General features: G+C 44.1%; 51 protein-coding genes and 5 long non-coding RNA genes across 75 annotated transcripts; 25 read left to right on the forward strand and 31 right to left on the reverse strand.

The window, feature by feature from the left end:
* Positions 1-1,633: 1,633 nt before the first annotated feature.
* LOC120902864 (aquaporin FA-CHIP) lies at positions 1,634-21,266 on the forward strand. 3 transcript variants are annotated; one of them, XM_040311913.1, is made up of 6 exons: positions 1,639-1,806; positions 19,014-19,112; positions 19,197-19,303; positions 19,808-20,242; positions 20,332-20,454; positions 20,883-21,266. In XM_040311913.1, exons 2-6 carry the CDS (start codon positions 19,034-19,036, stop codon positions 20,916-20,918), a joined length of 780 nt encoding a protein of 259 aa, XP_040167847.1. In that variant the 5' UTR covers positions 1,639-1,806; positions 19,014-19,033; the 3' UTR covers positions 20,919-21,266. The 3 variants fall into 3 exon arrangements, with proteins under 3 accessions (XP_040167845.1, XP_040167847.1, XP_040167846.1); XM_040311911.1 differs by lacking the exon at positions 20,883-21,266 and having other exon boundaries at positions 1,634-1,806; positions 20,332-20,718; XM_040311912.1 differs by lacking the exons at positions 1,639-1,806; positions 20,883-21,266 and adding an exon at positions 1,932-2,123 and having other exon boundaries at positions 20,332-20,718.
* LOC120902865 lies at positions 16,264-17,738 on the reverse strand. The gene is made up of 3 exons (XR_005739495.1): positions 17,385-17,738; positions 17,043-17,318; positions 16,264-16,955 (listed from the first exon to the last, which is right to left on the reverse strand). It is a non-coding gene; the product is annotated as an uncharacterized LOC120902865 (long non-coding RNA).
* A 1,083-nt stretch (positions 21,267-22,349) lies between the features above and the next one.
* Positions 22,350-23,338, forward strand: LOC120901432. Its single transcript, XR_005739299.1, has 2 exons — positions 22,350-22,615; positions 22,689-23,338. It is a non-coding gene; the product is annotated as an uncharacterized LOC120901432 (long non-coding RNA).
* An 868-nt stretch (positions 23,339-24,206) lies between these two features.
* Positions 24,207-26,308, reverse strand: LOC120901431 (galectin-6-like). Of its 2 annotated transcripts, none has more exons than XM_040309379.1 (2): positions 26,059-26,308; positions 24,207-25,975 (listed from the first exon to the last, which is right to left on the reverse strand). In XM_040309379.1, exon 2 carries the CDS (start codon positions 25,912-25,914, stop codon positions 24,634-24,636), a length of 1,281 nt encoding a protein of 426 aa, XP_040165313.1. In that variant the 5' UTR covers positions 25,915-25,975; positions 26,059-26,308; the 3' UTR covers positions 24,207-24,633. The 2 variants fall into 2 exon arrangements, with proteins under 2 accessions (XP_040165313.1, XP_040165312.1); XM_040309378.1 differs by having other exon boundaries at positions 26,055-26,308.
* Positions 26,309-27,286: 978 nt separating this feature from the next.
* LOC120901429 (zinc finger and BTB domain-containing protein 17-like) lies at positions 27,287-31,622 on the reverse strand. The gene is made up of 4 exons (XM_040309377.1): positions 31,351-31,622; positions 30,862-31,038; positions 29,100-30,600; positions 27,287-29,036 (listed from the first exon to the last, which is right to left on the reverse strand). The coding sequence occupies exons 1-4, from the start codon at positions 31,513-31,515 to the stop codon at positions 27,832-27,834; spliced, it is 3,048 nt and encodes a 1,015-aa protein (XP_040165311.1). The 5' UTR covers positions 31,516-31,622; the 3' UTR covers positions 27,287-27,831.
* A 1,596-nt stretch (positions 31,623-33,218) lies between these two features.
* LOC120904560 (protein arginine N-methyltransferase 6) lies at positions 33,219-34,608 on the forward strand. The gene is made up of 3 exons (XM_040314652.1): positions 33,219-33,417; positions 33,481-34,352; positions 34,421-34,608. Exons 1-3 carry the CDS (start codon positions 33,358-33,360, stop codon positions 34,551-34,553), a joined length of 1,065 nt encoding a protein of 354 aa, XP_040170586.1. The 5' UTR covers positions 33,219-33,357; the 3' UTR covers positions 34,554-34,608.
* Positions 34,471-36,990, reverse strand: LOC120904559 (gamma-tubulin complex component 4 homolog). The gene is made up of 4 exons (XM_040314651.1): positions 36,839-36,990; positions 36,305-36,756; positions 34,806-36,236; positions 34,471-34,737 (listed from the first exon to the last, which is right to left on the reverse strand). Exons 1-4 carry the CDS (start codon positions 36,902-36,904, stop codon positions 34,599-34,601), a joined length of 2,088 nt encoding a protein of 695 aa, XP_040170585.1. The 5' UTR covers positions 36,905-36,990; the 3' UTR covers positions 34,471-34,598.
* A 57-nt stretch (positions 36,991-37,047) lies between these two features.
* Positions 37,048-45,347, forward strand: LOC120904564. The gene is made up of 3 exons (XR_005739791.1): positions 37,048-37,261; positions 37,340-37,366; positions 44,577-45,347. It is a non-coding gene; the product is annotated as an uncharacterized LOC120904564 (long non-coding RNA).
* Positions 38,081-45,633, reverse strand: LOC120904558 (guanylate cyclase 32E). The gene is made up of 17 exons (XM_040314650.1): positions 45,336-45,633; positions 44,360-44,490; positions 44,160-44,271; positions 43,888-44,070; positions 42,719-42,836; positions 42,490-42,636; positions 42,171-42,418; positions 41,914-42,066; positions 41,492-41,832; positions 41,275-41,389; positions 40,630-40,696; positions 40,155-40,563; positions 39,919-40,088; positions 39,675-39,852; positions 39,468-39,608; positions 38,747-39,399; positions 38,081-38,681 (listed from the first exon to the last, which is right to left on the reverse strand). Exons 1-17 carry the CDS (start codon positions 45,609-45,611, stop codon positions 38,284-38,286), a joined length of 3,840 nt encoding a protein of 1,279 aa, XP_040170584.1. The 5' UTR covers positions 45,612-45,633; the 3' UTR covers positions 38,081-38,283.
* Positions 45,634-57,805: 12,172 nt separating this feature from the next.
* Positions 57,806-63,449, reverse strand: LOC120904561 (D-3-phosphoglycerate dehydrogenase). The gene is made up of 6 exons (XM_040314654.1): positions 63,161-63,449; positions 62,978-63,028; positions 60,700-60,854; positions 58,755-59,107; positions 58,457-58,675; positions 57,806-58,367 (listed from the first exon to the last, which is right to left on the reverse strand). The coding sequence occupies exons 1-6, from the start codon at positions 63,242-63,244 to the stop codon at positions 58,231-58,233; spliced, it is 999 nt and encodes a 332-aa protein (XP_040170588.1). The 5' UTR covers positions 63,245-63,449; the 3' UTR covers positions 57,806-58,230.
* A 1,664-nt stretch (positions 63,450-65,113) lies between these two features.
* LOC120904562 (cytochrome c oxidase subunit 6A2, mitochondrial-like) lies at positions 65,114-65,716 on the reverse strand. Its single transcript, XM_040314655.1, has 2 exons — positions 65,540-65,716; positions 65,114-65,462 (listed from the first exon to the last, which is right to left on the reverse strand). The coding sequence occupies exons 1-2, from the start codon at positions 65,649-65,651 to the stop codon at positions 65,206-65,208; spliced, it is 369 nt and encodes a 122-aa protein (XP_040170589.1). The 5' UTR covers positions 65,652-65,716; the 3' UTR covers positions 65,114-65,205.
* Positions 65,717-68,506: 2,790 nt separating this feature from the next.
* LOC120904563 (E3 ubiquitin-protein ligase MIB2) lies at positions 68,507-126,448 on the reverse strand. The gene is given in 8 exon segments (XM_040314656.1): positions 68,507-69,973; positions 69,976-71,545; positions 71,630-72,278; positions 72,350-72,651; positions 76,344-76,683; positions 92,154-92,510; positions 124,132-124,951; positions 125,937-126,448. Coding segments are annotated over 6 exon segments (3,726 nt in total). The 5' UTR covers positions 92,212-92,510; positions 124,132-124,951; positions 125,937-126,448; the 3' UTR covers positions 68,507-69,166.
* Positions 126,449-126,746: 298 nt separating this feature from the next.
* On the forward strand, positions 126,747-127,761 carry LOC120902519 (uncharacterized protein C1orf50 homolog). Its single transcript, XM_040311337.1, has 2 exons — positions 126,747-127,065; positions 127,130-127,761. Exons 1-2 carry the CDS (start codon positions 127,017-127,019, stop codon positions 127,684-127,686), a joined length of 606 nt encoding a protein of 201 aa, XP_040167271.1. The 5' UTR covers positions 126,747-127,016; the 3' UTR covers positions 127,687-127,761.
* Positions 127,762-127,775: 14 nt separating this feature from the next.
* Positions 127,776-130,828, reverse strand: LOC120902518 (protein hook). Its single transcript, XM_040311336.1, has 4 exons — positions 129,181-130,828; positions 129,004-129,119; positions 128,701-128,939; positions 127,776-128,637 (listed from the first exon to the last, which is right to left on the reverse strand). The coding sequence occupies exons 1-4, from the start codon at positions 130,624-130,626 to the stop codon at positions 128,366-128,368; spliced, it is 2,073 nt and encodes a 690-aa protein (XP_040167270.1). The 5' UTR covers positions 130,627-130,828; the 3' UTR covers positions 127,776-128,365.
* A 3,667-nt stretch (positions 130,829-134,495) lies between these two features.
* LOC120903026 (zinc finger protein 260-like) lies at positions 134,496-136,548 on the forward strand. The gene is made up of 6 exons (XM_040312206.1): positions 134,496-134,696; positions 134,770-135,237; positions 135,301-135,447; positions 135,523-135,826; positions 135,899-136,026; positions 136,097-136,548. Exons 1-6 carry the CDS (start codon positions 134,559-134,561, stop codon positions 136,454-136,456), a joined length of 1,545 nt encoding a protein of 514 aa, XP_040168140.1. The 5' UTR covers positions 134,496-134,558; the 3' UTR covers positions 136,457-136,548.
* An 11-nt stretch (positions 136,549-136,559) lies between these two features.
* LOC120903025 lies at positions 136,560-163,903 on the reverse strand. The gene is made up of 5 exons (XM_040312205.1): positions 162,951-163,903; positions 141,114-141,361; positions 140,270-141,048; positions 138,336-138,740; positions 136,560-138,267 (listed from the first exon to the last, which is right to left on the reverse strand). The coding sequence occupies exons 2-5, from the start codon at positions 141,160-141,162 to the stop codon at positions 137,356-137,358; spliced, it is 2,145 nt and encodes a 714-aa protein (XP_040168139.1). The 5' UTR covers positions 141,163-141,361; positions 162,951-163,903; the 3' UTR covers positions 136,560-137,355.
* Positions 163,904-259,349: 95,446 nt separating this feature from the next.
* On the reverse strand, positions 259,350-260,298 carry LOC120901368 (COP9 signalosome complex subunit 8). The gene is made up of 3 exons (XM_040309240.1): positions 260,134-260,298; positions 260,004-260,074; positions 259,350-259,932 (listed from the first exon to the last, which is right to left on the reverse strand). Exons 1-3 carry the CDS (start codon positions 260,188-260,190, stop codon positions 259,497-259,499), a joined length of 564 nt encoding a protein of 187 aa, XP_040165174.1. The 5' UTR covers positions 260,191-260,298; the 3' UTR covers positions 259,350-259,496.
* A 587-nt stretch (positions 260,299-260,885) lies between these two features.
* LOC120901922 (MPN domain-containing protein CG4751) lies at positions 260,886-267,782 on the forward strand. The gene is made up of 6 exons (XM_040310287.1): positions 260,886-261,505; positions 261,589-261,696; positions 261,783-262,026; positions 262,095-262,197; positions 262,270-262,688; positions 262,771-267,782. Exons 1-6 carry the CDS (start codon positions 261,428-261,430, stop codon positions 266,679-266,681), a joined length of 4,863 nt encoding a protein of 1,620 aa, XP_040166221.1. The 5' UTR covers positions 260,886-261,427; the 3' UTR covers positions 266,682-267,782.
* Positions 267,783-278,960: 11,178 nt separating this feature from the next.
* LOC120904109 (pneumococcal serine-rich repeat protein) lies at positions 278,961-498,694 on the reverse strand. Of its 7 annotated transcripts, none has more exons than XM_040313878.1 (12): positions 498,598-498,694; positions 484,244-484,994; positions 440,064-441,184; positions 306,568-306,748; positions 306,358-306,483; positions 304,799-304,944; positions 301,759-302,760; positions 289,871-291,091; positions 287,657-288,038; positions 287,371-287,494; positions 285,980-286,137; positions 278,961-285,912 (listed from the first exon to the last, which is right to left on the reverse strand). In XM_040313878.1, the coding sequence occupies exons 3-12, from the start codon at positions 441,058-441,060 to the stop codon at positions 282,399-282,401; spliced, it is 7,851 nt and encodes a 2,616-aa protein (XP_040169812.1). In that variant the 5' UTR covers positions 441,061-441,184; positions 484,244-484,994; positions 498,598-498,694; the 3' UTR covers positions 278,961-282,398. The 7 variants fall into 7 exon arrangements, with proteins under 7 accessions (XP_040169812.1, XP_040169808.1, XP_040169810.1 ...); XM_040313874.1 differs by having other exon boundaries at positions 285,980-286,260; XM_040313876.1 differs by having other exon boundaries at positions 285,980-286,260; positions 498,594-498,688.
* Positions 498,695-500,634: 1,940 nt separating this feature from the next.
* LOC120904279 (trypsin-4-like) lies at positions 500,635-501,656 on the reverse strand. The gene is made up of 2 exons (XM_040314168.1): positions 501,505-501,656; positions 500,635-501,437 (listed from the first exon to the last, which is right to left on the reverse strand). Exons 1-2 carry the CDS (start codon positions 501,554-501,556, stop codon positions 500,710-500,712), a joined length of 780 nt encoding a protein of 259 aa, XP_040170102.1. The 5' UTR covers positions 501,557-501,656; the 3' UTR covers positions 500,635-500,709.
* Positions 501,657-507,214: 5,558 nt separating this feature from the next.
* LOC120902752 (protein argonaute-3) lies at positions 507,215-512,975 on the reverse strand. Its single transcript, XM_040311747.1, has 3 exons — positions 511,336-512,975; positions 508,478-509,791; positions 507,215-508,375 (listed from the first exon to the last, which is right to left on the reverse strand). Exons 1-3 carry the CDS (start codon positions 512,725-512,727, stop codon positions 508,289-508,291), a joined length of 2,793 nt encoding a protein of 930 aa, XP_040167681.1. The 5' UTR covers positions 512,728-512,975; the 3' UTR covers positions 507,215-508,288.
* A 1,391-nt stretch (positions 512,976-514,366) lies between these two features.
* LOC120899642 (cGMP-dependent protein kinase, isozyme 2 forms cD4/T1/T3A/T3B) lies at positions 514,367-643,986 on the reverse strand. 5 transcript variants are annotated; one of them, XM_040305713.1, is made up of 11 exons: positions 643,795-643,986; positions 631,224-632,185; positions 620,923-621,839; positions 565,694-565,860; positions 524,303-524,522; positions 517,832-518,068; positions 517,604-517,753; positions 516,462-516,955; positions 516,246-516,371; positions 515,987-516,176; positions 514,367-515,909 (listed from the first exon to the last, which is right to left on the reverse strand). In XM_040305713.1, exons 3-11 carry the CDS (start codon positions 621,789-621,791, stop codon positions 515,744-515,746), a joined length of 2,619 nt encoding a protein of 872 aa, XP_040161647.1. In that variant the 5' UTR covers positions 621,792-621,839; positions 631,224-632,185; positions 643,795-643,986; the 3' UTR covers positions 514,367-515,743. The 5 variants fall into 5 exon arrangements, with proteins under 5 accessions (XP_040161647.1, XP_040161648.1, XP_040161650.1 ...); XM_040305714.1 differs by lacking the exon at positions 643,795-643,986 and adding an exon at positions 642,763-642,913; XM_040305716.1 differs by lacking the exons at positions 620,923-621,839; positions 631,224-632,185; positions 643,795-643,986 and adding exons at positions 570,583-570,779; positions 570,857-572,164; positions 585,405-585,577.
* On the forward strand, positions 518,453-520,141 carry LOC120899643. Its single transcript, XR_005739081.1, has 3 exons — positions 518,453-518,537; positions 519,316-519,618; positions 519,735-520,141. It is a non-coding gene; the product is annotated as an uncharacterized LOC120899643 (long non-coding RNA).
* Positions 643,987-654,076: 10,090 nt separating the features above from the next.
* Positions 654,077-745,645, forward strand: LOC120902073 (diencephalon/mesencephalon homeobox protein 1-like). Of its 2 annotated transcripts, XM_040310558.1 has the most exons (9): positions 654,077-654,859; positions 680,380-680,503; positions 693,654-693,745; positions 693,831-693,932; positions 708,578-708,697; positions 708,943-709,145; positions 714,855-715,067; positions 736,452-736,576; positions 743,897-745,645. In XM_040310558.1, the coding sequence occupies exons 2-9, from the start codon at positions 680,407-680,409 to the stop codon at positions 744,520-744,522; spliced, it is 1,578 nt and encodes a 525-aa protein (XP_040166492.1). In that variant the 5' UTR covers positions 654,077-654,859; positions 680,380-680,406; the 3' UTR covers positions 744,523-745,645. The 2 variants fall into 2 exon arrangements, with proteins under 2 accessions (XP_040166492.1, XP_040166493.1); XM_040310559.1 differs by lacking the exons at positions 654,077-654,859; positions 680,380-680,503; positions 693,654-693,745; positions 693,831-693,932 and adding an exon at positions 707,657-707,781.
* LOC120902072 (serine protease 53-like) lies at positions 711,041-713,055 on the reverse strand. Its single transcript, XM_040310557.1, has 5 exons — positions 712,902-713,055; positions 712,619-712,841; positions 711,958-712,556; positions 711,339-711,895; positions 711,041-711,268 (listed from the first exon to the last, which is right to left on the reverse strand). Exons 1-5 carry the CDS (start codon positions 713,005-713,007, stop codon positions 711,089-711,091), a joined length of 1,665 nt encoding a protein of 554 aa, XP_040166491.1. The 5' UTR covers positions 713,008-713,055; the 3' UTR covers positions 711,041-711,088.
* On the reverse strand, positions 720,789-722,497 carry LOC120902074 (regucalcin). Its single transcript, XM_040310560.1, has 5 exons — positions 722,323-722,497; positions 722,115-722,222; positions 721,432-721,857; positions 721,217-721,355; positions 720,789-721,087 (listed from the first exon to the last, which is right to left on the reverse strand). Exons 1-5 carry the CDS (start codon positions 722,480-722,482, stop codon positions 720,883-720,885), a joined length of 1,038 nt encoding a protein of 345 aa, XP_040166494.1. The 5' UTR covers positions 722,483-722,497; the 3' UTR covers positions 720,789-720,882.
* Positions 745,646-747,334: 1,689 nt separating the features above from the next.
* On the reverse strand, positions 747,335-767,827 carry LOC120903225 (chromosome transmission fidelity protein 18 homolog). Its single transcript, XM_040312513.1, has 9 exons — positions 767,045-767,827; positions 766,801-766,972; positions 765,907-766,736; positions 765,617-765,836; positions 761,322-761,693; positions 756,623-756,798; positions 756,092-756,545; positions 747,802-747,862; positions 747,335-747,496 (listed from the first exon to the last, which is right to left on the reverse strand). Exons 1-9 carry the CDS (start codon positions 767,710-767,712, stop codon positions 747,396-747,398), a joined length of 3,054 nt encoding a protein of 1,017 aa, XP_040168447.1. The 5' UTR covers positions 767,713-767,827; the 3' UTR covers positions 747,335-747,395.
* Positions 762,391-765,612, forward strand: LOC120903226 (cilia- and flagella-associated protein 206). Its single transcript, XM_040312514.1, has 5 exons — positions 762,391-763,221; positions 763,294-763,655; positions 764,484-764,741; positions 764,801-764,955; positions 765,016-765,612. Exons 1-5 carry the CDS (start codon positions 762,561-762,563, stop codon positions 765,506-765,508), a joined length of 1,929 nt encoding a protein of 642 aa, XP_040168448.1. The 5' UTR covers positions 762,391-762,560; the 3' UTR covers positions 765,509-765,612.
* A 1,329-nt stretch (positions 767,828-769,156) lies between the features above and the next one.
* Positions 769,157-810,736, reverse strand: LOC120902664 (frizzled-4). The gene is made up of 4 exons (XM_040311622.1): positions 810,608-810,736; positions 806,824-808,675; positions 784,603-784,802; positions 769,157-772,713 (listed from the first exon to the last, which is right to left on the reverse strand). The coding sequence occupies exons 2-4, from the start codon at positions 807,726-807,728 to the stop codon at positions 771,968-771,970; spliced, it is 1,851 nt and encodes a 616-aa protein (XP_040167556.1). The 5' UTR covers positions 807,729-808,675; positions 810,608-810,736; the 3' UTR covers positions 769,157-771,967.
* A 12,578-nt stretch (positions 810,737-823,314) lies between these two features.
* On the forward strand, positions 823,315-825,317 carry LOC120901736 (intraflagellar transport protein 57 homolog). The gene is made up of 4 exons (XM_040309899.1): positions 823,315-823,752; positions 823,827-824,291; positions 824,351-824,630; positions 824,714-825,317. The coding sequence occupies exons 1-4, from the start codon at positions 823,435-823,437 to the stop codon at positions 824,872-824,874; spliced, it is 1,224 nt and encodes a 407-aa protein (XP_040165833.1). The 5' UTR covers positions 823,315-823,434; the 3' UTR covers positions 824,875-825,317.
* A 763-nt stretch (positions 825,318-826,080) lies between these two features.
* LOC120904948 (RB1-inducible coiled-coil protein 1) lies at positions 826,081-848,404 on the reverse strand. The gene is given in 15 exon segments (XM_040315482.1): positions 826,081-828,335; positions 831,396-831,922; positions 831,987-832,209; positions 832,281-832,552; positions 832,555-833,389; positions 834,521-834,701; positions 834,777-835,011; positions 835,098-835,290; positions 835,607-835,793; positions 835,876-836,165; positions 836,246-836,759; positions 836,836-837,127; positions 837,214-837,416; positions 837,503-838,709; positions 848,272-848,404. Coding segments are annotated over 14 exon segments (4,380 nt in total). The 5' UTR covers positions 837,571-838,709; positions 848,272-848,404; the 3' UTR covers positions 826,081-827,975.
* A 2,775-nt stretch (positions 848,405-851,179) lies between these two features.
* Positions 851,180-853,614, reverse strand: LOC120903588 (transcription termination factor, mitochondrial). The gene is made up of 2 exons (XM_040313109.1): positions 852,878-853,614; positions 851,180-852,807 (listed from the first exon to the last, which is right to left on the reverse strand). Exons 1-2 carry the CDS (start codon positions 853,251-853,253, stop codon positions 851,306-851,308), a joined length of 1,878 nt encoding a protein of 625 aa, XP_040169043.1. The 5' UTR covers positions 853,254-853,614; the 3' UTR covers positions 851,180-851,305.
* Positions 853,615-853,695: 81 nt separating this feature from the next.
* Positions 853,696-856,447, forward strand: LOC120899741 (conserved oligomeric Golgi complex subunit 4). Its single transcript, XM_040305915.1, has 5 exons — positions 853,696-853,890; positions 853,975-854,172; positions 854,248-855,081; positions 855,151-856,289; positions 856,362-856,447. Exons 1-5 carry the CDS (start codon positions 853,801-853,803, stop codon positions 856,402-856,404), a joined length of 2,304 nt encoding a protein of 767 aa, XP_040161849.1. The 5' UTR covers positions 853,696-853,800; the 3' UTR covers positions 856,405-856,447.
* LOC120899746 (ATP synthase mitochondrial F1 complex assembly factor 2) lies at positions 856,431-857,612 on the reverse strand. The gene is made up of 4 exons (XM_040305921.1): positions 857,434-857,612; positions 857,172-857,368; positions 856,995-857,105; positions 856,431-856,922 (listed from the first exon to the last, which is right to left on the reverse strand). The coding sequence occupies exons 1-4, from the start codon at positions 857,504-857,506 to the stop codon at positions 856,491-856,493; spliced, it is 813 nt and encodes a 270-aa protein (XP_040161855.1). The 5' UTR covers positions 857,507-857,612; the 3' UTR covers positions 856,431-856,490.
* Positions 857,613-857,848: 236 nt separating this feature from the next.
* LOC120899744 lies at positions 857,849-859,898 on the forward strand. The gene is made up of 3 exons (XM_040305917.1): positions 857,849-857,933; positions 858,051-858,679; positions 858,760-859,898. Exons 2-3 carry the CDS (start codon positions 858,136-858,138, stop codon positions 859,590-859,592), a joined length of 1,377 nt encoding a protein of 458 aa, XP_040161851.1. The 5' UTR covers positions 857,849-857,933; positions 858,051-858,135; the 3' UTR covers positions 859,593-859,898.
* A 5-nt stretch (positions 859,899-859,903) lies between these two features.
* On the reverse strand, positions 859,904-864,426 carry LOC120899747 (putative defense protein Hdd11-like). Its single transcript, XM_040305922.1, has 4 exons — positions 864,282-864,426; positions 860,969-861,195; positions 860,728-860,858; positions 859,904-860,379 (listed from the first exon to the last, which is right to left on the reverse strand). Exons 2-4 carry the CDS (start codon positions 861,174-861,176, stop codon positions 860,215-860,217), a joined length of 504 nt encoding a protein of 167 aa, XP_040161856.1. The 5' UTR covers positions 861,177-861,195; positions 864,282-864,426; the 3' UTR covers positions 859,904-860,214.
* Positions 864,427-866,166: 1,740 nt separating this feature from the next.
* Positions 866,167-873,462, forward strand: LOC120899743. The gene is made up of 10 exons (XM_040305916.1): positions 866,167-866,301; positions 866,593-867,160; positions 870,216-870,632; positions 870,706-870,860; positions 870,948-871,109; positions 871,182-871,257; positions 871,380-871,712; positions 871,791-871,982; positions 872,063-872,443; positions 872,520-873,462. Exons 2-10 carry the CDS (start codon positions 866,966-866,968, stop codon positions 872,805-872,807), a joined length of 2,199 nt encoding a protein of 732 aa, XP_040161850.1. The 5' UTR covers positions 866,167-866,301; positions 866,593-866,965; the 3' UTR covers positions 872,808-873,462.
* Positions 873,463-873,990: 528 nt separating this feature from the next.
* Positions 873,991-877,150, reverse strand: LOC120899745. 2 transcript variants are annotated; one of them, XM_040305920.1, is made up of 3 exons: positions 876,966-877,150; positions 875,831-876,084; positions 873,991-875,746 (listed from the first exon to the last, which is right to left on the reverse strand). In XM_040305920.1, the coding sequence occupies exon 3, from the start codon at positions 875,702-875,704 to the stop codon at positions 874,619-874,621; it is 1,086 nt and encodes a 361-aa protein (XP_040161854.1). In that variant the 5' UTR covers positions 875,705-875,746; positions 875,831-876,084; positions 876,966-877,150; the 3' UTR covers positions 873,991-874,618. The 2 variants fall into 2 exon arrangements, with proteins under 2 accessions (XP_040161854.1, XP_040161852.1); XM_040305918.1 differs by lacking the exon at positions 876,966-877,150 and having other exon boundaries at positions 875,831-876,126.
* Positions 877,151-878,693: 1,543 nt separating this feature from the next.
* On the reverse strand, positions 878,694-879,947 carry LOC120901907 (endochitinase A-like). Its single transcript, XM_040310268.1, has 2 exons — positions 879,024-879,947; positions 878,694-878,935 (listed from the first exon to the last, which is right to left on the reverse strand). Exons 1-2 carry the CDS (start codon positions 879,797-879,799, stop codon positions 878,872-878,874), a joined length of 840 nt encoding a protein of 279 aa, XP_040166202.1. The 5' UTR covers positions 879,800-879,947; the 3' UTR covers positions 878,694-878,871.
* A 3,311-nt stretch (positions 879,948-883,258) lies between these two features.
* LOC120903150 (endochitinase A) lies at positions 883,259-888,541 on the reverse strand. 2 transcript variants are annotated; one of them, XM_040312400.1, is made up of 2 exons: positions 885,619-885,880; positions 883,259-885,351 (listed from the first exon to the last, which is right to left on the reverse strand). In XM_040312400.1, the coding sequence occupies exon 2, from the start codon at positions 884,877-884,879 to the stop codon at positions 883,464-883,466; it is 1,416 nt and encodes a 471-aa protein (XP_040168334.1). In that variant the 5' UTR covers positions 884,880-885,351; positions 885,619-885,880; the 3' UTR covers positions 883,259-883,463. The 2 variants fall into 2 exon arrangements, 1 of the variants encoding a protein (XP_040168334.1); XR_005739548.1 differs by having other exon boundaries at positions 884,876-885,351; positions 885,619-888,541.
* A 2,269-nt stretch (positions 888,542-890,810) lies between these two features.
* Positions 890,811-896,617, reverse strand: LOC120902484 (ethanolaminephosphotransferase 1). The gene is made up of 6 exons (XM_040311267.1): positions 895,891-896,617; positions 895,346-895,414; positions 894,326-894,778; positions 893,913-894,248; positions 893,649-893,825; positions 890,811-893,574 (listed from the first exon to the last, which is right to left on the reverse strand). Exons 1-6 carry the CDS (start codon positions 895,945-895,947, stop codon positions 893,503-893,505), a joined length of 1,164 nt encoding a protein of 387 aa, XP_040167201.1. The 5' UTR covers positions 895,948-896,617; the 3' UTR covers positions 890,811-893,502.
* Positions 896,618-896,910: 293 nt separating this feature from the next.
* LOC120902903 (U3 small nucleolar ribonucleoprotein protein MPP10) lies at positions 896,911-899,515 on the forward strand. The gene is made up of 4 exons (XM_040311983.1): positions 896,911-897,142; positions 897,220-897,859; positions 897,933-898,731; positions 898,825-899,515. The coding sequence occupies exons 1-4, from the start codon at positions 897,033-897,035 to the stop codon at positions 899,424-899,426; spliced, it is 2,151 nt and encodes a 716-aa protein (XP_040167917.1). The 5' UTR covers positions 896,911-897,032; the 3' UTR covers positions 899,427-899,515.
* On the reverse strand, positions 899,497-900,802 carry LOC120902904 (anamorsin homolog). Its single transcript, XM_040311984.1, has 5 exons — positions 900,573-900,802; positions 900,293-900,493; positions 900,030-900,209; positions 899,835-899,962; positions 899,497-899,754 (listed from the first exon to the last, which is right to left on the reverse strand). Exons 1-5 carry the CDS (start codon positions 900,712-900,714, stop codon positions 899,641-899,643), a joined length of 765 nt encoding a protein of 254 aa, XP_040167918.1. The 5' UTR covers positions 900,715-900,802; the 3' UTR covers positions 899,497-899,640.
* Positions 900,803-901,050: 248 nt separating this feature from the next.
* Positions 901,051-903,215, forward strand: LOC120902986 (protoheme IX farnesyltransferase, mitochondrial). The gene is made up of 4 exons (XM_040312129.1): positions 901,051-901,340; positions 901,554-901,878; positions 901,952-902,147; positions 902,213-903,215. The coding sequence occupies exons 1-4, from the start codon at positions 901,230-901,232 to the stop codon at positions 903,072-903,074; spliced, it is 1,494 nt and encodes a 497-aa protein (XP_040168063.1). The 5' UTR covers positions 901,051-901,229; the 3' UTR covers positions 903,075-903,215.
* Positions 903,216-903,723: 508 nt separating this feature from the next.
* Positions 903,724-906,100, forward strand: LOC120903337 (parafibromin). Its single transcript, XM_040312708.1, has 5 exons — positions 903,724-904,121; positions 904,244-904,618; positions 904,689-905,405; positions 905,473-905,702; positions 905,772-906,100. Exons 1-5 carry the CDS (start codon positions 903,991-903,993, stop codon positions 905,948-905,950), a joined length of 1,632 nt encoding a protein of 543 aa, XP_040168642.1. The 5' UTR covers positions 903,724-903,990; the 3' UTR covers positions 905,951-906,100.
* A 109-nt stretch (positions 906,101-906,209) lies between these two features.
* Positions 906,210-907,765, forward strand: LOC120903338 (tetraspanin-6-like). The gene is made up of 5 exons (XM_040312709.1): positions 906,210-906,590; positions 906,662-906,771; positions 906,847-907,035; positions 907,101-907,271; positions 907,334-907,765. Exons 2-5 carry the CDS (start codon positions 906,703-906,705, stop codon positions 907,664-907,666), a joined length of 762 nt encoding a protein of 253 aa, XP_040168643.1. The 5' UTR covers positions 906,210-906,590; positions 906,662-906,702; the 3' UTR covers positions 907,667-907,765.
* Positions 907,766-908,012: 247 nt separating this feature from the next.
* On the forward strand, positions 908,013-911,746 carry LOC120902744 (hepatocyte growth factor-regulated tyrosine kinase substrate). Of its 2 annotated transcripts, XM_040311735.1 has the most exons (4): positions 908,013-908,274; positions 908,348-908,432; positions 908,506-908,770; positions 909,591-911,746. In XM_040311735.1, exons 1-4 carry the CDS (start codon positions 908,241-908,243, stop codon positions 911,535-911,537), a joined length of 2,331 nt encoding a protein of 776 aa, XP_040167669.1. In that variant the 5' UTR covers positions 908,013-908,240; the 3' UTR covers positions 911,538-911,746. The 2 variants fall into 2 exon arrangements, with proteins under 2 accessions (XP_040167669.1, XP_040167670.1); XM_040311736.1 differs by lacking the exons at positions 908,013-908,274; positions 908,348-908,432; positions 908,506-908,770 and adding an exon at positions 908,832-908,955.
* An 11,404-nt stretch (positions 911,747-923,150) lies between these two features.
* Positions 923,151-950,551, forward strand: LOC120901755 (ATP-binding cassette sub-family G member 1). 2 transcript variants are annotated; one of them, XM_040309982.1, is made up of 12 exons: positions 923,151-923,332; positions 926,658-927,027; positions 943,885-944,002; positions 944,116-944,299; positions 944,443-944,588; positions 946,531-946,769; positions 946,861-947,204; positions 947,307-947,475; positions 947,585-947,685; positions 949,155-949,310; positions 949,607-949,815; positions 949,999-950,551. In XM_040309982.1, the coding sequence occupies exons 2-12, from the start codon at positions 926,976-926,978 to the stop codon at positions 950,135-950,137; spliced, it is 1,857 nt and encodes a 618-aa protein (XP_040165916.1). In that variant the 5' UTR covers positions 923,151-923,332; positions 926,658-926,975; the 3' UTR covers positions 950,138-950,551. The 2 variants fall into 2 exon arrangements, with proteins under 2 accessions (XP_040165916.1, XP_040165917.1); XM_040309983.1 differs by lacking the exon at positions 923,151-923,332 and adding an exon at positions 926,394-926,515.
* Positions 925,905-926,264, reverse strand: LOC120901757. The gene is made up of 2 exons (XR_005739318.1): positions 926,123-926,264; positions 925,905-926,067 (listed from the first exon to the last, which is right to left on the reverse strand). It is a non-coding gene; the product is annotated as an uncharacterized LOC120901757 (long non-coding RNA).
* LOC120901756 lies at positions 935,131-936,816 on the forward strand. The gene is made up of 3 exons (XM_040309984.1): positions 935,131-935,387; positions 935,450-935,588; positions 935,674-936,816. The coding sequence occupies exons 1-3, from the start codon at positions 935,322-935,324 to the stop codon at positions 936,675-936,677; spliced, it is 1,209 nt and encodes a 402-aa protein (XP_040165918.1). The 5' UTR covers positions 935,131-935,321; the 3' UTR covers positions 936,678-936,816.
* Positions 950,552-989,425: 38,874 nt separating the features above from the next.
* LOC120902435 (MAGE-like protein 2) lies at positions 989,426-990,792 on the reverse strand. The gene is made up of 2 exons (XM_040311160.1): positions 990,192-990,792; positions 989,426-990,113 (listed from the first exon to the last, which is right to left on the reverse strand). Exons 1-2 carry the CDS (start codon positions 990,261-990,263, stop codon positions 989,556-989,558), a joined length of 630 nt encoding a protein of 209 aa, XP_040167094.1. The 5' UTR covers positions 990,264-990,792; the 3' UTR covers positions 989,426-989,555.
* Positions 990,793-1,005,261: 14,469 nt separating this feature from the next.
* Positions 1,005,262-1,006,270, forward strand: LOC120904500. Of its 2 annotated transcripts, XM_040314533.1 has the most exons (3): positions 1,005,262-1,005,339; positions 1,005,434-1,005,695; positions 1,005,756-1,006,270. In XM_040314533.1, exons 1-3 carry the CDS (start codon positions 1,005,334-1,005,336, stop codon positions 1,006,238-1,006,240), a joined length of 753 nt encoding a protein of 250 aa, XP_040170467.1. In that variant the 5' UTR covers positions 1,005,262-1,005,333; the 3' UTR covers positions 1,006,241-1,006,270. The 2 variants fall into 2 exon arrangements, with proteins under 2 accessions (XP_040170467.1, XP_040170466.1); XM_040314532.1 differs by having other exon boundaries at positions 1,005,434-1,006,270.
* A 21,939-nt stretch (positions 1,006,271-1,028,209) lies between these two features.
* Positions 1,028,210-1,029,149, reverse strand: LOC120904584 (zinc finger protein 512B-like). The gene is made up of 2 exons (XM_040314675.1): positions 1,029,069-1,029,149; positions 1,028,210-1,028,984 (listed from the first exon to the last, which is right to left on the reverse strand). The coding sequence occupies exons 1-2, from the start codon at positions 1,029,072-1,029,074 to the stop codon at positions 1,028,493-1,028,495; spliced, it is 498 nt and encodes a 165-aa protein (XP_040170609.1). The 5' UTR covers positions 1,029,075-1,029,149; the 3' UTR covers positions 1,028,210-1,028,492.
* Positions 1,029,150-1,038,143: 8,994 nt separating this feature from the next.
* Positions 1,038,144-1,040,614, forward strand: LOC120904582 (LIM domain-containing protein A-like). The gene is made up of 2 exons (XM_040314673.1): positions 1,038,144-1,038,415; positions 1,039,171-1,040,614. Exons 1-2 carry the CDS (start codon positions 1,038,410-1,038,412, stop codon positions 1,040,254-1,040,256), a joined length of 1,092 nt encoding a protein of 363 aa, XP_040170607.1. The 5' UTR covers positions 1,038,144-1,038,409; the 3' UTR covers positions 1,040,257-1,040,614.
* A 4,516-nt stretch (positions 1,040,615-1,045,130) lies between these two features.
* Positions 1,045,131-1,047,284, forward strand: LOC120904578 (acrosin-like). The gene is made up of 5 exons (XM_040314670.1): positions 1,045,131-1,045,415; positions 1,045,479-1,045,689; positions 1,045,752-1,046,350; positions 1,046,419-1,046,975; positions 1,047,052-1,047,284. The coding sequence occupies exons 1-5, from the start codon at positions 1,045,310-1,045,312 to the stop codon at positions 1,047,229-1,047,231; spliced, it is 1,653 nt and encodes a 550-aa protein (XP_040170604.1). The 5' UTR covers positions 1,045,131-1,045,309; the 3' UTR covers positions 1,047,232-1,047,284.
* Positions 1,047,285-1,054,321: 7,037 nt separating this feature from the next.
* On the forward strand, positions 1,054,322-1,056,339 carry LOC120904579 (glycine-rich cell wall structural protein 1.0-like). The gene is made up of 2 exons (XM_040314671.1): positions 1,054,322-1,054,454; positions 1,054,942-1,056,339. The coding sequence occupies exons 1-2, from the start codon at positions 1,054,440-1,054,442 to the stop codon at positions 1,056,163-1,056,165; spliced, it is 1,239 nt and encodes a 412-aa protein (XP_040170605.1). The 5' UTR covers positions 1,054,322-1,054,439; the 3' UTR covers positions 1,056,166-1,056,339.
* The last annotated feature ends 15,638 nt before the right edge of the window (positions 1,056,340-1,071,977 follow it).

Below are 1,071,977 nucleotides of genomic sequence, written 5' to 3' on the forward strand. Positions count from 1 at the left end.
ACGGTACATTTGCTGGAAAGGACACATCCGTGAACGTCGTGGGCTAATAATCCATGAAAATCCCCGGATTTAACACGGCAAAGTGTGTCAAAGATTGATGCAATAAAATAGATGCTTATGTATCAATCCCGCCCACAGTTCTGCAAGTAGAGCGAGGAAGATGGGTATGAAAATTTGAACCGATAAACAGGGCTTCCTTTTAAGTCGACCGACCAAAAGAACTGCGTCACTCTGCGACTCGGCTGATGGTCAGTTGTAGGTGGGCAGTCTTGTAGTAGTAGGTAACCCCATTAAAACAGCGACACTCAGGGGGGGGAATCACTTCGAATTGAAATGCTAAAAATACATTAAAGTTCAACGGAGACCATTGGGGAGCGGCCGTCTTGGTCAGCTTCTGCTGTGTTCTTGTTGTTCTGCTTGTTTGGTGTCTGAAAGTGATACGCGTGGTATCATTGCCACAAGTTTTATGATGACACAGATTCCGTCTCCGTGGAGCAATCGCAGTGCAATGGCAGTGTTGTTGATAAGATAAACAGTTACAAGCGCCAGCAATTAAGCACGTGCCGATGGTGGAACAACAAGGGCTTACGAAAATACAAGGGGGCTGAGGTAATTTGACGCAATAGCAATACAATTAAAATCACGCTACCTGGTGATAATCGGGGAATCGGTGTGGTCGTAAAAAGATATGTTTCGAATCAAATCAAATCTTCGACAAATTGAATCCGATTTCGAATGGTGTGCAAAACATCACATGTGTATGGAAATAGCATACATTTAGGCGCCGAAATAGCCGAGAGACCCATACGAGAGTTCGTTAGGATAAAAATGAAAATCAATATTAAAATACGCTGTACATTAGTTTTCATGAAACTTCTGTATAATCGAGCTAAGTCACTAAAGTAGATTATTTATTAGATTATCACTAAATCGATAATAGAGTACGTCCTTCTGTTAAGCTGTTGAAGATGATTTTCTACCCTTGAAGTGGATCGTTGTTACAGCTTGGATCGTGAGCTCTGTGAAGTGCTGTGTAACTATTGGTAACACATTGGCACGCTTTCCTATACTTATCTCTATACTTATCGGAGCTATTATCGAAGGAAATGTTATTTATAAGATAACGAACATCCTGGCTGATTAAAACTAATGCTATATCAAGTATGCTGTTGAGTTTATTTTTTTATTACAGAGATTACATTTTTGACGCAGAAAGGGACGATGTGCTTTTACACAATTCTTCCCTTATAATTCAATTTTGAACGTGTAAAGTAACATGATACTGTGGTGCGTTGTTGTAAAACTCAAAATTTTCGCCTGTGTGATGTGAACAAACAGCTAATGCTCGTTCGCGCGTTTGTAAGTTTTATGATCGGTGGTAATTATGCTACTATTTATAACCGATAGCCAACTTTATCGACATTCTTCCTGTCGGATTGCCCAATGTCCTGCCTAAGTCGTCTATCTTCAGCCTGCCGAACGAAGGTACGAAGAATCATCAACAACGCCCAAACAGAGAGACCGCTCGGCGTTCTTCTCTCGCTCTCTTTCCATCCCACCATTTAACCCCTTTGCCGAACGATCTCGCGCGCGATCGTGTGGCAAGTAAAGTGCGCAAAGTGCGATGCTACGTTCTGCTCTACCATTTTGACCGGTCATTCGAAGTTGATCTGCCGTGCGGATAGTATCGTGCCGTGTGTTTCGCTCCCGGTTAGCAGCCATTTTACGAGTTCAAACCGTAGCAGCAGCAGCAGCAGTAATTGTCGCTGTCGAATAAAAACGAAGAGCAGATAGTAAAGCAAACAGGTATGCACATCCTCGACTTCTTCTCTCGAACCAAACGTTATCTATCGGTGTACATTCGTCGCTTATCTGAGAAACACCGTTTTTTCCCCTTGTGACACAATTGGCATCACACAGGTAAGGCAGGTGGCAATTGTACCCTTGCCAGTCGTAGATGGCAAACAGTGTGTGAGGGTGTACCATCATCATCGGGTGATAGTTCCAACGAACGATCGTTTTGTTGCAATTGCAACCGTTTGTTTTATATCGAACAAAATAGTGTCACTTACCTTGCGGCGGGAGGGTACCAATTAGCACTACAGCAGTGCCCTGTTTTAAAGGTAAAGCCGAAACCATTATAAAATAAGTGTGGACAGTCTGTGTGTGAATGTGTGTGTGTGTGTGGAAGAAGAATTGCGTGAAAGCAACGCGTACTGAAGGTGATCATTAGATGTCAACTACCAATTAAAGGTCGTTGACACGTAAGATCGATCTGCTGGTGGTGGGTAGTTAGGTGGAGCAAAAGGTGCTAGTGAATTTAAAAAAGTATCATACAAGAAGTTGCTCAAATAATAGTTGCACAAAAACTTTGATTATGAACTTCTTTTTTGTTAAAGTCCATCCAGATTAGTTAAAAGCAAAAGCTAACACATACACGTGCAAGCGTGTGAGAAATGGCTACGGAAGAAAGTGTAAGGAATTGCATCAAATTAGGCGCTAAACAGTCACACGCGAAAAGGATGCTTATCGGTTTAAAGGCGCCATTATTATATTTTTCACCACGAACTTACGTACCTTTTTACACGAACGATGTAGCATGTAGTAGTGCAGTGATACACACTCTAGGCAGAGCAGATATTTGAAGCTGCCAAAGTGAAAGAATGACTAAACGTTTTCTTTCCTTTTATTGATTGTACTACCGATTTCGGTAACCGACGACCAACATTAATCATTGCGCCGTTCCTTCCTTCGCATTCCGCGTGAGGTTTAAATAGAAATTTTTTCTTAATATTAATCAATAGCCGACATAACTCATTTTCAAGAATAACGGCGCACATATCTTTGCCACCCGGGGGGGGATCTGTCCTACCAACAACAGAGCAAAGCAAAAAAAAAAATCCAAGCAAAACGTGTTTGAAAATTAAGAAACCAAAATAAATGAGCAAGCAGAGAGATGAGAGTGAACCCCCTACTTGATGCTGACAATCACCTTCCCCCCCCTTTGGGGACAATCATTGTACACAACCCACTTGTGGACCGTCCACGCAAGCGCGCGCGCCATCGGCACTGTGCTGCGGACCACAGCGGTTCTCTGCGTTCAAGTGTCATTGGAAGTGATTTGCGGCGACGCCCGCACAGGATTCCCATTACACACTCAGACACACACACACACACTAGTTGGTGGTTTGTGTAACGAAGCTGACCGATTTATGAAATTATCGCTTCATTTGTTTCGGTGCGACCGACACCCGGCCGGGACTTAACACCTGACATCCTGTTGTACGCCGGCATTTTGTCCGGGGGTGGCAAGGAGAAGGTCGGCACGGCGCAGAGGGGTTAAGCGCTAAGTGTGTTTATTAAAAGCGATTCAACAAATTAGTTCAGAGGTCATTTGAGGCCCGCACGAAAGGGTTTCAATGTGGAATGTGTGGATTTATCTTAAACGCCTTGCCTCGCTTTTGGCCGCAATGTGTAACGGTCAAATATTTTAAAATTAAACCCTTTAATACATGTAGCTTACTTGCCTTATTTTTGACTTCAAACACAACACTGCAATACACAGTATGGACCGAAATTTTCCTTTTCGTCACAATGTCACGGAGGCGTGAGTTGTTATGAAAGCTATCATTCGAGAAAATAACAATTTGATAAACAACCTAGCGGTCCTGTAGGGCCGTAAACAACGATCCGTTGAATTCTCTCAGCGCGTATCCATGGCAACATCTATTAACAACCCAATGCCCCGATGCACAGCATCCGCCACACACTAAGTTTGCCTATTATCGCCCTAAAATTAGCCGCACATTGAAAATGCACAAAGTTGATGCACACACAATACGTGATTCGTGCTGAATGCCGGCGGCGTGGAGAGAAGCAATTTCCATTCCCCAAAACAACGCTCCGAAGTTAAACAGCGAGCCGAGTTAGGATAATAACGCGTACAATCACAGCCGGTAAACGATCGTGTGCTCTAGAATGGTGTGTGGAGTTGATCGGGGGAAGCAAACGATTTCGCACAATTGCAGTTGCTGCAAAAGCACAGGTACCGCTCGGCTCCAAAATAGATCATTGGCTTGGGCCTATTTGTCACGCACGACGATCCGATTCCAACGATCGTGTAGATGATTAGGCATTTTTGGAAGTGAGCGACATGTTCGATGAGTCTTCGATTTGAACGTGTCCATGCACTCCAAACACTCTCGCGAGGTCTTTGTACAACTCGAAAAGATAGACTACGAGACCATTTAGCTGTTGAGTACATGCGACAATGCTTCGTCCTCCTACAACGTGGGGGGAGGTGGACATGTCTGATCCGGACGTTCGCGCGCGCATTTTTACAGCCTTGTGTGCATGCGGTAAAAATTAGCGACTTCTCCTCGCGCATACAAAACAATCATAATCGTGTGGACGCGGAGACCTAGTGGTGGAATGGTACCGACCTTGTTGGCGGGTGGGTGGTGGGTGGTGGGTAGCGTTTAAATTATTGTTCGCCGGTGTTCCGAGGTAGGTTTGACAGCTTGGGGAGTGCTCGATCAACAACAACACCCCCGAGTAGGACGGAACGAAGAAGCATTTTGATGATCGGTAGCGTCTAAGGTTCTTCCACTGGGGACCGCGTTGAATGATCTAACCCTATAAAAAATGAATGCTGGCGTGCTCTGGTACGGAAGATGCACGGGTTTCCCAATTTAAAACGTATTCCGCCCGCCGAATGGACGCTTCCGTTCTCGCTTCCAACGGATGCCATCTGTACTGATGGCTGATTAAGCTCGCGGTTGTGTTGAAGATGCGTGAGCTGCTCCAGCTCCCATTAGCCGAAGGGGGGAGGTTCATTGCGCTCGGGAAGCTCGCACTAATCCAGCGTGTAGGAAGCTGGATCTATCTCCCGATCTGTTCTCACTTTTAAGCGTAATAATCGTAGGCTGGCCGTTAGATCATGGTCTATTACTCTATGTGTGTGTGTGTGTGTGTGCGTTGGGTTGCGTGGCGTGATTCGTTAAGATGTTTTGACTTATTTTGAAGCCCGGCCAACGGCTTCAAGCACGCAAAAGGGTCAAATAGAGGTAGCGTTCTTTCGTGCTCGAATGAAGATACAGCAAAAGCAAAACAACGCGATCGCGATTTGTGATTCATCACGCAGGTGTGTGTGTGTGTGTGTGTGTGTGTGTGTGTGATTTAGACGGATGCGAATGGTGGTGTGATTTTTTCTGTATCATTCGCTCCCCAGTTTTCGTTCACACTTTGAGGTTTCGTGGTTTGTGGGTTAATAGTCGCCTAATGATTACTCATTGGAAAATTTTCGTTGCAATCGTTCGCTGGAACGGCGGTGACTATTGGTGGAGGAAATGATCAACATTTAATTGTTTTACTGCTGCTGGGCGAAGTGAAGGAAAATACCAGGCCCAGCGGAGGCTGAAGGTGAATAATTCAAGTTGATAATTTATAAATGTTAATCGCTTGTTTTGTTTTGTCAGGAAATATGACAAATATCGCTGAGTTCGGCTTCCAGGAGGTGTCGTTGGTTGTAGATGGCATGTGTTGATTCTAACTACCAAATTATTATTATTTTGTTTTTCGCGTAAAAGCCTTTGTTTCATATTTTTTTTTCGAATAAAATTGTTGATTTACACACAGGTTTATAAAAAAACACAAGAGCAGTGTGATTTTTAAAAAGTAAATATCCTTTGTAAAAATGATAATTTCCTTGTTTTATGCATTGAAATAGTTGAGCATTAATTTTCTGATTGTTTATCGGTTGTGAACAAAGCAATATGTGCATTATTGAGCATCATACCTTATAGTAATCACAACTGTTTGTCCACCCCAACGAGAATCAACAGAGACTCAAGCATCTCAACGCGATGCTGGACAACCTTTATTGCACCTAATAACGTCCAATTGCGCAGATGTTGAATCAACGCAATTCTCCTTAGAAGTAAAGAAAAAACCCACCCCCACCGTTCCCCCCCCCCCACCATCATCACTCTAGGAATGTTGTTTAACATCCTATTGAATCATATCACGATCGCAAGAAACGACAATGATAATCACGATCCACCAACGGTCAAATTGATTGTTGCAATCGCAAAATGATTCCTTTATCCCCGATCGACACGTATCACTGGCTAATGGCTAGAAGCGGCTAGCAACCAACCGCCAAACTACAATTTAATTGCAGAGTGGGCAAATAAATCCAAACAAAGTACCGCAGATTGTTGATAATTGTCACTGAGCATTTGTTTGCACGTGTGGCACACTGGAGACTGTGACTTTAGGCAAGCGGATTTACGTTTTATTGGGCATGTCTTAACGAGCGACTGTTGTCTTTGCTGTTTGGTTAGCCGGTATTAAGGACGCGGCACTCCTAGGTCGAGGTGAAGTCACCGATTCAGGGTCTAATTACGTCTAGTTTTATGCGTAATCTTTCTGGTTTTTAGTTCATCTTCCAGAAAGAATTGAAAGCTTGTGTCATTGTCGTTTCATTCCAGGAAAATAAAGCCCAACCAGCTATAGTTGTAGTGCGTCATGTAATGTTTCTTGTTCAGCGATAACACGCTTCTAATGCAAATTATCTTCACCGGTAACTGATACAGCATCATTCCCACATTCCACAAAGCAACCACAAGAAATTTGACTCCTCAGTGGTTTTCCAGCTCATCGTGAACCCTTCCAGTTACACAATTTGTGCGCAACTAGAACACAACATACCAACCACAATTACTTTTTCATGTATTCCAGCTCGCGGTAGGCACGCGACTGTAGACAAACTGTGAAGGCCAGTCGCTAAAGCCGCGTTCGTCACTTGACGCGCGATGAATCTTTCGTTTGCTTCGCGAGTAAAACGCCCCGCTCTGGAGCGAAATGGAGGAAATAGAATTGTGCTACACATTTGGTTTTGTTTTCCGTTACTCTACCGATCCGGTCGATGGTGGGGGCCACCACGTGGTGCACCACCTCTTCCCTCCTTCTCCCCCTGTTGGCTTATCGTTTGTTTGTTCCGTGAGCAAATACACAACTGTAGCGGCTTTTGTAAAGATGTTGTATGTAGTGCTGCTGCTGCTGGTTGTTTACTGATTTTAATTAATTACGTACCCTAGCCCGTACCCGGCACGAATGCAATAAACTACAAAATAGGATGCAATGAGGATCATTTAGCAAAACGGGGGCGAGGGCGAGCTCTGTACGGGAATTGACTGCTCTCTTTGGAGAAGGCTTTTAACAAGCAACGCTTAAATAACAATTGACACGACGATGCACTGATTCAGCAAATCCCACCGCGTGGGGGCAATTTAAATGGCAAAGATAACGGCGACTTGCATGAGGCGCAAAACGCAACGGTGCTTGCGTGTGAGATAGCGATCTGGGGATGTGGAATTTGCGCATACTTGTGCAAATATTTGTGTGCTGGTTTAATTGTATTTTAATTTTTAATCATCTCACCAAGGACACGTCTCTAAAAAGTTCCATGCATTTTTTTTCGTAATGATTCAATCGAAACAATCTTAATTGGTAGGACAAAAAGCTATGAGTTTTTCTTCTTTTAAACATACCCACTTCTTAGTGATTCGGATTGCATGCAACACCCTGTGGCGTTTATTACCGAGAATGTTTGCCTCGATCGTTGTATTTATGAGTACACTGTAGCTTTTTTCAATTAACTCTCTTCTCATCTAAAACCGATGCGCTTCTCAGGGCTCCACACCCGCAAAAGGTCAATCACCGTGACCAAGTATGTAATTCATCTCCGTGCTGCATCTTGGTTGCATGGCACGATGCAATTTGCACCCGGAATGACATTCAAATTCACAGTCATTCAGTTGAGGGTGAGTGTACAAGTGGCTGTTCTTGCTGCTGCTGCTGCTGTTGCTGCCGCAATTAGCCTACCATTTATCAAATCACGCTCAGCTGATGGTAAGTGAGGCTGGGCCTATGGCCACAAACGCCGCGCGCAAATGCTTCCGGAGTGGATCGGCTTACAGATACGCTCAGGCACACTATCGTCGTGCAATTAAATAATCGCCACCGTAGCTGTGCATCGGTGACAATGCCAACGTTTGCCACCTTTATTTTCCGTTCGCCCCTTTTCATTTCGGTACAAAATTGTGTTAGAAGCACTCGGCCAACGATTGGCGACAATTGACACACTTTATTGAAACATTAATCATTGCACGATAAACATCAGTGCAAGACCTTCGCTACGGCTCTCGGCTGATAGGGTCCGGTTTGCCTGTCCATCAATCATGGTTAAAGTGGTGGTCTCGTATATGCTTTTTGGTGTTGTTAGGCCCTTTTTTCTGCTGTCCCATCAATAGATTTGTTATCTTAAACTGTACATGTGTTGTTACTCGCTGGGAAAGATGGACAGTGAATTAGGCTTCCTATTTGAAGCATCAATTCTAATGGTAAAAACTAAATGACTGGATATGGAAAAATAGATAACTAGCAAAACCGATAACCGTCTCCTTCAGTACATATTTGTATCGATGTATCGATGACCTTCATTATTTGCTTTAGTAAAAGTAACTACTAAGGTAAGTGTATCTGCATCTCCGTTTGTGGGATGCAATTGCGGCACTTTCCAACTTGGTAATCGTGCGGTTGCTCCTCCCGATACGTGTGCATCGTCAATTATCATTCCAAATGCATCTCACTGACCTAGTCAAGCTGACAGTGGGTGGCAATGACCACCATCATCCAGCCCCCTTGCTTCAAGGATACGGCATTGGTTTGCTTTCATGGTATCTTCGCTATTGCCTTTCCTGCAACAAGTGCATCCACACTGTACCTTGAGCGTCTTGCATACTGTTTAAGTGACAGTGTAAAATGCTAATGAACGTAAGGAGGTTGACATCCGTTGGTGGAGTTTACATTGCATGAAAACCACGCGTTTAGACTGAAGGTAAAAATGTTCATTTACAATATATTGAAGGATGTGGCAATCATATTGAACCAATTGTCTGATTTAGATTTGTATCTTGTTACTTATACGATTAAACCATGTTTCTAGTTAGATTTATCATAAACATATTTATCGGTATGTAATGCGTAATGATAACGATTTGAATAAATCAAACAATACGTAGTCGTTAACTGATTAAAACACATATAACACGTTTTAAAAAGATTTTTTTACATTATACCATCGTATATATGCTTTACAAAATGGGGTTGAATCGTAAAAAAGTAGTAGGAGTAAGTATTATCAATAAACCAATCAATCATTCGTAGAATCATATCCTAACTTGTAGCAAATTGTTCTCTTTGAAAAACGTTACTTTTCGCTTTATAGCATGTTGTGTTACGCGTTATCGACGTTACACACTTGCTAGCGATTTTGTACGCATTACTCGTGTGTACAATATTGCGTGCCACTTGCAACTAACGCATGTAATCTCCACATGTTAAGGTCCATTTAGAGATCGCATCAAGAAGAATATTATTTTTCGATGTTTTAAAATATTTGTGGAGCTAACGGTACGATAGCTGTTATAAGTATTGTGCATAATTTTCGTGTGAATTGTTGAGGATTACAATTTTCTTTACTTTGCTAAATAGTACGCCGTATTACTACACCAATGAAATGTAGTAACAAAATCAAATTTTCACATACAGTCTAACTCGATCTCTAAATGTATCTTTATACCCTCTATACTAATTCCCAATCACCAGGTTAGCGGTCGGCTCTCACCTCATACAAAGGTTTTGTTAAATTTTTGGGACCAAAGTTTTTAATAGCTTTTTAATAGTTTTGTAGAAATTACATCCCACTGTTAAGACAATTCGATTTCACTTTCATTTTTAGCCATAGGATATTTGGAATTCATCGAAACTTAACAATTTACAGATATTGTACGTTGTAGTTAAGGAACCCACTGTTGTAAGTTTTGTTTTGGTTGTAACAGTTGTTGTAATGCAATGAGCATTTATCCCAGGAATTCTACGGTCGTGCCGTAGAAAAAAACACATTGAAACGGCAGGGAACGATGAACTCGCGATGGTGTCACGCGCAATGCATGATTGGGTCTTTATTTTGCCGGCACGGTTGCGGTTGCGACATTCACTTTCTTCCTTTTCTCATTTTTTTGCTTCTGCGTTAGTGGTAGGATTAATCCGTAACGACGTTGCTGCTGCGGTGTAATATGCAAATTCAGCGTACGATCGACGTTTACCTCATACTCTGGTACAATTAAATGTGTCCCCCATCGTGGACCCGTGTCGGATGCGTTTTGCACAGCCGGTTGTTCATTTCACTTTGCACAAGTAGTGTGTATATGAAGGTGTGCACGATCTAAAGCACAATGTTGATATCATCGGTTATCGACTTTTGCCAGTAATCCAAATATGCATGTTATGAACAAACAAATAATGAATAAAATAAAATTTTGTAATGCAATTCTGTGTTTTTTTTTCTTTTTTTGTAAGCTTTGTCTAATATAACGTGTAAAAATTTACTGTTTCTAAAAATTCTTTCAATATCATGTTATTTTTCATTTCCATTTTTTATTTATTTTTCGTTGAAATGAAAATAAACACTTTTGAATAAATCATTTCCCTTTTATTTTTTGCTACGGACATGAACCAGAAAGTATTAAATAAACAGTTTCAACTAAAAGATACTCTAAAACCAATACAACAGAACACCCTGTAAATTTTCTTGACGATGCAACTGTATGCAGTTATTTGCATTCACGTCACGATGACACACGCCATCTGAAATCACGAAAAAAGCCGCCAAAACATTCTAACGCATCTTGTCAAAACAAATGTGATGCATCTTTTGTTTGTATGCGTCGCTGTTTGTGTCCCTAGCGGAGTACTGCTTTCGTTGTAAAGCTGAACCTCATGTGTATCAATCAACCATAGCCGGCAATTGTTGTGTTTTAAATAATAAGCCGTGCCTGCTTGCTCACTTCTCTTTGTCTGGTGCGAAAGGTTTTGTTAGTGTGTTTGTGTGATGATGTGATGCAATTGATGTTTTGGCAACTAAATGAAAATAAAATAAAAGCAAAGAAACAATTGTTTTGCTAAGCGTTTGTATGTCATGGTCGATGACGAATGATAGTTTTGTACGATACGGTAGCATATATTGATGAGGCGTGTGAGTAGTACAACAATTTAGGCTTGTCTTATGCATGTGCTGTCGAAATGGTTTTTATGCGACGGTGTCGTCGGATTTATGAACATACATTCACACACAATAACGCAGTCGTATGTGTAGGAGACATCATATTTTATTAGTGTGCGTGGCTTCTTGAGATGGAACGCTAAAATTGCTCTTCGTTATGATGATTAGATCTCGCTGTATGCGTGTATTTGCGTCGACAAGTGATTTACTCCTCTGCTTGAACCTCTCTCTCCCTGGAAAAAGAATCAATTAGAGAGAAAAGAGAGATACTTTTTCGGAAAACGGAAGGAAACATCCTAAACCATTCTAGTGGCAGTCCATCACGTTCTGGATTAGACTATTTCCATCCGTGGATTCTGATGGCGTTAGCCTTGAATAAGATCAGCGCTCAGAAGGATGATGCCAAAGTTGTGCAGCAGAAATGCTACATCTATTGATATAAATTCTTGTGCGTTTGTTTAACAACTCCAAATATTGCATCGGGTCATTTTAATAATTTTTAGGATATTGAATAAAATGAGATTGGAAAAACAAATTGATGGAATTGGTGACCAACTAAATTTTTCGATTTGCACTCCAATCACTCTTGTAGCAAACCGTCAACTTGCTGATTGAGTCGATCTCCAACTCCAACGATGGTTCGTTGAAAATTAAACAATTTGCTCAATGCAAGGAATCGTGGCTGTGGAGATTTTTTTTCTATGATTTTTAGACCGTGTTTATGTGCGCTCAGAGTGCCTTAGTTTTATTTTTTTAATCGTATTGTTATATGTGTGGTTTATGTGTATTTTGAGATTTATGCCCGTATAATATTTATTGCAGTTTCTGTTCGGTGAGGTTAAACTAAAAGCAGGTTAAACTCTTCCAGTAGTCAAAAAGTTAGATCAGAATTTCTGGAAGCCTAAACGAGTGCAAATTGAGGGAACAGTTTATATTGCATGTGTGCTTTGAGTAGAGTTTTAACAATATTCTAGTGCAACACATATTAAGAACAGTACATCGATAAATATTTGCACTAATTTATACATAATTCCCGTATTTTATATAATATACGATGTATAAGAGTTGTTGTGTGATATTGTAGTAATAAATTAGAACATAAAACAAAAACTATTCTCTAGTTTCTTCTTCTTCTATTTGGCGTGAACGTCCTACGCGGACATGCTGGCCTATATAGGCTTTCAAGACTTTATTCAGTACCTTGCAGCGGGTCCTTGTTACGAGGGGACGGTCCATTCTGGACTTGAACCTATGACGGGTATTTTATTGAGTTCGTCGAGATGACCACTCGAATGCTCCATTCTCTAGCATTTTATTTCAAGAAATCCTTCGTTATCTTATGTTTTTAACACTATCGTGTTGCGAAAAATGCGTTATGTTATTGTGTAACAATTCTAGTACGTGGGTTAAACGACAATGTTGCTTAAAAGTTTCCATTTCAAACTGTTATTACCATTATTGCACTGGCGGTGGTTGGTTATTGCCTTTAAATAAATTGCTATAAGCTATCTAACCAACGATTGAAAGCTTTTCTTTTTAGGGTTTAGCTTGTAGGGAAGGCGTTACTCGTGTATGAAATGCTGCATGCAACCTTTAACGACAATACGCAATTCAGGAAAACTTGCGCTATTTTCGTCTTCTGTGCACGGATTGAACAGTGCAATTTTTTTTTGTGATCAGATTTTTTTCTTCAAATACGTTATAGAACCCCAAAAGAAATATCAAAATTTAATGTCTAATCGGGGTCGGTCTGGTGGTACTGGTCGCACAATTGCTACTGGTCAGCAATGGATACACTCTTGGTTTGCTTTGAACTTCATTGAGGTCTGAAAAAAAAACAAGTAAATGCAGCGAGCTTCGAAATATTTTCTTGTTCCATCCCCGCGCCGCACGCAGTTTGTCTGCTAGGGTGCGTTAAACGATCATGTACCAGATCGTCGCGGGCACAAGGATGTGGGATAATGGGAAGAATGATTCACGGCTACACTGCACAAATGGTGTGATATCCTACACATCTTGATCAAGGTTAACAGTACGATGGGGAACTGGGGAACGGTTCGATCGTAGGTGTACATGTGGTGTACATCGTTGGGTCTTTGTCTTTGCTAAAACGCGAACGCGACATTCACACTCTCCTTTTCATCGTGTTTCGCTGCTGGATTAGTATAATCTGCACACGCGTTGATACTACGATGAGAAATGCAAATTACGGCAGCGATCAGCTCTTACCTCGTGTTTTGATGCAATTAAAAGTGCACCGTCGTGGTGCCGTTGCCAGTGCGTCTTTCTCGCTTGGCTGCTCTATTCACACTGTGAATGTAGTGTGTGTGTATTAACGTGTGTACGATTTCAAGCACACTGTTTATCTCGTTGGTTATCGATTGTTGACTGTAACTACAATCCTTTTTTTATCATTTAAGCAGGTATGAAGGTAATGGTATTGCAGTAATTTTTTTCCTAAAAGTGTGTGTTAAACAATTAATTGAGTGCTAATTGTTTTACTCTAAAATTATACACACAGCCACAACATAAGATAACATGCTTTAACATATGATTTTGTTATGTTTTATTTAAAGTATGATATGTTAAGGCATTCACATTAAATGGTAGTGATGTGAATTTTTTATAATAAAAAATCACTAAACCAATAAAATCGACACCCGGTTTTGCTTGACGATGCAACAATATGCACTAAATTTTACTCACGCGTACACACACAAACACCTGAAACAGTGAAAAAGACCGCGAAAACATTCTAATGTCAGACCAGACATCTCCGCGTGTTGTTTGTTTTCCGCTAATGTTTCTGTGAAGAGGTTGTTTAAGAAGTTGGTTAGTTTATGTTTTACGAAACCATAATAAAAAAGGCCAAGAGTGCATTTTGAAAAGCTTGTACATAGTATGAGCGATGACGAAGCGACTCCAGGGGTGTGCTTTCGGTGTCTTTCCTGTGCAGCGGGAATGTTTTGGCACTCATACATACACGCATATTAGTCATTGCCGTGCTACAGGGTACAGCCGGATATATAGGGGCTGTAGGGAAATATGTTTTACCATCATAAGTGTGCACAAACACTTCTTCGGAGGCTGTTCCACCATTCGCTTTGTTGTTGTTGTTGTGTTTTCGCTGTCTGTGTGTAGTCGGTGCATGGAAGAGCGAAAGGTTTATTCTCTTCAGGAGCCTGTTACTCTCTCTTCAATTCTACCAGAGAGAAAAGAGAGATGATAAATCAGAAAAATTTGGTGAAAGAACTCAAGCCTTTCATGTTCCTTCTTCCATGACGTTATGCATTAGACTACCTCCTGCCATGCGATCGGATCGCGTTAGAATTGACTAGGATCAGCTTCCAGATGGGTGATGCCGTAGTTACGTAGCAGGAATATAGTTTTCATTATTATAAATGCTTGTGCGTCGGTTCAACAACTCGAAGCGCTATGCTGTTGAAAACACCAAACTGTGTTCGTGATCGATGTATTTTAATTTATTATGATCGTGTTCATACAGAAAGCATACTGTTTTCTTTATTACTGGGCCCTTTATCTGTGGCTATCTGTAGAGTCATTCTATTTTTGGATCGTGCAGTGTACAAACAAATTCGCCTCATTATGTTATTTGAAACTAACCTAATTGAAACTATTTTAATTACCTCTTACTAACTCCATTCAATTTGGGTGCCGTTTTAGCACTGGGACTGTGTTCTGCAACCTTTAAGTGTTCCTCAGGAATATTCTCGAAGGCTCATTTAATGGGAGGCTTATAATAAATCTTTTTTCATCGCAATTTATCTCCTCGAGATCGTGAGAAATTATGCTGTGCGTGGTGTTATAAATGTCACTTCAACATTTAGTCTAACAAAATTTGAGTTAGAATTTCAATACTTCCGAAAGGATTGAAAAATAAACGTCAGAAAAAACAAATTGATGGGATTGAGCATCACTTTAACCTCTGAAATTGCCACCCGGTCCCTCTTTGTAGCAGTCCGTATGCATACTGGTTAAACTGATGCCCAGTACCAACAACGACCCGTTGACAATTGTGCAGCTTCCTGAATACAAGGGTTCGACCAATAAGGAATTTGCATTTGAATTCTCACAGTCTTAATATTATAATTAGATAATTATTAATTATTATTATTAGATAATAATTATACCGATCGTACCGATATTCAGAAAAGACCGAATAAGAACCGATCTGAACCGTGCAAGAAACTAAGTTGTTGAGTTGTTTAAGGTCTGTGTTTCGATACATTAAAGAAAGTTGAGTTGACGGGAAAAATAAATAGATGGAATTAGAAACTGATGATGACCCATTAGATTCGCCACCAAATCGCTCTTGTGAAAGATCGCTTGCATATTGGTTACACCAATTTCCAACTCCAACTATGCTAGGATGACAATTGTACAGTAACAGTACAGGTTTGTGTTTTACGATCGCGTACTAATACTATTGCAAATATGATATAAATATGAAAGGTTATCATCCAGACAGGTTCATCTTAAAAAAGTTCTCGATTGGTGTGAGTTCAATTGGGTTTGCCTAGGCATCGGATCCGAGCCTGTTCTAAATTTAGAAACTCTGCTCTTCTCTGAACTTCTCTCTCTTGGAAAAGATTTTTTGAAGGAGAGGAAAACAAATCGATAGAATTGGGGGATGGCTTTACCCGGAACTCACCACCACACAGCTCTTTTGGCAGACCCCAAACTTGCTGGTTAAGCCACTCTCCAACTCTAAAGCAGGCGCGTTAACTGTTAATACAGTGAATACTATATGCAGCTATGCACCCGAAATGCATCTGCCGAGATATGGTTTGATTTACCTATGGTATGGTATTGGCGTGTGTTACGCAGGTTGGAACTGGAAAACATTTTTCGTAACTATTGCTCAAGATTGGAGAAAATATTACGATTGGTGAGATGTGCCATAGTAAGATTCTATCCACCAACCTGCAGGGCAGCAGATGCCTCTTCTATCCAACTATGACATTCCTCACACGAACAACAGACCTGCGAACATCCATCTTAAGCCGTGTGTCGGTTTGTTTTGTTTAACTTTTCCATGGATTTTTTCACGAGTTCCAATTCTGGCATTGAAGTTACAAGTTAAGGTAAACGTGAAACAAGAATTCGTCCCTAGATTACACTTTATTTCAATAAATCCAGCATTAGCTTATTTTTGTAACAAGATCGTGTCGATAGTTTGGATCATGCTGGAGACAGCACAGCAGGACACAGTGTAGAAAGGAGTCGAATAGAGTGTCACTATTTCGAACAACTATGGCGCTGGGTGTGTTTGGTTATTGCCTTTCAATAAATTACTAAAACGAGTCCAACCAACTGTGAATGGCTTTTCTTCTTAGTGTGTTTAGCTTGTAGGAAAAGCGTTACTCGTGTATGAAATGCTGCATGCAACCTCGAACGGCGTTACGCAATTTACACAAAACTGTGTTTTTTTCGTTCTCTGTACACAGTACTTTCTTCTCACGTCCGTCCTTCTTAAGCGGTTCATTATTTTTAACATAAAGCAGATTCAAAATAGATTCAATTCCGAAGAAGAAAATCGTAGGAATATTAAAACGTACTATCTTATCGAATTGGCTTGCTGAAAGTATTCAGGTTCTGTACGACAAATAACGCATCTTTCGATGAGTTTGATATAATTTTATAGCAAGCTTATTCTAATTTTCTGCTTGTACTTCTTTCATACACGTTTCGCAAGCGTATTCTATCTGCTTGCTTCTTATTCATTACAACCCAACCAGAACATCATTGCAACCCTAAAGGACCAGCTAACGGCTCTTTCCTTGATTGTGGCGTATAATTTCTGCCTCTAAAATTAGAAAAAGAAGGACATATGATTGACAAAATCAATGAAAACACCCTAAAACATATTGTAATGTTATTGAAAATAACCCACCTGCTTGACTCGAATTCCATTCATTCTAACGCAAAGAGGCAGCTCAAAATTTCTATGCCTGGTGTGTGCAAAGAAGGAATGACAACGGGCGATACATAAAGAGCACTATACTCAGCGGGCGTAATTTCTGTTACTACTCTTGAACTGTTGTCGTCGATATTGTCCTTTTCATGGTTGATTGACACCTCCTGGGTGAAAAATCCAGTTTGCCGAGCAACAGGTTTCGGTAGCCGATGTGAATGCCATAAAAGTAAAAACTCGGTCATGTGGACTGAACTAAAACCAGACCAACAAGTAAATGAAACAAATATCAAAAGTTATGAATAAACACCGTCAACATACCAGGAATGCAACGAGCAGCAAAACCGTTTCGCTATTCCACCACAAACGCGCCCTGGTTTCTGCAACGGTGCGTTGCCCGATGTTGTTCAAGTTCGTTAAGGCCCACGGATGTGGGTTAGTGGGGAGAATGCACAAGTTCAAGGTTGATGCCATTCGGTGGTTCGGTTCGGTGGTGTTACGTTTTTGTGTTACGTTCTGATTTCTCGTCATCTCTTGATAACACATCGAAGCGCAAGGGAGGGGATGAACGCGTGGAGATTTCCACGTCCATTTTGTGCGCCTTTCGCTTCTGCGTTAGTGATGCGGCTAATCTGTAACGGCGTGAATGCAGCGATGGGATATGCAAATTAGGGCGACACTTACTTCGTGCGTCTTCTTCCGCCGGCTTCTAAATAGACACTGTGCATTTTGCGTGTGCAAACGTGTGCCGCAGGGCTCCACACTGTATAGCAAACAAAACAGAGCGACACACTGGTTCTAAGAACTCAACTAAAATGAGTTTGTGCTTTTCCTGTTCGGTTCTAATTATTATTTTACTTACCATCATGTATTGGAATGGCAAGGCAATTTCTTTAAAATACTGTCAATATTGTTGTGTTTGAGATTCATATTAAATGCATATTCGATAAATTACACCATGTACGCACATTTTTTTTTGCATTCCAATTTGTGCGCGTGCGTTGATGGTTGCCTACAGCTTCTTCTTCTACTTTTGGCTCAACAACCGTTGTCGGTCAAGGCCTGCCTTGTAACACTACTACTTGTGGGCTTGGCTTTCAGTTACTTATTAATTCCCCCCATAGCAGGATAGTCAGTCCTACGTATGGCGGCACGGCCCATTTGGGGCTTGAACCCATGATGGGCATATTGTTAAGTCGTTCGAGTTGACGACTGTATAACGAGACCGGCTAATTATACGTTACACACACAGAAAACAGTGGCGATGAAAGCTGTGTGAGTGCATCATTGCACGTTAGTTTGCCAGACATTAGCGATACGAGCCTGTTCTAATTTTAGAAACTCTACTTTCGGAGAACGAAGCTTTCCATTTGCCATCGATCTGCTCACGATCATTTCGAAGCCTGATGATGATAATGATAATGCAGTCTTACCCCTATTTGCCCTGATGATGCCCTTTGTGTGTTGGTAGATTATTTTCGAAAAGATTTTTTTTTTTTGGAGAAGAGGAAAACAAATCGATGGAATTGGGGGATGGCTAAACCCGGAACTTTCCACCAGACAGCTGTTGTGGTAGATCGTAAACATGCTGGTTAAGCCGTTCTTCAACTCCAAAGCAGGAGCGTTATCTGTTTGTACAACAGTTTTTGATATAGTGCATCTATGTGCACCCGAAATGCACATCTCGAGAGACATGTTTGGATTTACATACGGTTTGATGTTGGCGTGTGTTATACGCAGGTTAACTGGAAAACGAATTTCGTAACTATCAGAAGATCAAAGAAAATATTACGAACGGTGAGGTGTGCCTTAATGAGATTCTATCCACCAACCTGCAGGGCGGCAGATACATCAGCTATCCGATTAAGGCATTCCTCACACGAACGACGGACCTGTGAACTTGCGTCTTTAACCGCTGTGTCGCTTTGTTTTGTTTAATTTTTCTATCAGAATCAACGCAGTTCGACACGATGGGATACAGCCTAGGAACGGAGGAGCTTTCCAGCAAGTCGAGCGGACTGTGGCGTGCGCTGCTGGCCGAGTTTGTAGGTACGTGTGTGACCTGTCCCCGGAAATAGCTTCTGCAAAATCGCTTACCCGACAGCGCAATGATCGTGTGCCCTTTCATTGCAGGTATTTTCATACTGAATTTCTTCGCTTGCGCCGCCTGTACGCATGCGAATGGAGATAAAACGCTGATCTCGCTGGCATTCGGGCTGAGCGTGTTCATGGTGGTGATGGTAAGTAGCACCAATATTGCTGTTTATGTTTATTTGTTCGGTCTGGAATGGTCCGGTTGGATGGATTGTGTGGAATGTTGTACATGATGTACATCACTCACCTCACAAAGACCGACTTGATCGATCGCATCGGAACAGTTCCCTGCTGAATGGTAGAATTAAGATACAACCACCCGCCTTCCTTCCCAACCAAAGAACGGACAAACTCACGTGATTCCCTTTAAGAATGTTGCTGCTTTTGCGTCATTCCGATCCATTCTTGGTAGAATGAAATATAATCAAAATTAGCATAAACCCAAAGCTTTTGGGGGAATACGATGATCAAGGTTTTACGTCAATTAAGCCAACGCGGAATGTTGTCAATCAAAATTCGATACCAACCCATAAACTTGATAACGCATTAACAGCTCACAGTTGCCTTCTTACTCCACACATTCCTTCAACGAGAAGAATAATTTACATTTTCCCAACCCTTCCTCCAACCCAACCCCACCCAACGTGCAGTCAATCGGACACATCAGCGGTGGTCACATCAATCCCGCCGTGACGGCTGGAATGTTGGCCGCGGGCAAGGTTAGCCTGATCCGTGCGCTGATGTACGTGGCGGCCCAGTGTGCCGGTGCCGTTGCGGCCACCACCGCCCTCGATGTGCTGATTCCGAAAAGCTTCCAGAACGGGCTCGGCAACACCGGACTGAAGGAGGGCGTCACCGATATGCAGGGGCTCGGGTTCGAGTTCTTCCTCGGCTTCGTGCTGGTGCTGTGCGTGTTTGGCGTCTGTGACGAGAACAAACCGGACTCGCGCTTTGTGGCACCGCTAGCCATCGGGCTAACGGTTACGCTCGGCCATCTGGGCGTGGTGGAGTACACTGGGTCAAGCATGAACCCGGCCCGTTCCTTCGGCACCGCATTCGTCACGGACAGCTGGGCCCATCACTGGGTAAGTCTGGCTGGGAATCGGTTGGGAGATGATAAATGGTTTAAATATTGTGACCGTTCTTGATATCAAACTTGATGTCAAACACACAGATCTACTGGGCTGGACCGATCCTGGGCGGTGTTACGGCGGCTCTGCTCTACTGTCAACTGTTCAAGGCACCGACCGCCAGCGATGCTTCCGAGCGCTACCGTACCAGCGCGGACGATAAGGAGGTAATGTTGAACCTTATGAAACATGCCGCACTGGAGGAATCGGTTATTACGACGTGAAATCCAGTACGGAAAACCCCCAAACCGATCATCATCTCACAATCACGATCTCATCTCATCCGCACCGCAACTTCACATCAGCTTTTTAATGTGTTTTATCCCCTTTACAGGAGATTTATTTGTTATGTTTTATTGTGTTATCATTGTTATCGTTTTTTTATGAATTAAAGCAACCGTTTACACGGTTGGTTTCGTCTGTCATTTATAGCTGCTGTGTTTTCATCACCGCTCACATCCACTTCACACCATCATTCGCTACGCTCCGTCGAGCACGGCGTTGATCACGATCATCATCATCACTCCCCCGTCGAGTTAGCTAACGGTTGTCTTAATGTTTCACTCTCGTTTTTCCCTGCTCCGTTTTGTTCTAGATGCGTCGACTGGACGGCAAGCATGATATGGCGTAAATGATCGTCCCCCTCGCACCCCGAGGAGGACTGAATTGAACCCCCTTTACTCTGTGTGTCCCGTCGAATGTTGTGGTGTGTTATGTTTTCTGTGTTGCCGTTTTACTAATTGTGACCTCATCCCCTTGTCCACGTGGAGTTTAGTTTTCCTCTTTTTCTCAGTCCGAGCAACGGATGAACGAGAAGACGTGTCCGGTTTAAGTTTAAGCTGTGTTGCAGGTGTCGCTTGAAAACACAAATCATCTTCATCTGTAGCTGGGTCGCTTGGTATATCGTGAGATATGCGACGAAGGTGTATCCAGATGCATTAACTATAATAAACTTATAGAATTATTGATAATTACTAAACTGAAGCTGTTGCAGCGTTGTGGCTTTATTGCTTTACATCCGAAAGTATTTCCTAGGATGTCAAGTTCCCCCATTCCACGTTTCCGGCGAAGGCAGCGTAAGGTCCTAGACGTTTTTCTTTTCGCATAGTCCACTGTTTTTCCCCTCATGTAGGATGCATCTTCAATGCTTCTTCTTTGCTCAGCACGGTATTGCTTGCGGTGTCGTAATGGCAACCTGCAGTCAAGATCAAGATAGTCTGCATGAACGATGATCTTTAAAAGTCGTTGAACATGAGATTCCACAGGGTGGGGCCCAAAATAGACTCTGCTAAATTCCACCTTTCCAGATCATCGTTCTTGTCCCACACAGACTCTCTGTTGGTCATCCAGTCATTGCAGAATCTGGTGCAGCGATCCTGGGATGCTGTTGTCCGTTTTCGTCTAGCAGTTGATCCGCCTATCCAGACGATATCTCCCTACGAAAAAGGCTGAGAAGAGAAGACGGGCTTCGTTGTCTTCGAGAAGGTTCTTGGTGCGATTTAGATGATGGAATGCTCAATATTTCGAGGGATCGCATAGAAAAGGACTCGCTTGATGGATTTCCTGGCGGCGACTTCCAGGCCAGCTTCCACGCGCTAGGAAACACCCACAAATAGGTAGTCTCCTTTTGGAGATACCGCTTCCATTGAGTTCACTTAATCCTGTGTTACGTTTTGTCCATTGCTCCTTCACCGTATAAGAATGCTCTGTAATGAATGTTCATGTGGCAAATGTAATAAAAATCATAATATTTACAATTTCATTGAAATAAACATTTCAACTAACCTTAGGCAATGGTCCAACCTTGGCATCGAAACAGAGCCTTCAATTCATTTAACTTAAATTGTTATGTTAACACTTGAAATAGATATTTTCCACCTTAAACCTTTATTAAATTATTTAATCCATCACCAGAGTGTACTATCTTCACTGAAAATAAGTCGCTGCTGTTATAATTCTGTGATTTTTTGATACTTTTATTTAACCGTGTATCGTGCAAGCAGTATCAATCGTACCCCGTTTCACACTACAGCTACTTGACATTACAAATGTAAACAAAACATTGAAATCGTTTACCAGTGGAAGGCGGTTGATGCTGATAATTTTGTTTATTTAACGCTTGTATGGTGCTTCTGCTGAGCATGTTGTGTGTTTTGTTGCATTTTACAATGCTGTGTGTTTTTTGCAAATAAATATTACATTGCTTGCTCTTGGCGGCACGCGTTACGATCAGCACTGGAAGCAGAAAGTGTCCTAGGAAGCTTGTAAAGTAGTCAGCAACGAAGGATCGTGCAGTAAATACTGAAGCCATGCGAGATATCCTGCAGTGTATGTATCTTTTAACATTTATTTCTAAAACGTTAAAGCAGTTACTACACTTTTACGAGAAGCCCATTTTTAGAAGCCTGCTCGTACGCAGCGGTGGATCAGGAGGTCTCTGGTGATAGCGCAGGAATGGAGCTAAGAACATGGTGGAGCAAAACGCTCAGATTACACATCATGAAGTGTGACATGCGATGGGTCCCCAACTGAGACGAAAGACTTGAATGACTTCGGAATGGTTGGTCTATATACATTCTACGCATGCTTGCCGCGCATGAACACAATATGATTTCGGTAAACTTCTATGCAAAGTTAGACGGCGAACTTTTATTTTTAAGCCGGGAATCAATCGACAGTAAAGCAGATGCTTTTCATATAAAATGCCACTTTTAGCACTCCTACTATGGTTTTGGTTCGGAGTGGTTCTAGGGTAGATCAGCAGGATGCCGTGTATTACGATTTTTAGGCTCTATAGAGCATGTTTCATTGGACACAAAACATGAAATGCGTTTTTTTTAAATAGGACCATAGATTGGAAAATGGTTAAGCGTAAAAAAATGCAACCCAATTTTCCTTTAAAAATGGCACAAAGCTGCTTCGAATAGGATATACGGTGTGCCTGACGTCCCTTACACTACCTGGCTAATTCTACCGAAGCTTTGTAGAGACATTGTCACCCTGTTACAAATATTGAATATAATCCAACTAGAATCATTCGATATCCATCAATTCGATTCAACTAGATTCTTAATGGGAGAACCAAGTGAGAGAATCCACCGTCGTTCATATTATTATCTTATAAGAATAATTCTATTCTAAAGGCTTTACAGGGTTTTTATGATGGTTTAGTAAGAATATTTGGATCCATCCACATGTTTTTTAATTTGTATTCGTTTCAGGATTTATTCACAGTATTCACTTATTTTCAAAAAGTCCTCACATTGGCATCGTCTCAACATTTTACAAACAAATGATTGCAAAATATGTGTGAAGCAGTAAATGAAGCGGATCGTGTGACGAATTTAACCAAAAAACAAAACACATTTTGGGAGTCCCAGATCAAAAATAACATCGCTGGTTGTCAATACAGGTTATCTTCTTCAATAAGTCTTATCGTTTATGTTACTAATTGCATAATTAAATAATCACCAATCAGCTTTGGACCTGCAAGTGCTGTTGGGTGACTAAACGGGGCTTTCGCTGATAACGGGGGCTTGCCTTCGCACTTGAAAAGGAAACGAACGAACTCACAGCAACATGGCAATCGACTTGCTAATGAAATGCCGTCTCGTGCTTGAGTGTTTTAGTTACAAATATAGCAAATGTTTATATTGCACCTTATGTCGTTTTCTATTATTAAAGAAGGCATTCTATTGTGAAATTTCTTTGATTTCTCTTACAAACAAAATAAGGAAGGAATTTATGAACAAACCCCCTCACAGCTCTCTGATAAGGCAGGCAGACAGAACACCGAATGTAAAACTTTGATAAGAGGTCGCATTTTTTGTATTATTCCCCCCTGTTTGTGCAACCGAACGAACAGTACTGATAGTGCGTAATCGCTCTGTACACATCGTGCAGAAAAAAGCCACGAAACTTCATGCTTCCCATGTTTGTAATACATTTTATTTTTCATTTTAAAGCAGCAGTTTAGTTTGTAAACAAAACCGTAAATATAGGAAGTATATGAGCAACACTTTTTAAACATATAGTAACAAGCCATTGAAGTTTTTGTGTGAAGGGGGGGAAATAGACCTCTTTGGAGCGCGAAAACGTTCGCTAAAATCGCTAGAGAGTGTAATACTACCATAACCTACAACAAGTCACACTAACACATTATTGTACCGAGCAGCATGAGCAAAGAGCACTATCTGGTTGGATGAATAGACCTTCTTTTTTTTGCGATCCGAGCAAGCGGCGCCCATTGCACACACGAGTCCCCCGCTCCTGTCTGTCAGTCTATAGGAGTTTTCTTTGGGAGGGGATTTTGATGGCAGTAGGCCCTACGCCACAGTCCTTGCCAGCTAGTACGCCGTCTCGACCACCACATCGAACACCTTTATATCGCCCTGTATGTAGATTGCCTCCACCAGGCGCGGATTGTCCCGGAAGATAAACTCCGCAATCAGCTTGCCGTTGAGCGAAACCTGATAGCTAACGTCCGTGCAGGCGATCTGCAGATGGAACGGTTTCCCGGGCGCAAAGTCCGTCACATTTTCCGACCGCTCCTCGCGCTCCCACTTTCCGTTCGTCCACGAATTCCGGCAGATGACGTGTCGGCCGCCAACGCTGCCAAAGCGCGGATTCAGATGGAACAGTATGCTCGGATGGGGCCACACGTACGCACTGCTCTGCAGGTTCACGTAGAACGAGTGGGGCAGCAGCTTCACCCGCCCGTACAGATGCAGCTTGCGGCCGTTGGTGAACGGTTCCTGCAGTACGCCCGTGTACGGCATCGGCTTCCCGTCCGCTTCCGGCAGGTGCAGTGGCCTCGCCACACCTAGCTGGGCAGTTGCCAACGCTTCCGGTGACAGTTGGCGGATAATTTCGAGCTCGAGCTGCGGATAGCACTCCATGTAGCACTGGTCAACGGCCACATCGCGCACATCGCCCTTCACCTCCAGTGTGCAAATCTTCCGATAAGGCAGCCGGTGCTGGAACGCGTTAAAGTGCCGCCCGTTGACGCAGATCAGAAACTCCTTGTCCGTGACGAGCACCTGGACGGCAAAGCGCTGGCCGCGGTGCAAATTGAACGACAGCGGAGACGCCACCTCCTCCCGGCCCCAGCAGCCCTTCACGCGGCAGTTGCGCACGATGTAGTTCTGGGGCAGCCGTGGGTTGAAGTGCAGCGCGACGTCACCATTTTTCAGCAGCAAATTGATGGAGAACCGCTCACAGGTCAGCTGGATCGTGCCGCTGATGACGAAGCACAGCCCGGGCGACACTTCCGTAATGTTTTCGACCGTGTGGACCACCTCGGTGGAGGAGCTTTTGTCCAGGCTGATCGAACCGGGCGATGACGCTTCCTGGTAGGCAAAGTCGCAACTGTCGATCGATTCCGTCGACATTTCGGACGGCGGTGATGGTGTTGACGAACGGTGGACGTTTGTTGTTGGCGATGCAGCACTGTCGTCGTGCGGCGGGTAGTAGCGCTTCAGAAGGGCCTCAAACTGGCGCTGGTTGCGTGTCGAGGCTAGCAGCGATTTGCATTCCGTCCACGAACTGGCGCGACAATCGAGCAGAGCGCCACCGTAAGCTAGCAAGTCGTCGCCAATACTAAGCGCCAGAAAGGCAAGTACGGCCATTCGAGAGCTATATCAGCTTGTCCATCACGAATCCAACCTCAGTGTGTGTGTGTGTGTGGTGCTGCAGGAGAAAGGGAAGAGATGAAACGGATAGTGTGTAGTAGTCGTTGTTCCAATTACGGCGCAGTAAAAATACACACCAACGTTACGCTCTACACTTTACAAGAACAACCACGAACGGCTATATGTGTGTGTGTGTGTGTGTGTGTTACACGGGGGTGAATAATCGGAATCTCGTTACCACACAACTATCTACTTATATTGCTGCTCCGGACGGCACTGTACGGCTGTGTTGTGAATGAAAACTGGCAATTGGGCGAGGAGAGAGAGCAAAGAAAAGAACCCCTTGTGATGGTGTTGTTGTTTACATCAGTCTCGGGCTGACAGCTGACAGTTTTATGGGCAGTCGGGGCCGAAGTGTCAACCTATCTGCTCTCAAAGCCCGCTTTCGTTCGTAGTTTGCCATAATTTTACCATTTTTATAGCAATTTAAAAGATTATTGGATTTCAACTGGTAATATTCAAATTCAACGAAATTTTAATAATTTCTCGAATCGTTAAATGATATGATTACATTTTCCTAAGGCCTGGGACCATGAACATGTTACCATTGAATACATGTTGCCGCAATTATGGATTTTTCTATTTATTTCAAAAACGCATTCGCTCACAAAAGCATTTTCAAATAAGGTTCAAATTATTTTATTATCCATTTTAGTATGCAGACATGTATGAAAATGTTCCTGCAAAAAATAAATATTAAACAACTTTGTTTGTTGCTACAAAAATGTTCTCACAGCATAAGTTTAACAGTTCGTTCATACGATTTGGCAATAAATGTTCCCGAAAAATTTTCATATACACTGGTCTAAGTCGCTTAAGCGAGCGAAATAAATAAAAAAAAAATTAGCACTTTGATGTGTTTTATTGAGTATAGGTTAGACATGTTCACATCTTTGATTAGTTATTCGTAAATTAATTATATCTTTTACTAAAACATGAGGATGTGTGTTCTATACAAGAAACAGATTATATTGGGCAAGATGCTTTGTTAGTAAATGAGTTAGTAATTAATATATTTCTTCCATTACGATACAACGTCAATCAAGTGAACGTAAACTTCTCGCATTTCTGTACAAATAGTCAGACGTTTTAGTTGTTGCAGATATAAAAAAAGTGTAAAAACCCAAAATCTATTCAAGTGTAGAAAAACGGGAAATACTAAAAACAGGGACTTTGTTGAAAACGAGCATTCAATTGCGGATACATTGCTTTTTTTGTATAGTAAAGTAAAATAATAACCATGTGAATAAAAAAGGATTTTGTTGGCTAATTTGAAACAAGCGTCCGTGACTAACTAACACATATTCTGTACTCATAATTCGCGTGAATGGATGCGTGTAAAATTTATTCATCTATAAAAGCACACATATTATTCCCCACATATAAACCCTGGGAATAGTTGAAGAAGAGTTGGGAGTGGAAAAAAGAATCAGAATACAAGAAACAGCATTACCGTATAATTGTCATGATTTCAAACAAAATATGACGAAAACAAGAGAGAGAAAACAATGGTAGACGTTAGAGACGAGGTATAGGTAAACAATTCTGACGGTTCGGTTAACTCATTTGTGCCTAATAATTTCCCCTGTCCCTTAAACAGATTAATTAGTAATTTGAACTCACTCTGCTAAGTCTAATCTTTTATCCTACATAAAAGAATGATAAACGGCAAACACACAAATCACCACCTCTTTCTCTACATTTCTCTTTGTACCTCTTTCATACTGTACGGTTCTAAAAATTAACAAAAATACCCAGAGTTCGAAAACACTGGTCTGTAAAATGAATAAAATTCGAAAAGCTTGAACAGTTCAAATAGCAAAAGCGGCAAACTCAAACTCATGTCAGCCTCGATTACTGCTTAGCCTTCAGCTGGTTTGCCCGCGCAATCGCTTCCTCCCTGGTGATCTTGTGCAGCTTGATCGTCCTGCCACCGATGTTCATCTCCACCGGTACCCTTTTCATGGCTTCCGTTGGTTTTGGAAGATTTTTCACATTCACAATATTGTTGGTAGTGGTGGTTGCGGAGACGGTTGTCGCCGATGGCAACGAGTTCAGTACGGTGCTCGCACGAACGGGCTGCTTACCGTTACCGGTCGCTGGCTCTTTCTTGCTCATCTGTCGAATCATCGAGGGGTTCAACGTTTTACGGCCCAGTGCTGGCCGTTTGCTGGGTGCTGGCTCTTCTGCCTCTTCGTTATCGTTTTCCTCCGCCGGACGCTTTTTACCCACAGCAGCAGCCTCGCTTGGTGCTGACGACTTCGCAGCGTACGTGCGTTTAATCATCCACGATTGTGAATCGGACGATTTCGATGGCGCCGGCGGTGGTGGCTTGGTTGCAGTTTTGGAATTTTCCTGCCCAACCACTACCGGTTTCGTGCGCTCTCTGGAGATTCCTATGGCAGTGGCACTGCGCTTCAGCTCGCGCTTACCATCTGCAGCGGGTTTTTGCTCCGCCTTTGCCGGTAGAACCGAACGTTTGGTGGAGGGAGCAGCCGTTTTGGAAGCTTCCTGTTCCTTTGCCTCAACCGGTCGCACCTTCGGCGGTCTTCCGGGGCCTCGCTTTTGTGGTACTGCGGGTGCTTCCGCCGCTGGCTGGTCCGTAGCCGTAGTTTTAACGCTCTCAGGTTGAGCAGGTTGTTTATCCACCGTTTCCATCTTGACCGTTACCCCTTTGGGTAGGCTTTTCAGCACATCAGAAAGCTTCTGGTTGGCCATCCGCTTTTCCACCGCCTCCTGGTTACGCTTGAAGAACTCCTCCATGCGCTGCTGGCGTGAGGCTTTTCCGTCCTCCTGGGGCTGCTGTACGGCAGTCGTGGGTGCTTTTTTCTCTTCTGTCGATGAGTTTTTCGTATCGGTGGTGGTGTTGGTGGTGGTGGGTTGTACTTTGGTTACGCCTTTCATCACGGCTGTTTTGGTGCCCGTTGCGGAAGTGGCCTTTGGTGGTCTGCCAACCGATTTTGCGGATTTTTCGGGCGGGCTTTGTGGTCGCACCTCAATTTCCGTGACATCAAACTCATCGAAACCACTAAGGGGGTCCGGAACCAGGGTCGATTCATCTAGTAAAAATAAAAAATCAAATTGATGACAATATTCCAGCAGGAGAGAGCACATTTGCTTACCTTCATCCAGAAACAGGCCTTCGTGGAAAATCTCCTCCTCCTCCACATTCCGGTAATCCATCACGAAATTGTTCTGCTCGGCCCCATTCGCGTCCTGCCGCTGCTCACTGTCCTTCGCTGGCCCGCTCTTTTCATCCGGCAGCTCGTACGCCAGCTCGTTCGCATGGTGCTGCAGGCAGTGATCGGCCAGCTTCTGCTCGCTCGTGTACATCAGATCGCAATAGTCGCACGCGTACTGTTGCTGGTCCGCGTGTGACCGAATGTGCTCGGTAACCGCTTCCACACTGTCGAACGGTTCCAGACACAGCGGACACGTCAGGCTCTCCATCGCGTGCTTCGCCGAATGGTACACCAGATCGCCGAGACTGTTGAACAGCTCGCCACAGTCCGAACACTTGTACTCGCTCTGGCCCGTCGCATTGTGGCGGCGCAGGTGCCGCGACAGATGATGGCTCAGCAGGAACGATTTGTTGCACAGCCGGCACGGGTACGGCCGATCGCCCGCGTGCGTTGCCAGATGGCGCGAAAGTTTGCCCGCGGTAAGGAAGCTCTGCTCGCAGTACTCGCACTGGAACGGCAGCTTCCCCAGGTGCACTATCTCGTGCCGCTCGAGGCCCTGCTTGTAGGCGAAGCTTTTCGGGCAGTGGGCGCAATGGTACGGGCGACTCTTTTCGTGGTTTTCGATGTGCTTTTGCAGATCTTCCACGGTTAGGAAGGAGCGCTCGCACAGCTTGCACAAGTGCTTCGGTTCGTCCTGGTGCTTGGCCTGATGGCGCACTAGCAGCGAGGAGCGCGAGAAGGACGCCCGACAGATGACGCACACGTACGGCCGCTCGCCAGTGTGTGTGGCGATGTGTTTGGCCAGATCGTACTTGGAGAAGAACCGCTTGTCGCACTGGTCGCACTGATGCTTGCGCTCCCGCTTGTGCGACAGCTGGTGGATGTCGAGCAGCTGCTTGAGCGGATACGTTCGCGGACACTCGCTGCAGGGGAACACGGTACCGCCACCGTCCGCTTTGGTTGACGGTTCCGGCGCGTAGGTCACCACCATCTCTACCGTTCCATCACCGGTAGAGACGAATTCTTCCGCAACCTTCGGCACCGTCGACTGGACCAGATTGTTCAGTATGACCGGCTCGTTCGATGCACCGCCCTGTTCCGGCTGTGTTACCTCTTTCTTCACTTTGATTAGCTGCTGTCCCAGTTGGAGTGGTTTGTTGGACTCGGCAGTGGCAGTAGTAGTAGTGGTGTTGGTGGTGGTGGTGGTGGCGGTGGTGCTGCTGCTGCGTGCCAAATCCGATCCCTGCCGCTTCACGATCGGCGTTGAGGTCATGAGAGGTACGGCGGTGGACGTGTTCGCTTCCTCGCCACCTGCCGTACGGTTGGCATTGTTTAACTTTTGCCCCTGCTTAAAGTTTTTCAAATCCGCCGGGCTTAGCTTGATAATGTTGGTGGCTTTTGGTTTATCGTCGGTTTTCGTTGGCGGTTGCTTTAAATTTGACTGCAAAGAAACGTGAAATTTAAAAATTTAAATTACTATAGCATAACCGTTTATGGCAGTTTATGGCACGGGGTACAGTTGCATGCCATAAAGCATAACGTCAAACCGGGGCCCCCACCGACAGCTTGGGCCTTTTGATGAGGGTTATGTGAGAAACAATTGTTTTGTTTTGTTTTGCGCTTTTTCTTCTTTTACAAAACTTATTTGCTCTTTTCCTACAAAGGGCACATTTGAAACGAGCGTACTCTGTTGCACACTTACCAGTAAATTCGCTAGCCCCTTCGGCAGGGATAGCTGGTTCGGCCAAACTCCAGTCGAAAGATACGCTTTGAGCTGCGAGTTTGCGTCGTTGCACATCTGCTTAAATTGATAGCTGTAGTTCATGAGCAGGCGGCAATCAGCACATATTAATCCGGGCATTCCATCCTCTCGGTATACCTGCAAATCGAAGAAAAAGAACCATGACAAACGCATTCGTCCTTACAGGCGGAACGAATCCCCGCTGAAAACAGGCGCAAACGATACGCACACCAGCTGTCGCTACCGAACGCTTTCCACAGAAACGAACCATAAAGGGTGCAGCGAATGCAAAACACGCCATCTTGCTTTTTAGCTTGCTACATTTTCCCGGTCAAGCCGAACAGAAATTTCACTTTGGTTTTGTGCGTTTTCCCCGAAACCTTCTGGTTTTCGGTCTCGTACTACACACTGCACCATTCCCAGCCGGGGTTTAACCCAACACATACGTACCTCTATACCCACGCAGGACATTATCTGCAGCGGAAGAGGAGTTGATATATTTTGATCCTGTGCCGCGTATATGGAAGTGAGCGGCACATTCTGAGCCAGGCAAAACCGACACGTCTGGCTTTTCTTCAGTTTGTCGGTGCGCACTTTTTCCCGCACAATATCCATCCTGAAATCGCGTTATTGAGGGCCGACTAGTTCTTTTTTTTGTTCGGTTTAGTTTTCACCACACCAAATAGCAGCCAGGAGCAGCAGCGTCTTCGCGTACCGACAGCACAACAGTGATTATGGGAAGGTGCGTCGCACACTCGATGTACCCGTGATGCAGATTTGGATCGACAGTGTTGTACTAAAACACATTCGAACATGGATTGGGTTCAAAATTTAGAACAACTGCTTTTAGGTTTTGTTCAATAGATTTTCTATGTTCAAGATTTGTTTTTTAGATTTTCTATGTTCAACATTTGTAATTTTTTCAAAAAAAAAATGATTGACTTGTTATGATCAATTCATCGGATTTGTATGCTCAAATTCAATAAATTAATTACAGGATTGCAGGGGTTGGAAATTTCTCCCGTGACTGTGGGAAACTTTTAATTTCTTTGCAATCCCATGACGGTGATGGCGTGATTTGCGTTCATTTGCTCTGTTTTTTTATAATTGTTATTTACTTCAAAAGGTTACAATTGCGATCACTGAGTTGCTGATCTTTCTCCTACGTAATTAATAACAAGACTGACGATCGTCTCTCTTTCTGTCAGATTATCGCATGCCGCGCTTTTCGTTTTCGGTCTCTTTCTTTTTGAAGTCTCTTTCTTTTATGAATTTCTCTATTTCCAGTGAATTTATCACAAATTGTCGTGTAATTTTGCATGTGGCTGGTGGTTTTTGCTAGATATGAATCTGACTGTAGATTAAAAATCATTCAAAACGGGTTAAAATTGTAAAGTTCGATTAAAAAGGATTTTGTTGCATTTGATAATTGATGTTGATGTCAGTTTGCTAAAAGAACTGTCATATTTTGAAAACATCGTATCTCCGAATCCGGCAGTATCGTTCTTGCGAGTGTGCTTTTTCTAAAAATGTATGGATTTTTGACGCCCGCTGATGTAAACTTGAATTATTCGGAATTGAAATGCGTCAAAACTGAAACAATTTTTATTTTTTCGCACGCACACCCGGATGTCAGCAGGAGCGATAACCACTACCTAAAAGGTACCGCGTGTCACGGGGACTATCTAGAGTTGTATAATTTTCTGCAACATTAGTCTAAATAAAATTGAAATTAATGAACCGAGACATCATTTTTTAAAATGTTATCTGCACAAAGCTATATTATTACTTCACTTGCAGCCTGAATGCAGTAGTGAATATCAATTTCTGAAGCTTTTTCTTTTTCCTTGTTTATATTTAATGAAACATAAAACAAATTTAATTGCTGTGGGATTTTTTTATGTTTCTGCAAACCGGTTGTATCATGTGCTTGTTGATGTAAAATGTTTACGAAAATCATACACCCAACTAAAAAGTATGCTGAAAGAAATTCTTAGACTATCAAAATCGATGATCGATTAAAATGATCGATGGACATCTAGCGCCATCTGTTGAGCAATCGGTAACCAGAGGCTAAGCGAGGGCAAAACTGCACTTTAGTTCGAATTTAAACCTATGTGCTAAAATGTAGGTCCAAAATGTTGTTTGGGCTAATCATGAATTTCAAAACATCTTTCTCAGGGGTGGCGCACCAGATACGTAAACTAAACCGTACAATATTTCAACAACCTTTGGATATTCTTTAGAAACTCTATAATGGTTAATTACAAAGATGTTTATGCTGTAATGATAAATTATATTCACCCGCATTGATAATGTTTAAACTAATTACTGAAACACATAACATTAGCATAAATGTTTGCCATGCCTGACATAAACAAATGCAAGAAAAACGTGCTCGCAGCGCGGTTCGAGTCTTGAGTTGTTTTATTTTGGTGCCTTTGCTAGTGCTTCAGCATGGAATTCACGGACCAGATCGATCCGACCAGCTACTTCGACAGCTACGAGGATCTTAAGGTATTGTTGGGCGATTTGTAGTTACAATTTAATGTTGAACCAGTACACCGTTCGTCCTTCCAGGTTCACGAGCTTATGCTTACGGATCAACCGCGGCAGGAAGCGTACCAGAAAGCGATCCTCTGCAACCGGGCCCTGTTCGAGGGCAAAACCGTGCTCGATGTCGGCGCCGGCACAGGAATCCTGTCCATCTTCTGCGCACAGGCGGGTGCGAGCAAGGTGTACGCGGTCGAAGCCTCCAACCTGGCCCGGCTCGCCCGGGCCGTGGTGGAAGAGAACCAACTGCAGGCTGTGATAGAAGTGAGCGAGTGCAAGGTGGAAGATTTCCAGCTGCCCGAAGGCGAACGGGTCGACATCATCGTGTCCGAGTGGATGGGTTTCTTCCTGCTGCACGAGGGCATGCTCGATTCGGTGCTGTACGCGCGCGACAAGTTCCTCAAACCGAACGGGCTCATGTTTCCCGACACGGCCACCCTGTACGTGGCACCGTGCAGTGTACCGTCGCGGTTCGATCGGTGGGAAAGTCTGTCCGGCGTGAGCATGCGGTGCTTTGGCCGTGCGCTGCGCGAACAGAACTCGGGCAATCCGGAAGTGTTAACCGTCGCACCGGAGCATCTGCTTTACGACGGGCACATTATAGCGTGGTTCGACCTGATGGAGGTAACGACGGACGAGCTGAACAGTATCGAGGTGAAGGATGTGATTGTGGCGTCGCGGTCCGGCAAGCTGCAGGGATTCTGCATCTGGTTCGAGTGTACCTTTCCGGGCGATGGTGCGGAGGAACAGCTGCAGCTTTCCACCAATCCGTCCGCGCCGGAAACACACTGGAAGCAGACCGTGATCCCGCTGCCAGAAGATGCCTGCGAGGAGCTGGAAGAGCGCGATCCGGTCGCCTTCAGTCTGACGATGACACGCAACAAGGAGACGAATCGAAGGTAATGGTCACCCCGTCATTGGTACCGAAAGGGGAGAAACGTTGCAATAATCTGATTCTTTCTCACAGGTACGATCTGCAGCTAATGCTGCTGGATGCAGAGAAAGAGGAACATCATCTGCCGTGCGAGTGTCACATGACGAAGTGTATTTTAATGAAGACCCACCTCGAGAAGATGCAGGTGGAAGAGGAGCAGCATTGATCCGGCACCGCGGAGGCAATAAATATGGGGTTGCCGCACCCGCTATTAATCCGTACTTTGTGTGTTTGAACTAAACCAATGATTAAAATCCAACCGAAGCAAAAGCTGTGAAAGTGGTGCACTGCTCGGTCCCGCCTTTAGTCCAATAAGGAGCTTCAGCAACGAATCGACGTGGTTCATGAATCTGTAAGAGAAAGTGGGGTGAATGTTAAAAAGGCGCCTTTTTTACTCTCTTTCCCTTTGTCCACTTACCCCTGCTCGTACGTAAGAAACTCGTTCCGTTCCACCTTCGTCATCGGGTCCTTGCAGAGCAGACAGAACGTGCAGAACCGATCGACGATCGACAGAATGCTGTCCAGTATCGTTAGGACCGGATTTTCCTGCACCTGTATCACGCCCGCCATCGTCGTGGTGCCGGCGGTGGTGGTCGCATTGAGCGACGACCCCGACAATGGTTCGCCACTGTTCGCTCCAGTCAGCAGAAAGCAGAGACTGAGCACGTTCGCCTGAAATATCGTGTGCGCACGCTGGATGCGCTCGAAATCGTGCGCCTGGCGGGCTGTGTTCGCGATCGCTGACATCAAAATAGCAAACTGACTCTCCAGCACGTCCACCTGCAGGTAGTACTGTAGATTGTTGATCAGAAACATGAGCTTGTTGCGCAGCTGCACCACCTCCGAGTTGTGCTTCATGCGCCGCTCCCGCTGGTACGACCAGATCTGCAGCAGATCGTGCTGGATCTTCTTAATGCGCAGCAGAAAGCGAAACATTTCATTGTACCGCTCGAGAATGCGGGGCGAGAAGAGCAGATGTAGCGGCCACTTCACCTTGTACTTGAGCATGATGTGCCCGACGGCGCTTTTCGTTTCGTAGCAGAACGAACTCTCCTCCCCACTGCCGTCCCGAATGCCACACGGCAGCTCGAACGAGAACTGCTCGATGTCCTCGCCCAGATTGATGCTGTTGGCGGCTAGCTTCAGCGCACGGTTCAGATCGCGCGTCGTGCCATCATTGATTTCCTTCCCGATCAGCAACTTCAGGGATTGCGTTTGCGTTAAAAACTCAGAAAACAGCTCACCCCGCCCGAGCAGGAAGAAGTCTTTCATCAGCCGCAACTGCCGCTCCAGGTCCGCCTTTTCGATCACGATCGTGGACATGTGCTTCGTGACCTGCTCCTTTATTTCGTCCACCAGATGCTCGAACTTGGTCACGTTGAGATTCTCCTCGCTTTGCAGCTGGTGAAACTTGCGGAACAGTTGCTGCTCGTGGTCACCCCACAGGTTGTCTTTGCCGGCCGCCGCTGCCAGGGCCGCTCCCTTTCTGCTCCCTTTGGACGCCGCCCGGTCAGCGATCTGCTGCCGTGGATCGAAGTGACACATCAGCACGGTCTGGCCGACGAACAGCACCTTTTCCGCCCAGCTGGCAGGGAAGTAGTAGGGCAACATTTCGCGCCGTATCTCGTACCGCCACAGCTCCGTGTTGATGCTCGCACTGTCCGACGTGTTGACGGAGGTGTGGCCGGCCGGCGGGTTAACGATCGCAGCACCGCCCGCTGCGATGGAAGCTTTCGCGCTGCTTTCCACCTGCTGTATGAAAAACTCCCCATAGTGATCGACAAACTTGCCGTGCATCAGCCAACCGTACAGTTGTTTGAGAAAGATGACGTAAACTGATTTTTGGATGCTAAAAATGTAAAAAGAAAATGCACCGTTTAAGCCGTACAGAGGTAGAAGCATTGAGAATAAACTCACGTTTTCACTGCCTGATAGTTGGCATCATTCCCGTGCAGACAGTGCTGTTGCAGGTAGGGAAGCAATGCACAGCCATGAATCCTTTGCGTCACCACCCCACTGATCAGCTGTAGCAGAAACCCAAACAACGATCGATACTGGCTCACTTGGTGGAAGATAAACATGAGCGACAGGTTCGGGCGCTTCAGATACTTTGCCTCCAGCTCGACCACCAGATCCCGGTACGGTTTCACCACCAGCTCCAGCCCATCGACGAACGCCTGCAGATAGAGTCCCTGGGGCAGCGGCTCTTCCGTCGGTTTCTGTTGCTTCGGTTTCAGCAACCCGGCATTCAGCGTGCCGTACTGTTGAACAAACTTTTTGATCTCCTTGTACTGGTTGGCAATCCGGATCAGCTCCTCGAGGATGTGGATTTCCCCGGGGTGCAGGAAGGTGGACGCCACCTCCGGAATCTAGGAGATCACCCCCAGGGCGTTGAAGAAGGAACGGTTCCAGTGAGAAAACTACACCCGGGTGCAAACGTTTACTACTTACGGTAAAGTTTTCGATCGGTAGTTCCGCATTGGAGGAGAAAAGTGTGAACAAAATGTCGTGAATCATTTTCAGGTGTTCGCTGTTGCTTTTCCGCTAAACCGGAGCGGCCGGGCGCGCTTGGCATCGAAAGCAAAACATAAACAATTGCGTTTTTTTTTTGGTGCCGCATCGAGCTGTCACTGGTGACGTTTTGCGAGTTTGACGTTTCCAACCAGGCCGGCGAGCGAATTTTTGGTGTGAATTTTGGCGCGTTTGTGGAAAATTAGAGAAAAATGTTTCTCGTAGTTTTTTATGCATAAAAAACGTGATTATAAATTGTTTGTGTTTTGTGTGAATAAAGGAAAGCAAGAAACTATGTGTAGTGTTTGAAAAGAAATGAAGTGAAGCTTGCGATTTGTTGGATGCTGTGGCGTCTACTAAAAGGTAAACAACTTTCTTTACTATTTTTTACATGTTTTTCGTTCTGCCATCTAATGAACCAGTTTTATGCACTTTTTGTAGGGCTGCTACTGCTTGGACAGATTTAAGGTGAGTGCAGTACAGATTATAGCATATTTAATTGGTGGCATTATTTAGAACATCCTTCTTCCAAATCATTGCCAACGTCGTCCGGTCCAGTTGATCGTTGAACTTTATGGCCACTTAGATGTGGGTAGTCGATTATCCTCATTGAATGTTATCACTATATCATAATGAAAACTTTTTACTTAATTCCTGTATGATTTAGGTTGATTATATGCTTCACAACAAAGAAGAGGCTCTCCACAGGTTTGATCATCAATGACTCCTCTGTTTAAATGATCAAAGGGTCATAATGAACCTTACTGGATGTAGCCAACATTCTAGCACAAAGATATTTCTGAGCATCTTCATCTTGAACAACAGCATAGACAGTTTTTTTTCGGATTTTAAAAGGATCCGTGTCTCAGATGCGTAAAGAAATTCAAGTATTATATGCAAGATAGCGTAGGATTCGCTTCTTTCGAGCGACGATGTAACCAAACACGAGACTACTTGAAAAGTTGCCCAGGAGCTTCCAGTTTAATTATTCTATAAAAAGAAAGAATATGTACATTTCAGGATTGCAATTGGATAGAGGATTCGAAAATCTTTTTCAAAAAGCTTACCATATCCGATGGCAAATTGCAATAACTTATATACTTAAAAACTACTTCCGTATTTATTACTGTGATATTCATCAAGACGAACTCAACAGATAATACGATAAACTTGTCAATTAATACTTGCTTGCATTTGCAAAACACATCAAAAACACTAATTGGCGGACGTGTACACAACGACACTGTTTCGACATGTAAATAGCTATCAAATGGTTTGCGTATTTTTTGTTATTGTTAACCACTAGTGTTTTCCACGTACTCTCTATCAATGAAACCGTATTTTCCCGTTTCTTCTGCATGGAAATTCCTTATCCAATCCAAGCCTCACTGCATGAACGTGATCTGCGGTGCCGATCGTGGCTCACGAATCGTCCGCACCGTCATCAGGTTGTCGTTGTAGTACTCTAGGAGACAATTTTTCTGCCGGCAGGTGCATATCGCCTCGTCCATACCGTAGCTCCCATGGATGATCGAGAGCCGCTGCGTACTGTCGGCCATGGGTGTGTTGCCCATGTGCAGCTTCCGCTTGTGGCAGATGTAGCAGCCCAGATTCGGTCCATTGTGCGCCAAGAAGCTGACGGATGGAATCTGCTGATCGCTGGTACTGTGCTGATGGGATGTTTGTAGCATCGGCACGGTAGCATCGGACAGCATACGCCTCAGCGACGGTCGGCTTAGGTTGGTTTGGGATTGATCCGGTGTACATAGGAGATCCGGTATGGCTGGAAAAACGGAACATTTTGTAAAAAATTAAAGACATTAACACGTTTTGAGGGCATTTTCTTACTCAAACTTGTAATTGCATCGTTCGAACCGAACCGATCCATCCGCTTTTGGTCGTCCTCGCCGAGTAACCAGTAGGTTCGCATTTCACCCTTCCCTTTCACCTTAATAATGCCGCGCTCCTCACACTTATAACCCCCGAGCTTCTTCAACAGTCCGTACGTAATTGAAGAGATGTGAATTTTCAGCGCTTCACCATTACTTTCCATCCGGGAAGCTGTATTAACCGTATCCCCGAACAGACAGTACCGTGGCATCTTCAACCCCACAACACCGGCCACACACTGGCCCGAATGTATGCCAATGCGCATCTGAATAAACTCCCCCGGCCGGTGCCTTATCTCCAGGTTCGAGATGGAATTTAACAGATGTAAGGCCAGCGAAGCGATCTCTCCCGCATGTCGATCACCGTTCCGGAGCGGAAGTCCCGACACGACCATGTACGCGTCACCGATCGTTTCCACCTTGTACACGTCGTAGCTGGAGATGATAAAGTCGCAGCAGGTGTAGAGATCGTTCAGCATTTCCACCACCTCGAAGGGTGTGCTTTGGGCGCACAGTTCCGTGAAGCCGACCAGATCGCTGAAGAAAATCGTCACACAGTCGAAACATTCCGCCTCGACCCGTTCACCGCGCTTGAGCGACTCAGCCACACTCCTAGAAAGGGGAAAGTAAGCGAGTTCGTAAGCTTTAGAAGACAGGAGATGGAACCTTCAACAACTCACTTTGGCAGCATCCTTAGCAGCAGTGATTCCGTCTTCTTTTTCTCCTCCGACAGCTGATTAGTGCGCTCCTGTACGATCCCCTCCAGGTTGTAGGCATACTTTTCCATGATCGCGAGCATGTTATCAAATATGTTTGGTTTGCTGCAGCGAAACGAAGCGTAAAGGGTGTTGGTGAATGGTCATTTTCTGCCCCCGAAGATCACTTACAGTCCGGCTTGCATCGGTTTCAACTTCACCCGTACCAATCGTATGTCTGGTCGATCTTCTGGATCCTCTTCCCAGCACGAGTGGAGCAGCTGTATGACGTACTCTGGGGCGTCAATGCCTCGCAGCGATGGGCGGAAAATCCCATACTCTTCCGGTGACATAACGCGAGCTACAATATCTGAAAAAAAAGGAAATTGTGTGATCAGAAATTAGGAGAAACCGATGTTAGACGCGTTGGTTGTACCTTGCCAGCTCATATTAAGATCACCCCATGGGCCTTTCCGTCCAATGATCTCGTACAGCACAATACCGAACGAGTACACGTCGCCCTTCTGCGTACCCTTCGGTGGACAGTTAGGATCACGCAGTAATTCCGGCGCTTTCCACAGACTGCGGCGCAGCTCTTTTTCAAACCTGAAAAAGGGTTTAATCACATCAGATGCTCCAGTGGGACAACAGATTTTGCCAAAAGTGCCTTACTTGCTTGGTTCCTCCTGGCAGGATTTAAACTCATGCAGCCCAAAGTCCGCTATCTGAGCGACCCAGCGAGAATCGATTAGGATCTTGCTCGATCGCAAATTCCCGTGCGATCCTACATCGCTATCGTGCAGGTAGATCAGTCCCTTGACGATATCGCTCACCAGCGAGGAGACGAACATGTGATCTAGCTTGAGATCTTCGTTCGAAAGCACATCGACGAGGCTGCCGCGGGCACAGTATGACGTCAGGATGCTTACCGTACCGTGGTCGATCGATGCACCGACGAACGTGATCAAATTCTCGTGGCGTATTTCTCGCATCTGTTTTAGTTCTTTGCGAATGTTACGCGTAATGTCGACGGTTCGCTTGTGGAGATACTTGATAGCGACAATATTGCCACGATAGAGACCTAGGAATTAGTTTTGTTGGTAAGAAATTGTTCATGAAGGATAGAGGGTAGTCAGGAAATTCATACCAATCGTCGTGTAGGCCCGTTTATTAACGTCTCCCGCACTGTTGACCATAATGCTTTGTTGACATACCTGAGGAAAGGTTACTTATTTTGGTTTATTGATATCACAAAAGACTAAGGATGGGTAACATTGATTCAGATTCATGAAGTTGAATAAATCTTCAACGTTAGTCTTTGAACCTGAAACTCAAGTTTCGAGATATATGAATTCCAAGGCTTCAAATCTCAACCAAAGATTATGGTTTTGCCCCCTGAACCTCAGCTTTCTTATCATTTAATTGTAATTGGAGCTTAAAGTCTAAATTCAGCCTCTTTTTGTGTTCTGGAACGATTTCTGACTGCTTTTCGTATGATCGGGCCCAGTCGTCCTAAAATCACATCAACACGTGTGATAGACAATGCAAACTTTCAGATTTTGGATATTCATGAATCTGTTGAGACTGTTGATGAATCCTTAGCGATTCAGATTTTTTAAGAGATTCATAACTTTTTAGAGATTCATTATTCTTTAGAAGTTTTTGGATATTGATGATTCTTTAAAAGATCTATAAAGCACTACACAAGACGGATCTTGATGTGGGTCCTTTTTACCTTTTCTCCTCGTTGGAAATGATTGATTTGTAATTCCTTGTACTTATTTCTACTCACAAGATTTTTTCGTAGCTCGTTGTTGTAAAGTGCGTCGGGTGATGTTATCAGTATCACATCCTTCATGTCCACCTTCCAGAGCAGACAGGCCAACGTCTGCTCGTAGCGATAATGTCTACAAAAAGAGGACAAAAAAGCAGCACCAAATAACGTTCATTAGTCGCAGTTTGATGTCACAGTCAATAATGATGTCCCAGCACCCAACACCACCACTCACTTGAACAGGATGATGGTAAATATCGCCATGAAGAGAATCACGACCAGCGCACCGGTAATGTACCGCCAGTCCTTCGCCTTCGGGCGACACTTTTCATTGTAGAAGCCACAGACGGGTTCTGCCAGCGGCGGCCGTCCCTTCAGCCACATGATCGGGCGGTTCGGGTTGAGGTAGCGAAACTCGGGCAGCGTCGTACCGGTACCGGTGGCATTCCGTGCGCCGTACGCAAACAGTGCCACCGGTTGCATCGACATGTGCAGTGAGTTGTTCACTTTGTCGTCCTTCTGTAACGCGATGACCGAAAAGTTGCCCTCGGCGTCCCCGTTCGCATCGATGTACACCTAAATCGAAGTGGGGGGAGGAAAGAAAGGTCCGTTTTTTTAGAATACCTCCCATTGCTTGCCACATACACTCTTCCTCACATCGAATCCCTGGATCGAGTGGTACGAGCGGTTGAATATATGGCGCATAATTAATCTTCCATCCGAGACGTCACCACCGTCCCGGAGCACCTCCGTCGCGGCCCGGGCGTAGATGATGAGTGCATCGTACAGGTAAGCACCGTAGATGGGAACCTTAAAGACGGACGGACAAATCTGTTAGCCCCAGAGACGGCCAGACGTCATCGGCACCATCGATCAACGACGGTGAGATGATCCGTCTTCCAACCCCCCCATACCTGAATCTCATCAAATATGTGCCGATTGTAGGGCAACGGCACACGGAATGGATCCTTGCGCGAGTACAGCTTGAACTGGTGGCAAAGTTTGCGATACTTTGGGTTCATCGGAAAGAGGGGCGATATGCGCAGCACCGACTGGAACGCTTCCTGCAGCCGCTCCTGGTCCTTGTAGTTGTAGCGCTTGCGGTTCTGCTGATGTTTGTCTTTCGAGTTGCCGATGTATTTTTGGTAGAAATCGGAATACTCTGTGCGGGTGAAATAGCGTTTTAGGTGTGTTGCGGTGCGTTCTAATTTCGCTCTCAGCATTATTCATTACCTTGATAGATATTGCGCTTCATGTTTGGGTCGTAGATTTCGTCATCGATCGATATCACGATGTAGTCCCCCGTGCTGAGCAGCTTTCGGTTCTGCAGGCAGCGCACAAAGTCCACCATTTCGATATGATCGCCCACGAACACGTACACTGTTAGGGAAGGGAAGTAGTGTTTGAACGGTGTGATTGTGTTTTATGAGCGATGGCAAGGAATATATGTGGGTTTTCATACCCCGTGTGTTGCGGTAAGTGTTGTCCACTATCTCCTGCAGCTCATAGATTTTGGACGGGATGTAGTCCGAATAGATGCGGAAGTGGTTCACGGTGAGATTGTTTAACTCGGCTTGTAGCTGCAGGAAGATGATAGTTTTTTTTTTAAAGCAAAAAATCAATGTGTGTTTTGTTGGATATGTTTGAGGTTCGTTTACTGAAGTGGTGTTGTTTCAGATGCAAACAAATTCCCAAAAAAATTCCTTCGTAAATTCTTGATACGACTGTGACTGTGAGACTGTGATACGGTTTTCTGTTTGTTTTTAGTAGTTTCAAAAGATTCAATGCAAGGCTTAAACTTTTTTTTATTCCTCATTTGTATACTTTTCCCAAAATCATCCTGTTTTTAAATGTCAAAATACATTTACCAATTTCCCTAAATTTAATGATTGAAATCCTTATTTTTGTGTACTTCTGTTTACTTTATACGTATTATAGTATGTCCAAGACCACTTCAATTTCATTTTTTAAGTTGTCTACAAAACAGAAGACGATGCGAGCGAATGGTAGGAATGATTCAAACATATTTGGGAAACTGGCAAGAAATCGTGAGATTGACCCAAAAACTTACGAGAAACAAACAAAAAACCATGCAAATCTTTGTAGTATCTTTTGAAGGATTTTTTAAGATTGTCAATGTCTTTAAAAAACTTTCAAAAATCAATATTTTGTTCAAAATAATTAAAAATACCGTGAGAAACAGCGTAACACTGGGGGAAACGCTGTACTTTGTAATTAGAGCTATGATTAATATATTAAGTAACTATTGGTAACTTAAGTAATCCTTCCTGACTTTCCTATATTTTCATAATATTGCATTGGATGATACAACCAACAAAAAGCCCTTTTTAATTGTTATGAAATCGTATCTTTCTTATAAGCCGTCAGTTGACGTATAAGGCATCATGCACTTGGTCTCATGTCGTATTAATTTCATGCCCCATGTGATTCGACAACTAGTAAGTCAACAGTTCACTCTAGACGCTGCACTGATTCGCAGAAAAAGTACGCGACAAATTGCAAGGAAATGCTTCATCTCCCGCTGGCAAATCCATTCTACTTCCTGGAAAAGAATCCTTTTTCACAATTCTCGCTGTGTTTCCCCCTCAACGTTTGCCACAATATTGTTACCTCAATTGCATGCGCGATCTCCATGCTCCAGGCGGGATGTTTGCTGGCGACAATGCTGAAGCAGTGCCAATTATTAGCCAGCAGCAGGGCGGCGACACTCTTCGATACCTTCGTCGCCGGCGGTAGCGTGCGGGCGAAGCTGCTGTACACCGTTTTGTCCGACACGGCAATGTCGGCACATTTCTGCCATTGTGCAAATAAAACGAGGGCGTGTGTATATGTTTAATTTGTAACATTTTCTAGCGGAAGAGTATGGAAATTGTCACACTCACATACGATATCATCGGCAGGTTCCAGGCGGACGCGACCAGTGCTTCAGAGGTGCAGGTTTCATCCGGTCCAATAAATACAACTATTCCATTGTCGCGCATTTCGGTCATTTTCCTGTACAAAAGATGTATGTGTGTCGGAAGCATGAGCCTTGTGTGTGTGTGTGCGTACATATTTGGTGCAGTTGTACTGGCATACTCACTTAATCGGGAACGCTTTGAGCGACTTTTGGGCACCGATGTCGACTGCACGGAGGCGTAGCTTTTTGCCGGGCAGTAGCGTCGAATCGTTGTTTATGGTTTCTATCGCTAGGAGCAGTGCTCCCAGGACGACCTATGAAAAAAGAATTCACACACACACACACACGTACGGTTCGATCAAATATTAATCTATTTGCAATTGTTTAATATCTCCATCAGGTGCCCAATCGAGCTGAAGCGAACATACGTGCCGGAAGGAGATTTTGTGGGCTTACAAACCAGGGAGCTTTCAACTCCCATTACCCTCCATGGCGTTAAGCTGATTCGGGCTTGTTTTATGTTTTAATTCCTGATTGGAAACGATTCTGGGAAATGTACATTTTAGAGTGACCTACATCCTTGTGTTTTGAAAATGACGAAAACATTACTTATTGTGATTGGTCTTAGAATTGTACTTCAGACATCATCAGTATGTAGAAAGCATGAATAATTGTTATCAATTTATTTAGAATGACATCAGAGGCAGTTAAACTGTCCAACATGTCAGAGTGAAGTAGTATTTAATTGCACAGAAAATTCAATTCGACGACTCTCCTGTCCAGCGACCAACAACACGCCCAGCACTGTAGATTCCCGTTCATAAAATGTAACCGCATGTAAAACAAACCTATCCCATTGGCCAATATTCCCTCAGCTTGTGTGTGATGAGGTTGATAAATCACAATTATCCTGCAACCTTGCATGACTAGCACCCATTTCCCACAAACCAACCCCTTTACGATCGTTGCCAATGTCTCAAGGGAACATACCGTTGCACTACCTTGCAATCCTACAGCACTACCGATGCCATCATCACATCATCATCATTGCCGTCTTCAAGAGACCACACAGACGTGTGGCCGTTACGGATTAGGGCCCATCAAGACATCTACGCAACCTTGACCGCGTGTGTGAGCCAGGTGTGCCGCCGTTACGTACCTTGGAGTGCACGTAGCCGGCCAGGAAGCCCACGTACAGCTCGTCTCCGGTTCGGTTGCGCGTCCCGGTCGTCAGCAGGGAGGACACATTCGCTCGTAGGAAGCTGTCGACACTGCTGCTGCTGCTGCTGGTGCTGCTACGGGGACAGTCACATGACATCCGTGCAATGGCGGACGCCAACGCGTGCAGTTCGACCGGCGCGGACGAAAGCCCTAACACTAGTGCAGCTAGCAACAGATGAAACCAATCTGCCATCATCATCATCATCATCCTCATCGTGGGACGGAGTGCCGGGCGCAGTGTTGCTTCTTTTGCTTGCGCTCCGGGTGCTAATTCTGGGAAAAAAGGATCCAAGAACGTGGACTCGATTAGTGCTGCCCGGTGTGGCTTCTGTTCTGTTCAATTAAGCTGTGTGTTTGCTGTTTGGAAACTCATGTTTTCTGGTTTGGGCGTGGGAAATTTATCACTAATGAAAAGAAATTAGTTGTTGTGAAAGTTTGTTTGAAGGACAAGGTTAAATTTAATTACACTTTTTGAAATACACGAAATAAAACTTTTCATGTGGCGCGAATCGTAGGTTCACATATTTTGAAACATTGAAGCACAGACATAATAAAAGCAGAAAAATAATAAAATGATTAGAGGAAAAAGTACGAGTTTGCTACACTTTTTATCCCATTTTCCAAGAATTCTTCCATATTGTTGGTAGTAGAAAGTATGGCATAATTATAAATTTAAAACCGCCATTTATCGTCCAATCGTTCGTGGTTTTATGGAACATTCCCTGTGTGAAGGTCAAGCAAACCAACGACCAATGATCGAAGCAAAACCGTGTGACGATGGATGAAAACAACGCAGAATTAACTTTTTCTCTCCCCTTTTCCAGTTGTACCAATCGTGGTGCAGTTTCATCTACTAAGCGGTCGTAAAGTAAAACTAGAGTTGTAAAAATTATGATTATTACAAATGGCTATGTCTCGTCCGTCCTGTATTGGATGAAACCCGTTTCCCCATGAACGTCATCGTCTCCTTTTTGTATCTTTTGAGCCAAGGGATCTGCAACAGTGTGTCATACGCTGTCACCATGGCCATGAAACGATGCAGTCGTTTGTGGACGGCGAACATGTTTGCACCATCAATTGTGTGGCTGAGCATAAAGGATTTTCTCTTCGTATAGTTTCCCATCTTCATTTAGACACCGGGTTGGTCATGGTTCAGATACGTCCAAACTACGTAAATGTTGTGCTGAAAGGAATTCGGGAGTGTATTAAGCGAGAGATATGTTTGAAGGTGAAAAGCAAACGACATTTCTTGAAGGAGATTTTGGAACAAAACGTACAAGAGGAAACCACTTTTTTGGTAGAAATTAACAGAATACTTAAACACATAAAAATCCTTAAAAAATTATCCAACTTTAACGCATTTTTCTTGGAAAGAAGAGTTGGCGAAGCTTTACGCCGACCGAGCGGCCACATGGAGCTCGCGTGTAATTAGTTGCCGATGTATCCTTTGAAATAATTGACCTCTACTCGACACTTCAGCAGGTCCTCTATCCTGTGACCGCTTAGGGCCTCAACTCAACGGAAATTTCAGCTAGACATCATTAAGACTAGAAAAAAATTATATGCGCTGTGTAAGGATGAATTTTGACAATGTGATCAGTGGATTGGAGACTCCAAGAACTGTTAAGCTGTATAGCACGGGAAAATGTGTACGCATAGCTCGTTCCAATCCTGTTTTTTCTATATTTTTACTCTTCCTTTGTAGAATGGCTACAGTATCTAGTCTAGGGAATATACATTTTCATCAACCATGGACCGGTTGGCTACCACCTGCTGCAAGGCAGTCAGGAAGAACATCAAAGCATATTGTAAGAGGCACCAAATTACATAGAATTCGAAGAAAATTTGGAGAAATAGATTGTTCTTTGTTGTCTATTTTGCAACGCTTAAGTTTCATTTTTTATTTTACTGTGGAGTTTTGCATGAAGAAGCTTTCCATATTACAAAAGCCATTTTTCTTCCTGAAAACCTTCATAAGTGGCGTTGACCCTCACAATTGTGTGTTGGATTATATCTAGGTTAGCTATTTATTTCACATGTTTTCCTTTTTTTTCTTGCGAATAATGGATAACAGATATAATGCCGTTATTCTACCTCAAGATCCTGTAGTGCTGGCAAATGATCCACGCTCTATCTTGCGGAAGCCGTTCGCGTGTTTCCCTTGGATCGTCGGAGTTGACTATCGAAATGCCGTATTGTTTTCCATGAATTGCGTTAAAAGGTGGTGCAATCACGCGTATTCTACCATTCCAAATGTCCTCCAACACTGGTACTGGTATGCTATGTCAGGGCACTCAGGTCGATATTTCCCGCTCTAGATAACTGTTTATGTCAAAAGATGTATTCCGTGGTATCATGCTGCTTGGGAAACCTTGCTCGGTGGAAAGGGTTACCTTAAGTATTCGTAATCCCGCAAGTCATATCAAATTTGAAACACAATTCGTGGAATTTTGCATTAGATTGCATCCGTTTAGATTCGCTTTGTCACAGATTCGGATTAAAAGACGAGCCTTAGACATCTGCGTTGAAAGCTCGAATTGCCAGCAACAGTAACGTGAAGTCTATTATGTTTTCTTTTTCGTACGACTTTTTAAAGAAGAGCCATGAATTGAATATATTTTGTATCTATTTTATCTGTTTTTATATTTTTTTTTGTATAAATATTTTTTTTTTTTATATATTTTGTATCTATTGGAAAACTCTCAGGACCTTTTGCTACCACCAAGGGTCTGCGCCAGGGGGACGGGCTTGCCTGTCTCCTATTCAACTTGGCGCTAGAGAGGGCCATCCACGACTCGAGGGTGGAGACTACGGGAACCATCTTCTATAAGTCAACCCAGATCCTGGCATACGCTGATGATATAGACATCATTGGTCTGCGGCTCTCCTATGTAGTAGAAGCCTACCAAGGGATTGAGCAGGCGGCAGAGAACCTCGGATTGCAGATAAACGAGGCAAAGACCAAACTGATGGTGGCAACATCAGCGGACCTACCAATAAATAATCCGAATCTACGTAGGCGTGATGTACAGATAGGTGAACGCACTTTTGAAGTCGTCCCAGAATTCACCTATCTTGGGTCAAAGGTCAGCAACGACAACAGTATGGAAGTTGAGTTGCGCGCAAGGATGCTGGCTGCCAACCGGTCATTCTACAGCCTGAAAAAGCAGTTCACCTCAAAGAACCTGTCGCGACGGACGAAGCTGGGACTATATAGTACCTATATAGTACCAGTACTCACATACGCCTCTGAGACATGGACACTGTCCAAATCTGACGAAACCCTCTTAGCCGCGTGCGAGAGGAAGATGCTCAGAAGGATACTTGGCCCCGTATGTGTGGAAGGACAATGGAGGAGCCGCTATAATGACGAGCTATACGAGATGTACGGCGACCTCACTGTCGTACAGCGTATTAAGCTCGCCAGGCTCCGGTGGGCTGGCCATGTTGTACGCATGGAAACGGACGACCCAGCCCGTAAAGTCTTTTTAGGCCGTCCACAAGGACAGAGGAGGCGTGGTGGGCCCAAATTGAGGTGGCAAGAAGGCGTGGAGGCGTCCGCCATTAAGGCCGGGATAACGGACTGGCAGACGAAGGCGCGAGACCGTGAGCGGTTTCGGACACTCCTGAGGCAGGCCAAGACCGCAAAGCGGTTGTAGCGCCGGATAACAATAACAACAATGTATCTATTTTATACCACACTATGACAATTCCTGCAACCATTAACGCACATTATGGAATTATATAAATTTATTAGAAAAAAAAGTTGATTTCCTGTGTATAAATGAGCGCCTCGAACATGTTTTTGATTAGCATTAAAGCTGAGATCGTTTGGAGACGGAACACTTTGCTTTAGAGATAATTGTGCTCCCTGCGGACAAACAGGTAGACGTATGGTTATGTGTTGTTGATAATAAGCAGATTATTCAGCTATAAATCCTAGCTGTTGTTTCTGAATAAGAAAAAAATACTTATTATTACTTGAAATATGTCATAATTTGGTCATATTCGTCATTCAGGAGAAGATTAATTTATCAAGTTAATCTATCAGAAATACCACTGAAATCTCTTCTACAGCTCACAATTGCTATATGCTTTCCAAGAACTAATAGCTACACAATTTTATCATATACTCCATGAACAATATCGTCTTTGATTTCATGGTTTAAGCATTGTATCTTGTAGTGATGGGTAAAATTGGCAAAAATCCGGAGTCGACTCCGATCCGACTCCGATAAATTCGGAATCGACTCCGGAAGGTAGGTTCGCGCTGCAATATCCGGAGTCGTTCGGAATCGTCCGAAGCCGTACGGAGTCGCCCGGAGTCGCCCAGCTCCGGAGTCATCCGGAGTCGTTCGGAGTCGTTCGGAGTCGTTCGGAGTTGTCGGAGTCGTTCGGAATCGTCCGAAGTCGCCCGGAGTCGGAGTCATCCGGAGTCGCTCAGAGTCGTTCGGAGTCGTCCGGAGTCGTTCGGAGTCGTCGGAGTCGTCCGGAGTCGCCCGGAGTCGGAGTCGTTCGGAGTCGTTCGGATTCGTTCGGAGTCGTCCGGAGTCGTCTGGAGTCGTCTGGAGTCATTCGGAGTTGGAGTCGTCCGGAGTCGTTCGGAGTCGTTCGGAGTCGTCCGGAGGTCGACTCCGGACGACTCCGAACGACTCCGACTCCAGGCGGATCTAGTGGTTCCATTTTGCCGGAGTCGGAATCGAACTAACAATAGTCGGAGTCGGATCGGAGTCGTGGGTGCGCTCCATACAGCACATCACTAGTATCTTGTACTAGGAATGGTTGCTCAATGTGCATTATTTTGCCCAAATTAGTAAACCTTGTAACTTGGGTAGATTAATCGCAAAATATAAGCAATTCATGTGAATATTAGATTCTGTGAGGACTCAGTTTCCATTATGGCCAGATCTATTCAATAACCATTACACTAAGGATGTGCTTTCCACGTACAGTTAATGAAGTGGAAATTGCAGATTGAAGGAATTGAAGGATGAATTCGCCAACTCAAGGGATGGAAAAATTAGTATGTAAGGTTAATCACAAATGCGCCGAAATTGACACGAGACAGCAACGGAACGATCAAAACATGTTTACTGAAATATCCAATGTTAAGCTGGTTTTCATTTGTTCTTTAAAACACGATTTCCCTTTTTCCCCTTAAAGAGAGCATTTTGTTCGTTTTAAAAGAGACACACACCTCTAAGGGCACTCCATTTATCTGCATGATTTCAAAGTTGACACGAAACGATGCTACTGAACACCACCAAACCACCTCTGCAGGACAGTATTAAAGGGCCAACGACCTGTTCTTTCGGTCCTATTTACCTTAAGGACCTGCTTGATCATGCCTATATGCTAATTGGGTGTCTGAGCAGTTCCTATTAAATACGGAAAGGATTCGTACACATGCCGAACTCGCATGACCTCACGAAGGGTGTGTTACACGGTGCTGCGCTCAACCTTCATTAGTTTTTATTAGATGGCAGCAAAAAGGGCTGCTTGTTGTCATCACATCATGCCGCATCATCGTAGCCATCAAAACGAAAAGGACCTCGTGTGGTTGCTGGGCTGTGGTATTTCTCTTGATGGAACAACTCGAAGCTTCCAACAGGTTTATCTCATGAAGCAGTCTTTGAAAAATTAATCATTTTTGTTTGAAACTAGTTTATTTGGCCCGGTTGCAGGATTTCGCAACAGAACCTTAGATGTGTATACTGCCTGCAGAGCACATTTAAAGGTTTTCATGCACATGTAGATAAACAATTCTGTTCTCTTTTGACGTTTTTTTAGTAAAACTCTATATGCTATCTTGACCGTGTTGCTATCTTGGTACAGGTTCCTATCCAATTCTTATCCCGGTTCATAGCCCTTCCATATTTTTGTTGTATCTACAATATGTGGCAAATGTTACTGTTTCCATTACATTAGTAACCATGGTCCACATTTTTTTCTCAGTATGTTTGACTATCGGCTGGACTCGTGGTACAGTCGTCAACTCGTACGACTTAACAATATGCCAATCATGGGTTCAAGTTCCAAATGGACCGTGTCCCCATACGTATGACTGACTATTATGGGTTATCAAAAAGTTATTGAAAACCAAGCCCCGATGTGGATTTTACAACCACATACGACATACAAAAATTCAATTTAGTCGTTCTTTTTTTTTCAATGAGACTTTGAGCCGATTGACCACATTCACCTCTTTTCATAATTTAATCTATTTTACAATGTTCTTTGCAAGGCATTTGTGGCGTACAAATTACCTTTTACCGGGTACTCTCAGTTTACTTAAAGCTATCCGTTGATTTTATTTTTTGTTACAATTGTGATTTTGATTAGATTTATTTATAAAAGTTAGTAATATGAAGGCATTTTAAAAGTTTACGCTGGCAATCGCTGTCTGGTGAGAGGATGGTGTCGATGCTGTGGTCTAATTTGCAGGTGATGCGTTCTGCTGTATAACCATGGCATTTGATTAAGATGTGACGTATGGTAATGTTGACGCCACAGAAAATTTAGTCGATTTGAACTTATGGAAAAGCTCACTGTCACGGCTTATTATTGACCCGTGCCCCACTTTCGGCAAGAATATTTGAGCACCAAGTAACCATGTATGTCCATGAGTGCCAAATGCTAATAAAAACAATTAAGCCAACTTCATTCAACTTTGTTGCTTTATCATTTTTCCATGTATAAAAGAAACCCTGACCTAGGAATGTCCTTATTCCGTGTATGTTATTGTCTCATTACTTTTCCATATAGGAGTTGCTGTTCATATCAGCTTTTCAGTTCAGTTTAGTTGTAATGTCACTGCTGTTCCATAAGATAATTTTTCTCGCAAGATATACTTTCAATGGATGAATAAATATTAAAATTCAATTATTTATTTTTGTTTTTTTTCAACTGTTTAACACAACTCGTACAAAGCCTTATCCACCCATCTACGTATGGAGGCCCGATCCATGGGAAATATAAACCCGTTATATGCATGTTTTTAAGATCTTCATTTGGACCCAGTTTTTCAGCTCCAATGTATTCACTATATTGCATTGTACCCGCATTTTTGAATTATCTATAATAAAAAATTGTATTTGTTCAACGTTCATAGTGTACGATTCTGCAATCCTTTCAAGCGAGCATTTGATTGCACTCGGATGATAGTTCGAAGCAAGTAATTATTTGTTTTACTTTATTATTATTATTTAAACGTTTTGAGTCACACAACTCTACTACGTATAATCAAATGGATGGAACGGGGTAGAATCTCTACCACAGAATTATTTAGAATTACTGGGAATAATTTGATAATTGTTGATACACTTTCAATACGTCGGCAGAAGAATACAATGATTTCTTGCAATTTGAATACCTCAATGATTCAATCACTCTACCATTGCTTGTTGCCTCGAAGAAAGGAAACTCCGCAAAGAAATAAAAATCATCCAAGCACCCATATTTGATTAGCAACACTGTTCTATAGTGAGTAACTTTTTCGTACACAGAGTTTCTATAGTGAGCAATCGTTTCATCTATGAGCGTAACGTGAGCGTAACGTGAGCGTCACCTCTTACTTCGTTTTGTATAGAGAGATAAAATGGAAAACGTCCATTTATTACATTCTCAGAATGCACATTCAATCATACCACCAAAAGAAGAGTATGCTATCTTCCGCTTCAGCAAGCAATTACTATGTGTCCTGTGTTTTGCACAAGTGTCTTTTGTGGTCACTTTTTTCCAGACGGATATAAATTCCGATTTCACCACCAAAACCATCCTTTTCGCTTGTCAGAGCCGGCAACAAAACTGCCCGGAAAACTCATCACCTTCACCTCCACTATCCTGGGAAGACTCACTGGGCAAGCGGCACGACAAGTTTACTACCGATGCATATATCTTCATTTTCGTTGATAATTAATTTGTTCCCCACCTGGGGGTAGTTCCACTTTTGCCGGCGGTATGCACACATCCCTAAAACACATGAGTGTGCCCATCCATGTCCAAGAAACGTGTGCACGTGTGATGAAATTTTCCACGTAAAGGACACGCCATTCGGACGCGCCGCTTCGTGGTGTATGTGTGCGTATTTGCGTAAGTGCTGTTTAAATAATTTATTGACCTATTAAAGATGCCAAAAGATGCCGATTGTGGATGAAAAGTGTGTGTTTAAGGGGGAGAGCAAGTGGATGGGAAAGTCATCTGTCACACAACGATCACGATGCACGATTACAACAAACGGCGGCGTGTGGCGCCTCCATTTCATTACGCTTGCAGCAAAATGTGGACGAGGAGAGGATGGCGTTGATGGAGGATTTATCGCTTCGCCGAATGGATTAAACTGTCACGCGTTTGGGGTTGGGCACAGAGCGGCGCACACCCTCAGTGTGAGTTTGGTTGACTGTCCTGAGATCCATTTTCTCCCTTTTTAGTCATATCACATCACATTAATCCACGTTAAAAGAAACTTAATTCGCCAGCGCAAAGGAATAGCCACAAATTCCTTTTTTTCCATTGCAATGTTTGTCACCTAATTCCGTAGTGATACTGCCAGCTCTACGAATCATTATTGAATATCCTTCCGGGAAGAACGGAGAAATAATTTACACTTCATCACCACCCACCGAACCGACCAGTTCTGCCTAAATAGTACAGCACAGCATGACCTCCGAAGGGATCTGTTGCACTCCCCCGCCCAACTGTCGATTGATTTAAATTGTTTTTTTTTCCTCGTTGCGAACTTCACACTCCGTTGTGCACACGTTGTTGGAAATGTTTGGTTTGAAGGGCATTAAAATTAAATGCTTTGTTTGTGAGCAATTTTCATCGCTTTTCAGTGGCCTGTTTCGTGGGTGAAAAAGCAATGTCATTATATTTATAAGCCAGAACATAAATAAGCACAAATTGGTTATTCCACTTGATAACGATCCAGTCATAATTTGAACGAAAATACACACTGTTTAAAGAGTGATTTAAACTAAAGAAACAACATGCATATACAGCAAACGATAACCTCAACGCGGGGTAGTTAACCCAATTAATCCACGCGTGAAAAATTGCACAATTTGTGTACGACGGGGCAGGGGGAAAAGGAAAGCAATTTCACTTCAAGATATAAAAAATAGGAACCATCATCCGGAGCTTGAACCGAAGTCACGGAGCGCCCACCACCTCACAACCCAGCACACTTCCGGCGGAGAGTACACAATGCGATAGAGACAGGAGTTGGCAAGCAGGAAGAAGCGTAACCGGAACACAAAGAGTTTCACATTTCCACACACCATCACAAACCCCCTCGGTACGGTTTCGATCTAATTGACATCAATTGAGGAGCTAATCCTTCAGGGCGACCACAGTGGGTGAGTTGTGGCTGATACGGTTTTATATTGTTTTATACTGTGCGGGGACGAAACCGTTGAGAAGTTGCTATGCTTACTTTTTAGCACTGTTTGCACCGTGTTGCTCCAGCTGTGTGTGTGTGTGCCTTTGGTCTAATTAAAAGTTATTGTAAATTTAAAGCACCATCAGCACACAACGCACCAACCCTTCATCCCTACACACACACAACACTCCGACCGGAACTCTTTACACCTAGTGGATCATCCTTTTCACTTTCACTTGGCAGCGGCACGCACAAAATTCCACAAAACACTTTCCGTGGGGCGCGCTCGTTAGTCGCTTTCCGCACCCGCCGGGAAGAGCAAACCAGGGCACGGTTCTAGGCACGCGAACGGACTGCCCTAGTCCGGTGGCGGCACTTGTTGCTTTATATACCGGATGTAGGCGCGAGAGCTTTCACTTCGTGCACGCTTTTCCGATCGTATTTTGCCATCGTCGTGTCCTTTTCGGGATGTTTGTATGCTTTTCACGCTGAGACGGCTCCCTAGGCGCGCTCACGGTTCCGGCGGTGTTGCGATGGATACTGGTTCGCGATGGAGAGCATTTCGGTGTCGGTCGTGCTCGCCGGGTTATTTCGCTGCAGCGGCAAGCACGTGTACCGGCGTGGAAAAATTGGAGGGAAAAAGTGCGGCAATGGTTTATGAATGGGGGTTTTTTTTTCAAGGAGCGTCTCCAGTGACGGTAACAAATTTAATAAATACTTTTAAGGAAATCAGCAGGATGTGTTATTTAGGAAGAAATGCAATTTGTGACTATAATGAGTAAATAATCTAATTGAAAAGAGTATACACAGCGTATTGTTGGTATAAATAAGAAAATAATCATAAAAATAAGATATTCTCATTGGTATCGCTAGAAAAAAATAAATAAAAAACACATATAATAACAAAAATGAACAATATCTACAATCAGAAACCAACAACAATAATCAACTAAAATGAAAAAAATAACATAGTATATTGAAAAAAGACATAATTAAACAACAGAACAAATGCACAAAACTGTAAAAAATAACATACAAGGTTAAAAGAAACTAAAACAACTTAAAATTGGATAAACAAAACACGAATAACGCCATCAAACCAAAAAATGATTACAAAAAATATTTTAATACACAAATAGTGAAAAATGTGAACAATCAGACAGCAAAATAAGTTGATAAAATAAAATATTTAGTTGATTATATATTTTTATTGAAATATTTAGAATTTGCATTAATAAAATGAACAAAAAATTATTTTTGGCTTTCCATGGGTTTATTTTAACCCATACCAAGAAAACATTAATAGCACTTTTGATAATAATATCTCATGAGTTAGCAGACCAAATTTGACACCTCTAACAGTCGAACTCCTAACCGTGATGGCCAAAAAAGTGAAGCAACTTCGTTTAGTAGAAGCGGGCGCGATCAAAGAACGGCAGCCCGTAGCGTCTAAAATGGACTCCGTGGGGCAGTTTGAGGACGTCGTAGAAGCCTGTTCCGGCATCTACAACATCCTGGAACTATTAGACAACAATCAGAGCATCGAAAGAATGCAAACGTTTTACCACAATTTTTATAAGACTTATTTTGCGTTGTTTATATATTTGTATGTCTATATATATATATATATTTGCTATTTGTAATACAGGTTGACAGGTTGGGGCGGTCCCGTGGTACAGTCGTTAACTCGAACGATTCAATAACATGCCCGTCATGGGTTGAAGCCCAGCATGGACCGTCCCCCCGTGGACCAAGGATTGACTATCCGGCTACGTGGTAATGAATTAAGTATCGAGAGCCTGTATAGGCCGGCATATCCGTGTAGGACGTTACGCCAAATAGAAGAAGAAGAATACAGGTTGACCCATACAAATGGGTCGATTGTCTACTTCTGTGAAATCCGCCTTCCGCGACAAATGCTTTTTTAACGCTAAAAAGACTATCTTCAAATGAATGCAAAAATGGTTGCAAAATCCCAAAAAGGATTTCGCCTTTCTAGAATATTTGCACGTTGGAATTAAATTTCAAACATAAAACAGATTTGTCATGAAAATACGGTGTTCTGGCAAAAATAAACCAAAATTTAAATCACCTTTCCAACAACCTCTCCTCGGCGGGCGGTATCAAGTTCCGGAGGACCCTTTTGAATGACTTGGATGTGTTCAGTACACAAGAGGGAACGCAAAATAGCACAAGAGCGATTTTGAACTCTCGTCGGTAGATTCATTGCAGTGTACCATCTCTCCTCCGTTGTCCTATTTGCAGCAATTTTACCGCAAATGAGTCTGCGATCAGCAAGTGGGTGAGGGGTGATCTCTCGCCTTACCTACTGAGAAACCCGATTTCCTTGGAGACCCTCCTCCCGTTCTGATTTAGTCTTTTAAAGGCATCGTCTCAATGGGAGATAGCTTTGAAAACGATGCCAGGATGTACATACATAAGTAAGTGTAATAAAAACGGCAACGAACCGTAGAAAAAAGCTTTCGAAGCTTCTGCATCTGTGTCTTTCTGTGGGCTCAGCCTTAGCAACGATTGAAGCTGGCTAGACACAAGACAGGAAAAGATAGAAATCACAAAGAAATAGGAGAAAAGCGCGCGAGCGCGCACCCGCTATAATACCGTGTTGATAACACAATTCGAAGGAAAGTTTGCAGAACGGTTACCAAGAAAACAAACCTGTAAGCGGCTGATGAAACTCGGTCACTAGGATGCGATTCGTTCGGTTGGTTTAAATTGAATTTATCGCGACTGTTGTTGCATGTCTTCGGCTTGCTTTGGCATGTTGTGTTGCAGTTTTCGCTTCCAAGTTTCATAGCAAAACCGCCATCAGCTTCATAATTGGCTTCAAAATGGTCGCACAGCGGCTGTTGTTTGTCTAGGTTGGGCTGGGACTTACCTTCAGCAATCGGTTATTTAATATTGGCAAATTGCTAGGTCCTTCTGCTGCCTCCCTATTTTCGTGTTTGCTCTCAGGTTTCTTTCCGCTTCAAGGGCACAACGCAGTGGAAGCGCATTCAACCGATGGAAGATAAATTAGGATATTACTTTTTTATTTTTTACTTATGTGTTCCTGTCTATTTCCGCTTAGCCAAGCAATAGGATCCTTTCCCATGACGGCGTACAAAAAAGCTCTCTCTTTTTTCTGTATTTGTTCGTAATGTGTGCCCTTATGGTTACAATTTTTGTCACTTTGTGCGTGTGTGTGTGTCCTTTCCCATTTGTCAACTTTTCCTCGAAGTTTGGTGTCAAATTTCCCGGCCCTGCGGTCGATTTCATTAGTATTTGGCGGAACAGCAGCAGCAGCAGCAGCAGTGTAGCGCCAATGTGCGGCAGCCGCAACCGATGACGTCACAACACCGGCATCGACAACGTGGGAATGATTGATTTGGCGTCCGCGGGCTTGCCGAAAATAGCCGGCTTTTGTAACAAAGTTGCCGCCTCGGTTCGATTCGATTTAAAACACATTCTTCAACACGTCCCGATTCACGACACCGGCGTACTGCGTGTAGACGGTCGATTTGCCCGTCAGGGCGATGAATTGTTCGGCTACCTCGACGGCGACGCGCACCTGCGCCTCGGACGTACTGGCACCTGTGGGGCGGTAAGAAGATTGAAGGTAATTAGACACGCTGGTGCGCTGGCCGTGGGGCGGAACGCCCAAAGTCACACTCTCTTCTTACCCAGGTGAGGCGTTGCGACCACCTTCGGGTGATTGATGAGCTTCCGAGTGGTGTCCGATTTCGGGGGCTCCTCCGGGTACACGTCGACGGCGGCCCCACCACACTGGCCACTCTCGAGGGCCGTCACCAGGGCCGCCTCATCGATGATGCCACCCCGGGCGACGTTAACCACCCGCACGCCCTTCCGGCACTTGGCAAGGGTAGCGGTTGAGATCAAATCTGTCAAAGAGAGAGAGAAAGAAAGCCGTTTTTAGAATCAATTCCTTTTGTTCCAGCATCAACAGAATCGCGTGCTTACTGCGTGTGGCAGGAATGAGCGGCGTGTGGACGGTGATGTAGTCGGCCAGCGGCCAGATCTGCTCCAGCTCCATCTTCTCGATGCCGGCCGCCTTCGCCTCCTCGGCCGTCGTGATCGGATCGAACCCGATCACGCGCATCCCGAACGCGTTCATGCGTACGCCGACCTCGCGCCCGATGCGACCGAGCCCGAGGATGGCGAGCGTCTTGCCGTACAGCTCCGAGCCGGAGTACAGCTTCCGGTCCCAGCGGCCCTCCTTCATGCTGGTGGCCGCCGGGCAGATGGGGCGGGCCAGCGCCCCGATCAGGAAGCACGTCAGCTCGCACGCCGAAATCGAATTGCCACCGGGAGTGCTGTTTGGGCGAGGGAAGCGGAATGAAAAGTTAGTTTGTGGTTGGAAGTGATTACTTCCATTGAGAAGAGTTGAAAAGTTGCTTGTATGTTTGTACTACTTGCAAACCAACTTGTGGTATTTTCTAATGGTAATGGTGTATTTAGTACATTTTCATGCTCAGTGATTTGAATCGGAATAGATTAGAGGATATTGCAATTTGAACCTTTAGCTCACTCTGAAGATCTTCAGATACACTAGATATGTGCATACTGATTAAGAGTGAGAGAATGAGTTGAATCCTGCAAGTGCATATATGGATTCAACTGTACACGTAGAATTTATACAGGGTGTACAGGGTCTTTTGAATAGACACCGCTGTCTACCACTTGATCACACCGTCAGATGGTGTAAGTTACTCGGTCCAATAAATAACCCAATAATCATCATCAATTGCACAACTGTCAGATTCGGCACGGTTTATTTTGTTACGCAAAATTTTGCAAAAACAAAACGGATTCAAACACATTACTTTTATTCAAGCACGATGTAGTATAAAGATCAAAATATTATTTTTTAATACTGCAACAACCAACTAACTAACATGGTCACGACATTTTCTGTAGGTGATCATGATGATCGGACCGGTTTGGTGGTACAGTCGTCAACTCGTACGACCTAACAACATGCCCGTCATGGGTTCAAGTCCGGAATAGACCGTGCCCCCATACGTAGGACTGACTATTCTGCTATGGTAACAATAACTCACTGAAAGTCAAGCTCATTTCACCAAGTGGGTACAGGCAGGCCTTGACCAACAGAGGTTGTTGTGCCAAAGAAGAAGAAGAAGATCATTATGATAGTCATGGGAGATGTACGGGGCGTGCGAGTGGTCCCAAGCAACAAAATGAGCATGCTCAAATGCTTTATCATTTTACCCAACAGACCATCAAAGCGGACAGTGCGAGAAAGCATGCTCATTTTGTTGCTTGGCATTCTTCGCCAAGTATGTTCCAATAATGTCATGATTATCATAGGGAGAAAATGTCATTGCCAAATGAGTGACCAAGCGTTGGGTGCTACAAAAAATGTCATAGGCATGTGATAGATCCACCAACTGTTTGAGTCTCACCCCTGATCATCACGGCGAGCTAACTTGAACTTCGTTTCAGTGATTAGTGTTGGTGACTGAAACAATGACGTTTGGCAGCACTATTTACAAGCCAGAAAAAGTCATGATTATGCTTGTGACGGCATTAAGCTCAGCTTGTCAGTTAGAGTATCGCGTTGGACTCAAGTATAGTCGGTACAGAGAGTAAAGTATTTGAATCTATCAGGAGTGAGTCACGACTAACGAGTAGGCAAAGAGAGAGAGAGATAGAGGGAGAGAGCAATGATGTGTATGATGTGAGATGTGTAATCTTGCAATCTTAGATTTTAGCCGATTGTGTCTAAAAAATGTGGTATCTTTTGGTGTTCAAGGCATTAAAGAGCATTTGTTGAGGGTTTGTTGTATAATTAAAAAAAAAAACGTTCACATTCATTCCCAACACTTTTCACTTCATCACACACACACACACACACACTGTCGCTGGGCAAACGTTCGCTACTTACTTCAGCACCAGCACGTTGTTTCGCGTCGCTGCTTCGATGTTGATGTTGTCCACGCCGGCACCGGCACGTCCGACCGCCTTCACCCGACCGGCGCCCGCGTCCAAAATCTCGGCCGTAATTTTCGTGTCCGACCGCACGATGAGAGCATCATAATTCTGTCACAATAAACAAAAATCGTCGAAAAAGTCGATTAGTTTGGGATGATGGAAATCTAATTCTTGATGGTAGTCTATCTATCTCGTCTCGTCCAACTCATCCCCCCTTTTCGTCTTCTTCCTTATCCCCAGTCACGCATTACACGCGAATATTTCATTCGTCAAAACGGAAGCTTTCCGGTGGTGGTAGTTTTCCGGAGAATGAATTCGTTACGGATGCGCCAGCGCGGAAAGCAAGGACTCCTACTACGGGTTGCTCTGGGGGTCATTCGCGGGTAAGGCAGCTCTTGTTTACTACGGACTGTTTAGCAACCCCGCGGGGCGCGGCTGCTCGTGCTGCTCGGCCATTGTGGCACGGCGGGAAATGGTTCGATTAAATGTTGACGCACGCCTCATTCATTTGGTCGCAAGATTAATTGCGATGGACTGTGGGAGTGGGGTTAGGAGAGTGCGGGAGGAAAGGTGGGGGTCCATCGTGGTGTTGATGGGCATATTACGTGAGGGGAGAGCAAAAAAACAATAAATGCGTGCTCAATTGCTCAAGGATACGATTGAATGGCGTGTCTGGGCGATGATGATTTGGTTTTGTTGTGGATGATGAAGTGAATGAATAAGGGGGGGATAGGTGGAAGTAGGTTTGAATGATATGATTTAAAAATAGAGCTCGGATCGAACTATATTTAATATCTAGAACATGGCAACTGGAACAAAACTAATCAGCGAAATTATTTTATTTGATGCCGTACAGCTTTAATAGCACGATAGTATTACACAATTGAAGAGTTCAACAACTGCTTCTCCTTTATAGTATCTTTCGCATAAAATTATTGACAAAAAGGCAATAAAACAGATCTTGTGATAAGTTGGACAAAAGAAAGATTATACTAATTAAATAAAAATGAAAAAAAGGTTCTTCAAAATAAGGATTTGCGTTTTGCTAAAGGATTTGATCGGCTTAGAAAAGGGCCTAAAATTCTATGACGATTTTTTTGCATTACTGGTCCAGCTGGAAGGCAAATTTGAGTCCTAGGTCAGCTAATTTAAATTCTACGGAACCGAGTGAAATGAAATGCCGAAATTCACGCAAACCAGAAGTTAAAACCGGAATTGTTATGTCCTCTGATGATCGTTTTCACTAAAATCGCTTTATGATGGTACATAAAAAGCTAGCAAATCTTTATTACCGGACATCTTTTGATTGCCTGAGTTGCACTGGTTCAATGAACCGTGGTTGGGAGCCTGTAAATGAGTGCTAATGAGTGAGGGTTGCAGAGAAAATACCAGCTAAAATTATCAAAGTGATTTAGTGCTAATTTGAATTAAGGTTCCAATGAAAAATACTAAAACAGTGAATGAAACCTAAATAAGAGAGGTTTCGTGCAAAGGTAAAACAATCTGTAAGGATTTATTTGAAGTTGTACTTAGTGGTTATGTTGAAACTACCTGTATTATAACGAAATTTAATACCAACTGAAGCTAGAACATTTAGCAGGTAGAAGCAAAGTTGAAAATACTCTAAACCCTTTATACTTCTCGCTAATTACCCTTAGTATCGCTTAAAATTAATTATTATGAGGCCCTCAATGATATCAACTGAATGAACTAGAGTATTATTCCTAGACTTAAGAAGATGTATTAAGGTCGTAAATTAAAAAGCAGGTGTTATAAAGGTAGACAATCTTTCCGAAGCAATACATACATTTCTTAAATTTGAAAGAAGATAAGGAATTTGCTTGATTGCTACATTATAAAAATTAAAAATTAAATACATCTGATTTGATGGCATATTTTCTTGAAGTTGCCGTAACAAAAAAATCTTTCAAGCGTGTAGTTTTATGATAGTTATTAACAATATTGATTCCATTTTTTCATTTCAAGCTCTTTTCTTTTACTCAGATTCTAACGGTATTCATAAACGCGATCTAGAACTCTCCCAAAGGTTTCAGCTTCTAGACAACCTTCAGTCTATGCAGTAAGGCCAAACTAGTTGTATCCAATTCTTCAATTAACTCGCTTCTCGAAGCCCTTCCGCCCCATACACGCGTGCTCTGGAGCTAAGGGAAGCTTCAAGATCCGGCTCCTCCGTCCGCGCACTAGTCTAAAGCGACCCAGAGTACACTCACCTTAACCTCCTTAATCAGCTCATCCTGTGACAGCTTCAGCTTGTAGTCAACCTGCAACAATAGCAACACCATCCCACAAGGAAAGGATAAACGTATTTAGTTACACTTCATAGGAACCAGCACCATGCATGTAATCAGAATTTGGAGGATTCCCGTTTTAAAATGGCACAAAACACTACTCACTTGAATGCCATGGTCTTGCAGCAGCTTGACGCACGCATTGTCAACGGCATCGCACACTAGCACACGCTTAATATCAACTGGCATTTTGGGAAAGGAGCGGTTTGTATGTGAGAGAAATGCCTTTCAACTGAACTACACTAATTTCGTTCCTTCCAGCAAAGGGCTGCACAACACAACAAAGCAAAACACAACTGCACCGGACGCACTGTTCCAAACGAATAGCTGGATCGCACAAGCTGGACGACGGCGATAGTGCCACCACTCAAGGCTCACGACCTCAGAGGACCGGCCACACTATCTCGCTTGCACGAGCACAGCCAGGGCTAGGGAAGGCGCGTGAGTGCGAACGAGCGCGAACGAACCAGAACGAGAATGAAACGAGATATCGCGCAGACGAGTCTAGCCCGCATGTAATGGTGCACTTGTAACAGGCCCGGCTCTAGGCGTCATCTCTCGCTGTACGCGCACCAATACTACCGTGGCGACGATCGAATGATCGAGCGTAGGAAAGATGAGCATGTTGCTGTTTACTTAGATGAAGCGAAGATGCTGCTGCGCGACAACATCGACGAGGAATCGACCCGGTTTGCGTGACGTCCTACGTCCCGGGCCGGTTCTAGAACGGGTGGGCTTGTGTGGGGACGGGTGGGAATAAATGCAAAGGGTTCTGCTGCCCGGTCAATACACAGGCAGCACGGTTCAATTACGCCGCTCTTGCACCGGTTACTGGTACCGGTTTCCATGCCCACCATGGCGATGAAAGTGGGCGTAGCGCATCCTGTAACGGCAAAAGTCTCCAGTAGATTGTACAGTAGATATGTGGGAAGGTTACAAATGGACAAAAAGAAATATTTAATTATACTTACATAGTTGGAGTTAGAACTGTCCTCGTAGTGTAGAAAGACTCGGTTCACCTAAATGTCCCCTAAAACTTATTAATATTTCCGACCAAACTCAATCATCATTTCCCACTGTTCCAACCGTCCGCCTCTCACCAATTTCTAGTTGCCAGGGCCAGGTCAGGATCGTTCACAATCCCCATCCACGTGCCTCCGCCCGCTGCCTGAGCCGCCAAGAGGACTGAGCTCGCGCTCGCTTATCATTGACAGCTTATCGGTCTGTGGCTACGTTTGTTTACCACCCGTTTACATGACGATCGGGATGACGGAAACTATCATCACCTCCGGGAGAAGACACGCGTACCATGTTGTCAGGGGGCAGAAGATAGGGAGTCGCAGCCGCCGCCGCCGCCGGTGTCTCGTGAATCACACGCATCACTCTCACTGCGGCGTGTTTTGCCCGCTCGCGCGCACTCCTTATCTTGGGTACGACGAACCAATTCTCTGGTCGCCCTGGTGCGTACTCTGTGTACACAAGCGCTTCTCGACCGTACATAAGTTCTCCAGGAAAGCTGTATCTTGGCATTGGCCAACAACACTTATCGGTTGGAATGCCATCAAGTGGTCCCTTCGCCTCGAGGCTGGTTGTTACCTGCTGCTACTGCTCCTAAAGGAGATGATACAGGGTTTCCCACGATTTATTGATTGGTTCCCATCAATTTTTGGTAGGTTCCCATATTGTTTTGGTGCGTTCCCATGATTTTTTGGACGTTTGCCAGATTTTTTTGGTCCAATTATATTGATATCCAATCGGAAAATACCAATAAATTATGGGAACGAACCAAAAATCAATGGGATACGACCAAAAAATCATGGGAATGCACCAAAAAATCATGGGAACTGACCAATAAATCGTGGGAAACCCTGTAAGATTTACCATGGTGATGGCAAACTAATGGTTCTTGTCTCCTAAACAGTAGACTGATTAAAGGATTTTGAAGGGTCTGATTAGACTGCTAATGATTTTTGAAGCAGTCCGACAACATTAATTGCTCAATAGAAACCCTTGTTATATGCTCTCGTGGTAAAAGAAGTGAAAAGAGACTAAGAAAAGGCCATTTTTTTCTAACTGTGAACAGTTTATCCGTTCCGATGGCTCAACATAGTCAAACAGATTCACCAAGTGTGCTACGATATCCTCTTGAATTACTTTTCATATCCCGTCGGCAGTGCGTTCACTTCCGGATTGTGAAAGAGCGTCTTCACTCCATCCCGCCACGGGTAGCGCTTGGTGCGTATGCGAAGATACTCGTACTCGATGAACTTTGGACGGGACCGATGCGCATGTTCCTTCTGGTGCTCGGTGTACGTGTTCAGCGCGATCAGCCCTACGAGTGGCATCGCTACCATGAAGGTAATTTTCTTCCAAAACTTGTATCCACGGGATGACGAGGGAGCAGGTTCTTCAGGAGGAATGGCGTTAAAATGGGAAGTTGCACTGAAGGTATTGGGTATTCATCCCACTATCATCTGCACTTACCCGGACATGGAGGACAAGGAGGAGCTGTTGGTGGATTGAGACAGAACGTCCGTCTCAGGAATAAAGTCGCCATATTGGAGGTTCGTGAGAATCGAGACAAACTTGAGGACATCTTCCTGTTGGATGGATGTGTTGCAACTAGGATGGATGTTCGGGAAATGTGAATCCAGTGGTAGTTTTGGAGATGTCAAAAAAGACGCAGTAACCATGGATACTACTTCACCAGACTCCTCAGTTGTCCATTTCTTTCAACGGTGCCAATGCTTGCCGCATGTCAAGTGTTTGTTGCCATGGCAATGTAAAGCCAAGGATGGGTTTTCAAAGCATTCCCCAAAAACAAACCACTCAGTGCCGCTCAACAGCTCAAGCGAGGACGGTTGTGAATTGTAGTAGGGAATTCCAGTTCGTCGTCTGTAATTTGTTTTGCATCAATTCAATCCAAAATGGCGGTTCGATTTCTTATCATCAGAATCCACGGTAGGACACATCCAGCATCGAGTATAGTGACCTAAATCAACATCAACCACGTGCGCACCGATGCTTATCAATTGCCAACAGGAATGCTTTTCCTGTTGGAAATGCGCACAGCAATATAAAAATCATTTTGTAAGTCTTTTATCTTTTTTTTTGTTTTTTCAATCATATTTTCCTTTATTTTATACAAATTTGCTTATTTATCCATTTACATACAATTTGTGTTTGTTGTGTTTGTGTGTGTAGTAACGATTCAGGGGGTTATTACAAATGATTTAATATTAGCGTTCATTGGGCTTGCTTTCCTTCGTTTGCCTATTTTCGCCTATCACACCGCTTATCGCCTTATCACCATTTGGTTGGTGCAGTGTACTTTATCGCTTTCTCTCCCTAACTATACTATATTTTTTTTTGGATTTGCTTTTCTTTTTGCTTGTTTATTTGTTTGTTTTGCATTGTGCTATTTTGTTAGTAGCAGCGCGCGCAACTTTTGCATTTTTATACTATTTATTTTTGTGGCTTAAATTTTCAGACATCTTGCGGAAACGGGAACATATTTGCTATAGTCACGGGAAGTGTGTGTGGGGTATTCATTTACCATTTTTTTCGTTTTTCGTTGAGTGCGACAAAACACATTTACACACATCCACACGCACCGAAAATCGATCATTTTGAACATCATTTTTTTATTCTCTTTTGTGTTGTTTTGTTTTGTTTATTTTTGGCTGTTATCATTTTTTTCTGATTCGACAGATTGTACGTAAATATCTATCACAAAACAGATTGGTAATTAACGTATCTCATTACTGCTTTTATCGCTTCTCGCGTGCACATTCAGGTTGGTAGTAAATTTCACTGCCTGCTTACACAATAATAATCTCTTGCTCGTTACAGAAAAACACAAGTTTGCGCTTGCAACACTTTCCGGGATAAACATTTTGTTAGTACAACAGTTGGAAAACCACTTAACGAGCAATTTAAAGGCAAATTTTCGTGTTTTTTTTTCAATGTCCAGCTTGTACATCAAAGCGACAATGCTGTTGTTCTTCGGGAGGAGCTGTTGGTAGCTATTATTAAAAAAAGATATAAATCCTAACTATTTTTCCACACCTGCAACGGTAGTGGTGGTGATGGTGGGTTTGCGCTGTTTATTTTGTCCTAAAATTCGCTCATTATCAAACTAAACGGACTCTTGCTAGCTTCACCAAAAAGACGGGGAGCATTCAACATTATTACACCTATTGCACTGTTTTGGCTTATATTGCGCTCCCGAAAACAAAGCAGCTGTAAACGGTTGTACAAAAAAAGCTACAGCAGTCCTGCTTCTGGGACCACTACCACTACCACCCAGAATGCGTGTTTCCATCACCAATGTGCAGTTCGCATGCTCGTCTCATTCGATTCGATAATATGTGATATAAAAAGGGTTCAACAACGGAATAGAGATTAATTTAAAAAAGCTACCGGGTTGTATCTGTGAATCTTCTCTCCCCCTCGCGAGTCAGAGTCAGACACAAGTCTTCTGTTAAACTTTTTTAACACAACAACGTACAACAATCTTTGCTGCACGATGTGTGTATGTGTGTGTGCTCCATTTACTCCAACAAAGCTACAATTTCACAAAACGCTTACACAGTGCGGGGATATACTTTCTTGTTCGTTATATTTTGCGTTCGCTTACAATCAGTGTTAACGCCTTTGTTTTAGTTTATTTAACATACATACTGTTAATTTTTCGCTTCCACTTTCCCGCAGAGACGGATTTTATTTTTATGAAAAAGGAAAGAAGACAAATTTTGGCATGGTTTTGACTTAGCTGAGGCAGTGAGTGTGAGAGAGAGAGAGTTTGTTTTTTTTAATAAAGTGACACAATTGTGTGTGTGTTTTTAAGCAGTTGTGCGTATTCACAAATGATCTGATGGTACGATATATTGTGCAAAAACTAAACACGTAAATGAGAAAATAGTATAACAAAACAAAACCACAAAACACACTTACTGGGGAACATAAAACTGGGCAATAATAGTTTGCAGTGGAGCAAAAGTCGCAAAGCTATCCTCAAGAAAAGCATTAACTTCATGCTGCAGATGTTGAACACACTCTTTTACAAGGCTGGTTGTAATGATGGATCACGCCATTGCCGCGGTATTTACAAGCGTATCAATGTTTTGTGCAATTGCGTAAGTGACACTTACAAGCCCATCGAGACGAAAGGTGCGAACAACAACGAGTTTGACTGAGGCGGAACATTCTTCTCACATTTCAACTCCATTCTTTGCCATACTTTTTAGACTGTTTGTGTTTTTTCTTCTTTAATTTCGTTTTTTAATATACGCAGGCAAATTAAGCTATTAGTTATCTAACAAAAAAAAACAAACAAAACTATGTGTGCAATAAACTAATTCGTCCCTTTACGCGTCGTTAATGATAAACCGATCACACCAACCACACACACACACACACACACACACACACACACACACACACACACACACACACACACACACACACACACACACACACACACACACACACACACACACACACACACACACACACACACACACTATAGGATCATGCTGATGCGCTGTGCATTTTCGACTATCGGGGAACCATTTGTTCTATCGTTGAACACATACACACTTTACATTTACATTTATATATATATATACCTATTTATATATAACACACATACCGAAAACGTTCTATTTACACACGGTGAGAGAGGTACACACGATGGATATATGGGGGATGGTGGTGGTGGTGGTGGTGGTGAACGGGAACTAAACACTAGACGCCCGCGCGCAACCCTCTCCCTAAACAGAATACGAAACAGGACTAGGCTTTAGGAAGTAGTGTTTGAAGGGGGCGACGACACTTAGTGCGTCGACACCCCACTCTCTACACGCTTTGGGACGTTTTGCTGCGAGACGCACGGGACGCTGTGTGCGTATATGTGTGTGTGTTGGTGAGTTTGGGTCGGTTTTGTTTAGGAAATTGTGAAATAAATAGTGAACACTTACAAATTAGCTGACATTAGCATTCTCTCCCTTTCGCCCTTTCGATTCTCTAGCCTATAATGGTTCTTGTTCTATATCTTGTTGCTTTTTATCAAGCGCAAATTACCCTTTTTATGCTTCACCCTAACCGCTCCTAATAAAGATTAATCTTTTTCGTGATCGGCTTCCGGCACATGTGGCAGATCTTGAGCGTTTCCGCACACTTGGAGCAGGAGCTGTGGCCGCAGAGGAACGCCACGTTCCGCCGGCGCTCCATGCAGATGCTGCAGCAGTGCGTTTCCTCTATCTCCATGATCTTGCTCTCGAGGTAGCGCAGCCGGTCGGCGGACAGCAGCCGGCCGTCCTTCGAGCCCTCGAGCGGGCAGCCGGCGGCGGTCGTGCGCCGCTCGATGTGCAGCCCGCAGGTGAGACACTTCTTCATCCGCACGCCACACTCGGCGCAGGCGATCTGGTGCTGGCAGGGCTCGAACACGATCAGCGCGAGCGTCTCGTTGCACACGATGCACTCGCGCGGCGCGTCCGTCGGGGGCAGCGGCGGCTGGTGGAGCAGCTGGTGCAGCTGATGGGCCGGCGTCGTCGGTAGCGGCGGTGGCACTGGCGGTGGCGTTGGACTAGCGGAGGACGCAGCACCGGCGGCACTGGCGGGTGCAGCGGGCGTTGGTGGCTGGGGCACGCTCTTGTCCTGCACGAACTGCCGCGGGCTGTTATGCTTCGCGGCGGCAGCGTTGGTGGTAGTACCGAACATGCCCGACAGATGGCTGGACCCGCCGCGGCACGGCTTCATCATCGGTTTCGCGAACATCCCGTGATTGGGCGGGATCGGGGCGCCGGTGGCGGAGGCGGGCGAGTCGCCCATCGCGGGTGATAAGGCTCTGTTGGGTGAGTGGCGCGGGTGGAACGCCTGCACAAACACGTCGTTGCCGAAGCTACCGCTGACGTTCAGCTCGGTGGAGGTGTGCGGGGGTGGCTGGGGTGCTGCGCCGTGCTCCGACTCATCGCCGTGACTGCCGGCCCCGAGGACGGCGGGCGGTGTGACGAGTGCACCGGCAGTGGTTGCGTCGCGGGCGGCTGCTGCCGCCGCTGCCGCCGCATGTCCCCGGTTGCGGCGGGCAGGGGTAGGGGATTGCTGTTGCTGCTGCTGCTGCTGCCGCCCGCCGGGCCACTGGAGGAAGAGGATGATGGTGGAGGTGGTGGCGAGGCGTGCTGCAGACCGCTACCACCCGCTAGGCCGTTCTCGAGCGCAAGCGATCCACTGCCGGCAGCGTCCGCAAGCTTCTCCACCCGCCCGCTGCCACCACTCACCGCCTCAATACTCGGCGCGGCGGTGGTGGAGCCCGCGGGAGCAATGCTCATCCCCTCAAAGTTGCACAGCAACTGCTGGGTGTCCTCCTCGGCGTTGGGAAGATTGCGCGAGCACGACCCGCCGACCGCGGAACCGAGACCGTGGGCGACCGGGTAGCTCGTGGAGATGACGGGACCGTTCGGGGCGGCGGCTGCCGCCGCTTCCCGTGCCAGCCGCGTCCGCTCGTACTCCACAATGATCTCCTTGATCTGCGGACTGCCGATCCAGTCGAGCACGCGTGCTCCCTTCCGGTTCACGTCCAACGGGCAGCCCTCGCTGGCGAGAAAGCACAGCAGCGCGTACATCAACCGATGCTCGATCACGATGCCAGCCAGCGACTGGTAGATGTCGTGTATTTTCGGCGCATCCGTCGGCGACACGTCGTGCACCAGGTTGCCCTTCTTGATGATGCACAGATGCATCGCGTTGTCGCCGTCCTCGTCGCGCGCCCGCACGTCCGCGCCCAGATCGACCAGCTTCTCGATCGCGGCCGTGTGGCCCTGCGACACCGCCAGCAGGAACGGCGTCTGGCTGCGGTTGTTGCGGATGTTTATGTCCGCCTGGCCCTCCTGCACCAGCACCTCGATGACGCGCGTGTGCCCGTTCAGCGCGGTCAGATGCAGCGCCGCGAACCCGTCATCCTTGCGCACGTTCACCAGCTGCCGCGCCAGGCGGATGATGTGGCGCGCCGCGTGCACGTTGCCCTTCAGTGACGCGTGGTGCAGCGCGTTGAAGCCGCGATGGTTGCGGATCGTCAGGTCGAGCGTTGGGCAGCTGCAGAGCAGCTCCACCACCTCCGTGTTCTCCTTGCCGATGGCGTCGTGCAGGGCGGTGTCGCCGTACGCGTCCTGCATGTTCACGTTGGCGCCGAACTCGAGCAGCACCTTCACGCAGTGCGGCGGCTTCTTGTGGGCGGAGATGTGCAGCGCGGAGCAGTGGGACGAGTTGAGCTCGTCGATGCTGGCGTTGTGCTGGAGCAGGACGCGCATTACCTCCGGCTGGTTGCCGAACGCGGCGTAGTGCAGGGTGGAATCACCCTCCTTGTCCACCACGTTAACGTTGGCGCCCATGAGGATAAGGTATTTCACGAGCTCCACGTGGCCCTGGTGGGCTGCGACTTGCAGGCAGGTTTTGCCACCGCTCACGTAGTTCACTGCCTCCGGAGTCATGCTGCAAGTACGGAGAGAAGCATACAAATGTCATTAATACAGGGTTTTTGACTCTAAATGTACAAAAAATTGTCGTTTTTCTTACCATAGCTGACTCTGCACGTAGTCCAGATTACCCTGGGCCGCCTCCCGCACCAGCTTATCCGCCGCAGTACCCCCGGTCAGCCCCGCCAACGGTGCCATATGATGCTCCTGGTTGCGCTGATTGCTCAGATCCGCCATACTGTTCGATCGTTCTGTCGCCGCCGCATGACACGATGACGCCAGCTTGACGCACTTCGGATTTACCGTCCACGCCATATCGTCATCCAGCTGCTGGACGCGCAAATCCCCATCGCCGTAGATCTTGATCACCTTGCCCGGCTTGCCCAGCACGTTGTGCATCGTTTCGATCCACTCGCCGTGCCCCTTCTGCAGATGCTGCATCTTGGCCGGGTCCGAGATGAACGTCACCATGTCGCCCACGTTGAAGCTGTAGATCTTGACGAGCGCCGCCGGATGGAACGTCCACCGGTTGGCGCAGCCCTCGTACTGCACCCGTATGTCGCCCTTGTCCGTGATCCGGTGCACGATGCCGACCTTCGTCAGGTATTCGGCCATGCGCGGATTCCATCCGCCGTGGCCCTGCTGCAGCATCTTGAGGCGATCCTCCGCGATCGCCACCTGCACCCGGTCGCCGACGTAAAAGTGCGAACGCACCGGCGGCGAAACCGGCTGCTGTTCTTCCGGTTGTCCTGGGGAGAGGAGATGATGCAATCGGTTAGGAGATTCGTTTATAGTTTGATTTTAAAAACCGCCAACCTACCTAATACTGGCATGTGATCTTTGTAGTAATATCCGCCGACGGCCGGCTGCACGTACCGCAGATCGACGTTTCCCTTATGCCCTAACCGATACACGTTGGTGGAGCCGGAGGCCCACGCTACACTGGCGACGCTGCGACAGGATTCGTTGTCCCAGCCGCGAATTTCCATAACACGACCAGTCTTGCCCGGACCGCCGTCCTGATTATTCCATTCCCAGTCGGGACCGCGCGTTACTCTCGCACCGACAAAGATGCCTTTTAGCTGTATCTTGGCTGCGCCCTTCCGCGGTGGCAAACGGATGCTGAAAGAATGATATGAAGTTTGTCAGTACGGTGTCATTATATATATATGGAAGGATGGATGATCGTGGCACGATCTTCGTAGGATATGGAACGGAAAGAGACAGGTAGTGTTTGGTGGGCAAGTGAAAGAGAGAAAGAGTGATGCATGTGTACGCACAAATCCCGCGCCGTAGGTAGCCCGAAATTCCACACGAAAAAACCTAAGACTACCTCGCACAGAGACGCTGGAAGGGAGAACCCGTGAACGGGAAATGCCTGCCTAGTGTGTGTGTGTGTGTGGTGCGCCTACCGGCGCCTTCCAAAACCCCAGTTGACCATCTGGCGTTGGTTTTCCAACTTTTCCTGTTTTACTTTTTCCCACAACAATCACGTGTGGTCGTCCAACAGCTGGCAGGACCTCTTCCTGGGGATTTCACCAAGGACCCAGCGCTTTTGTTTTACCGATGGGCGCCTACAAGGTTTCATTAGCTTTGAAATGGCAATATCCTTCCGCCGACACGGAGCGTTATGTCCGGTTTTGAAAATCCCCCAAGAGCATGCATCTTCCACGAAGAAGGTGAAACTCTAGAGAAACAAATAAACCTTTTTGTCTGATGAGATGATCGTCATTATTCAGACGCACGCGCTGCGCGGAAATGCCTGCGAACAGCAGGAAACAAGGATGATGCTGCAGGGTAAGGAGCGGCAATGGGCGAAGAAATTGCACAAAAAATGGGGAATTTTGGATGAGGTTTTTAGGGTGTCGCTGCTGCGTTTCGCTTCATCCAGTAGCAATAATAAAAAAAACCCTTTAGCATCATTACTGAAGACATCCGTGATGAAGTGCAGTGGTCTCCAACCTCTGACGTGTTAACAGACTCCTTGGAAGAATTGATTTTTGAAGAGAAAAGCTCATTTCAATGTTTTACAGAAAATGTTCCACAAAGTAATATACATTTTGAAGAGAACGTATTTATAACAACCGCTTTGGAGGATCTTTATATCTTATTATCATACATCCAATTTATATCCTATATCCAATTTTGGAGGAAATTCAAAATAATACAAAACTAGATAAATTGAAATATTGATTGTTAAAACTTTGATGTAAGACAAAATAGCGGAAATTCAATATAAAGTATAAATTCATGATGCTTTAGAAAAATCTCCAAAAATATGTAAATAACTAACAAGAGAAAAAACTATGAACCTTAAAAAAGGAACTAAAGTAGGACACAAATACGAATACTTCTTTACATCGTTAAACATAAGTTGATCTGGGGACATTTAATAATTTTGCAACATGAGCATTATCTGCTATCACTAATTTCAAGTAATTTTTTAAATTTGTCAACTACCTTAACCCTACCATCCATCCGCCCGCACGAGCACGATGGCAGTGTGGCGCAATTTAAGCAAGAAGAGTGTGGAGAGCACTGTTTTCTCTGAATATATTTTTGAGGATGTTAGCAATTTGCAAAGGCTTTTGTTTTCTTTTTCATGTTTTTTATGATGTTTGAATTTGTATCAATTTTCAAATAAACATATTGCTTGATCTTGCTTAATTTGTTTTTGGTTATCGACAAGGTTGTTGGGTTCTCTCTTTAAATTGAAGCCACATGACAAATCAAGAGATAAGATATCGAAAACTATAAATCCGCGGAGGACATAATAGCAACCGCTAATCGTGAAGTTAACCTTTCAAGAACGAATCCTTCGCGTTCTGACCTTGCAAGGTTTTTGGCTGACAGGCCTCGGAATGTCAATTAAAAAAATCGACACACACACAGAGCCGATTCGTTGCTCTTTTTGCGATAAAAGGTGCTGCAACGGTATTGGAAGAAGTGTTCGTACTTCTTTCCCCAGATTTGTTCTTTTTTGTTCCATTTTGTTTTGAAACATCGTAGTTTTTTTTTCTCGATTGTTCTTTACAGATGATCATGAATATCTTTTTTTCTGTTTTTGTTTCATTCAAAAACACGATCGAGTCGCCTTTTAATACGTGACGTAAACACGACGGAGAAACGATGATTCTCATCCCTGATCGTTAACAACTGACTGCAGCCAAAGTAGGACCGAAGATGAGCAAAAGAGCCCCTTGAAACAGTCCCCCACATGAACGCTCATCCTACCCCCCGCCACCACACTGCGCACAAACTCCGATAAGGTGGCAGAAGCTTGTTATTTGGGTCTTTCCCAAAGGCACGGCCGCTGCTCTGGCTGGACGTGAAGAGGAGTCACTAATGAAATACAAAAAAACCGGAGAAATAAAAACATCTAAACATGGGGCAAGCATCAAGCGCTTGTGGGGTGTGGGGTGTGTGGGGGTTTATGATTTTTGCGATAACCTGTCTGTGTGTGTGTGTGTTTGTGTGCGGTTAAACGTTACACGTGTGTGTAGTAAACCAGTCTGCAAGAATGATGTGTTATGCTTCCTCTGCGGGGACAGTCACCCCGCGGTGAGTGAGAAGAATTGGGGGAGAAGAATGCGATCTCCTCGCGATCTTTCGTTTGGTGCCGACATTTTTGTGCGCTGAGTCTCAACACAGCCCGTCCCCTCGGGGATGAGTAAAGCGAGGGGACCCGAGGTCTTTTGTATGTTTCAAGCAGAAGGCAACAAACTGCGCCACACGGTGCCCTCGAGCTTGAATTTTCAAATCAGCCTGTAAGACGGTAAAACTGCGATCGTATAACTATTATATTGCACTCTGCTCGTACGTACACACGTGCGCGAGTGCACGATCGTTGGTGTGGTTTGATGTGGGTGGGGTGTGAGCAGAAGCAGCGGAGGAAATAGCTTTACATGGCCTCAAAACGTCGGGAAAACCCTTCAGCACACAACTACGTGGGACAGTGGCGGAGTAGCGGCATGGTTTCAGGTGCTCTCGGTAGTGACTGCATGCACCATTTTAGCGAGGCAGCGTGAGTGCGAGACCGTAGACGAGACTCCGTAAAGCCATCGCCCTTATACATGAAGGGGGGACAACATCACACCATCATCAGGGGGAGCAGTGTAGCAGTGTAGTCGCAATGGCGCATGGTTCATTAGTTCGGTCGATAGTTAGTCAATTTCCCTAGCGGGATTGCCCATCGTTGTACTGTGCCATGCTGGCGAACCCGCAGCGGTCACCACGCCAAGGTGACACAATACATACACACACATACACACTTCACCAGCCGACACTCCCGACGACGCTGGGGTGTCGTAATATCTTTAGCAGTCATCGGGCGCAGCAATTAAAATGGGGCCACAAAGCAAAGCAAGAACACACGGTGCTTCCCATTTTCCCCCAATGCTTCACCAGTTCAGCTCCAGAGACACCGAGTGGGGTCAAGCCGACCGAACGGAAGGGCTATTGACCGATGGCCTCAAACGAGGCCATCCAATCGCGATTGCTGCGTTTTCGGGGACTTTTTTTGTGGGGGAAATCATTGAATTTGGGGAGAAGTTTATCTGGGGGATATTGTTTGGGTATTTAGTTGGTGGAGTTTTGTGGCCCCCTTTTTTAGTAGTTGAACTCATTAGATTTGGTTCTGATACATTAATGCAGAATACATTATAGAAATGAACCTACGTCCGGATTCTCTAAATTGAGATATCTAAAGCCTGATGACTTCAACTTTTGTAGGACCCAAGAACCCAACCAAAACCATTGTCTCCTGCTCCTACTTCACCCAGAATTGGTAATGAGAAGAAGGGTTTGCTACTTACCCGACCGAGTTGGCCGTCTGGAAGCGGATGAACGGATGCTCGAGGTCGTGCAGATCGTTCCCGTAGCAGGTCGCGCACAGGTCGTACGAGGCACACTCGGCACACCGGAACCGGATGCCCGCGATGCCCGCCTTGTTGCAGCCGTCGCAGATGATGTTCGGATGCTTCACGCCGATCTGTGCGTTGTCGATCACGATCAGATCGTACTGCTTGTGGTAGCCGACGCGGTAGTTGGTCCGATGGCCCGAGTCCCAGTTCACGACGACCGTTTTGTCTGGCGAGTGGGTCGATCCGGAGCGTCCTACTTCGCACAGCGTCCCGACGTGTCCCTCGCCGTCATCTGGTACATACAATCATACCCAAGCGCAAACAAACGAACGAAACCGAAATTAAACATCTTCATTGCAGGTTGGTTGGAAGTTGAATCATGAGTTAGCACAGAAATTGAAATTACATCACAATGGCCTCAGCCGACGGCGCGGAAGTGGGGGTAAACGGTTGGTTCTCGTGCAGGTCACGCACAAAACACGCCCTCGATTTCTCTTTTCCTGCTTCTTGTTATATTTTTTTTGCCAGACGAAGTTGGGGATTTCCCACTTCCGGCTTTGCAAATTCCGTTGTTCCTCGAGGAACAAGACACACACACACACACACTTTCAAGCTTAAACTTCAAGGGGCGCTCGTCCCGCACCGCTTGCACAATCTGCGTAATTCGTCACGCGGTGGTAAATGTCACGAGCAGTAGCAGGCACGTTTGACGCAAAGCAAAACGCCGACGAAACCGCGGTAAAAACGGTGGTGGGAACACTTTCACTAACAAAGCAAACGGCACCACAACAACAACAAAAGCAAACAACCGCGTGATGATAATAGACACTGCGGACACACGGCCGGCGGACAAATATCGCACCGTCGGTGATCTCCGTCCCTCTAATACACACCACACAGACACACAACGTCACCGGAAGAGATACAAACGTCGCAGCGCGCTCTGCTGTGCGACCCGAACGCGCTTGTGGCTGGCGATCGATTAACGTTTTAACCAACAATCCGCTACATCCGCACCCGGGGAGCTCTTGTGGTTCCGAACGCGCCTGGGCCGCGAACCTTCGGGCTCTCACACAGTGTGCTCGCGCTGTTCTCTCTCTCGCATTGCGTATTGCTGCCGCTGCTGCCACTTCCAGCCACAAGACGCGTGCGATGACGCGACGGTCTGGTCATGAGACGACGAACGTCGTAGCAATCACATTGCGTGCGTAGGACCCCTTTAACGCCGCGTAGATATACGCGAGCGGGAGAGCCTCTGAGAGAGCGTGCGGTTGATGATCACGTTGAGCTTCCCGGGTGGAGTAAACGGCTAGAGAGGAGCTCAAGAAACCACGCGTCTTCTCTGTCGGAAGGAAGGAAATAAAGGGATCCAGCAAACACACACACACCAGAAAGGGCACCTCACGTTTGAAAACAAAAACACTCAAATACGAAGGTGCCATCGTGTACGCTACACGTAGGTAACGCGCGAATCGTCATCAATCAAGCGCGGGGTGGAGCTGGAGGTTGTGGAACACCCTTTAGAAGTGTATGGCCGGACTGTCTGGTTGCGAGACTTCCATTCTCCCCCTTATTTGAACTAAATTGCGACCTCACGACTTCAGGAAAGGAAGGAACGCAAATGACGATTGTGCGCTTTCTTAGTGCTTCTATGCCAGGGTTGGACATCAGGGGAAGGATGGTCTGGGGGCTCCTGCAACACATTAAGCCTTCGGTTGGGTTAGGTATAAAACGACCTTACAGACACGTGCGGAGAGCTTGAGGAGGAATAAAAGGCAAACGTCATCAATCGATCCGCGTGTGTTTAGCCTTCCACCCACAGGGCGCGGGAGTCTCTAGGCCAAGGAGGAATGCCGGGCCCTATCTCCAACGTTTTAACAGAGCGAGAGAGGGAGTGAGAGGCTCTCGGAAAAGTAGAACCAAACGAGGCCTATTTTAATAGGGAAGTAACACAGTAGGTCTTACAAAAGTAAGACAGTAGGAAATAGTGTGCGGTTCTGAAGGAGAGTACCTTTGAAATTTACTTCAATCTTTTTTGGGGGGGGGGGGCTTTCCGACCGCTGAACACAACTGATCGCGATGACGCGATAAACGATAAGTAGATTTTGAGAATGGCGGACGGACCATGGTGTACATACTCTTTAATGATTTTTTGTAGTCACAACACATACACAAAAAAAACTCAGAACAATAATGGATGAAACGGATCTGCAAACAAAACCATAGAGAGGAGCCGCCGCACGTCATCATCGGTGGGGGTTTCTCATTGCGGCGAATGCGCGTCATCGCGGACTTGAAAGGATGTTGTATTGGGTTGTCAAAAAAGTTATAGCACCTTTCGTATGGCTGCAAAACTTGAGAGAGAGAGAGGTGTAGTAGTGTCATGACTTCAGGATTAGTAAAAGTGATTAATCATGGCAGGAGAGAAAGCAGTCTTGGGGTTTTTGTTTTGCGTTTTGTTGTTTACTTTTTTCCAGCATTAGGTTACACTAGCGGGCGTGTACTTGTGGTTTTAACAAGGGCTTTTTCCGTTAGTGATATTCATCAATGGAGAAGTGTCCCTTTTATGACAAAACTAGCAGCAATTGTACAGTTTAATGGATATCTATAAATAACTTCCATCGCCGAGGATTTGATGGAAATGAAGACTTCAAGAAGAATTGCAGCAATAACTGGAGCTGTAAAGAAACAGCACTTGAAAACGTCACTCCTCTATTAATCGATGATCTCTCCCCATCTGTCACAGTTGATTGAGCATGAGTCGATTAATTGTTGCATCGTCCAGAAAAAAAAACAACAGCAAAAACACTGATTTACTCTCATAGCTCACACGATGACCAAGCAGGATAGAGTTTTTATCAGAGAAGTTCAGGGAAGAACAGGTCTCTTACCCCTTCCATACCCACCTTCATATCCGCATTCTCTCGCTGCGCACCCTAATGCGCACTCGAACGCGTAGAATGATGTGATTATTTTATTCCCGTTAATTTCAACTCCTCCGCGCATTACATGTAATTATTTTACATCGTTTCTGTGGTGTGATTTTCTTCTAAAATTGTGCAAACCCAACGAGGAGGATGTATGAATCGTTGTTTTTTTTTGTCTAGTGTCAACGTTGTGTTTCGATCATTTGCATTACTCATGCACGCAGCAGAATACCCCCGGGGCCCAATGTTAAGTGGTCTGACGGCCAGACGGTCTGTTTGTTTGTTGTTGTTGTTGTCTGGCATCTTTCGGAGAGTTTGGACCAGAAATCCCAGACAGTCAGATACAAAGCAGCATACAAAGAGATCTGTCTGTTGCAATTGCAGAGTTGCGTTGCGTGCGAGTGTTAGGCAGCGCTCTGTCAGACAACAAGAATTGTAAGTCCCTCCAAGTCATCGTTTAGATACATTTTTTTTGGCTCATGATTGCATGTGATTTCCTTCAAACATTTTTGTAATAGATTCCAATTTTTGTTTTATTAAATGTTGCTCCCGTGGCTTGATGTTCGTATTGATTCTAGGCCAGGGTTCAAGAAGATGTTTGGTCAAAAGAGCGAATTTTCATTTTTCCATAAAATATTGGATGTTTTTTACATAGTGTCATGGCAGTTCTATGAGACAAGCAACAGAACATACAGAGCTCCTTTCGAACAAAGTCATCGCTGACAGAGCGCTGCCTGACATTTACAGAGCGTTTGCCTCAGATGATTAACGTTAGTGCGTCCGCTTCAGATCGGATCCATGGTCACTGCATCGTTTCTTTGTGCTTATCTAGAACGTTCAGCGCTTGTGCTGGCGGGTTTTTGTCGCTCCTACCCAATTCTTCCCTTTGATAAAGTCTAACACCCATGGCCAACGCATTGCTCGCATCCGTTGCAGTTGTAAGGCAATACAACAACAGCAAAAAAAAACCCAAAAAAATCGAAGCAAACAGAAAGTGATTTGTTGTTGTTTTTTATCACATGTTAAACTATGTTCCCTTTCTATGGTAGTGTGACCGGCTGGATGGAAAAGCCCGCTTATTCACGGCCGCTATCGCCAAGCGGAAGATGATGCTAAATGCATTCACAAACATAACGCGCGCCGCGCAGAGAAAAAGGGAAAATCCCTCGCACATTACCAATCGTATTTCGATGAAACATCCTCTGACTGTTCTGAGCAAAGCAGAGAAAGATCGGAACTTTAAGGGATCCACGAGCTGTGTGCTGTTGTGTGTGTACGCTCGAAACTATCCCAAATAAAGAGGGAAACGGAAAATTATCAACAAGTTTTGCTGCTCATATCCTTCGCCCTTCACATGTGTTCCAACAAGTTTATGCTTCCCCCTCTGCGATCGATCACCATCATCGCCGCCATACGAAACATATTAAGTGAAGGAAGGCACTAGCGCAAGAAAAAAGGAAAGAATGCGCTCGTCGGTGGGGGGGGGAAAGGCGGTAATGTGAGCGCGACATTACCCCCTCGACGGTTGTTGGCACGCGCGCGCGCTCGCCCTTTACCAAAAGCGCGCGCGACACGCACATAACAACACCACGATGCGTTTTAAAAATAAATCTTTTCCAACACTATTTTTAGGTCGTCGATGACGACGGGCCCCTTTTTCTTCCTTTTTTTTTTTTTCATCGCCCAAAGGCTAAGGGGAGCGCAGGACTTAAATCAAGTTTTTGAGCGGAAAACCAAGTTTTCCTTCCCTTGTGCTTCGGTTTGTGCTGGGGGAAAGAAGCAAAGGATGCACCACTGTTATGCCGTTCCTGCTTCCGGTGTTTAGTTTTTCGGGAAGGATTTGTGAGCTCTACCCAACGAACGGAAAGGAAAACATATACAATCCTAAGACAGGGAGAGACCGGGTGAGGGTGCTACTGCCAGAGGGCCCGTGCGTCGTGCACAGAAGCGATTGCCTGTGCGTGAGTGTACGTAATGTGTCTTTAATGAATCTTGCGAGCAGCGGAGCGACGATGGGCCGACGACGGCGGCGTCGTACGTGAAAACGTCGTGAAAAAGGTAAATGACACCGCGTTCAGCAAACCGTCTGAGACACACAACCGTCTTGCGTGTTCGGTTCTCGTGCGCGCCGTGTCTTCCGTGTTCCTTTTTCCTCTCCCTGAGGAGCGACAGAACATTCTCGTCCGTGTGAGTGTGCGTATGTTTCGTGGTTTTGATACGATACGGGGTGTGAAAAAGAGCAATCTTTTCCCCTCGGATTTAGGGTATGTGTGTGGGATATCGTAGACAGGGGAGCATCTTTCTGTTTGGGGGTGTTTTTTCTTCTACTCAATAGATTAGATGCTTTGAACATCACACATGGATTATGTTTTTCATTTGTGTGATGTCATTTTCGGCGTCGAAAAATACCATGCTGGTGTGACGTTTGAGGATCCAAAAATCAAGGGCATTTTAGGAGACGATGTGCAATTAGTCCAAATTTCTTGAAGTAAACAGTCATATTTTAATTATTATTTTAACCGCAAGTCTATTTATTGGGATGAGACAACACTTTTTAAGCTTTACATCCGACGCTTTGATGTTTAATGCTATTGAAGATCACGTTTTTGCGCTTGCATAACGTTTAGTCTTTCGAGGCGGTGTTAATACACTGTGGAAATCCCATGTTAAGGTTTGTTTACTTTTCGGTGACTACCCTTGGCCCAAAATTAGCATTTTTGGCAGCTGTTTCTTCAACATTAGTTGGTCATAGTTGTACCTGTTTGATAGCAAATTACTACGGACCATAAGATATATTGTCATACCTCTCATAGATGTCCCTGTCATGATATTCACGTATAGATTCTAAGGCCAAGATTTGAGCATTTTCTGTGTCCAGGGAAGTAATAATTCCTCATAACAAAATCGCAAAAAAGGACATCCTTTAGCCAGCACTACATTTTCAGGATTTATCATAGTTTGACTATCATAGTATGTATGCACTTTGAACCGATAGATTCTTTGATAAAACGGCATCAAACTATAAATTGATAAATGTTAAGATAAAACGGCAAATATAGAACAATTCATTAGTAGGTTATGCTTGATTTGAATATTTGTTCGAACAACAATTTCAACAACTAAACACCTAGATAGTTTCTTAGTCTCACTCTTTTCCAACATTCTTAGGGATAATCTGTTAGTTTTGCGTGTATAAAGTTTGATTTCATACTAAAAATTAAAACTGTCAAAGATCCTAAAATATTAAATAATTTGAAGAAGTCATCAATTGAAAACTGGCGAAAGAGTCTGAAAAGAGATCAAAGCCTCTCTAAGCAAGGTGTTCAAAGAGCCTGCAATATCTAGTTGACATTAATAACTTAATAGCTGCACTTATGTCAATTTGGGAGGTATAATTTTGTGCAATGAAACAAACTGATTTCCTAAATTTGGTAAGAAAAAATAGTTTGTTACACAATATGTTAAACAAGGACTTGTAGATGAACAATTCAAACTTAACAAACGTTCAGATTCAGAACAAGAAATAATTGCTTTAGGTGCGACGGATCCCTTTTACATCCTTTAGTTTGGATAATGCCATCCTTGTGAACTGTGCAACTGGATTCGAAGATACAAAAAAAAATCCCAAAACATATTTGTTTACAGTGTTTAAACCTTTTAAAACAAATCGCGTATCCATTAATTTACGATCTATCCTTTCAGTCGCTGGCCGCCGCTTTATGGCATACCTTCGACGGTTTTATGGCACGGCAGTTTCCGTATGCCGCATGCCAAAACAACGTGTGTCTGTATGTCCGCGCTGGTGTGGCTGGTTGATTATTTTATGTGCATCGACTAAAATATCGTTGCACCACCACGTCAAATATTCATGTGTATGCGGTGCTGTGCTCTGTGTTCGTCGTCCTGCACCAAAAAAACAAGGGGGAGCGAAACAAAATGAAGCAAACAGCAACATAAACCAGAGAGCATTAGAACCCGGGTGTGTGCTAGGTAGGAAAGAGACAAACCACACACACATACATACATAAACATATGCACACAGAAATCCCACTAAACGTCAACATATCCAAAGTCGAAGCTTTTTATCCGTTCCGCTTCAGAGAACGGCTAAGCATCTGCAGTATTGATTTTTGATTTTTATTTTAAAACTTCCCAAGGCGATCTGTGCCTGTGTGTCTGTGTATGATCAACGCTCACGGTCATTGTTGGATGGGGGAAGGTTGTGGAAAATTCAGACCGTTTCGACAGGTAGCAAAACTATCTGGCAATGTGGCTGTTTTTAGAGACTGCTGGACTTAGGATATGGTTTTTGGGGCCAATGTCGAACTATTTCTGTTTCACAGAACTGGGCGAACAAAAGGTGTTGTTCCTGATGGCAGATTGTCGTGGGAGAGCGCATCAGTCTGATTTGGTGTTGAGAAATTAAAGATAGCACACCATTTTCAGGTCATGTTTTAAAGTGTTCCGAAACAAGTTACCAGTAGCACAAAGAAGAAGAGTAAAAAACATGTTAATTAGCCTCTTTTTGACACAATAAAGCTTCTCCCATCAGTCGCGCTGCTGTTGGGGTACACGATTAGCAATCACTTGCAATAAAAATCCCCATCGAAGAAGCATTATCACATTAAAGCGGCGCGCTTTAGCAATAAACCGAAGCGGACAAATTTTCGATGTTTTTGTGTAATGCTTACTAACACGCAATCATTACGAAGACGATATGGTGGATTTCCCCCTTTCGCAAACTGTACCCTGCAAACTGGTAGACCTAATCACAATTAAAGAGAAGAGTGTGTGTGTGTGTCTGTAACAAACTTTCAACTAACTTTCAATCGATGATACATCATAATGCGACGGAGCATTTGTGGCGTTATGATTTACTAAGCGCACTCAGTTGGAACACAATTTTACGCAACCGACCGATCGACGAGTCGCTGTGCGATAGCGTAATGAAAAGTAACAAGCTTTTACAGCTTGTTAGAGCACATTGCACATAGCATTCCCGATAGCGAGTTGCGTCTGTCTGTTACAGCAATAGCAGGGCCCTTAGGTAGCAAATTAACTCTGAGGCTAGTTGCCATCACTTTTTATAACATTGATTCGTGTAAGAACGGTTTTGGCGGCGCTCCAAAGGTTCAAATAATTAGCATGACACCGTATTGGATGATGGCAAAAGTGTCAATGTTCATGCAAAGGTGCTTTACTAATGTCATGCCGCAATAGTAATCAAACAAGTTTACTGATATGCTTCACAATTATATTTAAAACCTGGAGCAAAACTTCGGCTCTGGCTTTGATAGTTAAACGAAGGGTTAAAAACTTTACTGTGGCGGAATTTAAATTACTTTCACATTCTCACATGCTCTGCGGAAACATTCCTGCTGCTCTCGCGTGTCTGAGATAAGCATACAGCACTCCACCATGATTGTAAGAGCTTTTGAGGCGAAAACTTTTCCAATTATCGCTTCAGCGCGAATGTGATCGGTCAATGTGCGCTCGGTTCGATGATGCTGGCTGCTGCCGGTTGTTGTATTGCTCGTTTGACATTTGTGAAATGAAGCCCGGTTCGGGATGCAAAGTTCGTCTATTGAGCTGTCATGCAGTGGCGCAGTACTGGGCGCTCTCATTACCCGTCATCGAAACCCCACACCCCGAGAGAATAGGACAAGGCACATCTGTTCAAGCAAACAACAATACACACATACACACGGCAGTGAGCGGCATAATAAGCGCGCGCGCACGTGGGCAGTGTTGACACGCGAACGCGGTCGTACGGTTTTGTTTGCGTTAACTTTTGCGTGCTAATTAAACGGTTACATTGAGCTGGGGCCGGCGCAATTTCCCGGTGTACTGTGCTGTGCAACACCACGGGGTGAATGAAAATCTAGGAAATCAAACATCGTTTGTAAATCTAGCGATGTGATTCTTTGTTTTTATTACTATTTTTAGCGCATTGTTATTCGTCGTAGGACTTTTTTTTTCAAAACAGAAGAAAAACAAATTTGTGTGAGGAAATGTAAACAAAACATGTTGACAAAGCTGGTCACCCGGAACAAGGCTAAGCTGGCCTGCACCCTTGATAAGGGAAGATACAAGGTGGCAATGACCAACACGTGGAGTCAATCAGGGAGTCAAGTCGAATCTAGGGAAGATTAGGAATGTTAACAACTGTTGCTGTCTTTCTTGAATACTCGGGAAAGTAAATGTGAATTCTAAAATGGCTTGGAAAGTTTTATGTAAAGTACGAGATCAAGGTTGTTACAGGCGTGCCCCGAGGTACGACCCCCTCGAGTTACAACGATTCGCAGATACGACGAATTTTATTTTAACAGTTAAAAGTTGTGATTGACAAGAAATTGATGTATTTTGTTGAATTTCTGGGCTGATAACCGTTATAAACACATTTCCAAAGAATCCAAAACCACCCGATCTTGAATATCTATATTGTGTATGGCTTTTGGAATATAATTATTACATTAACGAACACTATTTAAAAAAAAAAACACGATATCATAGATTTCAACTCTTCAACTTCGGTTATAAACATTATAACCTCGTGGGACACCTGTATATGTATTTTTTTAATGTATCAACAATGTCTCGTAGTACAGTACAGTACTCGTACGACTTAACAAACATGCCCGTCATGGGTTCAATCCTCAAATAGACCGCACCGCCATACGTAGGACTGACTATCCTGGTATGGGGGGGGGGGGGGAATCAATTAGTCACTGAAAGCTAAACCCACAAGTGGGTACAGGCAGGCCTTGACCGACATCGGTTGTTGAGCCAAAGAAGAAGAAGAAGAATCAACAATGTGTGTCAAAACTGTTTTCGTCTTTGGGAATAACATTCCTAATTTTGGAGCAAACGCTCATTAAAAAAATATTTACACACCTGAACCACCACTTCTTGTGCATGCTTTGACTGTTTTTTTTCTGAAGTTAAAGTGTGTCAGTCTTAAAATCGTAATAATTATTCAAACAAAAGAAAGACCAATATTTGGTTAGCAACTTTTGTTTCAACTTCATCGTTAACTTTATATGAAACCTCGAAGTCTTCCTTGAGATTAAATAGAATTAAATAATGTATAGAAGAATTAAATTAATATAATTTAGATCTCTCTAGCTAAAGTCTTGTCGGACATGATTTCACGCTGTCCTGAACGTCATATTACGACGAGGTCATGTTACAAACAAGTCTAGCAGTCATTTATAGGGCCTTCATTACGCCAAGAATGAGTGAAAAGAACTAAAAATAAATGTCAAACTTCAACAACTTGCTTGCTCAACTGTCACCTTGCATTTTGAGCAGGTTTTTTCCACTTTTCTTGAAGTCATTCAAGTTCAATTGTATGTTTATGTTTACAGTAGCTTCTTTCATAAGCAAATAAAATATTCTACTAAGTGATTCCTTGCTTCAGGGGAGAAAGGTTAGCTAATGATTATCAAACACCTTGCGCACCGCCAAACAAACACCCTACCACGGCTGGCCCCAGATTGGGATCTTAATCACTTGGTGCAATCAGCATCACTTTCACCAAAAATTAGCAAGCACATGCCCACCCCCATTAGGTCACACCAACAAGTGATTCACGTGCTTTTCTTTCGATTCACCTTTCGCTACCGCGCTTCCCGCGCCGTATAATAAAAAAAGCGTGTGAAACGAGTGCAAAAAAAAAAAAGAAAACATCTTTGAAGGTAAACGATACCATCGGCTCTCTTGTTATCAAGAAGCAGCATAATTGCTCCTTTCCTTCTCTCCCACTTACATGGAGGTGTTGCGCGAGTGTTGCGATCCAAAAATAAAGCCCGACAAAAAGAAGCCCCTCGCAGAAATGGTTGCGCCTGTAATGTTATGCAAGTGGAGTAATTAAAAGTCTCCTTCTTCCTCCTGGTTTTGGATGTTGCGAAAATTGTTGCATACTTTTTAGGCGCATTTCTATTCCTGAGTATGAGCAAGGATACACACAATTTGAGGTGTTTGTTTAAAAAAAAATATTTTAACGGTTCAATAGCAACAGTTTGGCCGAAAAACAGCGAATAACACCAGCAAAAAACAATGCCCAAATACCGAAGGAAGCGCGTGTTTCGATATTTGGGAATGATCAAATTATGGAAATCAACCCATTTTGTTTTTACGAAGAATGCAAAAGGAGTCGTTAAACGCATAAAAAGGGCAAAATTAAAAATCAAAAATTATCCACGGAATAAAAAAAAACCGGTGGCAAAAGCGCAACCCTTTGGGAGGCGTTCGTGGTGTGGTGATGGCCCGTGCCAGATGGAGCTGGGTGATACCGGTTGGGAAAAACTTTTCCCTGGTGCTCGTTTTCCGAGCCAAAAAAAAAAAAGGAACCGCCACACACAAAATCCCAACCCAGAAGGGAAAGTTTTGTTCTTCCTGGTTTTTCTTCTCTTCGTGCCGCGCTGTGGACACACGGGAACTTCCCACGTTTGTTTTGTGGGTAGGATCGACACACACACACACACACACACACACACACACACACACACACACACACACACACACACACACACACACACACACACACACACACACACACACACACACACACACACACACACACACACACACACACACACACACACACACACACACACACACACACACACACACACACACACACACACACACACACACACACACACACACACACACACACACACACACACACACACACACACACACACACACACACACACACACACACACACACAGACGGCGGCTCGGGTAAAACTGTTTGGCAGCTAATATCGCGTTACGGGGAACACCCTGCTGGGAGAATACCATAACACACGCACACACAAACACACATACACGCCATCGGTGATCGGTGATCGGCCCTAAAAACCCACAGGAAAAAACCATCAACACTGCTTCCGCCTGCCTGTCAGGGGTCGGAATGGTGGCGCCCACCCATCATCCAGTTTACCCTGCTCGGCCCAAGGACTTCTGCGTTACCCCGTTTGGTCGGGAAGACGTTCCCCGTCTCGCTTCCTTCCCTTCCCTGGGGTTCAAGGGCTCGAAGGTCAATGTCCTCTCGCAGTGTTGTTGGGTGGGCGTGTGGTTCAGTAAGGGTAGAGAGGATTGCTCGTAGAAGATACTGCCCCCTGGTTGATGTTTGTTTGTGTATATCATGTCTTGCATGCCGCTTTGGCCGGGCTTTGTTTCATTAGTCAGTTCCGGGTTTTTGAACGCAGATTTTCCGATCTGACACATGCACACCCACTCACACACACACACACACACACACGCACGTACACAAACATACAGTCGCACCATATAGCACATTACAAGGGATGCATGGGAACGGTTTTTGGGGAAATTGTTGGACTTTCAGGCCACTAAAATACTTTCGTTTTCCCGGTGGGTTTTTTTCTTCTTCTTTTAGGCTCCTTTTCTTTGCCTTTGTTGTAGCGGTATTATCCGTGGTAATGTTGTTAAATAATGCGCTTTGATACAGTTATGGCGTTAGTTGCCTATTAAACGTGAAATGTAGCTCAGTTGTCATCAGATCAAATTGCATTTTAAGGATTATTAAAAGGGTTTTGACGCACGATCGTTAGGCTCTTTGCTCCGCTAAGGCAGGCGCAAATTTGAAGATTTTTCAGTAAAACATTGATTGACTTTTCATTCAATTGTATTATCATGAGGATTTTATTCTTGAAATTGAAATAATTATATTTTTATGCGGGAAAGATCTCCTTGAGGTTCATTTCCACGAGACGACATTAGATATAATATAGAATATAATATGGATCAGATATAATATTAGATCAGAATATAAAAAAGACTTTATGCCTTAAGTAAGGGAAAGGCAAATATTTAGTCCCTTTTCAAAAGCCCTGTATTACTTTTAATGCCTTCTAGTATTAATCTTCTTCTTTGGCTCAACAACCGATGTCGGTCAAGGCCTGCCTTTACCTCTTGTGGGTTTGGCTTTCAGTGACTAATTGATTCCCCCCCATAGCAGGATAGTCAATCCTATGTATGGCGGCCCGGTCTATTTGGGGCTTGAACCCATGATGGGCATGTTGTTAAGTCGTACGAGTTGACGACTGTACTACGAGACCGGCCAACTAGTGTCAATACCTGCAAATAATTGGACACGTCTAGATTCTTGTTGCGTTAACATAGCTGTGTGTTTTTTTGTTTTCAGTTTTTTTTTGTATCATACATAATTTGCATCTTAAGAACATCGTTTAAATTCTTTTAAAGTTCTTTTTTTGTAGTGAACGTTTAAAGGATTACGACCATTTTTCGATGGTCTTGTATTTATTCGAAAAGTGTCGAAAAATTTGATATTAGGTGTTTGTTTCAAAGCGGAGCTTTATAATCACTATTTGAGGTGATCAGCATAATACATTAAAACTGATCCAAATTAAACATCATATTGAAACGGCATAGCAAGAACAACAAAAAATCAACTATTGAACAAACAAATTAAACTAAATTGAAGATTACGGCCATACGGACGAGAAAGAGCGACGATTTAAGACCGATGCTAAGTAATAATCACCCAATATCTAATTATTTTTTTTTCTGCTTTTTTGAATATATATTCACCATCAATGAGATTTATGAAATTGCTTCAATCACTTTTCGATTTAATTATTTTTATAATCTATTTCTCAATTAGCCCTCTTTAATTAACATCCACCCACAGGATCAAATCGAGCGAATTTATTACATATCGCTCTTCCGTCCCAACGGCCAATTGGAACCGTTACCGAAATTGATGATATGCCCTGTCGTCGTTCAGTGATTACCAATGATGCCTTAACTGACCATAAATAGTCAGCAGATGCTGCTGAGGCCGCTTCGCACGAGTGGCAACTGTACACAATCTCAACAACCCCTCTCTCTCGCTCTCCACTCGCTTTTACCGATGGGGCTTTACCAAATTGCCATCAATTCTTGCCACTTCGCGTTTGAAGAGGAGGGAAGAAAAAAAAGCAACAAACCTATCGCCGGGGTGCCCACCCATTAAGCATGTTTGTGCGCGCTCCTCCCAAAACGCAGACGTGCGCCATGTGCAACACGCACAAAAAACACGTGGAGAAAGGGCGGGGGGGGGGGAGGTGCGGGAAAACACAGTCGAGTTGTTTGCTGCTCGAGTCTGTCACGTTCCGTCAGTCTGTCTGGTCTACCGACGCTCTCCCGATGATGCTGCTGCTGATTTTGCCAGTGCCGATAGCGTACCAGTGACGATGAAAATAGAAGTGACTGCGTGCGTGTGCAACAAGGAGACGCATCATCCGAACGAACAGCAAGCAGAGGGGTGTGTTAGCACCGGTGGATCGTTTTAGAACTTGACTGATCTTATGCAGAAGCGTACTAATTTTAACCGAACGATGCTCGCAACTCCCCCTTGCACGCCGCTTAAATGGTGAGGGGAAGAGTGCGATCATTGGAGAAGAAAATAGAACCCACTCCCGAAAGCGAATAGGCAGGCACACGGATTCGGAGGGATGGTATAGGCAGCGGCGGCAGTAGGATCACGAATTTGTCATCCAAGCGGCAACAGATGGCGCTAGAAGGGGCGTGTTATTCGAGCAAAAATATGTTCAATATCCAAAATGAACGGCGTCGAACGTGAGCGTGTGGCAGAACGCATTTAGGTTTTTAATGTTTTATCGTGGAGAAACCAGACACGAAACGTTTGCAAAGATAATAGCGTATAGCGAACTTTACGCGCTTAAGCAACATGAACATATTGACCTTTGGACGATCAGATAAATGGGATTAGCACAGTTAAGTCCATGAACGAAAAGATGACATGTTGTGGGTTCAATCATAAGTGCAATCGAACCCACAGGAATGTTGTTTACTTATCAGTATCATGTATCATGCACTTGAATTGAGGAAGAAAAGATGTCCATGAAACGATTTAACTTTAATTAGTTATGTATAATTTTACCTCCCAATATTTTAAATTTCATTCCAAAGATAAAATTTCATTGTTAAACTATAAATTACATTAAATCATGTCAAAATAATTCGAAGGATTTGTTGGAGATGTCCGACGAAAGAGAGATTTCGAGCAGCTTCGAACGCAAACCGCATACAACAAGGGAGAAAGTTGCATTCAAGTGATACCAATTGGAATGATCGAATCGAACTGCTCGAATTCGGGACGATGTTTCACTTTCCTACAGGATTGTTTTGAAATTGGATTATTTGTTTTCAATAAAACGATCATAATTAACCCATAGCGATTGACGTGTTTCATCGCTGGCCTAGTCTAGTAGCGCTTTAGTTTCTGCTCGATGATGCTGCGATTTTAATGAAATTAAATTTCAGCATTTTAGAGGCGCTGTTAATAACTGTTAAGTATTGTCCCATAATTCATCGATCGTAGTGTAAGTCTTATAGAACCGACATTTTATTTTAAAATCAGCTAATTGTATACCAACTAAATAAACACTTTGCAGACACGATGCACATACATTTTAACATACGGAACTACTTGAATGCAAAGGGTTCAGATTGAGCACATTAAAAACATGAAATCTTCGCAAAACTAAAATTATCATATTAAGCCGCTTTTTAAGTTATTAATACGATATAATCTCCACTTTCTGGTCTCATGCAAAATAATCATTTCAACCATAAATAGCTCCATTAATTACACTAATTGCATTGGTCTTGCGTTACCTCGTTGAATAAATAAATTAAACCGTTTTACATGTTTTCCACCGGCGATTACGTATCGTTGCCTGAGAACCGCTCCATTACCCCACTTCCTCTAGAGTGATGATTTGGCCGATGTGATGAAACGCCAACAAAAACCTCCCACGAAACACAATCACCTTACCTTGTTCATGCCAGATCCAGTCGGGACCGCGGGCGACTCGAATGCCCGGTGCTAGCATGGCTGGTGACGCCGTATTATCAGACCGGGGCGGCAGGACACCACTCCAGCGTACGACCCCAGAACCCTGGCGTCCTCCTCCGGGACCCTGTCACTAGCAGAGGACGCGTAGAGCAGTCTACAACTACGCACCCTCCTCCTTGGTTGTTGGGGCGTTCTTCAGCTACGAATTGAACCACGAATTTGGAGTGGAACAACACACACACTCTCCGTTTGCTGCACTATGCCGGATACATCTGTCCGCTAAAGGAAAGGATGTTTGCTGCACGGGTTAAAAACCCACCAGAGCGAGCGCTAACACTAAAATTGGAAGAGAGAAAAAGAGAGAGACCGTTAAAACTCATCGTAGCGGAAAATGAAGTGTAATTGAAAAATTATGAGTAATTAAAGTCTGGGTAAATTCGGCACATCTTCCCTGCCCATCTATTCACACGAGTCAGTAGTGGTAGTAGTGGTAGTAGTGGTAGTAGTAGTAGTAGTAGTGCTGGCATTGCTGGCATTACACCCCACACTCGGCGATCGAAAACAACGAGCTGTCCGAGCGAATCAAATTAACTCGCATTTAATGGGTCAACAAGATGTCGAAGCCGGCAACCAGGCGACCACCAATGTGCGCACTGCTGGGCCCCCGGCTGGCCGGTATCTGCCCACTCCCCAGACCCTCCCATTCAACATGGCGAGAGTGTCTCCTTTCGAACCGAAACTACCCGCCCGCAGGAAGAAGACACGTTCATGTTCACTGCATTTTGGGGTTTGGGGCGCTGTTGTGTAGTACGTGAGGAGTTCCCAGCTTCGTAGCTAGAGTAGAGAGCTCGAGCGGTAGTTGGGTAGTGTCCGAGAGCTAACATAAAACTTTATTCGCATTCTTTTTCTTTTTTCTTCCCCTGTATCAATGCCGTTCATGTCCCGGTTGGTCAACGCCTTCCAAAAGAGAGGACAGAGAGATTGGGGGGAGGGTTATGGGCGGCTATGTGCAAATATTCAGCCATCGGTCCGTCGCCTCTAAATCCAGGGCGATAGGATTCCGCATCGACTGGCTGACGGGTGCCTTGCATACAAGCAAGCGAACACGAACGGAATGCGCTCCCGGTCGCTGCAACAGGGTGATTCGGAGGGATACGATCGGAGTCATGGATATATGTAGGGTAACAATTTCAACTAATAAATAATTAAGATTAGTATTAGCTTTTGGTGTACCGGTGCATTCAATGAAATATTGAATGATGTAATTGAGACTGGATAGAAGACATCATTCAATATTTCACTGTTGTTCACAGTCACTTTTATTCATTGTTGAGACTGGATAGTACATTCAACAATGAATAAAAGCGTTGTAGATTATTCTCGATTTTTACACGTTATTATGAACTCGTTGCGCCTTAAACTGCTAGGCTTCATCTATCAATTACGTAACGCGCCCCCATCCAAAATTAAGTAATAAATCGTAACGTTTGATGACTTCCCCCCCTTCATCAGGGTTACGTAATTGATGGATGAAGCTTTATGAATATAACAAGAGATTGTCCCTGAAAAGCGCTTTTAGTACGGACCAAAAAGAAACGTAGCTCGTATTTCTGTGTAAATCGAATTTCACTGTGTTAAGCCAAATGTTGCTAATGTTGGTTTGAGGAGATAGATTTTATCGACTGAATTGGTTATTTGAAATGATTCTGCTAGAAGATTGCAGTTTGGAACCTTTTCGATTGATTTTTAAAATGCGAATAATATGACTTGTGTTTTGCATTTGACAATTTATGTGTCAAATTAGAACAATTTTCTTTATAAAAAAAATTAAATGCCGCATGTCTAAGAAAACATCTCCGCATATTTCCGAAACCGCATATAAGAGGTATCGTGCATATCGGATACTACCTGTACACGGTTTTGCAAAACTATAACTTTCTAAATTAGTTAAAAATAAATTTCCTTGAAAACTGAATAGTATATCATAAAAAAGAATGGACTATGTTTAAAGTTTGTTTTATGTAACTACGTCGAAATAATTCAATTTTATTTTACAAAACGCTCTGCAGTCCCTGTTCCTAGACTCAACAATTCAGACGAACATTAATGTATTGGTGTCCGATTGACCGGAGGAGGGATTAGGTAGAGTTTTAATTCTTCTCATGGCCCCAACCGTGTAGAAAACAAGCACAACTTGCATAGTCGGTTTTTTTTATTACATACTTAAATACAACGTATAGAGCAGAAAATAAATATTTGCGCTTGATTTGTAAGTTCTAGGAACAGATAATAATATTTTTGGTTGTGTCTACTTTACCGCGCGACACCGAAATGCTGATGACGGCATTCAAGGGATGGGTTGCGATCGCCATCACTATGGTGACGCCAGACGACAAAGACGCTTTTATTATATTAAAAACTGAACAACAACGTCTGCGATACCAATGACATCGTCCAATATAGAATACTCCTCCCAATTCCGTAACGCAACTTCCCTTGATTTAACCAAACCCTTTAAAACACAACTCAACCACCCTGTGACGACGGGGGGCTTATGATTCTTCATACTCTCATTGACATATTTAACAGTATGTAGATGAATTCTTGTACCGTCGCCAACAGACGAAGACTCCTGGTTTTGCCGGTCGTCTAATACTAATCCTTTCCCTTTCCCCTTCCTTACACCGTGAAGCATAAGGTACCACAGCTACCATCACCATACCACGCAAAAACATAACACACTCCCGCGGCTGTAGTACTGCTGCTGCAACATGCCGTTTTGTTCTCGACCGCTGTGCGCTGCCGATGACTAATGTGTGTGCTATTTTTCGATGACAGCAGCTGGTTCATCATAGGTTGATTCTGGAAATGGGGTTAGCAATTGGGGCTTTCCTTCATTTCGTTCATCCGTTCGGTGTCAATATAGTGGTGGAGACAATTTTACCAACAATTTCGTTAATCCTCAATAAGTTTTAGGAGTTCAAATTCATCATCCTACGTACAGTTTGCAGCGTTGGAGGGGAACGGTACACGCCTTTGGCGTTTGTCTGAGCACTCCGCTTGTCGCATACCGCGGTGGCAACAATCGAGAAGTGGTAATGCGGAGATAACGAAATGCGTAAACGTGACACATTGGTTTATGGGGACGACGACAATTCACGAGTTTGAGTTGACTGCCGGCTGCTCTCAGACTCTCGCGTGTTATTTGTTCCGTCAAACCCAATGCGCCAAAATATGTGCCCCGGTCGACGGCGACGAAGTCGACAACGCACATTTGACGCACCGAAAAAGAAACCATTATCAAGGACATTGGTTTTTAAGTGAATCAAGTGGGTTAATGTTGTGAAACAACCGTGTGGAATTGTTTTTTCAGTAAAATTGTTGTCTTTCATTATGCTATCGAATGACCATTTTTATCGATATTAGTCAATTTGTTGCGATCAGTTAAAAAAAACCAGGCGTATTTTATTTACAAAACACAATAAACAACCGCCCCATTTCCGCCTTTTATGGTGCGAGGCGATCGGGTGAACTCTTTACGACACATTCGAGAGCATAACACACAAGACCCTAATAACAGACCACGACCACCCCTTGTTGTTTGGGGCTGTGACCGCAAGCGTACCCCTACTAACTATCGTCCGGAACGAAGCGGGGGACAAGCAAAAGACGGGCCGTGTCGTGTTTTAATAATCACACCAAGTGTACTGCTCGCGCGTTACAGTACGAATAATCGTCGTGTTTAATGGACGTACATTCTTCACCCCTCCCTGAATTCTCCCCCATCCAAACTGTGCTGGGAACTCGGGGCAGGTCGGGGGTTGCCTGTAGGACGATCGAGAGTCCATAAGTTCCCATGTGGAAAACCATAAACCACCCTCCTCTCCCTAGCGAGACAGTCTGTTCTCCTCCAGAGACCGCATCCGGTGTTTCATTTAAACACTCGGGGGAAACCCATGAAGGGCATAAATGGGGGGGGGGGGGGGGGAGGGAGTGGTGTTGTAATGAAAAAAAGACGCACAAGAATGACACAAAACCCTAATGACCACCCTTCAGAGATACTGGAGGGGTTGTTGAGGGTGGGAAAAAGACAGCACGATGACAAACCCCTGAACCGTTTCCGCAAGCCGGCATTTCCGCCTCTTCTATGGGCGTCTCATGCCATTTCGTTGACCTCCGCCGGTCGTTCGATTATCGGGGATCACATCATCGACCGTTGGTGGCGGCGGCGGCCGTGGCGCCATTTTGTTTACTTGTTCCCATTTAATGTAACTGATTAAGGTCGGTAACGCTCACTACGGGGTGGCAGTTGTTTGTTGTGACACTGGGCTGGTTTGTGGCTAGATAAGTGGCTAATAATTTTGGTGATCAACTAGCATCGGGGGACCTCCGTCCATGACATAAGCTTTCACCATGCATCCATCCATCAAACCATGCACTAAAAGAGCAGCTGAATTTTTAAACATGACGCATCATAATCGCACACAGCGCGCGGTTCTTATTTTCGCTGCATAAGGCACTGAGACATTGCTGAAACCTATGCTCTGCTGTGCTTTGCGTTCCGGTTATGGTCACTGCGTTACTGCCAACGGTACATTCTGTGCTTCCTTCCCCACCAGCACCACCGCCCACTCACACATACACACATACACGATTGCGTTTAATCGCGTTGCGCATTTCCGGCACGGCACACACCGGTGGAGGCGTGCATCTTAATTTACTGTTCGACCGGTGCGTGACAATAGTGTGAGCCGGTGGTGGTGATGGTGGTGGTGTGTTTGTGGGCAGCTGGCAGAAACAGTGAATTAAAAGCGACAGCCAAATGCAACCACAACACACAGAGAGGGCGGCCGTAGAAAGCTTTATTAAATTGATTTGGTCTGATTCGTGGTTAAATTATACGCGATGGCAAGTTCATTTGGATAACAACATATTAAATAACATCAAAATTAAAAACGCAACAAATGAAACAGTTCTTAACAATTCCACAAGTGGTCTAGAAGCCCACAAGTGGCTGACGGTTTGGGCAGTCCTTGGCCAACAACGGTTATATTGTACCAAGTAAGATGAACGATTAAGGTTATAAATTGAATTTAAACTCAAAACTTCGATTTCATTTTACAGTTCAATTCGACGAAGTCGATTGTATTTTATAGAAAATCTGACCATTTTTTTTATTTGTATTTTGTTCTCGGGGCGGTCCCGTGGTACAGTCGTCAACTCGAACGACTCAATAACATGCCCGTCATGGGTTCAAGCCTAGAATGGACCGTTCTCTCGTAGCAAGGACCGAATAGCCGGCTGCGTGGTAATGAATTAAGTCTCGAAAGCCTGTATAGGCCGGCATGTCCGCGTAGGACGTTACGCCAAATAGAAGAAGAAAAACTCTGAGATATTATTTTTACAATTTACAAAAGGATCAAATAAAGCGTTAAAATTTTTGTAAATATAAACTATAATTAGGAAACCTTACTAACACATCAAAAAGACAAATGTTTTGAATAACTAAATATTCTAAATAAAATGTTATAAAAAAAAAACAAATAGTCTATATGACTTATGATACAAAATATCAATAATTTTATAATAGACTACATGGTCGTCTAGGAAGCGATATAAATAAAGTAAATTGGGAATATTTACCCTGTTTCCCTTTTTAAACATTTTCTTGTGTGATTTTGTGACATTTTAGAAATTATTAATATTATTATCATTATTATTATTATTATTATTATTATTATTATTATTATTATTATTATTATTATTATTATTATTATTATTATTATTTATTAGCATTATTCTTCTTCTTCTTCTTTGGCTCAACAACCGATGTCGGTCAAGGCCTGCCTGTACCCACTTGTGGGCTTGGCTTTCAGTGACTAATTGATTTCCCCCCATAGAAGGATAGTCAGTCCTACGTATAGCGGCGCGGTCTATTTGGGGATTGAACCCATGACGGGCATGTTGTTAAGTCGTACGAGTTGACGACTGTACTACGAGACCGGCATTAGCATTATAGTTTATTGAATTATTGTGCCTGTATTACACATTACAAAACCATTCTTAGAAATAAAAAGATCTGAACCTCAACAAAGTTTAAAAAGACAACATTGAATTGAACGTTAGAAGCAAAAAATGAAATAAATTGAAAAATAAATAGCTACATCAAACATGACATCTTCGTCAAAAAAGCTGTCTTAAACAATTCCTTGATCGTCATATGAAAATCAATTTCGCAATATAGAATGGTTCTGAACTCTGGCCGTAAAAGATGCATTTCTCTTAAAGTTCTGCCTAATAATTCATAATTTTTGGTCTTGTTTGATCGTTTCGTCTTTAAAGTCAATGACAATACAATTATTTATTGCACCACATTGGGAAAATCGTTCTTTGTGGCTTAAGCCAATTGGTAATTTTTTCTGATCGTTTAGGCCGTTAGTAGCACGAGATCTCGAGGAGCGGTGTCCCAAGGCCCGACCCTGTGCAAAGATTTAATCTGCATATTTTACAAGGATGCGCAAGAACAGTAGCTCTGCCGCATGCTAATCGGGCTCATTCTAATTCAGCTCCGCCCTATCTTGCTTCCTCCCAAGAATCGAGTCATCCGATTGATTAAAGATGTACACCACACACTTTACCATACGATTGCCATTCGCAAAGCAATAAAACCATTTACTTCAGTGATTGAATCGGTGATGCTTGTTGTCCCCTGTGGCCCACCGAGAAGCTTCTGAATCACAATCACAATGACATGGCCGCTCCAGCGGAGAATGAAGTTGCATGAATGAAGATGGAGCGCGCTGCATTTTTTTACAAATCGTTCAAAACATGAATGTAAATATTTTGCACACTTGAGGAATTTGTTTATGTGTGCCTTTTTTTTTTTTTACTTCCTCCACACTAAACCAAACTCAGTCCAAAGTGTGTTCTGCCGTTGAAATTTCACGGGTGCGGCAACAATACGCCCGTCGCGGAACGGTCTCGCACCAGTGCAGTGACAGACAAACGGCAACGCGGTGCAAACACAGGCGGACACTACTGCAGTGTCATTGCGGCTATTCGATCGCACTTGTGAGAAAGATACTCGAACCGGCCGGAGGAGAGTACAAACGAACGCAAACAACAACAACAAAAAACCCATCGACCGTACAGCAACGTGACGAAACCGCTCCAAATCGGCCTTGGAAACGTACCTGGCTGGCGGGTGCAAAATAGAAAGAAAACAGACGCAAACACACACCCAACCGAACCCAGCCCGCGATCTACCCGCGGTCGTTCTGCGTCCCTTGAAGCCTTTCCACTTGGCACTCTGTAACGCGAACCCCGTCAACCGTTCACACCTGGGCTGCGACACAAACGTGCTATATCCCGCCATCTCCCCACCCTGCCGACGACCCTTTTATGTCCGCCCTGGCAAAAGGTTAGCCTTCTCGCAGTGTGCAACACGTTGCACTCTTCTCCAGTCCTCGCGTGTGCTGTGTAGACACAACACTCAGCAGTGTCTGTCGCTACTCTCTTCCTTAATCTTTTCATTCCCTTAACCCTTCATGTCGCAGGAATGGGATAGAATGGGACAAAAAGAACACACACACAGCAGGGATTTTGTTGAAGCGCTACTATTTCGTTTCGGAATCTCATTTCTCTAATCCGATCCGAGCGAAAAAAAAAGCGGATTGAATTCACTGCAAACACGTGCGCACTGATAAAATACGGTCGAGCGATGTAAAGGTGCGACGGTGTAGTGTTTATTCGATTTGTTGCATACATTGAACGTAAGGGAGGAAGGTAAGGAACTCTTTCGTGAAGGGTTGCATTGAAATTGGCATGCATAGCGCTGCGGTACGGTTGAGCATTAATAGCAAGGCATTACAGACAAGTGTTGATAACATAATTTAAGAGCAATGAACTCCGCCCAAAATGTTTAAATTTTGGAAGCAATGCAGTCCACTATCAATGGAAATGAGATGGAATTGGCATTAATTTGCAAAGCTTTTAATTTTGAATGGTTAATAAGGGATCATCCATAAATGGCGTAACGTTCACAAGAGGAAGGAGAGTGAAAGTAAAGAATGTAATAGTAGGTGTTTCATCAATAAAATAAGTTGAAAAGGCATTTCTCAGTTGTATGATATATGCTTTCCAACAGAAAAAAAGTATTGCACGTTATTCAAAATTCAAGAATTATTGCAATGTTGAATAACCAATCCTTTACATGACTAATTAAGGGAGTGGTACCTTTATTACTCTACAACAAGAAGGATATCATAATTTTTAGCGTTACGTAATTAATGAATGATACCTTGATGGCACCCAATTTATAAGATTAAATTTGTTCTGACGGGCATATATTCAGAGATTTAGAACCTTTATTATTTCAATCTGATAATCAATCATCTATCTCATTTCTTTCACATGTGGTATGATCCAAGTACAATACCAAGTTAGTCCCCAAAAAGCCTGATCATTACATTTGAATGATCTTAATACAGAGATTTTCAGGGGTATAGAACCTTTTGGGACACTTTCTTACATCTTTTTATACTTGTTTATTTGTTTATTTGTAAATGTTAAGTGATTGGCCATCATTGACTTTATCACTGATCTTATAAACTAAACTTATAATAACATAAAGCATCACGGTACAATGTAACATCAGCACAAAATAAATAATAAAGAGTATCACAGCAAAAAAAAAAAACAGGTTAACTTAGGGAATTCCAGTCAAAAGAGTCATAGTGTGCATTAAATCTGATAGCCATCGCAGTCAAAGGTTCATTATCGCTATATGCACGTTTAGTTTGGTCAACTCTTAGTAGCCTAAAGTTTCTTAAAATACGAGCAGGTATGTGGAAATTAACTCTAGCTCAAAGGTCCGGTGAATCTATCTCTCCTAGGATGATTTTTTTCATGAACAAGATTTTATGATAAAAGCATTGTTCTTTGGACTTTTTGGACTCCAAAAAGCAATTTTCAAAGTGCCCTGTAATTTAATGTTGCATTTTTACAAGTTTGAGTGTCGGCACATCATTTTGAGTTGGTGGAAGAATCTCTAGATCAGTACCCAGGATACAATATGACTCTGGTGAACTAAACAAAAAGTTTCTTAGCGTTTTTAGAACATGCCTCACAAATTTATATATCCTCAAACATTTCAATACACATCTGTGTTTCTGTTGATCTGAGATTCTGATTGTGATTTAAAATGCGCAGTCGATGTCTTCAAAGTGTAAATTGTATTTCATTTATTGCCAACGATTATTTAATGACACTCGCCTGTCGTCTTATCACGTTATGGCATCATACCGGGCTTAAGGTGAAACAGCTATGAAGTAATCGCTTGCTTATCGAACGAGCGTTTGAGCTGTGGTGAATTCCCCATGCAAACATAACAATTCGGGCTAATTTTTTGAGGAACCGATTATCGAACGCTTATCGCAACCTCCCCAAAGCTTGGAATTTCCTTTCGCATATTTTACAACAAATACCGTTCGCCAACAGCTGCTGCTGGAGTACGCTGATGGTGCTGAATGGTGCACACTATGACTGTTCCACGTTCCACGCAATCAGCTGTGGTTGTTAACGCTGATAAACGTACTACGTTTCCGCGACATTGACCCGGCCCGCTGGTGTGCGCTGAATGGGATGTTTATCAACAACAAAAAAGTGCCCCAAGGGAACACATAATCTCCTGTGCTGGGTGAAGTACGTAGAGCCTAGCGCGTCACGCCACGATGACTCATGTCCTTTTATGCGTTAGTCTTCCTCCCAATATGTGTCCAGATGGGCAAAAGAGAGCATTAGTGGGCATCAGCAGCTCAATACGTCAGCGGATCCATGCTGGAGAGCAGTAATTTGTCACAAAGTACAGCTTTATTAAATAATTTCCGCAAAAGTGCTCAGTAATGGCTGACAGGCTTTTTGGGTGGAAGTGCGGCGTTTGAGTTTAAAAATAAAAACACACAGCCACACACTCTCGTTTCATCTCCCATCTCGGCTCGGATGGCGTCAAGTCGGAGGAAAAATAGCATATCATCCACGCAAAACACAAACCACACATTCACTCTCGAGAGTCCAAAATGGCTGCGTCGGATCAGTTCCGGAGTACGGTCCGACACGTTCCGCCTTTGCGCCCACGAATGGATTCACTGCTCTTTTTTCCCAGGAGCGGGTAGTAAGACAATCCGACCGCGAAGTACAGAGTGTCCACCTCTTCACACTGTCCCTGCTTCCCCATCTGATGGTAACCAGCATCCTCTTGTGGGCCGAGGCCGGGGGAACCATCAAAGAGCCAGTGTGTGGTACATAGTTGTGGTGAAAAGTAAATAAATCACCCAGCAGAGTTAATACGGAAAAAGAGGAATGCTCCAGTTCGCGCCAAAGGGAGGATTTCTTTCTTTTCTGTGTTGTGCTGTAGTTTGCTGCATCACCTCACCGGCCGCTTGCTGTAAGCATGGAAGGGGAGAGAGAGATAAAGGGCGTTTTTGCCATGGTGTTCCGCCATACTGCACAGACACGGACATTAGTCATCGGAGCGGATCGCTGTGAAAGGGAGAGACACAACACCAGCACGCGGTAAACTCGCGCATTACACACAGCATGGGGAGTTAATTTGCCACTCTGCCAAGCCTCGAACGTTGCATTGGGGTCTCAGTACACCATCACGCCACCCCAATAGTGTGTTGTAAAAATGAAAAAAAAATTGCCTCGCCTCCCCTCTTGCTGCTGACGACTACTTTCGCGATGAACCACCACCGGCGAGACGGAGGTCAAAATTTAAATCTATTAAATGCAATAAAGCTTCACCACGAAGTGGCCGCCACATTGGACGGGAGGTCACAGTTAGAGAAGGTCAAGGAAGGGGAGGGAGAAGGTTCTGTGTGACAGTGAAAAGTTGGACAGAAAGGTGGCTTTCACAAGAGAAAGAGCGAGGAAAAAGAAGCACAGACACACGATTGACGTAAGCTTGCAGGCTAGAGGGTGTGCTATCTTGATTTGGATCGATTTGGAGCATTATAACGACGAATGAGTGCTTTATTGAGACATATTTTGAGTGTTAAAATAAAACTCACAAGTAAACTGAATGGCGAGCAAACCCAAAAAGGCATATTTCTTGGTGCATAAAAATGGAATAAACTAAGCGAACGTTTACCACTATCAGACTGGGGTAAAGCTTACTGTTACAAAACAAGCACAAGGCTGCACACGACACGCATCGTGTTGCGATAAGGTTAAATATCCATTTATTTAGTTCACAATAATAAAAACTGCCACAGCGCAAACAGGGCGGAAAACAATAAACTTGCTTATGGCGAGAAGTTTGCCCTCGCATCGCAACGTCTCAGCACAGGCAGCAGTAGTAGTGGCGCTTTTGTGTGTTGGTTTTTCAACGGTCCTAAATTGCTAAACAGCAAAAGCCAAACAAATAAACAAACAAAAAAGCGTGCAAAAACCACATGAAAGATGTGTATCGTGCGGAGAGAGAAAGAGAGAGGTGTGTAACAGTAAGTTTATTACGAAAAAAACAAGTCTTTGCACACACCCGTTAGGAATAATATTGCTGCCGGCAATAAATTTATGAGATGCTCTCGTCGTGGAAAACTTTAATGAAAGCGATCGCCCGTCAGCAGCAGCAGCAGCAGCAGGAAGTGAACACACTCTTGGTGTGGCGTATGGGGAAAAAGATGAAATAAAACCGTACATAAAACTGCGTACCGTTATAGTGCAGGGACCGTGACAAATTTTGCTTATACACCCCCGCAATCCGAACAAAAAAGCTCAGAGCCCGAATGCTAATGAGTGTGCCGGCACAGCCCCGTACATAAAAGGAAAGAAGTCGAACAAAGCCAAACGCGTAAAACACAACATCTCCTTCTTAAGATAAGTTTCAGCAGATATCATTCAGTGCGTTTCGAGCGTCGTACACACACACACACACACTATAATATTTCCACTGACAAAAGATACTCAAGATTGATTTCGGTGAGGGAAGAAAAGCTCTTCTAAAAATAGACCAACAGCACTTAACGGCTGATAGAAGTTACTAATGAAAAGCAGAAAACATACAATGCGTACGCGAGCTCCCTATAGTGTGATGGAGTGGCGCAGACACTACTTTGTAACAGGACGCGAATAAGAAATGGCACAGAGTAAGAGCAAGAAAAGATGATAAATTAAAATGGTAAGAGTGGAGGTACAAAAAAACTATCCCTCTCTCCCCATTCAGACACATTCATCCGTCATGTTGTCGGGCGAATCATTTGCAATCTGTTTCGCTTCCACTTCCTCGGGAGAGTTGAACTACTTGGTACACGGGATGCACACATTTCACTTTCCTTCTCCAGCGCATCCATCAAATCGGATCTTAAGCTGCATCTTGCCCTCTTTACAAGACTGCATCAGTCAGTCAGCGTGTGTGTGTGCGATGCATCGTGCAAAAAACAGCATGCAATCAAACAAATCACAAACATCACCGGCAGGAATAACATTAAACTCGTGATGACGCATAAAAGACGCGATTCGCGCACAATCACACACCCGTTTTTTTTTCATGACGCATATGGACGCGGGTGAGAATAACACCAGCCGGGCGATGGTGAGGGCCGTCAACCATGCGTGTGTGTGTGCGCTTGAGCCACGTGCGACTGCCACGACCCGGGCCCCGGGGGGCGGTGACGAAAGGAGTTTGTTCTAAAGTGACAGAGTGACACATCTCACAAACTGTGCGCGATTATTCCGCAGTGACCGGAAAAGAGTTGTTTCTTTTGCTTTCCTTCTACCCTTGCTTGAAGGCTCGAGAGAACGCAACGCCTGGTGGCTGGTGGAATGAAGATAAAGCAATAAATACAATGTTTATGCGCACCGCCAACTGACGACGGAGAGCTGTCGGGATGGGACGACTGGAAGCTTTTGCGCACGCGCACGCGCTATTACCTCTGCGGGGCCAAGCGAATGGCGCACGTGATGGAATGTAACCGGCTCAGCCAGCTTCCATAATTGACTCCTTACCTTTACTGACGAGTAGTAGCAGTAGTAGCAGGCAATGGTGGGTCAGGACAAGACAGTGAATTAGCGAAACTATAATCGAAAGGGAACGGATCCATGTTAAATTCGTGTCTTATTTTACGGTTATTAATGACTTTATTTTATTGTTTTTTTTATTTGTTTTACGAATGTTATGATTTTTTCTGTACGACTTTTGTTTGGTACATCTTTAATTCTCAATCCCTATTGCAAGCGTTTTCATGAGTTCTGATACTTTAGCCTAGAAGTTCCTATAATCCAACTGGATTTCATACTGTCCAATAAAGGTGCCATGGAATCCATGTACATCACACTTATTTTATTTTTTTCTCTCGATAAAAGTTTCCATAAATGACGTAACGATCGCAAGGTGTAGAGGATAATCCTTTAAGCGTTTTTTTTTTTATCACAAGTCGTTTAATCATCTTCGTAATTAACTTTATTTGGACTCTGTTTAGTGAACAATGCCTGGATAACAGTTTTATTTTCAAAGTCTTTGTACTGTCATAAGTCAGTAAGATGTAGGATATAACAACGAAGACTGATTGTTAGCCACATGAAATCGATTTTGAAACAGTAGTGATGTTTTTTTTTGTGTCGCGTAATGTATAGACGATCCCTTAATCATGCTATACAGCAGGGGCCTCCAAACTTTTCAGCTCGCGGGCCGCATTGCTTCAAAAATAACTATGTTGAGGGCCATTGGACGCTACCTATAAATGATGAGTGAACGTTTAAATCTCGTTTTTTCAACAAAATACTAACGATACTTGTACAGTTTCGTGTTACTAAAGCTTAATTTTTGTCTACGAAAAGTAAAAAATACATTTTTATTTGAATAAGTCATAATAACGTAATATTTATATTAACTCTGGCAAAGTCATCGTGGGCCGCATTATAAGCTCTTGAGGGTCGCATGCGGCCCGCGGGCCGTAGTTTGGAGACCCCTGCTATACAGAATAGTGAACCCAAAATTAACGTTCAACGTTTTTCCGCAGATTAATTTGAACGGTTATCGCCTTTACGCCTTCCTTATTCTTCCTTCTACTAATGACACACCAAGTTTATAGGAATGAAATAGAAAAAAGGCCGATATTGAACATTTTATAACTATATTTTCCTATTATGTTACCATGCTCGATCTTATCGTGAATATTTTTTATCATAGAATGGGAGTGGGTAGATCTAGTTACGTGAGTCACCCGCACCCGGTCGGATTTGCGATGTAACTTGCACCCCTTGATCCTGGGACATTATGGAAGTTGCGCGCGCTATAAATCCCCTCAAAACATCGCACGCGCCCTTACGTTCCATATGCGCGCAGACGCGTGCTGCTGCCGTTACGACGCGCCCAATACGTCCGCCCGTGCCGTACTGTGTGTAGCTATTGCCGCGATTATCGTGCAAAAACCAACAAGCTGGTGGCGTATACCCCTCACACCGGAGCCACCCCAGCCGGTCGCGCTCGGACACATGTGCCGGGGTTCTGTTTGTGTTGTTTTTTTATTTTTATTTTCGCTTTGCTACGAAGCTCGCAAGACACACGGAACGCGCGAATGTTAATTACATTAATATGCAGCGGCAGCAGCGCCCAAACGAGGTAAAGCAAGAAAACGCTGGGTAAACGAAGGAAGGGCGATCGGCGATGACAACGGTGATGGTCGAGGGCGCCATTATTATACACACCACATTATGCACCGAAGCGTTGCAGTTCGGTGTGTGCACGTGTCTGTGTCTGTTCATGTTGCACCAGTTACCGCAGTGACCCGCAACGACGGCGACGACTCCGCCACTGTACTACGGCAACGAAGGCAGGTCCAAAAAATGGGCTAAAAAAGCGCACACACGAACACCGTCGTATCAGACAACACTTTCGAGAGCGCACCATATATCCTTCAGCGCATGCAGCCGAGGGCACAGCGCGCGTTGCCTCACATAATGGCCTTCGGAATGGGAGGGAGGGGGGGCTTGTTTGCTCTTACCCTTTGCCGTTTTTCTGTACCGTTGTTATGCTTCATCTCGCGGAATGGCGAACGGCGGTTATAAGACGGTCCAAGGAAAGTGAAAATGGAGTGGCGTTTTTGCTTTGTGTGTATTTTTTTTCTGTCTCTCTGTGGCTATATCGCACGATACCACTGCAACGGCTTTATTTGAAAGTGGATTAACCGGGGTTAAGCGTGTTTTGTGGCGCGTTGCTGGGCAGAAGTGTGATGGTCGGTCGGTCAACGGAATATTTCACGAAAAATAAAAGCAAACAAAATACAAGATTGCATTGGTTTACAGAATAAATTAAATATGGCCCTAAACGAATGTAACTGATTTGTAGCGTTTAAAAGGAGGGTTTAAAAAAGCACCCTAAAGATTTGATTCTACTTGGACTTGCAGTATTGAAGACACTTTCCCTTGTGTTGTTACGCATCTTGAGCAACGGGTCGAACAACAAAATGTTTTTTTTTTTTAAATCTATTTAAGCGTTAATTGAGTTATAATTGAGTTTTTCCACTTTACAGGGCTTTTAAGGCCAATACACAACTGTCCACAAGTTTATAACAATCATCTCTTTTAATGGCCATCACAGCCTGCCTCACACATCATTGTTCTGTGTCATCTATTAGGTACTTTCCACCAGAAACCGCTGAAGTTGTTGACAGTTGTGGACAATTATTTATTTTCAGTTTATTTGACTGGTAAACCCTGTATCTCAGAAAGCTGCAATGTGTTGTCCAGTTTTTAGGACATAATCCTCACATAAATTCGTAGCAAATTTATAGTTACTGCGCAACCATATAGGATTGATGATTACAGGGTAGAAGCTGTTCAATGACAATTTACACGAACACTTTTCTATCGCCTTCCATGGTCAGGAAGTGTCTCCTGCTCTCAATATGAAACAAAGGTGTTCACTGTTTGGTCTTGAATGTTCAGAAAATAGACTTAAAGCTCTTAATGTCTCTGCTTGCGGTCCTATTGATTCTCTTCTCTCTTAATACATTTTAAAGCTCCATCCAAGAGGCGGTCCCGTGGTACAGTCGTCATCTCGAACGACTCACTAACATGCCTAGAATGCACCTCCCATCCGTGGTAGTGAATCAAGTCTCGAAAGTCTCTGTATAGGCCGGGCATGTCCACGTAGCACGTTACACGAAATAGAAGAAGATGAAGAACTCCATCCAAACTACTTAGACCCCCAGCCCGTTATTGAATACACCCTTCTCTTCCTTTGTGTTACGTTATAGGGACCCACTTTATATTATAGTATGATATTATTATGCTATAAGTAATAGGATTGATTCTAACTTTAATTTAAACAAATTGAAGAACATTTTCTTCCAGTAATTTCTTAACTTTTTTTCTTAAAACGAATGTTGCATTGCTTGTCCTCGACGATTTTTTGTACACAAATGTACCAAGTACAATGTACACTCACGACAGAAAACTGTATGAAAATTAGATCTGTTTGAGGGACACAGTAATTCGTATTCTCGCTCTCTTTTCTCTCCTTTCCGCACAATCCTCACGAAATAAAATCGTCTCAAAGAAGATTATTTAAAATTCGAATCAGCGTTGAGTATATGCATTAGCTGAAATTTGTCTCGGTACCACCACCGGGCAACGCGTGTGTCGTCGTTTCACCTGGTCCGGAAATTGGCTCAAGGCAGCGCATCGTTTGCCCGCTCCTCAACCCCTTCCCCGGCTGTGCTACTACCCTGAATCGTTAGCAATGCTCAATAAAAAGGATCATTACGACACCTTAATTTGGAGCATTTGGATGCGCACGTTTCACCTTCGAAAAGCTCCAAGCGAGAAGGCAACAACAAGAACGAGAAAGTCTGCATTACTGGCACAGGGTTCACTACGCCAAAAAGACTAAAGCCTCCACAACAGCTAAGCGCGCCCTGTCGAACTCGCACATTCACACACGGCAGTAAAAGCCAATTCGTGTGAAGACATTACCCGGGCCGGGGACGCCTTCCGGCTGAACCCGCACGAACTTCTGGCCAATAAAATATGTATGAAAGTGATCTTCTTCCCCATTGCCCAGGGCTAGGCCGAGGTCGGTAAGCAGTAACCCGTAAGCAGTAAATTGGGCACACGAGCGCAAAAGGAAAGCCCAACCACCTTGCCGGAATCCTATCAGGATCTGTGGACTGTGCAGTTTTCTGCTCGTGTTTTTTTACTTAGCTCTCTTTTACTCTCCAAAACTGAAGTAATGAAGAGCGGACGAACGAAAAAGGGACAAAAAGACAGGGTGGCACGAGAGCTCGATGAAAAGGAAACATGTCGATCTGCCGATTGACGGTAATGTAACTCTCGCGGCGGCCGGAGGTCGGGTGTGGCTTTGGCTTTTGCGACTTCCCAGGTGACAACGGAAGCACTAAATAAGTCAAAAAACTAAGCACAATCCTCTCCATCGCCACCAGGGGAGAAAAAACCTTTCGTCCCGAGTGTGGTAACGCTTATTTATATGGTTGTAATGGTTCAGTAGGTCCGGTCGGACGGGGGCCGGTCAGTAGTCGCATAAATCGATGGAGTGACTGGATGGTCTATTTTTTTATTTGAAACGTGCGCTACCCACAAATGAAGTCCGGTGGGTGGGTATGAGATATTTATTGTATGGCGTTTCAAATATGTTGCTTGGTCCGAGGGCGTAGAAAAATACTAAATTTTAGGTTTTAAGTGCTTTCTTCAACTGCAAGAGGATCTTTTGTGTTTCGCGTAACTATAGTCATGCAGTAGAAAATAGAAAAATATCATGTTCTTCAAGTTGTTTATACTGTGTATTTCTTTGAGCATATCCAAACACCGACTTTTCCAAAAAGACTTATACTCGATGGTCTCAGCTCAGCTGGAATTAGGACATGGTCGACAACGGTTTGCAAGGGCAATTGGTCCTATCAAAGATTCATAGAAATTCAATACCCGCATTCATAGAAATTCAATAAAAATTCACACCCCAACTCTCTAACAACTCCCTAACAAAGTCATTATTCTTCAAAATTCTAGATAAAAAGCTCAACCAAGACTTCCGTGTATTCTTGCGATTCTCGATAGAAAAACCACTTAACTACAGATCATGTAAAAGAACTATGAGCGAATCCTGTTCAAAGATTTCATTGTTTCCTTTCCCAGAAAGAATAAATGATTATCCTGCTCTTGGACGTCGTACAGTTCTGTCTTGATTTTGTGTTCCACACTCGCTAAGACCTACTTGGTCTAATTGAAGATACTTCACGAGGATCAGCAAATAGAGAAATGTCGGTTTACTCCGGCCAGCTTTTTGTTGTCTTCCAAAAACTTTATAGAGCCTCAAACGACACATCACATGCATTGATCTAAAACATAGCTAAACCCATTGCATGAAGGTTTAACCATCAGATTTGAAGTCCTCTAGAAGCTGATAATTGGGCATGTTGGAGCATTGGAAATATCCGTATATTGAAAGGAATTCCAGAGTAAACAAACTAGACTAATGTAAAGACTAGAAGGCATGCCATTGCCTGGATACGGCAATCAATGACAAAGTCACAGATTTGACGGACAGTTTTAGTTGCTGACGTCATCTTAAGAATACCAGGACTATCAAACAAAGGTGACATCAGGTTTGTTAAACGTTTGGAAATAAAATCACAGATCATTGTAGTAAACATAAATACAGACGTCTCTAAAGCTAAGAATTATTTCTTTAAATATTTAAAACTGCGTCTCAAACAAACTCCAGAAAAAAAAATTCAAATACACATCTAACAGAACGTTTACACGCATGTCGTGTTACACGCCTAATCGTTACACGCCATTTTGACAGTTGAAAATTGTCCCACAGCCGAGGGGCCCATTCGTTACAATATTCATGGGTTTTAAAAGCGCCGTGGGGCATCGTCATCCAATGAACCGTACCAAAAGAACGACCACCGTCCAAATGTGTATGTGTGTATACATACATGGTGTACCGTTACAACGTTCGGAAGCAGAAAACCGTTCGGGACAACAGTATCACGTTGTTACTTCCTTAAATGGTGGCATGAATGGCTGCGAGCATCCAACCCCCTCGCATCAACATGTCCTTGGACCATCATATCAGCTATCAGTTGCCGTGGCGAGCTACGAGCCGCATCAAGTAGACACATACCGCTCTCGCATGAATCATCGTCAATCATGGCAGCTGATGGCAGCGGGGGGGGGGGATACGAGCGCACTTTGTGCTGAGGCACGCTTGAAAGTAACGACCCTTGAACGGGAGCCCGGAAGGACAAGCGGTACGCTCGCCCTGCCTCACGCAAAACCCAACCCATATTACCTAGCGTTACTGTGCCGACTGGCAGGCCGTTGCTGCCTCCTTGACCTCGACGTCGAATGGCAGGCCCCAAGGCCAGATATGAAGGCATCACACGGCAACGTCAGGACAATCTTCCCCGGGTTCTATTCTGCTCTTCTGTTTTGTTTTACTGCGTCCCATCATCAATCGCTTGTTAGGCTCAAACGTGCACTTCACCGGAAAGGAGGACGTCGTCGTCGTCGTGGCCATTGAGCGGCCAATTGTTACTTGTTACTTCATGGCAACAGCATGGTGCGGCGAGAATCATAATCAAACAAACATGTAGCAAATGCATCCTACTTGCCAGCCCCCGCCCGTAGAGGTAAACCGGGCAGGATTCTTTTCACCGTTGAGAGCCGGCGTGCTTTCACATTGACGAACCGCGTTCGACTATGAAGATGAAAAGAATAATTTTGCTTCCATTGCGGTGGAGATTTGCAGCAGTTTTTTTGTTAAATGTGCTTTGAAAGGATGCATTCAGGGTTTGTGATTAACACTGGAGTTTCTATTCAGGTGCAGTTATAATAACTTGTGTTATTTTAAGGTTCGTTAGATCAGGTCATCAGTATGTTCAACAAAAAGTTCATCTATCAAGTTCACCTTTTCAAGTCATTTCAAACATAAAACATGTATCGCAGTAAGGTAATTCTATCAATTAAGCAAGGATTTAAAGTATCTGAACATTATAGAAATGCGTAATTTCGATTCAGGTAACTGAAATAAATCCAAATCATTCTTGAAATTGAATCAATAAATCTGAAGCTCAATTCTTGATGGATCTTCAATAAATGATTCTACAAAGATTCTGGATTTCTATGGATTTATCAATTTCCATTGAGTCGTGAATGTTTAAAGATCCATGAATAACCGAATAATCGATAATCTTTGAAGAATCATTAAACTCGAGACTTCATTCATGCTATTCATGTTATGACTTGTTATGACTCTCCAAAGAATAGTGAACAGCTGAAAATGCATGCAAAAATAAGAAACATCGTGGTTCTTTTTAGTTAAATCCATCTGCATAGATTTATATATGTATAGAGATTCAAGAATCTTTGGATATTCCCTTCGTGATTCGATTCCAACATTTCAATTAACTTACAATATTGGATATAAAATAACATAACCTCTTCTTTCACGATTCGGGCTCAACACGTACCAACCTAAGACCATCTCGGACTTAATCGACCTAAATTAAACAAACAGCACGAATAAGCTGCACTCGCTGCACATTTCACCCACCGGCTTGGTGGCTTTCTTCCTTCGTCAATGGTCACAAATTGTTAATTGCATCCTGGCACCCCTCGGAAGCCTTGACTCCCACACACAAACACCAGCGCCAGACCATTCAGCGGTCGGTCAGTGTTATCGTCGCCAGCAACACGATACACTCCGCACCATCGACACCATTTTGCCAACAGCAGCAGCAGCAGCATGAGGTCCTGCAATTAAATCCAACATCTCTTCGCTTCCACAATCCGCAGTGCGAAGTGAAAACAGAGCGAGCGGAGAAGCAACCTTAGGATGTTGATAAATGATGGGCAAGGATGACGAGTTCCGGTTTATGTTGCACGAGGGGCGGCGACCATTTGCAATCAATCGGACTGATTGCATTCAGCCGATAAGTGCGCGGCGGGGGTCACACCACCATCGATGCAAGATCAATTACGCTAATCGATGTCCTTCGTTGGCACGTAGTCGCGCGCAGCCAATGGTCTAACGGCTGGTCGGTCGGTTAATGTTCTAACGATTTCTGCCCACACACACAAACCCACACCACGATGCCGGCTACTGGCGGGGACGAATTCCGGGAGGATTGTGGCTGTTGTTTGATGTGTTTTCATGAACCGTGAGCATACAGATAAGCAAGTTCTGCGTGTTTATTGCCATTTTACGACTCTTCGAACGGCATCTGTCGGCATTGTGTTGTCGTTAAGAAGTCTTCAAGCTATAGAAGAACGCATTTCAGCTGGAATACATTCAGTCGGTTGAGTCAGCAAGGAAGTTGAACAACTCAAAAAGACATAGAATTCTGCATTGCACATTCCGATTGCAACTGTCCGATAGTCGCCTAAAAGGCTGAAATTGAATCATGTTCTACTTAACAGCAACATGAGGCATACATGTAAAAGTTTGTAAATGAATCAAAAATGCAACCCTTGCTGTACAAAACGAGATTAAAACAAAACACAGCGATCGAGTCATTACTCCCCGATGACAAGGCACACAAACATGTGCCCATTACACGGCCCCAGGCACGACACGCCTCGGCGTTAAGAACGTCTACGATGCCCCACTGGAGAAGGAAGTGGCCGAGACACCCATTAGTCTCCGGAATGACCGATACAACACCCGCGCGTCATCTTCGATCAAAATGCAGTGCAGCAAAAACGCACCGCGCGCAGTATCTTACGCCGATACCGTTTCAGTGATAACAGTCACTCGGCCGCCCCATTGCGAACCCCTCCGTCTTTGCTGTGTCTTGCAGAGGACGGTCAGGGAAGTCGCCAGCATTAAAACTTGATGTCCACTTAACGATCCATCCGCCGGTGGCCCCCTGTTGTAGCCAAACCGACCGATGACCGATAAAAAGGGTGCAGTAGAGTTGAAGCAGCAGCAGCAAAGGCGACCGATTCGAATCGCTTTGTCCGAACCGAACAACCATTAGCGAAAACATAAGAATGGACAGTGCCAATACGTGTATAGCATTGCGCCATTGGGCCAGAGTGGATCTGCCGCGACGCTGCTGCTTCTGCTGCTGATAACGGACGACCGTCCGTTCTATGCCGTCGGACACGTCTCTTTGCCACGGCTGTTCTTGGTTTGCGATGACCTCGCCCGATTATACGACTCACACACAAACACACAAATGCAACGGAAACACATTTGGCGTAGAAATGCAATCGGCAGCGATGGGGTTTGCGACAGAATTGACGCCGTCAAGTGGTGCTACTGTCCCCTCCAAAAGGTCTCTGTCCCTCTCTCGCTGGCCTTCCTGGCTTTGGAGTGGCTTTTCCAAGGTCTTGAAAACGGCAAAGTGTTTGCAGAATATATTAATAGTAACCGAAAGGTCAATGTTTGATTACAAAAGCTTCATTCTTTTTCAGCAATTCAGAAAAGCTTTAGGAATAGAGCACTGGATTATGATAATTGCTATGAAATTATTCAATTAAATTAGATTAAAAATCATATATAAAGGCTCTCAATGGTCAATAAATTCGTGTAGAATTTAAAAATAATCATACAACATACATAAAGTTAAAAGACAGTTCAAATTGTCAGGAATAAGTTATCAGCAATATCTTTGAAAATAAGAATCATAATTTAAAGTCCTTTTAACAACTTTAAATTCAAACTATATTTTTTTGCATTTTAGTATAATTATACCACTTGGCGGAAAAGCTCTTTCAGTTCCTTGCTGTGATGCAACAACTTCATTTGCTAGGAAAAAGCTTTACGGCACACAAAACCGCGCAACATCAAAGGCACTCAGCAAAATAGCAAAAAAAACTTACACCGGACACTTGTAAAATAGAGTAGCGCGCTAGTAGAAAATAGACACATTTCAATAGACGCAGTAGGAAAAGCGGCTGGCACGAATCGCGTGTGGTCTGTGCCGGGTGCATTCCATGAAAATGACCACGGAACGGTTCCTTTGGGCGTGTAATCAAGGTTTAAAAAAGTGGGAAAAAAACATCGCAATGAAGGTGGAAAATAGCATCAACGAGTTGATTTTAAACGTGAGCTTCATTTTTTTAGAAGGAAAGATGCATACAAATGTTGGATCCTTTAATCCAACATTCAAACATATCCGGACATTACAACTACTAACGTGCAAAAGTTTATTTTGGAATGCAAAAAACAGGTTTTTTTTAAGCAAATATGATCCTGCCATGCCAACGATAACGACATGATGGCATCGTTTCGTGTGTGTGTTTAGTGGATGTGAGAGATTGCATATTCAAGAACCGTAAAATTTGTCCCACTTTTTCGAAATCGTTTCCGTATCAAATCACACAAGTGTCTGTTTCAGCTTTTTCCTATCATCTGTAATCCTGACGAACCTAAAGAGCGAGAGGCTTATCCCAACTCTAACACGTGCGCATGATGCAACGATGCCCGGGATGATGTAAAACTGTGGCTTGAGATACGCAAATGAATACGCAAACACGAAGCAGCGCAGCATAGAGGACAGGCTTCAGAATTGGGGGAAAAAAACTCGTTGAATGATTTTAAAAATACACCCAGCAATGATATTTCACGTTCGCTCTCTTTTCCGAAGCCCCTAGACATTTATCCAGCCTGGAGCAGTTTGTGCAGCGCAATGTTTACACACTTTTGCGCACACAGGGACGCCTCCCAGATGGTTCGCGCTTTTTTTCTCATGCATCCCTGCCGGATGACATCCTTAAGGAAGCGTCAGAAAAGCAAAAGGAGTGGAAAAAGCACGTCGTTCATATCGCCATAGACGCGCGTGCATCATTCGTTTTGAGTGTTTGGTGCTTCATTTGCCTGGCCTTACTGCCCAGTAACAGCCGCTCCCGTGGCCGGCGAAGGCTGAAGTCATACAACCATCCCTTTTACGCCGCTACTAACCAGTTGAATCTCCGGCCAGGCCAGCAAGATCCTAACAAAAAATAAACATTTTATTCATTTGCCAACCAACGACAACACAGCGCCCCGGAAAGGGAAATAAAAGTAGAAGAAGAAGCCAAGGAAAAACGGCCTCCTTCTGGTGACGGAAAGCTTCCACCACAGGGTCTCTAGGCAAAAAAAAACGGACACACATTTTATCCATTCTTGCGCGCACTCGCAGCAACACTTTTTCTGCCTGCGCCTGGCGGCATTTCCGTTGACGAATGTTGTTTCCTTTTTCATTTCCGCTCCTGTTCCTTGGCTACCCGCCGGCGCGTTTGGTGCACGCTTCCGGGGGCACCTCCTTCCGTGTGGTGGTGGTGGTGATAGTAAGAACATTCTACGCACCAAGCATGACGGGCAGGCAGAGCAGCGGAATCCCAAGGAACTCTGGAGTAAGGAAGAGCAGCAGGGAAAAGAGAATGCTGTTTACGAAGCGTTGGTGACGGTTGTCCTGAGGTTTGCTGTGTTCTAGTTGACTCTGTGGTTGTGTGTGGTGTCTTTAGCTGCGTATTGTTGAGTCTTTATCGAAGAATATTTCGAAAGGATTATTTTTGAATTTGTTTCTTTCATATGTCTATCATTTACGATACAATTTGATTTGATAGTCGGAAAAAAGGGAGACAAATTATGAAAATAACGACTAAAAAAACATAAAATTACGTCATTATGTTAACGCATTACCATTATTGTATTACAGAGTGTTAGAGAAAGTTTTTCTAGAATTAAATAAGAAAACTAAAATTCAATTTGACGTGTCATTTCGTGAGGAATTTTGAAGTTATTTTGGCTGCCATAAAGACTGATTAAAAATGGTTAATAATTTCAGTACAAGAACGTTGATATTGCTTGTTGAAAGCTTTATGTAAAGTTTCATATTGATATTTAGATTAACTTCTTCTATTTGGCGTAAACGTTATATGCCGGACATGCCGGTCTATACAAGGTTTTCGAGATTTCAGTCAGTACCACGCAGCCGGATAGTCAGTCCTTGCTACGGGATAGTGTTGGGTAATTCTGATTCAAATACATGAATCTGAATGAATCTTTGAAATGATTCAACGAATCTGAATCTCGACTGGAAAGATTCGTGAATCTCAAATATTCATGAATCTCAAACATCCATGGATCTCAAAAGATCTAAGAATCCAAGAGATGTATGAACCCCAAAGATTCATAGATCTCGAAAGATTCACGAGTCTCTGGGGATTCATGAATCTCAAGAGATTAATAAATCTACCAAGATTCAGCTTCACAGCTTGAGCTTCTTATTATTCTTCTTCTTAGCGTAACAACTTACGTGGTCATGCCAGACTATACAGGATTTCGAGCCTTCTTGGCAAGGTACCAGGAAGCCGGATAGTTTGTTTTGCTATGGGGAGACGGTCCATGCGAGGATTGAACTTACGACGGGGGTGTTCTTAAATTGTGAAAGTGAACTACTGTATCATGTGATTGTGCAAATTCAGTATTTTTTAAATCATATTTTAAGATTCATGAATCACTAGAGATTTATGAATGTTCATGGATTCATGAATCTATAGGATTTCTTTAGAGCTTCATGAATCCTTGGAGATTCATGAATCTTTGGATATTCATGAATCTTTAGGGATTCGATTCGTGATTCGGTGATATCACGGATGATATAGGGATGATATGAATCTCAACAAAAGATGATAGGTTACTTCAATGTTACTCAAAATGTTACTTCAATTTTTCACTTGGACCAAATTTGCCGCATAACTAAAACGTAAACAAACCAATTTAAACAACTAACCCAAAACTGTAGTGTTGAGAACGACGTGAAACCTCGTAAATTTGTTCTAATTTTTAATCTACCTTTTATCTCCCCCCCTCAGACGATGACAGCCAGCCAAGCAAGAGACGCTCGCCCAATCGGTCGAAAATTATTTAAACGTGACCAAATGAAGAAATGACAGCAACGACAACAACAACAACAAAAACCACAACAGAAGAATCAAAACACCCACAGTGACATGCCCGGGACGCCGACAAATTCCTAAAGCAAACTGACCGCCCGCAGCAGCACCCCTAATGCGGAAATCATTAAGACAAGATCTCTTGCCCGGGCCCGAAAAGGGGAAAAGCGAGAACGAAACAGCCCGGAAACAATACAATGCAACAAACACGAAAGGGAACCGAACCGAGCAGCAGAGATTGCTCTGGGTTTATTGTTCCATTTCATCCCGACGTCACCGACCGGAAGTCACCCACGGAAGTAGATGCCCCGCCACATATGTTTTTTTTTTCTGTGTATGATCGCGATCTCGACGATCTGTCGGCCAGGCTTGGTCAGAGAGAGAAAGAGAGTGTGGGCGATACCGCACCGACGAGCGTAGTGTCATCGCACCAGCATCCCCCGCAGAATCCTTTTCTCTTCGGTCATTTATCGCTTTTTTCTGCTTCTGATGCTGCAACGACGGAGAAAGAAGAGGGCGTCAGGCATCTTTCTTTATCTCTTTCGCTTTCCCTGTCAACGGCGCAGTGTGTAGCTACGCAATCAGGTTTGCCGTTCAAATTGGGTGTCACTTGCAGTGGACAGACCAGACACATTTTCTTCCATAAACACACACACACACACACACACACACACAATTGCTATTTCCGAGACAAAAAGTGTGTCTCTTGGTTCTGATAAATAATGTGACAACAATGGCATGCTGCAAAGCCACTCTGGAACGGTTTCTTCCATTGGCGACCTAACTCGATGACTCACAACCCCGGATGACAGCGCTAAAAGCCACAACCATCACACACTCACTACTCTGGCTGGCATATCTGGAGGACGGTGATTACACTACAATGGTGCACAACATCGCTCGCTCGCTTTGTACAGAGATCAACGGCACTACTGTATGCTGCCCTGTCAACCCCGTGTGACGTCAGTCAGTGCGAGCGGCGGACTTCTCTATTGTCATTGGAACCGAGCAATGTAAAGGGCAGACTAAACGGGGTAAACTGTTATCAGGGCGAACATGCTACCAACCGGGGCTACCTTGCGCTTCCGGTAGTTGTTAGTGTGTGTCGGTGAGAGAAAGAGTGTCGGCGTGACTACACAGCATCTGTATCTGATTTCCCGGAAGAAGTACGTACACGCGCGGCCCGGCCGAACGAACAGGTTGCTGGTGGCAGATGGTGGCGATGGGCACACTCACAAGTATACAATTAGGACCTGCCAATTAGATATCGGAGACACACAGGCTCACACTCGGAGGGCTGCTGGTTGGGTTGAGTTTTTGTGGCGGAAGTGCTGGTGGAAGTGCTTTGATGATGAAACCGAGGGGTTGGAGTTTGGTTACGATCATCTCGGTTGCACTAATCACATTAGTAGTCGTTCACTAACCTGTTGAGCACGTCAAGGTCGAAGTTCTGACCGGGAGTAGCGCACCGAGTAGCTCTCTTTTCGGAATGTTATGGATGAAATTTTGCATATGAAGCAAAGTTGCGTGTGTTCGGTTGATTCAACACAAACTGAACAAATGATCACAAATTATTGGAGAAGAGTATCATTTTTGAATGACAGTTTTGGGAATAAATTGCAAAAGCAGGATTTACTATAGAAGATAGTAACCTATTGTCATGGGAAGTCAAACGGTTGTGTGTAAGAGCTAGGTGTTTTTGAGATATTGTAAAACGCCAAAAAGATCCTCATACGCATCCTATGGTAAGGGTGATGCTTAGCGAATAATTTTGCAATTGGATTTAAGGGTGGATCGGATCATTAGTATCTTTTGGCTAAAAACATAAACCTATCTATATGATGAGTCACCAGCATTCAAAAACTGAAGAAATTTAGGACAAAAAGGAGTTATTTATATCGTAAGACAGGTTGGTTGAAGTGCCCCTTTTGTTGCAGAAAATTTGATGATTACAAATGTTATTTAGAGTCGTCTCTCGAAGTCGACAGATCAACAATGGGGCCCTTCACGATTCTAGTCAGCTTTTTGTATGGAGTTTGCCAGTTGGAGGCTGAAATACAAATACACATATAAAAGTAGCCTGCAATTTTCAGTCTAGATTATTCTACCCTTAAAGCTAGAATTAGATTCGAGTACCTGCCCGAAAAATGGCAAAACCAGGTGGTTTTTACATTTATCCCAAGGTGCATTAAAGAGTTCTGGTGATGGAATATAGAATCAAAGTGTATGTAGTTCAGGTGGTCTCATAGCATGTTTTATATAATCAAATTTGAACATAACTTTTGACAGGACGGATGACATCTTTTGCTCAAACAAGCTTTCTGGGGGCTTGACGAATACACAAAACACTCTTAATATCTTCATTCAGAAACAGACGCGATATAAATCAGCCTTCTACATTCATACACCTTGGGATAAGCCCACCTGTATATTATGCTCCCTTAGATAGCTGCTCGAAAACTGCCATACAAAGCAAACAGCTGACAGGCTGAAATTTCAGCCTACGAGCTTAGAACGGAAAGGGCCCCAATATATGTTTTTTGTTATTAATTTAATTAATTTGTTATTAAGTTGCCTTTAGACGGGCTTCAGAAAAATCGCTCGAAATGAGTAAAATAAAATTTTCTTTTCCTTCCAATCTAAAAGGCAGTTCGCAACACTTCTACCTTTCATATACACACCTTGATTGTTTGTTTTCTTCTATCTGTCAAACGCGACAGCGGAGCTAAGTTGAAAATTTGAGAAAAACTAGATTTACTGTGAACTAGTTCACACAAAACAAATATCTGGGCATTACATACAAGGGTAATTATTCTCAGGATTTGTAATGTGTAACGCTTTCGGAACGGTCTTGTCTCCCGAATATTGTTGTTCATGTGTTATGCGATTGGGTCTTACAATGTATATTTAGCTAAGCAATCCTTCAATATCATAGAATATTGACCGAAATATACTGTAAACTATAGATCATCGATATATTTTCTATTTGTTGCTGTCCGGGTGCCGTATGTTTCCTGTTCTAAAAACGAACCATTCTACAACACACCGCCATGGACAACAATTCCTATGCGATTGCAACACATCCAAACCCTTCAATCTTTGCCTTCCGCTCTGACCAATCAACACACTTAGGCGCTCTTCTTTAGCGATTGCCTTTGTTGCCAGTATGGAACTCTTCAACGTGTGTCCGCAGAAGGAAAACAACCGATTCGTGATCGATAGTTTAAAAGAAAGCAACAAAAAAACCCTCTATCCATTTCTCTAGTAACACAGTTTCGTAACAATGTTGAATTCACACGGCCTGCCGAATTGATCTTCGGATGAGATTGAGGGCCAAACAATCTCTCCACGCCAAGTGGAGCAGATTCTAGTTCGATTGTTTTTTTTTTTCATTGAGCAAAAAAATGCACCCAAAATTAGAATTGAAATAAAACACACAGAAACACGTTTGTTGGAAAATTTGGTGTTTTGTGGAAAAGCAACTGCATCCTCCAATGCGCACTCTAAAAATTCCCATCGTAAACACGTTTTAACGATAAAAATAAATCAATGGAAAAGGGATTTTTTGTTATTCTTGCGTTCGCAACGTTGCAATCGTTGTTTGGCGACCGAGAAATAGTAACTGACTAAATAGTCTGCGATGAGCAAATGGAACGTTTCCACTAGACAAAGTGCACAAACCAATGAAATGCATCGAAATGCCCAAAGCCCGAAACAGGATCCTTCCTTCCTGTGCGAGCCGATCCCGGACCTGATTGATTTAATTAGGTAAAGTGCCATTTTATCAGCCGCACCTATCGGCATAAGCGGTGAAATGTACGGTTGAATGTGTGACACCGTAAGTCGATTTATTTGCGCTTCCTTTTTCCTCCTTTTTTCTGATAACTGCGCCGATACCGAAGCAAAAGGTGGTCGTCGCAATGAGTCAGGCAGAAAAGATAATTTATGCACCTGTGCGCTCTGTTTTGGTACTCGCGATCGTTCCAGCATTGGGTTGGATGAAAAAAAAAAAAACAATTCATTTGTTTGTTGTCGTTTTTTTGTCACAAAGTACGAACATATGCAATGGCATCATACTTTGTTTTTTTGATAACAATTTGCTGCTGTTGCTGCGCTACAGTGCACCCGGCACAGGGGAATGGAGAAAAGTCGACCAATATGAACTCCTTTGGTTTGGTCGTGGTGTGTCGTGGACGCTATCGCTAAGTGAGGGCAAAATGCTATCCAAACACACACACAAATAAGCCTGTTCATGAAGCAGGGCTGTTTGTGAGGCAATGTTTATTTGTTGCAAAGATAGAGAGCTAGCTTAAGAAACATAACACAGAGAAACACTCAGTAATTTAAAAATAAAACATTTTAATGCGAACAAGCACGTTTAAAAATATTCAAAAATTGTTTATTTACTACTCGGAAAACTTAATATTGTTACTAATTTTTCACAGAAATTGTTAACGTTTCTTTTGGGTTTTAGGGTACGTTTATCATCAGTTTTTAAATATTATTATTATTAATTTGCTTCTTTTTTCTTCTTTTTTATTTCAAATCCGATAACTGCGACGATATCAACGCAAAAGGTGGTCGCTCTTTACACAGTTATCAGGTAGTTAAGTGGATTCTTATATGTTTTGTTACAAAATTAAGCCAATTTAAGGTCTAAACGTGACCGCGATGTATGATAGTATTAATTTTTAAATAAACTGACTGATTTAAAATAAAAAAATGATATATTTTAATGTTTAGCTGAAGGATGAAACAAATCTGTAGTATAATAGTCAAAATGGTTGAGCATATAGGATCGTATGTTGGTTTGATCTAGTTGGATTACAAATCTTTTTAGTTTGGATCTAACTTTCTCATTGGATCTAACTAACTAACTTTCTCATTAGATAATTGTATCTCTTGGCAATATTAAGCAAAATTGTTTATCCTGTATTTTTCCAACAATTTTTTTTTTTCTGATGAAGTTTTCTTTTAATGTCAAAACCGGCTCCTCTTATTTCACTCACTGTTGATAAAATCGGTCCGGTAGTGTACATGTATGGGACCTAATGTTCTGTTTCTCTCCCTAGAGTTTCTAGGAAAAAAAGACCCTTGCTCGCGGTACAATAACCTAAACGCCACAACAACGCACAACAGGTAGCCATGGCAATGCCATGGAGACCTCCAACCCCACCTCGAGGACGGATAGGTTCCTTTTTACTATTACCACCACACTACCGCCACCGAATCGTACCGAAAATCCACCCCTTTCTAATGATGGATATTTGGTTTTGTGCGATACACTACTACTCCCCCTTTTAGGGTTTATCTATAGTCGTAAAGCAAAAGGGAGAAAAAACACACACGCGACATTAGTCATCCGCACGTACCGCATACGCACTCTGTTGTCATCTGCATGTGTTCTAGACGGTCTGGGGAGCCAATGTTTGCCGACGTAAACGAAACCAAAAAACGAAGAAAAACCCTGATTGTGCAAACTCCTTTAAACCGGTACAGAGAAATGGGTGGAATGGTATCAGTTTCAGCGGGGTTTTTTTTTTTTTTTTGAAATCTATTCCCTGACCCGGTAACAAAGCTAATGCAAAGATTCGTCTTGTGTACCACCCGAAGAGGGACGTGTGTTGGTGGGGTGGTGCAACAATAGAACACACGTTCCTCCCAAGTGGGCAAACGGTGTGTGCGTGTGTGTTTCGAGGGGGCAGGTTTGTCCCAAGTGGACCCAAAAATAGAAACTTCGCTACGGATGAGTCTCGTTCGACACACACACAGAGACACTGATACAAGCGCAAATACTCATATGAGGTTTTTTGTTGCCTATTTTTGTCTTCGAACACCATCCCCCTTGTGCCAGACTGATCATTCGAATTTTCCCGTCCCTTTGCCGGGTACCCAACTTCCCCACAGGGAGGGAAATCCCCTTTGGCATTTGCGTTTGGCACAATCTCGTTGCGCTTTTTCCTGTTGGATTTTCTCCTCCTAAAGGGGCAGCTTGCTGTCTCGCTCTAAAACTGTTTACTTTGACCACGGGTTCGGTTTTACTTACGGAGTGCTTGTGTGGCCTGCTGCTGCACGCACCAGGATCAGACGATGGTTTTTTTTTGTATGTGTGATTGGAACGTGACTTCGTATGTTCGACCGGTTCACAGTAGGCGTTGTGGCAAAAACGTACGGATGTGTTGCTGCTGTCCGTTTCCTTCCTTTTACAGCCTTCGTCCTTCCTGCTGGCTTTTGGGCTACGGGGGCACACACATTCGGGCACACTCTTGGGCTACAGAAAACTCTCCCAAAAAAAAAGGGACAGCCTTGAAGGAAACAGCCTTCGATTTCGAGACACAAACACACACACACGCACACACACTTCTTTTTCTTCCTTTTCTAGGCTTCTATTTGTTTCCCTCACTCTATTCTTCTACTTCTTTCGAAACGAAGCACAGACACACCCGGAGAGACACTTTTTTCACGCACGATCACGCACGATCGAGAACAACTTTTTACTATTGGGCGGGGATACAGCACACACGCACACTGGTTGAGAGGGGGAAATAAATTAACAAAACACACATACACGCACACACACACACGCGCACGGGTTCGGAAATAGATGTGCAGCTGGGCGACGAACGAAAAAAAAAGCGATAGACCACACACAAACACACACACAAACACGAGATGATTGCGTTGTTGTGCTGTGTTCCGACCGATTGAAAGAAACGCACTGCGAATAAAACGGGAAAAACTCACGACCTAGAGCGCGAATCACAATTCACAGATTGAACAAAAAAAAACACACACACACTAGGGCATAGACCACTCTCACACACTTACACATACACTTATTTTGCCCTACGAGATGTATCAAAACACTGCAAAGGGAGAAAAAGGAAAAACAATAGATTAGTGAAAACGATTTAACAAAACCTTGCAAAATATTGGCCCAGTGCATTTGCGCGTTGCCTTTGAAGAGGTAAACAAACTGCATCAACAGACACACACACACATCCATGCACATGTAAATCCCGTGCTGGCTCTGTAGTTTTTTGACATTTACGCCCAGAGCCGATATAAAAACAAAAGCCAACAACAACCACTGACTCATCGCGAGCGAACGAAGTAGGCGAGGGTGTGTGTGTGTGTGTAGGGAGAACATCTCTTTTAAGGCACGGGGTCTTTAACACATTCCTTCTATCACCCGGCGGGATCGGTGGTGTTGGTGCAATACTTTCCGTGTCGAGCCCTTTTCCCCCGTGGTTTGGCGATTTTTTTCTTTTCCGATTGGATTGGGGGGGCTATTTTTGCTTTCGTGCTTTTCCCGTGCACAACACACCGGGACAGAGCAGGAAGGATGGAGGTGGGCGACACATACACACACACACATACACGCAAAAGGGGTGTGTAGGTATGGGGAGGAGGCACGGTTTCACATCCGCGTACGATCGTCACGATGATGGTGATGATGATGATGGTATTTTTGCCCCCGATCGGTGCGGCTCTTTCTCCTTTTTTAGCCACTACCAACCACCACACAGCACCACGACTAAGCAGGTTCCCTCTTGTTTGTTTGGTTGCTGCTTCTGCTGCTGCTGCTGTGACGACAGCTCGTATTAAAACACACACACACACACACACACATGGCAAAGGGCCTTGGCAGGCGGCTCAACAATCTATTCCCGCAGCCAATCCATTATGCGCACACATTTTGACAACCTTCTTTTTGCACTGAACTAAAAGGGCAGGGTCCCGCCTTTCCTTTCCTTCTCGACTGGGGGGGGGGGGGGGAGCAGCAGCAGCTTCAATTAAAGCGCTCGCAATTAGCACAACCACACACACACACGCACACTTCCACCGTACCTTAGATTGCGCGAATTGCACAGCAGTATGTAGCAGCAAACAGCAGCACAGGCTACTCTACACACTCCAAGCACGATTTGGAGGAAACATTCCACGGCCCGCTAGAGAGACACACACAGAGTGAGCGCGCGGTCAGCGCGTTCGGAAGGTTCGGCTGCGAGTGTGCGCCACTTGTTTTTTGCCTGCTTTTCACGGGGCCTGAGCGGGGTCTGTCTAGCACTGTGTGTGTGTGCGTTTGTGTAGAGGGTCTGCCACTGGGTGCCCCAATGGTGCCCGTGTGTAACGTTTTCGTGATTCACACACTCACACAAACCTTTGGCTTTCTTTTCTTTCTCGTTTCGCAGCTGGCAGCGTGTGCACCACCTTTCGCTGCCCCGTGCCTGGCGGACTCTGGCCTGGCGGATTTATTGTCCGTCTATTTCGTCACATACACACGCACTCTCGGGCGCTGTGCAAGGGACACAATCACTCAAGCACACACGGCGACAGGTGATCCCATCACGGACGAACTGACAGCTGGCTGCTGAAAATTGTGTGGGAATTTTTGACAGCTTGCGATGGCGCGCGGGGAATTTTTGGCAGCGCACAATGGTCGACGGTTGGGAATTTTTGTTTATAAATTTATTTTTTATATTAAATTGTTTTAAAATGAAACTCAAATAAAACGCAAAAAATAATCTTTTTTTAAGAAAAACGTGTCACATTTAAAAAATGATTTAAAATGTTCATGCTACAGCTCTCTCCCGCACCACATTTGCTCGTCATACAACGAAACATATGTTTCAACCTCGCTTTGACGTTTCCGCCTCCCAGGTACGGCGCACAATTTCGTAAACAAAAGCAAGGATGCGATAAGTGCGACCCAGTGTGTGTTACCAAATAAAGTACGCACGTTCGTGGAGCTCTGGTCTGGTGAGGTTTTTGCTTCCCCGGAGGAATTGATAAGGGCACGGGCCACGCAGAGCGGCCGAAAAGATTAAAATCAAACCACACGTCGTACTACGGGGCAGCACAGAAACAGTCCAGAGGAAGAGAGCGTGTGTGCGAACAGAGGAAGATTTCACAACAGAGCGAAAAAGGATGGATCTCGAACCAGCGGCAAAGGAGTATCAGAATGCGATATCAAAAGGTAAGTGTCTAATATTCCCGCAGTAAATCACAGTTTCTAATAAGAGAATTTGCATTTTTTGCAGTGCAATTGGTTGAGCGCAATCCAGCACCGAATGGTACCGCGATCGTCAGCATGTACCGGACGGGCGTGCGGGAAGCGAACGATATAGTGAGCCTCGCCAAGGAGATCCAGTCGGCGGACGTGGCCGTGACGAACAATGCGTGCGCCAAGCTGGTGATGATTGCCGAGCAGATCCGCTTCCTGCAGCAGCAGGCGAAGAAGATACTGGACGAGACGCAGTCGGCCCAGCAGCTGCACCATGCGGCGTGCAATTTCCGCAAAATCCCGGGCCACATCTACCACCTGTACAAGCGACCGTCGGGCCAGACGTACTTTAGCATGCTGTCGCCGAACGAGTGGGGCCCGAAGGGATGCGAACACCAGTACCTGGGCAGCTACAAGCTCGAGCACGATCAGACGTGGACGCCGGTGGACAAGATCGAGCAGGTGCAGGAGAACATACGGTGGGCGCACCGGGTGCTGGACACGGGGTTGAACAACAACCGGAACGGGTTCCTGTCGATTGATGGCGTGGCAGCGAACGTGGAGGAGGATGCGGAGGAGCAAAAGGAATCTTAATTTATGTTGCGACGTGTGGCGTTACTTCCCTGTGAAATAAAAGTTTCTTTTTTTTAATTGACCCTCTTAAACACACACTTCCGGCCTTTTTCTTTTGTTGTCAAACGTGTATATATATTTTTTTCATTACAATTGGAATACGCGACACGATCGGGTACTTAAGGGGTTAAAAAATAGAAAAATCAACACAAAACACACACACAGAGTTGTGTAAAAATAAATAGTACACAGGAAAGGTTCGTAAAACCACACTTACTCACACTTATAAAAAAAAAAAACGTTCCTCAATCCTCGATAATATCTTCGCCTACTTTCGCTGAAAGTAAAACGGGGAGGTCCCTACGCGTGTGTGTGTGTGTGTTTTTGGAGGTCCTAGACGTTTCACTTTTGTTAGGATGATTAAATGAAGCGATAAAATCGAATCGGAGGAAGGTCACAAAGAGCCAACTCAGAGAAAGCCAACGGAGGAAGGTCACAAAGAGCCAACTCAGAGAGATGGAGCGGAAAAGGAGGAGGAGGAGATCGGCAACGAAAAAGGTGACCCCAACGTGGCTTACCACCTTTTCTCCACCACGTCCACTAGATCACACTATTTGTCGCTAGCGTAAGGCACCTTCCGGCAGGGGTGGCGCACGTGCTCGTACGCCTGTCGAATTCGAATCTCCACCTGGATGATCGATCACTTTTTGGCGTAGTTGGCGTTGAGCGGTTTCCGGGCCGCCGGTTGTCGCTGGCGGGCGAGGAAGCTCTGGCCCGGACCGCTTAGCAGACGCGCATCGACCGCTTCCCGGTGGCAAACCATGCCGAGCCGGTAGAAGGCGGTAGCAATGAGCTGCTCCTCCTGCTGGCCCATCGGGGCACGGGCCGCGGTACCGCCGTTGCCGACCGTCGTCAGGGTGGCATCGACACCGGTCCCACTGGCCGAATCCACCTTGTCCATCAGCAGGGCTTCTGCAAGTGCAAATGAAAATATAAATGAATCTGTTTCGTTGTACCACACTGAACCAGCCTTACCGCTGATTGCATGCGCATCGAGCGTTTTGATGACTTCCTTCGCCTTCTCGACACACTTTTTGTAGCGCACGTCGGCCGCCTGCAGCTCCTGGTCCTTCACGACGAGGGCCGCCTCGAGGTTGGCTATTTTCGTGTGCAGATTGCTGAGCTGGTGCTGCGTCGTTTCGTCCAGTTGCTGCTGTGCGGAGGAGCGCTGCTCTCCGAGCTCCAGCGTTTGCTTCATCTGCATTTCCAGCTCACTGGAAGATAGAAAGGATTTTAATGTAATATTCTGCTAGTAAATACGGTTTTTAGCACAATTACCTCTTGGTGGTTCCATCTTCCGCGTGGTGCTGGCTCAGGAGAAGGATCTTCTGGTTGGCGGATTTCAGCTGCTCGCGCAGCTTTTCATTGCGCTGATTTGCATCGTCCAGTAATTGCTGAAAGAACAAATCATAATTTGTACAATTTAACTCATTGCGCCACCCCTCCAAAACCTACCGAAAGTGCCGTTTGACCGCCCTGTCCCTCCCGCAGCGCCTTGTTCTCGCGCTCTAGCCGCTCGATGCGCTCGCACACATCGTTCGAGTGCAGCTCCTTGGACATTGTGTTTCCACCCGGTCCGCCATGGCCAACCCCATCCGCACCCACTGCCTGGCCACACTTCAGCTCATCCAGCGCTTCCCGCAGCGTGTCCCGCTCGCTCAGCAGTGTCTCCTTCTCCCGCTGCACCACCGCCAGCTGGCCCTGCAGCTGATTGTACTCGAACTCGGCCCGCACCGTCTTGCCCATCTCCTCGTCCAGCATGCCGTGCAGGTCCTGTATCTTCTTCTTGTACAGCTCTACCTGCCCCTTCAGCCCGGCGTACTTCTTCGCTTCCTCCTCGTATTCGAGATTTTGCTTCAGGTAGTCGGCGCTCCGCTCCTCCTGCAGCTTGATCTGTTTCTTCAAATCATTGTAGTCCTCCAGCTTCTTCTTGTACGTTTGCAGCTGCGTTTCGCAGATTTTCAGCTTCTCGTTCGCCTCCTTCAGGATGTCGATCTCGTCCTTGAGCTGCGCGATCTCGGCCGTGGCCGCGTGCAGCTCATCGATCTTTACCTGCAGCTCGCCGATCTCCTTCTCCTGTATCATCGACTTCATCTTCAGGTCGTCCCGGGCCGTTTCCGCCTGCAGCAGCTCATCCTTCAGACTGTCGACCAGCTTGCGCAGGTCGTTGTAGCGCGACGACCCGAGCTGTATCGGCCCGAGCGACGTTCCGTCGTCGCCGATCAGGTTCGGGTTTTCGTACCGTCCCACAATGGCCTGCAGCTTCACGATCTCCTGCTGCAGGGCCGCCTTTTCCTCTATCAACCCGAGCATCTTTTTGTTCGTTTCGTGACACTTTTGGGCCAGCGTGTCCCGGTCCTCCTGCAGCGTTTTCACGTCCAGGCTCGTGGCGGCCGTGTTGATCGAGTTGCGCGACGGTGACGCACCCTGCCAGATGTACTCGATATCCTGCAGGGCGGCCATTATGTTCCGCTGCAGCGACTCCTCCAGCTCCATGATCTGCGTGATGTACTTCTGCTTCTCCAGGCAGTTCACCGCACAGCCGAGTATGAGCTGCAGCAGCCGGCCGAGCTCGTGCGGGTCACCCTTTTCCGCGATTTTCAGCGCGTCCGGGCGCAGCTCCTCCGACAGGTTCAGGCTCAGCTCGTCCTGATAGTACACGTAGATGCCTTCGATGATTTTCCGCAGATTGCTCACCTTCAGCCGCCAGTTCGCGCCGACGTCCGACTTGATCTTGGACAGCCAGCTGTCGGTGAACACTTCCGGCGCGATTTGGTTGAGCGCTTGGGCGAGGGCCGCCCCGTCCGACAGCTCCTGCACCGTGCCGTGCGGGGCGGACAGGTTCAGCTCGCTGAGCCAGCGTATCAGCGATTCGTAGATTTCCATTTTATCGTTTTCCATCCCTGTGCTTACGGATACCCAGGTGGTGCCAGCGGTCGGGGCAATAGTTCGGTGGGAGGATACACTGTGTCGGCAGGTCGGAATTCGGTGCTAGAATCGAGAAAAAGGGGCCACAAAAACTTTCCTCCCACGTACGCGTACGCACCAGGCAATTAGAGCGATTTGTTTACAACTCGACAAAAGCTTGACAGGGGAAAGTGGAAAATTTTCCTCCCGAATCGTTTGACAGCTGCCCCGTTGAGCGAGGCGAGCGTTTTTGACGTTCAAAAATAGCTGCATCTCGCTCGTTTTCTCTAGCCGTCCTTTACTCGCTTACAGTGCTCGTTTCGAGGTGAGTTTCTGTGCCCCCCTTTCCCACTTCACACCAACAACTTCTTGGCAACCTTTGTCCTTAAGCCATTTGTTGTGTTGGTGACAATCTACGCGTATCATATACAGTGGAGCGCCGTTTATCCGGGTACCTTTTATCCGGCTTTCCGTTTATCCGTGCTGTTGAGAAATGACAATTCAATATGTGGTACTCAATAATAACACGTGTGGTTTGCTCGGTTGATAACTATCAAGTGATCTCTTTATTATCTGTTCGTACGCTCCGGGATGCTGTATGAGTTTTGATGGCACGACACCACTACTGATATCTAACGATCGCTGTCGTTAGTATCACACTACCACATCTCCCTTTGTCTTTGATATCGAAGTATCATAGCGTATAAAAGTTCATTTCTCTACATGTGGAATTCATTATTTCAATTACTCCCAAATATCTGCTTGCACGTTTATACTCCCGCTGCTATCTGATCTTCAGACTATCCCAATTGCTATTCCCTGGCTAAATATTTTCTTGTGGTTCTTCCTCATTTGTAAGATTATGCCATTTAATATATTTTACAAAGTCTTGAATTCCTAATGACCACCAGTTTTCAGTGTTTGCTACAGTAACCCTTGAGCTGTTCTCATTGAGCAACAACCGTTGTCGGGAAAGGCCTGCCCCCATCCCTCAAATGAGCTTGACCTTTGGTAACCTATAAACCCACAGCGGGAAAGCCCGTCCCACTATGGACTGAGTCCACTCAGGATTGAACCCATGACGGACACGTTGCGAAGTCGTGCGAGTGAACTACTGTATCACAAGACCAGTCCCCGTTATCCTTTCCATTTCCTATTTCCCTTCATCCTTAACTCTCCCTCTCCCTTTCCTTTCCCTTTTTTTTTTTTTTTTTTTTTTTTGTCATAATCATCTCAGCCTCTTTTCCTGGCTGTCACTCTGCCGGCTATTTCCTATCTTTCGCCTCTCTATGATTGATTTACTAACGGATATCCTTACGGCTGTCGACCATACGGATAAATACATCGACTTATGTTAGTAACTCATCTGTTTTTTTTTCTGATACCTACAGCTGTCGGAGGCGGGGCGCGTACCGTGGAATGGCGCGCGCGCGCCGCCTACAAACCTATCTTTTTATAACTGGTCCAGTATTAAAAGAATCGACGTTGCCCTGCGGCCTTTTAAATGCATTCCGATTAAAAGAATGTCTTTTATTAAGATTCTCACTTGTCGATGCAATTGAAGTAGAGCGGCACACCACCGCAAAATGTCCACGTTTTCCACACTTCGCGCATGCCTTATCTTGAGCTGGGCAATATTGATGGTTATGAGAAAAACCACAACATGCACACGGTGTTGCTACGTAATTGATAGCATCCGATGCTGGGCTATTTCCAGGACAAGTGTTATTTCCGCTAATTTGATCATTTGCCGAACGTGAAGTTTCAAATGAATTAACTTGCCGTACTAGCTCTTCTAAAGTAAGATCCTGCTCTTGAAGTAACCTGACTCGTAACTGGTTCGGTACAAACTGTAGCATTTTATCGACCACAGCTATTCCCGCGCTTCCCAGCTCTGTTTTCCCAAAATTACATTTCGATCCATGTGCTTGGACGCGAACCAAAAACTTATCAATTGACTCATCCGGTTCAGGTTTCATATTCCAAAAAAGAAATCTTTCATGTGCCTCATGGCGCTGGGGGGCAAAATATTCGTCCAATTTCCCAATCGCTACAGTATACGGATCGATTCCTTGTTCCTCATTAGCTTCCACATCTGCACCCGGAATACTAAAGAATATTTCCTGTAGCTCAAATGACCCACACGCTAACAACAAATCTTTCTTCTCCGTCCCGTCGCTAACCTTCGATGCACGGAGGCAAATCTCAAATCCCCGCTTCCATGATACCCACAATTTCCTCCTATCAACCAATGATACACCTGCTATCCCGAGCGGAGGTAGTTTAGCAAATAGTTTCGTGTCATTCATCTTCTCTCTCTCTCTCTCTCTCTCCTCTTATTCTGCACAACCGTTTGCACGATTACTCACTCCACCGCTGCTCTCTCGACGCAGCTTCACCGGACTCCTCTATACGAGAATGTGATTACACACACTATCGGATGCTCTTTTTTTCAGCTTTTTCTCTCTCTGTGCGCTGTTTTTTCCGATAATTTTTTTCAGTACCTTGACCTTTGCTCTTCCACTGTGTGCACACTCTCGCCTGGATCAAATGCTCATTCGACGCCCTTTCTTCTTGCTTATTCCCGATTACTTTTGCTTACCAGACGCATTTTTTTTTCTCTCTGCTTACTAGACGCAGTTTTTTTTTTCGGCGCCCTCTATCTTCGAACCGATACTTATTTTTTTTTCATTATTTTTTTTATATATTTTTTTTATAATTTTTTTTTTTTTGCACGTCCTCCGACGCATCAGGTGCTTACTAGACGCACTTTTACTTTTTATTTTTTTTCTACACACTATTTTTTCCACTTTACTCACGAAGGGTGACGTTTTTTTTCCACGTTTTTTTTTCACCTCGCTTACTCCTATGCAATCACGTCGTCATCTCTTCGACACAAAATTTAATTATCCATGGGGTTTATTTGCTTGTATATACGCTTTGTCCAGCCTATTGTTCTGCTCACAAATGCGATCCGCCGGTTTTTTCCCACACCTCACATTACGCTCATATGCGATCACTTTTACGCCATGTGTTCTGTGTGTGCTTTATCTCATCGCATTTGAACTCGTTTGCACTGAACTCTTTTTTTTCTTCTCAATAGAAAAAAAAATCCAATCCTCGTCGCCAGTTTGTGGTACTCAATAATAACACGTGTGGTTTGCTCGGTTGATAACTATCAAGTGATCTCTTTATTATCTGTTCGTACGCTCCGGGATGCTGTATGAGTTTTGATGGCACGACACCACTACTGATATCTAACGATCGCTGTCGTTAGTATCACACTACCACACAATACAAAGGTGACATTGCGTTATGAGGAGGGTATTTAAAAAAGCGGTTATAAGAGCACATTATCATAACAAAAAACACTATAATTAATGGCAAATTTCAAATATTCTCATGGGAAAAACATGAAGTTAATAAAAACTGGGTTATTTTTATAAAAAAAATAGGAATTTTTAATAGAACTAATCAGAAATTGATGATAAAATATATCATTTGACTCATTATCCGTGTTATTCGCTTATCCGGTCGAGGTCAAGTCCCGAGAAGCCCGGATAAACGGCGCTCCACTGTACGTATGTTCTCGCTCAATTTGAGCTAGTTGAGTGTATTTATTTTTTTGGCCATTTAATTTTGCCCACTAACACAATCGCATACCAGTGCGAACTTTTTGGCGGTCATATTGAACCCTCAAAAACCCTCGCAACGACTTACAAAAATAATCGCCAGTGAGGAAAAATCGCACCGATTTGGAGCGTTGGCGAGCTCACGATAACCGGTTTTTGGTCTGTTGTATTGTCCGTTGGGCATTGTCCGTTGCTTGACAGCGGTACGAAAATGTAAACAAATCAGCAACAACAACCAAAACTGTAAACATTTCTCTGTTGGGGGTCCACTTTCTTCGATGAAAATCGTTAAAAATGCAAGAAACTACAAGCTTTAGTGAAAGCATTTCAGTTTGTCGATTTTGTCTAGCAAGCAGTGACAATTTGCAGCACATTTTCAACCACGAAACTATCGATATTCCAGCAATTGTAAAGATTCTAACAAACCTAGAGGTGAGTGTGGTTTTTGTGAATGTTGAGGCAAACAAGCATTTGGAATTAATTTATTATACTTGCACACCCGTAGGTGGCTGAAAGTGATCCATTCTCCAAGCTCGTGTGCAGCAAATGCATCGCCACCGTAGAAAGTATTGTGGAGTTCCGTAAGAGTTGTCTTCAATCGTTCCATGAAGCTGAACGGAAATTGGTGCCGCAAGACGAACCATCCCTTCACAAGGAGCTGTTGCAGGTGGAGTTTATTAAATGTGAATCGCCAGGAATCTCTGACTACGATGGGTACGAGCAGGAGGATACATTTTCCAACCAATCTGAGTGTAAGCCGGAGCATGATGGAGAACGTGAAAACAGCTCGATTCAAGCTAGCGATAAGCAGTGTAGAAATGATAATACAACAGAACAGTTAAGAGCTACAGCTGTGGAAGCAAGAAAGGCTGAATCGTCGGAAAATGAAGCAAAGGACACTTTATCCACTAGCCAACGTAGCGGGAACAAATCGAAGTTCATCCCCAAGCTTACAGGGATCGATAAGGCAGAGGTAGGGAAACGGTGATTCGCATCCTTTGGGATCATGATTAAAACAAATCCTAATTTCTTCCAGCACTCCAAGACACGTGAGAAAAACAAACAGAAAGCTTCCTCCCAAACGGCCCGATCAAACGGCCAAATTCAAACGCTGCGAATAGATTCCTCCAGCAATCACAATGTGAATAATCGACCGAAAAAGCCCGAATCGGTCAAACCACAGGTAAAATATTAATTTATACTTTAACTGCTATACTTCTTCAGCATACAAACTTACGTTCGCTCTTTATTTGAACAGATTTACGCGTGTGAGGTGTGCGGCAAGACGTTCAAAACGAAATCCAACTACACCAACCACCGGAAAACACACAACTGGAATGAGGCTACTACCGCGCCAAACAGCCAAACGCCCGAACACCAGTCCATGTCCGAGCAGAAGCGTATTTATCTGTGCAACATCTGCGGCCATAACTGTGGCTCGTCCAGCAACCTGAGCGTCCATTTGCGACGCCACAACGGGCAAAGCGTGTGCGAGTGTACGGTGTGTGGGAAAGGCTTTCCACGTCGTTCCGATCTCGTGATGCATATGCGCAAGCATACGGGTAGGCGGGTTCCAGTCGAGACGAATGCATTTAAATGGATTATTTACTGGTATTCTTTTTTAAATTATTTAGGTGAAAAACCATACGTCTGTCCTACTTGTGGGCGTGGATTTTCACGGCTGGATAAGCTTCGCATCCATATTCGCACACACACGGGGGAGAAACCGTACCGGTGCCCCTGCGGACGGGGATATGCACAGGTAATTCAACCATCACGGCGTTAGAAGACAGTTCTTTAAGATCAATCATTCCAATTTCCCTTTGTTTTAGAAAAATGATCTAAAAACGCACCAAAAACGCAACATTTGCGGGCAAAACTTCGACGTTGAAAAACTACTCGCACCCCGGCCGACAACGATCTGCATCAAATCTCCGCCGCGTCAGTCGGCACAGTCCTCCGCTGCAGCGCCTTCCCACAGCACAGCGCCAAACGCCATTCCATCAACATATTCCACCCGTAGAGACGCTGCACTGAATCTCGAGCACGAACCGATGGAGGACATGGTGTTCCCGGGCAGCTGGGCCAATTGCCACACAACGCAACACCATTTCCAACACCACGAAAGAGATGCAACGGATGGTTATGAGGATGGCAGCTCGTACACGCACCAGTCAAAGCTTATAGCGTGATAGGAAATGTGCGCGGAGCACAAACAAACAAAAACCCCCTCAAAAGTGTGACCAAAACCCACAAAACAAAGCCATGAAAAAGAAGCAAGTAATTTGGTTTGTTTCATCATTTTTCCAGATCCGATGTTTTTATTCGCTCATTGGCTGTGTGCTGTGCGTTGGCTTCACATATTTCTAAAGAGCTACCACAAGAGTTTTGCTGCGTACAGGCGCTATGTTGTATGCAATACCTTTTTTAATATTATTATTACCTTACTATGTTCACCACCCCATCATCATCATGACCCGTCGTCGGTTTACAGTTACAGGCCTCTCCGTAACCCATTTTTTCCTATCTCTACCCTTACGTCGAACGACGGCCAGGCAGCTCCCACATTTAAAGTATCGTATTAGTAATACCATATACATAATGATAGTGTAAGCGAATGACGCATTTTTGCCACAGAACTATGTCTAAGTACCGGTTTTGGTTGTTGTTTTTTTTTTCCTTTTTGCTTGAGATGCTTGAAACACACGTAAAGCTTATAGAAGAGAAGGTTCTACAGTACAGCCCTAACACACGCTTTGGTTTGATTCTATACCCTTCCGCACTAAAACTACTGAAATGCTCTCAAACACATGGAACGATTAACACAGGTGTCTTTACTGTTGTTCTTGAGATCTTTCTCTCTCCCGCCTAGTGCGCGAGATGACTGTGTCCTTACTTACTTGCATAGGCAAATCCTGTTCAACGATTAAAACCTAAACTCCCTCAAAGCCATGCACACGCACACACGCACACGGAGACAGACAACTACATCCACATCTACTAGCGGAGTTTAATTGTAGTATTGCACATTTGAAAGGGGAACTATTTACACAATGCATTCAGCTCGTTGGGCCACAGCAATCCACCCATCCTACCACGGACGCCACGTGGGTGCGTGCAGCCCGTCCACCGTGCTCGTGCTGTTGCACCGTTCGCTGCTACCGCCGCTCGCATTGCTGCTCGTCGGCGATCTTCGATCCTCGACCGATCGTGGGCTTAAGCTGCGCCGCTCCTCCAGATACGGCGTGTGGGATGGATCTGGCCGGGCGGCCGGCATCGGTACATCCCCGTCCGAGGACGATTCCTTCTTGACGCTGTGCGGGCTTCGGCTGCCATTGGCGCTGGCCCGGCCGTCCGCTACGTCCGGTTCGCTAGTCAGCCCCGGTGAACCGCTGGACGGTGGTTCACTTTTCACCGAACCGGCCGTATGATGCACGGCATGATGTTGCTGCTGGTGGTGGTGTTGCTGGTGATGGTGTTGATGATGCTGCTGCTGCTGCTGATGATCGTCGATCTCCATCTTGGTGACGGGTGGCACGGTTGGGACTGGCGTGACCGAGGACGACGGCGGTCCACACTCCACCTTCGGTGGCATCCCTTTCGCCATCAGCGCGCGCACATCGGTGAGGCTGAGCTTGCTGATCGAGTCCGGTATGCCGAGCGACTTCTTGTACAGCTCCCAGTAGCCTTCGTCCACGTTGTCGGGCAGGGCGTGCAGGCTGCCCAACATTTCGGCGGTCATCTTTTCGTGTGCCAGCACGGCCGCCTGCCGACGGTTCTGCTCGATCAGCGTTTCGAAGTCGGTGCTGGAGAGGGAAGCGGCTGCGGCAGCGGCTGCTGCAGCGGCCGCCGCTGAGTGGTGATCGAGCATGGGCGGCGTGCTGCCGAGCCCGAGGGCCGTCGCTAGTTGGATGTAGTGGTCGGGAAGGAGCAGCGCTACCTGGCTCTGGGGTGGATAACCGGCGGCTACCGGCTGTGGTACCACGGCACTGTGCTCCGAGTGCTGGGGAGGAGAAAGCGAAATGCTTCATGAAATAACGATCAAAAGGCAGGAATAGGTAGCGGTCTTACATTTGAAACGTCCTTATCCGACTCTAGAATGCCTCCGGCTGGTGAAGGAGTCGGGGAAGAGACGGCTGATGATGCGGTAGAGTATCCGTTGGCAAGCAGTGCGGCCGCGGTGCCCGGTTCGTGCTTGATCGCACTCGGATCGATCCGACAGTTCTTCAAGCTTGCCATCTCGATCGACAGCTTGCCGTGCTGCTGATGATGGCCGAGCATCATTTTGTTAAGTGCGGCCGCGGAATGACTGCTGGCAGCGGCAGATGTTGTTGCGATCTCGCTGCCGTGGATCATGTCTTCCAGATTGGCCACCGAAACCGTTGCCTGCGGGTGATGGTGCCCGGTTGGCTTGGCGCTGTGCACTCCGATTGTGCCACCGCTCGTACCTCGATTGTTGTTTTCGTCTTGGTGCAGCTGCAAGAAGGAGAAGATTGGAGATATGTTAAAAGAAACATCTATAAAGTATGCAATTGGATCTGCCTGCCAGTTATGGTTCATTGACAAAAATGGTAGCGGAATCAGTGGCTGAATCGAAGTAGATACTGCATAAATTCCTGAACTAGGGACAAGTTCGCGATCCTTTCCATGAGACCAATTCAAGTGAAATTTTTGGTTCGGAATAAAAAAGAAGCAGTTTCAGGACTGATATATGTAGGAAGTAGTCCTAGGATCAGTGCGGGGATGGGACATATTGATGATGATGATGATAAGTCAAATATCTTACTCCAATACAGAATTGAGAAGGATGGAAGTATCTTTACGATAATATTATTCTAAGGTAGTTTTTGAATAAAATAAAAAACTTAGGAGCAAGTGGTGACATCGAACGTCATTCAAAAGAATCCACCGAGTCATACACACAACCAAGACGACCGATTAAGTTCCATCAAGAAAAAATGGGTTCTGGATCAATCCTTGAAGAGGAATGTATTCCAGGACTGGTATGGGATTATTCCAAGTTGCAGGACTGTCAGGGATTTTGTATCAGTTCCAAGATCAGTTAAGGTTTTAGAGCAGTTTCGGAACCGTTAAGGTTTCGGAGCAACTTCAAAGGTTAAAGATCAGTTCCAGGGCCAGTTTGGGTTAAAGATCTATTCCAGGAAAGGCATGAGTTAAGGATTAATTCCAGTTTCGATAAAGCATCAAGATTATTTTCAGGATCACTATGTCTACAGTATTTGTTCCAACTTCTGCATGAGTTCTCGTAACGGTATGAGTTCTGGATCAATTCTAATAATATGCAATCAGGATATGTATCAGCACCTGTACGCCTTATGTATACGTTCCTAGTTTGATATGGGAATAGCATCAAAAAAGGTTTCAGGAATAATAAAGGTTGCAGAACTGTTGGGGATTTGATATCAGTTTCAGGATTAATTTAGGTCCAGGACCCGTTATGGGCTAGAATCAGTTCCATAGCTTATATGGGGTGGGAACGGTGTGGATTAAGGATCAGTTCCAGCACCGATATGGATTTGAGGTCAGTTTCACGATCAGTATGGTTTAATGATCTATTCTAGTATTGGTTCAGGATCAGTATTAGAATTGGTACGGGTAGAGATTTGCTCCTGGATTATTATAGACTCAGTATCGGTTCCAGGAACAGTATGGATTTGTGACATATTTTAGGACCTGAGATTTGGGATCAGCCCTAGAAATGGAATGGATTCAGTATCGGATTCCGGATCAGTACGGATCTAGAACCAGTTCCAGGTATGATATGGGACCGAAATAGATCAATGATCAGTTCCAAGACTGGTAGGAATGCAGCACTGAGTTGGATTCAAGATCACTTTGAGGTTCGGCGTTGCCCCAAGATAAGTTTCACTTTGGGATTACTTGGAAACTTAGAAGAGAGAAGAAAGAAAAACATTGCACACACCCAGAATTTATGACATCAACAAGAATTTTAAAACTATATCCAAAAATGTCCAAAAACTTACCAAAGACGTTGACTTCGGTCCCAGCAGTGCAAGATCGGTCGGTGATCCACGGTACGAGTAAGGGGAGCGTCCAATTTCCCGGTTCGTCTTGCTAAAGTCCAGCGGGTTCGTGTCCTGCGGTACAACACCACCCGCACCACCGTACTCCACCATCAAGTCTTTGGTTTTCTTCAGCCCATCGTACATGGCCGCTCCACCCGCACCAACTCCATCCACCAGCATCTTGCCATCCTGTCCAACGCCTGGCGAAGCGGCAACCGGTGGCAATCCATTCGCTCCCGTCGCCACCGTCTTCGGACAGATCTCCGTATCGATCTCCGCAATGCAGTTGTCCAGATGGCGCAGCAACCGTGCCTTCGACCCAGCGTCCGTCAGCGTCGGTACGCTCGGCAGTGGTGGTGGTTCCGGCGTGGCCAAATACCGTGCCACTTCCCTCGCACAGTCCGTATACCCTGCCCGGTACTTATCGATGCCCGGACTGTCGAGATTGCGGTGCCGCTGGAAGTGCCGCACGGTGAGCTCCAGTATGTCCGCCTTCTCGAGCTTGGAGTGTTTCGTCTGCCCGTCGCCCGACTTGCTCTTGACCGTCGACTCGAGGATGAGGGCCTTCAGGATGGCCAGGCTCTGGTTGATGCGTGCCCGTCGTCGCTTCTCCATCAGTGGTTTGTTGGTGCGTTTCAGTGGATCCTGCGCCGCGTGTATCAGACCCGGTGCGGTGGTGCCGGTTTGGCTGGCTAGGTGACTGTCGAGCTTGGACGAGATTGCTGTTGCGCTTAACTCTGGTGGAATAGAAGGATGATAAGAAAGGCGAGAAGGGAAACGGGAATGCAAGAGAAACACTTACCACTGCCGTGTTTATGATTCTTGTAGTCCTTATCCTTCTTTGCAGTCATTTTACGGTTGCTCGCGATGGCGTGGAAATAAATAAAAACTCAAATAACTCCGGCCGCGCACTACGTGTCGACTGGCATGCCGGGTGTGGTTTGTTTTTCCTTTGCTGTTGCCACAGAGCGTCACACGGGTTAGACAGTGTTGAGAGACAGACGGGGGGAAGACTGACCGACTGGGTCAGGGTGACAATGGGCAGGAGAGCTGGAAAAAGAAGCAAGTATTGAGACCGTTAAAAATGTAATATTGGTTAGCTGGGTTATTGGAAACATGTGGGAGATGTTTAAGTGAATGGTTGATTGTTTAATATCTTATCATTAAATGTTTCAGTTAAAATAATTAATTTTATAAGAACATTTTTCGTATCCAGAGCTTTCAAAATCAGCATTTTTACAGCTACATTAGCTAGAAGCATAAAAAATAGCTCCCGCACTAAGGAAACGTTAATTGCACTTTCAATAAAAGTACCCCATGGGTCATTAGACAAAATTTGACCCTGTTCTCACCGATAGCCATCAATAGAAGCATCAACGAACGGCACCCCGTATCATCTAAAACGGCACTATTAGACAACAATCAGAGCATCGAAAGAATGCCCGAAGTATCAAATGGCCGACAACCCTGAGTGATTTGAGGTTCGAAAGGAAGCTGAAAATGAAGACCAAGAAACAAGTGGCTAGATTGCTGCGTTAGTTTGGCCGGGAGATCAATGCAACCGGCCAAACAGTGAAATAGCAACATTCCCCAGCTGCTTGTCCCATCCGAATTTTCTGCAAAAACACTACTCTAACAATTTTGTCGCGAAAAGTTAGGAGGAATGGATAAAAAATGAGGTCGGGCTGAAAAACAAGCCTGCACGCATGCCTTTGTCCGCCATGGCGAAAATTCCGGATAACTGACAACAGACAGCTCGCAAGGTCGATTATTTATTTTTGCAAATAATTTTAGCGAATAACCTTTCAAAGTATGTAAATGGAAAGAAATGATCTCACATAGTTTTTTTTTTACCGCCAGCCAATACAAGTCCTTTTTTAATTCAAACGTTAACACTCACTGCGGCACGTAGCGCAACGGTTTCTTTGTGTACCGCTGTACAAAAATAGCTTACAAAACCGACCACGAGAGGCGCTGCGGTCGAATATTCACGCTCTGCTCGTGTTCCACGTGTTGTGATGTGATGATGAAAAACACGCGATTTTAATCAAAATGATCCATTTTAAATTTCAAGAAAGTAGAATTAAGTAAAAAATATATTTTAGCTCACTAGTATTTACTTCTTAAAAATAAATAAAAAGTCTATTAAAATGGGTCATTTTTACAAGCGACTAAGCGTCTCCATCGAGCTTGCGAACCAAATGCAACACGCTTACACGCGGTTTGCAAACATGCAGTCTCCTTCATTTGCCAAAGTAAAACCAACATTTGCACCGTTTAACCGTGCACAGTACTTTTAACCCGGCAAAACACCGGTTAATTAGCCTTTCACACGGTTGCAACTTGCACCGGCGTCACGCAAACGGTGGAGTGGGACGCGGAGGTTTTGTGTATACTCAAACCATCCCAGCCAGAAGAAGCCGCAGCGCATTGCAACGTAAATTCCAACGCAAAACGTACAACCGTGCATTCCTGCATAGCAGACGTAGCTGGCTGACCCAACGACTATGACCATGAAGGCAGGTCAGCATCCCGTGGGAAGGTGGCATGCGAGATGCGGGCTCTCTACGAGCACGGTGTGCCACATACACGCATGCAAATTCATGGCGCAAAATTCGTTTTGGAATGACTGCACCTTTAGGTGCCCCACTAGGAGGAGGGAGACGCGAGGCGTTCATGCGAAAATGCGTGATTTTCCACACTCTCATGCAAAGGGTGTGTTTTATGTTTTCGCTTTCTTTCTTACCCCATCTGTGGTGCAGTGCGTTCGCAACCTACACAAAGTGCAACATTCCTGCAGATTCTCCCACCCAAACCCACACACACACACCTGGGAGGGAGGGAAAAAATGCTCATGGGGTGTGTTGCTTACGGGCCATCTATCGAAGCGCGCCAGACCTTAGCCTTTTCAAAGTGCGAAACGAACAGCAAGCACACGCCCCGGCGCACAAAGGGGATTCGCGCACTTTGTCGGCTTAGTTTTGCTGGCAATTGCAGTCAGTGTGTTGTGTTGCCTTGTTCCTTGGTTGGCTTTGTTCGGTCGCGCTTTGGGTAAGGAAAACTTTGCTGAGAAGGAGGAAGCAGCCAGACAGGCACAGTTAAAGCAATTTGTTTTCTCAAAATTCAACCAGACGTCAATGGAAGCTTTATTTTGGTTTTTATTTAAAAATATTTTTCTTGAATTTATCGAAAGTTTAGTATAATTACAGCGAAAAGTTTTAATAGTTTTAAACCTCTGCTGAAAATAAATATGATTTTAAGGAAAGGTAAATTATCAGTAAATTTGTAACTCTATTTTTAATCAAGTTGGAAGCACTTTGGACAAACGCTGACGCCTCTCCACTGTCCTTCACACACGATCTACAGACCCATTGCCGTGAGGCACGCGATCGTACATCTTCCCGTGTCGTTGTTTACGTGATAAGTCTTTCCCTCAGTCTGCCCACCACCATGGAAACGGTGACTCATTCTCTGGCAACCGATACTGTACCGGGTTTGCTCCAACGCTCGGAGACACTTTTCCGTGCAGGTCGGTTTTTTTGTATGCGGTTGCACCTATTGTACATTCATACAAAGCAGGAAAAGAACAGAAAAAGACGGTAGAGAAGAACCATGTCCCGGAAAGGCCACATTAGACCGGTGAAGAGACACACAATTGGCACACAATTTCCTCTTGGATGCTTTTGAGCGGTTTTCCTTTTTTTCGTTCACACTCTTACTCTAAAATAAAAATCCCACAACCTTTCGTCGTACGAGCGTACGGGGAGCTAATCTCGGGAACGTGTGATGTTGTGTTCGTTTTTATGTTGTTTTTTTTTTTTTGCAGTGGAGGTTTTCGTTCACACCGTCTGTTTGGCAGACACATACCCTTCGCACACACGCGTACGTTAATTGTACGCATCGTCAGCCTGTCGTCAAGCAGTCTTGTTCCACCGCACTCTTGGATTCACTTGCAGGCGGAACAAAAAAAACAGGTGTTGATTACAGCGAAATGTGCGAGCCACCCGAACGGTGGATACTGACTGAATGGTGTTCAAGGGGAGAGGTGCTGTTAATCGTTTGAAAATGTAATTTATTTATGTTCATTTTTTACACGTTGCATAACTATTTTTAAGCAAATTCGTGCAAATACAACAACGATTGAATGTACTTTATACAAAAACATAACTATCAATTTAGAAAAGGTTAGACTGATGATTAGCCATTTCTTAAATATAATATCAATCAAGCATCATTTTGAACAATTAAAATATCAATTGCCAACATTCATTGAAAACAAATTCCACTTTCGCTTACATGCATGCTGGAAAATGTAACTTATCTCGCTAATATTCACATCTGACTAATATTTTGTGTTCAGAGTTACAGTCAATTTCCTCTAAACTGCACCTTGAACTTGACTGTTTGGATTAGAGGGGATTATTAACATTAAAAGGGTGGAAGAAACGAGTGCTTGAAGAAGAAAGAAGAGTCAAACATGGTTTACAAACGAATTTTTGACAGCTGGTACTGAAACCTGCAAATGTGTTTGCAGACTAGAGAATGGAAACACAATGGAAACACTAGAGGGTTGCAGAAATATAGGAGATTTTTCGGGTTAAAGATGCTCAAAATGAAGGGGATGTTTAAATCGTTCATATTACAAACGTTTTCCGAGTTAGAAAGAGTGAGTGATTACAGAGCGTCTTCAGTACATTAAATTTCCAATCTCAGTTTTCTTCGTCATCCTTTTATTCTTGTTTTTTAGGATCGAGCTTGGATTTGTTTTGAGTTTTTTTTAAATTTTGGCTTTAATTTTTTTAGTTTGTTTCTCTTTTTCTTTTGATTTTTCTTTACCTTTTTTATTTTCTTTTTTTCCTTACTTCTTCTTTCATTTTCATTTGTCTATTTTTCATTTCCACTTTCTTCTTATCCCTTCTCATTTTTTTTCTTGAGTTTCCTTCTTCGATGTAGTACAAACTATGAATAAACCATGTCAGTCATGTCTGAAAGCCTGAAATTGGCCGTCATGATTTATAAAACATCAGACAACATGAAACATTCGCAACAATTAAAGACGTTTAATAACAAATTCATTAAAAAAGGACCACAAAATTAGCTTCATTAAAAGCATGTGAGCAAAAATTTAAAAGAGCGTGGCATCGCAATGAATGACGATAAACGTTCAATGCTCAGTTAGTGCCTTCAAAGCATCCAACCATCGAACGAATGTGATTGAAATTATATTTTTTTCAAAAACCACCAATTTAACCTTGAACTTAAGATTTGATAAATCATCATTCCTATGTTCAAGCGAGAAAGGGTCGTCGTTAGCTGTTAATTCCAATGCCTCTCAACAGCACTGCTCCGAATACGACCGAACGGCATCACCGGCAAAGCAAATTCCTAATCCATGTTGTAATTAAACAGTTAAAGGCTCAATTCCAATGATAATTTGCACATAGGTCGCTCGACGTGACATGGGTTGCCGGGGAGGGGGGGAGTGCTCTTGTATCTCTGCTTGTGCCTGCTAGGATTAGCCGGTACAGCCCGGCACGGGTTGACATGCCGGCCGGCAACACTTTCCTCCGCCCACTGACATGTGGCGGAGCAAAATATGAGTCTCATCCTCATCCGCAATCCCCGACAGCGACTTTTGCAGGCACGTGGCTCCCTTTCCGGGTGCCGAAGGTCCTATAAATTATCCCATCTAATTAACCAACCGTCTTCTCCGCTCTCCCGTTGGCAAACGCGGGCGGGTGGGAGGGTTTTAGGCCGAACCACGCTGACCTGCATCAAACCACGGCCGTTCCACCGGCCTCCAATCGCACTGGCCCCGCACTGGGTGTCTGTCGCATCAGACCAACTTTCGAGCGACAGTCACATTAAAGTTTATTCGAAACAGTCGCCCACACACCTGACCTGCTGGGCTGGGTGAAAATCCTCCTACCCACCCACCCACCCGCTTGGCCCCATTCGCTTGGGACAATTTATCATCCGCCGGTTGCGATGTCACCAGAGAAGGACAGAACACACCCGTGCGCACCAAAACTCGCTTGGCGGACTCGCCCGCCCTTCCTGCACCGGTCAACTCCGGTTCGTGCTTCCCTTTCTGCGTCGCTGGTGATAAATTTAATTTTCCAACTTCCAACCCCGCCCAGGTCCCAGGTGGAAGGAGGGATGGTTTGGAAGCTTTTGCTCCCACTCGGTCGGTCTCGGGTGGGAATGATGTTGTTTTTTCATGCCCTTCGTTTCTCTCTCCTACTCACTCTCACTCTGTATGTCTCTCCTTCTCCAAAACAGTCCCACATTGTAGGGAAGGTTTTTACACAGTGTATATTACAGTTCGCGGAACGGAAAGGCCACCCACCTCCGGCACGCTTTCCCCCGAGACCACAAAACGGTAATCGTTGTCGGTGATCGTGGTGGTGGTGAAGGTGGTGAAGGTGGAGGACGCAAAGCGGTTGGGCAATTACTGGAAAACTAAGTTTCCGTTTTGCGGATGCGGAAGCGAAGAGGGGTAGGGGTGGGCGTGGAATTTTATGGGACGCGATGGGTTGAATTCTGGGACCTGGGGCGTGTGGGGTGTGCCGGAGGAGGGTGTAGGTTAAACGAGGGCTCTACGAGGAGACGCGTCGTCGTCGTCGTCGTCGTCTCTCGCTGATTAATTTAACTACAGCGGGAGGAAAGGAGCCGGACGGTGGCGTGGTGTTTGGTGCGGGTGTTCGGCCGCATCGTTTCGAAGGGGAATTAGAGTGAGAGTGAGACTAATCGAAAATAATTTACCAATAAGTAAACATGTAGTGCGGTTTGCGGGGTTTTTTGAAGGAAGAGTACGAACAAGTGGAAATCGAGAGATAAGGCGAGGACTCAACTGGATTAACTGCAAGACTACTTTAAAAATTGACAGCTTTTCGGTGAAGTCTATGCAATGATTGTTTTTATAGAGTAAAATTTATATTTGCATTTGTTTTATTTATTATAAATGTATTAATGTCCTGATTGTAAGTAAATGCCTCAAAAATTAAATGAACATTACGCCAAATAGGATATTGAAATCATTTTCTGGAATATTTTCCAAGGATACCGGGCCACTGCGTTTAGAACTATTAAGGATATTTGTTGGGCTCTTTAAGACAAAATTCGAAGAGTTTGATGTTTGAGACTTTCTTCTTCTTTTTGTTATTTTGGTTTGATAACTGTCGTCAGTGGACAAACGATGGCTTAGTCACTGATGGGCTGTCTGAGAGTGATTGGTTCGTCCTTAACCTAGATTTAATTCAGCCTTATTGAGATTTGAATACACTTCAAGGAGACCAGTTAGTATGGCTTTCTAAATGAAGGTACAACGTATTACTTTGTGTAAATCATACCTTGAAATCAATAGGCTGAGTTAGTCTTATCACGCAGCTCGCATCTCGTTCATATCTCTTTTCAATAATTATTTATTAAGGCAAGGGATGACATCGGATGTCATAGTCTGCGTTGCGACTCATAATACTCAGAAATACACAAAATCTGGACGTAACGATGCCGGTTGCGAGCAGTTTATCGACCCAGCAGTACAACAATATTAGCAATTTAATCGAGAACATCCAGAATAAGGTAATATATTGTGTAAGTAAACCTCCACTAGCCTGAGATGTTGGATAGAAACTACAAAAAAAAAAAAAAAAATAGAATTGCCTGTTAGCTTTCTGCTATAATTTGTAAACATTACGGCCGGGTCGTCCCTAGCTAATAATAAACCAATATATAAATACATATACAATGCGTTCCAGACAAAGTTATCAAAGTGGTGGTTTCACAATGGTTGATAAGATCTCAAAATATTTCTTATATTTTGTTCCGTTTGGAAGAAATATATCCCAATCTTTACATTGGGCCTAAGCCTCATCAAGCCGGTCTCGTGGTAGAGTCGTCAATTCTAACGACTTAATAACATACCCGTCATGGATTCAAGCCCCGAATAGACCGTGCCCCCATACGTAGGACTGACTATCCTGCTACGGGTGATCAATAAGTCATTAAGAGCCAAGTCCACTTCACTAGTGGGTGCAGGCAGGCCTTGACCGACTACGGCTATTGTATCAAAGAAGAAGAAGAAGAAGTTAGCGTTATCAGGCTCTTTAAATCTTATTTTCATAAAGGTCTTGACATTTCTCTATAAAAATGTGTACCGTTATGTATGAAAGTTTTGGACAGCTTCATATTAATTATTCATCGGATATATTCATATAAAGTCCCTGGCCATGCTGCTTTTTAATTTTACATGATTGCCCTGTGTGTATCAATTAAACACGTGTCTGATCCAAAGTAGACACTGTTGTCACGAGGGTCTTTAATAAATACGTTCTGTCGGTCAGTTCACCACTGTTCTTTACCTCCAGTGCTTAGCTGTTTTAGTTCAAATTGACTCTTGTGTAATTTTTCTCACTATCGTCAAATGCCTCATTGGCAACAGTACTTCGGTTTAATGCAACTACAAATGTAGTGTGTATGTGAATGTGAAGATTATAGACTAAATTTTGAGGCTACCCGGAATTTGAACTGAAATAGTGTTGAATTTTTATGAATTTTTGAAATGTTTTAAGTAAAACTATTGTAACTCTTAAGTTGGTTTTAAAATGTTTGAAGGTTTACTTCAGTTCGATGAGTTATGCAGAGGCCGATTTAATTTGAATTAGTAAGAACATATGAAATGCGAAAAATGCCTTCAGTGTCCGTAATTCGAAGCAATACGGTACTTGAGCAGAAAAAACTCTCTTTCATGCATGAATTTGACCTTTTCTAATCCTATGCTTAGATACTAAAAACAAAAAAAAAACACATTCATTCAAAAGAAAAAGTTTCTATCGAGAATTGACATCATTTTAGTCGGCAAATGTAAAGCTCGTCGTAAAAAAAAACTAACTAAACATATAAAAACACCCGCAAATGTGTATGAAAACGGATTAATATTTCACAAACGCACTCCAGAGACTGACTCCGTACACTGGAGTTAGTTCAAATGAAGTACTTTTGATCTCGTTTTTTCCCGAAGAATATGTCTTTACACTAGTGGAACCATATGACACAACTTTTAGAAGAGATTGGGGAGGTTAAACAAATGAGATCTCTTAATGTTATGGATGAAATAGCGATTACATTGGCTTTTCCTCGACAGTTGTACATATCCATTATCAATTCAAAAATCATTTCATTTTTACCTTTAAGCAAATTGCCAAATTTGGAGAATCAACAAGGCCAGATAACTGGAGTAAAGTTCTTTACAGAAACCTTGCAAAGCCATGATGAACGATGGTTAAGCGACCACAACAGAGACTGAGCCGTTTCGGACTCTTAGAAACAGTGTCAAAACCTTAACGAAATCATTGTGATCATTGATTGACAATTAGGTAAGACATTAAAGGTACCGGCACTGTTTTCCCACTAGAGCCTTGATGATCCTTGTTAATGCGAAACCATGCTCTGTGTTAACTCCACGCGCAAAGCTCCAAAACCGCTCCAATTTGCGCTGTGATCTTTGGGAATTTTCCTTCGAAACAACCGCATTAATCAACCAATCACCCGAATGGTACCACCTCGATCGTGACAGCCTCGATCCTGGGGTCCTGATTTTCGATCCTCCCAATTTCTAGCGTTCCGCAAAACCCGCATTAGTGTTGCCTCCACCCTTCGCCAACAAATAAAAAAACCAGAAGAGATAAAGCGAGCACACGGCACGGCGGAAACGCACCTCGCCGCTTTATCGCTTGCGGGGATTTATCTTGCATAAATAATTCTGCCTGCTCGCACCACCACAACCGCTTAATCCGCGGCTGCCAGCTAAGCTTTTCGTTGCAAACAGAAGAAAAAGAAGGAAAAAACCCCGTGAAAAAACGGCCAAAACGAACCGAGCCCTTGTGTTTGGAAGGCTCGACGAAACACCTTCCCCCACCGTCCTCAACATCCATCATCTTAGCGTGGGGCGAATGGGACTGCGAGCTGGGAAATCCGGTCACCTTTTTGCCTCGCTAAGAAGAAGTTAACACCCAGCCAGCGCTCACCCCACCCCTGTGCAAGCCGACCGACGACGTCGACGACGACGGAAGTCATGAAACGATCAACGCAAAGGAACTCCTCCACCACCCTCGCAGCTCCGCGTGTGTTCCGTCAGCTGGCAGCAGGTGCTTAAACCAGCCGGCGAACCCCTCCTCACCTGTCAGAGCAAAGCACCGTCACCGATGGGAAGGATTTATGTGGCCCCCTATCCATCCATCCGCCCGTTCCGCGGACAAGAAAACGTTCGACAAACGTTCGGTTTCGGGGGGTTCGCATGGTGTGATCCCGGGGCGCAGCAAACGGTTACGGTTGACGTTTCGGTATTATTATTATTTTTTACCCCCCCCCCCCCCACCCCCCCGGTCTATCACTTCCTCCACCTCACAGTCTCGTGCGCACAGTGCACGTCAAAAAGGACGACGACGTCGAGGGTTGAGTTGTGTCGTCAACGGACAAATATAAAAAAAAGAACTGGAGGAAGAGAAGGAGAGGGAACAGAAACACACAGCAGAAGGGGGAAGGGTAGGTCGAAACGTAAACCACCACCAAATGTGCCTCGGGGTTACCCGCTTCCCGCTCCTCTCGTGACTGTTGGCGCGGCACCCATTTATCGTTTTCCCGTGTCAAAACCCACACCCACACAGAAACACACGCAGCCGAGTGCGCCCGCTTGATGTCCTTATCAGCAGGCAAAGTCCCCACGGAACCTGCACCCAACCCAGCACTCCTCCCTTCCCTCCCCCCCATTTATTGTAGGGGGCGCCCTGGCGTGCCGGGCATTAAGCAGCAGAAAGCGTTGACGAGTGCGAGTTTCTCTTCCCTTTTCCACCAAAACCCACCCACCCACTCAACCACCCCCCCACATTCCACAAAAGCACTCGAACTCGACTCATGCTTGTGTGTGTGTGTGTGTGTGTGTGTGTGTGTGTGTGTGTGTGTGTGTGTGTGTGTGTGTGTGTGTGTGTGTGTGTGTGTGTGTGTGTGTGTGTGTGTGTGTGTGTGTGTGTGTGTGTGTGTGTGTGTGTGTGCAATGCCACGCGTTCCAGCTCGAGCCGAGCCACACGCTACTGCCACTTATCTGAATCATCACCTTCCGCCGACCGAACTCAAAGTTTCTCTGTGGGTGGGTGGGAGTGGGTGGGAGTGGGTGGGTTTGAGTTGGTGAGGATTATCGGCCAACCGTACCGCACACGAACGCGCGGCGACACTAACGGATGCCTACCCACTCAGTTAGGCGAGTGGGGTTGGTGGGTGGGTGTAGTGCTGGCAAAAAGCGATGGCAGCGATTGTTGATCGCTTTCGGAGCGATCGGGAAGAAGGATAAGGGAGGAAGCGGGGCAGGATAATGTTGGCCTGCGGAAGCGCGGATAATTTGGTCGGGAAACGTGGAAAACGCAAAAATTGGTCCGAGAGGCGGGGGGGGAGGGAAGGACGAAGGCAAGCAAAATTGCGCCATCCCTCCTTCCTTGCCCACACACGGTTACGGTTACGGTTGGAGTAAAACGCTTCCACAACCGTCGCCCCGCGTCTGCTGTGGCAAATTCGTAGCGTCGAGGGAATTTTCCTCCCTGTTTGTGGCGCAAGGGGTGGGTGTGGGTGGGCTCAACATCGCGCGCGCGTTATTCACCCTCGTTAAATTCAGCACACCGTGTGGCTTGACGCTCCCTGTGCTGTGTGTGCTGTGTGTGTGTGTGTGCCACCACTCGTCCTCGTCGTCGTCGTCGTCGGCAGCCGTGGTGGAGTGGGAAATTCCTGGTAATCGTTTTTGGGTGTGGGGGACGGGAGTGGGTGGGAAGGGTGTACACGCGCGCGCTAGCGCACCATCCTATAAAACTCACACTCCACCCCCCCCCCCCACCGAGCTCGATTTTCCCGCACACAACAGCAACAACAACAACACAGCGAACGGAACGGAACGGAGCATAAAAGTGGGCGGAGGGCGGAAGAGAAACGGTCGCCACGCTTACGCTGCTTGTTGGCACACCACCACCGACAACAACAACACCAACTGCTGCTGCTACCGCCATAAGAGGGTGTAGAAAAGGCGAAAAAAAGAGGGAGTGGGAGTGATGAACGGAAAAGCGAAGGAAGGAGGGAGCAAAAAAGAAAAAAAAAAAGAATGCAGGAAAAGCTAGCACGTGGCGCAGGGTGGGGGAGGGCACGGGTGTTCGGTTGCATGAGCGCAAACATCGCACGTTTGTCGTGAGGTGGTGGGGAAGGTAGGGAAGGAGAGAGGAGAAGATTGGTGGTGGTGAGACCAGTGCCAGACGATACGGCAAAGCCAACCGCCACAGGAAACGGCAATAGCAACGGAAGCGCAACCATCGCTAAGGATGAAAAGCAAATGGGTTTGGTAGGGGGGACGGTGGTGGGGGGTAACCGGTTGGGAGGGGGATAACGATAGTGGTAAAGGCAGGCGTGTGCCACGGGTCTTGCTTTCGGTGCCACGGCGAGCAAATGGCAGGTCCTTTTTGCTCCGTTGCGGAGCGTTCGCTTTGCCTCGGCCGTACAGTGCTTGACAGGTGTTGCTCGACAGTTCGGCAGAAGATTTGGTTTCGTATATTGTTGTTCATTGGTCATGGACAAAATGTCAACAAAATAGTGTACTCATAACCTGGTTTTTTTGTACAAATGTTCTTAAATTTTGTATCAATTTTGGGTAATTTTGAGAAATTTTAAAAAATAGTGACATTTTCAATAAACTTTAATGTTTTAAATATAAATGTTAAAGTTTTAGACCTTTTTTCACTAGAATCATTATCCGTAGCTTTTTATGTAAGTTAAATATACAGGGTTTACGTAGCTAATCCGGCATCATAAAAGCATTGTCGATCATCGTAAATACTCATTAGGGCGACATTAACTCTCGATTGGGCACTGTCATTTATAATCTAGCCTTGTGAATTATGAATTGAGCATAGTACACAATGAAAGTGGACTACTCTGGATTTTCTCCCAAGAATTTTGCGAATAAGAATTTTGCCACCAAAAATCCTTATTGACTGTTTCATTGATTACTATGCCCAATATTAATGAACCCAATATTCACAAGGCCCGAATAGCAATGACAGTGCCCAATTACGTCGCCCGAATGAGTATCTCCGGCGACCGAAAACGCTTTTACGATGCCAGATTGGCTAGGTAAACCCTGTAAGATGCTTCGAACAAACTCCAATCCATATTTATCTTATATTTATTATTATTTATGACTTTTTTGTTATCACATTCTCTGAAATCCCAGTTTTATGAACTACAATCACCGACAAACCGACGTGACACTGGCGTTACAAACGTGTCCCACACGAAAGTACTGTCATTTACCAGTGAGGCGAACACTTATGTCAAAGTAAGCTCTGTTCACTGCTGCTTCGATGTAAACAACTTTTCTAAATACAAATTGCAAAGGAAGTGTGAGGCAAGATTTTGTGAAAAATTTTGTACAAAACACCCAGGAAAATCATTTCATAAGTTTCCAAATCAATGCAAAAGATGTGAGAAGTACATAAAACAATACGCATTGGAATTTGCGAAGAAAATTAAAAAGGGGATTTAGCAGTTTCTTCTCTGTGTCAGTGTAGTAAGCGAATCATTATAGAGATGGCGCTAGTGGTTAACGAATTTTCATTTGAAATAAGGAGACAACTTTTGAAGCTCATTTTGTTCGAAGTGTCACGTCGGTTTGTCGGTGGTGTAAATGCATTGAGTTCGATTGTTATATTTAATGTATTAAGTATTAAGTTAGTATTTCTTCTTCTTCTTCTTCTTCTTCTTCTTCTTCTTCTTCTTCTTCTTCTTCTTCTTGTTTTTCTTTTTCTTTTTCTTCTTCTTTGTCATAACAACTGTTTCCGATTTGTTGGTATTTACTTAGCATTATTTAATTCCCAATGCTAGGTTCTTTTTGTTTTAGATAACTGATGGTACCATTATTGAAAATTATTAACTAAAATTATTATATTAACATTTCAAAATATTTACACTCTTACTTATTTAAAATTGAAAACAAACAAAAACTGATGGATCTTGATGCATACTTTCACACTTTCCCTTATCACACTTTTTTTCAATCAACAACAGCGTGTTGTCAAAAGTGCGTCCACCACTGTGTGCCCGGCCGGCCCAACCACAAACGACTTCTGCCCGACCCAAAGGCCCTAAAAGGCAGCCAAAAACCCTCGACTCTCGAACGGCATGCCTCGAATGGACTGAAACGATGCCCGGGACGAGGCGCGCCGTGCCAAAGCGAGCCCCGGAAACCAAGTCACTCGTCTAAAGTTCCTTCGTCTGCCATAGCGGCAGGACTGCTTTGAAAACTTCCTTCGAGGGTAGGGGGGGGGGCAAGGGCATCACATCAAATTTGCCGCGCCACCGTTCCAGTGGAGGGAGAGAAGCCCACCGAGAATCCAAGTAGCAGCAGCAGCAGTAGCAGCAACAGCAGTAGCAGCGTGTGGCGCCATCAAGTGTGCCCGAGTGTCGTTCCCAAGTGAAAACTATCCTCAACCGACAAACGCACTTGAAGGGGAGACGTTGGAGATGAGGGGGGGGGGGGGAGGGAGTAGAAGCAACAACAGGAGAGTGTTTTTCGTGGTGATGGAAGCAGAGCAGAGGGAGGAAGGGCGAACAGAAGGATGTTTGTGCGAGTCCAACTCTCGACACGCCGCCATACCGAAGGAACTTAGAGACGGGGAACGTTTGGCACTGACTGGGCGCCTCTTTTTCCTTGTTTTTTCCGTTCTTTTCCGTTGCTGTCCCTTTCCATCCCCTCATAGTTACCATCGTCATCGTCGCTGTCGTCGTCGTCGAATTTTTGTGCACACGTACAACAAGCAGCACCACACGTACAGCCAGGGCACACTGATTGTCGGTTGCGGTTGACGACGACAGCAGACGACGAACCTGTGGGTTGCACCATATTTCATGTGTGCTGTGTGTGTGTGCCACCCTCCGAGTTGGCACGGAGTTGCGACAGGGTGTTCGCGTGCCGACCTCAAACTTGTACCGGGGGGTGGGTGGTCACCCGGCCCAAAATCGGCCACCCACGCCGGGCAAAATCCCAATCCAAGCTGAGCGCATTTGGGGGCGACACATTTGCGACACACAGCGCACCACAAACGCACTGAGAGAGAGTCAGAGCCATGGCATGCTGGTACGAGGGTTGGCTCCAAAAGCCTGAACAACACACAATCCCTTTCTCACAATCTCCCTTCGTCACCTCCGAGGGGAAGGTAAACAGAGAAAGACAAACGATTCCCCAAAAATCATGCCCTTCCCACGAGGAGGTCGCTCCGGCTCTGGGAAATCATTTCACCGAAAAAAGGGGCTGCTGCCGGTAGGGCAGCGAGGGAAGCGCGGAAAAGTTGACAGCTGAAAGCCATCGGTCGTCGAGCAGCAGGGAGGACCGCTTGGCCAGTGAAAACGGTACCGGCAGAGCGCAATGATGAGTGAGAAACAACGGTACCGGCCGCTTGACCGCATAATCACAATCGCCATCACCATCATCATCGTCGTCAGGGTGCCCTCGCCTACTGTGCTCAAAATTATCGAGCTTCAGGAGGGACACACACACGTTCGATTGGAAGCGTCGACTGTCGCTCGCTCGCCAGGACACGCAAAGGGCAAACACCGGGCGGGGAAAAGGTGGCCAATTTCCCACACCGTGGCGAGCCAGCGGATAACAAAAAAAAAAGGTAAAAACCGGAAGACGAGACGCGCAAGTTGGGATGAGTTTTCTTTATTCTGTGCACACACGCGGGGAAATGCGGAAAAAACACACAGAGGCGATGAAACTGTCCCGTACCATGCCGTGCCGGTTGTGGGTTTTCCAACGGCAGTCGCAGCGCGTCAGCAAGTTGTTGCTGGAGATGGTGGATTTCGCCTTTTTTTGTTTTGTTGTTTTTCAACTTCCACAAAGAGAAAGCAAAGGAAAGAAAGGGAAGGATAGCAACGATACGGTTAGGGCAACTTGAAACCATGAAACCTCCCGCGGGCGTTCACTTGCCTTTTTCCGGATTATTCCACCCATCCTTTTTATGCTTACTCCCCCTCCGGTAAGGTTGCTGGCGCCCGGGCGAATGAATTACGAGCCGGCGTGGCGTGTGTCCTGACAGTTGACAAACTAAACAACAAAAAAAGGGACGAAAAGGACACCAGCACACACACACATCTAGGTGGTGGAGGCGCTCGGATGCCGATAATTCTTTCTGTGCGTCCGTGCTAAGGAAAAAGGGAGCGGGACCAAAGGGAAAACAAAACAGCAAAAAGGGTGAAAAACTCCCTCGGCAGGACTTTTCTGAGGTCCGAAAAGGGGTGGTTCGGAACCTTCCAGCCATTGCAATTTGCGGCGCAAAAGTCGGCAAACAAACCCATCCTTTGCTGTTCCGTTCCATCCGACAGGGTTCGCTTCTTCCTCCACACACACACACACACACATACATACAGGTCCGTACAGGTGTTGCTTGTGACGGTGTGTTTGTGTTTGTCGGTGTGTGTAAGTGTGCATTTGCTGCTGCTGGCTGGAAATCAAATTGCGGACATTTTCTTCCGCGCGCCGGTACAACGGCAGCGGCGATGCGCGGGATGGCGAGAGAGTGCGCGGCGATGGCTCTAATTAAATTAGAGCGAAACGGAAGCAAACTTCTCCCACCTGCTTGCTGCTGCTCCTGCTCCAGGGCAAAGGGAGAATAAGCCAGCCCAGATCCTTCGCGTAGGGCTGCTGCCGTTGCTGCGCGTTGTGTTCATATCGAAGGCTGCCTCGATGGAGACGGCACGAGGATAAGCTGTTATTTTTCTTAGCATTTTCCCTCCCCACCCAGGTCGTTCTGTTTCGTTTGCTCACCCGCCTGCTACGCTGCAGAAAACAATATCCTTAGCAAAAGTTTTTTTTTGCTGTCCGTTTTCTCTCGTTATGTGTGTGTGTGAGCGGGGGTGCTTTTTTCACCGTGGGCCCGGTGTGCCCGCTTGCCTTCGGTGTTGCCGCCCCCTGGATAGCTAGCCGTATCGTTCGGTATTTTATAGTTCTTTTACTTCCCTATTGCCGTCCTGTCTGCCCCCCCCTGTGAACGGTTTTTGGCTGTCGATTGCTGTTTGGATGCTGCGGTCTGATTTGGATGCCGCTTTGTGCTTTGGGACCTGACCGGACCGACCGGGTGGGGAAAAAACCCCCGCAAAAGAAAAAGGCACCAAAAAACCGATGCCGCCGCTATCGCTTTTCTTTGGCATGCCTTTTTTCTCTCTACTTCTCATTACGGCAAATCGTGGTAAACGTTGGAGCGCTGGAGGTTTTTCTTTTTCCGCGGTACGGTGTGTTTTTCTCTCCTTTTTTCTCTAGCTCTCTTTCTCGCTATGTCTATTGCTGATTATAAATGAATTTGGTTTTTTTGCGGTCAGTGATGGTGGTGGTGGGTGGAGGGTGGGTGGTAGCTGAAGATAAATAGATTTCGTAAGCTCGGCAGCAAATCGAATGGCCAGATAAGGGAAAGGAAAAGTGCACCATAATTGGCATTGTATTGAATTCTGCGCCCGGCAAAAGTCGTGCCAATAATATGGAGTAAAGCGTGTTTGCTCAAAAGCTTGCGTGGGGTTTTGTGAGTGCGATCAGGAGTTTTCCTTTTTGGGAGTAGTTTTACAATGTTCAAAGTAGCTGGAGGAAATAGCATAATTACATACTTTTCTCACCTCTAGGCTTCGTTGTGTATTAGTATATAGAGCGCAATTAATGTTTTACATAATAAATTTAGTGAAAATTATAGAATTGTATTCTATTTGAATATTTTTACAAGTAATTGTTTTTCAATGCTGCAATATTTGTTTACCCAAAAGTAGCTAAATAAGCATAATAAGAAAGCATTTTCAAATATTTCTTGTTACGAACGAAATGTTTTGTCCAAACAAGCCTTGCATTGTTTATTATTTACTCAAATGTTAGCATTCTTCTTTGTATTTTAATTGTGCAATGACCCACGAAATCATGACGGCGTCGTATACGAGGGGATTATAGATCAATTTTGCCATTTAAATGTATACCCTCCGAATGTTACACGATGGCTCAAAATGGGAATCGAACTACGTATCGCCTTATGTGAATAAGCGAGTTACCGATTGTACCATTTGGTAGTCCACGTTGCTAAGCGTAATACATCAATATAAAGCTCCAGGAACAATTTGTATTGAATGATATCATAGTATTAGCTCTTAGAAGAAGCATTAAAAAGCTTCGAAATATTGTTGGACGTTGCCTGCTTTTGAAAAATTGTTTGATAAATGTTTTAAATGCTTTTTTTCTATTCAGGAAGAACGGCTGTATTAATGCCGTGGATAAATGAATATTGAACCTCATCGAGCAGTGACTCAATTGATTATGCTTGCTCTAAAAACATAAAGGTATCTATTATTGCTGAATAGCTACACTTCATCCTAGTATATGAAATATTCACACACACGCACTATTAGAACTTAGTTTTTTTTTCGTTCACAGCAGCAAAAACTCCAACGGTTTGCAAAGAGCCTGTCACACACAGTGCGCGAGTTAATATTTTATTTTACACTATTGTCCGGGAGCGTGCGCGCGTTAGCGATTTGCATAACCTTCAGCTAATAAATACCACATTCCGGCATGGAAAGGGAGTCGAACAAAAAAAACCTTCCAAACCCGATCACTAAACACAAATCTAACCGTTCGCGAATAGGTGGAGAGGGGGTAAAAGAGCGACTCCAAAAAATGTGAAATAATAACAGCAAAATGAAACGAAATAAACACCCCGAGAGAGCCACCCGTTTTTTTCTGTGTTGTTGCTTCGGTCGGCTGGTGGGTTGGTCCGGTGGGTGGGTTCTGCCAGCCAGCACGAATATCCTGGCGCACGCCAAATGCCCTAATGACTCCCCTGCATACTCCCTTCTCTTTCCGATCTGCCCATTTTCCCTCTCTCGTGCGCAGTCGAGTTGAGAAGGGGGAGCAGATCGCTCGGGCCCCGGGACCAAGGGAGGTTAGAAAATGCGCCTACATTGACCGGAAAATAGGCCCAATCAGTGTGCGCCATCACGGTGCGGTTGTGGACGGGTGAAAACGTTGGAGCAAAAGCAGCGTAATGTGGCGATGGGGAGGGCCGGATTGTACCGGGAGTGGAAGGACTGGTGGCAGCGGTCGGGGAGAGTTGAAAGATAAATGAATTCACCGACCCAGAAGCAGACAGGCTGCCGCTGCTGCTGCTGCCAGGCTTTGGTGTCGGGTCCAATGCTGGTCTGGCGGTTGCGTACGACCAGACGGTGCTTTGCACACGGTACAGTGCTTGACAAAGTAAGCCTTACGTGAAATATTTCATGGTTTTAAATTATTTTATACTAAGTGAGTAATTAATTAGAAAATTGTGTATTGACAAGACAGATTGATTAAATTGCTTGACAGATATAGTGTAAATTACAACAAGTATTTTTGTTGAACACAGTGCAAATATTTTACAAAATATATTTTGGCTAAAAACGATTTTCAAAAATAAATGTTATAAAATTTATTTATTTATTTATTTATTTATTTATTTATTTATTTAAATCATATTCTCTTTAAAGATTAAAAATTCAGATAAATGCATTTCGTTACAGTAGTTTTAATCAAACTTACTGTTTATTATACGACATACATAAGTTAAAAACCCACATATTGGTAATAGAAATTACAATTTTACTTGCAAATTTCGATGTTTTGAAGATCGAAATTTAGACCTCTAATAGATTAGAGAAAGTCGTTTATAAGATAAATATGAAAAAATAATTATTTTATCTGAATCAATTTGGTCTAGGAACACTTTGTAATGAAATTATTTTCGTATAAACACTATTAGGAACGAAAAATGCGTTTTGAGAAGGACATAAGCATAGAATTGAACACTTGTGCATTTAAAACAGTGTTCTGTCAATCAAAAACCATTTAAAATTCAGATCTTCTCATCATCACAATTGAGCTCATTACACGTTTTGGTAGAATGATATAATGTTTCAAAATTTAAAAAAAAACCCATCCTCATCCTCCCTAACGTATTCTTTTAACAGCGGTAGCAGTCATTTGAGTGTCAAAATCGCATGAAATCCTCCCTCTGCATCCCGCACCATAAGCCATATTCAAATCTAAACTAATGACCGGAAGCCAAAAATTACCATATCAAAGCAATTGGCGATGGCCGTTCGGCGATTTGTGCGCCTGTTCGCTTTCGACCAAAACCCGATTTTGCATCGTTTCCCGACCCTCCCGATTTTCTAAATCGGCACCAGTGATACGGTAATTGAGCAGCCGCAGCCCCTAATCTATTAGGCAGACAAACGGTGGGAAATGACAAACATCTCCCGAAGGGGTCACCACACCCCAAGTGGGGTGCGCACGCATTCTTGTCACTTACTGTACTGGCTCGAGTTTTCGCAACCAATGCGAGCGAGCGTGAGCACGACAGCAGGACGAGCTGCCAACGCGCACTCCGATAGGCATCGGAGCAGAACCAGCACAACGGTGAACGGGAGGTGTTGCTGATGATTTCGACGTACGATAAAAAAACAAGCAGCGCCCGTCGAGAGGAAAGGGAGACAGTTGACCGGGCAGGTGGAATTTGACGTTAGGTCACGCGCGAACCCAGACCCGAAAAGGATGAAAGGATCTGCCAGCCCAGGGTGGGGGCTTTGGGGACTCGGTTTTGTTGAAGCATGGAGCGACATGCCTGCACGCCAAGCACGCCAGGTACGGGCCAGCAATCAGTGGTATGTGTGTGTGTGTGTCGGTGCGTCCTTCCCGGAAGAACACAGGACACATTCGCACAGTGCAGACAGGAGAGGGAAGCGCTGGTAGACAAACGGGTCAGCCGTCAACATCCTGTCGCACCCATCCCTTTCCTGAGTCGCCTTTCGAACGGATGACAAATAACCGTGCCATGAACTTGTAAATTTTATTCCATTCCGAATGGGATTGGCCCCAGAGAGCGTGTTGGGTTCGGTTGGGTTGGGTTGGGTGGCATCGGAATCAAACCCCATCCTTCATCCTTTACCTCATGCCTCTTCGGTTCAGTGCGAGGCCGAAGCGTGCGCACGTCGTTAAATGGCACGGCTGATGATGATGATGATGGAACGCGCTCGCGGCACGGTTTGCGGACGGCAGCAGGAAGCAGGTGATTATTGGACGGATTTACGCAAGGACACGCCTGCCATGTGGAAACCGTGCCGTTGTGGAAAAAGGAAGGAGTTGGTGGTGGTGGCGGTGGTTTGCGGCCTGATGACTGATTGCTTTAAGTGCTGCCGCCGTGCTGGTGTGTCGGAAAGGAATCGGACATCCTGTCGATGCTGGGCCGCGCGGGCCTGCCATTTGGCAAAGGATTAGTAGGTGACAGGTTGAGGCAGCAGCGAGGCATGCTGGTGCTGGGGTTTGATGAGCCGAATGGCTCCTCGTTTCGTACCGCGCCCTCCAACGAATCTTCCCCGTTGAACGTCAGAATTGTGTTTAACCGATTCGGGTCCGCATTCGGTGGCCGTGCCCATCGGTCCTTGTGCTGTTCGTTGAATGAAGTGTTTTTTTTTTAGCATCGTCCCGTTCGAAAGGGGGTGAGTTTTACACCCTCGTTGACCCTTTTTCTGTGTATTTTTTTTTCTCTCTCTGCTTTCTATTGCTCTCATTAGTCCCGAGGATTTTGGAGGATTTTTTTTTGGTTTTGCTGCTGCTTTTTCTTCATCGCACCACACAACTGTTGTCGTTGTCCAGCAGTCCAGGCAGGAGGGGAGAGGGAAAACATAAAATATTCCCACCCAAAAGGGGTGTTTTTTTTCAATTCCCCTCGTGGGATAAATGTAGATCAAATAAAACGTGAGGTTCAACAAAAAAAAAAAAAGAGTCGAGTGACAGGCCAACCAAAAAAAAGGCAAACACGCAAAACCTCCTCCGGTCGGAAATGGAGCGGAGGGGGTGAGTTGTTAGGTGTGTGTGTGTGTTGAGGATTTTGCTTCCCTAATGGAGGTTCCGGTCGATGGAAATGTTGTAGTTGTTTTTTTTGTTTCATTTTGTTTTGCTTCGTCCTCTCCGTTCTGTGTGCATAGATTGCTTCCGAGGGAGGACAGCGAAGCAAAAACAAACCCCAAAAAGCAAAAAAAGAAGACAACTTAAACCCTCCGTATCTCCGTATCTCCGTCCCTACGGTGTGACCATAAGATAAGATCACCCACCTCACCCCACCAACACTGGCTGTTGACGGAGGGCGAGCGAGCGCGCGCGTGGGTTATGATTTTACGCTCATTTTCTTTTTATGGTTCAAAAGGGGATTAAGTAGCGAAACGGGTGACAGTGCGTTGAGGGGAGAGGAGGGAAGGAAAGCCCCGTCCCTGCTCCTTGCGCAACGCATTCCCATGAGACCATGAAGAGCGGACTGACGCTAATCACCGGCATCGGTCCGAAAACGCCAAAGGATTAGCCAAAGTTCGTGACGTGGTGTACGAGGCCATCCCACCGGAAGCTGGCAAATAGGGACATAACACATCTGTGATCCGTGGTGTGCTGAATAGCAGAGAGGGGAAGAAGGGGGGAGGAGTGTGTGGAGCTTTAGGAGGTGAAGGATTAGGTGCTGAAAGGATGTAAATGCTCGGCATGCTCCTCACCTACCTGTTAGGTGCACAAGCTGGACGACCCCGACTGGACGACGTTATATTCCTGCTAGGCGGAGAAACAACCCGACGGTCTTGACGATGAACGACGATGATAGGCGTTGGCTTTTGGATGAAGACAGATATCACTCACTGCTGCTTTCCCAGGATGCCTTCCTGCCTGGACAGAGCAATTAACACGCTTCCCTGTTATGGGGTGCGGCAGTACAGTAGTAGTATTCCAACGGTTTAGTTGCACTGTTTTTGTTGCTTTGGGTTTGTGTTTGGTGGCTTAGTTTTAGTTTGTGCTTTGTTCATTTGCAAACTCAAACTGTTCACATTCACTTGTTTTTTTTTCTTCTTAAAATGAAACTGCACTGATTGGTTTTTGTTTCTTTTTTCTTACTCTTTACTTTTGTCACTCAGGTTACGATGTCTTAATTCTTTGTTTCTTCTTTATCTGTTTTGCTTCACTGTTTTATCACTTTTCTTGCCTTTACATCAGTTTGCTTCTATTTTTGATGTTTATTTTGTATATTTATCACTCGTTTTTATCACTTTTCTCCCATTTGTATGATTCAATTAGTAATCACACAGTGCTTATGCTTTACGTATATTATTTTTCCAGGATCACTGTTTCATGCCACCACATAAAACCAAACAAACAAACAAAACTTAAACAAAAGCAAACTACACACTTGTGCAGCTATGCAGCACTTGCAACAAGAAACCCCACTTGCTTGTATGCACACAAACAAAACAATAAAAAAAGGAAAAGTACGCCGACAAAAGAAAAACACTCGTGAAAAATGCACACTTGACGGCGTTTGTTGTTCGCGTGTAGAGTGCCAGCGTTTTCGTACCGAAACCCGGCCGAGCGACCTGTTTTGCTAACAAACCTACGGGGGCAACCGTACGCCACCAGACCGAGCGTGCTAGTGACTGACTTGACTGCCGTTGATCCTGTCGCACGGCGGGTGCTCGCCAGTAGCAGTAGCAGAGCAGCAGCAACAGCAGGTCCTCCGTGGCCGCATCTAGCAGGACACGAGCGCGACCCGAACACTCGCTCGATGCGGCACAGTGGTGCAATTCGGTGGTTATAGAGGGTCAAATGATTGTATCGTAAATAATTGCATAAAATTTGTTATGTTTTTTAAATGCTCATATAAACTCTTATTGTGTTTATTAACATCTGAAACTTAAAAAAGAAGTTCATCATATGACAAATATTACTTTCACACAAGAGAATACTTACAAAGATATTTAGGTATTTATTTTGGTTCCGTAAAATGTTAATCAACATTGCTTAGATTTTTCCTGTTCTTTTTACTGTATTTTTCATGTTACTTAAAGTTAAAAACATGTTATATTTTCATAATTTAAATGAAATACTCTCTATCGATCTTCTTGTGATTTAGATGCCAATAGATGTTGCAAAACAAAATTACAAAATTTATTTTTTATATACAGTCTTTCCCCGAGTGTTACATTGCAGGGACATTCGCGTAACTTGGATTTTCGCGTTGATCGAATATAACGCTTTTCAGCCAAAATATAGTTGATAAATAGCTATTAAACTAGTTAAACTCAGTACTTATTACTTACTTAATATTTAGTTAAACTCAGTGCACATTATTACCTATTTCATACAATATGTGTACAAATTTATGTTATTGATGGGTATTTAGCGATTTCAAAGTTTAAGCAAAATTTTATTTTATTTATTTTATGTTTTATTTATTTTATTTTCCACAACACAGTTGTAGGAGCAAATTGTACTGATTTAAAATATTAGTTGTCAACATTAAAAATTCGGTCAGCTCGAGTGTCGCGTAATTCGGATAAAACTGTATAGTTACTTATATGATGCTTTATAATGAAGCTTTCAAACAAAAGGTAATTTTATTCTGCAATAGATTAACACCATTTATTTTGAAGTTTAATTTTTTACAGTTGTTGTTGTTACAAATTCCACGTAAGCAAAATATGAGAATGAAAAATAAATCGAAAAAACGGAAAAAAAACTGTACATTATTTAACGTATTTCATTCATTTTATTTAACAGGAAACTATATTTATGCTTAAGGATTTCCTCCTCCTCCTCCTTAAGGAACAAAAATTACTATTTTATTTTTATTATACTATTATAATAAGGACTGATGAGCTGCCTGAGCCGAGCTTCCAGAAATATTATTAAATTAAACTCACCAGCTACTACACGACATTGGACATCTTGTAATACATTATAGTTGTTCAAACCTAAATTTTGAATGGAGTAAACTAAAAATCAATTAGAAGATGCTTAAGAACTTATTTTCCCCATCGTGCGTGAGCGCACCCGAGCGCAACCCGAACGCTAAATTTCAAATTTAGGAAGGCGCACGCAACGTCTGCCCCCGGGAAGGTTGGCAGGAAATCGGCAGCCGACGCTCGTGCGGCAATGATATAATGGTCGACAGACGGAGAGTAGGGGCGGGAGAGGGCTGTAAGGGTAAAGGGACGAGAGAAAAAGCCTGCCCACCGTGAGGCGGAAACGAGTCGCACTGCCAAAGTGGATGACGGTAAAGAGCGGTGAAAAGCGGCAACAGAAGAGAGGGCGAAGAGCAGGACAGGATTTGATACCGCTGTGGTGGGAAATCCTTGCGACTGACACGCGCCTGGGAGAAAAATTGCTGTCCATAGGGGAGGGGAGAAACGGCAGTGCAGTAGAGGGGAAATGCGAGAGAAGGGAGACGATACGACCGTACCGTGGAGGAAGGTTTGGCTCATTTCGTTTGTCGTGAGGTGGAACGTGGCGTGGATGTGGCGTGGGATGGGAAACGATTGAACGCCACACGGTGGCACTGACGAAGGCTGCCGATGTCGACCGTGCAGAGGGGGGGGGGGGGGGGGGAGGGGCTGTAGCAAGGGTAGCGGAAGGGCTACAAACGGGGGAAGCAACACCGTACGCTTCGAGGCTCGCTCGAGCCCGCAGAGAATTGGCTGACGGGCGGGCGGGCTGGAGTGAGATGGTGCGATATATCGGCAAACCGGCGAACAAACACACGGGCGGCGCTTGCCCCCAAAAGCGGTGGTCGTCGAGATCGGCGTGAGAGCGGGAGCGGCAGGAGCTGGATGCGCGCTAAAACGAGACAACAAATGAGCAATCATCACACGGCCGGCCGAGGATTTTGCTCGGGCGGTGGCCGCGGATGGGGTACGAAACGGATGCGGATCGGTCGGTTGGATACCGAAGGGTGGGGAAGATGATGTGGCAAACGGACGGTCGGTTCGGTAGCCACCGTAGCCGCCGGGTGGGTTGGGTTCGATGCATTCGTCCGAGAAAGGGAGCCAACAAGCGATGAAATCCTCACACCCAAGTGCGACCGACCGACCGACCAGAGCGTGCCGGCGGTTGGGCCGCAGCTTTATCAATCACAGCGATTTCGGGCAGATCGAGCGCGGTGGTCAAAATTGCGCGTGTGTTTGTGTGTGTGTGTATGTGTGTATATGATTGTTTTCCAGTTTTCGCTCGGACGGTCGGTTTCGATGTGGCGTAAATTATTTTTGATTCAATTTTGGGCACAGGTTTCAGTGGGTTGTGTACAATGTGACCGGTTGTTTTCTGCTGGATTGTATGTTCAGAAAGGATTGTTTTAAAAAAGCTTTTTGAAAATTTTTTAAAAGACAATAATAGCAACTTGAAGCTAGAACTACTGAGTAATGAATTTTGCTCTTTTCATCGCTTTAAAATTAAAGATATTCGATAAAAATTCACAATTCTTTGTTAGATATTGTTAACAATTAAACCATGATTACGAATTTTATTTATCGCGTAATGTTTAGTAAACTGTTACAAATACGCATTCATAGATCTTGATGGTAAGTTTCATTGAAAGTTGAGTTTATAATTTTTCATGAAATACACATCCTTTTTTTATGAAAATTTGACTTATTAGCTGTTGCTGTAACTGAAAAATAATTTAATTTTGCTGAAGCATGATAAAAAAAATCAATGTTTAACAATGTATTTTATTTTGTTAGTACTATCGCATTACTATTACATTAAAGCTGCTCTTTAAAACTGCATTTATAAACAGTTATGTCAAAACAATAAACTTTGAGCAAGGTTCGAATGTAAATTAATCAACTCAAACATATATCGTAATTCACAACTCTACAAATGTTGTGTTAATCTTTATAGTCTGCTTTTGTTTGCTTCTCGATTTTCATGGAATTTGAAATAACGAAGGATATAAGTAAATTTTAACAGTTTTCCAAGAAAATTATTTCGGTTTCATGAACATTTTAAAATTTATACATTAACGTTTAGCTATATACTGAAAAATTTGTCATCACAATTACTCATATATTTGTAATTGCTCGGCTAAAAGTCGGCTAAAGTCGAAAAATTCGATTATTCCGAATCGTAAAAAGCAAATTGTGTTAATACTCAATCGTTGTGTTAATACACTCAATCAAAGATTTATTCTAGAACTAAAGTTTTTCATACACAAACAAACATCAAAACAAAGCTGCTTTTAAAATTGTTTTCAAATAATGTGGTATGACATAAAGTGGGATGAAACAAATTGATAAAAAATATAACTACATATTAAATTATTTAATTAAAAATTAAATTAAAATAGCTACCCACGCAATAAAAAAGAGCTTATTGTATGCACACAACACATTATTTTGAACGGGTTATAAAGCTTTTTGGCATGAATTAGCATGCTTTCTAGAATGTCTGTAATATGGTAGTATGTTTATGCCTTGATTTGAAAAATAAAATGTCAAATTATTAAAAAAAAATATATAAAAAGTTAAAAAAAATACACATTAGTTAGTTGAAAAAAGGTCTATTTTCAACTATTAATAATAGCAAAGAAAAGAAATTAAACGATTGCTGAACATCAATCAAGCAAACAGAGCTTTCCATTGCACTCCAAAACAAAGGCAAATCGATTTTAAAATCAATCGACCGATAAACAACACACACACACAAAAAATCAACAAATCTAATTAAAACTCACCACAATTTTGACCACTGGCGACGCTCAGTGTGCCGCTTCGCTGCCATCAACTGCAAAAACCCGGCTATCCGTTCAGAAGTACCTTCGAAGTACGGTGGGTTTCGAGCTTTTTTTGCTCATTCGCTCTATCTCCTTCACTCGCTGTCTCTCTTTCGTTTGTCTCTCTCTCTCTTTCTCGCCAATCCGTTACGGTGCGAAGGCTCGATCCCCAACCGTAACGCCAGCCGGCGAACTCGAAACCGTCCTGGATCCTGTGGCGAAACTCCCCCCCCCCTCTCCTCCCATCTTCACCCACTCGCTTCTCATTACTCCCTTTTCCCCCTTGGCCCTTTTAGTGAACGTGCTGCCTGAGCCTGACTGCCTGCCTGCCCAGTTCGGCATGTGTGTGGTTTTGTGTGCGCATCTTCGCGCTGTCTGTGTAAGCGAACGGGTGTGTGTGCGTGCGCCAGTGCGATACTGTAGGCGAAATGGAGGAAAGGATGTGCCTTTCACCCGTTCCCAGTCCCTTCCCTCCAACGAGCAGCAGCAGCAGCAGCAGGTTGGGCGTTTTGCATTATATTTTTCCCGTCATTTTATCATTTTTTCCCCTGCGGTGCGTCTCGCTCCCGCGCCATTGCTCTGTCTCTCTGTCGCCTCGGTCGGGTCCTTTGCAGGCGAAACGGAACAGGTGCGAACACCGTGGCAAGGACGATCTGGTGGGGGCGGTGTGTGTGTGTGTGTGTGTGTAGGTGGCAAATTTCTACCCACCCCCTCCGGCCGCCCTTTCCTTGCCAATCGTTCGCGTGCTATGATGATGATGATTCTATAATAAAATATCGAAACACGTTTCACGCCGCGAGGGCTTTTCGGTTTTTGCTGCTGTTGATGATCCCGCTGCTGCTGCTGCTGCTGCTGCTTCTGTGTTGGTTGGTCCCATTTGGGTGCTGCTGTGCCGTGTGCCGTTATCGAGCCCGCGTCAACGGCGGGTTTGACCCACCCACCCTCTGGAAAAACCTCCCGCGCAAAAAGGCCAAAACCGTTGCGCGCGCGGGCACGTTGTCGTAAATTGGGAGAATGCCGATGAATTCCACGCGACCCAACAGCGATGGAGAATGGGAGAAGGCGGAAAATAGAGGGCAAGAGAGAGAGCTAAAGATGGGGGAAAGAGCTCACAGCGGTGCTGCGGACCGGGGGTATTGGTATGGGTTCCGCGATTAACGATTCTACCGCAGTTCCGCAACCCACCGGCGGCACACTTTCAGCAGGACGGCGCACGGCAGCAGGGATCAATTTTGCCCCCCCCCCCCACCGCACTCCTCTTCCACCGCCAGGGAAACCCTACAGTATGGAATGGGGATGGCTTGCGAGGGAAAAAAAACGACGCCCAAAAAAAGGGCGCCGACGACGACGGTATGGCCCCGGTGGAGGAATTATCGTTCTCCGGCGGTTCATCCGGTGCGCGCGTTTTAGTGTCTGGAGTAGGGGAGGAAGGAGAGGGAGGCAAAGGGGGTTTAGTTGGAAGGGCCGTAGGTGATGGAGGGTTTGATTTGTTTTGCCTTTCCTTTTTTCCGCTGCTGTACTGTACTGGGAACGACCGGCAAATGGAAGAGAGAAAAAAAGCGGAGAACGATGGTTGAAAAATCGTGGTTTTGAGTTCGAGGAAGAAGATGGAAAGCAAAGAAGAAGAAGAAGAAAAGCGCCACGGATCGTAAGGAATGGAAAAAAAAAAACGCAAAAAATCTCCTCCACAAACCGAACGATAGCTTTGTTGGGGAACTTTTTCTTTACTCTCTTTCTCTCCTTCGTGCTTCGCCACTTTTGCTGCCGCCCGTTGTCAGGTGCTTTTGGGGCGCTCGGGAGTTTTGCTACCGGCAACCCGGGGTTTGGTTAGGACACGAACCCACCCACCCTTTTTGGGGTGTGGGTTCGAAAAGTGGAGGAAAGTTTTTCGTCCCTAGCGCTTCCATTACGCTGCCCCAGCCACTGCGAGGGACTTTCGCGGCGATGGTCCTTGCACGCTACGGTTGAGTGTTAGGCGTCGACGTTCCGAACCGATCGTCCGCATGGTGAGTGTACCTGAGGCTACCATGACGGCATAGGGCTTGGGTTTGGGAAGGGTTGGGGGAAAAGTTTGTGAAGGAAGGGTTGTTGGAGAGAATTGTTGAATCTCACACACCCAGTGGCGTTTTGTGGAGCCGCTGATCCCTTTTTCGTGCCCAGCAACGGACCTTTTGCGATTCCGCTGCCGGCTCGTGTGGCCTTGTGACAGTGCGGTGCGTATGTTTGGTTTTCATTCGGGCGTTTTTCGTGGTGATCTTCGTGCTAGACAATTTATTATAGAAAAAAATATCTGAAAGACCTATGCAAATCTATCTGGAGAGCTAATTTTCTTCGATATAATGGACGGGCATGTTACACGGGATTTCACATCAAATTCAGAGATTCAGAGGAAGTGTCAGAGATTCTGATACCTTTGGCACACTTTCTGGACTCGCATCTTGCATTGAAAAATTATACTTTTAGCTCGCAAATCTAACTTCAATCCAATTGGAATTTGGAATTAAGTGTGCGCATCTTGTATGGGAAATTATACTTTTGGCTCGCCAATCTAGTTGCAATCCAATTAGATTTTCTAAGTGTGGCTTTCTATAGAGTCGTATCTGAATTCATTTCGTTGTTCTTTTCTCAAAGTTCAAAGTAGCTTTTCATAGAGTTTTTAGAAATTTTAACTATTCGAGTTTCTTGAGTTTCACGATGATTGAAGAGCTAATGTTCAAGATTCATATTAGTAGGACTACGATGTTTTTTATTTATTTTCTAAAACCATTGAAATTAAGCTCAATTCAATGGAAATTAAATTTAAGTTGGCAAAAAAAAAACTTTAACATAAAAAGCTTTTGCAATTTTAAAATATTTTTTTTTACATAAATTTTAGTAAACGCCTTCACTGTACCTTAGCTTGCCTGAGCTTACCTAGTGCCCACACAACAACCGGTCAGCCAAAACGCAAGATTTATACCTAAACATCGACCAGTCCAAAACGGGGAGAAAGAAAGCTACCGAGCAGGTTGGAAGGACGGAACAGGAAGTTGGGTAAAAAGATCTTTGCTGCCTTTCGATAACCGTGCGCCTCGGCATCAGTGGGCCGGAAACCGTGGGTGGGTTGGTACCGGGTACCAACGGGCTTGTAAAGGTGTCTCTTCCTGTTTCCTGCACACGCCGGCAGGCCGTCGTAGTGTGTGCGTTGGCCTTGCCGTCCGTGAGGTTATGCCGAGTTCCGAGAAGGTGAAAAGGTGACCGTAAATAGAAACCACCCAACCAACGGACCGACCAGCCAGCCAACGCCAATGCCGGCACCAGCAGCACATCAGTTGAATTCGTTTGGCGCCGTGATCCCCTGCGGTTGGTCACGTAGGTTGGAAAAGTGCTTCAGGATGCGTCTGGTAGGACGCCAAGGGTGCGAACTGAGTAATACATTCCTGGCAATCTGGCCAGATGCCCTCGAGCTTGATCCTTTATGCAGTGTGCGCTCGGATTTGCTCTCTTCCTTCTTCCCTCGTCGTCCCGACCGGAGCTGAGTTCGAGCAGCTACCAGCTTACCTGGCGAACGGCAAGCAGACACCGGGTCGCCGAGGTGTGAAGGCCGACTTAAAGGGGTGCTGAAGTGGGTCGTCATTTTGCGGAAAACTTTTGCTGGTGGTACAAGCGGGGCGGGAGGTATGTGTTGCTGGAGTGTTTAGAGCCCATGCCCTGTCGTCCCATTCCTTGGGTGGGGTTTGTGGATTGGAGGTTAAGAGTCTTGCGCTTAACACCTCAACAACAATCCATTGCTGTTGCCGATGGGCATTTTTCTTGGCTCCCACGATACCCACGTGCCGTGCCGGCGTGTGTTGCTGGTGGGCTGCCTCTATGTGTGCCTTGCTCGACTAAGTTTTACCGATTTAAAAAGGTGCTCCTGCTCCGAAACGCCCAGTACCGGGTGAGGCTATTATCCACCGGTTTTATGGTTGCAGCAGCTCGTGTTTTTTTAATGCTTGCTTGATGGATGCAGTTAAAAAATTGCTTGACGAAATGGTACTCCTGTGCAATGTTTGAGAATGTGTAGAAAAATTTTAAGCTGAAGGTTTAAAGCTACTTACATAAATCAAACTCTTTGTTGAGCTGCAATGGATTTTGATGTATTTTAATTATTAATAGACAGATTTTTGATTCAAAAGATGAGGTATTGGACGTTTATTTACTTCAACTATCGTTTATCTTAATTTGTTTAATTTAGAGTGTTTTAATTTTCTGTTAAAACATTACACATGTGAATAGTTAAAGCTTACCTTATAGTTATAGTTAGTTAACTTCAACATCATTAACGCTCCAAACATGTACGCTGCTGTTGGATAATTCAGTGAAATAATGTAAAATTGTGATATTTTTGTAGATTCACTTGATTACAGTATTAATCTGAAAGCCTTCGAATACAACCTATGGATGGTGTTGTCACAGCACTTCATTGATGACGGGAAAGAACAATGGGATCAGCAGCACCATGTTGCACCAATCGCAAATGTGTAATTAACAAAATCATGTCAATACCAGATGAAACAAAATCAAAGCGAGTACCTAGAAGCAATACAAATAAACCACAGGAGAGCATTGAATAATATGGTTTCCACAGCAGAGGACTTTATAAAAAAAAGAATAGCAAACCAAGCAAACGGCTGTAAAATACTAGAACAATATGAAATTCAGTGTCACGATGAGCTATTTAAAGCAATTTTTCATTAAAATATGTAAAACGATGCTTTTAAAATACAGGAAAAGACATTGAAATTTCAAAAAAATCAATTAATTTAAATATAATTTCTTATAGACACTATACAATTTGACAAACTGTTTCAAATAAAGTAAAAGCGCTCAAAATACCAAGAAACCCTAAGTGATTTTCCTTTTTTTTAGTAAACTTTCCGAGAAAATAAAATACAAGTTCCAAAATGAATGAATGACCATCCTTGGTTCCTGTAATCGCATTCTACAACATTGCTGCTTCACTTCTGGGAAAGAGAAACAAGAACACAACTCCTGTTCTGAAAACTGTACCGAGTAAGGGTCTTCACCACGTTTTCAAAACTCACACTTTTTGCATCCATTTTCATAGAAAACGATCCATCGTTTCCATCGTCTAGCAGATAAGCCCGGTCCGTTCACTTGAGTTCGGAACGTTTCGTCCAAAACCCCACTCCAAACTTCACCCCAACACTTGTACGCGCGGTAATGATGAGGCTTTCTGTCCCACTTTCGCCGGCAAAATGCACCCGCCGACGCGTGACAGCTGGCCAGGTTCCGATAGCGGTGCAATCCTTTCTGGCGACAAGAGACGAACCGCTGTCCCCTTAGCCGTCTCCGTTTGTGCCGGCAGTCAACTAGAAGCTAAAGCATTCCCGAAATTGCGCTTTTCAATTTGAGCCTGAGCATGAGGCAGTGTGCAGTTCGACGTGGAAGAAGGCACCATTCGTCGGTGATGGTCCAAAGGTTGGCAGCTGTCAATGTGTTCGCGATTTGGTGTGCCCACCGCGTACCGGCGTACGGTGTCCCCACCCACTTGCTTGCTTCGGAGCAGCGGGCATTGGTTTATTTATGCACTTAACTTTGCCGTCTTCTCGGGTGCCGTCGAACGGGGCCGGTAGACCTCGTGGTGCTGGTTTGCACTGGCAACCGTCGCCGAGTGCATCCTGCGAGATTCTTACCAGAGCACGGCGTCATTTGGGGGGAAACTCCCAAAGCAAACGAGCGGGCGCGCGCGCGTGTGTGTACAGCTGCCGGGGAACGGTGCATTGAGCCACAGGGTACGTGCTGGAAATATGCACAACTTTGGCAATATTGTCATCATCTGCCTCGTTGCGCGCTTGAATAAGGAGTATGAGTTAGCCTTGAAGAGGTATGGGGAAACGTGGGTATGGTGAAAGCGCCACGGAGGGCAGTTAAAGTGCGCAATGGTAGAAATGAATTTCGAACTCTGATATGAGCACTTTTAAATGAAGCTCTTCAAGACGAGTGGATCGGTTTCGCTGGATGGGAGTACATAGGGTAAGTTTTTTTTCTTTCTTTTTCTTTCAACGGAATAGCAATTTTGGTATTCTGATGACATGGTCCTGTTGGGATTGGGAAGTCTGCAGTTTCATTTTCTATGTTACATTAGACGTTAGAGGAATATTACACAAGGCACATGTTAGGTATTTATTTTAAGAAATATTGTGTTTTGCTGTGGAAATTTGTCATAAAGGGTTGATAAATCCACAAAAAGTTTTGAAATTCTAACTTATTCTATGATTTTGGATATATTAGTAGTTTGAAGTGGTTTTACTAGACTCTAATTGAAAGTAGAGTCCAAATAAACCGTAAATAAAAGAGGAGATATTGTAAGTTTTGTATCGATTCCCGGGAAAGATTTGCAGTTCGTTCCGGGATCTATATGAGCTCTGTATAAATTCTAGAACGCCTATGAGTTCTGGTGCTGTTTTAGGACCTCCAGAACCTGGACCACTTCAGGATCAGTTTCAGGTACTGTATCAGTTCCAAGACCATTATGGGTACCATTATTAGTTATAGAATCGGAATTGATGCAAGATCAGATCCAGGGACAATACTGGTTCAGGATCAATTCCAGCTGTTATGGGACAAAATCAATCCTTCAACTGATATGAGTTCGGCATCAGTTGGACGACCAAATTGGCTTGGGGATCAGTTCCTGGAATGGTATGAATTAAGATTTAGTTCCAAAAGCGATACAGACTCAGGGTCATTTTTGAATAAGTTTGAATTTTGTATAAGTTTCAGGATTGTTGATGGTTCAGGTTCAGTTGCAGGGCCAATATGGGGCAGGATCTTTACTGGCAACGATATGGATTCAGAATCTGTTTCAGGACCGATATGGGTTTTGCAATCAGTCTCACTTCTGTTAATGGTCAGAACCAGTTTTTCTTGATGTTCCCGGTTGATTGCAGAAACACTTGGTGATTCAGTTTAACCTTTGCCTAAACGCTGAAGTTATTGTATACTCCTGAAATTATTTTGCCTAGCCTTGTAATCAAACTCAATAGTGTAGATACATGTGGTTACAATGATACAAAGACATGTGATTTATTAATATCTTCCTTTTTTCATCAGACGGAACGACCTCGTGATAAGAAAATATAGTAACAGAAAACATTTTCTTCCTTTTTATCTCATTTTTTTAAGTGATGATTTCATTTGAAGTTTACATCATTTATCTGTTATATGTAATTGCTTCTTATTTATTATATAAAATTATACACATTTACATTTTACATGGTTCCTTAAAAAGTGCAAAAACCTTTAAATCTTGAGTAAGTTGGCAGTATGTGCGCCCTATAAATTTCATGTAACCCTTGTATCTTCATGAAATCGACCATCGCACAGTCTAGCTACGATATTTTATTGCATTTCCCATGACAAAACCATCGGAGCTGGAGCATGCAGCAGAAAAAGGGGAGTGCAGATTTCAAAGCACAAGGGCACACTTAAGACGTGTTACAGCGTAAAGCGCCGGAAAGTATCCCACTTTTTGCTAACGCTCCCTGTCAAAGGATAAAGCCATCCTTAAGAGAGGTGAGGCCATTTTCGGCATACAAAGAGAAAGAAAACCCACTCATCTCGCTCCCTTCTTGAGCCAAAAGGGGGTAGCTGTGAGTTTTCCGTTCCACTGTTTTTCTCGTTCCACCTCCCTTCCCATTCCGGAAAAAGAATGCAAATCAAGCGAGCCGTCGTCCAGCGAACCGGTTCCCGTACGCCGGGGCGCCGTATTATGATCATCTACCCATCATCATCGTGTCTCCCGGGTGGGATGGGTTTTCCCTAGCCAGCAAAGGAAGGGAAGGTCGCACGTACTCGTAAAATTTCTTTGGCAACTCTTTCTCCCGCTGCCTCCGAAGTGCACCACTCAGCACGGTTGCTTTTGCGGAATCGCTTCGGTTGCGGTCGGTGAAGCGCGCACCGAAATCGTCCTTTTTTACGAGTGTGCAAGCGTGCGCTTCCGTTACTAGTTGGGTGGTGGTTGGTGAAAGGGAACGGAGTGCATGGTAAGTGGATATGAGGGCCTTTCTTCGTGTGGGAAATTTTGCAGCACTTTTCTTTCCGATTTTTTGCTTTTCTTTAGAGAAAGTTTTCTTACTAAGTGGGGGGGGGGGGGCTTTCGTTTTACTCGATACTCGGATTAGGGATGGATGAGTGGTGAAGCTTTTTGTGTGATCTTTTTTTTCGGTTGAGCTTACGTGATTTGCACCTTTTGAAGTTTTGTTTGATCGACAGCAAGGAATGGGAGCAGACTGTCCTTTTTGGGGTAGCATTAATCAAGGAAATAAAATCATTGCTCCGTGTTCAACTTTGAGCTTGCCGTTTTTATGTTAGTTGCAATTGACATACAGCTCAAATCAATAAATCACATAAAAGATTATAAGAGACAAAAATAGTCAAAAAATTTGGTGTATTTTTACTAATTTGGGTCGAAGGTTAAGAGTCAAAAGGGTTAAATTAAAAAAAAAAAGCTCTATACATTGCCTCGAGCTGATCTATTGCAACTTGAAACCAAGAGATAAACAAATACTCGGTTTACTGCTTTTATATGACGAATTTATTAATTAAAGGCATTAAAAGTATGAAATTGCCTTCATTAAAAGCAGCCATTAGATCACAAAGATTCTAGAAAGTGAGATATTCTGCATTTAGAAATTACACACTCCGCTACCGATTATGACAGTTTTTATGCCTATTGTCCTATAATAATTTCGACCATTTGATTTCATACATCTAGTTATCTTTATTTAAGTTTGTTTGTTACTTTTTCATGTTTTGTTTTCAGTCAAGTTTTCTCCTGCCTAAGTTTTCTTCGCTTTATACCAGACCTTTTTTATGTATAAAAAACACTATTAAACCGTTTTTATATTACAGTTGCAAAAAAAACCATCTTACCCCTCAGTTCCTTCTCCAATGCCACTCGACCCCCCCGATGTGCTAATGAGCCATCAGCGTGGCGTCCGCTAGCTAAACATGAGCCAGCACAAAAGCTAATCCTAAAACCGGCAGCAAACATTTTTCTCACTTACGACGTTGACCGTCCTACCGACACGGCATCGTTGGGACATCAGCCACCACACCAAAACTCATAATTGATAAAAATGAAGCCGGCAAAATCGGAACAGTTGGCACCAAAACGGGGGAAGGCTTAAGATTGTCGCCTTCGCGCCGTACATTGTGCATTATGAACGTGCTGAACCGGCAGAGATGGAGATGGATTTTTCTTTTTTTTTATTCCCTTTTCCACTCTCTCTCCCACTATCTATATTTTTCTTTCAGAACATAAACGTTTCGATTTGGGAAGAGGATGGAAAAGTTTATGTCCGTTGCAAGGTTAGTAATGGGTTTTGTTACTGTTCTGTTGAAGGATGATTTATTGCTATTTTTTATTTTTAGAAAGAGGATTTAAAGTAGTAAAATGAGAAAAACAGATATAAACTGTTTATAAATCCTAAAAGATGTTAAAAGAAATCTACTTTCATATTGTATTAAGTAAAACAGAGTTCCCATTTCACAACTAAAATTGAATAGAAAAAAATCCTTGATCCTTCATTTCACTGTCATATGCACCGGACTGGAACTAGTTATCATTCTTTTTATTCAACCCTCAACTATCTCGATAATATGCCAACTCATCCGCCACCAAACAAAGAGCACCATGTCTCCCTGCTCCATGTCTTACGCCTTCCCGAGCTGCATACTGCACCGTCCGCTCATCAATTGCACATTTTGGCAGCTCAGACACCGAACGCCACCGTCTCTGGCCATGGGGACACCAGTGTCCCAACCAGTGCCCAGCTCATTTTCCTACACTCAACACTGCTAAAAAGAAAGAAAGAAAAACGTGACTCTCGTAGCGGGGAAAGGCAAAGCAATTCGCGACATGATTTTTGGCCGACGGCCCAAAAAAATCCCCACATCCCATGGCATCCCTTTTGGGAAGAGAAAGCCTGTCGGAAGCATAATTCCCAACCTTCTGTGTATGCGAGTGTGTCCTCGTTCGGGAAAAGGGGTGAACATACAAACAGTGAAAAGAAAAACAAACAACACGAAACACCCGCCAACGAGGAAACGGTTCGAGGAAGAACGAAACGAGCAGCGCATAAACACCAGGACAGAAGGCGGACCAGATCCATCCCTTAAACTCCCTCTGGTCTTTGGGATGTAGAAGCGATTTCTCCCACACACACACACACACACATACACATTCCACCCACATCTGACCCCTCTCGCGCTTAATCCTGGCCCGCATACTTGACGGCTGGGCTTTAACGGTTGGATTGAGCCAAGAGGCGAGCGATGTCGAGATGCTGACGGGAGATCTCCTGGACGTATCATCGCTCATTGCGGACGCTCGGGTCACCACACTAGACAGGGAGATTGAGTGAAACAAAAGGTTGAATCCTGGGTCGTCGTACACTCCCCGTCAGACTCTTCTCCTCCTTCGGAGCCACAGACACAGTGATGGGTGCACACAGAACCGACCGGACCGACTGCCGCATTGATGCTTTCACCGGGTTTTGCCACCAGGAGGGTTGAAGTTATTTTTATACGTCCCCTTTTTGCACTTCCACCTTTGCCAAAGCACAGTGTCGTAAGTGGCCGAAGCTGAAATAATGCTCGGTCATCATTCGGCCCTGCCTCGGCGGCACTGGGGAGCTCCATCCGTCCGAGGCCGCAACAACAACGGCGGGAAACGGGCGGGTCATAACATTTCATTCCTTTTTACGATCTCTCTCGCCCCCCGACCCCGGGTGGCTGGTGATGTGAGGAAGCAGTGGAGTTGGTTTTTATCGGCCAGGACCGAAACGGGGCTCGCCCACTCTCCCTGGGATGCTTGGGATGCTCACGTGCTGCATGAGCAGAACGAAAAAAAAAAAACGAAGGCGAATAAAACCCGGACGATGTTCAATATGTGAGAACTGGCGGGGTTGGGTCCTTTTTATCGAAACGTTTTCCGAACGGTACGGTGCCATCCGCACGAGCCGCATCCAAGGGAACCTCACGCTTGGGAGCAGATACATCCACACACACACACACACACACACACACACACACACACACACACACACACACACACACACACACACACGAACACACCCGGATCTCGTTGAAGGTATAGTAGCTTCATTTCGATTCATTTTTGCGGCAGCAGGCTCCACGTTCGGGTCTCGCTACTCCGGGAGGCTTCTATTTGCCCCAAAACGAGGGGGTGTGTTGCTAGCGGGCGCTTGGTGGGTGGTCCAGTGGTGTGAGAGATTGAGCCACATTTTATTACCGCTTTCGGGGCCCTAGCTAGGGAAGGGTGGGTGGACGGGTAGCGGGTGGTAGAATGCAAATTTCCGATCGACGCTATTTTACGATTCGGAACGGTTGGTTGGTACGATTCCGGTTTGCTTCCGTTTTTCGGTGCGCAGGATCGATAGCTGGCGGTGGTGGTGGTGGTTAGTGGGGTGAGGGTAGCTGTGGTTGTTTTCTTTGCCCGTTGCCCTTTTCCGGTTGCTGTGTTTTAATTCGATTGGTGGTGGGCTGGCTGGGGCCGTGTGCACAATGAGCAGTCGAGCAGCGCTTAATCAGAGGGAAGCTGGGCTGGAGCAAAAAAAAAAAAACAAAACCGGCATTGAAATGGATGGTTTTTCCGCTGGAGATGCTCTGCGCTTAATTGTGAAATATGTTGGTTGAAGTGAAAATTGTTCGTAGTGATATTTGAATTTTACATTGGTGAAGAAAGCCTGGAAGAAAGTCGCTTTAGGAGAATTTGTTGGGTTGGTTGTCTGGTACTATTTGTATGGCGTAACCAAAAAATTCACTGTTATAGAAACGCTTAGACATTACCCTTACGAATCTTAGACTATATTTTACGTTATGTGTTTTGTCTTTCAAGTTATGTTAATGTAACATTAAGAATAGGCCTTCCATAAATTAAGTCTCGCTCATATTGGTGATGATATTCCATAAAGCCAATCGTTGCAATTGAAAGAAGCTTACATGTTTGAAAGATGAAATAACAAAACATCATTTAATATTATAATTGTATTACCTTTGTCATACATCTGTTGTGCAGTCAAAGTATTGTTTCCATAATTAGTAGCAAAGCCTTTTATTTATTTATTTTCTTTTCAACAAGAAAGCAGTTAAGTGGTTAATAAATGGCCAGAATTATTTCCCAACGACCATGAAGAAACTGTTTTATAGTGTGAATGGAAAAATGATCCACTTCCATAAATTACGTAACATAATAATTTGTAGTTTTCTACTTACATGCTCTCATTCCGTCATTGCATCAAAATGTATTGCTGGAAGCATTCTATTCTCTTTCTTTTCTGTTCGTGTCTTATTCTTTGTTCGTATTGGTAAAGGTAAAGAATTATTTGCCTCTCGCTCGTGAATGTTACGCAATATATAGATAATCCTTTATAACCTCTTAAATCAGGACCTATTGTCGACTTTACTAAACTATTTTCCTTAAATAAATTAAAGGAATAAATGATGAAGACGTCAACTATGTTTCATATCTCGTCACTCTTCGTCGCTCAAAGCTAGACAATTTTGCTTTCCATGAACTAATACGCTTTTAAGCACAGAAAGGAATACAACACAAGGTTAACATACTTGAAATTTTAATCCATTTAACTGGTATCAAGATGCTCGCTGTATGATTGGCGTAAGACGACGGCTTCTCACTAAACTCTCATTACCGTCCCTGAAACAGAAAAAGACACTCTTTGCTGCCACTTGCGGTGAAGCTTGAACCGTCCTTTTTTGTACCATTTTTCCATAACGCTCATTTCCACTACGGTGGCAATTTTCCACCCGCCAGACAGAAGTCACGAGAAGAACGCTGACTCGATAAAATAAGTTGTAGCTCTGTATCCCCCAATTCGCGCCCCCTATTCCTCCTGCCCCACAAATCCTTCTTAGCATCCTTCAAGGAGACAAGCGCAGCCGGGGCAGCAGCGGGAGCCTGAATGGCACTTTTTGTGTGACATTAGTCTTCACGCCAGCGCCACTCTTGCCACGAATGCTCGCTTTTGCTGCCGCTCTCGGTGCAAAAGTTAACAAAGCGTGAAAGCACACTCCCCCGGCACATTTCGGCTGGCTTATGTGTTGAGATTTTCCGCAGACAGTAACTCATCGTCGGATCGTGGCATTAGGGCTGCGTCTCACCCGCCCGTATCGCTCCCATTGCCCGTATCGCCTTGTGCCAACTTTTGGGGGATCCTTCCTTTGGATGATATGTGTATGTGAGTTTGTGTGTGTGTGTGGGCTCTGGGGGAGGGGTTGAAAGTTGGCTGAAAGAGATTAAGCTACAGATGGTGCCTGTTTGTAGGGATTTTCGGGACCGGAGCGCTTCAGGTGGTTCAGGTGTCGGATGGCAGTTTCGACGAGTTTCGTGCGGTCGAGCGAGTTTTGTCGGGCATTAAATCAAAGTTGGAAGAGTGATGTGGGCAGCAGCAGCAGCAGCAGCGGGTGGGGACAGAACACGGGTAGCGCATGGAAATGAGGGTAGGTGGCAAGACACAAGTTTGAGAAATTGAAGAAACGATATAATTTATGACTAGCGTCGAAGGGAAGCAAGCAGTATGCGAATAAATCGAATGATTTGTTTTGAACCATTCTTATCTTTCTGTTGTTTAGAAAAATAGTTAAGGTTTTATTGAATGTGTTATAATTTAATGCTTTTTAAAAGAAAACAGTGAGGACTGATTAGATGTCATCTTTTGTTTTATTACTTTTTCCTTTTAGTTTTTTTTTAACATATAAGATTCATGCATGTGTCTTATTTATGTAATAATTTATTGTTGAATGGTTTGTACTGAAAATCGATAAGCAATTGAAAGAAGAAGGAAGCTAAAATTGAAACTAAACTAAAACAAGGTTTTTTTAATTTTATAAACTAATTTGATATCTGTTTCCATATTTGTTTCCATATGCGTTTGTGAGATATTTTTTTCCATATGTGTTTGTTGTTGTATTATCTATCCTTTTGTTTGTTTATTTTGTTATTCATGTATTTACTTGTTTTAGTCATTTATTGGTTAATTTACGTGTTTATCATAAGATTATTTATTCCTTAATCTAGTTATTCATTCATTTCTTCATTTCTTCATTTCTTCATTTTTTCATTTCTTCATTTCTTCATTTCTTCATTTCTTCATTTCTTCTTTTCTTCATTTCTTCATTTCTTCATTTCTTCATTTCTTCATTTCTTCATTTTTTTCATTTTTTTCATTTTTTTCATTTCTTCATTTCTTCATTTCTTCATTTCTACATTTCTTCACTTCTTAATTTCTTAATTTCTTCATTTCTTAATTTTTTCATTTTTTCATTTCTTCATTTTTTCATTTCTTCATTTCTTCATTTCTTCATTTCTTTATTTCTTCATTTCTTCATTTTTTTCATTTTTTTCATTTCTTCATTTCTTCATTTTTTCATTTCTTCATTTCTTCATTTCTTCATTTCTTCATTTCTTCATTTCTTCATTTTTTTATTTCTTAATTTTTTTCATTTCTTCGTTCATTCATTTCTTCATTTTTCCCATTTCTTTATTTCTTCATTTCTTCATTTTTTTCATTTCTTCGTTCATTCATTTCTTCATTTCTTCATTTCTTCATTCCTTTACCAATTAAAAAACATATAGATAACAAAATAATGGCTCAATGTACAATAATTAGCATTTGATGAGGGAAGTGTAGCTCCTAGTGTATTTATAATTTCTTTAGAGTAGCCAACAATACTTATTTCGTAGGTTTCAAAAGCAATCACTTTAATTTTTCGATTCTATGAAATACAAAAAAAAACTTGTTCAAGATGTATAGAAAATGCTTATTCAACAATAAGTCCCCAATAAAATACCATAAAATAATGTAATTAATTTTACAGTTCGAGGTTTACAAGAAGCTTAAATTTAATAGCTGGATTTAGTTTAAAAACCTTCTACAAGATGCCATATAATTTATTGAGTCAACATTGCAAACTCACAAAACCGAACATAAATTTGATTTCAAACATATTTCAAACATAGTTTTGAAATACAATACCAACCAAGTCGCTTTCAAGCGTAATCAGAAATGCTATGGACTACTTTTTTTTTAATTTAATTTTACCAAAGTTGTGCACCACAAATGAAAAATTCTCCATCATTTCCTTTTTTCCTTCGCACAGACAATGCAAAAAAAAACAAAAAAAAAAATCGCAATAGTTTTACCGCCTTTTCCCATTCGTAGCCGAACCTTTCCCCCTTGGGAATGGCAAGCGAGTAGAGAAAAATCCAATCATCATCTTCGCATCCAGCCAGACCCAATATTTGCGATACACTTTTGAGACAAAAGCGAAGAAAACTCCCAAGAGTGTATGTGTGTGTACGCTCTATGACGATTGCATTCGTACGGCGGGAAGCAGCAGCAGCAGTGCCATAGGCAGCTCGTTCGGTGCAGTGTTTTTCCTGGGTAATAAGGGACACGGGACACTAAAAACCAGACCGGTGTAAAAACAAAACAAAAAAATACGGTAAAAACTCCGCAAGCCTCTCTCACCGGCACATATCTATTCCACACAGGAGTTTCCTATTCTGGGGCGTGCAGCTTCCATTTTTGAGGGCGTTTTTTTGCGTTCCACAGAAAGGTGAGCTACCCGGCACGCTCATCGAAGTGAGCGAGGAAGGTTTATGTCTGTACGTTCGTTTCTCAATTTAGAGCAGGCAACATTTCAGCGCCTCCTTTGCAGGCCTCCCTGTCCTCGTTTGGGAACCGTCAACAGCAGCAGCAGTAGCAGATGCAGCAAAAAACGGACTGTCGAAAGACCGTACTTTATAGCCGGTCCGGAAAATGTGCACGGACCTGCCCCGAACCGCCTTCCGACCATTTCGAAAAGTTTTCCTTCCCTACTCGCATCGTCCGTGCTTTCTGGGTCTGGGTACCTCTTCACCGTTCCGGGGTACTACTGTTGCTGTTACTCGGTCGATGAAAACTTCTACCAGCACAGACACTGCACGCGGGGACGGGGACGGGGTGTGTAGCGTCCTGAGTTGAGGTTTCCGTTTCGCTCGGACCATGCTCCCAAGCTGAACTTTGGCACCCATTAGGCATTGCCATCGTCGTCCTCCAGACTTCTGCAGCACCAAACGCTCGTGCTCGTCTCTTTCCGTCTGGTGGCACGAACTTCTGGCACGAGTTTTGGCAACCGGAAGCACACCGATCGACGGTCCTTCCGTATCCCTGGAGGAATCCTTTTGCGAAATGGTACGACGGCGACGACGACGACAACGAGGGTCCTGTGCTTCGCATTCGGACGGAGATCTGTGGTTTCTCTACTGAAAGGTCGGTTCGAAGATGTAACGTAAGCAGGGTCTTACCGTGCAAGTGTCGAGAGGAGTGTTGGAATGGGTGGTGATAGTTTTTGGGAGACTTTTTTCTCGCTTTGCACCACGCGCAAGGCGGTAGAGAAAGTTTCCCTTTTCCTGAGGGAAAGTAGAAGAGTATGTGTGTTTTTGTCGCAGACGTCATAAGAAAACGACAAACTCTGGAAAGTGGCCATCGATGTGTGTGGGTGTCGGTGTTTGGTATGTTTAGAGACGGCAAGCAAGCAAGCAGTTTATTCTTTATTTCAAGCCTGACTTGTCTGGCTCACTTTCTCACGTTTTGTGAGTGACAGGCTTGCTTGACCGTAAGGGTTGGTTACTTTTCTTGAGAACACGTGGGCAAGTCTATTCTTGTGCAAGTTCACAAAGGCCATATAGGATCTAAATTATGAACCGACTTACTGGTGTTGTGTTGGGTTAATTTATGCTGCATAGGTTTTTATGTAATTTCTTAGGACGGAATGCGTCTGGGGTATGTCTTGGGTTGGACAACGCAACACAAATTATACGCATTTTTTACGGAATGTAGGATCAGTCATTTTAAGTGAATATTTTTGAGATTAGGTTTAAGACTAGGACAATAGAGGCACAGTATGAGTTCTGGGCCGACATAGTATAAATGTATGTATCAAATCCAGAACCGGGATAGGTTTGGTTTCAGGCTCAGGATCAAGATAGGTTCAAAAGTTACAAGATACTAGGTTACACAGGAACCATTTCAGTCTGGAATCAATTCCTGGATTGAGGACTAGGATAATAATTGTTAAAGTAATCTTCAATCGAGAGTCCGTTTCGAGGGTAACGGCCATATAGGAAATGCAATGTTAAACTCTTCCGTAACATCTTGTTGCCGTATGCCGTATGATCAAATCATGTGTTCGTGGCGCCTGCAAGACCTTCTAAGCCTAAGTCTGGGCTTGGTTGTTCTTGTTTAAGTCAAATAATAAGTACACGTTTAGTTATGCAGTATGGGTTAAATATCGAGGTACCTTACCGCTCAAAATGATTTACAAAAGAGATTCTAATATTCTTCAGGGCGGCACAATATGCATGGGAGCATGTTGGAGGTTGGTTAAGATATAGGAAACTTGCCTACGAGTTGTTGGTAGTGGAGGTTATAATTCCTAAATTAACGGCTGATAGAACCGTCGTTCCATTTGGCCTTGAATTGGTTTATGTACGTAAAAGAACGTGGAAATCATTGGGATATGTTAAAATATTATAAACCTAATTATTAATCTCCATCGTTTTTTACAGGTGTCCTTCCTTCACGTACCCTTCATCATGGGATATGTTAAAAAACTATAAACCTCTTCAAATTTCAACGTTTTCTACAGGTGTCCATCTTACCTTTCATGATGTACATCTTTCCCAAATCAGGTGATCGTCTTACCCGAACATTTAAAAACTGCACGAAAAAACATGTTTTTATTTCATGAAAAAAAAACATAAAAATCAAAAGCAAGTTTCAACACATTTTCTGATAAAATATGAGTTAAAATTTATGTATGGACATTTTCATGGTCTTTGTATTTATATATCCCTTGATTTTTAACATTCTTCTTGAGGTTTCCCGTCTTCACCTACTTTCCCCTATGTTTTACTTTATTACTTTGTATTCCTTTAAAAAAAATTTAACAGTTTATTTACATTTTTCCAAACAAAATTCCATTTGATCTTTTGATTACATGAAGCGCTAGGTACATCTATGCTTTGAAGGGGGTTTTTACAACTTAATTTTATCACTTTCATTAAAACTACAATTTGACGAGATTAAACGAGACCACCTGAATTTATGGTAAATCGTTGCTATCAATTTTAACGTTAACTAAGATACAAGATTCAATACAAAATTGTTCTATACATTTTAACGTTAACTAATCCTTTTACATGGTTTCGATTTGATGCATCTGAAATGGGAAAACAAGTATTATAAAATTCTCTCCAAATACAAACAACAGAGGCTACGCATATGCAACGCAAACCACAAATCACAAATGTCACGTACTTTCCGTTCCTGAAAAAAGCTCTAACCACAACAAAACGTGTTTCGTAGTTTCGTGCTACCATAAAACAGTGAGCAACAAAAAACAGGCACACCTCAAACTAAAACCCACAACCATAGCTCACCATCGCTCGAATTGAAAGCGACACATGCGTGGGCGTAAAATGCAAACTAAAGCTTGCCCCCGCAGGTAGGCAGGTGGAGTTTTCAGAAAAAAAAAACAAAAAATAGAAGGACGATAAACTAGGATGTCCATGGTGGATGGTGGTCGTTTCGGTTAAGCGCCAGCCTCGAAGGTAAAGTTAAGGTTCAAAACTGTATAGGTATAAATGTATGTGTACAATAAAATAAAATAAAAAAAAATGAATAGAGATTCAAAAAAATTTTGCCGCTGAAAATGTGTGTTGAAATGAATGTACAAAAAAAATCATTACAATATAATGAAAAAGGTACCTTGTGTTGGGTAACACATTTTCAAAATTTAAAACACTATTTCAATTCGCCCATCCGGGTCGTCCCGCAAGGATTTGAAGCAAGGATTGGATCGTTAATCAAGTAGAAAATTAGGACATTAAATAAGGACCAAATCGAAAGCATATCTTGAAACCAAATATTTCACATATTTAACACAGTTACTTTTTACTTATTTAATGTCATTGGAACAAAAGTATATTCTTTATTTTACTACATTCCTTACTCTGCTTATGTTTAACAGTTTTTTCTTATATAATCAATCAATAACCCACACAGCCAATGCACTCACCGGCCAGCGAACGCCGTGTCCATTACACCGTCGACTGATTGCGTGGAGCACGTCACCTTTCACCTCGCGTCGCACAGCACGGATAGCCGGAAGCGGGGGGAAAAAACAGCACAAAACTCATCACGACTCACCGCGATGTCCCAGCGGAAGAGGGCTCCTTGGTGGTGGTGGTGTTATTGGCGTGTGGCGTGATGGCACCACCCTACGCAAATTGATAATAACGTTAGCACGCGCCGTCATCCGGGTCCGGTGCCGCTGACTCTTCAATCCGACCTCGCTGGAATTTCGCGAGTGGGTTTGAAATGCCGCTGGAGAGCGGGGTGGATTGTGCGGACAAAAAATGGAAGCCAAGCGCACTTACAAACACACACACGTGTGCACAGGCTCGCCGCCTGGGTAGAAGCGATGGGTGAAGAAGGGAGACGTCGAATGGTGTCGGGTTGAGATGGAAATGGGGCTTGATGTGGTAAAATGGAAGTGTGGAGAAGTGATGAGCGTGTAGAGAGTGTTGAATATGCAGGCAATTTGGGTTGGTAAAATGTTTAGAGTAAAGTCACAGCTTGAATATATAAAATGAATTAATGTAAAACCGGTTAAAACTACCAACTCACCGGCAATTTTAACTATTATACATTAAAAGTAGTATTCACCTAACACTCTTTTCTATCAACTTATCAATCAACGCTTGCAAAACGGTTAAAAGCTTCCCGGGCGGCGTGTTTTAACATTTTGGCTCAACGCGACCGTCGGCTGCTCGCTTGCATGCCTTGCTTTATATTCTCTTTTATTTTTTCACCTTTCGCAGCAAGTCATCCGCCCTCCTCCTCTTTCCCCCGGTTAAGCGCACCCACGCAACGGCAGGGAATGGAAAACTTTTCCCAACCCAGCTCCGCCAGAGCCCTTTCTCTGCCTGCCTGCGTTCGGTCTCGTATCGTTAAACCTCCAGTCTCCATGGGTTCGAAACGAATCACCTGGGACGCTATAATCCCGCTTTGCGTCGGAAGGATCAGTGTGCGTTGTTTTTTTTCTCGCTCTCTCTTTCTCTCTTCATCTCCCTCTATCAATCTTCCGCTTCTGTAGATTGGATGGCTGTGCTGTGCCTGTTTGGGTGGGTGTGAAGCAATAATTTTCCCACCCATCTCCCTTTTGGGTGTTGACTGTTTCAATTGGCACGCGGAAGCACATTTTCACTCGAGCGAAAAGTCAGCAAACTTTAGCCGTGACGGCTTCCCCGGACGCGTCTTGGCCGTATCTCGGGCCCGGTCGGTTGGAACGGTTCGCTGCCACCCTGCCTAACAAGTCTGAGAATCCGATTTTCCGACAATTAGATGGCTGCGGGGTCAAGATGGTGGTGGTGTACTGCATGGTATGTTTGTGTGGCTTTTGGCCAAGTTTAATATTTGCTGCGATTTTGTTTGAGTTAGTGCGTTTTGGTTGGAGCCCTGGGATGACTTCTTATCATATTGTAGTAATTTTTTGCAAAGAATCTGTCATCCTTAAATTAATTCTTTAATTTTTCTTTGGATGAGATCTTAATTTGGTCGTGAATTTCTACGGTTCGTTTTATTACTGCTGTAGAGAAGTGGAAGAGACCAGTTCCGTATCAGATCCTTGAGAAGGACCGGGTTGAGATTGGTTTAAGGACCAGGAGATGTTCGTATGCTCCTGGATATCTATATTGAATCTCAGGCCGGGAAAGATTAGAGACTTTATTTAAAAATCGGAATAGTTTCCAGGCCAATTGCAATTATCAGTTGCATGATATGGTCAAAGTTAAAATAGGTTCCGGATTGGTTCTAGCATCACGCTAAGTTCTATGTTAGACTCAGAACCGTGATAGGTTCGACATCTTTTCATCGCTGTACTCTACACTAAATTATTAAATTCTTTTCTAATAATCCGAGATATTTTAAGTTGTTAAATCTCTGAATATCGAATTTTGGAAATTATTATTTCGATCTGATTGGATTGAGCATTGGAGACTATTTTCTTTACTCAAATTGAGTTAAAATCAGAAAACAATTTGCCTGTAAATAATATTCAAGTTAATATAAACTACTCAGATATTTTCTTTGACAAACTTTGATGAAAACTCAATCTACTCAACGTCAAGATATTTCTATTGCTAAAATAGACTGCGCCTGTAGGTGTGTTATTGGGATCAATTGAAGGTTCTGTAAGCCTTTAACAACTGTTACGAGTCTAGGCAATGCACAAATCCAGGTGCAGTAACAGTCAACTGAATCTTCCGGGAAACCTTTTGAATATGACCTAGAGTGTTTGAGCTGTTAGAAGTTTTATTGCGTATTCCTGTAAGGTAGAGCTGGTAGAATAAGCTTCTGAAAACTAGAACGCAATGGTAAGTTTTTCTAGGAAGATTGATGAATAGAACATGTCGTAACTGGAATTGCCAGATGGCAGTGGATAAATAATAATTAGAATTTAACTTCATATCATAACGGAAACAACACCTTCTACTTGGCGTAACGTTCGACGTGGGCATGTCGGTCTATAGCGGCTTCCGAGGCTTCGAGGTGGCCTAAATAGGCTAGACCGACAGGCAATGGAAACAACATTAAAATTAATTTAAAGAAGCTCTATTGTTAATGATTGCGTTGTATTTTGGATACAAATGGAGCAAAACGCAAATGGATATGATGTTTAATGACATTAACGTGTTGATTTCGCGTTCAAGGACTTTTGGCAAGAGATCACCAATGAGAGTTTTCTACAAAGAGATGCGTGTCCTGGGGAAAATAGTCATTTATGTAATAATTCTTGATTATAACATAATTTATTCGCCCCAGTATTGAACATGGTTTCAAAGAACCTTTTCTTTTTAGCCAAAAGTGCAACCTTAAGACACTCATACCAATCATATCCACGAAAGAGAAAACGACACTGCATCGGCACCATGCACCATCATAACTCACAGCCACTACTACTAAACACGCACACACACACACGCACTCGAGCAATCGTAACACGAATTCGGTTTTACACCCATCGACGGCAACGTGGCTGGATGGATAATAAATCTCCATCACCCGTTGCCATGACCACAGTGCAAACCCCAACGCTGCACGTCAGACGCGTTGAAAGGTGCCAACGACTCGCGCAAAAGAAGCTTGGCGAAGTTTTTCCTGTTTTTCCACCACATCCCCTCTCTCTCTCTCTCCATCTTCATGCCACGTCAGTGCTTGTTGCTTTGTGCGATGCGGGAGTTGCGTCGAGTGCTGTTTGTTGCGGAGTTTGCAGCTTGAACGAGGGACTTGAGAAAGAGAAAGCGAGAGAGATACAGAGAGAGAGAGAGAGATAGAGAGAGAGAGAGAGAGAGAGAGCGTGCGTCGAATCGAGTTGACGCTTGTTTTGCTTCAATTTCCATCGCCAACCAATTATCCCGCCTGTCTGCCTGCTTGCTCGGGTCGGGGGGTTTCTTTTTTGTGCCTTCCTCCCCTAGTTGATACGAACAACCCCACCCGGGCCGCCTGCTTCGTTCCGTTTCCTCTCAACTCACTTATCTCGACGCTTTGCAAAACAGCAAGACAGAGACGAAAAAAGGACGCTGCCAACGGTTTTCCATCCACTTTTGCTGCAACCTTCCGAAACAGAAACCGACCGACAGTCCACGACCCAGCCAGTCTCCTCGGCGCTTCCCTGCACGGATGATGATAATAATAATAAAGTGAAGAAAGTGTTGGTCCCCCCTCACCCCCAGTCGCTCGTGCCATGCCATCCTGACGGTGATGGTCCCCCTTGTCATTGCTGGCGGGCAAAGTGCGCGTTCGGTCTGGCAGTCTTTCTTTCCTTCCGGCACGCAATTCCGGGGGAAAAAGACACCGACCGAATGCAAACCGTTTGCTCGGGAAGCGTGGAAAATATATTATCACACTACCTCCGCTCCCTCCCCTTTGCACCGGTCCAGCACCGTCGTTCGCTCCGCTGCGAAGGACGAGAAACACAGGGCGCATTTAGCTCGTCGTCGTCGTCGTCGTCTTTCGGTTCTGAGTCATTTATATTCCTCCAACTCCAGCTCGCCGTACGGGCGCGCACAGCAAACACGACCAACGGTGTGCCACTTTGCGCAAAGGATTCGCGTGTGCCTCCTGCCACGTTTTTAGTTTGCGTCCCGTTGATGAGCGACCGCGCTCGCGACTCTTCCTTCCTCCCTCTTGCGCTGTGCGCGCCCGTTCGGGTTCTTTATATATGCCCGCAAGGGAGGGAAGCATTTTCCGACCCGCCACCATGTAGCAGAGCAAAAACTTGTGAATTGAACCAAACAGTGGTGGTTCGTGGTGGTGGTGGTGGTGGTGGCGGCAGCACGTTAGCGCTTCTTCAGTTTGCTCTTTTTTGCGCACAAACGACGAACCCGGGTTTTCCGCTCTCAGCACGTCAGCATGGGGCTGAAGGAAAACGTTAGCAAAAAATACACACACAAACACACACATACACAAGTAGCCCAAAACGATCCGGAAGGATGCTGCCGTTTGGTTTTGGTCGAATAATGTGTAGCCAAGATCATGGCATTTTGATTGCGGCAGCGCGAGCGATGCCTTGCGGGTGTGGCATTTTCCTCTGTGTGTGTGCTTGTGTGTGTGTCTGCCCTCTTCAGCAGCGCCCTAGATTGGCTGGAATGAAATAAACCGCCGCAGCTCTCCAGTGTGCCGGGAGGAAAAAGCGGCCGGGGCGCCGCGATGGATGGGTTGAAATTTTAGCTAACAAGTTGTATACGTCGAGCGGCGTAATCGGGTGAGTGGGGTGAGGCCCAAGCGTGTGGCCAGCAGCGAGATGGTTCGGCTGATAGTGAGGGCACCAGTGTAGGGCGCGTGTTCATCGAGTGTGCAAATGGGTCGAGTAATTAGCTGCATGCTGCTGCTGCTGCTGGTGCTGCTGTGACTCGCTGTAAAGGATCTCGTCGGCTGGTGGCGCACACGAACGACTGGTACGAGTAGCTGCGAGGTGCGTACCTGGTCGGGTTGATGTTGTGAAATGATTTGTGAGTTTGTAACCTTTTGCAATGTAAATATGTTGTTTATTATTGATATAATTAGTGTAGCGATGAAGATGGGCAGGAGGTCAAGGGAAGCAATATAACTTTCTTGGGGCTAGATGAGCGAAGTTTGACTTTTATGGCGAGCGCTTTTTGTACTTGCATGAGTTATGAGGGTCACTGGTATGCGGATTCAATTCTACTAGGATGTTGAATCTTGTAAAGTTCGGCTCAATTCAATTCCCTGTTGTCTAGTTTCGTGTCGTATCAATTGAATATGTATGAGGTTTATTGTCAAATTTAAATCTCTCATGAATATGCAAGAAATGAACGAATTAAAGTAAAGATTACAATTGACTTGACAGAAAAAATTGATTTGAGGGCATTTTAAGTTTTGGAATTATTTAATAAATTTGTCTCAATACATTTTCGTTTTAAGTAACTATTTTCAAATGACATTGAGCGGTTTGTTTTGCTAAGCATTGAAATCTTGCTTTGGGGAAAAACATATTTTAGTTTCTTTAATCATTCGCAACGGTTTAGCTATTGTGTTGTTTGTTCAAAGCTTATGGAAAAGGTTAATAAATTGGAAAAAGAGCTTATGAAAAAAGGTGGTTGTGGGTAAAGGATAAGATTCTATTATGGCAAATTTATTGCGTAGTACTGTCAAAAAAGAATGGAGAAATTACTTGCAACTACACGAAAGAGTGGACAGGAAAGAGGTGTCGTATATCGTGTAGAATATTTAGCCATCAAGGGTTTAGGAAAAAGCAGAAAACCAGGATCATCGGCAGTTGTCAAATGCGATGAGTGTTGCTGGTATAAGTGTATGATACAGGGTTCCAAATAATATAAGAGAATAGTTCAATTGGCTAAGGTAGGGGTCCCCAAACTACGGCCCTCACGAAAACCACGATTGCCACACGAAAACAACTCCAAATGATGTTTTTTTTTTTGGAAAACGTCATCGGTATCAAGTCGGAGCTTTTTACACCGGCACCCACAGTCTGATGACTGCTCCACCGTATGCTGGCAAATTTCCTCTAGTCGATTGCAACATTCCCCTATATGATTGCAAACATCGACAGCATGCTTGCAACATTCTCCTAAGTGATTGTAGTATTCCTTTATATGATTCGAAACCCTGTATACGAATTGTTTACATTTGATGAACATTCGTGTACTCTAAAAACTTATATTTTGCAACAACACTCTATAAATCGACATTTTTCTCGATAAATTAGTACCACTGCTTTACAATATCATTGTCTCCATAGTATTTCTTGCCCACTTAACATCGTCAACACCTTGTTAACGGGCGCATATACAATGTTGCTAACCAGTGCCATTGGTAATTTAATCTTTTTTATTAATAAAGAAAAAATGAGCAATAATGATATCCTTCATTTAGCTATGAACATATTACAGCATTATTTTCATAACGAATGCACGCTTTAAGCTATGGCGATCATGTTCTTTACCTGTTCAGGTGGTGTTGATATTCAGTAAGTAAAAATCCCTTCCAATATTAGCACTTCTTTATCAAATGTAGGACCAAACAAACGATGATCATTCAAGTACTAACCTCCTAACTCAAACTTACATGACGGGTATGTTATTCATTCGTGCAAGTTCATGTGTCTGCTGTTGGATATAAAAATCTGCCTTTTCGTATTTAGTTGATCTATAAACAGCTATTTTAAAGCTATAGTTTAACACACTTCCGTCTTACAACAAATTTTTACAATATGTTGCAATTGCTAGTGTCCGAAAAAATGTACAAATTCAATTGTCCAATATGTCCAACTTGTTGCCACACTGAAACGCTCACTATGCACAGTATGGTAGAAACGCTTAATGCTAACTAGAGGAATTTCCACACCATCGCAAGAACCCCCGAATAAAGAGAACCCCCGGAATAATTATCGCCCACATGCAAGGTAAGCTCCAAACAAGCCGGTACGACCGCCCGAACGCCCGAACGGTGGAAAGGGCCACACAGTCCCACACAGTGCCCGCGCAGCCCAGCGGGAAAACCGGTGCGCGCCAGCAAGAATGTTGCCGCTACGTGCCACTACGGTCCCGAAACGCCCGAACGCGCGTGTGGAAATAAATGGCAGAAATGACAATGAAATGTCAACGGCAATAAATTATCACCCTCGTCGCCCATGAACGGACGACGGTGCGGTCGCACGGATGCGGTTTTCCGCATGACGTGGGAATCCCATAATCCAAGTGAAATGTCCCGCCCGCTCGCAGAGTAGCCGGCCTCACCCTCCACGGTGCAGGGGCGAAAAAAAAAACCGCAACCCACGGTGCCATGCGAACGAGACAGAAATGTATCACAATTTTATTGCCCTGGATATAAAAGTTGCCCGTGCTACGGTGGGGAGATCGGCTGGGTGGTGGACAGTGTGGCAAATGCTCGGCTCTAACTGCCGGCCCTGTGGGTGGCGAAGCGAATGGGAAGAAAAGAGGGCACGAAAAGAAGCAGCAAGAAAGAAAACGAAACGATGAGCCAAATTACGATTAGTGAAGGAGCACGAGGCGAAGCCTTCGGGTCTTATCTACGCTACGGGCGAAGGATTTTTCTTACTCCACGACGCCGACGGAAGCGACCCATCTCCTCAGTAATTCTCCCTCTATTCTCGCCCCGGTCTTTTGCCCACCATCCTCATCCCCTAGGGACGGTCCGTTAAATTGACGGTGGCAACGAAAGGAAGTTGCAAATAATTTATTGAGTACCTGGGGGAGGGAGAAGGAAGCGCTGGACTGCTGCTCCGGGCAAACGTCGCTAACGTCGTATGCCTGCGGGCTAAAGGGCACGGGCGTATGCGCCGCCACCCCGGGGGTAAAGCAATGGCACGGGGCAGGGGCCAACAATTTATGGGCAACCGTGCGCCTCCATCGCACGCCGCACGTGGTGGGACGCACGTGTGGCAACGGCGACAACGACGACGACGACGACGAAGCAAGGGAAAGGAAAACCGCCCGAAACGGTGGCAACGAATTATGGTGGGTGAACGTATGATAAAGTGGCACGGATATTCGATGGATTGGGATGGGTTTGTTTGCGTGTGCGAGTTTGTGTGTGTGTTTGATTCGGTTTTCTTATTAGCAGGAAAGCAGGTTAAGGTAAGGTTCTTGCAATCATAAATATTACATTTGGCAAGTTTTTTGAAGGCAATTTAAGCAACAGAGTTTCTTATTTGATTTGGCTTATCTTATACGCTTTTCGGTTCAATATTTCGTTAAAGTTAGATTTATCATTTTCTTATTGGTCAAGGGATCATTTAATGTTTGAAAATTAAGTTCAATCATAGTGATATTCATCAGCAAAAGCAAAATCATCAATGAAATCTTACAGTATGCTTAATATCAAATCTTTAAATTTGGCTAAATTGCTAAAAATATTTAAAAAAAAAGTGAAATCTCTATAAACCAATTCATGTTGTACTTTACAAGACGACAACTTCTGAACAACTTCAAATAATTGAACTTTCGTAGAAATTTCCTCCCCAGTTCTCCGGATGCATTGTATCACAAAGCGACGCATGGCGACAGCTTGCCAACAGGGGTGGCAAATTAATTAGATCCACGCCTTACGCAAGTTGTGAGGCTTTTCGAGGCTTTTTCGATCGATCAGTCCGATGTCACCGCCTGCCCCGGGACCACATTTTCATCCAATCCTTCCCCCCGAAAACCCGTACCCCAAATGCTGTCCCCGTTTTTCTTCGTACAAATTCAACCAATCTCCTCTGGCCAGACACACCACATGCACACACACTCGCAGGCTACGACTGCGGCAGCGTGTTACGTAAATCGAAATTTAATCGATCAAAGAAGCGTGAAGGAAAAAATAGTCATCAGCAACAGAAATTAACCCCCGCGCACCGCGAACCAACAAATGTTTCGCGCTGAACATAGAGAGAGAAAGAGAGAGAGAGAGAGAGATAGACGGAGGGTTTTTTCATGGCAATCGCAGCGCACCACTCCAGCCCAAATGGCTCACATACACACGTATGCACGTATGCACATTTCAGGAAAGCAGACACGCACGCAGACACGCCGTTTTCGACAGACCGACCGTTCTTGCCGGGGTGCCACCTGTTGCCGACAGACTGACGGAGAGAAGAGAGAGAGAGAGAAAGAGAGAGAAAACCCATCCAAACCACGCCGTCAAAACTGGTGTGTGGTGTCGAGGGTGAACTGGGATTGTGCCGCACGTGTCGATCAGTGTGCGGGAAAGGAAAACAACGCGAGCAAAACGGTAAACAAACACACAACATACAGCGTGCGAGGGAGTTCAATTACTGCCGGCGCGTTGGTGCGTGTGTGTGTGTGTGTGAGTGTGTTTGTATTTGCCGAACAGTTGAGGAGGGCGTGAAAAGCGGTTGAGTGGCAGACAGTGAAAGAAGGTGAAATGATAAAAAGGTGGCTTGCCTAATACGCGAGCGGAAAAGCGTGTGTGGCCTGAAGCCTCATCGGTGGAAACGCACGAGATGATCCGAAATTGGATGCTTCACTTCATAGGCGCACGGGGTGGTATAACGTTTGAGGTCGCTGTTTCGCTGCTGGTTGAAGATTAAGAGAAGAAACTGATTGGTGTAGTGTGTTTTGTTTGGCAAATTAGTCGCGGGAACGTTTTTAAAGTGCGATTTGTACATGAGGTTCTAATTAATAAGACGCTAAACCAATAGTTGGGGCATTATGATATGATTCATCAAAAATAGTCTAGCCAAGCCAAGTATGGACCAAATAGTATGTGTAACACTAATAATATTGCCATGAGTAAACCGTCCAAGACTATTAGAATTAAGGGCAGGTCTAGACTAACAATAGTTTTTTCGCCAGGAAAGAAGAAATCAATCCTGGCTTACACATTGATTACGAGGCTGGTAACAAATATTTATTAAGAAGAAATACACATTTACCAATCCTTTATTACGATTTGTATGGATGGGTCTTGTTGATAAATTATCCTTATGTTATGTTCCCTGTAATGTACTAAGCGCACAATTGGGGAATCATATTTGAGGATTTTTTATACTAATTCTAGCTATAGAATAAGAGTTTCAGTGACAGCTAATGCTAACTATTTACATGTCGTACTATAAGTAGTTCGATATTCAAGTTCATTTCCTCAAGTTACGCAAATAATGCGTTCCGGAGACATTCGCGTAACTTGGATTTTCGCGAAAACTTTTGGAAAAATTGCAATTCATTTTTCATGAGACAGCTGTTGGAGAAAATTGTACTGATTTGACATATGAACTGTCAAAAATAAAAAATTGCGTAACTCAAATTAGCATGCCTCGAGTATCGCGTAACTCGGGGAAAGACGCAACGCATCGGAACGCAATCTCAGATTGCGCATATATTTGTTTTGTCAAAAAATATATCGTATTCACGTATTCAACCACGGCCTTAAACCGTCATTTGTATGTATTTTCAAGATTGCTCCAAGATGGTGCATAAATATATGCCAAAACGAGCTATTTAACAGATAAATGTATCCGCAATCTGAGATTTTCTGCAATCTCCGCTTACGGATACGGTTATTTTCATTTCATATATTAATTTCAATATGTCTGTCTCTGGGGTTGAACATGTAATTGTTTAAAGCCTAGATGGCCCTATTGGTACTAAACTAACTGTAACTTAATTAAACTAAGGGGAAATAGAAAAGGATGTAACAGAATGGAAATCCTTAGTGAAAGGAAAATAAGCAGCGGATAAGAAGAAAACATTTAAAACAAAAAAGAAATTAAGAATAAAAAAGACATAATTAGAAAAAATCACAAAGAGCAGGATAAAATTAGAAATTAAAATACCGGTAATGTTCATTGAATTGACGCAAACAAATTAGCCACGGGTCGTTAATAGCAAACGCTATATTGCGGAAAGGTATTGCAAGAGCAGTCCGATTTCTTAAACACCTGGAAGGAACATACCAACTACTGGGCAGAGGATGATTGTTACGAAGGGAAGAGATATAGATCCAGAACTGTATTGGGTGAAAAGTAAATCGGTATTGCAAGAAAGCTATGTAGGACTTATAACGGGCCCGATTATAAATGCGATACGCCGTTGCTACATATATGAACAGTCGTTTAGTGTGTGGATTACGGTATTCCCGATAGTCGCGTAAGTAGCGCTGCATATCACGTTTCATGGATTTAAGGATTGAATTGGACCAGGGAGGAAAAGAAGGGGCTTTACGTAAAGGACCGCATTATATGAGCGATTGAGGTTCCCTGTATTACTCCTAACATGAGACGACAACTGATTAACGGATGTGTGATTAATAGAAGTGCACAATTCTAATGCTGGGTGATGCTGATCTTCAGGTAATAGAGGAGAAGCCGCTAATGAAGGAAACACTGACATTGAGACGCGTAGTTATCATGAGGAGAGTTGTAGAAAATTAGGTCCAATTGAACATTCAGATAATTTAAAATGCCACTGAGCTGACGCAAGTTATAAAAACTAATAATGGGGGCATTCACGATTCTAGTCAGTTTTTTGTATGGAGTTTGACAGTTGGAGGCTGAAATCATGTAAAGAATCCATACAAAACCACACAAAAAACTAGCCTGCGATTTTCAGTCTAGAAAATTTTAGCCTAAAAGCTAGAATTAGATTCGAGTACCTGCTCGAAAACACGGTATTGTTTACATTTATCCCAAGGTGGATTAAAGAAATCAGGTGATGGAATCTGGAATCAAAGTGTATGTAGTCCAGGTGGTCTCATAGCATTTTTTCATAACTAATTTTGAACATCACTTTTTGGCAGAACGGGTGAACACTTTTTCTCAAACAAGCTTTCTGGAGGCTTGACGAATACTCAAAACACTCTTAAAATCTTCATTAAGAAGCAGAAGCGATAAAAATCAGTCTTCGAAATTCATACACCTTGGGATAAGCCCACCTGTATATTATACTCACTTAGATAGTTGCTCGAAAACTGCTATACAATGCAAACAGCTGACAGGCTGAAATTTCAGCCTACGAGCTTCAAACGGAAAGGGCCCCAATGTCGAAAAACGCATCAACGGATGTAGGGGAAACTTGTGCACGAAAATACTGATGTGTTGTGTCGTGTATCCATGAAATATCCGCTCGATTAAAGTCTCTAAAAAGCAGCATACGATCATGTTTTTTGCATCCTCGTCACTGTACTATCGATCGTTGCATCAAGTGCACTGAGCGTATTTTGATTTTTGGCGAGAGAAGGGGGTATGTAGATTGCACCGATAAAGATAAAGCAGGAAGGAAGTATACTCAGAGCCGAATAGAAGCGAGGATGGAATATTCTCATCCAACCAGGATTCGGCGAGTATGATGATGTTGTAGTGGGACTCGGATAAATATAACCGCAATTCATTGACTTTGGTACGCACACCACGAATGTTTTGATAGTAAATATTGAGTGTTGTGAATGATTGCGTATGACTGAGAAAGGGAACAATAGTAGACGGGACCATAACAGTCGATGTAGACGGAAAGGCAGGCATTGCACACCGGTTATAGCTACAATACTTTGCTATTTCTGCTGACACCTTAAACACTGCGGACAGTTTTTAAAAAAGTATGTAAAAACGATTTCAACAATGAAAGCATGGCATGATTTGTAGTAATTTTTCATACATTATTTAATTTAATAAATTTACAAAGGTAATTTAATATTATTACACAGAAGATGTGTATAAGAGTTATACATTAAACGTTTTCGTTCCGGAAGATCGGTGAGCAGGCTTGATTGAAAAGTAATATTTTTGTGTGCGTATTTTAAACTTTTGTTTCCAATTGGAATGATCTCATTTCAAATAGAGACTATTGACATGTTACACATTATTTCGTGTTCGCTTTCAGATGATGGTTTTGTAGTAATGTCATTCACAAACTCTATGTTCAACGAAACCTAGAGTTTATGCGTTTATGTGTCATTCAAAAACTCTATTTTCAACAAAACCTAAGATAATTTGGTGTATAGAGTAATCACTAGTTAAACAGGACTCATTACACTCTCCTTTGCAGCTCCTTCTAATTATACTAGCTACCACCAAATATGTCTAAGCACATGTTCTATGTTAACGTTTAATTTAGCATATAAAATTGATTCGGTTGGGACATTTTAACACTTTACACAATTTTCCTTCTGCTGACGTTGTAGAACAAAGTATTCTTTAAAAGAACTCTCACTTTTGATCAGAACTATATTCGAATGCAAATAGATAAACTAATTTTAATATAATGTTGCTAAAAAGTATCATGATGTTTTTCTGGTTAAAATAATTCTTACTGGTGATGTTTGTGTTACCTTAACCGCAGGATATGAGAATGAAATTTCTATTTTGTTTTCAGATGTAGGTGTCTGTTTGCTCTTTGCCATCGATCAGAAGCTAAGTGCATGAGGGTCATTTTACCCCATTCACATTACTTTTTTTCCCCACTGAGCAATAACAGCAAAATCTCTTTTATGCAAATCAGTGAAGCAGGATAATTAGCTGGAAGGTGAATACTTACAGGAAGGGGTAGAACAAAACAAAAACAACCCGCACCAGACATAAGCAATTATTTCAAATTATATTCTAAAACCAGGAAGAATCCTTCAAACAGCAAGAAGAAAAAGAATATTTAAAAGCAAAAATTAAAACACGTCACGCTTCACCACCAAACAGGTTGAGATGATTGTCGTTCCGTACAGCAGCGTTTGCACAACTGTTTGTTTTGTTTCCGGAGGTTTGCTCCCCCTTTATCGATGAAATGAACGAATTTTCTTTTTTCTTTTTGCAGGCAGTAAAAGCAAAAAGAATCAACCCATCCGTCAGCCACCCCAGGCCCCAGAATGGTTAAGATGCTCAGCGCACCCTACCGTCAACGGCCCGCCATCATCCAGCCCTTGTCGACCGAAACCACCTTGCAGTATGCGACGACCTTGCCGGGCGTGATTGAGAGTTTAATATTTAATGTAGCGCATCACTTCGGTGCCACAACCGGCACCAAAACTTTGGCTCGTCACCAACACCATTTGCGAAGAACTCTGTGTGTGTGGGTGGGTGGGTTTGGTATGGCAGAACCGGGGACAACATTTCACCCGCAGGCGAGAGTAATTTTCGTGGAAAACTAAAACACAGAAGCGTTGCCACCGTCGTCAGCAGCTAAGAAGCTAATCCTTCCTTCCTTCCCTGCCAGAACCGTCCAGAGCGCTTAGCATTTTGTGGGTCGAGTGAGTGAGCGGGGAGAGTGAGCGCTTGTTTTTTTTTCTTCTGTTGTTCTTGTGCTCTTGTGCGGTTTTCGGTAACGTCTTTGTGCCTTCATCCGTGTCAAATTTGCGTCACTATGAGGATGAGGTGGGTATCGTAAGCCAAGTTGTGGGGTTTTGCACGCTTTGCATTTTGAGTTGTTTTTTTCCCTTTGTTTATGTTTTGTTGGTGTGGTGTTGTTTTCATTCCCCCTTTCTGTTTGATTTGTTTGTTTTCGGTGTGTGTGTGAGTGTAGCTTTTTTTTGGTGAGTTCTCTTGGTACCAGAAACAATGGATTTTCTTTCGAAGGGGATTACATTTTTTTCTTTTTTTTGTTGTTTTTTTTTGCTGGACGTATTACAACAGGCGTGCGTAATTTAATTGAAGAGATTTGTGGCTAAAAAGGAAAACAAATTTCAGATGAGCTGCTGCGATCAGGGCAAAGATGATAAAAAAATGAAAAAAAAAGGAAGGACATGCTGTGCTGAAAAAAAGTGGACAGATTGTATGCCGAAGATAAATTAAATATTTTTTGCTCATAATAGTAAGAGCTGTGCTCTGTTAAATCAGGTTCATAATAATAAGATATATTTTGCTTATAAAATCATAGCCTAGCATTTTAACTACAAATATTGAGATTTCTTTCAATCAGTAATTTTCTTCTCATAATGTTATAAAATAACTAAAAATGTCATATTTTACCTTTCCCGGCCTTTGTCCACTCAAGCGCTGCCCGGGGAGCCCCGAGGTTAATCTGTCCGCTGCTACCAGACCAGATGTAAATCAAATTAGAAAAAACAGCCACCACACCACAACTTGGACGCCTCACAAGTTTCCACCAAAAAGATCGCATAAATTTGAACTTTCCTCTCGTTGGTCTACATCAAGGGAGGTGAGGGGAGGTTTGAATGCAGTTTCCATGGCTCAAAAAAACCTCACATGACCATTCCTCAGTCAAGCATCACCGAACCGTTCATCCGAGAAAGGGCACCGATGGATGGAAGAAAATTCAATACAAAATGAGCAAGAGCAATAAAACCGTGCAGAATAAAATCGCAACTGAGACGATGAAAGTGAGAGAGAGAGAAGAAGAACGAAAAGAAGAGAAAGAGAGAGAGAGTCTTGGGTGGCCAGTAGCGGTGGGGGCCACATCAATACCCGGATTGCCTGCCCGATAGCAACCTTTGAGGGGATGGCTTTTTTCTTGCCTTTGCTGCCCTTCCTCCCACCACCTTCACTCGCACACACACACACGTTTGCTGCCTCAGGGAAGGATAAATACTTTAACCTTTTCTGAACCGTATCCTTCCTTCCTTCCGCCTTTTTCTTTGCCGTTTTTTTTTGCTCGCTCTCTCTCTGCTTTCATTGTTCCACCATGAATCATGAGCGAAGGGCCGGGGCAGATCATGCGAAAGGAAAGGTCTGTTTTCCGTTATCCCTTTTCCCTCCTCCATCCTATCCTCCGCCTCACCTCACCATCACCAGAGCCGGAGAGGCATTACTTTTCTTCATTTGGATTCTTTCCCCTCTGTCATCTGTCGCTCCCATCGTCGCCCCAAACGTGCTCGTCCCTCTTTTTTTGCCACTCGACAATGCTTCGATTGGGATGTTTTGTATTTATTTTTTTCTTCTTCCTGTGTTGTGCTGTGCGCTTCCACTCTGCACCGTGCTCGTGGACCAACCAATCGATCCCCGCAGTAAGGCTGTAACCGACGCAACGGTGCATCACTTCTGCTACCCTTCCCTTCCCTATCCTTCTACCTCTACTGGAGCAGATTATGTGGAAAAAGGAAAAGCGACGATGCATTGTGGCCGGTGGGAAGGCAAAAAAAATGAAGGACGGAAAAGGATCAGGGCGAGGGCGTTTTTTTTCCTTTTCTCCGACGAAAATGGGATTGGCTGGCAGCAGCTGGGAAGCACCGTGGCGACGGTGGCTTAAGGAAATGGGGATAGATTGCTGCCATAGTGTTACTGCTCCTGCTGCTGCTGCTCTGGCTGCTGTTCCGGCTGCTGCTGCCACTGCATGGTATGGTACGTCACTCTGTGTGTGAAGAAAAACTTTCTCCTTCGGTTTTTATCGTGTGAGGGTGGGATGGTACGTTCGTTGTTGGTTGTTTTTTTTCCGTTTTTTGGCTCTGCCACTGCCACTTACAGGGACCTATGGCCGACCGTGCACCCTTCTGCCTGTGGAGGGGTGGTGGATGAGTGAGTATGCGGATCGGTGTGCTGATGAGCAGGCACAGTGGAACTGATTTACGGGCGCAGCGCAACCCCTACCGCAAACCAACACATTTCGGAGCATAATGAGCTGAATAATTGCTCGTGCCGGAAGATGGATTTGACTTTGCGGCTGTTTTCATATCGGTGCGCAGTTTTTCTAATAGCAAGCTTTTGCTGCTGGGTGTAATTTTTGGTTGGTTTTAGGTTTTAATATGCAAAAACACAGTATATCTAACATTTTTAAACATTTGCCATAGAACTAGATGTACAAAAATATGCATTTTGTGTTTGAGGTTGATGTTACTATACAATAGAATCATTTTGAATTAGACAGTTTTAGGAATGTATTTTATAAATATACTTACGGCGAGTTGGTCTATGTCTGTTATAATTCACTCTCTTCTGGATTTGACTCCTTCTGTGACTGATAGGTGTACCCATAGCGGAAAAATCAATCAATGTGGAGTGCTCGGTCGATATGAGACTTCATCTCATTAAGGATTTTGTTTTTTAAGTCGTATCAGGCGAGATAATTGTTTCATGAAACCGGGTTCAATCATTCTTTGACATAAATTGTTGGCTTCAGATGAAATGTGATTTTAGTTCAAAATTTAAGCTGTAATCATCGAAATGCAGCCAAAATAAAGTTTCCCGTGTTTCTTGCTTTGGTTTGTTAAGTATTTCCGATAACAATCGCCCAATAAGATGTGATAAGACCGATAATTAAGAGAAAATCACATTGCATAAAGAGTTATCGACCAATTCCATTAGATTAAATTATCTCCATCTAGTTCTAGATGATAAATTCGCAGTATAATAAAAACTAAAAAAAAGAAAAGTAAATTGTATCCTGTTTTGAACAGGATTTATAAAAATATAAATGCATTTTTATAACTAATTCAAAACTTATAATTCAATTATAAGTTTTCGAATGGCTTATCTTAACTTAGGTTGATTTTTACTTCTTTTTTGTTCGAATAATATGGAAGAATGCAATCTGTTAAACCAGTTGTAATGATTTTAGCGTTCAAATGACAGGGGTTTTCAACGGTAGTCATAGATAAGAGACACTTTTTTACTCTTTCTTATGAGTAATGAACTATTGAAGAGAATTGGACGCTATAGCACCCTTTTTGAGCAATTCTAATAGGAAATCAAAACGTATCTTTCTAAAAATGGAGCTATAGAGAGCAATGTCCGTAAAATAAAGTTCAATGTACATGGATTTTCATTTGCCCTATAAACATTTCTTGGTTTCTATTTTGGATTCCTGAAGATAAGCCTAAAAAGATGCGTAGTAAAGGCTTAAATCTAGAAAAGTTCAAGTCTTACCAAGCAGGATGAACCAAGCTATAGATTGAACCAAGAAAGAGTCAAGTAAATGTCCCACAACATTGAAAACTCCCCTGAAACCCCCTGTAAGTCCTAAATAACCAAGCACGTTTATGAGTAAGTAATTTATAAAATCTCGATGTTGAACTAACTATGTAAGAAAATTAGAAAAATGTCGTACTTATTACGCTAGTGACAGCTTTTCCTGTAGTCCTTGTTTCTTGCATTAAACATTTTGCTGCAAAAGTTACACAAACCATTCGCTAACACCATCTCAGCCTGTCCTGAAGCTTAGACTCAAAACTTTCACCCAAACACCGCCCAACAAAATGCAATCCTTTGCCCGGAAAGCTGCCTCGCGAACCGCACTGCTGTGCTGATGGTTTGAACTTTGCAAACTCGCACTACTTGCATTAATTACCCACGCGTGTCGTTGCTTGCCAGCATTTCAACGGCCCAACATCTCGTTCATTGCGTCGGCCCTTCACCCGTCGGGTTTGGTTCAATGTACCGCAGGACGCAAACAACAACAAAACGTCAGCGCGTTCGCAACACAGCCAAACGCTGGCAAACATCTCACAACCTGCCGATCGTTCGGCTGAAGCAAGCAGGCCGGTGCTGCAGGCAACTCAAACCATTCCCACCCCTCCCCCACCCCCACAGGCAAGTCATCGCATCAATATTTTTCCTGAACCGCCCCACAATCCCCCCCCCCTACCACGCCACGCCACGCCAGCATCATCGTCAGCAGCAGTTGAAGCCCATCTGTCATGCTCATGATTCTCGGTCCTTGCTGGGTTGCGCCTCCCACGAGAATGTGTGTGTGTATGTGTGTGTGTGTGGGTCGACACCGAACAGAAAAGAAGGACAGGCGTACCGGCACTGGGAGAATGCTTTTGGCACACACACACAAACACACACACCCACACATCCGATATCCTTGAGTGATGGAAAATCGGTAATGTTTGTGTGTGTGTGTGTGTGTGTGTGTGTAGTAACCTTATCCAACGGGCAACGGAACATAGCGGGCGAGGAAAGTTGGAAAAAATCCAACAAATCTCCCGTCCCAGCTCCTTGTTTTGCTCGCGCGCGGAGGAAAAATAACCCACAGCCACCTTCGCCAACCACCCATCCACCCCCCGCCCATGCCACCCCACCCCACTCACAGTTGCTCACTCAACAATCAACCCAAACCCAGCCGTCCTGTCCGCAATATTTCTATCTCACCCCCCCCCTCTTCATCCCCCATCATACCCCTCCCCCCTTCGCCACCCACTGGATTGACACGCGGACACGCCAACGACAGCACGGCTTGCTGCTCGATCGCTATCTGCCCGGCTCGAACCTTTTCCCTTTCCCTCGCCACTCTGCCACTTGTTTTCCTTTTCACCGCAAACCCAACCCATCCACCCCCCTCCACCCACTCCCAGCCCAACGATGGGGTCATGATGATGGGCAGCCAGGTTTACGTTTGCGGCCCAGCAGCAATCGCTCATTCGCATTCGACCGCTATCCGCTTCCCTCTCTCGCTTTCTCCCGCTCACGCCTCTTGCCCTTTTACAGCGTGTCATTGTTTTTTCTTTCTTTTTACCATTTCCATCTCCCTCTCTCTCTCTCTCTCTATAGTTCGACCATGTTGCCTGCTCCGAATGACACCCATCTTTACCATCGTGCTGCTGCAGCCCAGACAGTCCGTCCTACCCAGCCCGAGCATGTCATCTGCACAGTTTCTTCCATCCCCCCACCGTGCTGCTTCTCCACTAGAAACACGTTTTCTGTTCCTCCCATCCTCTCCTCCCCCCCCCCCACCGAATCCCATCCCCAACAAGTCTCACATTAGTCTGCTGCTCCTTCCGGTCGTGTGCGCGAGTGTGTCCTGGACCAAAACTTCGCCTCCCTCCCTCCCTCCCACAGAGCTATCCTCTATCGGTCGACACGATCCAACCGACAGCCAACCGCAATCCCTCTCTCTCTCTCTCTCTGCCCCCTTTTCTTCAACACACTCCGCACGGCACCGCAGGCAAAAGTCTAACTTTCCCACTGGGACGAACTAATTCCCTACCCAGAAACCCCACACCCACCAACCCAAAAACCGCCCCTCTCCTCCTCTTCCCATCGACATCAACCATGCGGAAAAGGCAACCTTTTGCTCGTACCGGAAAAAGGTTCTTCTGCATGTTGGGTGAGTGTTTTTTTTGCTGCTGCTGCTGCCTGTGCTGCTGTCGAATTGTTGTTGTGCCTCCGCTATTCCCTTCTCGCTCTCGTTCTCTATTTTTTCGTATCTACCTCTCTCCCTTTCACTTGGAAACCCATGGAAACCAAAACCAAGCGCTAGCCGGATCCGACTTTTCCCAACACACCATCTATCAAGCGGACTGTTTTTCTCCCTCCCCTTGGCCTGTTTGGTTCAGTATCTCTCTCTCTCTCGCTCACACGAGGTCGTGCTCGGTTGTGGCCCTTCACTGTGTCTCTGTGTGGGCTGGTTTTTTTGTTGTTGTTGTTGCGCTGTTGGGCTCAACGTTCCAGTCCCTTTTTGCGAACGATTTGCTTGATTTTTCGCCCAACCACCCAACAGCGCACCCAACTTTTCTCGCTCCAAATGTTCTCTCCACCTCCAGCCCCCCCTCGTCCCTCGCAAAAACGGAAAACCAGTTGGCGCGCGCGTGTGTTTTCCTTCTTCTTTTTTTTTTTGTTGGTGTTGTTGTTGTTGTTTTTGGTGGTTCGCTTGTCCTTTGCTGTGTGTGTGGCTGCCGCCGGCTGTATGTGGCTGTGTGTGTGTGTGTTTGTACCGTCCGCCTTCAGTTGCGTTGTGCTGCACGGGTGGAAATTGAATGTCCTTATCCGTTGAGCGTTGAGCGGTGGGGAGAGAAGAGACAAGGAAGGAGAGGGGAGTGAGAAAATTGACCCGGAGGGTGGAAGGTGATTTTGTGCGGTGGGGGGGGGGGAGGGGAGATGGTGGTTTGGGAAAAGTTTGTGCTGCTTTCGGCACTCGCTCAACCCGGGGAGAGGGGAAAAGGGAGCGAAAGAGGGAGGGAGGAAAACTCCAACGACTCAAAAAGGAAGAGCAAAAAAAAAGAGGCAAAATAAAGGACACGTACAACCCGACACCCGCCGGTGGGATGGCAAAAGGAGATTGTGAGGAAGGGGGGGGGAGGAGGAAGTATGATAAGGAATGTGGTTGAGAGGGAGGCGGCGGCGGGGTAGGATTTTGGCAGCCAACATGCGAATGCGAAACCGTGCGCCCGGATAAGGATGGCGTGCGACATCCGAAATGGAACGGAAAGCCAGACCCCGATGGGTCTGGCTGGCACATCGTCCCTTGCAGAAGAGGGAGGGGGAAAGCAAGGGGAAGGGAAACGCAATGGAAAAGCGTTTGTGGGAGGTTTTCAACTGTTGGGTGTTGAGCTGTGTCGGGCTGTCGGTTGTTTTTTTTTACTCTTCTTTCTTTTGCTCTCTTTTCTTTGCTTTAGCGTGCCTTGGCCCGGTCGGTCGGTCGGTCGGTCGGTTCGTTTCATGCCACGCTACGCCACGTTTGCGTTCTTTTGCAGCACTTTTTTGTGGATCGGTGGGTGGGTGCGGAAATGGTTGGACTGTGAAAACTGTGTCTCAACTCGCCTTCACTCGCGCTCTTCCCTCTCCCTCTCTCTCTCTCTGGTTTATAGTGGGGTTTATAGCCTCCCGACGGGCACGACGGTTCGGGGATGGTTTTCCGTCGTCGTCGTCCCCGTCGTCTGGGATGATTTTCTCCATCCGCCCCCCCCCCTCCCCCCCCCCCTTGTGGACGTGTGTCATCGTGTGCCTGCCGCCGCTGTGCCACTGTGGGTGAGCGTGGGATGACGCAGTTTTGCACGCAGCGCACTGCTGCCGCGGTTCCGATTGAGAAGTGTTTGGAATGAAAAAGCATTAATTGATTTAAATGAGAAGTGGATTTAAGGAGGTAATAAGTCAGTGAAAGAAACGCTTTCGATCCTAAATAATATTTCCTATGCTCAACTGCCAAAGATCCTTAAATATACAATTAGATTCTAGTAGGATGAACAAAACCACCTGGAAGGCCAAAATCCTATTCGATAAGGATTTATAAAACTTAAATAGTTATTTATACTGATTCTTGTAAACTATGGAGTGTGAGATATAAAATCTTTACACAACCATCATTTTGGTAGCACAGGTGTCCCCCGAGATACGCCTGTATTTGGGACCGAAAAAATGTCCCAAAGCAAGGCGTAAGTCGAAAAAGTCGTATGTCGAATATCTATGAATATAAAGTTTATAACCGAAGTTGAAGAGTTTGAATTTATGATATCGTGTATTTTAATTACAATAATGTTCGATAATGTAATAATTATATTCCAAAAGCCGTACACAATATAGATATTCAAGATCAGGTTATTTTGGAATCTTTGGAAATGTGTGTATAACGGTTATCAGCCCAGAAGTTCAAAAAATACATCAAATTCTTGTCAATGACAACTTTTATCCTTCAAAATCAAATTCGTCGTATCTGCGAATCGTCGTAACTCGAGGGGGTCGTAACTCGGGGCACGCCTGTATTAAGAAAATATTTGTTGGTTTCTTCCCTTCAATTCTCTTCAAACCGAATTAACAAGCTGAACTTCATTTGCCTACCAGCTCAATTCAATTCAATTGCTCAATTCATTTTACATTAGCAATGGTCTTGGTATTTATCTTTCGAGATGTTGGGACGATATTAGGTATTAGGCATAAGTATCTATCTGTCAGAACAGCACGAGGTACTCATTTAACAAAGCAGATGGCGCCAAAGGTATGTAGAAAAGAACAACCCGAGTAAAATGTGTAATAAAAAAACTTCCAAAAATATACGCAAGAGTTCAGTAAATGTCAAAAACAAGTTGAAACATAAGGTAAACGACATCTTGGGATTTTAGTGAAAAAAATGTTATAAAGGCGTGTACTTTTAGTTGAATTGCCAAAGATCTATCTGACATTCAAGTTAAAAGCGTTCCTCAAAGAAAACATTCATCTATTGAATACAGTGAAATCTCTCTTAAATGTAGTCTCTTCAAGATGAATTGTTTCTTTAAGATGTCATATTCCATACATTTTATGTCTCTTAAAAATGAAGATCTCTCGAAGGCGAAACTCAATAGACTCAAAAACTTCACTTTTTTATGCGCCATTCACTCAACTTAACTCACTTTTTTAAAATCTCTTTAAGTTGCATATGCGTTTTGGGAGCCGAAATTCTCTTAGATGAAGTTTTGGATGACTGTTCATAATTGGTCCAGTGATGCCAGGTTTTTGATGCGGTGGTTTCTTGCAAGTTTTATAGCAACAATTTCATTAGTTTTCCTCAACATGAATATCTCTCTAAGTTGACGGTCCCTTGAAGATCCACCTTAGAGAGATTTCACTGTATACTGTAACATGGGATTATGGCACGAGTGCTGAGCACCATGATGGACATTCTATGGAGTACTGGTGTGGAAAGAAGTGCTTGCTGAAGTGTATACAGATCCTGGCCTACGCTGATGATACAGACATAATTGATCTGCGACTCTCTTATGTAGTTAAAGCCTACCAAAAGATCGAACAGATGGTGGAGAACCTTAAACTGCAGATAAAACAAAGCGCAAACCAAACTTATGATGGCGTACGAAAAGGTAGGATGAGCACTTTTGAAGTCGTCTAAGATTCCAATTCGCAGGTCAAAGGTTAGCGCCAGCAACGGGATGCGGAGTGCGTAAGGATTTCTACAGTCTGGAAACGCCATATGTGTGGAAGGACAATGGAGTACGTAACAAAAGTTAAAAAAATGCATGTTAGAGACTTTGTTGAACTATAGTTCAGACGATTTGTTAAGATAAACAGAATACTACGACTTATAGTATGTTACAGTATACACATCACAGAACAACTAACACAAGAGAGCGAGAAACTTATCAATCCTCGTTCCTCGGTAGCACCTTCCTGTGTCGTTCGAGGTATAAAAATTAAAAATGTAAGACGAACAAAAAAAAAAAACAGCCCCACGCAAAACTGCCCCGAGTAAACCCAGTCGTCCGGTTCGTGGCGACGATTTTGCTCTCGCAGCGAACCGCACCGTTTGGTTGCCGGCAAGAGAACAATCAACAACAAAAAAAAGGAACCAAAAAATAAAAAGACAAACCGCGGCCTCCGAATGGAACGTGGGCCGGTGGCGCTACGCCATCGCACTGGCAAGGTAATGGTGTGGTAAACTTTTTTGCTTTCCTTGCGCCATCCTTGGTCGGTGCATGTGCGCCACATCCCCACGAATGGGGTGGGTTCGTTGGGGGGTCATACGCTTTGTTTTGGTTGATTCTTGGAGCGCACACCGGCACAGGCAGGAGAGCAAAACCGATAAAAAAAGGACATCGTAAGAAGCGGTGCCAACTGATACGCCGAACCCGCCGTCGGCAACGGTGCGCGCAAGATAAGAATAAAGCAAACCCGCGCGTACCCGTGTGCCCGGGCAAGTGGAAATGGATGGCCCCACCTCCACCGTAGCAGCGAAGGGAGGTTCTTTTTTCCTGCCAGCATCAGCACAAAGCGACATCGCACGTGGCATACCCGTGGCTGGCTGCGCCCCAAGCATGCAGCGCCAAAGGCACGGCATAAAGGGACCCGGTATGCGCCAAAGTAGCTTCTGGCTCCGGTGCTCGTGCTGTGCCCGTGTTACGTTTCGCTGATTTTTTTGCCTCGGTTTTTTTTTTTTTTTTTGCTTGGTTTGAACCACACAAACCCGATGAGGCAGAAACCGAGAAGCAAGCAAAACGATTCCGTGGCACCTTGCACGGAGTTCTTTTTTATTGTTTTGTTTGTTCCATGTTCTGCTCCTTCTCCTCCTCCTCCTGTAAGTGTGTGTGAGTGTGTGTGTGTGTGCGCAAAAACGTTCGAGAAGAGTTCGAGCCCCGCCCGGGGGAAACGCCAACGCGGGCGTTGATGGCTGAGATTCATCGCGCGCATCGGGTGTTTGGCGTACGCCCGCAGCCATTTGAAAAACTCCCCCGATCCGAAGCCGAGATGGAAGGAGGCGGGATGCTGCAGGAGGAGGGAAACGCTTAAATCGCAACTGCATCGACCGGCACCGGGGCCTGGCGTCGGAGCCGGATCTTGATTCTACCTTTTTACGTGCGCGGGCTTGCACCGAAGCGTAACCTTCAATGTGCAGGGGAGAAGCCGCGTTCTTTTTTCTCCTTTCTCGTTTCTCGTTCATCTCCATGGAAGCGCCAATCTCCCCAACCACCGCCAACACGGGCTACGCACAGCAGGCGGTGGAAAATAATCGGTTGGGAAGGCGTAAAAGTATTTGGCATGGAAAATGGACGTGCCATGTGTTTCCTCTCTCCCCTTCTTTTCCAATGCTTTTTTTCCACGCTGGTGGTGGTGGTGGTGGGGGTGGTGGGATGCTGTTTGGTGGCTTTAAAATGCAAAGCACGTGCGACATCGGCAGTACTTTTGCGTTGTTGGTGAGAGGGGATTTAAAGTGCGCAAGTGGAGTGTCGGGGTTGGTTGACTGCTTTTTTTTTCTTTTTGCTCTCATATTCACCTTTATGCTGTTAGAGATACGAAGTGTGAATGTGGTGTGACAATTTAAAGTTGTTATTTTTTTTGTGAGTGCGGCGCGATGTGTGTGTTTGAATATACATTTTGATTAAAAAAAATGTATACAGAATATATTAAGTAGATGAGATCCTTGTATATATTCAAGTATTTTAGTTTAGCTGATATTATGAATTATATAATCAAGCATTTTCGATGTAAAAAGTGGATGATTTCTTTTAATAATGGAACATTAATTTAAACTTAACTGACACTACAAATCGTTGGAAGAGAGTTTGCAACTGATAATTTTGCAATAAATAATCCTACAAAATAGTTTTCCTTACCATCTTTATTGAGATAAGTTTGTAGAGTTTTTGTCAGTTTTTCACTGAGACTGATTGCAATCGGATCTCTTGTGGACCTTTGCTGTATGAATATTTTTATTTAATTTATTCTTTAGCACAACAATCGTACTTGTTTGATGAGCTGCCTCTCTGTGACGTAGCATTATTATGTGCCCTGGTTTAAGATGGACGTGGATTGGATGGAAATATTAGAAAGATTATTTGAAGTTACCTATTGGTTACTTTGAAACTCTTGGGTAAAAAACATGTACACAAAAAGATGTAAAATTGAAACACAAAGTTTAACCTTCTTAGCAGTTCTTAGCTAAAATAAATAAAACTATTTGACGTAAGTCCTCCTATCCTCTATCAGTGAAGAGCTGTATAATCCATAAAAAATCTACTGTTCCGTTCTTTCCTATTGAATTCATACTGATTAATTTTATTTCGTTTTTCTTATTTGAAATGAGTTGTAATGTGTTAATCCCACTACAAAATATAGTTTAAAACAGTTTTTCAAACTGTACACATGGAGTGAAAAATTTCGCCGTGAAATGGATTGTTTTTCTATGGATCTGTCATCGAACATCATCGAATGTCATCGAATTTAGCTTCACGCTTCGCGGCGTGACGCTATTTCTCGGAATGTCTGGTTGCGTTACCGTGCGTGAGATTTTTTTTGCAGGTTAAACAAAATCCATGCTTAATACCGAAAGTATGGTAAGTAGAGTTGTCCTAAAACTGCCTTTCACATACAAAAATGGAAAGCAATGTTACAAATATCACTCTTTCAGTACGTAATTTTTAAGCTTTTTGATCACTCATCAATCGACATTGTAAGGGAAAAAAATACTTTCGAGCTACTTGCAAAATCAAATACAATGCTGAAAAAGTCGTCCATGAAGAAGATAAACTACTAAAAAGAAAAAAAAACAAAACTGTGCAACAAAATCTCCGTTCAATCGATGGTTTATGGTTGACAGTCTTGAAAGTCACTGCGGAAGGTTGTGGGTTGAAACAAGCTGCAAAAGAAAATTGGAACTTCGGAAAACGAAATTTCGAACAAAAAGGTGAAAGAGAGTGCAAAAGAAAGGTAAAAGAAGTGCAAATCTGCCCCACTTTGCCCGCATTACCGTTCGTGGAGATGAATTTTTCAACCGGACTAAAACTTGGCACGGGACATCACTTGCCGCTTCTACGGTGATTCTCTTCCTTCCTCTCCATCACACTTTATGGTCTCCTTTCTGGCATACCTTTAGACAACCTTCCGTGGACACATGGATTGTTCGAGCTTCCGAGATCTTCCCTCTCTCTCTATTTGTGAAGAGTATCTTTTTGCTTCCTTTTGCTTCTCCGTTAACACTTCCACACGACTAAGACAGTGGAATTTGCCGAAGGTTTTTGCTGCTGCTGCTGCTGTTGCCCTGCTGTGCGATGAAATTTTTCTCGCTTCAACAAGCTTTGACGTGCCACCAACTCAACCCAACCCACTTGGTCCTCAGTAGGTGGGAATGCCACCTGATTGGAAAGATTTTCGTCCTCCGTGCACGTGGCACGTGGGGCACAAGGTGAAACACAGTCGACAGGAAAAAAGGTCATCCATTTGCCACAATCGCCCTACGCCGGACGGACGGTGAACAGGAAGAGGCGGGGGCGAGGGGGGAGGGGGAGTGTTCGCCTGTTTCTTCTCTTTTTATTCCCGTCGCCTGGACGACTTTGTCATCGAACGGGGGGGCGACGGGAGCTAAAAAACCATTAGGTAGCTTGCCCTTTTGCCCGGTGAATGTGATGACAGCGTTGACCCGGCCGACCGGTCGGCTGGTCGGGAAATGTTCGTTGTCCTTGCCAGGGGGAAGGAAATGCTATCTCCATACACCCCCTCTAGTCGGTCGTGTAACACGCTTAGTTGCTATCGTGGGAAATCCATCTTATTCGATTAGACCGAACCGGATAAAGGTGTGGGTGCCACACCCTGGGGCCGGAAATGGAACGTGGTCCTGAAGGAGATGTTTACAGCGCCCGTTCCTTTTTTTTTTACTTTAGTACATACCTCGATGAAGAAAAAGAGTCCCATGGTAACAGTGGGGGAAAAAGAGACAGAAGTGTCAATGGCTTTTCGTATGTAAATCGATCGTGTGAGTTATCGGTGCTTCAACTAGTTTATTTGACAGGAATGTTTACGATCTGTAGTTTAGAATTTTAAATCAAGTTACATTACATGCAAATGTACCAACTTCAAAATGTCTTTGTTTAGCGCAAAGAAAAGTTTTAAACCTAGAACTTTAACAGTTTTATTCAAAAACATAGTAAAATTACCATTAAATAAAGAAAAACGAAATAAACTCCATATCGTACCTAATATTTATGCCTTTATTTAAATCTCCCCTCGTTTTCCTTTTACACCGAAAAAATCGATGTTTTCCCCATGCTGCATCAATACCCTTACCCTCACCGGAAACGCTTTATACGCCGTTGCATTCATAGAAGCAGCCGTCTGGAGCCTGTATGTAAAACGTATCTGCTCACTCCCCCCCCCCCCCCCTGCCAGACCAAACCATAATCCGTTTCCCAATCGACGCCTTCGCATTGTCCAGAAGCGTTTTCATCGGCATCGCGCGCGCATACGTATTTGGTTGGAGTGTTTTGTGTATGTGTGTGTGTATGTGTGTGTGTGTGTGTGTGTGTGTGTGTGTGTGTGTGTGTGTGTGTGTGTGTGTGTGTGTGTGTGTGTGTGTGTGTGTGTGTGTGGCAGACGCCTGGGACGAGGGCCAGTGTAATTTGTAAAAAAACAAAATCAATGAAATTCACCATGACAGCGGTGACGGTGGTAGTGGTGGCCGCGGCCGTAGTCCCTGACAGCACATCCATCAATTATACTCCATCTACCACCCGGTGTCAACAAAGACACAGGGGAGGGTTTTGGATGTTTGGGCTGGAGGCTACAGGGTTTGCACTTTCACACTCTCCACCATGTCCTGTGTCTATCCTGTGTGTGTGTGTGTGTGTGTGGGGGGCTCATAATTTCAATCAATTGAAATGCACTGCCTCAACTCTCCACAAGCTCCCCCCCGTTGTCGTTCAGCTCTGTTGAGTTTGGTGCGAGCGTGAGCATGAGATAGCAATTTGCATAAACGGTCGCATCGAGTGCATGGCGAGGCCTTCTCATGATGGAGGAGAAGGTGGAATAACTAACACTTTTAGATTTGATCATTGCTCGGTTTACACTGCTTTTTTCATTTTTTTTTGCAGCAACCAATCCACAACTAGACAGGCGTGTCGTTGTCATCATAAATTGATTTTTTTTTCTCTCTCCCATCCTTTGCTGTAATCAGATAAACGAAACTATTAGCGTGTCGATTGCAGGTTTGCAACGAGAGGGTTTTGGCATATTTCAACACATCGTTTGCCATGTGTTTTTTACACAATCGTTAGATAACAGAAGCGAAAATAGGGGTGATAGAGCATCCAATTCAAAAGCAGAAGAAAAATTCACCGTAAAAAATGTAAAGTTTCAAGCAAGTTACTTGTATAACTGTACATTATTACATTATTTTGGTCATATTATTAAGTATGTATCAAAAGAATCCATTGAATTTAAGTTAAGTAGTTAATAATGTGATCCATGGAATTTCAATTTAAACAAATTTTATGTAGAGTTTATAAAATTTAACAATTTTTTCACACATTAAACAATCAAATTATACGGTTTTTGTATTGTTTTTGTGTTGTAGAAGTACAGTTGTCATAAATATGCTCAAATAATTTGTAAATTTATAATGATTCCTAATAGAGTAAAATATTGTTGACTTAGAGACAAAAATATGTGTGTTAGAGTAAAAAAGAGAGTTAGAGTGGGACGGTCCCGTGGTACAGTCGTCAACTCGAATGACTCAATAACATGCTCGTAATGGGTTCAAGCCTAGAATGGACCGTCCCCCCGTAGCAAGGATTGACTATCCGGCTACGTGGTAATGAATTAAGTCTCGAAAGCTTGTATAGGCCGGCATGTCCGCGTTGGATGTTACGTCAAATAGAAGAAGAATAAGAAAAAGATTAAAAAAATGGTTTCCTTAGAGTCCAAGTTCGGCAGCAACGACTGTCATACCACGTATTTTATTTTAACAATGCAAAGATCATTGAAAGACAGAAAAACTCACTTTAAACTAGTTTTACAGTAAATAACTCCCTCGTATACTCATCACTGCATCGTCTGCAAATGTGAGCCGTGTTTCTATCTACACTTTAACTTAAACTTATCTGTCAAACCGTTTCCGTTTGAACCAGTGAACGGAATAATAATAAACATAACAACCTAATAAAGATCAACAGTAAATAAAATTTTTTAAGGATTTTTTGGATCCTCAAAATTTGATTCTTTTAATACTGCGTTGTTTTACTTGTCAACGTACAGCTACTACTAAATGATCGTTATTATTTATACGAAAAGAATCGTTATTATCGAACTAATTAAGCTTTGTGACAAATTTCAATGCTTATTTGAAGCCACTGAGTGAAATTCAAAACCTGTTGCCTGAACATTGTCTTTTTAATGTCTTTTAATTGAACCTTTATACTTTTTAATTGATTTATAACAATTCTTCAATGATTGAAATCTGAATTTTCTTATTTTTGTAAAAAACCATTAAACCGTAATTTATTGTAAAGCAATGAATTGCCCTATCTTCCTGTTCGTCCATGGCCGCAAAACAAACACCTCACGTGCATCAATCCATTTTATTGTGGACAAAAAAAAGTTCCCACACAGAAAGTCCCAGCAAAAGGTCACAGGCAAGTAAACAAAAAGTGAAAAACTACACAGTTCCATCATCTACCTTGGTTTCCGGTCGCAGCAGGGGGGGGCGGGGGACGGATTGGGACGGATATGGTGACAAGGATTACAAAAACAGGCCAAACTTTCAACCGGAAATTTCCAACAACACGCCCAAATCGGTGGCCACACACCGTTTGCCTGGAGGGAAATATATTTTTTCCTTCCTTTTTTCAGCTTTTTCACCAGACGCACTTCACTCTGGCGCTGGAAAAACTCGTTGGGTGGGAAAGGGGGAGGACATTTGGGGTGGCACGGTGGTAAAAAAATCTTTGGGTAATATTTTGTGGGGTTTGCTTTGTTTTTTTTTATTCGTCCTCCACTACCTTCACTTTTACAGATCTTTTTGTTTTGTTTTTGGTTTCACCGTTTCGCAGCTTTTTAGCATTTCCAAAGCCTTCCAACCCGCGGGGCACTCGACGAGCGTGTCGTACTTTGGCGAAGGATTTTCCGTTTTTGGTGCGGGGGGTGTATTTTTTTCGTGCTTTCATTGGCCTCATTTTTGTTTCTTTCTGTTTTGCTTTTTGTTTTGTTTTGTTCGGGCAAGCCTTCCAGTAGCTCAACAGTGTAGCAGTTGGGATTCGTTTTCTTGTTGTTGTGTGGAAATCATCCGTAGTGGGTTACAGGTTTTTAAGCGTAGCTGCAAAGAAGCGCATAAAAACCAGTGCAGATTTAACTCTTTTGCTGATGCATTACTGTGGGAAGTGGGTTATTTCAGCATTGCTTGGTTTGTTTGGATAATATTTTGTAAACATTGAACGTCGCATAGAAAACATGGAGCCTTTATTGATTATTATAGAAGCTTCCGTTTTTTCCTTCTTTGCAATAGATGGGATGATTTATACGTCTTGTAGAGATACTGTTTGAAATCACTCCGATCGTTAGACTGTTCTGGATGAAATAAAATCCATAAGCTATTCAAAAGATCTTTCAAATACCGGACATAAAAAAAATATTCCAAGTGAATCAAGGCTAGGAGCAGCCTAATCAATCAATCATCTAATCAAATCATTTAATTTAAATATTTGTTTATAATTTTATTTATTTTTTGAACATTTTTTTCCTTTCATTTTCATATGACATGACCTATAACCTAAAATATCAAAAATAAAATAAAAAAATTATCTCAATACACATACACATCATTCCCGTTCGGAAGTTCATCTATCAAGCTTTCCTAGTCACTTCACTAGCTGGGAAAATTGATCCCCATTTCCCGGTATCCAGCACACAGTGCCTTCAGTGGAATCAGAAATTCCTCCGACACCGGGACGACGCCCAGGTTTACAATTGTTCCACGAATTGCTACCAACCCACGCGTACCACAAACATACCCCTCCCCCACACCCGTTTCGATTGAATGGCTTTATCTGGCAATGATTTTCGTCCGTATCGCATCGTCTATCTTGTAGGCTGCAAGTGGCCGGATGCGTTTGAGCTGTGACCATTTCCCCGAGTGTTCAGGGGATCAACTCGGATAGAGCCTAGAGCTGAAGTTGAATTGAACAAAAAGAATAGGAAGAACAGCGATAAAAAAAAATGTGGAAGTGGAATTCACAAGAATATAGCAGCGTGGAACAAAAAAAAACGAAATTCATGCTTGACCAGACGCACCGGCAGCCGGTCATCATCGTTGCCATCATCAGCATCAGCATGGGGCGCCTTCTCGAAAATCCGACTCGGACTGTTGGCTGCTGAAAGGATGAAATTTTCTCCCTTTTCTGAAAAATCTTCCCTCTGCCTTCCTTCCCTAAAATCTAAAAGGGAAGAAGAGGGATCCCTTTCTCCCTCATTGCGGTAAGGTGAGCAAAACACGATCAACCCTTGAGGAGCCATAAAAAAGAATCAGTCATTCCTATGCCATCCTTCACGTTTGGGCGTGTGTGTGTGTGTGGGCATGGCTTGCTGTGAGTTATTTTTATTACGCTTATTTCGTTCACACGCCCCGAACGGGAAGGAACAAAAGGTTCATCCCCTCCCCCCCGATAACTATTGCTCTTCGCTCCCATGAGAATAATAGAAGCGAAGGGAAGGAAAATGAGAAAAGGGTCTAAATCCCCCCCACACACACAAACACACACACACACCTCTATCGCCATCAACCACCAGGCTGCTCCATCGTTCGTGAGCCGCTGGCATTCGGTCTAGCCAATCAATCCTTCACGCCGCTCTCGTTCACTGTGCTGTGCCCCTGCTTCCTCCGGGCGGCTTCTGTGGGTGCATAAACAAAAAAAAAAAACAAAAATCCCAGTAGCCCATGATGAGCCGCAGGTGGTGCTGGTGGCCTTTCATTCCAGCTGGCGAGAGCGAGTGTGCGCGCGAGTGTGAAAAAAACAAAACCCAATTCCGAGGGTTGGGTGTAGAAACCCCGATCAAAAACAAAAAAGAAAGAAAGGGATTGAAATAGAAGTAGAAACCAACCCGCGCGTGTGTTTGTCCGATTTTGTCGCTGGTGGACCGGGGAGGGTGTTTTGTGCTGATTGTGCGCCCATTCGTAGGCAGAATTTTCGAAACCGGCCTGGTGGAATGGTAAATTACGCCCAACGCTGTCGATTGTCCCTGGGTAAAAAGGGTAAGTTTTTTGATTCGCTTTTTCCCGCCTCCTGAACAACCCCCTCCCAGGACACGGGGTTGCATTCCAACCGATCCGGAACCTGATGCCGGGACAAACGGATTCCGAGCACGCAAACACCCGGAATGCCCGGAATGGTTGATGGGTGGGAAATGGAAGCCAGAACACGCGCCTACGGGTGGGCCGGTGGGCCATTTCACCTTCGCGTACGGATTGGCCTTCTCCTTCCCTTTCTTTTATTGCGTTTGGGTCGTAGGCTGGAGGGGTTTTTTTGGTACGAATTATAGTTACACACGCACGCACGCACTCACGCATACGCTTGCGGCAAGCGTTTTTGCCTGAAATAGCGGTGTGAGGTGCCAGCTGTTGGTTCAACTTTGTCCTGCGGTTTGCTTGGCTCGTGCCACAGATGTAGGCAGCAGTGTGTGGGAAGCTGTGGAGGAATGTCGCACTTCGTTAGAGTTTTTACGAGAATTCTGTAAAAATAGTGTTGAATTTCGCTGTGAGCTTCCTACTAGTTAGGTTAATTTTAGCGCTGTTCCATGATAAAATATTTCCTTATATTTCAATTTCAAATGAAATCTGATGTAAATCATTTAATATTACCTCCTTTTTTTTAATTGTGTATTGGCATTTCTATATTTTAATACACCTTTAAAGTCAAATGGTAGTTCCAGTGGACGGCGAAAGATCCAGTGGCCTAGTAGAACACTTTATTTATTCTATGAAAATATTAATATATAATATTATGAAGCATGAAACATATGAAGGGAAAAGAACCGCCAAGAAACTGAATAATTAGTTTGTTTTATAAAGCTTCCTAAGCATGAAACGTTTCTTTATATTGGAATGCATGACATTTGTGGGATTTTTTTTTGAACAAACCAGGCCACAACGACGAGCTCGATCGTGAGCAGACAAATTGAGATGGCAAAGGAGAGAAATAAAGATAGAGAGAAAGAGAGAGAGAGATAGAAGAAGAGAGAGCAATAGAAAGATGAACTAAATGTTTTGATTAGTCTAAAATGTTTTACGTAGATCTAAAATGTTTATGGAGTGGGGTAAAAAGACGAGACATAATAAACCTTAATTTTGGCATGATTCTTGAGAAAAAGAAAGGGTTGACAGTGATTTTCTTTCTACATCGAGTCTTTCTATAAAAAAAAATGTGTGTACTTGCTCGTCTTAAAGGACGTCATTACTACACAGTGGAATCCCTCATTATGAGAACGATAAGCTCGTTTAACGGGTGAATCTAAATGCTCAACGAATACCCCTTTTAACGAGTAAAATTTCGTATAACGTATAGTATCATTCGTGAACGGTATAATGTATTTGGGAGTAGATCTTAAATCTGGGAGAGAATTAGAGTTGAAGTAGTTTTTCGTAATTTAAGTAAGAATTGTTTAATAAAAAAAAACTGCCAGGAGGAGCAGTGTCGTATAATTGTGTGAGGCACAAATGAGTGGAATATTGAGCCAGTGTTTCTTAGGCGCTTTTCTAGACCTACTTGTGCATAAAGGCCAAAGTATCCCCTGCTAATTGTCCTGTCAGTTGGAGGTGTTTCGTACGGTAACATGTGTAGTGGGTCAGTGTGTTATAAATGTTTTGCCAAGAAATTTATCATAACATTTTCAAACTTTATTCGTGCTGACATTCTTTACCTTATATTATTACCTCAATAAATGTTCCATTGTGAAGAAACTGGATTATTTTGGAACTTCATGTTAATAGGAAATGTTTAACAACGGAACAACTACAACTACACCAAAGAAATAACATTTAGGAAAATGTTAAATCAATCGACCATTTTTTTTTTCAAGAAAATGGATCCATAATAATGACACAGAAACACTGAACTGCTTACATCTTCGAAATTATTAGTATAATGAAGATATTTCCCATATTTTCGGATGCGCATTTGCTCTTATACCAGCACACTTGCGGTCCTGGAGTCATTTATTTGAATTTTCTTTCAATTATATGGTAGGAGCATCGAGTCAACAACGAATTTTGCGCATAATGAGATAACACTGAAACGGATTAAGCTCGTTATGCAGGGTTCCACTGTATTTGCTTCAAATATGCCAATGGAAGATGAATGTTTGATCCCATATTTTCCCACAGTTTATTTGACGAGTGAAGTTTTACTTGTGTTTTCGTCCAACTGGATGATAAGAATGAGCTTTAATAGCATATAGAATGTGTAAAAAATCGATGATTTATTTAAAAGTTTCATTAATGCAGTCTAGACCTGGAGACCGATGTAAGACGATGTTATGAAGTGCATTAATTAAAACAAATCAGAATCAGAGGGATTTACTTCATTACCAAAGATTATAACATTCCGTATCGAACAGGGGTTCAAATCGCACTTGGAGCCATCATCTCATTGTTGCAAACTTTATAAAAACATGAAAGCAATTAGATGAATGCGAAAATAAGATTCACAAACTCTCAAATTTACTCAAACCTAACGTTTCATAGAAATGCATCGTCAAAACAACACGTCGGCACCTATTTTTCCGTCCCTCAGTTATCACTTTCGAGAGCACAAAAGGAACACACACACACACGTTGTGCTTGTTCCCGTCGAAAGCACGTAAATCATTCACAGAGCGCATGGCGCTTCCTACCCTATACGCTAAAGGTATCCTTCCGGCTTCGACCATGACCAGTTTCCATCATTACCCATCGACTATCGGCACGAGTTTTGGTTTGATTTATTTCACCTGTCACCGGTGTCGGTACGAGGCGCAGCGCAGCAGCCGGCAGATGGACGGACGAAGGAGTCGGTCTGATCGGCTCGCTTACCATGCCCATGTCCATGTGCCCCTCCCACCAACATCATCCTACCGTGCTGATCCATTGTGCCTGTTTCCCAGCAGCGGTCTGTATTCACGCCCGCTCGGCGTTCGTCGCCATTACACCCCTCCCCGACGACGACCGATCCGAGTGCGACCAATTGATGGATTGCAGCATTCCGCGAGGAATAATGGATGCAGAATGTTCTCCACCTTTGCACACGAAAATAAAACTCCAATACATGGACGCTATCGCATGACGAAATTTTCCCTCGGCGCCAGCAGCACGGCGGAGGACAGCACTCGAAATGGGTTTATTGTATTGGTCTGGTGGTGGCTGAATATTGCACAAACCCATCGACCGGCTTCGCGGACCGGTGCTTTCCACCCACCCGGGCAACATATCGTTCACTATTTTCTTTTTCTTTCTCTCTTTCTGTTTGGTTTTTGTTGCTGTTAATAAACGATCCACTTTCAGCAAAGCATTGCACCGAGTACATTACAGCACAGTGCCGAGGCAGAGCTTTCACACACAAAAGCCACTCAAACTGCTGCTGATGGGCGAGCGTTTTCCACGTAAACTGTGCTCAGCTATTCAATTTGTGTGTTTATGTTTAAGGGTTTCTGCCGGAATTTAAGCTATGGAAAAGACCACCGTGTGGGAAGAGTTGCGTTTGCCAAAGGCAGTACTGCCTGTTGGTATGGAGTATTTTAATGGCTTGCGTTACAACGATTGCGAGAACTGGCTAATTGACTTCGGTGCAGCTACTGCAATTTTAAAGCATTTTTTGCTGCTCTGTTCTGCATCAAACTTTGTTATGCTTATATCGTATACGTGAAGTATGTGTATGTAAAAAATATTGGTACGTTACCAGCATATTTGTCAAACACTATATATAGATCTATAGGTTTCATGTGATAATTCAATGTTATTATTGTTTGCGTATTATTTAAAAAATAGTTGTACAATTTGCTTACGCTGTCTACGCATTTTAAGATAAATAACGTTAGATTATAAGTTTAGAAGTTAATGTTGGAAAAAATAATGTTGGGGCAGAATTTATACAAATCTATGCGTAACAATATAAATGTAAAATTACTTAATTGCCACAATAGATTGCAGGAGTTTGAAGGATTTATTCTTTAATATTTACAGTACTTTATGTACTTTATTTGAGGGGTATACAGGATCCATTCTTTAAAGTAAATAAAATTTTCTATACTTCCAGTCTCTTCAAGATGAATATCTCTCTAAGGCGAATATCCTTCAAGCTGCATATAACCAAAATCTTCTTACCGCGCGGCTACATGAGGTACAATATACAGCGAAATGAACTATTTGACAGGCGAAATATCTGACAGGAACAGCTAAAGAGTTTGGGGGGACACAACATCCGATTTCGAAATTCCATTAAAAATAATATCTTCTTAAGCAGAACATTCCCTAATTGGAAGAAATGATGAATTGTTGACTCAAAATTGACGAAGTACTCGATATTGAAGTTATTCAATAGATTTAGTTACGATTTTGTGCACGTTATTTGTTTACATTGCACATCAGCTGGTTGCTGTGATGCTTTATCTGTCAGATATTTCGCCTGCCAAATAGTTCATTTCGCTGTATATTTCACTTCATGTGGCCTCGCGGTTAGATGAACTTTTGGATGATTGTGCATAAAAAATATTGGTCCAAGGATGCCATGTTTTCCCCATAGTTTCTTGGACCTTCATCAGTTTTCCTCAACTTAAATATCTCTTTAAGCTGACGGTCCCTTGAAGATTCAGCTTAGAGAGATTTCACTGTACATGGGAAACAGTCAATGAATCGTGTGAGGAATCTTAAAATTCAGGATGCCGTCCAAATATTATTGAGATGCTAGCAGTTAGCAAACGGTCTTGTAAATATTGTCTTTTTAATGTAGCGCAGAGCATATATGAACAATAACTTGCTAAGGCATTATTTATTTTCATTGTTTTTTTATGTTTTTAATATTAACATTCCATGTACTCTGCCTGCAAATTACCGTTCTTTTGTTAAAATTTGTTATCATAAAATTATTTTTTTACTTGGTATAATTTAATGTGGTACAATAATGTAACAAAACATATTGAAAAGAAGTTTATGTAGTTTAAGGACAATAAAAAATGTTAGCTTTAAATTCCTGTTTATTATTACCTGTAATGCAATTACTTCACTATTACTGTGCTTGAAAGTTATTAATATGAAAGTGAATTAAGGGTGACATTATTCCCTTCCGACACTGCGATTATCCTGAGCACTGTCGCAAAGCACTGAAAATAATTCCATTTTGACCCAACAGCAACAACAACAACAACCGAAAAATGCAATAAACGACGGAAGCAGTTGGATGCACATTACCGTTAATCAACACAACTTTTACCTTTCGCACTAATTGAGATCACGCTGGCCCCCGGCTAAATGGCAGACACCATTACCGACCCTTTGCGTTATTGCGCCGCACCATCCCAGGCACTGCAAACTCATCCCAACGCCCAACCCATTAGGCTTCCTCTGTCCCCATTCCCGCCGTTAAATGCCGCCCGGTTCACTTTTGCTAAATCTTTTTGGCCATCGTTTGGTGCCGACTTTAAAGAAACATCGTCCGTCGTCCGTTCCTGCTGACTCGGGCAGGCTAAGGCTAAGTGCTGCTGCTAAGCCGCTGTGAAGGCACACACCCCACAAGGACATGTCCTTAAGATGCACTGCAGCTCTTTCGCCCGTGTCTTGCACGCTGCCTGACCGGGTCCGGGGCACTAACGAACATTTCCATGTGTCGTTTAGGGCATGCATCATAAAGCCCCGGTGGAAGCGAGCAGCGGTAGAACGGGGTTGAATTTTCCTTTCCAGACGGCACCCTCCACCCTTTGCCAGCCCGGTAGTATGAGTTACGTCTTGGAAGGGATTTTATCGATACGGTTCGCCGTCGTTAGCCGTCGAACTGCTGGCGGCGGAAAAGCCAAGGGTTTCGGGTGAACTCAAACGGATCCTGTCGACAAAAGGGTTGTGTGCAAACAAATGCATGCCCGTGTCCAGCACATACCACGCGTACATCCTGTCGGGAATGCCGTATCCCCGCCGCAAACCCTCCGGCTCAACCCATTGGTTTAATTTTCCCAAAATCAACTGGACTTGCTGCTGCTGCTTTTGCTGCTGCTGCTACGAATGCCAGGAAATGAGACTTATTGTCCTGCTCCATTTATCCGTGCGATGCTGCTCCGTGTCTCTTGATCTCACCCCGTTTGCCCTCAACCGTTCACTTGAAGCGTTGAAGATTTGCCGCACGGTGGGTTGAGTGTTCGAGTAAGACGCTCCGGCACAAGACACTTCACCCTGCGTCGTAGGCACATTCTTCGGAAGTGCAAACTTTCTCTTCCGACAATCGTCGCACAAATCCTAGCCCAAGGGGCACATTCACACACACTCACACATACATACAGACACACACACACGAGCATGGTTGGCATGCCGTGCTGTGCTGGGTGGAAAGCATCACATCGTCGTTTCGGTTTCGAATTTCCCTCACCCTGCGGCCGGGTCTTAGCATGAGCGGCGTGTGCGAGCGAGAGTGGGGTTTAAATGTTTAATTAACTTGTGAGGCTTTTAGCACGTACCCGGGACCGGGGCCCGTAATCAGGACCGCCTCACTCACTCACTCACTCTAGCCGGCTTCACCTGCTGCTGAACTTTGGTCGCTTGTTTTTACGCCCCTTCCTCACACGAACCGGCACCGAAGCGGATGAACATGTTAGCACAACGGGAAGGCGGTTTAGCCTGTAGGGTTGGGTGGGTGGGTGGTAAGGGGTTGGTTGGTTGGTTGGATTTAACTTTTGTCAGGTTCGTGCCGCTGACTGCAGGCGATATCACCGCCCAGCCACCGTTACCTCGGGCGGCGTTTCGCCCCACGGCACGCTGCTCGTCTGTGTTGGCACTGGCTGCAGCTTAATTAAAAATCATCTTTCAATTAGGAATGGTTGGAAGCGCAGAAGGGAAAGACGGGTTTCTGGGGTGGTTTCTTATTTATTTAAGTCAGCCTTCGATTGGTATTTGGCCACATGCTAGGGAAGTGAGCGCATGAGGCGGGGATTAGAATGTGCTGTATGGTCAGAAAGGGGAACAGGGAACACCGGGGGGAAAGAAAAAAGGATGAAAGCGTTTTGTCTTGTAAAGGCTTAGGGCGATTTTTGTGATGATTGTTTTATTTTAGAAGTCTTTTTCCCATTTTGCACCAAACCGTGTTATGCGCCATTTTCTGTTTGGGATAAAGATTACTGGATTACATTATTATTTATTTAATAGTAAGACAAAAGTAAGCAAATGAAGATTCAGAATTTGTCTGGTTTATGTGGCTCTGATGATTTGCAGAGAAAATGATCTAATTTACCAAAAGTTATAGTAGTGTATATTATATATAATCATAAAGCAGTGAAAATTAATTTAAGTCTTGTATTCAGCCAAGGGGTTTTCAATTCCAATAGTATTTTTTCCCCTTAACCAAATTGTTCCTTAATTTAGCAATTGTTAGAAATCTTCTAAGTCCTTCCGGCCAAGATTGCCATTAAGAATAGAATTCAATGAGGAGAGAACATAGTTTCGTACCCATCATCGCGTAAGATTTCAAACTGTAGTTCTTACTAATGAAATTTAAAAATGAAAATAAAAGAACTAACTAACTAACTAACTAACTAACTAGCTACAATCATCATATAAGGCTACTCAATTATGTAACTTAATTTATTAATTACACGTTTAAATAATATTATCAAGCATCTCTTAGGTGAAAGTACAAAGGATCAACAGTTTAGAGCGACATTCGTTTTTATTTTTATTCGGGAGGACAACAAATACTGAACAGCAGTTATGATTAAAGAAACAATTACTGCATTACATAGTAGACTGATTTGACCGTACAGAAATTATCTTATTTACGCCATCGTTCGGGACTAAGCGACAAAAAACTTAACTAAATATTTTCAGAGCGAAATAGGTGTAACAGCAAATTGCGTAAATTGTATGTAAATTACAAATTTATACAGCGCCTAAAATAAATCAATAGATTATATATTCTCAAACAAATACAGGAAGCTCTAAAAAAACCGAAATAAAAGGCGCGTACTGCTAATTCGCGTGTATGACACATTGCTTACTGCTGCTGTATTAAAAATGCACTGAAATTATGTTATTAAATTGTAGGTCGATTTTTTTTTGCGAAAGCTATTTTTTGCCTTTTTGTAAAGTTTCTATTTGTCAGGAAACTATTGCTCCTAATATCCATATTCTATTCACGATATACAACTCATCTAAATAAATCAGTCTAAAATAAATAAACTAAAATAAATAATTCAATCAAAATAAATAGTTTCAAGATAGTTGCTAAGAAGTTCAAGTTGCCTTGGACCTCAGCCTTAAGCGAAGTTCAAAATGGTGAATGGAAAAAGTAAGGAATTCCATTCAATTAAAACAAACCCAACAAATTTAGATTAAATGATCAATATCTCCAAAAAATGTCCCCAAATGATACACCTCGAATGAAACTGGAATTCTCTTCTATTGAATTACAGTGGAGCGTTGTTTATCCGGGCTCATCGGAACTGGACCTCGCTGGGATACTCGATTATCACGGATAATGAACCGAATGTATATTTTATTATAAATTCCTGTTGAATAACTACCCGTTTTTCCAATGAGAATATTTGAAATGTGCCATGAATTATAGCGTTGTTTGTTATGACAATATGCTCTGATAACCGTCATTTCAAATATCCTTCTCAGTACGCAATGTCAATCTTTGTATTGAAATGTCATTTCTCAACTGCACGGATAAACGGATCGCCGGATAAAAGGTATCAGGATAAACGGCGCTCCACTGTCTTTGTGTTAGGTGTTATTTAATTGCTATATTTAAAAGCTGACTGAAAAAAGTAAAAAAATGATTCTAAGATGAGTTGTTAGGATCGCAGAATATTATAAAGAATAAAAATAAGTCCTCACAGTGTTAAGTTGATCGATATTAGCTCGCAATATCAAAAGTTTTTTTTGAGTGTTTTCAGCCAGTGATGCTCATACTTCGAGGAAAATTTGTTTATCTACGTTGAACATGATTCAAAGTTATTTATGTCTGGTTACAATTGTTGTTGCTACAGTCTCCACAATGCTGTTTTTAAGAGCTCAGACTTTTCCACAGGACGGAATACATTTCACAATTAATGTCATATTTCTGTGGTATACTTTATGCTTACCTGCTGATCAAGATTATTGAATTAAATAAATAACATTTTTTCATATTTAGTTGGACTTCAGCTCCCTGTGTTCGTCTTAGCTCGTAATGGATATTAAATATTAAACTCATACACAACGCCGCTCAGTTTTTTGCAAAACCTAGCATAAGTTGCATCGAGAAGAAATGGAGTAAAAATAGTGTGAAGCATTATTCAATTTCAATCCACTCTATTACATTGCGTACATTTGCAGTGTTTAATTTTCCACGTTTGCCCACACGCACCACGCGTCGCCAGTCCCAGAAGCCCGACTAGACACTGTCGCCCCGGCGGGTGCATCATCCCCACGCTGACCAGGCGATACATCAATCTCCTTCCCTACCCCAACTCATCCTCTTTCCTGCCACCAATTCCCCCTACCCCCGTAATGGATGGCAAAAAGGTGGCATACCTTCCATGTGTCCCGCCGCTCATTTTCATGCAAATTGTTTCTGCCCTCTCGTATTTTTTTCCCTGCGGCACATTCGTTTTTTTTACCCCTGCCGTTCCCCTCCCCCCCAATGTTACCTCCCTATTTCGCTCCACCCGTTTCCGACGGACGCATTTATTCAATTTTATTTACCCATTAGTTTAAAAGCCAATTGAATTTCGCTTCCCAAGGCTTCCCCGAGCGCACGGCGCCTTCCCCACAGGATGGACATCGTTTGCCGAACGAGACTGTCATTCCACGCGGAAGGAGAGAGTGGGAAGGTAGACCGTTTGAATCATTTCGGTTCGCCGGCACGACCGTTGGCGTCGATGGTTTGGGGCGGGCCGGTTGTTCGCCCCCACAACGGACGAACCCAGCGACGATGGCTGGGCGCCTCCATCACACCAATAAATTGCGCCACCATCGTTCGCTGGCGGTTATGGTTATGGGGTGGGAGTGGGAAGGACTGCTTGATTGTGGTCGTTGGGTCGTTGAGCTGTGCTCCCACAACCTCTCTTCATCCTCCGTCCTGCGTCCTCGTTATTGCCACCGATGGGGGTGGGTGGGTAGAGCGAGCAATTTCATCCACACCACACGCGGATTGTTGGGACGGAGGCGTCATAAAAAAGCCCCACCGCAGGACACCCATCACTGCTGAACCGTAGTTCCTTTGCCGTTCTCCCCCCTCATAAAAGGGGGTTTATTTCTCTTTCTTTCTATCTCACTCTCTCTCTCTCTCTTTCTCTCTCTTTCGGGCTGTTTTGAGTTGCTCGTGGCGTGCTTTCGGTTTTTGCCCCGGCGCAGTTTAGGCGCCCTTGTTTGCGTTTGCCCTTCGCGTCCGTCCATGTTTGGCTTGATGTCGTTATTATGTTCCGTCCGTTGACTATCTTTTTTCCCGCTGCCTTTTACTCTACTTCTTCTCCCCAACCTCGTTTTAACTGGGGGAAGCTGTGGACGATACCATTCCGTCGGACAAACCCCGAGCGTGCCCATTTGAGGTAGCCTGATTTGCTTGTTCTTTTTTGTTTGTCCTACCCCCGCCCCCCCCCCCCACCCATCCACATCTTTTGTGTCAGTTTGTTTTTCTCCATATTCTCTCACTACTGTTGCTGTATCCGTGTGCTTGTGTGTGTCTCGTTTGCCCACCCATCGAACCGTTAACGCGATGGCACACGGACCGGGCTGCTGTAATCATCGTCGAGCGTTACTGCAAACTGGTACCGTTTATCCCACGTTTTTCTCTCCTTTCCCCATTCCAAACCATGCTCAACCCCTTCTGGGTAACTGTCCCGATGAAGCCGTTCCGGCAATAATAATTGCAATAATATCCGTCGCGACAGGGCCGTGTGACGCACACGCAATCAATATCCCTTGTCCCATGCGAGCCTGGCGTCCGCGGCGTGCTTTGGGACCAATCGAGCACAATGGGTTTTGTCAGGGAGTTTGTGTGTGTGTGTTTTTTACTCGTTTTGTTTGAAATTTGTTTTCACCGGATGTTTGGTGCGTGCAACGAACTCCCTTGTGGGCTGCAGTTTAAAACAATATTGCACTCTGCGCTCCCTGTGGCATGTGGCTAATGAGGGGAGGGGAGCGCACCAATTGGGAAATGAAAAGCCAAAACCAGCAGCACCAGCAGTGGGAAGGTAGTGATGGCAGCCCGTGCAAGCTCGATTTGCCGATGGAAAGATGCTTTTGTTTAGCAGCATGCGTTCAAGCTTAATTAACGCCGCAAGGCCGTAAAGAGCATGGGTGCGAGTGAAACTCGTTCGATGGGAATTACTATTCATAGTTGGGAACGTTGTAATTAGAGTGGGTGGTGTGATTTTTGTACTTTATTATTAAATATTTCAACCAAATGGTAAGAGTTGCGTGTGCTGCTGCTGTTGTTGTTGTTGTGCATTGTTTTGCCTGTTTTGCCGCAGCGATTGTACGCACTTTATTGTTGCGGGCGTTATTATATCGATGAAGTACGTTGTAAGTTATTGTTTTGTAGTGGTTGCTCTTTTTCAACGCACGATTCATATATAAACGTAATTTAATTGATTGGTTTTATTACTTAAATAAAGTCAGATACACTTGTTTTAGTTGCGCTACACTTTCTATAAAAAATACTGTTTAATTTGCTACATATACTGAATAAAACGTTTGAATTGTGTAATTAAAATCTCTCTTGTTTTATTGCAAAAAAACGCAAGAAACTTAAAAAATAATGATTAATATATTGCTGTAATGTTGGTCATTAAATATTTGGATAATATTCCCATTTTCTTAATTTTGGTGGGAAGAGAAAAAAGCACTCTCATAGATGTTGTAGCTCGCGTTAAAGTAAAGTGACATTTAAATGCTTTCTATTTTTGAGGTATGCTTTTTGTAGATTGCCAACAGTTCTTAACTTGATCAACATTGAAACTGACAAATCATGACTGATAACAACATAAACTACAAAAAAAAAAACTAGTATCCTGGAATATAATCTGTAAGACAATAACTTTAATTTTAAGTTAGCTGGTGATATTTATGTTTCATATAGGTTTTCCAAAATAGATCAAACAATTAAAGATATTATTAAAAACCCGACAACGAAACTAAAAAACTGTTGTTGTTTATTAAATTCTCTTTAAACCGGATCTCGCTAACACAATTACGGCTGTAGCTGTATGCCATTGCCAAGCGGTCAGGATCCCGTCGGTCGGTTATAAGTATATAATTTAATTTAATATGCTAAAGGTCGATTATAGGTCGGTTATAAGTATATTTATTTATTGATTTATTTAATTATTTGAGTCATCTAGCCTAAGCTGGCCTACATAACTATACTCAATGTTTCAATACACTGGCTAATAATGGACTTAACTGAAATTAACAACATACAAGACATAGTGAAAACGAATAACAATAAGGTAGCTATGCCGAACGTGAAAATGGTAAATAAATATGTAAATAAATAACTTAATGCTTCTGATCGACGTCGATGATCGTCGATATCGAAGAACCATTTTATGATTATTCATACTATCGTTAAGATCGACAGTATTGTTTAAAGAGCTATATTTATTTACCATTAGAAGTAAAGAGTCTTTGGAGCCAAATTACGTCGTCCTGAATTCAGTGCTCGTGGCCTAAACCTCCTGCTAGGGGCCTGTACATGTTTTTTTTTCGAGAATGGACGGAGCGTGATACATTGACGCCCTGCACTGCTTATGTAAGAAAGTGACTGAGGCACTGAGAAAGTTTGTCATTAGCCTGTGTTCGAGGGATTCCAGTCCAAAAAGTAGGCACCTGGTACGGTAGCAGGGGTAAGGAGCGTCACGAGACCAATCCAGACGGTTCCAAAGGACGCGTGTGATTTTTCTTTGGATTGGTTCTAGCCGTTCAATTCTGTATTTTTGAGTTGGTATCGATATTATTGAAGCAAACTCTAGAACAGGTCTAAATATAGCACAATATAAGGATTTTACGGTATATGGCTCACTAAAGTCCTTTCTAACACGTAAGACAAATCCTAACAAACGAAAAGCTTTTGAAAAACATAACTAATAGTAATCTTGAAGAGTCAATCTACTATCTATCTGTACACCTAAGTCACAAATATAATCTAATTTAATGACAGGAGGCCAATATTTGTTTGCACTTAGAGCCCGCGAAATATAGCTCTAAATAAGCCTCTGCTCAAATCTAAATGTTACCTTTTTTTGCTAACATATCCACTTTTCCGTCGTATAGTCTATCTTATTCATATTTCCTTTTAATTTACTTAATAAATATTGCATGGGTTATTTATGCGTTTGGTTTGCGCCTGTACCTTGCCAAATGACTTTATTTACTTTATGTGATAGAGTGTTTTTAATTCCTTTCACCATTTATCTATTTTCTTTTTGTTTGCTGCATAAATTCCGTTATGGTTAACTCTTATTTATTTTATGTGATGGAATGTTTTTCATCCCTGTTTCTCTTTCATTTTATTTATTTTCTTTACAGTCACTTTTTACATTCCAGCGTGGTTAACCCTTACGTCTAATAAAGCGTAAAATAATTCGCAAACAAACGCAGCCCAAAACGTTACCCAAACTCATGCCATCATTTTTTGTTGTTGCTTTGAGCCACAAACGAAAAACAAAACAAAACCCTATTTGTCATTGCCAATACCGGACGCGAAGCAAAATGCAAATGAAATTGTAAAAACAGGGCGGTTTGTTTTTATAATACATGCAGCTATCACTGCCCACAGGCGACGGGACCGTCCGTTCCAACGACCGGGCGAGATGCATTGCACTATGAGAAAAACAAACTTGCCAAACGCAGTGTTGGGGAGAAAACCCTTCGCGGCCCCCCTTTTGCGTCCGTTGCGTACGACGATTCACATCAACATGTCAGACACATTCGGTGTTTCGATTTGTAAGCACCCTGCCCTACACTGTCTCTACTATCCTCTTCGTCGAAGGGCCATATTGAGCGGGTTGCGAATGAGTAGCCGAAAAAAAAATGCTTTACATTTCAGTACCGTACAGTTTGTTTTGTATTTGAACAATAAAGTTTGAAACATTGTCCCAAAAACTCAAACATACATGAGCATGGACGCGATAAAGGGCAACCGAGGCTTTTTTGTTCGATATTTAGTAGAACTGCTAACAAAAACAATGGCTCGTTTGAAAAATCCACGGCGGGTTGTCGATGAGGTTTGTTCTTTTTATAATTTTTGTTTTTGTTTTTTGGTATAATGAAAAAAAATTTTAAACAGTTCATTAGATAAACACTTCAGAAATCACAACACCCGCTAAACGCTCAGTCATCTATTAATAATCCTTGCTTTATCACCTCCCGATATAATCCGCTCGGGCAGTCTCAGCCTCACCACGAGCACCTTTTCCAGGGAATGGCATTAAAAACTGGTTCAATCTTGCACACGAAAACTTTACCCGACGATTTAGGCGAACCTTGTGCCTTTTTGCCGAAGCGCATTCAATATCGAGTGCAGCAACAGCATCATGCAGCAGCTCCGGAAAAGCGCATCGTTTCGATGGGAACGTTTCGAGCCCGGTGAGCCACTGCCTGGCCAAACTTTTCCCTAGCGAACACCACTCTCGATCGATAATTTATAGACGGGCGGGGGGAGGGGTCTGTGGCGGCTAAAAATAAGTTTAACCACTCGATGCCAGCGATTGTCACCAGACTGCACGGATGGCGTGTGCCCACCGCGCTCGTGTGCACAGAAGAAAGTCACATCGCACGCGTTCATCGCACACCGATCCGGGCAGGAAGAACAGGTGCCTGCCTGTGGGGAATTGGTCCTGCCTTACCAAGCCCGAGCAGGAACAGTTGCACGAATTTACCACCGCACAGGTTTTCATCGTTGCCAGGGTTGCGACAAGCTGTCAGTTAACTTTCGACAGCCACCGCCACGCTGCCAATCGATACGCTCGATGTGTGGAACCGGCCCGTTGGGCTCCGGTGGGTGGTTTTCGACTCCAAAGCTGCTCCTTTCCCCCCCGTACCAGAGTGCCACAAATAAATCTTAAACTTCATCCCCTTCCCTCCCTTTCGATCGATCCGCCCGTACCGCCACCCTCTTTGAGGCGGAATGGTCGAGTGGCCGGGGCAAGCTGTTACGAATCGCTACCAAAGACTTCCGTTTAGCGACAGTCTGTGCCACTCCTTGACTTCTGCTTCAGTTTTCGAACGCTTGCCGAGTGCCTCCGGAACAAAATGGAGGATGTGGAGAGGGTGGGAGGAGTAAGAGCCCACCTGCCTTTGGGATTGTTTCCCACGTGCCACGATCGGGGGTGGTTGGCGATACCGTACCGTAGCAGCGAGTCGTAACGCTCTCCCACCGGAGCACATGGCGGCAGATCGTTGGCACAAATTTCCAACCGTTGTGCCCACCGACCGACACACACACACACACACACACACACTGTGTGGGCTGCTTGCGTCGGCACGTACACCGGCACGGTCCGCTTCAACCCGCACATACACACAGGACACGCGAGGCTGCACAAGAAGCGTGTCATAGTCGCATACATAATTTATGCACTTTATCCTTCCAATTCGCTCCGAACCGACGCTCCGTGCTGCTGCTGCTGTTGATGGTTTTCGAGGGGGAGTTTGTGTTTTGTGAGCCACCATCGTGTGCCTGGTGCGCTGTGCTACAGCACTCCCGCAGCGATGAAGACTGTTTCTTATTGAAGGCAGGCGGCTGCATGGAGCAACGGGGAAAACCGGCGCGTTGTTGGGTGACGATCTGCGCTGTTGATACGCCCAGCCCGGTCTGTGCTGATAGCTGGGGCATGAACTTTATTCCATCACGCCATCGCCACTTATTTGAGCCAGTGTCGATCGAGGCACGAGGCTTGCACTTGCACGGCGAGACCGTGCTCCTTCCACGCCTGGGATGGATGATAGTGGGATTTGAGCATTGCTTTCGGTGGTTAATGGTTCTTTAATAGATGAAAAATCAATCGCAATACAACTGTGGAATGTAAATCGTTTTTATTCATACTTTTGTTATTTTAATATTACTCATGTTTGGTTCGTGTTGGTGTGCGCATATTTTATTGTTTATTTCTTGCTTTACTTTTCGCTTTTTTTTGTTAGAATTGACTTGTTTCATCATTTTCATTGAATTATTTCATCTGCCTCTGTTCTTTTGTCATCTAATTCATCTTTTATTAGCATTATTTTTTTATTGTTTCATATGTTCATGATTTGTTCATAAGTTCATCACACTTTTTTATATTGTCATTTTTTTTCCTAATAGTTTTTAATACAATAGTGAAATTTATATATCTTCTGTTAGTATTAACTTTGTAAATATTAGTTTAAGATTTTTTTGCTATTCCCCTTATTTTGATTTTTTGTTCGTTTACTTAATTTTGTTTTTTTTGCTTGTTTATTCTTTCATTTCTTTGTTTTATTTCATACTTTCATCATTCATTTGTAAGTCTTATTTACTTGTATGAACTAAACCCCCATTGTTTATTAATCGCTTTATTGTCATGCTTATATTTCTTATGCATGTATTGTAGACATTTGATTTGTTTTGTCTTTTTATTGTAGAATCAGTTAATTATTTTATTTAAATGTATCTTTAAAATTGACATATTCTGATTCGTTCTTAGTATTGAATTTGGATTGAATAATATATTCAAAGCAATAATCTGTAAAATTACCTTACTTTGGAAGTTCACCGATTACGGTATTTTGAAATATGTAATAAATGGACTCTAAATTAAATAGAACATGATTTTCATAAACCAGCCACACCGAATTCAGTAGTGCATTGAAATTCCATTGATTGAACCTTTTCCCAAAAAAAGCTTACAAAACTTATCCAACAAAGAGCGGCAAGCAACAGCGCCGTAAGGCCGTACGACCGTACCCAACTGCACCGTGCGTTGCAGTAATTAAATAAAGCAACCCTTCCCCGCTCTCCCCCCCCCCCCCCAACACTCCCCACTGGCGCAACTTTCCAGCTAAACAAAAATAACTTTCCCCGGTGGCGGATTCGTCGTACCGTAAAGCGCACACACAGACTGCGGCATCCACACAAAAGCATCCGCTTTTTGACACAGCCACCCTTCCATCCAGCCCGTGCAAACACAAAACATTACGACATCACCAGTAGCAACCAGTAGCGACCGTTCATGCTGGCAGAGCCAGGGCACGCCAGTCGTTAGGATGGATAGAGTTGCTCGGGGTGTGCTTCTATCTCGTCTCGTCTCGAGCCATCCTTGCACGGCGGACGGTGGAAAGCACACATTCGGGTGGTGGTGGTGGTGGTGGCAAAAAGGGCATTTAGGGTAAGTGGTTCGGGGAGGGGAGGTGTATGGAATTCATAAGCCCGGAATGAAGGTCCCGGGAATGGAAGGACCCGTGCGGATGGAGCCTCATTTGTTGGATGCTTCCCGGATGTCCTGCTCGGATGCTGCTGCCTGCTGCTGCCGACGAGGACGCGCAACGATGCGTCTTCCCTGCACGCTCGGTGTATCCGTCCACTTTATCTCCCCCACCCTGTGTGTGTGCGTTTGTGTATGCCTCAAAGGCACGCATCTGGTGCGGCGATAGGATTACTTAGGCGATAGGGTGCTCGGGGTTCGGCGGGACAAATGAGGTTAGAGAGCCCGACCAAGAAGTTCATTCTTGCAATCCGCAGGTATTACCCTACGGGCGCCCGCCTGCCTGGCAAAAGGGCCACCGTACCATGGAGTGGGCCATTTACGTCTTCGTTACGGACAGAGTTGCGCTGCTGCATTGCTTCGGTCCGGAATGGTGGCATGAGTCGCTTCATCCAGGAACTCATCCATCATCTGGCCTGGTGTGGCAGCGCTACCGACACGACACGAAACGTGCGAATGTGTGGCTGCAATTGTTTCCTCCACCCCCTTTCCAACCATCCACTCCAAGCTCTGCAAGCCCTGTGGAATGGGGCGTAAGCATTCGCCCCATATCACGGTACACATCACACGGGCACACGATCTCGGGTCTGTCAACGGTTGGCCGTCAGACCGGGCGTAGCGCGTTGATGATGAATGCGCCCGAGGAACCACGGCCCGGGGACGACCAAAACCCTCTTCACCACCGATGCGTGAGGTTGGAAATTATCGACACCGGCCGGGCGGAATAGGAGCGCGCGAAGCACTACATAGATAATGAGACACGGCTGTGCGCGGGGAAGGCTAGAGGATGGATGGTACACAAGGAGCAAGCCTCCAACATGGAACGTGTCAGAATTAGAGCGCTCCCGGGGTGACACACACACACACACGTGCACTGACGCACGTACAGCGATGCCATCATTTTATCCACCAGCGTCATCATCATCTGCAAGCCTGCTCAGCGAAGGGATCGGCCCTACTTAGCGCCCAGCCAGCCTCCCTCCAAAAGCGGTATGTATTTGCATGGTCACCTCGAGGGCCGACCGAAACCGGCCGCACCACCGGCGGTTGATATGGCCATCGTCACCGACCATTATCATGGCAGGGCATGATTTATGCGATCCGGCGCCTCCGACGCTCGCCGGAGCAAAGAATTCCACCTGGAGCGCGGAGGCAGGCTTTCCACGGATCGTTATGCTCGTCGGGGTGATTTCTTGCTCGAGATATGTCAAGCGTGTTGGAGCGTTGTGGGATGGGAGAGACATATCTTTACCACCGAGGCTAATGCCGAGGATTTGCAAACAGCAACCATACCCCCCGGCCGGCGAACACTGGATGGGATGGCAAGTTGCGTGTGCCTGGTAACCCGAGGTAACCCCTTTGTTTTCGATTTCATTCCATTTGTGGGCGATGGAGCAGGGCAGGGTAAGCATCGATCGGACATTTTCATCAAAATCTTTACCAGAGATTGACAGCGTGCGGGTGAAATCGATATCATCCTGCCCGAAACCCCAGTCCAATCCAAAGCACGACGAGTTTGACCCTTCCAATTAATTGACAGTTACACTGAGTTTCACTTGTCTGCTTGAGTGGGATGTTGGGTGAAGAAATTGATACACACACACACGCACACGCGTGTTTTCCCCTTTTCTTGGGCGGGCATCCTGTAAGGAGTTATGAGTTTATTGATTATTTGCAAATAATTGAGCCATCGAAAGCGGCAAGAATGCCGAGGAAGTCTGATTCTGTTTGATTTATGTACGTTTTCTTTGTGCCAGCGAGGGGAGCGAGCGGACAGAGGTGTAATGAAAATGTCAACGAGATAAAATCGAGTACTGAATCAATTTTCCGTTTCCGTACGTACGGGTTTTGTCGGGGGCTTTAGGGGGCTCTGTGTCTGTGGATGGTGATTGGGGATCGTGATGACAGACCGAGTGTTGAGTAGGGAAGAAACAAATAAAGTGGCATTAGAAAGGACTAGTGTTTGGCTCTGTTACACTTAAGATAATTACATTTACCCCGCTATGAAGGGTTGAACAAACGGGATGGGAAAAGGGGAGTGCATTCTCTTATTTTTCTGAGTGAGAATGAGGCATTGACAGGAATTTGTGGGGTTAGTCGTCACCTAAATAGCAAGACTGTTGTTCTAAAATTGAACATTTTCTATGACCACCTGATTTGTGGATTCACTCCATTATTGAATTCCTCTTCTTCGTCATTTGCAGTGTACTTGCTAAATGTATAAGCTGTTGTCATTGTTATTATTCACCTCTCTGTTCAATTAAGGTGAGGAAATTGTTTATTAATCGTCAATACAGTAAATTTAAAGCTATGTGGACCGCATAGACGATGCTCAACGCAGAGCCTCGGGTTACTCATACCTGGTTTAAAGGATTTATTTATAATTTTCACGAAAAATGTTATGTCCACATTTCTTTTGTCCAGTATTCAGTGCCCAAAACATACTTCCAATATTCTTACTTTTGAGTAGAAATTAGCTGATTAGATCAAATGTTTGAAAACTTGTTTGGAATATGAGATGCAAGGTAATGTTTGGATGCTTCCTTTTCTTTGTTTGGTTCGTTGCCTCGATTTATTTAGCTTTTTTCAGAAATGTATGTTTCATTGATTTGCAATGAGACGATTCCATTAAATCGTGCGTACGATAAAAAAACACTATGGATAAAGGTGAATAAATAGTGAGACGAATCCAAAAATGTACGGGAACTAACAATTAAATAATGAGAAACCCCGTAAGTCGTTAGATTTACTCAAGTCGTCCAGGATATAACAATCATCTCTGCAATAAACCTAGTGGAAGTAATTGTGTTAATTAGATAGGTTCTGGAATAGCTACTCTGTCTTTTGAACAAGCAACAATACATTTCCCATTACTTTTTAACCTCTTTATACAACACCGAGTTACAATAACCATCACAGAAACAATTACCCTAGAATCTACAAGCACTTATACAGCAATAAAACAATAACGTTAGATTTGTCGAAATAATTAATCGTCATAAACCGAGTATGTCCGAGACGCGGCAATGCGCATGGAGAAAATGCCAGAAACTACGCCTTAATGACAAAAACGGAAACTATATAGCATGCTAGTTTGTTCATAGCAATATTATGCATTGCAATTATTCAATGTACGAACTTACGTTCGTTGGATTCAAAGTTAATCGTTTCTTACTGGACTTGGCATTGATATTGCTCCACGATTTCAGCCACCAACTGTTTGAACTCCTTATTAACAAGCTGGCTAGTATCGTGAAAGGCCCCATTAGTCTTCAAACTTCATTCTTTCAAGACTTTAACGAAGTGAGTTTCATGCAATATGTTTGTCTCCCAAAACCATATAAATAGAGTGCTTGATTGGTTCAATCTTCCACCGGAAAGCAATACGCTGGCAAAATGAGCAAATTAAGTTTCTCTTCCTGGAAAATTCCGTGCAACCGTTTGGCTGCCAAAAAAGAAAACTCCTGTGACCATTTATATTCCACCACGTGTTTAGCCTGCCTGCTTAGCAGCCCTTTTCCGGTTTCCTTTCCCCGTGCTACCGCTGCTGCTTAACTCCTTTTCAAACGAGGAGGCGTTTATTTCACATCCCAGCGCGAGCGACCGCTTGCGTCGATAGCAATCGACCAGCAGCGGGAATGCGGATTTTTATTTTTATCCATCCAAACCAAGAAAAGCACAACCAACACGGATACAATAGAAACACACACACACACACACAACGGTTCGATGGAAACCCCATTATTGGCCGCACAATCGTACGGAGCCAGCCAGAGAAGGCAACCCCAAACGCAGAGCGAAACCGAGCCGGCTCCGTCTGTGACTGTCTACGAATATTTGTCCACAAGACTTGGCTTGGCTTTGCCGTTCCTTTGCCTGCGTTCGCGTGCGTCTCTCAAAAAGCACTCCAGCGTTAGCGCCGTCAACGGCAGCGATGCCAGGGGACGTCGTCGACGACGACGACTACAATAAGACCCAAAGCTGCTTAACTTCGGCCCGGCAGGAGCCCGCACCAACGGGCGCAGAACGGTCAAAACGACAGCGAGGCGAGGGTCAGCGGGTCAGCCCGGATAACAAAAGGGGAAACAAGGGGAAATCTATAAGGATTTCCCGTTCCCCCAGACCTAACGGGACAACGGGCTCGAATGACGGTAGGTCGTGAACGGACGGACGGACGAACGAACGGACAGAGAAGCAGCCTTTATTCCGGTCACCCCGCCCCAGGCGTGCACGGGTCGAGTCGGGGTCGGGTGTGGGTCGCATGTTGGAGTTGCTTTTTTATTGTTTTCCCGCCTCTGCCGAAGCGGGTCGGCGAGGGTTTGGGTTGAAGCGTGGAAGCGTGAGGTAATTCCGGGTGGGAAATTCAGCCGGAAGCAGCAAACGGGATTGCGTGCGGCGAACGTTCCACCCTGGCACGGCGCTGCCACGCTGAAAGGCTACAAGTGTGACAAAAAGGAGAGAGAGAGTGGTATGAGGGTATGGGGAGCAAACCGAGAGAGGGAGGGGGGAGGTAAAGAGGTCGGGTAAAAGCCAGCCAGCAAGCCAGCTCCCACGAAACTGGGGATGGGCAGCTACCCTTTGTGGGAAGCGCCACTCGGGAAAGAGTGAGAGAAGGTGGTGCCACACACACACACACACTGACAACAACACCTCCACCCCACGTCCACAGCGAGCGAGCGAGAACTGATGATCCCGATGATAGCCTTGGGAAATGGAACGGGTTTCGGAAAAGTAGCTGTAGCATCAGCACACCAGCATTGCGTCCGGCTGGGGGTGGCACAGGGGCAGCCCAGGGTTGGAAAAGTGTGAGGAAAAGTGTCGACGTAGCCTAACGTCGTTGTCGTCGTGCTCGTTCGATGTAGCATGCATGATGCGTGGAGGGACAAGGCGAAGTGTGTACAGGGCAGAAGATTTTCCTCCGGAAAAGGTCGAGGGAAAAACAGCAAACCAAACATACAACGCTCCCGACGGAACGTATGGATACGCGGTTGAGGTGATGGTGGTGGCGGTGGTGGTATTGGTGAGAAAAAAGAAATCTGCTGCAACGATGCCGTGCGGTCAAACACCTAGAGGGACTATTCAGGCATTTGAAAAGAAAGCATAAAATGTTCTATATTTTCAATAAAAAATTAGTTGAAATTATCTAACATTTATGGCTTTTTTATCGTTATATTATCATTATTACAGAAATAAGGGACATTCAATTTTTGTTGAAAATAATTTATGTCAGATTTTTTGCTAAATAATAATAATAATAGTTACAATTTTATGACTTTCAGTTTAAAGCTGTTTAAAGCAATAACTCTAGTTGAAATTCCTCTAGTGTTTAAGAATTAAAATTTGAAGTTTTTTATTTGTTTGTGTTTTTATTTGAAAGAATACATGTCTATTTTTGTCCAGCCTGTACCAGTATTTTTGTAATTTTCTTTATTGATTAGGTAGACAGTTTGACCTATAAATTGAAAGCATTTAGATCTTAAATTTTGTTTTTATTTGCGTAATTTGATCTCTTCGAAGCTTTGATATTTCAATCAAACGTTATATTTAGTTAAATACAGTTGAATAATACGTACACAATCATTTTATCCGGCTGTCGGTTAATCCGTGCTGTTTGACAGTGACAGTACGAACAAAAATATGATACGATGGAGTATGAAAATAAGTTTAACAAAAACAAACTCATTATTGCGATTTAATGTCGTGATTAAAAACATTCTCACAAATCAAAACATAATACGGGGAAGGTACGGGGAAGGTTTAATGTAGGATTGGTAAGAAAAGCACCTTTGAGTAGGAGGAAAGATAATTAAAATACATCTAATTTAATATTATTGAAATAAAAACGCTATTTTAAATCCGCTTTCCTAACCAAACCTTATTTTACATGTTGCAGAACACTAATTGGTTAGAAAAGTATTGGTACCTAAAATTTCCCTTCTTAACTTATTTTTATTATTTTTTATAAATATTATGGACACACTTAATGCCTTATTCACGAAACATAAATATGAAAATTTCCTTTTTTTGTCGATAGTATAGCAAATAGATAGCAAAAATGATATTATTATTCGAGAAACCTTATTTTTCGAAAAAAAAAATCTCCATTCTGTGACGAATAATACTTCCGATTTTGACATATCACTATGAAGTTATTATCAATAGAAAATAAACTCTAATAGTAAATAAACTAATAAAAAATAATAATATTCAATTCACAATATCAGCTTTGCTCACAATTGTTTTTAATGAAACGAAACCAAATCTCGTGGAAAATGCTATCTCCCAGAATAAACGACTCAATTCCAATGCTTTTCCGCCCCGGGACGACCGATCAGCAACACATCGGTAAGAACGGTAAGCGCTAAACGAGCAAACGTGCTTCGCAAACCACGAACCGGCCCGGAAGATCCCCGGCACAGCATGGGTCGACACCGGAATGGAGCTAGTTGGACGTTTCCCAACCAGCACCGGCAGCATCAGCAACAGCAACAGCAGCAGCAGTGCCCGGTTGCGAGCATCACACCATCAGCACGGTCGTCGGGTCATCCCATACTCCTGGGCCCGCACCGTCGCGCCACCGGTGCCCCGGGGCAAGCATTAGATCGTTCCGGATGGCACCATCACCCCTCTCCCCACGCTCCGACGTGCACGATAGCCTCGAACCGACACGTCCACTTCACGAGCATTTCCCAACTCCTTTCCTTCTTTCACCCGACCGACCCGGGAGTGGCAAAGTGCTGGCAGCTTTATGCCGTACCGGTACGCTTTCACTGCCCACTGTGCGCTGGCGAGGACGATGTGCGAAAACGTTGTCTCGGGCCGGGCGAGCTTTGTGTGTGACGGTTGTCCGTTCCAGAAATTGACCGACGCTCGTGCCACCCGACACATGAACGACATTCGTCCTGGTTGAAACTCGCCGCGCCCCGAAGGGACGTAGCGGCCTTCCCCATTCGCGCCCGGTTCGCGCTGTTGCCGTTCATCAGTCTTTGGCTCGGACTCTCCTAGCTCGGAAGCTTAATCCACCACCCAAACCACCACTGCGAGCAGCTCCAGCAGCGTTAACGACATCACTGTGGCTAGGCGCAAGGACGTACGTGGGACGAAGCCACAATGCGAGCGACCGGGCGCGATACCTGTCAACGTGTGATGCCACGGGGAAACATCGCGCCGTACCGTGTCGACCACATTCGTCATCTGGACAGGAGGGGGGGGGGAGTTGCCACGAACGCGCGGGTCGTGAGCTTGCCGCACCCGAACGCACCATGCTAGCAGACTTACGACCCTGTGTACAGCCCGAAGGCACTTTGCCAGTGGATCGCCAGGATGGCTCCCTCGTTTTTTTTGCGCTGTTTTGTTGCTAATGCACCTACCCACTTCCCACGGACATGCAGCCACGTGGGAGGGTGCGAGTGTACCTGAATCCGGAGCACTCACACTCTGCCGGATGTGCTATCTGCTGCTGCTGTTGATGTTGGTGGTGGTTGTAGTCGCCACCGGGACGCCCCAGTACGTCGGAAGGAATGAAATATAAGCACCAGGGTAAACGTACGGGCACCGGATGGGTTTTGCGCCCAATCCGACCCTGGGGTCCTCTCTGTCCCTTCTGTCCCGGTACACTGTCTTGGAAGGTGGAAAAATGACCTTTCACAGTGACCATCTCCACGGTCGGTGAAAGGTAAAAAGGGGGGGGCAATTTTTCAGGTGCACCAGGTGCGGTACCAGAACCAGAGCACAAGCGTTTGACAGTGTTGTTCCCCCCTTCCTTTGGCCCAACAGTGCCAGTGCAGTGTCCGTCGGGGTCGGTTGGAAACCTCCTGGAACGCTGGGCCAGCAGGAAAGCCAACGTGCTGCAAAGTGTTAGAGAAAACCTGCCACCTGCTCAAAGTTTGTTGAAGGGGAGCTTGCGTGAGAGGGAAGGGAAATTGCTTTATATGTGTTTTTGTCCTCCTCGTTTTCCCTCAATCTAACCCCCCGGATATCGAAGCTCGATCGAAGTTTGCCCGTCGGTGTGGCTCATTTTTCTTTCCTTTCGTCTGACGGTCCGCTGTTATTTCCTTCATGTTCTGCCCTTAGATCGTGTCGTTTTGCCTTTTCCTTTCGCGCTGGTGGAAATTGTTATCCCCCTTACGACACACACACACACGCGCGCCCGCGCATATACATGTCCTGAACCTGCCCCGAGGTCGATTCCCCGGCGTCGTTCGGTTCGGTAAACGGACAGATTTCCTCAATAATCAAATTAGTGTGCTGCGGCAAGCGATCGGTGGTGCGGTGGCATCGATGGTGGTTTGTGTCGATTTCCACGGCCGACAACATGGGGCAAGCATGGTGGCAGTGAAGCCGGTGTAAGTTTGAGTTTGATCGCTTCGGTAGCGGCGCCACTGCAGCTGAGGGGTTAATACGGTTAAGGGGAATCGTTTAAGCGCGCAAAGTTTTGGTTTTCGGCCGGGGCCGGACGGGACGTGTTTCGAGGCGGGGCAAATGGGGAGGGATGCAGGTTTTGTCGTTTTACTGGTGTTCGGTTTTTATACGATGGGAGTTTAATATGTTTCTTTAGTAATTGAAATGCACTTAAGCGTTTATAATACTGACGGTAGGAACGTTACTGATTGTTTGCAAACAAATTTTATCAATGGAAGAAAGCTCATTTGCAGTGAAGTAATAAAGTTAATTAATAGTGATTATTACACATTATACACACAAGTGTATGTGTTTATTACATTCATAAAAAAATAATAATTATAGAAAAAAATATTACATTCCGATGTGGAACAAAATATTTACTGACTTTCAATCTGATATTTATCCATTTTACTACAAGTAATTTTATTTTTTACGTTACTTATTATGCATGTATTTTGCGGTGCATGATCTGAATGCATGAAAATAATTACCACAATGGTACAATTTTGTTAAAAATAATCGTTTAATTGTTCATGTGAAATTGAAATCCTCTTAGAAATGTTCCAATGGGAAATGGTTTCTGCTTCTGCTAATGGAAAATAGTAAAGCTCTTTTTCCTTTTGTATGCCTTTTCAAGGGTATGCTGGATTGGTCAGTTTCATTTAAAAATTACGCAACACCTATAGAAGTCTATTGCGTTGGCACAATTTTGTATTTTATTAAAATAATGTGCCACACGCATCGCATTCCGTCTTCAACTATACTCGTATTAACTATGGACGCAGTCATTAAAATATCGATGCAGGGGTGCTCAAAAAAAAAGTAAAAAAGTAAAAAAGGTTTGTGGCAAAAATGTGAGTGAATTTTATAAACTTTTCTAATGAATCTGTTGAGGCGTTATCAACAACACTCTTTCTTTCGCCCGGAATATGCTAATTCAATGAAACAACAAGCGTTTTTAACACTAGAACCGCCGATGGGACTTTTTTGTCCCATCGCACTCGAAAAAGGTGTGTTATTCCGCTTGCCGCCGTGACAAACCATTGAAGTATTCTGACTTTTATTTATTTTAAACGATCTTTCGAATGCGCTCATGAAAATAATTGTATCTCATATGGCTCTTTAAAAAAAAAAAAACATTTTTATCCTAGAACCGCCATATGGGACATTTTTGTCCCATTGACAAAATACTGGTATATCTGATGTCAACGAGTGACAGATGTGCTTCTGCAAGTTTGGCAGCACTGGGTAGAAAGTATGCGTAGACAGTACTCCGTGAAAAGTGCTAGTAGAAGATGGCCTGTTCCTTCATTTTTTTTAATATGCTGGATTTGGCGGGAAACAATGATTGGGTTTTGTGCAAAGAACTTACAACAGAAAAGATATCTAGACGCGATTTTCTTTTCAAGCTAGGCAAAGAACTTTCATGTTTCATGTGAGCCAGGTTCTGGTGAAACAAAGATGTGTTTTAGATGCTTGAAATATTTAATCTAGGTGTTCCTTTTGTTTTCGAAAAAAGCCTTGTCCTCTTCTTTTGACCATTTAGAGCTGTGTTGACATCGAATTTTTGTAATGTTTCTAAAGCGAGTCATGTACGTTTGCCTATACCCAAAACAACTTTGAACATTAGACTTGTTTCATTATCATAAAAAACCCTACTTATCAGTTGATTGTTTAAATAATTTATAGCTATAAGCCTAGATTTACTGTTGTTCAACACTGTAAGCAATAATTATGTGTAATATAATTATCATAAGGAGTTTATCACTAGAAGCTCTGTAATGTTATATTATTCTACAGAAAACTGGCTTTGATATCTTTGGTATGCGGTTCATATGATCACAATTCGATTTTTTCATTGATTGAGTTGCTAATAAAGCTTCATTATACCTAATTATAATGTTTGTTAATTATCTATCTACGAGAAACCCTTAGGTAATAATAAGGCCATATAGATTATAGCAAATAAACAAATAAATAAATATTGCTGAATACAAGGTTTTCCAGGGGTTCTCATAGTCGTGGGACACTTTCTTGACTCTTTCTTATGGGAAGTAAACTTCATATGACGGAAAATGGATTCTATGGCATTCTTTTTGGACAGGCTCCAGGAAAAAAATCCTATTGGATTTATCCAAAAAAGCTGCTATAGGCTTCAATTCCCTTCGTATGAAGTTCATTTCTTGTAAAAAGAAGTCAATAAAGTGTCCCACAGCTATGAGAACTCCTGGAAAGCCCTGTAATATTGAAGGAAATTCAGATCATACATCGATGTAAGCAAATTTATTATAATTTACAAATTTTCCAAGAACGTCTGTCCAAGAATGACTTTGAATCTGCATCAATATTGTTTGACATATCTCAAATTTATTGGTATGTTTCCCAATGTTTATTACAAGTGATTGTAATAAAGTTGTGATAAAATTGTGTGTAATCGTGAGAAAAGCCTTGATAAATCACGGGAAACTCTGACAATGTCTATGCAATCATTATATTTACAGCATATACTCTTTGTAAGTATACATATGTATACATTTCCTTCAAAGTATGAATTCAAGAATACAATTTTCCACTCTATCAAATGCTGAAACAATCTCAAATTTGCCATTCCCTTTCAACCGATTCCTTCAACCAAACCGAGATCCACAAAACCACCAGTCTCACTTTACAAATCACACACTAATGACCATTACACCTTTGATTGTTCTAAATTTAATCGAATTACACGTTTTACCAGCCGAATATCACACGGCTCAAAACGCCGACCGAGCGCAGCACACACGAACACACACAAACACACCGAACCCGTAATTTTATTCAACCAACCCAACCGCTCGCAGGCAGCAGTTCCCTCCTTGGGCGGAATCACGGAAGAAGCGCAAAGGAAATTGGCCCCAAGATTGCAATTATTTCATCGCAAATTAATCACCCTAACGAGAGAGAGAGAGAGTGAGAGACACACACAGGGATGGGTAAAACGGGGTGGCCCCCATTCGCTCCGTCAGGCGGTAAGCGACAATCATCGTGGCACAGTATTCGGCACGAGAAAGGTTGCCAAGCCCACATCCTTTTGCAGACGCTGGCGCTTTTGTGGTTGATTTTTCGAAACCTTGCGCTGTGTCGCGGCGGAGATGAAACCGACTGGCTCCTGAGGTTGGCTCGATTCCCGCTCGCCTCGCGGTGGGCGTTGCTTTGTCGCAACCGCTCAAAGGATATTTGACTTTATTTTTGCACAAACCGAACCGGCACCGGGGCTGCTTCGGTTGCTGCCGCTGGCGGAATGTTTTCTAATTATGCAAATCGACAGCGACAGCGCTCACAGCCACAGGGTGGAACAATTCCGGCGAAGAACGGTGCAATCGTAAATGGTCGCAGGATGGCTGACGCGCCAGAGGAAAATGCGCTGTTTTCGAGTTTCCCTGCACAACTCCGATTGGAAGGCGTGCCCGATGTACCACGGAACACAATCGGAAGAGCGGATGTGCACGGGCCCGTCCTGGCACGTGCATGGGGTGCGGAGAAAGTAGAAATATTGAATCCATTAACGCCAGTACAAGGGACGCACTTCCTCGGAAAAGTGAACGATTTGCTGCGTAGTCTGCAGTACGCAGGGAATGAACCGTCTAAAGGGCTCTTTTTCTGTCTCATTACGCCCCGGAGAACGATCCCGCTTTGAATCGTACGAATAGCTTACACCCAACATGGCTTCAGATCCACACTGGTAGTTGGGTGCCGCGTATCCTGTAAAGAGTTGGGTGCCTCCTCCTATAGAGCAACAGTTGCAGCACAGCGCACGTAGAGCGCGTGAACCGAGCGCGTGCACAGGGGTCAATGGTTCATTAATTATGGAATGGAGTGAAAGGGAGGCGAGGGACTGGTGGCCCACGTAACACGGCACGTACATAATTAGACACAGTCCAGGGTGCCTGTCCGGTTGATCCTGCTGGTGCCTGTGCCGGAAACGAGTTCGTATGGGAAAAACGGAACCGAAGTGCTGCTACTCGAGCAAACCGATAATCATCGGTCGGTCATGGGGTCTCATTCACCGGGCTGCCCATCGGTATCATCATCATTTGTATGCGGGTCGGTGGTGGTGGATGGGATGAGCTCGAAAGGACGATTGCACGCTAGAGACCGGGGAGGAGTGCTTCACCGGCTTTTCGAGTGATTTTTCCAAACCCAAAGAGGGAAATTGGTGGTGGAACGAGTGCAGCATTGGAAAGAAAAGGTGAGCTAATGGTACAGTGCAATGGGAAGGGTAGGGTTTAAAAATTAACTAACCATCGGGTAGGAACGATTAAATGGTGCGATTAGACGATTGTGTGACAGGCATCGGTCTATCGGCCCGGGTGATGGTGAACGGTTCCGAAAGTCGTAAATAATGAAGTGGAAAAAATAGATTGTTTGTTGATTTGATATTGATTTCGAAACGCTCCATACATAGTATTTTGCTTTGAAAATTTTAAAATTCATCATACTTAAATCGTTGGTTGATTTAACTCTCTTTGAGCTTTAAGTGTGGAGATCCGCGGTCGTGTTCGTATAGCAAGTATGGTGATTGGATGGGTTATGAAAAACAACTTTAAGACACAGAACCTTTAAAAATTCTACTAAAAATATGAATTTAACAGCCCACCTATTTTAATTACTAAAAATTTTTAATTGGACTATCAATAACCGGATAATTATTCCTTTTTTCTTACAAAACAAGGGTAAATACATCAGTCCTTATAATTACTAGAACAGATCACTAACCCATATTGACCATGGAACTCAAACATAAATCATACCATTCCTGTCACTGATACTGGGTTCATACTGCTCCTAAATCTATATCAATCTTGGAACTGACCACTTACCCAAATCGGTTCTGGAACTTATCCTGAAGCCATATCGGTCCTGTAAATGCCCACTGGTTCTGGAACTGATACTTTATATTATTATAATTATTTTTATAGAGACTTTGGCCGATTCGCCTCATTCGCCTCTTTAAATCGATAGATTAATTCTAGTATTTAAAATCTAATACAAGCGCTCTCCAAGATGCACGGTTCATGGGGACCGAAAACGACCGGTTTTTCACATTCGATTTAAAGGGAAATTATTTGGCATTTGACAATTGATGTGTCAAATTAGTACAATTTGCTCAACGAACTGTCAAATTTAGAAAACCTCGTATCTCCGAATTCGGTTATATCGGTTCTGGAACTGAAAATGATCCATTACCGATCCTAAAACTGATTCACAACTCATATCGATACTGGAACTGATAATTAACCCATATAGGTACAGGAACTAATGGTTAACTCATGTAGATCCTGGAAATGCTTATGAACTCATAGTCTTGGAAGTGATACTTAACTCATACCTGTAGTGATACTTAACTCACACTGATGTTGTTCGCATATCGGTCTTGGAACTGTCAACGAATTTCAACTTATTTTGAAACTGATATTGAAATCATACCCTGTCAATCCAGGAATTTATTCTGACTCGAACTGAGCTCGGTCTCGAAACCGTAACTGAATCTCTCTCGATAACGGAACGTATTTTGTACCTCTGGTTGACAAACCGTATATTAAGAACCTAGAAATTAAAGCCTAGAAATTTAGCATTTGAATCTCAATTAGTCAATATGTATAGTTAAAACATAAAAGAGCGTATCAAAGCGCTAGTATGGTCCCAAAATGAGCTACGAAGAATGACAAAAAAACTGTGCAAGATTAAAATCACGTTCAGATCAGACAACCCAGTTTCTTGTCAGTTGGCTTCGTAGTTTCGAGATAATTACCTTTAATTTGTTTGAAGCCAGCGACGCTGCGCTCTGCGACACTCTTTCGCCTATAATCTGCAACTATAGAGTGGATGGACAAGGAGACAGTCATGTTTTAGTTCACAGTTAATTTCTAAACGGTTAGCAGCAGTGTGAAGTTGTGTCTTATCCTTACTGCACTAGATGATAGGATCTATTACTAAAGAAAGGAGGAATACATCGGATTGTGGATAACATCATCCAAACGAGCCCTTACTTCAAATCACACACCTACAAATATTTTCGTGAAAAATTCTATAATATGATATGTTGTGATTGAATTGCCCTGAATTGGGAATCAACATCAAATTACGGGTTTATGAATGCACAAAACTATTACCTATGCATTTTTACAAGAATTACGACTCCGTAGGCTTTTGTTCTGCAAAGTCCTTTACAGATTGTCTATGAAATGGACTTATTAAAAGCTAACAAACAATTCGTCCGAAAACCACTAAGCCAATAATGAGAATAATAACGAAATCCAAGGTATTTTTTAGTATTCATTTAAAATCGTTTTCATCAGCATTTGTTAGTTCTCTGTAGTAGACTAACCAGAATGACGCCTTTTTGTTAGTGCCTTCCACCACTAGAGCTAATTTCCATCATATGAAGCCTTAACATAATTACAAGCGGCACTAAAAATTACGCTTTTACTACATCGCCCTCTAATAACGTTTACACAGTACCTTTTGAACAACCATCTGCCATCAACTCACGGACAAACAACACAGCATTTAAAGTCACCGAAACGGGCGAACGAAAGCAATGATACTGCAATGAAACTCCCTTTTTGATAAGCCTTTCCCGCCGCGCACTGTTGATCGGCAGCTTCCACTCTCACTGAATGTTGATGAAGCCCCGCCAAAATAAAGTGCAATGGATGTTTGAATGAAGCATTAAAAACAAGCTCCACCGCCACATAATAGCCTGTAACCAGGGCCAACAAATCCCCTTCTCCACTACACGCAACACGGTACCGTCGGGTACGCGCAAATGTGTTGCAATGTGCATTGTATGCACATCGGGTTGAGCAAAACTAAAAAGTGTACGCAACCAAAAGAGCGCATCAAAAGCAACAGCTAGTGCATGAGCGTTTGTATACGTGTGTGTGAGTGTATTTAGTGTGCAATGAAACTGAATAAATGAAAATGCACAAAAAAGGATGCAAAAAGGATGCAATAATATTAAAAAATACGAACCATCCCTGTCGCGAGTCCAACACGGTGCGGTGCGTGTCCGGGAGGGGGGTTCTTCGATTGCTGCTGCACCCGGTGCAATTGCTGCTGCGCAAACGTATTATCAACCACCGTACCCAAACCACCCGTGGCTGACGCGTCGCTAACGCTAACAAGGCATCAAAAGTAGGATGGAATTTCGCTTTCGTTCCGTCCGATTTGTCTCCCGCGGGCCATTTTACCGCGCCTCGATCGCAGCACAGCCGCACTCTGCAATCACTGCCCCGCGCAAACTGTGGCCAACTACGCGTCAACGAATCAATCATCGTGCTGGTGCACCTGCCCCTTACCCCCCCGACCGGTCGATCCGGTTGGCATCGATTATGCATTCTCTTCCCCCCTGATATCGTTTTGCGCATCCTTTGTACGCGCGTGTATCGCGCGCACCGGACAGCGCTACACTGCAGCGCTATCGGGCTAACATGCCGCGGTGCGTAATTTATTAAGTTTAGCTCAAATTATTGCAAATGAGCTGCCCGTTCCCTGCAATTTGGCCCTTTTTAACCGACGACAGAGGAAGAAGCGCGTCCTTTCGCGTGTCTTTCGGCATCGTTGCGTGATTTTGTCGGTGTGCGGAATGCCAATCGGAATAGGGAAGGAAAGAGCGAGCGAGAATGGGAAAGGTGAGTCTAATGCTCTTTGCTTGGTTGGTATTTTCTCTTCCTCTTTTCCTCGTATCTTTTCTAATGGACAAGTGCGAAAAGCGATTTACTTCCCTCGACTTTCTTTTTGATTATGTTCGGCGTTTGCCGTTTCATAAACAAGGGACAAACAAGCTGCTGCCCTGTGCCCGACAGCAGCACCATAAAAGGTGTCGGTAACGATTTGTGGCAACACACGGTCATTAGATCGGCGGAGGGTGCACGCGTGTAACGGAGAATGATCCCGGACAGGGTAGGTTTAGTTGAAACTGCACAAGAATGTGTCGAATGTGAGAGTGTGTGATTTTTTTAGATGCTTTTACCAACATATGAGGTAAATTGTTACTGATGCTAGGATTTTTTTTTTAATGGAAAAGCCATTGTTTTTGATAAACTTCCTTGGGACAAGTAAACGTTAAAACATACCTTTGAAGTAGAATAGTGGTAGATGGAAATGACGCCTTTTATATTTCACTAAAAAAGACTACATAAAAATTTCAATGTGATTCTTCAAAAGTTCTTCAGCCACAAACTCGATCGAATTCGGGAACGATCTTAGAGATTGTCAAAATGACATAAAATGATGGTTTCCTTTGATGTTTTTGAACATTTTGCCATATTGTACGCATAACTTAGCAGGATACTCATTAAATAAACTAGAGCAACCGTTGTATCTAGGCAACTGGTACTATCGTTCCTCTTCGATCGAGTTTGGGAAAGTGGCTGCTTATTTTCCAGACTGTGCTACTCGTTGTAATTCCGATTACGCCATAATGGTTATAACGAAATTGATTTAAAATTACAAATTCTTCAGTTATATGAAAATATTATCAAATCATTTTTTTGTAATAGATTTCCATTGAAATCTTTTCAGCATGTTTCAGAATTTAATTCGAAAAACTGACTTGTAAGTAGGTCGTTGAAATTTTGCCAAACTAATAAGGATTGAAACACTGTTTTTGCTACAGAGAAAGGTAGGTGAAGCCGAACTCCTTAAAATAATTTCAAAAGATATTTAATAATAAATAGCATTTATATATGTATCAATTTCCCAATTTTTATGTTTTCAATGGTTGGCTATATTGTGATGTTAGAAAAAGCCAGACTTCTAGAATAGGTAAGATAGACACAAAATTAAGATCCATTATTAATTTTTAGTTTTTTGGAACCGTTTGTATTAAATCACTTTATTACTAGCTCTGACAGTAACAGCTGAACTTGCTTCAAGCTTACGTGGCAGGATATTAGGTATGACGAGGTGCCTTATCAGTGTCGTGCAAATTTTCGGTGGTCATTTTTCCCCATGATAGACAGCCCCAAATTGCTACCATGATGCTTGGTTCTGGGTTTAGAGAAAATGACGAAAAACATATTTAGAAATACAGTCAATCATTTAAATTGATAAAAAAAAGCTTTAGTTGAAGAATGAGCATATTGGTGAATGTTGGTGAATCTGTACAAATGCTGATAAAATTTTACAAATACAGAGAAATCTCTCCCTCTGAGGTGAATCTTGAAGGGATGGCTTGCTTAGAGAGATATTTATGTTGAAAAAAACTAATGAAGGTGTTGCTATGAAGTATTCAAAAAACCACAATGAACTGCAACCCAAAAATTCATCTTAGATGATTTTGGCTGCCAAAATGCATATACAGCTTGGAGGATATTCGCATTAGGGAAAAAAATCATCTTGAAAAGACATAAAATGTAAGGAATATGTCCGGGCCGTCAAAATGATAACCGTAAAGAAACAATTCTTCATCTTGAAGACACTGCATCTTCAAGAGATTTCACAGTAATAGCAAATATGATTTTTTTCTTTGGTACAAAAACCATTGTCGATCAAGGCCTGCCTGTACAGTGTATATCAATAGTAAGCTTGGCTTTCAGTGACTTATTGATTATTACTCATAGCAGAATAGTCAGTCCTAAGTATAATGGTACGATCCACTCTAGGCTTGAACCCATGACGGCCATGTTTGTTAAGTCATATGAGTTGATGACTTAACCACGAAACCAAATATGAATATGAACATATACCACGACATTTTCCAAGATTTATCAAAAATGTAAGGAAAATTTTAAGGAATGTATGAAAATTACCCAAATTTCTCACAACATCCTCTAAATTACACAAAAGAAAAATGTACAAACAGAAGAATATTATAAAATCATCAACATCAACAAACAACTTTGTAAAGTTCGATAGTGGCTCCATCTACGTTGAGCTAGCATAAGTACAGCCATTAGATGCTCAATAGCTTTTATCATAAAATGCATTTCATTCAAATGGACGTTAAAAGATGTTTAAAAGCGAAATAAAACCTCATTTGTCAAAGACCGTTACTGCCTTCGCAAAAAAAACGCACGTGTTCCACCGTCATCAGCATTATCAACCATCATCATCTGCAAAGACGCATCGCCCCACTGCACTTGCAAGCGGGAAAGCGACCAAAAAACGTACATAACGCAACAACCCAACAGCGTAAGCCTTCGGGGAGCCACTTGCACGATCCACGGCCGGGAACCGCACGGGGAACGCTCGAGAACGCCTCGCTCATTGAGCAGTAAATTATTTATTGATTAATCGCTACCGGCGATGTAAGGCGATCTTCGTGCCGGTGCTGGCCATGCCACACCATCCTCTTCCGCTTGGAACCTGTGCTGTCGTGTTGCGTGTCGGCCTTGTGGCTGTGAAAATTTGCGAAAAAAATCACCGTAATAGATGGGTTTTGGCAGATCCTCGCGATCTCCACTTCCCCAGCCTCGCGATCGCTTGCAAAAGCTCGCTGCTCTGCTTAGTGCAGTTGGCAGTGTGGTTTGGTGCAAAATTCAATCAAAGATGCAGCCACACCGCATGCATTTAGGAAGCCACATCCTACCCTCTCTTTAGGTCCCCGTTTGGTAGGTCGCCATCGACCGCTAAGGTGTCATTTTGGTCGGTGGGGACACACGAAACGTGGATGCGTTCGAGCGCACTCGTCTCCCATTTATAATGGGAAGATCATTTTTTAAAAACACATTATTACCCATAATTGCCAGTGGTAATAGACGTCATTTTGGGGTGAAACACGATTATTCTTCATTTCAGTCTAACGACCCGCGGTTTTGCATCGTGCGCTCGGCGAGGGACATTTTTCCGTGTTAGGTAGGACGGATGGCTGGATGGATGATGCTGTTGCGCTCACGGGGACTTGCTGCATGCGTGCAGCATCTTTTTGCATCGCCCAAGAGTCGAACCGCATCACGTACTTTCTCATTAACGTTGCGCAGGTGTTTGATTATGGAAGTAGCTGTTTTTTTTTTCTTTGCACTGTAGCATCATTTTGGGCATTCGGCGGTTCCTGTTTTGGTTTGGCAAACCGGCACCGGCACCCATTAATAATTGATTAATGAGATTTGATTTTGACCGCAATGGCATCGTAATCGGTCCGTTGCAGGTTGCAAGAGGAGAGAAGCGTTAGAAGAACCAGCACTTGTGTACTTGTCCCATGCACGGAGGGTGCGTGATGTGAGGACATTTTCGTGCAAATGGGTAACCTCGTTGAAGCAATCTTGTTAACCGGAGTCGCGTCGGGTCGCGTTTACGGGTAGCGGGTTGATGTAAAAGTGTGAAAGAAGTGTTGAAGGTTTGCAAAGTGCAAGCTGTTTTTAAGCAATGGGGGAAGCATAATCGGCTTTTTTGGGAGTTTGGGCGAGAAGTTAAGCGTTAAGGGCGAAAGGGTTGTTAAAGTTCGTTTAGCGCAGGTACAGCCGGATGGAGACATTGGATTTATGATTATCTCTTTTTTGTTACGCCACTGATGCACATGTAAACTGGTAATTTATTGCTTAATATGCACGATCGTTTGGCTCCGCGTTCATGCTAACGCTCAGCATATGTTTTGAAGATCATTAAAATTTGAAAACCATTTTCCGTTAAAATTGAAATCATTAATGATAATATTGCTGATAATAAAAAGTTCTGCATTGTTTTTTAGTTATTTCTTAAGGATTTGTGGATGCTTCACGAATTCTTTAGAATACGTTTCACGATTTACTTTAACTCATCCCTTGAATTACTGATTGTTTCCCAAATAATGTTGAATTGTTTCTACTATTTGGCATCGCCATCGTACATTTTTGAAATAAAAATTTATTTTTAAGCAATAAATTGAATAACGAATGCAATCTTAATTTGAGAATCATCCAAAACTCCTTTAATACGTAGTAAATCAAGTAGTGGATCGGTCTTGTGATACTGTCGTCAACTCGTACGACTCAACAACATGCCCGTCATGGGTTCAAGCCCCGAATGAACCGTGCCCCCATCCGCAGGACTGACCATCCTATTACGGGGTATCAATAAGTCACTGAAAGCCAAGTCCATTACGCCAGCCCTTGACCCGACAACGGTTGTTGTGCCAAAGAAGATGAAGAAGAAATCAAGAGGATATAAATAATTATTCACGAAATAGTAGTATGATTCATAGTTTTATTGCTTATAAAAAATTAAATAGCGTGGTTTTCTAAACCTCGTGAGAATGCTTATTCAATTTGACCTCACATAACTAATAGAATGCCTGTGTGATTTTTTTAAATTTATTAGCAACAGTCAGGCGGTATAGCTTATAGGCCTTCGAAATATCTTTCGCTTTCCTCTTTGTCTGCTTCGAATCGTTAAAAACAGAATGGTCATTAGAGTCGATAAATTTGCTCTAATTAACCATATTTAAATCACCGTATGGTCCCAAGAGACCACTTCATGAAAGCATATGAAATTTAGAAAGAGTTTCTTGTACAAATAGATCCAAAATAATACCATACAAACCATTGCAAGCGTGATTTGAAACGGTTCAGTTAGCAGCGACCACACTTTAGTATGTTTTTATATTTTGAATTTTGTGCAGCAATGTTAAACCAATGAAACATCTTATAGTCGACTGGTGCGTCTTATTTTTATATACTGCAGAATTACCATGTTATCAGCTCGACTGAAGATCGATACTAATACCTGAAATAAGCAAGATCAGGCTATGTTCAACCGCTATAGCGAGTAGTGATGGGAAAAATGAAATTTTGGTCGGAATCGATTCCGGCTAGCTCTGAAGTTTTCTGCGGTCAGTAGGTCCAGAATCAGTTTCCGGAATCGATTCCACAATCGCCTCCGGAATTGGATCTGGATTTCGAATCGGAATAAGCTCCAGAATCGGCTCCGGAATCACGATCGGTTCCAGAATCGAAATCGCCTCCGGAATCGGAATTGGCACTGAAATCAGAATCGGCTTTGAAGGCGGAGTCAATTTCGATATCTTCAAAAGAATAGGTGTTTGGGTCCACTGACGCTAGCCGCATAGGATCCAAATTTACTTGTAAACAATCCATACTTATGAAGATTCCCGGAGTGATTTCGCTTCTGAATATCTTATTTCAATTCAAGAACTGATATTCATTTCGGAGCTGATCCAAATCTGGAGTCAATACTGATATAGTTTCCGGTGCAAATTGCGATTCGCTGGTCGATTCCGATTCCGGAGCCGATTCTGATTCCGGAGCCGGTTCCGGGTTCAGAGTCGACTCCGGAATCTGAATCGAATCCAGCATAGGATTTTTTATTCGATTTTTTACGAAAACGAAGTAAATTGGATGGAAGTATTGATGGGGAGAGCCACAATTTCGCATTCATTGCTTCTTTTATTTAGTAATGAAGTAAGAGATAATCACCAAACTAAAGTGCCGCTGTGCTTAAAAAGCTCACAATCATAAACGTACCACGCATCCACCCGGCCCGGGCTGCTGCTTTCAGTTCTCGAGGAACGACACAAAGTCGGTCAACCGGTGCAGCTGCGCTTCCGCACCGACCACGATCGGCTTCTCGTCCACCGTTCGCTTTGGTATGATCAATCGCGGATAGGCCCCGGGCACGATTTCCCAGCTCAGCGATTTGCACGTGTCCTCGATCATGTCCGGCGTCTGGTTGGTCATTTCGGCGAACACGTTCTCGAAGATGGAGCTGTACGCGCGGCCGATGAGTGCGATCGTTTCCTGTTGGAATTTCTCCTTCAGCTCAAACATCAGCTCGGACACGTGCTTGGACCAGTCGTGGTTGATGGCTTTGTAGAAGGCGGCCGTGTTGTTGTTCCACAGCGCTACGTACACTTTGTACATCTGTTCGAGCTCGCCGTTTCCGGCTTTCATGTTCTGCGGGATGCGCTTCCAAAGAAACCGAGCATTTGCACTGGGAAACCAAGGTGGGAGAAAGGAACCCTTTAATGATGTGAAAGGATGTTAAAAGTAGGGTATACTTACAGATCATTTTGATAAAGATAGGCCGCAAATAGTTCCGAATATAGCTGAATGGAGACGATTCCGCCGGGGGCCTAGTGCAAAGGAATTGAGATTAATTTGACGCAACACAGGGCGTGCAAGCAATACGCACCTCTAGTTCGTGTTTTTCTAGCACCAATGTTAGCTGTCGTATCTTTTCCGAAAGCATTTTTGATGAGATGTGCTAAATTTCCAGTTAAATTCAACAGAGTTTCTCCAATCCGCCAGAAAGTCCTTCTTTGTTTGTTTACGTTCGGCTGAGAGCGTTTCGGTTTTGACAGCGGCTGTCAAACGCGTTTCCCAATCAACAATTGGCAGGCGGCCATAATCACGTTTACGAGCCGCTTTGTAGGCGGCTAATATTAGATGGTGAATGGCGAATGAATCTGAAATTAATTCCCTATTTCTTACATTGAATACAATTTCGTAATTGAAAATTAAGAATGATTTACAAGTCCAAACGTGTTATAATTATGTTTTCATAAAGAACATCGGTAAAGTAGCAGTTTAGAATTTTATTTGTATAATTTACAGTGTACGGCGAATTCGTCCCGGCAGGAGAAAACGTCACTTTGCGGCGTCTTGTACGGCACACAATGGTTCACGCCCATCCTGACATTGGTCATCCTCTACTTATTGATTAATATCAAAAACTCGCTTGTTTTTCGACTCTTAGAGCATTGGCACTACCCATTTTATTTGAAAATTATTTGTTAAAATGTTGCATTTATTTCTGTATGTAAAACAGCTTTCTTTCTACTGTTTAGAAAATTGTTTACAAAATCATCCCCAGAAAATGATGACACTTGGCCCAGTACCGCATGCCCATCCCTAGCGCACGCAGTCAACAGCAATAGAAGCAGAACTGGGGGAAAAATAACTTACAACACAGGGAAGGCAAGCTTGCTCGAGTAAATGCCGAATTTTCCCTGCTAGCTGTGCCCGGATCCGCGGAAAGTGCGGTTTTCCTCGTTCGCCATCGAGCGCACTGCTCGTACGCGCAAAAGTGCGGAAAAACGGTTCACGCGAAGTGGGTGAAAAAGTGAGGCAAAAGTTTGCAAAAAAGCGCTTGTGAGGAACGCATCGCTTGGTGGGTTGAGGAAGGAAGGAGGAGAAGGAGGAGGCATCACACAGTGTCGCCGCCGTCGCCGCCCTCCGACTGTGTGTACACGCGCGCGTGTGTGTGTTTGTGTGTTTGTGAGGAAGAAGCTGGTGCAAAGAAAGAAACAAAAGGGGAATTCTTCTCGCAAGCGACAGGCGTCTCCCCGAAAAAAAAGTGCGGTTGTGCGTTTGCCATTAGCTTTGGGGGGTCGCGGTTCGTGCGAGCATTGCTTGAAGAAAGGCGCTGCCAATAGAGGCAAATTAGGGAAAGGAATAAAACGCCGCCTGCCAGGGAGCAGCTAATCATGTCAACAAAAGCAAGCGAAGAGGAATCGTCCTCCCATCTGGACGAGAGCGACATTCCGGACGAGTTTAACGATGATGTGTGTATTCCGGAACGTTTTTTTTTTTTGCGTGAAACGTGGGCAATGTCTACTACAATCGAAATGTTGTGCTTCTCTTGCAGGATGCCGACAAGTTGGGATACTTTCCGGGCAAAACGATCACGCTGCAGATGCTGCTCGGAGCGAATGTGCTGCAGCCCGGCAAGGGTGCCATGACGATTGAGTATTTGGTACGCGCCACACACGGACATTCCCAATGTTTGTACCACTCTCCCACTCTAACACCGGGTTTTTTGTTTCATTCGGCTTGCTGCAGGGTCAAAAGTTTGTCGGCGATCTGCTGGCGGACGGGAAAATAAAGTCCCAGGAAACGGAAACCATCTTCTGCTCGCCGAGCGCTTGGGCCATCTACTGCAAGCGCATCATCAATCCGGACAAAAAGTCGGGCTGCGGGTGGGCCTCGGTCAAGTACAAGGGCCGGAAGCTGGACGCGTACAAGGCGGCGTACTACAAGAAGCAGCAGAAGGAACGCGACCAGAAGGAGGACCTGCCGGCTGAAGGTGAGAGAGAGAGAGTGGGTGAAGCGGGTGATCGGAAAGAAAGTTAACACGGGAACCGTTTTTTACAGATCCAGTAGAGGAGCTGGAGGAAGACAAAACGGCAATGGAACCACCGCCGGCCCGGCGGAACATTGTCTCACACAACACCATCAGCAATCGGAACATCATGCAGTGAGTTGGCCGTTACAATTTCAAATTATCATTGCCGTTACTATATTTTCCAACGTCGTTTTTCCCCGGCAGTGACTCGAACACACTCATCGAGGCGGTCCCGTTCACCGCGATCGGCAAGATGCAACCGTTCCTCGTGACCGTCAGCACCTCGACGCTGCTGGTGATGGATTTCCACTGCCATCTGACCAACTACGAGGTGTGCGGGTATCTCGGCGGCACGTGGGACATCAACGCGCACAACCTGTCGATCACGCATGCCTTCCCGTGCCGGAACACGCGGCACGATCGCGACAAGGCGGCGCTCTGCGAGCTGCAGATACAGAAGCTGATGATCAAGAAGAACATCAATCTGGTCGGCTGGTACCATTCGCATCCACGGTTCCCGGTGCAGCCCACGTTGCGCGACTGCGACGCACAGCTGGACTACCAGATACGGATGCGTGGTCCGACGGAAGCGTCCTACATTCCCTGCATCGGGTTCATTTGCTGTAAGTTGGGACGAGGGAAGAAAAAAAAACAGTTGAAGAAGGCTATTTTAAACACTTTTGCTTCTCCTGTCAACCTTTGCAGCCCCGTACGACGATCAAAACAGTGCGCTGGAGTCGAACGTGATGTCGTTCTGGGTGATGCCGCCGCCGGAAAACCGGCCCGCCGAGTACGGCCGCCCGATGCTGATGTCGTACACGCTCGTCCAGGACGAAACGCTCTCCGAGGACGTGAAGGAGGAGATGATGCTAACCGTCGACTACTACAAACAGTTCAAGCGCGAGCTGATCAACTTCCAGTCGCTCTACATCAACGACGTGCCGTACATCGAGAAGCTGCGGAAATCGCTCACACCGCGCTTCCCGCGCGACTCCACCTCGGGCCACTTTTGGAACTGGATCCGGGAGCTGCTCGGGCTCGAGCCGGAAGACATCCCGGAGGTGGTGGTCATACCGGATCCACCACCACCACCACCAGTTGCGCTGTCCTCCGCCGACCATCATCACCATCCGGACGGCACGAAGCTAAACGACGATGTGACGATCGTTTCCACGACCCCCGCCTCCAACTGTCCGCCCCAGCCGGTGGTCGTGAATTTGGTGCACAGTGCGGAGGAAAGCAGCATCACGACGGAGGCGAAGAATGAGGACGATTTCGACGGTGCTTCCGAGATGGGTGATTCGGACGTGATTTCGCTGAAGGACGACGACGGCAAACCGACCGGTCCGTCCATTGCCGTGCCGAGCCTGCAGGCACAGCTGAAGCGTCCCTCGGGACTGAACATGACGCCGTCGCCACTGTCCAGCTCGCTCGTGGTGCTGCCGACCAATAGCCAGCCGGGTGGCAATAATGGTGGACCGGGGACGGCCCCTCAAACGACCGCTACTAATCTCACGATGAATAGTGGCGCTGGCACTGGCACTGGTGGTGGTGCGGGGATGGCAAACAATCACCATCTTCACGCAATGTCACAGCAGCAGCAGCAGGCGTCGACCGGTGGACAGCAGCAGCACCAGCCGGGTCAGATGATGCCGCTCGGCGCGAACTCGCTCACAACCACCAACACATCGTCGCCGCGGGACAGTCCCATCACGATACCGTCGAACTCGGCCAGCCCGGCCAAGTTCGAGATGCCCGTCCGGGCCAGTCCGTCCCCGGCCAAGTCGGACACGTCGTCGTGCCGTAGCCGGGCGCGCAATTCGCCCGCCCCCAGCCCGGGCAAGCTGTCGATCGGTGACATCCTGGGCAGTGCGGCCGGTGGCGCCGGCGGTGGCAATCGGGGCAGTCCCACCCTAAGCTCGCTGATTGGCCCGTCGGGTGGTGGTGGTGGTGGCGGTGCGGGTGGAGCAGGTAGCGCTGGTGCCGGTGGCAACATTCACGATCTGTATGCGGCGACCTTCGCGTCGCTCGGCAGTGCGCTGCCCTCGAACCTGCTGTCCCAGGACTATGCCGCCCTGTTCGGGCAGGGTGCGGGCGGCCAGCAGGGTGGCAAGCGGGGCGACGAGTATGGCCTGTCCGCGCTGACCGCGCTGGCGCAGGTGGCGGCCGCCTCCGGTCTCTCCAACTCGCAGATCAACGAAACGCTGCTGCACAGCCTCAACCGTAGCATATCGTCCAAGGCGGCCGCCAGTGGATCGAGCGTGGCGACGTCGGCCGCCTCCACCATCACCTCCAACAGTGGCTCGTCCGGCGGTGCCAACGCCGCCTCGTCGTCGGCCGGCGGACTGCCCCCGATACCGAACATGAAGGAGTTCATGCAGCAGCTGGAGAAGGGCAACCTGAGCCTGTTCATGCAGTCGCAGTACGGCAACCCGCTGGCCGGTATGGCGGGCCTCACGTCCGCCAGTCCGGGCACTTCCGGCGCGGCAGCGGGTGGGGCGGGCGGTGGAAGCCCCAGCACGGGCAAATCGGGCCGGTCGGGCAAATCGCGCTCGAAGGCGAGCCAGCTGCAGCAGCAGCAGCAGGCGGCGGCGGCCGCAGCCGTCGCTGCCCAGCAGCAGCTGCAGCAGGCACAGCAAGCGCTCCTCCAGCACCAGTCGATGATGGAGTATGCCGACTTTTCGTCCAAGTTCGATCAGGGCAAGCTGGCCGATCTGATGAAATCGCCCGAGTACTCGCAGATGCTGCTGCAGCAAGCGCAAGCGCTCGGCAATTTGGGCAGCGAAATTTCCATCATCAAGAAACCGTCGTCTGGGAAGGGCGGTGGCAGCGCGAAGGACCACTCCGGCGGACAGATGGGCTCGATGGGAGGCGGTGGTGGAGGAGGAGGAGGAAGCGCAGGAGGAGGAGCAAACACGCCCAACTCGTCCCTCTCGACGGCAACGGCATCGGCCGCCAAGAAGGAGGCCGCAGCGGCGAGCGAACTCATCACGAAGCTGCGCACCGTGTTTTCGACCGACGCGTACCTTCCGCCCGTCCCGACGACGGCCGACATCAATCTGCTGGTGGAGCAGTCGCAAAAGTATCCGGTGGTGCAGCAGATCCTCAACTCGGGCAACGTGGACGACATCCAGGTGCTGCTCAAGGCGCAATCACTCTCGAACAACCAGCTCGACTTTGCCGCCTTTCTCAACCACACCAGCGGTGGTGGTTCCGGCGGCGGCGGCACGAATGGCAACAGTGCGCTCAATCTCGGCATGCTGGCGGGTGGTGGTGGTGATGGACAATCTCCGTCGGGTAAATCGTCCTCTGCCGGCTCGAAGGGCGGCGGCGGGATGAAGGACAGTGATATGGCGGCGGCAATGAATCCTTACCTGGGCGTACCGAACCTGTCCGCCCTGTTCGAACCGATCCAACGTATGGGTGGTTCTGGAGGTGGAGGTAAGTCCGGTGGCAAGGGCGACAAAGCGTCGAAAGCGGCGGCTGCAGCGGCAGCAGCGGCGGCGGCGGCCGCAGTGAGCAGCGGTTCCATCACCAATCCGGCCGACATGCTGAACAGTTTGTTCACGTCGGCGGTCGGTGCTGGCGGAGCCCCGCCGAGTGCGGCCGACATGAACGCGCTGCTGTACAGTCAGGCCGTGGCTGCAGCAGCAGCCGCCGGTGGCAAGGGTATGCCCGACTTGAACCTTCTGTTCGGTGGCGCCGCAGGAATGCCAAACGCGGCCACTGGCTCGCCGGGTGGTGGTGCCAGCAGTTCCCCGCAAGGTGGGTCCGGTGGATCGGGCAGCGGTGGTTCGAACAGTGGCGGCAAAGGTTCGTCAGCGGCAGCTGCAGCCGCGGCAGCCGCCGCCGCCGCCAACCTCGACTATCTGTCCATGTTCCCGAACTTCTCGGCGGCCGCGGCCGGCAAGATGCCCGACATGTCCGCCCTGTTCGCACAGGACAAGTACGAAATACCGGACCCGCTGTCGAAGGCCACCCTCGAGGCGAACAACATGTACTTGGCCCCGTCCGCCTCGCTGCTGAAGCTGCACCAGGAAGCGTTCAACTCGATGCTGATGAAGCCGCCGAAATCGTCCTCCTCCTCGACCGCCTCGTCGACGGGCAAGCTGGAGGCGCAAACGCCGCCACCACCGCCGCCGCAGGGCGCTGGCTCGGGCCCGTCGGCGACCGGGGCATCGCTCGTACCGTCGCCCGGCGCACGCCTCACGCCGACCAAATCGGCCAGCCGCGAAAGCCCCTCGCTCGGGGGGGCGGGTGGCGGTACGGGTGGCAGCTCCAAGTACAACTTTTCCGCCGTCGATTTGGCTGTCTCGAGCGTCGTGCCGCTGGCCGCCAGCTCGCCGCTCGGGTCTGCCGCCGCCGATCTGTCGCGGAAAGCTTCCTCGCAAACGCCACCGGTCGACATGTCGCGCGCGTCGCCCGCCATGCCGGGCACCGCTGCTGCCAGCAACACCGCCGGGTCGGGCACAACGTCACCGGGGGGCGGTAGCGGCAGTGGCGGCATGATACTGCCACCGTACAAGAAGCGGATGGAGTTTGCGTCGATTGCGGATCTCGTGGCGGCACCGCCGGCCAAGATACCGAAAATGTCCACCGAAAATTTGGACCCGTGAGGAGGAGGTGGTGTCGAGCGACCGGCGGGCACTATTTATTTTGGCCAAGCATGAAAAGGGAAGAGCGAGAGAACAAGAGAGACAGAGAGAAGATAACGGTAGGCAAGTCGGGTATGATTTCTATATTATTTTCTAATTTTAACAATTACTGCAGCGAGATGGTAGAGGTGTGTGCCAGGATTGCAGGAGGAGAAGAATGGTGGGCAAAAGAGAATAATATATCATTAGGGCGGGCAACATGCCAACATTACTTAGCAGCTTTTTTTAAGGTGGTCTTCAGCTTGTTTAGGGGAACTTGATGGAAAGCGTTCGTTCACGCCATCTGCGCCTACTTAGGAGCGTTTGACGAGTAATGAACAGTAACTCTCTTTCGCTCTCTCTCCATCCTCCAAATCATCTCATCGAGCAATTATAGCCCCCCCACAACGAGCATTGAATCTCATATAAGTAGGACGCAATGAATAGCACACAGTAACAAACAGAAAACAACTAGAAACTCCACGATTCTGTTGATTGTGGTGGGATGATTTGAATCATATATAAGCAACAGTATATATAAACCCCTTAAACACACACACATAAACCCCTATATATATTTTTTAGCTATATCAAGATGATACTATGATACTGATAAGCAGTGTATCGTGCTTAAGTGGCAGCAGCAGCAGCAGCAGCTAGCAGGTTAGGATAAGGCGAGAAGGAAAGCGCACTAAATTAAATAAGGCACTGTAGTAGAAGGCACAAAACTGGAACCTCCCTCCAAGGGACAACCCGCAAAACATTACAAAAGCATACACAATACTAATCTAGTAGGCGAAAGTGCGCAGCAAACGACCGTTGTGAAGGCCTAGGGGAGAGGATATTCGGCACGAGCCACACAGCCAATCGCATAGTACACTGTTGAAAGGTGTAGTTTCGAGTTCGATCGATTGCTCCAGGGAAAGAGTCCCCCCCTCCCCTCGAGCAGCAAATCATCAATCATGTACCGGGGAGCGCGAGGAAGCCAACCACCCATCCAACACTCTCCCGGGAACGTAAAACAAGTATTAGAAGAATAACAATAAATACCTTAATAGTATTTTATGTGTGTGATCATCGTAACACTCTTGCAGCGCGTGCGTCTTCATTGTTGCGTCCGAAACGATCACCAAGTCGCGATCTGCTTTTTTCTGAAAACGGTTTTAAGCCAATGTACCTGCATCATCTTCAGAAGCGTAATTCATTATATAAGGAAAGAGGACGGACGAAGTGTGTATTCTTTCTCTCTCTCTCCTTCCGCTGCCTTTGAGGGATGCTGCGACCAATCGAAACGCTACCAGCACGGACCAAAATACCAGGCATCGTAACAGGAGATCATCCAAATCAGGAGGTAGCTCTATCGATCCACTCTCTCACCATGTCTCGCTCTCGCTAGTGTGAGAAGATCTAACGCTCCTCTCTCTTATTGGGCGCTTATCACATGCTCTTATCATACGAGAGGAAAGACGACAAGTAGAGTGTGTATCCTTTCTCTCTCTCAGGAGGTAGCTCTATCGATCCACACTCTCACGATGTCTCGCTCTCGCTAGTGTGAGAAGATCTAACGCTCCTCTCTCTTATTGGGCGCTTATCACATGCTCTTATCATACGAGAGGAAAGATGACGAGGAGAGATTGTATCCTTTCTCTCTCTCCTTCCGCTGCCTTTGAGGGATGCTGCGACCAATCAAAACGTTACCAGTGTGGACCAGAATACCAGGCGTCGTAACAGGAGATCATCCAAATCAGGAGGTAGCTCTATCGATCCACTCTCTCACCATGTCTCGCTCTCGCTAGTGTGAGAAGATCTAACGCTCCTCTCTCTTATTGGGCGCTTATCACATGCTCTTATCATACGAGAGGAAAGAGGACGGGCGGAGTGAGTATCCTTTCTCTCTCTCCTTCCGCTGCCTTTGAGGGATGCTGCGACCAATCAAAACGTTACCAGTGTGGACCAGAATACCAGGCGTCGTAACAGGAGATCATCCAAATCAGGAGGTAGCTCTATCGATCCACACTCTCACCATGTCTCGCTCTCGCTAATGAGAGAAGATCTAACGCTCCTCTCTCGTATTGGGCGCTTATCACATGCTCTTATCATACGAGAGGAAAGATGACGAGGAGAGAGTGTATCCTTTCTCTCTCTCCTTCCGCTACCTTTGAGGGATGCTGCGACCAATCGAAACGCTACTAGCGCGGACCAAAATACCAGGCATCGTAACAGGAGATCATCCAAATCAGGAGGTAGCTCTATCGATCCACGCTCTCTCACCATGTCTCGCTCTCGCTAGTGTGAGAAGATCTAACGCTCCTCTCTCTTATTGGGCGCTTATCACATGCTCTTATCATACGAGAGGAAAGATGACGAGGAGAGTGAGTATCCTTTCTCTCTCTCCTTCCGCTACCTTTGACGGATGCTGCGACCAATCGAAACGCTACTAGCGCGGACCAAAATACCAGGCATCGTAACAGGAGATCATCCAAATCAGGAGGTAGCTCTATCGATCCACGCTCTCTCACCATGTCTCGCTCTCGCTAGTGTGAGAAGATCTAACGCTCCTCTCTCTAATTGGGCGCTTATCACATGCTCTTATCATACGAGAGGAAAGATGACGAGGAGAGTGAGTATCCTTTCTCTCTCTTTCCTTCCGCTACCTTTGAGGGATGCTGCGACCAATCGAAACGCTACTAGCGCGGACCAAAATACCAGGCATCGTAACAGGAGATCATCCAAATCAGGAGGTAGCTCTATCGATCCACGCTCTCTCACCATGTCTCGCTCTCGCTAGTGTGAGAAGATCTAACGCTCCTCTCTCTTATTGGGCGCTTATCACATGCTCTTATCATACGAGAGGAAAGATGACGAGGAGAGTGAGTATCCTTTCTCTCTCTCCTTCCGCTACCTTTGAGGGATGCTGCGACCAATCGAAACGCTACTAGCGCGGACCAAAATACCAGGCATCGTAACAGGAGATCATCCAAATCAGGAGGTAGCTCTATCGATCCACGCTCTCTCACCATGTCTCGCTCTCGCTAATGAGAGAAGATCTAACGCTCCTCTTTCTTATTGGGCGCTTATCACATGCTCTTATCATACGAGAGGAAAGATGACGAGGAGAGTGAGTATCCTTTCTCTCTCTTTCCTTCCGCTACCTTTGAGGGATGCTGCGACCAATCGAAACGCTACTAGCGCGGACCAAAATACCAGGCATCGTAACAGGAGATCATCCAAATCAGGAGGTAGCTCTATCGATCCACGCTCTCTCACCATGTCTCGCTCTCGCTAGTGTGAGAAGATCTAACGCTCCTCTCTCTTATTGGGCGCTTATCACATGCTCTTATCATACGAGAGGAAAGATGACGAGGAGAGTGAGTATCCTTTCTCTCTCTCCTTCCGCTACCTTTGAGGGATGCTGCGACCAATCGAAACGCTACTAGCGCGGACCAAAATACCAGGCATCGTAACAGGAGATCATCCAAATCAGGAGGTAGCTCTATCGATCCACGCTCTCTCACCATGTCTCGCTCTCGCTAGTGTGAGAAGATCTAACGCTCCTCTCTCTAATTGGGCGCTTATCACATGCTCTTATCATACGAGAGGAAAGATGACGAGGAGAGTGAGTATCCTTTCTCTCTCTTTCCTTCCGCTACCTTTGAGGGATGCTGCGACCAATCGAAACGCTACTAGCGCGGACCAAAATACCAGGCATCGTAACAGGAGATCATCCAAATCAGGAGGTAGCTCTATCGATCCACGCTCTCTCACCATGTCTCGCTCTCGCTAATGAGAGAAGATCTAACGCTCCTCTCTCGTATTGGGCGCTTATCACATGCTCTTATCATACGAGAGGAAAGATGACGAGGAGAGAGTGTATCCTTTCTCTCTCTCCTTCCGCTACCTTTGAGGGATGCTGCGACCAATCGAAACGCTACTAGCGCGGACCAAAATACCAGGCATCGTAACAGGAGATCATCCAAATCAGGAGGTAGCTCTATCGATCCACGCTCTCTCACCATGTCTCGCTCTCGCTAATGAGAGAAGATCTAACGCTCCTCTTTCTTATTGGGCGCTTATCACATGCTCTTATCATACGAGAGGAAAGATGACGAGGAGAGTGAGTATCCTTTCTCTCTCTTTCCTTCCGCTACCTTTGAGGGATGCTGCGACCAATCGAAACGCTACTAGCGCGGACCAAAATACCAGGCATCGTAACAGGAGATCATCCAAATCAGGAGGTAGCTCTATCGATCCACGCTCTCTCACCATGTCTCGCTCTCGCTAGTGTGAGAAGATCTAACGCTCCTCTCTCTTATTGGGCGCTTATCACATGCTCTTATCATACGAGAGGAAAGATGACGAGGAGAGTGAGTATCCTTTCTCTCTCTTTCCTTCCGCTGCCTTTGAGGGATGCTGCGACCAATCAAAACGCTACTAGCGCGGACCAAAATACCAGGCGTCGTAACAGGAGATCATCCAAATCAGGAGGTAGCTCTATCGATCCACGCTCTCTCACCATGTCTCGCTCTCGCTAGTGTGAGAAGATCTAACGCTCCTCTCTCTTATCACATGCTCTTATCATACGAGAGGAAAGATGACGAGGAGAGTGAGTATCCTTTCTCTCTCTCCTTCCGCTACCTTTGAGGGATGCTGCGACCAATCGAAACGCTACTAGCGCGGACCAAAATACCAGGCATCGTAACAGGAGATCATCCAAATCAGGAGGTAGCTCTATCGATCCACGCTCTCTCACCATGTCTCGCTCTCGCTAGTGTGAGAAGATCTAACGCTCCTCTCTCTTATCACATGCTCTTATCATACGAGAGGAAAGATGACGAGGAGAGTGAGTATCCTTTCTCTCTCTCCTTCCGCTACCTTTGAGGGATGCTGCGACCAATCGAAACGCTACTAGCGCGGACCAAAATACCAGGCATCGTAACAGGAGATCATCCAAATCAGGAGGTAGCTCTATCGATCCACGCTCTCTCACCATGTCTCGCTCTCGCTAGTGTGAGAAGATCTAACGCTCCTCTCTCTTATTGGGCGCTTATCACATGCTCTTATCATACGAGAGGAAAGATGACGAGGAGAGTGAGTATCCTTTCTCTCTCTTTCCTTCCGCTGCCTTTGAGGGATGCTGCGACCAATCAAAACGCTACTAGCGCGGACCAAAATACCAGGCGTCGTAACAGGAGATCATCCAAATCAGGAGGTAGCTCTTTCGATCCACGCTCTCTCACCATGTCTCGCTCTCGCTAGTGTGAGAAGATCTAACGCTCCTCTCTCTTATCACATGCTCTTATCATACGAGAGGAAAGATGACGAGGAGAGTGAGTATCCTTTCTCTCTCTCCTTCCGCTACCTTTGAGGGATGCTGCGACCAATCGAAACGCTACTAGCGCGGACCAAAATACCAGGCATCGTAACAGGAGATCATCCAAATCAGGAGGTAGCTCTATCGATCCACGCTCTCTCACCATGTCTCGCTCTCGCTAGTGTGAGAAGATCTAACGCTCCTCTCTCTTATCACATGCTCTTATCATACGAGAGGAAAGATGACGAGGAGAGTGAGTATCCTTTCTCTCTCTCCTTCCGCTACCTTTGAGGGATGCTGCGACCAATCAAAACGCTACTAGCGCGGACCAAAATACCAGGCGTCGTAACAGGAGATCATCCAAATCAGGAGGTAGCTCTATCGATCCACGCTCTCTCACCATGTCTCGCTCTCGCTAGTGTGAGAAGATCTAACGCTCCTCTCTCTTATCACATGCTCTTATCATACGAGAGGAAAGATGACGAGGAGAGATTGTATCCTTTCTCTCTCTCCTTCCGCTGCCTTTGAGGGATGCTGCGACCAATCAAAACGTTACCAGTGTGGACCAGAATACCAGGCGTCGTAACAGGAGATCATCCAAATCAGGAGGTAGCTCTATCGATCCACTCTCTCACCATGTCTCGCTCTCGCTAGTGTGAGAAGATCTAACGCTCCTCTCTCTTATTGGGCGCTTATCACATGCTCTTATCATACGAGAGGAAAGAGGACGGGCGGAGTGAGTATCCTTTCTCTCTCTCCTTCCGCTGCCTTTGAGGGATGCTGCGACCAATCAAAACGTTACCAGTGTGGACCAGAATACCAGGCGTCGTAACAGGAGATCATCCAAATCAGGAGGTAGCTCTATCGATCCACACTCTCACCATGTCTCGCTCTCGCTAATGAGAGAAGATCTAACGCTCCTCTCTCGTATTGGGCGCTTATCACATGCTCTTATCATACGAGAGGAAAGATGACGAGGAGAGAGTGTATCCTTTCTCTCTCTCCTTCCGCTACCTTTGAGGGATGCTGCGACCAATCGAAACGCTACTAGCGCGGACCAAAATACCAGGCATCGTAACAGGAGATCATCCAAATCAGGAGGTAGCTCTATCGATCCACGCTCTCTCACCATGTCTCGCTCTCGCTAGTGTGAGAAGATCTAACGCTCCTCTCTCTTATTGGGCGCTTATCACATGCTCTTATCATACGAGAGGAAAGATGACGAGGAGAGTGAGTATCCTTTCTCTCTCTCCTTCCGCTACCTTTGACGGATGCTGCGACCAATCGAAACGCTACTAGCGCGGACCAAAATACCAGGCATCGTAACAGGAGATCATCCAAATCAGGAGGTAGCTCTATCGATCCACGCTCTCTCACCATGTCTCGCTCTCGCTAGTGTGAGAAGATCTAACGCTCCTCTCTCTAATTGGGCGCTTATCACATGCTCTTATCATACGAGAGGAAAGATGACGAGGAGAGTGAGTATCCTTTCTCTCTCTTTCCTTCCGCTACCTTTGAGGGATGCTGCGACCAATCGAAACGCTACTAGCGCGGACCAAAATACCAGGCATCGTAACAGGAGATCATCCAAATCAGGAGGTAGCTCTATCGATCCACGCTCTCTCACCATGTCTCGCTCTCGCTAGTGTGAGAAGATCTAACGCTCCTCTCTCTTATTGGGCGCTTATCACATGCTCTTATCATACGAGAGGAAAGATGACGAGGAGAGTGAGTATCCTTTCTCTCTCTCCTTCCGCTACCTTTGAGGGATGCTGCGACCAATCGAAACGCTACTAGCGCGGACCAAAATACCAGGCATCGTAACAGGAGATCATCCAAATCAGGAGGTAGCTCTATCGATCCACGCTCTCTCACCATGTCTCGCTCTCGCTAATGAGAGAAGATCTAACGCTCCTCTTTCTTATTGGGCGCTTATCACATGCTCTTATCATACGAGAGGAAAGATGACGAGGAGAGTGAGTATCCTTTCTCTCTCTTTCCTTCCGCTACCTTTGAGGGATGCTGCGACCAATCGAAACGCTACTAGCGCGGACCAAAATACCAGGCATCGTAACAGGAGATCATCCAAATCAGGAGGTAGCTCTATCGATCCACGCTCTCTCACCATGTCTCGCTCTCGCTAGTGTGAGAAGATCTAACGCTCCTCTCTCTTATTGGGCGCTTATCACATGCTCTTATCATACGAGAGGAAAGATGACGAGGAGAGTGAGTATCCTTTCTCTCTCTCCTTCCGCTACCTTTGAGGGATGCTGCGACCAATCGAAACGCTACTAGCGCGGACCAAAATACCAGGCATCGTAACAGGAGATCATCCAAATCAGGAGGTAGCTCTATCGATCCACGCTCTCTCACCATGTCTCGCTCTCGCTAGTGTGAGAAGATCTAACGCTCCTCTCTCTAATTGGGCGCTTATCACATGCTCTTATCATACGAGAGGAAAGATGACGAGGAGAGTGAGTATCCTTTCTCTCTCTTTCCTTCCGCTACCTTTGAGGGATGCTGCGACCAATCGAAACGCTACTAGCGCGGACCAAAATACCAGGCATCGTAACAGGAGATCATCCAAATCAGGAGGTAGCTCTATCGATCCACGCTCTCTCACCATGTCTCGCTCTCGCTAGTGTGAGAAGATCTAACGCTCCTCTCTCTTATCACATGCTCTTATCATACGAGAGGAAAGATGACGAGGAGAGTGAGTATCCTTTCTCTCTCTCCTTCCGCTACCTTTGAGGGATGCTGCGACCAATCGAAACGCTACTAGCGCGGACCAAAATACCAGGCATCGTAACAGGAGATCATCCAAATCAGGAGGTAGCTCTATCGATCCACGCTCTCTCACCATGTCTCGCTCTCGCTAGTGTGAGAAGATCTAACGCTCCTCTCTCTTATCACATGCTCTTATCATACGAGAGGAAAGATGACGAGGAGAGTGAGTATCCTTTCTCTCTCCTTCCGCTACCTTTGAGGGATGCTGCGACCAATCAAAACGCTACTAGCGCGGACCAAAATACCAGGCGTCGTAACAGGAGATCATCCAAATCAGGAGGTAGCTCTATCGATCCACGCTCTCTCACCATGTCTCGCTCTCGCTAGTGTGAGAAGATCTAACGCTCCTCTCTCTTATTGGGCGCTTATCACATGCTCTTATCATACGAGAGGAAAGATGACGAGGAGAGTGAGTATCCTTTCTCTCTCTCCTTCCGCTACCTTTGAGGGATGCTGCGACCAATCGAAACGCTACTAGCGCGGACCAAAATACCAGGCATCGTAACAGGAGATCATCCAAATCAGGAGGTAGCTCTATCGATCCACACACTCTCACCATGTCTCGCTCTCGCTAGTGTGAGAAGATCTAACGCTCCTCTCTCTTATTGGGCGCTTATCACATGCTCTTATCATACGAGAGGAAAGAGGACGAGCGGAGAATGGATGGATGACACTTTTTCTCTTTTTTTACCTTCTTTGTTTCGGTGTTTTTGTTTTTCGTTCTCCATTTAAACTCCATTATTGTGTTTTATGTTTTATATATTATCAATTACACAGGTTTTCATTCAATTATTTTTTTACACTCTCCGTGTGTGTGTTTATGTGTTTATTGTAATTCTTTTCTTTATTCTCTCTTTTCCACTTTAGCTTACAATTATGTTTAGGTTTCATTTCACTTATAATTTTCTTTTACCTTTATTCTATATATATATAATATTTCTGGCCCTAGCCTTTTCCACCTTTGCTTGCGGAAAATCGAGCGCAAAGGGAGCTGGAGAGGGGGTTTACTGTTTTCCTCTTTATAATTTCCTCTCTCTCTCTCTCTCTCTCTCTCTCTCTCTCTCTCTCTCTCTCTCTCTCTCTCTTTCGCTCGCTCGTGTCTCTCTTTCTTCGCTTGTGGCGTGTTTCTACGTTATCTATATCCTCCCCCTCCTCCTCCCCCCCACATCGCACATGTTCGCTACATACTTAAACGCTACAATAAAAAGTAAAGCTGATCAATATCAATGTATGAATTCAGAATCGTAAATTGAACACAGTGTTTCCGGTTTAATTCTCTTGTTCTCTCACATGTTAGTTGTAGTTGTTGTTGCTGTTGCTGTTGCTGTTTGGGTTTTTTCTTCCTTTTATCTTTTCTTCTTGCGTCCTGTGCCGGCGGGCAGCATCTAAACGTTTGAGGGGAATTTGATTCCATTTTTGTTTCCATTTCTTTTGCGATGTTGGTTTGCTCTTGTGGATTCTTGTTTTATCTTTTTTTGTATTTTTCTTTTTGTTTTTCTTCTTCTCGAGCGTTTACACTTCGCCCTTCCTCCTTGTGTTACACTATTTATCTAGCATTGTTTTTAGTTTAGTTTAGTTTTTGTTTCCTTATTTCTCTTTTTTTCTTCAAACTTTGTTTTAGCTTCCCGATTCGCGCTCTATGTGCATTTGAGTAGTGTTTTGTTTAAGGGGGTTTTATGTTGTTTTTTTTTACATGATTGCATTAAAGTTTTGCATTTTATTTTAAATTTACGATTCCTTTTTTTTTTGTTTTGCTTCTTTGCTTTTGCTCCTTTCAATCAACCGCTTTCCGCTTTGTTTTCTGATTTTCTTTTCTTACAAGTGTGCAATTTAATGTTTAGCAGCATGCGTCGCGCGTGTAAAATGACATGGTTGGTTTTGATGAATACTACTACTTCTGTTGCCGTTTTTGATGTTTCATTTGGTTGTTGTTGTTGTTGTAGTGGTTTTAAGGCTAGAAAGCATTTCTTTTCCTTATTCGAGGCGCCCATCATACTCTCACCGTAAGAAGACTTCTTTGCCAAACACACACAACATACACACACACACACACCGCAAAAAACCGTACACACTGCCGCTGCACTCACATCCCTGTTGGCAGGGTTTGCCATCAAGGGATGGAAGGGTTACAGAAGAGAAATCGAAACAAAGCGTCGTTTTCGTTTAGTTAATTGTTCTAACTCCTTCTTAAACACGAAAGGAACATAGGGGAGCTTTCAGGAGCTTTCAAAAACGGAAAAGAAACGGCTGGTAACACACGCAGGTTAGAGGACAATAGGCTTTTTTCAAAGATCAAACTAATAGCACGTTTGTGTTTCCATCGCTTTCTCTCTCTCTCTCTTATTTATCTCTGTTTTTCCTACTTTTCTTTTTGTTTTATTATAAATTCTCTCTTATGCTTTGAATTGTTTTATCGATGTTTTGGATCATCGGTTCCGTGCGTGATGCCTGTCTGTCTCTCGCTTCGGGGAGAGTTTTCTCCAACCCCCTAACACAATCTGCTGACAACATTCGGCAATGTTGGTATTTTTGTTTGTTTTTGTTTTATTATGTATTTTTTTGTTTCGTTTTTACTACAAGTCCTTGCTGTTTACGAGGCAGTGTCATTTACATGTTTCTTCTTTTTCATCTCTCTACAAGATACTGGAAGGAAATGGGAACCTGTTGCTGCTGCTGCTGCTTCTGCTACCCGTTGCTACCTCGTTTGGTTTTGCAGTGATGGTCATTACATTGGAATCCGAAGGGTAAGGATAATTTACGCTTAAAAATACCATTTTTCCCCCTTCTTCAATGTGAGTGTTTTTATTTAAAAAAAAAAAATGTGAATAAAAAATTGGTTATCAAATGGCATTTCTAGCATACCACTTGAAAGCAATTGAATGCGAAATCCATAAGGGAAAATATGATAAAGTAAGTAAAACAACATACTTTTCCTCTATCTCTTCATTGTAAGTAATTAAATGAGCAAATTAAAGTATGTCCAAGTGTGGTACGAATTAAAACACACGGACACACAGTTCATTTTTCATCCAGTTTTGCGAGTACTGTTGAGTTTACTTTGTTTACCTTTCTTTTTCACATCTTTCTTCAAACAGGAAACAAAATCCGCGGGCGAGGAAGCGAGAAAAGCTACATTTTGTTAGCAATGACCAGTATGTCACAGAGAGGAAGAGAGGAAAACAATGCATTGAAATTACTATTAAAAATAGAAAGTATGTTAAAACATAACACAAAACAAGTGAGTAGGATTAAAGATTAAAAAAGATTAAAACAAAGAACGTAATTATTAAGGTATTATAAACAATAGAAAAAAACATAAAGAGTATGAAAAAAGTAGAAAAAAACAAGAAAGTAATAGAACAAAAAAAAACAACTAATCAAACTGAACTATCATAATAGAGTAGGTAGACAAACTGAATGTGAAGAGTGTAGCGCAGTAGTAGTATTAGTAGGTAGTTATTAACTTTGTTTTTCTTCTCTTTTCGTTTTAAGTGTAGTAGTTAAATAGTGAGATAGTAGATAGTACAGTAGTAGTATAGGAATAGAGTTTATAGATTTACACTAGCTTGTTTTCTCTCCTCTTCATTTCACTTTCAAACTAATTTTCCCATTTTGCTGTTCTTAAACCGGATCTTAAAAACGAATCTTCTTCTCATACTTATTTCTTTTCGAATGTACTGTGTTCGTTTTGTTTAAAAAAAAGCACTTTTAAAGCTGTTTATTTTTTTGTGTTTTTCGCCTAGCAGTTTGCGCTTTTCTTTTCCTCCCCGATTTGTGTGCCTTTTCCTTCTTTTTTCTTGTTTCCGTTTTCCATTGTTGTTTTTTTGGTTTCTTTCTCATTTGCTAATAATCGTTTTCCCTTCTTTTTTTGTGACATTTTCTTAGAAGTTTCTTTATTATTATCGACGTTTTGCTTTTTCTCCTTCTGTTTCTGTTTTTTGTTTTTGCTATCCTTTCAGGTTGTTCTACTTTTCTACTTCTCTCGTCCGTGTTTCTGCTCTAATTTTGGTCTAAAATCCACTACACACGTTGCCTTATGGTTTTTCCTTTCGACGCGCTGTTCCTGCAAGTTGAAAGTGAGAATGAAAATAATCTCTGTACCTCTCTTTCTCTCTTTCTATTCTACCCTTATTTCTTTGTTTCTTCATTCTTTTACTGCTTCGTTTTTTTTTTCTATTAGCAATGTGCGCCTACTTTGCTTCGTTGATCTGAATTCCGATTAGTTCAGGTAACCAAGTTTCTTCCTCAATTAGTAACGTTAGTGCCCAATTGGTTGGTAGAAGGATTTGTTATACGAGGGAAAAAACGGTTCAATCTTTGCTAAAGAAAGTCTCTCTCCACTTTTCACCGCTTTCTAAGCCTTCTTCTTCTGCCAGTACTGCCCCTAGCAGCGACGGAACAAAACCGAAGAAAGGAATGATCGGAAGGAAGGGAAAAGATCAGCACAAAATGTATTAGAAAACAATAAGAACACATAAACAGTACTCTGTTTTTTGCTTTTTTTTCTTTTTTCTTCCTTTTTTTGTTTTTTTTTAACTATCCTACCATATCTTTTTCCATTTTTCTCTGTCTACTGGTTTCATTTGCGAGAGCGTTAGAGTTTTGCCTGTTTTCAGCTGTTTTTTTTTCTGTTTCTCTTCCATACTTCTTTTTTTTTGCTGCTTTAATTATACATTCTTTCTAGCGATTTTTGTTTTAATTGTTTGTAAAAAATATATATTTATGTATGCACTTATATGCTGTGTGACGTGAAATATATATTGTACATAAATTTTATTTATACCATACATGTATATAAGATTATAAGAGGAACGAACGGAAAACCAACAATCGGTTTGTAACTTATCTGTGTTTGTGTTTGTGTTTTTTTCCTTTCCTTTTTTCTATTTTCTGCTTTCATTTATATGTATATGTGTGTGTATATATATACACCATAAAAACTAAGTAGGAAAATAACGTTCAAGTAAAGCTTATTTTGGCATTTTACATTATCTCTTTATCCCATCGATTACTTTATCCCTTATTACTATTACTACGCCGCGGTTTGTCGTACATTTCTTCTCTCCTTAACCGTTTAACCTTAAAGGGACTTTTTAAATGTATTTATGTGTGTGTGTGTGTCTGTTTCTTTCTTTTTTACTTCTTCTTGTTCTCTTAAACACTTACCGGGGGTTTTCTCTTTTTTTTTCATTTACTCTATTCTACATCTCATCCTTATTCCCACTATACCTTACAGTCTACACGGCTTATTTACTAGTCTGTTCTCGGTTCTGTGTGTTCTTCTCTGTTCCCCCTTTCTTCTGCTTATTGTTTCTAACTTTAATGTAGAGTTTTCTGCTTTAATAAGTAGTTCTGTATATGTATGCATTTCTTCTGTACATATGTATTTCTTCTGTTTGTTTAGCTTCTGTTGTTTTCAGTTCTAGGAGGGGGTGGTTCCTTTTTTTTACCAATTTTCTACATACTTCAGCTTCAAAAACGAACACAATGCAATGAGTTGATGTGAAGGTGTGTGTGTTCTTTTTTTTCTTCTTTTTTATACCTTTTTCTAGCAAATGTTTCTACCACGTTTGGAATAAATCTTCCATTTTCTTGTTTGTGTGTGGGTGTTTTTTTTAATTTATATATTACCTTCTATAGTTTAGGTTTTTACACGCTTTGCTTTTCTCTTCCATTTTCTTATCTTATTTCTTACCGTTTCTTCCCCCTTACACTTATATGGCTTATACATATGTTTTGCTCCTCTCTCCTTTTCTCTTTATGCAATTGGCTTCCCTCTCCTTCTTCTTTTCTAGTAATTTCTGCAATTTGCAACTTTTGTTTGCGGCGCACCTTTTTACACCCTCCTCCTCCTTCACGGCACATCCTGTATGGCTGTAGCAATTACCGGAACAAATCCACCCAAACACATATATATAAAGAAAAAACAATAAAAAAAAAAAATGCATCGCAAAAACGTCCACACACCAAGCCAAGTGACTCGTACAAAAGCCATTCCAGCCTAAGTAAACGGGGTTTCTACTCTCGCTCCTTTTTTGTTTATATATTATACATACAACAAAAAGAAGAGGCCTCCAATGGTAACAAGTGATACAGAGAGTGTGAGTGTGTGAGAGAGAGAAAGAGCGAGTTGATATAGCTAGTGCGACGCCCCTGCAGAAGCTGCAGCAGCAGCAGCAGCAGGCTTGTCGCACACCACTTTCGCACTGGTTGAGTAGTATTATTAGTTTGTTAGCAGCATTCGCGCCCACAAGCTATCGCTTCGTCGTAATAGTAATAGGCAGTAACGGTTCAACACTTCCCTCATCATGTCGATCATATATGTGATCCTCTCTACTGTTTTGTGGTGTAAAGTTAACTGTTGTTAATCCTGCGCAACTGTAAAGTCATACTAAAGTCGTAAGACGTTAACCTTTCTCTATCTATCTCTCTCTCTCTCTTTCTCACCCTATCTCTCTCTTATCTTCTCTCTCTCTCTCTCTCTCTCTCTCTTATCTTCTCTCTCTCTCTCTCTCTCTATCTCTCTCTCTCTCCCTCTCTCTTTCTATCTTTCTCTTTCTCTCCCTATCTCTCTCTTATCTTCTCCCTCTCTCTCTGGAAGTATTATGTATCTCTCTTCGCTTCCTAACGCCTTCATAAGTCCGCTGTTTGTTGCTGTGTTGTTCTAGTAGTAGTTGGTTTGAGGTTCTGGTGTATTGCTGTCTTTTTTTTTCAGTGCATTTACAGTGCCAGGGAAGGAGAAGCAGCCGGGGACGCACTGTGCGTGTGTGGGGTCCGGGTGTATAGGTGTGGTTTTTGGCCTAGACTAGACTAATATGCTACCTAGAGGGCGCTCGCGGTTCTTCGGTTCATCTTGTTTGCTCTTGTTCGCTGCTGTGTTGCTGTATGTATATATGAGTGAGGTTTGCACGCTTGTTTTTCTTTCTTTTTCTTTCCTCTTCCCGTTTCTGTTTTGTTGTGTCTGTATATAAATAGATTGGGCTTCATTTTCTTTTTCACAATTTGCAAAAAAATGCCCTTTCTTTTTCATTCTTTTTTTCCTCCGTTTTATTTTTTCGCGCGCTTAGTGTAATTGTATTGGCAGTTTTCGGTTCATTTTTCATTCCCATGGTCTTGTCCGTCTTTTTGTTGTAAAGTTTTAACTTTTCTTTGAACAGAACAGAGCTGAGGTTTTTATTTGCGTTTCTTCTTCTTCATTTTTCTATGCTTTTTTTGCATCTTTCTTATTTTCCCGTTTTCTTTTACAATAATCCTTCTGTACACGTTGCTACTTTACAATTGCTCCACAGCACCTCAAGTGTGAGGTACCATACCAGCTACCGGGACCGGGAGTGGAAGAAGAGTTTCGCGTTTTGCATTTTTTGTTTTGCGCTGCAACAAATATTGGTGTTACTCAAGAGACTCAAAGTTTAGTAAGCAAATCCCCCCTGCCTCCTCTTTCACGGACACACACACACACGCACACACTTTTCTACGTAGAAAATAACAATGCTATAAACTAAAAAGGAAAACGAAAACGCTAAACCACACAAAAACAAACGAAAACGTAAATTTCAATGCGAAAATTACACCCAATCGTGGACACTCTGCGCGATTAACTACTACGCTTGTGACGACTGTGGTGGTGTGCTGGTGGTGGTGGTGGTGTTGCTACCGGTCGGTCCACTGGCACCGGCCGGTCCCGCACCGGTCTGTCCCTGTTGGCTTTGCGCCTGCGATCGCACAAAGTCGATCTGCGCGTAGGTGAAGGCGGCACAACGCACCGGTTGCTGCTGCTGCAGACCGGCCGCCGTCGTCGGACTAGGGCTGGAAGAGTCGATCGAGGTGCGCGCTTCGTTCGACCCGGGCAGTGGTTCGTCGACGTCCATCTTGGTAACCGGCGCGGCCGCACTGCTGGTCGCTGCGGGCGTTGTCGCAGCGGCCGCCGCCGCCAGCAGCATCATCGTGCCGGGTGCGAACGGTGAGGCAGCGACCGTTTGCTTACCACTGCTGCTGCTGCTGCACGGTGGCAGATCGAGACTAGCGTAGTGCAGCTCACGCTCCGAGCTGACGGACGGTGGGCGGGAGACAATGTGCGGATCGGTTATCGAGCTGACCGAGTCCGGGCGCGAACCGGGCACACTCGGGGGGCTGGTGGTGGTACTGCTGCCCACCACCATGGCGAGCGCCGTGCTCGAGGCGGACGGGCTTTGGTTTTTGCTTTCGCACAGCGTCGACGTGGACGAGGCGGACGATGAGGTAGCTGATATGACGGGCAGCCGCTCGCTGTTGGCCGAGCTGGGCCGCGTGCTGCCGGCAGCGGTGGTGCTGCTGTGGGACGCCGCACCGGGGGTGGACGGGCCGGCCGGTGTACCGATTGGCCGGCCGATCAGCTCACTGTTGACGCTGTTCGGGCGCGTCCCGGTAGAGATGCTGCGCTGCAGCGGGGCCATCTGCTGCTGCTGATGCTGCTGCTCGGTGAAGCTAAACGCTGGCTCACCCGTCCGTCGGCCAAGGTTGAGCGCTTTCGGCGAGTTGGCGGTAGCGTGTGGTACCGCCTTGCTTTGCAGCAGTAGTTCCGCGTCCTGCGACGAAGCGATCGGTTTGAAGCCCATCTGTGGGCTGGACAGGAGTAGCGTGGATTTGCGGGCAACCAGCACCGGTGGAGTGATGCTTCCCACTGCGCTCGAGCCCGGCGGGACGACACCGGCCGGTGATAGGCTTGCGCCTCCCATCGAGCCCATCGACGTGGTGGAGAGTTTGCGCGAGCTGGCCGGGTTCATGAGCGCATAATCGCCCGCTCCATCATCGTCGATGCTGCTGCGGGTTCGACTCTGTGCCGACGGCAACACGTTCAACGGCATGTTGCTCGACGGTGGCGCCACATCACCGCTGATTGGCGGAGTCGCCGGGCAGTAGTTGACGTAGTCGGGCTGGTTTGCCACTAGCTGCAGCTTGCTGAACGATCCTGAGCCCCGATTGCTCCCGGTGGAAAGCTTGCGAATGGCGGGCGAGGGTTCTGTTTGCGCCTGCTGAAGCTGCTGCCGGCCCAGACTCAGCTCGGCATAGTTTTGGCTCAAATCGTCCAGCGACTCGCCGCCCATCGGTTCGTCCTGGGCCGGCGCGAACGGTTTCGTGGGGCTCGCCGGACTGAACGGGAAGATGGTGGGCTGGCTGCCGGAAGGTGTCACGATGCCGCTGTCGCGCGAGTCACACCGCGCCCGCTCGGGAGTGGTTTCCGCCGGCTTCGACGGGCTGAAGCCGATCGAGCCGCTCTGCTGTCCCGTCGTCGTTTGGATCGGTGCCTGTGCCGCCAGCGGCAGATGCTGCTGCAGTGCCACAATCATCGCGGACTGGTGGTGCGGATGGTGGACCGATTTGCGCGCATCCGGATGCTGCCCCAGCGGCAGATAGTTGGGGATGTTGGCGCCCGCCTCCACCTTCGATTCGCCGCTCAGATCGAGCCGGCATTTGCCCGCACCCGGTTGGATGGTGATCGGTGCGGAGTACGTGCGCGATGCGTCCTCCGACTGGGAGCCGCTGCCACACGACATGTTCATGTAGTCGTCTCCCCCGTTCGTTGGCACGGTACGGGCGGACGAGGTGGCCGAGGAGGAGGCGGAGGAAGAGACGGGCCCGGCCGCCGTCACCGGGCCGTGATGGTTCCAGGACATCTCCATGTAGCCGTCCGGCGGTGCGCTGGACGACTCGAGCAGCGGCTCCTCGTCCGGTCCGTGCATCTTCTCCTCCTCGCTGCCGCTCGCCTCGCCCAGCGAGCTGATCATTAGCGGCGCCATGTTCAGGTAATCTTCCGAAGGTACTTTCGTAGCAGTGGTGGTGGTGGTGGTGGACGTGGCGCTGGCAGTTCGCTTCTGCTCCTTCTGCGCCAACACCGCCCGGGGGTACATTTCGAGGTAGTTGTTGTTGTTGTTGTTGTTGCTGCTGCTGCTGTGCGCACTGCCCGCACCGTCGGCCGGCTGTTTCGCGTGGTGCTGTATCTGGATGGGGGAGCTGGTCGCAATGCTGGCGGCAGCCGGACAGCAGTCGGGCTCGTCGCGCCCACCGCCGCCCGGTGTCATGTTCAGGTAATCGTTCTCCTCCGACTGGGAGTTGAGCCGGCCGGGGCGCATCTCGACGTAGCCCGAGGACGTCGCACCCTGGCCCCCACCGCCCCTTGCTCGCTGCTCCTCCTCGTTGTTGTTGCCGGACATGTCGAGATAGTCCTCCATGCCCGACGGTTCGCTGCTCCTCGTCGACGGTCGCGCCGGCTGCTGCCGTGGCGACGAATAATCAATCTCCATCAGATCGCTCATCCGCCCGTGGGAACCGCCGTGCGAGGGTGGCTTGCCGCCACCGGCACCGTCCGGCAGCAGCGATCCACTGCCCGACTTCCGGCCCATACTGCTACCCCCAGCGCTACCACCACCGGCCAGCTCATCCATCGGCAGCGTGTCCCCGATCGAGGCACCGTAGCTGCCCGCGTGCGAAATGCTGCTCGTGCTGCTCGAGCTATTGTTGTTGCTGCTCTCCAGCATGCTGCCCTGCGAGCTGGTCGACGCAAACGACACAATGACGGGCGCCGCCGAGTATCCCTTGTACACGTCCGAGCACCGGGGCACCTTGGCGCGCGACCCGACGGAAAAGGCGCGCTGGCGCGAGCTGGCCGACCCGCCGGCCGACGATCCGCCCACCGAGCTTTCGCCCGAGCTGAGCATCTCCACGCGCAGCTTGCGCTTGATCAGCTCCGGCCGGCTGCCGACCGAGTACGTCCGAAACGGGCGATCGTTCACCTCGTGCTCGTCGCTCTGCCCAATGTACGCCGGCACTTTCTCGAGCGACAGGCGCAAATCGGCCGACGGCGTGCCGGACGTGATGCTGCAGCTCGAAGCGGCCGACGACATGCCACCGCCACCGATGATGCTGCTGCCAGCGTTGTTGCTAGCGGCCGTTGCGTTCGAGAGCCGGCTGCTGGTGCCACCACCGTTAAGCGTCGGGTCCATCAGCATGTACTCTTCGGTTGGTGGTGCGGCTGGTGCTGCTGCTGCCGTGCGGGGCATACTCATCGGCACGTACCCGTCCACGATGTCCTCCGCCAGGCTAGACGCACGGCTGTGTGCACTCGAGCTGGAGCAGAGCCTGCAGTAAAGGAAACAAAATTAGAGAAGGTGTTCCCTTCCGAAGTGGAGCGTTTTGCTTTGCTTACCCGCGGGAAAAGTCCGCCACCGGGGACATGGCCATGTAGCAGCTGCCGGACGGGTCACCGGGCGAGCTGCCGCTCGGGCTGCACATCTCCATGTACGCGCTGCCCTCGACCGAACCGACCGTCGACGGGGGCGCTGGGCTGCCACCGCGCCGCGCCGCCTGCGATATGGGAAGCGAGAGGGAATTATGATGCGGGTGGCCAACTCTGCCTACTGCGCTACTACTACTACTGCCGGCGAGGATGGGCGTGGCGTTGCTGGTCGGTGCAGCAGTGTGATGCGTCTGCTGGCCGTTATCGGGTTCACAAGGACAGTTTTGGGGGTTTTGTTTGTGGAAAAGAAGCATTTCACGGGACAGGACAGAGAAAAAAAACGCGGAATCGGGTTTGGCGGGAAGAAATGGGGGTCAGGAAAGAAAAGGAGAGAGCCAAAAAGAGAGAAGAAGCCAATTAGGAACACGGTTTCAATTTTGAGTGTGTCAATTTTGCATTGAATTTGGAATGTTCACAGCAGCAGTGTTGTAGTGGTGGGAGCTCGGAATTGGACCTACTCGATTCCGGGTTCAGAATCGATTTCGGAGTCGATTCCGATGCTGGAACCGATTCCGATTCCGGAGCCGATTTCGGAATTGACTCCGGAGCCAATTCCGGAGCCGATTCCGGAACCGATTCCGGAGCCGATTCCGGAACCGATTCCGGAACCGATTCCGGAGCCGGTTCCGGAGCTGATTCTGGAGCCGATTCCGGAGCCGATTCAGGAGCCTATTCCGGAGCCGATTTAGGAACCGATTCCGGAGCCGATTCCGGAACCGATTCCGGAGCCGATTCCGGAACCGATTCCGGAACCGATTCCGGAGCCGATTCCGGAACCGATTCCGGAGCCGATTCCGGAGCTGATTCTGGAGCCGATTCCGGAGCCGATTCAGGAGCCGATTCCGGAGCCGATTTAGGAACCGATTCCGGAGCCGGTTTTGGAACCAACTTCGGAGCCTATTCTGGACCAAATTCCGGAACCAATCCCGGAGCCGATTTCGGAACCAATTCCGAAGCCGATTCCGAAACCAATTCCGGAACCAATTCCACAACCAATTCCGGAGCCGATTCCGGAACCAATTCCGAAGCCTATTCCGAAACAAATTCAGGAACCAATTCCGGAAACTGATTCTGCACCTACTATCCGGAATCGATTCCAGAAAACTTCGGAGCTAGCCGGAATCGATTCCGACGAAATCTTCGTTTTTCCCATCACTACAGTGGTTGGCTGTGGTCGATGAACGGGGTTGTCGATTACACACGAGACGGGGAAGGATCGGATGGGGACTGACCGGAAATGCGCGCGTTCAATGCCTACGCACGATCTTCCCTAAAACTGTCAAAAAACGCACAACACTTACCGGCACTGCGAAGTCATCGTGCTGGGAGATGCCGCAGCCTGCTGCGCTCAGATCGATGTGGCCGTAGTCCTTGATGAACTCCTCCGAGTTTTCCTCCGGTATCGAGCAGCCCGAGTTGAGTTGACTGCAAAGAGCGAACGTAACAAAGGGTGGACAGAGAGAGAGAAGGGGGTCAAATGGAGAATAAAAAGGGGCTCAAATTCGAAGAAAGCAACGAACGACATCACACAACACACTTTGATTCGCTCATCTGTGCAAATTGGTCGTTTCGTTGTAGCGCACTCACTTAATGACCTTAGGATAGCCCTGGCCTTCGTCGGGCGTCAGCGAGCCGGTGATGAAGCTGTCCGTCGACTCGTCGATGCTAAGCGACGAACCGTCCGAACCGGTCGAGTAGGTGGCCGGCGGCGGCGGGCTGAGCGGGGACGAGTTGACCGGCGGGCTGTGGCTGTGGCTGATGTGCACCGAGTGTGGCCGGTTGCTGCTCGGGATCATGCGAGGCGGTGGCATGCTGCCACTGTTCAGCATCAGCTGATGGTGGTGCTGCTGCTGCTGTTGCTGGTTTAGGAGGTGTTGTTGTTGCTGTTGTTGCTGGTGTGGCATCGTTTCGCTAGTCGTTCGATTTCGCGATGGAAGACTGTCGCAGCGTTCGCGCGCAATGGCAACACCTGCGGGGGAAGGGGTTTGAAGAGAGAGAGAGAGGGCAACGATGCAAAAGAGAGAAAGAAGGCCATTAGTGTATGGGTTGGGCGATACCAGTGGTGTCCTGGTTGTGATTTGGAGTGAGTGAGTTCACAACAAAACCAATCAGGGTAGCATAGAGGGGAGGACTTTTAGTTTTGTTTTTTTAGAGGGAAAAAAGCCAAAAGTGGAAAAGAGGGTTCGTCGCCTGCTACGACGCGGTTGATTTTGCGATGTGTGTAAACCAATATAGAATCTTCTTACAGAGTACACTTAAGTAATATGCACAATATGGATAATGGAGGTTTCGCATTCGCAGGGAGAGATGCAGCTGAGAGCACTTTTTTTGGCATGCAAAACACAGCAAACGGGAGCATACAGAAAGATCGAAAAAAAGGGTAGTGGAAAGGAGAGAGGGTATTTTTCTCGGGTTGTGGTGGTGGTGGTGATGGTGCGCAGGCAGTTTTACGTGCAATTGGCGTGGGCCTGGTGGCCCTCTACAGTTCAAAAACAACTCAAAAACAAACTTATCACACACAGCTTTAGGCGCCAGGAGTTTGTGATGGATTTTTTGTGTGTGGGTTATTACACACTCTTTTTAAAGGATAATGAGCCAAAATAAAAGCCAATGAAGTACACTGTCCTAATGCCGATAAGAATGATGTGGATGGGTGATTTTGTGCGCAACTATGACCAATAAATAAGCAATTCCGAGCAAGCAAATGTGTTTTCTCCCACTATTTCCCCTGCACTTCTAAGCGCAATGTGTATGCGTGTGTATCGAGGTGTGTAATGCAATGCTGATCCCTTCCCGTCCGTCCGTCCGGATCTGGGGATCCAGCGCTTAATTCGATTACGATAAGCTTACGGCGTCGCTGAGCGCAACCGGTATGTGACGTTTAAAGTAGGATTGGTGGTGGTACCAGGCATGCGCCACATGGTTTAGTCGCTCAAATTGGATTTTGTTCCACGAAATGTGCCAAATCGATTATCACAGAAAGATGAGTTTAATTCCCTCCACACGGAAAGGGGCAGGACGACGGCGGTGTGGCTGTGTAATCCGATTACAAGCGTATTACACACCGCGCGACAGCGGGTTTAGAGAATTGTCATAATCCAATGGTGAGGAGAATTTGTAATTTGTTTTTTTTTTAAGTTAAGTTACATTGTAACAAGAATGTAAGAATGATTTGTTTCATTAACCTTAGACAGTTGGCAGACTTTCTCGATTCTGTGTGATATTAGAGAGCGACTGTGTCATAATAAAGAGTAGAACAGAATCAAGAAAGTCTGTGAAAACCTCACAGAAAGTCCTAAAAAGGACAATTTGATGAGTCAAAAATAAGAAAAACAGATAAAAAACAAGTAGTTTTAAGGAAAACAATCAAAAATGAACAATTTTGTGGGCCTAACATACAAACAAGTAACATAAAAAAACAAAGGTTTTTTTTCTAACACAAACAGATCAAAAAGACATTTAAAACAAACAGAACTGCTAAATGCTAATAACAAAATCAAAGCACTCAAAACTACCTATAATTGTGTGTTTGGTGTACGAAAAAAAAGTGTTTGGCATTCAATAGTAATATTTAAAAAGAAACAAAAATGGAAGAAAAACAAGAGAATAGAATAGAAATCATAACAGAATCATTAAATAAAGACATCAAAATGCAAAAGAAAGGAAGAGACTAAAAACAGGTAAAAAGTATACCGACAAAGAGAGAAATTAGACAGAAAGAATAAACAAAAAAAAAAAAAAACAAAAAAAAGGAAGGAAACGCAAGATGCAAAATCATGTGGTGTGAAACAAAATACATACTCCTGCTGATCGTACCGCTGGCTGTGCGGCCAGCGCTCAGGCGGCGCAGCGCCGCCGGCGAGAAACCGTTCGTGCTCTTATGGGAACTAGAGGTGGTGGTGGTGGTGGTGATGGTGGTGGTATTGGTGGTGGAATTGCTACTAATGGCCTGAAGGCAATTGCTACCGCTACTGCACTGCGACTGCGAGGGACTACTACAACTACAGCAGCCACCGTTCGAGGAGGCGGACCCGCGGCCCTCCGCCATCATCGCCATCTTCAGCCCGAGCAGACCGATCTTGCCAGCGGACAACGTGGTGCCTGGGGAGGAGGTGGACCCGGACCCAGACCCAGACGAGGAGGTGGACGCGTGCTGCTGCAGATTGCTGCTGCGCAGCAGCCGGCTGATCAGCGTCAGCTGACTGCCCACCGGCAGGGCAGGTGGTTCCGGCGTCTCCTCGCCCGCCGGCTTCTTCAGATCCATCGGCAGGTAGCGCTGATCCTCGATAATGCTCTCCATCGAGCTGCGCGACGGGACGAGGCTTGCGAACGGCTGCGGTCCTTCCGGCGACAGCTCGTACTGGTGGCGATGGGGCGGCGACGTGCAGAGCACATCCGACACGGGCGGTGACCATCCGCCTCCCCCGTTCGGACCACCGGCGTGCATCGGACACTGCGCACTACTGCAGCCGATCGATGAGAAGGTTGGTGGCGGTGAGGGCAGGTACGCCGACGATGATTTCCGGTGGTTCGATGCACCGGCAGCGGAGGAACAGTGCGGCTGCGGCAGATGGTTGTAGTGCGAGAGTGAGGAAGGGGCGTGATGGTGGGGCTGCCACCATCCGCCACCACCCTGCCGGTAGTGTTCGGCCGTCAGGCGAATGGCCGACTCTTCGGTCAGGGGCAGCGAGCGGGTACGATGGTGCACCGGCTGGATCGTCCCGGGGCCGGCGCACGAAGCGGACGATGACGACAGCGACGTCGAGAGCGTGACAATGTGCTGCGAGCCGCCGGTGGCGGAAGGCAGCAGCCCACCCTGCGTACCGGCAGCGACGGCCGCAACGACGCTGCACTGGGAGGAGGACCGGACGCTACTACCACTACCACCGCCGCCGGAGTGCGCATGGAGTGCGCCCAAATGATGCGTATTGCTATGAGGGGAATGGCCTAACATGGGAGCGCTTGGCAATGATAAAGCTCTTTGATGGAACACCACCCCGGTTGTGGCGGATGCGGATGTAACTGCGGATAGAGAGACAAACAAGGAGAGAGAGAGAGATAGTACACACGGGAATTTTCAGACGGGTTTGCTGCGCGCAAAGCGAGCTTTTGTTGCGGTTCAAGGTGTTCTGTGAGTGTCTCTGCGTGTCTCCAATGTCCAAAGTATACACGGGGGGTCATGTGTATTTTTTCCAATTCGTCACTAAGTCGCTGATAGGTATAAACAGGGCGATTAGTATTGGAAGGATGGCCCAAGATGGTTACATACAAAGGTAGGCAATATTCACATAGAAGGAAGGGGAAAATTCACGCTTCACGCACGTTAGTAGAAGTGTGGTGAAGTTGTGTTGTGTGTGGTCGCAAACCGTTGCTTGTCTTTAGTGTCGTCTTGACAGTAGAAAATTAGCAGTCGATCGTTAAATTCGTTTTGAACAGTTTTAAATAGTAAATACAACTACATTTACCAGTCAGCTTACAGTCTAACGTAAAATATAAAGGAACAATGTTAAAAGGAAAATGTAGAAATGTTTAATTCAACAAATTTCAGAATTTAAATTGCATAAAAATATATATTTAAGCAAAACGGGCCTTCCTAAGCGCCCGTAGGTATGCAATTTAATGCTTTTTTGATATCACTGAGTAGTATTAGTTTGGTAACGAGATATTCGTGAATAAAATGTAAATTAAACATAGATAAATCTAATTTGCATTTTAATATTGATTACTCATCGCTGTCAAGTACATTCTTATAATCAGAAATTTATAGTAAAATTGGAAAAAAACCCGTTTTGCTTTGCAGATTGCATTTCTTGAGCTAAACGCCTGAAGGTATGCAAACCACGAATAGAAATGCGCTTAATATGCACCTTTTATTATTAAATTTTTACTTTTGCTTTGAAAACTGCCTAACAAAACAGTTATAATAAATTAAATTTACAAAAATGTAAAAAATAGTAAAAAAATTGTCATTTCATTCGCTCACAAAAGTATAATTTTCTATTAGTTTCATGGCTCAAAAGTCGAATAAGTGGTTAAGTAGTGTGTCCAGTATCTCTTCTGCAGAACGTCTCTGTGTCGTCAAACATGTGAACAACGGGTCCGGTAGCAACACTGTTCGTGTTTTTCCGTTCGGTTCATGGCGTTATGCAAACCGTAATGATGATGGGTTAATGGGGAAGAAATCGTTAGTGCTACACAGCCATCAGTAGAGAGAAGCGGTAGTACATCCGAGCATGGAAGAGATTAATTCACGCCGTTTGGGGGTTTCAAAGGTTAGTAGTAGCTTGACGAGAGCCCAGCTCTGTTGGTTGTGGTTTTGTAGCGGGTAAATAGGGTTATAATTTTCAATGATCATCATCGCAGCAGCAGCTGCGACTGTTCATTCGTCACTCCAAGGGTAAGCTTCTTTTATACAGCACAGATAGGTAAGAGCGAGAGAGAACAAGTGAGAGACAGCATGTTATAAGCGAGTAAGCTAAGTAGTGTAAGCCTTTTTTGCTCCCCACACACGCACGTCAGTGAAACAACTTGATTAATGAGCTTTCGACGGGCTGGATCAGATTGGATCTTCCGGTGGAGCGCGCGAGCAGTCGTTCGAATTGAAGAGTGTTATCCTTATCCGCCCTATCTATCAGGTGTCACCCGTAGGCGGACGTTCTTTCTAAGTCCACTTTACATCCCCTTTTTTCCTCCGTCCGGTAGTGGTAAAAGGAGAACCACAACAAGCCACGTGTGAGTGTGTGTGTGTGTGTGTTGGATAGGTTCGTCGCCATCGTCGCTATCCTCTCGTCGTGGTCGTCGTCTTCGATTCGGTACGGTTAGAATTTCTGATTATCTCTACTCTAATTAGTTTAGTTAACAGGAGTGATTACTAGGTGGAAATTTACGATTATCGTTCGCGGTTCGCTTCCCAAGACACACCTCTCTCACTCTCTATCTTTGCGCAAAAGGGCACACACACGAAGGAGGGGTTTTGTTCCTTTTTACTTTTTGCTCTTTTTTTAGCGTGTGTCGTTCCCATTCTATATGCCGCCCAAGGGGGCGCTGCTGTATCGTCTTCCGCAAACTATAACCCGGTCGATGGTTGCGCCTAGGGTTGTGATTATGTTTTTTTGTTTTGCGTTTTCGTTTTCATTACTTGCATCACTGCACTCCGCGCTTCCGTCCGCAGTGGCTCTTCTCCCTCCTTGCTCATCCTCGCTTGCGACCATCTAATGGACCGGAGGAGAGTGTGTGTTTTGCGTGGGCTACCGCAAACTCGCGCGAGAGCGATTCGCGGGTCCGTGGATATGTGTTGAGAGGTCCTCCCTGTGCCGCTCATAAATAATCTTTATGAGGTTCGTATTTCAGCCGACCGCATTATATGTCCGACATTAGGTGTCCGTGTGCGCGCGTCTGCAGCGTGTACACCAGCAGCGTATGGGGGTGGGTGTTTAGTTTTGCTTTCGTTGCAAGACACCACATTATGGCTGGGGGATGAGCATAACACGCGGGATGATGGTCTTCTCCATTCTGGCACCAAGGAACCTATTCACCTGTGTGCGGCCCCCAGTCGGCCGGTCGGCTACAGTATTTAATTACATCCATTTCCCGGCGTACTTTATTCGGCCGACGGGGTCGCGTCGTCTTTGCGTCTTAGATTATTAATTAGATGGCTACATTATTAGTCCACCACGCACAGTGTCAGCTACACACCACAGCTACATGTACACACACGCAGATACATTCCCAGTAGGAGGCCGTCTACTCGAAGGGTGCCAGTTTGTTAGAAGAACTTGTCACATTTTTCTCTATTTAACGGCTGCTCTCATCCCGAGATTGTTCCGGTTAATCAGGTCTAGAGCCAAGCAATGCCGATCATTCTACATTAGTTTCTATTTTGCCACAACGATAAACCCCAAGAACAGTTGTCTATTCTTGCTCACCGTGCTCGAATTGAGGGATATTACGTATTTAAATCTGCTCATCTGCAGAGTTTTGGTTATAATTTTGATGTTCGAGTGAGCAAGAAACCAACCACGAGTAGGAGTTATTGATTAAATCAGAGTCGTTTTTCTAGATGATAATTTTCTGAAGGAGTTTTCAACAGTATATACATTGTTAGCTTACTTCTTCTCTTCCATATTACATATTAGAAAAATGTTAATAAACATATCAAATAAATAATCCAACTCCTTCCCAAAGAAAGTCCCCTTGGCAAATAAGACCGCTTCTGGGGGGGAGCTTTCGGTTTAGGGAAACAGGGCGGCTTAGGCGTTAGTGTGTGCGGTTAATATGCGCTTGTTGTGGGGGGGGCGGGGGGACAGTAATAATTTTCTCCGTGCGTGAATCTGCAGCGCACAGGACGAAACGAAGCGGAACGAAAGCTTGCAGAAGGCACACGATTAAAAGACGGACACCGAAACAGGGAACTGCCCCTTGCTTGCAATTTTGCCAATGAATGCCCGTATCCGTAAATGGGGCTCTGCTGGTGTAAGGAAAATAAATCAGAAAATCATCCATTTACGAAGAAAACGGTAAGAAAAAACGGACTCCTACTAAACGTCAGATCAAATACTTTTGTAGAAGAGGGGCATACAAAAGAGAGCAATGGAAAAAAAACGAGAAGAAATTGACTACGTCTTTAACCGCTTAAATACTTCCTGCCCCTTTGCCTTGGCGTACGCCAATCCGCACACACGCGTGCCACAACACGAGGAGGCTTTTACTGATGCTCTTAGCTTGGCTTTTGTTGCAAAGCTCTGTGCAAAATTATATTGCATTGCCTGCATTGCGTTATCTTTTTTTTAATGTGCTATTTAGCTTTTCATTCCCCGTGTCTTTTCTTTTACAATCGTATAAATGAATAGGTTTAAAATAACAAGCCATTTATTAATTAATGGCACTCCAGTAGCCGTACAGCAAGGCCACAGTGGCTGTGCGTTTCCCCGTTGCCCGCCTGTACGCTCGTTGAAGTCGCAAGAAGGATCTGCGCCGAGAGAGCACAGTAGAGGAAGAGGCAGTGTATACATTAGATATCTCAATCTGAACACTGCTTCCAAAGCACGGCAGTTTTATGCACGGATTGCACACAGTGGTGGCCGGCTGCCGGCAATAAATCATTCTTTTCTCCATCCTCCGTAGCGCCCGCGAAAGGCAGCCGAGCCGAAGGGGAGGTGTTTTTGCAGCATATTAAATTCATTCAGCTCGGTTTGTGTTTAAAAATTCATCGTGAAGGTAAAACAACCGGCACAACCCATAGGGCACCGCTCCATGCACGTTCGCAAACCATAAATAGTTTACAGCAGGAAATTAATAATTAAGTCACGAGCAGCTTGGCGAAAACGTTGGCCTAACTTTGGCACTGTTTGCGGCTGAACCACAAGAAAAACCGGCAAACACAACAGCTCTGCCAATTCATTCTTAACACACTTTTAAGGGGATGAAATGATTCATAATTCTTTCATATCAAATTGTTATTTTTTTCTTAAAAAAGGCAATTGCAGGTCAGTTTTGAAAGAGAAGAAAAAAAAAATACACAGAAACAATACAAAAATTCAACATAATTAAACCATAGTGTACCACAAATGGGCAGAAGCAATATAGAAACCGGTACGGACCTTGGAATTCAGCCCACCTTTCCGTGGGTAATTTCCTTCGCACCCTTTCTTCACGATCGTTAAAATGCAGTTCATCTGTTCCAAGGGAACGGGGAGCAAGATTTACTTTTCTACTTCTCTCCCCTTAATATGACCACAACGTGTGTGTGTGTGTGTGCACCATATGGGTTGTGTGCAACAACAACAACAACAACAACAACCATCAACACACCAAAAAGAAAACGGCAAGATAGTCTGCCACGCGAGCACAAACTTAATTCGTTTAAGCCCCAGCCGTCTTACAAAACCTCCGGTACAAATAATGGAAACCGGCCACAGCCCGAAAGATAAGACAAAAGCGCTTTCCTTTCTCCCATTTCTCTCATCCCTATCCGGGGGCCACCACCACCAATAGCAGCAGCATATGTGTTAAGCTAACATCTGATTGCGGCTCGCTTAAAGGTTTAATTAATTTTCATTATATTCGTCCCTCGCTTTTGTGGTGGTGCATCGTGGTGGATAAGTATGTCGATCGGCTTCGCGAGCAAGTGGAAAAGAAAATTACTTCATTCCATGCTGCCCACGGTACACACGATACAGGAACCACCAGGTGGCCCTTTTTCCGGTATCGACTGCTGTGCTGTGTTGGTGCTGGTGGTATACAGTTTAGGGAAGAAATTTGTCGATTACCCAGTGGGAAACGAGGGGTGTTTTTAGCTTTGATAATTGTTCATGAGCAGGTTCGGAAAGGTTTGCCGCTCTTCTAATTACTATCGAGCAGCTTACCGGAACAGATGTACAGGGAAAAGGTACAAGGAAGGGCATTCCTTTATTGAGGCTTTTGTAAATTAAACAAAAAACTGCTTCATTTTGTAGTGATTATTGCCAACTGAAAAGAATGTAAATTCCGAAATTAAGTGCCCCAGAAGCTGCTCTACTAAGGTAAGATTATACAAGCTTTTGGGGAAGCTTAAAGCTAACTCATAAAGGTAGCACATTAAATACCTTCACTGTTCTAGTAAGAATACATTTTATTATATTTCAAAAACATAACTACCGGGGTGTATTTTATGGGTAACATTTTGCCAACGCAAAAAATATAAAAAATGACATAAATAACTGCATTTATTCTGTTTTGTTAGGATAATTTTTGAACAAATATTTGCCCACAGCCCACGTGTCTAATTAGATGCGCCTAACATGCAAACAAACCAATGTCGAGGAACGAATCGGATCGTGGTGATGAACCAGAACAAAATAGTTATTTCTTATAAGAAAGTATATCCATGAACTAGGTACTGTATAGACCTCGTTAGTTCTTTCAATGACGTTAAAATATAATAAAAATAATAAAATGAATTATCATTAAGATTGAACAACAATTTGCCAAACTAGATGACGAAAACAAAACGGGAATTGGATGACAAACCCGAAATAAAGCACCCAACAGTGATGAGCACAAGCGTGATCGCTACAAAACTATGCTTGTGATGGGCGCTGAAAATGCCGAGAAAAAAGGAAAATGGTATGCAATGTTTGTTTCTCGCTGACGAACTAACCGAAATTAGAACAAAAATAACACAAAAATCAAGAAACCAAGCATTGAAGCCGTACCTGAGACGGAATGGCGTCGCAGCGTGCTGCGCAAACGTCGCAGCGGCTTTGCACCGGTGAGGTAGATGGCATTGGCCGAATGGTGGCTAAGGCTGCGCGTGTGACGCCGCCGCACCCCGCACAGGGCCGGCGCGCCCTCCAGTGGCGGCGGTGGCGGTGGTGGCGGTGGCCCCATCAGCGGCACGGTCGCGACGGTCTGTATGCTAACCGTCGAGGAGCAGCGGGACGACGATCTGGACGAGGTGGAAAAGTTGGAAAAGCTACCACCGGAAGAGCTGCCGCCGCTGCCCCCACTGCCGCCGCTGGCCGTCGCCAGCGGGCCACTATCACCGTTGGCTGCACCACTGCCACCACCACCACCAACACCCACCAGCGAGTGGGTGATGGTGGCGAGCAGATTGCTGAGCGTGATGCCACCGCCACTGCCGGGCACCTCCTTGCCGCCCTGCCGCGTACTGGCGTAATGGTGGAACTTGCTCATCGAGGCGGAGGGCGACGGTGGTAGCATCATCATTGCCGCTGTCGTCGAGTTTCCCATTGCCGCGGGCGAGGACATATTGGCCACCGCGGACAAGCCGGAAGACACTACACGAAGAAATTTGGTGTGTTTTTTTGTGGCGGTTTTTTTTTTTAATTTTGATTTGGAAAATATATTTTTTGTATTTTGTTTTCATACACCGTAGTGTGGGAAGAGAGAGAAAGAGAAAGAGAGAGAGAGGGAAAGAATAATAGCATACAATTTCTCATTTTTGTCATATCTGTCATATAAAAAATTGATAAATTTTGAAAAATTTTGAACAGTGAGAGATTAAAAAGTTTCTCTTTACAATAAAAAAAAAAGTTTAAGCCAATTGTGATTTAAGAAAAAAAACTAAAATAATTAAAAAAACAAAAGTTTTGCCAAATTTTCAAAAACATAAATAATAATCGTTTTGCTTGATTTGAACCAAAAACTAATGCAATTTTGATGATATGAACGTCAATGAGAAATGTGCAGCTTCACCTCGGTACGGGTTGTGGTTGAAGGAACGCAGTTCGTACAGCACATGGGCTCTGAGCCACTGACTGACGTTTGCTGCACCGGTTGCAGCATTATTTCCCTCCCAATAGAATGCCATTTTTATCCATTCATTTATGTTTAATTCAGTACAACACTGGGATAAATGGTAGTTGATGTTTTGTTTGTTATTTATTTGACTATTGATGTGTGTGTCAGTAAACATCCTTTAACAGTGTACGATCGATCGGTAGCCATTTTGGCCACGATCGCAGCAGCACTTTTATCCGACTGAGATGAAGAATGATAAATGTTGATTGCAAATTTCGATACCATATGAGTGATGGAAAGCGTGAAAAGCGCGATAAGTTTGTTGAGTTTGCAGAAAACAGAAGAATCGGTTTTAAAAACGTAAATTTGTGGATGCATAAAAATCGAGGAGCCGAAACAAAAATGGAGCTAGCAAAAGAGCAAGAAAGCCAATCACAAATCTGCATTACACACCACAACAAAACAGATATACATAAACGGCAAAGGGAAGGTTTGCATGCAAGAAACCATTTTCCTCCCCTCGGCGGAAACAGGGAAACGCTACAGTCAACAACAACAAGATCAGAGACAGACAGGCAGGAGGAATCATGCAAAACGCGCGTAAGGACACAATTTGGGAGCACATGTTGAGCCATGCAGTTAATAATGATCGCCACTAGACGAGGGGGGGCGGAGTGGGTGGAAAAAGCAACACAGACGGGGAACCGATTGGTCGAAAGAAGCACACACCACATATTGGCCGCCGAGCAACAGCTTTTGCCGGTTTGAGTCGGTCGAAAGATGGGGAAAGATGTCTAAGAGAACATGTTACACGATCGTCAACGAGGTTGTTGAGTGTTAGATGGGGCGCGATGGGGACCCCTATTAGTAGAGGAAGCTCTTCCTAGACGGCACACGGCGCTGGACAACGTTTTTCAACACACACACACATTGAGAGTAATAGTATAAAACAACAGTTTGCACATCAAAATGGACACACATACCCACACAAACTTGTCGGTGCCAAACGAGAGTGAACAGAGGGATCAGCGTTAAATGAAGAAGAACAATTCCCGTCGAACAAAACTAAACCAAACACACACATATACACACCGGGGTCCTAATAACCCATAGTGATGTTTGAGCACCTGGTGGCTTGGGCAATCGCTTTTTTTGCATTTTTAAATAAACCATTTTGTACGTGATCTTATCCGGGGGAGGATCATCATTTCCAGCCTGTCCAGGAAGGGCTAATCTGTTGTCTATCCTACCTTCCCGAATCGAAACTGATCGTTTTTCCTCACCTCGTATGTTTGCGCTAGACTAACTAGAGCAGAGGGAAGAAGCGCATCAATAATTCATGCTATAACACATGGCCCAGCCCTGGCAGCAGCAGCCGCTAATAAGCATTGAGTGTGTGGTGGGGTTTTGATTTTTCTTCTATTATGCCTCTAGTGCCTTTTTGTTTTTTTTCTCTTCCACTCAACAGTGGCGCCTTTTTCATCAAGGTTGTGAAGCAATTAAGCTACTAGCTACAAATTGAAAATTAAACTAAACTTTGCTCAAGAGTGCCGTTTTTCTTTTACTATCGCTGCTGCTGCCTTCTTACTATATTACACGTGGCTGCCCCATCTGATAGAGCTGTCTGCAGACCGGCGCCAATTAGTTACGCTACATTATGACTAATTTATTGGTTTATGCTTTTAAGCTTGGAATTTATAGATGCGCACGGGGTGTGTTCTTATTAAAAGTCAATAGTATGAGTGGGGGGAAAAAACCACCCTAAATTAGTAGTGCATGGATGCATCTGCGCCAAGCGCTGTGCTGCTACTAGATACACATCTAATTTTGTTATCTCTTGCTTTTTAACATATTTCCTAGCGATGTACTACACACTAGTTTACAAGATAAAACTTGCAGCTTGTGTTTTGGCTTGGAGAAAAAAAAGTGTCCGCGATTGCCATCCACTGTGTTCACAACATCACATGGGTGTTTTTGTTTGGTGGTTTTGTGAAGCAAATATGATACAAATATTCCCCAAGTTCAGCCGACCCGATACACGGGCGCAATAAAACATCCAAAGCGAACATTACGAATCCTAGTTTGCCATAACCTTTTGAAGAGGGTTTTGATCCGAATGTTGAAAGATAGTCCGAAACAGTGAGCCAAAAACCCATTCATCCTTTCCTATCCCGTTCTACTCGCAGTGCACTGCTATACTTCAATACGCTGCTGCAGTCTATTAGGCAAGTGTGCTTGATGTGTGTGTGTGTGCGTGTGTTGCAATGTTGGAGGAGAGAGAACTCTTCTCTTCCACTGCATTTCCAATATTCGTTTCAATAACCAGGAATATAAGAGAACCCAACAAAAAAAAAAAGTTAACTCAAACGGACGGTGATATTGCCCGCGGGCAGAAGTTTGGCAGCAATTTCGAGCAGCACAGAAAAGCACAGAAGCAATAGACACAACAGCGAGCATTGAAGCATTTTGGTGGCGAAGGCGAAAAAGGACGTCAGCCGTTTGGACGGCAGTCTCGTCAATTCGGGATGAGTAGAGGCGCGAGAGGTTAGAATGTTTTAGTTTTGGTTTTTTTGTTTTAATTTTTTGGTAAATTTTGACCATCAAAAGGGCACTCTTCACGGGGAGACAGGAGTCGTTGAAGCACGGCAAAGGGGGGGAGGAAACCCGGAGGGTTACAGCAGAGGAACCGAACGGGAAACGGGAAAAATGTGGGTCGGAAAACGATGGAAATTAAAAGCAATATCGAAGGGGTTGGAAGAGAGCTAAAGAGAGGAAAAATAGAGAGGAAAAGAGAGAGAGAGAGAGAGAGAGAGAGAGAGAGAGAGAGAGAGAGTATGTGTGTGTGTGTCGATGAACAATACGAACCAAACAAAACGGATAAAACCCAAAAGAGGAAAAAAACAAATCAAACAGTTTAATAGAAAAAGTTTGCTCCCGCTCTCATTTAAGTGCGAAAAAAGGGTTATTATGATGATCGGATATGGTTTGCAATGAGAGAAAGAGAGAGAGCGGGAGATGCAGCAAAATAATATATTCCCGGAGGAAGAAAAAAGGTTGAAAAAGGTTGAATTTTTAGAAAGAAAAGCCATATTTAGTAACACTAAAGCCAATAATAGGAATAGAGAAGAACTTTTTGCGATGATTTAAAGTAAGACAGTAAAGATGTAAAATGGATAACAGAAGTGTTTGAGTGGATAGAAAACAGAACAAACTTAAATACTGATAAAAGTATAAATAAAGCAAGAACCAATAGCGGGACAGAGATGAGGGTAAGATAGTTTTTGGTTTCGTTTGGAGTGAATGAACCACAACGATGGAAGGATAATGGGTAGCTTTTAAAAAGGGAAAATCAGTACACACTCGGTACCATGTGTTGGAGGGGAAGAAGAGTAGAAATGGTGATAAAACCAAAAATATCAGAAGAAAAAAAATCATATTATAGGTCGTACCATGGTCAGTCGAGGAGGACGAAAACTCATTGGTAACGGCGATCGTGCTGGTGCTGCTACTGTTGCTACTGTAGTTGCTGCTGCTCCTGTTGCTGACGATGCTGCTGCTGCTGCCGCCGATGCTGCAGCAGCCGCTACTACTAACGACACACGGTGTGGCCGGGTGTGGCCCCACTACTGCCCCGGTTGCCACTGCCTGCGTGCCATGGTGCGGATAGGGAGCGGGATGATGTGGTGGAGGATGGGGCAGGTGCGTGGGATGATGGGAATGGTGGGAGGAGGTGGAAGGAAGCTGCTGCTGATGGTAGTGACGGGACGGTTGATGGCTGCGGGTTGCCTGTAGGGGGGAAGTGGTGCTGCCACCGCCAGCGTCACTGCCAGTCGATTTCTTCACCGACGTCGTCCGGCGATAGTTTGGCGATTGGGCAGTGACACCGAGCCGCGGTGACCCAACTAAACCTCCGCGAGTAGGCACACCACCGCCACCACCGCCGGAAGCTTGGCTGGTACTGGCGTGACCCGGTGGCACCAGCGGGACGTACGCATCGCTTGGCGAGCAGGACCCGATGCTCGCTAGCGACGAGTTGCTGCTGAACATGGCAGCCGGCGTCGAGGCGACGACATTCCCAGTGCTCACGGCAGGTGTTGTAATGCCCGCAAACGGAACGATCATCGGTGCGTGATAGGACGAATCGGAGGAGGATTGGAACGGACCGACGAACGACGACGAACAGGCGGCGGCGGCAGCAGTGGCAGAGGTACAAGCAGCAGTGGTAATGGTGGAAGTGGTCGAGGTGTTGAGGGAGGAGGAGTTTTCGGCACAGGCTGGCAGGCTAGGGTTCGCTACGACTGGCGGGCGCGGTTTCGCGCCCGGTGCACCAGCACTGTACGGCAGGCCGGCGGAGGTGCCTGCTTTCGGCGGCGAGCCGACCAGCACGACCGTATTGACGCTGGTGGCCGACGACGACGATTCCGAGTTCTGCCCATTGTTCGACTGATCCTCTGGAAGATGCACAACAGAGTGAATTTATTGTGGCCCTTTGCCCTTTTGGGGAAAAAAGTGGGAAAGTGTTTGGGGGAGGTGATTTGGCAGGACTTGTCAGGTCGGTGCGATGAGCATTGGCCACGTGTGTGTCGCTTGGTACGAAGAACACAGGTTTAGCGATAGAGAGAGGGAGATAATATGTGTAGGTATGGGTGAGAGAGAGCGAGAGATAGGAAATGACGTAATGGAAAGAGAGAGAGAGAGGACAGCAAAGATATATACGCACGAAGAAGTTGTGATCAAGTTGGAGAGCATTGCGCATCGTTCGAATTATTCGCCTAATATAAAGGAGTTTTTGGAGGACAGAAGAAACCACTAGAAATTGGATGAAACATGGTGCAGACGAAGAGATTTCGAATGCTCGAAGCGATCACATGGAAAACGATGCAACAGTAAAACATCTTGAAACACCATAAAATTCAACAGCAGATCGTAGAGCAAAAACTGATGACAAAAACCCCTGTCCTAATGTCAGCTCAAGGTGAAGATAATGCGCAGAAAGTTAAACACGAGCTGCAGATTCACGACATCTTTTCCGAACACACAAAAAGGATTGTTTGGTAAAACCGCAGGTTAGCGTCCACTCAGGAAAGAGATACATACATGTACGAGGATCAAGTTATTTCGTCGCTGGCTTTAGGTAAGTACATTCACGGGACGTTAAAGGGGACGTTGCTTGGTTCGAATTTAAAATTTCAACCCCCTTGTGGTGTTATTTTGAGTACTTAAACAAGCCCCAAAAAAAAAATTTACAAAATTAGAATCATTACGCAGAAAAGGGTAGAACGTAAACCAAACAACTAAAACTATACGTATGGTCTGTGTGTGCGTGTGTGGTGTTAGCTCACAAAACAAACGCTATGCTAGGAAGACTGAGACACTAGATCAAACAGGAGTAAATTAAAGAAGATGAAAAACAAATAGAAAAAAAAACTCTCACACTAACAACTACTGATAACGAGAAACAATTCTACGATATAAAAACTGCAGAACACATCAATCGAAAACGTTGCTTTTAAAACCAAATGTGTGAATGTGAGTAGATAATAAAACCATCAAAAAAGGATGTAACGAAAAACAAATAGGAAATCAACTCGGTAAAAAAAAAAAAACACAAAAACACTACACCTGTTAATCACTTTCCCTTTCTTTTGGTGGCTAAATGTAATGGTTACAAATTCCAAATAAGAAAACAAAGGCCAAATCAAATCAAATGATCAGTACATAATATTAAAAATTATAGTTGTAAAAAAGGGCAAAAATATTTCAACAAAATATAAAAATTATCTAAATACTATAAAAACACTGTTAAAAGTATACAAAACTACTACAAATGTTATAAATATTATATAAAAAACTTCATTGACAATAAAACAAGAATGATCAAATAAATCGATAAAATATGAGTAATAGCAACCAAGTAATACGGGAAAGAAAAATCATCTAGCAACTAACAAACGGTCTACGCGTGAGCGAGTGAGCAGGGCGTACAATATATAGTTGAAGGGAGAGGGAAGTAAAAAAACGTTACAATATTCATAAACGGTAAGTGTGAAAACAAACACGGAACGGGGATAAAACAGGAGAAGAATAAGTGTGTTTAACTTAAAGAGCAAGTAACAGTTCTAGTGCGTTATAAACCTACGACAAAGACAAGGTAGTGTGTGTTTAGCTAGTTTGTGGAAAGAAAGGGAGGAGACAAATCTAAGAGGTGAGATCAATGGGGGGGAAAAGGGTGATAAAAACAGGACCGCAGGATATAGGGCTAAGTCTACATAAACCATATCCTGTCTGCGTCCTGGTGCTAAATACTAATGCTAAAGGGGGGAGGAGGTAGGTTTTGTTCAAAAGTTCTTCCAAGGTCGTGGAATTCATAAAACCAGGAAACAACGGGGTTGGGCGTTATAAAGTTTAAATATTAGCAAAATGTACGATATAGGGAGAGGTTCAACTCGATAATAACAACGAAAAACAAACAAACGGGAAGCCACTTACCGCTAGACGGGGAGCAGTTGATCGGTTTCTGGCCGGTGTGCGTCTGGCGGCGGAACAGCATCGACGTTGGCTTCGAGGCGGCGTTCGCCGACGACGATCGTATCCGTATCATGGGACCGAGGTTATCGTCCTTACTCTTTGCCGACCTGGAAGTTGAAACGGAAAACAGGAGTTAGAGTTGCTGTTCTTGCAACACAAACGCAAACGTTCGCTGACCGTCTTTTAGCCGAAAGGTAAGCTAATTTGACACACGGTTGAGCTTTTGTGCTTGACGCGTTCATGCGTTGGGAAAGATTCAATCTCCGACCAAACGTTTACCAGCGCCAGCGCTCAAAGCCGTGTAATCAGTTTTGCACCAATCAAGCTAGCTACTGCCGATCCGAAGGACAACCTATTAGTGCGGGCAATTGACCCTGTGTCCAAGGAATCGAGCGAGCTATTAATTTCAGTTAAATCACTCCAAACTCCCGCCCGCCCGGCAACGTCACAGATGAAGGAAGAAAGCAGAAACCAGCCAAAGGACTGGACACACACAAACGTCGTTATCGATTGCAGTTTTGTTGCGCACCAGCCTCGTAATAGACTCCTCCTTCGAGGAGGCAACCGACGAAGCGAAGAAAAGAAGCCCGTTCAAAAATAATGCTGTCCCAGGAATCTTGCCTCATTTGCCGAGAGAGAGAGAGCGCGCGCGGCTCACGGTTAGTATCATGCTGCGACGAGCGTGGTGAAACAAAAAACCCGAAAGAAAGCTAAACTGCCCTCCCCAATGCCAGACAGTCGGGAAGGGATGTTGGAAAAAGCTGTCGAAACAAAACAGCAACAAAAAAACCCATGCTGAATTCCTGATGGAAGACAGCTTTTGCACGCTCTGCGGGAAAGCAACAGACGACGCACACAGTCTCTCATCCCCCTTATTTTTTTCTCTCTCCCCGTTTACCGGCAGTCAACCGTTTTTCCGGCTTTTCCGGGCAGCGTCTACATGCAACAGGTTGGTTGCGCTGGAGTGCTGCAGTGGGGACTCGCTCCAGACGCATGGTTTTTATGGTTGGATTTTTTTGGCGGAGACGTTGAAGACATTGGGACGAACGTCTTCCACGTTTTCCGGAGTTGACGAGCGGGCTTTTTTGTTCTTGTTTTTTGTTGCGCCTCTCTCTCTCTCTGGGACACATTTCAACAGGAGAAATCTTTTGAAAATCTTGTTAGTCGCCGCCGGTGGTTCGGCAGCATTTCAGGAGCTGCTGGAAAAACAGGCGGAACACAGCTAACGAAGGACTATATATTTTTTTACGGTGGACATCATCTAATATCGATGAAGAAGGGAGTGTGGAGGAATGTATCCAAGGAAAAACATCATTCTCCAGAAAAAAGGCGAAACATTCGTTTTGTTTTAGAATGCGTTAAAGACATTGAAAAAGACAGTCTTCTCAATTTGATTTTCCTCCTTAGGCGTGTGCCACCGCCGTCTAGACTGTAGACAGATTAGCGCAGTTTGGTGAAGATCACGAAACTACAAAAGATCAAAAATACACTATTTAAATATGAAACGGGAATATACTCACTTCATGATGGTGGTGTACATGTTTTGCGCGATGATGGAATCCTGCACCTCCATCCAGATTTCGCCCGCTCCCGTTTTGGAGCTGCGGCCAACCTCCAGGTAAAAGTAGCGCTGTGAATGCCCACATCTGAAAAATAATTCGATTAAAAAACATGCGTTTACTCCAACTTCTCTTGCAACGCTTGCGTTCGCGTTGGTTGGTCACTCTTACCTTCGTACCGATGCCAGCAGAAACTCGACGTTTTCGGCCCGCTTCTCCTGGTGCGGCGTCAGTTCCGATCCGATGCGGACCAGCGATAGGGTTTTGTCGGTGATGCAGAGCCGATAGTTGCCAAGGATGCCGTAACTGTCGCCGAGCCCCTTGCGCTGCACGTACACTTCCCAAACGTGCTCTGGAGGAGGAGACAAAAAATGGGTAGAAAAAGTTAGTTAGCTGAACTGAGCGGAGGGAAAACAGCAAACAAAAACCTGCAGAAGGAAAAAGTTATATTGCAAATTGAAAGCAAAAAGGGACAAAAACCAGCGCCGATTACAAATTTGTGCTTTGAATAGTTAGCTCTTTCGACTGGATGAGTCACAAGGAGTGCGCGCTAAACGAGGCGGAACCACCTCACCGTCATCCACCCTTCCCAGGACACAGCCGTAACCCACCGCCTGTCACTGGCTTGTCTCGCTCCAGGGTGTCCACAGGGCACTATAAATTATTACCCGGTCGGGTCGTCGGGAATGCCACACGGCAGAGGATAAGTGTGCCGTGGGGGGGGTCGATCTGCTGCCGGTAAAGCGAGATGAGAGCGGGAAAAACTGCTTTTCTACCGTGAAAAATCAACCCCACTTACCTCGTTCCAAACAGCAGTACAAGCAGCAGCAGCTATCATTCCGTTTTGTTCATTAAACAAACGAAACGAAATGGATTTTTCATTTACTGAATTGTTCGCAGAAAGTTGCGCCGAAAGTGATTCGCTCGCTACACCTGTGTGCCGGGAGCACAGAGGGAGAAAAGAGCTTTCAGTTGTTTGTGTTTCCCTTTTTTGTGTTGTTTTTTTTTTGCTGTTGCAGATAGAACCTAATGGCGACTGGAGAGCACACTCCGATGGGTGCGCGCTGCTACCTTGCGCGGAAGGTCAGCTGTCTGGGTGTGTGTGTGCGCGCCCGCTCAGGTGAGTGGTAAACTGGTGAACAATTTAATTTAGACAAGGACATGATAGTGTTTTCTAACCCCTTTCCAATTCCTCACGGGGAAACCCACCCCATTTCCCAGTCGTTTGCTTCTCGATAGGGCTACAACGCTGATCCGGTATTTAGTTTAAACAGATTCCCTTATCGACCTTCCCTCTCTCCCTCTCTCTCTCTCTGTCTCTCTGTCCACACGCACCACAAACACCATCCTTCTTTTTGCGAGCGAAATGGTAAATTAATTACTTAATGGGCAAAGCGAGCGTAAAACTTTGCCACGTCCACTACAGCGCCATCTATCTGGCATCGAACAGTTGAAGGGGTTAAGAGGAAGAGGTTGTTTTTTCGTGTTTTTTGTATTCCATTTGTGTGTTTTTTTTTCAGTTTTTCCCAAAACGAAATGAACCGTGGCTTGCTCGAAATTCAAGCAGACTTTTTTTTTTTTGCTCAATTGTGTTTGGTAAACATTGTTGTGAAATGATCTCATGGTTGTGTTTTCTGTGTCCAACCTATCAAAATTAAAACTAATATTTATTATCCAAACAAGCAAGCACTGTTTCGTGGCAGTTACCTTTTCCGTGAGGTCATTGGTTGGCTAAAACCCGTCAAAACAGTTTTAACGCTGTTTTAGCCAACTGTGTCCTTTAATTACTTGTATTGTTGTTTGACATTGTCATGTGTACATAAAGCTGTGTCAGAATATTCCCTAATATTAATTTTGTACCTCAATTGGATCACATATTCTCCAAGTCTTATAGAGTCTGCAAATAAAACCATACAGGCCTAATTTGGTACCTAGTACGGGACAGTTATTGGATTAAAAACACAAACAAAGCATGAAAAACACAAACATTTTGAAGCTGAATTCTTAATTTGATACATAACCGTTTACAGGTGTCTGCACCAAAATGTATAAGCATGAATAACAACCTTTCGACAAGAGCATTGCACACCATTCGAGTAGTAGTAGTAGTAGTGGATAAGTAATTATGCGCCACGACTCATTTTTTTCCGCCCCGTCACATCATGTCTAGGTACGTGTGCCCGTTTTGCGAGCAAAAGCGCCACCACTTCACGTGAAGATAAACAAGCTTAGTGCTTATTTTATACTTCCCCGTGCGTCCTCGCGCACCAAAATTCCAAGACAGACCACCGCCGCGTGCCAGAGTTTTAACCAAGCCAGAAGGACATGCCGCGTCTGGGCGACAGGTAAAACCATACGCCAGATAATCGGTGGAACAGGCACCACCGCACACATGCCCGCGCTTACGTGATGCGACAAACTGTCACACTAGCTTTTTGTTAACTCACTAAGTCCGGAACACCGGAGCACATCATGCCCAGACTAAGACCAGAGAGGGAGAGAGGCCTACCACACAGTAAGTAGACTTCTTGGGCGGTGAACAAAAATAGGAATTGCTCAACTCTAGCGCCTCTAGAGTGGTGGCAGACACCATCACCACCACCAGCACCACAAGATGATAAACAAAACTAAAATAAGTTTGAAGGGAGAGGCGGTTGGGCCCAAGGAGCAGAAAATTCGCAGACATTATATAGTTTCCGTTTTACATGAGTGCATCTTGCAAGGGAAACCCCATTAACTTAGACAGATAGGCAGGAGGAGAGAGAGATAGAGACAACGAAAGGGCAAGAACATAACTGCATAATGTTTGTCTGCTTCCCGCCACGGCAAACCTCCAGCCCCCGCCTAGTCAACGTTGTGCATCGGTGCATCACTTTTCACCGGCAAGTGTTTCCAAGCCACTTCCGCCGCATCATAGACATACATCACACCCAGCACCCCTTGTGCCCTTTGCCATCCTCTCCTCTCTCATCCCACCCGTACGAAGATCTCACTAAGGAACAAGTGTCACTGATCCTGCAACCGCATCTCCCTTCCACCGTCAAACAGGGGAATGTGGGGTGGATTTCAGGTTTAATGGTTTCTGACTGAATTGCGATGCACGCGCCACGCCTAATTAATGAGCAAATAACAATTCACTCCAAGGCAGCCACCGCCGCCGCTACCCTGCATAGACAGCAGGGTGTGTGTGTGTGTTTGCAAGGTCGGTTTTTAAAGAGCCCTTCCTTTAGAGAGAAGCACCCCGGAGATGTGTTATTACTTGGTTTTGCCTCTAACTGTTCTGAATCGGAGGTACGAAATGGATCCACCGTAAACTACTGAGACATGAAACAAGAGGATTGGACGGGGTTTTAAAAAGCAAATTGCACACACACACACACGGGATGGCCGCAGGCAACAGCCATCAGAAACGTGCACGCGCCGCCACCACTAGTTTCATTTACTTTTCGGTCCAATTAATCGATAATTGGAGACGACAGTGAATTACATGCCTGTGGCTCTCGTGTCTCATCCCCGATGGCACCAGCCGGAACAGAAAGGGGGAGGGCAACAACAACAACATCAAAAAAAGAAAAGGATCTTTGCTGGGTCTTGATTAGGGCAGGGCAGCGAATGAATGGGGGGAGTCGTCATCGCTAGTTAGGCTGGAAGTAACAACCTGCTCAACCTCATCACCTCGTAGTAGCACCATTTCGACTCGACAACAAATTTTACACCCAATCCTCTCTGTCTCCCTGTTTTTTTTTTACTCAACTGAAGCAAAACAACACACTTCCGGCAACAGGTCTGGGAGGGGGAAAATACTGAGCCGGCTGGAAGAGCCGACGGCGGCGGCGCGTTCAATTGTACGCTTAATTCAATTCAATTAGCGACTAATTAGTTCCACGTGGTGTGGTGTGTGTCCAATACGGTTGGAGAGCCGTTGGACACAGTTTTCCTCGGGCATGCCACCGGAGGAGGGCAGCGACTTACTTGTCTGCATGTGTGTGTGTGTGTTTTGCGTCGCTGATTTTCCTTACGGCTGCCGGGCCCGTACCCGTACCGAGACGCAGCCCTTCTTGTTGGCCATCCCGGCAAGAAACAGAGCGCGCGCCCGCGCGCGATGTAGTCGGTGTGTGTGACGGACGAAACTCGCCACCTACTCGGCTAAAAGGTGGTGGGCTACTGTTTTTCCCTTTGCCTTTCCGTGCCCTCCTTTTCCTCCCGGGGGGCTTTATAGCCGGCCGGAAGTGGTCATAGTTCGATTAGCTTTGGATGCGCATCAGTAAGCATGGGGCGTGCGCGCGCTCTGGTTGTAAAACAGACCACCTCCCTGGCGGCCCCGACCGATCGAGACACAATACAAAACAAAGCGAAGGAGTGTTTAGGCGGGGCCTGGGGAGGAAGCACGCGTAATTGTGTACGGAATTTCTCCTTGAAAATGAATTCGACATCAAAAACAGGCAATTAAATTTTTAGGGCTCGCTGGGGGGAGAGCGAGCTCGTTAAAACATGACAGCAAATGGGCAATACACGTCAACTGATATGAAACATTAAAGGTGAAATATGCAACCGTTAGGCGTGTTTACAGTGTGTCGCCTGGGCACCTTTCAGTGTGTGTTTGTTAAGTCGTTGTTTGCATTCATAATGTTGATGTTATCCGATTGATCATTGATCGTATGACTTTTAACTGGCTCGTTGTGCAAGAATAAAGCTTGTTAGATATGGCATAAATTAAAGACAAGGTTTTGATGGTCTACTCGATGTTACCTACATCATTCAGCGTTTACTGAACACATTTAACGCACAGCATAATGTACAGAAAAGCTACAAATGTCCCTTCCTCAAGCAGGAAACAGAAAAAAACGCTACATCACTAACGTCCGTAACAGAACTGCATCATCATAATGCTCCCTGGTGGCAAAGCAATCAAATGATTAGCACTCCCCCACACTTACACACTCACAGCGCTTGATGTAAAGGTACTGTTACAGCTGCAGGATGCGTGCCAAAATTCTTATCCCAAGGATAATGCCATTGCGGATCTCCCACCATTCGTAGACAATGTAAGGGAAAATAAATCAGAAACTTCAACCAATCTTTAATGTATGTGGTGGTAGTGGACAGAATGTACACACACAAACACAGCTACACACAAAACTCATGACTGCTTCCGGTTCTGGGGCCCTTAAATGACCATTGCACAAGTACTGTGGAGTGGATAGTAATGGTCTTTCCGCTTCACTCGAAAGTCATTCGAGTGGGCTTATAAAGATGCTGACTATTCCTTTGTGATGGCAAATACACTTTACAGAGTGTTGAAGAGTAAGAAAAACAGAGGGAAAGTAAGAGATGAGAACCTTTTCACTTCTTGATACATATTTCCCTATCTGCCAACAATTCAGGATCCTCAACTGTACCCTGTGTCCAACTATCCAAGATGTACTGGAGAGTCGACAAACTCTTAGAATCATATCTCTCACAGCTTTTACTGTACCATCACTGACATTAGCATGTGATTTTCAGCTTAAATAATCAGTTTTTGCTGGAAATAGCTAAATCCTAATTGATTGGTCGTTGGATTAGAAATTGTACAACGACCAACTTTGATCGATCGATTGTTCTTCAAATTCCAAACATCACTTTTACGTTTTAGCTCTTAATGTGTCTTATCGTATAGCAACTGACTATATCATACCAGGCGGCTTTCACATAGAAGGAAAATGACTAAATTGAGAAATAATTTCATTACTTTAACCCGGAAACCTCACTCCACTGCAACACATTTTAGCAGTCATTTAAATTTCATCATTAAGTGGAATGCAATCCTTTTCAAATGTCAGCCAAATTCCGATCCTAAAATGACCTCCACCACTTCTGTGAAGTAAGTAATACTGGAGGGGGGAGAGTTCCACTTAAGAGACTCCTCGAAATACGCCTAATTAACAACTTAAGCACTGTACAGTTGTCCAGTGATTTTCTGAATGGAGCTGCTACGGAGGCAACAAACGCTGACCCACATTCCGGCGACAGTACCCCCCCCTTTTCGTGGAAGAAAGATCCGATAGGTGATAGTATCAAGTTCTTGCCCTTCCGGGACACATCTGATGGCACATAAATGTACCCTCCTCCACCCGCCTGCCTTGAAAGATGTGGACACTTTCCGTGAGCGGTATGATTTTTTTCTTTTTCGGAAAAGGATCCCAAAAAACGAAGAAAAAGGGTACCCAGATATTATATTTTCTAACATTTTTGCACGAAAAAACGGACAGCCTGCTCTATTGCATCTTCACCACAAGCCGGTGTCACACACACACGTACGCAACGCACACCTGTTACCCACGCGTGGTTAGCGAGAGAAGCTTTTTCGAGCAATTGTCTTAGAAAAGGAAAAACTCCCCAGACGGTGTACGATTCACTTTTGGAACCTTTTTCGTCCCTCTACGCATGTGAGATGGAAAAAGCTAAATCCTTGTAGCAAAAAAAAGAGAAACAAAGAAAGTGAAATCATAGCTCGGTCCCTAGTTTCGGTCACATACAGGCCGTAAATCCAGATTTAATGCAAACTGCCATCGAAAAATGAAGGTTGCTCCCGTGTTGTGTGGATCTGGGGGGACCTTTATTCTCGGGATTGTGCAAAATCTTGCAACTGGGAAAACGAATTCTCCCTCCCCACATGTCCCCGATGTGCGAAAAGGATCTAACAGACTTTTTTTTTCTAGTAAACACCTACGGCAATTTCAGCGAGTTGATCCTTGTTGCTTGCGGCGGAAGCGCTGGCAAAAAGAAAGATGTCACAAGCGCCCGGCGGTCTCTGGACGCGGAAGTTGCGTTTACCACACACACGCACACACCGGTAACCGTAATAAATTTCGATTCAATTACGGGCACGAATAAATAATAGCAGATTGCGTGCGTGGTACAGGTTTTCCCTTGGTGTTTGTAGTGACTTGTAACCGGCCGGCAACGAGTGTGAGTGCGTATGTTACTTTTGAATGAAGAAACCAAAGCTTCCGCTGTTTGTTGTGAATGGAATAAGTGCGTAGTATGATCCTCGCGTGCTTGAATTAAGACGTTTGCCAAGTAAATTGAAGCTCTCAATGATCGTAGTCAGACATTATAAGGACTTAATTTAATCAAACAAGGTCAAACAAAAAAGACACAGAATTATGCTGAGCATAATTGAATCTTACCATCAATCGCAATCTTATTTCCTTTGATATACCTAAACACATTAATTCAATGGAATTTCCCTGTGTCACCGCGAGACGCTTTAGGGTTTTGCATAAAATGTTTTCCAACAAATTAGCTGTTGCTACCCCTTTGCCATGATACCCGACGACCTCACCCGACAAGCTTCACTTCGGCAAAAGATTTTCCTTCATTCTCGAAACCCAACATTTTCCCCGCCCCAACGTGGCCTTTTCTATGTGTCGCGGGGTTGCAACTGATGAAGATTTACGGGCTTTCAGAACGCTTTTTACACACTGAATCCTGCTAAAGTTGTTATTGTTTGCGTTGCCGTTTTGTTTCGCGAAGTTTGGCGCCCCCACCCCCCCCCCCCCGCATTAATAAAAAAAAAACAGTACAAAAAATGCGCGACGCCGAAAAACGATTTATCGCCGACAAAACACACAACACCCATCATATGTAATTACGGAAAGTGTAATCGGTGGTTCGTACGGTTCTAGTTTGTTTTCGGCCACATTCGGAAAGGGTTGGTGGGTTTGTGGGAAAAAAAAACACAAGTACAAACAAGGGAAAAACACAACAGATAGCGCGCCCACGACACGATCAACCCCTGCGTATATGAGAGCTCGTTGCATGATCGCATAAATGTAATCCTTCTAATGCGTCAAAGTCACGGAGCGAAACAGAAAAACAGGGACAAATGACAGGGCTTACCACCTTCCTGTACCCTGTTGTGTGCGTGTCAGATCGGTCGACTACGTATGATGACTTTTTTTCTCCCTTAATTCCAATCCTCCCTGTAGCCGGGAGTGAAAATAAAGGCGACAGATGCAACTGGTACACACACTGCACAAGCCCCACGGAAAGGCGACAGGAGGTTTCGAATCCTAAATACTGTTCGTTCGCTTTATTTTTTTTGGATCTCTGTTTGGATTAGTTTCAAAATTGTTCACACACCATCATCATCATCATCCTCTTCACCCGGCCACAACCGGCCGGCCAAGGGTGCCCGCGTCGTCGCGTCGGGTCGAAAAGGTTCGTGATTTACTACAGTTGGATGATTTATGGTTACACTTTTCTGCGGTAGCAATGGCATAATATGGATCTTCGCTTTCCCTTTACCCTCAATTTATCGAGAATGCTCGTGTGTGTGAGTGTGTGCTGAGATTAAACTTTATCAAAGGGGAGGAAAAAGCCGAGGATAAAATGGATAGGAATTGAACAAAAAAAAGCAGAAAAAACGCCCAAACCGACACACGAAGGAAGCGTTTCCTAATTTGAGAAAATTGTTTTCCGTTCGCTTGTGGCGCAGGAACGCCAGGAAGGAAAATTACGGTTGATTTTGCATCCATCCGCACCCTGCAATCAGCGCTCTACCGCCGGCCGTGGTGCATTTTATTCGAGCCACAATTATTAGCTTTACAGTTGTGGGGGGAGAAGAAACGATGAAATTGCATGTTTTAGTGCACAAAGCGCACACAGGCACGCTCAGGTGTGCGAAGGCGAAGAAAAGCAGGACGTCTGCTGGGCAGGAAATTGTTTGTTTTCCACGGCTGTACTACTAATTGTTCCGCAAGTTCGTTTAATTTGTTGGTTACTACAGCGCGGTAAGATCCATTAAAAAAGGGTTTTTGTTTTAAGTGAGCTTTGCGTTTTTGCAGAGAGTTGATTGAGGTACATAATTATCTGCCGGCAAAAGTTTGATTAAATTAATTGCAGGAAGGTCTGTGCCCTCACCAGCTGCCGAGAAGTCCAAGAAGGATTCGGATCTCCAATTCAAGCGACGTTTGTTTCTTGCCTTTCTAGACAAGTCGAATAATATATTCCACCTCTCACCGGGGAACACTCCAAAAATGGACAACAACATTTTGATAAATCCCAGATAAAGTGCCATTTACCTTTCGGCGCTGACGGAACAGCATTTGGAGAACACGAGCACTTGGATTTGGATTTTCAGGCTTTTTTGCTTTTTTTGTTTTGTGCTGTGCATGCAACATTTTTGCTACAAAGCAAAAAAAACGAAACAAGCTCAAATAGACCTGGCCTGAATCTGAAAGTGTTGTCACTGCAAATACTGAGTGGTACAAGCAGGGAAATAAAATAAACAAGATAACAGTTCTACTACTACCTAGCGCCGGAATGGCTTTGGCCCGTTTTGAAGACATCATAGGAGTGGGGGGAACTTCTGGAGATCTTCTGCTGCGTTGGGTGTCGGGGTCGCACGCTGCATCCCAAATACGAGAGACACCCTCCTGCAGCGAACGTCATCCCGGGTGTTGAGACTTGTCGTGTGGCGCAGTGAAAGATTCTCCAGGCGCTCCAATATATCATTCCACGCGTTGCACACGCCACGCGCCATGGCGCTGTGTGGAAATGGAGTGATTTATAAAAAAACAGCGCACACACACACACACACACAATAAACAAGCAAAAGGATGTGTATGTGAGGAAAGCCCGAGACCTTGTCCGCCCACCTCCGCCTGATGTGATCTTCAGCAATGAAGCCTTTTTCCCTGAAGGTCCGCAGAAGTGTCCACTAAACCACTTGAGCGTGGAAGTGCTAGTGGAGTGTGAAAGCCCACCAGCAAGAAGGGTCAACACAGCAACTGTGACCGGCGTCAGACGACAGGCGACAGGCGAAGACGTCCACGATGGCCGGTATATACAGCGTCAAGCGACAACGATTGGGAATTTATAGGCGATTAATGATTTATTTTTCCACATTAAAAGCTGGAACAACTACACCCCCTGGCGAGAGGGGGAGAGTAGTGTAGTGGAGGAGTCGGTCTCGCTGGCTCGGACGGCACACACATAAATAACTGTGTGCGGACAGCGGGGCGAGCGAAAACGCTGCAAATGTATATATTTAACTTGGACGTCGGACAAGTATATTTCCTCCAATTGATACAGATGCGATTATAAAGACGCGCGTGTGAGTTCCGTACCCCCTGTGCCAGGGGCTTTTGACCGTTTGATCAACGGGTTTCTTTGCCAATAGCAGGGGGAGGAGGTTTCTGGCACCATTGCCACCACCACCGCCGCGCCAACACACACAAGGTGGCGGGGGAACAAACAACGAACCGGAATGAAAGATGCAGTTCCGTCCGGTTGGGTCCAAATTGCATTGCGGAGATAAAAGCGAAAAAAAAAATACACACCAGAACGGTCACAAGCGTACACACACAGGCAGTTCCGTTTCTTTGCCGCTCTGGCCAAGAAAATGTACGACATAGAAAAGCTTCTTCAGTGCTGGAAGCAGGGGCAGGAGATGAGGGAAAAGGCATTAACTTCTGATACAATTTATCAGTTTTAATGCTCGCTTAATGGCGTTCTTTTGTGTATAAATTTCATAAATAACCTCTATGGACTAGAACCCGCCTGGTCTCACTTTGTTTGCTGCTCCCGCTGCAGCCGAGGAGTTGTTGTCCGAGCATTGAGAGGGGACGCATTTTATTGTATAAACGATTGTTTCGTGACCAACAACTGCCCACTGCTGGCTGGATTGGCGCTGTTGTGTTATGTCCAAAAAACGAAAGGAGAAAAATAACGAAAACGAAAAAAAAACATAGATGATGGGTGTCTCTAGCTGACCGTAACCTGACAGACCCGGACATTTGCGAACAAGTGGCCTAGGTAGCCAGAAGGGCCAACCAACAGCAGCAAGCCTCAAGGATAAAGCATTACGGAGGCAACGCTTCATTAAGGATGCACACCTCGCAATGGGTAAATACGTTCCCTGCCGGCCACTACCAACCAAACCCCGCTGCAGCTGGACCCACTGAGCTAAGGACGCCGCACACGCGGGACAAGCCGGACACAGCAAAACCTGTGCCAGAAAGCGTACGTCGTACGACTGTGAGTAGCAAGAGATGGAGTAGTAGGCGCCACCGCCGCCACTGCGCTGTACGCCAAACGATGAAATGATAAAAATCCTCCCAACATGTTTAATGGCGAATAAAGCTGGCAAGGCGCACAAGGATAAGCGATTTATCTTCCGGACGACAGCCGCCACACTCTCGCCAATCGTGCAAAACGTGGCGTGTGGATGCGATGACAGGGAAAACGGATACCGGATATCGTGCCGAGCAAGAAGCGCGTTTGCACACACTAGAGCTAGGTACTTGCGGCCCAGATGTGTTGAGGAATTCAGAAGCTTCATATAGAGAGCATCGCATTATTCTTCAATAAATTGGTCTATTTTATGACGCGACGAAATGGTTGTGAATTAAAATTAACACTAGCCTCGTGCTCTGTTTCCTCTTCTGTTTAAGTTTTTACCTTTTTGTTGTTTCCAAATTGCGAACTTGATGTTTGTAATTTGTTGTCGTTCTATCGTTGCTAGTTCAACACTTTTTTTAAAATTTAACTTCAAATTACATGGTTAAGATGGTTTAGAAATTTAATCTTTTCATTTCAATAATATTGTTGGATTTTGATTTTATACATTAATATTTCGAATATGAATTCAAATAAGAATTTGATTTCGAATATGATATTCAAATGCCACATATGAATTAGAAGGAACTAAACCATAGGATATAGATAAAACTACTTCCCCCTGTGCAAAGCGACGGAAGAAATCATTCCCTTTCGCGGATTTTCTCATGCTTTCTTTTTCCCTCCTACGGCAAATTTGTCAAGCAGCGTTTCGAGCTACCCGTCCCTGGCACCGCCTCATACCCCTCGCCTGAGCGCGCTGTCGAAGGTTTGGATGTGTTGGTGCGTCAGACGGCCAATCGCTGTCAGTCGTCGTCCGTGCTTTTTCCCTCCATAGCGCTATCTCTTTCACGCGTATGGTCAATGCTCGCGAGCTGTTGTGGCGCTCAAAAAACCGTTAACAAACATTGCGGCGATGAAGTTGCATTTTCACAAATCAAACCAAAAAAGCGCAATGAGTTCAATCGCTGCAATGTACAAATGACTAAGGAATCGCTAGTTCACGTTGGAGGGTTTGCTGTGCAACGCGTAGAACCCTAATTCCAAGTAGCGCACGCAAGACAGGTGGCCATGGCCGTGCATAGGAAAGCTTAAACCAAATTACATAAAGCTTAAGTTTATGTGACACTATGATTTTCCTTTATATGTTGTAGATTGCACAGATATGCTGAGTCGTATGCGCATGGGTGTGAGTGTGCGTGCACAACTGTCGCCGAATGTGTTTTCTTCCGGAATGTTATGATCCATCGGTCAAAGAAAGGAAGGTGTTCATGACGGTGTTTTTTTATTGTGGAGCTGCATCCTTCCCCCTGCCTGCAGCGTATGCATCGAGCAGGAGACAGTGTGGCAGTATGCAAGTTGCCCGCTGGATAAGAGCGGGCCCGCGGCACCGCCATCATTCCGCACATCTTAACAGCATGCCCGTCGTGGGTTCTAACCGCGTATGAACCGTCCGCCGTAGCAAGGGGTGACTATCCGGCTACGTGGTACTCAAGTCCTGAAAAGGCCGGCATGATCGCGTAGGCCATTACGCCAATAATAATAAGAAGAAGAGGAATAACATAGCGTAACAGCTCACACCCGGAGAAGAGATTGGATTATCTTTGTTGCTGCCGTGTTACCGCTGTGACGCGACAAATGCACGGAATGCAATCGATCAAAACATTAACCTACCGAGCCGAACCCATTCCAAGGCAGTGCCGGTCGCACGGAGTCATGATACCGACTCGAAACCAACAAGCCACCAGATTCTGGACGGACAGGTGCAGCACCATACGCGCACCGTAATAAACAAATCCAGAATCCTCTTTTGTATGGATTCAATTCAAAATGTTGTTTCCACTTGCATCCGCTAGCTGAATTGGAAAGAAATGTGCTACATATCACACGCACGTTTGCTTCGATCGTTTGTCTTTTAAATACCCCCAACAGCAGAACCGGTCGCAAAGATGGTGGTGCCAATTAAATGGTTGTATTGTGTCGTAGGTAGCGGTAATCGATCGGGCGGCGTGCAGTGCGTTTTCTAAGAATGCATGGAGTGTGTAGACGCAGCCGGTGACAATGCACGTATTAGAATCAAACAGTTTTGGAGTTCCCGCACGCACACACACACACACGCGCACGCACGAACGCATGCACGCATGCACGAATGCACGAATGCACGTACGCGTGCACGCGAGCACGCACCCACGAAAGCGCGCAGGCAAGCACACACCCACCATCAACCCCCCCCCCCCTCCCGCATGATCGATTACGGCTACCTTATCGGAAGAAAGGCTGGTTCCTCATTCAAAGCACCGGGAGGGGAGGGGGATCCCGGCATGATAGAGTGGACGATCACTTTCCCCGCGCTGTGTGTGTGTCGTGGCCAGAAAACTCGAGACAAATTCCGGCACATTGAAAAAATAATATTTTTTATTGCCACTATACACCGTGCTACATGATGCTTAGAAGGTCGTTGAAGCATCAAACATGTTCAAATTAAAAAATATTAGATTAGTGTTAGACGTTCTCCTACGCTTGTTTTAAATAGGCTTCTTCACCCTCAATTGGCAGGGGCATCGAATGGTCTCATCAGCAGCGGCACGAAATAAAATAAACCATCAATACACCGATAACACTTTAAATCCCAAAATGAACCAGCTTCTCCCGTATCGTCAAGGTCACACACAATAAATAAATGCTAACACTCACCAATAACAATACACAACCGCAATGTACATATACACCAACGCATACACACAATCAGCTGACGGCGCAAGACACGGGCTGAAGCGCAAGTATAAGGCAAGGCATGGAGGGGAAGGGAGTAAGAGGAAGAAGAGGAAGGAATGGGCGCCAATATTTTTTGAATTTTTTGGCCGTTTTTTTTGCTCCGCCGTCTGAAATAGTTCATCCATTCCTTCAGCAGATGGCGCTCGTTCCGCACCTAAAAACTGCAAGAAATACGCCGGCTATCGTAGTTTCGGCTGAAGTCCAGCGCTGTTTTTTGCGTATTTTTTGACACAAAACGACGCAAAAAACTACGCAGAAAACTGCTCGAATCTGCGCAGCGGGACGATAGCCAGCGTATTTATTGCAGTTTTTAGGTGCGGAACGAGCGCCATCTGTTGAAGGAATGGATGAACTATTTCAGACGGTGGAGCAAAAACGGCCGAAAAATTCAAAAATATTGGCGCCCATTCTTCCTCCTCCTCTTCCTCTTACTCCTCTCCCTGCCTTGCCTTATACTTGCGCTTCAGCCCGTGCCTTTCGCCGTCAGCTGATTGTGTGTATGCGTGGGTGTATATGTACATTGCGGTTGTGTATTGTAATTGGTGGGTGTTAGCATTTATTTATTCGTGTGTGACCTTGACGATGCGGGAGAAGCTGGTTCATTTTGGGATTTAAAGTGTTATCGGTGTATTGATGGTTTATTTTATTTCGTGCCGCTGCTGATGAGGCCATTTAATGCCCGTGCCAATCGAGGGTGAAGAAGCCAATTTCAACGTCTAACACTGATCTTGAACGTTTGATGTGTGGCAATGTGGCAATGGGTGTGGCAATAAATTTTTTTTTTTTCAATGTGCCGGAATTTGTCTCGAGTTTTCTGGCCACGACACACACACACGGACACACACACACAGCGCGGGGAAAGTGATCGTCCACTCTATCATGCCACGATCCCCCTCCCCTCCCGGTGCTTTGGATGAGGATGCGCTACAAGTTAAGCCAGCAATTCTACCGATAAGGTATCGGAAATCGATCGTGCGTGTACGCGCGTTTGGGGGTGCATTCGTGCATGCGTGCATGCGTTCGTGCGTGCGCGTGTGTGTGCGTGTGCGTGCGGGAACCCCAAAACTGTTTGATTCTGATGCGTGCATTGTCACCGGCTGCGTCTACACACTCCATGCATTCTCAGAAAACGCACTGTACGCCGCCCGGTCGATTACCGCTACCTAAGAGACAATACAACCATTAAATTGGCACCACCATCTTTGCGACCGGTTCTGCTGTTGGGGGTATTAAAAAGACAAACGATCGAAGCAAACGTGCATGTGATATGTTACACATTTCTTTCCAATTCCGCTAGCGGACGCAAGTGGAAACAAAACTTGAATTGAATTCATACAAAAGAGAATTCTGGTTTGGTTTATTACGGTGCGCGTATGATACTGCACCTGTCCGTCCAGAATCTGGTGGCTTGTTGGTTTTGAGTCGGTATGATGACGCCGTGCGACAGGCACTGCCTTGGAATGGGTTGGGATCGGTAGGTTCATGTTTTGGTCGAGTGCATTCCGTGCATTTGTCGCGTCACAGCGGTAGCCCGGCAGCAACAAAGTCAAGACAAACTCTTACCCGGGTGTGGACTGCTATGCTAAGTTCTTTTTATTATTATTGGCGTAATAGCCAACGCGATCATGCCGGCCTTTTCAGGACTTGAGTACCACATAGCCGGAGCCGGTGACTAACCCCTTGCTACGGCGGATGGTTCATACGCGATTAGAACCCACGACGGGCATGCAGATGTGCGGAATGATGGCGGTGCCGCGGGCCCGCTCCTATCCAGTGTGCAACTTGCATACTGCCACACTGTCTCCTGCCCGGTGCATACTCAGCAGGCAGGGGGAAGGATGCACCTCCACCATAAAAAAAACCGGAAGGAGGGAAGGAGGGAAAGAGGGAAAGAGGGAAAGAGGGAAGGAGGGAAGGAGGGAAGGAGGGAAGGAGGGAAGGAGGGAAGGAGGGAAAGAGGGAAAGAGGGAAAGAGGGAAAGAGGGAAAGAGGGAAAGAGGGAAAGAGGGAAAGAGGGAAAGAGGGAAAGAGGGAAAGAGGGAAAGAGGGAAAGAGGGAAGGAGGGAAAGAAGGAAAGAGGGAAGGAGGGAAGGAGGGAAAGAAGGAAAGAGGGAAGGAGGGAAGGAGGGAAGGAGGGAAGGAGGGAAGGAGGGAAGGAGGGAAGGAGGGAAGGAGGGAAGGAGGGAAGGAGGGAAGGAGGGAAAGAGGGAAAGAGGGAAAGAGGGAAAGAGGGAAGGAGGGAAAGAGGGAAAGAGGGAAAGAGGGAAAGAGGGAAAGAGGGAAAGAGGGAAAGAGGGAAAGAGGGAAAGAGGGAAAGAGGGAAATAGGGAAAGAGGGAAAGAGGGAAAGAGGGAAAGAGGGAAGGAGGGACAGAGGAAAAGAGGGAAAGAGGGAAAGAGGGAAAGAGGGAAGGAGGGAAGGAGGGAAGGAGGGAAGGAGGGAAGGAGGGAAGGAGGGAAAGAGGGAAAGAGGGAAATAGGGAAAGAGGGAAAGAGGGAAATAGGGAAAGAGGGAAAGAGGGAAAGAGGGAAAGAGGGAAAGAGGGAAAGAGGGAAAGAGGGAAAGAGGGAAAGAGGGAAAGAGGGAAAGAGGAAAAGAGGGAAAGAGGGAAAGAGGGAAAGAGGGAAAGAGGGAAAGAGGGAAAGAGGGAAAGAGGGAAAGAGGGAAAGAGGGAAAGAGGGAAAGAGGGAAAGAGGGAAAGAGGGAAAGAGGGAAAGAGGGAAAGAGGGAAGGAGGGAAGGAGGGAAAGAGGGAAAGAGGGAAGGAGGGAAAGAGGGAAAGAGGGAAAGAGGGAAAGAGGGAAAGAGGGAAAGAGGGAAAGAGGGAAAGAGGGAAAGAGGGAAGGAGGGAAAGTGGGAAAGAGGGAAGGAGGGAAGGAGGGAAGGAGGGAAGGAGGGAAGGAGGGAAGGAGGGAAGCAATTTTTGTTGACGGGGTGGGGGGGGTTGCAAATGATTCATCGGGGCCCCCTTCGATCATCAGTCGCAAACTCTAATTTTTTTTGCTGACGGGGGGGTGCAAATGATTCGCCAACCTCGGGGCCCCATCGGCCATCCTTCCGGGGGCCCTTGTCGCTAGTACTCTGTCCATACGGCATACTATATAATGGCGATCTACGGGCCCCTAAATCGGCGGGGCCCCAGGCGACCACCTAGTCCGCCTACCGTTAGATCCGCCGCTGTAATCGCGTATGAACCATCCGCCGTAGCAAGGGGTTAGTCACCGGCTCCGGCTATGTGGTACTCAAGTCCTGAAAAGGCCGGCATGATCGCGTTGGCTATTACGCCAATAATAATAAAAAGAACTTAGCATAGCAGTCCACACCCGGGTAAGAGTTTGTCTTGACTTTGTTGCTGCCGGGCTACCGCTGTGACGCGACAAATGCACGGAATGCACTCGACCAAAACATGAACCTACCGATCCCAACCCATTCCAAGGCAGTGCCGGTCGCACGGCGTCATGATACCATCATACGCGCACCGTAATAAACCAAACCAGAATTCTCTTTTGTATGAATTCAATTCAAGTTTTGTTTCCACTTGCGTCCGCTAGCGGAATTGGAAAGAAATGTGTAACATATCACATGCACGTTTGCTCGATCGTTTGTCTTTTTAATACCCCCAACAGCAGAACCGGTCGCAAAGATGGTGGTGCCAATTTAATTTAATTTAATGGTTGTATTAGCCGGCATCGCGAATAAATGAACACATTTTAACAGTCGTTTAAAGTTCATTTTGGTTTAACCGAGTTCATTTGTTGTTCATTCCTGTTCAAATAAACGACCGTCAAAACAGTTAACGACTGCTCGATATCGCATATAGGCAAACACGGGGAAAAAATTCGAGCAGTATAATTAAACGACTGTTAATTTGTATCGCATACGCTCTTGACAATCGTTTGTTTAACGGCGGCATAGGACCAGTCGTTAAAATTAACAAATGAATTCAATGCGTTCGCGATGCCAAATTCTAGCAATTTTTAACGACTCTGGTTAATTTTTAACGACTGTTAATTTTAAACCGATTCTTTCGCGATGCCAGCTATTGTCTCCTAGGTAGCGGTAATCGAATGTACATATACACCCACGCATACACACAATCAGCTGACGGCGAAAGGCACGGGCTGAAGCGCAAGTATAAGGCAAGGCAGGGAGGGGAAGGGAGTAAGAGGAAGAGGAGGAGGAAGGAATGGGCGCCAATATTTTTGAATTTTTCGGCCGTTTTTTTGCTCCACCGTCTGAAATAGTTCATCCATTCCTTCAACAGATGGCGCTCGTTCCGCACCTAACAACTGCAAGAAATACGCCGGCTATCGTAGTTTTGGCTGAAGTCTAGCGTATTTTTTTGCGTATTTTTTGACGCAAAACTACGCAAAAAACTACGCAGAAAACTGCTCGAATTTGCGCAGCGGACGCCTTGATTTCTTCCGTCGCTTTGCGCAGCGGGTTCTGTAATGAACTATGGGACAAACGAATAAACAGTTGCAAACAGACCGGCGATTAAGGTGCACTCTTCTTATCAAATTTATACTAAGCTAATATCACAATCACTATAGGAAATGAATTGAAAAAAAAGGAACTCTCCATGCATTGCCTGCAATTGCGTTTAAGTGGCATTATTATGAATCAATCACCAATAATAACTATGATCCTCTGATCGATTGCCATTTCTTGTCCCGACTAACGTATCAATAAGGAAATAGCCATACTCTCTTCGCGTATCCTACCGCAAGTTGGCGCCTTCGCTTACAACTTACGAACTCCACTCGGCTCGGTTGCTATAATTAAGTTTCCAACGTAAATGGCGACCAAGATGGCGGAGTAAAAAGAAGCAAAAAACACATGAAAAACGCTACGAAAAGTGCAAACAAACATTCAAGTCAAGACAAACTAATTCAATTAGATTCGTTCGTTGCTGGCGCTTGCCGGGAGGCAGCCAAAGACAACCAACTACTTGACGATGAACGGGGGTGAAGAGGTGCCATCCTTCCCTACTCCTCTCATCCACTATGGAGCACAATCCTTTCCTTCGTTCACTGTGTCCAGAGCGTAAAATGTGCAACACGCACAGCGAGACGGTGCCTGACTGTTCCCACCGAGCCGGGTGGTTTCCCACTGTGCAACTCATCCATTTTATTGCATTTCTATCGCTCGATAGTGACCCCTCACCTTCTTCTGTCTGTCACACGACCACCTGATGGCCCTTCTCCTTCTCTTCCAACGACTCGCGACGACATTCTTAAACTGATAAAAAGTGGCATAACATAAATAACATTTTGGGGGTAAAGTGTCACCGCGGGGTGCCGCCGGCGGTACTTATCAATAAATTGATGGTCAATTAATGCACCGTAGGTGGTTGGCGTCGGTCCTCCCCAGCCCCTTGCGGTTGAGCGAGGGGGTAGAAAAGTGTCCTTCTGGTTCATCGAAGCAGCAATCGCGAACGGTAAAGCGAGCAGCCATCCCAAAAGGAGAGAGGAGTGGAAGCATCGAACCAAAAATGTAAAGGGAATATTGAACCAGTGGCCTCACAAAAGTCTGACCAGTTGAGCAGCCCCAACAGTGTAACAGGTCCTTGGGAGGCGGCGGGTTCATCGACGAGCGTTCGTCTGAGGATCATTACTGTCCAATTACTTCACCCGGCATCGGGAGCAGTTCGGGCACAGCATAATGAGCGTGATTTCTCATTGTGACGGCGGCATCGATTGGCTCTTTAAAATGATTTGGTGTATTTAATGGTCTATCTCGTTTGATTTAATATTTTTAATTTTTACTACGATAAATTGTGAAATTTAATGAAAAAAACATAGGATTAAATAAATTCTACGTCTTAAATGGTTTCAGTAAATCTAGATATTTCTTGTGCCAAGAGTAGCATTTGACACAAAAGCATAGCTAAAAGCACTAGAATAATTTAAAATCTCAATAGAACTTGCTACTAAAACAAGAAGGAACTAAATGCTACTTCAAAATAAAGAAAGCAACACAATAACAATATAGTACGCTTATCAAACGCGATATAAATAAGGCTTACTACAAACTGGTGTTCTGAAAATATTGCATCCGAAGCACTAATCCGTATTAAAGGAATAACAAAACATAAGCATGTTGTATGTGACATTTGAAGACTCCAAGACCCTGAATCCTGCCTCCTTCTGTCATTCACTCAATTTCTGCTAATAAAGATATCACCGAACAAAAAAAGAAGAACTAACGATTGTCATCCATTCCGGGATAAAGATAAAAGCTAACGTTAACAGTACGTGCGCGTATAAACAACGGAGTTACCAGCGATCATTTACGCTCCACTTCGTCAGTCTCCGTTGCTTTATTTACTTTTGTTACCAACAAACGAGCGGGCCACAAAAATATCTTCCCTCAAACCGGACAACCAGAACACCAAAAACGTTGATTGTCCTTGCAGCAAACTTCAAATATACTGCTGAGTTAAAAAAAAAACGCACACTCACACACACCAACAGTTCCGCTCAAAAATAACTGCCACAACGTGTGTGTGTGTGCCAGGTTCGGGCGAAGAAAGGTACGCCATATTTCTCCGGCCACGCGGTCGTTTGGGCACTTAAATTATTTCCCCAAAGCCCTTAATCCGTGACAATAACCGGAAGTACGGACATTAATGCTTTTAAGATGTTCTTGCGATTCTTGCTCTTTTGCACTGGGTGGCGCGCGCAGATGCTTTTACTCCTTTTTTTGTGTCGTTGGTAATTTCACTTCACAGCTCAATATTACCAGTCTCACGATATCATCACGTTTTTGGGTTTGGTGTTGTAGCAAATGCAGCAGCGACTGGGAAAGAGTTGGGGGGTTTTCCCCCGTCTGGAGCGATTTTTGTGCCGGTCAGCTAAAGTTTGGCAATGATCTTATCCGATTTTTTTTTTTTTTGCTTGTGTAGATGTTGCTTCTCTTCATTGAAATCCCGCTCCAGTTGCACATCCTTTGAACAAGGGAATGCGACAACTCTGGTGGTACATTGACACACGAACAAACGCGACGAACAAATTGAGTCAGCAAGGATGACGAACGAGTGAGTCGCAATTGGAGTTGGCGGAAGCGAGAGAGTAGAGCGGTGGATATTGCTTGTAAAAAATCCCCAACATACACTCATAGATGATACCAACCAATAACAAAAAAAGGAAAGCAAAGATAGAAAAATACCCAATGCAATACACAACATGTACTTTTTCTCCTCACGTTGGCAACCCTCTCGCCACCGGTTTGTGTGTGTGTGCCTCCGTATCGTGACTTGAATCGAAGCCAAATTCTTATGAAAGAGTTTTCATGTCGCTCGCTTATTATCCTCCGGCCACACACACACACACACACCATGTGCTCGAGAAAAGAGGGTATTTATTTTTTGTCTGCACCTCTTTCGCTGTAAGGATTTTTCACTCACCCACCCAAAAAGATTTCCCCCCTCGGACGCTGGCAAGCAATTGCTTATAGCCGCGCGCCGGTTTTTGCTCCAGTTTTTATTTCTTTATTTATACAATCCACACACCATCATTCCGAGTGCCGAATGGGAATGGGACGGGATTAGGCTTGGGCAATTTGATTCTTTTCAGTGAACGCGTGCGATGTAGTTCGTTCAGTATGATGAACTGAACGCGTGCGGTAGGTCAGTCGCTCAATTGTAGCTAAGTACCATTTTTTTAAATATTATGTTTAATTTTATCGAGATTTTAATGCAAGAACAAAAAGTTATTGCTTTTAAGGCTGCATTTTTAATTATAAATACCGTCAGTCCGAGATACGCGGTTCATACATAACTAGGTAACTAGGTTTTTACATTAAACCATTTATGTATCACAATTCATGCAGAAAATTTGAAAATTTCTGGTTTTTAAGAAGCTCTAAAATTTTTGGTAAAACAGTAATTTATCTTGCATTTGAGAATCGTTTGAGCCAATTATACTAATTGCACACAAGAACTTAGAAAACGTAGCTCGAGAACAAACTGTATATACTTAAGTTGATTTGTAACGAAAGCTAATCTAAATGAGTAAAATCTACAAGCTTTCTTTTTTATGTTGCTGTGCGCTTAACGAGTTCTTTTTGTGCGACTGAACTAACTGAACGCGCGTGCGACAGTGTGCGGGAAGAGTTCTTTTTGTGCGACTGAACTAACTGAACGCGCGTGCGACAGTGTGCGACAAGAGCTCTTTTTGTGCGGTAGTGTGCGACTGACCCCACTGAATACGCGTGCAGCAGTGAGCGACCGAACTAACAGAACGCGCGTGCGGCAGTGTGCGACAAGAGTTCTTTTTGTGCGGTAGTGTGCGACTGACCCCACTGAATACGAGTGCGGCAGTGTGCGACTGAACTAACTGAACGCGCGTGCGGCAGTGTGCGACAAGAGCTCTTTTCGTGCGGTAGTGTGCGACTGACCCCACTGAATACGCGTGCAGCAGTGAGCGACCGAACTAACAGAACGCGCGTGCGGCTGTGTGCGAATGACCCATCGGCTATGAGTGTTCTTTCTCACTCAGAATGGGGTCAGTGTGCGGCAGGAGTTCTTTTTGTGCGGCTGTGTGCGATTGATCAATCTGACCACGCTAGCAATATGTGCATTCTTTCTCGCGCAAAGTGCGATCGATCTTCTTGTGTCGTTGTGTGTGACAAATTCTGCCGACCCAAAACGAATGTTTTTTTTTCGTTCAGTCTATGACACCGACAGTTATCTTGCATCTCTTTCAGAGCACATTTCAGTTAGTTCTGTATGCGTGCGGAAGACCTACCCGGTCACTTTTTCGCGTGCGGCGAGCAACCGCACACTATAATGAACTGAGTGTGCGGCATAGGTCTCGCACAATTGTCCCATGCCTAGACGGGATGCACCATGATGCTGCGCTATTGCGAACGACACATTGATATTATCTGCCCCGTTCTACCGTGGTCTGCCCATCTCACGTGGGGTCGGTGGTGTGTACCAGCGCGAAAGCAGTTTGCAGCTGATCAGTTGTGTGTTTGTGTAGATGTTTTGATTGCATACCTCCCCGTTTTGGCGTATGGCGCACGATGGGAATTTCCTTCCGCAATATACTTGCTAGGGCCACGCATATTGCATCGTTGTTGTAAGCTCTACACAGCCATTACAGTGATCTGCGTTCAATTTGCTAAATGCGTTGAGCCTTGGAGCGTTTGTTTGGGATTGCTTTTGAAGGGGGTGCAATTATGGCAAGGTTTGTTTTTGTCGATTCGTCGATTTTATTGAGTTTTTTTTACATTATTTTATAGATACACTACTAGCAAAAGGTACTACAGAGTTCAAAGGACATCTCAAATGTGTAGGATCATTAAATGATAAAAAAAAAACATCTAAGGATCGAAATCTGACATTTGTTATAGCTTAAGGTGAATTTAAGCTGTATATATAGCAGTAAGAGATTCATTCTCACAATTGTTCATCACAACATTTCCATTCTGAATAATGAAGACTTTTTGTTGAATCAGTAGAATCAAGCATATAGCAACATTTCACTAATTCTTATTGCGTGACCACTACGATAATGTAATAAATAGTTCCAACAGGACTTTTGGATTGGAACGTAAAATGACGAATGAATTTAATGATTCTATGTGTATAAAAATAACATTTGTTAGTTAGTGTAACGTTCGTTCTAAATTAGAGTTCTCTTCTGTAGTGTGGTGTCTTAATGCAGATTGCTGGATAAAACGAATTGAAAAAGTTTAATAAAACAAGACTCGACATGCTATACGACTTCTAAGATGACCGGACAGTTCTGAGTTTTCCTATAGATCGAGGTGCTTGCTACTAGGTCTAGAAAGCTTAGAAAATCGACAGGCAAAGGGGAAAGTGATTTTTTTTAGCAAATTTCAAAATGGTGAAATAGATGCACCAAGACTACTTAGTAAAATAAATATTCACGTACCAAGACCTTCTTCAAGACATAACAGCTTCGTACAAGTGAAGCGACACAATAATATTTACGCATCAAATGAATCAATATCTCCCATGGCACGCAGATTCAATTTATACTACTCTAATTTTGATTTCAGCTAATCATCCAAAAGTCTCAATGAGGTCCTTCGTTTTCCGATTGTGCGAGCGTCTACTAGCATTAGTTTAGCATTTAAGATATTATTGTATTTTATATCTATCTCTTGTTGAGCCGAATGTTGTGGACAAGTATATACAACTAAATAAATAAGCATTTTCAAGCTGTTCACAAATGGTTTGTGATGGATTTGAATACTACATTTAAAAGTATCAAATGAAAGTGTTATTAATCATTATTTTAACCTTTTGCTTCAGCAAAAACAAAAACAAAAAATTAACCTTGAGCTAACCTGATACATCCTGCGACAAATAGACTTTTATTTAAATTTTATCAGGTTGAAATAATTTAGAGTATAGATCTGCTAAATAATCTAGACTAAAACGTTTCGTGTGTGGATTTATATGTAATGTTATATCAACACCCTGTTGTATCCAACAGCAAAACGAACAGCGTACGGGATCCAACAGGAAAACGAACAGCGTACGAAATAATTCAAATTGTTAACATTCTTACAGAGTTTAATAGTTTTGTCTTTAGCTGATAAGATGCATGATACGATGCAAAATGTAAACGAAACACACATTCTCATATCCTTGCAAAACAAAATGAGGTCCTTGCATCGTCCAGTAAATAATGTTCTCCTTTACACACACACACACACACACACACACACACACACTCCCATCACCTTTCTTCTTTGCTGCATCAAAACCTAATCCCTCCCTGTGGTACCCCCCCCGGCGGGGCTGCATATAATTTATGTTTTCCTACAACATTCTTACACGGCACTTACATGTCGAAGGCAGTCGACAGTGGTAAAAAACAGAGTTGCGCGAAAAAAAAGAGATTATAATAACACTGTAACGCAGCAAACAAATCCGGGGGGGGGGCCGTCCGTTTTTCTCAAAGCCTACAAAACCGGGTCACCATCGTACCCGCCGTCGAGCCGTCCCAAAACGGACCGGGAACGATTTTTCCGGAACGAAAAATGGAACGCTGCTGCCGGGGGAATGGGGAAAAATAGCAGGCCAGTAAATTGTCTACTGCAGCCTGTAATTCAAACCGTTGTCAACAGGGCCACACACCGGAACTACGGTATAAAGTTTCACACACACATACACATACACATACACTGAAAGTGGCAGTTAGTTTACCGCCATCCCTTGGTATCGTTCACTTGACAAACATAAGTGTAAAAGCGCTCGATCCAAATCGATGCTTTAGCGTCGCTTTACGCCGAAAAGCCTTGCTTAATCGCAATCACCAGTTCAGCCGTATAGATGAAAACCCTTATACGCGTGTAAGTAATTAGAAAATCAAACTTGTACATTTTGCTGTCCCAAAACTAATCGCCTACGGTACACACACACACACACACACACATTCCACAGGAAGGGTGCACCTTTTTAAAAATAAAATTCAACATCAAACGCCAAATGCCCCCAAAATCTATTTCGGTTCCAAGTACAGCTCATTCAACTGAACCAACTGTCCCCCGCGCTACCACTACTCTGTTTGACATTCCTCGACGAAATGGAGGGGAAGGGGGCAGTGATGGAGCATAAATCTTTGGCGCCACACAATCCGCCTCCGCTCGGTCCGCTCAATTTACACGACACTAACGGTGTTGTCGGTCGGTCGGTTGGCTGCTCGAACGGTTCCGTTGCTATGGTAAAATAAAATAAATCTCATCCTAAACAACATTAGCCCACCATCGCCTGCCTTCTCTTACGCCCAAATCCCCCCACCGAACCGAACAGGGATAGAATCCTTCAAAAGACTGCCAATTCTCAATCATGTCGCCGAAACGGCTTTATCCCACCACGGGCGATGGTTGCTTGGGTGTCGCCGAAACGGCTTGACTTCGATAAAGAATCAAGGGCGGGACATTTTTGCGGGGCTCATTACACATGACAGAGAGGGATAGAGAGGCAGGGGGGGGGGCAAAGTGTGGTACAAATGGTACAAGCAATTAATTTCGAATGGGAAGGAGAGAGCAGCGATTGTGATAAGTTTATTTCCGGACCGATCATCTTCTTGGGCCCACGACTACTGCTGCAAAGCACACAGAACACACACACACACAGCACCTGTTGCCTTGTTGGGGGGGTGGTTTGCGCTGTGCTTCAATCCCGCTGAGTTTGTTGGTTTTTTTTAGGCGAATTAAACCCTTTTTGTCGACAGGATAAGGGACACGTTGTTGAACGGCACCAGTGTGGGTGTGGGTGTGGAGATGAAAATAAATACTAAATTCAACAACCGCGACTCTTGGGAGGGGACAATGATCGCGTACGCGTTGAGCTGTTGAGCACCCAGGCAAAAGCTGAGGCGTGGGGTGGGTGAGTGGGTTTGTTGTTTGTTGTTCGCGTGTATTTCACGCCCGCGTGACTGTGGCCTGCGGTTGCCAAAAGTGCTCCCACCACAGCCGGTGTTATTTTCATTCGCGTCGATCACGAGAGCCCGCTGCTACGTGTGTCTGCTAGCTGCCCTTTTGGCCCCCGTGCGCGACAATAGATCGCAACAGGCAGAGATCGGTTTGCTCGACAGTGTGATCCTTCGATTGGTGAGCAGCGGCAGCAGCACGCCCTCTTAATTTGTGTGTTTTTTCCCTTCTATTCCCCTAATAGAAACGGAACGAGTGCGCCAAGTGAGAAAGTATTTAGGGTGGCGTGATCATGCTCGTCGTCACACTCATCGCCTTTTTAAGCGAGTAAATATTTCATTGATGAGCAGCACCGTCCAACTACTCTACTCATCCGCAGACAGTTCGACCACACCACAAAAAAAGGTATGCTGTCGCTGTATTTTTTTTTTTTTGCGTATTTTTGGGGGCTTAAAATGCAAAAAGTTATATTTATAGCACGCTATCATAAACAACAACCCACGACTTCTTTGCGGTCAGCACTAACAGCTAATTTCTAATGTACTTAGAACAAACGGAACGGAGTGATTTGTGATGCGCTTTTGGCACCCGCTTTAGCTCCAAACATACTTCAAAGAAAGCAACTACAGCACCCACCCGGTCCTCCATTCTGTCCCTCTTGGAATTCTTTCAAAATCATACCTCCCCTCCACCCATTGGCAAGCAGGTATGAATAATGCAAAACTGATTGCAACTTTCGTCGCGCGGGCGCCACCATTACCCGCTCAAAAACGCTCACGAAAGTGTATCGCGCCGGTACAAACAAGATTTGGAAAACAACTAATACTGCGTGTGGTTGTGTGTGTGTGTGTGTGTTTGCACTTAGCGTACACTTTCCCCACCTGCTTCTCCCACATTCGTCTGCTTCACCACGGCGATGTTGGTGTAGCAAATATACGTTTGTTTCTGTTTTTCCCGTTCGTTTCGATTTGTTTCCATGACGCAAATGGTGCATTTCCGTGAGTTAGAATCTTGTTTTTAACGCATAAATCGAGCGGGCGCGCGGCGGCGGTATGGGGTTGAAGGTGGTGAGGGGAGGGGCTTGCTTGCTTGGAGGATAAGGCCATTTCGATTGGCGTGTTTCAATTCGAACCGCGTTCGGCTCGCTGGATCCACATATTTATCGGTGTTGGTGGTATTTCGTGGATTTGGATGTTTTTGTGTATGATGCTGCGGTCGTTTTGTGAATTGCATTGAAAAATATGCATTTTCGGTGAGTGATTCTATATTTAATAGAAACAATAAATAATGTTTTGCAACTCTTAGGGTTTTTAAAAAGTCGAATACAGGGTTTTCTAGGAGTTCTAATAGCTGTGGGACACTTTATTGACTCTTTCTTAAGTGAAATGAACTTAAAGTAATGGGAATTAGACTCTATAGCATCCTTGTTGAACAAATCCAATTGGAATTTCCAACGAGCCAGCCCAAAAAAGGTGCTATAGAGTTGAATTATTCACATATGAAGTTCACTTCCCATTAGAAAGAGTCAAGGAAGTGTCCCACAAGTATGAGAACCGCTGGAAAACTCTATAAAACCTTAAGTAATTTTTTTTTAAATTATTTCTACAGCTGACATATATCACGTTAAAAGCGGTAAAAGATACACCTTCACTCAAATCAAAGCTTAATTTTTAAGACAAACGACTTAATGCGGGCCTGCAAATTAACACATTTGCTCTTAATGTAAAATACAAATCCGAGAAAACTGAAAAAAGTACTAATTGGGTTTTTTGTGTCAATTTTTTAAAATATCAACGCTTGGCTATTGCTAAATTTTAATTAGCGACCGACGGTTGGTGGTCTTGGCTAGTTTTTGATACACATAACCGGAACAGACCTGGCCAGAGCGATGTTCAATTTTTGTTATTAAACGATGATTTGATAGGTCTTATGAAGATTCCATATTAAATATGTTAAACATTTTTATAACTAATGCTTGTACAGTCTGTAGAGAAAAACTGAATTAATTAGACAGAACCTCAAGTGCAGGAAGCTCTGCTTATTTGTTTGTGCTTTAAAAAATGACAATACCTTAATAAAACAAAACATTAAATTACAACTTTTTGTAAAACATTCAAGCAAAAACCATAAATACATCCTTTACGTCAGCTCAATATTAGTACCAAAAAATCCACTTCCAAAATGAAACTGTCACGAAAAATTAGCATCCACCAATTCACCCCTCACATTCATTCATTCGTTTGCAAAAAAAAACGAAAAGACCACAAACCATGTAAACAAAACAGACCACCAGACCACACCAATGCACAAAGCGAAACGTTCGGAAATCTGGACAACCAAAAACAAGCTGATCCGTTTTAAGCCCGGGTTGCTTGCTGCATTTACTCTCCAGCCGGACGACACTTCGTCCGCTGGAGGGAGGCTTTGGCTTTAAGAGAGGAACAAGGGATCGAGATTTATTATCTTCTTAATTTATAAACTTTTAATTACGCAGAACACTTCATAAGTCGCGTCTGAGTTGTTTTTCTTTTCCTTTTTTAAATGCTGCCCAACAGTGTTTTTCTTGGCTTGACTTGGGCTTGGGCGCCTCTCAGCACCTTTACAATTGCGCGCGGTGCATCCGTTTCCTTTGCACCATGTTCCCTTGCACACGGTGATGGGTTGGTGGTTTTTCCTTTGGCAAGCTAAAAGCTATCATAAATTACAGGAAGACAAAATGCGACCGAAACCGAGTCGGGCCGAAAACAAAAAAAAAAGAAAACTCACATTAACTGCGGCACACAGCCACACACACACACAGTGGCCGACAAACCACCACTACCACACGTGCTTGGGAGCTGCTCCCATCGGCACACTCATTCAATTCTCGTTGGTCGGTTGCATTTTTGGAGGGCAAAAAAACAACACGGACTGCCTTCATTCGTGTTCCAACGCTTTCAAAAGGACACCCCTGCTCGTCGCTCTCTTTCCTTTAAGCAAACATAGAAGCGCGCGCTATACACCAACAAAAAAAAAGAACCGCCAAGCTGCATTAATTATTACATCGTTCCTAGTGTCGCGCGATGCTGGAAAACTCCCGGGGTGGGGAAAAGAAGCTGCAGGAAACAATGTTACACCACTTGTCCACTTTCAGTAGCTTCAGAAGAACCAAGCAACCAAAAAACGCTAAAATTCTCTCCCCACGGGTCAACATTCAGTGCGATTTGGCACCGTTTCCCGAATGCGTCCTGGCTAAAGGCGACGGTGCAACGGTGGTAACTTTATCCCCAGGCGGCATCGGACGATTAAGAGTGCACGCGCGCGGCGCGCGAATACACAGCAGAAGTACCCGCGGAAGCGCACTTGACATGCGGAATGGCCACTTTTTCCGGTGCAGCTTCCTTTCGCTCACAATTTAATTCGAGAAGAGGAAAAGCTGCCCCGGGAAAAGCGTGGAACGGGAGAGGCGGGACGAGGAGACAAACGAGTTTGTGTTTTGCTCGTTGCCATTCGAGAATCGGCTCATTAGCTTCGACGGTACTGCCGTGCTAATCTGCAATGCAATTTGTTTGCAGGCGCGTCGAGCCAGGATGAGATGAGGTGGGTCGTTTTTGTTTTCTTCTAGCAGTTGCTAATGTTTCGTTGTGAAAATATTCATTCGTAGGAAAAGGACCTTTATGCCACAAATAATTGATTATAGGAATAGGTAGAATTAATTGTATTGAATTGTTTGTAATACAACTACTTTTGCATTGATCGATAGAATAAACCGAAACCTTACGTTGTGTAACATTTAATGAACAAAATCACACTACAAGGTTTCTCGCGTGACCCTCATATTGTCCACTTTCGATTAGAACACAATCAAACCAACCTTACGATCAGAACTCTTCATCTTTTCCAACGCAACACATAGTACACACGCCTGATGATTTCTGATTACAATTTGGGGTTTCAATCGAAGAAATCTCAACCGATCGGTGCGACATAAGCGTCCAATCAATTGCTGCCCTTTTGGACCTGGTGGTGGTGGCGGTGGTGATGCTCGCCTCTGGTTTGGTCATCATATTGTTCGCGCCAAACCAACATCGACCATCGTTCGCTTCTGCTCCACACTTTCACTCCAAGCAGCGAAACCAATAGAACACGTTGAAGATGCCAAATGATGGCGACACATCGGCAAGTGTGCACTCTGCTGACGATGGCGATGATTGCGATGATGATGATGATTTGAGGTTGTTTACTGTCTCGTGGCATGATCCGATGCGGGCAATCTTGTTATTTTTAGATTGTTATGATTGTTATTTCTGTCTCGGATTTTCCCTCGGCGGGGCCCCATTCCATCCGCCGGCCGTAGCAGATAAAGTACGCCAACGTGCGCCGCCGCTCTGCGCCGGGGACACACCACACCACTGCGTAAACGCGCTCTGCCGCGCTGTTACACCTCGCTGGCCCTGTTTGCGGTGGCAAGCGCTGAGCGCTGGGCGCGCGCGTGTGTGTGTGTGTATGTGATTGTCTCTCTAGAAGTTTGTCTAGATCGGTGCAAAAAAACAAGCAGAGAGGTAAAGAGAAACCATCCAAATGGGTTGCATTCTCAGACATCTTGCCAAGATAGCAGCAGCAACAGCACCTGCAGTACAGAAAGTGATACACAGCTGCTGTTGTTTTTAGCGTGATTCGCTTCTGTGTGTGTTTTTTTTTGTTCATTGCTGGTTGGCACACATGCATCTAGAGTGGATGAATCTTACACCCAATGCGTTACTTTTAACAGTATTTTGATTCACTAGGGACCGTACGATCAATAGACGAACGGCCGCGATAGTGATTGGAGCTCGAGCAAAGTTGTCAAAAACGACAGTTTTTCGTAACGTAGCGTAACTGTAACGGTAACGTTTTGTAACGCAAATATTGGTCCGAAAGATGCTCAGATATGCCTATGAATTATTTTAAGGCAATTTTTATCATTCTACGCGAGGTTATTGAGTTGGCTTATGTTTTTAAAATGAAATAAAAAAACAAGAAATATCATATTCTTGACAAAACTGGAAGCAAGGATATTACAATAACTTCTAGTTTACAGGAGCAAAGACGCCATTTACTTAGCCATTGATGCTTGAGAAGATCACACAATTATTGTTAAAAAAAAAAGTACAACTTAAACGGAAATTCTATTTCCAACTTGCGCTTGTCATTCCACTATCAGCATAAAAGTTTATACGCTGTCACTATCAGCACACGCCGCTACAAAACTCCACATTTTGTGTGTAATTTCGAAGCGTTTGAAAGAGGGCTGTGGCTCCTCTACCACCACCACCACCAACCGGGTGTGACTTGGTACGGTGGAACAATCAACTACCAACTACCAATCGAAGAGTCATCATCTCTGCTTCGCCCAGGCTGTCCGGCCAAAACACAATTCAGATAATAATAATGCTCATGCAATTGCCTGCCAGCGAGCAGACGACGTTTACCACCGGGAGAGATCGGCATGTGAGCAGAGAAGTAGCTGTCGATATGAATACCGAGTACAGCGAGGACACGCTGCTACTGCTGTCCTCCTGCAGAGCACCCAAAGAATACACACTGCTGGTGGTGCTGGTCCACCGACCGTACCGAAGCTACATGGAGCAGCAGCAGCAGCCGTGTCGGTCGCAACAGACAGGCGGGAGCATAAAAATTCATGAGAATGTCAAAACCAAATCCCTGGGAAACCCGCCGCTTCCCTCAGGCCAGAAGCTGCCGGATGATGCGCGGTGGGCGTACAAGGCTACGGCTACTTGCAAGGCATGCGAAAGAAAAACTGCCCCTGTTTAAGTGGTGCAGGAATGGGTTGACGTCGTCTTTGTCTCGCCGTGTTGTTGCCATGCCTGTTGTGTCGCGTTAGGTCGAAGGCCAACGTTAGGACCTAAACATGGGACACTTCGTGGTAACGTTCATCCGCGGGGGTGATCCAAAAAGAACAACGGGACCAACACACACACACTCTGTCAACTGCACATAACCCCAGCATTCCCCAGCAACAACACTTCAAACTTCTTCCTCGGTTAGTAAACGGAACTTGGGATGCTTTCGGGAACCGGAAATTCAATGGTAAGCCTGGGGAGCAAAGCAGCCGTTCACTACTAAATACTGATTCGCGATTACTCCCTCCTCCTCGCTCCTCATGCCTGAGCTATTTTGAGCCCGACACAGGCAGCGCGTGTCACCCTGCTTGCTGGGTGTGAGAAGCAAGAGTTGGGTGACACACCGGAAAGTACACCAGAGATTGTCCACCCTTACCGTTGTCATCTTGGCAACGGCTCCGGTTAGACTTCGGACTGCTTCCAGGATCATCATCAGAATGTTGTTACCGAGGGTGTAACACCCGGCACGATGAATCCAGAGGGGGGGGGGGGGGGGGCGAAAGGTAGTTGAAACAAATGGTGTGTGTAGCTCACGTCCCATTCGGAACACATTTCCTGGTTTGTGTCTCGATTTGTCAGTAAACGAATATGGAAGGCGGGGGCGCGGCGAGAGCATGCCATCTGACATTGTCAACTCACATTGTCCCGGGGACGAAGCAGACCCCGCGTGTGATGCAAACGACCCGAAAGATAGAAGAAGAAAAAAAAACGACATGTTACGCCCAAGACTACATCCAGCCGTCATGTGTGCGCCTTGGGGATGTTTGTTCGAGGACACTGGGAAACGAATCGCAGCAGAAGCAACCACCACACTCAAGTCACTGGTGGTCCTTTTCCTACCCGCGAGATCCTCGCTCTTGGTGGACAATAAATTTGTTAATCGATTTTCGATTTGTGCAGCGCCGGTTTGTTCACGCCCGAAGCATAACCTCCTCCGTCGGAAACTAGGAAACTGCAGTAACACAACACAGCTGCTGCTGCTGCATCCAGAGGAGAAGAAAAAATAGCCCTAGCAAAGCAGGCAACTGCGGCAAATCAATTTGCATAGCTTGTTGTTTCCTGCAAGCGGTACTGTGGGAGTGGAAGAGTGTGTTTCCTTTTTTAGCAGCTATATCGGCAGTAAATCGACAGCACACTATTGGAAAATGGTATACGCAACGGGAGAAGAACCGCATTTGCGTACCATCCATAGCCTAGGGCGTCATCTGGCGTGTGTGTGTGTAGGACACACAGTGAAATCACGCGTCCATTTCGCTTCCGAATCCGACAGTCCAATCATTTCTTCTTTTGATTGTGCAAAACACAATGGCCTTCTGCAAAGATCCACGCACCTCAATCTTCAAATCAGCAACGAGCGAAACGACGACTAAACGGCCATTGCGTCGTTACAGTAAACTGAGCGCACCAAATACTGCTGATTACTCTCCCGAGCCGGAATGGCGCACCGCAGCTCTTCCGGGAGACGTCGTCGTAATCACCCTCGCACCAATCTTCAAGAACATGCACACGTGTGTGACCCCGCCGTACATCCCAACTGCCGGGGTGTCCCGGAGAAGATGAGCAGCTCCGTTGTAAGTTGTCACATTGGAGGGTTTCTTTTTATAGGCACTACCCGTCCATCCCGTGTTCCCTTTGCTGCAGGAACGTTGAACATATCTTCAACATTACCCCCACACACACAGTTTGATCTTCTTGGTTCGTTTGTTGGAGATACATCAGGTACATATTCAGACACATAGGAGGGTCGTGTCGTTAAAGGGTGGGTCGTATCACTTTCACGCAATGACACCTCAACCTCCCCCCGGAACTAAATCACCGTAATGTCACCGGTTAGGATCACCCCCGGACGAGGACAGTGGGTGGACAGGAGGGTTTTTATGTTCTCCAAAAAACCGCCAGGTAGGCGACACAGCCGACAGAGCCGGCAACCCGACGACAGCCAGCGTATGCTGTCATTAGATTAATTAGGAAATTATGTTGAGTGAGTCCTTACTGCGCAGCTAGACCGCTTACCGCCTCCAAAACCGAGTGCGTCATGCCCTCTTCGCAGTGGGAAAAGAGGAGGGGGGGGGGGAGGAGTAATAAAAATCTTGCACGAAAATCTTCGGTGACACGTAGGCGGGCTAGGCCCGACCGACCCCGACGAGATAAGCGTTTTATGCGTGCAGGCTTTGCAGTGGAGAGATGGTGGTTTCAAGCTTTTCGAGTTGCCGTTTCAATGAAGCTGAGGTTTCTTGTCAGGCGTAACGATGCCCGTCCTCCCCGTGCCATCCTCGCATGTGATGGAGGCAATTTGAAGAATTCATGAAAGACATCCTACGAGAGCGCGCTATTTCGGGTTTAGGACGAATCCATTAACGGAAGCGTACGCAGCGAAACCACCGCGAGGGAAAGGGAGAGAGATTCCATAAAATCTTGCCGAATCGTTGCCGACTGAAATAAATGCGCGGCGTTGCGCATGGTAAGATAAGCCACCAAAAACATCAAAAGATTGAGATCCCCTCTTGGTTTTTTCCCCCCAAAAGAACAGGTGGTTTTCGGTGCGTGCTCTTTGCCCAAGCTCCAGCGGCTATTTCGTTAAAATAAAAACCTGCTTCAGGCTTTAAACAAATTGGGTAATTAACATCTTACTCTCTCCTCTGCGCCGATGGTCCTTTTTTCCGTTGAATGAGCATTGCACACAGTTAGGAGTGACTTACCTGTAAAAAGACAAGAGAAAAAGAGATACAAATTAGACATAAAAAGATTAGACACAACAATTCGTGCGAAACGTTTAAATGATCATGGCAGGATGTCTCAATCCAACGGAGCAAATGCGCCACACGATCACCCATCGGCAATGATTCGGCTGGACTTGTTTTGGTTGTGAGAGGGTGGTGGGGAAGACGTTCTATTTTTGCAAATTTGCACCGTCCTTCTGAATTGGCTTTTTTGCTCTCAGTGATTTTCCTTTTCTTCCCCCCAGTCTACGGTTCCCCTATCCTTTGCTAGATTCATGTACGGGGACGTACACGTAAACGAACCTGCCGTTGGTAATAGACTGTTTGTGAAAACGGGCGAAATAAATCTTTTTCACACCAACCAAACACACACAGGATAGAAAAAAAACTCCCATCACCCACCTTTTGCACGGGGGTAAAACCCCCCCTTTCTCCAGCAGTTAGTGCAGAAAGGAAAGAAAAAAATCCCTCGGCTCGATGCGCGGGTGTAAATGTTCTAACAAAACGGGTAGCTTTGCCAGTCTGTTGTTGACTTTTTGCGTCGAGCCATAACGAAATGCGACGGCTGAGGATAACATAACATGTGAGAGCGTGGATTGGGGAGGGGAGGGGGGGAGAAGAAAACGCGCCACACGGCCACGGACGATTGAAGCTCAATTGAGTAGAATAAAGTATGCGTCTCGGTGTCGGATTTTATAGCGAACGGCCATATCTTTGGGCGGGTGGGTCGTCGCCCATACCTAGCGATACTATCGCGCACTCATGATCTTTTGCATCAAGATCGGGACAAACGGAGGGGACCTGTTTTTTTTTCTCTCTCGCTCGCTTCGAGTGTTGCAATGCAATTATGTGCCAAGTGTTGTGCCGGTGTTCCGGGGCGGTTGGGTTTACTCCATCGACTACTAATCGTTTAGAATTTCCCCCCGTAAGTGTTGTGCATTAGATCACCGAGATTAATGGTGCGCATATTATGTATTTTTATTAAAGGGTTTTTACAGAGATTCAGTCAAATCAAAACACTTTAAGAGCATTTAATAATTGTGCTTTTCATACGCTGAATAAGTCCCTGCTGTAACACTAGACCCATTAGAAAGTATTCCTCCTGATAAACATCCCATTAAACGATGTACATTGCGCTGGAAAGCAAGGAAATCTCCACAACAACTTTCCAACCGTGGAACAGTTCATCTGGAAAATGTTCAAGTTGGCAGTTGCAAGCGATTGCGCTGCTGAAGGATCCAATCCTTGAAGCATAATTGCGGCTGTGAAGTTGAAGCATTTACCGGCGGTAGCATATATCCATATGCAAAACGATTATTACAACTAACTATAAATTTAAATTAATCATGTAATGACCTTCATCCTGTCGGCTGAACGGGGTGGGGTTTGTGCTATTGGAACGGAGCAAAACCCGACAGGATGAGCGACTACAGACACTCCACACACTCCACATCTCCTTTGCGCCTTTACCCACGAGCATATAAATGTACAAACGGGGCTGCGTCTTTTCCACCCACGAACTGAATATAGTTGGGTTGTTCTACAATTTATTTAATAGACTTTTAAAACCACCGGGACCACACCCGGGGGAGGCGGCCGCGAAATGGCTTTGACCACATCGGACACAAGCACTGCAGTCTTGCATTCTTGCCTGGGAAAAACAAAACGGTGCTGGTGTAACGACGGACTAATGCAAGCGAACAACGCGTCCTGTGTGTGTGAGTGGTATTAATTTGAAAATTTGAATAAAAATGCAATTCTAAACATGCAACCCCTGCTGCTGCTGCTGGCTGCATGCTACTTTCGCTCGAGTGCGCGCGCGGGAAGGAATGTGAAAATATGTCGAACGATAAAACTAATCTGCCACGATGGGAAACATTTTACCAAGAATAATTCACCACCGACCCCTTTTTTCTTCGGGATCCTTTTCTTTCGGGTGTAGGTGGTGCTGTTTCGATCTGGAGGCGTTTGTGTTTGTGTTGCTCTGTTTGGGTGGCCTAATTGCCCTGTACCTTAATTCAGGTCGCGCGTAAGGAACGACCTTACGCTGTGGGTCTCCGTTGTTCCGTTGGAGGTTTAAAACTGATTTCTAGCTTGAGACAAAACGACGTAATACGCAGTACAGCCTGCATTCAAACAACATTTGCTTTTGGGTGAGCTGGGGGGAACTGTTTTGCGCCTTGGAAGTGTGATTTGCATCATGATGGCATTTTTCACCACCATTCCGGGGCCGAATGCATTAAGGTACCATAATTCGAGAAATGTGTTGCCACCGATGTTGCTGTGCTGGTCGGTCTGCAGTTGAAAACACCCCGCACGGAATGTTTACATTAGTAAAGGTGGTATTCAGCGCTAAAATGCTTGTAATCATGATATGAAGTGTTAAGAGCGGAGGAAACATATTATGGAAAGCAAGCAAATAAAGTTGAAGCCATAAATCGTAATTGCTTCCATACATATAATGTTTCCATTAATTCGTATTTGCATACTTTCAGGCGTTTTGGAGGACAAGCGAGGTGTTAGAATATTGGTTTAAAATTTAGCTTGATGACATTTGAAACTAAATTTAGTCCCCATTATTGCAAAAAAAAAAAAGATCTGCACCAAACGACGAACCTGCTCTTATCTGTTTGTTTTTGCTGGTGGTAGCGCAAATGAGCATATTTTTAATCAGCTTTATCATACATTTAATGGCACACAAAAGGAAACCCCACGGAGAAGAAGGTTCACTTAAAGCGACGGCTAATTTACGACGATCGCAAACAATTATTTCCAACACCAAAGAAGTGATTAAATGCACCCGCTTCCCATCTTCCCCTCGCTATGCCCTCCCCCCACCCTTTCCATCCTTTTCGTTTGCATGAGTAATAACAATTTCAACTGAGATTGTGCCCGGTCTGCCGTTCCCAAGAGAAAACTTTTTGGTTCACTTCGTCGATGGGAAGGGTGGGTTTGGTGGATCGTGGTTTGCGAATTTCACCCCCGCACAGCCGAAGGCGACAGAATAACCGGGGGGTGGGGGGCAAACGATATGCACCGGTAACAATGGACACAAACAGACACCCCGAGAGAACTCTGGGAAACTTCTTGATTAAGCGCTTCCACATCGAATTTAACTATCGGTCGCGTTCTCACGAAACAAAACAACCCAACCCACCCACTCATCCACCGACCATTTGTTTGTTTTATTAGAACTTGAAGCTTCCCCCAGGATCCCCCCCACCCCCATTCCAACAATTTCATTTGGCTTTTTTCTCTCTTTATTTTAAACCATTCTTACGTTTGTCATGCCAAAATGAGGGGGGGGAATGGCTCCATCCCCAGATACACCTACAAGAAGAGGGAGCTTCTGTAGGCTTTTTTTACGTTTTCACCCTACTCCTCATCATGGGTGCATTCTCACACACAGCAGCACGAAAAAACACGGCCAACAAAACAAGATGCTACCGGGAGATAAGAACGCAAAAGGTAAACAAAGGCCAACCTCCCTCCGGGGTCGCGAAGTGATATGGAGATTGAAGGGAAGAAGTTCATCTCCCTTTCTCGTCCCATACACGCCCCCCGACCCCCAAAAAGGTTGCAGGATGCATTTGGGGCACATGGTTCTCCAAGGTTCTTTCTTCCGCCCAAAACCCTTCGACCCCTTAAGCGCAGCGCGGGGTTAAACAAAATCCAAACTTTCAACCGAATGACACAGAAGAACAGAAGAAAGAACGATGAGAGGGAAAGAAAGAGAGGGTTAGAGCAGAAAGTAAGGGTAGGGAAAGTACGGCAGTCTCGCCAGCAAGAACTGCTCTAATTGCATTGTAAACGAAAACTCACCTCAATTTGCATTTAAATTTAATTTAATTTAATGCAATTCATTCGAACAATTAACGATGGCGTAATGGCGCACAACACGGTGTGCACCACCGGAAAGGAGGTCTCCCCCCCCCTCGCTTGACCTTTTTTGCTTCCCATCCCAACCTTCCCGACCGTGCTGCTGATGCACTTTTTAATGCTCCTTTTGCTCGCCGTTGCCGTGCTCATTTCCAAACACCCGAAAATGAGCCTGTGGCGTGTGTGGTGCGGCAACCACAACCGATGCCGACGTGTGAAGCTTACACACGCGGTGCAAACAACCATTTGCGTTTACAACTGTTATCAGGTGGAACAGAGAACGCGTTTGGGAGAGAAAACAAAACGCAAACAGTAAACACACTTTTGGTGCCGTTTGTCAGAGAAGAAATTGCATTTGCACAGTGCAAAAAAGGCGACCAAACCCGTTGAATTTCTGCCTTAGAGCAAGACGGATAGAGGGACTTAATTAAGATCGAATTAAGATGATTTAGTCGATATTATTACTCCCGTTTTTGCAACGTTTCAAACGACTTTTTCACCCTTCCACGTTTTAACGCATTTTTTTTTATTTTCTCTCTCTCCCTCACTCTCGGATAGTCTTGAAAACCACACAAGCGTGTCCTATTTACCGTCCTCCTTTAAGCGGCAGTTTAAGACGAGCAAACAGTTTAAGGAAGGAGGTCATCACACAAACCTCCCTTTAACCTGGGCTGGGAAAGGGAAGGAAAGGACGACGAACCGGATAAGGCAAAGGTTTCGCGTCGCAAACGATAAGCTTCCTCCCTATCATTCGTACACACACACACACAAACACAAATCGTTGCAGGGACGCAACAGCTGGCAAGTCAACCAGAAACCAGTGGACCAGCTGCGAGGCGAGGGGCATAGTTCGGTGGTGGCCTGGATGGTGTGTGTGTCTGGAGCGTGCGGTTTTGAGCATCACCGAAGCATATCAGTGATTATACGCCGATGCCACCAGCCCCATCAACCCTTCCCGTCGAAACCCGGGGCGTGCGGCGTTGTGCACTATCCGTTGGTATCCGGAGGGGAGAGAGCGGTTCTAGGAGAAGGAGCCAGACAACAACAACCTGTTGGCCGCTGCCGGGCGCTCTGGAACACGCCATACGCTCCCGAAGCGTGTCGCGGCTAACCACACACCAGACAGAGGCGGCAGAGCGGCAGCGCACACCCAACCCGGAACGGACCGTGAGGGGAATTGGCCGTCACTCAGCTATCCACTCATCCGGGTGAGTGTTGCGGGCAGGAAGCAGCAGCAGCCGCAGCACGGTGAGTTCATAATTTATGGTCTTCTGCTTACTCAGCGAATAATGTCTGTCTGCGACTTGATGCGACGACGACGATGAGCGCAAGCGGAAGCTAGAAGCGTGTGTATTACACACTCGGGGTTCCTCCGCCATACAGTCCAGGGCCGGGGGAGGAAACAATGATCGTCCTGTCAAATGTTGGATTTACGAGACCCATGGTCCAAGGAGTGGAAGAGCTGATTACGGCGACGTGTGTCCAGCAAAGCGTATCGATATACGGGGGCACTCGCACTCCGGCAACCGGCAGTCACTTATCGTGATGACTGGTTTCGTGATAGAGTCTTCCCCCCCCCTTCCCGTTCGCCGATAAGCGCTTGATGTCATAATTCTTGCTGGATGGTTTTATAGTGAAGTCTTCCGAACGAACCGAAGATGGGCAATTCTTTATCATTTCTCTAACTTACTTCAACCCAACTCCTGGGTACTGATAACGATTTGACAGGTTGATGTTTTCAGTGATGTTCCGACCGTGTGCGTTTGGTTTGGGGAGGAAACTTCAATTACCGTCTCATTATTGCCGTTGCATGGCCCTTTTGTCCTTTGCACGATGGATTAACTCGGTGCAACTGGCCGGCAGACAGGTGCACGCGTTCGCTCGCAACTCGGCAGTTAATCAGGTGCAGCCCGCCGATTAACGTTCGTGATGCTGTCGGTCAGCCATCGGTTCAGGCAAGCAGGCCACGGATGATATGCACCTGTTTAAGCCCAGGTTGCCGTAAGAAAAGGGGTTTCCTGATGGGTCAAAAATGCTGCCGATTGCAACAGTCGCTTGTTAGGACCAAAGAATGTTCAATGAGAGTGGGAAAAGCTAATAAGAGTTTGGCGTAGAGATGTGGGAAAAATTTATCCAATTTAAATCACAATTTGAAATAGGTTAAGGTTTATTTGTCAACAACAGTTGACTTGCAACTTGCATACATTTCATAAAACTTAAAACTTGCATACATTTCATGTTATGTGCTCACAAAAGACCACAATGGTTCTTATAACTCTTCTAAAGCATTTATGCTGAATTATCCTCATGGCAATAAACAAAGTACGCCTGAAGGTATGCAATTAGTTGCAATAAAATCAAAATAAAGCGTTAACAGAGTTGACAAGTATTTGAAAAACCCAAAAAAAATATTTTATTTTATAGAGTTATTTCACAAAAAAAGATTATAATTTGTAATGACCTATTAAGAAAAAAAAACATATCACACAAGCCTACAATCTATGAAAATTTCATCACCACAAACAAATTTTCCCTGCAAATTTTAAAGCCCAAGATGCCTACACACACACACACACTCACACGTACGTGCTCATTGTTAATTAGTTTAACAGAACAATTGCACTGCAATCGCTTAAAACCGCCCCGTCGCTTGAAAACCGTGCAAACACGTGCAAAAACAGCCCAAGCTGCTTATGGATTATGAAAGTGTTTCCATTACTGCCGCAAGCCATTACCTCGCTCGGGGCGCCACACACCAACCATTGCGCGCCGGATTGCGCAACTGAAGATTATAAGAATGGCGATACGGCGGCGACAGGCGCCGGGCAAGACGGTACACTACACACCACGAGTGACCCAGTGAGGTACAAATTAAAAAAAAGTTAGACAAATCAATATTATTTACAACATATTTGCGCCCAAGTGCATGTTTGTTACAGAATCTCCCCAAAACGATTGCCTATTTTGTTAGTGCGATTGTTTAGTAACTTTAGCTGGAAGTAAGCTCAAGTTCACTCAATTAAGCTTAGGCAACTCACGCCGGCTGCTAACACGCCCAACAAAATTGATTAGCCATGCTTGGGAACTGAGCAAACGCTTTAAAACCCGGGGAAAAACTCATTCGCTCCCTTCCCTCGGCTCGCTTTACAACACACGCAAACAAATTGTATTAAAACAATTTATCAAAAGCGAGGTACACTCCAATGAATCCTTACCAGCACACCGCAACCGGAAAACCACGCTCTTGTGTATGTCTCAAGCAGCCCCCCCCCCTCCCCGGGGATCTGGGCCACCGCTTGAACCGAAAGAGCGAAAAGGTTTCCACTGCGCTTCCAATTCCGTCTTTACTCTTGACTCCCACACGCAAACGGCTTTTCTGCGACAATGTTGGGAGCGCAGTTACTTACACATCCCTTGCTGCCGCCCCCGTGCAGTAGTAGAAGTTACTTATTGCCGTGCGGCACAGACACGGCGCTGACGCCGCCACCGCCGCCGCGCAAAACGCGGATACGCGGATGCAATAAACAACCGTGCGCGACGCGCCACCGCCGAACGGAAAATCCGCTTTACGGTGACAGAAAGCGGAGAAAACCCCCCCCCCGAACCACCACCATAACAACAACATGCCTAATTGTCTCCACATCGAGTGCCTTTGGCGCGTTTGTTTTGGCTTTTCCTTTTCCCCGTGCGTCGTGCGTTGGTTTTGCCCTCCGGTTGGGCGCTTGGTGGCGATTATCGTACTGGCGCCAGCGAAACGCGTCCCACACACACCCACAACAACCCACTGCAGGTGGATGATGTGATGGTTGTTTTTGTAGAAAATTGTGTGTTGCAGGTTGGCTGTTGTTTTTAGGCGGGTTTTTTTTTTTTCGTACCGTACCGTTCTGGCAAAGTTACCTGTGTGCGTCACACTTACAGGGTTTCCCACGATTTATTGGTCAGTTCCCATGATTTTTTGGTGCGTTCCCACGATTTTTTGGTTGTATCCCATAGATTTTTGGTTCGATCCTATAATTTATTGGTATTTTCCGATTGGATATCAATACAATTAGACCAAAAAATTCTGGGAAACGACCAAAAAATCGTGGGAACGCACCAAAAAAATATGGGAATCCACCAAAAATTGATGGGAACCAACCAATATATCGTGGGAAACCCTGTATTAGATTAGCGTACATCATCACACACAGCGTTTCGCACGAGCGACAAACGTCGCCATTTGCCGATGGGTGGGAAGGATGTGCATCGATATGGGCAAGGCAGTCGCAAATGCAAATATAATATTACTTGAATTTAAATTAATAAAAAGTATCTCTGCACATTTAAGGTTTCTCGCTTACGCACGACTGTGTCTTTAAAGTGTTTCCCTACCACCCCGGCAGCCACGCGCGGCTACAATACATTCTACAATTTACAGCAACCCATCAACCGACAATGTTGCTTGCTAGAGAGTTCAAGCGAGAGAGAGACAGAGAAAGAGAGCGAGAAAAAGAGCGCCACAACGCATCCATCGCGACGTTTTATCGTTTCTTGTGTTGCGTTTGCTTAGAAATTGTTATCTTACCGAGTGGCGTGCCACGTTTCGCTCTAATCTGCCCGTGAGCCTGCCTCGCCCTTTCCCACGCACCCCGGGGCAGCTTCTGCAACAATGTTGGCCGGTGTGGCACAGTCAATTGGTCGGTCGGTTCGTCCCCCGCCAAAACCACTCGAGAGCTAAGGAGGGTTTGGGGACGACCATCCTCGCCCTAGATGGTTGGTAATCGATTCTATCCAACAAAACGCACACACACACACATACACAATCGTTCGGCAAACAAACAATTCCAACGGGGGCTGCTGTGGTCTGGACCTGGCCTGGCTTAGTCTGACCATGCACCGCCGACACGACCCGAGCAACACCCGCTGAACGATCAACCTTGAAAAGGAGCTTGAGCTCAGTCGGTGTGCCGATGATGATGGTCAACCGATGCGACACGTGTTGCAAATAATCGCACTACAAACCTCCTCCTCCTCCTCTCCGCTCTTCGCGTCCTTCCAACACCCAGACGATTGGAGGGAAGTCGGTTGATTGCAATCGCCGTCCCCGTTGAAAGATGGACTCGAGCGTTACGCTGGCTGGCGTTTGGTGAGGCGATTTCAGTGTTAGAATTTATTTGCAAAGGTTTATGTTCCGCCATTAAAGTGTAATAGGAAATTCAGTCATTCAGAGGAACGACGATTTGAAAACTAATTAAGAACAAACAAACTGTGCTTTGTCACTCTTAAAAAAAAGGGTGTAATTGCGTAGTTGCTTCTTTTCATTTCTAATTAACCGCCCTGTGCAACAATGTCCACCAGCTGGAGGCGTACACATCGCCGTACCGCGGGGACCACCCAGAAAGCATACGGCTTCCGACATAGTGCCCCACCGCGGTATCATCAAAATGTTGCATTAACTGTTCCTGCTTCCGCTAGCAACACCAGCACAGCCCATTCCCTGCACGCGTGCAGTTATAGGTTCAAGTGCAAAGGCATTACACGCCTCTCTGTGTGTTTGTGTGTTTGTGAGTATCTGTGTGTATATTTGCGTGTCCCCCACTACCGCCCATTCACGACAGAATGTTGCAAATCTTATCTTGCGAAACACACGCTGTTTACGGAACGCTCCGGAAGCTCCTCCGCCGGGCGGTAAAGCAAAACAGATCGAACACACTGCTGTGAAAGGAAGGCCACATTTCTAACCTCCCCGGCATCTCCCCCAATGCCCTTTCCGATAGGCCCAGTGTAAACAATTCTTCAACTAGAGACTCGAGGAAAGCGGGAGGGAAGACCGGCCGGCCGGCCGGCACGCTGTGGTTTTGTTGAAATGTTTTCCTTTGTAATGGCGCCGTCCGCGTTCCCTCGGTCCGTGCGTTCGTCCCTCGGTCACAGGGCGTGGGGATGGTCGTCTTGGTACAGATTTGAGCCGACGCACAGCAGGTTTTGCCGGTAGCTCTGGCAGGTTGAAGTGTGTGTGTGTTTGTACCTGTGTTTGTTCTCCAGTAACGGGCTCACCGTTTCCTATTTACACTAAACAGTCCAGTACACACAACGGGCGTACTAGAGTACACTCTGTGCATGTGGCGTTCGTGTACTGCTGACACACTTTTCGGATACACGAAAGCTAGACACGTCTGACACGTTGCTGCACTTGAACCTGGGGAGGAAGATTTAGGGGATGTGCTGGAGAGTTTATTGGAATGTTACAAAAGGGTACACAGGGACGATAACTTCAATGATTGATGAAGTTTTGGAAGGATCTCTTCATCAATAAACTTGGAACTAGAGTCCTTCTAACTATTTCATGGTTGGATGTAGTTGCTGAAGAGCACTAAACTTGCACCTAGATGCATTGCATGTTTTCTAGTGCGAATATTCGATTAGATTGTAGTGCAACTTCTTGAGATATCTTACAACGCTACTACTGGATTACTAACTCCTACATCCGAACGATATCTCGATATTGGCAGAAACAGTCCAGAGGTTTGTGTAAAAGACTCACCAGATCCTAAAGGCCCAGATGGGTTCTATTTTCATCCGGAACACATCCTTTTAGCAAAGACTTTATATTGATCCGACAATGTGGAACACACAGATTGCAAAAAAAAAAACAAATCTCCATCTTTATAGGTCATTATGACTAGAAGAAGAATATATCGTTACATTGATAAACGTCAAAATATGATAGTTAGACATAGACCAGAAGTATTTAAACAATGATTACCAAAAATGTCATCCATCCCAAGAGTGCATCCTCAAATGGATCAATCATGGCATCAAAACAATGTCTCTTTTTCAAAGTATTCTAAGCTTGTCCCTAGAAACGATGTCACCGGCGAGGATAATGTGATGTCATGGTGAGCTGTCACAGGAAGTTAACTTCCCCACAGTAAACTCTACCAGCGAACGGATGATCTTCCCAGTGAACGTGTCAAAGCATCTCAAAGATACAAAAAAGCACCTATCACTGTTACCATTTCTTGTATGCGAAAATCCTGTGCTCCAAACACTCCACAGAACGCCATCGTAAAAGCTATTCGGGGAAGTGCCAGTTCGGGAGCTATAAATATACACAAAAATGCACCCAATGGTCGTCGTTATATGCAATGCATTGCACAGCGTTTCTTCCCATTCCAGCTAACGTCGTGTGTATGTGCTAGCGTTACTTCGCTTCAGTTCCACCAACTACCACATACCAGGCTATCGCGGGCGAGCTCTATCCATCCCGCTGTAAATTGTCCTGCTGTAATGCTACTTCCTTCGTCCTTCGCGCTGTTACAACATTGTGCGAAAAGTAGAACATTCCGAAACACACACTCACAAAGGGAGCATACGTTGAGCAACTCGACCCGCTGCTGCTCTGCTGCCAACAAGAGTGGCCCTGATATGCTCGCTTGGTCGTCTCAATGTGGCCTCTAAAGGATCGCGCACATCCAATTTAAGGTGTATTACTGTGGCTGGCGGCATTACTGCAACAATTTTCCGACCAATAAGAACACCCCGAGCCAATGTGCCTCTTGTGCGGTATCTCTCTTGGGTGAGAGCTGGACGAGAGGAACCACACGGAAGCCGTCTTCAGCCAGTGTGGCGCCTGGTAGAGCGCGTTCCGCGAGCTCCACTCGAGTTCGTCCTCACTTCAGGCCTCACTGCTGTGCTTTTGGCTAATAGAATTCCCCACACGACCCAACCGGAAGGGTGTATTTAGTGTACAAAAAAAAGGGAGATGGTAGTGGGCAAAGATTGTCGACAAAATTGAGCAACAACAGCAGTAGTGCAGCAGCGGTGCCGACATACTCGCGTGCAACGGTGGAATTGGACGGCGTAAACAGTGTGCCGAGCGTTGTGTGTATCGTTACGTTACAGCGCAGGTTGGTTTACTGGCACTCTCATCTTGGTTACTGTGCACAGGATACCCGGCTGCCCGGCTGTTTGATAGTGTCATATATCAGAACAGACCGACGACCACGGGGAACCCACCACCTGGACGACCGCGTCCACCAAACAAGGGCGGTGTGGTGTTTTGGAATGGACGGAAAATGGACCGTTTCGAACAAAATAGCACACACATAACAGAGACTGTAGGAGATGTTCATCGATGCAAGAACTCCGAGGAATTACCTTTTTTCCCCCACACCGGGCACAGAGAGTAGATCCAATGGTCAGTGCCTTCCAGACGGTTTTTATTTTCGTGCTGTGTGTACACACATTATTCCACAATATTTCACGTTAATCCTGAATTAAAAGTCTGGAAGGGTTTTTTGCTTCGTGTCTGGAGTTTACCGGATGCTATCGTCGCTGCTGCCCAGAGAGAGAGAGAGGGAGAGAGCGTGCGGAGCTTCTTCTGGTAAACGGAAGTTCTGGAGTTGGAGGTTAATAGTATACGCTGAAAGACGATAGGTCTGCCTAGTGCTGCTGGGGATACCAGGGTTTTGTTTGATTTTTCGAAATTAAATTTCCTTCTCCACACTTCCACAAGCAACGCTCTTTTCCCGAGAAAGACGCACGATAAGGTTGACCACCCCACCATTGCTGTTGGTACACGAAGTCGTTAAACGAAAGCCAGAGCTCAGGCTCGAAAGTTTCTAAGCTTCGTGACAAGTTTGCGATATCTTCAGAGTGGCGAGAGAAAAACCTCGGCCAGCTTCTCGATCATTATCAAGCAATTGGATCTTGGGCGACGCGGCACAACTAATAGCGCGACAGATATCGGATTATTTATCTCATTAGACGAAACTTTCCGCGAGGGTGAGAATTTAATACTGCTGACTGCTGATGGAAAATGATAGAATCGCTTCAGATAATTTGTTCCCGGTTGATTGTGTGGTTTAATTATTGTGCCGAGCTTAACAAGTAACTCAAGTTTCAGAAGTACGTTGTCTTAAAGACTCGCTTTAAAGCTAGAAAGGTACAAGTACACAGAGCTCCGTATTAAAGTGTAATAGAACCTTCGAACTTCTAGCATTGTTTAAAGCTTTTTCTCCCATTTTCTTTATATCTTATAATATCTTTCTCCCATTTATATCTTTCTCCCATCTTCTTTATATTATACTGGTAATGGCATGTAGCAGCAGGGGGAAACCCCTTTTGCTGAGCCACTTCATTTAGGGCTGGATTTCGTTTTCCCTTGCTTCAAAGCCATCGGGAACGAAATGCTCCCACATTCAAAGAGAGCAAAGGAAACAGAACCAAACGCAACGCGCAGCGAAAGGAGCTTATGCGAGCGGCTCTATTCTTTCGCTAGCAGGAAATCAAGAATGTTGCTGCACTTTTGGCCATCATCCGAACGTCGTCGGAAGCTTTCGCCGTGCTGCGCTTTTGCTCATCAAACTATGCCGCTGAGCTTCTTGCTTCTTTCATCAACCATCGACATTCCATCAGTGTGTGTGTGTGTGCCTGCCTTCACCTCGACTATCCTCTGCTGCAATTTCTAGAAGCACGGGGCATATTTATTTTCCAGCTCCTATTCACGTCGTCCTCGTGAAACTCCTGTGGCCTCCGTTTCATTATGTCTGAATGAGCACTGTTGTTCCGAGCGTTCCAGCGCTTCAACCAACTTCTTGCGCCTTTAATTCCACAACCATCGGTCCCACCGTCGCTGTCGATTCTTATTGATGAAGCGTTTACGTCGCCCCGGTATACACACACCGGGGCATGCACTTATCTTGCTTGGCTGATGATACCGAGAGCGATGCCGATGCACCCTCGAAATGCATCGCCTCACCCCTCGAGCGTAAGGAATTCTTTTGCCAAACCTTCTTTTGCTTCCTCTGGAGCGTGTTCTTACCGTGTTGTTTGATATTATTTAAAATGCATTCCCGGTTGTCTTTCACGATTGTTGCCCGTGCTGCTGCTTCACGGTTTCCAAAAAGTAAAGAAACAGTAAAAACAAAGGAGAGGCAACATCAGCAGCAGCATCAACAAAAACAACCAAAACAAGCGAGGTGGGGAGAGAGCAAAAAACCGTTCGCATTTATTATTTATAGTCAATTCCTTTCACTTTGTTCGATTATGCACCACGCAAACAAACCCACACCCAACTCTCTTAATGCACCTTCTCCTCACTCACCCTCTTCTCTCGCGCGGAGGGACTTTGATCAACTTTGATCGCGCACCAGCAGCTTGTGCTTGTCCGTCCGTGTTGCAGTTGCGGGACGCTGTTGCCATTTGCAGGCGCAATTTTTGTGTTTTGTTTTTGCTCTTCATTTTCTGTGTTTTGTTTGACGACTCTTCTGTGCGGCCACCCAGACCCTCCCCCCAACCCCAGTACTTCTTACGCGCATTTACTTTTTTTTTGTTTTGTTTCGGTGCGTTTCAATCTCGCGGCATATTCCGCCGATCTTACAAATTAATGGCTGCGAAAACGATTTTCCGACCGGGGGAGCAGCACCAGCCTCAACCAACGTGCCCCATTTGATTGTGAGAGGTAGGGAAGGGAAAGGGGGGGAGGATTGAAGCGGTGATTGGCGGAACCGGGGCTAAATACATCAATATTTTGCCGCCGGGCAGCCCAGCCCTGCCTGCTGCATTCTGACTGTGATGATGATGGTGCTGATGATGATGGTAGTGGCTCTGCACGGTGGGATTTGCAGGGGACAGAACAGAAATAAAACAACAACAACAACAAAAACAAATGTTGTCGATGCAAAAACTTCAACTTGTTGTTCAAATCAACACCATGCAACAAATCAACACCAAAAACTGTTAAACAGAATTTTGATTGACATTCGAGTCTTTCTAAGCCAAAAAATCGCATTGATTTATTAGCTAACAAATATTACACTGTCTGTTAGCAATGTAAAAATACATGTTCCACCATTTTTGTTATATTTTTGAAAGTTCATGTAAAAAAACAATACGGAAAATTTGAATAAGTTTTTTGTGCTGTGTTTTCATGTGTCATGGTTAAACTATTTTATAACATTTTTGAGTAAAATATTTGATTTTGGATAATAACACTCATCCTTTCATTTAGCTAATTCTTTCAAGTATAATTAGTATAAACGTTTGTTCATTTTTTTAGATGACAGCAGAATATGACGTTAATCTTTTAAAGTACCTCGTGTCAAACTAACAGCATCTAAAGCTAGGTACGATAACATGGACAGATCAGAATAATAAAATGAAAATAATATTATAAATATAAAAAAGGAGCATACGATATACATATGTATAGGTAAGTAACCGGAAAGAGGTTAAAGTGAAGTAGAAAATGGGTGAATTTAATGAGAAAATGAATAGAATTTTAACTTAAATTATCGTTTGTTTTTGTAGCCCCAAAAACCAATATGTCCATGTGCTAAACACACCCATAGTGCAAGACGATGCGGGCATCATTTCCACTGCAACATTGTTGCAAAAGTGCGCTCATAAATATGCAGACCCGTACACACACACACACACACTACACCCGGCGCCTCCACTCGGCGCGGAATCTATTTGGCGAAACAACAACAACACCAACAAAAAACAAGAGAAAGAATGAGCAAGAAACAGGGTGCTGAACGGGGGATGGGAGCCGGCGGCATAATTGGTGCAAAACTGAAGCGGGTGAAAGAAAGAAGCGAACAAACGCGCAACAACACAAACCGCAGGGCAACTCAATTCATTCCTTCTTTATCCGCTGCGCGCCATACCTTTCCCCGTCTCGGGCAAAAGCCCCGGCCCGTGGCATTTGCTTCTTCCGACATCACAATGCAACGGACCCACACACACACACGTTGCGGCTGCATTTTGCTTTAAGCGGTTAGCTTCCGCAAAACTCAATAAGCTTGCCCGTGAAACAACGTCCAAAGGGAAATAATAGAGGAATGCGCCACGGGGAGAAGATGTGTGTGTGTGTGGGGAAATAACCTACAATTATTGGTACAACCCTTCATGAGCGAAAGCTTACTTACCGGGAGGGGAGAAGGAAGAACTCGCTGCCCCTTTAAGTAGTTTCGAGGAGGCGCCAAAATGGGTATCAAACAAAAACACAATGAAGAGACCCTGGGAGCTCCGGTTAATGAGGCTGCCCTATACCGATTTGGGGCGCGATCGCCGACCGACATTCCTCTGGCAGATACACTCTCCAAAAAAGGGAGCTGATAGCGAAGGGGGCAGCAACCAAATACGGACTAAATTCGGCGCTGGCAGGAGCCAGTTAAAAAGATCCCGAGTCCTGGGCCCGGGACTCCAGGAGTTGCAGTTTCTTTCCCGTGCTTAAGTGCCAGATATCAATGCGCAACGCCGCCCAGCTGATTGCTATAATTATTCCCGACCATCACCACCGCCGATTCTCGGATCGATTGATTATCACGTTTATTGGCACCGATAAAGCGGTGCAATTTACGCATTCTTCGCTTCGATTCAGCCCCTCAATTTTTCGTAAAGGAAGCCCCTTTCGTTTCGCCATTCACTCATTTGCTTTTTTTGCGATCAGTTTTGCTGCTGGACGTCCTGTTATTGCTCCGCTATTAAAGATTGATGGGAATGTGTTCCCTTCAATCGGGATCCAAACTTCCCTCAATGTTTGCAGATGCCCCGGGGACATTTCATTAGCGATGTTCGACGACGACACATCTTGTCCGTATCGAAGTTTGATGGTTTGATTATCGGAATGGACGCCCAGAAGAAGTCAGGTTATGATGGGAATACACCAAACAAGACAATTTCTTATAGTCCTGCTGTACTCCACCAGAAGCAGTGGGGCCAAGGTCAAAACATCACGCTTCCACCATCGTTTTGTTTTGCCTAACGATCCCCGGTGGCTCCGGTGCAACCTCTTCTCTCTCTCTCAGCCTGGCAGGCCTGTGATCTGCATGAGCGCCCACAGTTCCCTGGTAGACACACGTAGCGCCGGTGTAATAAATTCAGTGACAGTTTAAAGTATTATGATGCATAATTTCACCCCTAACAACCTAACAACCTCAATTTGCTTCTCCGCCCTGGACCGTTTGGACCCGTCTGCTTGAAAGAATAAACGATCTGTGGAATGGTGGCCGCTTCCCTTCGTCCCTTTTCCCAGCCATGCAACGAAGCAACACATCTCCATTTCGATGTCAATTCGTTCGCCCGCTGTGTCTTGCTTTTTTCTGTGCGGCAACGGATCAAAAGGAACCGTTGGCCAATGGGGCGGTTAGTGACATCCTAAGATTCGAAAGGGCACGCAATGCACGTACACCGGAGCCAACACCGGGGCGAGAAGGAAGAGACCGGGTCAAAGATGATTATGCAGCAATATTTTTCACTTCCCGGGCAGCATCACAAAACGGTGCTAACACGTCACCATCGCGTAGAATGTGGAAAACACAGAAAAAAGAGAGAACACCAGCAACACAACCACCGTCGCCCACCAAGGAAAGAACCGTATCATATTTCAAAATCGAACTCGTGAAAATTGGACCCTTTTCTCAATGCGAAACTCCTCTGCGTTCTGCGCTTCCAGGAGTCTACCGGGAGTCCACCAAAGCTCCATTTTCTGCAACCTTCCATGGGGACAGAGATGTGAGCAGACGGGGCCAGACGACATATGGGATGATGAGTATGGGTGTGTGTGTGTTCGTTTGCCGTTTGCTTGGGAACGTTGCAAAGCGGGAATACTTTTTTTGCCTTTTGCAGGCAACATACGATGATTGAGTGCATAAAAATGTGCACACACCGAACGTCGGCGGGGATTAAGGGGCCGGGGCAAACTAATGATGCGTCAACAAATATCATGTCGCAGAGGTCGCCGGAGCAGATTTGATCTCAGGTGCGGAGAAGGAGTGTAATTTCATTGCGCTTTATATTTGCAGGTGAGTTGTTTTGTCGAATAATTTTATTAAATTGCGAAAGAAAGCAAGTGATCGTTTTAGTTGTTATATTTGATGTTCAGGAAACATTTGCGTAACAGGGATTTTCGCGTAAGTCGAGTATCACGTTTTTAAGCCCTTTTATGCACTAAATCATATATTTAATCCAAATCGTACAGAAGATTTGATTATTTCTGTCTTTTTCACGATTTCAAACATTCAACAATAATTCAATTTATTTTGCCAATTGACAATTGTTGGAGAGCTAGCATTACTCGATTAAAGATTGTGCTGATGGTATACTTGATGTTAGTTGTTCTACAAAAAAGCATACAACATTTGAGGCATAAAACACTAAAAATTTCTTAAATCATATTTAAAGGCAATGAAACAACGGAAAATCAACCCAAACGACACAAAACAATAAGAAACGCCAGGAAGAATTTTGTTTGAGCCCAACCACGCTCTACTTGGCCACGTTTAATCCTCGCGAAAGAATTGTGGCAGCTGCTAATTTTAGGCCATTGTTTGAGCGTGGTTTTGTGTCGCACCCTGCCGACAAAAAAAAGAAGGCATATTTTTTCTATCACAAGCAAATAATTTTTGTGAATGGTTTTAGTTTTTTTTTATTTTTTTCAGGTTTTATCGACCCAAGCGAGAGACGACGAGAAACTATGATTGGATTATTCCACAACGTGGAACTCATTAGGATTGTTTGTATTTATTTTCCTATGATGAGTGACTGTTTTGTTGTACTCTTCTGCGCATTCTGCGGTTGAGGTTCCTTGTTATTAAAAGCGGAAGGAAACTTTTCCAAAAAAAGGAAAACAATTTCTTTTGAAATGTTTTCTTCCGGTGAAAAAATACTTTAAAAGAACCTTGAAGAGGGAAGAAAAACGCAGTAAAAACTACATAAACTGTTCCGGTTGTTGCAAAGGAAGAGTGATTAATGACGAACAAACTAAAGCCGAAAACATGAATTATTCGGAGAAAATGGTTAATGAGAATGTATCCTATTTGAATGTCCTGTTCCAAGAAGATAACATAAAAAATGTATAAAAAATGTATATCGTTTTAGGACAAATAGTACTGTTTTAAACACTTTAAAGGGAGAAAATTCAATAAATACATTTATAAAACTCTTCTCTTAGCAACGAGATGGTTTTCAATATTTCCAACACATTTCTATCCTACGCATATCAGGCACGGCGTTCCGCCGATCGGTAAATCACGATTTTGATTATAGGATCTTCATTTTTCATCTTCCTCCCGCCCTTCCCCGCCGCATCTATCGGCCTCCACCACCCCGGAAAAATCTTGTGTTGCAGAGGGTTTATTCATTTTTACCATTCGCCATCAACAGCAGACAGAGATTGAAAGATTTCAAACCAAAGATAAATGAAAAAAAAAAAACACATCTGCACCGGATCTCATTCGCAATCGGATAGTAGTAGTAGCCGAGCTGGATTAGATTTATGGTACACGAAACACGAGCGAAAGCACTTTCCCGTACAGCCGCGCCCGAAGGATCGTTGTATGCCCACGCTCTGGCCCGGCATCAGCGAATAACTGGAAAACCTTTGCGGAGGAGCAGAACGACGATGACGGGGGGCCGCCCATGACCACACGATGATGATGATCGGCTCCGGAGGTCAATTGTGCAGCTCACCCTCACCTGCTTCTCCCTTTTTCACCCGCACAAACTTCACACAGGCAGTGCAAATGCATAGAGAGTGCATGAGTGCCTTGCAACAATGTTGCGCAAACTGTCGGCGGGGTTCGTCGTTCGCCCTTTCGCCAGCAGCAGCTTGGGAAAATGTATGGAAATCATTTTTAACCTTCAAAAACCGCAATCAAACGTGAAGAAAGGAGGGCGCGGGAGCGCTGAGTGGGCTGAGGATAAATCCGAATCCGAACCGGATTGACCCACGACCCGGAACCGATGAGGGTTCAGAACAAACCGCACTTGGGTACAGCACAAACAATAACCTATTGATGGAAGGTAGGCACTCTCTTTCTCTCTCTGTCTCTCTGTCTCTGGCAGAGAGAACGAAACGGGACGCGGTAATTGAAATGGGGAAAAAGGAGGAAAAAATAACGATTCTTCAATAAAGACATTTTCGTTACGGCTTCTCCAAACAAGGAATGAGGAATGTAATTGTACAATATAATAAAATTTAATTGCAAAAACAAAACCAGCTACAATGTAACTTGTCATTAAGCGCGTTGCTCTCGACACTATTTTGCTATTAAAATTAATTTTATCATAATTTACATTCATAACAGTATCATAAACACACATCTTATTGCAAAACATGCCTTTACCCTTTCCGGCCTGTCCCATCATATCATAATACTTCTCCTGCTTCTCGCGGGCGTCCACTGCTTCTTCTGGCGGGACTTGCAAATCCATTGCCGTTACCGCGCGCATTACACGCGTATCAAAATGTCAGCCAGTTCTCACCGATGACGACGACGACGACGACGTCGACAAGCCAGACTAGAGCGACATGGGACGACGACACGGGGAAGACTACGCTACGGCACACAAAGGCAGGATTCGTTACGCGGGGCCACAGAACGCATCGTTTGTCAACACAAAATGCCATTCACACTTCATTTAAATCCAGCTTTTCTCCAGTGTGTGTGTGTGTGTCGGGTGGGTGCAATAGCCAAACGGGGACACACACACACCGCACATCACAGCACCAACGGTGGAAATGAAAACCGAAAGAAGTTGCCCCGATGGGTCGGTATGGAGCCCCAGCCACACTTGGTTCATTTCCAAGTGATTTCCGGGACAGCGGCAGCTGGCCACCACCACCATCACGACAGGCAGGCAGGCAGGGCTAGCTAAAAAGCGAAACAACCGTGAACTCCAACCAAACCTTCTTCACTTCCCTTTTGCCTTTCCCCGACGACCGACGACACCAAAGTCAAGGAAGGCCCGCGCGTTTGCATATATATATAACACGCTGCAGCACTTCTAGTGCATCGGGTTTGCAGCGCAACTTTGTTGCATGCAAAGTGCACTCAACCCCGGACCCAGGGGGCTCAGCCCCTTCCCATACCTCAGGTCCCCGAGAAAGAGAGAGAAGGAGTCCCGGAAAGTGAGGTTTAGTTTATTTTGCGGCTTCGAGTGTCCAACGAGAGGGAGAGGCGTTTGCTTACAATGCGTGTAGTACTTGTTGCGCGCCCGCTGAAGTGCACACACGAGAAGGGAGTCCGACCGTTTGTTGTTTGTTGGCACAGTTTTGACACGGTAGTCTCACCTTCTCCCACACACACACACATGGCCAGGGATTGTCAAAATGCGTGTGGCGGGTTGTTGAAGGGTTCCGAGCTGTGCATGTCGGTCGTAATTGTAACGCACTGCTGTGGATGATCGTATATTAATTATGCGATTAACATTATACTATCTGGCAAATTAGTTTAATTGTGTGCAAGCATCATCTTCAGATGAGGATTTTTTGCATTTTTTTTATATGCAAACAATTCTGTTTCGTGCTTTGAAGTAATAATTTAATTTTGAATAAATGTATGATCAATCGGGGAATTAAAATGGTGTTGAATATAATGTTGTCGAAGTAAAAAAAACTAGTTAAACGAAAAAAAACTACAAACAAATGGGCTGAAGATGTAGCCCACTAATTTCATTCCTATTCCACTAATTCATCCCTAATAATGGCCTCTTTTATACATTAAGAGCAAAAAGCTGAAAATTACTTAATACTTTTAATAAATTTTAAAACGTCGTTCAAACAGTCCTTAACCTCGACTATACACTTATGATTCAGTAAACTATAATAATAATAATAATAATAATAATAATAATAATAATAATAATAATAATAATAATAATAATAATAATAATAAAAATAATAATTATAATAATAATAATAATAATAATAAAAATTATAATAATAATAATAATGATAATAATAAAAATTATAATAATAATAATAATAATTATAATAATAATAATAATAATAATAATAATAATAATAATAATAAAACTATGAAAAATAATAATAATAATAAAACTATGAAAAATAATAATAATAAAAATAATAATATTTGGAAAACAACCTTTTCCGAAATCGAATTGAAAAGGAAGTGCAAGACAAGATTTTATAAGAATATATAAAGAATTATAAGGATAAAACATTCCACGTATGAATTTGGGGAGAAAAACAAAAAGGCGATTCACATGTTTCTCGTCGATGTCTTTGTAGTAAGCGATTCATTATATAGATGGCGCTAGTGTTTAACGTATTTTTGTTCAAAACATGGGGAGAACTTATGAAGCTCCTTTTGTTAGTAATATCACGTCGGTTCGTTGGAGTTAACCTGCTCGAGCCTGCGAAGAATCAGTGTTAGTTCACTTTTATTGTCAGCCTGAAAATCTGAGCTTGGTGTGTGGTTTTGTGTGGAGTGTTTACATGAGTGGCTGAACTGACCAACTGTCAAATTACATATAAAAATGATGGCTAGAATCGTAACATCCCCCAAATATTATATTTGTAGTACAAAGTGGTGTCCACCACTGTCCAAAACCACAGAGCAAACAGCAAAAACAAAAAAAACGATCTGCCCCTCTGTTTCTGATCGTGCCCCGGCAGAGCTTGCAGCTCTTGTGCTAATTCGTGCAAAGGGATATCTCCTTCCCCCTCCCCCCACCCCACCCACGAGTGTTCGGCATGGGAATTGTCAACATTGGAGTGTTTCAACAACACCAGCCCACACTGCGACTGCCGCTCACGTGTTGCATTGATTTTATTATAATTTGGTTGCAAATTTCAGTCCACGGCACGGTACACAGAATTCATATGTCGCTGCTCTGACACTCTCTCTCCCCGGAGCGGATGATGATGGGATGCACACACACACACACACACACACACCCGTGGCTAGGGAGAGATGATGATGCTGCTGCTGCATTTGATGCTGTTTATTTTGGGGCCTGGTAAGTCCCATTGTGGGCCGTCGACGTCGCCTCGTGACTGTTGGCCTGCAGGCGTACAGAACCAGACGACCGGACCAGGGCAACAAACAAACACGTCCTCTCCCGCCGCTGCCCAAATGCAAATGCAGTCGTCGCCACCGTACCCCTTTCTGTTTATATTTGTGCCTTATTGTCTGTTATTTGTTTGTAAAGCACTTCATCAAACAGTGTGTGTTTGTGGGAGCGAACGACAAAGTGTTGCAATGTTGATACCGAAAGGGTAGATATTAAGTAGGATTATCGATCACAAAACATAATTAAGAGCATTTGGTTCAAAAGTAACGAGTTGCAGTCCAATTTTGGGGGGTTTGGTTGGGAACAAAGCACATTCAAACACACCCGTTGGAAGGGGAAGATGATATCCTATTAATTTTAAGTTCCGTTCCCGCCCCGCTCATCAGCATGGATCGACATTAATGAACGATCTTCGCGTGTGCACGGCGTGTTTCATTCGATTAGTACCCGTTACTGCTCACATAAAATCACACCCCACAATTACATGCACTTAGGCGCTGCTGCTGCTGGGTGCCTTTTTTTAGCCAGTGCCGATGCGAACAAATGACAGGCCCGCGCGCCAGGGTCGCTTGTCATTTGTAATGTTCCACCTGAGTGCACAACTAACACACTCGAGGAGCAATCCCACGGCTTGGGAAAATCCTGTACAAAACAAAAAAAAAAAACTCCCATCATCCTGACACCTCCATACCGTAGTAGTGAGGATCATCGCCCAAGTGCCACAGACACTGCCGTTTCGCCCGACCTGAATGGTGGTGTCTACAAACACACGCTGGAGCAACATTGTTGCAACGATTTTGCACCGAGAGAGGGCAACATGGAGGAGGAGTTGCGGTGGTACGGCCGTCGTGCTCATGTTACACGCAGTAAAAACATCACTTAGCAAACACAGACACTCTCTGATCTCCCGGACCTACTCCCGCGGCTTTGGGTACTTCCTTTGGGGGACTTCGGGGGACGAGACACGGTAAGGAAACGATCAGCCAAACTCCACCACACAGCCCCTTCTTCTTAAGCTGCAGCAGCAGCAGCAGCGGGGGGAGACGTTGTTCTCGGCTTTTGTGTATGTGGCCTCGCACTCGAGCGAAAGCCAAGAAGCCACTTCAATTAGTCAGACGAACGGCTCTCGTTGCTGTTGTTGTTGTTGTTGTGTTTGCAAGCCAGTCTCGATCATCTCTCGTTGCAGGCTGGCTGCAAAGTGCAACTCATATATCTGTCACGTTGGCGCGAGCGTTGGCAGATGAGATGATGATTGCCGGGGAATGGGCAGCGCGATCGTATATATGCGAGAGTTGTGCGATCTTAATCGCATTCCGGTGCGTCCCGCGGTCCCAGATTCGTCGAAGGGTTTGATGAATTGTGTGCGCCACACCAACGTGTTTCCTATGGCCGCCCCTTCGGTGATGTGTGTATGGATCGATGTGCTCTACAAAACTCTGCAAACGCGATTTGCTAGTTGTAGCGCGGGAAGCTTCAAAGCCTATTAATGGCACTGGCAATTGATTGATGCAACAAGGGGGGAAGGGGATGCTGGCTGGTGGCATTGCATCAAGAATGTATCGCGCTTATCGGCGCTACAGCTATGTCTGCCAATCGTGCGCAGAAAGACGCGATCGACTTCCAAGTCCTCGACTCACTGCTGCAGCTAATTTCATAATCAAACGGCAATGGCTTATTAAAATTCCTGTTGCGCGCTTTTGCACACGATTTGCACATGCAAACTCCTCTCCTTGCGAGATCACTCGAGCTAGATATCGAGGAAATCCAGCGCTTGTGGCACTGGCAGCACCACCAGCAGCAGCAACAAACGCAAACACACTTGGGCGAGATTACAACTCGTCACGAACCGGAGCCGAAGCGAGCGGAAATCGCGCGCTACGCCTCCCGAGCGCAGTGCGGGGAAATTTCGCGCGCTTTTCCAACCCACTACTTTCAGCCCTCACATACAAACCTCGTAAATCTTTCGCATGCATTCGCTGCGCTCAACTTCCTGCTTTGGTGGAGGACTCGAGGCCCGTGCAGTGATGCGTTCCGTGCAGCGGGCGCAACGTACACATAGCCTCCCTTTCCGTTGGAGCGCCGCCGCCGCTCTCTTATGCTGGCGGGGATCAATTTGGGGTGATCATGGACTATCCGCCGCTACCACCACCACCAGCACTACTATCCCTCTCTACTGGGAGTGGTGGGAAAGGCAACGGAAATCATTCGCAGCCAACCGTGTGCTTCCTTCTCGCTGCTCTACTCCCATCATCGCTCACACGAGCACGCGGTGGTAATTCAATCGTGCAGTGTTGCTGCTGCCGCCCGTTGCAACAATGTTGCAACCTGCATCTTAATATTAAATTTATTTACTCCATCATCAAAACTCCCCCCCCCCCCTTGTGCAGGACCGCCCTTTTTTGCGGGTATAATCTTTTTTTTTGCTTGCTTGCTTGCTCGCCTGCTTCGTAGTCATTGCGGCATCCCCTGAAGGAGATCGTCTTGTCTTTCTCTCTCTTCTCTCGCTCTCTCTCTCATTCTTTCAATTCCTCGACACTCGATACTGGCGAGGTAACATGATTGCAACCCGGTTCGTGTCTTGGCGGGTTCGATGGTGGTCTCCTTTCGATGGTGGACACAGACGACCCACATGGCGGCATGCACACGGGATTGCGGGGGGCGTTTTGGCCAATTCTCAGGCCCAACTAACCAGCCGACGTTTGGTACGATTACCTTACGGCACTCGAAAAAAGCTCTAGCCCTTCCGTGAACTGTCTCTCTCTCTCACTCACTCTCTGTGTTCTCTCTGTGTTTTGTTGTCTCCTTCACTGCCAGCCCTTTAACTAGCAAATTCCACCGGTTTAATGCCTCCCAAAAGGCCCAAAAGCGCGGTTCTGGTCGGTATTTGTGTAAGCTATTTTGCCGCGGGGGGATTTTTTTTTTCGCTTTCCAATACCTCTTCCATCTCCTTTCACACCCGGGTGTGATGATCAGAGCCCGCGTCGAGAGGGTCCGGGGTGAAGGTTAATGGTTTGTTTTGATCGTTTATGATACACACGCGCGAAGAGGGGGGAAGCTTTGGGGTGGAGTGTGTTGGCCTTTTTACGCTTGTTTTTCTTCTCCCGTTTATCGAACTCTCTCCCCCTCTCTCTCCCGCCCCGATGCACAATTACACGACACAATATATATTTTGCCCGAGCGCTGGTGGTTGCCGAGAGAGGCGTCAGTAATGTTGTTGTTATGATGCTAACCTTTATGCACCTTCCTTCCCTTTTTTCGGTTTTTTATTTGGTCCGTTGCACGCGTGTGTGCATCGATTTTTCATCCAGCGCGTCCCTTTTTATTACCGTCGATCGGTCAACTTGCCGCCGTCGATCGCCTTTATAATCGATCGAGAGGGGAGCAGTGCAGAAAAAAAACTTGCTTGCTCGCATAAAAAAAAAACCCTTCCATAACAACTAATCATACGTTGTCCTTTATTGGAGGATGTGGCTCCACCGAAAGGTACTGCGTCCCCCCCCGCCCCACCCATTTGCTGCCACATGCTTTTATGCTCACTAACAGGGAATTGATTTAATAATTGCTTGTTGTTGTGAAGAAGCAGAAAAAAAAACCGCCCGTGATAAATTGTTTTTGGGGAAATTTATGAACATCAAGATTAACCATCATATTTTACGCCGTACTTAGGGAGTGTATTCAATTACAACGGCGCTGGCTTGTGGGCAACAAGAACAAAAAAATACAGCATCGACGCTCTCACGCACAATAAACTAATTTACGCAATTTTCAATGATGTAAACATTGCCCAAGATTATCCAGTGACGGGCAAAGCATGATGAATTAGAATGGTGACGCACCAACAAGAACCAAAAACGCCCTTTTTCTCTTCATATTTCGAACGTCCACCGGAGCACTAAAAGATCAAATGGCCGGCTTCACCCCCGGTGAAGGTGAAGGTGAAGGTGCCAATCCAAGGTTAGGGTGACAAAATTCGGTAAAAGCAAAAACCTTCCGGAGTGCAGGCTGCCAGACGCACGCTCTACCTGTTTGGTTTGATTTTGCTACTTGCTCTTTGTACAACCCGTTTCCTTCTCCCTCCCCAGTCGCTGCTCTCATTCTGCGATTTATCGTCACCTTAATCACACAAATCATTCCGACACCACCACCGGCCGGCCGGGTTCAAGCCGGCAGATATGGGAATGGCAAATCCATAATCATTTGTCATTTTACATTTTTATTGACCAAAGCCGCGGTCTCCGCACACGCACACACACACACACGCCACTCGAAATCCAAAACGCCCACCGCCGCCACATGGGTTGAACGGGGATGGAAAGTGGCCTACCCAGCGGGAAGCGAACGGGATTGCGCGAGTAGGCGAAGGAGGCGAAGCACACGAAACACGAATCCGGCCAAACTGAAGTGGACCTATTACCGGATTGCCCTCCGAAGGCATCGCGGTTGGCTATGATAAACAAATAAATAAAAAAAAGGTAAACCTGGCCTTACATGCCAAACAAACACACCACGGCCACCGGAGTAAAACAATCGCCAGCGTAGTAAATTCTCGATTACCAAAGCCGGCAATCGAATGAAATATTACGCTGTAGTAGTAGCTGCTGCTGCTGCTACGACGAGCTTGGAGCGATTTATGTGTTTGACAGCGGGGCAGCAGCAGCAGCAAGTTGTTTGCTCTTTCGCAGTGTGTTTGTGTGTAAAAAGTCGGTATAATTTACAGCACCACGATGAGAGGAAAAAAGCTTTGCATGGCGCTGCTGATAAAGCAACCCCGTCCCCGAACAACATGCTTCCATACACTTAAGCGGTAACAGACAGACACACATGGAGCAGCTTTCAGTGTAAAGCAATTGCTCAAATTATCATCGCCACTATCCAATCAATCAAGCTCCACAATAGAGGGGGAAAAACAGACAAATTGTCTGGGCTTGATCTTTTTTTAAGGTTTCGCTTTTTATCCAAGCGCATAAGACATCGGTTGTGTCAGAGAGAAGATGATCCGCAGTTTTGGCAGTACCCTGCCGCCCAGTGTACCAGTAACAACCACTGGCAGGATCGTGGGAACGTCTCGCTTCTTCTCTGATAGCGAAACATGATACGTCGCACCCCGACACATTCTTCCGGGTTTTCTCCTTGGCGGGGTGGTTTTTTTTGTGTGTTTTTGCTACGCGAAATTTGTGCTGATGATCATCATCGATCGAATTTTGCATGCAGATGAGCTCATATAGTTAAATACAACCGTTTTTGGCTGGACGTTCGTCGTTTGGTGGTCAACGATCATACGGTGAGGTTTTGTCTCAATTCTTCCAGTTTTTGGCAACATGGTCTCAGAGTGGCGAATCTTGCTGCGTGGATCAGTTTTTTAACCCTTATGTGGAGCAGGACAAATACATACCTAAAACGAGAGAAAAGATACAAAAAACATTAGTTTCTAGATATATTAGTATATTCTTTCAATCAAAAGATTTAAATGGCTGATAAACAACATAAAATGACATCATCATCATTAAACTTTCGAATAAATTCAGAAGTTTTATATCACAAAAAATCTTATTTTGTGCGCCATTCAACACAGCAAACATGTACCAGTTGCTGGTCCACTCTGTAAATGTTGTTTGCACCCAAAAACTAACTCTCCTTTTTAAGAAAGCTCTTAATGCACCCCATTTGTCAACTGTGACCAACAGCAGCACTGTAAAGCACAACACGTACCGGAAAACAGGCCTGTCCAAAAAACCCTCCATTCCCGGCAGCATATGCACCACACCAAACAGTATGCAACCCGTGGGCTAATAAAGCGAAAGCTACACCGGTCTCCCAACCCGGTACCCGAAAACCGGTCGCTGGTCTGTTTAGGCGTCGCTGGGACATGAAATAATCAGCCGTGCTCCAAAAATCCTTTTACAGAGCAGACACACACACAAACATCCCCAAAATCGTACACAAACGAGGCCGCTTTTGCACCGTTGCGAACCGTGTTCCTTATATTGAGGCCGTTCTGTTTCATTTTTTTGCGAAATAATCCAAAAATAACACCCACAAGGGACATTCGTGCTGACGAAAAGGAAGGAGAGCGGCACAGAGCTCTCTTGGAGTTTGAGTTTTTTTTTTTTTAAATCAAAAGCGGCATGTGTTGCCATTATTATCGCCCACGGCAGAACACCGATCACTTCATCTCGGTGCGCGCTGGACCTCTTTCGATTTGAAGTGTGGCTGGTTAATTTCTTACCGTGAATAAAACCACGCCATACTGGGGTTTTAAGTTGATTGGAGGTTGGAAATAAAATCAACTCATCTAAAACAACATTAAAATGTTTAGTGGAAAAGGGTAAATAAACTCCACAGTACATCGACCGTGGAATATCTTCCCCAATTTATGAAATGCTAAATGTGGTTATCGTAACTCCTTCTTAGCTGCAGGAATATGCTCCTGCCGGCCGGTTGGGGAATAGTGCTTGGCTTTTGGCTCTGGCCTATCATCACCTTCGTAGCGTAGCCGTTTACCGGACCGAGTCTGTTCATAAGGCCCAGGATTGCCGCCAAGGGAGTGCTTGTGGGAATTGGTCAAGTCAAGTTGTTCAACATTCCGATGGTTTTGTGCTTAAGCACGAAGGGAGGTCTCCCTAGAACCTTTACGACTCTTGAAGGACCTGGCTCACAACCTGATGAATCTGTGGTACGCCGTACAAGTATGTTTAATTGACGCCTCGATTACAGAACCTGCAGCCTCACAATCACCGGAACCGAGTGCAGCACATACGCTTTACGGCCGTTCGGAAAGTAGCCTGGCCGAGGATTCACAGCAGATTGAAGACAAGAAGATGTTCCCACCACAAACTGTTTAGACTAATTTCCAAATGTGTTTATGAGGTTGAGAATTAGTGGTGGCAGGCTTGTTTTGGAGAGGATTGGCCATCTGAATTAGAATTTCCTGAATTCCGAATGAATGTTCGACAAAATTTCCTTCGTAATTTAGTTCAGTCGATGAAATCCAATGACTTCAAGAATTACAATGAACTAAACCAAATATTGACATTTATTAAACAACACATATTTATCCTTGGACTTCTGTTTTCGACCTCAAACAATTTTAAACAGTTCGATTTGACAACTAGAAACAAAAGAGAGTAAATATTTCATTCAAGAACTTCTATGTCAAAGTTTATTTTTGGACGTACCGGTACAAGGACATTGGAATTAAGGAAAACATGTCTCCCACACTGCTCCAGACGCTTCCCGTGTGCATCCTTGCAACGTTTACCGTCAGGAGAGCGCACACCGAAACAACAAAATCGACTCCCCGTTACGCGCGAAACACAACAACCGCACAACCAGCCATCATCGCGCGCCAACGCGAGCCAAGACGAACTTTTGTGATGTGCAATAAACTATCCGTAATCGATAAAATAAACCACTAGAAAAGACGTTTACCATAATCCGAGCACAATAAACAATTCTTCGATGGCAGGAAAACGACTAAAGCGTCATAAACCAGAGCGAACCGGCAACCAGAGGCACAACGTGCCTCCACACTCCACACACTAAACCCATTTCGCTGGTTGAAGTTTTATTTTTACTCCTCACAGGTTTGGGCTGGAGGTTCGCTGCTTGGGCCAATGCTTTTGCCAGCTCTCTCTCTCTCCTCGGTCCGACGATGCGCCCTGAAAGGAGGGATTTTATTTGCAGCACATTGTGTGTGTGTGTGAGGGTATGTGAGTGCAATAAAATGTCCTCCGAACCGCGGCCGCACGCGTAAATCATATCGTTTAAGGACCTCGCTGTGTGGAACGGAAACTGTTCGTTTTGCACAGTGTTACAGTGGACCCATAACATAAACACACACACAGACACACAGATGCGCGTGCCACTACAAAAGTATATGGTGAGGTGAGAAACCAGAAACGGCACCGAAAAACCATCACGACTTGATGACAACCTTACGGAAACAAAACCCAAAAAGTGATACAAAGCGAGGAACGGACGGAGGAGCATGCTGCTGCCACTGTGGAAAATAATAGTAATTTATTGAGACATTATAAATACGGAATTTCTATGCGAGCAGAAGTGGAGGGTAGAGCCGGAGCTAGCAGAGGTTATAGTTTTAGTGTGTTTGTTTTTCCCCTTTGTTGAAAAAAATCAAGGAAAGAAAGGACGAGTAGCGCGCACCCGTAAATAACACCAAAACCCACTCATACACCGAATTGGAAAAAAAGGTTGGGTTGGAAAAAAGGGTGAGCCGAGGAAAATGACAAGCGTGCAGCGACAGGCAGCAGCAGAACATTTTTTATTCATTCTCTTTGGCCAATAAAAGTGACATAAACGCACTGCCGAGGCATCATAGTGAACATCCGACGAGTGGCACCTACCACTCCGAGCAAAAAACAGAAAAGCGCCATGGACATGGCGGTGGAAAAGGATGGTGGTGGTTGTTCTTTGCGCGAAACCGGGTCGGTCCGCTTCGCTAAAGCGCAAAGGGAAGGGACACACGCACTCTCGTCGCTTCTTTCTTATATTTGTCACGACGATGAGTCGCATTTGAAGTGGCAGCAGCAGCAGCAGCAGCAAGAGAGCCTTGCCAAGGCTTCGAAAGGCCAATGATTTAATAAATAGCTATGGAAACCTTCCACCATTTCCTTGCCCTGGATCCTCCCCCCCCCCCCCTCATACACTTTTCTATTTCCACGAAATGGGGAGGGTGGTGGTCACACAGCACAATAGGAAAACTAATCAAATCGGCAAACGACGCGAGCGCGCCCGAAATGGAGCAGTTTTCAAGCACCCTCAAGTGTGGAGGGCTCGATTGTCGCCACCGGAAAGGGAAACTCGTCCGGCTCGTTCAACTCTAAACAATAGACGCACACACAAACACACACACATCATTGGAGAAAGGGAAAATTGTGCCAATTTCGGCCAACGGGGTGTTTCCGGCGTTGTGCTTTTTGAGCAGCAGCAAAGGGTGGTGTGTAGGAAAAGCGAAGCGTAAAATTAATTTTAATAAAAGGCAAATCTACGAACGGAGCCGCGTAGTGTCTCGAGCGTTGCTAAGGGGTACGGGATGACTTATTGCGTGTTGTGCGGAAGTGCAATGAAGGATTGAGAAGTAAAATTCGCAATACGTTGAAGAATTTATGCAAGCAGGAAGATGAACAATTTTTAAATTTAAATTGCCAATAATTTATCCTTTTTGCTGCATTTATTGTTTTCACATGATATTAATTTTAATCGTTGATTTTAATTGAAATCGTTGACTAGTTCTGCCTTTGCGGAATGATCTTTTACTTTATCAAGATGATTTTCAACATTTTGTGTATTTATTTGAATGCTATTTGATCGATTCTGTAGCAAGAGTTACGTTTATACTATCAGATTGGAATATTAATGCTCGAAAATCATGCTGATGGAATGTAGTGAAATTAAAAAGCAATCAAAACCTTATTAAATTTATTTTTAAACAGCAAAACAGTCCTAAAGGATGTTTAACCATTACATCATGATGTGGAGTACGAGTAATAATCAATAATTTCGTTACTTTCTACCCAGTTCCCAGTTGGGGTACGCATGGCTCGTTTGGACCAATTTTTCATGCAAAATTATTGCCTCTTGCCTGCGCAAAAACAAAATAAAAAACGATCCCACGTGACCACCAAAAAGCCTGTGTGTGTGTGCGCGCTGTGAGTAAATTTATAAACACTTGCGCCTCTGCACAACCTATCGCAAAGTAAGGAGAAGCGCAGGGCCAAGAAAATAACAGAAGTCACAGTTCGCTCATAAAAATTGATCACAATCAGTATGTTTGCGGCGGAAGCTCCACAAAAACAAAAAATACAAAAAGAAAACAGTCAAGCGAGCCACCAAAGGACACGAAAGGAGTATGCAAAGAAAATCGCAACAAACCGCGAACGGTGCGCGCTCTGCGGTGCTTGAAGCAAAAATCAATTATCAGTATGTTTGGCATTTTTATTGGCGGTACGCAATAAACTATCCAAAACTCTTCGCTTCGGTGCCATTCTCCCTGCCGAGTTCGAGAGTTCGTTTCGCTGCTGGGTGACACAATCGACATGTGCGCCACGAGGTTGAGGTTTTGTATTGAGACAAAACCGGTATTTTGTTGTGATAAGAAATTGGGGGAACAAAAACATTATAATAATGTATAAAATACTACTTTCTAACAGCAAAACTATGCTTGCTTGAAAATAAACGCCCCACAAGGCAAAGCATCCAATAAGCATCCAATAAGCAAACGACATGTTATGACATACCGACGACAGGCGGCTACTATTCCAATAAATGCATTTCTGCGTGACAATAAAAATGCAAACTCCAATGCTGGCTGCCAATCGTCATTGGCTAAACTTTTCCAAGCAGCACTCGAAGCCGCTATCGTTTGAGAAAAATGTGAAAAATTCAAATAGATTTCCGTTTGAAAACGCTCCCCAACTGCCAATGCACCGCCGTCCACAAGAGCCTCACAGGCCAATAAAGTGCGCAGTTAAGGCGCAGCATAACTGTCAGGTTCTGGACATTATTGGAAAGCAAAACTGTCCCAAACAAGCGGCGACACGGTCTGTAATATTCCTTGCGACAACTTATCCCCGCGTTGTACTTCCTCCGCCCCACCCACACGTCCGGACACGACGTCCGGGTGGGGTCAAGAATCTTGCGTCTTGCTGTGTCTGAGATTTTCGCGAAACTTCCCGAAACGCGCGCGCAAAGCTGCTGCTGCAGGAGTGAGAGATGAATTTCGCAAGCGCATTCCACAGCCGCGCGGAATTTCTCGTCACTTACTCCGATTTCTCAACGCCTGCCGTGTATCAACCGCCACCCCTACCGCCGCTACCGTCTTCTCGTCTCTGCGACATTCAGTCGATTGTGGTACCTTTCCCTTCGCGGGATCTTGTGTCCGGATGGGAAGGTTCTCCACATTGCTCCAACAAACCTTCTCCACCCCGCAAAGCAAACGAGCAAGATCAACTCGCGGGCAGGCACACACAGACACACGCGAACATTAGATACATGTTTGCACCGTTGTTATATTGGTGCGGTTGACAATCGGGAAGGAAATTCAAGCTTGCACGGGATGATTGGAGAAATGGGAAAGCATGGAAAGAAGCTGGACGGGAGCGCGCGTCGTTGCAATGACACGCACGGCCAAAAGCTGAACAAAACAAACACAACCTCGGTGGGGAGGGAGTAGGTGAGTGGGATGCAAATGCACATGCACTTTGGAATGCAGCGGAGACACAGACAGAGAGATATAGAGAAAAAGGAGAGTGAGAGAGTGCACGTATACACATTTCCTTTTCTTCCGCGCGAGGCCATAGTGGAGCAAAGGGGCGCAACGACAACAAAAAACGCCTGGGAAGAGAGGTGTGTTCTCTCTTGTCACTTTATCGTCTTTGCCGTTCGCGATCGAAAGGAGCGCGCGATCGCATTTACCACTGGTGCTTGGACACGCGCGTGTGTTTGTGTGCTGGATTATGTTGTTTTTTTATTATTTATATTCTCGCCCATTTATGTGTGTCGCTGCTAAGGGAGCATCGCTGATGCTGATGTGGAATGTGGTTTTCCGTATCTTTCCCCCTTGTAGCTGGTGTGTTCCCCCCCCCGGGGGAAAGGGGGTTCATCAGACCTTACACGGCAATATGCTACTGGTTCTTCGACTTTGAGCAGCACGCTCGGAGGGGACACACTGCACTGCACGGAGGGAGCAGTCAGTAGGTTATACAGTGTTGGAGTTCGCCACCGCCACTGGAAGAATGCACAGTGTGTTTTATAGCAAACTGCAGACGTCTGAAGTGAATCATTGAAGCGAGAAAGATTCTAAAAATGTTTAGAAGCTAACAAGACCTTGCATGAAGTACCAAATTTCCCATATTTAATGTATGACAAAATAATACATGCTAGATCTAAGTTCTAAGAACCAAGTGTACGGTCCAAAATCACTTTTCTCGCGTTTATCTGTAATCATCTTTGAATACGAAGTTCAAGCCTAAATCCTCGTAAAAGGTACATCAGCAAGATTTAAATCGTTAGACCTGAAGAACACAAGCTAGAAGATCTCCAGTATTAAAACCCTTATCATCTTCAGACAACCATTAAATTAGGCGCTAGGACCTTCAGACCCATAAATGAATTACCATTTAAGCTCTCGAATCTTTAGATCGTTGGGATGTCTTCAGAATCCACAGTATCTCAAACTTCTAATTGTCAAAAATCCATCAATTTCAGTAGCTCTTCTAATGATGCATACATTTCATCTCCAAAAGTTGTGGAGATGTTGATCATCTCCAGATAAGGCAATAATTATCAAAACTAACTTCAAGAACTTCATTCTCATGTAGGAATTAAGTCTCCGACAAAGACCCAAATCTTGGAACAACTCTTCATGGAGATCTCACTCATGGTGACTATCATCTAGATGAGCTCCTAGAACTGATCTTTCGTTGAACAAATTCCCTATCCACTACAAACAAAAATACCCTTATGTGGACATCAAACCATTGCAAGACCCAATTCCAAAATCAAGCACATTCCAATCGCACTCTTCGCCGTTCTCAATTCACTGACGGGCGCACCGAAGGAACGAAATAATAATACAACATTTCCCTCTGGGCGGCGACGGGCAACACCGGCACCACCATTATTGAAGCCCACCCAAACAGGGCTCCATTACAGCGCGGTGCGCATATCCTGGGAAGAGCGAGCGAACGAGCGCGCGCGCAAACGAACGCGTGAAAGTAGGGACAACGAGGGTCCAACACAAGTGAAAGGTTTGAAAGTGCGTCGTTGCTGCACTCTTTATTTTTGTTTTTAACCGATCACACACACATACACACACACACAAATCGCAGCCTGGAATTTGTGTCCACCTTTCCTGGTCTTTCGCTGCAGTGCACCGAAAACGAGGAGCACGCGGAGCAAAAGGATGCTGGATGCACAACCCCCCGCACCTTCTGGGTTGGGGTTCTGTTGTGCGTACCCGTGTGTTGCGTGCCGTTACATTGCGGCGGGCAGTTTGTTTGAAGTTCGTTGTGCCGAAAACAAAACACAGACGCACACACACACACGCGAGCATGCGCAAAAACAACAAACAGCACGCAGAAACATTCCAAACGCGTCGCAGCGGCTACAACGTCGCACTGTGTCTTTCGATTCCGCTCCGCGAGATCCAATTTTGCTTGCTTTATTTACATCGAATCGTGTTGGGGCTGGTGTCCCTTTACCCCGAACAGTCACCACCGCCACCATCATTATCGTTCATGATCTTGTTTGCGAGCAAAGCGAAAGCAAAAAAGAAAAACAAACTTCGTACACGCCAAAATGGAGGGAACATAATATGTTCGGTGGCTCCGCATATTTTGCCCATTTATGGAAGTTGGGTTGGGGAAGCAAAATCTCGGCATCTTTCTGCCGCGGCGACAAATGCATTTCAACGCAACTCAAGAGATTTCAATTTGATTACAATATTTCTGATTTTTGCAAAGTATCAAAAATAGTACAATACTTCAAAGTTGGATTACGAAAACAAGATCTCTTTTAAGAATGCATGTATCCAATCGATTCGGTCCAAGCTCAACTTCCATTCAGTATTGATCATCGCAATTGGTTGGAATTGCAAGAAGACGCGCTGCTGCTAAAGCCGTTCCACAACACAACCAAGTCAAGGCAAGCATGCGGAGAAGACACCAACCTTCGATCGGGGCCTTAGGTATCATTTCGTTCGAGTGGTAATTGGGTTCCACGGCAAGCATCCACAGCAAGAGTGCGACAGATATAGCTAACCGATACAAACAACTCCTAGCTACTTCTGCAATCCCAAGACGGATGTGTGTGGGTTAAGAACATCGACCCACACGCGTTGACAAAGTGATCCAGCAAGAAGGCAAAGTTGGCTGATTTTTACTGACCATTTTACAAGAAAAAGCCAAGGAAAGGGAACAATCACCAAGACGGCATCAGCATCCCGATATGCTCCCTCCACCTTCACCGCCGTGGCGACCAGTGGCGACAAATTCACTGAAACGGCCCAAGATACATAGAGCGAGAGGAAGAGAGGGATGCCAAGAGAAAAGAGATATAAATATACCTGCGCCTGCAATGGGTTGTTGCGCGAGGATACACCAACTCCCAAGATCTGCTACATAAGGTGGAAAAGCGGGAGCCTGCGGAAGACCGGGGAGGAAGGGACCGCCCGGAAGGTAGGTATAAAGCCAATCGCAATGGCCGTAAAAGCGACACACCATAAATAAGTAAACAGCGAAATAAATAAAATAACAAAAAACACATACACACACACACTTTCCATGGCAGCAGCATAAGCCTGATTGAGCGAACCGGGCCAAACAGAGAAACAGAGAGATAGAGAGAGAGTAGGAGGACTTGTAGCGATGAAAACAAGACGCAAAAAAATGATACAAAACACAGCGAGGAAATAACAGAACAAGAAGCCTTAAACACATACACTAGCATAACGAGAGCAAAAGAAATTGGATAAAAAGAGAGAGATAGTCAGCCCGGGAGTAAAGGAATGTCGGCACAATCGAAAACATAAAACATACTCGCGCCAATACATGGGGAGATCCATGAAGAAAGCGCCCGCCATGGGAACGGAACGTGGCGGTCAAGCAAAATCTTGTGCCGTTGCTGTTGCCTTTTTTTTCCAGGCTGTATTCAACCAAACGACTGGGGAAGACAGAATCAAGAATTCCCGTATACCTCCGAGACCGCTGTTGTGCCCTGCAGGTTTTGGCGAACACGCTTGGCGAAAAACGGTCCAAGCAACAATCCAATCCTGCGCCTCCTGCTTGGTTCGGAGAGGCACAGAGGGATGCCAATAAAAAAGGGCTACGGTAACACGGCATGTACCCGGCAGCAGAAGCATCAGAAGCAGCAGCAGCAAATCATCTTCCGACTAAGAAGCCACCGCGGGCATCAACCCAGGGGGTGACTCTCGGCGACGAAAGGCAAGCAAAGAGCCAGAAAAGACACAGGCAGCACGAGTTTGTAGCAGCAGCTTGCCGAACCGAAAGGGGGCTCACGGGAATTCAAATCGCGGGTGGTGTGGTGGAAACAAGAACGGTGGAGCCCAAAAAGCGTCCCACATATATCTTTCGCCATGCTACTACTACCAAACCAAGGGAGCCGCGAGACGCACGACGCTTGCAGGTCTCGTTGAAGTCACCACCGCAATGCAGGCGCACACACACGGAGAAACGGAACACATACTTAGGCCGAGTGACGGGCTGCGGGTTGTGGAGCGAACTGAGTGTATTCTATTCATTTTGTATTCCAAGACAGGAGTTTTATGTCTGTATTTATATCCTAGATAGGGAGACATTGAAGACGGAAGTATAGAGCTGGATTCTTCCGGAGGAGCATTCATTATCAGGATCATTATCAAATGGACACGTAAACACAACATATTATTGTGCAGAATTCAATTCAAACATTGATGTTGCAAAAACTACTTCAATTTAATGTATTGCTCTTTTGCAAAGTGTTTCAAATAGTACACCAGATGATACTTCAAATCTTCGTTACGGAGTTCGTTCCAAAAACCAAAAGAACAACTAATGTGATAGAGCTCTTCACGAAAGCAGCAGCTGCTCCAGTTAAACAACGACACTTGTGTTTCTTTGCTGCAGAACAGTTTTTCCCCCTCCCCCTTGTATGAAACTCTTCAGACCAATTCATGTGCACTCAAGGAGCAACTGCACAACTCTTTCTAAACTAGATTTGGCAGTTACAGCTTAATACGCGGTACGTGTCTAAACGATCGAAAGCGTGGCAGAGCCTTACCGTGTCTGGTAATTGCACAACACAGCACATACACGTGTTTTATTCTTCATAGCATTAAAGCTCCCATCCTACCCATCAAACTTGTGTACTCGTGTCTAAATGAGATACAGAGTTTTTGGTACGACCCGAGCTCGAGCTGTCAACCACCTGGATTTACAATGCAAAAGTCAACCAACATTCACACACACGGGCAGACGGCGGTGTCGCGTTGGTAAAAGGATATGGAGCAAGAAAAACCTTCACCTGTTCATCTGCTGAAAATTCACGCTCCATGGTGTGAAGCAGCATCAACCACAGCGAAGGTGAAAATGAAAAGCTTGACTTAGAAAAATGGTAAAAGAGCTCCTTACCGATGGTACTCCAATTAATAGTTGCTGCAGCTAAAACCTTTACCTCGAGTGTGGCTCAATTGAATTAGCAAACCTCACCGTCTGCTGATGCGCTGCGGTCTATGTTTCGCTGTATTGGAGCAAGCTTTTCTTTTTTGGATCGATTTGCAGGAAGCAAATGAGTGCATAAGGTTTTGGAACTACTTCACTCTTCTGTTACCTATTCATTAAAGAATGTTTCTCTTAGCGTGAGTTCGTTTGAATTGAAGGCTCTTGAAGACTCAACTGCACTTCGTACGAGGAGAAGATGGGGACAATTTAAAGGCTTCTTTAGGGAAATTCTTGAAAAGTTTCATTAAAAAATGTATAATACATAATCAATCTCACCCTTCAATCATATAATTGAGATCGGAAATCTTTTTAAAAAATTTAAATTACATAAAGATGTTGCGTTGTGTCTACAACATTTGTGAAATGAATATTTATAAAACCCAATCTTTATTTTCCGTCTTTAACAAATTAAAAGCTCATCCCATGCTAATAAAAGCTTCAACATCTATCACCCCTTTTATCAAATAATGAAAGATCAAACGATGAAATTCATCGCCAAACCCTTAAAATGCATACACTTACAGCAAAAAACGAAACCAAATCCCTGTGTAAATTCACTAGCCGCAATCCTAGCTATCCCAAAAATCAAGCAAAATAAAAGCACAAAACAGTCCAACCACAAACGTCTGAAGGATTTTAAAATTACTCCAACCCACGCACCCGATCGTAGAAAAATCCACAACGCGCCGCGTCCTCACTCGGCACAGGGATGATGCAGAGAGCATCGGGCGGGAAACCATCACCACACCCACGCCAAACGCGCCCACACTGGGGTTCTGTTTGCGCAGGGTGATGTACATTGAGCGAGGAGAATCGTGCAAAACGGCATTCATTGGCAGAAAGGACATGAACCAGCCGGACCCGAAACTTGCGCCCGGGGTCTGATCGGAAGCGCAAACAATAATACATAAATTATCATAAATCTGTTATGATAGCGTTTGGGCGGAGGGAGTTTTGGGTGGGCAGTGCGCCACTGTTACGCCAAATCAAAAAGGACACCCTCTCAAAGATCAAAGCGAGAATGTTGGGGCGTCAGAGGAGAGCGAGAGAGAGAGAGAATAACGGGCAAATTCCCAGCTCCGTTTTGACTTGGTCGAGATGCCCCACCCCGAAGGGCACCCTTTCGAGTGTCTGTAGTAAAGGGCATCGGAAGCCTCGGAGCTCAAGTGGTGGGTTTGGTAAGTAAATATTATTCCCAAACCCGTCGCTGGCGTCGGCGTCATCGTCCTGCGAAACTGGACGAGGACACCCAGCGTGGCGCTGGGTGTGTATGTCCATGGGCACGTGAATCAATGAATATGTTTTGTTAGTGCCTAACCGCGCGGCCTCCTCCGGATGGTTGCTCTTCGTATGTCAACACGGCTACAGTGTTTTCTGTTAAAACACCATCATCAGCCACCCCCACCCGCCAAGCTTCCGTTTTGGGGCGCACCATCTTCGCCCTCGTTAGCATCGTGTGTTGGAACAATGCTGAAGCCTCCCGACGAGACGCCACGTGGCCAAATTCGTTTAGGCGTTGACGCGCCCACCCGAGCTGTGGGAGGGAAGCTATTACACGGTTCGCCCGTTCTTGGTGCCCCTGGAGGATAGGCGAGGAACAAAAAAAAGGGGGAGGACATTTAGATCACAGACCCTCAGAACCGGTGGACGACGACAGCGCACAACACAGTTTTTGACAGTGGGAAAACATATCACTTAACATTCGCGCGAGCGTGTTTGCTCGGGGCGTCAAATACGAAAACTTCATTATGGTAATCACAGAATGTAAGGATGGGGAGGAACCGAACGGTCGGAAAATAGTCTCTAGGATCGAAGTTCTTTTCAGGATTGTAAATTGCTGTACCTATTACCGATTGCATTCATCGTCCAACGAATCAGTGCGCGATGTAGTAAATAGCCCTTTTCTTTTTCGTTTGTGTCACAGCCAGGGTTTTCAAGGATGCAAATAATTTCCTTTCCCAAGTTCTTTCAAATTTCCATCCCAGTCAATGTGCGCTCATTATTTTGTTTCCGCTTCATTTGGAGCATCTTGGAGCATTCAATGGCAAGGATCCGACAGAATAAAAAAAAAATATCTTAAACTTCAAGTAGTAAGTCATCGATAGGTAGTGAGACTAATGAGACATTCAGCATTCACCGAATGGGGAAATTCCTTATACCACACACTGGAGATGCTTTCAAACGGACGAGATGCACCGGTAATGAGACATATCATACAGGATATATGTAGACAGGATCATTAGCCTGACAAACTCTCGGAAGAATCAACTCACCGGAAATGAAGCAATGAGATCTTAATAATACTCATCCAACGTATATCTAACCCATCTTTAATGATGTTTGTAGCATCCAATAAGTTGGTTGATTTGATTCCAATTCTCCAATCTCCTATGATATGAAGAATGGGAAGACGAGGATTCACCCCCGAAAGACCGTCCAAAGGCATGAACATCACGTACAGCTTGGGTGTTGTAGAGTCAACAGGAAGAATGCCATAAATTACCAGTCCCCAGAGGTTTTCTAGCAGTGGCTGGGTCTTTAAATTAAACCCTTCCTCTAACACCACCACAGCACGGGTCGCAGGAATGGTACTTAAACTCACGGCGTGACAAAAGCGAAAACAGCCTGACAAATTGATATTCTAATTAAGTGATTCCAACAAATCCCTCTCGTAACACCCGCTCTCTGTCCCTCTCTTGCGCGTCACACGCATTACACCACGCACTGTTTGAAAATGCAGCTGTTTAGGCCCGCTCGCCCGCCCTTCTTCTAGCTTCAGATCATTTCGAAAATTTCGGGACAAGGTGTATAACACAGACGCACGGGCCCGGCAAAACGGCGACCGTGTTCCGCAATCATAATTCATGCCGGGCCCTGTCGTAGGCCGCATCGCGCGCGCGCTCACGCAAACGCGATTTTGTTTTATGAGCGACTCATCAAACCGATCGTACACACGCGCGAGCGCGAGCAGCAAAGATCTTTAGGTTGGTACACCGCGAAGACAGACAGTTTGGTTGGTTTTCGATTTTACGATTCCAAAAATTCTTAACCTGCGCGCCGGCTGCACCGCGCGAGAATGCGCAATGCTGTCTGCTGAAAATCCCTCCAAACATTAGAAGAAAAGGAGGCAGAGAGAGAGAGGTCCAGGCTCCTTCCTCTACCCCCTGTTTTTGATCGTTTGGGAAAGGCTTTAGTAGGCAAAACCCCCCGTGCTAAACCACTGCTGCGAGCTGACTTCAAACGGAACACCGTTCGCGCGCGCGCCGATCACCCGCGGGGGCAGAGCATAAATTCTGCTCACATACACACACGGGTCGCTTTAACGTTCTCGAATTTGTTGCTACACATGGTTTCCGAATAGAGGGGAAGGCAAGAGCGGACAGGATTGTACATTAAACGGCCGAGGACTTAGTACCTAACAAAATACAGCACACACACAGAAAAAAAGAGCATCCACACAGAACTAACGTAGGAAAACAACCGCGACTAATGAAGCGGTGTCTGTTCACACTTTTGCACCGCATCGTTCACACACTCATATCCGGGTGTGTGTGTGTGTGTGCACACATTGGAAGACACGTGGTGGGTGTAGGTCCGGGCGGTGGAGAGTGGCCGGCGGCCAATGATAAATGCTGCTCGAGCGTCGGTAGCCAGCATGTCGAATCGATGCCTTATGTGTGGCGCGGCTGGAGCTCCAGCACAACATTGTTGCAGTCGGGCGCGCGCACGTTGGTGCATCTCAGTTGCAGTTTAATGTTGCAAAAGCACACACCTAGAGGGTGAACGACGTGGGAGGAGTGGTTGTGTGGTGGTTATTGGACGGGAGAATAAAAAAAAAAGTACAACGTGACTTTTGATTAATGATATATGTGTATCGACGGGTGACGGTTGAGTGGTCGCGAACTTGGGCAAAGTGGGTTCGAGTCCCCCCAACCACGCCGTGAGGGAACGATGAAATATGGGAAAATGCTTCTTCTAAACATGGGGTGCGATGATGGTGGAGAGTGAGTTGATGCATTGATACCGCAATTCTATAATGTATTAATTTAAGCGCTTTTAACGCTGCGCGGGAACCTTTTTTTCGGGGAAGTCGTTAAAATTATTAAAATTCTACAATTAACTGCACACAAATGGAGCAAAAACTGCGTGATTTAGAGGAATGTGGATGCACCCTTAAACATTAAAACTAAATCAAGCGAGCGGAATTCACCTTCGCCCTGCTCTAAAACACATCTGCAATTAATAGCACATGGAAAAGCTTGCGCCCAAAACCATTACCGCTTTGACCCACTCATGCAATTGAGCTCATTGATTTAACGTTTATTTATTACGCTCACGCCTATTACCTTGCGGCAGAGCAGCCAAAATTGGTGTGGCCCTAATTAAAACGGTACTGCCCATTTGTGTCACGCCTTCGTGGGTTTGAAAGATGGAGCGCCCCCGCGCGCCGTACGGCGAGAGAAAAGGCCAAAAGGGTTGCAGGCCAGCTAATTTACTGGAATTTGGTGCAAAATTGGAGTAACGTTGGCAAAGGCAGAAAGAACAAGAAAGATAAAGTGGATAACGTCAATGAAGGGACGGGCGTTCCGAATGACGTTGCACGTGCACAATCGGAATATCTGCTGTCTATGTAATGGCATGGAAAATGGGTGATTCTTTGACCAAAAAAAAAAAAAAGAAGAACTTATGGAAATAGCTTCCTTTTAACCTTTACCCAATCTACTACCACTGACCTATCACAGACAGTGAACTATAAACGGCCACCCTTTTCCTTTTTTTTTTTTTTTTTTTGATACGTAACATTTTAAACCCATCACTTTGCTAGACACAAACTCATTAATTACAACACTTCACTGCCAGACGGGGAAACACAGGGGTTCGTCGTTTCCTTCCAAGTCTTCCCCTCCTTCTTTCTTTACAACAATGTTTTCCACAAGAATGCACCACCACCACCCGGGTGCAAGACGATGCACATCATTGCACATTCGGCTGCACCTGCTGCTCCACACACGCCGGATTCAACCGCACACACACACAACAACACCTTTTTGCCGGTCATGGATACGCTCTCGTTCAACCTTTTTCCCCGCATTGCTTTCGTGCTCTATTCTATCGGCTTCGTTCACGCTCAGTTTGGTCGGGAAAACCCGCTACCTCCCGCTCGACTTTGGCTCCTCTCTTTCTGCTAACACTACCACCAACACCATCACCAACGGGCCGGGGGAAGCTTTATCGATCAATCTTAATTGTTCTAATGAGTTTCAATCGGCGTCCGAGGCGCCACACAGATCCGGTTCAGCGATTAGTGCGCAAACGGTGCGGCTGTGCATGTGTGTGTGTGTGTGTGTGTGGCTGTGTGTGATGGGTTTTTCTCCTCCCTCCCTTCGGACAGAGTGCGCAAAGCTTTGTGAAAACAACCACAAAAAGGTGGACAAGGGATTACGCGGGGGAGGAGCAGGACAAGTAGCAAATAGAGAAACGAGAGCTTAAAAAAAAGGCCCTACTAGAGTAGATCGTACTATACTTGCTGCTGGCCAGAGCAATCGCACATCGCTCTCTCCCGATACGTGCACCGGCCGGCCCCACCACCCGTGACGCACGGGTGTAAATAGAGTGATTATATTGTCGTTTGGTACGAAATTCACGGGTGGTAGGCGGAAGGCAAAGGGCACAAACAAAAGGGGGAGCGCGCAAACCTGCCGGATTTCACGCATTCCGAATGGACATGATCTGATAAGTGGTGGTGTGGTGTTGGTGTGGATGAAGAAGACCAGACCGTGGCGGTGATGGTGGCGCACAGGACACGGGCGTTGTTGTTTTGCTTTCAAAGGTTTAAGCTGACCTTTTGCCGCGGACGAAACCGCAGCAACGGTCGGGTTTTGTTTGCGAGCAAAAACAGCCCACCAGAGCCTGATAAGGATCGCATGTGTGTGTGTGTGTGGGCAAGATAAGCGGACGCCCAAGCGGGAAGGAGCGCCACGGCGGCCGCGAGTTGATTTTAGCGATCAACGCTCTCGACAACACACACAAACACACGCGGAGAGCTAATTGTTAATCGGTTTGTGGTTTTGCGGCCGTTTCGGTTTAAACAAACATGCTGCAGAGCGTTTGCTTGAAGCAGAATGAAAATTATAACTTGGTGCTCAGCATATACGAATAATTGGTTCGTAAGGCATACAGTACGAATTTAAATAAATAATAATTTGTGCTATTGGACTGGTTTAAGGATTAAATGTTTAAATTTGATTTAGTATTTCAATTTAGTACAACTCATTACTTAATAAGAAAATACATCATCTACTTTTTTTTTAGAAGTTTTTACGTAAAAGTGGTTTTGTATAAAATCAAATTAACGTTATGTAAGCAAATCAAAACATGAAGGTAGCTGCCAGTTACAGTAAAAAAATATTAAATAAAACGAGAATCAATAAAAACGAAACAAATAAAGAGAAATAAAACAAGCTTTGAAATACTTCATAAAACTACTGTTGACAAAATGAAACAAAAAAGTGAAAAAAATGAAGTCAATAACATTGATAAGAAAAGGTAAATTAAAACGGGGGAAAACCCCTTACACTAATAGACGTATCTAAACCCATTGCAAAACTAATACTGTCCAGAAGAAACATAAAAAAACAGGTGAAAACAAAAGTCAACAACATTTATGAAACAAATACACAATAAATATAAAAGAAAAAACATCTTTAACAAAAAAAAAGATAAACCCCAATAAGAAACAACGACACACGCAAATAATCAAATCAATGCCGCCGAAAAGCGGTTATAAGCGATCGTTCCAGAACGATGGAGACGCAAACAACGGATCAGCAGCAGCACACAGAGCATCATAAACTGCAGCTGCAGGAATTTATTAAAGCGTCATATTGCACATGCGGCCTTCTCGTTCACCCCGGCCCCTTCTCCCGGCCCCTGGAACGCTGGTTTGAAAGGTGCATTACACAAACAACAACGACACACACACACAGACAGACACACAATCCTTTCCGCTTACGCATCAACAAAAAGCGTGCAGCGAGCAATAATACTGCACACGCGCGGACCCCAATGAATCCGTTTAAATCAGCGAATAAGATCTCTTGCACTTGCCGCGCCGCCGCTGTATGAAACCCGCTCCTTCCCTTCCCGTGCTCAAGCAAACAAACAACGCACCCCTTGCTTCAGTTTTGGCGGAAAGGAAATGGCGGACACAGGGAGAACAGGGTTAAAGGTACGTCGTCGGAGCGGTAAGTCGACCGGACGATGCAACAAACAAGTCTATCCCGAACTGTGATGCCCGTACGCCACCGTCCACCCTCTGTGCAGACATAACGGATAACGGCCGGGGTGTAAACGCGCTCCACGGGGTGACAACATTCCGATGGTTGCGAAGATAAAAAAAAAACGCCCCGCACTGGTCACAAGTGGGGCAAGATTATGGCTGGTGGGTTGACAAAGGGGGGTATAAGTGGGGGTAACAGCGCGTGGAGTTTGTTTACAGGCCATTAACGGAGCACCAAACACACCGGCGACAATTCCTTTGGACGATTTTTAATGAATCTGCCACCGCAGAAAATGGACAGGTTATCGGTTGCATCCGTCACCGCCATCCGCCCCAACACGCACAAACACAGCGCAATTGCAATTGCAGCTCGTGGCGCTGTAGAGCGGTAGCACGCGTACGCAGCAACGGACTTTATGGCGGCCGACGACGACGACGACGACCGACCGCACTTACGACGCGCGGATTGTGCAGGTGGAATTGTGGAAATTCCAAACAATTCCAATTATTTCCGCCCCAAAGGTGAGGTGTGTGGGGCGAAGCGGTGGGTAATTCCATTCCGCGAAGTAATAATTCCTGAAATACGGCAAAGTGAAGGCCCTAGATAGACTCGACGCCCTCACGATGGTGGTTCGAGTGATATCATGGAATGTGTTTGATTTATCTCGCGGTACGTGGCTAGCGGATAAGTTTGCGTAATCTCAGATCTGTGTTTCGTCGGGTGCTGGTAAAAACAAAACAGTGCAAAGGTATGTTTTTTCGGAAATAGCCAATTTTCACATGTTGTAGTGAAAGATGAGAAATAGGACTCAAACCACGAAAAAATATTTCAAAGGCCATTCATAAGTTTTTCGAACTATCTGTTATAAAAAGTATATAGTAAACAAAACAAACCAAATTATATTTGAACAAAACCAAAAATTAAAGTAGTTTGTTTGATTAGCTAATAGAGATTTTGTGTAATTAGGCTCAGTTTTATTAAAAAAAGCGAATATTTTGTTCAAGTTTTAGCTGAAACATAAAACTTTGTTTTTCAGGTGAAAATAAAACTAATAACATTTACTAAAAACAAAAAGTCCAAATCAAATAAATATGATTAAAACGAAAATCAACAAGTGTAAGAACCAACAAACCAATGTCAAACAATAAAATGTACATAGCAACAGCAAACATAAAAATAAACAAATGCTTTTGATAATTTTTGTAAATTTATGTATCAATCATTTAATGATAATTTATGAGATATTTTAGGGTACAATACAGGGTTTTCCAGGGGTTCTCATAGTTGTGGGACACTTCCTAGACTCTTTCCCATTGGAATTGAACTTCACACGTTGGAAATTGAACTCTATGGCATCCTTTCTGGACAAGTTCCTTGGATATTCCTATTGGAATTGTCCAACAAGAGTGCTAGAGAAGAGAGTCCAATTCCCATTGCATTGAGTTCATTTCACGTAAGAAAGGGTTTATAAAGTGTCCCACAGCTATGAGAACTCCTGGAAAACTCTTGTCAACGTCCGTTTTAGCGTAGGCAATGGTAAAAGTTTTTATCTTTGTAAAGGTATCACTAAACGTGAGGCGCCGTATCCACCAACGGAAGTCGAACGCAAATGAGCATTAGCTAGCCCTTTCAATAGTCCATAACATCCCTAAACCTCCCCTCGACCCACACGAGCAATTGCACACTCCACCAGAAAAGCAACAAACGGATCACATCCGGCGCGCCGTGCACCGAGCAACTCTGGGTCCCAACCTACAGAGTCATGCGTTGTCTGTCAGAATCTATTTGCGTGTTGGCTTTTGGGATGTACTCGAAAACCGACCAAAACCCGCCCGTCCGCCCCGCTTGGGGCAAGCGAAAACGGGTGGTGGAATTCAAGCGAAAAATAAACCCCGTAAACTAGGCAAACTGCGGATGCACCGGAAATACCGCGGAATGCACTAGCGCCCTTTAAACCCACACACAAACACGCAACACACTTGAGGGTGGTGGTTTGGTGGGTGGTGGGGTGTGCAGTCTGTTGCACTACTACGAACTATGGCGGGTATAAAGCGGGCACAAAAACACAGCGCCGTGCACGTTCCCTCGTGCCTTCGTGTTTGTGAGTGTGCTCGCGGGTCGCGAAAACTTCTATTACTCATCGAATTGGAATTGTGCAAAAAATTAAAATAAGTGGCGCGGGAGAGAGGGAGAGACGGGAAAGAGAGCGAGAGAAAGAAACAAATCACCCCGTCGCGGACAAATTTATCCGTCGGTGGAAAGATGCTGCCAATTCCAACCTTCGCATGGGACGCGGCACATAAAACTCGCGTGCGATCGTTTTGATCAGCGCCGGAATAAGAGACACACACAGCTTAACAGTGCACGCTATATCTCCACAAACATCACACACTCGCGAGCGTTTGAAACCGGTTTGAAAATGGTCACCAAACGGGCTGGAATGCAGTTCGGGCTGGCGGGCCGGCGAAGAAAATCAAAACAACTGACTCACCACCGTCACCACACACTACACACTGCTCAATCGGCGGTTGGAATTAGCATTCAGTTTTTTTTTTCTCTCTCTCTCTATTTTTGTGCCTTTTTCTCTCCGCTTTTTACGCAGTGCAAAAAATCAAAGGATGCCAACGACACGTCAGCCCCCGCCGGGTTCATTTGGCGAGTGCGGTTGGTCCCTCTATTTATGGTGCCTGCCGTACGCGTTCGGAACCAACCAAACAACAACAATCATTCGTCATCAACGATCTCACATCGGTTGTCCATGATGTCACTGAGTTTTTCCACGGCACACAACACAGCCCGGCAGCCCGACAGTTTATGCATTCTCGAAAACTAAACACTGCACACGCCGCCCCGCCCGGGCTGAACTTTCCGTAGAACGATAAATTGCCAAACCGTTTACAAGCGAAAACAAAGCAACAGGTTTGTGATTCCAAGTTGCGCGCTTGTGCGGTTGTCTGGTCTGCTGCTGCCGTTCAATAATAACCCAGGGAGAGCTTAGGGGCTTTATGTGTTTCTGGGAAATTTTGCTCGTGCGAAATGCGTTTGTTTGTACCGTTCATTTGGCAGAGTCGGAGGGGAGAGGGCTGCAAAACTCCACAACACACACCCTATCAACACACACCCGAGCAGCAATAAGGGTGCGAAACTATGGTTCGTAGAATAGCGCTGTAGATGCATATATGAATTCGAACACGTAACGATCGTCATAGGCGATACATGATACATGATGGTGATGATGGTGAACACTGCCCATTGATGGGAAACTATTTTGGGCGATTCCAATCAGAAATACGGCATTGATAATTCTCCGTAACTAGTTTGATTAATCTGACGTAGAAAGCGTACACTGCCAAGTTGAAACTGTTTGTACTGACGACTTTAATATGTTTTACGAATCGGATAAATCATCGATAAAATCGGATAAATTTCGCTGTGCAAGAAGAGCTCACCAGAAAAACCTCTTAGTTAATTCTCTTAATCATCACTGTTTATAGTCCAAGTTCAGGTTCAGTTACTGGAATCGAACAGTGTGTGTTTTGGTTTGCCAATGATTAAGGATGATATTCAAGGATGATATCCTAATAAAAAGCATTTATCTATATCTCAAGGCCAATTTCAATCGGGATTTGATGACAGGCTGAGCACCAATAAGCCATGCAGCTGACGTGTGTACCATGCGTCAGGCATCGATTAGCGAGGTTAAAGGTCAGTTTTGTTTTGCAATCCATCGTCGCATCGTCGCATTTATTTATGATCTGAAGTACATTTTTCAGATTCATAAGATAACACATTTCAGATCCATAATTTTGAACAATTTTGTCAAAAACTGAATTTTTATATTTGATTCAAATATTAATAAAATAACTAGGGACAAAAATTCAGTTAAATTGAATTTGGAAATGACTATACATAGATTGATATTTTACGTAGCAAAACGTATGTGTAAAACATTCATATTTTTACACAAAATGAAATCAATTATTATCATACTAAAAAAGAAAAACAACAAATAAACAGCGTGAGTAATTCACCACCCACGCATAAGGCAGCACTAGCTGCAACAGATTTGTCCCCATCATCGTCATCGTCAGTTACTTGCACTCGATATGTAAATTTTTAACTGCACTCTCTCTCTCTCCTGCGCCTCCTGGTGCAGCATCGTCCCCCATACATCTCGCATTCGCGGTGGCACGCTAACCGTTCGTCTGCATTTTTTGTTGTTGCATGGTACATACCTGTGGAAGAAAGCGGGAGAAAGAGAGACAAAGAAATCCAATTAGATCTTCGGTCACGTTTGTACACCGCCGTCGTCGCAGCAGTCGCAAAGGGGAGGGGGGGGGGGGGTAAGGCAGGGATGCTTCTCGCGAGGACAGTTTGGCATAAGAGGTGTTGAGAAGGTGGAGAGGGGGGCCGTCGCGAACGCGGTGCCGTGTGCTCTGCTGATTGCTATGCAACTGGAGCAAGATGCACTGGAATGCGATCGAATCGGGCCGGGCTTGTGGTGTCGTCGCTGCAAGCGTTGTGTTCTACGCTGTGTGCCGTGTGTCCCCAGAGTCCCCCGTAGGGTTAGTGGTTCGTCGTTCGACCAGTCGGCTAAGGTTATGGGGTGCAAACGAGTTGCGCTACTCCGCTTGGATAGAAGCGCACCGTAGCGTCGCCACACGTTTCACCGCAAAAAAAAAAGGATGGGGCGCCAAACAGGCAAAGAGAGAGAGAGAGAAAGCAAGAAAGAATGGACCAGAAGAGGAAGTTTGTGAAACTTAACTGCGAGAGTTCGAAGATGCAAACACGTAGCGCGCCATCCCTGACGACACAATGCAGCAGCAGCAAAGCCTCAGTGTTTTTGAGTTTTGGGGGGGGGGAGAAATTTTATTCAAATCACTCCCGATTTGCATTAGCGAGTACCTTCACGCATTGCCCTGCGATGAGGAATGTGTCCTTCCATCGCTCTAGTAATGCGCTACCCCGTGTTTCTGGGTGACTGGACAGAAAGATTCTTCCTGCTTTGAAATGACTCACGCTCACTGGCCTGCCACGGGAAAAGTGGTAACCCACAAAGTAGTAAAGTAATTAGATGAAGTAAGTCCATGTTATTTACTTCTTCGCAACCGCTCTGTGGCCGCGCAAGAAGCGCGGCAGCAGTAAAAGCACACTAAACCAACACAAAACCCACTCTCTCTCTCCCGGTGCTTCAGATGATGGATGGAATGTGTATAGCAAACGCGACACAGAGACAAGGTCACAGACGGAAAAGTGCATTCCATCAAAGAAGACGTCCACCCTTCTCGGACCTTTTTGCTTGTGCTCTGCTCTCTCTCACACTCCGGAAGCAATCATGCCCTTTTACTGTCATAACTTATTACGCTGTGCGGGCGAACATTCTTCATCGGGACTTCATGGAAAAGGGTATGTGAAGCATTACTTCCCGTTTTGGCCATCCTAACCACAACATTTCTAATGTCCCCAAGGGGTTACATTGTTGCAAAAGAATGTGCCAAAGAGCGCTTGCAATATTGCGTCAAGCTGAACTGGATGGCATTTTTCACACCAACCCAATGGTGCAGCAGGACAAAAAGTCGGATAAGGAAGATGAAAAGTAATGTTTGATCTAGCTGGCGAGCGAGCGCGCAACGAGAAGTGCGACAAAGGACCGACTGAGGGAGGGTGCAAAAATCCACAGTCCACTCTGTGGACAATGGACACACAGACTTATCGCGTCCCTGGATGGCGCCAACATTAATGATTTACTTGAAGTACGGCGGCAACGCACAGTATTGCACTCTTCTCTGGTGATGCTCGAGACGTTCCGGGGTCCAAAGAGGTCCAAGAGGCGATGATGGATTATTTGAATGTCCATTGAAGTTTGTGAGGGAGAGCGAGGTTCCAATATTTAAGTGCATTATTTTTACAAAAAGCGCTTAGGGAACAACATCTCTAGAATTAATCTTTTTAAAATGCATCATTGAAGTATTTCTTCAAACTCTTTTGGGTAAATTCATAAATTTAAGTACATTTTGATGGATACATTGACTCTTTTTTGGAGATTCTTGTACTTCTGGGGAACGTAAACATTGCTAAGTAATGTCTATGAACCTCATGTTCACTGGACATATCCCGCCAACTCTCTTCCTAAAATCTCTCCATCTAGAAAATAAGCTCCCGAAAAATCCCAATAGCCCCTCCCCGCAAACCAGTTCATCATCCCCCGCAAGGCAACAGCTTCATCCATCAAGCGGGCGCTTACAAAACCAAAAACCTCCATAAGGACACACGTTACCACTTCCCTTTTCGGCGGCTTCACCGCCTTTTTCCCTTTGACGATGTAAACGATAAGCACAAACACATGCTCTTTACTGTCCGGGATGCATCCGGGATTTTTTTTCCCGTCCAAAGTAACTAAAAACGGACGACAGCAGCACACGAGCCCGTCACACCAGTGGCGACGAGACCGTAGAACATTCCAAACATCATTTAATGCAGGAGTAGCAACAGCAAACACTACACAGTGCCCTTCCTTGATGTGGGAAAAGCTGTCGATAAGGTACACACACGTCGTCGTCGTCGTCTTCGTTCTTACGGCTGTTACTTGTAGTCACATGAAACGTTTTTCGTTGCCATCCGACAAAAAAAAGGATTACTAAGATGATCGACGACAGCCTGGTAGCGTCGCAAAGGCGGAACGAACCACGACCACGACAACAACACCAGGCGCAGAGCACGCAGAGAGGATGTGTGGAGAGGCTGTTGGCTGCTTGGCAAGGATCGACGATAACAAGGACGATGAAAGTAACACGTTATTCTCGTTAGCCTCTGGGAATGGGACCCGTTTTGTCGGCCTGCTTCACACACACACACACACATGCATAGAGTAAGGGGGTAGTAGTGTGGGGAGAGTGTCGGAGGGAAAACTGTGCAAAATTGCCTTTACAGTAAAGTGAGAGTTGAACGATAAAAACCATTCACTTTGCATATGGTTACTTTTTACCAGCATCGAATCATCGTGTCCAAGGATTGAAGAGAGTCTTGCCGATTGGTGTGTGTGTGTTTCTTTTTACTCACAAGCACCACGGGGACCCATCAGAAACTAGTGATTTTTGGTTTTGTTTTGTTTTGTTTTATTTTATGTAGTCTGCACTTATTTGCATTAATATGCAGGACCAAAGAGATGTTATACAAAAGTTATCCATTTGCTACTTGTTCTTTGTATTTTTCTGCATTGTATTCCTTTAAAAATTGTCTTTGAGATGACATTTTCATTGTTTTTGTTTTCTTGTTAGTGTTTTTTTAAAGATATCGATGCATATGTCTCTACATCGAAAGACATATTTAATAGTTTTGGAAGATTTTAGCTTACACTGAAATTCCTTATTTGAACTTATCAACAAAAATTGCCAAACTCAAAGAGTAAGACAATGAAATGGCAGTAAAATAGGAAAAAAATGCGAAGGAAACGATAGCAAATAAGAAAGAAAAGAAAGAGAATAAATATATTTACGTTTAGGTGTTAAAACGTTAAAAATGTGGACAATAAGAAAAGATAATTGAACAAATAAAATATTTCTAAAATAGCCCTGTTCTGGTAGATGGAAATGTGCGCCAAATAAAAACATCTCCTTGCTGTCAATAAATAAAAAATCACTGAAAAAAGAACCCAAAACTCATCGACACAACGAATAAACCAACCTCGCCCATGGATAGCGATCCACGACCGTAAAAACATGTCGAATCGGAAAAAGTTCGCTCATAAGCTGCACCAGGAGCGGGTTTGCGGAACTTGTCAAACATGAAATTCATCTTTAAAAATTGTTGCCTCCTACTCTAACACACACACACACACACACACACACACACACACACACACACACACACACACACACACACACACACACACTCACACACACACACACACACACACACACACACACACACACACACACACACACACACACACACACACACACACACACACACACACACACACACACACACACACACACACACACACACACACACACACACACACACACACACACACACACACACACACACACACACACACACACACACACACACACACACACACACACACACACACACACACACACACACACACACACACACACACACACACACTTTTCTTTTCTCTTCCGTAACCATTGCCACACGTGTAACCAAGATAGAACCATGTGCATTTGGAGGAACCATGTTGATGAACCTCAGCCGGTGTGTGCAGTTGTGGGTAAAACGATTCACACTCAAGAATGTTTACTGCACACCAGAACAACCAGAAGCAAAGTCAAGCCACTCACGCTAATATGATGTGTGCTTCTTCCTCCGTCGTTGATTCGGGCGGATTGATACGTGTCTAGACAGCAGGAGGACGGTGGCGCATTAGCCGCAAGCCGCTACTTTTTACATGAATAAAACACCACTCATGTGTGATACGGGTAAGTGTTTCGTGCTGTTACGAATTTTGTTACATTTTGAAGACAGCTCTCATCCCATTCCGATTGTTTGAGCGATAAACTACATCATGTAATGAGGATTTCCTAAAGTTAAAAGTCTATTGACATGGCTTTATTGTATGTGTTTTTTGGAGTCATTACAATAAAAGTACAAGCTTCTATCCAATGGTAAGCCCGTTGCGCCAGTTACTCAAACACAAATCCGTCTTTTATTTTCCAATTTGAAAGCAATTCCCTTCGCTTGCTGTAAGTACATTTCTTCCGTTTTTTTTCACCGTCTGCCTCACCGTGTGGGAGCCAATCTGGGGCATTTCGGTTCGTCGCCTGCGCCTCCCTTCCAACCGGGACCGTTTTCTCTCGCCAGCTTGCACGTGTGCCTGTGTGTGTGGATTTGGATATTTGCGCAAGGAAAAAGTAACCCCGTACCCCGTAACTCCCATTACATTACAAGACGGTAGGGCGGCGAGAAAGAAAGGCAGCCATTTAGTGGCCAAGCGCGGGAACAAACGCGTGTGAAGTGTAGTGTGCAGCGCGGGGAAGGTGTGTGTGTGTGGTGCAAATTTCAGTTCATTCATAAAACCGATCCCCACCATCGTTCCGGACGTTCACAGCGGGAAGGTGGACGGTGGTGGACGGCAGTCGCGCAAGTCACTCGCGCCGCCTTTTGCGCCACAAACGCGTGGTTTGGAACGCTTTCGTAGCCGGGCGTGTGTTGCGCCGCTCGCGGCCCTGACTGTGTCTCTCATTCATGTACACCTCCCCACCCCCCGCATCAACACTGCCGCCCACTACTACTGCACCACCTCCGTTGTGCAAACACTCCGTAATAGGTCCGAGCGGTGAACACGACCACGAAACGGCCGATCCCACCACCATTGGGCGGGACTGCCGCGTGTGCTCGGTCAGGAGGAATTTCATTGACGGAAACGGCGCGAGACAACCGTCCGCACGGTACCGAACCGCAACAGCACAAAACACAATATCCCCCCTCTACCTTCTCCCACCACCCACCGGATGGTGCATACGCCCATATGTGTCTGTGTGTACGTGGAGCGGCGTCGCTCAAAACGGGTGGGTTTTGGGTAGAATGAGAGATGATTGACGACGACGGCGACGATGACGGCGAACGGTTCTCGTCGGCGGTGACTAAAATCCGGTGAGGGATGGTGGCGGATAACGGGCAGGCCAGACAGGGATATGGTGTGTTTAGGTGTAGCGGAAATACTAGTGGCACACAGCAAACAATGCTAATAACAAACAAGTTGACCGAAACCGAGCGGCCGGCTCCAGCAAACGCTGTACCAATTGCACTCATTGAAGTAAAATGTACAATTGTAGTGACGAAAAAGAACTCAAACTGAGAGCGTTTAGGTAGTGTAATTTTATCACATTATTATGGCATATTTTATTTGAATATGTTTACAGAAAATTCAAAAAGGTACACACATTTGCGCGAGCAACAGCTTCCAATCATAGCGCAGCAAGCAAACACACTCATCAAACCACAAACAGGAAACCTACAAAATACAAAAAACCACACACACACACACGCTCACACCACCATCCACACTAAGTGGGTGAGGAAAAGCGGTTCCCCCCACTGCCGACCGGCGCGCGCAAAAAACAGGGAAAATGATTGAATGAAATATGAAAAGTGACACGAACACGCGACACAACAATTCGAACGGCACTGCACTCCCATAACGCGTGAGAGAGAGAGCGGAGACGGTGGTGGAGAAAGGACACGAAAGCCCTAACGACCCACCACCTCCTCCAACCCGGCATAGCGGCCACGGGAATGGGGAAAAGGCGGAAAGAACCGCTCACCAAGCCCCGTAGCGCGTTGATTGAAGATCACTGTTGCCTGTTGCCCCCGTTCTGTTTGCTGTTTGTGCCGTGTGTATGTGTGTGTGTGCACCTTTGCTCGGGCGGAAATGCACCCACAGCCGAGCGAAGCGTAAAGTAAGATATTACACCGGGCACACAGTGTGGTTTGGAAAGGAGAGCCGAGGGACCGGTGGTGGCACGGATCTATCATAACTGCCCCTCTGCCGCTGGTTGCATTTAATTGCATGGTTTAATAGCAACAGGAGAACCACAGCAAACGCAAAACACGGACGCAATTGCTCCAAATATACCCCCCCCCTTCTCCCCCACCAACCACCAAGGCGCGTACAATTAATGTTGGATAATCGCACTTTGATTTGGAGATAGTGGTGGTGATGGTGGTGGTAAATAAAAGGCTTACGGCGTAAATTTGCAGCCAATGAGCGTGGAAGCGTTCATTAATTTGTATATAAATGGAACTGTTTTGTGCTGAGCAAACAATGCTAAACAGATTTGTGGAAATTATATCAATTTTGTTTATGAACAATGAATAAATTTATCTTTGATTTTTGCTGTATTGATTTTTCCCTACAGTAACTATAAATTAGCTCCTCGTACTAACTTGCTTAGCGTGTTCGGACGGGGTTTTTTTCGGAAGTTACGCTAAAGCTACTAAAGAACTTTATGAAGTTCAAACAGCTACTCGAATTAATTGTGTATTTCAACGATTCAGGGACAAGTTATAAAAATATAAAAATAATAATTTTTTTATTTAATAATCAGGCCTTTTCTTTTTTTATCCAACTAGCTGAAATTTCAACCTGTCATAGGACCAGTATTCATCGTCCAGGTTGTATCCATGTGCAATTATGTAAAAACAAAGATCCATTTTAAAAACTTTTTGATGTCTTTTTTCTGTTTAAAATGAATTATGATACTTATTAAGCTTATTAAACTTTAAAAATAATCGATTTCAACAATTTTTCGCCTTTCTTGACACTATGTTCATCCTTCGGTAAATTAAAAAAAATCATAATTTAGGCTGAAGTACTGAGGCTAGTTTTGCGTGTAGTCTGGTATGACATGTTGACGTTATTTGAGCCGCCAAGCGTCAAACTCCACATAAACAGCCGGGCTAGTATGGTATAAGCCCCCAATGTTAATCTTACTTTTTCAATTTTATAAAGCGTACATAACGCTTATTAGTTTAAGTACTATCAAATTGAAGTAATTTTAAATCATTTTTTTTAATTTCAAAATGTTTAAAATTGTTTAAAAAAATCATAACATATTGTCAAGTACTCAGATTTTTTTCTTGTTTTTATTCGTTATTATTTTTATTTTTTTAAATGCAAAAAGCAAAAAGAATTAAGACCAAAAATAAATAAGAAAGACAAGATAAAAACTAAGAAAACGGAGCAGAAACGGAAAATTACAGCCGTTTTCTGCTAAGTTTTGGCTCTAACTAATTTATTTTTTAATTTTAATTGAAATTAATTCCTAATTGATCGAATTTCAAACATAAATTTTGCGTCAGACTTAAAAGTTTGATTGCTGTTATGAAAGTTGACATGTATTTTCAGCTATAAACAATACACTCAAGAACTCAAAAAAAATTTCATTAGTTTTTTTTTTTTACAGAAAATCAAATTACACATGTTTTATTATGTATTTCGAACATAAAATTACAATTGTCATAAATCTGTCCAAAAACCTTGTAAATTTATCATGATTCTTACAAGAGTAATATTTTTTTGATAAACATAGGTACGTTAGAATCGAAAATGGATGTCTTAGAGCAAAAAATTAGTGATAATGAATGTAATCAGCAACATAACTGGCCAGAGTGGAATTTCTGATTACCTTTGTTTTATGTTTAGAGCAAAGCTACCAAAACTGAATATAAGATTTGTTAATTTAACTTAATTTAATTTGAATGCTTAGATGTTAAGACCTTGTAATTCAATGCCAAACTGATAGATTTCAACACAACTTTTCCATGTACATACATCTTCCAACAGTCTTGTTAATACCCCGAAATTCCTGCAAACACGCCACCGGAAAACGAGGCCAACCGCGTGCGACAAACATACGATATGATGCTCCCTCTCCTTCAAGAATCAGCTTAATCGGTGCACAAAAGGAGCAAATCGTACGGCAAATCAAATCGTTTGAGCAAATTCTGAGTCAACACGATCCTTCACCACCCTCCTCACTCTATCACCTCACTTGTAAGAAGTGGTTTTACTTTGATTTATAAGGAACAAACCCAACCGCAATCTTCTAAATCACAACAAACTGTGGGTTGCTCGCTTCCTCCACAACACAATTCTAATTACATTTATTGCGCACTTTTTTTTGTTTGAAAATTTAGACCCGGGATCAATGTACAACCTTCGAGAGCGAGCGGTGCGCCGGTGTGCCGCCAGCGCAAATCTCGGACACGTTTCGCTGAGTTTCAAATTCGCGCAACTTTAATTGACAGAGCGAAAAGTGCGCAAAAAAAAAGTATGCCAACAAGAGGAATAAAAAAAAACGCCCAATACAATATAAAATTAGTACATCATTGATGAAAACAATAAATAACACAACAGCACAGGAGAGCCCCCGATGATTTGTGAACGGACACGAACTAATGTAGTGTAGAGGGAGGGGGGAAAAATTGATGAAAACGCAACACGCCGTCTTTTCGATTGACACTAATGACCGATTTTGAGGACGAAGTGGGCAAGCGTGGAGGGAAAACCCATCAATAAAACCGATCACCCCCGATCACACACGCCCGGGGTCCGATTATTGACCGGTTTAATAAAAAAACAGGTGGTTGAGAGAGAGAAAGAGACACAGGGAAAAAAAATCGCTCACATTGCATCCGCATTCCAAACGAAGGCTCCACTCCTTCCCCTTGTTCCATTCACCCGCATTAAAAGATCGACAAATAAAACGCAGTAAAAGCTTCTTTTTTTCCTATAAACAACAACAAAAAAGGAATACACACAGCAAGAGTGGGGAAAAGGGAAATAAAATAGAGGAACCTACTGAAACCCCGAAACCAAATTCGGCCCGATCGTGCTAAAAATAGAGAGTTGGCACCACACACACGCACACCTCCTCTTTTTGGGGCCAAACACCTGGCAAACAACACAAAAAAACCTCCCAGCGAAACGAAAACCACCGGCTAAGGAACGGTAAAAATTCCCATTTTTATTAATTAATCAGTGTAATCTATCCGGCTAATTCGCACATCGCGCTCGCGCGCCCCTCTGTGCGTTTGCGAATGTTGCGCTACTTGCTACACACCACACTACACACTTGCCCCCTGGTCGCTTCGCGAATTCGCGAATTCATCAATCGGAACAAGCGATAAACTAAACCACCAACGCCACTTTTCGGCGTACCTTGGTAGGGGGGTCAGCACTATACCACCGGTCAGAGGTGTGTGTGTGTGTGGGGGGTGGAACTCTCCCATTATCTGCTGAACTTGGCAAAAATGCTCCCATCACCCTCCCCGCCACCGGGGGGTTTGAAGGCTTTTTCCTTCACTGATTCTGGGGGCGCTTCTGTGTGTAGTTGAATTTTATTTATTTGGATTTTTTTCTGTTATTACTCTAGCGCTTTTTCGCGTTTTTGCACGCCTGGTTGATCAATGTGTTAGCGTTTGTGTGTCTAATAAAAAAAAAAGTTCGCATTTCTTTTCGCAAGTGTGCGAAAACCACGGAACCATGGGGCACCATCTTCCCAACACTTGATATAATCTAACTAACGCAATCGGTTTTTTTGTTTTCTTTTCCTTTTTTTATCGATTTGTTGGATACACACATAGACACACACAGGTTGTTTCTTCTCGTTTGTCCCGTTTCACTACTGCCAATCCCTGGCATCCCACACCCCGATCTCGCGTTCGGTCGAATTGTGGCGATTGCGGGGCCTTAATTTACGGCCTTTTTGGCCGATTGCGCGTAATTTCGCCAAAAAAAAAACCTCTCTTCTGCCACGTACAAAACCACCTTCCGCGTACAGCGGGAGGAAAAAGCGTGGTAAAGAAAACGGGGGAATGGAGGAAGCACACAGGCTGAAGCCGAATCAAGCTGATCGAAACGCCGGTTTCATCCCCCTGGCCAGATAAAACCGGGAAATGGGGCGAAAAACACGTTCCACCGTTGACACACCCCGGGGCCCAGCGGCAGCACGCAGGGAGGGTGTGTAACGCGGGTCTAAAAATATTCGGATCACTCATCAGCTGTCTGCGGCGTGGAGTCATAAATCTAAATCTTCTAAAAATAAGCCAGCACCCAGCCGGCGAACGGGAGCGCGCGCCCCGTTCGGCCACAGTCCATCAACCGAACACAGCGGAGACGACGGCACACGCGGATGGATGCTGTGAGTGTGAGTATTATTGATGACTGGCAGCGAGCGCGCGCGTGTGTGTGGAGGGGTCCGATTTTCCACGATCGTGTTTTCCTACTGCTCTGCCGTTCCCAGTTTGAGCAAAGAGCCAACTGCAAACGGCGACCGTCGTCTTGGCGGCGCTCTCGCCGCAGCATCGATCTCAATTGATCGTGCTTTCACGGTACCGAGTCGCGCATTCCATGCAGTTATCTCGTTCGTGCATCGGGCGGCTTCGAGGCTCCGCTAAAACCCGAACAGTGGGCACGGGAGAAACGACGACGACATACCACACGCTTCGTTTGGCTGTTTTTTTAATGTTATTACTACTTTAACCGTTTTTATGGCTTAATCCCTTTGAAAACATTGCTTTGTGGCTCTCTTTATTTGACTTTCTGCTTTTCCTGTTGGGGTTTCTAATGTAGCAAGACACTAGCGGCAATGGTTTGGAATGTTTTTGATGTCTTTTGGACATTTTCTTTTGTATTTTGCATATTATTTTTGTTTAATTTTCATCATCTATTCTCAAATTAACGTTATGTATTGTGATTACTTGTTTTGTATCTCTTTTTTATATTGCATTCGATGATTTGACTTTAAATGTGTGTGTTTTGTGGGGTGTTTTAGACTCTAAATTAGTTTATACTTTTTTATACTTTTTTTTGTCTTTGTTTTCATTATTTTGATGTTTGCCCGTTCAATTTATTGTTATACCATTTAAGTTATGTTTATTTTCTATATGTACTACCTTACCCAATACCAATTTCAGTATTGTTCACCTTTCCAACTCTTTTTCTGTTTTCTATTTGATCGTTTTTCTTTAATATTTTTCTGAGTTTCGTAAAGTCTTTAATGAAGTTGAAATCTTCATCATATGCGAATTTTTTTTTATTTTGTTTTTCTCAGATCCTAATGTATTCTTGAATATGTTTAAATGTATGACAACTTCCAAACAAACTGTTTTATCCCTTGTTTGTATATCGACAACACTTTAACAACAAGTCGTGTTTGAACTATCAAAAAATAAGAAAATCCAATTGTATCGTATCCCAATCCAAAGTTAACAGCAAATTCAATCTCAGCAAGTGTACAAAATCTGCAAAGCGAGTATGACGTCACACCAAGCAACGGAGTTGGGCAAGTCCGTCACACAGCAAAGCTCATCCATCCAAATCCGTACCCACACAAATCATTGCTGATGCGCTTCCATCCGAAGCAAAACCTCTGATCCCCAAGAAACCTTCACACTCGCCCCCACCCCCCCTTCCCTCCACCAGGGAATACCACATCCGATCACAAAACTGGAATAAAATGGAAGGCACTGTAATGGTTCAATTTCCCCCAATCGGCCCTCGGTACAAGAGAACGTACACACAATTGTGCTCTACGAACGAAACCACCACTGCGCGAACGAAGCGCACTACAACGGGGTACAAATTTGCGACCAACCACGCGCAAAAACGAAACGAGCATAACATTGACCTCAGGGTGTGCTCAGCCCCCACCAAACCAAAAAAAAACCAACCACGCCAACAGCACCAGAAGCAAAAAATGCAAGTGAATTCCGTTTGTGCGAATCTAATTCGTGCGGTTTGTCGGGTTCCATTTGTACGAAAGACGCCCAATATATCGAAAGGAATTTCCTACACAGCCGAAAGGGAGGGAAGGGAATAAGAGCTATGCTGCTGACCAATTTACTTGCTGACGTAGGTAGGCAATGGGCAAAGGTTCAATTTGCAAGGCAAAAAACTGGGGGAAAAAATCAAACCTTTGCTAAACGAAACCCTTGCACTGGCACACAGCACGCTGTTCACAGCGCTGTCAAACACTTGAAGCTCTATTAATTATGTCACAGTGTAAACAGCAGAACAAACCTAAAAACAAAACATCATCCAACACCCGCGATCGAGCCTCGCTCCAGGGAAAGGAATGCAAACGCATTCAAATCGCACCACGAACGCCGCCGCCGCCGCGAATTGCTCCATAAAAAATTCATCAACTAATAAACCCTCCCACCACCACCAGGCATGCGAAATTCCTGCCCGTCTCGGCACAAACCTCGACAGGAATGGGAAGAGAGGCACACGGCGGCGGCTCACGGTTGATCACGCTTCTCGTGATGAGCAGCAGTATAATAATTAAACATACATCAAGCGTGCCTTATTGATGAGCGAGCGCCCGGCCGGGTGACTTTCGATAGTGTTGAAGAAACATTCCTATAAATTATTCGACAATTAAGACCATCTTCTGGATGGCGACAACGACGATTTGATGCTGCCCAGGCTCGGTGGCGGCATGTGTCGGAATTATGCACGGTCGACGCCGCCGGCTGAGAACGATTTCCTGGAGGCAGCAGTACCAGCAGACGACAGGTCAAAGAAGAGCTATGTATATGCTGCATATCTGCATTTGTGTCAGCCAGAATTATGCGCGCTGCTTCGGGGTGGGGAGGCCTCGTTCGTCTGGGATGCCTTTACGAATGGAGATTGATGTCATTTGCATCGGGGCATTAGGGGTTTGCTGAATTGAGAACGACCATTTTAATAGCTTCCGTTTAAATTAATACATTATACGTAATTAAAACTACGAAAAACCATTCCAAACTCTAATACTCAGACGAAGTGTTGACTAGGATCTTGGAGGTTGGAGATTCATTAAGGATGCCCCACGATCAGCACAAAAAAAATCGTAAATCAGTGTTCAATGTAAATCTGGTTCGGTGCGTGAAAAGAAACCCCCAGCTTAATAAATATATTAATGACGCTGACCGTTTTCCTCTCGCGTCTTCTGTCACCTCTTAAACATCTTCAAGCAGACTTGGCGCTTCTAACATTGCCAATTCAGCACACCAAACCAAAAAAAACACACACACACCGATTGCGATATCACATGCCAGGATCAGCATAATTTTATGCCTTATGTATGAATGCTTGCTCGGAACGTATTCTGATTGTGTGTTTCTTTTCTCTCTTGCTCGCCGCGGCAACTGCAAAACAAATCAGTTCCAACTTTTACTGTCTGAATTTTGAACCTTCCATCCATTCCGATAGATTTTATGTCCCTACCGAGGACCGAGGGCAGGACATTCGACATCCGATGGGCCCGCTGGGCAGAGTGCGTTACATATTTGCTTGTAAGTGGTGTCGAGCCCTTCTCGTGGCCTCCCGGACATTGGGCACTGGGGTATGCGAGAGCAACTAAACGACGACGACGACCATGGGGACAGGATGTTTGCAATTGGCATTTGCATAAAAGTCGTAAAGCAGCATCCAAGCGTATTGCACAACACACAGTCGAACCAGAAGGCTTATAGAATGGGGGAGGGCAGAGTAATGTAAGGGGAGATGGGGAGGAAAAGCAATCGGCAACACAGCACTAGCAAGCACCAAACCGCACACACACACACTCCGCCGCTGCAATGATTTATCAGTCTTCCGGATGCAGGAAAGGTTCGAACGAGGCCAACGTTTATATGCTGCTCAGAAGGTTCGTCATGTTTTCTTGTACTGGGCGGGACATATTGATGGTGATTTTTTTATGTTTTCGTTTTGTTTTTGAAGAGATTTCATTCTTGTCCGATGATGCAGCTTTAGCATTGGAACAATAAATAGCAAACAATAGGCGTAGGCACTAGTGATGGGTTAAGTTGACAAACGTCCAGAGTCGTCTCCGATCCAACTCAGACAAAATCCAGAACCGACAGAGGAAGGTAAATCCTCCCAGCATTATTCGGAGTCGTTTGGAATCGTTTCGAGACGACTTTGGAGTCGTCTGGAGTCGTTCGGAATTGGCCGGAGTTGGCCGGAGTTGTCTACTAGTGATGTTCTTTCTGGAGCGCACTTACGACTCCGATCCGACTCCGACTATTATTAGTTCGATTTGTACTCCGACAAAACGGGAACCTCTAGTCGAGTCTTCTGGAGTCATTCGGAGCTGTCCGGAGTCGTCAGGAGAAGTCCAGTGCAATATGCTTGTGATCAGGAATTTAATTTCGTTGTATTTTTGTCTTTCACTTTGCTCGTGCAATTCTTATACAGGCCTTTGTTTCGAACGACTCCGGACGACTCTGGACGACTCTGGATGACTCTGGACGACTCTGGACGACTCTGAACGACTCTGGAGAACTCTGGACGACTCTGGACGACTCTGGACGACTCTGGACAACTCTGAACGACTCTGAACGACTCTGGACGACTCTGGACGACTCTGGACGACTCTGGACGACTCTAGGCTACCTTATTACAAAAAAAAACTCTCCAACAACCACTATCACGAGAGCAAAACAGTCCAATTTATTGCGCTATGCTTTTACACGACCATGTTTCTCAATATAGCAGTAGTGCTGATAATTTATTACGCATAAGCTATGCAAAACATACCAACTACATAAATAAACGTAACATTATCATTCAACCAACTACAGCTTCTAGCGCTCCCACTCTATCTCTCCTCTTGAGCTTTGCAAACTATTTGCATTTTTATAGCCAATATGTCGCACATTAAGAGCTTCCACTGCATACGGTTTTGCATACGGCAGATAAATCTTGAATGATAACATTGGAAGGGACCACACTGGTGCAGCACTAAGCTAAGCTTCCTTCTTGTCCGCGACAAAGGCAAGGAATCTAGCCTCCGAAAAAATTACGCACCGCCACAGCAAGACGAAATCACACGACCACACGACTGCAGACCGTCGTTGTCGTCGTTCCGATTTGCTCAATTTACTAATAAACGACGCAAAAGTAAGATTGAGCTAGCACGCGAGTGCGTTTATCATTGCCATGGGTGACTTTCGCCCCGGCCCACCACCACCAACCACACCTCCTCCCACAAAAAACACTTTTTTCACTCGACAAAACTAACATCCGTACGTTGTGCGCGGATCTGCCGTGTGCACCCGCCGGAAGGAAGACACCATAAATTTATTGGTCAATAATGTGTCACCAGCCTCTTTGCCCCTTTCAGTCTTTCTCTCTTTATTTCTCTTCAACGTGAGGAAAATGGGTGCGTGGTGGAGCAAGAAGAAAACATATTTTACAAACTTCCGCCACCAATTTCGCCGAGAGACGCGGGCTTAAAATTTGCATAATAATTTCCGGAACCTCTCTCTCTCTCCGCGTACGCCTCTTGGGTCGCGGAGTCGCGTCCACACGATGATGACGGTGATGGCGCGATGATGTGTAGCACACGCGACAAATGATGTTCAAAAATTGGAGAAAGAAGGGAGCGGGGAGGGGGGGGGGGCAAACCCTTACACCCTGTGACTTGTTACCTTGCGTCTTGCGCCGAATTGGCTCAAAACTCTAATAATGCTGCTTTATTACGGTAGCCAGGTAGTGCAAAATTGTACCCAAAGTAGAATTTATTGGCTACTTTCCCACTACTCCGCGGGGGGAGGAGGTTGGTGTGCTGTGCACGGGCAACCAAAAAAAACATAGAAGAAAGAGAGCAGAGTAAGAGGGTGAAAGGCTCCTCCACCTACTGCTTGAATAGTTGCTATACTTTTTTATTGCCGATAATTTCACAACTATTTTGCCCATTACGCTACACGGTAATTCTTGCTTCGGGAAAGGCGGAAGACACACCAATTCGCCCCCAATTACCTTCGCCATCCCCCAGGCCAGGGGTTCCACCGGCCGAGACAGACAGAGGGTTTTGTGGCAAAGTTTTGCTCTAAATTATAGTTTTAAACATTCCCCTTCGTTTCGCGCCCAGAAAATGGGAAGAAGAACTGCCATCTAACACCATCACTACCACGCACCACGACCAATTGGCCAACTGTGATTTGTATACTTTTATTACTTAAAGTGTATATATTGAGAAACTGGGAAACACGGGATGCCAAAAATTACCATTTTCATGTTTGATCCCGCAGGAATGGTTCGGGATGGAGAAATTTGCGCAATAAATCAGCGTTTAGCTCATTAGAAAGTTCGAAACTGTGTGTGTCATATATCATTTAAATTAATTTTATCAATTTAATTATGCATTACTAAACAGTTGTTTGATGTAGTTATTGCAGGAAGGGCCATTACTGTTTTCCTAGAACGTTTGTTATATTCTATAACTTAAAGATGATTTTCAACACATTTATACTGTCAGGTTGGCGAAGAACAAAATTTAAATTGAACTGTTTTGAGCTCGGTAGCAAGCAAGCAGTAGGTAAAATCCCATAAAATGCCTAAAATCAATCAAATATCCTTCAGAAAATAATCCATAATATTTACAGACGTCATTTGAAGTGCGCTTATAATGTGTGTTTTACGAGCAAAAAAGCACAAAAATGGTTTATTAACTTCCCTTTTTTTCTGGGACCAAAGTCTCTGCCAAAGGATGCACACACACACATTTAAACCAAAACAATAGCGCATTCTCCCGTGTGTTGGCCGCCAATCTCGCGCCTGGCAGAACGAAATATCTGCCGCGCGGAAGGACACACACACACCCAGCAGGCCAGTGAAGAACATAAAAAAGCACTCCCTCACACATTTGAGTGGGGCCGGCGCACACAAAGATGTTATCATTTTAACGAGCCCTCTTCGGGGGAGGTTTCGTTTTTTTTTTTAGTTTTTGGTTTTTGTTTTTTGCTCGTCTTTCGGTGTTTTGTTTTGTCACACAGCCGTTGGTCCGCTGCTCCGTGCAAAGGGCAAACCTCAATGGTCGAGGAAGAGAAGCAGAGTTCAGCAGCCACGGTCGACAAAATTCATGTTCGCCGTGGTGCTCTTGTGTGCTGCCGATTTGTGTTTTTTCCCACGCTCACGCTTTCCCAGCGGAGTGAAAAGTTCGACCCCGAAGATCCCACACCAGCAAGCATCTTTCCCCCACTGTTTTTGGTTTGTTGCTTTCTTTCCACTCGGGATTGTTTCTACATCATCCTTGGGAAGGGGGAGCATTTTTTTTTTTTTTTTTTTTTTTGAGGGGGAGACGTCTGTAATCTCAACTTCAAGCTCCCTTCGAGTTGACTTGAGCCAGGCAAGCAAATCCGGCGATTTTTTGTTTTCAGTTTTATGCATTTTACCTGATATCCTGAAATCTTTCCCCAGAAGAAGTCGTTCTTCATTTCTGCAGAGCCGTCCAAAAAAAAAAAACACTCTTTCTGGAGGACCCTGCTAAAGGGTGTACAGCAGAGTTACTGCCGCCTGCTTGTAAGTGAAACAAGTATTTCGCGAAAATGCACAACTCACGACCACTTGTACCCATCATCCTCACCACACCTCACCGCTCTTCTTAGTGGGAGAGAGAGAGAGAGTTTCCCACCTTCGGGGAGCGTGAAGTTTACTTTGATAAAGGTACGGTAGCTCTCCCCCCGTTGTCAAGTTACAAGGCAATGTGCAAGCAGTCGAGATGTAATACTTCCAGACGATAACTCAGGCGCTACTCAAGAAATCACGGAGCAGAACGACGACCAAGCGAATGGGAAAAGACGGTCGCTGTAACGATCCTGCAGGCTCTGCGCGGAAGTGACCCGGCGGTATGATTTTGGGGACTGAATTTACGCTTCCTAGCGTAGTTACTTGGGGCGTTATCATTATTTAACTGTAAAGGATTTGAATAAAAACAATTGAAATAAGGTAATGCACACACAAATGACAATGACGAAAAGAATGGCTCTGAGCACAATGTAAATATTTGCTCTTAAAGCTGCTCGTACAAACTCTTCAATTGAATCCACAAACTCTGGAAACTTCTGAGGAGCATGTCACAACTGCCCCCGCCGTAAAACCTCTTCAAAACACACAATAGAAGCATGGGTTTTGTGTTTCCAGACCGCACAGCTAAAACAAGCGTAGGCAGCGCACACGTTCAAATATCAACAGTCACAGAAGAAAACGGATGGCTTTTCTTCGCCTCGCCGGCAACTCTTCGGCTCCAGTTGTTGCAAAAACATTCACCATTTTCCCACCGATTTATAGCAACGATGAAAGAAAGCAAAAAACAAGCAACCACGGGAATGCTATCATAATCGATCATTGTATCATTACAAGCTACCCACACATACACATATGGCAGAGAGAAAATATGGTATTTACTTTCCAGCTCGCTGGGCACGTTTTTCTTTGGTCGTTTTGAACCTGAATGTCCTTTCGTGGTCGTAAAGCGAATAGATTGAAAGGTTCTTTCTAACCTTAAATATAAAATTGATCCATTAAAACACAATTAAATGAAAATTTTTGTAAAATACAATTTGGTTTGGTAGAATTCAAAATGAACGATTAAAAACGGACAAACCAGGCTCAAACTGTTTGCCACTACAGCACGGCTCGTGGGAAAGTTGTTCCATCCAGCCTCGGGCTGCGGGCCATCTTAAAAAAGTGGAGGTGAAAAATGGCAACCAAAGCTGCAACTGCACACACTGCAATCGGGTGCCCCAAGCACCAAGCTACTTTTCGACGGGCAATGTCTTGTCGCACTTTTTCTTCCGCCCATTTGGGCTGCTAGGTGGTTATCAATTTTTATTTATTTTCATTCCAACCGAACGCTTGCAGGAGCAGCAAAAAGGACAGGTTTGGGTGCAAGTATCTACTGCCCACAGACACACAATCGAACGCGTCGTATGTGGGCATGACCAGAGGGTTCCTGGGGCTGGTACCCCAGAGCTCGGTGAAAGGAGATTGAAGTTTCGCGATTGTGCTGGACGAACAGACGTGGTTGACAAAACCAAACTCGGCGAACGCTTTCGTGCCGTCGTGGGAACACATGGAGGAGTGTTTGTTTTATTTATTTCTCTTTTTTTAAACGAATAATGCTTCAAATGATGTATTAAGCATCAAAAAGGACCGGAAATGTTTACATTACAACGTTGTGAAAACTAATACCTTAGTTTTGCTGAAAGGAATTGCCTACAGTACACAAAGGTATCGATTCCTTTTCTACTGAATTCTCTCAGTTGTTGCTTCCCAAAATTCCAAGTACATGTGCCCAAAACACAAATTACAATCAGAGCAGTGGAGGTGAGATATAAAGCAGTTGCCGGGGCAAAATGCTTTTCCCTAAATACTATCCGCTTTGCTAAAGCGTAGAAACAATCATCATCATCGTCATTCCTCGCCACCACCGAATGGCGCCCTTTAGCGTTTCTAAGTTTTCCTTCCCGCTTTTCCCACTCGGAAGGAAGGCGATGCCTTTTCGCCGGAAACAGGAAGCTCGATTACTGTGTTCCATTCCCATCCCCAACCCAAAATTAAATGGTTGCGCGCGAGATTTGAGCCCAATGCTCCGTGAGGCGAAGATTGCAGTGCCGAACTATTAGCGGAAATGTTTCATCTTCACCCAGAGCAACCGTACCCGGTACCGGGTGGCAAAGGAAGCAAAAAAAAGGATCTTATTTCGTTTCAGGTTCACGGAAGCTTGTCGAGTCGTGTCGAAGCAGCAGCGGCAGTAGCAGACAGCAACGAGAACAATCCGGAAAACGTCCAGCAAAAGCATCGTCGAGGAACGTCGTGGCGAGTGCTTCAATGCAGAAACGCACCCGCTACCCATGTTTCGCTTTAATCTAGCACTGTTTTTTCCTGCAATTTTTCTAGCATTACTACACCGTAAGCCTGAATTAATAAAAAAATAATTGAAAGCTTACTTAGAAGCTTGACTGACGCACTTGTGCGTTGATTGTAATAAAGTAAATTAAAACAAACATCACTTGGAAGGGCATTTTCCCAAAAAAAAGGAAGTAACAAAGCGACATAGATTAAATAATGACAAATGTTGGGCTCCTTCAATTAATCGCAGAACAGACGACAGTTCTAGCAGACAGCAGACAAATGAAAGGGGAAAACCAGCCAGAAAAGCACACGAAACCATAATAAGTAAACCGACTGGGTCTTTGTAATTGAATTAAGTCGTACATTTTTAACCAGCAAAACATTGGCACAAAACGCAAAAAGGAAAGTGAAAGCATACCGCAAAGTTAAACCCTCCTTTGTCCACAAAACGGTCGAGCAGTACGTACAGCTTCAAGAGAAGCAAACGACATGTCCAAACCAAAAGTGCAGCCCCAAAATGCTGCGCGAGAAGCTGGGCGACCTGCGACGGACGACCTTTTAATTAAACAGCCGCGGCGTTATTACGCGACCACGCGAACTTGTGTCTAATTTTGTTGCTAATTTTTGGTACATTCTTTTGGCATTTTGCGGATAGAAAAACGAGAGGAAGCATCAACCGCATCCTCGGCCTGTCGAGGCAAAGGAAAACTTTATCCTTGCATCAGCAGCAGCAGCAGCAGCAGCAGCAGTAGCAGTTTCTAGTCAAAGGTCTAACTTTTCCTTCATGGCGCTTTTCCTTACCAAGACACCAGACGCGGGCGCTCGCTTGCAGTGATACAGCGGCTAGAAAATGGGCTGAAAGATTTTGCCAAAAGGTTAGCCAATTAGCATTCCCCCTCTTGGCAACTCACTGTGCCCTGGAACACTGGCGGTCCGAGCTGGTGGTTACGATTAATTGATAAATAGCTCTTCGAGTTCGTTTGAAAACTTTCCCTTGTCCTTTTATGGGGCCGACTTAAACGGCGGTTCTTTACGGGCTAACCTAATTTATAGCAAATCTTCACTAAACGTACGCGCAAACAGGCTTATGTGCTAAAGCGTTTTATAGCAAACATGGCTGGCAACACGGCCAAAGTTACAGGGCGCTGTTTTCATGCCTTTGATGCATTAATAATGAACACATTTACAACAACGAAAAAGGATCTTAGCAAAGGTTCTCATTCGTAGCAAATTATGTTTCAATTCTTCGAAACCTTCCTACAGATTTTAATTATTTTATGGCAAACAAATTGGCAACACTGTCAGGACTTAGGACTAAACGCATGAGCAATACTTCATTGAAAAAAATAAATTAAATGTGTTATTTTTTTTTTTTTTTTTTTTTTTGATAAAACACTCACAGAGAAGCTTCTCCTGGCCAATCCAAAAATTATTTGGGAGTCTCGTATTGAACTTACCTAAAAAGAAAAAGAAAGAAAAAGGATTCGCTATTAGTGTTAACCTTCAAAAAAGAATTTTATAAAAGGCTTCGTCTAACCCCCATAGCGCGCAGGCATTAATAACATTACATCATGCTCGAGGGGGTTGTCCTGCCCGACGGGGCACGCCTCTAACCGGGCATGCAAATGCTGGCATGCCCTCAACGCTACACTTCCGTAGAACCGATTTCATGCCGATCACAGGCACACACACTCACACACACTTCCGTTCTCATCGTCAGCAATGTTGCGTTCGCAGGTCTTCGTCTCTTCCCCATCCTTTCCTTCATCCCAAAAAAACGCATTGACATTCACTATCAACCAACTTCCTCTCCCCTCCCGCTCGACCGGTTAAAATCTAACCGACCTCATCAGCCGAGAACACTACATCCGGTTACGTCGTCGAAAGGCGCCGCCCGATCTTCATCCGCAGCAGGCCGGAAGTACGAAAATGGTCGTCTGGAGTGAAACAAAAGGCGCCACGGGCGCAGCAGCAGCACAATACGGTCCCATCCTCTCCCGGCAGGCCACTTATGCATGCTTCGCGTTCGCGCCTTTCGATCGATCTGGACAACGCAAGTGGAGTAACGCGGCAGGGGAAGAATATATTTGTTTAGCTTTTTTTTTCTTCTTCTTCTCCTTTCGTTAGTACGGCGCTGTGCGCCACCACTGTACATTTGCGTGACGTTGATTTTGGTTTCGTTTTTGAGTGCTTATTTTGGGGCGGGTTGGCAAGTACGCCCGCAACTGACCGCGCCGTTGTCCCCGCCTTTGGTGGGCCGACGTCAGAAATTTGGTAGCCGTTTCGGTATGGCCTCGCGGTCGCCTTTTCTGGTGACTCCTCTGGTGGGGAAACGGGGAGGCGTACAACAACAGCGAGCAGACGGTTGGTGTCGCGTCGCCCCAAAAAAAACATTGGAGGAAGCCACCATACACACACACACAAAACCCAATTAATATTCACCAACCAATTCTTATGCAAATCTTGGGGTCGGCTTTTGGCGTGCCCCGGGGCTTGGCGCTTTGGCGCCCAATCACCATTTTGCATAGAGCGCGCGCACTCACGCACTAGGAAGCGCAAGCAAAGGGGCTGACGAAGAAGAAGAAGAAGCAGTGTTCCTCCATTTACGAAGAAAGCGTACATGTAGACAAACACACACGCGCGTTCGAGGGACAAAATCAAAACTCTACCACCCCTGGAAAGGAAAAACAAAACCCGAAACATTGAAGTGGGAATGATTTTTTTGTTTTGCTCTGGCGCGTAAGTTGCACGGCCACTTCGAAGGGAGTTTCCCCCGGAGGGACCACAGGCGACGAAAGCTTACGCACCCTGGGACCTCCTCCTCCTCTTCCTCCTCGTTAATGCTATTCCAGTTTCAAATTTAGTACGTTTACTTGCATATGACGCAATTGCGGCCACTCGTTCACAGTGTGCGCCACACCAATCGCAACACCTTCTCGTCGAAAACCATGACCGAAATGTATTTTCGACGCCCAAATAACAACGTTTTGTGTTTTGGAACACAAACAACACACACACGCACACACGCAGGAAACGTGCAAAACATCGGATGATTAGGAACGTGTTTGTGGCATATTAATAAACTCCCTAGGATTTCCCAGGAATCCTGCCACTAAACGCGCTTTTATGATGATCTGGGAGGAGGGAAAAACAAAACACCGAAATTTTACCCATTTTTGGACCACGAGGTTTTGGGGGATGGGAACCCCCTTTCCACCATTCCGTAACTCCCGCCCGTAACGACGACTGTTGATCGAAATAAGCACAGTTTCCACGAACTGTTGCGGCGCAAAAGGTTCCTGGATTCCCGGTAAGCGCTCGGCTAATCTTCAAAGCCACACCACACGCCCTCCAGTAAAAAAAAACCGGAGGAAAGCATAATCAATGGAGGACTTTTGCGCTCAAACCGAACGAATCGTGCATGCAACATTTCGATCAATGAAGGCACAAAACACATTTCCAACAGGGCCACACACAACGATGGAGTGATTATTTGTGGAAATCCTTCGATAGCTTGCAAGCACGAAAAGGATGGGGATGAAGGTATTTTAGTACCTCGGAATGGGCGATAATTAATTATGAGCATGTGGTAGTAGTGTATGTTAATGATAAAAATAAAGGACTTATCACGCGTTTGGCAAGAGTGAGGCAGCCTTATTTGAATCGGTGAGATGTAGTGTTATAATAAGACTTAACACAACACGAAAAAAGAAACCAATTAATCTTATTTGATTTAGGTAACGTAAGAAGCCCATTAAGAGTAATGAAGGAGACATTACATTACATTGAAAAATCATTTTTATGAAATAAACAAGTATCCAATATTAATTGGTTGAAATTTACTGAAACTTGTTTTTATCGATTGCTCAGTGGCCTGAAAATTGCAATGATCTTGAAATTCACTGTATTGGAGTCAGTAAATAGGCAGAACATCAACTAGAAATACTTATTTTTGTGTTAAGACTCTATGTCAATTCTAAAAAAAAATCAATTTCATCCCATATTTAATAATTTCGTTCGCACGACCACCCGCGAAGGCAGCAGGATACAATTTTTCAAACTAACATTGCTCCCGCTTGCGTCTCTAACCAGCTGATCTCAGCTTTGACTTGCCCGCATACTGTTACTGTTATTATCCACTCTTCCAACGTGTGTTGGTGAGCGAACTTGATCCATCATTCACCAGTGAGCATATGCAAATCGAGAACCAGAAACACACAGACACTCACACACACACACACACCCGGGAGAGACTTAAAATGGAGAAAAATAATCATAATCACACACAGCGATTGGAGCGGGGTGGAGTGAAGCTGGTCGACGCATAAATCAGCATCCTAAATTAGATCAATCGATTGCGATTGCCTCAGCGCCCGAGCCGATACTACTGCTGCGCGGCGGCCCGTGCGCCAAGCGAATGTTTCGGGTATCGGTCAGTGACAAATCAGCTGGGCACCACCATCCACCAGCAGGACGGTATATGCTTACGATCGGTCGATCAACAATTCGTTCCACCAGATCAAGATGCTGGTGTTAAAAAATGCCCGAATTTGTTGAAAGTGGTAGAGCAGTGCTGCCAGCTCGCTACAACCGCTCACACCCAGATGCTATGAAATCTAGCGGACCCACACGGAGACCAACACACCGGCTATTACACTATCGGCACGGAACGGAAAGGGAACGTCGTTTCGAGCAGCGACGTTTGTGACCTTGAATTCTAATCAGATATGGGCCGCGGCGAATATCTGAAGGGGGGGGGGAGAAGGAGAATAGCAGGGAGGAAAGAAATCGTGTACGATTGTAAGCGATACGATCGTTTGACGATACCTGGGTTCTAGGGTGTTGTGATCGTTGTCTGTTTTTGTTTTCTGCTTCAGGAGATTCCAGACGTGTTTGGTCAAGTAGCAATCAGAATAAGAGAATATGAAATCCACATCAAGGAAGAAAGACAAAATAGATAAACAAATCAACATGATCTTATTGATTAAAACTCAAAGTGTCAGTCACGATTGACGCATTCAATATCACAAAATTGAAGAATTCAATATCACACAATTGAAGAATTCAATATCACAAGTGAAGCATTCAATATCACAATTGAAGCATCCAATATCACAATAACATCATTCAACTTCACAATTAAATCAGTTGTTGTCATCAGATTTCCAGATTATCCACTGTAGTGCTGAAAACAAATACAACAGCTTGCAGAGTAGTTGATGAGGCCTTATAACTTGTTTAGTGATTTCAAGAGGTCTGTGACTTCAACTGAATGAAAAATCCTTCTTATTTTATTGTATTTACAATATCACTTCTAACTGACTCAATTTAACGTACAATTATTCCTTTGTTTGAGCAACCAACCAACAACACATCTCACCGTGAAAGTTTTGCCTAATTGAAACGCTCTGCACCTTGAGCCTTAAAAAACAAACTCACACCGACCGACACGTGACTCCAAACGAGCAGCAAATCCACCCGAAGACAAACTGCAGCACGATGGCCTCTGCCATAATGCCATCCCTAATAATCCTCTTGCCTCAACCTTTGCTAAGCCCTTGTGATCTAACCTCAATTAACTAATCCATGTCTTTTTGTCTCGTATTCTTCATTCGGCGTGCGCTTCGGTACACAGCACGCTGCACATCATAAAGCGTGACGGAGAAGTTTATCACCACCGTGCGGTTGGAGTACTCCCCGAAAATACCCTCCTAGAGGCCATGGGAAAAATCTCCACTCGTCTGGAGCCTTGTGCGGATCGAGCGAATTGACATCCTTCAAATTCACCTCCAGGGTGTGCTGCTACTGTCACAAGCGGTTTTTTTTTGTCTGGATCGGCTTTCTCTTTGGCCAGCTAGACCGAAACACGACGCGCCTCGTCCTTCTTTTGTTTATCGACAGCGAACCTACTAATTTCTCGGCAAACTGAACTGAACGCTTTCCCTGGCTTTCCAACAGTGAAAAAGGACAACCAGCACAAGGTGAACAGTAGCGGCGCAAGGCAACAGCACAAAAAATACGCAACAACTTTCCGCTGGAAGCGAGGGAAAGCATTTACGGGAAAGTTTTTCCTTTATCCTCGGTGTGTCGGCGGCCTCTACACCACACCATGGTAATACCACCACCAGCACACATCATGCATCGTGTCTTCTAATGCAGCCGGGAGGGGAGCGTGATCGAGTAAAATCAAGAGAGGGAGAGCAGAAAAAAGTTGCGTCAACCGTGCACTAAATTGAAGCACGTCTCACAGCATCGTTCCGTAATCGAATCCGCCTCAGGTTTTGTGAAGGAAGGTACGGGGACGAATAACTCACACACAGGAGGACTCTCGTTCCAGACGCCCGAAGGCGCGACCGCACATAGTTCATCGTTTGTACGGCGGCACTGGTGGCTGGAAGTCATCTTGCGTGGAATCATAATTTTGCTCTTCCATGGCCATCCACCGTCTGTGCCGAGTTAGTGGCGCATGCAAAATCAGCAAGTGCATCAAGCAGCTACTGATTATCGTCTCGGCATCTTTGGGGGCTGGGAGGGAGACGCGAGCTAAACGACGACCCGAGGACACCTTCTTTTCGGGGTCCGTCCCGGGAGGACCGTGATCGGCGCCGCACGGCACACGGTTGCTGTGCAGATTGGATTTCGCTAATGAAATTGAACACTTTATATTCGTGGTTTTATGCGCATCGCCTTGCACACAGCACATCGAGAAAGCAAGCAGCCTCCCCCCGAGAGAGGAGGCGCAAAAAGGATACACACCAATGAAACATGGTGCACGCCGTATCGCCACAGCGAACGAAACACACACCACCGTCGTGGCGTTCGTTTTTCAGGACGTTGGGGCGCGTAGTGTGTGCAGTAAAATGCATAGAGCACGCACACTGGAGTTTCTCTGGAGAGGCACAGAGGGAGCGCGGGCGAAAACGAGACGAAGCTTCGTCTTTTCCCCGAGCAAAACTTAATACGCAAGCACAATTGCACGCGCTCCGAGCGAAGATTTAGTGCGGCGTAAAGGCAAAGGATATTTCATCTGCAAAACGCGATACGCGTTAGAGGTTCTGCATCTTGAGCGCATCTCACGCCAGCGGCAATAAATCAATGCTTGGGCGGGGGTGCGCGGGCGGTACCTTTGGCATGGCTGTGCGTGTTTATGGAAGAAAAATCTCATATCGCATTATATTGGAGCAGTAAGATTATGTTCCACGCAAGCAGCTTACAAACACCCTTTATGAGGGCCGTTTAAGGATGGAAAAACAAGTAATAGCAGGATAGTTTAGGTTGCTCTGGAGATCGGATTAAGAGGTGTGGAGGAGTTGAGGACTTGACGCATGCAGTCACCTTTTTATTCAACAGTTTCATGTCAGTTCTTGAAACAATCTCAACATTCTTTCGTTGGCAATAACAGTAGAATTCTACATTGCAATACAATTCCACTGCCAGTTTCAACGTAATGGTAAGAATGGAGAATAATACAGACCTTAAGAGCTTAGTAATTTACCCACGCTATACCAACTTCATAGGCATTTTGGTATTAACTCTAATGCATTTGTACAACTAACAATTTATTTAATCATCAATATAGTTTTTGCTCAAAATTTTGCTCAAAGTTTGCTCAAAACAGGGATAAAATCACAAAAATACCTCATAATTGGAATCATCATTGGGAAAAATTAAGATCAACATTTGTATATAAAACGTGGCATATTGAATGTTCTAAGTTCCTTTAGGATCAGATATTTCAAATAATATTGGGGTTTGAAGCCTCGCTCAATTGTTTTACGCTTTTTTGCCGTTTTTGTTGTGGCTATGAGTGGTCTGGTATAAATTCCAATCCAATCCAATTTAATTACTTATGACACCTAATTTTTGTAACCAAATTTGTAAATAGAGATCTTGAGTCTATCAACAAATATTAAACAAATGCTAGCTCCCAAAAAAACCTACAAAAATGAACAATTTTAAGGTTCAATTTTAAATTTGAATGGTCGTCATGTCCCATCTTTCTATCCACCGTTCTCTGCCACATTATTGATACAAAACCCACGTTGAGAGCGGGGTAACTTGAGCCAAAACATTTGATCTCGTCAAGTACGAGTGACACGCGCGCGCGCGCACGCCCGTACCCCCGAAAAGCTACACATGAAATTCCAAGAAAAACAAAATATTTGCATCACATCCCACGGTTTGTTTTACGCTTTTTTTTAAATATTTTTGTTTCGTCCTCCCAACAGCTCGGCAAATATCTAGAATGAACGCCCCAGCACATATGTGCATGCCCGTGCCCTCGCTCTGCCAACTGTCTTCACAGATTACAGATCCACAACCTCGTACACTCTCTGCCCCCAATGCGAGTGTTTCTAATCTATCTCTTTAGTCCCTCTCTATCTCTCTCCCTATTATTTAGAGCAGCGAAAGTGATAGACACGTGCCCCTTAGGTGGGTAATGAGGGAGAAACGATGAGCTGGCCGAAACTAACACCGTCTATTTTCACAATGGGGCGCCCACTGTGATATTTTTATACCGCAACCGGGTTGATCGAGCGTAGGTGACCCATCACACCAGCTGGACGTAGTAGGGGGAGCTGTCCTGCACAAAGCTTACAGCTGGAGGGGCCATTCATCGCATGTTTCGCTGCGGAGAAGGAGGCAGCGTTGAAAAATGCAACAAGAACGCAGCGGAATCGATGTCTGCTTGAGGCTCCAGAAGGAATCCATCAACGACGCGGACGCAGCAGCTGCGGCGACAAATCTAAAGGCAGTTGAGAGGGCGAGGGAGTGACGAATGTTCATTCAAATCAAATCAGGAGGGTGATTTTTCCCCCCATACGCAGTTTAAAGATCAAGACAAACAGATACATAAAACGGGAGCTTTTAAAATAAATACCGCACCGGCGCAACATACATTATTGCCCCATTCCGAGCAATAAAACAAATGCCGACGACAAAAAAACAAAAAGATGCACAGACTCTGCACCTTTGACCCGCTTTTCCGCATCACGATCCGAGCGGGCGCGGGAGTGGGAAGAGACATCAAAATCTTCAAGCAGGCCTTCAAAAAAATTGACTCAAAGATTGACTGAAATCGTTCTAAAATAAAAAAAATAAAGTAATGTGCGCTCTCTCTCCCTCCCCAGCGCTGAGGTTAACCATAAAAATCACACTACCGTGGGCAGACTGAAAACCGAGCTCCGAAGAGAAATGGAAAACCCACAACCCCGACCTCCGACCTCCGCCTTGAGCTCTTTGCAGCTTGCTTTTTTGTGTTTTGTTCTTCTCGTATTTTTTCCTCAAATGACATTATTTTGTCTGCCGTGAGGGACGAAGGACACGCCGGCAAGAAACGCCAAGCGAAACACAAACTGACAAGCGATGTCACACACTTTGTCAAACTTAATCCGAGCTGACGGATTTACTCCCCCCCGATCACCTTTTCTTGAGTTCTGCGGAGGTAAGGTTTCTTTTGCTTCGGGAGCGCAATATCGGTACGGAATTGGACATCGGTCTGCCGCAGACTGGGGATAGGGAGGTGTTGTTGTGGTTGATGGTTTTTGGTATTTTGAACTATTTTTTTCTTCATTTTTATATTTTATCAAACTTTTAGATAACAAATACCATCAAAAGTCTATTTTAGCAGGTATAAAAAAATATTTAAGTATTTATAAATTTTGTTCTTGGATGCCCAAAACTTCAAAATACTGTTAGCTAAGAAAGTAAACACGAATTATACAGAAAATCGTCAAAAAAATAATTAAAGAAAGGTTCCCAGTAATGTTAGATGGAATTTGATACAATAAAAAAAAACAATAAAACATAACAAAATATATCAATTCAAACAAAAACTCAACAAATCAAACAAAATAAAGAAAAAAAGACTGAGTAAATGAAAGCTAATCGTTCTTAGCTTTTACGCTTTCTCTAGGAATTATGAAAATAAATTTCATACTAAAACCAAATAAAAACTGAGTTGAAGCAGTTCCACAAAAAAGAAAGAAAATTCAAAAGAAAGCAAAAACCAGCATGCAAAAATTATGCTAAAAAGAAACGGAAAAACAGAAACATACAAAACTTATGTAGAAAAGCAAAACAAAAACAAACACTCACACACAAATGACGTAAGAATAGCAAATACGACGAGAAAACTTTATCACTCGCGCAGGCACCACTGTTTCCTTATCGGAGGAGGAAAAAAACATAAAACAAACCACAGAAAGCCCAAAGACGCAGACACAACGAAAAAAAAAACACATTTTAAACTGTAACACATTTCACGCAGCTACTCCAAGTTAAGGGCACCGTCACCACTGCCGCCGCCGCCCGACCTATGGGCTTCACTGTTACATGTTAGAACAAACTTTGTTTACTTTTGTGTTCCTCTTTTGCTCTTGTGCCTTACGTGCGTTGTGTTGCTTTTCCCACTGTGCAAATAATGTGTTTTATTTTTGTTGTTTTAATTCCTCCCAACAGCACAACAAAGCAGAAGAAGAGGAAGAAGAAGAAAAAACAAACTTTAGGTAGCATGACACATACGCGCGCGGCTTGGCTCGGCTTGTGCGGTGTAATGCAACGTTAAATATTGGTGATGGCGACGGTGGCTTTCAGCCGCACACCGAACAACACACCACCACCAACACGGGGGAATGTTGGTACTCTGATTTTGAACCACACATACGGGGGGAGTGAAATAACATTAACATTATGAAGAAGAAAAAATCTCCAAAAACCTTGAACAAAATTTCCAAAAAAAAAAATCAACCCCTCTTCCCCACTCGAGTGCTGTGTGTGTGTTAGGTGGTAAGATGGTGGAGCTACCTTTGCTGATGTTTTAACGTCCAAAAAGCGACCGAGAATCTGCTAGACCTGCTAAGGGCAGATCTAAAATGGCCAAACACAAACACATTGTCAGAGAGCATAATATTTTCCATGACCTACGCAGGCCTCCTCTTCCCACCTCTCACACACGACCGCCCCCATTGACGGGCGCCATAGCGCACACCGAGGCACCGATGCGAAGAAAAACAGATTGGGAAAAGTTATCCAATTTTCACTTCAGTAACATCATCATCATCATCACCATCATCATGAGCACCACCGGCATCGTGTTTTGGGGCCAACTTTGCGGCGCCCCGGCAGTTTTCTTGCTGTTTTTATTTCCCTACCGCTCGCCACCCTTGATTACTATTATGGCACGGTAAATGATGCCGGAAACGGTTGCACCTTTATCCACCAGGCAGAGCGGGCGCATTAGAAATTAAATGGACGAAAAATAAACTAAGCACATTCCTCGCCACATTGCGGGAAAGAAAGGATGCAGGCTTCGGAGGTGGTGGAGGTGTTTTGTAGAGAGGGTTCATGTCCAACAGAGACTGCGACAAACCCGTCAAGTACCATTGAAATGGGACCAGATTTGGGGCTGTTTTCGCGTGACTGAATTTGGCGATTGCGCGGGTTTTTTTTGTTGTTCCAATTTCCAAACGCTTTGTCGTAAAGAGTTTTACAGTACATATTCGTATTATCCACATTCGTCACATGGAAGGATAATGATAATGCTATAAAAACATTAAAATAACTTAAATGATTTTGTTACTCATAAATTTGGTAATTGGCAGAAATGTTGTTATATTCTGTGAAAGATCCTTAATGAATAAACTTTATTTTGACATCAAATGTGTCTAAATATTGTAACACGGATTATTAATATAAAAAAAAATATCCTTATGGCAAGAACACACACATTGCAGTTAAACTTTACAAAAAGTCTTGGATAAATAATTTAACAAGGTGAAAAGTTGCTAAGAAGTCAGAGTCTGAGTCGCCCGGAGTCGGAGTCGTACGGAGTCATCCAGAGCCGTCCGGAGTCGTCCGGAGAAGTCTGGAGTCATCCAGAGTCGTCTGAAGTCGTCTGAAGTCGTCTGAAGTCGTCTGAAGTCGTCTGGAGTCGTCCAGAGTCATTCAGAGTCGTCCAGAGTCGTCCGGAGTCGTCCGAAGTCAGATTCGGTGCCATCCGGAGTACTTTGGAGTCGTTCGGAGTCGTCCAGAGTCAAAAACGAAAAAAAAACTGAAGGAAATTAAATGTCGCTCTGACACTGACGGACTCTGGGCCTCTCCAACTCCAGTTTTATTCAAATTCCGGCCAACTCCGATCAATTCCGACTTCGAACGACTCCGACTACGACTCTGACTTCTACCCCAGTGGAATCCGGACGACTCTATACGACTCTAGACGACTCTAGACGACTCTAGACGACTCTAGACGACTCTAGACGACTCTAGACGACTCTAGACGACTCTAGACGACTCTAGACGACTCTAGACGACTCTAGACGACTCTAGACGACTCTAGACGACACTATACGACTATAGACGACACTAGACGACTATAGACGACACTAGACGACTCTATACGACTCTAGACGACTCTAGACGACTCAAGACGACACTAGACGACTCAAGACGACACTAGACGACTCTAGACGACTCTAGACGACTCTATACGACTCTAGACGTCTCTAGACGACACTATACGACTATAGACGACACTAGACGACTATAGACGACACTAGACGACTCTATACGACTCTAGACGACTCTAGACGACTCAAGACGACACTAGACGACTCAAGACGACACTAGACGACTCTAGACGACTATAGACGGCTCGAGACGACAAAAGACTAATCTAGACGACACAAGACGACTTTAAACGATTCTAGACGACTATAGACGACTCTAGACGACACTAGACGACTTTAAACGAATCTAGACGACTATAGAAGCTATAGTCGACTTCGAGTTCGGAATGATCTAGTGGTTCCGATTTGGCCGGAGTCGGAATCGGACTGACAGTGACCGGAGTCAGAACGGACTCATTGTTGCGCTCCAGACAGCACATCACTACTCACACAGATGTCCAGAAAAGCTGCAGCAGGTTGAGGCAAACCAGCACAAACAAACAAACGTTTGCGAACTGTGGTACTGAAAACTGACATGGTCATACAAACACACCTCTACATCGCAAGTGTGTGATCGTGTGTCCCTTTGGCCTAGACACAGCGAGCGAGGGAAAAGAATTAAAAAGCATCATCATCACAACACCCCCACTAGACAACTGTGGCCTGTTGCTCTCTCTCGCGCAACAGTATCAGCTTTATACACACACATACACCGTATTATACACGTGTATCGATAGATAAAGCCACAATAGATTGAGAGCACACACACACGGACGCAAAAATAAAAACAACATCCACTAGGGGTAGCGAGCGAAGTCACCCCGCCCTACACACAATCATCGAATTGGATGAGCATATTTTTAGCAAACACCAAACCTTAACTCCCACTCCCACCCGGGTCGTCCGCTCGAAGAAGAATAAGAAGAGGAAAAAGCGATTCTGACCAAATGGGCATCGCAAACAGCGCGACCGCAAAATCCGCAAATAAACCCCCCTCCTCCTCCCACCAAGGCTTGAGGTCAAAACAGCATCAGTTTGGAGTTGATGTCGTCGTTCTCTTCGCTTTTGGGGAAACATCCCTCTCTATCGGGCTCCGCAGGCAACGAAACACAGAAAAGAACTCATCCCCCCTTTCCAGCCACAATAAACATCCAACAACCACACTCCAAACCAAACCGCCCACATATATGGCCGAGATATTCGCGAATCTGCGTGTGAGGTGTGAACAGTCTTATTTTCGTTTCGATTTTGCTACTTCAAACTAGAGCGCTGATTCACCTTTTCTTCAGCGATTTCTTGAATCTATAGTGAAAGTTCCAGACTTCGTGTTCTAAGTCTGTTGCCATCTTTTTTTCGTTCACAATTCCAACACCAAATTGCACCACAATCTTGGATCCTAAAAGCGATTGAACACACGCTTCCGATTAGCGTGGGAAGTATTGTGATTCCACCACAAACAGGTCGATGCTCCGGATGCTTCAATCCCCGTAGCATGTGCACATTTCGCCAACCGGAGGAGCCGCGCGCCGTACTACATTTTCCTAGGTCGCGAATTTTCGCGACGGCACAGCACGGGCTAAACACAAACAAGTGGAAACACCGCAACACCGGGGTGATGAAAGTTGCTCTAAAAACGAACCTCTGACTCAACAGCGACGGACGGAGCTAAAGGCCGGGACCGGATTATGTGTGTTTGTTTTAGTAATTAAGATGCTATGTGCGTTGGCGTTGCGGTGGTGCGAGAGATGTGCGTTCTTTTTTGGCAAACTCATGTCCGGAGCGCTGGTCATTTGGCATATTTTATTTTGAAATTTTTGTCGTAATAATATTTGTGTAAAAATGCGTACAAAAGTTCTTAAAACAGCATATTTTAATGGTCAATTCAATTGTAAACGAAATTTGAGTTACAGACAATGCATTGGAAAGCCCCAAACAGCGCAGAAGTTCATTTACAATGCGCACCGCGCAAAAAAAAGAAAAACAAATCTGCAAACCAAACCCTGGAATGCGGAAAAGCAAGTGCTAATACCAAAAACAAACCGATCCATTAACATCTGTTTCCGACAAAAAAAAAAAAAAGAAACCACAGCACTGCCTCCGTCCCCAACGGTTCTAATTACTCACCGCGGTCCGGGGTTCTTGGGGCTCGCGGACGCGCTTCTTCGGAGCAGCGCAACTGACCGGCGGAATTGTTTGCGTGCAATGATAAACACCGTACTACAAACACACACACACACAACATGGGGTGAACGAAACAAAGCAAAAAGAAGAAAAAAACCCTCCAAAACTCCCACCACCATTTCAAGCCTTTTACTTCGGGAGAGCTCTGTGTTTGGGGTACCGCACCGTACCCCCAAAGCCCCAAGAATACGCCAATTTTTGCTACGCAATAAACATTTACTTCACCGAGAGAGCCAAGCGAGGAACGCAGTAGGCGCGGGGAAGAGATGATTTGTATCTTTTACATTTGTGGCCAAATTTTGCAACACATCGCAGCGCAGCATTTTGGCAAAACAGACGAATTGGAATACAGGAAGGGGGAGGGGGGGAAGAGTGGAGAAGAGTTCGGAACAACACAACACATAAATAAGCAGAAACGAAAAATAACACACTCAAAGACAGCGGCGCGCGGTCACTGAACATATATCGCTCTCCAATGATCGTGTTTGTGTTTTTTTTGCAACTTGCGCCATTCTAAGTTCACGCACGCAGCGTCACCGACCGCCAATGGGGGTGGGGAGGGGGGTTGCGAGAAGAAGAAAAAATAAAAATCAGTCCAATCTGCTGCTGCTACTTCTCCAATGTGCGTAGTGCTCGGGGTTGGTTGAGATTTTTGCGCGCTCGATCACACCCTCCCCCGTCTCTTGCGCTATATCACTCTTCTGCTCTCCGCCGACAGAAGGCGGAAATTAGCGAATCGTTTCCGCGCCAATCGTGAGACCTTGGCAGCATGGGAAAGATGTGGCCAAGGTTCGTTCAACTTCGCGCTTCCAAAAAAAAAAAATAGAAGAAAAAAATCGCACATCGAAGCGTAAGGCGTAACAGCGATCTAAACACACACACATACAGCTAAAGATACTAACTTCATACGCACGCTTCACTAAACTGACCTCGTCCACTTGAGGTAGCATTAATACGCCAAAAAAAACCCCGGTGGAATAGTTTCTAAGCCAGCCTCTAAAGGAATAGCGTTTTGGAATGGCCATTTAAAGAAGGGTGATTTAGGGAAGCTGCATCCAGCACCTGTTGTGACGTGCGAAGTTGTCTTGTCGAGGCGCGTTTAAGCTTCTGAGAAACGGTTTTGACGCAAGATCTTTTGCCTTCAATCATGGCAGGTATTTCGCACTGGAGCCTATTACATTTGCAACTACTATTTTCGTGTGGATTCTGACGTTTGGCGAACGAAATGATTTCAACAAGTCCTACAAATCATACACCAAAGGTAAACAGGAGGTCGTTCGTGGTGTGCAAGAAAGTTGTTAACAATATGCATTCTTGAGGTTTTGAACTATTCACAAGTTTAATTGTTATATTGGGGAATTACATTGGGAAGTATATCAAACCTGAACTCTATCACAGTCGAGCTTGACGTTGTTGAAACAAATCTTTTGGAAGCATCTAACACATCACTAGCCGTAGAACCAATAATTCCACAAGAGAGAAAATAATTGATTATAGTTCCTATACAAAACAGTAGCTGCCACTGTTGAAGCGGAAAAATTTCGCATAAAAAACATGCTACACATTTTAGAAAATATTTTGTAGGAACAACTTGGAATCTTTTGAAAAGATTTTGGAGAAACAACTTGGAATCTTTAGAAAAGATTTGTTGGGAAGGAACAACTTGTGGATTACTTGACTGAGAAACACATTCTTATTTCTGATCAGTCCTGATGTTGGTGTGTAGGTTACTGGTCGGCTCCATTTATGACAATGCTACACTGAAAGGATATACTAAGACTATGTTCTATATATAACGTAGTATCTACCCTACGGTATACTACCCAAGGTACATTTTAAATCTTATCATAGTTTTAACGATGTTGCTACGGAAATTTCATTAAGTCTTCCTTTTTCATTGGAATGTTAGAAATACTCGGCTTATCAACGTGTTTCGTTAATAGCGTATTTCAAGTACAATCTGTATAGCCTGTTTCAAGTTCCCTTCGTTCAAGACTTAATATGCATTTTATATGATCAATTGATATTGAGGCCTTAGTCACAAATAACTAGTTTTGAAACGTGCTTCAGAATACATTTACAGGTTGATTAAAGCCAGCCATCAAAACACCAACGTTAGTTTTAACATACAGTCTTATAAGCGTCATAGTCACAAGTAACAAGTCTTTAAACGTGCTTAAGAATGCGTTTACAGGCTGATTAAAGCCAGCCATCAAAACTTCAATTTTAGTTTTATCAGACAGTCTTATAAGCGACTTCAGAACATTTTGAAGGTTTAACAACTTTAAAGACTGTTAAGCATCTTCAAAAGACATATTAAAACTATGTGACTCAGTAAATTCATAGTAAAGAATGCTTAAAGACATGTTTAAGTGTAAAAGGTATGGGAGTGTAGGTTGTTTCTTGGGTAGCTCCTTTATCATGACGTCATCAATCAAATCATGAAATAGCCAAGATCATAGTGATAGCCAGGTAAGATTGTCTAATATAAAGAGTATTGACTTCTTCAATCATGCATCTTAGTTCCCACTTTGCCTTAAGGTATGATTCTATCCTTATCCTGATACAAGTTTGCCTTTATTTAAAATCAAAACATACTGTCTCTTTCATCGTTTAATCTTTATTTCTCTGAAGAATAGCTGAAGCTCTAGGATCATAAATCTTGCCAATTGTTTGCAATTCCTAATTGTCACCAAAACAACCAATATTTCCCGTTCCAATGCAATACATTCTAGTCCCACCGTACAACCCCCCAAAAAAAGGGATACTTTTCCTCGTCAACGAGAGCGCAAATCGTAGCGCAAACACAAACGGCGGCAGCACGCGAACGACTAGTAGTAGTAGTAGTAGTGATGGTGGCCAATTTTTATGTGACACTCTTCACCCGCTGATGATGAGCCGCCGCTTCCCTATCTTTATGGCAGCATCATAATTGGTCGCCCTTTTTCTATTTTACTGCGCAATTCGAGCGAATAGCGAAACACTTTTCGCCCTTTTGGTAGGAGAATCAGACTTCAGATGCCAACTTTTTTTGTCGTTTTGGTTTATTGCAGTTGCCACTTTGTTTTGGATCATCCATTTTTCTCCCCCCAGAAACGCTTCTAAAGGAAGAGGCGCCAGCCACCATTTTAACGATCAATCCGATTAGCCCACTAGGATGATGGTGCACCACATACTCTTATACGTTTTTTTGAGATCCCATTAGGAAACACTTTCTTGTGTGCTAAGTGCTGAAGCAGCTTCCGGCTTTATGTGTATGTGCGCTAAAGGGTGATAGATTTGTGCTCACTGCATTTGCAATAAAAAGCTATCTAGATTGGACCGAATGGCACTGAAGACAGCTGTAGCGCGGACGTCAATTAAAGGACACACGTGGTTTAAATTAATTCGTCCAAATGTGGCTCTTAAAAAGCAACACAAATTAAATCATTTTTCCTCGATGCTGCTGCTGCTGCTGCTGCGAAAATGCCACACTCCGAGTGGCCAGTGACACGCGTTGCGCTGCAAAAGTCATCGACTTGCTTGCAGTTGCCCATTTCACCCCAACAAGCGCGTCTAATTAAATCGCTCAGGAGGAAAATCATCATCCACGCGTGTGTACAACATTCGTTGATTAGTTTGATGGCGTACGGTGAAGTGCACGGTCCAACTTGCATGGGATGGAACAGGGCTGCATACAAAGTGTACGGCCCGAGGAGGGAATGGGGGAAATGACAAACCTGAAGCAAAACATAACAAAACACACCAACCAGCACACAGCTGTTCAATGCACAACTCACTCGGTTTCAATTCGTGCGATGACCGATTGGAGTTTTCGCCTCCATCGGTTCGCTGCGTTGCAACATTGTTGCAGCTCACATACACACACACTATTGCTTGGAAAACAAATGGTGAGTTGCAATAAAGGAGCTAAGAAACGCATTTAACTCCGAAACCGAATAATCGATGCACGAGCGAGATTATTGTGCTCGCGCGACAGAATACTTAAAAACCGAAACAAAACCGTATGCCGTATGCACTCTTTTCAACCAGCAACGGAACCGCAACCCACCGTTCTGGACGTTTTGCTTTTCGTTTTTTTTGTGTGCTTTTGACGATGATTAATTTTTAACCCGGTGGTGGTGGTCGGTTTAGCTGCACGCGGATATTGTCTGGGAGCGAAGTTTTACGATGCTTCGCGATACTCCGATACTTGACGGGGCTGCTGCCCCCTTGAATCCCGGGCACGTTCGTCGCAACGCGTGACTGGTGCGAAACGGGGTGAACGGCCCTAGCAGAGCGAAGCGAAGCGGGGAGTGGTGGATGGGGGATGTTGCGCTCCGGTTAGAAACAATACTTTTTTTCTGCAACTGTGTGTTTGTCAATTTGTTGAGTTCTATTCCGGAAAATGTCCAACAACACTCAACTGGTCCAGGATTAGGAAGTTTGAACTTTTAGATGGTATTTATTGTCTGAAGCAAAAGGATACAAACCAATACATACACAAAGAAAAAGGAATTTGAAGTACAGTAACTCCTTGATAAGATAAAAATCAAAGGACTCTGTACCAATGTTCAACACTCCAGGTTTCTCGCGTATGCAGGTGGAAAAAGGACATGGGGTGCAGGAATTCAATATAATTCAGGCTTGTCTATATTTATTGTTCGGGACTTAGATTATCCAAATGACATATAGACAAAATGACGAAATTCAATAAGCCGTTGATAGGTTGCACTAGCGCCAACACCAAAAAGGATCAGTAAACTTGTTCACCTTCTTTGGCATAACAACCTCAATCTGCTAAGGCCTGACTTTTACCACTAGCGGGCTTAGTTTAGAATGACTTATTACCCATAGCAAAGTAGTAGAGTTGGGTTTCATAAATCTTTCGTTGAGATTCATTCATATGAATCTTCAGTAATGAGTGATTCGAATCTCAAATGGAATCTCCAAAGATTCATGCATCTCCAAGGATTCATTATGTCGAAAGATTCAAAATATACTATCAAACTTCAAACTTTCCATGAAGTCGCGAAATCCTGTATAGAAAAGATGTATAGGCTGTGCTGGCATAATCACATAAGTTGTTACGCCAAGAATCCCTACAGATTCGTGAATCTTTCAATATATATGAATCTTTTGAGATTATTATTATTATCATAAGGATTCGTGATTTTTTAGAGATTCAAGAATCTTCAAGTTTCGTAAATCTTTCGAACAGAGATTAAGAATCATTGAATAATTTCAAAGATTCATTCAGATTCATGTATCTGAATCAGATTTACCCAACACTACACGATAATCAATCTTACGTATGGAGGAAAGATCCATTCTGAGCTAGAACCCATGACGGACATATTGTTAAGCCGTACGAGTTGACGTTATTGCGATGATCTTCCGTTTTTAATTCTATTCTCCGTCGGTCAACCCACTCGACTATCGAGTGCGAAGTCTTTAGTTGACAATCGTATCCCAACCAGTGAGGTCATAGTGCAATTTAATTTGATGACAGATGATATTCATACATTGAGCGATTCAATTACTTATAGTTCGGTGCATACACCATACTATTTTAGCATGTTTTAAAATAAATATTGCACCTTTATAGCCTTTGTTCCGAGTGCAGGGTGTAAAGCAATATGTATCGACTTTAAGCAAATGTAATGTTCTTGTATCTGAACAATCAACACAGAATTTCAAAAGTAGAACCAACGTATCCTCCCGAAACGAAGCATGCCAATCAGAAATTTCACATCAGGCACTACAAAGCTGGACAATTTAATGTCCTGGCTAGGTCAATAAAACCGATATCTCATAATTGCTAACCCTCACGGGGTTTCCAGCCAACTTCCCAGGAAAGATTAATGGACCGTACCAGTAGTTACTTCCACCAGGCAAAGCGTGATCCAATACTGCAAACACCGATCAATCCCTCAATATCGGATTTTCCCGAATTTCACTGAGCCCAATCTCACGTGTCGTGTCTCGCACCCTTCCCGTTGGTACATTACGACCTCTACCCCCATTGGCTTAATTACTACCGACTTGCGGTCGGCTCACCGCCACCACCCAACTACCGCCAAGGTGACATAAAATTCCCGCTACACACCTGGATCATCTCTTACCTGGACACACGCAACTCTGTACTGCTGCTCCGAGTAATCCCGTTTACCTGGTACGTCCCCTGTCGCTCCTTGTCCCACGAGCTCATCGCCCATTTGCGCCAAATGATAAATATCAAATTTCGCATGTCAATCCCCTTATTGAGGGGACCCGAACTTGCTGCCCGAATTTTACTGCTCTGCCATTGCGTGTTCGATTGTTCACGCACTTTTACGCACCACCACCACCGGAACGCGATACGCCGAGGCGGAATCCCGCCAACGGTGACCCGGTGCGCATCGCTGTAAACGATCCGATTTGACACCTAATTAAAACCGAACGACCCCTACGTCTCCAGAGAGGGTGAGATGGTAATGGTGGTTCCTCTGGTCGACTCCCAGCGCGTTCAATTCCTCGCTTTCATCTCGCGCCAAACACTCCACACAAGCGGGGCAAATTGTGTAATGGGATATTGTTTTCGGCACTTTCGTTCGGAAGCGACCGGGGACCACCCCATATTAACCGCAAAGCAAAAGGTGCAACCTTGACGATTGGGAAGCCATACCCCGTGTTTGGCTCGGGAGGGGATGGGGGACGAGCATGCAAAATGGCGGGCTTCGAGGCTCGCTAGTTGCCGAATTGTAACTCGCGCCAAGGATAGAGGGTACACGCACCGCACCACCGCCAACCGCGATCAATGTTTGTTGAGGTGTAAAATTAGTTTCATCAAACCCAGGGGGCGCACCCCGCTACGTTGGAGGTGTGCTAGGTTGGAAAAATAGGTTGCCAATCCCACCGCCATACACCATTCTGGGACCATTGGAACAGCAAATCATGCATTCATAAATGAAGAATTGCAAAACCAAGCAGTCGACATGTTTTTGGAGTGTTTCTGCTTCATTTCTCATCTGTTTTCGCCCGTAAGGCTTCAACGGTTCCTTTCATTGAGGTTCAATTTTACTTACATCTCAATTCCGACCCAGAACGGTGGCATTACCGACAGTTCTTGGAACCGGGCTCGAAATCATCAACGATTTATACTGTAAGGCCTACCTCTCCCGCGCTCGACGAAATTTGCAAACAAATATATCCTTCGGGGCCACACACGTGTCACAAATTCTTTTGACATTTTCGATGGCATTTCAATTGGGGCGCTGGGGCTGGCTGAGGGATCCGATTCACCCGTAAGCATCGATTCATTTCCAATTGTGCCACTCGGGGACTGCCATTAAAACACAGACACACACGCACACAAAATGCCAAACGATTTCGAGTGGAGTTCCAGCCCATTGCAGGATGTTTGGGTGGAGGAGAAAGCGTCTTTGGCGGGCGGTTGGCGGCGTGACTAATTGTAAAACAACTCCGCCGCTCGTTAATCCTCGCGAGGTCGCGCGGGTGGTATGGCTTCAAGCAACAACAACGTCAGAAAAAATACCTTTCCATCAACATTTTACAAGCAGAAACGGCAGCAGCAGCCGCCAACAGAAAGTTAACTCCCAATAAAAGCCTTTCTTCTCGTGGCTGACAGTAAATCTATTTTTCCATCTTGCTCCATCCGCTCTGCACAACACACCCAACCACCCCCGATTACACCAGAGGTCGCTTAATAGGGTAGTGTGGGTGGTTGGGTCACTAAAAACAGCCGGCAGCCAGAGCGTGAGCGCGCGCGCGCGCGCCCCGGTCGACATTATGCTTTTCGGCACACTTGTAACGGATATGCAACGGAGTGAAGTACGTTAACGGCCAACCCCCCCCCCTCCGGCGGTCTTCACCATGAAGGATGGGCTGTACCATCCCGACCCCGAAAATGTCCTTAGGCCGGACGACGGAGGGCACGAGAAATGGGCCAAATGTTCATCACTTCGAACAAGAACGACCGAATGAATGTTGATGGGCACATAAAAAGCAGTGCTGAAGCGCGCGGAGAGAGAGAGAGTGAGCAAACGAAACACACAAACAACACACGGTGGTACGAGACATACATAAAAAAACGCCCCCACAACAACTCGACACTCGGAACGGACAGCATAATGGTTTCGGTCGTACCCGCGCGCCAACCAAAAGTCGTCCTGGTCGTCGTCGTCGTTGGTGATGACGGCGCGCGTCAAGCGAGGCGAGCGTAAGATAATGGAAATCTATTGATTCAATTATCTCCCCATTTATGGGCTCATCGTTCCGGCCCTGGCGCGCTGCTTTTCCGACTGCTTTTTTCCGGGCCGGGTAGGATGCAGGGAGAGAGGAGAAGGGAAAATTGAGCGAAGGAGAGTGTGGCTAGAATGGTGAAGGAAAAAAGGCGCATCTACTTCGAGAGTTAGTTGCTGCTGTTGCTGCTGCTGCTGCTTGCCGCATTGCCTGAAGGAAGTTTGGTTTGACCATTACCGATCGATCGGGTTTTGGTGGTAGTGGTGGTAGGTACCAGCCGGAAGTAGATCGAATGTTGATCTGAATGTAAAGGACATTCTTCGAGGAAGTTTGAAGGATTTGCACCAATAGATTAGTGTTTAGTTTACATTTTTTGAAGCTATCTATCTGTTGAATTTTAGTACAAGTTACCACAAAGTTCGTTAAACCATTTAAACATTTCAAAAAAGTTTGAAATAGCATAGAGTTCTACGGTATCTTTATCAATAACATCGCTTTTTACACATTTTCAACCTCTTTTTTCGTGCGTGACTTATCTAATCAGCTATTCCCATCAAATTAGCCTGTTATGGCGATATATGCAAACTATAACCGCATTTTGCTGTACTATCTTCTTTTTGAGCCTAATTCGAGCAGCTGCTCGAAAGTGTACACTACCAAACTGAACCTTAGTATTTTGTATTCGGTAGGGAAGCTGAAGTAAAATAATTTAGTAGTTCTATGAAATATCTTTTTTAAGATAGATTTACAGGGTTTCCCGAGGATTTTTTGAATACAATTTTCTATGTTTAAACTATTTCTGAATAACATTTTTCAACCGATTGTAAAGCTTATTAGCTTATTTGGAGCACAACACAACACAACGAATTAATAAAAACACCATTTCAACGAACTTGAAGAGGATTTTTTCTTCACAAAAGCCTTAAATTTGAAAAAAATCAAACTGAAACTATACTACATTTGATATCTTTTTCAAACAGGAGCATAGAAACAAATTAAAACATTTCAACAAATGACATAAAATGCACCATTACCAACACATGCATCCTCAGATAAAACTGTATCCAAAATTGAAGATCTCGCCCGAGCCCACCATTAGCTGCACACCCCATTAGCCATGTTGTTCCCTACCCTGCTGGCACAATAAACCCGAATTGCTTTCGCCCGTAAGTGTATGGCTCATTAAACTTTGCTCTAAAAATAAATCACCCAAGCGTCTGTCAAGCGTCGTATCGCTGCAATCGAAAGCAGCAAAAGATCGATCGCTTCTTCGCTGGCTTGTAGTCAGCAAAATGGATATGTTATGGTGGTGGAGCGGGATACCCTAAGTACATTTACAGACAGGAGAAAAACTTACCGGGTTAACCTCTAGAGCATTTAAGATTACAATCAACACAAACTCGAATGATCGATACACGTCATCCCGCTGTAGTACAGAGGGCGACATGTGTGTGTGTTTGTGTAACAACAGTTTTAAGGTTGATTGCTTGCGCTTGAGATTTTATTTAACTTTCTTCTCCCCTATCTCCTTTGGCGTACCGCGCTAAACTGTGATGTTGAAAGGAACGAGAGCATCGTGCAGCGGGGAGCAGAAAGAACAGGGGGTGGGGGGGGAAAGAACCCACGGCGACAACAAACCCGAACTGGAACCCGCGTGTGTCAGCTCCCCTCGGGACGCGCACACGCACCAACGGGCAGCGATGGCCGTTTAGCGCATATTTATGCAAAACAATGCTAGCCGACGACATTTCAATAAACCGACCGACCGTCGCTCAAGGATGGATGTTTGCTACGCAAATAAATGTTGCCTACGGAACACAAAAGGGGGGGGGGGTGGGGGAGGGAGTTTGAGGGAAGCTATGGGCCGAATCAAACAAGCAAAAAAAAACCCCACCCCTGTGGCCGCCTGGGTTTCGTAGCCCGTGGTCAGCAGATGCGTCGTCGTTCCATGGAGGCATGGGGCTTGCGTCATCGCGGGACACAAACTGGACAACAATTCGCCGGAATTCTGCTCATAAATGGCATGTCGTGTGTCGCGGGCGGGGCGGCACACTGGACGGCAGGAAGATGGTACAGAACATTAAAAAAAAAAACGATGTCAAGCAACAAGACAGAGAGTGTTTGTATTATATTGCAAGCTTCATGTTGAGGCATGTAATGTTTGCAATAATATCAATTTACTGATCAACCATCAAATCAGTTTTAATCAAAATGAAAGTGATTAAAGAAAGTGTAATCGTTTCCCAAATCCCTCTGGACCGAAATGGTGTATTGCAAAAAGAAAGCAAACTTTTCGGCGAAAGCCCAACTTCAACTTCGAAAAACTCTGCCCCAGAATATCCCGGAGGCGTCTCTCGCCATAACAAAAAAAATAAAACAAAAAAGCAAACGTTGAAGCACATACGGCACACTACAAGCACGATACACCACACCCCATGCGCCATGGGACGCATAATTGATTGAGTGGAAAGCAGGGGAAACCCCCCCCCGTCTCCAATGCTTCCTCCACACAAGCTCGACAAAAACAGGTCGAATGTTGAATATGCTTTTTTTGTTTTCTGTTCGAAAATTCATCGCACACGTGCAAACACGTCGTGGTGGCGCACGTGGTTCTCCGAAGCGTTCTGGGCCTCTGGTGCTGTTTCGTCGCTGCCCTTACCCTCTCCCCATACTTAGAGGGGGCCTCTCGGCGCCCACCGGAAGGGTCACTAGAAACCGAATTAAGAACGTAGTACCAACAACAACAACAACAACAACAAATCACCCTTCGAAACGCTGCCGGAAGCTGCCTGTTAAACATCCTGCATCACCCCCTTCTCCCCTACAAAAAATGGCTCACACACACACAATCATCAGCCAAGATATCCTGCTGGTGCAAGGTTCGAGAGTTCGAAAAGCTTCGAATCCGTATTGGAGACTTGGACCCTTTCCCTCTCTCTCGCTCACGCGGTTTAATCTTTCTTTTTAATATTATTTCTCCTTTGCCCCACAGCACTTTCCCCTTCCTTACACCTTATCCTGATGCCGCATATGTTTGTTGTGAATGAAAGTCACGAACACGAAACGTCGCAGAATTCGCGCAATGCGTTTCGCCAAAGTCCCACCAGCCCCAGAGCCGGCCCCCCCAAAGAGGTGAGGAGTCGTCGGGCGAATGCTGCCGCATGCTAAGAGCAGCAGCCATTCGAAACCGTCGTGCATTCTAACAAACGCTTCCTGAAACCTGCCCACAAAGCCTCCCCCCTCACAGGGCCAAAATGCCCACACCGGAGGGATTGGAAAGCAAGCAAAACACCCTTTAAACAAAAACGCACATCGCCCACTCGGACTACAATATTCCTTCTTGTCCCCAAAAGTAGGCAAATAACGTGAAAGAAAAAAAAACAAAACTTCCACCCTCCGCCAGAGGTCCCAGCGCACTGCTTAAATACACACAACGAATCTCCCAACAAAAAAACGCCCCAACTCAGTGAATGCCATATTCCCGATAAAGGTGCTCCTCCCACCATCGTAACGAACCAGGAATCTATACATACCCGAGACCCGGTTCTACCGTGGGGACGGTTTATCTTCCTCATCGGAAAACGTCACTCTCTGCCATAAAGATAGAGCCCGGAGCTGCTGCTGGCGATTGTGTGTGTGTCTGTGTCCTCCTCCCACGGGGGGAGAGAGAGGTTTTGTTCAAACGGAAAGGCATAAAACCTGAACCCCTGGCTACTATGCATAGAAACACTCCCGGCAGCACAAACACGCGGCAGCGAGCGAAGGTGGGTACACGGAACTAAACCTGGAGCAAAACTTCTAACGACACACCGGGACGTGACTTTGCTTTATTGCCTGAAATTGCTTGTTTTTGCATAGGGTTTTTTTTGGTGGTGTTCTTTTCCTATGATTTTTAGTTTCCTCCGCAGTATGCTGCAGCAGGTTTCCTGTGCTAACTTTTTAATTTCTTTGCCCGATTCCGTGACTTCCTAGAAGAAACGTTGCGAGCTTCAAACAAACATAAAAGATCATTATTAGTATTTTTACGAGCAAAGAATTGGAAAGCTTTTGAACAGTCTAAAACATAACTCTACCATTTACACTGCAGATCAATCCAACTACACTAATCTTCCATTGATGAACTGTCGCTGTCGCGCCAGCATTGTTGCGGATAGGGACATATAACCACCGTATAATGGACAGGCAGGACGGTTCAGTCCATCTCAGCTCTCAAACTTACTTTGCCTTCCCACTGCCGGTTTCGCCGTTTGTTTCTTCATATGTCAGGCGTGTATGAATTATAAATGCATCCCAGTGGACCGTTCGCGTTCCGCACTTCAACACGTTTTCGTCTGCATTGGCTGCTGCTGCTGCTGAGGGTTAACACAAATTTATGACCTTTTTGCGAGAAGCAAAATACCAAAAACACCCTTTTGGCCTAAACGCAAAACAAGAAACGACATAGGCGCATCAACGGAGCAACGACGCAATGATGCAGGTGTGTTTGTGTGTGTGGCCCCAGGGAAAGCTCAAGGCTGGAGGAAAACAAAATGCAAAAATTATTTTATTTTATTTACAAAACAACTCAAAAAAGGGTTTTCCAAAACATTGTTCATTCCAATTTCCTTTAACCTCCTTTTTTCTGGATGTGAATTTCGAGCAGACGCACGTAAACAGGCCCAAAAGCATGGGCAAAGTGTTGTCCAAGAAAAGGAATGTTGTCCAGTTCGCTGCGAACGAAACCTCCCATATGCAAGTCGGCCTCCTCAACGGAATTCCACGTGTCCCGTGCGAAGAAGCTGTGGGAACTGTTTCTGCCGCCGTGATGGATGCATTAAAACCCCCCGCCAACACTTTCGCTCCCCATCTTCCCATCATCATCAGCATCATCATGCTCCATCAACGTGATGCCTCTGTGTTTACCAACATTGGGCTTAATCCGTTTACGTCATTGAACGAGCAGCTGCTGCGACGCAAACTCTCGGCGAAAAAAGTGGAAGAAAAGCAATAGGTAAATAGCAACAACAGCAACAATGTTTGGTTTTGCGCGCTGCATTGCGTGGCGAGAGCTCCAACAAGTTCACGACGACCATATGCTAATGTCGGTGTTGTTGTTTTGTTGACGCAAAAAGAGAGCTGCTTAATACAGAGCCACCGTTGCCACGGTCGAGCATATTCTTTTTGTCGATGAGCCCACGTATATTTGGGTCAGAATCTTTCCACCAGGAAATGTGTGTTTATATGGTATGATTTGAGCCAATTCGAGCAATTAGTTGCGCTCGGCACTTCATTTGAAGATGCTACGAAAGTTTTCATCAAGAAAGATCAGAACAAATAGTCAATTTAACGACACAGTAAACTGACTGCCCAATGACCGTCGCAGCAAAAGCATGGCCTAGCGCGCCACAGATCATCAGTTCGAATCTGTTCTAAAACCGGCGTGGAAATATCGGTATTCCTTGATTTTCCAAAATAAATTCTACATCGACAATAAAATATTGTGACCCTATTAGACTATAAGACTGTAAAACCAAAACATTATCTCCCCATATTAATGAACAAGTGTTTTCTTTCCACTTACCGAATGTGGGCCGTGGCGGATCGCCCTCCGAGTCTTCGCCGCGCTGCAGCCGCAGCAGCGTCCGCAGCCACAGGTTCAGCTCCTCCTCGCTCTCGAACACGATGCAGAAGCTGTCGTCCTTGGTGTACAGCGAGATGATCTGCTTCTTCAGGTCGTGCCGCTTGTTGATGTTGAAGCAGGTGCGCAGCACGATGGTGCGCTTCGGCTGGGTGCCCCCGTCGCAGCCGGCACTGCCCTTCTGGAACGATTGCTTGAACTTTTTCTCGCTGTCGAAGTACTCGAGCCGGGCCGCCTTGCCCGGCACGTCCCCGTACACGACGAAGTACTTCTTCTTGTTCGTCTTGTGCTTCCGGTGGTACCCGTGCAGCACCACGTTCAGCGCCTTCGGTATGATCAGCGACGAGGCGCGGCCCGCCCCGGACACGCCGGCACTGCTCCCGCCCGTCGTCGTGCCCGGCGTTGCCGACGGCGTGCCGGACGGTGTCGCATTCATGCCGGCCATCGACGTGCCGTCTAGCGGCGTGCCGGGCTGGTGCTGGTCCTTGGCCGGTGTCGAGGCAGCGGACGACGACGAGTGCATCATCTTCGCGCGGGCAAATGGTAGGAACAGCTTGGCGCTAACTTCTCGCACGCCCAGAATCCCACCGACGACGCCGCCGCCGCCGCCACTGCCGGAGTTAGCCGCCGTCGTCGGCTGGCTTTGGTTGCTGCTGGTGCTGCTACTGCTGGTGCTAATGTTGTTGTTGTTGATGGTGTGTATGTTGTCGGATGTGGGACCGTTGTTGTTGTTGTTGTTACTCGTGACCGTCGGTGAACCACCGGCGGATGGCGGTGCGGTCCCCCCCTGGGGCGACAGTTGATAGTGCTGGATGTACTGCTGATAGTAGCTAGCGATGCTGTTGTTGTTGTTGTTAGTGTTGTTGCTACTGCTGTTGTTGTTATTGTTGCTGTTGTTGCTGCTGCTGCTGTTATTGGCGTTGTTGGTAAGTGTGGACATCGCGGCGGCAATTTTCCGCCACGGTGGCCCATGAGAACTGTTTAAGCGGTACCGGATGCCGTTGGTGTCGGTGGGAACGCCGCCAGTACCGGACGATCTATCCTTCGAAGTCGTGTTTGACACTCTGTGGGAAAATTGAAGAAAGAAAGAGAAAGAAATAACGTTAATTTCCATCTTACTATAATGCCAAAATGCAACAGAAAACATAATCTAATAAGAAACCGCTAAAGATACAATGAGATTGTTCGGTGTAATTTTCGTGCCATGACTTAAACTTTATAAAATCATTCAGTTCCTTGTTTAACAGGGAATTTTTTTATTCAAAAAATTCCTACTTTTATCCGATAAAGCTTCTTTATAAGGGTGTGCAGTAAATTCATTTACCAAAACTATCACAACCCGTACCAAAAACCCATACTTTTCCTCATTAACCATAAATACCGACATTGAAAAATACTTCCCCAAACCATGCAATTTTCACATTCAATGACTGCAACTGCATCAGACGGGGCGCCCCAAGCAGCTTTTTCTTTAATTTCCACGTTAAATATCATTAAACACACACACACCCACACACAGCCCAAAGGGGTATCAATAGCACCCTTTCTCTCTGTCTCTCTGCCTCCCCCCACACTCTCTCAACACCTAATTCCATCTCATAAAGCAGTCGTAAAGTAGCTGAATAAATGATAATTATTATCTGGCTGCTACTGCCTCTCCCTGCTGTAGCTCTCCCGCGAACATGCTAGCGCGTTGATAGCTTAATCGGAAAATAACGTTTCATTAGCAACACCGAGACCCTGAGGCCGGTGGCTCCATATAGCCCTCCTCTCAACACTGCCCGGGTGCCCGCTCCCCTCCACCCCTCCCCCACACGTTAACGGTCCGAGAGAACCGCCAGACCAAAACTAATGCAATCATAATAAATCCATTCGCTCCGGCTCCGAGGCGTTCAGGAGTATGACTTTTTCCCTTCCGATGCGTGTAAAACTACCCACCCAAGATCGATTTGGCAGGAAGTGTGTGTGTGTGTGTGCGTGTTTTTTTTGCTGTTCCCTTTTATTTCTCTTTTTTCGTTATTGCTTCTGTTTCAATTTCTCTGCATAATGCATCTTTTTGTTTTAATGCACACACAAACACTAGACTGCAGGATTGTGCTGCAGGTGTAAGTTACACATCGAATGGCACCCAACAGTGCCACAAAAAGAAGAGACCCATGATTTGTTGTCCTGAACCGCAATCGAAGTCGCCTGCTTCTCGTTTCACCGGCACCTCCAAGAAGAATCGAGAGAAACCAAAAACCTATCGCCAATTAAAAAGTAATTCAACGGTACACTGAAGTGTGACAATCTATCGCCCTCTATCTCTCTCCATATCCTCCCTTTGCTCTAAGACAACGACGAAGAACGTACACACACACACATTACAGGCCCACCCGCACGCCGCCCAATGTTAGTGTGCAAGTGGGTCACAGCCGCAAGCAAACGGAAACTTTTCGATTCGAATTCGACATCGATTTGCGGGCGCTGACTGGGTTTTCGTTTTCGAGACCGTGCACTAGAGTAAGCCGGCTCTGCCCCTCTGTGTATCGATTGCGCATCGTAAATGGTACGCCATTTAAAGCCAGATGATAAATAAATATGCCGGTGTATTGGCGCTCGAATCCATTTGCTCTACTGCTCTCTGTTTTATTTTTCTGATTGGATTTTATCCTTGTAAGTGTTTGATTTTATTCACAAAAGTTCTTGGACAGTTTGAGTGTTTTTAATTTGCTGTATTTTTTTTGCTTATTTGTAGCCTTGTTTGTTTACTTTGTTGAAGCATTTACATGTTTGTTTACTTTGATTAGTTTCATTGTCGATATTGTATTATTATTCCATTAGTTGTCTGGTTATTTTTTTACTGTTTTTTTTTTGTTTTTTCCCTCTCCCTGCGCAGTTATTTGTATTTCAATTTATTAACTTCTATTTTACTTTTAATGTGTGAGTGTTATAATTCATCAGTTTTCGTTTTTGTACTGATTTTTTTGTAATTATTTTCAAAACAGACTTGCTCTCAATGTTATTAGTATAAAAAGAATCATTTATTGGAACAGCTACAGATGTGTTCTAACAAGCACAAATAAATCACGAATTTTGAGGGAAAACTAAACACATAAAGGAAGTCTCGTAACAAACCACGGGCCGCAAACTTTGTTGCAAGAAAACACCTATTAAATCCGCAGACTCTAAGAAACAGGCCAAAGATTTCTACGATGTTGGGGGACCCATTACAAACCATGCTCCTCTGTCTTATTCCATTGCTAAAAACACAATCCAAGGCTGTGTGGACGATATTTTTGGCGCTTTTGCCACGGAGAACTTCTTGCCGCACCGTCTTGCCCCATATGTCGTGAAGGGCTTCTGGTTGGATCTAGTTTTGTGGAACAGGATGACACTTGTACATGGACTGTCCTAGTACCGTGCGCTACCCACGGCCTTCAGTAATGGGTGTTCAGTGTTTGTTTTGAGGTAAAGCGCAATGAAACAAACCTGAGGACGTGAGCAAGATGGAGTTTGTAATTTTGTTTTATTGAAATTTGTTATTGATGGGTTTGTTTTTATGTGCTTGTTTGAAATTTGGTTTAGTTTGAGATAGCTATGCTATAGAGCAAAGAAGGTAAGAAGGCTCTTCACTATATACGATAAAAACAATTCCAAATTTCTAAATGTATTTCTTCGTTTTAAATGTTTGATTCTAAAATATACAAACTTTGTTAAAAATATTGGATTAGTTACTACTTTATTTGATGTAACATTAATAACAATTAGTTTATTGTGAACTGCTTTCTTCTACATTGAATCCCCGAAAATCCTTCAGCAATCTCCTGCCCAAATCACGTCGTAACTGTTACCCAAGGTTTTGGAGTTGGTCGGTATGCAACTACTACACTCTAGGCACTAAAGCTTTTATTTCACTACCTTCCATCCGATAACGAGTGTCACCATCCTCCGCTCCCGGAATACCTCACAGTTATCGTACCAACATACTTATACCCAAGTGTTGGTCCTAAATGTAAAAAAAAACATCCCGAAAACCTCGCAATTAGTTCATAAATCTAGTCCCTTTTATGCCCCCCAGGACAAATCACATCACGCAAACCCTCGCCGGTGCACTTGGTGCCGAGTTGAACCGAATACCGACCAAAAGCAAGCGTCACCAAGCGTTGGGGATAAGGGGGACTAAAATGTCCCTTAAATTTCTCCACCAACAGTAGCAGCAGCAGCAGCACCAGAGCTTATGAAGCAATTGTCCACGCTTTTATGGCACCGATAGCGAGAAAACCACAACTACAAACCCCAACTCGGGTCCAACATTTTACCCCTGGTCGCCGGGCCGGGCTTTTCTGCCATCCTTTGCCACACACCGACCAGTGCTGTTGCCTCCGTTTTATAGCAGCGGCAACAATTCAAGCACCCATTAAAGGATCGTAAAGTCAGCCAACTCCAACTCCCCATGGCGGACACACAGCTCCCTTCCTTGCTCGCCGCCGCTCAGCCAACCGAAGCTGACGATCGATCCTGACTCGATGTCCCTCGGCCAGGACAACAATTGACGACGACGATTCGCCACCGCCGTCTTCCTGCGGGGTTGAAGAATTGATGATGGTGAACTGGCCCGGCCTCCGACTTTTCAACATCTTATCAACATGTCAACCACAATCGGTGGAGTGTGGTGGTTGGTTTGGCGTTGTAAAGTTGTCTCCCCCTCCCCGGTTCAATCCCATAAACCCACTCGACCGAAACCGGAAAGGGGTCCAGAAAAACTGGGAGACAAAAACAACACACACACACACACACAAAACCCAAGGACCTTTTCTCCTTCCCGACAGGCTAATTAGAATAATTTTCAATAACAGCAGCATAAAACGTTGCCTGTCGGTGGAAATTCGCTTTTCGCTACATTTGCCCGGAACAATCATTGTCAACCCCTTGTCCTTTGCCCGTGGGGAAGCTTTAATTATTATTTAAAGGGCTGTGTATCAAACAAACACTGCAATACACTCTCCGTTAAAACAGCCAGAGAGCCCAAGAGAACAACAAGAACGTAAATGTCATTAGGGCGCAGGAAAGGGTTCTACGGCCGTTTTGGTGCGCTCTCGTTAAATGTCTTTTGGTGAGTGTTTTGTTTACCCCTTCTAGACGCGTGCTGTTTTTTTCCCACTTCATTCCACTTCTTGCTCAATCCAAAACCATACGCAACGACGACCACTCACCCTGTGCTCGGTTGCATATTGAAAAGAAGAGAGAGAAAAAACGACCCATCATTAATCGAGCCAGCAGCAACAAACATTTTTGATGTCGCTCGATACGAAAGCTGATAATTATTCTAATTAATCGACGGACGGCAAAGGGCTCTTGGGTGGTGTTGTCCCCTTCCGTCGCTCAATTAAGGGGCTAGTGCCTTAGAGGGAAGGGTGGCGCTACAGACGACGAACGCGGACACTTCCGGTATCCTTGCTGCCAACCTTTTTTTGTATGCAAACACACGCGCGTGCGTTATGTTTATTATGACAGCAGAGTGAGTAGTTGAAATAATCGGGAGGGAGTTGTAGTTGTTTTTTGGTTGCCGTTCCCTTAGGCTTGTCCATTCACTCCCATTATTTTGCAAATGGACATTTCCATTGCACGGAACGCTGTTTTTTGCAGAAATGTAATGATGTTGTGATGGAAGGATAAAACACACACACACACCTCTACCGAACGCTAACCGGACGCGGTGAACAAACGGTTGACAAAACATAAGGAGCTTCCGGTCCGGTATCCGGTCACTGACCCCTTTGTGGGCATCGAGGAAGGGACGTTTTCTCGATCCCGGGTGAGGTTTTCCCTAACAATATTGTGGAGGATATGCAAAACAGGCTGTCTTTTCGCTTTGTAGCATAAAAGTTAGGCCATGGGACACCCTACAATAATAGCGGTAAGTTCTAACAAGAGCCTTAAGCGACTGAAGTCTTCATTTTTGGAGTGTTTTTGGAGTTTTAATGGAAGAAAAACATGCCGAGGTCTTCATTGTTAACGTTTTTTCGAAGCAAATTCGTTTAGTTACTCTGCCTAGAAACTTCTTTACCTTTAAAAATTAAACTCTTTTGCTTGCAGCTCGACTGCATCCGCTTGAGTTCACTTCCCAAGAGTGTGACTTGGACAATGAATAGCACCATGCATTACAGGTAAGGAAACAAACGTTTAAAATAACAAGACTGACCCAAAAACAAAACAAAAAACCGACGCATCTTCTTCACCCAAAGCACGCCAAAAAAAAAAACAACTTCTTCTTAACGGCCCAGGTAAACATGCACACACACACACACACACCCAAAAACGTTCGATTTCTTCGCCTCGAAACGGTGAGAACTAGGTCGTGTTTTGCGTGTTTCGCTTTTCCGCCCCTGGGAAGCCGGTTCGTCGTCTGGTCACCTTGGGCACCGGGGCAGCTTGGTTATACCTCACGACACACGCGTTACGCATAAGAAAGAAAAAACGAACTCCCCCTCTCGTCATGTCTACGCACCGAAAGCGCAGACATCACCGTGTGGCCTCCCTCTCCCTCCCTCTCCCTGGCGTTGATGAGCGGCGGCTGTCCGCGCTACCGACAAAGCAGTGCGGCACACGCACCAGACAGACAGCGCGACGGTTACGCACAATTTGACCTCAGACCGCGCGCGCGGACACAGACGGACACCTCTCCGCGCGCCTTCCCACAACTCAGCTTCCCATCCCAAAACGGTACCGAACCCCTAAATGTGTCCATCACAAGCCTCAAATTGCACCACATATACGAAGCAGCGGTGGGGATCTCGCGCAAGAAAAGCCCTCAAAGCGGAGAGCCCAAGACCCGCAGACGCAAGAAACGAAACCAGACATGCAGATTGTGAAACGAAAGAAGAAGAAGAAGAAGTATAACATTCCACGTGTACGCATCACAGCAGCTCGTTGTTTGCAACCTGGCAGCGGGGGATGAATTTGCCATTTTCTTTGTCTTCTTTGCTGTGCGAAACAGCATTGAAAACGGGGCAGCGCGCGTGAGCCTCCTCGGCTCTCCTCAAATTGGCGGAAATATTGCCCAAACCGAGGCCCGAAAAGAAAAAAAAGGCTTTAAAAACTCTCCTCCGTCTCCGCTACCTCTGCTTTGGCTCTCCTTTACCTTGGAAAAAATAAAGCCTTCTATTTAAAAGACCGTCGCTCTCTCGCTTCGCACAGAATGGTTTCGCCAGCGGGCATAGAGGAAAACATGGAAGTGTGTGCGAATTTTTCAAACGGCCCTCCCTGCCTTTTCCGCTCATTAGATCCCCCCCTGCACAGCTCCGAGTGCGTGTTGGCGGCGGCACGCACCAAAACATCAATGCGTAAGCCAATCGATCGATCGAACGGGGAGATGATTAGGCCAGAGGGAAAAGCTTTTAAAAAGTGTATTTCATACACCATCATCTCGCGCTCAATCAGAGACGCACACACACACACACACAACGCGCGCCTAGGACGATTGAAATCGCGAACAAAATCATTTCCACCTTTCCTTTCCTCCGGCTCATGCGCCTCACCTTTTGCATAACACAGTAGTGGGAAGAATGATTTAAAGGGAGGAGGAGCACGATGCTTTGCAGGCCTTGGGGAAAAGGGAGGCTTCGTTCACTCCAGGTAGCAACAAAAAAAAGACAGAAAATCCTGCCAACTTCATTTTAGGCAGTCCCGGCGGCAAACGGCTCGCGGTCGCGCCCCGTCTATGTTTTGGTTTGCTTCGTTGCCGCCATCTGCGAAAGCGCGTCCGGTCCCCCGCCGTCTTGGTATGCTTCTTTATAGGGTTGATGGTGGCAGTGTTTTTATTCATTATGTTACTGTGCCTCTCACGCCGGGCAGTTATGTTTTGGTCAGCGTCGCTGTGTGTGTGTGTGCGTGCGTTTGTGCGTTAAGCACATTCCCCGCCGAGTTGTTGGGGGCCAAAAGGCCAAGAGAGCGTTTTTATTTCCCTTGACTGTGTTACTTTTTTTTGTTTTTGTTTTTTGCGTACCGCCGGCGAGGGCATGATGTTCGCGAAATGTTGTGACCACCGGCCAAGAGGCTAGAAAGATCGGGGCGCTACATTGAGGTCGCGGCAATGGGTTGAAAAGTTTGTAGACATGTTTGAGACGCTTTTGCGTGTATAAATATAGCTCTAAATGTAAGTTTCAACATGTATATTGGTAGAACATAAAAAACAACAGCAAAAATATTTTTTAAATTTATTATTGAAGTAAAACGGGTTAAAAAATAAGTAAAGGGATCAACCATAAATTACGTAATATGTGTGGAAAAGGGCAAGAACACTTAATTTTGTCATTACGTAATTCATGTATGACTATATATGTAGAAAATGGACATCAATATGTGTTCCAACCGATCAGGTCTTAACGCTTTGGTCACAACTGCTTATGAAGTGATGATCTTGCATTAAGCCTCTTATTCCCAATCCCTCATTTACATGGGCATCCAAAAATTGATACAACATTACTAAAACATAATATCCTGTTGCTACCAATTTAAAAGCCACTTCACAACACTAAGTTGAAGTTTTGGAAAGAACGTGTTCTACAGTTTATATTTACCGCAAAACCAAAAGTTTGGGCATTACAGGATTAAGTTATATACTTCCTAAATCATGAGTGAATTTAAGACATGAACCGTATCAGCTCTCTTCCTCAATAACAAAACAAACAGACAACAAAAAACATCCACTTTGAAAGATCGTTGAACCAGTAACTTATCAGTCGCGCACGCACGCACGCACTCTTGCGCCCCAAAAAACATTACAACCCCATAACAACCACCCGAAAGACAAACGGCCTCGCGAAAAACGCAATCCGCCACCACTTGCGGCACAGCAACACGGCCAGTCCAACACGAGAGAGGGAGAGCGCAGGAGAGAGCGAGCACATCAGGAGGAATGGCAGCGTCCGGCAGGGGGGAAGTGGAGAGGGGTTTGAAGTGTTTTAAAAGGCCACCCAGTTCTTTGCGGCCCCGCCGGCTCTGCTTGCGCAAAACCGTAAGTCATGCGGGAGGAGGTTGGTTGCGTACGTCATGCGTACACGCAGGCGGCCAACAGACTTCCGCGCAGCAGCAACAGAAAGCGGTTGAGGTGAGATTCGCGTACGTATGGTGAAGGAAAAAAATCGCACACACACACAGGTAGGTCCATGATGCCCCGTTAGGCGAATCGAACGGAAACTGTTGGGAGGTGGCATGGTGGTAAGCCACGCACCCGGGTAATGCTGACTCATAGATCGGGGTGTAAACCTGGCCGCGCAGCGGCTGTGCGTGTGTGTGTTTGTCGGTGCTGCGCAAAAAGTTAAATGGAAGCAAAAGCTAGACGTAAGACAAACCCCGTGGTCCCAGCAAGAACCATGCCATGCCAGCGTGTGTTTGTGTGGCCCTACTGGGAGACGATTTGAATTTTCGAGCCGAACAAGTCGTTGGCAGGGCTTTGGCAGGGCCAAAAAAAAAACAAAGAGTGAAGGTCCACCGAGACTTTGGAGGGTTAGGAGGTTGACTTATTATTCGAGTCGAGTGCTTTGTCTTTGGCTAGACCACAGTTAACGGCCTTGAACTGCTCAGAAGAAGAAGAATAATAAGAAGAAGAATAAAACTAAATGTTTGTCGCTTTTCCGGTCGGTGTGGAACTGGTTTTGAATGGTGAATGGTGTAAGAAAGGACTAATTTATGAGTGATAATTGTCTGCTTTACAACGAATCAACAACAGGTTTGCGTCAAAATTTACACGTTCACTTTGTGATTTAAATAATGTATGAGAGGAATTAATGTTTTTGTATTGAACTACCTGCTAATCAGTTTTTTTAAACCTAACTTACTAGGTTACGTAGTTTATGGATAACCCCCATATTACACTTCTAATAGAAAAATACGTATTAAATCGGTTTTTATAATGCTTTAACACTAAAACCACCAAACGAAATCAAACAAGCGAACATGCTTAACCCTGTTGCGATGCCTCGCTTCGCCTGCTCGCCTTAATTTCACAACCTTAACAAAAACCCTTCGAGCACGAAACGCGATCTTGCGCTCTTCAGTTCTTCGTTCTTCCGACTGTCTCGTTTGCGTGCCGCTCCCCGTCTACCAGCTTTATTTGCATGCTTTATGTGCTGTTCATCACAAACCACTTTCCCGCGAGCGATTGTGTCGAATAATAGCAGCACACATGGCTCGGAGCAGCGACAAGGGAAGGAAGGAGAAACTACAGCGATAGTGAAATAAAGCGCGACACCACCACCAGAGACCAGAGCAACTGGAACCGAGTGCGCGCACAACGAGCGGTATTTAAAGCGCGAGACACAACTTCCTGTTTTTTTCCGATGCCCGTGCCGAAAACTGAAACCACGAGCAGCAACGTGAAAGGGACCTTGTCGCGCTGCTGGCATCCAGAAGGGTGTTGTTTATGGTGAAGGAACGAGGTAGAACTGGAACGAAAAAAAGCAAAATCGCTCGCAGGGATAAAGCAAAAAACAAAAACACACACACACACATTCCAGGTCTCACAAAAGCGGGACACATTCTTATGCTTCTACCCCCCCAAACCCAACGAGGGAAGCACATTCTTATGCTTCCCTAAGGGCGGTGGTGTTGGAAGATGGAAATAGAAACCGATGTTTTTTTTTTATTAATTGTCTACAAACTTGGGGATCAGAATCGAGTAGAAATATAAAAACAGGAGTCGATGGCGCGAATTAGGTGGCGTAAAAAACGGCTTACTAAGGCACGTTCCCCGTTCTTTTTGCTGCACTGTCTTAGTTGGGTCTTGGCATAATATGCTTATCTTCTAAAATCCAACCTTGAGCGTCTCGTGGCGGAAAAACATCATAAAAAGATGCTACAACAATTAACCCCTTCGAAGCGGATAGGTTTTCCACTTGATCTTTTCGAAAGGCGAATAAATAACGGTTGATCCTTTGGAAGGGATTTTCAATCAAGTTGTAATTGAAGACGGGAACGGTTTATTCGTTATTTTAATTCCTTGCCTAAATTTGCCAACTTAGGGGCCCTTCACGATTCTAGTCAGCCTTTTGTATGGAGTTTGACAGTTGGAGGCTGAAGTCATGTAAACACTCAATACAAAACCACACACAAAACTAGCCTGCAATTTCCAGTCTAGATTCTTCTAGCCTCTAAGCTAGAATTAGATTCGAGTACCTGCTCGAAAAATGGCAAAACAAGGTCGTGTTTTCATTTATCCCAAGGTGCATTAAAGAGATCTGGTGATGGAATACAGAATTCAGTGTTTATGTAGTCCAGGTGGTCTCATAGCATGTTTTTTATAACCAAATTTGAATATCACTTTTTAACAGGATAGGTGAAAAGTTTTGTTCAAACAAGCTTTCTGGAGGCTTGAAGAATACACAAAACACTCTTAAAATCTTCATTCAGAAGCAAAAGCGATAAAAATCAGCCTTCTAAATTCATACACCTTGGGATAAGCCCACTTGTATGTTATACCCACTTAGATAGCTGCTCGAAAACTGCTATACAATGGAAACAGCTGATAGGCTGGAAATTCAGCCTACGAACTTAAAACGAAAAGGCCCCTTATTTGGATTTTATGATTTTTTTCAACGATCTATTTTTGTGTACTTTCTTACTATTTTGTGTTTGTTGAGTATACTTTTTTATTTTTTGTACTTTTTTAAGCAGTTATTTAATCTCTTGAATATCACTGATTAAGGAAAAAAATGGAAAAAAAATCAAAAATGTTGATCGACAAGTAACAAAGAACCCAAATTAAGAGAATTCTGAAATTTGCTCAAACTTCCTTAGTTCTTTTGAAGTAACATTCCAACCTTCTAGTTAGAGTTTAGTTTTTGGGCATTCAAAAACATAAATAATTGTGTAAAATTTGTTTTAAATTATTGCAATTAACCATTGTGTTCGGAACAGACCCTAACATCCTTAATTTTAATTGCACTTCACTCCGTAATCATTTAATTAACATTAAGACTAACAGGATACATACACCAAAAGTCCCGCCATTTCGAGAAAGTTCCTTTCATTGCGACAACATCGTCATCTACGGTGCCGAAAAATCAGGCTCAAATTACACCATGCCAGTGTACCCACCCCACAGTGTAAACGCCCGGAGTACAATAAATCATCAATAATTGGTAATTTAATAAAACATGAATAATCCTTTTGCGCTCTTCTGTCAATTTTGCCTGCCTTTCGCAATTAAAAAAACACATTTCAACTTAATCTTAACCCAAATCGCATCGGGAGAAACACAAGGAACCGGCAAAGGAACGAAGGATCCAGGTTCCAGTCTGCAATTCGGACTGGTGGTGGTGAGAGGGACACATACACTCCCGCCGGACCACCGTTGGATGATCGCGCTGAGCCTCCTGTCGTCTGCCCGACAGAGGAGATATCCCGACAGATAAACGGCGAAAACGGCCAACAAAACAAACGGCCGGGCCTGTCGGCGCTGTTGCGTCGAAATATGCAAACCCACTTAGAAACGGACCCAGCGATGGATTATGCTGCGTCTCGGGCGGTTTTGTGAGACGGTTTTGTTTCATGTGTTGTTGGTTAAGGGTTTTCTGTGTTGTTGATGTTTTTTCCCCCTTACCCGTCTACTGCGCTTGTTTGTCTGGTCTGGTCTTTGCCTCTCCTTGAACCGTCCCGCTCACCCGCCTAGTCTGCACATTCGCAAATCATCATCAACCATTTCGCCGCCACCCCCCTTTTCGGATGCATATCTATATACCTGCGAATTTTTCAACCAAAAACCCCGCACGAGAAATACATCAATCGTGTGTGTCTCGCCGTTTTATTTAATTTCGGTTTCGTTAATTCCTTCGGGGCCGCCGCCACCGTCACACGGGAAAGATCCCATTTAGGATTTCGGCGGATTTTTTTTTGTTGTGCCTTGCTGCTGCTTCTCTGATGTGGGGTTCCACTCATTTAACGTCTGGGCGCGCGGGTCGTAAACAAAAATTTTGCACAACAACAACCCCAAACACCGACCACCGACCGGGATGGATGATGGCGGGATATCGCAGGAAGAAGAAATTGTTTGCAAAAAAGAACCACCCACACACACATGCAGAGATATATTTTGCGACCCAGACGGGTTCGGGGCCGTGCGAAATTATTTCGCAAACTCGGCGAGACATGATCGCGGGGACGTCGGTCGACTGCTGCTCCAATTTTCTCTCGAAAGATCAACCGGCCGGCCGACCGGACCCCGGATCTCGAGGATCGTGTCTGGCTGCGGTCAATCGCCGTGCCTGTGACTGTCTGTGGGTCGCATTATTTGTCGGCGGTTTCAAGTTTTTGTAGGGTTTTTTTGGTACGTTTCTCAAAGGAACTTTCGATGGTGGTATTAAGGATGAAGAAAGGTGGAAGGAAATCGATTCGGTAACACCATAAATCAACGGCTAAAAGCCGTAACTCTTCCCATGAATGGTATGGCATCCGCCAGTTTTTTGAAGTAAACAAACAGTGCAAAAGGAGATCGTAGTCATCAGGCTACAATCATCGAAATGGTTGCCAACGTTTGGACAAACGCGTTAGGAAACGGTTTGTCAAAGCCGTTGAGTGGGATTTGTGACCGATCGACGCTTTGTGAAATGTTGTGTATGATATACCAAAAGGAGAACGATTAAATTGCACTTGAAATAATCGTCTCAATACATAGTGAGAACGTATCAATGAATTCCGACACTTCATTTGGCGTCAAGACAAGGGAGTGAACGATCCTAACATTTCTTTTTATGAACTTTGATTTAGTCTTTTCAGCAACGACGACGGCATTCACAGATGATCCCAAAAATGTCTTTACCATCTATCGTTTTCTATCCAAAAGCACACAGAGAACAATGAACAAAAAAAGCAACTCCACCCTGAACGAAATGAGCGGCTATTAACGATAATAGCACTGCTTTCGAAACCTTGGCTACGCTCCCTACTATCGGCAGCCGGCCAACCGTTGATGCCGGTGTTACGATACTCCCGCGATGCAGAACGAACGTTGTCCGTTAGCCAGTGAGAGACTCTTTGCTACAGTCCAAGTCCGTTTTGTTGGCAAAAGCAGCCGTTCTGTTGGCGGGCCTTTCCGCCTTCGAATTGGCTGCTGGTTTTGAAATATTCCACACACCACCAACGCACGCGTACCAGACCAGTTCGCTCGGACGCGCTCCTCCGGCGTAAGAAGATGAGTTCGCGATGAGTAATGAGCCCAATAATGTAGGGCTCACACTTCATAGCTTTCCCGCCAGAGCATGAGCGCAAATCGTTCTGCCAACTCGCAGGCAGCGCTGCAGCATAATACAGCTCGATGTCTTGTAGTCGTTTATCAAAGCGACAACCCGCACGGTGAGAAAGCGCAAAGGCGTTATAATAGGTTCATGTTTTTTCGTTAAACAAATGGTTGAGAACACGCTTTTCTGGTGGTTTGAAAGCGATGTACCAATATCCTCAGGAGCAAGATGCATTTTGAAGACTATTACTCTACCAAGAAGTACAGTTCTGATAAAGAATCGTTTAGGCACAAAAGGATCCAACATTTTTAAATGAAATAGTATAAATATGAACGATCATTGCTAATTCAAAAGTTCTTTGAAGTTGTCGTAATTCCTGGAGGACTCTGTTCTAGAGAGGGCATGCTAGGAGGAAATGACCATTGTAACGTCCAGAATAGACCTGGATATCTCCAAAAAAACCTAGAAACTAATCTCTGAACGTTCAGGACTCAAAACATCATTTTATCAAGTCTTCAAGGATAGGAATTCTGGGTGTCATAAGAAGATACTGAGAAACCTGAATGAGTTTAATGCAAAACTTTGTCAATTCATCCAGGCTTTTTATGTCCACCAGACATTCTTACCAATTCAAAGGAAAATTTGGCATCGATGTCTAGAGTCATAAGAACCTAACATGCAGAAGAGTTACATGTCAAGATCTTCAGCTGATATACTTAACATAACTACCAGCCGAAATAAATATTAAGGACATATTGGTTAGGACGCGTTAGGACCCCAAATGGATGTAATGAAGATCTCTATAGATATCATCTTCATCTGTTCTTTTTCTACTTGTACAAGATCTTTGATCAGCACCTAATCAGATTCTTTCGATCTTTTAGACGCATTTTGTTGCGATTGAAACTTAAATAAGATTCACAAGAGCCTTATAAGCAAAAAAAACCATCTCCAAAATCAATTCCCCAAGAAACAACAAATCAATTACTCTTGGACAAAACACGCTTAAATGCCTCATTTTCCGTAACGACTTAAACACAACAACAAAACCTCTCAATGACCATTATAACCGGATGAAAAACAGTAAGCTACATACACACACACACCCATCCGTAGCTCGTAAAAACTCTTTTAAATTCCGGTATCAAACAGATATGCAATTATTCCGCACCCGCCCGATACAACCCTGCTACCCACCACTTGATGGGGCTGAAATCAATATCCAGCACGGCAATTATGGCCATCTGAAACTGAATCTTCATCCCATTATCGGCATGGATGAAAGGGCACCTTCCCTGCCCGCCCGTCCGCTGCGGAAATATAGATTAAGCAAACGAGCCCTGATCAATGCATCGGTCGAATTTCCGCAGTTGTTCTGCCGGTGAGTGTTATGAATAAAAGACCAAAAAAAAAAAACACGAGCATTACAACAGCACCCGCGAGCCAAAGTTTCCACCAGCAGTTCAGCACAACAGTTGGTTTCATTTCCGCAAAAACACATCAAGCAAACGTGTGGATGGGTGTTTTTTTTTTTTGGAATGAAACAAAATGGTAACGCCGCGTTGCTGTTTATCCAAGGTTTGCACCCAAAAAAATCGAACCGATGCACCGATACACATCTTCAAAGTGGAATCACCCATTCTTCAGAGTGGTTAAGACATTAAAACTAAAGCGAAACGAGCAACGATCGTGATTGATTGGGTCAGAACAGGGCGCGAGCGCGGGAACGGAACAAAACGAAGCCCGATCGAAGCCGTAGGCCACCACACACTGAAGCTCTCCCTCCCCCTCGCGTTACCAGCTCAGCTACAGAATCATAACAGCCGCCACACACCCCGATCATCCCCTTGGCGCACCGATTGATCATCGGCTCCATCGGCGAACCGTTTTACGGCCTATTTCCTGTTCGTTACATCTCGCAAGCCCTGTGACGCGCTTCCACACCTCCACACCTCAACAAAAAAGGTGGCAATCCTCCCGCCGGGGTGCCAAACTTACACCGATACACCGGGGCCACCTTTTTCGCAGCATAAACGCGCAAAGGGAAGGGGGGTAGGCGCGCGAGCATAAACGGGGCGGCAGCAGGAAAATAAATAAGCCGCCGCCAGCGCGAGAACGAAGCAAAGCCCGAGCGCCCTTTCATCACTGCATGGACGGGATATGGGGGCGGCTTTGGAGGAATGGATTGGTTTGCTTTTGAGACTCTCCATTCCGCGCGCAAACCGCACGACCCGCATCATCCATCCACCAACCACCACCACCGGTAGCACAGAGCATAAGCCGTCCACCAGCCGTGTTGGACCTGTTGAACGCCCCGAGTGCGAATGTGCCGGGGCAGGCATCGACACCGCTGAAAGAGAGGAGGAGAGCAAGGCGAAACTTTTTGGCGTCGAGTTCGGTGGAGCTGTGCAGCCTTTCATTCATCGTTCGATCCCGGGCTGCGAAAACCGGGCCACAGAAGATTCATTCACGGATTTATGAATGCGCGTCAGAGGAGCACAACGGCGGCGCGCGGTTTGGGCAGCGAACGGGCAGATGATTGGTTTTGGCTTTCCGCGTACCGCGCCCGAGTACTAGCGGCCACTCTCCGCTCTTCTTACACCAATAATGCTAAACCGAATTGTGGATGTGGGGTACAAAGGGGGTGGAGGGTTGAGAGATGACGTGCTAAGAGATTGAAAATGTAATAAGCACTCTGGAGTGCCGGGTGGTGGCCGGGAACGTTCCAATACCGAAGCGGTCGCAATGGGGAAATGGAACGGGTACCACACCAAACCAAAGAAATGTGAAAGGTATGACGCAAAACGTGAAACACATTCCACAGAATGGGGAAGAGAGCAGCGGTGGATGGATTGAAAGAAGACGCGCGGATAAAGCATAGGACAATAACAAAAGCTTGGGGGGCGCGCTCTCCCAGTCTCGAAAATACTTCGATAGTAATCAATGAAGTTATTATCTGTAAATCAAGCACACATTAACACTTCTTGTTGTTTTTCGGTAGGAGTGATTTAGTGTGATGAATTGAGTCATCTTAAAAGAATCATTAGAACGAGTTGTTTCGCAAACTGATCGATCGAAGTGATCGGCATCAAAATTGGCTTGAAATGAATCAATCGAAATAGATTCAACAAGACTCGAAAGAACATGTAACTCCAAGCAAAAACAAGCAAAAAAAATTAAGAATAGCTCACTGAGTTACTTGCAATCAGTTCATTGAACATTCGGTCATAAAAATTGTCATCGTAAGCAGTAGTTAGCATTTATCAATAATGGCACTTGCTTTCTAACGTAACTCATTCTATCATATGTCTTTTCTTATACGATTCAACACGATAACAATCGGATCTGTTATGGATTGACTCAGTAATTCACTTCCAATCGATTTCAAATATTCTAGTTGGAAAAACATGAAGCTTATAAAAACAGAATTTACTGATTTTACGAAAAAATAATATAAATTTCAAAATTAAATCAGGAATTTGTGATAAAATTAATACGTTGACTCATTATCCGTGTTATTCGACTATCTGTGCGAGGTCGAGCCCTGAAGAGCCCGGATAATCGGCGCTCCACTGTAGTGTGTTTCAAACATTCTGGGTTACTTCTAATTTTGCCAATGCTACCAAAACATTGAAATCTTTTTAAAAAGAATTCTGAATCTTTTGGAATAGATTTTTGTAAATAATTCTATAAAATGTGATAAAAATGGCTATTTTTGATATTTATTGGAAAATTATTTGATTTAATTTATTAATACATGAATTACTTTTAATAGCTGGAGCCTAATATCATGCAATTCATAATGACCTTTGACTTGGTTAATCTTATTAGCGTCTGGAAGCAAATGATTCTATCATAATGATTCAAATCACAGCTAGCGAATCAAATAAAATCAATTCAAGCCGAAATCGCGGAACATATGAAATAAATTCGTCATACTCAAACAATTTCACAATCTTAAACCACATCCACCCTTGACATTAGCCTTCATTCGCCATTGCCAGTGACAATCTGAACCTGTAAAGGAAAAAGCTCTCTCGTTTAGCCTCGTATTCACGCCCCAATAAAAGGAGTTACTTCTACTGCTGATTTAGCTATAATGCCATTACAAACGATTACACAAGTTCCCCCTGCATACAGCAATATCACCCGGTTCGGGCGTAAACATCGTGTAGTTCCTTCCCTATTCCACTCCCCAAAAAAAAACACAGCCTAAACCTAAACTTAACCAGGCCCCTGGCTTTTGACTGATTAGCAAAGATAACGAGCGCCGAAAGCCTGTGCGGCTCACTTTGCACCCCACGACGAGCACCGGCCTTCCATTTGCAGCGCAAAATTCCCTTATCCGCTCCCCGGTGGTGGTGTTTTTGAGTAGTGGTGGTGCGAGTAGGCCAAATTCCAAATTTGATACGCATTTGATACGCGCGCAGCAGGCGCCAGAGCGCGCCACGTACACCACCTTAACAAGCAGCCAAATTCTCTCGAATGAACGGGGGGAGCGAGAGGAGTTGGTGGGACGAGGGCTGTGATAACACACACACACACACGCTCAGTACACACAAACACACAGAGATATTGGGGAGGCACCATCACCGGCTTAAATAGGGGTGGTGGAGGGTGGTGCTTTTCGTTCGCGGTTGGTTGTCGTGTGTTACCAACATCCTAACCCGTGAGTGAGTGTCGTGTCTGTACGGGCGAATAGACAGGCGGTACAAGTTTCGGACATGTTCGGCGGATCCCAAAACATTCAAATCGGGCCATACTGTTACACAAGAACAGAAATTTGAATGCTTTAACAGATTCCAATGAATTCCAATAGGAAAATTTTCCAATATATACTTAATTTGATCAGGATATTCAATAAAAAAAAAACCCAAATGCCAATCGATTGCAGCATGCTTTTGTGGCATGTTCCACCCATCTAAACCGCTCCCGAAACCGATCACCGAAAACCAAACAAGTTCACTTAATGGTTTCCTCTCGCGCACTCACCGGCCAGAAGGAAACAACTTTCCCAATTCCGCAACGACGACTCGCAACCATAACCCGTCGATCGCGTCGTAGTAAAGCTTTTTGATCGAGAAAGCAACAACTGTTCCAGGCCAAAACATTGGCAAACGATTTCATCAGATTAGCTCCCCAAAAAATAAAACAAAAAAAAAAGGTTGCCTTTAGCATAACAACAGCATAAAGACGACAAAATTCGGTCTGAGTTCATGCCCTTGCAACTAAATCTGGGCGTGCAGGGGGGAGCGACGACGTGCCTGCATGGGAGAAACTGTGAAGTGTTTCGCATAATCTCCCACCCCACCCCACCCCCTGTGTAAGAGCCGATGAAGTGGGGAACAATATGATCGGCCCGATGGACGGACCACATCGACAATCTTCTTTCTAGTTTCTTCTATTCACAAACATAAATACGCACACACCCACACACTCTAGCCTCTTTATATTTTTTTTCTAATGCACCAAACACAACGATGACGCTTGGTAGTGGTGGTGGTGGTGATGTTTGGAGGTTTGGTGGTGTTTACTTTCAAGGCTACGCTTAATTTTGTTTTTAGACTGACTATTAATTTGTTTATCAAGCAAACGGTGTAACCTTGGCGCCGTTCGTTGACATTTCGGGAACAAGGGGGCCGTTCGTCTCGACAAAAACAACAACAACAACAACCAGCAGCGGTACCACCATCACCACCACCACCATACTTCTACTAACGTTAGCAACAGCAACAGTACCACTAATACTACCACTACTACTACAGTCGGCAAATCAGCGAGCGAGCGAGAGAAGCTCACAGAGACGAAGAAGGAAAAACGGCACACAAACAAAAACAAGAACAAATAAATAACACGCAGCCAGATCGCGTAAGCACCAACACACGCAACGGTACGCACGCACCGGCCGCAGCAGCAGCAGCAGCAGCGGAACGAAAGGTGAATGGGCCCACGAAAGGGGACGGACGGAAGGGGGAGAATCTGTAATGCTCACACCATATACACACCACGCAAAGCGCGCAAAACCGGACCCCACCGGTGCCCGGGTGTGCACGCGGCGGGGAACTTTTGGGCAGGAAGCAAGGGGATGATGATGGTTTTTGGGGGCCAACGAGGGCGCGGGCGCGGACGGTGTGGTAGGAATTTGCCAAATGTCGGAAGTGTGCAAAGTCCGGGTACGGATCACTATGGGATGCAAGCGGGCGTCGCGTGGACTTGTTTGGACTACATCCCAAGGAAATTTTTCGAATGGAGAAAGATTGTAAAATTCATTTATCCTGAATCTGTTGAACAATAATTTTATGTTTTTTTTGTGGCAATTGAAATTAAAAAAAAACGTATAGACAATGTCAATGTCAGTAGCGATATGATTAAACAATTTTTTTTAATCCCAAAAACCCACCAATTCTGTAGTTTTCTTTGTTGCCTCCATTACTGAAATCAAATCTTCAAGCCAAACTGTCAATTATACCAAGCAACAGCATATACTTGGTAATTAAGCTTACGAATGTGTCTGTTCTTTTGAACTGTTTCATGATTTCATGTTCTATGATTATGTATATCCTAAATTTTGATTTTAGATCAATCAGCAACTCAGGCTAACAATCATCAGAATGGGGAGAGTTAAAGCTCCAAAGCCTTTCATTCGTCTACTCACAAGTATCTGTTCTTTTTTCTTTCTTTCTTTCTTTCTGTGTGTAATGAGCTGACATTATCCAACTACACAATTTTTGAAATCTAATATGGCAATACGCAAAACTGACAATTGGGTACGGAAAGTACAACTCATATTTGAATATTTTATTTTAAATTTTAATATTTTTTTTATTTATTTATTTATTTTTTGTTGGTACGGAAAATACAACCCAAGTTTGAATATTTTAACTGTCATACACTCACCAAAATGTCAAAAAATCATGCCTTCTTGGTCTGAACTCAGTTCCACGTTCTGTTTCATTTTCCGTTCGACTTGCCGTTTGAGTCTCGTGCTCAGGGTGATCTTGTATTTAAATATTGAATTTAATTGTGGAAATTTGAACAACAATTTCTTTTTATTGCTGTTCCAAATCTGATAGTGATATCGATAATTATCGAACATAAAAAAGAATACGTTCACATAATTAGAACAAAAGTCGAAAATAAGGAATTTTCAGATAAATAATTAAAAAAATTGATCTACTATTGTCATCTAATTTCATTGAATTATACGTTTTTGGTACATTGTGTCCTTCAAATTTGGTTGAATTGACATATAAATTATTTTCGTTGATTGATTTTCAAACATATCACTTCTTAATTTTTCATAGATACAGGAAACATAGAAAACTGAGATATTTTACTTCCCAACTGGCAAAACAACGATTATTATCCATTTTTCGCAAGGGTTTTGATTTCAAGAACGAATGGCTTGACTCTCACTCTGTAATCGAAAGAACACGTAGAAGCTTTCATGGATAAAATACTACTACTTGACACAGTTCTATGGAAACTTCGAAGCCACTATTGAAAGCGAGATAGTTTGGTTGCAAAATATACCTGATTTCTTTAGCAATATTCAACTCGACGTCGAGACTTCTCGATTGCAAGAATAAAATAAGCCTGCGGTCCCCGAAAAACCCGACATTTGTCCCTTGCCCGCACCATAGTCCAGAGCAAATTCACGCAGCGACCGAAAAACAAAACCACAAGAGAGCGCGTGAGAGAGAGAGAGAGAGCGCACATGCACGATCGAGATCCGGCGTGCGCTCGTACGGCGACCGGTGAGAGAGATCGATCGCTGATGATCGACATCGAAAACATAAAGGCATAAAAGGATCGCGACGGTAAAGTGATCTGAACCCTCTGGCCTGGAGCAGCAGTGGAATAAAAAAAGGGTTCCAAACACGGAAACGCGCAAAAATTCCCCCCCCCCCACTAACGCACGCAACTCGGCCCATCCTTTGCGCAATATTCTCGCAAAACAACCGTGCGCAAACATGATGCGCGTGTGTGCGTGTACTTCCCACAAACACTTTTACGCACGCAATAGAATGTATATTTGTGTGTGTGTGCGAGTGGTTTGTGTTGTGAACCCGACACGAGTGGACACGACGCGACCCCACCACACGATAAAAGAATCGACGATTTTTCGCGGATCTCGCTCTCGCAGGGCGATCGCCGTTGATGACTGTAATGATGAGGATGATGATGATGATGATGTTATGCTTTGAGTGTATGGGGTGTGCGTGGTGATCGCGAAAAATTCCTTCCCAACTGCTGCCCACTGCCCAGGAGAGCAACAGAGAGAGAGAGAGAGAGTTAGTGAGCGACGCGATGATGCTGCTGCCGCTGCTACTGATGATGATGATTGTGGACGGTGGAATGCGCACCAGCAACAAACCAATAAAAATACCGGTCGGTGGTCCACGCAGCAAACCGGTATCATTTCAGACTAAATAACAACACTGCCAACCCTGTACTGGCCCCGCACTGGGCGATGGTGGTGGCCCACAGCAACAGCGCAACACGCACGAGCAGCATGGTGGTGGTGGTGTGTGTGCTTGAGTTGAGATACATTCCCTTCTTACACGTTGGTGTGCGCCGGGGCCGCGGCTGTTTCCTTCTGTTCCTCATTGGCCACTTCTTCTTGCTCTTCTTCTTCCTTTCCTGTTTAACATACGCGCATTTCAAATCGGTTGTTTTTTCTATTCCTTCACAGTATGTGTGTATGTGTTTTTTTTTTTTTTTTTTTTGACAACGGCCTTATTTCTACCCTCCGCGGGGTGCGCGCGTTTTCGCTCTTATCGGTGATATTTCGCACAAACCAAGGGGACTGACCAGCGAAGCAAAGGCACAAACACGAAAGAGAGCGCGAAAAAAAACCGCCCCAACTCCCGAACCTTCCAGCGACAGGGAAGGCGGACAAGAAGAAAATCGAAAGTGGACCCCAGCAGTGTGTGGCCGGCCAGCCAGCGGGGGTTTGTTTGTTCTGTTTGTTGTCGTCACAAGCGAACGTGCGCGAGAGTGTCGCACTTTATCGCCTCCGAGCAGCACCCAGGATGTTGATCATGGGGATGTGGGAAGGTGAATAGGTCGTCGAGTGAGCAAAGAATGAATGACAATTCCTGTGACGAAAGGAAGGAAGCACCACCGAAAAAGGTGCACAGAAAAATTCATTCATCATCAAAAAAAGTCAGCGAAGGCATTATCAGCTCTCATCGTTACGGGTGGTGCGCCTCTGGCATCAAGCGCACGTCACACACCGCGTGCCAGAGCAAACCAAAATGCCACTTTTTTCTCTGTGTGTGTGTGTTTGCTTTGGAGGAGCGCAAAACTAGCAACATAACAACAACAGCCAATTTGGTGTGAGATTTGTGAATTGTGGATGTAACCGGCAGTTGACAACACGCTGTACCGCATGCACAACGAAAATATATCTATGCGCACTACTCCGGGGACGTTCTGTGACGTCACGAGTGCCGCCAGTTACAGTCCCCATCTGGGCCTTTCAAACCTTCAAATCAAACAAACACTCTATATAGGGTTGGGTTTAGGGAGGGGACACAAAACGTAAGCAAAGTAACGTGATGTCAAAGTCCCATTGGCTCCGATTGGCGGCGGTGGTGGCGCGGCAAACGGGCGGCAGCTCTGATAGTACACGCTTGCTGGACGAAAATAAATGGCGCCAACGGTCGGTGCACACGCAAATATAACACCACCCCACAACACCACTTCGCCCACCGCCTTTATTTTTGACAGCCTCACACGCCGGCGGCTCGCGACGGCGGCTGAAACCGCGTCATCGTTTACAACGCTGTCAAAACACTTCGATCTTCCCGTTACTAGCTGGCTGCGGCCTAGCCTGCATCGAAGGGCGCAAGTGGATGCTGGAGTGCAAAACAATCGATGCTATTATTAGCTAAGGGACGCTTTGTTATGAAGAAGTTCAGGTGCTCGGTGTTATCAAGTCATAAAAATTACAATATTTTTACATTTATTCTGCGAAAGCTGTCATTGCCCTCGATGAATGTTGTTTTGAATGTTGAAGAATCAGTTTTTGATGAACTGGAGAAGCAGATTTCTTTTACAGTTCTATTTGTTTTTCATTGAAATACAGTGAAATCTCCCTAAGGTGAATCTTCAAGGGACCGTCGTCAACTTAGAGAGACATTCATGTTGAGGAAAACTAATGAAGTTGTTGCTATGAAGTTTCCAAGAAACCATCGAAAAAACCTGGGATCCTTGGACAAATGTTTTTGTGAACTGTCGCTCAAAAATTTATCTTAGAGAATTTCGTCTGCCAAATCGCATATGCATCTTATAGAATGTTCACCTTAGAGACATCTTCATCTTTAAGAGACATATAATGACATAAATTGGTGCAATGTTGCTTGAAGTGATAGGTTTTCACTACTAAAACTAGTATTTGAAATAGTTCTGACTGAAGAAATCAATTTTATACATTTCAAGATTTTATAAATTCGACCAAAACGGGAATTTAGATCTGCAGTTGACAGCTTACGTTTGCTTGCACAGAACTGTCAGACACCCGTTTGGTTCTATTTCTAGCCAACAAGCTCAAATTTTAACCTGTCAGTGAAACAATATTCCTTTCCAATTTGACAAATAACGTTCTGCCATATCGGATTGCATCATTTTGTATACAAAGATGCATTTTAGAATAGTTTTGTTTTCTGTTTTTTTGCTGTTTGAAGTGGGTTATGGTACTTTTAATAAAATTGATAGAATTAAATCATTTTTTTTACTTTTTTGACAAAATTTGCATGCTTTAGCCAATCATTTATAACTACCTGAGATAACCTGTCCGAGTCCTTGAGAAGAATCCCTGCGTTTGTTTACATATTTTTCAGGCTGAAATAATCTAGGCTGGGGAAATTCAGCGGCCAACGGTCAAACCCCATGTAAAAAAGATGACTGGAATTATTAAACTCCTCAATAACGGTTTTTTATTTCCATTAATGTTTATACAATGAAAACGTAAAATGTAAGATATTATCAATAATAAATTATGTTACAGTGTTTGAAATATTAGGATAACCGTAAATATTTAATAACTTATCACTTGTCCAAAAATGTATTTAAAACTGTTTGTTCGATCTGACACTTATTAAGTTGAAAGTAATGATCGAAACTGGAACAAATATTCTATTTAATTTTTGCTACTATCATCAACTTTAAAGGATAATATAATGTTTTCCAATATTCTAAGTGGAATCCAATATTCCAATATTACAATAATCTAGTGGAAAAATACAACTTTCGCCAATAAAGATGATAATTTGTCATTAAAAATAAGCAACATAATAACCTTTAGTCCAGGTATGACTGCACAACACAATATTTAAACTGTAAATTTCTCCCAAAAAGGAATTGACGAGACATGCCGAAGCTCCATGAACAAATAAAAATCATTTGTTTGATTAACACTATTAAAAAAGACCTTCAATTAATCAAATGCATCAACAAGTTATATAAACCTCCCTCAAATCCTCCGTAAAAGGGAACCAAATTATAAATCAATATCAATTTCTGTTAATTTCCCCCCATCAGGATAGAAAGAAGTCTCAGCCGGAGTTAAGTAATATGTCTACTGCATTCCAATAGGACCCTCGCCGACGTCTTAATTCTGTTTCCCCGCCGTCGGTTGGAGTTGGCTGCTCTAACCTTCGACCAGCTATTATCCCGCTGGGGGTGCTTAAAATTGCGTCCATAAATCCCCAAACGGTGTTCGCGGACCGCGGCAGTACGGGACGAACTTCATTTAGAAATTATATTATAAACTAGCAGCCGGCAGCAGCTGCCAGCCAGCACCCAGTGGAATTACACTAGCCCTACTACTCCCTGGAGGAGGGGTTTGAAACCGCCGCCCCAAAACGATTATAAAAGTGCTGTGTTTCACCTTTTTACTTACGTTATTCAAAACAAAGCTTGAGGAATATTCGCGTTGGCCCGCGATCGTTACTACACGCGTCTTTTACCGATTTCACCACACGCAAAAACCGCTTCCAATCGAGTTGAACCCGTGATTCAATCTTTGATTTCTTGTGTTTTTTATATATTCGCGCACAAGCCCTTTCTTACGCGATACCGGGCCTGAGCATGTGTGCTGGAGGTGTGTTTAGACGCAATTCACGCAATTGTACGCACAACGCCCAAAATGCACTCGTTTACACACTCGTGTGTGGAGAGATGATCACGCCTCCATTGCAGGGGCGCCCTTCCAAAATTAAAGACCACAAACACACACACACACTCACGCACAAACAGAACGCACGCACCGCAACAACACCGAAAGACCGGGCGCGCCCGGCGGCCGCCAATAACAATCGGCCCTTTTATTATTCGGGTGACTTCTTGCACACCCGGTGACCAGGTGGGTGATGGAGAAACTTCTTTTTTTCCCCCTTTTTCTCTTCTGCCTGTATTTTCACCTCCCCTTCGTCCCCGGGTTGGGACTAATTTTCATTCAATTTCTAATTTATTAGCTTACGGCACGCAATTCGTCCCCTTTGGCGGGGGGAGCAAACGACAAACAAACCTCATCGAACGAGGCACACACACACACATATAAAGGCACACTCCAAAAAATGAACTTCCTTCCTTCACTGGTGGAGTGGATTGCTCTTGCACACCACACACGCAACCACACACACTCGAGCAGCGCCGTCACATTCCGAAAGGCGAGAGACTGTTATCCCGTCGAGGATTCCGGTTCTCCCCTTCGCTTCATGGGCACAAACACCCCCCCACCGGATACGGGGCCAACGCGCACACGGGGAGACAACAAAAAACGGAAGCTTTTTTCGATCCTTTTTGGACACAGAAACACACACACGCGCGGGTCGCTCACCGGGCCCGGAAAAATGAACGACGCCTTCTCTCGACGGAAGAAGGAAAAGCTTTTGTGTGGTTCTTTGCGCGGTGTAGTAGCAGTAGTAGGGATGATTACTATTATTATTATTTATTTTACGGCAACATTAACGCACATCCCGACGCAACACATACACACACACACACGGGCGAGAGCGCCACAACACAACTTGCCACTTGGCTACCACACGAACGAAGGGACCTGGTGGAGGAAAGCAGGATCCTTCTTTGCCCTTTTTTTAGGCGTACAAATACTAATACGCACACACAAACACAAGCAGTGGGAAATATTACGCTTTAGGCGGGTTTTTCACTCTTCCGATGGAGGTTCGTCGTCTGCTGTTTTTTTTTTCTCTCTTTCTTGGAAACTTTTTGGAACGATAACTTTTTTTTTGGTTCCACTATTTTTGTATTGATTTTCTTCTTTGGATCCTTTTTCTCTTACAGTGGCACACTGCTGTGCTCACCTTTATTTTACCTTTGCGCGAGCTTTTATGCCACAGACATTGGGAAAAAGGAAAACTAACGCAAACGAGAAACTCGATCAAGCTGTAGTCGAGTGACAACGTTTTAATGCTTGATTTTGTTTCAATTTTAAATCACTTTTTTTTTTGTTTTTCCCTTTTTATTTTGCTATTAAATATTGAAAAAAAAATAAAGAACATTAGACACTAACAAAAAAGCACCACAAAACACAACCAATAAAATGCACTGATTAATCGAATCGAAAAACAACAACCCAAACCACACAGCAGCATTTTCCCCCCAAGGGACGCTTTTTCTGCTGAGCACTCTTTTATCAGCCCCAACAAAGTGGCTTCATTTCACCATTAAAAACCCGGCGCGCAAATCACTCTCACTGCGTGCGGCTAGGTCTGATCTTCGGCTCCGACCATTCGACTCGAGCCACGCGCGTATCGGCCGGCCATCATCGCACAAACACGCTCTTATCGCCGCCTTAACGCTTCATTAGCATCCCGGCGCAGATGAAGATCGGAGCCAATCTGCTGCCTTGCTGCTCGTGCGATGTTTGCACTTTGGGTCATTTTGGCACAACAAACATCAACAGAGCACAGTGAAATGCCGTTCATTCATTGACTTGTGGTTTTGGTTTTACTTTCTTCCCTTTCAGAAGCAAATTTTTCGATTCTGCTACAATTTCTTCGATTCGTTGCTTTCTTACCACACAAAACTCGAGGGTGCACTTCACAAAAGCAGCTCTTCGCCAATTAACTTTCAGTGAGTATTTGATTAGATTTTTAGATTTTTTTCAAAACTGTGACTCACTACACAAAACGATCGCGTAAATCGCACCGAGAGTAAACGCTTTCAACACACGCCGTTCCGTACAGTTCGAAGGGCAGCGAGGTGCTGTACCACCTTAAAACTCGAACACGCGCGCTACGCGGACAGACACACACCCGTCCTGGTTGAACGTTGTAATTTTTTTAACCATCACTTTCCGGCTGCCGGCCCGTCGAAGCGGCCAGCGCGCGCCAGAACGGAGATCGTTCGGCTTGCACTCGATTGCACGAAGTTGGGACGAAAGAGAGAGAGTGAGAGAGCATCTCCCGAGAGCGGGAAAGAGAGCGGTTTATAGCGTTTGCAGGTATTTGCGTGCGCTGTCTCGCTTTCGCTCGGCGTTCGGAGTCACTCACGCTCTCTCGGTACTGTTTGTTGGGTGAGCGTGCCCCGCCGGGTGCGCATTGTGCTCTGAGTGACGGGGGCCCTGTGTTTTCGCCCCAAAACAGGCGAAACCACACAACGGCGTGAGTGCCGGGCGGGCGAAAATGTGCATCCCGCGGGAAAGAAGAGCAGCCGAGTGCGTATGTCTAACAAATCTCGTTGGAAATATTGTTATTATTTTTCACATGTTTTTTTTTTTGTATTTTTTAAATGTTTATGATAATTAGTTTGTCCAATGAGGAAAAGAACAATATTCATCCTTCTCTTATATGTATCCAAAAACCTCCTATGAGCTGAGATCATCATTTTAGAGTATCTTTAAGGTCAAAATTGATGAAACTATATTTTTTCACCAAGCTTGTCGAAGTAAGAGGATAGCATGAGGAATATTCTGTAAATTGAAAATAGCTAAACAGGCCAATACAATATTTGAAAAAAAAAAACTTCTTTGAAGTTGAAAAGAGTGTTTCATGTTTGGATTTAGGATAGATCATATTAGTGGATGATCGCTTAAATAAAAAACGAATTTTAAAAATCTAACCTAAAACAAGCAAATAATTTTACACATAAAAAAAAAAAATTGAATGATATCCAAATGTTTACCACCTCTTTCTTCCGCTTTTCAATGCGTAATTTAAAATGATGCAAATACTGCGCAAAAACACGATCTCATATAAACACTTGAGGCAAATTACACAATTGCCCTCAAATTCTTCAAGGTTATCGGCCGGAAGTAACAATGGCCAGATAATAGAGAGAAAAAGTACAAAGCAAGAAAACAGACATACACAAACACACCCCTTTCTTTTTCCCACAAAAACAACAGAACCCTGGCCGGCAGGATTGCGCGACTGTTACACAAAACTGTTGCTCTTTCCCGTTTTGCTGAATTTGGCCAGCCATAAAGCAACACAGCCGCACATGTACACAAAACAATGCCCTACCGGTTGTATATCCCCATTGTCATCCAATTGTGGGGACGAACAATTCTTCCGAACCAAACACCCTTCCAGGAAGAAAAAGATGATGGTACCATTTTTGCCATCGCCAAAGAAAAACCCGGAAGAAAAATTCCCCAGCGGAACGCAGACGACGGGAGCATTTCGCCAAACCTGTCTGTGTCTGCAAGAAAAACTCTGCGCACACAAAAAAAAAAAAAAACGCCCGGGAGAAACCGGAAAATAAACCATATTGCCTTCACGCTAAAATGATTAAAAAGGAATTAAACTTTGCCTCAAGTGGTTTCGCCCGAGGGGTCATTTGGGAGCGAAAAGGGAGATGGAGCGGGTAGCCGGAGCAGCGTCGAAGAAGGTTAATCGACACACACACACGGGTCGGGTCTCGCGCCGCAACAGGATGCGGAAGGAGAAACTGCGACAACAAAGGACATTAATAAAGCGCGCAAAGCCCTCCCGTGTTTCGTTGCCAATCCCTCCCTAGCGGCGCAGCTAACAAACCCCCATTTGGATGCGGAGGGAACAACCCCGGGAACCCAAACAACACATTTATCCCGTCTGTCTGTCTGGTCTGGCCTGGCTGGAAAAGATATATATTTCGCCTCTCCATCCGTCCGCGGCAAAGGGTATGCGCAGAAGAAAGAATCCTGTTTTCCTCTCCAACACACACACATACATACACACACACACTCTCTGGACCTCCCCGGGAGGTTTATTCCCCCTTCTCATTGTTCCAGGGATTGAACGAGACCAGAATACAACACAAGGGGCGGACCGTTGAAGGGAGCTTCTTTACGAGATCCGTTTTTTGGGTAAGAGCAGAGTAACACACAACCTAAAACCACACCAATTTCCTGCACTCAAACTTTGTCTTTGGCTGTAAGAAGGACTTCACAAGAATCTCTGAAGTCCTTTTCCAATGTCCAGCAACAAAACTTTGTACATTAAACGTAATTTCAGGAAGATTCTAATACCTGGAGGTAGTATTTCAACTATTTGTTCAAAGAAATATAGTTTCCAGACTCATTCCTGGAATATCTTTGACACACGAAATACAACTTTTGGAACATCATATAACGACTGATAACTTACATTCTAGCGCTGGGATAATTAATCCATACAAACTGGGACAATCTCATTTTCGCTCCTTCACAAAAAAAAACCTCTTGTTTATATACCTCCAATAAGGATATGGGAGGGCAAAAAAAAGCAAACAAACACAAGCGAGAGAGACGGAAATGCCCTAATGCTCACACCCAAACGTCTCAAGGTCAGTGACGAAATTCGAACCATAACCACGGTCTCCCACAGGCGTCCCAAAGCGTTCCCAGCCAGCAGCCCCACGGCGAGCACACAGTCGAATTTGCGCGCCTCTCCCGTCTTATTGCTAAGGTCCTCTTCCTGTTTCAGACATTCTGCTAGGCTTCAAACACTACCCAAAGGCTCTCTCTCTTTCTCCCTCTCTCACACTCACACAGATACCTTCATCAACGCGTCGCCTACAATTCTGCCAGAGGCTGCGATGTACATGTCCTTATGTACAGCGCGTGACTCCCTGTGAAAGAAGGAATCACGCTCTCGCTCTCTCTCGCTCTCTTCATTGTACATACGGCAAGCGGGGGACGACGCGACACCTAGGGTAGGACGTGGGGAAAGGATACACGATCCTTCCAGAACTGCCCGTCACAACACAGCGCAGGAAGAAGAGTCGGGCAGGAAGATGCTTGGAAGGACCGGGCAGGATAAGAAGATGGCGATATTGCGCCGTAAATTCGAACACGCTCTTGCTTTTACTACCAAACCCCAAGCTGCCGCAGCAGCAAGCGTCGTCTCCTTTTTTCAACCCGGAGGGGGGGGGGGGGAGGAAAGAATTCCCACACAAATGGCGGGCTGAAGGGAATATTGCGTAAATTGTGCGTACGCGATCCTTGCCTCGTTGTTTGGCGCGCGAGTGTATGTGACTGCACTTCCCGCCTTCCCTGTTTTTGTGGCGTAGAATTTTCCTGCACCATTTTGAATGAACAAAGCTGGAGACGGTCCGAAAGGGGCGATGAACAAAATGTCCCGGGAAACAAGGATACAAATTATGGCAGTTATGGAAGGTAGTAGAAAAGGCTCTATTTTGCATAAATTTTGCATTAATGTGGATGTAAATTGCACTTTTGCTTTGTTGTTTGTAACGGGAACAAAACTAAAATAAAATATATTACTATTTCCACCTTTTTTACAGTGCTTTTCTTATACTGCTCGACACCGAACCATCTGCTCGAATTATAGCAAGCTCACCTTCACAAAGGTTTATTTAGAGAAAAAAAAAATGCACAAAGTCTCTAAAACGCACTGCAATTTCTAACACCACTTTGTTTTATACTAATTTTGCTCACAATAGTATCGAACACACTTTCCACACCGTTCAGCAGTTGATCAAAACCCCGCACACACTAAACAGCTCGACTGGATGCTGCTGCTGGCTCAGCATTATTGCTCGGGAGAGCGCGCGTCCTGACCGCGTTTGGCTCCTGCAGCTGTGTTCGGGGGGCTGCATGTTGTGATTCCGTACGAGCGCACTTAAGTGTGTATGTGCCGTGTGAGTGTGTGTGTTTTTACTCATCTGTCTACTACTACTCTCGCTTTTCCCGCTCTCCTACTGCCCCCGCTGACCGCTCTATTCCTTTCCAGGTGCTCCTGTGCTGTCTCGTTCTGCCTGCTACTTCTGCAGCTCAAAAAAAAAAAAACAACAAAACCGCCACACGATCCTTCCACTACTTGAGTTCGTTTTTCTTTTGTCTGTCTGTCGCGTACGATAGCTCTCTGTCTACTATGGCCTAGTTTTCTCCAGTGTGTGTGTGTGTGTGTGTCGGTATGAGTAAGGGAGACGCAATTATGGGACGTACTGGATTGCACATTTAAACGCTGCAGCGTTCCGTCTCGATGTACACAAACACAGCAGAGGATTCGCTTCGATGGTCCTGCCTGCAAGTGTGCCTGGAGCAATCGCAACAGACGACTCCTTCCTTCCGCTACTACTCACTCTAGTGTCCTCTTGCCCCTCTATATTAACTCACCAATACAAGCGCAAGCGAATGGAAACCGTCTCCGTACATAAGCCGTTTTGATGCAACCGTGCTGCATCGTTGTGTGTGCAACTGCAACGAAACCCACCTGCTTCGTTGCCACCATCCTGCTGCTGCTGCTGGGCGTGAAAAATGGCTACGACAACATTGAGGCTGGTCGGGGCTGGTCAGATTCCACAAATGATTTGCGTTTCGCTGTATTTGTGTATGTATATACGCGCGATGCATTTTCCTTTTAAATTCCTCTAGCCCCACTTGCATTGCAAAACCCATCCATCGCTTGGCTGGATGCTGGAGCGAATCCGTTCGAGTTTATGGGGAGGTTGAGCACGGAGGAAAAGCAGCTTTCCGCTCGCCCACTACGAAACTACAACTTGGCTTATGTGTGCGGTCGTCCTCGGTTGATGCTACGTTCGCGATGGAAGATTTTCGTGAATCAACGCTACAACCGCTTGGCAGTAGCGGACGCACATAAGTCAGCTTATGTGCTTACCTTGCGTTTTGGTATGTTTTTATGCTTTCTTTTTTTTCTATGTTGTGGGTGTGCATCACAAAGGAAAAAGAAGCCAAATGAAACTGCACATAAAATGGTGCTTCTTCTCCCAAGTGGAGTTTGATGCAGCATTCTGCAGCCTTTCCGTGAAAAGAGTGGGAGAATGGAAGCGGCAGCCACAGGAGAGGTTGTGCCAGTTTTCATAATTTTACGCGTACGCAATGCATGCGAATTAAAACTACTCGTATACTAAGCTTACGTACTGTGCGTTATGTACTCAACATTATGTTGCGTCAGTTTTGCACATGTATTGTAAATACTTTTTTGATTTGAAATATTACCTGAAAACATTATAATAATATTATAGTACAATGATAGTACACAGCATGCTGCTCGAACTTTAGCAAGAGCTCTAACAATTCAATTGCCATTTTCAAGCTCGAAAATCGAGCTTTCGAGCTATTTCCCTTAAAGTGGAGCCTTAAACTGCAGCAGGTGATAGACTTTTTAGCACAAGGCATTTAAAACAAACTCTGATTTGGCTTTTTTGTTGCTTTCTACTTGTTCTGCCAGGAAAAAAACGTTACTGATTCTTTCAATTGATCGCCTAGTCATTATTACACTGAAAAAAACCTTAAAGTTTCAGTAAATAACGCGGCACAAAAATACTCCTTTTTTGTAGAATGAATACTCGATACGCCTGAAATTGTGGATTTGTGTGTGATCAAGTGTGATGAAAGCGCCAAGATTTGGTGTGATCATAAATTAGACGTTCCCCTATCGATGGACGATGCCGTCGAGCTCGTTTTTTATTCTATGGTTTTTTGATGAAAAACAAAAGCTAATTTTATGTGACGTTATTCTATAAAAATGGGTATTATTTAAGTATAAAATGGGTACATGACCAACTATAACGAACATAGTTTCCGAGCGACTCTAGAAGAAAGTAACGAAAAAGCCGCATCACATTTGATTTTAAAGAACTTTTTCTAAATTCCCTTAAACTGGTGCAGTTTAAGGGAAGTTTAAGGCTCCAGTTTAAGGGAATTTGCTCGAGTTCCCGATTATTCGTGCTATAAAATGTCAGTTGGGTTGTGATAACAATATTGGAACTTGCTATAAAACTGCTCGAATTTTACTTAAGAATACCCAATTGACATTTTCGAGCACGAATAATCGGGAATTCGAGCAAATTCCCTTAAACTGGAGCCTTAAACTTCCCTTAAACTGCACCAGTTTAAGGGAATTTAGAAAAAGGCCTTTAAAATCCACTGTGATGCGGCTTTTTCGTTGTTTTCTTCTAGATTCGCTCGAAAATGATGTTTCCTATCGTTGTAATAGGTCAGGTAGCCATTTTATACTTATATAATATTGATTTTTTATAAAATAACGTCACGCAAAATTAGCTTTTGTTTTTCATCAAAAATCTAAGCTATGTGTGTAAAATGAGCTCGACGGCATCGTCAATCGATAGAAGCAAGTCTAATTTTCGAACTCACCAAATTTAAGCGCTTTCAACACACTTGATCACACACAAATCCACAATTTCAGTCGTATCGAGTACTAATCGAGCAGATATGGGAAAACAATTTCGAGCAAATGTCACTTGGGTATAGTTGTCTATTGGGACCCTTTCCGTTGTAAGTTCGTAGGCTGAAATTTCAGCCTGTCAGCTTTTTTCATTGTATAGCAGTTTTCGAGCAGCTATCTAAGTGAGTATAATATACAGATGGGCTTATTCCAAGGTGTATGAATTTGGAAGGCTGATTTTTATCGCTTCTGCTTCTGAATGAAGATTTTAAGAGTGTTTTAAATATTCGTCAAGCCTCAAGAAAGCTTGTTTGAACGAAAGTTTTCACCCATCCTGTCCAAAAAAGTGATATTCAAATTTGGTTATAAAAAACATGCTATGAGACCACCTGGACTACATAAACACTGAATTCTGTATTCCATCACCAGATCTCTTTAATGCACCTTGGGGTAAATGTAAACAACACCGTGTTTTCGAGCAGGTACTCGAATCTCATTCTAGCTTTGAGGCTAGAATAATCTAGACTGAAAATTTCAGGCTAGTTTTATGTGTGATTTTGTAGGGAGTGTTTACATGAGTTCAGCCTCCAACTGTCAAACTCCATACAAAAAGCAGACTAGAATCGTGCATTGCTAGAAAAGAACTCGAATTTCGCTCGAAAATTACTCCATAAATAATTATTTCTGTAAAAAATCTGCAAGCAAAGATTAGTTTGAATTCGATTCCAAAATGTAACTCATAAATTTTCACAATATGCCATAAATATGCAAAATTCAAAAAAAACTAACAATCTATCAACAAGCAGCATTAAAAAGAACAACAAAAAACTATTCCAAATCAAACACAAAACTATACTTCATTCTGTCTGCCCAACTGGGTAGCAAAACTTCATTAATTTCAAACAATTTATTTCCACTCCCGGCGCGTCGCGCAGGTGAATGATGATGATGGAGACGCCACACTCACTTACACACACACACGCACAAAGCATAAGTGTCCTCCCAAATGTATGCATAGCGCACACAATGCGCTGTAGCATAAAATGGTACACAGAGGCCCCACCCGAAATGATCTGAGCTTCTGCTCACCACCGGTGGCACCGTCAGATTCGTGTCCTGCGTCCTTCTTCTCCTGCTGCTCCGTGGGGGGGCCCACGAATTATGGGCGGAAAATGAACGAGCGCATGCGTCACATTTCAACGCGTACGGCGGTGATGCTGGGCTAGGTTGGTAGGTTGTATGCGTTTTTGCTTTTGCTTATCAGAGAGAGAGAGAGAGTGGAAGAGAGAGTGTGTGTGATAAAATATCCCTTTAAAATTGCACTGCGTATTGTTTGGAATTCTTTTCGATTTCGATGCACCATTGAGTGGCCTTTCGGTTACGCTAACGTACAAAAAGTTTAATACACCTGACCGGGGTTTACAGCAACACACTCAGGAGGTGTGCTTTTCACGCTCAATATGTTGCCATAAAAAAATATAAACCATTTGTCACAACACTCTTAATTAGTCGGCAAATAGAGGCCCGCAATCACATTCGCAGAAAAGTCCCGCTGCAAAACAAATGCCCAATCGAATCCGCGCGCCCGTTATCGACCGTTAGGGATCTTTCCCGGGAACGACACTATCGCTCGCCAAGCGGACGTACTTGGGCGCTGTTTGCACTACGTAATTAATAGTGCGACAAACAACAGTGCAGATTCGCAGAAATGAGTTGAAAAACAACTGACGACCATATTACCACTTCCACGAACGCAAAAAACCCTCCCGGAAGCGCATTGGTGGTGGCGGCGTTGTGGAAGCTGTGACGTCCCTTTTGAATGGCAAAACTACCCCTCGGTTCCCAGTAGTTTTTGCGCATATGACGTACGCATCGCACCCGACCGCACCGACGCGTCACACACAACTCCTCCCGCGTGATAGGGGATGGCATACATAACGATATCACACTAATAGCACCACCACCTACCCCTCCCCACGGACGCACTCGAAACCGGACGCAGCACATTCGAGGGATGGGGCCCTCTCAACGCCCCTCCAATCGAAGCATTTGGGAAGCTCTCTTATGACCTGGATTTTAAAACGCAATCATCAAAACCTGCTGCACATCCTTCTTGCTACAAATAGAAGGTTTAGGGAAAACTGCCTCTACGGTGACTCCATACGGTACAACACATAAGCGTACACACACTGCCTGGTGTCTCACTGTCACACACCTGTCACCACTAATGTATTCGGTACGATCAATCTCTTTCCCAACACTCCTCTTGCAGTTGGCGCTCAAACATCCTCTGAGAAGAGCAAACAACGCCAATGGCTCAATGGCTTAATAACTGACCATACCATACCGGCATCGGTCCGGCGCGTACTACACAACACAGCCATTCTGCTTGGTGTTATGCGCGGACAGGGAGAGGAGGAAGCATTAAAAAAAACCTGGGAAAACCCCTCCTGCTGCTATTTACCCAAAAAAAAAAGGGAGAGGGAGGCAGGTTGAGCGACAATCACACACGCACACACGACGTTGTCGTTTGCTCAAGTCGGCCACCCTCCCCCCTATGCGAGCGAGTACGGTGACATAATTTGGGTCGAATCGATATTTATCGGTTTTGGGTGAAGCGAGGCGCGGTGGAGATCTCGCTCTACACGGCTTGATGAATGAAACATGGACCGAGGTGAGATGGTTTTGTGTGGAGGACACACACACACACACAATCGGTATTCGGTTCTATTTTTAGCTCCAAGGAGTGTGAGATAACGTTTTAGTGTTTTGCCACCAACAGCACATACCGCTGTCGATTTCAATTTGGAATTCCAGGGAACTATGCTGCAGTTCGGGTTTCGAAGATTTGGAGTATGGTGGTAGTACGGGTCTATTAAGCCTATTATGCAATAAGGCAGCCGATAAGGCAATGGTTTGGTAAATATGTGCTACTTAGAGCAGTGTTGAAAATATCGATACTATAATCGCTTTTGTAAGGTACTGTGAGCTTTCCGTTAAACTTTGATAAACTCAAAAATGTCTTAATATCATGTTTGATTGTTATGACATGTTATAGTAACAACAACAACAACAACAACAACAACTGCTCGAAATGTTTTTTTCCTACGTTCTATAACATTGAGTACTTCCATGTTTTGAAGCTGAAAAACATAAATTTTCAGACATCTTCTATCAAAATATTTCAATCAGGGTTGTATCATGAGTCTTCGATTGACAGAAGTGTTTCAACGTAGTCCATTCTGACAGATTTTTTTGACTATTCCCAGCCAGAAATTACCTCTATCTTACCGCTAAATTACCGGTAATCTAAGAGTAATGACAAATTAGCAGTCGTTCATTTATCCATTCGAGCAGTTTTGATAGATTGTATTCCTTCCTCTATTTTATTTCGATTTTTCTACCAAATTGTTAATAAATAAAACTAAATGCATTAAATTATAGTTAAATGATTATATTTTATCATTTTCATTAAGTAATACAAACGATTATAATTTTTTTTTCAGCAAACTCGTCTGAAACAGCCGCTTCACCCGCAGAAGGTGTTGTACAATGGACATTAATAAAGGCAATTTCTCGGTTGATTTTTACATTTGCCGGTTTTGAACATCTCACCGACGTCATCTTCCACTAAAAGATCAAGAAAACAATACTCTTTTCATTCTTATTTACACCTTTTAACCGACAACAAACGACAACACTTTGTTCCGTTAAATTGTTCTTAAATTACTGTTGTGACAGACAAAAAACTGCTCGAATGGGTTAAATTAACAGAAGGCTGCCTGGCTGGGTTGTTTATTTTGACAGATTGATTATAAACTTTCATACATGCCATAATTGATTTGTTCGTATTTCTTTCCTTTGGTAGGCTTTCATTATGAATTTTCATATTTATATAATAGTTTAATAATGACGCCTTTAACATCTACTTATCTGTCCAAAATGTTTTGTTCTCATTTTGATACTTTATTTCGCTTAACATTATTATTACTTTTTTTACTAATCATAGAATAATTTTATTATGGCATCTTTAAGATAGGAAGCTGGTTAAAGTATGATAGTTCTACGTTTAGTTTATGCCAGTGGAAAAATGTTGAAAATAAAATTTGGCTAAAAAGTTCAGGTTCAGGTTTTTTTATGGCTTGCTGATATAACTTCAACCACCAAATGTCAAACTCCTTTAAAAAATTAGTTCGAAACCCAAAATTCCCCAATGTTTAAAAATGTCATTTCTGTTTATTTACTTAACCTTGTGAGCTAATGTCTTCAAATAAAAGAACGACGTCAATTGTCAAACTGCTTTAGCAATTATGTTTAAAAAACATACCAAAGCGAATTAAATTGATTATGAATTTGATAAGACTTAGGTTCATAGTTTTATGTGTTGAAGTAGCTTATGTAACTTTTAACATTTTTTCCAAACATTATTTAAACCGATTCATAACCATCTTTCATAAAATTTTAGGCCTGACTTACAGAACAAAATTTCGAGCAGGTGCTCGAATTTTCCGTTTCCTTTTTCCTTTCCATCAAAAACGCCGTAGGGCGAAAAGAAAAATTATTAAGCATACTTTTACCTATTTACCTACAAACACTTGAACTCAACCAGCAGTACCACCTGACCGTTCTTGATAAATCAATAACAAGAACGCCATTCTTCAACAACGGAAATCATTAATCTTGCTAGATAAGTAAGGGAGCTTTCGTCACAGCTTGGTACTGCTCCTGCTGCTGGTTTTGTCACTGTTTTCTCTACCCAACCTATCTATACCGTATGCTTACCCTACATTCCTCCCCCCAAAAGATAGAACACCACCGCTCAGTACAGTTTTCCAACTATGCCACCCTCCTATGCCCTAAATTTATTCCCACAGCTGTATACACTACTCCCCATGCTGCGGAAAGCTACTCTTGTGCGCACACCTGTGTACTGACCTTTCGAAATGAAATATTTAATCGACCATTTTTAAAACCACACAGGATCGAATCTAATTCCCCTCGCGCGCTTCGTCTGAAAATAAACAAACTTTGGTGTTTTTGTGTGCTGGAGCCTGGAGCAATCCCAAAACAAAACCACAAACGCAAAGAGAAGCGGAACACAACACAGTCACAGAAGAGCACAAGGTTAGGAAAGTAGAAAACGGCAAAACAGAAAAAAACGATATAAAACAAGGGAAAAAACGGAACAAGGTTAAGGAGAATTGAGTTGAGAAAAGAGTGTAAGCAAGCGTGGGGACGACGACGACCAAATCCACCGACCGAAATACGAATCCGCCAAAACGAATGCTTTCCAGCCATGCGGATACACCAACAAGTGGAGTGAACGATGAATAGGGAGAGATGGGAAGGGGGAGGAGGGTTACCAATGTTTCTAATGCGCAATTTGTTGAACCCCACCCCTCACCGCACGATCCGCGCGAACCGGCCACGTGAACGAGCGCGAGCGCACCCGGTCAAAGTCGAATCTCCCGAACAGATCGCGACAAGAACGCAACGCGAGAAGGTTGCTGGCTGGTTCTGCGGCGCGCTTCAAAAGCAGTACAGTTTAAACATTGCGATCGAACGAGTAAAACATAAAAATGGTATTCCAACCAAAACGCACACACGTCAATGTGGAAAGGTTGACGCAAAGCGAAGTGCGGCCCGCGCGTCGAGCGGATTATGATTTCTGCTGTTGAGCAAACATGATAAACAAAAACACATCAAATTGAGCCACCCAACGATTGCAGAGGGTGGTGGAGTGTGTAAGCAAAAGGGCGGCGAGTTTGGGGCATTGTTGTTTTTGCGATTTTGAATTTCAAATAAAACAAACGGGCGGTGTAAAACGAGCTGCCCGAAGCTCGAACTTTCGGTGATTCCACGGACATCAATAGCCACACACACACACACACCGGTATGCTTGGGACGCAAACAGACACCTACCAAAAACGCTCGCACAACATTACGCAACGCACGCGGGAGGGCGAGAGATTTCATTCATAACTTGGGCGGGTTTCGAAACCGAGGCCGCGGCGTCCACCACCCAGCCCCCCCAGTAGTGCCCGGCCGGAAGTTGTCGATCGATTCTCGCTGCCACCGAGTGTGTGTGAGAGAGAGAGAGAGAGAGAGTGATAGAAGTGTACGTAGGCAATGTAAGGGTTGGGAATCGTGAGAGCCTTGCCAAGCGTGTGTAAATAAGAGATATTGAGCCTACCAAACTGAGCTAAAAACTGATCTGCAGAGCCGTCGTCCAGTGCTTGATGGCGTAGTTGACGGGTTCGTGCCATTACATGCCATTAAAGGGTGGACATAACAATCATCGGGGTTGAGATGGAGGATTGATCATTGCGGAGGGTTGTAGAGAAAGAGAGAGAGAGAAGCTAAGAGAGAACGGCCACAGACAGCGAACCTTCTCTTGCGCTGAAGATGAACTCTCTCTCTCTCTTGCTGCATGGGTCTCTCAAAACGCGCTTCATTCGGGGGCGACTGTACATCCTCCCGTCGTCCCACCCTATAAACCCTTGCAACGTGAAACATCAACAACTCAATGATTATTGCTACACATTTACCGTACATGTGTGGTTGTCTGTGTGTGTGTGTGTGCCCTGGAATGACGCACCGTTCAAATGTGTAACCAAGTTCTGTGCGCGTCATTGTAATCAAATGGGCAAAGTGTGAAGAGAGAAAGAGAGAGAGAGGGCACGAGACGAAGCGGGCGGAAGGATGCATGTTGTTTGTTTTGATTGTAGGCTTTGGTGGTGGGAGAGGTTGGGGGTTTATTTTTCACCCCCCTCCTTCTCCGTAGTCCGCATTTTACAAACGAGCGTCGCGTGCATTTTCGCGCGCGCTCGTGCTCGTTGCAGCAGGATGCACTTGCATCATCATTTCAGTTCACTCGCTTGCTCTCACTCTCTCTCTCTCTCTGCTTTTCTACACAAACGCCACAACAAGCCTACCGGTCTGCTGTCCAGCCGCGTGTGCCGCTTCTCCCTTTGGCGGCCGCCAGTTGACCCGACCGGATGTTGTTTGTTTATCGAGCGCCAAGTGTTGAAGCCGTGCTCGTGCAACGCGCTACGACAATATATACTGGCCACTGCTGGTGTGTGCCGCGGGATGATGCACTTGTACCTACTATTTGTATTTACCGATTGCAGCCTGTGGGTGGAGTCGATTTTAGGAAATCTGGGGGGGGGGGAGAAAGCCCCGATGGTTTCCTTTCTTTTAAACAAATGTGTGTAATTTTTGCATTATTTCTAGCCAGCGAAGTGGGTAGATGGGAATACATCATGCATTCCAAATGGACGAACGGCTGCCCGAAAGGAAGGCAATTGAGGTTTTGAAAAATAGAGCTGACACATATCTGGGTCAAGAGCATTGGCTGAGTGGGCTTCTTCCACTTGTGACAGCAACAATAAGTGCAAGATGATTCCCTTTCCATAAGGGGAGCAAATTATCGTTTTGCCTTAGAAGGAGTAAAATGTGTCAAAAGAGAATAATTAAAATGCACAAACTGCATACTAAAATCAGTAACAAACGATTAGTATTGAATGTCGTTATTTTTAAAAAAGTTTAAACTGTACTTGTCAAATGTTTTTGTGCAGTAATGTATACTAAAAATCAAACATAAAAACAATAAATTGTAAGAATACAGTAAAGTGATTAACTCAAACGAAAAATCATAAATAATATTGAAGAGAAAAAAAACAATAATAAAAATATTATTACACCCTTCATATGCTCAAAACTGCCATCCGAATGAGTAACACACACTTTTTTCGTGTACAGAAAATCATAATATACAAGAAATCAGAAAATCATTTAATCATTTCATTCATTTCATTTCATTTCATCATTTCATTAAATATAATTGTTATCAAATGATATTGTGTTATTCAAATTCATTGGCTTTTGACCATATATACGTATTTTTCAGTGTTTTTTTACGATAGTGCCATTATAGGTACACCAAACAGGCATGTTCCTATAGTGGTCCTAGATCTAAAGTCAATAAAAATAGGTAATTTTAGATTTGTTTCCACGACATTTTTGAGATGTCGTACTGTTTTCATTGTAATAAGCAACAAAAATGAGTTTTCTGTAAGTAATTTACCAAACAAAGGCCAAAATTCGCTTATTTGGCTGAGTGAAAAATCGACTTCAAATCAAGCTAAATCTTCTGGGTATGGGTTGACGACAGGTGTTATTCAATATTTTCATCAACCAAATTAATACATTTTTTACGATCAAATTACGAAAGAAATCATTATTATCGCAGTAATCCTTGCTATTCACACGAAAACAGCTTCAAAACTAAGTTATATTGATATTATACACCGTTTTTGATGCATCTTTGTTTACCACCACTATAGGAACACAATAAGACGACTATAGGAACCATACCACCATTATAGGTACAACGAAGCAATCACAAAGATAGGTATTTTTTCGTAAATTTAATGTATTTCATGGCAAAAATGGTTGTGATTGCGAAGATGAAACATATCCCAACTGTTATGTGTTAAAATATTCAGAAATTGTCCTTCCTGACACTTTAAATCAATTAAAATACATCTGTACCACCACAAACTGCACCACCATTGGTACATTTACCCTAAAAGTATTATTTTGCATTTTTTTTAGTTTATTCCTGCTCATATTAATAACATTTCTAATATGAGTATAATTTTCTTTTTGAATTAAAAAAATGAGAATGAAAAAAAGTATTTTATCGGTTATGACAGCCCAATATTTACGACGAAAAAAATCCAGTCAAACAAATGATTGCCAAAGTAAAAGCAAGCAACAGCACCCAAACGCTAAGGATTGTGTAGCTCTTCTCCGATCGATCGGAGGTTTTCTATTTTTAAACAACACACTTCTCCAACTACAACTATGTCGCCGAAAGGAACAAAAAGATAACACTTGTGCAAAAATAAACCCACACAGTATCACCACCAAACAGTTCCCCAAAGAAACACAAAGGATATTAGTTGCGAATGTAATGCTTTCCTCGGGCAAGCTGTGTGTGTGTGTGATTGTGTTGCCCACGCGTCCATATTACATCGAGTTCATTAAACTTTTCTGTAGATGCTTTGCAGACATAAGGTAGGCAAACACAAAAAGAAAACGGTGAATCTTTCAGTGCGGTGGGGCATTACAGCAAACACCAGGCGACTCCATTCCGTTTCGTCTGACCTTTTTTATGACATTAAAGGATGTACCTATGTTATTATTACTATTTTTTTTTCTTTTCATCCGATAATATCATGTGCTTTATGCTTTTTTACTAACTAATTTATTACATAAGCATTACATATCTTACCTTTTAGTTACCAGATGATAAAAGTCTTCAAAGGACGAAGTTCTCGCCGAGCAAGTTTTGCTTGTATTGGTTTATTGTGCGCTTACTGTATGCAGCAAAATAGTATTTTATGTCACAAAACGTACACAATTTATTATCACTTTTGCAACCCCTTTAATAACTTTCACACCACCTTGCGAGTTAACGCATCCTTCACACCCTGCACACAAAAACACCACACACACACAGGGAAACAAACTTTGCACACGCAATCGAAAGCAATTCTGGGGCGAATTTCTTTAAAGCTTAACCCACACAAAAACCATTCACCACAAACACCTCGCCACGGGCGGGCTGGCTGCTAGCTTGAACACAACTTTTTTTTCCTCTACACCACAAATTTAACTACTTTTCTTACTCACACCATCAACACATTAGCAGCTGAACACACACTTCGAACACTTTTATTACGTTATGCTAATTTTCTTCTTTCACTACTTTTAGGACAATAAATTTCACTAATTTTCACTTAAAAACATTAAACAATCGTTTTCACTGCCACGGGCCGTGAATGACACACATACACACACACACGATGAAGATTGACACGAGGGTGGCTTAACGGTGTTTGATTTGTTGTGTTTTTTTGCATTATTTGCTTTTGTTTTAGTTTTTTTTTTTTTGCACTCAAGCACACAATTGTAGTTTTTATTCAGTTTTGATTACGTTTTAACAGTTTTGGTAGCACTTGAATTGTTTATAATAGCAAAATCTGCAAGAATACAAGAAAATGATTCATTATTGATACAAAAAGTGTGTATAAATGAAAAATACAAAATACAGTATAGAAAGAATTAAAATACACATAAAAAAGAATAAATAAACCGTAAACGTTGGATATAATTAGAAAATAAAAGTAATAAAACAACAAAATAATTAAAAAAACATCGAATATAAGAAAGAACAACGCAAAGAAAAACAAAAAAGTAAAAAATAAAAAGCCACAATATACATGAAAACGGAATAAAACAACCCAAAGAACCAAACAAACTTTAAAACAAACAAAAGCACATATATACTCCAGCTGCCAGAAAACTGCAAAAAATGCAACTGTAAAGCACCTCTGGAAGGAGTTTCAAGATTATTTATTAATGATTCATTATTGATACAAAAAGGTGTGTTAAAAAAGACATTATAGAAAGAAAACATAAGAAATGAAAAGTGAAGAGAAAGTCAAGAGAAAAAAAGATAAATAAACCGTAAACATAAAATGCAATCAGGAAATAAATGTAATAAAGAACAAAAAGTAACATCAAACATACAATAGAACAAAACAGCAACCACTAAATGAAATAAAAAAAAAAGGAAAAAGCCACACTATACATCAAAACGAAACAAAACAACCCGAAGAACCAAACAAACCGTAAAACATCAATGCACACACTCCAGCTGCCACACAGCTGCAATATGCAACTGTAAAGCACCCCTCCGCGGGAGGTTCAAGTGCAACACAACGAGAAAGAATGAAACGACACACAATTTTACAATACAAACGACACAAACCGAATGCAACAAAGCGGGAGTGGGGGGAAAAAAAACAGCAAAAAAACACCCGGCGGTGGTACAGTTTTTGCCACAACCTACGACAACGCGTACCGACGTTGAGGTGCGCGCATCGTGAACGCGAATGCAGTTCGTTTGGCTCTCTTTCTCTGTCTCGCTCGCTGTCTCGACTCAGCGCACCACCAAAACTACCACCCCCTCTCGGCAAAACATTTCCCACCCTTAAACATGCATTTTGAATCTTCTGTTTCTCTCTATCTCTAACTATCTTCTTCTTTCCTGCTACCCCACACGTTGTGGGCAAACCAATCGTTAAATGTTTTTGCGTTTTACTCATTTCACTCGTCACCATCACCCCCCAGGGGAGATGGCCTTCTCCCGCTAACCTTCCCGGGGTTCCGCTACCCCTCCTTCCCTTGCCGCATCTGTCTGCAGTCGGAGACGTCGAAGACTTCCCGCCAATGCAGTGAATCCCCTTTGGCGGATTGTGTTGTTTTTGCGCTTCGTTTATGTGTAGACTCCCGCCATTTGTTTTTTGTTTTTTTGCTTTTTTATGTCCTGACCGTATGTTTCGTGTGTGTGTGTGGTCTTGAACGAAGAAGAGGGAGCAGACATGCTAAATGTACCTACCCCTACCTGTCATTAAGATCGATATTCAATGTTTAAACATACTGTGGTGAAGGTTAATGTACAGTCATTTCAATAAAACTACCATCAGCTCGTGTACCTTTTTTATGTTTGGTTATTTTTAAATGTTTGTATTAATTTTCGATAGATTTGATCGAAATTAATGAAAATCAAAGTATAAACAATATATTTTTGGAACAAGATAATTATTTAGAAAATATACAAAACTCTTAAAACAAAGCAAAGAGACAAGGGAATGTTCTTAATTCATTTCGTAGCTTGTACCCTTCATTAATTAGACGGCTAATGTGCCATCCCCTGTGCCAGAGCACTGGCACGAAACAAAGAGCCGAGCCAAATCAAACACAACCTCCTCAAACCAGAACCGACCACGACGACCCCACAAGAACGCCAAATGGTTCCCATTACCGGCCGGAGACAGAGGCCAGACACACACACAGGAGGAGGAAGCAGCAAACCGCAAAAAAGCAAGCGAAAGAAACCCAGCCAGCCAGCTTGCCCTCCTCGTTACCATTGTCTTACCAGCTGCGGCTGCATTTCGCATCAGCGCAAATTCACCCCCGAAAGATGCACACACAAACACACACACGCCCCATCTTCACCTTCTGGGGCGGCGGTTCTCGTACGCTTCGCTGCCGAGCGTGGCAGGTGCCGACGAAGTGGGATCGCTTTTTACGAGGTCAGGTACACACGCACGGCGGCTCTTCTCGTTGGAATCGACAACCTTCTTAACCAGCGTTAAGTTGGAAGCAATTGGTCCTGTCACACACAGAAAACACACACACATACAGTCAGACAGACAATATTTATGAGTCTTTGATCGCGCAAAAGAAAACAGATGATCCCCCCGATCGGCAAAGGAGAAGCAGAGGCAGGACTTGTGCTGGGACAAACGCAAGTGGAAACGCAACAAAGAAAGGTTTTTGGGAACAGCTGCCGCCCGGTGTGAAGGAACTCGAACGGTGTTTGCAAACATTTGGCTTGTGTGTCCCGAAGCGAGGGAGCAAAATGTTGACTGTATCCTGAAACTTAAGTTCAATCAAGTGGGAGGTTGGTTGAGAACAAACATTAAGCATAACACGTGAGATTTTGACTAAGAGAAGAGCGTAAATTATCTTCCTTTCCTATGAGTTCAAGAGTTTGTTATTCGGAGAGACAAAGAATCAATGTGAGAACTTTTCCTTTTAGCAAAAATATAAATCCATTCGAAATCCGTAAAACATTGAAAATAAATTAACACATCCAGTATTTTGAAATTAAATAACATCATAAATGGTAAAAATAATGGCTCGCGCTCTCAACTGAACTTTTCGAGTGCAATACACTTAGAATTGTATCGTAGTGTGGTTTTTCGAGCAGTTGCTATAAAATCCTATTTTCGCCTTTTTTCTAGAAGATTGCCTTCGAACGAATCAATAGTTTTTTTTTTTTTATAGAACAGTATGAAGAGTTTCAGTATGAAAGTATGGAGCAACAAAAACAAAAATAATCATCTAACATCGATTAACAAATTTAATTACCATAACTTTACTGCTTTAAAGCAATACAATTATGAAATACTAACAAAAACAAACATGTTGGGACTTGTCAAACATCAAGAGTAATAAAAATATAATAGAAAATGCAACAAAAAATCGATTAAAGAGTATATTTCACACATTTGTGTCAGGAAGATGCAATTCATAACAAGCCACATTTAAAAAGAAACATACAATATTTAATACATGACGTAGAATCTATTAGAATATTGTGCAACAAAAAAACTAATATTCAGTCTAACATGTAGTAGTTTATTAAATGTCAGAGAGCAAATGACGAAGTTAAATCTTGTATCATATGGTGATCGGAAATATGTTGTTTTGGTCGAAGTGGATTCTGACTAGTTCCGATTTTTTGTGGAATAGATTCCGGATAATAGGTCCAGAATCGATTTCGGAATCAGAATATGCTCCAGAAGCAGAATCGGATCATTAATCGGAATAGGCTCCGGAATTGGAATCGGATCCGGAATCGGATCTGGAACCTCCATAAAAATGGGATCGTTTTGAAGTACTTTTCGAGATCCACAGGAGTTAGATTAAAAAATCAAAGAAACTTAAACTCTAATGTACGCTGCAATAAAGCGATGTATGCTATCAAAATGATTCCCTAGTTAGTAAGCCGCAATAGATCTAAATGCACCAAATGTATCATGGAGATTCCGGAGTCGATATCAATTCCGGTGCCGATTGCGATTCCGGAGCCGATTCCAATTCCAATACTGGATTCGGAATCGGAATTGATTCCGGTAATTCCAAGCAGTTCCGATTTTGAGCTCCCAGCACTAGTGCCATAATTTTGATTTTATGTGGTGTTTTGCGATAAATACTACTTTTTGGAGAATTTAAGGTGAGCACAACCTTTGCAAAATTGTCCACAACGTGTATCAAATAGTATTTAAGACAGAATTCAAAAAAAAGACAAGACAAGTTTAAAAAAAACACAATTTAGTTGTATCATTTGCCATAAAGTCCTATACTTCTTGCTCAAGCCCACCTTATTTTGCTATAAACCCACTTTATAAATGCTTGTAAAAGCGGATGCTTAACAGCTCTCTCCGCTGAATGCAGCACTATTTTAGTGACATTTAACACCGTTCTATTTCTAAACCCGTATCACCATTCCCAGACTGCTGCAACGCAATGCACCGCGCCGTGTCCGTATAGCCTTCAGACGACGCTCGACGCTTGCCGTAGAGCGAGCGAAAAACAGCAAACCAAAACAAACTACCGCGAGAACGCAGCAATGGAAAGGGTGCGCGAGCGTAGGTAAAGGTACATTAGTAAACAACTTCCCGTCCCGTCGGGCCAACCTTCCTCCCACCACCCCGTCTCGACATTCCCGCACTCCTCCAGCAGCAGCAGTAAAACAGCGAACCGGATGAAAGACCAAACCCAACGAAGAAAATGTTGAGTCTAACGCTAGGGCTGATTACACTCGCTCTAGCCTCACTGTACTCTCCGCTGTTCACCCCTTGCGTCCTCCCGGTACCATTTAGACGTCGCAGAAAAGTCGTTACTGTGTATTTTTTTCTACCCACCCTACCCCATCGTGTTCTTCAAATAAATGCACCACAAAATGAAGCAAAATGCACACGGCCGCGCACGCACGGGGCAGGGGGGGGGAGCCAAGAGAGAGAGAGAGTGCATCATATTGATGGAATAAATATGCAACAAACTTCAAGGCAATCGTTGCCGCCGCCCAGCGCCTGGGTAGAGGGAAGCGCGGGCGCACAGCGGAGGCGCGCACACTAGTTCCTGCCCGAGGGAACAGAACGAAGAAGAGGGCGAGGACGAGAGAGGCAGGCACAAAATGAGCCGCCGAAAGGGGTGAAGGAAAGTGCACACTGCTGGGCGCACACGATGTGCACACAGCCGTCGCAAAAACAAAACAAAATCCCTCCCTCCACCTCCAGCACCATCGCAGCGGTCACCACCGTCGGGCAGGTCGAGGTAATACCCCTTCCGCTCGCGGGCAGGAAGGAGGGCATCGGGTGGCGCTACACACACGGCGGCGGCGGCTGGTACAGAACCGAGAGTAAACAACGTCGTAAAAATACACTTCTACTACGAACGCAAGCGCGTTGCAATGCACATCGCGTTTGCACAATATTGCACACCGTTCGTGCTCTCTTTCTCTTGCTGTCACTTTCTCGCTCTCTCTCTCTCTCTCTTTGGTATCCCTTCTAAAGTGCAGAAGTGCATCCGACGTGCTGAGCGACGAAGGAGAAAGAGAGAGAGAGAGCATTCACGCCATGAAGACACAGAAAGGCCGTAGTAATAATGCGTAGTAACGGGTTCAAGGAAAGGAAAGAAGACGCAAAGAAGCGAAAAAGAAATGTAAATGTGTTGCATTAACAGACCCACACACACACACAGCTGCAGTGTCGCAGGCCCAGGGATTTCATTCTCAAAGTGCACGCGAAAGCGCGCAAGTGTTGGTAGAAGTATATGTGCAGTGCATCCCTCTTTCACGAGGGCACTCTCTTGCAGTGCACTACTACTACTACTACTACAACTACTACTCAGACGATGATTACGTTTGCAGTATCAGGGAGCCCCCTGAAAAACACTCATACTACTGTCTCAACCCAAGTTGTACATTTAATTGATGCCAGCGAGAAAAGGGGTGGAAAAAATGGCATTACAGGTGCACAAGTGGAGGGGAGGGCACAATGCGGGAACGAGGGGTAAGGTAAAATTAAAAACAACGTCCAACTTGGCTGCACGTCGTTACCGCTCTTCCCTTCTCCTCTGCTGCTGCCACATCGCGATCCAGACGGAACCTGCATCGGACGTGCATGTGTGTGTGTTTGTATTCGTTGGCCCACAAAGGCAAAGGGGGTACGATAAAGAAAAGAGAGAATAAAATCGCTCGAAGGGTAGTCAGTGTGCGCCTCAGACGTTGCTACTGCGCTAGGATGCGGATCTAATGATGCACTCAAGGGATTTTAATTAATTGAACCGCCGCCACAATTACGGTTACGGTTCCGGAGGTTTCGCCAACCGCAAGCAAAGCGTATCGCGCGTACCTCTGTCTAGCTGGCAGAGGTAGCACTGGGTTTCGTCTGGGGGTTTTGAACGTCAATTTTCAAAAATAGATGGCAACAGACAGTTTTAAAGAATAATTATAACTTTACAATTAAGCTTTACTACTATTTTGCTGATCAACAAAGCAGCTCTTTCTCGTTTTGTGCCCCATTTTATCGACAAACAATCAAAAGCTGATAGTTACAGTACTGTTGTATTGAACCAAATGAAACAAATGTAATTAAAAAAAAACATATAATTAATGAGAAAAGAAAAAGAACCAAATAATAAGTTTTAAGTGCTTCCACAGTGCTTCAATTCCACAACGTCAACGCCATGTTGCTTTTTGCACATTTCTGGATCATTTATCTTTTTTGGAGCTTTTAGAAGGTTTTAGGACCATTTTTTAATTATTTAATGGGTTAAGTATTGCTTTCATTATTTCGTACGTAATATTTGATTTGAGGGTTTTTGTGGTACAAGTTATGATTTATATTTTCCTTTTAAAAGTTCGCCCCAGCCTTTAAGCATTTCTCGTACTTTTATACTTTTATCTATAGCCAAATATGATAATTACTCTAATATTGAGGTTTATCAATAATTAATAACACGTAAGGTATTGAACGAAGGAAAAAGTTATGAAAGAATATCAATAATACTAATAAAAATGTTAAAAATAATTATAATAATACTCAATAGAAACAATTATAGAAGCAATTGTGATTAAAATAATAATAATAATAATAGTAATAATAATAATAATAATAATAATAATAATAATAATAATAATAATAATAATAATAATAATAATAATAATAATAATAATAATAATAATAATAATAATAAAGAACAATAATAAAAAGGTGTTGAAGAGGAAAGAAAAGGAAGGGAAAAGAAAAAGAAGAAATAAAAGAAAAATATGAAGAAAAATAATAAAAATGATAATAATAATAATAATAATAATAATAATAATAATAATAATAATAATAATATTTTTTTATAATAATAATAATAATAATAAGAAAAATGATAAAAAGAAGAAAAATAAGAAGAGAGGGAAGACAAAAGGGTTGAAGAGGAATAAAAAGGAATGAAAAAAGAAAAAGTTGAAGAAGAAAAATAAGAAGAATAAAGACAATAATAATAAAAATAAGAAAAAGAAGAATAGGAAGAATCAAAAGCAGTTGAAGAAAAAGAATGTAAGAAGAAAAAGAAGAAAAGTAAAAGAAAAAATAAGAAGACCAAGAAGAAGAAGAAGAAGAAGAAGAAGAAGAAGAAGAAGAAGAAGAAGAAGATGAAGAAGAAAGAAAAAAGAAGAAGAAGAAGAATAAGAATAAGAAAAAGAAGAAGAAAAGGAAGAACAAGAAGAGTAATTTAATACTCTCGTCAAATTTTTCAATATGTATATTCAATATTTCAAAACATTTAAAACGTATACAACATATGACCACATTCCAATAAAGCTAAAACTTACTACAAACTCATGAAAAAATCACTCATCTACGTGATACACAAACACTCGTAATCAACAACCAACCAGTCTCAATGGTAAATATCACCCCATTAAAACGGGTTCGACTGCATTTCATTGGGTTCAATACATTCACCCGCTTGCACCGTTCACTGTTCCTTGCCTATCAAACGATCTTTACGCACGGTGGAAGAAAGGGTACCCTTTTTTTTACACTACACCCCAAACGCATAACAATTCCAACTGTACTGGTTGTAACTATCTGCAGTCACTATGTGTATGTGTTTTTTTTTCTCATTGCATTTTATCCCTCTGCAAACCGGCAAGCATGCAAGTGCAATCCGAAGGTGCCGAGGACGCAAGGAGAGGAACAACCAACGTGTTGATGATAAGCAACCGTTTTAAAACGTGTTTAAAATTCGAAGCAGAACCCCCGGCCCTCACCACCCTCTGTGCCCCCCGCCATTCAGTAGAAAAGCCATAACAACGCAACAAAAAAAAAAACAGAATGCACCCAAAGTAAAGAACGATGCAAAACGTGCTAAGTATTACACCATCTTGCCACGATCGAAAGCAACGCACACACACACACACCGAGTGCGAGCGACCAGAGTGACAGAAAAGGACAGTGCTGGGTGGGAAGGAGCGATGAAGGAGGGCGACAGAAGGGAACGCAAGTCCACTAAACGATTGTTTACGGTGAGGTTGCACATTTATCCATCGCGGGGTTTGTTTTTTTTTCGTTCGCCATGCCACCCCTTGCCACCGCCGAAGGCCTCCCCCATCCGGCGCACACAATGGAAAGAAGGTCGAACGCAAACTTATCGAATGACAGCAAAACAACAACAACACCCCGCCCCTTCCTTCAGCCGACCACTTTCGATTTGTTTTCGTTTGTGGCCCCTGCAAACAATACCACGTTGGCACCAAACGAATGGTAAGTAGCTTTGAATAATGCACAAAGCACCACGGAGGAGATAGCGGACACAGTTGCGTTGCGTGTGCCCACACACACACACACACATGCGTGCGTGCGCCGGGGCAAAAATGCATTCCACGAGTTAGAATGTAGCAAAAAGATAAAAAATACGCGCCACCAGCATGCACTCGAGGGTTGGAGTTTAAAATGCGTTCAATAATTATTGGACGGTATGATAATATGATTGACTTTTGCTTTTAGGGACGGGTTGTTTACAACCGGGCGACGTTCGATTACCTTTGCAGCGCCACTTGAGCCACTTTCGTAGTGGTTGGTTGGCTACGCTGCACTCTAAATTGGTAAAATAAATCATGAAACTTTAGCCAGCAAAACGATCACGTGGATACATAATCAACAATATCTTTTATATTGCCATTTTCAGTTCAGTTGGTATAAACAAATGTCCAAATTTCATCACTCAGCAGGTTTGACAGATCAGTTCAGTCTGATGCTCCTGTGGTTGGAATGTTTAAAGGTACCTAAACAAATTAAGTGAAATGAAAGAGACTCCCTGAGAGGTGCAAATCCTCTATAAACATATAAACAACAATATTTCACAATTAAATATCAAAATATAACAAATGTCAGTGAAGAACAACCTATTCAGCGATACATAACTAAACGTTGCATTTCCTTGCTATTCCCCGCTAAGCATCATGTTTTCACCGTGATCAAAGCGGCGAATCACACGGAAATGCATTTAATTTATTATTTAAAAATATTTCATGGTATAAATAGTTGGATAATTAAATTTCCTTTCTTTTGATGTGCCATAAGCCACATTTTGTTTAATATTTAATGAAATATATCAACAAAAAACACCAAATTTCACGTTCAATTTCACTCGAGCTGTAACCTGAGCTGTAATTGCAGGTATAAAATTTTGCAACTCACTTATATAATGTTAAAATTAAATAATTTTGCTAGTTACATGGAAACTCGTGACAGAGTAATTAATGTATCACAAACTAATATAAAAAATAATAATAAAAAAGCACACTCTAAATCAACGTACAAAATTATTAAAATTGTTGATTGCAACAATTAGTTTTCATGATATTGCAATTAAATTTGTATCTAGAATTTTACTTTTAACATAGCTTTGATCACAAAAATTTATTAAGAATTACAGACTTGATGACGATTGAATTAATTTGTCACTAAACTAAGATTATACAGAATTTTTGGTAAGGTAATACAGAGGTTTTTCCGACGATTATGAGAGGCTTCTCGAATTTTCTTAAATTTAATTGAAGTATCGCTATTTATCATAGCGCTAATTTTAAAATTTATCAAATCGTTCCCCCCGATTTCTGGACTGTTTCCCTATACTGAGGGTGACACATTCAGAAAGGCTTGCGAAATGGTCTATACGACAACATAAAATTACAAATTCCATAAAAAAGTTAGAAATCATTCAAAAAGCAATGAAAAAATATAATTAGAAAATCCAGCAAAAACTGTAAAATCTGCATAAACTTGATACAATGACAAAAAATATTTCATTTCAATGCATCTCATTTCCTTGCCCATGATTTTCAAATTATTTGCACCTTCGTTTCTAACTGTAAAGCCAAATCAATTGGTGGCACTAACAATGGTGTTGTTAAGATCAAAATTATAAAATCAAATAATCTTCGGTGCCCCTCAAACTCCCAACCCTTTTCGAGGTGGAAATGGTTGGAAAATGGTTGACGTTTTCCATTCCCCCGCACACCGAAAACAAACACCAACAACACACGCCCGAAAGCCTTCGCCTGACGCAACCGCCCGTCACACACATTCGCCACAACCCTGTCCCTGTACCCCCCCTCCCAGTCTAGATCACCCTTCCGTCCCTCACGGCGACCCCTTTCACCCGGCCACAAGGAAAGGGCCGGGTGAAGGGTGAAGAGAGAGAGAGAGAGAGAGAAGAAAAACAACAATAACAAAAAACGGTTCGGTTGCTATCGATTCGCGCGAGCTTTGGAACGCGCAAGGAAGAGCGGGTAGCAGCGACGGCTGGCTTCTTTTAAAAAGCGTGTCAAGTTTTTGTTTTGCACACACCACCCCCCCCCCCCTTTGATTTACCTTCCACCCTTCGGATACATGCGCTGTGTTTCGCTTTTGCCCAGTTGTTTCGTAACAAAAACATACACACAAGCGCGCGCGCACACACACACACCCGTAGAGAAAAGGTACAGCAGCGCGCGAACGGGCACAACGCGGAATCAAAACAAAACATTGCACTCGCGCCACACAACTACACGCACACACTGTGTCGCGCGCGCTCATATACAATCAAACGCTCTCACACACATACAGCGACAGATAGGCGCGCCCTGTGATCGCAGCAGCAGCAGTATTTCATTCATACGAGCGCCTGCGCACCCCGCCAAGCACACCAGACAACGGTACTTTCTGGCGGAGAGACTTTCCAACATTCCGACGTAATAAAAGCGAAACACGCAGAGCGAGCCCAAACAAAACTGTACACACAGCCACACAGCTTGATGCTACACATACACACACACATGTAGAGCAGATTGTGAGAGGAAAATATTGAAACAAGATAAAATATCTGTAATTAAAACGATTAAACACTCTTTTAGAACTGTATTACACTTTTACTCTTGTACACGCACGCACGCACGCACGCAACGATGAAAAAAAGAAAAACAAAAAAAACCCAAGCTCACGCACACCAAGACAGCGCACGAATTTCACAACTTTTCTCCATTTCGTGATAATGAAGGGATTTAGAAAAAAAGGAACACCAGTAGTGTGTCTGTGTGCGTGTGCGGGCGCACATTTGTTGGCTGCACATGATAAAACAAAAAACACGCATGAAGGTAAAACAACAGGAAACAAACATTGTGCAATTGTGTGTGTCGTCACAGAAAAATATGGTACACACAACAGGGAAAACCCCCCGCACTCGCAAGGCTGCCCCTCAAAGCAGCCATAGCAACGCGCCGCAGCGCCGACACCACCTTGCGCCACCTTCGAAAAAGAGGGCGCGAAGAAGAGGAGGCAGAAACGAACGCTTACCAACCTGTTAGGGAAGGGAGAGGGGGGGGGAGGAGAGGAGACGTGGGGAGGACGCTGCACCTGCTACTACGATGATGATGATGATGATGCTGCTGCTGTTATGTTTCGGCTCGTTCGTTGATGTTGTTTTGAAGGGTTTTGAGCGAAAGCAGCACAATCATGCTTTTGAGAGAATGATGTGAGTGTGAGCGAGCGAGAGAGAGCGATGGTTGAGGTCGTGGCAAGGCTGCTGCTGCTCTGGGCGCCGCTCAACACACACACACACGCGCACGAAAGGCGGAAAAAGATGGTGCTGTGTGGCTCCTCCACCCCAGTGCGTATCATCTTCGAAATCGCGGGCTCACACACAATACAACCCGAATGGATCAACAAAACAACAACAAACAACAGGGCAGCCATAGAGCAAAGGGTTTAATAGAAGAGCGAAAGCTAATGGAACAGAGAGAGCTTTTTTCATATGTTTTTGGATGGTTAAAACAAAACCATGTATTTTTGTAGCTAAACTGTAAAAACAACACCGACGACTGCTGCTGGTAGCGGAGCTCTGCCAGTGTGTCCGCGCCGCGAGAAAGAGAGGAGTAGAAGGAGAGCAACAAAAATGGCGATATTTGATCTCGTGTCTGTGGCGCGCGCGTCTCGCCACGAACGAGAAGCCATTTCGTATCCACCACACACTCGCACACACCATTGCCATTCTAATCACGACGAGCTGTTTGTACGATTGTTTTCTAACCTTAAAAAAGTGTCACTTTTCATGAGACAAAAATTATCTTTTTAGTAGCAAAAGTAGCCAAAATATGTTGTTTCAATCGATTGTTTACCACCGCGGATGCTGGCTAAGATTGAACACACACATACACATTTACACAGCGCTTCACAAACACGCACACACACACACAGGTTGAAAAATAGGCACCGAAACAAAATAAAAACACAAAACCCGCTCTAGGCCCGCTCGGTGTGGTGCATTGGCTTATTTTCTATTATTTCCCTGCGTCTTCTTCTAATCTCCTATACACACACACCCTCACGAGCACGCCATGCATCGTCAAGCACACACACAAACACACACACGGGACGGATTTTCCTGGAACGGAGGAGGAGAGGCTCATCCTTTTGTGCTGTCGAGAATTCCGAGAAATCCGTCAACGCGCCACGACGCGACTGCTTTGATGACGCGCTGCCCAGACCAGACCAGACACCCCCCCCCCCCCCAAAACACCGTGTGTGTGTTGTTTATGATCGCTATCTCGTTGTGTGGTGGGGAAGAGTAGCTCGGACGTATGTGTGCTCCGACCCGTTTCCGTTTTCCATACACCTTCTGCACTGTTTGATTGCTTGTTTGTGTTTTTTTTCTATTGTTATCCATACCACAATCGGACATTTTTGTTTACCATCCACACACACACGCACACGTTTCTTTGCTTCACGCTTTCAAAACAAAACGGCAACACGGCAGTATAAACGCACGCGCTCTTCTCTTTGGTTGCTGTGTTTTTTCGGGGTTTTTTTTTGCACAGCACCCGTGGCCGAAATGTGCGGAGGAATGGGGTCAGTGCGTGTCCTGCCACACACACACACGCTCTCACTCACTCACTCACTCGCAGCAGCATCACATTCTCTTTCTTGCACACATGTAAACACCCGGACGACAGGCTCTTCTAACACTTGCGCGCTTTGCCCCACTGCACAGCAAAAAAAAGGCTCCAAAAATACAAAACACGCACACGCACAGTGTAATAATCTGGGCAGCGCAATCTGGCGGGCAAGTGGAAACCGATACAGAGAGAAGGCAGGCAGCGAGAAGCACAACAACCGAACACACCAAACACACCACCAGCGTAATGGAGAAGTTGCAGGACGGCGGTGGAAAGGTGGAAACTTGCAGCCACCGAAAATATTATATCAGAGCCCAAACGCAGCAGAACCACACACAAAAAAACACACACGCACACAGCACCACAGCACCAGCACGCACACCGTACACACATTTGCCCCCGCACACGAAAAAAAACCACACTTTCGGAGGGAAATTGAAATTTTCCACCGTCAAGTGACGCCCGGGCCAAACTAACCGTGCCGATGGATTCGCAACCACCCGCAGCTACTTACGCACCACAATCTGCACAGTTTTGCACCGTTTTACACACTTTGCCAGCGACGAAATGCGGGAGCGACACTTTTCACTCGCAGTAAAACCGCGTCCATCTTGGTTTTTTGAGTAATCACAAACTACACATTGCCTGTCTCGCTCGAGCTGGCGAGCAGAGCCACACGCACACAGACGCACACACGCTGCCACACAGCAGGCGGGTGCTTGGCAATGCGAGCGTGGCTGTGCCAAGTGGAATGCGCTTGTGTGAGTGAGCGATAGAGACGACAGGCGCGCACACACCAGCCCACGAGCGAATCATAACAAATCACACACACTACGGCAAACATTCGTCTGCAGCGTGTTTTCGACAAGATGGAATAGTGGGGAAAAAAGGAAAAAAACAAACCCACACACAGGAGGGAACAAATCGGTCCGCACACTGTGTCAGTATGGGAGCCGTTGGGATGGAGTATTGTATTTATACACTTTTTGGAGTAATAGAGATTATTCTAAACAATTAAATTAACATGAGAATTAAGCGTAAATTATACCAAAATGACGTTTTTTGCGAGTTTGGTTGCTGTTTGCGGCTTGCCATTGCTTTGCTTCTGAAAGCGCCTAAATGTATGCAATCCTGTTAGAACATTCGAATTGATCGGACCACGTGGTGCGACTCTCCGTTGGTTATTGAGTTCCTGATTATTTGATTGATTCGTGGAATTTAAGTTAATAATTTATTGCGACGCGTAATTGTTGTATTAAAAAATTGTTCAAAAAGCGATATTAACCATTTGTTGTCTTATTTTTTTTAGTTCCTTCGTTGACCCATACTTTAGATCGTTGTGTGCCGTTCTTTGACATAAACTTGGATTTCAAGCCTTCAATTATTTATCTGGATCGTTATCCGTCCTAAACCCAGGGTCGATAATATTTTTTTTTGAATATCTATAGTTTGCATATTCAACCCAGTTTCTAACCTGTGAAAAAATCCCAATGTTATTTCCATCTTAATTTCAAATCTTCTAGAATTCCTGATGTTACAAAACAGGGTTTCTCACGATTTATTGGTCAGTTCCCATGATTTTTTGGGCCGGTCTGGTGGTACAGTCATCAACTCGTACGACTTAACAACATGCCCATGGGTTCAAGCCCCGAATAGACCGTGCCCCCATACGTAGAACTGACTATTCTGCTATGGTAACAATAATTCAAAGTAAGGTAAGCTCACTTCACTAGTGTGTACATGACCGACAGCAGTTGTTGTGCCAAAGAAGAAGAAGAAAAATCCCATAGATTTTTGGTTCGTTCCCATAATTTATTGGTTTTTTTCCGATTGGATATTAATACAATTTTGGACCAAAAATTCTGGAAAACGGCCAAAAAATCGTGGAAACGCACCAAAAAATCATGGGAATTCACCAAAAATTTATGGGAACCAACCAATAAATCATGGGAAACCCTGTAAGACTACTCATATCACTGGGCGGTATATTTCACAACTACTTAGTAAGAATATCACTTATCAAAGCTAACCGAATGCATCAGGAGAAACGAGTTATCAGTTCAAACTAAAGATGGAGAACACGAATCTGAATGATTTATTTTCAAATCTAAATATCATGGTTTGAGATTCACAAATCCTCAAAGATTCAAAAATCTCTGAAGAAGCATGGATATTTAAAGATTCATGTACCTTCAGAAATCCATAAAGATCTTATCGATTATGAATCACTACAGGTAGACTTCGCATCGTGTATAGCTCTTGATTGTAGTTAGGTGTGTATCGATAAGCGGTTTGAAAAGATTTTCAAATAAATGAAGACGATAAATGAAGATTTCTTCGTTAAATGGGCCTAGATAAGACCCTAAAAAGAACTAACGCTTACTGGATAATATTTTAAAAGAAGAACTAGATCCTTTACTTATATTTAGACTTGTAATACTTAACCAAGGCAAAAATGATTAAAAAAATGAAGACACTGTAGCTCAAAAAGCACTAAAATATGTATCACCAGTTGAAGTCATCTGTCCAAAATGTGAAACAACACATAGCAATAGTTATGCTTTTGCTCAAAAATAAATATATTTGCCGAAACATCCCATTGTACATCTTTCGCGGTCGTCTCACCCGCTTTAAACGTTGCTCACTTCACGAATCCAATCGCGCACGGCGGAAACGCGCGCATTCACACCGGGCAGGCCCGGTCTGGCGCAACCGATCGCGAACGACACCACACCAACAAGCACATCATCCACCACCAGCGGACCACCGGAATCACCCTGGCACGAATCATGCCCACCCTCGAAGAAGCCCGCACACAGCATCATCTCCGAGATGGTGTGCGTACGCCGGTACGCCTTCTGGCAGTTGTCCCGGTGAACGATCGGCAGGAAGGTAGCGCGCAGGATCAACGCCGAATGGAACCGGTTCAGCGTCTTGCCCCAGCCGGACACCAGCGCCTTCGAGCCCTCGACCGGATCTTCCTCGTCCTGTTCGGGCATCTCGATCGATGCCATCGTGTCACCATCCAGCGGCAGCGGACTTTCCAGCTCCATCAGCGCAATGTCCCCTTCGTTCGTGACCGGATCCCAGGCCGGATGGAGCACAACTCGTGCGACGTTGCGCAGCACACCGCCGTGCATTTTGTACGTTGAACCGGCCCGGATCGACACCTGATCGGCGGATACGCCCTCCAGACAGTGGGCAGCAGTTAGGATCCAGTCGGGCGAAATGATCGATCCACCGCAGGAAGGATGGCCGCCCTCGCGGAGCGAAATTTGGTACGGCGCCTCGGAAATGTCGATCGGGAAGCCACCGACAATTTGGGCGCGTCGGGCCGGTGCGACAAAGCCGGATGCGACTGCAAGGTGGAAGCGAAGAGTTGATGAGATCTTCAAACACTACCAAGGTTTATTATTGACACTTACCGGTTGCTACAGCTACTACCATAGCAAAAGCTAGTACGAATTGATTTGCCATCGTGCGCTTCTTTCACCTGCTCTTTTCGTTTTATTGTTTTATGGTCAATCAATGAACTTCTTGTGATTGTAAACCAGTGAAGACTGATGATGAGACTGAGACGAAGCTTCCGATTTTATACTCCTCCGGGATATCCTCTATGCCCTATTCTTAGTGTGTTCTAGTAGTCTTATCATAGCCGCATGCTCGACAAACACTCCACAAGCATTGATTCGAACAGTACGGAACTCGTCTTAAGAACTCATCCATTGGATTGCGTAAAGCAAGGCAGGAAACATGCGTGCATTGTACACGTGGGCTTTAGGAAGAAGATAGTACCATCGAGTACACAACCCCAGGAAGCTTACCGTAGTTGATTGAGGTTTCTAAAGCAGGTGCGCGGTTTACGTTTGATTTAAGTTTGAAGTGGCTTGCACGAAATTCAAGTTCAAGTGTAGCTGCTCTAGTTAGTAGCAATCTTTTCTATAGATGTAATCTTTTAGTAAACGTATTTCCAAACGGCTGCTAGACGTGGTTTGTTTACGGTTTTGAAGTGGTTTTCAATCAAAAAAGGGATAAGTTTTATACACAAATCAATGTAACGAGTGCTTTAGGAAACAGGATTGCGCAAGTACACGCAATACCACACTTTGATGAAATAAAAAAAGCGTAATAAAATCTTCAAATATTGAGTAAATTTGGGTATTTTAATACTTGAGATTAGTAATTTAGTAATTTTCAACATGGCGCTAGAGAGGACTATCCGTGCCTCGAGGTTTGAGACTACGGAAACCATCTTCTATAAGTCAACCCAGATCCTGGCATACGCTGATGGTATATACATCATTGGTCTGCGGCTGTCATATGTAGCAGAGGCCTACCAAGGGATCGAGCAGGCGGCAGAGCCTCGGACTGCAGATAAACGAGGCAAAGACCAAACTGATGGTGGCAACATCAGCGGACCTACCAATAAATAATCCGAATCTACGTAGGCGTGACGTGCAGATAGGTGAACGCACTTTTGAAGTCGTCCCACAATTCACCTATCTTGGGTCAAAGGTCAGCAACGACAATAGCATGGAAGCTGAGTTGCGCGCAAGGATGCTGGCTGCCAACAGGTCATTCTACAGCCTGAAAAAGCAGTTCACCTCAAAGAACCTGTCGCGACGGACGAAGCTGGGACTATATAGTACCTATATAGTACCAGTACTCACATACGCCTCTGAGACATGGACACTGTCCAAATCTGACGAAGCCCTCTTAGCCGCGTTCGAGAGGAAGATGCTCAGATGGATACTTGGCCCCGTATGTGTGGAAGGACAGTGGAGGAGCCGCTATAATGACGAGCTATACAAGATGTACAGGCGACCTCACTGTCGTACAGCGTATAAAGCTCGCCAGGCTCCGGTGGGCTGGCCATGTTGTACGCACTCCTCGGACACTCCTGAGGCAGGCCAAGACCGCAAAACGGTTGTAGCGCCGGATAAGTAAGAAAGTAAGTAATTTGGAACGATATTTAGAAGATAGTGCACCTACACCACGGTCTTATAAGAACTCACCGACGTCTCTGAGACATGGCGGCTTCTGTACACGTTTGGCGAACCTTTTGTAGTTAAGTTCGTGAGCAAGATTTTGAGAAGATATGTGGCATAACTATAAGGAGCAGGATTGATTGAGAAGGAAGGACCATGGATCACGCTGTCGTAAAATTGATCAAGCTTGCCAGCCTCCGACAAACTACTCATGTTATACCCGTAGGATACGGGTAAGCTATCCACGAAGACAGAGCAGGTTTGGTAGCACAATGTTGAGATAACAAAATGTTTTGAAAACGAACATAATCAACGCGAATTTCTAGGGACTCAAAACTTAGCCACATGGTCTTCTGAACTCATCTAGTACAAACTACAGACAGAGCTTGATGGTGTCATGCTCTCAATACTGTTCTAACCGTAGCAGCTTAGGATAACCAAAATTTCCCCAAAGCTCCTTGTCAAAGAGAGTAATTAATGGCACAGAGAGTAACCAAAAACATGGCAGGATCAAGATTGTTAAGGATATAAAGTCTGCTGTAAATGAAGACAATCAGATCCATCTCCTCGATTCATTCCCTGGGTCAAGTTATTTCTAATCGTAATGCTTAGACAGTACTCAAGTCGCTGTTATTGTAGATCAAGATCCTTGATCTTGTTTCTCGAAAGAACATATAATTACAAATAGCTACTTAGGACTCAGTGTTGAACACAGGTTCATTGCACGTACACTGCGTACCGTGCCACATAAAGAATTAGCCATTAGGGGAGATTTTTAGGACCGTTGCTAAGATCCAACCAATGTGAACAGAGTATTCGCCTCTTAATCCTTTCCCGCTCCCAAGTCCTTTCTGCAAATTGCTTACTATCCAAAGAATGGAAAAGCCTTTGCGGATAAAAAAGAGGTTCTGTTTGATTTCAGAGAAGTTCAAATACTTCAAACTACAAATATTCACACCTTTCCATCTTGAATATTGTTTATTTACTTATATAGAGTATCTAGAGCTTGCTCTGTAGACTTTCATAGAATTTGATTTATTTGAAAGTCGACATATTTTCATCTGCCACAAAGTGCCTTAATTCGTATTGTTCTGATTGTTTGAATGTTCTGGACAATACCACCAAGAAGCGATGCTTGGGAAACACATAAAACTCTTCTTAGACAAGAAAATTGAACCCTTACAATCATGTTTGCAACTGATCTGCTTCCATTACTGCTGAAAGGCTGCTCCTTCCACTTACAACAACCGTAATGCCATCAAAGATAATCCTTGCTTTAAACCCTGACGCACTGTAATAATAATTACTATTAATTTAATCATCCATAAGTGATAATTACCATTTCAGCGCCATCGGTTAACTCCCTTTACCCCCCAAAAAAAACCATATTGAACGCCATCATCTTGCCCCCCCCCCCCATCATTTACCCATCGATTTTTGAACCGGCTGCCGGTTGGCGGGAAAATACGTGACAAAATTTCACAATCTCCCGACCCCCAATGCTCCGTATTGCGCCGTTAACGCGGTACCGAATCGATTTCACCGCCCCACCACGCTGCTGCTGTTCCCACCCATCACCCCACAAGGAAAATAGCGCCACCCGAAGAAATTGCGCCTTATTTTTCGCATCGTGCGTACGCGCCACACTTTTGCCCTTTTACACACAAACACGCGCGCGCGCGCGTTTGTGTGGGTAAGCAGGAGGAAAACCCACGTTAACGTGTGTGTGAGTAGGTCTTGTGATGGGAAAAGGGAAATGAAACAACCCGGGGGAAAAACAGGGCAACATCATCATCATCATCCCGTGTGCGGGATCGTACGCTTTGCGGGAGATGAAACACACATGATGGCGGCAAGTGATATGATATGGCTTATCGCGAGATTTAGGAATTTTGAACCATTTTCCATGATTCCAAGCAATGTTGCAATGTTGCAAAAACGAGCTTCTAATTACACGCGCATCCCCGCCAATATGCGGCGTTTGCTGTTTTCGGGGTTTGCGTAAAGAGAGAAAGAGAGAGAGAGCGCGCGCGTTTCGGCAACGCCCATTAGCAACGGGCTTTTCTCACGAATCACACCGCTTGTTGGAGTAGGCTTTGGAGCCGGATGGTGCATAATGTTGCGGCGGTAGTATCACATACACACGTACGGAAGAAGACGGTGGTGGTGACGTTAGCATATTGTGTTTGAGAGAAGTCAACATGAGAAATCCGATTTTCCAATTTCCAAACTCATGCAGAGCACCACCAGGCAGCAGCAGAAGATCCGGTGCTGCCGACAGGTCGGTTTGCCGCTCACACACTGCGGTGGACCAATTATCGGGCACCAGCAGCGTGTGTGTGTGTGTGGGTATCGATTAATACACGCCAGTCTATTTATAAACAAATTGTCCTAGATACCGACCCCTAGCGGAACCGCGTCATATCCGCCCGTTTTTCGCTACCAGGCGCCAAGGCCGGACACAGCCGAAGCCGGGTATGCGCGCGGTGGTGGTGGTGATGGAAATTACGTGTGGGAGGGACTGTGAAGTGGGCAGCGACTTGCGCCACCACCTTGTGCATGTTGTTCCCGGTTCCATTCCACACACACACACCACGAGGCGGTTGGAAAATGGAGCATCTTTTTGGAGACGTAATAAAAGAGCGAGCTAGCAGCAGGACACCCGCGCGAGTCCCTTTGGAGGATATGGTGGCGCACGCTGCAGCTGGAGCGGTCAAAGGGAAGAAGACCCGTAGTAAAAACCCCTCACACAACACACATATACGCCGGCGCGGCATACACGCAGTGCCACTGAAAAGAGAGAAAAAGAGAGAGTGAGTGAGAGAGTTAATCGATTGTGAGGGTTGTTTTGGTGGAAACAAAAGGAGACAGGACGTCCCACGGGCGTATGCATTCGGGTAGGTTATGTGCCACATGGGTGGCACACGGTGAGAGCACCACCGGGCGGCAACCCTCAACGCTGCGCCCAGCAGCCCCGGTCGGTCTGCTACTAGTTTCTGTTGCCTCCGTCGTCGTCGCCCGACCAGCCACAACACACAACGGGTGAGGTTGGTGGTGTACGCAGCATACGTTCCATTTTTTCAGCCTTCAGCCCGGTATGGTCGCGTATACGTTATTGCGTCGTTCTGTTTTTGTATATTTTTAACACGGAAGATGGTTTAAAACCCTGGAAGCAGGATCAATTAAACTAGACCCCGACCCCGGGGCCAAGCAGTGCCAAAAGGGGTTTTGCTCCGGAAAAGGGTGTATGTGGAGTTGAGCGCAATTGGCTCGAATACGTCATCGTTGCGCGTTCATTACGCAAGTACGCATATTCGTTTTAAATTTAGCTGCTAGTAGGGGAAAGCGGGGCCAAATGGACATGTGGAGCAAAATGGGCACCTTCTATTTAAGCATTATTTCGTGCGCAAAGCATCGACCATTAGCTAAGCGCAGTTGTTGTGGCCCATACCCCAGTGTTTGGACGTTTCATGTTTTGTTTACATGTGCCCGTTTTGCCCTGCGTGTCAATAGCATCTCGTAAAACATCAACTTTTATTTTACACTTTTTTGATGCAATTAAGTTATTGTCAGGCTATGTTGCAATCTTAATCCATAGATAAATGATGGAATCATGTAACAATGTGAGAATAAGTTGTGTTGTGTGGCATATTCAAAGGCATATTCAGTAAACTGCTTAACATGCCCATTTTGTCCCGCTTTCCCCTAAAGGATGCAGCAGCAGCAAGTTTTGCATAGCGTTGTATGTTCTGACTTTCGGTTTATGTTCAGTGATTATATACGTCCACAAAGATAATTCACTCCGCCCGGGAACATTTTTGATTGAAGATATGATTAAAACAGCACTGAAAGAAAGAATAATATAAAATTAGCGAAAAAATATGCCCTTAAGATCGCAGTAATTGCCCGATATACGCTATTAATGAGAATTTAGTAATTAAAGTCGAAATCGAAATTTAATCTTTGGGAATTGTAAAAATTGTTATTTAAATCTTTTCTTAACTTACTTAATCTCTTCTTCTCTAATTGCTTATGGCCCTTAAAACCGATTCTTCGAGCTCTAAGAATCAATAAGATAAGTTAATGATGAAATATACTTCTATTTTTCGGATGATTCGATCCAAGGCACTGGCACTTTACAGCACAATTTTCTTATTAAGCTTCTGTTTATTTCATACACGATTTTCTTTTTTTCTGTTTTTGGTCCACAATTGAGCATCTTCCACAAATTCTTATAACATCAACGTCAGTCTTTGGAATTCAATCTTTGCTTAAGAGTAACAAAAGCTTACCCCCTCCTCTTCCAAGATGTACAGTTCATAGTTCTAACAGTTAAAGTTATATTGTAATTCTCTTGAAGTTTTACTTCTTAAATTCACTTACGAGATCCAGCCCTGAAATAATTATTGATTTGCAAAGCATTGTGAAAAAAAACATAATTCTTTTAATCCAAACTACATCTTATTGACTTAAATTCAATTCAATAAAACAACAAAATGAATGAACTATAAAATGGCAGAGATAGTCCATAAGGAAGATATTACACGATATCAAATGTCTCATAAGTGTTGGAGACCGCTTTTTATACTAATTCCAGCACACGCTAGTTTCGCGGATTAAAGACGGGTAAGAAAAAAAACAGCGTAATAGAAAAATAGGGGTTTAAAAGATTTTGTTTGTTTAACCTTTAATTCAGATTCATGAACATTCCTACCAACGGAAATAAGAATCTCTCTTGTTCTTAAAATTTGTTCGCAAAAAGTGAATAATATAAAAAGAAAATAGATGAAGCTTTTCCCTTCTCTACGAGCTAAAGGACGTTTTAATGCTAAAAATGTAAATAAATTGGCGTGATCTGTTAAGGCACTTGGGTTCGTTATGCAGCCCTCTATTGGTATAACCCATAAATTCTAACCCATACCTAATTCTTAGTTCAACGAATGTATAATAAGTTCACAATTGTACAGCTCAACGGAAAGAGGTTAATACATCTGTGTGTTATATCAGTGTATGTCAGTAACGTGTGCCGAAACGAGATTGAATTCCGTAATGTTAATAGTGAAAAATAAAGAATAGAAATTTGCATGCATGCACTAAGCTGCATGTGTATCAAGTAGAATATAGAAAAAGAGACAAATTCGGAAAGGGGATTCCCTGAGATGAACAACACAATTCGCAAAAAAAATACTCCCTTTGCCGCTCCAAAGGCCTGTGCGCCTTCTTACAGGTAGAACAGCTTGTCGTTCAACGATTCTGCCGGCATTCGCTTGACCGACTGTCCAACAAGATACGCCAGCTTGTGTGCGTACTGCGTTTGCGTGCAAAGAAAAAAAGGAAAGTAAAACCACATTAGCTTCAGTGTGTGTGTGTGTGTGTGTCACTCCCAAAGGATCTGCTCCGTCCAACCTACCTGACAGCACGCCGGCACACGAATCGTGCCGGTCCAGTTGTAGTACATGTAGCACATCTTGTAGCTCAGCTGCTGCAGAATGTCGGGCGAAAACTTGGAATCGTCCCGCAGCACGATGTAATGCGTCGGTGTCACCGTGCCCATCTGCACCGTCTGCGATACGAGGAAAAAGTCAAACATGTACCGCCGTGTGACCGTGTTGTCCAGCACGGTACCGGGCGGTGCATTCCCTTGCCCTTCACCATCCCCACCACCGCGGCTCATCGTGAACAGGCGCGTAATGATGCGCTTCTGCACCACGATGAACGTAATCTTCGGCTCGTAGTCCGGCTGGACCAGCTTGCAGGCCGCCTGCAGCTGCGGTATCTCGTAGTCCAGGCAAATGTTTGTCTGCTCGTCGCTTACACCGTCGCGGAAAATGATGATCCTGTCCGGCAGGTGACAATTGCGGCGTTGGTACGCCTGTAGCGTCTTCTCGAGCGACACGCACAGCCCGTTCAGGATTTCCTCCTTCCGCTCCTGCACGGTCGCCCGCGAGTACCAGTGCGTGAAGGCAGCGTCGAGCGAACCGACGAACGCGGCCACCGAGTTGGAGCGCTGCTTCGCCTCGTGGTACGTGTCAATGCCACAGATCATGGTGCGTTTGATCGGCACGCGGACGCCCCACAGCGACCCACCGAGCTTGCAGTTCATCTGCAGCAGCACCTTCAGCACGACCGACCGGTTGCGCTTCTCGTTCGCGAGCGTGCGCGCGTTGATGACCTGCGACGGGATCGGCACCTCCGTGCAGAGGATGCGCTTGATCGCGGCGTACCGATCGTCCCGGGACGTCGGGCAAATGATGACCACGATCTGGGTGCCGGGGCGGATGCGGGTGCGCAGCGCCTGCACGTACAGGTTGGTGGCGTCCTGCGGCAGCACTTCGACCTGCGGTTGGGCGACTTCCAACCCGAGCAGCTTGCAGGTACGCTTCACGCAATCGCGAAACACGGACGCGTGCTGCTCGTCGCGCTGCGTGTACAGCAGCATCCACTGGCGGATGTGGACGATCTCCAGCATCGGATTGTTGGTGACCTGGCGGGTGTAGTCGACGTTCGGGCCGGCGCTGCCTACCACACCGCCGCCGGACGTGATGTTTTCGGGCGGGAGCTGCCGACCCATCATCACCTTCGGGGTGATCATCAGCTCGAGCCCCCAGGAGGCGAGCAGCTTGCGGGCGGCTTCGTTTTTGTTCACATTCTCGCAAAACTGGCGCATCGCCACGAGGCGTTGGTTCGGTGTGATGCGCGTGTACGTCGCAATATCGCGCATTACCTGGGGGGGAAGGGGAAGAGGAGAAGAAATTAGAATTACCTCATGATGGGAATTTTAGATAGAAGTATAAAAAGATAGCTGGTTACATTCCTATGACTAATTAGCTAGAAGTAACTGAAGCTTGATTTGAAATATTGGAAATAATTGGAAAATAGCATTCAAAATAACTAATTATCAATCATCACATTGGAAAGAACCAATTGGTTACAATTGAAGATCGATTTAGTGATCGAGTAAAAGTAAAATGTTGCTTTTTTGACAATTTTTTTTGGTAAAAACAATCCTTAAAAATATTAAGAATTCGACAATAAAATTATTACACATTCTTCAACTATATGATAAACCTTTCTATAAAAATAAAATATAACATAAAATAAAATTCAACATTTAACGTAAATTTTCGTCATCCACTGTTGATATTCAAATTAAACCGTGAACCGCACAACAAAAAAAGGAAAGCAACATTATATTCATTTATAGGGGAAGTCAGGGTCGGTTCGACACTGTGGGTAAGTTCGACACCTTGCCGTTTTAGTATTAATAGAACTTTTTAAAGAAAGAAATTGATACATCTAAGTTATATTAACTATTTGAAATATTTGAGTCAAAGTTAACTGATCAGAAACCTTTCAATTGTCAAAAACCAACAAAATAAACACATGGTAGTTCTGCTGATTGACTGCCGATGTAAATTTTTACTTCTGGGACTTCAAGAATTGTGGCGGTAATTCAACAAAATTATAGTTTCGTTGTTAACAGTATTGGTTTATAAACACTATTGATTAGTTCTGTATCAAAGTGCGTAATTTTTACATTAAACTATATAGTATAAAATGTCACTAAAACTTGTGCGGCCATTGGGAGTAAAATCGACACCACACTTGATAGTAGTGCAATGCTTATGCTTATTTGTTGCATGTTAAAAAAAATTATATCGTAATTTAAAAGTGCCTATATTTTCTACGGATGTTCCATAGCTATGTACGGCAAACGTAATGATTAAGCGAAGCAAACACTCAATTATATATAGCTTAGAAGCTTTAAAACTCGCGATGTCAACAAACTAAGGAGCTTATAATTATGGAAATTAGCTATCATGCTTTCATAGATCGTTTGCCAAACTCGGACTCAAAAAATGTACTTAATGCATGGTTTAGGCTAATTAAAATTAATATTGTTATGGCTTTGACTGTATTTTAGGCTTATTTTAGGTCGGTTTAGGCTTAGCTGAAGAGAAAAATAGTAGAAAAATGATAGACTTTTGGCTCCATATAGTAGAAGCTGTGGAGATAGGAAAGTTCCGTAAACCTATCTCCACAGCTTCTACTATATCGAGTCTGGTCCCATGCTATTTGTAACGAAATATTTGTTCTTGCTTGTAACTTCATTTCTTTTGCTATTAACTATTGAACATTAACATAAACTATTGAAATATCGAATTAGCTGGATTTTTCGTAAATATTTACATTCAAAGCAAGGAACTATATACTTAAACCATTTCGAGAACAATATTGGCCTCTTCAATCTACACCCCCAAAACGTACCTTATGATCGTTTCGCATCTCATCGGTCAACCCAGTGAGGAAGCAAATCTCCGGCACCAGGCAAACAATCATCTCCTCCGGCTCGGTCTTCCCCACCACGCGCCGCTCCGACCGGTTCAGCAACAGTGGCTGCTGGTGGTCCTTAATTTCCAGCCCGTACTGCTCCTTGTAGTACTCCACGTACGAGATGTCCCGCTCCCCGTACCGGAACGTGCTGAGCGGGTTCGTGTCGAAGCACACATCGTCGATGCGGTACGTTTTCTTGTTGTACCGCGTCAGCACGACCGCCCCGAGCAGCGACTTCAGCACGTTCTCCCGAAACTGTCCACCGCGGGCCTGGGCCAGCATCTTGATGTGCGTGTACACCGTCGTTTGCATCAGCACGCGGTGCGTTACGTCCAGGTTCAGCATCAGCCCGCCCTCGAACTCGTTCACCGCCGTCACGAACCCGGGCCAAATCTCCAGCTTGTGCTGCGGTATGATGCGGGCCTGCGTCGGATCGAAGTGCTTGCGGCCCATCTCGGACAGCTGCAGCATGTACATGATGCGCCGGAACAGCTTGTTGTAGAACGCCACATTCTGGCTCATCTGCTGCTGCACGCGGAACACCACCGACAGCGTGACGGGCGTACCTTCGGTCGGATGTTGGGACGTCAGCTTGAACCGCTCCTGCTTCAACGCTTTCGGCAGCAGCAGTATGTGCCCGTCGAACGTGTACGCCGTGCCGAACACGTCCTTGTGGCTGTCGATGCACCGCTGGCGGGTGCGCTTCGCATCGATCGGCGGGCTAAAGTCGACCGTGTACAGGAAGATACCGCGATCCGGCTCGCACTTCAGCTCCATGAAGTTGCCCATCAGGTGCAGCGGGTTGCCCTCCTTCCCGATGCGTATGACCGGCTCGCCCTGCTCCTTGCATTCGCGCAGCACAAACGAATCCTCCGCCTTGGTAACGTCCGACGCCTGCCTTGATGCGACCGACCGAGCGTCGCTGTCCTTGATCGATGCCGTTCCCGCTCCGGAAGCGGCCGACGAGATCGGAACGGTCGTATCCGTCGGTGGGTCTGCCGTGGCAGCGGTCGGGGCGGCTTGGCTTAGCAGCTTCTGCAAAAATCGGCCCCGTCCTCCCATGACGAGGTTTTCCATCGGCGTCACCAGCGGTGCCGCCGCATCGGCCGGCGGTGCCATCGTCACACCAAGCGACGAAAGTGCCCATGCTCGTCCACGGCCCTGAACTGGCAACGGTGCGGTCGGTTCCTCGCCGCTGGTCGTTACGCCCGTACGGTACCCACTGTCGAGGTTCTGTGACGTAGCGTTCGCCGAATCGTTGTTCGAGCCACCGATCGACGAGGAGGATTCTATTATCGACCGAAAAAAGTCCTTCCGTGAACTCATCTCGGCAGTCTATACACAGAGGAGGAGGAGGAGGAGGAGGAGAGTCCCTGAAGAGATGAAACACGCACGATTTTTGATATCAAAGCTTCCCTTTTTCACGATTTTCACACGCACTATCCGCTTCAAGCAGAGCGTTGCGTTCGCACGAGCGCCGGTCAAAGAACCTTCGATTGTAAAGCCGGAGAACAATGCGAAACGTGCGTTCTTCGCGAGAAATTGCCACAGCGAGTTCTATTGTGTTGTTGCGAGCAGTGTGGCCAGATTATTTTGGCGGTTTTCGGTAGGCGCATCAAAATTTTATCGGTAGTTCTCGGTAGGTTAAAACTCGAAACTTAACTCGAGTTGAAAGAAGTGAAAGCGAAAGAAGTGTTAAGCGTGATGGGGGGGGGTGTACTAATGCGTAAAATTAAAGTTCCATATCAAAAGAATATGCATCCTTTACTTGGGATATGGATTAGATTTGGTTGAGCGGTTACACAAATGAAGGTCTTTCTGAAGTGTTGATCTGAAAACAACGGACCTCGGATCCGATCTTGGGCCGGACCCCCACCGTGTGTTTCTACCTTCCCGTCGCCTGAAAATTTCATTCTCTTTGTCTGTCGGGTAAGCTTTAACCGCCGACAGCGAGATTCAAATTCAAATTTAAATGACTTTCTTTGACGAGAAATTTTCGGAATCCACGCGACTGACATTTTCTACTTATTATGAACATTAAGTTTTAACGGATAAAAAGTGCCAGGCAAACAAACGTGCATCAGCGCGTTAAGTAACAAATGTGGTTAACAATCCTTGAAATAGCATCCCAAGCGCCACAGATTAAGCTTAAACGACTGAAAAATCAAATATCTGTGATTTTCGGTAGGATAAATGGAAAATTGGTAGTTTTAGGGCGGTCATCTGTGAATCGGTAGGCGTAGAAAAAATCGGTAGGAATACAGATAAATCGGTATTTCTGGTCACTCTGGTTGCGAGGCGAAACTTGACAGCGCCTGGCTGTCACGCGGCTTCTGCACGGTTTCCACCGCGCGTAAACTACGCAGGTTTTGTGATGCGGCTTGAGGATCGTAGTTGGGCAAATTTTACTGATAACAGAAGAAAAAAGCATAACAATGAATTTTACGATTTTTTTTCTGATAGCACTACATGAAAATAGTCTAAATTGAAGCGGGAATTGTTTGGTGCAAAAGAAGCAACACGAACAACGTAAATTACCACAGTTGATCTGTCACTCGCACATGACAGATGGTCGTGTGGATGACAAAACGTCAATGCAGAATTCGTATTTTCCGTTGAACGTTCTGAGTCCAGGAGTGGAAAATGTCGAAGTAAGTATAAAAATACAAATAAAGTAAGTAAGACTTGTATGGGGATGTTTGTTTGTACATCTTTTGATTTGGGTCTCCATGAAAAATAATTAAAGAATGTTTAAATTACCACATTAAGTTATATTTCAAGATTTTCTACCCTATCTCTTGCTATGATTTGAAACAATTTGTATGAAATTAAAGTTGTTTTAGCTAATGTGGAACATATATAAGAAAAATAGAGCTTTTCACAAAGCACTGATTCGCAGACTCGTCACTAGTCCATTTTCTTTCCACCTAGTAGTCTACCAAATTAAACGGCACACACAACCACACTCGAAATTACACGGATTACGAATTTATTGTTTTTTTTTTCTCTCAGTTTTAAACGATGCTAGAGACTAAACTCTGATTTCTAATCAGCTGCTGAAAAGGAAACTAGTTCTGCACACGGTTCTCCTTCGGTCTATCAACCACACATACGCACACACGACCATGCGCTCAATTTTAAAATAACAATTTAAACAACGAACCATTCCAATAATCCATTTAGACACCGGAGAAATGATCGTATGGAAAAAAAGGGAAAGCAAAAAGAAACATTAAACCGCGAACCAATTCTGCTGTTTTTGCTTGTTTGTTTGTTTCTCTACACATATATGCACCTAACACGTAAATTTTGACGCGCATTGTTTTTTTTTGTTATGTACACACTTCGCTTTTTTTAATATGTATATTTTACAGAATCTCGATTGCACAAATTGAACAACATACACGCACGCACGCAACACACACACACATACAAACATACATTCGTTTCTCTTTCTCTCTCTCCTGTTCTCGCTAACCAAACGTTATCATTATCAATTAGCGTCCAACAACTATTATCGGGGTTATTATCGGGGGGTGTTTAAATTCTGACCAACAATTAGCTGAAGTAACGGGGTATAAAGGGAGAGAGAGACAGGTGTTAGCATTAAAAATTGGGGCTTTTTTGTTAGCTAAGGCATACCATGGTACGATGGTCGTCGCACGTGATCTCTAACGAGAAAGGATTATTCAGGATGGAAAACAGATATCATAGGAGAAAATACAGGGAAGTACAAAAGCAGTACACAATCATAATCAACATTTTCTTCTCTCCTTTTCCGACCCTCTCACCTCACACATATGACATGGACGATGCTGTGCTCAATCCTCTAATTCTTGTATTTTTTTGCTATAATTTGTTAAACGTATAACTAATTGTTTAAGGACACTTTCTCTTCTTCTTCAATTAAAAAAAGTACACTCTGCAATAGACTGCCTTTCTGTGTCTGCACCTTTTTTTCTTCTTTTCTGATTAAAAAAAATGATAAAACTTTTTAAAATATATGTATAAAAACGCTACACCGTCCCCGTGGCACAAGGTCACACCGCCACAAACACCTCATTCACTCCAAAAGGAACAACCAAACGTTCAACCAAGCGCTAGACGACAGACGGTATTAACGTTCAAACTTCAATCGCTGGCTCTCTTTCTCACTCTTTCTCTCTCATTCATTAAAATGAAGCAAAAAACAAAAAAACAAAAACGCACGAAAATGTAACCTTATTGCACGGGACGCACGGGGAGAGAGAAGAAGCAAAACTTTCTTATAGGAAGTGTTTAGCGCGAAAAAGATCTTTCAGCAAAGAGCGCACAGCAGGCAAGAGGGGTCACGACGTTTCGCTTAGAAATCATCGTCCCATCCGGACAGATCATCCGGCGGAGGACCATCCGGATCGGCCGGATAGTCATCAAAGTTGGCCGTATCGACGACGCTCTGTACCTTCGGTAGGATCGGCGGCGGCAGTGAACGATTCCGCAATCCTTCCCAGTAGAAGCCATCGAACCATCTGTAGAAAAGAATTAAGAGCATTATCAATGTCTGGAGGAACTCTGATCGTCTTCATCAGGCGTCAAACACACTTACTTGTGCTTTTGGATTTCACTGATGCCGCCTCGCTGGTAGCCGAGACGCTCGGTCGGATTGTCCCGGCACAGCTTCTTGATCAGCGCACTGGCATTGCGGGTGATGTTGCGCGGGAACTCGATCGCATCGATACCCTTCAGGATGATGTTGTACGTGCGCATCGGATCGGCTCCAGTGAACGGTGGCGTACCTGTGAAACACGGGAAACCATTAGAAGAGATCCACAGGAACCCACTCATTAATATGAGCGAAAACTCACCAGTCAGCAGCTCAAACATGAGCACTCCAAGCGACCAATAGTCGGCACTGATGTCATGGCCACGGTTAAGAATAACTTCCGGCGCTACGTACTCCGGCGTACCGCAGAACGTCCATGTTTTGCGACCTGTTGAGAAGATTCGCGGAAACAAAACAGATCATGAGCATCTTGAATTCACCAAAACGTATCTCGCGCTCTCTTTCTCTCTCTCCTTACCTGATTGCAGCTTCTTAGCGAATCCAAAGTCCACCAGCTTCACGTACCCCGACACATCCAGCAGCAGATTCTCCGGCTTCAGATCGCGATAGATAATGTTGCGCGAGTGCAGATAATCGAACGCCTCCACCACGCAAGCCGTGTAAAAGCGCGTAGTGCCATCATCGAAGTGGCCACGATCGCGCAAGATCGTCCACAGCTCCCCGCCCAGGCAGCTTTCCATCAGCATGTACAGGTACTTGCGGTCCTTGAACGTTTTGTACAGCTTCACGATAAAGTCGCTGTTCGCCTCGCTCATGATCTCCTTCTCCGACATGATGTGCTGCTGCTGGCGCGTCTCCACGATCTGTGCCTTCTTCATCTGCTTCAGCGCGAACGAGCGCGACTTGTCCTGGGCCAGCTGGACCAGCTCCACCCGCCCAAAGCCACCGACGCCGAGCGTCGAGATGACGCGCAGATCGGACAGCTTCACCTCTCGGAACTCTTCCCAAATCCTTAGAAAAAAGAGTAGGAAGACGCGTGATTAGGACACTGATCTCAACCAGCAGGCGTAGTACCAGGCTGTTAGTGGTGTGCTCTCTGGAGCGCACTCAAGACTCAGATTAAACTCCGGCTATTTTTATTGAAATTCAGACTCCTGGAACATAGAAAGCACTAGATTCGGCAGGAGTCGTTGGAGTCGGAGTCGTCCGGAATTGTCGGGAGTCGTTAGAATCAGAGTCCGAAGATGGTCAGCGGATGTTTCCGACTTCGGAAGACTTCGGACGGCTCCGGACGTCTTCAGATTATTCCGGATGACTCCAGATGATTCCGGATAACTGTGTACGACTCCGGATGACTTCAGGCGACTTCAGACGACTCTGGACGACTTCGGATGACTGCGGACGATTTTGGATGACTGCGGACGACTTCGGACGACTCCGAATTTCGACGACTTCGACTTCAGACGACTTCGACTTCGGACGACTCCGACTTCTGATGTTTCCAACTCCGGACGACTCCGACTTCTGACGACTCCAGAATATTCCAGGCGACTTCAGACTACTTCAGATGACCCTAGACGGCTCCAGCTATTGCTGGGAGGACCAGTCTTCTGGAGTCGGATCTGCTTCTCTTTACCCCTCACTACAGATTTTACTTACTTCTTCCGCTGGCTAACACCCTCGTCGTTGTAGCGGTTTCGGATTTCGTCCAGGTTCGAGATCAGCTGGTTGAACGTGTCCCGGTCAATCACCAGGCAGGTAACGCCTTCCGGTGAGTCACAGATAATGTTTGCCGTGCGTAGATCATCACTGTTTTCGTGGGGGAAAACAAAGACACTTTGTTAGCGATCACTCAATTCCCTCTAAAGGAGTGTGTCCCTTACTTACCCTTGCAGTGCCTTCTCGCCGAAGAAATCACCCTTCCCGAGCGTGCGGATGAACTTCTCCTCCTGCGTGTCCGGCTGGCGTATCGTGACGCGCACCTGACCCTTCGAGATGATGAAGAACGTGTCGCCGCGGGCACCCTGGCGGATGATGTAGTCACCCTTCTGGTAGTAGCACTCCTCCAGCACGTCCGATATTTTGCACAGCGTGTCCTCCGGGAGGTTTTTGAAGATCGGGACACTGAAATAGAGATAATAGAAGTAGCGTTAGCAGTGGAAAAGTACTTACAAAATGATGCCAAAAGACATTAAATGTATCTAAATCAAACAGAATTACCCAGAAACAATCAACAAACCGGAGTGGGGTGATGGTTACAGTTACTTTGATCCAACAATTTTCAACAACCCTTTTAAATCCTGGTTTGCAGCTGTGGACATGGTTGCCCAAGGGCAACTAGATCCCATTGTTTAGCAGGTGCGAAAGCACGCATAAAAACCCTCCGACGGTGTTGACCGTACGACCATACCGGATGTAAACATTGCCTAAGCAGGTTGCTCCAAACCTGGTGTTTTGCCCAGTGTTTAGCCGGCTCCATCCGGCATGCAAACAATAGTACCGGCGGGTGGTGGTGAGTTTTTAGCCACACATGCGGTGCGCAGAATAATGCGTTTTGCCGTAACGTGGCCCTGATCAGTGGAAGGGAAAAGAGGTAAGTACACGCACAGACACACCGTGTCCAGCGGCACTAACTATCATCAGGGGGAAGCCCCAGCAGTCAAGGGTAATGTCCTAAACCGTGACCACAGCCGAGGTTGATGCCACCATGTAGTTTCTGTTGTGTTGTGTTGCATATGCTTTTTTCGCGGTTTATTGCGTTCCGAAGTGTGTTTGTGCGGGTGTCATAAATACGGTTTGACGGTTCGTCTTTGAGGATGAACGATGAGGGTCAACGTGGGGAATTGATTATGCATGTCACATTACCCACCACACACACACACCGCTTGGTTGTGTGTGCCCAGGTGTAATGATGGCCCTGGGCAGAGACCGACCAGTAGATTTTGACTGCGTTTTGTGCCGCCCGGGGAGAGGGTTTAATTTACCATCGATGGAAGGAAGGGTTTTATGGAGAATGAGTTAGTAGGTCACGGTGGTCGGAAAGAGTGTATGCGTGTGTGTGTGTGCCATTATAAATGCAAGATAAACGAACGGTATTTGGTTTTTGTGCCGTTCCAGCGCACGTCTTAAAGGTGAGAACTTCAAAGGAAAAGTAGCAACAATAAGACTGAATAAGACACTGAATTGTCCGATTTTATGACACCTGAACCGAGAGGTTTGCATTTATAACGGCAGCTTTTAATGCAAAACTGCATACAAAATGCAGAAAACTGCACTGAAATGCATCTTTGTTTTCTCCCCATGTATAATTGTTTCTTTTTGATGCTCCAGAATCATAAACCATTTAATGCACTTTTTCTCTCTCTTTTCAGGAACTCTTTCCATTGAACTTTCCCCCATGTTCCCCCTTTGGGAGTCAGCAATATCTTATGTCATCATAACGCTCCTCCCCAACCACACACGCCAACATCATTCTCACAACACACACACACATTATGTGACGATTGGGGCGGCATCATCACCTCCCTCTTTGCATCACAAATCGAATGGCACGCGACTGCATAAGTGGCGCTGCACTCACTATTAAATCAAGTGCAGCACAGGTTGCAACAATCGGAATGTGCTGCCACATTGCACACAGCATCGAAAACAAAGCGCAGATAGGAATACTGACGGTATGAAAAGACTCCACTGTGAGTCGATGCGCGATGGTAATAAGAAAAAATGGAAAATCTATTAACTAATCAATTCGTCTTGAATCACCCCCTGCCAACATGATACCGCCGTGAAGGCCACCCATTCAAGCAAAAGGCGGCAAAAGGCCGGCCGCCGGACAAAAGAACCAATGCGAAAAAAGAGCGCGATGAAATAATGCGTTAATTACAAAGCTGCCGGGGGAATGAATGAATGAATGAGACCTGTTCACACGCTGCCAGCTGAGCCGGTATCGGTGCTCGGGGTAAATAGATTTCTTCTGCAGTGCAAGCCACCGACATCAGGAGCAACAACACACAGAAGCCACCGTCGTAAAAGAACACCCCCCAAACGATGGCCTTCCCACACCCCCAGAAGACTCTCACACACAGAGTGTGTCTGGGGCGAGGAGCAAGCGATAGTAGTAGCAGCAGTAGCCGCGGCAAGAAACAAATTAAACGATAATAGAACGCCAAACAAATGGTTTGCGCGAACCACCACTAATTCGCGTGCCAAACGTGCCCTGAAGGTGGCGAGTAAATGGGGTTTTGAAGACTTGAGAATGAAGACTTAGCACCGGCGCAGTCGGCGGACGGCCAGTCGGGATGTTCTGTTTCATCCAACACGCTTCCCTCTTAATCGTTCTTGCGGGCTTTTGGCGTTCTTGTGCGGATGTGAAAGAATTGCAATTGGTTTCGCTCCGAGAGTGGCTTGATGAAGTCATCAACGGTATGTGGTCCGGGAAGGCCTACCCAATCCCCCGCTCCATTTCGCCCGGGGTTGGAGAGATTTTGATGGGAACAAGACGGCGCTTGACTGCTAGAAGCGTAGCAAAAATGGTTTATTATGAAGGTGGAAGGCGCGCTTTGGAGCGTTGTTTGTTCTTAGTTTATATCCATGGGAACGATTTTCATCCGCGAGAATTATGATAATGATAACGTTTCGTGAGCATGATCAGAATGATCTTAGGAAGTGAGGAGAGATAGCAAGCTGAGCTTGGACATTGTCCCCGCTTGATTACTTAATGAGATCTTCTAAAGACATTCAACAAAACTAGAAAAGGACAGCGATCGGTAAAGTACGGCTCGCGAGCTCCGTATGTGGTTCTTTAATATCGAGATGGCGGCTCTAAGCAGTTCATATATGTCATTGAACTTTCACAATTTTTGCTCTTGGTTTAACAATTTGGCTCTTCACGTTAAAGTCTACGAACATTTTTGTACAATTTGACTCTTTCAATCACAAAGTTTGCCGACCGCTAGAATAGGAGATACTGTTAGAGCGATCTTCTAGCTTCTTCATTGATTTAAAAGGCTTCTAAAGATACTTATGTATCTTGGATATAAGATACCATGTAATTTCCTGTAGAAAATCTACCAATATCTGAACTCGTTGGAAAGCAATCTTTAAAAAAGAAATATGATAACCTGAACTTGTTCTTCTGAAAGCTCTGAAGCTATCTGGAATCATAAAACACTCCATTATTAGTATGTGGAGCAACAAATTCAATACGCTATCCTAACAGGTTATAGTCATGAAGAGGCTGTCCTGATTCCACGTAGTACCAGTAGCTCTATGTACCAGTCTTCTCGAAAATCTGTTCTTCAAAATGTACTTATAGATTTCCAAAGGCCCCTTACTTTATCTCAAAAAATGGTAACCGATATTGCAGGATGTCTTGTTGTCAAGTTATCATTGCAAGATGTCTTGTCTTGACAAGGCTTCATTTAGGCATCAATGATCAGTCAGACCTGATTCAAATAGAGTCCAAAAATCCTGTGAAGAGATGTTGAAGAAAGAAATTTGACTTTTCATTACACATCACGAGTTACTCGGCTGAATCCTCATACAGTTTGATCTTCATCAGATCGTTTAATAGCCGGTACATCTAAAAGACTTTGGCTGTGTCTATAGACGTCTAGTATTGAAACCCGAATAACGTACGGTAATGAATTATTTTGGTAACATTCACTTAACATTGATGATAAGATCACAGTAACAATAAAGGGAATAAGGAGGAACAATCTTCTGTTGGCTCCTAAATCGTTAGTTAGAATGTTAAGGGGATATTGGCTCAAAACCTGAAGCATAACCCTCAGATCAGTAGATGATCTTTTGCTTTGTTGCTGATCAGTTGATGTAGCTTAATATTGTACTACTTTGTTTGAACCTTTTGCTACTTTCAGCTGTTTCCAATGAATGAGTTGTTCAACATTAATCAAACTGTTTGGGCCCCAACGTCAATCATTGTCATCAAAACAGTTAATTCGAACAACCCATGTACACAACCTTCTTTCACCGCAAACTGGTTCGCCTTTGTCCGTCACACACGATCTTAGGAAGTGAGAGAGAGCCCCATTTCCACACTGGATCGATCGAGTTGCATGCATACATTCATGTAACTCGTTCAAAATTTGTCCACAGCGCGTCGTCGCCTTAAACGCTCCGGGCTAAATGCTACCGCAATAAACACATCCATTACGGGATGATTGTGGCACAAACATCAAACGATTGTGTTGAGGTGAGGTGTAAAAATGTGCCCCATTCCTCCTCACATCTAACAGCACTGTCAAAACTCACGAACTGCAGCACAAACACACAGCATACCCCACACCCGAACTGATCGAACGAACGCAATGAATCATCTATTAAACGAAAAAACCTGCCCCCGGGGGATGCTTTCGATTTCAGTTTTTTGCTTTCCTTCCTTCCTTACCGTCTTCTCTCTCTCTCTTCCAGCGAGGGCGAAGAAGGGCGGCAAGAGTTGCAAGACCACATTTGCAGCCACTATTGGATCCTGATGGGTCTCCCGATGGCGTAATTGGAAGTAGCGAAAGCGGGCCTGCCGCCCAAAACATGTGGGAATGGTTAAAATCCATCATCGGTCTGCAACGAGAGACATGAAACAACTTTCTCAACTCCCGGCGTAGTGCGAGATGTAGAGCAGCAGCACCCGAAATGGGCGAACTTTTGTGTCCAAAAAAAAGTTGTGGCCCCTACACCGAGAGGACATTATGTCAGGGAAACAGGTTTCGTGGGTTTATGTCACGCAGCAATGGTTCTCCCAAGCGTACTGGAGGAGGCACAGTAGTCCGCGTGATCCTTGTGACGTGTCTGTCCTTTCCTTGTGGAGGTCTTAAGTAACCGAAACATTATACACAAAACAATAAGCACTAGTAGAGTTTGGGTGGAAGGGAATGCGCTTTTATGATGGGTTGAGCTTCCGATGCACAATTAAAAGCACATGCTGTAACGCCACGGGGCAGGGTAATAAATTGGCAATCAGCCGGGGCGTTTGTGTGTGAAAAGTTTTCGTGATCCTTTCACCGATCGATCAGGGGAGGGCCGCCGCCGCCGCTCGTTAATCAACGGTATGACATATTCGTAAAGTACGCTTTTACGCAACGCAGATGACCTCACATCGCACCCCAAATGCGATTTCCTCGTGGAAAACAACGAGGTTAAAACGCATTGCATGTAACATTGGAGCGCATAACAAGGGTGTCATTGGGTGCAAAAAGCTATTTATATTTATGTTGTCTTACGTTGGGACAATAAATAGAGGCTTTTGAACATATTAAAATGAGAGCTTTTTGATGTTTTCTTTTTTTTGTTGCATTGCTTATTACATCAACTCCAATTTCGTTCATGTTTTGGTCGCGTATCTGGATAAGCGTTTTCTTCCTGTCTGCCGAAAAGCGGTCCAGCATTCAAGCAAACCAGTTCAAAGATCAATTACCATTACCTTCAAGCAGAGACCCACCACCACCCTATCCGGTGATTTTGAACGAGGGGCGAAATACCGGTTGCAAGCAAACAGCTTGCCCAATGTGCGTTTTGAAGAATTGCGAGGCAGGCGAGAGGCAGGAAACGTAAAAGGCCGGGGTGCCGCCCGATCAAAAACCGCCCTGATCTGACCATTCGGTTGCGACAACTGAATCAAAAAGTGAATGGAATCACACACTACGAAATGTAGAGTTGGTTGTGCGGTTGAGTTTTAATCGCTTGCGCACTATCAAAGAACTTGTTGCTATTGGAACTGAAGGTATGATGTTCGTGGTCTGGTGGGGAATCGAGTTTTAATTGTTTTTGCCTACAAAACTGTGCTATAATGTCCTATAAATACATCGATCATGTCCATGTCTTACTCCATCAGAACGATCATTACCAAACGCTTCAAGAATTCACCATTCTCAAGTTCAGAGTTTTACTCCAACTTGATAAAAAAGGCTGCTAAATAGTTCCCAGGATCTAAACAAACCGGAGGGACCCATTTGAGCCTCCCCTTAAAGCCTTGTATTCTCAATAATGCATGTAATTTGCTGCTACTAAAATTACCGGGTTCCGCCAGCACCATCAGCCTCTGTCGAATGGCATCGCGTCGCTACGAATGCGCACACGGCCATCAGACCTTGTATCTTAGTTCCCACGACAAAACGGTACATCATAGCCACCTTCCAAGAAAAGCATTCCCAGTTCGGACCATAAATCTGACGCAGACGGCGGCACCGACCGAACGACCGACCGACCTGATCGTGACAAATTGATCACTCGCTTCCGTTCGTTTGCGCCATCATTTGATAGATGTGACAGCTTGTGTGAGGATCTGAATTTGCAGAACAAGATCTGGAAACATTTGAGGGAGAGGGCGAACTTTGAACTTACCTCTTGAGGAAATCGGAGTACTCGGCCTGCCGTATCAGCCCGGTGCGCATCATGATCGTCTGGAAGCATTGTCGCTCGATCGCCCACAGCTTGCAGTCGGTGGCGGCGGTGATGGTGGCCGTTCGCTGGCAGTGATACAGGATGGCTAGCTCGCCGAGCACCTTCGCACCGGACAGCGTGGACAGGTATTTGCCTTCGCGCGACACTTCGACGCGGCCCTCTGGGGGGGGGAGGGAGAGAAATAGAGCAAAAAGAACAGGTTTCGTGATAAGTACGTGCGCATATCAGTGGTGGAGAAGGTGGACGATGTTTGTGCTCGAGCCGCCACACGCGGTTCCATTCTTCGGTATGTCATTATGTCTTCATCGAAACTAGCGGAGCGAAAAACAAACCAATCCCTTATCAGATGGGCTGAAATGCGGAAGAACACGCACACATGCACAACACATAGATATGTCCATTAGGAATGAAGGAACTGAGGACCATCTACGGAAGTTGCCATCACACACAGCGGTATAATGGAGGTTTCCGGGACAGCTATTCTGGTCACCGAGTGCCGGTGGGTCGGAACATTCCTTTCCTAGGCGCGAGAGCGCACACACAGATAGACAGAGAGAACTACCGCTAATGCTTCCGTTCGGAGGCTTTTCTTCTAAAGGAATGGACAATGTAGGATCGAACGTTTGCAGACCAGTTTTCCCTCTCGTTTTTCACAACATCCGCAGTTGCGAGCGGATTGCGTACACAATTCCAACCCTTCATTATGTCGACGAGGAGTTTGTTTTTTTATTCCTCCCTTTCCCCTCGGGAAAGTGCGGAAATGAGTGAAAAGCGTGCGTGCCCTTTAAAGCGAGCTTCAGCGGCAAAGGACAGGTTCGGGTAGATTGTAGAGGTTTGTTTGATCAAACGAGTTTTTCATTCGAAGCGGAATGTGATCGCGAATCGGACGCAAAGTTTGCGGACGAAGGATGGAAGATTAAAAATGAGGTTGACATGAAAGGTTCAGGAATGGGTTGAGATGAGCCAAGGAATTATTTCAGCGTACGAAATATTACTACTAACGTCTGCTGTTATAACTATGAAATATTTGTAATATCCTTAAAATTTCCATACACAATTCCCCCACAAAGAAATAACCTTTTAACTTAATTTTTGCATATTCTTCCTGATGATACACTCGAATTTGTTTAAAGAACATTAAACAATTCAAAGTCAATTCAATGAGTTAAGAACAGAGCGTGTCTTTACTTTATGAAGCAAGTTAGCGAGCAAGTTGGCAACTCAACAGGCAAAGAAAAAGAATCTTGACTTACTCTTCACACAAAATAGGACAAAACCCCATGAATTCTTCGTCAAAAATTCGACAACGGTATCGGTATCGACACTAGTGTCAGAAGCAACTGTCGAGAAGGGCTTGGACATTAGGCAAAGAGTCTATGACTCAGGCCACAGCAGTTGAAACTACGGTACGACCCTGCGATCCTGCCAAAGGGCCGATCATACCTTGCCGAATATCTTTCCAAAGAATCGAAAAAACAACTTCTGTATACCAGAATTGCCGTGCTCTGTAAGTTTTAAAACCCACTTTTTTAAAGACTGGGACCTCTTCTATCTTCTTCTATTTGGCGTAACGTCCTACGCGGACATGCCGGCCTATACAGCCTTTCGAGACTTAATTCATTACCACGTAGCCGGATAGTCAATCCTTGCTACGGGGGACGATCCATTCTGGGCTTAAACCCATGACGGGCATGTCATTGAGTCGTTCGAGTTGACGACTGTACCACGGACCGCCCCCGAATTATAGACTGAGACACCGAATTAAAATTACAAATATGATTAATTCTGGAAATTCAAGTTAACCTTATGTTAGGACCACAGTTTTCACAACATACATGGTTTAAACAGATGTTTGTCTGCAAAATCTATATGTAACATCTGTAAAATAGACAATTCAAAATATACATATCTAGCAGGTACACAGTGGCATACTACGGTTTAAATTACTTGTCCAGCAAAGGCAATAAGATACGTATCCGCTTGGTAGGGATCGATGCTATAATAGGGCAAATTAGTATTGTGAATTCAATAGATGATTATAGTAATATCTTGAATCCTATCTGTACTAAAAACTTTAACACAATGAGATATCCCAAAAAACTATGTTAGTGTTACGGCTATGAAACTAAGATCTGCAATCTATCTGGTGCCAAACCAAGTATATAATAAACCTTTCCGTTGCCTTACATAAATCAATCACGACATCAGGACAATACACCGGTGGTGCCAGCAAAAAGAGCAAAAAACCACAATTTCGTAAGCCAAAACCAATGCTTGCCCGCATAAAATACCCGCGGTGTGGTGCGCACATTCACAGCTTGATTGGGCTGCTATATTGCGGGCGCGCGAGCGAAAACAGCTCCCCCCGTTTTTGGGCACTGCAAATTTTTAACCACTTTCATTGCAGGGATATAGAAATGCCCCATCGTTCGCACAGAAAAAGACACTCAAATCACCCAACGACGCCGATGGTGATGATCATGATGATGATGATGATGGTACCATTTACAGGTCGTAAAAACTGTTGACCAGCAGCAAATTTGACGCCACCACCCGGGGGGGCTACATTTCGCGCACACCCTAACTACTCCCCGGCGGCCATTGCGGGGTGCGAAATTGCGATCGTACACGGTGCACGCGCGTGATATGCGAAAATATATCCAATTGGGCTTTGTGGATCACCAACTGCGCGTGGTTTGCGACGATGAGGGAATAATTATCCATCCATCGGATCGTCGATTTGCCTTCGAGCGTGTGTACACGTATGTGCGGTGTTCTCGTTTGGTTGTGATTGTTGCATCAGAGGGCCACACATAAATCAAACTGCAATAGCGCGCAGAGAGCACGGGCATGCGGTTATAGATGTGCAACAACTAGATCCCACTCTGCGCTTGTGTGTAGCGCATCCAAAGGTTTGCGATCTTCGGTGTAATTGTACCGATCGAAAGTATTTACGTTCGATTAGTCCACTTTGTATGCGCGATTTGCCTGTTTCGAGGCATTATTAGCCCCGTTACAGACAAACGAACTAGTGATACACATTTAGGGGGTAAGGGGGAACACAAAAGTGCGTCAATCACTGTCGAAACAAAAGCGCTTCAAAAATTCTAACACATTTGGTATGGGGTGGTAGTTGGCATGAATTAAAAACCGTAGGAAAAAAAGAAAGCACTTGCGCATAATGAGCCTCAGCGTTATGTTCTTCACGCACAGCCCTTCATGCGTACATCAGTTGTGGCAGTTTTTGTATATTTTGATATGCCGTTTTTGTTTATTAATTTTAATGATGAGCAGTAATAAAAACAACCAACCCCACCTGCGCTTACCTAACGGTAGCGTAGCGTGGTTGCGGCGGCTTTATCGAAAGGGCTCGAATAAAGTGGTAGCGGGAAGCTGAACTTAATGCTGCTTTATTGAAATGCCTAATTAAAAGGGATTACGGTGCCAGCGGACCCGCGGTGGCATCGTTTGGCTTAAAGGGCTTTTCTTCGTTCGGCTAGAAAGCAACAAGATTATACAATGGCAAAAAGTGGAGCACAGCAGATATTAATATATTCATTTTTCACCCTCACGAGAGGAATTATTCAGACCCTTTGCTTCACTTAACAGTAAGTGCACGCGTTGAAGGCATACTCTGTCGGACGTTTAAACAAGTGCATCTAAACAAATTGCATCATGTGCATTCCTTCTCCCGGGTACCACACACCCGCTTTGCAAGACCTTCAATGCTTCGAGCTTGAGCGGTGGTCAACGTCGATTACTCCGCGTGCTGTCAACTGTCAAGCCCATGTCAACTGATGTTGATCGATGATCCGTGTCGGCCGGCCCCATAGTCATCACGTTGTTCCATCACCACACTAAACGCGACTAAACAAAGCGTCGTGCACTTGAGACAGAGCGTTGTCTACCGCACACACACACACACAGCAACGGTGCAGCCGCATGTATGTTGCAACTTGCCGGCAACTTGCATATTATCGGTTCCGCTAGCCGCGATCGGCCGGCGGTCGGTGTGGATATTAAATAATTGCCCTTGCACCATGCAAACCCCCAATGGTATGCAAATGGAGCCCTAGCGTGTGGAACGCCGGCGAATGTGCTGTCACTTCTTTTGTGCTGCAATCTGTCCATCCCCGTCCTAACCTAACACGCTCAATGGGAGGTGGTGATCGGCCAGCGATTTGATGTGAATATTCGAAGGGCACAACACCACAACGGGGTGGAAAGCTTTCACGACAGACAGGTTTGTAGGCAAGAAGAAGTGGGGAGGGGGGAGGGGGAGAGGCTGTGTGATAATTATTGTATTGAAGGTTTTGAATGCAGAGAATGAAGCATGACAACGGATATGACAATACAATTTAATCCATGATAGAAGAAGGTGTTTGTTATCATTAGATAAAATATCACAAAAGACCTATGTCTTAGCCACTATAAATCGTATATTACTACGAATAGATGCAAGGTCGATCGTTACTTCAATTGTACGTATAACCTATAGTTATAGCAAGACTATTTGTTTGTAATAAGCATAGGAGGTCTTACATACACCTTTGAAATACCTTTGAAATGACGTCATTGTCTGGATGGAATACATCACATCAAAGTTTGGAGATATCAGCTCAAATTTGCAAATAGCAGTGCCAAATCACGTATGATTTTGGAAATTCCAAGGAACCTCGGAGATGCGACGGTTTGACGGATGTACGAGTTCCTGATCTTTCTCGTGTTTGATCATGTTTGTAAAATTGTATACTGGAGTAGTTTTCATATCCTGCAGTGTGGGATGTAGGTTATCAATAAAGTTTTGTAACTATAAACTACTGATGCCTGAAGGTACTATTTCCAGTTGAACGGATTCTAAGAAGGGCTCCAAATTTGCTTTGTTATAAGCATCCGGCTTTAATTTTACCGGTTTGAATGTATTCTACCAGATGCATACGACGTTTGTCCCGCTGTAAATGTTCTTCATAGGCTTAAACATCTTCTTCTGGATATTCAATTGCTTATTCTTTACTTAATATAACATCTGAAGCTAGTTCCGAGGATATTAGCGATTGTTTGCTGGTAGACGAATTTGAAGATCCTGATAGGAATTATGTTGATGAACTTCGTGACATTTCTCAACCGTCTTAAACAGTAACTTCTAACCCTGATGTATCTAGCTGTTCATGAACTCTTAACGTTTTACTAATTTCAGCATTTTTTAGCTGCTGTTTGTATGTCATTGCTTTAATTTATCGATTACGTCCATAACGAGTTATAGTACAAGTTTCATACATCACCGCCTGTCATGTCTTACCACTCATCCAATCAGCAAAGATGCATTACAAAACGGTTTCAGATTTCCTGTAGCACCTTTAAGATAACCCATCATTATGACATCTTGACCAACAGCACACTTTCTTCTTTTGCAATATCCATCATTACCCAGTTATCATGGTTGGTTGCATTTGCAATGATAAACAAAAGTGAAATCAGTAATTAAAACACACGCGGGCACATTGCGACGTATAGCAAAAATGCAACATGCTATTTATCGCGCGTTCATCTGCAAACGCATCTCTGCATTAAACATGTAACCACGGCTAAGGGGCTGCTCACACGCACAGTGTGCCCAGGTCCAGTTAAGCTATTCCAGTAGTAGCAGCAACATCACATCACAACATTAAACGGTTTCTCCCCCTCCCCGGGTTCGCGATAAAGTGATCCAATCGAAAACGGAAACCACACCACTCTTTGAGCTGGATGTCACCACCACCATATATCAGAAGATGGTGTTACTTCCTTCTGTTGGGTACCGTATAGTAAAGGTAGTTTCGCCGCGTCATGATGCCGGAAGATGCGACCGCAAAAACACGCGGAGTCCAACAGAGCGCCCAGGTGCGATCGTGATAGGGTTACCGATAGGGATGTTATAGTGGTTTGGTGGTGAGAGATTGCGTAAGCCCAAAGGTAGCCGCGCCACGCCATTTGTAACGAACCGTCACGGCGGCTCCCCGATGATATGAGATGGACGTGTGCCACCCCGCCACAGACACACACACACGCATACCACCGCAGAGAGCATGATGATGGATTGCGGAACTGCAGACAAGCGGACACAGTCCCAGTCGCTGTGGGACGGTAATAAAGCATAGAAGAAGCTGCCTTGCGATGGCACACATAATTTTCACCCAACATCACATCACAGGCCGGAGTGGGTGCGTGTAGAGCCGTCCTCCACCGAAAGAGGGCCAAAACCGTGATGGACAACCCGCCCAGTTCACAATCCGTAACGGCACAATTTTGCACTGCTGACATCGCGCAATTAACCTACAAATATTGCTTGCAGTGAGTTGCTGCTTTTTTTTGGGAACGGCAAGTTTTGCAAAATTTTATGAAGAAAAATTGCCACCGGAAAACACATCACCCCAGAGGGCGGTGCGGATTGGCAATTTTCTCTTCAAACGAAGTCCGAAGAGAAGCCATCTCTCCGCCCGCTTAATGTCGTCGTAAGGTACGCCCTTTACATTAAAGCGTTCTCCGGTCGAGGGGGGGTTTGCTGGTTGTGTATTGTTTTGCGCGTGAATATTTTCTCCCAGTCAAACAACAACGCTGTAATTATTACACACTTTGATGAACATCCTCCCGAAAAAAGCACACAGTGTTCCCAGCGGACGAAGACGAATGTGTAGTCGTCTTTGGAGGAGGAGGATCACGTTCCTGGTGCTGTCTTCCCTGCTCATTCTACAGCGCTTGCGCAATTGCCTGTAAGGTAAAATGGGCTGACAGCTGAGCGCAGGAACAAGGAGAAAGTTCACACTGTTGGACGCGGTTGGAGATGGAGAGTTCAAGTATATGTCAGCAGATCAGTGAAGGTAGGCGCGCGTATGCGAAGCAAAAACATAATTAATTGTACATGAGGAGTGCAAACAGATCATCTTCCACAGAACCTTACAAAAGCAATTGAACGTTGTAGGAAAAAAGGAAAAGCAGATAAGAAAGTACAATTGTACAATGAAGGTTAAAGTAAGAGCACCAAACCGTACAATAGAATTGTTCTTCAGACGGTACTACTTCAGGCACGGCATTGCCCCAACCCCCTCGGAAAGCAGGCCAAGACCTAGTCTTCTCTGGATGTTATTTCGGGAAACCCCGTTGGTGTACTAAAAGGAGAAACAATTTCCAGCTCCAAAACACTTCACTCGCTGTTTGATTATCCATCGTTAGACGGGCTAAGTACTACTACCCGCATTACACACACGCCACCGCCGTATGCAAACGGACGCTGAAAGCTCCGCGAAGCGGAAAGAAAGCCACTGTTTGAACCAAAACGCGATGAATGAAAAACCGTTTGATTGATTGCTGAAGCAAATACTGGGGGCTCTCTTTCTACTGTTCGGAGGGGGGCTGGCTGGCTGTTGTTTTCCATTCTCTCCGTTCCGTCCACGTGTGCTTTCTTCAACTCATTCGACTTGTACGATTTGGTGTGAAAATTAATCATAGTTGTAAGCGAACGCACTCAAACACACACACACACGCTTATAGGAGGAGATTGACCGATTCTCGCTATTATCGATCCGGTCGATGGACCCCGGGTTTCGCGTTCCGGTGTGGACGGGTCCCTGAAAAGTCCGTCATTTCTACCTCCATCTACCTACTCCCGCTTAGGAGAACGTAACTGGGTTAAACATTGCTAGCATTCAACGCAATCCATCGGCTAAAGTACGGGTTGTTCCACAACAGTGCATGAAATTTAGCACGGCTCATTCACCTTTTCAACAACTCCCCTTCCTCGTCGATCGGATTGGTCAAAATTCGGTTAATACGTCCACTACAGTACACTGCAGCTTTAGCGTTTATTTGGTTCCTTTTCCGCATTGCGCCTATTGCTTTTCGCGCACTCACTCTGGAGGGTTTTTATTTTCGGCGTGGATGATGTGAGGTTAGTTTTTACGGCCACAACCGTTCTCGCGGGGCGGGTCATTTATTGATAGCGGGCGCTCGTTGGTAGGTCAACGAGATGCATCGTCTTGAGGCGGGTTGTGCTGAAAAGCATTGATAAAATTTAGGGCTCCTGGTGGCGATTATTGAGCGGATGAACTGTGTGCGTGCGGCAGGAGGCTCTAGAGCCGTGTGAATGAGGTTTTAGCAAGCATGTGGTCTGCGATAGGTTTTTAGATCATAGTTAATCAAATGAGGATGTAGAGATCTGAAGTAGGGCTTTGATTTGAACGAGATAATTTAGAAAATTGGATATTACATTGGAAATGTAAATTATGTTTTTGCACTGACATTAAATAATACTTTTACCAGTTTGAATTACATGTTTGAATAGGACAAAAACTTACGATACTATTTGACAGTTTTTGGCGAGGAATCAATGTAGAGGTATACATGTTTCAAACCCTTGAATTGACCGTAGAACCCTTTGATAATCAAACATAAACATACAAAACCTACCATAAACGTACAAACATACTATCAAAGACATTAATTTCAAAAAGAACCACACAATTTGATGATTATTATTGATTATTGATTTTTTTAGTGAATAAACATACACCATTCCATGCGGCGAACATGTCCCTAAGATCAAACTTCAACTTCAACTTCAAACTTTGATTTATGTCCAGATTAATGTATAACAACCTGTCCACGGAGTGGTTCTTCAGACACTGGCAGTGTGTCGATTTATAACCAACGTTTTCAAATCAACCTTCAAAAGGCTATTTGATCTTGCATTATTTAAAGCCGCTCCCGTGATAAAGGTATTAAATGGGCAGAACTCAACAAGATGCCAATAATCGGATCAAATCTCGTACCAACCGCACCCTTCTCCATGTCTAATTATGGGTGAACCCAATCAATCACAGACGGTGTAAAGGTCAAGAAGTCACTCCGTAAGAAGAGGAATGAAGTTCGTGACTGATGCAGCTCTTACTGTACTTAATGGAAGTGACTGTAAAATGCATATGAAACAAACGAAGAATGGTTTGATCTCTTGAAGAATTGATGTTATCAGAATAGTTGTAGTTTCATGATATACGATTTTTGGCGCGGTTTTACATTAACTAATTTATATTTTTGATATTTTTGTTCGACTTCCTATTTTGGTAACTAAAATGGAATTAAATCTGTTTTGCCAAGAGGTTCCTGTTCCTCATTCCAACAATCTCTCATCCTCTTATAAATAAGTTTCAATTCCGTCTCAGTTTTGAGCCGTAGAGGCTCAGAGGCTACACACAATCGTAACAAGAACATACAAAACAATACTTAAACAACATTGTTTTTGTCCTGTCATATTCATCTCATCGCATTACGTGCTTCCAACAGCAAAACAGCAAAAGGAAATAACTTTGTACTAGCTGTTTTGTTCTATTTTGTTTCCTTTAGATATTTCCTGCTTTTGGAAGACTTCCTAGTCATAATGCTTAACCCCCGCTTACTTAACTGCGTGCAAACGTTATTAAAAAAACAATCGCAAATGCATTCCCTTCCACCTTCGTCAAAGTGCAGTGACACGATTAGTGCAGCCACGAAGAAGAAGCTAAATTCCTCAGGCCTTCCCGCTGTTTACCAAACACAAAACCAAACACGATAACTGGACTGTGCGAATTACTACACTTCAACGTATGCCTCTCCTCGCAATACGTTCGAGGGAGGCATACATTATGAATGCCACAACAACGTTGGGTCCGTTGCTCCCGCCACATCGCGCTTTAGCAAACATTTGCATATTTTTGCACCATTAGGCAGTATGATGATGACATGGAGCAACAGCCAACATCGAAATTGCGACTTATGATTACTCAATCCACGCGAGTCCTCTTTCTAGGGTGTGAGTGAGCTGTTGAAACCGGATCATCGAAAACGACCGGCTTGTTCCGTGTCAAAATTCAGCAAAGTGCATCGGTAGCTCAGTCCCGCTCACTTTACTGTTCTTGCTGATCCACTTGCTCAGTCTGAGTCATCTCTTTGGCTTTGGATGATTCATACAGTGGTGGTGTTTGGTTCCGTGATTCACAGCCGGTTCTTGAAAGTTAGATGGGCGTTGGCGAGAAACAGCACCTTCCAAAAGCACCTTCCTAGAATGGAAGGTTATTTGACCCACTTTCTGCACCGAAAACCACATCCTCTTGCAAAACTGAAACAGCAGCAAAAAAGGGGGTATACACACTTCAACAGGAGGTTTAGTTGGGGAGAAATCATTAGGTTCCAGGGTTTTTAGGAGATATACAAAAATGAAATCGGAAGATTCAGTAACTTTTGCGTACTTCTGTACTTCTCAGAAGAAAGCTCCAGAATGTCCAGAAAGTCTCTACCCCCATTGCCGTGCCCTTATTTCTAGAGATACCACCATATCTAATACCTTCATCAAGGTTAACCAATTTCTTTGATAAACAGCAATTTGCTTCTCCCCTTTTTCCTAACCTACTTCGCAATAGGGGTCACAATTAAAAGCCTAACACAAAGCTCATCCTCGCTCTCCAATAATCCATCTCCGATGAAAGGGATACACACACCGTTTGTCCCTGTTCCACACTAATCTTCCTTAAACCTTAAGATCTTGCACTGATCCCGAGCAACCAATCTTCTCAACCATGCTCTTTTCTGCCTCCCAACGAGTGGAGAGACGGTTAGTAGGACATAACACCAAGCCCGTTGCTTTTGATTATTTTGTACCAGAGGTTGACAGCAAATCGTCGTCACCGTTGGCGTAACACAAATTGTCTTGCGGAGCGCGCGCACTTTTCCAATTCTTTCCCTCCCCGAAAAACAGTGGAGTGGAGGAGCTGGTGGCGGCGCGTCATACTGTGTTTGCCGTGGTGCCGCAGTGCAATTGCTTAAGCGCGCAATTATTGTCCCTCGGTACGGCTAACGGCAGGGTACTACACTGTCGAAGCGCAGGCTTCTTTTGAGGCCAATAGGACACAGCAGTGAATCACACTGCTGTGTGGGGACTGTTTGGTTTTCGGAAACTTGTCGTTCGTCTAACAGCGATCGATTGCTTGTGAAAATGGTTTCAAGTGACCCCGCTTATTCTGGGTGTTTGGGAGGTAAGAGAACCCAACGAAACGAGTACGTACTTCGATCGTTAAGGTGTATGATGATGATGATGATGATGGTGCTTTTGTGCTGGTTTCTTCTGTTCGGTGTACTCGTCAAAATTTGGAACTTCTCTTCCGTGATTGAGTCATTACCGTGTGCAGGCAGCGAGTTTGGTTTCATTTCCGCGTTCACAAGCGAAGGATGACGCTTAACAAGCTCTCGCGATCGTCACTGCGGTGGTGTGCATTTGGGTGACTTCGCACAGCGTTAAACGTTCCGAAGTGATTTCGCTTAATTAAATCCATGAATTGAGGTGAGCTCAGATGTACAAGTGCGCTCAGTAAACGATCGACGAGGGTACATTGTGGTTGTCCTAGATTTTGATCAAAAGCCCATCACGAAAATTGCGTTATCGTATCAAAGAAAGTGAAGATCATCGATAGATAAGTGATCATTTCAATTTCGACGATTAAAGCACAGTTTTTGTGTCGATTATAGAAAAGGCAATTGAATTGTGAATTTATTAAACGTGTTATTTTGATATGCATCACGGAGGACCGTTTCGTTTTGATACATAAATCATCAATCAATTATTAGACTGGTCAATTATAAGTTTCTATCTTTGCGGTTTACACTTGTTGCATTTATTATTTACCTAAAATTAGAGTTTTTTGTATAGTAAAAATTCAAAACATTGCCTTATTTATACAACCCTTGCAATACTATTTGACAACTTAATACCTCGTCTAAAGGAAATGTCAGAATCAAGTGTAAAACTGCAACATCCGCTGATAGTGAATTAATATTAAACGCAAAATACTTTGTGACATCACCAACGTCATGTTCGATATGTACCAGTCGCTTAAAAATAGCGAAAAACTTATTTCATTAAATGAGCTTGAATGCTTGAAAAAGCCTGGATGATGATGATACTACTTATGTCAAAACCCCTATCGAGAAAGTGTGATATCTGTTTCACAGACCTTTTCTGCTTGAGCCAATAAGATATCTTTGACTCGATCAAAATGATAATAACACCATGTTCTAACATCTATTTCTTCACATACACCACACAATCATAATGAGATAATTAAATAGCTTTTTAGTTCAATTTATACTCGACAGCTCATTTCGAAACCCCCAAAGCTACACCGCAATCCGATAGCCTATCTGTGTCTATTGCATTGCTATAATTACTGATGTTGAGAGAGAAAAATGCCCCAAAACCACACCAACAAAAAACTGCAGTTGATATCATTGACTCATCGCCACCGCTTGGTGTGAAACTATCACTTTTACCCAAGCCACGCTTTATGCAGCCGCACTCGCACTTTCGTTCCAATTTCACATGCTCGGCCTCACACACATGTGCCCACATTCGGTGTGTTTTGTTTTTTGCCTGTATTGCCAATTTCAGGTGCACATGTTATTGTGGGTTGCAAACTTAAGTGCTCAATTTGCAAAACAGAGCACGTTGATTTGGCAAATTACTGGGGCCAGGCAACCCAGGTGATGGGGATAGACATTTTTTATAAGCCCACTAGTTCTCACACCCAAGTGCAGAAATTATGCAAACCATTTTCGATGCACAAGATAAGATTGGAAAAGTTTGATAGATGTAGCGCGCGCCAAAAACCAAAAAACCCGAATAAACACACCTGCTGAGTTGAAAGCGAAATTCGTGGGTTCGATGAAATGGGATGAGAAGGTAACGTGCGCGTGCCAGATAAAAGTGAGTCTGTCTGTGGGGTCTACATTCTGGTGCACTGATTGCACCAATGAGAGCGCATTAAAAGTGAATAATCGGCGGTCGAGGCCCAAGAGTGCAAGGTGTGTGAAGGAAAAGTGTGCTTGGAAACTTGTGAAACAACGCCACTGAGTGAACACCTTTTGCCAGACCCACACATAATAATAGTTTTAAAAGCGACAGATAGAGAGAGAGAGATAGATAGACAAACAGGCCCAAGTGCAGTGCAAAAGATATGCTAATATCTAACGCGATCTTTTCCTTCTACAACACCACACGCAGTTGATGGAGGCACGACGATAGCGAAACAAAAAATCGTTTTCAGCTTTTATAATTCGTTCAGGGCACACACACACGCGTGTGAAGGCAAAATTATGCCATAGAGAGATGGGAAGAAGATGTGGGAGTTATTAATGCAGAAAAGGGTTGTAGTAGCAGCAGGGCCAGTAGCAGCATAAACAAAAACGAGCGAGGTGAATTGGATGCGACAAAAACACCGGGAGAAAGACGCGCAAGAGAAAGTGGCCGCGTAAAAGGGCAATTTTATGCAATCAAGCTCACAAGAAGGATGGCACATTCGCTAATGCGTTCATTAGTCAGATGTTGGCGGGGAGGCATTTAGTGATGGGTTTTGCATGTGATGTGGACGGGGCAAATGATTAATTGCAGTGTTTTAAGTTAGAAACAGTGGCTTTTATAGAAGAAGAAACTTTCAATATTAAAATATAAATAGTAATTATTTAAACAGGAGAACAAAATAATGCGTAATCAAATACTGAAGCGAGCTCTTATCGCTTTAAACCATCATTAAAAAGTGATCCTGCTGATTGATGTGCTTCAAAAGGAATCCAACCAAACGACGCTGTAATCGTACCCACCGAACACTTCAACACAAACGCTCTCAAACGCCTTGTGCAATCGTGATAGTGTGGTGCGGCGTTAAATTTGATTAGAGTCTCGCGCTTTGTGCGTTATCCGAAAAGCACTTTGCTCCTTTGCAGTCTTTAAACTAATGCTGCCACAACGCATGCCTCAACGTGCACTTGCAACATTGTCCGTAGCGGCGCAGCCACGAAGAATGGACACTCGCAACGGTTGCGTCAAAAAAGATCAATCAATCAAATCGCTCACGCTGCTCCATGTTCCGTTCGAGTGAAGCTGCAGCCCGTGCTGTCCGCAGTAGCGCGCGTAGAAGAAAGTGAATTTTCACAGTGTGAACGAAGCGGCCCGCACACACAGTTGAACGGAAAACAAACAAAAAACAAAAGGCAACTGAGCTACCCCGGGGACCAGGAGAGGGGGCTTGGCAACCCAGTTTAGCATACACAAGCAAACTCTGCCGTTTGGGCGCTGGACCGCGACCTCTCGCACTGTCCAAAGGCGGCCGCCGCCATCGGTGCTGTGTGTGCCGTCAGGTGGAAAACTGTTGTTTCTTCACCCATAAGCTCGAACGAAACACAAACGGTGGGCCGTACCGACGATCCGAGCTGCCCGATACGATCGATCGCGGCTCGATCTTGAGAGGGAGGATTTTTCACGGATCCAGGAAGCGGCACCGAACCGGGTGGTGGTGGGTTGTGGGTGGATTTTTCATTTCAGCATCGGGGTACCGCACCACACGATGCTGTTTTATTGCTAACCGTTGGCTCGCGGGACCGTTCGTGATTTTGTAAGTGATGATGCACGCTGCTGCTAGTCGGTGGTTTAGGTCTGGTTTGTGCGGTGCCGCGTCGTCGTGCGCTGCACGTTGCAACCCACTTGCTCGCCACCGAGAACGGACGGATCGAGCGCCGGAATGTGTACCGTTTGCTGTGTGCGTTTGTAAAGCAGTTGTAAAAAAAAAAATACTGTTCCGCAATCTCCGATCCGAGGGGGTGGAATGTGGGATGTATAACAACAAAAACAACAAAAATGTGGAAAAACAAACTTGGGGAGGAATCTATAAAACAACGGGGCAAAAACGAGCGTTTCTGTTTGTTGTGAATGTCTTTCATAATCCAAACAAATTGATGAGGCAGCAGGAACATGTGTGAGACATTATTTTGATAGCAAGCGATTTATATATACTCATTTGTAAGCAGTCAATTAGAGATCGATTTCAGAGTGGCATGCCAAGCGTTCGAGTTTTCACGGTATATTAAATCGTTAGATCGTATCAGCAACAATCGATCCATTAATGATCACGACATTCAATAAAGATGAAATTGATCCAGTTGAAGGATTTTAAGGGTTATTTTTGGGTGAATTTCAATAAACCAAAACCACGCCAGATAATGGAAAAAAAAACATCAACACACTCTAACTAAGAGGGGCAAAATTCATTAAAAATAGCAAAAAATAACCCAAGTTAGTATAAAATTATGAATTAAAAGTATACAATTCATCGATCCATTTTCTAATGTTTCTCTGATAGGCAAAATTGACTAGTCCATTCAAAAGTCTACAGCAGTTGAGACTAGTGATGGGTAAAGTTGGCAAAAATCCGAAGTCAACTCCATTAATTTCGGAACCGACTCCTGGAGGTAGGTCCTCCCAGAATTATCCGTAGTCGTTTGTTGTCGTTCGAAGTCATCCGGAGTCGTCTGGAGTAGTTAGGAGTCGGTCGAAGTCGTTCGGAGTCGTTCGCAGTCGTTCGGAGTCGTTCGGAGTCAGAGTCGTCCGGAGTTGTTCAGAGTCGTGCGGAGTCGGCCGGAGACGACCTACAAAACAAAGGCCTATATATGAAGTAAACGTGCAAAGTGGAAGAAATAAAACACCAAGAAATGTGATCACATTGCATCAGGTCGGTGTACTCCGATCGACTCCGGACGACTCCGGACGTCTCCAGTCGACTCCAGATGACACTGGACGAGTCCTGTCGACTCCAGATGACACTGGACGAGTCCTGTCGACTCCAGACGACTCCTGACGACACCGGACGACTCTGGACGACTCCGGATGACTCCGAACGACTCCGGGCGACTCCGGACGACTCCGACTCCAGGTGGAACTAATGGTTCGGATATTGCCTGAGTCGGAATCGGACTAACAATAGCAGGAGTCACACAACTATTTGAGACCCAAAAAGGGAAGATGCTTGAGCAAGAATAAGAATTACCTATTGCTATTGAAAAAATTCAATGAAATCCATTAAAGTTTTGTGAAACATCCAATATGATTGCGTATTAAGCATCTGCTCAACGCATATTTTGTACAAAACAACTTGAAAAAGAGAAATATTACACTGCCGTTGAGAATTGGATTGGATATTTAGAATTGGAGTTAAAATTGAAAATGCTTTCATAAACCTTCCATTAGACATTGTATTCCATTTTACATTAAAGATTATTTCACATTGTTTTGAGTTTTTAAATTAGGGATGAAGAGAAACTATTTCGCAAAATAAGATAGTTTCAGTTTAGTCTAATGAATACAAACTCCTGAAACAATTTAAGCTACGCAAATATACCATGGGTAAGAGTATTTGAAGACTGAGAAATGTATACCCAGGTACTATAAAACTGTATGTAAAACTCTTGACGACTGAGAAAACCCATATTAAAGTACTCTAAAAATAGATCCACTTGGATCAGCTCTCAAGAGCTCCCACAAATAACTCAACAGCGTGGGTCCAACTGATTAAGCGACGCTGTCTTTCTTCAGTGCAAACGCTTAGAGCATAAATCAGTCCAACATTGACAGTACAACACAACAGCTTCTTATCACTACTCAACGCGGCCAAAGTGCAGATAAGCCTCCTTTCTAGTTAACACAGACGTAGAAACAAATCTACAAAACCCTTCACACTGCTATACTGCCATTTGCCGGCCTCTAGATGGCAGGCAATCGCTGGCTGCAAAGGTGTACACACCGCGCACCACGATTTGACATGAAACAGGGATGGAATTTATGAGCGTTCCGTTTCAGCACGATGGTTTCACCCCACGGGGCTGCAACTCGCGCGTTCCATCAGCAGGGAACGGCCGTGGGATACCTGCGGTTTAGAATACAGCTACACTTCCTACACTACACCTCGATAGGGAAGGAAGGGCTTTACAGCAGGGCTCATCCACACCTCCGAAAAGCCGCACAACAAATGGGCGCGAGTGATGTTGCACACAAAGAGCACCACCACGAAAAGTCACGATTCGCGCCAAATAGAACGCAAATGGAGCTCGCTTGCAGCGCTTGCAGTTCTCAGGTTGGGCAGATTCAAACGTATTGCAAAAAAAAAAAAAAAAAAAAAAAAACAGGGCGCGTTTGTCGGCCTCCACACACCGCGAACAAGGTGTTTGCTGCTTGTTTCTTGCCAGAGTTTGCTAACTGTGCAAACACATTCATAAACAAAGTTCCATTTTCCTTTCGGTTACACACATACTTTGCTTTGATCCGGTAGGAAGCTGTTGCTGCAGCTGCTGCTCAAGCTGCACATCCAGTCCCAGTCCTCCCAACCTCCGAACAACAAAAGCGAAAGAGTGAAGGGAAAAAAGGCCGAAATAATTGCATAGTAATTGTGGTCGTGAAGCACACTTTAAAGTTCAGGCGCTCGCGGGTTAGCGCCGTTGACATTTTGGGGCGTCGATCTCGCGATCGCTCCCGCTCGGCAGGCAGCTTTTTCGAGGGAGCGGCAGTGGAGTTTCGGTATGCTGTCAAACCGCGCGTTCGTGATTTCATGCACCAAATGTTGAATTTATTATCGCGTTCGGCACGCCCCTGGAACGGCTAGAGCACGGGACTCTTTTTAATCAATCGATCGCGCACGCGAACACCACCACAAACTGGAACCTTTGAAGGGAAGCCTGATGGGACGTCTTGGACGAAAGAGGTAAGGATTGAGAGGTGAAACCTTTTAATGATCGTGTCAAACCACTTTCTTCCGAGCAAGATGCTGCTGCTGCTGTCTAGCCGTACCAACAGAAACAGTGTGTCCCGCCGGACGGTTTGTTTGCAAACCGTTTAGTGGCCCGTGTGGTGGTGGTCTGGCTTTTTTCCATCATAAACGATCGGCGGATGTGTCCTCCCCGTTAGAGCGCACATCCAATAACGCTTTACGATGGCAGGTAACGGGCACAAACGGCCGGCCAATGGGGGAATTAAAGCGGTTGATAGATAAATTCTGTTCTACATCGGCAAGATGGGCTCTCGGTTTCATGATAATCGTATCCACAAAATATTGGTCACGATCAGCTGCAACCACCATCAGGGTAATCAGTTCGTGCGCAATGGCAATGAGCGGGAGCTTCTTTAATGAGCTTGGCTTGATAGCCAATGGGACAGTAAGCGACTTTTAATTAAAATTGAATGGTTTATAAATTGTTATATATTGAGGTACTTCTGCGCGATGGTTTGAAGATGTCTTTCCACACAAACAAGACAAAAATAGAGTATCAGGATCATCTATTTCATAGCTTCTTTCTGTCCCAAGATACCTTCTCTTGTGCAAGTATAAATAGAAAAGCTCAAACCAGATTGCGTGTGGACAACAGAATTGCAGCCCCATTTTGCTCAAAGCTTCTAGTAGCGATCCCAAGCAGCGAAATGAAAGCGATTAAACGTTCATTTCTCCCCTAATGAAACTAGCCCCTACGCAAACCTTGCCTTCTATGGGCTGTGCTGGAGTCACGCATAGAGCGGAAGCCTCGGTCGAGCCGATCGATCGACTGCAGAAAAGCAATTGTTATTTGACCACGACAAGGGAATGAAGCAAACAAAAAACTTGCCCGACAAGATAACAACTTTCAAACGGCCCTGAAACCTTCAGTCGACAGTCGACGCATTCCAAGTACCAGTGGAGACGCTGCCGAAGATGGCGTCGTTACAAAAAAAAGGAAATAAATAGGTAACATCAAAAAGAAAAAAACACACGAGTCCCTCAGACCCACAGACACTCTACAGAACACATCTAACAACGGATGCACACGGCGTTGGCATCAAATAAAACCCGAAGCATGTTTTCCACCTCCGTTGGGACGCAAAAAAAAAAAACTGGGGAAAAATCGACAACCGCCGATACACACAAACAGACACCTGGACCTGTGCCAATATAAAGTGAAAGGGTAGTAATGGTACGTTTGCTTTTGTTTTCGTTTGATTTACGCGCCTTACACACGTGGGAGAATGTCGGGAAGGCGCGTCCCTTCATCCCGTTTGTGGAGGCTGTGTAAGGGAACGGAGAGTGGCGTAAAAAAGTGGATCAAAACCGGGCCACAAACCTTGGACGGTACTCGACGCAGGAAAGGGGAAAAAAGGGCACACGCGCGCGACTCGGACAGGTTTTCCATCGCAACCGGTGCGATACCGTTTCGTTTCGTCGGGATGCGAGAGTTTTCACCTTCGGCGACGGCAAGAAAGAAACTTTTTTTCCTCCAGTTTAGATTCCTGCGCTTTGTGCAACATTGAATTGCCGATCTGGTTTTTTTTTTATTCGCATACTTGCACACGTTGACATTTGCCGCGCCCTGATAATGACATTTAAGTGGCGCACGCTGTTTGTGGGGAGGAAAAACATGCCACCGAGATTGGATACGAGAGGTACAAGGAGGATTGGAGATCGTATGATAGTGGTGGGCTTCTGGGCGACACACGACACACGACACACACCAAAGGCTACAATCCCTAGGCTGCTGAAAGTGGGCCAGAGTGAGCAAGGTTCGACTGCGGCCTGACTGTGCCGATAAGGGCTGGAGAACCGTTTTGGAGCGTTTAGTTGGATACAGAGACGAAATGAATTCGCACTTACTACATGTGGACACAGTCCCGGGGACAAGGATTTCATCTTATTAGCGATGCTTTCACTCTTACCTGGAATGGGACAAGAGAAATGGGAAAATTAGATTTAGTTGGCATAATTAGGATCAATCAGAAGGGCCACCAGGAGAGAGGTGGAATTAAAGTAAAAGTAAAAGATTATTATTTTCACTGCAATGGCTTGGGGTTTCAAAGATCGAAAGTTACAGTACAAAGTTTAATGTAACAACCTGTTTAAAGGTGCAGGTTTTGCTTCAAAATTTGAGATTTCAACTGGAAAACATATACAAAACATTAGGGATATTAACTAGTTGCATGGACCTAGGTTTCAGCAACATTGAATATCATCTTGATAGAAATAGCGACTAAAGTTCTTGGTTATGATGCGACCTCGTGCATGTTTACTTGACAAAGTTGTCATCTAAATAACCCAGAATACAATGTAATAGTAAACTAATTCAATATTACACCTTTTTATCCCGTAGATCATTATGTAATTACATTAAGATTTACCTTAAAAACGTTATTGAGGTAACATCAGAATATATCAAATCATTGAAGAATCATGGTGAGATCATGTTAGATATTAATGAGGTCGTCGAAACCTACTTTCCAAAAGAGTTCTGCAGATCTGGCGTGTTGTACAGAAAAATATCAGTGCAATTGGCTTTTATTTCTAAAATTGTAATGAAAGATGATCTTAGAATATGTCTACATGATCAGTTTTTAGTACAAGAAGTTCCAGGTATAAGTATATCAATATTTGTTCAGATAATCCAGATACCTTACGAGAAGACTAGATTTTAGATTGATTCTTAGATGCGTATAGTCCTTGTGAATTTATTTACAAAAGGAATTTGGTCTTTTGACCGAAGTCCAAGGAAGTCAAAACCTGTGTATATATTTTTAAGGAATGATTGTTCATCCTACTTTCTTTGAAGTTCAAACATTTTGTTTTTTTATTATTCAAACTCAAATTTAATTAATATCCTACGCTTGAATTTCATCCAACACACGAAAAACCGCGCATTGAATAACCAAACATGCTTCTTGGTTGAACGATTTATTGCCACCATTTGGAAGTCGCGCTTGCAATCGATCGCAACCTCCTGCGCTCAACCCTACTACAGGTTCGCATACTGATGATGATTGCGCCGCCACCATCGCGGCCAGGGCAGATCACACGAAACATAAAACAAAACAACAAACCCTCCATATCCAAAATCATTCGACCAGCACCTGGGCATCCCTTCTCCGGAATCATTACCGGCTTACCGTTATGAATATAAATATATCGCAAACTAGCGCGGCTGCACATAAAGCATCATCGAAAAAAAAACTTCCGTTAATGGGCAATCGGATCATCGACGAGGGCCTTCGATGAGGTTTGGACGAACCTTTCGGTCACTGAACGAAACCGCGGAAGAGAACTACAACCGAAACGAGGGGTAGCTCCGGGACCACGGTGCGAAGTGTTATTTTATGAGCTGCCAAAATCGTAGGCATTTCCTTCTTCCTGGTGGTGGTGGCGGTGGTGATTGTGTGGGTTTGTTTTTCGAACTTGCCGATAGACGGAAAAATTTGAATCACAAAAAATAGCTTCAAAACAGATTGCAGCAGAAGAGTAGTGCGATGTACAATGAGGTTGATGTTGCTGTTGCTAGAGCATCCCTGATATGTTTATCTACTAATTCCGTTACTACACAAAACAACATGCTGTGGAAAGTTTCTCCTTCAACCTAGAGCGGTGTTGGTGGTGTATGCATGGAAGAAAAACAAAAGAACTCTATCAATAGCACCACTATCGATCGAGGGGCAGAAGAATGAACATTATGGAAATTATTAATGCAAACGAAACACCGTGAAAGAGGCCCGGAATGGAGGTTTGATTTTCTCCTCTCCAGTAGCGAACCGATTTCCGTTAGCTAACGAGTGAAAACGATGAGCTAAGTTGAAGATTTTCAAACAAAAATACCTCCAACCGCCGCGCAAGCCGAAAGCGGAAATGAAAACATACGTCCACAAAACAAACCTTTTAGATCGTTTTAAAAAGTCATCGTTCAGTGTCGGCACTTTTGGGCTTAACTTTTTTTTTCCTCAAAACAACTCCAAAAAATTGAGATCTCCGTGGAAAACCACAAAGCAAAGCCGCAAAAAGTACGCGCACACGGTCAGGAAAGCGATTTCCCAAGCAAAAACTGATTCGACCACTTTTCCGGCTGTTTGAGTTTCTTTGCGTTTGGCGTCTTTGGCTGACCGTGGAAGATTCGGATGCACCGATCACCCCCCCCATCCCCCGAAAGCGAAATGAAACATAAATCACCCCAAATCGCTAACCCGAATGCGCGGCGGCGGTTAAGGTTAACGCGACGTGACACGCGCGTCATTGAACTCCGGCACCAACGGTCGCTAACTTTTACTTTCATCGCGCACTGCTTTGCGATTCAGAGCATCTTTTCGACGGTTAACCACGTTGGGTACACCCGCATCCAATTGCGACCGGTCCAAGATTGGCATAAATTTGTGCAAGGAAATTTGCGCTCACTCATTGCCACCGAAAGTTTGCTGGCAGTTAGGTGTTAGAAATTGACTTTCGCACAAGACCCTGGGCCGGTGAACATTTTCGCATGCACAGCAAAAGCGAAGGCAGCGCCAGCTCACCCCGCGCCAAGGTGCATCGCCGTGATCGTACAGAAAACAGATTGATTTTCTTTTCCGTGTGACCATTTTTCTGTGCTTTTCTCGCTTCTTCCTGCAATTATTATGCACATGAACAACGAATCCTTCAAACGACTGTTTGTTTATGGCGCTGTGGCATCGATGAGTGATTACTTGTTGGAAATCGGCTCCAATGTTGGCTTTGGTTGCGTATGCATAATGTATCACCGTTCGGAAACACGATCGATCTCTCCACACTTCATGGACGTGTAAGCAAACGACTTGGTACGAGGAAAAAGGGAGAAAACAAAGAAATTTCAGACAAAACAATGAAAGTATTCTCAAGGACTACGTAAGATCACTCTCGTTCGGTAATGGTATTCACGGACAGAGTGTTCAATATTTTCTTTAAACGATGACCCGATCTTCTGCCGGCAATTTGACTTACTCTAAGGTATCTTTTGTTGGCTGAAATTAAATATCAGAAATGTGAGCCAAGGTTAGCCGTGGCGTCGTAAATATGGCACTGTTGCTGATCCAATAGTTCAGTATATTGAGGCGATGAAGTATCAATATTGAAGTTGGACAAGCAATACGGCCGAAACCGTTCCTTTTGAAGAATCAACATAAACAAGACGTTGACATTTTGGGTTGATATTTAAGTTTTGAGCAATCGTATTTATTGGCGAGCAAAGATACGTACAGAGCTAATCGAAATCAATTTTAGAATAAAGAAGAGCTATTAACAGCAATGAAAGATGTAAATATTTAATTCCAATTGCCTTTATGTTTGATTCAACAGTAACATCGCATTAGTCATCGCAAGAATCCAGAATCAACTCCAGAAGAACCATTTGGGAACCACTTCAACCACCAGAAGAACCACTTCATAACAGTACAAAATTCAATACAAATTTGAAGTATTTCAACCCTCAACCTCAGTAGATAAGAACTTTCCAACAAAACATATTGGAACCGTTAAACTAACTTGAGTTCTAGCTTCTCTCTCGAAGAAGTCGCCAGTTCGTCTATCAAATAGCTTTAGTTACATTCCCCTCTCTACTGTGGCGTTATAAGGTTGCGGTTCCATTTCTACTACGCCTATTCTTTCCCGTCATTTATGCAGACCTTGCACATTACACAGTGGCCGACTCGCATGCTGCTCCGGTGTCATAATTTATGACACACCGTATGTCCCAAAGCCCTTGTGCCGTCTTCCGATGGTAATCAGAGCGCGCGGGCGCAACGGAAGCGCTGAGAAGCACAGGTGCGGGAAAGGTGGGGACGTTTTTTTAATGACCGCCACTTACACACACACATACACACACATGTTCTGTGAAATATGCAACGAAGACGAAATAAGCCAACCGGTGTTGGACCGGACAGTGGAATGTGCCCCTGAGAAAGGCCAATCGAGAAAGAGAGAGAGAGATCGAGCGCCCGGAGAAACGTTTCACGGATCATATGCTGGATGCAAATGACGAAGAAGATACGCGGTCGCGATAGCATCTACGGCCTGCTCTAATGATCTCGGGGCTGGTGGAGTCGCTAGAAAGATGCCACCATGCACGTATGCCACCGAAGGCAGATAGTTACCGAGAGCTCCAGTTCGATCAGACGGGCGGCCCACCAATGTACCGCTATCGATCTCAATTCCTCGATCCACCGTCCACCGTAGTGTAGAGTGACATTATGCAGAGTGCCTGATGGCCTTAATTAAGATTGTCTAATGCGTTACATTACGCGAAAACTCGAAGACGATACGATCTTTCATAAGAATTAATTGAGCGGTAAGCGAGCGGGATTAAACGGTATTGTGATATGATCGCTGGTGTGGAATAGAGGTTGCTACGTGGTCGGTTAAATGATTCGTGGAATGCTTTATTGCATTAGAATTTAGCATCTTTCCGTTTAATTAATGTTTGTGGCATTGCTTAGATAAGCTTTGGATTTTAAGAGGAATTATTTGTATAAACTGAGGAATAATTTTCCTTGAATTTACCAAATTTAATGATAAATATTATTCACAAAAGGCAAATTTCATACTTTTTCATACAATGTTGATGCAAGAAATACTGCTTAAATTTATCATATTCGACAATCTGTAGAAAGATGATTTGAACACAATCTGTGGACATAAATAATAGCAGTAGAAGTTAAAGATGAAACTTTCAACTGAAATGATAAATTACTATTCAAACAACGATTTATCTCGCGTTGAATGGAACAAGTATCTCCATCTTCCCCCTTCTAATAGCAAATAAGCACCTCATCGCAAGGCCTCACGAGTCTAAAGAATACCTGAAACCCCTCAGGCGAGCCTCATACTCAAACACATTTTGTTTTGCGTTGAATGTCCATGTTCCGTATCGTATCGTGTTACCCAGCAATGGCAAACATTCCTTCTTCAATGCACTCGAAAGTAAAAGGATGCCCTTCGTGAACATGCAACCGCGTGTGGCGTGTGAGTGCATTTCGGGATGCCTCACCGCCAGGCAAACCGCCGCGAGCTCACGTTCCGCTCGAAATCAATAGAGACACGATCGCACAAAACACTCTTTCGATCGCAAACTGCAGCGGCGGTGCATCTTCAGCATTTCGTTGGGTATTGAGGACCGAACTGGCTCTAGTGAGGCTTGCTAGCGATTTGTTTTCACTGTTTAATCTAAAGCCTGCCAGCCAGGCCACGGATATGTATGTATGCATAGTGTCGGTACAAAACCATTGCAAGCAGAACAGACGGGGTACACCACTTTCGCTACCAAAGGAAAACGGGGAACCACGGTACCGTTTTTACGTAATCCTTTCGGTTAGGTGAACCATGAATGCATGATGCGCTTGGGCTGGAGTGTTCGGCGGACACCGTCGGCCGGGAAGACGTCCGAGTGAAAGTGACTTCTGTGACCGATGTTGCACGTGTGCGGTTTCTGCTAGTGCCATTTCAAGTGTGAGATATCGGCAAGATACCGGCAATCCCGTTGAATTATGCATACGCTCTTCTATCCGTTCTGCGAAATGGGAACCTCACAAACCACAAATCGCTTTCATCAGAGACACAGAGCCTCGAACAACTGGGAAGAGTGCAAAAAAAATAGGATCACATAATTAAGCTTCCACCGCACGATCACGTACCACGCACGATTCTTTTTTTTTGAGATCTATTCCAATCCATAGTTCAATCGTACCTCGAAATGGAATTGGGAAATTGGGGGCCCGATTTGGCAGGCATGTTTAGAAGCAGACATAAAAAAGAGAAAAATCGAATAACCTCCTAAATAGGCGCTTTGTGCTGCACATGTACAGAAACGAAACAAACACATCGGTTGTTGTACACCGAAAATGGAAAACACAAATCAACGCACCACAACAAATGGTCTAGTTTGCAGCAGAGGACGACGCATCAGCAACCGCAGAGCATTGGGGGGAGCTGTCCAATTTGTTCCGGTGGCCACAGTAATTGCGTTTAAATGGCGTAAAATTGTTGTGAGAATGAATTACAACGGTCGTGTGGCTAACCTCTATCGGTTGAACCATTCGCTTGGTTTGTAATAGATTTTGGGGTTTTTTTCTGCCTACTTTGTACCAATTGCAGAATGGGTGGAGTAGAGTTCCAAATTCTATCTCATAAGTAAAATATTTTTTATTTGTTAACTGTTTGAAGCTCAATGTTCTTAAAAACGAAGAAGAATCAAATTGTTTAAATATGACCAAAAAAATCAGCAATTTAATTATTTCTCAATTTTTAATTTATTTTTTAACAATCTACTGGTCCAAATTATAAATGATATGAACAAAAACAAGATGTAACTATTCAGTTCCTTGTCATTTAGAGACATCAAGATTTATTAGAAGTGATTTATTTTCATTTACAGCATAACTTCTAGTTACTTTTGAAATCAGAAACATAATTAAATCTTTGAAAAATAAATTAGGAAATCTACCTCGGTCTTATAGTTATGCAATTACCACTTAAAAAGCGTAGACAAACAGCTCATGCGTGATAAAAATTTCTAATTTCCCTTAATGTAAGCAAACCACCAGTGGTCAGCTAAGTAAAGGGCTCACGATTCGAAAGCTCACATTAAAGAGGCTAAAAATAAAACGTGGGTGATAATGAACGAAACATGGTCTTTATCAATTTTCATCGGCACGTGAAAGCACCTGGTGACAACAATTCGAAAGTATTTAGCTAAAGTTGTCCGTAATTTACCCATTATCACCCTCACACATTGGACAGGGGGAACACCGTCGTACACACAACAGTCGTTTTGCTTACCCGATGCGCTATCTTCTTCGCTTTCATAATATCACTCGCTTACATCACATCCCGCTCAAATGAGCATATCTAAAACGTCTCAGAACAGAGATCCTCTCCTATTACTCCTCTTCGCAAAAAAAACCACTTCATCCGGAGACGAAGCATGTTGACATTCAACCAAGACGGTGTGGTCATCGCGCGAGGATTTGGCTAATTACGAATGCGCGATTGCCGGACGAACGACCGAGCACGGAGGACGATGTGTGTTCGATTAGATCTCGCGTGCGCTCTCGTAATAGGCAAACCCCGATGTAGCTTTCCAGCAGTGAAAGGTTAAAGGAAGGAAGCGACTCGCCTTGAACGACGACACGGGGCGGTGTCTCGTCTCGACTTTGCGTACGAACGCGCTGATGACACGGTGGTAGACGTTGGAGGACCATCATCTTGGCGAAAGTTCAACCCAGCTGCGGTAGCATCATCCTCCACGGCAATGGCTTGATGCGTCTGGGCTGCATCGTGCATACGGACTAACAAGCGCGGCACGATTTGCACGAGACGGGATCTGGTTGTGATGCGCCTTCCTTAGCCGGCGTGTCTATGTGTTGTGTGTATGCGTGTGTGTGTGTGTGTGCATTGACCATCGAAGATGTAGCAAAAGTGAAAGTGATGCTGCACGGTCGTCAGTTCCCTGCCGCCCGGTACGGTGTCACTTTCGTTTACCATTTTCGGCTGTGTTTTGGGAAGATGTCAGACGCGTTTGTTTTCCGTTGCAACGAGCGGATCAACAAAAACGGCAATACACATGTGGTTCTGTCTGCTGCGAGATTGGAATCACAACATTTCCGATTGGTTCCACACATTTCACACGCATACACGCGCGCCACCGCGTTACAAAATCGTCATCGCGTACTGGGGAAGGTGGTAAAACAGCGTGTCCGGATTCGATCTATTTGCAACATTGGACGCGGTTAATCGCATAAATGGTCATGTAAATGGTGTTCCGGCAGTGGAAGCAAAGGTGCACACGAACGGAAGCAAGTGAAACGTTCCCTGTATCGTGCGCCAACATGGTGCTGGGTACGGGTTTTAACCGCTTTTAGGACGGTTCTTCGCAGAGCTGAATGAAACCAGCAAGATCAGTACCCAACACACGGGGTGCTGGTGAGCATCGTAATTTTCTCACCTTACATAAACGCACCATTGGATGCGGATTTAACGTACCGAAAAACCTACCGTAGGAAGCAATTGCGCCTAATTGTCAGCCTAATGGACTGACGGGTTTGAAATATGATTTTGAGTGATATTTAATAGTTTCGGCAACGACCAATCAAAGCCCGAATGTATACACTTTGCATCAGTAGGTCCAAAGGTGACACGTTGAAGAAAAGGGATTTGAACGTACCGGTTGCAGGTAAGTTTCACCGCATCCATAACCTTTCATAATCTCTCAAACCGCATCATAGATCATCGCCCAAAGGTATCTCTCTCGGAAGACATTTCTCTCCCTCCAACGTCTTTGTGTTAAGTAAATTCTAATGTTTCTCTTAACTTCCTGTCACTTCCACCGCCGGTGTGTATGTGTCTGTATCGCGATAAGTCATCACCATTCGCTAACGCTACACACTGCGCTGGGAATGGAAACCGGACCTCCACCGGTTAAGTGTTTGCATTGCTGACTAATGGTCTCCCATCTGGTGGAGATCGCGAGAGCCATTATCCGCAAGTACCTGGGATACATTACGGCATCCCGATGGACGCGCGGAGAGGTTGTTTTCACGATCTTTGCCTCGCCAACAAACGGGCTGATGCATCTTGGATGCGATGAGATGAGAAGAAAGAGGGAACTCGCGAGCGCCATCGTCATCATTTATTGTTATCGGGACTGGAGCCCCTTTCAAAGCGGCACTATCGTCAGGCTCTTATTATGAGTCGTCGGTGAGATGTGTTTGCAAACTGTTTGGCCGGTTTTTTGCATCTAAAAATCATGAAGAGAGACAACATACGACAAACAACAGGCTGCACAACGTTGCACAGCAGGATGCCCTTCGGTGCATCCGGCTAGTGTGCCTTGTGAGACTGTAATGGTTATGATCGTGACGGCAGGCGTACATCAAGCGGTTACTCTGATGATGATGGAGAAGAAAGTTTGTGCGCGCAAAAACGAGGAAGACAGTTGATAGAGTACGATCAAAGTCGATGGGTACTACTCTAATTGCTCTCTTTAGAGATAAAGCGGATATGTGTATCAATTAGTTGTTCACAGTCAGAAATCCATCTTCCCCCATATATCTAGGGGATAGACATCGGTGTACGAATCGTAGAAAAACGTGAACATTGTGCAAACTCACCGTCAGGATTGGCGTAGATCTCCTCCACGTTGCCGTAGATGGGCTCGTTGGCGATCAGATTGCCCGTGCGACGCTTCCGTGCGTACGTATGCACCGGAACCAGCGAGGGATACTTCCCGCCACTGGCTGGTCGCGTTGCAATAACGTACGCATCGCTGCAATCGTCACCAAGCTGCTGGCGGCGCTGCTGATGCACTGTTCCAGAACCCGTGCTGCTATTGCTGGTGCTCCTACTTCCATTGCTGCTACTACTGCCGGCCCCTCCGAACAGTTTCTTGAACGACGATGACTTGGAGGATGATGGTGGCGTAGACGAGGCGGACGAAGACGACGACATCGACGACAGTGGCGAATCCTGATAGCCCGTCGCACTATCATACTCGGACGTATCGCCACCTTCCCGTGCTCCTCCACCTCCAAAGTGTGACTTGAGTAGTGTGCGCGGGAATTTCGTACCAGCGGAAATCGTATTGTACAACATCTTACCGAACCCAACCTTCTTGCTCGAGGAGCGTTTCGGCTTTTCCGGTTCCAGCCGGGGCAACAGATCCGCCGGAATGTCTTCCAGGATAGGCCGGCCCTTGATCGTGCGATTGCGGGATAGTGTCGCCGTTGCACGCGGTATACTTGCGAGCGACCCGTTTCGGCTTCCCTCGCGATAGATCTGCGAGCAGAGATCGTTATCCGACCGGTACGATGTCATACGATCGCCGATCGAGAGATTGCTCTCGCTGTCATCGCTGCCGCGCCGATAGTCGGCCGGGCTGGACTTATCACGGTACCGTGCACCACCACCACCTCCGCCGGTAGCACTATCACAGATCGCACTTGATCGCAGCTTACCCTCCAGATCCGTCATCGGGTCAGGGTAGTGACTGACCGGGGGACGGTGCAGATGATCCGAGTACTCGTCGATCGGTTTCTGCTGCCGTACGCGCTCCTTCTTCGAGGGTTGCTGTGGAGGAGTGTACTGGTGTTGCTGCTGGCGCAGAAACAGCTCCCGTCGATCGAGCGTTCGCTGCTGGGCGGTTGGAATTTGGGCCGCCACCGTGTTGGAACGTTTGAGCGTTCCGTTGCGTGCCGGTACGGCGGGAGCACGGTCTTCCCCTGGGAGCAAGTTTGCATAATGCCCCGCATCAAACTCTGCCATGCTGGACCCCCGCAAGGCTGGTCGAGGTTTGTGAGTATTTTCAAACATCCGTCCCCCACGAACGGTATGATATTTGGTGGCGCTTGGATCATCCGGAGCATCTTTCGGATCTTTCAACTCGTCCCACTCTGGGTATTGTCGCTGGCGGGCGCGTCTTATCGTGGCTGGACGGTACCCATTTAGGGCCTTCAGTGCGCCACTGCTCTCCTGAAATGCGTCACGCTCCTCCTCGTCCGGGAGGCCTTCATCATCTTCGGAAGATCCGGTCACTGTTGAGATGCGATAGGATGGCGCAGGCTGGCTGACCGGTCTGCTACTCGCTGCCTGACCTACTGTGTCATACGGACTCGTCTCATGATGACTCTCGATCAGTGAGTTCATGCTGGACTGTACCTTATTCCAGTTAGCCTCGTACAGGGCACCCATCGCACTGCGCTGCTCCAGCGAAAGACTCGCGTCAATCGCACGGCCCGGATGATGGGTGATCCTCATTGCTAGCACTTTTAACCTTACAGACACAGACAAACAACCGTACCTCCAGGTGAGATATGTATATCTTCTCACAATTCAATCCTCTTCATAGGAACAGGAAACACCTCATAAGAACCTCACTACGTAGCACCTTTCATGTTGGGAATCTCCAATAATCTAACACTTTTCTGGACTCTTTTCAGGCACAGGGTAGGTCCTGTACACTGCAAACTGTACACACAATAGTGTCTTTCACGCCGACGTACGACGCACGCTAGGGCAGCATCTACCGAGTTGAGGGTCGAGTACACACCCGCACCAACAAGCAACGGCCACAGGCGGCAGCAGCAAGCACTCCATTCACTGGTCTGGTCGTCACATGTAATATGATTATATTATTTGATACGCTTCAGCTACGACGCTACGCACACACACACAGAAGGCGAGAGAAATAGAAAAATAAATACACACTGTGGCACACACCTCTACAATGCCGTCCATGGAATCGACGAGCAACGAGCGAGTCAGGGAGTACAATCTTCAGAGCAAAGTGAGCGTGATGAGCCTCTGTTTGCGTCTATGCCGTTGTCTGAAAGGGTGTTTCCTTTCCTGAGTAGCAAGACAGTCTTTTTTTTTGTTTGGTCGGTATAAACCCAATGATCACCGAGCTATAACCTCAATGAATTTCTGCTGATTACGGACTTTCCGGATTGATGATGGGCCTCTGTCGGTGCGGGCTAGAGTGTGGAGTGGGTCACGTTACACTTCGCGGATGAACCACTGATAACAGCATCAACGTGATGAGAGCAACATCTACGGCGAGACTCTTCGAACTCAAATACCTCAATGGTTAAATCAAGAGTACAATGAAAATACCACCAGCAACTCCTGAAGTGCCCGTAGACAAGCTGCGGCTCTAATCAAAGATTACATTTCTATGCCAATCTATGAGTGCTTGGCTGCCTTCACCCAGCTAGCTCTATTAAAGATTTGGCGTCGAAAAATGTCAACATATTGTTGATCTCGCGCCGCCATGACATCGCAATCTGTTCCGAAGGAATGGCGAAATATTTCAATCAGCAAAATAACCTTGACAAACACTCGCCCGTGGTGCTGAAGACAGATGAAAAATTAAATCGATTTTTGGCGTGTGTTTTCGGGGTGTGTAAGACACTCCCGACATTCGTTTTGGAATGTATAATTCGTTCTGGGGCGTTTTGAGTGTTGCTAAAGAGCATTGTTTATGCGAGAGAGGCGTGATTGAATTGTGAAGGCAAGGCAATAAAGTACGCCAATACTATTTTGTTTGTTTGTTGTTTTGTTGGTTTGTTTTTGTTAAACAATTCCCATCATAAACCAAACAAGTAAGACTCATTGGAACCATTCTAGCCCTAATTCTTGCAAGAAATTCAGCGTTGTTGAGTTCTGCACTAAACCTCCCTTGTAAGTGCATTGGTTTTGTTTTTGGTCACCATTTAATTGGGTTGAACGATCCTCTCTTCTTGCCAAATACTGCCGCTTTGCCATCATCGTCGTTGTCGCGTGTGGACAACGAAATCGCCATTTTTCCGGTCTGGAGGCATGACGCACATGATCCTTGAACCGGTTCGTTCGTCTCGCCGTCACCGTGTTTCGATCGTGCATCCTGGAACGGTGTGCTTTTGTACGGATTCCATCGACTACCCGGGTCGCTTCGGCTGAACGAGTTTTCAAGGTCCTCCGTCCCCCCGAGAGTGTGTGTTTGTGAGCGCATGAGGCAAGCTCGGTTGCGCGAACCTTAAAATTGCCAACCCCAAAAGCCGTGTCAGCTGAAACAGCGACCGGCATGTAGAAGAGAGCAAAACGCTCTCAATCCAGTTTCCTCCGTCAGTAACAAGAGCCTCGAAATCGAATCGTTTTTTTTCGGCATTATGGAGTTGTTTAAAATTTCATTTTACAGATAATTTTATTTATTTATGCATTCCGTTTTGCTTTCGCATATTAACGTTCTTTTGTTACGATCGATCAGGTTCGCAAAAGGGAAAAGGAACCTTTTATAAAAGGATTATAAAAAGGCGGCATAATTATTGGAGAGCCATTGGGCATCAAAGTATCATCCAATCCCGGAACTGTAAACAATTTAACTACCGCGGTTCATAGGATTTGATTTTTTTATATTGAGATGCTCCATTCGACGCGTTGCTTTAGTTTCCCGCACGCAAAATAGGTTACTGGAGCGTGCGTTGGATTCCGCACCGAAAAACAATACGCTGCAAAATTGGGCACGCACATACGCCAGGCAGCAACAAAAAAGGTTAAACAACAGCAGCTAGCACACGCCGAAAATGGGCGCAATTGATCGATTTTGCGGCTGTCTGTGTTTTGCATTTCTTTGGCAAAGCCAAGGCCTCCTCCGTACGTGGATAAGTGAAATTCGATTCCATTCGAGAGGGCCAGCGAGCAACATAACCAACCATCACACTAATTAACGGCCTCAAGCCGTCAACAAACCGAAGCGGCGACGACGTGCATCGAAACTACTAGTGGATTTGTTTTCGATACCAACGTACGCTTCATCCAACCCTTCCATGGGAGGAAATTAGATACATTATCAGTTCTACTCTACATACTCTCTCTCTATCGAAAAAAAAGTGGGACATCCATTACACGGTAGTTTAGCTTAATTCAATCGAACACAAATTGGATGAGAGTATCATCCCCCATCCGACAACGACGACACGCAAAAATCCGTCTGGGAGTGCATCCTTCGATTGATGAGGAATTAATTTAAAGCCGTGTCTACGTGTCCAATTACCAGATGAACACTCCGGGCACTCCCTCGCGCGCCCGATACGCTTGCAAGAATCCGAAGCCCTTCAACGGAACATCACACATTCCAGCACGCGCACTGCAAGGCTCTAACAAGTGCAACGCGCCCAGTCACGCGACGTACGATGAATGCCAGCAGTGTTTGTATGCCGAAAATGGGCTCCCCCCCTTTGGTGGAGAACATCCTCCAAACAAACCTCCACGTTCACTTGGCATTTTCCTTGGCCATCGGATATTCATCGCGGCGGTCTGATTTCTGATGCGCACGAGAGAAGGAGTACATTTTCGCGCAGCAAATTTCGCCCACAGAAGGGCAAATGTGTTGGTTTCGGATTTTTCCCAAAAGGAATGTGGCCTCCAATAGTGTTCGCATACTTCGCGAGCTGTTCGATCGTTGATGATCGCGTACTGTGAAGCTATCGAAAATACGCCACAGAGTTGTTGCGGGATATGTGAAGGATATCTTGAAGTTTGCTACTTTTCAAGCAATCAACAATGTGGAGCGTCCAATGTACACGGAACTCCAAACAGTTTTCAACTCCGAACCCCAATCCCTTCAGTGGATGTCGCTTGGCGCAGCCCAATAAGGAAGTTATCGGGAGGTGTTACGCCGGTTCATTGCACACGGGGGCCTCTTGGGCGCTCGTTAAGGTGATTGATCATCTGAGACCGATTACCAAATGGATTTTCAATTTGAACGATGATGACTCAATTCGGGCCACTGTCTGGGACGGTTTTAGAAGGTGCTTCGTGGCTACAACCATTCGTTAATTGTGTTGGTCGTTATGGACGGGGCAAGAAGTGTGCTATATCGGTGGCGATGCCTCTACCACACCTTTGCTCTATCGCCACCCGGCGCCAATTAAAATTGATCCGCCTCAAATTGGGCTGCTTTGGATTAGGTTTTTCTGTATATTCGATAGACTTTCAAGTTTCTCTCCAGTTAGACTACTCTATAAGCTCCTTTCCAAGAGCGCTTGAAATGCTTCCAACTTACGACTTCGAACAGTTTGCTCGTTTGCATATATCTTGAAATCTTTGCACAAATAAACCACTCTTGGAACGTGCCTTTCCAGTTTTTCTTCGGGCCCGGGGGAAGTACGGTACCGAAACAATCGCGCAAAATGATCTTTTAAGGACACTCCGCTACCGCAAAAGCGCAGAGCACGGGTTTAATTATTCACAACGCATTCGGAGGGTGGTCAGGGCCACTCGAAGGGGAAGCCAACACCCTACACTGAGCCGTTCAGAACCAACTCTCTCTCTCTCTCGTTTGCTATGTCGCTCACTCTTCAAGTAACGTAAATTACTGCACACTGCAGAAGTACTGACCATGACGGTGCACCAAAAGAACACACACACACCCAACACAATGCCCTACAATAAACCGGAGCTCCAAAGTGTCGGTTGGTTTGCATTCGAACCACACCAGAAGAGAGCGCTGCGAAACATAAAATCTCGTTACCTTCGACCGTTTCGGAGTGAACGGAAAAAAGTGGAACAGTGTGGTGGTGGTTTGATGTTTAAAGTGCAGCCCAACACAAACGCCAAAGAAAAACCCCTCCATGCTCGTTCTTCAGAAGGCCTCAGGAAAAGGAGTTGTCACCAAAGCGACACATAGTGCGCCCGCGGGCACATGAAGCACACCGATTGCTCATTTCGCAAGGTGACATAAGACTTTGGGACTTCGCTTACTCACACACTGGTTGCTCATACAGAATGATGGAATGCTTGAGGACCCGCCAACGTCCTTCCCGAACGCGGAGATGACTACTCCGCGAGAGAAGGGGGGACTCCAAGAAGCTCCAAGAGACATGCGGAACAACCACCAAATCGACTTCCACCCACCCTTAGCCGGGTTTATTTTTTTCGCTAACCGGTTATTTATTCCAGCTCAACCCGCCCGTCTGCATGACATTACTGGCAAACTTCCTTGTCTGGGGACCATAGAGCGTACACACGCCGCGGCTTCAGTAAAGGTCGTATGAGCGGGCGAAGAAATTCATCTCACTGGCAAACGCGGGTCGTCGCCGACTGGTTTATGTGGTCGGTAAACCCAACACCGACAACGAAGCGCGGCTGTGGCGACCGGTAGAGTTCGTTTCGAAAGGGTGGTGTATGCAAGCCGAAGCCGTGTTCTACACCCTCAGGGTGAGTGAAAACACTTCAACCAGCAGCGAGCGACTCGACTTCGACCGCAAAGCGAGTCAGCGCAGCGTGCCTTCAAGAAGTTACAGAATAATCCGATCAATTGGAGATTGTCGATGGAGCAGGGTGGCTGGTTTTGCATTATTGGCTCTCCAAGACGTTGCATACGTCAACGATGTCCTTCACTGTCACTTTCCTTTGAGGTCGTACACTTTCGATGAGTCGATGTCACTTTCACGCACTCGAGTGTATTGGAGAGTATTATACATGAGGTAATATAATATACATGATTATAATATACATGAGGTCGATAGATCAAATTGGGATCCCATTGGGATTTTGCAGACTGTCAGGAACTAACATGGACATTCATCACAAAGCACACAGTACTACACCACATCCACACATAGAGCACCCGATGCAAACAAAGCTGCTTGCAGGGCGAGGCTCTAGAAGGCCTAGAACGGGTTTTTTGTTGACTTCTCCAAGTGGTGGTGGTGGTCGTCGTATCACCCTCAACACCCAAGATTGTACTCCCGCGTCGCTTGAGCTTTCAGACCTTGGAGCTGTTGTAGCTGCCCCAATGGGCCGCCTGTTTTCTGTGCAATAAAGATCACAAGACGCGCGCACACACACACTGGGAGATCTTGCACCTACCGAAGCGTACACAAACAATCGCCCACAACATAACACACAGCACGGACCGTAAACAGCAAAAACAAAAAACAAAACGAAACCACACCGTGGAATTGTAGAAACCGCACTACCAAAAGCGCACGTGTGCGTGTGATCGTGGCTGCGATTGATCGTTAAACTTTGCATCCGCGAACCGCGCCAATCCAACCGCGGGCCGTACGCGCGTGGTTCCTCTTTCTGTGTTCCCCCTTTGCAAGTGACACGCACAGCAACAGAGGCTGCTGGTGACGGCAAAATCGATGTGTACACAGCAGGGCGAAACAAACAACAGTGCAGCACTGGGAACGCACGCGAAAAAACCCCACTCGAAACCCGAAACACACAACACAGCACGGCCTCTAGACGATGTGGCGTGTGCGCGAGCGCGTGTTGCTTTGCCGTCGGAACGCGAAACGTGACTGAGCGGGCCTGGTCGTGCCCGGGCCGCACGAAAGCTGCTTGCGAGAGCGTTGGCTGGCTGTGCGTTGTGCTTTTGGGGCCTCCTCTTTGTGCTTCGGTGTGTACGCGATCGGGGTGCCGTTTCGATTTCTCTTGCAGTTGAAAACAGAGAAAAAAGAGAGGAATTGGAGGGAGCTTTTTTTTCGGTGGCGCCTCGAACAGCTGGACGTGAAGGTTGTCCCTATGGGAAGGTCCGTTGTTTATGCTTTGCGAACTCTCTTTGAGCGATCTGCCGATCGTTGTCGTGTGCACTACGGAGAGAGTGTTGTGTAAACAGATTGGATTGAAGATCATGATCGGAGAGTGATCTGATCTGGGAGAGAAGAAAAGCTTGCTCCATTTCATACGCATACTTGCCATGCACTAAGTAGCCGGTGATAAGGAACTCTTTTTGTGTTGCAATATGGAAGCATACTGATTTCTTGGGTAGACATTCATATTGGAAATCATATACAAAATGTCAAAACTAATTGAAATTAAGATTAAGTAATTGAAATTAAATAACTAATTTTAAGAATTACGTTAAAATCACATTGTTTCTAAAGTTTAAATGGTCTTATATTTGCATTTTGTCTTTATTAAGATCGATTGTTGATGTGAAGTTAAAAAAAACATTGAACAAATTAGGTATTTAATCATAGAAGATTTGGTTTTCTATTTTTATTACTAAGCTAGAAGCTGTTTATGGTTTTTACAATCTGATTATCTACTTAAAAGTCTGAGTATCTACTGAGTAAACCCTTTATAAACCAAATCCAAATCTTTTAAACCTATTTTAAAAGCGTCAACAAACTCTTTTTTTAGCAGTTCTGAGTTAAAAAGATTACGCAGAGTAGTCACGGTACGACAAAAAATTAGATCCAAGATCATAAATCATTTTAATTGATCTAAACCGATGTACCAATACCACGAAACGTCGCCTTGACAAATGGATATTTCATTCTGTACAAAACCCACTCCCACACCTCCAATCACCCTAAAACGGCTCTCCCCCGAACATTTAAATTCCACTTTAGACTAGCTGGTGCCCTAATTTAATAAAACAATTAGCACCACAATACCAACAAAAACCTACATTCAATTAAAATGTTAGAGGGCGCACGGTTGGAATATTGCACGCGTTTATAAAGCGATCATCTGCCGATCTCAGCCCAGCCCTTAAAAAAACGTGCACCTCGTCACAAACAAGGCACACCACACCGCACTGCATTGTGTTGATTTTATTTCGGTACGATCGCAATCTCGTGAGAACACACCGAGATCCCCGATTGCCGATTGCCGAAAACGGCGGACCCGAGAGATCGAGTCGACTCTCCGCCGCACACAGACTCGGAAACAATAGCAATCGGATCGGACGGACCTACTATTTCATCTTCGAATCCGGTCTGGCGCGTCTGCCCAATATTTAACCCTGGCATTTGCTGCAACATCATCTCGCCCTCGAGTGACCCGTGAGTAGTGAGTGAGCGGTACGTCACTCCGAAATGGCTTTTTAAGTCGACACACGAAAGCAAACCTCCACCCGAAGCACAATGCCACAATCCGGTTGGGTATTGTTCTGGTGTCTGATGCAGGTTTGCAATAGATCCGACCCGTCCGTGGACGAGGTCAGAACGAGATGAGATGAGCAGCTTCAAGATCGATGGTGTGTCGGGTATCATAAACTGTACGATCGAGCTCTGCAAACATCAGCGCAAACGGGGGAGCCTGACAACGAACCTTACTGACTGCCAAAGGCGCTACGCTATCTAGAGACAGATCAACCTCAACGTCATCCTGCAGCATTGTAATGTAGAATCACATTCAGGTCGCACCTATACCATATGCCGCAGGGCATCCCAGAGACTCCCCGTTCTTCATCGGCAAAGGTTGTTACAAGCTTCCAGCAAACGTCAGCATGTTAATCGTTTACCGCTAGAGCATGATGTCTGGGCGGAGTCGAGATACCGTCCAATGACTGCACTAAGTGGCGACAACATGATGCGATCAGATTTTGGAGCTAGCCTGTCCGATTGTCGACCCCCACGAACTGTGTTTGTCCAGTAGAATAGGCGCACCGTCATGTACGGTGGGTTTGTTTCTGTGGCCTTGGAAAAGCTGTAAACAAATTTGAAGCCACACGAAAGGCTACAACGCGACTAACGAGCGAGTTATTGGTGGTTGCAAACTTCAAGAGTTGGTACTAAAAAAACGCAACACCTGGACATGGCACGATGATTTGGATTGTTGAGAACATCCAAGGACTGTTTTCAAGTGGGCAGATCACACAGTTTGTGTTGGATGGTTTTTATAGCTTTATCTACCTATTCGTCTAGAAGAGGAAGCTCAGAATTACAAGATCCAGATAATGGACGATCTATCTTCCACTGCCCTGGAAATGAGTTTTTAACGAATGACCAAGAACAATCGCGCCTGTTGTTCCGATCGCCTACGTCAACTTCGTGCAGAACAGGAAGCGTGCGCACTAGAAGAGTAACACACACTGTTAATTGATCTTCAGGAAAAGGGGCACTGGTGGAAAACATAAACAAAACCAGGTGTGGAATGTTGTTCTTCCAACAGGAGACAGTTACCCCCTTAAGCTCCAGACGGGACCATTGTGTCTTCTTCGCCGGAAACCGTTCATCGCAACATGTGCTAATCGAACTGGTCGGTTCTGTTTCGCTTTCCAATCGCTTTAGAATCGCGTTCATGAAAAACCATCGCCACCCGGGTACGTACGACCGGGTACAAACGAAGATAGAATGGGAGAGAAAAAAGGGCATTTGGAAGAAACGGAAGTGTGCCGACACCTGAAACAAGCCTCACGGTCGTTTGCATCGCGCCGAATCGCTGGAATCGTTAGTGAAGCGTTAAATTATTATGTTGCACACTCCGGGCCAAGCGGGGTGGTTATGGAAAGGCGTTTCGGTTCGCCGTTTCGCCGTTCCACTCACTTCCGCTGACTGCCCCCGGCTGCCTGTCTCCACAAACAAGGGACGGTGTGATTAATTTGTTTGCATTGGCGTTTGCCGAACGCGTGTTTCGTTATTTTTCATCTGATTTTTTTTACCGACGTTTCGCATATCTTACTACCACGTTTTACCACGCCTCTAATACATGCGCTTTAAGGTTCAGTCGGGGAGGACCCACGACTACTGGGGGTTGCTACTACTGCCCGTTGGCTAATCGGGGTTTGTTTGCTGTAAATTAAGTTATAAATACAAGTCTGATACATCTAGTCCGTTCCTCGAAGGCATAACTTAACAAGCTCCTAGTCTTGTTTACACTGCAAATAAACTTATTTGTTGCTCAGTAAAAAAAGAGCTTACTTTCATTGAACCGACTCAATTGCACAACAAATATCGCTAAACAAACAACCCATCTGTTTGCGGTTATTACACGGTAAATAGAAACGATCATCTGCTCACCAATCGCCAACAACGCGCCAGATTTTGCGCGCTGATGAAAACACGGCACAAAACGATCGTCTCGAAGACGATGGCGCCCATGAATGCTTCGAATTGATCAACATATTTCTCCTGTCGGTCGGGACTTTCCTCGGCGAATGGCAGGCACATTGCTTGCCAATTTACTTTCCTCGCAAATGCCGCTTCCCAACAGGACGCTTCTCGCATGACGCGCACCCGCCGCACGGTTAGATAATTCATCGATTGTCATTTGATCTGAAAGCGAAAGCGCATTCGCCGGCCGGCCGACAAGTCGTCATCGTGCAGGCAGCCGCCATTCATCTTCGCAGCAAACACTGCGGTCTGCACGCCAGGGTAATATTTTAAGCACGATGCGAAAATCTACACTGCTTGGCAGCGCAACAGCCCAGCTGCGTGAGACGGACTGTGTGCGAGCGCGGTAAGATCATTGATCAAGTCAGTACAACTGCTAATGCTGCTGCGCGGTTATATCCGGCGTCGGAGAGTAGAAAGTGAAAATGAGGGAAAAATCTACCCCAGCGGTGTTGTGCTCGGGAGGCTTCTTTCGCTTCTTGCTGGAGAACTGGAAGAGTGCGAAAAGTTCGGACACGATTGTAGCCAGCGAACGACAATGCAAACGTCCGTCACGCATGCGGACAGGAACGGATGTTGCACAAATGCATCCATCATTTTTTTTTGCTGCTCGAAGAGCTCCAACATCTCAACATTTCTCCACCGTACAGGAAGAACATGAAGGATGGCGGTGTTGTCATTCATAAACGACATAAGTCTTATCATGAATCATTAATTCTTCAGCAAATAAAATAAAACAAAAGATCAAATTTGTCTGTACTATTTAAATATTCAAAACAGTTAGAACAATATTTGACATTCATTTATCCAACAAAATGAAACAAAAAAAAGCTAGAATATCTTCAAACATTAATTTAAGTTTTAAGAGCAGCGAATGGCGACAAAACATCGCATCAAGGTCGACAAAGTCGACATTTTGCCTATTTCACTTGAGATATACGCCTGAAGGTATGCATTGCAAACCGTCGCCATGCAGGCGCACTATGGTGCTGAGCATTGGACAGAGCAGAACGGTTTGCATTGTTTAAATGTTCATTATGATTGAAGGAACTATTTTTATTTTACCTCAGCATTGTTCTTTAACACAAAAAAAAAAATTAGAAAATTTTATAAATAATACTATTTCAAGGTATTATTTTCTGATTTGTTCAAAAACGATACGTATTTATAGAAATAAAACTCCAACCATGATATGATTTAAAAAAATATCATGTGGATAAAAATACTCTAAATATTTAGAAAATGAAATACACACAATATCTTGCTTTCAGACCGGGGTTTTGAAATTTTTAAATCCAATATTTTTAACGAAAAAAAATATATGGCATAAAAACGATAATTCAACTTACCTTCCATCACATATACAATACTGCCCACATCGCCTTCCTTTATGATCAGACTGCCCGCCGCGTACTGTACCGGATACATGCAGTCGACGATCTCGCGTATCTGTGTCATTTCCAGGTTCTTCATGAAATCGTTATCCAAGATGGCAGATTTGATTATTTCACGGGATCTAAAAGTAATGCAAGCGGGTACGGAAACAAACTCATTAATCACGATCGTTAATTACATCTCGAGTGAGGCGAACAAAAAATCACCTCCCCTTTGCAGCACCCGAATTATGCTACCCTAAGTTACCCCCCTACTGCCGATAGCGTCAAGATGATCGATTGATGATCGAATTGAAATCAGACACAGACACGGACGTAATCATGCTCAGCAATCATATGTACACGTGCGGCACGGCACGCAAAGGTCGCCCGCTAAAGACAATTAGCGTCGGTAAGTGCAAATGTCCATTTTAGCGATTGCAATAATCAATCAACGTGTGATCGCGCGATCGTGGCTTGCTATGCGCGCAAATAAGAGCACTTTACGGCGGGAGAAAAGCTCCCCGGGGAGGGTTCCACCGCTTGTAGCAATTAACTTATCGATCGATGTAAATAAATGAGACGTAACTATGTTTTGATTTTTGTGGTTTCATGTCTGTATTTTGAAATTATGCGAAAATTAAAAATAAAACACATGCTTTTGGGTGCATTTTTGTTGAGATGGGTAGCTGAAACAATGTATTTATTAATTAAAAACTGCAAATACCACACTTCATTTCACACTTCGTATATTGTGAATAAGTGCTATAAAACAGGAATTTAAATTGAAAAATGAATCTGTAGCGGTTCAGCCATTGTATCAACCACCCACGATAGAACCCCATTGCATCCTACACATGCCAAAAGGGTAATGAAAACTGTCACCCGCCCAACTGCCCTAACCGGACAATAAATCCATCCAGTGTCTCACCATTACTACAGCTACCGTTGGAGCCAGGTACAATGTATCCACTCTCGCCCAGCCCAGTGGCTACGCGCAAATGCGCGCCCGCGCACACGCCAAGTCGAAGTTATTAATTTTTACGATTATTGTCGAAAGTAGCGAACGCATAAAACATTTAGCGAAATGGATCGTTGTTACATTCTGTAGGGTGGGCGAGGATAGGCTGTACACCGACCGACCGACCGACCGACCGACCGGTGGCTGTTCTCCCTTTGGTGGGATGATCGTAAGCTCGTCAGGGTAGTCAAATTGTACCGACCCGTAGGTCAGCTTTATGCGATGGTGGTTAATGAAATTGTCATGGTTGTTTAATGGTGACAAGCGATGACTGTTGCTGGTCTGCTGAGGGCATAAAATTTAAGACCAACCAGAACCAGACCAAACACACACACACACACACACACACACACACACACACACACACACACACACACACACACACACACACACACACACACACACACACACACACACACACACACACACACACACACACACACGATAGAGAGCTGGCCGAGGTGGTCGGGCGTTTGTGTTTGTCAGTGTTTTTGGTTCGATGACGGACCCAGGTGGGTTGATGGGTGAACATGGTTCACTTTTTTTCTCTGTACACAATATCCGTGGGTTTGAGGTTATATGAGACCTGCCTGAGAGTATTGACAGTAGTATTTCGCCCAAAGGTTTGATGCCGCTAGAGGGTGAGGATACTAGAGCAACCTCGCGTTACGTCTACCGCCCGCCAGCACCACTACGGTGCTGTGCTGTCGATATCGCGCTCCCTGCATGGGCGTGCAAAGGTTCCCATGGAGTGCAAATGTCAGGCCATAGATTTCTGGGCGTACTTACATATTCCTCCCATGTACGCCGTGGGGAGAGTTGTGTGTGGGCCGCAGACATGCCACAGACTGGGTACGGCACGTGCTGAAAGGAACCGTTCTACAACACCAATGACACCCCGAAACATGGAACTCCTTCCTTTTTTCTGTGCCCTGCAGGGCCTTGGGCACAGGCATCCCCAGCTGTCTGGGAATTTTCTTCTTCTTCGTGCCGAGGCGAAGCTAACACACTAGACGCTTTTTGGGGAGTGTGGCCTCCGCGCCTGCGGGTTGAGTTTTGCGCTGGTTGGTGCATGAGTTATGACGACCTTTGCGGCACCCCGTGCCAAGTGACGTGAGTACAATTATTAATGAGGTAATTAGTAGCTGATTACTCACACCATTCAAGGCGATCGGCGGTTCGATGTTTGCCTTTTTTTTGTTTTGTTTTGAGGTCGACGTTTGGATTTATACCTTTATTTAACGCTCCATTTTTGGAAAAGACCTGCAGGGAGAAGGGAGCGTGCATTGTTTATGGGCAGATGAATGAGGAACGATGAGCGCGGTGTTTATGTTGGTGGACGTCATGGCCTTGTCGCGTTGAATTTAGTCAAAAGATGGCTATAAAATTACAATCCAACATTTCATTCAACATATGAATGGTAAAATTAAGACATATTGAGACAAAATGTTAAAGGATTGCACGTGAATTGTGAGCAAAATGCACGCAATTGAGCTTGAGGAGGAGAGACTTTGATTGGTCAACATTCAGAGGCATTTTTGAATTCTTCTGACAAAGGGATTATCCATAAATTACGTAATACTCTCAGAGGAGGTTGAAGTATCTTCTATCGTTACAATTTGTTAAAAATGAGAAAAAGAGTGGTTGAAAACTGTTTTAGGTAACACAACACAAGATGGTCCAAAATCTCTACCTACTATATATAGAGCCTAAATTTGATGAGTCATGCGTTAGAAATACGACGATGATTTTATTATCTTCAATAGAATGAAATGATTGACTCAATAGTACCGGTACATAATTCTTGAGTTTTCATCGCCCTAAGCAAGGATTGACTATCCGGCTAAGTGGTACTAAGTATCGAAAGCCTGAATAGAGGCCGGCATGACCGGTTACTCCATAAAGAAGGTTATTTGTTTCAGTTACTTCATTTTTTGGTACTTAATTATGAGATTAAAGAATGTAGTTAACACTTTGAGTGCCATGTCTCTCATATATGATAGCCAGTTGTGTTTCCTGGGGTGCCATGGTTATCAAATGCGGATTTTTTAGCGTCTCTTAATAAAAATCTAACTCAGAGATAGCTTAAAAAACGCTTGTTTTCATTAATAATAATTTACTGCGGACGAAAGAAAGAGTGCTGTTGATAACGTCTCAACTTTAATATATTATTATCGTATTATCATGAAATTTTGCGAAAAGATCAACAAAATGTTAAGTAACTTTGTAATGTATGCAGTTTTGGCAATATTTATCTTTTTTTTTTTTCTTTTTTATATAATTATTCATTGATACCCATTAATGGGCGAATATCGAGAGTATAAATGCAAAATAACAATTCTTTCCATCAATATATTGCAACCACTTATACTTTAGTTATAATGTGAGAGACCGTGAAGAAGTATTCTATGTTAGTTTTAAAAAAAACATTAAGCGTTGCGTAATTTATGGATGATACCTCAAATAAAATCTGTTTTGTTTTTTGTTTTGTTTTGTTACAATTCTTGGGTAGCCATTACTCTTTGAAACAGTTCAGTTCGCTCCTTTCGATTAAAAGTTGAATCGCTGTTATTAAATGATTAATTATTCAATTATTTAATAGACCAAACATAATAATCACAAAGCAGCCATCGTTAAACACACAATGTAACAACGGGTACCGCTAGTTTTTCAACCTCCTTGCCAGCCACTAAATTCTGCAGCGCCGGACACCGTTGCCGTGTCGGATTGAATTATTTCTAATCAATGGTGCGACAGTAATTTAGATTGAATTAAATCGTTCATCTAGCATTAGCACCGCCGTTTCGATGCGGGCCCATCGTTAGAAAACGGTTCGCCAAGTCATACACACACACAGTTGACATTAGCTGCGTACATCGACCCAATGGACGTGTGCGTAGTAGTAGTTGTTGTTGTTAGTTACCCTTTCGCCTTTAGCGTTGCGTTGGGGTGTATGTACAAAAAACGCACCTAACGCAGATGCATGTGCAAAAACCATGCCCCAACAGTCCATAACACGCCTCGTTGCTCACGCGTGCCCACCACCACGCAGCAGGATGGCGAGGGCAAAGGTGGTCTAATCAGTGACAGAATTAATGCCGCTTAATTTGCGCGACGGATACGCCGGACGACGGACTTCGCATCGACCGGGGGTGGAATGTAAACATTTTAATTAACTGCCCGCGGGCACGCAAACGTGGCAAACGCGAACGGTTCAGCCTGTTGTATCGCCGGCCGGATCGACTGCTGCTGCCGATCATTAGTTGCCCGAGGTGTCGGGCGGGGAAGATTTCACATCCCTTTGGGCATCCTTTTTTAAATGCACGTACAACTCGTTACATTGATTGATCTCACGTGGAAAAGTGGAAAACGAGTCATTTTGCTGGAAGGATCTTGCGAGCTAGTTTTAATGCCTCTCTCGGACTCCGTTTGCGTTCACAACAGTTCTCCCCAACCTGGAATCCAGTTTAACTTCAACAAATGTCACACGATACCACCGGCAACAGCAAGAGCTGTGGTTTCACACGCAATAAAACGGTGTACACATGTCACCGGCCAACACAGCCCACGCCGATGTGTAGCGCGGTGTACACACACCCGACGACTCGGGGTTACATTTTTTCGTGCTATCCTTCGATCTGTCACAAATCCACGCGGAACTCCGCTACGATATCGGGCTACGGGGCACCCGTAGGGAGGCTAACCACCAGACCACCTTTGCGCTGCTGTGAAGCGTGTGAATATCGCCTACGTAGAAGTGTATGTGTGTGTGGTAGGCAGATTTCCAGTTTCCTGGGATACAAACCACATGCACCACCGCATAAGCCCCCCACATAACACTTACAGTGACGATTTGGGAATCTTGATGAGATCGCCTTGCATTCCGGCCAGCGAGGACAACGGTTCCGCACTGATGGCCTGCCGCTTGATGCGCGTCTCCGTGACGGGCAGGACGCGCGTATTCTCCACACCCGGTGACCAGCTGTCGAACGTGTCCTCGGAGCAGCGCTTCTCGATCATCGCCTTCGTGATGGGCCGTACCTGAGATGTCACAGCAAAGATGTCACTGATTGCTGCCCTGTATCGGCGCACACATCCTACCACCAACTACTACTTACCACCTGCCGGAACTTGTCAATCTCATTCTGCAGCTCGTCCAACCGATCGTCCTTGCTGAGCGACTCCTTCTGCACGAAAATCAGATTGTTCGACAGTCGGATCACCTTCTGATTTAACTCGCGCACCATCTGATCTTTCTCCTTCAGCTCCTGCTGCAGCTTCTGCAGCAGTTCGTCCACGTTCGCCGTACCACCACCGCCGCCGCCGTTCTCCTTGTTGTTGCCGTTCAAGTTAAAGTTGGGCGGCACGGATAGGTCGCTCTTGTTGCTCCGGTAGTAGTCCTGCAGCTTGCGATACTCGTTCTTCAGGTAGCGAATGCTAATGTCCCGATCACGCACATCCTTCTCCAGATCTACCAGCTTCTCGTTCTGTTCGCGCAGCGTTTCGTACACGGTGCGAAGCTCGCGGCGCAGCGCCACCACCGTATCCTCGATGGTTCGGTCGTACTTGCAGCCGGCAGCACTGAGTCCGAGCGTGCCACCGGCGGGCACTGGTCGACCCTCGGCACCGCTGCCATTGCCGGCGTTGCCATTTTTGCCATTGCTCTTGCCGCCCAAAATGCCTCCGTGTAGGGCCGACTTCATCGTCGGCGGCTTGGACGATGACATTTTTGATTGTCACCGGAATTCCAAGCGATATCTTCCGTTTCCAGAGTTTCTGGAATGATGTCCAAAAACGGTGTACAGGAATGCGTTCACTTTGTCCTTGCGAACTACAACCTCGCAACGAAGCTCTGGGGCCACTGGTATTATCCCCGAGGAGTCCAAAGATGTTATACACCACACGCTTACAAGCACTCGCGTGGATCACGTTTGGAGCGTAACCTTTGAATTCTTCTTATAACACTCCTTAATAAACTGGAAAAGAATTCCACGACTGTCACAGAAATTCCCGATGAAGATGTTCCGTCGTCTTTCGAACCACACAAACACCACACACACGCGCACTTAGCTATTCAACCACGATCAACACAGCGGTAACGATCGAGTGAGGTAAGGACATTTTGAACCTGGCTCACTCACATGCACCGACGACCTGGTCGCTGGTTTTGGAGCCGTAATTGGTTTTCAGACACTGAACACACGCGAGTCCCAGGGTTTCACTGAAGTGGTTGCCGTTGCAACATTATGCCCGGTGGCATTAAAAGATCGGGTTTAAGCAGCTTGTAAACACCTGGTTAAGTCACACACAGGCACACACTTGATGTTCGTCGTTTGATGACACTTTAATGGGCGAACTCGATGTTTGTCTTTGTACGTTTCACACTTTACATCACACCGCGTAGTTGAGAGTTGATGGAGAAATAGCTAAAGACATAACTGAGGTTAGATGTTGTCTTAAAGGTGACACGTTTTTTTGCATTCTCTATCGCTCCCTCTCTCGTTGCCGACTTTGCTATGGCGTTGTGGATCATTGAAGACTAATTTGTTGGTTAACTTTTCGCATTTTACGAACCAACCCTGGACTGTTGGTTTCTTTTATTCTCCGCTTGTTGTTGTGCCGTGTTATACGATGATAATTGACTAACAAATTGACTTCCGAAGGCTACCGTTTCGATAGTAACACGCCATTAAATAGCATGGAGAATTGTTTCCAATTTGAAGCTGGTTTTATTTCCCTCTTCAGCTTCACCATTCGATCAAGCCCATGTTCCTGTTTTAAACGCTACTCATTCGTATTAATCGTTTAAAGCAGTACACACACGCAACCATCACCATTTAAAGCACTCTAGTGTGAATTTTCACCGCCGGAAAATGCTAATAAAATGGCCGCTTTGCCAGCCGCTCGAAAAAATCACTTTCCGTTTCGATGAAAACCGTGCCATGGCAAGGCACGTTTATGGTCCGGTTTTGTAGTAGGTGCCGCCGCTGCCGCCGCCGCACGTTCACTGCGCTATCTGTTCCCTTTCCAGAGTAAGGCAAGGTGGGTTCGATCGGTAGAGTTCGTTAAATTTTAATGATCACACACAAAACTCTAGGAACGATCGCTGAACGCTTCCACGTTTGAGTGGAGTTGCCCGACAAGGTCCTCTGGTTGGACGGAATTGAGTTTCTTTTGTAGTACGTTAAGCAGAAATAAAAACTAGACATTTTATTGGTCCTTGAGGTCATTTAAAAATGGAAATTGAGTAAATAAGTTGTATAAGCGAAGGAATTATACCAGAGATTAATACAGATTTCAGTATCAAGCACAAAGATCCAATCAAACTGTCTTATCTTACGGGATATTCCATAAAACTATATCAGAAAAAAGAAAACCGCAATAATTATCCCAGAAAATCAATGTACTACAATAGCAAGATAACGATCCAGTACCGCACCTTGCTGCTAGTACGCGAAAATATCCGAAAGTAATTTAATGAATTACAAGGTTCGTTTTGTTTTTCGCTTTCCAAAAATAACAGGTTACCTTACTCCTTTTTCTGGCCCAACATACTTCACATTTTGCCCCCGAAAAACCGGGCAACACCGTTCTTCGGGCAACACATTGCTCACTCGGTAGGTGGTAAACGATGGCTCGTTAAGGATCTTAATTGAATTCAAACAATGGGCATCGGTATCTCCAACCGTGTCCATGATGTATAGCTACAAACGTATGATCACGATCATTACAGCATACTATAATCACCATCTGCCCTTCCCCTTCCGAATAGCGGGGACACGGCGAGGCACTGCTCTACTAAAGCCTTTTTGTTGTTGTTGTAGAAGCGGTTCTCGCCAGGAGTACACATCTTAATGAGGCAAACAAACAGCCAATTCGCACGTTTACGAACCGGCTACGGCAGAGACACCCAGTGGCGAATGTTTTGTGCTGCTCGAGAGTCCAATCCAGTTCAATTATAACCCTTAAGCCGAAATATCGTTCCCAGCAGCTTTGAGGCAGCACTGCGCAAAATAAACCCACACCCGACGCAAAAGGCTGGCCCAACGAGCCGCATACACACGATTTACTTTCGCTTCTCTCCTTTTCGGCTGTCAGGGCTTTGACGCAAAGAAGGCATAAAAAATGATACTCCACAAATCAATCGCTCGACGGCGGCACGGCGGTAACCTCGTGCGAGCAAAGTAATATTAATAACGCCAAAGTAGTGCGAATGATTTTTTGCTTTTCTCCTTGTTGTTTGCTCAGGTTTTTGTACGTTTTAAGCGCGCAACCTACCCCAAAAAGGACCTTCAGGTGCTCTTCAACTTTGCTGGTTTTGCAGTTCAAACATCACACCACCGTTTTGGACACGAGTGCACGAAGTACTAAATTGGCAAACGATCTCGCCAAGTCCCGGCGGGTGGGTTGTAATAAATTTGCATCTTATTTGGTACGATTTCGAGCTAGAAACCAATCCGGGACAACGAGACAATGCTTCGAGCGGATCAATGTTTCGTCCAACTTTACGATAATTAACCTCAGGCGGTGGTCGTTCAATAATCCTATTAAGTTTCAGAGCGCCGAGAGAAAGGATCGATTGAGGTTTTGCTGTACCTTGCAGCTGCATATGGAGCGTCCAATTTCGAGTATGTTTGGATATGGATTGCCCGTTTTGGTGAGATGCTGCTCGAAACACAGGAGGGTAAAGTATGATTTTTAATGGAAAAAATGTGCTCTCATTTCTTCGAACGTGACGAGTTTTGTGATTGTATCAGACCAACTTGATTTGTTATTTCATTAGTCGTTTGCTAATTGAAACTTATCATTCGATTAGCAACCACACAGCCCCAGACGTCTAGACGTCCATGTCAACGTTCAATCTCTCCCTCGGAAACGCATGATTGACGGTTGGATCGCCCTCTCATGTTGTTTCAATTTTCTTCAGAGATTCGTGTGATTCAATCTACCTAATAAAAGTGCCTCATCGATGACGCGAGCAAATTATCGATCGTTCAACTGTCCACCCGGTGGTAGCGGGATGCGGAGTGCGCGCCAGGCCGAGATCGTGAGCCACAGACAGTTTTCCACGCCGCCGTACGTCAATCACCAATCGGTTGCTTGCAGTCAACAGCGGCAGAAGGGGCTCGAGGAGTGACAGGCATGCGTCAAAACTGCGAATAATAAATGCGTTCAATCGCATTCAGTCCTACAGTCGTTTCGATCGGAATGGAGTGCTGTGTAGAGGCTCTGCTGGCGTCTACATGCCGTCGTTCGGTGATCTGCATATCAGACGACAGCCTACAAGAGTGGCAAAGGGTTGTGCCAATCAGGCGCAATGTCTTCATTGGTGCACACAGTGCAAGCTCATTGTTTTGGACTGAACGATTTGGGGCTGGCTTTCATTTTGAAGTATTTTAATCTCCAATGACTGTCAATTAGGAGCATTTATGGTTTAACATCACTTTCACTTGGGTCTTTCTCTTTCTGAAAATAATTACCCCTGGTAATGGTCGCAAAAACAAAACAAAATTTAGTCTTAGTTAAACTGCATTTGTTGACATTATTTATCAATATTTCAAACATCAACTGTATTCTATTCTCATTTGTTCCGAAAATTGTATACAACTAAATCATAATTTAGTTACCCCACAACTCCAAGAATATCCAATATTCAACAGAAATTAATTACATCTCAAACACGTCTTAAAACGTCACGAACTAATTAAACTGTGCACACATTAAAGTTCCAAACTATCTCGCAAAGATACAAGCAATGGTTCATTACAAATTCGCAGTTCCATCCCATCAGTACCGCGGTACGTTAAAGCGCATGCAAATTTTCGGCTGCTGATGAATAGCTCTAATTATAGGCGCGGACAGGTCACATTTTTCATTTCACCGTTTGTCGGCTCCCGCTCACCTTTTTGACGTGAAAAAGACTCCGTCAAAAAAAAAAAAAAAAACACACACACACAAACCCAAAAAACAAATTGCTACAATTTACTGCTTATCGCAATGCCGACCGCCGTACTGCGCGCCGCTGCGCTTTACTTCAGAGAGTTGCTCCAGAAAACGAGTCTTTCAATGAGTCCGCTCAATTACTAAGCCACACACCGAAAACGAGCGCGGGCAGCGAAATTAAATAAAACACGTTCTCCAGCGATGGTCGGAAACATAAATCATACCGGCTTGTCATCGGCTGTACCCGAATTAAGGTTGGCCCAAGTCAACAGGGTTGAGCGACCAGTGAAGGAATGCAAGGAAGCAGCAACAAAAAAGGAAGGAAAATCTGCATCGCACCATTGGTGCACCGTTGAGCTAGTAAAATTTGTCGCATGTCAACGAACGCTGCCGTATTTTATGGGCTTCATATGGTGCACACATATACTGAGCAGATCTGCAAACCAAGATTGCATTTTCGATGCATCTTCCTGCAGTACGGGGCCGGGACCACACGTTTCCCGAATAAATTATGCGACAAACAGCCGTAAGCAGAACGGTCGCTAGACGCACAGCCAAATTAAATTTAATCATCATCATCTGTTCAGCCTAATTTCTGCCCCTTTGCGTAGGCACACTTGCACCACGAAGAGAGATGTTCTTCTACATTTTATGTTATTAAAATACGCAAAACCACGACGAGGATTTTCTAACCAAGAATTCTACTCTAACCACAACGTAGCAGCTCACCAACCGGTCGCATGTAAACAAATTGTTGTTTTACCGTTTAAAACCCCCGAAAGAACGAATTTCTATCGGAAAAGGCGAAAAAAAACTGCGCACGGTAAACAGCACAGCCGGCCACCAAACAGCAGGATTTCACTTTCGATCGCAAAACGAAAATAAACATCGCATCTTGCCCGCCGGCACACGCACGCAAGCCAGCGGGGTTCGGGGTACGCCAAAACACGCCGGCCGGTCTGTGCTTTTACCGCGAGTCGTGGGGCGAGTGGTTGGGGCATTAGATGCGTGTAAGATCTGCTCCCATCACTACTAAAGGGTAGTAGCACGAGCGGATACAAAAGGTAGCCGCAAATTCAGGGCGGAAGGGAAGCTTCGTGCGGATTTATTTATATTCTCTCGTATGAACGCGTCACGAAACGGGTTGAAAAATGCGTTCGCGTTGCGTGTGTGTTTTTTGGCTGCGGCACACACACAGCTGGTTGGAAAGAGTGATGCCCATTTGGTGTCGTGATAGGTTTAGGTGGTTGATCTATCGGCGGGCAACCCGGCAGGTCGTGAATTTGGGGTGTTATGAAAACAGAGCTAGGCTAGACATTTGTTAGAGTGCGCCTCAAACGGTGTGCCAGGAACGAGTCATGTTAAGTAGCCATAATTCATGTGAGATGATGATAAATGCTGATGATGATGGAAAGGGAACGGAAACGGCAGAGCAAAAACAAGAGCAGTGATTAATTTAAACTATTTAAAATAGATTTATCAAGTTTCAAGCTATGAGCATAAGATCAACAGTAACTAATGTAATAAGTAATAAATAGAAAAAAAAACAATTAGTAGCTGATAATGGTCGATTTTCACAAGGAAGAAAATTAGAAAGAAGTGAAAAAATAATAAAATATATCGATAAAGCCTTTTTGAAGAAATAAAGAAGCCAAAGACATTAAGAAAAAGTAATTGATGCATAGGTGCATATGGTAAAATAAAAATGAAAACGGAAATAAGCAACAAGATGGATAAATAAGATTGACTGACCAGTACAAATGAGACAATAGTCCAACAAATTTCTTTTATTTAATAAATAGGATAAACAATGTATAAAATGATTAACAAAATATCGGAAGCATCAATAATAAAATGACAATAATAATTTTTATTTTCTACAAAGGAAATTAACTGCATTATAATGAGACAGGAAAACAACAACAAAAATGGAAATAATGAGAATAATATTTCTACAAATTGAGGATTTTATGATAAACTACTGAGACACTAGATAGAGATCAAAACAACAAATAAACGTGGATAATAAAAATTACGAGTAAAAATACCGAAGAAGAGAGCAATAAATCAAACCTTACTGATCATTTTCCTTTCTCTTGACACGACAGGTTGCACTGTGTTTCCGTTGTAATTGATCACACCAAAGAAGCTACGGGTGGCAAGCCACCCGCAACCTTCAACTGACCCAATCCCGCGGCCAGGAAAATCCCACAAAAAATGGCCCAAAAAAAAAACACCTCGCTCACCAGCAATCGCGTGTGTGCAAGCCGGCAACCATGCCACCGATCGGTAGCAAAATATGTCCATTTTTGCATCGATCGCTGTCCATCACCAGTGTGTGTGCACAAAGTGAAGGGCGGCCACCACAGCACTTGAAACGGCCATTTTTGGCAACACTGACCGTTCACTGTCATGAACAGCAACACCACCACGAGGGGGTAACGGATGCGTTGTCGGTAAGTACACTACACGGCATGCATTCCATTCCTTCTTTCGGCTGTCAAAAGACGGAAAATCTTTCCGTCCACAAAAGCTGGACCACGCACGCACGCACGCACCCCAACAGCACAACGCCGTCAATCAGTGCGCATGCAAATTTATCCGACAGGTTGTTGGCTTCTGCAGCAGGACCCCGTCGCCGGATTATGGCTCGCCGGGGGCGGACATTCCTTCCCCCACGTCGGAAACGGCCGTAGCAACTTGTCGTAATGGAGGTACAGGCACGCACCGCGGGCAGGCACTTTGTGACTGATTATTTGTTTACGTTCAAGTTCCGTCAACTGCCATCATCATCATCCGAGGCCCAGAATAGAAGGGAACTCCAATGAAGACATGATCGAGAATGGCCACACAGCACGCTTTACAATGGAGACAAAAATTGAATCAACTGCACTGATGCTGGTAGCCTACCTTATGGTGCACAGGAAGAAGCGGCACACACACGCAAGACGCGACAAGATAATTTGCAACGGTGCCGAGCAAACTGGAAAACCACGCATCCAAGCGACCGCGGGTACAAGACACAGGTGACAGACAGGACACGGGGGGGAATTGGCGGTTACACCAGGCGCAGTTGATTGGAATTAAAATGTAGCTCTTAACTAAGTCAAAACCCTCCGCCAACTCGCACGTGAAAGGACCTCGGGCAGGGGGAGCAGCAGCTCCGTCGATATCTTGTGCTTGTGTCGTTTTTTTTCTTCTCTTCACTCTTCTCTCGCTGTTTTTTTTCTATTTGCACTAAAGCTCGTTTCGTTTTATGTCGTTTGATGTTTGTTCGCTATGTCTTTGAAAGAGTATGTGTGAGTGTGTGTTATACATTGCAAAGTGGTTTGTAGGTTTTTTTCTAATCTCACAATAGTGTGTTGAAGGCTTCGTACAAGCCTCCTTCTCTCTTATTACCTCTCTTATTTGTTTTAGGCATAACGTGGGACCACAACATGGTCGCAAGCTGAAGGTGCATAAATTAACTCGATCCGTTTTGCGAACTAATTTTTCTATGTCATTCATCCAGTTGTCGCGACGATGATTGAAGGGTTGGGTAAAGTTGCGCAATCATAAATGATTGAAACTGTGGCAGGGGAACTCAAAAGGAAATATTAATGTGTAAAGCTACGCGTTTCATTTAAAACTAAGCTCATTAATCATGTTTTAATTAACTGTAGCTTACATGTAGAAGGGTTTAGGATTATACAGCTTACAGGAATAGAATGCATTATGTACAGCTGTGACATTTGTACCTACAATCTTTGTGCAATAAAGAAGTGAATCAAAATCCTATCTTTACAAACACGATGCTCCATAAACATATCATCCAATTCACCCTGCCCCCTCGCTTCTGCTTAAAACAGGTGCATCCGTTTGGCGATGAAATGTGTCGGTTGCCATAATTCTTCCCCAATAATGTGCAACTCATTATTTAAACGATTCTCCCGCGTTGGTGTGCGAATCGGTTGTGCCGAACAGAAATTGTAAATACAATACATTCTCGAGGTTTTGGCGGTTGATGTTTTTTCTTCTTCTTCTTCTTCTTGTGAGTCTTGCCAAAGTCTTGCGCACGCTATTTATGGATCAATTGGGAAAGTGAAACCTTTCCCTCCTCCTATCGGTGCTTTTCTATTTTTAAAGCATGCCGCATGGGCACGGCACGGCCCATCACGTGCATGGCATACATTTGCGATGCACATTGTAAGTGATAGAGGGAGAGACAGGCAGTATCAAACATTGATTTATCGTTCGATTAAAACGTATAAGTAAGTGTTTTGCTTTTTCGTTGATTTTTGCCTTCTTTACTTATTTTTTGAGTACAGAAATTTGTGTTCTCTTTTAAAGAAATAGGATGTCCATAATAAATGAGCAATGGAAAGAAAGAGTATAAATTCATGTCTCATATTAAGTTCAAAATGCATCAACATTGTAACAGTGATTAAGATCGTTCAGATATTAAGCAAGATGTGGTTGCTTTATTTACATTTCACCGAATAAACATGAAGCACCGTTACTGTCCGGTAGAGGTGCACCAGAGCACCTTTATATACATCAACATATCACTCTCACTGTAAGAAATGTAAAAGCGTAAACAATTTGAGCGACAACTGCAGTAAAATTGTACCGCCTATGCTTTGTTTGACAGCTTCCGTGGGAGCTGTGGTTATTAAATACCGAAACGAAACTGTCATATCCACCCCGCGCTTCATTCATGCTTCATCAAAGGACGAAAGCGCCAACCAAGTGAAATAGTGAAAGGTAGGTCCACCACCACCCATCATCACACGCAGGATGTGACGAAAATGGACCTGTTCTGCTAATGTCAATGTTTTATTACGGACCTGCTGCTCCCCCTTTGGCCGGATACGGTTTTTTACGGCATGCCATAAAAATGAGGTAATACTCTCGGAGGAGATTTTTTTTATGCTGGTGCCTTTGCAACGCTTCCAAACGCTGCGTGACCCCACACGCGAGCTAAATTATACCCCTTCGGCCGCGGTCGGAGTGAATCCGCTCGGTAAGCCGGTTATAGGTTTTCAATAATTTATTTAATTATTAAAGTTTTAGGGCTGTGGTGCTAAAACTGCCACAGGCTATGCCCGCACACTCGCGACCGAAAGCAAAAGCTCTTCGTGCTGCTCGAGCAGTCGATCCGTTTGAAGGCTTATTTCTGCCATTATTATTACTCAACCGTGCAGAGTTGGAGGCTTGGATTCCTGTTCGTGAGTTCATCATCACGAAGCACGACGACTGTTGCAAATTGCTGTGTCGACAAATGAATTCGCTCCACGACACCTTTCCTTGAAGGGACGCGGTTTGAGTTGCTCTCGAGACATGGTTGCGTGCCGCCACGGACACCGGATCGGTGCAAATCCAATAATTTCTGTCACTGGCCCGAGTGCCGCAAGCAACACACAACAGTTACCGGTTTACACTGTCGGCAGCGAAGCCGGTAGACAGTGACACTTATCCCTTAAGTAATTGGGCTTCATTGAGTTATGAGTTGAAAATGGACTCTGCGGATGAACTCGTCAGGGTTTAGTATGGATTGATTTCTACATGCAGCAAGACACACGATCGCGCCTAATGAGTTTTGATGAGGTATCTTATTGAGGATGAAATGGGATTTTGAAGGGTTTACGGGGCTGTTTCACATTTTCATTTTATGCCTCATACATCCTCAAACAACAATATTTTATACGTAACTTTGAAGAATTGGGAACGACAATCGCCTTCAAGATGATCTCCATCTATTCCACCGAAATCGCGAAATTCCAAGTCTATCTTGATTGACCCATGACATGGACCTATTTGTTCGGAGTTATAAGCATTTCGTATGAGGCAACACAATAGCTAACTGCGATTGATCATCTCACAGCCATCAATTGACCTAACTGCCAAGACATTGATCACTGGTAGTAGCAATAGACATACCAACGGTTTTTGTTGTTGTCTGCCACTACCGCAGATGTCAATCTTTTCAGAGAAGCCAAACCAGCCAATTGTGAAATCTAGCCGTCTACACAACCTTCTAGATCTCGTATCGCTCCAGCAACAACAACCTGACGGCTGAGTGTCATTAAATTGGCATCTACACAACACCGTACACCGCGCACCGAAAGGTGGATTAATACGTGCTGGGATCTCGTGTCTAAAACCTACCCCAACCGAGATGCTGACAATAACGATCATCATGTAGGGGCTGTTATTTCATAATTCAATCAAAAGCCTCATCTTGTCATACACTGCACACCAGGGGCCGCCGTTCTCTCACGAAATGCATGAAGTCAACGCGGTGGTACCAATAAATCTTCCATAATGTTCACTTTGGTGACGCTTCATGCCGGGGAGAATGGGGCCATTAGATGCGTTTGCTGGCCCCCAAGCGCTTGGTGGAGTAAATTGTCGGTTCGGTCGGCAGGATTTATGTACGAACGGTTTAGCCTACAATAAGAACCCCCGACCCGAGTTACCTTACATTAATCTAATCTGTGCCGAGATTGTCCCGCCGGTGTGGTAAGGCTGTGTTCCGTGTCTCCCAAGAGATCTACAATGCGCAGATCAAAACACGATCACCGGTGTGTGTGTGTTAGGGGAGCTCTGCTAGTTCGCAAACCCTATTCTCTCTGTCTCCGGCTCCCAGAGCCTTGAGGCCGCTTAAGGTCAATCATGTCATGGGGCTTACCCCTCGAGACAACGAACTGTAATGCCGAAGAGCACCGATCGACCCAGATTTTGCCATCCGGAGAGTGCGTGTCTCTCTCTTCTTTTCTGCGTAACATATCAAAGTCGGGATTGGAATCGGATTTCAAGCGGAAATAATTTAACGCAAAGAAATATTATTCCGAAATCGATACCCTTTCCGATCGCGATGGCTTTACCACGTTCGCTTTGCAGTCGAACGTTCAATATCACCGGATATGGTGGAATTTTGCGAAGGGTATCACATTTGCATTAATAAGACCGTTTGTGAAAAATAATAGCTTCGTTCGGAGCATTTAGTTTAGCTACAGTTCCATTCATTTCCATGCTTAATATTCGATTTCACAATCGAAATTCGCCGGACAAAAGGCAAACAATTTAACCTTAACAGTCTTTGACAATAGGTCATGGAGGGGAGTTAGCAGAAATAGTAGAGCCGAAAATGTGACTTCAAAGTGAGACGAATCGAAAGCTATCAATCTTGTAGCCGTTTAGTGCGAAACTTAATAACCTCCATTAATCAATTCTAAATTATGTTTACCTTAACATTGAGGTTTGTTTTCATTTTCTATACACCCGAACAAACCAGGCAAACCAGGTGTTAATTGATTTTGCCGTCCGATTTTTCAGTGCCATTAGATAGGGGGGCAAAAACAAAATCAAATCACAGCTGTTGGTGTGACGTACATCCGTTTCAATAGCTGCCTATTTTAATTGGATCATTACAACCATCAGAACATGCGGATCTCACGATCTCACTATTGGAGACGAGCTGTCTGCCGTGGTTCGTGTGAGCATTTTTCGCACTTTGCTATTTTTTCTATCCTCCGCGACAGTGAAGAGCGCAATGCAAAATGCTAACACACACACCATCTTGGAGAAGGACATGTACGTAATGCAACACCTTTCGGCTACCGCTGCCAAGTGTTGACAAGGGCGGCTGAGTTCAATCAAAGAACAACATTTGCACCGAAACACGCGTCGAGTTCTTCTTCGTCTCCAAACGCTAATACGTGAGTGTAGTGTAACGTAACACACTGTGCTCGTTTAATTATACAAGGCTTAACTTAAGCCTTTCAAGTGTCAAACACGTCTCACGTTTCAAAAGCGTTGAAACGGACAAAAAATGATATCCAATATTGTATACCTGAGAGGTGGAAAAACTGAATTAAAGATTTGATGTGATAACCGTTAGACATCTTACACCGTTCGCCAACTAGCCACACCTTTTCGGGGAGCGTAAGGTTTGCGTTCGTTTTTAAATCCCAATCACCCAAACACATATAAATGTGATTCTGATTTTAGGTCAATCCGTATCAAAACCAAACCTCTAACAGGCGGTAATCGGAAGAGAAACTCCAACTCGAAATCTCAACCGAACCGAAAGCTGGCTCCGGCACTCAAAACCTGATTATTTGAACATGTGGCCCTATGGAGGCTTACGTTATCGGTGTTCGTAGATAAACGAGCGAGAATTTCATTTAGAGGAAAAAAACAAAATACAAACACTCATGTTGCACACTGCAGCTTGTTTTCGTCCAACTATGGTACGTTTGCTCACAAACTAGTCCACAACACCCCGGCATCATTGCAGTCGCAACAGAAATGGCAAACCGAAATTGCGCGCATGCGCCCCTAGGACTTCGCGGCGTTGGTTGGTTGATTGCGTTTTTGAACTTGTCCCGGGACAGATTTGCCTGCCGCCGCTACGCTCTCAGCGGCAATGTGTGTAAGAAAAATCTGTCCCAAAGCAAGTTCATTCAACTCGCGCCGCGCAGGTTGCGTGTTTTTTTTTGCGTGACATGACCGGATCGGCCACGGTGACAACGACACGCCACGACGTACCACCGCCGTCGGTCAGTACCGCGGGACGATGGTCTTGGTTTCAAAGCTGGTGCGGATTCGCGCGATCTCGAGTACGTGATGACAGAGGCGAACGAAGAAGCCATGTGTCAATGTACACTTTGTTGCATATCGTAATGCTGTCCACCGGTGGTTCCAAGGACAAAAATCATTAATTCTGGCTGTCATCAAAGCGTTGGAAGCCGTTCGGCACAAGCACTTGAACGATCAGCGTCGTCGTCAAGTGGCATGAAAGTCTTTACGATATTGCCTACTACTAACACACAGTCAACCAAAACCCACGGTTTTTCTAGTTTTTGTGTCCTATTACTAACTACCCCGTACCAGAAAACTGGCACAATGATGTCCATAAATTAAAACTGATCCACAACGTCATGCAAAACGGGTCCGATTTTCGGTCGTCGGACGTCAGCTTGAAAGGGAAACTACTGTTCGATGAAGGGAAGTTGACCGGTCCTGTCACACACTTGTCGTTGGCCGCACGTTCACGCGAGTGCATCAACTTGCAGTGCAGTTGCCAGCGTTGCACTTCCAAACTCACGCGCACACGCACGAACGTAGGACAAATACAAACACACACACACGCACGCTTCAAACCAGGTGTCGATCGTCCATCGCGGGTTGTGTCGACCAGCGTGTCGACCGATCGACGACAGCAACCTTGGCCTCAGCAGCAGCAGCAGCAACAAGCACCCTTTGCGTACGCGCACTGGAGACTGGAGCAAACCCAGACACAGGTGACTTTCAAGAGAAGCTCGCGGTGTTTACGCGTTCTAACACTACGAATTCGCAGGCAATTCTGTTTTGTTTTGGGAGTTTGAGCGGTACCACACTGGACACGTTCGCGCACTAACAATCACTCTCCAGAGCCGCACAACTACACCAGCCAGATGTCTTAATAAGGTGTACTTCCGCGTGTGAGCAACACACACGGTTCCGTGGGTACGGGTCGACCGAAAGCACAGTCACCTTGATCTTGGAACGGTTTAGGTAGACCGATGATGGTCAAAATTCAAGACAAAAAATAAATACACTAACACAAACACACTCCAACGTCGCACGCGGTAGATACAAGCTTCCTTAACCATCAACCCTGATGTTGTGGCACAGGGTCGTAGACGCACGCACTGGACGCACACAGCTCAGCTGTAAACGCACTTTACGAGATCTTACACAGTTTCTCACAAGCCGTTCCCAAAAAGCAACACAGCAGCGAAAACTTCGCTTGCACGCGCAAAACGGACGGGCAACTCCCGAAACCAAACAAAAAAGACTGATCTCGAGACTCCGAATGACTGATGATCTCGGGAAAGCGAAACCGAAAAAACGTTCCGCGCTGTACGGTGTCTTGTTTTGCACTGATCACTCTCTTCCGCGCGCCACGACAGAGAACAGCTCGCGCGACTGCGGTGCGCGTCCGACGCGAGATAGGGTCGACAGGCAGCGTGTCTGGGGTTTGAAAATTAAGAAGCGAAACAATCCTCTCACTTCACTCTGGCCACCGCGCAGCAGGCCTCTCGCCGTCCCCTTTGCCTCCCGCCCGACCATACGCAGCGGTTCTTGATTTGGGGCGGACGAACGTGCAAAAAGACGCACCAAGGACCTTTGCTGTGCGCACGGTGTACGTGGGGGTTCTGCTGTTTGTGTGTGCGTGCGGGCTTCAGAGACTCGCCAATAGGCTTCGTGGGAGCTTAGAGGCACAGTTCGTAGAGTGTCCGGTTCGGGGAAGGACGAAGGAAGCGAAAAACTTGAATTATGTCATACGGCAACAGGCAAAACCGGAGAGAGAAATACCCCCTTGGTACACCCCTGCGCTTCGAGAGATGCCGAGAGATTGACCGAGAGACCCACCCTGAGGGGTGCTCGAATGGTCAAAGCAGCTGCTCGAATTTCACACTGACAGCGGCGCAGCGAAAGAGAGCTATCAAAACGAAAACATTGAGAGTGACAGCTCCAATGAAGAGATGATTACCACCGCGCACCGGTCGTGATCGGCATCGGGTCGGGGTGGGTGGGAGATGCGGTGCGAATTGATCGACACCGGTTTTAGTAGGGCTTGCCTGGTGGACAGGTCCATCAGAAGGCGAACAAGGGACAGTGGAAGAAACGTGATTGGCGTGGGGATGATAAGCCGGTCGCCAGCAGCAGCAGCCATCGTTCAACTCTGCAAGTCACACATCAACGCATTGCTTCCCGATAACCATTATGGGGTGTGTAAATGGGATTGAAATTTTAGGGTTTCAATCACTGGCTGCTCTTCACGATTGAACCATCAGAGAGATGGGCATAAATGGAAAGAATTGAGTTGTGGAGTACATCAATAACTCGGACAAATCTAGCTATATCCGAACTCCACAGCATTTAACTGACTATCATCAATTAAAGAGTAGGCACCAGATCCTCCCTGGTGGATCCCGCGTGGCCCAGTTTCTGGTCAGCTTGCGGCCAAAGAAATGCGTCACAAGTTTACGCGCCCGAGACGCCTCTCACCGCCGTGTCAATTGATCCCGCCAATATAAATCTATTACCAATTTTATTGAAGATCGACACTACCAGCCAATGTCCCTGGGAAGTTCCAGCTACATTGGCGTTATTAACTGTGCGCAGTGTCTGCTGGAGTCATTTTCAATCATATTTTGCAACTTGCATGTGCTTTTCAATGCTAATAAAAACAACATTTTGAACGATCTTATTTCCCAGTGTAAATGATATGGGAGATACAAATTAAGCTGCGTCTAGCAGAAGTTAACGCATGACGGTACACACTACTACCGTTAGCTACGCATCGTAGTCACCGTAACCGGTAGCAAAACCGCCAAACAGGCTTCGGCCGTAAGCGATTAAACTTCACTTAAGTACGGCGAGCCTAACTAGCTACACGATCACGCAGCTAATTGAGTTTCCGGCTGAGGGTTGTTTTGATTTTGCTCACAAGCCGCTTACTAGCCGTGTAGATCGGATGCGAATCTGAAGGTGATGTTCGGTACAAGTTGCAATGTAAGAGTAGTGGTGAGAGCAACTCTACCCCGTTAAGAGTGTATTGGTGATGCCCGCTCAAAGGTAGACGTAGTTCAGGCTCTATTAGGACGACGTCTGTAACCATCAGTTGCGAATGGGGGTTAGTGAATGTCACGCGAATTGATTGATGGCTACATGGGGCCGGCCAACATCCAAGCGGAATATGCCACCGTACTTCTCCAACCGCACGTGATGATCATGATGATGATGATGATGACTAACCGACGAAAGCCGGACGTGAATATCTTTGGTTTTGTTTCTTTTCCCCAATCGACCGCGGAACACCTCTAAGAGCTCAGACGTGCCAATATTGCCAATTTTTTAGGATCTTCAGGTGTTCCAGCAGGCAGCTTGGAAAGACAACATTACTCACTACAATTGGAGCTTTCTGTTTTGGGTCAGCGGGTTTGAGGTTTCGGTGTGATCTCCCCCAACATCTTCAAACGCCTACTACGCGCTCCACAATGCATTGAATGAAGGTTTGCATTGTTGGAGCTGATGGTGTTAGCGATCGTTCGTCTCTTGTCGGCGGCTGTTCGTCGTCCTATACCTCCCTCCCCCTATTGTACGCTAATTATTATTTGCGCTTAGCTTCATTTGGTGTGGGCCGTAGAGCGACGCGTCGGGTCCTGCTTACTTTCAAATATTTACACGCCCGAATTGTATTCGCGCAAACGAGCAGTCTTGTTTTCTAGCCATCTTGTTCATCCAGGGTCGGGAGTTGTGTACATTGGGTCGACTCATCATCAACAACGCGTACATGTCCGTGAGACCGGTGCGGGATCTTCAAATGTAACGAGGAACCAGGAGCAAAGGAGGAGCATGCGTTGTCAGCCTGTCAGTTTCTGTATTCTTTTGCTTTCGTTCACATGTTTTGCAGTTCGCATTGTGATCGTTTGTATCAAAAAGGTGACATGTTACCTCTTTTACCCCTCAAGAGTAAACTTCCTCTTGGCAGAGGGAGGGACACACCTTTTATCCTGGTTTTTTGAACACCTTTGTTGGAATTGGAATAACCGTAGAATGAATCATCTGTATAGCATTCAACCCAGGAGAAAGTAAATTGATCAAATTCAATCAAGTTTTTCATGTGAGTAAATTTTTAATGTTACAGTTTTAAAACCTTTTCCAACAACTTGCAAACCTAACCGTATGCAATTCCAACTCTTGTCCGACAGTTAACCTCTACGCGGTTTATAACTCTATTACCTCAAGGGTTTGGGACGTGGATGCAAGGGTGATGCAAAAATAAAGACCATCGGTCTCCCTTTCGGGTGTACGACACTCGGCCGGCGTTCGATCTCGATCGCACGACGTTGAAAAGTTGAGTGACAGGTGATTTACATTGGCTTTAGGAGTGTGTGGTCCAATTCCGCAGGCTCCATTTCATCATCCCATAATCCGCACGCTCAGTGGCCAAAAGTTCGAGAGAGGGAGAGGAAGGGTTGAGACCGAGAGATCAACCACGATCGAGGGCGGGGTACGTGTATGTGTGTGTGTTTATGTTTGTGCACACGGGCGCACAGTAACATGCAGTTTTGAGGACCACAACACGATCGGAACCTTTCACAATCGTACATGTTGGCGGCTATTTGCACGGTACCCATGGCGTGTGTAGTTTTATCTTTCTTTAAGCCGATCACAGTCGATCGGTTGGTAAGCCGGGAAATTACCGTTCGAGATTTTTGGGGACCTTTCAATCGGAAGTCTCAAGAGAGATAACCTCACTACCGCTTCATTCGCAATCATCCGGGGGTTATCGAACGAAACCGGTGATCCAGCTCTCGGTCGTTTTATTCATCGTTTTTTGTATCTTGCTTTCTTGCTACACTCCTTGCAAACCGTAGAGAATATATAAACCATCACAAGAGGCGCACCAACTTCAAAGTAGATGCTACATTCTGTTTTATTTATTCTGAGATTCAGTCTGTTGACACATGGGGGGAAAATGGATTTCCTTCGGGCAGCTGAATTTTTATTTTGACTTTTCGCTTTTTCGCTGCAGTTTGCTCCAATTTTTGCGATTGTTTATACAGGCGCTCTTGCGCACCACCACACGTCAGCGGGAGTGCAACATAATCTCACGAATGGCGTTGTTTGCAATCGGTGGACGATGGATGCGATTTAATTGACGCAAGCGCTTGTGTCATTAAATCTTCGTATCCAGCTCCGCCCGGATAGCTTTTAACGGCTGCAGTGTTTAAATGTGTCACGTGCGGGGTAATTTCGAGATTAATCGTGACATTCGTTACGAAACCATCGACAGAGATGATATTCATTGAAGCAGAAGTGGAATTGATGCTTCAAATCAACTTAAAGTCTAAAAGATTTGAATCAACACTTGACGCTATCGGTTTGAAGGAATTGCATGAATCTCTTACCAGATATAATAAAAGCCAGTGTTTGGGCCCGTTCACATACCTGTGAAATAAATAAAAGAAGAAAAATAAAATTTTAACTAACTATAACAGTTGCATATAACATAACTATAACTTTAAGGTGGTTTTTGCTGAACATGAAAACATTGGCATTTTTTCTGGAGTCTTTAGCACTTGCTTGGATTTTGTTGCTTCATGCTTCTAGGAAGGAAACCATTTTGCGCTTGAGTCTTGATATAAAATGAGAAAAACATTGTAAAGCAGCACCGGCTTGCCATGCTGCGTATGACCCGATAAAACCAATTCCCCATTAACACACCATTAATTTTTAATTACTGTTGACAGTGGCATTACACGTTCCGAATTTATGATTGCCCACGATTGATATCAAAATTGGGCAATGAGTTTTTTTAGGGCGTAGCATTGGAAACACGATACAACGATCGATAACGATTGATTAATGTCAAAACCTGCGCAATAACCTAATGAACATTCATCAACTCTATGTACCATGGGTTCCAATTGGAGAAAAAAAAAACACACACACAATTTAAAGAAAATGTATCCTGCTGGTGGGAAAGAGAAAAGTGTCTGGTGTCGTGGGTACAATGTTTTAATTAACCAACAACGATCACACCGGGAGGCTGCAGCAGTGCAAGGCGATATCTCGCGTCATTCACACATTTAGGTGACATTGGGTGATTTAATAAGCGTGCGTTGCGGGGTTGCGCCGGCCGTTTTTTTTTTTTTGCATTCACACACTGTTTGGTTATCAAATATCAACCGGTTTCTCGCTTTGCAGGACACTGCTGTTTTGGATTGGAAGAAAGAAAAGCTACGAGAAAACCCAAAAAACCGACAACAGGCGATCATGTTCACGACGCACGTGACGGAGGAGCTTGTGTGCAGCACTTGATTAAGGTCTCATTAAGGAAAGATGACGAATTACAAACTGTCATACGATGCGCTGTTGCATGAATAAATTCACAATGCCGATGCCACGAAGCGGCTGTGAGTGGACAACGGCAAGGTGTGAACATCATACCAAAACCAGAAGAAATTTCGTCCTACGGACAATGGCTGCGTGAACAAAACATGTTTTTGTGGCTGCGTGGAAGGAAACAGCGACGGAAAAACAAAAATTTAATATGTACCACCACACCACCACCAACTACATTTTGCTGGCAATGCGGCGGAACGGAATGAGCAGCTTGATTATTGGATGACAATTTTGCAACGATTTTTAATTGCTTTGCGGTGTGGTGTGTTTTTCAGGCTTTCGTTCTTCGCCTGTTTAAACAAACAATTAAAATGACTTGTAAATTAACAAAAATACAGTTCTTTCGACGCATTGCTTAAAGTGTTTTGTTCATTTCGCTTGATTGGATTCAACCAGTTTTGTATGATTTGCGCTACAAACTTGCGCCAACATTAAACCAGTAACTTTATGGCACATATCGCAACAGAAACTGAGAGTAACGAAAAAAGAGGACCGCTCCACAAGATTGCAATTAAGTTCCCGTGGTGCAATTGGCAATTTAATACTCTCGATAAATGGCATCAATGTAAAAAGTCGAGCAGCAATACTCGAACCGTTCCTGTTTGGAACAGTTGCCAAGTGGTACAATTTAACGAACGCAATTCTTCGGAAATTTCCCTTTAGCGTTCACTTTTTTGGCATACTTTCTATGCCGAGAGAGGCCTTTAACGACGACTTCTTCGAGCGAAATGAGCGCGTATTTCATCTGGATAATTTTTATTTCCTTTGCCGCCAAAAACGATAACAATTTGTGCTGTCACATAGGCTGCGCAGAAGCAGGGAAAAGGCTATTTTGGAAGCACCGAAGCAAGTTGTGCAGGGTACCGTTTTGTAACAATAAAATGGTCAAATTGAGCTACACCAGCGTGCCTTTCTCTTATTTATATTTTTGAATAAAAACGACCCCCAAAAACCCGACCGAAGATCGATAAAACTTTAAATTTTAAATTGATATTTAAATTGAAAATCTTTATATTCCATCAAACATTTGCATTACACCAGAATCCTTAATCGATTTCTTTGATTTTTGGATACAACGCTCACGCACGGCTCGACTGAAACTGGCAAGACTGGCTACATCGCCAGTTCCCTCCTTCGCCCCATCTAATACCATTTCGGGTGCATTAATAGCGCTTTTTATCGGGCAAACAGCGATCTTTGCGCCGCAAAGACAATCGCTTTCAATTTTTCCAATCTATACACCCCCGGGAATGGGAGGGAATTGTTTCTGTTTCCGTTGGTGGCATCAGACACAGCCAAACAGCCAAAGAATGTCTCAATAAAGGCGCGCTCGCTTCCAGGCATACCTTTTGGCGAGTAACAAATTATCGGCCCCGGGGACCGTAGCTGTCATGACATCAGCGGGAGCGGAACCTCAACGGGGCATCAAAAACGCTGGCCCGATTTGCGCCCGGCTTGGATCGATCGCTTGTTTTCGGTTAATATTTTACAGCTTCCATAAATTGATTCTGAATTGGTTGCAGTCAGGCGGGCTGCACTTAGGCGACGATTCATCGCTGACAGACATGCAAACGCCAAATAAAAAAAGTCCGCAAAACCATCAAAAGATTATTGTGTTTCTTCACGCTCGAGGGAGATATATAAAAAAATGCTTTTTGTACGCAGAGTCACATTTGATCGCACATTTATTTCGATATTTTACTGATCGGTCGTTTTGATTTCCGTTGATTTATGGGACAAAGGTTTCGTGTTTGTTGTTCATAAAAATTCTTTTTCTTTTTATTTAATTTACTATGTGGGAAAAGAGCTTTAAATATAGTAAAAACACAATTGATTTTTTAAACCTTCAAAATGAAGTAAAACTGCGAATTTTAAAATTATTAAACAAGAACAAAAATAAAAAGCAGCAAAATACATATAAACAACGTGAAAGGTGTAAAAATTCAACTTAAAACATGCCGTTTTTTCATAAAGACTAAAAAAGAAATGTACAATAAGAGCAGGAAACTGTCGTTAATAAACGAAACGGAAAACATTAACATCGAGGGCGAAAGGTGATCATAAAAGTCGCCGAATGGCACCGCTTCCTGCAGCAGGCTTTATCAACCATTGCCTTGCTTTCCCCACCCGGTTACCGGAAGGCGCTTTTCTTTTATCTTGCTGTAAAATTTATGTACTGCAAACGCTCACAATCGCTCGTACCGCCCATGGCCCCAACCGAAAAAGAAAGAAACTAAATCCCAACGCCTCCTCTCTCAGGTTAAGATATCATTCGGCGCGCTGAAATCGCCGCTTCGACTTCAGTTTCTTGCTGCGCGTTTGCTATTTTATCCTTCCGGAGTTGCCCTTTCATGTAACCTGTTGCTGGAGTCGCTTGAGCAGGAAAAAAGGGCAAATAAGGGGATTACGGGGATTTGTTTTTTTTGTTTTCGTTCACCTTCATTTACGATGCGCCACAACGGGTTTACGACACCGACCGACACACGGGTGAAACAAGTGTGTGCCACCGTCGTCTCCCCCGGAGTGTAATGCAATTCGCGAGGAGATCGCGGTATGATCGCTTTGAAATTGCTCAGCTTTATTCCGGTACTTTATTTCGCTTTTCCGCAAACATTTCGATCGATCGCATTTTCGTGGTGTGCACTCACTAAACCCGTCCCCCACCCGTCTGTTGTTGCTCCAAAGTCGATAATTTATGGTGGCCTTTTTGGTGGGTCGATCCGATTGCGATCAGGTGCGCATAAACATCGTAATACACGGTTGGAGTGATTCTAAAAAAGTGGGTAAGTTTAATGCATTTCTCCAACCCATTTGATCTCAACCAGCAACCTTTTGGGGATCACTTGTTGGTGATTCCATTTTGCACCAACGCGAAAACTTACTCCCGCTATGCTGCTCGGTGCACCCAGTGTGCTGCACGTTGTTTCGTTAATTTACAGACACGTTTTAAGGCCGGGCTACATTGATCGTACTCGCAAGCGTAATTTTGATTTTTACTAGCGCATCTGGCGGCGGCTGACCGAAGCATTTTGCCAAACAATTTAGAGCCGCTTCAGAAAATACGTTATTTTTCCATGTTTTTTATTAAAAACGGAGGAGAAAAGTTTTGTAAAACGTAGATACACATGTTTTGCACGCATTGCATCCATTATTGCAATGGAAAACGATGGAAAAACTAATTAATTTTGAGATCCGGCATGACCTTTCCCTGGATGACCAAAAATAGCTTCCACCAGTCGCCACCAGATGCGCTAGTGAAAATCAAAATTACACTTGCGAGTACGATCAATGTAGCCCGGCCTTTATGTTGCCTCCGGTTAGCCGCTAAAATATGGCTTCATTTGGAAACGATTGCAGGGGTTATTAAAATGCCATTTCCTTCGTAAGAAAAACTTATGAGGAGAGAGTAAAGCATTGAAAGATCCTTGGGTTTGTTGGCTTGCTACTGATTCCTTTAGCTTCGAAAATATCTACTAAATGTTATTGTATGATGGGGTAAATGGGCACATTTAATGCTTGGTATCGATTTTAGACAGACCATTCTACTTAATCACCCGCTAAAATGATAAGATTTAAAAAAAATCAATACAGTACAGAACATTTCGTTACAGTACAGTACATTACAGTACATTATAAAGATACTTCTACGTGTTTTAAAACAATACAAATTTATTACGATCTTGAATACACCGGTTTAATGTTTTCTAGATTGTGTCATTAGATACACGATGCAGCTAAATACGTGGCTCTTTTTTATAACATTGCATTGATTGTTATTCATCCTCTTTTTAGGTAATGTATTAAACATGGTATGATAATGATATTAATCTTCAAAAAGCAAATAATGGGGCCCTTCACGATTTTTTTTAGTAGTAGAGATGTTTATTGTGGATAGAAAGAAAAAAAAACATATAGAATCGAACGTTCTTTAACATTGGGTACGCAATGTGCTCTCCTCAATAATCGGGAATTTTTATAGCATAGCTGAGTAGAATATATGTTGCAAAAAGTGCAAAAAAAAACCCATGCAATTTTAGACTTAACCTAAACACAAATGTATCTAACCTATATCTTAACCTACATTTGCTAGACCTAATCCTTAACTAGATAGAGAAGAGGAGAGCTTTGTACAGAAAATTATAAACTCATATTTTATGCTGGCCCTTCACGATTCTAGCCAATCTATTGTATGGAGTTTAACAGTTGGAGGCTGAACTCATGTAAACACTCCATACAAAATCACACATAAAACTAGCCTGCAATTTTCAGTGTAGATTATTCTAGCCTTAAAGCTAGAATTAGATTCGAGTACCTGCTCGAAAAATGGCAAAACAAGGTGGTGTTTACATGTATCCCAAGGTGCATTAAAGAGATCTGGTGATGGAATCCAGAATCAAAGTATATGTAGTCCAGGTGGTCTTTTTATAACCAAATTTGAATATCACTTTTTGACAGGATGGGTGACAATTTTTGTTCAAACATGCTCTCTGGAGGCTTGAAGAATATATAAAACACTCTTAAAATCTTCATTCAGAAGCAGAAGCGATAAAAATCAGCCTTCTAAATTCATACACCTTGGGATAAGTCCACCTGTATGTAATACCCACTTAGAGAGCTGCTCGAAAACTGCTATACAATGCAAACAGCTGACAGGCTGAAATTTCAGCCTACCAACTTAAAACCGAAAGGACCCCAATAACAATACAAATGATAAATTCAATAAATGTCGTCGGTTTTCTCTGTCGTTTAGCGTCAATTTGATCAATTTTCTTTCGAGTTTCGCGTGAAATTGTTTCGATCAATTCATTCTAGCAGTTTTTGAATAATTTGTTTTAATTAGTTACCGGGTTAAAAGGACACTGTCGGTGCATCCTCACTGTATTGGCAATGGACTAGTTCTGGCTAAAATCGTAAGTTAGGTCCTGAGGAACATTATAAAACGTTTCATAGAGGCTTTCAGTTTTCAAAGCACCTCCTGCATGGCATCCATATTGGGGTTGGAAAACGCTCATTTGCAAAAAATGGTATAACATTTAAATTTTACAAGAGTAAAGCTTAAATTATTCTTTTTTTTAAATTATTTTTTATTTTTATTTGAAATTCGAGGAAATATAAAAAAACAACTCAGCTACTCTAAATCGTCATTCATAGGTTAAATATCAAACATACGCAAAATTTTTGGTGGTGTAAATTAATTATTTGCGTCCTCTATTGATTACCGTGCCCTTTCGCTCCCTCTTACTCTAATTTTAACACACCCAGCACAACACCTTGAAAGTACATATAACAGCATATAACAGCATTTTTTTAAAGCTCCTTTTTCTCCGGCTTTTTTTTTTTTTGTTAAGTCCTCGATCGTAATCTCTCGATTAAGATTGAGCACGGTACAATATCATTGCCCAAATCGCTTACAAACAGGTTACTGACAATGAAAAAAGTGCCCCCAACACAATCCAATACCGCCCGATACCTGCAGCACGGTCGGGCAGGCAAGTGATTAATGCTTGCCGCCGGGCACTTCAAACGCGATCGAATTGACCGAAATTGTTACCGGTCGTCCGCCGCTGCTGTCGTCCGATAGCCCCAAAGCGCGCCGAAAACCGTGCGCAATAGAGTTGTAGCAAATAGGTGCACAGTAAGCAGAGAGAGAGGGGGCTGCGAGGAGCCACCATCACCACTGCGCGATATTATCGGGGATCGAAGTCGCAATTTTTGGTTTTGGGTGTGACAGTTTGCACAGTGCTATTTATTTGCACGACCCTGGAAAGTTGATAGATTTAAAGCGCGGTAAGGTTGGCAGAAGCCGAAAGCAAAACAACAACAACAAAATCCCTCGCGAGCGCCAGTCATAACAACAAAGCGCGTTACGGATATCCTTCGGTTGGTATGGCAGGTGAAATGGAGCAGAGTTAAATTGCTTCTCCTGTTCGCATGTTTGTACGGTGCTTTGTCTTGTGTTTGGGGACGCATAGCCGGGGGTGTTTGATTGATAACCGTTTAGAAACGATTCAAGTTGTCCATTAAATTGCGTAAAATTAAACACTTGACGTAGTGGCGCAGAATTGCCGAAATCGCAGCACGCGTGTGAGAGGATTAACCCAGTTCTTTCGCTTGCTTTGCGGGACGGTCACGATGGTCGTGCGTATAAACTGCCAGGTGAGGATAATCGGATAATGTGGTCACGGTACGTTTGAAGAGTTTTGTTCGCTTTAGCAAGATTTGGCAGAGTTAACAAGTCGCATCATGTTGTTGTAGGGCAGCAACATCAAAGAAGTGAAGTGTTTGTCTTTTAACTGCATCACGCAATTATACGATTGTTTGGTTTTATGCTCTAGAATGCACTACAAGGATTACGCCGAAAACCGTCTATTTATTGGGAAATTATAGTAATCATAAAGAATTTAAACAAAACAAAATAAAACGTGTTCACCACATAATTTGATCACAACAGGCACAATGTATTGGAAACAATTTTAACCATCCTAAGCTCCCACACCTTCTCAAACCATAAAATCGGGCCTGTTTCCCTATTACACGATCTGTTTACCCGTCAACAATTGACCAGAATCGTTTTGTTTACATCGTTTGCCGCTTCTGCTCGTTGGCTCGAAATGCACATCAGACTGGCACGATAAGAGAGCACATTTCACTGTTTTCCAGCGCACACATGCGCCTATTAAACAACATCGCGCATTAGCAGTGTGATTAACGCGCCGCTTCAACGTTATTGTTCGGCGGTTGCCACTTGGAACGATTTGCCAAAGTGTCGAGCACTTAAATCCATTGCTCCGAGGGTCCGTTGTGATCGACGTTCGGCGGCAAGCACGTGTGGCCGAGCGTGTAGTTAGTAGCGAATTGAATTGCAGACACTGCCAAATGGTACAGTTGTTCGTGTTCGCCACATTGCACATTTGCAGGACCGAAGGAGTGCAATCGGCGATTGAAACTTGACCGCAGGGGCTAATTTTCAAACCGTTTTGCTGCAGCGAAAGCGGCCGCATACACTTCGGGCGTGCTCGTGATTGAGGGCTCTATCAAATAAAAGTTTATGGGAGTTTAATAAACATCAATTGCATTGTGCGGCGCTCTATGCGGTACAGCTAGTAATTTGTAGCAACAGCAACGCACGGAGCAATCATTTCGTTATGCCTAGAGCTTTTGAAACGATGAAAAACCATCCAAAAAGCTTAGAATTATTTATCATTTTTTCTCCAGAATATCTGTTGAATGTGAAAGCATGAAACAATTATTGTCAAAAAATACTATTAATTCAAAAATCCCACAAACAAAAGTTTGAAAAACAACCGCTCGAAAAACATCCGACCAAGTGTACTCGAATGCCGGTTTGCACTAGTCGCCGCTAGATGGCGCTGCTACCGTGCACTAGCGATCGATGTACACTGTGCGTCAAACGATTCGCATTCGTTGGCCAGAAGTATAACCGTTTTATTGGAAATTAGATGCTTGTTCACACAAGTAGAAAAAAGAGTAGAAAATATATTTAAAAAAGCTATCTATAAAATATCTCCACCAAAAGAAAATCCCCATTTTCAAAAAAATATAAAAAAAACACAAAGCAGTTGCTTGCAGTGTGCAAACAAACTTTGATGTGAATGTGATAAAGATAAAAAAGGTCTTAATACATTACATACGACAAAGTACTTTGAGCCTTTCTCCAATTCTGTGAAAAGGATTATGACTGCTGATGTGCTCTCTGGAGCGACCCTAGAACTCCGATTAGGACTCCGGAAAAATAAGAACCACTAGTTCCACCCGGAGTTTCAGTCGTTTAGAGTCGTCTAGATTTTCTATGATTTATGTCATTTCACTTCACTTTCTATGGCCTTGAAATTACGTAAAACTTGTTTGCCCTTGTTTTCAACCATTCGCCATTTACTCCATCCTTAAGAAAGAAAAAAAAAGCATTTTCAGCTCGATTTGGTTTTAATTACATTTCACGTCTCGCATAACCGTATCTAATTACTTCTCCAACCAACCGGTCCACTGCTGTCATTGCTCGGCTGCTGCCGCTGCACGGGTGTTGCTGCTAATGTTTACCCATTTCTCTACTCATTGGTTGCAAATCCATGTCAACATTTGCACTCATATCGCCGCAGCATTCGATCGAACTGACTTACGAGATCCGCACGCGTTCGTCCGATTGCATTTCCTCTAGCGCAAGTCATTCCCGCCCGTGTGCTACGTTTGCTACCAATTAGTCTCCGGCGCGAGTGCGGCGGCCTAGCCGCAATGGCGCGGGACCCAACCGGTTCGCTCTAAAACGTCGTCGGTCCTCCCTTGCTAATCGTGCTGCAGTATCATAAAATCAAATATAAGGTGTTAATGATTACGGTGACGGGCACGTGAATATGTTTTATCCCCAGCGCCCGGCCCGTGAGCGCACAGTTCGAGAGGAAATGCCTCTCATCTGTGGGGCTCTGTGGTGCAGGAAAAAAATGAGTTTAGGAGATAATTTTTCCGAAAGATTGACCCTGCTGATAGAATGAATTATTGCCAGCACTAATTTACGACATGCGGTGGTTGTTTTCGATACGAAACGAATGGTTTTGCATACATTGCTAATGCGATTTTAGAGCCACGGTTGGCGGAGGGGGGTTAGAGACAGTTTTCAATTAATTTTACGCATATTTTCCATCTTTCATTTATTATTCCGTCAACATTTGCCGACCGGTTGGGGCGTTTTGCATTGGCTGAGCATTTTTCTTCCAGCATCTCTGAACGCATTCATCATGCAAAGCCGTGTCAGAACCGTATGTTTATGACGTTTATCGGATCGCCGTTATCTGGTTAACAGTTTTGGCAACACGAATCAACAGTACGTGGTAGAGAGAGAAAGAGAGGGGAAAAAGGTGCAGCAAAAGAGCAAACTACATGTCGCGGTCATTTCGAATGTAGATTACATGAACAGTAAACGTTTAACCATTCATCAGCCGGCTGCCAACGGCCGGAGGGCATCGGGCTTCGTCGGAAGGAACAGGTTTTGGGAGCAGACGATCTCTCTGCTTTATTTGAATAGTATAAATTTAGATGTAATTCAACGATTTATTTTTAGTTTTGAATTTAAAAATTCAAATTAAAAGAAAAAAATCCGTTCAAACGAGTTTAATTACTCAATCAGAATATATCAACAAACAACTAACAAACACAAATCCACGTTCGGCTGAACTAAACGCCTAAAGGTATGCAATTTCATAACTTTTAACCATTTTTAATAGCTTTCATGGTTAAATTATACAATTATTGAGGGAAAAGGTTCAAAATGTGTATTAAAGTCAAATAACCCAAAAAATCATAAAAATACATTGCATTTCCAAAACTCAATTTTTACCAAAGCAAAGTGAATGTTTAGACCTGTTTCGTAAAACAGGTTAATTTGGCAACATTGTAAACTCAAAGCTGCGCGTCTTATCAAATTCAATGCATATAACTCAACAAATTTTGCAAATCGTAACATTTCATGATGTAATCCATTAAATACAATTAAACTGTCAAAAGCTCGAAGATTAATTGCAATGCCGCTCACCAAACACACATACCCACACACATACACACATATTTACATCGATAGATTGTGTGCAGTGGTGCCGTGTGCTGGTGCATTTCACATTACATAATTGTATCCCTTTTTGCATTCCACCCATCGCATCACTCGCAGCAGCAGCAAGAGGGGCCCGTGTTTCGTGCAGATTGTTTATAAATTAAGTAATCGCCGCAAACCGAACCAAACGGTAGCACGGTGATTGGCAACGGAGTTTGAAGGAACGGCTCGTTCCAGACGCACGCGAACATAAATCGCATAAGCGCAGCGCGTCCCCACTCTGTCAACCATCGTCACGTTCATTAGCACACTTATCGGCCGAGAGTGTCCTGTCGCACTTAAGACGGCCCCCAACGCCAAATCGAGCCCACGGTGCGCGGTGTGTTCGTGCCCATTCAGTTACCGTTTCATAAATTGCACACATGCACACACACACATTACCGAGTTAGTGCGGCCATCGATTTCCCAGATGCCTCCGGGGGGCTTCGAAGACTCTAAGGTAAACCGGGAGGGAAGGTTGCACCTAATCCAACTATCTCGGGGGGTGGTGGGCTAAAACGGTTGCACCAGTGAAACGGCACGAAAAACGGTAGCTAGAAGGTTGTCTGTTTTGTTTGCACGGGGATATTTTGCTCTAGACTTATTTGCAGAAACGGGTTCGCTGCCAGGGGGATCGTTGATGTCCTTTTTCGGTGGCTGTCAGCCAGTCTAGTGGACGTTCACGACGTGTTGTAGAATTTGTTAGAGCACTACAAGAAAACTACTCGCAAAGTGATTACGCGACACACCTGGAGACACGGTCGATTGAAAGTGATTTAGTTTGCTGACTTAATTCTCTAGCGTTGGGGTAAAGGTAAAAGGTAAAAATAAAGTAAACTAAGAATGTATGTGCATTGGACTATGTTCGATATAATCGAAGGTACGACGAAGTTTTTGGTGGTTTATTGGAGAATTTTTAGATCTATTGTTTGATTGAGTAATGCTCATGAATACAATAAAATTATGAATGTTGTAAAAAAAACTAAATAAGGGCCTTTTTCCATTTTAAGATCATTAGCTGAAATTTCAGCCTGTCAGCTGTTTGCATTGTATACCAGTTTTCGAGTAGATATCAAAGTGGATATAATATACAGGTGGAATTATCCCAAGGTATGTATATTTAGAAGGCTGATTTTTATCGCTTCTGCTTCCGAATGAAGATTTTAAGAGAGTTTTGTGTATTCGTCAAGATACCAGAAAGCCTGTTTGAGCTAAAATTTAGCCGTCCTGTCAAAAAGTGACGTTCAAAGTTGGTGATAAAAATAGGCTATTAAATCACCTGGACCTACATACACTTTGATTCTTTGACACTTTGATTGGGAAAATTGAAAACACGACCTTGTTTTGACATTTTTTGACCAGGTACTCGAGTCTAATTCTAGCTATGAGGCTGAAATAATCTAGGCTGAAAATCGCAGGCAAGTTTTGTGTGTGGAGTGTAGATATGATTTCATAATGTATTCATGATATGTGTCATAGCTAATATCGTGAAATGTCCCTAAATTATATTTTTTTGTCAACTAAGATCCTAGAATTTGCTTGCGTTGTTTGGTGTCCAAACCAAGTGACCTATATAGACATGATAGAAAAAGTTCAGAAAAAGGTGACACGCGCTATGTTTTATCGTCTTCCTTGGCCAAACCAAATGCTACGCCCCCCGTACCATGTCAGGTGTCAGTTATTTGGTCTCGGAACTTTAGAACACAGGAGAAAGAATGCTCAATGTAATTTCATGCATAAATTATTAAATGGGCTTATTGATGCACCTGAAATTTTAAATCTGATCAGCTTTTCTGTACCTACTAGGGATCTTAGAAGCAGGTCTTTAATCAGGATCCCATTTCAATCTTCTTCATTTGGCGCTAACGACCCTTTAATTAAAATGTGTGTCAGCTACAATAGACTTGAATCATCTGCAGATTTTCATATACCTGTTTCTCGCCTTCGTCAGATGTAAAGGGCTAGTGTTATTTATGTTTAAGATGTTTACTAATTAAGAATTTGTATCTGTTATTTAGGCCTATTTCCCGATACGTAAATAAATAAATAAATAAATAAATAAATAAATAAATAAATAAATAAATAAATAAATAAATAAATAAATAAATAAATAAATAAATAAATATTTTTTGCTTTTTTCAATTTGATTGTCCGAAGGCTTCGTTTACTTTGTTTCATTTAGATATAAAGTCGAATCTCTCTTATTTGAGAGATAATGGGACTGTCGAATAATAGGGGTTTTCAAATTACAGAGGTTGAAAGTGAATGAAAGGCCCATAAAACAAGAAAAAGACAGAACATTTAGTATGCAGCCTTAACTGTTACTATTGGAAACTGCAAACACGATTGCCAATATGAGCATACATCATTCAATAACCATGGAAACACCACACACAAATAAGAGGGATGTAGATTTCAGAGGTTTTAGAAATTATAGAGACAAAAATGTACTGGAAATGAAGGGACTGTGGAAAATGTTCAAACAAGAGAGGGTTTTCAAATTGGAGAGGTGTCAAATAAGAGAAGGATCACTGTATTAGATATCAAAATATTGTTTGCAAATGCTTTAAAGGCTTTTGGAGAATGCCTGTTTTGGAACAAAAAATCTAAAAAAAACAATTCTTTCGGAAGCACCTTCAGAAAACCATTCAAATAATTAAACTAAACGCAATAGATTCGCTTTTCCCTGGCCTACATTTTTAACTGTCATGGAGAGTTGATGATTTGTTTTATAACTATGAGTAACATTCGTTTTAAAAATGAACAAAAATAGATCGCGAAAAACAATTAGACTGTTTGAAAACAAATAAAGAAACGGATAAAACCCCCAAATAATGCGAAATAGTTATGCACAACGTATCAAAAACGTAGTAATGAGTGCATCAAGCTTTAAGTGGTTTCTTCAGATCAACTAGACCTTATTTAAGAAGCCACCAAACGAACGGTTGGCTCTCTCTTCTACTGCACCAAACAAACGAAACAATGTTTGCAATTATTACCCTCGCCTAAGGTCTAATTGCACCTGACCCTTGCACCACGCGACAAGTACCCACTGCTTCACAGCACCACCTGTTACAGCGTAACCCTGAACAAGTGCACTCTCACATTTTGAAAAACTTTAATTAACCACAACCTGTGCACGGTAAGCCTGTCCTGCTCTCTGTCACCCCTAAATCCCACCCAGCGTGGAAAGCATTTTAATAAATGAACAAATCTCCAACCGATCTCCACAACAATCTCTGCTGGGGCGGATCAGCAACCCGAAAGCCCTTGGGCTGCAGTTTCATACAGCAGAGCGGTTTACAGCGCCCTACCCTCCAAAAGGGTCTTGAAGCCATCCGAACAGGGCATGGACGGTGCATTTGTCACGGATGACATTTGCAAATGAGATGCACTTCGCATGCCGGTGGTGGGTCACCACCAATCGAGCGGAATTTGTTTTCACTGGGCCTCTGTGTGTGTGTGTTTTTGTTTCTCATTCCTTGAACCCTGCAGTACGATTTATGGGATAACGCGCGCTCTGTAAGTGCCAATCAGCCGCTTACAGGTTCAGTGAGCAGCAATGGGCAAAATAAATAAACCACACCACCGCTAAATATGATTTATCGACGCGCAAAGCCAAACCGCATGCACGGACACTTTAATTGGTGTCTGCCTGCGAGCAGGAAGGTAGTAGAGCAGGATTATCAGCGCACAGGTTGGTGAAAAAGAGCATAATTTTACTGTGTGAAGGAAATCCATCTTGTGAAGGTGAAGCACTCGGACAGGCATATCGTAAACTTGCTGGATAAAAAGGATGGGATTTAATGGGATTCAATCTCAATTTGCACTTCATATGATATAAATCAATTCCAATCATTTCCTTTATCCTCAATTTCTACAACATAATTTATTTGCATACGACCAAATAATACTTATCCAAGGATATTAACACACAGACACAACCTTTGTGATGCAATAAACGCGCATAAAGCCGCTTTCAAGTGCTCCGGTTCACCTGCAGCTGCATAAAACGCAACCAATCAGTGGAAAAATCAATCATGTGCTAAGGCAACATGACCTCCACTTCCAAAGCACCCCCTGGCCATAATGCTAGATCGGTGTGATTTACGGATCGGTGCTGCATTGGTGACTCTTTCCAACATTAATCATTCCGCGGGGATGCATCGCGGAAAAACCTCGGCCCCTCGGTGTACTGTCCGATTTCCCGCAGAGACGCTGTTCTGTGTTATGCTTTCTCTTCTCGTAAAAGCCATAACATAACCGTTGTTTGGCGTCGAGTTCAGCGTCTCTCTCTCTTGCTCTTGCAACCGAACGCAATACCGTCTCTGTGGCGTGTCAAGTGAGGGAAAATTTATCGTTACATTCATCTCACGTTTTGCCACGCACTGGACGAGTGAGATCCTTTTGGTAAGCACCGGTTCACGGTGACCAAGCCCAAAAGTGGTGCCGTTTGCTGGAATTGCGCATGCATGTTTTTGCCTTTTTCTTGTCTTGTGTTACCCCCCTCCCTCGTTAACTAAACCCCATCCACTGTGGGCCCACTGGGTATCTACGGGAGAGAAAACTTTGACTTGTAGAAATGCATCCGAGGCTTGCAGCAAAAAATCGACGACATCGCCGCTCTCTCACCAAATGGGACGAACATGGACGACCTGCTTTTTGCTAATGGATGATGTGACGTGACGTGAACGGTGCCACAGCTGACACAGTGTCCGTATGTGTCACCCACCAACGATCGGTTCAAGCAGATTGGAATTTACAACCAGCAGAAAGAAAGATCACACCGTCAATCGAGCCTTTTCCGGTGGCACCAAGCTATGTTGTTCCGGAAATGCCATTACACATACACGCAAACACGCGCAATGTCCATTCGTTACCTATTCATCAAAACGAAGCGCTGGGGAGCCGCGTCCTTGTAAGATCGTGACGTAAAGCTTCCAGCAGCGGGAAATACCCGTCACGAATGGCGTTTTCTGATTGGTTTATATTATTCCAAAAAAAGAAATAAAGGAAACACGGAGCAATAAAGTGTGATTATGATTATTATGATAATCTGTTATGATTTCATAATGTTTTAAAGTTGTTCAATAATAAGCCTCATATTGTTAAATTAGATGGCATATTGTCATTGATTTCTATAAGAGCACTTGAATAATAGTATTATTATAATATTTTTGTGATAAAAACAATCAGTCGAGCGTTTCCCTAAATAAAAAACAGACTTTGTGACATTGTAGCAACTTACGGTTGGTTAGTCACTTTGTCATTACCTTTTTTTGCTTCACCAGAACTGTGAACAGTTCTGCAAAATGTCACTGACATAATCATGACAAATTCCAACTGAAACAAAACCATATCAGTGTCACGAGCTCTACTGTGATGATCAGAGGTGAGACTCAAACAGTTGTTGCGACTATCACATGTTAGGTGACATTTTGTGCAACCAACTTTTGGTCAGTCACTTGGTCGCGACATTTTCTCTCGGTGAGCATCACTATAGTCAAGGGAGATATGCGGTGCGTGGTAGTGGTCCCAAGCATCAAAACGAACATGTTTTCTCGCTCTGTTTGGCACGACAGATCATCAAACTAGACAGTGCGAGAAAGCATGCTCGTTCCAAGAACGTCATGATTATCACCGACAGAAAATCGTCATCGTCTTTCATTGGGTAACCAAGAGTTGGGTGCTAAACAAAATGACACCAAGCATGTGATTGATCCACCAACTGTTTGAGTCTCAACTCTGATCATCTCAGTTGTTTACGTGAGCTGATTTGAGCTTCGTTTCTGTCATGAGAATTGGTGACAGAAACAGTGACATTTGGCAGCACTGTTCCCAGGCAGAAAAAAATCATGGTTATGCTTGTACCGGCATTAAGCTCAGCTTGTCAGTTTGAGTATCGCATTAGACTTAAGCTTTCTCATGTCGCGTTCGGCATGTCATGACGCACTTTCATTGAGTATCAGCGATGAACATCAAGCTACCCCGGTTATGTTCATTGTTTTCGGGGCCGAATATCACGTGATTCTCATGACATTTTGCAGTACTGGCTACAGCTATGACCTGTGGACTTTGATGCTCATAGCAGATCGCATGCTATGACTTAAGCTGACGATTATGTTCGAATAAAATCTCAAATGTAAATATCACACCTCAAGGCAAAACAAATATATTTTTTTTAAATGTTTTTGAAATGGAAGGCTTAGCATGACCAAATTACTCAATTTTCCTATACACAAAGTGAATGCTGCAGAGAGGACACTTGCAAGATTCTACAAGGCAAAATTAAATTCAATTAATGATATTCTTAACTCATTAAAGGAAACGAAGAATTGCAACCAATTGTTCAACACTCCATTTGCCCTCCGTTAAACATTCTAGCCCATCGTTAAATTTCACCCGTGCATTACATTTTTAGTCGTGCAACAAATAAACCCATCATATCCGGCCTCTGCTGACTAACCATCATCCAAGCTGCACCAACCGCACTCGACAACTCAATGCGAAGCATTTTAATAGCTCTGCCACCGTAATCTCGGTACACCGTAGGCGTTTGAGTTCAGGCAAAGGTTCAGGAAACTCGATCCCATGCCAACAGCTTGCCGTCCGGCGTCCTGTGCCGCTGACACGGTTGCCGGATGAGTCAAGCACTAATTAACACGGACAGCAGCCCGACCCGGCAGTAGAGCACAAAGACATGGACGGGGGCACACGCGCTATTGCTTTGCATGCTCACAGAAAAACACAGCTGTTGGCATCGGGACAGAAATAGACGCCTCATCTAAGGAAAGAACCTTCGTCGTCGTCGTCCTCATCTCGCCCGACGCTGCACCGCCGTCTAGTAATGCCCTGGGCTGGGACGATTCTGGCCAAAACAAACGACCCCCAACTGCCTCGTTTGGGACGATTCGAAGCAAGACACCTTATCGCTCGTGCCTTGTTCATGTTACGCCCAATGGACATTAAATCGGGTTAAAATACATTGAAATGTCACAATCGTTTAAAGGAAAGTGGTGGTAGAGAATTAGAGATGATTTTAGTAAAAAAGCGTCTTTTACGATCGCTTGTGTCGCTATTTTTACTACTGGTCGGTGTACTAATTTGAGACGTGAGTTTAATTTTGGTGAAAGGGGAACCCAAATACAACGCAACCAGCTGAGAGGCGGGCTAAATGGCATTTACAATGTCTCTGTCCCTTTTGGGTTTTGGGACTCTCCCACTGCGGATTACCTTGTTCGATCCGGGGGATGACCTTATGGCAGTGCGTACCAGTCAACCTTCACCGGGACGCACCAAGGACTTTGGGGAGCTTGCGTATTAAATCACCCCCACCGGGTTGTGCAGGGTGGGGATTATTCAATGGCGTAACTAGACAGCTGATAAGAAGAAGACCCACACTGAGCGGCCCGCAGTACATGCCAACTTCACGTTCACACGCGTGCGGGTGTTTTCGTAGGGAAATTTAGTGCCAGACAGAAATGCAAATTTGATGTTAGTCATAGCATGATGTCGCAACTATTCGTAGCATGCATGATAGTCAGTATCAACATGTCAACCCGCAGACGACGTTTTGTTGAACAAGGTCCATACCTTGTTGTCATGCCTGTCGGTAGCGAATGAAAGTGGCTAATATAGCGATACATGGTAGTATCATGCAGGTTTGTATTTCTATCAATTTTCTAAACAAAGCACATGACACTTTCATCTTATAAAATATAAATAATTTTATTTTTTTATCAGCACTTCTACAGTTAAATCCTGACTGTAGGTATTGATTCTGAATCACATATAATGTAGCAGCATGACTATGACATCACCCAAACCGATCGTTTGAAAGAAGTTAAGAATTAAAAGTCTCGTCAGTTCCGATTGGGTTTCTTGAGTGCTCAATTTTGGTTTTAACTATATCTAGGCAAGTTTTGCAGTAAGTTTTGCCTGTACAATGTAAAATATAATTTGTTTATGTCTGTACACAATCCTGTCAACTTAGTCATTTTTGAACTTGCCATAGCAACCTATTTTCGTTCAAAACAGATTAATTATGATTTAAAAATTGTTAAATGTAGAGAGTAGTAACTAAGTATATTCACCATATAAAGATCAAGTTGGAACTTTTTTAGTCAAATCAAGCCCATGACTCCTTCAAATATTGTTCAACTACGAATGAGAGTCATTTCCAATAAATTTAATAATGAAATTTGCAAAGCTGTGATCTTGTAATCCATAATAGCAATCAAAATGCATTGTTTAAAATCGCATTAACGTCAATCCAGTTCGTTTGCATGCACTTGCTGCCTCATTCCTATGCGATGACAACATAATAGTTAATAAATTAAACGCACAAAACAGACCGTCAGATCAAGCGTCCCCGGCAGAATGGTTTCACGCTCACCGCAGCTGCCAGACACACAGGCAGAGAGATGGCACGCGCGCGATCGTATGCAAAACGTTAATACCTACACGAAGTATTGCGTTTGCATAGAGCAACCGCTGGTACGATCGTTCGCGCTGCAAGAGAGAGAGAGAGATGGCAGATCGAGCATTTTAACATAGGTACCATCATCATGCAGTATGCAAAGGAACATAACCGGTGTTCACCGCCGTATACACGATACACGATATCGGCGGGCCCCCGTCTGTCCCATTCACCATTCATCAGCCTTATCATCCGGCCGACTGACTAGCCCTGATGACTGCGCTCCGCTGAGAACCGTTGCGCTGAGCGTACGCACTGAAACCTAATCTTACGCACCTTAGGCGCGAAGAGGGGTAAGTAAGACAGTAAGATAAGGTGGTTGCCGGGAAGGGAGAGGGTTATTAAAATGAAATTAAAATATAAAGTGCATGACCGGTGGTGGAAATGTGCGGCGTCGAGTGCAACGGAAAGGCCGATTGCGCTCTACGGTAAATTGTATGCACAGTGGTGTACACATTTTGTTCGCATGCGTGATCTTTGTGGTTTGGGAATAATGAAAATTAACTGAATTTTTGAGATAGTTCCAATATTTATTTAGGGATTTTGGCATTTGATTAAAAAAGGAAATTACTAAATATAAATATGCCATATCAGCGCTTGTTTAAAAACCACCAAATTTTCATTAAAATCTTTGACATCGTATGCATTATTTTTGCATAATTCACAACACCAGAGTGCAGACAAAATCGACAGTTCACTGTAACGCATTACCACCAGTCGTTAATATAGTGGAATTGGATTTTGTTGACACGAACCGTGGCGGTTCGTTGGCGGCCCACGATCAAATAATTGCCAATGCACACTCACACACAAACCCGCCATTCAACCACCATTTGCTTCCCCCTCCTCACCGTGCATGGGAATACACCCTTGCAAATGACACACACGCACATTCAAATGTCTACCTGTGGTGGCAAGCGGGCGCACAATTAATCTTTCCTCCGGGTTGTCAATCGGGCACGGGTGTACACGGGTGAGTCGTGAAGGCCCTACACCCCTCACCGCCGCGCAGCATAATTATTGATGACAAATTTGATTGAACTTTGACAGCTTTCGGTGGCTGGCGAGTGGCCAACAGTGCCACGCATCGAGCGAGCGAATGTGCAAACACGGTGGCGCACGGGTGCGCTTTTAACGGGTCCATCGGGGCGCATATAAAGCGAATGGTGCGCATCATCATCGTACGAAGGTGCATGCAGTTTTATTTGAGATGAATTGAACTGAATATTGATTGATGGTTTATTTACACTGGCGTAAATATTTGGCACAACCAATTGGATCGAAGTGAGAACAACATTTCGAATATTTACAATATTGGTGATAACAAAATCAGAGGAAAAAATTTATTTGATGAAGTTTACAATGTATTCTCTAAGTAATAGCTGTAGCTGTAGCTGTATGAAACAGCTTAAAAGTAACAATTTTAGCTGTTTATAAAGACAGTATTTTTTTAATTACTTTAGAGATTTTCATACATTTTCTCCATACTTGTTTTATGTTTCGTATAGAAAATGAGTTCGTCAAATAACCATAAGAGATTAGCAATAAATTACGCAACGCAAAAATATAATTTTTGACGCTAGTGGTTCAAAATATATTTTTTTTTAAATTTTTCTTATGTTTTCTAATTCTTCTATGATTATAAATTCTTTTTTTAAATTTTAAAACATTTTTTCTGTAAAAGCAATTAAAAGGCATAACTCAGAACCATACATTCGTGATGTTAAAAGAAGCTTTCACTGTAGTATTTCAGACGGAATTTGAATTGAGTTACAACAAAATTTGAGTTTTTGAAACATTTTGATTTGTGTTATTATTTTAGTTGTTATAAGATTTAAATATTTCACTCCTCTCCACTTCAATTGCAACAAATAGTAATGCTGGAGGTACTGCCACCCTTGCTTGTGACCGTTACGTAATTTATGGATGATCCCTTATGCAGTACAGTCTTTTCCCCCGAGTTACGCAAATTCGAGCTACGCAAATTTGTAAGTTTGACAGTTTATGGCAAATGCACAATAAATTGAATTATTGTTGCATGTTTTAAATCACTAAAAAGATAGAAATAATATAATCTTATTTAAGATTTGTATTAGATACAATTAAGGACATAAAAGTACAAAATTTAATCAAAAATATCCATTTATCAACAATATTTTGGCTCGAAAACGTCATATTCGGCTCACGCGAAAATCAGATATATGTTAATGTCTCTGGAACGCATTAGTCGCGTAACTAGGGGTAATGCTAGACTTCGTCCATATGTAATTAATTTTAACTTGAATTTAGAACTATGTGAAATAGTGATGTGCTGTATGGAGCGCACGAACGGCTCCGATCCGACTCCGACTATAGTTAGTTCGATTCCAACTCCGGTAAAATAGAACCACCGGATCCGCCCGGAGTAGGAGTCGTTCGGAGTCGTCCGGAGTCGACCGGAGTCGACGACTCCGAACGACTCCGAACGACTTCGCGCGACTCCGGACAACTCCGAATGACTCCGAACGACTCAAAACGACTCCGAACGACTCCGAACGACTCCGGACGACTCCGATTCCGGGCGACTCCGGACGACTCCGAACGGCTCCGCACGACTCCGAACGACTCCGAACGACTGCGGATGACTCCGACTCCGGGTGACTCCGGGCGACTCCGTACGACTCCGGACGATTCCGAACGACTCCGGATATTGCAGCGCGGACCTACCTTCCGGAGTCGATTCCGAATTTATCGGAGTCGGATCGGAGTCGACTCCGGATTTTTGCCAACTTTACCCATCACTAATGTGAAAGCCTTTATAGCGTTGGTTTATACCAACGAAAAACAATTGCAAAACTATATTCTGATTGCGTTAGAGCTTCATTAGCTACCAAGAAGCTACAGAATGTAACAATGTTACAATCTTTGCACAAACCATCATCTTCCGCGATAATAAAGCACTTCAGGAAAGAAATGCAAGTGCCCTCCATTATAATTCTCACCTTACAAGTTCCTAGAAACGGGCCAATCTATCGACAGCGGCATCAATGGAAGAAACCACCACCAACCTTCAAAGCCGCGATGCCGATCTTTGGCACCTCTGCCCGGATTGGTGATGTTTTCCCCCTTCGGGCGGGGCATTGTTTACATAAACAAACTCACGTCTCGCAAAAGAATCAAAGTGACGCTAGGCTGCCAGCGTGCAGTGCAGCGCAGTGTGTTCGGCGCAATATTCGTTCTTCGCCGTCGTCACACTCAAACTTAAAACAAAATAAACACTGCAGCTTCACATAACCGGTTGCACACCTTTGGAGTGCTGCTGAGATCAATCTCGTAGCCAAGGGAGTTGGCAAAGGATTGCTGCTTAGAAAGGGTGCCCCCGCCCCACTCCATCTTGTGCAAAATGCAATGCAACGCACACGCTCGAAAAGATCGATGAGTAAGATGCACTGGAATTTGCTCCAGTTTCAGTTGCAGCGCGCAGTGCAGCAGGGCGTATACATCAAGCTGACCGATTTTCCGAGCACCCTTCGCTGCCGTTTTTGGGAAGCAGCACGCACACACACATTCACCACCATCGGCAGCTGCACTAATGTGGTGGTGTGCCAGGAGCTTGTGAAACAGCATACCAGCAGCAATGGCAGGATAAATAATCATAAAAAAGATACGCCCCAAACGCAGCGAATTAGAAGCAACTCGAAGCACCAGCAGCTTAGGACCCGCTTAGGACGGCAATGATGAAGTGTGATTAAAATCTCTGCTCGTAATGAAGCAATCTGTCCGTTTGAGGAGCTGGTACACTCCATCACATCACCGGCACCGGCTACCTTTGCGCCTCGTCAGCACACAGCTTGTAGGGGTTGGGCGGCAGTGTAATTTGCGATGCAATTCGCAAACCGACAGGCGAGATAAGAATAACGTCTCCGTGATTCACAAAGTTGCAACAGCGTACGAACGTCAAGCATCACTGTGGGGAGACACACTGTGGACTGGATACACGAACTTAAACGGTTTCGATTGTACCCATTAAGGGTAACATGCGATCCCTTGTAGCAGATAGTGCGAGGTGGGGTGACAACGGATTTACGACGATCGGTACAGCAGGGGCAGGGGTTGGTTGTTCGGGCGAGCTACCGATCGAACCCCGTGTGCGCGATCCCCCTTCGAGCGAGAATTTCCAAGTGCGAAAACATGCCTTCTCTGCCCCATGCGGAGGTTTGCGTGCGGATCATTAGCAAAGGCCGATAAAATATGGACCCAATCGGAACGATAAACTTATCGAACGCACACAGTTTACCGTTGACATTGTGCCATTTAGGTTGTGTGTATGAGTTTTTGTGTGTGTGTTGCTTACCGAAAAAACAATAAATTTGCCAACGCACAACCGTGGTTAATGGAATATGGGCAATATTGTAGCAAAGGAGTTCAAAGCACACTCTTACTGGGCTTGCAATGTATGATTTGTTATTTATGCTGAACGCAAACATTGTAGCACAGCGATATAAACCAGTGACCTTTCTGGCTTAATGGTAAACCCATTGAAAAAGTGTAACAACATGATGGTGGTCCACTTGGTTCACTTTATTTACATCATCTCTAACTGCTACAAGCAAAAGCGACGATTTGAGGTAGCAGGTAAGGATGAAATATTGAGTTTTCACATTATTCATTAAAAACCTGTATATACAAAGATTTGTATATGGTTTTTCGAGTCAATTTAGGATGTCAGCAGCATTTTTCATTGTTTGCCAGATGTTTTTCAACAGCTGTCAAATGTTTCATTTGAATCACAATAATTTATCAATTCTTCCACATGATTTTCAACACGTCTTTAGCTGGATTGAGTTTGGCAGTTCTATGTTATGTGTTTAAAATCAAGTGTTATGAACTGAAATTTTGTTGTGATGAAAATACAACATTTGGCAGCTGTTGAAAGACATCTTGAAGGTGGTGAATAATGATGTGCACATTAGAAATTGACTTGGAAAACCTTGTATTACTGTATTACTTTGCCGAGCAAACCAGTAATTGAACATGATTTCCTGCCGAGGTTATAACTTTTACTGAATTTCTTTGTCCAAATTTATTCGTTTCAAAAATTATTTGAAGTTTTTATTATTTAAAATTATTCAATTTATTTATTGTATTTAAAATCCATTCGAAATTCAAAAATATCTCTGTAAAAAGGATATGCAGAAACGATTTAATTTGTCTTTTATGAGCTTAATATGTTTTCAAAAGTTCATTTGTTCATATATGTCATGAGAAAAGTTCCAATTTGGTTTAAACATTAGTTTGAGATTCAAAAACTAAAATAATACCAAGCTTAAATTGAGAATTTGATACATCTATTCCTTTGAAAAACCTTTACAGCTACATTAGAACTACAAAGAACTACATTTCAAGAGTAGTCAATTTGATTAATCTCTAAAGACACTCAAAGCCTACATCCAATTACAAACACAAATAACGCTTGCTTCAAATTAAAGTAACAACTTGTTCAAGTTTTGCCAACGATATTGGGCTCAGGCTACCGTACATCTACACCCAACGCACTTCTGCCGTTCTACACAATCGTTTAAACACACACCGCGTGTTTGTCCTGTCGTTTCATAAGCGCTCGATGCTAGACTCATTACCCGTGCTTGAGAGGTCCGCTTGCGCCCACCATCAACACCACCCACCCGGGGGCCAGTTTTAGCGACTTATTTCACTGACCGCGGGCATCCTCAACCTTACGAGCCCTAAGTGTAAAACAAGCAAAAAAGGCTTCGAGCGATGCAAAATCACCACCACGCCCAGTAGAGATGGTAGAAAAAAGGCAGGTTTGGTTTACTTTGTGCATCTTTGCGTAAGGCCAGTTTGGTTTTCACAAACAATAAAACAATTTCAACCCTACTCCGTGGGCTATGCCCGCGAAAAAAAAAACCATTTTCCACCATCCAAGACCGTTTAAGTAAAGTTGTTTGAAAAGCCCGCCGGGGCTGTGCAGCAGCAGCATGGTGTAGGTATTAATAATGCCGAGGAAAACAGCGTCCACTCACCCGGCGATTATCGTCGAGTCGTAGAGAGCCGTGTTTCCTTGAGGAAGCTAGATGGCTTTAATTGTGTAGTGTCATGATGAGGGAGAGAGAAAGAGAGAGAAAGGGAAGTGGAGTGAGGGAGGTAGATAGAGAGAAGCTAATTGATATTAGCTTACAGCGGTACAGGTGTAGCCCGGCTACGCCGATGGGGCGGGACAGGCTTGTGAGGTCGTCTCTGTATTAGCACGATAAATTGTTATTTAATTTCATAACTTTGTTTTTCAGGTCCATATCAATCACCAGATGTTTTTAATGTATTTTTTTATTTACTATTTAAATCTAAAAAAGATATAGTTAAGTGATGTTAAAAATGTAAATACTACTGATCGATAGTAATGCATCATTTCTATATTGATTCTTATGAGAACAATAATTTCAAATTAGAAAAAGAAAACATACAAATTTTTCTCAATTTTATATTCTAACTATATTTCTGACATAATTGTATCATCCATAACTTCAAAGAAACCCTGACCATTAATAGCAAAAAATGTTGAATTATTCAAAACAAATTACCCCTGGCTTGTGCTCCACATCGTCGTCCAGTGCAAACCTGCTCGGATAAACATTGGCCAATCTAAGGCTAAGCTTAATCCACGGTTTGAAAAAGAAAACTATTACCTACGACATAACAGAACATTACACGTCCAGCTAATCATAACACGGCCGGTTGCGCGCGGCATATGATCGATCGAACGTACGTGCCCCTGTGCGCAGCGAAGCGACGACCGTTGTCACGCCGTAAAGGCGCGATGGAGGCGCGCACACACACACAAACGGACATATGCACACACCATGTTTATCTTAAATTGCTGCTTTAATTATCGAAATCACATCGTTATTATTCCCCCATCAGCATTACCATAAATCTTTTTTATTGAAACACATTTATGGCAAACGGGTATGGAGAGGGAGCGGGCCCGGTTGGTACGACACGAACTTCCCCCGAAGCGTTTCGGGGGCTCACGGATCGTGTCTTTGGAAGCTTTGGCAGGGTCTTCGATTAAAAAAGAGCATGATCATACCGTAGAGGTGAGTAATGGAATAGTGTTTATTTTGCACCCAGTCGATTTATTTAAAAAAAAACACACAATTTTAACCACAAAAACCTTCCACAAGCTTGAGGCGACAGCAGATTGCAGTTATGTTCAAACAGTTCATGCCGTTTTGCGCATTCACAACAGCGCAAAATTTATTTAATTGCACGCAATCACAATCACTAATCACAGACCACCGGCAGCAAACGGTTCGGCCTCTCCTTCCCCACGATGCCATAAATAAAAGTGGCCATTCTCATTCACACGCTATCATACGCTTCTCCTCTCGAAGGTCCTAAACAAGAGCACTGGACAGACACCGTCGTCACCGGTTACATTCGGTATGCTAAGCTACTAAGGCAGCAAAAACAACTATGTTACACAGAGACGTTAGTAATGTCGTGCCGTACACGAGCCAACCCCCCTTAAGATCTTGCAGCAAGGGTTGCATTATCTGGGTGCATGTGTTGAGAAGCATTAGTTCCAGTGCTCTGACTCACCGGCGCACGTGCTGCAAATCAGGGCTGGGAGGTGATTTCTTCCATGTAATGTGCAAGCTCGGTACGGTGTGTGGATGGATTTACGATTGGTCCCCGATTGTGGCAAACGTTTTAATTACATTTTGATTCATTTTGCCGATAGAGGCAAGATAAAGTGTCGGCTCGAAGCTGACGCCAAACGATTAAGAGTGCGGTCATAAGTGGAGTCATTGGAGGAACCTCTTTGGGGAGTCTTGATAGACCGTCGGGCACTGGAAAAAGCTTGAAGTTAACTTTGTCTTGAATATCACGTTTCTCGTTGCTAATGGATATCGTAAAGGATTGGTTCCCTTAAGCTAAAAGCAAGTGTTGAAGATATACGATACGATGTTCGGGGGCATTCCAGTTCACGAAACATGCCTCGGAACTGTAATTTACAGAAAGAGACGCAAGACTACTTGTTGATAAACGACCCAACAAGAAACGATGATGATGACATCTTTTTTCTCCTGCCAACAAAATATCTAAAAAATGATGTGAACATAACGATTTACACACGAAAAAATCTCCATCCGTCACGGTCACTGCCCGCGTGTGGATCGAAATTCCACACGAGCCACACACTTCACACAACGCACTCGCATGAACTCGATTAATGTGCATTGTGCAACTCAGAACCGGTGGCGACTGCTGCTTCCTGCAACGACCCAAACCCCGCACACCTTTCACAACATTCAACGACCACGTGCGAATGAACGCTTCCGATGAGGATTTATTTACACAACAGCACCACTCTTCTTGGGGGTAGGTGGGCTGGGATTCCTTTCCCCTCCCCAGAGGTTGTAACACTTCGTCGTAACTCGAGTATCGTTATTTGTAAGTGCTTTCCGACCCGTTCCAGTTGGAAGAAGTGGAGCAGTAGATATTGAAGAATTCGGCCAGCGTCTGTTTTTGATCATGTGCCACACGGAGAGTGTATGTGGTCTGTTTATCGGGAGTAAATTTTCAGCACAAACATTCGCGTGAAAATTTGCCACCATCTTACATCTTGAAAGCAATCGTAAGTGGTGGCGTAAATGAAAAAAAAAACTAAAACATTCCATTTGGATCCCGCACAAGAGTGGAGGTGATGGGTGACACTGAATCAGATACATTAATGTGGGTTAATGAATCATAGTTTGAGTTCCATGAATCTCCAAAGATTCTTGATTCTTTAAAGAATCGAGACTCTCCAAAGATTCATGAATTATCTGAGGATGCATGTATATCTGTCTGTATCTGTATATCTGAGTCTTTAGATATTTAAGATCTATAGACACTAGAGATTCATAATAAAAGCAATCAAGATTCATGAATCTCTTTAGTTTTAGAAATCCACAGAGATTCACGATTCGAATGAGATATATCTTCTGAGAATCATTAATATTCTGAGATTATTCAATATCTTGAACATGAACATTAGAAACTCTTGAATAGTCCGAGATTCATGGATCTTTAGATATCATTATATTTTTCTAAGATTCAATCATCTTTGGAGATTCGATGCGATATTCGAATCACTCATCGCTGTAGTTTCATTTAAATGGATCTTAACGAAAGGTTCATGAAGCACAACTCTACACAAGAGTGTAGTGAAGTAAGTATCTTCTCGAGAAATTCCCCATTATTAATGTCATAGTTTTGAAGCGAAAACATTACTTTTTTATCGCCTCCAAACTGCAAACCAGCTTCTCACCATCTAAAGCACATAACTAAGGAATGCTCGCCCCGCCGGAGCAGGTGAAATAAACGAATTTTTATCACCTACAGTGCCTTCAAATAACCTAAATTTTATCACCTTCCAATTCCCTCCAACTTGCGCACTCGAGACGGCAAAGCGTAACACTCCTCCTTCTCGGTGCGCGATCCACGGGTGCTAATTCGTGTTAATTTGCTGGACGGCGGATAAAATGTAGTTGCCGACATTCACATTCTGCACAGTTGAAGCAGTGGACGGTAGACATTTTTCCGACATCTGCACGACATGGATTTTACACGATCTGACTCGATCCGTGAGTGTGTGTGTGTGTGTGTACACGAGTCAACGTGTAACAACTCACGGACAGAGCAGCGTACACTTCTGACATCGACACACACGCCATTGGCGCCGTTGAACGATTTCGTTTCTTTTTTCTTCTCTCGATCAAATGTAATCGGTTTTCCATTTGGTTCAACAAATAGCAACAAAAAACCCACCCGCTTTACACACTGTCGGGGTGGATTTATATTTCCTATGATTAAATGCCACCGCTGCCCCGATTCGAGGGTGTGTGCTCCATTGCTCATAAGTGCACATTTTAACACATCACTCAGACTCAGGCCGTTTGATCTGGTTTGAGCGTGTCTGGTACACGGGGCGGCGAGCATAAAATCATCACCAACCACCGACCACCAACCAACAGCCAGAGCAGGAGAGGGGTTTGCATTCAGTGCTGACGGTCAACATGGGACATTATTTATGCCCATATAAATGCGTGTGTGTGTGCCTGCGGCTCGCACTCTTTACACAAACGTCGCAAAAAAGACCCCATCAAATGCACGGTGCGCGAGAGACACTGGAATTGTGCAATCGATGCAATTGTGCCATTTTGTGCACCACTCTCGAAATGCACCGCCTTGCCTCCAATACGTGATCGTGGCTGGTTTTGTTTTACTGCAGTCGCGTCTCGCAAGAGGGTGGAGCCCTATTGGGGCGTGATTTCAGCGGGTGCCTAACGTCTCGGGGCTCCTGTGCCTTGCGGTGGGCATTAAGAATCCAAAAGGGTACCAGAGCACACCATCAAGCTTCGCAGGGGTGAATGTGAACCGTTTAGAATGGAGTAGCGAGCAAACGAGTTCCAGCACACACTTGGAGCTTGAGGCTTGGGATAGCCAAAGCAATCTTTGAAAAAGCTCACCCATCGGCGACCCAGACGGTTGCAAAATTAAATACGTACAAAGGAATGATAGTGATAAAAACGGCCCATTACGAGCACACACTTGAGATAAGTCACAATTAACTAGAGGGAGAGCCGATGTAAGAGACCACCCTTAAGGTAAGGGTTAAAAAAATGCCACTTAATGAACGGTAGACGTTGCAAGGTCTATTGTGGTAGACGTTGCAGGGTCTATGGGAATGGCTTGGGATTGGTAATTAGATAGACTTAACAAATACAGAGAATATTCAATATTTAAATCGTACATTTCGATGATTTCTTGAGAACGAGGGTATAGATTTAAAATAATGGTAAGGATTTCTTGAAGAAAGAAGGCACCAAAGTACGAACAAAAATGAAATACTAATATGAAGGAGTTATTAGTGAGTGTGAATCCTTCTTGAGACTTCAAGATTGAACTCTTATGAGAATTATTTAATTCATGCAATATTTTATTCACTTTGCAAAAGTTATTAGAATGAATGGAGACTTTTCGCATTACTCATGAAGAGTCTGTTACATAAAGAGTAATTCAACTGAAGATTGATTCGTAGTATAAATATTTGGCGTGAAGAATTAATGACGCATCAAGATTCTACTCTCTGAAGTGTTATTTAATTCATTAATTATTGAATTCTTTTATTCCTGACTCAGTGTGCACATCACTAGTTAAAGATGTCACATACATCAATATAAATCACATATAATAGGAAACTGTCACACAAGCTTAGATTATTCTAAATACGACTCTATTCGACGATGCAAATGAACTTCAAAGTGAACTTTTTATATAACACAAAAACAGGATCTTAACCTCGAAATCGACAATTCGAAGGCAAACATTTAGCACACCTGATAGACCCTGAAAAAGGATCTATTCTTCTCTCCTCTCCTTTTATCTTTGAACCTAGATTTTACGCAAACATGTAAAATGAACTACGACTTCAATAGTACCAAAAAACTAGTACATCCCCATTTCCATCGCCACACAAAAATCCATGCTTCGCGCGACCACTGAATTCAGCACGTTTCATTCATTTCCCATCGGACGAACATCGGAAGCGATCGCATCATCAGCAACTGCATTACGCAGCACCCCATGGCCACTTGTGCACCACCACCAAAAGCAGACCCATCGCTGCGCGCGCGATGCATCTTGCGATCGACCGCGTGTGCTCTAATTGATCGAAAAGCAAGATAGCTCACGGTAGTACACACAGGCGATCCTTGTACCGCGATACGGACGCGGGCTGAATCAGTTACACTTGAATGCGAGACGACATCACCCCCCGTCTACTAAGACAGTGGGGTCTAACAATTGAGTCGTTTGTACGCGACTGACGTGTTTCTAGCGAGGTTGTGACGGCGACAGAGTGGGACACTGAGACTGAGGGTAGGACGCAAAAATCGAGAACGAGGTCAGAACAAGTTGCGCTACGTTTGCTGCTAAGGTGGCTGCTACTGGATACTGAGAAGTTACTGATTTGGATCGGCACGGATTGTAATTGATTTTTCAACGCAAGCAGGCTGGACGAAGGCAAATATGAGAACTACTACAGGTTTGTTGACGTCCCATCAAGCTTGATTTGATGCACTTGAGTATTCTGGACCAAGAGTTTATACACAGCACCATTTCCTTCCACAAGGTTTTCCACTAAAAAGCCCCAAAGAATCTGTCTGACTTACCTTTCTTCCTTATCATACTTCGGGAACGTGACGTGCATCAGCTCCAGCACCGAACTTTCGCTCTGCGGCTCCGCCGATATACCCTGGGCACGCTGTCGCTGGACACCGCCGTGCGTACCGAGCTTGCGGCCACCGGGCGAAACTCCCGTCGCCCCACCGCTCGTCCGGAACACGCTCTGGAACTTGTCCAGGTGGCTGCGCAACTCAGCCACCTCGTCGTGCTTCTGGCGCAGCATATCCTCCAGCTCCCGGATGCGGATGTCCTTCGCCTGCACGACCTTGAGCAGCTCCTGCACCTGCGGGGACAGCCCGAGCGCCTCCCCATCGCCGATGAACAGGTTCTGCAGGATGCCCTGGACCTGCTGGTCGCCCTGCAGCTGGGCCAGCTGCTTGTAGCTGTTGACCGTGCCCGCGTCCAGATTGTTGTTCACCGTGTCGGACGCGTCCGACGGTACCGGGGCCGTCGCTGACGCGCTCTGGTCGCTCATCTTGCCGTCGCGATCGTTACGGTCGCGCGGTACACTCGCGGACTGTTCGCACCTACTGCTGCTGCTGTTGCTGCTGCTACGCGCCACCGAACGATCTGAACTCGCGAAACCGTGCGCGCTGACTGATGCGTCGGTCGCTGCAGCTGTCGCGGACGCGGCAGTCTTCTTCGCGGCCGGAACCGAGGAGGGCAGCAGCACGTCGCCGAACCGGGGCGCGGCCGAGACGGGTACGGCGGCGGGGGACGCGAAGTTCGTGTACTTCAGCAGCCGGCCGAGCTGCTGGGCGTCGAGTGCGGTTGCGCCGCACAGGACCGTCTGCGTCTCCTGCTCGACGGCCGGGCGCCGTGACGCGAAGCACAGCCCGTCAAAACACACGCGCATCCACACGATTTTTGCTGCTTGCGGCCGGTGGTGTCATAAAAATAAAATCTATCCACCAGAGAGGGTTGCGAGAGGGATAAACGGAGAGAAAACAAAAACAAAGATAGGTTAGTGAGTGAAAGCAGAGTTTTTTCAGGGGATATGGGTGAGTGTGTGCATCTGAGAAACTTTGCAAGGTTGTTGATCGGTAGGAGTACAACACTGGTGGTGCTACAAATGAGTCGAGAATGCTCAGTATGTCATGTTCATGATAGCTGCTACTGCAGGCTATCAAACAAATGGAAGTTTTGTTTGAAGTGTAAACGTCTATTTATAAGCGCGTTTGAGAATTTTTTTGTTTCAGTTACTTCTGTTTGGTTCTGGTGTCTAGAGTTTTGTACTTGATGTGGCAGTCAGATTAACCCAGCAAAACTGTATTGAGAAATTAAGAGTAAATTCCTGCCTAATGTCAGAAGTAAAGTTCCGCTTGGTTCTTTAAGTCGAACCAATCTACTGAATTCGTTGTTAGAAGATGAATAACCAAAGTTTTTCCAACATCTTCAGAAAAATAATCCAATATAGCTATTATTGTAATATTTCGTGTTCATTAGTATCCAGATTGTCTTGAAATAAAAAAAAAGTTACTTTCAACCTTTGAGGACATTGAGATATCGTGAAAATCTCAAGAAATAACCCATCGATGAAATTCTACTGCTAGTTCCACAATCCATAAAGTGATATATCATAATAGTGAACTGAATTTGAAAAATAAGAGTATTTTCAGCATCTACTGCTAGTACATCCATCCATTAAGAGATAATTCTTCAGCATTAGAGTATTTTCCACTAAAAATACAGTAATTATATTAAATAATTTGCACCACTTTTAGGTCCTGGCTGGAATATATTGTTATTTTATTATCAAAATGTCCCTTGTTTGTTTTTTATCAAAATAGATTCATTACTCAAGATGTCGTTTGTTATATATCTACAAATAATCAAAAATATTGAAGTTTATCAATATTTGGTCAAGGCTTGGTTGCATCTCCTTAGAATTTTGATGTTGCAGGGGTGTAAATAGGTAGGACAAGCACTAACAATTTAAAATATGGCAAACAATTGCAGTTCAGATTAATTTTAGTCTGTAATAGGAGACGTTTTAATGTCCAATAGTTGAATGTACCTCAATAGGTACCAAATACATAAGAATCTATTTTTACCCAAAAAAGTTATTGAAAACCAATTTACACAACTTTCTCATAATTTTGAAATGCAAATTCTTTCAACTTTCACAAATTTTGCAGCTTAATGATTAACAAAACATTGGCTTTAGTGCAAAAAACATACTGCGGTTTCAGCCATTCGTATCTGCAATCGTAAAATAGCTCAGACATGCACCTAAAAGTATTTCTAGCATTGTAAAATAGTAGTTAAATAAAATAACTACAACTGCTCAAATCGCAAGATGGAACTGATCAATAAAATTAACTAGAAAACACATCTTAACTGTCCGAATAGTTACAGAAAAGAGCCGAATTATGCTCAAATGCAACTAGTCTTTACAAGCAAGGCAAATAACAACAAACAAAACGAGGATTAATTTACATATTCTGATACACCAGGTAGGTCTCGTGATATCGTCGTCAGGTCCTAGGACCTAACAACATGCCCGTCCAGGGTTCAATCCAGAGCCTCCATTATACAGGACTATTCTGCTGTTGTTAAATCAATGAAGTCCGTACGAAGTCTTCCTTTGAATTTCATTGATTATTTCTCTACGAATTTCCCTACGATTCCCTATAAAGCTTCTTAGGTACATCAGATATGTAACGTCGAGAGACGTCTGATGTTAACCATATAACTTTGCAATAAGAATTTATAACATCGTACTACCCCTGCAGAAAGGCCAATACATCTAACCATGCTTGTAACGAAATAGAGAACTTCAACTAGATTAGCCTTTCAAAGTTGATCCACCGCAGCATCATTGGCATGTATTTTACACCTCCCAGAATATGAATCTTACCCATACAAGTTATAATATTGATACGCTGATAAAATTTAATCTTCCAGCGCCGATAAATTGGACATATCCTTTTACGATAAGATACGAAGAAACAGCATGTCCGACGCGCTCCGCTAAGTGATAAACTGCTGTCGATTTCAATCACCCGTTTTTTCAAATTTCGTTACCCTTTGCGGCGACAACCCGCGAGCAACAACACTGGTAGCCGATACCCACGCGGCACACGATCACGAAACCGATCACTTCCGGCGCCACCGGTTTTAGCACCATCAGCAGCAGCAGCGACTCGCCTGCTCCAAAGCGGAAATGTATTTCACCACCTAATTAAACTTCAGACCCCCTCTCTTCGATTATGCTCTCCGGGCTGACGCGGTGACTACTGCGGTGGACGAGCGAGTCTATAATGCCTAACGACGTTACGCGAACGCTTGATCGAGAGTGTCGGGTGCTCGCAGGGTTTTTTTGTCCTTCTTTTCAACGAAACACAGGGAAGGAAATCGACACAAAATGATGCTGCTGCCCGAGAGGGATGATTTAAGGGTCCCGCATTAGATGCCGCGACATTCCGACAGCATCCGACGACGACATCGATCGCTGTCGATCCCCGGCGAGGTGTACCCGTGTAATAAAAACACATCGCGGTAGAAGCGGGTTTTCTATGCTACAGGTTGCCGTTTGCACAGCAGAAGGGACGCAACAAAAAATGTGGCAGATTAATTTCTACACCAGTGCGTTCTTTCTCTCCGACGCCAACAATCCACGCGGCCACGTTTGCAAACACGTTTCGCGCATAAATTTTCAATTGATTACAATTATTAAATAATTGAAAAAGAGAAACCGTGTGCAACCACCCCCTTGTTGCTCTTCCTCGCCTCTTTCGACCGGGTCGGTTCGAGCGTTGCCGGCAAAGGAAACTGGCACACAGCTGGCAGGCCGCCACACGGTAATGGTGGCGCGGTAACAGTGTGGCAACCATGCGACAAACAGTGCGAGGACATGCCGAAAGGGAAACCTGAGGGGGGTGAGGGAAGGCAACATGAAAATGGGCAACCGGCATTGACGCATAGCGCATAGATATTAATTCTTTTGGAGCACCACCACCAACCTCCTCCACCACCCTAACCTCTCGCACCTTCTTATCTATTTATTCGCTTCCGAGCATGCGCTTGCACATGCGAACCGAGCAGCCTCGCCTGGTTCCGTTTTCGTTTTGTTTCTTTGTGTTGTTGCACTGCGTGTACACATCACGCAATGCATCCCTCTGCTGCCACCGTCACAAACAGTAGGGGGGAGGCAATGTTGCTGTTAGGGTCGCCCCAAATGCGTTGCATTGAAAAGCTGCATTAAATTAATTACAATCATTAGAAGGCTGTCGATAAAGCACAACCACCACACGACCCATACACACACACTTGAACGCAGCAGTGTGCACCATACGGAGCGTTTTTTTTTTCTTCTTCATTGTTTTATTCCCCCTGTCGCGATGTTTTACATTTTAAAATGTATTTTCCAATGAGTTGGCCGCTGCATGATGCACACACAAATGCAGCGGCCACGCTCGTGGTGAGAGCGCTCAGCTGGAGCCGGACCGATCGTGTATGTACACATGATTTATAGCGTTCCGCCACCATCGTCGTGCGAACCGGTCTCGGTCACCACCACACGCTTCTTCTTCTTCTTCTTCTTGCGGGCTACTATCACACCAAACCGGCAGGCTCTGTTTGAGTGATGTTTTCCGTTTGGATGGCGGACGAAAAGCCAAACCACGATAGGACACACCGGGTGCCCAGCCTGCCCACCGCCATCACCTCGCTGCTTGTTTGGTTGTTTAATGAAGCCATAAGGCGAGCCCGGCGTGTGCTAAAGTGAGCGATCGGGGTAAGTGCATCGAACAGTTTTATAAGCTCATTAGATCAAGTAAAATGGATGAAGAAATTATTCAATGCAACATAGCTTAGCGCAACGTGCTGCGGAGCTTCGAGTTGCGTTAAATGGATTTTAATGGATTCAAATAAATGTGTGGAAAATAAATATTATCGTCCGAAGTGGATTCTGAAATATCTGAATTTGAATCATTTGGATTAATGCCATGCAACTACATCTATTATGTCAGGAATCAATACCGAAATAAATGCAAGTCATTTTAAAGAAACGCAAAGCCGTCACATTGCCAGAAAACCTGTGTCTATACAATCCTGCAGACACTTGTAAGATAAGATAGAAATTATGTTCTTCGAAGTAGTGTTAAAATACCAACTTAATAGGATTTGTTTGTTGACAAGGTTGAAACGTCTGATTCAGAAATGAACTTTCATTAGAATTAAATTATTACGTAAAAACAACTCAAAATTTTGCTAATTATTTGTCAATGATCATGTGGCAATCTTATAACTGATGATCATAAACCACTACTTGTGGATGTAATAAAAAATATTACAATTTATAATGCTTCTCCGGGGTACAAAACAGGCTTTACCAAAACTTTAGGACAATTGCTGGTTCACTTTCTCTTCTGCTTATTATCTTCAATTGACCGATATCTATTTTAGTTTGAATACAATCCGACATTTTATACATTATTGAGGCTAATTAAAACATAATTAACTAAGCTAAAGGCCGAACATTAAATTGTTTTGTATTCAAATCCTTGTTGATGTTTTCATCTTTTATTAAACCATTTTTTTCAACAATTATTGAAATTGAAATTATCTAATAATGGGACCCTTCACGATTCTAGTCACTTTTTTTGTATGGAGTTTGACAGTTGGAGGCTGTAATCATGTAAACACTCCATACAAAACCACACATAAAACTAGCCTGCAATTTTCAGTGTAGATTATTCTAGCCTCAAAGCTGGAATTAGATTCGAGTACCTGCTCGAAAAATGGCAGAACAAGGTGGTGTTTACATTCATCCCAAGGTGCATTAAAGAGATTTGGTGATGGAATCCAAAATCAAAGTGTATGTAGTCCAGGTGGTCTCATAGCATGTTTTTTATAATCAAATTTGAATACCATTTTTAGGTAGGACGTGTGAAAACTTTTGTTCAAACATGCTTTCTGGAGGCTTGAAGAATACACAAAACACTTTTAAAATCTTCATTCAGAAACAGAAGCGATAAAAATCAGCCTTCTAAACTCATACACCTTGGGATAAGCCCACCTGTATATTATACCCACTTTGAAAACTGCTATACAATCGAAACAGCTGACAGGCTGAAATTTCAGCCTACGAACTTAAAACAGAAAGGGCCCCTATGTCTTATATCATAAAAACTATAATGCTTGAAATGTCATTAAAAGGTCTTATTTTAGCATCGAATGACATGAATCGGGAAATACCGATCATTTGGTACCTAAAACATGATATTCTAGAGCGTTTTTGTAAGTACTTATAAGTAAAAATCATTACTGTTCTGACTCAACTTTTATCCCTATAGATCTTCTTCCTTTGCACAACAACCATTGTCGGTTATGGCATGCCTTTAACAATATTAGTTTACTTGGCTTTCAATGACTTATAGATTACCCATAGCAGGATAGTCAATCCTACGTATGAGAACACAATCAATTTGGAACTTTAACCCAAGACGGGCATGTGGTTAAGTCTTACGAGTGGTTAAGATCCCTACAGATGAGGTCCTCAGGATCTTGAACCCTAGCAAAAACCACGTACCTCATACGCATTTTGCACAATTTCTCAAATAATGCAGAAATATCGTTGGCTATATCAATTGCTACAAATCATTGAACATACTGCCAAACCACGAGCTCTTAAATGAGAACGGATACCAGGCTAAAATGCATTTCGATTCTATTCATCTGTCATACCTAAAACGCTTAGAATAGTGGTAAAAAAACAAATGAAATGCACGTTCATTAGTGCCCTGACATGAGGAGTGGACGATCACGACCAACTCGGCCCCCAAACCGCACACACGCACAAGCGCTTCGTTTTTATTCTCACCCAGAGCTCAGTACTTGAAGCGAGCAGTGGTGAGCTTATCGCTACCGGAACCTGCCCACCGCAAACACCGACCACCACCATCACACCTTCGAGCCGACGTTTTCTTGCTGCACTGGCTGTGGTAATGAAACGCAAACCGACACTAATGGTATACACATGCTTCGCCTCGTCGCTGCCAATCAGGGTTGCTTCCCTGCGGTACCTCTGCTGCCTCCCCTTTCAATGATTCTACACCACACGCGATGCTACCATGTTAACCGATTCCATGATTTATGTTCTAGCGATGTCGAACAGACAGGCGCGGTGGTGGAAGGGCCGCATGCAACAAACACACGTCGAAGCGATAGGATACCCGATATGGTTGATTCGTGGATGCGCCCCGACACATGTTAATGCGTGCGGCTACATTGTCCACGCATCAACTAAACAGGTGCGCAGCGGAAACCTAATCTACGGGCAAATGCAAGTAAGGAAGAGAGCTGTTTTTTTTGCGAAAACACCATTTTATACCAGCCAAAGCCGGTGTTGACATGTTGTGCGTGTCTCGGCAGTTTGTCAGACACATCATTACATCACACGGGCTGAGATTTGTTTAAACTTTTCCGATCTGTTGATGTATGCAGATATTATGCATGAATTCTATTGAGAAAGGAATTCAAAAAGCTACTCTTTTGCAGCAGAACTTCTGCTATTCCTATTTCAACAACCAGGCACTAAGATCACCTCTGAAATGTCATTATGATATGAGAGGCAACGCATTCCACTCTAGAAATTATTGCGCACTAAAGACATGAGTGCAGTGCGCTACCTAAACAAACTTCTGACACTGTTGACGCATCCCAGTCGCGATCACGCTGTGCGGGCGGGCACACGTATAGCAATTAGCGTCCGTTTAATGCAAATGCGCTGTTCAGAGGTACTGTTTACAATCAAAACCAGGATTTCCAATGTCCATAAATCGGTGAGATTTATGCCGAAACGTCAAACAGCAGTAAGCAGTGGCACCAGCAAGGGTTCAGGAAGGTATGGAAGTATACTATTAACATCACCATAGTGGAATGGTTTATTCTGTTAGCGATACATTATTCAACCAGTGATCTGGAGGACACGCAAAATTGAACAATATTCAAACAAGTCAGAAACAAGCAAAAGACACATTCTAACTTGATTCGTCACTTTGTGTAAACCTGTCCGCTCTAACACCAAACAGCACCTTAACCTCCCTCTTTCGCTTCGGAAAGCAAACAACTCCAAAACAAAACTAGGTCACCGATACGGTAAGACCTCTCCGGAGTTCGTTTACTTTGTCGGCCGTGTTATCAGGCGCTCGTACGAAAAGCAAAAACCTTGCGAATTTCACCCATCACGAACAACCGTCACGCACCCTTGTACCGTTTTTTGGGTGCCAGAACAGAGCAAACAGGCACACCCGAAGACGACGACGATCCAATAAACGGTAACACTTCCATGCTGGACTCATAAAGAAGACCTCGCCCCGACCCGGAGAATCTTACTAATATATATCGTCGCTTCCCCCCCTTTTCAGTGTGTCCTTGTGCGTAAAGTCCCGTGAACCAAACCCTTCGGGGTCCAATTCTCTCCATCGGTGTCGTACTTCAGCGCCTAACATTTTAATAGCAGGCAATTCCGCAAATTGGTTCAATGAAGTGTACCCAATGACGTGGCCAGCGCTCGAGAATGCCGTTGAGTGAGAGGTTATTACTCATAAATTAGGACATTGACGCCGCCCAGTATGTGGCGCACTATTGAATGTTTTGTTTTGTTGGGAACACAATTTGGCTGGTGGACGGTTTTCATGATGTTAAGGGTTGCTGGGAAGATTATTTTGTTTCCCATGATGCGCGCCTATCGGTTAACAACACAAAATCGAGGGCATATCGAGATCACTTTTGGTTGAGTCAGTCAGGGTTTCCTGAGGTGGAGATTTCCAATTCGTTTCTTTGTATTTGGTTGAAGTTCTGAAATTCTGAAGTTTGCTTCAACATACTGCTGATACACTTAATCATCTCCTAATGTTTCAGAATTTCGGAACAAGGAACAAGCCTGTAGATAACTCAAGTGTTACGTACATACGTTTGCATCATCTTTCTGGCCAAATCTTCAAAAACCCCTCAACCAACAGATCATCCAGAAGAAGAACATTAAGCACCATGTTTGCATACCATAAATCATCCACCCTGCTTATCTATCTCATACCATACAAACACAGCGAGCTGTGTCGACCTCGGACTGGGAATTCTCATCATGTAGTAACCACCCAACAAGCGGTACCAGACATCGACCATCCACAGGCGGAAAACACTATTTTCAAGGCTTCTCGCCTAGAACTAACCGCGCCTATATTGAAGGGTTTGATCGGTAGCGAAAAATGTGCTATTTTTAGCCCGCACTGTGCTTGTGCTTGTTGATGATACGGCTGCTCAATTGATAACCTACTAATAGGCAGCCTGCTCTCGTAACTGCGGAACAGTTTTCCAACATCGCCTACAGGGGCGGCACAGCACACCATTTGATCAGTGGGACAACTAGAAGCACGTGATAGCACGCGTTGTAGCCGCTAGAAAAGCGATGCTTTCGGGTATCCATTTTGCCATCTCTAAGCCTTTATTCTTATTGATTTGAGATCTCTTTTTGTTGCCTTTTCGCGTGTACCTTGCTATACACTCATGCCCGAGGACAAGCAAACACACTTTGATCGAGGGTTTTTTTCCGTCATGGCGAAAAGGTGGCAACTTCGTTTATTTGCCACCTTGCCACGACCTTGCTTTATAAGGGAACGCGCGCTCCTGTTTGTCCAAACGTTTGGCACCGTTCCAATCCGGTTCCCCGGGGCAGCGTGCGGTAGGAACACTGCACTGGCGAAGGTTTGCACCCTTTTGAAGTCGTCATATCACAAACTTTCCCCACCCAACCTTCCCTATTCGATTGCCAATTTGGGCCTACGATGGGGGATGATCATCATCATTTCATTTCATTTCATTTCACGTATATTAGTCAACCATTTAGATGTAACCATCAACACTTAATATCCCCACAAACTAATAAAACCGAACAGCGATCTTCAATAGAATCAATGCACCAAACGACACTGTTGGAAGCGCCCACTGGAAGCAAATGTGGGCCACTGTACACATTCAATTGATTTCATAACATCCACCATCGATCAGGGGTTCTGATTGATCCGGGTCTCACAAGCCGTCCCATCGTGCCGATGGGAGTAGCAACCTTCACACTCAGTACGCCACCTTACTTTCGAGAGCTTTGGATTTAGGATTAGGACTGGGACTGGGTGTACTTCATCGCAGCTGACCTCACAACCTACTCCAAAGCCCACCGCTCAAAAACCTCAAGAACAGAACACAAACGTCACCAGCACCACCAGAACACCCATGGGGGATCAACACCTCTCCACCCGATTGCAGTAACACCCTCTGTACGTACCACTTCCGAAAGAGAGAACTGGTCCTGCGCGCTGGAGGAGCGTTCGGAACGCACTGAAATTGCTGAAATATCGCGGACTTGTTTTTAACAATGCCCGCGCGAACACACAATACCAAACCAACCAAGCGGGGCCCGGGTCCAACAGTTTCGTCGACGACGACGACGAATCGATGTACACGGAACCCCACGACGAAGGAAGGGGATCGCGTCGCGTGTTGTTGTTGGTGGTCTCGCGCGCGCTGCTGTCGTTGAGCCGCCGGCGCACTTGATTCGATCGTCGATTGGGAGCTCTTCCCTTTATTTTGTGCCTGCGAGAAACCACGCGCCGTTTCTTGCCCTGCGGCACCACCAACGCGCGAAAGGAACAACCACCACCACTTCGATTCCGAATCGACTTAATTGAGAACTTGGTACACACACACGCACACCCTATTATCACTCTCTAACACACACGCACACGCGAGCGATCCTACACACCAGCACCAACGCAGTTACGGACGCGCGCTTCGCACACTTCACTAATCATAAGCTCAAACACTTGACTTTTTTGTGAAAAAATAAACCAACCCGCACACAAAATCACACTCTCGGCGGGGCGCAGCGCGGGGCTCTACACTACTGTGTACGCGGGGCGACGACAACAACCACAACACACGCTACTTCGCTACGCCTCTCTAACACGGTTGTTGTTAGCTGCTGATAGCGGCACACACCACCAACAGGCAAGACACTCGCGACTCGCCCAAGAGACGGCGTTTAAAATGAAAAAAATGCACAAACAAACACGACGCGATCGCGAGCTGGGCTAAAGAAGAACGCACCTTTCTTTCTGTAGATGTGTGTTGATGTAAATATTTTTTGCTTTTCATTCACTCACACGGTGTACCACTTGAATCACTGCTGCGGTGCGGCGGCGGTGGAGGTTAATTTAACTGATAGGAAGCAGCGCACAGCTCCTGTGTCTGGAGAAGATAGAGGAACAAGATGGGAATGTGTCTGTCAGTTAACGCGACGTGCATTGGTGTCTCGGAAGGTTGGAAATGGAATTGTTTTAATTAGTTTTAAGTTGTTTAATTTAATTGTCATTAAGGGAAGGTTATAACCGGGCTTAATTGTTGTGACAAGTGCGATGACACTTGAGTCGAAGTGTCTACTAAGATACTATTTGGTTATGCCACAAATACAACAACATCTAATGAAGATCGACTTAGGTGGTGACGAAGAGATGCAAAGTGTTAGTAACCCTTAAAGGCGTAACACAGTAGATACATAACATTTTAATTAAAGCTAGTGATTGTTCATGATGCCGTTCAGGCTTGGACATTACGGTTCATTTTCATGAACATGAACATGCTAGTTCTTTCATCTAGACGAAATGATCGTGAATCGCGATTCTTTCGTTCATTTCAGTTGATTCTTTGGTAGACCCAGACCTTCTTCATTACCCCATAAATTAGAGCCCAAGAATTTTGCAAACCAGAATATTTGCGACCAAGAATTTTGAGAAACAAGATTTTTACTAAGAATTTTGCGACCAAAAATCCTTATAGGCCGCTTTCATTCTTCACTATGACTGATTCATACTTCACAAGACTAGAATAGTGCCCAATTGGTTGACGTCGCCCGAATGAGTATTTACGGCGACCAGTAACGCTTTTACGATGCCGGTTTGGCTAGGTAAACCCTGTAAAGGATGGCCTAGAGTAGCGATCGGTAAACTTTATGACCGAAAGAGCTAAATTCTACAATAATGCTCGTAAAGTTTCACTTGAAGAGCCAAATTGTTAAACCAAGAGCAAAAATGTGTGAAAGTTATTTGAAATATATCAATTGTTAAGAGCCGCTTAGAGCAAAATTCAGTTTTTATAAAACAAAAGAAGACTTGTAGGACTCTAATCACAATGATTTCAGTCATGCATATTTTTGTAATTAAGTTGCAAATCAGAATGAACAGTTAAACCAGTTACCGAGATTTAACACGCGAAAGCATCACTTATCTCCGGAATCATTCACTGTGAGTGAATTACTACTAGTGGGCGTGAAGAGTTGAATCATTGATTAATATCTATTCTTAAAGATTTCATTGAACTCACCACTTACGGCAGGATTCATAAACTGTCAATGAGTTAATATTCGGTATGAAGCACTAGATCGCAAATGAATTAAATCAACTCTTCGTAATGTTAGTTCAACTGATTCACTGTGAACTCTTAACTCACTCACTCAAACTGACTCAGTATGCCCATCACTGCAATGAACAGTTGTTCACGCAATCGTTGACACAAATAGAATTAGTCATAAATAATTTAAAAATTAGATTATTATGCTAGGTACATCTCAATTATTTTTTCATTTCAATTTGTCAATTTTACAAGATTATTTTGATTTGAGCATTGCAATTAGAGTAAAATATAAATTATCATCATCATCACGCATCTGTAGCGCAATGAGAAATCATAAAAATATGACGAATAAAAAATAATTTAAAAAAGGCACTAAATCGTATTTCAACATTGCCGTGGGTTCAATATGATCCACAAAATTACGGAAAAAAGCTTTGCAATACAATCGTCAACAGTTTGGAAACGGTAAAACACTTCATAGACAGTTATTGGCGTATTTTGGTTTTATGCAAACCAATCTGTTTTTTTATACTATTTGTTTCCCTGCACCCTGCGCATTGAAAACGTCAACCATGGTCCCGCGCTCGTATTACACGCGACAAAATTTACCTACTCTTGCAGAACCAAACAACCAAAACGCACACCAGCTTTACGGTGCTTGCAACTGTTGTTGTGCTGGCAAACGGTGGGGGTTGCGAATTAACCGCCTCTTCAAACAAATAAACCAGCAGCGGCAAGCAAAATTGGCAAAAAGGCCCGCTAAGATCGTAAGGCAACGTTCTTACGATCACATTGCAAGTGAAAAAGAAACTCCCCTTCTTATTGTGTGTATTTATTCAACCCGGCAGCGAGCGCGCCTTGGCATTGACCGCCGCGTGGTGTTTATTTTCACTTGTGTAGGGGCAGAGTGAACCCCCGATTCCGATGCGTGTTGCATAAATCTGGAAGAAAAAGGAAAACAAGAGAAAAAACACAAATTAAATTATTGACTAAATTGAAGCTCGAATGAATTAAAAATAGGTTAATATTCATCAATTAAAATAATACAGTTCGAAAAAGCCTTGCGGGATTTATTTAAGAATAACCCATCATCCCAACGTTTATAAATAAAAGGCACTCGTCTACGAATCTAAATTTGTCTCGTGTGTCCCCTGGTGCTACGCGGTAAGATAAGACGCTTTTTAAAAATGTATTTCACAACCGTCCCGCTTGCCCGTTTCTTTCGTCTGTTTTTATTTGCAAATGCAAATTAACCACATTCCTTAATTCGTTTCATAGATTCAAAGATGCACACTACCGCGAACCTGTTTTGAGCTCGGTGTTTGAATGAATAAAACCCCAATATACCTTTGCTCTGTCTGAGGCACATTTATTGTTAACAAAATTGTAAACTCACTCTCGAGATGCTCAATAATAAACGCCCCCCCACAAGGGTCGTAATGGTGATCTTAGACTACAGAAATAAAAGACAGCGAGCCTGTGACGAACCGGGGAAGCACACAAACATATTCCCCATCTTTTCGACAGTGCGGCGTTAGAATAGTGTTTACTGTCCAGACATACACAATTCAAGACATCGGCCACCACAGAGCGATGAATCCGCGTAAAGAAAACGCAAAAAACGCAGTCCCATCTTCTCATTGTGATACATATTATTCATGCAAGTGTGTGTTTGTGTATTGGATCTTTTTTATTTTATTTTATTTCGTTCCAATGTCATTTCATCTCCCAACCCCGGGGGTTGCAGGCCGTTCGTTTGTTTATCTACATAAATTAGCATAGCCGGCTTGCCCGGTCAGTGTGGAGCCAGTTCTTCTTCTTTTTTCGGTGCGATCTGTTGCCCCGTGGAGGAAGGAAACATTTCACTGTGATGCCTTTTACGTCAGTGGAATTTGAAAATGTGGCACCCGAAACTGGGATGGCTGCAGCCGACCGACCGATCGACCGGGACAGTCCTGCTGCCTGGCGTCTTATGAATGCAAATTGGTGATTCGATGTTCCAGCGAAGGCTAAAAATAGAAAGCAAAGATGACTGTGTACCACCCCGTGTGTCGACGGCTGCCACCGTGATGGAGTGGAGTGGAGTATTTCAGGGGGTGCATCATTGTCGGGTGCATCATCAACGTGTGCTAAAGGCAAGGGGTGAGACACTAGCGATGCTCTAATGGTGTGATCATTATTTTGTACGTCTTTTGCAACTTGGCACTGTGAGTGTGACGGGCGCAGTTTGAATAACGTCATTTTAATTGCTAAATTAAGGGGCTAACATTTGCATGTGCATAAATTTTGTAGCGAACTGCTCTGGTGACACGGTTGAGACGGTGAGCTTTTACTATTGGTCGAATTTTCTGAACAGTATGATTTTTATTTTAATTCATTTTAACCATGAAAACTTTAGAATATTTCTCATAAATCATTTTTTCATCCATCAAACAATGTACTTTTTTGTATTATCTGTTTAAAAACAAATCAGTTTCAAAAACATTGATACTGCACCCATTTTAAATACGACTTTTAACGCATCTAACCGAGAATGGCCGGATGGTCTAGTTATAAACGTGTGGCCTTTGTGAAGCCTTGATCCGTAGTTCAATTCCCATCCGAGACCTACCTCGTAACGCCTGTATTAAATTGCAAGAAAAGATTTAAAAAAATTAAATTGCCAAAACTTAATTAAAAGGAACATCATAAAAGCTAAAAATTTCAACTCTTAAATAAAATAAAATAAATATGAGCGAAATTTAAAATACTAGTGACATTACTTTGATTATGAAAATCATCACTTGACTATTTTCTTCATGACAAATGCCTTCTGTGGACCAGTTTCCACAGGCTGGTGTCCATCGGCATACATCATGCCCTTATCTTGCCTGTTATTCAAGATATTTGAAGTCCATCTTTGAGTATTCTTCTATACACAAGCGCCTATAAATAGGTTGACGTTGACTGGTTAAACTCTGGTTTAACAGTTGACTGGGAGTCTGGTACAAACGTCAACAATTCTTCAGTAAGTTGAGCGAGCAGTCTTGTTGAATGCTCTAGCTTCACCACCAAGTATTTTGAACCTTAACTTCACTCAGCAGTTGTTGTTCATCCAGTTCATAGTTGAATGACAACGCCTGTGGCAACATGACTAATTGGTTGAATTAAGTTGTTAACGGTCTAATGCTATACAAGTCAAATACAAGTATTATTTTTCAAGATAACCTGGTTTGTCTTATCTGAATTTGATTTGGTCTATATAACGTTTTATGGCTACTTTCACGACAATTTGTGCTATTACCAGGTTTATGTCATGTAATGGTGTACTATCATGTGATAAACATATACATGCGAGGAAGGCTATTAGCGTTTCAAGGCTATTTGTATGTTTTTCGACCAATGCCAGACGTGTATGTAGTAATTTGAGAATCAAAATGCAAAGTATTGCTAAAATAACATTTTTGAAATATTTTTGGAATTCACATTGCCTAACTGGATCATGAAATTCTTTCTTTAATAGTACGTTCAACTACATTATTCATGTTTGTCCAAACCACAATAACCACAACCATATGTCGGAAACGAATCCACTAAACATTGAATTCCGTTAAATAGGAAGTTCGTTTATTTAGCCCCCGGAGTAATGAATATTCTTCCCTCGGCTAAACAATCTGCTTTCCAAGCCCGAAGGAAGCAACAAACAGTTCACGGTCACAAACACTCAGCAGCAGCACGCCCTATCCCTGTCGAGGGCCATCAGGTAGGTGGGAACACGATAGTTTCCACATGCAAATACCCGATACGCTGCGGTGCAGTGTCTACTTTACATGAATTTTAAAACAAATTTACACTGTTTACCTTTCAGGCCTGGTGCGCAAAATGGACGTTGGAGGTTCGCATCACCTCACCCCGCACACGATCAGTCAGTCAGTCCGTTCTGTTTTGCTTGCTGATGATCTTGAACAAGATCCACATACATTCGATGCCCCAAACTCGGATGATGTCACTCCGAACACGCGTTCTTCGTAGTGACCTTCACCTAAAAGCTTGAACAAGCGAGCGCAACATCGTTCTTATCGCAAACGCGTAATTGTTCTTCAAAACAACCAAACTTTCCCGTTCCTGTTGATACTTTATTACCTGTGCACAAATTTCGCACAAACATTCCAATCAGCAACTTCAAAGTATCGGCATCAAGCATTGATTTCATCCTATCCGCAGTAACGCCTCTGATTAGTCGCCTAAATCCCCGCAGCAGCGATAAGGAAAACGTTCGCCGCTCGCAGCTCGTCTGAATCGCTCCAACCGTCTGTCCGTCCAGCTGCAACTTGGGTGTTCATTAACCTAACATTTACGTTCGCCAGAACCGTCGATAACGAAAAGGGGGGGATGATGATGATGTCTTGCCGGCCGTCTGGTGCTTCGATACACACACGATAAGGATAAAAATAGATACCGACCGGCAATGGGTGCAACACATCGCCAGAGTGGCGAGCCTGCTCGAGGGTAAAATGCAATCAACAGGCAGCCAACCCCCTCCCGCCGCTGGTTGAGGGCTGCTGGCGCGGTTGGAAGGAAATTGGTGGGAAATTGCTATAATCACCCTTCATCCCTCCCCCCGTGATTGCAGCACGAAGCAACGAGCCAGCAAACTGTCCTGATGCTAGAGCATCGGTGTACACGAGACCATTACATCACCGTTTAACGGCACGTTGAGTGAACGATACATAAAAGCTAACAGCGATACATCGCAACGTGTATCAGTGCTTGCCCCTTTTGAATGATTGATCGGAATCGGTGTCGGTGTTTGGTGTGGTTTGTCACATAAACATGTAAGATCTTTCAAAACCGTCAAAGTTCTGAAATCTTCTGAGCAATCTTTCTTTAATTATTTCCACTTGAATTGAGAGTGGCTATTTTGGTAATGAGCTGATAAGCAAATTTTGCTCACACCCACTGACACCCACCACTAAACAATCGATCAGTATATATGTCTTTTTTGGGGGGCAGTGGGGTTGGTTGGCCTATAAAGCTCAATGACGTTCAAGCGGAAGGTGGCTTTTTTTGCGATGAAATGTCAGCGATAGCAAAATCGGAGTGACGGATTCGATGGCAGCGCGGCAGTGGGTGAATGGAAAAATAAAATAGCCATAATTGATAAGACTCGGGGGGGGCAAGGGCGAGACGATACAGACCCGTGAGAGTGTGAATGACGCAGTGTTATTTTGGACGATATTTGCAACTCATGCCTACATCCGTAGCATGATGTTGGCAGATCGTTGGTGAGTTTGCTTTGTCAGCATCTAAACAAAATTAAGACTTTCATTACATGCGATAACAAAATAAAGCGATATCAATTAAACAATTAATGGGTTGTAAAAATTATTATTTCACATCTTGAGCTTCAAAAGAATTAGGAGAAAATATTGCATCTAACTTACATAACGTATACTTTACACTAAAGTATTTCTTTTAAAAATTGAGTATTTTCACAGTGAATAAAAGAGCATGATTAGGAAGTCCTGAATGTTGTCTTTTAATGCAGATTTCATTACAGGGCAATTTTCTTATGAATTGGTGGCTTAAATCATGTCAACACTTCATACAAAACTACGCATAAAACTAACCTCAGATTTACAGCTTGAAGAATATGTGCTTGAAGAATATGTAGCTCATGAAGGATTGAACTTTATTGCTGAAGGACACATATTGTACCAAGAAATGGTAACTGTTACATGCATACAACCCTAATGATAAATATTATTCCAGCGACAGGCTGAAATGTAAGCTTGTTGGCAGGAAAAAGAAAGTGCCTGAATAGCAGAAAATTGTGTTGGAACAAACTCCCGTTAAATCCAGTATAATATCGTTATTACGCTACAAATTTTGTTGCCATTGATATCCATGTATTCTGTATTCTTTAAGTCTGAATTTTTAATAATGGGGGTTCTACGATAGTACTCAGAAGACGACTGAAATCGTGTCAACATTCCATACAAAACCACTTGCCCGGTGTCGTCCGAGGTCCGAATCGTTTGGAAATGTCCGGAGTCATCCGGAGTCGTCGGGAGTTGGAGATGGCTGGAGTTGTACGGAGTCGGCTGGAGTCGGCCGGAGTGGATCGGGTAGAGCGTGGAGTCGGGTGAAGAAGATCGGTGCTATATTTTTGTGGTCAGGCATTTCACCTCCGACTCCGACTACTGACTCTGACTCCGGTCGACTCGGAACACTATTCTTCAGTCGCGGGGCAAGAGATTTTCTCAAAATGAGAAAATATTGTCATACACTCAAAACAGTTTCTCAAAATGAGAAAAATTGCTCTTTTTTGAGAACTAGTATTGAGTGCCTGATAAACTGTAGTGAGTTTTGAGTCCAGACGACTCCGGACGACTCCTGATGACTCCGAACGACTACGATTTTGGGCGGAACTAGGGGTTGTTGCCGGAGCGGGTCCTGGACAACAACAGCCGGAATCAGATTGGAGTCGTGGGTGCGATCTAGAGAGCAGCAATCCAAAGTTGTGATTCGAAATAAATAAAAAGTTGTGATTCGACACCGTTGTCGAGGCTAATTCAACAATGTTAAGGTGTTAAGGTGTTCAAAAGCAGCACAACATTGTTTATTTGAGCTCGAAAACGGTGTAAGTTTTAAATTTTTTAAACAACTTCTTTGACTAGTTGATGATTTGAAATTAAGATCTTCAAATCCCTATATCTAGAATAAATATAGAAATTACTACATATTTTTGAGTGTTTTTTTTTATTTGATTTCAATTCAAAAAAATATCTTTTTTATACGGTGTTGTAAACATGTTTTGTTTCATCAGTTTTTTTTACAGGTTGTCTCACATGAGACTAGAACGATATTGGATATAAATACAATTGAATTCCAGTCCTTCCCAAAATTTATTAATTTGGTACCTCCGCCTAAATATACGATCATAACCACGTCCTCAATTCCACAATCAATAGTCACAATCTTAATCCAACAATCTTCAACTCGCTTTTGCAAGAAAGAAACGTGCACCTTTCAAAAAGCCGTGCTAAATCCTTCCCTCAGAATCATCTTCCATCCGTTCAGATTTCAGCGATCAGCAACATAAAAAAAACACACACACACACAGCATTACCACCCTCTTGGCACCAGCCAGATAAAAAGCCTTGGCCTGCACAGCCCACCGCCACGGCTGTTGTCCATGTATGCACCCGCGTCTTGTTTGTGGCCATAATCGGCATACAGCGGCATTTACTACACTGGCCAAGGGGGCCACCTTCCACCCAGCCACCCGAAAGCGTTAGCCTGTCATAAAGCGTTCCCGTGGAAGAGAAGACGACAAAATTGCACGAAAGGAGGAACTGAATCGCCATTGGAAAAGAGTTGAGTAATTTGACAGAAAATTAAACATATTTCGCCCCCGGTGGAAAGGACACGAGGCGATAAGGCAAAGGGAAGGCGATGTGCAATAAAAGGAAAAGTGTGTCATTGAGCAGACACTACCACCAAGGTGAGAGAGTGCTGGCAGTTGTGATTGTCGATAAATTGAATGCGAATGATTTTATTCTTTATTAATTGAAGAACACTCCCAACAAAACAAGTGATTGTTAAAAGGCAAAAAATAAACATATAAACTTAAATAAACAAAGCTTAACATTAACTATTTATCTGCGAACTTGCTTACCTTGTGTATTTGTCCCTTATCTTCGCTGCACCATCTCCGGTAGTTCCCCTCTTTCGAATGGATAGTGCACGAGCGCACAAATATAGACGCTCATTTGAACGCCATTTTACAGGGTTTTCAATGATATTATTGACATGTTCAGCGAGTTGTTGATTCGTTCGGGCATATAATTGACACTTTCAGCGAGATATTGAATTGTTCGGAAGCAGGCGTTGACAAGTTCGGCGATACTATAGAGCTGTCACTTTCGTACCCCTTGGACTGCAGCTTGGATCATTCTCATCAGAAGGTAAACAAACGGTTTTCGTAAAAATATGTTTGTTTTAACTAATTCATGAATTAAACAGCTTGGGGAATGATTATTAGCTACTTTTAGGGCTTTTATGAATGAAAAATTGAACCCTGCGGCACAGTGTGTAAACAAAACAAATGACAACACTACAGAATTGCTGAACTTGTCAACGCCTGCTTACGAACAATTCAATATCTCGCTGAAAGTGTCAATTATATGCCCGAACGAATCAACAACTCGCTGAACACGTCAATAATATCATTGAAAACCCTGTAACGCCACACCACGCTCTTGCAGCAGCTAGCTACTACCCACGTGCTTCGGCTGTACTTGCGAACGTTGTGAACAACCGCATTAGCAAAGTGTCCGGGTGCAAACACAATGCACAATTTAGCTTGTTGCAACGATTTAAGCAGCAAAATGAAAAGAAGAAAAAACGACCCACAAAAACTACACCCCTTCCCAGTTCCGTACAGAGACAGTGAGAGAGGGAAGGAGGGCAGCCAAAACACCGAAACCGCACAAACGTAAACAAATCGCTGTCAAATCAACACGCACTCACAGCCCACTAAGCACTAGCCCGCTACTAGAACGCACACACGCTCTCATTGCGATCGAAATCCATCTGTCATCACGCAGATCAGCTAGTGTGAGAGTGTGTGTGTTGGTCTGTCGGTGTGTTTTATCAATCGTTTCAAGTACAATTTACGCCAATTGTGCAACGGTTTTGGTTAGCTAAAGCGCACCACAGGCACAGGGCTGTGACGGGTGGCAAGCCAAACCCCACGGAAACGGATCTTCTCGCCCTACAGCAGCGCCACATTAAACCATGTTTGTTGTGCTATAAATAAACAGCTGCCACACTGCCGCCTTTGCCACCACCACCACCGCCGGATTTGGCACTTGTGAGGAGTGATCGGGAGACAAAGAAGCACAACAAGCGGTCCTCCCACACGCGGTGGGCATTAGTTGATCGCGCATCACACCACAGCCAAGAAGAACAGGACGCATCATCATCCCGTTGTCGTTTCAAGGCGGTTACGGTTTTCGATTTTAGTGCCCCACAAACGCACGACGATCGTTTTTGAAATTCAAAATACAGAGAATACACACACACGTCACATCATATATGAGAGAGAGAAAAAAACACGCACATCACGCAAACATCTATTTAAGCTATCTCGTAAGTTTGATCGATTTTGATGTGTGTATTTTTTCCATCTTCTTATTTCTCTAATGCAGCAGAAAGCGAGAAAATCGCTCTTCACACACTGACACACCGTACACACACACACACAGACACACAAGGGATGGACACCGCCGTTGTGTCGCCAGCTTGCATCCGGAGAGACCAGCCGCCCGCCGATAATGACTGATAAAAGATCCGGTTTGCAGCATCCCACCAGCCTGCTGCAGGTTGTCTTGTTGTCCACACACACACACACACACGCCACCCGGTTGTACCGTTATGCACCAGAATGCAGCAAAACCAACGCACACAGTCACACGAAATGGAAAGAAGTGGTTTGCACACGCGGTTTTTATTAGCTACACACACCACACCACAAGATCACACACACAATCCGTCCACTCCGGTTGGTCGGTGGCCAGGAGGAAGGCTTCTTCAGTACTGAGGGCAACAACAGCAGCAGCAAAACCGCGTCGTCGTCGTCGTCGTCCGCACGTCGTAGAAAGAAACGGGTGAGCAGAGAGAGACGGAGAGAACGCAACGTGAACGCGGGTATGGGTCACCGGCATACTTTGTCGCACGTTTGCATGCACACACATGTAAGCCGCTAGGGAACGGTTTTTTTGTGCGAAATACACAGTGACAGAGTGCCGAAGAAGAATGCGTGACGCGCGGGTAATAGAACAGAGCGCGCGCGATCGCAGCAAGCCACCACCACACAATGTAGGCAGCAAACACGCACACAAACACACACACACACTGCCAATGTGTAGATCCCTAGCCAGCTGTGTGTTGCTGCCCCCCCCCCCCTTCTCATACTACACACAGAACAGAACGAGGCATTTCGCGGCGATCGGCATTGTGGTTGTGTGTCGTAAGATGACAGCTTTTTTTCGCCTGTGTGTCACTGTGTCTGCGAATGGGTACTGGCGCGGCACTTGTTGTAGCGCGCATTAGTGTCACCACCCAAACAAACAAACAAACAAAAAACAATTGCAGCACAAATTATTGAATGTTGATATTCCGTTTTCGGGTTGATTTGTTGAGCGGTTGCACAGAACATAACCCTAAAACACGCACACACACACACGCAAAACAGACACCGCAACGGGGTGCGTACAAGAAGAACGTGTACCACCTAATGCAGCAGATTGAGTTGTGTACTGCGCGAGTGTGTGATGTACCGAGTAGATGGAACGGACGGCGTGTGTGTTATCAGCGCGCCGAATATTCTCTGTCCTTCGGTCGCTGCTCACACACTCGCACACAGCCGCGCACGCTGATCTGATAAACTTTCACTCACTCACCCTTGTGCTTGTGATCGATATACGCGCTCGTCCGAGATTCACACACGCATTTTTTTTGTTGCTACGAACAGTACGCACACGCAAATCCGGTATGTAAAAGGTGTACAGTAACTTTGGAGCGCAGAAGATTCGAACGCAGCACACACGATTTACCGACCGCGGCAGCACCAGCCATGCAGCAGCCACCAGTAACAACACAAAACACGCAACTTAACGCCGAAGTGCCGCGCACGCCGAGGCAGACCCCCTAAACGTAAATCACGGATCGCACCGGTGCGCATTACAGGGTGTGCCGGCAATGGTGTGTGTGTTTTCATTGGATTTTGGGAACTTTTTTTATACTATGCTATATATTTTATATCTAAATGTTTTAGTTGTTATGTCAATGGTTTTGATCCATAGTGAAATAGGAACTAACTTAAATATTATTGTTGTTAAATTTATTTATAATATAAAATATTGTTGGCACGAACAATTATAGAATTTATAATACTCTCATATTTAAGCATTAAATAATCAATCCAAAAATTATTAGAGATAAGCACAATTTTCGATGAAAAAAAAACTATAATTTAGGACCCCCGTTGGAGGTTGCAAAAGTGTGCGAGCTACCCTGTACGCTAAACCAGCTCGGCCAGCTACACCACCACTACGTGCGTGCGTATGTGAAGTGGATTTTGGGGGGATGGATTCAGTGAACGGCTGTGTATATGTGTATGTGTGCGTGAGGGTAAGTTGGACCCTTCGCTCATACATGCAGACGGTGCCCCAAAGTTCAAGCGTACCAGTTACAGTGTGCGGAACAAGAGTGGGTACACAGTCATATCGCGTGTAAAGAATATTTTTTTCGGTAGCTAGGTGTTTTTTCTTGTCATTATTCGGAGGCGTTACTTTTCGTGTTTTGCTCAAATATGTATTGCTTGTGTTGAAATCTTATTTATTCACTGTTTTATATTTTGAACAAAAAGTATATTTATTTATAAAATTAGCGTTTATATTTATAAAATTAACAATAAACAGCATAATTCTTTCTGTTTAATTGCTGTATAATAAAAAAAAACCTAAAAATGTTATTATATCTTCTTATTGATCGATTCAAGATGTATGGACAACTTTGCAGAAAATAGCCATGCTCGTTATAGTAAACATGTGTTAAACTTTTTTCCCTACTTTTGTTTTTTGCATTAGGTCAATTTTTGCATAGTTGAAAGATTTGAAAGCAAAAATCATGACATATAACAAGAAATTGAGACTTCTTTTAAAATTTAGGATTGAAAACGTTCTATCAGAAATTAGTGGGTATGTTAACTCGAATATTTACTCAATATAATTTATCTGATCAATTAGAACCTAAATGTAAGTAATCGGTTGATGAAACAGGAAAAACGGGGCAATTTTGAATCGACTTTTGCATGTGATTTAAACTCTTTAGATTGTAAAAAAACAACAATACAAATTTTTCATGTATTCGTAATTTTCTATAGAAACTATATTGTTAAAATAGGAAACATTCAAGTCTTAAAGGATTTATTTTTTTCTGTATTTTTATAGAGACTTTGAGCCAATTGGCCTCATTCACCTCTTTATTGATTTAAGATGATCAGTAGTTACACTGCTCTCTTGCTTGTCAATTGTGTCGTTAAATTCAATCTCAGGCAATAAAAATACTGGCGATACTGGCGTTATGAAAGAAATACATTAATCCCATTCTTATGTATCATCATCATCAAAAAATAAATCATCAGAAAAGCAAATAACATGAAGGAATGTCATGTATTCGTTTAAATTAAGGCATTTTTAAAGGGTTAGTCCACGACCATTTACAAACATGTGGAACATAGAAGACAATTGAAAGCAGCTGGTTAACATTTTGATGAACAAATTAGCATAAATTATACAGTCCGAATTTGCTAATTGAATTTTGATTGCCGGGCAACTATTGAATGTGTGTCTTGTAATTAGCAGGTTTTTTTTTCGATACAAGTAAAACAGGATTTTTATCAAGTGGCCTAGAGATTTTAGAAACCGAGTTTTATATAACAACGTATACTTTCGATTGGAAGTTTCAGCTTATTAAGGAATTACCTAACCAATTAAAAAGAATGCCTAATAACAGGAAGTGCAGAATGTACGGCACATAATCTGTAAGATCTTCATTTGTTATTCTGTAGTTTGATATTTTGAACTTCGTATTTGACCATTCTAGATTTTTATTAAATTGAACAAAAATTACTTACGATTCAGGCCCCTTCGCAAATGCAGCTGGGCTAGGTTTCGTTGATACACATGAAACAACATATCAATTTAAATTTTCACAGTACACCATATCCCTTACTAATCACATTAGACACCATTTGCGCTGCACCTTAAGAACGCGATAGGATGCTACAGGATTTAAGCATAACTGAACAGTGCAATAACACGATGGATGTGCAAAAGAGTATGACGCGATCACCAAAGATCGCGTTTTGGCAGCATGCTACGTTCCATCTTGAATGCACACATTTTCATTAAGGCCAGCCTGTGGAGCGTGTTTTGCGTGCAGGTTCGATTGAAACTCACCCCGTCAATGGGTCAATGAATTTAACAGCAGGAAAACATCAAAGGGCTACCAGCAGCGAAGAGGGATCCCATGTACCGTGCAACCGGCGATTGAAGGTAAAGGTTGCAATGGGGCTGCAATTGTTGGCCTCAGATCGCCGCCGCGCCAGATCGTTTTGCGCAATCGCAAGATAAGCACAAATGATACGCTTGGTGCATAAATGCATCTATGATACTTATAATGATGCTAATAACAATGTCGATCCGAACTGGGGATGGTCTCCCGCCTCGTGGCAAAGGGACGCTGTATGGGTCAGTGGGTTGCACATGCCACCCCGTGCCGTGCATACTACCTTCGATGCACTTTGCATTTGTAATTGACCCGCAGCAGTACGCCGGGTGTAGGGTTTGCGTTTGCAGGGTGCGGGTGATTTGTAGTATGGAGAGGCGAAGAGGGTGGGGAAGCGATATCTCATGCAAAACACAATGTTTGTGCAGTATCTGTTTGGGTGTTTTCGTGTGCGGTTTGCATCGTGTGCTCATTGTGTGCTGCATTGTTTGAGTGCCGCCGACTGCATTTGGGATGCACACATCCCGGTTCGGGGGGGTGGGGGAACAGTGCATCGCGTGCTGCGCTTTGGCTGCGTGTGTGGAGAAACAAACCGGACTGCAATGTTGCATCCTGTACGGAATACAAATTTTTAGACGATCTTAAATAATGGCACGACGGGATTGTGGTAGCATTTGGTGGAGGTTACGTTTAGACCCTTGGTATGGATCAATACTGTTTTGTTTGCCTTCAGTTGGGGGCCAGTTGAAAGACGGCAAGTTAGAAGATCTCAAATGTGGCAACATTGTAGCATAAGGCCTTTGTATATGTTAGTATTATGTTCAATGCTTCTTCGGATGGTTGTAATAATTACAATTTTATGAGAAAAAAAATTCAGGAACTATAGGAACATTTCCTACATATTGAATTATTGCGTGCTCCACGGAAGAAATAATTAACTATTCCACACTGAAATTTACATTACTCACGGTCACTCCAGGCATGCTACATGCATTACTTACTTACTTATACGGCACTACAACCGCTTTGCGGTATTTGACAGACGCCGTTATGACAGACGCCTCCACGTCATTTTGCCACCTCGATGTAGGCCTACCACGCCTCCTCTGTCCTTGGGGACGGCCTAAAAAGCCTGGAGTTTTGTATTGGTAAATAACATTGAAGGTGACGTTTTGGACTTTAACCATCCTAACTTATTTTCATTCTACTGTATCCTGATTTAAAAAAAATCATCTTTAATTGTAAAGGTTTTCAAACAAGGTGTTTAAAAAAACCGGAGTGGTTTTTCGGGATTGTCAGTGATAATAAATCAACACCTTCGCAAATTGCATAGATTTCCTAACCTCACGTCGTACAGCTTGCATACAGTCAGGCGCAAAAGTAAAGCGACATCTATTGGCACCTTCAACATATATTGATTTACACATCGTCCACTAACAGCGCTAGCGTCGCCTTAGATTGCAATTCTCTTAGCTCCTCCCACTTCACTGGAACAGCGTTAGGACTATGTAAAAATATATTAATGTTTTGAATTTAAACATTAAAACTTAGACTTGGACTGCTGTGACAATTCATTTATTTTGACCGATCGCGTCGAGTGCTAAAGATGGACTGACTTTCGATTTCATACGCTCGTGATAGCAAACTTCTCTGGTTTGTCGCTTAACCTAGGAAATTCTAAGAAAGGCCGATCGGCCACCAAAAGCGCGCACGTGCCTTAGCGCAGACAATTGTCTTTTGTTTAACCTTTCATCCCACTTGCGAGCAGGCTTCACACTGTTCATATTGTCATTGTTTTACAAAGCAAATACAGAGTTCTTGGTATTGTTTTCGCTTCGCTCACACCATCTGGCGCCCCTAGTTCCTAGCATCGTATTCTTTTGCTTCGACAATTAATACGCGAAAAATTTAACAACTAAGAACAATTTATATTGTAAACCATTACATCTCGTATAGAATTGCATTTGATTTGTATATGTCATTCGCGAACCATGTCGTATAATTGTTTGCTCTTTTACTTCTTTCTTCACAGTTGCTAAAGCTGCCCCGGAAAATTACTCTTACTTAACTGTAACTAGTCAAAATGCAGTTTGATCTAAATTTTATAAATTTTATCTGTTGAAGAGTCCTTTTTATAACAAAGATATCCTTTGATTCCCGCTTGATGCTGTTTTATTCATACAAGTCAAATGGGCGAATGGGTGGAGCTTGTCGGCCATTTTCCCACTACCATCTTTGTTCTGATGTGAGCGGTTCCAGCAACAGGGTAGTAAGATGAGCCTTACAAAAGCTTACTAACAGATACTCACAGATGGCGCATACTAATTTCGAACATGTTGTTCGTTTCGATAAGTATTGGGGAAATCATATAGAATCGGACAGAATGAAAAATAATTATTTTTGGAGTTTTTTTTTATTAAATCATTACTAAAATGAGATAATTTTTGTCATGATGTCATACCAATGTTTTAAGAAGCGTTTTACCGAGAGAAATTCTGATAGTAGTTTTTGTTTTAATTTAATATTTGTTTTATGAGTTAAATTGATAAATACGACAGTTTAAAAAAGGAATAAAACAGAGCTGTATATTACGAATTCATATGACAAAAGTTGTTGTTTTGCATATAATTATTTGAGTATACCATCTATGAATGTGTTACTAATATAGAACTCTGTTTCGCTTCGTATTTCAAATGAAAAAAAGTTTAATGTTTTCATTACTCTTTTAAAAAACTCTTGACAACAATCCTTGCACCGAAAAAGATATCCGTATAACACGCAAATTTATGCAATTATCTGCCATGTTGCTTTTAATTTTCTAATTGGGTAGTTGAAAAAGCATACATTTTTTGTTTAAATCTAACAAAAAAAAAAAAAAAAGGAAACAAGAATTACTTCATTCCAATTCCACCAAACCCCCATCCAATTTTTACTGGACCTGAAGCTTTGACTTTGAAGCCTTACTGGACGTTGTGCATCTCTTTCTACGTTCGATCCTTTCCCTTCCAGAAACAAGCAACAAAAAAACCCCTCTTCTCGCAATCGGATTTACGAATCTACCGGCCAGAATGGTTTTCGGCTCCCATTTTCGTTAAGTGATTGGATTTCGGGGGGAGCAGCAAAGCATCTGCTTTACTGCTTCCTCCTTGTTGCTGGTAAACCCCTCTCGCTCACAAGCAAAAAACAAGAGGAAAAAAGACCGGAAACCGCGCACATGGGTCTAGGACACTCCAAAAAGCGAACCAATTGTTTGTTTGTGCCGTTTCGTACTACTACAACGAGCTACCCCGTCTGCATTCCAAACACAGCGTCGTGGAATGCGATATTTGCGCAACGATATAAAAGCGTCCTACATTTCTCACACCCCCAGAGTGTGTGTGTGTGTGTGTGTGTGTGTGTTTGTGTGTGTGACTAACCGGAACCTTTTACTTCGTTAGTGTAGGGGGGTGGGGAGACCGAATATGGGGTAACATCGAGCTGGAGCCACCGAAAGGCTCCACTCTGCTACGAATGAACGAACTAATATCCGAAATAACACATTGCGCACACACACAAACGGCAAACCCGGGTGCAACTCAATTCGAGGATATAAATGACCTCTATTATTGGAATTTATCTTAATGGAAAATGGACCATCGTTTCTAGACGGCTCGCTGGATCGTTCTTTTTCTTCCCCCAAAACTTCCCGCTTGCCTCGTTGCTTTTGCCCTTCCGTTCCGCATACACGCACACACACACAGACATGGGGTAATAAATTTTATTGGTTTTCTTGTTATTAGATTTTTTTTCTTCCAGTCACAACGATGGATGGACACGGTTTTGGGTGTATCCTTTTCTTTTGGGTTGCCTCCATTTTTCTCCATTTTTCTCCACTATTAGTATGGCTGTGGTTGTAAGTGAGTGTGTGAGTGTTTGGTTGATTTTGTTTTTTGATTATTGGCTGCTTTCATTTTGAGCACAAATGTGCTAATCTATTTGAGTTTTTTGCTTCTCGTTTCTTTTGCTGATATGATGCTCGAGTGGTTTGGTGGTTAAATTGAAAACGATTATGTGATTAATGGTTGAGTTATGTTGTTTGGGTTGTGAAACGAAAATGCACAGAATGCATTAAAAACTAACGCTTTTTCTAAAAGAAATAAAATAGAAACATTTTTCCTTTAAATATACTCAGAAAATGTAAAATAAAATCCATATGAACTTTTTACATAGAACAAATTCATTTCATCCATCTTCAGGAGCTGTTGCGTACTGAACATCAAAACCAAGTTCTGAGTCGTTCGTGCGTCTAGAATGATTCTTTTTATCGTTTCTTTTTTCCCCCTTTTTTGCCAGTAAAAGCTTCATTCAATTGCTTCGCTTCATCAAATCCTTACACCCGTGTGTGTTTTTCCCCCCATTTAGTTGAAGTATTTATCTTTTGGTTGCATCTGATTGCAATCTGTTAGAAAGGGTATTTACGAGCTGCCAGCATGTGCGATTAAGCCGGCCGCCACTCCCATTTGCCGAAACCATTCAAACGGTGGCAAGCAACGGTTTTGCATGGGTTGCAATTTTTCTTCAACTATTCAATTTCCTTTCCCACCGTTGGCTTCTTGGTGCAAAGTGCAAAAACGGCTCCTCCTGGCCCTCGCCGCTCAATCTGCACGAAAGACGCACGAAAGGTGCACAAGCACTAGGAGAAGGAACATAAAAATGTTTGCACCGGTTGCATCGAATCTTATTCCCCGTAAACCATCCCAATGTGCATCAAATATTCCGATTGATCCCGTTCCTTTGGAGATGACATTTTTATTTGTTATTTATTTGCCGTCCCTCTTGCGCTCGGGTGTAGTGAAGCACGAGCTTTACAGCGGCTTTCGGGCTCTGCTGTGTATACGTACACACAGTTAACCGATGAAATGCATTTAAATGCGTCTCAAGTGCAGATGGACATCAAATAGATATGATTCCGACATGCCCGGGTTGTAGTTTTTCGGGGGTTTGGGAAATCTTTTTTTCTCCATTTTTAAAGACTTTCAGGAGGGTGAGGAATCGGGAAGCGAACGGGGGGAGGTGTAATAAGAAGAAATTATTCATTCCCCGGCGCGGTGTGCCGTACTTTCTTACTGGTAATGGAAGTCAGATAAGTATGTTGGAAATGTTGTTTGCCGGAATTATGGCTTTATGATTCATGGTTTTGTGGAATTTGTTTGCTTTTGCATCGCTGTTTGCGTGTGTGTGTGTGTGTGTGTGTGTGTGTGTATAGGTATGGTTTAGTAGCAGCTTGATTTAATATTCGGTTTGTAGATGTGATAAAAGACGGAATTGTGAAAGATTGTGATATCTTGAAGCAAAAATACACATTTTTTAATCAATACTAAGAATAAATACACTTTTGGCAGGCACGACGATCTGTTGATGACATTTTTGTAGGCCGTTGTAGTAGCAATTTTAATATGGATATAATTGCCTTTGAAATTATGTTGGAGCTGTGAGGCAATTCTTGTACAGTTTGTGAATAATTCATGATTTTGTGTGATCGGAAGAAAAATGATGTAAAATAAAAATTTGTATGCTTCATTTGAACATTAAGAAAAAGTAAATTACAATGAATATTTGTTTGGAAAAAAATAAAAAAAATACAAAAATACCTTTTAAAGCATTTTTATATTCAAAATTGAACTAACGGCAACTACAAACTACTGCTGGAGAAAATCGCCCGTTTGCTATTAAAAAATTTTGAAGCAGACAACTAAATTTCTAAATCCTAAACCTAAATTAAGCATTGTATCGGCGCTTTGGCACCAATCGAACTAGACGTCAGACTCGAATAAACGCAAGACAAACAGCAGCTCGTCTCAAATCTCTCAAATTCCATACAATTTGCATGTTCAATGTCCTGTTCGTTTGGTGCCAGAGCACCGGGTAAGCATTGCAAAATATGAATCTGGAAAATGTATCGTCTGGTAATTAATTTTTTATCCTTCGTAATTGGGCTTTAGGTAGTAATATATATTTTTGATGAAATGTATCGAACAATTCTTATTTAAATATATTTCATATTTTAATACATGTGTATTGCATACCTACTTAAGATAATTCTTAAATCAGATTGAGCTAAACGGTTTCAATTTATTTATCTATAGTGTTGAAAACCTTGAAGATCGATGCCGCTCTTATTTTAGACCAGCATGGAGCTTATTCGATAATTCCTAACCCGAATGAATGAATTAGTATTATGGCTTCTGCTTCATATAAGAAAAGTATTTTTATTTAGATTTGAATCGATCATGCTGGTCAGTCATTTTAATCAAGATTTCTATTTATTATTAAAAATATGTAGGAATTTGCAGCTTTGAAAACATGACAATTACTAATTCTATGGAGGCAAAAGACGCTTTCGTGCTCGCTTTTTATAATATCTTATTTACTAAAATGCACTCACTTTTTTAGTATTATGACATGTTTAGTAATATAATTTCGCCAAATTAATAAAATGCAAAATTAAATTAATTGTTGAAATACTTCATTAAGTTCTATCAATATCAACGCGGGCTAAAAATCTGTACCGCAATCCGTGCCTCGAGCTACAATTCGATTAGTGCACTAAGTTGCGTTAAAAATCCTTTCCAATCAGCTGGCGAGAACCCAGGTACTACGCCCGGCCATCCATTCGCTCACCCGAAACTCACTGAGTTCCTTCAGCAATCCATCCAAGCATCCATGCTGTTTCTGCTTCCTCTCCAACTGTATGGGGCAGTACGCAGGCGCCCTCTTAGCAAAAACATCCAAGTAGGATACTGTTTTTGGAAAGGGATGCACGGAATGGGATCTGCTCGATAAGAAGCGAAGGGGAAATTCTGAACCTTTCCTTTTCACAACACTTAAGCAGCACCTTCCCTTACGTACGTCTCTTATCACTTGAGCTGACACCATCGGTGTATCGTATGTTGATTAAATTCCTGTCCCATTCCACCCTGTCGAACTACACAGTCCATTCCACTCCTTATTACCCTTCTCCCATTACTTCACACAATTTCCCCTTCAATTTTAGCTGTGCGTGTCTATATGTGTGTGTGTGCTTTGTTAGAAAGAAATGAGATGGAGCGAGCAAAAAAAAATCGCAAATATTATATTTTTATCGTTTTCATTCAATTGAAAGGTACCGAAACCCCTGCACCATTCCCTTTTTCCACTCGCTCCTGTGTCCTTTGCGTGGCACAGAGTGGCGGAGAAATTCGATTACCCATACATGCGCACCACGTGGGTCGCGTGTGCTGCCGTACCGCCATTGCATTTTTAGCGTTAGCGCAAACGAGAGCTCAAGCGCAGCATCCGTGGCGTTGACGTTGGGACGTATTGGAGGGAATCAAACGGGGCTGGGGAAGATCTCAAACATCATCTAACAGAGGCCAATGAAGCCCGCTTGCCAGAGCGGGAAAGCTAGCCACGTTAGGCGAGAGTGGGACAAATTGGCTGACGGACGAGATGGTAATAGCGGGAACCAAGGGACACGAGACGAGACGGGGCAACGATGGGTTTTGATATCGCAAACCACCCCAAAAGCGACAACCCTCCGACAGTGTGCGCTCGGTGTGTATGTGTGTGCGTGCATGTGTCCACAAGGGAAGAGGGCATCAGGCCAGACATCGCATCGGAGATCGTACGAAGGGTTCAGTGTTTGTCAGTCGTCGTTTCGATATCACTCGCGTAAGTCTCGAGTCTGTGCGTGTGCTGTTGAGGACGGTTTGTTGTGCCAGTTTTGCAGCTTCCTTGTGCGGACGCGACAGTCACAGTGCCGATTGGACAGCCCTATCGAGTGGCAGTGGGTGGTACGAATTGTGAACGGCATTGTCAGTCGTTTTGTCTCTGTGTGCCGTGTGCTGTGCGAAGCAGCTGAAGCTTCAGTGTGGAGTAATTTAAACCGTGCTGTAAGAAAGAAATTCCCAGTGCTGCAGTGGAACATATGAAAATAAAAGAAATATTCAATTTAAATCTGTAAAAACGGTTGCACAATCTTCGTGATTTAGCGACGCCATCTGAGAAAATTCGGAAAAACTCAAACCTTAAAACACCGTCGGTGAAAGTGAACAAGAGCGAGTTTTGTGTTTTGGCTAATTCGGGAGCAACAGTTTGTTTGGCTTTGAAACCATTTGCAAAACGTTCAATCGGTGGCAGTGCTCGGGCTTTTGTATAATATCGAAAAGAAGTACAAAAATAGAACGAAATAGTGTGCAAGTGTCATACAAAATATTAAATCGTTCGTGTGTTTTGTAAAGCGCCGTAAAGTGATAAAAAAGTAACTTGTCAGCCGATCAAACCATTTCACTGTGAATTTAAGCAAACACACCTTTTAAGCGGTGTTTTTGCTACAGTTTGCTTTCGGATCGGGTTACTCATTTTCCAGGTGGACCAGTCAGCGGGGTCACGAGACCTCGCTCAACGGCAGACAAGATTTTTACGGACGGGAACAAGGTACGATGTGTTTATGGTTTTTAAAAATTAGTTTATAATGGGGAAAAATGTGTCGTAAATATAATTTTAGGCATGAACATTGTTGGAAAAATACAGCTTTGTACAAGAAAATTCTAAAGTGAAGAGAGAAACGGAAGAATATGTTAAAATCTATATTAAACATATTTGTTTTCTGGACTATTTCATCCGAAAATTCCAATCTTTTGAAATTATTGCGAACGATATGTTAAAAGTGATACAATTATCGGCAGCAGAAACATAACTTGAAGCAAAATTTCATTTTATTAGTTATATTCCACTATAATGTTACGTGCAATATTGCTTCGTGATTTCAGATTACTTAATTATTAATTAAGTAATATATAGCAACAAAAAATGAGCAATTTGTTTTTTTTTCTTCGCCAAAATAAATTGGGCATTAATTAATTCCAGTCGTGTAAAACCTTTACCAAATACAAGTTATTTTCAGGTGACTAATGTAATGGAATGGTAAAATTTAATAAAATAGGTTACGATTGTACTAGAAACCTGCATTCGTATAATTTTAATTAATGCACATCAAATTATTAAATTATTAAATTATCAAATTGTCAAATCAAATTAATGTACAAACTATCAAATGTCTTTCAACAGTTTTCATTTCGATTCTTTTATTATTTATACATTGAACAGTTTATGCAGCCTACATCATGTTAAGTAATTTACTTTGATTGCTTGACAATTGATATGAAATCCTTAACAATTTCAAACCTTTTCTTATTATTTGAAAATGGGAGTGAATTTAAAGCACCGTTTAATATGATGATAAATGTAAGGCACATCTAGTGAAGGCAATGATTTAAAGATTTAAAAGATGATTTGAGTAACCATTAAAAGGTCTTTTAAAATCAACAAAAGATAGTAAAAGATCTTCATGCAAATCTTCAGTGACATTCAAATACCTTCAATCAAATCTGTTTTCAACGAAATAAAAACGTTATCAAATCAAATTGCAGAGAGAATTGCAAACTGTTTGTTCTCTAAATATTTGATTTTTTAGGTAGTATTTACACAAAGAGTAGCTATTTATTGGCTTGGAAAATTCCCTTCTCGTGACTTACAGTGAAATATACAATCAATAAAAGTAACATATATAATAAACATCATGTAACATAGTAAATTTTCATTACTTACCATTCACATTTTGCTGCATACTTTCTATATGCATTAACTCTTATCCTACTTGCACCACCTACATTTGTGTCTGAATCATTGTGCATGGATTTTATCAATCATTTATGAAATCCATATATCGAGTATAAATGTAAGATTATTTCTTTTAATTACCATACACGACATTTTAGAAAGATACTGTGAATTTTCATGATCAGTAGGATAGCTAGGGCCCTAGAGTTAAACAAAGCAGACTTAAAGGTATATTTATTATTAATTTAAATGCTTTATAACAACAAAAATTAACATGTTTTGGTTCGATAATGAATTGCATTAATATTCCCTGAAAAGAACAAAAAACAACATTCCCTGAATGTCTCTCCTGAATAAACCTCACTGACTGCAAAATCTGGTAATTAAATTTATACTTCAAATGAGCATCGATTGCCATTGCCGCAATGCCACCAACAGAGACCCCAGCGTCCAAACAGCCTGCCTGGTCAATTTCAAATTCAATTGATAGCAAATAAATATCGATGTCAAATTATTTGTAAAATCTCTGTCCACACACACTCTCTCTCTCTTCCTCGCCCGGCCACTTTCCAATGCCCCGATCGGAACCAATCAAATGTATCGAATCAGATTGCTTTTCTCCCCCTACGGCCACTCACCATCCTGGCGTGTGTGTGACTTGATAGCATTGCATCAAAGTACAAATAATGTGTTCTGCCTCACCACATGCACGCACACACACACACACATAAAACTATGAAAATTGCCTTTGGGGTTGGTTCATTTTGCAAACTTTACACCCAAAGAACATCCCGCTTTCACCGCACCCGTTTGGCCCTTGCACACACACACACAAACACGCGGGCGGGCACCAAAACAGCAACGGACAGCAGCTCCACACGGCCAATTGGAGCCTCCGGTAAAACCTCAGCAATGCGATTACGGTTTGTCCGTGTCTGGGTGGCTGCGGGTGGTCGGGGGAGAGTTGAAATCGGTTTGGCTTTTTCGGTGGAAAAATGGCACAACCACCATTTTGGGGCCAAAACCCCTGAGAGTGACCGGATGCCATCACAATCTATGTTGCGGTGCGTCAAACGACTCAGGGCGGGGGGTGGGGGGATGGGATGGCATCAACACCGGCATCAAGGTGAGAGAGGGAGGGAGATTAAGCAGCAAAAGAGCACATTTTGTGTCGTTTTATAAAGGGACGCGGTGAAAAGTGCCGCAGCTTCGCTTTTGCGGACGGGTTTGGGGCGGTTCAGGTACCTTTCGTCCTCTTGTGGCACCTTTTTTCACCCCCCATCCGTTTCCGGGGGGATTTCGTTGTCGGTGGGACTTTTCCAGGCGCGTTTTACCTGTGTGCCCACCCCCCTCGGCGCTGGTATGATCAACTTAAATTGCAACCCCGACTGAATAATTAATTTTTGTTAATTTAATTCGATTTAATCCACCAGAGGTTCAGGTCTAGCAGTTGGTCAAATGTGGTCCTGCTGGCTGTTGGAGGTGGCTTTTATATTGTTTGCGTGTGCTTGTGTGTGTGGGATTGTCATTTTTTGTTATTATTTGTCATGTGCCTTTTTATGATTGGAAATGGTTTTTTCTGATGAATGTCTATTTGCAAATCACAAAATAAATCAAGCGGGGTAATTTTTTGTTTCATGACGTGACAATTCATCACCCCGTCCTCCTTCCAGCGTAGGAGTTTGTTTCATTCGGCTTTCATCAATCTCAATCACCCCTTTTTGCGCACGTTCATTGTGCCAGCCAGTGTTGCAGCTACAAAAATGCAGCTAAGCTTGGCGTCATCCAACCGGGAGTATGTGTGATGAAAACAAAAAGGAATAAAAGGATAAAACGAAACTCAATCTGATTCAGCACGGGACCACCAATGACAGCACCAATGATTGTAATAAATGTATATTTTTCATGTCCTTTTTTTGGGATTTTGTGGTTCACCGTTCACGTGTCCAGTATAAATCACGGTTTGTGGTGGAAAATATGGCTCCACCGACAAAAATAGATTGATGGTTTTGTGGAATTTTAACATGCTGTTCTTAAATGTGTTCCGCAAATCATAATCATAATGTACATAAAAATACACCACTCTTATGCCTCTTTGTAATGTCCAACCAAGAACGCTTTCATTCGCCACACTGCGCATGATTTAATTGGTCACAATTAATGGAATTTACTCGCCCTGCTCCACTGTGTTGGCGATCGTGCGATCTTCTCGCACAAAGTGTGGACGCATCTGCATCTATTCTCCCATTGCGAAATGGCTGTAAGTTTTCCGGGTTGCTCCGCATCTCATCAGCACGCTCGCCAACCCCGAGAGGGAACATCAAAGAGACATCCCCCCCAGTGGATAGCACAACTGGCACACTTTCGCTCATGAGCGCTTTCCGGTGGTTCTATCTTTAGGCGAGTCTATTTATAGGCTAAACAAGGCAAATTCTACACCACACGCTTAAAGCTTCCAAACCTACGCAAGTCGGCACAGCGGAAAAGGGAAACGGTTTCAAAGAAGCGGCTCCAGTGACAGTTGTACATGATTTTAGTAAACAGGATCACGTTGGCGTTCAGGTCGTTATTTCTTCAGTACAGCAATCTGGCGTGTTTGCTAATAATAGACTTGGTTAATAGATGGATGAATGTAGATGTAGGTGTTTCGTTAATGTCTGTCACAAATAGTGCGTATGCTGCACCGTGCTTCATGATTAATGTTGATAACATCGGACTTTGTTTAGTGGACACTGTGCATTGTATTGTAATTCAAAAAGGTTGCAGTTAACAGGTTGGCTGATAAGTCCTCGGTCTAACAAAGAAAAACACATTTTTTGTCAAAATTCGTTTTTATTATTCAACATAGTTCCCTTCAAGAGCGATACAACGATTATAACGACCTTCCAATTTTTTGATACCATTTTGGTAGTACTCCTTCGGTTTTGCCTCAAAATAGGCCTCAGTTTCGGCGACCACCTCTCATTGCAGCCAAATTTTTTTCCTGCGAGCATCCTTTTGAGGTCTGAGAACAAGAATAAGTCGCTGGAGGCCAGATCTGGAGAATACGGTGGGTGGGGAAGCAATTCGAAGCCCAATTCATGAATTTTTGCCATCGTTCTCAATGACTTGTGGCACGGTGCGTTGTCTTGGTGGACAAAAAGTTAACAAAAGTTGCTTGACAAAAGACGCTCTCTCTCACAAACTAATTGACATACAGACGTCAAATTTTTACACGAATCATTTGAAGGTTGGTACTATATAAAAATAATATGCATTTAATACTAGCGGTGCCATCTATGAGTCAGACCGGGGACTTATCAGCCAACCTGTTAGGTATTGAATCATTTAAGTCCGTTTTTTTGTAGCAGGAATTACCTAAAGAATGCTTTAGGAAATAAGAAAGATATGAGAAAGACTGTCACTTCCCTTCATTCTCATGGCTTTTGAAGAATAAATCTGGAATCTTTTGTATGAAAAAATATGCTAATAATTCAGCATGAATTCAAAAATTGCCATGGAATTCAAGTTCACGTAATGTATTTTAACTGAATTTAGATACAATATGATTCCAAAATCAAGAGTTTAAAGTTAAAATGCCTGAAAACAATGAATGAATTTGATTGAAGTTGGTAAATTCAACTACTATATTAATAACTTCGTTTGAACTTAATTTTAAGAATTGAAATGATTGTCTGATTATTTTCAAAAGGCATTTAAAGACCATGAATAAAAAAAGAAAAATGATGAGTACGATTTAGTTACAAAAAAGTCAAATGCATAACTTTGGCCTTGACTCTAATGATAAATAAGAATGATTGAAGAAAGGTTTTAGAATAAGAGTATTTAGTACATAATTTGTAACAGTAGGTATCTAAAAAGGAGTTGTAGGCTTGGTGGGATTACTATATTATGCAACAGAAGACTTAGGCAACTATTACATGAATAGGTCTTGAAAGGAATGATGTCAAAAATGGTCTGAATGGGTGCCAAATGCCTTAAATCAAGAGTTACACCCATTCTGGATAGTAATGAAAGGGATTACATTTTCTTCTTCTTCTTATTCTTCTTCTTAAAGTTCATTTTATTTGTATGTGTACATTACTGATAGTGGGGGTCCGCGAGTTACAGCAGTTTTGCTTTTCAACGCCTAATCTATTATAATTAGTCCTGACACCGTTCAGTTATTGCAAGTGGGAATTGTATGAATTCAATATGGTATGATCTGTTTTATCTAATCCTAACTTATACTAATGTTTGTTTCTATGCTAAAGATTATATCTAACTGTACAACTTAACCTAATCTTAGAGAAAAATATTTCTTATAATATAATTTAGTAAATTCATACAAGATCGTATTCATTCCTATTTTTTTCTTTATTAGCTATCAGTATCTGATAACATTTTGAATCTATATTGAAATATAGGTTGATATTTAATTTATAGAGACTTTTAGCATTTCTGCTACATCCACATCTACTTATAATATATCATTATTTTGACTAATCAATAATCGCTGCATCTTCTGCTAATAACAAATCACACATTTAATGCCCTTCCCCACTCAATCACTCACAACTTCCCGTGATTCCTCTTGCCTCGTTAGAGGTACACGGATGCACCGAAAAAACACACACAGCACCATAATATGAGGAGCGAAACATAAGTCTACTGGCCAAAAACCAAAAAAAAGATTGCAATACGTACCCACACACGCACACACATGAAAGGCACAAAAGTGCTGGTCGCCCATGAAAAAAAGAATCCTCTCTCCGCCCGTCCCGGTACAAGAAACCAGCTCGGATCCAAAGCGGATGGTGCCATGGCTTAAAACAACGTATCAAAACCGACCGTTTATTAAATTAGATTTCATTGAATTAAATTAAATTAATAATTTAAATTTATCTGCATACGTATCAGCGTCATCACGCCCGTCACACCATCATAATCGCGTCCGTATAACCAGTGCCCTCCCGGGGAAGGGTGCAATAAACGAGCGACACGTTCGTCTCCGTGGATGCTGGATGCTCTGTGCCAGCATCATTTTGCATCTCCAGCGAGTCCAGAGTCTCGGTAACCCCGTCCCCGTCCCTCCTGGTGGGTCCGGGGCATGCCTGTCAGGCTGGCATTACGCTCATTGATGGTGGGCCCAAATTATCGTGCGCATCGTTACGGCGTTTGTCACAGTGCGAAATGTGTGCGTTTTTCTTTTTGGATAGTAGTGCTTGATTTTTGGCGACTGCTTGAAGAGGTCATCATTTAAATAATGCGAAATTGGAATGATAATATGATTAACAAAACAAAAAAGGTCAAAAATGTACTACACAATAATAAAAAATAATCAAAACAGTTAAGACACGTACCTCCGCATCCATAGCTAGACCAGTAACGGATGAAACAGAAGCTCAAATCAATCAAATATTCAGCACAACGAAAAGGGTTTAAACTAGATTTGAAAAATCCAGTCCCAAAATCCCTTCTCTACGTACCCGCTAAGGACGACGTGACCTCCTAACACACATTTACAACGACCAAACGATCGAAGGATAAATTTCATTTCCTCGGCCGTTTTAGACATTCGTCACCAGTGTCGGCCAAAGACGAACAAAAAAACAAAACTCCCCATCAGATCAATCAGTCTGTTCAACTTCACTGCACTGCTACGTACGCTGCTGGTGCATAAAACATCCCGTGCTGAACCGTGACGTAATTTGACTCGTGCTCCCTGCAGTGCAATCTGTGCAGCAGTTTGAAGTTTTGGAACCGTTTTTTTGTTGTTGTTGCAGCTGCACATCCTTGTTTTGGTATGCGTGTCACTACTAAACCGGACTGCACCTTCTAATGTAGCATGAGCTGCAACGTGTGTGTCTGTGTGCGCTTTGGTAGTCGATGAATGTTTAATCGAAAACCGGCCCTATCCAAACCCCATTTCCGCCTAGCCGGACCTGAACCTGAGCTCGGGCTGAAGGGTCAGTTAGCAAGCGCTGGACCGGGGTTGTCGCACGTTTGAGTGAGGGCGTTGAAATGACCAGCCCGTACTAAAGTGCTGTGCGCGATGATACTACCGGCTCGGTACGCAACCGTCAACGACCATCGGACCCTAACCGGAGACGCTGGTCGTAAAAAATATGCGCCTCATCCCCTCTCATCCTCTCCTTCACCTTCACCCGATGGCAACAATCAAACGGAATGCTTTTTCGCGTCTGGGGCGACCTGCGCGATCGCACACACGTTCGCGCGGTGTTCCGGCAGTGGCGTGGCTGTGCTAGCGCAAATTGTTTTAAATTTATGACGGATGTATTATGTGAATATGATGAGCTATAATAGAATGAAATTTGACTACTAGATGAGGTGCTTGGGTTACCCGTGGGGGGGTTTTTGGTGCGCCGGTCGGTCCACCACCATCATCGGGCCAAGGTCAGTGCACGATGCAGTCGGGAAGGTATGATGTTTTGGGTGTTGTTTTGTTTTACTGTTTTGATCAGAAAGTTTTTAATCGAATGTGGTTAAATTTACGAAGGTAATGCGAATAGTTGCTGCAAAGAGTGTCCTTTAGTGAATGAAGAGAAAATAAATTGCAAGAATTGATAAGCGCAATTTGGCAGGCGTAATAACCGTTGCTTAAACTTTTTTGTTTCTTTCAATTTCATATTATTTGTTCTTTTTTTTAAAGGAGTTTTTGCATAGTATTGTAACAAATTGGGTATTGTCAATTTGAGATGAAATTGCTTGTACATAACTCGAAAAATTGTGGTATTTATCGGTATTATAGGTTTTTCCGTTTTGCAGCGATCTTAGAGTAAATTGACTATGAAGTTGATGGTGGTAAGAAAAACATCAAGTTTTGATTACGCTCCTCGATCATGTTTGTACCCAATTGACATTTTCGAGTTCTGAAATCGAGGTTTTGAGCTATTTCCCTTAAACTGGTACCTTAAACTTCCCTTAAACTGCACTAGTTTAAGGGACTTTTAGAAGAAAGCCCTTTAAAATCCAATGTGAAGTGTATTTTTCGATCCTTTCTTCTCTATCCTTTGGGAAATTACGTTTCTAATGCTTATTGGTCGTATAGTATATTTTGTAAAAAAAACATCGAATTTTCATCAAATAACGCCGTACGAAATGTACCTTATTTTTTCGCCAAATATTTAAGCAAATTAATCTAAAACGAGATTAATGACTTCAATGATTAATTGAAGGCCAACTTCATCCAATAGCAGAAGGTCATTCTCACGCACAAACGAAATTTTGATACTTTCTACACGGTTTATCATACACAAATCCACATTTTTTTGGTATTTCGAGCAAAATTTAGAACAAATGTCACTTGAGTAACAATAACAAGCATTTGGGTTCACTAAAAACACCGTTGTTGAGGTTTATTTGTCGCTTTTATCTGATCGGATCTGTTCTGAACCGTTATACATTAAATTGGTAAGTATGTCATGGCATTTTTTAAAATCTTTTTACGTATTTTGGTTTCTACATAAAAAAGATAATTGGGAAAGATTTTTTTGTGGAAAAAAGCAATATTCTTAAAAATGAAAGGTTGATAATTATCTTTTTAAAACTCATAAAAGCTTAAAAAAACACTTGTAAATTTTTCAACAAATTAGAAATATTCTCAAAAATATGTCTTTTGTATTATTGGATGATTTTTAAATGCATTATTAAATACAAAAACCCTATGTTTCAAAGTGTCTATTTTAGTTATATTAAGGCTTATTTTTAGTTTTTTTATGATCACGTAGTCACGTAAAAACGGTAGGTAACATTTAAAAAAATAACACAAATATGTGAAACAGCATTTTGTACAAATCATACATTTACTGTATTTATCTATCTTTTCCGCAAGTCGGGGAAAAAGACGTGTAGTATAGTTCTTCACCTAACAGATAGTGGAAATCTAATGCAAAAATTCTGGATAGTAGACATATCTATCCCTAAAATCATTCTTCGATAAGTTGTAATCAAATGAATCGTAATTATTGATGATAATCTAACACATAGCTGATATAATATACCATCAGACTGGCAATAACGAGTTCTGTGACAAGCGACGGAAACGAATTGACGTGACCGTAGATTCCTAGATTACTTTGTGAGAGGGATTCCAAGTGAAACGACCTTTTTTAATCGTTTTTGAATAACTCATAACTCGCGTACAAATTTGAATCAATTTGAATCATTTTCCCAAACCCAATCTAATCCGTAAACCGTTTCCGTAGCTTTCGATCATCACATTATCGTGTTAATAGCCGCGTCTTTATTTGTACCACAACAGTTCAATTATGCTGGTCGCCAGTGTATGCAATGCCCATCTCGAGGCGTTTACTGTATCTTTCCCATTTCCCGGGCAGAGACACGTGCAAGTCTAATAAAGGCGCCAAACGATCGTTTCATGCTGCGATGCTGCGATTTATAACGCCTCAATGGTTTTTTTTTCCCTGGGAACGATCCAACCAGCATCAGTTATCGGGATTATCGTGCTAGAATTGGTTGTTATAAACCGTTTCTAAATGGACCATAAACAAATTGATCTTCGCTTAATAACATTGAACAATAATCTCACAAGGGAGATTGTCAAAACGGACTTTAGAATTATTCATTTCCAAAGCAAACTTCAAAGTAGCTCTACACCACCAAACCGACACCACAGTTTGTGCGCCGCTGTTTTCATGCGTTTCGGCGTTTACGCACAGCGAAGGCACTCGTGCGCAAAACGTGAGCGGCGCACTAACGGCGACACTAATTGACGACAGTGCTGATGCTAGGGAACGATATACATTTTCATGAATTAATATTAATTAATTCAATTTGTGTCGTTTAATTTAGTAAGCCAACGGCTTCCCGTTTTTGGGTCAGTAACAGTTGATGGTGAAGGTTTGTCCCAGTGTTCCAGAGCTTCTTTCAGTCTATGCAATCAGAATTTTACTACAAAATTGCGATAAAAAAGACTGTATTTTACGAGTATTCTTGTGAAATTCCTTTCCTCTCGGTATGAATTCAATCCAAAGCAACCTTTGTCTTGAAGCTGACGAACCACGACACCGTTGAAGTGTTCGTCCTTTCCCTCTTTGTGGCGTGATTTAAACAACAGAAAGCGTATTAACAGCCAAATAACATAAATATTAATAAAACCGTACCGTACCAACCGTGGAGCAAAAATGCGGGCTACAACTGCTGCACTATTTGCGTATCAGCAGCACTTGATCGCTTTTTAACCGCAAGCCTGCTGACACGCACTGAAATACCCAATGTTTGCAGCACAAGTGTTCCATTTCCTTGAGCATAATTCAATGAACCAAACATATTTAACAGCCGCCACCAGAGAGGGCAGAAAAGAAAGAGCAAATATGAACGTTTTGCGCGATCACACAAACGGAAGGATTGCGCACAAATCGCTTAAGGACAGCGAAGCGCGTGATATTTTGCTCGAGCTCGAGTGCGCCGGCGGAGGGAACGGTCCGATAACATCACGGTGCATACTTTGGCATACGATTTGTCAAGGCGTTTTTCAAGAGGCTGCTAAACTCATTTTCCCCGCTCTAGTGCTGCTTTTGCGCAGGAAGGCGTAACCACAGCACACAGCGCAAAACGCGAAACAGATGAACTGCGCAGGAATTCAATTAGAGCCGCAAAAGGTGGGAAAAGTGACGGCAAACGGGCTTTGAGCGTTGGCTGAAGTGTGTTTTGCGCTGCAGTGTGTTCGAGGTGTGCCGTTTGCCGTACCGTGTGAAATTCAACGCAAATCGTACAACGTTTACCCCTTTATTTCGAGATTTTTGCTTATCTTAACAAATTCCAGCATGCAATTCGCTTCAAACACACACACACACACACACACACACACACACACACACACACACACACACACACACACACACACACATGCGAATTCCTTCCATTTGAGCGCATGTTCTCGGTCAGGATTTTTTAGCTGAGTTAAAATGCTTCCTAAGAAAATCCAACACCACTTTTTACACGCACCCGCCACGCCATGCGACAGCCATCCGTCTTGATTAATTCAATTCGTTTGCCTGTGACGCCTGACGAAGGCGAAGCGGGTGACGATGGCAAGCTGGGGCCTCTGTGAGGCCCGCACCGAATGGCATGCTCGGGCGTGGAAATGAGTTTTTATTACAATTAATTTATGTAAGAAATTATTGACAAAATCGTGCCATCGTGTGCTTTATGGTCAAACAATTCGATCTAAATTGAGCTTAATTGAATTGAATGGTATCAGAGGCATTGCATCGAGTTGACACGGAGGGCACGGTGGTGCGGTTCGGTGTGCGGTCCTTGGGGCTTGGACCCGGCCGGTGCTCTCGCCCGGCCAAGTGGGGGGAACGTATCGAACGGCCAACGAACGCAGCCCGGCGCAGCATGCAAATCGATCGCACAGTGATTGATGTTAATTTGGTGGAATAGTGGCGGCGCGCCGCTCGGCTGTCGGTGCTTTCGGTGGAGCTTTCCCGGCGCTTCGTTTAAGTACGCGGTGCAAGTGCAAGTGTATGAAAAGTGAGCAGTATTTATGTCAATAAAAAGCAAGGGCAGTTTTCAGCTATAAACAAGGTTCATTCTCTAAGCACTGTGGTCCGCTAACTAAGAAGAATTGTCGACGAATCTTCGAGTGTCCCCAAATAAGAACAATATTTTCAAAACCTATGAATCTGAATTAAAATTGAGTCACTTGAATTAGGAAATGCTTCAAGAAGCTAACTACTGAATACCATTTCATTATTATTTAATAAATTATTGCTGAAGCAACTAATTATATGAGCTATAACTTGATTTTGTTTCGAAGTTGTGTACAACATTTTACCCTTCATGAAGTTTATACTTTTCTACTATTTAAGGATCGCTTAAACCAGGGGTCTCCAAACTTTTGAGTTCGCGGGCCGCATTGCTTCAAATATAATGGTGTTGAGGGCCATCTTTCCGTTGCCTATAACTTATGCGAACGTTTAAATTTCGTCTTTATAGCAAAATACTAACACGATATACAATTTTTTATAGCTTTCTAATATTTAAGCTTGGCCTATGTCTCTGAATAGCAATAATTACATTTTCTTTAAAAATAGTCACAATAATTAACTATTTCTTTCAACCTTAACAAGGCCGCCAAGGGCCGCATAATAGGCTTGAGACCCCTGGCTTAAACCATCGGTTGTAGAGTTTAAGTAGATTCTTAATTACAATACTTTTTATCCAATTATGCCCAATTATAGATTCGTGAAGATATTTTGTGAGGTTGTTAAATTCCCATCTGGACTTATCCACACGAGGCAAGGACTAACTCTTTGTTTTACATGGTCCAATCGGCTGTAATAATCCTGAATGAACTTAGTGTAGTTGTTTTCTAACGAAAAGAACATAATTATTCTTGTCACTAATCACTTATTTATTGCTTTTATTATAAGAAGTTCATGAATATGAGTAAATAAATAATTCAATATTCATGTGATTTGGCAAACGCATGATTTGTTTGGCCATATTCATGAATTGGATTCAAATTTTAACAATTATTGCACACGTCAAGGTGCATTGTACATCTTCTCGTGAAACATCGATAAGCTCTTACCTTAGTTTTAAGTCAAATGATAAATGTATTTAGAAACTTTTAATGTAAATTATCGAGTAAGATCTCAAGGTACAGTCGTCTACCTAACAAAATGCTCTTCCTGGGCTAAAGCCCCATAAGGACCAAGGCGTCCTATACGCAGGATTTGACCATCTTGTTGTGGGTATAAAAAGAAGTCATACATTAATATGCTTATTAGTGGCATAGGCAGGCCTAGACTGTCGGAGGTTGTTGCGCCAAATATGAAGGAAAAGATATACACTATTTGTTTATTATTTGATTACTTACATTTAACGCATTGTCAAATCGAAAATTGGTTAAACTGTTTCGAACTTTGCGAGACATTGCGAGATCAATTTTAGCACATTAACCTTTATCTTTAAGTTAGTGGAAATCTACTGTAAGGAAGGGTAAATTTCCATAATTATACCTTAAAAGTTTCCACGATTTTTTGGTCATTTCCCAGAATTTTTTGGTCCAATTGTATTGATATCCAATCGGAAAATACCAATAAATGATGGGAACGAACCAAAAATCTATTGGATACGACCAAAAAATCGTGTGAACGCACCAAAGAATCATGGGAACTGACCAATAAATCGTGGGAAACCCTGTATTAGTGAACAGGGCTTAAAAAATAGTTATTTGGAGGCTCTTTCCCACAATTGCTATACTCGTGTTTAGACTCCAAATATTACCCGTAGACCCGTGTACAAATATTTGAAAATTAATCAAACAATCGTAAGGATGTGTGAAATATCCAGGAAGGCTCTAAGGTTTGCATCATACCACATTCTAAGCGAAATCCCTGTTCGATTGAATCTAAACAGTGTAAACTAAGCTAAACTGCAATCTAAACGGCCATGCAAATGATCAGCTTAAGTACGCTCCAAGTGCTGACAGGAACATGTGGGCGTTTAACGATCACTCTTCCGATCGCGAACAGCGATCCATCAAAGCCGGGCAGCTAAAGTGCTATCATAAATCATTCAACTCGTGCGATAAGAAGATTGTCCTCCCAACACCGGCAATACCTTGACGACAAACTGACCCAATAAATCGTTCTCTGTGCTGCCGTGGACCGGCAACGTTTAGACAGAAGCAAACCGTTCCATTCCCTACCGAAGGTTTGCCCTTGAGCCAAACAGCCAACCAGCCCAAAAGGGTACGGAAGCTGAATGAGGGATTCAGCTGCTGCTGCTTCTACATACTCTCAAAACAGCGCGCCACCGCCAGTGTCATACCGTGGCACTAATCTACATGCAATTATCGTATCATCCTATTCAATTTACCACTCAATTACACGCGCGGCCCCACTTGCTTCCCTACTTGGTGCGTTCCTGGTGCGGTGTAACCCGGTGGCCAGATCCGACCGGCCTCGGAAGTAGTGTGCGGGGCGCACTGCGCATCGCCGGCTAGAGCAGATCCGACCGGATCTAGGCAATAGACGCGCGACGACTAGCTAGGTCTCTCTGGACGCGATCCGTGGCCTCTCGGGAGGATCCGGCAAAATTGTCATAAATAGATTAAATAATTACATCGCGAAAAATGCGATCCGCCCTCTCTCTCTCTCTGTCTCGTTAGTGAGTGGCCGCGCCGCTGCCTTCTTTGCTGCGGAGCGCGAGCTGCACTGCACTTGCAGCAAACTAGCGCGAATGCACCGCGAATTGCATCATCCGAGCGTCCGGTTTGGGGGTGTATGTTATGGTGCGGATTTCGTCTGTTCCGGATGCGGCAGTGTGGGGATCAGCAGGGGTATCAGTATCTTGCCAGCGGACGGAGAAGCTAGATGCAGTTTATGCAAAAATGCCTGCAGCGGCACAGTACAGTCGGTGCAAAAATTACACTACGAAAAGCGTGCTAGAAGGGAGGTCGTTTTTTTTGTTTTGCACTAAAAATGGACCAACACTATAAGCAAAATGCGGGGTTTTTAGTTCGTCTCGTTACACGCGCCAAGCCGGCCGTTTGATCGCAGACCGCGTTCCCCTTTGGCAGGTTGTAATTTAGACTAGCTCCTGTTTTGCCGCCAGCTACAAATCGGGGCGTACAGATGCAGTCGGTCCCGGGTTTGCCACGAGACAGCACCACCACCACTAATACAGTGCTGCCGGCCAGCTTTTGGAGGGGGGTGGGTTGCGGTTGCGGCAAATAAAGGAAAAATAAAATTTACATCAATAAATGCATTTGAGCCAATCGGCGCATGTTACTGATGCTAGTTTTTGCCGGGCGCAAAAAAGGGTCTAGGATGGGGGAGAGCCGTTTGCTTTCCGTCGGCTAGTTGAGACAATTTAGATCTATCACTTCTATCATTCGACACCAGACGATGTTGGGACGGTCTGATGCCTGCAGCTGGGGGAATAAAAATGGGAATGCAATTCAGAGTTGCAGCGAGCAGAAGCTTTTATGAAATTAAAATGCGCATTCAATGATTGCAGCCTGGCGGAAGCGATGAAGTTTTACGATGAGGTAATAGAGAAAAGTTTAGCTGTAAAACATAAAATAATGCTTTTCCCTTTGTTCTTACCACCATCATATCCTCTTTTATATAAATCAACTTACTAAAGAGCGATAAAAATGAACGAGATCAAGTGCTGCGCGTGTTGATTACATTTGCTACATCAGATGGTTTGCAATTGCTAATTATTTTGTGCTCAGCGCAGCTGGTGCTAACGCCAAACCAACCGACGAACAAACCCGTACCATTGCAAAGAGCGAACAATAAATCTTCCATCGCCACAGAAACACTGGTTTCGGTGTATGCAAACGCGAAACACAACAGCAGCAGAACCCTTTTTTCCCCTGTGCCAGACTTGCGTGTGGGTGAATGGGAAAAGGCAATAAATTATTCACCTAATGAAACAATATTAATAACAATTATAAATAAAACACAACTCTCATCCAATAAAATGACGCCAGCAAGAGCCAGCTGAGTTGAGCTGATGGCGCTGGGGTGGGTCGATGGGGCTGGGCGGCCACACAGATACACGCCTAGAAAGTTCTCCTATACCCGGTTCGGTAAGAGGCTGGCAGTTTCAAACCCGAGACTATAGTGTAGAATCGAACGTTACGTTCGTTCTGCAAAATGGAGTGCTTGAAAGCTTTCACTTCGCAGTATAGTGGAATGGCGTATTCTTCCTAGCTGCTTTAGGCTGGTGTCTGTGTGTTGCTGGTTGGGTTCAGCTGGTACGGTGGAAAAAGGTAGACTTCCCGTACCTCGGCTGCCATTTCTAACGGTGGAGAATGATGCCATTTGTGTGGTAATGAATTTCCTAGTTATAAATAGCCCAAATGGGAAGGTTTACCGCCCTGCACGCGTATGTATAAAAGTGCTTTCCGAGCAGAGGGAAGGTAAATAAGGAAGGTTATTAATTATTTTCTTTCGTAATCGTAGATGTGGATGTTGAGAGAAGGATTTCTTGAATGCTAAAAGGAATATATCATTTTCAAAGCATGAGCTAATACAATTGGAATAATTAAGATTAAATCATATAATACAATAATTAATGATGATAGTAATAAATATACAATTATGTTTATGATGACCCGGAGTAAGTTTTAAAAAATATTACTGGGGATCTTTATTTGCGACCTGCTAAACTAAGACTAAAGCTAACTTCTGGATTCGGTGGTATTTAGCTAGGCTGGTGTTTTCGGTGCTGCCAGGTTTGCCGGTCACGTTGTCGTCCACGTTTATGATGATCATGTTGCCTCGGTCCGTCTGAGCATACGACACCACACCTGGTCGTGGGAACCTGCTTCCAGTGGAGTTCCCGTTGGAACTTGACTCCGCGCGTGGAGTAACATCGATGGCTCGCTTGCGACCGTTTTCTTACTCAGCACCTGTATCATAGCGCGTAGCGCATGTGTACATAACTCCTCCCTCCTTAAACGTCGAGCGTCCTCGATCGACTTACCGACGTTTGCAGTGGGATGATGTTGTGAATAGCTTCGGTAGACATTTTCTTCTCTGCATGTTTGGTTTTGTGTTTGTAGATGCAAAATGCAGTTATAAGAAAGCCTGTTAGAACAACAATTAATATCCCTCCTGCAATTGTATGCGTGCGTAAGCGGAGTGTTATTGTATGGAGTTGATGTATGTTACTAATATGCATTGTGTGCAGATCTTGTATACTTGGCTTGTTAAGAGTTATTTCTGTTTTGCTGCCAGTTAAGGGTAGGAAGTAGTCTTCTTGGTCTAACACATCAATATGCGCAGTAAATGTGCTATTTAAGATTTTTACGGTGCAATTGCCGGTTTCAATTAGTGTGGGTACTGCTATTATTTGGCTGTTTGAACATGAATCAATGACTGGCACTCCAAGGGTGGTATCGATTAGAATGACTCCTGGTTTCATTTCTCGTATTATCGTATGCTCGGAGCTCGTGGTGGTGGTACATTTAGATGGATGATTTCTGATGATATTTGAGATACACTTGTCGTTTAGCGGTTGTGGGTTGTTGCAAATCGTGCACTCCTCGTTAACATTGAAAATGGTGTTTTTATGCTTGGTTACAAATTTTACATCCGTCTATTCTTCTATGTCTTCTACAGTTGTACAATATTATCAATGTTCAGGATAAGATTTACTTGTTCTATTTCAGTTTTTACGATTATTCATTTGATCTGATCTGATCTTTTATCTGATTATTCATTTAATTTTCGATTTTTTTTAGAGTTTGTGTAATTTTGTTCACTGATTTTTCTATTTCGGAATTAATTCTAACTTGAGCGTTAATGTTGGATATGGTTTTGTTTTCTGAATGTTCTAAATTCTGAATGTTCTAAGTGTTTTCTGATCTGCGGTTTCCTGCATTTATTATGCCTCTCTTTTGTTTTCTAGGTCTTATATTTCCTCATTTTTTTTTTTATAAGCTGATAGGATTTTATAGTCTAAGGTGTCCTTAAGATGGTTGGTTAGGCTTATATTATTGGCTAAATTCTGAATATAGTTAAGGTTAGTCTCTATAAATTGTTACTGTTATAAGTTTTGAATTTGTTAAAACTATTATGAGGAAATGAATCATTCCAAATTTCATTTTTAGTTTTTTATAGTATTCAGCTGTGATTTCCGTAAGGATGAGAAAGAATTTAAATAGTATGTTAGGTTTTTCGTTTCCTTTTCAATTTTGATTTATGAATTTTTCTTCCATTTCGGTCTAAAATATTTGTAACTAGGTTATCGAAAACTTTCGTTTCACGATACCTTTCTTCGTGTTTTAAATTATTTCTTTTCCTTTCGAAGATCGTGTCATTGTCTTTGAATAGTTCTGGTTCTTCTCGTGTTTTGTTTAATTTTTCTATGTATTTGGATTTTTTTTTCTTTTTGTTTTGTGGCATACACTCTATAAAGTTCCTCTTTTGTTTAATTCTTTCTTGAAGGTCCTCAGGGATAGGATCTTCGTTTTTGAAGCCGAAAAATAGTTCTTTAGGGGATATGTTTGTTTGAGAGTGTATAGAATCATTGTAAATTGAGACTGCCAAATTAATTTTTGAAGTAGTTGATAGATTTTTTGTAGAATCTCGTAGTGAGATTATGTTGTGCAATTCTCTTATTGTTCTATGGACAATTTCAATTGTTCCATTTGAAGAGGATTGACCAACACTTGTATAATGAGATTCTATATTATTTTCTTCAAGAAATTGTTTGATTGTGGTGGATTTAAACGAACATTCTTGGTCCATCACAAGCAAACAAGGTCTTCCAACGTTAGCGAAGAATTGAGTTAGTGCTTTTAGTATATGTATAGCGTTTCTTGATTGTAAAGGAATCGCCATGGTTAGTCTTGAGAACTTATCGCAAAGGGTTAGAAAATGTTTATCACTAATTATAAAGATGTCCATATGAACGATTTCCAAAGGTTTTTTAGGAGTGGCAGTAATTTGATATTTTTGTTTATATGGGCGTCTTTCATATTTAGCTTTTTGACATATTTTGCAAATGTTAATAAATTTAGTAATTTTAGTTTTCATGTTTGGAAAATAATATTTTCTAGCAATATGTAGTTTGGTCTCAATAATTCCTCTATGGTTTGCATTATGTTGTCGTTCAATAATCAAATCTTGGTCAATTTCATCAGTTACATCTTCTAAAATTGTTTTTGTCCAAAATAGTTTGATCGATTTTGCGCGAGAGAAATAGTTTTTGTAGATAATTTGTAAGTTTTGTAAGATTTTTTCGCTGCAACAAATGCCAGTAACACATTTGGGAGATGCATATTCTTTGATTATGTTGATCAACATAGCTGGTCCAAAAAGAGGTGTTTTTATTGTTATTCTATGATAATTTCCGAAAAGTGTAATTGCTTCTCGAGAATCATTATTATTTTCTTCTAGTATTATTTGATTTCTAAATTCATTTAGTGGTTTTTCAGTTGCTGGGATGAATTCGTCATCATTAGTATCTGCTGAGTGTTGCGTCATAGTGTCAGTATTGTTAGAGGCAGTATTTGCATTTAATTCGGATGTTAAAGCAGGGTTTTCCGTTATGCGGGATAGTGCATCTGCATTTCCATTAAGAGTACCTTTTTATACTTAATTTCAAATTCGAATTCTTCCAAGGCCAGTTTCCAATGAAGAAGTCTTCTATTTAAATCATTTTTCTGTCTTAGCCAAACAAGAGGTTTGTGGTCAGTTCTTATTTCAAAAACTGTTCCGAAAATGTACGGTCGGAAATGCTTGGTTGCCCAAACAATGGCGAGTAGCTCTTTTTCGGTAGCTGAATAGTTGCACTCTGTTTCGTTAAGCGTTCTAGAAGCGTAAGCGATTGGGTGTTCCTTACCATCTTCGAATTTTTGTGAAAGTACAGCGCCAAGGGCGAAGTCACTTGCGTCTGTTTCTAAAATGAATTTTCTGCTAAAATCAGGATATTTTAAAATTGGATCAGTAGTGAGCATTTGTTTACAATCATTGAAACAATTTATAAATTCGTCATTATGTGTTATTTTAGAACCTTTCTTAAGACATTTTGTGAGAGGTTTGGTCAGTTTTGAAAAATCTTTTATGAATTTTCTGTAATAACCAAGGATTCCTAAGAAGCCTTTAATGTGGGTTGTTGTTTTTGGTATGGGCCAATGCAATATTTTTTCTATTTTGTTTGGATTGGGTTTGATGCCATCTTGAGTTACGATGTGTCCTAAGAATTCACACTCTTTTCTTAAAAATTCACATTTGTCTAATTGAACCTTTAAATTTGATTCAATTAATTTTTTCAACACTTTATTCAAATTGTCCAAATGTTGTTGGAGTGATTTACCAAAAATAATAATATCATCTAGATATACGAGACAGTTTCTTCCTACAAGGTCACCTAAAATATTATTCATGGCTCGTTGAAAAGTAGCAGGTGCGTTTTTCAAGCCAAAGGGCATTCGTATAAACTCGAAGTGTCCTTTTTCTGTGCTAAAAGCTGTTTTTGGTCTATCCTTTTTATCAACTTCAATTTGATGAAAGCCGGATTTTAAATCAAGTGTAGTGAAGTACATGCTTCTACCTAACTTGTCCAAAATTTCTTCTATATTGGGAATAGGGTATCGATCATCGATCGTTTTTTCATTCAATTTTCTATAGTCAACCACGATGCGCCATTTCTCCTTTCCACTTGCATCTGATTTTTTAGGGACTATCCAGATTGGGGATGTCCATGGGGATATAGAATGTTGGATAATACCGTCAGCAATCATTTCTTCGATTTGCCTATTCACTTCTGCTTTATGAATATTGGGGTATCTATAAGTTTTTGTGTGAATGGGTATATCGTCTTTAGTTTTTATTCGATGTCTAATAGCGGTGGTGCATGAAAGTTTTTCTTTTTCTTGATGGATGATGCCTAGATTTTGTTTAAGAATTTCGAAAAGTTTATGTTTTTCTTCTTTGTTTAAATGATCGGTGCGAATTAAATTTTCGAGATTTGCTATGTAATTTTGTGGATGATCATTATATGGGTGTGTGCTCATGTGATTTATTTCGATCATTTTGTCTAATTCATATGTTTTTGCTGGTTTAGTCCAATGAAATGTTAATGTGTCGCCGTAATTCCTGGCAAGAACTTTAGCATATCCTTGTTTTGCTTTATAAACGCCTGAAGGAATTATTGCATCTTTTATTTGAATGTCTTTTGGAAGAAAAATGTTTCCTTTTGTTTGAGAAACAGGAAGCTTTATAATTTGAGAATTATTAGCATTTAATGTAATTGAAGGGGGTTCTAATGTTCTTATTTCTAAGTCGATTGTACGATCGGGTAGAATAAGTTTATGATTTTTGTATCAATTAGTGTTTCCATATCGGAGAGTGATTCATATCCGAGTATTCCGTCAAAATAATTGTGACATTTGAAAAGGTAAAATTTTAATTTTTTATCTAGAATAGTTATGAATGTGCATTCTTGTGATTTGAACTTACCATTTTTATTTTTTATGGTGATTGTTTCGCATTTTACTCTTTGAGTTAGTGGAACTAATTCTGGATTTAAAAGTTTTTGTTCGCTCCGCTGTCTACTAAAAGTTTGATGTTTGAGCCATTTAATTTTGTTGTGTAAAAGGGTAGTCCGTTAATTGCGTTTAACTCGGTGGGTTTAAGTTTGCAGTAATTTGAAAATTTACATCTTCTTCATTATCGGTTTCTTCGTCTGAATCGGATTCTTCTGATATTGTTTTTCTGTCATCTTCTTCGGCTGTATGCGAGAAAATTTTGTTTCTCATATTGGACCGTAAGGATTGATCGACATCCATGGGAACAATTTTTGTACGATCTGAAGATGGTTTCATGTTATTGAATGGTCTATTTTCAAGGTGTTTAGGTTGTAAAAATTTATTATCCCTTTTTACATTTTTGTCGACACTAGGATGTTTTTCGAACCCATTATTGGTGTTTGATTTAGTTCTTTCGGCGTTTTGGAATCTGCATAGAAAGGCGTAAGCTGATTCCAAGTCTTCTGGTTGTGCGGTTTGTGCATATCCAAAATATGTTTTGCTCAGACCATTTATGAACGCAGCGAGGCATTCTTGTTCTAAAAACAGGTTAATTGCCTCCCAATGTGAAGCGTATACCGTATTCTGTCTTGCTACTGATTTCATATTGATCAAAATTTCTTTTGTTTTTCTATAGTGAAGGCTCAAAGATTCGTTTTGTTTTAGGTTCCACAGTTGTGTTTGATACGTTGCGATGTTGTTTCGATCGCCATAAACGTTCTGCAAAATATCTGCGACTTCATCAAAAGTAGTAGGGTTTCCGTTCACACAAATAGTATCACGTGCTTTGCCCTCTATCTTATTAATTACGGTCTGTTCGTAGACACTAAATATTTCTGGTGCCACATTGTTTTTGAAGAGGTCTAGTGTTTTTTTAACTGTTGTTAACCAACCGATTAACTGTTTTTGTTTCCGTCGAATCCGGGAATGACCCTAATTGGATCCGGGATACGAAAATAGTCAGCACTGCGACTCGAGGTCGTTGGCTGTTGTTGTTGTTGGAAGCGTTGTAAACTATCATTTTCCGCTTGGAGTGTGTTAACGCGTTCCTCTAACGAGCGCATAGATTCAATCAATGCGTGTATATTTTGTTCCATTTTCACTGGAATTTTCTTGTCCCTAGTGAATTTCAAAGAACGAACTTTTGGGAAAGGGGTATATTTTGGCATTCAATTATAAAAATTGTTTGTTGCCTACCGCCTTTTTATTATAAGAGTGGGGAACTTATGCTTTAGGATGTAACTCACCTTTTTTATCCACGTGTCGGGAAATTAGGGTTTTCCGTTACCTGTCTTTTGCTTTGTCCTTCCTTTTCTTCTTTGGTCGCTCGTTGTCCACGGGTTGGGTCAGCGATTGTCCTTCCTTTTCTTCCTTGGTCGCTCGTTGTCCACGGGTTGGGTCAGCGATTGTCCTGCGTTGATTAGTTTACCCAGTAACGCTGGCTGGGGAGTCTTGCCGCTAGCTTTTGTTCGAATGTTCTCTTCCAATTCTAAATAGTTGAAACCAACCGTTCGTGCACTTGTTCTTACACTTTATGAAATAATGAAATTCACGCGATCGTCACGAGTCAACCACGGATCGGGCGATGGAGCAAAGTCCGGGCGATACACAGATTTATTTCCGTTATTTCACTGCACTATACTTGAACACTTGTCACTGAACGTGAATTGGGCCTAGCCGACTGCGCCAATTATGTTTATGATGACCCGGAGTAAGTTTTAAAAAATATTACTGGGGATCTTTATTTGCGAACTGCTAAACTAAGACTAAAGCTAACTTCTGGATTCGGTGGTATTTAGCTAGGCTGGTGTTTTCGGTGCTGCCAGGTTTGCCGGTCACGTTGTCGTCCACGTTTATGATGATCATGTTGCCTCGGTCCGTCTGAGCATACGACACCACACCTGGTCGTGGGAACCTGCTTCCAGTGGAGTTCCCGTTGGAACTTGACTCCGCGCGTGGAGTAACATCGATGACTCGCTTGCGACCGTTTTCTTACTCAGCACCTGTATCATAGCGCGTAGCGCATGTGTACATAACTATACAAAAGTAATAAAATTATACAAAAATAATAGTAAAATAGTAATAATAATAACAATAATAATAATAAAAATAATGATAATATTAATAATAATAATAAAAATAATAATAAAAATAATAATAACAATAATGATAATTATAATAAAAAAGTAATAAAAAAAAATAATAGTAATAATAATAATAATAATAAATTATGTTATAACGATAATCTAATCTAATCTGCAAAGATAAAACAAAAACTAAAATAATAAGCAATACTACATGCATCAATATAAAACATTAGGCAAAACAGGCAGACGTAATGAAACAATAACAAAACTATAGGAATCAGGTAATGAATGAATGAAACAAAAGTATAATAATTCATTGATTAAAAACAAGAATCACAGAATAAATATGTAAAGTAATGTAGACTTCAATCATACACAAGATATAACAACTAAGCTATAATCCAAAACTGATGTTTAAATTAACCAAATGAAAACCAATTCAAGTTATCAGTTAAAGTCAAAATAAATATAAAAAACTGCTGAGAAATGTCAAAATAAGAATATTTAAAATAAGAAGAAGAAAAAGGAACGAAAGACAGAATATAAGAAACAGATAATAATACACATAACAAAAATAATAACAACGTATACAATTTAGTCAATTCAAGATAATTTACCTCAAAAATGAATTATAAAAAATGAAGATAGATTGCATAAAATGATTTAAAATGCATTGACACATCGTTCATTCTACAAATACTAATAACATAAAAGCAAATCCTTCTACAATACGATACCTCCCACTGAATAGGATACATTTTAACTACACTTCGAGTGATCGAGCTTAAACCACCACGGCTGGGCCAGTACGAACTTGATCCCGGATGTGCGACACCCTCTCGAGTCACACTACTTACCATTATCATTATAGTGAGCGTCATCATCGTCACCATCAATTACCGACTCAATTTAGCCCAAAAGAACAGCGCGCCACCAGTCCAACACCAGACCAAACGCTGTTGCCCGAAAGCTGTTGAGCTTTTTCTGGTGCGAATTAAATGGTGTCTAATTTTGCCACCAACTTTCGGGGGTGCCCCCGATGAATTTCCCGGCACCGGAAAAAGCAGGTTCCACACACACACACTCACACGGTCGATGTGGTGTGCGCGTTGGCCAGCGGGGCGATAAATTTATAATCACAAATCCTTCTCGCAAGCCCCCGGTATAAATAGGATGCCTCAAATATGCAGATGTACACTGAGTATACACTGAGCTGGGCGTACGGTACGCTACAAGGGCCCGCTGGCTGCTCGACGCTGTTGCTCGCTGGTGGCCACGATGGCGCGATGGATGCCGTATGCCGTGGTGCTTCCGGTCCGGTGGCCACCATTGTTTCCGAGAGCGTTGCGAGAGCAGGTGAAATAATATAATGACAATAATTGGAATAAAAGTTTTCATTATACACATCCTTTCGAGTACGACGAGGGTGTGGACGGACCGTGGGTAGAACTCACCGGAAAACTCCTCCAGAACATCAGGTGCAAATGCTCACGGGACAATGGGTGGGAGGCGTTTTATCGCCCGGGGGAGGTTTCCACGTAGCCCGCACACAATGTACGTACGTACGTACACAATGGTTTCCCGCTGCCTTCGCCGGCACCATTTTGAATGCTGAGTTATGATAATTTTTAATTAATTGTCAAAAGTAATTACCCACAATTGCTTTGCCGCCTTTTGCGATGCGCTTTGTGTGATCCGGGGGAGGGGTGTTGCATCCTGGGGGGTTGTGTTGGGGAAGTCCTTCGATGGTGGTCTCGAACACCCTTTTTCTCTCTTTTTCACTCCAAGTTGTGCACAATGAAACATCCATTCTGTGTAATTTATTCGATTGTGAGTTTGTATGAGTTTTTGGGGGGAGGGTGGTGAGATGCTGGGAGAGTAACAAGTACGTCAGAGATTACGCCATTTTGCGGCTGCGGCTTACCGAATTGCTCCAGCACCGGCCGGAATGGTTTTGTGGGTTTTAATTTTTAATCAACGAATTGAAACCATAAATCAGAATTAAATTGCGCACCATCGGGGCAATATGTTTTACCAACTCTTTCTTCTTTATTTCGTTCTCACCACGGGAGGGATCGGGAAGGCGTTGCTATCCGTTTCGATTGGGCGGGTTTATTCACACTTTTACCAATTATTTTTGCCTTTTTCGCTATTGTAGCTTGTAATAATGTAATGAATTGTTGGTTTTTTCTCACTCTCGATTTTACTCTTTTTTTCAGCTTGGGTCCGCAACGGCGGGTAGAGGAATGTTCTGTTACCATTGCCCACCGTCGCTGCATCCAGCCGGACCGCATCCGCCCCGGTTACCGACGCTTGAGTATCCATTCGCGCCAACTCATCCCTGTAAGTATTTTGGATTGGATTTGTACATTAATAGTGAATTTTTATATTTTGTCTTTTTTTATGAACAAGTTTTCTAACATACAGGGGTTCTTATTCCCGCTTAACACCATATGCGTATATTTCTTCTGAGTGACTCGAACGGTCTATCCTTGGTTGATCCCATCTAAATGCGATAAACAATTTAAAATTCTGGAATGTGATATTGGAGATAGGTCATGCATGTATCATAGCAAATATTCGACTTAAAGTTTACTGTTTTAACTATTTCAGGAAGTATGTCCCTAAAACACATTAAGATAGGTTAAAGGTGAACAGTTCATTACCATAGCTGAATGCCTGACACATGGAAATAAATAATAATTAATCCAAAAGTGTTTACGGGGCTCCTGCCGAACTTTGGAGACATCTACTAGTTTCGCAATGTCAAATTGGATAAGACGAAGAGACGCACGAAATATGATTTAAAGCCTTTTCCCAAACACATCAAAAATGAGTGGTTTACATCGTCTAAAACGTCGAGCTTTCGAAAGAGTTGCAGTGAATCTGAGTGTCTCCTAGGCTTTTCCAAATTGTTGTTCTAATATTTTGATTTTTTTACAACATTTAGTAAAGCGTTAAACTAATTCAAGACAATGTATTACTGTGTAAAATCATGTACACGCTTAGAGCTATACGAACATTAATAAAAATGGCAAACTCAATTACAGAGTTGTATCACCCGAAAGCTATTTTTGACGAATAATAAGTTTTGATTGTAAACATATTTGGGAACATTTTGATAGAATTGTTGTCAATTAAAAAATGCCTCGTTAAGCAATTCGGACATTTTGGACCGTTTCTTCTTCGTTCCGAATAGTAAAAAAATACAAAAAAGCTTTGTAGCAATCGTTTGCCATAATATCTGTGGTAACTGAAAGATGTCGACAATAGTGAAACGACTAGACAGCTTATTGTAATTTAATGAATTTAAGGTTTCTTGTATCTACATGCAAAAGAACACGAATTTCTTACGGGAACTTTGATGGGAACTTATGCTTTGTGTCACGATATAATTCAAATATGTTTCCAATTTTCCCTCTCTTTGCTCATCCTCCCTGCGTAGCAGTTCCACTTTGTAAAGTAATGTTTTCCCATCAGCACGCTTTACCACATTGTCTTCAATCATCGCCCATGATTGACGCAAATCACTTCACTAAGCTCGCTACTTTTCCGGCCCATGACCACAGCGAACCTGCTGGACAAACGAAGAACAACAACAACAAAAGTACACTTTACGACACGAAATTGAATTTTGCCCTTATCTGTACCAACCTGCTTTGGCATAGGTTTAAAATCTAACAAAAATCAATTACGATCAGCTTTTTAACTCTGCTCGTCGGCTCGTTTTATTGTCCTCCCCTTCTTCATGTATCTGGCTGATGGATTTAGTTTAAAAATGCCCAGTCAAAAAAAAACAATCCTCTAAATTATGAACGCTGGCTGCTAAAAGCAGAGGGCGAAACAAAAGTATTAAGTTACGGGTCGACTCCAGTGGGAATTTGTTTCCTTGTTCTGCACCCAGCACAGCGAAAAGGGCAAACGGTAGCACGGAACACGTTCCAACATTTCTGTAGCAACGATAAGAATCTATCGGGGAGATTTGCTCCAATTTCCCTGATGGTGGCGTTTAATAGCACATATTTTTAAATTATTATCAAATTACACATTTATTTTATGTTGAGCATAATTCAATTCCGGATTTGAACTGATGTAATGTGTCTTACTCGCCTGGTTTGCTCGCTTTGCTTTACAGTGTTTTGAAGCCTTTGAAACTTATCAAACCTAACCGTGTTTCGAAACAAATATCCCACGAAATGTTGCCATGAGTTGACGCTTCAAAATCAATTTCAAGCAATTACCCCATTAACCTCATTACGCATCCCAATTTTCCAGTGCTAAAAGGTGCCACGGTTGCCCTTACCGTCGAGCCGTACGCGTAGGTTTCGTGCACCTTCGCCTCAAAGCGTGCAGTGCCACGCCACCGATATGGCATGCCGATAGCACTTTGATTCCATTACTGTCAACTCTTCAATCCACTGCGTCCTGCGAATCCTATCGGAACGGTTGCATCTCGAACGCACTGCGTCCGGCTTCGTTCAGGCATCGGCCCGTTGTAGAAAGATTTTGATCCCCTGGACTGATCGATTGGTACGGACAGTGCGGGAATTCGTTCCCTGCACCGGACGGGCGTCAATCCATCGACATCGGGGCGTAATTTGATTTCACTATTTCTGCCATTAATTGAAGTCGAATAGCACGACGCTCCTCCGGGAGAGTGCTCTGTTTTACCAAAGGAGACAACATGCAAGAAGAGCACGGAAAGAAACATCTAATAACGAATAATTCGATGACGACTGACATCAAGTCAACGGCTGCGACCAGATACTGCCGCCCAGATAGCAGGGATGAGCGATGTGAAATGGACTTGCTGAGAAATATCCGGCGAAATCGACGACTTCCTGAAGTCACCCGTGGAGCACAACGAACTTGAGATTTGACCTATCTCTATCTCCCTAAAACAGTACCAGAATCGATGATTCTATTAGTGATGGCTAATCCGCTGCTCAAGGTGGCATACGTTCGCGAACGGTACACAGCAGCAGCGGTGGGAATTCCCATAGCATTCGACCAAGATTCGCCTTCTTCCTTCGGGTAATCCGGAGTTCAAGGTTCTGCCAGGCGGTTCCTCCCGTCCCTGCACAACTTCTAATGGCTCTGCTAAATGACGATAATTCTTTGGAAACCCAACACTTGTCCCGGTTTGTCGGGAGAAATGTGCGGCTTTAGCCGCCAGGACAGTCGAAGTGAGGTGATGCTAACACGCAAAACTTCTCGAATTACCGAAAACTTTGCGCACGCTTCTAATCTTATGCTCAGGGGCGGGAGGGGTTGCTTCCGGGACGTTCGAGGCCCAGCTGGAAATTGATGCACCAGCATCAGATGCGGAGAAGGGAGAGTACTCGTGGACCTGCGGGCCGTGCACGTCATGATGCTCACTGTTGATGATCCAAATGAGTAAATTGAAATAACGTCTAATGTTGTGGAGAGGACTGCGTTGCCAACTGCACTGTACTGCGCGTACCATCACCGGTACCGATGCGAGGTCGTTCTCGTGTGGGCTCGTGCGATCGTCCGGCATACGGCGTTTGCGATAAGAGAGACAGGACGGTACAAATTGAATTACTCGCATGCATTCGCACTCAGCAACTCTGCTTCACCTCGGCTGCTGGCCGGCGAAGAACTCGCTACCGTCGGCGTCGGAAACGATGCCCTGGCCACCCTGGTCTAGCGGAGTTTTGGGCGTGAAATGTGAGCTCTACGCATGGCCCCCTTCTTGCGAAACAAGCAGCCAGATGATGAGTTTTAATTAATTTACCCTCTAATCAAATATAGAAGCATAATTTGGCGTAAAAATAGGCTGCACTTTTGGGACACATTCTACGGGTACGGTGACCGTGTGTGTGCTATGTGTTTTGTTCGCCAGAGAAGAGATAGAGAATGAGAAAGGGAGAGAGAGAGAGAGAGAGAGAGAGAGAGAGAGAGAGAGAAGTCGCCTCTAGTGATATTGCTTGTGGAAAGATTGCACTTTGACAGTGGACAGAACAGTATGCTCTACATACCAGCTGATGGTGGAGCCGAATAGTGAAAGATAATGCTAAACCTGCAGCATGGCCCGTAGCAGAATGTGAATTAGCGAGCGAAGTTAATTACTTTGTGTGTGCGGTTTTCAATGCAGTGGCTGTACAAGAGAACTGCAACCCGTTAATTAGGACATTGAAAGTGATACAATGAAAGCATTGCGAACGGGTACGCTGTATTATGATTTCGTTTGTGCTGATTATACGGTGATGTGTATCTAAGGTTCATCTTTAAAGGACCTTTAGGCTAAGAGTGACTTCCAGCTTAGTGAATCTAACTAAACATGGTGTAACCAAGGAAACGTTACATACAAATACAAATAAAGTGTCAACAATTATTGCTCATCTAGATGGCCAATAACGATCATAATGCACGTGTTACTTACCGCGCGACTACACGAGGTGAAATATGCAGCGAAATGGACTTTTTGACAGATGAAATATCTGTCAGGTAAAGCATCACAGCAACGAGCTGATGTGAAATGTAAGCAATTAACGTTTACAAAATCGCAACTAAATCCATTTAATAACTTATTTATCAAGTATTTCGTTAATTTTCAGTCAACAATTCATTATTGACGCTTTAGCTTTACCTGTCAGATAGTTCATTTATTTTTTATTACTCTTCCTGTGACTGCGGGGCTAGAATGATTTTATTAGGAAAGACATCCATCATGCATACTAACAATAAAACTAAGGTTATTTATAGGGGGCTAGCCTTAAATTACGAAACATATGCTGAGTAGAACGCTTAATCCTAATGAAATTTATAGTTATGGGTCGTTTCCTGCGTTGCATTCTGTATGTCCTCCTGGCACTTATCGTTATTTATAGACGATCCCTTACCAGATTCAAATATTCGAATAAATACTAAAAAGCTCGTTTGTGAAACAACTGAATTAAATTTGAAAGTATGTCAACTAGAAAGTGTTCATGTATAGAATTTCAAATGTATATTCAATACAAATGTTGAGCCTTTCAAAGTAATACTACAGATTTATTTAGTCTAAAAAGGACATAGTTAGACAGAACACATACTGTAGTTTGTTGCTAGATTCTGCAGTTCTTGACATGCCTCAAGAAAATTGATGCATATTATTATTAAATGTTATTTGAAATTTTCTTTCATGCCTGTTTGAAATTTGCCAAAAAATTGCAAAAATTATATGAAATTCAGGCACCATCTGGCTTCAATCTAAGAAATCCATTTCGGTCATCTCCAAGCCCGGCACCATATGCAAATCACGGCCTTTGGTCGATACCGCTCTTAACATAATCACTGCAACCGGGATTGATGTCACCAGCGCCGAAACCGTTATCGTACTGCTTATCGAATTTCGATCGATGCTACCGTCTCCTACAAAGCTCGGATGATAAATCTTTTTAAAATCAAATCACAAGCTACCTTGCGCTCACGATTGCGCCACCAAACCTGCTCTCCTAGCCAGGCACACACCCGGAACATCCATAAAAAATGCCATTCGAGATAACAATCGATCAACAAGGATGGATGCAAATTGTATCAGACTGGCTGGGTAAGGCTAATATGGTTACCGTTTCGGAGCGATGAGAGGTTGGTTTTCTTGCTCTTTTTGTGTGTGTGTGGCGTTGAGTGCGATACAGATAGGGGGAGAAAGAAATGGCCACAAGCACTTGTGATGGGGGATGAGGATGTTGTCATTTGAATATTTTATAAGAAGAGGGAATTTTGGGTCTATTTTTGGGATATTTGATGTGCAGTGGAAGTAATGGAAAAATATATTTTAAAACAAAGACAAGGTATTCTTCTCTATACAAACATTATTCAACTTATTCAAAAGCATTTTGTTCTTAAAACTTATTCTTACGACACATTGAAAGTAACGTAATATAATCCACATTTTATTCCTCCTCCTGTGCCTAAATTGCCACAACTACACCCGTATTGGTCACCCACCCTTAGCGTTGCCCAACTGCTGACTGTTTTCAATATCAATTACGTCATTTGCATATTTTAAAATTAGATCAACTTACATTCGCTCAAACCCGCCCATACTCTCCGGTCACATTCCACTGGGACGGAAGGATATTTGTCAACGCAGTAAGCGCTAGAAGGAGAGGAAAGGTCTCGCGTCTCACTTCGTGCAATGGGACCGCAGGCTCGTATCCTTCGTTTGAAGTGGCAGTTACATCTGTTACGGCGTGATCGTATCTCGCGGTACGGTGCCGAATCTCGCTGCTACGGCCCGAACGTTCCCTTCCCCCCGCAAATGGGAAAATGGGATCAAAAATCATGTCGTTGTAATTCAATTAGGAACCATTCGTAATTTACCCGCGTGCCGGCATTCGGTTTTGTCTGCCATGGGGAGCGGACCCGCGACCGAAGCCCGTGGAAACTTTGTCCCAACCAGTCTGGAGGTTGTTGAATTTTTGAAAAGGTGTCTCGGTTCTTCTTTTTTTGGTGGCTTTACGACCAAACTTTACGACTCTGCAAAAGCAACATGACAATGAGTGGCGCCTGGTGCGGTTGAGACGGGACTGGGATGGATTTAATTTAAAATAACTAAAATTAATCAATTGATGAAGTAACTTTAGTAGCCGCCCGGTGGCCCTCCGAGCGGGAAGGTTGCGGAAGCTCCTGGTTTGTGTCCATGGCTCCCTGTCATACTGTTCCGTTTGAGCGCGGAATTATTTGCGGTTTGCGGATTATCGGTCAATCCCATCGGTCGCGTTGTGGGTCGGTTGGAGACACAAAAACTCGTTACATTTATTTTTGATGGAGGCTATTTTGTTATAAAATGGACTTTTTTTCTTGCCATTCCCAACATGATATGTGAAATTGATGCACAATCAATTATCGGGAACATTTTTTAATCACTGTTTTTCGCTCGCTCTCTTTTTTACATTTCATCATATTGGATTTTATCGGTTCACCTTTCACAGGTGCTTGTGATGGTTTTTTTGTTGGCCCAGTTGCGTGCAACATACATGGGAAGTTATACATTTTAATGGCCTTTCACAATTGTGGGAAACGGTTAGCCTAGACAAAAGGCAAGTTTGTGCATTTTTTATGAGCAAAATTGCAACATGAACCAACAAAAAATACTGCACTACAAGCCAATGATGTCAATAATGGGTGTAAAAAAGAAAAAGATCGACACAAAAATTATAAAAATCACCACACAAAGCATTCGGGGAGGGAAAAAGAGGATTTGATCGGTTAGGAAATTAAAAACCGCACCCCGGAATGGTGCTGGAGAGCTAAATTACTGTTTTAAAATTATTTCCGGCTAGGCAGCCGCGGAAATGAGCTTATGCCGTGGCGGGGTGTTATTGCCACTCGATTGAACTATTTCTTTCCAGCGTGGAACAGGAACCATTTCAACTGGATTAAAATTAATATTATAGCAAAGGTTTTATTTAAAACAAATTTACTAGTACCTTGAAGTCATATAGGGTAGTATAGTCATTACCGCTTAGAAGAGAAATAAGAAGGAAATAGTGACAAAGATTAGAGATTTAGAGGGAAAAAATTGAGTTTTATAAGCAAAGATCGTTCCACACTGTCAATAATGGATGCCTTACAGTGTTTCTCTTGCAAACTCAACACTGTAAATTTCATTTCCAATCCGTAAAATCCCTATTCAACATTGCCAAATGAATGTCGAACGTATACCGAGTAACCAGTAACAGATCATTCGAGTTTCCATTTTTATTGTTGAAATGTATTTTACGAGATTTAATTGTTCGATTCCGATGTTGAGCTGGCTAGAGAAATCCTGTATGGGTAATAATTCGTGAATTAAGGGTTACAATTTAGCGGAAACGACTGCTCCAACTTAACATCTTGAACTAATAAAATTTATATTTCATTATTGTTTGGTTGTACGTATAACATTTCCTATGTTTTTTTTGGTAGTTTTCCAAAGATTTTTAGATGCTTTCTGAATCTGTTTTCTCCAGATTTAATGATCGTGTTTGCAACAATTTTCATCTTGTCTCGCCGTTTTTTGGCGTCGTTAAACAAATTTCTGAACAAATTTTGGGAAACAAATTTAAATATAAGTATAAACCCATAAAAGTAAGAGCTTATAGATGAAAATATACGATGAAGTAAAAACGTTAAAAAAGAAACATCAAAATTCTATTCTAAAACTATTCATTTGCAATAATGAAATGAAACAACACTACTATTGTGGAAAAAAAACCTAAAATCATTAATGTATTCATAAAAAAATGTTAAATATGAAAAAAGTGTTCACTTAAATCCCATCAAAGTATCAAAATGCTTACTCCCTTGCCCTCCATATGGCGTAAAACAACAAATGACTACAAACACAGCAGCACTTCAGTCTCAAGTGCCAAACCGATCAACCGCGGCACCGATGGTTTCGCCACCCAACAACTAGCCTACTTGTTGTGGGCAACACAAACAATCCGTGTTTATTTGCCACCAAGATTAACAAACAGCAACAGCTACCAACAACAACGGGTTCGACACGGGTTAAAGCATAGCACCAAAAAAAAGGGCGTTCAAGCACACGTTCAAACGATGGCAGCGCTTGAACATTGTGTTTGTGTGTTTCTTTTATCCGGCACCACTCCGGACCACCAGCCGCGTTCCGCACTAGTCTGCATGATTTTTATGCCGAAAACCCCATTCTTAATCTGCTTTCATCCCTTCAGTAGCAAGACGTTCTTCTTCCCCTCCCGTACACGGTTCAATCTGCGGTCCCTTTTTACGAGGGGACGTTGCGTTGTTGTTTTTTGCTACGTACGGTATCACCACAGGATGTGCGCGTCCTTCTGCTTGATTGCTTGATCCCCTTTGACGCGGAGGCAAAGGGGATAAAACAGCAGGAAGGAGACCCTTCAGTTGGTAGCCGTAATCGTAACCCTCACCGGTTCTGTGTTGGGAGGGACGGACGGACGGACGGAGCCGTGTCACTCACTAATTGCCCTCCCTGTGATAGTGTGTTGATGATGATGTTAATAATGAAGAGACATCGTTGGGCAGCAGGCACAAGGGTGCGTAATGTTTGCTGTCCTCATTGTGCGAAGTAAATCGGGCTTTCCATTTCGGGATTGGGTGATAATTGTTACAATCGATTGTCATTAATTGGAGTTTTTTTTGGAGAGGTGTATGGGACTGTGTTAGGACGATGATTGGAAAGCGATGCGATTTTAAACGTTTTGTAATGGAGTAAGGGTTTTTTGTGCCATGCAACTGTAAATAAAACCGTTATTTGTTAGAGTTTAACACTTAATTAGTGATTATAAATGTGTAAAAAGCGTAAATATGGTTCATTAAAATGGCATCTGGTTATGTTGTATGAGTTTCCCGTTAATTCTATAGCTTCTCAACGCGCATTTCGATTGAATTCAAATATTCCATCAGGCAACAAACATCCAAAAGCGAGCAAAGCACAAATTCCCAAAATGCAATACAGCCCAACCAAACTGAATCGAAGATGCCAGATGATACGCCAACGCGACGTATAATTACCGATCGAAGCCCTTGCATCTCAGCATGTACGCGACGCGGTGCGCATAAATCGTTATGCTGTGTGGCGTAAATCGAAAGAAAGCGCAAATCGGTTTTCGTCGAACTCATAAAACCCGATGATTTCCTTTGCACGTACGTACCTTTCTTGCCCACCACTAACACCTTATGAAGGAACATACTCCACACCCTTGTTGGGGTTCGACCGTATCGAAAGGAATTTTTGCGGTTCGATAGATTGTTAGTGTAATTCAATTGTTTTGTCCCGTCATTGCGAACCATAGTTTCGCACCTCGAAGTGGGTGGGTGTCTTCTTAACACCAAAACCAATCAATCCCGCACTCGCGCCGTTTTCTCGGAGTGGAATTTATTTATTACGAATGGAATGCGTACAGTACGCGGTCGCTCATCGCGGCTGATCTGTTTCCTTACCGCGTTCCCTACGATTGATGACGATTTGGGACGGTAGAAATGCAATTACTGACTATTGGCAGGGATCGCTCGCTTCATCAGCGATCCGTAATCATCATAATCAACATCAACATCACATGAGAACAGTTGTCATTATGCTTATTAGCGCTCTTCGGCGTAGTGTGCGACGAAACGGTACGTCCATTCCAAAGGCAAACTGGCAAAGGAAAGAAAGCCCTACAACCTGGCAGCGATGGAGCGCTCGAGCTGAACAAATTGAGCTGAGCATTGTTTTGAGTTCCAAGAAATCAATTTCAACGTGTTAGCAATGTTGTGGCGCTCGAAAGGCAGCGTGTTTGATTTAGGAAAGGAATTTTTGGTATGTTTGTCGTGTGCCGGTAGGTTGATTACCGGGGGGTCACAAATGTGTACGCAATTTTACACTCTCAGGGGTAATGGATTTCCAGGAAACTCGAAATGGTTTATGCAACAATATTTTGAAAGTAAGTCGACTGTATTTTCCGCTTTGAAATGCAAATAGGAATAGGCAATGACTAATGGAAAAAGCAACAGATAGCGGTCAAATGCCAGGCCAAGCTATCTTATTGAATAGAGGCCTGTGTATATATACTGTTTATTTTTTTGGAAAATATTGCAACAAGTGATTTAGGAATTACAGTTCACTGCTGTTTATCCTGTTCCCTTTTATCCAGCTTTCGTATTATCCGTGCTGATCACAACTGACTGTTCATTACAAAGTTGGTATGACTTACCGAGGAGGAGGACTGTTGGAACGACTAAGAACCATGAAAGAGAGATACCGTACTGCTTCGAACTACGGGCACCTAAGGAATTTTTGGAATGCAATAATTTCTTCATATTTAATTCGTCATACTCCAGCATAACTCATTTTACTACAGCAAACCTTCTACACTTGAGAAAAAAATAAAGATTTCCAATAATTTTTCTCGAAACATTGCAAAAACTCATGAAACTGCAACGATATTTTGATTCATATTCCGGACAGATTCGAGCTCGAGATGTTTCAAATTACGGACGTTTTGATTCATATTCCGGACAGCCTCAAAATCTCGTTTATAATCGTCACTTAAACACACACAGCACATTTTTGAAACATATGTTAACGTCCGGACACCAAATTCTGAGGGTCAGTGTCCTACTGGATCGACAGGCCGACACTCTTAGACGCATTGAACCGAATTACTGCTGCGCGATTCGGAGATTCTTCCTGTACGGCCATCAAGCACATTGGGCACATCTTTTTTTCAATTATCGTAGTTTCATTATTATCTCTGAATCTATGTTCTTGTTATTATCACTGTCATAAAACATATTATTATGCAATTGATCACAATTTACTAGGACTGTCCGGAATTTAAATCAAGATAAACAATATTGCTCTGAATTCCGGACAGTTTTAAATACGTGTTTTAATGAAATTCCGAGCACAATATGAAATAACACTGTTGTTTTCACGCTGACAACTACTTCCACAATGGATTTCGATGTATTTCAATGCACGTGGACGCGATTAATAGGAATCGAAGAAATAACATTGGAGTGGGTTTGAAGCAAAACTGCTAAGTAGAGGCAATCTAAGAAGAGGCGATGAACTGACCGATAGAAAATATTTATGTACTGTGGCATCAGGGCCTACTAGGGGTCATACACATTTTTAATATTTTCTAGCACATGATGGCCATTATATAAGATTAAAAAGCGGTATGGCCTAGATACGAAGCAATTCAATAAAAACATGCTGAATGTCCGGATTTGAAGCTGTCCGTAATTTGAAGCATAACGGTACATTGAGAAGTATCTTGATCGAACAACAAAGAATCGTAAAATAGATAGCCATGGAGAAGAAGTTAAAATGCTTCTTCATCTTCGTCACAACAACCGTTATCGGCCAAGACATGCCTGTGCCCACTAGTGAGGTGGGCTTGTCTTTCAATGACTTATTGATTCCCACCATAGCAGGATAGTCAGTCCTACATATGAAGATACGGTCTTCTCGGGGCTTGAAACCATGACGGGCATGTTGTTAAGCCGTACGAGTTGACGACTGCTCCACCACACCGACCTCAAATGTTTCTTAAAACAGTCAACATATCAAAATAACATAATTCTAAGAAAATTAATAAATCAGAGTGAAATAATTAACCATGTTTATGTTTTGTTCCGTTCCGAGACAACAATTATCGGTGTACCAACAACCGACAGCAATCATATCATTTCACTGTATTGCCATCAGTTTGCACACCTCCTCTGCACATTGCTCATCTTCTCAATCGGCCATCGACATCCGGCCAGCCGTACCCACTGTAGACGTTAATCCAGCCGAATGGTTTTAATTCCATCAGCCCATCTTATTAACGGTAGGTAAAATTCAATTTCTCCATCTGCCATCGTCGGTCGGGTGTGCCAAATTGGGTGCGAATGGCTCCGAATGACAATAATTGGTGCACGCTTCATCGCTGATGACCGTTAATTTCGGCCACGTGCCCCCAACATAACACCCGACTGGATCAGAATTATCTTGTCTCGTTCGTTGTTTTTGTATCGATATTCGTTCCTTTCCGTTGGAAGTTGGAGGTCCCCTGTGGCCACAAGCATGCAGCACTGCACACCGTGATTTGTGTTTTCGTTTATCGTCCGGAACTCTCCTCAAATCGTAATAAGGCTCTGATGATGAAGTTAAACATATAAAAAATGCTCCTGTCCAAAAAAAAGTCCGTGGCTGTGGTGGTGCCGGTGGAATGATTTCAGTAATTTGATGTTAATTTTTCATCACGGGAAAAATCGTCATTAATACGCAGGATGTTTCAATGCACTGGTGTGGCGCGTGAAAAAAAAAAACAAGTGATCCGCCCGGAATCTGCCGGACAATACAGTAGCAACGAAACAGCACAAAAACCCACCTCACTGGCCAAATAACGCCCCGTGAACTGTGTGCAAAGCCACGGAAGAGCTGAGAGAGCAACAAAAAAAAGACACAGCTCTCCCCGGACGCACAATCTCGGCACCATCGGCCGGTGGGGATCAGTTTCGCGTCCGGTTGGGACGATTGGGAACGACTGAATCCCGACCGGACGGAATGGACAAAAACTCGCCACCAACCCTGCGGCTTAAACTTCCGTCCCCCTTCTTCATCCGTTCAACGGGTTGGTGCGTGCGCGTGGGCTCGCGGCATTCCGTTCCGTTCGACCGCAACGCCAGGGAAAGGAGTATCGTAATGGAAAAGATAAAAATTGTGAAAAATTAATTTCCTATTTGCATGAATAAATAATGAAATTAATTATAATTCATATAACTTGCTTTACGTGCGGTGCTTCGCGGGATTAAAGTCCAACGCAAGGGGGGGGGGGGAGGGGAGGGAGGAGCGCTTTCAATCTGTCGGCTCGTGGGAATGACGGTTCGAATTGGCTGATGGTAATGATGATTGTTCTTTGCGGGTTCTTTGCGTATTTGTAAATTGATGCAAATTTAAAATTGATTTTCCTTAAAAATATAAACTAATCTGGCTATCATTTATTCATTTTCTACAATTTCCTTACAGACACCAGCTATTCTTACCATCCAGCCATACACGACGAAAGCTTCGTCCGGCGAAAACAACGGCGCAATCGGACAACTTTCACACTTCAACAGGTATGTTTTATAAAATATGCTCTAGTTCAAGGCAATATCAATGATTTATATTTTCTATATTCTATTGTTACACTCTTTTTAACAGTTAGAAGAGCTCGAGACAGCATTTGCTCAAACTCACTACCCGGATGTGTTCACGCGGGAGGATCTGGCCATGAAGATCAATCTAACCGAGGCGAGAGTGCAGGTACAGTTGTATTGTATGACATTTTAGGACTAGACATGACAAACAAACAAGCATTGACGCTCCCTTGTGAAGTATTCTTGGTTTAATGTCTTATTTGTGACTTATTTGCTCTGAAGGGTACCAGTGCTATGTGATTAAAGCCTATCAATGCTATAAAAGGTTTTTTAACCGAACAAAAACATACGAAAGGAAAAATTCAAGTGACAAAGAGAAGTAAAATGTACTGTTACTCTGGAAAGTCCAAAATTAGTCACTAGCTACTAAATTTAACAAATGTATTAAAATACGTCCACGTGGTCTCAGTACATGCGTTGTCAATAATTACTTTTTCTGGAGGATTCTGTCAACTCAGTCATTTCGATAAGGTAAATACATCATTGTAATTGTAATTTCCAAACATGGCAGCTTGTGTATTTTTGCAGGGAAATCTGCTTCACTAATGACAATATGGTATAAACAGCTACTAAAAGCCATAGCATTTACGTCGCAAGTTTACAGTAGTGATGAACGGGTCGACAAGAACCTACCGGGTCGGAGCCATTCATTAGCGACCCGGAGTCGTTCGGTTCAACCCGAAAGGTACAAGAAGGTTCAGTAGATTGCAATGATTCCGGTAGGTGCGAGAAAGCATAACCGACTCCGCCTCGTTGGTGCAGTGATTTTGAGTCGAGTGTTGAACCTATCTTGACCCAACGGGAGCTCGGTTTAAAAGTAGCAATTATGCAAAAGTAAGAAGGGTATTGCAGGCATTGCTCGATAAAGATTCTGCACACAATAATTAAAGGCTTCCGCAGACACTTGAAGTATCTCAGCAATCATTATCCATCGATTGAAAGCAATGGGAATAATTCAAAAAAATTGTTATTGAGGTCCATGTCAACTGAAGCTCAAAGACGAGTTCACGCTGTTAGTTAACGCTTTTGAGGAACTGTTTCTACGTCATATGTAAAAAAGTACTATAAGTACGTTGATATTCGAAGTTTAACAGCTTTTTTTTTGAAAGATAAGGTGATAAAAGCATTTTAAACCCAAATCCACCCATATGAGCAGGTATTTGCCATTATGATACTCCAGTGTTGTCTTTGATATGTGATCATCTTTACCTTTATTCTGATGAATTTTACTGCATTGTCGTAGGGTCTTTTTGGGTGTGAATTACTTATGAATATCCAAAAATACTGCATCAATTTTCGTAATGGGTCCACTTTTTGCACATTTGTTGAATCGAGATTAGCCCGATTTTCCATGCGTTTTCTCGACTAGTATCCCAAAAATACTCAGTTATCTGTTCTTACGGATGAATTACTATGCACTTTGAAAGCTAATCTAAGTAAAAGCCTGCAAGAACTATAGGCTCATCATCCTTTTCATAGTGTTTTTTTCCCCAAAAAGAAAGAAAAAAAAACGCCCCAAAAACCACCACCTAAATGCAATTGCCAAACTTTGTTAGCTTTCTTTCCTCACTTGCGCATCTCAAACCCATACAAACAGGCAGACACACAAACTCCGCAACATCGCTATTAGGTTCCGTTTTTTTTGCTCCTTCTTAATCTACTCTACTTCATGCGATTTGATGCAAGAAGACAGGAACTAAAATACAAACTCACGCACACACACACACACAAAAACCGACGAAAGCGAATGAAATTACCTCAAATTTGTGGCAGCTTGTTTGGTTAAGTAGAGCTCCTCTGAACCTTCTTTCCCCCGTGGTTCTTCCATACATACACATGCATCACACACTATCATCATTTACTGTTTTCACCCCTGCCCCACCCCTGGATGCTGCATCGCAGCGATGATACTGACGAGAAAGGAAGTTGTGCAATGCCGCAGCAGCCGTGCATACGTTAGCGCTACATCTCCCTCTGCGCGTCCAGGAACAGGGGTCAACAGGGAGATCTTTCCCAGTGTCTCGTAATTCACTTTGCTCTGCTCCTTGACGATTCATAGTCGTTGACAGGTCGCTGGGAAATGCGGAGGAAAGTGCGCTTCCCGCACGGAGTTTGCATCGGAATTTCCGGCCAGCCAGTCGACATTCATCTGCCTTGGCACTTTTGTCTAACGGAGCGCAGGGCGAAAGTCAAAAGAAAAGCGCCACGGTAGCAGTTGGAGGTGCAAAACTACGTTAAACCCAACCCGGGAGGTTGCAAGGTTTTTTAGGAAGATAAAACCCCCCCCACACGTGCACCCATGGGTCTGTGTGTGTGTGTGTGTGTGTGTGTGTGTGTGTTTGTGTGTGTTGGTCGCCCTCGTGGTTCGTTATGAAAGTCTGGCAAACTGGTTTCAGACAGTGGGAAAGACACATGCTCTACGAATATGTGAATATGGTATTTTCCACCGTACGGGAGGTTTTTTTGCTGTATGCGGTTCGCTGTACGCTGTTTCGACTTCACCGCGTCCTTCTGGTACGGATTTTGATGACAGCTCCCGTACTTGATTCTCGTTCACGGTGCTACAGAAGCTTGTTGGCATTGGGCAAGATACGGGAACGGGCCAGGGACTTAACAGCAGTAGCAGCAGCAGCAGCAGCATTAGAAACAACGTACGCTGAGTTACGCCTGTGGTGTGGAACACCTAAGGCCACACCTTTCCCCCGTTTGCCCAATACTCCAACCACTGACAGGATACTTCCCCCAGGGGTGGAGGCGGGATGATGCCAAGGTGGCTAGTCGCTGGACGATTCGGTAAAATTTAATATTGCCTCGTAAATCCCATAATCCGATAATGTGATGTCGATGCTGCTGCTGCTGCATAAGGTTAGTTTCGTAGCCGTGGTCGTTTGTTGGACCAAACTTCTCTGCGGTTCTTTCCCAAGCGCACCCATTGGACGGGCAAAACACAACGTGCTGGGCGCATGGGTGAACCATGCGAAACCTAAACCAAATTACTTCCCGCTGCTGGCAACCGTTGGAGTTGTTTTTTGTGTGTGAGTGTTTCGCTTCCTATCTCCTTTCTTGGTTTGGCCCCGTGGTGTTTGGCCGCTGGGGTCAGTTGGTTGTCCTCGGTGTGGGAGATTAAAGTTTAGCACACATACACACATACACACACACGAGGTCAACACGATTAGAGCGCACTCCAGGATTGTGTGGTTCGGTGTGTATGTGTAGTGTCCGCTTTTACCGCATTAACGAGTAGAAAATCGGAATTAGTGGGAATAAAGCAGTACACGTGTTGGAATATACAATGGGATTGCTAAGGGAAAGCTTTGCAGAGTGAAAAATTAGATTTTAAATGCGATATTTTCCCAGTTTTTCTTTAAATTGTGGTCCGATTTTATCAAACTTATAATAATACTTAAATTTTATAAATAAAATTCATAATCGAAAGTAATTTGTTGATTCATACACAACATTTGTTTTTTTTTAATATCTTTCAAAAGATGGCACTTTTTTTAGCACTTCCTTTTACACTGATATCATGATTTATAACTCTCATTAACAATTGCTTGGGAGCAATTAATCACGTAAAGACATCGTACAAAAATATAAATAAATTAGTTAGAGCTTGAACACATTTAAAAAGATAAATAAACATAGCCTACAATGTTATTTTAATGAAAACAGTTAAATAAGCTGAATAATGCAACAAGATAAAACAATAGAAACATAAACAAAAGTGATATTAAAGAAAATAAATAATGGATAACTAAAAAAATAAGATGAAAAATTGAAAATACATAAGCTAAAATATGGAAAAGTATATTCTTAACAATATAAGAATATAATAAGAATATAATAAAGCTAAAACCACGACAATAAACATAAAAACACACAATTAAAAAATAAAAATAAAAACTAAAAACATAAAAGAACATCTAAAATGTTAAAGAAAACCATACTATCAAAAGACTAGGTAAAATGTTGTTTGATTATATTAGCTTGAAGCTGTTACTGAAAAAGTTACTTGAAAAGCAAAACATTTTTTATGAAAACATTACCTGGAAATCCAAGAAAAATCCACCTTTTAATATTTAAACAACCAAACACAGCATTTTCTGCAGCAAAAAAAAAAAAAACAAAAATCACACGAAATTTATTCATCCCTTTTTCGCAACTCAATCAAAGCGCTTGCTGCTGAGAGAGCGTGTGTGTGTGCTGCGCTGACAAAATTGTGCAGCCGAGGATTTTGAATTTTTAATCATTCCGAAAGGGTCAAACGAAGTGAGTGTGTTCCTTCTGTCCCCCCATTTTTACGAACTGTTCCGTTTGACAGCGAGCGAGCGACGAGCCTCCCAAAAACTTAACACCTTTGCCGCTGTTGTTGTTGAAGAGGAAACAACAAAAACCCTTTTCTCCTAGCTTCACAGCCTACTACTTACACGAAATCACTCTCCAACCGAGAGAGTACAGTGGACGTACCACTCAAGGAAGGCTCGAGATTGGACGACGCCCGTTTTTCCTTACCAGGGTGAAAAAAGGGTGCATTTTCATTTACAATTCATTTACGCTACCATGAGTGAGTTTTCGCTTTTGCTGTTTATTTAATTTTCCACCGTACGTGGGGCACTGGGGTCTCTTTCTTTTTTTGCTCTCTGTCTCTTTCTCCCCTTCGCTTGCTTTGCTTTGTTCGTTTGAATGCATTTTGTACATTTGAACCCCTTTGTTCTTGCAAGATGGACATGAGATGGGTGTTCTTTCCTTCTTTCAAAGCCTTTTCCATTTTTTTTTTTTGCATCCCACCATTTATCCCTTTCTGCCTTTGTAGTTCTCGGTTGACAAGCAGAAAAAATAGGGGGACTTCTTCGTACCTTGGTTCCGGTACCGTTTGTTGAGCAGCAAGCACAGAAAGCACTTAAAATATCACTCTTCACGAGGGAAAAGTACTCCAGCTCAAGAAGCTTGAGCCGAAACCTCCCGCAACCCCACCTTCACGCGTTCGCTCACCCTATTGCGAAAAGTTCACTTCATTTTCTGATTTGCACTTCAGCCCCAGACAGTGGAGACGGTGTGTTGCCCGGGTGGAGGAGGCCTTCGCCGGGGGTCTCGCTCGCTGATGAGAAGTAAACTTTGTGTAAATATAATTAAGCAACAATTGAAGAAACAATGGCGGCAACGCTTGGCTCGCGCTAATAGACCTCCGAGGCACCGAGACAAACCGAGCCCCGGCGTTGACAGTGTGCGAACGCGCGCCCGCTCGCCTGCTCGCAGAAATAGCGCTGAAGTAATTAAAGCTTAAGGTAAACATCAATCTGGAGTTTCTATCGCTGCTGTTGTTGCTGGTGGCAAATAGGGGAAGAGGTTTCACGCTGCCGACAGCGAACCTTATTTTCTTCTTTTGCTGCAACACGCCTTATGTGTAGGTGTGTACAGTGTTATATGATTACTAATCTTAAATTAATCAGCCCACTGCCGGTGTTGAACCAGTGCGGAAGCGGATTCCACTTTCACGGTTCAACTAATTTTGCAGAATGTTGCTAATGATGGAAATAATTGAGAGCGAGATTTGGCTTGCTGGTGGGTTTGATTTGGCAAATAAAGGGGGGTGAGGTTTGTTTGGGGAAGGTGTTGAGATTTGTTTTTCATATAATTGGAAAATATGAATTGATCATTATCATGCTCTTGTCAAAACCTTTTTATGTATTATTTTTAGTCGCTTAATAAAAACGTTATAAAAATGGTTTTTACTTTACAAACGTTAGAAATTATGTCTTAAATTACAGTTGTTGTTCTGCAATTATATTCTGTTTGACTTCGTATAAAATTGGATGATATGGTGTATAACGAATTTTTGTGATTATTACACTTTTTTTTAATTATTATCTTTATCAAGATCTTTATTGGTCCTTCGAACCGGATAGCTCGCATGGTGCACAATAATCACTTATTACAATTCGAATTTGAATTAGTATTCATGTGGACAACCTGTTAGATTTTGGTTTATTTTATTTTTAAATTGGGTTTGGATCTTTTTGTGCTTTATTTTCCTCTCTTTTTATTTCTTTATCTCTTTATCTTTCTATTTCTTTATCTCTCTCTTTCACTCTTCTTCTCTTTTTATCTCAATGACTTTGTTTATCTCACTCTATCTTTATTTTTATATTAGTAATATTCAGTCAGTCAAGATCTTAAAGATTTTATACTTTATTTTCAAAACATCAAAAGTCTCTTTATTGTAAATTTGTCAATCCAAAAAAGTGCTGAAAATGTAACTAATTTTACTAGTTTTACGATGATTCGATCGATGCGGTTTGATATTTTACTCAGAGTTTTTTAACAGCAAAGTTAATAATAAAGTATTTTATTTCCTCATAAATTAATGATTGTATTTTTCTTAAACCTTCAATTTCATAGTACCGCTTTTTTTGCTACATTTATTTTATATTAATTTTTCTGTTAAAAAGCATAAAAAACATTAGAAAATAGAAGATACGACCTTTCTCTCCCATTTCCCCATTTTGCCCGCCAGCCAGACAAATGCATCTGGAACCCTCCGGAGATTTCCACTTACGCCGGTGTCAAGTTACAAATTGTGCGCCGAGAATTAGTTTCGGTGTTCGGGTGAGAATGGACGGGAGCAAAAAAAAAAGAAAGCCAGAACAAACCAACCACTCTTGGGCGCTGCTTTAAAGCTACCAACCACCGTGTAAGCACGTGTCCGAACATTGTCGCAATCCTAATTCAATTACCTTACCTCTCCGAAGCGATTGTAAAGAAGAGAACCGTTTTTGGGTTCTAAAGAAACTGCTGAGCAAACCGGCACACTTGACGTGAAAACGGTCACACAATTTATGACGGGTTATTATTATCATTATTGGGAGTATCGGTGTCTCGAAGACAGCAAAAAAAGAAGGAAAGGATCCAATTTCAAAGCTGGTGGGAAAAACGGACTGACAAGTTGAAGTGTACGAGACGAGTGTCGTTTGAAGAAGAAATGCGTAAAAATTGGCACGAAAAGAAAGAAAAATGTTTGCAAATTCGATATAACTGGCATTTTGACTTGAAATTGGAGACGGACGGAAGGTAAGAAATTTTTATCTGACAGACACACGATTTATTGAATAATGTGGCATCAAGTGACAGCGTGTGGCCGATCCGACGCGTGAGCCTAAGGGGTTCTTTCCCATCCAAATTGACAGTTGGTCTGATTGGATGGGTTCTGCAATGATAAAAAGATGTTTAAATTTATTTTATTTTATTTTTCCAATTATAGCCAATGGTTTATCTTAAATTCTCAATTATTAAAAAAATCATTTAAATACCAATCCAACCACAATTTGCACCAATCACCTTCACTCCACAAGCATCTATTTGCCACCAGCGGGATATCAATAACGGTCTTAACACAGACACACCTTCCCTTCAGTGCCCAACATTATCATCTCGTTAGCAACAAACTGTGACAAAAATTGGCAAATTGTTCCTCCCTTATGAAAACTCCCATCCCTTCCACCCCCCCAAAACCAGTTCATTCGGAACAATTGAATTATCATCTGCAGCATCTTCGCCCTGTTTGCTTTCAATGCAAGCTATAGGTCCAATAAGATCTTCCTTTTCTCTCGTTTTTCTTACTTAGAATGTTCCTCACAAAAACCGGAGACACGCAAACACTCCGCTCGAAGATAATTATTATGTATTACTCGATTATTATTTTCATTAGCCCCTCTCGGTGTTGGGATTCATCTGCACCGCTGTGTAGCACGGGGAACGGAACTATAAGATAAGGGGGAAAATGTACAAAAGTCCTTCCAGCAGGACGACACCATCGACCAAGGGCCCGAAACTGGCCGTGTTGGCTCTTGATTGCTGATTGTAAGTAATAATAGTTATTATTTTCGATTAAGCCCGGTAATGCCCCGAAACTGTCGACACCCGACAAATTGGCTCGAGCTCTTTGCTGGCGGTGCAGGGATACTCCACTGTCGGGTGCTATCCTTGCGCGCGCGTCCGCGGACAATAGGATTATCGTTTTGATGATTCCGGGGATGTCGACATTCGGACGAGTTTCACCCTCCTTTTTGGTTGGTACAAACACTCGAACATTCGCGGTCACTGGTGGTCGATTGGCCCGAAGGGGAGTTGGTGAAAGGGTTTGAAAGAAAAAAAGCGGGTAACATGTGCACCATGTGTGATGTCATGATCCCGGCATCTCTGGCGGGTTTGGCGGGTTGTACGGGCTAAACAGGTTGAGAGCATTACTTCGTGCGCAGGGCGGCGGTCATGCCGGTCACGCCGAGAAGTCGTGGGACGAAACAAAAGGGGTTCAAATCCACATAATCTGTTTATGCACCTATTACAGTTTGGTGCTTCCGTAAGCACCACGTGCTACTGCGAAAGATACGCTTACAAGCGAGCAGAAACCCTTTAGGGCAAGAGAATAGTTTCATTTTTCTCTGTGTGTGTGTTTCTTCTGGGTGTTACCGTGCTATTTAGCTTGCCTGTTTGCTGCTTGCTTCGCGTTTTAAATCCTTCCCCCTTTGCGTCGTCTATCGGCGGTGTCGGCTGTGGCCAAGGGTTAAAGGGGAATGATGGTAGTTGTTTCCTTCTTTTTTTTTGGTGGCAGTCAACCGTTTCGATTTGCATTGATGGGTTTTTGGTTGGTATTGTGGTTTCCGGCAAAAATATGTTACGTTAAGCTGACGCGTATTTATTATAACAGAGAGGGAAATAAGGTGCATGTGTGTAATTGATCTGATTTGGAAAGGTTTTTGTATATTTTGTGTGAAAAAATAAGGTCTTTTAGAAATTGTATAATACTACGAGAGTGTCTTAAAGAAGAACATCGTTTAGCATGTTTTTGAGATAAACTTAAACAACTTAGGTTTAAATTATGAACAAGTTGAAACAAAAATGTAGACCAAATTAAGAAATCAATAAAAACTACTGTAAAGGTGTTAAAATCAAAAGGACTGAGGCAATAAGTTGGTAATGTAAGCATTAAAACACTAAAGTAAAGCTTGACAAAAACACTTAAATTTCAATATAACTGCAACACAAGACAACAATTTCAGTCGATTGGGATATTACGATTTCAACTAGATTTTGTTTGATATTTGACGGTTATCATTTACACAACACAACAAACGCAACATTTACCTAGTATGATTATTTCTGATCTATAAGCATAAAATACTGTTTAAATCCGTGTTTTACAATGTACTTGATTTCCATTTATGGATTTCGAAAACCGAAACAAAAAACTACAGTCTGAACTCACTGGTCGAACTTCGATTTCCTGCCAACTATTGAATATGTGCTTTTTAGTTGGGACGTTTTTCCATACAAAAAAAATATTAAATTTTTCCCAACAGGCCATGAGATTTTTATGAAATTTTCAAAAACCGGGTTTCCCATACAAACGCATGCTTTTTAATTGAACTGTCAGCCAACTATCGAGCGTTCAACTAAAAAGCATGCCAACTAAAAAGCGTTCAGTTATTGAATTCTGACTGTATTTTGTGATCCATGATTCAATGTACGCAACTGGCAAAATCCGATTTCAAGTACCAAAACTGTCAGATAGGTATAATTTGTACAACCTGTTTGTTTATTATTTCCTCTGACAAGGGTTGAAAGTCTATGTTTGTAACGTAATTCGTTAAACTCTCTAATTAATTAGGGTTTCGGTTTATTTTTCTACTTCTATTTTGGCATAACGTCCTACGCGGACATGTCGGTCTATACAGGATTTCGAGACTTAATTCATTACCACGCAGCCGGATAAGTCAATCCATGATACGGGGGGACGGTCCATTCTAGGTTTGAACCCATGGCGGGCATGTTATTAAGTCGTTCGAGTTGACGACTGTACCATGGGACCGCCATTATTTTTTTTTTATGTAATTTGTAATTTATTTCTAATTTATTTTAGAATTTATCTCACGATTTAAAGATCGTTTTCCAAAATTGTTAAAATCATGAAGCATGAAACTTGTTGGAACGATGCATATAAAGGCTTTATTAGACGGAGGAAAATACTGTCATTTCTCGATTGGCATTTATTTGTCAAACCTAGGCTTTGGCACAAAAATGCCTCTCGTACGTGTAATACGGCAAGAGCATTGTTCTGTCACCTTTCACATTTATTATTTAATTTATTAATTTTCTTGGCTTTATCCGAAAGAATCATTCGTTTTTTGGCTCTATCGACATTTACAGTAAAAATCTACTCTGGAGCAAATCGGAATCGAGTATGCCGAATTTCGATTTTCCGACTGGCATCTATCTGTCAAACCCTGTTTGAAGGATAGATTCCAAAATCTAATGACAGTATTTGCCTCCGTCTAACAAGGCCTTAAATCACGAATTAGAAATTCGGGAAAAATAATTTTTAAAAACCCTTGGGAAACAACCATAAAACTATGGCCATTATTTTAAAATTGTTTCTCTTGCTTGATTCATGTTGTAAAGCTCAAAATGTAGGTGATATTTTTTTAATAAAATTTAAATATATGCATACCATTATCAAATGTGTACAATAATGTTAATTTAATGCAATTTACAGTCTAAACTCTTATGCAAACACAATTATATGCATCTTTGCTAATGCTTGTGTAAACCATTTTCCTTGCTTTCTTCCCTGGCAGTTTCAGTATTTACGATTCCCTTACAGTAACAGTTTCAATCCAATGTTACTCCTAATGCAAGCACAAACACCTAAAAACACACACACCAAAAACCCCTAGGAAACATCCCACAACACCACACTCAAAGTGTACCGAGCCGAAACGAAACCCTTATTCCCAAAAAACCCGTGTAACGATAGGGTGAAAACCACCAAACGCAAGCAAAAGTGTACAATCCTGGCCTGAAGAATTAGTTGGATCAAGTGCATTATTATGCCCTTTGATCCTAACCTCGCTGTTCGGTTTCGATCCTTTCTTCCCCCTAGCTCCGTTTTCAAAAAAAACTGGGAAAAACTACCTCATCGCCCGGTAGGATTACCGGCTCGTTAGGGAACCTCGTTGATGGGTGATTGAATTAGACACTATTTATTATCGTTTGTCGATGGGATATCATTGTGCGCGTGGAGCAGTGGGGGAGTTTCTCTATTTCCATCCAAAAGGCACGTTACAGAAAGTGAGCATGAAAATCCACAAAAATCCACTTCAACTAAATTCCGCCAGAAACAAACAAAAAACCAGACGATGGATGTTGGAAATGGTGAAAAAATAGGGCTAAAAACTCACTTTCCCACATTCACATTCCACCAGCACAGCAGTAACAACAACAAAAACGCTCCAAATCCACTTCACAAATTGTTATTGATGATTCCGGATAAGTTAAACGAATCCTCCTCAACCTTTCCCCTAATATATCCCCCGTGTTTGATTATCGTGAAGGCTTGGCGGCTTGATAACGAAACCAATCCACCCTTCGCGAAGCTTCGCGTTCTTCCTGCGCGACGCTAATCCGGGGCGGATGATGAGCTAGGATTCATTTTTCATGGCCGAAAATAATGCGAAATTAAGTTGCTTGCGCGCGGAAGCAAGGCAAATGTAATGCCTGTTGGACGAGAAGACCCGCTCGAAACACGGTTGATCGAATTTTTCGTTATGCTAATTCCATCTCCACCACCACCAAACCACGCTAACGCCCTCGTGACGCGATGGCTGGAAATTGAAATTTCCACCAACATCGGTGGTGGGTGGGTCCATTCGTAACCGTTACCTACAATTAATGTTGCAACAATAAATTTGCTGTGCGGAAACACAATTAACTGTGCTGGGCGGAAGATGAGCTGAACCGCACAGCCATTGAGAGAAATTGAATTCTTAATTATAATTTCGCCAAAGTTTCGCAAACAGATTCGTCGTCGATTGGTGGGGCGAGGAGCTGGTTGCGGAGGAGCGCCGCGTGGCAGAGGGTTTCGTAATGAAATCGTTCTTCGCTTTCGGGGAGCGGAATAATAGTATCTTCTTGGCAACTGAATTTATTCTTCCTTCTCTCTCCCATACCACTGTAGAGCGTAGGTATAAGTGTGGTGAAATTTGGCTCACTTGGCTTTTCCACTCAACCTTACTCGGGCTCGGAAAAGCTTTCCAAACGATGATGATGATGATGATGACGGTACTGAGTTGGATACATTTTCGTCATTCCTCTCGAAACCAACTCCTGAGTGACTTTGTACACGTGTGTACACCCATGTCTGTGTGTCTGTCTGTTTAATAGAAGGCTGTACGGTATGGGCAAGGAAAATTCCTAACTATATTAATCCTATCTCTTCTCCTTTCTGGTTGGGAATGGGAAATTATTATCATTGCACAAAATTAGGATCCCTCCCAGGGATTGTGGCAATGTGATTCATTTGAATGATTTCATACAGCAGTTTGGGGCCATACATGGAGGGGGATGGGCATACATTTGAAACTTCCCGGCTGTATTTTGTAATTGAGTTCCAAAACCCGGTGGTAAAATTACTGCCAGCGTTAGCCAGTAGTGGATACAATTCCCCAACGAAAAGGTGTTCAAAGTGAAAGTTGCTGCAAAAAAAAAAGAGTTCTACAACAGTTGAATATGAATATAAGTAAATGTAAGACAACATTTAAGCGTTAAGTGGCCATAGTGCCAGGAGTCTGTGATGAAAAATGCATTTTAAAAAGGCTCAAAATAATTGGATATTATTAAAATACATTTTTTCTAAATTAAGTATTAGTATGATTATGATTATTATGAAATATGTTTTTTTAGCAAAATGATATATTTGTCGTCAAAATTTATTTAATTCATAAATGTCATATACACTGTTACATTAACACTTAAAAAATTTCAATTGTCGTAACACAATATTATGCTTTTGAATTATACCATGCCATATGTTTTAAAATTAACATTAAGTTTAAAATTATCGGCTATTTTACCTTACTATACTTCGTTTTTATCTCTTTTGTTTCTGTTTTCCGCTCTGCAAGGTTATATAAAAAAAATATTTACTAACTCTCAAACACTGAGTTTAATATTGAAAAATGTATCTATTTACCTAAACACATATATTACGATGCTTAATACAATTCTTAATACAATTAAACGTAAAGACAATTGTTTTCATAACGTTAATTTGTCATGCAAAGTCATTTAAATAAAGCATTTTATTTGTTTGCTCTAAAGGCTGTACAAAATTAAGTTAATTTTAGCCAATTCTAACGCTAGCTTTATACTAAAAAAAACGACAAAAAAGACATCAGACGTACGTTGCAAACCAGGTCTACATTTTAAATTGAAACAACATATTTTTACATCAAGAATAAAATTAATTGTTAATTAGTAAACAGCAAACAACCGAAAGAACTTTGAAAAGCTATCGTACTACCAAAAGAATCCAAAAAGAAACATAACCCACCGTCTGATAAATTGCACCGAAAGTGGATCTTGACAATACGCGATAAAGAATCCGGGCCCATCTCTTCCGCCATGCTAAGGGGCGCGCCCGGTGCGCCCGGTTCGGGTGAAATTTCATTTTATTGTTCTCCATTATTGCTGCGCAAGGTATGGAAAACAAAACAGCAGCAACAACAAAAAAACCCCAACCATTCGAAAATGCTACTCCTGCGCAAAACGCAAGGGCAAAATGTGATTGCAGCGAGCAAACGAAACGAAAGCACCTTGGGAGAGAGAGAGGGAGTGGGAGAGGTGGTGGGTGGGAGGGAGGAAAGGGTGTAGAAAATGGGGAAAACTTATCCCCACTATAAGTTTTCGGGGCGCACTTTTTTTCGCTCACTCGGCAACACAGCAGGCGTGGAGAATAGACCAAACAAAAATAGAAGAAAATCTGCACACACTCACACACATATATACAAAGAACATAATGCACTACCACAGCACAACCACAAGTCGAAGACACAACACGCCTTAAGGCGCATGTGCAGCGAAACAAAATGGAGAAGCAACCAACACCAACACAAAGGACAACGGTAGAATCCACCCGAGAAGGGAATTCTTGTGGAAACGTTGCAAAAAATCTTCACTTCTTCTTCTTATTTTTAACTGTGTTTTCTTGTTGGCGCTTGGAAAGACCCAGCCAAGGGACTGGGAACGTAATTTGCCATTCCCACTTTCCATGCATCCCTCCCCGTGTATCAACGAGCAATCGAGCAGCCATGGCTCACTAGATGACTCTGTGTGTATAACATTTCGAATTCAATCAGCCAATTTCGTTCACTTATTGCACGTTTTCGGCTTCGAGTTTTCGAGGGCTCCGCTCGATCGGCGGTAAGACTTGGGGGGAACACGCAACTCCCCTTTTTCCTCTCACCCTACCCATGTGGTGGGTAGACTTCATTTAGGACCTAAAGTGAATTGTGCTCCCCCGTCGCAAACGCGAAGGCGGGCCCTCCCACCAAGGCGGACGACGACGGCGGAGGACGAGCAGGAAGCTGAGGAATTCAATTTGGTTCGTTATTTAAGCTACTGATTTGGTAAAGAGAGCAAACGGAATCAAGCCAGTAGGGAAGCATTTGGATTTTGTTTCGAGAGCTGCCCTTCTCCCGAAGCAAAAGTTGATACGAGTGAAACGAGCGAACGAGTGCAAGATGAAGAGGCTGTGTGCTGCCAAAACTTGCCTCTAACAAGATATATGCTCACACACACACACACAACGAGACCCACCAACGAGATCGAAAGAGTGAGACGGAGCATCCAATTTGGCAACAAATCTAATTCCAATTCCGGCACGCGCTGTGCCTTCCTCTCTTCGGCTCTTGATTGCAGGTCTGGTTCCAGAACCGGCGGGCCAAATGGCGCAAGGCGGAGCGGCTGAAGGAGGAGCAGCGCAAGCGGGGCGGTAGCGGTGGGACCGACGGAACCGACTCCCAGCTGATGGGCGATAAGGTAAGACGATAAGGTGCCTAGCGATCTCAGCGCAGAGCAGCGTTTCCGGGTGTCGATGGAATTCTCTAAAGAGTTTGAAGGAAGAAAGGAAAAAAACGGCATTCGTAAAGGGAGGGAGGTATCATCTTTGGGAATGTGTGCCAACACACGACAAAAGGGTGTATATTTGGCTTTGAGCCTTTCAACATACTTCATCTCTCTCTCTCTCTCTCTCTCTCGCACTCTTTCTCCCTCTCTCTTCACAGCTCGATACGGATAGCCGGGACTCTAGCCCGGATATTACCGGCGATGCGGACGATGACGATATGCGCAGCTCCAGTGTGCCCCCGATAAGCCCCCGGGTGGACTCGGAACCGGAGCGACCGGGGTCGTCCACCCAGCTCCATTCGGCCCACTCGCTGTCCCAATCCGCCTCGAACAGTGCCGGAACGCCGTCGCCCGGGTTGAAGTGAGTGAAATATGAGAGACATACTATTCATTGCTTGTGGTTGGTTGCTTGGGCCAGTTAAAAGTGGGTTTCGATGCTTTGAGAAAGCTGAAACCGGATATATAAGCATGCACATCAAAACCTATATCGTACTAAGTTTATATGGCTATTTTTTTTGTTTTTTTTTTTTTTTGTTTATTGTTATGACTTTGAGCCAAAGTAGTTGCCAATGTTTAATGTTCTTCTTCTTAAAAAATAATTTTTATTTTAATATCTATGTAAAGAGCTGAACTCTAAACAATCACTAAAGAGGAAATGTCGCACAATAATGTAATGATCATTTAGAGTTTTTCGTGGGTTTTCGCTTTCGGAATTCTTGCAGATTTTTGAATGCTTTTCGAATTTTCGCCGCACGGTTTATTGACCATTTTGTCGCTTTCTTGGCATTGTAGTAATATTTGCACAAACAAATGTTTTGAAAAGAAAAACCATTAGTGGATCACACTTAACAATATGTAGCTTGTTCTTCTATTTGGCGTAGCGATCTAGGCGCTAATGCCGATCTAAACAGCCATTCGAAACTTATTATTATGTACCAAGAAATCGTATAGTAAGTCCTTGCTACGGTATACCTTTGACACGCATCTTTTAAGTCGTGTGACAGCTTAAAATGACTTGTTATTTTCATTTCTTACTATCATTTCTTGATAAATGGGTTTAATTGTAGCAACCGATACATACTTTGCAATTTAAAAGACTTTATTCCCTAAACCATTTCTTTAAAGACAATGCTGAAGTAAGTTTCTTTCAGCTCAGCTTAGAAGGTCGTAAAATTTAGCTCAAGCTAAATTTTATTAAAATTTTCCTTGAGTTCTACGTGTAGAAGCCATATGTACACACCAAGAGAAATCGAAGAGCCGCATTCATGGTACTCGAGCCATAGTTTGCCGATCGCTGGCCTAGATGTTTGGCGTATTGTTATCGCACCAAGGTCTACCAAGCAAGTGCATAATCATAACATGACAACACTGTTCCACATTTTTCTGTGCCCTCGTGTTAATGAATTACCAGTACAATAAACATAGAAAGAGAAGCGTGAGAGTGTAAGAGTGAGTTCCAGAAAGCTTATCAGACATTCGCATTCTAAGGACCGTGAATCGCACGTGAAATAAATCTTGGCCATGAGTCAATCAGTAGAAAGAACCAAACTGTTCTTGAAACTATGAATAAACACGTCCCAGCTAATTCCCTACAATAGCAATAGGAATAGGGGCGGTGCTGTGGTACCTCATACCTAGAATGGACCGTCCCCCCGTAGCAAGGATTGATTATCCGGCTGCGTTGTAATGCATTAAGTCTCGAAAGCCTGCATAGGCCGACATGTCCGCGTAGGACGTTACGCCAAATAGAAGAAGTAGAAGCTATATAGCTAAATGCCATTAGAGGCGTTTAGAAAGTATCGTTTTATATGCTTTTATGCATGGAACGAAAGGATTTTTTTTGCATTTCACGTGAAATATAGCTATAGCTTTGTGCGAGTTTTACGAGTGAATTTGAATCACACTTTTAAACCTGATTCGTACAAGCCGAATGCTCCAAACTTAACGAATCGTCTTCGTGGTTATTCAAGTAAACGTAAACTGGCAGGGCTGTACTTGAGAGCTTGAGGCTTGAAACACAGCTAATTTTATCGAAATGGTCACAAAGAACCCCCAATGCGAGTTGTATTTTAATCACTTTATATCACGATATATTATGTGAATTTAACGTCGCAAAGACTATAGGTAACAATAAATACTATCCTGCTTTCGGGTAATCAATTGGTCATTGAAAGCCAAGCCAAGGCAGAGCTTGACCGACGATGATCGTTGAGCCTTCATTCAAGACGAACTTCATTCTGAAGAACGACGATTGAATTGTTTTAGTTCAACTATATTTCCTTTTATTACTCTGTTCAGACTACACTACATCCATAGCATATCTTGCTGCTGTTTGTACATGATCTCCTCCAACCATTCTCGGTGAGGTGTCAAACTGGTGAAGATCACCTTACCTTCACAGCCCTGCGTCAAACTGGACACGATACCATGTACGATGTATTGTTTTCCGTCAAATTTCTTCATTACTGGACCTCCATGGTCAATCTAGAAGTTTTAAGATTACATAAAAAAAAGGTTGATGTACAACTCAACAACCACAACGAACATTGTTTACCTTGCATATTCCTGGCAATAGCGTTGCATCCTTACTTATGCAGCTAAGATCGTTGTAATCAACATTTTCTCCTACACGGCAGCGTTCGCCACCAACATAGTATTGTACCGATTTTCTGGTGTACAAATCATTATGCTCTTCTAGATAAGAAGCGCCTACCAGAATGCTGTCATTTCTCCAATCACCATGCTGCTCCTCCGACCATATACAGGCTGGATATATTTTATCTAAATTGGCATACACTCGTAGCTTTATAACGGCGATATCAAAATATGGGTGGCCCTTTGTGAACCATGGATGAACAGTCACTGATTCTATAGCAGCACGATCGCTATCAGAGCTAAGGGCTACGTATCTTGGAGGTCCTTTACTGGAAGTTACACAGCTCGCCGATGTGATAACAAACTGGTAGTCAACCAGGAGTCCACCGCACTGATGTATGTCCGTTTCGTATTCCTGCCACAGCAACCCTACGCGACTTCTTTCCCATACTTTGTCAACCTTACCGAACATGGATGGGTTCAGTTTACGATTGTAACAGTTCACTGCAGCACAGGCTGTGAGAAAATTGATACAATTGATGGCTTTTGAATTGATCTTATATCTACTACACACTCACCTTGGTAGCTAAACGACTGATGTACCTCCTGCTCGATCCAATCCAGGTACGAGCTAACCCTTGTGTACACTCCCGTTGACCCATCAGTGCAAGGAGTTCCAAACGAAACCACACCTACCACCATCGGGAAGATGTTACCGAACAAATCGTGTAGATCCGTTTGCAGTGGGCCTCCTGAGTCGCCTTCACACATGTCCATGGTTGCACTATGTGCACACAGTTGATCGTCACGCAAGCCTTCCGGCATTTCGCTTCGCATGGCCGGTAAACGTTTAGCACATATTGTCTTATTTAGGGTCTGTAGTTTTACCTTCTGTAGGGTGGAGCTCCGGCTTCCTGCAAACTCCGTAGCACCAAAGCCCACCGCGTCCATCAGGCCTCCCGGAGCGTCTTGTTCACGCCACAGACACGCAACACAAATTGCTGTGTTTGTCATAACGGATTGCCCAAGTTCAACAACAGCAATATCATAGTACTTTCGCGAACATCGATACTGCGGATGTTTGATAAAGCGTGCGATTGGAATTTGTTGTGCATACTTGTCATCGTAGAAGCTAGCGAGATTTGTGTCTCCCAATCGTACTGTATCCGGACGAATGCTTCAAAAAGAATAATATTAATTCTGATAGAACTTAAAACCGATAACAGTAACTCTACTTACTTGTTTCCGTCAGCAGAACAATGAGCGGCTGTTAAAACGAACTTCCAAGTTATTAAACTGCCTCCACAAAGATAATCGATTGTTGGGTATGCGTTGTAATACGTCCTTGTCCACCCGATCGCGGCCATGTGTTGAAACTCTCCTGCAAAGGCACGAAGCCCGCCGTATGCCGCTGGTGTTGGCTTTAGTACATACTTATTGTTTGGGAAACGTTGCTCACATTCTGTAATATTAAAAATCCAATGAGCCTCCCCAAAACTACGAAAATTAAAACAATATTCACCATCAAGGCTATTTCCTGGAGTGTGTTCTAAAGGAGGATGACTTAAAAATACCGATGCCTGAGCTAAGCTTGCCAGCGATAGCAAGGTTGGTAAAAAAAGGACCATCCTATCAACGTCGCTTCAATCTTCTCACGCTGAGCTGTCTCACTGTACTGACGAGTTTCAGTCAGTTGATAAAGGCATATATACGTGCTTGCTACTGGCAACTGGAAGAACCGGTAGGAGAACGCGGGGCCAAATGGTCGGGTAGGGTGAAATGATCACCTTCAAAATTGACAAATGTACACGCTGAAAAGTAGTTCTAACGATCCAAACGCATTAAATACATATAGTGTTTGTTGTACTCCAAAAAGAAGAAGATCGAAAACGCTAGCAACTCAATCAATTCAGTTGCTTTCATGAATATTTTCATGAAATTAAGTAAAAGCTTACTTTAATACAGCGGACCGATTGAAAGCAGAGTAAGCAAGAGATTTTATTTAAATGTTTTTTTTTATATTTAATTTTAATTTAATGTTGTCTACTTTTGCTTAACACAGTTAGTATATCGCAACTTCAATGCAATTGCATTTGCATTTGTAGTCACAAACAGCGAATAGTGAATCACTAGAAACCGAAAAGCAAAATAGTGCCTATGCTGAGAACAACTTAGCATTTGCATGCATCTGTAACGTGACCAAAGGTCTGTTTAGTGATGGAGTGAACGGTGATGGTCAGATATTCCAAAGAATCACCATTAAAATATAAAGCATAACATACTAAATTAAATGATCATTTAGTATCGATACTCTATTGCCCTAGTACAGTCTAAACTCACCGATTGAACTTTCACTAAGGTGAATCTTCAAAGGACCGTCTGCTTAGAGAAATATGTATGTATGTCAAACTAATGGAGTTGTTGGTATGTAATATCCAAGAAACCACTGGAAAAACCTGACATCCTTTGACAAATATTTTTGTGAACTGTCATTGAACTGTCAGATGTCCCCCACAATGTCGCCCAGCAAAACCGATAAAAATCAACCTTCTAAATACATTATCCTTGGTTTTGTACGCAGTGTTTACATAATTTCAGCCTCCAACTGTCAAACTCCATACAAAAAACTGACTAGAATCGTGAAGGGGCCCAATATTGGTCAAAGGTTACCATGCTTTTGCCGTGGTTTTTTGGATACTTCATAGCAACACCTTCATCAGTTTTACATACATACATACATACATACATTCATATTTCTCTATGCCGACGGTCCCTTGAAGATAAACCCTAGGGAGATTTTACTGTAAATGTAGTGTAAATCATTAAGCAACGTAGTGTTTTATGTTTCGGTGCCTAAAAGGCCACCTTTGGATGTTCGCGTTTACTCGATCACTAAACGAATTTAACGCAGAGGCGCAAGACGTTTACGGTAGTCGACTGGGGTAGGTCAGTTTAAGAACATCTTCTTGCAAGAATACCTGACGAAACGGACGCAACGGCACAGTAAGATGTAGAAAGCTCATCCAAGCGAAGATAAAACAATTTCTAGAACATATCTAAGGAAGATGCGTGCTCTTGCCGCTGAGGTAATTTTCATATGTTTAATATACATTTATTTAATTGTTGAAGAAGCTAACACCTGGTCCAGCAATAAAGCCTTCAGGTCTTAGTTCAAAGTACAAATCGTATGATTTTGCCTTGGAAGCAGAAGCGAAAAAGATGACAGGTAAACATGTAAAAATGTAAACATGAACAGATAAAAACGTGTGAATGTTCTAAGAAATATATGAACAGCCACAGGGTTTCCAAGGTGTTCTGCTTCCTCTGTTCTTTTTGGTGTGTGTATTTTTCCACAATTTTTATTGTATTTTTCCACAATTTTTATGCATTTTCCAGAAATGTTTGGATCATTTGTATTGATCTGCACAATTTGCATTGTAAAACTAATTAAAAAAATCCATTTTTTGCATTCCAGGTTCGCTCAATACTCCGCCCCGAGCCCGGCCCCGTCCGTCTCGGCCGACTCACCGATCGAGGTCGGTGGCCCTATCTCCCTCACGACCACTTCCCGCACCCCGCCGAACGATTCACCGAACCAGACCGCCAGCAGCAGCTCAATTGCCGGCCTGTCAGCGGTCACCACCACGCCCAGCTTCAGCAGTCACATTTTCGGCAGCTTTGCAGAAAGGTAGGTTAATAATGCATTATTATCATATTTTAGTGCGAATTAACATCGTACTTCAAAAGGTCAAATTAAGTTTTTGCGTTCCCATGGTTGATTTGTACAAAACAAAATTCAATTGAAGAAATCCTCACTTCTACGGCTATGAAAAGGAGGCGTCGTACAGCGGCCAAACAGCAAACACGCAAATCATGAGAAAATATTCCACCATACGCCGCACGGGGTTTTGCCTTTTTGAATGTGTTTATTTGTTTATTCGATCGTTTTGTTTTGCCCTTCACAAAACCATTGTTCTGCACTCCCCCCCTCGAAAAAGCCTCCGACGGTGAAGCCTCCTTGTTTTCATCCAAGTAGCCCATCGTTTAATGTGCGCACGTGTCGCGAGAAGAAGCACAACACCATCCACCGTCCGCCTACTTTGGTTGGGCTGTAAATCTTTCCCCACCCCATTCACGCTATGCAAAACAGATCGAATAATTAAGACATCGGCATCAGCAACAACATCATCATCATCATCATCATCATCGCCATTGCCACTGCCTTCCTGTGTGTGTGTGTCACACATTCTGATAGCGAAAATACGTTACGACACGCGTAATTAAGCCAACCAACTCTCACTCACTCTGTCTCTCTTATCCCGCGGGCCGCCTTCCGGTTCCGGCGACCATGTGTGGTACAGTGCAGTGGCTTTTTCTTCTACCATCCCCGTCGGGGGATTTTTTTTCCTAATGCAATTAAAGGACTTTCGCACAACCGTGTGTGTGTGCATGAGGCACGTGCCGGAGCAAAATGTTCAGGCGCGCAATACGCGCAACGGCGTCGGAAGTCACCTCCTGCAATCAACCGGCAGGGAGCCCTCACTGTATGCCCGCCATTTGGTGCAGTGGGAGAGGGTGCAGCGTAACAAAGCATCCCAGGACGACACGACACTGTGGCACGGCATGAGATTGGGCATAACATTTGCCAAATATTGTTGTTAATTGTCCGGGACCGTAAAGGCGGGAAGTTTGCAGTTTTTGCTGAGGTCGGGAGTGGGCAAGATGCTTGACTTCATAGGATTGTACCCCTGAGGACGTGCACCGGTGTGACATTTAGATGATCCGCACAGGTCACCGGCACAGGACTGGAGTGGTATCACCGGCGGACTGCGAGTAGGGATCAATAAGGAGGGGGAAAACGCTGGTCGTGAACCCGGTCGGTGACACTGGCCCTTTGACGCATTAAGGGATCAGCTTGCTTTGTTTGTTTGATGGCGCTAGAAGGGTATTTTGCGATGTTTGTTGTAGCGTGAAGCTCAACAAAGAAAAATCCGGTTCGAAGGACCATTTAATGAGGTCGCTTGCGGAACGGTTTGGTAGCGTTTGCTCGATTATGAATGAAAAATTCTAAATAATTTATCTTTTTTGTTTTGTTTAAGCCTAATTATTTACAAAATTCAGTTTCTAGTGCTGAATTTGGATTATGGATAAAAAAACACAAAACTCATTTATTCATTATTAAAACACATTCCTTTCAAAAAAACGATAAAAAACCTTATCAACACAAAATCAATTTCTATGCACTGAAGCAAAACACATGCCCAACAACATCCCAAAAACACATAATGGAAATGGGAAGCAGTCTCCACAAAACCGTAACGCTTAAAAAAAGCACGCTCGAAGACGAGACACTGGCACACTCCCCCCGGCCGCCAAAACAATTATTTACCTTGCGCTCAGCAAAAGCAATTTTCCGCAAATTTAATTTCCCCATACACCGAGCAATTAGGGCACAAAAATATTGAGCAAATAGGTTTAAAGCATTGGGAGCAGGTGAGGGAGAGGAAAAGCGATACAGAGAGAAAACTCGGATGGAAAAGTATCGTATCGGTACGGGCGCCTTGCGTTGGAAACATCGCACAACTTGGCACACTTGGATGGACGATGTTGCGTTGTGTGCTGCCGCTTAAACGCTCCATGTACGCTCCACACACTCTTACGCAAGCATCATCGAACATTGAGCGTATGTGTGTGTGTGAAAGAGAGGAAAATTTTGACAGCAATCCTCGGTGGAAAAGCCAATTCGGTGGAAATTCCTTTCCCGGCCTCCTTCAGTCCAACGTTCCTAGACGGCATCAAGGCGCGGTGCGCCTTACCGACATTGGTTCGTGCGTACTCACCCATACTGCGCGAGCCTGGAGCGGTGCTGCTGCTGCTGCTGGATGGAGGATGAAAGTAAATAAATTGTGCCAATATTAACTTTGGAGATCGAGCGAAACTAACCTTAAACGGATCCCTACTGTCGAGAGCGAGCTGGGGGGAGAAATTGGAATTGTTTCCCAAGGTGCAGCAATTTATCGCCTGTAACAATGGCGTCGTGCAAAGAACGTAGCCTAATTTTATGACAGCTTGCAGCTTATTTGCTTGCTAAGCACAAAACAAACAAAGGGACGAAATTGTCTTATCATAACTTAGGCTGCCTTACCATTATTGCTCCTGAATCTCTCTCCGTCAATCAACTTTACAACAAACCAATTTACTCCCAAAAACAAATTGATCCTTAAAATCAATTTAATATCAAAAACTTATTGAACTAAACCCACACGAGAAGCTTACAAAAAAGGCTTTCATCAATTTAGTTCCTAAATTCAATCAACCCAATAAGGCAAATGACCGACGCCCCTTGTACCTTTGCTGCTGCTGCTGTCCTGCATTTTATTATATTTTCCCTCGACCTCTCTCGACCTATAATCCTTTTTTGCGTCCGCATCGAGGGCCCTGAAAGCTTTTAAAAGTTTCGGGACAGTCGGACCGCAGCCACACGCCCGCTATCGATCGGTTTTCATAGAAGAGAAACGGAGAGAAGAAGCCTTCTGGACCTCCAAGGAGACTCCTGCGTGGAGTGCAATTTGATTTAAGTAGATTTTGACAAGCGTAACGTAATATTCCTTTCTACCTTTTCTCCCAGGGTGAGTTGGAGTTTTCATCTTTTCATTCTTTCCTCCGCTTTTCCCACTGGACCAACGGGAATGATTCTATTTATTTTCTTTTATTTCTTACCGCTCATAAAAAAAACTTGTGCATTTTCATATTTTCTTCTCCCTCCATTTCCGCTTCTTGTTCCTTATTTCGTTCTTTGAGCTTTCGTTTCCACATCGTGCAAGAGCGTTCGGGCAACAGTCGGCAGAGAAGCAGCACAAAGAACAACTGTCTGTTTGGGGATGGGTTTTAAACTTTTATGAAATTCAACCGCCCGCAACGAACCACAAACCACGTCCTGGTGGAAAGAAGAATGAGTCTGCGCGCCTTGCATTTGCAATTGCAGAAGACGGTCTTGGTCCGGGCCGAGGGCCATTGCTTTTCCCATTTCCCCCCCCCCCCCCCCCATCAAGCTCAAGCTCTATTCCACCCGAATTGCTAATTTGTCCGTAGAGATTGGTGGAGGAAAAGGCGAGCGAGCGAAGCTGTTGTGGGTCTGTTTTCTTTCCTCTCCAGACGTGACATTGCTTTGTTTGAAGCAGGTCGAAGACTTGCTGGTTGAAGAATGGAACGGATTGGTTAACATTTATTCTAGGAGACAGCCTGCATAATTCAGTGTCATGGGTTGTGGAGTAGATTTAGAGAAGAAGAAAAAAACATAATTAAATAAAGAGAATATGATCGAGCATTGATCCCATTTTTTTGAAAAAAAATAAAACCCAGATAATAGTAAAAATATAATAATATAATACACAAAATTAACATATAAAACAGAAAAATAGCTTAAACTATATAAAAGATAAAAAAACAATTGTATCAATATAAAACAATAACAGAAATTCCAAATACATTGCAAAACATAGAAAGATTTGCAAAAAAAAAACAATCAACTTAAACGAGCTAACAAGCATAACAAACAAATTAAAATAACAAAAGAAGACACAGCAAATAGAAAAAAAGAATGAAACAAAACAATCAGTTCCTTAATGACGTTATTATCGCAAGCGATTCGTACCGAACGGAAGTAAACCATTCCGTCGACACAGGAAAAGGACACGATAAAAACCCCTCAAAGTGAAATTCGCAATCACAAACACACAAAAGGAAAGCAAATAATTTCGTTTCGAATGCAGCCGAAGAGGGCATTCGATTGAAACAATTTAACGAAGAACCCTCACCTTACCCTCAGAACATGATAGATTTAAGGTTAAACGACGTTTCGGTCTTTAGTTCCCAAAATCCATTTCGAGCGACTACCGAGCTACCGACACGACTTTTGCTCTACACGAAACCGGAAGCCGGTGTCTGGATGCTCTCTCTCTCCCTCTCTCTCTCTCACTCTCTCTCTCTCATTCTATATAAAAGAAACAACCAAGATCTTCCTATAGACCAAAATCCTAATGACATCAGCAGTTCTTACCATTTCCCCCTAGTTAGCTTTGTCTGTTTGACTTGCATGCTTCGGTGTCGGTGATACCTCTTAATTCCATCCTCCCCGAAACACGACCGACCAGCCGTTTTGTGGGAAACGGCTTTGTCGTAAACAATCCGAACAATCACGGGGCGGTGATCGCCTCCGAAAACAGATTTTTGTGTCTTTCCCCCTGTGAGGGTGATTTTTGCAATCAAAATTAGCATTTAGAGCATTTAGAGGACACTCGAGGGGCATGACGACGCAACGTCGGGGTGCTGGTTCGCCTAATGAACTTCGCAATGCAAGTGGTGCGACGCTCGCCGGATGACTTCACCGGATATCCGGAGTGCTCGAGAGCGCGCGTACCATTTAGAACGCTCCATTTATTCTGCATCACACTACCGGACCGGTGTGAGTGTGTTCTTTCTAGATACTGGGAAAGACTTACGCTTCCCGAACCTTTTCCTTGTCACTTCAGTGTTTCTGTTTTGTTTGTTTGCTACATAAACATTAATCATTCTTGTGCGAATTTAACACACACAACACTTTTGCCATTCCTTCCTTATAATGGTTGCGCTTGCTACTTTTGCAATAATTCCTATTCCTGTCCTCCAGTCCTCTTTTTTATCCATTTAGGGTGATAACATGCCAATGTTACATGGTAGTAAAAAAGAAGCATTAAAATAACAAAACCGAAAATCCCACCCAGGGCGGTGCATCCGGAGCAAAACAAAACCAACCCTCACAGCGTGTGAGTGAGTGATACCGTTGGTAGCAGTGTGTCACACGAGCGGCACACAAAAAAGGAACCGCCCGCAGGTTCGGAAGTCATTAAACACACTTTTCAAATAATCGATACACTGAGGAGAAGGGCAAGAAAGCGGCACCCAAAACCGCGCCGTCAAAAAGGTTGCAATAGATTCCCTAGTTTTTGTTTTTTCTTTTTCATCCCCGAGTCGCTTTCCTTCTCTCGGGCTAGGGGCTGCAACGGTGGTAAGCCTTTCCTGCATCAACCCCGCGGCACTCAGCACTGTGGTAAGCCTCATGTAACGGATGCAATTTATTTACATGATTAAGCGTTTAACCGGCTCATATTGCGCGGTTAAGATGCCGGCGGCAATCGACCGCAAACCAGCCGCCAGAGCGCGGCTAGTTCCACATGGATAAACCCGCGAGCGGTGGTGTTTTTTTCTCGCCCAAATCCGACGGGGGTTAAAAACACACACGAGTTGTTGACTTGTTTCTAGCTGGAATCTATTACGCCTTCTCCTGCGGGGAGTTGTTGTCTCAACCCTTTGTCCATCTGGGTTGATTTCATGCCTCAGCTGTGTGTGTTTGAAACCCTTAAACATGAGCTTATTTGTAATTACTCGTGTTTAAGCGGTGTACGCATTTTATTGCACATTATAAGAACAACTCTACAAGTAGTTACGTTAGTTATTTAGTTAGATTAACTAAGATCCACCGGATACATCGGCGTACCCTTGACGCCCAGCCCTGTTACCGCGAACAGTGCACCGGCCGGTGCAGGCTGCGGCGATTTGAACTCCTTCGCGGCCGTCGTCACGTACAGAATGTCCAGATTGGGGCCACCGAATGCAGCCGAGGTGACCTGCTCGCACGGCAGCTTAATCTCCAGCTCGACCTTGCCCGTTCTGTCCGCGCGCGCGCAGGTGTGGTTGTGAAGCGACGCAAAGAGAAGGAGAGAGAGCAAAACAAACCACTGTAAACAACTTGCGAAGGCCACGACGCAGCGACCAAAATCGTTACGTTTGCAAACTTACTTCGAGTTCACCTTGTACACGGTGGATCCGCCAAAGGTGGCGACGTACAGCGAACCGTTCGCATCGATCGTCATACCGTCCGGCACGAACGGGGGCCGCTCGCCATTGACGCGGAAGTCAATTACCACACGCTCGCCGGCTACCAAAAACAAAAAAAGTTTGTTGTTAAAACACAAAGATTGTAAACAAGCTCACACACACACACACACACTTACAGATGTCTCCATTCGCGTCCACCTGGTACTCCTTCACGTCCAGATCGCAGGAATCGATGTAGTAGAACAGGTTGCCGGCCTCGTTCCAGCACAGCCCGTTCGACACACCGATCTTCTCCTTCAGCGTCACAAACTTGCCCTGCTTCGCGTCGTACCGGTAGAACGTGCCGAGTCGCATCTCGAAGATGTCACCCTTGGCCTCGAGGCGCATGGTACCGCCGTAGAAGCGTCCCTTGCTGTCAACCTTCGCATCGTTGAAACGGTTATCCTCCATCGTCGGTTCGACCTCGCCGACCGTGCGCACGAAGGTCGCTTTCTCCGAGCGACCGTCCCAGTCGACGAGCGTCACCTTCCGGTCGGTGCCGATGATAAAGTGCCGATCGTTACCCTTGACCGGTATGATGAACGAAATCACCGGGAAGCCATCTGGAAGAGGAACAGAACAATCAGAATTCGTTAATATCCTCAAGCGATTATTGCGGGTTATTGCACAACGTGGTCCAAGTAGGCATGTGACCTTATGACATTGAGATTAAGCCGGTAAGCGGAGGAGTTACATAATGCTGTCGTGGGCAATCTTGGGAAGTGAAATTAGGCACAACAATCTCAAGAAATTGAACCTAATCTTCAGCTAAACGCAATTCACAACAACTGCTTAAATAGTTTGAATGATAAACACTTACCGATGGTAGCATTGTACGTCTTGTTCTCGGCATAATCGTAACGATGGATCGATCCTCCGTAGATATCGTTGTAGTACAGGCTCTGACGTTCCACATCCCAGTGAGGTCCTGTCGAGTGTGAAGAACAGCATTATTAACTCACATGTGTTACATCGCACACCACTGAATATCCTGAAACACTTTCATATTCTTACACACACACACATACCTTCTCCAAGCACGGACAGTGGTGACGGTAGCTGCTCAACCTTGTACGAGGCCATCTTCTTCTTCTGCTTGTCCCGGGGAGGCTTTGCACGTTGTAATGAATGATGTCTTTTCAACCGCTTGCTACGATCGACTGAACCGCCAACCGGTACCGAGTGCATTCTTTTATACCGGGCCGGCGTTACCACTCACCCGGCTTTGAAGCGTTACCACCAAGATGTTGCGTTACATCTTCTGCGCGACCGTTCGGGCAGTTCGTTATCAGTAACGCAGCCGGTTCCTCGTCGGCAGCATCCCGCTTATCGCGCGGTCGGGTCCCATCCCCACGCTAAACGATCACTTTACACTCATTAAAGGATGTGTCCTATCGATAAGCGGGATTCGAACGATTTTTGGCTGTTTCGTTGGAAGATTTGATTCGGTTGGCTTTCGCTCGCCGTGCCATGTCGAGATAGTGCTGAGATCGGGTTTTTGAAATTTGAACCTCCAGCGGGGTGCGTTTTTTTTCTTCTCTCTGTTCGTGCCCCTGTGAATCGTGCGACCGTTGGTGATAGGGGACCGTCACTTCTGTCAGCGTGATAAAGATTTCACTGTCAGCCGAAGGAAAGTTTTGTCTTCTGTTTCGTTTGCCTTCCCTGCTCCCATTGCTCGAGTTTCAAATATTTCATTCAAGCCGTATCGACAACACCCGAAAGGGTCGTGCACCGATAAGACGATGCACCGGCCGACATTGGATGAGTTATTGCACGATTGTCGGTATGGTATGGTATTCGCTATCTGTGTCGCTGCAGCCATACCCCGCTTAATCAAGACGGAGCGCAATTATTCTCAATGGCGGTGATTGCCGAATGGTGTGATATGGAGGGTAATTAATTTGATTTTATTGCCGGCAGGTTGAGCTCGTTTTCCGGTTTTTTGGACACCAAGCGCGTAAGCGCCAGTGTGTTGGTTCAAGTTCAAGGTTCGTATACGTGATGTGGATGAGTTTTTCTTTTCTGTTGATTGAGCGGTAGTAGGTCAGATTTTAAAATGCAATTGAACCACTGCTCTATTTACGCTTGTTGGTTGTAAAGCACTAAAGCATGTCTAAGGGTAAGAACAATTGTAAGATTGTTCTTGATCTTGAACACTGCAAAACTGAATAATAAGAGGAGTTGGAATGAACAACACGTTTTAGACCTTATCAAAAGCTGCCCGAAAGTAAGCTAATGTGATAATGTGTTTCTAGCAACAGCATTTATTACAATTCTGACAGCTCTTATGTCTCTCCACAAAAACTAAAAGCACACGCGTGGGGGCAATCCGTTACGCTTCTAGAAAGCAGCCGATGGTTCGAAGAATAACACAGATTTGTGGTTATTACGTCCACTAGGGCAACCTAGTAACGATCATGCGCGATAACAAAACCACACCTTTCACAATTATATTATACTTATCAAAATGTTTTACATACAAATAAATTTATTTTATCTGCAGCAAGCTATCATTCCAGGAAAGGTCGCATCTACTCATTATTTCTTCATTCAGACAGTTTTGAAACGATTCTATTTCAGTATTAAAATTATCATTCGCTTAAAACAGATAGCAAATAATTTAATAAATAAGAGCATACACCTTCATTTTTCCGTTAGTGCATAATTTTAAGCTGATTATAAATATTTACATTGTAAAAGAGATGGTGTAGTCAAGCTATATCAAACCAAAAGCAATTGAATGAGTGTGAGGATTAATGTTAGCAATTGAATGCATCAATGAGGATTTTTCATTTCTTAGGGGTTTTCCTAGAATTTCTATTATACGCAATATACGCGTCAACTAAATATAAATCAATTATTTCAATAAATCCTTCGGATGATCTTAGATTTTGAGATAATTTGTTGTAAAGCACATATAATTGGAAAATATCTCATTTTTTCATGTTCATCATATCATATGTATAACAACATACAAGGTTTTCCCAAAGATTTTCGATGTTTTCCGATTTTGCTTAATTTTTTCTTACGATTTAAGGGTTGGGTTCAAGGGATACATATTATTTATTTGTGAAATAATGAAAAAATGATGATTAAATTCCAAAAAATATAGAAAGCGAATAATGAAAATATCACTAAGGTACCAAACAAAACAACCACAACAACCCCTGTAATTCATATTTTTATTGGTTTGATTTCCAATGAAAATATAATTAAAACATAAAACAAAAGTTAAGCAAACACCAGTAGTAGTTGTGTCTTGAAAACTTTCAATTTTAACATTTTATTTATTAATATTTGTTCTTAAATAATTTGGACAATTTCCACACCAAGTTTTCCTCTTTGAACGAACTCACTGCATCCCTGGGTGCAAAACCAAGTACCAAAAGTGAATTTAATTTCCCAGCAACAACCGCCCGATAATCCATTAGCCGTAATCAGTGTGTATAATCATTACACAACTATTCAAACATTCTCATCATCCCACCCCTACTTCCTCCTCCACTCAGACAGAAAGCAGCGAAAAAATAAAACTTTTACCCGTACAAACTCGCTGCACAAAAACACCCACACACACCACCTAAAATCACATCACGATCATCACCCGTTTGATGTTTCGCTCCGATAATTGATTCCCTTTTTTGTAAGGCCCCCGCGTTGCGAAAAGTAATCTGCGTTATTATGCACAAACCATCAACCCGGGGGGTTGGAGGGAGGGCGGGGTGAGGGAGACGACCTTCATTACACCGAAAATCACGTTTGCCCCGGTCAGTCAATCCGGTTGAGTCGGAAAGTGGTTCGGATTCAATTATCGGCGGCACTGCTGATCTGCTGAAGGGTGGTGAAAGGACATTGGATGAAAATTATGAAATTTTCAAACACACACACACGTACAAGAGGGCGTAATTAAAATGGGACGGTGGGCTTTCGCAGAATACGTGCCCGGAGTTAACTTGCTACCCCTCAAATGCAATAATTGCCCTCATCGGTATGCTAATTTATGCTGCCGGTACACACGCCGGCAAAGCAAAACAAAACCAGCAACAAAAAAAAAGGCTCAATGTTTGGTCTAAGTAGGCATGGTTTCCCTTTTTTCCGGGAAACTGTATTAAACTGCTGCTCTCACGCACGCTCACTAAAGCTTTCCATGCTTTTGTGCTTTTATTTATTTGCTCTCTCACTCTATCTCTCTCTCTCTCACACACACACACACTGCTCTTAGTGGAAGCTGTTTTATCACACTGCAACGTGGAAGACAAGAACGAAGTAAAATGTGCAAAAAGATGTGGCTTAAATTTTTAACGTTTTCCAACCACAAAACACATTCCCAATGGGAAAAGGAGGGAGACAGAGAGCGCACTGGCAAAAAATCAGACGAAATTGAAGAAAGAAAAAGGCGACGAGTGGTGGTGGAGTTTTTCATGACTCCACCAACATTTCCAACCATTCTTGCGAGTTTTCCTCCGTTCCCTTTCCATTGCCGCATTCCACTGTTACCGCATTATGTCGTGGATTGGTGTAAAAAGTGGAAATGAATAACGAAGCCATTTTCTTTATTTTATTTCGCCAGGCTCCTCTGCGCCACTCCTTATCTCTCTCGCTCCCTTTTATCCCCACTTCCCCAGAGCGGTGCCCATTTTTTGCCAGCGTGCAGCGGAGCGCGCTCGGTTTTGATGAAATAAAATTTTATCATCATCATATTTTATGAGGTATAATTTGCATTTTTGCCCACCCTCAGAAGCAGCATTTTCTTTTCCTCCTGCTGCCAGGGAATTATCATGTCATGCAGTGTGTGTGGGACTCTGCATACACACAGGCGCCTAGCACACAACCGTTACGAGATGACTGACATTAAGCTGCGTATCAAAGGAGGCCAAGCTTTCACGTGTTGTGTTGAACGTTGCCTGTTGGCGGGCTTGTCAGTAGTCCCTCACATACACACACGTGTGTGTGTGTGTGTTTACAATTCTCACCGGGAATGTTCTTGGCTGTTCTGTATTTTTCTCACACATACACACACGCTTGGATGCTTTCACTTCCGGTGGCGGTGGTGGTGGTGTCACAAACATCACTTTCGTGTCGTGAATTAGTAAATTGCGAAACATTACTACTGCCACGGGTGGCATGGAGGAGCAGGGAGCGGTTTGGTTTTCTTTATTTCGTGCCGCACCGCACTCGGCACCACTTGCCAGGAATCCATCAAGCAAAGACGCGCAGCGACCACGAGAAGTGCGGCCCATACAATCATGCATTTTTGATTACCGAAATGAAATAAAATTCAGTTTAGCCCATTTTAATGCACCCCGGTGGGTGACGGCTCACGGTGGGCGGGGGGTGGTCGGTGGTAGTAGGTTAATTTGCCTTTGGCCCCACCACCCCCAAGGGGCGGTAAAAAGCAATGGATGGGTGGCATGATGGGTGGTGAAATTATGACTACGTCAGAAACAGTACGAGGCTAAGTGGATTTTGGCCAATAAAACCTTCGGTAATCCAACGTTCGGCGTAGGACGGTGGTGGTTGAAATGTAGTGTGTGTGTGTGTGTTATTTTTATCTCATCACGTTTTAGAGCGCCGATGCGTTTTAGGCTGTGAGCTCCCGTGTGGTTTTATGTTTGGGTAATGCATATTCATGGGTAATTCTTTGCGAACGTGAATGTGGCATCAACCGTTGGAGCAATTTTGTTTAAAGATGACTGAAAAAAACATTTAAAAAGGTTCAACTGTTTTGTTGGCGTCATGTTAAAACGAGAAATGTATGGAACTACTCATATTTTACGTAAGAGATTTCACGAAATTTAACTGAAATTCCTTTTTTACAAATTAAAGATGAAAATTGAACGTTTCCCGCAGGAAGGCCTTACTATGCGCCTAAAAGTATGCAATAATTTTACAATTATGGTTTAATAGAGCTTGTAGGAGAGAATGTATTCATTCATTTTACAGGGTTTTCCAAGTCACTTTCAAATGTAAACATTGTTATTCACCGCGTGCAAGATGTTAATCCACATCAATCTGACGTTTCATTATCATCAAAGTAATTTTTAATTTTTCATTTCAACACGCCTCAAGCTGGATTGAGTTTGACAGTTCTTTGTTATCTGTTGAAAATCAAGTGTTAAAACTAAAATTTCATTTTGAAGCAAATAAATCATTTGATAGCTGTTGAAAAACATCTTGGATGCGGTGAAGAACAATGTTTACATTCGAAACTGACTTGGAATACCCTGTAAATCAAACCCTGCAATCAAAGCTCAATATCGACTACTTAAAACTTATTACAAATTCAATTAAAACATTTCAATGAAAGGCAAAAGCTAAACATTAATATTTATATAAAATTTATCAAAACATATGCGGAAAAAATAACTATTTCAAACAAACTAACAAAGCAGAAGAACAAATCTATATTCAAAAGGTTATACAATAAACCAAACAAAGTGCTGAACAAAAGATAGTATTTGAATAATGCAAATTGAGCATAACCAAGAAAAAAACTCGACCTTCATTCCATACAATAGCATAACTTCAGGCGCTTCCAGGATGTTTGCATTGTAGAGCTTCTTTTTAAATGTTTTTTTTTTAAACTTTATTATTTATGTTTTAAGGCTTTTTTTACTTCACAGCTGTATAAATAAATTACATGCCAACTTTTATAAAAATATTGCACTGTTTTAAGTTAAGCTGTTAACAGAATGAAAAGGATAATTGCTACATTAATGCTATACAAACAATCAAAAAAATTATTAAATAAAAACTTCATTCTCTATCAATTGTTTCTTAAAATAATAAAAATATGAAGATATGAATCATATTAGTTATGAATTGAAATACATCATACTTTTATCGAGAAGCATCGTAGAAGGAATAAAATATGGCGCAAGCTTTCCTTGATAAATCTAATACAATCAAGAAATCAGAATCAACCATTAAATTTTCATCCCGGTTTTGCTACTAACCCACCCCTAACACACACACACACGTAAACCCGGTACAAACAGTGTCGAAAAAAAAGGAAACAAATGCGGGGAAACTTCAAATTCGGGTCATGAATAAGAAATTAAATCATATTTTTTGCATCTACACGAAATCCCCCCACGGTGACATCCACACCGAGCTTGGCAAAGTGTACGAAGCAATCGAATCAAAAAAACAAATTGGAACAAAAGAAACGGCGAGCCAAATACGCACACAGCAAAAGCAAACCATTGCAGCAAAAAGCAACCCAAACGCCGGCTGCCTCTTTTGTCACCCACAAAACCGTTCGTACTGTCCCCTTTTCCGTTCTGCCGGATGTGAAAGAAAACATAAACATTAAGGCGACCAAAAGGCGTAAACAAAGGGTGAAAAAGGAAGGGGGTGTGGGGGAGGGGGTGTGCTACAACGCCATCGTGGAAAGCGCGTGGAAATGGAGAACGAAAAACGGGAAGGAAAAAACCACCCCAAAACGAAGTGGGCGGAGTTGATTGTGCACTCTTGATTTTCTTTCCCTGCGAGCGAGTATAGCAGGGGAAATAAATAGGGATACTCTGGTATCGTTTTGCGCCTTTCCGTCTTGGCGCTGCAAAGGCGCTGAACCTGATAGCGAGAGTGGCACAGTCGGCAAAAATATCCATCGTTGTGCGGGACGGGAGGGAGGGAGGCAGGGAGTGTAAAAATATAAATGGCTAAAACAGAATTGCGCACGAAAGGCTAAAATAACAAATCGTGCTGAGTGGGAAACAGCATGAAAGTGTGTGCCCCTGCCGATACTAACCTTTTTGGCGTCTCGGCATAAATGTTGCAAAAAGGAAGAGAAAAGGAGAGCGCCACGAGAAGTGCAGGGAAAAGGTACCAAAGTGCGGGCAGAATAAAATTATAATCCGAATGAATACATTTTTATCATTTTGTGATTACTTTTCTCTTCTACCGTTGTGTTGCTTCCGCTGCCGGAATAAAGAATTGGCCCCAGCAGTCACTACAGGCGGAAAGACCGGGAAAGAAAGTGTATAATTCTTTGCTTCCTTTCTTCTGCCTCTGCTCTTATCTGAGACGGCTGTCCTTCTGGGAAGAAAGAAAGAAAACGGTGTCAAAACCTCCTCAAGACTCAGGCAAACAAGGAGCAAGATGCTTGCTAGGAGGAAGATGACGCGCAAGGACGCACCCCGGCGGGAGGGCAGATTAGGAAGGTTTAAAATGAAATAAAAACGAACAACACCAAACCGGAGCGAGGGAGCCCGGAATGGCAGCCCAAAAAAAATGGAACAATTTTTTCGCTTAAATATTGCATCAAGCATAATTTGCTAAAAACGATATTCAAACGAAGTAGAGCGGCAACATTTCGCAAACAGCAGCAAAGGAGCAAGGGGAGCGAGAACCGAATTATGCTCTTTTCTTTTGACTTTAGCAACCGTAAACGTGCACGCGAATGTGTGTTTAGTTTAGCACAATGGTGTGAAACAGTGATACCACCGCCCGAGACGGAGCAGTAATCCTTAGCCCGAACGAATGAGAAAACATTGCAATTCGGCGAATGGAATTGTAGGAGCTTGCCGCGTACGACTGGAGAGGAAGAAGGTGGTTTTCTTTTTAAATGCTTTAGTTGGTAATAGGACGAGCAGCGCCAAGAAGCATTAGAGTAGCGTTGGCATTAGAAACAGGGAGGAAGAGGCTAAAGGAGCTAAATCATATAAATTATTCAAATTATACGTATACAGCCTTATTTTGACCGAAAGTCTTTTAAAGTATGATGAGAATGGCATCCGCTTTTCATCGGACCAACTCCGGAAGGTATTAGTGTCCACCGTTGGTCTGTTCTGTCATGCTTCTTGCTTGAAAGCAGCGAAAGTTTGCTTTTTATTCTGGTAGCCAGGTTGTTAAGGAATTTGAAACTTTTTTAAAAATAATTTTAAAATTAATAATAAGAATGATTTGTATTGTGCAAAGATCAATCCTTGGATTCGCTTAGAGCTCAACCAAGATAGGTTTGACAGAGTTTCCTATGCGGTGATAGATTAAGGTTCTAACTACTAGAACTATAAAAGGCTTGATGTCGGATTGATTTTGGGTTCAGATCGAATTTTAGTACATTTGTAACAAGTGTCTGGATTAACTTGAATTGTAGGACCTAAATAGGTTCAATATTAGGCCAAGGATTAGGATAGATTCAGTGCCATAAAAGTTCAGACATCAGTTCTTGAATCAGATCAGAGGAAAGGTTCAGCATCAGTTATTTAACCAGAAAGGTCCTATACCTAGTGGATCTAACGGTGGGCGGACTAGGCGGTCGTCTCGGTCGTTCAAGGATAGTATCTGGTATGTATAACTGGGTATCAGGGTATCTATAGTATATGGGCGTCATGGGTTCAAGGACCGTGCCGCCATACGTAGGACTGACTATCCTGCTATGGTGGGGTAATCCATAAGTCACTGAAAGCCAAAGCCCACAAGGGGTACGGGTAGGCCTTGAACGACGACGGTTGTTGAGCCAAAAGAAGAAGAAGAAGAAGAAGGAGAAGATGTATAGCAGTTGACAGAGATTGAACCGGCATTTGGATTTGCTACAAGCTCCCTTGTCTGGTTTCAATCCCAGAATCTGGAATGGTTTATGACCATACAAGTTCAGCCATCAGTTCTAGAACTGAATGATTTCCAAATCAGATCCAGGAATTGAATAGGTTCAACATTAGGCTCCTAATCAGGAATGTGTTTAGTATAAGTTCTAGGATCGGATGGTGTAGATAGTAGATGGTAGATCAATGACTAGGATGTTCGGTATCAATTCCTGAACTAGAAAGAGATCTATTTCCGTATAGATAGTAGATGTTAGATCAATGACTAATGATTTTCGGTATCAATTCCTGAACTAGAAAGAGATCTATTTCCTTTGTAGCACATGCATAGTTACAGTATCAGTTCAAAGATTTAATAGGTGTATCATCACCTTCCGGACAGGGATAGATACGATATCAGTTTCAGTTCAGAAATACATTTGTTATTAATCAGCTACAAGACCTGTCCAGTACCAGTGCCTAAAACGAGAAGCGCAAGGTAGTAGTTTCAAAGTCACGAAAGGTTCAGTTCCAATTTCTAATAGCCTTAGGGGATCTCAGGCTCTAATAATTAAACTTAAGAATATACATAAAAACGTTTAAAATAACGATCGATCAATATGGACAGTTTCAATTTACGCTAACCAACCATTTCGAAACCATCACAAATTCTTATGTAAAAGGAGCCAAAAATCTTAAAATCATTATTTTAATCAGTGAGTAGGTATGTAGTGTATCCACTTTGCACTCAAAAACAGAAATACATACAAAAATGCCTCCTATACCATCTCCAACAGCTCCTTGAAGGTCAACATCCAACGAACGCGTCAGTCTGCATTGTGATTTAATGCACAATGTCTGGCAACAGATTAAGATAAATCATGACACTGTCTTCCCCCCCTTCCATGCTGGTTCGATTGAAGCGTTAATGTCTTCTGAGTGATTTCACATGATCGATGGAGGAGAGTCTCTCGTTCATTTACCTCCTCCCTGAGTGAAAATTGTGAATAAAACAGTTCAATTCAAGGGCAAAACTCTTACTTCCAGCAACACCAGCATCCATTGTTCACGTGTCGACACCCCAGTGATGGTTCTTTTTAAATAAACTGCATGTCCCATTTGTTGTCTGTTGTAACCGATCTTAAACACAATTTAGATCAAACGCTCGTTAAAGGACCACCATTTACTGTACTTGTCATCCAGCAATAAAGGAAAACTCCACACCAACCACCACCGAAACCCGTTCCGCTTCTAAAGAGATTCGTAAATTAAATTGTATACACATTTATTCAAATCAATTCGATCGCAAACGATGCAAAGAAGGAAGGCGGGACCCACTCACTCATTCGCTTTTCAAATTCAAGATCCGCCAAGTGTCACGCAGCAAAAGTGGTTTGCGTACGAATGCGATGCGCTTGAGAGATGTTTTGTGCTACTTGAGCTGATTGGCACTGTTGTCAGTTGTGTGTGTCAGTGTTCCCGTTTTTACACCCCCCTATTCTACCCATACTGAAACACAATGGCCATCCAGTGGCACGATGCTTCCGCCCAGCGACGTTGGCATATGGTTTTGGATGCATTAATTAATCTTAATTATGACTAATAAAATTTGTTCATCATACGAATTAGACTCGATACGGTCTGGGGATGGGCGTGCGTGCGTTCCTATCGGCCCGGTGGACCCGTTTGGGGAGGGTGATGGTCCACTCCTAAACGAACGTTTAGGCTGCGATGACGTGCACCTAAGTCCTTGCCACGGAACTGTGGCTGACAAGATCGAACAATCGAACACACGGGAGGGAGTTGACGAGGGGGGGGGGGGGGGGGGTGTGAATGAGCGATTCGCGAGCTAGCCTTTTGGGCCTGGCATGGGCCTGACAGTGGCAGCACAAGAAGCAAGCAATTGAGTGATTCGTGGGTTGACAGATCAATTAGTAAGGAGCCGGTTGGTGATGGTGATGCTGCCCGCCAAGTGGCCGCGGTATTAATTGGCGTTAATTAATTTATTTTCATCATCTGCGTTTGTTTTGCATAAGTGCTCAATTCGATTGACTCGAGACTCGGTGCGGAATGTGTCTTCTGCGTGCGAGCGGCGTTTGGGGGGGGGGGGGGGTGATGGGATGGAGCAGTTGTCAAGCACGTCACACGTTGATATGCAGATGTGAGGATTAAACTCAAATGATAATTGGGTGAATTTTGTATGGCATAATAAAAATAACATTTGGCATATGTTCCATGGCGTATGAAAAGCCACCCCAAAACGAAACCAAGCTATATAACGCCCTCTAACGGATTGTCTCAGTCGAATTCCCTGTTTTGTGCCGAGAAATGCATAACTTCAGGCGAAAAATCTTAGTTCATGGGGAATTTAATATTGCATTAGCCTCAATTTGTTTAGATACTGATGTAATCAAGTTTTTCTACTTCTCTGAAGTACTTTATACATCACTACAGCTGTATTAAAACATCTTGTCAAATTATTTTAGATTTTATTTTGATATTGTGGTTTGAAGAGATTAAAACTGTAATTCTTCTAAAACGGCTGTCAAACATCAGATAATACGTATGTGTTAAAAACTGTAATAAGCTTATTTTAAAATGTTTTCTAATGTTTTCTCTAATATAATGAGGTTGAGCTTGATTATTGATTTTGAAATATATCTGACCATCTCTATTCAAGTTATTAGTTGTTGCCTAAGGCTCTCTAATACCTTTGTGCACTTACTGCGGCTGTCGTTTGAACATTTGAAGAAAATCACATTCCAAACAAAACCTTCAACTCTAAACAAAAACCAATAAAAACTAATAAAATAAAATCATCCCATCACAATCCCACCATTTTCCTAAAACAACACACCAAGAGTGTGTTACGCCGTATTCTCGAAATAGCTTCCCCTCGAGAAAGGCAAAACCCGAGCCACAAGTAAAATGAAAGTGCGAAAGGTTTACGTTTTATTTGATTAATTATTTAACGGATTAGATGCGTTTGATGTGCTTAGCAAACACACAACACACGCACACGTGAACACACACATCAATGCGCCCGTTGAGCAACACTGATTTCACTGAAGCACCACAACCCCGCCCGGTGTGTTTCGATCAATCGACCATTTTGCTTGTGCTCTTTCCTTAATGAAAATCTGTGCTTTACCAGTGCAGATCCACACTCAACACACACTCCTCTCTGCGTCGCTACTTCCACGAAAGGGCCACAAGTTGAAATGTGTCTATATAGCCGAGTGTAAGTATGTATGTGTGTGTGTTTTGTGTAGCTTTATTGAATTAATAATTTTCCTGCTGGAAGCGAAAACGGAACGCCAAGAAAGTCATGGTGTACCGATTTTCCGTTTGATTATTTACATGGTACACAGGATACACCACACACACACATACACACACACAGTCGCAGCCGATCTTCAACACAGCAATGTGTTGGGGCTTGGGCTTTCGGGGGGGAAAATCTCAGGATTTTCCACCAGCTCCAAGAAAGGGTGAGGATTACGATGGTGATGGCGGTCAAGCGTGTAAAGGACTGAACGTACGAGCTGTCTCTCTCTCGCTATCTCTCTTCTTTACACTTTATGCTAAAACATGTTTTAGCTAATTTGATTTCCCATTCCTCCTTTGTTCCTCCTCCTGCGGGCTCAAACCCAAGATTCCGGGAATGCGGAAAATCGGATCCAACACGCCGCCAACAAGCACTCGAGTCTTCTCCCCAATCTCTTTCCCCAACCGTCTTACATCCGTTGGTGTGCATGCGGCAACACGGCAACTTATCCCTCTTGATTACACAAACCCATTAGGAGAGTGTCCATTTTCTTGGGCACGTGGGGATAAGATCCGGAATGGTTCTCTCTCTCCCTCCCTCTATCAGAACAGAACCACAACCCGGTACACACACTGTGGACATCGCACACAACGCTGTGTTGGAAAGGGGGATTTAAAATGCAATTAACCAAATCACCGAGAGCTGACCAGGATTACTGAAATATTGATGAACTGCAAGGCTTTCCGGCACTTCGATTCTTCGGATACATTCGAACGGCCGAGTGGAGACAGATGCCGTCAGCAAGGGTTCAAGGCAGGTTCGGACCTGGTCGGACCGGACATTGCACCAGCCGGCCATCACAAGCCAGCAAGTTCTCAATAAATCGTATTTAGCAGGTGATGAAATTAGCACCTCGACGACACCAGGCGTCACACAGTCTGTATCAGTTTGTGTGCGTATGTGTGTAGCTGTGAGTGTGTATGTGTGTGTGTTATGCCATTTAATTAAGGATCGCTTCATCCTGCCCACCACACATGCTAATTCAATTTCCACTTTGTGTTTGATAATTAAGAGCCTTTTTCTTGTAGAAACTTTGAACAAGTGTTGGGCGTTAATAGAAAGGGCTTAAATAATGTGATTTTACATACCAAAACAAGAAGTCAAATCAACGCACACACCCATGCTCGCCCAGCAAGCGGCAATGTTTAATCTTCAAACGTAATTAAAATACGTCTTTCCTGCTCAGTGCTTCCTGTTTGCCCCTAAAGCATAGGATCTTCTCGTGCTCTCTCCTGCTTCCCTCTTTTTGAAGTTTTTGTAGCAAACACGCGCTCACCTACCAAACCCTATTTGAGATAAGAATTAGCAAATTAAACAGCGTAAATTACATCAAAAAAGCTTGAGCAGCAGCTGAAACGGTACGAGCAGTAAAGATCGGATGGATGGATGGACGGATCGTCCGTAGAGAGAGAGGCACATTGTACATTTGCCATTCTCGGTTTCTCGGTGCGCGGATTCATTCGTACGGTTCATTTCTAACCGTGCAAAATCACGAAACCAAACACTAATATTTCCACAGAAGATTAAATTTCATCTCGCCACCACTTTCCGACTCTGCCCCGCCACAGGGCGCGTGTGGTTTCATTTAATTTGAATTTGAATTTCAAAAGAATATCAAACGCTTCGCCTTTTCTCGCTCATTCTCCCTCTCTCTCTCGTTCGCTTCGCTTTCGAAAGAGCCGTTTGACGTTTGCCCCGTAGGATGATGAGTGGCACACCTTAACGCCACTCTGAAGTTGATTACAAATTCCAGTTAAATCATCTTCCAGCCGCCGTCACCGCCGACCTGGAAAGTGTGTGGTGTGGTGGTGCCGATCGTTCGTCTCATCAGGCAACGCAGGCCAACGCTAATTTCCATTCCATCAGGTGTGTGAGTGTGCTGCTTCAGCTCTTCAGGAGGTTTTTCTTGTTTTTGCTCCACAACCAAACAGTGCCTGTGCTCGTGGCAAAAGTTGTGCTCCAACAAGTGGAGAGGCTGAATCAGACAAGCACGGAGAACGCGGGCGGTTGTTTCTTCAGGAAGAAGTTAATTCGATAATTGGAGATAGATTAACGGTAATGAAATGTGATCACGGGCACGAGCGAGCGGCAGCAGCACGAAATGGTTTCAAGTTCATGATTAGCAAAGGGCGCTTCAAGATGATTTTTCACAGGTTTAGTTGCCGTAATATGTTCCAAATTATTTTGGAAAATATTAATCGAGTCGTTTTGAACGGCGAATGACTACAAAAATTATGTTGATTTTTAATATTCCTTTCTCGTACAACTCTTTCACAAATTCCTTTGCTTTATTTCATTGCAGCAATGGCGGATTCCGACCGGTACTGGATAATGGACAGCCAAGGACTACGCCACCGCTGTTCTTGCCGCCCCATCTTGCTTCCCTGAGCTCCCAGTTTAATCCACCGCTGTTTCCCAGCTTAAAAGGTAAAATTTGCTTTTGTATAAACTTTACTATTTAGAGTTATTAATGTTTGGTTTATGTGTTGCACATATTGGTATAATTTTGGAAGCATTGGTGCAGTATTATCAAAATTCATTTATTGTGGTAATTTTGCCTTCAAACCAAGCAATATTTCTTTTGAGGTCGAGCTTGGCCAAGCCTAGTTATTTTTTCCCCAAATGATAGGCAATGATAATCAATACAACGTGTAGAACTTAAAACAACCTTGGGAGCTCTTGAGACTTAGTTTTGGCACATAGTTAAACATAAGAAAATTCCATGATTTTGGCTATTTCTTTGTTTCTGATTTTTTTTTTTTTGCAAATATGGGATAGAGATATTTTTTAGAAAAAACCCAACATTTCTTTTGAAGCATAATAAGAAACCTATCCAAACCAAATTCGGATTTGGAAAAAAAAAATGCTTTAGTATGTTAAGCTGAGCATATAAAAAAATTTCCTTAAAATTTACAATAAATATGTATATTTTTACCGATGTTGGACTTTGGTGATTTTAAACTAGCTTCTAAACTAGTTCTTAGAAAAATTGCATAAAAATGGATTCGTTAGAGTTTCATCCTTGGGTATTGAAAATAAAATTACCTCGAAAAAAACATGATTTTTATTTTTGAGGTTATTTTTGCCGGGATGAAGCAAATACCCACTGTGCACTGCTTGTTGCAAGTGACAGCTGAGGAAAGCATAGTAACTAATTTCAATATTATTTTAGGAGAATAATTGTAGAATTAAATTTTATCCCTAAACATACATTATATTAGTCAGATGGTTTATGTAAGTCAATTTCATGCAACTGCTAATTCAAATGCTGCTGACAGTAGTTAAAATCAGTTAACGATTCAACCTTATACACAGCTTTAATTATCCCTATATGAGAGAAACAGTGAGTCACTGACTGGCTCCATGCTCCTCAGTAGCTTAGGCAGCGCTCTATATACCATTAAAGTTCAATAATGACTCGAACAAACAATGTTATGGTATTTTATCGTAGAAGCGCTTATAAATTCCTTTTTTTGTCGTTGAGGCTAGATATCGATCGTTATATAAGCATTTTTAAACACATTTCTATTGGTTTGAAAACTAAACAGCAGTTTAGAACTCATGACTTTTTTAGTTCCTGTCGATAATTGCGGTTTGGATAGTTAGATTATTTTTATAATATTTTTTTGATATAATTCTTAAAGCAAAAGTGCAGCCAATTGAGCTTTTAGATTGTCCCAGTCGATGGTTATGTTTTTTTTTTCCCTAAAACATTACAATCGATTGAATATAATTTCCGAACTAAAAATTACACTTAACAATATTAAGCTTCACATTACCAGACTTGCTCATTTCATAATCCTAATGAAGCTAACGAGAAAGCTCTTAGCCCAACCGTGCCCTGTCCTGCCCTGCCCCGAACTAACTTACACACTCTTACGGCACGCTGCCCACTTTCACCCAAACCCAACTCAAAATAGACTCGCACCCAGGAACGAAGAAAACGCACGTTCCTTCGTTACAAGAAGGCGGTACACGACGGCGCCACCACGCGCTCCAAAGTGAGGCTAATTAATTATTCACTTCGTGCACAATATTGATAATTTAAACAGCATCAAATTACACTTTAACGGCATGATTATGTCCTCCCCACCTCTGCCGCAACATGCTGCTGGCGATGGGGGGGGGGAGAGCGAGCAGTGAAAAGTGAAGGAACCCTGTGCTCACCAGCAGGAAGTACCTCCTGCTAGTCACAAAGATGGTGGTTGTGCCGGCTCGATTTCCTCAGTCCACTGCGTCCTTCGCCCTTCACCAAAAACCCTCCAAAAGTGCGATGGAAAATTTAATAAACGGAAAGAGCGAGCGAAGGCAATCATGCTGCACCTGTGCGAAACCGAACCAAACACACACACACACACACACACACACACTTTTCGTGCTGCCACTCATTTTGCAAGCAACAGGGGCGAAAGGTGTTGCAAGCGAAAAGCCACAAGCTGCTCGATAGCAGGGAGCAGTGCCCAAGAAAGTGCCCAATAGTTCAAAGGGAACTTTCGTTCGGTGTGAAGCGCGATGCGGTTTTCTGCTCAGCATTTTCGGAATGTTCTCCACCGAACCCTTCCGCCCTCCGCCCTCCACCGGGTGGGGATAGTTTGCTGCTAAGAAGATTAGTGTGTGACGGGGTAGACACCAGCACCACCAACACCACTACGGCAGATGAGGAAACTCCCGCTTGATTGAAGTGCATCGAGACACGGACACCGAACTTTCCGCACGCCCGCTGGCACAAGCGCTAACACGACGCCTTTCCCCGTGGATGAATTATTCATCCCGAACGCAACCGTAGCACCTTGCTCTTTATTGCTTGCCAAGCTAAGGTAAGGGTTAGTTGCTAAAGGAGGGCTAAACTATTACACTAAAGGAAGGAAACTCGTACTGCTTCATATACCCACACAAACATGGATAAGATGCTTTCTTCACTCACCAAACTCAAGACTCAAGTGTGCGCTCGTTCCATCATTTCCATCAAATTTCACCACACCGAACCTCATCGTCGTCGCCGTCGTCTCAGCGCGTGTCTGGGGCGAAGCGTTGGTTGGTGTAAAACAATTTGCCTTCCTACATTAAAATATAATTCTGATTCACCGCGGAAAAGATTTATGCTCACGCTACTTGAATTAGTCAGCTACGGCGCTAGTCTGTACCGAGAAGGTGGCTCGGGTTTCGTATGGGAATGTTCCTGGAAAACAGGTTGTGTTCCCACAGGCAGACGAGACGGCGGCCCTTTTCGACGAAATCCATCAATATTGATTAGATATTTTCTACAATCAGGTTTTACAGTCAGGATCAGGCTGCTGCTGCTGCCTGCATTCTGAGGATCGGTGATACCCCCCCCCCCTCCACGGTACCGTACAAACCCGATTAGACAGTCTCTGCTCGACAGTCTTGTATTAAATTAGGATTTTGATGGATTATGCGCGAAAGCATGTGTTACATTCCTTGTATTGCTTTAGTTACTTTTACCGGTATTTTTAAGAAGTGATTGTGTTTGACTGGCATTTATAGCAGCCACAAAGCTTTTTGAGTCTTATGAAGGATAAAATACCACGCGCTGATGACTTCTAGGGTTTAGACAATCTATTTTTGCAAGTGTGTACATTTTATAATAATTTTACTTATTCATTAACAATATTTTGCTAATATGCGTATAGCCCTTTAATTTAACAAAAAGAAAGATGATTCGGACTTTAAATACCATTATTTTTATAGTTCAAAGATACTTTAGTCACGCAAATCAACCACTGAAATTCATGTGTCGCTTATTTTAGCCTGACCAATCAGGTAAACCATCATAAGTTTAATTATATTGAAATTACATGAATTAGATAGAACCAATAAATGCTTGTCTTTCAAATTTTACATACCATCCGGTGTGTTTTTTGAGACAATCTAAAAACAATTGAAGAAATTCATACAAGTGGCACAAAGTGATTTTAATGTCATTTACCGTATTGCTTCGAATACCGACACTTGAGGCAGTTTGGGCATATCATAATTTCTCACTAATTCATATTTAATTCGTCATACCCCAACATAACTCATTTTACTGAAGCAAACCTTCTACAGATTCGAGCTCATGTTTCAAATTACGGACGTTTTGATTCATATTCCGGACAGCCTCAAAACTTCGTTTTTAATCGTCACTTAAACACATTTTTTTTAAACATATTTTAACGTCCGGACATCAAATTCAGAGGATCAGTGTCTTACTAGATCGACAGGATGACGGTTTTACTGACAACGGGACTTGGGTGCGGTTTTTCTCTTGCACTCTTAGACGCATTGAACCGAAGTACTGCTGCGCGATTCGAAGATTCTTCCTGTACGGCCATCATGGCATTGGCCACATCTTTCTTCAAATATTATAGTTTCATTAGTCTCTCTGAATCTTTATACATGTTATTATCACTGTCCAAAACCATATTTTTTATACAATCAACCACTATTTAAATTTAAAATATAAAATCTAAATCTGAAATTATAAAGCAATATGCCCAGCGACCAGATATGAATAATTTCAATAAAAACATGATGAGCGTTTGGTGTTTGAAGCTGTCTGTTATATTTATGAAGCATAACGGTAAAAGTTCATGTAATTCTAAAGAATTACAGAATCTTCTTTTTGGCACAACAACCGCTGGCGGTCAAGGCCTGCGCCTGTACCCACTAGTGAAGTGAGCTTGGCTTTCAGTGACTTATTGTTACCATAGCAGGATAGTCAGTCCTACGTATGGGGGCACGGTCTATTCGGGACTTGAACCCATGACGGGCATGTTGTTAAGTCGTTCGAGTTGACGACTGTACCACCAGACCGGCCAAAGAATTAGAGAATAATTATTAAAATAATTAGTATAAAAAATATTATTTCAAGGTAAAGAATGCTTTCAAGTTTTATTTCTCCCTCCTTTTTAACGCACAAAAACAAAGTTTAGTTCAATTAATAATTATAGGATATAATGGTTACTAGTTAAAAAATAAATTAAAAAAACAAACAAAGCAATATTTAAAAAAAAATATTCATACCCATGGAAACATGTCTATTTTCCTCCAAAATGATTGTCATTTGATACCATAAGTTAAGCATATAATCTATTTGGAGCAGTATCCTTGTTATCCTAACTAGAAACTGTTGCTATACCAAGGAGAAGCTGTACGATATATACATAAAAATCCTTTCCAAATACTCTTCCATTACCGATGTCAACCAAACCTGGCACTTTAAAAAGCTGCACGAGATTAAGGAGCGCCCCCAAAATGTACGGCCTCCCGTGAAAGATTTACTTGCCTAACAACTTTGTCAAACGACGATCAGGCTCTAATGATGGAGTTCTTTCACCCTTAAATCGCTCTGTTATCAACAGGCAACACCTTACCACGAGCGGCAGCTTTCAGCTTTTTAAGAGTAACAAAAACGAAGCCCTGCCACACACATACATACACACACACACTACCAAACACATCCGGACACCCTTAGGTACAGCGAAGGGAAGCAGCGAAGCTGGGCTTCCGCTCTTTGCCGGAATCGCCTTTTAATTCGTTTACCAGCGTCAATATCAAGTTAAAACACCCGTAAAAATAAATTTAAATTTCATTACATCCTACCGCCTTGGTGGCGGTAAAAGCGGGAAGCAGGGCTGTGGGGAGCGTAACGGCACAAAAAATGTATAAAAATCCCCCACAAAAAACACAGGCTCACAGGGTTTTGCGACGGCAGTGCTGTGCCAGCTGGTGCAAGAAGAACACAAAGCAGCAGCACACATTTTACGGGCGAAAGTTTTACAAATTTGCTCACGAGCATCACACAAGCATTACCCGTTAACTCAATACAGACCCGCGTGTGGGGCGGTTCGTGTTGTTGTGCGCCCCTCAACTACTACACCGTGCGGAAGAGAAGCTGCTGCAAAGTAAATGATAAACCTTAAGCACCAGCTGGCCAGGTGAAAAGGGATGCCGATGTCGTTTTATGTTTGGTTTTACGTGTTGTTTTGGAAGGTTTGCCTTTTTAAACATTGTGACACTGGCTCGATGCCAAGCAAGGAAGAAAAAACCACCGGCTTTCCCTTTGTCCCCCTAAATGGAGACGCATGGCTGCCCGTGGCACGACGATGCAGATGGAGAAGCCTGGTCAGTGGTATAATGCACAGTGCCGCCACCCCCTCCCTCTTCTTCTTCGGGTGGCCTTATTGGATCGTATTCAATTAAAGTTTAATGAGATGATCACAACTTTTCCTTTGCCGGGTGATTGTTGCAGCAAATTGAGTTAAATGAAATTATGCGGATTAAACCTCCCGTAGGAGGTGGTGTAAGGGGTAGCGTGGGTTAGGTTTGTTTTTTAGAGACGGTGTATAGATGTCGATTGTATGTGCGCAAATAGCGCAAGAAGGCAAAAGTTGCATCTGCACAAATTCATTCTTCCTTTCAATCGATAGTTAATGGGGAGGTTGTGATGTTAAAGACTCAAAACTATTATTTTTATAGATTATAATTAGTATAGATTCAATTATCACAATTTTTAACGTTTTTTAACATCAACTTCGACATACAATTTCTTAGTTAAGCGTTGTTGGATACTTTGCTGTTAAGTGCAGAAAATTAAGTATTACATGAGTCTTACAGGGTTTTCCAAATCAATTTCGAGTGTGCACATCACTACAGGAATTTCCAAGTCAGTTTCGAATGTGACCGTTGTTATTCACCGCGTGCAAGATGTTGCAGGGTTTTCCAAGTCACCGAACATCGACGGTGAATGGGCGATGAGGTCCGGCCTCAAAACCCCGGTGAAAAAAACGATGAAAAGAGCCCAATGAAGTGTTGAAAATCATCCTGAAGAAATTAAAAATTATTATGAAGGAAATTAAATATTAGATCGGTGTGAAATAATATTCGAAATTGACTTGGAAAACCCTGTAACACTCATGGAATACTTAACTTACAATCGAAATTGACTTGGAAAACCCTTTAATCTACATCAATCTGATATTTCATTTTCATCATAATCACTATGATTTCCTTCAACATGATTTTCAACACTTGAACGGTTTAACGCGTGATGAGATCTGGCTTCAAACCTCCGGTGAAAAAACGATGGAAAGAGATTAATAAGGTGTTGAAAATCATGCTGTAGAAATTAAAAATTATTATGACGAAAATGATATATCAGAGTGACGTAAAATTACACGCTTTTACACGGTGAAAAACAATGTTTACATACGAAAGTGAATAGGAAAATCCTGTATTAACCGCCTTCAAGATGTTTTTCGACAGCTGTCAAATGGTGTATTTGCTTCATAATAAAATTTAAGTTCTTACATATGATTTTCAACACCCCACACAGAACTGGCAAATTCAATCCGGCTTGGAATGTGTTGCAAATCATGTGGAAGAGCTCAAACATTATTGTGCTGCAAATACAACATTTGACAGCTGTAGAAAAATATCTCGCAAGCAATCAAGAACTTTGTTGACATTGGAGATGTTGACTCAGAAAACCCTGTATTGTGATACAAATGAAATATTTGACAGCTGTTGAAAACATCTCGCAATCAATGGAAAATGTTGCACACATTGGAAATTGACTCCGCAAGCCCTGCAATTTCACACAAAACTCAATTTGAAAGGTTATGATTAGAAAAAATACATTTTACACATTTCATTCGAATTTGAACTAATAGGAATACTTTAAACCTCTTGCGAACAATATGAAAGGCAGTGAATTAACCAATACGTTCACCATTTTCTCACTTCCAGCTGCCTTCCCGGGGCTCTGCTCCTGCTGCCCGGTCAAAACACCCACCACGACCGGTTCCTCCTCGTCGCCCACGTGCAGCTCGTCCTCCCCGCCCTCAACCACCGCGCACACCGGCGGTACGGTGGTCGGTTCGTCCGCTTCCGGCCTGTCCGCGATCACCAACTCCGTCGTCAACAGTGGGCTGCCCGATCCGCGCTCCTCCTCCGTGGCGGAGCTGCGCCGCAAGGCACAGGAACACTCGGCCGCCCTGCTCCACTCGCTGCAGGCGGCCGCCGCCGCCGGGCTGGCCTTTCCCGGGTTCCATCTGCCGCCGCTGTCGCTCCACTCGGCCCTCAGCAGTGCCGGCCGGAAGCCGTCGGACTTTATCAGCGATCTTTCCATGCACCATCACCACCATCATCACCATCTGGCGGCGGCTGCAGCAGCGTCCCACCATCTGGGCGCGGGCCATCTCGTTGGCATGCATCACATTCCCAACAACAACAACAACAACAACAATAATGCCACAACAATTAACAATAACAGCGCGACTAGTGGTAGCGGCAGCCCGTCGGAGAATAGAACGTTGGCGTCGGATTCGCCCCGATCGCACGCCAGCAACGAAAAGCCAGACACGAACGAATAGAGCGAGAGGGAAAGCGAGAGGGTAAGCGGCGATGCAAATTCAAACGAAATCATAAATTTAACGTTAAAATAGAGATAGAGTGCGAGCAACAGCTAGCACAGTAGCAAAATAGGCGAGCGTAATCTTAAATCGAACTTGATATTATTAATCTTATTCATTCGTTGGTTGATAAACAAAAGAACAAATAAGCTTTTCCTCACCGAGTAGAAGTTTTCCGAAAAATGGCGCAAAGTTAATAATCGCTTAACGCACCGTTTCAATGACAAATAAAGCACGTTAAATAAATAGATTGTGAGGATATTATTATCTAAAGGTAAACCAAGATCGATTGTATGAACAAAATGCAAGATTTCAAACAACACTGTACATTAATAAAGTAATTCTAAACAAAACCATTTAAAGCGAAACTTCAAAATAAAAGACAGTTCAATATACAACAGTCAAATAACACAAGGACGAGAAGCATTTTGAGGCGCAAGCTACATGTAGATTATGATAACAATATTAATGCACACATTAAATGCTAGTGATTAAATAAGAATCAAAATGCCACAACACAAAATGCACTCAAACAATCACACTCATCATACACACACATACACTCACACACACACTCACTTGTACAAAAAGATTCTGCGCAGTATTCATTAGCAATAATAGGTTGTTGGAAGAAAAAAATGCCACCAAAAGATAGCAAAAAGGATGGCCTCTTTGCACATTCTCTCGTGGCGTGCCACGATGCGGGAGATGCGAAGAAAGTCAAACTTACATTAAATCTATCAACACATTGGTACACACTTACAGCTAAGCTTTGACATTACGAGGCGCATGCAATGTATGAAATATGAGCGCGAACAGTAATTAAATCAACAATAAACATTAACGATTAAGTGAAGGACAAACTGTGCCAGCAATATTATAATGTATTATTCCAATTAGCAAAGTGAGCCCCCACAGCAGCCATCGAGTAAGCTGATAGCGGTGAACAACTGCGTGTGAAGGTGGTGTTATAAATTAACAAAATGCAAACGAATCACATGTAAAGCTGTAAATCGATACAATTCGTTTCGTTCCTTTTTTTCTCCAGTTCATAATGAAAATAAAGAAACATATTTAAAACGTAGTTCAAGTATTGTTCAATCCCTCCAAGGTATTCTTAACTCTTGATTAGCCTTGTGCTGTACAACCACAGTTAATATCACAAATAGGTCATCATTAATTTCTATTACAATAAAGCTCCCACAAAATGCAAATATTACTTTCGACGTAAGTATTGTATGTGAACAATAATGTAGTGTTTTATTTTTGTTCTGTTCTCTGAAGGGTTTTGAATCAAAGGCTATTAACGATCAAAAAAATGCGTAATTTGCACCAAGACTGCAACCAAGAATGATCAAGAATTTTGCGCCTAAGATCTCCTGAAAGTGTTTTCGCATCTCCCATCTCTTTCTTTTTGTCTTATTTTACTTGATGCATTTGAGTTTGTGTACACTAGACGAAAGCTCGATAATAATTCCGTTCGTAATCTCGGATACAGCCGAACTGACCGAAAACATCTGCAATATTGCCAATGTAAAATGCTGGATTATTGCAATAAAATAATCTGCTATAGTCGCAATAAATTGGTTACAATTGTAAAAAACTGGGAAAATTGTAGACAAAATCAGCATTTGTCGAAACAAAATGCGATTGTCGCAAAAAAAGCCTAAGATTGTCGCAAAATAATCTGCGATTGCAGATGAGTGTCTTTAATGGTTCTTCCCATCACTTTTTATATCAACTTTCCCTAACATCCTTCCGCAATCTCCTAAAATCCTACCTATTATTTGTACCCTACTTCCAGTGTTTTATCATTAAGCTGCTGTATTTTTTTTATGTTATATTAGTACATAAGAATATATTGTGAAGAATATATGAAAGTGAATATGAATATGAACAAAACCCACGATTGTCGCAAAAAAGCTGCGATTGTCGCAACAAAATCTACAATTGTTGCAAAAAAACTGCGATATTTGCAATTTTAGCTTAAGTATTTTTCGATTGTCCCGAAAAAAACGATTAACTAAAAAAAAATCTGCAATTGTCGCAAAAAATTTGAGATTTTAGTGTACTATGATACATAAGCTTATCAGCGGTTACACTGACTCCTCGATTATTCTAGAACAGGCTTATTTTCAGGCACCTAGCAAGAATCTCGGTCTAGTGGTACAGTCGCCATCTCGTACGACTTAACAGCATGCCCGTCATGGGGTCAAGCCTCGAATGAGACCGTGCCCCCATACGTAGGACTTTTGACTATCCTGCTTATGTGTAAATCAGTAAGTCACTGAAAGCCAAGGCCACTAATAGTGGTACAGACAGCCCTTGATCCACAACGGTTGTTGTCAATAAGAAGAAGAAAAAGAAGAGAAGCAAGAATCTAAGGATCAACGACTCGTATGTTGCAGTTACCAGCATTTGTCGATCCTATTGTACGTGTAAATGTACTAAAACAAACGTTGCGCAGCCTATATACTGACGAGTGAAACTCTTCTTTAATCATTTTTGGTAATCCGTTTTTGTTGGAATTTCGACACAATTGTGTTTTCCACATAATTTTGCGACATACAGACTTATTTCATTCTTCACAACAATTTGACAACAATTTATGAAAAGACAAGAAAGCCCAAAAATATAACAAAAGCACCTATAAGAAAAAAGATTAAAAGAAAGCCTACCTTTTTTTTAACTCCGCGCAGCAAACAGGAAGATATTACTCCCTAAATTGAGCTAACACACATTCATTCAGATGTTTCCAGTTCATCACACAATCTTCTTAGCATTTATGTTTCGGTTTATTAAATTACTATTTTTAAACACACTCCTCCGGCTCCTCACATCAAGTCCTGTAGCGTTACATCCTTCCGCACTGCATTGTTGAAACCTTCCTTGTATCGATACCAAATGGGACTCTTTACAATGGCATCGGTTCCACCTAAAATAAAAAACGGAAAGCAAAATGGAGAAACCATTACTCTTCTATCTGTGTATGTGTGTGTGTGCTGAAAGTCAATTTTCAAAAGTATTTTTTCTCAAAACCGAGGTAACAAATATCAACCACCAACTAGCAAAACGCCCAATTGCAAAAGAAACAAACAGCAACCAAGTTAAATTAGAAGCACAAAGAGTAAAGTAATCTACAAGAAATGGCCTCCACTGAAGCAAGCAGGACTCCTCTGCAACCACACCACACCAGACACATAAACAATTTGATTTGTCACACGTGCTTCACACACTTACCCTCCTTCACCGACAGGGCCGTTTCCTTCGTGCAAATTCGACCGAAAAAGTCCTTCGAAACCTGGCGTAAAAAAACAAGATAAAAATAAAACGATAAAAAAGGATTGTGCAAAAGATTGCAAAGGTCATAAAGGGCACGAAGAAGAGGTTGAACGTACAAGAAAAGCAGACGGTGCTGAAGAAAGAGTTTATGTTGAACAAAAGCAGAAGAAAAAGGGATTGGAAACCTTCCCGTAGCAAACAAAAGAAAACGTTGCACCGGTCGATGGTCACCGACCCATTCCATCCATTTCGAAGCCCCAACAAAATAGTAGGAGGATTGGACAGCAAAAGTTGTCGTAAATTGACACATAATTTGAACCTAAACAGTATAAATGGCACATTGGATTTGGGAGGACGATCGTGAGTTTGTTTTTCGTTGCAAGATTCGAGCTTTGTTTTCCATTCCATACTTTCAAGCAAGAGCGATAAATTATGTGAAGGTATGGAGAATGAATTATCTCGCTGCACTATATTATCTATGTTATGTATAGCTTTTTTATAGACTCTTCTTTAACTGCTTGCGCTCTCTTTCTCTGTCTCTCTCCGCAACACAGGAAACGTTTAATATTTGTGCAATAAATTTCCCATCCAAAAACACGACTATTTATATAAAAAGCGTGCTATCTCCGAAGCTCACAGCATGATACATATATACAGCTTCCCGCCGCTAACCGCTGAATCATGCTGGATGCTTGAAGCGCACACCAACCAAGGAACCAATCCAACCAACAAAACGGTTGTGGATTATTTGCTTCCTTTCATTACGGTGGCCCTCCACCGGCCACCACGCACACACACATCGTTAAGATGCAATAAAAATAAATCAACTGAATTTCCCTTCGTTTGGGTTTCCGGTTACTCGGAAAATTGTTTAACACACTGAATTACGTTCGGCAAGTGAAGCGGCGGCGGCTTCCACCTCCACCGTTCCAACCCGTTTCTGTGCGCGCCCGTTGGGTAGGTAGCGTGATTTTGGGCCAAAACTCTACTTCTTTACAACAGCAGCGCCGAACGCCATCGCCACTTCCGGTCGCCAGGAAAAGAAAGAAAAACCTCTCAACAAAGCGAGCGAGGCGCTTCCCTGCTGCCTGAGACCTCTTCCAAACATCCTTTCCTTGGGAAAGAAATAAATGGCTGGCAAGGCATGGGGAAAGGTTCAGCATAGAAAACGAGTGGAGAAGATGATTACTTTTATTGCTTTTTGATGGTACGGGCACCGGTCTTTTTTGGAGGAGGAAATGCTCCACAGGATGCCACTAGAGCGAAGAGGACACCACACCACGTAAGTGAGCAGAAGAAATAGAGAAAAATAACCTTTTTTGCCCAACGCTTGCAATCAGCCCCAGCCCAGCACAGCAGTTACTGTAATGCATCTAAGACTGCTCCTCCTTCCACACTACTATCCGATCGATTGAGCTGCTTAAATTGGCCATTGGCTTTTGGCTCGATCCGTAAACACTGGCTACAACGAAGAAAAGGAAGGAAAATCTCACAAGATTACGTGTGAGACCAGGGACAATTATTGCTGCCAGGGCGAGAACACAATCGTGCACACTCTTATTGAATATTGGCAATCGAGAGAGCAGGATGAAAACGACAATCACACAAACATCACAAAACTTTGATTTCACCTTCCTGGCATTGCCTCCGCTCTACCAGCAATCCTTGAACGTGCTTCCGTTTATGTAATTACACGTATAAAAGCATCCTTGAACGGACCCACGGTTCGGACACCTCACATCCCACCATCCAACCGATCCAAGGTTCAACTTCCGTCGCTCAGCAGGACACAAACACGAATCGGTACGAAGATGTACGCTCTCTGCCCGGACGTGGCTGCTTCTTCTGTAGCGCCTTTCGTATTGGTTTTATAACTATTACACTGCCGCTGGTACTACACCCCATTCTCCGGTGGTCACTCAGATAGAATAATCGACATAGAGAGAGAGAGAGAGAGAGAGAGAGAGAGAGAGAAGGCGGCAGCTTCCGTCCAGTATACGAGTGGAGAATAATATAATATTCTTCTCGTCTTCACGGGACAACGATTAACGATTTGCGACCCATTGGCGACCCCCGCTGGCTGTGTGCTTTACTCAACCGGGCCGGAACTCGTGATGGTGTTGCCAACAAAAAATAATCTATTCCTTGCTCCTGATCCCCGGCTTTCCCGGGCAAAACCACCCGTGCGAAGTATAATGATCTTATTTTTATTTAAGTATTCAGCTAGCGCAAATGTGCCAGCTGAAGAAAAAAAAAACGAACACTACGCTCACCAACAATCCTTCCGGTTCGGATTGGACGGTTTGGTGTGCGCCGGGTGAAAGCGCGCCAAGGAAAACCATCCCTCCATACAAACACACACACACACGCAGCGGATTGGGAGGGGGTCAGTGGCAAATAATAATAAATCCTCTAATGGTATCCGGGCGTTTTGCTTGATTTTCGTTGCCGGCCTTCAACCGTCCGCTTGTGGGCACTATTACTCAATTCGCATGCAAAAGAGGTACATTTCAATGGGAGGCAAAGGGAGGGTGTTTCGTGGTGGTGGTAGCAGTAGTATCAGCAGCATGCTGAGCAGTAAATGGTTTTATGCATTAGCCAGGTTTGGTTTGGTTTGCCACTGCCACTGCACAAGGAGCAAGGAAATACGGGTAATGGGGGAAGAATTAGGAAAAACAGTCGATGGAATTTGTGGCACTAAATGATGCAATCAGTCGAAAATGAATGGTAATCAATGATAACAAATGACGGCTAATAGATGAAGATCAAGCATGGAGCAATGTTGGCAGAAGTTTGTATTGGATCGTAATTTGAATAATTCGGACGATAAATGCTTTGTGGCAGATTCAGATGTTCAGATGAACAAACTGTATTTTTAACAGCATTTAACATAAAAATTCATATATCAAATGTTGAAGCATCATACAGTGATGACACTTTTCATTTTCTACTCCTGTACATCCAAGATACTTCTTACTATGTAGTAATATGTAATAATGAAAATTACTAGTAATGAAACTTAGGGAAGAATATGTAGTAATGAAACTTACTACACATTTTAACACCTCCACTGAAGGAAAACCAACAGAGAGCTTGAAAAACAGGGCAACGATCGCAGTAGATGGAAAAATAACCGTTCTAGATCGGGTTCTAGATCAGTACTGCAAAATTGTCATGAGCTTCACGAGATGTTCACCAAAGAAAACAAATAACATACCCGTGGTAGCTTGATGCTCATTGCTGATACTCAATGAAAGTGCGTCATGGCATGCTGAACACGACATGCGAGTGCTTAAGTTAAACGCGATACTCTGGCTGACAAGCTGTCGTAGTTAATGTCGTAGTCGTAGTCGTAGTCGTAGTCGTAGCTAATGTCGTAGCAAGCATCTGATCACAGTAAAAAAAAGTCATGACATAATGACTGACCAAGCGTTGGTCGCAAAAATGTCACGAAGCATGCATTGGTCATACCAATCGTTTTGAATATCACCTCTGATTATCACAATTGAGTACGCAATCATGACCTTTTCTGGCGGTGAACAGTGCTGCCAATTGCCATTGTTTCAGCCACCAACACTCATGACAGAAACGAAGTTCAAGTCAGCTCATGTACACAGCCGTGATTTTCAGGGGTGAGACTCGAACAGCACCAGCAGCATCACATTCTTGGTGACATTTATTGTAGCACCCAGCTATTAGTCCCTCTCTTTGTCATGCCATTTTGTGATACATCACGACATTTATGATAATCACGACATTCTTGGAACATACTTGGCGAGTGGCCCCAAACAACAAAATGAACATGCTTTCTCGCTCTGTCTGCTTTGTTTGTTGGGTAGAACAATAAAACATTTGAGCGAAAAAGCAAGCTCATTTTGTTTTATGGAATCACTCGCAAGCCGCATATCTTCCATAACTATCGTGATGATCACCGACAGAAAATGTCGCAATCAAGTGACTGACCAAGGATTTGGTTGCACAAACTGTCTCCAAGCATATGATGGTCGCGTCAACTGTTTGAGTCTCACCTCTGATCATCACAGTAAAGCTAGTGACGCTGACATGATTTCGTTTCAGTGGGAATTTGTCATGACTATGTCAGTGACAACATATGCCACGGGTCAAAGGTCAACACACAACAAAACTAAAGGATAAAACTAAAGAACCCTATTGGCTGCTTTCGAGAGGAAGTTATTCAGAAGGATCTTTGGCCCCGTATGTGTGGAAGGAGCCAATACAATGAAGGCGATCTTACTGTCAAAGTATCAACCTCATCAGGTCGTAAAGTCCTTGTGCTTCAATAGTTTTACAATGAAACAAGGGACATTTTAGTTATAAGCACTTTCAAAATTCTAAGTGTTTGAAATTGACAACCACAAGATCATCTTCAAAGGATATCATCTTCAAAGGTAATCAAAAGTGAATAGTTAATGTATCAAAATTGCGACAAGTTAGATAGTCACACCCATACACATGTTTTCGTCTTGATTGCGATACAATTGACTTAAAAGCTCGAAGTGTACAAATAGTGTTGCATAATGTGATTTATTGCTAAACAATGAGTTTCCGGTCTATAAAAAGCATCAATTTAAAAACTTCATCATGAACACACAAGCACAAACATAAAAAGAAAAAGAAAAGTTGACACACACGCAATACCCACACATACTATTACCACACAAAACTTGCCCTCCACCATGAGATAAAGTGCTATCGAGTTCGAAAAGGGTTGCAAAAAAAACAGGCAGTGAGTGAAAAACTGCCATCGATCCGAGGCGCCCAGAATGTATGCAATCAATCTGAATAATAAAAAAATACATCTCAAATTGATCCTTGATGGCATAACTCTAAATTACCCTTTTTTGCCATCCCTCCCGAATCTTTCACATTCTCCACTCATGTCTCCTTCTGTAGTAGTTGCTTGCTTGCTTACCCTATCAAAAGGCATCGAGAAGGAAGCGACTTGAGAAGCATCATGAGCCACCATATAAGAACTCCTTACAACTTTGCTGATCCTTTGTGAAACCAAATACAGGCGCGCACACACACACCCGTACAGGCACTAACAACCCTTCCGAAACTTATCATCCGAGAGGTGGCCCAAAAAAAACCTCCCCGGTTCCCATACGAATGGGCGGGAGAAGAAGGTGGCAAATGTATCGAAAATTGTGTACAATTTTTCATTTCACCCTTCGGTTCGCACGCGGCTGTGGCTCTTGGCGGATGGCGCCATATTTCTACCGTTTGCTTGCTCGGAGGAACGCAATGCCTGCCTGCCCAATCCGCCCATTTTTAGGCTTCTCCATTTCCTCTTCCCCCCCCCCCCCCTCCCAAGAGGCAGCAAGCTGGCAGCAAGAACTTGATCGATTCTTTCTCCTTCTTCGCGCACCAGCAAGCATCCCACCGCCAAGCGACGATGGAGAGCATCACACATCGGATGGGAAGGATGGGAGGGTATTATATTGAATGCTTTATTTTATTTATTTTGCTGCATCACACCCACATTCCCCTGTGTGCACAGAAACACACACACACACATGCTACAAGCGGGTGTGAGTGGTTCGTTTTTATTTTCTCGCTCTCCGCCGAATGCAACCGAGGCAGAGAATATCATATCAAAACCCGGGCTATAGTACTCTCCTCCCTCCGTCGGTTTTGGGTTCGGAGGGGAGAGGAGGCAAAGTTTTTGCAAGTACACACACATACACACATACACAGACATATATTCTTTCTGTCCTGGCATGCGCGGCGGCGCCCAGGGAAATTGATGCGAATTTCTAAGGATAAATCGGTCACAATACATGCCCAGAGAGATGGGAACAGGGAGGGGTCGAATATAGGGAGGATAAGGAAAAATCACTCCCCGTTGCGTTGCCTTAACTTATATTGGCAAAACTACCCAGCAAATTGGCACCGGTGTGGCATTACAACCCGGTACACAGCATGTGTGGCGTGTGTGTGGTTCCTTATCGCGTTTTGGAATTGGTTTCCTGGAGAAAACATATTAGTATCTTATCTATGCACTGCCTACTCTTGATACCAACAGTAGTTTCACCAACAGTAATTTAGTAGCGTTACGAATCTACAAATCAATTTAACAATTTAGTAGCAATTCCTATAAACAATTAGAAATACAACAAATAATTGCAATTCAGGTGAGTCAGTTATGGCTTCATCCAGAAAGGGATCGAAAGCGCATCCATAAATTACGCGCCACAGTACGTAACACAAATGAATGAATGATTTCCACGATGGATCAAAACGTTTAAAAATAGGTCAAAAATAATTGACAATTTTGCTACAAATTACAACACAAAAGAAAACACGCAGTGGCACATATTCCGTGACAGAGGCATAGTTACAGGGTTTTACAAGCCAGTTTCGAATGTATACGTTGTTATTCACCGCGTGCAAGATGTTAATCGACATCAACTTCTCGAGCATGATTTTCAACACTTCAACGACCAACGCGTGATGAGATCCAGCTTGACAGCACGATGACAGCAGCCCGTTGGTGTGTTGAAAATCATGCTGAAGAAATTAAAAATTATTACGATGACAATGAAATACCACAGTACTGTGAAATAACTTCTATACAGGGTTTTCCAAGTCACTTTCGAATGTAAACATTGTTATTCACCGCATGCAAAATGTTGTTCAACATTGATCTGACATTTCATTTTCATCAAAATAATTTTTAATTTCTACAATATGATTTTCAACACAACTCAAGCTGGATTGAGTATGACAGTTCTTTGTTATGTATTGAAAATCATGTGTTGAAACTGAAATTTCATTTTGAAACAAATAAACCAGTTGATAGCTGTTGAAATACATCTTGGATGCGGTGAAGAACAATGTTTACATTCGAAACTGACTTGGAAAACCCTGTTTCTTCTTCTTCTGCTTCTTGTTTCAATGAGTTTTTTCCTCCTATGCTGCGGGTTGCTCCATAATCAGAGGTTTGACCGTCTCTTTTAGACCAGTGGTTGTTCATTTCTCTATGGTGGAATAACTTCTTTCACGCGGCGAAAAACAATGTTTAAACATTCGAAAGCAACTTGGAAAACCCTGTATAACTTCTTGCAGAAAGGGATCATCCATACATTACGAAATATCAATTTGTTTGAAATAACAGGGATCATCCATAAACTACGAAATGGAAATTGAATGTCAGATCGATGTGGAAGCATGCTACGGTTTCTTGCCAAAACGACAGGATAAGATACGATAAGATAAGATAGAAAGTGAGATACAAAATCAGTCAGAAACATGAAGAAAATCATAGAAAATCATTGAGAAGCAGTCCATTAAATGATATATTGTAAATAATAATACAAATCAAAGTATTTATACGCAATTACGTATAGGTACACACAACGAAGTAAAGACCAACAGTAAACGCACAAAATCAAGATCCACAATAAGAAGTTAGAAGAGAAAAAAAACTACAAAAACTTAAGTTTTTATAGAAAATAATATTCACGCAACGATAAAGTTCATGATGGAATCATCGGCAAGCAAAGAAACACTCACAAACACATATCAAATGCGGTACATCAGCGCACCGAAAATGTGATAGAATAATCAATCAAAGTATGGAAATATGATACGCAGAGTACACGCGCTACGTACGGAGTCTTGAAGGGTGGTTCAAAATAGAGGCTACGCAAAAAGAAAGTAGCGGGCTTTCAGGGTGTATGAGCGTTTGGGCGTGTTATCCCTTAACTCTATACCCGGCACCAACATAGGAAAAGCATATTTACTTAACCATAATACCACGCTAAACGAACCAACAAAGACTCCAAAAACTCATCAAATTCATGATTCAAGTCAAATTTTCGCAACATTACTTCCATCATCTCGAGCACCTCCCATCCCCAGAGCTTTGCTTAAACAATAATAATAGGACATTTTTCATACTCCTTCGCACAACCAAATTGCGCAAACGGCTTGATTCCAATTTCATTGTACCTGTGCGATGTGAACGCGGTTTGGTGGAGCGGCCCAACCGCTCCTGGCAGATTGATTGCACTCAATTTCCAATCATCTTTTCCATATAAATTGAACTCGGGGTAATAGATTTTATGCCGTACTTCGGTACACCTTTGTTTGCACCTTTCCGTGAACGGTTGGGCGAAAGAAACACACACCGCCGCGTACTGCCGGTAGTTACCGGTAGTGAAAACATTTGAATGATAATGCAACGACGACGACGACGCTGATGCCGAAATGGAGTTTCACTTACCACTTGCTTCGTTTTCTGCACAATTTGCTTCGGCTTCAGGGTGCGCAGATGATTTGGCAGCTCGGGCGATGACTTTTCGCCCGCCGTTCCCCTTCCACCCGCCCCGTCCTTTCTGCCCGATTGCTCCGGTGCCGCATTTTCTTTGTGCCAACCGTTTGCCAAACCTTTGCCCGGTTTTGCGCCGGCAGCGGTAGCGCGTCCGCCCCTGCCTGCACTTTCTTCCAGCATCTTCGGCTGTGCTCGACGCATCTGCTCCAGCTCCACTTCCCGCGAAACGATCTGCTTGCCAAAGTAGGTGGAGGTTTGGCCGGTCGCGCCGCCACCGAAGCTGCACAACTGATCGAGATCCGGGTTCAGCTGGTACTGGTACGTGCCTTCGGGCGTTTTGAGCTGGATGTAGTTCAGCCCAAAGTCTGCCATCACCTCGACCGTGTGTGTGAGGTCGGATTTTTCTCTACAATTGTGAGCCAGAAATAAACAAATAAATATGATAAGTAAGGGTTCTTTCTTTCCTTTTATCAATTTACTCACTTTTGAGATAAAAGCTGCAACGAAACGGAGCGTAGCGTTGGATTGATCACACGCTTCAGCATCGGTATCGTATCGATCAGTACGGCCGCACCCTCGCCAATGCCCTTCAGGTGGGCGGACAAACCCTTCCGCAGCCCGGTCATAATTAGCTTCGTGCTGGCTAGCTTTTGCGAATGCTGAAAGTGATATTGAATTACAGAACAAAACTTTGAATTAGTTTTAAATCACAAGAGAAACAAGATAACAATCAACGGGAGGGGAGAAGGAAAAACACACTCTTCAGCTTACAACAAAAGTAAACATAATTTGAAGTTCGGGGAAAAAAACACAATCAAAAGAAGAGAATGAACAAACGGGAGAATTAATATAAATTATCCACGGAAGCACAATTTCGGCCCCGATGATAGGAGTGGCATCCAAATCCTGATAGGCGCCTAATAGAAGCAAACAAAAACATGCACATAAAAGCAAGGAAATCTGTGAAGGAAACCTCATTTCATCCCTTCGCGGGGGCTCAGCAAACCGGCAAAAAAACATTAAAGGGTAAATTAATATTGAATAATTAATAGAATCATTTCATGAAAAAACGGCTTGAACAAGAACAACAAAAAAGACACTATACGACCCACTATACCCGCGAAAAAAAGGGCGTCCAACCTCCCCGGGGGCTGAGGGTTCCGCCGCGTTTTGTTTTCTCCTTATTATGGGGCTCTCTTCGGAGGGCCCCTAATAGATTCCTTTTTCATTCCCATCGCCGTCCACGTGTTGTATTGAGGTCGGTGGGTTGCGTTCCTTTTTTTTAAACATCCTTGTGTGCCTGTGATCCCTTCTCTCGCGTAGCTCTTTCGCTCCCGTGTCGGTTATAATTTTTAGCCGCACCCTAGCCATAAAGCACCAGCCCGCCCCATCGAGATGGTGGCCGAGATTCGAGTGGAAATTAATTTCCTTTTCATCACAAACACACTAAAATGCATTCAAAAAAAAAAGACCGCCGCCGTGAAGCCCTACTTGCCCAATTCTTCACAGTGATGGTGACGAAGATGTGCCGCAGTGAGGAGTCATTTTTTCAAACAACAGAAAACCCATGTCGACCGTGATGAAGTGGCCATGGTTTTTGTTTCTTTTTTACAAAATAAACCTACCACTCGTATGCACCAAAGGGCAATAAAGACACAACACTTCCTAAAAAACATCCACTGCACATAATCTTGTCTTGTTGACACCATCTCTTATATGGTGGTGGCACGCGTGAGACGTTTTGCACCATCGCACTGCCGCACCCGAAAAAATAAAACCCGTAGCGTAGCGCCTCATTAGTGTAACAGGTTCTCCAAAACAGCACCACCTCGGACGCTAAGCTTGTTGCTAACCGCCGTGAAGGCAAAACAGCAAAGGTGTTTGATGGATTTTTTCGGCGACAAAGTTGCAACACACACAAACAAGGAGCCCTACTGCTGCTGTGGCTGCTGCTGGGGAGGGCCCTACAAGATTACGAACTCAATTAGGGAACCACCATCGTGTGCGCGCTTGGTCCTTCAGTTCATGGACACTATCTCGCTGGAATAGCTCCAAAGGGGACACGGCAAGTGCGGCGCGGAAAACCGCATTACAACCGTTATTTACTTATCCACGTACGAAGGCTTCTGGTTCTGGTTTTCTAATTATCTCTTCAACGGGAGAAAACCCCCCGCCCCACACCAGCGGTTGTCTACACCCTTTGGTCGGGATATGGTGGAGCTGACAATCGCATGCACATGCACAAACGCCAAGGGCAACAAGAGTGGTGTCCCTTCTACAGTTCAACCGTTCATAGTTCCCGTGTCAACTTCATCGCTTTCAAACGCAAACCAACACGGTCCACGGTCGATTGGCTCCCACATGTGAAAAGGGAGACTGCGAGCGAGAATCTGCCGAGTAAGAAAGTACAAAAAGAATTATTTAAAATGGTGTAAATTATGTTTAAACTGTGTGTATTCTATTAACCAGCGGTTGTGGCGGTTCTGGCCGGCCGGAAAACCTTGGTTGCATTCAACCACGCCTCTTGTGTGAGTGTGTGTTTCTTTTTTCTACACATTATGGGTGGTGGTTTCGCATGCCTGCAGGCCACACTTCTTCTTGCAAAACGTGACGCGATGATGTGTGCTCTCGGTATGAAAAGCTCAATCACGCCCGCGTGACCCGTAATAACGTCGAACCAGGGAAAGGGATGGAAATGCACTCCTTTTCCACCTCTTAGCGTGCTTCTTCCTTTCTTTTTGAGCAGGTTAAGGATACAGGGTAGGTGCGGAAATGTTTCAATTGACACCGTGACATTAGCCACCGGTTTTGGTTAAGTGGGTGTGTGCAGCAGCGAGCGTGTTTTTCTACACACCATTCGGTGGGTGCTGCCCGCTCGTTAGCAGCTAACCATGTGGCCGGTTGGTTTTAGGGAGGGATCGGTGGGCAGCACACATAAATGCACCGTGCTAAAAAGGTGACGATTGTGTGGCCAAAATAGATGGAAGGTGTTTAAAAAATTTCAAGATTTTCTTCTCCTAGAAAGAGAGTCAGTTTAACAAGAGAATTACTTCATTTAATACAACAAATAGTTTGTTGGTTCAATTGTATGGATGTTTAATCGAACGATACCAATCAATCATGGGAGCGGACCAAAACGCTATTGGATACGATGAATAAATCGTGAATCGAATCCAAAAAATTACGGGTTTAAAAAATAGCTAGAAAATAATATAAATTTAGTAACAAATAACTAGATACAAGCCTAAAATAAAAGGTAAAAAATAAACCTAAAGATATGATAATTAATTAGAAAATACGATCTGGGCAGTGCTGTCAATGTCATAAAAAAATCTGACTGATACAAAATTCATATCAGCGTCACGTACTCAATTGTGATAATCAAAGGTGATACTCAAAACGGATGGTGTGACCAATACATGCTTCATGACATTTTTGCGACCTTCGCTTGGTCAGTCACTATGTCATGACTTTTTTTCTTGTGATCAGTTTTGCAAAATGTCACTGACATAGTCATGACAACTTGCTGACAAGCGGCTGTAACAAAATCATGTCTGTCGTCACGAGCTCTACTGTGATGATCAGTGACGAGCCTCAAACAGTTGGTGCGACCATCACATACTTGGTGACATTCTTTCAACCAACGCTTGATCAGTCATTTGATCGTGACATTTTCTTTCGGTGATCATCGCGATGGTCATGGGAAATATATGGTGCTTGCGAGTGGTTCCAGGAAACAAAATGAGCATGTTTTCTCGTTCTGTTTGATCCGACAGACTATGAAACCAGACAAAGCGAGAAGGCATGCTCATTTTGTTGCTTGAGCCCACACGCCAAGTATATTCCAAGAATGTCGTGATTATCGCCGACAAAAATGTGCTAATCAAAATGTCACCAAGCATGTGATTGGTCCACCAACTGTTTGAGTCTCATCACTGATCATCTCAGTTGTGTACGTGAGTGGATTTGAGCTTCGTTTCATTCATGAGTGTTTTCGTTGGTGCAACTCTCGTGATGCTCATGACATTTTGCAGCACTCGATCTGTGTTTAAATACAAAATTAACGAGAAACTCATCGATTGGACTTACGATTCTTCTTTCTTCTTTTGGCTCAACAACCGTTGTCGGTCAAGGACTACCTGTAGCCACTAGTGAAGTGAGCTTGGCTTTCAGTGACTTATTGATCCCCCCATAGCAGGATAGTCAGTCCTACGCATGGCGGCACGGTTCATTTGGGACTTACGATTACTAGAAGGTATTTCAATAAATATGAAAATTTTTAAATAAATAAACCCAAAAATAGAAAATTTTTTGTAGGAAATGCCTTGTAATAGATGTCAATCAGCGTTATAGGGCTGAAAATATGACTAAACATGTGCCGTAAAAATTGATACGAAATAAATAAATAATTAATTAAATGTTACAATAAAACCCCTGTAATTGAAAACGAAAATAGTAACATTCGCTAGTATAACAATGCAACAAACCATTTTTTAATGTAAAAAATCCTAGCTTTCTAATTAACACGTTATACTGGCACATGGAGCACGGACGAAATTCGTCCACTGTCAACGCCCGCCAGAGACACTCGAGAATAAGTGGCTCTACAATAATAAAAAAAAACTGTTGCCATACGAAATTAGAGATTCCTATTTAGATTGCATCCTTTTGCGCCCGGTACATCGCCGGTGCATTCCCCGCAGTCTCCCGTGTTTGTGTCCACAGCATGGACAGGATAAAAACGGGAGCACAGTAGCAAATTAATAAAACACCAGCTCCAGCGTTGTACCACCGTGGTACGTAGCACCATCGTCACGCCAACAGGGGAAGACCATGATGTTGATGATGTTATTTTAAGAGAAACTTTTCAATTGCAACACAAAAACCCCCGAACCCCGGCTACATACAGCGGGAAACCCATTTACCATAATGCAGTGGCCAATGCAAGGGACGCGCGAAGGGGGGAGGGGGGGCGAAGAATTTTCTTTTCATCGCAACAAGAAACGACATAATAGAAAGCATAATTTTATCTCGCGCCATATTTCATCAAGCTGCACCAGCCACACGGCCACGAGCAGGCATCGCAAAGTTTATGCAAAAGTCCTTCAGAGTAATGTTGCTTCTCCCCTTTTTGCCCCGTTTTCCTTCTCTCTCTCTCTCTCGCACACACACAACCGTTTACCTCGTATCCTTTGCTGGGGAAATTGATTTTTGGCCAGGCCAGGGTAGCGAACAGATAGTGCCACATGACGAACGCGTACGCCAGGTACGGATAGATGGCGTAGTTCTGCAGCTGATTAATCGCCCGCTGCAGCCGATCGTTGAAGCTGAACCACTCGGTGGCCTCCGCCACGCCGCACATGTCCGCGTCCGGCATCTTCTGGTGGAGATAGTTTTCGTACACGCCCTGCGTGAGGCGCTCGTAATCGCCCGCCATCTGCACGACCTGCAGCACGGTGGACATACGGGTCGAGGCGGACATGTCGGTGAGCGTCACCATCTCCGTCACCGTGGCGTTCGCGTCCACCGTAATCGTTTTCTTCGGTCGTTGGATCTGTGTGGGGGATAACAGATAAATGATGCGTATGATTAGTTATTCATTTTCCAACGTTCATCATCAACCCACAGGTGCTCACACTGTTGAATGGAATCCTTCGAAAGAGGGAACAAGAATTGTAAATAATGTGTAATAATTCTGTACAATAAATAAACTCATATTTTCTCTTACTTTCTATGCAAATCAATTCTATGCAAATTCCTCCGTGCTAGAAGGAAATTCCAATCCAAACAGGGGCAATAAATTTTGTGAAATCAATTACAGCGACATAAACAAACCGAAGGCATCATTAGGCATAATTGTCTATCGCATTTTTCATTCGCTTTCCGCTTGCCGGAACTGGCGGAATTGAAAACGGGACGGGGCGCCCAATCGATATCGACACTCGCGCGGGTACTTGTTGTACTTCTTGTTAACTAGGGCATGGGTTTTTGGTTTATTGACATGGTATGCAATGGCGGTTAACGACCTGGGATCACATCGGCACGCAACAATCCAAATTGCCCAAAAAAACACATTGCAATTGCTATTATTAGTCTGTCAGCTGTTTTGAGCGACCCGTTCACGTGTACGGTGTTCTCGACAGGACGACGCTTTCCCCATAAACAAACTATTCCATAGCAACGGATATGGAACGTAGCAACCACGGTGGTGGTGGTGGAGTGGTGTATGTATCATCACAACCATACATCAAAACTTGCCCATGCGAGCGAAAACCCCTAACCTTGGCTACCGATAAAACATTTCGCTTCAGTGTCGAGCGTACCGTGGTTCCGACAACACAGCACAGGAACGCTTTGCCCCAGGAGCAAATTTCACCAACAAAAATTTCCCACATCGCACCACAGCCCACTCGCCAGCGCAATGTCTGCCTTCATCAACGTGCCTCGTGCGCGCCTACTAGAGCCGAATGCGGCCCTATCGCCGCTGCTGCAGGAAATCCTGCGCCACTGTGAGCGTCGCAACATCCGGTACGACCGTCCGCTGGTACACTTCGTCATGAATCTGCTCAGCCTGGACCCACGGTACGAGCTGTTCATGGAGACGGTCAGTGCCGAGCGGCGCAATCACGACGACTTTGTGGAGGCGTGCTGCACCGTCCTGAACGATGACCGGTCGCCAACGCTCATCACGCTCCGCATGCAGTGCTACTTCCTGGGCAACTTCTTCGACCGGGACGAGATAGTGGAGAAGCATGCGCGCAATCTGCAGGCGAAAACGTTCGCGCTGACGAAGGAAATCATCGATCACGACGTGATCACGAAGGACGAGCAGGACGAGGTGTTTAACAAGGTGATAGTGGACATCGTGGTGAATATGGGGCTGGGCAATCCGGAGTGCAAGGACGTGATGGCGGAAACGATGCGTGCCCTCAACTCGGTCATGTCGCGCAGCGATAAGGCAAAGTTTGTCACGCTCGATCGGAAGGAGCGGCTGATGGCGCTGAAGGACATCAGGGAGATTGTGGCCGGGATACGAATCTTTAACAAGCACTCCGGCAACACGGCCAACGGAATGGCGGATTGTAAGTTATGCTTTAGTGAGTGTGTGTGTGTGCGGTGGTCTCTTTCATAGCAGTTTCATGTTCCTTTTCCAGTGCCGAAAATAATCGACCAGTCGCACGAATCGACCAAATCGATACTCCAAATCACGCTGTGCGAAATCATGGACAAGGTGAACCTGCTTACCAGTGCGCTGAGCGCGGCAATTGCCTACGACTTGCGGAACCGGTCGATCATTACGCTGCTGCCGGAGAACATTACGGCGGACGATTTCGAAATGATCAAGGATCTGCTGGCCATGTACCGGCAGCACGAGGTGTACACGCGCAAGCTGATCGATGAGCTGGCCGGCATTAAGCTGCTGATTGACGGCTGCAAGCAGGAGTACGAGGCGCGGCTGCTGCGCATCCACGAGGCCGTACAGTACCGTACGGCCATCCCGACGGATCGTGTTTTTGTAAGCGCCGAATGATTGCTTTCTTAGTAGTGGTGGGAGCTCGGAATCGGACCTACCAGTGTTCGGAATCAATTCCGGGGCCGATTCCGATGCTGGAAGCGACACGATATCGACCTAGAAATTGCAATTTGTTCCGGTAACAGAATCAGAATTAGCAATACGGCCTTTTTGGACCGTTACTCCTGAATAAAAAAAAAAAAAAGAATCAGAATTGACTCCAAAATTGGAACTAGCTCCGGAATGAGTCATTTCTTTGAAATAAGACGTTTCAGAAGCGTATTCAGTCCAAGAATCTCCAAGAGAAAGGATCATTTACAAGTAAATTTGGATTCTTTGCGGCTATCAATACGTAGCATCATTGGACCTAAATGCCTTTTCTTTTGAAAAGATGCCGAAACTGACTCCGATTTCAAAGCCGATTCTGATTTCGGAGCCAATTCCAATTTTGGACCCCGTTCCGATTCCGGAACCGATTCCAATTCCGGAATCGATTTTGATACCGTAGCCAATTCCGTAGCTGATACCGATTTTGGAGCTGATTCCGGAACCAATTCCGGAACCAATTCCGGACCCGATTCTGGAGTCGATTCCGGAACCAATTCCAGACCCGATTCCAATTCTGGAGACAATTCTGGAACCAATTTCGGAGCCGATTCCGATTCTGGAGCCGATTTAGGAAACTGATTCCGGACCTACTATCCGGAATCGATTCCTGAAAGCTTCGGAGCTAGCCAGAATCGATTCCGACGAAAATTTCGTTTTTCCCATCACAATTTCTTAGACTTTTAAATGCCTTTTTCACAATTGTACACTTTGCCTCTGTTTTAGCCGAAATTTTCCGAGCTGACGCGCGTTTGGTTGCAGTTTCAAAATTTCGTGTTTCTTCTGTCGGAAATGAACCAAATCAGCAATACGCTCACGAGCCTAACGGAGCGATGTGCGAGCTTTGACGATTTGGCTTATCGTTTGCTGGGCGAAAGCCAGATACAAACCGATATCGATCGGTTGAATAAGGTAAGCGCGAAGCGCTTGAGCCTGCCCGATCCGAAGAGCTGTGAAATTGTCCCGTACGAGGAAGGCATGCAGGTAAGCGTTGAGCGTTTGTTTATGTGAACTTTTAATTGATTGTTAATGTTTGATTCTAGATGCAACTGCTCAAATTCTGCCTGTGGCATTTGGCCGAAGGTAAGGGACTGCTCATGCCCGGAAGCATCGAGCTGGGCGTGTGTCGGGTGCAGAAGGAACATTATCTGTTTAACATCCCCGAGCCGGTTACCTTCTTCGACGAGGATCCCAACAAGTAAGGCAATCAACCGTAAAGCTTGCACATTTTCTACCACAAACCCCTCGCTCTTTATAGATACTTCTTCAAAATAGTCGAGACGGCAAGGAAGAAAGTTCAGCTCATCTGTCTGCTGAATATGTACGACAAGCTGCAAGCATCGTATAGTGCGCCACGCTGCGAAGGCTTCCAGATGAAGCTAACGACCACCTGCGACCAGGAAGTACAGACGGACCTGCACCCGATCCCCTCCAACATCGATCGTGAGTACCGGTGGAACGTTTGGGACTATCGCCGGGAAGCGATCCGGCTGGCCAACATACGCACCAAGCGGACCACCTCCGTGCAGACGCTCGAATCGAGCCGTGCCATTCCCAAGTCCACCCAGGTCTATCTGGACAAGGTGCAGGGCACCCAGACGCGCGTTAGCCGCAGCACGGAAACGGAGCAACGGCGTCAGACGACGGGTCTGAAAGTGATCGAACCGTCCGCACCGTCCCCGTTGAAGGTGTACGCGCTAACGCTCGCGCAAGCAAGTCGTTCCGGGTTTAATCGAAATGGAGAGCGTTAGGGGAGGTTTTGGTAGCAGAAATCGACACAATAGTCCTATTAGGTGTAGTATGAGTGTAGTAAATGTGCCGTTCGGTCTCGTACGACTAACCAAATCCACAATGCATACCTGAAATATCGATGACCATATGCTAAACAGGCCCTTGTGGCGATCCTTTTGCCCAACGTTACACTTCAGCACATCCGTCAGGCGAATCGGTTTGTTCGCGCAGGCAAAGAACTGCAGCATCGATAGGCAGGCGCGCACATCGTTGCCGGTCTTTTCCGCCAGCGCCAGCATCGAGGTAAGATCCGTCTTGATGCGTTCCTTCTTCGCGATCACGAGCAATCTACAAAGAGTTAAGCTTCAATTAGCATCTAAGGTAAAGAATGGGCATTAAAAATAAATCGTTTGCAAACCTTTCTGCCAGCCGTACGCCTTCCGTCGGTGGGAAGTTTACCACATACGCTACCTGGCGCAGCTGCCTCAGCGCCGGTGCGTACATATCGTTGCAGATGCAAATTATCGGACGCTTCAGCACAAACTTGTCGCGTGCCGCTTTGCCCGTCTTCTTCACACCACCACCACCACCACCAGCCGCTCCCGCCGCCTTCGCAGCACCGACATTGCCAGCGATAAATCGAAGCAAAAACTCAATTGCCGCCACCGGCGCGCCATCGATTTCGTCCAGCACAATACAGTTCGGTCGCCGCTCCTCGTTCAGCACCGATTTCATCTGCGTACCGTTCTCCAGCACCAGCCGGAACGCATCCGGGCTGCGATCGTCGGATGCATTCACCTCCCGCACCGCGTACCCCGCGTGCCGGGCGATCGTGTGCGCGAGGGTGGTTTTTCCCAGCCCCGGTGGGCCAGCCAGCAGTGCTACCTTCTGCACCGGGCAGCCGTGCTCGTCCAGCTCGGTGTTCAGCGTGGACCGAGCCTTCCTTGCGCCCTTCACCCAACCGCCGTTCGATTCGAAGCGGCCCGTTTTCTTGTTAAAGTTGCTCAGCTGCGTTTTGGGGTCTTTCTGCTTCTTCACCGGCTCCCTGCCGAACACGGCCTTGTCCCATAGCTTGAGCCACTGCAGCAGGCTCCGGTTGGTGGTTTCGTCCGACAGCAGATCGATGTATCGCCGGGGGCGATACTTTTCCACCCACAGTACATTGCTTTCGCTTGGTATGACGATTTCCTCCACCTCGGACGCCGGGGCGGCAATAGCGTTGGCCGGTTCGGTTAACCGTTTTGCTACCTGGAAACATAACATAGATAAATGTAACAGAGGCTAAAGGTTTTGAGGTGAAATAGTTGCATACAATCTCATTAGCTTCACGCCAGATTCGCTCCTTCTCCGCTCCGAGCAGTCCATTGTATCGAGCACCGCTGGTGCAACTGATTTCATCAATTTGGTCCTTCTCAAACTCCTCCGAATGGAAGCGAACGTACACGCACGTTTTGTCGTCCCGCTTGATCGTCATCGAAGGCCACCTAAAACAATGAAAATAATGTCCACACAATTACATTGTATTTTCGTTGCCTTTCCCCATATCTCGAACGTACTTGGGTGGTTCTAGTGAAATATTATCCATCTTGAAGCGATGCAACGCTTCGGCCCGCGATAGCATCGACGGTTTCAAAGGGTTTGCTACCGCATTGTACCGGTGCCGCGCTTCCAGTATCCGTTCGATCAGCTCCATATCCTGCTCCTCCTCCGTTTTCGTCTTCTTCTGCGAGCTGTACACGTACTCCTCCTCGAACGGTTCCTCCTCAATGTCCTGTATGTCGCCGAACAGTGCTTCCAGTCGCCGCTTGCGCGGATTGGCGTCCATCTGTTGCAGTGTGGCAAGTGCATTTGCGGTACCAGTCGCGCCGGGGAAGGGTGTGGACGCGGCACGTCCATATTTACCGACACCGTTCGGTGCCGTCGATTGAGACGATGGGCCGGGAGTATCGAACAGTCGTTTGTGTGCGGTACTGCTGCCCCGGGTGATGACGGACAGTGCTGGGCTGGCAAGCGGGCTTTCGTCGATCGTACCGAGCTGGCCCGGGGTTCGGTAGTTTGAGCAGGAGCTCGATGCTCGGGGACCACCGATTGCGGACGGTGTACCCGGTACGGACGGAGCATTGCGGGCCGCTGGCGGTGGTTCGTCGTCTAGCTCGTCCATCGCATCAAGATCATCGCCGTACACGAGCTCGAACTCTTCCTCCTCGGTTGGATATTGATCCATCTTGCGTAGTGAACAGGCAGCACTCAACTTTAACACGAAACACGGCACGGAAACGAAAGAAATTAGTTTTTTTAGCGCAGCGAACAAACGACGGCCCGCAAACGCGCACGAAACGTAAACGAAAACAATCTGGTTTGACGTTTCGTTTTGGCGCCATTGCACAGTGAGCGTTTGTTGTGGGGTGACACATGGACAAATTTGAGAAATTTATTCCATCGAAAATTTCGATAGCTTATTTCTCAAAATTTGTAGCAAACAGAAAGTTAAAAACTTTATTTTGCCACTTTGATTGTTAATCTTTGAATGTTTTGAGCAATTACATCCAAATTATGATAATTCTATGAAAAAATACACCGTGCGATGATTTTGTGTTGCCTGTTGGTAGCGTCATCTAGCGGCAAACAGAAGAAATAGTTTTTTTTTTAAATGTGTACGTTGTCCGTTACATAAGTTGAGTATGACCGCGCGACCACACGAGGTGAAATATCCGTTCGATAACGCTTCACAGCAACCAGTTGATGTTCTATGCAAACAAATAACGTGTGCAAAATTGCAACAAAATCCAATAAACAATTTCAATATCAAGTAGTTCGTCAATTTTCTATCAACAATTCATTATTTCTTTCAATTAGAGTATATTCTGCAGACACACCGTGAAAAACACCATAACGAAAAAGTTTGACAACCGAAAAGTAACGCTTGGTATTGTAAACAAACAAACAGTTAATATTATTTTCCTCAATTTGGATGAGAATAACAGCAATACTTGTGTTTAATTTGTGTTAAATTGCTGTTTTGCTCTGCAGAAGCATACTAACAGCAATTTCGTTAGGATTTCGCTCGTCGACGCGTGGATCGACAAAGGGGCGTTACAATGCGTTACAGTTCACCTGTCATTTTTTTCGTTACAGTGTTTTTTCGATGTGTCTGGCAGCGGCCTGAGTTCAAACCTTGAATGAACCATCTCCCCTTAGCAAGGGTTTACTATCCGGATGTATTGTAATGAATTAAGTCTCGAAAGCTTGTATAAGCCAGCATGTCCGCGTAGGACGTTTCGCCAAATAGAAGAAGAAGGCAGCGGCCAGAATGAATTAAATAAATAAAATATTGATGGTGAGTTAATTGTTAATAATTGATGTGGATAAACCAAGCAAGATATACGTTTCGTGCTTCAGCACAAATGGAATCAGACTGTCTTTATCTTTTAAATGAACAACTATAAAATATTCACCAAAAAAAAAGGCCGTCATGTCAAAACAAAAATTCAGGCATTACTAACCCAACACAGAGGCACTCTTCCTTGAACCTTTTCAACGATGAATTGCACAGCGTACGTTATTATCTCATAAATAATCCAGAAATGGGTACCATTCTGTCTAGATTCAGTAATAAACTGCCCTTGTGATGATTTACAACTAATTTAAAATAAATAGAAAGACATACATTTTAATTTTTGATAGACTTTTTATTTAACTAGTAAGTTTCTTAAGCCATTTTTTACATACACAAATACATTTCCGTACAAGCTACCAAGCACTTATCCACAAATTAGTTTGATTGCGAACACTACATTGCTAAACGAATGGGAAGGGGGATTTTAAACAGGCACAAAGTACAGTATTTGTTTGCACACTCTCTACACCTACAAGCAGCTTTTGATTAACGTTAAATTCAGTACTGTTTTCGACATTTTCCCCCTTTCCGAACTCTCCTACTCAACTGCTGCCTCAGGCACGAGTTCCTGCTTGGAAGACAGCAAGCAGCTGCATTTGAGCTGAAGCATAGCTTAAAACGTAGTACACCGCGAGTGTACTAAAAGCTTATTTTTGTTTTAATACAAAACCGCAAATAAATTCGCAAATGGCACAGGACACCGAGTGGCTGTTGTCCCGTCGGTCGGCACACAGACAGCACGGTATAAGCCTTACACACTACCACGACAAACAATCAAGCGAAAGGGAAGGCTACTTCAGATTCAATCGCTAATCGCTACTAAATGTACTTCAAATCTCGTTACGAGACGACAACTTTACATGGGCGTTTTTTGTTTGCCCTTTTTCCGCAATTTATCGAAATGAGAAACCTCTGCCCTGTTCCTGTCTGTGATCATAATTCCTGAGCAGTTTACTTTCCGATCTCCACCATAAAATAGAGATCCAATTCCTACACAATCACCCTTGCTTATTGCACTCGCTTGTTAAGATCTCTCTCGCCCTGCTTATTAAGCGTCATCGCAACACCGGATAACCGACTCGTTCCTCTATTTTATGGTGCACTTTTTGTTGATGCTTGCCGATTGCTTCAGCTCATTTTAAGTAAATTTTGTATTTCAAAAGAAAAAAAACTCCCCTCTTATGCTCATAGCCACACATTATCGACGGCTTTACGATATCGAAAATGACCATCGCAAATTGATTTTGCACACTTTGCTTACCCTCTGCCCCGTTTTCCATGCACCCATGTGCACTCACACAACCATACACGCCTTAAGCACACTTTCACACGTTTGCATTTCCTGTTCCTGCGTGCCAAATGCAATCTGTTGTTTTAACACTCTTGGGGTGTGTGCGCTTTTTTGCAATCTCTTTCACTCTTTAGCAGCAGGAGCTGGAGCGGGAAGGGGGCCGTTTTTACGAAACGCTAAACGTTTCTACCCCCCACCACTGAGAAGCCCAAAAAGGAAACCCGAAAAATCGAACCCAAAGAAAAAAAACCCAACGAGCCTGGGCTGTGGCAGCTATAACGGCTTCACCACACTTCAGCACCTCGTAAAGAACGGTTTTCACGATCATGTTACCGTCACCGTGGCCGGTGATCGAATTGCTTCCACCAAAAACAAATGGCTTCTCGTTTTTTAATGCGTTTCTTTCCTCCCCCCTTTCTCTTCCTTCCACTTGCCTGTCGATGAACAAGCCAAAGTAAAAACACCTCAAATCAGCACACACTCACACATGCCAGATTGTAGATTCTTTTCCATTTTTTTTGTGTGTGAGGCGCAAGTGAAGTGCAACTGCACACGTACGTGCAGCACACGAGAGGCATACAGCATAAATTTCCAAACGTTAAAGAGAAGCGGGAGAAAGAAAAAGTGGCCAAACGAAAAGAGAACCAAAACCGATCGTACGTAACATAAGTGGGGAAAAAATCCAATCAAAAAGCGATTGCATTTTTGCAACAGAATCATCATCGCCACCGTCATCATCGTCAACAGCAGCAGCAGTGGAGCAACCACCCCAAACATGCGGGCATAAGGGTTGCTTTTTTTAAACAAAAAACAAGACAAAGTGCAACAACAACCGGAACGATCATCAAATGATCGACGATGTAGACGCCGCATTCGGCTAAATTGTTATCGCCTTCACTTGTTTCCAATTTGAGCGTCGGGGAAAGCAAACGGGGAAGGTGGAAAGCGTATAGGCCGGGGACGAACACGAAAAACTTGTTTTGCATTTTGCCTGGCGTCGTCGGCGGCGGCCACATTTCCCCCGGGCATCATATTTTGGCGAACCATTAACCGAAACGAGGCGCAGTTGTTTGGTGGAAGATGGCCACAGTTTACAACATTCCTTGGTTATAAAACAGGACCCGACCGCAAACAATTAACCCTTAGCTGAGCGGGGAGCCCTAAAGAGATCGTTTCGTTTCGTTTCTTTTGCCATTTAATTGTGTGTTGTATAAATACCACAAGCGAAACAGGGCGAGCAAATTGCATTTGCATACCTTTAGGGGTTTAAGGAGTGAGATGGGATTTTTAACAAAAAAGCGGGGTAAAACGAGGATGTGTTACATGATCGTACTGTGTGATCGCTTCCTGACTGACTTTCTCCTTCTATTTTTTATCTTCTCAACTGCTTAACTGCATGCTATTTATCAGCGGACTTAAGAAAATTAACAGACAAAACGGGCAAGCGTTTCTCATTTCGCTAACGAACGCTCCTCTTCTCCACTTGATCGTACGACTTTGCTTTATGTAATCTACACTTTTTACACTATTTGTTGCTGTTTTAAAGTATCTTCAAGTAGACGTTTTTTTTTTGTAAATTCTAAAATTTCCACTGCTATGTTTCTTCTCTTTTTATACAACTTGATGTTCCTATAGTTATTCGCTTCAACACCCAAAAAGCCACTTCAAGCCCTTCCCGAACGGCGATGGACGTTCTTCTTGCAATAATTTAATAGTTTAACATTAATATCACAACTTGTCGTGCCTGCTGGCACACACTCCTGCACACTCCCGTCACTCGCTCGCCCGCTCTCACAGGACCGTCTCGTTGCCCGTCAGACTGATCGTTTGCGTCGACATCTTGTAGCTGCGCGGCTTCCGGTTGATGTGCGAGTGAGACGGATACTTCCGGGCGTGCCGTACCGAGGGCAGCTTCCCGATCGACACCGCCACGAGCGAGTTCTGCGGACAAACCGTCTGGTAGGAGGCGGTCGAGTAGGTGGACGGTGCGCCGCCCGCAAAGCCACCCAGCTTGGGCAGCCCGCCGACCGGCTGCTTGTACACGGAACCGGCCGAAAGCTTTCCGACGCCACCGCCCCGTCCCCCAACACCCATGCCACCGCCAACGCCACCCCCACCGGTGCCATCACGCCCCCGACACAGACCAACGATCCGTGGCCCGACGGCCCAGGCGGACGCCAGCACACCGACCAGCAGCTCGATAAAGGCACGCAGCAAAAAGGGCCACAGTGGGGCCCGGGAGGGATGGAGAGGTGAGTCGAGGGACGGGTGCGGCAGATGGAGCCAGTTCTCCCGGCAGGCGTACTCGTAGAACATCAGCATCAGCAGGGCCGCACTCGGGACGGCGTAGATGAACAGGAACTTGCCCATACCGTGTATGTGCACTGGCAGGTTGTGGACGAGCGGTGGGGCGGCCGACCGTTTGCGAAGGTAGGCGGTGAACAGGTAGCCCGACCCGATGACCCAGCTCGACAGCAGCGGCACGATCACGAACGTTAGCAGCGCTTTGTCGGATTGGTTTCCGATGAAACAGGATCCTGGAATTGGAGAGAAGCAGAGAGAAAGAGGCGTTTATAATAGAGAGTTTAAGACTTTTAAGTAATAAGTAGTAAAACTATGAACTAAGAAGGTTGTATCGGTTTCGACTTGCATATTGTACAGAAACAACCCACTGGAAAATAAAAACAAAATGCATGTTTCATCTCCTGTCATCACCCTGCCTAATTGGGTTGAAGTTTTAGCCATTTTTCACTGCTCCATTCATTTGGGCCGGGCCCCACAACGCCCCGCTGGGTCAGTGATTTAAGCGGGGCTTTTCCACGACCATCGTTCCGCAATCGTAGATTTATATTTTCTTAATTCAGCGCACCGTTTAGCGAAGGAAAATAAGCCGCCCCGCTCCTCCCAACGGACATATTTCTTGTTCGGGGAAAACTTCACCACCTACCACGGATTGCCGTCGATTAGCGAAGTGAGAGAAAAGTGCCACAGATCCGGTTGCTTCCGCAATGGGAATGGATAGGCACGGCCGCCAGCAAACCCCACACCCCCCCCCCCAAAAGAAAAAAAAACCTTGCCCCTAGTCGGCATGAATTAATTATCCAAACAAAATCAAACAATAAATTACGGAATAATAAATAAACAGTCAGGTGGCATGGCACGGGGGGTTCGTTGTCTAGCACTAGGCCGCTACTCGGTTTGGAGAGGTTGAAATGCTACATCTTATTCGGATTGGGATGTGTTCGTGAGCGCTGTGGGAGTTGTAAATAAGTTTGTTGATCGTACATGTACGATCGTAGGGAAAGTATAATTTGTGGAGGATAATTTATTTTTCATAAATTTTCAGCTAAGAAATTTGAACTTAAATTAACTGCAAAATAATCTCACAGATGGCGCTGTTATTCTGTAATGTACTAAGAAGACAAAATGTCTTCTGGCAATTTTAATCGCTTTTTAATTAGACTTTCTCGACCTTTTAGACCTCCTTTTGGGCATCACTCCTAATGACATTCATTCTCGATAGTGTTAAGTGTCGAAACCTGCAATCACGCACGCATATTAGACCCCATGCTGTGCAGCTACTCGTACAAACCTACGCTCCCACTTGATTAAAAGCGCATAAAATCACCTGTCAGCTCTGCCGGTGGCGGCTGATCAAGACCCGTCTGATGCTCGTTAACAACCCAAATGGCGATCTCGTGCTGCTGCATCCCGCTCAAGATGCCCCTGGTTTGGAGCAAAAGGTTTGGAAATTCTTTTCCATCACTCCCTTGTGCTCTCTGCCCTTCCGGGACCGCAAACCAACCGGTATGCGGAAAAGCGTTGGAAATCGTTCCTTCACACATCGACGTAATCGATGGATAACGTGCGTTGCGCGTCTGCGCTGCGCACAGCAACGGGAACGGGCATCAACAGATCATCAACCAAGCACACACACACACATACACACGTGCGCACATTACACCCGGTGTCGGCCATCGATCTCGATCACTCCCGGGCCAGTGATCAGGGCCGCCAACGCCGCCACTGCCCTTAATTTCATCGCACGCTGTTTATTGTAATTTATTTAAAAGAGAACAAACAACGTAGAAAAACACACACGCGCGCGCCGGCATAGATCCTCGTAGGCCCTTTTTTGTTAGAGAAAAAGGGCAACGGAAGCATTCGATGTGGTAAGAGCGCTGAGGGTAAAGCTATAAATTGTGTTATCAACCAGTGGGAAAGAGTTATGGTAGACACGCGTGCATTCGCGGCTGGATGCGTTGCCACATAATGCACAGGCAGGTGCATTCTATCAGCCGAACGTGCGATCGTGATCGATTGCGGGTGTGCTGGAGATTTCGTTTTTCGGGAATTTACAGCTGACTAATGGGCCTTTATTTTTGGAGTGGATGTTTCGATATCGATGAACGATCTGAACCGGATTGTTTTATACACACATCGATCTTCTGGTAAGGTTGCATTTGTACCAGGCTTTCTGGCATTAGTGATATTCAGTAATAATACATCTTTGTTACTGTACAGGCAAGATGTCTGAACATTTTGAACCATTCAGTGTTCACTGAAGTTCCAATAAAACCCAATCGAGATGCATTCAAACCAAGCCATACCAACTTTCATTATTTCTTGGACCTTCAAGCCTGACTTCTCAACAGGAAGTGTGCTTAGTAACCGCACGCAACTCTCTTCACTGAAGTGGAAAAAAGGTTAAAAAGGGTCAACTCCTGAACTCGCCAGTCCGAAGCGTATAATCGCTCTCCTGCAATCGTATAAAAGTGCGTGTCAAACCTAGCACCGACGCGTAACCCGCCCAAGCTTCGCACCTTTCATCGTATCGGTCAAATAAAATTAAATGCAATCTTACCCTTCCAAAGATCCGAAGGCAACACAAGGGACGGGAAGACGTGGAAGAAGAAAAAAAAACTTCCCAAGGAAAGGAATTGGCAAATCTTAACACCAACTTCCAGCAAAACATCATTCCACACAAAGGGGCGCGTCGTACCTGAGGTGAGCGGAAGCGGAGGCGAAAACATTTGAATGCACTTTTGCTTTTGAGTGACGCACGCTTGTGTGCATCGGTGCAACAAGGCTGCAACACCTGGAATGCACACTTTCAAACGCGACCTGGTGTGCCAATCTCGTACCGAAATCCATTGGGCACAATCACATCCAGCTTGCTGAGTGGTTGCGCGGAAAGGGAAACGAAACTGTGTATTAGCTTCGTCTCGTGTCGACGGTTATTTGCTTCGCTGGGGAGTGCACTGGGAGAGGAAGGCGGGGAGTTTATTCGCACCATCCAGGTTGCCCAGGGAATGTTTGCTCCGGATATGGTGACAATGGAGAGCTATGTGGTGCAGTACCGTTTTGCTGAGATGCTGTTTTGCCTTATGGTTTGCAGGGCTCTCACTTTTACAGGCGCTGGGCAGACGCTGTAGGGCTGCAGACTTTGCCCATATGTTGGGTAGGGCAGGTGTGGTTGTGATTTTAGTGCGAACTGTTTTAAAATGTGTTGCTAGGAAATGAACACAGAAAACTGCATCTTGCAATCTGATGAAATTGCATATTTATAGTATTTAAATCTTAGTATATAAAAGCGCCAGAAGTTATGCAATTGGCAGTACAAATCATCTCCTTCACGCTTACATGAGAGCTTATTGATGAGAGAATATTGAAAACTGTTTGTTCAAACTCAAAACATTTCTCAGTAACAATCGATGAAATCTATAGACATATTCAACTTTTTCCCAGTCACTCCAATATTATTATATCTCTGAAGTAACAACTTTGAGCTATTTCTTTAAACAAGTTCGAGTTGAATCAGATCTCGTTCTTAAGCAGCGATACATCTACTATAGTGACATTTTATTTTTCTGCTCAGCTTGTTGCATATTCAGCAGCTTGCCTGTTTGCCCGTTGCACTGCACAGAGCCTACTGCAAAACTGCGCCAAAACAACGGAGCATACCATTAAAACAACACAAGCCCTTTGTTCCATCTTGCTTTCTAGACGTTTTCTTTCTATATCCTTCCGTGTTTTGCAATGTTCATTGTGCCTCTAAGTTTACATACTGGGAGCAAAAAAACAGGAGGCCAGCTTCGTTTTCCAATCAGCTTGATAACATGACCTCCCGATCCATGCCATCGATGGCCTTACATCTCATGTTTACCATTTAAATAAATTACTAGCAAAAATACGGTCCCGCCCGGGACATCCTTTTACAGCGACAGTATTCGAAAGCCAGTAGCAATCGGGAACCGCTAACCTCGCACAGAACCATCGATTTTACCCGTTTAATTGGGAATGCATTCCCTGGTAGCCCTTTTCCCAGGCAGTAGCACCGAGCATGCCACCGAGGCTACAAAAAGACAACGCAAACACAACCAAAGGAACCGCCGGCCCTGCTTCCCCATGCCCTGTTCCCCATGCCATTGCATTTGTTCGAGCGTGTGTGTGTGTCCTCGTTGTGGCCCGGGGTGGTTTATTCCTTCATTTTTGCTCTCCACCAGCAACTAGCGACCAGCGAAACAAACGCAACGCCAAGACAATAGTGCCTATCCCTTTTTGCGCGATAGCGGTTGCGCAAGCCAAGAACCTTTTCTGGACGGCAGAAAAACAACACTCTTTCCTTCTCCATGCCCGATCAACACACAGCATCGTTGGGGGATAAACACAGAAAAAGGGGGGGCATAACTACGCGTAAGCTCGAGCTCGTCTTGGAGCATAAAGAATGTCCCAAGCGTAAGGCTCGCCGTGAGTTTCAATGGATCCATTGTTTTCCTCTCGAGCTCTTTCTTTTGCCTGGTCTCTCTCTCGCTCTGTTTTCGTCTCTTTTGCTTTAATTTTCAAAAGGATATGTTTGGCGGAGATGTGCTGCTTAATGGTAAAAGATTGGGCATGATTTATGCGCTTCGGTCGCATAATTTGTGGCTTTGTTTTATGCTCGCACTCGATGCAGTCGTCGCGATGTTTGGAAGGAAACAAAGGGAGTAGTGCTTAAACCCTTGCGGGCACAGTTATCACAGTCAACTGCTTCTTGTTATCATGTAGTAGAGTTACTAGCATAGCGGTTTTTTGTGTTATATATTTGTTCTAAAATATTGACACTTTAAATAATCTGTTAAAGGATGTCAGTTTTTATGTGCTCTTGTGCTGCTTTTCCATTATTCTTTCAATTCAAAATGATTACACCATATTGATACGCCTGAAGATATGCAAAATGCATTTAAAAAGGTACCGTATACTTGGGAATTGAATAAAAAATGTTTAAATTTAATAAATTTGCTACAAAGTCTTGTTCTTCCTTTAGGCTTTTCACACTGAATAAAAATAAAGCATTACCATTCTCTCGCTCTAAAAAAACCGGCACACGCTAATCTTTTCGATCGTTTTCTTGTTAATTTAAAGCGATCAGACACCACAATGCTCCACTTCCTGTGTTGTGGGGAAAACAATTCAAACAACAACAACAATCGCTCTACTGCAACAAGCATCCTTTAACAAACTCGCTTCTCCGATGTCCCACCGTGCCTGATTGCATGAAACGCAAATGAAAAAAAGCGTCCTTTTACAGAGGATCCTTTATCCATTGTCCTCAAAACAACGCCCGAAAATGTCTCTTTTTGTTCTTCTTCACACCATTTTGGATCTCCACGCCTGCGCGTCTTTTGTCGGATACTTCAAACGCTGCGCCAGCACGATCGAACATCGTGCTCAGCCGTTTTGCAGAATTCGATAACGTTCTCTGAATTAAGTGGTGAAAAATATGGATGATCATATGAAATCAGCTAATGTATTTTTTTATGAAGGAACGCAATCTGGCATTAAACATTTATCAGAAAAAAATGCATCCTTTTATGAACAAAATAAAAATGGCATACAACAAACTTCATAATATCCCGGATATGCAATTCGAGTGCAGACACAAACACACACACACTCGATCATACCCGTCAATATGGGGGAGCGTTAAAAGCGTGTGAAATTTCACAGTTCAGTAACTGAATGTAACTCGATACGCACTGGTTGCAATGAAAGGAACCGGGTAAGGGCGGTTTGGCAGCACAAAAGGATTACGAGGTGAGAGAATAGCTGCATTGTACTCCGCCATTGTGCTGCTAGATAGAGGTAGCAAATGGAGGATTTACAAGGAACAATCTGTTTTACCGCAAACAAATGACAAGATCTTGCGCTTATGTTAATAAACGTAAAATTATGTTCATTGAAAAATGATTCTTCATCTCTATTTGTGATGGCCAGATCAAGATCTGGCCAGATTCCAAATACTTGGTACAACATGATGTCTTAAAAACTTGGAAAGGAATTCCCTACTATTTGGTCGAATAAATGTAATAGTCCCCGAACAAATAGAATTTATATTCAAAAATAGTTATACCACTACCATTTGATCACTGACCAAACCTAACACTGATTAGTGCCTTTTAGCTACAGCAACAATTAAATTTGATTCCAAACAACCCCATAAAATCGACAACAAACCTTTATCGCACTCAAAAAACCGTGCATACGATGATCGCGGTCCCCGTCCTCCCATAAACCACTTGATCATCGAATTACCCCAAGCCAGCGAACAGGCTCATTTCCTCAATTAACCCCCAAAACGTGCCGCCAATCGGCTTGCCCCGGGTCGTTAGGCCTCGGTAGCCTAATCGAATGCTATCGACGGTAAATCAATCAGCTTATTGTGCTGCCCTCGCCCTGTTACCCTGTTCGCTACTCCAATTTTAGTACCACATTCTGTTTTAAAAAAAGTCATCCGAAAAAAAAACAACATATCTTATCACCATTCCGTTCCGGCCAGTGCCACAATTGCCTGCTGGGAAGTGTACTACCGGCGTGGGTTGTCGTATTGATTTACAACCCACCACGGTTCGTCGCCAGCTTACTCTGAACCCTTCCAAACGTTGTCTCAATGTGCCGAAAACGGAGGAATTTCAATCGATTGAAAGTGGTCAAACGCACACTCAACCGTGATCGAGCCATTTGGGCCGCGATAAAGCAAACAGCAAAGCATCAACGCGCGAGCCGAGCGATTAACGCGGGCGATCGGGTAATAAGCTTGTTAGTTATTCTATTTGTATTTTTTATTCCTACACCACTGGGGCTTTATGCAACGGAAATTGCACCGCCATTATCGTCGTTTGGGCAGCGCCTGAATGGCTTTTAAGTTATTAACAAGGAGTTGAATGATTCAATACGCGAATCCCTTCTAATCAGGTAGAATTGTTCCAGTGTGTATGTGTGTGTTTTTTTTTTCTTCACTTGTCATTCCATATCAATTCATATCAATCAATTACGGTGGCGTTCTTTTTGTTATCTTCCGCGTTTGCACTGCAGCAATTCCACCCGTCCACTGTCCAGCGCGTATGAGCGATGGCAGTGCTTCCAGCGCGGCGTTCCGTTTGATTGGCCCTAATTAAGCAACCACTTCGAGACGACAGGCCGCCATTTTGCCCACCGAAATTGGCGGTAAATGATAAAAAAATACGCACCAACACGATAGAATACTAGCAATACTAAGAAGAAAAAAAAACGAACCACATACAGCCCAGACAAGCTTCCGTTTTGTTTGCCTCTAGGACCGAGCGTCAGAGGAGCGTGCGCGATCCCAATCAATCAACGCGCGCGCTGTACGCGCAACAACCCGAAGCGCAAAGAGCGCGCAACATCAACACTACACACGGCACATCGATCGCGGCGATCAATCTCTAGTGGGAGGTGCGGGATGCGGCCGGCGATGGGTGCTGTCCGTCTCATCATAACGCGGCCCCTGTCACGGTTGGTTGACACGTGACGGGAACAAGGAGGGGGTAAGAGAAGTCAAAAAGGGAGGAGGATTTCCCGATAGTACAAGCCGCAAAGAAACAGGAGAAAGAAAAAAAAACACCGGGACACTTCTACTTTTGATTGGAACGGGCCTAAAACTGGGCTGTGATTTGGAAATGCCCGGTAGTTGTACGGTACCGACACGTTGTTCTTATCAGCTGTGGAAAGGCACTGTCACTGTCACTGTCGCAAACAAGACACTAAGACACTATTGATGATGGTTGATTGATCGGCTTCACAAACTATTGGAGGAAGTCGTTGTGTAAGAAATAAGATTTAAGGGCACATAATGCTCACCAAAAGCAAGACGGTGTGCTATGATGTATTGCTTCAAATTAACGCATCACTCCCGTCGTGTATAGCATGTTTGTCTGGGATCGTCCAAAAACACCCCCTCGTCGTTAGTTCGCTTATGAGGCGTAAAACGAGCGCAGTGCAGCACTCCACCGTTCGTTCTAAAACTGTTTATAATTAGAGCAATTTAATGAGCATAGCTAACGAGAACCGTATCAAGAAGCGGGCAAAGGGACGACGATCTAGTCTAGTAACGTGCCGGTCGGTTTTGATTAGTTTGCGTAAGAAATCAACGCAGCAACGACATACACGAGCACACATGTCTGGTCTGACATTTCTAATGCACTCTTCCTTCGGGGTGTTGGGGACTGATGTTTCGCTTCCGATTCCAGCTTAATTGACATGTGTTGACAAACGTTCTTCCTCATTATGTCGGTGGCGTGTCCCGGGTTGTAGATGTGAATTAAATCAATCGTCAAAAACTAACCCAAACCTTTGGAGATACATTGGAGCTGCCATTTGCATGACGCGTTTAAATAAAACGCAATTAAAATAGCTTTAATTCAATGAAGAAGGAGAGGTCATACTTGCAGACAGGATCTGAACGAAACAATTTAAAAAAAGCTGTTTTATTTAGCATTCATTTATGGATCGATTCGATCAAGATCGACCATAACTGATGGAAATTCAACAGCATCCAACATGTACATGCCCGCATACTTTCTTCTAGTGTATATACAACCGTTGCCATTTCAAATTCTGAATTCGTTTCGTTCTTTTGCGTTCTTGTGCCTGTTGGCTTCCAAACAAGGATTCGTCTCCAAACTTGGTTATGAATTCTGAATTTGGTTCCTTCTTGAATGCTGAAGAAGGATACCTTCTCAGTGCTTGAATTATGATTCTGAGGGCATTGATGGTGTAAAATACATTGCAATACACAACACCAATACCAAGAGTACGCATATAAAATAAAAATCAATTTACACAGCGTTCCAAGCGTTCCATGAAACGATCGACGTACACGATCGACAGTGGTTTGTACGAAAGGGCACACCAAACACCCATAAAACCCCCCCATTGCCCGAGAGGACCCGTTTCCATTGGCCATGGCCTGCTTGAGGCGGGTGATAGTAGCACTCCATGTCCATGCAAGCTCCATTTATGGCCTGGCGGCACGGTCCGGCCTGTCCGCCAAAGAGGCAAAGAGTCGTGATTTTATGTCGCACATTACCGTTCTTGCTGCAGGCATCGGAGCCTGTTAGCAAGCTTTTCTTTTTAGGAGGGGACAAGCATTTCTTGCTTTGGTTTAAAGATATGCAGAGAAACAATGGAACTAGCAACAGCAACGAAAAAAAGAGGAGCACGAAAGGATAGCGAATTTGGTGAGAGTGATCAATCGTTAGGCAATGTCTTCCAGTTTACTGGAGGCCGGAGAGCAGAATCCCATGGACAGCTGCATCCATTGTTTCTTTTTTTCAGTCGGTGCCGTTGTAGGCAAGGAAAGCGTGCAAGATCGAGAAAATGCCCCATACAGAAGACGAAGAAAAACGTAAAAAAGAGGTGAAATATGCTTCAACGAAGCGGCAGGCCAGCTCAAGCACCATCATTCATAAGCAAGAACCTTGTTACTGTTCTGCTGGCACGAATTGGGAGAAAAGCGAAGGAGCAAGGTGTTGATCATGTGCAGCTTTTTTTGTGTGAGAATGTGTGTGTGTTTGGAACCTTTTCGCTTCACCTCGTTTGTTGCACACAACAGCGCGAAGGTGTTGAGGCGAAATGCGTTTCCACCCGTTGCACCACTCCACACACACACACACACACACACACACACACATTCATAATCACGTTAATTCGCTCCTCGTTCCCGGATTGATTTATTTCCTATTATTACAGCCTGTGCACCACGAGGGTTTGGTGTTGCCTGTACTTCACCTAGAGCGGTACAAACCTTGTTTCGCAGTGGAGCAATATTTTCTTCCAACATTGCGCTTTCTTGCTCGAACAGAAACACATAAATAATACACAACACGTCTAGCCGTGTCTCTGGACGGAGGGGAATGGTATGGGACCCCTTTTGAAGCGGGGGAGCCTGTGCGAATGCGGGCATCCGATGCATCCGATCCTGGTGCATCCGCACAGAAGCGTGGTAATACGATTCGCTCTGCCACCTACCGCGCGTCGGGGACGGCACGGATGGGATGATGGTCGGGGTTAGGGGCTCGGCAACAAACTCGATGAACCGGTTTCAATCGACACCTTCGACTCCCCTGTTCATATCTCTGTGTGTGTGCGTTTTTGCTTGCATTCCTTTGCGATGTTGCAAAAGATGAGTGATTTTTTGTTTTGTTTTTTTGCTCCCAAGACAAGGCATCTCTGCTTCGTTTGCTTGGCGTTGTTTTTGATTCAATACAGAGGCGGCTACATAAACGGCGGCTCTGAACACTGATGACGGTTCCGATGATCGATGACATGTAAAGCATCGATTGTAATTTAGTGGCATTTTTTAATTAGTATGCCAGTACTTCAGTAAACTGAGCCGACAAAGTCTTCGCAAGAGACACGCTGAGTTTGCATTTGTGTTTTTTTTTTTACAATTATTTTGCAAATATAACGTCAAACGCGTTTCTACAGAACCATAGAAGAAGTATCCTGACAGTAAAACTTTGATCCGAATTACAAAATGTCGTAACATATCATTTAAAGATCATCATTGCGTCACTAAGCTTCGAGAAAGAGAGCCACATTCTTCACATTCAGACATTAAAGCTAGTCTATCGAGAGATCTGTTTAGATGAAAGATGAAATATTAAGCGCATCTTAAGACATTTTTAGAATATAAAATAAGTTGTATGTGTTCTGAGTTCAATAGAACGAAAGCTTATGCATGGGAGTTGGTACAAAAAACTCATTATTTACCATTTCGTTGATTTCTTCTACATTAAAATGTAGTAAAATGTGTAAATAACACAAGGACAGGTGCCATCGCTAGCTCGATCTACTTAAGCCTTCAAGTGCCGTTGGTAAACAAAGATGACAAATATTTCGTTAACCGTTTCTCTTCTGCATTCAAGTGCTTATCAACAGAACGAACCGGTAAAGCGCGAGCCTATCATAATATTGAAATAATTGTGCTTTAATTTGCCGACCGTCTGCGGCACCTTTTGAATGGTATTTCTTGCTGGTAGAAGCGGGCAGATGCTAGGCGAAAGAGTAAACAGACTAATTACTACCCCGTAGCTTAATCCTGCTGGTAGTAAAAGAAGAATTGTGCTTTACTTAAAGACCGCCAGATGGAAGCTTCTTCAAACACATATTTTACCTGCGAGTCTGCGGTAGAATTGCACCAATGTTCCCTCGGAGCTGGAAAGATAGTACTACAACAGTACCGAAATGTCATTTGCCCTCTGTCAACAGCGGCTGACATCCAAACGCAGCCCGCCGGCAAACGATAACCAGCAGAACGTACACACACCGCGTGTGGAGTTGCTGTCAAAAAACTCCCCAAACACACCGAACTACAGTATCGGTGGACCAGAGGGGGATCCCTACTGTCATCAAACACACGCGATCAGTGGCAGATAAGCAACCACGCACACACACACACCTGGTGACATCTTCACTGCACTCTGGTACGCCTTTTTTATCAAAAGAACAACATTATGCATTGTGAGAAGGTAGCAGCAGCGGCTGATAAGCGAAAACTCGACCCCTTTAAGGGAAGGTAACTCTGCAGCTCCTACTCCCAGCCAGTGTTCGAGGATCAGACCAACAGCGAAGGAAGATAAGCGGCCTCTTGTTGGGCATTTTTATGTGGATCGCGTTGGGTGCGTGTTTTTTTTTTCGGTGCAACATTTCGTAAACATTTACTTACTGATAAGCACCTTACCCTTACACACAGAACTCACCCATCCACAGATGCACGCCGATGGTGCGCGATATCCATTTTCGGGAGGCGAAGGAAAAAAGTACACTGGCTCCAATTATATTACCCAAAAACGTAGGAATTGTTCGTCGCAAGAACAGAACCCGCCCGGAGCCCACCGTACGGGAGGTGTCATAAACGGAGGCAATTGTGACTACCAGGAAAAAACAACATAGTTACTGCCCTTTGGAGGAGGGCTAGCATGCCGCCCAATTCCAGAGAGTCAACCCTACCTACGAATCCGCCATACCGACGCAGGACCGGAAGCGGTATCTCGTTAAGCGAAGTCGTTAAAACAACACACACAACCTTTTCTGACAAAACAAACATCACGCGACCAAGACGACGGAAACAACGAAAGACTTACCGAAAAGTTCATCTGCGTCGACGAGCCGGGCCACCAGCACGATCACGGTGAGGACCGCCGGTATGCCCCAGGCCGCCAGCTGGAACAGCGTGTCGTGGGACGAGTTTGGCTTTTCCGCGTGCAGATCGGCGGGCGAGGTAAGGTCGGTGCCGAGCAGCCGGCGGACCGATTTGCTCCAACGCAAACAGAGGATCGCCCACCTGCAAGAAAATGGGGGGAGAGAGAGGAGAAAAGTAAATGGTTAGTATAGGACACGCCAAGGAAGGATGGTTTACGATCGTGTGGGAAGACAGTGGTAGCCAAATTAAGCTGGGGACATAATGCTCAATATTACACCTCTCTATGATAATGGTGGAATTCATTTCTTTTTATGTAAATTTATTATTATGGCATTTCAACTTTTATTTAGAGATTTGTCAATTCTTGATTTATCAATGGAACATAAAGGCAATTGCATTGAAAAATGTATTGAAAAGTATTCAGATAAAGCTAAGATCAGATATCAGATCATTGAATTCAGTTTAGATCATAAACCAACCAACTGTTTAATTGATTCAGGCTGATTATCCTTTAAAAAATGTATAAAAAATATACAAAATTTGCTCCTTGATCACAAATATAGTAAATAGTAAATAAGTCCTTAAATATATATGGTTATTGAAATGTTCGCATCATTATTATCTACATTCACTTTTGTAAATAACGTGAAAAAATACAAGAAATAAAAAAACAAAAACACTCTCTTTTGAAGACTATCAATAAGACTTTTGATAATATACATGACAAGTAGTATAATTCAACATTAAACTTCTTTTAGCAATGTCTAAAAGGATGCAAAAAATGCATTTAGGATGTTTTGAGAGCTTTGACTTAAAGTCAATAAGACTCATAAAAGGAACACGATCAATAAAAGAAAAATAGCTTAAACAAAGAATGGCAAAATTACCCATTTATTCATATAATCAGATGATCGTATCCCAACAACCCTTCCTGCATTCCCGGCTAACGAATACAAATATGTGAAAATCGAATGTGTGACAATGTTTAGCATCAACAGATTAGTTTGCATCTTTTCTCTGTTATTCATACATATATTTTATGCAAAAATGCTACACTGTTGTGAAACCAATAAATTAGACTTCATTCAAATCCTAATTCAAACGACCACCAACATTCCGCAAGATGCAACCGTAACACCGGAACCAATACCAACTGAGCACTTCATATCAAAACCAGTAGCCTAGCACGAGATTCCTTCCACGCACTACCACCCACTGTCAAACTTGAGGGAAGGTTTTCCTCCACGCCTTGCAGGAAGCGGCCCGTGCACGACGGGCAGTGAAGCAAAGCGAGCGAGAAAAAATCTAATTAGTTAAGTCTATTTTTACATGAAACATTTACCGTGCCCGATTAGATAAACGGTTTGCGTGCGACTGTATCCATGTGTGGCTGTGTGTGTGTGCTTGGGGGAAGGGAGTGCAGAGAAGCTTTGGTCGATTTAATTCGGCTTTCTTTCCACCGCTTTTTTTTTACTTGCCGTTTTGGGGTCTTCATTCGTCGCATTCGACGTCGCTTTGCCCGGGCATGAAGCCGTTTGTCATTTGGGGAGGGTGGATTTCTAACCCCCCGCCGACACATTCTACCCCCATCCGATAGGACAGGGACAGCAAACAAAAAAAACGAGCAGCGCTACACATAAACTACAACCAATCGAGGGAAGGAGGATCTCGAGCGAGCGAGAGGCAAAGAGAGATTTAATTAAAATATGCCAGATAAAATGGTGCGATTAACGACACACTGCCGCAACGGATTATGACAGGCTCGGGTTGTGGTGTTGACTGTTTGGCGGGTTGTTGTTTTTGTCCCTCACATTTCGATCGATCGCGAACGTCTTGGTGGTTGTTTTGCCCGCGGTTTGACCTTTAGCAGGCTAGTTAGTGCGTGTGCTGTTGCCGATGGGTGTGATGGTATGGTGCGATTATTTTGAACAAACTAACGATTATGTGAGCCGCTTTGCGTTGGAAAGATGTGCGCGCGCGAGAGGTCGTAAACTTGAACCGGGAGTTAAATCATCAAAGATTTAATAGAGCAATGATGTTTACTTTGCAATTTATGCGAGAGAAAAACAACAAGCTAGATTTTTTTTTTTTAATTCAAAAATAACCCTTCAGTAAGCGCCTGAAGGTAGGCAATTGTATAACATTTTCTAGGTCCTTTTGTGGTTTAGGAAGAAATTTAATTTGGTAAATGATCGAAATGATTGGAAGCATAGATCTAGTCGGTGGAAAGTATTTACTACTATAATTTTTAATATTTTAATGGTTAAATTTACGCAACATGATTCTTACTATTTGAAATTGATGGAAGAGTTTTTATATATTTCATTTACCTTTCTAACCCATACCTCAGCAATAAGTAAAACATAACGAAACAAATCACACGGTGCTTAATCCTACTCTTCTTTAAACCATACCGCACCACAAATCCAAAGAAAATGCATTTCACCTGCCGCATCACCTGCTTTCCCCAAATTCCTTTCTACGCTAGCTAATGAATAGTCGAAACGTTTCTTCCAAACCATGGCCAAATAATATACACCTCATGCCATTGCCTTTTACCCTTCATCGTGGCTTTTCAACGACCCCGCTTGATTGGGTTTGCTTATAAATTATTGCTCCCCTCCCGTTGGCCCCGTGGCCAGCAGAGGTCATTATTTATTGGCTGATTAATTTTCCAACATCACAAAAGCCCGCCCGAAATGGTTTTCGCTCCGCTTGCTGCCGACAACGATTCTGTGTTTTAACGATGTGTCAATCGATTCGGTTGTATCGCGAACGGATTGCAAAACGGGTCCAAACCTAGGGGGTAAAGGAGGGAGTTTAATTAAAACTGCGCTCCGGATTCGAAATTAATGGTTGCGGTTTCGGGCTTGTTGCGTTGCGCTATCAAATAATTACATCACAACACATTACATTACACATTACACATTAACACATTACTCACAGTGCGCGGACGTGTAACAACTTGCGGATGAGTTTTAAAAAGCTAGCCGCATTCGTTGTATATTTTTTTTTTTAAGAAGCAAGGTATTGATTGGTGAATATGTATGTCTGAAGCATGTGAAGATCATCTTTTGAAGACACAATTCAACTTTGTATTGAGGTTTTTGTGCTCAGACAAAGTCACGAATGAAGGAGGAGTTCTTCACACATCACCCAAACCAAGCCGAGGATCTTACAACTGCCTATTGTCCCGCGGTTGGAATAATGGAAACATTGGAAGAAAGGACAAAGATATCGCTTCCATCGATATTGGAGAACCGGTCATGGCAAAATCAAATGGAAACCAAATTTTTGGCAGTTTTTCATGAGAAGCACCACACAAAAGATCGCCTAGAAGCGATTAGAGCCTCGAAGCGAGACCACGAAAAAACCGCGCAAAACGATCCGATCCGTCAGCAGTCCGCCGGTCCCAAAACGTATCAGATTCGAATGATAAATGGTTCGCCCGGGTCGTGTTGATTGCATCTAGCCGATAGAGGAGATAGAGGAGCGCGATTGGAGCGCAAACACAAAACCCCTACCCTGGGCATGGATCCGTTGTGGTGTAAAGAGTTGAGGATATGTTCATAGTTCGTTTGTCAAAAGAGGTTGAACGAAATGATTAATACTTTGCTCGCTTCGGGTGTTTTTTTTCTCTTCTTTATACACCATTTCACAATGATCGTCCAGTTAGGTAAGGCCGATCGTGCAAGAGCAGATCACAAGATGAAGAACTCCACCAGCATCCAGAACGATTAACTGAAATGACGTGTGCGCTCCGATCTTCTCTCCAGAAAACGAAAAGCTCTCCATCTCCATCACCATTGGGCGTACCATTGCGAGGATCAATTAAGCTTCTTGGCGCATCGATTTGACGGGCCCCGGGAGATTGGTCCAGCGATTCAGAAGTACTTCCATCACCCAACGTCCGGTTAGTCGGTGACGACAAACAAACGTGTGGCTATTTTTCTTCCCATCTTTAAGATGGCTCTCGATGACGAGACATCATTTATCAATGTGGCTGATTGGCGTACAAGATGTCCATGTGTGTGTGTGTGACTAAGGGTGCTCACAGCACAGCGTTGGCATGCGCAGTGGTACTTCAACTCCTTCAACTTCAGACAACTCCGTCTTTCTCGCAGCTATCCAGTCTGGGAACGCTTTGATGTGCTGCTTATTTACACTGATCGATTGTGCGGCAGATTGAGAGACACAAACACACACACACACATGCCCTGTCGGCGACTCAAGATTGTTCAACCACTGGACACTGCTTGTACTGCCAACACCTCTCGCCTATCAATCCCGATCCCGGTGCCCGATAGGCTACTAGACAACCGGGGTCGTCGTATTCTTGCTTCGGGCAGCTCCAACTTCTAAGCTTGTACAGGTTCAAACTTTTTTTGCCTTCAACCCACAGCCCAACCACCGGTTCGTGTTCGGCCTACTGAAAGCAACTCAACCCCGTTTCTGTCACAAGCATTCAAAACCGCCGCCGTATCGGTTCGCCGGCTGTCAAAGATGACAAATTGTTGCCCTGATAAAGGTGGAAATTAAATTCTCCGCTGCTTTCCAGCCCGCGCGTGAAGTTGGGTCGTGAAGTTTGGGGTGGGTTCGTTTTTTTCCACCCTCCACAGTTTGTGTCTGTTTCCTATCCTTTCTACACGGCAGTTCCTCCAGTGTGTCGAGTGTTTTCAAAAAACCTTTTGAACAGCTCCGCTTTGCTGCAGCTCGATCGCGACAAGGCGCGCACTAGTTCCAGCACATTTCGTTACGCTCAGATTCAGAGTCAGACGACGGGAAAAGCAAACGGCGTTGTGTCGTCGTTGCCGTCGGTTTGTTATTAAGTTATTTCATAACCTCACTCCTGCCCAGATTAGCGCTTCCACGCGCTTCCTGAAATCATAATCGCATGCTCAGCGCCTGATAACGAGCAACCGGACACGGTAGACCGAGCTTGGCTCGGATTCCTCGATATCGTTCGCACGTCGGAATAGATTTGTCGAGGTTTTGTTTACCTTACCGGAGTCAACAGCGAGATTAGCATGCTGATCAGTGCCGGAGTGGAGTGGATTTTGGAAGCCAAGAGTGCTCGGCCGAAAAGGGAGCTTTGCTGAAAGCCTTACATCAAACAACCAGCCAAGCTAAGAGATAAATATGTAAGCAACAGAGGATTGAAATTTGTACTTGTTGACAAAGAAGGGATGAATTCAAAATGTTGCTCTACCGGCTACGTTAAAATGTACACGACGGCACCTTATATCTTCTTGGAGAAGCATAACATTCACTATTTAGGATCCCAAACCACACAAAGCAACCTGATGCAGCTGTCCAGAGTAAACGAATCTGCTAATTTCCATGCATTCTTCCTTCATTATACATTTGCGTCACTATAATCTTCACTCATATGATAGACAGCTGCACGTCCTTTGAATACGGCTTTGTCTCGTCTATAGGATAACATACCCCTAAACCTATTGGAGCTGAAGATCCAAACCAAACTGGGTGGATCATTAAATTGCTATCGCAAAATTGGACATTCAATTCTAATCAAGATGCCCAAAAAGGGGGAAAAACCCCCCAACAAAACAGCACACAAACACACGATCAATCGTCGATCGTATGGGGTGCATTTGTGATGCCGAATAGGTTCTCGCTACACCTTACCCATGAGAGACAGACACACACACACAGCAGCAGCTAACCAGCAGCTTGTTAAGTTTGTTTTTCGCTGCTCCAAATTGGAGCTGCTCCGGCTTGGAAACCGTTTTGACTTTATTATACCCCTTGCGAGCGAAATTGGGATCTCATTCCGTCCACCTAGACGTTTATTGATTTCAACTTGAAGGTTTCAAAGCTGAGCTGGAGGATAAAAAAACACACAAATAGGAAGAAGATCATGATCACTAAACAACGCCATCAACGCCATCGCCGGCTATCGATCGGATCTCGATTCCTTTCCACCTTCCCGTCTGTTGCACGTTGCAACATTCAATCAAAACACCTCCACAAATACCAGGGGATGGTCGTCCCCAAAGGGGCCTGCAGGCCAAATTCCAGCTGCCGTAAACTGACCGGCCCATCCTGCTTTGCTCAATTCCCCCCGGATTCGGATCGTAAGGAGGAAAGGCATCATCAAACAACAATCAAAGCAGCAAGAAAAAAGCGACCCCAAATGCGTTAGCTCCACCGTTTGTACGGGATAGAGAGAGAGAGAGAAACGTGGTGAGCAACCGGAGGAGGGAAATCGTTCAAAATCTTAATCGCTTTATTTTGTAGATTTTATTTCGCATTTATTTTTATTAATTAAAATTTATGACCCCATCGTGGATCAATTTATGGGACCGAGCTCGGGATGATTGGATCCGGTGGAAAGGTTGAAATGTGTTTGAATTGCTTTTTGAGTATTCCGGTGCCGGGCGCGTTGCTCGGCACTTCTTCTTCCGAACTTATCTACTTTCGATCGAGCAAGGTGAACAGAGTCGTGCCATTGGCTCGAGCTCGAGGTATCAATAAGAAGTGAAGAGGCTTCTCACTAATCCACCATCAGCATCACCAGTTTATGATGCGGTGTATGGTTCGGCATGAAGCTTGCCATTGCATTGAGCTGCCCAGCAACTCATCCTCTAGAGGCGAGCTTTGAAGTTGTTGTGTAGGATGGTTTAAACTATTGCCAAACTAGCATCTCGAAAACGACCATTTGACGACCGTTGATGGAGGCGAGGCTGTCAAAATATTTCGCTTTCGACTCGGAGTCGCTTATCTGATGGCTTCGAACTAGTTTTGCTGTTCTAGGCAGTTTCGTCTTCGTTGGAAAGGCCACGCCACTTTAATGCCCCGCTAAATCATTTACTTCTGTGTTCATATAATGTTGGTCCAATTCTTATTATTAAATGTTTTCTTGTGACATTTTAAAGTACGATCACCTCGAAAGCTTCAAGGAATATCTATAAAATATGGAAAATCTTTTTTATGGTTTTGATGGCTTTGTACAGTTCTATATCAACCAGGAAGTATAAAGACATCCTATTTGTAGCTTGCATCAATCCACACAATTATCAGTGCACAAACAGACAACATCAGTGGTATAATGAATTGAAACTCATATCAACGAATTTACAAAAACACGTTTTATAGAACCATGTTTCACTGCACTTGTAAACTATATAGATTTTCATCTTGCGTAGACTTGCTAAGAAGTCAACTAACTTCATACTATAACATCATGACATAAAGAAGCAATAAAGCCTGCCACTTATTAGAACTGTAACAAACCTTTAAAGAAATTTTACATTTTCTTGAAAGTGTGTTGGCATTTTTACGGAATTCTGTTTAACGGATGAATAATCTATAAAATAGAAATGAAGTAATCAAACCAAATTGGAGAATGTTGATCAATCCCTATAAAAAGCCAGTAAAAAATGACACTAAAACCCCTATACACACGTTCCTTTTAGCGAAGCGAATATGTATGATAGATTTTATGTTTCCTAGCTGTCCAATATATTACGTTCATTCCCCTCCCTTTACTGTGGAAACAGATTGCCCTCCATTTTTTATACGATCTCTCTTAACAAAGAACAACAAACAACGGTTCAGCGCTATAGCCCGGCACCCTTTGGAAATGATCTTTGATTTCTAATGCATAACAATCAACATACACTCCCTGCTCCCTTTCTCAAGCTGCCGCAGCTTCACCATAACCCAACGCTGATTCTGATTTCGATTCTGTCGAATCAAAATGGTCTCAAAATCGATAAACCCGATCAACATCGCCATCGGGTCGTAATCGTGAAATGTAAATCTTCCCACAATCAGCACCATCCCGCCACCCTCTTCTCCCCGATCGCGATCGTTTCTCCCGCTGTGCAAACTGAGCAGCTCGAACGCGGGAGGGCATCAACAAAACGGGGCTAGGGCACGAGCGGCACGAAAATTATCATACACCGAGAAGGAATAATTTTCCTATAAAAGCAATCTTCAGCGATCGAATAAAAGGCCTTTGCCGTGACTTTCGGGGCCGGACCGGACAGCTCGTTACGGAGCAGCAACAGCAGCAGCAGCATCCCAGCACCATGGGACGACGTGCGCGAACCCGAAAGGGGCGTTACCTGTTGATGTCTGTTGTTCGTTCCAGAATAATAATGGATGCTGGTGCGCCGGCCAGCATCCAGCCGGCCATCTTGCCTCGTTCGCTCGCTCCGCTCTGTGTATAAAGGGGGGGCTCGTTTGGCGGCGGCTGAAGTTGGAATGTAATTATTCTCAACAAGCCTTTCGACATTTCTGCCTACGTTCTTTCGGTTCTTCGAGTTTCGCTTATAGGCGGCAGCGTCTTCTTTCTTCCCCATCTACCCTCTCGCATCTTTCATGCTTCAGATTGGGATGGATGCTCCCGGCCGCCCAGGTTGAAAAGGGTAGGCAGCATACGGCGAGAGAAGTAGAAGAAGAAAAGAAGCAAAAAAACGGCACAACCACACAGCCATAGCGAAAGCATGGCATTTGCAGGCTGCTTAGCGTGCCTGAAATCCAATCTGACACCCCGAGCAAATCATTCCCTTTTTTTTTTCTTCGCCCTGCACCCTTTCGCCACATGCGTTAACGTGAAAAGCTTCTCCACGTGCCTCCCCTTATCCCAGCACTTCTTAACGCCAAAACAAGCTATATTTTTATCTTCCCTTCCCACCACGAGGAGCCTTTCCTTCTTGCTCCACCGGTTCTTGTCGCTCGTTTTGCTTGTTTTCGCTTCGCACTACGCCACCAGTTGCCCCGAAGGTGTCGACCGAAAGTCGCCCATAAAGATTACGGCCAGCAGTTTGGGGCGAATGCAGTCAGAAAAATGAACTAAAAAAAATGAAATCTCCTCAGGATAAAAGCATACACAAGTTACTCGTGCAGAAAAAAAGCAAGCATAAACATAAAACGACAACGAAAATCGAAGTACGTTTTCCAATCTGATGCCCATCTGGTGGACGGAACTGGTGCAACGGAGGAGCGGAGAGAGCACATACTGGAAGGTGCTTTTTTGACACATTTTCGAAAGTGTTAAAACCAACAACGGCCAGATTATTTCCAGCTGGAAGCATTCCTGGGTCAAACTGGGAGGGATCATGAGGGAAGCCACATTTTTCACCATCCCATTACCACCTTCGATGTGGTCTTGAGCCTTTTTTTTGTTCGATGCTTCTTTTCTTGGCAGCTTGCCCACTCACATCATCATTCCATCGGTCGTATGCAGTTTTATGTGTGCGCGAATTGATCTGCAAGTCAGCGGGCGAAAACCAAATCGAACGGATTACGATCTTCTGCTGCGTTGCAGTTGCAGAATGCAACTCCAGAACGATCGGGTCAGACAGAGGGGAAGGGAAAAGGTGCAAGTGCGTGCAGTTGCAGCGTGCGATCGCGATCGCTGAAATGGCACGCAGTTTATTTTAAAGCCCTTTTTTCGCTCCCCGTCAGTTAGCAGTCGGATTTGGCATTATTCCTGACACTGACAGCAGGCTCGTTACATGTAGGTTTTAGATTAATCTTTTATCCGTTCAATGGGGTGGGTGAAGCTGATCAATTGGTTGGATTTTATTTAAAAAAAAGGCTAGCTTTACTCTGTTATTACTGCATCATTTTAGAGAAACCTGCACAGAGAGCTCATATTGGTAATTAAATTACTTGAAACTACTGAATATTGCTAATAAGTATGTAAGAATAAGGGAATAATTGATTTAAATCATATTTATCATTTCCAATCCAGTAAGAGTAATTCGAATAGTAAATTGAGTTTCAATATTTGTCATAAAATCACCTTATTTAAAGAGAATATTTTAGAGTAATCAATCTCTATAACTAACAGTTTTACTAATTATTACTTGTTAGAGCATTAATTAGAGCATTAGTTATAACTGAAGAATATTTTCTCTTTTATTTTTATCAATTTATTGAATGAAATCAATAGAATGCGTGCAGTGTCCCTGAAAGATGGAGGGAAATTTCACATTAAACTACCCTTTTAGTTCAAACAAAACTGGACCCCGATGGACCAACCCGATCATCAAACACAATGATCGCCGTACAGACACTGTCTATTCGCTAAAACTGCCGTTAAACGGTACAACAGCACCACAGCCAAAGCACTAGCTATATAGCCACGGCTTTTGATTTATGGTACTGTCACGCTACCCCGTACAAACAAACCATAAATCGTACGATGCATTAAAGATGCATTAGTTCCATTCGTGAAACGGTCCGATCAATCGAACATATATGCAAATCAGCAAAATAAAGAGAAGGTCCAGGACGCATCTCCACTGCACTGCGAAATGTCCGCCTTGAGCGGATGACATTTCCATTGTCGCTCGGAGATGCGTTTTTGCAACATTACCCTTGATCAGTTTCCCCCGCTCGAAAAGGGAGTTTGACAGCTTGATGCTTTGTTTACGACAAAGTGCTGTTTACAGCGGGGTTGTAGCAGATCATACGAAAGTTCCGAATAACAGAAGTCTGCACGAGCCTCAGTTTGTCCTATGTCCTGTCCCCCGCTGTGGAGAGTCTATACTATCGGTAATGGATGTTACTGCTACTGTCAAAAACAACATTGCTGCCCAGAAATAGATGCATCAGCACCGCTGTCAGACAAACCTTCGAAGAATTTACCAAAAGGCACGGCTACAGTGCTACACATTTTTTTGTTGCTGAGAAGGAACATAATTCCAAGACCTTCTATTTTCTGCCTGTACACTGTCCAGCTCACTCCCTGCATGCCGTCTAGGGTTCTTATAATTGTTCCCTACCGAAGCTAGCCTACGCGATCACACAAAGCAAACCAGACCAGGGAAGATAGATCCTCGTCGAAAGACAACGGTACACCGTAAGCGTAAGGGCCGACAGTGCCGCCGTCCGACCCAAGCAACTCGATCCCAAGGCACGGCCATGTTTGGCCTGTCCAGGGTTTTGATATTTATGTTTTCCCTTCCATCTCCCTCGTTCGGGTCTCGTTAGTCAATTCCGTCTTGGCCGGTCTGTTGCTTTGGTCTCTGGAGCACCGCGTGGTTCCTCTCGATTGTGTTTTTCTTTCTTTCTTTGCTCTTCGAAAACAGATCACGGTCGTCGGTATTTCGCTCGTTTTAGATGTGAAGGAATTTATGTTGTTTTTCTTTTCTTCACCATATTCTGTACATGGAGAGTTCCTCGCAACCCAGGAAGGATATTGAACGCGCGCGCCAATGTCTTTCTTGGGAGAGAAAGAAAATGCAACAGAAAGAAGGAGGAAGTAACAAGAAAACAGCTCTCCCGATCATCCAAAAATGGTTCGAGCCTAACGAACATTACCGAAATTGTATCTTATCTCGTCGGGCAAATGGCGTACGCGCGCGCTTGTTTGCATTTTTTTCCCCCGAGACGAAGTCCTTTTTTGGGAAGCCCCAGTGCGTTCGTTCCGTTTCTCGTTCTGCGCAAAATAATATTTCCCTCATTTGAACTTGCAAAGGATGGTTTTTTTTTTTGTGGATGTTCCTTTTCCAATATTTGGGCAATGAATTTCTAGCGGTTTCGGGACCTTTGCTTTGATCGGTCCCGTAAAAGTCAAACCGCTGCCAAGGAAAGCCTGAGGAGGATAAGAGCGATTTGTTTGCCGATTCTATGTACCGCTGATCCCATCTTATGACACTTTGCGCTGCATTGTTGATGGTGGCTTCAGAGTCGCACTAAAACAAACAACAAATGGGACCCTTCGAGCCCTGGAGGACTGAGCGTTAAAGTTCAAAGGGACAGGGTCCTTTTGTGAGTGTGTTTTTCCCCTTAAACTACCTGCACAATTCTATTGAGAGTCCCCGAAGCAGTGCCTCAGTGCCAAGTGTTCATTCTTATCCTTCCTCCGAAACCCTGGAGTCCGTGCCGTACACAATTAGACACTCTACAAAGGGATTACAAGTGATAGGCCCGGCAAAAGAAGCCGCCAACCAGCGGTACCTAACTACCTTTAATTCTTAATCCGGACAAATCGTTCACCAGCCTGGGCCATCGGTCATTCCCGAAAGCCCCGAAGCCCCTAGATAGATATGATAGAGACCATTTCACACACAAGAGCATGGAAAGCCTTCCCTGCATAACACCGGAACTTAACACCGCACACCGGCTTAAGGCCTGCGACAGCACGTCGCCAAAAAAGTCGACCGTGGGGCTTGCGTCACTAGCAAAGAAGCCACCCAGTGCACGAAAAGGTGTCAACTGGGAAGCAATGTCCCCTACCCCGCTGCAAAGACACAAAAAGCAAAGTGTCCGATGACACTGGGGAGGGCTATATAGAAAGAAAAGGGTAAGCATGCGTGCGTACTAAGGTTTATAACACCCCTAGACGTGGTAGGGCTTCCCGTTCAAGGAAACGGTACAAGGCTCGGGACAATCTGGGGAGCATGCCAGCGTATGCAAACAAATTGAACAGCTCCAATGCTTCCACTGTCGGAAGCCTTGGACCTGGTCATTATAGCTACGTCCTGTTCACGATCTACTACCCACTGGCCCGCATGGAGCAGTTCAGTGCTGGCAGGGACTGGTAAATCTTTACACGTTAACAAGTCCGGTACTTATTCGTACCTTAGCCCTCGAGGTGTGTAAGAGGTGGTACTACTGTGAAGAAGCAAGACAAAAAACCCGCTCCATTCCATCGATTCGCGTAAAAACAGTGTCTGCCTACGGGCGGGAGGGTGAAGGTAATACGATACCAAGCCTTCCTGCACACCAAGTTGTTTTTTCGCCTTTCATCTTCTTGTAGTTGCGGGCACGCTGCGTTTGGATAAACGAGGTAACAAGGAGGGAAGCAGTAAATCTTGTCCATCCAATCGGCCAGCAGCCTAACACCTAGCCCAGCCGGCTTGACCGTCTTCTTTGTGGCCTCGAACGGCACGACGTACCAGAGACGGCAAAGAAGAAATAGAAGGCCGCAAACGCTTCCCTGAGACACTTGGCAACCTTGGCACATTATTTCCAGGCCCCAGTTTACCGAACCGGAGCTGAGAGCCTATTCTCGGGGATTACACTCTCCGCTCATGCATAACAAGAGTCATCCGTCAAGCACGACGCTCCACCGACCGATGGAGGACAGGGAAGATCTCGCAAAGAAGAACCACTCTTCCTGCCTATCCCATCTACACGTCTTCCCTTTTTTAAAGGGTGCAAGTTTTTGCGCCACCATCACCAACTCCGATCGTTGTCGATGGAGGCAATCATCATCATCACCACCACTATCATCATCAGTTCTCTTGGGGCTTTCAGCAAGTTCTGCTACAGAGAAAGAGAGATCGCGAGGAGATCTGGTTATCAGATATTCTGTATCGATGATTGGATGGGCTGGGGAGATTGGTTTCCCTTCCTCCCTCAAATTACTGTGTCGACGACCCTCTACAAACATGCCACCGGGGACTGCCCGGGACAGGTTCCCCGTGCACGTGCAATTAGCGAACGAACGCTAGCTAGATTGACTCGGTAAGGTTAGACGCCAGTCGCCCGCGTATATGGCTGTGCGCTGCTACGACGTTTGAGGCTGACGGTGTAGCGAAACACAGAGACTCACCGAGGCCTCCAGGCAGGTTGTAAAACCCCAACTCCAAACTTCCACCGCCGCAGCGCGATTAAAAATAGAGAAGCGCAACGGGGAACCGGAGGCACCCGTAACGGCTCCCTACCGATGGCTATGGTCCGGAACCGGCCATCGTTTATGACTTCTATTCCCCGCACGCACATCTCTTCGCACCGTCTACCCCAGTGTCGCGACCTTTTCCGACAAGATTTTATGATCTGCACACCGGTACAGTGATTGAATTTGGTGCAGTAAACGAACGAGCACGGCCGCCTGTCTCCCGTGCTTGATACGCCTGAACGGGCACGCAACCTTTTGATCGTCGCCTGGCGTGTGTGTGTCTTGTTTCTTTCTTTTTTGGCAAACTTTCCTACACGCTCTATACGCTAACAAGCAATTAACGCAAACTTCTCCTCGCTCGGTAGATGATTTATCACCATCTCCCGCTTGTGGTGGTATTTGTTAACCGGTAAATTATTAACCCTCACTCGCAAGAAGAATCCTAACGAAAGTAGTCAACCGCTTTCATTTCCAACACTTCAAACAGAACAGCGATGAGAAGAAGAAAAAACGGGTTACAGCGACGAAACTTAAATAGAAATTAGGATGTTTTTCTTTCCTACGGGAGCAAAGTTTGCACACCACTTTTCTAGCTTCCTGTGGGCAAACAACCGACTCATGCAAGCAAACAGACTGGTGTGTGTGTGTGCTCACACAAGGATGCCGAACTTTGTTGCCTACATTTCTCACCCAACCTGTGTGACAGCGTTTAACACAATGTACAAACGATTTAAACGACAAGCGACCAACCAACTCCGTCCCGGATGCAAACAGAACGTATAACGCCATTACGGTAACCGAAACCGGGTAAGGTACATATTTGACCAATTACTCAAATATTGATCAGTAGCATCCGGGCCCCCGTGTAGAGCTTTAAACAGCACACGTTCAGCAGCAACAGTGCGCTTTCTCGGACTCTCCGCCGGAATCGGGCTTAAAGTGGGCCCGCGATCGCCACCACCACGGATGGCTTTCCAAAGCCCCGTAACGACTAAGTAGCCGTCTGAAGTGGATGCGGGACCCGTGGAAGCCGACCGTTTGCACAGAAATCGAATTCTGCAGCTATGTCAATAATGGTGGGGTCTACACACAACTACAAGGCTGGAAGAGATCGGAACAGCTAACAACCAGGGGGGGGGTGCTGAACACCGCTAACAAACTTGGATCTTCCCAGCCTAGCCGGCTCAACAAACATCTCATGCAACATCTGAAACCGGAAAACGGGGATTCGAGTGGAAGATCGGGGCAAGATACAAAAGGCAGCCGGGAAATTGTAAATAAGAAGGCTGTTCACAAATACACACACACCAGCGCACGAACTCCATTGGAGATCTCACAAAACCCTCCCAGGCTGAATCTCGCGTAGATCTTCCAAATCTTTCAAACGATGCTCAGGCTGATCCACGACATGAAACTGTGACTGCCGCCAGCTAATTATGATCGCTGGATGATTATGCTGACCAGCGCTCGGCTCCAGGCATATAACGTTACGCGGAAAGTTGATAATGATCAAGTGCGCGAGTGGATCAAACATTGAGGTACAGTATTGAGCAGGGTACAGTAAACTAGTTTACGTCACGTTTGCGTCGCTTCATTTCCAATGTGATCGTGTACGGTGGAGGATCAAAAAGAGAGAAGACTTTGTTGGAGGAGTTATAGTGTTGAATGATCTTTTCAAGACATTCAACTCGATAAGGAGCATGTAGTTTTTAGAAAAAAAAAAACTCAAGTCTCTCGTGGATCTACAACGCAAAAAGGTTGTGTCATCCACTTACAATAGAAACTGTTAAGCTCAAAATACAACCAACATTTCTTGAAGATCTTTCATAGCTCCAAAGTCATTGGATGTGTTCATACTTCAAGTGTGGCACACTTCCAATACAACAACAAAATCATTGCACTTCATTCCAAAGCATGCCGACCCGCTTCACAACGAACCGTGCCCGTGTTGTGTCCGATCTTCGCACCGCGCATGAAAATCCGTGCCCGTCAAATCTCGATCGAACCGAACCGCGCTGAATGAGAGCGATTGATTGGCTTTCTTTCAGCACTCTTTCGATTTACGATCGCCGTTTCGTTTCCACCCATTCCGCCGCTACCACAACAATGACGGAGGCTCGTACACTTTAAGAGCCTTCTGGCTTTCTTCCGACGCCTTTTTGAAGAGTGATGCTGGCGCTTTGAGTCTGTTGCTCGTGGTGGTAGGGTGCGGCCGACGCCATCCATCCAATGGATGGCTCGCCGGCTCGAGGCCGCCTTCGACAGGCTCGTCAGCCTCGTAACGAGTTGGCAATTATGGTGTGGTTGTTTTCGTAATGATTCAAATTTCACCCACCACTGGGTAGGGGAGGGTTACTGGGCGGCAGGACAAGGGTGACCGCTCCACTCGTTAGCGGTACGTTTCCATGTCTTCCTTGGCGGCCCCATTCCAAAGAGAGATATAGACAGAGAGAGAAAGAGAACCGTTCAAGTATTTTTCCCGATCGCATGAAACGTGCATCTTTTTGGCAAATCGGTACTTGCTTTCCACTTACCCCCAACACACACACAGACACAAACACATCGTCAGACATGTAAGAGGGTAACAGGCCTATGTACGTATGCGTGTAAATTGAACCATAATTGGGGAGTTGTCGGGCACCAGCAGTAGGAAGCGAGTTAGCGAGAAAATCCTCGTCTATTAGAAGCACTCACACACTGCACGCATTACAGCTCAGTGTACCTTTTAAGAGTTGTAACTGTGAAGTCTTAAAGCTTCATCGAGTAGACAAGCAGCAACCAGTACACTGTCTGGTTACTAATAAGCTCAACCGGGTGAAGTTCATCAACCGTCGGCTTTGTTGGCGTGCTCGTCACCGCGCCCTCAAGCAAACCGCAATCGATGGGAAACAAACTGCACTTAATTATACTATTTTTCAAAACCCACCAGCCGCTGCGTGAGCTCTGCAGCAAATACAACGAACCTGCGTCGCATTTGCTTTGATTAATACGAAACAGCTACGAAACGATCTCCCATCTGTACCCGCCGGACCACGTCCCAAGCGCTGGAGAATAATAATAATCATGTTTGATAGAAAGAATGTGCTAGAAAGAAAGCGTCGGCAGCCTGTTGATCCACGCTTGATCTTAATCGCGCGTTGGCAGCGGTGACACAGCGAAGCGTAAAGCGTGATCCCTTTGATCGTGGCACTTCGCGGCATCCCCTGCTGCGTGCTGCTATCGACAATCAAAATTCTCACTTCATTTAAGCTAATTTAAGTCCTCCATCAGTGGAGTGATTATTTATGCAACTTCCAAGCAAACCGAACGGGCATCCGGTTCCGGCGGGGGAACGTCGCAGACGACGACGACGACAAGAGACACCCGAACATCACACTTGAGCCCCTGGAGTGATGAAGAGACCGGCGATAGTGGTTTCCCCTGAGAAGTGCGTCTTTTTTCAAGCAAAACGTTAAAGTATCATATTTCCTTTACGCATCAAGTGAGGATGGCAGGCAGGAAAGACAAGAGTGTGTAGTTTTAAGCAAAAGCGACAAAAACGGAACGAAACGCCTGACGGAAAAGAAAAGAGAACCCCGAAAACTGAACAAATTATACTTTATTTATTCTAATTTAAAACCTCATCATACCGAGGCCCGAGGTCGGCTGTCTTGGCTTCAATATTTGTCCAAAACTAAAGGAGAAGCATTTAAATGTACAAACCGTGGAAACAGATTGTTTGGAGCGTAGGGAAAGAGAAAACACAAAACACAAACCCGCGTACCTAAAGAACACAAGCCCTCAACCAAAAAAGGAAGGATCGAAACGTTGCTGCATCCTCCACGGGCACATGTGTTTAGGTCGTCGGCGAGAAGACGACGAAAACTGGGACTCCTCCAGGAGTTGTGTATGTTTAATTGGGAAAAAAGGCCCACTCCCCGTAGCCACTAAACGCAACCATTCCGGAAAGGGCTGCTTTCAAGCAAGCTAATGTGGTTTTGTTTTTTGGCAGATGTTTTTGTTTTCCCTGAGTTAATGACAACTTGAGGATCATTTCCAAATGGTGAGCCTGTGTTTCGCATTCTTGGATATATTATCTGGATAAGCTAATAAACGGTTACGCGCTTTAGCAGAACTCATCACTATTTCAGGCGTTTTATGTTTGAAGTTAAGGGTGTTTTTCTTTTTCATTTTTCAAAGCAAACCAAACCAGACTCAAACATCAGCATGTTTTCGAAAACCAGTGATCAAGTTTCTGGCAAACCAGAACAAACTCTATTTGTCATAGCGCCGGCACGGCGAAACGCAACCAAAAGCGAGCGTGACATTAAAATATTCAATCACATGTTTTCATTAACGCGATCGTTAAACGAGCGTAGAATTTAATGATCCCCGAGGACCGGAGGTTTGTTTTGCCTTTTGCCATCTCCGTCCTTCCTTTTCGGCAAGGCTCCAAAAGCTGATGCACGCCACACCACGCGATCACGCGTGCGATCGATCGATGGAATCCAAAACCATTCCCAAATGTCATTCCTAATCGTTCGAGCTGTCTCCGTGGTTAAGAATGTGACACACACACACACACAGAAGAGAAAACACAAACCGGACAAAGTATATCCCGAAGCACCGCAAATGGTGCCGCTAAATGTTCATAAATCTATCAAATAAATTATTTCCTTCACGATCGCCACCCAAGCAAGCTGCACCTCAGCATGTAGCGGAATGATGTGCTGTGAGCCATCAGCGAGGGTAAGCGATACGAGGGCTACGAATACACAGCGAACAGTGAGTGTGATGACACTTTATTTACGCGTTTTATGGGACTTTGATGTACGGGAAATGGGAAAGGGAAACCCGATACGCCGAGCGGAGAGTGAATTTTTTTCGGAACCTTACCGCGCGCGCGCTGTGATTCGGGTCATCAGAACCCACGGGATGTTGCAAAATCTGGTCAAGCGAATAACTAATGATCGTACACATCGTGGTGACAGTGTCTCCCCATTCACATCGTGATTTACGGTCCAGCTGGTCCTGCTGGCCGACGCGGGAAGATGTCAAGCCGTTGTTCTTGTCCGCACAGCGGATGGATGGCTATTCCAGCCCTGCCCGAACCGGTCAAGCAATCAAGGGTGTCCGTCTGGTAAGTTAAATCAGTCGACAGGAGACAGAGAAGACGACCAGCGACTGACCGAGAAGGGGGCTCATGCCGGCCCATCCCATGTGGCGTCAGACGGGGTGGACGTAAATTAACATAATTTATCGACCGTTCTAGGCGCATAATTTCGTGTCGCCAGCGTATTTTTCTTCTCCCGTTTCTATGGTCGCTTAATTACAGCGAGTGCGTATGTGTGTTTGTAACCAGCGGGAAGTGTGGAAATGAGCCGGCAACGAAAAGTCAGCCTCATAAAAGATTGTAAAAAAGCAAAGCAAAAAAAACCGCTGGATGATTTTAACCGAACACAACAACCGAACCGTTTTAAAATGCGCGGACGCCAAAGTAAATGATCGTTAGGAGAGGTAAATGATCGCCCTGTCATTGGGCGGTAGTGTGCGTGTGTGTGTTTTTGAGGTCGTGGAAATTAATCACACCTACTTCCCCTTCGGCTGGACTGATTTTGAAACCGGCAGTTCATTAATTTCTTAAAGAGGTCTCATCCGCTGGTAGGAAAGGTTAATATTTAGCCCCCATTTGCCAATTTCTTCATTCTCACGGCAAGCGGGTTCGCTCATTTAACATTTCCAAACCATTCCCATGGTCCTAACTACTTGTTAAACAGAAAGCGAATCTTGTTCTTGGTGACGATCGATTGAGCATTCGTAATGTATTTGTTTTTCCTCCACCACGTGCCCGCGTTCGATCGTACGCATCGATCCCATGAAAGGCGATGTATCGTGCGAACATGAAAGGCGCACGGAAAACCTACAAAGAGACAACTATTTACGCAGGCACTTCACATACCTCGGGGGATGAGAAAAATCATATCACGTACACAACATCGCTCCAACGTTCGGTTTTGGCGGCCGGTTCCAACTGTGCGCCTCACACGATCGTTTGTGATCGATTTTTTAATGTCTTCAATTCCTTCATGCTGGAATCTGATTGAACCATCCCAACACGGCACGGCAAAGAGCGTCGATTATTAGTATTCCCGGCAGGTCCAAACATACACATGCACGCCCTGGGCACCCATCAAGACGCAGGGCTGAAAGCGGTCCGATCCGAAAGCATCTGATGCTTTTACGATCTTGGAAAACGAAATATTCTACTCAAGTAACCGCGTGCTCTTCCTTCCAAGACGAGAACGAGAACCTTGATGAGAAGATGATTATCGCTGTACAGAAATTGGGATCGCGTGTGTGTGTGTGTGTGTTTGTAGGTGCCGATCATCGATGCCGCGGGAACGAAAAGGAAACACGGACCAGGAGGAAACATCTCCCCTTCTGCACCGATTCCTTTTCAGCTTCTACGGACCGAAAGCAGAACGGGAGGGCCACCGTCATCGTCGGCCGCAGCTAAAGCACACTCTCACAACACAAAAAAAAAACAGCCGCTCCGATCCACAAGCTTGTTAGAAAGCTCGATTAATGGAGCCTCATGCTCATCGGCACACGGTGGTGCCTTGTTTGTTTCGTTTGTGGCTCGCGAATGAGCCTTCCTAATGAGCGAGAGGGTCTATCAATTACCGCTCCGGATCGATCCTCGGGTAAGGTATGGCTACCATAATTTAAGAATTCACCACCCTCGATCAGCTTGTTTATGAGGAAGTGTACAATTACGGGGGTCCGACTCTTCTATTCCAGGTTCGACATCTTCCCGCAGTGTCTTCTATTCTTAGCCACCCGTCGTACAACGTCATCGGTTCCATTTTTCTGTTTGTTTGAACAACAAATTGCCGTACTCTCGCAAAGCTCATCAGCCAAATTGCATCTAACTACGGTAGCAAATGATTCTTCCCCATTCTTTCCCACTGTGTGATCGACTTCCTTTCTCCCAGACTGCTCTGAAGGGGTTGCGGTGATCACACGGACTCAAGCCATCCCGGCACTCGTAATCAGATACGGCCCAAATTTGCCTCCCTAATTGCGTTCGACCCGGCTGGGTGAATTGGTTGCCTAAAATTAGCCCGATCGTTTCGGCTATTTCCATAGGATTGCAAAGCTCCACTCGTGGAGGAGGAGCTTGTTCCTGTAATAACATTGTAATTGAGCACCTTTTCCGCCATGCGCCCACAGTGCCCAATCACAAATCGGATGTATTTAGTAGCATTAGCAGTGGTGAGATCAAGCCAGAAAACGAGACGGATCGGAATATCCCATATCCCTCGTACCCGTGGTCTAGCACAACAGGCAGTTTTGTCGAATGTTTGATTGCGGAGTTAATTGGGTTTGCTTGATCATTCAGTGCTCTCGCATGTTGGATCGTTGGCATGCTCGTTATTGGGCTGAGGAAATTATTCACCCAATAGATATTATGCTGATTATATCCGCCCAAGACCACACGAGATTACGCAAGTTTGTGGATCAATAATTATAAAAAGGCGGGTGGTTAGCCCCAAAACAACGCACTGGACGGGAATCATTTTGTTGAAACAAGGCACATTAAAGTCAATTTGATGTACGATACCCGTGTGCGAGTAATAATTATGGGTTTGCAAAATGATCGTTCCACTCGAAAATCTTGATCCTTTAACGAGCGTTTCCAATTCTCGCTTAAAACCTAATGATGCAAGTGAGTAAGATACCGAGATGCCGATTGCGAATAAGACGCAAGGAAAATAGTAACTCATAAAAACCAGAAGCTAAATCTTTTCAGTTCACAGGATCATAAAATCGATCGGTCGTCGATCGGACCGAATACGGTAGCCTTTAAGATGTGACCCTGACGATCTCTGCAGGTAAGAGCCGTGGCTCGCAACAGGATGTCGAATGGAAGAGAGACTTCTAAGAATCATCGCAAAGGATGATGATGACTTCCTAAAAGACCCCACTGAGATGTTCTTGGAATCTTCAACTCCAGGGTCTCGGAAGTTTGTAATTATTCCTTGTGTGCCGTCTGAATCTACACAGGGTTTCTCTGCTAATACCAACAGATTTGACATTGATCTTAAGATCTTTGATTTCGACGTGCACTATGATGTCTGTAGGAGTTAATTACTCACATTTCAAGAGATTTTAGTTACAGACGGACATGACCCCTTGAGTTGGTTTTGTTAAAGCCAATTTCAAGGATGATGTAGTACTTCAATACATAGAAACCAACAGCATGTATTGCGATCTGAAGAGAACCCCTGTACATCTGAATGCTGTTCAAACGTTGAAACTGATGCTCTCCTGTCCCCCGAGGACTTCACTAACCCTTGCCACTCATAATTGACTGTAAGCGCGTTAGAAAAGTGGCATCAAGAGCGGGTCACCACCACCATGAAACGAAAAGTGGTCGCTCCGGGGTACGCTCTCGATGTCACGTCAGGTTAGTCCACGTCAGATGCCCATAACCCCGACAGATAATTGTTTCCCCTTCTTCACTACTGGCGAGGGGGGGACATAATAATAGTAAACCGTTTCCTTCTCACTTACCAAACAGCTGCCGACAGGCCGAAGTAGTACCGCAGCAGGAACGTGGCCGCACACGGTGCCGTCGACAGGCCGTCCGTTAGCAGCAGCGCAACGCCCGGCAGTTGCGGATCGTACCCGCAGGCCGTAGCATTACGCCCAGCGAGCCACCGAACGGCCCACCCGACCGTCACCAGACAGTGGCTGATGACGAGCGGCATCAGGCTCTTGTCCCACCGCTTGGTCGACAGGATGAGACAGAGCGTGGCGACGATTGCCGTCCCCAGTGCAGCCACACTCCACGACGTCAGCCACACCTCGGCAAAGTGTTTCTCGTTCTGTTCGAACATTATGTCCGCCTCGCAGAGCGGTGCACACCGCCCAGACCGGTTGAGCTGCACGTACAGGTTGGATCGCTGCAGGCCCTGGCAGGAGGGGCGATCCGACACGAGCACCTCGCCCTCGGCCGGTTCACCCGGCCCCTGCATGCACATGTGCTCGTGATTGTTCTCCTCCGGAAACCGATTGCAGTCCAGGGCCGAGGGCCACGGAAACCCGAACCCTTGCAGGATTGGGTGGCACCGATTCTTGACCGTGTTGCAGAGGCTTCGACAGGGCCCGATGGGCATCGACACCTTGGGCGTACACATGGGGACGTAGGTGGCGCACAGGAAGAACTTTAGCTGCTTGCTACATCCGAACTGGATCAGCGGGAAGAACGTTTGCAGCGTGAAGTTAGCATCGGACTGTAGCTCGTGCCCAACGATGTTGGGCAGGGACGTTTCATTGTACCCGATGCCACGGCACAGCTCGATCCGGATCGGTTCGCAGGTCCGTTGGGTGGAGAAATCCGTGTTTGTAGCAACCGTTGGCCGTACCGGCAGCGACAGTGCGATCACCGCACACAACACACTGGGCAGTAGTGCCATTTTTGGAAAGCTCTCTATACTTCTTTTCACTATAAAACCGTTTAAAACTTGTATCGTTTGCACTTCAACCCACTCGCGCACACTAGTTGAGCCCCAAATCTTACACAATAACGATCCACTGCCTCACTGGTAATTGCATTTCCAACGCGATCACGAGACGATGACTTCACACTAACAACTCCATGGTGACGATTTGGGGTGTACCATGCCCGCTAGCCTAGGCTCCTTCTAGCTTGGGCCACATAAAAAAAACCCCGTAACCCGCTGCTAATAGCCTTCCAGATGAGACTCTCGTTGCACTCGTTAGCGTCGTTGCTAGACGGCACAGTTATTTCCCTCCAAAAAAAAAAATTCAACCTCCCTCAGACGATCTCGAGACGGACGTCGGGCGCGATGACCGACGCTGCAGCTAACGTTGCTTTTTTCCTCGACCCTGTTCCGGCGAGTTTGGGATGTTTAATGATGTTCTTCCCTTGCGCTTTCTCACTTCCACTCTCTCTCGACGTCTTCACCAAAACAGCATCGTCTCGAGCAAGACTGTATTGAGCATAATCATAAGAAAGAACCTCACAAGTCTGGACCTGCTTGTACGATCTTTAGCGTTGCCTCTTTTTTTGTGTAAAATTCTCCGTCACTCGTTCGCTTTCGGACCCTTCGTTTTCGAGTTTGGTTCTTCGAAGACCACGTTCTTGTAATTTTCCCTTTTTTCTCTCTCTCTCTTTTACTTGTTTCCACGTTGAGCGCTTCTTCCACACGCTCCTCACAAAGGCTCACTGCTCACTACACTTTTGCACGAAAGATCTCACATCGCACAACGAAAAGCAATCTTGCACGATCGTTCCTTTTCTGTATTTGCACACTTAAACACGGGTTCCTGTGATCTGTGCCACCTGTTTTGTTGCGATTAATTGCTGCAATAGCAACATCCTAACATTCTAAAGAGCAATCTGAAAGAAAAGGAACAAAAACGAAAAAGAAAGGTGTAAGTTTAACATGCACACAAGATCAGAAGATCACACTAACAAGTAGCACCATAGCAACTATTGCCACGAAACTTAAAGAAACAAACTTATCCACACAAAAAAAAAAACAAACATAACCACGGGCTACTACGGTTTGGTGCATGTTCGCGCGTCTAATTAAAAATAAATCATCACTCAACACACACATACACGATCGCGGATTTTGCTGTTTTAATGTTGTTGATGTTCGACTTTTGGTTCAACTTTCCCGGTCGTTTGCACGACGTGCGCCTGTACAGCGCCTAGTGTAGGTGGATTGCGTAGGGTGGAAAAACACACATACGCAGACATCGTGAGTCTAATGTTTATTTTTGCACCACACACACACACATATCCACAACTCGCGGATCGTTTCACAGGCGGGAAAAGCGGCAATGGTTGTTTTTCCTTGCCATATTTTCGTGTCGAAGCTGCAAACTCGCGCATGCAAAAATCCGTTCCAAAAAATAACCCGCCGACCCGTTGTTTTAACCCGTTTTTCGTGTGTGATTCGTTTGCCATGTGTGTGTATGTGTGTGTCAATAATTTCGACCATCTGATTTTAATTTCCAGCATCCAGACGGAATGGTATGAAGAACGATGATGGTGATGATGATGCTGAGCAACACAGAATCCCCTTTCTAGCGCGTCTCACGCTCTCCGTTCCGATATGCTTTTGCGCTCCACATTGCGCTACAGTCTGAGCAAGAGAGAGAGAGAGAGCGAGAGATCGTTTGCGCGAAGACGCGTGAGGTTGCGTGAACAGCATCATCTCGGATGTACGCGCGCGTTTCTGGAGACGAATCAACACATATGTGTTGTGTTGCGAGGCACAGCAGCAGCAGCAGCAGCAACCAAATGTAACCCAACATAAACAACCCTCTCCCCTCGCGGGTGCCGTTACTCGAACGCGAATGGCGGCGGCACCAGTAACAAACAAGTAAATACCGCTGGCAGTGTAACCATCTGTCGAAGAAACCGGGGAAATGGGAGAAAAACATTCCGTCACCGCCACAAACTGAAACAATATTTGAGCGCACCAGCAGCCCCAGCGCCGTTTTGTCACTGCGAGGCCGTGCGTATCTGGCAACAAGCGCAAACGCCTACACCGTTTTTTCTACGCAAAACGTTACGCACGCTCCTTGCAAGCGGTACACATGGCACACTACGTTGAGCTGACGGCTGCAGCATGGTACACTCGCACACTAACTAAAGCGCAAAAGGCAAGCGCCAAAACAAGCAAACAGGCCGGGGGAGAAGGGTGCTCTGGATTCAAACCATCATTGACACCTGATAACGACGATAACAACCCGCCAAGGTACAGCCGTACCCCATATCAGGGACAGTGTGCCACTGTTGTCACTGTAGATTCACTTTTTCGTTTCATTTTGTCCACAGAAACACAACCACACCGCAGTTTTGTGACGTCGAGTGATGTCTAATTTGCCGGCTGGCCGTGTTCTGCTGGCCCTCGTTTTAATGACACTGCACAAATCTTCGCACCTACTTCTTCACACTGATCTGTAACAACTGTGTGTGTTAGTGTGTATCTGTTGATCAGCGAACTAATCGCATCTAGAGATAGATGAGACACTTGTTACCAATACCGTAATCCAGTATCAGTTTTGAACAGCTTGGGCGATAATTACAGGCACACGGCAATGACAAGATATGGCAATCAAACAACTTTATTAATCCACTTCTAAGCGAGTGATGGCGATTTGTTCAAGTACACTGCCGCATTAATAGGACTGTTCCGTGGTTCGACACATGTACGGTACAACTGTGTAAACTTTCCTGTTAAATCATTGTATCTGCTCAGTTAGTTAGTTTATTCCTACCACTCTGATATCTTTAGTAATACGTGAAACTACTTACAAAACTACTGCACCACACAACACAACTCCTATAGAGCGCGCGCGTACCGAACTTTGTAACGAAGGGCACACACAAAACTCCGAGGGCGCCAAACGGAACTCCCTCCGACACGCAAGTCTTTCGAGCAAAAACTGAGAAAATTGATCTCGTACCGAAGACGTTGAACCTGCCGGTGCGGCTCTCGCCGGTGTCGTGCCTGTGGTAGAGAACATTCCAACACGGTTCTCTCACGAAATAGTGACTCCAGAGAGGCAAGCCGGAAGAGGCAAGAGCGCACTGTGGGTCGAACATATGCACAGCACATTAATTAATTTATTTATAAATAATTATTTTCTTTTTTATGATTATTTCTGTTAGTTTTGCGCTTAAAAACCGATAGCAAGGTTTAAAGGTCTCATAAACAAGATAAACAATATTTTTATGATGTTTTTTTTCTAGTTGGGAAAATAGAGATTATCAATTCCAAACCGTCGAAAAAGTTTTTACATTTTGATTGTTCTTTAATACAATTATCATTGTGAATCATTTTAAATACGTCTAATACTCTTCATCTACTTTTATGTGTTCTCCTTAATTTACGGTTTAGCTTTGCATAGCTTACTATTATTATTTATTTTATTATTTCTGTGATTGATATTATTATTATTGTTATTTTTATTAATATTATTATTATTATTGTTATTATTATTATTATTATTATTATTATTATTATTACTATTGTTATTGTTATTGTTATTGTTATTGTTATTATTATTATAATTATTATTATTATTATTATTATTATTATTATTATTATTATTATTATAATAATAATAATTATTATTATTATTATTTTTATTATTATTATTATTATTATTATTATTATTATTATTATTATTATTATTATTATTATTATTTTTATTATTATTATTATTATTATTATTATTATTATTATTATTATTATTATTATTATTATTATTATTATTATTATTATTATTATTATTATTATTATTATTATTATTATTTCAATTTACTTGTCGAGCTTTTTACAAGCGGGCGTGTGATTTCATATTATTATCTGGCCGTTTGAACACTAGGAAACAGACATAAAAATAAAAATAAAAACTGTACCGGTGTAAGACCCACATTTCGATCTGTTCAAATGATGATTCTACTTTTTTCCATCGGTAAATCAAAACCTGAAAGTATCTCATAATGCGGAACAAAATTCTAGAAAGTATACAATTTCATTCTGTTATAAATGTTAACGATTAAAATGATATAACCAAAGAATTGAAATGTGTGTAATTATACCTTTTCTTAAAAAGAAATGTCTTAATGCTCCAATAAAAATAACATGTTTAATTATCAGCACTGATATGAACACAGCTGAGATAAATCAATTCTTCTATTCGCTCCTGTGCTCCTCTTTCCGTTTTTCAGTAAAACTCTTCTCCAAAACTTCGTTTAATCAGCTCAATAAATTGGTAGTGCCTATTGGAAAGATCCTTGTTTGTACATGTTTCATTTAATTTCAAATGTTTAGCTTAAAAGCTCTACTTTTCCAAATAAAACTCATTACACACTACCAAATGCCTACAATATCTATAAGGATAGTATTTTCCTTTATTACTGTTTTTGAATTCAACACAACAATTCCTTATCGATATTTTATTTTTTATGATTTTAAATATGGAACCTACACATCAAGATACCAGACCATCTGTAAAGTGTAGCTATCCCACAGTGAAAAATGTGCGTAAATATCTTTTTGTTCGCTCTCCCTCTCTCCAGCTCTCGAAAAAAGGCCTTCCCTTTTCTTCTTTGCTTTTATGCATACCGTTTCACTTTTCCACTCTCTTTCTCTCCGCTCATTGTCACTCTCTCACTCTCTCTCTCGCTCGCCAAACATACCTTTTTATCTCTTTGCAAACAAGGCAAACCCCACTTAGCATAAGAAATATGTTTTAATTGGGCTGCTAAAGCAAGCTTTCATTAGACAATCAACCCTTTTGCATCCTTTAACCGTTGTTTTTTTTTGTTTACATCATTCTTCTCCTGCTTTTACTCTCTTTCCACTCTGGTTCTCTCTGTTTTTGCACTTCACGCGAGCAGGCAGTCAGGCAGCTTCGCAACATCATCCAACCCCCGGAGGGAGGGTATTCGTATCGATCGCCACCCCGTCCGATCGATGCGCGATGAGCAATGAGCTGCTTAAGATTCTTTCCAGAACACAACACAGATCACTGTTTTTTTTTCTTTCTTTTTCTTTTACTTAAATTCTCCCTCCACGCTGGCAACGCTCTCACACGTGTACGCTTTGGTTAGAGGGGAGCGATCGATCGAGCGCGAAGAGCACACCGAATGTCGAGTGGCTCGATGACCCAACATAAAGATGCTTCTCACACAACATGCCCCGGTGCTGGAGCACCTTGTGGAAGGCTCTTTCGCTATTGCTAGGGATGGAAATGGAAGGAAAAAAAGGGTACCCGTCCACATCATGCTCGATCGATTATTGCCGATGAGCGAGTGAGACTCTTGACTCGAACCGGCCAGGGGAAGTCGAGTGTCAATTGGAAACGGGGCCGTAAAACTGCCCCGGTTCGATAGAACAGATGCCGCGGCAATAAATCATACATCGACGCAAAGCAAACAGGCAAACAATAAAGCGCGTCCGTGCGCGGGTTTCGCGGGTTGCGCGGGTCCACTTATAAGCCGAATATTTACCGCTTAATAATAGCGGTCGAGAATCATAATTTTTCCAGTATGCAAATACACGCGATGCGTAGCCGCGCAAATACTACAATCGATGGTCAATAAATAGGTGTTTGTGGGTAAAGGGCTGCATACATTGCTGTCTTCCTTTTTTATTTGTGTGCTATCGGAGCAATAAAACGAACTTAAAATTCCAGCTATATGTATCTGTTTTATAGACTTCGAAAAAGCTCTATTTCTTTCACTAATCCCTCGTAAAAAAATGGGAAAAATAAGAGAGAAATAAAACAAACAATAGTCTGTGAGGCTGCATTATTTATGCTTCTACGATCGCGAGTCCGCCAATGCGAGGGAAAGAGGTGAAAAGCCCCGGCTATAATTATACCAAACAACCAGTGCCACGGAGCACTTTCCTGCCCCCCTTACCCATCGCATACCGCCACCTTGTGGGTCTGAGCTATGGAAATGTTCTCTCCTTATTATGCTGTTGTGCCGTTTCCGTTCCGTAACCTCCCAAGTACCCCGGCAGCTGTCTTCGTTTCGATTTGTTTCGATCTCAACGGTGGGGTGGTTGGCTGGCGAACCTCATTATTCAACATCTTCTCCACCAGCCATGATCCAGCCCGGTCCAGGCGTGGCCAGGATGCTGAAAGGCGCGTAAAGGGGGCAATAACGATGGAGCATACCCTCCTACCCCTTCGATCGTTCCACGATTTCACCACGATGTTTAGCGAGGAAGCGAGGAAGATTCAGCGGCCGATCGTCATTAAAATATCACCTCACTTCGCTTCATCCTAATCGACGAGAGATCGCGAGATTCGGGATGTCAAATCAAACGCTCGCTGCGAGGAGTGGCAAAACGCAAATTTCTTTCCACACACACACACACGCGCACAGAGAGCTAGCAGGGTAAGAAAACAAACTCCAGCGGTACGCTGTGAAATGTGAAATCGCCCAAAAATAATATGCAGCGTATGCAGCCAACCCGCGGAACGGGGTGTACACGCAGCAGCGCAGGGTGATTATTTCCATTTTTGCTCCACCAATTTTTCCAACCAACGTGTTGTGGTTGTTGTTATTTTGTGTTTTTTTTGTGTGTGTTATACCTTCTTTTCACTGCCTTCTATCTTCTAGCCAGCCTTTGCCGCCGCAGACCACCGTTTTCGGTCGTTCCATCTTGCTTCTTTCCTTCCTTCCAGAGGCCGGCTTCGTGTGGTTGCCTTCTTTTTGTTTTGGTATTTCGTCTTGCGCGCTGCGATCTTCCTTTTATTAACGAGGTTCGCTGGTAAGAAACAAGTCATAAAACTTCAGACAAGGCTGGACAACGCAACAGGGCTTTAAACTCCGAGGGCTGCCAGCGAGGAGCAATGTGGTGGCGGTGGAGAAGCAATTGGGGAGCAGTCTTGGAAGGAGAACGAGTTTTCAAATGGCCCGTTTGCATGGGGCGCTCGGAAAGAAGCGACCGAGAGAAACGAACGAGCGGGCGAGAATGGCTTTGGAATTGGATTTTTCAGCAATTCAGGAAGGTTGTAACTGGGAAGAGAGATATAGAGAAATAGAAAGAGAGAACGAAAAAAGGGCCCATGTGTCGAGTCGAGCCGTTGTTTATGCTGTGCGACTCCCCACAGTTGCTACCACGCATGTTGGTGCGCCTCGTTATCAGTTTTTTCCTCCTCTCTCGCACACAGCGAACGAATGGAGAATGTACTTCCCTTGCGCGTGCAAACACAGGGTCTTAATTTTCTTATGTTTACCACCTTCCCGAGCCCTACGCAACCGGTGGAACCCTCCCCCCATCCTAAACGATCGTCGTCTGGACAGGTCGGGCATGTAGTTCTTATCTTGTTCCGAGCTGTACAGAACTGTCCTACTGTCGAGATGTGTTAAATGTGGTGCAGCATCACTTCGCCCGAACGGTGCTAACAACGCCAAAAGGGTGCTGAAGGGGGGCGGGGGGAAAAGGGGTGGACGATCTGTGGGAGGTTTTGTTTGAAAGTCGTTTAGATAGGACGCCAGGCGTGCTGTAGGGAAATGGGTAATTAAATGCGTTTTATGTCCACTCACTTCAGGCTACGATTGATCTATGCTGTGGTGAAGGGGTTTAGAATGCGGTTGACAAGAGAAATAAATGACTTTATTTTTATGTTTAAACATGTCTAACAATTACGAAGAAAAACGCTCCCCACACACACACGTTGCATTCTTTTCTTGCATTTAACTCTTTTGTTTTTCTCCTCCCCAACAAACAATCACCTTGAAAAGTGTATCCTTCCTATTTAATCCGTCTCAACAAGGCAGCAACCTTTCCTACTGCTGCTAACTAGAATGTAGTTCCGTCGTTTTTACACAATATTGTTAACCAAGAGAAGCTAACAAGCCCCTTGTGTACGCACACGCTCAGTACGCTTGAGCTCGATCGCACGTCTGGTTAGCATCGGGAGGTATCGTACAGCGACGAGAAAAAGCAGACCCAAACCACCAGGTACGCAAAAAGGGCCGTGAAAATAAGTCTCAACCCCATGCTCCGTAGACAGGTACCACTTAGCAAGATATATTGGAGCATGGACAATCCAGATTATAGGCCCCGTCCCGTGATGCAACGGATGCAACCTTGAGCGTAGGATTACCGGCGCTACGTACAGTGGTGTGCGGTGGATTAAGCTTAGGGTGTGACGATTACAGCTTGGCCGTGTTTTACTTGCTATTTAATGCTGAAATGTAGGCTGACATGCTCAAAACATGTAAATAATTGTTAGTTAATTTCTATAAAGTAAAAAACCCGTTTTTCGTTAAAAACAACAATTGTCAAACTGCGTATAATAACATACGTTTGAGCGCATTTTATACACTTTATCACAAATTCCTGTTTTTTTTTACTTATATTATTTTTTATAATATAAACACGGATAAACAAAAAGCCGGATCAGAGGCACCAGTAAAAACGACGATCCACTGTAACTCTAGCCATACTATTTAATCCACCGCTGTAGCCTGTTACATCCCTAAAATTGCTTTCTTACCTTTTTAGCTTCAACCTCTTCCACTGCTCATTTGTTTCTTTCACTCTTCCCAATTGCAAATTATCGTGTACAAGTTTTGTTCTGTTGTGAGCAGTAAGCAACAAGAATCGCGACTTGGGTAATGCACCCCCTTGCAAACGTAAACAGCAATGAGTTTCATCTCCTCTTTGGTCGCCTTTGCATTTGGCAATTGTGTCCAACCTTAATGTATTTTTTAAGGTTTAGCAAAAATGTTTTTTTAAGAAAAAACACATTTTCTGTTGTGAAAATATTATTCTGAAATTTTGAAGATTAATTACAGCCGTCTAATATCAGGGTTAATAGCAAAAATTAGGATCAATTTGTATTAGCTCTAATATTTGAATAAGGATCTTAAATTGCATGAATGGTTTTACCATTTCTTTGTTATTTGTAAAATATGTAAATTAAGTAATCCAGTCATTAAATTAATTAATTAATTAAAGAAACTAAATGAACAAAAAAGCGTCAATGTTACAATATTGTTACTTTCTCAAACATTCCAACGGTATAGATTGCTTCTCCTATTTTTTATATTTTTTCTGTTGAATATTAAATTTTGATCAATATTCTACAATTGAATGATCCTTTTATTTAATGAGTTTTTAAACCATTACTTTGGCTTTATAATGATGTGCAGGCTGCGATTTCAAACCCGGTACGAATAAAACACCCATATACCATACTAAGCTGCCTGATTATAATCCAATTGTGTTACAGAAACTGAAAACTAATTGGGGCTTAAAGGAATTTCTGTAGTTCAAATAACCAAACACTCAATTGTGCATGGACTTTTTAATTTATTGTTGTGTATTGTAATGCTCCAAAACGCTTCAAAACATATCAAACGAGCTGAAACGAAGGTAAAGAAAATATATTAGGTGTAAGATAAAAAAAAATATAATAATAATAATAATAATAACATGGCCTACAGTATGACAACTTCTACTTGTCCTAAAATTATCTACCTTTAAATCCTATGGCCCCTTTTCTAAATTAACTGATGTTCGACACTCTTGCTATACCTTTTTCATACTCATGCCCCCAGAGCATGGCTCATCCTTTTTTTTTTTTGTTGTCCCCGCGACAGCCCGTTTCCCAGCGGAAAAAGTGATAAAACCCCAAGATCAAGCCTCAACCAACTTTTCACGCCCATAACAAACGAAGTGCACACAGCAACGAAGCCTTAAAGCAACTGGCAACACACCACAGCCCGTCTCAGGGGTCGTTTTGAAGCCCCCTCCCTGCGCTCGAGTAAAGCATAAATGCAGCAAAGCTGGGAGAGTGCGCCTGGAAGTAAGCTTGTCTTCGAACGGTGCGTGCGGGTATCATTTCTCGTTAATCAGTCCGAGCTCGTTTTATGTTATGTTACTTATTTATTTCCCTCCCCCCTTGCCATCAAGCACGGTGAGCTTTCTGTGTATGCGTTTTTATGCATTATTTTTTTGCTTTTCATTCTTTTCTTTTGATTCTTCTGCATTAACCCTTTGCTTATTTTTTCACCCCAAGTTGATAATGATGTATGCAACAAAGAGAGAGAAAGAGAGAGCCTTGCACTATTCCATGCTACCACGCTTATCGCCCGGGACGCGGGACCTTATGCCGGCGGAAAAGAAGGCAAACAAATCCGTTCCGTCTCCCCCCTTGCACTAGGCGCAAGGCGTGAAGCTCACGTACGAACCCACTTACAGATGTTTTCTAATATCGGCAAACTGCGTTCCTTAGCAACGCTCATTAGTAACAGTGCCGGTTTGCTTTTCTTTAGCCTGGGCCGCCGAACGAAACCCAACAGGCAACTTGTGCCGGCATGTTAACGATCCAAAATAGAACAACATTCTACGCAATGCGCTTGTGGGTGCGGGTACGCACGTGTGTGTATGTGTGGTTGTTTTTTTAATGGTTTTCCGCCGATTAAACCATACGTGAAGCGGGCAACCCGGTAGTTTGCCTTTGATCGATACACGTTCCGTCAATTTGTTGTGTTTGTTTAGCGGTACACTGGTAGAACACATTAAACACGAACGATTTAATGCAACGTACCGTTGCGTGGTCGGTACAAGCAATGAAATGAAATCGAGAAAAGAAAGCTTAACAATTTGTGAACAATTGTTTTGATTTAAATTAATGTTTTTAAAAAATTGGCAACAGAAATTCATTGCATGATTTTAAAAATTCTCGAATATCACACTCAATAAAGATTGTTTGCCCCAAAGTGTACCAATTGCGCTCAGCTCCACACTTCATTTCTTCCTCTTCGTACTCTCACTTCAAAAGATTGCAAAATAATCTATCTTGTTAAAATAACGATTGATTGTTGAAGAGAACAGATTGGCACGGAACAGAACGGAAACGCCACCATATCCGCGTGAAGCCAGTGCTTTGACGCACCTACTTCTGTGCGCTTCCTGCTCCTCCAGAACGAGCTTCTGGCCTGTGCATGTGAGGTAAGGTTCCCTTCTTTTTTCTTTTTTTTGTATCGTGCACTTTCGCGCCTCATGCCAGCACCAGCAACAGGAACAGAAACGAGAATAACGAGCGTAGCGAGCGTAGGTACAAGTACATGTATTTAATTTTTCAAAACCTCAAACCCTCATCGCGCCCTGTCTGTTCTCATTAGACGCCTGGTGGAGGCTACAGATCGGCCACGGGAGTGAAGCGAACGAAACGAAAAAAGAACAGCAAAACATCCCCAACATCCTCCCCAACAAGGTGGAGTTTAAATCACGATAAAAAATGGTTCTTCTCGTTTGCCTTTGCACCCGCAGCCGGCCGGCGTGTTGTATGTTGACGCGAAACTTTACGCAAATGGTGATGTGAGTATCCGATAGGGTGATTACAGCAAGCGGTATAGGGTGTGTATGTGTGTGTGTGGGGAAAAATGAAACGAAGCAGCGAACAGAACAGCGTTCATCTCGAAAGAACGCATCGAAATCTTGCTTGCCAGTGCCATTCGGTGGGTTCCTTTCTTATAATGCTTGCCGGGTTCGTCGCTTGCCGTTGCATCGAAGTCTCTTGTTTTGTTCGGCCTTCGCTCACATCGAAGTTCTTTTGCATGTTCGGGTTCGTGGGCCTTTTTTCCCCATTCTCTCTTTTGTTTTTTTCCCCCTTTTCTGCTCCATGTTTATGAGGCGGAAAAGAATGAGAGAGAGAGAGAGAGAGAGAGAGAGAGAGAACATCAAGAATAAACCAAAATATCGTTAATCACCGCAAACGCAGCAGATATTTCAACAATGTTGCCCCAAACCACCCAACAACCGCCTTTTGTGTCGATTGCGCGCGGGTGCAACTTTCTTAACAATACCAAAACAAAAACGGAATAAAGGAAGAAACTAAAGCACACACACACACCCATACACTGTGTGCTTTTTTTTCGTTCTTTTTGTTTTGTTGCCTTCGTGCAATTCGCGCGCGGCACATGTTGCAGAATTTTGGCGGTCATAAATAAGCATAAAGCAGTTGCGTTGCGTTCCGGCAAGTTTTGGCATTTTCAAACATTTTTCACATTGATGGCGAGCCGTTTTCGCGTACCAGCGGATGCGCGTCGGTGAGGAAATAAATTCTTCTCCTGAAGCTTCTCGCGTATGCGCAAGTACGGCGATGCGGGAGCGTGGTGGCTTGAAAAAAGCATCGATTTGCATGTTTATGGGAAACGAGCTGAGCTGTTGCATTTAGATTTGTTACAGCATGAATGTACGGCTACATCGGTTTTATAAACAGTGCTTTTCTTGTTGGATAAAAAAATGGAAATTAAATTGGGAAATACAGTCGTGGTAATAAATTGATGGTAGAATACTTTGTAAATTGAAAAACACAAACTCGGACCAATAAATAAAATGGATACGATACTAAAGCAGCAAAACAAAGTTTGAGTACTGCAAAAAGACTGTAAAATGATAATTAATAACAGTTAACAACTGAAAGAAAGAAGTAATTGTAAATCTTATAACAAAAAATAAAACTACTATAATTACAATAAAAACAATAATCCAATGCTCATCAACTGTGACATCTGCTCATCAACGTATGTAACAATGCAAATAAGGTGGAGAAAAAAAACCTGCAAAAAAAGATCAACCATCCGCACCTCATGCTAATTTAAAGCACACTCTATAATTTGCAGCCTATTTATTTCATTCATATTTATCTCCACAGCAAAACAAAACAAAAAAAAGATGTGAATAAAGCACCAAATTAAAACAATTCATTTATACGCTCGACATGCGTTCTGCACCTTGATACACTTGCGCACTGTGTATGCAACAACTTTCAGCGCAAACTATAAATTATGACCACTTTGCCTGCGCACGGGCACACTCACGCAGTCACGCTTTACGCATAGGCGAAAGGCGCGCACGTATAATGATCGCTAGGTTCTACCTCCGGCCCTACCAGCAGCGTATTGGTAGCATCTTCCTGCGATGCATGTGTTTGCTCTGTTTCTACTCGCAGCCTGGCACATGGGCACATGTAGGGGTTTTAATTGAGTAATAAAATCGCGAAATATGAGGTGAAAACTTGTACCTTTGGTCTGCAGATATGGCAACAATCAAGGGGAGAACCCTCCGGTGCGACATCAAATAGTGGCCAATTAGTTGTAACAATAGCTTTCTTTTTTTTCGGAGCTGGGGCATGTTGCGATACAATCTCTATCTTGGCGTCGATGTTGATCAGATCATGTTGCGTGCAGCCGGCTGGTGTGTAGTCATTGCGTAGAATCGAGAGCGTTGTACATCCTCGATAACATGTTACTGGCTACTTATTTTTATCAAGAGTACGTAATGAGAGGTGAAAGAACGGAATGAGAATAAGATTCGTGTCAGTTCATGTATCTGCCACGTATGACATCGTTTCCATGTGATTGTTCATGAGAGGGTATGTTAGAGGTCAACGCCATTTATTGACAGAAATATGTTAGTCAAATTGTCAGCTATTATTATGACGATTATTCTGGACGATCCTGATGGAGATCGATTCATATCTGGGGTTCTAGAAACTGAGCAGCGTATATCCAATGTTCATAGTTTGTTTCATCTTTTTCTTCTTCTTTTTGGCACAACAACTGCTGTCGGTTAAGTGCTGCCTGTACCACTAGTGAGGGGCTTGGCTTTCCGTGATTTTTTTTATTAACCATAATCAGTCCTACGTATAGGAGTCAAGGTCCTTTTGGGGCTTGAATCCATGACGGGCATGTTGTTAAGTCGTACGAGTTGACGATTCCACCACGAGACCGGCCCCGTCCGATATCAAAATTTCTCTCTCAAAGTGTGCCGCCATTACGAGCAAGTTCAACTCCGCTAGGGTTTGTATAATAGTATCCCATAATCCTTTTGAAACTACAATGACACTTAGCTTTGGATGTTGTAATGAACGCCTTGGTAGGATCATAAAGGCTATTTCGCTGTAATTATAAAAACCAAAAGAAATCTATCATGTAGTTTATTTTTATTAATTTTTGTTTCAATCATCCTTTGCCATCAAGAGAACTATATGTAAAGGATGCTGTATTCCTTATTTATACATCATTGAACTATACAGATGAACAGGAATGCACAGGAATAAAGGCCATTGATCAGGATTTTAGGATAAAAAAAATGTACGGCGATCTTACGGTCGCATATTAATGCGAACGACCCAACCCATAAAGTCCTTTTAGGCCATCCACAAGGACAGAGAAGGGGGTTGATAGGCCCAAGTCTAGGCGGCAGAATGACGAGGAGGCATCCACAGTTATGGCCGGGATAAAGGATTCACAAACGAAGGTGCGGGATCGTGAGGGATTTTGAACACTCTTGGAGAGGAATAAGACCACAAAGTGGTTGTAGTAAGTAAGTACTGCAACTACTGATACTAGTTTGGTTCTTGAAGTTTAGCTTCAATGGTCCAAGGCTCATTTGAATGAAAGACTGTAGAGAGTATCAATACACTGTCGACATTTCACAGTTTTTCTTTTTTTGAGGTTTCCCAGCTCTGACCAGTAAATGGAACTCGTATTGGATTTGCGTATTTCCCCAGAACAATAAAATTATGATGCAAAAAACATCAAAAAATCCAAGACTTCTTCTTCTTCTATTCGACGTAACGTCATACGCGGACATGCCGGCCTATACAGACTTTCTACACTTAATTTTCATTACCACACAGCCTTACCACCATCCTTGCTACGGAGAGACGATCCATTCTAGGTTTGAACCCATGGTGGACATGTTATTCATCTCAAAAATACATTTTAAAGAAAGCAAAACTCCTCTACCACTTTAAAGCTGTGGTTGTCAATATAATGTTCTCCTCGACATGCAATTTTTATCTCTATCGTAATCCATTTATTGATGTTTTGTGCTGTAGATCTTCAGCAAAGCTAAGATATTAGAATCTAATGATGCAAAGGATGCCCAAGTCTACGCTACGCATGATACATCAAGTTCTAATATAACATAAGGCAAGGAAATGAAATCGAAAAGTCCTGGACTGTGCTACGGTAATGGAAATGCGCAATCTAATTCATTGACATCAGTGGCCATTAAATGTATTAGATAAATTGCAGACGAACATGAACGATGTCTTCACATTCATATTCCTATATACACTTACCTTTTAGACCCAAGAATTAATGCTAAATGTGTCATGTAACAGCTGAGTACACAGAGACTGTCCAAGATAGTGTTTATATTAAAAATTGGTTTCAATTACCTGTTGTCAATCCCTAAAACCCGAATGTAGCGAAGTAATGTACAATAAAGTTATATAATAACAATTATCTTTAAATGATCAAACATATATCATTTAATAAAAGTAATTTACTATTCAAGTACGCAACCACTACCAAGGGAAAATGATCCAAAGCTCAGAACAATTTTTTGAACCACCCTGTACTCCCTTCAAGTCAACAAGTGCAACTGCCAAACAGCAAACCCCTTAGCAACCGGACCGCTTGTTTTGTTTTCCCCTTAGCAACCACGCCAAACATGTAGTGTTGTTGTGAAAAGTACGTGTTATTGTTGAGATCTAAAGAACTTTTATTTGAAAACTGTATCAACGTGTATATTGTACGCTCTTAATCAGAAACATAAGCCACTTTTCCCCCCAAGCTTGGTGAAAATGTTCCGCAACGAGTACAACCTTGCGATGGAGCGAGACTCGGGCAGCGTATCGTCCGTGTCCTCCTTCCAAGTAGACGATCTGATGGAAAAGCTGAAGCTGCTGAACTACGAGCGGCTCCTGCTGAAGGAGATGAAGATGAAGCAAATCAATCGCTACTACTTCCTGCGCTCCTTCAACCCGGGCGAACAGTTTTTCATGTTCACCTCGATCTGTGCCTGGCTGATACGCAAGATCGGCAAAACGTTCGACCAGCCGCAGGAGTTTGACGACCCGAACATAGTCATATCGCGCATCATCAAGGTGCTGCAGGAGATGGTAATTGAAGGAATTAGAAGTTTCAGTAGCAAATTGAATGGTGCTCATCATACATTTTGTCTCTTTGTTTGCAGGATGTACCGACCGACTTCCAGACGAACCGGCTCATTCAGGGCGCCGGCCCCATCTGCGTCTACATCATGGACTGTCTGGCCACGCAGGCACTCAAGCTCACCAAGTTCCAGATGAAGCGGCCCGAGTGTCGCAAGGAAGACGACCCGATGGTCGACCTGATCGAGAACGATTCCGAAATCATACTGGAGAAGGTGGAAGAGGAGCAGATGGCCGGTGGCAGTGACGACAGTGATGACGAGCGGAACGGTCTCTTCGATCTGAGCTTCTCCGATCCGGCCCGGTCGGGTGCTGGCGTGCGGAAGGAGACACGCGAGTACAAGGTGGATTCTCTGTCGGACAGTGAAGCGTGGCGTTTGGAGCTGGAACGCGTACTGCCGCAGCTGAAGGTGGTCGTAAAGACGGATCCACGTGACTGGAGGGCTCATCTGGAGCAAATGAGAAATTTGCGAAACAACATCGACTCGGTAGGGGTTTGTAGTCCTTTTTTTGAGAATCCTTCGAATGATTTGAAACATTATTTCAGGCAACGGAGGAAACAGACAGCCAGCTATCGAAACTACAGTCCGACATTAGCTACGTGATGGAGAAGATCGAAAGCCGCGAAAAGCACCTGAACAACGATCTGAAGGATTTGATCGCCCAGTACAAGGAGATCCTGATCGAGCACAACCAAACGACGGCCCAGATCAAGCAGGCCGAGCAGGAGCGAACCGAGCACGAGCACGAGCTGTCGAAGATTACGAACGAGCTGGAGAACGTGAAGATTCAGATGGAGCAGCGTGGCAATTCGATGACGGATGGCAGTAAGTGTCGGAGTGTCGGGGCTTTTTTAGTCCCAGGAAATCAATGAGCAGCCGAAACTATCATTTTGTTTACCCATTTGCAGGTCCACTGATCAACATCAAGAAGGCGATCTTTCGCATCAAGGAGGAGCTGTGCGAAATGGACATCAAGATTGGCGTGATGGAGCAATCGCTCAACTCGGAGATCGTTCGGCAAGGGACGCAGTACGCGGAGCTGGACTCGCTCGTAATGGCGGCTCACTGAGAGAGAGAGAAAAACACACTTTAAGTAAATATTTTTCATTTTAAAACAATAATAAACCCTTTAAAACGGTCATGTTCAGGTCAGGTCAGGTTCAAGCGCAGAAAAGGGAATTTCGTTTTAAATTTACATCACGATTGTTCGTAACTTGCTGATGCAGAAACCGATACGGTAAATCTAATAAGAATTGTGTTCTACACGTCAATCAAGTAGAATTCATGAAACCTATTGAAGTTACATTCAGAATTAATTCCAATCAGCAATATTAGTCTGTTGGATCTTATTGTGCAAGGAGAAATTGATCTTTATGCACACTGATTTGATAAATAATTTAATTGCCATTTTTTGAAAAGGAAATCCATGGAAAATTCTATCTTTATCCAAAATAAATTGTTTAAAAAAAATGTTTAAAAAAAGAAAATATTGCTTTACATCTTTTGCAAGATCACGATAAACGTCCGTTTCGTGATTTCGTTCCCCATTAATCCCTCCAATAAAATGCCCTCTCTTTTTTGTCCTGCACGCCATCCAACAAGCGAACCCGCAGCGCAGTAAATTACATCTTCGATAAAAAATATTATTTGTTTAACTTTTCAACGCCCGATCGCTTCTCAAGCCGTGTTCTCCGAAATTCACACGCAACTTACGCGCGACGATCGGGAGAGTTTGTGATAAACAAGAACAACGACGCAACGACGAAAAAGACGAAATAAAAAGCAAGCCGAAAAAACTTCACGAGCCCACAGCATAACCTTTGGCGCTTAATTGTACCCCTTTGTGGTGGAGTTTTTTTTTTATTATCGCTATCTCTCAGTCGGGCGCTTGTGCTTTTGCCAATTTTGGCGAGCCACAAGGCTCACGAACCCCCTAATCAGGTTGTTTGTATTAAATTGGGACACCGATACGCAGCAGTCTGCAAAAGCGCCCATAAAAAAGAGGTACATTTCAACCAAGATCTTTTACTATAACAAACACGATCGTGATCTTGTTAGCAGATTACATGCGTGCTTAATGTAGACCCGCCGTGCTTCGAAAGGTGCGCCCCTTCCTTGATCGTCGCCCCGAAACGCTTTGCGAAAAGGTGCAGCACATTCCTTTTGCTTTGTATATTTTTTTAAAAGCGATCATTTGCAAAATGGAGTATTTTTCTTTCATTCGTAATCAACTCTAAGATTACATGATCCTGCTTGTTAACAGGCCACCAGGAGGTTTGATCGTTGAGTTTTCCTGTGTTTTATTTTATCTATTAGTTTCTTGTTGTTGCAGGAAACAACTGCTTTTCTTTACATTCGTCCCGCCACGAACCATATCCTTTCCATCACGTATCACGTCCACGACAAACGAAGGCGTAGTATTATAGGCGCACACAGCGTATGCAGTTGTAAATTACATTAGAACTAACAGTAGTAGCGCAGTTCTGCTTCCTCTCTTCCATTCCATTCATTCAATAGTGTAGTTAGAGCAAACGGGTAGGCATTAGGACAAAGTTGAATATGTAAAACCCTACAATCGTGACACAGTAGAATTGCGAGTTGGAAAATCATTCCCGTTTCCATGATTTACAATTTTACAATCAACAAGCATTTTTCGCCACTTATTATCACGCCCTTGCACTTATACAAAGCACTACTGATCAGACATTCATTTTGTTTCGCGCGCGCACACACACAACAGTTGTGGTTTTTGTTACAGCCTTGTCTACATCTTCTCGCATTGTTTCCTCATACTCATTGGCAGGCTCGAAGGGATCACCGGCTTCAACACACACACGCACTTTGCCTGTTTTTCACCCACTCTTCTATACAAAAATCTATAATTTTCCTCAGAATAACTCTTTCAAGCCTCCGTTTGCCCGTTTTGTTTGCTTCTTCTTCCTCCGCCAGCTCACACTCACATACACACTTCATCAGGTCCCCTGCAGCCACATTCAACATAAGCGTAATGGTTCAAATTTACTAAACACTAGCTCTGATTATGGTGCCTTCTAATAAATCGTACTGCTTTTTTTAGTTTCTTTTCTCTCTTTCCCTTTACAATGTTTTGCTTCCATGTCCGTTCGATTAATTGTATTCGTTTGTTTCAGTTTTTTCTTACATCAAAAAAACTTTCTATCATACCAGTTTACCGAGATATTTACTTTTTTATATTGTTTTTCTCTCTCTTTGTTGATTTTTTTCTCTCTATCAACTTCTTATACTAATTTTTATAACAATCTCCCCCTTACTTGCCTTTTTCTAAGCAATTTACACTTCTCTCAAACCAACCTGCTGAGGCTGAGCGCTTCCACCTTTCCGGTGTACCAATCTTAAACTGTCCTACCGTTATTTTTTCCCCTTATTCGATCGTGATTGTTTGTGTTTGATTCAAGAAGGAATTGTTATTGGTATTGCAAAAAACAAAAAAAGAGGAGAAACTGTGAATTTGTGAACAAACCCCTAGCAGAAGATATTTTACAGCGCTTTTCTCTAGAGAGCTGGCCATTCCGCCGAACTGCTCTTCACATTCGGTTATCACGCATCGCTTCCTACTCCCTCCCTTCCTCTCGCTCGCAATGGAATTGCTTGTTACTTTTTTTTGCTTTTTTTCTGTAAAAGGCAGCCCCCAAAGGGAGAGTGTGATGGCTGTGTTTGCATGAATTAAGGTGTAATGTACATTTCTTATTGGATTAATGGTTAGATTTTTTTAAGGTTACAACAGGAAATGATAGATTTGCGTTTTAATTTCGTTATAAAGTTCCCAAAACAATATGCAAATAAGCTTTTTTTAACAAAATAAGCACTCTCTCTCTCTCTTTCTCTAGCACATGCGACACAATCAAACACACAAATAAGTATGTTAGCAATAAAACCTAGCGAGCAGTTACAAAGACAGTTACTTATTACAGTACACGGTGTGCTGCTTAGTAGCTCAAATTTGCTCAAAAAAAACCCTTTTAACTTATTGATTGTGCACAAAACCGAAACAGACGAGCACAGTGCGACTCCCATGGCATATTCCTTCCGTTTTTCCCCCTCTAGTAGCTCCTAAAATCCGCAAACACATTTAGCACACTTTAACACCCCATCATGCCCTCTCTCTCTCTCTCCATAGCCAGCGCTCACAGCTCACTCCCGTCCCGCGCTCCCCGCGAGCGGCAGCGGTGCCACCGCACTGTCACTGTCCTCCTGATCGTTTGCCTCGAGCGACCGGTACTCGGAGTCGGCCGAATCGCTGACATCGTCCGCGATCGACAGCAGCGACTGGCCGGCTACCGGCTGCTGGGCGGTGCTGTTAGTTGCGGTGGCGGTGGAATTGTTGGTGCTGGTGGTGGCTAGCGGATGGGTGCTGCTGGCAGTGGACGCCTCACTGTTGTTACCACTGTCGGCGGCAATGGAGGCTTGGATCAGCGGCGGCGGGTTCGTGCGTGTGACAACGATGGTAGTGTCGGTGGCGCTTGCGTAGCATGACGATGGTTGTTGGTGATCCTGTGCGGTGGTGGGTTGCGGTAGTTGTTGTGGTTGTTATTAAAGGGTAGCGTGATGAAACGAGAAAAAGAGAGAGAGAGTTGCATTGCATTCAGTTATTGGATGATCTCGAGCAGGGTTCGATTAGTATTGAAGGAGAGTGAAAGAGCGTTAGGAATAAAGGAAAATGATTGCTTACACTGGTTAGCTTGCGTCTGGTGAGGGTGATGATCGTAAGTGATCGTGGTGATGCCGTTGGGCTTGCTGTTAGTATATTCGTGGAGTATGGCGCGTTCGTCATGTGGTGTAGTGTATGTGACGGCAAGTCCACCGTCCGGTAAAGCCGTGGCAGTAGTCGCAGTAGTTGTACATATGCATAACGAATCGATGGTAATTTTGTTTGTTTTTTTGATTTGATACCAGATTATGTAGACTAAACGGAACGATTAACATAGCAATGTTTGTACGAAGCACTAGAGCAAGCGGCCAAGCCAAAAAGGGGACTAAACAGCAAAGCAGACAGATGAATAAGCAAACGTTCACAGTGTGCCGGTAGGATGTGTGGTCCAAACTTACGTTTAAATTGAACAGAATTACCTAAATCTTTCATTTTATCGTTAAAAGATCATGCAATATTATAAAAAAGAGTAAGGGAAAATGTACTGATAAGTTAGTAATAGTAAATGTATCCCAAAAGTGAACCGAAAATAGTGATTTTTGTTTTCTTCCTCAACATCGCTCTACTAACACGCCAAAAAAGATGTGATTTATCAAAGGTTTTTTGTTTTATTTTAAATTTTCTTTAGAATAATTTCACTGTTTATTTCATCTATGTTTCTTTTTGTTTGTTTGTTGCGTCGGTTTTTGCTTTTGCTCTCGAAGCCCTGAAGCCCTAATGATCATACGATCATATATAACTGCTCCTCTCCTCAATGCTGCTGCTGCTGCTGCTGCTGCAACACATATTTAGTCTGACTCGTTGGGCTGTTGTGTGCTACTACAAAAGTACTACACCAAGTATCAGTGTGTGTGTACACCAAGTATCTGTGTCGTAAGTTTAACTTTAGTGGCCTTTCTACGACCCACTAAACCACTGTTTCGTCGGTCCATCTCAGCTGCTTGCAAAACTTTGTACATATCCCTAGTGGTTCGAGCGCGCGGCGGTTGAAAATTTGGCTCCGCGCACCTATGTTCCTCTGCGCGCTCTCCTTCCTTCTCTCTTCTATAGTCTAAACGTTAAAACGGCCATCATCACACGGTATTAGTTTCTCTGTTTTGATTTTGCTTTTTTGCTACCCTCCCCGTTTCCTTGGCTTTCCTTTTTTGCGCTTGTTTGGAGGGGTGTAATGGTGGTGGCGATGCTCGGGGACTGCGATCCTGTCCTCACATATCCTGAGAAATCAATGAGAGCGGGGATAAGGTATATGGGCATGTGTGAACGAGTTTTCTGCTTTATATATTCGATGCCTAAAACAAACACTACACCCTTTCCCGTTTTTTCCAGCATTCCCCCCGTCCCGCTCTACCATTTAGCTTTCCTCCGAGCTTTCCGGTGGTTTATCATGCACGCACAACGCTAAGTTCATTAGTTTATGGATCAGCTGTTTCATCTTGCTTTCTCCCTTTTGTGTATTTACTGTACACTGTGCCCTCTCTCTCTCTCTATCTGCACATTAACACACACACAATCTGCTTTTACAACCTTTTCTCCTTTTTCCTGCTTCCTTTGTTTTGTTCTCTATCACTGAAATTACATCACCCGACAACAAAATGTTCATCATTTTACATCACAATCGTTCTTGATCTCGTGCATCATCATCATCTGATCTTTATCCTTTCATTTCATTTTTCTTCCCTCCATTCCTTCATCCTCATTGCTCGTCGCCGTTGAGAAGTAGAAAAGCTTTAAGCAGCATCAGCTGGAGAAAACCGAAGGAGGAGGGTATCACAATCAATGTAAAAGAAGGGAACAAAAAACATTGCGCTACACACGATTGCAATGGTGCAAAACGTTATTTAGCAATATATCGCTATGCTTCTGTTATTGTTAAGAAAGGGGGAGGGCGAAAAAACACCAGCGGGCGCGCGCCTGAGGCGCATGTGTATTTACAACCATTTTCAAGCTAACTACGCATACTATAAAGGATTAAAGTCAGCAAGGCAATAAAAAAGCAAGCAGAAGCAGTGCGTTTGGTGTAAGATACAAGCTCCGCTCCGGTCCTGCACAACGTACAAACTATAGCTGCACCCGGGCCTCACATACGTTAATGTTAAGCGCGATGCTCATTAGCTATGAATGTGAGTAATAAAACATAAAATGATCCATGAATATTCATACAATGGTGGTGAGTGATCGGTTTAACATTATGCGACAAAACAAAACACGCAAAGCAGATGGCGATTTTTAGCTGTGCCTTGGCTGAAAATGAAAAGAGCTGTTAATGTGCGCAACACCGTTCATTGCGATATGTTAAATGATAGCGAAAAGTTAATTCGAAATGAACAAACAATTAACTTAAAAATAGTTCGGGAGTAGTAGTTGATGCACATAAACGCTTGATCAGTTGCCTCTGGCGTTTAAAAACGCTAAATCAACGTTAAATCTTAACCACACATTGTAACTTTACCACACAAAAAAGGTCAAATGAATGATAGTCGATCAAAATAGATGAGGAAAAATGACTCCAAAATGAAGATGGCGAACGAAAAATGTTGATGAAGAACGAACTGAATGCATAAAATATAGCCTGATCGTAAACGATTATGAAAAAATGTACCGCAATGATGTACTACAACTATTCGCTCGCAATGGAGAACAAATGAATGGAACCCAAAAAGTGCACGCAAAAAAGGAAGATGAACAATGCTAATGAATTCTTGAGTGTGTGTGTTTGTGTGCTTTACACAACCCCCATTTTAGACGGTAGAATGTAGCAGCGGCGAAACCAACCAACGAACCCGAGCGAGAGAGAGAAAAAGGAAGTTCTTATCGAACCAAAAACACATACACAAACATAAAACACAACCGAAACTAATTTAAAAAAATAGTAATGAAACAAACTATCACAAGTAGAAATTTACCGTCGCACTGCTACCACCACCGCCGCCGGCACTGTCCGCCAGGTCGCCGTCGTCATCGTCGTCACCGTCCGCTGGGTCATCCTCCTCGCACACGCTCTGGTAGCGGATGCGATCGATGCTGCCCGTCGACCCGATCCCGAAGCTGCCCACCACCCCGTCCTCCTCGTCCGTGATGCTAATGTTGCGCTCACGGTAGCTGCTGCGCTGCTGCTCCACCACGCCCGAGTCGATCATGTCCCGGCTGGCGGCGGTGGGCGATTTGCTACCGTCCGCCATGCCACCGGTCGTGCTGCTCGTAGTCGTGGACGACGGTGTCGGGTGGTCGGTTTGTGCGAATGAATCGATCAGCTGGCCGGCGGTGGCGCTGGTAGTGATCGGTAACGTGCCGCCGCCGCCGCCGCCGCCGCCGCCACTCCTGCTGCTGCTGCTGGACTGCATTTCGATCGTCACGACGGCCGTCGGTGGTTGCTGCGGTGCAGGGGCCATCTCAGCGGACAATCCGCTGCCTCTGCTCGACGATGGTCGTCCTTTGGAAGGGAGGAAAGTGTAAAAATCGAAAAAAAATCCCTAATTGTAGGTGCCAGTGCTTACCTTTCTTCTTTTTCGACACATTGACCGGCTTTAGCTTGACGCGATAGAAGCACGCACCTTGCGGCACACCGTACCGGTTGTCGTCCCGGCGCGCGTGGCAAAACTCCTTATGTATGACCGTACCGAAGCCGAACAGTGTGTCCGGCTGCTCGCCCCTTACGGTCGGTTGCAGCCCGAGCGCCTGGTAGCTGCTTTCGTGCAAGTAGTAGGTAAACTCGCCCGACTGAAAATTCAACCGAAATTAAATCCCCAACATTAAACCAATGCTCCAAAGAGTTACAATCACACACTAACCTGCACAATGTTGTACTGCGAGTTCTTCGGATTCCACACGTACGTCACCGTGTCACCGTCCGAGCAGGTCAGCAACTGCGCCGTATCCATCCGGTGCTTCCGCACCTCGCACGCCAGTGCGTTCTTCTCCTCCTCGAGCGTTCGCAAGTTGTCGTGCAGCTTGTCCAGCCGGTCCGCCAGCTGCTGCCGGTCGGTTTCGAGCGCCTCCATCTGCTCCCGGCAGCTGTGGTCGTTCAGCGGGCTTAGTTCCGGATCGGTCAGCGATTGGATTCTCGCGCATCAATCCTTGGCAGCTCCTCCAGCTGTCGGTCCTGGATACACGATCGGTGCAATCGTTGGTTGCCCGCACTGCCCGCACTGCCAACGATGCTGCCCCCGATCGCATTCGCTTCCCACCGCTGGCGCTCCTCCTCCACGGCCGCCTTTATCGCCTGCTCTTTCTCCCGCTGCAGGTCAAGCCGGACCTGCGCCAGCAGCTGCTCGTGCGTACCAATGTCGATCATGTCCGGCTTCTCGATCTTCTCCAGGCTCGTGTCCGACGGCGACCGGTCCATGCTGGTGGCCATCAGCTTGAACCGGCACCGCAACGATTCCATCTCCGTCCGGTGCTTGTGCTCCAGCTGCTCGATCGCTTCCTGGATCGCCTTCCTGCGGTCCACCTCGGCGCTCGCCAGCTGCTCCTCCAGCCGGCGGATCACCTCGCGCATCTGCGCGATCTGGTCGCTCAGCTCCCGCTTTTCCTGCTCGTAGCTCGACACCGTCTCGATGTGGCTCGCCTTCATCGTGCTGTTGTCCGACCGGAGCGACTGTATCTCATCGTCCTTGTGGTGGATGCTTTTGCGCAGATCGTTCATCTCCAGCTCGTGGTCGACGGTCAGCTGCTGGATCGTTTCCCGCTCGCGGTTGCGCGCCAGCTGCTGGATGTCGTTCCACGCCCGGTTCATTGCACCGAGCTCCGACTGGAACTGGGTGCGGTTGCTATCCGCCTCCGCCCGCACCCGTGCCAGCTGGTCGCGCAGCATCATAATCGAGTCCTGCGACAGCTGGTACACGCTGCTGAGCAAACCCTTGAGCCTTTCCACCTCCAGGCGCGTGGTGCCGAGATTATCCTGCATTCAAACAGCGAACAAAGCAAGATTAAATATTAATAGGGTCGTTTAAGAGGGCTAAAGTTGAGTGCATCGTCAGTTTGTCTTTTGGTAAACAGGTCTACCCTTTCTATGGTGCATCGTAAATCAAGCAACTAAAAGGAAACAATACGCAATAGATGCGTGCATTATTTAATAAGAAAACGTTTTCCAATTGGATTATACAATTTGGCCATTCCGGTACATATTGCCCCAAATAAAGAAAAAGGGACAAGTAAATCGATATTTGAATCGAAAAAAATTATAACAACCAAAAATAACAAGAAACGCAACAAAAAAATAACAGATAAAAAAGTGTGTTTAGTGCAACAGCAAAAAAAATTCCACTTCTTTTCCTCTGTGAACGTTTCTAGTTCTCTGTACCTGCAGGAGCAAAATGACGGTGCCCTCGTCATAGCTGCTGCGACCGCGGGCCAGCAGACAGTCGGCGAACGACGCCCGAAACTCTTGATGCTGGTGGTATAGCTGCTGCTGCTGTTGGTGCTGCTGGTACGGCTGGTGGCTGGTGTGCTCCAGCTGCTGGCGCCGTTCGACGCTGGCCGCACTGGACGGCAGCGATTCGTCGATGTAAAACTCGCTATTAATAAACTCGCCCTCGTCGCCGGGCGATCGCAACAGTGCCGTACTGCCCGGGCTCGGCTCCATCAGGGCGAGCAGCAGCAGCTCCTGCGAGCTGCTCGAGCGCTCCGATGAGGAGGTGCGGGTTAAAATGCCCCTCCGCAGCCGGCGCCCCCCGTCCAGCGTGCTCGCCGGTACGTACAGCGGGCAGCGACCGTCAAGGCTCGCCCCAACAATGCCGGCTGCAGGTGAGGCAGCATTTTCCTCCAGTATGGTAGCCGGATGGTGGTACCCCGGCAGCAGGGCTGCTGGCTGCTGTTCGGCCAGTTTACCACTCACATCCTCACCACCACCACCGTGCTCAACACTCGCCATTGCAACATGGTCAGCAGAAGCGGAAGTGGTGGTAGTAGTAGCGCTTGTCAAAGTGTTAGTAGCATGCATGCAGCTAGCGACAGTGTTAGTAGGGGTAGTAGTGTTTGTCCCAGTGATCGTAGTAACGTTTGGGGGGTGTGTGTCGTCGTCATAGCGCACCTCTGTAAGCGTTTCCGCACAAACCGTCTCCACCGGCTCGGTGCAGGTGGCCACACTGCACGTCTCTACCACCGCCACCGTCGCCACCGGTGCGTCCTCCTGCGTCGAGCGGCCACCGACGGGACTCTGATTTTGAACCTTCTCGTAATCCTCGGTGTCGGTTTCCGATTCTGCCCCGACCCTGCACGATAAAACAAGTGAATTTAAGTAAAATGTATCCAAAAGATACTGAAATTACACACTGCCGGCGACGTACTTATCACTCTCTTTCCCGCCCGACTGCTGCTCCGCCGCATTGTCACTGCTGGACGTGGCGCCGTCCTTGCTGCGTACCGACGCATCGTCCTTTCCGGCACCACTGCCATCATCTTGCTGCTGCAGCTGCTGCTGCTCTACCGATCGAGTTTGAAAAAAATCTATCACAGAAGCTATGTTCGGTAGCGGAATTTTCTCCGTCAGTTCGGGCAGATAGCGGGACAGCTCCTCCAGGTCTGCCAATGGGAAGAAACAGAACCGAAAAAACGATCGTAAAAATAATTTATAATGCAAATTCGAGCGCATTCGCACTGGACCGTACCCTGCTTGTCCAGCGCTGGTAGACTAGAATCGAACACCGATGGTGCCTGGATGGCGTAGGACGGTGGCATATCGGTCATGCCCGGAAAGAGCGAGCTCAGGAAGTGCCCTTCGAAGATGGAGGTAAAGTCCTGCCGCCTTGCAACCTCCTCATTGTGTATCGCCATCAGCCGGCATGCCAAATCGGAAGCCCACTGTGAAAAAAGGGGGAAATAAATTGCGATAATTCACAGAAAATATCATTCCCCTCTGTAGGGGTTTCCAGAAGTCCTATTAGCTGTGGGACACTTTATTGAGTCTTTCTTAAGCGAAATGAACTTAATGTAATGGGAAATGGACTCTATAGCATCCTTGTTGGACAAATCCGATAGCAATTTCCAAGGAGCCTGTCCAAAAAGGGTGCCATAGAGACCAATTTTCAACATATTAAGTTCACTTCCCATTAGAAAAAATGAAGCAAAGGTCCCACAACTATGAGAACCCCTGGAAAACCCTGTAAACCCTACTTACCCTTAAGAACGCGCTAGAGAACATACGCCGACGGACCACCTCGGTTACGGCGCTCACGTAGATGCACGGCACCATATGGATCTGCTCGATGATGCTCAGATGCTTCTGCAGACGCTGCAGCGACGTGTGGTACAGCTGCAGCGTACTGTCCAGCTCGTGCACCCTCGTCTCCACGTTCATAATATACCTATGCACGTAGGTAGTAAAGCACCAGTTCAAAATACTTGCCACTTTCTAACCATTGCTCCCATGTACACCCTACTACTCACTTGATCCTTTTCGTTAGATTTAGGCCGAGCTCCTCCTTCGCCACCGTACAGCGGCGCTTGTATTCGAGCAGATCGGCATGGTTCTTCTTCATGAGCTGCAGCGTGTTCTGGTGCGACACGCACAGCTGGGGAAGCACCGACGCGTCGTTGATTTTGCTCGCCGACTGCTGGTTCTTCGCGATACCCTCCGCCAGCCCGTTCTGGTCGCTGAGCTGCTTTTTCGCCTTCGCCAGCAGCTCGTCTAGCCCGCGCAATCGTTCCTCCAATCCTTTCACTACCTTAATATCAACCTGCAATGAACCATAAACATTGCAAGACAATTCTTCCACGCAAACCAAAAAACACACACAAAACAGCCGATCACACTCACATTTTGCGACGCTTTCACCGCTTTCTCGATGCGATCGTTCAGGTTGACCAGCAAGTTGCGGTTGAACTTTTCGATGTTGATGCGACACTCCTCGGCCATGCGCTTCAGCGTCAGCTGGCCCTCCATCGCCGAGATCCAGTCGAGCAGCGAGATGCCTTTCGCCCGTTCGCCCTCCGTCAGTGCGACCTCACCTCCACCGTCCTCCACCGTTGCCAGCTCTGTACCGCTGCCAGTGGTTTCCACTTTTTGCCCCTCCTCCGTCTCTGTGTCGACGTCCGTGTTTCTCTCGATGCCTGGCGGCGGCCCGCCAGCGCTCGTCGATACGATCACACCTCCCGAACCACCACCACCAGCACTACCGCCCGCTGCAGAGGAGGACTGTTGATCGGTGTTGCTGCCCGCTCTGCTCGGGTTAAACACCTCGTCGAACACACCGTACGGGCGCGATTCGGCATTTTCCATCAGCGACGAAAGGATTGGAATGTCTGCCAGCTGTTGTAGGCTTTTGTCAAAACTGCAACGAAAAGAAAAGGAATCGGCGTCATCATTTCAACACTGTCACTGTCGCAGTAGTTGCAGTAAACGCTCACCTGTGCAAAATATCCATCTGCTCCTCGTACATCCGCAGCTGCTCCTCGTAGTAGCGGTTGAAGTATTCGCATCGCTCCTGGAACTCCTTGATCGTGTCCTCCATGTTGGCGACCACCGCCGCCCAGCCCTGCTGCTGCAGGTGCTGCTCGTGGATGAGCGATTCGCACCGCCGCAGCTCCTCCCGCCCCATCTCGTAGATCCGCTGGGCGAGCTGGGCCCGGGCCGCCATCCCCGCGAACGTCACTGGAAGCTCCAGACTTTTCCGCACCAAACCGTCCAGATCAACCTCAGCTGTGTGTGTGAGAGAGACAGAAAGTAGTTTAAGAATTTTCCGTTTAATTCACAACGATCGCGCACTGCTCGCGGGGTTAGCTTACTCTCTTTAATCGGTCCAGGCGACAGCAGCGGTGACTCGCCTACGGTTTTGCAGAACATGTAGATCGGGTTCGTGTCGGTACCGGTGGCGTAGTGGCAGGCGCGACTTTCGTCCTCCAGCAGCTCGCCACCGCTCACCAGCAGCACGATGCTCCTGGCCGGTATCGCATGGTTCCGCTCGATCAGCTCCTTCAACCGCCGGATGCTGCAAAAGGGATGCAGAGGAGTCAAATGTCAGTGTCAACCCAAGCTTCTCATCCGTGCCTGTCTCCATGCCCTTGCACTACTTACTCCTCAAACATGCACTCCATCTTAAAGGTCAGCATGCGACCTTGATCCACGTGAAATACGAACATCATGGTGCCGGGTTTGCCGATGCAATCCACCCGCAACCCTATTGCAACAATCGTCCCGCCGCCTGCTCACCGGTCAACCGCCGGCCGCACCCCTCCGACAGCCTCGCCACCGGTTGCCGCTCCTGTCTCCACGCGCGTTTCACCACGCCTGCCAGCGGTACCCGTGCCAAGCCGCACCACCGCATTCGTTTCCTCGAGCTTGGCCAACGCGTTTTGCGATATGTAATCCGGTCGATCCTTTTAGCTTAGCATTCCCGCTTTGCCAGCAACAAGGGCCACGCTCACACCGAAACACAAAGCCTCAAAGCGCGTTCGTAGTGTAATGTCCTGGTGGTTCGTTCCTACCGCTATGCCGCGTGTGAGATAGACCCGCCGTTTGCTTCACAGCTTCAGTGCACGGCGCACACAACACACGACGCAGCCAACCGGGCGAGGGTGACGACAATCGAACGGTGCGGCGCCACTAGGCGCATCACTCTCTCGCGGTGCGGATCACAGTTTCACGTGCTTTGGTCGTTGCGCTCCAAATTCGCTAACCTTTGGGCGGCCTGACTCACTGCTATTTATTGCCCCCCACACACACACACTACACTCGATCGATTCGCGCTGTTTTTGATTTGCTGCAGCAAAACGGCGTATTTGCGTTGCTGCTGTACTGCTGCTGCTGCTGCTGCTCTTCGTCTGGTATGTCTCTCTGGTGTGTTCTGCTGCTGCTACTGTCTCTCTCTCTCTCTCTATCCGCTACACTGTTGCCGCCTACCGGTCTGCGCTGCTCCACTGCGCATATTATCGGAGCATATGTCTAGGGGTTGTTGGTGGTGGCGCCGCGCCTGCAACCAACAACCAGCGCTTTGACGCTGCTGCGTCGTTGTGCACACGAGTAGTGATGATCGCGCGCGCGATTGCGATCTAATGTTTTTTTTTCACTTCTGCCTTTCACCCACCCCACCCCGTTGTATCGTTGGTTGTTGTTGTGGGTGGGAGGGATGGTGGTAATGGATGATGCCGATCGCTGTCCGCGTGCTTAGTGGGTGCTTCGTGTTACACCGTGCTGACTTTTGCTCACTTTGTGTCCTTCTCTCTTTCTCACACACACACTCTCTCTTGCTGTATGTGCTGTCTCTAGTGGTGTTGTTGTGTTGCTGAAAGTAAACAAAAAACAAGCGATTAGACAAAATGTTGCGAAAAAGCCGTTAAAGCGTGGCAATAAATGCTACACATTCGCATTGAAAACGCAAAACATATTCACGAGGAGAACGGGACGATGATTTTGGCAACGGCGTGTGGGGAGATGCTCGTGGCCCGTGGAAAGCATTGGAGGGAGGAATATTGTGGCATACACAAATACACTCGAGTTCAGTTCATTGCACCGGCCCTGTGTTTCACTGGTGTAATAGGGTGGCATGCAACCTGCCTTCGTGAAACAAAACCAACCAGCCAACACGCTCCACAATCGATGCAAAAGTGAATTGTTTAATTAATGGCTACTTCCAACACAGCCATACACACACACACACCTCCTCCACCCTGTTAAACTCAATTCCGTTTATACAGCGCCACATCTTGCGCCACAAATCAAGCCACGCCGCGATAATCGTTGGCAAGAGTGACTTCTATTAAGCAAGCGGCGCGTGCACTCTTCCTAATACACACCCCAAGGTCCGTCCGCTGGCTGCCTGATAATGCCCCGTAACGGCAACTTCGGGATACACTCCAACCGATAATGAACCATGCTCCCGATTCGACCTACAAAACACGACACGGGGATGCACAGGACCGGTGTGTTTGCCGGCTTAGCCGAGGTGAGAAATTACGTCTTAAAGCAAAGGGTGCCGATGATGCGGTGTGCGTCACATCAATTCATCGGCCCACCACCCTCTATCGCGCGATACCCACCAAAATGGCAAAAACAACTGTCATCACACACGGTGAGTGTGTGGGAAATCCTACCGACCCAGCGAAAAACACACCAATCTCTCCCACTGACCTAATTACGGTATCTGGCTCCAATGGCGCGCTTATGGCGCGTGGTGCATTTGAAGGAAGAGAGAGAGAGATACAGTGCTAATACACAATCGGGGTTCACTAAACGGACACAGAAGAGACACAAATACACTGAATAGATTAAGGTCTCCGATGCAGTACACACCACATCATCATTGCCATCGTTAGCAGAGAAAATCGGCCAAACATTACAACCTGTGCAGTGTTGTATGTGTGTGAGCTCTCCGCCCAAGCTACAGAAGACTATTTACGCCGTCCTACAAGGCGGCAGTGAGCGAGAAAGTAGAATGATAACGACACGACAGCGATCGTGATTTCAAGACGAAGGAGGTTGTTGCCTCGTTTGTTTTTTTTTAAGGTTCGTGACTAGGTACGAAAATGGTTCACGGCAACAGCGCAATGATTCACGGGGAAATAACCCCCCGCGTCTCTGCTTACGGGAAAACGAAAGCGAACGCACAGGGGAGTGGGTGATCGAGGGTGGATTACTTTTACCTGGTGCGCAATGGGAAACGGGGGCAGGAAAATGCGAGACACGATCACGAACGATCGAGAAAATTGGAAGCGAAATGGAGGATGATGTTAAGAAAAAGGAAACGTCAAATAGACACATCAACCATTTGTGAGAATGTTTTTTTGTTTGTTTTCTTCGTACAACAACGGCACGTGCACCACAACACTTCTGTACAATGCTGAACGAATGCATATTGTGCCAACCGCTCGCTTTGGTTGCTCGTTATGTATGAAGCATTCGCGTGTTGGCGGCGATCTTCACTCTTTGGCGGAAGTATCTTCACGACCTTCACGAGCCAATACCAATACAATACGCGTACACAATTAGAGTTAGAGCTTCCGTGGTGGTACCCAGCAGTACAGTTTTCCATTCTCGATCACTGGTCTGGTCGGTCGGGAATAGTTTGCAGTTTTTTTTAAGGAAAGAAAACCTTGTCCTTGGACAGAGCCTTCCGTTTTCCGTAAGGTTGCTGATGTTATTACAGTTGTAAAAATTGCATGAAATTGTTTTGCTTCTTAAGCATAGTTATTTACAAGCATTACTTAGACCTTCAAAAGGCATTCAAAAGGTTTATTTTAAAGCGTTTGCGGATAATTATTCTTGACAGCTTATCAAAGAAATCCATCTAAAAGATGTGCAAAATGCTAATGCACCCACCAGTTCTAGAATATGATTGAGTCTAATCGACTATGGTTGATGACACCCCAATGGTCTAATGAGAAACGTGGTTGCTTCTGTAAAGGCTGGTTAAAGTTCGATTCCCGTTCAGTCAATCATCTCCAATCGATTTGAAAATATACTAAACTTATTAAAACCGGGCATATGATCGCTCATGTTGTTTACGACAATAAGGATAAGGAAGAACAAAAATAGAAGTGTCTGTCTTCTTCCCATTACTACTGTAAATGAGGGCTAATGGTAATGCGAAACATCTTCATCGAGAACGAGAAAATCATCAATGGATCATCGAACCTCTGACGAGTGATGATGACCTTCTTTGTAGTTGTAGCAGGCGCGCACCATCTTCGCCATGTGTTCCATGTGTTTTCATTTGCATTTCAGCTCCATTTATAGACCGAGTGCATCCCAATTCTGATAAGTTGGTCGTACATAGTAGACAGAGACTGATCGCTAGAAAAGAAGGTCCTAAATGACTTGCAGCGTGTTTTACGGCTTCTTCCTCATTGCGCACTTCATTATATCCTTCAGATCTTCACCCAGGTCCCTTATAATGCTTTAGTTTGTCGAACGAGAGACATCATTAGTAGTACATTGCTACTATAAGACAGGATACTATTCCAATAAGAAAGCAGATCATCTCAAGATCATCTAGTAGTCAACGATCGATATTAAGTCCAATATCTAGTAACACCAGCATACAAACGATGCTAAAACGCAGATCTTCATTCTGCCACCACGGAACGCACCTCTCACTGACCTCCATTGCTATCAATTACGGGTTTTACTTGACGAATGTAACTATCAGCTTTTAATAACAGCCATCACACCGGCTCTCAAAACTCTTACTTCCGATAGGCACCCAACACACGAGCCAGGCTACAAATCATCAACAACCCCACTTAGACGACACAGACGACAAGAACCAATGATCCGCAGCACGAACCGTCCTCCCTTCCTACTCCCCTCGAACAAAACAACACTCTGTCCCCTGCCCATTCACACTCGCCATGCCACAATCCACACACAGCCAGACATACTAATTGCGCATGTTTATTATTATTATCTTGCTGCCTTATACCTGTTTTCCTTTCCCTAGCGGACCGATGACATTGCACCACTAAAACCAACCCACCACCAACCTCCAATCCCCGCCAACAACGCAGGCACAATCCGGCATCAATGGCAGAAAACCTTCCGATCGCAGCACGCTGCTTCCTTCTCGTTCGAAAAACCACCTTTTTTCATGCCCCTCCACGTTGAAGGTGTCGCCCATTTTATGTACCCACCAAACGGCAGAAACATCTGATCTGCTCATAACAGTGTGTGCGTGATCACCTCTCGATCCGCGAGTGGAAATAAGGGTCGAGAGGGTTGATGTTGGCGGAGTGAGGACCCGCGAGGAACAGATACGCACCAAAACGTGCTGCGCGACACCAGCAAACATACGCACTTACACGCACATACAACAGTGGGGGAGGGGGGGGTCGAACTTGAGAACACAAAAAGGCCACCCGAACTCACCAATACGCAAACCAACAAACAGAGCTATGCGCGTGGATGTGATATGTGTCTGGCGGTCCTCCACTCTCCATTTGGCCTTGAAAGTTGGGGCAAATGAAATTTAGCAGCAGTTTGCTACCTAAAGAAACGCACGTTCTATTTGTTAATGAAGTAAGCGGTTGTTTAGATTAATTTAGGTGATCATTTTCTTCTAATTTTAACTTTCAAACAAACATTGGATAAACTTAGATACATCTAAGCACCAAACCAAAATGCTCCAAAAGCGCCCCATCCATGCAAATGAGCGGCGATCGTTGCTTCCTTCCGCCTCATTATCATGCGAAAACCAACACTGCCCGCCCGTTTGCTCTCACAGAGTACCTTGAACTCTTTGTGTCTCTGAGTGTGACATACGGTTCTGGTTTGTTTTTAGTTAGACAATGGAGGAAGATACCTGTGTCCTCTCACCCACAACGCCAAGTGTGCTTTACTTCCGCAAACATTAATCAAGCGAAGACCTGCGCGCACACAGAAACACAAGGGGGGTTTGCTGTTATCAAATCACAATCAACCTCCGCAAATGACGCACACACGCACACACAAAGCACATGGTAAATGGACTAGAAAGTTCTACAAAAGTTTAGACAGCAAAGAAAAAGGTAACCACCGAACCGCCATTAGCATCGTGTAATTAAGCACGGCAGCTGATATAAAGTGAAGTTTAAAATTGAACAACCCACCCAAGGGAAGGGGAGAATTGACATTGGGCCGTGGATGTGTTCTAACTGTGACTGTTGTGCTGACGGGTTTCCGGGTTAATCGGTCAGTGAGGTGGGTTTAACCTGCTCCAAAACGGGGCAGCGTTTCGACGTTGCGTCGTTGTGTGAGGTTCTGCAAAGCTCCTCACCCCCATTACACAACATAATGCAATATCTCTGTCTTGTACTCCCTTGTTTACAGACAGTGTTGGGGGAGGAGTCCATTGTGCATATTTCATGACCTCGATTGCGTCAAATCGAGAAAAAAGGGTAAGGAAAAGGTTAGATGAAAGTGACATACGCACAAACAATGAATGTGTCAAGCGGGGTTGATACGTTAAGGGACAGTAGCTGAGTGCCTCGATGAGTGCAAAGTTCGCCGTATTTTACTGTAAAAAGGGTCGGATTGAGTGGTTGGATTTTTTGCACGTATCGATCGTATAGAGATTTTGAGTTTCATGTGGAAGGGGGGGGGGCGGTTCGAGTACAGCGGGAAAAGTGTTTGCACACATAAAGGTAACAAATTCTTGCATCCATCATGGCTACATGGAGAAAATTCAATGATCGATCGATGGGTGTTTCGCTATACAGTGTGTGAAATATTAATATCACTAGCATTTGTTTTATACTCCTGTTTACGTTCATACCTATAGGTTACATTCAAATGTGTTATTTTGGAATATTTCACTATTCTTCCAAGAAGATTATTTTAAAATGTGTTAATTTGGAATATTTTAAGCAATACGGCCAATTATTTAAATATTTATATTTAATCCTTCATATACCCATCCTGTGAGGGAATAGATTATAGTCGTTTTAAGGAGCATCAATAAATTACCCAAATTTAAACGGTCTAATCGGTCTAAAAAGAGTTTTACCAAAGGAAATAGTGGTTGATCCGTCTCGACTCAAGTTCGTTTCTATTATATCAACTATAATGAAATATCTAATATTCTGAAAATAAATAGAGAGCGTAGGTGCCATTTGTTCTAAATTATTAAGCATGATCTGCTCGAATGGTGCTCGAAATCCCAAACATGGTGGATTTGTACGCGATAAACCGTATGGAAAGTGTCAAAATTTCGTTTGTACGTGTGTATGACCTTCTTCTATTGGATGGTGTTCAATTCGTTTTAGATTCATTTATTTTAATATTTGGCCAAAAGAAGGCTCATTCATTTCATAGGGCGTTACTTTGTGACAATTATTATTATTATCTTATATTTTTGTATAAAATGACTATACGACCAATGCTAAGGATTCTATACGTTATTTCCTAAATGACAGAGAAAAAAGCAATGAAAAAGCTACACCTCAGTCGATTTTAAAGAGCTTGTCGGCTTTAAAGGGAATTTAAAGGGCGATTTTCAGGCTCAAAAATGTCAATTTGAGACGCTACCATTTAAAAAAAGCTTCCTTTAAAAACAGGCTTTTGTATTTTTTTTTTAATTAAAATAAATAAAATACAATTTTAATACAATTAATCCAGTTAAAGCGGAACTGAACAATTTGTTCTTCTGTCTTGTTAATTTAGAATGCTTAATTTGGACAAAAATAAGTGTTGAAATGCAAAGCAATGTTATGCTTATTACACACACTGTTGCTAAGGAAATGGAATTCAGATAGCACAGAAACGGGGTGGCCTGACCGATAGGTAGTGAACTAATCCATCACACCCCTGCCCACCTGCTCGCTAATGAACCAATGCTTAATGCAATAAAAATGCCCAACAGCAATGATGAAATTAAACCAACGTTACTAACCCCCGCCCGTACTCGGGGAAATTCTTTTTCAATTTCCGCTACCGCTCGACTTTTCTTGCACCTTGCGCCCTACCTACTTTCCAATTCCAATAAAAAAACGGATCGAATGCAACACACACACCCCACACATGCACCCCAAGCGGCTATTGCACTTGCACGTGAGCGATCAGCAGCACAGTGCATGGGGATTTTAATTTCGCTGTTTATCAGTTGGCTAACCAGGCCAGCCAGGCTGCTAGCAAAGCGGGCAGAGCGGGCGGACCCGGGACAGCGCACACAAACAAATAACAAGCAATCGATTTCAATATTGTCGACCCATTACATCAGCCACCAACCTAAACAAGGCAGGCAGGCAGGCAGAGCTGTGCACCCGACTATGCAGCAAACGGTGCTGCATCTCCAGCGCAATAGACAAACGCAAACCTCATCCTGATGCTCCCCGGGGAGAGGTGCGTCGAAGACTGGGGGCCGCCGTTTGTTGTGTGACACCCGTCTGGCCCGTCTGAAATTCAACTCCCGCCAGCCCCGGGCAGCGCGTTGCATATATGCAGCACGTGCATCGTAATGTGCGAAGGCAGTTGAGGGAGAGAGCCGATGTACAAGCCAGAGCCTGGCGCTGGGTGGCATGGGAAAAACGGTGCTATCTCAGCGCTTAGAAAGGGGACGGTGTTTGTGTCTGGGCTGAGCTAACCCAAACCCTCCTCCTCCCCGCACGACCGGGCAGAACTTGAGCGTTCAAGTAGCAGCAAATCATCATCCCCCGACAGACGGCCGCCAGTGGATTAGGAGGGGCGCATTTTGCAAGGCAGAAATAAACAACAACACACTGTGCAGGCCACGTAATGCATGATGGCGTGGTGGTTTTACATAGAAGAAGTCGTTACAAAAAAACAAAATGTTCTTCAAAGGAACCGGAATCATCCAAATAGGCTTCAATTTTTTTTAAATGGAGCATTAATCCATTGAAAAATTGTTAAACCAATAGAAGTGGTAAAAAGAAGGGTTCGGCAAAGTATTACAAGGTTTTCCAAGTCACTTTCGAATGTGCACATAATTACTCAGCTCCACAAAGATGATTTTCAACAGCTGTCAAATGATTTATTTACTTCAAAATTAAATTTCGGTTTTAACACAAGATTTTCAACATAACAACAAAGAACTGTCAAACTCAACCCAGCTTGAGTCGTGTTGAAAATCATGCTGAAGAAATAAAAAATTATTATGATGAAAATGAAATGTCACATTAATGAGGATTAACATCTTGCACTCGGTGAATAACAATGTTTACATTCGAAACTGACTCGGAAAACCCTGTAATACATGTTACATTCAGGCCCAGAATTATGGTCATTACCAACCACATTTGAAGGTTTCATGTTTTGACCCTTCCTAGTGCACTGATCGGTAAAATGCATGGCTTCAAATCTCAAATGATCATCTTGTTTATGAGATAACGAAAAATACACATCTACCAAGTCTAGACGGAGTGCTGTTGCGTCAAATATGAAGAACAACAGATAAGCCAATTACAAAAATGAGCCTAAAATGTCCATTTATCTCTACACATGACACATTGACAGTCGAGAGAGAGAGGGAAATAGACAGAGAGAGAGAGAGAGAGAGAGAGAGAGAGAGAGAGAGATTTTTTATACACAAAAAAAGGATAAGAATCGACTATCTTTGATCGACTGAATGACTGATAACTACTTGAAACACAAAAAAAATAAAAGAAATGCATATAATAAATTCAAAGGTGAATGGCTGCTTTATCATGTTTATCAAACAAAAACAAGTCTACAAAGCAGTGCAGCTTACACCACAATCCGGAACGCAAATAAGAATGTGACGAAGCCGTTCAACCTTTTAGCCAAGTGCGGCACAGTAATGGGGTATCGCCCGAACCACCACCAACCTTCCTTCCCCGGTTATCCTTGTCCGTAGAAGGAAATAAAGAAAAAAAGGACTAAAATGCAGCTTGCCCTTGCCTTCCCACCCGTCAGCTAACGTCTCTGATTCATTCAATCGTTGTGTTCACCAAGCATGAATGAACAGCGCAGCACATACGCATTACACACACTCACACAAAGCGCAATTGCACACTGGAATTGCGGTCGGTTTTGTGTTGCTTCTCATGACGTGCTTTTAGATGTTCTTCAATTTTCTGTTCTACAAAATTGCATCAAACTCGGGGGGAAAAAACAAAACTTAAGTATGATTCTGTGGCTCCATCGTAATGAGAAGGCGAATATGATTATTTCATAGCCCCATGGAGTAATTCTTTGTTTGGCTTCCCGTGATCCAGCAGTTCCGTGTGCAGCAAACTGCAATCGGGATTGGGCGGGGTGGGTGGTATCATCTTCCCAAAAACTTCGCGTGTGCGCGCTCACAACAAAGAGAAAATGCTTCATGTGTGTGTGTATGTATGTTTTGGTACAAAATCTTGTGGAAAATCTTCACATGGACACTAAAAGTAAAGTAAGAATGCTTTTGTTACAATTAAAAAAAAAGTAGGAAAAAGATACAATTTATAAGAAACACAATGCTTTGCTGCTGTTACACACAGCCACAACAAGCACTGTGAACAAGAGCAATGGGGGTTGTTATTTGTAAACATTGCCACCACCCCCAGAGTGTCATACACACAGACACACACTGACAAGACGTCGCCGTCCGACACACCAGCCATGATGGCACACACAGTCAATGTTGTTGTTGTTTTTGTTGTTGATGATGGGCAATCATGAATGATTGTGGATGATGGCGATGAGGGATGGTGGTAGCCAGCGGCAAGAGAATGTAAAAGTCGAAGCGATTGCTTGGATCGAAAGATCTCTGTCACTACGGTAAATGTGGAGCAAAGCGAGCGAAGCACAGACACACACACACTTTCGCCATGTTGCTCTTCCCAGCAAAACCCATCCTAGGGGGGAGGAGGAAGAAAATGGGCCATCCTTCCACATCTCCCCCCACTCGTAACCACACACCACAACCGCACACACAGGCAAATGGCGTTTGGAAGCAAAAAAAAAGGAAAACCACACACACACACGCATTTCGGTGCAAACGTTGCTTTCTTCCCGATTTGAAGGCAAAATTACTGGGACGCATTTTGTGATACGCTAATACGCACGGACACACATCCACACACACACACTCTTTATCCAGCCTCGCACACGACGCACGTAACAAAACGACGTCATCCGTACGCGTAAATTGCGTACGCGTTTGTTGTTTTTTTTTGTCGTTTTCTCCTCTATTTTCAAGGCTTTTTTGTCACATTTTTTTTTTTTGGGGCGGGGACCACCATTTTCGGGAAGATGCAGGGTTTTGATGGCATTCGAACAAAGGGATTAGAAAAGGGGTTGGGAGGGACGGGATTTATAATAACAAATGTGTTGCACACACACACTTGCACGCACGCTAAATAGGGAAAATCACGCGCAGGTACAACACAAACACAACCGATTCTCTTTGTAATCGCTACCTAGCACACGATCGAAAACCACACCACAGCTGTAAAGTGTCCGCTTGAACAAACGTTCCGAGGGCGAGAGATCGGACGCGTTCAGGTGCTATCGTACTGCAGCTTGGCTCGAACTGAAATCAAAGTAGCAGCAGCAGTAGCAGCAGCACACGGGCTCGAACCACACACGAAACAAACAACAAAAAAAACCCCACACTCATATAGATGTGTATCAACACGCGCGCGCACACACACACACGCACACACTTCAAATACTCGCACACACACACACACAAACAGATCGCCAAAGAGAGCAGATAACCTTCAACCAGCCAGCCAGCGACGACGACAACGACGACTTGCGCGAGCAAAAACCTAAACACAACACACCACCCAAACCTCAACCCCCCACTCTTCCTCTTACCCCACCCACCCGTTTTTCAACCCCTTCCCCATTGGGCACCTTTTACGTCACTTCCGATTGAAAGGAAGGGAAGAAATTGGATGGACGACGGATGGGCCCCCGCGACGGATGGTGAACAAACCAAAGTGTGAGTGTGTGTGCTTTATTTTCGTGTGTTGGCCTGTTGGCCCGCAGAGCTCGACTGTTGCCATTGGCTTCCGATACACCCCCCCCCCCTTCTTCCTTCCAGGGCAGTGACTCATCCCTTAACCCCGCGTCCCGTCCCGTGCGATTGCGTTTGCCTTTCGATTTCTGCCGATTAGACTCTACGCTCTTTACGCAGTTCGATAATTAACCCACCGTACGTGTGTGTGTTTGTGTGTGATTGCATGTATGTGTGTGTGTCTCTTACACTTCGCCTCAACACACGGTTTGCCAAGAAGCACAACAAAGACAATCCCCCCTCTCTCACTCTTACTCTCTCGCTCGCTCCCTTACGCTCCCCCCTATTCAGTCGCCCTTCATTCGCTCGCTCTATCCCTCGGGCGGAGGGATGTTGTTGCACTGGGGTGGTACACACAAAGCCTCCCTTCGGCACACAAACGCGTCTGGAGCATAGAGAAGTGTGTCCCCCTCCCACTCCAATACAAACACGGGAATAGTGGTGCCAAAAGGGAATGTGCGTTTCCGTATGGTGTTAAGCAATCGGAGGAAAAGTTTTCTCGCACACCACCACACAACGCAAAACCTGGAGGGCCGCTACAAACGGACCAACAAATAGAAACGATATCCACACACACACACGCACACACACGCGCGAGACACACTAGCTTGCTTTTCCATGCCCCGTGGGGGGGTGCTGTTGCTGCTGTTTGGGGCAATTTTCTTTTTTGTTGCACACTGGCACACTTACAATCCGTGTGTGTGTGTTTTCCCTTTGCACCACAGCCGTTCCGTTTTCTTCCCTTTTGCCCAGTGGGGTCGCACGACCGTACGCGTTTTATTTTGTTTGAATGCGCTCACACACTGTTGTGTTTTCTTCGCCCACCTTTTTATCTTTGCTTCTTGCCCCGTGCTGCAGCTGTAAAGTTTGCCTTTTCCGCACTACACAACTACAACTGTTCACTCGCGCACACACTTTGTGATCACAATAAAACAACAACAACGTTTGCACACACACGCTAACACACACCTGTCTATGGGCTGTTCTGGCCGAAAAGTTTTCTTCTTCTGAACACCAGCAGCAACAACAACAACAACAACGGCGGCAACAGCGGGCAGCAAGCGAACTCTTGCTTTTCAAGATGGGCAGTGAAAATAAAACTGTACACACAAGGGGCCTCGCAGCAGCACGAACGACCTATCGCACACACACGCACATGCGCTCCTGTATGTAAAACGACTGACAGCTGATTTCACGAACAGTTGTCGCGCCCGTTGGGCAAGACGAGGGCTTTTGACGTTCAAGAATAGCTGCATCTCGCTCATTTTCTCTAGCCGTCCTTTTCCGTTCCTTTTTGAAATGAAAAATAATTTGCATTTTTTTCAAAAGTTTTATATCACTAAAAAACAGAAATAACCAATGTTTCTACTCCAATTGCATCAAATACGTAATAAATTACATAAATGAACTAAATTCAATCAAAAATCATTATTAATCAAGTATATTTTGGTAATAAAACGTACTATTCGACTTGCGCGAAAATCCGAGTTACGCGAATGTCTCCAGAACGCATTATTCGCGTAACTCGGGGAAAGACTGTACATTAATAAAAGCACCGTTGAAAGATAAAATACCCGCTTTCCCCGATTCCCTCAACGTTAAGATCACCCGCAAATAAAGACTGTACATAAAAACGTCGCCACCGAGGATCAGCTGATGCAATAGTGTAACATGTATGAGCAAGTGAGACAGTGGAGCGCAGAAGCTGATATGGCACACATATGAAATGTAGGACCCGTGGGGTCAATGAGGGGCGGGGGGAGGTGGTGGAGTGTATTTATTTTTTTAGACATTTAATTTTGCGCTCCAACACAATCGCTAACCAGCGCAAGCTTTTTGACAGCCATCTTGAACCCTCAAAAACCCTCGCAACGACTTACAAAAACAATCACCAGCGAAGGAAAATCGCACCGATTTGGAGTGTTGGCGAGCACACGAACACCAGCTTTTGGTCTGCGGGGGAGTTTCACAGAAGAAATTTCAAAAATATTTACATTTACGCTCGTTGGTGGAAATTAAAATAATTTCGTATTGATAAAATTAAACTTTCCAATCGGACCTTGTCTTATGAGTCCTAAGCGGAGTTTTGCATTAAATTAAGAATAATGTACTCGCTCAATAACAATCAAAAGCAAAAACAAAATCATTTCTTTCAATTTTCTGGGGCTGTTTTAGCTTCGAAATTTTCATAAACATTCAGTTAACTTTTAGTTACATGAAAATACATGATTTAGAGTTTTTGTATATGGTGTTTTTGTTACAATGAACCAACCTAATTGAATTATTACAAAATAAACTGCATCTACATTACTCCTGACTCTTTGGCCAACTTCTGCACTTTATTCTGTATTTAGTTTTTTGTTACATCACACCCCACAATTGCTCAAAGGGCTGAAGAACCTTTCTTCCTCTCCAACCAACCTGTCCCCCTAACCATACTGTTGTACTTTCGTCTTGCGCTCTTTCGCATCGATCCACTCCTTCACGAACAGATCGTACTGCCGCTGGCTTTTGCACACAATGATGAGCGATTTGGGCCGGCAGCCGATCTCCTTCAGCTGGGCCATCCGCTTCTTCGTCGTCTGCAGGCTGTGCATCAGTATGCGCGGGTTCAGCGCAATGTCGTTCGGCGTGTAGTCGAGCTCGTCCAGCAGATAGTCGATCACCTTCTTCACCTTCGTGATGCGCACGTTCCGCACGGACGGCGCCTTTATGAAGATCGAGTTCGCCACCTCCCGATCGAACCCTAGCCGCTTGCAGAAATACTCCACGATCGTTTCGTTCTCGCCCAGCAGCGCACCGCTCTCCTTCGTTAGCTGGAGCGACTTCTCCAGCACCACGTCCGGGCACCGTACCATCCAGGGCATCAGTTTCTTGCCGCGCACCTCCTTCGCGCGGGCAATCCTCTCCGCCACGATGCCGGGCGAATACTTGAACGCCCACAGGTCCGCCAGAATGTCCTCCCGGTTCATGTGCTCGAGAAATAGCTTCAGGTTGGCGAGGAAGCTATCCTTCGGGATGCGAAACATAAACGTGCGGCGGGCAAACTGTTCCGTCACCTCGCCGGGCTTGAAGCCGGTACTGTCAGCGAAATAGTAGATGCGGTTCGTGTTGACCGGCCCGAGCTGCTCGTTGTTTAGATTGTTAACGATCTTTTTGAGCTGATACGCCTTCAGCACGCACAGCGGCACAACGTCGTTCAGGTTGCGCAAGCACTGCAACGTTTCCAGCGTCGCTACCTTTTGGTGCAAATCTTCCCGCTTCGCCGTCAGCATGGGCGCGTGCTGTATGATCACCTCCGCGACCACTCCCTTCTCGAGCAGAAATTCAATATTGTCCACCAGATGGACGGACCCTTTACACTTGTCGTAGATCGCGCGGCTCGTCTCCTCCGTGCAGCCGAGCAGCGACTCCATTCGCTTCAGCACGTACGTCTCAAACCACGTGCCCGTGACGCTGTCTTTAAACACGGGCTGCCGTCCCTTCTCGATCACCGCTTCGAACGATTTGCCCAGCGCAATGTCCGGTACGCGCACCATCCAGGGTTTAATCGTCTCTAGCGGGGAGTTTTTCAACGCTTGCAGCCGCTCGCGTATCGAGGAAGTGGCGTACGCCAGCACGGACAGGTGCCGCACCACGTGGGCCGGTTCGAGGTGCGCCAGACAGATGTCCAGATTGGCAATGAACTTGTCCAGCGCGATGCGGTACACGCGTATGTTGGTGGCGAAGAATTTAATCACAACCGGTACCTCCGTGCCGGTTCGCTCGCTGAGGTAATTGATCCGATTTCCGCCCGGAATCGTTTCCTGCTTGGCCACGGCAACCATCCGGTCGATGGCTTTTAGCGAGGCTTTCAGGAAAGGCGTCAGCATTTTGCAATCCTCAACCGCAGGAAGTTCGCGCAATAGTTTAAGCTTTTTAGCCAAATCATCTGAGGTAAAACAAAGGGGGAAAGAAATAGATTAATTACTTGAGTCAATCTGTCGACAAGTTCCACCTACCGGTCGGGGTGGAAAGCACACGCGGGTTTTCGTAGATAAACTTATCGTCGATCCCATTCGCCCGCAGCAGCTCAATATTGTCCGTAAGCAACCTTGCAGCAAACACGCGCAACGCTTTCCGGTTCGCTTTGTACAGCTTTTCCGACTGTTCGTGGGTACAGTTGAGCAGGTTTTTAAGCCTCGACAGCAGCTCTTCCTTTTTCCACAGTGCCGTCGCAGCGGAGATGGAATCATCCAGCAGCGGCAAATCGTCCTTGTTTGCATCGTCCGTACGGAAGGCGTGCCGCAACAGTCCACCATCGACGGCACCAGCGTACAGCGCTCTGGTGGTGAACGGGCTGCACGTTTTCGGCAGCAACTGGAGCAGCTTCAGCATCTTCGACTGCTCCTTTTACTGCATGGAGCTTTGTTCAATTTGCACTTTTCCACTAGAAATTCAAATCACGTTGCAGGGAGCAGCGCTGCGATGGAAAAAAAGGTGTTTGATAACCAACCGGCGTGTGAGTGTGTTGAGCAACTGTCAAACAAGCATGAATGTAAACAAAGCGCGTTTTGGTTGGAAGTTGGATCCACTGTGTAGGGAGTTTAATGCACGATTCACTAAAATAATGACCGGAAAGACTGATATTATTGCTTTTTAGTAAAGAATATTTCGTAAATTTGAACTATTTAGCAAATGCTCTCAAAAATAAACAATTTTCTTATAAATTGAGCATGAAAGTGACCATAACAAACCGACGGTTCACGTGTGGTCAGCCTCCAGCTGTGCTTTGTTGTGAATTGCCAACTGACACTTTCAAACGCCACTGACATTTCCCCAACTGACAGTTTGCCAGCAGGTCACTTTTCCCTTGGCAAATGTAAACATTCGCAAACAGTCCGTATTATTTAGCCTAATTTCGGTTAGTTCCCTAGCGTAAAAAATGTTAAAATTAAACGCATTCATCGAGGATAGTGATATTAGCACCACGGAAGGCATAGAGGAAGTATGCCAACGGATAACATCGAAAGAGGTACCCGTCGTTGTCGCAGTCCCATCCGTCACCGTACCACCCACCCTAATTACACGGTTCGGTTGGTTTTTACTTTTGTTGCAGCAACAAATCGATTCCCGGCTGGAGGAGATTCTGTCGCAACAGTGCCAGCTCGAGGCGAAGATGCGCAGCATAGGGGTGGCCCTGAGCGGGCTGAGCGTGGTGTCGGACAAAAGCCGCCAGCTCTCGGACATGATCAATCACACGGCAACACTGGCGGAGAGTGTAAGCGCCAAAGTGCGAAGGCTGGATGAGGCGCGGGTAAGTGGAGGATGTCGGACAAATCGATCCCTTGAAATATTGTTCAATTGCTTGCTCCACCGTTCCCATTGGCAGAGCCGTGTGTCGGAGTGTCAGCAGCGGGTGCACGATCTGATCGATCTGCAGCTCTGCAGCCAGGGCGTGATGAGTGCAATCCGGGAGGAAGACTTTGAGCAGGGCGCCGGGCACGTGAATCGCTTCCTTTCGATGGACAAAACGCTGCTCCAGAAGACGGCCGATGATGTGAGCGGATCGATAACGTCCGTCAGCCAGGCGGTTTCGACGCTCGAGCAGGCGACGGTCCAGATGCAGCAGATGGTAAACCAAAAGTTCGACGAAGCGGTCAAGCGCGACGATCTCGCGTCGGTGGAACGGTTCTTCAAGATATTCCCGCTGCTCGGCATGCACGACGAGGGGCTGGAAAAGTTCATGACCTACATCTGCGGCAAGCTGCAGGTGAAGGCGGCCAAGGAGCTGCGCTCCTCGATGGACATTGCGAAGGCGGAAAAGCGGGCGGCGGTTGCGTACGCCGACACGCTGACGATACTGTTGGAGAATATTGCGCGCGTGATCGAGGTCAATCAAGCGATTATAGAAAATTGCTACGGACCGGGCCGCCTGGTGCAGATTTGTCGCATACTGCAGCGGGAGTGCGACGACGAGGTGACCAAGTGTGTGCAGGAGTTTTGCCGCAACCGACAGACGGGCAGAAGGATTGCACAGATTAATGATTACATCAAGAATGCGGGCGGCGGATCGACGATGGGACATTACCGCAAACCGTCCGGCGGTGGTGGCGGATCGATCGATAAGCTAAATGCGAAAGATATCGACAGCTTGATCGGGGAGATAACGATCATGCACTCGAGGGCGGAACTGTACGTGAAGTTCATCAAGCGAAGATGTGCTGTAAGTCGACGTGAAAGTGCCACCCTTGAACCTTCTTGTATTAATTATGCTTTCCTCGCTTTTTTACAGAACGATTTAGAGAAAAGTTCCCTCCCGTTGGAGGTCAAACAGGAGCGGCTGGCCGAACTGCAAACCCTTCTGCAAAAGTCACGTCTCAACACACAAATGCAGGAGCTGCTCAGCACCTACCTTCTGTTCGAGCGCTACTTCATGGAGGAAAGCGTGCTGAAAGCGATCGGGCTGGACAAGCTCGAGGAGGGCCAGCAGTGCTCCAGCATGCTGGACGACGTGTTCTTTATCGTGCGCAAGTGCATCCGTCGCTCGAACGGTACGCAGTCGCTCGATGGCGTCTGTGCGGTGATTAACAACGCTGCCAGCTGCCTGGAGGAAGACTACATGAAAGCGCTCAAAGCGCCACTGAAAGCCGGCTACCCTACCGGGTACATCGATCTCGCCCAGGCGTACAATGCATTCCAAAGTTCGATCCAGCAGGGCCGGCTGCAGACGAGCGATTCGGACCAGGCGCGGGGCCGGTTCATCGCTGCGCTGAACAACGCCGACATGTCGACCGAGTTTATCGAAACGCTCTGGAAGATGATGACCGAGGAGACGGAAATCACGTTCCCGGGCATGAGCGCACGGGAGAAGGAAAAGCTGGACAGCTGTCTGGGCGGGTTGAAGTCGGTGGGCGATTCGCTGAAGGCGCTGGTCGATTTTGGCTTCCAGCAGCTTCGCTCGTCCGCCATCAAACCGAGGTTACACCCGTGGGTGGATCAATTTCTAACGCACAACCACAACCTAACGGAGGAGGAGCTGGCCACCTACGAGGCCAGCGAAACGTTTGTGCAGTTTTTGATCGTGCAGATCGATGGGCTGCTCAACTCGTTCAAGGTGGCTCTGACGCCGCGCAACTATGACGCGCTGGTCAGTATTGTGACGACGGAAATAACGGCGCGAATGGAGCGGGCAGTAAAGAAAACAACATTTAATCGGTTGGGAGGATTGGTACTGGATCAGGAAATTCGTGCCCTTTCCTCGTTTCTGACGGGCGCAACATCGTGGTCGGTGAGGGACAAGCTGGCAAAGTTGCTGCAGATGGGGACAATACTGAACCTGGAGAGTGTGTCCGAGCTGCCGGAGTATTGGGAATCGTCGTCGGCCAGCTGGCGGTTAACCGCAAACGAAGCACGCTCCATTTTAGCGCTTAGGTAAGCATCGGCGAGTCTTTCTCTCACTGTATCGTAAATAAAACCTCGCTTTCTTTCTCTTTCCCGCCCCAGGATCGACTTTAAAATGGAGGATATCAAGAAGATAAAATTGTAACCGTTAATAAAATGCTAGCAAAGCAATTGTTTTACCACTACAACAGCAGAGCGCTTCGTGTGCATGCTTTCTTTGTTCAATCCATTTTACAGTGAAATTTTCTCCTTCACAAACGCATTGCTAGTGTTGAAGTAAATGTACAGCACGGCAGCGGATAGGCGAGCCTGTGAATCGAGCCGCTGGATATCGTGGGCCCACTCTACCTTGCCCCAGTGGCCCTGCTGGAATTCTTCCTCAAGCCGGGCGAGCTGTACCGCCTTCTCGATTGAGATGTACCGATCGGCACAGGCCATCGTCAGGATGATGGATTTGATCGTGTCCACCGCAAACACGAACCCGTGCAGGGCGGCCGTATTGTAGGAGGAGAAGTAACGGCTTAAATTCATCGCCATGCCGGGCTCGAACGTGGGCACCACGAGGGAATCGGTGGAAGCGAGGTTGATCTCGTACCGCTTGTTGCACCAGTCGACGATCGGGGTCCACTCTTGGCTCTGCAGCTTTTTGAGCTCTGGTTCTTCCTGTGTTTGGAAATAGAAATGCAAATAATTTAAAGATAATGCTTAAAACACGAAAAACGGTGTTGTACGTACACTCGAGTGGAACAGAACGGTATCGGTGTTGATGTAGTTTACCAAATAATTCACCATATCATGCTTCTGCAGGCTGTTCGGGTTATCGATGACTGTGCTGCTCAAAGCGGTCTGAAAAAAACAATAATTAAGGCGTAAAAAAAGAACTTTGTTCCAATGGAAAACCACAACTCCTACCAAATGCATAGATGACCGGTCAATCACATCCTTCTGGGCGTCCCATTCCATGGCAATCGCGACGGCCAGTGGTTCACTTTCCACGTAAAACGGTAATCCTCTCGGTGTTTTCAGCTTCCGACTGTCGAGTGTGATCTCGAACCGGCCATTGCTGGAGATTACGCCGGTGTTTCTGTAAAACCGTTTCGGTGGTGCAGCTGAGGAAGGATAGGGAATTGAATGTTGCGCCCCTTGCGATTTCAGCAAACTTTTTCACACTCACCATAATTTCTTATGCTTGTCTGTACTGGCGAGCGATGGATGCGGACCAAGTTGGATAGACACGAACGAAGCATTTTCTTCTTTACTTTTCCACCTGCCGGCAGACTTACTTACATAAATGCACAATTGCTGCACAAACCACAACGGCACGATGGATTTGTTGTGAAACAGCTGGCAATGAAAACACGCCGATGACGTTTCGTTTGACATTCAAAGGAGTGAGTGAAATGTGCCCGTTTAAATTGTGATAAACAATTTAAATTTGGTTTTTTAACTAAAGTAAATGACTTTTACAGTCCCAATAAAAATATTAAAATTATCAATCGCGTTTAAATTTGCATGATAATGCTTTTTTTTATCCAAAAATCGTTAAAACATGATTGTGCGTGAAAGTAGCTCTTACTGATGCTTCCAGGCTGTCAACAAAAGCGGTTTTGTTCGGCGCATTTTGTTTACATTTCCTCGAAACGCTCCCGTGCACGGTCGAGGCGACTCGCTGCGGTAAGTTTTGGGCGGGATTTTATCAAGCAAAGTGATTTTCTGTTCGTTGTTTTGCTACATCTAAACTATTACCTCTTAGAGCAGAAAGTAATATTGCGTTTTCTCGTTCCTTTCCAGCCTCCATTTTGGAGCGTCACTCGCATCATTCCATCATACTGTGCCATTCCAAACCCACCTCCATCTCATCCCACACCCATGTGCCATGGCTTCCGAGTATCCAAATTTCCACCCGAACAAATGCAACGTATGCTTCCTGGAATCTCCCATGGCCAAACCGTCCGTCCCCGCCGCGGGCCCGCTGCTGCTGTGCAAGAAGTGCAAGCTGATCAAGTACTGCAGCAAAAAGCACCAAACGTACGATGCACCCTCGCACAAAGAGTTCTGCACGGCCGTCCAGTCGGTGCTGCAGAAAAGTGGCACCGACCATGTGCTGCGCTGTACGGAATCGTTTCTGGGCAAGCTGTTTAACAGCAATCCCGAAAATCTAACCGCATTCATGAATCACGTCCACTGTACCGGTTTGCTGATCTCGAAAATCCTGCAACGCCCGCTGTACCATCACGAGAACCAGATGCTGAGCTTTCCGGCGCTGTGCAACGTCTGCCTGGAGTACCGGCCGGAAAGGCTGTTCTTTTGCGACAACTGCCAGCAGGTGGCGTACTGTAGCGAGGAGCATCAGCAGAGCGATCGTGAGGCACATGCCAAGTGGTGCGACGGATTGCGTCTTAACTTTTACTACGGTACAGGTATGCTGCTCACTGACAGGGTAAATGTTATAAATCACTCATTATTAAGATACATCCTATTTTTTTTTCTTCCCTTCCAGACACTACAAACTGTGCGACAAAACTGTACCCCAACTTTGACTTCGAGCAAGACGAAACATCCCAAAAGCCCTTCCCGAAGGACACATTCGAGCTGCTGAGCGCTGCGGCAGGGCGCGACATTCAAACCAGCCTCACCGAACCCGGCCTCGAGCTGGCCCAGGAGCTCGAAAACATCAACGCGGCGGGAATATTTTCCCCCGTCGGGACGATCCTGCACGTGCTGCGCACCGTTGGTCTGCAGCACGAGCTAGAGGAAGAGCTGAACGTGTTCGTGCTCGGTGCGGAGCTAGACTATCTGTGCTTCAACCCAGTCACCGAGGCGGTTCTCTTCCGCTTTCTGCCGAAATTACGCCGACTGCGCCTATATCTCATCGGCCCCAACGTAAACGACGCGGCAAGCAGCGTGATGCACTTCATGAACAATCGCACGATAGAGGTGGAGGTGTACCGGTACCTGTTCCACAAGCTGCCGCCACAGTTCAAACTCCCGAAGCCGCACCTTGCCGTGGCTTTCAACTGTGGGTTTAACGAGTTCTTCGGCACGGGCAAACACACCTGGGACGAAACGATACGCCAGCTGCTGACCATTCCGAACGTGCCGCTCGCGTTCACCTCCTACACGCAGCGGGAAGCCATAGAAGATGCGGCGATCGTGGATCTCACCGGGCAAACCATGCCGGCCACGTGCGGTAAACTGGTGTTCATGAGACGCAACGTAACCAATCCATTCCACAACCCGGTCCCGATACGCAACCCAAACCGGGACGATAAAACCGACGTACTGTATTACGAAAATGGGTACCTGTCCATCTGCGTGATGCAGATGGATTGAGGGACGATGGGGGTCTTTTACGGGCCGTAACCCGTATTTTACTCTTTTGAGACGAAACAAGGTTCTAGCTGTTTTTTACACATTCACACACACACACTAAACGCCATTTTTAAAAACCTAGAAGACGAATGTGAAGCAAATTTCACACGACACTACACGCTTCCCTTCCGTCGGTCTTTGATATGCCATATATCTGCCATTTTACCTTGGCGGTATGTATTTTTTTTTATGTAGAACTAATAATGAACTTTTCACGAATTTATAACTAACACATCACAACCAATAAAGTACAATGAGTAGAATAGACGCGATAGTGTTTTGTTTTGTATTTTGTTGTATTTTTTTGTGTCAATAATAATGTGTTTTTATTGTCATTTCAGGTAAAACGGGAAGATTTGGGGTGTGGAAAATCTTCGTAAGCTAATGAGAATGAGTTGTCCGGTTGGGTAAAAATCGGAAAGACACAGTCTTCCCGATGGTAAACAAAAAAGTCAGCTCTCTAGTAGTAGGTTTGCTCGCTCTCCGCTTCATAATACTGCTCCGAACCACTCGTAAAGAGGTACATCCCCGGTGGCCGGTCACCGGGACCGCAGACACACACACCGGTTGGTTGATGCCCTGCTTAGTTCACCTTCAGGAAGTCGGAGGTGTGCTTCACCCAGAAGACGCCACCGTTCAGTGCGATCGTGCAGTAGACCTGAGCCTGCTCGCTCAGTCCCTTCGGAGCGATCCAGTTGAAGGTGATGGCGTTCGGGGGGGTCGTAATCTTCTTGTGCGTAATGGCCGACTGTGGAGTTAGGAAAGAAAAGGAAAGTGGTGAAAATTAGATTTCAATTTGACAAGTTAATCGCTGCTAATCATCGTTCGTATTCGCAACAGCAAAGCTGGCATTAAGGTAACGCTCTGTCACACCTCACATAACACCAGACGGACCGGACACTATCGCATGGCTTTTATGGTAATTTAGAGCCCCGCTAACCAGTTAGAACGGTCGGGCCCATTTCGTGACTAATTAATATCCATTAGCAATCTCTCGGGGAGCGTTGTTACCAGTTTCGCGAACACGAACAGCGTGCCGTTAGAATGCAGCAGAAAAAAACGGTTACGGCGCCCGCGCAATGGCACCCACACTTACCGCCTTGGAGTTGCCACAGTCCAGCTTCTGGATGTAGTTGTTGTTCGGCGGCACGTCGAATGCACCGACCGGCGTTTCGCCTACGCGCGTCTGGCAGAGCAGCCCCTTGATCGTGTCCTTGGCGCTGTTACCTATCCCCGCGTTGATAGGGAGTGGAGACGAGCACGAGGTGAAAGGATTTTGTAAGTTTTGCTCATGTTTATTTTATTTCTCTATTTCCCCCTTCCCACCTCCCCCTTACCTTGCACGGTGATCGTGACACCTTCGCCGGCGTTGATCTGCTTCTTCGAGAGGATGATCTGGTACGGGGCGGCCGACTTCTGCGGGTCGGTGTGATGCTGCGGGATCATGTCGCCGCAGGCACCGTTCGGTGCACCGGCCGAGAAGCTAAGGGCCGGGACGGCACACAGGGCCACGGTCAGCAGAACGCAGGCGAAACGGTAAGCCATCGCTAAGTGGTGGTGATTGCTGTGAATAATTAAATCACCAGTGGTTAGTAGCCGTATGTGTGGGAAGGTGTGTGCATGGTTACAGAAGCAATTATTCGTTACGGTTGTTACATGTAATGAGTGATAAGACGTGCTAGAAGATCAATTTAATAAAATTGTACGATCGTGATTTGGTTGGGTAGGAGCTAATCCAATCTTCTTTTCTGCTATTTAATACGATTCTAGTAGGATTAATACCCTTATGACGCCTGAACAGTAATCCAATTGGAACGTCTATAAGAATCGTAATAGAAACAGTTACGCTACTCGATCGAGCGGGGAAATAGAAAGCCTTCCGCAACTAGCAATTTAACGAGCGCCACAACAACCTGCGTAAGGTCATGTACGATCGTCTTCATAATCACCTATAATCGTGCCCCGCACGTGTGCGCCAGTAGTGTCCGGTAGTGCGCACACTACCGCCGGATACACTTCACCACATCCTCATGGCGGATGCGTACACCTTCATCCGGCCTTGTGCATTCTAGATGAAGCTTGGAAGTTTGGACTTTTGTTGTTGTTGCTACCGGGGTGATTGCGGTCGTTCCTTTCTAGCGATCGTGTTATAGATACCACTGCTAACTACTACCTTTGCACTAACTGTTTGTTTGCCAATCTCTAGTAAGGTGTGATAGGCGGGGAGGGCATAAATGAAACCGAGAGAGCGACGAGAACAACAAGAAAACCGAAAGTAACCTATGAAGGCAAGTACTTAATCGGTCGTATCAACAAAACTGTCCACCAACACCGCTCGTGCATTTGGGGCCTGTGAACCTGTCAACCGGTTCGCACCGTAATTATGTGGGACGGTATAAATTAGCATAACAGTGGGGGAAAGGGGGGACAAGGGACAGCGCTGTTCGCATCTCAACTGGTTGAGACTTTTGGGTCAATGCTGTCCATGTCGGGTGACTACATAATCACAACGAGTCGGCGGTTGGTAAGGTTGCTGCTGCTGCTGTGTCTTGCAAGAGATCGACCTCCCGTCTACGTTTCCGTTCTGGTTCGTAGCTCAGCTTAGAGAAGTCTACTCTTCCCCACCACCAAACACACACACACACACACACATATCAATCGAGAACGAGAAATCAATCAAGTCTTCGGGGGGCTCTCGCTCACGGCGTCTTTGCGATGGCGCCCGACCAGGTGCTGGACCGTGCCGCAATTTCGGAAAGGCCTTGAAACGTGTGCCGCACACCGCACAACCTTCGCCCCGCGGAGCTCACTGTACGGGTCATTCACCATTTGGACATGAGATGGCGCGATGATAAATGTTGTTACCTTATTGCGAATATGCTCGGAGCCGAGGAGCAACGACGCACAGTTTGAAACAAAATTCAACCCAATCAAAAGGGGCTCAAGTGAAACGGGTTTTAATTTGTATATTTTTTGTTGTTGTGTTACTTGCTCTTGGGGATAAACCCAAATAGATGAAAAGTCCCCAGCAATGGTAAAAAAAAAAATCCGGGAGTTTTTACGCATTCAGGCTTTGCTTTGCGATCGCGATCGCAAGATACTAAACCAGCGAAACGTGTTGTAAAAGAACGTTCAGGAATGAAGGCTTCACCATGCCGCCGGCCAAAGCATGTCCAATTTATCATCCGTACGGATTATTGCCAAACTGTTTTGACGAGCCTGCTTTCCTTCATCCCTTCCCTGAAGCCGGCCTCGATCGTGCGTATGAAAGATCGCCCAAGAGCAAGCGGTGACCCTTGTCCCCCAGACAGCCCCATAAACGTTTTTTTAGGGAACTGGTTTTCTTCTCCTATTTTCTGGTAGACACGGCAAGCCGCAAGAAGACGCACTCTAAACACTTTTACGATCCGCAGCCTCCGTCGAAGCGGAAATCCTTCAAATTATGTATAACCTGTATGGCGAGGGTATGAGCGGCGCAAAGCGAAAATTCGGCATCTCCCTATGCTAACACAAATCATGTTGCTAGCTGCCGTGCCTCCCGCTTGGCCACTTGCTGTGCGGGATCATGGCACCGAAGGTTAACCGCTTCGAGCTCTAATGCCCTGAGCGTATTGATTCGCGGCGTACAAAGCAACAAAACGCTTGTACCAGTCATTGCCCGCTTCAATAAAAATGGCCGATCAGTTGGCGTCAGTTTTTGCGATGCCCCGTAATGCGATCCTGCAAATGGTGGGAACTAGGAAGTTTAGTGACTCTTAGTTGACCAATGCAGTTCGCATTCAAATTGTTTCCTGCATCGTGCTGTTTGTCCACTGAAGGACACATTTTTACTACCGTGACAGGCGGCAAAAAGGGTAGAAGTTGTTGCCAGTTGCAATGATTTCCTGAGAAGCTCATTTTAATAGCTTTTTTACCCTATTAGACACTAATGGAAGATTATTTTATGTTTTGCACGCATTAAAACCGCATTAAACACGTCAAATAAATCTAATTTTCAACGAGCGTTACTATCATTTTCCGCTTTACATCATCATTTAGTGTGATCGGTCTTCCCGCGTTCTACGAGCTACGAATAGGAGAAACAAAAAATGGCAACAATAGTGTCTTATTTCCCTTCGATTCGAAGGCAAGATAAGCGAAGCATTGCCCAGCGTCTCGTACAGCTAAGCCCGCGCAAGGAAATCGTTATGTGATCAGCAACTCACGATCGCTAGTGCGCACAATTATAGATAGATCACTATTAGATGCAACGGGAACGGATGACTAACAACTCATGTACATACATACAAGCTTTGGACTTTTTTTATTATTTACTATGACGATCTGCTTCCATTTCCTATTGCAAACAATATTCGGAAGTAGCAAATATGTTTGGACAAAACAAAAGCATATGCCTTATTCAGCTGAAGCTTTTCGTTAAACACAAAGCTGTTTGCCATTTTGAATAAACTATTCGCCTGCCCGATACGAGGCCTTCCACCTTCACTGATGCTTCTAATGCTTGAGGGTCACCAAATTTTTAGTGCGACATTTGACGCCCGATTTAAAATCTATTTCACCATCACATTTCACCACGCTTCACTGAACCGCAAAATGGGGTTTAACTCTAACTCTAAACAAACGAATACGGTGCGCTTCCGCCGGACTTACCTGGTGTTATATACGGTGTGATTAGATGGGAAAATTGGAATTACGATGAAGCCGAGCTAGGAACACGCTGGAGGCAAGCAAACACTGTGTTGAATTGATCCTCTCGAATCGAACTCAAAACGCTTATTGAAACGAACCGTTGCACGCTGTGGAGCTTTTGTTAGCGGCGGGCTCGTCGAACGGCGTGAGAGCGAACTCGCCCCGCTTACGGTTGAGGTGGTATGGCAGTGAAGGTTTAAAGCGTGTAGTTGAGAGGAGAACACGCCGAATCTTTGGGGTTTTTTTTTGCTCACTATTGATGAGGTAGCTTGAGAGAATGATGGTGGGTAAGTATGATGCCTTCCACGGGGTACACACGCACGGGTGTTAACGTGACGTAATGGATGGTGCGCGTACGAGAGAGAGCTTTTGTGAGGTGGCAGAGGAGTAGATGGATGCACCCCGATAAGGTAATTGGGTACGACTGTTGTCTTGGGGCCCTTATTTTTGTTTTTGGAACAGTACTGCATTATCGATTGTATTGATTTTTGACTGTATCATACCGCAGAGATGAAGAGGTGCAGCCTGAAAGCGAGAGTGGGTCAGTTGGAATATAATAGGAGATATTTTGAAGACAACATTTTGCATTACATTATTATTGAAACATATATACATAGAAGTCTGTTTAAGGCTAGCTATGATGGTATTTAGGTTTTTGCAGATAATTACAAACAATTTACAACGAGCCTTTCCTTGTTGTATTGTAATTAAAATTGATTTGTGTTTAGTGTTTTCCACGCAGGATTTCTACCCAATTTTTTTAAAATATTTTCTCTTTCCTTCAACTTGAACTCTTCTCAAATCTCGAAAACATCTGCACCTGCTTGCTGTCATTCTTTTATTGCAAATTTTTATGATTTTATGTATTAATTTAATTTTGAGTGTAGCGCTAAATGAACGAGTGTTATTAAGCTGCCGGCCTTTATTTATTAGCTCTTTAAAATTTACGATCTTAAATTATTTTATTTTCACAGTAAATATATGCTAACGTGATAGCGTTGTGAACCAATAAATTCAATTCATTTATAAAAATCTTCTAATTGTGAGCTTACGTGAATCGTATGGTTGCGAAACCCTGCACTAAGTTGAACTCTGAGAGAAAGCCAAACACCGGAGAGTAATATTACACTAAAACGACTATTGTGCAGTTATACCCTCATTCGTGGAAACGGGTACGATTAACGGTCGTTCGTGTTCAGTACGCAGATTGACACACAGATGGCGCTAAGGTCGTAGCACGTGTTACATCTTGCATATTGATTTTGGAGTGCTTTAGTAAGCGAGTATTGAGAAGGAAAGAAGCAATTGTTGTGAAATTTTTTTAGAAGGATTTTGTATGTTTAATGAGCTATTAACGCTGTAGAAGCTCTAACACAGTTCTATGAATGTTGTATACATAAAATACATTTCTGGGCTCTAAATACTTAGTGATACAATGTGCTACCTCCTGCCAAGTTTTATCACTATTTAGCACAATTATTTGGATTTTACAAAGAGGAAACAAATACTATCCTATCACCCAGTATTATTTAACACTCATTTAACAACCCAAAAATATGTCTCAAACATAAAGGTTGGCGTGATGGAAAAATCCCACGAGGCCAAAAACACACACACACACACACCCGTCCCGATGGAAGTTACACTGTAAAACACACCACTAGCTTCGCAACAAAATCAATAATACATCTGTTAGACACAACACCACCACAGTGGTGTGTGTGTGTGTGTAGAGGCAATAGCCACACTCGTTACCATGGCAATGCGGTACGATCAACTTACACGGCATGTGCTGTACCGCCATCGCGGGCCGGGCAGCCATGTGTGCCCCTGTGGTGGGCAGCCGTGTGAGAGACAGCCAGTTGCGTACGGTACGGCATCGGATTCAGTCGAAAGTTCGGGGCGGAAGGAACAGAACGCCTTGCCGTAATCAGCCGGTACCGCTTGCCGCAGCAGGGAACGATAATCGCTGGAACGGTTGGTAAGTAGCAAATGGGGGAAGGTTGTGCGGGCTGATATTTGGAGCAAACATGCTTGCACGCGCGACCCAAGCCGTGGTTTCGATTTGAGGCCATTTTCGTGCCGCATGTGTGGTAAGGTTGTACGGTCATGTCAGCGAGCTATATTTACATCGTCAGCAGGCAGGGGGGAGACGACAGCAAACGCCCTGTGTATCAGCTTGTGTCCGTGTTGAAGACAGTAAAGCAATCATCGCCCGCAGAGAGTAGCTAAAACCGCGTTTGTGTATCTTCAATCTTTCCTTTCTGTGCAGGCTGCATCCCCATCCAGATCGGTCCACGGTGTGCTGGTGTTCTTCGTCCTTATCTGTGTAAAGCTGTGTCCGCGCGCGTGTGTGTCTATGTGTGTGTGTGTTTAAGTGTTCATCTTCAGGAAGCTTCAAGGACTGACCGGTGTCACTGACCGGAAAGAAGCCTCCATATTGTGTGTGCTGTAAGCTGTAAGCTGTTCAAATTGATTCCTTCTCCCCCAAAAAAAGTAGTTCCAACACACGCTGAGTTGCCACAGTAAACAGTAACTCCCGTTTACCGCACAACAGTGCACAAAAGTGTATTTATTAGAAACGGTTCTCCAAGTAAGTGAATGTAACGATTAAACCACACCAAACACACACACACACATAGAAAATGGCCGGCATATTGTTTGTGGTGCACATTCCTTCCGCCCGGTACGAGCGGGAGCTGCGGCGCAAGGAGCAGGAGCTGCTGGCTAAAACGGCCACCGTCACCACGGAAGATGAAAAGGATGGCGAACGGCCGTCCGGCAAGTCGGACGAGATGGAACCGTTCGTCACGCCGCAGCCCAAAAAAGTGACCTCCAAGGTAAGCAAAGAGTGGCACAGGTGAATGACTCTTGGGTGCTGGGAGGGAGAACTAAGCTTCATTGTAACTATGTTCGCCGTGTATCATCGCTTCCAAATGTTCGCCTGCATTATCTGCTACACCTATCAGAAATTTGCATCGGGACTTGATACGGCGGGCGGCGATTGTCCGGTGCTGCGTTATCAATGCCCATGACATTAGACGGGGTGCGCGCCTTTTCGACGGGCAAGCACACCCGGCATGATCATGATCGCACCGGTAAAGGGTGTGTGTGTATAGGGAGATGAAACACATACATTAAAAAGCATTGAAACTGTACAATAAGATTGAAATGATGGCGTCCCCTTTGTCTAGTGTGTGGCAAAAATGGCGCAAATTTTTGCACAGATTAGCGCGTGCTTCAACAAAGATTTGTCGATTTTATTCGATCGTTCTATTAGAATAACTTCATGTTCTAATTGGGGTTCATGTAGAATGTTCTTAAGTGAGCCAGTATTTGATTGATCCTCAGCAAATGTTTGAAGTCTAGCTTGATAGCTAATCTCCTAGGATCGATTTTGTAATTTTAGTGTATAGAGAGTGTTTGCAATATTCTAAGAGCCTAATATTTCAAGAATATCTGATTTGATAGCTACATTTCCCAGAATTCTTATTAAATTTTAATCTATAATTTAAAAAAACAAGATTATGTAATCGGTTTGACACTTGTGTTCTGATCACCATCCTCTAGATTTTATAAAGCATTTATCCAAAAAATGGATCTATTAATGTTTTTTTTTTTTGTCAAAATAATATCATATTTTTGGGATTAAAATATAGAAATGGCATTTGTTTAATTTATTTAGTCATTTTAATAGACCTAGTTCGCCGCTTAAAACGAAATGCCCTTAATTAATAGAAAACAGCATAAAAAATCCTTTTTTTTCATTTTTAAGATTGTTACAATAGAAAAAATAAATTCTCTTAATTTTAATTATTTATTTTAATTTTTTGTATGAAAACAAGAAACACTCCTAATTTGAGGTAACTTTTTGAATAATTTTTTTTTGTCCAAAAGTTAATAGCATTTTTAGTAGCATTACAAAGTTTTGAACCAGGATTGTTTTTTGTTTAAATTTTGCTCATATTTAAAATTTATGACTTTTTATAAAAGAACCCCTAGTATAGCATTTGTCATATTTTGTACTTGTATAACCTTACTCGTATTTGTTGTCAAAGCAGCTTTGACAGCTCGTGAATGAACAGTACTAATGTACTTATAGAACTTTCAAGGGTATTGCTAGAACTGATCAACTAAACTATGTAACACATTTCAACAATCTTCCACTTCTTATCGAAACTACTATTGATAAAACTATTTGCAATTCGATGACACATCCATCCTGGTACGATTACCACGCAGCCGGTGCACTTTCATAAAAAACAGCACCGGGGTAAAAGTCCAAAGCAAAACGAGCGAAACAAACGAACGCTTTATACACTCCCATCCCCTTGATCGACGGTAGGTGATAAGAGCGTGTTTTCCAAAAGAAAAGCCGACAACTAGTGACGAAAGTGTCGGTTTAGTATGACTCGGCCCAGGTAAAGCTTTCCTACTGATTGCCAAGTGCTGTCAAGATCCCACAACTTTCCGTTCCGTTTCGTTTCCGCTTACCGTCTTGCCTTCCGAGCGGCACCAAAAATATCGACCGAAAGCTGGTGATGGTTGGTTGGTTGGTTGGTCCGTACGTGTCCAATATTTTCGTTCCCCGGTGACCTAAAGACAGAAGGAGAGCTTCTATTTGAACAGCTGAAATGCATTGCACTACAGCGGATAGGAAACAAAACACAAGTGGAATTAATGGTAGCTGCAATTGTGGTGGGCCGACTTCCGAAGGTAACGCTAGAAAAGGAAGTAATATAAACAGAATGTGGCCTTAATGTATGATAATTTTTCTGTTTTGAAGCACCCACTTGTTTATCGATTTTTAAACTCATTGACTTTCTTATATGACAGATTATTTAAACTTCACTTTGAAGTGCATGGTTAGAGGTGTAAAAGGAAAGGTAATAATGGTAATAATGCCGAAAGCCAAACAGCATTTATGATTCAGATATTAGCAGCTCATTTTCAACACAGACAAATCATCCGCCGTGCAACGACGCACAGAACGTCGCCGACAACATTGTCCAAGGCATGAGTGGTAAATGTTTGCTTAACGATTAACGAGGCCTTCTGGCCGTTCTCTGTTCGTGTCACACGTCCCACAACCACACGACCCAGTCTGGATGGAATAAACAAAAAAACGGCCAACAGATAAGTTCTTTGATAAGCAGCTGGGCAATGGAGTGTACCTACCTACTTCCTCAAAGTAGAAACATGTTGGGCGGAAATTAACATCCCCACTTTCTGCCACTGTTTTTGATGTGTGTTTGTTTCATAAACAACCCTAATCCAACAACGATTTCTGTTTGACAACATTTCTGTTTTAAAACAAGCTTCACCGAGACTGTTGGATTCAATCCAAACGACACACGAAACCATTTTGCACTTGAAACACAGGCATACGTGCAGTCAATCATCTAGAGTGGATGATTAGAAGCTCCTATTGACACACTATTTAAAGAAAACACATCGTCGCAGCAGCGGCATCCCTGAAAGCCGGATCGGTAGCGTCATCACGTGTTACTTTCTTTTCTAAAACACTCTCCAAAGTGATCACAACCATCACCAGAGCGTTTAAAAATAACTTTACGAAAAAGTTAGTCCACATAAGCGGATGTCTCTCTCGCCGTACGGTTTGCTGGTAGCAGCAGACCCGTGACGATCGTTATTGTGGTTGTTTTGCAAACGTGAGCATATTTTACTACGAGCCCAGTGGAATGAGCGGTGGTAGAATGTTTGGTTTTTCGCGTTGCTGATGTGATTCTCGCGCTGCTGGAATGGAAATTGAAATCATTTACACACGTATACACATTTTGATTCATTTTTTGCAACGCCGTAACACTCTCTCAACTCGCTTATCATTTGTTTAATCTAACTTGCCATTTTTCTTTCGCCTAAAACCCTCTCCAGATACCGAGATCGAGCAATGTAATCAAAGCATCGGACGATGACAGCAAGAAGGCGGACCCCGTTGGTCCACCGACGATCAAGTTTATCGATCAGGATGGGGAAGAGATCGCAACGCAAACGGCCGATTCGAAGGAGGGCGACGAGAAGGATGCGGACGGTGGCGATAAGGGAAAGGACAAGAAGTCCAACTTTCTGGCGGAACCGTTCGATCGTGCCTCGGCGTTGCGCAAATCGTGGGATGGCTTTAAGGATCTGATCGGCTCGGCCCGGAAGGAGAAGACGGCCCGCGAGGAGGCGGCCGAGAAGCTTACGCTGACCGGCGACTCGTCGATGGAGGAGGTGCTGAAGACGATCATCCAGGAGAAGCGCATCCACACGGCGGCCTGGATCGAGACGGACAAGGGCAATGGATTTCATGTGAGAGGGGATAAAGTGGAAAGAAGTTCCTGTGAGAACAGAAATTAATTGATACATTACTTGTCTTTCGTAGATCATGTTTTCGATCGAATCGGGCCCCATTTGCGACGACGTCATCTACATGCTAAGCTCGTGGGGCGTTGGTCAGCGCTTCAACTCGACCATCTCGATCACGTCATGCACGCTGTACAGTCAGCCGCCGGAAGTTACGGAAGAGCCGGGTGAAGAGTGAGTATGAAGAGGCTAAAGTGAAAACATCGAATCGAACGATAACGAACGCGTACTGATTGATTTCACGCCACCAACTCCAATTAGCGGTGCCAAGGCTGGTGAGATGAACAAAAACAACGACGGAAGCGCGTGGAACACCTTCCTGTCGACTGTACGGGCGCGGCTAAACGTGGCCCAGATCGTGGAGGAGGTAAAGCACGACGCCCAGGTGTCGTTCGATTTCGTCTCCATGCTTGCGGTGGCCAGGTAAGGGTGTGATTTGTTACCGTATTAGTCAGAATTGGAAATACTAAAAGCCTTTTTCTCTCCTTCAAACAGTATTTTGGCAGCGTTCGGCCTTGTGGAGGACAGTTCAGTCTTCCTCATCGCCAGTATGTTGATTTCGCCCCTAATGGTAAGTGTTCGACTGCTCGCGTACAGATGGCGCTTCGTCGTTCGTCGCATAGATGGCGCTACTATCTATCGATCACGTGATCTTTTCAAACAAATCTTCATCACACTTCCCAAATGCCACAGGGTCCCATTATAGCCGTTATCTTCGGCACCGTTGTCAAAGAGCGCACGCTACAGCTGATTGGGCTGAAGAATGAAATCATCGGCATTATGCTCACCGTTACGGTGGGCTTCATTTTCGGCCTGATCGTGTGCAGCATAGACGATCGGTACAGTGTCGGGGAGGGCATTACGCACGAAATGTTGGCCCGCTGTGAAACGCACTCGCTGCTGGTCGGTATTGCGATTGCGCTGCCGTCCGGGGCCGCGGTAGCCATTGCCATTTTGGGCGAAAACATCGGTTCGCTTGTCGGTGTGGCCATCTCGGCTTCGCTGCTTCCACCGGCTGTCAATGCGGTAAGATGCACGGCACATGCAAAGGTGTTTGGAAAGATATTAAAATGTGTCTATGATCTTGTTTATCTTCCTTTGTAGGGTGTTCTGTGGGCTTTATCGTGTCTGTACTTCCTGTTCGGCTCGGAGGAGTCTCGCTACGGCACGCTCATCAAGACGCAAATCTACTCGGAAAATCAGGGCATCGAGCTGTTTACTCTGGGCTGTATGAGCATGTCGTTGACGTTGCTCAACATTTTCTGCATTTACCTTGCCGGTGTTGTGTTCTTAATTGTAAGTATCCAAAACCATCCTTAAGCAGGTGTCATTCAATCGCTGAGCTTTCTTTCTGTCTCTCTTCTCACCTATTATAGATCAAGGAGGTAGCACCGGTGGTACCAAAGGACCAGAAGCAGTTCTGGAAGCACGACATTAAGATTGCGCGCGACTACAACCGCACCCTGCACACGCAGGACGGCCACTCGATGAGCAAGAATCTGATGCAGGAGCTGGCGTCCCTGCACCACAACAACGATACGGTCGGTGGGCTACGCGGGGACTATCTGCTCAACTCCGCCTCGAAGGCCAACCAGAACACCTGGTCGCCGAGACACAACTACCACCAGCGAGACCACCGGCCGACGATGCAGGAGCTCGAGGCGCTGTACCTGAGCCTGTCGGCCAACACTACCGAGAACCAGTTCCACTACTCGTCGCACCATGCCGCGCCACATTTCATGAGCTTCGAGCGGCTGGTAAGTAGATTTTTCTTCAATTTTCGGGGTCATTTCAAGCGCCATACTTATTCAATTCTCCTTTCCCCTTCGACAGTCCACCTCACCGACGCAACATCGGCGCATGAACCCGTCCAACCCGATCAACATCCACGGTGGAATCTCCCGGCACAGCCGCTTCTCGGAGTCGCTGCGCGGTGCCTCAGCTCCGCTGTCCAAAATCCTCGAGGACGTTGCGGCCGGCACTTCCGGTGCGAAGGGTGAGCCGAGCCACGGTGCGCATCACGGTGGCAAAAACACGCGAAGCTACGGGCTGCCGGGATTTAAGCGAAGCTCGAAAAAGTTCACCGTAACGCCGGCCTACGATCCGATCCAGAAGGAGTAGGAGCTAAAAGTGCCGGTGCGGCGAAAGGAAGTCGGGAAGGATCTTAATTGTATTCACAAAATGGCTGTTTGTTTATCGTTTTTATGGATGCGGCGTGTAGTGTGTAGCGCGTTCGGCGGTGCTGGGAGGGAACCGATCGAGCCGGGATCGGAGCCGAGCTTTTGTATTTGTTCTAGTTCTTATTGTTTCGATTTCTCGATTATTACTGCGTGTTGTTGTGTAAGTGTGTAAGTTTATTTAGCGCCACCGTTCTAGCCGCGTGTTTTCGTATGCTTCCCCCCATGCTGTACTATCCCGTCCACTATCCCGAAGGGGGCACCGTCGCAGGGCGTTGTAAATAGTCGTGAAGTCGTGTAAGGCCCGTGTCCTAGTAGTTAAGACAAAAACAGGTAAGGGAAGACAACACAGGTTGTCTACCAGCCATGGGTGGCGGGATGAGGTTGCACTAGTCTCAAAGAAGGGAAATGAGAACGGAAGGATATAAGTATCAAAGGTCGAAAGTTCAGAATCCTAATGTATGTGTAGGTAATGTACTTAAACAGGTAAAAAAGGAGTAAGTGATGCTAAAAGATGCTATCGAGCGTCGGCCAAAGCGATTATACTGATCGTGTGAAACGATGATTTGTAATAAACGTCGTGTCCGTGGAAGAAGAAACCTCGTGTTGGAAGAAGTTCATTTGCATTTAAGCTGTTAAAATTTACCTCGTTGACTTATTAGTGATGTGTGTTCCGGCGTGAATCTAGTAAATTCGTTCTATTCCTCAAATGGAACAATCTCATCTAGGTTCCAAACTTTTGGACATGGTAGGAACGATCGATCACAAGGATCCGAATAATCGTAACCAGAACCATATCAATAGAGTTGTTCGGATCATTGGGAATTTTAGCTTGCAACGTAATACACAACTACGCAATTGCACAACTGAAATGATGTTGTTTTCTTCTTTCTATTATGCGGATTAAGGTAAGATCAATTAAAATTTCACCTTCAAATCCGGTAAAATTATAACATTTGAATCTTTGTTTGTGTCCTTTTTTGTAATCCTTGTTTTACGGAGTTCAAAGAATCTTTATACATGTGTTCAAGATCCATGAATATTTAAATATTGATTCATAGAATTCATAGAGAAGATTCATAAATACTTAGAGATTCGATCTTTATGAAATGAAAGACTTAACTGGATTTAGAAAAAAACACATAATTTTTCATTTTTTCTTATAAAATGAAATACATCGCTCCTAAGCATCACCTTCCCAACACCTTATTTAAGCTAACCATTCCTGTCCATATTTTAATATTTGCCAATACTGAAGCTTAGTTTACGAAGGTTATCTAGGATCACGAGTTTAAAGATAAATAAGAAGAAAAGCTATTTTTAACGTTGAAATCTGTTCGATTTTATTGTGCTTTTGTGTATGGCTTTTTGAGTGATCCAAATTAAAATATTAATATCTTCGATTTCACCAACTTCAATTGATTTTAATCAATTTTTAAGCTTGTGCATGATCACGATCGATCCTAACACACTGTCTTAAATTGCTTCTCTGATTGTCACACCGCGACGGCCGAATGGTAGACGATCTTGCTCCTGCTAGGGCCGGACGTAGTTCAATTCTCTCCAGCACACATAGACGCTCCAGTACCGAGACACAAAATTTACACTCACCAAAACCTAAAATAGACCCGGACAAAGAAGAAACAGAATAACCTGTCACACATATGCATTCCGAGCACACACTAACTCTATGTGTGAAATATCAGATGATAGCTTTCACTCATCACACACGCCCCATCGCGGACCCCCGTCCCGTTAGTGTCCACCAGCAGACGTCCCATCTTCAGCCACTACCGATGGCTGCTGCTGCTGGTGCTGCTGCTGCTCCACCTTCCAGATGACCTTTTCCCGTAGCGTTTGAAGCGGCTCGTTCGTAGAAACCACCACACGTCGCACCGTTTCCAGCCGTATCGGTTTCGTCTGAACGAACCGGTCCGACGATTCGGTAGCGTTCCGGGTCGTGTTGAACGTGTGATGGTTCTCCTTGCTGACCGTTTCCAGCGCACTGCCATCGGTCGGCAGCGGTCCCAGCTGATGCCGCTTCTTGCTAATGGTGATGGTTTGGTTCCTCACGTTGGTCGTGTTTTCTAACCGCTCGATCGTGATCTCTTCCGTGCCAAAGTGTGACCCATCCGCTGGCTGCTCGGGAGGTGACTCGTTGTGTTGCTGCTGCTGCTGCTGAAACCGATGTAACTGTTGCTCCAGCTGCTGCTGCTCCAGTTGCTGCTGCTGGTTGTGGTTCGTCTCCACGCGCATATCATCCACCGCGTCATTGTCATTCGTGTTCATCAGAAAGTCACTGATCTCGAGGAAGAACTTGGCCGGTACGTTGGTCCCGTTCACCTGCAACATCGAGGTAACCAGTTCCGGTAGCGATTGGGCAAAGTTCTCGACCGGTTGCCGCTCGGTAGAGGCTGGCTGCTCGGCGACCGGGGGACTACGCGAGGTTGCTTCCGGTTCGGGATCACTTCCCACCCCAATGCCAAACAAACGAAGCACCGAGTTCTGGATCAATCGTACCATGTCGGAGCTTTGCAAACGTTTCAGCTCCGATTCCGGCAGCTGAAGCTGAAAGTTCTTAATGCTCAGCCGTATGTTGGTTTCCCCAGCGCCCTGCCGCTGGTCGTAGATAATCTCGTCGGCCTTGTCATCATCCTCATCGTCACTCTGCGGTTCGATCCGATCGTTGCCACTTTCTCGTTTCACTTTCGCTGCCAGCTGAGCGGCTCGCACGATCGAGCGCACTGATCCGTCGCCGTGTCGGCGCGCATCTAACGCCAGCAGCAACTGGAGCACTAAAATCGCTATCAACAGTACGTCACGCCGTCTCACCTTCGACATTGCGCTGCTTTTGCTTGGGCACGGAACGGAGCAGTCATACGACTGTTTTTGCGAGCGGGAAAGGAAGAGAAAATAGGGTGCTAATTCACATTCACACAATTAGCCAAGGGCGTTTGAGGGGCTTACCGATTCACACTATCTACACACGCGCGCGCGCGGACACCGATCGCGAGCGGCCCAATGTCCGAACGGTTCGGCAGCAGCTCGACGGATGACGGCGATCAGTTTCAATTTTGGCGTTGATCGCGTGCGCCGTTCCATTCCTTTGGTGGTGACAACGGTCGCGATGGGGTTTGGGGCAGCCCCTATCTTAACCTCTTGCTCGAAAAATTGGGAACGTCTGAGACATAGACAAAGACACGACGGCACAGAAACAAACACTTTCGGGTGTTTCAGAGAAAGGGATAGAGAGAGAAGAGAGAGAGAAAGAGAAAAAGGGGAAAAAGACAAAAGTTCATCTCGCGTACACGGTGTGCTAACATAGTGAGTTTTATTTGAATAAAGAGAAGTTAAAAATAAAAAAAAAGTCAAAGAGAAAATAAAATTAATTTATTATAAAATTTATTATTCAAAACTGCAGCCTCCAGAATAGATGATCAACAAAACAGATTGAAAAATTATAACAAAGTTTTTTATTTCAAAATTGTGTGCCAAAATACTATAAAAATGCATTTAATCCCATCGTACAAGCATGAAATACACACTCATCTTGTATTCAAGCCATTAAATACGTGAGACTACCTGCTACGAGGTAATCAATAAGGAACTTAATTTAACCATTTTTTACGTCCATGTCCATACCACCAATTCTAAACTCCACCAAAGCATTGTCCTAACTCCAATAGGAGTAAATGCAAAAATTCGGATAATTTGCATTTTCTTTCCATTTTTTATTCCCATAGCCCGCAGTTTGATCGCCTATGGGATTTCGTAGAATATGGCAGAATATGGTAGAATATGGATCAATATGGCATGTATATAAACCACATTTTCCCACAGGAAGGTAAAAAATTCAAAGAATTCCACGAACATCAGGTGTTATGATACACCTAATGAGGAAATTATAATATAATGGTCACATCTTGGACTGCATGACTGAAAAATAATTGCTTTAAATAGACGATTGTTGACGCCGGCCTCGATCAATAAACAATTATTCAGAAGCAGAATTGTATAAAGCTGATGATAAAATTTGGATTTTAATTTGGATTTCAACATTTCAAACACTTTAACAGCACATTACACTCATAACCATACTCACCACTGTACCGGAATCGATTGATGGGTTGAAATACCATTTCAAATACGTGACCGCTTCCGCCGTCCGCTCCCCGTAAACGTGGAGAAACCGGGTGGAGGCAAACAAACAGACGGCAGACTACCAACACACAACACAAAACCATCCACAAAGCGTGTCTTTGGCGACACAAAGAAATGCCATCCACTGCCGAAGGGAAACCGAATGGAAAGAGAAACCCAAAACAGGTGACTCGAATGATGCGTGACATGCGAACCCCCCTTGCTGCATGCTGCACAAGATCGGATCGTAAACGGTTGCGCCTCCGTTAGGGGGGAATAGTTTTGGTTTTACGACTCGGGCAATGAGCGTGTGCGTGTCCTTCGCAATTGTTGGGGAGTTGTTGAGTTGGCCGTAGTTTTCGCGGCAGAATTGATTAAGCCGTTAAAGGGGATGTCAATTTCATGGTTAATTAAGTGATCGTTGCAAAGTTGTTCCGGGCGGGGCAGCGCAAACGGTTACGCTAATTAGACGAAATGAATAGAAGATGATAACAGAATGGCGTTAAATTGTATTGTAGTGGTAGGAAAAAATATCCATGAATTCTATATAAATAGTAGTTTCAAAAACTATACGTAAGATGTAAAGTTTGAGTCAAGGTCTCATTGAGGAAGGTGATCGATTGTCTATTTTCCGTCGCAGTTTGGCGTGAATACTAATTGGAAATGAAAAAAAACAGTCCAACGTTTTGTTTTTGAAACTTAAAGCGAGATATCGTATGATTGAGTCAACATAACAAAAACTCAGTATTGTTGATGTAAAACATTTTTCTTAATTAGATTGAAATGATTAATAAGGAGATTTATTAAAGAAGAATAAATTAAAACGTCTTAAAGGAATGTGAAGCATATTATAAAATATATTATAAAATATTATTTCTTTTCTATGTTTAAGATGAAATATATCAAGTCAAATAAGGGATTAGATCATTCAAGGGGACAGGCGCTTGCATTTGGCAAAAGAGGAGGGAAAAGTAAGGAAAAATATAAAATAAAAAAATGGCTAGTATATGAGGGTGAAATAGAATATGAGAAAGAAAAATAAGATGAAAAAAGAGAAGTCCATCAAGAAGAAATGAATAAAAAGGGGAGAAAATGAGTGAAAAAGAGATAATATGGGAAGATGAAGAAAGATAAGTAGAAAATAGATTAATTCAATTTATATATAAATAGTGGCAGCTTAAATCATCATAAAGTGCATTTAAAGGGAAAGTTTGTTTCAAAAAAATAGATTTTAAGCAATTTTTGCTGTTTATGGTTAAAAAGATGTTCAACTTTAAAAGATTTAAATATCTCATTGGATAAATGTTTGGGGTCTCGTTATAATTTATCTCCTTTATCATGTTATCTTCATTTCCTAACACTCAGTTTTAGTGCAATTTCAATGCCAAAAGATTACGCTTACGCTTCCCAAAACCTAACTTGACCCAGTTCTTGTCATTGCGGTTCGTATCGCGTTAATGGTTAGAAACCAGATTCGATGGGACCAAAGAGGAACTAAGCCAGAAACACGGAAGAGAGTCAGGAGTGTGAAATCAGAAGAAACAGGTTCCTCGTTTAAGCTACAGCAGCTGTGTTGTGCCGTAGACGGTCCAAAAGCCCAGTCAAGGGATATTCGCGAAAGTCTAGCTATTTTCTTCGTTCTCCAATGCAGCTTCAATAATTTATGACACATCTTTATTACTAATTATGTTTAATTGCTTTATTTACGTATTTTACCCCGCAGCTGAAATACTGGATATAAGTATTAGCGTAAATGCATTGTTGCTTAATGCTTTAAGGTTAGTTGAGCATTGCGATCCCAGTCCTCAAGGAGTCCCCAGTAGAAACGTGTCTTATCACAAACTTATTCCAGAAAAGCGGAAGGCACCTCACTGTACAAGAACAGTTCGCTTCAGCAACGGTCTCAGCAGGTTAGCCACGCGCACCTTATACCTTGTGAATAAATAGTCAAAAGAAAAAGTCATTAATAAATATACTAAAACCATCCTTAGTATTTCATGCATTGACCAACGATCTTTACTTCCGCTTATGCTTGCGCTTCCTCTTTCCACCCTGCTGTTTGCTGACCGTTTGCTGCACTGCCGGCTCCTCAACCTCACGGCTATCCTCGTTCGATTCGGCCGACTCTGTATCCCTCACGCCGGGCGCTTTGTCCAGCTTGGTTATCACGATCGGAATGGCAGCAGCAGCAGCCGGTTTCGTTGACCCACCGCCGGCATTAAGACGGAACGGAATTTCGCCCTGTTTTGGGTTGAAAAAGAACGACAGTCCCTGGCCGAGCAGGCTGGCGGGAAGATTCGCAGGCAATGCTTGATACGGGAAGGGATCACTAGCGATCACGGGGCTGGCAGAGGGAGCCACCGTCGTTGTGGTAGTACTGAGGGAGGCCGCAGTAGTCGAAGACGGCGAGCTCGTGCCAGTGGAGGAAGAAGAGGACGATCCCGATATGGTACCGTACGCTTCTTCCGAGCTGTCGTCTTCGGATCCATCACCGGCCGCTGCAAGCTGTGACGCGAACAGATCCAGCAGGGTCGCCCCGGCAAGCGAAGCGGATGGTGGCATTTCTGGTGCGGGGAGCGCAAGCATAACGCCATCGACCGACACGTGTACGTTGGCGGTTCCGTTCTGACGCTGATCGAACACTATGTCGTAGTCGTATTCGTAGCTATCATCGTAATCACTGTCATCGTCGAGTATGCTCGGGATGGGTAGGGAATGGATTCGAACTGCGGTTTGGGCGAGCAAAAGTGGTAGCAGAAATGCTACCAATCGATGGCCACTCGAAGGTCGATTCATGTTGCAACTAACTACAAACTAAACAGACACACACATACAAACACACACACACACGCAGGACGAGGATCACTAAACTCCTAAGCTTGGGGAGCTTTTGCCACGAGAGATGCTGCTCCGAACGCAGCCCGATTTGGAGTGAAGGTTCTATGCGATGGACCACAACGGGACAACCCGGTTGTTTTGGGTCTTGCGATGTGTGTATGTGTGCAGTTGTGTGTGATTTTCCCGTTCTCTGAAAGAACGCCAACCTCGCTCTCGTGAAAGCGCTTTCTTCGCTTGCCTTTCCACTGCCACCGCCATAAAATGTTGAATCTCACGTGCAATTCTGCGGAGGATCGGCTAGGATGGCCGGGAGGCTTATTCCGGGGGCATATTCTGGTTTGCTTATGTACTTCGATTGGAGCTGGACTGGATTGTTATGTACAGGGCTGGTCAGTTGTTGGAGTGACAAACTTTAAAAAAATAGTAAAATATTGACACATTATGGTATAGATACTTTATTCATATACAAGGATTTATCTTATTTTACCATTTATCCCATTACTGTTTAGAGTTTCTTACATCTTGTTGATAGTCTATCATGTTTTGTCGTGTTCGTGTTATTCTTGATCCTGCTAGAAGTTGTTTTCTGCATTTTCTAATTATTTATTTATTTATTTTTATGTATTGATTAGCTTTTCTGATTACTTATCGTAGCTTCCTCAATTTGTTTTTTTATGTAAGTGTGGTTTTTGTATTTTTTTATCAATAAAATACCGTTTTATGTTCATCTCACTTACATAACACTTTATGCGACTTGTATAACAAGTAAGAAAAAGGGAAAACTCTTGAAAAATGATGTTATAGATGATCAATACTGAAAAACTAAATTTGCGTTAAATTGAAAATGAAAAAATCATTTAAACCTCAACAAAAAAGTTAAAGAAAGTAAATGTTAAGATGTACCACATAAAATGATAAGAAAGGATCATTTACATTTCTTCACTCAAAAAGCTATAGAAGATGATCGTAATACGTGACCGCGCACGGGTGCAACATCAAGACTGTACCGCACTGTACTACACAGCATCCTACGACTTTCACAGCTCAGAACGGCTCAGCAGCAATCGATGCTTCTCGGCCCTTGCTGTCCATCACCTTCAACCAACACAAAACCCCCAGGCCCCCTTCCATACCATTTCACCCCAAAGGGTCAATCTCAATTGAGAGACAAAAGACGATTCAATACGATTGGCTAGAGATCTCATCATTCCAACTGCTCTCGAGACCGAGAGAAAGCATAACCGATCACCGTCCCACATGTGGAGATGTGGAGAAGAGGTCCAAAGAATCGCATCCTACTCCTCCTCCCCTTCCTCCTGATCCGACGATCTCAGAGGCTGAACAGGTTACACCGTAGAAGCTGAACCCATCCCCATCCCATCCCCTGGGAGGGACTGGCCACGGGCAGTCTACCTGCACTTAATCGTCACCCCACCCCTGTCACTCTGTACATAGGCAGTTCGGACCTGCGGCCCCGGGGTCAACGAAACTAACCGTTTCTTTGCCGTTTTTTTTCTCTACTTCTCTTTTCAGTTCGGTGTTTGTTTTGAGCCGCACGTACGCGAAAGCGTGTTCGTTTGTTTCTAGGATTGAAGATCGATCGCAAGAAGAACATCGTAGTGAGGTGTTTTGGACTTTTTTTTTTTGTTTTCATCTAAACTATGGCATCCGTTTTTGTTGTTTTTTTTTTTTGGTGGGCGGAAAGGAGATAGTAGAGAGATTCACAGAATCACTCTCCAGACCACACGATAATTGACACCATCCGGAGGACTTACGGATTGAGGTTACTTTTAAGGTGCCGATCTGGTCGAAAACAAAAATCCTCCGAAAGCGTCTTTAAAACCTGAGAAGTATATCGTCGATCGGAGTTTCGTTGCTGAGGCTTACAGGAAAATATTTAGAAGATATCATTGATGGAACGGTGACCTTCCCCGGAAGCTGTCACGATGCTTCATCGTCAAAAGGTGATCTCCTAGATTTGTATCTGCGACTAAACGAAACGGTACTTTGGTTGGTGGCTTAGGGGGCCTCTCTATATCTCAGAGAATGCGCATTGGAGAGGTTTCTTCTATTCTGGAGGTTCAACTTCTATATGACGCCAATAATTGTGGAGACTGAGGGTTTATGTAAACCACAAAAAGAGCATTGGCCGGCTACCCACGAGGTACGGTGTTTGAGAATACAGAAAATGAGCTAAAGAGAGTGCAATTAAACTTAATTTATATTGTATTTAATAGTAGCATAGATGCTACTTGAAGAGCTTCTTTTTCTTCATGCTCTTTTTATGTTTTAGTTGCTGCTTCTCATGCTCCTCATTTGGGTTGCTGCTTCTCTCGTTGGTTTAACGACCTGCAGCGATCATGCCCGGTGCTATTACAATCATCAAGGTTTACTAGAGATATTCTGAGACCTGCAATTGGAATCGAACTAAGTGCATGCCTTGTAAAAACTTTCGCACCTATCAATTTAACCATCGAGACACCCTCAAAGCTACAATGCTTAAAGGCCAATAAGTATGTAGCGATCTTTCGAATGTGATCATTCTAATATTAGAACAAATATCACTCATGCTTAATGGCCCCAAATAAAAAGCACCTTCACCAACACCACAATGTGCTGCAACAAATGTGACCTCACCTTTTCAGCACTTTCGCGAATAGCAACATCATCCAAATATCCCCTATCGGGCCCAGCTGGCAGAACGTGGCGTACAAATGTTGTCCCGCTGCGGATCAAATGCGACATGCGCTCGATAACGACGACATTCACCGGAAAAGTAGGTCGCGGAATATAACGGCATATTCCTACGGTGTGTCGTACGGCAACTTCATTCGCTGGACTCTTTCGTTCTTCCTTTCCTTTCCATTCCATTGCGGTGCGGGTTTCTGATCGCATCGCTCCCGTTTCTCTAGCATATGATTGCCTTCTCACGGCGGACACGGCGTTCTGTTTGCTTCTCCTTCCCCATTGAAGCTTCACACCGAATGTTGATGGTTCGCCGCGGGGCCGGTTTTGTTGTAATCGGGCATTGCAATTAATCATCCTCGAAAGGATGACTATGATGATGATGATTTGTGTGTGTGTTGACTGTACAGTGAAAGCGGGCATCGACTGTTCGGTCGTAATCGTGATTCTGGAGCGAACGATGTAGAACAGACTGAGAGATTGTTCTTAAAATACTCATCGCTGTGCCGATCGCCACTCGGCCCGGACCCTCCTCAGGTTAGGTTCTCCCGTTAGGTCTACGACGTCATTCCGATTATCGCGCTTTCCAGCACGCGCTCGGTTAGTCGGCAATGGTTCGGATGCGCCTGGAATTGCCGTGGATCGTGCGCGGAAGAAGCTACGGTTAATGGTAATCGTAATGATTCCAAGGCCCTCTGTGCTAATCCTAAAAATAACACTGATTACAGCTGATCCGATCCGGAGTAGCATATATGGCTTTTTATTTGGCACAATGGCATCAATAAATAAACAGTGGACAGTGGAACGGGTTTTTTCATCGCACAGTACAAATGTGCCTCCCTAAGCTGGGCCGCTGGGCAAACGAACATCATCCAACTCTCCTTAAACCTACCTAAAACCTTAATCGCTAGGCCTCCGCTCCGCAACCGTACTGTGATCACGGCTGCACGAACTGACACACGCCGTAACTGTCCCGCTTCCGGTCCGGACCGCACTGCTCCTGGGCACCGAGTAGCCGCAGCTCCTCCCAATCCCCCACCACCAGTCCACCGTCCGTCTCGTCCCCGATCGGCGTCAGCTCGTCGTACTCCCGGTAGTCCGGCTCGAGCTGCAGCTGCGTCATGTCCACGTCGGAGCGCGCCGGCTCGTACTCTAGGCTGTCGAAGGAGGAAGGTGCATGGTAAGAATGGTAAGGCTCGACCAGTACGGTGGCCGGTGGAAGGTAGCCGCCCGCCGACTGCAGCCGATCGTCACCCGGGTCGGCATCGCGCCCGATCGCACCGCCGTCGCTGCCGCTGCCCGGACGAAGCACTAGCAGGGAGTTACCGTCACGCCGTGATTGCGCGTTGTCCCCATCACCAGGAGGAAGAAGGCGCAGGTTGTTAGTCGCACTAGTACTACTACCGCTAGGATTATTGCTACTGGTGGTGGCTGCCAGGGTGTTAGTGTTAGGATGTCCGCCGAACCGCAGCGCTCGCCCGTCGGCCTGCGGCTGGGGATAGTTACCTGACGGGAAGCGAACCAAACGGCCCGCCGCTACCGACGGTTCCAGGCTGAACGTGAACGATGATGGTTTGTTGCCTGCTACTGCTGCTGCCTGATGGTGGTGATGATCATTACTATCCGCCCCGTCGACACTGCGCGCACTGCTCGACAGATCCACCTTGTACGGTGTGCGGCCCTCGATGAACTCTTCCGTCTCGAGCTGGCCCGACCGCTGGTGCGTTTCGTCCAGCACGATCACCTCCGGCGTCGCTTGGGCGATCTTCTTCTGGGCGGCCGAGTGAGCTTTGTGGTGCTTGCGCTTGTGCGACGCTTTGCGCGTTTGATGCAGGGCGTCCTTCTTGTGGGCGGAGCGGGTCAGCAGATCGAGCAGGGAAGCGCCAGACGACGAACCGGACGGTACGACCACGATCACAAAGTTTTCCAAATCGGCCCGAATGTTGTACTTCCCTTCCTGGCGCTGATCGAACGTGATCGTCTTGCGGGGAGGTTTGGTCGTTGGCACCGAGGACGTCACACTAGCGGCCGTGGTGGGTGCTTTCGTGGTGGTCGAGGATGAGGTGGTCGGAGATGGCGATGGAGATGCTTCGCCCGTTGTCGACGGTACCGTTGTGGTGGAAACGCTGTCCGTGGGTTTCGTCTCGCTCGCCGTGGTGGTACTGGTACTGGCATCGTTCGCTGGCTCATCGTTACTGACCGGAAGCTTGACAGGTTCCTCGCTTGGTTTCACTTCAACTTCAACGGGTTCCGTGGGGGGCGTTATGGCGTTCGCCGCCTCATCCTTTCTTACCGTAGGCCCGCCGGCCACGAATGCCGCCAGTGCTACGAACAGCAGCGCAAATCGTAGCATGGTGAGTAGCTGGGTTGTGTGTTGGAAGTTGCTTTCTTACTGGATGCCTGAGATGCCCCTGTAGCTCTTTTCTGGTTCAAGTTCAATGTGCGACTGCGCTCGGCAGAGCTGTGCGGGATAGCAGTCAGTCAGGGCACGGTCAGCTTCATCCCGGAGAGGGTTTTGTGCTAGAGGGATGAAAGCATAGAGAGCGAGATTCTCCAAAAAGCAAAACACAAGAGCGTGAGGCGATCCGCGGAGCGCATCGGAGAGCATATGGGCGCGAGCGAATCACAGCATACCGGTCCGCGATCGCGATCGTGAGTTGGAGAAGGATTGGTGATAGTGAAAAAAAAGAACGCAGTAGTAAACAAACAGCTAACTGGTTATGGGGGGTGTCCAAGGGTGTGGGAGGGGTGTTAGAGGAAATGAAGAAAATATAATCGTGATTGTAGGGGTTGCTCGGATAGAACGTTGCCACTCTGCTATCATTCTGTAAATAGAAAGGCGTAACATTGTGTTAAATGCAGGGAAAAAAGCTTCCAGTAAGGTTGATATTTTGTATAGGATATTGGATAACATTTAATATTTATGTTTAAAAAATTGCTTATATTCTGGTATAATTTTTGGAATTTTCAAATTGCTTAAATCTTCCTTATAGGAATTCATATTCTCATATTCTTCATATAATTCTAGTTGTACATTCTGTTGAACGCAGTCAATGTTAATCATTCGCTGAGTAAAACAAAAGAGGACAAACCAATTTGTTCTGCTGCGCAAATCCACGTTTTATTCACATCCATTTTATCCACACACGGAAGCTGTCAGCGCGGCTCGATGACAGCTAAAACACAGTTCAATGTCTTAGCCATATTATGGCGTGGAAACACCGTTCAGAGGAACAGGGTTTATAGGAACAGGGTTCTTCGGCATGACTTCCAACACTCCTCCTCATGTCGAAGAATTTCTCTCCTCAGTTATTCTAACTTCAGCATCTTACGAAACATGTCATGTTTCTGCGGACCTAATGGTTTAGTCATTATATCTGCAACCATGACAGTCGTAGGGCAATATTCCAAAACAATTTCCTTCTTCTCACAAAGTTCTCTTATAAACCGCTCTCGGGTATCGATGTGCTTCGATTTCCGACTTATTCTGTCTGTTTTTACAAAGGCGATACAACCTTGGTTATCTTCTTTGATTGTAGTCGCGTTCAATTGATCTTCTCCAAAATCTTTAATCAGCTGCCTTAGCCACATTGCTTCTTGGCATGCTTCCGAAAGTGAAACATATTCAGCTTCCATAGTTGATAATGTCACACACGATTGACGACGGCTATACCATGATATTGCACCACCTTCAAACGTGAATACAAATCCAGATGTTGAACGTCTACTTTCTGAATCGCCTGCCCAATCGGCATCGGAATATCCGATCAGGCCTTGGTTTTTGAATCCACCAAGATGCAAGAAATACTCTTTTGTTCCTTTTAGATAACGAAGTATGCGTTTGGCAGCTATCCAATCTTGTTGCGATGGCGATGAAAACTTTCTGCCCAGTATAGCTACTGACGCCGCAATATCTGGTCTGGTCATAACGGACAGATATAGCAATCCACCCACTAGACTTCGATACATTGTAGCATCTTCGAAATTCTCTGCATTGGCACTTTGTTTCAGGTATCCAGGGTCCATTGGTGATCTAGCAACTTTAGCTTCTTGCATTCCGTGATCCGTTAGTAATTTTTCTATAAACTGTTTAAGCCGAATTCCATATATTCCATCAGTACATATCACTTCCATACCTAAAAAGTGACGTATTTCGCCCAAGCAATTAATTTCAAATTTCTTGCTTAAATGATCGTATATCTTCTTGGCCTTTACTTCGTCTGCTGCTGCGATCAGTATGTCGTCCACATAGACTAATAAGAAGATATGTTGACCACCATGAATCGACTTGACAAATAAACATTGATCTGCGAAAGAGGATTTGAAACCTAAATTTGTAAGTACTTCATTTAGCGTCTTATGCCAACAACGAGCTGATTGATGTAGTCCATATATACTACGTTTCAATCGACACACTAGCTCCTCCTGTCCTTGAGCTTCAAACCCAGGTGGTTGATGCATATATACTTCATCTTCTAATATTCCATTAAGGTATGCGGTTTTGACATCATAATGACGTACTGTTAGCTTTTGCTTCCAAGCAATTACGAGAAAAGTTCGCAAGGTAGTGTGACGGGTAACTGGTGCATACACTTCTTCATAATCCAGTCCATATTGTTGTTTATAGCCTTGCGCGACCAGTCTGGCTTTATGTTTAACTATTTCATCATCTTGATTCTTTTTAATTTTGAAAACCCATTTCGAACCTATTACCGTTTTACCCTTTGGAAATGGTACGAGTTCCCAAGTATTGTTTTGTTTGTGAGAGTTAATTTCTTCTTCCATCGCATTTTTCCAATTTGGTTCTTTCATTGCTTCGCGGTAATTAACTGGTTCTTCTTTCGCGCAAGCTGCTACTCCCATGGCTAAATCAAGGATATAATCGTTTAAATGTTTAGGTAGTTTTACTTTTCTCTTTTCTGGTGGTAACTGTTCTTTAGTTGTTTGAATATCAGTTTCAGCATCCGTGAATTCATCATTAGAATCATCCTTAACCGTTTGATCATTACTGGTTTCTGATGGTTCCTCCAACAATGATTCAATATTAACTTCTTCCGAAGTTTCTTCTTTATCTTCAATAAAACGAACATCTCGGCTTATGGTGATTTCATCAGTTTCTAAATCAACAAAACGATATCCTTTATGTTCTAAGGAATATCCAACGAACGTTAGTTTTCGGGCTTTATGATCGAGCTTGCTTCGTTTTACATCGGGTATATGTACATACGCTTGACTTCCAAAAAGGCGAATATGGCTCAAATCTGGCTTTCGACCCCACCACAATTCATAAGGTGTTTTAGGAACAGTTCTCGACGGAAGCCGATTTATAAGATAGGTAGCTGTTTGAACGGCTTCTCCCCAGAAACGCTTGTCTATGTTTGCATCCAGCAACATACAGGTAGCCATTTCAGTGATAGTTCTATTTTTACGTTCAGCCACACCATTGGACTGAGGTGAATATGGTGTGGTGTACTGTGGCTTTATACCCTCTTCTTTATAAAATTTACGTAGCTCTGTATTATTAAATTCTCCACCACCATCTGAACGAATAACCCGAGGCTTACGTCCAAAATTGTTTCCTACCCATCGTACATATTCTTTAATATTTTCTACTGCATCAGATTTGTTTTTCATTAAGTATGTAACTGTATATCTACTGAAATCATCAGTAATGTGCATCATGTAACGGTTACCGCTGGGTGTTTCAGTTTTCGATGGCCCCCATACGTCGGTGTGCACTAAATCAAGAATTTTGTTTGATTTTCTGTCAGAGACGGTTGGAAAGGGAGATCTACATGATTTACCTTTCATGCAACATTCACATGTTATTCTTAAACCACAATCACTCACCCTTATTCCGGTTCCTAGATCTTCTCTATACATTCTCTCAATCGCTGACCAGTCACGATGCCCAAGCCGTCTATGCCATTGATGTTGACAATCTGCTTTGTGTTTTACCAGTAATGCAGTCATCGAGGTTTCTACCTCGTCTAGAAAATATAACCCACAGTTTATAGATCCTGTAGCTACCACTGCACCACCGGCACTCACAATTTGACATCCCTTTTCATTGAATGTCACTTCCAGGTTCTTTTGTGCTAATTTCCCGACAGAAAGAAGATTAGTAGAGAGCCCGGGTACGAATCTAACATCATTCATTTCGATTTGCATTATTTTGCCGGAACCATCAATGCCCTGTATAATGCCTTTTCCTTCGCCACGAATTTGTGATTTGTTACCGTCGGCCATGGTGATGAATCCACCTTCGTATTCATCTAATGATGTAAAAAATGATCGATTATTGGTCATATGCGCACTAGCGCCACTGTCGATGACCCAGCTATGCGACTTTTCTATTCTGCCCACCGTGAACGCTATTGTTCGCGAGTCGCTTTGTGCTGCTTTTGCTCTTCCGGAATTATTACCGGCACTAGTAGATTGCTCTTCATTTTTCTTGATAGCCAAAAATTTCCTACAATTCTGCTTGAAATGGCCTGGTTTCTTGCAGAAATGGCATGTGCGTACCCCACCACCTAATTGATTATTGAATGGCTTACCCTCAGCAGATCGCATAGCCTTTTCAGTTTTAGAAGATTCGCCTTCTCGTCTTTCCATTTGACGATTATATTCATCGATAAGTTTAGATTTTACTCCTTCAAGAGATATGTCTTCGTCTGAACGACTATCTAACGCTGTAACTAAACCATCATACGAAGCTGGTAAACTGCGCAATAACATGCACACTTTTGTATCTTTATCTAATGCTGTACCTGCAGCTTCGAGGCGGTCGAATAAATCGTCGAAAATGCGCAGGTGATCTTCCACGTTACCTTGTGTTGCCAGGTTTGTCGCACATAATTTCTTCAAAAGAGATACTCGAACAGATCGTGTCGTTTTCTGGTGGTATGTTTTCAATTTATCATAAACGTCGTGTGCAAACACGGAATTCTTCACCAGTGGTAATTGGCTATCGTCGATTAGTAATATTATTGTGGCCTTTGCTTTTCGGTCTGTTGTCTTCCAAAACGGGGTGCGCTCGATTTCTGGGGGAATGGGTGATTCTACAACATCCCACAAATTTTCTCGACTCAGAAGCATTTCTATCCGAATACTCCATGTTTGCCAGTTGCTCCCATTTAGCTTATCGATTGTGAATTTTGTCTCACTCATTTTTCACGTCGTAGCAGCACTGATTTTACAATGTGAAAAGAAATCACTATCCGGCTCTTCTCGGCCGATTCTTTCAGCTGAATGTAATACTCTTGTTTTGAGTCAACTTGCTGGGCCCATAACCTGTTGAACGCAGTCAATGTTAATCATTCGCTGAGTAAAACAAAAGAGGACAAACCAATTTGTTCTGCTGCGCAAATCCACGTTTTATTCACATCCATTTTATCCACACACGGAAGCTGTCAGCGCGGCTCGATGACAGCTAAAACACAGTTCAATGTCTTAGCCATATTATGGCGTGGAAACACCGTTCAGAGGAACAGGGTTTATAGGAACAGGGTTCTTCGGCATGACTTCCAACACATTCATATAATTTCCAATTAGAAAGGACATTTTCTTGCAAAATCAGGGTAATTCTGTGTCACTTTCACGAACCGATTCGTTCGATACGATTATGAGTGAAATCATTCAACAACGAGAGACTTTCCCAGCTCAGCACCCCCATAAGAACTAAGATTTTCGAATGGTTTCACAATAGTCTTAAGCTGGTACATAAGACGAGCGTGTGGCAATTAGTCGAGAAGACGACGGTGTTTTGAGAAGACGTTGCACCGGCGAAACGGGAACTGGCAGAATCTCGGGCAAGCCGCCCTAGAACACAACAGATCATAACGGCATCCGAGTGGGTTAATGAGAGCATGGGAGAAAAGCTACCGGACAAACTGGTTGCCGGACCGTGTGCGCGGAAATGGACCAATATCAGAATTTAAAAAAAGAAAGGAAGGAGTACAAATCAAACCTGAGCGGGGGGAGCAGTCAAACACACAGTCAAACACAGTCAAACGATCAAATAGTGTTTGGGTGTTTATTATTCTATAGATCTCTTTTCTTAAGTAAATATATTTAGAATACTAGAAAAGATTCAACTATCATGATAATAGTCCTATCACGACACTACGAAATTCGCTCACACGGATTAGATTCACATATCACAAGGTTCGCACAATTAGCAGCACCGATTGCAACCGCGCAAAACTTGATCTTCAAAAAGCATTTACAATGCTTCGCTAAATACTCTACAAAGATAAATAAAAACACACGCAAACACACGAAATAAGTGGTTTTAAATTAATTATTCACTTTTATTGACTTCAATACCAACGTACGGAAGATAATAATAATAATCATAGAAGAAGAAAACACTGTACTGGCCTGGGCCTTTTTGGGCTTTTTGGGGTTAGAGTTTCGCGAGCACGTAATGAAAAGCTGGTAGGGTTGGAATACAAAATGTGATTTTTTTAACTTAGCTTCTGCACCTTAAGGGGAGGCACCTCCTTTTTTTTTAACGTCGGTTTAATAATGTTTGATATACACATTTATAGTCGCATAAATATGTCGGGCTAACGGCACACTCCATTTTGTCATGTTGTGTTGTCATGTGGGTAGGAGTACACGTAAAGTCTGGTTTGATCTGCCTTTTATTAGCGCACGCTCGCTCGATATCTAAAAACCCTCGATCGTGTTTGGAAACGGTAGCTTTTCCTGCTTGGTTTTTAGACTATTTCGTGTTCGTCTTGCCTTTCTTTGAATTCCTTAGCATGAGCTGCAGACATCAAGCGCAGCACAAGGAAGCAGAGACACAGAATCGATTATTAAATTAAATTCACAGTTTTCTAGTGAAACTTTGTACAGGGTTAAAATTAGTAAAAAAAGCGGGAAATGAAAAACAATTCCATAAATACGTGAATAGAATGATGTACATTATGGCACTGTGCCTGTAGAGCAGTGTATGTGAATGATGGGTTGACGGTTTGATGTTGTGAGTGATGTTGTGAGTGATGTGTGTGCGTGTGCAAATGATAAGAAAATTATCCTAGCAGCAGCCGTTACTTAAGGTCGTGCTCCTGGCGCTTGGTTTTGGTTTCGTTTCATCACTTTATCATCTTTTTCTTTTTGTTTGTCACTGCGTTTATTTCACTAACATAATCCTAATTCCTTTTCTCGCTGCACGTGCTACAAGCAACACGTTTTGGGGGTTGTTTTGCACCGGTTTTCTTCTCGCTTCTAGAGCTTTGCTAGCAAACCCACACGCAACCGAGCACGCCGCAAACTGTAATATCAACGTAACTGCTGTTCAAAGTTGGCAGCAAATACATAACGCGTTCTGTGGGGGGGTCTACTCGTTATTGTCGTTAGTTTTCCCTCGTTTCCCTCGGAGACTGTTAACATGATGTGTCAAAACGAGATCGTACGGTTGGTTAAACACGTGCTGTCCGCTGTAACACAGCGCATCAAGCAGAGACACGGCATATGCAAGACATATACATACAACACATACACACGTACACCACTTGTTCTTCTTTTCATTTTAATTTTCAATCGAACAAATAATAATTCCTCAAAAAAAAACAATCCATTAGCTGCTAATGTTCTGTCAATCTGCGTCTGCGTATGCTGCTTTTGATCTGTAAATTTAGTTCTGCTTGCTTGCCCCTTTTGTTGGTCGGTCTGAATAATAAATTGTCACGATTATAAAATCTGCAGCCCCGCGTAATGCGTAAAATACATACACTATACAAAAACACTGTGAAACACGGGGTACACAGAGAACGTGATTTGACGACAAATCGTGCGCAAAGTTAGGCGTTACTCATACGCTTGGAGGCGTAAACTTGACGGCGTGACTAATTCTTTGATTTGTTCGCGATATGGCGATATAGCTTTTTGATTACACCCTTCGTTTACCCCAACGAAAGTAACGAAAGTCGCTGTTCTCTTTTTCATCTACTTTCGCGGTTTACGCACGAGCTAATGTAATTCTTACGCGAGCATTATATATATGTACATACAGAGAAATGCGTTACCAGTGTTTTAGAGAATGTAAAGTTACTGTTAGTACTGTTTAACTACAAAAAACGGAGCGTGCAATGTCACGGAAGAGCGCAGGAAGCGGAGATAGGTTAGACATTAAACATACTGCTTCTTTGGAGGTTTATAACGCTAAAGTTAATGGAGTTTGCCAGCTTACCGTGTCAAAAATTAGCCGGTGTGATGTCGAGACAGCGATTAGTGGTACTAGTAGAGAAGCACGTTATAAATGTGTGTGTGTGTTTTTTAACATACACAAAACCCGCTCGTTAGTAGTTAAGCAAGAGTAAATTGTGAGGTATGTAGATGGGAGATAAATACCGCGTCATGATATATCGGTATACCGTTGCTGCTTAACTTCGCTCGGCCTCAGTATGGGGGACTGCATTTTAGCAATACTAATTCACTTTTCCACCTCTGCGATATGGTACTGCGTTTGACTTTTTGGCTCCTGTTAGGCCAATGCGACGATCACCTTGCTAACTTAATTCCTGCATCAACATAATTCTTCCTTCTATGCAATTCCATAAACAGCGCTTAATCTCACTGTACCCACACACACATTAGACTGTGTGATGTTCGATAGTTAAAGCCATTGGTTGCTGTGGTGTGATGGCGTTCACTTTGCTAACCTCCACACCAGCAGCAAACAAACAAAAACATCAAGTATCAATAAAAAAAAGCGTATTTCGATTAAATTCAACTGTAATACGTGCGTGCCCAGGGACCCGACCGCTTAACGAGGGCATGAAGCAACATGAAACACCCAACGACGCCCCCCTTTGTTAAGCCTTGTTTTGGTGGCGCCGCTTGGGTATTGATCTTTGAGGGGGGGGGGCGATCTTCTTAGCCCCCGGTAGCGTGCCACCGCAAATTGACACCTTACACACTGTCGGACACTTAGCAAAGAGCTGCTAGACAGCATACAGCAGCGTTTCCTATTCTTTGGATTCTTCTGGTTTCGTCACCATAAAGCACCGTCGGTTAAAGTGTACACACATTTGCTGCACCTGTAACAGGTGAAAGAGATGAGGTGGTTAAAAAATGGATTGCTTTCAACAATATTCCGTCTACCAGTACGTACCACACCGGAACCGTAGTGCCAATGGGCTAGCGAGGATCCGATCACGAGCAAGTACAGTATCGGTCGTTCGAGCAGGGGCATCGTGAGGCTCATTAAAATGGCCGCGCATAGTACGCCCGTCATCCAGTTGAACGTTTCCGCCGTCGTGTTGGACATTTGTGACACAATTAATCGACACTGAAATTAAAACAAAAAAAAAGCTGTTACATTTTGAATCAATAACAAACGCAAACAACAAATGTGAGGAAAACATGAAATACGCACACTAATGTTGCTAAAAATGGTCCCCGTCATAATGTAGACCGCACGCGGATCCCGGTTCATGATGTCGCTCGGCGACACAAACACCCACAGCAGGCAGACGAACATGAAGCTGCCGTACGTGAACAGCGGTCGCATCGCTTCCTTCATCGTGCGCATCTTGCCGGTGCGGTCCTTGTACGAGCGGTACATGTTGTACACCACCATCGGCAGATTGGACATGGCACTCACGTGCAGACACAGCTCCATCAGCTGACCGGCCGATACACCCCAGGGCAGGTCCACCTTCCACAGCTGATAGCCAAACATCCACGTCGCTAGATACATCAACACCGAACCCTGCCCGGCAAAAAGAAGCGTATTTTTTTTTTAAATCAATTTTATCAATAAATGAAAAGCAATGATTGCCCACTTACCCACATGCCGAGATCGTACCCCCAGGGCAGATACAGCACGCCCGTGTTGTACTTCTCCCAGTGCGATAGATAAAAGTTGAAAAAGATCGTCCACATGATGTAGTACATGCGTATCGGCGGCACCGACGTCGGGCCGCGCCCAAAAATGCTGTACAGGCAGGCCGGTATGAAGAACGCCGAGTACGAGTCGAGCCCATGGTCGAACAGCTCACCGAGCGGGCCGGACAGCTTGATTCTTCGCGCCTGCTTGCCATCGATGCCGTCCAGCGTGTAGGCGAGGAAGATGTTGACCGCAGCCACCACCCAAAACCAGTTCGGCACGGGTGTGGTGTTTTCCAGATCCGTGCTCGCCCAGAAGCCCCAATCGTACCAGGACAGCATCACGAAGTTGGCGACCGTGAACAGGAAACCGGCAAACGTCATCAGGTTAGGTGCAATCCATTTTGGAAAATACTGCCGGTGGGAGGGAAAAGCGTGAAAATGGTCAGTAAGATACGGGTTTACGCTCGTGGCAGCAATTTCGGGATCCTATTTCTAATCGCAACAATACCTTCGCGACACTACTTCCCTCTTATCAGTCTGTGGTAAAAGGGCTGTGCGAGGGACCGCAGGAGGATGGTACCGGTTGGGCAGAGGGGTTTTTATGTGTATGATGCAATCGAACATTACTGTTTTGGGGTTCTTTTTTTCAATGGGGAGTGGAGAGCTACCCAAAAACGACATTTATGGCACATTTTCTTAAGCGTTGTCTATCGGTACGAAGAAAAACGATAACAGGGCCCCGACCGACATACCGGACATGTCTAATCAGCGATAAGGGAGCGACTTATTGAGAGAGCAGGGGGGGGGGGGATATTGCTTCATCCCTGCTACGACTCATCCGTCGCTAGCTTGGCGCGCATCCGTTAATATTTACATTTAAGCGGGGTGTTGCCAAATTTGTTTGAGCGTGTTAGAAGACGGCATTGCCGCATGCAAAGCGTTTTTGGGGGGAAGCACACGATAGACGACGGAGCTTACCTCTACGAGCCAGTTCCAGAACGGATGCATAACGTAAATACTGAGCGGTGAGGTGTCCTTGGCATTGTACTGAAATGGAACAGATGTTGTTGTTGATTAGTTATCAGGTAAATGGAGGGGAAGATAGAGCAGCAAGATACAGTTGATAAATAGCGTTCGCACAATTAATTGCATCGCCTACTACCCAAAGCAATCTACCAAAAAGCATTTCAAATGCCTTCAACGCCAGTCGCCAGTAGACGCCAGACAAATTATATAGGCTAAAAATAGAGTCATAGAAAACATAGTAGTCCACCGTTCGGCTATGGAAGGACGATATTTGGTCGATATCGCCGTGCACAAAGCATCTTGTGACGCGCGTTTCTATTACAAGATGCCGCTTTCGGACTGGGGGCCCACCACAAGGACATTCACGATGCACGCCACGAGTTGGTTTGACCGGATTCGTTCGCAGGGGGAAAAAAGGCCAACAAAGCCACCTCTTCTCGCCTCCCCCAACTGACCCCACTTATGTAACGAGAGGGGACCACGCGGAGTGTCCTTACCTTATAATTATCGAACCCGGCTAGATGCTCCTTGGTCAGGTAAGCGTCACTGGTCATGGTGGTAAGTTGTTTTAGCACGCAGCCACGGGCACACACGCGGGGGGGCTTCCGGTAACGGGAAGGAGTTAATTAGGAAATCGTGCGCTCGTCTCAATCACCGCCGAGGAGGGGTTGCTACTGCTTCTGGCTGCAGTAAACTCGAAACAACTGCACACGGAGCAGGGGGACGACGGCAGCTTTCGGCCTTAATTCCCTTTTGCTACTGACCAAATCGATCGCCGGGCGGGCTGCACATCGACAAGCGACTCACGACAGCGACGACGATTCGAACAACACACACGCCCGTCTGGAATGTGTGGCCGCGGGGCGCAAAATGATAATCGCCGCCCGTTGTCTGTTGCGGAGGTTTGCCGGCTGAACGCGCCGCAATGATCGATACACGCGCGCACACACACACACACAAACACACACGAGCGCAGTGGCTGCCTTATTCTTCTTCAATCGCGGCACCGGACAAGCGTTGATGGATAGTACGCGACCGCTCGACGGGAACGGGAACACGCGCGCACCTGATGATGATGATGGTTGCGTACGCGAAAACCACACAGCATGCAAATTGTTCGATTTTCCTCGAACCACACCTGGGGGTGGGGGTGGGTTTTCTTTGGCAACTTTCCTCGCGCCGCCGTGCGTGTTGTTTGGTGCGGGCAGCGGACGGCAGCTAGGACGGTTCTGACAGCTGTCAACACCGACGAGCGCAAGTGCGGTTTGGTGGTGTGCGTGTGTACAAAGGACATGAATTGGTCAACTATTTTACGGAATTGTTTTATGAAAAGGGGAATTTCAAGATAACTTTTAGAAATAAATATATTTAAAACAATACTTTGAATGTGCTCGATCAAGTCGCCGTTTCAAATTTATTCGAAAATTAAATAACATTTCAAATGCATCAAAATAGCCGTCGACCTTAGGTAGCCGCCACCAACATTGCCGCCCGGGTTTATTTACTGTCGAACTGTCAAAACACAAAACACACGTGCGGCGTTCGTAGCACATTTCCTCACCCAAAATTGCTCTAGCAATGCTTGAGCCGCTACAATAATTCTAAGTGAAATTACAGCACACAAAACAGTCGTAACAAAATGGTTAAAGCAACGACGGCATCTCCGCTGCCGGCGGGCACGCAGCTCGACCTAAAATCGTACGTCAAAGAGTTCCGCAAGCACATCAAACATCCGGAGAATTTTATGAAGTAAGCACCCGTGTTGGAATTGTTGTGGTTGTCCGGGAATACAACACACGCTAAAACTATTAATTCGCCTATTTCAGGGTGCAGAAACCGCTGGCAAAGAAGTTGAAGCAGTTCGTGAAGGAAATCTACGATCGGGGCACGAAAAATGCCACCGTCACGCAGGATGGGCCGGCCTTGCCGTACCTGGACGAGCTCGTCACGGAGGAGATGGACGACGAGCAGATCTGGCAGCAGCTGGAGCTGAAGAACGATCACTTTATCGATCAAGATTTGAAAAAGTTTCTGGAGGTGGTTTCGAAAAACGAAAAACGTTTGCAGCTACCTTTCACCACCAAAACGCAATCGGAGGTGGGGGATGATTCCGGGGCGGGTTCGTCCGGCGAGGAGATGGAGATGGATTCGGACGAGGAAAATGAAGCGAATGGCGATGGGATGGAGTCGGAGGAGGAGGACGAACAGGACGGTGAAGAAATGGATTCGGACGAGGAGTTAACTGAAAAGAAGTCGAAAAAGCTAAAGAAAAAGGACAAAAATGGCAAAAAGAAGAAAAAGCAACTGAAAGGAAAGAAATCGGTCGTCGATGATCGGTTCTTCAAGCTGGACGATATGGCCCGGTTTTTGGACGAGGAGGATGAACGTGAACGGCGCCGGCAGTACGGGTTGGCGGAGAAGAATCCACTGATCGAGGTGGACTATTTCGATGAACACACTGGGGAGGTACGTGTGCACGTGAGAGCTCCATGATAGCTCAACATTATTTTGAATTTAAACGGTTTCTTTCCACTTGCAGGACGATGGTGATATTTCAGATTTGAAATATTCTGACTTCTTTGAAGACGAAGATGATGAGGATGATGATACGGATGAAGATGATGATGAGGAGGAGAAGGATGATGACGCAGAAGAGGAAGACGAAGATGCTAGTGCTGCGGAAGAGGAGGATGAGGATGAAGACGATGAGGAGGATGAGGATGACGATGAAGATGAAAGTCCCGATGGTCAGAAAGATGAAGAGGAAGGTGAGCTCTCCGACGAGGCAGAAATGGAACGCAACCGGAAGCTGCGGTACGAAATCTACAAAGGAGAAAACGGCATGTCTCCGCCTCGGTCGGAAAAACCGCCCAAAAAGGCAGTGATCGATCAACCGGACACGAGTGATAGCGAGGAGGAGAAAGCTCCGGACGGGCCAAAATCGTCGTACGAGCTGCGGCAAGAGAAGCTGAAGGAGAAGATTTCCAAAATGGAGGCCGGCATGCTGAAGGACAAACCGTGGCAGCTGAAGGGCGAAATTTCGGCCGAAACGCGACCGAAGAACTCGCTGCTGGAGGAGGTGCTGCAGTACGAGCACACCACCCGCCCGGCACCGGTCGTGACGGAGGACACGACGATGCGCCTCGAGGACATCATCAAGCAGCGCATCCGCAACAAAGCGTTCGACGATGTGGAGCGCAAGGTGCGGCCGCCGGACAATCCGCGCGAGTACCGGAAGCAGCTGGTGCTGGATGGGGAGAAGAGCAAACTGTCGCTGGCGCAGGTGTACGAGCAGGACTATCTGAAACAGCTCGAGTTAGCAAACCCGGACGCTGCAGGTAAGGGTGGTGTTGGTGGTGGTGATTTTCATCCCAAACAGTAGTCAATATTATGATTCGACATTCTCACAACACGTTTTTGTTTCTTTTCAGCGCAAGCAGGCGAAGAGGAGGAACCGAAAGAGCACAAGGAAATACGGAGCATGATGAAGGTGGTACTGGCCCAGCTCGATGCGCTCTCGAACTTCCACTACACGCCGCGACCGGCCGTCCCCGAGCTGAAAATCCTCACCAACACGCCCGCCATCAGCATGGAGGAGGTTGCCCCCGTTGCAACGAGCGATGCCACCCTGCTCGCCCCGGAGGAAGTGCACCGGCGACCCAAGGCCGACGTCATGTCGAAGGACGAACGCACCAAGACGGATCAGAACCGCGAGCGGCGGCTGAAGAAGCGCTTCCAGCGGGAAAAGTACCGCCGCGAAACGGAACGCGAACAGCGCCAGCTGGAAAAGGCCAGCGCGAGCGGCATGGCCAAGCAGAACCGGGCGCTGCAAACGTCGCTGATGAAGAAGGTGACGAAGGCAAAGAACGTGCAGCAAATGGCGGAAACTTCCACCGGTCCGTCCAAATCGTCGACGGCGTTCTTTTCGCAGCTGCAGGATGAGGTCCGGTCGCAGGTGAAGGCGAAGACGGACGGGACGAAAAAGAAGAAGAAAAACACGGAAAACCTTATCGCTAGTAATTTTAAGCTGTAGTGTGCGAGTGAACGTTGTGTCGAGATAAATGTTAATAAAAAAGAAGATGGGAAAATTGCTGCAGACGGCATTTTTCAGGCAAATAATTAGCAAAAGCTTTTTGTTTTATTCTTATCCTTCCTTCTTTGTCTCTCTCCGTTCTATCATATCACCCGCAAATGCACATCCTAAAGACTTCTATTTTTAAACGTAACGTTCTATCAGGATTTGTGGTTTAAATGTCCGCCTGCATTTGCGTATCGGTGAGCACGATTTTCTCGCCCGGTTTGAATGCCGGCATGCCCAGATATGGACAGGTGGCACAACGGAACGCATCTCCCAAGTAGCACTGTAAAACGGGAGGGAAAAAAGAACTCATCAGCATGCAATATTCTTCCAGCTAAGAGGATCGCTGTTTTAATAACTTACACTTCCGCAAGAGGATTTCGCCGCCGATGTGTCGGTCAGTGCTTTGCCCTTTGCTTCTGCATCCAGCTCCTCCGCCAGCCCGCAGGAACAATCCTTGCATGCCTTCCTTTTGCCCGTCGTTCCACAAACTGGGGGTAGCATTACCGAATTGACAATTAAACTAACGAAGAGGTATGAGTCATTCCAGGTGCTTACCTCGCAGCGATTCCTCCGTCGGTTTGGCCTTATCATCCTCATCCAGCAGCTCCTCGTCGTCGATACGCTCCTCCTCCTCGTTGTCATCCAGCTTCCACACGGCGGCAACGTTTGATTTTTTCGCAAACGATAGCTTCGATTTCGATCCCACCTCGTAGTCTGGCTTCTCGGCAACATACACTGCAAATACAGCCACAAACACATGTAAAACCACACAGAAAACCAGATTGTGGTTTGGTTCGGCCCCAACCCCTCTCACGTACCATTACTGTCCGATGCCACAATGTTGATAAATCCCGCCAGCAGCAGATTAGAGCGTGCCTGTTCGACGCTCGCTGCTGAATCATCCCGAAACACGCACTTCCCCTTGGGCTTGAGCAGCTTGACCAGCAGCGTAACGAGGGTAGAATTTCCAGTCGCAACTTGGGCCAGAATTACATCAAACTGTGACTTTCCATACTCGGCTGGAACAAAACACACAAAGCAAATCGTTAAAGGGAGGGCATTTTTGTAAGGAACACGGACTTTGCTTCCAGAACTTACCAAGCTGAAGGCGCTCTACGTTTTCCACATTGACCTGCACGTTCGGAATGGTTTTGATTGCGTTCACTTCCTGCTCGATCTCGGGCCCGACCGTACCGGCCCACAGGTACAGGACGTGGTTATTTTCTTGCACGAAATTCATCTCTTGCTTGGGCTCGTTTGGTGGGCTGAAATTGTGATACCGTTCGTTCTTCCTTTTGCGAATTGAACACAACACGGTTTGACATTTCGACGGCGCAATTGACATTTGTTGTGCAAATTGTCGATGAAACTGTTTGATCGATTTTGCGTATTTTTTAAACAAAATTATAAATTTATTTAATGTTTCATGTTTTACTTTCACGCTGAATTAATTGTGATTTTTCTATATTTTTCATGAAAATAATTGTCACATTTAAAAAAAGATGAATGTTGATGGAATTTCCCACTGTTTTTTCATCGATTTGCAACCCTTCAAGCATTTGACAGCAGCATTTTCACGTGCGGTAACTTTTTCTTTACGTCGCCAGCAACCCGCTAGGGCAGCACAAAACAGTGACCGGGGCATCTCGCCAAAGCGATGGGTTTCTAGGTGCAAACGCACCATCCATCGAGCTGCTCGAGTTCTGTTGCCTGAACGCAACGTAAAATGCTCCCAGTGTTGTGCCGCCCAGTGTAATGCATAAATTCCTCGCAAACGGGCGGTTATGGTGCGACCTCGTGCGTCAAGCCGGACCGAAAGCCACCAGCGGTCACCGCCGTCCACCGTTTGCCTTCTGCACTCGGCTGGTAAGTACGGATAGAGTAGTGTGATGTTGTTTTGATTGTGTAATCAATCGATGAGCAAGAGCGGAGCGGCCGCCCTTTCGTTCGACGGTGTGACGAAATTACCTTGAGTGAGGGAGACCCCGTGCTCAACTGTGCTCTATTCTTGGTCTCTGACGCTTCTGTGTGTGTTTTTTTTTTTTTAAATTTGCTATATTTATTTCCTCCTAAACACAGGACACCACTGGCACAGCGTACCCTTCGTGTGCGGTCGTACAGCTGTACCCGATCCGGAAGCAGCACAGCGGAAGTAATGAAGGCGATGCGGCAAAAACGGCTCCCCTCCATCGACCGGTGGCCGTTCCGTTGGCCGTCCCGCTGTCCGTAGTACCGCCGGTAGTGGACGCTAAAGCCATAGTTAGTGAAATTAGTAAATCGGTCGGAACGCTGCGCAAGAGCGGTGAGGATGGCACGAAGGAAGTGGTTGCCTCCGTGACGTCGCTACCCGGGCTCAGTAGGTTGATTTACCATTATCTTATGTTATCAAAGATCCGATTGACGTGTAAGTGCACACAGATAAGGGAGGGGAATTGCTCGCGATGCGTAATTTGTCGCTTCTCTTGCCCCATTTGCAGCCCTGGTGGTGATGACCGCGATGGCCGGATATGCGATGGCACCGGGTTCGTTCGAGCTGGGGACGTTTCTGCTCTGCTCGGCCGGCACGACGCTCGTCTCGGGTGCGGCCAACTCCATCAACCAGGTCATTGAAACGTCGTTCGACGCACAAATGCCCCGCACGCGCAACCGAGTGCTCGTTAAAGGACATCTCTCGTAAGTATCTACGAAAGCAGTGATAGAATTCATTGTTTATAATGTTTCATCTTGTGTGTTTTTAGACGCCTGCACGCGGTCGGCTTTGCGCTCGGTGCCAGCACGATCGGCTGCAGCATGCTGTACTACGGCGTGAACGAAATGACGGCCGCCCTGGGCGCCGCCAATCTCATCCTTTACACCAGCATCTACACCCCAATGAAACGCTACAGTATTCTGAATACGTGGGTCGGCTCGGTCGTCGGCGCCATTCCGCCGCTGATGGGCTGGGCTGCCTGCACCGGCGGCGACCTGGGCGCCGGCGCATGGATCCTGGCCGGGTTGCTGTACTGCTGGCAGTTTCCTCACTTTAACGCGCTGTCGTGGAACATCCGGCCGGAGTATCTTAAGGCCGGCTACAAAATGATGGCCAACTCACACCCGGCCCTGTGTACGCGCGTTTCCCTGCGGCATACCGGGTTCATTGCCGGTTTGTCGCTGCTCGCTCCCGCGCTAGATGTGACGAACGTTTGGTTCGCACTGGAATCCCTTCCGCTGAATGCTTACTTTGCCTACCTGGCGTACGATTTCCATCAGAAGGCGGACAGTAAAAGCTCGCGCAAGCTGTTCCGCTTCTCGCTGCTCCATCTGCCCCTGCTGATGGCACTGTTTCTGCTGAACAAAAAGCACTGGCAGTTTAGGGAGGACAAGAAGAGCGGGGAAACAACGGTCGAGCTGCAGGGTGGTGGTGCCATCGCTGCTACGGGTGTGTTTGTGAGTGGTGGTGAGCGGCCGGGGGAGCAGAGCAGCGGCGAATACCTTGTACCAAATATTGTGGCCGACATTGGGGCACCTACACCGTCCCCCGGTAGTATCAAGGCGATCGAGGAGAGTTTGCTATCGAACGTGGCCACCGTGCTACCGACGGCGGGCAAACAGAAGCTTTGAGAGGGTTTTTGTTTGTGTGTGGGTGGGTGTGTCCGCGTATTTCCGGTGCTGCAAGGATTTATTTGTACAAAGGAGAGATAGATTTACGAAGTGATATAGAAGTCAATGATAAATAAAATGGCCCCGAGAAATTAACTGTTACCATTATCGTAGTTTTACTGTATTGGGACGAAATAAATTAAAGTAGAAAATATAAATTTTTAAAAATTGTCACCAACGCGACTGTTAGCGGACTGTTTCTAATTTGAATCGTTATCCAAACAGTGGGTCGTCCTATAACAAAATAAGTTTTTTTAATCTAATTTATGGTAAAAAGAGATGAGCAATAAATGGTAAACAATAATGCGTAATTCATGTAAAATAGAAGAAAATAAATTTAACGATAAACGTAAAAAAGAAAATAAGACTAGCACCAGCTACGGCCGCAGCACCAGCATTTCGACACACAATCTTCAACTATTTAAGAGTTTTCCAATTTTTATTAAATTTTAAATGCTTACCTTTCTTTACTTTTTAATAAAATCCGTCATCAAATGGATTTAGAATATATTTCTTCTAATTTTCTATTTTTCAAAGAAAGGATAAAAATTGTCCACATGATCACACACTGTCCACCGATTGTTCTCCGCGAGCGCATCTGTCAAAGCAAACGCCATTGACAGGAAAATAGAAGCGTAGTGCGTGCGTTTCTTTTTTGCTGCAAAAAGTCTTTGCTAAAGTGTAGTTTCGTAGGCTGTGTAAGGAACGGTGTACCGTTTTCGTGGCGACCGCGTGCCGCGTTTTAGAAGTTAATTCCCGCGCTTCAAATTAGCATTAAGTTAACGTCCACCCCCCGGGGGTAGCGGGGATTGTTGTGGTTTGGTATTGTGCGAAGCGGCGTATTACCCCCAGTGCAAAGCGAGTGTAATCACCAGCCATGGCCGATCCGCTGAGTCTGCTGCGCCAATACAACATCAACAAGAAAGAAATCATCGAGCGCGATGGCCAGATCATATTCGGCGAGTTCAGCTGGCCGAAGAACGTGAAAACCAACTACCTAAAATATGGGTAAGGCCCGAACTGGCTAGCCCGCCCCCGTTGTTGCCTACGGTCGTGTTCTCTTCCCTCTCTCTCTAACACGCCAACACTCCTCCTGGCTGGGCTGGTTGTTTGTGTTTGCTTGTTTACAGCTCCGGAAAGAAGGGCGCCCCGAAGGAGTACTACACGCTCGAGTGTTTGCTGTACATTCTTAAGAATGTGGGCCTGCAGCATTCGGTGTACGTTCGGCAGGCCGCGGCCGAGGACATACCGGCCGTCAATCGGCCGGATCGAAAGGAGCTGCTGCAGTATCTCAATGGCGAAACGAACACCTGCGCCAGTATCGACAAGAGCGCGCCACTGGAGATCCCGACGCAGATCAAGCGGCCGGCCGAGTCGGACGGGCTGGACAGCCTGGCGAAGAAGGCCCGGTACGAGGACACGCAGGTGCAGAAGGTGAAGGAGCAGCTGGCCGCCCGGTTAGACGTGAACAAGAAGGAGGCGTCGGTTAACATAGACAACATAAAGTGAGTGCTGCTGTCCATCGTGAGCTTTGGCGGTTTCCGTTACACAATTTTCCTTATTTGTTTTTAATAGATCGCTCTCGGAAACGATGTCGGTGGAAAAGATTGCGGCCATTAAAGCGAAACGTTTAGCGAACAAGAAGGTCACAATCAAGCGCACCGACAACGACGACGCGATGGGCGTCGGGCCGGATCTGCGCGTCATCCTCGACTTTGACGTCGACTCGACGAAGGACATCGTGAGCCGGGAGCGGCAGTGGCGCACCCGCACGACCATCCTGCAGAGCAATGGTAAAATATTTGCCAAAAACATTTTCGCCATCCTGCAGAGCATCAAGAACCGGGAGGAGGGCCGGGGCCGCCCGGCGCAGCAGCCGGTGAAGCTGCCCGAGCCGCCGCGCGTCATACGGCCGCAGCCCCAACCGACGCAGTACAATCGTTACGATCAGGAACGGTTCAACCGGCAGAAGGAGGAAACGGAGGGCTTCAAGATTGACACGATGGGTACGTACCACGGTATGTCGCTGAAGCTGGTAACGCAGGGCCAGGCGGGGCAGAACAAGGCGCAACCGAACAGCTTGAACAACAATAACAGCAGTAGCAACAACAATCTGTCGGCCAGCATGCCGCCGGGCCGGCCGAAGGAGCTGATACCGACGGCCCAGGCCCGGATGCTGGCCCAGAATGCGCCCAGCAAGCGGACGTCGCGCACACCGATCATCATCATACCGGCGGCGACGACGAGCCTCATTACGATGTACAATGCGCGTGATGTGCTGCAGGATCTGAAGTAAGTATGGAGGTGCTTGTGCTTTGTTTCAAACTAATCCAATTCTATCCCTTCATTTGCTCCGTAGGTTCATTACGACCGACGAAAAGAAGCGTGGTGGATGTTCGCGCGAAACCGAGGTGCTGATCCAGCGACAGAAGGCGGGCAATCTGACCGTGCCGTACCGCGTGATAGACAACCCCTCGAAGCTGACGGCGCACGATTGGAACCGGGTGGTGGCTGTGTTTGTTATGGGTCCGGCCTGGCAGTTCAAGGGCTGGCCGTGGGACGGCAATCCGGTGGAAATATTCTCCAAAAGTAAGTATCTGGGTCCTGGGACCTTTCTTTCAGCCCTGTTTTGCTCATACTCTCACTGCGTTTCCACAGTCGCTGCCTTTCATCTACGGTACGACGATCTCAAGCTGGACGCAAACGTGGCCAAATGGGCTGTGACCGTGCTGAACATTTCGCGAACGAAGCGCCATCTCGACAAAGCCTGCCTGATGGCCTTCTGGGAGAAGCTGGACCTCTACATGACCAAGTACAAACCGGACCTTCGGTTCTGAATGAAGGCCCCAGCACCTTTCGGGTGGGCGAGGGTAGGGCTGCGAGTGTAAAGGAGCTTATATTTCTAGCTCTGCACTGTCGCTTCGGAGGTACCTTTGGGGGGCGCGCGTAATAAAACAAAACGATTAGAATTATTTTTAAAAGCTCAACCGGTTCATGTATTAGACATTTTTGTTTACAGTCGAAAGAATTACTATTTAGGGTAATTTACACACACACACGCTGTTCTAATTAGCTTTAGTTGAAAGAACTTTAACTTTCGAAAGACTGTGTGCGAAATAATTCCGATTTAATTACTCTGCCACCTAGCACACCCGGAATGGCAATGAACAGTGAAGCATTGATTGCGAATAATTTCACCACCCAGCGCTTTGTCCACACTTGCTCCCGATAAACCGAAATCGGGCGGGATTAGCGGGGCAGGTGATTAAGATATCGACAGGACACGACGCACAATAAGCGGAGATAAAACCTCCGATACGATGGACTGTGTTTTTCTTCTTCTCTTACAGCCATTCGGTGTGTGAGTCAAGGAAGACTAGGGCGAGCGTTTATCTGCTGCGATTTTGCCATTCCTCACTGCTGGTCTGATTGAACGGGAGCGGACAGTCGGTTTTATTCTTTTCAAAGCGGGGTAGTGTACGTATTTTGGTGTTTAAAAACAATTGTGAAATTGACTCGTCAACGTTCATTATTGTCTCTATTTGCAGATCAATTTTAAGTGCAAAGGATCGAATTCGAAAGCTTCAAAATGCGGTCTGGTCGCAGGGCGCTCAACATGATCAAGTATCTGATTCTGATGCTAACGTTTATGTGTGTCGTAAGTGTGCTTTTTGCTGTGAAACATTGGCTCTCCTTTAACTTTGTGTCTTTCTTTCCATCTCCATCCCTTAAGGTGATCGAAATCATACAAATCGTGGTCGGTGCCGTCCTGCATCGACTGTTCGCGACGTACACCGTGTTCATTGACAACGACTTTGTGCGTGCCACTCACTTCCTGATAGCGGTCGGTATCGTGCTAGTGTTTCTATCGATATTTGGCTTTGCCGGTATTATTTTCGAAAATGTGATAATGATCTTTTTGGTACGTATGCACCGCTGTGAAATGGATTGTGTAGGTTTGAATGATTCATTTTTTTGGTGTTCCAGTACTCGGGCATGTTTGGTTTGATGGTTATACTTGAAATCATACTCGCGTCGGCCGCCTTTTCGATGTACAACCGGGTGGACAGTATGCTTACCCGCCGGATGAACATCGTAATACAGCAGTTCTTCTCGGATAGCTTTATGCGGGCAAGCTTCAACCACATGCAGAATGAGGTATGTATAAAATGCTTCAAAAGGAAGGTAATACAAGTGTTTTTTTTTCTCCCCCACAATAGATGAACTGTTGCGGCATTCAATCGTACGCCGATTGGGCCAACTTCCATCCGGAGCGTGATCTGCCCAACTCCTGCTGCCGGCGGGTGGATGATGGCTGTATGCCGCACGAGCGTGGCTGCCATGCGCCGATGTCGGATTTTATTGGCTCGCGCATCCACATGATCGCAACCGGTACGGTAATTATTATCGTGTTTCAGGTGATTTGTATCGTTACGGCCATCATTATGGGGGCGCGGCTGTCCAAGTACAAGCAGCAGCTGAGGGCGGCCAGTATGAGCCCGGGCCCGGTGACGGCACCCGAGCCCATCATGACCGAGAAGCCGAAATATTGATAGATTGGAGGAGTTTTTGGTCTACCGGACAAGAGAGTATGGGTTTTTTGTACGTTATAAATGTAGAATGTAGCGGGAACAGATGGGAAAATAAATAAAGATAGCCTTTTTTTGTTGTTTATAGCAAAATGCAAATTTCGTTAGTATTGAAGCAATTTATTATGAAATTAAATGTAAAATAATATATTTGCTTGAATTTAAATGCAAAGGTAAACATTATTTTAAATAAAACTCTCCTCATATCTTTTAACGGTAAATTCAAAAACATCCAAACAATTCTCCAGTCAGCTGTCCGTTTTGACAGCGTACGAGCTCACGCACACTACCACAACGTTCTGCTGTCATCACACGGCTGTGGGCTTATCAGGGAGGGGAAAGAAAAGAAAAGCAAATGATTTCTGTTTGTTCGTAAATACGTCATCCAGTGAACCTGGTCCCGAAAAGAAAGCAAAATCATCTGTGTTTTTGAGTCACTTCCTGTACTGCTGAATTACACCCTGAACTTGGAAGCAACAAACAGCAAATAGTAATTTTACCAATCGTATCGAAACACCGTAACACCACCAATTGCACAATGTTTCGTACGTCCGTGTTTGACAAAAGTTTGGGTAAGTGCATCGGGAAAAGGTAGAACTATACAAAGGGAGGTATGTTTTGATGTTGTTTTTCGCCCAAACTTAGAAAATGCCACCAGTAATCTCAACCTGGAACCGGACTGGCAGGCGATTCTGGTCATCTGTGATACAATCCGGCAGGGTGATGTGAAGTAAGTGCGGTACGGGAGGGTCATATCCTTTCAATATTCTTTGCTTACGATTCCTTCCTTGTTTATCTTCCAGCGCCAAGTATGCCGTTGGGGCGCTGAAGAAGAAGATGCAATCGCCGAACCCCATCACGGCCATGTACGCACTGCTGACGCTGGAAAGCATCGTGAAGAACTGCGGCACGCCGGTGCACGATGAGATCGCGAACAAGGCCAACTGTGAGCTGTTCCAGAATCTGGTCAACACCACCAAGCACGAGGAGGTGCGGGCGAAGATGCTCGAGCTGATACAGGCCTGGGCGTACGCGTTCCGGTCGACCATCAAGTATCGCTCGATAAAGGTAAGGTCGTGTTTGTATGCGCATTGTCGACGAGTTGACAGTCGGTTGCCAGCGTTGAAGGCGAATGCAACGCCTGTGTAGAACAAAAACACGTCGGTCGTGGTTAGTATTCAGTGTGTTGTTGTTAATTGGATTTGTGTGAGGGGCAGACAGAGTGTGACTCACCAGTGCGCTTCACCATGGCGGTACGGATCATAAGGAAATTGTTGTATTTTATGCATATTATTCATTTCCTAAATATCGTGCCATGAGGAGAATAATGTAATTTTGATATTTCGAGGCAGTTTTATAGGGTTTTCCTGGAGTTCTCATAGTTGTGGGACTCTTCCTTGACTTTTTCTTATAGGAAGTGAACTTCATACATTGGACTCTATGGCACCCGTTTTGGACAGGCTCCTTGGAAATTCGTATAGGATTTGTCCAACAAGGGTGCTATAGAGCCCATTTACCATTACATCAAGTTCATTTCACGTAAGAAAGAGTCATTAAAGTATTCCACCGCTATGAGAACTCCCGGAACACCCTGTAATCATTGCCAATTTGCACCCAAACAGAAGTGTGAAGACTGTAAAGTGCAGAGCAGAATCAGATACGTTTTCCAAATTTGCTGTGATTTACATAGGAACGACTCTTTTTTTAAGCAGATCCAGACTTTAAATGCCTTCCCTGGCAATATTATTTTCAACAGCTCGCTGTTCCTTTGTCTTCATGGGCAAACATTAACCCTTGACGTCACTCAATGAACATGTTTACATTTTCTCGGTGCTGCTGTTTATTAATGCACACATTCCTTTCCTCTCCTTTCCACCTTTCCGTCTAGGATACGATGAACATTTTGAAAACGGAGGGCCACAAATTCCCGGAGCTGAAGGAAGCCGACGCCATGTTCTCGTCCGACATCGCCCCGGACTGGGTGGACGGGGACGTGTGCCACCGCTGCCGGTCCCAGTTCACGTTCACGGTGCGCAAGCACCACTGCCGCAACTGTGGCCAGGTGTTCTGTGCCCAGTGCTCGTCGAAGAACAGCACGCTGCCCAAGTTTGGCATCGAGAAGGAGGTGCGCGTGTGCGACGGCTGCTATGCGCAGCTTCAGCGACCGACGGGCACGCTGGTGAAGAAACCGACCGAGGAGGAGGACCTGCCGGCCGAGTATCTGAGCAGCTCGCTGGCCCAGCAGGCACAGGGTCCCGCCCGCAAGACGGACGAGGAGCTGCGCGAAGAGGAGGAACTGCAGCTGGCCCTCGCGCTGAGCCAATCGGAGGCGGAAACGAAGCAGCAGGCGCAGGCTCGCCGATCGGCCACGTTCCACAGCAAGGCGCCGGAATCGCCGGAACCGCAAACGCCCCAGGCGCAGGTAAAGCGAAGCCCATCGCCCGCCGAGGAACCGCCGGCCGACCCCGAGCTGGCACGCTACCTGAACCGCAACTACTGGGAGCAGCGGCAGGTGATGGAATCGCCGGCCTCCCCATCGGCGCCGAGCCCGATGCCCAGCCCGATGCCGTCGCTGCAGCCGAGCCTGCTGATGACGAAGAGTGCGCCCGAGGACGCGGAGATCGACGAGTTCTCGAACATGATGAAAACGCAGGTGGAAATCTTTGTCAACCGGATGAAATCGAACTCGAGCCGCGGGAGGAGCATTTCGTGCGACAGCGCGGTGCAGACGCTGTTCATGAACGTGACCTCGCTGCACGGCCGGCTGCTCACGTTCATCAAGGACATGGACGACAAGCGCATGTGGTACGAGCAGCTGCAGGACAAGCTGACGCAGATCAAGGATTCGCGCGCCGCGCTGGACGTGCTGCGGCAGGAGCATCAGGAGAAGCTGCAGCGCATCGCGGAGGAGCAGGAACGGCAGCGCCAGCTGCAGATGGCCCAGAAGCTGGAGATTATGCGCAAGAAGAAGCAGGAGTATCTGCAGTACCAGCGGCAGGTGGCACTGCAGCGCATCCAGGAGCAGGAGCGCGAGATGCAGATGCGCCAGGAGCAGCAGAAGGCGCAGTATCGTATGGGGACGGCCTTCCCATTCATGGGACCAGGGCCAGCTCCGGGTCCGCAGGGATCGCCGGTCCATGTCGGTGGATATCCGGCCCCTGGGTACGGACCGTACGGACCGATGCCGCCAACGAACGGCACCATGCCACAGTATCAACCGCAGCCGCAACAACAGCAGCAGCAGCAGCCGCAGCCACCGCAGCAAATGTTTTCGCCCCAGCACGCCGGGCAGTATGTTGGAATGCCGGGTGCGACTGCACCGGGAGTGGACGGGCAGGTACCGATGCAGCAAGGACCGATGCAAGCACCACCCCCGGGCCAGCCAGGGATTATTCCACCGGGGATGAACGTGATGCCGGGGCAGGTTCCACCACCGGGCGGTATGAATATGCCGCCCGGTCACATGCCAGGTGCACCGATGATGGGACCACCTCAGCAACCTCAGCAGCAACCGCCGCAACAACAGCAACAACCGCAGCAACAATTACCACCACCACCACCCCAGGGTCATCCGACCGGGCTGATGGGCGGAAATCCGATGCAACCGCCGAACGCTGCCGATATGCAGCAGCAGCAGCAACAGCAACCGGGTCAACTTCCACCGCAGGTCACCATGCAGATGCCACCGGCGCCGATGGCACCTGGGCCGGATACTGCACCGGTTACGGCTGCTCCTCCTCCACCCGCTGCTGTTGCTCCACCGGCTCCCCAGCAGGCACAACCGGTCGCTCCGAAACTCGAGCCAGAGACGGCGGAATTAATTAGCTTTGATTGAATGGATGATTGGATCCCGCAATGATATCCCAATATTTAGCGTTACGCAGCTATCTTTAAAAGCTTTTTTTCGGTTCAATACTTTCTAATCACTCTGAACGAGCATACTATCCCTTAGAAATGCTAAAATGAGGCCAAAAATGGCTCATTTCACATTATGTATCGCAGGTCCATGTATAGCGAATAAATATTGTACATCAAATGGTTAAATTTTGCATTTTGTGTGTAAGAAACGAAACAAAAAAACAAGTTTTGGGACGATCTTCTTATTTCTCTTGAATTTTGTGGAGGACACTGTATGCTTTGGGCCGGGTCTTAAGATTCAAAAAGAATTTTTATCTTTTTATTTATTTTTTACATTTATACCTGTTCTGAATTTTGGGAACCGGTTAACATGGGTAGTCAATAAACAACACGACCTTGTCGGGGGTCGGCGCGACTTTACATTGTCTGCTACGCAGCCGGTTCTATGGGATCAGTAGAATGTATATTTAGGTCCGAGGCTTATTCCGTAATACTCAATATACATTAGTAATTATGATATTACAACGCATGTTATTGAGGTATCAATGTGTGTAATGCTACAATTACAGGACTGCACTATAGAATTTGAAGACACCTTTTACCACAGAGGGTTATGTCCAAATAAACGGCTTCCAAATCCATTTTCATGCCGGTGATGGAACTGAATCTAACTTCAAATCGAGCCTGTAACTAATCCCGAATCATATCTCGGTTCTGATGCTGATCCTGGTTACATACCGGTTCCGAAACTGGTATGTAATCCCCCTCATCACAAACCGATACTTGTCCTGGAAGTAATCCTTAGCCCATACTGCTCCTGAAAATGATAATAAACTAATACCAGTGACATTGATATTCAACTCATACCGGTCCTGGACCGATTAGGAACCCACATTGCTTATGGAACTGATCATGGAATCGAACCAGATCACATAATGGTCCTAAAATATCCTTTAGAACTATTCAATTGAACTAAAATTCTGGAATTGCCACTAAACACACTCTGGACTTGGAACTGATTCTGAACCCGTAGCGATCCTTGCACTGGTCCATAACACACACATTAATCCTGGAACAGATCTAGAGCACATATAGGGCCTGGAATTGATCCCTAATTCTTATCGGCCCTTGAATTGATCCCAAACCAACAGCGATGTCGGAATTGATCATGAACCTATGTCGATCCTTTCTAGAATTATTCCTGAATCTGTTCCTAAACTCATACCAGTTCTGAACTGTTCCTGAACTCATACCAGTCCAGAAACTGCTCCTGACCCCATACCGATCTTGGAACTATTCCCAAACCCAAAATAGATCCTGAAACTGCTCTTGTCCCAAATCGGGACCTAGAACTGATCCCGAACCCATGCCGATCTTGCAACCACATTGCAATTCTGAATCTGTTCTGACCTCATACCGGTCCTGGGATTGGTCCAATACTCATACCGGTCCTGGAATTGGTACTGAATCTACACCAGTTCTCATACCATTATCTCTGATCCAAGCTTTGTGCATAAACTTCTTACTTTTTTTATTCCGGACTGGACAACTATACCTTGATCTGTTTCAATCATGAAGCGGATCGTGAACCAGTCCTTGTTCTAGAACCAAGACATTCGGACGGTTACTAGGCCTATTGATAACTATGTTATGTTAACAGAATATCTTTAGCATTGGTTGGACACTTATTGTTTCAACAAAATATCTTCAAAATGTACATGTTTACGTTTTGTTCGTTAATCGAGACGAATGTGTTTAAACTACTCTAAATCAACTAGCCCCTACAATACGTAATTTACACATTAAAACCTATCTCTCCGTAAAAATCTCCCCAACACCTGTTTAACTACCTAACAACCTTTAAAGGTTGAACAAGCTACCTGAACACAGATCACAAACACGCACCAACCGTGCCATGCCGTGGTAATGGATTCTCCCTTACTTGCGCATTGTTTCTCATCCACCGAGTCGAGTCGTCGCCCCATGATTACGGAAGCGAGATTGTTTTAGAGTTTGACGGAGTGTTAAGACACTATTACCACGATCAGCTCGGACTCACGTTTTCTGGCCCGCCTGCATCATTGTGTCATATTTTTTGTTTGTATTTTTGTGAAAATGAACGCTTCTTATCACGCTGGACCGATCACATGGCTCAGTAGCGTCCCGCCCGGCCCCGGCATCAGGTCGCGTGTACATATAGTTATCAGTCATTCGCATCACGAAGTCTATAACTTTCACGCGGACAAAACTGTGGGGGATCGTGCTTGAGATCGCGCACCGCCTTGATGGGGGAGATGAGGCATGGATCCTGACAGTGGTGGTGGGTGAGTGATCGTGATTCTTTTTAAGTCTGCACCATCCCGCAGATTAAGGCGGTGAATGGAACGGTTTGCGGTCTTTGTCGTACCGGAACGGCACTGGAAGTATCCTTGAGCCAAGCCAAGCCAAGTCGTCGGCCATTGACGTCGGCAGGTGTGTTGCATTCACCGGAATAAAGCAACACCGGGACCCTTTTTGTGTGTTTTTGCACCTCGCACCTTCGACGCGCAACGGTCAGCGTGATGGATGTGTTAAGAAAGAGCGGAACAATTTCTCATACATCATTGGCACTTTGGCGCTTCACTTCCTTTACAGGAACTGAGTGAATCATTAATCTCGAGTGAACCACAGCAGTAGTAGGTGAGATATGCAAATTAGGCTCTTCGAGACAGACAGACAAAAGCTCCAAAACCCTTCGCGCAAATGAGATGCGCATCGGTTGGTTGGTAAAAATGAAGATTAACGCCGGGCGGAAGCTTTGTCGATCTCCCACAACCAAACGGGTTCGATAAGAGTTCAAAGTTGTTTACGAAACTGATGAAGGCAATGGGAATTTTGCAGAACCTTCTCCTCAACATTGACCCATTTCCGCGCGCAAGGTAGCCGTGAAGGACGTCCACGGACGCGGTTTGATAACGGTGCGTCATGTCATGCCCGCCGTATGGCCCCACGTGATCGTGGTTGAAATGTGTGTGTGTGTGTGTGTATGTGGGGCTTAGTAACCGTTAAAACAGACACTAAATAAGAACAATTTTTGGTGATGAATCTTATGCAGCTTAAATTATCACAAATATTGTTAAATCTTTTTTAAATATTGTTTGCCTATTTCTTAACATTTCTTAACAGGACTATTTAACAAATATTTTTTGAAGAGTTCTTCTTCAACTTACTTGCACTACTTACTTACTTATAAATAATTGAAAAACATTTTAAATCACTGTAATTTTTTTTTGAAATAATACTATTCCCATTATTGTTAGTCCTTTATTGTTTTTTTTTTTTTAATTTATCCCACAGTTTAATGTTTGTTTCCCACATATTTTGGCATTTTCAGAAATAGCAATAGAAAAAATCGATAAGAAATTCTATAATTTCAACAGCTAATAGAACAAAGAAGTTTAAAGAAACGTTAGAATAAATCAAACAAGTTCTAAAAACATCCACAAATCTTTAAAAAATACATCCAAAAAATCATGCTAATCCCTGTCAATTGTTCGTATTGTAGTCGTAACTTCTTCTTTGGCTGAACAACCGATGTCGGTCAAGGCCTGCCTGTACCCACTTGTGGGTTTGGCTTTCAGTGACTAATTAATCCCCCCCATAGCAGGATAGTCAGTCCTACGTATGGCGGCGCGATCTATTTGGGGATTGAACCCATGACGGGCATGTTGTTAAGTCGTACGAGTTGACGATATTAGTCGTAACACATATTTAAAAAAAACGACAGTAAGAATTAAGAATTAAGAAGCAATTGGGAAACGTCCAAAAAACCTATAAAAAAATGATAAAAATACATTGGAAATACGTTTCAACATTCAAAAGTGTAACGCACCTGCCTCTGATAAGGTGTCTGCAGTCATTCAGTCACGCCGTCGACGGGCTCGCGCCAGTACACCTTAGTGCGTATGCGCCGTAAATCACGATTCGCAATCGCAGCAACCCAATCGACAGTGCGCGGTGCACCAACGTAGAAGGAACGCAAAATTGGGCAATAATCCCACTTTAAACCGCACATGTGGGATGCCAGCGTGTCCGTGTTGGTTCGGTGCGGTTTGACAGTGTGCTCGGCTCTCGATGGCAGGTTTGGCATTTCGCGCCCAGGTTTTCGCGGTGCGGTGGCATGTAACGAAACTTCCAGTTGGAATGGAAGAACGTGGAAGTGCGCACCATGTGCCGAGCGCACCTACGTCGGTAGACAAACACGGATAGAGGCGCAAGAGATGTCCTAAACTGTGTGTAAAGCGATGGAAACCTTAGCGCGAATGCGGTTTTTCCTGTTCCCTGGGTTGGTGGCTGCTGCTTGGTGGATGGCACACCTGCACACCTGTAAGTGGCAGGGCTGGCCACCATCGATGATGTGGTGGTGGTGGAGTTTAAAATTCGAAATATACATGATACACGCTCGCGGTACTTGATTTCGGCCAAGTTCCAGCAGGCAGTAGGTGGTCGCGACGGTACGATGAAGCGGGAGGGACCACCGTCTAACACCGCCGTGTCACGGTGTCGTCGTAGCAAAACGGAACGGCATCGATCTTTGTGTCTGTGTGTGTGTGTTGTGCAAGATGGTAGTAACCGTCGTCTCGGCAGCCAGCAGCGGGATGAAAATGGAAAGTAGTTTTTCGTCGACGTTTTCCGCCCGGGACACCTTCCTCACCTTCCCACTTTTTTCGCACTGGCATATTGGGTCGTCGTCACAGAAAAGTAGGTTGCTGCATTGCGGCCGGTTCAGCGTGTGGCCGATGGTGCACGATCGTTGTGCAATCAATTCAAGCGGCGAGTGAGGGTTTTGGGCTGCCAGGGCATGATCGCTTCCTAATTGAACCGTTTGCGTTGGTTTATCGATTGCTGGGTGAACCTGGGTGTGCAGGATTTGTGACTAATTTTCCTGTGCTGGTAGGAGAAAAAAAAAACACTCACTCACACATTCTAATGATAATAAGGCCATTCGGTCGGAACGTGATGGAGGATCAGTTTGTTTACGATGAGAGTAGGCGCTCCATTTTGCACGGTAAATTGAACAAGGAAATTATACGTTCGATGGGTCGTGTGTTTAACGATGTAGCAGAGTTTAACGAGAATGGAGCCATTTTCAGAACGATGGGAAGTGATCACTATGATCGAGTGCACGCGCTTGCATTAATGGAAGAAGGTGCACTTAGCTGCATGATAGTGATGAGTTTAAGAGGTGAGAAGAGGCATGTAAATGTAATTGCTTGCTGGTTGTTGTTATCTTCCTGTGCTGTGGTTCATTTGCATACGTTTTGTCGAATGATGGATACGGACACCGTATCATTTTCCATTTGGAGCAAAAACAGTGTAAGCATTAACAATTTGGTTTAGTGGAAAAAATAGATTTTATGTCTTGTGGTTAGATGTTAATTTACTGGTTACTGGTGGTTAGATCAAGAACCTAAAAACAGTAACGTAATCCACACAGTTCCTTAAAATTTCATCCGTTTTGTAGTACAAGCTAAGCAATGCAGTGAAAAATCAGCCTAGAGCTACTTAAAGCAATCAAATCAATGAGGAGAGAAGCTTATTTCGGGCCCATTATAGTATAATATAACGCCGCGAATGTATGAACAACTCATAAATATGGAAATAAATCAACTAACTAATTAACTAACATCCGTTTTGTATACAATGTTATGATTTCCAATAAGAATTCGGTTTGAACGTTGGAATATGTTCGTTTATATTCGATTATTATATTATAGATGAAGTAGTATTCATTTATGTTATAAATTTATGATCATAAATCTGCTCAAAATGCGCGTATTGGTGTAAATTCAATAAACATAACGTATTTAATTTGTTTTGTATTGATTCATTTTATTTTATTATATTTTTTGTTATGTTAATGGCTTTTAAATAAAACATAGTAAATTACATAAGTAAGTAAAGTTCGATCTCTGTTGATTAGGTTCTAAGATAATAAAGGAAGTTCGTGTCTTTAAGTACATACACAGGGTTTCCCATGATTTATTAGTCAGTTCTCAGTTCAGTTCAGTAATTTTTTTAAATAGCTCGTCTCACGATTTATTCGTCGTATCCCACAGATTTTTGGTTCGTTCCCATAATTTATTGGTATCGTCCGATCGGATATCAATACAATTGGACCAAAAAATACTGGGAAACCGCCAAAAAATCGTGGGAATGCACCAAAAAAATATGGAAACCAACACAAAATTGATGGGAACCAACCCATAAATCGTGGGAAACCCTGTTAGAAAACTATACAGCCTGTCCTACCTATGTATGAAGTTGGCCATTTATCAATCACATTTTGAAGATACAGATATTCGACATTTGAAGGAAATAAACTACAAGGATTTACTGCTATTGCACATATTGAACAATTGAACAACATAGCAAGAGATGGTCGGTATAGTTAGAAGCATGCATTTTGCCATTGTAGCCGATGTTGCTATTTGTCGTCATTTGAGACGGTAGGCTTGAAAAATCCCTTTGAAATCCCTCGAGTTGAATGGGTTCACCAGAATCAATAAATAGTAAACAACAAGAGAATCTTGCACATAGCAATATTCACTGCACAGTGCCCGCTAGATCAGCGATCATTCATGTTGTTATGCTATTGGTAACAGATTGATTGAATACACCCTTTCTGCGATTGGTGTAAACAAACGTGATCAACGATCTAGTTGGAAACAGTATTAAGCAGTACATTGCAACAAAAACAGTTATCTTATCACCACAAATCATTAAACTACTACTATCATTCAAAAAAATGCTCCCATAAACACCTTAATCGGACCGTTTAGCTGGATAAAAAGTGCGCTGGTCTACGATCGCTTGCCAATTGGTATTAGCCTCCTCACGCTGCACCTGTCACACCGTTAGGAAATGTGCGCCGACCCGGCACAATTACCATCCCCGCGCGTAGACTCGGAAGATTTATTATAACCTGCCAACCTGTTTAGATTCGCCCGCATATTGGCCCCGCTCTGATCGCCTGATCGCTGGAACGGTGCGTGTACGCGTGCGCGCCCCCTCTGCGCGACGGTAGATAATGATAAATGTCATGCGGAGCTTGATCTAAGGCGACATTCTCGAGGCGACCGATTAGCTGGCTCCGAACGGGAAGGTCACTCTACTGATACACACGCAGTGTGTGTTTGTGGGCTTTAATACGCCTTGCCGTTTGGCCTCTGATTAAGAAAAGGTAGCGCAAGATGACAGCAAACGTGTGGAAGCTGGGTGTCGTTTTAAAGAGAACAAAAACCTTAATATTCTTTACTGTTTTGTGCTTGTATTTTCTCGTTCCTTTCATCTTGGATAGCTTATAGATAGCCCTTCCCCGCGCGGGTCCATTGATGAACGCGCAACGTGTTTTTGAAGCTGTGGAGACCTCCTCCAATAATGGTTTGCACGTGGTTGCAACACGATCCGTTTGGAAGGAAGTAGCAGGCCGAGGGGATCGCAGGTCTATTTCGGTGCGTAGGTCATTATCGTTAGCGGGCGAATGTTCATTAAAAAGTACTCTAGATCGGGGACTGGGCGGTGGGGATGCTTCTCCGGCTAACAACAAAGCAGCACGTGGAGCCCGCACCGTCTTCCCAGCGACCCGAGGTAGTAGCTGTTGCAGTGCTGGTGTGTATGTGTGTGCGCGCGAAAAAGAACCGGACAATCGATACAGCCCCGTATCGATATCGGTAATGAGCTGGCCAAAGTGCAAACGCACCCAAACACTGTTCGCTAATTACGAGGCCATTAATTAAAACACCTTTAAATGTGGGCCCTGTGGGCAGGAGTGAACGAAGTGTTGGAGGATTTTTGCGCATAATTTATCATAACTCAGGACTTCCCACTCTCCAAAAGGGGGTTCTACTATTAGCCGCCTTTACGGGGAGTTTGTGGGGTTAAAGGTTAGATAGCGTGTTGCCTGTGAGTTACTTCTGTGATTGGTCCGGCGTGTAGTCATACGTTCCCGGGCAAAGTGCACATGTCGACACTCACAAACACTAACCCTTGCGCAATTGGAATGCAGTTTGCAACGGAACAGATTGAACCGGAGCAAGCCACCCGTCATTAGTGATCGAAAGCTAATTTGATGATTGTGCACTGCGGTTTTCCGCGTGCTTTTCCTGCGTTGCGTGCACGCCGCTTTGATCGCAGCCGGAAGTTCTAGCCCTCCGAAGGGGCATGCGCACTCGCGGACCGTCACCCACTGCGCACTTCTCGGAAGAAAACGCTCAAATCAAGTGTGTAACGCTCACTGTAATTGCCTGTACATACACGCTTGTGTCGCCAACTTAGATAGACGCCACGAACACGTGAGCTGGTTCGCGATTGTTGGCTCGCTTTTTTGGTTTGTTTTACTTCCATTATACTATTACAAGTAAATGCATCTGGTTGGTTTCGTTTGTTCACCCCATGCTGGAAGCTGGTTTCCCGGCCCGGTTTGCACCGCTGCTGGAAGAAGTGAAAGTAAAATAGTCCCGGTGTTCGCCTCTCTCAAGTCCATGGCCGTTCATGGTCAACAGTCAGGTTCGCTTGTTTTGTGAGCTTGTTTCTGGATCTATTGGGATTGGGACGGGTGCTTTTTTGTTCGTTTCTTCCTGCTATCTTGCTTCCTGGATAAGGGCAGCAAAAAAGGTGGAGTGACAGCAATATACTCATTCCCACTTAACAGTGTGTTGTTGATTTTTGCGAGCGCTACCTTTTTATTGCACATCGCTTTATTGCGCATATTCCAGAATCTTGGAGATCTTTTGAGTGCCTGGAGCATCAATATGTTCTTTTCCTATTATCGCGGAAGAACCCCTGATATGGGAAGGGGTTTTTTGTTGCCATTGTGATGATGTGATTTTTTGTGGTGTAATTGAGATATGTTTTTGTGAGCATTTTGGAATGGCTCACAAGAAAGATCTTTGGTTTGATGTATGCATCACTAGAATGGATGATCTGCATGTTGATGCCCTTTATTATGGAATGTTGAAATGGTGCGAATATATTTACAAACAATCATAAAACTCAACAGGTTTCGTTTCCGACTTCCATAGTCGTTACTTCCTGGATTGTCAAGAATGATCAAGTGAGTGCCGGCTGAGTGGACTGGTCTCATAAAAGTTGAAACGGTTCCTACTACGTCCGATTCTCATCTAAATGTATATGTAAATTTATAAATACTACATTACATATTTACATATTGTATGTGTAGATAATGTGTGATACGATGTTATTGATAACAGTCTATCTTTGCATAGTATATCAAAACCTATACTTTTCATATCATATTTAAGTAGATTATGGATATCATAATTCTACAAATGTTTATGGTTATTGACGGCCACAGGAATATCATTAGGATTGCTTTAGAATGCTCTTCAGTGTTTCCGCTGTGATCAGATATACAGTAGGTGACAGCTAACTGAGAGGATGAATTTGTTAAAAAAAATGCACATTTGCTATGAATGTCTTTTCGTGAGATTCCAGATTTTAACTGAGAATCACTCCAGTTGGCGAACTTCCAGTTAAAAAGCTCTCCAGTAAAACACATCCAGTTAGCGGTTACCTACTGCAGTTTGAATGGCAAAAATGAGCTTTTTTATTAATTAATTAAATAAACATACTAAAAGACGAAATTGTAAGCTCCAAACGATAGGTAAATAGATGAATGTCCCCTGATTGGATATCTAATCAACTACGGTTAAATCCTTTAATTGAATTGAAATCGTTTAACAGTTATCCTTATTAATATCCTTATTAATATTATTTATAATATTTTTGTTTGCTTTTTAAACATACACAGCATAGAAAATATCTTATAGCAATGATGCTCAGTTCGAACGAAAAATTAACAGAGCCAATTTATTCTGAGGATGGTGTGTTGTGCTTTCTGGATCATTGGTACAACGTTACTAGCACGTTACTGCAGCGTTTACATGATAGAAACACAACGAAATAAAATGAAGATAACTTCATACTACAATTCGCTGGAATAAAATACAAGATAAATCGTAATAAGACTGCAACATGACATAAACTGCAAATGCCATTGCCATTGCCAAGATCACAAAACATGCTTTGACCTCTCCAGAAGACAAACATCAAAAAAAGCGTAGTGCGCAGTTGGTTTCAAGATAATGGATTCCTGGGATAAACATCGTGGGACATGCTACTCGATCTTTCTCTCATTTTGGACATTGACTAGAACGTTGAACATAACCTGGAGCTACGCATCTTTCTCCTGCTGCCCAAAAATGCCGCAAACAAACAACGCACAGGAAACATTACCGCGATGACCCTCGGGGAGGGAAACGAGCGCTTGCACGATCATCCAGGAAAAAACAAAACATCAGTTTTTGCAGACACCCGGCAGCTTACCGTGGCTGCCCAACCAGATAGACCGGTTTTGGGGTTTATTTTTCGGGATGACAGAACGGCAAAACACGAACGATACGAAAACAAACCGGGTGCCAGTGGAAATAGCACAGTTTTTGCACAAATATCTCTTTCTTGGGGGATGAAAGGAAATGCTCGGTGCTGGAAAGATGAGAATGCGTCCGTTCACCTAATAAACGATCGAGTTGTTTTGATTAGACCGAAACGAGATGCGGGGATGATGTAGGCTTACTCATCACGTTTGTTATTGTTACGGAGTTCTTGTTTTGGTGATCTAACAGCCGTTGCAGATAAAGTTTGTTTACGAGACATAAATTTGATGTTTCTAAGGTACCACCATTGTTTTTCGAGTCAAATGTAAATCAAGTTTTTTATTTAAAATATTGATTTACCTTCAATTAGATGTTGCTTAAAAAATGCAATTAAGTCGTATAAGAGCAATAATAATGATAAGTTGTTGAAATATTGCGATTGTTTCGTCGATTTTTTTATGTCTACAGCCGATTTCAGGAAATAGAATGTACTTCAAATTTATGAAAGTTTACCAATTTTCTCACATATTGTATAACATTTATCATTATCATCATTAAACCATTATCTAGATTTTTATAAAAATTGTGCATCATAGTAAGATTTCTGCTAAAGACAACAAATGTAAACTTACTCAAAAAAATTAGAAGTATTTGAGGTAAAAATTTGTGCCTAAAGTTGCAAAACTAAGTTACAACGGCTGTATCTGGCACTGAAACATGATAGGGCTTAATAGCAAATCGCAGGATCGTGCCATGTCGTTCGTGGTTAAATTCACCCATTTTGAAGCTTTCAAGTGTTTCATTGAGTGTAGAATTCAAGTATCACAAACACTTTGAGCAACACTTCTACTGTGTAATGTAAAAAAGAGCACCAAACACCGCAAAACCTAAAACCTGAGAAAGGATCCAGCTGCGACGAGCAAGCACGCCCTACCGTCCATTCCCCGGTGCGACATTCTGTGCATTCGATCGATCGTGTGCGAAAGCACGAGGCCCGGGCAAGTTCTCGGCGGGGGAAGGGCTTTTGCTACACGCGTCGTACGCTGCAAGGGGCTCCCTCGAAGACCGGCGAAGAAATCGCGAGGGCGAGTGCGCGCGCACACGCTTGCTCGTTCGCGCGCGCCGCATTTGTTCAGCTCAGGTCAGCTGTCGATCGGAACTGGCGCGGTTGCTCAGTTGTCGCGTAAACTCAAACCGGACGAGACGTGTCCGTTTGCAAGACCTCGTGGTCTGGGTCGTTTTCGTGTGTACGAAGGCGTTGACGTTGTTGTTGTTCTACACGCCACACTCTCAGTGTTGGGAATCCAAACGGGACACATTCCGCCCAAGCAGCAAGGTAATGCCACATCCTCCCGTCCGACCAAAAACAAGCGAGAGAGAGTGTGTGTGTGTGCATCAGTGGAAGAGATTAAGATGCAAAGTGAGAGATGCATCGCGCCCCGTGTGTGATCGCGCAAAATTTGTGCCGTATTTTTAGTTGCACCGGTTGTTGTGCACCGGTTGTGCACCACAATTCCAAACACGATGTCGTAGTGTTTTCGGTGTGTTCGGCCACGATCGTAGAGCAATTCGGTGATGATGATGATGTGCCGCGCCACGATCGCGCCAGTGTTGTTCGCTTTAAGTGTTAGAGTCGCGGTGGCGACCCCACGGTGGCCACGAAATGAAACAATTTTGCCTAATTGAATTAAGACGGTGAACGTTTAAGGGTTGCGACACCGCGAGATATCACAACCGAGGCTGCAGTGACTGGGAAGGAAGTGGACTGGATGTGGCGATGTGGTGTGTGTATGGTACACTGGAACGTGGGACAGAAATCGACATCTTCCGTCGATCTTGTTGATGGGAACATTGTGTGTGCGGTTGTGTTTGTAGAAGTGTATGTGGTCTTATTTAGGCAAAAGTGGAGCTTTGACGATGATTCAGGTTGTTGTTTTGGACGAACTTCTATTTTTGAGAGAGAGAGAGCATCATGATCGTCGATCCTCCAGCACTACCGACTGCGTGCAAGATGTCTTTAAATAACTGCGAATCATCAACACGCTATGACCTAGATTGATAGGGAAGTTCCCCAATCGAAACCGGGACACACTGCAACCGGTGCAATCGTTGCAGTGAGTGTGCTGGTCAACCAACACCATCTCCAACACCGGCACCGTCGTGATAGGGCTGACGCACTCTTGAGAACAATCCACAGCTGTTCCATGACTCCACACACTGCCACTTATCAATCGAACGGGCGGAAGATGCCCGTATCGCATCCTTTCTCGTTCTTCCTCCCTTCCTTCACGCACATGCCCAGGGCACGTAGCACGCGAGTGCCCTATTGGACCGACTGACGCTTTCTTGGGAACCTACCAGAATGACAGTGAATAATTAATTAGAGCAATCGTCTCGGCAATCGTTTTGAAGCACAACACCACTATTGATTGTGTGCGGCACGTTGGCGAGCGTTGCAAGAGTGGCAGTGTGACCCCGTTCCGGGAATCGCTGGGTTGATAACCGACACCGTCTAACTGAATGCGTTCTGATGCGTAGACCTACCCCAACACCGGGCCGGGGTGGTGCAGTTATCGCACAATCGGTGGGGATTTTCTATGCCGGAAGTTCTTAGCACACGCTGGCAAGCATCTCCAAGCTTCTCGAGCGTTCGATTCTAGCCTGGCTTATCGCCGCCTTTGGATGCACCGAGCACCGACAGTGACCTTGGCGAAATCTGAGATCCCTAAGGACAGGCCCTTGGGGTAAGCATAGACGTCGAATCAAACACACAAACGCTAAGCATTTAAGCTTTCTCCTTCGCGCGAAATCGTCCACCGAAACCTAGCGAGACGTTCTGACCTAGAATTGCTGCGCTTGTTGCTAATTAGATTAGATTGTGGCGCTTTCGTGGAAGTGTCGAAATTTTTCGGAGTGCTCGAGGACGTTGTTGTGGTGATTCACGCTTCGCTAGAGCCTCACGAGGCTGTTCGATTACAGACAAGGTCGTGTTGTGGTTTTTGCTGGGTTAGGCTTTGGTTCGGTAAGGCCTGCTAGTCATCGTTGTGATCGATGATGAAATAGCGAAAATGTATTGTTGAGGTATGGATGTTTCGTACCCAGAGAAGGGAACACAAACGTGTCAGAAGGAAAGGGCAAGCCATATCAGAACCTTTTGTGTGCTTTGTAAGTGAACTCGACTCCTAAAGGGAACGGTCGTGGAAGTTTGAAACGTATAAGTGAGATCAACCAGGAAGAAACAATATTAATGAAGCGTTAATATCAGTTATCAGCCAAACGATAAAAGACATTCGTTAGAGCGCTGTATTGATGCAACCCTACGAGCAGCAAAACGGTTGTCATCGCATCTAATCAAAACAACACTCACACGTAAACCACCTAGACCCAGCGAGAAGATTGCGACTCATCGCTACGATCACCTTCGATCACCTCGGCGACATTCTTCCTCGCGTTGCGATGCCCCTCTAGCCGGTCGTAGGTTCTCACGCAAAACCCTTCGTACAAGTTACTACCCGAAAAGTGTTTTACCTTGGACGAATCTGCCGTCCAGGCACCGTCCATCGGAGTCAAACTAGATTGCCTGCTAAGCTGCCTGGGTTGCTTCCTGCTCTCGCGCAACCCACCGACAGTGCCTTAACACGGCTTATTGCCTTCCGATTACTGTTCTCGGTGGTATCATTGGTGAACACAGGTTAGCGTTTTGCGCTAGTAGAACATGCGGAACACGCGGGGTTTGTTGGTGGTGGACGTTATGTAGGCTCCGGCGCGGTTTGCGTTGGAAATGATTTCCGCATTCGCGTGTCTACCGCGTGCCTATGTTTAGCCACGGATACGAATGACGCCTTTTAGGCGCATCCAACTGTGATAAGGCTTTTCGGTTGTTATGTTGTGGAAATTGATAGCAGTTGTTTGAGTTGTTGTTGTTGTTTTATTGATGTTGATCCATTCTGTTTTCTAACATCGAAACCCAATTCCGGACGTTTGATTCTACCTCGTTTTATGCGTAAATAACGCAACGCAACTAGTGACGCCAAGCAGCTGGATCGGGTCGGTGGAGCAGGTTTCCGGATACTAAGATATTATTAGTGCGCAATTGGCTCGGGCGTTAGGGGCAAGTATAACTTACTAATCGGGAGGGGTGTCCAGGTTCGGCCTAGCGACAACTACGCGCACCGGTAATGAACCGATTCGATCGGCTCCTTGCTTGCCACGGGATGGGGATCTCGGCCAGGTATTGGGAAGCGAAGTGGTCCGGTTTTTACGTAGCATTAAAAAAAAACCGTCTCCATCTCCACCTGACCATAGATTGTTGCTGAATGCAGCTTGGGTCGAGCTTGCTCTGAAGTCTGAATTAGTAGAACCAGTTCCTCACCAGGCGGTGCGGTTGTTTTGCGCCCCTTCACACACGGTAGTTCTCGCGCGTAATGGATGCAGCATGGAGATATTTTTTATTTCTTCTGTCACTAACGTCATGTCACCCAGCCTACTGGGTAATCTAATCTGGAGCCTGTGTTGTTAGGTAGGGTCTCGACGTATCTGTTTACCGGTGACTTCCAACCTCTGCTGTGCAATAGTGCCTCTCCCACGAGAACCTTTCGCACGGGCACTAACTAACTAAACTGAGCTGTTTTTTTTTGGTGTTTTCCCCCCTCGATTTACAGCCAATACGCAGCAGTATTCGTAATGAACATTCCGTCCAGTAGCAGCAGTAAGACTTATCGGTGTAACGTTTTGGCACAGTGCGCTGCAGAGTCTCGCCTCAGGTGATCGGCTCGAAAGTGATAGTGCGGCGTGATCAGTGTGATAGCACAACATTCCGAATTTGTGGTAAACTTTCAAAGTGCATTTGCGACCAGTAGTTTGTGTCAGCGTATTATTAATACGCGATCATTGTGAACTGTGACAGCACCATATACGTGTGTCGGCGTCAACCCTGTCCCAACCGGAGCTGCAGCCGAGTTGCACCAACTTCAATCGCAATGGATGTCACCTTTGACAACATCACCTATACGGTATCTACCGGTAAACGGGGTAAGTGTTTGTTTTTTTTTCTTCTACCCTACGTTTTAATTGAGGACAAAAGTCCATGGGTGAGGTTGGTTCTTATGTTCATGAGACATTGGTGTTTGTGTTTTTGTTTTTTCGTGATACGTTTCGTGCCGTTTGTGTTAGTTGATTTTGATCGTGTTTTTTCCTGGTGCTGTTGGCAAGCTTTAACGTTCTTTGAACCTAGACATACTTCTTCTTTTTGGTCGCACTGTGAACCTGGTTCAAACACACACACACATAGCTTGGCCGAGCGATTAATTAGCTTAAGTGGTTCTAAAGGTGACCGAGGTCAATGCGATCGTTCGCTGCGCTGTTTTCGGTTACTTGAGGATACACATTTTAAGAAAGAAGATAAAAAAGTAGCAGAGGTTTTGTGTGTGTGTGTTTTTTCTTCTTCTTTCTTTCGGAACTATTTCGGAATGAGGGAAAAAGGGGCTCAAGTACCTGTTTGCTTATCAGATGACATTCGTGCCAGCCCGGCCTCTGGTTAATGGGTGGTGGTGCTTGTGCGAGCTGTTGTTTTTGGCAAAACCTAAGCACAGATCACTTTGGCACGCGCTGGCAAGCTTGGTCATTTGTGAAAATGAGGTCATCTTCTGCCGGCAAAACCGCGGAACGGATGTGATCAAGTAGGAAGATCATGGGCAAATAGAAAAGCTAGGCAATTAATTTCAGCCTCGCAAGGATGGAAGTACCGACCGGCGCAAGCGTTTGATTGAGTGTGTTGGTCAAACGATTAAGAAGAGTTTGAGGGAATTCCCCTGAGGTAAAACAGGTTCTGTGTTAAGGTATAGCAAATGATTAAACTTGCAAAAATGTTACCGATTGTTTAACAAAAAAGCATAAGAAGACGATCAGCATTTGAAAAAACTTGTTGAAGAAAAAGGATACAAAAACTTAGCGATTAATTAAAAGGCCCTAAAAAAACAACAGAGAGTTATAAATCATTTTAACCTTCCACAACACTATCGCCTTCTCGTTGTGTAGGATTTTTGGCGCGTTGCAAGATTGATAGGCTGTCCAAGAAATATTTTCCACAGCTTTGGGCAGTAAACATCCATCTGCGTTCGCTAAAAATTCCAACCACCAAACAAATCCGATCGTTTCGCAAGTCAGTTCCACTTCCGCCGATACTCGATCTCGACACGCTGACCGCGGCTGGGTGGGCGAGATTTCACAAATTAAGCTTTTCCCATCGGCCCCATGCCGGTTAAAACCCACCGAGGTTCTTCTTGGCTGCCAGCCAAGCACATCCAAGCAGCTGCGGGATGACCTTGAAGTTGACGAGCTTGGACGATAGTGCAGCAGAGCTTGCGGTGGGATTAAATACATTTCCAGCAACGCTTGGCTGGCTTTGGATGGGTAGGGTTAACCTCTCCCTGCCGAACGACAGTGTGCTAACTTTAAATGAAACTTCACCCCGCTTTAGTGACGCTAGCTTTTCCACCGAGATGCATTCGACTCGACTAGTGAGAGTATAGTGCAGCGATCACCGATCAGAGCGTGAGTCAGAGCGGAGGTGTGTGTGGTAACTTGAACTTGAAAATGGCTCCAAGCATTATGAAAGCGTGGTTGAAGAAAATAACAACAACAAATACAAAAAAATGCGTTCACCCCACTTCTCCGCCAGCACGTGCTCGGTCGGTCGGCAGGCATGGCCGTTAACCGACCAACCACCTTGCCCGGGGCGTCTGCTAGCGATCGTGCCCGCTCGCTCGCCATTGTGCTCGGGATGGCCTCGCGAGCCATTTCAAAGTCAAGGCAACCCTACCCAGTCGCCCCGTTCCAGCGGACCGGCGCTAATGCGGTCGGAATCCGGACGCCGCTGGGCCTTTGCATTGGCTGGTGGTGATGAAGTTTGACAGGTTGGTTGACTGGTTCGCTGAGAGGCTAATGACTGGTGCGCCGGCGCAGATCGATTGGTTACGGGTGTGTGTGTGCTTTTTTGGCGGTTGCGTACGTAACGGGTTCTTACCGCGCCGCCAGGACGGGAAATGGATTAAAAAATGCCAATCAGACCGCAATCGAGCGCTTGTTTTTTGTTGTGGCAATTTTTGGCGGAATGAGAAAGGTTGTTTGGGACAGTTTTCTGCTTTTTTTTTGCAAAAAAAGGCGAGGGATATTGTCTATTTGTTGCGGCTTTGCAATTAGTGGCTCATATCACACCCTTGTACCAAACCAGATAGAGGATTTAGAGGTGTTTTGCCCAAGCGGCAACAAGTTTTAATTGCAAGCTTTTTGCAATATGATTCATAGGGCAATCAGAGAAGTAGCTTAAGAATGTGTGTTGCTTGAGCTGTTTGAGCTATGTTGCTTATCGATCATACGGTTGGAAGGGATTGAAAAATGTGTTGATTAAGCAGAAAAGTTAAGAAAAGTTGTAAATATGAAAAGAGAGGTTAGGTTATGCAAAGAGTTGGAATAATTTGCATGAAAAATAGCACTGAAAAATATAAATGTTTTCTGTGCCTAGTTTTCTTAAAATAACCTAAAATATGAACATAAAAATAAGCCATAAATTAAACAAGTCTTTCAAACAATTAACAATACCCAGAAGGTCAAATGTGAAATGCAAAGAATAAAATTAATTTAAAAATGTACATCTCTTAATTTTATATAAAGAGCATCGTGATTTTATAGTTTAGCCTGCTTTTGAACATTCTTCAACTGTAACTAAACATTTTTACGTCCAACTGAGATACTTATGCCTATCTGAACTTCGTTACTAAACAGTAAAAATCTCTAAGTTGATCCGTTTGCTTCATTGAGTTTAGCCTTTTGTTTGTGCCTTCATTTATAAAAACAGTTTAAACGTTATTTAAATTTAAAAAAAATTACATTAATGATTGTTCAGACAATGATCAAAGTTCAGAAAAGCATTACTATTTGATTAGGACGTCAAATGTTGACTTATAATAGAACAATGTTCAAAAGCACCTGAACATTGTTTACTTGGACTGGAAAACAGTGTATTAAAAATATCGAGAAAATACCGTAAACATAGTCACAAATAATAATAAAAAAATCAGTTCAACAGAATGAACAAAACTCAAATTATGTTTAATAAAAAAATAATAAATCTCCGAAAAGTGCAACACATAATTGTAAAAGCATAACATTTGATCACTTCCGATTAAATGTGAACTAAAATGATTATCAATTTCCTCACTATAAGTTCATCGTAGGATGAAGTAAAACTTCCTAAACCAAGTTAGCCACCTACAGCTTGTATTTCGTTCTTTCTTTTTAACCTAAAGACAAAAGTTTCAACACTCCCCTCGAAGCAGTGGGGTGATATTCATTCTACCCCTAAACGCAAATACACAGTTCTAGTACACCCCATTCTTGCGGGCATTGCGAATGCCCCGTTTACCGTTTGCGGGTATGCAGGTGAAGGATGCGCACTCCTATGCACACAGTGCCGTTTGGCAATGTCCCAGATAGAAGGTGTACCGTGGAGACCCGAGCGCCCGCCTGCCACTCGCTCCAGCCGAAGTCAATCGAATTAATCTCGCAACGTTTGCAACGCTTACCGCTCATGCTGCAACAGTCGGATCGCCGGAATTGCTGCAATTCTCATGCACTGCATTGCAATGGGGCGCGGTAATGGGGCGCCATTTCTTCACCGCCACCGGCGCTCTGATCTCCACTACGCGCCGATTGGCTGGACCGTGGCGTCGTCTAATTCACTTAGACTTGACCGAATAAGCGAGGTGAGCACAGGCGTAGCAAGCGCAAGGCTGCGTGCCTTTTCGTCGATCCAATTGGCAAGCTGACGCCGACTGTGTGTGTGACCTTAGGGTCAAGGTGGATGGGCAGCCCTCCCCAACGGCTGCGGGGCGGGGCGGGTTCGGTTCGGGTGTTTATGAGTGCTCTGCGATGCACGATGCCGCCTAGAACCGATTTTGGAAGCAATTATGACAAGTGGATCTCACTGGATAGGTGTGATTTGGTTTCTTTTGGACTTCGTCCTTTTTGCCCCTAAACGAGCATCGCTCAGGCTTGCTCCGGAGCTAAATACAGCCCATTTAAAGTATTCTACAGAAGGTAGATTAGCAAAAAAAAAAAAAAAACACCCCAGCACTTCAAATCAAATTTGGCAAGGTAATTCGGTTGACAGTTTAACCTTACCCCTGTGACAGAGTTGCTGACAGCCGCGTGGCTACTATTGGTGCTTTATTTGGAGCTCCTTGACACCTCGAAAATACCTCTCGTCGAGTGTGAACAGCTTCTAGGCGAACGATCGAAACCGCAGATAGGTCACAGATTTATTATCGAGCAGGTGCTGATTGTTGCTATCGGCCCATTCGGTATTCTTCCGGCTAGGGGTGTGAAGGAACGGCCTGTGCCGGCAGGTTTGAGATGTTTCGAGACGCATAAATTCACGGTACGGTACACCTTGGCATTCCTGTACATAGCAGTCAGCGGCAGGCAAAAACAAAACACAACATTCCAATAGAATTATTAGCGTACAAACAGACAGAAAAAAACAATCAAATTTGAGAAGCCAGGGCTTCACTTTCCATGCCAATGACACAGCCAAACAAGCGCACGCAACCGTTTCGGGAGTGACGCAAAACCGATGCGAGGGTTAATGTTTACAAAGCTGCTGTTGGCTGCTGCTGCTCCAGGATTTCTTCGGTACCCGCGCGAAGAAGCGTGCGGAGATCACGGGCCAAGAATGATAGAGTAAATATTTGCTCTCAAAATACATGGTGGTTTGTTTGGGTGTTGTTTTTTTTCATACCCCCGTTTTTATGTGTGGGGTTTGTTGCTTCAACCCGTTGCTTGCCGTGTTTCTGCATGTAACGACAATTGAAACCGCGTCTGTACAGCGGTCTTCAGCGACCGCCCACGACCCTTGCGCACTCTGGAACATTCTTCCGGAAGTGCGATCGGTCGCGATCGTTGTGAAATTTGATTGCCTATGCTTCGGGACGCTTCTTGATGGTTTTATCCTGCACGGCACGGTTTAAGGTCGCGGCATTTGCAAACCCAAGTGGTTGTTGTAGCGGAATCATCCTCCCTCCGCATTCGGGGAAGCACCGAAACTCGAGTCCGCATGAGTCATGAGTCGGGTGTTGTTGGGTGCCCCTCGGTCCTCCCGGGTGTGGTGCCGGGTCAATATTTGTCAATCATTCGCTGACATTTGACGATGTCAACAAATGGGAGGTGGTCGTCGGCTTCTGTCTCGCGATTGTTTGGCCCGGGAGAGAAGCTGGGAAGCTTTTTATTTCCAGGTTCTAGTGGTGCTTGAGAGCTTCTGATTTTGCGTCCTCCCTTTTCCCCCCAAAGGTCGGAGCGTGTTTATCGATTGTTCTTTTTTCGGTTTGTTGTGGAACTCTCTCTTTATAGCGGATTTAGTCGACGCAGAGGAGGTACAAAGCGAGACAGAGATTCAATTGCAAATCGTTCACAATATCCAATTAAGGGCCAAGCAAGTATCTTTTGTTACGTTTGCTTCTCTGACTGAGCTTCTCTAAAGTGCGGACTTGATGGTCATGTAAATACACTGCGCTCCAAAATTATAGCTTCACCTAAATGCTGTAGCATGAGTTGAATTGTCAATGCTGGTTCGTTACCTGTCTTTGTTAGAACTAATATAGTTTAAATTTATTGTCAATTGTCAACTCCAGGCGATGATGATATTTTTTCAATCTTATCTTTTGTACTTTTAAATGTCATGTTTTTTTTTAAATTTGAGAATTGAGACACGCGCGCGTACAGTACACGCTCAATCATCTAATCGTTTGAATATTTGTAGCGTTATCAAATTATTGCAAGATACCTCTAACATCTCCATTCTATGTTGGGTTGAGAGGTGGGTCATCATCATCATCATCATCATCATCATCATCAATTGTTTAAGTAAGCAATTAGCTGTACTTACGTATAATATAATTTAAATACAATAGACATCAATCTATAAAAGTAATCAACTAACTCAAAATATGAACTTATGCATATCCAGGATAAAGCTACTCTTTTAATGCAGGAGGAACCAAACAACTATTTACAGAATATGCAGATAGGTTCAATAGAATATGGAAATCGGTAGTTACAGAATATAGGATAGGCTGGTGTGTACTGTCAACTCAAACTATCTGATCATGAATTAAATAACACAAACTTCCGTGCGTGATATGGTGTAGAGGTCATTCTGTAGTGTTCTTTGAGTATTATCAAATAAAATGAAATATATAAATTAACTTACTGATAGATTAAACATTCTATATGTTTTAAACTGTCGTTTGACTAGAATTTCTCCTTAACACAATAAATGGAATAATGATTAGAGAAATGAAAATGTTACTTGTTACGTGATGTCTGTGATGGACCTCCAATGATCGATAACCTCATAACCGTGGTCAGCTGTTTTATCAGATCTTTATTTTATAGACATTTTGTGTTCGCAATATGGGTTTGAGAGGTCTGAGAATTTTTAATATAGAATGGTGCCAAAAAGGAGCTCACTCAACATATTTTTAAATTATTTATTTATTTTCGTTTGATTTATACAGTTGTATAAAGTGATATAGTTATAAACGCTAGGTGAGTCTATCATTTTGTGCCTTACTGTACACTCTTTCTCTTTTAAAGCAATTGAAATTGGACTATTTGTTCGTCCCGTTGCACTCTCCTGCACCCTCTGTAATGGAATTAATTATTCGATTTCAAACTATTTCGGGCGAGTGTTTGTCATCCCGATCATCCAATCAAACTTAAAGTCGATTGTTCTTCTACTGGAAAATCGCCTTACCGGCTTCTCGGTACAGCTTTAGCTCGTTTTGGCCGGTGGAAGAGAGTTGCCGTCGTGCCATGACGTGATGGCATTTGAAGGCATGTTAACAGCGAAGCATTTCTCAACCTACGCCCTCGCCGTTCGGGTGGTATGCGCCAAAGGACAACGACTCATTTCTCGGTACGTCAGCAGTGGCGAAATTTGAAGGAATTTATCGTATGTTGTTAACATCTTCAGAGACAGCTATCTGTCGGCAGATGAAGCACAAAGAAGCAAAATGGAAAGAAGTACATTCCCAGCTGGAAGTATTGGTATTTTTGGCTGCGTGACAGGAATTCCACGTGGAGCAAGCATAACGTGACAATGCATAGCGGTCCTCCGGTTTTGGTTTAGGCCAGCTTTACCTTGACATATTTACAGCCCCCCCAAAACGCTGCACGCGTCAAACGTGACGAATAATAATGTCCCTTCGTCAAAGCGAAAGTGTTTGAGCAGGAAGATGACTTCTTTGTAATGAACGTTGTCAATAAGCAATTGCTCCAAAGAGGGGCAAAACACAGTTGAAAGGTTAATTTTGTGGGCAGTTTATGTTTATTGTTTTATGGTTTCTGCTGAGCTTCAACCACAAAAACCGCTTGAAAACAAACTACACCACCATTCACTTTTGCGCTTGCCTTGCCGCTTTACACTGTTGTTGTTCAACTGCATGCTCGTAAAATGTTCAATCAGTCACACGTGGCGCTTCGGTGCATTTTTTTACATTTTACGCTTCACGCTAACGGAAATAGTTTTGCGCAAAAAAAAACATCATTCTATCGATTTCGGTCACGTTTTCGCACGGTTTCTCATTTTGCGATTAATAGCTTCCCGCTTTTTGCCGCTCCTCATGGTCTACTGCGATGCCCAACCCACCGCCGAGGTCGAACTGAAAGTAGAGCTTTTAAAGCTTTTCAATCAAGCGTCGGGCGGGCGTTTAGCCAGCGTGCTTGGGTTGATGCAGGCCTGTCCGTAGATCGATCAGCATGTTCGCAGTCTGCGAGCACGCCTCATCCAGTGCCATAATTAAACTGAACGCTGTTCTGAACGCTGTTTGTGCCCGGCTGTGCTTCCCAAAAACAAAACGTGTATCAACTATCAAAACCGGGGCGTGTGTGGAAGTGATGACAGATTGAAGATGTGAACACCGGACACCCCCGATAGTGGGGACGGCCGATGATACTGAGCTCGATTTTAATGGGCACGCTTGTGCGATGCTTTTCCGGTATTCCGGATATTAGCGGTGGCTGAGCGATGACATTCCGAGATGCACGATGGCACGCATATGTGTATAAATAGCAAATATTCACGGTATGCTGTATGGTATTTCGTTCCGCTTGGTCAGTGCAGGTGCAACGGTGCTAGCTGCGTTAAAACAAAAGGCAATAGGGCAACGCTTTTGGGAAGCGGCTGTGCGCTGCTTAGTAACGTCGTAGGCTACTCTGCCGATGAGTACACGCCGTGTCTGTGGATTGCTGTCAGTGAGGTTTAGTGCATCATGAAGAGCTTGACTGCTGCAGCTACGTTGCTTAGCAGCGCTTTGGTGCTGCTGGTGCTGTGTCAAGTGAGTGTTGCCGTGTGTTGTTTTAGCCCCCCCAAAATCCTATAAACCCTCTGCCTGTTTAGGAAACGGACGCTCTTTCCGTGCGGCCACGCCGCGACCTGGTGGAGACGGGCAAGGCAGTGATTCTGCAGGGTGTCTCCAAGCTGAAGGACGCGCTCGACCATGGTGTGAACGTGAAATCGGAAGGGAAGCGCTCTATCGGTCAGTTGTGTGTGCAGACGCGTGCTCCCAACCTGTGGCAGTGTTCTAGGTAGCTCAATTGACCCTTTTGCTCCTTCCCTGCTAGATATATTTGGCTTCAAGTTCGGCGGTGGGACCAGCGTGAACACCGGCTTCGGTGACGCGGCCAACGAGGACGCGTCCGCGAACGAGGATGATCTGGTGCGACGTCGCCGGGCACTGGATGTGCTGGGGGCAACGTACGCGTACGTTAGCCTGCTACCCCAGTCACCGCACGGCACGAACGTGAACATCGTGAAGGTGAGCTCGGTCTCGAACGTGAACAACTTCGGGGAGCTGCCGGCAGCCGAAACGGCCACGACTGTGGCCGCACCCGTGGCCGAGCGACGACGCAAGCGTTCCCCGGATATGGTGCAGCTGGCTGCTTTCGAAAAGAAATCGCTCTCGGTAGATAGTGTGATCGGTCCGGACAAGAAGCAAACAACCCATGAGCGGTTGGAATCGGTGCGTGGAGGAAGTCGTACACTGTTGAGGGAGGATGTGGCACGCAATAAGCGCTCACCTCAATCGGATGGGCAAGAAGAGGGGCAAGATGGCGGACCACCGAAGGGCCCACCACCACGAGGCGGACCCAAGGGTCCAAGGGGTCGCGGGCCACCACCTGGATGTCCACCGCCTGGCGGAGAGGAAGAAACAACCGCTACCACGGCTACGGTGGAGCGTCGGAAGCGGGATGTTGTTGAGTTGATGGAAACGGAACGTAACAAGCGATCTCCCAAAGGTGGTCGCGGTAGTGCCTCTTGCCGTGGTGGTGGTGGAGGCGGTGGTCAAGGTACACCTCCCCCGAATGAAGAGGTACGCCGGAAGCGAGACACCTCCAACGAAAGCAGCGATTACAGCACTTCGGACGAGTCAGATGAATCAGCTGAGCAGAACAGGGGACGATCGCTCGCGGCGCATCGCAAGCGGCGCCAGGCACTGGGTGGTGGCGAGATCTCGGGAAAAGTGGGCAGCTGGTTCGAGCAGCTGGCAGGGGTGTTCGTCGACACAGTCAAGAAGGTGGTAAACGTGACGAAGAAGACGTTCGGCAAGGGACAAGATGAACCATAAGGAGTGGGTCGCGGTGGGTTGCGCATTGCGTTGCGCTGTTTGTTGTCGTTTCTGTGTCGTTGTTTCGTGGTGTTTTGAATCATGTGAAATGTTCCTTTAATTTTAAATAAATTGTTGATTAATAAATTTGAAGAAGTTACAGAATTTGAAAAAAATCAATGAAATGGAGTAAAAGGGGTTGGAATTACAATCAAAATCTAAAGCGTGCTTATAGATACTCAACGAAGAGTTTATTTAACTCATTTGCGAAATAACTCTTTGCGATGGCTCTCATTCTCGGTAAATCGTATATCGAATAATCACTCAGTAAGATCAAACACTCTATTGCGCATTAATTGTAATGAGTGATACAGCTCTTCATGTTGACTTCACTCATCGTCTTCACTCACGGTTCATTAAATCTTGCTGGAGTTTAATAACTTTTTCGTGTGGTTTAAAACTTAAAGTATCATTTAACTCACCTAAACTAGCTGTTAGCTCTTCAGCTCTTTATGACTTTATGACATAATGAGTTAAAAATTCAACTCAGAGTTCTAACCTCTGCGAGGTTATTCCCATTCCTATAATGGACAGCGGATCAAGAAGGCTCGCTAGAAGCTAGACGGTTTCAAATCAGCAATGACTTACGGTACATTATGCTTTGAGCAAGAGGGTTTACAAGAGTTTACAGCACATTTGCATTTCATTCCAAATCTAGATAAACTTCTTTCGTGGCTGATATCAGCATTTTAGTTGATAGTAGAATATTAGAAACTGAAGAATAGCCTGAAGCTCTTTCCCAGAAAAAAGATGCTGGTCCTCTAGTTCTTTGCCTTTCTCGCGATTAACGGTGCGCATGGGAAACGATCCATGTCCTGATTTGTAGAATTAGATCAGACTTAGACTTGTAGAATTAGATAATCCATGTAAACATTGGGTCGTCCTTATTGCATCCTTGAATTTAATGTTATTTTGGAAAATTTTAAGAGCTCATACTACAAAAAATATAACATAAAAATAATCACACAGATGTAGAATCTAATATTAGTCTTTATGTGCATTATACCTCGTTCCATACACACGCTATTGGTTGACTTGTAATGGCAATCTACAAATGAGATTGTTAGCGGAAACGATAGTTACGCGGCAAAATGTAAATTAATTAGAGCGTGATGGAAGCAAAAGCCTTGCAAACATCATGAGTAAGAAAAATTGTACTTCTTGTATTTTGTATGTACGTCCCTTCATAAAGCAGTGACATGCAAAGTTGCTCATAGAAGAAAAATATCCAAGGTCAGTATTGACAACATTAGTAATTCTAATAAATTTATGATTAACTCACTCTATCTGTATTGATGTAAAGACATTTAGATTCCTGTTAAACTCATATTGGAGTGATTATTTTAATTTTATGTCTTTTTATCACGAAATACAAGTGCCGATTTGCATCTTGGCTCATTTGGAAAACGATCGCGCTGTTTATTTATTTATATATCTTCACCTTCGTTCTGTCCGAGCTTCTGTTCGAGTTACCGGCTCACCAGCCATGCCATTGGACGGGGAGGATTTTTGTCCGTGAAGATTTAATTATTCCATGAATAATAATTAACACTTCCCGCATCCGTCATTTCGCCTGTCCGCCACTTCATTGGACTAACGAGACTACCCCAATGGTAGGGGGTTTTCAATGAAAGCAAACATTCGTGTCAAAAGTTAGATATCATTACAGTCCCTCCTGTGCCCCCTGGGTTCACATTATGATCTACTTTGTTTGCCAAATGGGGGGGATGGGAGATTAGTCATCGGACGGACTGACCTATCCACTCACCCCAGGTGCAGGTGTAATGCGACGGACAGCAGTACTATCAATGCATACCTTTGGTTGGAGTTGAAGTTTACACACTGCTCGATTTAATTACCTGTCTGTCTGTTGACGTGTCGCATAGCATTAAAACAAGTGCCGGCGACCCACGCGGTCGGTGTGAAGTTCTTCACTGTGAAGTGATTTTATTACGCCATGCGGCAGGAGCAGCTCACTCGTTAATTTACTGCACACGCAAATGCATTGTGCCGTCGTGCGTCAACAGCTCTCGACCTTACATCCCAGATGGTGGCCATGCTTGAGTGTCCCGGTGTGGGGGCCGCGGCATGGCATTCGACCTGCGTGCATTCTACACCGGTTAGGCACTGGTCTGGAGTAGTCCAGCGGAAGGAGTTCTTCCGGGAGCGAGCCCTCTTCTGCTGTGCGAGCTAATGAGATGAATCCACTCCAACCCAGGCTTTGCTCGTGCGAGTGGAGTAGTGCGAATCGCGATTTGGCGCTAGAATCGCATAGTTGCCACAGTGCAAAGTGGCCCGCGGTTCGCGAGTAATTGTGGGAGAAATGCAAACAAGACGCTGGCGGCTAGCTGACGCAATACGTCATCACTTGCTGACTGTGACTGACCGAGGTTGGGATATTTCCTTGCACATTCGCCGGGGTTGTGGCACGTGTCTGGTTATGATTTTCACAGACAAACACACATAAAAAAGGGCATCGATTCCGTTTCGTTCCGGGGTAAGGCTCATTAGCACTGCTTCCTACTCACTACTTGCTCATTACTGTGTTACCCTGGTGCTAGTAGCCAATTAAAGCGATAATCTCATTGTGATGATGGCTATTCCATGGCATTTCCATACCGTGTTCGATTGTTTGATAGGCTGTTTGTTTGTTTGTTTGTTTGTTTGCTTGTTGGTGCGATACTCATTGCATAACTATCGACGATGAGTTGTATCGAAATGATATGTACCGTAATTGTACCGGTTTGTGTGTATGATCGGATAATTTCCTTCCACGGTGATTTTCCCAACACAATGTTGCAGCTCGTTAAGGTGCAGTTTGGAGGGATTTTTTGTACAATGCGAAAATAATGCATCATTATTTTAAATGCCGCCCGTAAATGATTAGCACTTTACGGGTAGTAAATGAGGGTAATTTGCCTTATAGTGGGGCGAGAGTAAGCTGTTTTTTGATGTTTAGACGAAAAAAAACTCATATCATTTTTTCATGTTTTAACTATTTGTCTTCTCATATTATTTAGAAAAAAAACCAAACATATTACTTATCAGCATGTGTATTAGTATTTTATTGATTATTTTTATAACATGTTTACTTTCGTTATTAAATATCCAGAATTATTCTAAGTTTGTTTATTTCAAAAGAGTTAAAAAAAAGATAAAATTTGTAAGTTTCAGGCGTTGTTTTAATTTCTTTTGAGAAAAACTCTTTTTTTTTACATTATACCGGTCTTCAGGGCAATTCAAGTTCATTGTTTGTAATTTTTGTCGAGCTATAGTCTTATTTTTTAGCTTAAAACATAAATCTAAAAGACAAATTGAACTTTTCTACCTTTCTACAGATACGCTTTAATAAATAAATAAATATGTAATGAAGTATTTTTTAATAAGTTATAAGTTATCAAATGATGTAAAGTAATTAAATTTCCAAAATATTGATTGGATGTTTAATATTATGGAAGAGAAAGAAAAAGAAAGAAAATCTCCTGTAATCAGTGTAATTCTTTTTGAAAACAACGTTGAAGAAAGAAACTCAAGAACTTCAAAGAGCATTGCAGATTTGCATCAACCTTTGTTCGTCGTGCAAAATACTAAGCTTTATTTTATGTAGGAATTTATGAGAGAAAAGTTGAACAGTTCTAAGGCGTTATTATTTAATTGCCAATTCGTATTCGCCATAAGTGTTAAATCCCGATTGAAATAATATTTGTATTTTATTTCTACCCTTTTACTTTCCTCATTGCTCTTTGTGATTCGTACATCATCTTCTTCGCTGCAAAGAAGCGCAATTAGAAATGCGTGCGTAGGTGATGTCTGGGTCTGGGGGTTTTTCTCTCCCCATCTCTTTAATTCCATTCCATCCAGCTTCCTGACGCGTCAAATGTCAACCCGTCACGCCATAACGGCTACCGGTATGATTAACGATTACATTCATTATCTAGTTTTCCTGTGCGCCTCGCCGTTGTTGCTATGGCTGCCCGATGTTGCGCTGCGTGAGGCAAATGTGTATGTGTGGGGCTAGAAAAAAGCCCTCCACTCCAATCTCTCCCCCCTCCCTTCAAATGACATTCTGTGGAAGTTCTCGCTGCGTTTACAGCCTGCTCCACGTGGCGCATAAAGTTAAAATGCATTTGAATAATATCCCCAGCCAGCCGTAGTGGTGTGCCCTCTTGACCTGCTTGAGCTGCAGGCTGCAGCTTGATGCGGAAATGTGAACCTTTCATGTGTGTGTGTTAAAGGGGGGATTTGTCGCATGTCGCAATGAAGGTATGGGTAGAAATAAAATATTAATTGTGATTTGTCCAGCTTTGCGAAGGTAGCACGCAAGACAGTGCCACGAGACACGCGCATTTGATATGAGCAATGAGCTGGCTGGAAGGTTGGGTTGTGGGTCAGCCAGTGCAGTCAGCCGGATCAAGGATTGCAGTTGAGTCCAGTGGTCCAGTTGGAGGCAGAAGGGCGATGCTATTATTGCATCGTATGCAGCTCACTTCGAGATCGGATGTTTGCAAATCAAATGAATTGCACCTTGCACCTGGGTACTTGGGTGGGGTTGTGGAGTTTGTTTGTTCAAGGGATGGTGCCGGGCACCCGGGAGTGTATGATTGATGAGCCATGAGGGCTATGGGTTGGAATATATTGGTCGGTAATTCAATTATATCCGATACACACGTACACATACACTAAACATTGCTGCAAGCGCACACGCTGCAACGATACATGCGAAGTGAAGGGATGGATAGAGATGCATCAGCAGAAAAAGTCCATCCTGTGTGTTGCATCAGCAAAAATGCTCCCTCACTCTGTCGAGAGAAAGAGAGGAAGAGAAGAAGGATATTGCAATATTGCAGCACCCTCTGTGCAGAACCGATCCATCGGTTCGGGTGTCTAATAGTGCTGATGATGATGATACTTCCTCCTGCCGGAAGGCGAGTAATTTCGGAGCGTTCAATCCTGGTCGAAGGACTAAAACCCTTCGTGGTATCCTCTCCACACCACGATGCTCTGTACATCGACTTAAGCGATGTGGTGGTGTGTGCAAATTTCTCGCCAAGTGGTGGCTAAGTGGCTGTCCCGAACACTTGCTGACGCTTGTTGCTACTACTTGCTGGGTTTGTTCTACCATCAGACAGGAAGGGTTGCATCAATGGTGTAACCATTATTCTTTGCCTCCTGGTGGAAGATGCAGGCAGCTGACCTGTGCTGAGGATCAGGCGGTTAAGTGTGGGATGTGTTTTTCCGAGTGTTAGTTAGTGAGTGTGTTCAGCAATTTCGGGTTCAGCCACCGCTCTGCCCGTTTCTATCCGTGTGCGAACGATTAGCTAATGGGTGGATGTAGCTATGCGCTATGTAACACAAATATTCCATTTCATGGTACGTGGAATCAGCGAATGAATTGTATCGAGCAGCGTTTCCCAGCGAGGAGGAAATCAATTATCTATAGCTGCATTTGATGGTATCTCACGCAATCAGTGCAATTATTAGCAAGCGAGTGCATCAATGCATCAGGGTGTGTGTGTACTGTTCATTGAGGTTAGCTCCATCTCGATCTCGGTGTAACATTTACCATACCACACAAGAGGTTTTAGCTGAAGTGGGCTTAGATGGGCTTTTGCGAAGTAGGAAGGCAAGCGCAGGCAGGTTTTCGTTGGTGTGAAATGATGCCTGCCAAGTATCCGGTCAAGTTTCGTTGCGGTGCTGTGAGTGTAATTGGTCTGTGTGTGTGTGTGAGTGTATGTGTTTGAGGGTCAGCATCCTTCTCGTGCGGCTTCATTAAGTAGCTGCCGTATCGTTCCGTACCCATGCTAACACACCCGGATGATGAAGACCGAGCTGGAAGGAAGGATCGTGCTACTTCATAACCTCAAGTGCACCGGCTAGTGTTGTTAATTGGGGCTTGAAGATGCTTTGCATATGCAGTTTTTATCCCAAACACCTCGAAGGGTAATTTATCATGCATAGATGCAGAGTGAATGGCACTTGATGGTTGTCGTTTTTGTGACACGTTTTTAACATTGGTGCAGCTTGCTTCCTTGCTAATGTATTGCTACCGAGGGGTTTATGGTGTTTAGTAAAGGTTTAAAACACTGTAAAACATAAATTGTGTAAAAAATGTATCAGAATGTATAAAACATTCCCTTCTCTTTAATGCAAGTAATTCAGGTTTTCAGGATAACTAAATTTTTCCCCAAAGCCGTTGGAATGACATACTCGGCCAAAATTAAAGTTATTTTAATCAGTATTTCATAATCTCATGAAGAATATAGTTAGATTATAAACTTTTCTTATTTTTCCTTCTTCTTCTTCTTCTTCTTCTTCTTCTTCTTCTTCTTCTTCTTCTTCTTCTTCTTCTTCTTCTTTTTCTTCTTCTTCTTCCTTTTCTTCTTCTTCTTCTTTTTCTTCTTCTTCTTCCTTTTCTTCTTCTTCTTCTTCTTCATTTTTGTTTGGAGCCAGCTTTCTGGCTTAAACTGTAGAAGAAGCCATTATTGGAATTTAAAAGATTATTTGTTTTTTTTTTTACATTTTTAAATGTTTCATAGATGTCATTGTTGCATGAAGTCCTTTTAAATTTCGAACACTAAAACGCACAAAAAAAACAAAATTCCACAAACAACTTAAAAAAATGTCTGAAAATACAGAACAACCTAAATAAACAGAGAGAAAAGCTTTAACAAACCTCAGGAAAACTGTATGCTAATAAGCTTTTCACCATACTTTTACAACGCACTTCGCACCGGTTCCGGGCCGCCTCTCGCTCGCACGAAGCGCCCATTATGGAAATGCAATCCGAACAAGCCCCGCCAGCGTAGTCGTTGTATGCATATGTCCGCTCAATTGGCTCCATCATACGGTTGGTTGGTGCGCCAGGCCGGCTGTCTGGTGGAAAACTCTTGCAGGATAAACAACCGTCCACGGAATGCGCGGTTTGTTCCTTCCACTCACGTGTCCGGTTTGCGTTTCGGATGGAAATGTTTACACCACATTTGCATAATTTAAAACGCGCCGCAAAAAGAGCCCGAAAGCACGGTGCTGGCTGTCTATCAACAAGCCAACTGTACGCCGTATGTGTGGTGACAAACGAAGCGTTTCATTGCTCATCCCGTTATTTCCCTACACTATAAGCTTCTTTTGTTTATATATGTAACATTGTTTCTTTTATTTCCATTTGCAGAAAAGAAAACCGTCCTCAATGGCGTGTCGGGGCGGTTTCAGTCCGGCGAGCTGACCGCCATCATGGGCCCGTCCGGGGCAGGCAAATCGTCGCTGCTAAACATTCTTACCGGTTACACGTGAGTGCATGCGCCTCCGATACGGATCAGCCGCTACGGATCAATCGACCCCCAGACAAGAACCTCAAAAATGTCTCTCTCTTTTTGTCTGTGTTTGCTTCTCCTCCGCTCAGGACACACGGCGTGAAGGGTACGCTTGCGTTCGGCAGCAGCGGCAGCACAAACCGTAAGCTGTGCAGCTACATCCTACAGGAAGACTATCTGCAGCCCCTGTTCACCGTGCACGAGATAATGCTGATGGCCTGCGATCTGAAGGTTTCGTCCGACAGTCTTAACCGCAGCGAAAAGCTTCGGCTGGTAAGCTTTCAGTCTTTCTTTTTTTTGTGTGCGTTGTGTGCCTCCCGAAAGCAGTTATCCAATCGAATGTGTGTGCCTCTTTGTGTGCATTCTTATGCAATTTTCTCTTTCTGCTTTTTTGTCGTCTCTCTTTTCACCCTTAGGTGGACAAAATTCTCGACACGTTACACTTGAGCTACTGCAAGCAGACGCGCTGTGGCAGTTTGTCCGGCGGCCAGCGGAAGCGTCTATCAATCGCACTGGAGCTTATCGATAATCCGCCGATCCTCTTTCTGGACGAACCGACCACGTAAGTGTATGCACCCGGGCACCCCGGTCATCTCCGGTGCTTTGTCGGAGTTTATTGGCAGGAATTGCAGTTTGCGGTTTGCGTTTTCTTTTGGGAAAGGAATGGGGGGGAACGATAAAAATAGATTCGGGTTTAGTAGGGAAACCGATAGGGTGGGTTGGGTGGTTATGCAATGGAAGTTTTTGAGGAAAGAAAATATTGAACTAGTTCAGACCTCGGAAGTTTAGTTTAGATGGAATGATGATGGTGGGGTTTTCTCAACTTACTTTAGAACATCATATCAACCCTTTTTCACCTTGGTTGGAATGGCATAGTTAAAGCAATAGTCATCATGGAACTGGATCTATTGAAAGGATTCGTCGTTGAGAGATGATACTGTGGTTGAATAAGATATTGCTCGTTCCTCAAAGAGTAATGTTTTAAAATTGTTTCAAGGTTGGGGAATAGTTGAAGTTTACTTGTTAAAAGTTCTCTAGTATGTAGTATCTTCAAAACGACACTTGAAAATGAGTAAAAGAATGAAAAATTTGTAAAACACAAAAGGTTCTCTTGGAAATCTCTCATATTTGGGTTCTCTCTGTTGTATCCCAATTCAGATGTTTGCTAAATTTACTGCTTTTTTCAAGATTGTTCTGAACTATTTGTATCAAAATTGTTGAGTCAAAACTAATCGCAAAAATGATTTAAGAAAATGATAAAAACATGATTTTTTGTAAATGAAAAAGTTTATAAATAGTGAGATAACTCAAAAAAAATTTGGATGCTCTCAAACAACTTTGGGAAACAATCACAAAATGGTTAAAAAATGGAAGGAAGGATATTAATGAATGAAAATGGAGACTAAACCCGTTGATAAGTGAGATTGTTATGTTGGTCATCTGACTATTCTGCTGTCGTTGCTTCACTGTGTTTTTTCGTTTTATTTTCTTTCATTGCTTCATCACCATTAGAAGAATATTTAGTTGGCTTAATGATAAAAGCGCCGTTGCTCTTGATATGCGCCTGAAGTTATCCACTTCCCTGGTGCAGTCATTGCTCTAAGCAAACCTAAGCGACCACATCATCCCGAGAAAGTAGCTTACGAAGCTCATTATAACCACAAAACCTTGCTGTTGTAGATGGAAATGGATGAACTTGGTATGGGAATCGGGCAAATCAGGATTTAGAAGCTCTGGCGATAAAACCGTTTCGATCTCCCCGAAAGTCAGAATTATGGTTTGTGGATGCTGCTTTTATTCTTTTCCTTTGGATTTTTTCGACTTCCAATTTCCAAGCAAAGGCCCCAAGGAGTTAATATATTAAAATTCATGGAACTGTTTGAGTGGAGTTATTTTGACGCAGAGCCACACTATTTGCTTCCTGTCTCCCTCTGGAGATAGTTCACGCATTGTTCAACAGTTTGCCTGGAAATTGAACTGCGAAGTTAAACTAGAACGCATCGCACAATTACATTAGTTTAATGAGCTCCGCAGCAAACGGCACCATCGCCTGCATCATCACCATTATCATCTTCCATATGATGCCTGTCCGCAGGAGCGTCACGTGCACGTGAACCACTTTTCTGATCGTGTCATTGTTTTCCCTCTTTTCCCTTTTTTCTGCTCATTTAAACTTCATCCTTGTGCGCGATGTCACTCCCCCCCCCCCCCATGGGACAACGACGATGGTCGCGATATATCCTGCACTGCAACAACCCGTACCGGGGACCGTACATCAACCGCCCTGGACCGCCTCGGCTTTTTGCAACAATTGTGTCGCATTTCAATCGTATCGCAAACGACAAAACCCGCTGCTGCGCCACTGTGGCAATGGCTTTCCACGACAACAACGCCAACACCGGCAAACCGGATGATGAAATCAACGCTTTTTTGGCACCCCTGTACGCTTTGATGCGCTCGTTCGTTCCCAAATTTGAAAAATAAAAAATAATAAACACCCACAGCGGTCTGGACAGCTCATCGTCACTGTACACGATCAAGCTGCTGCAGGGGCTGGCCCGCGAAGGGCGCACCATCGTCTGCACCATCCACCAGCCGTCCGCCACCGTGTACGAAATGTTTGACCACGTGTACGTGCTGGCCGAGGGCCACTGCGTCTACCAGGGTTCGGCCCTGAACACCGTACCGTACCTGCGCTCGGTCGGGCTGCACTGTCCGGCGTATCACAATGCGGCCGATTACTGTAAGTTTCTGCGCACTCGCTGTCTGTGTGTGTGTGTTTGTGTGTTTGTGTGCTGTACTTCCTCATTCATCCCCTTCCCTTCTTCCAACAGTGCTGGAGGTCACCAACAAGGAGTACGGCAACTTTACCAAAGCGCTTGCCAAAGCCGCCACCGATCCGAGCTGGCGATTGGCCCCGCTCGTCGACCGGTTGGGCGGTGGTGGTGGTGGTGGAGTGCCGGCCGCACTACCCCCCTGTCCGCCGGCCTACGACAGCAATCACAACGATGCCGTCTACCAGGGCCACCGGAAGGAAGTGGCGGTGGTCGTACCGCTGGTCGGCCCGGTGGACCAGCTGCCCGGCAAGATGGCGGACCAGAGCCAGCGCCGACCGTCCGAGTTTGCCAAACTGTTGATCCTGATGAAGCGCTCCAACATTCAGCTGTACCGGGACTGGGTAAGTAATTGGGGGGAAAGGAATACGTTCCAAAGCCCGCAGTACGCATTTTCACGTGAACTTTTCCCCACCCTCCCCCCGTTTCGGCGGCTTCGCTTGCAGACGGTAACGCATCTGAAGCTGTTTGTTCACATCGTGTGTGCCATCGTGATTGGATTGCTGTTCGGCGATTCGGGCATTAACGCAACGAAATCGATCTCGAACGTGGCCTCGTTCATGGTGCACATACTGTACCTGTGGTACACGACGGTGATGCCGGGCGTGCTGAAATGTAGGTTCCTGTTTGTGCGTTAGCGTTACATTGGGAAAAGGTGTTTTTTAATAATTAAATTACAAAATTTTGTTCTATTCCCCTTCCGCCGTCCACCACTTTGGCACAGATCCGTACGAAATGAATATCTTGAAGAAGGAATCGTTCAACCGGTGGTACAAAATACGGACGTACTTTGTCGCGTCGATGCTGACGTCACTGCCAGTGCAGGTGAGTTTTAGGTGGGGGTTGGGACTACAGTTAAAGCTGTAATTAGAGGTAACATGAGTTGAAAATGAAGGTTTGCGTTTGTTTGTTTGCTTATAAATAAGCATAATTATTAGATTTGAACCTTAAAGAAGCATAATTCTCCGGAAACGGTTAGGAATTAGGATCATCTGAAGATAAGTGAATCTCTCTGAATGCAGAATATGTTATTTTTTTATCGTATGAAATGATCGTGTAATGACTGTAGAGATCACTAAGAGACAGTAGTATCAACAGTTAATGTAGAAAACTTGTGTCCTTTACACTAATATGAGTTATTCTTGGGCATTTTTCAAGGTGTGCGTAGGAGCTTTATCGTTTTTTTTTATAATAATTACCATTGTAACATAATTATAGCAATGCCATTTGGCTGCATTTTGGTACTATTAAATTATTATTTCCTTTCGCCCTTACCAAGGTAAATTTATTCATATTTAAAAAGTATGATAGAGGTGTAAATATAGTTATGAAATCAGCTAAAATAGTCACTTTTAGTAAGTTTATCTGGATAGTTTGGTCCATCGGTAACATTTTCCCAAATATTGGATATGTTTCATGTTAAAATTGTATTTTCCTAAATTTACCTTTCAAGCTAAGAGAAAAGTTAAGGGTTAAAGGTCAAATTAATATTTACAGTTCTTATTGAACGATTTCGTATAGATCGCTGAAGATGAAAACCACAAAAGATCATAATTGGTAGAATAACTTTCACTTTTCATAGCAAATATGCTTCTAAACAAAGCTTTTTTCAGTTTGATTATGTTCAGGGATTGAAGGAATTTTGGCTTTCCTCTACCATACCGCCATGATGGATAGAATTGAGTAGTCAGAAAATATAGAGTTTTTGTAGTTTTTTTTTTCTTCAAAATTTTACAAGCTCCCAAGGAAAAGATAAAGCGAATGTTAATGGAATTTTTGCCTTTTTTGTCATTCCAATATCAGCAATTCAAACAATCCGATAGGAGTATTCGTATAAAAACCCTTCAAAACAAAACTTCATTTTTACCATGAAGCTACCTCTATTCAGACATTATAAAGTGTTACGAGATGAAGCTGACACGAACTATATTTACCTTCAGAATTCAGAAACAGAATCACTGACTAAAGCTTAGTAATTTGACGAGGACATAATGGAATCTAAAACATTAGCCGACAGATTAGACCGATGTTGAGAAAGCATTACGTTAATCCAAGTAGACATGCCTACTACCGTGTTCACTAAGAACAAAAAGCTCGAATGGACATTATCTACACCTAAAGCACACGCACACACACACACGAAGCTCGACACTCAATTACCCTCGACAGAAGCATCGGAACAGAAGCACACAGTACGGCAACAACATGTGTGTTTGTTAGTAAAAGCGACACAGCTTCACCAACATTTACCCGTTTTACCATGCTAACCTGTCACACAAAACCACTTTTGACAGATCTTCTTTGCGATCGTTTACGCCACGATTGTGTACGCGATGACGTACCAACCGTGCGAGCTGGAGCGCTATCTCATGTTTACGGCCGTGCTGGTGCTCAACACCATCGTTGCCGACGGGTTCGGCCTGTTTCTCGGCACGTTCCTGAACGAAATCGTAAGTATCGGGGAGGAGGGCGCAAGGGTCGGAGGAGATCGGACCGCTCGGAGTCAGTCTCATTAGCCCGGTTGTGTGGGTGAGGGTTTGGCTTCCGAGCGGCAATGCTCCTCCGAAATGGATGGCGCTGTGCGCTGTGTTTGTTTGCTGCTTGCTAAACCCTTTTGCTGTGGAATCGGATTGTCTTAACCATGTCTTTTGCTGTGTTTATGTATGTGCTTGCATCGTTTGCCGTCGGGTTCTGTGGCAATATCTTCATCCTGCTGGACGTCATCCACCACCTACCCCGAAAACAGAACGGAACGTTCATCGGTGCCATCATGACCTGCTTCATGTTTGTGTTTTGCGGTTTTCTCATCATGTTCAGCCACATGTCGGATGCGATGCGGGGCATCAGCTACCTTTCCTCCCATCGCTATAGCTTCGAGGCGCTCGTGCTGACCGCCTACGATGACAGCCGGAGCGACCTGGTGTGCCCGAAGGACGAGATGTACTGTCACTACGTGTAAGTAGCGTCTTCCGTGGATCGGGTGGGTCACGCCTTCGCCTTCAAGACGATGCCGCTTGGCGAAGTAACGCGCTTCTCTCCCTCCACGTGACCGTGCCACCATAAATCATGGCAATTGGAGGTTGCAATATATCCTTTTTCATCTCTCTCTCTCTCTCGCACACCTCTCTTCGCCAACAGGAAAGCCAACACGATCATGCGGGAGCTGGGCGTAGTGTCCGGCAACTATCTGTTCAACGTGGTGACGCTGGTCGTGCATTTCGTTGCAATTAAGGTTGTTGGATTCTGGACGCTGAAGCGCAAGCTGAAGATGGGTTAACCCACAACAGGTCAAGAGGTCACTCAGTAAATACACAAACCCACACACACCACACAACCCCCACACACACAAACAAGCATGACTTAAGCACGGACAAGCGGTAGCCGGCGTGCCGGAAGCTGGCTTACTGGCACGGTTGGAGCAGCAGGAGTAGAAGAAGTGTATGAGTAGGAGTAGTAGCGGTAGCACTAGCAAAACCCTTAAGTGGAATGGATTGTGATTAATATTTCGTTGTATATTGTGGCGTACTTTAAACATTTTTTTTATACTGAATTGTATTTTTTTTCCTGGAACATGTGAATATTGTAATAGAGACTACAGGTGTGAACGTGATTCACGCACGCTCGTGAGGCGAAAGGTGTGCTACGAGCTAAATGCATTAAAAGTGGTACAAATGGAAATATTTAAATGACAGGCGCTGGTGTTTGATTTGTGATTTTCATGTAAAATATAGAGAAATGTGAGAAAATGCTTATAATTAACCGTGTGTGCTAACAAGGAAGAGTGGTGTTCACATGGGAATTGAGCCACAGTGTAGGTGTCAGTGTATCTATCATTAGACTGCCAAATCTCTACCTGAAAGAGAAATGTGATCAAAGCTGATGGCTAGGGCTTCTCATATAATTGGATTTAGATAATCTAATCTATTCCAGAAGCAGTCTCAAAGGAGAACTTAAAGTAAGAATAAAAGTAAAATGTAGGTAAAATAATAGATATTCAAACTACGAAAGAAAGTTCTTTGCACCTTGATAAAGATTCGATACAGTGATATTGTGCATATACAAATAGATAAAACTTCGGCAAGGTGACTGTTGACTTGGAAACAGTTCTTACGACCTTTAAGGACATAGAAGCATTCAGTATGCAAACGCTTATCGGATTTTTGCTGCTGCAAACTTCCCGTTCCCGTGCGGTGCCGTGGTACAGTCCTCAATAGACACGGCTTAACAACATACCCGTCGTGAGCTCAAACCTCATATGGTCTGCCCCCCCCCTTGCAGGAGCTGACCATCCGGCTACACGATACGCAATAAGTCCCGAAAGCTTATAGGCTGCCATAGGTTATATGCTGCCATGATCGCGTGCGGCACATCAGAAATAGAAGAAAAAGATATGTAAAATAATTATTGATCAACATTATGGAAACTGGTTATGCGAATTGAAGGTTTGACAGATACAGATTCGTATAAGCATATTTGTATTTGTATAGATTTCAACAGGATTTAAGTTGCAGGGACAAAAATGCACTGAAAAAATCAAATTATTACAGTGGGTTTTCAAAGCTGCGTGATTGTAGATAAGCGTTCACTGTTTTTAATTCAGACAAAACAGGCTAGTGAAACTAGCTAGTCTTTTGGATTACTTATGCGAGGTAACTGATTACTTTTTATACTTTTTTCATTAAAAAGGCTGTTCTTTATAAACAAACGTGACTTTACTGCACCCTTTTAGGGCAGGCACACTGTAAATTTCTATTGGATTCCAAATGAGCCTCTCCAAAAAGTGTGTCATATAGTCCACTTTCCATGACATAAAGTGGACTTCACTAAAGAAATAGTCAAGAAAGTGTTCCAAACTTACGACAGCCCCTAAAAGCCCCTGTAAAATAACAACTTTCTGTCAAAAGTCAGTTTTAAAATCAACCAGTAAATGCTGATTAGATTCATACTGCAAAAATAAAATTAACTGATTAACTTTAAATTAGGCACCCCAAAAGCGGAGTTAATCAGTGAATCTGCCTACAGTAAAATTGCATTATATAATGATTTGTTATGCGTTTTTATGGACAGCAATATCTAAAACATAATTTGCAAAAGGTTAAGCTTGATAAAATTCAATTGAACAGGCTAAATACCAAGAAAAATCCACAAAAGCCGACTGTCGAATGTCGACCGTTCCAGCGAATCGTTCCAAACGCTCTAGCACAGCAAAGGTTAACGAGTCGCCTAAACTCACCATCACACCCTATCAACCAATATCCACCATTTGACCGTATCGAAAACGCGCGTAGTAGGCGGCTGAGTTTTCGGATAAAATTTCGATCATCCAAACCTGCAGCAGCTCGGCTGCATAAATAAACCCCACCCCCTCCGCCGACCCACTACCGGTCGGTTAGGAAACCACCGGCAGCGCAAAAAGCATTTCAACGGTGCAAAACCGTGTGCATAATGACGCCACCCAGTGGCCGCCGTCCCCGTGGCTAGCCCACCTGCCAGCCTGGTAGAGCCATATCTAAGCATATTCCATTAAAATATTGTAAATGCTTTTACTGATATTGCGCCAGATATGCATATTTGCGACGATGCGCGCTGACGAGGCGACGGACGCCTTGGCGCGAATGAATGAACGCGCCTACCGCTGTGCACTATGCTGCTCGATCATGCTGCCTGCGATGAAAGCTTTCCCGCTGTGTGTGTGTGTAGAGTCGTGTCCGGTTGGCCCGGGAGATGAAATGCTTGTTAACTTGTACTTTGCTACCTACGCCCCATAACCCACCTTCTGTCCGCGACCGCTGCTGCCGCATCGGAACGTCGTTGCTTGTGTGACGGGTGGATGCCAATCTCAACCGCATCCCGAACTGCACTCAGACTCAGGAACCTTTATATAAGCTCCCAGAACACACACACACACCTAGTGCATCCGGTACGCTTATGCGTATGGCGTGCATCCGGGCGAGGTTGGCTCCGTTGGGTGACGGGTGTGAACGCATCGCGCTTATGCAGCATCGGCCGAAATCTGTGCATATCAAAACATGCACAAACAGGGGCGCGCGCGCGTCAGGTGCATACAGCTGCCGTACCTGTGCGTACCCCGGTGGTGTCGGCCGCAGGCGCCATTGACCGGGCGTTCGGATGTTTAAAATCGGGTCGATGGTTTCCGTCAGGTTATCATATTTTTCCCACCCATACCCTGATCACCCCCTTTTGCCACAGTTTCCCGACCCTTGCAGGCTTCCATGTTGAAGTAGAAAATGATGTCCGTGGCAGGTGCATCGATGGTGTGCATTCGAACTCGGGAGTCGAGACTGGGCGGTCGAAAAATCTGCGGGTGCGTTTCCTTCATTGGGGCTGGCTGGCTGGCTGGCATGTTGCGGTTCCGTAACCCTGTCGGAACCGGTTTGTGCAGCGAGCGCGCATTCTGAAGTAATATTCCATTTCCGTACACCATCCGGGTACGATCGGGGCGGGGCTGGCATATGTTTAAACTTTACTTAATGGAGTGCACTTTTTTTTTTGTTGGTGCGAAAAGGTTAAGGGATTGGAAGGGCAGACGTGAGTAAGGGCAAAAGCATTTCCAATTTCGAGATGGAATAGATGCATTGGCATATTGAAAAAGGGGAAATATTGAATTTGATGAACTTATTCCATAATTTTTATTTGGGGGGTAAAATTATTGGCTAAAGTCGTTGAACTCTTTTTTCACGAATCACGATAACCTACTTCTACAATATGGCAAGAACACTACACAACCGAGCGGAAAAAAGAAGAACGAACTAGTCACTCCTGTTACTTGTGTTCTTGAAAGTACATTGCAATGCAACGAACATTTATTGGATGTTGGACAGATCTCGTAGAATCACTTACTGCAAACGCTCACCGGATAGCAGCAATAACACACAATCTAAAGATAGCAAACAGCAAACCAGTTGACTTTACCGACAACGGCCAAATCGCCACTCGCCTGGCCGAATTTCCACAAAACACTTGCTTTTTAATGAAACAACAGCTGAGACGCTTTTGTGCCTTATCGCCTGTAACGGTGGCAAGCGATTGTAGGGAGCACGTGAAAGCACGATACAATGCTGTCAAAAAATTGGGTTTCCTACTGTGAATGGTGCTTTTTCAAGGAATCGCAATGCTGGTGTTTAACCTTTTGGTTGGCGAGTGATAGTTCTGGTTGGAATGGATTCGTTTCAATGTAGCCTGGGCCTGTGGCAAAATGTTGCTGTACGTGATGCACTCATTTTTTTGAGGAATTGGAAACGATTCGTTGGTTGCATTGGAAGCGGAAATGTAATGTTTATTTATTAAACGACATTAGACCAGCCTTCTCAATACGGGGAATAGTTTGTTTTTAGTATTAGTTTTTAATTCTATCTAAGTCGAACTACCTGTCCATTTTTGATTATATGGCTACATAATGGTTAATACTACTAACAAGAATTGAGTTGTTGAAAATGTGATCTAATATTCTAGTTAGCTTTTTTTATGGTTGACAGTTGGAGGTTGAAATCGTTGACATGACTCTACAAAACCACACACAAAACTAGCCTATGATTTTCAGTCTAGATTACTTTAGCCTCAAAGCTAGAATTAGATTCGAGTACCTGCTTAATGTCTTAAAAATAATTCTTCTCAAGGTGCTTTAAAGAGATCAGGTAAGGCGATGATGCATCGAAATAAAAACTGGATGTTAAGTCGTTCAGATTTGATTTAGCCTACAGTATCTCATGTGTTTGTAGAACTATTAGTGTATAGAATGAGGATTTTAGGTGTGTTTTGTTCGATAAAAATCAACATTCTAAATACAAAAAACTTGGGATGAGCCCACCTGTGTATTATACAGGTGTCCCCCGAGATACGACTGTATTTGGGACCGAAAAAATGTCGCAAAGCAAGGCGTAAGTCGAAAAAGTCGTATGTCGAATATCTATGAATATAAAGTTTATAATCGAATTGAAGAGTTGGAATTTATGATATCGTGTATTTTATTTAAAATAATGTTCGATAATGTAATAATTATATTTTAAAAACCGTAAACAATATAGATATTCAAGATAGGGTAGTTGTGGAATCTTTGGGAATGTATGTAAAACGGTTATCAGCCAAGATATTCAAAAAAATACATCAATTTCTTGTCAATGACAACTTTTAACTGTCAAAATCAAAATCGTCGTATCTGCGAATCGTCGTAACTCGAGGGGGTCGTAACTCGGGGGACGCCTGTACCCTCTTTGATACTTACTTACTTATCCGGCGCTACAGCCGCTTTGCGGTCTTGGCCTGCCTCAGGAGTGTTCGAAACCGCTCACGGTCTTGCGCCTTCGTTTGCCAGTATCCCGGCCTTCATGGCGGACGCCTCCACGCCATCTTGTCACCTCGATTTGGGCCTACCACGCCTCCTCTGTCCTTGTGGTCGGCCTAAAAAGACTTTACAGACTGAGTCGTCCGTTTCCATGCGTACAACATGGCCAGCCCACCGGAGCCCGGCGAGCTTCCACACATACGGGGCCAATTTTGAGCATCATCCTCTCGAGCGCAGTTAATAGAGTTTCGTCAGATTTGGACAGTTTCCATGTCTCAGAGGCGTATGTGAGTAGCGGTTCTATATAGGTACTATAAAGCCCCAGCTTCGTCCGTCGTGACAGGTCGTTTAAGGCGAACTGAATTTTCTGGGTGTAGAAAGACTGGTTGGAAGCCAGCATCTTTACGCGTAGCTCAGCTATCATGCTATTGTCGTTGATAGCTGGTCGAGAACTGTTATACGATTCAGTCAGCTGACAGGCTGAAATTTCAGTCTACGAAAAAAATGACCAAAAGAACATATTCGGCATTTAAGATTTAAACAATAACAACGGTTTCCGTATGCCATTCGTCGAAATGGTAAATTATCACTATCAATGTTGTTTAATTATTTGAGTATACTTTTATTAGCTAAGGCAGAGTTAGTAGCTAAGGCAGAGTTAGAGTCATTTTGTAGTTAGTTTGAAAATAAGTAAATTAAGCATACTTATACTATCCTAAAAACACTTAGGGCGATTGAATTAATGATTTAAAATTTTACGATCGATATTCATTTTTACATGCAAAAATAAATTGAGTTTAGTAAGTTAATATAATATTGCATACCTTCAACGTTCCATAAATACAACCAACCAGAAGAAAAAGGTTTGATAAGACAAAGTTTTTCAATTAAAAGTAATTTTAAAATAATTTCCTCTATCTGAACGTTTCGAAGCAACTCGATTCGAAACATGTTACTAATCGTGTCGATTTTCTTTTTCATAACCACGTAATACTTTTTTATTATTCTAGCGATAACGCTAATCCAGTCTTTCGCCTTAAAAACTTTTTTTTGTGTTTAATAGAAGACGTTTGTAAACCATGTTGCATACCTGCAGGCAGAATGAGAGATGGTATAGCGCGAAATTTGGAATTAAAAAAAACTAAAAACTCTAAATTTAAAACCAACATTTTAAGAGTCTGTAACCAGAATAACATTTTACGTAAAAGATTAGTCAGACAAGCCCATTAAAGCTCGCTTACAAAACGAATTTATCACACTATTTATGTTGTGTAAAATGTGTTGCAGCGAAATGTTACCACCATCTAATAATAAATAAAAACCCCTTCACATTCATAATCTCTCTGGCAGCAAGGCAGCAACTGCGGTACAAACGTACCCCATCCCCTTATCGCTGGTTGTTGGGGCCACCATTGTGACATCGTAAAAGCCCGACAAGTTTCCACCTTTAAACGAAATAGTTGAAAAATTCATCACCTGGTGTGTGAATGTCCCGCTCACCTTAACTTTGGTGTCCGTTGGTCCTTCGGTGCTTGTGCTGTCCGTTGGGCAACTTTTTAAGGATTTAACACACACACACACACGTCCAAGAACACTCGTCACTGGACACGGATGGAAACGTATGAAGCGGCAGAACCGAAACAAAAATCACGACAGCTTGGACAGAACCTGAGTAGAAAAATACGAAACTGGTCGCTTATGAATAATTTCGTCCAGCAGAGCGCCAAGGTGTGTCTTCTTGCCAAGGATTTTGTCTCACCGGCGAAAGAACCATGAAAGATTCAGTCACGTCCACCGCTCACGGACATGGTCTGCACGGTTACGGATGCGGGCCCGTTCGTTGGTGCAGGATGTACGAAAAAGGACTCACGGATGCGCCGATCTATCTTCCCTTATCGATCATTGTCAGAACGATTGTTTGAGTGAGGTTTCACCAAAACTGGTAGCGAAACTTCATCACCTCACTTCACACCGGATGGATTTTAATGAGCGAGTTAGATAGTTAGTCATTAATTTATTTTATCACATCTCATTCTGTGTTCCGTGCGTTTCAAATCCAACCCGAAACGCTTTTCAATTCAACTCCACCCGGGGAGTTCCCGTCACCCGGTGTTGTAGCAGCGTGTGCAGCAGGAAAGGAAGGGGCATTGGACGACGGCTTGCACATGGCACATGCATATTATGCGCCTGCAGTTTTCGAGCGGGGCACACAGACACAAAACCATGGGGTGTCATGGGGTGTTGAGGGCTTGGAAACGCGTCCAAGAATTAATTCACGAACTGGCGCTGCCGTACTGGTCGCACAAAAGGGGATAGGTCGGGGGACGGGTGGGAAAGGGAAGGTGGGCACGGAGTAGCTGGTAGTGCTTAAAATTTATAGCTTTCGCCCGTGAGTGTGACAGTAATTTTAAGTTATTTCTGACATATTGGCACCGCACGAATCTGCGCTCCGTCATCCGGTTTCTGGAGGGGGGGGGGGCGTTGCTGGGATTTTTCCTTGGACTGTGCTGGCGGAAGTGTGTTCTGCAAAAGGGGTTTGCAAAGGGAGACGAGAAATCCTTTTCTTATCCTTCCTTTGAAAGGATTCTGGAGCTCTCCGTTCACGATGCACGGTCTCGTGGCTTTTTTGTCGGGTTGGCAAAGGCAGTTGGAGAAAGGGTTGGGTCGTTTAAAGGGGGGGGTCCTGAAAAGAACCACCCTGCACCGTGTCACCCGTCCCTTTGAAAAGCTCGCTCAGTACTCCGTCCATGGTCCGGAACCGGAGTCGGTTGTTTCGCATGTTTCGGGAATAATTTCTGCTGTCGACAGGCTTCAACCACCATCCTTCCTAGCAGCCGCCGAGAAGAAGCTGTTAAGCAGTTGTGCCGTGTTTCGGCTTCCGCTTCACAGCTGCAAACTGGAAGCATCACACACAGGCTCACACGCGTAAGCGCTCTTCTGTAGTGTGAAGATGCATAAAACACGCAAGGGGGAGCGCGCTGGAAGCATGTGTGAGCATGTGCATTTGCGAGAAGTTGGCGCGGTTGATTTATACCGTCACGCCAAAAAAAAAACGGCCCGTACGCAACGGTCTCTGGTCGAGGGTGTTGTGCACGGTGTGAGGTGCAAAATATTGCGGCTAAGTTTTTCAATCTCGCTGCGTACAAAAGGCGCGCACAGCGCTCAAAAACGCGGTTGAGCGTTTAGTTTTTGATGAAGCAGCCATGGTATGGGAAAGCACACACATGCCAACATATACACACACACACACGTGTACCCACGTGTCTCAACCGCTTGATGAGCCAGGGAGCCAGGTCGTCGAAACACGAATGTAAATGGCCGCAAGATGTACTGACAACTTTGCCAATTTCGGCAAGCGCACACACCTCCAACCGAAAACTCACACCACCACAGCGGGTTCGATGTGGCCACCGCTGGCTGGGTGGGTGCTTCAAACAGTCGTCGTTTCTTGTTAAGGCGAATGCATTCTAATGTCGTAGGTAGCGGGCAAACTCATTTCGAACAACTTTTGACTAATCCTTTCGTAGCTGGTGTGCTGTTCTGAGGTGAGAGCGTTCGCGATGCGTCTGGTTGAAATTATGCATTATATCGTTGAATGGTAACTGGGCGATACACAGGCACAGGCTACAGACGCAGATGTAAATAAAGGTTATTGCGTGCGTTTGTAAACGGGTAAGTTAGTTGCTGGAAGTAAATTAGAATTAATTGACTTTTGCGAAGAACAATGAATTAGTACTTACAACAGAATGTAGAATTGGGAAATCTCATGGTTTTGAACAATTAATAATGAGCGAAAGGATCGTTTTACAGAAGACTGCTTATTTTACCTGCATAGATTTGATTTATAAGATACTCAAATATTTTTTTGCAAATTTGTTCTTTTTTTCTAATTACTTCACTTTAGCATAAACGCTTCATTTTAAAACTTATTTTTGATTTCTTTGAAACAAGTTGCTTCATTTGAACCCTGGCGATAATCATCCCTGGATAATCAAAAAAGAAAGAAGTGTTACTATATTAGAAGGTGTGGAAGGTGTTGGCACGATATCGATTGCATGCGTTTTAGACAGAAAACGATAACATTTGTAAACATCGATCTGTGAAGAGCAGCTACTTGATCGAGCTTAAATGCCCAGCAAATGACGACACAGGTGTACAGCAAGGAAGATAGTTTGTAAGACGGATATATTACCAAAATTAATTGGCCCTTTTTTATGGGAATTTAAGGGAGCGTGTCAAACAAAGTCTTGAACAAAGGCCCTTAAAGTATAAAGGCCTAAAAGGCTGTTCACAAGGCCAGAGGAGAGAGGACAGAGGAGTTCAAGACCGCAAAGCGGTTGTATCGCCGGATAAGTAGGTAAGTAATTATGATTTTTTTGAAGTTTTTCTTTTTTACTCCTATTAACGCTTGATTCGTCACACATGCTTTAGTAGTTAACACTAAGCATTTTGCTATTATGTTCTCGATACCATTTTCATCTTATTGTCCCATTTCATCAATTTTTTTTACCTGTATTATCTTATAAAGACCGGGGGACATTGTCCGTACTAGCTAATGTAAAGGCCGGGCTACATTGATCGTACTCTCTGGTGTAATTTCAATTTTCACTAGCGCATCTGGCGGCGGTTGGAGGAAGCATTTTGCCAAACAATTTGTAGCCGCTTCAGAAAATATGTTATTTTTCCAATGTTTTTTACTTTGACTGGACTGAAAAAGCTATGAAATTCATAGATAAATATGTTGTGCAAGTATTTCAGCCATTTTTGCATCAAAAAACGATGAAAAAAATAACTTAAATTTGAGATCCAGCACGACCATTCCCTCGACGACCAAAAAAAACTTCCTCCAGCCGCCGCCAGATGCGCTAGTGAAAATTGAAATTACAGCAGTGAGTACGATCAATGTAGCCCGGCCTTAATAATTTATATTTTCACTAGCGCAACTGGCGGCGGCTGACAGAAGCATTCAGCCAAACAATTTGGAACCGCTCCAGAAAATAGGTTATTTTTCCATGTTTTTTTTTACTAAAACTGGACTCAAAAAGCTTTGTAATTGATATATTACTATGTCGTGCAAGTATTTCAGCCATTTTTTCATCAAAAACGGTGAAAAAACTACTTAAATTTGAGATCCGGCTAGACTATTCCTTCGATAACCAAAACAAATCTTCCACCAGCTGCCGCCAGTTGTGCTAGTGAAAATAGAAATTACACTTGCGAGTATGGGCAATGTCGCCCGGCCTTAAAATGTCGTCTTTTTATATGTGTACTGTGGCTCAGTATTTTGTAAATTGAATGTATTAATTTGAACCAGCTAGCTAGAAATAAAATGCATAGGACTAGGGATTTGTATACTTAAAATCAATGATACATTAATGGCTAGGGGACACTGTCCGTACTCGCTAGTGTACTTTCTATTTTCACTAGCGCATCTAGCGGCAGCTGGTAGAAGCTTTTTTGGTCATCGAGGGAATGGTCATGCCGAATCTCAAATTACAAGTAGTTTTTGCACTGTTTTTGATGCGAAAATGGCTGAAATGCGTGCAGAACATGTGCATCTATCTAATACAACCCTTTCGTCCTTCGTCCAGTTTAAGCAAAAAAAAAAAAAACATGAAAAATAACAATTTTTCTGAAGCGGCTCCAAATTGTTTGGTAAAATGCTTCCACCAGCTGCCGCCAGTTGTTCTAGTGAAAACCGAAATTCCACTAGCGAGTGCGGACAATGTCCCTCGGCCTTAACATTTAATCTTTTGATATGTTTCACATATATTTTCAAAATAATATATGATTTACAAAACAGTAATATGTAGTTTTTATTTTAAAAAGTTCATCGTGAAGACTATTTAATTTATTTTTTAAATGTTCAAATGAAAAAAAGGCTTTCAAGGCAGATCAAAGGATATTTTATCGAAACACTGTTTAAGCATCAAAATTAAAACTTCATCTACAGTTGTAATTCTTTCAATGTTTTATTGTAGTCAATAAATTGCGATCAACTGTTCAAATGCTTGCAATTCACCTGCTTGTTTTTTTCTCTCCTGCACACAAAAAATCACTTCCAATCCAGTGCTACCACTAGCCAAATGTTCTCTCCCCACTTTGCAATTGAACATCCCACGCACGTAATGCTCTATTTTCGTTTAATCATAAAACTAGTTTATTTTTCACCTCGTCCCTGGGATTGTTCTTCCAATCCCAATCACTGCATTCCAAAATCGGAGGGGTGGTTGGCCGCTTTCCACAAAACCAAAATCGAGATCGAGTGACAGTAATAGACCCACATCGTGCACAGCGTGGATGCAGTGCAATATTTGCATACTGCATAATGCAGTTGCAGCTGAGGGTGGGACGGAGGCACTCCCGCCTCGGCTGTTCTTTATTATTCAACAACACGGCACGCTTTTGCCTCTTCAATTCGATTACGTTCCATTAACACTTGCCAATCAGGGGCAGCAGCAGCACACAAGCGCCCGGGCGCAAAGGGCGGGCGCGATGAAATCGAACCCATTGTATCCCGGTTTTTGTGAGTGTGCCAGTGTGTGTGGAACGCAATCAAAGCAAGAGAGCGTGTTTGGACTGACGAACGAGAAGGGTAGAGAGAGAGAGAGAGAAGGGTGCGCGATGATAGGGCACGAAAAGCGTTGTAACGCATAAGACACGAGGTGCAAAGCAAAGCGAGAGGACACATCCGTCAAAAGAAAGCGGGCTCACGTGCGTTGCTTTTGCTGATATTTATTTATTCCTTGCAGCATCGCCGGATCAGGTTGAAGGGCACGATTAGCTAAATTGAGGTGATTCGGGGGAGAAAGAAAAGAATGCGGGAAGGGGGTGGAAAGGAGGAGGAGAAGTGAAATCTCTACCCCACTGCTACTGCTCGGTGGCTAAAGCTTATCGAAGCGATGAATAACGGTGTAAGCGAAAGATGAAAATCGAGCGCTTGAAAATCAAACGGAGGGTGGGTGGGAAGAATTGTGAGAGCTTTTCGGGGCCGGGTGGTCGATTTTTCCTCTACAAGCGGGTAAATTTGTGCTCGAAAATTCTGCTCACGATTCTTGTAAAACTGTGCAAACTATACATATATACCGACGCCCCGTGTGGGTGGGAAACTATTTCCGGATGCGGTTGTAAAACAGGATTTGACAGTGTTTGAGGCAAAAGGAGGGGCTGGTTGGAAGGATCTGAAGCTGTCCCTGCACTTACCGCTCCCCCCCTGCTCACATCCCTTTCATCCGTGCCACTCCAAGCAAGCTCAGGAAGTTTGTCCCGGTGTCCAAATCCAACGCCCTTGGTGCCGGAAGCACCCCCAAAGGCAAGCTTTCGATTGGCAGAGATGAAAATGGTACCAACAACCAAAAAAAAAAAAAGGGGACGCCATTTACGACGGGCATAAAATGTGAAGGGGTGAGGCGGGCAGGAGGGAGACACGAGGCATGAGTGCCTGTGTCTTTTATGTTCGCTCCGATTTTCAATGCTTATCTCGATTCAATTTATGTGAATAGAAAAGGGACTCCGCTAGATGGTAGCGATACGCAGCGAACGATCCTGCCGCTGCTGCTGCGTTGGTGGTTGCCGCCTTTCAGGCGCATTTCTTCTGCTGCCGTCCACACGGCCACGCCTCGGTGACACAATGTTCCGTGCTCAGTGTGCTGCTCTGGCCTCATGCTGGCAGCGGTGAGATGGGTTTTCGGCGGGCTGCTTGCTACAAGGATCAATCGCACCAATCTTCGCATCCTTTGGCACTGATTGAATGATGAATGTGTGCGCCAACGGCGCCGTTTCGTGTGGTTATCGTACCGTACCGGTAATATCTTTGGTGACTCTCGACCGTGTCGACGGGACCGTGTTTCCTTCTGCCCCAGACGGCTGGCATCCATACATGTGTGCGCAGATGGGGTTTGAATCGATGAAAAAGTTGAAATTAATATTTCTAATCCATCCCGATTCCATCCTGTTTTGGGCCTGACAGCCGTGTGACGACAGGACGGGCAGAGGTGCTGTGCTTGTTTCTTTAATCGGTGCTGCAAGTCGTGCTGTTCGGACCGTGCTAACCGCTACGTTGCTGGTGCATTGTGTTTGCGGTGTCCGGATTTTCAACCCGGTAAGCGATCGGGCACGGAAAGGGCAGTTCAGTTAAGGTAGTGGTGGTGGTAGTAGTAATAGTAGTTTGCCATCGCGAACCGTGGGATTATAATCTCTGATTGAATCGAATCATACCTGCTACCTGCCTGGTGGTGGCAAAGCGGATTACAACCCATTCGATGGGTTGGGCTTCTCCTGGTCGCTGCTGTTTCGCGGGCGCGAGCGCTCCGGTGCTGGATGCATTCGACGGTCGCTTGCAAGCTGCCAGTGCCAATGGCCCCGGGACTCTGACTTTAGCCGATCGCGACGGTGCGCCCGTGTGCCGGTCGCTGATTAGGTTCAAGCTTTCGGAAAGTTCATCGCCGTCATCGTCTGCCGTTGCTCGACGAATCCTGCGGGTTTAATTACGTTTCATCCTTTAAACGAGGGAGAGTTGTAGGGTGTGTGTGCTCTTGAGAAGGACATCGTAAGAAGTGTTTTCTTGTGGCCGTAAGACACAGTAATACCAGTGCGCCGTTTCAATCATCACCCTCTGGGAGGAGGGGGATGAAGTTAAATTATCTCCTGGGAGATTTGGCTGGCTGCCGCCCGATTGGGACGCATAGATTTGTCGATGAAGATTGTAATTTGCTCATACTGGAGCTGCCGTTTAACTTCAACTTGCTGAAATGCAACCTCATCAGAAGATCTTTGTGGACGATTGTTGTTGGGTTTGAGATCTCCGGTGTAAATGAATCCGTTTGAAGATGGGTCTTACCTGCGATGAATACATTCTAACCATGTTCCAATCGTATCGCGGATTCAAGGCGACTAAATTCACCCTATTAGATTTGGCAGTTAAGGGGTGTTAAGGAAAATATGTTAGAATATCTTGCTTCTAGTACAATTATTGGGGCAGGTGGCTCTAACGTGCTTAGAAATTATTGCATTCACCATTTAAGCCTTAGTTTGGACCATACAATTTATTCCTATTGATAGATCCTGCTTTTTTATTTTACTGTTTATTTAAATTTAATAAATTGTTTAATTATTAATAAAAGCATTAGAAAAATGAGGTCACAAAAAGAAGAAAATATTGAAGTTAATTTTGTTGATGTGGAAAATACAGTTGGTCCTCACAAAAGGGTATGGATTTGTTGTTGCGTATTGACAACGGCGATGTGTACCGTTGTTTTCGCTTCAAACATAAACATAAAAATGCATAAAGTATGATATTTCCTCATGATCACGAACATATAAAAGAGAAAAAAAAACTAATTTATGGTTACATATTTTTAAAGCTTAATTATGTTATATAAGATCAACAAAGAGCTAATGTAACCGATGTAACCGAGCTCTGATCAAATTGATACATATAAACTGCACTCAAATTAACTTTTTTTATATATTTTATAATTTTAAACTATTTTGAATCTATAATTTGTTTTCTTTAAACTATTAGTATTATTGTCATAGATTTTTTGTTTATTCTAAATATTTTATACTAGTTTAAGGTACAACATTGCGACATTCAGCATCGTCGTTTTGCACCGCCTATTATTAAATTGCCAAGAGGCAGTTAAGCTTTTGCTTCAGATCTAAAAATAGTGAGGTTTTTCTCGTTGTTAAAACTAATGTTATTGATGGAACCTGGTTTAAAAATAAATTATATTACAAAATTAAATTAAATTAAATTATATACAAAAAAAAATGTGTTACTTTTACGCTACCTCTTTAATTAAAAAAAAATAAGTTTGCATATCTTCAGGCGCTTAGCAAGCACTAAGTACGATAGATCATGTGATTTATTATTTATTTCATTATTATAACTTTTCCAACAAATATTTAGCAACATATAAATGGTAGTATATTTCAGAGAAATCATTTATTACATGTTTTGAAATGATAAATTATAGCTACATCAAAATAAATAAGGCAAATGTAACAAAATAAAATATTGCATACCTTCAGGCGTTTTGTAAAGCAAGCGATGGTTAAACTTTACTTTTTCTCGTAATTCTATTCGGGCTAAGCAACTATTTTATCCTCTTTGTTTGCGAAGACGTTGACCTGTCCTACAATGAAAATTCACGTCAGCCTGAAAGACACACTTGCATACAGCTGTATGTCCTTTGACTAATACAAATAACTGATACAACTTTAATATGCTTTTTGACTGTAGCAAAAAAAAAAACTATCATGCAATGTGAAAGCATTTCTACCCTTCTCATTTTAACAGCAATTTACTGCTAAAGTATGAGCCAGCAAGACGTGTGAAAACGAATTATACGCACGACAAAAGAAATGACCCCAAAAGAATAAAAAAAACTTTCTCACACAATTTATCAAGCCAGCTAAACGTTAAAGTCATAATTTAAGGATTCAACTGGGTTGAAAATAGATCCCAAGCCATCCGCAGCGCGTGGTTAGATGACTTTTGTTGCAAGCATCGCGTAATATTTATATCTCAACCGTTTCTAGTCGCCTTTTTTGTTCTAACACACACACTCTTCAGGCGTACTATTGCCACTGTCTCGTGCCATTGCGGACAGTCTAGATCACAGGCGGTCTCGTTCCGTGCCAGCATACCTGGGCAGTCGGAATACCAGCACCGGTCTGAACACGGTCCATCATCAGCCCTGTCACGAGTATGGCCCGCAACAAAAAAAAAAAAACATGACCTCCACCCGGAAAGGGTTCACCATACGCTGACACCATACGGAAGCCCCAAAACGTGCCCCGGGACGTTTGTGTGTGTGCGCACGTGTGGGGGCAAATTTATTGGCGAATTTATTGAGTAACTTTTCAAATCTCACTTTCACGGCTACCCGACCGTGCTCAAAGAGGAGCTTATGCACCATCGTGTGTAGCGGGAGATCAAGTACGAGCGCACGGATCAGAGATGATATAATTTGCAGCGTGCAGCAAGGTGCAAACGAATAAAAGATAGAGAAGGAGATGCATGGAGGAGCAAAGGATAGAAGAAGAAGAAAAAAACGGACCCAAAACCGGCGGCAAAGGATTGTGTGCTGCACTTGCCGGAAAGCTGCTTTCCTGCAACCGTTCGCTTCCGTTATTTGAATAGATAAATCAGACCCGGGTACTGCTGCGCGCTGGAATGTGCGGAAGTTTTGCGGGCTGGCAGAAACTTACGGCCGGGGCCGTATTTCGGACACTTGAGATCGTTTAATGAAGAAAAATGAAGATTGATGAAGCCCCGGAATATGAACGACTGTCGCAAAAAGGATGTGCGAACGCAAAAGGCGCGGCAAAGCCCCTTTTTTTTGACCGCGCTCCGGGTGGGATCGTAATCCACACTCTGCTGAAAGTTTTGCTCGGGCAGGAGGTGCAATGGTCATAAATATGTGCGCCAACTACAAAAGGTGTGCATGTATACGGGTTTAAAGTACAATTGGAACTGGTTTTTAGATTGAAAGGGAAAGAAAAAAACACGGGGCAAATGTAGACAGAGAAGGTGAATGTTGAGACTTGCATACATTTGGGCGTTTAGTTGAGGAGTAATCCTATAAATTAGGTGAATTTTAGGTTTTTTTTTGTTTTTTTTAATCGTATGAACAAACAGCTGATTAATTTATTGGATTATTATTTAACACATTGGACACAACGTTTATATGCACCAAGGATCATCGTGATATTGTAAATCGTATTATTTTAAGCATTTATTCCTTGATTACACTCGGTTTACTGGTTTTATGACAAATGTAATGGTAGTTTAGATTCCTACAGTTTATAATTGTTTCATTAATAAATAAACAGACGAAGAGCGGTTAAAATGATCATAGAGGTAAATTTTACAAAAAATAAGAAAAAAATGCTTCGGAAGGCATGCCATTAAAATGGAAATTAACGACTTTCAGTCTACTTCATTTAGGCAGTGTGAAAGGAACATTTTTTCAGATCAATTTACTGAAAATTCCGCTATAATTTCGATCTAAACTGATTTGTAGACTGTCATAAGGTTTCAAAGAATTGTCTAGTGAGACGATGGTTTTTGGTATAATTTTGAGGCTAAATGTGACGAGAATTCGATCAATAGCGACCGAAGAGCTTCAATGTATTCACATATTTATATATAAAGAAAACTTAAAAAAAAAGTTAAGAAAAGATAAAATAAATTTGTTTTATTTGACGTTTTCAAAACTACGTAAACATTTATTTACGTTTATTATGGGATGAATGTCAACGATCGTTCTTAATTTCTCCCAGATATGTATAGCCACAACGGTTCCATGATTACACGTTACTAAAGCTTTTTTTTTATTTAAAAATCCAATTTTGCTATCACAAATATGGCCTCAAATTGAGCATTACATCTAAAAGAAGCTGAAAAATGATTTTTTTTAACATATTCTTATCCTTCTTTCTTGGCGTAACGACCAACGCGTCTAAGTCTATGTTAATATAGTATTTACTAACACGCCGCCGGATAGTCAGTCCTTCCTTTAAACTATTGCTTCAACGCTGTACATTCCATTCTTAAGTCACTGGTTGCGACTGCGTACTTAAATACGGCAATGAACTGGGAAATATTTCGATTTGTTCCAGACACTCCTCACGGCGTAGAAAATGCAGTGCAAAAAGAAGTAACAACCAACCGCACCGAAACATACACCCAAAATTGTCACCCGATGCATTGGAACGTATCGAACTGCGAAGCAGCAAAAACGGCATTGAACAGAAAATAAAATAATAAACGATGCGCTACATTTTTCATCCCACCAACGACTGTTTGGTGTGGAGGAATGTTGATAACACTTTCGCTGTCAGCGACATGCGAACAACGTGTGCAGGTTTCAAACCAATTTCAATGAACCCTTTCATCGCCGTTGTTATTCGTCGTGTTCCGTACACTGCCACCCCCTGCTCTACAGCCTGCTGGTGGCAAAATATCTCGTACCGTAGACCGCGCAGCATACCATAAAATTTGAAAACTTTCTCTTCAGCTGGCGTGGAAATGGTCGGCGGGATGGTGGGAAGCACAACCACCAGCAGCACCAGCAGCAGCAGCAGAAGTGAACTTTTTGGTTTTCTGATTGAACATTCTTTGCCAGTTGGTTGCACATCGTACAGGCGTTTGGAAGGAGGCGAGGGAAGCTACCGGTGCTAGCAACAGAGAGACGAAACGGTTAACAACGATGTAAAATCTGACTCATAACTTGCATTGCTTAATGAAGTTGAAATGTGTTAATTTGGAAAGTTTGTCCCCAATGGTTCGGGGTCGGTGCAATCGATTTCTCGTGGGAAATCGGAGCCGATGCTGCTCCCTGCTCTCGCTGCCATCGAATGGTACGTGGGCTAAACTCTGCGCTGTTCCAACTTTGCGTCGCCGGGTGGATGGCGGAGGTCCTCTTGTCGTGTCATGTACCGTTGGCAAGTGCGTGCCGTTGGAGCTTTTGTTTTACTCTCGCTATTCTCTCCCCTCGAATTTTGTATTCAATTCTCACCCACACCCATGACTCATCGAGATGGAAAACATTGGAATTTGCTGCTCAAAAATTACGCGACCAAAAGTTTGTCTCCGTGTGTCTGTGATTAGAATTTTCAATTTTAAACTCTTTTTGTTGCGTTTGTCGTCTTGGTGGTTTGATGATATTTGCCGCACGAACTTTGCACGGTTCTGTCACCAAACCCTCGGGCGTGTTATTCGCTATCACTATATCAAGTTTATCCTGCGTATAAGCGATGGCAAAGGTGGGCGTGGGTTCCATTCCAAAGGGCTTTCGTGTCAGTACGCAGCCAGCTGAACGGTGTGAGCTACCGGGCGCCTCCATGCAGAAACTCAAAGCACAACGGTGTCTTGTTTGTGTGCTTTTGTGGGTGTGTATGTGAGAGTGTTTGCGGGAAGTTTTGCAATGAAATGTTTAGCTCCGACTGCAAATAAGTTACTTGGTTTTATTGGCCAAATTCGACATCGATTCGGGCTTGAGCATCGAACAAGTGGAGCTGGTGCTGTCGCTGCAAAGCTTATTGCAGCCCGCTGGGTTGTGTTTATGTTTCATCCGCGCGTTGCGGAGAACATTCTTGGCTGAAAGTTTGTATTGGTTGGTAGATGCTTTCATAATGCTGTCTTTTCGAATAGTTTTAGGGGAGGGAGGGCGAATTCTATCGGGCACAGCTCGATCCAATTTCAATTAGTTTCCAGTGTGATTGCAGTAGCTGCAGAAACTAGAAAGCGAGTTTGATATTAGTTACATCCGTTGATGTCTTGTCATGTTTTGCATTACTTTGACTCGTGTAGCGTTTTGTTTGCGGTATGCAGTTTAATCTTAATCAGTTTAATTTATCTGACTTAAGCACCGGTTTTATTCATAATATTAGCTACAGATCAATCGTATGCTGATGACATTTAAAGAAAGCTATTAAGGGGCAACAATACATTTTCGTGTTATTAAAATTTTTAACATTTTGGTAATTTCTATCAATTGAACATTAAAAATGATTTTTTTTTCATTCTAGTTTAATTATAAAAAATAAAATGAAATCTAATATATAATTTCAAGGACTATGTGGGAGCTTAACGACCTTGTTCATTGCATACAAAGAGGAATATTATATTTTTGGTTGAAACGTCATACAGAAGTATGGAAAAGTAATAATAGAACAAAGACTAGTAAAAATAACAAAAATAATTTAAATAATAAAAAATAGTGCAAGCAAAAGGGTGGAAAATGCGAAGAAGACAACTTAAACCAAAAGAAATTAACAGCAGAACAAGATGGCGAAATACACGAAGAAGAATGAGCGAAATTGAAAATGATAACATAAGAAAAAGAAGAAGAAGAAGAGTGAGAAGAAAAAAAAGAAGAGGAAGGAGAACAAAAAGAAGAAGAAAGAGAAGAAGGGAAAGAAGAAGAATAAGTTAAAGAAAAATAAAAAAATAAAAGAAGAAGTAACATAAATAATATAACAAGAGTCAAAGAGCGAATGAGAATGAGCGAAATTGAAAATGATAACAGAAGAAAAAGAAGAAGAAGAAAAAGAAGAAGGAAAAGAAGAAGAGGAAGAAGAAGAAGAAGAAGAAAAAGATGAAGAGCAGAAATAAGAAGAAGAAGAAGAAAAAGAAGAAGAAGAAGTTAAAGAAAAATAAATATTAAAAGAAAAAGTATCATAAATAAAATACCAAGAGTCAAAGATGATTAAAACCACAACAAGAAAGGGACGAAAAGCATTAAAACCATGAAGTAGTCGTTCATTTGAGCACATTATACTGCTTTTCAACTCTAACGGATGAAAATCGAATTAATTTATCGAATTAGAATTTATCGTAAATTATAAAGACCATCGCTCTGCTTCGAAATGTACCATAATTCAGGCTTTATTAAGTGTACTACTATTTTGATGAAAATCAGTAAAAACTGTAACAAATAACATTTTGCATACCTTCAGGCGTTGTGCAAGTGTTAATCTTTACTTGTACTTCTTTGCAGCACTTCCTGGCAAGATAAAAAAGGCCATAAAATCCAACTCATTCCTACCTCACATCGCAGGGAAAGTTATGCATCTGACAGCACCCAAAAATGTTCAATTTATTTCATCACATTTCGTCATATGCCAAGCACAGCGCGCGGAAGCATTTGAATTCAATAGGAAGTTACACATTTCCCATCGCCTTCAACCATCAGCACCTGCCACGTGTCACGTAACGCTCGCTAAAAGGCACCCCCGCTAGTGATTGGCCTGACGTTGCCTTCTTCCCCCTTCCTTAACCTCCACACCTTCCCCAGACGTGCATCGGCGTGCCGAAGCAAAGGTGCTCATAAAATATAATTGGATTGTAAAACAAATTTGTCCTGTTGGAATATGGCTGGAATAGCTTTTAATTAAAAATCAATAAGTTAATTAAAGGCGGGCCACCGGGACCGGGTTCGCTTTACCTGAGCGCTTGGCGGTGAATGGGGAGTTTTTCTATGCTTTGTGACTGTTCTATTTTTTGCTCCATCCAACTGATGCTGAAGCGCCCAGCTTTCATGTGCCCCTTGTTTCACTTTTATGTTGCCCAGCACCGACACCGATCACCCGATGCGGCCGTTGGGGGAGTAGCGTTAGCGCTTTTTTACAGCGTTTTTTTGTTGTTGCGCCTTACCAGCAATACATCCGCCCGCTCTGGACCGGTTACTGTTGTAAGCGGAAAAAATAAAGTTTCCTCCCTCCGCACAGTGGAAAGTGGGACGACACAGTAGCGCTCCGAGAGCTTAATTCACAGTTTGTGGTGCATTTACAGCGATCGGATGATCTTCTTCTCTGCCTCGTTTTCGCTTTCTGGCACGGCAGAGCGCTTTCGGGGAGAGTTTGGTGGGAGGATGGAGGATGGAACGGCTGCCGGCCGGAGTTTCAGTTCGATTTCAAACGATGAAACTTTCCATTGCTACAAAACCTTCCCTTGGGGGAGGCGGCCGACACAAACCGACCGAAGCCAGCCAGTGGGAAAATCGCTTGCCTTGGGCGGTAGACGGTGGTAAATGTCCCTCCCTTCCTGCCACTTTGGCTAAGGTGTCTGGAGTGATATTAAATTTAATGATCTCGAAGCAGGCAAAAGCAGCTCCGTGCAAGTGGGGTGCAGTGGGCGAGGGAAGAACGTCCCAACGTCCGACCGGAAGCGGGCACGAAATGAAGCGTTTTCGTTTTAATGATGGTGTGCGCTTTTGATGGGATTAAAAAGTCGTAAAATTTAATATTCCAATTGAAAAGCCAGGAAACTATTGCCAGGAACTCCGGATCAGTGGATCGGTGGGACGGTAGCGACGGTGGTCGTCTCGGAATGTCGGAATTGGAATGGTTGGAATCGGACTAGAACGATTCTCTTTGCCCCATCTTCCCTTGTTCTTGGAACTTCTCGCTTCCTACCCGGGTTGGACTGTTGGGCCCGGTCAGTTGAGGATTATAATTAATCCACAGGGAGAAAGAGAAAAGAAACTCGCTTCAGTATCGGGGAGAGGGATGTCCGAAGATGACCGAGGACGCTTTGTAAATTGGCGCAATGATAAGTGTTTTGATTCGATTTGAACGGGGCCGGGGTGGAAGTGGTTCGATTGGTTTGATGGTCGGAGCGTTTCATTGTGCGAGATGCGATCTCGTCTTATCCGGTTGAAGCAAGCTCATTAAATTAAGAATAATGAGCATTAAAATATGATTTCTTTGATAGGGGTCAAGTAGGGGCTTAGGGATTGCAATCAGCCCGTGGGATAGTTAAATTGAGGGGGCAGGATTATTGCACGGCAAGGTATGTATTTTTTTACTCGATAATTGATGCTCATCCCGATCGAGGTGGAAGCAGCTCGGTTTCGTTAACAAGATTAAATTAAAAGTTGTTGTTCGTGGTCGTCGATGGTAATGTAAAGCTATAATTGATAGAAAAGTAGAATAAAATTACCGACTTAAGCATTGATGTGTTTCCTCTCTTCTTCTTTGAAGATGTGGGGTCATTTGAAGTATGTTAGTGTTTAAACATGTTAGATTAGACAGGAACATTTCGTTTCAACACAAGATTGTGTGAGGGATGTTTGTTAAATACACATTTCTTACAGTATTAAAAATATTTGAAGAACATTTTATTTCGATAGATAAGAAACCGGAAAATATATCATTACATGTCAAGTTGACGTCCAGTGTAATTTCATTGGCAAAAATTGGTTTTGATACAAAATTAACGAACTATCAATTAAATCAAAACATGTTTGAATTGTCAAATGTGCAATAACCACCACAGCAGCAGCACAGCATTAACACCAGCAACAGCAATGATGCAGACGACGAGATGCCCCCGCCATCTCTGGATGAGATTGCCAGCGCCATCAAGCCATAAGCTATCAAGCTGGGTTTCCTGAAGGCAAATCCACCGCCTTTTTACTATACGGCAGATCCTCCAGATATGCCGAGAGCGCCAGACTCATACGCACCACCTGTTAGTGACTTCAAGGTGGCCTATAAAACCGTAGACCGAAATGAGCTATGATGTTGATCCGGCTGTTAGAGGCCACCATCAACGGGGTGCAGTGCAACGTGAGAGTGTCCAACTTGACGTAGGAATCGTTCGAATCTCACAGGGATCTGAGGCAAGGTGATGGACTCTCCTGTCTGCTCTTCAACATCGCCCTGGAAGGTGTCATTCGAGGCGCGGGGCTAGACAACGACATCCGTTGGCACGATCCTCTACCGGGCTCTCCAATTTATTGGATTCTTCGCGGATGACATCGACATCATCGGCAGGACAACGGCGATGTTGTGTGAGGCGTACACCCGACTCAAACATCGAAGTAGCAAGAATTGGATTGAGAATCGATACGACAAAGACGAAGTACCTGTTGGCCGGAGACTCAGACCATCTTGGAAGCAGTGTGTTAGTTGAGATCTATCAAAATGTGGGATATATCGCACATTGATTTGCCCGATGGTCCTCTATGGACACGAATCCCCTGGACCATCCGAGCGGAGGATGCAAACGCTCTGGGCGTGTTTGAGCGACGCATCCCCCGGACCATCTTTGGCGGTATGTTCGAACATGGAGCGTGGAGGAGAAGGGCAAACCACGAGCTTGCTGAGCTGTACGGCGAACCGAGCATCCTGACGGTGGCGCCTACCACTATGCAGTTTCTGTGCCGCCACATCTTAACCAAATTCCATAGTTATACAGATGAACGCATCACCTGCAAATTGGACCACAGCATCGACACCAACCTCTCACCAGACAGCGATTGCCAGCGTAAACTGTCAAAATTCCTTCGTGTTTACTAACCTTTATAAAGAAACCTAACCAAAACCACATTTGCAACAGACAATAAAATCAACGGATAGCTTTAAGTAAACCGAGACTACCCGGTATAAGGTTACTGCAAGCCAAAAAAAGGTTGAAAAGAAGAATGATACATTTTAAGTATATAATTAATTCAATTATTAAAAGAGGTGAATAAGGCCAATTGGCTCAAAGTCTCTATAAAAATAAAGAAAAAAATAACCTGTTATACATTCCAACAAACTGAGGTGACGTTTTGTGTATGTGCAAAGATGTTGCTAAACAACCAATGGGCCCTTTTTTATAGGTTTGTTTTTCTTTTTTTTTATTTTTATACAACCCTGAAAACGTGTGGTTTTATGATGAGTTTTTAATATGTTTTGATAAAGTTGTCAGTCAATCAAAAATTAATTTGAAATACACATTTGAGTCAATAATTCTTAAATATAGCAACAATTTTATCGCTTGACAAAATAGTGTTTAATAAGTTTATTTTATTTATCATCATTTACAATTCCTCAAACCAATCAACGAACCAAATTATTATTTATCAAACCATTTTAGCATAAATTTTTCCATGTTAAACAGTTTTATCTCGTGCTGTGCGATAAGGCTGTGTACCGCCAAAGCATAGCGATAGAAAGAAAGCAACTACAAACAAACCTCTTCCCACGTACCTCCAATCGAAGCATTAAAGCCACACAGGCGAAAAGGATTTCAGCACTGCCGGAGCCGATGTGTATGAGTCTGTGTGCCGTTTTTGTCTTTGTGCCCGTGCTCGGTCGCAGAACGAAGGCACGGTGCAAACTGAAATGAAAAGAAACCCGGCTGCCACCACCGGCAGGTCACCGGAAGAAAGCCGGAATATAGAAGCAAAGGGGGAGGCCGGCGCACAAAGATTTATTTCCAAACTTCCGGTCCTTTGGATGTGAAATTCATTCAAGTTGAAAATTAAACTCAACACGCCAGAAAACTTAATTCATCGCCGTCGACGTTGAATCGAACGCGCGCGCGAAATGTGTGTGTGTGAATGGGTTTGAGAGAACGATGTGTATGTGTGTGAGTGTGGATGTGAGTGGGTGTATGATACAAAAGGCTTCAGTTAGGAAGAAGCTAAAAACATGCATGAGAAACACGGCCAAGCACACATACACACACATCGAGCCGGTGACATAGTGTCGGCGCGTTAATCCACCGTGCGCGCGGATAGACATTACTCTTTTCGGGTTTGCTTGTTTATAATCGTTCGCTTCGCCACTGAATGCTGTATTGGAAGGGTCGGTGAGTTCGATCAATCCCTTATAAGAGCTTTCGGTACATTAATCAACGTTTTAAATGTTTTATTTTACTTATTTGGTTGAATTGCGTCAATCCTCTTAGCTTGCTTACAGAGCGCCTGAAAGTATGCAACACGCTACCTGTTATTTTAATTTTACCATTTGAAATGATAAATTATTCAAAGTGTAAAATAATATAACAAAATATAGTAAAAAAGCATCACAAATTATTATTTAATACTGATAAAGTTAGTGAGTCGTAATGTAGAAATCAAATAAAGTGACAAATGAAGTATAAAATGTAAAACACTATCTTTTACATACTTTTAGGCGTTTCTAATCCTTGGCATAATGGCATTGAAAAGTGTTATTTAAGTTAAATTCTATCGCAAAATACGTTTATGGAGCTTCATTATACAATTGACTTCTTAAAAACGCTTGCATACGAGCCCAACTTAAACAAAAGGACTTCTTTTACACTGTTCTTGAAGCCCTAAAGCTCCTTTAATCTCTAAACCTTAACGAAAAATGCTTCCTAGGCACAGGCTTTTCAATTCCATCCAAAAGTATGTGTGCGTTTATGTAGGAAGAATTGGATGAATTGTTTCGTTCGCTGCAGGTGAACAGAGCTTAAGGTGTGTCCCATACCGTGCCACAGACACACACACACACACACACACACACACACGCACACACACATGGATGCGAGCGAATGAATGCGTTTCCTGTTCCGAAACTTTGCTTTGTGCGACTTGCTCAACTGGCCCCAGTGTCATGTGGCTGGTGATGCGTCCAGGTGGTCGTCGCACGTTGTCTCCCGCTGCGAGCAAGTGGCATAGTAAACAATCCAAAGTAGGTGAATGAAAAAGAGTCAACTCACTCACACACACACACACACACACACACACACACACACACACACACACACACACAGACACACACACACACACACACACACACACACACACACACACACACACATTGAGCTAGTTTTGCAAGGCTGCACTCCGGCACAATGGCAACGGGCATGGAAAAATTCGCAAGCAAAAAGTGAACTCATTCCACGCGCTAATCTTATTTATGCTGTCGAGGATCTCCATAAATACGAATCTCTTGCTTGGCTGGCTTTTGGGATGAGGAGGGGAGGTTGAGCTTTTGTTTTGCGAAAGATGCGCAAACTTACTGCTGTCATACGGTGGACGACAGCAACTGAAACCTCACCCCCTACCGGACACTGAGCAATGGCCTTGTTATTTTGAGCTTAAATCCGTTGACTGGTTTATTTGTTTTTTGGTCTGTGTGTTTGTTTGATTGTAAGTAGTATGTCCAAGCCGGTGAGTGTGTGTGACGTCCCTAAGTTGCCACGGGTCACCCGATTGGAACGAGCAGACCAATGAGAAGATGATCCGGACCGGACGTTTCCGGGCGTTCAGCGTCATTGCATACTTCTAGGGGTGCAGTGCAAAACTTTCTTCCCTTCCCTTTTCCGGTGCAGGGTGAAGGGGCGCGCGCGTGGGACATGCATGCATCCGGGAAGTGAGTTCTCTTTTACGCAAACTTTGCCTGTTAGTGACCGGTCGAAAAGGGAAGGCAGTCGTACATCTGCTCGCGGTGGGTTTGTGTGGGGCAACAAACAAACTTTTGCCTCATTCTATCTAAAGTTGATGGTTGAAGGCGTTTGTGTGATTCGTTCTTGTCTTTTTTTGTGTGTGCCTTGCTCTTTTTCTTTCCCCTCTCCGTGTTATACAGTTGTTTTTGCACCCTGTCAGGCACACACCATTATGCACGTTGCACAGGGGCACAGTGCAACTGTCCACTGGGTGCTGCGGCAGGAACAAACTTTTGCGCGCAAAACTTTTGACGCTGGAACGCCGACCGAAGGGAAGGGACTTTGGGGGGATGATGTTGTGTATGTGTGTGTGTGTTAGAGAAAGAGAGTTTATATACACTATGCACTCTTACAAGTGCATGCACATGACACCGGAAACCGGGACGGGAGGAAGCTGTGACTGATGTACGCTTTTGTGTGCTGTGCTTTCGGGGAATTTCTGCGCGCTTACTTGCTAGGGGGTGCTGCTTTTGGTTTGTTTTTGTAAAGGAAGCCTTACACACCACGCTGTATAATGTTCACAAATGTGCAGATCATTTTGAATGAGTTGTTGTGAATGTTAAGCTCCCGCCAGCGGGAGAGACTGGGGAGCAATGCTTTATTTCTCACCGCTAATAATGGGATGCCAATATTCGCTTTATTTAAGCTCGTTGTTAGCATGTTGGAGGGTGTTTGTGGTGTGTGCCTCACGGGAAGGATATTTGCATTAAATGAGATTAATTTTGTTCCTCATTCCAAACGAGTTGGTTGTCCTTTTTTGTAAAATAAAGTGTAAAGTTGTAAAAAACTGACATGAACATAATATTTTCTTGAAGTTGTTCATTAACATTACTTTCATTTGAACATGATTGTTATCAGTGAGAGGTTCATTACATTCGTCATATTTAGTTTGTTTGACATTGTTGACTATAAGGACGTATCTGTTTCGAATAATTTCTGATATTTGATACTTATTTTTAAAAAATTGACATTTTAAAGTAATGCTTCATCAAAATTGTAAAAATAGAAAATTATAAACGTCTTCTTCTTCTTCTTCTTCTTCTTCTTCTTCTTCTTCTTCTTCTTCTTCTTCTTCTTCTTCTTCTTCTTCTTCTTCTTCTTCTTTTTCTTCTTCTTCTTCTTCTTCTTCCTTTTTCTTCTTCTTTTTATTCTCCTCCTTCTTCTTTTTCTTCTTCTTCTTCCTTCTTATTCTTCCTTTTCTTCTTCTTCTACTTCATCTTCTTCTTCTTCTTTTTCTTCCTTCTTATTCTTCTTCATCATCATCATCATCATCTTTGGCACAACAACCGTTGTCGGAGTCAAGGCCTGCCTCAGCCATTAGTGAGCTTGACTTTCAGTGACTTATTCATTACCCTCAGCAGGATAGTAAGTCCTACGTATTGGGGCACGATCCATTCGAGGATTGAACCCATAACGGGAGTGTAGTTAAGTCGTGCGACTTGACTACCACAACACGAGGCCAATTGTCTTTAGTGTAACAAAATATAACAGGCAAACAGAGACTTTTAAAAAAATGTAACTTTCCAATAAATTTCTTAATTATTTGTGAAGAACTTTTATCCAAATTATTTGCAAGACTAAATTATTTCTTTTTATTTAATTAGGAGGAACAATCTTAGCTGCAATGTCCAGAATCAAGTCTCAGTTTATCAAAAAAAAAAACGCACAAACATAAATCTCACGAGTTATTCTTAAAGTGTAAACCTACAAAATAACAATGTTGTTGCTTCAATAAAATCTGTCACGCTTTATGTCCCTCGCGCTGCGATAAACAGCACCGAGATCATAAATAAAATCTTGATAGCGCAGTAGTTAATATTTATCTGTCTGTTTCTTTTTTTCCCCATCTTTCTGTTTTCACACACTGTCACATTGCCGCTTTTCGCTTTGTTTCGACCGATTGCGAGATTACAACCATCGATTTTTATTACCCGTCTCTCGATACATCCCGGCTCCACTCCGCCAGCTACGCGTACAGTAGTTCCCCTGCCCTGCGTGTCTGACACTATCTCTGCGCAAGGCCTCGGAGCAATAAATTCTAATAAACGAACGATGGCACAAACGAATTCCCGCGAGTGGACAATTGAAAACGCAGCCAATCGCAGCACCGCAGGACGATGCTTGCCCAGAGGAATCCCATTCGCATCACACCTAAGGGCAGAACTGCGGGCGATTGGGAGCTGCTCCCCTCAAGCTTCATGAGCGCAGGGTACGTCCAAGGACAACCTTTTCCAAACCCCGGGGATGAGGGAAAAGCAATAGAACAAAAAGAAAGCTCACAAACACATACACCGAGAAGCACATCACACAAGGCAATAAATCAATTTTTTCCCGCCATACTTGACACCTTCGGGGTAGGTGATAGTCGGCCGTCGGAGAGCGTGCGAGATGAAAAACAAAAAAAAAACAATCGGTGACAATGCTTGAGGCAATACATTCCACCCGGTGGTGGGAAGGTAATCCCCATCCCCTTCGGTGGGCTGGGAGAACCGTACGACAGAGCGCCACATTCGCACGGATGGCGCAACGAACGCGTATGGGGCATTGATGAAGACGATAATAAATGGACAGTGTCAGTTGATCCCGTGGTCTTGCCGGGGTCCGGGAGACTCTGCCGGTGCCGGTTTCGGTTGGCTTCTTCGAAATGCTTTCAGTCCGACACACGAGTGTGTCGACTCGGGCCACGATTCCACGTTGGCACGTGGACACCGCAACGGGACAGTAAATTACCGCGCCCTGTCATCTTTCGGACAGTGATTCGGCCGGTAGCCAGTGAGCTTTCCGAAAGCGCACCTGACTGCGAGGAGCGAAAGAGAGAGCCGAAGAGTCATTGTGATTATGCGGCGCTAAAGAAGCAGCAGCAAAAAAACATCCCATTCCAAGAGCACTTTGTGCACGTTCTTCGAGCTAGTTGTGAATGATTTATTGAATATTTATGACTGATGGGTGAAAGCGCACCGAACGCAGTTTGGATCCGAAATTCAAAGTGTCTGCCAAGGATCGAAGAACGTTTGAACAAACCGAAACAACAAGAGAACTCAATTTCAGGAACGAAACCATCACGAAATACAACAGGAGACTATTTTAAATGCTCTCATTATTGCTTAATTCTGTAGAGAGCTGTTGAAGCTGCAAGATTGGATTAGTTTCGAAGAATGGCGTACCTCACCGAGCGTTAACGCTTACAGTGCTTCGATCCTCTCGGCTCCCGGGCAGCGCAAGGTAAGGCGGAGGTTTCGGTAAACATGCAATTTCACTTGAAACGCTTTTAAATAATCATGAACCAGACAAACGATCAAAGAGAGTGTTTGGTGCGGCCAAAAAAACAAAGCCCCAACCCGAACGGGCTTCATCTTGGACGGCTACAATCGAATATCCCGACGAGAGAAACTTGTTAAAGTGCTCGAGCTTCGAGGTAGGTTGAAGTCCCACTTAACCGAAAACCCCAAACACAGGTTCCATTTAAATGCGAATGAGTGAGCTTTCTACCGTTTGCCAAACACCTTCGCCACCTTCGCCAGCTTCGGGATTGACGTTGCACATGCCACCCGTTTTCCCGAGAATGAGCTCAATGAGGGTTGTCGATGAGATCGTTGTGGGTGTTCGGTTTCCTGTTCAGTTCACACGGAGCATTCCGCCGTACGGATTGAACCCTTTCCTTTTTTTGTCCGATGCTCTGCTTCTGCACCTTTGTGTGACGAAACTGTCTGTATTTCAATTTCGATCATTGTGTATTATTTTTGGTTGCAAAAAGAAACGGATGAGATGCTTTGACACGTGGCCTCACACACGTGCTGGCTGGTCGTTAATCCGAGAAGCAAATGATGATGAGGCGAGCAATCGTAACAGCTTACCAGGAAGTGCGCGAGTTCGTAACGATTTGCAGGCATTAGATGTCCTTCTAGGAAATATGCTCCACAAAACAACAAAGAGTAGCAAACAGTAGAGGATTGCCCATAAAGTGTTGCATAATTTTTGGAGCAAAGGGATGGTTTTATTTGACTTTGACGCAATAATTGCGGTGTGGAGTAAATTACGGATAAAGTTCATTAGCATTGTCAAATGAGGCTCGGTTAGCTTTCAACGCAACTGAAATGTGTCGCAACTTTGACATGAGCTTAATGGTTTTCAATGTTAAAAATTCCTACCAGTAATTACTTCAAGAGCACTGATGTGTACTTCAGATTTGAGTCATAAATCCACTCTGAATCTCGATTTGACAAAACTGCATCCAGCACCAAATCATAAGATACAATTCTGATAAATTAGGTGACAATGAGTTCGGACGATTATAGATAACTCCAGGTGACTCCGGATGATGACTTTGGATGACTCTGAACGACACCATATGAGTTTCCACGACTATGGATCATTCCGATCGACTTCGGATGAGTGTAGACTGCTCAGGATGTGTCTGAACGACTCCAGTAGATGTCTTGACATGTCTGGATGCGTCCGAACGATTCCGAAAGAGTTTGAATAAATCTGGACGAAACCAGATGAGTCATGACGACTCCCGATGAGTGCAGACGATTACAAATCACTCTTGAAATGTTTGGATAATTCTAGAAAAATCCAAATGAGTCCGGACGGCTCCAGATGAGTCTGGAAAGCTCAAGACTTGTCCAGACGACTCGGGATGAGTTCGGCCAAAACAAGATAAGTTTGGACGTTTCCACATGACTCCGGATAACTCTAGATGAGTCTTGACAATCACGGAGAGTCTGGATGACTCTAGTTGAGCCTGGTCGACTCTGGATGAGTCTAAACGACTTCACATGAGACAACACAGACTATTCTAGTGAGTGGGAACGACTCTGCATGAGAACTAACAACTCCAGAAGAGCCTGGACGACTCCGGATTAGTCAGGTCGACTGCCGATGAGTTTGGACGTCTACAAATTAGTCTTGACAAATACGGATGAGTCTAGAAGACTCCAGATGAGTCAACTCCAAATGAGTCTGACCGGCTCAAGATAAATCCAAACGACTCCAGATGAGCCTAGCCAAATCCAAATGAGTTTGGCCGGCTCAAGATGCACCTGGACGACTCCATAGTACTCCAAATGCATCCAATTGATTCTAGATAAGTCCTAACATCCCTGGATGAATTCAGATATGTTTGAACGACCCCGGATAGTTATGCATCAATCGGAAAACGTTTGGATCATTCCAAACTAGTTTGAATTAAAGTTTTAATCTAGGATAATGAAGGTAAGTAATGCAATTAAAGATGCTATAAGCTTTTAATTTAATTGTGTATCGCATGAACGTTTCGTCAGCTAAAAAAAACCGGTTCAATTAGAATTAATACAAAAAATTAAACAACAAGGGATATTTAAAAAAAAACTCAAATGCTTAAAAATAACGTCTCTCTTATCAATTCACTTCAATCGTTACTGAGACAAACGTTCAAAACAAACTGAACTAACGATGTCCAGAATCTTGCAATTGCAACGAACATTCACCCATTTCTGTCCAATAGAGAAAATAAAGAAACAATCTACAATTGTATCGATTTGATTGCAATTACTCCCACCACGACCAAGTACAGGGGTAATCGGTTTTGATTGCAGCTCTCCATTGTTAAAAGTTTTTATTATCGTTCGATCGCAAATTGCTCTTGCGCACTTGTTACACTTTTTTTTCTATTGCCTTCCACTTTTCTCTGTACTTTCCCCATTGCAATCTGCATCGAGAGAGATGAGCGGAACGAAAACTATGAAAACAGTAAAACACTCCAGGTAGAAAGAAAATTAATCATGCATTTTTAACCAAGAGGTGAAGTGTGATTTCGGTTCGAAACGCACAGACCACGGAACAAGCCACGTTGGACGCCACGGGAACGATCCGGGCCCAGGAGTTGATTTGCGAGATGAAATCTAAATCTCGTCATACCGGCGAGCCGGTCCAGAATATTTCTGATTGGAAATTAGTGCCGCTCCAGTAAGTACGGTTTTACACTGCGAGCCAGCGGGACTGGTCAACTCGGAAACAACGCTGGCAACCAGTTGCGTTCGGCGCTGCAGTCACTGATGGTAGTGTATTTTTAATTTCGCGATAAAACTCACCCTCTCCGTGATTCGTTGCAGCATGGGAATGGTTTTTGCACGACCAGGATTTCAGGATTTTGCCAACCGCCAACCGAACCGGATATCGAAAATAACTTTCCACCAGGTTGTACCAGGTTCGGTGCAACGCGAACGCGGCGTCCTTTGGACCGTGGAAGTAATCTTGCTTTTAGTTCAATAGGTGATCGGGTGGGTTTTGGGAATTTAATTTCCCTGCCCGCTCGGGCTCGGCGAAATTGTTCGCAGTAAAACATTGGCCCACGGTTGTTGTTCAAATCGATGGGTAGCGCGGGTTTGAAACTTTCACTACTAATTCCCATGGTGAGTGTGTTGCGTTTGGTGCGCGGTGCAATCATTATGATTATTATTAGTCGACCGGGAATTAATTCAAATCCCGGGTTGCGGATCGAAAAGTGGGTGAGCTTTAGTGGATTCCAGTACCAGAACAAGCAGGGTTTATCGAAGGCCACAAAACACGGCACTACGGTATGCGAATGGACGATGCAATCACGGGTTTCTGTTGGACTTGGAGCCATGTTTCAATAAAAAAAAATTGAAAGAAATTATACGCTGTGTTTGTGGATATTTCGTTGTTTTTTTCATTAGTTGTATGTTGTATGTTGTTAACATCATGATTGCTTAATTTTTCTGAATTTTATCATAAATTGCTTTCAAGTTTATAGTTTTGTGATTAAATATACTTTTTAATGCATGTGTTGAAATTGCAATTCAACAACTATCAAATGTTTCATGATTTTTTCAGTTGCTGGCCGGTAAATGTTACAAAACTTTAATACAAATTACCTATTTTAAAAACAAATAATTTTTGTGAACTTTATTTTAAATAGTTTATCAAGACCCTATAAAGAAGGTGATATAAAATTTGTTAAAATGCAAAATATACAACATTTGGATAGTCCCAAAGCTAAAAATCGTTTCCCACAAGAACCAAATTGAAGTACAATAATTACATTACAGGGTTTTCCAGAAGTTATCATAGCTATGGGACACTTTAATGACTCTTTCTTACATGAAATTAACTTAATATAATGTGAATTGGACTCTATAGCACCCTTAATGGACAAATCCAATTAGAATTTCAAAAGACATATGAAGTTCACTTCCCAAAAGAAAGAGTCAAGGAAGTGTCTCACAACTATGAGAACCTCTGGCAACCCTGTAATACTAGGTTCCAGAGTTGATCTGTCCACAAAAACACCATTTTTGGATTTTTGTCAAACTGTTTCAATATTTTGCCTAATAAGAGTAATACAAAAATAATACTCACTGAGCAAAAGCGTACAAAACATACCCAAAACCACAAAACATACAAAAATAGAAAAAAAAAACAAACATAAAACAATACAGTGAACTGCTGACCTGCTGGAACCGGCTCGAGAGAATAAACCCGTTTTATCCCATTACCGGTGCATTACTGATCCGCAAAAAAAAAACAACAGCAACACAGACCCGATCGAGCATCGAATCCGGTTGCTTGTTACTGTGGCGAAAACTAAAAAGCGTCCTCTCCCATCGCCCCAAAAAGCCATGCTTTATGTTTCTCCCACGAACTCTACACACACAGACACACCAAAAACCACACAAACACACTTGGCAGGCAGAGGAAAACATGGCCCTGGCTTAGCGAGAAACCGGGTCAGATGGACATTCGGTGTTCAGCGTATGCAACGGAAGCAGTTTAAAAAAGCTCCAGCTCACCGGCCAGTTTCGTGAAAATGAAAATTTGTCGTACTTTTAGCACCTATTGGACGTACATTCGGAGCCACCTTAAACACTGAGTGCGCTACCGAAAGGGTCAGGAAGATGCAGGAAGACCAACACACCCACACACAGGATACACGGCATGTGCATAGGAATTAGATTTCGAATATTCGAACCACAAACTCCTGCATCTCTCTCTCCTACTTTTCACTAGACCGATAATTATCGATTTGTGCAGTAGCTTTGACTACCTCGGTCGGTTTACCGAGTACGCTTACGGTTTTTGGCAAAAAGGGGTTCGCCCGACCCGGTAATCGCTTTCGATACGGCCCCGAAAGCCTCGTAGGAGATTAAATGCCAAGGCTGCCCGACCGGATAGCTTCACATTCCGAGGCAACGAATCAGTATGTGTGTGTGTGTTTAACATCCGTTTTGACTGCCCTATTGATATTTGATACTTGCTTGCTGCGGTGCACACACGGAGGTGAATAGGGGAAACCCGGGTTGCCTCCGGGTTGCCAACAGCTCCACAGCGCATCTGAGGCGCACCCAAGCTGCAACGTGGGTTGGTGTGTGTGTAATTAAGGGTAAGGTTATAAATAGAAAGCCTTGTGCCTGGTGGGAAGACAAACCAGGGTAGCGGTACAATGGACATTCTGGGAGCTTTCCAGGAAAGTGGCATTGTTTGTAACTACCACCATCGCCCACTCTGCAGCCTTCTTTTTATGCACACATGTCGGACATGTGTTTTGCCAGATGGTAAACTTGCACAGACAAAGCTCGGATGCACACACACGCATCCTAACACAACCAAATCTAGCTCATTCAAATGCTCCCCCCCCTCCCCCCTTGTGCCTGTCTCATCTCCTTCTCCTTCCCTAAAACAAATATGATCACCTGCAATAACGATTAACATATATTGATATTGGCGTCCTCATCATCCCACGGCGCATGGTGGGCATGGTTCGGCATTTCGTGCGTTAAATTAAGTTATAGTTTATTGCAGAAAATTATGCTAATTTCAATAACAATAACGATTGATACTACTGATGCTTGCCCGAGTGCACCGAGGCTTGCATTGGAGGCTCTCAGTACCCGGTTGTCCCGGACGTAACCGTGTGTGTACCGTAGATCGTATTTATGAATAAGCGGGTTTAATTAGGGGCAATATTTGAGTTAAGTGGCCACCGAGTGAGGGTGAGAACTTAATCGACCACAGAAAATGTAGCCTTCCTGTGAGCCCCAGTGCATGTGTTGGTGTGCGGTCGAGTGGCACCGAAATCAAGTGAAGCAAAACACGACCCAGGGACGGGTTTTTGCATAATGGGGACACTGTTTAGTTTACCGCCGTCGGGTTTTTGTGGACCAAAAACCCCGTGCCAAGAATTAAATCGAGAAGTAGTTTCCATAATGAGAATGAGGGGGGTAGGGGATGACTAAGGATACTTGCGTGTGCTGGAATTGAAATAATCCGTCATGACGAATTGGGGACCGGAATTGGGCTACCGGGATAGTGTTGATAAAGTTTATAGAAACGATCACTAAACGGGCAGAGAGACCCCAAACTTTATGGATATTGTTATAGTGCAGTTGAAGTGGGGCTAGTGGCTAGTATTATAAACACTCGGAAGTGTTATGGAATGGGCGGGTAATCAAATCTAAAACTAACTGCATTCCAATATCTTTCCCGTTTTGTAGCCCTGTCCGACTGTGTGACGGTGATGTATTGAATAGGGCGTGTTTTTGGCAATGTTTTAAGTGCCTAAATTACTTAAATCCTGCACGATGACCCATAAACGAATGATAGTTAGTTTGAAGGTGTATTTTATGCTAACAGGAATCTACTATAGATGACAGAGTGATACTCTCTAATGTGATTAGGCGAAACTATTAAACTCGTGTCATCAAAGGTAGTGCATTTGCAAAAAATGAACTAGCGAATCAGACCGGAAGGTAACATAATTGATACATATCATTTTTTATGGACAATAAAGGTTATTTGAATTGTTTATCAACTCGAATAAGGAAGTAACTTTTACAAGGGACAGAATGGTTGAGAACGTTCATGTGAAAAAGCCAAATTTAGATACAAATTAAACACATCCAAGCGAGGGTATTTCCAATTTGATTGTGACATAAGTGTTCTTGATATTATCATATTTCTTAAACGCTATATAGATGACTCTTTTTTGCATAATCATTGGCAAGTTACATATAAATATATAAAGGTTAATCGTTAATTAATTCTACAGAAATTCTAAAGTAAATTTCTTTGCTACACAGTAAGGCCAAGTAAGTATGACTAGTAAATAATGGAGTCTAGCAGATCTAGATTGAAAAAGTATCTGATTCTATATCGAACCCGATTGAGTTCCATGACTAGGAACAGGTATAGGTACAATTCTAGGACCAGCATTTATTCGGGATCAGTCCGAAAACCATTCTGGCTTCCGCATCAGTTCCAGCATTGGTTAGAATTTAGTATCAGTTATAGTTCCGCTAGCATGAGTGCAGAAGCATCTCCAAGATCGATTAGAACTCAAAATTAGTTTCTTTTAAAGTTCCCTTTGCATTTAAAGGGATGTTGGGAATATTGTTGCGTGGTCCAGTAGGCGGGCAACATTGACACTGAGTCCAGTAATGGTTTTAATTAACATGTGATTTTTTTTTTTCAATTATTATTATTAATTAATACAATTCTTGTTCGCCAATAATGACCCCACAAGATATCGTAAATTCTTATATATTAAAGCAGCGCAGAGCTTCACCAATACTAGAAATGGATGTATTGAAATCAACTCCTGCATATTATAGATTAAAACTGCGTACCATTCCTGATATCAGTTCATTTGCCGCATAATTAGTGTTATGCCTATCTACATACAAAAGGGATGATGAACGAGAGCTAGAGCAAGGACGGTGTATGTTCATTTTGATTAATAGGCGAGGTGCGTCAATTTCTCCTTTTAGCAGTTGCATGCAGTTACATGCAAAATGATTAACCCGCCCGTGAAAATGGATTTTGTGGAAATGGATCACACGCATCATGATGGTCTGCGCCGGAAAGCAGAACCGGAACATTATTGAGTATTCGCTATGTTCCCTGAAAATCATGAGTACGATTTGGAATGATAAGAACAACTACAACTGGAGGTTTTATGGAAGTTCTAAGAAGAATAACGCCCATCAAACGATCGGAATGAGCTCGTACCGACGATAAAGTGCGTTGCGGCCAAATGCAACATGATTCCAACGTATATTTACGATCAGGGCCTCACACTCAATGCCTATGGCTACCGAAAGCTGCTGAAAACTGTAGTAAAATCATAGATCACAAAAGAGGCCAACGGTTGGCCGTATGTGTAGCAGTAGGCCACAATACTTTACCACGTGGTTGTCTAGCCATCGCGAGGGAAATTCATCACATTTGATCTCCAACCTTCCCTAAACTGAAACCCTTTGACTATTTTGTTTTTAGATGAAGTTAAATGTGGTATTAATAGACCGTCCAGCAATACCTAGACGGAACTAGTAAATTAAGTACGTTTTTGCGGCCCTTAAGCAAGGAATTTTATTATTCTTCAACCACTACACAATCATTGATACTATTTATAAAATCAAGAAAGTTGAAAGCTTCGCATATTTGGCAAAAATAATTGAATGTGAGAAAAACAATTACAAGCAGATCTCCATCAAATTAAAGCAACAAAAACGTTTTTACAACTGCAAAATTGTGTCTGGTGGCAGAAAATATCTAAATCGCTTAACACTAAACTCCAACCACATTCCCCGCAGCCCCTTCACTAGTACAGGAATAAAACACTCACTGCGCGAAAGACTCTCACTCAACCGCTCGCAAGCGAAACTGGTCGCGTCCGCGTGTTCTGCCGAAAAAAAAGTGCTTCCGGCTGTATTTAAAACTCACCCACCCGAACCAATCGAACAATCAAGTTAAAAGCACCAAGACAAAAAGCAACACAAAAAGCAAGGAGCACCGTTGCGCCCCAAAAAGTTTGTATCAACAGCGTCCTTAATTTCAGCCGGCCCTTCCCCACCCTCCAACTGCTTGCTGTTTATGTTGCGCCGGACGAAGAAGTGCGCACCGCGTTACGCAACCGCCGTCATCGCGGTGGTGCAGGATTTAATTACGCGGCCAGAGAGACGCCCCGGGAGAGCGAAATTAGGTTTTTGCCGGCCCCGTAAGCATCGACACTTCCGTTTGAAGTTTGATTCGCCAGGCACCGGCACCGTCCCTACCACCGTCCATGGCCCCTATCAGATTACCAAGATCGGACGAGCGGAGGCAAGATGACAAGAGTGGTGTATGTTCCGGTTTGAAGGCGCAGCGATAAGAAAATTGAACTAACCAATTGTTGGTGGGTGGGTGGTAGCCGTCTCCCCCCCTCTCCCCCAGCTTCCAGTTCGCTGGAATCGGTTGCAGGATGCCAAGGGCGTGATGGTGCGTGTGCGAGTTAATTAGCACTTTGCGTAATGAATTCGCATTCGCACTATGGTTGATGGGAGCGGTGGTGGGATTGGGGCATGGCAGGGCCTATGGTTGAGTGACGAAACAATATTTGCCAGCCCACAAACGCCCAGCAAGGGGTACTTGAACTTGAACACAAAACTAATTTGCTGTGTGCAGCTACCATTGCAATGGTTGCCATTTTTCAGCGAACGATGGCGGACAGCACCGCTTGTGTTTAACTAAAACAAAACAAAACTATGCTATTTATGCTACACGGCGAGCAAACAAACACACTCGACGGGAACTGACGCTCTATGTTTGTTTATTTTCTTTTTTCCCTTTTCACTGTGTAACTACAGCAAATAACAATAGCAATCCAACATGGATGAAATGACAGTTCGAACCGGTCACCGGCAACCGGTTCATCGACATCGCTCACGCACTCGTCACCGTGGCAACGGGGGACGGTTTGGGACTTTTCTTCATCCACTTCGTCTGCTGCGCCTTGCTCTGCTTCACAAAGATCGGCTTCTTGATGTACACCGGGTAGGGTTTGGGGATGTGCACCGGGTACGGTTTCGGCACCTCGACCGCCACCCTGTGGAAGATTGGAATCTCGATCGGCAGCGCATACGGCACGGGCCGGTCCACCTGCACCGGGATCGGTTTCTCCACGTACACCGGTATCTTGCGCTCGACCATGATCGGCACCTTGTTGTGGATGGCGATCGGGATCGGTATCTTCACCGGGACGGCCACATGCCGCTCCACCTTGATCGGGTACGGCACCGGGACGTTTTTGGTGATGGTAATCTCCTTGAACTGCTTGTTGCCCCACGGTTCCGGGTTTTTCGTGTCGAACGTGTGGGCCGAAACGACGCGCTCGGCCGTACCGAGTGGGACGAACCTTTTAACAGGGCCAGCCGTCCCCTGGGACACTATGATGCCGCAGGATTGATGCACCGCTACCACCAACAGAGTTAACACAATGCGCTGAGGATGCAGGAGGGGAAACCAATTCTTAATCACACACAAGGACCTTATCACAACACACATCACGCGCCTACTTACTTTCATGTTGTTCAACCGCTCGTTCCGATGTTTCACACTGCAATGATTGAGAAACCAACCGGCCGCTGGCATATTTATAGTTGGTATGCCTCAGTAACTGGCCGTGAGCTCTGCGTGTTCACTTGCTCTGCGGGCTCGGTACTCGGAATTAGTCTGCACTCCCGGGGCACACGGGTATCCTCATTAGCACCGCAGGGTGGGGTGCGTGGTGTGATTAGGAAGTCTGTTTGAGCGGCGATACCCGTTTAAAGTTAAAACACTTGCACCCGGTGAACTTTTGATGGTGGGTGTGCCTGTTTTCATGCTGCATTATGCACCCGGAGTCATTAGGGTGTCGATTTCGTCATTAGTAAAATATTTTAAAGCAAGAAGAGGAAAAAAACACCCCCCGGCAACACGTACCGTACAGGGAATGTGGTACTCGGTTGTACGGCGTCTTCGTTTGACATGCAAAAAAGGCTTTAATTTCACGTACTCGTAATTTCAGTGCTTTCACGCGGGTGTCAGTGAGCTATGCTTCACTGATGCAAACCGTGGTATCATTGATAGGTAACAAGATCACTGTTAATGGATTTTTGCATACCGACAACCTTGAGTGGGAAAAAATTGCTTTAAGGTGCGCAGTTCAGGTATGAAAAAACACAACAAAAAAAGATATAAACGGATATAAGTGGAAAAATAATGCAGTTTAGTAATCAGTACACATTATGCAAATAAACTCCCGTATCGAAAAAAAACATGGCACTATAGCCGATATCCAGGTATCAATCTTAGGCATCACTCTTTAGGATCGTTCCCATTGCTTTAAGAAGCGTTGCGAATTGTGATGGGAACTCTCACTCTATACAGTGATTGAAATTAGAAAAGAAGACAAGGTAATTGAATCAGTGTCTTACTCTTTAAAACATGATTAAAATGTATATAAACAAACTTTTTACCTATCTTTTGCGACTCAAGTCACTCACTCTCTTTGCGCTGACTAACGACTCACTATGTGCTATGCATTCAAAACACTCACTATTTTCGCCGGTTTATGGCTGACGTTTTCAGGATTTGTAACTCAGTTTGAATTTAATCCGAGTAAAAAATGTGTCATAAAAATAGATTCAAATGAAGATATTCGTGTATACTCATCGTGCTGAGTTTTATCTAAGCAGGATTCAACAAACTCACGCACTACTTATTTAGCATGCACATCTCAAAAATGATTTAGTGAGGTACTCAAAGTGTCATGTGGAGGTGCAGGATCTTTACAGGGTTTTATCAGTCCAATAAATAACAGGTTGGCTGATAAGTCCCCGGTCTGACACATTCAGCCGTACCGGCGAACTCGTTCGACGAGAAAAATTCGTCGCTCATGAGTGGACAGGGTTGTACCCCTAGGTTGGCCAGTACAAAATCTACACGGTTTTATAATTTTTGATCTAGAGGGCTATGAAATGAGTGAAAATGAGCGTCGCAGCGAACATTCCCAGGAACGAACGAGTTCGCCGGTACGGCTGATTGATGGCGCCGCTAGTATTAAATGCATATTATTTTTATATAGTACCAACCTTCAAATGATTCGTGTCAAAATTTGACGTCTGTATGTCAATTAGTTTGTGAGACAGAGCGTCTTTTGTCAAGCAACTTTTGTTATTTTGTTGTTCCACCAAGACAACGCACCGTGCCACAAGTCATTGAGAACGATGGCAAAAATTCATGAATTGGGCTTCGAATTGCTTCCCCACCCACCGTATTCTCCAGATCTGGCCCCCAGCGACTTTTTCTTGTTCTCAGACCTCAAAAGGATGCTCGCAGGGGAAAAAATTTGGCTGCAATGAGAGGTGGTCGCCGAAACTGAGGCCTATTTTGAGGCAAAACCGAAGGAGTACTACCAAAATGGTATCAAAAAATTGGATGGTCGTTATAATCGTTGTGTCGCTCTTGAAGGGAACTATGTTGAATAATAAAAACGAATTTTGACAAAAAAATGTGTTTTTCTTTGTTAGACCGGGGACTTATCAGCCAACCTGTTAACTGCCCACTTGTTTATAACAACAGTCGTTTTGAATAGATACCGCTGTCTACCACTTGCTCACACGTCAGATGGTGTAAGCTATTCTGTCCAATTTTATTACACAATTTTCGCCTTCGATTAGCAACGAAGGACTATAAACCATACATTTTAGTAAATCATAACATTAATTTTTTAATACTGCAACAACCACAAGAAACCGTGTTGAATCCGACCTTTGTGCAATTGAAGGCAAACATTGTGTTATTAAATTGGACAGAGTAGCTAACACCATTGTTATAAACAAGTGGACAGTTGTTTATTGGACTGGTAAACCCTGTATCATAACCTCCACTTAACCTCAATCTACGTTATAAAAGTTGCCATTTTTAGAGCTTAAAAATCTCATGAGTGGACAGGGTTGTATCGCTAGGTTGGCCAGTACACAATCTATACGGTTTTCTAATTTTTAATCTAGAGGGCTATGAAATGAGTGAAAATGACCGTCGCGGCGAACGTTCCCAGGAACGAACGAGTTCGTCGGTACGGCTGATTGACACTTTAATATGTGTTTCCCGATGAGACAAACATGCAATAAACAAGTTAACCATTTCAGTTAAGAGATACACAAATTTTAGTTAAGAGATACGCAATCGTATGAAGTAGCTAAAAATAAACCTACCTATCATTTCCTAGTAACTACTCAAACTTTACTCAATTTGAAGTATTGTTTGGAGTTCAAAAACAATACAAATTGCAATGCAAAAATTTGCGTCGATACTATTGTTGATGATGCATATTTGCTGCCGTCACAGCTACCTCCTAGAACAACCTCGTTCTCAATCAAATTCCCAAATCTCTCCCCTTCTCCGCAATACAACACTAGAGTGCGTGTTTTGTCAACTTATTGCAATATTCGGTACCGGTCATAAAATGTGAATTCCCTCTCAATCATCTCCGGTGACCCGAAATATGGTTTCATTAATTTGTAATTTACAATTCCTTTCCGCGCGGCGCCAGCAACGCTCAGGAACGCGGCACGGATCGAAATTGATTCGCATTCGCTATTCGGAAGCATCATTATATCCCGTGCCTTTCGCAAATCGCTTGTCGCAAGGCTTATCGCGGCATCGCTGCCCGGATACTGCGCAGGGCCGGACGGTGGCCGATTAATACGCTGCACAGGCAAATTTATTACCATTCCCGCACGCGAATCACCCAACCACCCAACAAACCAATCACTCGCAGCCCGAAAAGGTCGGAACCTATGGCGAATATGAACGTGACCCCGGCACACGAACTCATCCTCCCTGTCTGGGCACGTACACTCAGTGTACGCGGCCCACGCTGGTCTTCTTTGTCATTGGAGCGCCAAGGATATGTACGGTAAACAAACCATAAAGATATATCATCGATAAATGGTCCGTTGCATTTATCCAATCCCGGGGCAAGGCAATGATACCGTCGACGGTGAGGGGGGAGGGAGGAGGGCAGTCTTCTTGAAGACCGACGCGGCCCTAATTCATTACGCCCTAATTGGAACGCGCCTTGCCCACTGTTTGGACGCTCCACTGGGAAACTATGGCCAGGTGAAAAACGTACTTGCAAACCACAGGGCAAATACGACATGGCATGGCGAAGCACATTCAATGAAGTCATTGTTTCCAACGACCCCTTCCGGAGCATTTTCTTGAGGACGTACCGGGCGCTCCGGTGCGTACAAACTTTCTCCCTCCCTTCGACTTGCCTGTCTTCACGACTCCCGTGCGCACTCGCTGTGTGCCCCCATTTGCTAGGGATAGTTTCAGCGTGGAGTGGTGCAATGATGCAGCCAGCAAAGGATATCGGTTTACTCAGAATTGCCGCTGGAGCTCTCCACAAAACCTTCCTGTCTGCTGCCTGCCTGGCTTCTAATCAAATTTACTTCGATCTTGAGCGAGGTGCAGCAAAACGGAGCGCTGATCGCAGACCATTGTTTTTGTACCGCGCACCGTGGTCGAGACAAATTGCCTTCCACACAAAACCGACGGCATTATTGTGCAAGGTACAGAGGCACACACACAATGGAAATTAATAATCCACTGAGCACCACCCAACCCCGGGCAGGTCCTGTCCAATGTTCAAATAATAGCTTTGTACTTACAGCACGCAAAGACGACGCGTCGCTTGGAATTTCTAGCCAGCTTCAAACCTCCCCAGCGCGTCCTTATCTTCCTCGAGCCATCTTGAACGGAATCGAACCTGCAAGAGCACAGGCCTCGCTTGGTTTGGTGAAGAAAATGAGCTTATTTCTAATTTTCGAACGTGAATTAAAATAACGAGCTGCGGAAAGGAATCGAAAGCACTATTTCAACGCTTTATCTGATGCCCGATATGCTAATGCCTCATTCGCTGCATGCTCCAGGCACGTCCTTGCTTTCTCTCACTCTCTCTCTCTCTGTCTCTCGAGGGATGAACAGGGGGAAACATGCCGTGAGGGAACAAGTGTGATAGCTTTACACCGCTTTGCCCACAGTGAAACGTGTTCAAGTGCTTGGCGGGGACTGGTCGTGACTTGGCCCTCTAAAAGGCGCACAGGTCCTGGAATGCGGGAAAAGGTTGGGAATGCGAGAGGTAAGCAAGTTTCCCACGCAACCGATTGACTATGAAATACGTGCAGTTGGCATGAAAATCCATGCTTACCGTGTAGAGCGAAAGAGTGCGCGTGCCAGTTCCTTTGAAGGAAGAGACTCGCAGGATGTAGATGAGTTGTTCGTTGTGTTTCTTTTCGCCCTTCCAAAGCACTTACAAGCTTCCAGGTGGGGCTAGAGATCCTGCCGTTTTTGGGGGGTGGGGGGACAACGAGTTTCAGGACAATTAGATAACGGTAATGAAAAATGGAGCGTAGAGTGATTTTATACGGAGCTCCGGGGAAGCGCTCAACGTGTTGCGTTTGACGTAGAGCAAAAACGTATTTATTGAAGGTGTTGTTAGCTTGGGGTTGGAGAGAATGGGAAGCAAGCAGAAAAACGGGACCTGATTTGATTATAATGTTGTCAATAGATGTAACTCATAGCCGTATCGAGCGATCGGTGCCAATAGTCACGTAGGTACGTTTGGATAGAAACGGTGAAGGTGTTTAATATATATTAATGAGCGAGGAAGTATTTTCAGTACTGGTGGTGATTTTTTTTGGGTTAATCTTTTTAGAAGAGTTGTTCAATACAATAATAAACCTATTTCTTGAGAACTGTTTCACGCTTCTAGATAGTTTTTTGGGACTTGTACGTGTTCAGTAATATAATACTACGCCGAAGTTGGTATAAGTAAACCCAATAGTTAAAAGTTATTTTCAATTTATCTTGAAGTGAGCAGATTGCACTTAAACATCATAACGTTCACTAAACGTTTATTTTCGTTCTAGTTCCACACCCTAAAGTAGCTAGATTTGAAGGCTAAGGTGAACGAAGTCTGATTGGAGTAGCCTCATGATGGCAAACACCAATTAGATCGAATAACAACAACGCGCTATGATGGCTGCTAATTGATATAATTAGTAATGTCGTGCTGGATTTGACTCCTTCGGCTAATTATTTTCGAACGTTGGCATCTCTCTCCGATATCAAAGTGTTGGTAATCTTATTTCGGAGCTTGTTACAACGACTTGTTTTATCCGCGGGTAACATTGACGTCTTTGAAAGTGACTCATATTTCATTCTGCCTACTCCAGCTTTAAAATAAATGGATTGTTTTACATTAATATGCGTCGCTTTTGGATTGGGATTTTGATTAACGAAAGCCTGTATATGCACGTAGGTCGATTATACCAGATGACAAAAAAATCATTGAAATTTTAAATTTTTTACACAACCTTTCATTTTACCTTTTTTGCTTTTCCCGTTTCCTAAATTTGCCTTTAGTCACATTTTATCTACCTTAGTCTCAAACAGTCCTTCATGTTGCAAGAATCAATATTTTAACACAACATATGTATGTCTGTAAATAGTCATTTAACAAAATCCAAACACTGTTTTCGAACAGTGTTTTCGACTTTGTTTCGACAAGGTCAACAACAAATTCCAACTTGTTTCCAAATCTTCTTGCCATAGGTCTGATATCTATTGCAACGGTTTTGTTTGTATATTTGCCATCAATTATTAAATACGTCATCAATACTTTACACACTAAGTATCCCGTCTTGGGAAGCAGTCAGATGCTCGCTACAGGTTGGAGATAACGATTGGTATGAGAAATAACAATGTTTCTGGTCTCGATTGCTTGAAATAAACTAAAAGCAAGAGTTAATTGTAAATCGACGTGGTTGATTTGATTGGACTTAAATTTAGCTACAAAATAATTGAGTGAACATTGAAAGATGACTTTGAAACAATCCCAATATGATTTAAATACCTAGACGCCTAAAATAAACGCCTGCAATCTACCAGAACCTTTGCATTAAGCTCTGTCCTTAATATACAACTTTTGCTTTTATTTTCTGTCAATATTTTAGTTTATACACACACTAAAACCAAAAACTGTATTTATGCATGCGTTAAAACCATTCACATGCATTAAATCAGATTACTATAATGCCCTATATGCCCTAATGTTTACTTTATTTTACAACCTCTCGCAAAATTTGACAACCACATTTTTCACTGCATTTTGTTTCCGCTTTCCGTAACAATAACCATTGCCATAACCCATTTCGTGCACCCAATAGCCCATCCCACCCATCTAATGCACACACTAATGCACTCCACTTCATCCGTACTGTGTGGACGGTTAGAGTGACCGTTTAGTATGTGCCTGCGACGACCGATCAATTTTATTATTATTATTAAACTATCGATTTATTTGGCCGAGAAGAACCGGGTAGAACCGGGTCGAGTTGCAGCTAAGAACTCACCTGCAGGGAAAGAAAAGAAGAAAAGAAAGAAAAGAAAAGCACCCAACGGATCGGAAGTGTCCCGTGTCAGGCGATTGCACACACGGGAAACACCCGTACGCCCGGCGGCTACTCGTCTGGCTGGCTGCACCGCTCGGTTACCAATGCTCGTACCACATTCGCCCGTTTCCAAGTTATGGCAGCCGTTTATTCAATTGCTGTGCACCGCACCAAAGCACCCCTCTGTCCCCCCCCCTGCTGGCAAACCGATAATTTATCCATAAACATTATCTGGCCACTTCCATTACGGGCATATGTTGGGTCGTGCACGGTACGAGCAGATTTACCATAAAGCGCTGGGAAAGCGTTCCGAAGGTAGCAAGGTCGAACGGGAAGATGCACATTTCAACAGACACACGCTCACAATACCGGGGACATCAGGAGCTGGGTGGATTATCGCGATTTGAAGAAAAAAAAGGAGAACGTCGAGACAAATGCAGCTGAAATATGCACACACACAAAGAGAGACACACATACAATCGAGACGCCCGAGGCATTCGACAGTTTGGCTCCATAAATAATAATATATTGGCAGGTGAAGAAATCGAACGGACCCGTATGCAAAAGAAATACTCTTCTGTCTACGGTGCATATTCCAACTTCACCCACCAGCGCGCGGAAGGTGGACACAAAGAAAAAACTAAACCAACAACAACAACAGCAAAAAGAAACGTGCATTGAGCATAAAACTAGCTGAACTCAATAAGCGCCCACCGTTAGTGGGACATAAATGCGCCAATTCACGGCGACGGTTTGCGCGCTGCACGGCGTATCCAAAAAGGCACCGCCAGCGCTTTTGGGATAACGGACTTCGGCGTGGTCGTCAGGAATGGTGGAAAATTTATAGTCCATCCCCGCTCCCCCTCCACAAGCAGCAGCAAACGAAACTGATCGCATTGGGTCGTATGTCTGTCACTAAAAATCCAGCCCCGGTTGAATGGTTCAGTGTCAGTGCATTTCATACGAGTGCTCATATTCACTTACCGCCCTTCAATCGGTACGGTAGAGCTACCCAGCTCAAATGGAGCTGTGTGTGTGTGTGTGTGTGTGCGGGAAAAAAATGAGAAAATCCACTCTTCCATCCGGTTCCGATTTGAAAAACAAAAATATAAACTAACCTCACTCCAACAGCTTTCAAAGTTCTTGCGGCAGGAGAGAACGAACCAGAATGGAATGGAGAATGGATGAATCTCAACAAATGGATGCACCTGGTTGCTATTGGAAACGCAGTGCAGCGGAAGGAGATCTTCCCATCGTAGGTGCTCACGTGTACAAATGGTCACGTGAGAATAGAACTCTGTACGAGGTACGGGAATACAGAATGGAGCATGGAACAAAAAAAAAAAGTCCTCTTCAGGGAAAAGCACCCATATGGGACACGAAACAAAACTGTAAAATAAAGCGTAACTCGTTATCTGGTTTGATGCTCTGTACGAACACAGCACTAAACAAAAAAACGGGGCAAACACTTCTACAAGCGTCCTGTAGAAAAGTGGCCCGATCTGTACGGTGCCATAAAACAAGCGCATCGTTCCGGTTGATTGAAATAATACCGCTAAAGAATTAGTCTCCTAAAGCGAGATTCATGACATGAACCGGTGGTACTGCTGTACTGCTGCTACAAATGCTGCTTATGTCACAATGGTTGCATACATTCAGGTGCTCTCGGTGGTCCTGCTAGAAAGGCGGGCTGGGCAGCACGTACGGAACGAAACCAATCCGTTTCTCTATCGACCTTAAGCTGCTGCTGTTTATCCTTTTTTGTTTCCGTCTTCCCTTGTTGGGGTTGCAAGCTTACCATTTCAACCAAGCTTACCATTTAACCAGCACTGTGTCGAACACTTATCGGCACATCTTGCCAACCAATGACACACTGCCAGTGGCTCATTTCCTTCCTCATCACTGTACCCGGTGGGTCGTTCGAAGGCTTGGACGTTGATGCTGGAGACACTTTTCTAAAGTAGACCGCTTTTTTTGCTGTTTTTTGCTAAGCGCCATACATCGAATCGATTGTACCTTGTTTGGTTGTGCTTCTCCACACTTTCCGATAGAAAGGAAAAACGTAAATGCACTTTGTGGGGGTAGAAGGCTCCCTGCAGCCCCCTTCGCAACCGGATGTAAGGGAACACCTGATGATAATTTATTTATTGGAAGCTCTCCTGCAAGGTATCGGATCAACTCTTTTCCCCGGTACTGTAGAACCTTTTCCACTGTAGAACGTGAACCAGCTGGTGTACGGTAAGGCAGCCGAAGGGGTTCAATGTGTGAGCTTTCTTCTGTTTCCAATCCTTAAAAACGGCACAGCGACAGACTCCGAACGGATAGCGAGAGTGCTTTGCTACTTTGTGCCAGCGGCCATTGGATACACAACATCTCTCATCACTTCAATTTGTGGCACGGTTCGAACGGTCCAGCAGCCAGGCTGGACTGAAGGACAAAGCCGTGACGATGAAGTGACAATACCACTACCTTCTACTGGCCTTAGAAGAAAGAAAAAACCCCTTCTGTTTGCAAAACACTTACGGCATTAGGCAAACTTCGAGGGACTGCATTTGATGGCATTATCAGAACTGAGCTACACTTACAGCTGTATCCACCAGTGCAGGTGGTGGTGCATCATACTGCGTGCTAGACTGTCCATCCACTACCACGGGTTCAGTGACGAGGCCACGTTTTCTAGCAGTCCAGTGGCTTTTGCTGAAATCCATCCCGACTAAACGAAAACGCATGTGCTCGTTAACTTTGACACAAACGGGTTGACATGTTCGGTTGAATGCTTTTTTGGTTTGTTCTTAAATGATGTCTGTTGCCATTGAGCTGAGCTGTGCTTCTGGGAAGCGTAGGTCAATTTCATTATTTTTAGTACCAATATCGGTCGCACCATTGAGTGGAAAGGAAGATCCAAAGCTGGACAAATGTTGGTTCTCGGTTAAGAATGTGCATTGAAGACAAAAGGCAAAGAAATACATGTCTGGCCGGGCAGGATCCGACCTGTTCTATCGAAATTCGTGGAATACGATATAACATACTATTTCTGCTTGACTGAAAATAGATGTTGCGTTCGGTTTTTTAAATGCTGAACAATGTGTTTGTGTACTAATGTGTGGATGGAAGAGGACAACCTTTCCAGTTAAAATCTGGACTGGACTAGACCGATGTTATTGACCTGGAAGATGTGTATCGTTTGTGTCGACCCTTTGCCTGATTTTATAAGTAGTATAAAATATTTTACTTTTAAATATAATTATTATAAACCATTTTCCATTTTGAGCCGGTCTCGTAGTACAGTCGTCAACTCGTATGACTTAACAACATGCCCGTCATGGGTTCAATCCCCAAATAGACCGCGCCGCCATACGTAGGACTGACTATCCTGCTATGGGGGGGAATCAATTAGTCACTGAAAGCCAAGGCCACAAGTGGGTACAGGCAGGCCTTGACCGACATCGGTTGTTGAGCCAAAGAAGAAGAAGAGAAACCATTTTCACTTTAAAATAATGTTTTCCAAAACCTCAACCCGCTCTTGTTTGTAGGACCATAATTAGCATTGACAAAGTGCCAGGAACATAACGATCTGTAGATAGACGTGCCCAACCATTTTTTTGTACGCCAGAGTTGACTTTCTTGTTCTTGTTCAACAACACATGACACATTCAGCCATCGTTTTGGACATATCTAGAGAAAACCTAGAGTATTCCATACCTCTGTCCAGTACTTTTGGCTGTTCTGTCTTAGTGTCTTTGCGGAATGGTTGAAGCTGAAATCAAATGATGGCTACTACTTGGACCGGGAAATTGGACTGCATCTGATCAAGTGGTCAAGCCATAATCCATTTAGGTTTGTTAAGTTTTGGTAGCTTTTTCGTGACTTTTCACTTGATTGAGTCACTTTTGTAGATCTTAAAAATTAGCTTGAAACCTTATTCCATTTTTTACTTTTAATCGCTAGAAGCTGAACAAGTTGTTGTGTTAAGAAATTTTAATGTATTAATTCTGGGTCTTCCTAATGTCGACTGAATAATGACCAAAAACTTTCGATTTATAGCTCTGCTTTGTCAAGTTTAGGACAAAATTTGCCCAATGGAACAATTAACACATGAATACTCCTCAGTAAATATAAGGTCGCTACACGAGGCTAATGGACTGCAACATACGTTGAGCAAAAATGTACGTTGTGCATGGGTTCTAGCTGAAAAACAGTAAGAAAAACAATTTAATTCCCCAGTTACTGGTTAGTAGATTGGTTGCTCCGAAGAATAAAATGTGCAAGATTATCGAAACATCGTAAGCCTGTAAGCCTATCAATTTTTTTAAATATTGCATTTATAGCATCCCTTCTATTTCCAATCTACCGTCCAACCTAAAGCTATCTGAAGTCTGCTTTAAACGAATTTATTTCAATGAAATGCCATGTCTGTCTGTAAAAACTGTCTATGGAGATACAATGCTAAAAGCGGTATAAAATATTCACACAATCAAGCATATTAAATCAGCCCATTACGTGCGAATGCGATACACTTTATCAGTTTTACATCGAAATGTTGAGCCGATTGATTCCACTGTGCTCGAAATTAATCCTCCCCCTTTAGTTCGTATCGGAGAACTGTTCCGATCGATCAAAACGCAGCACGCGCTCCCACTCCCCATGTGTGTGTGAGAGAGAGAGTGAGAGAAAAAAGGCACATGCCGCAGTTCCAGCTGTGGCGCTTTCAGGCCTTCCCTGCAAGAAATTAACACTTTGCATACTCTCTAATTAAACCATTGCCGAGGGCGAACAGGCAACCTTGCAGGGCATGCCCACCAGCCAGTACGGTGGTAGTCACATTTGATTAAAATGTTCCGCTTTTTCGAAAGCAGCAGGACGGGACTGTCAACGCGAACAGCGCTCTGCTGCGTAGCCTAATTGATGCCCTTTCGACAACAACGGTGGCCTCGGTGCAGTTGTGATACGCCGTCCAAATCGATGGCTTTTGATGGTGCTTGGCACAGCGCTTGGCGCTGCTCTAATTTGATGCAGTGTGGTGCACTGATTTGTTGCGATTGGGTGGGAGGGAAAGGGATAGTTGGACATAATACTCTTACCCGATATAAAGCCACAGCTGCTACCGGCGGGAGAAACGCATCCAGAAGCTCAATTCGTCAGCAATTTTTTTGTTATTTTTGAATATTACATTTCCAGTCACTGCTCATGATTCGATCCAGCTTCAACGGATGAAAGGGAAAGCCACCCGGGGTGGATGGTAGCACCCGCGTAGGTGGCACACTTTTAATTACGAATGCATTCATACAATCACTCTAATTTCGAACCGGGCTACCCCGTTGGGACCGAGCGTAGCTGGAACGAGTGTGCTTTTGGGAGCGAATGAATTTGCTCCTACCCACCCACCCAGCTACTGGAACGGGAAAACAATATTTGCAATCTTTCCCTTCCGGTTTGGCTGTTGACGAAAGGCAAACTCGGGCGGCAAAAAGGGCGGAAACGGGTGGCGGCTGCAGTTGATGGGAAAATAAATTATCAGATTATCAAACGACTGGCGTGCGGATGATTGATTTCGATATCAGAAACTAAAGCGAGATACTTTCAATCGGAGAAAGAGTGAGAGAAAGAGCACGAGAGGAAGACCATGAGTCATAATTTCCATACGGTCCATGCTGGCTGGTGTGGGGCCAATACGTTGTAGCGCACTTGTAGCACAATTGATTGAATTATTTTAATTCATATCGACTGCAGAAATTGGAATCTATTGAACCTAGGGGGAGCTTGAGAGTGAGTGGGGTGTAGTTTCATGCGCGGCAAGAGCCGAGATATTGAACACGGTCGTGTCCTACTTCGTTGCATTTTTGGTAGGGGTGTTAGGGGGAGGTATTTATACGCTGCTGGTGCTGCTGCTGCTGCTGCTACGTCGATGAATGGTTTTGCTACATTCGGCTATTTATTGACCCGGGCGGCTACAGCAATTGCCGTTTTGTGCACTGTTTTTGTGTAATCGCAAGTGAAGAAATGAAATCACATTTGATTATAAGTTGGTTGCAGCGTATAGCAGAGATTTCGTTTTGAATTGCATTGAATTGTTGGAAGTATACATAATCTTTTGGATTAAAATCAAATTTTGTGGATATACGGTGGCACGACAAGCTGCTCAAACTCGAATGCAAAAATGTGGTAAAAGCGTAACATCACCAAATCTTTAAATTTGAAAATTTAAAACGGAATATGTGTTAAATTAATTTTAATTTTACTTTCAAGATGGTTTGATAGCCTAATGTAGTTGGGCAGTTTCTCTCAAACTAAGGCAGAATTCGATTCCCATCAGACTAGTACCTAGTTCATCAGATCTAGTAACTAGTAGTAATTATCAGAATTTATTAAACTTGTTTGAGTTTGAATTGCTCTCAAAAATAAAATCGCAATTATCTGCAAAGGTCTTTACAATAATAATTAAAAATAATAAAAGGAAGAAGAAGGAGAAGAAGAAAAGGAAGAGGAAGAAGAACAAGAAGTAGAAGAAGAAGAAATAAAGAAAGGAAAATTGAATGAAAGACAAAAAGTAAGAAAAAAAGAAAGAAAGAACGACGGTAAGAAAGAAAAATAGAGAGCAAGGAAGGCAGAGAGAAAGGAAGAAAGAAAGAAAGAGATAATGGAAAATAGAAAGAAAAAAAGAAAGAAAAGAGTATTTCGAGGCAGAGAAGAGAAGAAAAAAAGAGAACAGAGAAGAGAAGAAAAAAAACAGAAAGAGAGAAAGAAAGAGATAATGAAAAATAGAAAGAAAAAAAAAAGAAAGAAAAGAATAATTGTGAGACATGCAGAAATAAAGATAATAATTTCAATAACAAAAATGTAAGAAGAAATGTGTAGATGATGTTGAATGATAAAAAATTTCGTTAATAACATTAATAACATTTTAATAACATTAAAACATAACATGTAATAAACAATAAAAAACAAAAAAGCATGAACCCCAAATAAATAAATGTAAAAGGGACAAACGATCTATTTTGTAATTCTATTCCCCATCTTGTTCGTGTTTTGCTTTTTCTATGAAATTCAATAAAATACACTGAACACACACACGCGTCGCAGCTGATTGGGTAACATATCACACACCTATTAGCGCTAAATAAATTAAATGCAAACAAATTCATGCGCCATTTTATTACATTTTGTTAACAGCGCGGCGCTAGGCATGAAATATTGAGTTCATTTCGCAAGAGGCTGTCGCTGCCCAAAAGCTCGCCCCAAACATCTCGCACATCTTTAATCCTACACAAAAGTGGCTCATTGTTAACGTGCGCGTGAATACTTAACCGCACCAGGGAAGTGATATTTTATAACCCATCGCCCTCATTACGTCCCGAACCCGAAACGCCGTGGAGCTTTCTTTAAAGCACAACGCTTCAAACACACACACACAAACACAGCCCCAAATAACTGCTGACATCGATTATTGTTTTCCTAACCCTTCCGCTTCATTCGTTCGATGGGCCGGGGGTAGTCGGTCTAGAGTTTCATTTCGCCTTCTCCGCATCATCCCCATCCCCCTCAAAAACAGCATGAATAATTTATAGTAATAATTGTAATGCTTACCTACCCGTACTCGCGTAACCTTCGTGTTCAAATAACAGCATGGACATGGTCTCGAAGCTCATAAATCCTACAGCGAGACGTGTTTGGATGTCTATCATTCGATGCTCTGACCCGCTGCTGGCCACATTCAGGATGATGTAACAATGTATTCACAGCATCAAGCCGTCCGCTCTAGCCACAGCGCCACAGCTGTCCATCTATGATGAGAAAGTTCATCTGGCTGATGTGTGCCCCGTAGCCAAGCTCTAGCGGCGAGGTAAAGGCAGGCCCGCATGCAGTGTGGCGTATGATTTTGAAGCAATAGCCGTGTGCGAGATGCAAATGTTTGGCATCTTGGCATCTTGCGTATCTTCTTTGGAGCATCAAGCGGCGCGATGGTTTCTCCCCTTCCACCGTGTGGACTGTGGATCCAAGGGGCGGACCAGGCTTCGGAAATGAAGTCTGATTTGGTGTGTGTGTTGCTGGTGGACGTAATGGAACGGTTGTTTGTCCGGATCCGGTCACACCGAGTGCGTTGAAAGAAGTTATAAAAGTATCCGAACTGAAGATGGGCCCAGTCAGTGCTGTATGATCAGTTCCGGTGGCTGGACGTACTGCGGCGGGTTGCTGTGGACCACCCTTGGAAAAGTTCGAACATGGAAGTAAGTACCGAGCAGTGGTCGTTGTTGGATACTGGTACTGAAGATCTTACGTAGCAACGTTTTTTCCGCTTCTGATTGAACGGTCTGTCGACAGATCTGTTTCTCACTTTTACTCCACAGCATAGCAACACTGGGCCTCGATGGATTACCAAAGCGTCGGTGGAAGTTTAGCCGGGAATTACTGCTAAGTCGCTGCTGTCTACTAGCCCTGTTACTAGTGCTATGCTGCCAGCTAACACCCACCGTTCAGGGAGTTCCCCGAAGACACACCGCCAAAGCTTACGATGCAGAAGAGGGATACTACGAGTCCGACGGTAGCTACGAGGAAGATGACGACGAGCAGCACTACGGAACAGGTGAGACGATCCATCACGGTGCCGCCAACCCGCACGACGATAACGAATCTGTGGAAATAGAGTACGAAGAGCATGACGGACATCATCATCATTATCATCTACCGAACGGGGTCGCCGAGTCGGACGAATCCAGCGAAGATCATACCGAAGATGCTTTCAATAACGCCAACCTGCTGGCCCAACTCGGCATCCAGCAGAAGCTACCGGACGGGTACGGGAAGAGCAAGAAGAAAGGCAAACACTACGGACCGCCGCCGGTTACGATCGCCGTCCCGTACCCGGTGCACATCGAGCGAAAGGTTCCGGTGTTTATCGAGAAGAAGGTTCCGGTGATCGTGGAAAAGCAGGTGGAGGTGCCCGTCGACCGACCGTACGAGGTGCCCGTCCCGGTGAAAGTGCCCGTCCACGAGAAGGAAGTGATACACGTGCCGAAACCGATCGTCTTCAATGTGGACCGACCGTACCCGGTGTTTGTGCACCGGACTGTGTTTGTGGACAAGTACCGGCCGTTCAAAGTGTTGATCAAGTCGAGAACTCGCTACTAGACGCGCGTGTGTGTGTGACGGTTTAAAACTGGCTACTGCGATGACGTTAGACTAGAGGTTGGAGGTGAGTCTGCAAATGAAAGTTGCTAACAGGTAGCAGTGCCAACTTGATCGAACATACCAGCAACATTGTAGCGTCCAAACCGGACGGAATGAAAGTGTCAATGAACTGTGGTGCTTGAAACAGCTTGGAAGAGTGCTTTTTCGGCTTCAAAAACACACTGCGCCTAATCCGTTCGCCAATTTTCGGCGGGGAAACCGCTGCTGTGTGACTTAGGTAATATATCCGCACCGTACATTTCGATTTTCCCTTTCTTTCGGGGGTGGCTGAAAAGGTTGCGGCTGTGGTGGAGGAATCGAATCAGCTGCACGAGTGAAACTGTTGTGGCACTGTGGCCACTGCGGTCTTCTTTGCTGCGCGCGGTGCCACCACGCACGTAACCGCACGCTTTAAAGCGAACGAAACCAAAAGTAACGAGTGCCTTGTGTGACTGCCAATACCGTGTGGCACTGGCCCTACTGCTTTGCTGCTGCTATTATGACTGTACACGCTCGTTCGCTTCGTGTTCGGCACGGTTGACGGATCGGTTTAGTGTGCAAACCGTTGTTTGTTAGTGATTTGTTTCATTTTCTTCTGTGCATGTGTGTGTGAGTGTAAAGATACGAATTTTCGATGCTCTGCCACTCAAACCCCTGTCCAACAATAATCCATGCAAATTAATCGGCCACTTGTAAAGAATGGTGGTACTTATTAGTCAGCAGCTGATGGGTTGTTGTTATCTCATCGATCGGCCTAGCATCGCCGGGGCCTCTCCAGCAGACCTTATCGTTTGATTTTTTTTAATGTTGTTGTTGAGGTTTAGACGATGACCACAGCAGACCGGTGCGAGTGGTTGAAGCAAACGAGCCAGATAATACGCGCGATAAAAGGTGCGATGAAATGCATGATTGATGATTGGTCGTTGAGTGTGAAAGGGTTTGATAGTTTGCACATCACGTTGTGAAAAGTGTCTGTCTGATAGTTTTTAGTATTTGTTCTGAATAGAGAGATAAGATAAACATAATAAATATGTTGTTAGAATTACAATACATAATTTTAATAAATCATCAAACGAACGTTTCAAAGGTACCTCAACAGAAAGCATTTAATGTACAAGGTCAGTTATGAAAAAATAGCTGAGAATCGAATGTACTTTAATGCACATGGCACTTATACGTTTGCCGAAATTAAACGTACATCTTCTTTAAGCTTTATTTTTATTCTATTGTTTGAAAAATTGAACTAGTATACAGGGTTGTTTCGTAAAATGGTTGGATTAGTCTCACAATATATTGAGCCAAAATATTTTTGAATCATTAGCACGATTTATTAGCATCGTCTCATAATTTTTCAAGCTAATGATTAAAATAGTTAGGAAACGTTCAATACATTGTGGGACAAAACCAAATTATTTCAAGAGGCGTTTACAAATCCAAATGAAAGCAACTAAGGGAAACCCTGAAAGTGATTCGACAATATTCTGTTCAATGGAACAGAGAATAAAGAGTATTTTCAAAGGATTTGGCAGATATTCAGGATTTGGATAATCCATACAGGGATAGTATCTAGATCCAATAACGCTGTAGAGTCAATTCCTCATTCCTATTCCTATCTAGGTCTCTGTTCCTGTTCTCATTAAACTCTGCATTATTGCATGAAATCACATCTTCGAGAACTGATCACATGTTGACATGTTCACATGTCACATGTTTACATAAATCACATGTTAAACGTCGTACTGCATATCACTTTTAAGTGAATGTTTTGCGAATTCAGTGCTAATTTGTGTCAGTAGATTGATAAAACGAAATGTGAAACAATGTAAGATACATAACAACACGTTAGGCCCGTTAGATGCACGTATTATAAATACCGTACTAAATATCACTGAGAGCATAAAGCGTAAGTTCTAATAACGCTATTATTTTGATTGGAAATCTATATTTTATTGCTGGATTTGAACGAATTTTGCTGAATTGCATAAATATTAATAAAAAACACCTCTTGTTTCAAATTTGAAGCAAATATTTCAAGCTTCTCCAGCAAATTCATAAAATATGGATTTCTTTTCCATTTTTTCTAAAATTTATTTATTTTCACGCTTTTCCATTAAACTCAAACAATTTGCATTATTATGAATTAGTTATTTTCATATCGATCTTTTTTTTTGCGTAAAAGCTTCACTTTGTCGCAACTCTATCGCCAAGTCCGATACCGAATTCACCAAGATTGTCCAACTCCATTGCATGTTCAATTCTATCGCACGGTTGTTACTCACAAAAGCCATTAAAAGAACAAGGCTAATTCTCCTTCACCCCCTTCCCCACCCCTCTTCACCCACCTTTCCCTTTACGACACTAAATCCAAATAAATTGAGTACATTCATCCACACACACACACAAACTACTGGTTCCCTAGTACGCCTAGGTACCGAGAAGTTGTGGTTCATATTTCTTCTTCCGGTGCAGCCTGCAGCCCGGTCAAACTCCCCCCATTGTTCCACTTTGTACAGTCCTTGTTGTGCGGTCAGTGCTGGCAGAGAATCAGAATCTTTTCCACTGTCTGTGTCGGTTCAATGTTCATCCCCTCCTCCAACAAGTACATCGTTCACACAATGGACACAATTCTGCCGATGGCCTGTCTAAACTGTTATGATTTGCAGCAGAAGTAGCAAAACCGCCCCCTTTACACGGGCAGCACCACTCACGCAACACTCTACACGAGTTTTTGTTTCGCTGCACTCGCTGGAAAAGTGCATCCACAGTGGTCCTTCATCCCACGTGCAGCGAGCAGTAGAAAGGGCAGCTAGGACACTTACATCAGCGGGGCAGTGACCGTCAAAGGCGGGGAACCCGTAACGAACATGCAATTTCAAGATGAATCCATAAAGAGGTAGAGAAAAAGCGAGAGAGAGAGAGAGAGAGAGAGAGAGAGAGAAAACATGAGGGTAAAAGAACAACTGGACGATACTAGCCGAGACTAGCAGCACAAACGATAGTGATAGCCCGGCGGGCTTCAGACGCTCAAGTGGGAGTGGAAGTGGGCATGAATAGAGTGGATGACACAGAAACAAAACTCGGGAAAGAAAGAAAGCAAGCCACAAAAAGAGAGCAACAACAGCAACAACACACGGAAAAATGCATATCGCAGAACCACTCACCCACCCCGCTCCACCCGGTCGGAACACACAAATCTCGTAACCGTTTGTTGACGATATTATCGCTTAGCGAGGGCAAACCCAAATGGTCGAAGATGTCGGACATATCGGGGATCGTTTTATGGGAATCCTCGCCGAGGATCGAAAGGATGGCTTCCTCGTTACGTCCGACCGATGGAAAGTGGATGCTCAATCCTGTCCACCCAGCCCGGTGCACATCGTCGCCATCGTCCTTCCTCCCGCACGAAGGCAATGCTGTAATGGACCAGCGTTTCGCAACGATGTTCCACCGCGAGCATCGTTCCATCGTTTCGTTCTCAAACTCCCTCCGGAAGGATCATGCAATCTACACATGGTATCTATAAACATGAAACTATGATGAGTTTATGATTCGCCCCGGGGTTTTGGCTGGCAGAACGGTGTCCACGAGCGGCGTACGTCGTGAAGCGTTACAAAGATTTGCTGTCGTTTGCAGGGTGCCGAGGATGGGTTGGCCGGATGCTGCTTGCGATGGTTGGACGACTGGAACGGGATAGCCCGATAGCAGTGTCACAGCACAGCGAGCTGCAAAACGGGAAAAGCAAATCGCTAGCAAAAAGGGATTCAATTTGTAGTGATTCAGTTTTGAAGTATGTTTCGTTCAGTTTTTTGCCGTTTTGTTATCGGTTGTTGTTTGTTGGTGGCAGGGTATTTCAGTGGCCTGAAAGTAGTGAGTGTCTTAATTTAACTTCATTAGACACTTCAGGGTTTGATTTTTTAATCATATTTTTGCAAAAAAGTATAATGAATAATTTGGCGGTGTCTGAAATAAAATATAGTTGATTACAAAAACCTGTAAGGAGAATTTTTGGATCTAATTTATCCTTCGTATGCTGAGTTGCGGTCTTGTATGATTGTTTTATTTTCAAAAACAATAATTAATCGCTTTGATCGTTTAATGGTAGACGTAAAAGTTGCTGCAAATGTACAAGTGAGGATCATCTTTAATACAAATCCTTCTTACAATTTCCATTCTAAACAAATGTATATAAGAGGCGATGAAAGAAGATAATCACACGATAATAATAATAATAATGATAATATAAAGATAAGAAAATGGAAGTGAAAAGAAAAATAAAAAGAAGCAGTTAAGCATAAGTTGTGATGAGCAGAGAAAAGTAAGAGAGAGATAGAGAGAGAGAGAGAAAGAGAGAGAGAGAAAGAGAGAGAGAATTAAAGAAGAAGAAAAGAAGAAGAATAAGATGGATAAGAGAAAAAGATAAACAGAGGATAAGAGAAAAAGAAGAAGAAAAGGACAAATATATAAAAATTATGGAGAAAAAGAGAAAAAGAAGGATAAAAAGAAGGACAATTGTAAACTTAAAGTAGAAGATGAGTAAGAATGTGAGCTTTGTGAGTCTTAATCCAGCTAAGCTTTGAAAGAAATGTCTGAAATCGTAACATCACTTCTGGTTCTAATGCTGGTCTGAGACCAAGACCAATTCCTGGCCACTCTTTCTGTTCATGTCCTTGTCCTTCATTAGATATGTTTTGTTTATTTTTAGCCAAAAGCTTCTGTTATTGTACATTTATGTTTTTCTGATTACATTTTTCAGATTCTATCATATTCTTATTCGATTTGGAAATAGTCATAAACTTTAATGTCTTCAAGCGAAGCCTTGTAACAAACCTACACATTCTACTTTCCTTTTTTTCTTTTGACTTCATTGTATTGTGACATAAATTGCACAGAAGTAAGTAATTAATTTCTGGTATCTTTCACACCCTAATATTCTACTCCAAATCATTCGAAAATTATCCACACAAAATCGATTTCTTCCATCCTACTTCTGTCTGCAAGTGGCAGCGTTTATCTTCATCATTAAGTGAATTAATATTTTACAACCTCCACCACCCTGTACATCAGCGTGGGCTCGTTAAAATTGAGTTACATTTTGCGCGATGATATTGCTTCCTTCCGGGCGAAGGGCGATGCTCGGTACAATGTAGCAACCACTGTACTGTCATGCTGCTGCTCTTGGCGCTAAATCTGAACCTTACAGTCCAAGTAAAAAGCTAAAAAAAGACACTCCCACCATGCTGTACTACAAGTGCAGTGCACAGCTTTCCCATCGCGATAGTACAAGCCGCCGTCGTCCCCGAACCAGGAGAGTATGAGGTGTGAAAATTGAATTTGAAACAACAGCTCTAGGCTTTTCAGGATGCGTTCCTGTTTTTTTTTATTGTTGCGTCCCTCCAAACTCGGCACACTTCACTCACGACTGAATGTGGGATACGCACCGAAAGCGGTGGTGCGTTTTCTGGTACGCACCGTGTAAAGATTCCGCAATCTCTTCCTGCAAATCTTCTGGAGACGGAGGTAATTGTGATGGTAATAGTGTGCAGTTCCCGTCAAACATTGCCCTGCCCTGAGCTGACAGGCGAAGGCTGCACCGGCTGTAACACTAATCGTAAGTGATCGAAGCAAAAGGAAGGCGCAAACCCCCTGGTCGGGAGAGAAACTTTGCTACCATTCACAGCGTCACAGCGAAGGATGTTCCGTCCTGCCGTGGTGGTGGTTTGGAGCGATGGTTGGTAGGAAAAGCAAGCCCATCATCATGTCCCGTCACTGATGATGAGCATGATACTTTCTTCTGCACGACATGATATAACCGCCCCTAATGCTGTCATTGAACTGAATGCAGCCGCAACAATAGCCCGGACACAGAAGACGACAGGACTGGGATGCTGGAAGCTTAAAATGATACGATATCACCGCACAATGGGAAAGCGTCGCACTCGCAATAGGTCGCTCCATGCCGTTTATGGCTTTTATGAAGCGAGATTTGCTGTGCCCCGATGGATGGAGACTGGATGGGAAAGACTCGGCCAGTTCTTAGATCATTGTTGGGACTACGTACTACGTACAATATTAAATTGACACAGGATACTTACCGAAAGTGTGGGGGGGGGGGCAGGGGCAGGAGGATACAGCTTTACAGAGCTAACATTTTTGCTGTAATATCCATCGGTAACCATCGGCTCTGCCACATACATCTGCCACAGCTAACCGCAGAACGAATGTGAACCTGTGGCACAGCTAACGAGGTGAAGGAGGTGAAGCTTTTGTTGAAAATAAAACCCGGGCTTCATCTAAATGAAGTGCTTTTCCGCTCCTCGCTCCTGCAGCTCCCAGTGCCCGTAATGCCACAGGATCTACTCAGATTATTAGTGCTGTGGGTGTATGTTTGTGTCTATGGGCAGATATGAGATGCTTCTCGTCACTGTACCACCCGCACCCCAAGGCTCTTTCTCTCGGTGTAGTGGTTAACCGTTCCCTCCGAAGAGGACCGGCTCCATACCAAAGGAAGTGCTTTAAATGGATCAGCTCCAAAGAGAGAGAGAGAGAGCGAGAAAAAAATGACCGCCAGATGTGCACCCGCAATGTTTGCGTTATTAAATTGCCCATCTTCATTACCGAAATTTGCAATCACGCGTCAAACCTGCGGACCGGTCGCTTTTTCTTCTCCCTTTTGCTGTGCCGACACCTTTCCCACAAAACAGGGCACACAAGATAAAAAGAACCGAGTGTCCGAGACTAGCCGTTTCGATCTCGAGCCCAACCACGGCAACTGCCGTCGATGTAAAGAAAAAAGAGACTCTTTTTTTTGGCAGGATGGATTCCGGTGGATGGTGCATAAACGTCGAATCCATCACCATGATTGATCGATGAGTTTTACGGGTTTTTGACGAGCCCCAACACGTGCCCCGTGTTTGGAGATGGAAGAAACAGCAGGCCACGTTCGGTGTGTTGGCAATGTATCGTACTGCCGGTACCAATCATTCACAGGCTATTATTCCGGCAGGTCTGTTTTCAAGCTTGCTTGGATCAAATTTTCAACCGAATGCGTGGTTGTGCTTTGATGATGCTTCCCTGTAACCTGCATTCGAGCGTTTCCCAAAACGCTGGTTGACAGGAGCACCAGGTTGTTTGGCGAGGGGGAGACATATGAGAGAGTTTGTGTGAAATCATCAATAGCCGATGCTTTTTTTGCCAACGCAATGGAAACGAACACGCTTGGAAGCAATGGTGTATTGTGCCGAAGTTGCAATTGCAAATGTAAGGCTTGCTGCGGATGCTGCTGCTGCTGCTGCTGCCTAGTCGGTCAAGTTTCGAGGTCAACCCAGCTAATGGAGTGCATTCGACACGAAATCAAAGTACATCAACCGGAATTCTAGGATGTAAAAACGGGACTCTGGGGCTCGTGATGGGAGGGTTTCTTTTTTGTGGGGTTTTTTGCTGTCCCCTTCCAAACAAATTCATGCCTACGGCACCACTGCTACTCAATTTAATGAAAGCTTTAGCCGTATGAATATTTTATCTGCTCGCTTTTACTCGTCGGTAAAGGTAGTTTTTGCATTTTTTGCGCTTTGTTCGGCGGTTTGCGTTTGTAATTTGATGATTATATTTTTGTTACATGTTTCGTAGATTGGCTTCAGGATAATTTAAAGATGAATTCGTTTTGGTCAGAATTTATCAAAACATGATTGGATGCGATCCAGAAGAGATGTATCGTATAACGGAACCACTTTTGATAAGTATGGCAATGATGTGAAATAAGAGCTTGCGGAAATGTGTTGTGGATGATCAATGTGATTTAAGATCTACTATATATTATAATATTTTTAAATCCAGTCTTAATTCTTCATAGAATCTCGTCCGATCTCATGCCAATCAGATTCAAATGTGGTTCAAAATCCGCGAATGAACATAATATAACCCAAAATTTCTCCCAAAAACACATAGCAGAATTAATCTTGTTCTAGTACTAGAAATAGTCTTGATCGTATGCGGGACAAGGAATTACTAGGAACTCCAAAAACATTTCAGTGCTCAAACAGCCGCTTTTCTTCTGGATTCTAGATCTGATCTGATCTGAGATCAGTCTTGAATGAGATCCAGAGCCTGTACCGGATCTGATTATGGCCCTAAACTTGTCCCACTGAAATGAACGAAACAGAGAGTACATTGACGCTTGAGCCCCTTCCACTTCTACACATCTTACTGGAAAACAGCGCCTAAGAAGAGCCCAATAATGCGTCGCTCAAGCATGGCCAACGTGTTTGCTTCTTCAGCTCGGATGCTCCAGCACTCAAGTTCATCGAGTACTACCAAGGTGTATACCTCATATTTCGTGCATACTCTATGGCCTCTAGCAGCAGGTAGTAGTGCACGATGTCCCTCAACACAGTGTGTTCGAGTGCAATTCTTGGTGCTTTCTTCTTCTATTTGGCGTAACGTCCTACACGGACATGCCAGCCTATGCAAGGCTTTCGAAACTTAATTCATTACCACGTAGCCGCATAGTCAATGCTTGCTACGGGAGGACGGTCCATTCTGGTCTAGAACCAATGATGGGCATGTTGTTGAGTCATTTGAGTTGACGACTGTACCACGGGACCGGCCCGGTGCTTGGTGCTTTATAAATATTATATTTATAAGGTTTTATTTATAAAACCTTTTCAAATTAATTTTGGATTTAATTTTAATTTGTCTAACTTCGGCCTTAAAATGGTCATTAAAAGGTCTCGGGTCTAATTAACTTAAATGTATTAATTCAATGAAAGAGAGAGAGACAGCTAGAGAGAGAGAGAGAGAGATAAAGAGAGAGACTTAAATATTCCTTTTTTCACAGTTGATTTTCCCTTAACAATTAACTGCTCAAACAGTTCCTCATAAATCGGGCACTATCAGCAGCTTTGATCTACTAAACCCCATTCTCCCTTTCCTCTTCCTCTCCCACAAACATCTTCTACTTAATCGTTCACTATCCCTTTCACAGCCGACTCCTCACTTTCGTCTTCATCGCGCGTGCAATTGTGCATCCACGCGTACAAATGTGTGTTACGCAAAGCGGCAAGGCCTGCTTTTCTATGCCACCGAGCAGGCAGCAAGAGCCGTGCGATCGTAACGGCTGGTTGGCGCGCGATCCGTAGCCGGAAGATCACAACATCTTTCGCACCCACACCGGCGACCCGGCGAGCGATAAGACCAAACCCCCGGTTCGAAGGTGTTGGCCAGACCGCGTGCGTCAGCGAGTGATCGGTTTCGTTGATGATCGGCTAATAAGATTTAATCATATTCGTGTCCAACTGGCTGAGCTTAATTGGCTTAAGGGGGTGTGGAGTTTGGAGTTTTTGGAATTCGGCCAACTGAAGTAGGTGGTGTGCGGTCTGTTGTTTTGTCCCCTGCGTTTGTATCGTGTTTTCGCGAACCGTATAGAAAACAGAAAATGGCAAACCAATGATTTTTGGAGCTGAGGAAGGGTGCCGTTTGTTTGGATTCGGTTTTGGATGCTCAACCATAGGCTGCGAACGTGTTGGCAGAGTTTATGAATGAGTTTCCACGAAGAGCTGATCATGTAAGGCATTTAAATGGTGGATATATCACGGATTGTTGATGATGGATACATTAAAGCCATTTGAATTACTTTAATGGTGACTGGTTTTACGAAATCTCTTTTAATGATACACTTTTTATTGATTTCATTAGATGCTGTCTGTCATCTTACATTGGTATTTCTTGGGAAGCTTCTAGAATAAGAAAGAGAAGACTTTCTGAATTGCTTTAGAAGATAGAGAAGAGAAGATGCATTGACACTAAATGAATAGAATTTTCTTTCCTAATTTAGTTTCCTACAAAACAGCTCAATAAAGACGAACAGTTACCCTTCAAATGGCTTTAAAATCCGCTCATTTATTGACCCAGTTCAGCGATACTTTCGGTACACCTCGGTATGAGAGTGCGCTACCACCGTTCCAGCAGGCACCACGGGAACCACCGGCACTACCGGCACCACCGGCACAATTGGACCCGTGCCCCGGCGACGATGCTCCCCAATGTCGACGCGCGTGTGCAGCTGATCAACGGCTTGCATCGGACGGCGCGTAGGGAAGTGCAGCACGTGCGCCGGCCTTGTCGCCCTCACCTGATGCAGCAGCTGGTTCTGGATGTGGGCCGAAGCAACCGGCACAACCGGTACCTTCTGCACGCTGGAAAACTGATCCGTTCGGTAGTGGTAAGCGTAGGCCCCGGTCTGGCGGTAGCGAAGGTCCCGACGAGCCCGGAGTTGCGCCTCGCTAGAGCAAACGCAGACTGTCGCTAGCACGATAAGCAGCCAAAAGCCAACCTCGAAGGACTTGCGGCGGATGTGGAAAGAAAGATAAAGCGAAATTATAATTAAATCCAAACAAACAAAACGAGCGAGCGAGTAAATATTGTTTCCATTTTCGAATTTTCCGCCCCGCCTCCCTCCCGTGTGGAAGTGTTCTAGGACACCGAAGAACGGGATCGATTTACCTTCATGGTGTTGTTTAGTGGTTCAAGTGCCGTTGCTGTGCAGTGAAGAAGTGATACACTTACGACCTAACGGTGACAGGTTTTATACTGATCGGTGGTACAACAAACCCAGCAGTGGTCCAGCATGGCTTCTTCTCCGGGCAGCTAGCAGCTAGCTTGCACTGACTGCACCGGCAATTGGTTTATTGATGGTAAGCTTTAATGATTTTATTGCGCCGCATTAGGACATTTCCTTTCAACTGTTTCTAAGCTCACATTCCATGGTATTGAGGGCATTTTGTGCGGACTAGTTTGCAACGTGCGATTGATCAATCATATTTTTTGCAACACTTTGCGCTATCGTTTTCGGGGAGGGGAGTGGTGGTATGGTATTTTGGCAAACCGTTTTGCTTCGATCAGGTTTTGGTGGTTTGGTAACATTTTTGGAGGGAACCAAACGGTTTAAAAAAATATTTTTTTACAAGCTTAAATTTAATAGATTTTTCCTCTATTGATTTAATTGAAGTCTCTGGAATCTCTGCAGAATTTTGCACAAAAATACACCAGAGTAAGACCCTTTCCTCATTAATGTTTTTATTTTTACGCGTATTTTATCTGCACACTAGTAGAAGTGCAATCTTTTTTACTCCGAACATAAATATGAAAAAGCAGTATTTTAGTATCTTTTTTATGACTTCAACAGCTATTTTTATTGCATTTACATAAAATACTTCCAACCTATGTTTATAACAATTTTGAAATGGCTGAACTGATCTATTTTTTTTTATTCAGTAGGGAACTGAACTGATCTATGTCATATCACAATCATTTTACCACATCCTGGTATTCTTATCTTACATAGTGCTTTACAGGTCTGAAATGGTGTCACTCGCTACGTCAAAGATAAGCCAGCGCTGACGCATTTTTATGTTGTTTTTTTTAGACAAATTTTTATAAACATTTTGTAAATAATGATGTACAAAGCATTCTTTTGTTCTTTGGGCGGTCTCGTGGTACAGTCGTCAACTCGAACGACTCAATAATTTAAGCCCGGAATGGACCCGTCCCTCCGTAGTAAGGACTGATTATCCGGCTGCGTGGTAATGCATTAAGTCTCGAAAGCCTGTACAGGCCGGGGCATGTCCATGTAGAACGTTACGCCAAATTCATGAATTCGAAGCCCAATTCATGAATTTTTGCCATCGTTCTCTATGGCTTGTGGCACGGTGCGTTGTCTTGGTCACGCAAAAGCACGCAAAAGTTGCTTGACAAAAGACGCTCTGTCTCACAAACTAATTGACATACAGACGTCAAATTTTGACACGAATCATTTGAAGGTTGGTACTATATAAAAATAATATGCATTTAATACTAGCGGCGCCATCTATGTATCAGACCGGGGACTTATCAGCCAACCTGCTAAGCAACGGAGCAATAGCAAAAATAAAAAAAATCGTGAGATGTAGATTTTGATATTGAGGAGGCATCCAAACATTTTTGAGAAACCCTTTATGCTGACCCAATAAATATTTTTTTTCACTTTTTTGGTATTGATATAAGCGGAATTTTAACACAAAGTAAACGTTTATAAAACAAACCAAAACACATCACCAACACCGTTGATCTTCATTTTACTGTGAAAATTTAATGTCTTTTGCATCACAATAATCCACATCGACGTTTAACAAATGTTTGCACATGAAATAGATTTTCAACCGGAACTATTTCTTAAACGCTTCTCATGTAAACATTTAATTACTTAACATTTCATACACTTTCAATAAATAAAAAGCGCCCAGTATTTCTTGTGTTCTTTTCTCAATCATCATAAATTGTGACCTGGCTTATATCGAATCAATAATATCCTGCTCGCATCACATATCTTCATCGACCGGACAGATCCCACTAATAGTAATGATCACTCTAATCATACGCGCTAATAATGATCGTATTTTCACCAACTCGATCCACACATTTAACCTCCCTAAACCCCAAAAACACTAAGCCATTTACAATTTATCGAAGCTGTGGGAAGAGATTTCGCCTGTAAATAACACGCCTCCGAGCCCTCGGCCTGCACCGAGCGAATCGAAAGTAAGGCGTGAAGAACATTCTACGTGCGCGCTTTGCGTCGTATATTACAAGCGAACCCGAGGAGCGAAACCATTCTACACTGGGCTAGCCGTTTTTCAACCGAACCCACCTTCACACAAACCCTAAGACAGGCGCCCTTGCCTGTACCTTGGCCCACCCCTCGAGAAGAACGACTTTCGGCCTTCAAGTGCAAACGAGATGAATGGTGTCGCTTGTAAAGCGCCGTACACCAGTTTGTTCTCGTTACGAGGCCATTTCTAGAGCGAAACTTTTGTTTCGCCCGAACGCTAGCACGATGCGCCGGAGAGGCCAGCGGATAGGCGCGGTACCACCGGCACACCGCTACGGGCTGTAAATTGCGTTATCAAGGCGTATAAATTTAGGATGTTTTGTAATTATTTAATGTGGTTTTCTCCATATCCTAATTTATGTGCGATATTAACTTTAATTGGTGTCTCCCGAGCCGTGATAATAATGGATGTACTGCTAATGTTTTCGCCCGGCCCTCAGAGCCTGTCTGTGTCTGTGTCTTGGAGAGCGTTCCCGAGTCCTGGCAAACATGAAGCACAACAACAATACCGAGCGTTACAAACGAGCGACTGTTCTCTGGCACTGCAGCTGTATCCGGTTGCAAACGATGGTTTCCCTGCCTGTGTGGACTCTCTGTGACTGTGTGACTTCATGACGTTTTGTGTTTCATCGTGCGCTCTAACCGTTCACTCCGTTTGCCCATGAACAGTTTTATCTACCATTCGAAGTCGTTTCATATTCTTCTGCGTGAGATGCTTGCCAGCAATCAATTATTTTTACCATTTCTGCTGCTTTGTCTGTTGCCACCGTTGCTACCAAGGGCTACCAAGGTAATTGTGTGGTTGTACCGATAGAACCGTCTCGGTTTCAGGTGAGTTGTTGGAAAATTAAATGCAAGGGATGTAGCGGGATGTAGCGAGATGAAAGCTCCCTTGACTGAGCTATTATTTGTCATTGTTTTATTGTAATGATGATTCCTTTTAACAGGATTGCATTGAGGCATCATTTTGAGTGGTACTTGCTGGATAGTTGGAGAAATGTATCACACTTTCTCATGTACTTTATTTAATTAAAAATAAGTTTCTATCACTAGTAACTTTCAGAACTCTTAAGGAAGTTTGGAAAATAAGAAAAAATCAGGAAGTTTTATTAGATGAATTTGAATATAACTTAACATTTACTCTTTTTATAACAAGTTCTCCAACAATTCTCATTCTGGGGACTCTTTAATGCTTTTCGTGATTCAATATACAATATTGTTTACACAATTATCCCCAAAATCATTTTAACTCCAACAATAATTCGTGTAAAAATTCTTAACAAGTAAAAACTCCTTTTGCGTAAAGCTGCTTACGTTTACAAAAGTAACATAAAAATTAAAAATAATTATTTGCATTCATAAGATAAACACTTCAATTATTAACTAAAAATTAACGAAGCGATGAAATAATAAAAAAGATGGAAAATGAGAGAAGATCTCAAACATAAACAATTTTAGGAAAAATAGCACAAGTTTAAAGAAAGAGAAGTATAGTAAATCAGTTAAAAATAAATCTAAAATTCTTCAAAATCATTCAAAAAAGAGAACAACCACTAACTTTAGTTGAAATTATGTTTAAACTTCCCAAACAATTACAAACTAAACAATAAAAAATATCCAAAACACTCGATGAATCATCTTTTAACTAAAACTTTAAATAATTTGTAAAACGTAAAACCTTCTCCGTATCTCCTATCATTTTTTGCACGAGTAAAGTTATGGTTTAAAATTATGGATTCTTATGCTACTTTATTGTGTTTATTTTTACGATTAAGTCTAGTAAAGGATCCCATTGAAATGAAGGTAATTAGTAAACGTAAAACAAGAAAAGATATAGTCTCTATCTATGCATTAACATTGTCAGAGATTGCACGAAATTAATGCGTTTTTATTTGTTCCTATTAACGGTTTAATAAAACCAAACAGTATAACTAACACAAACAGTAACACTACTCACACCAGATAAGCAGTAACTGTGCTCTATAACGTTGGAATGTTTCGCGTTTTCGTCGTTTTCCTTTTTTGCTGCCGCCAGATCGAACCCGCCAGATTACAACGCAACGCAATGTAAAAGTTACGAGCTAGAGAATGAGAAAAGCGCATGTAACAAATGAAAAAGAGTACACACACACACACAAAACGTACGAATGAAAACAAAAACAAAACGCATTAAACATGGAAACCACGCAGCATAGCACGGCCAATTAAACTGTGCCAGAAACCAAACATGCAGCAAATCTGGACACTGGACACTGTCCTGCGTCCTTCCATCCTGCACGTTCCCTGCTCACTCCGTTGCACCATTTCACCACACCAGAGTGTAATGAAATAGAACATGTAAAATTAAAAAGAAAACCATTTAACATGAATCATCGGCACATGGTACACAATGTTAACGGTGCAGCGCTTTCGGAGAAAAGAAATCGTCCTGCACAGCGTGCAGTGATCTTTTCTGCAATCGTTCTAACCCGTTGCAAAAGGCACGAGATTGGAAAATAAAACGAATTTTCGTTAACCTAATAGGAAGGAAAATAGAAAGCATTCCCGCGAAACGATCGACACTCTTCTTTTCGTTTTGGGTCGGGTGGTCGAGTGGAAAATTGCTCTACAACAGCGTTACAATGCATTCTCGGGAAACAAAAAAAAACTCTCAATTGGGATGGTAAAATGACAATGACGCGGATGATCTTCCCGTCTAAATTGCTTCCAGTGTACGATAACCAGGAAACAATGGCAACATTGCAACATCGTACCAACAAAAAAATCCCCTTCAAAACAACATCAACAACATGCAAATTCTCGTTGATGCTGGTGCTCACACACACACTAACGAATTTCGCGCACCATTGAAAGCAACAACGACGACATACAAAAAATAACACAACAACTCAAACGCCATCAATTTCGCGTTGTAATAAATTCATGAGAAAATTGGAGAAAAAAACTGCATGAAAAATGGACTAATAATAATTGCCAGCCGCGTGCTTTGCGAGGACCATTGCGGCCAGGCGAGAGGGCAGGAGGTACTGGAACTGCTGCTGAAAATGAAACGCGAACTAGTTCCGCTTGGGGAGGGGCGAATCCTGTGAAACAATGCGAACGGTGGGGAAAAGTACCGGAAAGCTTGCATGTTTGAAACGAGCGAAAAACAACAAAAGCAACATGTTCGAGCGATACAAGGACGAGGACAGTGGAAATAAAGGCACCGAAACATTCAAGATTTAGTTGGCCCGTGGCTGAAACATGCAATTCTGGGTATGTCTGTGGGTCTGGGTATGAGCTGTTTTTTTTTTTTTGGTTGTTGCTATATTGAAACAAGAGACCCCAAAGCGACACCATTCGCGTTTGGACAAGTACGAGCAGCACCGGCAGCACCACCTCGGCAAGGATGAATTGTGGTCAGTCGCATTGCTAGAGAATAGTAATAATAGTTTGTCGTTTTCCCTATCATGCACACAGACACACACACAGCCATATCAGTGAGGATCAGCGTCATCTGTGCGAAATGTTCGCTGTCTCACGACTACTCACACCCCTCACGCCAAGCGCAACTGCCTAACAAGTGACCACACGTTGGATTTGCGTTCGGATTTTACATTTTCTGTGCAGTTTTTTTGGTATGTTTTGCGTACTTTATTATACTGCGCAGTGCCGGTTTCGTTTTGAGATGCTCTCTCTCTCTCTCTCTCTCTCTCTCTCTCTCTCTCTCTCTCTCTCTTTCGGTGACGGTTAAATTGGCCCGTGTGCACTTTCCAGACACATGAAAGGAAAGTGGTCCGGCGTTGGCCTTACGGGCATGACAGCTAATTGTTTTCTTTTTGTATGTGTGTTTCGTTGCTTCCTTTCCTTTTTAGAAGCTCCTTGCAGAGGTTTATTGTTTCGCGTTCTTTGCGTTTGTGCGAATGGACTTAACGTGTGTGTGTATGTGGATATGAAACGGGCTAGTAATTTTAATCGCACCTCGTACATGAAACCGGTTATAACACATTTTGCCGCATGTTTGGTCCGGTGTCATCAAGCAGCAGGGTTGTGGTTTGAGGAACTGGAGAAACTTTGCTTGTTAATGCCGGGAAGAGCTTAAGGTGCTTAAAGGGGCAGTGTAGTTTTGATAACTCATTCAGTACAGGTTTGAGATGATTTTGATAAATTATCACACTGAAAACAGAATAGTCAGTGGAAGAATATTAATTATTTTTAATTCAATGTGGTAATGCTCTTACACTTTTGCCACTTGCTGGAGACTAAATTGGAGCATCGCCGAGGGCAAGAGTTTGAAGAAAATCTTGTGCAACTATAATTAAACAAACAGCTCTTAAAAATTAATTTACACGATTTAAATAACATGGCATTAATAACATTCACAAGTATTATTTCATATAGTTGGAAAAAGAATTTATTTCCATTTTCACCGTTTCAAGAATTGACCTTTAGCAGTACGTGGTACAAACAATTCTAGGAAGCCTTTTTACTGCCGACATAACAGTGCTACGGTTTGATAAGAGATAAGTAGAGTAAATCCTGTAAATCGATGGTTTTCATTCCAATTGATGACGTTTATAAGGAACATGAAGATATAAAAAATATAATATTAGGAACTACAGTGTATTATTATTATTATTATTATTATTATTATTATTATTATTATTATTATTTTTATTATTATTATTATTATTATTATTATTATTATTATTTTTATTATTATTATTATTATTATTTTTATTATTGCTATTATTATTTTTATGATTATTGTTATTATTATAATTATTATTATTATTATTATTATTATTATCATTATTATTATTATTATTATTATTATTATTATTATTATTATTATTATTATTATTATTATTATTATTATTATTATTATTATTATTATTAGTATTATTATTATTATTAATCTTATTGTTATTATAATTATTATTATTATTATTTTTATTATTATTATTATTATTATTATGTTTATTATTATTATTATGTTTATTATTATTATTATTATTATTATTATTATTATTATTATTATTATTATTATTATTATTATTATTATTTTTATTTTTATTATTATTATTATTATGATTATTTTTTTTATTATTATTATTATTATTATTATTAATATTATTATTATTATGTTAATTACAAAATAACGCCACGTGGAATTAACGAGCTGCTTTGAAATCTTAGTACACGTCTGACACAACATCATCCTTAAGAATAACGTAGAAAATGAGGACAAAAACTATGAACACAATATTTTAAATTATTTAATTTTTTCGTGATTAGCAAGAACCCGGTTTTTGAAAAATGCACAAAAATCTCATGACCTGTAAAGAAAAAAATCAGATTGGGTTTTGTATGGAAAAAAATGCCAATTAAAAAGCACATATTCAATAGGTGGCATTGAACCGGAGCTCAACCAGTAAGTTGAGACTGTTTTTTTGACAAGTGTCCATTGCTGCAAAAAAGACTAAAAATCAATACTAAGATTTCTCATCAGATCGTTTTCATGATGTAATTAATAATAATTACCCAAATAAACCAAGTATTTCCTCTGTCTACACCTCGATGTCTCTCTCTCTCTCTCTCCTTCTCTTTCTCTCTCTCTCTTTTTCTTCTCCGTCGTCACCTCAACTTTTTTCCAATACGGCTGGAGCTTTAAAGCTCGCCTACCATGCCTTTGAACGCCATCGTCATAGTAAACGTCACTATCAAGCGGTCACTACACGATCGTGTATGGAGAAGGTGTGCGATGGTTGCAGTAGTCTGTGCCCTTTTTGAAAATCCCAACGGTCCTTCATCACGGAGAAGGGGGGCAATGAAATGGGCAATGGTAGAAATGATTTGCGATGCTGAGGTCCTGTAGCATTGGCTACAGGAGGCGAACGCCGTTTGCTCGTTGACAGGATTTGTGTAAAGATTTTTTACGATCCGGCGTTTTTGTGCATGTAGTTATAATCAAACCTACCTCGTCCTTTCCCTGTCCCGGCAAGCTTTGTTGTGGCGCTTGTGTCATTCCATAGAACGGCTTCTTGCTGCAGCTTCCAGCGCGGTGGCAGGCGAGGGCGAAAAGTTTTCCTGCCACCCAGCCCCAATGGATGTGAATGGATGTGTGTCTGGCATTGTTTTCTCGTGTTTTGTGGTGAGCGATTTTTATGCACACTCCTCACGAGATTCCACCGCCCTTGTTCGCACAACAACGTGCGCCTGGAACGCTCCAGACCGTCGGGTGGTGGGGCGAAGTGGGGGCCTCTTTTTGTTTTTGTGTGGTTACGTTATTAGATTTTACCATAGCTTCTGCTCTGGTAGATCGGTTTCATTTCTTCAGCGCCTGCTCCTTCTCCTCCTTCTACTCTACCGCCACCAATAATGCCTTCCACCAGGAATATGCTTTGCACTTTCCCGCCCAGCCCCGGACCGTTGGCCACTGTTGCATTCCCCGTGCCAGAGACGCTCGCCATTCATTCGCGTATAAATTATGGATGCATTGTTCGTGCGGGAAATAAAACTGTAAAAAAGAAGTGGGAGGAAGGGGGTTGGGCCTTTGGGTGGATGGAAATTTTCGCCCGCACTCATAAATATGTGGCACCAACAAGGGAAGAAACGCGGTGCCTGGGAAACACTGGAAAGAAGGATTCATTGCCAGCGAAAGGACGGCAAACACAGGAACGCGCACACACACACACACAGACAGCCATACCAGCACCATTGCTAGAACACGTGGCAGAAGAAGCGCGAAAGGTGCAGCTGCACTGGGGGAAACCTGACACCAAGAGCGAAAGAGCGGTTTGGGTGAAGGTTTTCGAAAGAAAAGCGCAAATACCAACCGAAAGCTTACTGTAGCGATACACAAAAACGATGCCTCCGTTTCCCCCTTGTGCCGAAACCCACACCTGGCCGAGGCAGGGCCTTGCTTCGAGACTTTCGAGCGAGATTTTTATTGTTGCACTTTTGCACATTGCCACACCCGTGCGCGGAACGGGGCGCGCTTGCACCAGCTGGCAGAAAGATATTTCAAAAACATGAAACGAACCGGGCCCCGAAAAAACAAAACACCCACACACGCGAAGCAAAAAGAGGGAAAAGGCACGAGGCAAGAGAGACAGAGAGAGAGAGTGAGAGAAATCAAAAAGAAACAAAGCGCGTGCAGCATGATTTGAAATTTGAATTTATGGGTCGCGCACAAGAACTGCGTTCCCATTTTTTTCCCGCCCGCTTCGCTGGTGCAAATATTCAATGAAACGATGCATCCCGAGCACTTGGAGCAAAACAAGGAAAGAAAAGGGCAAAGCAAGATAGAGAGATATAGGGGGCCTGTCGGGCTCTTAATTTTTGTTTACCTCACAATTTTGCCCTTTGCGTTCCAATGGACGGCTTCGTTCTGCATTTGTTTCCGCGAAATGCAGCGTAAGAAAATGTCAACTTTTTAAGTTTAAATTTAATAAAATGCTGCCCTGCTCCCGCCCCGGAAGCGCTCGGAATCGGAACCGGTAAACTAGGTAGCGTTTTGTGTTGCTGAAGCAGCCATTTTTTTTACTGCTCCACTGAATGTTATTCTACCGTGCAATTTAATTCTTTTATCACAAACAACAACGCAAAGAATGCACGCTCATTACCTGGCGTAGGGTGGGGAGGGTGGTGTAAAACCCGGGGGGTAAAAAAGGCAATAAATTACTCACTCTTGCTGCTGTTGCACCGGACGGAGAAGTGATCGTTCGGTGCAACCGGTAGATGGCGCTGCGCTACCGTCAAGAGGTCAGCGTGGTTCCCGGGGCTCATGGAGACGCCTGGTTGTTAGCGGCGAGGCGGTTCGTAAAACATAACAAGATGGAAGTTTTTTTTTTTATAATCGTATTATATGAAAATGCTTGGTAAACAATTTCGATGAGCTTGTTAGTCTTGTTTTGAGTTGATGGGAAATTATTACCATTGCCCAGAATTATACCCCTCGGCTGTCCCAATGCTCCTCCCAGTAAAGGCTGAATTTTGTTGAGCTTTAATGAATGATTTACGCATTTATGAAAGCATATAACATTCAACGCAAAAGATAACTTTACATAAAAACTGGAATATAAAATCAATTTAGAAAAAGTTTTATTATACACATAAAGAAGTCAATTATAAGCCAGAGTTTAAATCTGAATCAAAGAGGCAGTGATCTAAGCCATTGTCATAGTTTACATAAAATTGTGATATAGTTTCATGTAATAAGAATCGTTGCCATATTGTACGCTTAACTGAGCACGAAATTGTTAAACTAAAAAAACAATTGGATCAAACTACTCCAGCTACCGATTCGCTTTGATTGAGTGGGAGGAACTTGTTGATTATTATTATTTTTTAGTATGATTGGCATGCTTTTTGTTCTTCAGTTGGCCGACAATTTAACTAGCAAGCACGCGTTTGTATGGTAAAAATGCTAAAAATAACCAAAAAATCTTGCTGAATGCTCAACAATTGCAATAAATAAATATGTATAAATAGAAAAAAGTTGAAAATTGAAAGAGGAAAGTTCAGGAATTAGTCAATTAAGATAAGTTGTTACGAATTTGACACATTATTATAATATAGAATAATATTACAGCAGAAACATATCACATAAAAGAAATAAACATACAAATATCTAGGCATAAAAGAAGTATTCTGTACCAGATCCATAAATTACGACATGTTTCCATGAATTACGACATCTGTCCAATGTACTTTGACAAATATTCATTTGACTGTTAGGAAAAACAAGGATTCATATATAGTCCTCAGAAGCAGTTTCTCGCTTCCTGCCAATGTTTATAGCAATATTCATCCATCATAGCAATGAAAATCAGAGCAAAACAAATCCATCTACAGAATATGTAGCCATTCTTTGGCGTCTACTGTTTTGAGTGTAATGAACTGAAGTATTCTTATTTTGGCATAATATTGATAATTTTATTGACACAATCCTTTAACATGCTTAGCAAGACGCAAGCTAGACGTAAAACAGATCTAGAATACATCAATAATGTATTAAAATTAGTTATCATTTTTTATATTTATTGCTAAACAACTACAGAAAATAAACAAATCAATAAAAATACAAAAAATACACAAATAAATAATCAGATGTATTAATAATCATAAAGAATGTAAAAAAGACAATGACCTTATCTTTAAGAATCCTTCTCAAACATTGCGAATGCAAAAAAAATCAAACATGGTAAAATAAACTAATATGCATAAAACAGATAATTGCATTACCTAATAAATGCAAGAAATAAGATAGAAAAGGACAAGGTTGTAGAACATCAGAAAAACATCTCTTTTTGAATGACTTGTTTCCGTAAACATTATTATTTTCTTGTTTTTATTAAATTGCTTGAGATTTTGGAAAGTATTGAACCCAGTAATACAACTCAGATATCATTTTAATATATTGTCTCGGCGAAATTCATCGCCTTGACTGACTGTTTGGTGCTGAACACAGACACCACTGTTTATTCCTCTTCGCCCTCACATCAACAACCCGCCAAACACCGATCACTTATATCACACCTTAAAAACGGTGCCACCACGATCGATCCTTCCTTCCTTCCTGCTAACTGCTTAGTGATGGTGCTTCTTCACCTTCTTAATATGCACACTGACCGGGACTGGCTTCTCGATGTAGACTGGCTTCTTCACGTACACCGGGTACGGCTTCTCCACATGGACCGGGTACGGCTTGGGCACCTCCACGTACTCCTTGTGCACAACCGGCACCTCGTACGGGACCTTCACCTCCACCGGCACCGGTCGATCGACGTGCACCGGCACCTTCTTCTCCACGTACACCGGCACCTTCTTCTCGATGATGACCGGGACCTTCTTCTCGACGTGCACCGGGTACGGGATCTTCACCGGCACCGGCACATGCTTCTCCACCTCGACCGGGTACGGGACGGGCACTTTCTTCGTGATGGTGACGTGCTTCACGTGATGATGATCCGATCGGCTCTCCAGCTCACTCAGGCCACGCTTCTCGATGGTTTTCTCGCTCGAGTCGGGAACGGGGACTGCTGCCGCCAGCGCAACCACGATCGAAAGCACAATAAACGTCTGCAAAAATCGTGTGTGAAAGGGTGAAATTATGCAGTGAACATGGCTCAGAAGCTTTCACTTTGATATCCGTGCTCGCCTTACCTTCATGATTGAACGTTTGGGTAGTAGATTGGTTTGGGTGGAAAGACTGGTGCGAGTAGCTTACTGCTGAACAGATCGCAACTAACTGATGTCTTTACCGGTGGCCCGCCCGTACTTTATATACGTTTGTGCACATTGTTCGTCTCACTGCCGAGCCCGAGCAGGGCCAAAAGCAAACCTAATGAGTGCGCCAAATCGCCCCCGAAAACAGCCGCCCGAACCGACCGGCCGACCCGCTACAATTCAAATCGGCCCCGTTCACGGTTAAGGCCCTCCCTTTTTTCCGAGCCCCGTGCACCCCAACATGATACACGTATGACATACACACCTCACTGTGTACCAATCCCTTCACCCTTCCCTTCTTGCTCCTTCTTCTTCAAACGATCGTTAGCAGTGCGAGAAATGTGCAGCTCACTGCTCGAAACTAATGCCGATTGCGTCACAGTGTGCGGCGAACTAAAAGCCACCGCAAAAGCAACCGTTCGAATGTTGCCGGTTTGTTCTGCAGTTCTTTTTTTGTTTTGGTCGGGGGAAGCTTTGGTCCATCTTTGAAGGTAGGTTTTTATTGCATTTTCAAGCAGCTAAACGCTCCAGTTACAGCTACGCATCGTCTCAGTTTGCCAATGCTGCGTTTGCCCGGTCAGTTTGAGTGAGGCCCACCCGATGGGTGTGTGGCTTGCTTTGGCGAAGCGGAGGACGAACGTTCGCGTGTGTTGACCCTTTATCGTGAAGAAGGAGCCGTGTGCCATCTTGCAACACTAACACTTTGCTGCTGTGATAATAACCCGTCACAACATCGTGATAACCACGCGTCGGCTTGCTTCAGTTGTAGTGACCTCGGGGCAGCGCTTTACGCTTTACCAACCAAGGTGTATAAAACATAAGCTTAACCGCAAAGAGCAGTGGGTGAGACAGAAATCCATTTCTTAGACAGGCGACATGCGACACGGGTCGTTGCGTCTTGAGCGGGTTTTTTTTTCGTTCAGACGGTGGTTTGTATTGTTGTGCGATTTTGCGATTGAGGTTTGCATCATGAAAGTGAAATGTAGCGAGACACGTCGAAGAATGTGCGCAACGGTCGGGAAAGTCGCCGGCCGGAACACGCAGGAAGTGTTCGTGAAATGTTGTGCCTCAGCATCAGCGTCAGAGGGTGGATATTTTTATGAGACGGAGTGAATTGTTTCGTTTGATAGTGAGTGCATTGCATCAACCGCATCCTCTGTGCGAGGTCATCAGATGATAAATACTGATCTTCAACATTTAAACAGCATAATAAAAAGATAGGGCGTGTTTTTTTCATGAACAGCGCAAGTTGAATGTTGTAAAACATGTGACATTGAAATAAACTATTACATTTTTAGGCAATCACCAAATGAATTCAATGAATGTTGAACGGTGAGATGGATCGACCACGAATCATCGAGACATAACCTCGGTAACATTATTGACCGTGATTCCTGATATTCGTTGAATAATGATGCTTCGATTAACGCCTGCCCTTGAAAAGCGTTGGTAAAACAAGTTAAAAGTTTAACCTAGAGATGAAGAAATGCCTTTGAATTAATTTGAAATTACAATCTTACTTTTTTAAAGGCCTTTCAAGTGTCACTGGCAAAAGAGGCAAACCATGCACCAATTGATCCTGGAATTATATTCGTGGTCTGCTATTAGATGATTCATTCCATGGTGAGTCAACAAAAGCATACCCTTATAAACTACACTTGTAGAAAATTGTAAAACGGGCAATAGCAAAAGCGACAGCAATAAGAAATAAGAAATAATGATCAAATAAACGTTCAAATCAAATCAAATCAAAGGTTGTCACAGATCAGACGCTGTCATGAAATCATTGACATGATATGATAGTGTATAATTTGGATGAAAGAATAATAAACTTGTTGCGAACTGCAACAGGATTATTTCTTTCAGCCCAAGTAAATTGTTTTTATCAAATCAAGCGTTTTTTAAGCATCGATTTTTATTTGCGAAGCTTTTGGAGAAAGAATGAACTTTGTTCTCTCCTGCAGCTCCGATCGTAAGCGTTCGGGAATACTCGGCCCGATCAGCGTTGAACGTTGACCACACTAAACGTGGGCCGTGTCGCCCTCTATCGATGATTACTGGGAACAACACCTTGCGATCGAATCGGTCATTAATAATAATTAACAAAACTATAACTGAAAAAAGTGTAACATCACTATTTTAAAGCCTAAAAGAACTTAGCAAACTACGACTCCTATGATAGATCAGTTTTACAGCGACGATCATAGGATGATCGTGAGTACAAACATATTATGAAATGTCAATAGATGTCACCTTAAACAGGGGAAAGGTAGTCATCAAAGAAGACCTTAACAAAGGAGTTTTATATGCGATGATATATAATGTTCTGCAGATATAAGATCGCTTTAGATCTTTTTATCTTTCATAACATCGCCATAGTACGATATTTTGTTGACTGCATTGACTTAGAATGCAGAAATAGAATGATTTCGGTGAATACATCGAATAAAATTAAATGAAGATCAATAAACTATGTACAATATTAATTATTTACCCCCAAACCAAACTTCAGAGAGAGTTGGTGAGAATAATGCGCGCAAAACACGACGATGGGACCAGCATTACATTTTCATAGCCAAAAGTAATCGACTTCAATAAAAAAAACACGTATAAAAACAAATTCACTCACATTAAAAAAAAACACGCTAAGGAGTAAAAATCGCTCAAAACTCTTTTAAGAAATCGAATACAATGGAATCCATGGATTGCTGCGTCTGAAATTTCGAGAAAGATTAGGTAAATTGTTTTTCTACACTGGCAACTTTTCAGTACTCTGTCGAGCTCTTGTCAAAATTGTATGGAATTTACGGTTCGATTAAATCAAAGATTGATGAGGTCAACCTTCCATCAATTAACGGTATGAGGCTGGTAAGGAGTTCTGACACGCGGTAAGAGTATCAAGCCGTCTGCAACTTGGTACCAACTCTCAGCAGGCGATGACAGTAAGCTGCCATACAGTAACCACTAAAAATGTGTGAAAGAACAATTATTTAGCTCAACTTTACTACAAAAAGGCTCAACGATTTGTAGGAACCTCAACATTCATTTTCTAGAAGCTCACATGCAACACATGTTCTTTTTATCTGTTTTTAAAACTTGTCAGAGCGCCATGCTATTTTAAAAATATTAACTACTTCATTTCATAGCTAATTTTGTAAATAAACTAAACCCCAGCAATAATACCTCTTTTGAATTCAAATAAACAATACAGAACCAATTATATTCGTAAAAGAGCTGCTACAAAAGATTCAACTCTCATTGGACATATAATTTATAAATCATAAAAGCAAACACACGGAACCTCAAGAACCCAACTCGCTTAATGTGCGGCGAAGAATTTCCATCAGCCTAAATCATCCGCCTCCCCCACAATGTCTAGGCCTGGCTTAATTGACCCTTGACCCTCATCACTCATCGGCCAATTTTTGCCGGGGCGGAACATGGTCCGTCATCAAAAAAAGGGGGGGCCTACCACCCGTCGATTGACAGCACAGAAACACCGGTTGAAGCCTCCGTTTGCTCACGATTTCCCCGACCGGATACACACACCTACATACACAAAGACACCGATCGGGACGGTAAAAATGGAAAGGGAAACATGCAAAGTTGGTACGGTTTGGTACGGCCATCCCACCTGCTGTGCAACAGCAGGTTTCCATTTCTCTTTTTAGTTTCTTTTATTTTCTTTACAACTTTATTGCTGTTTTAGTTATTCTTTTCAAAGTGCTTACTCGCTCGCGGTAAGGTAAGAAAACAGCATCCGCTGTTTGAAAGTTGATAACACCGGTTGTTTTTTTATTCCTTTCTACTTCTCCTTCCGCAATTATAATAAATGGCGGGTCCGCCCAGGGGATGGAATTGAAATTCCAGATTTCAAATATGGTTCATTGTTTTCCTTCGCTCCGCAGCTCCTTTCAACGATCCTTCAGAAGTAGCAGCACGCTTCAAGAACGTCCTTCTAGTGATCGCGCGTTTAATTTCACCTCACTCGCAAGGGGTTCTGCTGAAGGAAACATTGTTCCGCCCAGTGGAAACACCTTCTTTTTCCTAGTATTTTTTCCGTCTCTTCTAAGAACACTCCAGGGCATGGTAAGCTTGTTTACACCCTCGGATCATCAGGCACTTGTTGGTGCGTATTGCTTTCGCCACCATTCCTAGCGCCCTCTGCTCCTGCTAATCGTACCGAAATTAATTACACGTCTTACCGTGAATCGATATTGCCAGCATTTGGAGACCGTCTTTTCAGTGAGCCTAACGAAAAAAAAAACGATCCCCGACCACCCCGCAGCGATAATTTTAGACGTTCTAATGCCTTTGTTTAGCAATTTCCAGTGGGATTGATTATCTAGTGCTATTGAGCAAAAACAAAAGGAAGGTGTTTCGGGGTTGTGCCGTACCTCGTGGGCTCGAGCGTGTATTATTTGGGGCCCTTTTTTCCACGAAACTTTACACAACCTGCCTCGGCCCTGTTCGACAAAAAAAAATCTCGGATGATTGTGTCTCATCCGATGCCCAATGGTAGTGGCGTAAAGAAACCCACCCCCCCCCCTCCCTCAACATGATTAGTCTAATCGTATCGGAATCGGTGCTTCAGCGCCCAAGCAGTGATGCAATCAATTCCGTCGGGGTTTAAATTGTCATGCAACCGTAACCAAATGGTTTTCACGGTTTTGCAGCATGACGCGATTGATGCCCATCCATCCGACGACGCGCAAAGGTCCAGCGGGGCCCGGTTCAGTACGCAGCACGCCCAAGATCAAACGCCGTTCCGTCCGGCTGTGTGGTTATGGTTGTGTGATAAATAATTAACTATCCCTGAGATAGGGTTCGGGTGGGCTCTCACCGAGGCAGAGGTGGTGGGAGTTTTGAGTGTATTGTTTGCATTATTCATTACAAAACGTCAAATCAGCTGAATCGCCCGCGCGCTTACCTGTCTGCTTGTGCGGGCTAAAACAGATAAAAGTGTAGAAATGCAAATACGATACGCGTTTTGGTTGGTGGCAGTGTATGAAATGGATTTGATTGCTCTTATCAGGCACTTAATTTTCAGTGGAGGGAATTCGGTGTTCCGTTTGGCTTCGTTTGAGACATTTGTTTTGCTAAATTGTTTCTATTTTATTTCATTAACGAGCTGCTGAAGAGACACTGTGCATGAAAATTATGATTTTAAGTTTAATTTTGAATAGTTTCTTTCCCTGAAAATTGGCTTTCTTCATGATGGTATTTGTTGCCTTTTAATACAGCTAGTTTTAAGGTAAATTAAGAAGCACTTATTTGTTTGTTTTTTTCTGTTTTTTTAAGTGTACATAAACTCGTTATTTTCTTAAGCATTTATCAAAAAGTTGCTAATCGATTGAATATTTAAACGGCTAAATCGGGCACAAAAGTACAAACCTATGCAATATCTAAAAGAAAAACGAAAGACATATGCTTCTCAAACATAAACTTCAATTGGTATCTTAAACATCAAGTGGCAAACCGGTCACTTACATATTTACTACTGTTATTAGACATATTTACTCTAAAAAAAGCCAGTACCATTGCCCCTAATAGTGAAGCCAATTGTATCGTTAGGTTATATATGTTAAATTTAATGATCATAGTAATATTTATATTTAATATTTGTTGTAGATAAATGTTTTATTCTTAACTGATTTTAAGAATAAAGTGTTGATTTTTTGGTTCCAAAGTTGTGAATCGAATCATGGACATCTTCAAACTTCGGACATTCATCATATTATTTTTGAATTTCTTCATCTCTAGTTCCTGGCCATGCCGTTATTTAATTTTCCATGATTGCCATGATGTACTAGATTCATCAACAAATGTGTCTGCCTTCTAGTAGGACCTGATGTCATGGTAAATAAATATATACTGTTGGTCAGCATTCACAACCAGAGGCTTTCTTAGCAGTTTTGCTTCAAATCGACTGCAGTGTAAATTCATCGCTAATTTCATACAATCTGGTCCAGATGCATTGACGGAATCTTTGATAGAAGTTATTCTTCTTCTTCCTGCCTGCCTGTACCCACTTGGTGAAGTGAGCTTGGCGTTCAGTGACTTATTGTTACCATAGCAGGATAGTCAGTCCTACAAATGGGAGCACGGTCTATTCGGGACTTGAACCCATAACGGGCATGCAATTAAGTCGTACGAGTTGACGACTGTACCACAAGAACGGCCCAAACCGGTAGAGGTGATAACCAACGTGAAAATAAGACTGGTTTATCATATTGCACTCTGATTTTCACAAAAACACGTTTTAAATTGCTGATACTCGAAGAAAATGGTCAATAATTGCATAAAAAATATTTGTTTAGACAAAACAAAATAAACACATTATTTTAAAATAGCTGTAACGCGTGTGTGAGAATGTGAAGATTTTTTACGAAATTTTGAAGCTGTCCGCCATTCGAATCAAAACGTCCGTAATTGGCAACATGAGCTCGAAACTGTCCGGAATATGAGTCAAAATATCGTTGCAATTTCATGATTTTGTTGCAATGAATCAAGTAAAATTATTGGATATCTTCATTTGTTTCTCAAGTGATTTATACAGAGGTTTTACGTTTGCCACAATGAAAGACACTACGCTTCATATACTATGTACGCTTTCCAATACCATTTGAACTTCAATCTTCAAGCGACCAGCTACCGTCTCATTACAATCCCACACTACACCCACCTTGCACTAACAAGCAGTCAGAAATCACCGCACCGGCCAAAACCCGCTTACCGGCGCTTCGAAGCAAAGCATCGACAGGCCCTGTAATAGGATATTGTTTTATGAGCTCCATAAATTATCGCTAGCGTACATTCAATTATTTCCGGATGTCAGTCCGCTTTTTTGACTCCCAACCAGCCAGCCAACTAGCCAGCTTTCCTCAACCCTAATCAGACCGCTTGATCGCATGCAAACACCCTTTGCAGCTACGCTGCTGGCCACGTTTGCATCTCTTATCGCTCACCCACCATCGGCCAGCTCCGATACCGATCGCAAAACGACACTGACCACTGCCCACCTTCTTATCCTTATCCTTCTGGTGGGTGCCGTTCAGTTCCGGATCGTTTGCCATTTGGGCCACCGGGCAAAATTGTTTCCTCTCGCCAATTTATTGCACCTCGAACGGATATCCTGTCTTCCAGGCATCCCTAGATCCCGTTTTCTATCGGTGTCCAGATGCGAAAGGTGTCCGGCCATGGTCTGGTTGTCGACCATCTTCAGCTGGTCATGCGGCAAACGATGGGCAATGAATTACTCAACCAGAGTGTCACAGAGGGTCCACATGCTTAAAGCTGCTTCGGCGAGATTTTGCATGATTGTCTTAAAGGATAATTATTGTACGGGAGTTTTAGGAGCTGTATGATTATATGTGTAGTAAAATGTGTTCAAAATTCAGTCAAATATTCTATAAAGAGTGGCCTTTCAACTGATCCTTCCTTTCAAGCGACTAATTAAGCGACTAGCAACACATGTTTCCATCAAATATTGAAGAATGATTTACTAAAAGCAAATAAGAGCAAATACTCTATTCTAAACTCCAGTGAACAAGTTATTGACTCGTAATAAGCTTACACTTCATTCGAACGCGTTTAGGCATACCAGCTGTTGCAATAAAGCCATTTTCCCCTATACTCTCTATTAGCTTGCTATTAAAACAGTACATTTTTTTGTGCAATTCTTTATGCAAAGCCCCGTAATTTTATTTGATCTTTGACGCATAATTGACGCCACCAATCACCACCGATGCGTCAATGCGCCCCGTAACGAGTGCCCTTTTTTGTGTCCCCTTTTCAGTGCTTTAGCTCATCGCTCCGTAAAGTCAATCGCTTGGAAGCCTACTCATCCGTTCGGCACGGAATGGAATTAATCCACATTTGGTTTTGGCAAACGGTGAACAACGGGCATTAATGCCCACAATTGACACACATTTTTATTGCACAAAAGCGTTCAATTTATCGGCTTATCTATCTGCAGCGACTGGCCGTCCTGGAAAAGCGCTGGTACCATTTTCGCCTTACATTGCGTAACCGTAGCCGCATTGCACGCACGCTCACTCGCGCTATCAGTAAAGGGTCATCGCGGTGGCAAATTGGAAGATGAAGAAGAATCGTTTTTATGACAACTTGCCCTCCCAAATAAAAATTGCCGTTTATCATCTTTGGCCAGACGCAAGATTTGCCATCTTTATTGGCAGCCAATTTCGGCTGTCTCGGGGAGTGATTTCGCGCGGATTGAAAATCAATTTCGCTCCTCGCACTTCCCAGTGGTCACAAAACTATCGAAAAAGCGCACAGCACAATAGCAGGGCAGCTCAATCAAGCAAACCAAAACTGATGATCGAACTGCCCTGGCCATTTAGCGCGCGAAGACTCACCATTGTGGCAGTGGCAGCAATTAGGAAAGCTTTACGAGGGCCTTTCTTTTATCAACAAACGACATCGCGATCTCTGCGTAACCAGCGTGTGCCAATTATTGGCTAATCAGCCGACCGATTGTGGGCTTTTGATTTTTCACCTTCTCAAGCCTCTCTTTGCACGCGTCTTTCTTTCCTGGCAATTGAGAAAAAAAACCTTATTGTGACAACTCCATTTTCCGATCCCGGTGGAGAGGATGTGTCGAAAAGTGCGGCACAAACACAGCTTACATCGCTCGTCGTCTTCTTTTGCGCTGCCCTCGTGGTCACTTTAATAATCGATGAAAAATACATCACTTTTGAGGTCAGCCGTAGCCGTTATCGTAACGCACGGTGACAAGCAAACGGGGTGAACATGCTCCACCTCTTGGCTAATTTGTTGTCATCCGTACAGTGTGCGATCTGCCAAAAACATGGGTGAGCGTGCGAGCGTGTTTTCATCATCCCATCCCATGGTCGATCGTTCGCGAGGCTCCACCAGGGCAAGTAAAGATCAGCGAAAGAAAGACACACAGATAAGAGAGTGAATGGATCGCAGCAACCGCAGCAAGTGTAAGAGCATGAACGAGACGCAACGAAAACAACCTGCTGCGTATCTTCGCGTTACGCAGAGGAAAACTCTTCTGGCTCTGGCCAGAGTTTTGCTCGAGGAAAATTTGGGCGCGGTATAAATTGATTACGCTTCACGGTGGGAAGCATCATTCGCTTGTGATCGTTCGTACCATCCCAATCGTGTGAGAGCAGTGTTTCAGAAACTGAATTTTGCTATTTTAGTTTTGTATTTGGTGCAGTGTGTTTCTTGCCAACTTCGATCGTGCTCACAACTCAACACAGACAGAAGGTTGAGGATTGAACTCAATTATGAAGGTGCGTTGTGGATTGTGCGTTTGAAAAATTCTTAAGGACATTTGGACTTTTGTGATGATATATTGTGAACATAATTATGAAGATATAATATGTTGTGAATTTAGTGTACATTACATAAGGACAGTGTGTTGCTGTGCTAAAAATCCTAGATCTGATTGGAGTTCTTGAACATTTCGTGATCCAGAATTAATGTTTGTGAACCTTGTTGTAACGTTGGGAAAATAACCAATTGTTCAGTATTTAGTTTCCGTTGTGTTTATTGAATAATTTACCTATTTCGGTTAATACCCATGAAAAACTGGATATGGAATTCAATCATGTTACTTTGGGATGATCGTCTCTTTTTTACTATGTGTTATGTATTTATTTTTTTTGAGTCATGGTTCTAATGAAAATAGAACCACAGTTTGTACAGTTCAGAGTCATCAGGCTACCAAGATGTCCAGACACGTTTAAAGTACCTAAAAATCGATCAGTGAACCTATCAATAATCAGAATTAAACATTTGTTTGCAAATGTTATCCCAATGGGTGGTTCTAGCTCAATTTCTTCTTGATGTATTTACATCAATCACCTTAATTTACCTTTACTGCTCAAGATACCATCAAAATACCTGTAATTTGCTCAATTTTTTTTCTCAAAAACTGATTAAAAACTCAATCTAGTACTACACAGTGATTCTGAAGTTCTAATTACTAATAAGTTATTATAATGTTTTCATCTCAACGTTTTCTCTCCCTCACCCTTCATTGCAGACGTTCATTGTGTTGAGTCTGACGGTGGTGACACTGGTGGCCGGTGCCAGCCTGGAAAAAGCCAACCCCACCAAGGAAGCCCAGGATCGCAAGCTGGACGAAAAGAACCATGCCAAGCGTGGTCTGATTGACTACGGCTACGGTTACGCCAAAGAACCCGAGCTGCAGGGAGGCTTCAAACCATCGTTCGGGTACGACATCACCGTCGGTCAGCATCATGTACCACAGTTCAAGACGTACGCTGTCCCCGAGTATCGTCACAACCAGTACGCTCCCCTGTACAAAGAACCGACCGTGTACAACTGGAAGGAGGAAAAGCACACCATCATCACGAAGAAGGTCCCGGTGCCGTACCCGGTGAACGTGGAGAAGCAGGTGGTGATTGAGAAGAAGGTCCCGGTGCACGTGCCGGTGAAGGTGCACGTCCCGTACCGCGTCGAGGTGGAGAAGAAGGTCCCAGTTTACGTGGAGAAGAAGGTGCACGTCGATCGTCCAGTGCCGTACCCGGTGAAGGTGAAGGTGCCGGTGTACCACAAGGTGGAGGTTGAGGTCCCGAAGCCTTACCCAGTGCACATTCCCAAGCCGTACCCGGTGTATATTGAGAAGGAGGTTCATGTCCCGGTCGTCCACCGTGTCGAGGTGGAGAAGCCCTATCCGGTGTATGTGGAGAAGCCGGTGCTGGTGGAGCAGGTGGAGTCGCACGAGTCGCACAGCCACGAGCACAGCCACGAGCATGAGCACAGCCATGAGCAGGTGAGCCACGAGCTGCACAGCCACGAGCAGGTGAGCCATGAGCTGCAGGGACATGAGCTGCAGAGTCACGAGCATAGTAGCCACGAGCAGGAGCATGTCGTCCATCATGACATCCGCCCCGTTGGTGTCAAGTCGACCAACTTCATCTCGGAACCTATTCACGTGGAAGACCATCACGAGCACCAGTATGGTGAGGAGTCTCAGAAGATCGAGCGCAAGGTGGAAAGCGATCAGAAGGCGTCGGCCACCACCACCACTGGAGCTGCTGCTGCTACTGCCAGCGAACAGAAGAAGGATGCGGAAAAGCCTGCCGATAAGGAGTCGTCGCAGTGATCTTTCTGCGTACAGCTTGTAGTTTAATTAGTGGTAGTAAACGATCATCTTCTATAGCTCATTGTTCATTCTAGCCGCCAATTCTTCCCAATTGCTCGATCTTGCTTGCACAGGGAGGGGAACATAGTACAACATGCTGTCATGTTAGTGCCTCAAACCAGTTGGAGAGCATAGTTTGTATTGTAGCTAAGCGTATTAACCACCAGTCTCTCTAGTCTCGAACGCGGTGTCACTTCTCGTAGACCCTACAACTGCGAGAAGTTTGTCTGTGTCCCTACCAAACACTGTAGCAGCTTACGAATCAAAACCGATTGACCCAGCCCTGTCTGCAAGCGAATCAAAAACGCTCATAGTAAATAAACAAACGAAATGTATGAAAATTGAAAACAACACACTCTGTTTTGCCTTTCGATCGTGGATCATTTTCTCTCTCGATTGTACGCGAAACCGTTTTTCAGGTGGTGACCCAGATGTTTGCTTCTCGCGCACGGTGCACGCGCACGAGAGCCGATCGATGATACAACCGCGCTCCACCACGCGACGCGTATGCCTATATTGCTCAATAACGCACACTTTTACCCTCGTTACATGGACCGTTGCTTTCGCCCGTTTGGACGATCGTGGACGGACGACGAGACGCACGTGTACGGCATCCCCCGCGCAACGATCGTTCAATCTCCTTCGCTCATTAGCCACGGGGTCCCGCGCCTCGGGGTGGAAATGAGCAGCAAGGCGAATGTAACTCCCAGCCTCCGCTGCGGCTCCAACTCTTCCGCTGCAGCGCAATTTCGTTTCGATTCGTCGCACACAACCGACGACGACGGGCTCGCGGTGGCGATGATTTGCAACGGGAGCCGAGAAGATCTTCACAATGTTGGAACCCCTTCCTGCCGGAGGGGGATGATCGTAAGTATTAAGTAATCTGTTGGCGTGCGTTTTGGAACACGCGGTGTGGGAATAGGAAACTAGGGAGCACGGGGTAGTGAAAGAATCGGTGAAAGAAAATCAAATCAACGAAAAAAAAACTACAGCCCCTCTTTTACGCCGAGACGCAAAACCCTGCAAGATGTAACTGAAACCGAAAGGAGATTAATAATGCTTTCGTACGCCGTTGTGAACCGTGAAACATAATTTCGTGATTGTTAGCGGTAAATGCTTAAACAAACATGCGTAAGGTATTACTGAAGGGCATGGTTATGCTGGCGAGTTTTTTGTGTTTGTGGTGGAATTGACCTACATTTTGTGCGTGTTTTGGCTGTTTACAATTGAACAATAATTGCCACATAATTTATTCAATTAATCAGTAATAAAACAAAGAAACAGTAAATAAATAGTAATAGAAATAGAAAAATAAATAGAAATAAAAGGTAATGATTTTTGATTAATAAAATAATAGGTTGAACAAGATAGGCGAATTGTATGTTGATGAATGATGAGAAAATTAATAACCCTTAATAAAATGTTTGTTAACAATTTCATCAAAGAGATTTATTACGAGATTGTTTTATTATTTAATTTATGCATTTCAATTCATTTTCTGTAAAAAAACAATAATGCAGCAATTATAAATTACCATTTCATATGGCTCAAATAGATTTTCAATTCCTCAATACACTTGTAATATAGAGTTTGGCTTGTTGTTGACCGAAATTTAAAGATCATATTTTCAAATTCAAATGCAATATTTTTAGCTTAAACAATTAACAGAAGAAAGTTTTCTCTTGGTAATGGAAGAATGCTTCAAAAGAAATATATTTTCATACCCATAAAAGCACAAATAATACATTTCAACGCACAACTTGCGCTCAGTTGAATATAGAATCCATTAAATACCACTCACCAAAGTCCAAACCCACTTCTACTTTCGACCACTTTTCGACCACTCTTTGTACGTCTTATATGCCATTTATTTTGTTTGATAGATAACGATCGGTACACTGCTGCCACCGTTAGCACCCATTAGATGCACTTTGCACCTCTTAAGCCAGCATCCAGTATGCGCGTAGCACGCGTTTCCTATCAATACCAATTCAAGGCTATTTATTAGCTGATGGAGTAGTCCTGACTTCCTGTGAGAGGGAAAATAGTATCGCACTCACACACGTTATGCATTTTGGATGCAGTTAAGTGCATTTTATAGATTGAGCTGATTTTACGAGAAGCGCTAGTATGATTTAGCTCTGCAAATTTGCTTTTCTGATTAATATAGACGTCTTTGTTCAAGTGAATGTAGATACCATAACTCTCTATTAAAATGATAAAGAAATGTGCGGTGTAGGTATTCGTTTTAATTTCACATTGTTAAAGGATGAACAATTCCACCGAATCCTCAAGCCAGTCTATAAAAGCCGATGCAGTAATGAATTATTAAAATTGATTTGAATTCCAAAGAAACACTCTGCGACAAAACCAAGCGATATATTTCGAACAAGGTTTATAATTTCTCTTTGAACACAATGAAAGCTTGTAGTACAAGAGTGAGTGTGTTGAGCGAATGCTTCAATCGTAATAGACGTAGACATTATTATTATTTGAACTGAAAAGAAACTGAGCCCACTGAGAAAGAACTGATCAAAACTTTGAAACGAAATCAGTGCTGTAAATCTGTGCCAAAGCTATCAATCCACAAATAGCTTCACAACAACAGGGATTCAACCAGAATCTGCCACATCCTAACCAATTTAACCCTCACTAATAAACCAACCGGCTAACAAATAGAAAGGTGTGTAAATGAACGGCAAAAACAGGCAAACGCCAGCTGAGCCCGCTCGCAGCAAAACACAGGGTGATACGTCAGCCAGCCAGCACGACGTCACCGCCTGCCACGGTACACGGTTGAGCAAATTGCTGCAAATTGAAATTTATTGAAACAGAAAAAAGGCTCAACCCCAGCAGGCGGGGGTAGGTGTTGGAGCCTTTGGGTGGAACACATAAACGGCACAGTATGCGCTTGGGCGAGTAGTTCGGGAGTTTGTTTTTTTGCTGTTTCTTCTCTCTTTTGTATCAACTATTATTATTATTATTATTATTATTATTATTACTACTACTATTCCTAATGCTGGTCTCGATAAATTCTCCACCATTTAGAGCCGAACCCGGAACCCGACGCAGCTGTCAATTGCATTGTTTTGCTGTCAAACGATTTAGTTTTATTCCGAATGATTTTTTAATCGTTTTACGCTTTAAGCACACACACACACACACACACACACACACACACACACTATCGATCTACCTGTACCCAGCACACACAAACACTCACTTACCTAGTCAGCGACCGAAAAGTCTGTAGTCCTGTACCTAATGGAACCGAGGGTGGGGGTCGGAAAAAAGCGATCCGTTCTTGTGTGCAGTTTGGCGTACGCTGATTGATTTTTATTTCCCATTTCCCGGCCTCGGTTTTTAGTTTGTTTTATTTTATGCCAAATGATTTCCTGGCCATTTTTTGTATGAGTTTTCTCTCCCTCAACCAACTCAGCACCCATTCGGTGGAGCTTTTGCCTCATACGGCCAACCTAGACCACCGCTTCTAACCACCTTCCATTTGATCAATCTCATCTCAACCGTTTTGCACTGTTTTGGTGTTTGGTGGTGATGGAAGGTTCGGAAAAGTTCTAATCGCTTGCCCGTGCCGTTTCAATCCGCAGAGAGGGCATTGGAGAGGGCATTGAGGGAGATTGGTGAAAGTTCAATCAATCGGAACATTTTGCTTTAATGGCATTTCAACCGTTCGAATGCAGTGGATGTGCAGGCTTTACCCGGTTTTGGTCTAGACCGTGTGTTAAACTATTTCGTTCATTTTTTTTTTTTTGCTTCCTCACCTCTCAGTCTCTCTCTCACACCAGCTAAACCATTGCACTCTTTGCCGAATCGCACCGGGGGCCGATGAACTTTGATGTGTTAAGAATCCATCAAAGCGTGCCATACGTGAAGTGCCTGGCTGCCTTGTTTGATGCTTGTTTAGAATTGGCGGTTTTCGTATGTTTACCTCAAAGCACCGCTAATGCACTGCACCCTGCACCCATAAACCGGGATGCTGGCTGGCTAGCTGGAGGAATGCTTTGTGAGTCACAGTTTGTTAAGCGAGGCTTCATTCCGTCTGGTATTGCTAATGATTTCGGATGTTTTGCAACGCATCGAAGCCGTACGAGTGAAAACCCGTTTAGCGGTGGGTGGAACAGTATTTACGAAGCATAAATAACACATTCATATCCAAGTTTTCTCAATAAAGCAGTAGTTTTTAGAAGAAAGTTAAGGAATTTTTAAATTTTTAAATCATTTATGTATACAGAACGTTATTTAAAGGGAATTTCTAAATCTTAAATGCGTTGAGAAGTTTCTTGGATTAATCTGTCACATTAGAGCAATGCACAAAAAAATGATGTCACAACATTTACATGCCAAAACCAACCAACTTTGAGGTTAAAGACCCAGTCATTGCCTGGTAAGCATACACACTTTGCATTAAATCGCAACATTAAAACATCCATCATGCGTTCGAGCCCCCTGTGGACCGATCTTCGCCGGCTTGGCCATTTTGCTATGAGTAAACCAATAAGCCATGAATATACTAAGCACATGAGTTGGATGGTCTAGTCATACAGTCGACAGTTGTGGATTCAAGTCCGGAATGAACTGCGCTGCCATATGCAGGACTGACTATCCTGCTATGTGTAATCAAGTAAGTCGCTGAAAGCTAAACCCACTAGTGGAACAGGCAAGCCTTGAAACTGACAACGATTATTATGCCAAAGAAGAAGAAGAAGAAGATTGGGAAATCAATAGGATTAGGTTATAAAAAGGCTCTTGGTGTACATCAAACACGATATTTAATTAGAAGTAATTTTCTACATGTACATTTGCCTGTTTTGTCGGTGATCATTTTGCCCTACGCGATCATTTTGCCCCGCGTTCAACTATCGGTTCATTCTGTTATCATCTATCGGTTCATTCCGTTATCAGAAGAAAACAAGTTTGCCTTAAAGCCTTAACCAGCTGACTGAAACTCGTCAGTACAGTGAGACATCTCAGTGTGAGAAGATCACTTGATAGGATGATCCTTTTCTTACCAATCTTGCTATCGCTGGCAAGCTTAGCTCAGGGATCAGTATTTTTGCATCGTCCTCCTTTACAATACACCCCAGGAAATAGCCTTGATGGTGAATATTGTTTTAGTAGTTTACGTAGTTTTGGGGTGGCTCATTGGATTTTTAATATTGCAGAATGTGAGCAACGTTTCCCAAACAATCAGTATGAACCAGAGATAGTACCAGCGGTATCTGGCGGGCGTCGAGCCTTTCAGGGAGAGTTTCCACACATGGCCGCGATCGGGTGGACAAGAACAGACGCACCAATCGATTATCTTTGTGGAGGCAGTTTAATAACTTGGAAGTTCGTTCTAACAGCCGCTCATTGTTCTGCTGACCTAGACAAGTAAGTGGAGTTACTGTCATCGGTTTTAGGTTCCATCGGAATGAAAAATATTCTTTTTGAAGCATACCTCCGGATACAGTACGATTGGCCGATACAGATCTCGCTAGCACAAGCGATGACGAGTTCGCACAACAAATACCAATAGCACGCATTATCAAACATCCGCAGTATCGATGGTCGCGAAAGTACTACGATATTGCCGTTGTTGAACTCGAGGAGTACGTTAAACCAAACAAAGCAATTTGTGTTGCGTGTCTGTGGCGTGAACCAACCGTTCCGGGAGACCTGATGGATGCGGTTGGCTTTGGCGCTCTTGGGTTTGGAGAAAGGCTCAGCTCAACCCTACAGAAGATAAAACTACAGGCCCTAGACGAGACGATATGTGCTAAACGTTTACCGGCCATGCGACGCGAAATGCCGGAAGGCTTGCGTGACGATCAGCTGTGTGCACATAGTGCAACCATGGACACGTGTGAAGGCGACTCGGGAGGCCCACTGCAAACGGATCGAACCGATTTGTTAGGCAAGACGTACGCGCTTATAGTAGGAGTGGTAGCGTTTGGCACTCCTTGCACTAATGGGTCAACGGGAGTATACACCAGGGTTAGCTCGTACCTGGATTGGATCGAGGAAGAAGTAAAAGAGTCTCTTAGCCCGGAAGGTGAGTTTGTAGGTTAAGTAAGAGCAATCAAAAGACATCTGTTTCACACTGTATCAATCTATCCACAGTTTGTATTGAGGAGGACTATTGCAATCGTAAAATGAACCCATCCGTGCACGGTAAGGTTGACAAAATATGGGAAAGCAGTCGCGTAGGGTTGCTGTGGCAGGAATACGAAACGGACATCCATCAGTGCGGTGGATTCCTGGTTGACTACCAGTTTGTTATCACATCGGCGAGCTGTGTAACTTCCAGTAAAGGACCGCCAAGATACGTAGCCCTTAGCTCTGATAGCGATCGTGCTGCTATAGAATCAGTGACTGTTCATCCATGGTTCACAAAGGGCCACCCATATTTTGATATCGCCGTTATAAAGCTCCGAGTGTATGCAAATTTAGATAAAATATATCCAGCATGTATATGGTCGGAGGAGCAGCATGGTGATTGGAGAACTCCCGACATTCTGGTAGGAGCTTCTTATCTGGAAAAGCGACGCGATTTGTACACCAGAAAATCGGTTCAATACTATGTTAAAGGCGATAATTGCAGTGTAGGAGAAAATGTTGATTACAACGATCTTAGCTGCATCAGTAAGGATGCTACACTAGTGCCAGGAATATGCAAGGTAAATAATGTTCGTGTTGGTTGTTGAGTTGTAATTCAAGCTTTTTTAAAAATATTTCTTATTTTAAAATTTCTAGATTGACCATGGAGGTCCAGTAATGAAGTTATTCGACAAACAACAGTACTTCGTACATGGTATCGTGTCCAGTTTGACGCAGGGCTGTGAAGGTAAGGTGATCTTCACCAGTTTGGCACCTCACCGACAATGGTTGGAGAAGATCATGTACAAACAGCAGAAAGATATGCTATGGATGTAGTGTAGTCTGAACAGAATAATAAAAGGTAAAACACTATAGTTGAACTAAAACAATTCAGTCGCCTTTCTGTAGAGTGAACCGTGTGCTTGCCTTTTATCGACTTCTTCTTCTTCTTTGGCACACAACCGTTGTCGGTAACCACTAGTGGACTTGGCTTTCAGTGACTGATTGATTAGGATCCCATAGCAGGATACTCAGTCCTACGTATGCGGGCACGATCCATTTAGGGCTTGAACAAATAACGGGCATCTTGCTACGTCATACAAGTTGACGAGTGTTGTCCTCAATGGATGTGGGCCGCGGCAAATGTATTTTCAAAGCCAAGTAGTATGCGATGTGTGGCCATTTCAAATTAATTAATTGTTTCCCATAAAACCCAGTTCAAGCACAGCCTTGTCAGTTTACGGTGCTTGACCTAACACGAAAATGATTCGTTATGTTAAAAACGTTTGGCTAGTTATTTCTCGTAAAAGACAAAAATTTTTTTTGTAGGTATGAAAAAGTATAAGACTGTACTTTGTAAACTAAAATATGAGCTTTGTAAACTAAATATTCCATCAAAATCATCATCATTAGAAATCATCGCAACCAAAATCGTAAGATTGTAGAAACCCAGACTTGTTAACTGTCACTTGCTATACTCGACGATTCAAGAAAGGTTTGTTTTTTACCTGATTGATGGCCTCTCTCTCTCTATCTCTCTCTCTATATCTCTCTCTCTTTCTCTCTTTCTCTCTCTCTCTCATCCTGCCTTCCAACCTCAATCCTCTCTCCCTCTCTCTTTCTATCTCTCTCTCTCTCTCCCTCTCTCTATCTCATCCTCCCTCCCTCCATTCCTCTCTCTCTCTCTCTCTCTTTCTCTCTTCCTCTTTTTCTTTCTCTCTCTAGTACAATCTCGCTCTCTGTCTATTTTTATTGAACTGTGTAACCCGGTAATCCATTATCACTTGGCACAGACAAATGTGGACCAATGTTCCTCCAGCCTTCATTTTATGATTGTGCACTCGATGCGAAAACAATACGTCAAACAATCTGGGTCAGCGAGGGGCAAAGTACGGCTCCGTGAGCCATGCATGTGGCTCTTTGATTTCTGGATGATGGCCCTTAACCGTTCATATATCTTGATTGATCTTCGCAAGGAACCGTTTGAACATTATTGTACATTTTAGCTTGATTGACCTCAAACTTTGCCGACCGCTGGGCTAGTACTATCGAACATTAGTGCTGGGCCTCAAGAAATGGTTTGATTCTTAAAAAAAGTTTCTTTCCAATCACTCACAGACACTCTAAATTCAAACAACTATTAACGAGAGAGGTTTTCTTATCTTCATTTAATAAAGCTTTTTTTCTAAACTTTAAACTGCCCTTTGAACTCGAAGCCATCTTTACTTAGCCTTATTCTGAGTACACAACCCACTTTTTTTTTTCAAAGCAATAAAGAAACTCTTCCCCATTCACCACCACCCCTAATAGCATCGTTTCTTGCCAAACAAATTCGATTGGTTGATTGTTGTGCCCTTTTTTAATGATCGCTCTGATGCCTGCAATCCCGCCCAAATTGCCATCAGCCAACGGCGAAACCATAATTGGCAACCCGAAAACTGTCCCAATCCTTTAGATAAACAGTATCTAGCGCCGGCTCCACTTATCCTCAAACCTTGCACAAATTATTACTCAACAGAAGAAGAAGAAAAACAAGCTTTGAATATAAAAGCTTTACTGTAAAACGTCACCCCGCCCTAAAAAGTATGGGAAAATTTGTCTATCATCATCACTACTTTGCTTAGCCCCATACCCTATCGGAAACCTTAATAGGGGTAATGAGTAATTGGGTTCTCCCTGTTTTTCCCCGTGGGTGGAGAAAAACAACAACTAAAACCTCCCCGCGGGTCACAATTTGACAGCAAACGATTAGCAACTTGTTGGGCGCTGCCGTTAAACGCTTTGCTGCTGCAGCGGAAGACCCGGAAGCACAAAACCAATCACGGATTCTCCACGGCCGGATCCACACAAATTTTGTGGACACCAATTACCGTATTCCGTAATGTTTTCCCCCCGCTCAAAACCATCTCTTAATTACAATTACGCCAAAGTTCTTTCACATCTCACTGTTTGGATGAGAGTGTCTCTTTTTTTTGCTGCTTCGTTTCCTTCTTTTTGCCGAGTTTTGTAAGGGATTGAGAGCAGCAACATATCCGGACGGATGAGCGATTACGTTGCAGACTGCCGGAAAAGTGCAAATAAAGACAAACAAAGCAAATGGAAAGAATAAAAAAACCCCGTCCAAATACGCAGACAAACGCGGTGCCGGCGGTTCCTCAAAATCTCAGGTGAACAGATGCTTCACCGTTTGCTTAGGACATACCCTGGTGCTGGGATCGCTCGCGCGCCAGCGTGGCCAAGTTAGCACTTTTGCTCTCTCCCCACCTCACTGGACACTGGACCATCGGTGTGGACGGTGTGTTTCACGCTTTGTAATTTTTGAGCAAAATTTTCCCAGTCGTTCCGCTTGGTTTGGATGGAACGAGAGTGAATTCGGGAAAAAAGGACGACACACACAAAAAAACACGCAAACACCCACACCGAAAGGAAACAGACAGTCCATCTCACCTAAAGGTACGGAATAGTCGTAGTAGAAGAGTCGTCTACTTTCACGTGTTGAGCTGGAGAAGCAAACATAAAAGAAAAGAAAAAAAGAGCAAAAAGTCCCACCGTTTGCCCCAAATTGTATCACATTGTATCACAGGAAAATTGCCAACAACCAAACCAAAAAAAACAAAACCCTATTCCCAATGTGAGATGACTAAGCGAACCCCACGGATGGCGGATGGGGCACACCGAAATGGGGCGAAACAATACAGCCGGTATTAAATTGAATTAATATCCCTCATTCGAGCCCACAAGGACACGAGTCGGTGGCAGAACATTCCTGTCCACTTTCTCGTTCCCGGAGAAGGGAACTGAATGTGGAATGTCTACATTTACTGGCAGCGTCACTGGGGTCACCATTTTTAAAGAGTCTCCTTGCATCTTACCGGGTGGGTGAGTTGAATTTATTGAGATTTTCTACATTTCAACAGCCCCCCATCCACCTCTGTTGCTGTTTGGTGCCGTGTGTGCCTGTGTCTAGGGAAGGAGGAACGGTATCTCCCTGTCCCTAATGCCAACGCAACGTACCCCTTTAAATCCTCCCCATAGCTTAAATGGTTTCCCCCGACAACGGTTCAGTTGTTGTTGTGGCGGATTAGAAACATCACCAACGAACGAGATGGGAGGAAATGATGTGTTTTTGGGTGGAACCCTTTTTTACCCCTCCCCCCTGGACGGGAAACCGGGTGGAACAACGCAGGGGAAAAAGGTACATCTTTAATAAAGGATTTTAATTGCGCTCATCATGACAGGCACGCGTGTGGACAGCGGAAGCCGTTTCGGCATGTTTATTGCCATCTTCGGCTGTATCGGTCCGTTCCCTTTCCATCTTTTTATACTTTGCTAGAGTAAAAAGTTACCCCCCCAGTAACTAATACCACTTCAAACCGGTGACCGGCAGAACGGGCTGAAGGATGTAAACGAGCGTGTTTGGTGTACACGAAAAGGTACACCGATAGCATCCAGTGGGATTTAGTGGTGATAAAAAGCTCGGCTCGGGTTTCGGGGGAAAGCTGAGAACAGTAGGCTCCTGATAACCGGTGGAAGGAGCACGAGCACGTTCAAAGCGTAAACGGCACCGCATCCGCTCACTATGATTGTGGCCTTTCCCTTTTTGGATACATTTGCGGCAAGTGTATGCTTTCTTCGTTGGACGTTTCTGTGCGAACGCTTCGATGAAATGTTTCAACGCAACGGGGAACGGTGAAATGTTTCAGCGCGCTATAAAGAACTATCCGTTCCTTGGTAGCTGGGGAAAGTTGAACCGGTTCGCCAAGGGGAATGAGTTTATCCATGCAAAAGGGGAACAGTTGTGTTGTTTTTGAGAGGGGAAAATATGAACCATGTTACTTGCGACCACTGGTGTGACAATTGTTTCATACAAAACGTTCAATATTGAACTCCAGTACAAAATTTCAGTATGAATAAAATAAATAAATAAATAAATAAATATTCAAATAAATACTTTGAAATAAAAAAAAAACTTCACACCACACTCGTCACAAATGTTTTCAAGAACAAAAAGAATCATGCTTATGGTAGTATTTTATTGATAATGGGATTGATTCATGTGACGGTGACAAAAGAAGAGATTCAAATTCGTTAAAAAAGTAGCTCGGAGAAATTGACGTACGTCGGCCGGTTCATGCAACTCGTAGCAGGGGTAATACGATGCAGGAGAAATTCCTTCCCTGGAGGGTGTTGCAGGAGTATAGAAATCGCTATAATACATATTCATGTGACACACTACAAGGGGAAATACGTTGCGCAGGGGAAAATCGTACAACATTATCAGTTGTTGCAGGATGCAAACTGTTGTGATATTCAGTTCATCCCAAAAGTCACAGGAGAATGAATAAATAGATTACACGCAACAAGACGTTGCAGGATGAATATATACATGATTTCAGTTGTAGCTCGGGGTTGAAAGAAAAAAGTTAAGGCAAGCGATAATATTACGTTGCAAAGATTCTTCAGATGAGTTTGTTCTCCAATTATCTCCAAAAGAGTGAACCATTGCTACAAGATTTTTTTTTCAGACGTGTAGTTCAACGTTTCAATGTTCGATGTTCAACCAAAAAGATATCTTGTGGCACATTTAAATCATACTACTTCTCTTCACGTGCGTTTATCGTACTAGGACGGAATGTGGGAGACACAGTTGAACAACCTCTAGCTCAAAGAATATAATTCTTATGCTTTAGATGTGGATAACATCAAATGTAAGGGGAAACTAACGATACTTGTATGTATTTTCTGAATTTATATCAAATGCGATCGCTTCTTCACGTTTCGTTGTTGTTTGGTTGTCATCAAAAAACTGAGAAATTGTGCTCTAGACTGAGAATATACAAGTTCAATTTAAAATTCGTTTTAAAGATAGTAAAATTGTGTAACAATAACAGGCACATAAACGTAACACATTCCTGCTACTTGTTGCACATCAAGTGCAGTCACGCTTCGTTATGTGGTTTCTTCAATCAGCAAAGCAAGCAAAAGTGCGCATGAATTGTTTTCGTGCCGTTTCAAGTTCCTGCACTACGCTCAATCATTTGAACCGGTTCGACGATAGTTAATTTTTCAGTATGTCGTCCACCGTTCCTATTAGGCACACTCACAATACGAGCAACAATGATTTATTTTCATTTTAAGTGATAGAAAACCATGTGTTTGTGATGGAAATCACGTATGAAAATTGAGACATTTTTAGACATTTTAATTGACTAAAATATATTTCTTTAGTATTTGTAAGTATGCGTTGTATTCTTGGATTCTTTCGGTGTGAGAATTTTTGAATTCAATTTTTAGAGTTATACCAAAAATATAAACTCAACACGTTTCTGTTTTCAGCGTTTTCTGAAACGTTTTCTGTTTTCAGCGTTCAAACAATAGGTCAGATATATCGGTTTCGTTTTTACACACGATCGAATGTACCTAGAAGAAGCATTAAACCGGTTCGTATGTCGCCTGGATATTATTGCATCGCGTTTGTTTCGGCAACCAATGTCCCACAATATGCCTAGTGTGTTTTCTATAATATTATGGAACATTATTTCAAGATTTTTTACCTCTGAGCACTAAACTGCTCAGAGTTAGGTTACAATATAGATAAAATAAAGTAACAAATAATATGAACATAAGTCACGATAGAAAAAAAAACAGTAGAAGTTATTGAACATACGTTACAAATTGGTTATTTAACGTACAACCGACACCCAACGCTTCACAACACGGTTTTATAGCAAACTCGTCACACAATTCGTATAAATGAGAAGGCTTCTCTTTAATTTGGTACAAATATGGAGCCAAATTTAAAAAATCTATTAGAAGTTCATAATCTATGAGCACTTACAATAAAATGACATTTCAAATGATTTAATGATACAAAGGAAATGAATTTAATGCAACGAATGGTACAAAACCATGCCATAAAAACCTTTAAAAAGTTTAAAAAAAAAACTAAGCATGACTGACATAATTTATTACAATGAACATATCTTTCTTTGCAATAAAATATCAAATCAAATTAAAAATAATTAGGATTAAATTGATCTCTATGTCTTAATGTTTTAAACCAACTTAATTCATTGTTGTATCAAGTACACGTAATCACTTCTATCCATCAGAAGCTATCGATGAGCACAGCAAGCACTTGTAGCCTCGTGTCGATAGTTACACGGCAAAGCATCCTGTAAAAGCCCCATAAATAACCTCCACCGCATGTGGAATAATTGATTAACGAGCTGCTCATCAATGATCACGTGCACCTGATGCGATGTTTAAAAAAACGGCAATTCATTATCATGACATACTGATACAAATGCATCATCCATTATTTTACTAATCGTTTGATGAACACGATGTTTCAAGGCTCTTATTGACATTAATTTAACCTCTTGTTCTTAGAAAGCGTGCCAGAGCAGAGTCGCGTCGTGATGCATTCTCCCCTTCTCCCCGCAACCACCAACGAAGCTACACACACGTGGTCTGTGTTTGTAAATCAAAATACTCCGAATACCTCCACTGCATACTGATAACACCCGGCGGCGGAGTAACTCACGACCAAAGTAGGAGCAAACTTTGCAAGAAATTATTAACATAAACTACCAAGAACTTTGACGGCGTAGTGCAAGAAAACTACATCATTCAACACCTTTGCAGCGAGTCGTGAATCACTTTCAGTTTCGTTCGTTTCGTCTTTGTTGTTGCTGCTAGTGATGCACGAAAACGCAAACCGGTGCTTACGGTGCAATACTGCACCTCATATCCCCGCTTCGGGCCCGGGGAATATCCCAACGGAACTGGCCCGGGATGATTCGTGAGATGATGTTTCCATTAATATGATAATTGCCACACCACAACCACAATGGAACACAATTGTTCTAGCCGCTCCGGCTGGTTTGGGTGTACCACGGGCGCGTATAAAACCGGGAGAACAAAGCTACACCTGCTCAAATTGACGCTCGGGATAGGATCGGACGGAGCTAGATCCTGTGCTGCGCTTTTAACGGTGCGTGATAGGAAAGAAATAAGCAAAGTGAACAGCAAAACCGATCAAAATGAAGTGTTTCCTGGTGAGTGCTCATTTTATAGCAAACGAAGTGAAGCGTGTAAAACGAAACAAGCAAACAGCTGTGAAACTAAAACCGGAGATAGTGAATTAAGTTGATGGAAGCAAATTTCATACCCAATTAAGTGTTCATAAATCATTTTTTCAATGTTGAAATAACTCTTTTTTGTCTAAGAAAAACAAAAGCCATAAAATCAAACTTTAAGCGTTTTTGTGCGAAAAAGCTTTATGACAAGCTTTTGTTGCATAGTGGTCGTGCAAGGTCCATAGGGCGAATTATTTTAAGCAGGAAAAAAAACAACATAAGATTTAAAACAACTAAATCGTTGTGTATTGTTGGTTTAAAATTATTTTTATCTTATCCCAGCAAAATTTTTGAATTTCAAATTTTATTTCCATTCTACTAAACTTGTTTCGAACGTAATTTTAATTTACGCTAAAAGGTTCTAATGCACTATTTTTGTAATATTTTCGTTCTCTCCCACCTTCAGCTCGTTACGCTTCTCACCCTGTCGCTGGCAAATGCGCACCTGTTCAAGAAAAAGCTCGTCTTAACGTCCGAATCTGACGGAGGGCATGGCGGCGGCGGTGGAGGCAGCTTTTCATTGGGTGGCGGAAGCTTTGGCCTTTCCTTCGGTGGTGGACTAGGAGGTGGTGGTGGTGGAGGTGGCAGTCACGGAGGCTCTACTGGAGGAGGCTATGGTGGCGCATCTGGTGGACCTGGTTACTCCAGTGGAGGATACGGAGGAGGTGCGCCAAGTCATTCCGGCGGTTCCGGTGGTGCCGGCAGCGGTGCATTTGCAAACGCTAGTGCTAGTGCAAGTGCCAATGCCGGTGGTGTTTCTGGAGGACATTCGGGACAGGGTGATTATTCCGGTTACGGATCGGCTCCAGCGGGATCTGCTGGACATGGACATCATGGTGGCTATGGTGGAAATGGTGGTTATAGTGGTGGTGGTAGCGGTGGATCTGTTGGTGGACATTCAGTGCATACTCCTTCGGATCATCTTACTCCTCCGGCCCAGTCCAGCAGTAACGGTGGCTACCAAGGATCGGGTGGCGCTTCTCACGGCTACTCCAACAGTTTCGCCAATGCCGGAGCAGCTGCAGGAGCACACGCTGGAGCTCCGCAAGGATCTGCTGGCGGATCTTATCATGGTGGATCACAACCGGTAGGAGCACCATCCGGTGGACACGGTGGCCATGGTGGCCACGGAGGAGGCCATGGTTTCACGAAACAAATCACCATCACCAAGCATGTCGATCAAAGTCCTCCACCGCGCCCGATTGTGATTGAAAAGCCCGTACCTGTGCCGGTTGATCGTCCCTATCCGGTGTACATCGAAAAGGAGGTACCGGTGACTGTGGTGAAAGAGGTCCCAGTGCACTCCGGTGGTGGTGGTGGTAGTGGTGGTTATGGAGGCGGTGCCGGACACTCCAGTGCAAGTGCTAGTGCAAGTGCGCACGCTAGTGCAAGTGCAGGAAGCTTCGGCGGTGGTTACGGTGGCTCCAACGGTGGTGGCTATGGTGGTGGTGGAGGTGGTAGCGGAAATGTTGGCGGAGGTTACGGTGGTGGACATGGAGCAGGAGGTAGTGGCGGTTATAGCAGTGGGGGTCATGGTGGAGGCCACGGTGGCGCATCGTTTACCAAGACGATTACGCTGGAGAAAACCTTCAACAAACACAAACACCATCTACATCATCATGGATGGTAGGCTGAGGAGTGATAGAGTTGGTTACGTTTGAAAAAGGGTGGAAATTTATGATGACATGTTGAAAATTTTCACCCTCATTCGATTGCCGAGCGAAAAGCTTTACTGATGTATTAAACCTATTTCTAACGAGTGTGAAGATCATTCGAAAAATAAAAAAGACGCTAATAGATTAGACTTGATCGTATTGCTTTGAAAATTAAGTATCACAAATATCCCACAGTCTCATCCCCAGTATCACAAATAGAATGCTATTTGAAAAATAAATCCATTAAATACCTCCAATAATTATCATTTCATTTAATTCTTTTAACAAACGACGCAATATGCACGAACGTACATTCCATTAATTCCGTAACAAATTGATCACCGGTCAAGCACGAGTCGTGATTAAGCCATCACCAGCCTGAGTAGATGCAAAGAGCAATACAAAAAAGAAGCAAACAACAAAGAAGCAAAGCACTTTCGTGCGACCCCGGATGCACGAAACCGGTCGCCAATGCGCCAATGAAACCCAACTTATGAATGAATTCGTCGACATCGAGCACCGAATGGCAAGGTGTTTCCGGTTCGGTTTTTCTGTTTCAGTAGCACACCATTTCCTTCGTCGCCGCTAACCAGCAGCACGCGCGCGCGCACACGTCTTTTCATCGGTTCCATCGCCGGCACACGGCATTCTCGATCTCGACGTTTGCCCCCCGGGCATCCCGACGACATCGTTGGTTTATCAACCCGGTTTTTTTCTCTCCTATATTAAAACAGCCCATGAGAAATGGGTTAGCAGGCAAAGGACACATTGCCCTGGCCGGACGCAACTTATGAAAGTGAAAAGACATGCAGGCAGCAGCCTCAGGGAGGTTTTGATTGCATAGCGTTTTTGGCATGGGATGGGATTGGCGCCCGTTGACGCAGACCGTCGGGAGGGAAATGAGCAAATGCGATTGCATGACGCGATTGATTTTGAATTCGTGACCGGACGGATCGGCGTGCAAAACGTGCGGCGTGCGAACTGGCCCGCGAGTTGTTTATGCATTACAAGAGCGTCCGCTTATTGCGAGCTCATAAACAACAGTGCTGAACAAGGGGCAGTCATAAATGTGGTTAATAATCTGAGCAGGTAATTAATTTTGTGCATTCTTTTTGATGTCATTTTGACAGGAAAAAATGGTAACAGGCGTGTTTTATTTTCATGAATCTTAAACAATGCCGAAAATTGAAAATAACTTCTTTGTACTGTTAATAATATTGCTAACTGATAAATAATATTTCCAATAAATGTGTATTACATAAAAGAACCGATTGTTTGAGGAAATTGAAGAACATCAGCAAAGAGGGTACGATATATAGAAAAAATCCAAATACGGATAATGAAATATATAAAAAATAATGTTTAAAACACAAGGTAGGACAAAACCACAAATGAAACAAAATATTTTACAAAAACACAAAGTAAATGGGAAAAAAATAATAAAAATGCTTGAACATTGTTTAAATAATTCACATTTTTTATAAAAGTTTAAACTTAAGATAAACACTAAGTTTATATAAATAGATTTAAAAAAACAAAACCAGACCAAAACTCAAAGTACAAGATACAACAGAGAAAACATCACCATGGCAACATATATGTTCAAAGAGGATCACAATAAGATGAACGATGATATAAAAAATGGCAAAACTAAGCCAGCGCTCTGGCGCCAATCGGACAAGATATCTAACATGAAAAAAGCATGGAATTGGACTGGTTCAATTTGACATGAAAATTTTTAAAAGTAAATTAAAACCACTCTCATATAAAAAATTAATTCAAATTGTCATAAACAATTTCCTTCACACTCTCTATTTGCTACCGTTTTTGGCGGTACCATCACTTTGCAGCAAAACCCCATTCATCTTGCACCGTTGACCGTGTACGATCGAAACCGTTCCATTTATCATACGGCTAACGATCGTGAATGAAGACATCAATCTATCGGGCGAACGATTAACCTTTTATGGAGCTACAGCCCCGCCGGGCTGTTTATGGACGTCAGACGATGTAAGCACAGCATAAGCGCCGAAACGCTTGCTGATAAAATATGCGTAACCGCTCTCCGCCATGTTTCGTGTTTGTTTTTGTTACGATTTGTTTCGCCTTTCGCACGTGGCAAGCTAAAAGCTAAAGAAGAAAGAGAGAGAGAGAAAGAGTTAAAAAACACATTCAAACACATGAACACTTTACACGTGTTTGACGATCATGCGAAATCTCCGCACTTTTCTGTACGCACACCTTCTTTTCGATGATGAACTTGAACGATCGATCGATCGAAGCAGCCGATACACCATAATAATAGGTGTGCAAATTAGGTGAAGATCAACTCCACCAAATCACGGGTGAATCCAATCGGATTTTTTCTGTCCCCTCCCCCCCCTCCCCCTGAAAAGAAGGCCTTGAAAATACAACCCCAATAAGCAGATAAAAACAAACAAAAAGCCCGATTTTGTCGATTGAGAAAACGAAAAGACACAGCAGGCAGAGATGCGATGAGAGAAAAGGTATTTAAACCCCCCCCCCCCTCGAAGCTAAAGGGTTGACTAGGTGAAGGGCGTGCTTCTCATAAAACTGGCACAAATAATTAACGAAATTGAAAGAAAGACTACAACAGCAAGCGACGAACCCGAACATAAAAACAAACCCCGAAAAGCACCCTAAAACTAACGGCATCGGCCAATCCGGTACGCAGCATAAAACGACGTCGGTCCCCCGTTTGTGCCGCCTTATGTAATCTAGCTGAACGTGGGCACCGAAAGTGGTCCTCGTCTGCGAACGGCACAGACAGGTCGACGGCGGCGAGAGGGAAAATAATGTGAGGAAAATCGAACCGCAACCGCCGACATGGTGATATGGGCGCCTCGGGGGGCGATGGTTGTTTTCGATCGGAAAAAGAAACAATACCCATTGTGTTGCGGTGTGTCGTTCTTGTCTCCAATTTATGAGTTATTTATAGGCCGTGTGTAAACAGCGGGGTTTAATAAAGAGTTCAAATGTTTTCAAAATTCCGTCGAGCACATAATTACAAAACATTAAAGGATAACATTCCTGTCAAGCACTACTTGTCAGCTGTGGGTAATAGTGGGACAGCTATCGGTCCAGCCATACTTCACCATCGCACTCATCTCCATCTTGTTGACCAACTTTCCGCACGGTAAAAATGCAAACCAGCTGCATTTGCCAATTGCAATCAGCGCACATACACACATCATAATCCTCCCCATGGTAGTCCAACCAGCTCGTCGCAGCTGTGGAGGGTTCCATTTTTATGACACTTGGCTCTGGCGTGCGCACTACTGGGTCAACGAGCGCGACAAGACTCTCCCAACTCCAGTTCGCTTGCTCCCGCACGTCCTCCCTCGCGCGGGTTATTATTTATCTGTGAAAAACGACGCTCTCGGGAGCGTTTGTTTGAGTTTTCGCGTTAGATAATCGGGGCGAGAGCTGTTGTCGTTGTTATTATTGTTTGTCCAGTCCCGTTACCACCCTTCGGTTGCTGGAATCGCAATGCAATCGAACGGACCGCTGACAAACACCCCTCTGGTGGATTTTCCTTTGTTTCTTCACCAACGGGTGTTCAATAAAGAGATAGGTTGACCGGTTTTCTGTTTTTGGGCCAATCTTTGCACCAGTACGACGCGACCAGTAAAACTAGGCGACGAACCTAAGGATTAGGAACTAAACAATAGAACTTGATGCGATATTACGGTGGTGATGGAAATGAGGGATTGGGGGTTTGCTAAATAGTCATGAATGGACATCAATGGATTGAAAGTAAATCAAGGTTAGTAGTTTTTTTCATGGCAAACATTTTTCATAACATCATACTAACTCATCATACTTCTGATTAATATGGGTTACAAACCAAAACGAACTGCATTTAAAAACATGCTTATTGTTAAATTCATACTTAAAATAAGCGTTATTACCTATTGCCTCACTGAAAACTTCATAGAAAAATTTAGTCATCTGTGTCAAAGAATTTATTGTCCATTTTTATTGTACATTGAAAAATATTGTATAGTGAAAATTACATTTCTCTCAATTCAAGCCTTTTTAATAACCACCCTTCTTTTATCACTCCTTGCCATACATACCCTTTGCACAAATGATCCTCTGAACGATCGTTTTAATTGGCTAGACTTATTAATAGTGTACAGCATTTGGCAGGTTATTAAAAACAACTACATCTATTATGAAATTTCCCATGCTCGTTTGAGTAAATGTGTAAAACAAGTAAAAATATCATAAATTTAAAACAAGTGATATAGACTACTGAAACTCGAGATCTTGGCGTTATTTTAGTAAACAAGCTAACTTTGCACACCCATCATTAAAGTCACCATTACATTAAAATATAATTGAAAGAATAGAACACATTCAAAATAAATTTACGAAAATAATGCATTACCAGTGTGAAATGTCCCTGATATAATGCCAGATGTTTATTCTTTGGAGTGGCTGAATCGCTTAAGCAAAGAAGGAGGACGGCTCAGTGTCATAAGGTTATTACTGGACTAGCCGACGCACCGTCGCTCCTTGCTAGGATTAACTTCGCTGCTCCTGAAATAATGTTGACACCAAGGTTTTTTTTTCAAAGAACTATCGACTTTTGCTCCACAGTCTTCTGCACTAACAATCCGATCATACAAATGATCAATCAAACACTTAATAGACTTGTATATGACAATGAACCAGATTAGGAATTGTTAAAAATACAATCTCCGGTAGCAATGATCTTATTTATGCGGTTACTTCTTGGTCTTTGAAGTGAATTTTAATGTTCTGTTTAAAGTTCTGTTCGATTTAGATGTATATTTATTACCATAACCTATCCTTAAAATAAATAAATAAATAAATAAATAAAAAATAAATAAATAAATAAATGTATTTTGTATGCATTATGAAATTTAATAAACATTAGTTTGGTGAATAAAACATTAGAGTTTATCGTAGTTTTTAAGCACTGAAACCTAACGAACTGAACTTAATATTCACTTATAGTTGTGACTTAAGTCATTAAGAGTTTTGCATGTTTTGAGTAAATTATGCTTGAATTAGTGATGAAAAAGTCTAGACCTATAGCTCTGATTCTTACATCAATGTCTTATCTAAAACCTTAAAAATAAATTAAATGTATAAGTACTACTCGAAGCAATTAAAGCAAGTAATGTGACAGACCGACAAACCTGCTATGCCGGACTGAAAACCAAGAAGTCGCTGATAATTGTGCTCATCAATTAAGTTTAGGATAAAATGAACTTAAACAATTAATTAATGTTTAACTGTGCACAAAAATCATTCTTTACCATTAATCTTAAAATCCACTCGATTCAAGAAAGCAATAACTCATCATTTCCCAACACTGCTGTCATCGATGATAAGCAATCTTTCTTTCTAAGCGTAGCTCCATAAAACACCTTACCTAGCAGCGTACCGGCGTGCATACAATTCTCACCGTAAATCTTTTCCACACATTTCTCATATATTTCACAACCATGTGCCTAACCTATTGCGAGGATGCACTGTCCAGTGAAAAAGACATACCCTCCATCCTCAAACCAGACGGGAAACCGACACAGACGCTTGTATACAGCGAGGACACTGTGACAGATACGAGTGCGATGCGCCTGGAATAGCTCACAGCATAATGCGCTCCCGATCGGGGTTTATTTTCTCCTCACGACCAGAACACACCAAGCACCCCTCTTTCCACCGTGTCTCGGGCAATGTTTGCAACTTTTACCGGCGCCTGACCGAGTGTGTTATGTAAATTAATTATTGCAATCCTCCCCCACTCCACGCGTACAGCGCATGTTTTGATGCGGTTCTCGCGCTGCATACATAAAATGTCAGCCGCCTTCGTGGTCGTCCGAAGTGTCCGAAGATTGCGACCGGTGCGGCAAAGTTCAACACATCGATTCGCACACATTCACTCCCAGCGGCTAGCGTGCTGTTGCAATTTTGTGTGTGTCGTCTCGGTAAGCAGTACTGGTGGTTCTTCCTTACTGACGAGAACTGCGCAGTACCGATGGATGATTGGAAGCGAACGGAGAGGTCGCACGGGGGTAATGAAAAATAAAATTATAAATGCATTTTCTCAACGCTGGTGGCAGCAGGGTAGGTCCAGCAGCAACACATCATCAACATCAGGCAACGACAAGCGGTAGCATTCCTGCTGAAATTGATAGAGTGAGGGATAAAATGCTGCAACAGCAGTTTGGAAGACGGAATATCCATCATGCAGATTGAGGCGCATTGATTCATCGTCATTCATTATTGCCACCTGATGATGATGATGCTGCTACCCCGTCGCCAGGCCTGATGAAGCCCTTTGTTGTGAATTGAAAATGGCTTACAAAATGATGAAGAAATAAAACAAATTAACAAGACAAGTTAAGCGGGGTTTAAGGGAGCAAAATTCAGGCTTGATTTGCTTCCATTTTTTGTGCACAGTTTAAAACTATGGCTGAGATGAACAGTTTCTTGAACGGAAAGATCTATGGTATATGTAAGTAGCATAAACGTAAAATATATTTACAAAAAAAAATAAGACAATTACATAAATTGTAATTATATAAAAAGTATAAAAAATGTTAATTGAAAATAATAAATCATATTGAATAATTCAACTAAAAATAGTATTATACTGATTGAATTGAAATACAAAATTAAAAAGAAAAAGATAATGAAGCAGTTTTGTCTTACGTAATTTGTTTCATTTTCAAGACATTACTCCGAATAATTGTTAAAATATTTTTGTTTAATTAAAGCTTTTTGTTCTTGTAAAAATACTCTAAACAAGACCATGCATAAAACTGAAAGTGTCTTTTAAATTAAAACATACTGTTGCCCGAAACCCCACAAACTTTTCATTTCACACCGATCATTATCGAGCAGTGCGATAGCGGTTCGTCGCTTATCGTAACGTTTAACTTTATTTGCGTTCCATTTTAAGCGTCACCGGTTTTTTTTTTTTTTTTGCCGTGTAGCATTAAAATAGCAGTGTCGTGCAATTTGTTTTTTCGTATTCTTCACATTTTTGCTGCGGCTTTTACATTATCCTTCTTTCGCATCTTCGATCCGTACGATAAACCCTCCATCAAGCGCTATTGTTTGCGTAGCGCATTGCGCATAAAATTCGCACGCGACGTCTGGCGCATACGAGACGATGGCGCTGGAAGAGCGGCAAAGCGTAGATAGCAAAACAACGACAAAAAAAAAAAATGACGAGGACACAATTCGCAATTGAGCGAACGTTTCGTCATTATCACACCTACGATGAGCCGCTTAGTTGACGAAACGATGGTTGGTTAAATAGGTGAAAATTAGCTCACGATCGTGGGGGTATGGAAATGAACCACTTTTGTTCCATTTTGTGACACAAATTTGGAACACCTGTCAACGGTGCCTGTAGACTAAAATTTGGCCAATTCACTATTTATGCACTAAAAACAGGAACAAAATGGGTAAAATAATTCCTTCTCAATTCAACTGGCAGGACAAATCCAATTTGAAAAAACGCCATGTATTTTCATCTACAAACGACCCGAAACGAGATATACTAGTACAAGCTGTTCAGATTGCTACCGGTTTGTGACTCGTTTCGTCTCTGCCGGAATGAAAGTGTTATTGCAACGGTGGTCATAAATTCATTCATGTTTCACAAAACAGCAATCGTTGTACGATTGCTGGTAGAGACATTCGTATTTGCATACTGGAACCGCTTGGTGATCATGTCATCGTTGTTTTGCTAGTGTATACCAAAAACCGTTAAGATACATTGCAATAAGAGGGTAGAAAAGCTGCTACCAGCAAATGCCGATTTATGTATCACACTAGTTACGGCTTATCCAGTGTATGAACATGTGTTTAAAATATGGATCCAATTAATTATCTGCAGATGGAGATTAATCGATCGTCGTTCAAGTTTGCGGTGTGAATTTGCCATTTCTTATTACTGTAGTATTGGATATTAGCTATTAGATTGTGATAAAGTTCTATTAAAAACCATTTTTGTATTCAAACCGAAATTTTGGAAAGTAAACTAAAAGGAACAAAGAGTTTTGTTCATATTTTGCTTTAATTGACTCTTCAATTAGAACACATTGTACTAATATAGATCTCTATCATTACCTATTTCTCCCTTTTAACTTCAAATGTAGAATCACGTTTGCTCTTTGTTAACATTTCAATTGCTTTTATGGCTTTGGTCAACTCAACTCAAAAACCGGCCGCCATACAATCGCTACAAAAAACATCACCATCATCGCCCGAGCCCTCGCCATAATGACGGCACATAAAGTTAACCCAATTTTGCATCCCAAACGCTCAAGTACGCAACAAACCATCACCACCACGCGCAGCTTCAACAGTGAAGCGCCAAGCCTAATTCCAACCGTTTTCCCTTTCGACCGACAGTGGTGGCGGGAAGGGGGCGACCCTACCGAGAGGTCAATCTGTACCAGTGCACTCGCCTCAACAGCAGCTCGCTTCATCTTCAGATCCGCCATGTTACCGTCTAATGATTTCAGACCCCTCCGGGCCCTACGCAGGCTGCGGAGGCTTCCGACGGATGTAAATTATACGTTTTCCGTCTCCAGTTCACAGTCCGAAAGACAGAAAGGAATAGACAAAAAAACACACACACACACGATGAAGGGAAGGTCGGTGGTCAGTGTTGCGCCACTCGGCGTCGGTCGGTACGCGGCCGGTCGTGAGTGGCGCCTCCGTACCTTGTGTGACCTTGACAGACGACGGCACATCATACACTGACCTAGAGCATGGTTATGTCCAATTATTTCAACTGCGACTACTGCAGCTACTACTGGCTACTTTCTGGGAGCACGACGGCACGAGACCCGCGGAGCCAGGTTGCACGATGCTGAGATAGGGCACATTCCTTAATAATACCTTATTCGTGGCTTTTTTATTCAAAGTATCTGATTTATTGTGCACCAAAAACAAAAAAGAGAGCACACGAGTTTTTAGAAGATCACATTTTATTGAACTTATTATTTCCATCCTTGCCGGTTGTCCTTGCTTTTTAAGCAGACTATTCAAAATTCCACAACTTCCACTTCAATTGGTGAGAACTGCTCCAATGGCAGGAAATGAAAAATTCTACCGGAAACCGAACCACAGGCCCGCACTAAAAGCATTTTTCACAAGGTCGTCCAATGGTGCCCCACTCACTCGTAAGCTTTTCCGAGTCTTTCCACCACCAGCGAAATGGTGCTGGAAATAGTTAACAAAGAGGAATCATAAACACTTGCCCACGTCACGGTACGTTGATCACTGCCACTGCTTGTTGGTGGTTGTTGCGTTGGAGAATCGGCTTGTTGCCTGAGGCTGGTGGTGACAGCCCGTACACAGATGCAGTTCTAGCTTACTGGCGAAGGCGCACGGAACAAATGAGGCGCATTAACTAGCTTTGGTGGAGGGGTGGTTTTACCCGCTTTCAAACGCGTCACGATCAGATCTGATCTTCGTGAGGGAAAACAAATTCTTCTTGCAGGAATCTTTCATACTATCCCTCCCTCCGAAAACGCTCATTAGATCCGTGATGATGTAAATGAAGCACGCTAATGAAGCTCTCGGAATGAGATCTTGAAGTGCCCGAGGTGGCCGATGTTCTGAGCGGAACACTATGATTAATAGGGCTCAGTCTACTGGCTCGACTACTCACCGCAGTGTTTAATCGAATTGAAAGGGTGCTCAGGTGCACGGATGGGATTTACGCAATGCTGCAAGTGTGATTACGAAGCAAATTAACGTTGCATGCAAAGCATGTTCTTGGCTTAACAAGCGCGTGCAGTAGGAATTTTAGGGATCTGAAAGCATGATTTCATGACTCAAGGAAGGGTGGAAGAAAAGATGTCAGCAAATATTTTGGAATCAATATGTCTAACGTCTAACAAAGATCACGTTTCGTGCCCAATTGATCGACGCACGATCTCCTCCACGGACACGATATCAACGCATTCGATCTACATATGTCCCAGCGAAGCGAACCCAGTAACCTTGCACCCATTACGGCCATCCCATGCATCTAGGACGTCGCCGAACCCTAAACCTAGACCCAAGGAAACACCCATCAAAATTAATAAACCATTCACTAACCACCAACCCAATCGGATTTGGTGGTGGGATTATTAGTTTCCAATTAACGATGCTTTCGGCCCCGAAACCCGTTGCACCAACCAAACGGCGGATATGGCCCATTCAGGTGACGACGCACCAAAAGCATCTCCGTCAAGACGGACGGACCTCATCCCCCCCATCACCCCCTCATAAGTTGCCAATAATAAGCACCGCCACGATCGTGGATCGTTTTGTGGATCGCCCAATCAACGCCGGCCTTCCAGCTGGACAGGCGCCTGTCCGACACAGCTGTGCCTGCATGTGCGTTGCTGCAGTTTGTGTGAGCCCTTGCGCTAGAAGGACTTGCGAGTGCTGCACACAGAAGCGGCATTTATGGTTTAAAATGGTTAGAAAAAAAAAGAACTCGCAACCATACACAGATGCATGAAAAGAAGGGAAAAACACAATAATAAACCCTCCGGTTGGATCGTTTGTCGTTGAACGATCGAGCTCACCGGCGGCCGGGCACGATCTCGGGGATGCTGTGGACTAGTGAAGCGTAGAAATTACCCAAGTTATCATAAAACCGTATGTGTGTTGCATGGTGCAATCGAATCCGGTGCTGAGAAATTAACCCGAACGGTGTGTGAGCGTACCAACCGCCGCCAACCTTCATGCATTGGAAAAGATGACTTCTGTCTTCGGTCGGCTTGGATGTCAGTGGGGGGGAGATGGTAGAAGCGGACCAGCTTTGCATACGGCGCGAGCGCAAGCAAACACAAATTTAGTACGACCCGTTTGGGCTGGTATTACGCAAATGATTCTCAGTCGAACATTTCCAGTTTTGCTTCTTTGCAGCCGAATGCTTCGTGCTGTAAAACAGAATTTTTCACACATCAAACACCAAACCGAGCAAAAGAGCGCATCAATCAGCATTGCTTTTTTTACGCAACGACCTGACAAAGTCACAGTTTGGTTTATCCCAATCGCACGTGTCAACGGTGCAACGGTCGGGTGCAACGGTTTGTTCGAGAACTGGTGCTCCCCAAAAATGCTCCCGAAATCGAAACTCGATAGCTGTCTAGGTTATGTAAATTCGGAGTAAAACATCAACTTTCTCGGTTCCAATTAGTTATGAGACCGCAGACTTGTGGAGCAGGACTACAAAACGGTACAGGTTTTCATGGGGGTTCAGTTTTGGACAGTGCTGTGGTATTGCAAGTAATGTCGTAATTCTGTTTATTTTGTTGTGAAATTGTAAAAACTATTAGCTTAATTTTTTCTTAATTTTTTTCGGTCTCGTAGTACAGTCGTCAACTCGTACGACTTAATAGCATGCCCGTCATGGGTTCAATCCCCAAATAGACCGCGCCGCCATACGTAGGACTGACTATCCTGCTATGGGGGGGGAATCAATTAGTCACTGAAAGCCAAGGCCACTAGTGGGTACAGGCAGGCCTTGACCGACATCGGTTGTTGAGCCAAAGAAGAAGAAGATTAGCTTAATTTATACTTTGGTCACTTTTAAGAAGCAAAAATTATTCAGTTTCTTTCATCTTGTAGTTGAATATACAAACATCTATGTATGGAACATTGCTTGTTTGCTTTTATTGCAACTAGGTTAACTCTACAATTTCTTCTGGGAGTCTCCTCAATTCTATAAAAAAGACTCAAACTTTTATGTTGGGATAACAATCTATTAAAACATTAATATTCGTTGCAAAACAACCTTGAAAGCAGGAAGTAAAGACAGTCTCAATAATAGGCAAATATATTTTATTATTGAAACTATTATCATCTACCTTCTGTCGATCGTTTCAGTTGATCTTTGAAACGAAACCATTTAAAAATAGAAGACGACACTCAAAGTCGAATATCTATCAGTATCTTGGGCCGTCGAACCGCAGAATAACGACAAATACATTGAATTCAAGCAGTTTACTAAAGGAAATAATGAAAAGCACGAACTTCCGCATGCTTGATTGGAGTGTTGTTAATCTATTACTTTCATTTTATTATTGCATTATGTATTCTGAGTCTCTTTATTTTTCACAAATGCTTATGTTTGTTTCCATAAGATTGTTCCGTACTGCTTCGAATTACGGACACGCTGATGACGCCGGACAGTTTCGAGCTGATGTTTCAAATTACGGACGATTTTATTCATATTTCGGACAGCCTCAAAATTCCTTTTATAATCTTCAAATTTGCTCACACACTACACCTTTTTAGCTTTTAATTTGTGCTAAGGTCTGGACGCTTGATTCTGGAAGCTGGTGTCCTCCTAGAAACAACGGGGTTTGGATGCTGTTTTGCTCTTATACTCGTAGATGCGTAGAACCGAAGATCTGCTACACGAATTGTCGGTATTTTCCGTACGGCCATCAAGCCTATTAATTTCAGATAACGAAATTCGCGAAGTCGTGGAAAGTTAGTTGAGCGGTTAAGAAAAACTCTGTACACGGGTGCACAGTTAGGCGTCAGCATTGTAAGTGTTTATTTCAACTCAAAATGAATTCTTATACTCTATTTTCTGTAAGTTCTATTGTGGGAAGGTTATTTTCTCTTCCTTTTATGCATATGTTTGTGTCGCTAGCCTTTTTCCTTTTCGCCACGCCTACGCATTCTTCTGGGAGGTTTTCTGGTTCTAGTGTGCTGTTTTACGTCAAGCGTTATGGATGGAAATGTGATCCTTTTTTTATTGCTTTCTCTGGTGAGGACAAATTGTTGCATTGATGGCATGCGTGGTGGTTTTCCCCTTTGGCGTAGCTGTACCTAACACTTGAATCCTGTGGTGCATGTTCCGAATGTATTGCATCATTGACAAATTTTTGACCTTATTGCTTTTTGAATTAATTATCTGGTTAATGTTACTGAAGCATCTGCGTTTGAGTGATTTTAAGGTTTAAAAATTTTATGATCCTGGGACACATGTATGTAGGGTTTCCCTACGCTTCTCGGAATTGGTCTAGCTTGACACACGTGCATGCAGTAATCCTAAGTTAACTGTTACAGGTTCGAAATGAATGAAATGGTTGATTGCTAAAACATGCAAGTCAAAAAACCAGATGGCCCTACTTGAAGGGTTTAGGATTAAATTATGTTTGTCCCCTTGATGGTTACGTCTGTTTTTGAGTTTGAACGTTTGAACTATCATATTTTATTATTTTGTATGAGTTGAAATAAGTATAAAATTTTTCGATTGTCACGTTCGCTACAAAGCCACATAAATTTTAAAATATCGTCGTTTTCTTGTTATTATCACTGTTTTAACATATATTTTTATACAATTAAACACAACCTGATTCGGGTGCCTGGAATTTCATACGGAATTAATAAAAAAAACATGCTTTGAATTCCGGACAGAATTAAATACGTGATTTAATGAAATTCAGGGCACAATATGATAAAACACTGTTGTGTTCACCTTGATAACTACTTCTACAATGGATTCTGATGTATTTCAATGCACGTGGATGCGATTAAAAGAAATTATCGAAGAAATAACACTGGCGCCGGATTTTAGCAAAACTGCTAAGAATACATCGTGAACTGACCGACAGAAAATACTTATTTACTGAGGCATCAGGGTCTACTAAGGGTCAGTTACATTTTTAATTGATTCTAGTACATCATTGCAATCATCTAAAATAATTAAAAGTGGTATGGCCAGAGACTGGTTTTGAAGAAATTCAATAACAACATGCCGAATGTCCGGAATTTGAAGCATAATGGTATATACTCATGAATAAAAAGATAGTACAAGATAGTTACAAGTACATCTAGCTCCAAAACTCGTATGATTGTATTAATTTCTTAGATTTGAATTTTCTTCTACTTTTGTCTGTTCATTATCCTTCTTTCCTAAACAAAAGCTAATATTTCACAATTTTTCAAAATTTTACATCTAACCACTCTTTTTTCTTAATTAAGCTCAAATAAAACTTTGCCCTTGAATGCTACACAATTTCCATTATATTCGCTTACCTACCCACCAACTCTGGCAACTCACAACAGGAAATTGCAAGGACACCAGATAGACAAGCAACGCGAAAGGATCTCATCTCACATTACCCAATCCGCTCCCAATGCGCTTGAAAAAAAGGGTAATGGACTTTACCAAAATGCTTTCCGCTGGCGCTAATCTCAAATCGTCATCTTTCCATCAAGCGACTCAACTCGACTCCACACCGACCGTTCATTCGCCTGCGTTGCGACGCCACAAGGTCACCGGTGCGAAGGAAACCATTTTGCATTCAACCACCCAACCGTCCCGAAATGTCTTCATCGCCCTTCGTTGGCCCACTGTGTTGATCCCGTGAGATTGTCAACTGTTTCACCTCGGATGCTGCTACGGGCTTGCCGTTACTTCACGAACCGTGAAGTCACCCTGCTGCTCCCTGCAGGTCTAGACGGCAAGCGACCGCAGTGTGACAATAGAAACGGTATCAATCGGTACACTTTGTTTCCCAGCCCGTTGCGCATGGTCGTCGGTTTAAGTTGTGCATTTAATAAAATGCAGCACCAGATTGCTCAGCTTATTGTTTCACTGCTGTCCCTGCTGCTGCCGCTACGGCTGTTGCTGGTGGGGTAAATTTTGCGACCGACGCAACACACTCAAGCAAAACCAACAATCGGTATCGGGGTGACACAAGCCATCATTAAAGTAAATGTGCTAAATGCGCTACTGAAATGGCTGTGCGCAGTGCCGTTGCTGCGGCTTTTTTTTTGTTGAGAGGCCATGCCGCGTGTGAGCGTGGCAATTAATTTCGGCCGTTAATTTAGATGTTAAATTGCAATTTACACGCTCCGTCCTCTTGTGTCTTGTTTTGCTCAACCATGGATCTGTGGATGATGATGTTCGCATGCTTGTAACTACAGCCACAGGTTAACAATTTGCACAAATGCAGATAAACAAGGGCAGATTGAACAGTGTTTACTGTAGGTGCAAAGACTCCGTTAATTCCTTTCAAAGTATGGCTTAACTTTGAGCCGTCGTTTGTCAGAACTGGTTTTCAGGTGGCTATCAAACGGAGTGGCTTAATCAGATCAGAAGCAGTTAAAATTCCCGCTTTAAATGACACTTTATGTAACATTTTGCCCTAATTTGCTCTCCCTTTGCCGGAGCATACATTTAATGCTTTCGAGCGGTTTCGGGGCAAATCCACTTATCAATCACTGGAAGCCGCCCAAATTGACCAATCACCGAGTAGCGTGCCGATTTAGCATTAACAGACAAGACTGAACAAGATAGCAAAAGAGTTGAAGAAGCATAATAACAAATCGAAATGTTTTTCAATATTTAAGCACGTGGATTAATTTTATTATTTCATTTTTTTAATGGTGAGTTTGACAGCAATTTTGCCAATATGACAAGATGACTGTGAGGTAAATTGTTTTATTTGTTACCAAAGTAAGAGACATAATCTTTAATATTTTAAATTGCTTTTTATTGTCTCAAAACCTTTACAACCTCAATTTATAAATATTAAAACTAAACTCACGATGTATACATACAACCTGCAAGAAAAAAGATCCAAATTTGCTATGAATTGTTTGACTCTTTGCTTATCCTGTTTCGTTTCGTTGTTCTGCTATTTAAGAATTATTTTTTTTAATATTTTTTTAATATTTTTTACTCAAACTAACATCTAATCGTCTGTACACTGACTCATATTTTACTATCACGGAATTTTATTTT

Source organism: Anopheles arabiensis, chromosome 3 (assembly GCF_016920715.1).
Source record: "Anopheles arabiensis isolate DONGOLA chromosome 3, AaraD3, whole genome shotgun sequence".
NCBI lineage: Eukaryota > Metazoa > Arthropoda > Insecta > Diptera > Culicidae > Anopheles > Anopheles arabiensis.

Bases quoted from the DNA above. Each gene is read 5' to 3' on its own strand.
- LOC120902864 (XM_040311911.1), top strand. From the start codon at position 19,034: ATGGGATACAGCCTAGGAACGGAGGAGCTTTCCAGCAAGTCGAGCGGA. The intron at 19,113-19,196 runs GTACGTGTGTGA...CTTTCATTGCAG, and splicing joins GCTGCTGGCCGAGTTTGTAG to GTATTTTCATACTGAATTTC. The intron at 19,304-19,807 runs GTAAGTAGCACC...CCCAACGTGCAG, and splicing joins GCGTGTTCATGGTGGTGATG to TCAATCGGACACATCAGCGG.
- LOC120901431 (XM_040309379.1), bottom strand. From the start codon at position 25,914: ATGGCCGTACTTGCCTTTCTGGCGCTTAGTATTGGCGACGACTTGCTA.
- LOC120901429 (XM_040309377.1), bottom strand. From the start codon at position 31,515: ATGGATATTGTGCGGGAAAAAGTGCGCACCGACAAACTGAAGAAAAGC. The intron at 31,039-31,350 runs GTACGTATGTGT...TTCGATTTGCAG, and splicing joins TGTCCTGCGTGGGTATAGAG to GTATACCGAGAGGATGGAAT. The intron at 29,037-29,099 runs GTAAGCAAATGT...TATTTTTACTAG, and splicing joins AGGCCTGTTTCTGGATGAAG to ATGAATCGACCCTGGTTCCG.
- LOC120904560 (XM_040314652.1), top strand. From the start codon at position 33,358: ATGGAATTCACGGACCAGATCGATCCGACCAGCTACTTCGACAGCTAC. The intron at 33,418-33,480 runs GTATTGTTGGGC...TCGTCCTTCCAG, and splicing joins ACAGCTACGAGGATCTTAAG to GTTCACGAGCTTATGCTTAC. The intron at 34,353-34,420 runs GTAATGGTCACC...TCTTTCTCACAG, and splicing joins AACAAGGAGACGAATCGAAG to GTACGATCTGCAGCTAATGC.
- LOC120904559 (XM_040314651.1), bottom strand. From the start codon at position 36,904: ATGATTCACGACATTTTGTTCACACTTTTCTCCTCCAATGCGGAACTA. The intron at 36,757-36,838 runs GTAAGTAGTAAA...GTGATCTCCTAG, and splicing joins TACCGATCGAAAACTTTACC to ATTCCGGAGGTGGCGTCCAC. The intron at 36,237-36,304 runs GTGAGTTTATTC...TTACATTTTTAG, and splicing joins AACTATCAGGCAGTGAAAAC to CATCCAAAAATCAGTTTACG.
- LOC120904558 (XM_040314650.1), bottom strand. From the start codon at position 45,611: ATGAGGATGATGATGATGATGATGGCAGATTGGTTTCATCTGTTGCTA. The intron at 42,637-42,718 runs GTATGAAAACCC...CTTCCCTAACAG, and splicing joins CACTTACCGCAACACACGGG to TGTACGTGTTCGTGGGCGAT. The intron at 39,400-39,467 runs GTGAGTTGTTGA...TCCCCTTTCTAG, and splicing joins CTGCTAAGGATGCTGCCAAA to GAGTGTGGCTGAGTCGCTCA.
- LOC120904561 (XM_040314654.1), bottom strand. From the start codon at position 63,244: ATGCCAGTTGATATTAAGCGTGTGCTAGTGTGCGATGCCGTTGACAAT. The intron at 63,029-63,160 runs GTGAGTAGTGTT...CTATTGTTGCAG, and splicing joins TGCAAGACCATGGCATTCAA to GTTGACTACAAGCTGAAGCT. The intron at 59,108-60,699 runs GTAAGTAGCGAA...TCGCCCAAACAG, and splicing joins AACAACGTGCTGGTGCTGAA to CACTCCCGGTGGCAATTCGA.
- LOC120904562 (XM_040314655.1), bottom strand. From the start codon at position 65,651: ATGTCCTCAAGTTTGTCTCGATTCTCACGAACCTCCAATATGGCGACT. The intron at 65,463-65,539 runs GTAAGTGCAGAT...TTCCTCCTGAAG, and splicing joins TCCTTGTCCTCCATGTCCGG to AACCTGCTCCCTCGTCATCC.
- LOC120902519 (XM_040311337.1), top strand. From the start codon at position 127,017: ATGGATCTCGAACCAGCGGCAAAGGAGTATCAGAATGCGATATCAAAA. The intron at 127,066-127,129 runs GTAAGTGTCTAA...CATTTTTTGCAG, and splicing joins TCAGAATGCGATATCAAAAG to TGCAATTGGTTGAGCGCAAT.
- LOC120902518 (XM_040311336.1), bottom strand. From the start codon at position 130,626: ATGGAAAACGATAAAATGGAAATCTACGAATCGCTGATACGCTGGCTC. The intron at 129,120-129,180 runs GTAGGTTTTGGA...TTGTTCTTTCAG, and splicing joins GCGGTCAAACGGCACTTTCG to CAATTACTGGACGATGCAAA. The intron at 128,638-128,700 runs GTAAGGCTGGTT...TTGCACTTGCAG, and splicing joins CGATGCGCATGCAATCAGCG to AAGCCCTGCTGATGGACAAG.
- LOC120903026 (XM_040312206.1), top strand. From the start codon at position 134,559: ATGCAAGAAACTACAAGCTTTAGTGAAAGCATTTCAGTTTGTCGATTT. The intron at 135,827-135,898 runs GTAGGCGGGTTC...TAAATTATTTAG, and splicing joins GCATATGCGCAAGCATACGG to GTGAAAAACCATACGTCTGT. The intron at 136,027-136,096 runs GTAATTCAACCA...CCTTTGTTTTAG, and splicing joins GCGGACGGGGATATGCACAG to AAAAATGATCTAAAAACGCA.
- LOC120903025 (XM_040312205.1), bottom strand. From the start codon at position 141,162: ATGACTGCAAAGAAGGATAAGGACTACAAGAATCATAAACACGGCAGT. The intron at 138,741-140,269 runs GTAAGTTTTTGG...TCCTTCTTGCAG, and splicing joins GACCGAAGTCAACGTCTTTG to CTGCACCAAGACGAAAACAA. The intron at 138,268-138,335 runs GTAAGACCGCTA...TCTCCTCCCCAG, and splicing joins CGGATAAGGACGTTTCAAAT to CACTCGGAGCACAGTGCCGT.
- LOC120901368 (XM_040309240.1), bottom strand. From the start codon at position 260,190: ATGCTTTCGGAAAAGATACGACAGCTAACATTGGTGCTAGAAAAACAC. The intron at 260,075-260,133 runs GTGCGTATTGCT...CCTTTGCACTAG, and splicing joins TAGAAAAACACGAACTAGAG to GCCCCCGGCGGAATCGTCTC. The intron at 259,933-260,003 runs GTAAGTATACCC...TTGGTTTCCCAG, and splicing joins TATCTTTATCAAAATGATCT to TGCAAATGCTCGGTTTCTTT.
- LOC120901922 (XM_040310287.1), top strand. From the start codon at position 261,428: ATGTCAACAAAAGCAAGCGAAGAGGAATCGTCCTCCCATCTGGACGAG. The intron at 261,697-261,782 runs GTACGCGCCACA...GGCTTGCTGCAG, and splicing joins CCATGACGATTGAGTATTTG to GGTCAAAAGTTTGTCGGCGA. The intron at 262,689-262,770 runs GTAAGTTGGGAC...CAACCTTTGCAG, and splicing joins CTGCATCGGGTTCATTTGCT to CCCCGTACGACGATCAAAAC.
- LOC120904109 (XM_040313874.1), bottom strand. From the start codon at position 441,060: ATGTCCACACTTACCAACAACGCCAATAACAGCAGCAGCAGCAACAAC. The intron at 302,761-304,798 runs GTAAGTGGCTTC...TGCATCTTCCAG, and splicing joins CAACTGCTCCCCGTCTAGCG to AGGATCAGTCGAACAATGGG. The intron at 286,261-287,370 runs GTAAGTGTTGTG...AACGGCCAGCAG, and splicing joins ACGATGACTTCGCAGTGCCG to ACGCATCACACTGCTGCACC.
- LOC120904279 (XM_040314168.1), bottom strand. From the start codon at position 501,556: ATGGCAAATCAATTCGTACTAGCTTTTGCTATGGTAGTAGCTGTAGCA. The intron at 501,438-501,504 runs GTAAGTGTCAAT...TCCACCTTGCAG, and splicing joins GGTAGTAGCTGTAGCAACCG to TCGCATCCGGCTTTGTCGCA.
- LOC120902752 (XM_040311747.1), bottom strand. From the start codon at position 512,727: ATGAGTTCACGGAAGGACTTTTTTCGGTCGATAATAGAATCCTCCTCG. The intron at 509,792-511,335 runs GTACGTTTTGGG...CTTCCCCCCCAG, and splicing joins AGATGCGAAACGATCATAAG to GTAATGCGCGATATTGCGAC. The intron at 508,376-508,477 runs GTAGGTTGGACG...ACGCAAACGCAG, and splicing joins GTGTGCCGGCGTGCTGTCAG to TACGCACACAAGCTGGCGTA.
- LOC120899642 (XM_040305712.1), bottom strand. From the start codon at position 554,772: ATGAGGATCACCCATCATCCGGGCCGTGCGATTGACGCGAGTCTTTCG. The intron at 518,069-524,302 runs GTAAGTTCAAAG...TCTCTATTTCAG, and splicing joins TACTCCGATTTCCTCAAGAG to TGTCCCGATCTTCAAAAACC. The intron at 516,177-516,245 runs GTGAGTTTTCGC...CGTGTTTCACAG, and splicing joins CATGTTTGAGCTGCTGACTG to GTACGCCACCGTTCACTGGA.
- LOC120902073 (XM_040310558.1), top strand. From the start codon at position 680,407: ATGTTCTGTTACCATTGCCCACCGTCGCTGCATCCAGCCGGACCGCAT. The intron at 680,504-693,653 runs GTAAGTATTTTG...ATTTCCTTACAG, and splicing joins ATTCGCGCCAACTCATCCCT to ACACCAGCTATTCTTACCAT. The intron at 708,698-708,942 runs GTAAGACGATAA...CTCTCTTCACAG, and splicing joins CCCAGCTGATGGGCGATAAG to CTCGATACGGATAGCCGGGA.
- LOC120902072 (XM_040310557.1), bottom strand. From the start codon at position 713,007: ATGGTCCTTTTTTTACCAACCTTGCTATCGCTGGCAAGCTTAGCTCAG. The intron at 712,842-712,901 runs GTGAATATTGTT...TTAATATTACAG, and splicing joins TCCAGGAAATAGCCTTGATG to AATGTGAGCAACGTTTCCCA. The intron at 712,557-712,618 runs GTAAGTAGAGTT...TTCTTTTTGAAG, and splicing joins TGTTCTGCTGACGGAAACAA to CATTCGTCCGGATACAGTAC.
- LOC120902074 (XM_040310560.1), bottom strand. From the start codon at position 722,482: ATGCACTCGGTACCGGTTGGCGGTTCAGTCGATCGTAGCAAGCGGTTG. The intron at 721,858-722,114 runs GTAAGTGTTTAT...TTCCTCTTCCAG, and splicing joins GACGTACAATGCTACCATCG to ATGGCTTCCCGGTGATTTCG. The intron at 721,356-721,431 runs GTAAGTGTGTGT...TGTTTTTGGTAG, and splicing joins GGACGCGAATGGAGACATCT to CCGGCGAGCGTGTGGTAATT.
- LOC120903226 (XM_040312514.1), top strand. From the start codon at position 762,561: ATGTCTGCCTTCATCAACGTGCCTCGTGCGCGCCTACTAGAGCCGAAT. The intron at 763,222-763,293 runs GTAAGTTATGCT...TTCCTTTTCCAG, and splicing joins GGCCAACGGAATGGCGGATT to TGCCGAAAATAATCGACCAG. The intron at 764,742-764,800 runs GTAAGCGTTGAG...GTTTGATTCTAG, and splicing joins CGTACGAGGAAGGCATGCAG to ATGCAACTGCTCAAATTCTG.
- LOC120903225 (XM_040312513.1), bottom strand. From the start codon at position 767,712: ATGGATCAATATCCAACCGAGGAGGAAGAGTTCGAGCTCGTGTACGGC. The intron at 761,694-765,616 runs GTATGCATTGTG...TCCCCCACACAG, and splicing joins TATGGTCATCGATATTTCAG to ATCCAACGACCGAAGAAAAC. The intron at 756,546-756,622 runs GTGAGTAAATTG...TCACAATTGTAG, and splicing joins TTGCAGCTTTTATCTCAAAA to AGAAAAATCCGACCTCACAC.
- LOC120902664 (XM_040311622.1), bottom strand. From the start codon at position 807,728: ATGGCACTACTGCCCAGTGTGTTGTGTGCGGTGATCGCACTGTCGCTG. The intron at 784,803-806,823 runs GTAAGTGAGAAG...ATTTTCTTGCAG, and splicing joins GGCCTGTCGGCAGCTGTTTG to GTGGGCGATCCTCTGTTTGC. The intron at 772,714-784,602 runs GTAAGTCTTTCG...CTCCAATTCCAG, and splicing joins CGACGCAGATGAACTTTTCG to GATCCTGTTTCATCGGAAAC.
- LOC120901736 (XM_040309899.1), top strand. From the start codon at position 823,435: ATGTTCCGCAACGAGTACAACCTTGCGATGGAGCGAGACTCGGGCAGC. The intron at 823,753-823,826 runs GTAATTGAAGGA...CTTTGTTTGCAG, and splicing joins TCAAGGTGCTGCAGGAGATG to GATGTACCGACCGACTTCCA. The intron at 824,292-824,350 runs GTAGGGGTTTGT...ACATTATTTCAG, and splicing joins TGCGAAACAACATCGACTCG to GCAACGGAGGAAACAGACAG.
- LOC120903588 (XM_040313109.1), bottom strand. From the start codon at position 853,253: ATGCTGAAGCTGCTCCAGTTGCTGCCGAAAACGTGCAGCCCGTTCACC. The intron at 852,808-852,877 runs GTAGGTGGAACT...GTTTTACCTCAG, and splicing joins TGTGCTTTCCACCCCGACCG to ATGATTTGGCTAAAAAGCTT.
- LOC120899741 (XM_040305915.1), top strand. From the start codon at position 853,801: ATGTTAAAATTAAACGCATTCATCGAGGATAGTGATATTAGCACCACG. The intron at 855,082-855,150 runs GTAAGTCGACGT...GCTTTTTTACAG, and splicing joins TCATCAAGCGAAGATGTGCT to AACGATTTAGAGAAAAGTTC. The intron at 856,290-856,361 runs GTAAGCATCGGC...TTCCCGCCCCAG, and splicing joins CGCTCCATTTTAGCGCTTAG to GATCGACTTTAAAATGGAGG.
- LOC120899746 (XM_040305921.1), bottom strand. From the start codon at position 857,506: ATGCTTCGTTCGTGTCTATCCAACTTGGTCCGCATCCATCGCTCGCCA. The intron at 857,369-857,433 runs GTGAGTGTGAAA...ATCCTTCCTCAG, and splicing joins GACAAGCATAAGAAATTATG to CTGCACCACCGAAACGGTTT. The intron at 857,106-857,171 runs GTAGGAGTTGTG...TGTTTTTTTCAG, and splicing joins ACCGGTCATCTATGCATTTG to ACCGCTTTGAGCAGCACAGT.
- LOC120899744 (XM_040305917.1), top strand. From the start codon at position 858,136: ATGGCTTCCGAGTATCCAAATTTCCACCCGAACAAATGCAACGTATGC. The intron at 858,680-858,759 runs GTATGCTGCTCA...CTTCCCTTCCAG, and splicing joins TAACTTTTACTACGGTACAG to ACACTACAAACTGTGCGACA.
- LOC120899747 (XM_040305922.1), bottom strand. From the start codon at position 861,176: ATGGCTTACCGTTTCGCCTGCGTTCTGCTGACCGTGGCCCTGTGTGCC. The intron at 860,859-860,968 runs GTAAGGGGGAGG...ACGCGGGGATAG, and splicing joins TGTCACGATCACCGTGCAAG to GTAACAGCGCCAAGGACACG. The intron at 860,380-860,727 runs GTAAGTGTGGGT...CTAACTCCACAG, and splicing joins ACTGTGGCAACTCCAAGGCG to TCGGCCATTACGCACAAGAA.
- LOC120899743 (XM_040305916.1), top strand. From the start codon at position 866,966: ATGGCCGGCATATTGTTTGTGGTGCACATTCCTTCCGCCCGGTACGAG. The intron at 867,161-870,215 runs GTAAGCAAAGAG...AACCCTCTCCAG, and splicing joins CCAAAAAAGTGACCTCCAAG to ATACCGAGATCGAGCAATGT. The intron at 871,110-871,181 runs GTAAGGGTGTGA...TCCTTCAAACAG, and splicing joins TCCATGCTTGCGGTGGCCAG to TATTTTGGCAGCGTTCGGCC.
- LOC120899745 (XM_040305920.1), bottom strand. From the start codon at position 875,704: ATGTCGAAGGTGAGACGGCGTGACGTACTGTTGATAGCGATTTTAGTG.
- LOC120901907 (XM_040310268.1), bottom strand. From the start codon at position 879,799: ATGAATCGACCTTCGAGTGGCCATCGATTGGTAGCATTTCTGCTACCA. The intron at 878,936-879,023 runs GTAAAGATCGTT...TTTATTCACAAG, and splicing joins AAGCGCAAGCATAAGCGGAA to GTATAAGGTGCGCGTGGCTA.
- LOC120903150 (XM_040312400.1), bottom strand. From the start codon at position 884,879: ATGCTACGATTTGCGCTGCTGTTCGTAGCACTGGCGGCATTCGTGGCC.
- LOC120902484 (XM_040311267.1), bottom strand. From the start codon at position 895,947: ATGACCAGTGACGCTTACCTGACCAAGGAGCATCTAGCCGGGTTCGAT. The intron at 895,415-895,890 runs GTAAGGACACTC...GTTCCATTTCAG, and splicing joins CCGGGTTCGATAATTATAAG to TACAATGCCAAGGACACCTC. The intron at 893,575-893,648 runs GTACGTACTGGT...CACCTGTTACAG, and splicing joins GGCACTACGGTTCCGGTGTG to GTGCAGCAAATGTGTGTACA.
- LOC120902903 (XM_040311983.1), top strand. From the start codon at position 897,033: ATGGTTAAAGCAACGACGGCATCTCCGCTGCCGGCGGGCACGCAGCTC. The intron at 897,860-897,932 runs GTACGTGTGCAC...TTCCACTTGCAG, and splicing joins TCGATGAACACACTGGGGAG to GACGATGGTGATATTTCAGA. The intron at 898,732-898,824 runs GTAAGGGTGGTG...GTTTCTTTTCAG, and splicing joins AGCAAACCCGGACGCTGCAG to CGCAAGCAGGCGAAGAGGAG.
- LOC120902904 (XM_040311984.1), bottom strand. From the start codon at position 900,714: ATGAATTTCGTGCAAGAAAATAACCACGTCCTGTACCTGTGGGCCGGT. The intron at 900,210-900,292 runs GTACGTGAGAGG...CTGTATTTGCAG, and splicing joins TGTGGCATCGGACAGTAATG to TGTATGTTGCCGAGAAGCCA. The intron at 899,755-899,834 runs GTAAGTTATTAA...CCCGTTTTACAG, and splicing joins CGAAATCCTCTTGCGGAAGT to TGCTACTTGGGAGATGCGTT.
- LOC120902986 (XM_040312129.1), top strand. From the start codon at position 901,230: ATGCATAAATTCCTCGCAAACGGGCGGTTATGGTGCGACCTCGTGCGT. The intron at 901,341-901,553 runs GTAAGTACGGAT...TCCTAAACACAG, and splicing joins TTGCCTTCTGCACTCGGCTG to GACACCACTGGCACAGCGTA. The intron at 902,148-902,212 runs GTAAGTATCTAC...GTGTGTTTTTAG, and splicing joins CTCGTTAAAGGACATCTCTC to ACGCCTGCACGCGGTCGGCT.
- LOC120903337 (XM_040312708.1), top strand. From the start codon at position 903,991: ATGGCCGATCCGCTGAGTCTGCTGCGCCAATACAACATCAACAAGAAA. The intron at 905,406-905,472 runs GTAAGTATGGAG...TTTGCTCCGTAG, and splicing joins GATGTGCTGCAGGATCTGAA to GTTCATTACGACCGACGAAA. The intron at 905,703-905,771 runs GTAAGTATCTGG...GCGTTTCCACAG, and splicing joins GGTGGAAATATTCTCCAAAA to TCGCTGCCTTTCATCTACGG.
- LOC120903338 (XM_040312709.1), top strand. From the start codon at position 906,703: ATGCGGTCTGGTCGCAGGGCGCTCAACATGATCAAGTATCTGATTCTG. The intron at 906,772-906,846 runs GTAAGTGTGCTT...CCATCCCTTAAG, and splicing joins TGCTAACGTTTATGTGTGTC to GTGATCGAAATCATACAAAT. The intron at 907,272-907,333 runs GTATGTATAAAA...CCCCCACAATAG, and splicing joins TCAACCACATGCAGAATGAG to ATGAACTGTTGCGGCATTCA.
- LOC120902744 (XM_040311735.1), top strand. From the start codon at position 908,241: ATGTTTCGTACGTCCGTGTTTGACAAAAGTTTGG. The intron at 908,433-908,505 runs GTAAGTGCGGTA...TTTATCTTCCAG, and splicing joins ATCCGGCAGGGTGATGTGAA to CGCCAAGTATGCCGTTGGGG. The intron at 908,771-909,590 runs GTAAGGTCGTGT...CTTTCCGTCTAG, and splicing joins TCAAGTATCGCTCGATAAAG to GATACGATGAACATTTTGAA.
- LOC120901755 (XM_040309982.1), top strand. From the start codon at position 926,976: ATGGATGTCACCTTTGACAACATCACCTATACGGTATCTACCGGTAAA. The intron at 947,205-947,306 runs GTAAGTAATTGG...CTTCGCTTGCAG, and splicing joins TTCAGCTGTACCGGGACTGG to ACGGTAACGCATCTGAAGCT. The intron at 947,686-949,154 runs GTGAGTTTTAGG...CACTTTTGACAG, and splicing joins TGACGTCACTGCCAGTGCAG to ATCTTCTTTGCGATCGTTTA.
- LOC120901756 (XM_040309984.1), top strand. From the start codon at position 935,322: ATGAAGAGCTTGACTGCTGCAGCTACGTTGCTTAGCAGCGCTTTGGTG. The intron at 935,388-935,449 runs GTGAGTGTTGCC...CTGCCTGTTTAG, and splicing joins TGCTGCTGGTGCTGTGTCAA to GAAACGGACGCTCTTTCCGT. The intron at 935,589-935,673 runs GTCAGTTGTGTG...CTTCCCTGCTAG, and splicing joins GGAAGGGAAGCGCTCTATCG to ATATATTTGGCTTCAAGTTC.
- LOC120902435 (XM_040311160.1), bottom strand. From the start codon at position 990,263: ATGCCAGCGGCCGGTTGGTTTCTCAATCATTGCAGTGTGAAACATCGG. The intron at 990,114-990,191 runs GTAAGTAGGCGC...CTGCATCCTCAG, and splicing joins AGCGGTTGAACAACATGAAA to CGCATTGTGTTAACTCTGTT.
- LOC120904578 (XM_040314670.1), top strand. From the start codon at position 1,045,310: ATGATCCTTTTCTTACCAATCTTGCTATCGCTGGCAAGCTTAGCTCAG. The intron at 1,045,690-1,045,751 runs GTAAGTGGAGTT...TTCTTTTTGAAG, and splicing joins TGTTCTGCTGACCTAGACAA to CATACCTCCGGATACAGTAC. The intron at 1,046,351-1,046,418 runs GTGAGTTTGTAG...ATCTATCCACAG, and splicing joins AGAGTCTCTTAGCCCGGAAG to TTTGTATTGAGGAGGACTAT.